The 1114018-nt window shown below is 36.6% G+C and overlaps 8 protein-coding genes and 3 pseudogenes across 13 annotated transcripts; 4 read left to right on the top strand and 7 right to left on the bottom strand.

The window, feature by feature from the left end:
* Positions 1 to 2705: 2705 nt before the first annotated feature.
* On the bottom strand, positions 2706 to 53152 carry FAN1 (FANCD2 and FANCI associated nuclease 1). The gene is given in 17 exon segments (XM_043988518.1): positions 2706 to 2934; positions 4198 to 4326; positions 7905 to 7944; positions 7946 to 8097; positions 8618 to 8721; positions 24505 to 24667; positions 25418 to 25582; positions 29973 to 30092; positions 31697 to 31805; positions 33601 to 33732; positions 35498 to 35731; positions 40540 to 40741; positions 45328 to 45468; positions 49358 to 50834; positions 51194 to 51384; positions 51510 to 51650; positions 53020 to 53152. Coding segments are annotated over 14 exon segments (3177 nt in total). The 5' UTR covers positions 50706 to 50834; positions 51194 to 51384; positions 51510 to 51650; positions 53020 to 53152; the 3' UTR covers positions 2706 to 2796.
* Positions 53153 to 55837: 2685 nt separating this feature from the next.
* MPHOSPH10 (M-phase phosphoprotein 10) lies at positions 55838 to 72799 on the bottom strand. The gene is made up of 11 exons (XM_043984319.1): positions 72336 to 72799; positions 69106 to 69763; positions 67610 to 67761; positions 66881 to 67046; positions 66271 to 66412; positions 63182 to 63249; positions 62250 to 62387; positions 60642 to 60752; positions 59008 to 59115; positions 57232 to 57462; positions 55838 to 56068 (listed from the first exon to the last, which is right to left on the bottom strand). Exons 1-11 carry the CDS (start codon positions 72434 to 72436, stop codon positions 55919 to 55921), a joined length of 2025 nt encoding a protein of 674 aa, XP_043840254.1. The 5' UTR covers positions 72437 to 72799; the 3' UTR covers positions 55838 to 55918.
* Positions 72800 to 72910: 111 nt separating this feature from the next.
* On the top strand, positions 72911 to 101084 carry MCEE (methylmalonyl-CoA epimerase). 3 transcript variants are annotated; one of them, XM_043984320.1, is made up of 5 exons: positions 72911 to 73080; positions 80841 to 81181; positions 98535 to 98610; positions 99658 to 99698; positions 100256 to 101084. In XM_043984320.1, exons 1-5 carry the CDS (start codon positions 73026 to 73028, stop codon positions 100373 to 100375), a joined length of 633 nt encoding a protein of 210 aa, XP_043840255.1. In that variant the 5' UTR covers positions 72911 to 73025; the 3' UTR covers positions 100376 to 101084. The 3 variants fall into 3 exon arrangements, with proteins under 3 accessions (XP_043840255.1, XP_043840257.1, XP_043840256.1); XM_043984322.1 differs by lacking the exon at positions 99658 to 99698 and having other exon boundaries at positions 72912 to 73080; XM_043984321.1 differs by lacking the exons at positions 99658 to 99698; positions 100256 to 101084 and having other exon boundaries at positions 72914 to 73080; positions 98535 to 98732.
* Positions 101085 to 164891: 63807 nt separating this feature from the next.
* Positions 164892 to 538272, top strand: APBA2 (amyloid beta precursor protein binding family A member 2). Of its 4 annotated transcripts, none has more exons than XM_043987872.1 (14): positions 164893 to 165028; positions 322805 to 322863; positions 393798 to 394795; positions 435645 to 435725; positions 437130 to 437166; positions 454687 to 454832; positions 458029 to 458064; positions 463432 to 463518; positions 470890 to 471075; positions 483013 to 483192; positions 487947 to 488159; positions 494109 to 494228; positions 530181 to 530321; positions 536386 to 538269. In XM_043987872.1, exons 3-14 carry the CDS (start codon positions 393836 to 393838, stop codon positions 536455 to 536457), a joined length of 2259 nt encoding a protein of 752 aa, XP_043843807.1. In that variant the 5' UTR covers positions 164893 to 165028; positions 322805 to 322863; positions 393798 to 393835; the 3' UTR covers positions 536458 to 538269. The 4 variants fall into 4 exon arrangements, with proteins under 4 accessions (XP_043843810.1, XP_043843807.1, XP_043843808.1 ...); XM_043987873.1 differs by lacking the exon at positions 164893 to 165028 and adding an exon at positions 165174 to 165333; XM_043987874.1 differs by lacking the exon at positions 164893 to 165028 and adding an exon at positions 165477 to 165580.
* Positions 213127 to 214659, bottom strand: LOC122738405 (60S ribosomal protein L27-like). The gene is made up of 2 exons (XM_043980450.1): positions 214361 to 214659; positions 213127 to 213253 (listed from the first exon to the last, which is right to left on the bottom strand). Exons 1-2 carry the CDS (start codon positions 214657 to 214659, stop codon positions 213127 to 213129), a joined length of 426 nt encoding a protein of 141 aa, XP_043836385.1.
* LOC122743126 (40S ribosomal protein S24-like) lies at positions 259545 to 260012 on the bottom strand. The gene has a single exon (XM_043987877.1). The coding sequence runs from the start codon at positions 260010 to 260012 to the stop codon at positions 259614 to 259616; it is 399 nt and encodes a 132-aa protein (XP_043843812.1). The 3' UTR covers positions 259545 to 259613.
* Positions 338001 to 338333, bottom strand: LOC122743127 (annotated as a pseudogene).
* Positions 537638 to 1094125, bottom strand: FAM189A1 (family with sequence similarity 189 member A1). Its single transcript, XM_043987879.1, has 12 exons — positions 1093729 to 1094125; positions 893778 to 893834; positions 736176 to 736286; positions 673183 to 673317; positions 582393 to 582500; positions 572649 to 572808; positions 571906 to 572039; positions 558395 to 558470; positions 550632 to 551216; positions 547336 to 547410; positions 545604 to 545923; positions 537638 to 541086 (listed from the first exon to the last, which is right to left on the bottom strand). Exons 1-12 carry the CDS (start codon positions 1093975 to 1093977, stop codon positions 540901 to 540903), a joined length of 2196 nt encoding a protein of 731 aa, XP_043843814.1. The 5' UTR covers positions 1093978 to 1094125; the 3' UTR covers positions 537638 to 540900.
* Positions 589644 to 612816, top strand: LOC122741527 (annotated as a pseudogene).
* Positions 697522 to 698256, top strand: LOC122743125 (annotated as a pseudogene).
* LOC122741513 (nuclear receptor-binding factor 2-like) lies at positions 824710 to 839328 on the bottom strand. The gene is given in 4 exon segments (XM_043985046.1): positions 824710 to 825495; positions 825497 to 825650; positions 838343 to 838486; positions 839222 to 839328. Coding segments are annotated over 4 exon segments (1191 nt in total).
* Positions 1094126 to 1114018: the final 19893 nt, after the last annotated feature.

Here is a 1114018-nt window from a genome sequence, read left to right as displayed (position 1 = left end):
TTTACTTAACAAATATTTTTGATTTGTGCAAGGGACTAATATAAATGAGCCACCTGGAGGCCAAAGAAGTTTAATTACTTACCCAAGGTCATAAAGTTACTTTTAGTAGCAGAGTTGGAACTACCACAGTTTTCTGGGATCTAGTTTTTCCCCGTACTGTTTTTTTAAAATCCAAATCTGTAGTATGTAGTGGCATTATTTCCATTTTTAAAAATCCATTTATTACATATTGATAACTTCAGATAATTTTTTTTTAAAACCTTGCCCTTAGGGGAGAAAATAGTATCAGTTGCTTTTAGAATAATTTACAATTGAAGGTACTTAGAGTTACCTTTAAGGATAATAGCTGAAGTTTTTTTAAAGTACTTTTAAGGTTTTTACAGTGTGTTTCACAAAGATTATTTCATTTGGTTTACACACACCTGTATGAGGTAGGTACTTCAGATTGTATTATCCTTTCTGTTTTTCCTGTGGACTCAAGAGTTTTCAAGACCAAGGAATAAATCACTTAAAGGCCAGCCTACTGACTATGTACCAGTCACTGCTAGGTCAGTCCTCTGAAAGCAGTCTGTCCCAGGACTGTATGCCTTTCTGAGGTCCATTAGTATAGTGTTTGAGCATCCAGGGTCATCCCCATACCATGAGGAGGCATCCAAATAGGGATTGTCGTCTGTTTTTGTTTAGGCTCAGAAATGGTTGCTAAACTGGAATCTGGTTTCTCCTGATTAAATGTCCAATGTTAATTATTCATTAATTATCTTTTCATTTGCATGTCAAAGAAACGGGCCTTTGAGGCCACTAGTAGATCATAAAAGTATGTTTGAATTTTGTGACATTCTAGGGAAAAGCCACATTCTACTTTAACAAGGAAATTCTTTTGATCCACACTGTGCTTGTGCTTATTGCATATTGAACTGATAAAGGGTATGATTTTTTTAATGGATATTTGCATCTGAAATGGAAATGCAGAAAACTTCTATTTAAAGAATTTCAACTACTTGCAATGTAGTATTCCATTTAGGTTTGTAGCTACACAGCCTAAAGGCACTAATCTAAACATTGTGTAGTATAATCCCTAACGGAGTATTTTCTAATGAATTGTACTAGTGGGAATAAAGAATTAGCATATATTTGCTGTGGGTAGGGAGTATCTTCTATATATCCAAGGATAATTCCTGGGCCTGGTAATTGTGTTGACATAAGCCTTGGTATAGCTGATAGCAAAGTTCTAGGGATACAAAGGCAAAGATACAGTTTCTGCCCTCAAGGAGTTTATATTCTAATGAAGGAGAAATATGTAAATATGGAGGTATATAGACAAGAAGGCCATAATTGCTGGAATGCAGAGTTCCTGGAAGACTGAGGTATAGAGTGGAAAGATGGGAAGGCACCATTATTAAAAGCTTTAAATGCCAAACCAGAGTTTATATTTGATCTTGGAGGTAATGGGGACCTCATACACATTGAGCAGGGAGGGGTGACATGTTCAGACCTACACTTTAGGAAAATCGCCTAGACAACTGAATGGAGGTCTTATTGGAGTGTGGGAGAGAGCAGGCAGGGAGACCAGTTAGCTATTGCAAATCAAAACCAAGCTGAACTGCTTATAGAAAATGAAGTTGGCTGAGAAAGATGCTAATTGATGGCCAAATGGTACAAAGCAGATTAGAAGGGGAGCCAAGACAGAGCCTTGAAAGACAACTATGTGGGCATTACCTACAGGAAAATCCAGCAAAAGAGACTAAGGAGCTATCAAACAGGCAGAAAAAGTACCAGGAGAGAGCAATGTCATAAAAACCTAGTGAGGAAATCATATTCAGAGTGATCAAGTGTCAAATGTTACAGAAGAATAAGAAAGATCAAGATTGAAAAAAATTCAGTTGATTTGGCAATTAAGACAGCATGGGTAACGTTGGAAAGACTAGTAGTTGAAAGATGGAGTCAAAAGCTAAATTGCAAAGGGTTTATTGGAGTAAGAAAAGTGGTACCACTAAAGGTAAATGGCTCTCTCAAGGAGTTTAGTTACAAAGAAGAGGAAAGACATAGATGGATAACTAGCAGGGATAGGAAGATCAAGAGGATTTTTCAAGGAAGGACATTCTTGTAAATAGCAAGGAGCTATGATATGGAATAAGGACATGGAGACTGAAGATAGAGGAGGAATGATTAATGGAGGCAACCTGCTGAAGACCTTTGGAAAGGATAGGATCCAAGGGTGTGTGTAGAAGGGCTGGCTTTGGGAAAGAGAAGGGCCACAGTGAAAGAGGAGACAACTAGGGAAAGATACCTGAATGAGGTGAGGTGAGCAGGAGGGGAGAAGGGGGCACTTTCAGCCAACAGGCTCAATATACAAGTGTTCTATAGTATCAAATCAAGCAAGTGTGATTCGAAAATAGAATGTATATGTCCCTAAAAGAGTAGTCAGTATAAAATCCTGAGAGCTAAATGCTATGATCTCCATTTGAGATGAGAAAATTGAAGTTTGGAGAGCTTAGATGAAGGTATTAAAAACTTAAGTGGCTACTACTGACCTTAATTCACTGCCATATTCTCTGGATCTGTGTACAAATCTGACAATGGATTGGGGGTGGGGGGGAACTGCTTTGGACAAGAACCAGTTTAGTGTTTGATTAATATGTGTACCTACTACATATACTAAAATGAGTCCTTAAAGCTGGTAACAGAAACAGACAAAATTAAGCATGTAAAATGGAGCAGTAACATTTTATTCTTTTGGAAAGAAAAAAAAAAAACAGCAGCAGCAAGTGACAAAACATGACCCAAATTTTGTAATCCCTAGCTGAGGCATTTGCTCTTAGATCCAACTGCAACCACGTGGCAGACTTCTACTTGGGCTCCCAATTGTTGCAGTTCATCCAACCAAATCATCTGCTTGTGAGAAAGACGATCATTGGGCCCTTTAACTTCTACCAACTAGAATAAAAAAATGTTGAAAAAATGTGATTAATGCTTTAAGTGAATAGTTGTCAAAATTTATAACATTTATCAAGGCAAGTTTTTTGTTTTTACCAATTGCAAGTATTTATTTTTTAAAATAACCATGCAAAAGGCATCCTTCCTTTGTATTATAAGTTCATAAAAGTTAAGATGACCAAAAAAATACTTGACAAGAAAAGAATTTTCTTGGGAGAGGGAGGGAAGGAAACTCATAAGTGTTTGATCTCTAAATATAAATTAACAGGTTTGTAACAATAATTATTGAAAAAAGTTAAAGTTATGTGTCTTAGGGTAGGAATGTTAAGTGATCCCATTGATATATCCCCTAAAGAGATCAAAGAAAGAAGGAAATTCAGACCCATATGCACAATAATACTTGTAGAAGAACTTTTTGTTAAAGCAAAATAATAACAGCAAATGGAAACAAAGTGGGCATTTATCAATTGGGGAATGAATGGCTGAATAAAATATGGGATATCAATGTGATGGAATATTAAGAAATGATGAAAGATGAAAGGAAAATCTGGGAAGATTTATATATTAATTAATGTTGAGTGAAATGAACAGAGCCAGGAGAACATTTTATATAACGTCTACAATATTATAAACAACTAGGAAATACTTAAGTATTATGATCAACACAATGACTAATTGTGCCTCCAAAAGTTAGATGATAAATCATTTTGCCCTCCTCTTGACAGAAAGAAGAAGGGCTGGAGATGGAAAATGAGAATGTAAATTTGTTTTGCTTGACCACATCTATTTGTTATAAGGGAGGACTTTTGGGGGGGGTAGCAGGGGGAGGAATTTACATAAGAATTTGAAAAATAATGATAGTGCTGTCATGACTAATAGTAATATTATTGTCACTATCAATACAATGATAATAATATCATTTTATATCATGATATTTTTAAAAATACACCAAAGAAAGCAGAAGGCAATTGAAAAGGGAATATAGACAAGCAGTGATGGTGTTACCTCCCTTCTTGATTTGAAAAAAAATTATATTCATTACTGTCCCTCAGATCAAGCAAAATGTTACACATCCAAAGTTACAAACAGAAACTATATGGAAGGATATGGATTTTCATATTAGAAAAGAACTACAAATTAAAAAACAAAAGCTATTATGATATTTCTTATTCAAAATATTGGTAATTATCATTCATTAATTCACAGGTAAATTGAAAGTATTAGTATAATTAGATATGACTTTCAAGTTCTGTCGGAGCTTACCTTAAAATGGTTATTGGGGGTATTCCATACAACAAGATCTGGGAGACCGCCTCTGTGATGTCGAAGGTCTGTAGCAAGTAGTCTACAAACACCACTTAAGAAAGGTCCTCCAAAACAGGATACCAGGTCCTTTAAGGCAAAACATGAACTTCTTTAATTCATTTTGTTGTCATTTTAAAAAGCAGTAAATACCTGTAGTCTTAGGACAAATGAAAAGTACCATATTAATCCAAGTTACTTTCCCCAAAATGAGATCTTTTAAAGGAAATAAATGATTCTTTTAAAGGAACGGATACATAAGCATATAATGAAAAGAAAAGGGGCAGCTAGGTGGCGCAGTGGATAGAGCACCAGCCCTGGAGTCAGGAGTACCTGAGTTCAAATCTGGCCTCAGATACTTAACACTTACTAGCTGTGTGACCCTGGGCAAGTCACTTAACCCCAATTGCCTCTCAAAAAAAAAAATGTGAAAAGAAAAGGACCATGGCATGTTAGATCAGAAATGATCTCAGAATAAGGAAGTCCTGGATTCAACTGTCACCTCTGACAGATACTGGCTGTGTAACTCTGGGCAAGTCAATGTACCTCTTAGTAGCTCGGGCAACTTTCTAAAATAATAATTAAAAGACTTTCATGAGTGAAAGGAATTTTTCCACCAAGGGTTCCCTATACCAATGAAATCATGGATCCAGAGTGGGGAAAAAAAAAACCACTGACTAATTATATGCTGCTCTCAGGTTTTTTTATACAAACCAGACTGGCGGCTTATAGTCAGAAAATAAAGGAATTGTTCTTAGACTATCCAATGAGCACTCTAAACACCAGAAACACGGCTAGTAATTCTGGCTTCTGAAGCAAGTGTAGGGGTGGGTGGGCAAAGACCTTGAAACCACTCTTGGAGTAAGAGAAGGCCTTTAGATCCCACCTCCAGCATGAACTTTTATTGCACCACAGGTAGCATTCAGGTGCTGCTTGAGAGAGGAAGGGTAGTCCATCCCCCTAAGAGTCTAGTCTGCACTTCTATACTATGATCAATGACAAACACTTCCCCTACCACCCCTGCTAGATAACAGATAAGGGACCCAATTGTGAGGCAGGGCACAGTGGTGCAAGACTCAACCTCAGGATGTTGCAAGAATGTATGGAAGAGGGGCGGCTAGGTGGCGCAGTGGATAAAGCACCGGCCCTGGATTCGGGAGTTCCTGAGTTCAAATCCGGCCTCAGATACTTGACACTTACTAGCTGTGTGACCTTGGGCAAGTCACTTAACCCCCACTGTCTCGCAAAAAAAAAAAAAAAAGAATGTATGGAAGATCAAGGAGTGAACCACTGGGACCCAGAATATGAAAATGATGAAAGGTGTTGGCCCAGGGTCCAGAAGAATCTAGCAACTTGGATGGATGTCGGGTGAGGGAACAAGGATAGTTATACCATAGAGCTGGGAGCCATGGCATGATGGTAAAAGAAAATTATGAGGTACAGGGACAGTAGACTGGAGGACCTAAAGGGGAAGAAGCAAACTCTTTTAAATTTAGGCACCTTGGGATCAAAGTTCCTGCCACCTTGTCCTAGTTATGACTTTGCTAAACACATCAATCAATTATTCAGTCAACAAACACTCATTACATAACTATGGTATGCTAGGCACTGTAGATACAAAAACAAAGAAAGGAAATGATCCCAGGTCCCAAGGAACCTCCATGCTACTTGGGTCTGGGAGCAATGGGAGAGGGTGAGTAAACAATTAATACTAAATAAAGGATAGATTAAGGAGAAAGGGCACCAGCATTAGGGAGAGGAAGAATCAAGAAGACTTCATTTAGAAGGTAGTGCTTGAGCTGAGTTTCTGAGGAAGTAAGAGATTCTATTAAGTAGAGGTGGGGAGGGAGTTCATTCCAGGCAATTTAAAACAGGAAGATTGGAGGTAGAATGCCATGTATGAAAAACAGAAAGGAGGTCAGTTATGTTGGACCGCAGAGTGAAGGAAGGAGAGTAAGATATATATTAAACTGGAAAGGAAGGTTGTGGGTAGTTTCTATTTTAACCTAGAGGCAAGAAAGAGCCACTGGAATTTACTGAGTAGGGGAGAGACAGGTCAGATTTGCACTTAAGGAAAATCACTAAGTCAGCTGTGTGCAGGATGGAGGATCAGAATGGAGAGAGACTTAAAGCAAGGAAAAGGAATATGAGGTCACTGTCACAGTCCAGGTGAGGGTGACAAGAGTCTGAACCAAGGTCCTGGTTGTTGGAGTGGAGAACAGGCAGTGGATGAGAAAGATATTGTAGATGTTGAAAGGGTAAGATTTGCTAACAGACTGACTATGTGGCAGGAGAGAGGATGAAGGGTAAGAGGATTATGCTGAGGTTAATGAACCTGGGAGAATGGGGGAAAAGGTGGCGCCCTTGAACTAAACAAGGGAAGTTTGGAAGAGGGATGTGATTTTCTATGGAGTTGTTGGGGTTTGTTTTGGGGGGGGGGGGGCGTTGTTTTGTTTTTGCTGGAGGGAGGGATGGGGAGATAATTAGTTCTGTTTTAGACATATTGAGACTGAGGTGTCTCTGGAATAGCCAGTTTGAAATGTACAGTTGGCAGTTCATGATGCAAAACTGGAGCTCAGGAAAGAGAATGTGGCTGGATATAGATCTATGAGTCATCAACTTAGAAATGACAATTAAACCCATGCCTAGAGATTCCCCAATGTCAGCAAAAGAAAGTCCTGCTGTATCACACAGGTTTCAAGCTGTGTTTACATGATAGTCTTAAAATCACATGTTGCCATGCAGACGCTGTACTTTATGCAATTCTTGCTCCCTATTTTTCTTTCTATTTAGGTTTGATGCAGAGTTATCTCAAACTTTGTAGTATACAAAATGTTTGGTTTTATATAGCATTAATAAAATTGTAAATCATTTAATTTAATAACTTTTAAGTTTATGTAGAAAATAGAAATGTTACTTATATGCATCTAAATCGTGATTTTACAGAATTATATTATGTACACCAGACACCAGGTGAAAAATAAATTAAGTCAAAAGTGTTAAAGTCCCAACTGCAGAGGGTCATAATCTCCCACCTGCATGACTTCAAAAAACATGTAATAATACTTAGGTAATTCATTAATCTAGGAAGGACTAATGGACATAAAACTCATTCCCAAAAGTATTTGAACAACTTTATAAATGATGAAGCAATAAATAGTTATTAAGAGAGGCTGAGATATGCCTAGTATTTCCCTTGAGGCTTTTGCTAATTAAAGAATGTTGGGCTGGATGGACAATGAGTCCAACCTAATCTGGTTCCCAGTGGATTGAATATAAAACATTAGTGGCCAATATAGTTTACTGGCTTGTTATTGCAAATAAAATTTCTGCTTTAGTCACTTCTTATCTACTCTAAATGGAAGTGTCTTGTAATGTTGGTTTATGTTTTAAGAAAAGAATGAATCTGGAGATAGAATTAGGAGTGGAAGCAGGACTGACCCTCTAGAAGCAAGACAAGTAACAATAACTGAGAAGGAAACACGGTTCTGGTTGCAGGTGTAAGGCTGGATAAATATAAGGAGAAACCAGTTGTTTCTGAGATAGAAAGAGAGACTTTTATAGCCCTTGGTTGTTAGAAGATGCTCAGCGAAAGCTGCCTTCAATTTATTAGGGAGAGACTATTTTCTGGCCAACGCAGGGTAGGATGACAGACACTTCCTCCTTACCTGTGCTTGCTGAAGAGAAGAGAACCTGTCCCAGTTGACTCTGATGCACTTTACCTTCCTGAGCAGTCCATACATTTGCAATCCACTGTTTCAGAGTCTCTGGAGAAGCCTCATGAATCATCTGGAGCCTAGACTCAATGGCATCACGTCTGTTTTCATAGAAGCTGTCTGTGTACAAATCCAGTGGGAACGCCTGCATAGACATATAAATATGCTCTGTGATATGATGTCTAACTGGAATTAGAGAAATTTTCCAAAGCTGTCAAGTTTTTAAAGGTTAATTTTAATAAAATGTCATTCTCATCTAAATCTTTTTCCTTAAAAGGTGATGTGTCAATAGCAGATGGTTGTATAAAAGCAATTTGTGATGCTAATTTTTTATAGCTGATACAACCTCAAAAGGTTTCTAGGCTAAATAATGACAGCTTAATAGATACCCATATGGCATAATATGAATTCATAAGATTTAAGATTAATTTAGTAGGAATTTGGAATTCAACATAACAATTATTTAAACTATCAATTTAAGTATATAGTATAAAATCGTATGCTATAATATACAGTAATGCTATGTAGCATAAGATAATTTTGGATTAAAAAATGTTAATGTTTTCAATCCTCTATTATATACAAAACTAAATAGCAAAAATGTTAATTATTAGAAAAGTTGCTTAAAGAATGATGAGATTCTATATATATATATATATAAATACCTGATAGGAATATCTAAAAACATCTGGTATGCCATCCATGAAAATAACATCCCACAGTAGAAGGCTATACAGTGTAATAAATGTGGATCCTTCCCCATGAATACCTAGAGCAAAAAGCCATATAGATATCCTGATTTGCAGTAGTAAAATGGAAATCTGACAAAGTTTCTTTCCTTAAATTAATGCAACAACCTCAAAACAGATGAACACTTACCAAATGCTTAGTTTTCAAATTAGTAACAAATTTTTTTTTGAGGATTATCACGTAGTACAAAAATACATCATGTATTGGTATTGCCATTCATTTCTATAAGGGATCCTGGTTTAGAGTAGCAAAATTTTATTCCTGAGATAATTAAAAATCCTTTTTTTCAGATATTATCAACTATGTCATTTCAGACATTTCAAAGACCTAGTGGAAATATCTAGAAAAAGTGTTGATACATAATATATTGAAGCTCTCAATAGTAAAACCAAGGCAAAGCAAAGAAGTGAGATATAGAATCTGATCCCTGGTCAGTGAAAATTGGAGAGAAGAGAGAGGCAGACATAGAAATGGCCAGAAGCTGGATTCCCAGTACTCTGGATAATAGTTAAGGACGTTTACTATTTGTTCTCAGAAGATTAAAGGCAAGTATGTGCTAACTGCAAATTGAATACTAAGCAACTGGCCTGACAGTCAGTCAGTAACATTTATTAAGGGTCTTACTATGGGCCTGGTGCAGTGTTAAGCCCTGGGGATACAAAAAATGGCAAAACACAGTCCCTTCCCAAAGGAACTCAGAGTCTAATGTGGAAGAAAACAAGTAAACACATATGTACCAACAATAAATGGGATACATAGGATATAATTAAGAGAAGGCATTAGAATTACAAGGGGCTGTGAAGGGTTTCCTGTAGAAGAGAGGATTTTAGGCTGGAAGGAAGCCAGCAGGTATAGATGAGGAAGGAGAGCACTCCAAGCCTGGAGGACAGACAGAGAAGGCCCAGTCAAGACATGGAGTGTCTTGTCCATGGAACTTCCAAGAGGCCAGTGTCAAACAGTTTGGGAACTGTTGGTTCATATCCCTTTATTACTTATCTATTGTGGAATGTTTTGGGTCAGTCTGACCCACCAGCAGGCAGTTGTAATAGAACAAAAATGAGGTGAAGAGGCCCTGCACTAGAGCAGTGTCAGTGTCCGTGGAGAGAAGGAGGCATATTCAAGAGTTATTGCAAAGGTGAAATCCAGACTATGGCAACAGATTAGATATGGACAACCAGGGTGGAGATAAGAGATAGCAAGAGTCAAGGAAGATACACTGTGAGCCTGAGGAACTGGAAGGAAGGTATAAGGTTAATAGGGGGGAGGGGTTGGGGAGGCCTTAGGGGTTAAGATAATGAGCTAAGTTTTGGACATATTGAGTTTAAGTGAGAGCTCGTGAAATATATGTGGTCCAACTAGAGCAGAAGAGTGATCAATTGGTTTGACCCAATACAGTAACAGCAAAGACCTGGACACATCCATTCATTGGCTATAGTGCATTTAGAAGCTAAAATGGTAGGACAAATGCTATATAGAAACTGCTTTAAGTCTGAGCCTACTCTTTTTAGGGACCAAGGTAGTATAGGAGTCAGTGTGGTCCCAGGGGTTAGGGGGAAACATATTAGTGGAGGTTCAAGCGCCAGTGGCATTAGGGAATCATCCCAATTCCTTGGGTAAACACTTAGAAACCCAGGGGGCAGATGTAGCCTTGCTCCCAGACCTGAGCCACATTTGTGAGAGTGGGATCTGGGATAAGAATTCTTACAACTTCCATGAGCTACATGGGGTGGGTTGGGGAGGGAAAAGACCTCATTCAGGATAAATGTAAAGCCCTTTGCATTTTGGGGAACCCACTGGAAAGTTTCTCTACCTGGGACTTTAATTACTGGACACCTTAGATCCACTAGAAAAATAGGAACTTTTCCCCCTCTTTCAAACTGCTGTTTTTGCTTTTGAGGTATATATCCTTAAAAGTCAGACAAATCCTTTTGAGACACTCTTTGCCTGTAAGAATAGTTATTATGTACCATTATCTGTTATATAACCGTAATCTAGTACGCACACTGCCGTTAACATGAGAAGTTTTTGGAATTTGCACCCTAAAACACTAGTGACTAGTGGTTTGCCTGAAGCGTACTATGGTGGCTCATAAATGTTCACAGTATTTGCTTTTACTTTAAAGCAGATCTAGACTGCTTGCCCTTATTTGGGATATAAGTCTAGCCAGCTCATCTGAGTTCTGGAAATATTTTGCCTGCTGGCCTCGAAATCCCAAGCATTCATCTCCAAAAACTTAATCCCTTTTGCCTGGGAGCCTCAGCACTATTCAGGGTTTACTTGAGATTAAATTTAGCCTCTAACTCAGCCTACCTGTCCTAGTATTGGGTGAGTTTGGAATTTTAATAAGGGTCCTTTCAGTGCCAGTTGTCTCCTGGGGGATATTCCTGAAGCCTCTAGGAATAGTGACCCAGCAGAAATCTGCCTACCATTCAAAGAGGATTAACGTGGGTACCAGGACCCTGAGAGAAATTCCCATGTGCCTCCTGTAGAAAGGGACATCTTAAAAATTTCCTACAGATCCTATCGGATGACCTTAGGTGCTGATGGGATCGTAAAAGAGATTTCACCAAAGAGTTTGGTTTCTCACTGGAGGGTGAGAGGGAGTGATGAAGTCAGCTCCCTGCAGAGAGAGTTCCACATGATCTGCAAATTTCTGTAGGGACTAAGTTTTCGTTTTTGAAATAAGAAGCTTTATTTTATTTTCCTTTTTAAGTTAGTCAGTGATTAAGCCTGGGATGTGAGTGGGGTCGGGGTGGGGGACTCAGAGGAAAAAGACCCCTTTAATAAGAGAGAAAGAAGGAAGGAAGGAAAGTATTCCAGTACCCCAGAGTTCAGTGCCAGTTCTGTTTTAGTACTTTGTAGTTGACTGAAGGGTAGCTAGGTGGTGCAGTGGATTGAATGCCAGGCCTGGATTCAGGAAGACCTGAGTTCACATGTGGCCTCAGATACTAACTGCATGATGCTGGGAAAGTCACTTAACCCTGTTTGACTCAGTTACCTCATCTGTAAAATGGGCTGGAGACGGGGCAGCTAGGTGGCACAGTGGATAAAGCACTAGCCTCAGATTCAGGACAACCTGAGTTCAAATCCAGCCTCAGACACTTGACGCTTAACTAGCTGTGTGACCCTGGGCAAGTCACTTAACCCTCATTGCCCTGCAAAAAAAAAGGGGGGGCAGCTAGGTGGCACAGTGAATAGAGCACCAGCCATGGAGTCAGGAGGACCTGAGTTCAAATCTGGCCTCAGACACTAAACACTTACTAGCTGTGTGATCCTAGGCAAGTCACTTAACCCCAATTGACTCACAAAATAAATAAATAAATAAATAATGGGCTGGAGAAGGAAATGGCAAACTGCTTCAGTATCCTTTGCCAAGAAAACCCAAAAGGGGTCACAAAGAGTCAGACATGACTGAAAAGACTGTACAACAAAGCTGACTTGGCCAAGAGTACCGGGGACTCTTCACAGGAAAGGTAGAGGGCAAGGACCCTGACCCCGAAAGACAAGGGACCAATCAAGTCAATCTGGTTTCTGATCTGAAGGCTGAGGGGCTGACTTCCAGTCAACCCAAGATCCTCAGTCCCTGTGGTGAGAAGCCCACATACTCAAAGAACATTGTAAGGGACCTCTGAGAAAAAGATTTTCTTTTCTTTTCCTCTTTCTCTAATGTACTGGATTGGGTTTTTGTTGTTGTTGTTGGGGAAGACCCACTTTGCAAGCAACAAGACAGGGTTAAATGATAGCTACATGTTAACAAAACTGAGAACACAAAAAAAATAGAGGAATGCCTTCAAAAATATAAAATACTCAAACTAACACAACACCAAATAGAGATCTTAGATAATCAAACCTTATTAAAGAACTGCCTACAAGGGAATTATCAAAGGAGGGCGGGGGGAAAAAAAAACTGGTCCATATGAGTTCACAAGAGAATCTTAATAAACTTTTTTTTGGGGGGGGGCAGGGTAATGAGGGTTAAGTGACTTGCCCAAGGTCACACAGCTAGTTAATGTCAAGTGTCTCAGGTTAGATTTGAACTCAGGTCCTCTGGGAATCCAGGGCAGGTGCTTTATCCACTGCGCCACCTAGCTGCCCTCCAACAAACTTAAAGAACAATGACTACTTCAACTGCACAAATTATTCTCAAAAATTGAAAAAAATACTTTACCAAACTTCTTTTATAAGACATTACCATCCTAATTCTTACTTACTTAATTATTAAGCATAGCAAGAAAACAATAGACATCTCAAACTGGATGTCTTGTAGACATCTCGAACTCAACATGTCCAAAACTAAACTCATTATCTTTCCCTGAAAACCCTGTCCTCTTCCAAACTTTCCTATTATTATCAAGAATACCACTATCCTAGATGGCGGAGAGGAAGCAGCAAGCTGCCTGAGCTCTCCTTCTGTTCCCTCAAAACGAACATTAAATCAAGCCTCTGGACGGATTCTGAAACTACAGAACCTGCAAAGAGACAGAGAGACACAGTCCTCCAACCAGAGATAATTTAGAAGACTTCAGGAAAAGGTCGGTCTGACTCGGGCAAAAGGGAGGCCCAGGGCAGGGCAGCAACCCAGCGCCAAGGGGGTCGGGGCAAGTCAGCAGGAGCTGCGGGCCACAGCCGAACAACTGAGGCTCCCGGAACCTGGTTCAAAAATCTGGTGGCCAAGAAGGACAGTGGAAAAACCTATCTGCACCGTCCGAGAGGGCCACGAACGGCGGGATAAGACGCCGGGGTCTGGCGCCTGGCTGGCTGAGCGCAATCAGACAGGAAGTGCAAGGCAGGGGATCTCCACACACCATAAAGGCCTCAGAGTAAAAGCCCGGTCACACAGCACCTATACCCCTGCACAAGAAGCCCAAAACAGGGACCCTGGTGCCCCCAGAGCAGACCTTAACTTAAAAAATAAATAAATAAGCTGCAATAATGAGTAAGAAGCAAAAAAGAGCCCTCTCCATTGAGAGCTTCTGTATCAATAGGGAAGAAGCCAACACAAACTCAGATGAGGACAATAGCCTCAAATTGTCTACATCTGAAGCCTCACAAGGGAAGGTGAATTGGTCGCAAGAACAAAAAGCCTTCCTGGAAGAGCTCAAAAAGGATTTTAAAAATCAATTGCAAGAGGTAGAAGAAAAAATGGGGAGAGAAATGAAAGCAAAACAAGAAAAACTATGAAAAAAGAATCAGCAGCTTGGAAAAGGAAGCTGAAGAAAACAAAGCCTTAAAAAATTCATTTGGCCAAATGGAAAAAAAGCTGCATAATCTCACTGAAGAAAACAATACCTTAAAAAATTCACTTAGCCAAATGGAAAAAAAGGTGCATAATCTCACTGAAGAAAACAATGCCTTAAAAATTAAAGTGGGACAGTTGGAAGATAAGGAATCCATGAGACACCAAGAATCAGTCAAGCAGAATAAAAAAAATGAAAAAATAGAAGAAAATGTGAAATACCTCATTGGAAAGACAACTGATCTGGAAAACAGATCGAGGAGAGACAATTTGAGAATCATTGGACTGCCTGAAAGCCATGACAAGAAAAAGAATCTAGACACCATATTCCAGGAAATTATTAAGGAGAACTGCCCTGATATCATAGAATCAGAGGATAAAATCATCATTGAAAGAATCCACCGATCACCTCCTGAAAGAGACCCCAAAAGGAAAACTCCAAGGAATATTGTAGCCAAATTCCAGAATTATCAGGTGAAGGAGAAAATACTCCAAGCAGCCAGAAAGAAGCAATTTAAATATCATGGAGCCACAGTCAGGCTTGCTCAGGACCTGGCAGCTTCAACATTAAAGGACCGCAAGGCTTGGAATATGATATTCCGGAAGGCAAAGGAGCTTGGATTGCAGCCGAGAATCTATTACCCAGCAAAAATGTGCATTTTCTTTCAGGGGAAAAGATGGACATTTAATGACATTGGGGACTTTCAATCTTTCCTGGTAAAAGACCAGAACTGAATAGAAAATTTGATCTCAACATATAAGACTCAAGAGAAGTTTAAAATGTAAACAGAGGGGAAAAAAAAAGTTACCCTATTAGGTTAAACTGTTTATATCCCTACACAGGAAGATAATACTCATAACTCTTAAGAACTGTAAATGTATTTGGGCAGAGAGAAGGACTTTATATAGAGGGTATAAATATAAATTGTCTTTGATGTGATGATACAAAAGAATTAAGGGGATAAAAAGGGAGTCTATGGGGAGGAGAGGAAAGGGGAGGTGGAATGGGATGAATTATATCATATGAAGAGGTGGAAAAAAACCTATTACAATAGAGGGAAAGAAAGGAGGGGGGAACATGGTTTCAACCCTATTCTCATTAGATTTGACTCAAAGAGGTGTAACGATTGGAATGACGCCACCTGCTGGATACTTACTGTAGAAGAGTTCTGCCCATGAAGCGAAGGTCTTTGAGGGCAAGACCAGGAGTCTTTTCTTTGGCGGGGAGGAAGTGACGCAGACTAGTGGGAGGAGGAAGGAAGAGACTGGCGCTCGGTCTGGCTCTCTTTCCTCTGGACTCTGGCGGAGAAGGGAGCTAGAAATGCGCTCTCCCTTAATAGATAGGAATCTAGACCTTTCTCTCTCTCTTTACCAAATTCTTATTCTCCTTAATAAATGCTTAAAAGTCTAACTCTTGCTAAAGCTTATAATTTATTGGCGACCACTCATTAAATATTTTAGACAGACTAGCTAGAATTTTAGCCCTTAACAGATGGCTGACCACGAAGAGGAAAGCTAACCCTCAGTCTTCTTCTGATCTTCTGGTTGGGTAAGAAATTTCCCCTCCCTCTCCCTTTAACTGCTAAGTACTGGTGTACTGGCTGTGTTTTTCCTTTGAATTTTTTCGAATGGACCTTTTAAACTCCCTAATTATCCTATTTTTGATTTTGGTCTGTTTAACCAGACAAATGGGAGATAAGATCATGTTAATGCTTTGTTTTTGTGGATTTTCTATTTTTATTTTTATTTTTGTTAAAAGAGCCAGCAACTTACTCACACAAGGAAATATCTCTCCCTCTCCCAACCATGCTTTTTCAGAGAAACCTGAAGAGATTCCCGCAGCTTTTCCCAGTTCTAACACTAATTGTTGCTCTAATTTTTGCATGCCTGGAGGCAATGACCCACCCTCTAGAAGCTTTTAATCCCCTAGCACCTGGAGGCAAAGTGGGGAAGAGGAATCCAGGCCTGAGTTCAAAATCAAGTCTGATTCAAATTGCTCTGGTCCCTCCCCTCCTCTCCAGACCCCACCCTCTACTCCTCCTATGGCCAAGCCCATTGCTTCCCCTGCCTGGGAAGTCCAGAGATCTGATGCGCATGCTCAAGTTTTTCTACCTGCATTTGCAGCTTCAGGCTCAGCCCTTCCCCGGCCTGGCTGTGCTTTGAGACAATCTTAGAAAACTCTTTAAATTCCAGATATGCTCGTTTTGTTCATAATTTTGCTAACCTGCTTTTGTCTTTAATTAGTAATCTTATAAAGCATTTGTATGGTGAAAAGACTGACAGACAATATAGAGGGGTTAAAGAAGAAAAACTTAAGCTGAATAAGAATGACAATCAACATAGTTCAAGACTCTGCCTCTTTTGCCATGGAAGGGTATATATTTTACAGAAATGTAGAAGTAAGCAGCAAGGTATTGATATGAGTATTGGGGATTTTAGATATCAGAATCAAAGGTGTTCTGAATTCACTCAGAGTATTAATATCAGTTCAGAGGTTACATAGGATTTCTATGCTATTACATATACATTTTGAAATTAATGGTATGGTTTATTTTCATAGAGATTTTCATGCTTTTGAGATTGTGTTTTATATTTAGTTTTAAAACAAGGAGAATATTTGTAAAAGCTTTTTATAGTCATGTGATCAAGTTTATATTTTATAATACTCTTATTAATATTAAGTTCACATTCATTTAGACTTCCTTAGTTTGAATTTCATTGTCTTTTATTGTTCCATGTGTATTTTCTTCTATTCATTTGTCTATCTAATTTTGAAACATTGCAAGATGGTTTTTGATTTTATTATACAATGTTAATTCTAGGAGTATTGTGCTCCCATATTCTGAGTTGTTTGTTTTTGTTATTTTTTCTCAACTGATTATTTGATCAAACTCTTTAAAGCATTTCCCTGGCAAATTGGTTGCCATGGCAAGTGTAAATTGATTCTAGAAGTATTATTTTTGATAAGCATATTCCCAAAAAAAAAAAAAAAAGAGGGGAACATTTGTAAAAGTTTTCTATTTTCAAAAAAAAAAAAAAGTTCTTTGAGATTCTGTTGTGCTTTAACTTGTATTTAAGTATGTTCTGATTTTTCACAAAAGTAATTGTATACTAAGTAAAAAAAAGGGTATTATTTGAAATTGTTGCATAATTATATATTATATTTTGAGTCAAGATGTATTCACATTTTTTGCAATCATTTATTATCCTCAATTTTAAATCCATATGAGACTTGGATTATGGGAACTTATCATTTAAGACATTAATTGCCTTTATTCTGAGTTATCAGATGCCAGTTGGCCAAGATGCCATCCAATCACAAGAGGAATACATGCAAGAGCAGACACTGAACTGTCACATGAGGGGAGACATGCATGAAGTCAAGGTATGGCCGAGGGAACGGCTTTTGACAAATGTTGAGGTTGGATTCTCTTGGTTTAATATTTTATTCTCTTTTTCCCCACAATATTGTACAGATGGCTGGAAGTATTCATCCCACCCATCTCACTTCTACACCTGGCTTCTATGCTCCCTCCTATATGCCTGATGCCATGGACATCTCAATCCCATGCATCTGATTAAGTCTGATTCAGTTTCTTCCAATATGTTCGGTGGCATGGACATATATTCCATCCACCTATTTTAAGCCTGGCATACTGTATGGGCAGTACATATTGCTCAAGTGTGGGAATGCTCATATCCCATCATTTCTCTGTTCTTTTATGGTAACCCCCATAATTATCTCAGGTGTCATGATAAATAACAGTGTTGAATTTGGCCTTGACACCTGTTACCAATTATATTAGATTTTCTAATTTCTCATAATGGCATGAGGATAATTAGGCAGATGATGCAAAAAGTGATGAAACAAAGATAAAAATTATTTTTAAAAATTAATATCGCAGCAATTGTCTTCTCAATTACCCTCCATAAGGGGGGACTATAGTAAGATTATAATTTTAAAGAATGTTTCAATTTTTGTTTTATTATATGTTTCATGTGTAACAACTAAGATTCTGTATTCCCTTAGACATGTTTTTGAGAACTTTCATTGTTTGATTTGATTATTGACAAAGCTGTTTTAAAGTTGTGTTAAGCTCAATTTTGTAGGAAATTTTCCTGGCTGATTACCAGCATCCACACATCAACCCCTGAAAAGACTTCCATTCCACGACTACACCTAGAGGACATCTGAGAAAAGACTTTCAGAGACTTTAAATGAACAGTTTTGATTTGTTGTTTTTGTTGTTTTTTCTCTTTCTGTTATAATATACACAATCTGTAACATGTATTCTCTGCAGAGGCCCTCCCTTTGCAAGACCAATGTCAAAGCGTCGGTTCATGAGGACAAAAAAAAAAATCGCCCCTCTGGACAAAACTTTCCTCTCTTCCTTTTCTATATTGTTGTTCACATATTATTAGTTAGCAATAGTTATTATATTGTTTTTACTGTTCCATCAAGGAAACATTTTGTTTCTTGAGGAACAACAGGGGGGACTGTAACGATTGGAATGACGCCACCTGCTGGATACTTACTGTAGAAGAGTTCTGCCCATGAAGCGAAGGTCTTTGAGGGCAAGACCAGGAGTCTTTTCTTTGGCGGGGAGGAAGTGACGCAGACTAGTGGGAGGAGGAAGGAAGAGACTGGCGCTCGGTCTGGCTCTCTTTCCTCTGGACTCTGGCGGAGAAGGGAGCTAGAAATGCGCTCTCCCTTTAATAGATAGGAATCTAGACCTTTCTCTCTCTCTTTACCAAATTCTTATTCTCCTTAATAAATGCTTAAAAGTCTAACTCTTGCTAAAGCTTATAATTTATTGGCGACCACTCATTAAATATTTTAGACAGACTAGCTAGAATTTTAGCCCTTAACAGAGGGAATAACATATACGTTCACTGGGATAAAGAAACTTAACTCATTCTTTAGGGAAACAAAAGGGGAAGGGAAAGGGGGGGACTGATAGAAGGGAGGACAAAAATAAGGGAGAAAAGGGTAAAGAAAAGAGAGGGGGGTGATAAAAAGGGAGGGCAAATCGGGGGAGGCAGGGGTAAGAAGTAAAACGTTGGTGAGAAGGAATAGGGTGAAAGAATGGGGGAAAAGTACAAAGGGGGTAAATAGAATGGAGGGGAATAGACAGTCAGTAATAATAACTGTGAATGTGAATGGGATGAACTCTGCTATAAAACGGAAGCGAATTGCAGAGTGGATTAAAAACCAGAACCCTACAATATGCTGTTTACAAGAAACACATTTGAAGCAGAGAGATACACACAGAGTAAAGGTAAAGGCTGGAGCAGAATATATTATGCCTCAGCTAAAGTAAAAAAGGCAGGGGTAGCAATCCTTATCTCAGACAAAGTGCAGGCAAAAATAGATCTCATTAAAAGAGATAAGGAAGGAAATTACATCTTACTTAAAGGTACTATAGATAATGAAGTAATATCAATATTAAATATGTATGCGCCAAGTAGTATAGCATCCAAGTTCTTAGAGGAGAAGTTAAATGAGTTACAAGAGGAATTAGATAGTAATACTATACTAGTGGGGGATCTGAATCTCCCCCTCTCAGAATTAGATAAATCTAGCCAAAAAATAAATAAGAAAGAAGTGAAAGAGGTGAATAGATTACTAGAAAAGTTAGACATGATAGATGTCTGGAGAAAATTGAATGGGGATAGAAAGGAATATACCTTTTTCTCAGCAGTACATGGCACATTTTCAAAAATTGACCATGTATTAGGGCACAAAAACATCATAGTCAAATGTAGAAAGGCAGAAATAGTAAATGCATCCTTCTCAGATCATGATGCAATAAAAATTACATGTAAGAAAGAGCCAGGGAAAAGTAGAATGAAAATCAATTGGAAACTAAATAATTTCATTCTAAAGAATGAATGGGCCAAACAAGAAATCATAGAAACAATCAATAACTTTATCCAAGAGAATGACAATAATGAGACAACATACCAAAATCTATGGGATGCAGCCAAAGCAGTGGTTAGAGGAAAATTTATAGCTCTAAATGCTTACATGAATAAAAAAGAGAAAGAGGAGATTAATGAGAAACTTAAAAAGCTAGAAAAAGAACAAATTAGAAATCCCCAATTAGACACTAAATTAGAGATCCTGAAAATTAAAGGAGAAATTAATAAGATTGAAAGCAAAAAAACTATAGAATTAATCAATAAAACTAAGAGCTGGTTTTATGAAAAAACCAATAAAATAGATAAAATATTGGTTAATTTGATTAAAAAAAAGAAAGAAGAAAACCAAATTACCAGTATCAAAAATGAAAAGGGTGATGTTACCACCCATGAAGTGGAAATTAAAGCAATAATTAGGAAATATTTTGCCCAACTGTATGCCAATAAATTTGACAATCTAAATGAAATGGATGAATACTTACAAAAATACAAACTGCCCGGGTTAACTGAAGAGGAAATAAAATCCTTAAATAAACCCATATTAGAAAAAGAAATTGAACAAGCTATTAATGAACTCCCTAAGAAAAAATCCCCAGGGCCAGATGGGTTTACGGGTGAATTTTACCAAACATTTAAAGAACAATTAATTCCAATATTATACAAATTATTTGGAAAAATAGGTGAAGAAGGAGTTCTACCAAATTCATTTTATGACACAAATATGATGGTGATACCAAAACCAGGCAAAGCAAAAACAGAGAAAGAAAATTATAGACCAATTTCCCTAATGAATATTGATGCTAAAATCTTAAATAAGATATTAGCAAGGAGACTGCAGCAAGTGATCACCAGGATAATACACTATGACCAGGTGGGATTTATACCAGGAATGCAGGGCTGGTTCAACATTAGGAAAACTATTAACATAATCAACCACATCAATAAGAAAACCAACCAAAATCATATGATTATCTCAATAGATGCAGAGAAAGCTTTTGACAAAGTACAGCACCCATTCCTAATAAAAACACTAGAGAGTTTAGGAATAGGGGGAGCTTTCCTTAGAATAATAAACAGTATCTACCTAAAGCCATCAGCAAGTATTATATGCAATGGAGATAAATTAGAGGCCTTCCCAATAAGATCAGGGGTGAAACAGGGATGTCCATTATCACCCCTATTATTTAATATTGTTCTAGAAATGTTAGCTTTAGCAATCAGAGAAGAGAAAGGAATTAAAGGAATTAGAATAGGCAAGGAGGAAACAAAACTATCACTCTTTGCAGATGATATGATGGTATACTTAAGGAATCCTCGAGAATCAAGTCAAAAATTACTTGAAACAATTAACAACTTTAGCAAAGTAGCAGGATATAAAATAAATCCACATAAATCATCAGCATTTCTATACATGACCAACAAAGTCCAGCAGCAAGAGATAGAAAGAGAAATTCCATTTAAAGTAACGGTAGATAATATAAAATACTTGGGAGTCTCCTTGCCAAGACAAACCCAGGAACTCTACGAACACAACTACCAAACACTCTTCACACAAATCAAATCAGATCTAAATAATTGGAAAGATATCAATTGCTCATGGATAGGCAGAGCTAATATAGTAAAAATGACAATACTGCCTAAATTAATTTACTTATTCAGTGCAATACCAATCAGACTACCTAAAAATTATTTTATACAGCTAGAAAAAATAATAACAAAATTCATCTGGAAAAACAAAAAATCAAGAATATCCAGGGAAATAATGAAAAAAAATTCACAGGAAGGTGGGTTAGCGGTACCAAACCTGGAGCTTTACTATAAAGCGGCAGTCATCAAAACTATCCGGTACTGGCTAAAAAATAGAGTGGTAGATCAATGGAATAGGCTAGGCTCAGGAAATGCAGTAGTAAATGACACTAGTAATGTAGTGTTTGATAAACCCAAAGACTCCAGCTTCTGGGATAGGAACTCAGTATTTGACAAAAACTGCTGGGAAAACTGGAAGATAGTATGTCAGAAATTAGGCATAGACCAACATCTTACACCTTATACTAAAATAAGGTCAAAATGGATACATGATTTAGACATAAGAGGTGATACCATAGGTAAATTAGGAGAGAAAGGAATAGTGTACCTATCAGATCTTTGGAAAGGAAAACAGTTTTTGACCAAACAAGAGATAGAGTATATTATAAAATGCAAAATGGATGATTTTGATTATATTAAATTTAAAAATTTTTGTACAAACAGAAGCAATGCATCCAAAATTGGAAGGGAGGCAGAAAGCTGGGAAACAATTTTTGAGGCCAGTGCTTCTGATAAAGGCCTCATCTCTAAAATATATAGGGAATTAAATCAAATTTATAAGAATCCAAGTCATTCCCCAATTGAGAAATGGTCAAAGGGTATGAACAGGCAGTTTTCTGATGAAGAAACCAAAGCTATCTATTCCCATATGAAAAAATGCTCTAAATCTCTAATGATTAGAGAGATGCAAATTAAAACAACTCTGAGGTACCACCTGACACCTATCAGATTGGCTAAAATGACAAAAAAGGAAGATAATAAATGTTGGAGAGGCTGTGGGAAAATTGGAACACTAATGCATTGTTGGTGGAGCTGTGAGCTGATCCAACCATTCTGGAGAGCAATTTGGAATTATGCCCAAAGGGCAATAAAGCTGTGCATACCCTTTGACCCAGCAATCCCACTTTTAGGTCTTTTGCCCAAAGAAATCATGGAAGGGGGAAAGGGACCCACATGTACAAAAATATTTATAGCTGCTCTTTACGTGGTAGCAAGGAATTGGAAGTTGAGGGGGTGCCCATCAATTGGGGAATGGCTGGACAAGTTGTGGTATATGAATACAATGGAATACTATTGTGCTGTAAGAAATGATGAGCAGGAGGAGTTCAGAGAAACCTGGAGGGTCTTGAATGAGCTGATGATGAGTGAGATGAGCAGAACCAGAAGAACATTGTACACAGTATCATCAACATTGAGTGTTGACCTCCTGTGATGGACTATATTCTTCTCACCAATGCAATGGTACAGAAAAGTTCCAGGGAAGTCATGATAGAAGAGGATCTCCAAATCCAAGAAAAAAAAAGAAAGAAAGAACTGTAGAGTATAGATGCTGATTGAACCACATTATTTCTTTTGTTTTGGGTGCTGTGTTTTTTTTTCTACTTTGAGGTTTTGAATCACTGCTCTGATTCTTTCTCTTATAACAGGATTAATGCAGAAATAGGATTAATGTTATTATGTGTATATATATATGTGTGTGTATATATATATATATATCTATATGTATATGTATAGAGATATATAGATATAACCTATATCAGATTACCTGCTGTCTAGGGGAGGGGAGAGGGAGGGGAGGGAGGGAGAAAAATCTGAAATTGTAAAGCATGTATAAACAAAAGTTGAGAACATGTAACGGAAAAAATAAAATACCTCATACATTAAAAAAAAAAAAAAAGAATACCACTATCCTCCATATCACCCAGGCTCACAAACTGGGTGTTAGTCCTGACTCCCCACCCTCACTCACTTCTCCCCACCCTTCTTGTGTATGCTGTCTTCTCTGCCATCAAATAGCAAACACCCCCATACAGGCCCTCATCACTATTGCACTGAACTATTGCAAGAGTCTGATGGTTGATTTCCCTGCCCGAAAGACATTCCACAAATAGCTAAGTAGTCAAGCAATATGAAAAAAAACAGTTATTGAGGGGGCAGATAGGTGGTGCAGTAGATAAAGCACCTGCCCTGGATTCAGGAAGACCTGAGTTCAAATCTGGCCTCAGACACTTGACACTTACTAGCTGTGTGACCCTGGGCAAGTCACTTAATCCTCATTTCCCCGCAAAAAAAAAAGAAACAAAACAGTTATCGAAATAACTGTAAACTATCATCAATCATATGGAAGAATGTTCCAAACTATTAATAATCAGAGAAATGCAAATCGAAATAATTCTGATGTTTCATCTCGTACTGACCAATGTGCTAAATAGTCAATGCTTACAGAATTGTGGAAAGCCACATTAATTGTTGGTGGATCTGTGAAACTAATCTAACCATTCTGGAAAGCAATTTGGAATTATGTAAATAAAGTGACTGAAATGTTTTTACCCCTTGATCCAGAGAGTCCAATGCTAGGCATTATTTCCTAAGGTTACTGACAAGAACGAAGTTTCCATGTATACCACAGTATTTACAGCAACACTTTTTATGGTAATAAAATTGGAAATCAAGTAGATGTCAATTGATTGTGGAATGACTAAACAAAAAGTGGTCACGTGAATGGAATGGAATGTTACTGTGCAGTAAGAAGTGATGACCACAGAAAAGCACAAAAAGACTTTCACAAGAAGTGAAATTAGCTAAGGCAGAGGACAATCTCTACAATGACCACAACAATATAAATAGAGAGAAGGACAATCAGGAAACTACTGAACCTGAATGTTGTAAAATTATAAAGAACAAGACTGACACCAAAGAAGAACCATGAGAAGATGCCACTCCTTGATGCTCTGCAGAGTTGGAATCATAGAATGTCTGCCTTTGTAATGTGCTGACTAGAAACAGGAGAAAACATAGGTGAGGTAAAAATGAAAGACACTGAGTTGTTTCTGTTACCCTGGTCAAAACCATTCTGCCTGTAATAGGCTAGAGCCAGCTCTTCAACAGAACACATGACTGTGGTCGGAGTAAATTCACCTCCTTCTGCATCAGTGTCCTCCATCAGAAACACAGACTTTCCCATTCCGCTTTGGGGACACATTTTCCCTTTTATGGTCACCTGAAAAATAACATAACAGATATAAAAACAAATCAGATTACCTTTACACAACTGTTTATCTGCAGCAATAAAATACTCTCTTAATCCATACTTGGTCATGACCGGACCATTTTCAGTAGATAACATAAATATATAGCTGATAATCTTACAACTAAGAAATATAGAGTTCATACTGTAGTCCCTCCACCTCCCACCTAGCCCTATGACAACATGTGACTGCTAGAACTGACTGCTCTGGAATCAACTCAGGACAAAAAACTAGCAAAATGCCACTGGAAGCTTCTTTACTCAAATGGTATAAAGAAAACCACAAGGATAAGAAAAACTTTTATTCACTTGAAAAGAAGAAAGAAAAATATCGGACTTTGCAAGTTTGGAGTAAGTCACACATTTTGTGAGCAACTACTCATAAAGACAGAAAGATGAAAAAGAAAACAGAATTTGTTCAAAATGTGAACAGAAAACTTCTAATATTGAAAGATACAGGAGCAGCTAGGTGGCACAGTGGATAAAGCACTGGCCCTGAATTCAGGAGGACCTGAGTTCAAATCTGACCTCAGACACTTGACACTTATTAGCTGTGTGACCCTGGGCAAGTCACTTAACCCTCAGTGCCCAGCAAAAAAAAAAAAAAGAAAAGAAAAAAAAGAAAGATACAAAAAAAGATCCTTCTTTAGTTGTTGGCTATATAAAAGAGAAAGTACAGTCAGTTAATCTTGACTAGATAGGAACCAAAAGAAATTTACTCACATGGGTAACATCTTTAATAGTTATAACTGGCATTTTATGAAAGAGGTGGCTGAATTTTTTACAACTTGGAGAATCTTTTAGTCGAATTGCTCGTTGGTAAAGAGAGAAACGATGTCCTGTTCTTACATGTGGATCCAACAACCCTTCTGTGATACAGTGAATAGCCTAGGGTACAACACAATCACGCCTGAGAGTCTTAAATATGGCAGACTTTCATTTAGCTTAATGGGGTGCTGTGAATTATTCAGCTTAGCAAATTAACAAAATAAACCCTTTAAAAATTAGGGTTTATGCAGTTCTGAAACTCTTTTGATATTCCTCATAGTAAATGTATGATAAAGCACAATCTATTAACTACATGATTTTAGTTGTCTCTGTTATCCACTTACATAGCACAATAAATACTGGCTACTAAATCTTTGCAAAGAACTTTTGAATCACAGAAACCACAGTGACAAATAAGCACTAAATCACAGATCTGTTCAAACTCCCTCATTTTACAGATGAGAAAACTGAGACCCACAGGTGAGTAATTTGCCTAAGGTTACATAAATAGGTAGTAATAAAGCCAGGACTACAAACTGGATTTTAACACAGGTTTTCTTTGAAATGCTCTTCTAACTTTCTCACTCTGAAAAAAAAACAAAAACAAAAAACCCCAGTGGCTTCTAGGGTCACATTTGGAGGAATAAAATCTAAATAAATGCAAAGTAAGATATGATTGGCTAAACATGTCTATACCAGGAGATCCTTAAGTCAGAGGCATAATACAGCATTATTATTTTTAAAAGCATGGGATAAAGACTCACAAAAGAAGCCTACTTACTTACCTTTCTAGTTAGTTCTTTACTATAATGTGCTATCCAGTTATTCATTCCCTCACTACACAGGTTTGGAAGGGGTAGAATAAAAACATTCAAGGATTGTCAACTAAGTTCTAAGGAATGATTCTTTAGCAACCTAAAGAAAGCTGAGGAAAACTTAAATATCTGAAGGTATACAAAATAATTTTCAGATTAGTAACCCTGGGAATTATCTGATATAAACCTAGCTATTAATTCTAAGCTTATTGGAAAATGAAAGGAAGGTAACAAAGTCAAAAGACTTTCTGGACCATCTTTACTGTTTCACCCTAGTTAATAAAGCATGGAGGTAATAAATGGCAAAAACAAAACATCATACCTACATACTTTTAAAGAGGAAAATGATTTATTCATTTGAAACACTTTGGGCAGTTTTTTCGATTTGCAGCACAAAGGAAATAAGAAATATTTCCACATTCCATGGTTAGGTTTTTTTCCATTCCAAAGTCATCTTAATTTGCTTAATGTGCCAGTAGAAAAAACAAAAGCCCAAAGAGGATCAGACTCAACCATTCAACACAAATGCAAGACTGGAATGAAGATGGGGGTGAAACCAACAACTGGACACACAAAGAGCTACTGTTTGGATTCAGCTGTGCTTAATAGTCTTTTGATTCCCCACTCTGCCCTCTGATAATGTCAGCTAACAAAACCACTTTCTACTTCAAAGATCTTCTACTTCACTAATCACAGTATTGAACAGGAACAGGTGAACCAATTCAATGGTATGAGGTTAATTACTCAATAAATTGTATAGTCATGTAACAAAGTACTGTGTAGTGTTTCAAAACTTTTTTTTAATCACGGAATAACATAGTAAGAAAATAGGCAGAACATGTAGTACCACATTTTGTCATTATGTACTCAGAGCCATGCATAGAATGCTGATCCTGGAATAAGGATTGTTGTTGTTTGTCCTTCGTTCTCAAAGAGGACCATGACAGATATCATGACTAGCAATGAATTGGATTTAAGTGAGGAAGGACTGTGAAAAGTCACCAGTCTCACTTTTTTTCTACAGAGCCATCTGGGTCCAGTGGCAAGATATGTTATCAGGACAACTGGTAAGGACCCTGGATATTTAAGGCAATTGGGGTTAAGTGACTTGCTCAGGGTCATACAGCTAATAAGTGTCTCAGGTTAAATTTGAACTCAGGTCCTCCCAACTTCACGGCCAATGCTCCATCCACTGCACCACCTAGCTGCCTCTGGAATAAAGAAAACCTGTGTTCAAAGCTAATCTCAAGCACCAGTCCTGGAGTCAGGAGGACCTGAGTTCAAATCCGGCCTCAGACACTTAACAATTACTAGCTGTGTGACCCTGGGCAAAGTCACTGAACGCCAATCGCCTCACTAAAAAACAAAAAAAAACCAAAAAACAAAAACAAAGCTAATCTCAGAAACTGCCTAGTTGCGTGACCCTGGGCAAGTCACTTAATCTGTCTGCCTCAGTCTCCTCAACTCTAAAATGGGGGGTAATAATAGCACCTGCTTCATAGGGTTGTTGTGAGGATCAAATAAGATAATTTTAAAGCACTATCCTGGCATATAGTAAATGTTTAATAAACGCTTGTTCCCTTCCCATCTGCCCTTTTTTCCTTTCTCCCTGAGATCTCTCATGGGTACCACTGACTCCTCCCACTCCTGGCCCTCCAAACCCACTCTGACTCAAGTTTCCTGTTTCTGTTCATGACAAGAACATTCTTCCAATCACTCAGGAGCAAAGCCTGGCTATCATTTCTGACTCTTTCCATCTTCCTTGTTCCCAGAGTCTTGTTGATTATGCCTCCAAAACGTCCCTTTTATTTGTCTTCCACTTCCACCACTTTAGTTCAGGCTTTTATCAATAATAACCTCAGTACAAAGAGCCTTCTAATTGGTTTTCCCACCTCCAGTCCATTCTTCTTCCAGTTCATTCTATAAACTATTGGGAGATTAAGCTTTTCCAAATATTATTCTGATCATCTCATTATTCAAAAATCTTTTCAGAAAAAACCCTCAAATAAGTACTCCTCACAATAAGCAAAGCATAATTAAATGCCTCCGGCATGCAAGTTACTGTGTGCAAGACTCTGACTAAAACAAATAATGGCTTACCAAATATAGTCCAAAGGCACAGCATTCAATGTCCTCCACATTCTGGCCTCAACCAGTTCTTTCCAGTTCTTTCACAACCTGCCTTCCTGGGCCCCAGCCTGTTGTCCAAACCTGTCCCCTACCTTTGCTTTTAGGGTTCTTTCATAACCTTTTGTCTGTAGAAATCCTACCCGTTCTCAAACTCCAGCTCAAATTCACCTCCTTTGAAAAGCCTTCTCTGATCATTCAGCTACAAGTCCTGAAATCGAGAGAGATCTGGATCTAGAGTCAGAGGACCTGGGTTCAAATTCTCATTCTGCTTCTTACTCAGTGGTTCCTTAGGCAAGCCACAAATTCTCGGGCACTTCAGTGTCCTTATCTGAAACATGAGAGGGCTGAACTAGAGCTTCTTAAGCTTTTCCCACTTGTGACCCCTTTTTAGCCTGAGAAATTTTTATGTGAAACTGGGTATATAAGTATATAAAATAGATATACATAACCTTTTACTGTTGCCAAATTTTTCACAGCCCTTTCATTCAGTTACACAATCCCAAATGCGGTTGCAACCCACTGTTTAAGAAGCTTTGAACTAGACAATTTCTCAAGTTCTGTTCCAATAAAAGTCTAGGTTCCTGTGTTCTATATAGTCTTACTCTTAATTCTAGTGTATGTTGAATATAGTTCTGATAGTTACCACATTCCCCTCTGTTGTTGTTGGAAGCAGCAAAGTGGCACAGTAGACTGAGTGCCAAAGCTAGAGTCAGGAAGAACTGAGTTCAAATTTGACCTCAGACACTAGCTGTGTGACTCTGGGCAAAGTCACTTACCCCTGTTTGCCTCAGTTTCCTCATCTGTAAAATGAGCTGGAAAAGGAAATAGCAAACCAGTCTAGTATCTTTGCCAAGAAGAATCATTATTTCTGCATATACATGCCTTATTTCTTTCATCAAGTTGTAAGCTTCTTGAAGGCAGAGGTTTCTATTATCTCTATTTCCCCCACAATGTTTTTGTGTATAATAAGTGATCAATAAATAATGATTAAATTTAATCTATTATTTTGACACTTTTCAATAAAATTATTCAAGTAGTTGCACATGTGTACTGAGTAATGTTGAGAGTTTATTTCTTAACATATTTCCCCTCACAAAACAAACATTCCATATTGCAGATGATTAGGCTATCATTTACCTTTCATGAGAATATCCTATATTCAATTCAATAAACATTTCCTAAGTACCTATTATGTGCTAGGCACTGGTGATACAAAGAAAAATTTGAAAACAGCTATTGCCATAACTGGGGCATATACTCTATAGGAGGCCATGTGACAAGTTCTGCTAACAGGACATTGTAATTTTAAATTAATTTTGATCTACCATAAATAATAAGTATCAGACTTCTATTCAAAAATTTTTTTTAGAATCCTCATGACATTTTCTTAGGGGGGAAATGATGGGCAAACAGAAATGACCGAACGAAGAAATAAGTGTTTTTAATTACTATATTTTTTCAAGAATCATACTCAAATACTTAAAAGATTTATACGGTCTTTTAAAATTGTAGCACATCAATTGATCATATATTTTTTAAGTGCAATTGTTACTTAATAATAATACCTGTTCAATACGTTTCAAATGTTGATGTAAATTAAGTGCCAGTCTGTCCCACCATCGACCTCTGCTCTCAAGACAATATATTTTTTGTGACAAAAGATTTTCAAGTTCTTCTACAGCTTCCTATAGTGACAAGAAGCTTTCATTTAGACAAATAGAAATTAATTCAAGATGAATTAAATCTATAAACTAATTAATATCACAAATTGGAGTTACAAATCACATTTGTACCCAAAGATGAAGCTGATAACACACCATTTCACATGCACTTTGAGTTATCTGTCATGTAGTAAAGATGAGTTGGATAATCACGTTTTTCATCTAGTTATTCCTTGTAATCAAGTACTGAGAAGAACAATCAGGTTGCAGGAATGTGGTTTGTGTGTATTAACTTTTCTCAGTTTTTCTTCAGGTCATGCAAACTGGCCTCTGTGAAAACAGTACTTTCAAAATACCATAATCTTATCAACTGAGCAAACTGGCCCAGGTATGACTTTATTAGAGTCATTCTTTACTAATGTATGAAGTCATCTTTTCACAATGATCTTTTACAATAACTGAAATGCCAAGAGCAGAAGTAAATCTTAACAGTTCTCACAAACTATTCCTGAGTCAATTTCTGGGAGGTGTGTTTATTTGTTTGTTTGTTTTACTTCCAGTTATTTCCTTCATAAATAATCCATGACACCTGGTGGAAAGTGGACAGAGGTGAGTCTATTCTCATATCAAGCTTGTATTTTACCTTTACCTTTTATCTCTTTTCTCATGTACATTCTGTCAGATCTATTCAACAGAAGAGTGATAGAAACGATTATTTCTCTCATAATAATAACGAAATATTAACTGAGATTAAGGTTTTCCCTTTCTATGTCCTCATTCAGAAATAAACTTCTGTAGGTTATTCAGCCAGTCTCTGCAGGACACTGCTAATAGATGAGATGACCCAAATCCTCAGGGTACATGCTTTTCGATCTTGAGTGGGACCCCATCCAAACAGAAAATCTTCCAAACAGAATCCAGTCTAGGTGAGATATTGCCCTTAAGAAATAAGCCCATGTACTTGGAACTTTCCATTAGAATTTAGGGTGACCCAGCTTATGAAAGGGAAAACCAGCCAGCAAAGTGTGTGTAAAGATGGATTCTTTTGTCCATATTGCTGAAGGCAACTGAGTCTTATGATTAGGTCACATTATCTGAAGGAGGAGCTGAAGACTTTTTGCCCACCTCCTCATCAATATGTCCAGCCACTCACTGAATGCTAACCAATTAGAGTTGATTTCCACCCTCAGGTACATCCTCTTTTCTAAAGGATTTTAAGCATTCAGTGGCCCCTGAGGTTTGTCTTTGGTTTATGAAAGATAAATGACCATCATTTTTATTAATTATCTGCTAGCCATAATTAATCAAATTGATTATTAATTACTCAGAAATTATGTCTCTCAAACTTTTCATCCACCAAAAGGGGAAACAGAGTAAGGATTCCAATACTGTTTAAAAATCTTAAGAAATCTCTTCCTCTCTTCCATCCTCCCCGCCTAAAACCCCAGTAAATTACCTATATTGAGTACTTTAATGATATTACTATTGGCTACAAAAATATATGAAGAAATTCAGAGCTAATCTACCTTAATAGCAAAATGAGATTAAATCATATACAGAAATCTGATTTTTTTTCATAATCAGAGGATTTATATACCTGAAAGAGCAGAAAAGTACCTAAGACATACCTCGTACATGTGTAGTCTTTGTAGTATTTCAACTGCTCTGGAGAAAATCCTTGTATAAATCGATCCAACAGTAAAACACCGGAGGTAAAGAGGTAAATCCTCATGGTATCTAAAATAAAGTTGTCATACCAAGAATGTAATGTTAATTACAGGTTTGATAATGCATGCACAGAGCTGGGGAATGGATATTACTGATATGGAGGCAGATCACCATTTTCCATTGTTTAATTAGAGGCATCTAGGTGGCCCAATGGTTAGAGTCCTGGACCTAACTAATGTCAGAACTTCCAGAGTTCAAGTCTAGTCTTGGATAGTAGCTGTATGACCCTGGTCAAGTCATTTGACCACCATCTGCTTTAGTTTCCTCAACTATAAAATGGGGATAATAACATCACCTACTTTGCAGGGTTGTTTTGAGGATCAAATGAATAATAATTGTAAAGAGTACTGTGCCTAGCACAGGATAGGTGCTATATAAATGCTCATTTCCTTCCCCTTAATTAGATGGTTATTACTAAAAAAAATTGTCATTTGATGGCCCACCCTTTAGTGATAATATTTTAAAAACTGCTTTGGGGTGGGGGTAAAATTTTGCTATCAAGTCCACACTCAAAGTGTTTTCAGCTTGGAAGGATCAGGCAGAAGTTGTGTTCCATGAATGCAAGGTCACCTCCATGCCATGATTAGGCAGCAGAGGAAGACTTGAGTGGAGGACATCAATAATAAGGCAATATGGGGTTTTCAAAACAAAACAAACAAAAAAAAAGGTTATCAAAAGTTTAAAAATAAGCTGAATGTCTTTAAAAACCACATATTAACTACCTTAACCACCTATGCTCTGCATGCTTTCCCACATCCTAGGTACAAATATAAACAATTCTTCTTTCTGTCCAGGTTTTTAGTACATATGTCCTCGAATCCTTGAGAGGCAGCCCTGCATCATGAATAAAGACCTGGACTTGGAGTCAGCCAGAAGCAGCCTCAAGTCTCACCTCTGAGGCATATATGGTTCATATATATATGTGGCTGTAAGACCCCAGAGCAAGTCACTTCTCTCGGGGTCTCAAGGCAGCTCTCCATAGACTCTTAGCTGCAGAACAGCTGCTGATCTGCATTCGTGAAGGGAGCTAGCTCCCTAGTGCACTGAACAAAAGAATCAATATTTTGGGGTCACTCTACTGGCCACTCACCATCTATTTCATCCGCAAGCCTAAATCCAATAACAAGGGTTACTTTCCTAAAGAATAATCCTTCTGGGTTAATAAGCAGTTCTTTTAAGTAGAAACTATTTCCTTATGGGATTTATGCAGCAAATAGTCTAAGAATAAAAGGATCTTGTTGATGAATATTTTGTAAATGCTGAACAGTGAAAAGAATGAACAGGATAGAATTTTTTGATTATACTTAAATAGTGAAAATGTTCAGTAACTGTCATATAATATGATGTGAGACATCTAGTGCCGACCACGTGGAACTTTTAAAGCAACTGCTCACTTTGGTTTTGTCTGCAAAACCGCACCCACTTGAATTTCTATTTGATGAATAAACCTTGTATGTTTCCTATAACCTCTGCACCATTTCTTTGTTTCTTCTGCATTTCAAATTCAACTGATTGGTCTACAGCCAATTAAATGACAAGTGAAAAACAGGTTATTGTTCACACAAATTTTTGATGCTCAGAAAAGTGCACTTTCTTATATGAGAATTCATTTTAAGCTTTTGGATTATTTCTATTTCACACAACAGTATCGAAATAAACAAGAAATGTAATGCTTCCAGCTACACTATAGGTTTGACCACAGAATTAATCAACATGATCTTCATGCAAAAAAAAAAAAAAGTCTTACATAAACTGAGCATGCTCATTGGGATGTGCGTTTGAAGACACAGCTATAAGCTATTACCTTAGGGATGGATGATTTTTTAGCTTGTTCCAATCCTCCTTTGCACATTTGCAGAGCTCATTAGCTTCCTTCCAGTTCCCATTAACCATAGCAGTAGAAATTTCATTCAACATATGAGCAGCTGAAGCATATCTGATGTTTTAAAAAGTCATAATGAAAAGGCAAGTGAAAAAAGCATTTGTATAAAAACGAATGAATTTAACCCATTTCTTATACTTAATTTCTCTCCAAGATCAATTTTTCAAAGTTAGAAAAGGCACAGTAGTCCAATCTAGGCAGTATTATTTAGGGGCAAAATGCTTACTTTTATAGCAGTAATTTACTAATACTCTAGTGGCCTAGAAGAGCTAATAAAATTTGTTCCATGAAATAATTCACTCACTAGAAGGATTATAAGATATAGAGTTGAACTGGAGTCACTTTGCAGCACTTTGCTCACCATCTATCTCTGAGAAAAAGTTTTAAACTTTTTTTATGACTGTAATCCATATTTGATAAACCACTCATTCAAACATAGATGTCCTTCCCAAGTTCTGAAAATTACTGGGGCTTTTCAAAAATAATGCCAGTAACACTAAATTTGAATGCCTGATGATATATCAGAAATCTACTTGCCTCTATATGAGATAAACAGACTATGTTTATAAGCAAAAACAATGAACCTAATACTTGTGAGCCATAAAGGCTTTGAAAGCAATGCTGATGACTTGGCAAGGCAGAAAACACAGGAAGAATTAGTCTATACTTGAACAAAGAAGCCTGTTCATGTAAAGACAGTCTAAACCAAGTGAAGACAGAAGGTTTATTTTTTACAAAACCTAAGCAGAGTCCATGTGACCATTAGCACCTTAGGATATTTTTTTTTGAAGTCAAGACATTGTGACAACTTACTCTAACACTGCCACTGAGCCTTCACATTTGCCACAGTCATATTTAAAGTATTTTCCTTTGGGTTTACTTTTCAAAGAAGAGAGTCTGATAATCCACCAACAAAATCTGTCACACTGTCAAAGTAAGAAACAGAAAACTACATCGTGAAACAACTTGTTTTAAGTATTCCTCTGTCTTCTTTGGTCATAACCAATTTCATGGCAAAACTTCCTGAGGAAAAGGGACTCTAAGATCAATCATTTTAAACAGGTCTGAAAAAACCCCAATAGGTTCCTGAACAATCAAAGACCGACCATTTCATCAGCAGGCTAAGTTTCAAGCTCCCTGAGGGAAGGGATTGTTCTGTCTTTGTATCCTCAGCACCTGATCCATACAAAGTGCTTAATCAATGCTTGTTGAAATGAATGAAAGTTTTCATTGCTAAAGATAACAAATTTCACCTCTGGTTTCAATCACTGCTATCATTTATTCACTTTTTAACCATGTTTTTTCTGGTTTTCATGGTTGTTAAAATTGCCATTATTGGTTAGTCTTTACTATTCAAAGGACAGTAGAAATGTGTTAGGGAGGTAGAATTTTGTTATGACATCTAATAGAATTCCATTTTCAACAGGATCAAAGGTTGAATACATCAGGTACCATTATTCAGGGAAACATATTTCTTTGATACTATTATTAAAGATAAGAGGATTATCTTCATCCTTGCTAGTGAAAACAATGTATCTCATTTAGAAATTATTATTTAGAATGAGAAAAAATAATGAATTAAAAAGAGTGAAGTAGAATAATAAATCAGGAAAATTGACTACTAGCTTTTTTTTTTTTCTCAAGGAGCTATGACCCAAAGCAAATGGCTTTGGCACACTAATCCTAAGTATTGTTTCTACGTAGTTTATGCACTTACAAAATTCATCATTTCCACAAATGAAATGATAAACTTAAAAGTTTGTTTTTATTCTGGATAATACTGGCAAATAGCTATTATAGTTACCTGCCATAATCCTACCTGATCAGATCTTCTTTATCTTGGAAGATTGGTGTTTTCCTATTTATTGTGTAACTGGGAAAAGTCATTTGGCCTCGATTGACCATTAGTACCGTGAAAAGTTGGCCTTGCCCACCACAAGCAGCATCTTCTTCTTCCACTGAATCAGTCAAAGAAAATAGCAGCAAAATACGGGAAAACACAGCCCGAGGATCTTTAGAGATCCTTACAGACTGTCCTACCATATCCTTTGCCCTAGAAAGAAAATTGATAATATATACTTACTACTGTCATTTTTTATATATTAGATATGATATTAAATGCAAATTACTCAAAAATTATTTTATCACTAAAGAGTATATATTCATTCTGTGACAGAAAAATCAGGATATTCAAATATCTAAAAAGTTATTAATCATTGCAGAAAAAATTATATGTTCAACATCAACAGTTCTTAACTCCTGATCCCAATAACTTTTTCAAACAAATGAAAGAAATTTATCTGAATTTTCATTATTATTATTATCACTCCTCGGTAGAGAGAAAGAGAGAGAGAGACATCATTTTGAATGCTTGGAAATGGTAAAGCAGTCAAATGAAGGCCATGCTGTATGGTACAATCAGTTTCCAACTCTGGGGCTAGCTCATTCCACAGCTATTGGTGGGGATCACTTGAGGCAGCACAGGACTTTCTGAGAGGACAAAACACTGGAAACAAAGCAGGGGCCCATTGAATAGAATGTAGCTGAGTAAAGTGTGGAAATATGAACAGAATGGAATGCTATTATGCTGGTAGAAATGCATTTAGAAAAGTATACATAGGCTTGTATACCTGGTACACAGCAATGAAAGCAGAACCAAGGGAAGACGGACCTAACCACAATAATAAGAACAAAAACAACACAAAAGGTCAGTGAACTCAGATTAAATGGCATAACTAACTTTGGTCCCAGAAGATAAATGGCAAAACACTTCCTTCCTCTCAGTAGAGGTGAAGGACTCTGCATGTGAAATACTGCAAATGTTGTCACATGCCATTGCTGACTTGGTTGGTTTTTCTTAGGGACAAGAGAAGGTTTATAGGGAGGTGAGCACATATTAAGAAATGACAATGGTGTTAAAAAAATCATCAGTAAACTTTTTTTTTTTACTTTAAGAGATGATATAGTATAACATAAAGAGAAACCCGTTGGGAAAACAGTAAGAGACTTATCTTAAGAGCCAGAAGATCTGGGTCCAAGTTTCAGCTTAGATATTTTTTAACTGGGCGATTATTAGACAAGTTGTCTAACTACCAAGAGCCTCAGTTTTCTTGTCAGTAAAATGGACATAATACTATTTAACCTACTTAATTCTTAGGGTTGTTATCAGGAAAGTACCTTGTAAAACTTTCCACCTATTTCACAGGGTTGCCTATAAGGATGAAATAAAATCTCATATATAGGTTGAAAACACTGAAAACTGGGAAGTATCAGGCAAATATAGGATATGATCATTTTTATTACTAGTAAGGCTTTTGGGAGCATGGAATAAAACAACATAAAATATATTAAAATGCTGCATGTATAAAAGATACTTAGGAACTTTTTGTTGTTTTTCAGTCGCTTTCAGTCATGTCTGACTTTTTGTGACCCCACAAATACTGGAGGGTTTTGCTATTTTCCTTCTCCAGCCCACTTTACAGATGAGAAAACTGAGGAAAACAGGGTTAAGCGACTTGCCCAGGGTCTCACAGCTAGTGTCTGAGGTCATATTTGACCCCAGGAAGCTAAGACTTCCTGAGTCCAGGCTCAGCACTCTCTTCAATTAAGAACTTTATAATACTTCAATTATCTTGCATTCTGTAATCAATTAACCTTGGCACATGCCATCAAAGTTTTGTTTTTGTTTTTTTAGTCTGTAAAGTTTCTTTTTTTCTTGGTATTTGGTGGGGCCAATATTTACCAATTTACCTTCTTATTATGAATACTATCCTAATGGATCTGTGATCTCCAAGATTTGGCTGTTCCCTCCAACAATGCAGATTGTAACCTGTCCTGTACAATTCCTGTACATGTTCTTCCCTGAATTTGCCAGAGAAATTCCAAAATACTCGTGCCCTTCCTTGCTTTCTCGTGACTTTACAAGAATATCAGTACAGCTCCCAGGCTGCTTGGCCGTTAACCCTTGCTCTAACTAAAAAGAAGGTCACCAGCCCTTCTTTTGATCATACGTCTCCCTGATGGTGTCTTTTACTCCTGTCCTTCAAAGCTCCTTATCTGTTACACGTTACAGCCTCCTCCCACTATCCCCACCGCCCTCTGTGTGAAACTCATCTTGTGTTCTTTGGTGTCTATGGTGTCTTACAGCTAGAGGATACCAGTAGAATACTGCTATTAAAGGATAAGACCATTGTTTCCAAGAGAAGTTTGGTGTTATTATTTACTACTTCCTGAAGGCAATCCAGTCCTCTATTCCTTTTTTTTTTTTTTTGAGGGGCAATGGGGGTTAAGTGACTTGCCCAGAGTCACACAGCTAGTATGTGTCAAGTGTCTGAGGCCGGATTTGAACTCAGGTACTCCTAAATCGAGGACCGGTGCTTTATCCACTGCGCCACCTAGCTGCCCCCCTTCTATTCCCTTTTAAAATTCTAGAGCAAATCATGGTTCATCTGTACTGCCTGTCTCACATATGCACACACACATACCTGTATACGTATGCATGTATACATGTATATGTCCATCCCATTTGGTATGTGTGTATATACCTAAGCACATAAAGGAGGTATTGTATGCTTATCAAATGTCCCTTTGGGTATCTATGTGTATACACATGCACATATACCGATGGACAAACTCTAACTTGTCCATCTAATTGCATGTCATAGTCTGGGCAGTAGATGTGCTTCATCCACTTGGTTGGGTTTTTTTCCTGTGTGGACAGACAGGTCAATTTTTTCGAATGCTTATGATTCTTCCAGAAGCCTCTGCAACACTCAATTTAAAAAGCACTTGACACCCATTATCCTATTTAATTCTTACAACTATACTGTGAGATAGGTATTATCACTAGTAGTTTACAGATAAGGAAAGCTAAGACTCCGAGTGTGACTTACCAAAGATCAATAGCAGAGACTGATCGATCAGTTTCTTTCCATTATTCTGTAGTGTTAGATCTACATTTATCTCAAGGAAAACATAATTTCTGTTAAAAATTCCTACTTAAAGTATTTCACATGAGCAGGCATAGATGAGCTGCAATCTATATCACTGAAAGGAATACATATTAATTAAATTTAAGATCATTTCGAATCTCATAAAAAACTATCTGAGGGCAGCTAGGTGGTACAGTGGATAAAGCACCAGCCCTGGATTCAGGAGTACCTGAGTTCAAATCTGGCCTCTGACACTTAACACTTACTAGCTGTGTGACCCTGGGCAAGTCACTTAACCCTCATTGCCCTAAAAAAAAAAAACTGTCTGAGAAGATCATATTAAAAAATCTAGTTATTGGTACTCTGGAAGTTGAAAATTACTAACATAAAGGGTGAAATTAAAAAAAAAAATCTCAGTGGGAAGCAATGTTGGAAAATCCTAAACATTTCTACAGCCTTCTGTGTCATTTCAGGTCACCTAGCAGTAAAAGGCAATTCATAAATGAGGGTTTGACAGAACATTTTTCAAAGCTGTAAGACTACATTTAGTGAAAACACCTATGTCTAAAGGTCAAAATATATTTAATCATGAAAACCTGAGGGCAGAGCTCTTGAGTGAAGCTATATGCCCATGGTCTGAGAATTTTCGCATGTGTCGATTACTATGAAAACAATACAAAACGTAAAGTGTCAGAGCTAAAACCATTTTCAAAAAAGGGATTCCTTATATGCATCTTTTGGAGAGGCTTTTAATGAAAAAATCAATTATGTTTTCATTTAGGGTAATAAGTTGTGTTTCTATCCATGTATTCCTAAAGTTAAAATATATTTGGCATATCATAAAAAATGATTTAAAACATTATTACAGGGGGCAGCTAGATGGCACAATGGATAGAGCACTGGCCCTGGATTCAGGAGGACCTGAGTTCAAATCTGGCCTCAGACCCTTAACACTTACTAGCTGTGTGACCCTGGGCAAGTCACTTAACCCCAAATGCCTCACCAAAAAAACAAAATAAAACAAAACAAAAAATGTTATTACAGGAAAAAAAAAGTTTCCTGGGCATCTGTGCTTAGGAAAGGCAGTATATTAAAATATTAGGGATGCTAAAGACCTGGATTGAATTTTTTTATACTAAAATCTTATGGGATTATGAAAATTTCTGCCAAGATAAGGTTTAAATATATTAATTCCAAGGTATAACTCACCAAAGAGTTTGCCCCATTTGTTTGATTGCTTTTTCTTTGACAGGAATTAGTACTACATCTTACTTATTTGACCAGATGTGATTTTATCATTGGAGAGAACTCCAAGTGAGAAAACTGTTTCCACTGATAAAGACAGAATGAAAGCTACTTTGCAACTTCTTTTTCTTAGAGTTTCCTGGGACAATGAGAGGGCAAGTGACTTGTCCAGAGCCACAAACCTAGAATGTGTCAGAGGCAAGAGTCAAACCCCAGACCTCCCTGCTACCAAGGCTAGTTCTCTATCCAGTATGCCATGTTGCTTCCTCTGTTTTTGTTTTTTTGAAAGCAACTGGGGGAAAGTCACTTGCCCATGTTCATAAAGCTAGTAAGTGTCTGAGGCCGAATTTGAACTCAAGTCTTCTTGACTCCAGGGTGGGTGCTCTATCCACTGCACCACTCAGCTGCTCCTGCTTCCTGTTTTTGAAAACAGAAGATTTTGCCTCTTCTTTGAAAAACCTACAGTGTTTAAAGTAGGCCTGTGTTGCCTGTATACTCCAGCTAGAAATGGTCATATTTGTAATCTTAAGGAAAAAAGAATTATAGTTCTTTTGGATTTTTTTCCCTATTCGAACCTGTTAAAATATGCACCTAACTTCTACAATGAATACAGTGTGTGAAAGCATTATTTCTTTAACCCATAAAAGCAGCTGGGAGTTTTCAATGCATTAAAACTCAACGGCACCTTTTCAAAATCACTGCACCAATGCCGGGCTGATCCTTGCCAAAAGTGAAGACTGAACGCTGTCTGGCCAGTCTGAGGAACGTGTCCACCAGTTGCTGTTTCTGTCCACTGGGATTCGTCAAGTGAAATGTCTTTGCTAAGGTTTTTAGCTCAGGAGCAGAAAGCAGTTCAAGTACTTCAGGGAGTTCTTGTAATTCAGATTCTAGAGAAGTAAAAAGCATAAGCATTTAAAGTGGAATAAGTATTTAAACTTCAGCTCAGCCTTCTACAAATATCACCTATCAACAACAATCTCATGGATAATTCTTCCCCAGGAGCATCTGTGGTTTCCAATTCTTTTGTCAATGGGACATAATTTTTAAAAAGGAAAAAAGAATGATGTAGCAACTTCTTAAACCTAACAGGGCCAGGAAGGCACCTACATTTTCCAAGACCCTGCAGAACTTTCTTCACCAAAAGCTAGACTGTTCAGACAACTAAGTGAGTAAATAAACTATAACTTATATGGTATGACAGGATATCACATGGGGCTCTACCTATTAAGTCTCTCATCCTTGGGTCTGCACAATGCATGAATTTCCACCATTCGAGTTTCACTCCCTTGACCCTTTACCATTTGATCTTCAAGAATGACTATATACAAACACATATTTCTTTGAAGGAGCAGAATTTCATCATTCTACAATTTTGTTGGGGCCTTACTCCTAACAAAACACACACACACACACACACACACACACACACACACACACACATTCCCTTTCCTCCAAATTAAAATTCCCAAACTTAGTGAAAGTTCTGAGGAACTGAGGCTGTTTAATCCTGGTTAAAAAAAAAAAAAAAGACAAAGGTGAAGAGTCTTGGGAGAGAGTGTATATTAGTTGTCTACAAGTATTTGAAGGGTTTTCACATTTTAAAGGAATTAGACTTATGCTTCCTGTCTCTAAAAGAAAAAAAACTAGGAGAAATGGGTATAAATTGTAGAGCAGAATACTGAGGTTTGATGTTAAGAAAAACTTTCTTTCCAAGAAAGGAATGGGCAGCCTCAGGAGGGCAGCATCACTAATGGGCTTCAAAAGGCTGGAGATGGCCACCTATGAGGAAAGGAAAAAAGGGAGGAGGGAAGCAGAGAAGGAAGGAGGGAGGGGGGAAAGAAAGAAGGAAAGAAACAAGCATTTGTTAAGTGCCTACTATGTGCCAGGGACTATGCTAAGTGCTTTACAAGTATTACCTCATTTAACTGTTTGGGCACAGGTTGGGCTTGATGGCCTCTGAGGTCCCTGAGTTGTGAAATGCTTAAATTCTGATCCTTCACAGAGATAAGAATGATTGAATAGGTAACTGTTAGATACCAAATCCAATTCAGATTTTGTGATTCTATGAAGTTCCGTTTTTGCCTAGTTTCTAGTTTTGTTTGTTTAATTATAAGAGTTTCTCATTCAAAGGGGATGTGAGAGGGGACAGCTAGGTGGCGCAGTGGAAAAAGCACTGGCCCTGGAGTCAGGAGGGCCTGAGTTCAAATTCTGCCTCAGACACTTGACACTTACTAGCTGTGTGACCCTGTGCAAGTCACTTAACCCTCATTGCCCCACAAAAACAAAAAGCAAAAAACAAAAACAAAGGGGATGTGAGACTGTTGTAACTTAGCAGTTGTTTAGGCAACAAAGACTAGCTTGATACTTTATGAGTCAGAAAGATCCCTGCCTCCTAGCATACATGAGGCTTAGCTTGGGGTCCTGAAGTCCTCACTATTCATAGAAGTGCCTGTAAGTCATGTCAATCAATGCTACCAGCCAATTAGCTTGGAGCTGTGTGTGGGGACCACCCCTCTTCCTGTTCTGCAGGGCTCAGGAAGACTGAGGATCTTTCTCTTTTAGTTGCTGGGACTGCTGGCGGTGGCAGAAAAACTTGGGAGAAGGAGGCCAGGCTGAATTCATCTCTCCTCTAGGGTAGCTAGGCTTTTTCAACTCCATGTGTTCTTCCTCTCTCTTTTGCTAATATACTTTAATATATACTTCAATACACTGCTTCTCCTTAAATCATACCACCTGGGACCTCCTGAAGCTTGGGATAGTGCAGCCTGGAAACAGTGCCCCACTTTAAGGAGCTAAAAGTCAAGTAAAAGAAAGGCAAGATGAGCAGACAGTGAAAGGTGAGGACCATAGAAAACTTTTTAGTGACAAGGAAGATTGAGGTGCATCCTCAGAGGAAGATGTCAACGATAGGGTCCCTATATTTAAAGCTTCCAAGAAAAATATGAATTGGTCTCAGGCCATAGAGGTGCTCAAAAAGGATTTTGAAGATAGGCATCTCACATTCAGCATGTCCAAAGCAGAACTTCTGACTTCATTGCCTATAGGACATCTAATTTAAACTCAGGTTCACCACCATGTTAAAAGAAGGTATCAAAGGAGGAATTCAAATGATCCCAATGGATCAGGAGCTCCCTCCAAGGATGCAGACTATAACCCATTCATGCTGTCCATCCTGTGTGACTCTTAGCAATGTCATGCCAAAAGGTTGCCTTGGGGCTTCACCCAACATACTGAAGGGTCTTCTTTACTCTCTCCCAGTAATGTGAGTGGAGCACTGTGGCCTTCCACGTGTCATCCCTTGCTACTGACATATGATTGGCTTCTCTTTCTGTCATACAATTTTTTGATGATATGCTTCACTCCTGTCCTTCTTCAGAGTTAAGCATTGGTTATATGTTGCAATCTGTTCATATCCTCCATGCTCCTTTCCATTGTCTTCTGTGTAATATTCATCTGTAATTCTTCATAGGCAGTGCCGTTCCAGGTCTTGCTGTCATAGGGCAACACTGGTAAAATATTAGCATTGAAAAGATGGGCCTTTCCTTTCCTAGGGAGTTTGGGGTCAGTAAAAGTGTCTTCACTTCCTGATAGCAACCCAACCTCTCTCCTCTTCAATTCTGAGTCCAGCTCCTTGAGACTATCTGTATGGTCTATTCCAATATTTATACCATTGATCAAGCTCTACAGGGTGTCCATTCAGATCCATGTTGAAAACTAGACAACAGACATTTCATTCATCTAATGTTTCTTGTGTGGATGGGCAGGTCAAACTCCACTGAATGATCGCAGATCTTTTCTAGAAGGCCCTGCAATGTCTTGGTGCTTGATGCTATCAACACAATGTTGTCTGAAATCAACACCATCTGGAGGACCTAACCATCCATAGGGAAAGTCACTTTACCCTGAAATCTGTGCTGGAACTCCCCCAGCACAGTGGTAAATACTTGGGCAAGCATACATCCATCTCCTTTTTTTATGCATCACCTGATGTTTATTGTAAAAAGGTCCCTGGATAGCATTATTTTCATTTTTACATCTTCCAAGGAATACTTAAATATGTAATATACCTTGTTGTAAAAAAGCCTGTAAGGTGGTATTACATTCTTGAGTCAAATGCTTTCTCATTATCCACAATAAGCACAATGGGATCTTATATTCTCTACGTCTTCTAGTCAATTGTGAGTTAAGATGCTGTTCATTACTGAATATCCTCTGAAAAGGCCTGATGGCCACTGAGATGGAGATCCAAAAGAAGATCAGGGAGTCATGGATGAAGTCATGGCTGCTTTTTCAAATTAAGGTTCAGGGACAAACTCATCATCAGAGAAGAGATGGAGGCTTTGCCACCATGAAGATGGCCACTGGGGCTGAGGTCCAAAAGGAAAACCTGGGAGTCTAAACTGAATCAGGTTTGGAGAAGAAACTCCTATCTCAGAAAGTACTAAATGTAGCCATCTTGGAAAGTACAGGCTCAGTTCTAGATGCCTCCACGGGGCTGCAGCAGGGGAGGGGGTGGCTCAAGGGAAGAGGAAGCTTCTCACATCATCACTTTCCTTTCCCTTCCCCCAAACCCCAGGCTGCCTACACAGTTATGTTGCAGCCTGCTGAGAAGAACAACACTGTTTATATTGTTTGAATAAATTGGAAATCACTAACAAAAGTCCTGCCTATAAGATGGATGACCATCAGGCCCTTCCCTCTGCCCTTCCACTGTACTGTCTAGACCTCTAGCACTGCTGTCTGCCCTAATACACCCTAAGGACTCCTGCATCTTGCCAGGGTGATCCCTTGCCAGGGATCTTGTCTTTAGGACTTCCAGGCCTTTCTGACATGAAACTGAACTCTTCTATGTGTTGCCTCCCCTAATTAGACTGTAAGCTCCTTGAGAACAAGGGCAGTCTTATTGTTTCTACTGGTATCCTCAGAGCTTAGCATAGTGCTTAGCACATAGTGAGCACTTAATAAACAATTGTTCATCCATTCATTCAATATTTTGAAAGATGAAAATGAGGAGGTAAAAAGTAAAAGGCACACTTTAAAAACATTGATTTCAACTTGGTTGAAATTTAGGGCTTTTAATTCTACTATCAAGCGTGGTAAGAGTCTCTGAGGGGCAACTCAGATTCCTGACAGAGGGAGAAATCAGGAACAGATATGGTCTTCCTTTCTGTAGTACTTGCTAATCCAAGTGCCCTTGGGTTATTTTTCTCTGTTCCAAGTATACCAGCATCAACGCAGATCATATAACAGCAGACAAACTTTCCTTGTCTCAGCATTCTTAATCTGAGCTTTGATCAATCTCAGTTTCAAATGATTAGTTATCCCAAACAGAAGACTGAAACTGCCAATAATTCAAATAACCAAGGAATTAATTATTACTGATTACCAACCAGAAGTACAGTGCTGTATTAATGTTATTCTAAAAGCAATTCAGATAGTATGGTCATTTCATATTTCTTATTACTAATCATACCTGTCTGCAGAAAGCCTACTTGCTTTAATTCTTCAATCACTGGTGATAAATCTTGGTCAATCTCTCCATAATCTATCTTGTTAGTTTTTATCCAAACTTGCTTGCGTTGAAAAAGTCTTACATACAACTTCTGCCCATTTGCTGCAATGATTAAAAGGAATATATATTAGCTTCCTTCCTAAAAATATTATAGATGTAATAAAAGCTAGCATTTATATAACACTTACTATATGCCAATGATTTATGAATACTCTCTCATTTGAACCTCACAACCACTCTAGGAAATAGGTGCTATTATCTCTGTTTTACAGGTAAGGAAGCTGAGGCAAAACAGAGGCTAAATAAGTTGCTTAAGGTCACAGGCTAGATTTGAACTCAGCTCTTCCTAACCTCGAGTCCACTACTCCCACTACTGGATGCTCATGACTTCCATTTTTTTGCAGGAATGTATATGCAAATATGGTCTTTAAAGTAAAAAAAGTTTACGGGGTTGAAGTATTTCTTTTAAGACATCTTTCATTTCTTTTTGGAAGAGATGACAGGGTAAGACAGTTTTGAGCCAGAAAGGAAGTTAGAGGTCATCTGCTCCAACTCTCTAATTTTACAGATAATGAAATTAAGGCCTTTTATTTCAGGTGGAAAGAACTTATTTTTAAGAAGGGATAAGGCAAAAAAAAAAAAAAAAGAAGGGATAAGGCGCAGCTAGGTGGTACAGTGGATAAAGCACCAGCCCTGGATTCAGGAAGACCTGGGTTCAAATTCAGCCCCAGGGGCAGCTAGGTGTGCAGTGGATAGAGCACTGGCCCTGGATTCAGGAGGACCTGAGTTCAAATCCAGTCTCAGACACTTGACACTTACTAGCTGTGTGACCCTGGGCAAGTCACTTAACCCTTATTGTCCAGCTCAAAAAAAAAAATTCAGCCTCAGACACTTGACACTTACTAGCTGTGTGACTCTGGGCAAGTAACTTAACCTTCATTGCCCCACCCCCCAGAAAAGGGATATATTTTATTCAGATTAAAAGAGTCTCCTATCATATGGGAAACATCACTGAGCATAAAGGATAGGGCACTGGATCTGAAGTCAGGAAGAAATGGGTTCAAATCCTGCACTATACATTTACTAGCCATATGACCCTGGATGAGCCACTTCGTGAATTATCTATAAAATGAGAGTAATGGACTTGCTGGTCTCTGAAGTCCTTTCAGCTTCTTTGACCCTATGATTACATTCCCCATTTGGCCATTTCTGATTTCTGAGAATTGAGTGAGGTCATTATATCATAACTTATTACCTATAACCATTATATAGACACATACATATATACATTATACACACACACACAAACCATTTTATAACCTAATCCCTCCTTGCCTACTGCTATTTTCTTGAAAGGGATCTTTCTGACTCATAAAGTATCAAGCTAGTCTTTGTTGCCTAAACAACTGCTAAGTTACAACAGTCTAAAATTATAACAAGAAATCTGCCTTTTCAACTTTGCTGCTAAACTAAGAAAAATCAAGTCAATTCTTTTCTACAAAAACTAAAAGAAAAAAAAATCTAATTTTAAAAACAGGACCTTAAAAACTCAACTATAGTTACTTATAGCATATAATTAAGTTCTTTTGCTATCAAAAACTCAATATACAAACACAACTATCATCTTATAGAGTTGAACCTTGTTATGTGAGGGGTTCTTAAACTTTTTGTAGAACCCTTCTCAGAATAATAGGTTAGGGTTTTTGTTTTTGTTTGTTTGCTTTTATTCACAAACACAACTATCATCTTATAGAGTTGAACCTTGTTATGTGAGGGGTTCTTAAACTTTTTGTAGAACCCTTCTCAGAATAATAGGTTAGGGTTTTTGTTTTTGTTTGTTTGCTTTTATTCACAATTGATAGAAATGCTAGGTGTCATTTAGATGTTAGTGAAAATAAAGATGTAATTGTTTTTTTTTCCTATTCAAGTTCATAGATCCTTGAAATCTATCCAGATTCAAATTGGGCTATTACAATCTTACCTTCAATTTTTATAGGAGTCCAGTTGAAGACTAAACTGGGGTTTTTGTTTGTTTTTGTAAAATGTTAGATTAGATATTAGATTAATATCTAGATAATAGATTTTGTTAGACAATGTCTAACAATATTAGACTAGATTTTTGTTCATGAGAAAAATCTATAATTATGAACCAAAGAAATGACTAGTTTTGAACATGCATTGTTCTAGAAAGCAGGAAACCCTAGTGCTAGTCTTAGTTTTGCCACTAACTAGTTTTGTAATCTTGGCAGGTCACATTCTCTGGGCCTGTTTTCTCATCTGCAAAATGAGGTTAGACTATATTATCTTGAATGTTTTTAGAGCAGTAAGAATCTAAGACTTATCACAGGTATTAACAGAACCACATTCCTTTCTCATTTTTATAAAAGTAAAAAAAACAACTAGCAGCAGATTTCAAATAATACAAAGAAATATTATTATAAAATATCTGCCTTTGAGAGAGGAGCATAAGAACTAAACATGTAGAACTTTCATTTGGGAAAATGGTCACACTTCTGAATTATAATGAAGCATACAACCCATTAACTATTCAAACTGAATTCATGATAATTCTCATTAATTCAATCTGTACCAGACAGTAGAATTCTGAATATTCTTGATAGGATAGTAAACTTGACATGATTACGTCCTTTCTTCTATTGTGAGTAAAAAGAAGGAAGAAGAGAGGGATGCAGGGTAGATAATAGGGAACAATTATCCCCCAAAGAGTTGTTTTTACATACTAAGATATAAAATAATTAGAGAGCACTAAAATGATCACCACTCTGAGACCTACAAAAGAACTCTTGCTCATCAGCAAGTTTTAAACATTATCATAATCCCTTGCTCATTAGGAATATTTAAATATTATTAGCCATTTGTGCTGCATCTATGCAAATGTAGGTTACCTGTACACTAAAGGCTGTTAGTAAGGCCAAAGTCAGCTTTCTGCAACTCCAGTGAGAGTTTCCTGTAGGCATTCCTTTTATATAAGAAATCTTTTTAAAAGAAAACGGTTTCTTCAAATTTGGACTATCCAATTCTAGATAGAACTGATTTCCGAAAGAATAGAGGCAGCTTATAAGTTTTAAAAACTTATTTTTATTACAGTTATGACTCTGTACTTTCCATTTCCTTTTCACCTTTCCTCGAGAATAAGTCCAATGGCCCATGCTAACTAATAATATTTGCAAATGGAGTAGGAGAGTTAAAAAAATAGCAGACTTCTTCCCAACTTTTTCCTTTTTTTTTTGCTAAATAATAGAATTTATACTTTTTCTAAGGGAGACTGTTTTAAAAAAACCCTAAGTCTGTTTTATGTCAAATATTCTGTATCACTTAATAAAACAAGGCTTTAATTATAATCACACTATCATCTACAAGACAAATAATAATATAGAATTATTACTAAACACAGGGACATTCCCTTATTTTTGAAGTCATATGATTAAAAACATATTGATGAATAAGTTTATTATTAATTCACTGCTGATATAAAGAAGCTACCATCTATTCCATATACTCTTTTTTCCCCCCACATACTATTTTTTTTTTGGTGAGGCAATTGGGATTAAGTGACTTGCTCAGGGTCATACAGCTAGTTAAGTGTTAAGTGTCTGAGGCCGGATTTGAACTCAGGTCCTCCTGAATCCAGGGCCGGTACTCTATCCACTGCACCACCTAGCTGCCCCCATGTACTCTTTTTAAGTGAGGCAATTGGGGTTAAGTGACTTGCCCAGGGTCACACAGCTAGTAAGTGTTAAGTGTCTGAGGCTGGCTTTGAACTCAGGTCCTCCTGAATCCAGGGCTGGTGCTCTATCCACTGCGCCACCTAGCTGCCCCCCCCATATACTCTTATTAAGTTTCTGAAAACAGATGTGACTCTGAAAGTACAATTACATTCAACTAACATATATGCATGGTAGAATCTGATAAAACTGAAACAATTCTTTCCCACAAGAAGAAAGTCTTTTGGTTTTCTCTCTTTGGATACCTGATAGTTTATAAAACTTTGTTATGATTTCCATATCCTGTTCATCAAAGAGCTTCAGGTCATCTTCATTCTCAAAAACAGCTTTTAGTACCATAAGAAAATTCCTAAGGTAATATGGATGTTCTGAAAAATCAGAGGTCAATTCCAGGTTACCACTTCCCTCATTTACTTTTTCTGATTCATCATCAGCTGGCTCCAACTCTTCACAGGGCTCCAAAAAGGTAGAGTCATGAATGATTTCATTTCTTAAGTCAATGTGACTTTCCTTCAGAAGTGTTCTTGTGCTATCCCTTTTGAAATAAGTACTTACGTAACTATTACATTTCATTGCCAAATTAGTTGGTGGGAAAGCACTCTGGGGCCACTGAGTTTGGCCTTCTGAGACACCAGGCATTGTTACTTGATTATATCCAGTTGGTTGTACTATACCCTCTCTTCCACTTTTGCTACCCACAACTTCACAATTCTCTATCTTAAAAATATCCTCTGAAGTTGACAATTTACTGCCACATGTTTTGTCCATAAAATCAAGTGTGGTTACTGATGTTCCACATACTTGGGTATCAGTCTGACTTTTGTTTTCTAATATTTCTGTATCTTCTAAGGTATATTCTGAAGCAGTGCTTTCTTTATGAAAACATCCAGGCTTTTCAGAAACAAAAACATTTTCCTTTTGAGATCCACTTCCCAAAACCTGATCTTCATCTTCATCTATGCAAGAGTTGGCTTCTACTTCCTTAACAGCTAGAGGTATCAAACTTTTTGTCCTCAGAACTTCACGATTCTCTAGTCTCTCATTTTTAGCTTCCAATTTTCTAGCTTCTATGTATTGTCTGGACAGTTTTGATGACAGGCTTCCTAGGGGAATAATTTTCATTGTCTGATGTTTCGGTTCCTCTTGACTCTTGCTTACTAAACTATCATTACTCTTAAAGTATGGACTAATTTTCTGTGTCATATCACTTTTTATAGAATAGCTTTTGATGGGGCTAGAACTTATCTGTGGTGGTAAAGATTGCTTTGGAGGTGTGTGCCCTGTGGTTGTTTCAGCTAAATTAGCTGGAGATAGATTTGGATTTACTGAGCTGTTAAATTCCGTTGTATCAATTTGAATTACTTCATTATTGTTCTGCTGACACATTTCATCAATGTGCTTATTTAAGTCATATCTTGGCACCATTTGACCACAGACAGGACAAGCAAGCTTGGCAGGAGGTGCATTGTTAAAAAATGAAATAATAGAATTTGATTTGAATAGCCCTTTTTTAGCCCTGGTTTCATTCTTCTGATTTTTACTTTTTGACAAACTTTTACGAGGTCTTTTTCCTTCAGGGGATTTGTCTGACATTTTAAGAACAAGAAATTATACAACACAGTTTGCTTCATATAAAAGAGAATAATGTTGACATTCTAATCTGAAGTGAAAAAAATTGGAATCGTTTTGTTTCATATTCTTTGCCTGGACAATTTCTTCTTCCTACAAATAAAGAAAAGATGTATTAGAAACTTCTAGTAATTTAACAAAAGGAAAGAGATGAAAAGAAAACAAATGTTTTAAACACTGAATGACAGAGTTGCTTAGATGAAGGCCACTACATAAGAGACAGAAAATTCTGCCTCTAGCCCCCATTATCATTCTACCACTTATTATATTTGTGTGACTTCAACAGCCACTTTACCTAGGATTTATTTTCTTTAAAAAAAAATTATTTTGTTTTTCTATCACCTAGATTTCCCCCCCGCATTCTACCCCTTCCTCCTTCCCAGAAAGCTATCCGTTATAGAAAATATTTTTTTTAAAGAAAAAAGGAAGAAAAGAGAAAAAACTCAGCAAACCTGATTGATACATTGAAAAAAAATCTGATATTACATGCACTGTTCCATTCTTGTGGACCCCCTACAACTGCAAAGGAGTCAGGAGCAGTAAGACCTATTTTCCATATTTGTAGAATGAGAGAGTTGGCCTAGGTGATCTCCAATATTGCCTCCAATCTTGAAATGTAATGTAATGATCCTAGATAGGAAAACTGAAACAGAAAAACAGATGGCTTATTTGAAAGTTTGAAGAACCATAAACTGCTTTACTACATCATTAATATTTCTAAACTAAAACTGCATGATCATAATTAACAGGAACATTCTCTTTACATACCATGAATCAGTCACATAGACTTTTCCAAAAACCTTTCTTCTGCCCATTCTTTGGAATAGCACAAATGTAAAAGAAATAACAAATTTTTATTTGTGTTGCTCATGTCAATCTAGGATCCTTGTAAAAGTTTCCAGGCATAGTCTGCAGAATTGAAAGGCAGAAAGAGATGTTCAGATGTAAGTATTCCATCTCCAGAATCCCTAATGCCCAAAGTATCCAAAATCCTAATAGGCATACATAATGATTCCTCTGAGTTCTCACACAATTAATTCCTACATAAGAATTCAGACTCCAAAGAATGACTAAGAAAGTATGGGTACCAATAACTTGGGATGTTTCTCTAACTTAAGAGATACTCTTCTGGTCAGATGTACAATCTTTTTCCTTTCTTATGTCAGCTAAGTGGCACAATGAGTTAACAGAGGCCTAAGTTCAAATCTGGCCTCATACCCTTACACTTGTGTGATCATGAGCAAGTCACTTAACCTTTGTCTGCCTCAGTTTCTTCAAGTGTAAAATGGGGAATAATCCCACCTACCTCTCAGGGTTGCCATGAGGATCAAATAAGATCTTGGTACAGTGCCTGGAAAATATCAGGCAATTAATAAATGCTTATTGGATTGAATTGGCCCATAGGTTTAATAAATGCTTTTTGACTTAACAATAAAGTTAAGTAGCTCCTTGTGTTTACTTTCTTCTACTTCTGGTTGGTAAACATACCAAGTGGTATTTTGTATTTATTCATTTGTATGAATGGTGTCTTCTTCCAGTGGAAGGGGTTCCTTAATTTTTGTCTATTTCCCCAAGGACAAACACATAATAAATGTTTATGGATCGGTAATAAGCTTGGCGCCGGACGGGGCCTTAGGGGGCCATCAAATCCAACCTAATTTTACAGATAAGTAAACTGAGGACCAAAAAGGTCACTCCAGTTAATAAGCACATGTTACAAAATTCTCACTCGGGTCTCCCTGACTCCAAATCCAGCTCTCAAACCACTATACTACCTCTCTGATCTGGGCTATGTTTATTTATTAGGGTACATATGTCCCCTCTAATCCCGCCCCGCCCCCCCCCCAAGGTAAACTCCTTGAGGGCAGGTACCAAACCTAGCTCAGAGCGAGGCACACTGTGGAGCGCTGGGGATTCTATAGGGAGGCGGGGCAGCTGAGCGCAGGGAGGCCCAGAATAATTACAAAGGAGGTGGGGGAGGGGTGACGTTAGCTGAGACTCGGGGCCCAGCAGGTGGAGTGACGGGGCTGCAGCGTCTGTGGTTCTCCCCCCCCCCCCCATCCCTCATCCCCCATCCCCCATCCCCGGGACTGCACGTGGTCTCCGCGAACACGCTCAATGAGCGCGTGCCTCCCACCACTCTCCCAATTTCCTTCCCCACCCCCATCTGTCGCAAGGGAGGAAGCGATGAATTCTTCGAAGGGGGATGGATAAAAGTGCAAGGGTTGGCAAGGCCTGGAATCATCCGCCTCCTGCCTCACGGTTCCCCTTTTCTCACCTGGTTCCGCGCTCCAATGCTTCCCAGACATTCTCAATCTATCGCTTTATCTTGGAACCTTGGTCGTGCAGGCATAATAGGAGGAGCCTCGAGTGATCGATGGGAGGCTGGAGTTTTCCATTCCAAATCCGCTAGGAGATTCCCCCTTATCCCCCTTCTAAAAGGCTAGGTGGGGCAGTAGAATGATGGACATTTAATCAGGAGGCTGTGAGTTCAAATCCATCCCTACCAAATGTAAAATGGCGGGATGCCAATATTAGCACTTACTTTCGGGTTAAAAGAGATATTTGTAAAGTGCTTAGCATAATAGGACCTTAATAAATGTTCGTCCTACTGTGGGGGTAATGAGTGCTTTGTACAGGAAAACATTCAGACTGGACCCGGAGTTTAAATCCGGCCTCAGACGCTTACTAGTTGCGTGACCCTCAGCAAATTACTTAGTCTCAGTTTCCTCAGCTGTGAAATTGGGATAATACTAGCACATCTCTCCCACGGCTGTGTAGATAAGATGAGATATTTGTAAAGCCTTCCCCCCACCCCCACCCCAAACCATAGAGCACTATATATGCCAGATGGTATTAGCTATTATTTTGTACAAAAACCACGCAAATCTCCATGGTGCACCTAACTAAGAATGATCTGCACTGCCTTCGGTTTCCTTTGCAACTACCCCCGTTTCAAAATTTGCCTGGGGTCCCGAATTTGAATATAGTCCTTTAGGGCACTTCCACTACCTTTCAGAATTATTCAAAGGATCAAATGAAAGGTAAAAGAAAAAAAAATCCTGAGAGCTATTGGAGTGTCAGCTATTACTAAGAGTGAACCATCTGTATTATTTGTTTGCAGACAAGTTGAGCTAGGCTGAATCACTCATTAAACTGGGCTTCCTAGCTCATGTGCCTCCCTGGCTTGTATCTTTAAGTGGAGGGCAAAAACCTAAACTTTTCTGTTTTTCACTTAGTTTCAACATTACCTATTCTAGCGAAAAACTCTTTAGTTCCAATAGTTTAGATAAAGGCTGTGGACCACCATTATCATACTTATTTATAGTGGCAGCTAGTGCCTCCACAGAAGTTAGTAGCTGTATACTGTCTACTAATCTCAGTTTCCTCAAGTATGAGATGGAAATAATAGTACTTTCCTCCCAGGATTGTAGTGAGAATCAAATAGGATATTTAAGAAGTACTCAGCATAATAGCTGAAACATAGTAAGCACCATATAAATGCTTATTCCTTTCCCTCTAGGCCCCTTATTTAAGATCAGCATTGGATTCTGCTGAGAATCTGCTTAAATGGTGTCTCCTGTAGATTCCCTCCAAGATCAGATTGTCAGGAACTGTTTTTCATCACTGACCTCCAGCTTCCCTTATTAGAACTTATACACCTTATTAAACGTTTGTTAAATTAAAATTATAGTTTAGATGGCACTAGAGCCTGCTTTTCCAGTAAACTGCTGCCCTGCCTTTAATGAACTCTTTTTTTTTCCCCCTCTGTCATTACTCATTATCTTGTCCTCTATTGATCCCAAGTATGGACTGCTAACTGGCTTAATTTAGATCCCTCCAGGTTTGGGTGAGAACCCAGAAATTTTGAAAAGAAGGCAGTTTTCAACTCCATGAACTGAAACCCTCCCCAATAAAGTGCTCCAGGAATGCAATGAAGGGGTACTTTTAAAAAGATTTTTTAAAGTGTGAAAACCACTCCTTGGTCCCCATTGTTTTTTTTTTGGGTGAGGCAATTGGGGTTAAGTGACTTGCCCAGAGTCACACAGCTAATAAGTGTTAGGTGTCTGAGGCCATATTTGAACTCAGGTTCTCCTGAATCCAAGGCCAGTGCTCTATCCACTGGGTCCTCATTGGGTTTTGATCCCCACATAAGTTGATTTGTGCTTTAACAAAGCCATAGACTATTCTTTGCCTTGATCAATGACTTTGCACATTTGCCATTAATTAAAGGTAGCTGCCTTTTTTTTTTTTTTTTTTTTGGTGAGGCAACTGGGGTTAAGCGACTTGCCTGGGGTCACACAGCTAGTAAGTGTAAAGTGTCTGAGGCCAAATGTGAACTCAGGTCATTCTGAATCCAGGGCCGGTGCTCTATACACTGAGTCAACCACTACTTTAAAAAAAAAATCCCAATTTTGATCATTTTATTGACCAGTGAAATAGTTTTATCTACAAAATGCCATCACTTTTGTAAATTTATCACCTCTAATCTCACCATCATGCTACTAACTCTAACCTTGATTGTTACCACCTCCTTAATCTTCTATTGGATTGGAGGGCCTGAGGGCAGAGTACCATACTCCTCCCAGTTTTCTTTTATAGAGTACAGAAACTGAACTCTCAACTCACACCACTGTGTTGTTCCACCTGATTTCAAATCTGGGTAACAAGCTGCCCCACCTGGCTGGTACCCTTTGGTGTCCTCCCCTCCTTACCCCCCCACCCTACTTTCCTGGCTCCTTTTGTGTATTGTTGCTCCTTCCCCAATTAGATTGTAAGGTCCTTGAGGGCAGGGGACAATCTTTTTATTACTTGTTTCCCCAGTGCTTGGCACAGTGTCTGGCACATAGTAAGCACTTGTTAAATGTTTTTGGGGTTTTTTTGGTGGGGCAATGAGGGTTAAGTGACTTGCCCAAGGTCACACAGCTAGTAGGTGTCTGAGGTCGGATTTGAACTCAAGTCCTCCTGAATCCAGGGCTGGTGCTTTATCCACTGCACCACCTAGCTTGATAATGGATTGGCCAGTATCACTGCTCCACAAACATCTAAAGGCTTAGTCTTCAAAACTTAAGAAACCACAAATATTTGCTATAATGAAAAGAAAAATTTGTCCAAAATTTTATTAACAGGATGATGAAACCATTTGCTTAGTTTAATATTTACATTATGATAAAATGTTACAGCTTGAGTTTATGAACAGAAATTTCTTTTTTCTTCTTTTGCTTTTTTTGTGTTTTCTTGACATCCTGTATTTGCATTTTCACTTGATCTTGTAATTGAGAAAAGAAGGCTTGAGACGACTTCAAAGCTTTGTCTTTACCTTCATCCTGCAATAGGAAACAAAGCATGTAAAAAAATATTTCTACAAAATAAAGTTTCTCTTTTACTTAACTGAAAGCCGATTGAAAGTCATGTAAAAAGTTATATAACTATACCTAAATATCAAGTTCCCAATAGTTGCATTTTTGATGGAGGTGCTACTGTATAATTTCCTTTTTTTTTTTTTTTAGGCAATGGGGATTAAGTGACTTGCCCACGGTCACGCAGCTAGTAAATGTCAAGTGTCTGAGGCCGGATTTGAACTCAAGTACTCCTGAATCCAGGGCCGGTGCTTTAACCACTGCGCCATTTAGCTGCCCCCTTCTTTTTTTTTTTGGTATAATTTCTAAGTATGGTATATTTCTTTCTTTCTCTTACACATATGTCCCCTATTCCCCAGCAAAAGAATGGATAGTATTAGGCAAGCTATCACCACTACCAAAAAGACAAAAAAAAAAAAAAAAAGCAAACTCCACCAAGTAGCTGATCTTTTTTTAGAGACAGAATATGCTGTTGTTTGTTTCAGGAAGGTAGGCTTATATAAACAAAACAGTTTTAATATAGGAAGACAAATTTCACCAATTTTCAGTCTAAAACATTGAGAAAGAAGTGTATCTAAGTCGGGGCTTAGAAAAGGCTACACAAAGTCAATAAATTAAGCTTCTAAGTATTTAATCATTTTATTTTCTGAATCAAACACCAATAAACACTAAAATAAAGTTTGTGCTAAACAAACTTGATCTTTTGTGGCTAGTTTCTTCTTTTAATTTAATAACATATTTTGGTGCTATTTTTCTTACAATGAAGGAAATAATTACAAACAATAAGGCCAGAAGGACAAAAGAGCTGTACTGTTTTCCAGAAATTATATGAGACAAAATATAACCAACCCAGCATGGTGAAATTCATAATTTAAGACAATCAACAGTCTATTTAGACTGCTATGTCATCAATTATTCTGTCATAGCATACTCTGACTATAGAATTAGAACTAAAAAGGAACTCAGATGCTACTGAAACCAACTCACTCAATCAGAACTGAAGTGGATGTGTGTTAAGGTCAGCCAAACAGAAGAAATCTTGACATCTACTTTTGCACAAATGCTCTTATTAAAAAATAAAAAAAGGTGTTTCTGTTTCTAACCAGCCACATTCACTGTTCCTTCCTTACCTTTAGTATAGAAGCTTTGCCTGCTTTGGTTAGTTTCTTTAATTGTGCAGATGCTTCTGCTTTGTTGTATTTTGCAGCCTGTTCGGGTTTAGTCTTTGCTAACAATTTTTGCCGTTTTTCCTTTTCTCTTAATTTTATACGCTTGTGATATTTCTTCTTTCTTCGTTCTCGTTTCTTGTCTGTAGCAGATTTCTCTGCATCTGTTTTTATGTCCCCTGCCTTATTTTTCTCCTATAAAAACAGAAACAATATCTTTAACTCACCCTCAAAATTCAAGGAACAAGTAGAGGCAAGTAATCTCATTTTACAGAAAAAGAAACTAAAATACAGCAATGAGTCTCATAGTTCCAGAACAGTGCTAAGGATCTGATATAATATACAATCAATCTTCCAACTTATTAATGGACACATTCCAAAAATTACTTTTAAAATTTATTTTTGAAAATATGAAGCACATTTTTTCCATAGAAACAACAAAATAAACTGGAGTTGGGCTCCCAGGCTGACCTAAAATGTAACTAAACTGTGATGATAATCAGTAAATCACTATTTATAAGATCTCAATGGAAAAACATGATCAGAATTCCAACTTAGGATTCCATTCAAAAAGTAAGGATTGACCACATACAGCTTCAAAGATGAAGTCTTGTTAAAAGGACATGAGAACTCACAGCTGAAGAATCACAGTATCATAGACTTTGGGCTTTAAAGGATTGTAAAGGCCCCTTAGTTCAATCCCCTAATTTTGCAAGTAAGAAAACTAAGGCCTAGGGAGGTTAAGTGATTTGGTCAAAATCACAGGCAAAACTGGGATCTGAAGGGTTCTTTCCAATGCCTACAGTACCAAGACTTGTGATTGAATGAGGCAAAGACCATCATCCCTCTGCCACATAGGCAAGGAAGGGGGAGTGGGAGTGGAGAGAGGAATGAAAAAGGATTAGTTTCTTGGGCAGAGGCCAGCAAGACAGGTAACTCATTTGAAGCAGCCATTCAAATGTAAGTAATATTTGTACATAAAAGAGAATGCCTGCATATCTAGCGTAGCCAACTTTTAACCAGATTTTAATCCCATTATTAATGCCAGATTTCATCGTGAATAAAAGTCAAAAGTCAAAAGTCTTCTGGTAGATTTTTATTTTTTAACCAATGCAATTGGCAGAAGGTCATTTAGAATATTTTTTTGTTATTGAAATATATCATCCAAAATTAAAATTGTATGGTTTTTGGTGTGGTTTTTTTGGTTCAGACCCATGGACTCAGCTATCTTCTGTCTTCACTGACACAGATCAGTAATTCTGCCATAATTTATGATTTAAGAGTTGCCTGAGAGACCCTGAGAAAATAAGTGACTGGTTTATAGTCACACAGTGTAGCCTCTATCAGAGGCAGGGCTCGAACAGGTCTTCCTGATTCCAGGGCTGGCTATATATCTACTATTACTGCTGCCTCTTTATTAGTCTTCAAAGCATTTATGTAGCATTTGATATACACTAGCTGCTTTTAACCCTTTTCTATTCCTCTTAATAACCACGGGAAAAAAAAGATTAGGATTTCAACTTTATTACATCACAATATTATCAGTGTAAATATCCCTAGAAAAGACAGTAATGATACACCAGAAGAAAGACTATTATTCTTGTTACTTTACAGTATAATCCCCCAAATAAACCTTCCCTTCACAAAAGAAGTAAATAAAAGAGACAACCAAAAGGACAAATAGCTAAATTAGAAATGTGTGATTTATAAAACGGCATGTTCTCAATATTTGCTTCTTACCTTGATTTCCTCTGGTGCGAGGAGTGCAGCATCACTAACATGTACTGGTGCTACTTCCTCCATAGTTATAGCAGGAAGATTAGAGACAATTTTAACCTCTGGAACAGGCTAGAAAATGAAGTAATATAAAACAACATTTGAGGAATCACTCTAAAAATACAAGAGTAGTTATCATAATGCCACTGATTTGGCATATGTGATAAAATATGCATAAACACGGTAACATTCAGGTTAAATACTTTGATCACCTAAATTTAGATCAAAATGGTCCTGATGAAATAATTGTAAAGTCATAAGTTTTTTGAGACCTGCCCAAAGACCATTTTTAAAAGAGGGAAAAGGAAAATATAAGAAATTATGGTCCTCAGATCCTGATGAGGTTTGTTAAGGAAGGACATGAGAGATGACAGCTGACAATGGAGATCAGAAGAACACAGATTTAGAACTGAAAGGGACTTTAGAGACTGTTTAGTCAAGTTCTCTCATTTTACAAATGAGTAAACTAAGAAACAGTTTTATTTTGATACCTGAGAAAAATACTAAAATACACTATCAATTTGCAGACACCCAAAAGAAAACAAAAATGGATAGCAACCAAAAGGCAAGCTTATTTTCTCTTACAACAGAAAGACATTTTTAGTTATAAATGGGAATGCACATTTTGCTTGGTCCAAGAGGTAAGAACAAAGATGAATGAATGGAAATGACAGGGAGGCAGATGTAGAATCTGAATATAAGGAATAAATTCCTAAAGACTAGAGCTACCTAAAAATGGAACAGGCTCCCAGCTTGAGACTGAGCTTCTCATAACAACTAATGCTTAAACAAAAGCTGGTTAGAAACATCTCCCACAAGAAGTATCATAAGGGTCATGACTGAGTGTCATGGAACACTTTGAGAAAAGCTGGGTCTTAACGGATTGACAAAAATTAGATGAGTGAAATGTAGGGGTAAAAACACATAAGAACGAGCCAGGGCACAGTGTTAGGAAAGGGTAACAGGCACACCGGTGAGAAATACATGCTAATAGATTGGGGGCAAGGAAGTGGGGAGTGAGCAACAGTGAAATATGAAAGGCAGATGGGAGGCAGATTATACATAATTTTTTCATACCAGACTAAGGAGTTTGGTTTTTATTCATAGGTCTTCAAACTTTCCTATGAAGGGAATGGCATGAGGAGAGAGAGTATGAACGAGGGGAAGCAGAATGTTGACAGTGAGAGCCTGGGCTTGGTGATAATGGTTAGATGGGGCAAGTAAAAAGTATGAGATAAGGGTGGAGGAGGATGACACTGAATAAGTCTCAAGTCCAGCTCATTTCCCTGATATACATTTATGCTCACTAAATTGACTATTCCCAGGAAGAAGAGTAAAGGTTGACTTGTGGACTGCTAGAATAGGCAACAAGGTCATTCTTGAGCAACAACTAATCCATGGAGATCAGATAGTTAAAAGGTAACTGCTATAGGCAATAAGGACCTGTTAAAGTTTTATATTTGTGGTAATGTCTATTTTTTAGCCATGGTTTTAATCTCCTGGAGTTTTATGTGGCATTCATACTTAATTTCACAGCAATTATGAAAAACAGCAAGTCATCTACAATTCAAAAGACTCTTAAATCCTAACAGACTTACTGGCTTAGGTGTAAAATGAAAATCAGAAAGAGCATCCAGTTTTTGAAAGAGTGAATCCATCATCTTCTGAATTTCTACATGCTCTGGATTTTCTTCTTCTTCTTTCTTTTCCTAAAATAAGGAATTCAGTAACTGAGCTTAACACAAATCTAAGAACAAAACACATAGGGAAGGTACTTTTGAGGATAGTTCTATTGTCCAAAGAACAACTTTGGCCTTTTGTTTTTTGTTTAAATGAGGCAATTGGGGTTAAGTGACTTGCCCAGGATCACACAGCCAGTAAGTGTTAAGTGTCTGAGGCCAGATTTGAACCCAGGTCCTCCTGAATCCAGGGCTGGTGCTCTATCCACTGCGAAAACTAGCTGCCCCTGGCTTTTTTTTTTTTTTTGATGAGGCAATTGGGGTTAAGTGACTTGCCCAGGGTCACACAGCTAGTAAGTGTTAAGTGTCTGAGGCCGGATTTGAACCCAGGTACTCCTGACTCCAGGGCCGATGCTCTATCCACTGTGCCACCTAGTTGCCCCTGGCCTTTTGTTTTAAAGAGCACTTTAGGAAGCCCATTAACTGCTACATAGAGACCGCCATCTAATATCTAATTCCATGTTATTTTATTCAAAAATGGCATTCCTAGAATATTACTGAATTTGATAATACTTCTCAAACGTCTCTAATTTTCCCTACTAAAATCATTACCACAGTAATGTCAGAGTGCCTCAAGTATGACTAGATAAGACACACATAAAAAGGTAAATGGCTATTTGCATCCATGCTCTAACTCCAAACTCCTGACCCTATCACTCTCCATCTCTAAAACTTCAAAGGAGACTAGGAAGGCTCAAGGACTGAATTGGAGTTTGGGCCTGTTCTAGGAAGGGGATGGGGGAAACTCAATTAAACCCAAACTCCAGATCAACTCCTGAGTAGACACAAAATTCTCTACCAGATCCAAATTATAGAATGCCTTCAATCTCTACTGAATCTAGTAAATTCTCCCATTCCCAAGCAAAATCTGAACATTTTGCCAAGAAATCATATGAGAATTCATTCAGTAAGTATTTACTAGAATTACAAGTATATGACCTATCTTGTTAATTAATGAAATCTTCTTTACATAATTCCATTTAGCTTGGGGGAGGGAGGGGATCCCACATTCCAAAGGAATAAATTCATTTGGTTCATTTTAGAAACAGTATACCGATTTTATTTTGTGGGTTTTTTTTTGGGGGGGGGGCAGGGCAATGAGGGTTAAGTGACTTGCCCAAGGTCACACAGCTAGTAAGTGTCAAGTGTCTGAGGTCAAATTTGAACTCAGGTCCTTCTGAATCCAGGGCCGGTGCTTTATCCACTGTGCCACCTAGCTGACCCAGTAAACCGATTTTAAAAGTACCACTGAGAAGTCATAACAATAGAGTTTCACTTATCCTAAGAAAATTGAAAAATAAAATCCTATCAAAGAAACTATTTCTTTCTATTATCTCACAGAAAACACCTTCAATAAAAATATTATTTTTCGACCCAATCTAACTCATTTCAAGGATGAAAAAAAAATGAAAATTCCCAGTTTCTCTCTCTTTAATAGCAAAGGGTTCATGCAACAAGGTTTCTTACCTGGTTAAGTTTGAGGTATTCCTGCTCATAAATGTCTGCAAGGCTCAATTTACTCTTTTCATGGTCTAATGTTAAACGCTTCTTATATTCAAATGCTTCCTCCTTTGGTTTTTCTTTACGTACGACATCATCCCAAGCCTAAAAATAAATAGGAGAAAATCTTAAGCAGCAAAAATAAATTCTTCCAAGATGTTAGTAATACTTGTGCATAAAATACTATTAACACTCACATTTCCCCATGAGAGTTTATTTAACATCAAGCCAACCATGAAAAAAACAAAAAAATTCAAGTATATTTTGCAAAGGGAAGAAAGTTTTTCTTATATATTTTATATTAGGGAAGCACAGATAGGTCAAAGGACAATGTTACAGGTAAGTTAAGTTTTGTTTAATGATCCCAGAATAAGACCAATTAAACAAAACTTTTATTTACTAAATATAAAATGATCAGATGTTTAATATTTCTAAGTATAATATCCATTCATCAGGTTATAAGCTATGTCTACATCAAGGATCCCTATGTTGTCTACTATAATCAGACCGATTTTAAAATCCAAAAGATGACACTATCCACTCTTTCCCTAATGGCATTATAGAAGGAAACACGTAGCTTAATCTAAGCACATCCTGCTCCTTGTACCTCCTCAAAATTTAAAGTATCAGCAAGGTATCAAAGTGTGGAAATGGCTTGAGTAGCCTCTCCTTGTTTTACCCCACCCTAGACCCATACCAAATCACAAAGGAATGAATGTATCTTTATAATAAAAAGGTTGTAAAACCTTGTCTAAACAACTCAAATTTTTAGTGAAAGGTTAATAAAAATACTTGAGAACTATTAAAATTAAAAATAAACATCATTGCTGCAATCAACATTCAAAAGAATCTTATATTCATTTCTGAAATATCAGTGCTATAAATGAAATCTTATCAACCTGATCTCTTATCCTTTGTTTGATGATATCCTCGAGTTTCAAAGTCGTTTCTTCTGTAATCACAGGTGCTAAAAAAGGAACATAAAATGGATTATTAAAATAATAAATATGGAACAACAATGTGCTATTATTTTAAAAAACTAATTCAATACCCATATAGAGGTCCTTCCTATTGATAACAATACCTTTGGTGAGAAAATTGGGGTTAAGTGACTTGCCCAGGGTCACACAGCTAGTAAGTGTCAAGTGTCTGAAACCGGATTTGAATTCAGGTACTCCTGACTCCAGGGCCGTAGCTCTATGCACTGAGCTATCTAGCTGCCCCTAAGTCCACTTTAAATTGATTGATGGAAGAAAGAGTTCTACAGCAGGAGTCAAATGAGTTGGACTGCAGCTGATTTTGCTATTTCCATTTTGCTGTAAAACTGTAGATTCTGGGCTTCAATTTCCTTAGCAATTAATAAGGACAGTACCACTTTCCCTGTCTTCCTTAAAGGGTTCTCATGAGAATAAAATAGCAGATGTGAAGGCACTTTTAAAAATTAAATCTAGTGAGATTTACACAAGATGTGTAAAATGCTATTACTATTAATTAGTAAATAAGGTGTGATGAGAGTAGCAAAACCTTTATCCAGCCCCCTCTTCCTAAGCCTATCCCCAAATAGCCAAAAGAAGTTTATAGATATATGGGTTTATGTATGTGCATACCCAAGTTAGTCGTGTAGGTGTTCCTAAAATTAACCACTTTGAGAGACTATTTTATAATGTTGTCATTGTTTAAAAAATTTAAAAAATTTGTTTAAGAATTTCTTTTAGAGTCAATTTTAAGAATCATTTACATTGCATATTTTTTTTTTTATTCCCCAACTTGATGACTTTTCTCATTCTCCATCTGTGTTTTTTTTTACTTTTGGCTATTTCCAAAATCAGATTCATGTTTAAATGACAAATATTTGATATCACTGGGGATTCTAAAAAATGTCTTTTAGGCTCACGGACAGTTCTAAAAGAGGCTCCAAATAGGTTTTAACTGGAATTACCATAGTTGTAATGAATACAGAGGGTTCCAAAATAATTCACTCACCTATACAATTACATATATCCCAAGCAAAAAACCTATACCATCCCAATGAAGACAATTTCAAATTTGTACTGTCACATCAAATTATAATCACAATCTAATTTCCCCCTTTATACAACAAAATTCCAAGTATTTAAAGTTAAATTCCAAAGCAGTCTATTTTTAATAAATGGAATTTATATACTGCTTTTAAGGTTTGTAAGGTGGTTTTCATTTTTAAAAAATTATCTAATTTGAGCCTCACAGGAACCTTGTGCTGAGTTTTACATGTACCTACATTTTTACAAATACACAAACTGAGGTTGAGAGTGGTTAGGCAATTTGCTCAGTCACATGGTAATTGAGACAGGATTCAAATCCAAGTCTTCATGACTTAAAATCCAAAACAGTCCATATTATGCTACTTCTTAGTTTAATGTGTCCAACATGTTTGTATTTACAGAACAAACTAGCATTATTTTGGGCCATGGTAAGGGAGAGACAAAATCTTCTTCCATATCAGCAACTTCTGAGTCATGACCTAGCCAACCACTTGTGTTAGGAGATTCTTCTTGTTGGGTGAGGGGCAATAATGGTGTGTTATGTGGCACTAGAAACCCTAAAAATTATCCACTTACTTCATTCATTCTTTGTTAAAACACTCTTTCCCCTAATTGTAAAGTGCTTTAGTCCTCAGTTACCCCCACAGGTTAACATCAGAGATGTTAACTTTAGATTTGACCTAACTACAGAGTTGGAAGGAACCACATTGGCTACCTATTCCATCTTTATAAAATACCTGGCAAGTGGTTGTCCAGCTTTTCCTTGAAAATGTCCCATGATGGGGGAACTAGGTGGTACAGTGGATAAAGCACCAGCCCTGGATTCAGGAGGACCTGAGTTCAAATCCAGCCTCAGGCACTTGACACTTAGTAGCTGTGTGACCCTGAGCAAATCACTTAACCGTCACTGCCCCACAAAAAAAAAAAAAAAAAAGAAAGGAAAGAAAAAGAAAATGTCCAATGAGGGGGAACTCACCACTTTTTAAACCAGTCAATTCTAATTCTGGATAGTTTTAATTGTTAGGAAGGCTTTTCTGAAATTAATCTTAAATTTGTTTCTTTTCAATCTCTGCCTATTGCTACTGGTTCTTTCCATGGAGCCAAATACAACAAATGTAATCTCTATCTGCCCTCCTAAATTTCTTCTCCAGACGAAATACCTCCAATTTCTTCAATTGATTCTCATATAGCCTGATTCTCAAGGCCCTTTATTATCCTCGCTATCCTCATCTAAATACTCTCCAGTTAAGCAATGTACTTTTTAAACCATATGCCCAGAGCTAGAGGGTTTATCATCACCCTCTTCCCTTTTTCTTTTTTTTTTCTTTCTTTTTTTGGCAGTGTAATGAGGGTTAAGTGACTTGCCCAGGGTCACACAGCTAGTCAATCGTCAAGTATCTGAGGCTGGATTTGAACTCAGGTCCTCCTGAATCCAGGGCCGGTGCTTTATCCAGTGTGCCACCTAGCTGCCCCCCAACCCCCCAGATCTTTAACAGAACTGTGGTAACCATGCTTCCCCCATCTTATAGTTAATGAAGCTAATTTGTTTGTACCCAGGTGCAAGACTTACTTTTATCTATCAAATTGTATCATATTAGATTCAGCCCAATAGAGCACCGGACCTCAGTTCAAACCCAACCTCAGACACTGTAACTGTATAACCCTGGGCAAGTCACTTCATCCATCTACCTCACTTTCTTCATTTATAAAATGGGGGTAGGAATAGCATCTACCTCCCAGGGTTGTTGTGAGGATCAAATAAGATATCTGTAAAGCCTAATGAGATCAGCCTCCTCAGTTTACAGAGGAGGAAACTGTTGCCCAGGGAGGTAAAGGAACACTAAAGTCCACACAGGTAGGGTTAAGCATTGGGCACTATTTTACAAAATAAATGTTAAATTCCTTATCAAATACAATCTTAAATATGGCACATAAACTAAACATCAAAGTACAAATAAGACACTTACCCATCCTGACTGCATGGTCAAAGTGTAATGTTTCTTCAAGAAGGCTGTTTTCGGGTCTCTTTTGTCCTGTTACTTCCCCTTGAAGCTGCCAAGGTTTCTTTTCCAACAACTCTTTCTCTAAAGATTTAATTCTTTCTGCCATCTGAGGATAAATGGGGAAAAGTATGTATTTCATTACTCCATATAACTCTGTCATTTCCCTGGTGGGATAGCCTTCATATATACTGGTCACAAGCCTCTTTACATTAATAAATGGTCTCTGAGAGGGGTAGTAGCCAATCTGGGGAAAACGCTGAACATCTAAACCAGACAATGGACAAGACTGGAGCTACTCTTAAAACCTTTCCAGTTTGGTAGTATCTACCAGAACTTGTGCAGCACAGCCTTCAAGACCACATGAGTGACCGCCATGCATTAGAAGAAGACTTTAGTGAATTAGAAAAATATAGTAATATTCATATAGTAATAATAGTTCACATTTATATACCACTTTAAAGTTTTAAATCACTTTTTATACGTTTTCTCAACCAACATTAAGAAATGACAAGACATAGATACTGCAAACCAAATGTTTTGCTTCTTTGTACAACAGGTATTGGCTATACATTACCTTTTCCTGTCTTTGTTCAAAAGAGGATTTTACTCCATCAGAAGTATTCTTTTCACTGAAAATATTTGTGCCTTTGGTTTCTTTTTCATCAGGCAAAGCAAAAGTTACTCTTTTCCCAACTTCATGTTGTTTATTCTCATTTTCTTCAGTTTCATCATCTTCATCCCTAAGGCATCAAGACATTTAGCAAAGAAATACTACTTACATGTACCTTCTGCCAAAGGAAAAAAATTCTTTTCCAATAATAAAACTTTTCCATTTTATACCACACCCAAAAATCTAATAAGTTTCCTATACTTCCAAAATCATGAAAACTCAAGAAGGAATCATTCTAAATCAATTCCTATATAGCTAAAAGAATAAAGAGTTCATAATATTCATTTAATAAATTAATGGTCAACAATGTTAATTTTTAAAATATATTCAAATTGCAGGCTTAAAAGTTAATAATTTCTAATAACTGATGACACAATGTTGACATTAGTGATTTTTACTAAAAATAGGAACCAAATCAAAGAACTATACAGCAATACTATAAGCTATTGTAAAACTACATGCCCTACCTACAAACTGAGATAACTAGGGGTTCTCTGGGGCTAAATGAGCATCTTGATATAATAAAGTAACACCTTCCTAATTGAAGCATATGACAACTTACATTATAATCATACAAAAATTGATGGGCAAATTACACTACACAATTTAAAAAGGATGACTCAAAATGCTTACTCTTCAGAAATTCCTTCTTCTTCAAGATCACTTTCCTTAGCCTCATCTTCCTCCTCATCCTGGCCCAGTTCATCATTATCACTTGCTGTGTCTTCACTTTCCACTGGGTCAAAGAAATCTTTGTATTTTAGGTTTCTGGAACTTTTGCCTGACTAAAAGAAAACATTTAAACCTTTTGCTTAAGGAGAGAAAATGACTTTAAAGATAGGCTTTTTAAAAGTTCTTTCTACACAATGAAAATGATTTTCCAATGAAAGTTGTTAACTGAAACCAGCATTTAAGAATAAAAGAAAAATATAGCCTTTAAGATCAGCATACAAATCATTTACTGATTTCTAAGCATATAGAACGATTTAAAGTTGGCAAGAGAACCCAGAATTCCACATCAATTGCTATAAGAAAAATAAATCAATAAGCATTTGCTGGGTTAGACACTAGGAATACAAAAATAGAAATGAAATAGTCTGCTCTCAATGAGCATATGATATATTAAGGGAGATAAAATGTACACACATGTTTATGTATTTTATGCATATGTACATATGAAATAAATACAAGATCATGATCAAGGAAGGGAAGTACATTGGCAGCAGACAGCCCAAAAGGTTTCATGTTGAAGATCTAAGTTTTGAAAGGAACCAAGGATTCTAACAGGCAGAGGTGAAGAGGGAGTGAATTTTGAGAGGGGACAGCTTGTGCAGCGGCATGAGAAAACAGGAAGGCCAGTTTGGCTGCACTACAGAATGTAAGGGGAATATAAAAGGCAGTTTGGGTCCAGGTTATGAAAGGTCACATGAAGGACTTTGTATTTGTTCTTAGATGTAATAAGGAATCCTTAAGTTTACAGAGTAGAGGAGTGCTATGGTCAGATCTGTGCTTTAGGAAAATCACTTTGATGGCAATTAGAGGATGGAATGGTAGGGAAAGACTTGAAGCAGGGAGACTAACAGAGGCTGGTACAACAGTACAGTCAAGAAGCAATGAGACCCTGAAGTAGGAGGTGGTCTTGGCAACTGACTGGATATGTGGGATAAGAGACTGAGGAGTAAAGGATGATTCTAAGGTTTCAAACCTGGGTGATTAGGATAGTGATGTTCTGAGCAGATACTGAAAAGTCTGAAAGGAGTAGGTTTAAAGGAGAAAAGATAAGAACAAAAATTAAGCAAACCCATGTCAAGACTAAAAGAAATATCCAATGTACTTAAAAAATTAAATTCTACAAGGTCTAGCCTTTCTATTTTGGTTGGTTGAGATTTTATGGAAAAACTGGGTATATCAGTATACTCATAACTTACATAGCAATGAGATGAATTAGGATAAAAAGTGATGGGCTTTGTGAAAAATTTTTAGGTAATTTTTGTTTTAATATATCTGAATTATTCATTTGAGCCCCAATGAACTGTGAGAAAGAAAGCCCTTTTTATATTAATATACTTTAAATATCCATAAAAGGAAAAGGGCAAAAACTTAATAATTAGACAAAAGAATAATTTTACCTTTTTTGGAGAGTCTGTAAATAGCTCACTATCCTCATCAGAAATAATTTCTTCAAAATAATTAATATCATCTTCATCATCTTCCTTTTTTTCTTTCTCCTCTTTTTCCATATCTTCCAAAAAGGACTCCATTTCAGACAACTTGAAAAATTTGTCATCTACTATGGATTTCTCTTTTGATTTAATAAATACTTTTGGCTTCTTGTTTTGACGTTCTAGTTTATCAATATCAAAGTCAAGGTCAGAATCCTCATCACTAAAATCTGAACTTTTCTCTACATCAACTTTATTTAACTTTTTATTTCTCTTAATCTCTTCTTCAAGATCATCTTTAACTAGATCTGACTTTTGCTCCAGCTTTGAATTCTGTTCTGTTTCCTCCTCATTGTCAACATCCATCTCTGAGTCAACCTCTTCACTCTCTGAGAGAAGATAAAGTTCTTTGTCTTTACTGTTTTCATTAACAGCTTTCTTAAAGTACTTTAAAACTGGTTCATTCTCCAATTCTAGTTGCTGCCAAATCTGCTCATCATCAAAGTTTTCTATTACCAATTTTTTTAAAGGGCTCCCAAAAATGAAGTCAGTATTCAGTTCTTTATGTAAATCATAAAGTGATTTTGTTAAAGATGTAAAATACAGGGCCAATCCATCTTGAACACTATAAGAGAAAAAAGGTCAATGAAATGTAAAATAATACCTTCCACATTTTCATAGTCACAATTTTGGGGGGTGGGGTGGGGCAGTGAGGATTAAGTTACTTGCCCAGGGTCACACAGCTACTATCAAGTGTCTGAGCCCGGATTTGAACTCAGGTCTTCCTGAATCCAAGGCCAGTGCTTTGTCCACTGTGCCACCTAGGTGCCCCCATAGTCACAATTTTTAAAGAAAATGGATTCAACATAACCACATACCCGCATCATTTTACTGAGTAGTAAAATTAAGAGAAATTTTGCTATTCGGTAACTTATTGTAAAAGTCTGTTGAGGGAGGTTGTAAAAAAAAATCAATCAACAGTAAAACACAGTTTGGAGATTAGCGAAAGATTTCAATTATTCAAGCCACCCTAGCCCCTTTATCATTATCCTAAAATAATTAATCGATTTGTTCAGGATCTATCGTACTCCAATCCATCTGCTATCAAAGTGATCTCTCTGAAAAGCAGAACTGACCATGTCATTCCCTTAGTCCATAAACTCCACTGAGTTTCTATTACCTTTAGAATCAAATATATAACCATCTATGGTTTTTAAAGCCCTTCATAACCTAGCTCCTTCTTACTTTTCCAGTCTTCTCACACCTTACTGCCTTTCATGCTTCCTTTTCCCCACACAAGCTCTATACTCCTTGCGTTTTCCCTGGCTGTCTCCCATGCCTGGAAAGTTTTCTCTACCAATCTCTATTTCCTATATAGTTGTCTGCATATTGTCTCTCCCTAATTTCCCACCCCCAATAGATTGAGTTCCCTGAGGGCAAGGACTATGTAGTCCTTTCTTTGTATCTCCATTGCTCAGTATAGTGCCTGCACATAGTAGATGCTTAATGTTCACTAGTATTTGTCATTGTTGTGCACAGAACTGAATAAGCACTTACTAGGTGTTTGTAAGACGTGTATAAAAGGGTAAAAGTGGTAGCCTTATAAACTGTGATCATGAATGTACACATTCTGTACACTGCTGGAGACTGCAACCCATCTAAGTCTTTTTATCCTTTGCAATTCTTAAACATATCATCCATTAAGTCTTCCAGAGGTCTAGGGTGCTTGCTTTAACAAAGTAAAACTCCTAATACTTTAGGCCTCTTAACCCTATTTACAGGCTATAATGGAATTAAGACTCTCAGGATTGGAGGGGAGCTCCAGGCACCTACTCCAAATCTATACCTGAACGGAAATCCCCTCTACAACATGACAAATGGCCTGCTAGACTCCACTTGAAGTTCTCTAGCTGTGAAGACCTCACTATCTTCTGAGAAAGCTCATTCTACTTTGGCCAACTCTGACTTTTAAGTTTTCCCTCTTCACCTTCTACCTCCTGTTTCCAGTTTGGTTTTCTGTTGTCATGAAAAATAAATCTAATCCCTGTTACACAACAGCTGAAGACAGCTGACACTCAATCTTCTCTAGGCTAGATAGCTCTCAAGACATCATCTCAAGTCCCCTCTTCTGAACACACTCCAAGTAGTTGAGGTTCTTGAAATTCTTAAACTCAGGTACTGCCTCCTCAGTGAAGCATCTGCCCTGACAGAATCATAGAATCTAAAGGCAGAGAGCATGTAAAGCACATTGTACCCTGGACCAAGATCCTTTTACCACATTATTGAAGGCTCTGTTTGAAGATCCCCAGAAAGCCCATTCCACTTTTAGACAGTTATAATAATTAGGCTCTACTTCCTTATATCACGTTCAAATCTATCTTTCTGCCACGAGTGCCTATCACTCCTGTCTATATGAAAGATCTTCAAATACTTGATGGGCAAACCCTAGCCCTTTACAAATATCTCAAATTGGCCATGATACCTTGAAAACTGCGATAAATTTCATGTGGAAATTTGGCAGAACTAGTTGATCCAAGCGGTCTCTGTTTGGTGTGTTCAACCTGACACCCCCCCCCCCAAAGTTTCCAGTCTTCTTACACTTTCCCCCAGGTGCTCTTCGATCCTGTGACACTCCTTGTCCGGAGCACGGTCATTCTCACCTGCTGGCACCCGAAGACTAGAATCCTCTCCTGCCCCATCTCAGTCTGCTGCTTCTTCCTTCAAGTTCTAGCTAAAATCTCATCTTCTACAGGGAGTCTTTCCCGTTCCCTCAATGCCATCCCTCTGTTGATTATCTACAAATTGTATACACCTTGTGTGAATGTTGGCGTTAGATTGTGAGCTCCTTGAGAGCAGGGACTGTCTTTTGTCTTTCTTTGCATCTCCAGCGCTTAGCAAATGTTTATTTGCTGAAATGCCCCAAATACTACTGTCCCAAGGGATCGGGTGGAAACCCTTGGCGTGTCAAGCAAAATCAATGGTCTAACTGCCCAAGCCAGATTATCTGTAGCCCCAAGGAGGTAGAGCCTGGCCTCAAAGCCCACTGTAATGTCGAGGTAGCAATGATAAATCCTCTTTTCTCCCCCACCCCTTACCACTTCCAGATAAGCGGGGCGAGGCAGAGAGCCGAGGCCGCGTGGCCATGGCCTCCTCCACGCCGACTTCTTCCCGGAATTCTCGCATATCAGGATGCTTACGTGAGGAATTGCTCTGGGTGAGCCGTAGCAGTGTCCAGCTCCTTCAGGCAGCGATCCAACGTCTCCTGACGCCTATCCCATAAACTTTTCTTCTCCGACATCTTGGCTAGTCCAGGTCTCACATGGAGCGGAACAGGAAACTCCGGAAACCGCTCAACTAAGAAGCCGATTCAGTCGGAGGGAACTTCCGACTATGGGACACTGGTTCCGCAACACACACGTTCCTAGGCCCCCCTCCCCTTTCTCTGGCCCCTCCCTCCTAGTTTCTAGTTCACGACCTATCGCTGCGGCGCCTGCGCCTACAGGAAAGGAGCCTGAGCAAAGTCACTGAGAAGTCATTCTTAATAAGCGCCACTACTGCTTATCAGGCTGGGTGGAGAGTCTTTAGTATTAGAAAATCCTATTTCAAGCGCTGGATGGTCATTAGATCGATTTCGAACTCTGTTCTCTGCGAGACTGTCAATAAAGTTGGAGTTGAAAGCCCTCGCAGTAACTCGACCTATCACAGACAGCCGGGCCTTCCCTCCTAGTCTCTCGACCAATCGCAGCAGTAGCACGCGCTGCTGAGGAACGTCCCTCACCTCACCCCGGCCCCCACTGTCTTCTAAAGCACGCACCTCTGCCCCAATCCCGGGGCCGCGCGCGAGCCACCGCCTCCTCCACTCACTCAACAAACCAACCCCTCAGAAGATGGCGCATGTGCAGAAGGTGGTCGGGTGGCTGTCAGCTGCGGCAGGGGCTGCAGGTGAATACCTCTGGGCTCGAGTGAGAGCTCCCGGGAGGGCGTGGGGTGGGCGGGCAGGTCAGAGGCTGAGGATAGCTGCCTGTTTCTGGGCAGGGAGCAGACTATAGACAGGGGTCTTTCAGCAAACTGGGCGGGGGTGAAGGGAAAGGTTTAGAGTTGGAAGAGACTTTAGGGATCGTCTAGTCATCCCCATTTTACAGAGGAGAAAACTGAGACTCAGAAAGAGTGAGAAGACCAAGGTCACACAGGTAGTAAGTGTTGAGTCTAGATTCGAACCCAGGACCCCGGACTCCCCGGTATTAGGCAGAACCCGCGAGCAAAATTGCCCCTGTTTCAACCCACTCGAAGAAACCTAAACATTTTTTTTTTGCGGGGCAATGGGGGTTAAGTGATTTGCCCAAGGTCACACAGCTAGTAAGTGTCAAGTGTCTGAGGCCGGATTTGAACTCAGGTACTCCTGAGCCCAGGGCCGGTGCTTTATCCACTGCGTCACCTAGCCGCCCTTGAAACCTAAACATTTTAAAGTCCTTCATCATCGTTCAGCAATCGTGGATTGAACTGGGATTTTTTTTTTTAAGGGGGTGGTGGTTAGGGAGAGGTGAAATTACTTGGGGACACAGCCTCCCTTCATACATTCAAAACTCCTGGACAGGACACTGGGGTCCTTCCTTCGGAGGAGGCCAACAGGGTAATGCCACTTGTGCCCAGGAGGCGGTGGACATTAAGTAAATTGCTGAAAGGTCATTTGAGAAGGAGGTCAAAGTGTGTTCTTTCAATCGAAATTGAATTTTTAAAAATGATTCTTTTTTAAAAACTCCAGTAAAATGAATGCTCAGTTTTAATCAAAACTTATAAAACACCTGCAATGGCTTATGATTATGTCCAGTAATGATGGGGAACACTCAGCATTTACAGAGAGCTTACTATGTACCAGGCACTGTGCTTTCCAATTATTATCTCATTTGACCCTCACAACCGCTCTAAGAGGTAAGGTGCTATTTTAATCCCTATTTTACAGATGAGGGCAAACAGGGTTAAATGACTTGCCCAGGGTCACACAGCTAGTAAGTGTCTTAGGCTGGATTTGAACTAGGGAGGAGTCTTCCTGACTTCGCACTTGGTACTTTATCCACTACACCACCTACCTGCCCCAAATGTGCTAAGCACTTGGGATAAAAAGAAAGGCAAAGAACAGTCCCTGCTCTCAAGGAGCTCACAGTTTAGTAACTGCCTCCTGACTTATCTTCTGCCTCCATTTCTTTCCCCTTCCAAGTTGTTCTACCAGTTACTGCCCAATTAATCTTCCTAAAGCAGGTCTCCTTCAAAGGCACCACCATTACCTTCTCAATAAAGGTCATGCTTAGCCTGGTATTCAAGGGGGTGGGGTGGGGGGTGACTTTGACCCACCTCCCTTTCAATCAATCATGAATTTGTTAATCTAGAATCATGGCAATAGCTGTGATACAGTAAGAAAAACAAACCAGTCACAGCCCTCAAGTAGCTTACACTTGAAAGATGTAGGTATATATTAAACACAAATAAAGCAGATACAAGCAGCCTTGAATGGGAAGGCATTAACAGCTAGAGGGACGAGAATACAGAAAGAGGTGCTTAAGCCCAGTCTTGAAGAAAACTAGTGATACCAGGAGACAGGTATGAGGAGGAAGAACATGAGGGACAGTAACTGCCAAGCACAGAGACAGTGGAGGAAATATCATGTGAGTAATAGCAAGGAAACCGGTATGGTTGGATTGTAGATTACATGGAGGAGAGTACTATGAAAAGAGATTGGAGAGAGAGAGAGAGAGAGAGAGAGAGAGAGAGAGAGAGAGAGAGAAAAGGGCCTGATTGTAAAACACTTTAAATGCCAAGCAGAAGAATTTATATCTGATCCTAGAGGTTATAGGGAGACACTGGATTTGTTGAGTAAAGGGCTAACATGGCAAAACCTGCACTTTGGTTCTGTGTATTTTTATACAGATTGGGGTGGAGAAAGACTAATTAGGGTATTGTAAGAGTCCAGGGAAGAGGAAATGAATATCTGAACTAGGTCCTAAGTAGAGAGAAGGGGTAATATTCAAGAGATGTAAGGATAGAAATTTAGCAATTGATTGGAAATGTGGGACAAGGAAGGGTTAGGAGTCAAGGATGACACTCTAGTTACAAACCTGGGTCACTGGAAGGATGATTATGCCCTCAACAGGAATAGGACAGTTGGCAAGGGGGGTAGGATTTGGGAGGAAGATAATGAACATAATTGATAATTGATTTGGAGATACCCATGAGCTATCCAGATGAAAATGGGCAGTAGGCAGTTAGTGATGTGGGACCAAAGCTCAGGACATTAGGGCCAGATCTATAGAGCTAGCTGAGAGTCACCTGCACAGAGATGATACCTGAACCCATCAAACTGAAGTGGTCACCAAGTGAGAGACTACAGAGAAAAATTAGAAGGTCCCAGGCCCAGGCCTTGGGTATACCTACAATGGGGGGTGATGCAGCAAAAGAAAGTGAGAAGCAATCAGACAGGAGGAGAACCAAGATAGAAAACACAAAAAAACAGATGGAGAGAGTATCAAATGCTATAGAGAGAACAAGAAGACTGAAGATTGAGAAAAGGGCCTTCTAATTTTGCTGGTAGCGTTGGAAGAGAGCAATTTAAGGTGGATATTAGGGTCAGAAGCCATTTTGCAGAGGAATTGAAAAACGTTGAAAGGAGTGGAAGTTGAGGGAATAAATGTAGACTGGTTTTTACATTGTCTTCACTCACCCCAAGGAAACTTCAGTCAAGTTGGACTTAACATCCATCGTCTGAGCTTTTCCCTCTTTCTCTATGCTTTTGCTTATACTTGCTCTCTAAAATGCCCTCCCCTGCCAGTTCCACACATGTTATTCCTACCCATCTTTTGAGATCTAGCCCAGATACCATGCTCTGTGAAAATGTCTTTGCTTTCTTCAGCTAAGCAGCTCTTCCTTTGAATTTCCAAATCACTTCGGACCTCTTTATTGAACTTTCTTTGGATACATATAAGCTCTTTGTAGGAACTGTATGTATCTAAGGAGGTCTTTGAATACCTCACTGGCATGAAAGACAATGCTTTGGACATAACATTTAATAAATATTTCTGGAATAAATGGATGTGCATTTCTTCTTCTTTTTGCTTTTCTTTTACCTTTTCTTTTTTCACTCCTCCAAGCAGAGGAACAACTGGGTTTTTTTTGGTTTGGTTTGGTTTGGTTTTGCAGGGCAATGGGGGTTAAGTGACTTTCCCAGGGTCACACAGCTAATAAGTGTCAAGTGTCTGAGGCTGGATTTGAACTCAGGTACTCCTGAATCCAGGGTCGGTGCTTTATCCACTGCGCCACCTAGCCGTCCCCTCCCCTTTTTTTTTTTACAACTGTTGTTTTGACAGGAAAACATAGAACTGAACTGGAGACCTGAGCCAACCTAGGTGAGGTTGAGGTTGGCAATCTTCTAAAGTAGTCTTACAATTTTGACTCAGGCTTTGGCATCCACAGGCACTATATGAGTTGATTTTCTTTTTTTTCCCCCATCTTTGTTCTCTTTATTTTTTTTATTATGTAAAACATTACCATATTTGTCAGTATAGGACCTACTGCCCCACAGCATTAAGTAAAACTGTAAAGTATGTCGACTTTTTTCTTTAAACCCTTTCCCTACCTTCTGCATCTTCTTCCTTCTCTAAATGCTGTGTCCTTCTGCTACAATCTATGTAGTGTCGCTCATCCCTTCCGGGTCTTCCCTCCTGCTCAGAATGGCCTTTTTAAAATCTTGTTCATTATTTTATTCTAATAAAAAAATCCTAGTCTTGACTCCTACTAATCACAGCTAGTTGTTGGTCTGACTAATTTATAGTTCCATACATAGAACCTTTATACTATGTTATGAATGACTTGACCCCCATCCAGCAGTAGGTCCCCTTCTCCATGCTGCTTCTCATAAAAAAACTGTCATAGAAGTTAGGATGTGATTAAGTGTGTGGCAAAGGTCAAAATACACAAAAATTTGGGAAAGGAAGGAATCATTTAGAACTGATTCAATTATGTATTATAATGATGTGAAATCCAGTCTTGCATGAACTAGATTTTTAGTACTACTTGTGACTAACATTAAATGAAGAGGCGAGGCACCCAGGGAGATGTATGGAGCTTCCTAAGGCAGTATTATGAACAGTTTTGGAGACTGCTAAGTTAAAAAAAAAAGAACTTTTACCAGTCCATTGCCCCCATGAGCCGATTTTGTAGCTACTACAAATAATACTGCACATTATCCAATCCTCTCATTGTATGTGAGCTTTCTATTTTACTATTCCTTTGATATAAATATTAGCAGGTAAAGTTAGAGCACATGCGATCTTCCATAGGATAATGTAGTGGAAAATATCAGCCTGATTGGATATGTCCATATATTTATAAGACTGACTTTAAAACTCCAATACACCAGCGCTTCAGTGGGCCATTGTCCTTGGGAAATGGCTGTTTTGTGCTCTCTCCACGAAGACCATTATGATCCCCTTTTGGGTAATTCAGTAATTAAAGAACATAGTATGGAATGTAAGAAATACCCCATTCTGTTTTAGTGCTTTTTAGCCTCAGAGTTCCATTGCACAATGTTAATAAGAGAAAAGAATTTAACTCTGGGGTCCTTAAATTCTCTGTGACCCAAAATTTGGCCAGAATGTAGTCTTTTGCTTCCTTCAGTAGATAAATTACATAGTGTACTATCAAAGTGTTTTTCTTTAAGATTCCCCAACAGATCAGTGCTGCCTAGTCTTTTCTCATGCTAAATTTTGTTTTAACATAAATTGAAATTTCATAATCTAGATGATACTTCAACCTTATACAACCATAATTTTAATTTTAGATTATTTTCTTTATGTGACATGAATATTAAATTTTTTTTTAAAAAAGCTTGTTATTTAAAGAACAACAAACCTCAGTAACAAATAGCTGAGGGAGTGTTTCAGAAATATACAAAGGGGGTTCATTGGATTTGAAGTGAGAGAACTAGATTTAAAAACTAGCTCTGCTATTTAGAACTTATGTGATCTTTGAAATATCACAATCGTTCTGGGCATCAGTTTTTTTCACCTGAGGCATTGGCTAGCTCTGATATCTAAGGTCTCTTCCATTTCTAAATCTGTCCAAAAAGCCTGTTTGGTCATTAAGAATGCATAATTATCTCTTCACGAATTTGTGTGTCATCATTGTGCAGGGACCAAGCACGGGCCAAGCAAAATTATCTCGAAGATAGGTGTTCAATTGTCCCACAGCTAGTTGCCACATTGGTATCCTTTATCCTTCAATTAGCAGGGTGCAAGTGGAGCAAAAAATAACTGCCACCCTAGAGGAAATTCTGATAAATAGTTTTAGTGTTGCCTATGATCTTCAGTTTAAATTTTATTTTTCTTCTCAATTCACTATTTTTTCCAACTTAATTTCATGTGGATGGAACATAGATTTTTTTTTTTTGGTATTGCTTGAAGAGTATTCATTTTAATGAGCTTAAGCATAGAATTTGAGAAAAGTAAAATTGTTTCTTAGGGAAGGAGATTGCTTCAATACATACGGTTATTCTGTCATGTTTAAATTTAACTATTAGGCTTTATACTTCATTCTTCTTCTTGTTCCATACCTTAATGCCTGTTGGTGAAATGTAGTATACTTTAAGGATTGGTGATTTTGTTGGTATGGTCTCCTTCACCTACAGAGATTGAAGTACAGTCACAGTTTAGGAGATAGTCTTCAAGAGAGCCTAGCTGTCAGAGTAATCACACTGCAGCCAACCTGGTAATTAGTGTTTCTGAATTTCACCGGGCTCCTCCTAGGACATCAGACATACTGCTAGGACCAGGCAGAGTTTAGACTCGTCCATTCAGCAAACTATATTGATGGGCAGCGTGGCATCATAGAGGACCAACTTCAGTCAGAAATACCTGAGTTCAAGTCCCTTCTTGGATACTATGGCAGGGAAAGATGAAATAACTGAGGAAACAAAGGTTGGAGCTTCTGAGCATATTTATTTATTTATTTAATTTATTTATTTTTTCAGGGCAATGGGGGTTAAGTGACTTGCCCAGGGTCACACAGCTAGTAAGTGTCAAGTGTCTGAGGTCGGATTTGAACTCAGGCCTTCCTGAATCCAGGGCCAGTGCTTTAATCCACTGTACCACCTAGCTGCCCCCGAGTATATTCATTTATTAAGCAACATGTGCCAATTGCATAATAAATCAGGACCAGGCTTCCTCAGCTTTGGCACTGGACCCTGAATACAATGGGACACAGACGTTTATGCATTAAATACAATCAAATAAGACCAATTAATTAAAAGAAAACAATTAACCAGGAATAATCTGATGTCTAATTGGATAAAAAGATTAGGCATTTTCCAAGGGGGAAAGGGGGAGAGTGAATAGATACAATTCCCTAAAATCAGAAAAAGGTGTCCCACTCTCTCCATGTGTCTGTATTCAATCAAAGGAATATAGAAACCATAAGTGATTGACCAGGATGGGGCCAATTTTCAGATAAGACATATAAGTCACGTGAGATGTACAATTGTGAGAAAACTCCTTGCATCACTCTTTGGATCTGACTGGGTTTCTGGTCAGCATAACCTAGGTCCTTAGTTAAGGGTCTCTAAGCAACGGAGAGAGGTGGTTTAGCTTCCTAGCCACACAGAGCTAAGTTCAAAAAATGCAATAAAGTTTTCTTGAAATTTTGACTAAAATTTTCTCACAAGACAGAAATAGGACTAGACCCATAATTAAATAGAAAGGGAGTTAAGCTAGTTCCAGAATTGAGTCACAAGATGAAATCAGTGTTCACTCAATTCCCACTACTATTTGATGTTTTAATTCCTTAAATTATGTTGTTGTTAGATTGTTTCAGACAAGTCAAGACTCTTTATGACCCCATTTGGGATTTTCTTGGCAAAGATACTGGTGTGGTTTGACATTTTCTTCTCCAGCTCATTTTACAGATGAAGAACTGAGGCAAACAGGGTTAATAAGTGCCTTGCCCAAGATCATACAATTAGTAAGTGTATGAGATTAGATTTGAACTCATGAAGTTGTCTTCCTGATTCAAAACCCAGTGCTATATCTACTGCACCACCTAGCTGCCCCAGTTACCTTAATACATAACTATGTGACTCTGGGAAAATCACTTAACTTCTCAAGACTCCAGGTAACCATAAAACTATAGCTTATAGAGCAAATCCTTATCTGCATTGGTAGAAGGCATTTCTTTCCTGGGAGTTCCCTATACCATTGAAATCAGATCCATTACAACCCAGGGTTAACTCTACACTGTAATGCAGAATTTAGAGTAGGATTACTGGGTGACCAAAATACTATTTACTTAAATATGTAATTGTCTCTTAAATTTTATCACTTAGTACAAATGATTATGAAATATGTCTCCTTTTTTACTGGTCTTAAGTGAAGCTTAAAATTAACTTTTCTGTTACAATAATATTTATAATGGACAAAGCTAAGCATTCATGCTAGGAATTCTTCATTTACCTTATCTGAATTTATTTCATAATTTCAAAAAAATGTTAGCTATTCATAGGAGAAGATAGAAGCATTTCCTCTTATTTTTATATTTTTAAATAGTCTATATTATTAAAAATAATAATAGTACACTAAATTATGAGTATTTAGATTTTTAGCAAAAGTTGAAAAGCTGTACATTGATTTTCAAATGAATTATACCATTATCATTCAATTTCACAGGGGCTTTCATTGGACTGCAAACTCTCACTCCAATAGTAAGACCTTTTTCAGGGTCACATCTTTTATCTGAGAATGTTCCAGGAGTTTTGTGGAATCTAGGTCGATTAAATCATGTAGCAATTGCAGTACCTGACTTGAAGATGGCCAAATCTTTTTATAAGAATATGCTAGGGGCCCAGGTAAGTGAGGTGGTCCCTGTTCCTGAACATGGTGTCTCTGTTGTTTTTGTGGAACTTGGAAATACCAAGCTTGAATTACTGCATCCATTGGGAAACCAAAGTCCAATTGAAGGCTTTCTGCAGAAAAACAAGGCTGGAGGAATGCATCATATCTGCATCGAGGTATTGTGATTACTTATCTAATATTTTAAATATTTTTTCTATAATTATCTTTGACTTTCTAGCACTATTGGCATCTTTAATAAACATTTATTAGAAATCTTCATGGATTTTATTGATGATATTACAAAAACATTATATAAGCAGTCTGTCCTCAAGAAATTAAGAAGAGAAAAAATTAAAATATTTTCACCATTTTCTAATGAAATGCAGCTGACTCTTCTTTAAATCATTTCTTTTCCTAAGGGTTTGTTTTATTTTTAGCATAAGATTTGTATCTGGTAACAATGCTCAGAAAAAAACTCCAGCCTTTCAAGAAGGATATGCATGCTATAAATCCTTGAGCTACAGAATGTCTTATTTATATTTATATTCAGATAAGACTTGACTTTTGAGGCACAGGACAGAGTCACATTTTAATTAGACTTCATTTTTCAGAACCTCAAGAATACAGTAAAATAAAATGTTGAATCTGAATATAGGTTAATTATAACCCAAAAGAATCTCAGGTTTATTCATGGATGACTCCTGTAATTCAGGTCTTAGAATGGATTATATAGTTATATTGAAGAATTTTAAAACTAGTGAAACCTACAAAGATGAGGATTGGTCACTGAAGATAGCTCAATTATGACTAACACAGAAAGCAAAGGCAGACCTTTTAGGCTGACTCATTTACTGTCAGCTATTGCTTCTAGAAACTTTCATTTTATTTGCCTCTAGCATCTCTACCACACTTGGTTTTACCATCTACTCTGACCTCCAGACCTCTTGGTATTACCATTTTACCTGCTGTTGTATCATAAGGACCTCCAGGTACTTACATCTAACCTGAGGCAATAGTGCAGCAAGGTGGCACAGAGCACTAGGCCTGGAGTCAGGAAGACTTATCTTCCTCAATTCAAATCTGGCTTCAGAAATTTGCTAGGTGTGTGACCCTGGGGCGAATCATTTAACCTTGTTTGCTTCAGTTTTCTCATCTGTAAAATAATCTGGAAAAGGAAATGGCAAACCACTCTGGTATCTCTGCCAAGAAAACCCTAAATGGGGTCACAAAGAGTTGGACACAACTAAAATGAACAACAAAGAAGTAATTTATGTTGATTCCCTCAATTAGAATGTGAGTTCCTTAAGAACAGACTTGTACTGCTTTCCTGTTTGTATCTTCAATGCTTAGCACAATACTAAACATAGAATAAGCACTTAATAAATATTTTTTCATTCATTATCAGCCATTCATTGATTCACCTTGACTGATATACTGCTTCCAATTCCCTATAAACTAGGTAGCCAAAGAATCAAATTTACTTGCAATGACCTGGGAAGTCAGAATGTCAAGTGGTTTGAATTACATTTAAACTAAGATTAATTTGGTTCTGGGGAAAGAGTAAAGTATTCATGTAGTACAAGGACTTTGTGAAATATATTTTGGATCCTGAGAGAACTTTTTTAGTTTCTTTCTAGATTTGAGCTGCATTCCAGATATCTAAGCTTTGGTGAATAACTGACCTCTAGACAAGAAAGGAGAGATGTGACTGTAAATAACCTCAAATTCACATTGTTTAGAACAGCATTTCACCGCTTTTGCCTTCAGTTATATGAGCCTAGCTTATGTAATTAGGTATTTTGGACAGTTTTATATAGGCAATTGAGTGCATCACTCAGCAAACATTTATTAAGTGCCTAGCTAGCTCTGTATCAGACACTGTGCAAGGGACTGGGGATTTAAAAAAATGAAAATGAAATAATTTCTTCTTTTGAGGAGCTTATAGTTTAGCTATGGGAGACAACATGGACATATGAGAGAGACCCAAAATAGATACAACATAGTTGGAGGGGGATATTAGCATCTAAATTTGAATGAATTTTATACAGGAGATAGAAGCTGAGCTGAGTCTTGAAGGAATGAAACTAGGAATCCTAAAAAGACAAAGTGAGGAGGGAACACAGTCCAGAAATATGAGACAGCCAGTGTAAAAAGAATGAAAATGAGAGATGGCATGCATGTGTGCATGGTGTGTGTGTGTGTGTGTGTGTGTGTGTGTGTGTGTGTGTGTGTGTGTGTGTGTGTGTGTGTGTGTGTGAAAACAGTAACATCACAGTGTATATAAAGGAGCTAATAGAGAGCCTTCCAGTTTTATGAAATAGGAGAGTGGCATGGTCAGATCTGTACTTTATAAACATCCCTTTGGCAGCTTTGTGAAGAGCAGTTTGGAGTAAGGAAAGATATGAGGCTGGGAGAACAATTGGGAAGCTATTGCAGTAAGTCAGGTGAGAGGTCATGAAGGCCTAGATTAGTGTGGCAACCATATGAGTAGAAAGAACGGAACAGACTCAAGAGATACTGTGGAAATAGAAAAGACATGATTTAATAATAGCTAATACTTCTATACCACTTTAAGGTTTGCAAAGCACTGAGAGAAAAGGCCATATTTGGACTCTTCTCAGAGCCCTAAAGGCAGAGAGTGAGTCTGGTTTCAGGCCCTACAGCTTTGTTGCCCAAACCTCCCAGCAGGGTGCCGTCTGGCACACGAGGCTCTGAGGAGCCCAGGCTCCTGGGCCTTAGGCCCAAGCAGGGCGTGAAGAAGGGCCTGCGTTTTGTGGGAGTAGAAACAATCTATGAAACTATCTTAATATTTTAATTCAATATTTTTACCCCATAGAAAATGGCTATTAAGGGCTGGACTGGGAGTTCACCTTTAGGTGCCTGGGGGGTGATCCCCACATGACTTGGAGCTCAAGCCCTGACTTGAGTTTTGTTTTGAAAGGTTATGTTTCCACAAGAACTGTTTAGTGGGGAATGGGGGCATTCTTACTCCAGCATAGGTTTGGGGCCTAAGGCCGCAATCTGATTGGTCGATAAATGGAGCAATCTGATTGGTCAAACCCTAAGTCAGGTTTTCTCTCTTGAAGAGTTATATAAATTAACACAGCATTGTTCTGAGGAGGAGCTGACACTCTTGCCTAGAATAGGTTAAGGCCTCGTATCATGGATTTTAAAATCTGATTGGTCCACTAGTTCCACCTGACTAGTTTCTAGTATGTGATTGGTCCACTTGGTACAATATGATTAGTTATTGTTAGGCCTTATGTTGATAGGGGGAAGTATGTAAATGAGGAATAGTAAAATGCCTTAATGTGCTTGGTCGGAGGGGACCTCTTGAGGGGTATAAATAGAGGTGAGGGATCTCACTTCAGTGCACTCTCTGGCACATTCAGAAGAGTGCCCATCTTCATGAAGATGAATATAGAAGCCTTCACCCACTGACTGCTACCTGCTTGGATTCTTTGAGTGGGTACCTGCTAGCAACACTACAGCTGCTAACATTTGAGCTGCAACACTAGGACTGCTAACACTAGAGCTACACAACACTATTTGAGCTGTTAGCCCTGTTTCTAATAACACTTTACAAATATTATCTCATTGTATCCTCATAATACCCCTGTGAGGTATGTGCCATTATTTTTCTGTTTTTGTTTTTGTTTTTTACAGATGAGGAACCTGAGACAAATAGAGGCTTAGTGACTTGTTCAGGGTGACTCAGCCAGTAGGTGTCTAAGGCTAAATTTGAACTCAAGTGTTCCTGAATCAATGCCCAGTGCTCTACCCATTGTACAGCTAATTGGATAAATGGGGTGAGGAAGAATAAGGAGTTGAGATTGCTTCTAAAGTTGCATATTTGGCTGACTGCAAAGATGATGCTATCCTTTCCAGAAATAGGGAAGCTTGGAAAAGGAGTGGGTTTTGGGGAAAGACAGTGAGTTTTGTTTTGGACACATTGAGTTTAATGTACCTGTTGGATATTTAGTTCAAACTTTCCTTTAAGTCTCTCATGATACAGAGTTCAGGAGAGAGACTAAAATCGAATATATAGATATGAGTCATAACCATAAAGATCATAAACTCATGTGAACCAAGGAGGTCACCAAGGGAGACAGTGTAGAGAGAAAAAAGAAAAGGGCTTCGGAGAGTCACTCTTAGGGTGCTTGAAATAGATGATAAACCAGCAAAAGCAACTGAGGAAGAGTCAGGTAGGAGAAGAACTAAGAGGGTACAGTCATGAAAACCCAGACAGAAGAAAACAGCTGAGGGCAGCTAGGTGGCACAGTGGATAGAGCACTGGCCCTGGAGTCAGAAGGACCTGAGTTCAAATCTGGCCTCAGACACTTAACACTTACTAGCTGTGTGACCGTGGGCAAGTCACTTAACCCCAATTGCCTCACAAAAAGAAAGAAAGAAAGAAAGAAAGAAAGAAAGAAAGAAAGAAAGAAAGAAAGAAAGAAAGAAAGAAAGAAAGAAAGAAAGAAAGAAAGAAAGAAAGAACAGCTGAGAGGAGAAGTAGAGAACTGAAAAAGGGCCATCAAATTTGCTGGTTGAGAGACCATTGGTAACTTTGGAGTTATTACTTTCAATTTCCACATTTCAAAGAACTGTGAAGAGGCCATGATGAGAGGAGATGGAGGCAATAAGTATGAACAGCTTGTTCTAGAAGGCTGAGAAGGGGAAGAGAGAGCTAGGACAATATCCCAAGGAGGAAGAGTCTAGAGATAGTTTTGTTTTGTTTTTAAGGATAGGTTAGAGAGTCATTGTAGAAGACTGGAGGAGAAACAGTTCAGATGGCAATATCAATTTTAGCCAAAGTCCAAAGGCACCTTTCTCTTTGTAAAGCCAATTCCATTAAACTGTTCTTTATTTAAGAGCAAAGTGATCCTTAAAGTTCATTATATTCCCTATCTTTTTCTATCATAAGTGGAATGTTTTAATCATGCTTCAGATTTATTAATCACCTAATATTAAAACTTCAGAAACTATTCTCTATATTTCTTGGTGCAACAATCTTGAAAGCAATTAGTGGATTAGAATTAATAAGTAGCACTCTGAAATACTATTGAGGGCTTAGACAGAATCCCCCAATTCTTAGTTGCTATGGTAACTTGTCATTGGTGCAAATGCAATTAAAACTTATTTTATTAATTTAGATATTCACTCAACATAGGTATGAATTGGAAATTTCTCTTGTAAAGCTAAAAGCTACAAAAGATGACAAGACTTCCATAGGGTGCTGCAACTAACTTAGAAAAAGAACTGCAGATCAAGATTAAGGTCAATAGATGAGTGAAGGAACTTTTAAATTGTATTAGAAACACATCCCAGGAGTTCAAAACTCATTACAATCATTAATTAAGTCTTTTAATACCCCTGTGAGTAAGGTAGAGGAATGTGTATGTCATGGCGATGTTAAGAAGTTAATTGAGTAACTAAAGTTTCTAGAAATAAGCTCTAGTTATTTCCATTTAGTTCATTCTGTCTTCAAGACTTTCAGTTTCTTATACATATAGTGTTTTCTTGTAATAAAAATGAATTTATATCCTCTGGATATTAATAAACTAAAACATTATTCACTATAATGTGTCTATCTGAGACCCTGTCAGGGAAATAATAAAGCAGATATCTATAAATTTTTAAAGGTCAAGAACAATGATTTCCAAAGTGGGGTATCACCACTCCATAGCATGTGCCAGACAATTCATAGGACCAAGGAAAGAAAATATTAAAACTTAGAACCAGGCTCTTTAGTCACTATCATGAAGCAATAAACAAAGATCTCAAAAATAATGTAGGATATTCAATTACATTGCTCTTTTGGAGAACAAAACAATGTTTTAACTCTTAAGAAATAAAAAAATTAAATAAAAATAATTTTATTTAAAATAAAATTTTAAATTGTTTATTTCATCTTGATTTCATGACTTTTAGTTTATTAGTATAGTAGTACAGATCTATATAATTTGTGAACATGTATTTTGTGTGTGTATGTGTGTGTGTGTGTGTATGCAGTGCTCTTTTTTAAAAAAAATATAGTGCTCTTTTTTTTTTTTTTTGGCTGGGCAATTGGGGTTAAGTGACTTGCCCATGGTCACACAGCTAGTAAGTGTCAAGTGTCTGAGGCTGGATTTGAACTCAGGTACTCCTGACTCCAGGGCCGGTGCTTTATCCACTGCACCACCTAGCTGCGCCCCCCCCCTTTTTTTTTAAATGTAGTGCTCTTAAAGAAGTTTGAAGATTCCAGATCTATAGTACTAGAAAGACCCATTTACTTAATACCTCAGTATTATATAATATTCCTTAGCATATTAGATTGGTATATAATATAATATTATCTAATACTCCTTAACAATATTAGAGATAGTGCTCAACACAGTTTTTAAAAAATCTAATACTTGATAGATACTTTATAGACATTATCTCAATTCCTTACAATATTCCTATGGAGGAAAAGATAAATTTCTTCATTTTGCAGATAGAGAAATTGAGGTAAAGACTATTAAAGTAATCAATGGATCACATTAGCCAGAAGCAAAGTTGAGTATAGAACACTTTTCTTAAACTTTTTCTTCACCAATGAACTGATTGAATTGAGAAATACCATTGGCAAGTTGGAACATGGCAAAATTATTACAAGATGGTAAGCCAGCTTCCTCAGGATCAATTCTACTCTTAGAGGGCAGAAACTATGTCCTTTTCATCTTTGTAACCTTAGCACCTAGCATACAAGGTACATAATAAATGTTTAGTTGAATCTGGAAACAGACTAGCTTTGCTGTTTTTAGATAAGCATGTAGTTTTGAAATGATCTTAACCTTCAGTCCTTTAGTCTCTCGTTTCTGTCCTAGACCATCACCTTTCCACTAGCTAAACTTTCTTCCTTCTTCTTGATTCAGTGAACTAATTCATTTCTTGTTTGTTTGTTTGGTTGGTTTTGGTTTTTTAGTGAGGCAATTGGGGTTAAGTGACTTGCCCAGGGTCACACAGCTGGTAAGTGTTAAGTGTCTGAGGCCAGATTTGAACTCACGTACTCCTGACTCCAGGGCTGGTGCTCTATCCACTGTGCCACCTAGCTGCCCCGAACCAATTCATTTCTACAATGACCTCATCTGTTAAACTCCTTACCCTCTTCTCATATTGCTGATCATGCTCTACCAAGCCTCTCAGCCTTGGATCACTCTCACCATCTACTGCCTTCTCTCTTTCACATGTGCTTCTGAGTCAAAGTGGAGAAAAATCATCAAACCATGCTGACTGGGTCCAGTACAAATTCATGCCACAGAACTTCAAATGGACCCTCACTGCTGCATGGCAATCCTTTTACACTTCCCCAGCTAACTCACTATCAGAGGCAGCTAGGTGGTGCAGTAGATAGAGCACTAGGCCTGGAGTTAGAAAGACCTCTAAATTCAATTCTAGTCTCAGACACTTATTAGCTGTGTGACCTTGGGCAAGTCACTTAATCTCTCTTTGTCTCAGTTTTCTACAGGTGCCTATAACTTGTTTGATTTTCAAAGCCCTTTATAACCTGTTTCCCCCAACATCTTACACCTTATACCTTCTGCCCTGCCTCCTATTCCCCATCCCGTTCCATAGATTCTGCAATCCAGAGTCTGTGCTCTTCTGACCTCCTTGCTGTTCTTCCAAATAAAACATGCCATCTTCTGACTCTGGGTGTTTTCACTGGCTGTTCTCCATTTTTTCCATTAAAGGGATATTCAGAAATTATTTTCTGAAAATAGCTTTGAATTTCTTTTTAGTTTTATGGCTTGTTTTTTGTTTTACTTGCTGTATTTATTACTATACCTTGCTTTGAAATGCCAGAGCCACCCATCAGAAAAAAAACACAGTTCAATCAACTGCATTTGTTCATTTGAGGTTCTCATTATGTCTCCCTGATGATTGCCATAAGCCCTACCAGTTCTTCAAGCTGTTAGTCTGTTCCCAAACTTCCCACTCATCACTACTATAGTAATTTTCCTCAAGCAGAGCTTTGATGATATCACTTCTTCCCAAAAACCTTCAAAAGCTGCCAATTTTCTACTAAAATAAAAATTTCTTAACCATAGCATTTTAGACCCATCACAATCTAACTTCCACCTATCTTTCAAGCCTTCTGTCACACTGCTCCCCTTCAGATACCCTACTCTATATTCAAATTAAATCATGTACTCTTCCTCAGACTAATGTCACCATTTCCCACCTTTGGGCCTTCATTCAGATTGTGTCATATGCTCCATTCATTCTCCTATCTTTTCTACTTGTAATCTTTTCCTCAATTGAAGGCCTTCCTCAGGTGCCCTCTTTTTCCTTCCTGTCTTCCTTCCACTTTTGAATTTAGTGCTATTTTGAGTATTTGAGGTACCAAAAGTCAGATTATGACACTGTTCGTACCGTGGGACTTACTCTGGCCACCATCATGTTTGTTCTGGGCATTCTCATTATACTCAGTAAGTGCCTTCCCACAACTTGCACAGACCCTACCCTTAGCCCCCCCCCCCCACCACTCCTCACTCTTTTTTTTTCTTTTTCTTTTGTGAGGCAATTGGGGTTAAGTGACTTGCCCAGGGTCACACAGCTACTAAGTGTCAAGTGTCTGAGACCAGATTTGAACTCAGGTCCTCCTGAATCCAGGGCCTGTGCTCTATCCACTGTGCCACCTAGCTGCCCCACTCCTCACTCCTTATCTGCAGCCCTCTGCCAACATCCTCCCCTTAGATTCCAGTCCAGAGCCCCGCCCCCAGAGCTCTGGCTCCCTTATACAAGACCACAGCATCCCCACCCTGGGCTTATGGGGCAACCATGCTGAGTTTGGGTGGGTCCCTTCCTGACTATTTTCCCTGGCTCCCAGCTCTAGTCTCAACCTTTCTTCCTTCCATCTTCCCATTTCTGTCATTCCACAGGCCGCATTGCTATATTTAGAAAATGTTTAAAAATGTAAATTATTTTAATATCTGCAGACAATTTCGTTCTGCTGAAACCAGAGCATCTTCTAAATTCTTGACTAGTCTTGACAATAACTTAATCTCTCAGAAGGTGAAGAGAGAAACCACTATTTAGAACTTAATTCTGATTAAGAAGGAAGAATTGGTTTGATGTGCAAGTGATAGGAGTCTTGGAAACAAATGATAACATGATTTTGTAGTTTGTAATCTAGAGAGGAGAGGATGCAGAAGATAGATGGGATATTACTTTGGGATTTAGGAAAGCATTTTAAAGTTTAAATAAGTATGGTTCCATATCCTGAGAGTATACAAGTGAGTACAGCTTAAAAGATAAGTAGTATTAAGAACCAAAATTCCGACTCCGTAATCATAAACTATGTCAGAGAAGTAAAAAAGTAGTCTTTTGACTGTCATCAAAGAAACTTAAATACTTCTTTCTACAAAAGATGGCTGAGGAACACCTAAGACTAACATAAAAGAATTACATAAACTTTTAAGAATAATGCTACATGGACTAATTCTTAAGGTGGTTGAACAAATATCCAGAATAAGTGGAAGTTCATGAAAAATAGCTAAGGGAAAAAAAAAAGATTTTATAAATTGTATTCCATTTGAGGAATAGCTTTCAGACAGCAAGAATTAGAAAGCAATAGACTCAATGTAATGGCAGAAAGCAAAGGTCCTTAAATTCTGTGCCAATCTTTGTTTCCCAAGGGAAAGCATGTTCTTCAAATTGGACAGGATAGAAGGAACCATAGTAAAGAAGTAATTCAGGTCCAAAATAATAGAAACACACATGGCACTTTTAAATAAATTTAAGTCTACAAGCCCAGATGAATCACATCCCAAAGTACTGAAAGAACTTGAAGATGTGATTATCCCAGGGGAGAATGGGAAATAAATGTGCCAGAAAACTGGATACAGACAAATGCTCCAGTACTCAGAGATGGGTAAAAGGTAGATTCCCTCCTCATTTCCATCTCTTGGCTTCCATGGCTTCCTTCAGGTCTCACCTAAGACTCCATCTTCTATAGGAAGTCGTTCCCAACCCTTTTCAACTCTAGTGCTTTCCTTCTGTTATATTGCTTTTTGTAAATATTTGTTTGCTTGTTGTCTCCCCAATGAGATTGTGCACTAGTTGAGGGCAGGGGCTTTCTTTTGTCTATTTTTTAAAAAAATCCCCAGCATTTAGCACAGTACCTAGGACATAGTAGATGATTAATAAATGCTTATTGACTGACTAACTAGAAACCACCAACCAATGAACTTGATGGCAATATCCAGCAAAATTCTGTAATTGGTTATTAAATTCATGTCTTATAAATATTTTTAAAAGGGGTTCATTGGAGCTAACATTAGCATAGCCAAAATATTTGCTAACCAAACAAGTCCTTGGAATATTTGGGGGTAACCTATGCACAGGAAGCAAAGTAGTAAATGGAGGTTTTGACTACTTTTGGTTTTTGGTTTTTGGGGTTTTTTTTGGCAGGGCAATGGGGATTAAGTGACTTGCCCAGGGTCACATAGCTAGTAAGTGTCAAGTTTCTGAGACCAGATTTGAACTCAAGTCTTCCTGAATCCAGGGCAGGTGCTTTATCCCCTGAACCACCTAGCTTCCCCTTAAATGGAGTTTTTAATAGGGAAGAATTAGTTGAAGATTTATTTAAAGGTGAATTGAAACCTTAATAGATTAAACATAAGATAAAAGAATTTAGGATCCCTTTTCAAAAAAGGAGAAAAAGAAAACAAATTTAATGACAGTTCAATTCAGGAAAACTAGGGCACTAGCAGGAGAGATGCAGTGAGCAGGTGTGAAGATACAGCTTCTACAAGGCAAAGAATTCTATGATGGTTGAATGCCTCCCAAACATTCTATTGTGTGTACAAAAATAAGTTGCAATAATGATAGGTACATAAAGGACAGCATGAAATCTGTTTGGCTAAACCTAAAACTATAGAAACCTCAAAGGCAGAAATCAGAGGAATATAAAGAAAACACATTCTCTCATAATGAGTCGAAGAAAGTAAAGCACCCAAACAATATAAACACACACCCTGTCGGGAAAATTTTTAAGTCTGACGGAAGAACAAAAACAACAAAGTTTCCAGGCTGAAGCAAATAGGTTTATTGAGAGAGGGTTAGTCCCCCAACAAAGCCAATAGGTTTATTGAGAGAGTTTTAGTCTCCCAATAAAGGCGGTCATCCAGACGTTGGACCTGAAAGACCCAGAATTACAAAATCCATGGGTTTATATACCCTTCAAAATTTACACTTGTATGGCATTTTATTATTAGTTGTGCTTCTAAAATTAAAACATATTCTTAGAAAATATGAGGAACTACCTAAATGACCATAAATGTCAGCATTATGATAACAATAGGGTGGGTCATTGTCAGGCCACTGGTCAGCAGCGTGAACTCTTTATAGAAAAGTATGTCACTTGTGATTATTAAAATATAGCATTGCTGACTATGAGATCTTGTGATATTACCTAATGCTTGACATTGGAAAATTAGGAATATGAGGAAAGACTTAACCTTTTTACCTTATGTAATCTATATATAAATAATATCTAAATATAATAAATCACAATTTTTTAGTTAACATATTGATTATTATCTTAATCCAATCACTTATAACTATTGTGAGTCTCTTATAACTAAGGGATGGGGGAAATCTCACTCACAACACAGAGAGCTCTTCCAAGACAAAAGTGCCTGAGGCCTAGAAATGAATAATTGTAGTACCCATCTTTTAAAAAAGGAACAACAATGATTACAGTAAAGTTCAATCAGAACTTTACCTTAAGTTCCTGAGAAGATACAGAATACTTCATAAGTCGATTTACAAAAATCTAGGAAAGAAAAGGCAACACAACAGGATGATTTTATTTTCACAAAATATGTCCAACCAAATTAATTTCCTTCTGTGATAGTTACATGACATGTAGATATGACAGTATAATATACATGGACTTTGAATAAGACTTTTGATTCCATCCTATATGGAATTCTTAGCAATGACGTACATGTGTGTGGTTTGTATTATACTACTATTGGATGGCTGCACAGCTGACTAAAGGATTGTCCTCCAAAATGTTGTTTATTGCTGTTTAGTGACAGTAGATTCCTTTAAGAATGATATTGTCTAGCTCCAATTAATCTAGGGAAGGCAAGAAGGTAGTGTCAGCCATACCTGCCCAGATATAAAAACATCCACAAAACTTGCAGTGAGTAGTATGCTTTAAGGTCAGTCCTATGGACATGTGGTTGTTCCATGCATTGATCAGAGCTCTTAAGTCTTACAAAACTATTTTTTACAGTCTTATTATTGTGTAAATTATTCTGGTCTGCTCATGTCACTCCTCATCAGTTCATCTAAGTCTTCACAGGTTTCTCTGAAACTGTCCCTTTAATTTCTCTATTTCTCCTAGGTACTACCAATTTGTCAGTGCTGACAAGAAAACCTCTACTACCCTTAGCAATACTTTATGATTTGACAACCTTCAGTTGTGGTAGGGGGGGGGGGGGACGCGGGGGGGGGGGGGGGCGGGGGTAGATAATCTGGCCAATTAGGATTTTCTATAGAAATAGGTCTCTGTGCTGAAATAACCTCATGAATGAAATTAACATATTCTTTCTTAGTGATAAATTTAACACATGTAGATGCTATCTAGCTAGTACTGGAAAGGGGATCCAGGCCTTTCACTGAAGTTTACCCTTTAAAAAGACACAAAATGCCCTTGACTTTGTTTTGCTGTTTCCTTTCATGTGCACATGTGAAAAAAGAAAGAACATTTACAATCTAGTTATTACATGCTTTCCTCCCTATCCCTCTTAACCTCAGCTTTAATCAGACTTTTAGCATACATTATTTCTGATCTCCCTTTTATACCTTCTTTTTATAAATTTTCCCTATTTCTAAAGAATAACTAATAAATATTGAAAGGACTTATTTAAACTCTGTAAACTCCCCCACCCATTTCCAAAAGTTCTTTCCTAGTTTGTAAATGATGTTTGTTGGCTGAGATGGTTTCTGGGCTCTTTTGTCTTTGAATCCTAGCATTTCATATAGGCCCTTAATAATGCTTACTTAGTATTGTGTGTTTTTTTTTTTATTTTAGCAACTACTTTACATCAAATTCTCTAAGAAATAATGATAATCAGGATCAATGTCTATCCATTCCTCATTTTTCAGAGTCAAATTTTATTCACAATAGCTTCGTGAAGCTATTGTGATTGCATGCCATATCTACTTATTGTTATTCTTTCTTTTAATTTAATGTTAATTTTTACCTTTGAGTAGCTAGTCCATGGTTTGACTACATAAGAAGGCAGATTCAGAAATTACTCCCACATTAGTAACCAGCTGTTTTCTGTCTGTTAAGATATAATCAATTTCAATTTTTTTGTGTGTTTAAAATTCATCATATCCAGTGCCTTCTATCTTCTTGAAGAAAGTATTTATGATATATGAATGTAAGCCTTTCGCCTCTTTCATTTCGTAATCATGAACTTGAATTCTAATTCTTGCTAGAAGGGTTTGCATGGTAATCCCTTTTCCTTTCTTTATATTCTTATAATAAGACTATTCTATGTTTCTTGCTTTGGAAGCCTGCTGCTTTCAGGGAGCTGAAGGGTCTTTCAAGGAATATGAGTCAGGTTCTGTTATTCTCAAGGGAGATTTCTGGGTGAGAATAACAAGCTTTAGAGAGTCTTAATAGAAAGAACCTTCCAATATTGAATCTAGTCTACCTGTCTAGGGACCCTAACTGACATAGGTTTCGGAAACCCACAGCAGATTAAAAGCAACAGATTGGATAAACACTGAGAATTTGTAAATGACATCAAAGGAGTATATTTTAAAAAACTAAACTAAAAGCAGACCCAACAATATATAAAAATTCAGAAAACGCAGAATTTGGGGGTACATTGAGGACTGTATACAGACAGCATATATTCATAATGAAGTTTTTTTATAAAGGCCTAAGGAAAACATTTAAAAATATTTTCATCTAAAATCATTAAAAATAAATAAAAATAATTAAGATTTAAAAGGGTAAAACCTTGACCATCTTCAGAACAGCTACCCCAAATTATTTATTTTTTGAGGGTGTTAGATAATTAAGATTTTTTTCTAAATTGGTATATGAAGGAATCACTGCCTTGTCTTAAGGATTATGTTGAACTGCTTGTTGAATATGAGTTTATGTTATCTAATCTCAATTGGCTACTCACTTTAGCAAATCAGTACTTTTTTTCTTTCCTTATTTTCTATCCTACTCCTCATGGTAACTGTTCAAGACCTTTTCTTTTCTCCTTAAACCTCCTACACTGTCTCTTCTCTCCACTAGTCTCATAGTTAAGGGCCTGACCTCATACTTTACTGGTGAAATAACAACCATTTTCTGTGAACTCCCTCTTCTTTCCTCCTCTATAGATCAAGCCTCTTGACATCATGCCCCATTCTCTCCTCTTTTACTCTTTCTACTAAAGAAGTGGGCTTCTGTATACATTCCTTTAATCCCATCTTCTACTTTCTCCAACAGATTGCCTCCTCACACATCCATCCTCTCTTTCCTTTTCTCTCTCTTTCCTATCTACTGGTTCCTTCCTCCCTGCCTATAAACATGTTGAAGTCTCCCCCATCTTTAAAACACCCTCACCAAACTCTACCATTCTGTCAAATGATCATATTTACTCTTCCAAGTCAAACTTCTAGAAAAAAGCTATTTTTTTAACCTCCACTTCCTCTCCTCTTTTTTTCTCTTTTTAATCCTTTGCAGCCTGAATTCTAGCATCATCCCTAAATTGAAATGACTCTTTTTCCAAAAAAAAAAAAAAGGAAACAAAAGGAAAATTTGTATAACCTTGCATAGTACAGCAAAACAAATTTTCACATTGGCCATGCCTGAAAATGTATATGTGTCTCCACATTTTTAAGTTCATAGCTTCTCTGGCAAAAAGTAAGTATTTCATCTTTAGTGCTCTGGACTTGTGATTTATTATTGCATTGATATGAGTACTAAAGTCTTTCAAAAATTTTTTTTCATGTTTTCCCCCTACAATACTGTTGTCGTTGTAAAAAGTATTCTCCTAGTTCTGCTCACTTCACTCTGCATCATTTCATAAAGGGCTTCCCAGTTTCTTCTGAAACTCCATTTTGTCATTTCTTTTGACACACTAATATGACATCATATTTTGTTTAGCCATTTCCTATTAGTAGGGTAGCTCATTAGTTCCCAGTGTTTGGCTACTATGAAAAGAACTGCTGTAACTATTTTGATACATAAAGATTTTTTTTTCTTTCCTCTGATCTTTTTGGGTTATTGGGCCAAGTGGTGGTATAGTACTAGTATAGCTGGGTGAAAGGGTATTCACCTTTTAGTAACTTTGGGGACATAGTTCCAAATTGCTTTCCAGAATGGCTAAACCAGTTCACAACTGTGCCAATAGTGTAGTAATGTGCTTGTTTTCCCTTCGTCCTCCAACATTTGTCATTTTCCTTTTTTTGTCATCTTTGCCAGTCTGATGATTATAGGTGGAACCTCAGAGTTGCTTTGATTTTCATTTCCCTAAATATTAGTGATTTAGATAATTTTTTAAACTTGCTTGCTTATAGGTCAGATTTCTTCTTTTCAAAATTACATGTTCCTATCTGTGAACATTTTATTTATTGTGGGGAATGGCTTAGTCTTATAAATTTGAATGAATTTCTTATATATCTTGGATATGAGGCCTTTATCAGAGAAACTTGTTACAAAGATTTTTCCCCATTTACCAGTTTACCTTCTGCTTTTAACTATATTACGGTTACTTATACAAAAACTTTTTAAATATTTATAGTCAAAATTGAACATTTTAATTTGAGTAAGCCTCTCTATTGCTTATTTAGTCATGAACTCTTCCCCTATCCATAGATCTAAAAGGTAATTTCTTCTTTGCACTCATTCTTTGTTTATGTTATAACCTTTTATATTTAGGTCATGTATTTTTCTTTACAGGGCAATTAGGGTTAAGTGACTTGCCCAGGGTCACACAGCTAGTAAGAGTCAAGTGTCTGAGGCTGGACTTGAACTCAGGTCCTCCTGAATCCAAGGCCAGTGCTTTATCCACTGTGCCACCTAGCTGCCCTAGGTCATGTATTAATTTAAAATTTGTCTTGGTATGTAGTGTGAGATGTTGGTCTAAACCTAATTTCTGCTAGATGCTGTTCAGTTTTCCCAGTAGTTTTTGTCAAATTGCCTTTCTTTTCCTGTTACTGCTATCTGTGACTGGATTTGAACTTAGATCTTTCTGACTCCAGACCCAGCACTCTATCTAGTATACTACCAAGCTGCCCCAGACTAACATTTCTTCATTTTGAATCCTGTCTCTCTAAAAATACAATATAAGATCCTATTCCAAAGAAGCTTATCACCAGTAGGCTGGTCATCAGGTAATGAGTTCTCTAGCCAAGACAGCCCATAAAATAAAATACAAAAAGGTCCTCCGTCCTCTGCTTCTGCTTCTGCTTCTACAGTGAATGTGGCAGAGCAGTAGAAAAAGGTCAAAGATATTTCCTAGAATCACAACCTTTTCAAACAGTTTATAAGTATTAATTTAATTAATTTAAGTCTTAGTATTCTAAGTATGGGATCACTGTTCAAAGCAAATAGGAATACTACTGTAGGAACTGAACCATACTGATATTGACATTCTCTCCATAAATGAAGCAAGGCAATGCTGACTCTCCCTTTTTAAATAGTCACAGTTCATCACTTTAATATGCTCAAGAATGTTGCTAGGGATGAAAGTAAATGTCAAAGGTTTATAGTTTGAGAACTCCACCCGCTTCCCTTTATGGAGCATGGGGACATTTGCACTTCTCAGTTTTGTGGCACTTCTCCTGTTCTTATAAGATTTTTCAGAGATCACTGGCAGTGGCTCAGCATTCACACCTTCAAGTTCTTTCAATACCCATGGGTATTGATTTATCCAGGCCTGGTGACTGGAACTTGTTGAAAGCAACTAAAGGCTTTCTTTCTATTGACAGATGAAGGTTTTACACTCAGGATGGTACCCAGCTTTTTTTTAGTCTGAAAGATAAATGTGGAAAGTAGAAAAGAATTTCACAGAATCTGAGAGATGTAAGTGGCCTCAGTGGCCATCTAGTTCAATCCATACAATTTACCCAGGAGATTTCTTAAATATTGCAGTTTCTTACAAAGGGAATTTCAGCAATCTCCTTCCCTGGAAATCTTTAAAAGTAAGATTCTAATGTGTTTCAGATGGTTTAAGTGTAGTCCTAACTGAAGACAGGATATAGTTTAGAATACAGCCCACAGGCCACATGCAGCCTACAATGAGTGGAACCCAGATTAAAATATAATTGGGAAATATTTAACAAAAAAAATACAATAAAACGTATAGAGCATTACATTTTAAAACTAAGTAAATATGTGGCCCACAGGGATCCTTATGTATGATTTAATGGCCGTTGTTTCTGTTTGAGTTTGATATTACTGGTTTAAATGATCTCTTAAGGATCATCTCAGCATCAGGATTTGTGCCTAAACATATATATTTTTTTTCTTTTCACAAGGTGGATGACATAGAAGCAGCTGTGACAGATTTAAAGCAAAAGAAGATCCGTATTCTGAGTGACAAGGCTAAAATAGGTGCACATGGCAAACCAGTCATTTTTCTTCATCCTAAAGATTGTGGTGGAGTCCTTGTAGAACTTGAACAAGCTTGATCTAAAGTTGTGAAAAATTTAATAATGAAAGAATTCTCTATGAAATATTACTTTGTGTTTGATCTTTGTTCAAATCCTGAGTTATGCCTTGTTTTAAAAGTTCAATCATCCAAAAAAAGGGGGGGGCAGCAGCTAGGTGGCACAATGGATAAAGCACCAGCCTTGGATTCAGGAGGATCTGAGTTCAAATCCAGCCTCAGACACTTGACACTTACTAGCTGTGTGACCCTGGGAAAGTCACTTAACCCTCATTGCCTCGCCCCACCCCCCAAAAGTTCAATCATCAAACTGACAGAAGATTAAATGGATAAAATAATAAAAACACATTTACTTTTACTTTTCCATGATCCATGGGGAAACATTGGTTATTCAAACCATTAATAAAATTGCAAAAATTATGTTTATGGAAATAAATTTATCCATATCTTTAAAATGGTATGAATACTTCTTGAACACTGTATGCCAGTTATGCCAGAGAAGTGTGTGCTTAGAGTAGAATGTGTGCTCTCCATATGGAAAGATTAGCCCCCAAAGCAGTGAGTGCATTGACATCTTGATGTAGATGTAGATGGCTAAATGTTTATGACAGTCAAGCTGCTCTGCAAGCTATTTGGGAACAAGTTTTTCTTTTAAACTAAGCTTTCAAATTAAAGCTTTCTAGATAGTTTGGGACCAACTCATATGCAGAGCAGACTACTTGGGATCAGCCTGTTTTGGTTGTTGGAACATTAGAACAGGAGAATGGAAGCATATGTGAAAGTTTGAACAGGTAAATAAACAGATGATTGAATCTGTTGCTGGGCAGGTCCATGAATAGGTCAGTTTGTTAATAATATAGATTAAATGGAGTACTGATTATTGGACCTCTGGAGGCATACAGAACAAATGAAAACCCCTCATTTGCAGAGTTTACATTCTAATTGGGGAAACACACATGAATATACTTTTTTTTTTTTTTTTTTTTTTGCAGGGCAATGGGGGTTAAGTGACTTGCCCAGGGTCACACAGCTGGTAAGTGTCAAGTGTCTGAGGCCGGATTTGAACTAAGGTACTCCTGAATCCAGGGCCGGTGCTTTATCCACTGCGCCACCTAGCTGCCCCATGAATATACTTTTGAAAAAATGTATTGCATAAAGGGCAGAGCAATTGAGTAAATTAAGTTATCTCATCCCACTTAAAGTGTCAAGATGGTATATTCCCTCATATTTTAACCAGATAAGAACACTTCTTACTGAATTAATCCATCATAAGCTTTAGACTAAGTGAGGAAACAGTCCTTGATCACTAGATATCTTTGAAAACCATTGGATGAACTAGAATGATGTTGTACAGGAAGCATGTTTGGATTGTTTGGGGAAACTTGGTCAAACCCTGAGGGTAATCTTTAGAATAGTGATCCAGTTGGGACTTGAGGTTTGTTTTTGGTTTTTTGTTTTCATTTTGTTTTGTTTAAAGCATTTAGTAGTTTAAGGTAGGAGTTTTCCAGCCAAGCCATAAGCAGGGGGTCTCTTGGGAGAGAGAAGCATGCCTTGGCCTTTGTCTTCCTTCCTTCTTCCCCATATGACTAGAAGAGAACCTTCTGGACTTCTGATAATGAGAGAATTAGGACTTTTAATCAGCATCCTAACAGCATTCCCAGATTACCAGCAGTGTGTCTGCAGCAGGTGCCAAAGATAATTTGCACTTGATGAGAAAAAGCATATTCAAGGCTCTACAAGGAATTCAGCAAGAAAACACTAATGCTAAAGTGAATATCTTAAGGACTTACAGCAAAAGGACTTCCAGGACTTTTCCCTTTGTCCCATAAGATCTGCAAGCATGAGATCACTTTCCTCCAGACTCTATATACTGTTAGGAAAAAGTAAACTATTATCACAGGCCTTTGGCGGGGATATTTTGTATCATCTCTACCACTGAAGTAAATACCTGTTTGTAACTACTAATAAAGTCTGATTAATTGATATCAACTAATAATTATGGAAAGAAGCACATCCATGTACACTCATGACTTGATACTCCCCCTGGATCCTTGAGAGTATATATAGCAACTGTCCTCTGGAGACCTTACCTATCATTGCTAGTGAGAATTAGGAGACTATTTCTAAAATATTCACTACAATCATAAATTTAATAACTGTCAATTAAAACAATAACATAAGGAAAAATTTTACTCCAAATCCTTAACCTTTAATAAGGAAAAACCAGATGAATTTATCAAGCAAAGTATTTTTGTTCTGTGTCTCTGGCTTACCTAAAGTTTTGCCACCTTTGGCCCTGTTTCATATATTTTATCCTTTCTTTTCTTGTTGAATATACCTTTTATGCCTCTCATATTTTAATCTTGTGAATGTAACATGCCTTCTATTTGTAATAAAGTGATTGTTTTCTTCTACTACATATCCATGTCTGACAAATTCATTCTAATTTCTCAACATAGTATGAAGGTGACCCTGAGTCTTGTTTAATATACTCTTTTTTTTTTTTAAGTGAGGCAATTGGGGTTAAGTGACTTACCCAGGGTCACACAGCTAGTGTTAAGTGTCTGAGGCTGGATTTGAACTCAGGTCCTCCTGAATCCAGGGCCGGTGCTCTGTCCACTGCGCCACCTAGCTGCCCTGTTTAATATACTTTTTAAAGAGAGTCAGCTTGGTTCAGTGAATATACTACTGGGTTTAGAGTTAGGAAGACTTAAGTTCAAATATATCTCTTAGATTTACTAGTTGTATAACCATGCGTAAATCACTCACTCTCTCTGTGAGTTTCTGGCAACTCATTAAGGCTTATCCAATAAGTTGTAGGTGAACTGTCATTTGTTTAAATGGAGAGAATTCTCATACCAAAGATGTCACAGATCCTTGACTTTTTGATATTTTGTCTTCAAAGTCCTTTTTGAGCACCTCTATGGCCTGAGACCAATTTGTATTTTTCTTGGAAGCTTTAGATATAGGGGCCCTGATGTTGACATCTTCCTCTGAGGGTGCCCCTCGGTCTTCCTTGTTACTGAAGAAACTTTCTATGGTCCTCATCTTTCTCTGTCAGCTCATCTTGCATTTCTTTTACTAGACTTTTAGCTCCTTAAAGTGGGGCACTGTTTCCAGGCTGCAGTATCCCAAGCTTAAGACATCCCAGGTGGTATGATTTAAGGAGAATCAGATTCTTCTCTCGCCCGACCTGTTTCCTGGTCCTAGATGATCCCAGACCAACTTGGCAATCAACCAGCTTTGTGTGTTGTGGTTGTTACCTCCGACGAGCCTGTGCCCCTTCCCCACCTGGGCCTCTGCTACTTGAGCCTACCACCTGGTTCTCAGTAGGGGTGTAAAATCCAAGTTCTGCCTCAGCACCAGCATAGAGCCCTGTAGTCTCTCCCCTGCCCAGGGCTCAGCCCACTCACCAGACTGTGAGCTTAGTTCCAGACGACACTGGTGCTTCAGCTGATTCAGAGGCTCTGGGGGTCTCCTTCTCGGGTGAGGACTTCCTGAGACTGGATCTGTGTCAGGGTGACTATGGGGTTGGGCCCGACTCCTGTATCAGCATAGCATCTCCCTCCTTCTGAACTTCCAAGCCGTTCTTGGTTAGAAGATGATTTCAGCACATTCTTCTGTGAGTTTTGCTGCTCCGGGCATTTTCCTGTGACCTTATTTGGATGTTTTTTGGAGGGATTGTGTCATGAGTTCAGGAGCTCACTCACTTTTTGACATTTTGAAAGCAACATCCACAACTGGGAAATAGAGAGTAAGAAAGTCCTAGGAGATAAACTTGAAAACATAGTAAGAGCTAAGCAAAATTTTCGCCAATATTTTCAAATGGAAAATTGGAAATGGAAGTATATGGTAAAATATATGGTGAAGCTGATTTTCAGAAATACAGATAGAGTGAAGTGTACTACTTTAAAAAAATTCAAAGCAAAGGCATTTTTGAGATAGAATAGTAAAAAAAGTAGCAACAAAAAAATTTCATCTACAAGTTTGGGGCACACTCTCCCACAAATACAATTTCAGCAGGAAGAATGAAAGAAGGGAATATTTGAAAGGGTAGGACACACAAGGAACATGTGTGGCCAGCACTTACATCTGGAGGGGTAACATGTCTCTGATGCTGAAAAGCCATAGATATCTTTTTAGCGATATTGTACTGTTCACATTGGACCTGCTTCCTGGATAATAGGTACTATTTTGGTGGTGGTGGTGGGGGGGATAGGTACTATTTTTTATCCCAAGAATTTTCCCTTTTTAGTAGAGAATGTGGGAGACTCAGAGCCCCACTCCCAGAGGAGTTCAGTTAATTTAGTCTGGAGCCAGTTCTCAGTAATTGATTGGTTTGTATACCACAGTTCCTGATCTTATGGGGAGGGAAGGGAGAATTTGTCAGGACATCTCTGATCAACTGATTTTTCCCAAATTCCACTAATAAACTCATAGAAGATAAAAAGAGGCTTTAAAAATCTTAAAGTGTAAAGAAAAGTTAACTTTGTTTCTCTTTGAAAGTGTAAAGAACTTTTTTTTTTGGTGAGGCATTTGGGGTTAAGTGACTTGCCCAGGGTCACACAGCTAGTACGTTGCAAGGGTCTGAGGTCGGATTTGAACTCAGGTCCTCCTGAATCCAGGGCTGGTGTTCTATCCATTGCTCCACCTAGCTGCCCCGAGTGTAAAGAACTTTAATCAAAACTGATGTGATTAGTGGGAAGTCAGCTATTGGTTGGTCAAGTATTGCCTGCATCCTTAATGGTCCTTTCAAAACTGAAATATACTCTAAGGAGTTAAGTTAGGAGACAGCTCCTAAGAAGGTAACTTCTGAAAGGAGAGAAGAGGATCAGCTATGCAATAACATCTCCCTCAAAAGGGAAAGGATCCTCATTTCTAGGAGGAGGGAATTTTTCTCTCTTCTAGTCATGGCATCTTGCAAAAGAGCTCCTTACCTACTAGGAGATACTAATATCTGCACTCAGCAGAGGGCAGACTCAGTGTTGAGGCAGTAAATAGCACTGAAAAGTATTAGCTCTGTGAGTTGAGAAGGAAGCCCATCAGTAGTTGAACGGCTGAGGGCAAAAGGCCAAGGGAGCACAGCTGAGCACTCTACCTAGGAAAAACACTTTGTAACTGCATGAGATCACCACAAGAAAGGGAGGGATGCTGGAGCCTGCATTGCTAGAGGTGGGAGTTGCTTGGGCTAAGTATGTTCCCTATATGTGTACTTCTCTACTTGTGTACCTTAGGTATGTGCCCACACTTCCCACTGTTGCTGTGTAATTGTAGGAAAGTGTGTCCCAGGTATATGAGGCAGAATGTTTTGTTACTATTGTTGTTTTATGATGGCATCTCAGTAACTGCCTTTGCTTTGAGCTGTGCCTACTGGCAAGAACAAATGCACCAGGCGGGGCTTGTGAGATATAGTTGTGAAACTGCAGACCTCAAACTGGGGTAGTAGCTTTGTGTAATAGCCCCAAAGAAGGTACTTCATACAATTTAGTCTTTATAATGCATGGAATGGTAGCTACAAGTGAAAGAAAGTAGCACTGCATAGCTCCTATTTTGCTTACCTTTTCTATGTGATGGCTAGTCTTCATGTTGAAAAAGAGAGAACAAAAAAAGGATCAAGAGGGATTTCAGCCTCGAGATTAATTAGAAGATTAGTAAGCAAGCAGCTAAAGTGGCTAGGTGGCACAGTGGATAGAGTGCCAGACCTATAGTCTCATCTTTCTGAGTTAAAATCTGGCTTCAGATACTTACTAGCTAAAGTGACCAGAGTTCCAAAGGTAGAGCCAAGATGGCAGAGTGAAGCCAGGAAGTTGTCTGAGCTCTCCCAAATTTCCCTCAGGAACAATGTTAAATTAAGCCTCTAAAGTGATTCTGGAGCTACAGAACCTACAAAAAGATAGAGTGAAACAATCTTCTGGTTTACGATAACCTAAAAGGTCTTCAGGACCTGTCTGTCTCACCTTGGTAAAAGGGGAACACAGCTAAGGGTAGAGGGTGTCTGGGCAAGCCAGCAAAAGGCTCTTAGCCACTGCACAGATCAGCAGCTGAGGACCCTCGGTCTTAGCTCAGCAAGCTAGTGGCACAGCAGGCCAGTTATGAGGCCCCCAGCTCCAATGCAGAAGGCAATCTGCCAACTGGGGTATCTGCTACCCAACAGGACCCACTAGGCTGGGCTGCTCCAGTGCAGTGAGCAAGCTGTAAGCTACTGAAGCCTCAGAGAAGAAAGCCAGTGACTGGGCCCCTTGGCTCCAGCTAAAGAAGCTTGGGACAGTGCACACCATACCCCCGGAGCAGAGCTCAACTTTAAAAGGCACAGAAGAGACTAAAATATGAATATAAAACAGAAAAAAACCCTCACCATAGAAAAACACTATGGTAACAGGGAGGACCAAAACGTAAACTCAGAGGAGGACGACAATATCAAAACGCCTACACATGAAACCTTAACGGGGGAAGAGGAATTGGTCTCACGATCTAAAAGCCCTCCTGGTTGAGCTCAAAAAGGATTTTATAAACCAAATAAGAGAGGTAGAAGAAAAATTGGGAAAAGCAATGAAAGTTATACAAGAGAAAGTCAATAGCTAGGCAAAAGAAAATAATGCCTTAAAAATATAATTGGACAAATGGAAAAGGAGGTGCAAAAGCTGACTGGGTAATATAATTCATTAAGAATCAGAATTGGGCAGATGGAAGTTAATGACTGAATGAGACAACAGGAAGAAGTAAAGTAGAATCAAAAGAATATAAAAGTAGAAGAAAATATAAAATACTTCTTAAGAAAAATAATAGACCTGGAAAATAGATCTAGGAGGGACAATTTAAGAATAAGAGGACTGGGGGCAGCTAGGTGGCACAGTGGATAAAGCACCAGCCCTGGATTCAGGAGGACCTGAATTCAAATCCGACCTCAGACACTTGACACTAGCTGTGTGACCTTAGGCAAGTCACTTAACCCTCATTGCCCCACAAAAAAAAGAATAAATGGACTACCTGAGGATCATGATTAAAAAAATTAAAAGCCTGGACAGCATATTTCATAACATTATCAAGGAAAACTGCCCCAATGTCTTAGACCAAAAGGAAAAAATAGTCATTGCAAGAATCCACTAATCACCTCCTGAAAGAGATCCCAAAAGGAAAACTCCAAGTAATATTGTAGCCAGACACTAACTAGCTGTGTGACCCTGGGCAAGTCACTTAACCCTGTTTGCCTCAGTTACTTCATCTCTAAAAGGAGCTGGAGAAGCAAACTATTCCAATATCTTTTTCAAGAAAAGCTCAAATGAGGTCACTCTTTGTTGAACATGACGAACAACAACAAAAGTATCTAGGTACCCTAAATGTGTCCAGATAGCATAGTTCAGAGTCTGAAGGTATGAATGCTATCCATGATCTTTTAGTAATCAAAGGGAAGGAGGAAATGTCACTGGACTGGAAATGAGCAAGTCCCAATTTTTTAAAAAATGATGAAGATGGTAGATTCTTAAAAACTTCTGACAAAATGTCGAAATAGATTATTAAATGGCTTGCAAAGCCCTAAATAGAAGAAAGAATGATTATTTGGAACCAGCACAGGTTTATTAAGAACAAATAATGCCAAACAAACCACATTTCATTTTTGGTATGGTTGCTATATTTATCATTATAGGAGGAGAAAATTAGCTTGGATCACATTTGGGAAACTGGAGAGTACTTTCAAAGATCCCACACCACTGCATTCTGCAAAAGCACTCATGTTCTTTTAATGCAGTATTTTTTAAATCATGGACCAAAATTGGGGGAGAATGAAAAATATAAATGACCAAAAGGCAATAGAAAGACTTGGAACTTCTAAGTAGACTATAGTATGTTACCAATGATGACTTCTATTCAATCAAGGACTTAAATTGGTAGAAAAATAAGCCAATTATATAGTAAAAAACTGAAGACTAAAGGTAGACAGTTTTATAATACATAAGAAACCCTGAGGTACTTTTTTTTTGGGGGGGGGCGGCGTGGGACATTGAGGGTTAAGTGACTTGCCCAGGGTCATACAGCTAGTAAGTGTCAAGTGTCTGAGGCTGAATTGAATTCAGGTCCTCCTGAATCCAGGGCCGGTGCTCTATCCACTGCGCCACCTAGCTGCCCCAAGATACTTTTTTTTTAAATGCAGGAAAGGCATTAGGTAAATATCCATGGATAGTTTATGGAAAGACATAGTCAAGATTCAAATAGAATAAAGAATTGTAGAGGATTTGACATATGTATTGGTGGAGTAAGAAGTACTTACACTGAAGAAATGACATTCATCAAAGTGCCACATACTATATAATGTGGTGTACTATTACGTTATCTTTACAAATAATATAAACTGCCTTTTCACTACAAAGAGGAAAGAAAACTAAGCCTAAGTCCTGTGACCAAGAGCAAATCACTTAAACTGAGCCCCAACTTCTTCATATGTAAAATGAGGATACTAGTTCTTCCATTATATGCCTTAAAGGATAGCTATGAGAAAACCACTTTGTAAGTTTTAAAGTGCTATTTAAAGGTGAACTGCTAGAACAACTGCTAGAAAACCAGCTAGGTAAGAGGATTTAGAGGTGTAAGGGGCCTTAGAGATTATCTAGTCCAACGCTCTTATTTTATAGATGAAATCAAGGCCTACAGAGGCTAATTAACATGTCCAAGGCAATATAAGTAGTGAGAGGCTGGGCTGATTCTCTGATTTCCAATACATCACTCTTTCTGCTAGCATATTCAGATTTCAGCAAGTATTTTTACAGTTACTCATGATATCTTTGACTAAATGGAGACATATAAGCTAAACTATATTACAGCTAAGTGAATTTGGAACTGGTTTATTGGTCAAATTGAGTATTGTTTTTTAATCATTGAAATCCAAATGATAGACAAGACTTTAATGAAGGACTCTGCCCTTCATCCTATATTGGTCGGCAATTTATAGTTCATATGAAAAGACCTATATATTTTAGTGGACTGAAAGTTCAATATGAATCAATATTTTGGGGTGGCTGACAAAAATGTTATTCTAGCTGTATTAATATGTCGATCATATGCCCACCAAAATATTCATCATATTGCAAAGTGAAGTGAACAGAACCAGGAGAATGTTGAACACTGTAATAGCATAACTGTGCAATGATCAATTGTGAATGACTTAGCTATTCTTAGCAATACAATGATCCAAGACAGTTCCAAAGGACTCATAATGAAAAATGCTAGCCACCTTCAGAGGAAGAACTGAAGTCTGAATGCAGAGGGAAGCATACTATTTTTCACTTTCTGTATTTTTTCTCATTTTCCCCCCTTTCAGTCTGCTTCTTTCACAACACAAGTAATATGGTAATATGTTTTGCATGATTGAACATGTATAATCTATAACAAATTGCTTACTGCCTCAGGGAGGGGGAAGGTGAGGGAAGGAGAGAGAAGATTTGGAACTCAATTTTTTTAAAATTAATGCTTAAAATTGTTTTTACATGTAACTGGGGAAAAATAAAATATTATTCAAAATAATGTGACTCTGAGTTTTCATAGGTATATGAATGGAAAAAAAAACTTCAACAGAGTCTACCAAATTGGAAAGGCTTCAAGTTCTGGTAACAGACTGCCCTGCTGTATGTTCACTTGCTTAACTAAATATACATAGGCTGATCCCCAGTGGATTGGCCTCTGGGCCATGAATTCTTTGGACATAACTGATGAAATAAAGAAAAGTGAAGAATGACCCTCTAGCCTTCAAATCAATAAATCAATCAATAAGTATTTATAAGATGCTTACTATGTGCCAGGAAATGGTCTAGGTGCTAGAGATAAAGAAGATGGTACTTGAGATGAACCTTAAAGTAAAAGAGGAACTCTGTGAGTTGGAGATAAGGAGGGGAGTGCATTCTAGACATGAGGTACAGTGAGTGCAAAGGAATGGGAGATGATATCTTATGTGTGAGGAAGAGAGAAGGCCAGTTTGATAAGATCACAGATTATAAGAAGGAGAGTAACGTCCAATGAAGCTGGAAGGATAGCTTAGGCCTAGGTTGCACTGGGCTTAAAAGCTAAATAGAGGACTTTATATTTTTATCCTAGAGGCAATAGGAAGACACTGGAGATGTTTGAGTAGCAAAAGCATATAATCAGATATGCATTTAAAGGAAATTACTTTGGTGTATAGGATGATATGGAGAAGGGAGATACCTGAGTCAGGGAGACTAATAAGGCCCTTGTAATAATAATCTGAGCTACTAAATCTCTAATGATTAGAGAGATGCAAATAAAAACAACTCTGAGGTACCACCTGACACCTATCAGATTGGCTAAAATGACAAAAAAGGAAAATAATAAATGTTGGAGAAGCTGTGGGAAAATTGGAACACTAATCCATTGTTGGTGGAGCTGTGAACTGATCCAACCATTCTGGAGAGCAATTTGGAATTATGCCCAAAGGGCAATAAAGCTGTGCATACCCTTTGACCCAGCAATACCACTTTTGGGTCTCTTTCCCAAAGAAATCATGGAAAGGGGAAAGGGACCCACATGTACAAAAATATTTATAGCTGCTCTTTATATTGTGGCAAGGAATTGGAAGTTGAGGGGGTGCCCATCAATTGGGGAATGGCTGGACAAGTTGTGGTATATGAATACAATGGAATACTATTGTGCTGTAAGAAATGATGAGCAGGAGGAGTTCAGAGAAACCTGGATGGTCTTGAATGAGCTGATGATGAGTGAGATGAGCAGAAACAGAAGAACATTGTACACAGTATCATCAACATTGAGTGTTGATCTACTGTGATGGACTATATTCTTCTCACCAATGCAATGGTACAGAAGAGTTCCAGGGAACTGGTCATAGAAGAGGATCTCCAAATCCAAGAAAAAAAAAAGAACTGAGGAGTATAGATGCTGAACGAACCATACTATTTCTTTTATTTTTGATGCTGTTGTTTTTTTCTATTTTGAGGTTTTTCATAATTGCTCTGATTTTTTCTCTTATAACATGACTAATGCAGAAATAGGATTAATGTTATTATGTATATATATGTATATATATGTATATATATATGTATATATATGTATATATATGTGTATATATATATGTATAAAACCTATATCAGATTACTTGCTGTCTAGGGGAGGGGGGAAGGAGGGGGGGAGGAAGAAAAATCTGAAATTGTAAAGCTTGTATAAACAAAAGTTGAGAATTATCTTTACATGTAACGGAAAAAAATAAAATACTTTATTAATTAAAAAAATAATAATAATCTGAGCTAGAAATAATAAGGGCCTCAACTAAGTGGGAGTGGAGAAAAGGGGTCAGATATAAGAACTGTGAGAGATAGAGATAGTAACTGATTGGATATAAGCGGTGAGAGTGAGAAATTTAGAATAATGCCAAGGTTATTATTCTGAGACACTGGAAGGATGATGGTACTTTCAACAGAAATAGGGAAGTTTGGAAAAGATAAGGCTTTAGAAAAGGAGGAAATAAGTTCAGTTATAGGTCATATTGGGTTTAAGAGGCCTTCAGAACATGCAGTTTGAAGTCTTTTCTTTCTTTCTTTTGGCTTCTCTAGTGTTAGAGGTAGAATGGTGGGAAAGGGAGTTAAGAATGCAAAGAATTATGCAGTTTTCAAAATGTTAATAAACATCGAGCTCAACTGTTGATATTTTAAATATGAGATGTCTGTCTAATGACCAGAGTTGCTATACTTGTAGAGGAGCTAAACCATAACAATGTTGACTTTCTTGCCATAAATCAAACGAGATGATATAAAAAACTTGAAACTAAATTAAAGGACGACCTTCAGGTTCTTGAAAAAAAAAAAAGATGTGGAATTGGTTCTATCAAGGCAGTAATAAACATTATTTGTGGAATGCTTGGTCGATCTCAACTTGCAGCAGACATAAACAAAAAGACCATCATGAAGATAACCACATTTTATTCACCAATACTATTTTCAGAGTATGGAGAAGTACAGTAATTCTATGAAAGATTGGATATGATCCTCTTAACCAAGTCACATAGTCTGATACTTGAAATATATCCAGAATCAATGCAAAAGTAGACACAGGAGGATAATGAAAAATATGCTGAAAAACAACAACAAGGTTTCAGAATAAGAAATAAAAATGTAAAATTTTGTAGACTACTCAGAAAATTTATGCTTTTTATATCATGAAGATTTTTTTAAGGCTAAAGCAGCACAATAAGCAAAAGTGACTATAATTTAAGAGAGAAAACAAGTAGTTACAGAAATGAGAGTTATTTTCATAACAGCACTCTGTATGAAAATGTCTAGACCATTAACTACTCAAGGCAAACGTAAAAATCAATATCATATTAAAAGAAAAGGTAAAAATGAGATGTGGCATGCAATTACAGTAACTCTAACCTGCTTTCTTCGGACAAACTATTGATGTTGAAATCTTGGAAACGAATAAAGTGAAAAGTATCAACTTTAGTTCCCACCATTTCTTTCTTTCTTTCTTTCTTTCTTTTTTTGGTGAGGCAATTGGGATTAAGTGACTTGCCCAGGGTCACACAGCTAGTAAGTGTCAAGTGTCTGAGGCTGGATTTGAACTCAGGCACTCCTGAATCCAGGGCCAGTGCTCTATCCACTGCACCACCTAGCTGCCCTGGTTTCCACCATTTCTAATGAAAATTTGCTTAATCTAAAGCAGTTACCATGATGAAGAGACCTAAAGAGTCAAGAAACCATATCAGCTAGAAAATATTTGATGCCCTTGCCAATCAGAGAGACATGACACCAACAAAAGTAGAGTATGAACTCACCTGTAAAACATGAGAGAGTAGAATGAGAAAAGATTATGAAAAGCATTACCTCAGAAAATAGAAAAAAGCAGTACAAGAAAAAAATAAATCTACAGAAAGCTTTCTAAGAGATCCTACCAATAAGATCATCTAAAGAGCATTAACAGTTTAAACTAAAAGAACAAAAAATAGGGAAAAGTGGAACTGATTTTTTGACATTTCTATAACAATCAATTTTCATCATTGGTAGTGATAGCACTACATTTGGACTCAAATTACACAACCAGATTGCTATATGACTAAATGGAAATCACAAAAAATGAAATCAGCAAAAGCAAGGGGACCAGATCAAGTTTGTACAGATAAAAATAAGCTATATTTAGCATAATTTGGAAAGTACAGATTGATTTTCAAGAATTCAAAAGGGAGATACTAAACAACTGGGAAAAGCTATCGCAGATGGTATTATTATTCAAAAAGGGTGACTGAGAGGAAGTCAGAAACTACAAACATATTTGCTTATTTTCTCATCTCTATAAAATCTTTATGAAAATTTATGAAAAATTTCTATTCATCAAGGTTATCTTTGATGAAAGTATGAAAAAGTAATAGAAAGACTTTCACAGATGACTTTCTACACCAGACCACATTATTAACAATTGACTAAAAGATATCTACAAGAGCCTGCTAAGTTTACTGTTTATTGATTATGAACAAAGTATCTGCTTTATAGTGAAATACAGCCTTAAAAGCTTGCTTCCAACAAAATATCTTCCGTACATATGTTAAGATCATAGAAGATTCTCTATTAGAAGCACTCAAAGATACTTTTTCCCATTGATCTTTGTAATTAATATTAAGTGATGCATAATGCAGCTTGAAGAACGTACAATTTTTTTTTCACTCTATGGAGGGGTTCTTTATAGAGATTGACTGGAAAAGCTATTTCCTTTTAAATAGTGAGTTACTCCAGATGTTCTTGTTTGTGAATGCTATTGCATTGATTGCAATATGCCCCAGAATACCACAAGTCTACCTCAATGAAATTCATGTCCATTTAACAGACATTTCCACATAGTAAAAAAGAAAAGGATGAAAAATATCTATTGCCTTGACCGTCTTATACATTTGAGAAGACAATTTGTTGAATTAATCCATCAATACATATAACTTGGAAAGACACTGTAGATGGTCAATGAATTGAGATCAAAGTTGAGTGTTTGTGGAAGGAATATGAGCACCCTTTCTTTACCCTAGTTGGAAAAGTATCAAATGTTGGAGATATATATATATATATATATATATATATATCTCCAACATATATATATATATATGTATGTATCTATATATCTATCTATATATATATATCTCCAACATATATATATATATGTATGTATCTATATATATATTAGTAAAGAAGAGCCTTTCCATTATTACAGTTATTAGCATTCTTAACATAAATGAATGCTTCATTTAGTCAAAGGCTTTTTCAGTATCTCTTGACATAATCAGGTGCTTTTGAATGTTTATATGATGAATTTTGCCAATTGATTCCCGAATTTTGAACTATTTTTGCTTTCTTTTTATAAATCTAATTGGGTGATAGTGGAAAAAATTTTAATATATAGTACTATAATCACCTTGCTAAGATTTTTTAAAATTCCACCAATGTTCATTAGCAAAATTAGCCTGTAGTTTCCTTTCTCTACTTTATATCACACATATAAGAACCATATTTCTCTCATTAAAAAGCTGAGTAGAGGGGGCAGCTAGGTGGCGCAGTGGATAGAGCATCGGCCCTGGATTTAGGAGTACCTGAGTTCAAATCTGGCCTCAGACACTTGACACATACTAGCTGTGTGACCCTGGGCAAGTCACTTAACCCCCAATGCCCCACAAAAAAAAAAAAAAGCTGAGTAGAGTCCCTTTTTCTCAATTTTTGAAAATAATTTTTATAAAATAGGCATTTATTGCTTTAAAATGTTTTGTTATGAACTATAAAATCATCAACAAACATGAACATTTCTATAAACAAAAAAGTCCAGTAAATATAGATTTGTGTGAAACTGCAAATCCACTAATACAACTTATTCCTTTTAGTAGTCACAAAATTTAATATGGTAGTACCAAATTTCCCTATTTGTCTGTTCCCCTTTCAACTTCCCTCTAATCTCTTCTATGCATTTTTTGAACAATGTTTCACTAATGCACCTTTCTTTACTCTTTACTTTTTTTGATATTATTATTATAACCTACCTCCCACTATAACTCCACCTGCCAAATAAAAGCCCACTGATAACACATATATTCAATGAAAACAAATTTATGTTGTAATGATAATATTTAGAATTGCATATGTCATTTTTGATCCATAGTCTTGTTGTTTGTCCTTCATTCTTTTTTTTTTTTTGTGAGGCAATTGGGGTTAAGTGACTTTCCCAGGGTCACACAGCTAGTAAGTGTCAAGTGTCTGAGGCCGAATTTGAACTCAGGTCCTCCTGAATCCAGGGCCAGTGCTCTATCCACTGCGCCACCTAGCTGCCCCTCTTTGTCCTTCATTCTTTTTTTTTTTTTTTTTTTTTTTGGTGAGGCAATTGGGGTTAAGTGACTTGCCCAGGGTCACACAGCTAGTAAGTGTCAAGGCTCTGAGGTCGGATTTGAACTCAGGTCCTCCTGAATCCAGAGTCCGTGCTTTATCCACTGTGCCACCTAGCTGCCCCTTTGTCCTTCATTCTTAAAGAGGACCATGACATCAGGGGGGATGTCATGACTTGCACTGAATTGGATTTAAGTGAGGGAGGGCTGTGCAAGGTCACCAACCTCACTCCTCCAGTGTCCAGTGGCAAGATATATATCAGGACCACTGGGGATGGCCCCAGATATTTAAGGCAATTTGGGTAAAGTGACTTGCTCAGGGTAACAGAGCTAGTAAGTATCTGAGGTGAGATTTTAACTTGGGCCTTCTTGACTCCATGATAAGTGCTCTATCCACTGTACCACCTAGCTGTCCTACAGTCTATCACTTTTTACCAACAGATGGGAGGCATGGTACTTCATGGACTATGGTTCTTGGAGACATGGCTGGTTAGCATATTAGTCTTAAGTCTTTCAAATTTGTTTTCCTTTATATTGTGGTCATTGTATAAAGAGCTCTCCTGGTTCTGCTCAATTCACTTTGGATTACTTCATAGTGCTATTTCCAGTAGAAAAAATAGGTAATTTCACTAAGAAAATAACAGAAGTGAAACATCACACTAAAATCTTAAGAATGTATCCAAAGAGGTCTGTGGAATAGGTTAGGCACAGGAAACACAGTAGTAAATGACTATAGTAAACTACTGTTTGATAAACCCCAAGATTCCAGCTTCTGGGATAAAAACTCAGTATTTGACAAAAACTGCTAGGAAAACTGGAAGATAGTATGGCAGAAACTAGGCATAGACCAACATCTTACACTATGTATCAAAATAAGGTCAAAATGGGTACATGATTTAGTCACAAAGGGTAATACCATAGGTAAATTAGGAGAGGAAGGAATAGTTTACCTCTCAGATCTATGGAAAGGAGAAAAATTTATGACCAAATAAGAGATAGAGAATATTATGAAATACAAATTGGATGATTTTGGTTATATTAAATTTAAAAGGTTTTGAACAATCAGAAGCAATGCAGCCAAAATTAGAAGGGAAGCAGAAAGCTGGGAAATAATTTTTACAGCCTGTGTTTCTGATAAAGGTCTCATTTCTAAATTGTATAGAGAACTAAATCAAATTTATAAGAATATAAGTCATTTCTCAATTGAGAAATAGTCAAAGGATATGAACAGGCAGTTTTCAAATGAAGAAATCAAAGATATCTATTGCCTAATGAAAAAATGCTCTAAATCACTATTGATTAGAGAAATGCAAATTAAAACAACTCTGAAGTACCACTTCACACCTATCAGATTGGCTAATATGACAAAAAAGGAAAATAATGTTGGAGAAGCTGTGGAAAAATTGGAAAACTAACACGTTGTTTGTGGAGCTGTGAACTGATCCAATCATTCTGGAGAGTAATTTGGAACTATACCCAAAGGGCTATAGGACTGTGCATACCCTTTACCCAGTATTACCACCACTAGGTCTGTATCCCAAAGAGATCATAGAAAAGGGAAAAGGACCTAAATGTACAAAAATATTTATAGCAGCTCTCTTTGTGGTGGCAAAGAATTGGAAATTAAGGGAATGCCCATTAATTGGGGAATGACTGAACAAGTTGTGGTATATGAATGTAATGGAATACTATTGTTCTGCAAGAAATGATGAACAGGCAGATTTCAGAAAAACCTGGGAAGACTTAAGTGGACTGATGCTGAAGTGAGCAGAACCAGGAGAACATTGTATACAATAACAGCAACATTGTGTCATGATCAAGTGTTAGACTTGGCTCTTCTCAGTGTGCAATGATCTAAGATAATTCCAAAGAACTCATGATGGAAAATGTTCTCCTCATCCAGAAAAAAGAACTGTGGATTCTGAATGCAGATTGAACCATACTGTTTCTACTTTTTGGTTGTTGCTTTTTTTTCTTTTTTTGAGGTTTTTCCCTTGTGTTCTGATTCTTCTTTCACAACATGACTAATGCAGAAATATGTTTAATGTTATTATACATATATAACCTATATCTGCCTTGGGGAGGGAGGAGGGAGAAAAATTTGAAAATTGAAATCTTATAAAAACAAATGTTGAAAACTATCTTTACATGTAACTGGAAAATAATGATACTTTTATGATTTGAAAAAAAAGAATGCATCCAAAGGTACTCCCTTGGGCAAAATCTTAAAATATCATAAAATTCATTCATCAACAAAAGATAAAAAATGAATCAATGATTTAGATACGTGACTAAAAATTTAGGAAAGTGACAAAAAACCTAATTAATTTCAAAAATAGAAATTTTAAAATTCAAAGGAAATGAACAAAATTGAAAATAATTAAATTACCACTGCTGGGTTTATGTCCCAAAGACATCCCCCAAAAGAGAAAAATACCTATTTGTGCAAAAATACTTATAGCAGCTCTTTTTGTGATGGTTAAGAATTGGAAATCAGAGGAATGCCCATCAATTGGGGAATGGCTAAACAAGCTGTGGTATGTGATGGTGATGGAATATTATTATTCTAGAAGAAATGACAGGATGATTTCAGAAAGGCCTGGAAAGACTTATATGATCTGATGTATAGTGAAGAGAGAAGAACCAAGAGAACATTGTGCACAGAGACAACAATATGGGGGGGGGTTGTTTGTTTATTTTTGCAGGGCAATGAGGGTTAAGCGACTTGCCCAGGGTCACACAGCTGCTAAGTGTCTAGTGTCTGAGGACAAATTTGAACTCAGGTCCTCCTGAATCCAGGGCCAGTGCTTTATCTACCGCACCACCCAGCTGCCCCCAGCAATATTGTTTGGTAAAGAACTGTGAAAGACCTAACTATTCTCAACAATACAATCATCCAAGACAATGACAAAGAACTATTGATGAAACATACTATCCACCTCCAAATAAAGAACTGATATTGGTGGAACACAGACTGAAGCATGCTATTTTTCACTTTCTTTAATTTTTTTATTCAAGTTTTCTTATACAAAATGACTAATATGGTAATGTTTTACATAATCATACATGTATAACCTATATCTGATTGCTTACCACCACAGTGAGGGGGGAGGTGAGAGAGGGAAGGAGGAATAAAAATTGGAACCCCAAAGTATAAATAAAAATGTTTATTACTATAAAAATTATTAAATTGATAAATTAAGAGCTTTTGCTTAAGAAAACTAATGAAATAACTGTTGGCGAATATCATTTTTAAAAGAAAGAAAAATCACATTCACAACAAATGAAGAATAGATGAAATTATTAGATATTTTTTTCTCTATTACATTACAACAAGATTGATAATAACTGAAATGGATGAATAGCTACAAAAAATAAAATTCCCAGATTAACAGAACAAGAAACAAAAAATAAAATACTACAATTTGTATCTATATGACACAATCTGTATTTAAATAATATCACATCGTAAAGGAAATTATAAGAGAAAAAATACCAGGACTTGATGGATTTATTTCCAAGTGCATTGATTAAAATATTATATAAATTGTTTGTAAGAATAAAGAAGGAATCCTACCAAATTCCTTCTATAAGAAATTGTGGCCCTAATTCCTAAACCAGAGAGATATAAAGCAGAAAAAGAAAACTATAGACCAATATCTCTAATAAATATTGATGCAAAAATAATAAATAAAATATAAAAAAGAGTATATAACAATATCTTTAAAAAGTATTCCCATTGGAGGTAAATGAAGAATGTGGGATTGTTTTATTATTAGGAAAACTATATACATACTAGATATATTAATAACAAAAACAAGAGATCTGGGAAATTAGTGAAGGTATACAAGTTTAAAAAGGGTGTCTGAAATATACAATGTGCCTGAATAGCTATGGGAAGGCATTTTTGTGATTTTCTAAGAAAGAGATAATATATTAGCTGAAAATTGGTTATAGCAAGTGGTCGGCAATTCCACTGTTCTGAAAGTAGCATACGTCCCAGAGGGGGAAACATTTTTCCTAATAGTGTTTCTTTAGACTGCCATATATTCTTGTAGTATTATAAAGTCTTTAGAAGCCTAGAGCCCCAATTATTCCCTTTTATATTAATTTATGATTCCTTTGTGCTTTAGCATATGATATATTTTTAGAAAAGTACCATGGAATACCAAAAATAAGTGGGGTTTTTTGTTTTTGTTTTTGGCGGGGCAATGGGAAATTGACTTGCTCAGTGACTTGCTCAGGGTCACAGTGTCAAGTGTCTGAGGCTGGATTTGAACTCAGGTCCTCCTGAATCCAGGGCCGGTGCCTTATCCATTGTGCCACCTAGCTGCCACCTCCAGAAGACTTTGTAAAGAAATTTCTTTAAAAGAATTTGCGCACATGCTTTATTTTTCATTATATTTGTTTTCCTGTAGAAAGAAGAGACAATAAAAATATTTCACTGAGTTTTCAATTCCTCAGAGTTAGTGCTCAGTCTGTGTTGTTGATAATGATAGTGTTTATGTAATTAGAAAGCATTTTTACAGTAAGATCATCTAAAATTTCACCCTTCCCTACTCCCAAATTTTGTTTAAAGCCTCAGTTTGAAGGAAGCCTGCTAGGAACCAATGTGTTGCTAAGTTACCTGATACTTTGTTGGCAGATCTCAGTATACTTCATTTTTTATTGAAAAGCCTAAAAAAGATCACCAGGTCTTTATCAGAGGTTCAGTCATTTGTTTGTTTGATGTAGTTTTAACATCTTCAAAAAAATTGCTAAGGCAAGCATTAAAATAGAAGTCTTACTATTATTTCCTATTTGTGTTTGGACATTTATGGAAATTGGAATCAGTTGTGGTATAGGTATTAAATATTTTGAGTGGAGCAATAATGTACTAAGTAGTAAAAAGAGGGAAGTGAATGTACCTTACCAAATTCAGGTGCAAACTGATTTTTTGCAAGTGCATGTAGTCATCTTCCTTTCAAGCCATTTAAAAAACTTAGATTTCCATATATCATATTTGCATAAAGCAAAGATGCATCTTTATTACAAATACAGTTTAATCACCATGTTTTTTTAAATGTGAAGAAACTGGGAAGAATGACAAAGATCATTTTTAAATGGTAAGTAAGGCTTACCAAGAAAAGTTGATGAAACTCAGGTTGTTCAGCAGAGGAAGGAGAAAGTTAAGTGGTGACTTGATTACTGCTTTTGAGCATATGAAAGGTTTTCATGATGGAGATGCTTATCAGTTATTTTTTATGTCTGTAAAAATCATATGTTGTGGGAATTCATGAATTTAAATCATATTATCAACTCATACTGTCAAAACTTGACTCAAAATGAGCAGAGCAATTGGCCAGCTTGCTTATTTTGACTTTCAATCAACTTCTTTTCCTTACTCCATGCTGAGGATGGAGAGCATCGTCTTCAGGTTACTGAAAATTAGCCAAGTTGTTCTGCTTCTCCCCTCCTTTCTCTAAACTGTCTGTCACACTAATTCTAAGAACTGAGTATTGAATTGTATGTTTTGGTTGACCACAAATGGTCATTCCTATTAACTAAAAGTGAGTATGAGTGAACAATACATCTTATCTTTTTTTTTTTACTTCCTGATAGGCTTTAGATATGACAACTAAACTTTCTTTTAAAAAATAAGATGATCTGTGGCCCTAGTAGGGCCACTGTCCCACTGCAGGGCTCCAATTCTGCACTCATAAGAATTGGGTTTAGATAAGGAAGACTGGCAACAATGGGCATCCTTGTTTCATGCCTAATCTTACGGGGAAAGCTTCTAGCTCATCCCCATTACAAGTAAATGCTTGCTGATGGTTTTAGATAAGTGATTTTTATCAATGTAAGGGAAAAACCACTTATTACTATATTTTAAAGTATTTTTAATAGAAATGAGTGTTGTACTTTATCAAAAGCTTTTTCTGCATTTATTGATATAATCATATGACTTTTTAAAACTTATTATTAATATAATAAATTATATTAATAGTTTTCCTTATATCGAACCATCCCTGCATTTGTGATATAAATCCTACTTGGTCTTAATATATAATCTTTGCAATATATTATTGTAATCTTTTGGCTAGTATTTTATTTAGGATTTTTTTATCCATATTAATTAATGAAATTGGCCTATAATTTTCTTTCTCTGTTTTTACTCTTCCTGGTTTAGGTATCAATTATCATATTTGTTTCATAAAAGGAGTTTGGTAGGATCCCTTCTTTGCCTATTATTCCAAATAATTTATTTAATATTGGAATTAGTTGATTTTTAAATGTTTGACAGAATTCACTTGTAAGTCTGCCTGGTCCTGGTGTTTTTTTCCTTAGGAAAAAAGAGATAGTGAGTAGAGTGAGGCATAAAATGGATAATTTCAATTACATTAAATTAAAAAAGGTTTTGTACAGGGGGGCAGCTAGGTGGCACAGTACATAAAACATCAGCCCTGGATTCAGGAGGACCTGAGTTCAAATCCGACCTCAGACATTTGACATTACTAGCTGGGCAAGTCACTTAACCCTCATTGCCCTACCCCCCTCCAAAAAGGTTTTTGTACAAATAAAACGAATGTAGACAAGATGAGAAGGAAAGCATAAAATTGGCAGGGGGGATTTTGTAGACATTTTGTCAGACAAAGGTCTCAAGAACTTTGTAAAATCCATAAGAATATGAGTCATTCCACAATTGATAAATGGTCAATAGATATGAACAGGCAGTTTTCCAATGAAGAAATCAAAATAATTTATAATTATATGAAAAAATGCTCTAAATCATTATTGATTAGAAAGATGCAAATTAAAACCTATCAGATTGGCTAAAATGATTGAAGGAGAAAGCAACAAATGTTGGAGATGTGGAAAAATTGGGACATTAATTCATTTGGGGTGAAATTGTGCACAGATCCAATCATTTTGGAGAGCTATCTGGAATTTTTTTCTTTTTTTTTTTTTTAGTGAGGCAATTGGGGTTAAGTGACTTGCCCAGGGTCACACAGCTAGTAAGTGTTAAGTGTCTGAGGCCGGATTTGAACTCATGTACTCCTGAATCTAGGGCCGGTGCTCTATCCACTGCACCATCTAGCTATCTGGAATTATGCCCAAAGAGTTATTAAACTGCCTATACCTTTTGACCCAGCAATACCTCTACCAGGTCTAGAATCCTCCATTTCCAAGGGGTTGCAGCTTCCTTACTTGACAATTAATAAGTAAATTTTCTTTGCTTTTCCTGCCTTTCAATTCCAAAGATTTGTCTGGGGCATGAATTACAAATTCCTTGCCTTCTTCATGGTATAGAAAACTACAAATGATGTTGGGTCTATAAAATAAATTGTCATCAGTTATTGTACATGACTGGTTTGTTTTTTTCTCTCTATAGCAATTGTCAAAAGTGGTTCCCCTTCCCATATCCTCCATTTATGTGGTTTTTCTATTTTAGCTGCTTCAGTTTCTTCCATATTTACATGTTCTACATTTTTCTTCACTTATAGCACAGGTCCTGATACTATAATTGTATTTCCCAGCAGAAACATAGTTTTTCAGTTAAATAGGATTCTTTGTGTAAAAGTCCAAAATATCACATCTTTAACATTGCATCATGATCAATAACTACTCTTCCTCTTCTTCCTCATTGTTCTTCTCATTATCCTTTATCCTCCTGGTACTCTGCCAACAGGGGTATCCTAGTAGATGATTAACAACTGACTCTCTGAAAAAAGAATGCAAGCATGACATACTTTTAAGTTTAATCTATGTTAGTAATACTTTCCCCATTACTTTTCTAAGTCTAGACAATCAACAAAACTATAAATCAAGTCCTCATCTGTAACATTCACTGATTTCTGAATTGTAAATGTTTACACTGAAAATTTAACAATCAGCTCTTATAATTATCATCTGCCCATTACACTACAGAAGTCTTCACATGTTTGCGATAGACACACCCCTAACTCGCTGATGGATTTGAGACCCCTCAATTACCCTCAGTCTGGTTTAACCCATTTGCCAAGATGCTTTCACTGGGGTATGGCTGCTGAACATGCAACAGCTTCTTGGAGCCCAAAGTGAGAATTAGGTGACATGTGGACACCCAAGGTAGATGAGGAGCCCTGACAGGTGTTCAGAAAGCCTTCACATTACAGGTGCTAGTCCTCCCTGAGCACCCCATACATTCCCAATGAGAACCATAATATAATTAGGAAAGAATCAATACCTGGGGTCTGGATGATGAGCCAAGTAAAGGACCAAAGGTGGAAGGATGGGTCTTGAGCAGAACCAGAATGAGTCATTGTTGTCCTTCATAATCAAAGAGGACCAAAATGGTATCACAATGATGAGGTCAATGCACAGTATGAATGACTGTGGCTGATGAAACCAATCCTGTATTGGAAGGTTGTACTACAGGTTGGGCACAAATAGTCCATATGAATATTTGGGAAGAAGATGTCTCTAAATTTGCATATCTTTTGAGCTACTGCAATTCTGCTTTATTCATAGAACACAGTGCCTTCTTTGATGCAGGTACACTGTGCTGGATGGTCTTATGCCAGTGTCTCCCATGTCTCACAATCAATACCAAGCTTCTTCAGAGAGACCTTGAGAGTGTCCTTGTATTGCTTCTTCTGACCTCCATGTGAGCACTTTCCTCATGCGAGTTCTCTGTAAGCTAGCTTTTTTTAGGCAAATGTTTGTTTGATATTGAACAATGTGGATAGCACATTGGAGTTGTACTCTCCGCAGTAGAATTTGAATACTTGGCAGTTCAGCTTGAAAAAGGACCTCAGTGTCTGGTACTTTATCTTGCCAGGTGATCAGAATCTTCCTAAAGTGATTCAATTTTCTGGCATGGTGCTGAGAGACTGTGCAGGTTTCTTAGGCATATAACTATGAGGTCAGCATGAGGGCTCTGTAGACCTTCAGTTTGGTAGTCAGTCTAATACCTCTTCTCTCCCACATTTTCCTTTGGAGCCTCCAAAGGCTCTGGCAATGCATGCATCAACCTCATGATCTATATGTTCATGGTTGAAAAGTATACTGCCAAGGTAAGTGAACTTATCCATAGCATTCAAAATTTCTCCATTTGATGTAACTGATGGTCCTACATATGGGTGGTTTGCTGCTGGCTGGTGGAGAACCTCTGTTTTCTTGGTGTTAACTGTTAAGCCAAAATTAGTATAAGCTGCAGAGGATAGATATATATTTTGTTCCAGTGCAGCCTCAGAGGCTGCACAGAGTGCATCAGAATGAGTATTAAGATCAAGAACAGAGTCCCTATTCTCAGTAATTAAGATTAGCCCCATGGAGTATGTGTGTATGTACATTGAATGAATGTGTGGGGGCTCACGTGAGACTTAAGTGTGTGTTTTGGGTTCTGATCCTCAGAATATTCGGGTTGTTCCATAGGGTGAATCTCAATCACTGAGAGGTAGGGCACACATTCTTTGCCTATACATTTGGTCCAGTGCTTTTTAAGTCCTAATGACAATCTTCACAAATGATAATAGTACCCAAGAAACAGTGATAACAAGTTCTGGCTAGAGAGATACATGAAGAGCACATCTGTGAGCCCTTAGTAGTCTCTTCATAAAAAAAAAAAAAAAAAGCCTCAGTTCGTTGATGAGATTGATGATACAAGCAAACCCAGAGTCAGAGCTATAAGTTGAGGAAACTTTTTGTGGAACTTGTGCCTCTTGTGTATTTCAGGATCCAGGCTCTGAAGTCTGACCCTGGACCACAGTTCTTTGGACTTTGTTCTTCATCTTAGTTCTCATTCCAGTTCTGCTGGAGACACAGCCTTCTGCTTTTGACCCCTCAGCTGAGCACCTTATAATCCCACTTACTAACACTAAAGGGACAAAAGTAGAGACAGTGAAATGTAAAAGTAATGTTCTTTAAGATGTAAATGAAGCATCCCATACTTAGGAGGGATTCTCAAGCTTTATGTAACTCAATGTATTTGAAAAGGCCAGGACAGACAAATGAACTTGACCCCAGGACACGGACTGCCTCTTTACCTTTGTAGCTAGCTCTCATTTGCATAAGATCCATCAAGAATCTGGGAAATATGTTGAAATGATCACCCTAAAGCAGGGTGAGGTATCTCTCTGAGGGAACCCAGCTCTGAATCAGGAACAATTATCAAGCAGGAGAGAGATAATCTCTTAAAACTTTTGCCTGGGAGGTGACAAAACTTAGATCTAAGGCCAGGAGGGAACAGAAACTGAGAAGTTTCTGCTTATCTTAGGCCAATGGCCTCTTCTCTTTCTGAAAAAACACAGTAGTTCCTGACTTGATGTTGGAAGTAGTGGATACTGTGACTACTCTTTGGAGAGTGGACCCATCCAACTCAAATGCCATTTCCTATGAGTAGCCATTCCAATGGCAGAGTGACCTGGTTCATTACAGCTTTGTCTGTGCCCTGCAAGTGCCAGGCTAGCAGTTGAAAGAGGCCTGCTCAGTTTAGCCCGATAGCAGCTTAACCTGTCCAGTAGAAATACCAAGCCCAGCTGAGCCGCTGAGCAGTTCATCCATCCCTGATGTCCAATCCCAGAGAGAAATATAAAAGCCTTATAATTCTGAAGTTGTGAGTCAAATGTGCTCCTTACACATGTGCCTCACTAACATTTTTTTTTCATTTGTGTCTCCTTTCCTTTTAAAGATTCTGTGTGTATTTATGGTAGAATGTACTCCAGGTTTTTTTTTTTTGTTTGTTTTTTGTTTTGTTTTGTTTTTGGCAGGATAGTATTTTGTAACTATTGTTCTTGCCCTGTCATTTGAGTAAATGACTTCTCTAACAGTTGATTGTCTACTGACTGATTGTTAATGGGAAGCATACTGGTAGTCTCACAAACTAAGGTGCTAGTAGTCACCCACAGCGTCGTAACTTAGAGCCCAAACTATCATCTGTCTCTCTGAGGATCAAATCTGCTAATTTTGGGCACCTAGGTGGCGCAGTGGATAGAGCACTGGCCCTGGAGTCAGGAGGACTTAAGTTCAAATCCAGCCTCAGACACTTGACACTTACTAGCTGTGTGACCCTGGGCAAGTCACTTAACCCTCATTGCCCCACAAAAAAACAAACAAATCTGCTGATTTTAATGTGAGGTCAGTGAGTGAGCCCAGAAATAGTGCTACATGTAAAACTGGACATGATGGCCTCTTAGCCAAAATCCATGATCCTAGGAGCAAAGCTACCCCTCCTAAGGATCCACAGATGGACAAATCAGCTACAAATCACCCTCAAATTGTCTGGAGTAAACATTGGTACCCATAAACATAAATAAGCACTGTCTCATTTTTTCAGTTTCCTTAAGTCATCTCGTTTTCTTTTTTTTTTTTTTAGTGAGGCAATTGGGGTTAAGTGACTTGCCCAGGGTCACACAGTTAGTAAATGTTAAGTGTCTGAGGCCAGATTTGAACTCAGGTACTCCTGACTCCAGGGCCAGTGCTCTATCCACTGTGCCATCTAGCTGCCCTTCGTTTTCTTTTCAACTCATTCTCTAACTAGTTTTCTATTCCTTTTTTATGAATGCAAGTCAAACACTGTTTCACAGTCTGTTCAAAATACACAAGGAGTGCTTGCAAGCCAGGATTTTGTTGCTGTTGCTGTTGTTGCTGTTGTTGTTGTTATTGTTGTTGTTGTTGTTGTTGTTGTTGAGTCGTTTCAATCATGTCTGACTCTTTAAGACCCCATTTGGAGTTTTCTTGGCAAAGATACTGGAGTGGTTTGCCATTTCCTTCTCCAGCTTATTTTTCGGATCAGGAAACTGAGTTAAACAGGGTTAAGTGACTTGCCCAGGCTTATTCCACCAATTACCAGTATCAAGGGAACATCCTGACACATTCATATAATTCAGAGGTGAATTCACAACTCCTGGGTATCTCTGAGTTTTCTGGTCCTTCAATGTACTGTAGCTACATCTTCAGAGTCTTTCATTTGATTTCTTTAGGCACATATACATGTTTATGCTTGCCCCACTCTGTAATGAGCTCACCCTGATTTTGCTGTCATTAGACACCTTTTGCCTATGTGATAGCTGCCATTTTAAAATGGCAGTGGGCAACCAGCTGTATCTTACAAGTTACTAAGTGGTCTTAAAATCTCCCTCAAGTTCATTCTTTTTAGTTCACTTTATAATATCTTATTTCATTTTATTATTATTTGGTCTCAAGTATCTGACAATATTTGGCTTTAGAAAAATGTTTAACATCATAAAATAATAGAAATCACATATTCATCTAATAATATTAGAATTCCTGTATAAATATGTATACACACATATACAAACACATACATGCACACATGCATACAGACATACAAGCATACATACATGCATACACATATTCCCACAAATTCCCACAATGTTTCTATCACAACCTCTCTAAAGACAATGCAGAGTACAGCACGTTTTGGAGTATAGCACTGAATTATTAGAAAGTAATTCTGTATATTGTATTTTCCTGTAAATAAATCAGTAAGCTTTGTTACTGTCTTACAGGTTTTAGTAGGAGAGGTAGAAATAACAATGATCACATTTTTAATTATAGAGAACTAATTAAAATCTTTAAGATATGATGTCTCCTGAAAAATTGGCACTTAGAAGTTTTGTAATACATTATTTCTTCTCTTGCAATATGGTTTCTAAATCTTACTAGTCAGGGCATGCTAGCTATTGGGGGCAATATGCAGAAATCCAGGCAAACACCACTCCTTTGGAAAACATGCATAGCCCAAAGTCTGACTTTGGACACCCAAAGGCAAATGGAAAACCATGCTGGAGTTAAGCTAGACTTCATTCATGGAGCTAAACAATAGTCAGAGAAATCTAAAGTCATGGAATCTGGGAAGAATATATGACAAAAGGAAGCAATTGGCATCAATGAGATGGTTTGGTTACATATGCGAGCATTGATGGGGTTTTGGGGTTGTTTTTTAATGGTGGCAGCACATTAGCCCCATCCCCTTCACATTCCACTGTGTTGGTATCATGGTTCCATTTAACTCCCTTTAGACTTTTCATTCTCTCTAGAACAAATTGTTGGAACTCAAGACCATCCATCACTTTAGTAGGGCAATATTATTAGAACATATCACCCATTTCTGAGGTATGTACATTCCGCCTTTGTTTTTATCTCTTTTTCCTTGCATCCATAACCCTGCCGATTTTCTGGGTGTTAGAGGAAGTCATTCATTCAACAAGCATGTAAGTAGTAAGGGTATAACCTTGTTACCTTCATGAATCTGGGGTCTCTTGGACTATAAATTACTTTGGTCCACTCATGATTAATGGAACTGGGCAAAGATTTGGTAGAAGTAGCTCATGGTCAAGTTGAGCCAATCATCAGTGCCAATGAAATAAATACAGAATAGATACAAAGTAATGAAATTAATCCTAACTACTATATAAGTGAGAAAAAAGAGACTTCTCTTATTTTGTAGGTTTAAGAAATATTTCTAAATATTCCAAATATTTCTAAAGGACTATCAGTATACAAGTTTTAGGCCGTCAGCCAGACCCGTTTCCTTACACATAAGGGCTCCCCAGTGGTGCTGTGCTATTTGACCATCTGTTTATATGCCACATTGGCTGCCTAATGTGGTATGTTGTAAGTTTTCCTGGGGAGTTTCTAACTTGCCCAGGTTGTCATGAACTGTGAAGACTACAGTACACAGAATGGGGCCAACAACAAAATAAAAAACTGGGCATAGAAACCATATTAAAAGGGTAGGTTTTGAGTAAACAAGTAAATTGCATTAAATAGATGAATAGAGAAATAATGGGTAGGTAGGTAGATAGATAGATGATAGACAAATAATTTATTAAGTTGTTATTATGTGTTAGACATTATGCTAAGGCCTGGAATTTGGGGGAGATGTGCTTATCATTTCAATAGAATCTGGAGTGGAAAGTAGGACAATTGAATCAGGTGGATATGGGGTATATCATTTGATATTCTACTCAAGGGTCTGGTCCATGTACTTTGTTTCCTCCTTGGACAGGTCCTAATATACTGTGGACAGCTAACTCTCTATCTTGAGGGCCATGAACAATGCAGAATAGAACTGGGAAATAAACTTGAGTTGAAAGTCCTACCATCTTTCCAGTCACAAAGATTTTGTAAACTTAGAGTCATCTTTGATTCTTCTCTTCTTGATCTTATTTCCACAACACCTCTCAAACTTGTCTCCTCTCCACTCACGAAGTCATTGTCTTAGTTCATACTTTCATCATCTCTTGCCTAGACAAGTGTGATATAACCTTTTAATTGGTCTACTTGCTTCCAGTTTCTCTCATCTTCAATTTATCCTCCACATATATGCCAAAAGATTCTTCCCAAGTCATAGTACTGACCATGTCACTCCTCCTCAAAAACCTTCAATGACTCCCTATTACTTCTGAGACAAAATATAAATACAGTGTGGCCCCATTCTACTTTTCCAGCCTTATTCCACTCTTTCATGCATTTATTGTTCCTGTCAAAATGTACTATTACTCCTTCTCTTGCCTCCATGAATTCACACAAGCCATCCTCCTTGCTAGACCGAATTCCCTCCTCATTTTACCCTCTCAAAATCCTTTTCTCCCTTTAAGGCATAGCTCAGGTAACTGTAAAGTTACTTCTAAGATCTCCCCCTCTTTCTATTGCTTTTTATTTACTTGTCCGTACATCTTTCTCTCCAGTAGAACATAAGCTTCTTGAGGGTAGGGAGTAGTTTATTTTTGCCTTTGTGTTCTTACCACCTAGCCAAGTACTTTGCACATGATATGTGATTGACAAATGTTTTTTATACTGAATGTAATTGATTTGACCCCAGAAGAGGTGATTTGAAAGGGGAGACCTTGGAGCTAAAAATTTCTTTTGGGAATAAGTGGGCAACTTTCAGTTGTTAGTACAATATTCAGCACAAGAAGGAAGTAAGTCATCTTAGTCAGGATATCTACCACTTCCAGAATAGTGCTCATGAGATGGGGATGAAATACATGACAGAAACACCCATCTAGTGAGGATGTAAGTTGGCAGGAATTGCAACAACCCTCAGTCACATACTTCACTTTAATACCAACTAGTATATGTTATGTCATATCCATAGTCATAAAATTCTTATATGACCATATATCATGTCTTGAACAGAGCAGAAGCAAGACACTTCCCATTAAGCCTCACTGGGAAAACATACAGGTATAGGAGTTGATGGGAAACTGACCATCCTTCAAGTACAGGACTTGAAACAGCTCAGAGGATGAACAACTAAGGATAAATAGAATTGTAATAGAACTTTATGTATCATTGAAGGTTTGCAAAGTATTTTATGTACATTTTTGATAGAATATAAACTCATTGATGGCAGACACTTTCATTTTTGTCTTTGTATCCCCAGCACCTAGCATTATATAAATGTTAGCAATCAATAGATGATGGTGGTGATGATATTATAAACTGGTTTTGCCTTTAACTGTTACATCATTTTTCCTTGTCAGGGCTATCAAGTGTTTATACTCTGATGGAAGCTGGCACTCTTTTGATTTCCTTCTTATGATAATTGACTTGCATAGGTTAAACTTGCTTTAAAAATAGTGATAATTTGTATCAATGTCTGTTCTTTTATCAATTTCCCATTTTTTGCATCAATAGATTATTTAAGCAGTTCAAATCGGATTTGCCTCAATTACATGCTGTATTATTTCATTGTTATTCTTCTAATTTGGCCCTTTTATTTTTCTACAATTCAATGGTCTGACTGAATGCAAATAATTCTGAAATGATTCCTACATCAGTAACCAATCATCTCCTGACTGGTAAAAAGAAATCAATTTGATTTTTTAGTGCCTCCCATATGTAATGCCTCTCTTTTCTACTCTTGTAGAAAGTGTTTGTGATATACAGATGAGTCTTCTGTGTGGTATATATGCCTCTGGTCTTTATCACTTCTTATCCATGAACCACATTTTCCAACATATATTCCCTTTTCCCCTCATTATTTCCTACACCCAGTTTTATATTGAAAATGAATGCAATTAGGTTAGTGACTTCTACTACTTTTGCCTGTGCTAATTCAGTGAAGTATACAATGCATTAGTATTTTTCGACACTGCTTGGGGAACGCTGTTCAGATATCTCTTTTAAATTTTCATTATGACTTCAGGCTCAGTAAGGTAAAAATAACTTTCTGATTTCATATTCATACTTCTATTCAACTTATCAGTCATTATTAGAAGCCCAATCACTTGCTGAGTGAGTACATAAAAAAATTAAAGTTCTACTTTACGCAAGACCTCAAAAATGTTCTTTCCACACCTTTCTGATAGAAGATGGAACTGTTCATTTTTAATCAAAAAAGGTCAATTTTTTTTCAAGTCAAGATAATTAAAATTTAGACTACTCCCAATTTATCTTGTATATGTCTTCTCCGTATGTAGTTTGTGGTATGTTATCTTCTCTATTAGACTGTGAGCTCCTTGAGGGCATTTTTTTGCCTCTGTTTGGGTCCCCAATGCTTAGCACAGTGCCTGGTACATAGTAAACACTTAATAAATGTTAGTTAACTAACTGCCTAATTTGTCTTCCCAAATCCTACCAATCCTCTCATCCCTTTGACTTTGGTATTTATTTCCTAAAACTCTCTCCTGAGATGGCCTTTCATTATCACATTTAAAGTATTAGCATTTGATTTATGAGATTTTTATTTAATGTTTATTTTGTGAACTTGGGCAAAGTAAATGGTTTTGATAATATTTTCATTGGATTTTCTTTTCTTTTTCTTTTTTTGCAGGGCAGTGAAGGTTAAGCGACTTGCCCAGGGTCACACAGCTAGTAAGTATCAAGTGTTTAAGGCTGGATTTGAATTCAGGTCCTCCCGAATCTGGGGCCAGTGCTTTATCCACTGTGCCACCTAGCTGCCCCTTCATTGGACTTTCAATAATAAAGTTTGTGTAGCTCTCAGTTCTCCCTTCTGGGGAAGTGTGGGAAATACAAATAATCATACTACCATGGCATACCTATAACTTATGTTGTCTAGGGTCATGTGTAACAAGCAACATTTCAGTGTGTTCTATTTATGGAGAAGTTCTTATTGTAGTGAGCAGAAATTTTCAAAAACTTAGAATTTATAACATTTGAGAACCATCATTGTGCACCCACCTTCTCCTGGAAGCCTTCTCCAATGTCTCAATTCCAATGCCTCCCCTCTTTTAATATTTGCTATTTATTCTGTATATAGTTTGCCTTGTAAATAATTGTTTGCATGTTGTCTCCCCATTAGATTGTAAGCTCCTTGAGGGCAGGGACTGTCTTTTGCCTCTTTTTGTATTCCCAGTGCTTAACACAATGCCTAGAGCATAGTAAGCCCTTAATAAATGTTTGTTACTTGATTCATTGAATATGGTTCAGTTTTTACAACCTTCCCTAGAAGGAAATTAAGTGTGAAGTCAATTAGGTATGAAATTTATCTATTTTGATTCTTCTTTTTCTCTCATATGAATGTGTTTGTGAAACATGGATAAAAGATTAGAGTAGGGAGACAGGGGAAACTATTTGAGAAAATAAAAATCTTAAAAATTTATGTACTTTAAAGACTCTTCCAACCCTCCCTCTTTTCTCTCCTGTGTGCTGCCCCATTAATCTCTTGTTCCTGATTTTCTGCATTACCTGATATCTCCTACCAAATAAGTTGTCAGACTACAGTGATCTGATCTGAATATGTCTGTGCTCTCATGATAGCTTAAGGGCTGTTTATAATTTTTGCTTAATAGAACCCTTAATTAACAACACATTCAGTACTAATATTTTATACATCACTTTTCCAGGCATCCAAAGCAAATTTTGATTAAGTTCCAAATTTAGCTTGTCTCAAAGCAAAATAATTTACTCTTGAAGTACCTGATGGCATTACACACATGAGATACAAATTCTGGAGGACAGCATGAGGGATGGGATGTTGTGTCTTGTTTAAAGAGGCATTTGATCATTTAGAAAGTCTGCAAAACCAGGACTAGCCCTGGGAAACAGAGGTGTTTAGACTACCCTTGTCTACTGCTTCACACAATACTAAATGAAGTTCATCCAGAGGGATGGAGGTTATGGTAGCACTGTATCTACCTGTTCAAAAATTCCCTTAGTATGATAATAACAGCAACAACAACTAGCATTTATAAAACACTTTATAAATATTATCTCATTTTATCCTCACAACAACCCTGGGAGGTAGGTGCTATTGTTACCCCCATTTTACAGATGAGGAAACTGAGACAGACACAACTAGCAAGTACCCGAAGCAGAATTTGAACTGTTCTTCCTGGTTTCATGTACTGAGCTTTATCCAATGTGCCACCCTATGGTTGAATGAAGTAGGATACCCTGGGCTGCTGGCATCATTAAAGTACTCTGCTGATCTCTGTGTTATTGAGTTCTTATTTTTCTCCTGGTCCCTGATTCAGTCCAACTGTCCCAATGAGTGGATGATGACAGAGCCTTGGGTAACTAATAAGTTTTGACAAGGTGCTGAAATTGAGAAGGTACCAAGAACACATGTACTCCTTCAGCAGGAAGAAATAACTGAGCTTGTCCCTGAGTTAGCAAAAATAACTAGTTAGGAAAGGAAGGTACCAGACAGTGCACTTCCTTTTCCTGGTAGTCATACCCCAAGGGAGCTCCTCCTCAGTTTGGCTGCACACTCTTCCCTCCTCTGGGAAGGGCTCTCCTGGTGGTGGCTTTATGTGCTACCTTGGGATCTCTACTCACAGAAGGGAGATACCAGAGCCAAGTGAAGATTTTTTTTTTGAGGATGGAGTAGACTTGTGAATATTTGTAGAAGGTAAAAAAAAAGAACCAGTAGATATGGAAAGATTTGAGACAAAGAGAGAATTATTGATGGTGCAGTCACTTTGAGAAGATGAGTGGGGACAGAACTAAGGGCACAATTAGCAGAACTGACCTTGTCAAGGAGAAAGGGGTCACCTCTTCTTCAGAAACAGGAGTAAAAGAAAATACAATGGGTGATGAGATAGAGGACTTTTAAGGAATGGAGTATGGGAGAAGAAAGAACTCATGGATGATCTCAATGATTTTTTTACTCCTCTAGATAATTAATTGACAACTATCTGTTTTGATCTGTCACTGGGAATATTGACAAGATGCCCACGACTAACCCAGGTGGTACAGGACAATCAGAACCATAGCACTTCAGAGACTGAGATATAATTTTTAATTCCAGTTCTGTTGTGATATTTCTGTGTGACTCTGGGCAAGTTACTTCTCTGAACCTCAGTTTTCACATCTGTAAAATGAACAAATTCAACTAGGTAACTTCCAGGCTCCCTTCTGGGTCTAAATATATGATCCTAATGTTAGTTTATTTATTTGTATCTAAACCAGATCAATTCACCAGATGTTCTCCTAAGTTTAATTCCATCAACCCTATAGTCCCATGATTCCACTTTACATTTTTTCCCCAAAAGACCACAAAAATAGTTAACAGAGATCTCGCATATATCTTTGTCATCTTTGATTAAGTAGTTTGGCATTTCACATATGAAAAAGACAAAATGTCTTAAAAACAAACACTTCACTAAAGTATATTGGTAATAAATGCAAAGACTTAGTGGATCATTTGGTAACATTAGAAAAGATTCTTCATGAATAGCTGGATATACTTTTTTTGTGGGGCAATGGGGATTAAGTGACTTGCTCAGGGTCACACAGCTAGTAAGTGTCAAGTGTCTGAGGCCAGATTTGAACTCAGGTCCTCCTGAATCCAGGGCCGGTGCTTTATCCACTGTACCACCTAGCTGCCCCTGGATATACTTTTACATAAAACTTTTAGAATTATGATCAACCAAAAATTTTTTGATTAACTGAGTGCCTACTAATATGCTCATCACCATAGTGGTACTGTAGTAGGAAACATAAAAAGGTTGTCATGGCATAGTAGAAAGAGCAATGGATTTGGAGAAGGAGAAGACATGGATTCAGATCCTATTTCTTATACTTATCAGTTGTGTGATTAAGGGCAAGTCACTTAAGCTCTAAACCACATTTTACTCATCTCTCAGATGGAGATAATTATAACCATAATACTTACTTCACAGAGTTGTGAGGATGAATATGGGAAATATGTGAACAGTCCTATCTAAAGATCCGTTATTATTTTTTTCAAGCCATCTAAGACCCAATAATAGTGCCACTTATCTAGCTCCTTAAGGATGATGGCATACTTTCCTCAATGCAGCCCTGAGACAGGCAGCTTGGTCTGGTGGCTAGAAAACTATCCTTGGGGTCACAAAGACTTGGGTTCTGGTCATATAACCTCACAATGCCTCCAACTTTTTCTGTAAGACAGCAGTTCTCAGTCAGGTCTGTGGATGTAAGGGGTCCCTGAGACCCTTTGGGAGGGGGTGTCTGCAAGATTAAAAAAACCATCTTTCATAATAATACTAAGATGTTACTTGCCTATTTAAATACTGGTTTCTTTTCTAACTACATATCTGTGTGAGGCCAGAATTTCTCCATATAGTTGTTCATTGTGAACGACTCTTTGTGACTCTACTTGGGGTTTTCTTGGTGAAGCTACTGGAATGGTTTATTATTTTCTTCTCTAGTATATTAAGACAAACAGAGGTTAAGTGACTTGCCCAGGATCAAACAGCTGGTGAAAATCTGAGGACAAATTTGAACCCCAATCTTCCTACTCCAGGCCCAGTGTCCTATCCACTAAGCTACCTAGCTGCCTCCAATGTATTGTAACACACTGAATGCAAAAACAGGTATGATAATCTACCTGTCTTCTATTAAACCAAATATTAAAGAGATTTACAAAAACATGCAAAACAATACAATGCTTCTCACTAATTTTTTATATTTTAAAAAATACAGGTTTTTCATTAAACTATATATTTCTATTTACATATGAATAAGCTTAATCTTTAAATGAATCAGTATTTTAAGTATTACCAATTTTAATTTCTAATATAGTAGATATCAATCATTATCTCTCATATAAGCAAAAACTCTTTGGAGATCTTAATAATTTTTAAGAGTGTAAAAGGGTCTTTTTAGGAGCATAAAGGAATTTTTAGGAATATAAAGAGGTCCTAAGATGAAAAAGTTTGAGGATCACTGTTATGATACTGTAAGTTGTCAATGTGGTACTACCTTGTATTTGTGAATGAAGTTTTCTCTCTGGGAGTTCTCTATGCCAATAAAATCACAGTTTGAGTCAAAAAATAAAACCAACCCTGTGAGGTAGGTATTATCCCCACTTAGAGATAAAAAAGGGCAGCTAGGTGGTATAGTGGATAGAGTTCTGGGCCTGAAGTCAAGAAAAGCCATCTTCATGAATTCAAATCCAACCTCACACACTTACTAGATGTGTGATCCTGGGCAAGTCACTTAACCCCGTTTGCCTCAGTTTCCTCATCTGGAAAATGAGCTGGAGAAAGAACAGTATCTTTGCCAAGAAAATCCCAAAATGGAGTCATGATGAGTTGGACACAATAGAAACAACTGAACAATAACAAATAGATTAATAGCACTCCCTCTTCCTGAAGCTTAAAAAGGTTAAATAATTTCCTGAAAGATGTACACCTTGTTAGCAAGAGGATCAGTATTCATACCCAATTCTCTAGTACTTTCTACCACACCACACTGCTTTTCATATGAAAGAACAGCAAACCATACAAAATATCATATGGATATATGCAACATTGTGTAGCAAAGACTAATGCTGCTAGGGTAATTCAAAGAAGAGTAGGATTAATTATTATTTACTTTTTTGAAAAGATTTCATGTGGAAGCTGAAACTTAAGGTGTGCCTCAAAGGATGGATAGCACTTTTATAGGTGAAAAGAAAAGGATGAGACATTCCAGGTGAGGTGACAACAGTAAGAGGTGCAGTCTCTGAGCCTCTTCCACATTACTCTATGTGGTTCTATTATCCCATGGTATTAGAGGCATTTTTGGATAAAGATTATATTTATATTCCACTTGTGAATTCCCTTCTTCACCTCTGTGTAAAGGGTATATGACTTAGACATTAAATACAGAGGTGGAGGAACACTTTATAGATCATTCAGTCCAATTCTGTCATTTCACAGATGAAGAAACTGAAATCCAGAGAGATCAGACCTCGTTTAAGGGTACACAAGCAATAAATAGCAGAGCAGACCTGCAGACTCAGACTTTCTGGTTCCAAATTAAGTATTCTCTCCCGGGACTTCCTAAAGTGGATTTGGGTCCTACTGAAAACAAAATAAAACAAAACAAAACAAAACATTTTCAGCCTTTTTTCTCACCCAAGGACAGAGAAGAGGAAAGAGGAAAGGAGGGAAGGGAAGGAGAGACAATTTTCTCAGACCAAATAAATATCTTTACAAAGAGTTTTTATTGATGTGCAATGTCCTTTCTGGTATACAAATTATGTATAAAAATATGTCCTTTCTGGTATACAAATTAAACAAGGGATGGGGAAAAACCCTCCTTTATTCATAAAGTACAAAAAAGATAAAGATTTTTTAAAACATAAAAATCAAAAACATATATTTATTATTAAAATTATTAAAATTCACATCAGTAAATAATCACAAAATGTAATCTCACCAATTGTAAGATTCATATAACATGACATATTTATATATTTTAAAATAACAAATTGTAAAAAACCTGCTTTTTTGTTTTCCACTAGATTCTGAATTTTAAAATGTATGTAATTTTATGTGAGATCTTGTTTATTTAAAAACTAAAAGAAAATACAATTAGAAATATTTAAAAAATAAATTATATTTTGGAGATCAAAATACACATGTGGGTTATTTAACCTTTTATCATCAAATAATAATTAACCATATACAACATACTTTATCCTAATAAAATAAAATTCAACACAAAATTCTGCAATTGCTACCTTATTTCATAAAAGCTACATTTAAAAAACAGTCGTGGGAAGTCATGCCTGTGGATAATAAGATAAGACTGTATTCTAATACTGTCAAAGCACTGAAGCAAACATTCATCTGGAGTTGCAAATACTTAGAAATGTTTGGTGCTAGAAACAAATCTGTAATCATTCAGAATTTTGCATGCATAGAACATGAAATTATATGTACGTGTATTTATGCATGTGTATGTTTTGTTACAAATTCCATTAAAAGATTATATTTTCTTCTTAACATGCATTTCTCAGGCCACTCTGTTTTGCATCTGCTGCCCTGACTGGTCCCCCAGAATAAGCTCATCACTTCTAAGCTCACCACCATGCTGCTAACTCAAGCCTTGACTGACTCTACCACCCTCAGCCTTCTTTCCCCAATGTTTGAAGTCCTGGAGGACTCTATACCAAACTCCTCCCAATGCCTTCCTTTGTGCTGTTGTTCTGTCATTTCACTCGTGTATGACTCTTTGTGACTCCATTTGGGAGTCACAGCAAAGATACTGGGTACATTTGCCATTTCCTTTCCTAGCTCATTTGATAGATGTGAAACTGAGGCAATCAGGTAGGGTCACACAGTTAGTAAGTATCTGAAGCTGGATTTGAACTCATAAAGATGTGTCTGCCTGATTTAGGTTCAGCCTCTATCTACTCTGCAACCTAGCTGCCCTGCCTTCCTTTAAAAAAGGGTAGAAACTGGACTCCCAGATCACTATATCTGCCACCACCTGGTTTTAACTCCATAGAACAAGGTGCTGATGCACTAGGTATTTCCTGATGTCCTCTCCCACTCCCCACCCGACCCCATTTTCCTGCATCCTTTTGTGTATTCTCTTCCTTTAGATTGCAGGCTCATTGAGGGAAGAGACTTTCTATTTATTAATTGTATCCCGAGCACTTATCATAGTGCCTGGTACATTGTACAGGTTTAATAAACGTTTATTGGATTGGATTGAATTGGATTGAATAATTTTTTGGTTGATTAGAGTCTATATCTAGCCAATATAGGACAGAATTTTTTACAGCATGATTCTCTTTGAATTTTGCTGATTTGACAATGTATGTCAAAAACAATGAATAGATAATGATAACACAGAGAAAGACAAAAGTTCACAATATTATCTTAACAGACCACCATGCCCAGTAATTTGTACTGGTTCCTCTCCCTCTCACTACCAGCTTCCCCCTCCCAGTTCTCTAACTTCTTATCTATCTTGCTCTTTCCACTATACCACACTACCTATGTTTTCCCAACACAGTCACTATTCCTTTTCTCTTTACCATTTTTTTTCTATTTTAAAGTAGTATTTGTGCTGCCCACAGAGATTGTCAAAGGCATCTTGTTCTGGCCTTGCCAAGGAAAGAAAGAAGGAAATAAGTATTTCTTAAGCACCTACTATACGCTAGGGACTGTGCTAAACACTTTACATATATTATTTCATTGGATCCTTACAACAATCCTGAAGGCAGGTACTGTTATTATCCCCATTTTACAATTGAGGAAATTGAGGCAGGCAGGATAAGTGACTTTTAAGTGACTTGACATGGGTAGAAACTATTTAAACTGGATTTGAACTTGGGTCTTCTTGACTGCAGGCCCAGCACTATAGTCACTACACTATCTCCCAAAGGTGATATTTCTATGAATCTCTAGTCTCACTGATATGGAAACTCCTCCCTCCAATGGCACAGATCACAACTACCCATGTCTTCTAGTTCTGTGGAATTCTGGTTCATATCTTCCCAGATTTACATCATAGAGGATCTATTTGAGGTCTTGGAGTCTTTCTTTTAAGTTTTTTATTTATTTATTTATTTATTTATTTTAGTGAGGCAATTGGGGTTAAGTGACTTGCCCAGGGTCACATAGCTAGTAAGTGTTAAGTGTCTGAGGCCGGATTTGAACTCAGGTACTCCTGACTCCAGGGCCAGTGCTCTATCCACTGCGCCACCTAGCCGCCCCAAGTTTTTTTTTTTTTTTTGGTGTTACGTGGACACCAGTACATCTAATAAACCTTGTTGACAATACATGATCAGCCCTCATCTTCTTCCCATCCAACATTTTCTGGAGGCAAATTAAAGAGGCAGTCCTCTGTTTACCATTGTCTGAGGAGTGGTGAGGGGAGGAAGAGTTAATTGGAAATTATTGTTCATCTCATTGCCCCACCTCTGCTCAACTTCCCCTCATACTGAGGTTGCAACATGCATGTGCATAGGGCCCTGAGTCCAGTTCCTTTGAGCATGCTTAAAGTTTGACTGATGTAATTCCCACGATGAAATGTAATGAAAATGCCTTGTGGGAACTTTGAAGTATGCATAGACATTCTGTAACTGATTCTGGTCTGGTTACTACATGAGTAAGAGGGGCCTCTTATCTGGCTGTAATTGGGGGTACACTTAAAAGACACCTTTGAGCAGAGTTAGTTCTTTTCTCTTGGCTTGGCCCCTTCTCTTCATGTGATCTTTCCTGGCTGATGGTGTCTTGTGAGAAACAATGCTGTAAGGGATGAAGCCTTGGACCCTATTTCCTCATGGCTGACATGTGGCCTGTGAAAATGGGCTTGGGCTCTTTTCTGTTTTCTTTTGTTTTGGGAAATGGTATGACCTTGTGACTTTTGAAAGGTTAGAATATTAAGCCACCCAAAGTCTAGGAGTCTAGAAGGCAAGTCCATGGCAGGTTTTGCAGCCAGCTTAGCATTCATACCCCAAGGGTCAAGGGCCAAACTTGAGACTCAGCCCATTTGTAGCTAAGGCAACGATACTCCATTTGGACATAAACTTGGTAGAATCAATGTTAGGTTGAAATTGCATCATCTAAGCCCAGAAGATAAGGTAGTATAAGGGAAGGGTGTGCCCCCAAGGTGTTAGGCAGAAATGTTTGTATTTCTGTTGTTCCTATATCTCATCCCTTTGGAAAACCTAATTGATATTAACTGTTTAAATGGAAGTGGGACCTAGTTACTGGCAACCAACAGTGTGGGGAACACACCTGGAATCAGGACTGGAAGTCATTACTATTGGAAAAGAGCCATCCTGACTCCCCAGGGGTACTAGCAGTTGGAAGATCAGTTAAGTCTGTGCAAAAGATGCTACCTGAATTAAAGAAATTTATGAGGAGGACTTAGGAAGGAGTGCATTCTCAGACATGGGAATGCAAAGCACAGAGACAGGAGATGAGTGTTGTGTGTATGAAAAAAAAAAGAGGCCAGTGTGTCTGAATTGTAGAGTTTGGGATAGGGAGTAATGTCCAGTGAGACTGCAAAGATAAGTTGGGGCCAGGTCATATAGGGCTTTAAAAACTAAACAAAGGAGTTTATATTTTATCCTAGAAGAAATAGGGAGGCACTGGAGTTGGTTGAGTAGACAGTCAGATGATCAGATCTCCACTTAAGGAAAATCACTTTAGCAGTAGTGTGTATGATGGACTAGTTTGGAGAGAGACTTGAGGCAGGGATTCCAAAGTCAGGAGATTGCCACAGTAATCTAGCTGAGTGGTGATTTGGGGGACTTCATTAAGGCAGTAGGTGTTTGAGTTGAGAGAAGGGATCAAATGTGAGAGGAGATTTGTGAAGGTAGAAATGGCAAGATTTGGCAACTGATTGGATATATGGGGTGAGGGAAAGTGAGGGTTCCAGGTCAATGCTGAGATTATGAAGCTCTTACTGACACTGTGCCATCTTTTCCCTGAAAATACTTAAATTCAAATCTAAAAACTGAAAAAAAAAGGAAATCATAAATATAAAATCCTTCTATTATTATCTCTGGGTCAGTTGTGGGATGAGGATTACACAATCTAAAGACTGTCAGTAGTGATCACAAGAGGTTAAACCTCTCATTTTGCAGACGAAGAGACTGAGCTCTAGACAGCTGAAGTCAATTCTTGCCCAAGGTCACACAATGATTTAGTGGCAGTCAGGACTTGAACCCAGATCTCTTGATAGCCAGTCTAAACATATTTCCACTATTTCTTACTTTCCTTAAAAGTTAGGGTGAAAAATTCATTGTGGAACTACAAATTGCAACTGGGTCTGTGTTTAAAGCTTTAAAAAATGTGTCTACCAACCAGCCCAGAATCTCTCCATTCTTCTGCAGCCTTCTTTTCCATTCTGTTTCCACAAGCCCCCCACCCCCACTCCACTCAAGAAGTTTTCCCAGAGGCAAAAAGGAACCTCTCTTTCTCCCCCTTATCGGTAGGTTTCTCTAATTTTATGTTGCCTAGGGCTGGTTTGTGTACTCTTACTGTCATGGCTCAGGCAGTTTGTCTCCATTAGTTTTTTCTGTTGGGTATGGGGGATGAGGGAGAGCCTCTCACTCTTTCCCCAATTGTCTCCCTATATTTCCCTCTAGGAGGCTAGACAAGGTCATTCAAATTACCCTGGGATGCTTCCTGAAACACCTCTAAGAGGGAGGGAGAAGGGGCCTTCCAGTGTAAGACTCTTTTTGTTTCATAATTCAACCATGTCAGAGTAGACCATTCTACATAAAGATCATAGGATCATAGATCCCAGATTTAGAGCTAGAAGGTACCTCAAAGGCCTTCCAGTCCTACCTCTTCATTTTAAAGAAGATGAAATGAGTCCCAGAGAGGTGACTTGCCCAAGGCCACACAAAAACTGAGTGTCAGATTCAGGACTCGAACCCAGCTCCTCTGAATCCAGAGTCAGTGTTCTTTTACTGTTCCACACTGTAGATATTGATTGGGTTATTCAACATCTCATTTCAAATTTCATAATTATTATCAGTTTATATTACCGCAGATTCTAGGAATATATCTTGCAGAATATGTGTGTCATAAAAATCAGTTTTTAAAGTTAGAGGAGCACTGGCCCTGGAGTCAGGAGTACCTGAGTTCAAATCTGGTCTCAGACACTTAACACTTACTAGCTGTATGACCCTGGGCAAGTCACTTAACCCCAATTGCCTCACTAAAAAAAGTTAGAGGGGTATGTTTTTTTCAGTAGATGATGAATTTTCAAAGTAGACCAAGGCATTTCCTAGTACCTTTTTTCAATACTTAGTGAAATAAAGTACTAAACCTTGAACAGAAGTGATAGAGTTGAGGTCATTTGAGTGAATTTTTGCCCAACTAGAAATCAGAGGAGAAAGGAACTTAAGTTTGTGGGTGTTAGTGAAAGAGCAAACACCTAACAGTACTTGAAACATTCAGGAAAAGCACAGACTAGTGGAAAGTAGTTTCACTGTCAACAGAGATAGGAGATATTTTTGATTTGTCTTTCAAACCTATTGGATTCCTCCATCACTGATTGTTCTTTAAATACTTCCACATAGTACCAAGGACAAAAAGATCAGCTCCATGGAAAAAGACTACAATTGCTTTCGTTTTATAGTTGAATAGAAAAGCCATATCAATAACACACATATACATTCAATTCTAGGAAAGGAAGAATTCCTGCATTTGGCTTCTCCCAAGTCTACAGAGACCATAGATTTTATAGTTGGCAGGGATTCATAACAATTGCAGCAATATAGAACAAAAGAACGAGGATAAAGGTTGTCAGCTCTAACTAGACCCATGGTCTTGCCCTATGTTGATTTATATGACAATCAGGGGGCATTATGGGGGTTGAAAAGAACCTTGTCACCCTGGTTACACATAGCTCCTTTGTAATTTTGCTAAGTGAAGGCCACACAAAGGATGTTTTGAAAGGACACAGACTAAGGATCAGGGTTGTGACAGGGGTGGAAAGGAATTCTTTAATGCCTTATCAGGAAACTAAGATCAAAGAGTCAGAGTCCTATAAGAAGAGAAGCAGTTTAAAAGACAGAGTTTAAAAAGTTTAAGAGCTTCATTAACTAGTTGGTTCACTGAGGGCTGAATCATAAAAGAGCTAAATGTGTCCCCAGGGATTATCAAACTAAAGAGCTGACAGAACCCTATTCTTGAGCTACTATAGTAGTATAGATGATACCAGAGAACAGTGGACAGAGAAAACAGAGCATGGAAGATGACTTGGGCTTAAGGGAGAAAGCAACTCACTGGATGACATCACCAAAGGACATGGCTACTTTGTAGTGTTGGAAAGATGAGTCATCCTAGACAAGTATGCCTGCTGTGGTCACATATTCTCTTCATATATGTTCTGCCATAGTATACTCCTCATTCCCCTTCATCAATGGTATGGGTATATCCTTTTGTGTATAAGGAAATCATGTCCCTTATTTTGCTATCCTGTTTAATTAAATGTCTTTTGATTTAAACTAACATTTTCTCTGGTTAGCTGGTAAATAAACATTTTTGTGTGCTCATGAACTACGGTTCTGAGTGGATGTTGATGCAATCCCACAATGAGCCTCAAACTTGAGGTAGCATTCCAGGGTCCCCAGCATGTGACTGGGTCCCTATGTACTATCCTTGAGAACACTTCTTCCCCCAGACAGAGACAGTGTGGCATGGTAGAATGTGCCTTGAACTTGAAGTTAGGAGAAGTATGGTTTGTAATCCAGATTGTGGTACTTGTGTTAGCTGGGTCTTCACAGGCAAGTCACTGGATTGTCATCTGTTTTCTCCTCTGTAAAAATAATGCCTCTTTCATGGGTTGAATACCTATAGAACTTAGCTCACAGAGTTACTGTGAGGAGTGAATGAGGAAATACACAGCAAGCGCTTTGTAAACCTAAAGGCATTATATAATTGTAGCTATTGTTCTGTTTTCCCTTATAGGAGATATACATACATTAACCACAAGGGGGTTCCCTAATAGCTAAATCATAGGCAAGTGACCAGCCTATAATCTAGCAGGCTCTATTAGGAATATGGGAGACTCTTGATTGAATGCTCCAGGGAGGTACTTCTACAAAGCAAATGTGACACTGCTATCATTTCATGTCTTTAGTTTCAAAGACTTATCAACCTTTAAAGGGTTATTTTGTATCTTGGAGCGTGATAATTCCAAGGAGAAGCCACGGCTAGCAAGTGTTATGTCTCATGTCTTGAATGGAAAAGTTGTGTGAGAATAAATGATGGGTTTTTGCTTTTGTTTTTTGTGGGGCAATGAGGGTTAAGTGACTTGCCCAGGGTCACACAGCTAATAAGTGTCAAGTGTCTGAGGCCAGATTTGAACTCAGGTCTTCCTGAATCCAGGGCTGGTGCTTTATCCACTGAGCCCTAGCTGCCCCAGAATAAATGGTGTTTTTACCAAAAACTACAGCTTTTCTGAGGGCATTCCATTTAATTCCAAAGAGACTTCCCAGGATTTTTGCTACTGCTATGACCTCTTTTTCTTGCCTCCATCCAATCCCCCTTGGATTTGGTTATGTGTGGACTCCTGCTTGACTTAGCATGAATTCCTGTTTATTCACTTGGATCTCAACTAGGAGTCATACTCTCTTGCCAGTCCCAAGACCCTACTAATTGTTTTCTAGTGGCCAACACCATAGTCTTTGTTCTCTCCCCAGGGTGCAGAGGATTAAACAATTTACATTTCAAATGACCACTGTTACCATTTAGGGTTGCTGCTAGGTGAGTGACAGCAATATGATCTGACCCCACATGGTCCTGGGTTGTAAGGGTAAAAGCTTTAAGAGAGTTTTTCAGTTATTGGCATTCTTCTCCAGCTCATTTGATTTAAACACCAATTTCCGCTTTCAACAACTAAAACTGTTCAACTCAGTTCAACAAACTAGCTCTGTTCAGGCTTTAGAGATACACAGACAGAAACAAGATAGTCTCAGATTTCCAGGAGTTTGATTATAAACTCTACAAATTTTAATAGTTGATATTTTTAAAGATATCCTAGATCAATTTTTCTTTTTTTTTAGTGAGGCAATTATTTCTTTAAAAAGTTGATCTAGGGGGCAACTAGGTGGCACAATGGATTAAGTACCGGCCCTGGATTCAGGAGGACCTGAGTTCAAATTTGGCCTCAGATACTTGATACTTACTAGCTGTGTGACCCTGGGCAAGTCACTTAACCCTCAGTGCCCCACGAAAACCAAAAACAAACAAAAACAACAAAAAAGAAATAATTGTACAATTCGGAATCGTAAGTGATTATTACTAATACTTAATATTTTCTTTATCTACTTGGAGTCCTTAAAAGCCCTTCTTGGTAGCTTCTCAAGTCTTCTCCTTTGGTCTGGGCTGGTTGCTTTATTATCAACAGCTGGTCACTGTCTCAGATTATAGATAACTTTGTCACCTGTTTAAACCAAACTCAGGGATGGCCTTCCTCTGACTATTTAATGCTCTTATATGCTTGTGTTTTATGATTCTAAAAAAAAATTCATATGTATTTTTTTTTCATTTGATCCTCATAACAACCCTTTGAGGTAGGTAGAACAGTTACTATTGGCTAGATTTTACAGAAGGAACAGTGAGTCACAAGTTACTGGCCAGGAAGTTAAGATACCTGGATTGTAGCTCTGGTTTTTCTGCTGATTAGCTGCATGATGTTGGGTCCTTTATCTCTCAGCCTCAGTTTCCTTATCTGTAAAGAAAGGAGGATTGGATGGAAGCAGCATTTCTCAAACTGTTCTTATAATTCTATTATGTTCTTTGTGAAATGAATAGGAAGTCCATGAGAAAATTTTTATGTGGACAATAGTTTCCCCTCTAAAACGTGAATTATGAAATTATTAATGTAACACTTGTTCTAAAAGCCCCTCTCCTTGAGGCTTTAGTTACTGTTAATGTAGCTTTAAGAGACAAATTGGCATTTGGAGATGGCATTTTTTGAGAAACTGAGAAGAGAGTTATTGGAAGTGATTTGAGAGAACCTGTAGAGAAAACAGAGAAAAAGGATAAGGAAACACTTCCTTCTTGGGAGAACTATTGTTGTGTTCTGTGTAGCATTTCCGATTGGAATAATACCAATGTAGAAACTGAGCTACTCATACTATATATTTGCTTAATAAAGTTTGTCAACTGTGTTTATTCAGAGGCCCATCATGGGGTATCTAGCTGCCTTTCTTGTCAAGAATCTGCCTCCTCATGAAAGAAACTGTGACAAGAGCAAGTGGTGGGTGTGTGTGTGGAAATGGGCACCCAACCATTTGAATACCTGCAAAGTGACTATATTGAACTTCCAGAGTCTATGGACTTCAGATGTGTTCTGGGGTACAGAACTTTTCATTGGCTAAAAGAGTCTGTGGATTCTCTCTCGTGCATTCTCATACGGATTATGTACTGTTTGTGTTTATAGTACTCTCTTGGTATGAGCAGCTAGTTCCCAAACTCATTACCAAATTACACACAGCAGAGACTAGGATGATGAAGTTGAGGATATGTCTGATTGTGATGTTCTACCATAAGTATGGTTCATACCAAATGGGGGGGTTAATCTTGAGAATTTAGCCTCTGTTGTGGCTGCTGTTCAGTTGTGTCCTACTATTTGTGACCTCATTTGGGGTTTTCTTGGTAAAAATACTAGGGCGGTTTGCCATTTCCTTCTCCAGCTCACTTTTACAGATGGGGAAACTGAGGCAAACAGGGTTAAGTGGCTTGCACACAGCTAGGAAGTATCCAAAGTCAGATTTGAACTAGAGTCTTCCTGACTCCAGGCCTGGTACTCTACTATATCACCCATTTGCCCAGAATTTCTGCCAAGTTAATTCAAGTGAACCCATGATCTCCCATCCCCCTTTCAAAGTTGTGCATGGGGACCTTTTCATCAGGGGTGACCACTGAACGCATCAATTTGAAGGTAGGGTGGCTTCAGTACTTGTCAATCAGAGCAGAGGAAAGGGCAGCTGCATGAGCTTTGATACCCGTTTAGAAATCTGCATGTACCCAGATGATAAACTGTCTCTGAGATAACACTAACCCAACCATTTCAGAAATGTGCACCTATTGGGATTGTCTTCTCTTGTTATGAAATTTATCTTTAAAAATAGCGTGTGGTTTGAACTTGAGGCCTGACTGTATTCAATGCATTTTAGCCTCGGATGCTACAATAAACTACTTTTAATTTTCTCTACCTCAGTTTGCATCATTATTGAGGATGGAGGCCAAAACAAAGATTTAATTTTATTTTATTGTGGGGCAATGAGGGTTAAATTACTTGCCCAGGGTCACACAGCTAGTAAGTGTCAAGTGCCTGAGGTCAAATTTGAACTCAGGTCCTCCTGAATCCAGAGCGGGTGCTTTATCCACTGTGGCACCTAGCTGCCGCTGAAAGATTTTATTTTAACACTATCTTATCTGTTATTTTATTATAAAGAGAATTTTCTTTTTAAAAAGCAGAGTCTGAGTTGAGTATGGCTTGATGGAAGCTGAAGAAGCTTTTACCTCTTATGGTTGGAAAAAAGCTATAGAGACAAAGAAGATAGAGACAGAACCTCTTTCTTGATAAAAGGAAGGAAAGAAACAATTATTTATTAAGCAGCTACTATGTGGTAGACACTGTGCTAAGTGCTTTGCCAATATGATGTTATTGGATCCTTATAGCAGCTATAGGAGGTAAGTGCTATGATTAACTCCATTTTACAGTTGAGAAAATGGAGGCAGACAGAGGTTAATTGACTTGCCTAGGGTCACACAGCTAAAAAGGTAACAAATGGCTAGATAAGTGAGGTGGTAAAATTCTATTGTGCATGGGGATTTATCTTTAAAACTCTGTTATATGTGTGTATCAACATACTTATTACTTATAGTATTTTTTTTGTTTGAAAAATAGGCTTAAATAACTCCCTCTTTAAAATTCTCCTGACCTTCCTTTATCACAGAATTCAATCCAATTTAACAAACGTTTATTAGGCATCTACCTAGGGATACAAAGATAGATCCCACTCAGGCTTTAATTACGAAGTATTTATGATGGGAAGAATACACAAATAACTCAGATAAAAGGGATATTGAGACAAGTACAAAGCAGAGGACCAGGAAAAGTACCATGGAATAGCTGAGAAAAGAGATCACTTTCAACTTTGTGGTGTATGTAGGGGCTGGCCTGGGTTGGCCAAAGATGGTTTCAGGAAGGAAGTGGCAGTCGAGTAGGGTCTTCAAGGGAGGGAAGGATCTCAATAGACAAAAATGGGAGGAAAATCCTTTCCAGGCAAAGTGGGCCAGTGTGAACAAGTCCACAGACCAGAAAGGGCAGAGTCTACTGTAATGTAGACTGTTTGAAGGTATGAGAGATAAGGTTGGACAGGTAGGTTAGAACTAGGTTGTGAAAAACCTTGAATGTCAGTTTCAAGAATTTATACTGTATTTAGCAAGCAATAAAAAAGAAGTGGAATAATGATATGATCATAGTGGGGCATCAGAAAGAGAACTTTTGAAGCAATGGAAAGTATTGACTGGAGAGGGGATAGACTAGAAGTAGGACAACCAGGTAGAAAGCTATTACAATAGTCTAAGTGAGAAGACTTGATGGTCTAAACTAGGGTCTACCTCTTATTTGCAATAGAATGAACCAGATGTAAGGGATGTTGTAGAGATAGAAATGGTGTGATTTGGTAACTATCTAGATTTGCAACTGGGAGAGGTTTGGAAGGTTTCTTTTTCCCTCTTCACCTTCTGGTGTGCTGAGGTTGCTTTCTCTCAAGGTGATGGAAAATAGTTCTGGGCAATTTGAATATCTGAGGGCAGCTAGGTGGGGCAGTAGATAGAGGACCAGATCTGGAGTCAGGAAGACTCATATTGAGCTCAAATCTGGCTTTAAATACTTATAAGCTGTGTGAACTTGAGAAAGTCACTTAACCCTGTTTGCCTCAGTTTCCTCAACTGTAAAGTGAGGTGGAGAAGGAAATGGCAAACTACTCCAATATTTTTGCTAAGAAAACCCCAAATGGGATCACAAAGAGTCAGACATGACTGAAATGACTGAACAACAAAAACAATTTGAATAACCCCATGGATTTGTCTCTGAAAGGATTTCCAGGACTTAAGACAATTGGGAAGAAACTTGGGGAGTTCATCGAGCTTCTAGGCCAGCAAAAAGCACTCAGCCAGGAAATAAATGTTCTAGGGAGCAGGAGTAAGGAAAACATCTGACTTCAATGTCACCATATCCCAGTCTGATATTGGCAGTATAGAGTTGCTCAGAAATGAGAGATGAATGTGTTTCTGACCCTTGGGAAAATTCTGTGAAGCTAGAGATGAGTGGAAAGTGTTGAGAGACCTTGGCATGGTGTCACTCTGATCTGGTACTGTGTTTGTGTTGTAAAACAGGGAGAAACAAATAGTACTTGGCAAGGCCAAACATTTTTTTATCTGGAGAAAAGAGCTGTAGCAGTGCCACCTGCTGGAAACTGTGGAAAACTACAGTAGGAGCCACATACGGAGGAACTGTGCCTTACGGTACCTTCTGGGATCTCTAATTACAGCACAATTGGAAACAAAAGCAAACAAAAACAAGTTATACATTTATCAGGGCAACCTGTTCATTGGAAAGGGCCATTATTTTCCATGAGCTGATATGAGTTGTGTTTCTTTTCTTCAATCTATAAATAACATTATTAAATCTTATAAACTGTTTTTGTAAGGGGAATTAGTGATGATACTCTGGGCAGTGACATATATTGAGGTTCTCAGACTTTCTGAGATGGGACAATGAAACAGAGAAGAAAGCCCCAAAGTGTACACAGGCCTTTTTGATACAGATATATATATATATATATATATATATATATATATATATATATATATTTATTTATTTATTTAGTGTGAGAATTGGTTTGGCACCCCCTACTGGAGAGATACTGTAAGGAAACTCTGCTATGAGGAGAAAGCATGTGATTTAGAGACCATGTGACTTTAGCATCTGGAAGTTACTTGTCAATCAGAGCTACCAGCCAATTAGCTTAGAGCTGTGTGAGTGTGGACAGCCCTGTTTCCTGTTGGAGAGGAGGCTTCTGGGAGGAGGAAGGGGTGAGCAGGATCTTTCGCCAGGGACCGTGGTTTGAGTGGAGCTGAGATGCCGGCTCCCTGAGATAGATAGATGAAGGAATCTTGACCTCTTTCTCTCTCCTCACCAAATTCTTATGCTCCTTAATAAATATTTAAAAGTCTAAACTCTTGCTAAAGCTTATAATTTATGGAAACCACGCATTAGATTTTTAGACACTCTAGCTAGAATTTTACCCTCCATACAGATAGCAACTTTACAAAAGGGTGAAGGAGAGAGAAGAATCAAAGATGACTTGCTAACGTATGATGCTGGGATAACAACAGAATGGTAGTGTCTTTAATAGAAATAGAAAAAATTAGGGGAAGGTTCAGCTTTAGGGGTTATGATGATTAATTCCATTTAAAACATTGAATCTGCAGGTTCAGCAAATTTGACTTCATAATTACAACTGACATTTGGTGGAATGGGATGAGTGGGATATGGTTTTGGAAAAGTATAATTTATTCAAAAGAGCAAAATAGGTAAAGGGAGGAAGAAAAGGAAAAAAGGAAAATAAGCATTTATTAAGTACATACAATGCACCAGGCACTGTGCTAAGTGCTTTACAAATATTGTCTCATTTTATGACAACCATATAAAGTAGGGGCTCTTGATATCCCCATTAAACAGAAGAGAAAAATGAGACTGATAGAGATGAAGTCACTTGCCGAGGGCTACACATCTAGTAAGTATTTGAGGAACTTCTTGAGAAGTCTTCCTGATTCTAGGCCTAGCACTATATCCACTTAGCTGCCTCTAACAAGTAGCATTGTATAGTAAGAAAGTATATATGCATATGAGGAAATCCAAAAATTAGAGTGGGGAGCATGGCAGAGACCATTTGAATATAGAGAACAACTGAGGCAGAAAAAGAAACAATACTGTCATCAGGCTATATAATGAACCAACTGGGCAGAAAGAAATACACGAGAAGCTTGGTAAATAGATCTTAAGCTTGGTTTAGTAGTGATGGAGGACTTTAAACATTTAGACTCCTGCTGGAAGCTTTCTCTGTCAAATCAGAGCAGATAATAGTTCCTTGAGTTGCTTAATTTTATCCTTTAAAAAATTGAGGAATTAATGGGGGAAACTTCCATTCTGAGAAGGAGGAGTAGTAAGGATGTCATGAAATATATGTGTGAGCTAAAAAGAAGATAGGCTCATCATGTGGCAAGAATGAGAAATAATCAGGGGACAGAATGCCTGCTCTCTTGGTATACTTGAGATGTCAAGATAATGAGGAAGACCCCCAGCATATTGATAGGATCTCTTGTAGCCAACTTATGGGAAAACATAGACATAAGATGAACCTAGATTGGGCAGACATGCATGGGTTGCCATATGCATTGTTGGAGCTAATATACACATTGATAAGGTAAAAGCTCCATTAAAATATTTCAGTATGTTAAAGTATCTCTCCTTATTTGCCAACAATCTTTTTCTAGGATTACCATATACACCATTAACTATTTGCATTTACCACTACAATATGTCTAAATAGAACTTTTGTATTGAACACATTTTGTCCTTATCACATATTAAATACCAACCTATTTAATCACATGTGACAAAGATATATGCCAGATCTTTGTGTTAATTAATTTTTTGATCTTTTGAAAAAGTACTGTGAAATCACAAGTATATGGGGGCAGTAAAGTGGAATAGAGGGACTCTTCTTGTGAATTATTCTTGTATGGACATAAATGAATAAACAAGGATTATCAGAGTAATATCAAAGGATCAGAGACTGTGGAGGTTATGTAGTTGAAGCTCTTTCTTTTATATATGAGGAAACTGAGACCCAGAAATTAAGTGACTTGTCACAAAGATAATAAGTGGTAGAACTGGGATCTGAAGGAGGATATCTTCCAATTTTGAAATTCTATGGTATTTATTATCATATTCCATCTGGGCAACCATTTTTGGTGGAAATACATTGATGAGAATACCGATATATTTGGATATTTTGAAGATCAGAGGAATGTTATTAGTATAGTTTACCTAAATTTTAGCTGATAATTTGATACGGTCTCATGCTTTTTTTTAGAGTCCTGATATAGTATGGGTAATAGTATAGCTGGGTAGATTTTGAACTTGTTAAATAGCTGGACCCAGAGAGTAGTTATTAATTGTTGAATTTTAATGTGGAATAAGGTCCCAAATGGAGATGCACAAGGGTTTTTGCTTGGCCATTTCTTCGGATAACATTTATATTAATGACTTGGGTAAAAGCATAAATCTCATACTCATCAAATTTGTAGATGACATAAAGCTAGGACAGATAGCTAACATGTTAGATGAAAGAGTTAGGATTTAAAAAGATATTGACATGCTGTAACACTGGACTGAATAAAATAAAATGAAATTTAATAGGGATAGCTGTAAAATTTTTCACTTAGATTAAAAAAATCAACCTCACAAGTATGAGGTGGAGAAGTTGTAGCTTGACAGCAGTATCTGAGAAAAATCTGTAAGAGGTTTATTGAACTGAAAGCTCAATATTAAGTTATTATTCAAAAAAGCTAATGTGATTTTAGACTGCATTGGGAAGCATAGTGACCAAGATTAAGGATAGGGCTCCACCCTCATCCCAATTAATCATAGAGGGCCCAGACTACTTGAATGAATTAATCAATTAAAAGTAAACTCAGTATGAATAAGTCCTTGGTTAATTTGAAAGAATCATAAGAGTTTGGGTTCACTGAATAGAAGCAGATGACACCACAGAGGAAATTTTTTTTTGCGTGTGTGTGTGTGTGTGTGTGTGTGTGTGATTGGTTGAAGAGAATCAAGCCCAACCTGTGGGGCTTTTGGTAAAATAGGAAGCCAGTCTGAAAGTCCAACTAACTATTCCAGCAACATGCCAGTTGATTGGTGGCCAGCGTCATATGTGAAGGACTTTTGAGAGGGAGTTACTTTGAGGGAAGGAGCAAGTTTCTTTCATTACCCCACTTCCCTTGACCAGGTAACCATTTACGTTATGCACTTTAAAATATCAGATCTAGAGTTCCCATAAGAGTCAATAGAAACATCTCCCCAGAGCAGTGATTGAAAGCAGAGAGCTACACACAAGAAAATTTTCATGAAGACTCTACAAATGGAGAAAGGGACTGATATATTCCAGGAACTGCACATTACCCCTATGTCACACATATGTGCCTCACTACATTTGTTTTTTAAGTATGAAGGAATTTTTTGGTGTGAGGGGTATAGTATTTTTTGGTGGTGTCCTGGTTAGTAAAACTCTTTCCTAAAAGCTAATTGAGGCCGCTGGCTGATGATAAATAGCACACTAGTAGGGGCTTGTGAGGGACAGTATTAGAAATTGGAGCTCCATCTATTCCCATATGAAAAAATGCTCTAAATCTCTAATGATTAGAGAGATGCAAATTAAAACAACTCTGAGGTACCACCTTACACCTATCAGATTGGCTAAAATGACAAAAAAGGAAAATAATAAATGTTGGAGAAGCTGTGGGAAAATTGGAACACTAATCCATTGTTGGTGGAGCTGTGAACTGATCCAACCATTCTGGAGAGCAATTTGGAGCTATGTCCAAAGGGCTATAAAGCTATGCGTACCCTTTGACCCAGCAATACTATTGGGTCTTTTTCCCAAAGAAATCATGGAAGGGGGAAAGGGACCCACATGTACAAAAATATTTATAGCTGCTCTTTATGTGGTGGCAAGGAATTGGAAGTTGAGGGGATGCCCATCAATTGGGGAATGGCTGGACAAGTTGTGGTATATGAATACAATGGAATACTATTGTGCTGTAAGAAACGATGAACAGGAGGAGTTCAGAGAAACCTGGAGGGTCTTGCGTGGGCTGATGATGAGTGAGATGAGCAGAACCAGAAGAACATTGTACACAGTATCATCAACATTGAGTGTTGATCTACTGTGATGGACTATATTCTTCTCACCAATGCAATGGTACAGAAGAGTTCCAGGGAACTGGTGATAGAAGAGGATCTCCAAATCCAAGAAAAAAAAAGAACTGTGGAGTATAGATGCTGAATGAACCATACTATTTCTTTTGTTTTTGGTGCTGTTGTTTTTTCTATTTTGAGGTTTTTCATCATTGCTCTGATTTTTCTCTTATAACATGACTAATTCAGAAATAGGATTAATGTTATTATGTGTGTGTGTGTGTGTGTGTATAAACAAAAGTTGAGAACTATCTTTATATGTAATGGGAAAAATATTTTATTAATTAAAAAAAAAGAAATTGGAGCTCCTCATGGTCACTCCTAGAATCCCAAAAGCAATATCAGAAGCTACCTTCTGGGGATCCAGCCTGCAAACATGAGTGATTTTGTGGAAGTGGCCCTGGAGAAGAGTGTTATACTAGACAAGAGTTCCACTATACTCTGTTTGCCCTTCTCAGACCACATCTGGAGTATTACGTTCAATTCTGGGTGTTACATTTTATGAAGATTATTGATAAGTTGGAAGCTGGTTGGAGGAGAGTGACCAGGATTAAGGTTGTTCTGCTTAACCACTTTGGATGGAACTGTGGAAGTTTATGGAGAGGCAAATTTGTGCTTCTCAAATAATCAAAAGGATTGGGTTTCATTGATTCAGGAGTTCTCTCCAATAATGAAGATTGCAACCTATCCATGTCTGTCCATCTTAAGCCAATCCTTTCTATGTTGTTCCAAAACTTCTCTAGAAGGGCTCTGCCCAATTTTCTGGAAGTCTTCCTCATTTCCTCCTGAGTTTATCAGTGGAGCACTCTGACTGTCCACTGTCATCATTTGCTCTTGTCGCATGACTGGCTGATCTTTTTGTCAGATGATACCTTGATAATGTCTTTGTTAAGGGCTAAAATTCTAGCTAAACTGTCTAAAATATCTAATGAGTGGTCGCCAATAAATTATAAGCTTTAGCAAGAGTTAGACTTTTAAGCATTTATTAAGGAGAATAAGAATTTGGTAAAGAGAGAGAAAAAGGCCTAGATTCCTATCTATTAAAGGGAGAGCACATTTCTAGCTCCCTTCTCCGCCAGAGTCCAGAGGAAAGAGCGCGAGACTGAGCGCCAGTCTCTTCCTTCCTCCTCCCACTAGTCCGCGTCACTTCCTGACTCCTGGTCTTGCCCTCAAAGACGTTCCCTTCATGGGCAGAACTCCTCTACAGTAAGTATCCAGCAGGTGGCGTTATTCCAATCGTTACAGTCCCCCCTGTTGTTCCTCAAGAAACAAAATGTTTCCTTGACGGAACAGTAAAAAGAATATAATAACTATTGCTAACTAATAATATGTGAACAACAATATAGAAAAGGAAGAGAGGAAAGTTTTGTCCAGAGGGGCGATTTTTTTTTTTGTCCTCATGAACCGACGCTTTGACATTAGTCTTGCAAAGGGAGGGCCTCTGCAGAGAATACATGTTACAGATGGTGTATATTATAACAGAAAGAGAAAAAAAACAACAAAAACAACAAATCAAAACTGTTCATTTAAAGTCTCTGAAAGTCTTTTCTCAGATGTCCTCTAGGTGTAGTCGTGGAATGGAAGTCTTTTCAGGGGTTGAGGTGTGGATGCTGGTAATCAGCCAGGAAAATTTCCTACAAAATTGAGCTTAACACAACTTTAAAATAGCTTTGTCAATAATCAAATCAAACAATGAAAGTTCTCAAAAACATGTCTAAGGGAATACAGAATCTTAGTTGTTAACACGTGAAACATACAATAAAACAAAAATTGAACCATTCTTTAAAATTACATTATTATTATAGTCCCCCCTTATGGAGAGTAATTGAGAAGACAATTGCTGTGATATTAATTTTTAAAAATAATTTTTGTCTTTGTTTCATCACTTTTTGCATCATCTGCCTAATTATCCTCATGCCATTATGAGAAATTTTAAAATCTTATATAATTGGTAACAGATGTCAAGGCCAAATTCAACAGTGTATTTATCATGACACCTGAGATAATTATGGGGGTTACCATAAAAGAACAGAGAAATGATGGGATGTGAGCATTCCCACACTTGAGCAATATGTACTGCCCATACAGTATGCCAGACTTAAAATAGGTGGATGGAATATATGTCCATGGCACCGAACATATTGGAGGAAACTGAGTCAGACTTAATCAGATGCATGGGATTGAGATGTCCATGGCATCAGGCATATAGGAGGGAGCATAGAAGCCAGGTGTAGAAGTGAGATGGGTGGGATCAATACTTCCAGCCATCTGTACAATATTGTGGGGAAAAATAAAATAAAATATTAAACCAAGAGAATCCAACCTCAACATTTGTCAAAAGCCGTTCCCTCGGCCATACCTTGACTTCATGCATGTCTCCCCTCATGTGACAGTTCAGTGTCTGCTCTTGCATGTATTCCTCTTGTGATTGGATGGCACCTTGGCCAACTGGCATCTGATAACTCAGAATAATGGCAATTAATGTCTTAAATGATAAATTCCCATAATCCAAGTCTCATATGGATTTAAAAATTGAGGATAATAAATGATTGCAAAAAATGTGAATACATCTTGACTCAGAACACAATATATAATTATGCAACAATTTCAAATAATACCCCTTTTTTTTACTTAGTATACAATTACTTTTGTGAAAAATCAGAACATATTTAAATACAAGTTAAAGCACAACAGAATCTCAAAGAAAACTTTTTTTTTGAAAAAAGAAAACTTTTACAAATGTTCCCCTCTTTTTTTTTTTGAATATGCTTATCAAAAATAATACTTCTAGAATCAATTTACACTTGCCATGGCAACCAATTTGCCAGGGAAATGCTTTGAAGAGTTTGATCAAATAATCAGTTGAGAAAAAACAACAAAAACAAACAACTCAGAATATGGGAGCACAATACTCCTAGAATTAACATTGTATTATGAAATCAAAACCATCTTGCAATGTTTCAAAATTAGAGAGATGAATAAATAGAAAAAAATACACATGGAACAATAAAAGACAATGAAATTCAAACTAAGGAAATCTAAATGAATATGAACTTAATATCAATAAGAGTATTATAAAATATAAACTTGATCACATGACTATAAAAAGCTTTTACAAATATTCTCCTTGTTTTAAAAACTAAGTATAAAACACAATCTCAAAAGCATGAAAATCTCTATGAAAATAAACCCATACCATTAATTTCAAAATGTATATGTAATAGTATAGAAATCCTATGTAACCTCTGAACTGACATTAATACTCTGAATGAATTCAGAACACTTTTGATTCCGATATCTAAAATCCCCAATACTCATATCAATACCTTGCTGCTTACTTCTACATTTCTGTAAAATATATACCCTTCCATGGCAAAAGAAGCAGAGTCTTGAACTATGTTGATTGTCATTCTTATTCAGCTTAAGTTTTTCTTCTTTAACCCCTCTATATTGTCTGTCGGGCTTTTCACCATACAAATGCTTTATAAGATTACTAATTAAAGACAAAAGCAGGTTAGCAAAATTATGAACAAAACGAGTATATCTGGAATTTAAAGGGCTTTCTAAGGTTGTCTCAGAAGCACAGCCAGGCTGGGGAAGGGCTGAGCCTGAAGCTGCAAATGTAGTTAGAGAAAGTTGAGCATGCGCATCAGTTCTCTGGACTTCCCAGGCCGGGGAAGCAATGGGCTTGGCCATGGGAGGAGTAGAGGGTGGAGTCTGGAGAGGGGGGAGGGACCAGCACAATTTGAATCCGACTTGATTTTGAACTCAGGCCTGGATTCCTCTTCCCCCACTTTGCCTCCAGGTGCTAGGGGATTAAAAGCTTCTAGAGGGTGGGTCATTGCCTCCAGGCATGCAAAATTAAAGCAACAATTAGTGTTAGAACTGGGAAAAGCTGCGGGAATCTCTTCAGGTTTCTCTGAAAAAGCATGGTTGGGAGAGGGAGAGATATTTCCTTGTGTGAGTAAGTTGCTGGCTCTTTTAACAAAAATAAAAAGAAAAATAGAAAATCCACAAAAACAAAGCATTAACATGATCTTATCTCCCATTTGTCTGGTTAAACAGACTAAAATAAAAAATAGGGTAATTAGGGAGTTTAAAAGGTCCATTCGAAAAAATTTAAAGGAAAACACAGCCAGTACGCCAGTACTTAGCAGTTAAAGGGAGAGGGAGGGGAAATTTCTTACCCAACCAGAAGATCAGAAGACTGAGGGTTAGCTTTCCTCTTCGTGGTCAGCCATCTGTTAAGGGCTAAAATTCTAGCTAAACTGTCTAAAATATCTAATGAGTGGTCGCCAATAAATTATAAGCTTTAGCAAGAGTTAGACTTTTAAGCATTTATTAAGGAGAATAAGAATTTGGTAAAGAGAGAGAAAAAGGCCTAGATTCCTATCTATTAAAGGGAGAGCACATTTCTAGCTCCCTTCTCCGCCAGAGTCCAGAGGAAAGAGCGCGAGACTGAGCGCCAGTCTCTTCCTTCCTCCTCCCACTAGTCCGCGTCACTTCCTGACTCCTGGTCTTGCCCTCAAAGACGTTCCCTTCATGGGCAGAACTCCTCTACAGTAAGTATCCAGCAGGTGGCGTTATTCCAATCGTTACATCTTTTATTCTCGTTTTTCAGTTTTTGTTGGCTCTCTGTTCTGGCCTGCTCATACCCATACATCCCTTCAGTGCCCTCTGTGCTATACTTATGGAAGTTTCCCTAAGTATCACACAGAGGCAATAGTCTAATACCTCTCTTTGTCATATAATTAGATTGGTAAAATGTTTGCATTAAAATATAGGTTTTTGCTTTCCTGGGAAGCTTGAAGTCAGTAAAAGGAGCTTTGCAATTTCCCCAAAAGCAATCTAACCTCCCCTTCTTTTCTTACTCTAAGTCCAGTTCAATGCCTATCTCTACTAACTCTCCCAGATACACATACTGTTGGGAAAAGTCTATAGGGTGTCCAGACAAATGGATGCTGAAATCTGGGCAATAGACATTTTTCATCCACTTAATCTTTCCTGTGTGAATGGACAGGGCAGATTCCTTTTGAGTGATTAATTATCTCTTTCAGGAGGTTTTGTAATTCTCTGGGGCCTGATATAGTCAGCACAATTTTTGTAAATAAGACCATCTGGAGGACCTCATCATACAAAGATAATCCCTTTGAAACCTGGACTTTGCATTAGATCTCCTTTATCTCAGGGGCAAACATCTTTGATGAGCATACCTCTCCCAGCTTTATGCCTCATCTGATGGTTGTCATAAGAAGTTCACAGAACACAGTTATTTCTCTTATTTCATCTTGCAAGGAATCCTGCAGGATTGTGATGAATGGATGAGAAATATCTTGCTGTAAAGGAGCCTCTAAGTTGTCATTTTGATCTACTCAATTAAATCCTTTTCCGTAATAAACAAACAATAAACACACAGGATAATAAGTTAACAAATTTAGAGCTGTAAAAGACCTTAGTGGCCATTAATTCTTACCTCTTAATTTTATAGGTGTCCTGGGCTGGGTTTGATTCAGGCCAGGTTCCTAGTAGTTTAGGTTTGATATTGAAACAAAATGAGATACTCATAAATCATCCCATAGTTAACAAAAGGAGATTAACTTAGCCACAGAAAGAGGAAAAACTAGGATAGGCATTGAGGACACCTCAAGTTGATTCAGCTGAGTGAAGCTCACCTGCCTGAATGTGAACCAACAGCCAAAAACCTTTGAGACTAGTCCTATACTGCCTTTCACCTTCACTAATTCCCCATGGCTGAGTACATAGTGACATAGTCACTCAGACCCCTGAGCCCACCAAGTCTGGAGGAATCTCAGTGTATTTTTTTTTTTAGTGAGGCAATTGGGGTTAAGTGACTTGCCCAGGGTCACACAGCTAGTAAGTGTTAAGTGTCTGAGGCCGGATTTGAACTCATGTACTCCTGAATCTAGGGCCGGTGCTCTATCCACTGCACCATCTAGCTGCCCCATAATTCACCTTGATGCATTCTTTTTTTTTTTTTGGTGAGGCAATGGGGGTTAGGTGACTTGCCCAGGGTCACACAGCTAGTAAGTGTCAAGTGTCTAAGGCTGGATTTGAACTCAGGTACTCCTGAATCCAGGGCCAGTGCTTTATCCACCGCGCCACCTTAACCGCCCCTCAGTGTATTTTAAGGAAAAACTAGACTAACATACTTAGGGGAAAGAATTAAGATACTGCCTCTACCATAACCAGTAAGGAGAGTGACCTTCTTCCAAATTTCCATATTACTGTAGAGAGATCACTAGTGTCCTAGTCACCAAGACTCATAATATTAGCGTCATCCTTGATCCCTTGTAATAACCCCACACATCCATCCTGTCATCAAGTCATGTTTCTACCTTCACAACATCTTTCATATACATCCCCTTATCTCCACTCAGACATCTCCCACTCGGGCACACTTCCTCATCACTTCATGACTGGATTATTATGACAACTTCTTTTTACCTCAAGTCTCTCCAATCCATCTTCCTCTCAGCTGCTGAAGTCATCTTAAATGGCAGGTCTAACCGTACCTCCCCCTAGTCAGTAAACTAGTGGTTCCATATTACTTTCAGGTTCAAATATTAAATGCTCTGTTTGTCATTTAAGCCCTCTATAACCTAGCCCCTTCCTACTGTAGCATCTGTCCAGCAAGGCTTGGGCTCATGGCAAAGAGCTTAGGAATTTTATTTCTTCACATCTTGGGAAGAGAGGAAGCTAATGGAAATCTAGACTCAAATGCCTACTTTACAGAGAAGAGGGATGTCCCATTGGGACCCCACCCTCCAGTCCTGATCTCACAATAGCTTCTTCTCTTCCCACACTGGGAAGAAATATACCTCAGGGTCTTTCTGACCAGCATAAGATTTTCTGGAAGGCTGTTACTCTATTTCCCCAGGCTTCTTACATCTTGTTCCCCTCCCTATGTACTGTGTTCAGTGAAAAAAAATGTGACGGCCTTCTTGTGATTCTTCACATGCAATACTTCCTCTCCTGACTCAGTACCCCTTTATTGGCTGGCTCCTATCCCTGTGCTTTCTTCTTCTTCTACCTCTTAGCTTTCCTGGCTTCTTTCAATCCTCAGCTCAAATCCTATTTTCTGATAAGATTTCTTGGTTTTCACTTCCTCCTCTGTCTCCCCTCCCCTTAGTACCTTCTTTCTGAGATTTTCTTCCATTTACTCTGTATATATCTTGGATAGTTAATTGCATATTGTCTTCCTTTATTAGAATATGAGCTCCTTAAGGATAGAGACTGTTTTTGCTTTTTCTTTGTGCCCCAGTAATTAACTGCTTAAGTGCTTAAGAAATGATTGTTGATTGACTACTTGATTAAGGTCTTACAGGTAGTAAGTAGAAGAGTTGAGATTTATATTCTCTGCATCTTATAACTAATTGTGAGATGATAAAGATGTGGTCCATTAATGAATATCACTTGTGAAAAACCTGCTTGTTCTCTGATAATGACCTCATTGAAGATGTCCTCAGTTCATGTATAGATGATTCTCATAAAAATTTTGTATAGATGGGAAAGTAGTCATATTGATAATTATTGGTGTTTTCTTGGTCACCTTTTTATTTTTTATTTTTATTTTTTTGTGTGGGGGGCAATGGGGGTTAAGTGACTTGCCCAGGATCACACAGCTAGTAAGTGTCAAGTGTCTGAGGCCAGATTTGAACTCAGGTACTCCTGAATCCAGGGTCAGTGCTTTATCCACTGCACCACCTAGCTGCCCCCTGACCTTTTTATTTTTAATGTCAGTTAGGTTTGGAATTTTTTCAATTCCTTTGGTATCTTCCCTTCTCCTTCACAGTTTTTTGTCTTTGTACACTATTACAACTGTATTTGCTCTATCACAGATCTTTTTTTTATATTTACTGGTTCAATCTTCTTCTCTTTCTTTTTTTTTTCTGTCTACTGCTTCATTCTGTTTCTGTCTTCTTTAAGCATGGACTGTAATATTAGAGTCCAAGTGTGGCAGTTTGACTATCTTTGATGGAGAAAGCAGTTTGTTCAAATGTTTTTTACCAATCTTTTCCAATTTTCTTATGTTTGTAGGCCTCTTTCCCTTTTTCATCCTTGAATACACTTGTCATGAATTAGTTCAGTCTAATATATGACCAGGGTTCTTTAAACTTACTTTATCCTCCATTGTTTCTGATTTATAAGATGATACCAACTAATCACTGCCCATCATTCTTCTATGAAATGCTTTTCAGATTAGTTTATATTTAAATCTGCTGTTACCTTTGGTGGCCATATCTCTCCACTTGGAATTACTTGTCAAAGTAATTAATTACTTGACATTGTCAGATGTTTGCCGACTAAGGAACTTTATAGGCTCTTCTGGTCTCCTTGTTGTGGTAATTAATTTTCATTAGTCAAACTCCTAGATGAAATTATTATATTTTTCTGTCAATGTCATTTTTTGTCCATTTCCAATTTTTGACTTTTATAAACTTGTTTAAATTAGTCAAGGTTAAATTGTCTTAGTTGTAAACTATGTATTTTCTCATTCTTCCTTTCTTTTCTTCTTTCCTTTCTTTTCTTTTTACAAATTTTGATGTTATCTTGGATGAGTTGATAGTCTGACTATACAGAATTAGGGATAACTCCCACATCAATTACAAGTTTCCCCCTTCTTTCTTTCTTTCTTCCTTCCTTCCTTCCTTCCTTCCTTCCTTCCTTCCTTCCTTTCATGGGGTGACGGTTAAGTGACTTGCTCAGGGTCATACAGCTAGTAAGTGTCAAGTGTCTGAGGCCAGATTTGAACTCAGTTTCTCCCAAATCCAGGGCCAGTGCTTTATCCACTGTGCCACCTGGCTGTCCCCCCATTTCTTAAAATATAGTCTATTTTGTTCTTTATGGTTTTATTTGGTGTTTTCTATGTCCATTGCCTACCAATTTTTTAGACAAAAGTGTTTATGATATGGAGACCTATGATATGGAGAAAGTCTTTGGCCTTTCTCTTTCTTTTTCCTGAACCATACTTTTCCAAATATTTCTCCTCATCTATGCTTTTTCCTATAATTATGCTGAAGTTACCAATATTGTATATGTTGATTTGATTTGGGGGTTTTATCAAGTTCTTTGTAGAATTCCTTCACTAATTTGTTCTCAGCAACATAGGTTAGTATATAAATTGCAATTATTTTTCATGGTATATTTTCATTTGCATATGCTTTATCAATACTGTAATACATGATGAGCAAACATTCCATTCTGTGATGAGGCCTGTGAGTAGGATTTTCTGGAAACTTAGGCTTCATGTAAAGAAAATTTCCTAATATTTAGAGCTATCCAAAAGTAGAATCAAACAAAATCTGTTTGGTCACTTGTCAATAATACTATGGAAGGAATTCTTGCCGTGGTGTAGTGGGTAGAACACTGGGCCTGGAGTCAGGAAGACTCATCTTCCTGAGTTCAAATCTGGCCTCTGACACTTCGTAGCTGTGTGACCCTGGGCAAGTCACTTAACCCTTTTTGTCTCATTTTCTTCATCTGTAAAATGAGCCAGAGAAGGAAATGGCAAACCTCTCCAGTATCTTTGCTAAGAAAATCCCAAATGCTGTCATGAAGAATCAGACATGACTGAAAGTGACTGAACAACAGCAAATACACATGGGAGTTTCACTTTGGCTATCTTTTGGTGTAGGTGTTCAGTTTCCTTTAGATGCCCAAATATAGATTGCCCAAAGTTTGATCCAGATCATTTACAAAATCTAAAGAATCATTGTAGGAATTCCATTTTTTAGTTACCAAATCACCCAAAATACCCTTACCACATAGTAAGCACTTAATAAATGCTTTTTCAATTGAATTGAAATTGTGTCATCTGGTAACTAAAAAGTAGAGTTCATACAATGATTCTTTAGATTTTGTAAAATTCATATTAAAAGACTACACCAAGGGGCAGCTAGGTGGCGCAGTGGATAGAGCACCAGCCCTGGAGTCAGGAGTACCTGAGTTCAAATTCAGCCTCAGACACTTAACACTTACTAGTTGTGTGACACTGGGCAAGTCACTTAACTCCAATTGCCTCATTTAAAAAAAAAAAGTCTACACCAAATACTTTGTAAATATGGTTCCATGTGTGATATAGCCCCAGTCTAAGACTCCTGAAGATATTTTAAAAATTGAACAAGTCACTAGGCAATAAGTGGCCCCTTTCATTCCTGACACCACAATTATAACTAGGGCAGGGGCATTGGCACTTTGTTCCAGGGCAGAAAACTTAAAGGGCAGTAAGGAACACAAAGAGCCAGATTTCTCCTCCTGCATTATCTCATAGGGAAGCATTTATTCCACTCCTTTCATAAGCTAGAAGCCTTGAAGTGACCAGGAGTGTGTGTGTGGGGTGATCTTGGGGATAGGAATGGGGATGATTCCTTTCTCCTTTTTGCCCTAGCTGAAAAAATTGCTAGTCACTGTTGTACCCTGTACAAACAAAATCAATCCTTTTAGACATTCCTTCTGCTTTGTATAATGCTGCCCCCTGGTGTTACACCATTTTCATGATGTCATTGCTTTGGGGGTACAAACTCCAAGCCTCCTTAATCTCCATAATGCCTAGCACAAGACCTTGCATATATTAGTCCAGTCGGTTAGGCAACAAGCATTTAGTAAGAACTTACTGTGCACCAGGTAGGTGCTTGAGAAATGTATTTTGGATTGATAAACTTTGGAATGAAGCTAGTCACTGTTAGTGGAACAGGTTCCTTAGATGGTAGCATTTATCTATGGAAGAAATTTAAAGGGACCCAGAATCTCACGCCTGCCCCTCCGTGCCTTGAATTCCTCCTTGTATTAGACCCACACCCAGGGGAACGACTAGGGTGGCTTCACTGATTTGAAAACTATCTCAGTAGCAATCAATGCAGGGAAGTCACCCCTGTTCAGGATTTGAACCACTCTTTGTTCTTTCTTTCTCAAATACCCTAGTCTCATCAGGAAACCTTTAACTCCAATCCCTGTTAGAGGCAGCTGTGGAGAGATGAAGGTTGGAGGCCTCTAGCAGAAGGAAGGGAGAGGAGGGAAAGCTTTGCCAGGCCTAGCAACAGTATCCAGGGTTGGGAGGTTTTCTCTTTTTTTCTTTCCCTTCCCAGCATTAGAGAGCAGCTTGAGTTATACAGATTCTGGGGTACCCGGGCTTGTCCTCTATTCAGCTTCCTGGGTTAATTAGTAGTCTCTGTGTGTGGCTCTCAAGCAGTCACACAAAAGAGCTGTTGCAGCTGCCCCTTGTTCGTCTTCTCCAGGAGGGAGGGGGGAGTGGGGGGGAAAAACCATTCAAGCATTTCCCAAGACAGGTAAGGAGAAGAAAGGAAATAAAGCTTAACTTGTCAAGCGAGTGCAAGCCCTTGTGTTTGTGCCTGATGGGACCTACCTTGGTATTTGTAAAGATAGATGGAAAGTAGACGGATAGGTCAGCAAAAGAGAGGATGAATTTTTTTTTCCAGTCCGGGGAATAGTGTGCATGCTTGGCCCCCTTGCCATCCCCCCTCCCCCCAGCCCTAGCGTCTGGAAGAGGGATGCTGCTGCCGCCACCAAATCGCATTCCCCGGCCACCCCGCTAAAGCATGCAGACAACTACCAGCGATGCACAGGGAGCCAGGTGGGGAAGGGGATCTGGGAGGAGGACAGGGCAGGGCAGGGGAAGGAGGGCTAGGAGGCGCGCGCGGAGTGGGCTGGGGGTGGAGGGGGCTTGCTGCTGTCTCAGGGCTTCTTTAACGTGGGAGCAGTCTGCTCGGGTTTGTCACTTTGATGTGTTGCCTGGAAAGGTGGTGGTGGTGGTAGTGTTGTTTATAGCTCTGCCTGCTGCCTGCATGCAGGGGATGGATTTCAGAGAATGTTCTTGACTGGTACCGAACAGCTTTCCTTTCTTCCTGCTATTGTGGTAGATAGTGTGGTGGGGTGAGTGGTCAGAGGGAGGTGGGGGGGGGGAGCCGCGGCGAGAGCGGAAACAAGCTTTGCTGCTTTTGCATCTTTCTCATTTCTAAATAACTAGGGAGTGGGAAATATCCGTATCTCAGAAAGGTGCTGCTTACTGATGGGCTCAGCCCTTTCTTTCTTTGGAAGTCTTTTATTGTGGTGTGTTTTGGGGCTTTTGCCCGCCTCCCTCCTTTCCGTTTTCTCCCTAGCATCTTTTAGTAAGTAAATGTCTTCTAGAGAAAGGGTCATTTTCTCTATATTATCGGATGCTGTGCTTTAAAAATAAGTGTGCCTCTACTAAGTCATACCTATTTGCCTCTATTGTGCTCTGCAGGATAGCTGGAAGTTCATTTTCCTTAATGCACTTGAAGATGGCATAAAAGTCCCCATGTAACTCAGCACCTCTCTGAGTTTGTATTTGTCTCTAGATTTTCATGCCTCCAGTGTGGCAACTGAATCAGATCTTTTGATCTTTTTTTCCCTCCCTTTTTTTCCCCTTTATAATGAGGTCTGGAGGGAAAAGCTACCTAATTAAAAATCATCCATATCACTTTTTCTTGGGATAAACAGTGTGACAAACCTGAATATGCATTTTTGGGGCCAGATTTAGCTTGACTCAATGAAAAAAGGATTCTGATATTATTACAGGGAAGAAGGGTACTGTATGCGGGTGCTGAATTGTTCAATAGGGAGGAATTGGCATGATCTACCTTAACAACTGACAGGTTATGCTTTCTTATTTATGAAGTTGACTTGTTCACTATACCCTTTTCTGGTTGTGATTACATTCTGACAAGGACATAAAAGATGACACCCCCCCCCACATACCCTAGCCCCCATATACCAATCTGATAGGACATCCCCCCACCCCACCAAAGCTTTCCTACTACTTAATGGCTACATAGGAATATACTTTGTAATCTAGCTAGAGTTCTTTCTGTTAAATCTACTGTATAAGACCAATGTTTTAAATGAATTGAAAAAACCTAAAAAAATACACATCTTTAAATAACTTTTAAAGTTTATTATTTGAGGCTATAGCCTTTTCAAAAAAAATAGACTGTCATCTGAATAGCACACTGTTAAGATACTTAAAAAATAGATCTGGAAAGCAGTCTTCTTTGCATAAATGTTGTTGTTGATATTTCAGGCATAGTATCAGTTTTATTAGTTGTTAATTATGCTGAGCCTTAGTCTTGACCTGTTTTTTGCTTTCATAAATAACGATTGCCTGAACAGTCTGTGGTTTCTGGGGGAAGTACAAAAAAAGTAGACATTTGTAATTGTATATTGTTCTCTTATCCTAAAGATGTAAAACATAATATCAAAATGATAATGTAATTAAAAATATGTTTATATATGAATGATAATTTTTGTGCTGTGCAGTAGTTGATGCCTTATGTCATTTGCCTGTCCTCCCCTCCCCCTTTGAGATTTTTTTCCTTTTTCTTTTGTTAGGCAACATTGAAGATCTAGCAATCATATTCTACCAGGGGCTTGGGGGTTTAGAAAGGAAAACTTTTCTTGAAATCCACACTTCTTGTTCTGCCTGGGAAGTGCTGAGAATTACATATGTTGTTCCCCATTATCATTCCTTTGGATTAAAAACAGTCTCTTACATGAAATAGCAGCTGTTTTTTTTTTTTTTTACAGTGTTTTTGTTATTATCTGGGGATGAGAAGGGGGAGCTATTTTTCCTTTTTCCATCTTGTCCCTCTTCTCTCTTCCTGTTTCCTCTGCCCTCATTCCCTCCCTCCCCCCAGACTGCAGATTTGAGTTTACTTAGCTGTGACTTCTGGAGACTTTTTGAGGCAGTATTGAGAATGCAGTCTATCACGTGACCTCTTTGATGCTTTGAATGTCACTACTTCCATTTCTGTGCTAAGAAGCCCATGGACCAGAGAGTGGAATAAATATTCAAAGAAACTGATGGAGAAAGAAGTCAGGCAGAAAGTTACAAGAAGGTATTAAATCTGTCTTGACTTGAAGGAAAATGTCCAATTTATTAGGAAATGAGTTTTAGCTTGCTGTTTTTCAGTTTTACCTTTCTTCATTTAGAGCTTAACTCAGGTATGATTAATAAGCATTTGAAAAGAAATTCTTTCCAGTATTTGATGGCCTTAAGAATCAAGCCAGGTCTATATGATGCCATTAAATAGTATTAAGATGCCGGAATTACTTGTTAACTAAGTCATATAGGTATTCAAATGGAATTGTTTATTAGCCAGAGCAAGCACCTTCTGATTGACTCTATATTTCCAAAGAATTGTAGTTAGGCAACTAGGAATAAATGCCTTATCAGATCCCATGTGAGAAGATCCTTATCAGATTCTAGAAAGGAAAGGGAGTTCTGAAGAGGGATTAACTTCCAATAGATTTCTCTTGATTATAGAGTTATTTTCTGAATAGACCTGGCCAAGGTGGTCTGCCCCAGGTTAGGTATGAATTCTTGGCTTAGAGACATACTTAACCTGGAATTTCTTAACCTTTTCAGTGGAGGATTTAAAAAAAAATTAAAGTTTCACAGTAATGGTGATGGATTGTGAAATAGAGCAGCATAAATATGACTTGTCAACTGAACTTAAAAAAATACTAAGTAAAAAATAAAAGATAATTGTAAAAAAGAAGTTCATCACACCCTCTAGAAGCTAAGATATTGTGCTAAAACACTTTTAGCTTTTCCTAGACACAACTGAAGAACTTAGAGGAAAAACACATTTGCTGCTGATGTTGCCATCAGGCTGAGCTTTGTTTAAAATTGGGGTGTTGTGAATGTTGTGTTTGCCTCTGGAATCAGGATGGAAATCTGGGCGGGGGAGGGAGCTCTCTGATGGAGCTGTGGTTGTATGTATTTTAACATCATATAAACTAGTAGAACTAAGGAAGGGTAACCAAAGCTTTGTCCTGGGGTGAAACGTTAGAGGGTTCACCTGAGCTAGCACTTAGCAAGAATAATTAGGTAAAATAGAAAGCTATGCCATGGTGCTTCTTCTTCCTCCCCACCCCCTCCACTCCCCAGTAGCTAGTGTTCCTCCTTAGCAAAGCCCTGGCCAACCTTTGTTCCTTTTCCCCTTGTAACCTCCTCATGTTCTGGGGCTTCAGTATAGTGTTGCTTGCCTCTGGCACAAAAATAGCTATTGCTAACAATATTGCTCTGTAAATCAGACTGCTGTTCAGGGTGGGCTAGGGATTGAGGGAGGAATAAGATATTTATCTTTAAAACTAGAGAAAGTCACAGTCCCTTATCATAAATGGCTTTATATTAGGAGGAAGGCCTTTAATGATAAGACATTGTAGTAATGTAGGGGAATTTTTTTCTCATTTTACAGATAGGGAGAACTGAGGCCCCCAGATTCAACCACTTGCTCAAGGTTCCTCAAGAAGTTAGCATCAGTTAGTCGACCTAATTCCTAGTCTACCCCTTTGTCAAAACAACATTGGATGATTTCAAATTGCAAACTTCAGTGCAGCTATCAGGCACTGGCAAACTGTGACAGGTGTGCCAAATGCAGGTACAGACTAGAGTGTTTGCTGAAGGCCTCCAGGATGCCAGGTGGGAGGGGAAGTTTACGTTTGGTACTTACCCCTTCTCTTTCTGGGCTATTCTTTGGCCTCCACATTGACACAGTCTCACAAAAGTTTGAATAGGAGGCCACATTTTGTAGTGGAAAGTGTTGTTCTTCTCGTCAGCTGAGACCTGGGTTCAAATACTGACTCAGACCCAGGGCAAGCTATAAAAACTTTCTGAGCCTCAGTTTCATTATCTATAGAATAGGGACAATAACACTTAAACTTCTCACTTAACAGAGTTATGAGGAAAGTGATTTCCCTGTAAATCTGGAAGAGATATATAAATGTGAGTTATTAGTGTTATAGATGATATGTCCATCATAAAGCAAAGATGGCAAGGACTTAGAGATCAAGTCTGCTGCATCTACCCAAGCTCTTGGCCCCAGACCTATTTTGCCTCCAGTGGTTCTCAAACTTTTTGATCTCAGGACCCTTTTACATCATTGAACATTATTGAAGACCCCCCCAAAGGGTTATGTGTGAGTTATATCTATTGGTAATTTATTATCTTAGAAATACCAGCTTCTTAGTATTGGTTATGAAAATAGTTTGACCTCACAGATTCCCTGAAAGGGTCTTAGGTACTCCTAAGGTTCCCCTAGACCACACTTTAAGAACCACTGATCTAGTCAAACCCTCTCATTTTACTCATGAGGAAACTGGGACCTAGAAGAAGGAAATAAGGTGTTCAAGGTCATTCAGTTAATACAGGACAGACTTCCTCTCATTACTATCCCATTTTCTTCTTCCTTTTACTAATAACAACAATAATAAACACAAAGCATTTTAAGGTTTGCGAAGTGGTTTTTGTGTGTTATTTCATTTGATCCACAACAAATCTGCAAAGTAGGTTCTACTGTTATCCCCATTTCACAGATGAGGAAATTGCCACTGAGAAAAACTAAGTGATTTACCTATGGTCACATTGGCTATTAAGTGTCTGAGGGAGGACTGGAACTCCAGTCTTACCAGGTCCAAGTCTAATATCCCAAGTACTGTGCCAGCTATCTGCCTCCCTATATGATCTTCTCTTTAACTAAAACATTATGAATGTGTCTTAACTCTCCCCAGGGGATGGTTGAATTTTATTTTTATTTTTAAATTTATATCATCTTTGTTCTCAAATACACCAGTCTCACTCTTCCCCATCCAGCAAGCCATCCCTTATAACAAAGAATAAAAAAAGAAGGGTTGTTGCATCTTAAAAGAACCACTATGAGCCTTTAATTTGTTTCCTCATCACCTTTCTGTATTCTGTCCCCTGTTTTCCAGCTGATGATGTTCTAGAATAGCCCACCTTCCCAGAAAACTGAGGGGAGGGGAGGCATTGTGACTTACTGGGTAGAGAGCGTAGGACTTGGCATCAGGAAGATCTGGGTTTGTATCCTGCCTCTGATACTTATTAGCTCTGTCTTTGGCAAGCCACTAGCCATCTTTGAGTCTCAGTTTCTTCTTTTGTAAAAGGAGTATAATTCGATCTATGTGACCTACTTATTCCGTAAGATACTTGTGAGGCTCTAATAAGAATGTGTATAAATTGCTATGCAAATTCTAAAGCTCTTTGTACATTCAGGATATATTTGTTGTTGTAGGCAAAGTTGGACATTGAGTTGACTTTGGTGGCAGGTCCTATTTTTCATAACTGAATGGGAAAGAGTATGAGAAGGTATTTTAATTATTGCCCAAGTCAACTCTTTTGACCTGCAGATCTCCCTGCTCCCCTGCCTTTCTTTTCCTAACCTCAATGGAATTGTTACATTAAGCTATTTCAGACAGCCTTTAATTATCTGCATACAAATTTATGGATTACCGGAATACTTGAAAGATCTGAGATCTCATTAGTATGGAGGAACTTTCCCGCCATGGTAGATAGCAGTTTAGCTATGACTCAGTAGATACATTCCAGGGAGTTGCTTGAGGTACATCAGGGTTAAGTGACTTGCCACATAGCTAGTAAGTGTTAATGTTGGGGTTTGAATCAATCTTCTTGTCTCCAAACCCAGTCCTGTATCCATCATTAAATTATGCTGCTTCTGGATTTACGGATTATTCAAAATAAACTTTTGCTGGGTTTTGCCACCCAGAGTGCTCATGGGCATTTTCCCCCTTGCCATGAATTGGTATATTATTAAGTAATTATGCAGAAGAATTAAATATTGGCTAAAGCAGAATATAATTAGGAAGGTCAATCTGGTGGAAGAATTGGCATGCTGATATAAAATATAAATGATTAAAGAAAATAATCCTGAGTTTTCCTCCAGTAGAATTCTATTCCAGTGCCTCATTGTGGCATGGAGGTGGCCTTTGATTCTGAAATACCATGTGAGGAGAACATGAACTTGGGAGATTGTGCCAAGCTAGAAATGTTTCGAGTATGGCTATAGTGATGGCTTGCCTGTCATTTGAAGGTCAACTTAATTAGGTCAGGAATGGCTTTTCACTAGAGAGTTGTCCACCAGGTGAGGAATATTTTCAACCCTTCTACAAATCATGAAGATCATCTGCCAAGGCTTTGTGTGGTTGTGAGCTTTATCAGTGTAGGGAGAATTCACACTGATGAAGTCACATATCCTTGATTTAGCCAGTGATTTGACTGTACGCTATTTTGGGACAATCTGTCTGACTGTTCAGCTGGTTAATTGAGATTTGACAATAAGTGGATCTAAAATTAGCTCTGGCGTGTTGAGTAATCATAGCTGAATCTTGTCACCAGCCATACTCCTCCCTTCTCTGTCACACACCTGGATCATAGAATTTTAAGAGCTAGAAGGGATCTTAGAGACCATTTAGCTAAAAAAGCTAAAGCCCAGAAAAGTTAGGTGATTTGCTTGAGGTCACATGGCTAATTAAATGCCTATCCAGACTAGAGCCCAAATCTTTTTGCTAGGCTGGATGCTTTCCTGTGTACCATGATAGCGCATTTCCCCAGCCAAAGCAAAGGGTTATAACCAAAGGACATTTGGCTTGAGTTCAGACTGGCCTAAGTGGGGTTTACCTTAAGAAGTGTTTTCAATGTCTTGGAGTTAAGTATTGGGCTTACTTCCCTGGGTAAAACAGGTAAATCAAGAGAAGCTGTAATGGCTCTTGACTTGTAATTAATTTGACAACATGGGGTACAGGATTAGTTAAAAAGCATTTGACAAGGTATCATAATTAAAAAAAACACATATATAGGCCATACCATCCCCTGAAAACATCTCATTAGTGGACCAAGAAAAGACATACTTACAGAAATTGTGTGAAGTGTGTGGGTAGGAAATGTGTGTGGCTATCGGGTGTGTGTTTAGGGGCAACTAACATCTATAGTATCACCTGGCTGCCGAGGTTTCCTTGGTGGGATGACAGGATCATAGATTGAGGGCCAGAAAGGGCCATAGAGGTCATCAAGTCAAATCCCCTAATTTTACATATTAGGAAAAAGGAAGCTCAGAGAAATTGAGTGAATTGCTCAGGGTTACACTAAGGTGGAGGCAGAACCAAGTCTTGCTGACTCTGGTATCATTGTGGTACTTCCACACTGGTCCTGGTCCTTCTGCCTATGTGCCATGTGCTTTCTGCCAGATGGGATTACAATGGTTTTTTAGGTTGCTACTAGATACTGGTTCAGTTTTCATTGTTAGGTGTTTCTCTGCCAGGTATCTGCTGAGCTTCTGTCTGCTATCAGCCACTGATCTGCATCTCTTTTAGGCACCTGCTGGCCAACTCAACTCCTTCCTGCTAGGAAGCCTTTCTCTGATAAGGGCAAGCTGACATCTCCTTAGTTATAGCCAGATTTATGAGCTAGCACTATAGTCCAGTAGAGTGTCCCCAAGCTAAGATTAAATCTATATTTTGAATTTCACTTCATTCTGCTATGAGAATCCATGTCCTTGTCCTAGACTAATAGGTACCTTATAGTCAGAAGGTCTTTGCAACTACCACTTAATTTCTTGTTGTCAAACTGTTCCTTTTATGAATAATTTCAGAGGCTATCCTTTCAAAAAACAACCTGGTCATTCCCTCTGCCCTCCCTGCCCAGTTTCCCCAACTCTGAAATCTCTGTTAGTCTTCTAAGCAGATGAAAAAAATGGGGGCAGAGTGTGGGAGGAGCACTCCCTAACCAAGTTGACCTGTGTGGAGCATCCATCTCAATGTGGCTCTCATAGGAGTATGTCTATGTTCTAGAACTGTGATTTCATCACTGCAGGTTGTACTGGTAAGTTTCTGAGGAGTTAAGTGACTTCTCCATAGCACAACTCTCTTCTCTGCTGCCAGGGAATGTCATGCTTGAAGCTGCTGCTTCTTCACTTAAATGACTTTCCTTGTATGTGTGTCTCTCTCTCGAGACTTTGCATCTGATCCCTTTTGGATGTTGTGTCTCCTACTGGCCAAGTAGCTCCCCTCCATAGCTACATGGCCACAGGGGGTGAGAGAAGAGAAAAATTCTCCTTAACCCCTGTGGGAATCTTCTCCACAGGTGACTCCTGGATTGCGATCTCACCCAGTGGCATATATGCCTCGGATTCAGCTATTTAAAATCCCCAGGAGAGTCACTAATTTGTTTGTTTAACCAATTGACTTGTTTCCTTCTAAACTCTTAAAGAGATACTTGTGCCTTGGTATCACCAGGTGTGTCCAAATTCCTTTTTATGGTTAGTTTTTCACTTAAAAAAATACCTTGTGATTACATAAAGAGCTTGCTGCTGGTGGTAGGGGTTTAGAGGCTGATTAAACACCAACTCTCTGATGTAAGCATTGCAGATTTCATTAAAATGCATCACGTTTTTCTCCAGTTAGTACTATTACATATTGACTTTGAAATAGCTATTTTCCATTTGTACAAAAATTAATTGGGAGAAAACATAGAAATCTGTGTAAGTAGAGCAAAGAATTTAAGTAATTATCTGGAAAATTAAATTTCAAAAAAGTCCACTCATATGGACCTGGGTCATTCTGGAAAAGCATTACCCTTCTCCCACAAATTATCAGATAAACTTTCTCTGTTCTCTGCTATTCATGGTTTGTAAAGCCTCGGCCCAAGCATATGACATCAATTCTTACTCATCTGTCACTCATCTGTGGAGATGATGATGTTGGTAGTGTTGGTGTTGTGTAGTTGAAAAAACTGTTATGCAGTTTGATTCTTTCATAAGAGTGAGTGTGCCTACTCCCTTCAGAAAGAGGAAAAAAATGATGCCTGAAGAATATCATGTTTTTGTGAACGATTGCTCACGTCCTGTGGTAGAAAGATAAACTATGATTGTGTGATCATGGGAAGCCCTACCTTGTCAGAAGGTAAGTGCTGTGGGGCTAAGGGCTTACCTAGGAAGCTGTGATGGTACAGGATTCTTTGGAAGAGCCCTCAGTGGACCCACAAGATGGGGGTCTTTCACAATGGATCTCGGAGGATTCTTTGAAAACATTAACCTCTGGGTCTTGGTGAGGGTTCCTGCTCAGAGAGTGGGGTCTAACCTAGTGTCAGTATCTGTGGACTTCCTAGTTTCTCTAATCTGGCTGAATACTAACCTTATTTCTTAAGTCTTGTAGCCAAATTCTTCAGGAAGAAAAGGATTCACTGTATCATGATTCCATGCTGACAAGGTGACTACCCTATATAGGTCATTGCTATTGTGGGATTCTGCATTTGTCAAAAAGTCAACCAGTTGTCTTCAGAAACCATTAGGTGGGCCTCAGTGACTACAGGATAAAGTCCCAATGTATTACTTTGTCATTTAAGACCTTCTATGAGCTGGCCCCAATCACCCTGTCCAACTGTATCTCCACCATTATTCTTTCTTTGCTCAAGTCTGTCTGGTCTTAGTCTACCCTGAATTAGCCAGTTCTTTCTATGCGTTTGCTTTTGTTCTTTGCCATACTAGGCATACATTCTACCTTCCTACTTGCTGATCTAAATCTGATCCATTACAGCCTAGCTTAAGTTCCAGCTCTTCTATGAAGCCTTCCATGATAATAACAGCCCTCAGCCATCCCTTCACCCCCTGAACCTCTTAGAGAATTTATTCTATGCTCTTCTCACATAGCACTTGTCATTTTCCTTGAGAGCAGGGGCAATTTCATTTTTTAGGGGGGTATTAATACTCTCAGCACCTAGAACACTGTTTTTCATATCAGGAACACTGACTGCAGGCTTTTTGATTGATTACTCACTTTATATTTGAATCATAGCTTCAGAACTGGAAATGAATTTAGAGGTCATCTGAATATCTGTCATTCCTCTGTGCACACTGTCCTTGAGAGCAATTACTATGTTTTATACCTCTTTATGCCTTCCATGGCCCATGACACAGTGCCATGCACATAGAGGCTTGATAAATGTTGATTGTTTGACAAATTCATCATTTCATGGCTAAAACTTTGGTATAGAGCTATTATTATTTATCTCTCTGCTACTTCCTTGTGGTCTGTTTGACATTGTCGGTCAAAACGAGTGGGCCTTTCTCTGTTGCTGGCCAGCAATGTTCTCATTCTGTTATTTACTTTATTCTGCTGTTCCACTGCTTCTCTGCAAGCTGCTTTGCAGCATGTCAGATCACAGGTCTAGAATTCCAAAGGATCTCAGAGGCTAAGTAGTCCAACCCCATCGTTTTACAGACGGGGAAACCAAGGTCTCCCATGTGGAGTTTATAAAGGTGCTTTCCTCATAGCAACAGAGGGGCATTCAGTACTGTGGAAAGAACATTGGCTCTATAGTCAGAGTACCTGAGGCCAGATTCTAGCTCCGATGTCTGCTCCCAGTGTCCCCTTGGGTGAGCTGATTAATAACTGATAAAAATAACAATAGCTAGCATTTATATAGTGCTTTAAGATTTTGCAAAGCATTTAAGAATAGTATCTCATATTTTCCTCACAACAACCCTGTGAGATAGGTGCAATTTTTATCCCCATTTTACAGATGAGAAAACTGAGGCAGGGAGAAGTGTCTCAGGGTTACACAGTGAGTAGGTAAATGACTGAGGTAGTATTTGAATTCATGTCTTCCTGATTCCAAGTCCAGTAGTGTAATCGACCACACTACCTAGCTGCCCATTAACTCACTGGGTCTCAGTTTCTTTATTTGTAGAATGAGGAGGTTGAAGCAGATGGCATCTAAGGCCTTCCCATTCAACTCTAGAGCTGTGATCCTGTGAGCTCCATTCAATAGGTTACCAATATAATTTTTTAAATAAACATTTTAATTTAAAGTGTTGAGTTCCAAATTCCTTCCCTCTCCCTCCCCTCCCTGAGGCAGTAAGCAATCAACTTTAGGTTATATACTGCAATTATGTAAAATATTACCATGGATAATTGTTATTAAAATGAAAGTCATTGCATTGCCTAGCTTACCCGTAGTTGTAAGAATTAGTTCATATGATTGTGAAGCTAAAATAAGATGATGTAAGTAAAATGAATTGTAAGCCTTAAAGAATTATATGTGTTAACTTTTGTTATGAGCTCTTATTAACTCTTATGCCCATTTTGTAGATGAGAAAATGGTACCTTGGAGAGATTATGACTTGTCCAGGGTCTCATAGTTAAAAGCTGTGGAGCCAAGCCTCAATATGGATTTTCTGCCTCCCAGGTTCATTGTTTTGTCTTATATTGAGCTAACTCTCTATCTAAAGAGTTAGTCACTGATAAATGGAAGAGGAGTGACATGTCCCTTTTCTCCTGTTCTGCCCTTCTATCTTCTGTTTACAATTACTACAATCAGTAAACACATTTGGCCCTTTACTTGTGCATTATAACTCATTTTGCTTATGTTCTTGTTTAATAACATTTTGTCCTGTCTGTCCTTGGTTTATCCTTCTGCCTCACTGTTATTTATATCTTAGATTGCAAGGACCTAGAGGGCAGAGAATCTATGCAGGTGGTTCTGTACAGTGTTGTTCTGCACAGTTCACAAGCAGGTGTTAAAAATGTTTTTGATTGTGGTGGTACTGAAAATGAATTATTAAAATCAATAGGTGATTTCAAACCTTACTATTGATTTCAATTTTCTCTCAAGCAAAAGAATCACTTGGTTGGACATTCATCAATTTTTTTCCTTTGTATTTTTCATTTGTTTGGGGGCTTAAAGGTTTTCAAGAAGGAACAGACATCATATTATCTCCTTAGAAGGGGTGAGAAAACTGAGGAGCAGAGAAAGTAAATGACTGATCAAAGATAACAGTGGGAGAGTGACAGAAACAAAACTAATACTTCTATCTTCTGTTTAATAACTTACGAGGACATTCAGGGTAAAACATCCATGACCGTTAAGCCCAAGGAAAAGTTGAAAGTTGACTCCATGCTGCTTTATTTAACATCTCACTCAAATTACCTTTAGTTGGGGGAAGCACACTTGAAATTTTTGTTTAAACCAGTACTGGGCCTGACCAAAGTGACTGGGTACTTTTTTTTTTTTTTGCTACCATCTGTTTACTGGTGGGAGACAGGACAGCTGCCACCAACTAGTAGGGGTTTATGCTCACAGAGCAGCTTTCTTTAAGTGGACCATCAACAATTTAACCAAAAGAAGCTCAATCATCCTTATCCTGGGTTTATGATCATGAAAAATGTGAGTATCCACAATACATGAGGCTTTGTACATAACACAGCAAAAATAATTTCTGTTCTCTAAGCCAGGCATTCTAGTTGATGTTTTATTGTTTGTTTTTGTTTTTGTTTTTTTGCAGGGTAATGGGGATTAAGTGACTTGCACAGGGTCACACAGCTAGCAAGTGTCAAGTGTCTGAGGTCAGATTTAAACTCAGGTCCTCCTGACTCCAGAGCCAGTGCTCTACCCACTGCACCACCTAGCTGCCCCCCCCCCCCATTTTATTCTTTTAAATTCAGCTTTTGTTTAGTTTTGTTTAGGCAGTTGATTAGCTTGGAGGACACATCAGTTACTTGTTACAGTGTCTTTTTTATTCATAGAACATTAGGAAATGTGAATTACATTCTTGTGAAGAATATTTTTATGAGAGGAAGAAAAGTGATTTAAAGATAGAAAAGAATGAAAGGTTATCAAAGATAACTTGGTATAGAAACAAACACAGAAATGGAACTAGAATACTAACTCATATTTCTATAGCACTTTAAAAAGGGTAACAAAAAATTTGTAACATAGGTAGTATAATTTACACTTTAGGAGCCTGAAGTTCAATGACTTGCCAGTGGTTATACTTATAGAAAGTATCAGAGCTAGGAATCCTGACTTCAAGGTCAGGAGATGTAGTTTTTTTCCTCACTGAATCAGAATGAGTGGCTTGGATACTAGTGGTACTTTGGAAACTAGACTAGGGAGTGTCAGTAGGGCTGATCTTATGAGTAGGTAGAAGAGGTGACCACTTTCTAAATGCTTGTGAAAAATGACAACTCCACATCTGTCATTTTGTCAATGTGCATGCTCCCTCCAGTGAAGCAGTCACAACCTATGCAGGACAATCTTTCGTTGCTAACTCATCTTGTATCTTCTCATAAATTCACGATGGGAAATCCACCCAATGTACTCCAGGCTTTACTCACTTTCTCTTGACATTGTAAGCATAACAGTGGAGCACACAGGTTGTTTCATAGTTCTCCCTCCCTCTTGCTATTTGACGAACCCATACTTTTAAAAAATCATAACTGATTTTTTAAAAATAAAAGTATAACTACTTTTATTTGATGACACCTTTTATTTTTTTCTTTGCAAATCCTTACTTCTTATGGATTGAATCCCACTATGGTCTCTATTGCCTTCTGAATGATATTGCTTTTTAATTCTTTGGAGATGATAGTATTCCATGTCTTGAAGCCATATAAAAAGTGGGTGACTATTTGATGTGATTCGAGGAGCACCAGGCAAGACCCTTGAACCCAAGTATGAAATCCATTGCTTGTCATTATAACCACCACATTACCTTGAAATAGGTGCTTGTGAAATGTCCACTGAATAGGATTATAGTTTCATTCCTTTGTCTTTTAAATATCTTCTACATTTCAAGTGCAGTTTTGAAATGTGAACACCCTTAGGAAGGGTCATACTTTGAACCATATTGACAAACATTTGACAACATTAATTCAACATTTATTAAGTCATTGCTGTGTGCAAGGCCCTGTATTCTCAGCACGGGTGGTACAGAGATGAAAAACAGTCTATGACCTTAAAGATCTTAGAGCCTAATTGGGGAACTAAGTCCTGGTTAGAAATAACTTAGAGAGATTAGAATGTAAATGTGTGGGAGAGGTACCAACAAAATGTGTGGGAGAGGTACCAATAAAACATAGCAAGGTACTCCAATGAGGGTAAGAAGCATCTGGAATGAGAGAAGAGTGCTAAGAGGACAAAAGGAGCTGGTGATAAAGAAGGTGAAGGACGTAACAATAAGTTTTACACATTTAGAATTTTGCCTATCGCCAGCCCATATCAGTGGAGCATAAAAATGTATCATAGAATCTAGAACTGGAAATGTAGGCACCATGCATGTCATCCAGCCTCTTTTCATGAGATGTATCTCTAATGTGTTTCTAAAGAAGTATTATCTAGGTCATTTGATTCCAAGTCCACTTTCCACTAGTACTGAACTGATTGTCTCCAATAGAAGTGGTATTAGGATTGGAGTTCCTTCAGGTGCTTTAAACTTGCTTCAGTAGAATGTAAGCTCTTCAAGGGAAGGGATGGTGTTTCTTTCCATCATTTTGTCTTCAGCATCTATCACAGTGCCTTGGAGTTACTAGTGTTTAATAAATGCCTATTGAATTGGATTAGATTGAAAACATACCTGGTTATATAAAATAACCACACTTCTACACACACACAAATTTATCAAAATTAGTATGCCCCTTCTCATAAAAGTACTGGTGAAGTAAGATGGTAATATGTAGCACAGGGAAGGTACCTTAAATGCTTGCTTAATTTGACAAATCTTATACAATAAGAAAATGGCTCTTTGATTTTGTTAAGCAAGAGATTCTAAGTTTCTTTCCTGTTCTTGCCTTCTGAGTCTGTTATCTTCATCTGGTGCTCTGTGAGTTGTTCACACGCTTTTCTGTTTTGTTTTTTCCTGTACTGTTTCCTTTTCTGAGCTGCTCTTAGGTGTACAAGATTCCATCTAAGAAAATTTTTGAACATGAACTCGAATCAATTCTGTGTCATTAATGTGATCAAGGATAACAGATGCCAAATCCTATCAGATTTCTTTCAGTTTAAAAATTAAAATCTAAAAATTGTATTTGTGCAAAATGTATCTTAGATGAGGATATGTATAAAGTCCTACACATGGCTTCAAAAAATCCTCTGACCCGAGTAAAGGATGGAGGAAAAACACATAGGAGTATGAAAAAAGACATGGAAGTACGAGTGGACTGCAGGTTCAGGTTTAGCCAACAGTGTGATATGGTAGTCAAAAAAGTGAATGTGATTTTAGGCTGTGTTACTACAAATCCAGAAATAATATTTATATATAATATTTACATAGTGCTTTGAGGTTTGGAAAAATACTTTATAAATATTGTTTCATTTTTTTTTTCCTTATAACAATCCTGGGAGGTTGTTGCTATCATCCTCATTTTAGAGATGAGGAAGCTGAAATGAACAAAGGTTAAGTGACTGGTCTAGGATCCGGTGAAGCAGGATTTGAAATTGAGTGTTCCTGACTCCAGGTTTAATCATCTATCCACTGTGCCATTTAGCTGCCTTAGAATAAGGAAACTATTTCCTTAGTATAGACCCAGCAATCTGTGTCCTGGTTAGATTATATCTGGAAGTCAGTAAACATTTATTAAGCACCTACTATGCATAAGACACTGTGCTAAATTCTGGAAAAAAAAAAGGCAAGACTGTGCTCTCAAGGAGCTCAGAGTCTAACAGGGAGACAACGTGCAAACCACTCTGGTAGCCATGTTTTAGGAAGGACATTGAAGAACTGGAAGAAGGCTATTAGGATGGCATAGTTTATATTCCTCCTCATCCTAGAATGATAACATTACAGAGAATTAGCATTCATATAGCACTTCAATGTTTACAAAACACTGTATATATGTTATCTCATTTGATCCTCATAACCCTGTGAATGATGTACTATAATCTGCATTTTACAGATGAGGAAACAGGCTGAGAGAAAGTTAAGAGATTCGTTCAGGGACACACCCAAAGCAACTGTCTGAGGTGTGATTTAACCTGAAGTCTTCACACTACATCCAGTGACTACTCTTACCCTTGTAGCTGACTAGGAGGATTGCTTGAAAGAACTGTTATTTAGTTTGGAGGAGTTTGGGGAAGGGAAGCATGAGAGCTACCTTCAAATATTAAAATGGGCTGTGAAAAAGGGATTGGAATTTTTCTTCTTGGTCTTAGTGTGCAGAAATATCAGTATCAGCAATGTATGCAGGTTGCAGATTTTGATACTATTTCAGCAAGGATTTCCCAACAAATAGAGGCGTCCAAAAGTGGGGTGGACTGTCCCTGGAGATTCCCCTTCACTGGGAGTCTTTGAGGAAAGACTTTTATGGCTGGACCTGCTAGAAACCAGTGAGATCCTATCCAACTCAGAAATTCTGTGATCCTGTTAACCTCTGAGGTCTCTTCCAACCCAGAGTTTTTGCGAAATTTGCATTTGAAATGGAGGAGCCTTTAGCAAGTTTGAATGAAGGGACTCTCAAGTTGCCCTGTAAATTGATTCCCTAGTTGTTTCATGTTTGCATTCCATCCCTTCACTTACACTGTCTGTCTTTGACTGTAGGGACCGTATCCTCATTTTCTTTGCTCCTCTCCTTGACCTCTCAAGTACACAAATACTCAGTCATTGTTTATTGACTAACTTTTGACTTGCCGACAAGATGATTTTTACACCCATTGGAAGAGCAGGCAGAAAATCTGAGGTGCAGAGCTATGAATTGATTAGCAAGGACTATGCTGTGGGTTAGTGGGGGAGCTGGGATTCAGGCCCAGATCTCCTCTTTTTGAGTCCAGTTACAATCAGCTTTGGCTCCAGACTCTTATTATGTAGCATAGCCTGTTGTTGCCATGCCAGCAGACTTACTTGGATGTTTAATTTTTTAGCCTTAACAGATTTACAGGGTTTTTAGATTAAATTGTCAGTGTTCTTCAATAAGTACAAAATTCTATGGCAAACCGTAAATCACGCTATTAATTTGTTCCCATATTGTTAACCTCCGAAGTTCAGCTGACTTTATTCTTCAAAAAACAGAATCATGAAAACATGGAAACCTTATTTCTAGTTGTCAGTGAAGCAAGGATGTACACAGAAGAATTTTAGGAGAGGAATACAAATGACAGGCTCAGCCGTTAGCTGGAATGGGTGGTTTTCTTGCATCACCACGAGGCTTTCACCATTCTTTATAGTCAGAGCACGCAGACTGATCATTACAAAGGAGAATCAGAGCCCAACAATGTCGTCTTCTTGTTAAACCTGTGGGGTTGGGGCTGGGGGAGGGGTGCTTTGGCTTTCTGCAAAGGAGGCATTTTCTCTTGGTGCAAATGCCAGGGTAATGAAATACAGACCTTGATTTTAGATAGGGCAGGTCCAAAAAACAACTTGCTACTGTGTTTGGACTTGATGTGGAGTCCGTTGGTGCTAATTGAATTATCATAAATCCCTTATTATGACCCAAGAGTCAGGGGGTGGTGGACACCTGTGGCATGGTTGAGGATAAATTGAAAGCAAAGAAATTTGGCTGCTAATTGGTGATTTGCTAAGTTGTATCCTTATTAGCTGTGTGATCTTCGGTAAGTTTCTTAACCTCTGTTTCCTCATATTGAAATGGGGATAGCACCTGTCTTCCAGGGTTATTGTAAGGATCAAAGGAAATAATAATTGGAAAGTGCTTACTTGGCACAATACCTGGCACATATATAAAAGTGCTATATAAAAAAGTTGCTTGTTGTCCTCCTCCTCCCCCTCATCACATATAAAGTTGATTTCCAAAAAGATCATCTTCAGAAGAGTCCTAGAATTTGGACTTTTTATATTATATTTGGAATTTATATTTATATTTGGAATTTTTAACCTTGGGATAGAGCCTAGTTTTTCCCCCAAATATTTTGATAATAGGATCTCAGTCTAATTGGTTTCTTTTGTAATCATCTGTATTTTATTTTATGCATCCATTTTTTTTTGCAGGCAATGGGGGTTAAGTGACTTGCCCAGGGTCACATAGCTAGTAAGTGTCAAGTGTCTGAGGCCGGATTTGAACTCAGGTGCTCCTGAATTCAGGGCCGGTGCTTTAACCACTGCGCCATCTAGCTGCCCCTGCATCCATATTTTACTTTAAAAACTTCACTCCGAAAAGGGTCCATCGACTTTTCCAGATCACCAACAGCGTCCATGACAACAAAAAGGTTAAGCACTTGGTGGTGATGATAATTACTATTTAAGGTTGACACAGTGCCCTTCCCACAGCAACACTGTGAGGTAGGTGCAAGGATGATGATCTTCATTTTACAGTTGAGTAATCTGAGGCCTTAGGTCATACAACTGGATAGTAGTTGAGTTGGGACTCTATCTTGGTTTCCTGACATCCCGATACGACTAGGACTCCATAGAGTTTGTATCTTCCCTTTGATTCAGGTTGGGCTGGTGCTCATTCTCTAGTTGCACACCGACCAAGAATTGCAGGACAATACGTCACAGATGTCAATTTAAATATCTGAAATCCAAATTTCCCTCATAGTTGAAGGAGTTCTTGGCCTATTGCTTTATTTTCCCTTGTCCCTATCTATACCCCTTTTCCTCTCAGCTCTCTCCTCACATCAGGCACAGTGGAACTGTAGGGATCCTGGGATTTTGTATTAGGAGCACCTTGGGGGAGGAAGAGCTGTCAATACTTTTATTACGACTGCAATCTGTAAATAAATACTCAGCAGCAGATCTCCTTAAAGCAGATATCTGAGCAGTCATTTAGTTGGTCTTTATTATGCTGCACACATGCATCATAACTGGAGCCCTTCTGCTAATTGTTGATCTAATTAGAAATAATGATTTGAAGGGGAAAAATAGAGATTATTTGACTCAGGGGAATAATAGCTTTACATTGCTTTTATTGCTGCATATAAGATGCATTAACTGTTAAAATAGTAAACCAGATACTAACTGGCCAAGCCTTTAAATGTAGTAGTGAAAGGATTTAATTTCATTTAGCTTATCTAACTTAGATTTCACATTCCAAAATAAGAATGCATTGGTTGCTTAGCCATTTGTCTTGTGAATACATCCTGTGCAAAAACATTTTGCTGTTCATAAAGGATTAGAATATGATTCTCATTAAGAAAAATCTTTCAGTCTGCTTTCTTGGTTGTGGTGTTTCAGAACAGAGGTGTCAAACACCTCCCCCCCCCCCCCCCCCCCCCATCCAAACCAAATTAAAATGTAATGGGGGGGGGCGGCTAGGTGGCGCAGTGGATAAAGCACTGGCCTTGGATTCAGGAGGACCTGAGTTCAAATCCAGCTCAGACACTTGACACTTACTAGCTGTGTGACCTTGGGCAAGTCACTTAACCCTCATTGCCCTACAAAAAACAAAAACAAAACAAAACAAAAATGTAATGGGGACATGTTCAACAAAATAAATAAAAATACAACAGAACATAGCTAATGCTAATGTGTGGTTTTTAAAAGTCCAATATGTAGCCTGAAGGTATCCATATGTATGGTTTACTGGTCCCTATATTTATTTAAGTTTGACACCACTGTTCTAGAGCAATCAAATTTGGAGGTGCTTTGTTCCTGAATTTTTTTGCAGACAACCATGAAATAGGATTTTAACAATGAATCAAGTGAATATAACTAATAGAAAACATAGAAACATGACATATTTCAGATCATAGCAACAAAAAGAATGAAAACAAATGTTGCTGTAGAAACAAATAGCTAGAATAATTTAAAACCTGCAGAGGCAAAGTTCTTCCTTAAGCTTACTTACTGGATTTCAATTGCGATGTTATTGTCTGTTCATGTCACATCTGATTTTTGCATTGGGGGAAGAAGAATTAACATTCATTCAGGAGAAGGGGGAAAGGAATAAACATTTATTAAATGCTTATCATACACCAGGCACTGTGCTCAGCTTTTTATAAATATTATCTCATTTGCTTCTCACAACACTGTCATATCGGTGCTATTATTATCTCCATTTTGCAGTTGAGGAAACTGAGGCAGAGGCTAAATGACTTGTCCAGGATCACACAACTAGTAACTGTCAGAGGCTGGATTTGAACTCTTGTCTTCCTGACTTCAGGTCTAGCACTCTATCCACTATGCCACTTAATTACCTCTTTAATTATATGCTTCTTGTCTTTGCTTATTAATTTTAATTTGTTAATTAATTATTGCTAATTATTTGTTGAATTGAAATTTTCTATCTTGATCATCAGTCATAACACATAAGTTACTAAGTTAGCAAGAGCTTTAAACATTTAAAGAATACACAGTCTTGGGAGGAATGGGGCATATGACAATTGGTCATTTTTGTTTTAGCAATGGTCATAAACCTAAAACTTCATTAGAGTTGGAGAAGATTATTATAGAGGTTGCTATAGTCATGATAGAAACAATAACCTTTGGAAACAGAAGCGAAACACAAACACTTCTTTAATTTTCTAGTCTTCTTCTTCTTCTTCTTCTTCTTTTTTTGCTTAGGTTATTGCTGGCTCCAAGGCTTTGGCTATCTCATACATCTCTCACTGAAAGCTATTGGAGCTAATATAAATAAACTTAGAGAAGCAAATATCATAGTTAAAGTCAATTACAAGAATCTTTTATAATTAAAATATGCATATACAAATATGATGTATCACTCATTCAGGGGCTTTAAGCCAGAATTTTTTTTTAAATGCATTGAAGCTTTTAAAAGGGGATGTCTTCTAAAATTATACATAGCAAAATAAAGTAGAAGATTATTTTAGACTGGAAAAGGGCAACTTTTAATTGGCTGACCTTTAATGTTTATCATTTCTGGAATGAATATTAAAATCACGATTACATAGAATTTAACCATTCTATTTTAGTGACTACATTGACTTCTCACTAATATTTAGGCATCTGAAATGTTTTCCCATAATTGCAGATATACACACATATACATATACATATATGTATATATGTGTATTTAATTGGCTTAGATAGCAATTTAAGTTCTATCCAGATACAATTAGTTCATTCTTGCATAAAAGGTTGAGCTTTAACAAAAAAAATTACCAATGGAATATTTGAGTCTTAAATAATAAATGCAGTTTGTTATATGACCTACTGAAGTAATAGTAAGAATTATTTGGATTCAGCCCCATGATCCATCTAACTTTATGGTCTTTGTTAGTGACACCGGGTCTTTATAACGCAGAACCTGTGTGTAGTTGGCATTTAATAAATATTGAATTAAGGGCATGATTGGTCTTCTGAACATAATAATGATAGCTAGCCTTTATATAGTACTTACTATGTGCTGGACACTGTGCCAAGTGCTTTATAACATCTCATTTGATCTTCATAGCTACCTTGGGAAGTGGTGGTGTTCAGTCATTTCCAGCTCCTCATAATGCCATCTTGGCAAAGATACTAGAGTGGTTTGCCATTTCTTTCTCCAGCTTATTGTACAGATGAGGAAACTGAGGCAAATGGGGTTAAATAATTTGCCCAAGGTCACAGAGCTAGGAAGTGTCAGATCAGATTTGAACTCAGGAAGATGAATCTTACTGACTTCAGGCCTGACACTCTATGCACTGCGCCACCTAGCTGCCCTGGGAGGCAGGTGGTTTTATTATCCCCATTTTATAGAAGAGGAAACTCGAGGCTGACAGAGGTTAAGTGACTTGCTCAGGGGCATACAGCTAATTTTGTTTTACCCCAATGGAATGAGTGAATTATACTAAGGAAAACAATAGAAATAATTTTAATTAATGAGAATTGTTTAGAGATATTCCACGGTTCTTGGTAGAAATATCTGAGATTGAATTTGAACTCAAGTCTTCCTGAATCCAGGTCCAGCACTATCCTTTGTGCCACCTAGCAGCTCAACAGTTGAAGGATCTTTTTTCTTAATCATCCATTAAGAATGTGAATTTATCTGAATCTTTACTGAAGCTATTTATGATTTCAGCCTGTGCCACCTTTTGGGCTAATGAGAGCCCCCTAAGCTTGCTATATTCAGAAGCTCAAAAGGCAGTCCAATTTTATACACAGCTACTCCCTTGTTCTGTTATGCCAGGATTTGGTCTTTCATACTTTCTGTGCCCTTTATGACTTTACAGAGTTCGGGAATATTCTCTTTCAGTATTTGTCTTTTTAGACCAAAGAGACCTGATCTTTTTAGTTTGTCCTCATTGAGCACCTGCCCCAAGCCTCTGACATTCTCTCAATCATTTTAATTGCCCTTCTCTAGGTTCTTTTCTATCTTGGTGTTTTGAGTATTGACTTAGTATGCTTAGGAAAAGGATAGGATATTTTTTTTCTTTTTCTGTTTCCAAAAATCTTCCTTGGTGCCCACTATTATTTTTGGTATTTTGATGAGATCAGAGCAATTAGAATTTGCTCCATTATTTGGTAGCTCACAGCCTATCATCTTTTAAGAATGGTTTGGATAATTTGTCATTAAATGTGCTATTTTATATTTTCTCACCTTGAAGCTTATCATCCATTTATTTGCCACCATTCCTACAGCCCTGAGAATTCTCCCTTCAGTTTGTCACTTTGATGGTGCCATTCTGCTACTTGGGAGCATTTAGTGTCATCTACATAATTAGAAACTTTACTATGTATTCCTTCTTCTAGGATATTTCTAAAAATGTTAAATAAAGGTCAGGCTAAGAACTATCAGATCCCCAGGATCATCACTTGGGGACCCTACAGCCCATACTTTTCCATCTAGAGAAGTGTCCATTCATCCCAACTCTTTCTTTACTATTTCAAACTAGTTCCCTATCATAGAACATTTCGCTAATCTTCTAGTTACTACATCTAAAAAAAAAGCAAAAAAAACCCCTACCTTTCCCCCCTTAATACTGTTTCCCCCCCATGATTTGAGTGCATTATACTAATGAAAACAATAGCAATCATTTAAATAATGAGAATTATTTCATTAGAGATTATTTCATACTCCTTGATAGAAGAAGCACTAGATACTTCTCTCCCCCTTCTCCCAGCTTTGCTCAGAGATCTAAGTTTCAAATTTATGTCTCCTTTCTGCTTTGTCATCCCCTCCCTTTCTATTCCCCAAATTTCCTATTCTATAAAACTTTAGAAACCTTCTTAATTTATGAACCACTAAAATAGATTATAATTCTACCTATTATGCAAGTATAGTTTGAGAGTGGCAATGATAGCCAGCCTCAGCATTAGGAAGACCTGAGTTCAAGTGTTACTTTTAACATTATATATACATATATATATATATGAATGAATGATGTATATATGGTGTATATATATGCACATAAATGCATATGTTCACTTATATAAGTATATATAAGTTCAAGTCCACTTTTGACATACACATAGATATATAGATATAGATTAGATATAGATATAGATTAGATATAGATATAGATATAGATATAGGTATAGATATAGGTATAGATATAGGTATAGATATAGATATAGATATAGATATAGATATAGATATAGATATAGACTGATCATGGACAAGTCATTTAACCTCTCAGTGACCCAAGAATACTTTAAGACATTACCAGTTCCTGACCAGTTATTGATCTGCATTAGTAGAGGGAGTTTGCTCACTGGTTGTTCCCTGTCCAAATGAGATTATGGGTCTAACAAAACAAAACAAAAAAAACCATTTACATTTGTATAGTGCTTTACAGTTTACAAAAATGCTTTCTTGCATATTTCCTTATTTATTTCTTGTCATAATCTTATGACAGAAGTAGGATTGGTATTGTTATTCACAGATAAGAAAGACAAGTTTTAGAAAAGTTAACTTATCTGCCTTGGTCATCTAATAAATGGCAGAACTCAGATTCAAATCCAGATTTCCTGATTCTGATAGGATGCTTTTAACAATTTTACGAGTGGGTTTGGCCAACAGAAGAAAGGAAAGGGGACTTCTAGTCCAGGTCCCCATGCTCTGAATAAGCATACTTCTTACTTATGCTTTCCTTAATTTTAACTCCTCCTGTTTGCTCTTTTATGTCCAGAAGTAAAGCCATAGATATAGATATGAAGGTTGTATACTTGCTTAGATCAAGTGTTATTCAAACACTACTTTGCAAGGTCCTCCTATAATGGTGTGCTAGTATATATTTAACAACTAGTCCTCTGAAAAAATTACCCATAATGGACTTTTAAGTTTAATCTGCATTACTAACAATTTTATTCATCACTTTCTTATGTCTAAACAACCCACAAAACAGTAATTCAAGCTCTGATTTGTATCATTTGACAATTTGAGTGGTTTAAAGGCTCACAGTGAAACTTTAAATCTTTTAGTAGTTGGTCGGAACTGGCTCCAGCACACCATTGCCTTTAGGGCAGAAATTCTTAACCTTTTTCTGTGTCATGGACTTCTTGGCAATAAGGGGAAGCCTGCAGACCCTTTCTCAGCATATTACTTTTTATTTCATAATAGATGCCAATCCTAAATTTCAATTATAACTTAATGAAAATAAAGTTGGGATTTTTCTCTCATGCAAGTTCATGGACACCCTTAAAAAATGTTCATAGACCTCTCTGGAGTCCATGGATCTTAGGTTAAGAACCTCTGTTCTAGATGGTCTTTGATGAATAGTAAATAGTTAATAGCATTCATATAGCACCTACTGTGAGCCAGGTACTGTGCTAAGCACTTTACAAATGTTATCTCATTTGGTCTTTTATGGTTCTTATATTTGTAATAGGGCAATGTCTATGAATCAGTAGAGGGTCTGCACAGACTGGTATCAATATCTTTATTTTTCTATCCTCTTTATACAATCATTCCCCTTCATGTTATCTTCACATGATTATGTTAGAGAATCGTGATAGTAAATTACAGATTTGGGGCTGGAAGGAGCCTTAGCAGTCATCTAGTCCAGCCCCTGAATTTCTTTCTTTCTTTCTTTCGTGAGGCAATTGGGGTTAAGTGACTTGCCCAGGGTCACACAGCTAGTAAGTGTTAAGTGTCTGAGGCTGGATTTGAACTCAGGTACTCCTGACTCCAGGGCCGGTGCTCTATCCACTGCACCATCTAGCTGCCTGCCCCAGTCCCTGAATTTCACAGATGGACATGCTGAAGCACTTAGAGATTAACTAAATTGCTCAAATTCGCTTAGGTTGCAAATTGAAAATCTGGAATTTAAACCCAAGTATTTTAGGTGGCACAGTGAATAGAGTTCTAGGCCTGAAGTCAGGAAGATTCATCTTCCTGAGTTCAAATTTGACCTCAGATACTCACCAGCTGTGTGACTTTGGGCAAGTCACTTAATCTTGTTTACCTCAGTTTCCTCATCTGTACAATGAGAAGGAAATGGCAAACTGTTCCAATAATCTTTGCCAAGAAAACCCCAAATGGGATCATAGAGAGTTGGGCATGACTGAAAAACAACTGAACAACAACCTCATTACAACTCCAAATTTAATACTCTTTCTGTTGCATCTCCCCGTGTTCCACAACAACACATAGACTATTAATGGTAAATTTAGGAGTAAGACCCAGAATGCTGAATTCCTAACCTTTTGCCAAACTCAATTAATCTTACTTCATTTTATAGGATGTGGATACATCTGGATCACAGAAGATTAGCTCTGGAAGGGGCTTTAGAGAACATCTAGTCCAGGTGTTTTTAATGTGGGACGGTGTGTGTGTATGTGTGTGTGTATGTGTGTGTGTGTGTGTGTGTGTGTGTGTGTGTGTGTGTGTGTGTTGGGGGGGGCAGGTGCGCGCGACCAAGGGTGGGGTTCTGCTAGTGCATGGAATTCAAGGGGATCTGTGACCTTGGATGGGAAAAAGTTACATCTTTATTTTCACCAAAATTTATCTGAAATTTAGAATTTTCTTAAGTGAAGATTTTTAAAGAACATTATTCTGAGGAGTCCACAGGCTTTAACAGATTGCCAAAAGGAACAATGACACAAAAAATAACAACCCTTGATCTAGTCTAAGCATCTCATTTTACAGGTGAGGAAGTTGAGACTCACAGAGATGCAATGACAGAGCTGGAACAAGGATCCAGTTCACCTAACTACCAGGCCAGCCCTGTTGTTTTTTGTTTTTGTTTTTTGTTTTTTTGCATTTTAATTTAATTTAATTTTTTTTAACATATAAGGTATTTTATTTTTTCCGTTACATGTAAAGATAGTTTTCAACTTTTGTTTATCAGCCCTGTTGTTTTACATCCTTCTCCATAATGCTAAATATTCAGATGGAAAATCAGAAAAAACCCTTTATTATCCTTTTTATATGCCAAAATTTCTGAATGTCTGGAAACCTCTAAATATTGTTGCTTTTAACTTTCATTCTGAGATTTGACATCCTGTAGAGACAGCCTTGTAACATTCTTATATTCAAGCAATTGACAGTGAAGGATACAGCCCAGTCTGGGAATGAATGGTTTCATATGATGAATAAATACTCTGTTGAAATATTTCTTGTTCTGCTTCTTGTGATAAAAATCCCTCCTTTGTTTATAGACATATAAGAAATTCCACCTGCTTAACCAGCTAAAACTGTCTTCAACAATTGAATCCAACAATTGAGTGCCTACACTATTCTAGGTCATAGGGATACAAAGGGAAAAAAAGCAAAGTATTTTCTGTTTTCAAGGAAATTGAATTCCATTGGAATTGATCTAGGGGTTACTTTTTATGAGTCAGTCTAACTGAAGCTAGAGTGGAAAAGCTATCCTTCCTCTTCCTTTGCTATGCTCACTGGTGGTGGGAGAAGGGGAGGAATCTTATTTGAAAAGAAAAATGTTTCTGACTTGGGGGTGCTATGAGATCCCTTCCCATGATTTAAGCCCCAAGTACCTTTTGTAATAAGCAATCAACTTCTTTTTTGTAGAGTGGAGACATCACTCTTACATGTTTATGATCCCCTGTTGATATATCAGCATGTAGATAAAACTATCAGTGATGGTTTTCTGTTTCTTGTACAGGTAAATTCAGATGGCAGTTTTACCTGTAAAAGGATAAGAAAATCAAGCATTTTGAGTTGATTCTGAGTAGAAGATGTTCATCTTGTGACTCACATTTATTCTGGGCTAGAGGATATTTGATAAAGATGGATGCTGGTGCATTCGACTGTGAATTGTTCCCTGTACAGCTGTTGATCTGCCCTATACTGTTAGACTGAAGCTCACAGCCAGTCTTTCCTTGTAGTGGGTGATTCAGTGATTAGATACATGCTCTGTTCTTCCAAACACATATTCAGGATATTGGAGCACAGGTTTATGTAAACAGATTCCTATTTGGCTTACATTGTGTATTAACCAAGAAACAATTATCATCAACAGCCACTCAGTCAATCCAAAGCAAACACATTCCATTGAGCAGCCACCAATGAATGGCAGAAACTTAGATATTTCTGAGAGTGCTCTGTTGCTCCCAGAATCTATTTTGGTCAGGGATGCCCTGAAAGACTGAGAAGGGGCGGACTAACACCCCATGCCTTAATGGAATCCCAAACTATTAAGGCAAAGGAAAATCTCCTGTGTGCTAAAGTTCTCATGGAATTGTATGTATGTATGGACTGCGACAGTGAGAAAGAATTCCATCTCCATTTTCTGAGGTGGTTAAAGAGACATTCTTTTTGCATAACTTGCAGCTCTCTTTCTTCTGTGGATGTTGTATACCTCCCTCTGCCTATTAGCATGGATAATCAAGAGTTGACTGTATTTCTTGTTTCTTTTTATTTGTTTGAGACTCTTTGTGACCTCATTTGGGTTTTTTTTGGCTAAGACACCAGAGTGATTTTCCATTTCCTTTCCCAGCTCATTTGACAGATAAGGAACTGAGGCAGATAGAGTTGTGACTTGCCCAAGGTCACACAGCTAGTAAGTATCTGAGATCAGATTTTAATTCAGGAAAATGAGTCTTCCTGACTCCAGGCCAAGCACTCAGTGGATACACTGTGCCACCTAGCTGATTGTATTTGGGAACACACAAAAAAATTCCCCCAACAAAACCCACTTCTGGCATATGTAAGTGTCCAGAATCCAGTGTCCAGTCACAATCAATAATAATAACAATAGACAACGTAAGTTTTGCAAAGTGCTTTTAGTCAAAGCTTTCCTTTCCTATTGCATCATTTAAGGAGGGGTCTAGTCTTGAAAAGTAAAAAACACAGAGGTGCTTCTTTGGATTTCTTTATATTCCTTTCATATATATTTTAATGATTTGGGTTTTGCCTCCTCTCTTTCCTGGTGTTTCTTTATTTAGCATTAACTGAAAATTAAATAGAAAAAGGGCAGGTAAGAAGATCTAAAAGGGAAATTTGTATGGTTGTTAAAAATGTGAATCAACTCAACTTGCTTATGACTACTTTCATTTAAATTAATCTCAATGAATAACAATCTTTCAGTCATTTCCTCTTGTCATGATCCTGTTTATCCACAGTCTTAACCACTTGTCATCAGTTTTGATTGCAGTCTCTAAGTGGGCTTCATTCTTCTGAGTCTGCTAGTCTTTTTGTTTTGCATTATTTTGCTATATTTCTTGATATTGCGATTTCAGTTTCAATTGTGTTCATTCATTAATGTGCCACAATTTATTTAACTAGTTCAGGGGGAAGATTTAGATGTCAGAATCACTGTCTTGGAAGAGACCTCCAGAGGTTCTCTAGTCCATCCATTTTATTGTCTAAATGGGTTAATCCTCTCCATCTCAAAAGAACTAACAATTGCTCTTCTGCTTCCTAAATAAACTAGAAAATTAGGAGAGTTAGAGTAGCATAGCAAAGTGAAGTGGAAAGCATAAAGAAATAAAGTTGTTTTTTTTTTATTCATGTGACTATGCCAGTCACTAGCTGTGAGACATTGGGCAAGTCATATAACCCTCTCTAGGTGTCCGTTCCCTCATCTCATTATATAAAAAAAGAACTCTTCCAGATGTATGTTCTGTGAAAATAGCTGAGTGCTGAAATAAGTATATAGCCATTAAAAGGTAGGGCACGCTGGCTTTAATTTTTACCATAAAGGCACATTATTAAACCATCAATGTCATCAAATGCAATTTCAGCTATGGTCCCTTGTGCATCTCTAAGTGCCTAGACTCCCTATGGCATGATTTCTAAGTTTGGCTTGTGGCATTTTGAAGGGAAATCAAAAGCTTGCTGTGAAAAGCTTACTGTGACTTTCAAAGACTTCCCGATGACAAACAAGCAAAGCTAAAGCTATAGGACCTTGATTACATAGTACATTAAAAAGATTCATAGGGGCTGGTTGGGCAGCAGGGGTTTGGGGGAGTTGTTCTAGGGAATACTTTAATGAATCATGATTTTTGCCGGTATGGCTACTCCTTCCAGTGATGTAGATTGAAAACTCCTCTTCCTCTTGGCCTTGTGATTTACTGTGACATTAAAAAACCACCCCACTAGCTTGTAACCAATATACTGACAAAAAGCCTCCTCTTCAAACTTATTCCCCATATGACTAATATATTGGTGGCTCATATGCATTCATTCATTCAACAGACATTTATTAAGTGCCTATTGTATACAAGGCACAGTGTTAGGTGTTGGGGATACACAGACAAAAACAAAGCAGTCCTTGACCCTGAAGGAGCTTCCATTCTCTTGGGGGACATGTGCACAGATGAGTAAATACAAAATATATAAAAATTAATTGGGGGCACTAGTAACTGGGGGCATCAGGATAGGCCTCATGTAGGAGATAGCGCCTGAACTGAGCTTTGAAGGGAGCTAGGAGTTCTAAGATATAGGTGAGGAAGGTATACATGCCCTCTCTGAGGCAGAAGAGGTTGATGGAGGTAAAGAAAGGTGGTCAAAAGGCACAGAAGTGAGAGTGAAAATGTTATATATGATGAGAACCCATCTGGACTTATCTGCTGTCATAACTGGATACCATAGTATGAAGAGGTACTGAAACAGGATTTTAGTAGAGGCCAATATTTTTACTCTTAGATAATATACCTTTTGCTTTTCAGCCCCAAATAGGCTCAGATCCTTCTGTTTTTTTAAAACTTACTTAGTTATTTGGTATGCTGATTTTGAAATAGAAGCATAATTGCCTAGACTATCTACTTAATTTTTCTAACTTAAAAAAGTTCTGGTTCAGGCAGAAAATATTTTGAATTCTAGACAATGTTGGTATGTCAGGCTGCTATAAACCTTCAGGGTTATACCCTTTACCAATTTATGTGAGCCTTTCTCTTTGCAGGAGAGTTTCTACTCTCCTGTATTTTGAAGGGCATACATATCTATTCCATAGAGCAAGAGAAGGAAAAATTTGCCAGATGTAATTTGTATAGCCTCTTCAGTTAAAAGAGAATATGGAACTTAAAATAGAATACTCTACTTTGGGGCCTTAAGAATTGAGCTTTTAAGCTCCAGCCCAAGTGAATTCTTTGAATATGGATCTAGATTGGCTGGAAACTTTCAGATTTCAGTCAGTGAATACTAAAATATTTGTATTTTTTTTTGTTTCATTCTACAGTTCAGAGAGAGCTTAGAATCAGGACTGGGGATGATCTAAAGGGGTCATTGACTATAGCCTCTCATTTCCAGTGGGATTCTATATAACATTGTCCAGTAAGACAAAGTTATTCTTTTTGAAAACATTGCAGATAGGGAGAGCTGACAAACTACCTTTACATTCTTTGAGTTTTAGTACCATTATTTGTGAAATGAGGATAAAAATGCTATCATATCCTACCATGCAGATGCTGGGAGGATAAAGAAAAGTTATTTTTAAAATATAATAACATTCAGAAAGTTTTCTTCTGGTTCCTTCAAAAAACATGCAATATATATACAGAGCTACTGATTTATATTTAATATGTCATGTCTTAACAATAGTAAGAACTAATAATAGAGACATTGTGGTACAATGGAAAGAGTGTTAGCCTTGGAGTCAGAGTACCAGTTCAAACACCTGCTCTGCTGATTACTACCTAAGTGACCTTAGACAAGTCACCACCCCCTGAAGGGCCTTAGTCACCTCATTTATAAAACAGACACATTGGACAAAATGAATACTAAGATCTATTTTAGCTCTAAGTTTATGATCGATAAACCATCATATCAGTGTAACTCATACTTTTATCAAGTTTTATTTTTTCAAAATATTTTCTAACCGTTTCTAATGCTTTCTTCTTTTTTTCTAATACTTTTAAGCTTTATAATATTTCTCTCATGAGGGTTTTCATCCAAGGCTTCATCATTTTGGAGAAGTGATCCTGAGTTCTTGAATACTGTGCCAATAGACTGCATGGCCTTACCCCAAGGCTTTAGGCAAAGCCCTGATGACACACTGTGTATTTTATCTGAGGACTAAATAAACTAAATTTGTTGAGGCTTATCAGTTGGTGGTCCACAGAGGTTTGGATGTTTCTGACCACAGTAACTAGCTGAGACACCATAGTAAGGCATAAAGGGGATATTGAGTACTATCCATAAAGGGATAAAGACCATTGTTATAGGGAGCTCCCAGACATGGAAACTCTCTCTACCAACCAACACAGTCCAGCACCTTCTTTGAAACTTACAGTCTTTAAGAGTTACCTAAAGCAATGGTTTCAAACTCAAATATTACATAAGGATCTCTGTAGACTATACTCAGAAAACCACATTAACATTGTGTTCTATTGTATTTTCATTTATTTTGTTAAATATTCCTCAATTACATTTTCAACACAATTTTTGTGTGTGTGTATGAGGCAATTGGGGTTAAGTGACTTGCCCAGGGTCACACAGCTAAGTAAGTGTCAAGTGTTTGAGGCTGGACTTGAACTCAGGTCCTCCTGACTCCAGAGCCGGTGCTCTATCCACTGCTCCACCTAGCTGCCCCTCTCAATTACATTTTAATCTGGTTTGGGCCAGTATTCAGGAGTGTTGCTGTCCAGAGTGCTGCCAGTATCCTCTGGCCTAGAGCACTGAGAAAGTTAAGTGAGTTGTCCAGGGTCACATAGTCAGTATGTGTTAGAGGCCAGAGGGATATAATTGCACCAAAGAAATTAGGCCATGAAGTAAGCATCCTGTGCAGATAATGCAGGAATTGTCACACTCCTTCTGCTAAAAAGTGACTGTACCAAGGTCATGCTGATAGAAAGTCAATGATATCAACCAAATATTGTGACTGTGAATTTTGAGAGAGACTCAAATGCGGCTTTTCTACAAAAGGAAAGGATCAAAAAATGCAACTTTAGTTGGTGTGGAAAGTATGAGGTCCCATCCTAGTCACTCTTCTGTAACATGTCTCATATAGTTAGTGAATAAAACTGAAACAAAATAGTTTCTTCACACACACAACCCTCCCCCCCCCCATCAAACTAAAGATGAATAGTGTGTGGGCACAGGCATGTGTGCATGTGTGTAGCATTCCACAGTTTGAGATGCTGAAAATAGGACAAAACATTTCAGTAACTCTCATCATAAGACTTGAACATATGAAAGACCTGTGACTTGTCCATGTGGAGAACTCCTGATAAAGGAACGTACTCCAGTAATGCAGACTGCAACATGTGACTTAGTCATTAAGTCCTAGCCAATTGCTAGGTTTAGTGTCTTGCCCAGGGTCTCATAGCTAGTGAGAGTCAGAGGTGAGATTTGAGCTCAAATCTCTATGACTCCAAATCTAGCATTTTGTCTACTCCAAACTGCCTCTTTTAACACAGTTATAATAGCTCTTTTTTATAATTCCTTATGGTTGGGGACAGCTAGGTGGCATAGTGGATAAAGCTTCTGCCCTTTATTCATGAAGACCTAAGTTCAAATCCAGCCTCAGACACTTGACACTTACTAGCCGTGTGACCCTGGACGAGTCACTTAACTCTTATTGCCCTGCAAAAAAAAAATTTCTTATGGTTTATGAAATACTTCCCATGCAACAGCTCTAAGAGGTAGGAGACATATAAGTATCAATCCTATTTTATAGATAAGGAGATTGAGGCTGAGAGAGGTTGACTCATTAATAATGTGAGAACCTAGGCTTAAACTCATGCCTTAGAATTCCAAGTGTAGTACTTTTAAACTAGAGAATGCCTCCCCTAGGATAAATCCATTTAAAAAACCCTTATTTCGGGGGCGGCTAGGTGGCGCAGTGGATTAAAGCACCGGCCCTGGATTCAGGAGTACCTGAGTTCAAATCCGGCCTCCGACACTTGACACTTACTAGCTGTGTGACCCTAGGCAAGTCACTTAACCCCCATTGCCCCGCGCAAAAACAAAAACAAAAACAAAAAACCCCCTTATTTTGAATAATATAATTTCTGAGAGGCAGTGTTGGATAGCAGATAAATAGCTGGTCTCAGAGTCAAGACCTGGGTTCAAGTGCTCTCTGAAACATACTGGCTATGATATCCTGAGCAAGTCCCTTAACCTTTCATTGCCCCAGAAAACTCTCCAAGCGTAGAAGTTGTTGAGAAGTTGCCAGTCTGAATTGGTCAAGTCATTTTCCTCACCAGGGAGCTCCCTACAACTAATTAAGTCACAGGACCAAACACCAATAAATAATTGTGCCTGCTTTTTAGAAGGCATTTTTATATATCTCCATAGCAGAAGGGGTTGATGAAAGAGAAAACCTACTGCCCAGAATTATTTAGGGACAGGGGTGGAAAGAGTTAGGGGCTCAGAGCCTAAGGTTATGTGTTATCAAAATGCCCTCTGGACTGCCCTTCAGCCCCGCTGCTGTTCTGAATGACCTGAGGGAGAGGGTTTTGTTTGCGTTTTTTTTCCTTCTGCTTCTGAGTTCCAAAAAGGGCCAGGTGGTGGGGAACCAGTTCATGGGTCCAGGTAGCTTTCTCTCCCTTTGTGTGCATCCCAGTTCACTGCTCTCAATAGCTACGCCTACTTTTCAGCAGCTATTTCCAGTTCTCTTACCCCTCCCCCAATCCCTCCTTTCCTGTTCTGGGCATTGAGCCAGGATAGAACAAAGCTGCCATCCACTTTTCCCTTGCCAGTTTAAAGGTGGCCCCAGTGGCCTGCCAGCAAGGGTAGCATCTCAGAAGTTTTTCAGTGGCTTACAGGCCATTTAAACTTGCCAAGTATCGCCCAAGATTTATGATTCTTATGGGAAGCCTCTGCACCACCTTTTGAGTCCTTGCTTAGGATTAAAAATCTCATGCCATGTTTAGCTGCTGCCACAGTGATTTAGGGAATGCGGTAGATTCAAATAAGCAGTAAGATCTAATGCCCAGAGTGCTGGTTTCTAATTGAGGCCACTAATTAGCCATATGACCTTAGACAAGTCATCACTTACCCTCTCTGGCCCTTGGTTTTCTTATCTATAAAACTAGATGATGTCAGAAGGCACTTCCAGCTTTAAAATCCCCTGATCTTGCCATAAGGCTTGCAATATACCATTATACAGATTATAAGTTTAGATATACCTTATGTGAATTGCTTCAATTATCTCAGCTCTTTGGGCTAGGGGGAAAAAACCCAAACAACAAACACCGGAATAACTTACTGTCATAGAATCATAGAATTTTAAAGGACCAGAAAATGAGTTCAGGGGTTTTCAATTTTGGAAGCTATCTTTTTAAACCTTTTATATTTAAAGTAATTCAGAACTTTGATCAGGTAGTAAAGCTTTGATTTATAAAGATGATGAAAATTTATAGTGGTTTCCCATCAACAACTTAGTTTAAGGGGTTTTGCGGGAAAAGAAGGGTAGATAAATATGAATTAAGAGAATAAATAAAAATTCAGGAAGCAAGATTGGCTGTGAGGTTGTTGGGATTGGGATAGAATTTTAACCTTTCCTTTTCATGTTATACTTTTTTCTAGGTCTCAGTAACAAAAATGTCATCATTTTTTTTTTTCTGTGGTTGGCAATACTAGTCCTATTTCCTTTCTGGCCTGGTGTATGATTGCACTCGGGAACCATTGCACCAGTCTTGAATGAAGATGGGAATGTAATTTGAAGCTGGAAGAAAGAAAGAGAATTAGATGCAGAAGTAACATTCTCACACAAACTTAAAACAAAAAAATTCAATATTTTTATGAAAGGTGCTAACATTGTGAAATACTTCATGAGACCCTAGGGTTCGCAGGTAGCCCAGTCTTGGAAAAAATAAAAGTGAAACAAAAAAACCCTTGATTTTATCCAATCCCCTTGTTATTATAGGTAACCCAGAGAGGCAAAGTGATTTGCCTGGGGACATAAATCTAGTTTATAGGCAGAGATAGGACTATGGCACAGTGTAGGTGTTGAATAAATATTTGTTGATTTGACTTTTGTTCAGTGTTCTTTCATGGTCTGACATTCTCAATCCCCTGCTCAAAAAATGGCTATCCATTTAAACATAAATTACTTAGCTTGGCATTTAAACCCTTTAGTGTCTGATACCAGCTACCTTTCCTGCCTTTTTTCCATATCAATTCCTTTCATGTATTCCTACCTCACAAGGTTGTTATGAAGAAGGTGCTTTGTAAACTATACAGGTGACCTATCATTATTATTTGCAAATTACTCTTTGTACTTTCCCATGGCACTTATCTCTTCCACACTTTATTGTAGTTATTTGCCTCCATGTCCTGTCTCCTCTGCTGGATTGTTAGTCCCTGCTCTGCATGCTCCATGTTTTATTCATCCTGCCCTACCCCAGCTAAGCCAGGAGTATTAGCTCAGTGCCTGACACATAGTAATCAATGAGGAAAATTTTAATTGTAAGAGGAGATAGTACAAAGAATACTGTGCTGAAAGTCAGGAAATCTGGTGAATATATACCCCACAAACTCTGGAAGGGGACTAGGGTGTGTTGCCTTTGCTCCTCAAATAATTGAGCCTCTTCTTTATTCACTGGGAAACTTGCAGATAGAACTTGCATTTATTCAGCACTTTAATGTTTTCTGCTGATTGAAGACAGGAGTTCTAATCTTGGCTCTCCTACTCTCTCACCCATGTGACCATGGGCAAAGTCCTTTTCTCTGGGTCTTAGTTTCTTTATCTTCAAAAAAGAGAGAGTTAAACTATATTACTTCTAAGGTATCCTTCAGTTCCAAGATCTTCTGCCCCATGCCCTACATTCTAACCAAATTGGACCATTAGCTAGTTATCACCTAATATCTTCCCCTTTCCCCTTTGTTATTTTACACAGGTTGTTACCATGCCTGGAATATATTCCTTCCTCATCTCTGCTTGCTGAAAGCTTCCTCCAAGGTTCAACAGAGGTGCTATTGCCTCTAGGAAACTTTACTGATTTCTCATGTTTTCTTCTTTCCTATTTTCCTAGAGCATGTTGCTCCTAGAAAATTTTACTTTGTGTTATACTTTTCCCTGTACATTTTGTATTTTAACAGTAGATTGTAAGCAACTTGAGGGCAGGAACTATGTGATTTTTTTTCATCCTAATATTCCAAAGAATGTCTTGCACTTAGCAGAGCTTTAATATTTGTTGGTTGAATTGAATTGATTATTTCAAATGGAGTTCCAGCTTTGGAATGACAGGTATACAATAAGCAGTTGATAAATGCTTGATCACATGATGTTAAGAACTGGATGAAGTACCAAGATGAAACATCTCTCTGATCCAGAGATCAAGCTAGTGGTGCAGGGAAACCTATATCTGAATGCAGTTAGTAGGGAATTTCATTTTTAATATAAAATCAGCTTTGTATCTTTATGAGAGAGACTAATTTTAGGAATTGATTAAAAGAAAGATTGAGTAAGGAAATATACTAGAAATAGTAAGGAAGCATAATGTCTACTTGATTCATTCAGCAAACTCTTTAACTTCCAGAATGCTTATTTTCTTTTGTTCTTAGACTTAAGCATTTAATATATTGTGAGGAAGTTATTCCAAACTAACAAAAACTAATGAGACCCAATGTATGGTGGGAAAAACATTAAGCTAGGAGTTAGAAGAGCTAAACTCAACTCGCTATGCCACTAACTATATAACCTTGGACAACTATCTTTAATTTCCTAATTCTCAATGTTCTCATCTGAAGAAGTAATGGAATGAAACCTTTATTTAGTGGTACTTACAAATAGGTAAATATAGAGAAAGTGAGAATTTCTGCTGTTTCTCTAACAGGAGGGGTGAGACTACAAATATAGGGTAGCACTGCTCATGGATGGGAGTTATGATCTGAAGAATCTTGGAGATGGTGGGTTGATCCAATGATCAGTCAATTAACATGCCTTTTCTAGAATAATGGTACCATTTATCTGATTACTGTGCTCTCAGCCAGAGGTAGAAAGGGGCAAAAGGGATATACTTGTAGTAGCAAGACAGATAGTAAGCTATCTTGAGTGAAAGAATGGAATGAGAGCCATGGTATGTTCTGAAGCTTGCTAGAAATAATGACCTAAGTAAGCTTGTATTCACCCAGGAACCAATCAAGATGGCCCAGTCCCAGAACAGGAGTTCCAAAGCTGAACGAATTATCTTCCAGTCAGACCAAAGGCTTCTGAGTTAGACCAAAGGCCCTTAAGGTCCCTTCTAGCTCTATGACTGAGTCTAGTGAGAAAGTACTGTCTAATTTTTATGGTGTAGTAGATAGAAAACTAGATTTGGAGTCAAGAAGAATCTTGGTTCAGGTGCTACTTTTGATCCTAGTTGTATAAAAACGGACAGGTTGTTAACTTTTTTGAGGCTCATTTTTTCATCTGTGGAATGGAGTTAACATCTGTAGTTTTGGTCTCACAGAGTTATTGTGAGGTTCAGATGAGATAATATATGTAAAACCCTTTGGAAATGTCAAAAGTCCTTTATAAGTGTTATTACTATCATTGTGATTAATTTTCTTTACACAGGTAATTTTTTGAGTACATTGATCCCCTTCTTCAAGCCTTTCTGTTTCTCCTTATGTTTCTGGGAAATTGCAGGCTAATGCACTTTTTATGATACATTACAATTTTGGGTTGTGTGAAGCAAAGATTTTATAGAATCCTAAACTTTTCATTTACAGTTCTGTAGGTCTTTGCTATCTAAGATAGGTTTGGTGTATAGATTTGCTTGGTGAATATTCTTTTCATTAAATCTGATTTGGTTTTTTTCTGAATTGTATGTCTGGTTTAGATCCTGAAATCTGCATTTTAACTGAAATAATGGAGGGTGTCTTTCTATTATAGTTCAGTGAAATTAGTTTTTATAGTAGTCTCAAGTAGCCTGGGTCTCAGTAGTGAAATCAGTGGTTAAGATCCACTAAGTCAGCAAGTTTTCCTTTGCTTTGTTTACTTATATACTTTAACAGTTTTCTATTCTACAATATCTGTAAAGTGACTTCTAGGTTTCAAGGGTACAGGTTTAGGGAACTCATTTATGTGGGCGGATTTAATATCTGCTAGCATTACTGTTCATTTGTTTGATATCACTAGAGACTAGCTCCTTCATTTTCAATTTCTATTTCATCTTCAGAAAGCTTTTCAGAGTGGAATGTTTGAAATGTATTATAATTATACCATTTGTAATTGCATGAATTTTATTTTGAATGGACTGTGATAGCACTTAACTAAATTTGTATGACTTTTACCTGTTGTGCCCTTTTAATGAAAAATTTATTGATGAAGTTACTTATGAGGTTTGTTATGCCACAGAAACTTGGAACTAAGGCTGGTACCTTTTATGGGTATAATGTACTATCGGTTGGACAATTGACACAGCTAGATTTGGACCCAGTTAGAGGAGTAGTGAGAACCATCTCTGCATTTATCCTTTAAAGGGTCTGTTTTGTTCTAATTTTTCCTTCCATTTATCCACTTAAGTGTATATTACCAACTCGTGAGACATATGAAAATAGTAGAAAGTAGTATCTGAGGCAGCATTATGAAGTAGGTAGAGGGCTGACCTTGGAGTTAGGAAGGCCTAGGTTCAAATCCAGTCTCTGACACATATTAGCTGTGTGACCCCAGGCAAATCACTTCTTAACCTTTCAGTGCTCCTAAGCAACTCTTGAAGATTATAAATTACAGGTGAGTTGCTAATTTGCATAGGTAGAGGGAGTTTTCAAAGCAGGAATTCCCTATATTGATGAAATCAGACTTCTAGACCCCAAAAACATCTTGCATGACATTGTGCTTGCTTTTGGACAAGCAAAGACAAAATAAAGTCATCTCTGTTCTCAGGGAGCTCTAATTCTGTTGGATAATAACAACTGATATCTGTGCGGATCTTTATACTTTGCAAACCTTTTTTTTTTTTTGCATTTACCACCTCACAATGGCTTCTAAAATCCCTTCCAACACCAAATCTGTGATCCTCTTTTGACTGGCTTAATTATTACGCTTAAAGGCAGGAGACTGAACTAGCAGAACTCAGAGGTTTCCTCTGCCTCTGGGATTTTGTAATTCTCTTTCACTCCCTCAGTAAATTAAAGGAATAAATAGCCTCCCATGTGATTTGCATTTAACCTACCCAGAGAAGAGTGTATAGTTAAGTCTGTGAATGAATACTTGACTTTGGGCATATTCAGGTAGAGAGTTTCTACCTACAGTCTAGTCAGCATTAGATGTGGGAGCTGTTTTATTTTTACCTTGTCAGTTTTCTTCACACTGTTCTGCTCTTGCCCCGATTCTTCACAAAAGTAAGAAATGGGGGGCAGCTAGATGGCACAGTGGTTAAAGCACCGGCCCTGGATTCAGGAGTACCTGAGTTCAAATCCGACCTCAGACACTTGACACTTACTAGCTGTGTGACCCTGGGCAAGTCACTTAACCCCCATTGCCCCGCAAAAAAAAAAAAAGTAAGAAACGTTGGTTTTAGAGAGGATTAAGTAATAATGGTGCATATTTATATGGAACTTTGAGCTTTTTATATAGCTCAAAGCACTTTATAAGTGCTTTCCTCATAACCCTGTGAAGAAGGGAGCACATATTGTCTTCATTTCACAGATGTAGAAGCTGAAGTTAAATGATTTGTCCAAGGTCCTTAGGATGATCATCTATCTTGGGATCCAAGAACTAGAGCTGGGAAGGACCTCAAATGCCATCTGGTCCAATCCTCCCTTTTTACAGATGTGGAAATTGCTGCCCAGGGAAGTTAACTGATTTGCCCAAGGTCACACAGTAAGTGTCAGACATGATATTTGAACCCAGGATCCTATAGTTGGCAAGTATAAGATCCCAGATATAAGCTCAGACTCCCTAACTGATTCTATTGCTTTTCCTACTACACCATTATGTATCCAACAGAAATGTTTCTTTTATATTAAGTTATGAAAAGCCTTGGCTTCTTAAATATTCATCTAGGAATGTGAACACACAAAAAATAGTATCTGACTATATTTGTGATGTTTTGTTTTTTGGAAGAATGTAGACAATCTTTTTCCTTTCTTTCCCCCACTTTACAGGTGGCAAGAATAACATCTCCTTAGATGCTTAAAAATTAAGTTTTTGAACTCTTCAAAATATGGTTGCATACACTATAGTTTGCATACACTGTGCTATTTTGAAGTGTTATTTTAGTTAGGATAGGCTGAAAAGTCCAGGGGTTTATCTTAAAATGACCAGGTATCTCTTAAATTTTTAAAAATTGATGTTCTTATAGGCCCAGCCTGATAAAGGTTGGTCTGGAGTTTTAGTTTCATGAAAGGAGACACTTGCAAGTGTAACGATTGGAATATCGCCACCTGCTGGAGACTTGCTGTAGGAAAGCTCCACCATGAGGAGAAGGCCTCTGAGGGCAAGGCTATGCAGCTTTTCTTTGGTGTCAGGAAGTGACATTTGCTTGTGGGAGGAAGAGGGGGCAAGGCTGGCTCTCTTGCTCTCTTTCCTCAGGACTTGGGTGGAGAAGGGAGCTAGAAATGCACTCTCCCTTTAATAAATAGATGAATTTAGGCCTTTCTCATTCTTTTTACCAAATTCTTATTCTCCTTAATAAATGCTGAAAAGTCTAACTCTTGCTAAAGCTTATAATTTATTGGCCACCACTCAGATATTTTAGACAGACTAGCTAGAATTTTAGCCCCTTACAGAAGCCATCTAACAGTCAAGAAAGGGAGGTTTATGTAGCCATTTTATATAAAGGATATTTAACAAGAATATAGCATTGATTCAGTTGAACCTTCCTGTTTCTTGTTTGGCCATGTTGTTGTGCTGGTCAAGCCTGAGGGGAAAGCCCCTGATTCTTTGTGGGCTGTTTCTTTTTGTTGTTGTTGTTCTTGGCTCACCAAGAAGCTCATCAGTGGTATGAGCCTGAGCCCTCTGAACCATTTACATGTAGTTCAAGGAGAATTTCAATACTTTTTAAGGAAAAACTAGCCTGGTCTACAGGGGATAGATATTTTTCTTTATGAAAGATACTTTAAAAAGGATTGCCATTTTTCAGATCTCTCTCTCCTCATACTGCTCCCACCCTTTCTTGAATCATTGAATCATTCATTGTAAGAAAAACAATTAAACACAACCACTTGACAGAGCAGTCACATATGCCAGCTTATACAATGTTCCACAGCCATAGTCCCTAACTTGTGTTCATCGGAACCAAGATTGTTCATTGCAATTAGTCTGAATTCAGCTACCTTTTGGTATAGCCTTCATTGACATTATTGTGGTCATTGTTGCCTTGGTTCTGGGTTTTTTGTTCCATATCACATCATGCAAAATTTTCCATGTTTCTCTGAATACATCCTATTCAAAGAACTGTCTATTTTCTTTATTCAGAGGAGGAAACCAAGGTCCTGAGAGGGTAAGTTATTTAAACAAGATCCTACAGCTAGCAAAGGGTAGAGGTTGGATTAGAACCCAGGTTTCCTGACTCCTTGTTCCTGAATCCTTTCCACTAAACTTCTTTATACCATTAACCATTATCCACCCCTTTGCTTCTACATAGAGAGGTGCATACATACTATGAAAGCAGGAATCATATTTATATCCAATTTCCTTAACTCGGAAAAAAATTAATAGAATTCCAAGGGTTTTTCTTGAGTATATTGTTATTTTAACAGTATGGAGCCTGCATCTGTGCTGTGACACTCTTGTGCTTCATTAGTTTGATGAATTTAGGATGTCATTGATATAGATACTGTGATTCTCCAATCTATTTATTCAGCCCTAACCTCCCTCCTAAGCTTCAGCATCTTAGCCCCTTATCCAATATGCTCCCGAGTCTTGTTCATTCTAACTTTTGGAATATCTCTTGTGAATGACCCCTTTCTCCTCTGACACGGCTACTACCATGGTGCAGACCCTCATCATTTCATGCCTAGAGTACTAAAACAGTTTTGTAGTTGCTTTTCCTGCCTCTGGTTTCTACATTCCAGTCCACCTTCCATTTATCTCCCAAAGTGATCTTCCTAAAATGCAGGTCTAACTATGTCCTGTCTTTTTGTTCAGTTATTTCAGTTGTGTCTGACTCTTCTTCACCCCATTTGGGGTTTTTCTTGGTAAAGATACTTAGAGGGGTTTGCCATTTCTTTCTCCAGTTCACATTACAGATGAGGAAACTGAGGCAAATATGGTTAAGTGACTTGCCTATTCACACAGCTAATAAGTGTCTGAGGTCAGATTTTAACTCATGAAAATGAGTCTTCCTCACTCTAGGATCAGCACTCTATCCACTGTGCCACCTAGCTGCTCTAGGTCCCCTCTCCCTTCATTCAATAAACTCCAGCAGTTCCTATTAGGATCCAATATAAAGATTTCTGTAAGGCTTTTGAAGTTCTTCATAACCTGTCCCCTTCCTACATTTTTAGTCTTTTTAGACCCCTCTACATATTCTATGAAATAATGATACTGGCCTCTGTGTTGATTCAAAGATATAGTGCCTTTTCACTAAATACCCCTGGTAGTTGGAATGTTCTTCTTCACCTCTACTTCCTGACTTCCTTCAAATTTCAGTTCAAATTTCACCTTCTACAAGAGGCTTTTCTCAGTCTCCTTCATTGTTAGTGCTTTCCTTTTGAAATTACCTCCAATTTAATCTGAATATATTTTGTATGTCTATAATTCTTTGCCTATTGTCTCCCCCATTGGAATGTGAGGTTCTTGAGAGGAGGGATCATGTTTTTTCTGCTTTTTTTGCAACCCCAGGGCTTAACATAGTACCTGGCACGTTGTAAGTTCTTAATAAATGATTGCTGACACCAGTTCATGTTATCCCATGGTTCTTTGAATGACATATTCATTGGTTTTTTTTGGTACTCTAATATTGTGTTATATCCATATATGCTGCTATTAAAGAAAGATTCCAAAATTGATGGGCACCTACTTTGTTTTTAGTGTTTTGCTACTACAAAAGTGCTACTACGAATATTTTTATACACATGAGATCTTTCATTTCTTCTATATTTTCCTTGGAATATATTCCCAGATATTTTTGCATAATTCCAAATGTTTTCCAGAATGGTTGGATCCATTTACTGATTTACTAACAGTTTATTAGAGTGCTGAGTGCCTCCAAAATTGACCATTTCTCTTTTCTTTTCATTGTCAATTTACTGAATGCTGGGTAAAAACAGGGTTGTTTTAATTTGCATTTTTCTTTTCTTTTTTTTTTTTTAAATAATTTGTAATGGTCATTCATTGGATGTTTAATAGTCTGCAAATCTTTTAAAAACTCTTTATATCCATCAGCCACTTTTCTATTTTGTTATGGCTTTTCATCATATATTTGTTAATATCTTGGGTATTAGTGTGCATGTCTTTTTAAATTCAAAGATGGCTAATGCGTTCCCTGTGTACTCATATAAAGTTTCCTTTAGATAATTTGCCATTTTCTTCCTCAGAGGAATATTTTCTCTTTGTGCATTCAGATCATGCCTATTCTTTCTCTGAAATGTCTGAACTCCAATATGCCTGAATTTTCTTTTCTGTATCATAAATTCTATGATGGAATGATCCCTTCCCCCAAGGTGCAGGATTTCCAATCCCGCAAATGGTTCTTCCTTGTTGGTGCAAATCAGTTCCAGAGTAGCAATCCAGTGCCTTAATTGCAAAGAAATGATTAATTTGGGCTTGCAATGGGAAGTTTTAGGAGGTGGGGGATTTTTATTCATGCTTCAAATGAAAACATATAGAGGCAGCCACTTTTTTTGCTAAAATGTAAGACCTGCTGAGAGAACCCATATTTTATCAGCTTTGTTAAGCCTCTGAAACACCAGTCTAGATTCTCCTCTTATGAAACTATGGTATTATATACCAAGGAGAGTCAAACCTAAGACAATCATTTGGGCTCTGCCGAATATCTAGCTCTTCTTAGTCAGTGGAGACAGAATCAGAGATAAGGCCGAGGTCATTTAAGTCCTGCCATTGTGAGAGAGCACACTAACCAGTACCCTACTGTTTTTGCTTCTCTCCCCTGAGCAAAGATGATAGTCAGTTGCATGTCTGAATTTTGGACAAGTGCAGACTATGCACAGGATACTGTACCCTTTCAGTTTGTGCCTGATAGCCTGGTAATGCTTCTTGTTCATCACTGCACAATCAAATCTGATGTAGATTTCTCAGTCCTGCATAACGAAGATAAGACATTGGAGCTTACTGCAGCTATTCACAGGATTATAGAAGGAGCTTAATTTAATGCACTTTCCCCCCAGTCTCATTTGCAATTCTAGTACTAATGATATTCATTTCCCCCACCTCTTTCTTTTTTTTTAAGTCTTTGAAACGGAATACATCTTTTTCAAGATACCCAGAAACAGTTTAATTTTTTTATGATACATTTTCATATTTGCTAGATCCTCAGTTTTCCTGAGTCCATCTGTAAATGACTGTTTCTAATTCTGATTGCAAATGGAACTGTTCCATTGCAGATTACAGATTTATGTTAGCTTTAGTGGCAAAAGAACGGAAATAGACACTTCCTCTTGTTAATACATTTCCAAGCAGAAATAATGAAACTGGATATCTGAGGCTAGCTGCTTAAGTCTATATTCACTGAAGTAATTTGGACTGGAGGGAAGTTGGGACTTTTTTGGGAAAAGAGATTTCAAGAGTCTTCCTCTCTTGGTAATCCTAAATAGCTATGAAATACCATTATGTATCTCTTCATTTTTACTTAAAACAGATATGATAGAATTATGCATGTTTGATTTTTATAGTTTCATTTCAGTTCTCTAATAATAATGTGTTCAGTTTGATATTATTATTACACTAATTTAAACTATGCTAACATTACTACTTTTAGTCTGCTATTATTTTAGTGTCTTGGTAAATTTCTATTTAAAGTTATATAGGCAACATTTGTCAATCATTATACATTTTGTAACATGTAAGTGTACTCTCTTACCAAGGCAGGCCTTGCATTAAGCAATGAACTTGAGCTATGGGCTTGAATTCTCAATGTATTTGAATGTAATGTATATGAGGAATCATGGTTTATTCAATTCTAAATTTTAAAATGTGATCTCAGAGCTTTGAATTCCCAGCATCTCTGATAGGACTTTTTGGTTTTTGGACTTTGGTCAATGAAGAACCTTTGATCCCCAAATCAGGTCAATACATAATAAAATATAAGTTGAAAATCTTTGTATAATAGATTCTAATTCATGGCTCATATCATGTTTATTTAAAGTAATATTTGTTATAACCAAATCCCAGTACACTTAAGACTCTGAACTGTCCCTTGCAGTTGATTGAAGTGCAGTTTGACAAGTAAGGTGTTGCTATAGTAGATAGTATAGTTCTGAACCTGAATGAGTTTAAATTAGAGTATTGTTATGCCATGTTGATACTAGGGTTTTGTTTTGTTTTTTTTTGGTGAGGCAATTGGGGTTAAGTGACTTGCCTAGGGTCACACAGCTAGTAAGTGTTAAGTGTCTGAGGCCAGATTTGAACTCAGGTCCTCCTGACTCCAGGGCCGGTGCTCTATCCACTGCGCCACCTAGCTGCCCCGATACTAGGGTTTTAATATTAAAGCTCAGATTGCTCACAGGAAAACTTCAGAACCATAAATTGGAGGTGAATTAGGGGGTGTTGTAAGTCAAAGGATAGCCATTCTCCCACCACAATCATGCCTGAGTGACATATCTCATCTCACTAGGAAAGGTCTCCAGGTGATATCAGTGGTAGGAATATAGTGTCAAAACTATACTCTGGTGATGTGAACACATCAAGGTGTGACAAATCTTGGGGTTTTTTCATCTACAAAATGAGTAAAGTGCACTAGATGACCTCTAAGGTCCATTCCTGCTCTAAATCCTTAAACTAAATTAATCTGTTCATTATCTCACAAATTCCCCAACCCCCTACTATTTATGCCACTAAGCTAACAGATACAGTAAAGGCCCATGGGTATAAAAGGTGAGGTGGAGGTTATGGTCTAGTCTAGCAGATTACTATGGAATACTTTAGTGTCTCGGGTAGAAATTTCATTATAGACTATTGTATAAGAGAATTCTTTAGAATTAAAATAGGAAGGAAAATGATAAAAATTGCTTAGATGCTATTCAAAAAGGGAATGCTTATGAAAGATTTTTAAACTTGATATTAGATTTCTCAGATATTTTCTTAAGCAGTAATGAATCTGTGCCATATATTGTACATTGTAATAATTTGCTTATTAATATTTTGTATGTTTAAAAAAATATGATCTTGAAAGTCACATTCCTTCTTTCTCTCTTTAGATAAGGATTAATTTGGATAGGCATACTGCCTGTCTTAGGGACAGGGCATCATGCTTCAGCCATTGAATTTAAGGGAATAACCAAGATTATTAGTGGTATCTTAAATGTCTTAGTGAACTATGCTACCACATCCTTGACACAAGAGAAGGAAGCTTTAAAAAAGGTCTCAAGTGTTATATTAATTGGAAAGTCTACTTATAGGCAAGTGAGATCTGTGGGGCTTATCATTCAGCTATTATCTAATTTTTTAAAAGGGCTATTAGCCAGGGAGTCTGTCCCTTTATTTGCTGCAGGTCAATGGAGCCAGACAGACCACATGGACTACTTATTTAGGCAGATCTTTGAATGACTATAGATAGTCTGGTGACCTTGTCTTCAAAATTAACATAATTATTCTGATTGAGCCAACAGCCCAAAACAGTTACCATTACCATTCTGCTGTTTCTTTTGTTTATCTCATGACAAGGCAGTTCTTTGAATTACTTTGACTTCCTGACTCTCTCCAGTAAATTAATCATTCAATTCAATTTGATAAACATTTATTAAGAGCCTACTTTGTGCTAGGCAACTGTGCTAAGCACGGGGAATCCAAAGACAGAAATGAAAAAGTCTTAATGTAGCCAGATGGCACTGTGGATAGAGTGCTGCACTTGTAGTCAGGAAGACCTGAATTCAAATCCTGCCTTGGATATTTACTAGTTTTGTGATTTGAGACAAGTTACTTCCTTCTCAGTTTCCTCATCTGTGAAGTGAGGCAGTGGATTGGATGGTCTGCAAGGTCTCTTACAGCTCTGAATCTATGATCATATAAGCTTGTTTTGTATTGTGGAAACCACATATACAAAATAAGCACAACAATCATTCAGGGATAGAGGGAATAGAAACTACAAGATTCAAGAAAGGATGGGGCAGCTAGGTGGTACAGTGAATAAAACACAGGCCCTGGATTCAGGAGGACCTGAGTTCAAATGTGACCTCAGACATTTGACATTTACTAGCTATGTGACCCTGGGCAAGTCACTTAACCCTCATTGTCCCCCACAAAAAAAAAAAAAAAACAAGAAAGGTTGTATATAGAAGTTAGTTCTTGACCTTGGTTTGAAAGGTTCTAAGAATTCTAAAAGGCAGAAATAAGGAGAAAGAGTGCATTCCAAATTGGGGTGGGGGTAATCTTGTGCAGTGACAAAAATGGGATGTATGTTCATCTAGACATTGTTGCTGTGCACTGAGTTCTCTGATTCTGACAAACATATCCAATGACCTTTGTGACCTTGAGTTTCCTCATTTGTAAATCAAGGAGGTTTTCTTTTCTTTTTTCCATTTTAAATAAACATTTTATTTACTGACTAACAGAGTAGTTTAAAAACCATAGCTTCTGAAAGAACCACTTGTTTTGGCCTGTCTTGTACCTCTTCTCAAACTTGACCTTGGCCTTCCTTCTCGCCTTCTGTTTTAGTGCAGGGTCACTGTGGAAATTTATTTTGATTTGGGGACCCTACCTTTAGGCTGAGATTAGAAAGCCTTAGGCCCTCAGGGTCTCTTCTGTGTGGGAGGTGCTGGTGCCCCTCCCACTCTGCTTCAGCTGAGCCAAAAAGCCCTGTAGGCTGTATAAGACACCAGATCAGATAGCTGGGGGGGAAAAAGCCCCCTCCAACCTGAGCGGAGGGATCTGAGAGATCCTGGGCTTGTCCAGGCTGGGCTCTGGTGAGGCACGTGATGCTGGAGCATCCCCCCCCAGCCCCAGCCCCAGCCCTGACTGGCAGATTAGCTTGGTGTGTGGGTATAAAAAACCCCGAGATTTGAGTGGAGATAAAAAAGGTATATATAGACCTGGGAGTTAGATTAGAGGGGGGACGAGACAAACAGTAATGCAGGACTAGGAGCAAGGAGGAAAGGCTGGCGGACAAGATTAAGAGAGGCAGACAAGATTAGAGGGGCAGCAAAGACGGCAGAGGGCAGACTGACGGAGCAGAAAGACAGACAGACTGACCAGGAGGCAGCTGAGAGCACAGAAGCAGTCAGCACAGGGTACAGGTTGGAGAAAGTGAAGATTAAGAGGAGTTAGAAGAAAGTAGCTGAGCAGGGAAAGTATAACATACCCTGAGGCAAGAGGCAGCTAAGGCCCTTATTGTATTAAAAAAAGTTTTCCGCAGCAGGTGGGAAAGAGACACACTGCAAATACAGTCAGGTTGTACATCTTATTTCTCTGTATTCTTAATTTTAAATAGTATCTCATAAATAAACTCTGCTCGGATTATTTAGTTAAGAGGCTTCTTAATCTTTTGCTTATCAATTTGGGAGTGGAGCAGTGTGGTGGAACTTTATAAAAGGCCCATACTAAGTTAATAGCAGTCAGATAGCCAAATAGTCAAAAGTCCATAGATTAGTCCTCCAGTCATCTTTAGCCCCCCAAATTAGGCTAGTAAACCAAAATATTTCTACATTTTAGTGGCAACCGAAGCAGGATTTACGGCCCAATTATAATTTCTCTAAACCTATAATTTTTCATAAATCCAAAATTATATAATTTTTCAAGATTAGATTAATTAGCTATTAATTTTTTTACACAGAACACATCCTTGTTGACAACTGTTTTGTCCAATAGGATATCCACAGAGTATCTGGTGGGCATGAGGTGGTTGTAGTTATAAACTTTCATGAAGGACTTGATTTTTGATCTCTTGGCAATCTTCTTTTTGCCCATTGCTGTGGTCACCTTTTGAGGGTAGTGGTTGATGCCTGCCACCAAGGCATGGCTGTAGGGCCTGTCAGATGTCCCATCATCAATGTTCTTGATGATGACAGCTTTGTGCCCAGAGTACTGCCTGGTCAGGACCAGCACCACCTTCCCGGGTTTCATGAACTTGCCCATTTCAACACGAAGTGGGACGCTCCTACAGCCAAAAGTTGAGGAGGTTTTCTAAAATCTGATGATTTAATCTATGCAATAATCTAATTATACCAATGGACAATCGTAGTTCTCTGCTGTCCAGATTTGTCTCCAAGCCATTACCAAAGCGACTGGTTTCCTGCTTCAGTCTCTGTTGCTGTGTTCTTGTGGGGGGTGCCTGGCTTCTTCTGTGATGTGCCTCTAGTGAGAATAAGCAGAATAACAGAAGATTCCTGGATATTTTTAATTCTAATGCCTTCCTTCTCTTGATTATTTCCTATTTGCTTTGTCGGTAGCTTTTTGGTATTGTATCCCCATTAGACTGTAGTCTCCTCAAGGGCTGGGATTGTATCTTACCTTTTAAAATTTTCCCCGCACTTAGCTAGTGCAAAGCACACAATGGGTGCTTAATAAATGTTTGTTAACTGACTGGTGTTCTGCCACCCACTTCAACACGTCAAGAGTTTCTTTCCATTTAGGCCACATTTTTTGGGATTGTAGCTTTTGCCCTTTTAAGTCTCTCTAGTGCTCTTTCTCTACAGCAAATTGCCGTCGGTGCCACCCCCCCCCCCCAGCTTGTTGTTAAATGAATATATGGATCGCCTGGACTTGATGGAGGTACCTTATTATCCAAAAGTATTTTTTTTTTTTATGAAACCCTGGGTTAATAGGATCAAAATGTCCTTCAACTGAACTCCAAACCTGAACCCAGATAGCTAGCAGATAAAAGACCCTAACTACTAATGACTTCTTTTCCCTCAGGATAGTAAGTAAATCCCTGTCTTATGGGTGTCCTCATCCTGGCCAAACCCTGTAGTCTTATCATGATGCTTCTATATTCCCTCCATACTTGTTATAACTGAAATTGTTAAACTGCTTTTTGCTTCTGGGTTGATTTCTGTTTCATACTATTGAAACTGACAATGCCTTGTAATCAGTGGACTAAAACCAGATATACCCTCAGAAATGGGGAGTCCCCCAAGCTTCTCTCTTAGGAGGGAAGCCTCCACATAATCATGTTGTGTTATTTCTTCTTGGAACAAAATATTAAATTGATATTATGTTTTTTTTTTCTGACTGTGTCTGATCTGGTCTTGTTGTGTAGGAGACATGTCTCTGGTCTGTTTTCATTTTTTTGGTAGGAGATATTATAAGATATTATTATTTCTCTGATCTGTTTATTAATTTTGTAGGAGAGATTAAAGGTTATTTCTCTGATCTATTTTTAGGAAACAGGCAGATACAAAAACTATATTTTAATATTCAACATTGTTAAGGTCCAGTGGATAGAATGCTGGACTTGGAGTTCAAATGTGGCCTCTGACACTTCCTAGATGTATGACCTTGGACAATTCACTTAAACTGCTGTTTGCCTCAGTTTCCTCATCTGTAAAATGGGGATAATAATTGTGCCTACCTCCCAGAGTTGTTGTGAGGATCAAATAAGTTAATAATTATAAAGCACTTTGAATAGTACCTGGCATATGTAGCTATTACTTTCTTTCTATTTAAACATGTCACCACTTATCACATTGTAGTCCGGATCCATTGATGGTTTTTGCCACAGTGTGAAGAAACATACAGCTGCTGAGTCTTAGCATTGAGTTCAACTTGCTTGGACTTGTTTGGTGGCTTATAGGCTGCTATCCTGCTTCATTTACTAGTTTCTTCTTTGCTTTAACACCTCATCTCTACGTTATGACCCCCTCAGAAAAGAAAAAAAAACCTCAGTTCAAATTAAAACTTTTTTGTGGCTTCCCTCAGAACTGAAGAAATAAATATAAATGCTATTTCTGATCCTGGAGCAAGGAAGGTGTTTTATGTTACCTAACTTTTGTCAGTATTTCCTCATGATTAACACTTAACAATTTTAAATTTCAGTTCCTTTTTCCTGTATCCTTAAGATTAAGCTTAGCTGTCAACCAGTCAACAAGCATTTATTAAGTGCCTACTCTGTGCCAGGCACTGGTACTCACAGTGTAAGGAGGAGACAACATGCAAACAGCTATGTATGGACAAGATCTATATGTATATCTAATTAGAAATGTCAGCAGGAAGGTGCTAAGATTAAGAAGTACTGTTAGAGGCAGCTAGATGGTGCAGTAGAGAGAGCACCGACCCTGGAGTCAGGAGTACCTGAGTTCAAATCCGGCCTCAGCCACTTAACACTTACTAGCTGTGTGACCCTGGGCAAGTCACTTAACCCCAATTGCCTCACTAAAAAAAAAAAAAATACTGTTATTCCTTTTACATTGCCACTTTCCCCATTGCGGTGTATATATATATATATATATATATATATATATATATATATATATATATATATATATATATATACATACACATACATACACACACATACACACACATACATACATATACATACATACATATATACACATATATACATATATGTATGTGTGTATATATGTGTGTGTATATATATATATATATATATGTAGTGGGTCAGCATAAGAAATTTTTTTTTAAGTGAGGCAATTGGGGTTAAGTGACTTGCCCAGGGTCACACAGCTAGTAAGTGTTAAGTGTTTGAAGCTGGATTTGAACTTAGGTCCTTCTGACTCCAGGGCTGGTGCTCTATCCACTGCACCACCTAGCTGCCCCCAAGAGTGCTATTTTTTGCTATACTGTTGTGGCTCTTCATTTTTGTTTTTGCATCTCCAGTTGCCTACTACAGTGTGTGGTACAAAGCAAATACTTTATAAATGCCACTTGATTGATTGTTTTACTGTACTTGTCATTGTATACCTGCTGTATGCTTAGTGATAAGCCATGATCCCATGTCCATCTTACAGTTTTCCAGTGCTAATATTCTATAATTTTGTGATCCCTGTTTAGGGTAACACATTTTATGCTGATTTCAAAGCCACAGTGGAGGAGGAGGTGAAAGTTACAGACTCTCATACATTGAGAAAGACAATTTTATAAAAATCTATAAAAATTTACTTTTTTCAATAAATAAATATTTATTAAGATCCTTAGGTATGCCCCCTGACATTCTTCTAGGTGTTTTTGTGGTACATAAGAAATATGGTATGTTCTTCTGGCCTCAAAATAGCTCATAAAGTAGAGTTTTGAAAGAATCATCCTTTTTATCCCTGAATATATGGCATTCAGAGTAATGTAGCAGTCCATCTAAGTCATTCATTTTCATTTAAATTCTATAGAGTGACAATGAAATATGGATACCGAAGCTTTGAATCTTTTAGTATTAACATAAAATAGTCTTTAAAACATGGTACTCGAATGCGTGTGACAGATGTTTCTGTTTAAGAGAAAGAAGTTATTGACCAAATTTTCAACTAAAGCTTTGATGTACCATTTTATATAATATTGGAGCTGTCATGATTTGGTATTAATACTTTTGAGTGTTTCTCATACATTTACATATAAACTAAGAAATTCTGTCCAAATAGTTTTTTCCATTGATTTCAAATTAATCCATTGATTTTCTTTGAGACATGTGCTGTGGAGTATAAGATTTCCTCATGATCTGAATATGAATAACTGTGGACTGAGGGGAGTTAGTTTTACATTGGTTCCTGAATAACATTGTTTTGAACATTTTGATAATTCTTTTATTTTTACCAATATCTTGTCCTCTTAGTTATAGCTCTGATTTCATCACTCTACCCCTGCCCTTTTCCCGCTTTCCATGTATTTTATATATCTCCCCTTCTCTCCATGAACACAACTGCCTAGGTGATTGCCTTCTGGTTGGTCTCCCAGTCTTGTCTCTCCTCACTCTCCTCAATCCTCACTCTATTCCAGCCTTCATTCAGCTGACAAAATGATTTTCCTAAAGTGAGTCTGATCATGTCAACTCCCTTCTCAATGAACTCTAGTGGTTCCTTGTTACCTGCAGGATCAAATATGTAGTCCTACATTTGACTTTTAAAATACATCGCGACCTTGCTTCTTCCTACCTTTCCAGTTTTCTTCCTTTTAACTCCCTTTCACGTACTCTGTGATCCAATGAAACTGGCCTCCCAGCTGATCTTTCAATATGGCCTTCCATTTACTGGTTCCATTTCTTTTCACTGGCTGTCCCTCAGATCTGGAATGCTGATTTGAGCTGACTCCATCACACTCATGGATGTTTAGGACTCATCATATCTTAGATCAGATGGGAGTCACTAACTCTGTTCCTTCTTATGATATGGAAGACCACCATACCTTGCCATCTGCCTTATCAGTATCCTAAGGTGCTATAGAGCTTAACACTCTGTTTCTGAGCCCTCTGGCCCCAAATCCCAACTGTTACTTGATCTACTGATGCAACTTAAAGACCCCTTGCTGTCATCCCCAGTCCTTCTATCCTTAGGATTTTCTACCATGCCAGGAGACTGTTACAGGTAACTTTAATAAGAATCCTTTCCCCCCCACTTTAGATTAAATAAATGCCCTATCAAATGCCAACTCACTTTATACCATGTCTGTTGCTAATGGCCTTTCCATCTGCTCTGCAGCTGAACTTCTATGTGTTTTCTTCTCCAGTTAGAAGGTGAGCTCCTTGAAGGCCATGACTAACTCTTTCTATTTGTATCCCTAATACTTAGCACAGTGTTTGGCACATAATAAATGCTTAATAAAAAGCTTGCCATTAATTCATTCCACTCACAGCTATAGGTATACACATATGATTTTGCACATGTATATTCTCATGCACAGAATAGAGAGCAAGCCATGTCATGCCATCAAATTCCATTAAACTACCGCAAAGATTCTTTAGACTTTTACATTCAAATTTAGGAACTTCATCTCTTAGTCTATTTAATACTTTAGAATTTTTTTTTGAAGTATGAAATCAGCACACCACTAGTAATTGATAGCTTGTCATTTGTCTCATACTTAACAAAAGTCACACATGATCTCGAGTAAAATGATTTAGCCTCTCTAAATAAATTCAGAGAATAGGAAGCAAGTATCATGTCTTTCACTCCTTCTTTCTCATAGCTGATATTTAGTCTACAAAGCAGTTAAATTAGTTTGGTTCATGCTTTGAAGAGGCATCTAATCTTGAGCCTCTAGAACAAGCTGCATGAAAAGATGGTATGGTTGTATGGTTTCATATGACTAATACATCATCCCTCCATGATTCCAGAGGACCAATGATGAGACCTCCTGAAAGAGAAGTGATGGATTTAGGGTAAAGAGTAAGATATGCATATTTTTGCATGCAATCACTGAATTTCTTTTACTTGCCCATGCTTATCTGTTACACGGAGCTTTTATTTTCTCTCTTTTTTTTCCCATTGGGGCAGGAGCTGTAGAAGGGAGAAAAAATAGATTTATCTTAATTTAAAAAATAAAATAAATTAAATATTTTTTTTGCTACAGATGAAGTTACTGCACTGTTAGTTTTTCCTAATTTTTTCCCCAGAAATCTCTCACAGAATGGAGGTAATCTGTAAATGTTTGTGATGTGAAAATAAAACACATAAATACAACTTTTTAAAAAGACATAATAGTAATACCCTTTCAAAAATCTTTTTTAAAAAGGGGTACGTATTTTTCCTTCATTGTTCAGAACTTGCAATTTGCTGTATGTACAAGTTCTTTTTTTCACAAGTTCATAAGCAAGGATTTTGGGGAAAACTTATTTGGTACCTTTCATACTCGAGTTTAGTCAGAGCCATTACTTGTCTTCTTTTTAATTGCAGGATAGTGCTTTCTAATAGACCGCTTGTTGGATATTTTCTACTTTGAAGTTTTTTTTTTTTAACCAACTGGTGGATGCTTCTTGAATGTTGTAGTAAAGCATCAGGCCCCTTGTGAAATAAGAGGAATGATTGCTCCATTCCCCTTTGTAATCCATATCCAAAGCTGGGCATGTAGTTGTAGATTCTGCCCATGTTATTTTGTTGTTTTAGGGAATGTAAAGCAGTTCTTTTGATGTATGAAATAGAAGTTGTAATTACACATGAGAACAGTATAATTTATTAGGACTTTGACAAGGAAAGCTATTAAAAAAAAGATGTGTTCCTGGTAGAAATGATTTATAATGCTCAGATTCTCTGTCTAGAGTATTTGAAACTGCACCATGGCCCTCTAATAAGATTATGATTTGTGAGGTAATCTTGCTCCAATATTTCCCTCAAATGTCTTCTCTTCTCTTCTCTTGTGGTCGCCTAGATGGAATTGTGCTGAGTGAGCAGATGTTCTGGTCAGAATTTACGTGGGGGCCTTCTTTTATTTTAACAAGAGGTTGTCTTAGCCTTACCCAAAGGCTTTGTTTTCAGGCTCCACAGTGAAAGGCTTGCCCACTACTCATTTGGATAGGGTCCAGGAAAAAAAAAAAGAGTTAAACAGATTTCTGGTCAGTCCATGTCCTTAATCAGCACATTTGTTAGCTGTTCTTCAGGTGGGTTGGGGAGGGAAAGCTCTTGATTTTGTTACTTAAATACTGGTCTCTGACAGCTTTGGCTGCTGAGATACTTGGAGCTCATCACCTCACAGGGTCTGACTTTTAAAATCACTGCAGTGTGGTGCAGTCACACTGAGTGCTAGCTCATTGACACCTTTGGCACTGTGCCCAATGGTTGAATTTTTCAACTGCTGTGCCAAGTCTTCTGACCACCCTTGTTCTCAGGACCTAAGAGAAAAAAACAATGCTATGCAGGGAAACAGATCTCACTGTTCTTCAACATTTTCAAATATTTACAATTAAAATACCCAATTATGCAGAACATTTGAATTTCCAGTTCTGAACATGGCCTACAGGGAAATAAAATGAGCTTAAGGAGGAAACTGAGTTGGATTGAAAAATTGGTGTGAGGGTAGAACCTAATGAATGATGGACTAAGAAATTTTTTAAAAAAGATATTTTTCCCTATACTTAATAGAGGCACACAAAAGTTTTTAAGTTGGGCATATGACATATGGTTATGTGATATAGTGGAGAAAATATTGAAGTAGGAAGCAGAAAACTAAATTAATAATTAGGAAGTCATAGTTTTGTGACCTTGGTCAAGTAGTTTAATTTCTCCTGGCATCAGTTTCCTTGTCAGCAAAATGCGGACTTCTATGGTTCTTCTTTAGCTCTGAAATTCTGTGATTGATTCATTTGGCTGGGCTATTTAAGTGAAAGCAATTCTATCTGCAGGAGTACCAGAAACTTTTCGCTCATCATGGTAGGAAACACCAGGGTCTCTTTATTCCATACTGTATAAAAGTAATGGGTTGGGCATAGTAGTGCATGTCCACAATCCTTGCTTTTGAGGGAGGCTGTGCCTGGTAGATTGTTTGAGCTTGGAAGTTCAGTTACAGTTAATGCATTTGGTTGCATATACTAAGTCAGGGACCAATGTGGTGAGCCCTTGGAAGTGAGAGGTGAACCGGATTGCCTATGGAGGGATGAGATGTCCCAGGTTGGAAACAGAGCAGGTCAAAGGTCCCATTGTCTCTATTATAAGGTAGGGCTCATGTTCGATCACTGCACTTCCAGCCTGGGCAAATGGGGAGGAGACCTCGTCTCGAAAATTAAACAAAACGAGTCACCCAAGATTTAGCTATACACCCAAAAAAGTAACAAGGGGCTTATAAATAAAGTAAAAAAATTCTACTTGAAAAGGAATCCCATTACTGTCATACTCAAGTAATTTTTCAAGCTTATTCCTACTATAAATCCATATTATGGCCTTGGGATATTCTGGTAAATAACACGTGGTTTTCTTTGTTGTTGTTAGAGTACAGGGGTGATGTGAGAGAGGGATTTCCCAAAGCAAAGAGTAGTTTGCTATGACACTTATTGTGGATGTTCATTCTGAGACTCCTACTTCCCAGAGATCCTAGTAAGAGTGACTATCCTTAGGATTTTCTTCTATACCAGCAGAGTGGTTATCATTCATCAGAACAGTCTCATCACTCACTTGACAACAAATTCATGTCCTAAAGGGCAGCTTCACTCAATACCAACCAGATGCTAATTATAGCCTTTTCATGGTGGGGAAAGGGGAAGGGGTTATTCTTTTTGATTTCTGCCTGGATTTGGACAAGATACAACTTACAAGCAAATTATGTTTGAAAGTTCATTTTTAAGTCAGTTGTTCAGAAACTGAGACATGTTTTCTTATAAAAAGCAATACATAGTTGTAAATGGTAACCAGATTCCCAGGCCAGCTACAAAAAGCCAATTTAAACCATAGTAGAACAGAAATACAATTCTGTTCGGTTTCTTTTCAGTTGTGTCTGACTCTTTGTGACCCCTTTGGGGTTTTCTTGGTAGAGAGTGGTTTGCTATTTCCTTCTCCAGCTCATTTACAGATGAGGAAACTGAGTCAAACAGAGTTAAGTGGCTTGTCCAGTCACATAGCTACTAAGTAGATGAGGACAGATTTGAATTCAGGAAAATGAGTCTTCCTGATTCCAGGTCCAGCACTCTATGCACTTTGTCACCAAGCTGCCCCCAAATACTTTCTAAAAAAAATTACCTTCTCTCTCTACCCCAGCACCTTCCCACTTTGTACCTGTTTACCTCCTCCATCGGTGGCAGCATAGGAATATGGTGTGACTGGGTCAGAAAATGCTTCCATTTTGGGACCTTATTCCTTGGCATAGTGCTGTCTGGCCATGCATATGCATGGGATATTCAGAAGTCAGACATTCTGATTTCTTCAAGGAATAAATGTGTACTGATAATGGGTCTGACCTGTCATCACAGGATATGCATTTACAGCCACTTTCCTAATGGATTTATATTGAGCCATTTATATATTCCTTTCTATCCCACATGTGAACAATAGCACGCATTTTAAAGACATCTGTCCTGGGTTAGAGGGTAATCTGGATCTGTGAAGCATCTCTTTTTCTCCCAGGATGAATTTCCATAATACAGAGACTTTTGAATTTTGGTTTAATTTTTTAAAAATAATAAACATTTTATTTATACTTTTGAGTTCCAAATTTTATACCCCCTTCCCTCCCTCTCCTTCCCCTTCCCTGAGGTGGTAAGCAATCAGGTGTGGGTTATGTATGTGCAGTTATGTAAAACATCATATTGTTTATTTTGTATAAGAAAATTTGAATAAAAGAAAAAAAGGAAGATAGTGAAAAACAGCATGCTTCAGTCTGTGTTCAATCAATTTCAGTTCTTTCTTTGGAAGTGGATAGTATGCTTCATCATTACTCCTTTGGGATTGTCTTGGATCATTGTATTGCTAAGAATAGTTGTCATTGACAGTTCTTCATCAATCAATATTGCTGTCTCTGTGTTCAATGTTGTCTTGGTCCTGCTCACTTCACTATACATCAGTTCATACAACTCTTTCCAGGCTTTTCTGAAATCATCTTGCTTGTCATTTCTTATGGCACAATAATATTCTATCACCATCATATACCACAGCTTGTTTATCCATTCCCAAATTGATGGGCATTCCTTTCATTTCCAATTCTTAGCCACTACAAAAAGAGCTGCTGTGAATATTTTTGTACAAATAGGTCTTTTTCTCTTTTTGGGGATGTCTTTGGGATATAAACCTAGCAGTGGTATTGCTGGATCAAATGGTATGCACAGTTTTATCTGCTCTCCAGAATGGTTAGATCTTCTCACAACTCCATCAACAGTGGATTAACATCCCAGTTTTCCCATATCCCCTCCAACAAATTTTGGTTTAAGACACTTAGAGAGTGTTAGACCTAGAAAAAGGAAGACCTGAGTTCAAATCCAGCCTCAGACATTTACTAGCTGTGACTTTGGGCAAGTCATTTAACTTCTGCTGGCCCCAGTTTCCTCATTTATTATTGGGGATAAATGGCATTTACTACCTCCCTTGGTTATTATGAGGATGAGGAGAAAATATTTGTAAAGTGATTTATAAACCTTAAGACATCCTATAAACACTATATATTATAATTATTTTTGTTATTCCTGTCATTAAAGTAATCAGTAATAGAACCCTCACTCCACTATATTTTTAGGGAATTGCTCAATCCGAATCTACTTAAATCAAAGGGTCTTCTATTTAAATACTGAACACATAAGGAGATAGGAAGAAATTTTACAGAGCTCAGTGGTTTCATAAAGAAAAATGTCCATGCCAAATATACTAGTCTTTAGGGATCATTTTCTGAAAAAATATTATGAAGAGATGTGAATTTTTTAGTTATTGGGGAAAAATGGATATTGCTGCTATGACCTGTTCTTGCTTCGCTATCTTAGAGATGTAAAATTCTGTACTTTTCAGCCAAGGCAGGGACTATATATATCTATTAATGCACGTGTTGTAAGGAATGTATCCTCCTGATTTTTCCTGCACAATGCTTCCTCATTTTGTTACATGTTATGAGTCAAGAGTTTCTCAAAGTCTTCTTCAAAATAAGAGTGAAATAGTTATTTAAGCCCAGAGTTTCCTAAGGGAATGATTTTTCAAAAAAAATATGTGTCTCTATGTCTCGCTGATAGTGTTGAAGTTAGGCCTTACTGATATATCTGAGATTCATAGTCTTCTGACTTGGTGGCCGAGGGCTATTTATTGTCTGTTGCAGCAAAATCTTGTAATTAAGTAGATGTATTTGGCTTTCAGACAGGTCACTTTGGATTTTTGACTGGTTTTGATTTAAGGAGAGTAGTAGGGTGAGTACATTCTTTTATTTCAGGGAAATTAGGATAAAAATGGATGTGATTCCTTTCTTTATGGAAAGAATACTTCATAATATGGTTGAGGTGGTACAGAAACTGTACTATAATAAGCCATTATTGAGAAAGAAAACATTTAATGGTCCCTACTGAGTTGTTTTTCCTCCCATTATTTCCTTTCCATTTAGGAGTTTAATCTCTTCCTGAACTTTTCCGTATCTTTATGACAGCCCTTTCTAGTTTTGCTTCCCATCCAGTTCATATTTGCCTAACTTGAAGTAGTTATTCTTAATTTTTTGGATATATATGTTAACCAATGCACTACACCATAATTGCCAATAAATATCTTTCATTGACTCATTGACCCATTCATTGAATGCCTTAGAGTAAATATGAGTAGAGACTACAGGCATGATGTTTTATTTGTTTTCTAGTAAGTCAAACAGAATATACTAACATTATCTAGGACATTATTTAAAATTTGGACAAAAATACATCATATTTACTATTTAGTATTCTTATTTAAGGGCAGTTAGGTGGTTCAGTGTGCTGGGCCTGAAGTCAGAAAGACTCATCTTCCTGGATTCAAATACACTTAATAGCTGTGTGACTCTGGGTAAGTCACTTAACCCTGTTTGCCTGTTTACTTATCTATAAAATGAGCTAGAGAAGGATGTGGCAAACCACCCCAATATCTTTGTCAAGAAAAACCCTAAATGAGCTCACAAAGAGTTGGACACGATTGAAACAACAACAAAAATTCTTATTTAGTTGTCTCTGTGAATAGTATTTCATACTATAGTGTATATATCCCTATTAAGTAGATATGTATTACACACACACACACACCCCTTTAAGATAAGGTTGTAATGGGAAAATCATGCTTTTCATTCTAAGTCTGTTTTTATGGTCTATATTTGTCTTGCTACTAACAGGGGGCACAGGTGTGGGGAGATAATGCATATGTTTCAGAGGCTCTTGTTTAAATACATCTCAAATTTGTTTTTTTCTCCTGTGGGATAGAAATTCACAATGGATAATAGGAAATACATTGTAAATTTTAAAATAGGTAGTGACATGGCAAAAGTAGTAGTTTAGGAAGATTAATCTATCACTATGTGTAGCCCAGCCTGAAGAGGGAAGTATATTGGAGGCAGGGAGATCACTGAAGAAGCTACTGCATGAACCCAGGTGTGAGGGGATAAGGTCCTGAAATGGGCGGCCAGCTGGTGGAGAAAGAAGAGCCAGCTTTGTAAATCCTAAAACTTCAAATGAGTTGTTAGCAGTCATATACACATATCTTGTAATATTTCTCTGACTGGCTACAGTCCATTTCCACTCACTGCATGATAACTGTTAAAGGACCCTGTTGTCATTTACTACCGTGGCTCTATGTCCTACTCAGAAGAAGTGTGTCACAAATATATATTGCTTCTATGCTCATGTTCTGACTATGCTTCAGAAACTTGCATAGTCCTGTTGGTTCACTATAGCCACAAAGTGGGATAGAAACCCTGCCTGGTGGATTCATTAGCTCTGATTTCCATAAGTGGAACCCAGACTGGGAGAGTGGGGAAGGATACATCAAGGTACATTCAAAATTTCAGTTTTTTACTTGTAAGGGTAGTTCTCAACATTCATTTTCATAAGATTTAGAGTCCCAAATTTTTCTCCCTCCCTCCCTTTCCTCCCCCCTCCAATTTCAATTTTTTAGAAACCATTTTCTAGTCCCTTCACGGCAAATAGTTCCACAGAGTTGCACAAGCCTACACATTTGTGTCCACTTTTAATTAGGTCTATGTTCTTGAGAATACTGGGAGTTTGGAACTGGAGCCCTGAGAGAGGAATAGTGAAACTGCACCTGATCAAAATTCATTTAGATGTTAACCTGAGTAAGGCTGCCTTACCTTTGGCCTTCCTTTTAAGAGCACACCTCCTCCCTACTGTCCTGAAGTAGACGGAAGTGGTGTCTGAGGCTGCTTTTTACAGCAGGTTCTACGATAAGCGTTCATGATTAGCTCTGGGATTTTGAGTTGGGAGGGGGGGAGGAGAGAGAGAGAGAGAGAGAGAGAGAGAGAGAGAGAGAGAGAGAGAGAGAGAATGAATTGCTTCTACTAATCAAAAAAGAATTTTTAATCAAGGTGGGGGCCGCTTATAGTATGACCCACCGAGAGTGGGAACAAGGTAGTAAATTGAGGATGGCTTTGATTAAGCTCTGCAGCCATAGATTCCAGGAAGGCTTATGATGCAAATTAGGAATATTGCAGTATGGAAATCATTTTACATTTGAGCCTTAGTGCTGCATTCTTAGTTCTCTGACTGACTGTTCAGCTAATTTATCTATGTGGTTTTTGTTGTTGTAGTTGCAGGTGTGTGTGTGTGTGTGTGTGTGTACCTTTTTTCTAATGTTTAGTTTTAAAGGGCAACTGGTATAACAAGAACACTAACCTAGAAGGACAGATGTCACTTGGCAGCCTGCACACCTGGTTACAGTTTGGCCTTCACTCAGGCATGTGGTTTAAAGAATGTGTGGTTCAACTGATACCATGCATCCCTGATGCTGAGATTTCTTTGTACTTTTCAGATGCTCCCTGCACTTGGGCTACCTTGTGCAAGATGGTGCATAGGAAGTCCCTAAGACTTCTGGATGGAGGACTTTAATTAAAGGTGCCTCCAATTCCTAAGCATCCTAAGATATTGTATTTTAGTGGATGTTCTTTGGAGATGGAGATTAGTCAAGAAGCTAGTATGTGTGTTTATTTTTAGCCTCAGGAACATGCTGTATGTCACTGCTTGACTCTAAATGGCAGTTAACGGATAGGTTCGTTAAAGACATCTCTGCAATGGGGTAATTACTGCAATTTATAACACTGTGCCTATCCCAGGGAGACTGACAGGCAGCTCTTCGCAAAATTTAGCAGGCATCAGCCTTTCTAACACTTAGGTGAAGAGATGATGGGTTTTTTTTTGATGGGGGTGGGGTAGAGTGGAGAGGTAATTTCTTCCCACTAAAGCAGACTAGGAAAGACATATTTTTCCTAGTAATTTATGAAGATAGTCTCTTTACTCTTTGAATATTTCTTTGAACATTTAATCCCCAATTGTGAATTCTGATCTGATTTCATATGGGAATTTCAGTTCCTTTTCTTCTACATTTGGCTTCTTCATAATGCTGAAGTGCTATTTTGTTTTCTTTTCCTGGATCTTTTGTGTGTGTGTGTGTGTGTGTGTGTGTGTGTGATGGGAGTTCTGGGCTGCTTCTTTTTCCTTACAGTCAAGTAACTGGTCCCCATCCCCAATATCTCCCTCCATTTCAAACTCTACATAATCAGATTAGTTTTCCTAAAATATTGATTTGAACACGTTTCTACTCAGAATCTTTAAGTGGTTTCTCATTGCCCATGGGATAAAATCCCAACTCCTTAGTCAGCCATTCAAGGCCGTCTACTGCCTTTAAAAATGATCTGGCCATCTTTCCTCCACATTCTTGTTCATATTGCTCACTGAAGCGCCAGGCCCAGGACCTTTTTAGGAAAACTACTTCCCACCCCTCTTAATCTTCCAACAAATTCAAGAAACATCTGTTGTGTATTGAGTGAAAAGCACCATCTGCCCTAGGGGCAACTAGGTGGCCCAGTGGATAGAGTGCTGAGCCTGGAGTCAGCAAGACTCATCTTCCTGAGTTCAAATCTGGCTTCAGACCCTTACTAGCTGGGATTCAGCAAATCACTTAACTCTGTTTACCTCAGTTTTCTCATCTATAAAATGAGCTGGAGAAGGAAATGGCAAACCACTCCAGTATCTTTGCCAAGAAAACCCTAAATGGGGTCAGGAAGAGTTGGACACAACTGAAAAATGATTTGATAACAACCATCTGTCCTAGGGCCTGGGGTTTCAAAGGAGAACATGAAATAGCTTCAGCCCTCAAGGAACTGCTCTGGGAAGATAAAACATGCATTTAGATAAGTAAATGCATAGGCAGTACAAAAGTATGGCTAATGATTTTAAGAGGGAGAGCACCAACACTTGGGTGAAGAGAATAAAGAAAGGCATTGTTTAGATGGTAACACCTGAGCTTCACTATAAAGAATTCTGTGATGGGGAGGTAAATTGGGAATGCATTCCAGAAGTGGGGATATCACATGTGCACATGTGGAAAAGCAAGCACACCAATTAAACTGGAATGGAGAGTATATGAACGGGAGTAATAAGAGACAAGACTAGAAAGAGTAGGTGGGGGTCATATTGCAGAGGGTTTTAAATTATAGACTGAGGATTTTATATATTATTCTAAAGGCAACAGGGAGCCACTGAAGATTTTTGAGGAGTGACATGCTAAGATATGTGGCCTACAAATATCAATTGTGAACTGAGTGGACAATGGGTTGGAGATCTTTAAAATTAATTTAATAATATAATGTATAATTATAATAGTTATTAAGGATTTAATGAATACATTACTCAAGGCCCAGTACTTTTTCTATAGCTCTTTAATGGTCTCTTCCCTCACTATTACATCCTACTACAGAGACTGATTCCTCCCTGCTCTGAATTCCAATGGCACATATTGTCTTTGCTAGTTGTTTGCCATATATCACATCCTGCCTTGTGTATTGCTAGGCTGTTTTCTATCACTGTGGATATATCTTCCTAACTAGATTGTAGTTTTCTCAAATATGGGGATCATACCTTGCATCTTTCAGTGCCTAATACCTAATAGGGGCTAAAAAAATCAGTTTTCTCTTTCGGTTTCTCTATTTTCCTTGTGCTTTCTTCTCTAGTAAAAAGGTCTCAAAGCAGTTTTACCCATTGCCAGTATGATGTTCCCTTTAACCCTATCGTCTCTGTTTATAGGCTTGCTAAAAGGATAGAAGACTAATAATAATAACAATTCATATTTCTATAGCACTTTGGGTTGGCAGCTACACATGAGTACTGTTAGGGCAAAGAGATGTAAATATGGTAATATTTCTTTGTAAGCCAGGTATATAAAGACATGTTCTCTTTAACCAGGATAATATTCAGAATTGCAATGAGGCACTCTCTGAAAGGATTATGCATAAGCATTAAGAATGATTATCATGACCCTCAGTTGGTATTCCCCAAGCAGATATTTCCTTATTCTGAGTATATTTTTTTCAACCCAGACTTTGTAAAGGGACCAATGTCACCACTATAAGTCAGTTTATATTTATCAATATGACCTTTGGGTATTTCAAGCCAACATGTTATTCAAGAGGTATAATAATATGTATTATTTGAAAACTGTGTCTTATCAACTTTCTGTGGACTTCAGTGACTCTGGAAGGGAAAGTGAGGCTGGTAACTTTGCTCAACTCTGCCTCACTTCAATCCAATTCATGCACAAGTCAAGATATCACCCATGATGTCATTGGTTTTCTTTGAAAATGAAGGACAAACCACAATAACAACATCTTTTCAGAATGTGAACCAGGATTTGTGACCTTTAAAATTGGCTGGTTATGTAAAAAAATCAATGCTAACACCATACACAATTAACAGTTTCTAACAGTTTCATAGTTATATAGTTCTTCAACCTGGGATTTCATTACTACACATAAGATGCTTAGTACTTTTCCTGTACTTGGGTATGATATAGAAATGACTTAGGATACATTTCTATATATAACATTGTTGCCTTGTTCTTTTTCTCACACAATTCCTTCATTCTTACACCTTTGTAAAGGTAATAAAATAGAAAAGGATGCCCAGGTGCTCAGAGAGCGCAAGGTGAACATGGTGAAACAGTGTAGCATTCTTGCTGAGAATGGAAATGAAGTTGGGATATAGAGGTATCAGTATAGTATATAGAGGATTATCTATTAAGACTTAAGGAGTAGAGGTATATTGGGGAGCTCAAGGGGAAAAAAGGTTTGGAAGAGCTACTATGGGGAATACAATACAGCCAAAGAGATAATTTAAAGGATTTCTATGTAGCAACAAGGGAACACAAGGTTAGATAGTATAAATTTGTCAAAAACCAAGTCAACATTGTTTAACTATTTCTCCCCAGCAGCTTTTGAATTCCATGGGAATAAGAGTCAAAGATGGTAGCAGTGGCTCAGGATGGAGGCAGGAAAGGAGTAGCAGAGTAATAATGCCACAAGGTCAAGGGAACTCAAAGATCATAAAGTAATTAGAGCTAGAAGCTCAGAAGTCATCTAATTCAACCTATTCATTTCATAGATAAGGAAACTTATGAGTTGCTTGCCCAATATTCCAGAGGTAGTAAGCAGCAGAACTTGTGCAGGTGACTACTAAGATTGGAAAAAGATAGAATGAGGTCTTTATAGGGGTGATGGTCTGAAAAAATACAGAGGAGTCAAGAGACCAAAAGTCTTGATGAGGATGAAAAATGGGTTTGGTAGGACATAAGGGAGTGAGAAAAGTAGAGATTTGAGTCAGAGAAGGGAATTCTAGAGGTTAGGATCTTGAAGTTTACATAACAATGAAACATGAAATGTGATCATCCTGTGGTTGGCACGTAGAATGGAGATGGAGGTCAAAGGAATGAAGTAGTCTGAGGAATAGTTGGGTCATTCATCAGTGTAGATGCCGAAAACTCTAAGGGTGATGGTGAGTGAATAGGTTGAGAAGTAATTGAGAAAATGATCCAGAGATTAATAGATGATATTGACAAGGATCTGGAGATGGCAGTTTATAATTGGTGGCATTTACTTTTTTTCTGATAAAAGTATTTTATTTTTTTTCCAGTTACACGTAAAGAGAGTTCTCAACATTTGTTTATATAAGCTTTCCAATTTCAGATTTTTCTCCCTCCCTCCCTAGACAGCAAGTAATCTGATATAGGTAAATATATATATATATATATATAAAACATTAAACATATTTCTGCATTAGTCATGTTATAAGAGAAAAATCAGAGCAATGAGGGAAAAACCTCAAAATAGAAAAACAGCAGCAACAAAACCAAAAGAAATAGTATGGTTCAATCAACATCTATACTCCACAGTTCTTTTCTTCCCTGGATTTGGAGATCCTCTTCCATCATGAGTCCCCTGGAACTCTTCTGTACCATTGCATTGGTGAGAAGAATTTAGTCCATCACAGTAGATGAACACACAATGTTGATGATACCGTGTACAATGTTCTTCTGGTTCTGCTCATCTCACTCATCATCAGGGTGGCATTTACTTTAAACAAAAGTAGATAAATGATGGTAATAGAGTAAGGATCTAGGAGTAGCAATGTGGGGATCAGGGAGGATGCCATTTCCTGTAGGTGGAGTAGAGGTTGTATTATTGGTGGAAATGACTAGGGGAAGTGTAGGGCTGAAATGAAGGGGATGAGGGGAGATATTAAGTAGGAGAGTGTGCCTGAGGGTTGGCAGATATTAAATGACCAGAAAATTAGGAGGTAAGATGGAGGGTTTATGTAACCCATAGGGGAAGGAGAGTACTAAGCAGGCTAAAATAGTTCATGGAAAAATCTTCAGGGTTAAGTAGCCTGAGATTCCATTTAGAATATTGGTGGAATGGCCCTTTTTAAAGTTTAAACCTTTGGAGGTCATGTTCTCCTTTTCCAGGATGATATGTCCGAAGAGTTTCTATCAGAAATTGAAGCTTGAGGAGCTGAGGAATGGGATAGGGCTGGATGTATATTTCCATCACTTCATAGGGGTTTTCATTCTCTTGACATGATGCAAAAGAGACATCCTATAAATAGTGCATGGTTAATTCCTGTTGAGCTTAGTTAGATCCCTTAATCATCCAGTGGCTCTGTTACCCTTTATAATTGGGTTTGATGTGTCAGTACCCCATTGTTGGACAAGTGCTATTTGGCTGCTTCAAAATTTTATAACCAGCTATTTTAATGGTTTTTTAAAAATTATTTTTATTTGTGATGTATAATTATATTTTATACATATATCAAACATGGATAAAATACACACATATATGACATATATAATGTAATTTTTCTAGATTATTACATTTAGATATACCTAGGTATATTCTAATGCATATAACTTAGTATTTTAAATCTTAAAATAACTGTTTTATAAACAACATATACATATTAATTTTTATAAATAGTATATATGACAAATTTGTTTAAATATAATTATGATATAAATAAGACCCAAATAACTCATATATGTGCAACATATATATTTATGTGTATATATAAATATATTTTTATGTTTTTAGAACTTATTTATTCCTTTTTTCTTCTTTTCATCTTCACTAACACATGGCCTTTGCTGCATCTTTATCATATGAAACTATCTTTCTCAGAACCATTTAGTATAATGGGCATTTGATGAAAGATCCATGTTTTTGAAAAGCTTTTAAGGAGCTTCTAATTTTTGAAGGAAGACATAAATAATAACAGAATCCACAAATGAGAGAGGACCTCAAAGGTCATGTAAGCTGGTCTCTATCTGGAGTATACATTCCATATAGTACATTCCCAAGTGGCAGGACATTAAGTTTCTGTTTGAAGACCTTTGGTGAAGAGAACTCACTACGTGCTGAGGCTACCTATTGTGTCTCTGCACAGCTCTAACTGTTAGGTTTCTTTTTTCTTTGTATCAAGCTCAAATCTGCCTCCTTATCTTTTTGGAGCTAGTAATGTCCCCTGGGCATAGAATGACTGTGTAGGAAGCTAGGGATAACTTAGGATGTCAATGTATGGTTGGTTCATACTGACATTTTTATGCTGGATGCAGATTTATCTGGCTGCCTTGAGAAAATACCTTATTTGAGCTTATTGCCATGAAACTCTTGTATATGGAACAGATTCCCTTTCCAGGGATAAAAGGAAGATATGAACTTCCTTTTCCTTGGAGGCAATAAGAAGGCTTAAAGATTGACCTTCAAGATGGGAAAATCTATGAAATCTTATTTCTTCTCATAATATTCTTGTGATTCAAAAAGTCCAAGAATCATTATTTATAATACGTGGCAGATGGGGAAACTAAGATATATAGTTATTTAAGTGTTTGACTCAAAATCAATTAATCTATGGTACAATATTGAACTTCTTAAAAAATAATCCTGAGGCTCATATCTCCCGAAAGTGTGAACTCTCAATCAAATAACTTGGGCTAGATTTTTTTCCTGTGTGGTAATTGGTAGGTGCTAGAATCTATAAATGCCCACTAATTGCATTACTTGGCTTCCATTAGACAGTACTCCATCTCTAGGATAAACAAGAACTTCAGGAGAACCTAATTCTGTGACTAGCTATGCTTCTATGGCTATAAAACAAGACAGTTTCTTTGAGTTCTCTCCTCTTTCCCCCCTCCACTTCCCCACCTCCATCAATGTGGATGTGCCAGAATGAATTTAGCATGCATTTTGCCTAAGGTACTGTGCTGTAGAAGAGTTGGGGACAGCAAATTAACCCAAAGCAATTTGGAAGCTGATGAGCCAAGGTTTTAACCCACAATGGAAATCAGTATTCAAGAAACTAAAAAGAGAGAATTTTAAAAATCAAAGACACACACACACATGACTTTTATTCTCTTCCTCTAATCTACCATGCATATATACACATATATATGGCTATAAACACATAGACACATATGTGTGTATATTTAGATGTATATTATCCTGGTGGGTTGGAAGAGGAAGAACCACACATGTATGTGTATATATATATATATATGTATATACATACATACATACACATACACACATATACACATACATATGGGTGTATATGTATACATATACATACGTGTATATTTGCATTGTGGGTTAGAGGAGGAAGAGGAGAATCTCTAATATCTAATATCTAATGTTGTAAGAAAATCTATTTGTGCCTTAAACAGTGGAGAAATTATACAAGAATAGTTTTTATACAAAGATTATGCTTGTTGTGTTTCAGGGTCAGCATCTGAATACATTTATTTGCTTTGTATAAAACAGGAAACTATAGTAGAAAAAAATGGAAAAAGTCTAATCTGGGGGAATGTTGACTGTGATACAGAAGGACAGTATTTCAATATACCTGAGAAGATTGTTCTTGAAGTTTACAACAATCTTAGAAAGTAAAATGCTTTCAAGTATATCATAACCTCAGAATAAGATATATCAGGCTCAGGACAGGGACCATGTCTTATACTTGTTGTTTCCCATGGCATGCCCAGGATAGAATAGCTACTGGATAAGTGTTCATTGATGAGAGATAATAGATGCTTAATTGATGTTCTTCTCTACCTCTTTCCAGAGTTGTCAGTCTTGTAGATGTAAAGAGGTATTACTGAACGATTTTAATTAAATAAGATTTCTGTTAGGTATTGTAATGTGGACAAAACAGGTTCACTATCTTCTGGTGTATTACTTGGAATATAACAGTAATTGCTCTGGTGGCTTGGGTGTTTTTAATATTTTTGTTATCATAAGGTCATTTAGTCCCTATTAGTTGAGTGGCACTGTGCTAGGCACAGTGGATACAAAGATAAGTTGTAAAACACCTTGAGATTCTTGTATGTACTCCTTTGGCAAATAGAAAGTAATACAATCACTGATTATCATCTTCCACAAGGATAAGTTATTTCTTTCTTCAGAGAAAGAGGTTAAATTTGATAAGATTTGAGTTACTTGTAAGATGAGGTAACAAAGAATGTAGCTGATAATAGACTTCTTCTTTTTTTTTTTTTTAGTGAGGCAATTGGGGTTAAGTGACTTGCCCAGGGTCACACAGCTAGTAAGTGTTAAGTGTCTGAGGCTGGATTTGAACTCAGGTACTCCTGACTCCAGGGCCGGTGCTCTATCTACTGCACCACCTAGCTGCCCCTGATAATAGCCTTTTTATGAAGGCAGATTCTTGTCATTGGAATATTACTAGTAAGGACTAGGTAAGGTAGGAATAGGGATCATGGAATAGTGGTTTTGACAATATTAACATGTGAACATTGGCCATTTCATTATTATTAATCTGACTACTTAGGAAAATGGAAGATACCTTTAAGCAGTAGGGAAATGACCTATGCACAGAATCTAAGAGTTAGAAGAGACCTCAGTTGTCAGGTAGTCCCTGCATCTGTACCTGAACAGGAATTCCCCTGTACAGCATCTCAGCAAGTGCCCATACCATGTTTGCTTGATGACCTCTAGATGTTTTATTATATCAGTTAGCTTTTATCTTCTTACCCCATCCCCACTCGCCATCCTCCTTAGAAATTCTTGTTGTTGAGTCGTTTTTTCAGTCATGTCCAACTTCATGACCCTGTTTGGGTTTTTTTTTGGAAAGGATACTGGAGTAATTTGCCATTTTCCTTCTTCAACTAAGGCAAACAGGGTTAAGTGACTTGCCCAAGATCACACAGCTAGTAAAGTTTCTGAGGTTGGATTTGAACTCAGGAAGAGAAGTCTTCTTGCCTCCAGACCTGACACTATCTATTGTGCCACCTAGCTGCCTTTAAGCTAACTTAAGTTTAAAAAAAGTGTGTTATGATTTTGTGGATGTTTTCTTTTTGTAGAACAGGTTATGTTTAGAAAAAAAATTGATTGAAATATATATATATAAAACATATGATATTTGAATTAAAATAACATTTTTATGGAGACTATCTTTTGTGTAATCATTTGTAAATGTATTCTATTTGCTTTATAAGACAAGGAAGGTACCTTTGAAACCTGAATTTTTAATCAGATGTCATAATGGATTTTCCCCTATTTTCTGTGTCAAAAAATGCTTGATGAATGTATTCTTAACACACTTGAGAGTTTAAACATTAATTCCTGACAATTTATAAATTTTATGTATTTATGGGAATACATGAAGAAATTTAAGTTATTTTGCAGAAATTGGGGGATAATGGAAAAACCATGAAGTCTCATGTTTTTTCAAGAAGTTATATATCTGCACAGTTAAGAAAAACTCTTTGAAGTTATGAACCGTGTTGAGCTGTTCCACGAATCATTAATACATAGTGTGCCTTTAGCTAACTACTTTATTTTAATCTGTGATTAGTCATTCTGATCTGTGAATGCCCTTCTAATTACAGTGTTTATAAATTAATATTTTACATTCTCAGATCATTTATGCACCATTTGTTCTCTTTTTTATTACAGTATCTTGAATATGTAAATGTTACCTAATTTTATGAAAGCAAAGCCAGCTGTTTAAATCAATTACTGTATTATGGTAGAGTTGAAAGAGTAAGACTTCTTCTAGTGGAGATATTAAATGAGAAGTACCAACTAATAATGGTCAACTCTCTGACGCCAGCTATATGACTAATAGGTAAAGTATGGCCACATTTGTAAATGAAAGTTTTGAGGATGGCAATATAGGGTGATGGTGGTGACTTTATCTTCCTTAAATGAATTGCAGAAGGAACTTTAGTGCTCATTTAGGCTGACCACTTTATTTTGACCACTTCATTTTAACCACTTCTTAGAGATGATGAAACATGCCCAGAGAGGTTTGGTTAGATCTCTCAAAGCAAGGTTTGCTGGAACCTAGCTCTCCTGATTCCCCATCCTATGCTCTTTCCACTGCACTGGGTTGCCTTGGAATGACTTCTCTTAAATGGATCTATTGATATTTGTTAAATATATCTCCATGTACGCATTTATTTCTGATATTTGCCTTTTTTTTCGGGGCAATGAGGATTAAGTGACTTGTCCATGGTCACACACCCAGTAAATGTCAAGTGTTTGAGGTCTGATTTGAATTCAGGTCCTCCTGAATCCAGGGCTGGTGCTTTATTCACTGCACCACCTACTTGCCCCCATACACATTTTTTTTTTTTCTGGAAGAAAAGCAGGAATGAGCTAAAGGCTTTCATGTATCATAGAATGTATCTAGATCTATCTATAGAGTGAAAGAGTATATTTTTCAGTACAGATGATGTTGCCTATAATCTCATATTTCCTCTTAGAAATAATGTATGTGAAATAACTTTATACTAACTAGCTACCTTACTATGTACCAAGTGAACCTAAATTATCTAATATATTCTATCATTTTACTTAGGTAATTTTTATTTCAAGTACAAGCATAGCCTAATATTGACCAACCAACATTGTTTTATAAGGATATTGTTAATGTTGGATACCCAAACCTCATTTCATTGTTGCCAAATCCCACTAAAATATTACTGTTTAACTAATTGCCCATTTATAGTATCATACTGTGTTACAGAAATATAATGGAATAACTACCCACTGAAATATTATTTTGCCTATTTTTTGTGGAAACAGTTAACATGGATAGGACATAGTTATAATTAAAATACAAGATGAAATATAATCATCAAAGCAATTACATTCTTCCTACTTAAAGAGCCAATTCTTGACTAGGTTTAAGGGGATAAAAATGCCAGGTAGTTGTCCTTGAAAGAGGTAGATAATTTCACTGTTAATTTTTTTTTCTTATCTATTACCATGAACAATTTCTATGATAGATTATATTTACCTTCCCATATGAGTTTAAAACAAATGAAGTATTTTAGTGCATTGCTAGCATAAGTACCAGGAGATTCTTTGGGGGTTATGGGTTTCATTAGATGGCTACTAGAGTCTTTTCCAACTCTGAAATTTTCTGATTCTATGTGGTGTGTTATAGAATAGGTCTGACTTCTTTGTTCACTTCCCACTGGTATCTTCTCGACCAAGGTGCTTTTAATTGTGGAGAGACCTGAGATTGAGGTGTCTGAAATCAGAGGTGATTTATTCAGTGATCTTATTAGCTCCCAGGGGTTCAAGTATCATTTTAATGCAGATAACTTCCAGATCTAGATATCTGAATCTTTTCCTGAATCCCAGACATGCACTGTCTAGGATTTTACTTCATCTCCAAAATAATCCTCATGTTTGTTTTTGTTCTGACTTGTGTTAAAGAACCTGTAGGGGGAGTATTTCCAAAGATGCACTCATTTATTTATTACCGAAAGCCATTTCAATGAGAGAAATGTTCTTTGCTATTGTGTGTGTTTCTAGGATATGGTTATGCTTCATAAGAAGACTAGCTTTAGGGAAAAGCAGCCTTTGAAATTTTTTCACTTCATTGAGAAGGTTGCTTTCCTACTAGGTGACTAAATTGGGAAGGTCCCCATTATTTTATAGAAATTCTTTTCAGAGGCAATAACCTCTTCATTGTCAATTCCACTGGCCATTTCTTCTTTGACCTCTTTGATCTTGACCACTCCCTCCTTTTTGATAGTTTCCTCTCTTAGATTATGCAACACTGCATTCTCTGGGTTGTCTGTTTACCTCTTTAATTACTGTTTTTCTGCCTTTTGTCACCGACTCTTCTTCCTGTTCCTCCCATAGTTTTGTCCTCAGACTATTTCTCTCTATATTGCTCTCTTATTTGGTGGCATCAAATGAGAGAGAGAGTAGATCATACTTTGCATACCTTAGGCTCTTATGTAAATGTTACTTGTTCTTATTATTAGTGACTTTATCAATTCTTAAGGCTTCAAAGATCAGTTATACAAATGGACCCTAAATCTATATGTATAATCCAGAGCTCTAGTCCTTTTATTTTTATCTCCTTCTTAGGTAATTCCTTCTAGATGTCCTGCTGGTACTTGAAATTTCATGGGTTTGAAAATAGAACTAATTATCTTTTCCCTAAAAATCTGGCCCTTTCAACTTACCTATTTTTTGCTGAAGACACCACTGTTCTTCAAATCACCTAGGTTTAAACCCCAGAGTCATAATAACTCCCTCACCCCTCACAGTTACCAAATGGCTTTATTCCATCAATTTTCCATGATATTACTCATTTACTTCTCATATTTCCAGTCTCAGTGTTGGTTCAGGCCCTTATTGTGCCTTACCTGAACCTACCTCCTAACTGGTTTCCATACCCCCAATCCATCCTTTTAAGTTCATCCTTCAGACTCTTGCTAAAATATCTTCCTAATGCACATTACTCCCCCCCCAAATAATCAGTGGTTCCCCATTGCTTATTGGATGAATTGCAAATTAATTAACCTTGTGTTCAAGGGACTTCACCATCTGGCTCTGACCTACTTTCCCATTTTTATTGCATATTATCCCCTTTCATATTCAAATGTTTCAGCCAAATTAAACTATTCACCATTCCCTGATCTGATCTCATCTTTTTTTTTTGGTTCCCATCCTCCTCTTCCCTCCTCTCCCCTTCTCTCCATTCCCTCTCTCCATTCCCTCTCTCCCCTCTTTCATCCCCATAGCCCTCTTTTCCTCTCTTTCTCTCAAACATTTATGATTACCCTATTCCATGAGAAGTCTCTTTGAACAAAATCAAAACAGTATCAAAATGAATACAACATATGCAACATTCCACATCTGTAGCAACCTCTCTTAGTCTTAAAAATTTCAGAAATCTATTTTCTCTCCCTCCCACTCTTCACCCCATTTTTAACAAAAGAAAAGAAAAACAAAATATTCATAACAAATATGCATAGTCAAGAAAAGAATTCCCTCCATGTCTATATCCAAAAATATGTATCTTATTCTGCATCATTCTCTGTCATGAATTCATCTTTTCAATGAAGTCTCCCTGATCCCTCCCTGTCTCCCATCCCTAGCTATGTGTTTTCTCATCTCTCCTTTCTCAAATCTCTCATCGCTCTGTTTAGATCTAGTCTTTATATTTACCATAATATACATAAGTAGCTACAATAAAAGGTACTTGTCTTATCAAAATTCTTACCTCCCCCCCCCCAATTGTAAGCTCTATGAAGACAGGGCTTATTTGGTTCTATTTGTAAAAAAATCTCCAATGCCTAGAATTGTGCATTGTCCATGGCAAACACTTAGCACTTGTTGGATCGATACCAGGATATACTATCAAAGTCATTCAAGTTAGAAGATCTTCATGTGATTAGTCAGTGAACTGAAAGTAAGTTGATGCAGTGTCAAAAATTAAGACTTGGAGTCATAGGAGCTGGCTTCCACTTAATATTTGTTGGACTCTCTTTATATGCAGAAAATATCGATGTCTATATTTATGTCTATATATAGGTATATGTGTGTGCATACATATATTTATATATATGTGTATGTGCATGCATGGATAATGCACATATGTAGAACAAATGAAAGAATGGGGTGGTTGGTGGGGGAGAGAAAGAGAAATCAGGAAAGACATCCTGCAGAAGGTGGGATTTGACATGAGTCTTAAAGGAAGTCAGAAGTTGGAGACCAGGATTGGGAGCATTTCACATGTGGGTGGGCAGCAGCTATTGATAAGAAATGGAGTCTAGAGATGTAGTGTCTTGTACAAGGAACAGCAAAAAGGCAGGTGTAGGGGCAGCTAGGTGGCACAGTGGATAGAGCACCGGCCCTGGAGTCAGGAGTACCTGAGTTCAAATCCGGCCTCAGACACTTAACACTTACTAGCTGAGTGACCCTGGGCAAGTCACTTAACCCCAATTGCCTCACTAAAAAAAAAAAAAAAAAAAAAAGGCAAGTATTGGTCGATCATAAACTACGTAGAGAAGAATAAAGTATAAGAAGATTGGAGAAGTAGGAGGGGGCAAGTTGTCAAGGGCTTTAAATGCCAAACAGGCTTTTATTTTTGATCCTGGAGACAGGAGGGAACCACTGCTTATAAGGAGTAGAATAAGTGACTTGATCAGACGTGTGCTTTAGGAAAATCACCTTGGAAGTTGAGCAGGGGATGGATTGGAGTCAGGAGAGGAGACCTGAGTCAGGGAGAGCAACTATTGTAATATGGTCTTGCATTGTAAGATGCAATATGTAATATGTAGTCCAGGCTTAAGGCAATTCTAAATATTATCAATATAATAGAGAGAAAAAACTACCCCCAAATGATTAGAAATTTTAGAGGAATATTAAAATCCGACTTCTGAAATTTCCTAATTGTTTTTAACTTACAAGTACAATTTGAATTTTAATCCCATTGGAATAAAAAATTCACCTGTGGAGTGAGAGTTTACAAAAAAAGATCACAGACAATATTCTGCTTTCTTTATTAGCATTTCCTATTTGTAGTTTTCTTTGTCTTACTGTCTCGGCTAAATTTTATATTCTTACCACCCTCTGCCTGTCCCCTCTTCTTTTTATATTCTGCATTTGTAACAGCAATGCTCCCAGCATATAATGATACACTAGAATTTTAGAGCTGGAAGAGACCTCCGGGTCAAACTCCCCCAAATGCCATCAAAAGTGAAGAAATCAAAATATGAGACGATAGCACCTATCTCAGCAAAGTTTTGTAGACAAGCAAATTGCTAACATTTATTTTCATGGACATATTATCAAGTCTTCACCATCTGTTCTTCCCTTAATTATGAATGTAAAAAAGAATTTCTTTCACAGTTCCATATAATGGAAGGAGGGGAAGGAGGTATTCTTTTAAACCTCATGCATTTCTTTTGTCCAGAAGCTTCTGTGCTATTTGGTGGCCCATATTGTGAAGACCAAATTGTTCTCACCTGAAATGAAATCTCTCTATATTACAAATTATTTCACACTGAAGGAGTTTTTGGGCCTGGAAAAACAGTACTAAGATAACCCTATATTAGAAAATCCAGGGCGCGAGGCCTTTTTTTCCCTTTGCTTCATAGAAACACCATTTTAGTGCTGTGTTTCCTGGTAGGAGATTAGCAGCAGCAGGGCAGAACAATCCCCGAGGAAGATTTGAGCCCTGTGAATAAGCAGCTATTTGTGGCTTCGCCAAAAGCAGGACTTGGCTTGGAGATGCTGGCAATACTTTAGTGATATTGATGAACAGCTTTCCACCTGAGCAGCCTGCGAGAAAGGTCAAAACCAGTGTAGCCCTCTAACTCCTGATAAATGAGATGGTTTCACTGGATGTAGGCTGTCTTCATTTTGGCTCATGGGATTTATGATACGTGGAAGATTTTCGTTTTAGCAGACAGTATGTCATGGTTAAACTGTGACTATATACCTGAGGCTTCATTTTATAATGTCAGTAGATATAATCATACCAGTTCACAGATCTTGGAGTGAGGAGGCCCTGGGTTCATGTTCAGCCTCTGAAACATACCTTGGACAAGTCACTTGCCCCTCAGTAGCCTCAGACTTAACCTTAGAGAAGGTACTGATCTGTATTGGCAGATGAAATTAGATAACATGGAAAACAATTTTCAGGCAATGAGGTGGTGCAGTAGATAGAGCACTGGGCTTGGAATTAGGAAGATTCATCTTCATGAGTTCAAATATGGCCTCAGATACTAACTGCTTGACCCTGGACAAGTCACTTAACTCTGCTTAAATTAACTATTTGTCAATTCCTCATCTGTAAAATGAGCTGGAGAAGGAAACTGGAAACCACTCTAGCACCTTTGCCAAGAAAAACCCAAATGGGGTCACGTGACTAAATTGACTCAACAACAACAAAAGAGCATTTTGCAAACCTTAGAACCCATATAAATGCAAGTTATATCATTTATTATTATTATTTAATTTCCTTTCTTGGGAGGTCTCTGGACCAATGGAATTATAGGTTTACTTCAAAAGAAAACAATTAAGCCTTAGTGAAGTTTAAATGAGCTCTGCCTCTCCATATTATGACTTTTTGATTACATGGCAATTTGTGAACAAATTTAGTGCCCATGGCTACAGAGATATATTTTGACATTATGTTGCCATTAGTAAAACTTTGGATTTTAGCCATACTTTGGACATTAGCTAAAGCAATACACTTAATAATAATCAATAATCCATAATACTTATAATATTTACTAATTCTTCTGCTACCCATCTCATAACACTGTTCTACAGAAATGACATTACAGAGTAAGAACTATATACATGTGAGTATTTATACTCCTAGTTAACAATCTTGGGACATGAGTAATGTCACTTACAAAAAAGAACCCTCACACACACAGTTCTATCTATTTTATATAGGTCTTTATATGTACTAAACGGTTTCCCCACAACAGTCTTGAGAGGTAGATAGTATACATATTATTATTCCCATTTTCTAAAGGGGAAACTGAGGTTCAGAGGGGTTCAGCATTCATTTAGTAAATATTAAGTGCCTTTTATGTACAAGTCATTTAACTAGGTGCAGTGAAGGCATTAAGACATATGTAATACACACCTTTCAAGCATCTTATAGTGTAAGGGAAGGGGATACACACACATATCGAGATATACATATATATGAATAGTAAAAGATAATGTGATTCATATATATTCATATACACACATATATTCATACACACATGTGGAATAGTAAAAGAGAATGAGATTAAAACAAAGGATTGGGACAGGCAATGTTGTAGGAGGATTTTGAGGCAGCAGAAAAATCACTTTCGCCCTAGGGGAAAAGTTCAGAAAAATCTTTATGGAGTGTTGATACTGCTCACTGTAGTTAGTATTTAATGAGATAATATTTTTAAAGAGCTTTGCAAACCTTAAAGTGCTGTATAAATGCTGGCTATTGTATCATCATCATCATGATGCCTTGAATTAAGGGAGACATTTCAGCAGATGGGAGTGGGAAAGGTAATATATTTCAGGCAGAGTCATGGAGAGGACAAGGTAAAAGTGGAATATGGAGGGTAAGTATAGTTCGTCTGAAACTTGAAAGTAGAAGTGGGGAGTAATGTGAGCTTGTTAAATGTTAAATCAGGAGTTTGTATTTGTTCAAGAAGCAGTAGGGACACTGAAGGTTTTAGAGTAGATGAGTGTGATGGCCTGAGAGATGATCCATTAGGTTAAATGACTTGCCCATGGTCTGATAGCTGAAAAGTGTACTGCAAAATTATGCAGTTCTATTGCTGTTCAAAGTATATTCTGTTGTTTAAGTACATATTTTCAGGAGGAAAACATTCTTGTTTTGCAAATGTAGAAAATAATTGCCATTTCTAGAGTTTGTTGAGAACATTTCATGCTATGAGGAGTTTTCCCCTCCCTGTTCTGTAATGGTCCAGAATGATCATTATCAGTAGTTTCTCATTGCCAAGGGGTTAATTAGAATATTGTTTTCTGAATTTGGCTTAGAGAGGTGGAAGTTTATGTTTATCCAAATTAACAGTAATTTAAAATGTACAATTTTAGTGTTAATTGTATGTATTTTGGGATCCTCAGCAAGCCTTTGGAAATAATTGTGGAGTACTAGTTTGGATAGTTAGATTAAATATTCAGAGATGTTTACGGAGTGGATAAAAGTATGTATTAAAGATTCTTTGTTCTTCATTAAGGAATTTTCTACCACATCCAATAACAGTTCTGATAACACCATACATTTTCTCCCAGTGGGTATGTTTATCAGCTATTTTCCAGAAGGAATCTGTTGACTCAACCTGATTTAAGTACAGTGGGACAAACTGAAGCTATCTCTTTTTTTTCTAGATGTGGTATTCTGTTGTCAGGTCACACAAATCAATAGGTTCCAGTCTCATCTATGTTCAGATTCAGTATAACAATATTGTATCTGCTTCAGACTAGGTGTAAGAGGATCTAGAAGAAGTGAAAAGAGAGAGACAAGAAAGATGGGAAAAGCAAATAAATGTGTTTTAAGGAATCGGGTTTAAAAGATGTAGAGAGTCATTAGAGCTAACAGACCTATAATATTTAAAAAGTATTAAAAAGTCAGAAGATATAATCTCAATGGCAAGAACATCTTTCTACCTTCCATGAAGTATCAGGTAAACTATTTTCAGGTATTTCTTAAGATCACAGTATGATGCTTAGAGTTACAAAGGAAGAAGCCTATGGAGAATTTATCTCCAGTGAATAGGAACAAAAGGGATTAGGTTTTGAAATTTTTCATCCAGGTCTGTGATTTCAAAGAATACCTAGTCTGGAAGCTCTATCCATCCATGTAGAGTAGCAAATCATTCATATCTTATTTATTTTTCAGAGCTTGTCACTATATAGTTGTCTGGGCCACTGAAAGCTTGTGACTTGCCCAAGGCCCCACAGTTCACAGATATCACAGACAGGACTCTAACCCACAAATCGGATTCTCCCCGCCCCCTCTCCCAGCTATTATTCCCCCCCCCCCCCGGCCTTTGAAAGAAATAAAGATGAGCTGTTTGGTTAGATTGAAGAAAGATATTCCTGAGAAAAATGCTGTCAGACTCAGAGAGAGAATGTGTTCCTGCTCTGAAAACTTTAGCAAAAATTCTTTACTAAAAGATCAGCATATGTTCTACTATGAAAGGCATATCTCTATTCCTAAAAGTGAACATGGCTGTTTCATAATTTTAAATTTTGTAGCTAAGTACTCCACAGTTTGTACTAATTTTCATTCTCTGTTTTTGAGGTAATTCTTCCCCCAAAATGCATTAGAAAGGATAAAAGCCCTTGTCCAGCTTCTCAGAGCACGTTCTCAGAAGGGAGAGCAGATAGGATACAGTAAAAAAGTTAGGGTCAAGTTCAGTGTCGGATTTTAGGCATCTCTGTTTTTTTGAGAAAAGAAGCTGCTTAAGGAAGGGGGCTCTGCTTTGATCTTTCTTTGTACCCCTAGGCTTAGCAAAAGTGCCTGGAGTAGAGTTGTCATTTAATAAATGCTCTTTGATTTGGAATGATTGGAATAATTTTCATTGTGGTCTGTCAACCAGAGGATGTTTAAGGGTCTTCTTTCTAGGAGTTCTTTTGTGGTGGTCTGTGGAAGCTAGGTGGCACAGTGGCTAAGAGCACTGGACTTAGAGTCAGGAAGATCTGAGTTCAATACTTGCCTCAGAAATTTATCAACTGTGTGGTGCTGGGAAAGTCACTTCACTTCTGCCTGCCTCAGTTTCTTCATCTGTAAAATGTGGATAATAACAACCCCTACCTAACAGGGTTGTTTTGAGGATCCAATGACAAAGTGCTTTGTAAACCTTAAAACAGTATATAAATGCTGTCAATTATTATTATTGTTATTATAATTGATTTATTATCTGGTCTCACAAATGACTGTATATACTCTTTTTCTGATACAAAATCATTTACTTGGGGTATGTAATAGAGAGATCCTCTCACCATTTCCTCAAAAGCATGCGGCTCTTTCCACTGATTCTTATTGCGGTTGTGGTCTATTTGTGCACGTATGTGTGCGTGGTGCCTGCGTAGGCAGGTGCCCTGACAATGCCAGCTGGAGGACGCATTGCAGCAAGTGGTCTCTAGGCTCTTTTGTGGCACTGAAATGGCACATGGACCAAAAGAACGTGATAACAACCAGTCTAGTGGGTAGATAATTGAACTGGATGATGAATCCTAGAGGCTTTTTCTGTCTTTGTCAGTGATTCACACAAAGACTAAGCAATTCTGTTAACCTTTCTGTACGCCATGTTCCTCATTTGTAAGATGTGAATAATTTGTCATCTTCCTCACAGTGGTGTTACGTAGTGAATAATGAGGCACCATTTAGAAAGGAGCCTGAGTACCTTGGAAGAAAACCAGAAAATATGGGGTGGGGGAGGGAGGGAGGAATGTTAATAAATTGAAATGCTGAGGGTTGAGTCAATATGCATTCATCATTTTACTTAAGGTGCTGAAATTAGTATTCCTATACAGTACATCTTAAAAGTAAACAAGGATAATGTTCTTGGTGTGCTGTTACTAAACATTGATAAAAACATGAAAATCAACCAAAACATGAGAACTGTTCTCTAAAACATGAAAAATTAATGGAATTACATAAGCTTGAGAAGAATAAGTAAGTATTAAATATAATGCTTCAGACTTTACAAAAGTGAAGTCAGGTTCTTCCAACTTGTCATTCCATTGTGACCATAAATCTTGGATTTAATTCATTTAAGCCTTGCTTTTGGGATTTCTTTCATGTATATTAAACAATTTTATGGGGCAAATTAGCTTTCTAAAGTTGGTGTAAAGATAAATTACCTTACTTAACCTGTTGGTGAGAATCCCCATATTTGGCTGCTAAGCCTTCAGCTAAAAAGAAATTTATGATTTTACTGGTCTTGGAAGACTGGAATACTTACTAAAGTGAGTTGACCAGTTTGGTGACTATACCTGAGAATTCTGAATGTCTGTGGTTGGCTACAAACTGTGAAAACACATTAAAAGCCATTTATAACCAACTGAAATGTCCATAGCCTTTGAAGGACTCTGTAAATAATGAAACTCTGAAATCACTTGCATTAATGGCAGACAAAACAAATGAAAGCCGTTAAGGGTTACTGATTGCAATCAGTTGGATTTTTGATAATTTGGTCTTGATGAGTTAGAAAAGCAGAGAAAGAAGATATAACTGGTTCTGTCTTGGATAAACTTTCTATTTACCTGAAATCACATTTTAAACAGAACCCTAATGTTTTTAAATGCCCCTAAATGTTTCTCAGTATTTGCCTATTTGTAAATAAATCAGTTTCTTTCTTATGGTCCATACCATAGTTTCCCCATAGAATCACTGGATTGCTTTGCAGAGGCGAATTTCATGGTCTTCTATTGCTATAAATTCAAGCACAAACTCCTTTCTCTAGGATTCATTGTTGTTCGGTTGTTTCAGTTATGTCTGACTCTTCATGACCCCATTTGGGGTTTTTGTTGTAAAGATCCTGGAGTGGTTTGCTATTTCCTTCTGCAACTTATTTTACAGATAAGGAAACTGAAGCAAACAGCAATAAGTGATTTACCCAGGGTCACACAACTAGTAAGTGTATGATGCTGGATTTAAACTCATGAAGATGAGTCTTCCTGACTCTAGGCCTGACACTCTATCCACTGCACCACCTGGCTGCCCCTTTTTTAGTATTTACTGCCACCCGAAATCTGGTGTTTCCCTACATTTCTAGCCTTGTGCCACATTATCCCCCATCAGTCAAACTGGCCTATTCTTTGCGTCTCAAAGAAGCCCTTTGTTTCCTGTCTTGTTGACTCATGATTCTCTTCCTTATCCCTGGGAGGTCTTCCTTCTGCCTTTCTACTTCTTAACTTCTTACCTGTCTTTTAAGGCCCATCTCAAATCTTACATTCTCCATATATGGAGGAAGTCTTGCATCTTCTTTGATACTTAATACCCCCTCCTCTTTCTCCCTCAAGTATTGACTTTGCCTTTCATTTTTCAGGCCTTCACTTAAAAGTTTGAAACTGTAATAAGAACAATAGCTGATCTTTATTTAAGGTTTACAAATCATTGTATAGACATCTCCTGCTTTTTGTTATTGAATTTAAGAAATGTTCTTAATTTCTGTGGATTTTTTAATACTGTATTCATGTCATTTGAATTTCACAACTCTGTGAAGTGGGAACTATAGATACTATCCCAATTTACAAATGAGATGGTCTAGTGGATATGGTACTTGGCTTGGAATCAGGAAGACCTGTGCTTGAATCCTACCTCAGACACTCACTAGCTGTGTGATTGTGGCCAAGTCCCTTCCCCTCTCTGTGCTGCCTCACAAGAATGTTTTGAAAATCAAATGGGTTAATGTACTCAAAGTACTTTGTAAGCCTTAAAGTGGTATATAAATGCTAGCTATCATTATGCTGATGTTGAAATGTAGGTTCAGAGAATTGAAGTGACTTGGCTATAGTCACACAGCTGGTAAGTGGTGGAAGTGGGATTTGAAGTTGGATCTTTTGACTCCAAATTTAAAGCTCTTTCCACTATACCATGTTGTTTCTCATGTATTATGGTTATACAGAGTATCCCAAAAGTTTTAGTGCAGTTTTAAGCTATTAGGACTACAAACTGCATTAAGACTTTTGGGATACTCTCTATATTTATGTGATCTCCATACTGCACTGGAAATTCCATGAAAGCAGGAATACCATATCTCATCTAAACTTGGTTTTTCCCACAGTAAGTACCTAGAATAATATTCTGCATGCAGCTAGCAATTAATGTTTGCTGAAAAAGTTTCTTTCCCCCAGCAATTGCTTTTTTCCTATTTTGAAATGTTCAATAAATGCATTTCTACTATGTTGCTTAGGTGAGAGACCACTATCCTCAAATGCAGGTTTTTGTTTTGGACCAAAGAGGGTAAGGATGTTGTAAAAGGATATGTGCAAAATTTCCCAAAGATTGTAGACGCCTTTTTAGTCTTGTAGCTAATTATTCATTAAACCTCTGGGAAGCTCTGTTTTCCTGTTGAGAGAAAAATAACCATTCCCTTTTGTCTTCATGGAAGAAAAAGGAAAAAGAAAAATATGTAAGAGAAAAAGAAAGGTAAAGTAAAAAAAAAACTTAAGTCCCATTGAGCCTTATTAGCTGTGATCCACCGAGCTGATCTGGGGATCCTTGGCACACATTCTGGGAGAGCAGAAAAAAAGAGAACCTGTCTTCAGCATCTTGTTACTGAAATTTGATCAAGTGATAGTAGATGTCAGGTAATCACAGTAAGACCAGGTTTAAAGGTTTTATTCATTGCCCTAGAAGCTGATTGCTTTGGGCAGTTACTTATGAACCTGAATCCTTTCTTTCCTTAATTTTTTTTCTTTGTTATGCTGAACTTGACAAACAGTAACAAACATGAAAATTTCCTAATACAAAGATAAACAAAAAGAGGATTAGGTATAAAATACAAAAATCCCATATTATATTCAGCTTGTGTTTTTTAAAGTATGTAATAAACAGTTTCAAAGCAGTCCTGCTTGTCTATCTCCCTTTGAAGTTTCACTTGTTCTTCTATGTGATTGAAAAAAAAAGCTTTGATGGCCCTCTTCTTTTTTGTCATTATTGTCACTAGCATACCTCTGTCTTTAGCTTCTCTCCTCTAAAACAATTATAAAAATCTCCCTTGTAGTAAATAAGCATAGTCAAGCAAAACAAATATTCACATTTGCCATATCGGAAAACATACATCTCATTCTATACCTCTGCTTCATCCTTTACTTCAAGAGGTTGACAGTGTGCTTTGTCATCAGTATTCTGAAACCAATTGGGTATTGTTCATAGTTTTAAAGTTTTACAACATTGGTTTTTCCCCACAATTTAGTCACTGTATAAATTGTTCTAGAGGGTACCTAGGTGGCACAGTGGATAAATCTCCTGCCCTGGAGTCAGAAAGATCTGAATTCAAATATGGCCTCAGATACTTACTAATTGTGTAACCCTGGGCAAATCACTTGAGTCTGTTTGTCTCAGGTCCTCATCTATAAAATGAGTTGGAGAAGGAAATAGCAAACCACTCCAGTACCTCTGCTAAGAAAAACCCAAATGGTGTCGTGAAGAGTCAAGCCTGACTCTTGACACAAGAACAACAATTACAACATATATTGTTCTGGTTCTGTTCACTTTAACTTTTGCATCAGTTCAAACAGATATCAAGTTTTTTTGCATACATCGCTTTCATAATTTATTGTGGTACAATAATATTCTATTACATTAATATACCATAATTTGTTCAGCCATTCCGCAATTGATGGAAAACCTCTCAAATTCAACATGTCCAAAATAAAATTCACCATCTTCCCTGCTTCCTCCACCTCTAAAATAACAACAGGCACCACCATTGTCCATAACAACCACAACAACCACAACAACCACAGCCACAGACATTACCACTACCACCCCTTTTTTTCTAAACTGTCCTATTTCTGTTGAGGGCATCATCATAGTTCCATTCACTTGGATTCATAGCTTCAACTCGTCCTTCTCCCTTGCCCTCAGAAGTCACTCCTGCAGATTCCCTTCTTTCTACTTATATGCACGCCTACCTCCCTACTGCAAGCTGGATTTTTGCAAGAATCTTCTAATTGGAGTCCCAACTTACCACCTCTCCTCTCCAAACCATCCTCCATACAGCTGCCCAAATAATCTTTCTAAAGACAAAATAAATAAGTCCTAAAAGTTGAACTTGAACCCAGGTTTCCCTGACTTCAAGGCTGACCCCTACTGCTTGTCTCTGGAGGAAATAGAGATATGGTGAGCTATTTTATTAGATATAAGAAAGACACCTATAACAATAAAACCATCAGACTCAGAGGGAAATTGTAAGTATTCCTGATCTCAAAACTTTAACAACATATCTTCACTATAGATCAGTTTGTGTTCCACCATAAAAGGCACATCCCTATGTATCCTGAGTGGACATGGCCATTTTTAATTGTATATATAGTAGCTGAACACTACAATTTTTGTCTTGATTTGCATGCTCTGTTTTGGAGTGGTTCTCAGAAATGCATCAGAAATGATAAATAGCCCTTCTCTATCTGCCCAGAATACATTTTTAGAAATGACAGCAAATATAGACAGCTAGGTTGAGCAGTGGATAATGACTGGACTTGGAGTCAGGAAAGACATGAATTTGAATTCTGCCCCAGACATCTCATGGCCATATGATCCTGGGCAAAATCCTTAACATTTTTTAGCCCTGGTTTCCTCAAGTATAAAAGGGGGATAAAATTAGTACCTATTTCATGTCATAGGATTGTTGGGAGGATCAAGAGATAAACATGTTTCATATTCTATAAGATATATAAGGCATTTTGCAAACCTTAAAACACAGCTAGGTGGTGCAGTGGATAGAGTACTGGACCTGGAGATGGGTAGATCTGAATTCACATCTGGCCTGGGACACTTGCTAGTAGTGTGACCTTGTGCAAGTCATTTATCCTCTATTTGCTGAAGTTTCCTCATCTCTAAAATGGGGATGATAATAATAGAACCCACCTCTCAGGGTTGTTGTGAGGCCCAAATGAGATGATACTTGTAAAGTGCTTAGCACAGCGCCTGGCACATAGTAAAGGCTATGTAAATGTCAGTTGGTATTATTACTAGGTCCATGCATGCTAGGTTTTAAATAGGCAATAGCAATAATTTAATGGCCATTCCCCCTCTCTTTGCTGCAACTTGCCTAGTGGAATGATTTTTACCTAGGTCTGGCCACACCACTTCCCAACTCAGGAATCTTCAATGGTTCCCTGCTATTAGGATAAATTAGAAGCTCTTTGCCTTCATGCATAGAGTCCTTTACAAAATGGCTTTCTTTTGCACACCCTTCCAGGCTTATTTCACTTATTCCTTTGTGTATTCCGCTTGGAGCCAAGCTGGAACTTGCTTTCCTCATGCCACTCTGCTCCCCCAAACTCAGCATTTTCTTTCCTGCCACCATGTCTTTGCACCATCCTTGTTTCTAGAATAAACTCCTTCCTTACCTTGCTGCTTCTAACCCCTAGCTTCCTTCAAGGCTCAGCTCATGTTCCACCTTCCATTGGAAACTTTTCCTAATTCCCCAACTGTTCATTCTCACTAACTTCTCAAATTAACTTGTACATATCTATCAGTTTACGATGTTGTTTTCACCCAGGAGAACTTAAGCTTCTTGAGGGTAGGATGTTTTATTTTGGTATCCTCGGTACTTAGCATGGTGTCTTGAATGAAGTAGATAATGGAAGACAAGGAATATATATGAGCATGACTTAAGGTAATTAGGTAGTTGATCCAGTGTGTGTATGGGGGGGGGGGGCGGGGAAGGGAGGGAGGGAGGGAGGCTGGTCCGCAGAAGCCTATGCAATTGTTAATTTCTATAAAAAAGAATGATAATAACTCATATGCTTATTCTCATTCCACAATTATTTTTTGAGTGTCTTCTATGTTCAGTGTGCCTTTTGAGGTTCTGTGAGTATAACAATGAAATATGTATATATATGTATGTATATTCATGTCTGTTTATGGGTAATGTTATACTTTAAATTATCTACTCCTCTGTTCCTCTTCATTGATAGTGACAATGTCAATGGTATTTTTTTTTAGTGAGGCAATTGGGGTTAAGCGACTTGCCCAGGGTCACATAGCTAGTAAGTATCGTGTCTGAGGCTGGATTTGAACTCAGGTCCTCCTGACTCTGGGGCTGGTGCTCTATCCACTGTGCCACCTAGCTGCCCGTCGATGGTACTTTTAAAGGCAGTATATGTCTGAGTCTTGATGTACTTTTGTATATAATTTTTCGATGTTTCTCTAGCTTTTCATTTTAAACTATGAACTCTTTGAGAGCAGGCACTGTTTGTATTTACCTTGATATTCCGTTGTAGACTGACACAATGGGCATTTAGTTATTGCTGATACCATTTGACTGAGTGACAGGCTGTCACATGGAAACCATACAGTGTCATCACTCTGCTTTTCTAATCCTTTCTGGGGAAATAGTAAGTACCTGAAAATTTTTATGCTTCCTACAAGAAAAGGAAAAAAAGGTTTGAAAGCTAAACTGTAATCTGAGAAAATATGATAGATGAATAGGTAAATATTACTCATAAAAATCACCTAAGTACACTTCCCTCTTCTAAAACAGAATGGAAGAAGAATTCATATTTTCTCCTCTTTGGTCCCCCTTGGGATGCATTGGTTATGGAGAACTGACTGTTATTCTTAGCTTATTTTTAGAACCACCTGATTCTGCATTTCATAGATAATACAGTCTCATACCTTCAGTGTTAGAGTGGACCTCAGACATTAGCTAGTCTAACCATTTCATTTGCCAGATGAGGAAACTGAGGTCCCTAGAAGTGACATGATTTGCCTAGGGTCATGGAGCTGTGATTCATACCCAGGTCATCTCATTCAAAGCCCAACATTTAATCTACAGATGCCATGGACCTGAAGGCAATTGTTACCTTTGCAGTAAAGGTGCTAGTTGGGTGGGTAGAGGACTATGAACAGATTTGAGCATAACCTGATCCCTTCTTATACAGAGAGACAGTATTGCCCAGCAGGCAAGTGACTGAGTGATATTTGAGGGACTTGTGTAATTCTGGATGAACCATTTGAGTGATGCAAGTTCCTTTGACCCGGGTTCTTTCCTCCTCAGGTGTTTGAGTTGGGGTTTGAGGCTGGTCCACAGAAGACTATTCAATTGTTAATTTCTACAAAAATTAATAACTTGTATACTTACTCTTATTGCACAATTATTTTTGAGTGTCTTCTATGTGTCTTTTGAGATTCTGTGAGTATAACAATGAAATATGATTTCAATGCCATATGCCTGCATCACACCATCATAACTACACAGTGTCCCCCATGCCTGGAATGCTTTGCCTCATCACTTCTGCCTCTTAGAATTTTTATTTTCCTTTATGGGTAATCTCAAGTGCCAACTCCTCCTGGCCACCCCCTCCCTCCCAGCAATTAATTTATATATATTTACTTCAGTATGGCATGGTATATAAAGCACCTGACTTGGAGTTAAGAAGACTTAGGTTTGACTTTTGCTTCAGACACTGCTGTGTGACCCTATGCCACTTACTTAACACCTCTTAGATTTATTTTCCTCATCCATCAAATAGGAATCATAATAGCACCCACCCCCTCAGGTTGTCCCATAAAGATTAAATGAGACCATATATGTGAAGTGCTTGGTAACCCTTAAAAGTCTTTGTAAATGTTGACTATGATTATTGTTTCCACTGATGAGAATGAATATAAACTCCTTCAAGTCAGGGATTGCTCATTTTTGTTTTTGTATTCCTAGCCTAACACGATGCTTAGCAATTAGGGCCTTAATCCTTGTTGCTGGATTGGTTGACTGATTTTAAAGTCTACCATTTCCTTTTTGAAATCTTTTGTTACTTGAATATATTAGTGATTTCACTGATATGGGGATGCCCTCCAAGGGTACAGATTACCCTCCCATACCTTCTCTTCTGGCCCTCCTCAGGAGATCCATCCAATGGGCTAAGGGCCTTCCTCAAGTTCTCTAGACATCTTGTGGATGGATACCAGGGGAGCAACCAGGCTGACCACAGCTGTCTCTTGCCCTTGCTGCTGTCCTACCACATATTTTAGTCATATCTCTCTGATGACATCCTTTTATGATTTTTCTGCTGAAAATTTCCCTTGGTAATATATGTTAATTTTTTTTCTGGGCAATGAGGGTTAAGTGACTTGCCCAGGGTCACACAGCTAGTAAGTGTCAAATGTCTGAGGCTGGATTTGAACTCAGGTCCTCCTGACTTCAGGGCTGGTGCTCTATCCACTGGGCCACCTACCTGCCCCAATCAAATGCTTTTTAAAAACATAATCAACAAATAAGTACTGTGAGAGCTTGTGTTTTAAAAAATCTCCTTCATTTAATTGTATGACTGGCAGGGTGTGGTATGCTATAAAATATTGAAGAAAGCCTTTCCATTCCTTTTCTTTTCTTTTTTTTTTATGTATAAGGTATTTTATTTTTTCCATTACATGTAAAGATAGTTCTCAACTTTTGTTTATACAAGCTTTACAATTTCAGATTTTTCTCCCTCCCTCCCCCCTCCCCTAGACAGCAGGTAACCTGATATAGGTTATATCTATATATCTAAATATCTATATACATATACATATATATATACACACATAATAACATTAATCCTATTTCTGCATTAATCCTGTTACAAGAGAAAAAATCAGAGCAGTGATGCAAAACCTCAAAATAGAAAAAAAAACAGCACCCAAAACAAAAGAAATAGTATAGTTCAATCAGCATCTATACTCCACAGTTCTTCTTTTTTTTTTTTTTCCTTGGATTTGGAGATCCTCTTCTATCATGAGTTCCCTGGAACTCTTCTGTACCATTGCATTGGTGAGAAGAATATAGTCCATCACAGTAGGTCAACACTCAATGTTGATGATACTGTGTACAATGTTCTTCTGGTTCTGCTCATCTCACTCATCATCAGCTCACGTAAGACCCTCCAGGTTTCTCTGAACTCCTCCTGCTCATCATTTCTTACAGCACAATAGTATTCCATTGTATTCATATACCACAACTTGTCCAGCCATTCCCCAATTGATGGACACCCCCTCAACTTCCAATTCCTTGCTACCACGTAAAGAGCAACTATAAATATTTTTGTACATGTGGGTCCCTTTCCCCCTTCCATGATTTCTTTGGGCAAAAGACCTAAAAGTGGAATTGCTGGGTCAAAGGGTATGCACAGCTTTATCGCCCTTTGGGCATAATTCCAAATTGCTCTCCAGAATGGCTGGATCAGTTCACAGCTCCACCAACAATGCATTAGTGTTCCAATTTGCCCACAGCTTCTCCAACATTTATTATCTTCCTTTTTTGTCATTTTAGCCAATCTGATAGGTGTCAGGTGGTACCTCAGAGTTGTTTTAATTTGCATCTCTCTAATCATTAGAGATTTAGAGCATTTTTTCATATGGGAATAGATAGCTTTGGTTTCTTCATCAGAAAACTGCCTGTTCATATCCTTTGACCATTTCTCAATTGGGGAATGACTTGGATTCTTATAAATTTGATTTAATTCCCTATATATTTTAGAGGTGAGGCCTTTATCAGAAGCACTGGCCTCAAAAATTGTTTCCCAGCTTTCTGCCTCCCTTCCAATTTTGGATGCATTGCTTCTGTTTGTACAAAAATTTTTAAATTTAATATAATCAAAATCATCCATTTTGCATTTTATAATATACTCTATCTCTTGTTTGGTCAAAAACTGTTTTCCTTTCCAAAGATCTGATAGGTAGACTATTCCTTTCTCTCCTAATTTACCTATGGTATCACCTCTTATGTCTAAATCATGTATCCATTTTGACCTTATTTTAGTAGAAGGTGTAGGATGTTGGTTTATGCCTAATTTCTGCCATACTATCTTCCAGTTTTCCCAGCAGTTTTTGTCAAATACTGAGTTCCTATCCCAGAAGCTGGAGTCTTTGGGTTTATCAAACACTACATTACTAGTGTCATTTACTACTGCATTTCCTGAGCCTAGCCTATTCCATTGATCTACCACTCTATTTTTTAGCCAGTACCAGATAGTTTTGATGACTGCCGCTTTATAGTAAAGCTCCAGGTTTGGTACCGCTAACCCACCTTCCTGTGAATTTTTTTTCATTATTTCCCTGGATGTTCTTGATTTTTTGTTTTTCCAGATGAATTTTGTTATTATTTTTTCTAGCTGTATAAAATAATTTTTAGGTAGTCTGATTGGTATGGCACTGAATAAGTAAATTAATTTAGGCAGTATTGTCATTTTTACTATATTAGCTCTGCCTATTCATGAGCAATTGATATCTTTCCAATTATTTAGATCTGATTTGATTTGTGTGAAGAGTGTTTGGTAGTTGTGTTCATAGAGTTCCTGGGTTTGTCTTGGCAAGGAGACTCCCAAGTATTTTATACTATCTACCGTTACTTTAAATGGAATTTCTCTTTCTATCTCTTGCTGCTGGACTTTGTTGGTCATGTATAGAAATGCTGATGATTTCTGTGGATTTATTTTATATCCTGCTACTTTGCTAAAGTTGTTAATTGTTTCAAGTAATTTTTGAGTTGATTCTCTAGGATTCTTTAAGTATACCATCATATCATCTGCAAAGAGTGATAGTTTTGTTTCCTCCTTGCCTATTCTAATTCCTTTAATTCCTTTCTCTTCTCTGATTGCTAAAGCTAACATTTCTAGGATAATATTAAATAATAGGGGTGATAATGGACATCCCTGTTTCACCCCTGATCTTATTGGGAAGGCCTCTAATTTATCTCCATTGCATATAATACTTGCTGATGGCTTTAGGTAGATACTGTTTATTATTCTAAGGAAAGCTCCACCTATTCCTAAACTCTCTAGTGTTTTTATTAGGAATGGGTATTGTACTTTGTCAAAAGCTTTCTCTGCATCTATTGAGATAATCATATGATTTTGGTTGGTTTTCTTATTGATGTGGTTGATTATGTTAATAGTTTTTCTAATGTTGAACCAGCCCTGCATTCCTGGTATAAATCCCACCTGGTCATAGTGTATTATCCTGGTGATCACTTGCTGTAACCTCCTTGCTAATATCTTATTTAAGATTTAGCATCAATATTCATTAGGGAAATTGGTCTATAATTTTCTTTCTCTGTTTTTGCTTTGCCTGATTTTGGTATCACCACCATATTTGTGTCATAAAACGAATTTGGTAGAACTCCTTCTTCACCTATTTTTCCAAATAATTTGTATAAGATTGGAATTAATTGTTCTTTAAATGTTTGGTAAAATTCACCCGTAAACCCATCTGGCCCTGGGGATTTTTTCTTAGGGAGTTCATTAATGGCTTGTTCAATTTCTTTTTCTAATATGGGTTTATTTAAGGATTTTATTTCTTCTTCCGTTAACCTGGGCAGTTTGTATTTTTGTAAATATTCATCCATTTCATTTAGATTGTCAAATTTATTGGCATACAGTTGGGCAAAATAATTCCTAATTATTGACTTAATTTCCACTTCATTGATGGTAACATCACCCTTTTCATTTTTGATTCCATTCCTTTTCAAGACTTCATCATGTGTGTGAAGGTTATTCTTACAGATGGAGAGAGATGTGCATACATAAACTATTATATCATATGGGTGATAGTATAGAAATTCAGAGATCAGGAGCTCATGTGTGACTGAGAGTGATCAGAGAAGTATTTATTAGGGAGGATTTGATTTGGGACTTGAAAGATCAGTAGGATTTTTAAAAAGTTTTTATATAGTTTATTTATGCTCTGATGAAAAATCATCTTCATGGATAAATATCCTCCATAGTGCCTTTTATTCCTTCTTTTTGCCAGCACCAACATTTGCCTTTGCAGTACCCCTGACTTTCTTCATTCTGTTCTTGCGTTCCTTTTGCTGCTTTCTTGACGTCTTTTTCTTCTCATACAGGCCATGCCTTGCAAGTCTGTGCTTTGGTTCATTTTTCTTTGCATAATCAAGGGAATTATAAATCATGCCAAAGCCTGTTGTTTGGCCACCACCAAAATGGGTTCTGAATCCAAAGACAAAAATGACATCTGGAGTTGTCTTGTACATCTTGGCCAGTTTTTCTCGAATTTCAGTCTTGGGCACTGTGGCCTTTCTAGGACGAAGGACATCTATAACCATCTGTTTATGCTGAAGAAGTCTGTTTGTCATGAACTTCCTGGTTCTGATAGTTACAGTGTCATTCATAGTGGTGGCCGGCTCCTTAAGCAGCATGAGAGGGAAAACGATCAGTAGGATTTTGATGGAAGCCATAAGAATGGCAATCCAAGCATTGCGGGTAACGTTGTAGATACATGTGTGGAGTTAGATATGCATAAGGCATATGTGGACAGAGAGTAAAGAAATTTGGTTGGAATGGAATATCAGGAGTTCATTATCCAAATTATGTGAATTTGTTCCTAATTTTACATATGTAAGTATGACTTTAAAGATTAATGTGCCTTTCAGAACTTTGAGTGTCACCACTGTCCAGGTTAATCCAGAATTGGAATTTACATTGATGAGTTTCAGCTTGATTCTGTACTTCCTTTTTTGTTTTTATTTTTGTGGGGGCAAAAACTAATTGAACTTAAATTCTATTAACCAATATTTTTGTATGGAGCCCCAGAAGAGAGGCAGTGTGAGAAAGAACAGACAATGTGGTGCAGTCCACTCAGAGGCCCTTGGTTCTAACCCCAGGCCTGTGTGGTCTTGGGCAAGTCACTTATTCCCTTTGGGCCTCAGTTTCCTCATCTGTATGCTATAGGGATTGAATTAGATGGACACTATGATCTCTTCTGGCTCCCATCTATGACCCTTGATTTATAATGCTATGATTCTGTGATAGTACAATGATCATTAAAGTAAATAATGATAACTTTGAGAAACTCTGAGAGCCATAAATATCTTCTGAAGGATCAAAGAAAAGATTGAATTCTGTTTAGTTTTAGTATTATGTTCATTTTGTTGTATTGTTATTCCTTTAACAATTGGTAATTTACATGGCAACTCTATAGTATTTAGAATATTTAATCAACCAGAAAACATCCCCATTGCCTAACCATGCCAGTAAATGGGGAATGACTGCACTTCATTTTTGAAGTTTTGATTTTGTTATGCTCTTTGTCATTTACTGAACTACCCACTTAACTGCCTTTTGAGGAACAAAAGCTTTTGGCTCCCTGGAAATTTTTCTCTCCTGAGAGTTTTAAAAAAAGTATAGTAGAAAATAGATATAGACTTTTGAAGTAGTATTATGTACTTTTTATTTTTTTTCTAATGGTATTAAATGATATTTAGGGGGAAATTATTAAAGAGGTATAATCTAGGATCCATAAATGGTTAGTACTTTAAAGTTCTTAGGGGCTTTTTAAATTCAAAAGTTTTAATAATATCTGCATTTTCTCAAACTTTTTTGGGGGAGGGGTATGTATGGCTTTGTCTACCTGGCCTTTGATATTAAACTAAAGGTACTAGGGTGTAAAAATTCACGTGCACTTAACTGCATTCTCATTTAAAGGGCCAGTAGAGTAAAACTGTAGCTATTTAGGATTTATTCTTTCTCTTTTTCTTTCTAAATGTTTTATGCATCTTTCTTTCCCTTTTATTCCCTTTCCTCTTCCCCTTTCTCTCCTTCCCTTTCTTTTTTCCCTTTCCCCCTCTCCTTTTTTCCCCTTCCCCCTTCCCCTCCCCTTTTCTTTTCTTCCCCTTTCTTCCTTTCCCTTTCTTGCCTTCTCCTTTTTCACCTTCTCCTTTTTTCCTTTTCCCCTTTCCCCTTCCATCAATCTTCCCTTCCCCTTTCAACCCCCATTTCCCCTTCTCTCAATCCTCCCTTCTCCGTTTTCTCATTTCCTCCTTCCCCTTATTCCTTTTTCCCCTTTCCTTCATGTGACTTTGCCCCAGTCAAGCAAAACAAACCAGCAAATTATCTGTGTCTGAAAATGTATGTCTATTCCACAGCTATAGTCAACTTTCATCATCACAATTGGGTTGCCATTCTTCCAGAATCATCAAGCTTCTGGAATATCTCTGAAAATGAGAGGAACCTATAAATAGAAGTAATGTCTGCGTCTTAATACTGTATTTCTTGAAAATACAGGTAAAGGGGACATTGTGTGTGTGTATGTGTGTGTGTGTCTAGTTGGTAAGGCTATGTTATAGAGTGCTTGGATGAGGAACAAACCAATATAACTAACTTTAAGTAGCTACAAAAGGCAGTTTTATTTTTTGACCAACAACCTGTGTAGTTCAGCAAGCAGAAGGGTGGGGTGATACTTGCTGTAATACAGTAACACAATGACAAGGAAAGTTATGTAACATTAGTCTCTACCTACACCACTCACATCTGCAGCCAAAATTATATATATAGATATATAGATATAGATATATGTAGAATAATGTAAGAAGGCAGGGAAGTATGTAGCACATTTTAGAAACATCTACATAAAAAAGTCTCAAGATACAAAGCTTATGGTTATCAGGTTAATTCAAATAGATCTTGGCCCTTTCCAAAATGGCCCATTCCCAGAGAGTGCTGGGTAACCGAGGTTGTTACCCATGGTTATTAATGTTCTTCTGTCAGCCCAGGAAGAGAGGCTGGCCATAAGAACGTGATCTGAAGGTTAAACATAAATATCACTGGATTCTCATATATATCCATACAATGTGTAGAATTTTACTATTGCAGAACCTGTAAATCAGGAAATTTACTTGGCAAATGTTACGTGAGAATCTAGAGCTTTGTGAACTCACTATGAGACAGGGTAAAAAAAAATAGTTACTATATTAGGGGCTGAAGTACAGATTTACATCTACTCCCCATTAATAAGGGGAAGAAAGAGGAAGATGTGAAAACTTGGGGAAGCTTATTATTTCTTTTGTTGTTTATGTAAAGAAAATTAATTAAGGTGACTGAGACAGTAGGGCATCCAAAGCTTCTTCCCCTCCTTTCCTGGCATGTTGTTAAATATCGGCATGCATTGTAGTACCTTTATTACTCTCATTAAGAGGAGGCTGGCTATTTTAGTACTTTATATTATACCCATTCAGTGATACCATAACCAAAACCTAAGTCAGACTGAGAGAGTGTCATGAAACTGTAGATAGAATGAGACTACTAAGTTCAAAAAGAGTCCATAAAGCAATTACCATGGATGTAAAATTGGAAGTGTTATGGTGATTTGAAGGCAGTGAAAAGATTCAGCTGAATCATGGAAGCATTAAGACTGCTACTTTCACACCTGGCTGCACTACTCCTTAATACAGCATTTGTTAAAGTTTTGGGAATTATATTTTTGAGTATTTTAATTTTAATTAATTTTAGTTTATGAAAACATGATCATTTGCCTTTAATTCCCCATTTTAAAAGGTATTCTGAATTCCCAATTGTGATTTGATTTTATTTTGGAGCCAAATTTTTTTCTAGAAGAATGCATAACCATTTTTATATGGTGGCTAATAAGAGAATGGATTTTGAAAGAATTTAATTTTATAGCCAATGTTTAAGTAGGCTATAATATGTTACTCAATACTGGCAGATCCCACATGCCATTGCTCCTGACTAATGTTGTTTCATAATAATATCTCTTTGAAAAGCTGGAGATGCATTGGAGAACACAGAACCATGATTGCCTAGAGCAGAGTATATATGAGTATCTCAAATAAAGAAAGAAAAGGTGAGAGGCAATGGAGATGGGAAGAAGGATTAATTGGTGGTCAGCCCTGCCTTGGTCTATGGTATTCTGCTTTGCATAAAACAAGATTGGTATGATTCAATTCTCCCAGCAATATATTCAATTGCTAATTGAACCAGGACCTCAAATTTACAGTAACAACAGTCAAATTAAGGTGTATAGATGGTCTAAAAGCTGTGTGATTCTTAGCATCCTCTGTTCTCTATTTTGCCAACTCGTGCCCCACTCCAGAAATAGAAGGGGGCTGAACAGGGCTGGGGCTTTTAAAATATTTTTTTATTGTTTCATGGGTTGCCATAGCCTAAAGAGGAAGAAAAAATATTCATCACCAAGTGACCATCTTTTTGGTGTTGAGTCTCCTCATACTTAGCTGAGCTGTTCTTGCATACTTTCTGGGATCATTCTTGGACTCTTTTGAGCATGTTAGCACCTGCCAGATTTGATGAAGAACCCAGAATTACTGTATAAAAATCAATCAATTAAGAAGCATTTATTGAGAAATAACTATGTGCCGGCACTGTACTTACTTATCACCAAGAATGCAAAGAATAAGGCAAAAATACAGAATACAAGTCTCCAAAGAATTAAAATCTAATATTACACAGAGGCTAATAAAGAGTTGTGGGCAGCTAGGTGGTACAGCAGATAGAGTGCCAGTCCTGAACCTGAGTTCAAATCTAGCAGGTTATGTATGAGCAGGTTGCAACATATGCTCAATAAGGGTCTTTGGAGAACAGAAGTAAAGGATATCATTGGGAGATGTAGAATAAGAAGGGGTGAGTGAGCTAGTCACATGGTAAGGGTAAAAAATGACAGGTGGATTGCTAGACTGCTCCACTGCTACCTTCTAAATATCTGGAGAAAGCAAGAAAGGATTCGACGATGTTGGGTTGATCCCCCTTATAATGAACTTAAGGGAGAATGCAGACAAGAGTGACAAAATGAGTAGATGTGGATGTTTTGCCATCTGCAGCATTGGTGGAAAGAGCTAAATTGAGCTAGATCACTAAAGTGCTTACTTTATTCTAGGAACTGTGCTAAGTGCTAGAAATACAAATACAAGCAAAAAAAAAAATACAGTCCCTGCCCTCAAGGAACTTATATCTTATGTTCTAAGGAGGCAGCTTATATCTTACATGTTATAAAAAAGAGCTGGGAAATGGAAGATTCCCCATATTGGGAAACAGTGGCAGTTGATCTAGAAGAGAAGTGAATGTAGATTCTGTGAGCACTTCTTTAATTGGTGGTCCCAAGCAGGAACTTACCAATGAAAAATGGGGATCACTAGAGTGGAGACATCTCCATGATGAGAACGCTCATGGGGGTAGAAGTGGAAAAGTCTGGTGAGGGGCAGGATGAGAAGTGTCTCCCAGAAAGAAATAGAACCCTTCTGGCTCAACTCCTGACTCTCAGCACAGAGCATATTGCTTTTCCTTGAAGATTCTGGGCGTGGTCACTGTTCCAAAATATTTAAGAGGAGAATTTTCTTAAGGAGACAACAATCTTTAAGCTTCGTTATGGAGGAAAATATTCAGAGGAGGAAGGCAGTGAGTTATTGTGGTACCGTTAAGCCTGGCCCTACAGAATAATTTTGAAATTTAGGAGCAGGCTTTGGGATGTAGTTAGAAGACACCTTAGAGGTCATCTTCATTTTATAGATGGGACACTGAGGCAGAATGACATGATGGAAAGATCTGCCATCCTACATGAAGCTCTGCTACTTGCAAATTGTGTTAACTTGGGCAAGTTCATTTCCTTTTTTGGACCTCAGTTTCCTCATGTATACAATGGGGAGATTGAACTAGATGATCTAGAATGTTCTTTTTAAGTTCTAAGTCTGTGGGGGCAGCTAGATGGTACAGTGGATGAAGCACTGGCCTTGGATTCAGGAGGACCTGAGTTCAAATCCTGCCTCAGACACTTGACACTTAGCTAGCTGTGTGACCCTGGGCAAGTCACTTAACCCTCATTGCCCTGCAAAAAAAAAAAAAAAAGTTCTAAGTCTGTGACTCTACACTGACTTGCCCAGGGTCACACTGGTAGTGACCATCTGGTAAGAGGTCATTTAATAAATGACTGATCTGGGATCATAGGCTTATAGATTTAGAGATGGAAGGGACCTTAGAGGTTACCATCAGGTCTGAAAAATGAAATCATTTACCTAAGGTCATACAGACAAATAAGTGGTAGAGTCATAATTTGGATCCTTGCCTTTTGACTTCAAACCCAGTGTTCTTTCTGCAACATTGAGAAATATAACTTTATTGAGTATTAGTACAGGAGATTAATCAATGTTAACTATTTATCTCAATAGTTACAATGCCAAGTGGGAATCAGTATAAACACAATAGTGAGTATAGGGAATGACAGTTTGACAGTCAGTACAATTGATAGATTGACAGTGTAGTAAGATTAACAGATTATAGTTACTTTCTGAGGTTCCTCATCCAAAGACCACAGGAGATAGCAGGATGGTTTTGTTAGCATTAAAGATTTTGAATGTTGATGGGAAAAGTGAACACCACAAAAGGGCAAAATATGGTTAGTGTTGTTGGTAACTAGAAATCTTAATGCAAAAACCCATGAGCATCTATTTGTTTTTTCCCCCAAGAAGACTGTTGCAAGAAAGACATATTCCCAGTCGAGGTTAATACTTTATTTATGGGCCATTCTATTAAATTGAGTTAAAAAAAAAGAACTGTTTTTGACTTGTAGAGTAAGTGGCTTTAACAAGGCTGTTTTGTCATTGTTTCTGTCGACATTTCTTTGTAATTTGCTTAAAGCTGATGACTGGTGACTGATGACAAGCTTATCACAGCAGTGCAAACTAGAGGAGAAAATACATATTCGGCACTGATTCATGCTTCCAACTCAAGGGTTCTCTTCTGTTTGGAGACTCAAAGACCTGTGGTTATAAGAGTAGCATTAGTGTTGATTGACTGTTAAAAGCATTCATACATGTTCTGTAAAAATAGCCTGGTTTGCGTGGTGGTATTCTTATTTTCATGACCAGTTTTTTAGTTCTCAACTTAAACTGAGATCTGCATCTCCCACCCCCATCAATTTTTGCCCTGTTTCTCCTGTACAGTGCACCCTCCAAGATTTGGTAGCAGCTGGTTCTTTATTTTTCTGAATTTTAATTAGATAGGTCATTAGTGAGAGACTATTTTAAGAAACAAAATGACAGATCTATAGCTGAAAAATGAATGTGACAGAAGGTAGATCTCTTAGAGCTACCAAATGACTGTTGTCTTTCTTTCACATTATGCCATGGTTAAAGTGCCTGTTGCCATTTGTAATATCTCTCTGTATGCATTCTTCTAAAGCACAGATCTGACCGAGTTCCACTCTCTTGCTCAAGAAGCTGCACTGACTCCCTATTATCCCTAGGAAAAATTCAAATGCCTTTATTTGTAATTTAAAGCCCTTTACAATCTGGCTCTGGCCTAATACTCTAAATGACTCCTCTTCACATATCCTACTGTCTAGCCACATTGACCTCTTTGCTGTTCCTCGTGCAGAATATTCCATCTCTTTCTCTGTACCTTTGGATAGACTGTTCCCCTCCCCCCTCACTTTTGCCTCTGAAAATCACAAGAATACATAGGCACGTGAATCTGGAGCTGGAAGGGATCACAGAAGCCATCTGCTGCAACCCTCTCTTTTTACAGCTGAAGAAATAGGCCCAGAGAATGGAAGTGACTTACTCAAGGCTGTACAGGTAGTAAGAACCCAAGACTTCTGAATCCAGACCTTAGCTGAATAACTTAATCTATCTGCCTGCTTCCCCTCTCTCCTCTCCCCTTTCTACTACATAAGGTCTTTTTCAATAACCTTCCCCTCCAGCTGCTAGTGCCTCTTGCCAGTTAATTATAACTACCTTGTAATTAATTTGTATCATTTTAAAATTGTCTTATATGTGTTCATGCTGTTTCTCTCCATAAAATATAATCTCCTTGAGGGCAGGAACCCTCATTTTTGTCCTTTTATTTCCAGCATATCGCATAATATCTAGCACATCGGTAATTATAACATAGAATATTATAACAATATATAGTTATTATATAATATATAATTATCATGTTATAAACATATTATGACATTACATGTATATGGAGTTTTAAATTTTATAAAATGTCTTACATTTATTATATCATTTGATCCTCACACCAGCCCTGTTATTATCGTCCCTATTTTATAGATAAAGAAACTGAAGCCTAAAGGAGTTAAATGACTTGTCCAGTGTTATATAAGTTAATCAGTAAATGAGGAAGATATTCAGATTCAGGTTTTTCTAACTCCAAGTCTAGCATCCTCAGTACTATATCACCTAGCTGACATTGATGCTTGTTTGCTGACTGAAATCTATATCTAGATAGATATAAAATATATATATGGATTATCTCTGACTGGAATTTCCAGTATGTCTTTCATGCTACATACATGTGAATGGAGGCAACTAGGTGATGCAGTAGTTAGGGAGCCATGCCTGGAGTCAGGAAAACCTGAATTCAAATCCTGTCTTAGCTGTGTGACCCTGGGCAAGTCATTTAATCTCTATTTGCTTCAGTTTCTTTATCTGTAAAATGGTGATAATTCTCCCAGGCTTGTTTTGAAGATCGAATGATGTAATAATTGTAACATGTTTAGCACAATGCCTGGAACATAGTAATGTTTGATTATATAAATATTTGCTATAAATGTTTGATGATGACGATGACGATTAATCACTAAATGAGGTGTCTGAATAGCATGGTATAGTAGCAGTAACACCTGATTTGAAGTCAGAAAGCCTGGATTCAATTCAAGCTCTCTTCTACTACTAGTATGATCTTTTGTTGCTGTTGTTGTTCAGCCAGTTTACTTGTGTCCAACTCTAAATGACCCCATTTGGGGTTTCCTTGGCAAAGATGCTGGGGTGGTTTGCTATTTCCTTCCCCAGCTCATTTTAAGATGAGGAAACTGAGGCAGACAGGGTTACGTGACTTGCCCAGGATCCCACAGATAGTAATTGCCTGAGATTATATTCGAATTTAGGAAGATGAGTCATTCTGATTCCAGACCCAACACTCTATCCACTGTGCCATACCAGCTGTGTGATCTTTGGTGATTTAGTTTTCTTATCTATAAAAGGAAGGAGTTAGGCTAGATAATGTCTAAAGTTCTTTTCAACTCTAAATACATTAAACCTATGAAGAAAAGACTCACAGAGTGAGAAGGGTGGCTAAGCTTGTATGTTCCCATCTCTTGGTTACTTTTCTATACCTGGAGACCTATTCTATCATGTGTTGTTTCCTGGGACTTAGTGAACCAGGAAGATTAGAATTATATGTATATATTATTAATATGAGAATAGCATCTTATTTGTATATGTCCTTTTCTCTGAAGAAGTTTTTCATATAACTAGTTACTATTTCATTTCCTCGTCATATATGCCAACTTGAGTACTTGACATCTTAGGTGTCCCCATGTAACTCATCAAAACTAAACAGGAAGTTTGGTGTTTTTTTTTTAATAGAAGGGGAATTCATCCTTTAGAATGGAGCTCAGCTCCTTGCTTATAGTTGTCATGGAAATGAGTTTTTAAATCTGCATTTATTTGGCTTCATAAAAGATACATCAGAAGATAGAAAATGTAAATATAATTACTACTTAGAGCCAAATGATTGATTTTATTGTTTGCTACTAGGATTATGCATTAACCCATTTCTAGGGTTCCAAGTAAATTGCTAATATATGAAGTAGTGGTATTCACTGTATAGGAATGCTTATGCTCCAAGATTTGGATTCAACAGTCTTACTTATAAATAAAACGGCATTTCAAGGATTCTTGCAGATTAAAGAATTTTTAGCATTATGGCACTCATAGTGGAATAAAAGTTATTACATTTTTTTAACTCAAAGTAGGGTTGGAGAAAATTGTTATCATTAGTATTAGTATTAGTATCACCAGGCTTTCTTTTATTATATCATGAAGGTGAATCCCTAGAGTCTGGTGAATGTTCATTCCCCTTCTTTGCCATCAAAGCTTCTTATTGCCCAGCAACCCAGAATTCCTGCTTCCTTTATTCATTGGAAACTGCTGAATATAAAGCTGAATAAAGCTTTAAAACTTTAGGTTAGTTGTGAATATCTTGATGATGTCTTAAATAGTTAAGATAATATAACATATTCAAAACGCAGAATGACTAGTTGGCTCATTTGGTTAGAACCAATTGCTAATGAATTCAAGGTCTACATATGATTTACTTGTCTTTCCTCTCCCATGAAGACTTATTTGTACCTGCTCTATTCCTAACCCTCAGAAATACTTTCCATTCATCACAAAGGGGAAGAGAAGAATGGATCATACCAATCTCCCTCAACAACCATTAAAAGTTGACCATAAACTCTTAAAATTGGGAGGAACATTAGTCATCTAGTCCAACCCTCTCTACCTCCTACAGGGATCTAAGATTAACAGATGGTCATCCAGAAGTTAATGGAACAAGTATGATGGAAAAAATAAATCTGACATAAATGAAGTTTACTAGGAAGACTAAAGCCAGATATATAATATATGGGAAGATCGCACATATGAATTAACATCTCAGTTACCTTTACCTTGAGTTATCTCTTGCAGATGTATGTGCTAGCAAGTTTGGGCTTCCCTCTGAATTCCCTGAGTGACTGGACTATTCGATTCATTTGGAAATTAATCACAGACTGCCTTAAGTTTGCACATGTACATATGTCTTCTCTCCCCAGTAAGGTTTTAAGTTTTTAGAAACTATTTATATCTGGCATAGTGAATACATATAATAAATACTCAATAAATATTTATCGAATGGACTTCTATTTTAGTAAAAGGCCAAGCTCCTACTACCTGAGCCAGCTAATTTATTTCTATTGTTTGTAGACTTGCTAATTGCATATAATTATGGTAATATTAATATTAAACTTTAATTCATTGATGTTTACCTATTTTGGTATTCCTTCATGTTCTTCCTTCTTTCTGAAACTTTGATCACCTCCTTGTCTTGGCTTTCTTAGAGGCTTGGTGTGACTTAGAGGACTCTGGTAGACCTCAGGTTAAATTCTACCCCTAACACTAGCTGTGGGACTACAGAAAGCTCCAGTTTCTTTGATCATCCAGATCTTTTTATATTCAAAGCAGGGGATAATATGTTAAGTATCTATTTCATGAGGTTGTTGTAAGGGTAAAAATGAGATAATGTAGGTCCAGTACTTTGTAAACTCTTTGTTTTTGTTGCTATGAACTATAAGTGTTTTCATAAATTTCAAGTTGCATCAGAAACATTTTTCACATTTAAAAATTGAAACTAGGTGGCACAGTGGATAAAGCACTGGCCTTGGATTCAGGAGGACCTGAGTTCAAATCCAGCCTCAGACACTTGACGCTTACTAGCTGTGTGACTCTGGGCAAGTCACTTAACCCTCATTGCCCTGCAAAAAAAAAAAAATTGAAACTTTGATTGTCAAGGGATTATGTGTCTAAAAGAGAGCTATTTTCTTTTTTAAGAATAATTTTTTAAATATTCACTTAAAAATTTTGAGTTCCCATTCCCCCCCTCTCCCTCCCCTGCCCACTGAGAAGGCAAACAATAGAATAACAATTATACATGTAAAGTCATGCATAACATATTTCCATATTAACCATGTTGTGAAAAATAACAATAAAGAGCAAGAAATATGAAGAAAGTAAAAAAGTATACTTCAGTCTGCACTTAGAGTTTATCAGTTCACTCCCTGGAGGTGAATAGCATTTTTCATCATGGGTCCTTTGGAATTGTCTTGGCTTATTGTATTGATCAGCGCAGCCATGCCTTTCACACTTGATCATCATTAAATATTGCTGTTACTGTATACAATGCTCTTTGGACCTGCTCACTTCACTTTGCTCCAGATTTTTCTGAAACCATTCTGCCAGTCATTTCTTATAGCACATGAGTTCCATTGCAACCATACATCACAACTTGTTCAGCCATTTCCAAATTGATGGGCATCTTCTCAATTTCCAATTCTTTGCCACCACAATAAGACCTGCTATAAGTATTTTTATAAATGTAAGTCCCTTTCCCTTTTCTTTGATCTTTTTTGGGATACAGAATTAGTAGTGATATTTCTGGGTCAGAGGACAGGCACAGTTTGATAGCCCTTTGGGCATAGTTTCAAATTGTTTTCCAGAATGGTTGGACAAGTTAACAACTCAACTAATTGTGCATGTGTATCCCTATTTTTCTATATCCCCTCCAGCATTTATTATTTTTCTTTTCTTTCATATTAGTCAATTTCATGTGTGAGATGTTACTTCAGTTATTTTAATATGCCCTTTCTCTAATCAAATTTTTATGTGACTATTGATAGCCTTTATTTTTCTTCTGAAAACTATCTGTTTATATCATTTGACCATTTATTAAATGAGGAATGGCTCTTATTTTTATACATTTGGCTCAATTTCCTATATATTTGAAAAATGAGGCATTTATTAGAGAAAATTGCTGCAAAAAGTTTCCTCCCATTTCCCATTTTCCTTCTAATTTTGGCTACATTAGTTTTGTTTGTATAAACCTTTTTAAATTTCATTTAATCAGAATTATTTATTTTACTTTTCTTGATTCTATTTATCTCTTGTTTGACCATAAACTCTTCATTTATCCATAGATCTGACAGGTAAAATTTTCCATGCTGCCCTAATTTCCTTTTGTATTACCCTTTATATCTAAATCATTTACCCATTTTGACCTTAAAGCTCTTGGTCTTCGCTTCATTTCTGCCAAACTGCTTCCCATTTTTTTCACCAATTTTTTCAAATGGTGAGTTCTTACCATAAAAGCTTGGATTTTTGGATCTTTATCAAACATTAGATTACTATGGCCATTTATTACTGTTTATTATGTGCCTAACCTAACCTTCTGATTTGTCACTTTATTTCTTAGCCAGTAGCAGATTGTTTTGATTATTGCCACTTTATAATTTAGTTTAAAATTTGTTGTGCTAGGCTGTCTTCCTTCACATTTTTCCATTGATTCCCTTGATATTCTTGACCTTTTGTTATTCCAGATGAATTTTGTTTACTTTTTTCTAACTCTATTAAACAATTCTTTGGTAGTTTGATTTGTATGGCACTGAATAAGTAAATTCATCCAGGTAGAATTTCATTTTTATTATATAGTCTTGACTTTCCCATGAGCAATTAATATTTCTCCAATTGTTTAGATATATCTTTGTGTGCTAAATATTTTATAATTTTGTTCATGTAGTCCCTGGGTTTGTTTTACCAGGTAAACTCCCAGGTATTTTATGATGCCTACAGCTATTTCAAATGGAATTTCTCTTTCTACCTCTTCCTGATGGGTTTTATTGGTAACATATACAAATTCTGATGATTTATGTAGATTTATTATATAGTCTACAACTTCCTCAAAGTTGTTAATTATTTCAACTACTTTTTAATTGATGGTCTAGATTTCTAAAAGTATGCCATCATATCATCTACACAGAATTGCAGCTTTGTTACCTTATCTATTTTTATTTCTTCAATTTCTTTTTCTTGCCTTATTGCTATAGCTAGAAATTCTAATATAATTTTGAATAATCAGAGCAACAGTGGGCATCCTTACTTCACTCTTGATCTTTTTGGGAAGGCTTCTAGCTTATCTCCATTAAAGATAATGTTTGTTCTTGATTTCAGACAGATGCTACTTATCATTTTAAGGAAGGTTCCATTTATTCCTATGCTTTCTGGTGTGGTTTTTTTTAATAGAAATGAGTGTTGTATTTTGTCAAAAGCTTTTTCTGCATCTATTGATACAATAATATGATTTTTGCTGTTTTTCTTATTGATATGGTCAATTGTGATTATAGTTTTTCTAATATCAAAACAGACCTTCATTCTTGCTTTGCATCTTATTTGGTCATAGTGTATGATTTTTATGATATATTGCTGTAATCTCTTTGTATTTTATTTAAAATGTTTGCATCAATATTCATTAGGGAAATTAGCCTATAGTTTTCTTTCCCTGTTTTTGCTCTCTCTGGTTTAGGTATCAAAACCATATTTGTTTTGTAAAAGGAATTTTGTAGGATTCCTTTTTTACCTATTTTAAAAATTAGTTTATATGTCATTGGGATTAATTATTCCTTAAATATTTGATAGAATTCATTTGTAAATCCATTTGGTCCTAGGCATTTTTCTTAGGAACTCATTGATGGGTTGTTCAATTTCTTTTTCTACGTTAGGGTTATTTAAGTATCCTATTTCCTTTTCTGTTAATCTGTGCAATTTATATTTTTGTAAATACTATCCATTTAACTTAGATTGTAGGTTTTACTTGCATGTAATTGGGCAAAATAATGTCTAATAATTGTGTTAATTTCATCTTCATTGGTGGTACAGTCAGCCTTTTCATTTTCAATACTGGTAATTTGGTTATCTTCTTAAAAATTAAAAAAAACAATTAACCAATAATTTATATATTTTTTATTATTAATTCATTTTTACTTTCAATTTTATTAATATCTTCTTTGATTTTCAGAAAAGTATTTCCATATTGTTTTTGAATTGAGGATTTTTAATCTGTTCATTTTCTAGTCTTTTAGCATGTTGTTCTGCCTCTTTTATTAATGTATACTTTTAGGGATATAAAATTTCTTCTAAGTACTGCTTTGGCTTTATCCCACAAATTTCAGTATGTTTTCTTATCCTTGTCATTCTCCATAATGAAGTTATTGATTGCTTCTATGATTTGTTCTTTGACCCCCACTCATTTTTTAGGATTAAATTATTTAGTTTCAAATTAATTTTTAATTTATGCTTTCATGGCCCTTTACTAAATATAATTTTATTGCATTATGGTCTGAAAAGGCTGCATTTAATACTTTTGCTTTTCTGTATTTGGTTGTGAGGTTTTTATGCCCTAATATATTGTCAGTTTTTGTAAAGGTTCCATTCTGCTATTTGCTTCCATTTTATGGGTGAGTCCACCCCATTCACATTTACAGTTAGGATTACTAACTATGCATTTATCCTATTATCCTCTCCATTTATCCTACTTTCTTCTATTTATCTATCTCTCTTTTTATCCTGTCCCTATTCTACAGTCTGTTTTGCTTCTGACCACTGCCTTCTTTTATCTACCCTCCCTTTTATTATCTTCCCTTTCCTTTATTCCCTTCCTCTCCTACTTCTCTGTTGGGTAAGATAGATTTCTATGACCATTTGAGTGTGTGTTTATTAAAATATGAAAAAATATATAAAATATATATAAAATCTCATCTTGGAACCAATTTAGATGTGAGAGAGGTTCAAGCATTGCCCCCCATTTCCCTCTCTACTGTAAAAACTCTTCATTGAACACCATAGATTTTTTTCACAGATTATTGTGTAATCATTACAGCCTCTGAGGTTGAGAAGCAACTAAGTATATATACCTGCTTCTTGTGCTAATTTTGACCTAACAATTAACTCCAAGAAAACAGAGGTTCTCCACCAGTCAGCACCATACCATCCATGCGTGAAACCACTAGTCAAATGGAGAAATTTCGAATGCTGTGGATAAGTTAATTTACTCTTGCAGTTTATTTTCCAGGGATGTACAAATAGATGATGGGGTTGGCACACTCATTACCAAAGCTAGCTCAGTGTTTGGGAGATTCCAAAAGAAAGTGTGGGAGGGAAGAGGTATTAGACTGCCTACCAAGCTTAAGGTTGACAGTGCTGTTGTGCTAACTTCATTGTTGTATGCCTGACAAACCTGGACAATATACTAGTCCCCTGACAGGAAATGGAATAATTTCCATTTGAATTGTCATAGGAAGATTCTGAAGATCACCTGGCAAGATAAAGTACAAGACAGTGAAGTACTATCTTGAGCTGAACTGTCAAGCATTTAAACTCTACTTCAGAGAGCACAACTCTGATGGGCTGGCCATGTTCAAATAACAAAAGTACATTTGCCTAAAAGACTATTTTATTTAATTTCTTGAAATATGATGCCTATGCTCTTTCTTTGATTATGGCTTTCAGGTGGTCCAATATTTATTAAATTATCTCTCCTCAATCTATTTTCCAGGTCAGTTGTTTTCCAATAAGATATTTTACATTTTCTTATTTTTTTATTCTTTTGGCATTGTTTCATAATATCTCATGGAGTCATTAGCTTCTACTAGCTCAATTCTAATTTTTAAGGAATTATTTTCTTTAGTGAACTTTTGTATTTCTTTTGCCATTTGGCCAATTTTGCTTTTCATGGAGGTATTTTCATTATTACATTTTCGTACCTCCTTTTCCATTTCATCAGTTTTGTTTTTCAAGGTATTATTTTCTTCAGTGTTTTTGTACCTCTTCTACCAAGCTATTAATTGTCTTTTCATAATTTTCTTCCTTTAATCTTTTTACCTAGTTTTTCTTCTACTACACCTATTTGATTTTGAAAATAATTTTGTAGCTCTTTGAGGAATTCTTGTTGGGCTTGTAAACAGTTGACCCCTTTCCCTTTGATGGCTTCATTGTCTTCTTCTGAGTTTGTGTATTGATCTGTTTTGTCACCATAATGACTTTTTATGGTCATGTTTTTTCTCATTTCTCTAATCTAGTCTTGATTTTGAACTTTATGTCAAAGTCAGACTTTTTCCCACAATGGGGTAGGGGAGGAGCACACTACTGTCTCAGGCTTCAGACCTTTTTGCACTGGGGGTTTGGAAGTTTTCAGTGAGGTATGGTTATTGCTTTTACTAGTCCGCATTCTGGTCCTTACCCAGGAAGGGCTTTTGATCCCTTGGACCAGAAAAATGATATTCCTTAGGGTCTCTGATCCTTTGTGACCAAAAACAATACTGCTCCTTAAGGCTTCTGTTCCCCTTGTCTGAAAGTGCTCCTCTCTGCCTTTGAACTATGACCCAGAAGTGGATATAGGCAGTGTAGTTGCCAAATAGTGTCCCTGGTCCTATGTTTAATGCTAGCACAAGGGGACCATGTAATCTCTCTCTTTTTTTTAATTTGTGGGGCAATGAGGGTTAAGTGACTTGCCCAGAGTCACACAGCTAGTAAGTGTCAAGTGTCTGAGGCCAGATTTGAATTCATGTCCTCCTGAATCCAGGGCCGGTGCTCTATCCACTGCACCACCTAACTGCACCCCGCCCCCCCATAATCTCTTACTGACAAGTTGCCAAGTCCTGTTACCATCTCTGGCTTGGGAGCTCCCACTTCTTCTATTGTCACCACCTAGTCCCACCACTGGTATTTTATTCACATGTACCTTGGGTCAGCCTCCAACCCTGTGTCACAGATCTTACTTTCTGACTTCTTAAAATGTCTTAAGGTGGAAGAATGTTCCATTTTGACCTGCTGTTGGCTCTCTACTTCAGAATTAGATATGAGGCATTATTTTAAAGTTTTGTTTGGTTGTTTGTTTTTGAGGAGAATGTTAGGAGAGCTCAGCCGAGTGCTTTCCCTACTCTGCCATCTTGGATCTGCCCCTAAAAGTCTATTCCTGTGCTTTTAGAACCACCACAACCTTTTGAGGTTGGTCAAAGAATATTTATTTTGACTTTGCTCTTCACTAATAGATTAGCTCTGTTTGTTGGGAGCTTTTTGTGGAAGAAGAGGAATAGTTATCAATAGAGTACAGTTCAGATGACTGTTGAAGAGTTGGTCATGATTCTACAGAGAGGGAGCTGCTAGACCCATGGTACAAACCTCAAATAAGGGCCACTAAACTGTTCATAAAGTTCCCTAGAGAGCATGTATTGACTTAGAAAACCACATATTAATATTATCTATATTCTATTGTATTTTCAATTATGTTGTTAAATACCTTTTAATTACATATTTATCTGGTTCAGGCTGTACTTGGAACTGGTGTGGGCCCCTGATTGTCCATGTGTTTGACACTTTTACTTTTTTTTTCCTTAAGGAAAAGCCTATTGGACGAATGCCATTTCACACAAAGACCCAAAACAAACCTGTTTATGGATCTTTCTTTTGTCTGAATCTCTCCATTTTATTATGGCACCAGTATAATTCTATGTAGTGCCAGGGAACAATATTGCTTTTATTTTTTATTTTTTAGAATTTCAATGTCCCTGTAGACCTTATAAGGCCAACGAGTGGGCATATGATCTATGATTTCTTTTGGATAATTAGGAAGATTTAAGAAGCTAGTTTTTACTGTAGCCCATTTATGTGTAGATTAATAATAAAATTAAATATAGGCAGTTCCAATCAAATATGATGAATTTGAATTATAAAATGCATTCAAACTAGGTATTAAACATATGTCGGTTGAGAGGCTTAGTACATTAGCTTTTGCACTTGAGAAGTTTTCAGATCCGTTCTTATTGCAGCTGTTTCCATGTGAGGGCTGCAATTCAAGCATTATAGGGATCAGCACAGAGCTGTAATTTGAGAACACATTGTATATGTTTGGATTTTATTTGGAATTTTTAGGGTAGATTTGTTGTGCCTTTTAGGTAGGTGTTTATATATACTCTCTTTCCTCTTATGCCCTGCAGAATTTCTCTAATACTAGATTTGGTGGTTTCTTAAAGTCCATAATCATCAACACAATTCATTATGCACCTATTCTAGACACTGTATTAGGTGTTAGAGGATATGAAGGAGGGGCAGCTAGGTGGCACAGTGGATAGAACACCAGCCCTGAATTCAGAAGGACCTGAGTTCAAATCCGGCCTCAGATCCTTGACACTTACTAGCTGTGTGACCCTGGGCAAATTATTTAACCGCAATTGCCTCACTAAAAAAAAAAAAAAAAAAAAAATAATAATAATAAGAAGAAGAAGAAGAAGAAGAAGAAGAAGAAATAATGAAGGAGTCCCAGGTGCTATCCCTGTCTTCAAAGAGGGTTGGAAGAAAGATGGTTAAAAATATAGCTGGAGACACAATACATTAAGTTAAGTCAACAATTATTAAGCACACTGGGCTAAGTACTGGGGATGCAAAGAAAGGCATTTCTCAAGGACCTCAAGTCTAAGGAGGAGGGGTGAGACATGCAAACAACTGTGTACAAACAAGATGTATACAGGGCAACTTGAAGATAATTTCAAAGGGATGACACAAACCATTAAGAGGATAGGGAAAGGCTTCTTGCAGAAGATTTTAGCTGAGAATTTTTAAAAAACCAGGGAATCTTGGAATGTAAAAATGAAGAGGGAGACAATTTTAGGCATGGGGAGCAGCTAATAAAAATGCTCTGAGTAGGGAGATGTAGTGTCTTGTGTGAAGAATAGCAAGGAGGCCAGTGTCACTGTATTGCCCATGGAAGGAAGTATAAAAACAAACAAACAAAAAAAACCACCCTGGAAAGGTAAGAAGGGACCAGGTTGGGAAGGGCTTTAAAAGACAAAAAAAAGGATTTTATATTTGATCCTGAAGGTAATAGACCGCAATGATAAGTACAAATATAAGATAGGGTGTTCTAACTACTAGATGAGTGAAACAATTGAGGCAGCATGGCATAAGGTACAGAGTGTTGGATTTATAGTCAGTGAGAGCTGGGTTTAAATCATGGCTCACTAGTTATGTGAACCTAGCTGACTGAGTCACTTAACTATTCTAGTATTAATTTCCTCCTTTGTAAAAAAAAAGATAATAATAACACCTATCCCTAGGTCTATTATGAGAAATGATATTACATATATATATATATATATATATATGATAGATCAATAGCTTTGTAAATCTTAAAATAGTATATAAATAAAAGCATATTCGAATGTAAGGTCCTTGAGGGTAAGGATTTCTTTGTGCTTTTTCTTTGTATTCCCAATGCTTATCACAGTGCTTGGCACTTAGCTTAACAAATGTTTATTAATTGGTTGGTATAAATAATGTACTTTTACTAAGCACCATGGTAGTTCAGAGGGAGAGGGAGATCATTAAGGTCTGGATCATCAAAGGGAGTCTTCATGGAGAAGGTGAAATGTGAATTGGGCCTTTAAAGAAGCTAGAATTTAGACGTGGAAAAGCAAGAGGAGGATATGGAAACGGGAATATATGTGTCCTTTTTGAAGAACAATAAATTTTGTTTGGCTCTGTTGTTGTGGAGAGTTGATTTAGGGGAAGAATGGGAGATGAAGTTAGAGAGGTAAGGAGATAGATGATAGGGGAGTTTGCTAGTGGAAGGAGTTTGAATTTATTTTGTGGGATTGAGGAGTCTTTAAAGGTTTTTGAGTAGGGGGCTGGTGTAGGCTAAGCAATGTTTAAGAAAGATTTATCTGACATCACTATATAGGATGGAGAGGACAAAGATTGGAGGCAAGAAAATTTAGTTTGGAGAATAATAATCCAGGTATGAAATGATGAGAACTTAGACTAAAATGGTGGTAGTATGAATAGAAAGTGAGAAAAGAATCATAAATCATTGCAGGGGAAGAATCATCAGGAACTGGTGATTGGATGTCAAGAGAGCAGAAAGGAAAAATAGCAAGGATGACTCCAAAATTTTTCTTCTGAGAGAAATAATGTTTTCTGGAGGGGGCTTGAGTTTTGACAAAAAGATGATCGGTTCAGTTCCAGACATATTGAGTTTAATGTGACAGGAAGACATTTGGGTAAAGATGTTAAGTAGAAAGTTGATGATGTAGGACTGAAATATCAGAAGAAGGGTTAGGTTTAGTGATATAGCTCAGGAAGTCATTCATGTAGAACTAATAGACAACGGTGTGAAATTAGGACAGAGGTTTAAGACTAACGATAGTAATAGCATTTATTTAGTTATTAGGTTTGCGAAATTTTTAATACATTATTTAATTTGATCCTCAAAACAATACTATAAGCTAGATGCTATTATCTCTATTTTACAAATGAAGCAACTGAGGCTTAGAGTAACTTAACCAGGGTTACTCAGCTAGTTCATGTCTGAGGCAGGGCCTAAACTCTTGAACTCAAGTCTTCTTGGATCAGAGTCCAGTGCTTTATCCACTGTGCCCTATAGCTTCATCCCAGAGTGGGTAGAGAATGTAAATTTTTTAAAAAAGGTATAGCCTCCCCATCCCTTAACCTCCTCAAATAAGAGAAGAATTCAGTCCAACAAACACTTATTAAGCACTTCCTCTACGTAAAGTACTATTTGATGCTGAGGAAACATAAAAAGTCATATCATTTGCAGAGCTTGTAGTCTTCTGTAGTATTATAGAAACAAGGAAGAAAGAATTCCTGGAAGTGGCGGGAGCAAAAGCCAGATTCAAAGGGGGTAAGGGATAGATGGTGAGGAAATGGAGACAGTAAGTTTAAAAAACACTAAAATTTGAGAAATTTGGTAATAACAGAAAGGAAATTTAATTAAGAGAGGGCTTCCAAAAAAAAAGAGGGCTTCCTTCCTTCCTCTTTCTTTCCTCCTTTCTTCTTTCTTTCCTCCTTTCTTCTTTCTTTCCTCCTTTCTTCTTTCTTTCCTCCTTTCTTCTTTCTTTCTTTCTTTCTTTCTTTCTTTCTTTCTTTCTTTCTTTCTTTCTTTCTTTCTTTCTTTCTCTTTCTTTCTTTCTTTCTTTCTTTCTTTCTTTCTTTCTTTCTTTCTCTCTTTCTTTCTTTCTTTCTTTCTTTCTCTCTTTCTCTCTTTCTCTCTTTCTCTCTTTATCTCTCTCTTTCTCTCTTTTCCTTCCTTCCTTCCTTCCTTCCTCTCCCTCCTTCCCTCCCTCCCTCTCTCCCTCCCTTCCTTTCCTGTCTGTAGCTAGAGGAGAAGGAGCTGGGAGGAAGGGAGGGAAGGAGGGAAGGAGAGAGAGAGAGAGAGAGAGAGAGAGAGAGAGAGAGAGAGAGAGAGAGAGAGAGAGAGAGAGAGAGAGAGAGAGATTATGTGATAAAAGAAGGTCCTGTGCACTTAGGAATCTTTGATACTTGGGGCAGTCAGAAAAATCATTTCTTGGTAGACCCAGAGAGGTGTCAGAAATGTATGCTGATATATAACCAGATTACTTGCTGTCTTAGGGAGGCGGGGAGGGAGGGAAAAAAATTTGAAACTAGAAATCTTATAAAAACAAATTTTGAAAACTATGTCTACATGTAACTGGAAAATAATAAAATACTTTCATAATTTAAAAAAATTTTAAAAAAGAAATGTATGCTGAGTCATGATGAGCTCATGATTCAGTCTATTTCTGACCACATGCCAAAACAGACAACATCATGTTAAATTCCAATCTTGCCCTTAAAAGTGCTAGTTTTCCATCAGTTTGGTTTCACACTCAAACATATTGAGTATGTTTCCAATTTTTTCACCTAGGAATGAACAAAAATGTCATATTAGTACTAAGACCAAAAAATACCTTCTTAGAAGATAAAATTTCTATCCCACAAGGTTGATACCAAACCACTGATCTCTTTGAGCACAAATATCATCCCAGTTATGCATCTACTTATTAGGAGAATAGTTCAGGTCCATATTTCCTTAGATTTTTAGTGGATAAAATCATAATGCCATTCTTTAATATATAAAGAATGAGCATTTCTTCCCTATTGCTTTGAAATCATTCTCTAGAAGTTCTATGAGATTTGCAGTGATCTAGACTGAGTGTCAGAGCATTTGGAGCTGGGAGCATCCTTACACATCATCCAATCCAACTTCTTGGTTTAACACGAGGAAACTGAAGCCCCAAGATGCTAGATGACTTGCCTAGCATCATGCAGGTATTGAGTAATTGAGCCAGGATTTGAACCAAGATTTTCTTATTCCAAATCTAGTTTCTTTCTATTCTGACTTACTTTCTGACCATAAACATACAGTTTTGCCAGATGACGGGCAAGACTAAGCTAGGGTGCAGGACAAAAAATAGGCCAAAGCTAACTGAAACATTTTCATAGCCTAATTAATACCATGTTCCATCTATTTGGGCCAAAAAGGGTTTTGAAGCATCCAAGGATGTTTTTTTGCTTTTTCTGTTGTTGCCGTTGCAGTTACTCCTGAGAGGGAACAGAGTGGTGTAAGCAAAACAACGTTTAAAGACTAAAATGTTAAATTTCTAGATAATACCATCTGCTTCTTAATATCCCGAAATAACAATGAATTTAAATGTAGCAGAACTGTTTCAGGACTTGAATAATGGGTTGACTGTTTCCTTTGTAAGCCTCTTGGGAAGGAGTTAATGATCAGACATTAACAGGCTTCATTTTGGTAAAAGGCACAAACCCCTGTTTTGGGATTACCCAATAATTGACATAGGTGAAACTATTAGTTCATGATGGTCTAGGAAAAGGATTTCCCATTATAATTATTTCCTTTTATTGATTTAGGATGTCGACCAATAATAGTATTATTAATAGTGAATCCAGAGCCATCTTTCTTGTTTTTAAAGAACCATGCCCCAAACTCTATAGACCAAATTATATTCTTCAAATAGTTGTTTGTCTATAAACAACACATATATTACATAAAAAGTTTTAAGTTTAATAACACTTTGTTGCAGAGCTTTCTATTTAAAAGAAACCAGTGAGAATATTATCAATAAAAATTTTAAGAAACAGTTAAGTGGCACTGTGGATAAAGTACTTGCCCTGGATTCAGGGACCTGAGTTCAAATCCGACCTCAGACACTTGACACTTACTAGCTGTGTGACCCTGGGCAAGTCACTTAACCCTCATTGTACTGCAAAAATAAAAAAAAAACACCAAAAATTTAAAATCTGACTAATTTCTCTTTGTTAGTTGTTTTTAAAGCAGGGCACACCTGTAATTGAACTGACACCTCGAAATCAACATATATGACAGTTGTTCAGGGCTTGTAGTAGAAGTTCCTCTTCTATTAATATCCTTATTATTCAGGGAGTCTTTGAACGGTAGCTGTGTTCCTTATTTAATTCACATATAGGATTCACTGGAGGTAATATTTTCGAGAGGAATTTGGTACAAATAAAAAGAGGTGCCAGATTCAGAATCAGAGAATATGGGCATGAATCCTGGCTCTGCCACTTAGAAACATTGCAACATTCACCCTTTTGAGCATCATTAGTTTTCTCATTTGTCAAATATGCAAGTTGGGCTAGGTGCCATTTGAGAACCCTTCTAAACTCTCAATATCTGTCCAAAAAGCGATGTTTTTTTTACAACTCTGAACAAAACAATTTACGTGGCTGGAGGCATCTTCTACCAACAACTAACCAGATATCAAATTATCCTGGAAATGAAAAAGAAAGTAATAGCAAGTATATTCTCCTTCCTGCATCACCATTCCTTCCTAGCTATCACTAACCAGGAGAACATGTATTTTTAATTCCTTTTCTAAATAAGTAGATTGTTATTTAAATTCATCACTTGTTTAGTTTCTCTTGAGACCAGTGACATACATTTTCAAAAAGGTGGGCTGAAATTAGGAAAACAGTTGATAATCGTGGAACAGATTTTTTCACCTCTGTTTCATAATAATTGTTATTTACTTTGGTCTTAGCATTATGCCAGGAGACAGGCCCAACCTTTTATTTTTATTATTATTTTTTGTTTGTTTAATTTTTCCAACCTTTTTTGTGATGAATATGGAAAATAGACCTGAAATAAACAGCAACCTATCTTATCTGTGGACACCACAGTTTAAGAAGGTCATTCATATGCTGGAGAGTGTCCAGTGGAAAGCAACCAGGCCTGTGAAGGACCTTGAATCTGTATTGTATAGAGAATAATTGAGGGAACTAGGATTGTTTAGTTTAGAGAAAAGAAGACTCAGGAGGACATTATAACTGTTGTCAAATATTTGAAGTGTTTTCCAATAGAGAAAGGATTAGATTTGTTCTCTTGAAAGGTAGAACCAGTAGCAATTGGTGGAAGTTGCAAAGAGGCAAATTTAGGCTTGATGTTAGGGAAACCTCTTAGTGATTAGACCTATTCAAAAGTGGAACAGTTTGCCTGGAGAGGTAGTAGATTGTTCTTCATTGGAGGCTCTCAAGAAGAGGATGGATGAGCACTTATCAGGTATTTTATAATGAGGAGTCCTTTCACATATCAATTAGACTAGCTGGCCAGTGAGGTCTCTTTCAACTCTCAAATACTGTGATTCACCGTTAAGATGACTTTTGAAGATGTCTTGACAATAGATTAAGTGTATACTTCATGGTTTTGAATGGGAATAACAGCTTAGCTGTTGTGTTCACATATGCTTTGGGCCCTAGACTTATTTGGCTTAATTTTTTTCCATTGCAAGCTTTACATAGGTCAAGAAACCTCTTACCGCAGTGCGAACCCAAGAAATATTAGTTTGTTTGATTTGATATCAGGTGTTAAAGTTGTCAATAGACACCACTCCGTGAGTTACCTGACTAGATCACAGGAATAGTAAAGAGAGTAAAAAGGAGACTTATGTGCATTTTTGAAAGATCATTCTTTATGATTCAGTTAGGTTTGTAAAAGGAATTGGCTTATCCCAATATTATAAAACTATAAACATAATAGACTATATTCTTAACAAAATAACATGATTATGCCAAAAGATGCAAAAACCTTTTGACAAAATATGTCATTTATCTTTAAAACGTAAAGCAAAGGATGAAATGTACCTTTCCTTAAAATGACAAAAAATATCTCTTGAAAACTCAAGAACTAGGTTTATGTATAATGGAAATGCTAGTGACCTTTCAGAAAGATCAGAGGTAAATGAGAGATGTCCATTGTCATCACTGTCATTTAGTATTGTTTTAGAAATGCTACATATAGTAATGATGAGAAAAATAAATTGAGGGAATAAGCATAGACAAGAAGAAAAAATTATCATTATATATACATGATATGATGCTTAGTAATCCAACTTAAATTTTTTTAAAACTTTACTTCAGTAAAGTAGTCATATATAATTAAAATTTTTAAAAAATCAGCCTGTATATTACTCACAAAACTAAGCAGGAAGAGATAGAAAAGGAAACCCAATTCAAAATAATTGCAGCAACATATGAAATATCTTGGAGTCCATTTAACAAGATACCATCAGGACTTATGGAAAAGAACTACAAAACATTTTTAAAAGAAATAAAAGATGACAAATAATTGTAGGTATATTAATTATGATTGTGCTCTGCCAACATAATAAAAAATGACGATGCTACCCAAGTTAAAAAGATTTAATGCTGTAACCAATCAAGCGACCACAGGAGTATTTTATAGAAATAGACAAAATAATAATAAAAGGCATTCAGAAGAACAAAAAGATCAAGAATTTCAAAGGAAATAATGGGAAGAAATGAAAAGGACCTTACAGGGCCTGATTTCATGTTGTACTATAAAACAATAATCATCAAGACTATTTGGTTGTTTTACATAATTGCACATGTATAACCCATATATGATTGCTTACTGCCTCAGGGAGTGGGGAAGGGAGGGAAGGAATGAGGGATAGAATTTGGAATTCAAAACTTTAAATAAAATGTATATTAAAATAGAAAAGACCATTTGGTACTGGTTTAAAAATAGGAAAGTTGATCAGTGAAATTAATTAGGTAAGTAAAACACAGAAACAACTGAAAATATGAGCATAGTGTTTGATGATGTAGAGTGAAATGAAGAGAATCAGGGAGCAATTTAAAATCCTACAAAAATAAGGTGAAAGGAATCAACTTTGAAACACCTCCCAATTCTGAACAAAGCAAGCAACCAATCCTGAATTCAAAAGGCTGATGATAAAACATACCTCCCATCTTTGGGGAATAGGTAAGAGAGTAAAGGTCCAGAATGAGATGTGGCCAGTATTTGTTTTGATTTTTCAATTGTTTTTCTTTACTAACTATATTTGCTTCAAGAGAGAAGTTCTACTTGGAAGGGTAGAAAGAGGAGCTAATATGTAGTGACTGACAATAAAAAACCTAGATAAAACATTTTTAAATAAACAGGAGATAACAAAAAAGTGTATCAGGGAACACAAAAACAACAATTTTGTTACCAGAAGGTAGCAATGGCATGGAGGGTGGTCTAGTGGGGAGGACTTGCAGCAAGAGGATGATATAACTGAGGGAAGAAGTGGGATAGCCTTTGCTTTCCCTCTTCAATGGCCTGAATCAAACACCCACAGGACTCACGAGCCTGTAGAACACAGAAGGTACAAAGAATGAGGCCAATTGTTCTCCAGACCACCTTGGGGAGGAAGCATATCTCTCATATATGCTGACACATTAAACAAAGCCCTGGCTGCCTCAACCTTAGTTACATCTCTATGTCTTGAATTCCCTGGTGATTTTAGCTGAAGAAATGCAAGAAGTTATAATTAATTTTGCAATCCTCCTTTATAATATAGTTATGTTTCCACCCCTGAAATACAGCCACATTTTAATAAGCGTATTTGTTCAATTGTAATATTTTAAAAATATAAAAGAGAAAACAAAGACCCCAAAATGTACAGCCTATTATTTACAAAAATCATTGGCACATCCTTCTGAGTTTTTGCATCAGGTTACCTAGAAAAGCATTGCATCCAATTTTTCATAAATAACAGAGGAGGGTTCCTCCTTTCTCCACAAAAAAGGTACTCTACCAAATAAAAATGAGTGTGAGATATAAAAGGACCTGCCCACTCTGAAAATTATATTTCAGCTTGAGTGAGCTGCTGATAGCTTTGATGCATTTCTGAAACTTTTGAATTTGCAAAATTGGGCAGGAGGATTGTAGGTTTTGCAAATACAGACTCACTTGAGGGATTTTTTGGCACTTCCTTTGCAGGCTGGAAACACCTTAGACAGGCTTCATCATAAAATTTGGAACTGAATCCAATTCTGCCTGTAAAAAGTAAACGAGAAGATTCCAGGAACTTCTAAAAAAAATCATTCATTACAGTATTCATCTAGCCTCACTTCCATTCATCTTTTATATTGAAGTAGCTAACCTGTGTTGCTATTTTTTACCATGTTCATTTCCTTCATCTCATTACATACTAACAATACTACCCAAACGACTATTATGAATCATAGAAAGTATGTACTTACCAGATGTCCAGAGAGTGAAATCTCCTGGATAGTAGAGGTTTCTACTTAAGGGGAGGCTTAATCCTTTAAGTACTGGAAATGTAAAGTTTCAATCAAAATCTTGATAAAGTATCATACATACTTCCCTGCCTTCTTAAACACAATTTAGCCCTTTTTTAAAAAAAAATCACTCATTACCTTTTTGACTAATATTATAGCATAGAATCAAGAGAACTTCATTCTTTGAGGCCTAGAGGTGGATTAGAAGGTCTTGGCTCAGAAATCCCAAGTTCTGGTGTTCACTCTGTTACCATCTTGCCTTGTGAACAGGAAGTGGACTAGGTGATTTATATGATCCTTTTCATCTATAATTTTCACTTTATAAGTATCTATTATTATGCAGGAGGTAGATACGGATATAGATGTGGGACCTACAACCAAAATGGCAGCTTGTCAACTATACCACCAAACTTGAATTCCTCCTCCATGCAGACACCCCTGAACTGTAGTGGTCAGGGTTATAATGCTTTTAGGGGCTACAGAATTATAAGTATGTGTCTGCCTTACATACTCACACCAAAGAAATTCTCCACACCTGTGCCTTCAAAGGCTCCAGAAAAAAAGTGGCTTTTGGCAACCTGACCTAGAAATGAATGCTATTTAATTCTCTGTCTCCACTTCTGGCTCTCCTCTTCTGCACTCTCTAAGTATCTGCTAGCCGTCCTTCTCTATTCCTGATGAACACTCCTTCGGATCATCTGTTACTAAGATATGTAACTCCTCTTATTTCTGATTTTCTTTGTCCCTGGCTTCTGCCTCCTGTCACTTCTCAGTACAAGATGACTATCAGTAAGAAAACCAGAGTGCTTCTTTCCTTTTCCTCGGCAAACCAACCAATGACACAGCCTGTTCAGTGTAATTTTCAGGTATCCAGTGGCTGGGTTCATTACCAGGTTCTCAGGGAAGATTTTTTTTTTGACACCAAAAAAAAAAAAAAAGGTTTGTGGGAGACTTGTTCTAGTTGCTTCCGGTTTGAGAGCTCTTGGAAAGTATAAAGATTCTGGAAGGCTTATCTATAAGACAAGGAGAATTTGATATTGTTAACTTAGACGAAAGATTATATCAAGCAGTGTAGCAGAAGGCTTCCATATTACTTTTCTCTTATGCATGAATTAATGGGAATTACAGGGGTCAGAACACTAATGACACTTTGCCACCAGAACCATATTTCCCTATAGTCCCATATTTGGTAGTTTCAGAGTTTTGCTATTATTTTATTCAATGTCTTTGTATCAAAAGTCATTAGAGGTGGTGTCTAGTTTTCTTTCCTACTTTATGTCTTCCCAGCTTAGGAATCTAGACCATATTTGTTTTATAAAAGAAACTTTTAAGAATGACTTCTTTTGGGGGCAGCTAGGTGGCGCACTGGATAAAGCACCGGCCTTGGATTCAGGAGTACCCAGGTTCAAATCCGGCCTCAGACACTTGACACTTAATAGCTGTGTGACCCTGGGCAAGTCACTTAACCCCCATTGCCCTGCAAAAAGAAAAAAAAAGGAATGACTTCTTTTTCTAGTTTTGCAATAAAAATTTGTGTGGTATTATAGGTAATTTATTGATAACACCTTTAAGTCAATCTGGGCTTGTTTTTTTAAAAATTCCTTTGATATTTTATGACTTGCTTAATTTACTTTTCTGAGATCAGGCTCTTTAAACTCTGTGTTTTGTTCTGTTAATATATATAATTCATACTTTCGTGAGTTTTCATCTGTGTAAAAAGTAATAAGTTTTGATGGCATATAATTGGGCAAAATGTTTTTTTTTTAAAATAATCTCCTGTATTTTTCATTTGTTGTGATTTCTCCTTTTAAAATTTTTGATTATGGTAATTTTGGGGGGGTGGGGTGGGGTAATGAGGGTTAAGTGACTTGTCCAGGGTCGCACAGGTAGTAAGTGTCAAGTGTCTGAGGCAGGTTGGTGCTTTATCCACTGGGCCAACTAGCTGCCCCCAGGTAAATTTTTTTAAAATTAGTCCTCAAAACACTAACTCCTGGTTTTATTTATTAATTCTTTTTTCAATATTGTTTGCTCTTAGATTTTAAACATTTTCCTTTCATTATTATCTATTTTACTTGGGATTTTAAAATGCTGTTGCTTTTAAAGTTTTTTATCTTTTTAAATTGCATCTTCAATTCACTAATTATTTCTTTTGTAGAACATCATGTTTAGAGAAGGTAGCTTTACCTAAGAATTATATTGGCTACATCCTCTAGGTTTTCGCATTAACATTTTAAAAAAATAAAATAATCTATTGTTTTTATAATTTGTTTTATAACTTCTAACTTTCAGTCTTCAGGATTTTTTTTCTAATATTTTCGTAGAATTATATGTTCAGAAATAGAAGGGGCCTTAGGAGACATTCAGTCTCACTACCTCATTTTATAGATAAGGAAACTGAGATCTAGAGAGGTTAAGTGACTTGCTGAGGTCATACAGGTATTGGCAAAGCTGGGATTTGAATCTCTGTTTCCTGAATCTCCTTCTTGTACTCTTTCCATTACTCTATGATGTCACCCTTTGTCTTCATCTTCTTGAATTATTGTGTTCTCTTTCCTATATTCTATATTTAGGGTATCAGCCATTTGGTAAGGTTGTCTACTTTTTTATTCTAAGCTGTGTTTTCTTTTTCCCAAGTGTTCTAAATTTATTTTATTATTTCATATTTAAGTTCTTATTGTATTTCCTTCATCTACTTCAGGACAATGGACAATCCATTCCTTTTTTTTTGAGGTTCTACTTATAATTTTATATTTAAGAGTTATTTCTTATTTTAGGATTTTATCTCAAGATTCTTTTAATCAATAGTATATCTTTCATGCAATAGGAATTTTCTTATCTTTGTTTATAGTTCTTATAATAGGACTTTGTACCAGGGCTGAGATCTGACAGTTACTGCAGTTTTGTATGTGGTATCTAGACCTGGGTTCTATACCAAATAATCCCAAAGTGGGACAACATTTTACCTGGCCTAGGTCCTGCCACTACTACAGGCTGGGAACCACTGCCTTGTTTCAGTGTTGGATGAGTGGCCATTTTGGTAGCTTCCTAATTAATATCTCCTTCAAATATTTCTGTCTTCTAAGCCAGAGGTGTCAAACTTGCTGCTAGGTAGCTGCACTGTATCCAGCAACACTCCTGAGTGTCACCCAAACTAAACTAAATTAAAATATAATTGGGGGGCGGCTAGGTGGCGCAGTGGATAGAGCACCGGCCCTGGAGTCAGGAGTACCTGAGTTCAAATCCGGCCTCAGACACTTAACAAGTCTGGGCAAGTCACTTAACCCCAATTGCCTCACTAAAAAAAAAAAAATATATATATATATATGTATATATATATATGTATATATATATAATTGGGAAATATTTAACAAAAATAAATAAAAATACAACAGAAATAATGTTAATATATAGTTTTTGAAGTCAATGTAAGGATCTCTAATTTGAGTTTGACAGCATTGCTCTAAGCTATCCTTCCTCCAAAAAACAATGAAAGTAATTTCCTAAAACATAGGTTTTGACCATGGAGTTTCTCTACTTAAGAAGTTACTGTGACTCTCTATTGATTGTAAGATTTAATATTATTTTACTCATCTCATTTTTAGATTTCTATTTTTGTGCAAGTTGTATAATATATATATAGATATATCTATATGTATATAATTAGCAGTATAGTAGTACACATACATAATTAATATATAAATAGATATACACCTATTGGGGGCACATGCTCAGTTTGTTATTGGTAGAGATAGGCACTCAGAAAATATTTGCCCAGTAGGGGGTTTGTAACCAAAATAGAGTGGAGACTGTTGCTTCATGGGACAGAGGAGTTTTTCTCTTTGGTTTTATAGTTTCATTTAGTGATCTTCATTTTAGTAGAAGTGAGTTTGGCCAGCATCTTTCTGATAACTAACCTAGCCGAAAGTCAGCTGGATGACTTCTAAGGCCATAACCATTTCTAGGGCCTGTGATCCTTATTAGTAATGGTTAGCAATATGGGCAGAGAAAAGCTAAACATTTGTTTGGTTTCAAGAGCCATTGGGAAAGGTGGTATAAACTCTGAGAAGAATAGTAAAATCTTTGAGCTAAAGGAAACTTAGACAATCATCTGGCCCAACCCTTTGATTTTAAAGGATAGGAAACTACAGACTGGAGAGATTGAGAGATGTGGTTAAAGTCATATAGATAGTGCAGAGAAGTGAGTAGAATCTTGTTCTTCTGAACTACATTCAAGCTTTTGCTGCTTAGAATTGAATCCTTTAGATATTGAATATTCCCCACCATGTCCAATTTGAACACTTTTTCTCACTGCAATACAGGTGACACCCATAATACTGTGTTCCCAGCATGTGAAGAAATGTCTGATAATATGCTTATTGAACATGGTGTTAAAAGGATTGCCAAAATGGGGCATGTTTTAAAGGGGATTTGACCACTAAAGATTACAAAGAGGACATGTTGTTTTTAATCTTCTAACCCCTGAGAGCCAATCTATATCTTCTTTGGCTTTCAGCTCTGCTGAGTAATAACAGAGAACTGCTGAAGTTGTCATTTATTTCTAAAGGACTTTTACTGTGTGACAACCAACCTTGTGCCATTTTTATTGTTCTGATGAAGCAAAATAATGCTTGAAAATACTATTGCTTATTGAAGAAATAACAACAGCTCTGCAGATACTCTGAGTAGTAAGGATCCGAACCTTTAGTATTTGTGGGAATTTTAATCAGTAAGCAACAATGGACCCCATTTCTGTAGAAAATTAACTTTGTTGGAAGCCTTCATACACTTCATTTCAAAAGTTATTTTTTGAGCTACCCCTGTGTGCTTGGCCTTGCAGAATAAAATATTCCACATGCATGATTTGCCTTCAGAGTTGTCAGTGGATTCATATTTTCTTTGTGATGTACAAATGTAAAGTTTAAAATAGGGATCAGTATTTTTAAAGCCAATGTTCAGATCCATTTTCTTGTTAGGTCCCATTAATTTGGAAGAGATGAAAGTATTTCTTTGGCCACTGGTGTGGCTCTCAATCATAGGTGGCTATAGGAGCACCAATAATCACTTGTGACTCAGATAATTGACTTATCTGCCATCTCTCATCATAGTTTGCTAACCCTTGTTTAATAATGTCTGTGATCTTGAAAACATAAACATCTTCAATTATAACTTTAAAATGTTTATGTTCAAAGAATATGCATGTGAACAAGATTCCCTGACAAAAATTGGTTGGCTTACGACCTCCTAGTTTCTCTTCAGACTTGTTAGACTTCCAGAGATCCAGCTCCTTGGAAAAAATGTATGTAGAGTTGTGGGGTCAGTCCTGGACTGACATGATACTTCAAGTAGTAGATTCTTCTTCCTTCATGATCCTGTGCCTTTTGAGTGAATCATGGTAAAACTTGGCAGGACAGAGGACTACCTGACCACTCTATAGACTTTTCCCACATTTTGAGAAGCTGTCTCAGGTTATTCTCTGTCTACCCCCTAGTATGTTCCCTCTTTCTAGGAAGACATGGATGAGAATGGAATAAGCTGGGAAGGTGCTGATGTATTGTGATCAGCACTCAAATGACTAAGCTCACTTGGATTTTTCTCCTAGTAGAATAGAATGCAAGCTTTCTGAGGTAAGGGATTGTCTTCCATATTGTCTTTATATTCACAATATCTAAAATAGTGCCTTGCACATAGCAGTCACTATATAAATGCTTGCTTGTTTGAATTGTTGAAGATAAAATTTTGGGATTTTGATTTGTATGAACTAAAAAAAGTCTACCCTTTATTAACTGGTTCATGTGCAACAAGACTGGCTTATATTAGCTTAACTAGTCTGAACTATGATTGTATTTGGGTGCACTCATATTAGTGTTGAGGACTCTGAAAAATCAAAGGTTATTTGCATACTTGGCTTACTTTAGATACATTTTCCTTTATGTTCTACTGCTAATTAATTCGTGATTGGTTTGGTTGTTAAAACAATGTTGATATGGGCTTGATAATTTCTCAGCTTCAGATAATTTGGATCTTGAAAGGATTCTGGATGAGTCCCATTAGAAGTTTCCCTCCTCTCCTCTCCATGGGTAGTCCTGACTGTAATTAAAATTCCTTTCTAGGGAGGAGAGCATCAAGGTAAATCAGAAAGGAGTTTGCCTTCTTTGCTTGGACTCCTTATGTATATACTCTATAGACAGTGGCACAATTAGGGAATCATAATTTTAAACATCTCAACAATGACTGAGACTGTCATTAATTACTGGGATACTCTGCAAATAGCAAGTATCTTACAATGGTCCCATTGAACTAGGGATCTACAAAGATATAACATCGGAGTTTTCATAATATAACATCATGGCAGATAGCCTCCTGTTGTTTACCTATTTTCCCCCCACTGCCTCCTTCTATTTCTTTTTTCTAATTTTTATACCACCTCCAGTTGTCTCTTGCTTTGCTGGAAGTCTCTATGTTTCAAAAATCTCTTGAAACGAGTTTCATCTTGCCATTTTTTGGCCCCCAAAGAAGGACATTGCAAGATTCTATTTTAGAACAGTAGTAATAGTATCAGTTCAAATTCCTGGCCTCCAAGTGCAACTTTTCAGGTTCCCCACAGCCCCTCCCCCTGACACCCTACCACCACAAATCTTCCTGGCCCCAGCATATTGGCCCCTTAAATCCATTTCCAGGGGCACACTTAAGATCTTCTTATTTTCCTGGACTCTTAAGCATTCAGGGACTTTTTGTGCATCATAGTATGTTGTAATTGTTGTTTGCCTTTTGTTCTTGAAGAAGACCAGTGACATCAGGAGGGTGATGTCTGGGCTTGCAAGTGAATTGGCTATAAGTGAGACAGAGCTGTGCAAAGTTAACAGCCTCAGTTTCTTCTCCAGGATTATAGGAGTCCAGAGGAAAGACATAGGTCAGGATGACTGGAAATGACAGTGTTGGAATCAGGAAGACCTCAGATCAAATCCTGCCTCTGACACTTACTGACTGTGTGATCCCTGATAACTCCCTTAACTTTTCTCAGCTGCAATTTTATCATTTGAAAAATAAGGATAATAGTAGCACCTTCACATAGTTGTTGTGGTTGAAGAAAAAATTAAATGAAATAACCCACGTAAAATGCTTTGCAAATTTTAAAGCATTATATAAATATAAATGCTAGCTACACAAAAAAGCAAAAACGACTCTCAATAGGATGTCAGTAAGAGCAACTGGTCTATCCCAAGTGCAGACAGAAGAAATCTATACTGAAGGTGATACAATTTTGAGAGTGTTCAGGAATCAATTTCCGAGATATTTGAAAGAGAGATATAAATGACTAGAAAACAATCAGAGGTTTTTATACATAAATATGTTTATATACATGCACAATATATGTATGTATATATATATACATATATATGTATACTGAACCCATATGCCCACTTTTCTCATTTGTTTAATATTTAGGCAAACAATTGATGCATATAAGGGCACTTTTAATGAAAATGTGAGAAGGAACATACAAACTTCCATAAATGATATTCTATAGCAGATTCTACAGAAATGACTTGAAAATATAGAAAATACAAGATGATACTATGCTTAGTGTTTGTTGATTATAAAAGCTTTATAGATCAATGAGAATTTTCCTCTGAACAAACTTATAATTCTGGTCACTTCTTTTGGAGAATCTTATATGATCTTTACATAGGAATGGGAAACTCTTAATGGTCTTATGCTTACTAACATAAACAGGAAATGTATCCTCACCAAAAGTGTTTGCCAGTGCCTTGGAGAATGTCCCTAAAAGATCTCAAATGGGAGAGGGATTTCTTTTTTGCTGATGAGGTCCTCTAGATGTCCCTATTGGGAAATGACATGTGCTGATTGTTTCAAGACCTTAAGAATTTCAGGAGGCCCATAGTGAGATTATTCATTATTCAAAAGAGATCATCTTTACGATCCATAGAGGGGAAAAAACTAATGGATGAAAAATGTCTTTTGTCTTGACAAACCGTCTTTTGGACAGGCGTCAGTGCAGAATTAAATAGGAGGAAGAAAATGGCATGTGTTGCATCTGGGAAATAAATTGTGCAATTTTTAAAAACAACTTCAAGAGGCTCTTTCATGTAAAAATTCTGGGTTTTTTGATACTAATATTCTCTTAGTCACATTGAATGGCTAGTAATCAGAATCTCAGAAGAATAAAAATTGTAGATTACCCAAAGCACAATGGAGAGATAAAAGGTAGGCCTAAATAGGTAATCATATTACCCATGATGGCTTACTTGCAAGAAATCATGTAAAAATTATTATTCCACAAAAGCAAGTGAACAAATAAGGTTGTGAGAATAGGAATAACAAATTGATACCATCTATTCCTTACTGGCACTCATGAAACATTACAAAAACCCCTCCACTGTGCCCAGTGAATTCTCTATGGAGAGTTGATGGGAAGACATACATGAGAATGGCAGAGTGAGAAGACTTGGAGAAGTGGTAACTACACAGTTGGATAGCGTATCTACATCTAGAAGATCATGAATCTCAATGGTGTCTTTGATGAAAATACAGGAAACAGGCACCCTTTCACAAACAATTATGGACCATAGAGCACATCTTTATAATCATACGGTTGACTGAAAGATGTATAGAATACAAGATGCTATTGTTTTCATTGTGTTAATGCTTGTTGATGAGAAAAAATAAAAGGAGAGCAAAATGTAGCCTTAATGGCTCTTCTCAGACATATAATCTAATGCTCATATTAAGATTATGCACAATTCTTAAATAAATGCTACTGTGGAGGCAACCCTGTCAAGTGATCCTCTGATTATTGAAGTCACACAAGGCATAAAACAAAGACATGTTTGCTTGCTAAAAGTGTTTACTGCTTCCATAGAAGATATCTTGCACAAGTTCCAAATAGAAGAGAGATTCCCTATAAAGAGGTCTTTTAGATTTCTTATTTACTGGTGATATTAGACTGATTGCATCGAACTCTAGAATAGTGTAGTGCCTCCTCTGTGAGGTTCTTGTCTATTTAAGAGATATCAGACTGATGATCCATATAGGAAAAACTAAATAAACAAAAACTGCTTTTTGTCCAGATTATGATATATAATTGGTTGTTCAGTCAATTGAGTTAGTGCATATACACAGAATGGGACCTGCAAGTAGACATTTAATTGTTCTCAGAATTTAATATAAAGAATAGAATAGGGTAGATTGAATTTGCAAAACTGCACAGTTCTTTTAATGATCCAAATTTGGTCCTTGGCACAATATCCCTTCTTTTTAACCCTAATGTGCTCCTGGCAATATTCTGGGATTCTAATTCTTGGAATACTACAACATTAAAGGGATTAAAGTTGCCAATGATCCCAAGACCAATGGGTAGGGAAATATTATAGAGAGAAAAATTAATAGTAAGATCATAAATTTAAAGCTAGGGGGAATCTTAGAAGCCCTTGAGTCCAACCCCTTACTTTACAGATGAAGAAAATAAGGCATAAAGATGTTAAGTGGTCAAAAGGCTATTAAATCTCAGAGGAAGAATTCAAACCCAGCTTCCCTTGATTAAGTCCAATGCTCTAGCCACCATGTCATTTCTTAAGCTTCAGCTTATTTTTTAATGATGATCAATACTCAATAATTATAACCGAAAACTTTTATAAAACACCTTCAAAGTACATTACCTCATTTGGGTCTCACAGCAGTTCTGTGGGGCAGGTACTACAGGTGTTATTGCCATTTCATAAGAGAAGAAACAGTTTGAGAAAGTTAAAGTGGCTTGTTCTTAACTACCCAGCTAGTAAGCATCAGAGGCAGGATTCATGCCTAGGTCTTCTTAAGTCTAGGTTCATCACTCTGGCTGTAACAAATGGTATAAATGAATTACTGAAGAAGTGTGTAATTGGAAAAGGAGATGGGTTGGTTATGTATATGTTGTATATATTTCCTTAATAAGATGTTAAGCTTTTTGATGGCAGATTTTACATACTTCTGCTCTCTCCCTCCCCTCAAGCTAGGTACACATTAAGTGTTCTACAAATATCTGTTCAATATATTGTTCATGAATTACCAATTTTCAAAGAACTGGAATACAGTAAAATATGCAACATTAAGACTAGACTGAAAATTACTCAAAGGTATTCTTAAAATAGTAATCCTGTTACTGCATACAACATTCTCTTGGTTCTGCTCATTTCACTCATTATTTCATGCATCTATCCATTTTTTAGACTCATTGAGCTCATCATTTCTTATTGCACAGTAGTATTCCATTATAATCATAAACCACAACTTGTTCAGCCATTCCCCAATTGACAGACACCCCTGCAATTTCCAGTTCTTTGCCACCACAAAGAGAACTGCTATAAATAGGTTCTTTTCCTCTTTCCATAATCATCTTGGGAAAGAGACCTAGTAAGTGGTATTGCTGGGTCAAAGGGTATAGGCAGTTTAATAACTCTTTTAACACAATTCCAGATTGCTCGCCAATCATTTTGACTGTTATAAATATCCAAATTAACTACAAAGCACATATGAAAAAAGATGATATCTAAATCCAGATAAAGAACTGAAAAATAGAAGTATGCATAGAATGGTTTTACATATATAGGTGATTTTTATATGTGTGTGTGTGTGTGTGTGTGTGTGTGTGTGTGGATACATGTTTATGGCTAATGGTAGCCATCTCTAGAGTGGTGGGGGAAGGAAGAAAAAATGTAAAAAAGTTACATGATAACTTTATTCTATATTTAAAAGGAATAGCAGAATGTATATAACAGATTTGCAGTTTTGTGTACAATCATCTTTTTTTCTATTCTACCATGTTATGGAAATGCTTGTGTTATTTGTTGTTTAGAATAAAATAAATAAGTTTTTTTAAAAAAAAGCCTAGACTGGGGCAGCTAGGTGGCGCAGTGGATAGAGCACTGACCTTGGATTCAGGAGTACCTGAGTTCAAATCCAGCCTCAGACACTTAACACTTACTAGCTGTGTGACCCTGGGCAAGTCACTTAACCCCAATTGCCTCACTAAAAAAAAACAAAAACAAAAACAAAAACAAAAGCCTAGACTGAATAAGAATTGAATTTATTCTTAATGATTCAGTAGGCACTCGGGAATCTGGCTGTACTTCTGAATCGTTTTTTTTTGGGGGGGGGTGAGGCAATTGGGGTCAAGTGACTTGCCTAGCATCACAGAGCTAGTAAGTGTCAAGTGTCTGAGGCTGCATTTGGACTCAGGTCTTCCTGAATCCAGGGCCGGTGCTCTATCCACTGTGCCACCTAGCTGCCCCTGAATCATTTTTATGAACATATTTATCATGGTGCTTTAGAAATGTGAAAGTGTTACTTAGTAAAGGTTTTTAATTTTTTTATTATTTTGTGATCAATCTAGTTATGGGATCTAGTAGTATCAATGTGATATTTCCATCATCATTCATGGAAGACTAGGACAGAACTTTTGCTGTTGACAAAGATGTTTTTAACTAATTTAAATGCCACTTTCTCTGTGAAGCTTTCTGGAATCCACCTCACCTTGGGGCTCTTAACCATTATCATTTGGAACTGGTTCCCCCTACCACACTTTGTTTTGCTTGTGTCTTATATCTCTTCTGGGTTGTAAGCTTCACAAATATAGGGGTATCTCTGTGCTATCTACATAGTATACCTTGTTCAGACCCTAGGATATTAAGTGTTTAATAAAGGTTTAGTTGAATAAAAACTTACTAACTTACTACTGTGTAGCAGGAATGGCACAGTTGGAATACAAAGACAAAAAGGAATACATCTCTATCCTTGAGAGTTTATGTAACTGACCAAATGCATTCATGGTTGGATTAAAATATTGTCTTTTGAAGACTATTTAATAATCTTTATAGTCTATATAATAGTCTTTAATAGACTATATAATAAAGTCTGTAATAGTCTATATAATAGTCTTTAATAATCTTTTTTAAAAAGTCATTCTTCAGTGTGTATACTATAAGAATTACTCTGATGTATTTCACTGTCAAGGACCATAGCTTTGGAGGATTCTTAAGTTCTTTCTCTTTCTTGGCATTTTGCCTGATAGCATGTGCTTTTATTTTGATTTTTCACTGATCTCTATTTCTACCTTCTTCATTGCCTATGGCAGGAGCAGTGAGAAGTGATGTAAAAGACTTTGCTAATCTTCACTCTGCTGGGACATACTTCCCACTGGGAAAGGGACAACAGGATCTGAGAATGTGGACTTCCCATCAGCAACATATCAGGAGCATCTCTCTGTTGTTTGGTGTATATATGATTTTCTTAAATCCTACTCTCTTATCAGTTCTCTAGGAATGATTCCACTCCACAGATGCCTATAACAATTTGAACACAAGTTAATAGAGAGGAAAGCATGGCATTTTTGAGTTGTTATTGTTAAAGACTTAGAAAATCTGGCCAAAGGGATGTCACCTCCTGTTAGAGAGTTGCTGTCCCAGAAATCACCAATTACCAGCAGCAGGTTTATTTCTTTAAACCTACTCCTACTTTTCCAAAATGAGGACAGAAGCTGAGAATAAAAGATTAAACAGTGGAGGAAGAGGATAGAGTTAGGTTTTATTTTTTCCTGTTTATAAATCATAGAATCTTGGTGCTAGAAGGGACCTTGGAGGTAATGTAGAGAATACATACTGAGAGGGTATCCTTCCTTTCAGAGGGAGAGGGAGAGACACTGTCAAAACCACAAAGGATCAGCCAAAAATTTTCTTGAGAAATTGAGTTCTGAATTTGGCTTGAAGAACAAAAATGATAAGGACCTCAGAAGAGGGAATTTTTTTGGTTAGGGGCAATAGTGTATTATGTAAAGTATATATTTTGATGCAAAGATATAGAGGGAAGAATGAGAAAATTATATGGAGAGGATGTAAGTAGATTATCCTGGCCAGAGGAGAGGGGTTGGGGAAACAAATAATAAATTTGGAAAGTTGGACTGGAATCTGTGGGAACAGGAAAATCCCTAAATGCTACATGCAATAGATTACATTAGAAAGGATTGGAAAGAGTGAGCCATTATAGGTTTTTGATTAGGATAGTGACAGAGTACATAAGTTATGAAAAGAAACCAAATAAGGCTAGTGGTATAGTCACGAGATCCTGGTTTGAACCCAGACTCTGCTATTTACCACCTAAGTGACTTTAAATAAGTTAATTGACCTCTGGGCTTCTGTTTCTTTCTCTGCAAAATGGAATTGGACTACATCAGCGTTCTATAATCTTTTCTCTATCATGGACCTCTTTGGCAGTTTGGTGCTTATGAATACCTCAGGATAATGTTTTAAAATGTATAAAACAGAAATACATAGAATTAAGAAGAAAACCAATAACATTGAAATCCAGTAATCAAAATATCTTTCTTACAAAGCAAGCTCATGGATTACAGTTTACGAACTCCAGGACTAGATGATCTCTGAGGTTCCTTATGACTCTAAATCTTTGATCCTGTTATGCTAAGCTGGACTGGAGTTCTAGATATATTTATGACTTAATGAGTGCATATATTAAAACGCTTCAGATCTGTCCTTTTCCTTAAGAATCTTCACAAAATGCAGTACAACCCTTTGTACTATATATCACACAATACTTTTAGGTTTACAAAGTATTTTCACAGAAGCATCATATCTAAATGTTCCCATGGCACAAGTGAAGGGAAAGAAACTCCAGTTGAGTGTATATACTAGCTGCATTTTCATACCCATGGTTGGCTGAAGATTCTCTAAGTAGCCCATTCTACTAGATTTAATTTAAGTTATGGTGTGAAAAAAAATCTATATGTTGGAAAGAATTGGTGACCATTTTATCTTCTGAAAGCATTAGTAGATTAAACTATCCCAGAATGTTACAAGAGTGTCTGAGGGAGGAAGAGTGAGCGAAAGGAAAACTGAAATGGAGTGGCAAAGAAAAAGGAGAGAGGGTGCCAGAAATAAGGAAGAGAAAGAGATTCAGGTGATGATAAGTCAGAGAGCAACATGTCTTTCTATTTTATGCCTTTATTAAATATAGAAAGAAGATCATCAAATCAATTTATATCTGTGTTTACATCTATAAGTTCAACATTCAGATACTCCATTGGAAAGGAGCTTTTAAGAAAGTTTTTTTGTTTGCAATTATTTTGGGGGGGGACCAAGAAAATGCAAGACAAAACATGCAGTTGGGTTTTATAGTGTATTTCTTAATTTAAATGTCACACCCTTAATCTTAATGGTAGGGAAGATTTTTTGGTGATGTCCTGATTGTATGGTATGGTCCCTTCATTATTCTGTGCTTATCCTCAGGATCCACCACTAGCCACCTGCATGGGATCCAAAGGGTTTAAATGGTGTGTTGACTAAGTTGTCTTACCCCTAGTCTAGAGAAATGCTATTAGATAAGGAGAAGATAACTTATTTTGCCATGTTTTTTCTAGACAGAAATAGATATAAAACTTTTGACTCAAGTACAAACCCAATTCAAGCCCAGACTCTTGTGTGCAGTAGAAATCATATCCATAGTATATTTTCTTTCACCTATTCTCCCATGAGCATAGAAGGAAGTGCTAGATTTTGTGTGAAAGGCAGACCACAGCAGCTTCCTTAGGTGGAATTGGTGCCATAAGCTCACGTCTTTTTTTCCATTTCTAATTTGTATGATTCAGCTTCAGAGAGATGCATCACTAAAATCAGGTCACATTTTCTGAAAACTGAGGGAGGTAAACATTTGTATGAATCTCAAAAGTCAGCAGATTTTTGTGATCATTTAGTATGTGCCCAGCACCCTGCTATTTTAAGCTTTTTTGAGGTAAACACAGAAATGGATAAAAGCAAGAAGGTGTAATATAAAGAGTTCTAAATTTGGATCTGGAGGAGGTTGGTGGGCCCGTGACTGAATACAAATTCTGTGGCTCTAATCCTAGGATTATTCTGTTTTTACAATCTCAAACTATTTCCCCCGGGGCACATATTATACTGTCCACTGAGAGTTGTGTGCTAGTTCTGGATAGTCTGGCAAGAGAAACAAACTTATCCACACTGACTCGACATTATTCTTCATATTTCAAGATCTGCAATCTCCAAGATTTTCATATCTGGTCTCAGACACTAATTAGCTGTGTAACCCTAGTCACTTAACCTCTGCCTGCCCTAGTTTCTTCATCTATGAAATGGGGATGGTAAAATTTGCACCTACTTCACAGGCTTATTGTAAGGATCAAATGAGACAATACTTGTAAAGCACTTAGCACAATGCCTGGAACATAGTAGGCCCTTAATATATGCTTGTTCCCCTTCTCCTCCCGCAATACCATAATTCATAATTATTAATAGTTGGCATTTATAAAATCTCAACAATCAGTTATGATGGGTTTTTTTTTTTTTGCTTCCAAAATGGTTAGAATGTGTTTTTGTAACAGAAGCTGTTATGGAAAGTGAGATTTCCTGATTCCATCTGTTGTGATTCAGCCTTAGGAAAATCCTACGAATATAATTAATGTCTTGAGTAAGACCAAAGAAATTCAAAGAAAAAAATATCAGCCTTAGTTATTATAGTTTCACCTTTTCATTTTCTTCTCTGCCTTTACAGTAATGAACATGTTATTTACATTTGTAATCTTAAGGGTTTTAGAACTGGGAGAAACATGCAGTTAATCACCTACCTTTCTTTCTGTAGAGGTCAGTGTTCTAGTGATTAAAGGTAGGAAGAGCCATTCTTAAGTTTCCTGTCCATATTTCATAGAAGCTTTGAGGCCAGCATGGAAACAATAGACTCGTTGGTTGTTTGTGTCTTGAGTATAATTTGTGTGTATGTAGATGGTGTGTATGGAAGAGAAATTGAAAACGTTTGTGAGACTGAGCTGTGTGTTTTATTTTCTTCAGGCACTGGTAGTTCTCTCCTCTCCTCTCCTCTCCTCTCCTCTCCTCTCCTCTCCTCTCCTCTCCTCTCCTCTCTCCTCTCTCCTCTCTCCTCTCTCCTCTCTCCTCTCTCCTCTCTCCTCTCTCCTCTCTCCTCTCTCCTCTCTCCTCTCTCCTCTCTCCTCTCTCCTCTCTCCTCTCTCCTCTCTCCTCTCTCCTCTCTCCTCTCTCCTCTCTCCTCTCTCCTCTCTCCTCTCTCCTCTCTCCTCTCTCCTCTCTCCTCCCCTCCCCTCCCCTCCCCTCCCCTCCCCTCCCCTCCCCTTCCCTTTTTTTCTTTCCTTCCTTCCATCATCACCACCATCATCAAATGGGATGGGACCAGAACTCTGATTTTATTGATATAGTGAAACTTCCAATAAGGAAATTCCCTTTCCCAATGCAGGTCTGCTGCTGTCTCCGAAATTTATATCCTTAGATGGTTGTTTGGGGGCTTTGAGAGGTTTAGTGACCTGTCCAGGGTCACACAGTATATGTCAGAGGCAGAATTTGAACCCAGGTCTTCTTTACTCCCAGACCGGTTATCTATCTACTTCACCAAGCTGCTGATTTAACGATGATTAACATTTATTTATATAGTACTTCAAGGTTTATTATGTGCTTTACATCTATTATCTTACTTGATTTTCATGACATTGTAAGGTGGGTGCTCTTACCTATTGCCATTATACAGATGAGAAGACCAAGGCTGAGAAATATTTAGTGACTTGTCCAAGGTCAATCCCACCTGAAATCCAGAGATCTGACACATTTCAGTGTTGTATGAATGAATGTTACAGAGTATGTTCATCTGTGTAACTAAGACCAGAGCATTTTTGTGGTGTTATCCAGCAACCCTTATGGAGGAATTTATTACCTTTTAGGTCTTATCACCTTATGCCACTACAAATAAACAAAGAAGATGCCCTGTTGTGAATTTTCTTCTAAAGTGGGCTTAGCTTGGTGTTTGAGAGGTATGGGTATTCACAAGTACATTAATGATCCTCTGATGAATTGGAGAGGAAATGCTTAACAGAGTTAAAGGGATGAGGAGGTTCTACCTGGTGAAGTTTATTTCTCCTTCTGTTTTGTTACAAGATGGCATTACACATTGAAAACTTTGTCATTTTTTGCAGTAGTGGGATAAACATAATCGAGTCATTTCTCAACAGGAAATTCTCTGGTTCTCTAGTCTTTGCCTGTTGAACTCCCCATCCTGATTCCATAGTACAGCAAACATGGTCAAAGTCATGCTTTTTCAGTATATAACACAACAACTGTTTATTAAATCCTTAATATCATACAGTGAGAATAGAATTCACCTTCTTCCTTTCCCTTTAGGTGGTAAATGAAGAGAGTTATTCTAGCTCCTTGTAATCCATAACAAATCAGGAATGCACTTAAAAAAAATCTTTTGGAATGATGTTCATATACCTTCATGATATTTAAACAAATGCTATAAAATACTCTGTATGTATGTATACTTGTTTGTTTTTTCTTTCTTTCTCTAGAAGGAAAACTACAAGTGGCAGCGAAGGGGAGCAAGGAGTAGGCCAATTCTTGCTTCTAGCCATGTTGAGTAAGAGAATAGAGGAGTCACTAGCATTAGAGAGGATAACAATTAGGTGCCTTCAGAAGAAATTTAGGTTTCAATGTGTACTAAGAGTTGGAAGGAGGATGAAGGATCAGATCTAGGAGAATAGCAGAAATTTGTCAACAGTTGGGCTAAGGATAGAAACTGGAGAAAGGGAGGTAGAGGGATGAATGGGAGAAAAATAATTGTGTGAGAAAAGGTGGCTTTTTATTTTTATGCTGTTTTTGTTTTAAACTGGACAGAAAGTGGCTATGAATTAGGGATTAGAATAGGAGGATATATGAATTTTCTAGTCATATAACAGGGAGAGCACCACATTAGGGAGAATTTAGTAGTTAAGTTCTAATTAGAATGGTGGCATAATGCCTCTACTGATGGTGTTTTCCAGGATGCCACACCCCTATAAGCCTTCCCACACGTGATTTCAGCAGTGGGGAAGGCTGAGATTTATGGTAGCTGGGAAGATATAGAATTGCAGAGCAGTCTCAAAGAAATAAAAAGCTCTGAAGTACACTTTCAGTTTTAAAAAATATGATTCTGTGAATAAGACTCACAAGCAAAGAAGAAAAACTAAAGTGAATTGATGATCAATTGCAGAATCTATCCCCAATATTATTTAAATGAGTTATAGAGGTTAGAATTGAAGAGTGGCTCTCCCAGTCAAGCCCAATTAAAATTTCTATTTAACATTTTTCTTGAGATTCTCAATAAGTACAGGAAAATATGAGGGTAAAAGTTTCTTTTAAGAGAAAGTTTGTATCAAACACAAAAAAAGATAAAACATATACAAGATAAATGTCAAAATTTCCCAGAATGTAAAATCACAGATGCCTGTTGAATTAAGATCTGTCTGTTTAAAGTCAAATGTACTCATTTTTGCTTTAAATGATGATACAGCTGAATAGTAAACTTCTCTCCTAATTTTTATAGACAATTAAAAATTAAATTAAATCTTTAAAATTTATTATTATTACTTTTTTTAACCACTAGATTCACTCCTGTCAATATAATTGTAAGATCACTGGACTTGGGAGTCAATAAACTTGCATTCTGTTTTCAGCTCCACCAATAGTTTAGCTACATGGCCAGGCATGTTGTTACTGGGGAGGCTAATTCAGGTAGATTACTTTAGCTCAGGAAATATGATGGTCTAAGACTGACTTGGTGTCTGCACTAAGTTTGGCACTAAAATGAATCTCTGGGACAGAAAATTAAGGCAGTTTCCCAAGGAGGGAACCAGTTCAGATTGCAAATGGAGAAGGTCAAAAATTCCACACAAATTGCTAGTAGGTTAGGGCCCATGAGCAGCCATTACACTTTGAGTCTAACTGAGATAGGGAGACCCATTCTCAATAGCTAACTCAATAATGAACTAACTAACTAAGCGGCATAGCTTCAAGCAAATTGCTTATTTGTCAAGTCAGTTTTCTCATCTGTAAAATAAGGAGGTTGAATTAGATGATCTCTTGAAACCCAGATCAATGAATTGATGGCCTTTGATATCTAACATACTTTTAAAATTTATTTATTATAGCTCCTTTGCAGTTTGATGAAGCACTCGTTTCATTGTCTAATGCCTTATTCTCTGATGTTATCTTTAAAAGAATAACTTGTATGTAGTATTAGAAGTTAATTATTGTTATTTTAGAATGCAAAATCCACATGAGAGAATAAGCATATAGTTATTATACTAATTATATATAAAGTTAGCTAAGTAGCTACCCCTCTGTACTGAAATCAGTATAAATACATTCAAGAACCTACAAGGAACTGTAGTTTTGAAAAGCAAGATCTAAGACCATATACTATTGACTATGAGAGATGCTCATATTAATTTCAAAAAATAAAATGATTTTCAAAGATGTTTGGTTTGGTATTCAATAATATATTTTTAAAAAGACAATTCTTAGAATTTCCACTCCATAATTAAATTCCCCTTCATTAGATTTCTTCCTGTGCTCCTTCTATCTTCTGGCTCCCACAGAGAGCCTGCCTAGCTCATCTAGGATAACACAGTATTCATGATCCTGTTTTCTAGTATTGGTTTCACTTTTTCTTGTGCTACCCCCATCCTTATTGACACACTATCCCAGGAGTCAGTCAAAATACACCTTCACCCACCTTTTCTGCTCCTATTCACATGCATAAGGGAAACTTGAAGAAAGGTAATGCAGCCATACTGACTTGGACTACTTCAAAATTGTATTCTATAACTTCAACTGGGCCCTTAGTGCAGCAAGGAATTCTATTACTCTTTTCTAATTGATTCTCTATTCCATACCTCAGAAATTGCTTTTCATTAAGACACACTGCACCACTTTTTTTCTACTATGACAGTTGAAATTTTTGTCATGTATTTGAGAAAATAGAAGCCATTCTCTTTGAGCACTCTCTTGTCCTGTCATCTTCATCTCACAACCCTTTGATGTTATTTCTCTTTTTGTCTAGCCCAATTCCTTTACACGTACTCTCTTCCTCTAATCTTCAGCTTGTATCTATTGGTCCCTTCATTGTTATTAACAAACACATTCAATTGTCCCCCATTCTTAATAAACCCTCACTAAACCCTGCCATCCCCATAAGCTTTTGTCTGTTGTTCAGTTGTTTTTAGTTGTGTCCAACTCTTCGTGACCCCATTTGGGGTTTTCTTTGTGAAGATATTGGAGTGGTTTGCCATTTCCTTCTCTAGCTCATTTTACAGATGAGGAAATTGAGGCAAACAGGGTGAAGTGACTTGCCCAGGGACACACAGCTAGTAAGTATCTGATGTCAGATTTTAATTCAGGGAGATGTCTTCCTGACTCCAGGCCCAGAACTCTATCCACCATACCACCTAGCAGCCCTCTCCATAAAGTGACCACCCATGATTTCTTCTCCCTTTTTCAGCCACATTCCTTGAGAAATCCATCTTACGTTGCCTTCTCTTCTTATTCTATTCTAACTCTTTTGTAATCTAGTTTATAACATCATTCAACTGCAACTACTCTCCCCAATATCGCCAGTGAGCTAATTATGAAATTTGATTGCCTTTTTTTCAATCCTCATCATCCTTGACTTTTTGTAGCATCTGATATTATCAACCACACTTTCTTCCTAGAGACTTTCTCATTTTTGCATTTTCTTAATTCTCATATGTGTCTGAAAACTCTTTCTAACATGTTTAGTTTGGAACATGATTGGTGGATCATCATCCATGAGATGCTTGATAATTGTGCATATATTCCAAAGCTCTGTCATTGGTCTCTTCTCTTTTCTCTCTAAAATTTCTTGGCGACCAATTTATGTGAGTTTAACAATTATCTCTATGCTGATGACTCCTAGTTCTGTATTTCCACTCCTGTTCTTTCTTCCAACCTCCAATTGCACATCATTGTCTACAAAATAGATGTCCTATCAATCTGTCCAATGCAACATGTTACAAATAGAACTTAATCTTTCCCCCAAATTTACTTGTAATGTGAACTTTCATTTTTCCTTGATGGTGGTACTATTATTCTTTCTGGTGGTTTCAACCTTGATTTCTCACTCTTTTTTACCCCCATATCTATTTAGTTTTCAAATCTTGTCTTTTCTAATATCTCTTGCATTTGTTCCCTTCTCTCTGCTCATATATCCACCCTTGTTTAGGGCCCTTATTTCCTCTTTCCTAGACTATTGTAATAGCCTTCTAAATGGTTTATCTGCCTCAAGTTTCTCCCTTCTCCAATCTTTCATATAGCTAGCTGCCAAATCAATTTTCCTAAAGATTTAACCATATTCTAAAGGTTTAATCATATCACAGGTTTAATCATATCACTCTCCTATTCATTAAACTCCACTTCCTATTACCTCTAGAATCAAAAACTTTTAAAAACATTTCACAAGTTTACCTTCATAAAACTTTCACAATCTGGCCCAATCTACCTTTCTATCTTTATTGCAGATAAATTCCTCCCATGTAGTCTAGCCAAATTGGCTATCTTGCCATTTTTATGCACAACATTCCATATGCTACCTTCACACCTTTGCACTAGCTTTCTCACATGCATAAAATGCACTCCCTCTTCATCTCCATCTTTCAGAATCCCTGATTTCCTTTAAAGATTAGCTAAAGCATCAATTTCTACATGAAACCTTTCTTGTGTCCCTTCACAGCTAGAACCTTTCCTAATAAATTACTTTATATATACATATATGTAAATTTTGTTTTCCCTGGCTAGACTGTGAACTCTGTAAGGGTGAGGACTATTTTTGCTTTTATCTTTATATCTATAGCACTTAGCACAGTAAATATCACATAGTAGATATCTAATGAATGCTTTTTGTTTATTGAGAGGAATGAATATAAAACATAATTGAACTTTAAAGAAAAGTCTTGTAAATGTTAGCTATTATTAAATCTTGATCTTTTGATGATGTCAAATTGTACATATCAAATATGACTTATCAGATCAATATTTGATTTTTGTTTTATAAGAGAATTGAAAATTAAGTTTTCTAGGCATTTGTTCTAAAGGAGTGTCTAGAAAGAAATATAAATAACTCTCTTTTGACAGTTCAAGTTTTCTTGAAAGGGCTGATTCAGCAATGCTGCCTTGAATAATATATATGAATGATCTTTTCAGAAATAATTTATTTTATCATTGTCCACCAAAGTCCCACTTTCATGACTAATTATGGAATGGCAGGGACCCAATGTTCTCAAAGACTATGCCAGTAGAACTTAAGTTTTTACATGTCTAAGCCAGATAGAAAGGCTTTAACCTCTGACTCAGTGATTAACTTTATTTCTGTAATCAGAGAATCGGTCTCGCTAAGTTTAGACAGACTCATAACCAGGTTGCCCCTAGGGTGATGAATTGGTTTTTTTGGCCATAGCATATCACAAGGCAATTTATATTAGGGGGAGGAGTGAATACATTGATAAAAATTGCAAATCTTTGCAAGTTTTAAAGTATTTTATCACCCACCAGTTATAATTCAGAGCTCAATTCCTGAATAGAGTTATGGAGTCATGGAATTTTAGAGCTGGGAGGGAACTCATAGGCTATCTAGGCCAACCCCTTCATTTTATATATCAATTACCTGAGGCCCAGTGAGATTAAGCGACTTGCCAAATAATGATGATTTTATTGCATAGGTCATTGGAATGACAAACTCATTCATTCAGCCCTAAGAATAAGCATAATCTTCTTTATTTTATGTTAATAGGCATCTTTTCTCTTAAAATATTCCTAAGTTTTGCAATGAAATATATAGTTAATTTCAACTTTAATGTTTTCCAAAATTAGATCATTAGTAGATAAGGAAAAATCATTAAAACAGCCTTTGGCCAATAAGAATCAGCATGCCATATTTCCTTGGCCTAATTTCAGTACCACAGAGAAATAAGGAAAGATTAGCTGAAAAAATATATATGTAGATTGGATTATTACTGTATTATACAACTTGCATTAAAAAAAAATCTCCTTGCCCAATTTACTGGGATTCAGGCCTGTTTTTTTTTCTTCAGGATTTAATAATAGAATGAAAGTCCCAAAAGATGACTTTCCCTTTCATCTTTAATCTGTCTTTGTGATGTACATAGCAGCATGCCATCTCTGTAGCAATGTGTGGGACTAAGATAACTGTTTATGCTGCTCTTACTGCATGATCCAGAGCAGCAGTGTTTTTCCAAAAGTTACTAAGATGGCCGTTAATATGGTATTTATTGCTTCCTTGGTTAGACTGTAGGTGATTGGAGTTTCCCTGAAAATGTAGAGAGGAGCTTAGGATATTTACTATACTTGATCTATAAGCTTTCCTGGGAGAATTTATGGAAAAGGAGAAAATTGTCAACATTTATTTGGTCTGAGTTTGATTACAAGGAACTTGTATTTATTGGTTGCTGATTGTGTTCAGCTCATCTATTATGTACTTTTTATATTTCTCATCCATGTTAGTCTTTGCCCAGAATCAGAAACTTTACTATTACCTGCCTCTTGTATTACTAGTTTTATAGCTCCCTATCTAGAATGTTAAACAGCAAAATGTATCATCACATTCTTTCAGATAGGATGCCTCCCCATGTGGAGAAACATCTAAACATCTTCCAGAGATTCCCTCAAATAGCAAATCTTTGAGTATTTGTTTTTGAAAAAAGATGCTTTAGATGACTGTCTACATTTCTTAACAGAGTTCTCTCTCTCTCTCTCTCTCTCTCTCTCTCTCTCTCTCTCTCTCTCTCTCTCTCCCTTTCCTCCTCTTCCTCCTTCCTTCCCTCCTTCCCTCTTTCTTTCTTTTACTTCCTCTGTATCAGAGAAAAAGCTTTTATTCCAATCCAAATTATCTTTAGCACCTACTATTCCCCTCAACAAAGATTTACTTACCTCTTATTCTGATGGTGGCCGCAACAGAGTTAATAGCTCTAGAAGAAAGGGAATAAATCAGATCAGCATCAATGAAGGAAATGCAATTGCACCTGTTTTGTGTTGTCAGAAAACACATTGAATATTTGAAACTAGAATCCTGAATACATGTATCTGGAGGAGCTCCCATATGTGTGTGCATATATGTACATCCGTCCACACACATATGTACATAAACACAAACACACATACATGCAAACACACACACACATACCAGGAAGGATGCATCTGTACATATAGACACACAAGGAGGACTGCACTGTGGCCCTTTTAGAATTTCCTGAAGTATAAGATTATAAAGGACAAAGAGACAATGTGAGGATGAGACCCTTTCAGGTGTAAATGGAGTATTCCATAGGTGTGAGAGTATACCCCATTTAGACTTCAGCAAAGTTAAAGTAAATCCTAATAAAGAAACTGAAATGTAAGAGTTAGGCCATTTTAGGTGTAAGGGAAACATTCTGCACTTTGTAGGTACCTAAGGCATTGAGTAACTCACTTTTATGATGAAAAGACCAAAGGGGCAGCTAGGTGGCACAGTGAATAAAGCACAGGCCCTGGATTCAGGAGGACCTGAGTTTAAATCCAGGCTCAGAGACTTGACACTTACTAGCTGTGTGACCCTGGGCAAGTCACTTAACCCTCACTGTCCTGCAAAAATTAAAAAAAAAGACCAGTAGAAACAATGTATTTGCCCCCAAGGCACAGCCTGTCTTAGTACTTCCCATGCTTATTTGCATATATTTAATAGGAGTTTAGAAAATGTACTGGATGGTCACTGCAAGTTGGGGTGAGTTCCCTCATGAAAAGAATCCATCTTTAGACCAGGAAGCATTGTTATATAGAAGAGGCTACATATCTCCCACCTGAGTGGGAAGTAAAAAACCTCAAAGCTGTGACCCTGTGGCAGCAGAACTAGAGAGAGGCTTTTGCTAATCCTGGGCCAAAGGTCTCTGCCTTTTGTGTTAGAGCATAGCACCACTCAGCCAACCCTAAGGCTTAAAGACAATGAAGACTACAGCTGCCCATCAAAGAGAGAAGGGAAGTGGAATAACCTGTCCAGCAGAGATACTGTTCCTGGTGAGGACAGCTAGATGGTCCAGTGGATAGAGTACTGGGCCTAGAGTCAGGAAGACCTGAGTACCAAATGGACCCTAGACACTTAACTAGCTGTGTAACCTTGGCCAAGTCACTAGCCCTGTTTGATTCAGTTTCCTCATCTGTAAAATAAGCTTGAGAAGGAAATGCCAAACCCCTTTAGTATCTTTGCCAAGAAAAACCCCAAATGGGGTCACAAAGAGTTGGACACCACTGAGCAACAACAAGAAGAAGTAACCTGCCTGGTTCAGTTTAGCCATGAATTGGTATGTCCAGAGAGACACCATTCTTTTTAAGAAACAAACCCAGCTAAGCCAAGTCATCCATCAAGCTTGTGGGCAGAAAGCTCATCTTAAGAGCTCATGAGTTACAATGTTAGGAGTATAGTGTTAGAACAACCCTTAGGGTGGTTCCTAGAACTTGAGGTAACCATCCTTTCTCTGGGACCTGTGAATCTAAGTCCACATTGTGGGACAGAATGTTATATACAGGTTTGGTTTGAAATGACAATTGCCTTATTGCTTAGAAATTCAAATGTTTAGAAATATAATTTCTAAATCTCAACATTCTTATTTGAAATTATTCTAAGCATCTAATATTCCCTGTTTTACTCGGTCTTTGAATGTGGAAATGATGTGAGAAGTGATACCTGCTTGAGTAAAGTCATATTTTGAAAATGAAATCTATTTCTCTGCTTTATTTTCCAGTTGAGAGAGCTCATACTTATACTGTATGTGTGGGGAATAATTGGTGTTAGTGTGAAATAGTTGACACTTCTAGGATCATGGCATAATATTCAATTTCTGGCTGTTGCAGTTTCATGTTTTTCTTCCTGCTTTTCCAAAGGTGCCACTATTCAGAAGCTGATTATAGCTCTTCTTCCCTAGTTCTTGTTTTTTTTAAAAAAAATCTTTTCAAAGGCTGATTCATGATGCTTTTGGATATTTGATGAATATCAATGCTGAAAGTATTTTAAGTATAATATTTTATGAACTCCCTTGCAATGTTTCTTGTAATTTTTTTCTTAAGTTGAAAGCAGACTATGGTGTCACATGAATAACACTCTATGGTGACTTAAAGTACCTAAATATAGTTTAGTTAGTGTGGTTAAGGAAGGACCAATTATATTGGCAGCTTAGCTCTCAAGAAGCAAACCCAACTATTTTAGGGCCTACTGAGAACTAGTTTAATGTTAGCGATAGCTTTTGCTCACGATGGATTTCATGAGACTGTCTGGTTCATACTGTGAGGACTTTGGGAAGTCCCTCTCCCAAATGACAACTCTTCAGATGTATGAAGAAAGTTGTCATGTCTCCCCTAAGTCTTATCTTCTGTATGCTAAAGTATTCTCAGTTCCTTTAACTGGCCTTCATATGGCTGGTTTTCTAGGCCTTTCACTTTCTGGTTACTCTCCTTTGGAAATTCTCCAGTTCATCAGTGTTCTTTCTTTCTGTCTTTTTTTTGGAGAGGCAGTTGGGGTTAAGTGACTTGCCCAGGGTCACACAGCTAGTAAGTATTAAGTGTCTGAGGCCGGATTTGAATTCAGGTGCTTCTGAATCCAGGGCCGGTGCTCTATCCACTGCACCACCTAGCTGCCTCATCAGTGTTCTTTCTTAAATATGGTGCTCAGAATTTTACATAATACTCCAGAATGTTTTATAGCCTTGGAAACCCATAGATTAGCACACTGGCATTGACACCTGGGAATAAAGAAGAATGAGAGAGCAGAGCAGAATCTCCTTTTAAATTGTGCCTTGTGCTTGCTTGCCTGTTACTCCTTCCTACTCTCAGTAAATGAATAATTTGTTTTCACACAGGGAGCTTTGGGGAAAACACATAACTACTTTGATTCTGTCTTAGGAATGTAGAACCTGGGAAGACAGCCATACCTGTTCCTCTATTATGTTCGGGACAGCTTTTGGAGTAACAGAGGGTGTATATGATAGACTGATATTTAGAGGTGGAGAGGGTTGAACATCAAGTCCTAAGCCTTTTACCTGTTGGATCAGCCTTAACTTCATTTGTGCCCAATATACAAAAGATATGTACAGAATTTTTGGTCCTGTAACCCCAAAGTTTAAAGGAAACTTTGCTTTCATTAATCTAACACGTGGCTCATAGTAATCCTTCAAACTTAATGGAATTAGGCAGAGGTTGATTCTTTCCGTAATGAAGTGAAACTGTTGCCCAGGTAACATTTTCAGGGTTTCCAGGTGACTTCTTATTTCACCATCATGGTATTTTAAGCACATGGCATATTATTAATGATCACCATTATACATGTTAATAGCCTCCTAATTTTTTCTTTTGTTGTCATTTTTCATACATGAACTTTTTGCTCCTGTTGTGCCCATAACTCAGGAAATCTGACCAGATATATCTGTACCTATAGAACTGTATGGGGAATCCCTCAGAAATAGAACCAAGTTGACACTAATAATTTTCCCAACAAGACAAGGTCAACTTCTGAGGACAAAGTGCACGACTTGAACTGTTCTCTAAAGGAATGACTTAATAAATGAAATCTTTCTCAAAGGAAAATTATGTTTAGCTTAACCACAACTATTTCTTTAAGGACTAAAGGAAGTGAAAGAAGTATACCAGTGTTGATTTCCTGCTACCTACATAAAGCTTGAGATTGTTTTCTTCAAGTAGATAGATATCTTGTAACTGATGTATTTTTATTTGTAAGACAAATATCATATGTAAATAGCGACATCATATACTTACAAATCCTGTTTTGACTCTTAAGAGCTGATTTTTTTTAAACTAGGGGGTAATTTTTGGGAATGGGGAAGGAAGGAGATTTTTAAAGCTAATATACTGGAAATGGTGGCTTTAATTTAATTGCAATCTTTTTCTTAGTATATAAATGTAAAGCTTCCAACTCATATTGTAGCATCTAGGTCACCCAAGTTCTTGAAACCCTCATTTCTTCACAAAAAACCTTTATAAGAAAGGTACTCCTCACATCAGGAGGAATGATGGAGTTTTAATCATTCCACAGGACCCATGCAACCTATTGTGGCTCCCATAGAAAGGCCAAATAAAGTCTGGCATTACTTCCCAAATGGAAAAAAAACTCTGAATCCTGGACCATCAAAAGAGAACAATAACCCCTTTGAGCAGTGGCTATTTAAAATAATGCTGTATCCCCCCTCTTTTTTGTGGTTAAGTGACTTGTCCAGGGTCACACAGCTAGTAAGTGTCAAGTATCTGAGGCCAGATTTGAACTCAGGTCCTCCTGAATCCAGGGCCAGTGCTTTATCCACTGTGCCACCCAGCTGTCCCTTGATGGTATTTTTTGCATTGAATCATTTTTAAAGGCCAAAAGACTTCTATTAGAATTGAACTTTTCCAATTTTCCTAGGTCCCAATATCCTGTTCATGTATGGAATGTTGGGGTCAGTCAGTGCTATGTTCTTTGTTGCTAAGATTGAGGTTAAAGTCATCATTGGATGGTGGTGGAGAGGGGACAGGAATGGCTGAGGTATTATTCATCAATGAGGGCTGGGAGGTCAGGTCAGAAATCTTAAAGATCAGGAATTCTAGGAAAACCAAGATCTAGGCAAGAAAAAGTTCCAGGGAAATGGAGGCCAAGAGAACTGAGTCAGGAATACAGAATTGGAAAGTGTTGAAAGCTCCCGGAGAAGAAGACAAGAAAAGAATCAGACGTGCCTTTTCAAGAACGAAGTGCCATTATGCAGTGAGAAGAATGCTAGATTTGGCATCAAAGGTCTTTGTTTCAAAGCTCTGCTGATTATTCCCTCTGTAATTTGGGGGGAATTGCTTAACCTCTCTAGGGATATCTTTTCTTATCTATAAAATGAGGAGATTTGACCAGAGGACTAGATGTCCTTCCAATTTTAAGTCTCTGATCCTATGCTTCCTAGAACTGGACTGAAAACTTTATAGCACTGCTGTGAGTAGTAGGAACCTCTCTCTTTACTTTCTAGCTTTGGGGATTTTTCAGGTTTTTAAAGAGCCAGCATTTTCTGCTTTAGAAAATTTGGGGCTAAACTATCAGGTTTGGATTGGAAAGGTAATTCATGTATCTACAGGGCAAGGGAGGGTCTTCTAGCCCATTTTAGGGCTAAGTTTCTTCCAGAAATGTTTGCTAGGCCAGTATTTGGTCCTCTCCACTTATTCCCTATTTCTAGATACCCCTAGAGTGCTGTTCTTCATATACATAAATAATCAATGAACAAGTTATAGGTAATATTCAGTAGTTTTTGGTGATCTGATATCCCCAAGAAACAAGGAGGTTGAGGTAAAACTGCACTTGTTTGAGGATTCTTTCTACTCTCAGAAATGTGCTGGTGGAATGATAAAAAACTTATGACATTTTAAATGGCATCCTGTGAGAAAGTTAATTAATACTGAAATCAAATGCTAACTGCCTTAGCAAACAATGTTTGTAATTGAAAAGAACCCTGGGATATTTTAAGTTGTAAAGTTGATGGATTTTGGTTTTTGGAATTGTTCTCTGATTTTAAATTGCATTATGAATACAATGCTCTAAATGAGAAGTCACCTTCTCCACGCCCCCCCCCTTAGCACTGAATGTTGTGTGTTGGCTGCTTGTGCACCTAGATGGCAAATTGACTCCTTTGCATTTGAACTGAAGTGTTTTATGCAGAAGCTACTTAGAGTCCTCAAGGGCAATGACTGCTTTTTGACTTCTTTATAGCTTCTGTGCTTAGCCCAGTGCCTGACACTTAGTAGTCTCTGAATAAATATTGATTGATTGACTAACTGACCCATACCGCTTGAATACTGGTGCTCTTTTTCAAGAAGTTACTTTGAGATGACAACATGGTGCAATGGAATGAGTAGCTGGGCTTAGAGGAGGCAAAAGGGGACAAAACCCACTCATTTTGGAGTTAAGGGACAGTCTGATGCTTAGACTTGGACAAATCACTTACTTTCCCCAGTCCTCAGTTTCCTCATCTGTAAAATGAGAACGTGACTCAAAAACATGGGTTCTTAACTTTATCATGTGTCATCAATGCCACTTACCATCCTGTTGAACCTATTGCTACTGTGGTTTGTTGTCTACATTCATAATAAGTGCTAAATTTCTGTTAGAGGTTAGGAAAAATGATAATGCCCATCCTTCCCCCATCTAAGTTCACAGATTCCCTAAAACCTCTCCTTGGACCTGGTATGTGGACCTCACCTTAAGAACCTGTGTTCTTTTATCTATGATGCAAAGACCTGGGTTGGACATCTGCTTCTAACACTGACTAGCTATGAGACCCTAGGCAAGTCACTTAATCTCTGGGTACCTCAGGCAGCTCTCAAGGATTTATGTATTAGATCATAAACCATTTTAGATTGCTTTGGACAAAGAAGTTGGTTTATGATAGAGCCTTTCTGTATTTATATGACAGCAATGATAGTTAGCATAATGGAGGGCTTAATTTTAGTCTGCAAGACCAACTTCTAATCCTGCCTCTTAACACTTACTAGCTATGGGACCCTGGTCAAGTCATCTAACTACTCTGAATCTTAGACAAATCTCATGTACTCAAAGATGGAAGGAAAGGAACCCAGAAGCTATCTCATCCAAGCTCTTCATTTTGCAGATGAGTAAACTGAAACCAACAGAAGCTTGGTTAAAGTAATCAGGTAATGAGCAGCAGAGTTGGACTTTGAACCAGGGCTCTTTGAGTCTATCAACGAGTACTTTCTTAGTGATCACTTCATCTCCGGTATTGCAATGAACACTGGAGCTACTGTGCTAAGCCTTGGCTCCAGGCACGGTGTTCTTTCTTCAAATAAAAATTAAATTTTTATACATAGATAAATATATTTCAAATATCAAGCATTTTTTTCAGCGTGTGGTGCCCCCCCACCCCACACTGTACTATGTGTGTATGTTTGTTGGGCGAGGGAATGTTGTAATTTGTGTGCAGAGAGTTAGCTCACATACTGGGAGTTCCCAAATGGATGAAATCTCAGGAATTTCATTTAGAGAGAGAGAAGAGAGACAGAGAGACACTCAGAGAGAGTCACATAGAGACAAAGACAGAGAAAAGAGAAGAAAAAGAAGAAAATTGGAATGCTCAAAACATGGAGAAAGAAGTTTTAATCTGTTCCCAGTTTAGGGATAATAAAAATTAGGAGGCTGTTCCAAACATTGCCCCACAAAAAATTACCAAGAAAAGGAAGGCTTGCCTTTGCTTAAGACGAAGAAGATATTTCATGGAATTCTATAAAATGACTAATGGAATGGCCAAGGACAACTTGGACATGTTTAGAGGATTCATAAATACCAAGGGGAGGGTATGGGGAAATGTGGGCTCATGTAAATTTAAATCCTCAAAGGATCCTTTGCAGTCTCAGGCCTGTTTTCTGTTGATCTCCTTCTATTCCTATTTCCTGAAGGCCCCAGGGATTTAGTCCACTTGTGCTTTTCCACTGTTACAACCATATCTTTTAACTGGTTTTCCCCCATTTAAGGTTCCCTGCAGAATGGGTTATAGCTTCCTTATTTCTTCCATATCCTCTTCAGGATAGAATCATAGGTTTAGAGCTGGAAGAGACCTTAGAGATCATAGAATCCGACCCCACTATTTTACAGAGTGATTAACTGAGGTCCAGAGAAGTCAAGCAACTTGTCCAAGGTTACAAAGATGATGTGTCTGAGACAGGAATTGAACCCAGGTCTTCCTGACTGTAAGCCTAGCACTTTATTTTTAATGGATATAAGGAAACAGATTGTAAAGCATTTAAAATAGGCTATACAAGGAAAGTGACTGGAAATCTAAAATGTTTGCAGTAATTGGGACTTTGTGTTGTCATTTTAAATGGATATAAGTCAATTTTCTGTGTCCTTTTATCAGCCAGGAAAACAAAACAAAATATTCTGCTTAGCCTGTAGACTTGGGTTCTTTTTCCCACTTCTACTAACTAAATTATTTCAGTCAAGTCACTTAATCCTCTCTGGGTCTCTGTTTCCTGCTTGTTAAAATGAGGAGATTAGATGAATTGATCCCTAAGGTCACTGTTGGCTTTAACTGTGACTGTGGTCTCTCTATCTTGGGAGTCACTTTTTCCTCAGCTATCCATCTCTCCTTTCTGGGGCTTATCAATTTACCCCTTCTCTAGTATCCACTTCTGCTTGCAAATAGATCTTTAGATACCAGAATTGAATGGTATTGACCATACGGACCAATAATGGGTCATCAGCTTATATGGAGTCTAATTTATATATCAGAGACAACTTCTGGCCTGTCATGGTCCATCTCAGTGTCCCCTTGCATCTTATAGGTCATTTTCCATGTAAAATAGATACTTTGCAAAACTTGAGAGTTAAGGTTAAAACAGATAGGAGAGAGTTCTGTTTTATGCAGTACAGAATAAACTGCAAAACTTATACCTGTATACCAGTAAGGCTAGGAACCAAAGAGTAGTTGTTAATGTCTCTAAATCAACATAGCATGTTGTTCTAGGGATCTGTACTTGACCCTTCTGGTTAACATTTTAAAAAATCAATAACATGGTGAAGAAGTAAATGGCATGCTTATCAAATTTTTAGTTAGGAGTGTTAGCATATTGAATGAAAGTCAGGCCATAACATTGGGCTGAATCTCATAGATGAAATTCAATAGGGAGCTTCTTTTTTATTTTTTTTTGTATGTTGAAGTGTTCATGTTTGATAATTGTTGAGTTTACAACAAAAAGAAACAATATATGGAAGAAAAATTAATAAGGACAGATACTAATTTCTACAGCTTATGTAAAAAAATTACTTCACTAGCATAGTATGGGAAAGGTGTGGCTAGACTCAAGTCCATGTAGGAAAAAAAAAGATTTGTGCATTTTAGCAAACTTCTAGGTCAATATAGATTAGCAGTATGATAAGAGAGGGAAAGAGAGGGAGGGAGGGAGGGAGAGAGGGAAAGAAAAAGAGAGAGAGAGAGAGAGAGAGAGAGAGAGAGAGAGAGAGAGAGAGAGAATATTGAACAAAGTAGGTGATAATTTGACTGAACTCTGCTCCATTTATATTGTGCCTGAAGTATCTGGGTACCATCAATCCCCGAAGAAGGGAGGATTAAACTCTTAAAAAGCTAGTTCACCCCCTCTCTCAGCACAATTGTATCCATGATCAGAGTCTTAATGCCACCACTGATGCACCATACCCATACCTCACTCCCAAGATCTCTCTGATCAAACTGTTTTTGCTTGTGGTGTAAATTTCTAGTTATTATGGACATGCTATCTACATTCAACTTTTTGAAGAAGGATCATTCTATCAAAGAGAAATTAGACTTGTTCTGCTAAGCCCTAAAGAGAAACACTAAGACGGTAGGAGTAGAAAAGAGACATATTCCAGTTTGATGTAAGAAAGGCTTCCTAATAATTGGAGCCTTCTAGGAGTGAAATGGATTACCCTGGGAGAAAGTAGGTTAACTTTTACTGATGTCCTTAGGGGAAGACTGGGGATGTTAAGGAATGTAAAGGAATTCTTGGCCTGGTATAGGCTATACTAGATGGATGCTAAGCTTCAATCCAGCTATGAGATTCATTGGTTCCATGTTAGAAATATAAGTTTATTCAAAAGGAATTTGTGAGTGACAGATATGTAAAGGACCAATAACAGAAGCTAAGGCATGTCTAACTTTTCAGGTTGCCATATAATACAATTCTAGGTCAGCTAGATGATGCAGTGGGTCTGGAATCAGGAAGACCCTAGTCCAAATCCAGCCATAGTCACTTTCCAGCTGTGTGATCTTGGGCATGTCACTTAACCCTGTTTGCCTCAGTATCCTCATCTGTAAAATGAGCTGGCAAAGGAAACGACAAAGCATTCCACTATCTTTGCCAAGAAAATCCCAAATAAGGTCACAAAGAATCGGACACAACCACACCAACTGAAAAACAGCATAATGCAATTGAGCTTTTCTGTAATATGCCCCTTGGGATATTTGTTGACAAAAAGGCTAAAAGGGTGTGGTTATAACTCAGTTTGGTAGTCCCTGTATTCCTTTGTATTGATAATATTTGACTTATCTTCAAGTTGTTCTATGAGAGATCATGAAGTCATTTAAGGTAGTATGACATTATATCCAATGGAAATATTATCTCAATGAGAATATCTGAGTATAGAGAGCAGGGATGTTTGCTGCCTTGAAAATACAATTAATTTTTTGGAAGTTAGTTGCTTAGAGAGAAACATAGCATTGCTTTGTGCTGAGTTAGGATTGCAGGTGACCTTGATTCTATGATAAACTCTTGCTGAGGGAATTGAAGGAAGATAAATACAAAAGGCACAAAAATTGATCAGAGATGGCCAGGTTCTCAGAGTTGTGTTTTGTCTCCATGATTTTTAATGATATTTCTATGGTTGTATGAAACCTATAAACACTTTGGAGCAGATTTAAAATTTAATTAGTATGTGTGTCCATTTTCTTCAATTACAAGATGTTATGCTAGGGTTTTTCTTTTCCTATTCAAGAGCAGTGAGGTTATGAGGAATTGTTTCCCTCTAGGCACCAACTCAGAATTGGCAGGTTTGAATATCTCTGTGGGAGAACTGACAGGTCTTGAGCATACTTTTCTCAGATGTGTGATAATTCATTTCCCAGCCAGAAGGGTGAGTCCTATTATTTTCTTTTAGGATTTGATGAGAACTGCTAGTCGACAGAAATTTTGGAGAAAATTGAAGTTGGGTATCCTTTTTTATGTTCTTGGAACTTGGTGATGTAACCTTATAGGATAGTTGTGAAGACTATAGTTGTAAGATAATATATGTATACTCTAAAGCACCCAATCATTACCATTTATTATTATGATCATCATCATTATTTTTATTACTGCCATTTTGCCCAGAATTATAATAGGTTGCCTCTTTATGTGTCAGTAGAGTCAAATGTAAGTCTGGGAGGGAAAGGAAGAGAAGAGAGAAGGTAAATATCCCTGTGTGGCTGCTAAGTGCCACAGAAAAATGTCAGAATATACTTAATCCCTTGAAAATATGTGACAAGATGGCTTCATTCTTCATTTTCTCCCTTTTCTCCATATCTGACAGTCCTATAAAATAGAGCCTCTAAGCTTGGGGCATTAACCTTTGTGTTATTTTTGGAACATACATATTCATGAAGGTTTAAAAAATAACTTCACTAAAATAAGGATATCTACTAATTCCATTTTGAAGCACAAGTTCATTGGCAAATCAATGTTCTTAAGACAATATTATATGATGAATGGTTATAGAAACTTTAAAAAAATATTATTAGTCCACAGTGATTTCTGTTCATCTCATTAGAATTGCTCATTTTAAGATAACTCAAAGTAATTGACTTATTTAAATTTTTTGTAATTAAAAGAATTCAGCTGATATTGAATATTTCGTATGAGTATCCTGAAGCAAAAGTAATTCTTTGTTTCTTAAATTTCTTCCAGGAAGGTTTCATTGGCAAGAGATTTTTGAAGGCATTACTTACCACACTACTCAATTATAGGTAAGGAAGAAGATGGCTTCTTTGAAGTGAAATTTCTTTTTTTATTCTCACTATATTAGAAACTGTTTACTTATTACTTTGTTAGAATCATGTTTGATGTTTACTCTCATAGCATTATCTCATTTTCTGGATGGAGCAAAGGTAATTGCCATGTAGTTTAAAACATTTTTTCTATATATTAAAAGATAATTCATGATTGTATTTTTATTTGATTAGCTCTAACTCTTCTATTGATTGACTTGATGATCACATATTCTATCTTAATTCCTGTAATAGTAAAATGCTGCCTTTAATCCATGAAATCACATGTTTCTGTTATTTCCCCACCATGTACCAAATATATTTGAAATACAGCTTAAATTTTTAGATGAAATGGCCATTTGAAAACATTGGCCATCATTTGTTTCAAAATGGTGCAGTGAACCACTAGTCAAACTTAGTAGCATTTGGTAGCATATCAAATGTGTTCAAAATCAATATACTTCCCTAAAGTTATTGTCTTACGAACAAACACATGTGAAATGCCAAGCAGTTGAATCAGAAAGAGGTAACAAGTGCTGTTCTTCATACACATAAATAATTAATGAACAAGTTATAGGTAATATTCAGTAGTTTTTGGTGATCTGATATCGGGGAACCTCATCTCTCCCATGAGATTACAAGCACAGGCCTTTTGACCCATATCATTCTATTCTAGACTTTTTGTGTTATTGTGGAAAGACCATTGGATAGGAATTGGGAAACAAGGGTTCTATCCTGGATCTGTTATTAACTGGCTGTATGCCCCAGCCCAGGGCTATTAAACTCAAATAGAAATGAGTCACTAACCTGTAGTCAGGCAGCTAGGTGGTATGGTACAATGGATAGAGTGCAGGACCCACAGTGAGGAAAACTTATCTTCCTGAGATCAAATCTGGCCTCAGACACTTACTAGTTGTGTGACCCTGGGCAGGTCATTTAACCCTGTTTGCCGCAAATGGGGTCATGAAGAACTGGAGACAACTTAAATGACTGGACAACAACAAAAATTGTACATAAAGATTCCTGTATGCGCCTCAATGACTTATAAGACCACACATTAACATTATCTTTGTTTTATTGTATTTGTTTTGTTAAATATTTCCTAATTACATTATAATCTGGTTTGGGCAGTATTTGGGAGTGTTTGGGGCTACATGGGACCCGAAGACCTTATATATGATGCCTCTGATGTAGCCTCTCTAAAGCTTAGTATCTTTATCTGTAACACAAATTTTTTAGTAAATTCTCTTCCAACTCTAACATGCTATATTTCCTTTTATCTCTCAATTCACTTCTGCCTTTTCTTATCTCTTGTATTCCTCAATTCTCTTTCTTCTCTCCTCCTATATCCTTACTTTATCATTAAGATAATTTAAAGAAGTAGTTTTTGCTCAACAACTTCCAACTTTAACCTAAAAATCTCCAAGCCTTTAAAAAAATCTTCACCCTCATGTTTTATTCATGGAAACCAAAGTGGAATATTCAGTCTCATTTGGCAGCTATATGAAAATTTTCTGTCTCTGTAGGATTTTAGGCCTTCAGTTCCTGTGTGTACATATTTTCCTCTTTCATACTAATTATGAATTAGTAGAGTTTTTAAACGTGCCAATATGACTCTAGGTATCATGGAAGTTATTAAAAATAAACAAACAAAGCTTAAGAACCTTTCTAAGGAAATTTGTGGTACTGAGCATGGCAAAACAACATAAGTAAAATAGCAAAACCTGCATAATATCTCTTCATCAGCTAGTAAACATGCATCATTACCTTTTAGGAACCTCAGTGGTAGTGAAAGTGTGGTAAATAGCTTGTACCACCTGTGATTTCCTCTTCCAATATGAAAAATTAGGGTCAAATATGTGCATGCAGTTCAATGCTAGTTGGTGAGTTATGGTGTTGGGGAGGATAAAACCTCTTATTATAGTCCATTCCCCTCTCCACCTTCAGGCATATACACATTCCATTTCAACACTACATAGAAAAACAACTATTTCCCTTGAAACACCCTTCATTCCATAGGGATTATAGTCTTGCTTGTTTCCTCTTCATTGGCACTAGATTGATTTAGGTATAGGGGACCTGACTTTTCAGGGAGGGGGAAGAAATGAAGTCAGCATTATAAATGCTTTATAGATGAAAGACCTGAGCTAGGTTTTAGGACAATATCCATAGTTTCCTTCCTAATTGACTTTGTTAGTTCGTTAACATTCACAAGGAATACTTGATAAACTGTTAAAGATTTATTTTAATTCCATCCATTATGATAGAGTTAATCAGTTGATCAGAATGTCAGTAGCCAATGAATCCAATAGAGGGGGAAAATTATAAAATTTGGTGAATTTCTAGAGGCTGCCAGGTAAATTTCTACATGAAAAATAATATATTTGTTCACTTGTAGTGAATTAATCTGATGTGTCGAGACCTACTTCATCTCCCTGATTGAGAGATAAACACTCTCATAAACATACTGTCATAGCCTAATTTGTCAGGAAGGCTTGAATTACATAGTTCTAATATGCAAAAAATTATGTTTCCAGAAAAAAATATTTCAGGAAGGAGACAGCACTTAGTGACTGAGGCAGTCATAGAGGACTTCTCAGAGAACATAGCTTGAGACCTGGACTTCAAAGGAAGATGAGGATTCTGAGAGGTAGCAAAAAGGAATAAAGATATTGCCAGTATGGGAAAAAGCTTGTGCATACAGATGGAGGCCAGAGATGAGATATGGTAGTTGGGCAACAACTTGGAGTTCAGTTTGGCTGGAACATGAAATGTATGAAGTAAGGTGGAAGTTCAATCAGTTGATTTATTAAACATCTACTTTTTGCTAACTGTGGCATAACAAATAGAGAGTTGGCCTTGAAGATGGCAATACCTCCTCAGGGAGGGGGGAGAGGAGGAAGGGAAGGATGGATAAAAATAGGAACCCCAAATTATAAATGAAAATATTTATTACTTTGAAAACAAAAAGCAAATGAACAAAAAAAGAGATGGTAATGCTTACTTTTAATTCCCTCCTCTGACACATATTGACTGCGTGACTCTAGACAAGTCACAACTTCCCAAGTTAAGTAGAGCCAACAAACATTTTGTAAGCACCTACTGTGTGCCAGGCATATGCTAAGTAGCGATTATACAGGGGCAGCTAGGTGGCACAGTGGATAGAGCACCAGCCCTGGAGTCAGGAGGACCTGAGTTCAAGTGCGGCCTCAGACACTTAACATTTACTAGTTATGTGACCCTGGGCAAGTCACTTAACCCCAATTGCCTCCAAAAAAGTGTAGTGATTATACAAAGAAAGACAAAAAATAGCCCTTGCCCTCAAGAAGTTTACATTCTAATGGAGGAGACAACATGTAAGTAATTAAGTGCATACAAAATATACATAGAGTATATGGAAGGGAGGCATTCCCTGAGAAGGGAAGGCATTAGTAGGTGGAGAAGACTGGAAAGACCTCCTGTAGTAGGTGGGATTTGACCTGTATCTTGAAAGAGATCAGGGAAAGTAAGAGGTTCTTGGCAATTCTCAATGTTCTAGGTAACTTTCTTTTTTCTTTCTCTTTTCTTTCTTTCTTTCTTTTTTTTTTTGCAGGGCAATGAGGGTTAAGTGACTTGCCCAGGGTTACACAGCTAGTAAGTGTCAAGTGTCTGAGGCCGGATTTGAACTCAGGTCCTCCTGAATCCAAGGCCGGTGCTCTATCCACTGCACCACCTAGCTGCCCTCATCTAGGTAACTTTCTAAGAGTATAATTTGCAAAGAAGGGATCAAATTGCACTGGGAAAGAGAGTTCCTCATCTGAGAGTTCTTTATATTTATAACATCCTAAGTTGATTCAGGCTGTATCCCTGGTCCCTCTCCCTATGTGTGAGGCACTGTGTTGACACCAAGATAAAGACAAAACCAGAAGTTTTTAACCTTACATTCAGCTGGGCACGTGGGGAAGCAGGCAACACAATCATAGATGAACGTATGACAATGCAAACAGAGTAAATACGGAGTATTGGGGAGGGGGTGATCAGGGAAAACCTCCTAGAGAATGTGGTGCCTGGGCTGAAGGGAGACAGGGAACCAATGAGATAGACAATCCCTACTGATATTGTGGCGGAGAGCTTCTGATTTTTTTGTTTGGTTCATTTGTTTTTCTTTTTTGGAGAAGAGATATAACCCCATTGGTTCAAATATAGATGATTTATAAATACTAGGTGGTTGCTTGTTGTTTTTAAGTATTTTTGTAAGCCTTAAAGTGATGTGTAAATGTGTTAGTATTATTTTAAAAATAAAATTTAAATCTTAAAATTCTCCTTTTATTTGATGATGTGATGCACTGAAGCTTGGAGTTTTTATTCTGAGCCTTTGACATAAACCTAATGGCAGGTGCTGGTTCCTGCTACTTTTTAAGACACCACTGAGGATACTGTGGGCAAATAGACCTGGGAGACTTGAGAGTGTTTACAGGAGAGGGACTGAGCAGGTGGAAGGATGGGGGTGGCAGAGTGGAGAGAGCTCTCTGAATCTCCATTTAGAAGCCTCATTAAGCTTTCTTTCTATTTCCAAATGCTCTGTTCTGGAAGAGACATTGGCCCTTTTAGAGAGCAAATACAGGCTGCTGAGGAGGTTGCTAAGGAACAGTTGTATTTAACTCACCTTAGAGTAACACAAGCCACATCCTTGGTAGGCAAAAAGCTCAAGGGAGGCGGGGACCATTTCACAAAGTGTTTTATCCGATAGAAAATTCCTCCCTTCCCTAACCCCCCATTCTCTAGTATATTTCCAAATTTCTCTTTATTGAAAACCAAGTTCCCCTTATAGTTAAAGTCCTCTTGTACTTGGGGCAATATGGTGTTTCAAATCTTCACCTACTAAAACAATGGTTTGAAGATAAGATTTTTTCTTTCTTTGGTAATTTCTATGATTCTTAGTATAAGAAGATAGGAATTGTGAACTGAGCCTAGAATTTCAAAACAGGAAGGTACCTTAAAGATCACATTGCTCAGCTCCAACATGGACCTATGCCCAAGAAAGTTAAAGGACTTGCCAGGTTCCTGCTTCTCTTCAGAGAAGGTAAACAGGGGTGTGGAATAACTTTTACATTTTCAGATATGTTCCAAATGTTTATTTGTTTTGCTTGATTATATTTCTTGAAAGGAAAAAACCAAGGGGGATGGGTGAGTCAGTGGGAAGTAAGAGTGATGTTAAAAAAATATCAATAAAACATCTAAAAAGTTAAGAGATTTGCCCAAGTTTATACAGAAGATTTTTGGCAGACCCAGAATTAGAAACCAGGTCACTTGACTTCCAGTCCAATGCCTTTCCCTATCTCTTGCTGTTTCCCAAAGTTATGGCATCTCAGGGGTACTAGAAACAGATTGAGAGCCCAATTGGGTCCAAGAAGATGAAGTTGGAAATGAGTTTCTATTCCTTGAAAAAGTGGTGTTTACTAACATTCTGATAGGAAACTCCTGGGGTGGAGCTGGTGATGTTTTGAATTCTACATTAATGGGCTAATTTCCAGAGGAGGTTGGTAGGATAAAATGTTCTCCAGAGTTAGAGAAATAGTTGTTTCTCAGGGACTAGATTCTTTTGGTGGGACAACGTGGCTGTAATGGGAATTATCATTACTGTTAGATATTAAGTCTTTTGGTTGAATTAAGATTGGAGACATAAGCACAGATTTCATAGTACAACAGTTCTTCATTGTAATGGCTTCATTTAAAAACCCTTTCTTTAAAGGCATGCAAAATATTTGAAAAGCTAATAAAACAAGCAAATGTTTGATTACCTGCTTTATAAAAAGCACTGTGTTAGGCACTATTAGGGATATGGAGAAGTATATATAGATGGAGAGACAAGGCATAAGTTAATGAAAAGTTAATAATACCAGAGTTAATAATAAAGATGGAAATACAAGAAATGTAAAAAGGCAGTATATAATTAATAGCAAAAGTAGTAGTCTAATAAATGAATAATTTCAGCCTAGAGGAAGGAAGAATAACTGTAGGTTTCCCTTTCCAATACTGGTTATGCTTTTTAAAAAAAATCCCTGTTTTAAAAATGTAAAATATAAAGACAAAAACACATATATGTGTATGTGTATACACAAGCAAAACAAATGTGTGCATTAGAAATGTCCAAAAGACAAACATATATGTATATATGTGGACATATGTATATACACACATAGACATACACACACACACACACACACACACAATTTTGTACTCTTGAATGTTTCCCCCTTCTATCAGGAGTTGAGTAGCATGATTCATCATTAGACCTTTGGAATGGTGGTTGGTCATTTTGTTAATCAATGTCCCTAAGTTTTTCAAAGCTGGTTGTTTATGCACTGTTTTTAGTATATAAATTGTTCTCTTTGTTTTGTTCATTTCATTCTGTATCAGTTCATACAAGTTTTTTCCAGGTTTCTCTGAAGCCATCACCTTCATAATTTTCTATAACAATTATAAACTACATAATTCAGCTGTTCCCCAATTGATGAGATTATTCTCAGATAACAATTGTTTTCTACCATAAAACTCCAAATATTGTTTTTACATCCTTAGAGTTTGTTTTGCTTAGAATTAATCCCTACCATAATGTAATTTAATTCTTCCTTCTCCCAGTCCCCTTTCCTTCCTATTTCTCTGAGTTAAATGTATTTCTATACCCATCTTTAATGTTTCCTTCTAGAATACTGTATTCTGAACTTTCCATTTCTTTGTAGTGGTGACCACTAAACTGTGGGTGATCCTGATTGTTTCCTCAGTATTTGAATTCTTTCTTTCTGGCTACTTGCAGACATTTTTTTTTTTGTCTGATCTGGAAGCTCTGGTTTTTGGCTAAAATGTTTCTGTGAATTTTCATTTTGGGATTTTTTCCAGTAGGTTACTAGTGGATCCTATTTTCTCTTTACCCTCTAATTCTAAGAGTTCTGAAAAGTTTTCTTTTAAGAGTTATTGAAATATGATATCTTGCCTCTTTTGTGGGGGGATGTCATGGCATTCAGGTAATACAGTGATTCTTAGATTTCCCCCCCTTTGATTTCTTTTCCAGGCCAGTTATTTTTTTATATGAGATATCTTATATTTTCTTGTTTTTTTTCATTCTATAGACTTTCTTTTTAATATTTCCTGTGGTCTCATGGAGTTATTTGCTTCTATTTAGTTTATTTTAATTCTTTTTTTCTTTGGTTTATTCTAATTCTTAGGGGGTTTGTCATTGGATGAGGTTTTGTACCTTGTGCCAAACTGTTAATTCCCTTTCTGTTTTTTCTTCTCTCTCTCTATTTTCCAGAATTTTCCTCTAACACTTTCATTTCATCACAATGTTTAAAGAAAACCTTTTGTTTCATCTCTTATAGGAATTCTAATTGAATTTATACCCATGGTGTTTTGGGGAGTTTTTTTGAGGTCTGGCTTGTAGATGTTTTAGAGTCATTTGGGTCTTGAGCATCCCTGTCACCACAATAGCTTTTTTATGGCAGGATTCTTTTTTCTTCTTTGTTTGTTTATTCATCCTTCCAGCCTACTTCCTGAATTCAGACTTTATATTAGGTCCACTTCTGACCATTTCTGGAGAGAAGATTTAACTGGTTTTGTCACTGCTTTCTTGGGGTTATTGAACTTGTGTTATTCTAGGTTCTTAGGGTTAGCTTTTGGGGCAGCTAGTTGGCACAGTGGATAGAGTGCTGGGTCCAGAGAGTCAAGAAGACTCATCTTCCTGAGTCCAAATCTGGCCTCAGACACTTACAGATGTTTCACCCACGGTAAGTCACTTTACCCTATTTACCTCAGTTTCCTCATCTGGAAAATGAGCTGGAGAAGGAGATAGACAAGAAAACTCCAAAATGGGATCATGAAGAGTTGGTCACAATTGGAAAAATGACTGAACAGCGACAACAACAGGTCTGGAGACATAAGCTTTCAGTATTCCTGGAATTTTCCAATGCAGGAAAAAGTCTGATTATTGCCTCTTGGCCTTACCTCTTCAGATTCCTGACCTGGACTTAAATCTGAACAACAGTAGACTGCTGCTAGACTCAGCCACTATCAGCCACCTGGAAAGCGTTGCTGGTTCAGTGTCGTAGAAATACAGGCTTCCCTTTGGTCTGGGATTCCTGCCCTGCTTATTCCCCCTTCAGGTTTCAAACTGAAGCTGAAACTGAGACTTTTCAGTACTCCTGGGGTCTGAGCCACACATTGCTGCTTGCCTTTGAATTTCCTCCTTGCTCAGTACCCAGGGTAGGGTGCAAAAGCATTCCTTTCTACCTTTATATAATATCTCTTGAATATACTTCTCTCCTCCGACACGGAATACTTTAGCATCCTGGTGGAGGCCCTTATCACCTCACACTTAGACTATTGAAATAGCTTCCTGGGTGGTTTTCCTGTCTTTAGTCTCTTCCCATTTCAATTCATCCTTCACTTGGCTATCAAATTTTCCTAAAGAATAGGTTTTCTGACTATTTCACCTCCCTTCCCCTCTACTCAGTAAATTCTAATGGCTCCCTATTACTTCCAAGATCAAATATCAAATCCTGTGTTTAGCTTTTAAAGCCCCTCATAACCTGAACCCTTCCTACCTTTCCAAATATTACTCTTGCCATGTACTCTGTGATCCAGTGACACTGGCTTCCTTACTTTTCATCACACAGAACATGCCCTCTCCAAACTCAGATTTTTCACTGGCTATTGCCATTTGTGGAACTCTACCCCTTTTCATTTATACCTTGCACTTTCCCTAGTTTCCTTCAAGCCTCAGTTTAAGGTCCACCTTCAATAAAAAGCCTTGCCTAGTACTTCTTAATCTTAGTGCCTTCCCTCTGAGACAAAGTTATCCTGTATCTTGTTTCTATATAGTTGTTTCCATGTTGTATCTCATTAGACTCTGGATGCCTTGAGAGCAGGGACTGTTTTTTTGCCTGTCTTGGCATGCCCCGGGTTTAGCACAATGCTTGACACAAAGTAGTTACTTAATAAATACTAGCTGACTGACTGGGCTAGGAAACCTTCATGGAAGAAGAGGCAATTGAATTTATCTCTGGTTGATGGTTGTATTTGACCAGGGAAAGATGCAGATATAGGGTATTTCAGTGGAGAAAAGCATAGATATTGTTTTAGGAGGATCTTTCTTTCTTTCTTTCTTTCTTTCTTTCTTTCTTTCTTTCTTTCTTTCTTTCTTTCTTTCTTTCTTTCTTTCTTTCTTTCTTTGTGAGACAATTGGGGTTAAGTGACTTGCCCAGGGTCACACAGCTAGTAATTGTTAAGTGTCTGAGGTCAGATTTGAACTCGGGTCCTCCTGAATCCAGGGCCAGTGCTCTATCCACCTAGCTGCCCCATAGATATTGTTTTAAAGGTAGATTTGAGGCAGGTTGCAAAGGTGATTGAAAGTTAGGACAAGGAGTTTGAACTTCTTCATATAGAGAATGGGGAGGCACTAAAGGTATTTGAACAGGAGAGTAACATAGAGATATTTTAGGAAGGTTTTTCTAACTGTAGTGTGCAAAATGGCTTGGAGTAGGGAAGACTGGAGAATGAGACTAATTGGAACCCTTTTGTAGCAAGTAGTCTGGGCAAGAGAATATAGGTTCTTGAAAGAGGAAGGTGGTTATGGGAATGGAAAAGAAAGGATGGATGTGTGAGAATAATAAATCATCAAGACTCAGAGATTGATTGGTTACAAGGAAAAGGAGGAGGGAGAACTAAAAAACACGATTCTCAGGTCTGGAACTGGATAACTACAAGAATGGTAAGACTATTTATCAACAGAAATAAGGAAGTCAAAGACTGAATCCAGTTTGGTAAGTAACATGATTTTGGTTTTAATCTTCTGAGTTTGAAAATATCTAAATGGAAATTTCAAAGCCAGTAATTGGACACATAGGACTAGAGACCAAGGGAAAAGAGAACTGGAATTGTATATTTGGGGATCATCCAAATCTTCACTACTTTCTGTCGATAGTGTCACAATTCTCACAAGCACCCTGACTCCAGACCTTGCTGTTATCCTTGAACCTTTCTCCCTTATGGCCAACTTGACATCCTCTGATCACCCTTGCCCCTTTTGGTTATTCTTTTGCTTATCCTGTTGCTTTCACCTTGAATATTTTCCATTACAAATCTCTGAGTAATTCCTATCCATCATTCCATGTCCAGGTCCACTATAAAGCCCTAATGAAAACAATGCAGTGAAATGGAAAGAGTCAGAGGATATAGGTTCAAGCCCTGGACAGAAAGTTGAATTAGTATATATAAACCAATCATTTAAGAAATTTGAAGGTAAATTGCAGGGGAGAAATAGGAAGGTACTTGAATCTTGGACAGCAGAATCTGGTGACTTTTGTCCCCCAGAATAATGGAGGCCTGGACAGATTTAAAGTTGTAGAACAAGATGAAAGAAAAGAATGAAGGAACTAGAGAAAGAAGGCATAATAGAGGAAAACAAGTGGGGAAGAGTGTTTTGTGGATTTCCTCAAGTTATATGCTTATAGCTAGAAGATTATGCTTTTGACAGGGTTGAGGCTTCCAAATATCTTTTCCACTGATGCTATCAAGGAGAGAGAGAGACACACACACACAGAGACAGAGAGAGAAACAGAGACACAGAGACAGAGAGACACACAGAGAGACAGAGAGACAAAGAGAGAAATTCTGTATCCTTAATTCTATACACACATATGTGTACATGTATACACACATAGTCTACAGCCAACGAAGGAATTTGTTTTGTCTGACTATGCATCTTTATTACAAGAAATTTGTTTTTTTTGTTTATCAAAGAGGTAGGGACTGGGAGGGATAGAAAATAGATTTTTGCTAATTAAAAAACTAGAGAGGTAGAGAGATATTACAGATGTGAAATGTCACATACACTTTTAAATGAAGTCACTTATATTTTACTATTTTACTTCATTACAAGAGACATCTCATGTAGTGGGAGTAACCTGTAAATGTTTGTAATATAAAAACAAAATACATCAATGAAACTTTTTTTTAATGTGATATGAAAAAGATGAGAGAAATATTTGGCCTTGATAGCTTCTGTTAGGAATTCAGGGAAGATGCCATAAGAACAGAGAGTTGGAAGGAGAGTAATACATTCCACAAACTCAAATAATAAAATAATCATATAATTAATGGGAGGGAAAAATCAAGCACCGAATATCTTTTGATCATTATCTGTTTTTTCCCCCAAGAATGAGTAAAAGTAGTTTCCAGATCTGAGAGGTTTCATAAGATCATAAGGTTGGGATGTGAATAGAAGGAGAAATCTGAGGTCCACAAAGACTCAGTTACTTACCCAAGGTAACACATGTAGTAAGTGTTAGACCAGGGATAAAAACCCTAGTTCTTTCACTTCAAATACAGTGCCCTTTCTACTGCACAGTCTTCCTCCCCTCCATTGTTGCTTTTCTCTTTGATTAAAGGACATTCTTTGTAGCTCTGAAGACAGTCTTGTGCCAGGAATCCAAAAGACTGAGCATGGTGAATTGGGTAGAAATCTGGGATGTTTACTATTGTTCTTCTAATGAAAAGAGAATTAAAACCATGTGAAGAGAGGCCCCTCTGTCATTGGGGTTAGAGAGCTAGTCTCAGATCTAGTAAGAGGTAGACTCAAGTTCAGATTCATGCATACTGACTTTGTAACCCCGAACAAGTCACAACTTTTCAGTGCGTTAGTTAGGCAACTCTCTGAGACTATAAATTATTGAGAAGTTGCTGATCTACCTTGGTAGAGGGAATTGACTTAAACAGGAATCTCCTATATCAATACTTGTCCAGCTCCTGTCCCCACCAAATGCAGAAATTAAAGGTAGAGCTATTTGAATCATGGCCACCATTAACAGGCGTGCATTGAATCCCTGTAGAATACACTACATTTACTAGGCCTCTATTTGACAAATGTTATGTAGCTTTGGAGGGTATTATCTTTGGGAATTACTTGCTTTATAATTTAATAAACATTCTCTGTTAGAAGCCCTTCTCATCTCTTCTTTAGCTTCATGTATGGTTTAAAAAATCAATATTACAGCAGAAATAGATATTCTTGCTGCTTAATTTGAGTCTAACACTGAATAAAGACTTAAAGACTTGGTGTTTGGGTTACATTTTTGTTGACTCACTGTTTGAAGCTGCTTAACGTTCTTTTGTGAAGGAAAAATGACTCATTTATTTCATTTATCAAGTTTGTCAGTTTTTCATTTGAGTGACTTGATTACGTGCAAACCTTTACTGATCAGACTAGCAGTCTTCATTTCTTGAAATTGGCCTCGGATTGATTCTGTCATTCCCCCTCCCCTTATAAGTGATACTCTCATAAAAACCTTGAGAGAGACTGAATAATCAAGACATCAACTATTATTAAACTGAAAGTATGAAATTCCTGAGCATTCTCATCTAAGTTAATGGAATTTGACAGATGAAGACAGAAATGTGAACATTTCACTGAAATCTGCTTTAATTAAATGGAAGAGTTCTTCAGAATCCTCTAGTGTAGGTCTTGTACTCAGAGTAACTACATTCAATTAAAAAAACCCCACAGCTTTTAAATATTATTGGCCTTCTTCAGCTTAAGACAACAAAACAACCAACTCTAAAAAATAAAACTAACAAACATTTTGGGGCAGGGCTGGGATGACATTTTTTTAAACCTGATAAGTACAAAAATTGAGGGAAGATTTTTTTAGAAGGAAACTATACTTACAAATTAAAATGGAATTCAAATTCTTGCTAAAGGAGCTCAAACTTCGAGCATCTATCACAGTAAATCCACCAGATTCAGCCCTCTAGGAATTGTCTATTAATGAAATTGGCTCCTTGAATCTTTTCCTAATGAAATCATGATAGCAGCTGTATGCAGATATACTCCAGTTAAGCCTTAAGATCCAAGTATGTACTGCCAGCATTTTTTAAGCATCTGAAAACACCAATTGGAATATTTTTCCAACCTAAAAATTCTGTTAAAATACCCAAATCCAGTTCTTTACATCGGATAGTGTTCTTCGTTGTTGTTGTTGTTTTTTAAATACCCTTTGCTTTAGCTGGTTGGAAATATATAGTATGCTAAGTGTATCATTTAAGTGAATTCACTCATTACTATTCCCTGCAAAGAAGCATATTTCTTTCCTCAGAGAAAAAGGAAATGAGATGGGTATTTCTGTATGCCAATTATGCCAGAATAAATCACAGGCACCAGATCTGCACAAAGCAAAGGGGAGGCCAGAGGTTCTCTTTCCACTGCAAGACATAACATTGTGCAATTTTCAGAATACTTAAATTTGATTTTTCATCTGTTGCCTTCATCAATACTTCCAGAAATTATGTGATATCATTAATATAGTATTCTCTTCACCCATTCAGGTCACAATTCCTCTATTACTTAGTTCAGGGGTTCCTAACCTTTGTTATGTCCTAAACTCCTTTGTCAATCTAGTAAAACCTAGCAATCCTCTTCTCAGAGTATTTAAATATTTAAGATAGCATGCATAGGATTACCCAGAAAGCTGTATATATTGAAATACAGTTATCCATGTGTTTAAAAAACAAACAAGTTCATTGGCTCCCTGCCCCCCATGCTTAGGTTATAGAACCCCCACTTTAGTAAATAGTTTTGATGAATTATTGTGGTTTTAAAACAAATTCCCATAACTCTTTGGTGATGAATCTACAAAACTTGCTAGCCTGATTCTTAGACAATGGACACAGTCCCCAGCTCAAAGCTTTTTCTGTCTTGTAAGACCATCCAGAGTTACTGCTCCACTGTACTTTCCTTTGAGAATCCAGGGCCACCTCCACCTCATGGTGAAACCTTATATGACTTCAGTGGAAGCATTGGTATATTTTTATATTGGCTAAAGCTTATTGGTCAGTGACTGTGCTTCAATATTTTCCCCAGTAAGCCAGAAGGATAATCTATAGACAATAGAAAATCAGATTTCACAAATTAGATACTGATTGATTTTATATCATCTAAAGTTTACATTGTTAGGAACATTGACTTACTGAGTTGAAAGGGATCTTAGAGGTAATCAAATTAATCCCTTTCATTTTACTTGTGAGGATGGCAGAGCTGAGACTAAAACTCAGGTCTTTTGTCATGCAGGTCTTTTGATTCCCAGTTCTATGCTTTTTTCACTGAACTGGTTTCCATTTTCTCTTTTGAATTCCTATAGTCTCTAACAGCTAACCCTTTAATTATATTCTGTATTGCTTTCTCTAGCTTCATGCTTTGTCTGAGTAGCTGCTAAGATTCCTGTCCACAGGGAAGAATAGATTTCTTTTACTTCTCTATTCCCAACAATGCTTAGCATATTGCCTTTGCACATAGTAGGGACTTGGTGACTTGCTCTCTGTTGTTTTTAGTAGAAGAAAAGGAGACTTATGTGTAGACTTGTCTGTTTTCACATACTTAAAAAAGACCTATCCTGACACCATTCATAAGACACAGACTAGGAAAGGGAAAAAAATTAAAAGATGAAAAAAGTCTTGAGGAAACACCACTAGATCCCACCAGATTAATCTCCTATACTGACTGATTATATTGAAAGAAGTTATCAAGCTCCTCCTGAGTTTATTCCTCTAGTTATATTCAGACCAAGTCAATCACACTTCAATATTCCTTCATCTATACCATTTGATTGGGATCTGGAAATCTGGATAACTCACAGAAGTCTTAGATTACTTTTCAGTGAGAAGTTGTTGCTGCGGATGTCAGGACAGCAGAGAGACACTCCACTGTGTGGGGAACATGTGAGGCCTCTTCCAGGATGCCAGCCGTTCAATAAAATAAGCCCTTTGCTTGATGAAGGAATCTGAGAAGTCTTGGACACAGCAAGAACAGCTAAACATCTTGTGTAACATTGAGAGGCAGAGAGGTGGGATCTGGCTAACCAAGGTTGGAATGTACATTATTCCTTATTTATTTTTTATTGGCAAATAAGATTATAAGAGATACATAGATTAAAAACTTGGGTTTAAGGAGAGCTCTTCATAGGAACTGTTGGGCAAGTTACTTAACCATTCCTGATGATGTCTATTTCCTTTTAGCTCTAACATTCTATGACTTTATTTTATTTTATTTTGCAAAAAATGTGTAATTTTATACAATCAGTTTTCATATTCTAGATCCTTGAGGGATACAGCATCACTTGGATCCTGTGTCCAATGGCCTTGGCAGGAAGATTGCTTCTGAACTTGGCCCGAACCATTCCACTATTACCATGAGCCCGAGTAACTTTCCCCTAGATCACTCTTCTTTTGTTGGGTTTCCCACCAGGAGTCACTGTGTTGTTTTTTGCTTTGTATACATAAGCACATCTCTTGCCCAAATAGAATTCAGTTTCATCCTGAGCATAGACTCCTTCAGTTTTCAAAAGAGCTGTATGTTCCCTCTGGTTTCGCAGGCCTCCCTTGTAGCCAGCAAAAATGGCCTTGGACCACAGTCTTCCAGACATTTTGCCATTCTAGAAGTCCTGTTTCCAGGAGGCCTCCGAGGTTCCAAGATGGAGGAAAAAAACCCAAAAAACATTCTATGACTTTAAAAAGAAAATATTATAATTAATCATCATTTGATTGCAGAGTGCTTTTTTTTTCTTTTTTCTTTTTGGTGAGGCAATTGGAGTTAAGTGGCTTGCCCAGGGTCACACAGCTAGTAAGTGTCAAGTGTCTGAGGTCAGATTTGAATTCAGGTCCTCCTGACTCCAGGGCCGGTGCTTTATCCACTGCGCCACTTAGCTGCCCCCGCAGAGTGCTTTTTACTATTTCAAAAAGTGCTTTCTCATATTCTTTTATCTCTCTGAGAACACTAGTGTAGAGAAGGCAAATATTATTAATCCCATTTTAGAGATAAGAAAAATTATGCAAAGCGAACTCTCATGGTTTCGCAATGGTCATATAGCTAATAAGTTTGTAACTGGGTTGGTAATACTTTGAAAAATTAGAAAATTATAGTAATGATAAAAAGTAATATAAATTGTATTACTATAGTTTCCATTCCACAAATATTTGTCACATTAAAGAAGAATAATTTCATTATATATATTTTACAAATATAACCCAAAGGTCACTTAGTGTTTAAGCTATATGATTAATACTTTTAAAGGAAGTTTAAAAATTTTTTTAAAAATAAAGGAAGTTATCTGGCATTTTTATGGGCAAACATAATCATCAAATTAATATGTCCAAAATCCTTACTTCATTCAAATTGTTTTGGGGAAAACCACCTGGCTCAATCTATATGTAAGAAAGATGTGGTAATATGGCTGGTTATACCTCCCATTTGGGAGTGATGCTCCTCTTGCTCAAAAACATTTCTAGAGCCAGTTGTAACTAGGAATTTTGGCACATGATACACATTTAGTTGTTAGGAAAGGGATTTGTGTTTTTGAATTAATTTTTATTACTTTATCTAGTTCTAGAAAGGTATCCCTTGGTCATATGGTTGGTACCACATTAAACCTGTATATTATATATATCCAGTAGATATCTTAAACTCGACATGTCCCAAACCAAACTCATTATCTTTCCCCCTAAACCCTCCCCTCCTTTTACCTTCCCTGTTACTGTAGAGGGCAACTCTATCCTCCTAATCCCTTAGGTTCACAACCTAGGAGTCATGCCTAATTCTTCACTATCACTCTCTCCTCCCCCCTTCCCCAAATCCAATCTTCTTGACAAGGCCTGCTGATTTCACCTTTCCAACATCTCTGGCACAGGCCACCTTCTCTTCCCAGAAACTACCACCACTATAGTATAGACTGTCATCACCTTGTGCCTCAGTTACTACAATAGCTGCTAGTAGGTCTTCCTGTCTCAAGTCTCTCCCAACTCCAATCCATATTCCATTCAGCTACTAAAGTGATTTTCCTAAATTTCAGGTCAAACCATGATACAACCCTGCTCAATAACTCCAGTGGCTCCCTATTGCCTCCAGTATCAAATACAAAATACTCTGTTTGGCTTTCAAAACCCTTAATTACCTAGTCCCCTCAGTCAGTGACATTGGCCTACTGGCTATTCCACAAACAAGACACTCCCATATTGGCTCTAGGCATTTTCTCTGACTGTCTCTCATAAGTGGAATGTTCTCCTTCCTCTACTTACTGGCTTACCTGGCTTTCTTTAAGACCCAGCTAAAATCTCACCTTCCACAAGAAATCTTTTTCAACTCCTTTTAATTCTAATACCTTTCCTTTCTTATTTATTTCCTGTTTACCCTGTATACAGCTTATCTGTTTCTTGTGTCTTATCTCTCACCATTAGATTGTGAGCTCCTTGATGGTAGGGGTTATCTTTTGCTTTTTTATGTAACATTTAGCACAGTGCCTGTTACATATTAGATACTTAATAAATATTTATTGAGAGGGCAGCTAGGTGATGCAGTGGATAAAGCACTGGCCCTGGATTCAAGAGGACCTGAATTCAAATTTGGCCTCAGACACTTGACACTTACTAGCTGTATGACCCTGGGCAAGTCACTTAACCCTCATTGCCCTGCCCCCCCCCTCAAATTATTGGATGACTGATTGATATTAGCTTAGGGAATATTGACATAATTATGATGTTGGCATGGCCTATCTGAAAGAATGGCCTTGACTTCTGTCAAGAGCGTTATGTAGTTATATTTAGTTAAGTATTACTTGCTAGGTTAACTCCTTGATATTTTATGCTTCTTGAATAGAATTTCTCTTTACTTTATCCTCTCCTTTTTTGTTGTTAGTACTGTATAGAAAAGGTAATTACTGTTAGGAATTTATTTTTGTATACTTCTCCTTATTGAAATTTTTATTTTTTATTTTTTTATTTTTTTTTAGTGAGGCAATTGGGGTTAAGTGACTTGCCCAGGGTCACACAGCTAGTAAGTATTAAGTGTCTGAGGCTGGATTTGAACTCAGGTACTCCTGACTCCAGGGCCGGTGCTCTATCCACTGCGCCACCTAGCTGCTCCTCCTTATTGAAATTTTTAATTGACTTGGTTCATTTCTTCAGAGATTTTCTGAGCTTTTCTAAGTAAACCATCAAGTCACCTTCAAACAGGAATAATTTTGCTCCTTGATATTGATCTTTATACTTTTTTCTGTCTCATTTTATTACTCTACATTACATATCTGGTATATGTCAAATTAAAATGAAGAGAGGAGGTATCTTATAAATCATATTAATATCCAACTTGGTAGGTGAGCTGGATACTGATGTATGATAGAACTATCAGTTGCTAAAGAAAAATTAACTCCTATTTATGAAAAGCTGAGATTTTTTTCACTGAAAAACTTGTTTTTCAGTGAACAATTAGCCAGTCAGATAAATCATAACCCCTTTACCTACCTTAGTTTATATTGGAATTAGGAGGGGTAGGTAGAAGGGGGCCCAGGAGGAAGACTGCAAGCTGTGGTTATTAAGTTATGTTAGCACTTGCATCACAGCAGAGCCTAGGTTTCTTGCTGTGTGACTTAATGAAAGCAGGCATTTAGACCACAAGAGAATCTGCCTGGCCATATCTCTCTGAAAGGTTTCATGTTTACATGGGGCATCTCACTAAGAGGTATCTTGTATTCTTTTAAATTTCTCCCTGTTTGCTCTCTGGGAAATCTTGTGAAATGTAGAAAAGTAATTTGTGGCTTTTGTATTTTGGCTACCCCCAATAGAAAGCAAGAATCGCTGACTACTAATCAGAATAGAGGTATACATGTATTTTCTATTCAATAAGTATTTTTAAGGTGAGTGATGTGTTCCAGGAACTGTCCTAGGTGCTAGGAGTGCAAAGACAAAAACCAAACAATCCCCGAACCTCAAGGAACATATATTTTAGTGGAGAAATAAAATGTATACACATACAACTAAGTACAAGAGATATTTAAAAATGCAAAGTAATTTGGGGCACTAACAAATGGGGTAATCACTAAAGGCCTTCTGAAAGAAGAAACACTTGAGCTAACCCTTAAAGGCAACATGGGATTCTTAGAGACGGAGATAAGAAAGGGGAGCATTTTGGGCTATAAGCAACGTGAAAGTGAGTAGCACGGTGTAATCATCTTGGAAAGATGGGTCTGCACCAGATAGTGAAGGGGTTTAACTACAAATAGAGGACTTTTAATTTTATCCTAGAAGCAGTAGGGAACCACTGATGTCTCTTTAGCAGGGAATAGCTTGGTCAGATTTGTTTTTTAGGGATATTATTTTGGCAACTGTATGGAGGATGAATTAGAAAGTAGAAAGCCGAGTTCAAATATATTAATTAGAAGGCTATTGGAACAGTAGCCACTGACAACTAGGGAGATCGGGAAAGGTTTTTCTATAGCAGGTGACTCTGAGCTAGCCTTGAAGGAAGTTAAGAGATCAAAGGCAGGAAAGATGGGGAGCATCAAGCATGGGGAGGCCCCAAAGTCAGAAATGGAATGCTGAGTTCAGTTAACAGCAAGTAGACCTATTGGGTTGGAGCTTTGAGTGTAGGAAGGTGAGTCACATGAAACAAATTGGGAGAAGTAGAACAATGCTATATTATATAGACCTTAGACAAGAAGTATTAATTCTGTCCTAAGAAGAATAAGGAACCAAGGAAACTTCTTGATCAGGATAGTTAGACCTATGCTTTATTTTGTATAATTTAATGTAATATTTTTCAATTATCAATTTTTTTCTGCCCTAATTGAACCAAAACCAAAAACAAAAAGAAAACAAATCTTCATGCCAAATATGCATAGTTAAGAAAAAGCAAAATCACTTGTTGCCCATATGCAAAAATGTATCTTGAGTCTGTCATATCTGTCAGGGGTTGGGTAATATGCTTCATTGTTGTTCATCTGAATCCTGGTTTGATACCACATTGATCAGTGTTTTCAAGTATTTCAATCATTTTGCCTTTCCTTGTATGTCCAACACTTAGCACAGTTCCTGACACGTGCGTAATAAATGCTTGTTGATGGATTGTCTAACTTTATAATGTCATTATTATATAGGTTGTTTTGGGTTTTGCTCATTTCATTTTAGACCAGTTCATAGAAATCTTCTGAATTTTCTCTGTAATCATTTTTTTCTTATGTCACAATAGTATATTACATTCATATACCATAACTTGTTTTAGACATTCCCCAAAAGATGGATATCAAGTTAGTCTCCAGTTTTTTTCTTTTTAATTTTGGTGGCCTTAGGGAGTATGGATCAGAAAGGGCAGAGATTGGAAGCAAGGAGGTCAATTAAGAATCTATTGAAGTAGTCTAGTTGATAAGTGATGAGGGCCTGAACTACAATGGTGGCCATGTGAATTAATATATGGGACAGATGTGAGAAATATTGCCAGAGTGGGATTAAGAAATTTTTGACTGGTTTTGGGGGTGAGGAGTAAAACAAGGGCATGTGAAGACTCAAAGACTGTTTAAGTCTGGATAACTAGAAAGATAATGGTGCCATAAACAGATACTCTGAGAATAGGTAGTCTGAGGCAAGTTAATGAAATCTATATTGAATATTTTGAATTTGAGATGCCTAAGGGGCATCCAGTAGGGATGTCCAATAGGCATCTGATTATCACAAATTGGGGTGGGAGTGGGGATAAGCTCCTGCTTTCTATAAAATGCTCTAATGGCATGCATCTCAAATAGCCTCTGACAATCAAAGCCCAACTCCTGCCTTCTCATGGTGGAACTGTTTCCACTAACAGGAGAAGGGGCGAAGGTGAGTCACTGTCTCCTTAAAACCAGTCGCTTTGGGCAGGTAGGGCTCATTAGCCTTGGTCCACAACTCGCCTAGGGGAAGGAACCCTGATTTTAAACCTCTGCTGCCTTGCGGCTATACCCATATATGAGAAAGGCTTCGGGAGTTAACCCTGAGGAAAAATCAGGAGTCGGAGTCCCCTAGGCAGTTGGGTGTTGGACATCACATCCCTCTGGCAACTCCTGCGGCGGCACTGGTGCCAAACTGTACTGGCTCTGCCTCTCCTTTGGATCCACCAATGTCGTGGAGAGGGAAAACCTGCTACATGGGCAACAGCTTGTTTTCCATATTGATCCGCCCAGGCCAACGCCCTGGAGAGGACACTCCAGCCTCTCCTTATGGGGTAGATTCAACACGGTATGCGGCAGTTACCAGTTATGTCACTTGTTCGACTGACATAGGGCTTGACGCCAGGGGGCCTCCAAGCTCTGGAGGAAGAAAAACGAATGAGACGCAGGAACCGATGGGCAACAAAGAGCGCAGTTTTCCAATGTCCTCCTTGTGGCAGGAGCTGCAGCTCCCGTATTGGACTGCACAGCCACCCTGTGGCCTGTGGCTCTTCAAGGCACTGATCCATGGTTGTCCTCGACTAGCGGAAGCCTACTACTACTATCATCCTCACTTTAAAGATGGGGAAAGAGAGACTGAGAGAAATGAAGTGACTTGCACAAAGTTAGACAGCATTAAGTGTTTAGGGCAGCATTCAAACTAAGGTCTTTTTGCCTCCAAGTCCAGTGCTCTATCCATTACCCTGTTGCCTGTAGAATCATGAAGGAAGGACAGATTAGAGAAATAGCTGCATAAATATAATATTTTGGAGTTAATTAAATCATTAAGATAGAAGCTATAGAAAAAGAAGAGAAAAGGGTTTGGGAAAGAGGCTTAGGATTTACTCATAGACAGTGGGCAAAATATGAACCGTGATCTACCAAAGCAGATTGATATGGAATCTTATAATGAACTGAGCCCTTTCATTTAATTCCAAGAAAGCTACCCTTCTTTTGGCTTCCTCTCATATTCTCCAGTTAAGCTAAGGATATACATACTGTATTTGGGTTAGAAAAAGGCACTTGCGGGCAGCTAGGTGGCGCAGTGGATAGAGCACTGGCCCTGGAGTCAGGCAGGAGTACCTGAGTTCCAATCTGACCTCAGACACTTAACACTTACTAGCTGTGTGACCCTGGGCAAGTCACTTAACCCCCATTGCCTCACTAAGAAAGAAAGAAAGAAAGAAAGAAAGAAAGAAAGAAAGAAAGAAAGAAAGAAAGAAAGAAAGAAAGAAAGAAAGAAAGAAAGAAAGAAAGAAAGAAAAAGAAAAAGGCACTTGGAACAACCGTATTGGAAGTAGGTTTCTTCCTATGCCTAAAACTTCCCTGGGTAAAGTACCCAGAATAAAGTTATAACTCCTCTATTCACAAACTTTCTAAGTTACCCCATTGGCAGTAAGATAATTTCATCTAAAATCTTCAGCCTGATGTTCAGTGTCTTCCACAATCTGCATCCCATCTCTTTTTCCATTGTCACCTCCCACTACTCCTCTACATGAACACAGCACTATAGCCATTCTGGATTTCTTAGAAAACTTGGGTCTGGGGGGCAGCTAGGTGCTGCAGTAGATAAAACACCAGCCCTGCATTCAGGAGGATCTGAGTTCAAATATGGTCTCAGACACTTGACACTAGCTGTGTGACCTTGGGCAAGTCACTTAATCCTCATTGTCCTACAAAAAAGGAAAAAACAAACAAAAATACTCAACAACTTGGGTCTGATCAAAGTATATGGAACTGAAAGAGATTTTAGAATTTATCTGGTTGAACTTCTTCATTTTACAGATAAGGACACTAAGGCTTGAAGTGAATAAATGAATTGTACAAGGTCATAATTGTAATAAGTAATAGCGCCTGGTATTCAAACCCATCTCCTCTGATTTCACATGGAATATAACATGTACTATCCATCCATCAAAGTCCATCACAAGTCTTCCCTTCTTTATAAAGCTTTCCTTCCTCACCTTGGCCCACAGTGACCTCTTCCTCCTTTAAATTATTGTTGCATTTTTGGGGGTGAGGCAATTGGGGTTAAGTGACTTGCCCAGGGTCACACAGCTAGTAAGTGTCAAGTGTCTGAGGTTGAATTTGAACTCAGGTCCTCCTGAATCCAGGCCTGGTGCTTTATCCACTACTCCACCTAGCTGCCCCTATTGTTGCATTTTTAGTGTGTGTTGTACCATTTATTAGGAACTTACAGAAGGTTCATACTGTTCATACAGAACACATGGAGTTCTAGTAATGAGTACTGTGGAGTATACAGGGAATCTAATGTCTTGGCCCATGGAAGCACTTACAAATGTAAGGTGTTATTATCATTACCACCACCACTAGCAGCAGCAGCACCACCACCACCACCACTACCACCACCATCATCATCATCACTCTTATTTCCCCAATAACCACTGGTATAGGTGTGGGTTGGGTTTTCCAGTGTGTAACTACAAAAAACTTCCCACTGTGCTGGAAGGAATTGGAAACTGTGCTTCAAACTATCAGCCTGAATTGGCTTTTACATATGCTTTCAAGAACTAAGTGTACAGATAATCCAGGAGAGAGAGAAAAAAAAAGAAAAGGAAATGGAAAACCACTTTGGGGGAAATCACTCAGATAATTAAGGGAAGAAAGATGTTGGTCTGAATTACCATTATTAGCTGCCTACCTTGCCCCAAATCATGCCCTAATTGTCAGCTTTTGCATTGTTCTATCAAGACTTAAACTCACAGGAAGTTTGCAATAGAAATAAAAGCAAAAGAGGGTTGGGTTTTTTTTCTTCCAGTTTGTGACTAGAGAGCAGAGTTGTTTGACTATTTATATGATTAGCTGCTATTATTGTGAACGGAGTAGAGGGGAAAGAGAATAACATATTTCTTGTTTAGCCACATACCTATATTTTGCGATCTAGTTCGGGGTGGATCACATGTGAAAGAATTATTAGTTATGTTTTTCTTATTTATTTGAGTGGATTCCATGAAGAACAATTATACTAAGGATATGGATTATAAAATAAAGGCCTCAGGGGAGTCCATCCAGCTTTGGGGAGGGGGGGGAACACATTTTCTTAATTTAAAATTCAAAAGATAATTGTTCCAAATGTCATCAAGCAAAATGCCAGTTCCCAAACCAAGCTAAATCTTCCCTATCTTTTATTTGATGGCTACGATAGGGAGTCTAGAGTCACTACCTTTCTGGCTGTTCAGTTTGAGGAAGGCATAGGAAAAACTCTCAAACCTTACCATAATGATCTTAGCTCTGAAATGTTAGCAGTCATTCAAAAACTCCTGTTTGCCAGTTTGGGAAGCAGTTTTATAGTATTATTCCAAATATGTCACACTTTACCTTCAAATTTGTTTTGTATTGATCAACCCATAAGAATGTATTAAGTGCCTATCCCATCTCAGCTCTATTATTTATTGCCTTTGCAGCTATGGGTATGTTACATCACCTCATTTTCTTCATTTTTAATAAATGCATTGGACTAGATGACCTCTGAAGTTTCTTCCATCTATGATCCTCTGTGATAGACACTGTGATCATTGTTATAAAGGGGATATTTAAAGAAAAAAGTGAAAATTTCCACTATCAAGATCTTCTATAGGAGAAGCTAACATGAACACATATAAATATGTACAGAATAAATATATACAAAAGATTGAGTGCAGCTTATAACTGGTGCCAAGAAGATCATTTTAGGGGACTGGATGGCATTTGGACTAATATAGTGACTTGGAGTTCCATTCAATTAAGTTTCAACTAACTTTTCCACCCCTAACCCCATGAAGGACTTGCGCATACACAAGGTCCTATGTTAGCCCTTGAAGGTATTAAAAACAAATCTTCATCCTCAGAGAAAGCTACATGAATATGTAGGTGAAACTGTGAATTGATCCAACCATCCTGGAAAGGAAATTGGAGTTATGCAAAGAAAATGACTATAATGTTCATATACAGATGGGGCGGATCCCATGCTTAGAAACCAAGTACCTCAAGGAGATTAGAGATAAAAAGAAAGGTCCCTTACATATCATGATAGTCATAAAACAACTTGTTTTTATATTAGCAGAGAATTGGAAATGAAGTAGATGTCCTTTAAATGGGGCAATAACAGAACAAATTGTGGTACTTTGATATAATGAAATACTTCTGTGCCATAAGAATGAATATGAGGAATTCAGGAGAAGTTCCTGGTATCTTGTATTAGTTGAATGACTAACATGTAAAGGCTTGGGTCATAGTTCTGGGAACTGTAGAAATTGAGTAGTTAGGTAGCTACTAGGAGGGAACTTTGGAGATGGACCCCAGATAGGAGAATGTTCCAGTTCTCTGGAAAGTGAGAGAGAGTGTGGCATTTAATTGAGAGTAAAAGTTAAGGAGAACATCGACCCTTCCTACCTCTTAAGAGGAAATGCAAGGGGAATTCTCCATAAGCTTTAACATTTAATATAAATGTCTAGAGGAAGGACTGCCATGTGAGAAGCAAGAACTTTGGAATTGATGACTGCTGAATTCTTTAAACTGGAATCTATCTACTGGAGCTTTACCAGGCCTCACCTTTAATTCACATCAATGACACACAGTTGTTTATCCTGAAATTCTTTTATGCTGTTATAATGATTGGTCATGCATTATGACTGCCTGTTTGTACTAGATTACAGATAGATACATTAAGGGAAGGAGTGCTACCAGAGAAGGGAAACTTGGGAAAGGTCATGAGTCTAGGGAACCCTTAGTCTTTGGAGGAGAAATTTTTCTATTTTTAAAAAAATTCCTAGGTAGTGGCAGCAGAAAGTCTACTAAGACCAGGAGCAACAGACACCTAGCTTGAAAAGCAACCTTCTTATTTGGAGGGCTTCCTTTGTGGAAAACTATTCTGCTCCATTCTCTGACTCTGAAATAAATGTTCCTTTGTAAAAGTTTATCTGACATAAGTGGCTAAAGGGAACTAGAGTGCCAGGGACCTCTAAATTGAGGGAACACAATTGGTGGAGGGATTGAAACAATGGCAGAAATTAGATAATCCTAAACCAATGACTGACATATAGTAGGCACTTAATAAATGTTCATTGACAATTAACTAACCCCTTTTAAAGTACTGGAGAGTTTTGGGGGAGGTTAGAAATTTAGGGTCAGGCAACCTAACTAGTTACTGTTACATGTGGTCATGAAAAACAACAACAAAAAATGAGTATCAGACACATTGATGTGAGAAACATTTCTTTAGTTGGGTGTTACATATCCCGGAATTGGCTGTAGAAACTTCTGTGGGAAGTTTGGGGAGGGGCTTTCTCAAAGGCCTGTGACCTAAATCACAAAGAGAAGACAAGACCCATCTTCATAGTTCCTGACTCCTTCACCTAATGACTGGCTCTACTCAATGCCTTGAGTCAAACATAAGTCTTACCTTCCTTTGCCTGGTCAAAGGAGAATAACTCAGGGGGGCTAAAGAAACTGAACTGTATATTTACCCAAACTTCTGAGATCTAAGCAGGAACATACAATGGTTGGGCTTTCTGCATCAATGAGAAAATATATGTATGCAACCATGTGATAGCTGTATGTTTACGTGTATTCTTTTTGTTTATTCTGTACAAAAAAGTAAAACACTCATTATAGTATTGAAATATGCTAGTTTGCATGGGGAGAGGGTGTGATTCCCTCTTACCAAAGTTATATGATTGTGGCTCAGGGAATGATAATAGATTCTGGGAGGAAATGACCTTAGAGATATTTTGAAGTGATTAATCCACACTTACCACATTGCTTAAACCAGCTGTCTCAAAATTTTATAGTGATACCATGCTTTTCTTAAAATAAAAAACTAGGTGTGCCCTTTGTATAAAATAACTTGCATAAATACTATTCTTAGATTATAATTTATCTGAGGATCTGAGGATGTAGAGCTAGAAGGGACCTTGAACTAATTTAACACCTTAATTCTATAGTTTAGGAAACTGAGGCCCCAAGAAATTATTCAAGGTCACATAGATGCTAAATGGCAGACCAGATTCCCCAACTCCAAATTCAATATTCTTCCCACCACACTGGACTGTCTTCCAAAGGTAAAGGGATAAACACAAGGCAATATCAGGAAGGCCTTGAACCTTTGCTTTGTGCCAACTTCAATCCCTTACAAAGCCCTGGGTTTTTGAAGGCTATGCCAGAGGAAAGCTGTTGTTGTTGTTGTTGTTGCTGCTGTTGTTGTAGTTGTTGTTGTTTGTCCTTCAATGTTGAAGACCATGACATTGGGAGGTGATGTCATGACTTGCAGTGAATTAGATTTAAGTGAGGGAGGGCTGTGGAAAGTCATCAGCCTCATTCTATCCTCCAGAACCATCTGAGTCCAATGGCAAGATATACATCAAGAAGTATGGAGATGGCCCCAGATGTTTGAGGCAATCTGGCATAAGTGACTTGCCCAAAGTCACACAGCTAGTAAGTGTCAAGGTCTGAGGCTAGATTTGAACTCACATCCTTCTGACTCTAGGGCAAGTGCTCTATCCACTGTGCCACCTAGCAGCCTATCAGAGGAATGCAAGCACTGGAAAAATGTTCCCAGTATAGGTGTGCAAACACGCTCTGCCTGTTGCCTGAAGTCCAGACCAGCTAAATGTGTGGAGACTTGTCACTAGGAAGTTGGTCATTATGTTATAAATTTTCTGACCATGAAAATTTATGAAACAAATAAAAATACAAAATGATCTTCAGTCCTATGTATGTATGGTGGGGAAGGGGGTAGAGAGTGATAAAATTATAGTTTTAAGCCATTAATTTAACTCTTTGTACTCCAAATGTGAGATTCTTTTTCAATGACTAGGAATTCTAGGAAGTTGCATGGTACAGTGGAAAGAGTGCTGTCTCTGGAGTGTGAGGACCCAGGTTCAACTCTGGCCTTTCTCATCTGTGTGACCCTAGATAAATCACTTAATCTCTTTGGGCCTCAATTTCCTTATTTCTAAAGAGAGGGGGCTAGACTACAAAAGTCTCCAAAGTCTTTCTCAACTATAAATCTATAATCCTGTGTTAAAAATATAGTCTTTCAACTAAGATGCAAGAGAAGTCAAGGGCTTGTAGATGACTCAGAAACCTCATGTGTATATATCATGAACACTTTTTCTTTTTCTTTCTTTCTTCCTTTTCTTCTTTCTTTCTTCCTTTCTTTTTCTTTCTTCTCTCTCTCTCTCTCTCTGCAGGGCAATGAGGGTTAAGTAACTTGCTTCCCCTATCATGAACACTTTGATCAAGAAGAGGGGTAGTGGAGGCAGCTAGGTGGCGCAGTGGATAAAGTACCAGCTCTGGATTCAGGAAGACCTGAGTTCAAATCTAGCCTCAGACACTTATTTACTAGCTCTGTGACCTTGGGCAAGTCACTTAACCCTCATTGCCCTGCATAAATAAATAAATAGATAAATGAATGAATGGATAAATGACTGAATAAATAGGTAGATAGATAGATAGATAAATTTGAAGAAGAAGAAGAGGGGTGGAGGGTGCTAGATGTAGCAAGGTCCAAACATCACAAATGGGAAATTGTGATCTGGGTCTCATTTTAGATTCAGTTATTAGGAGCAGTGTTGGACCATAGGTACAAAAAAAAGGTATGTTTTTCAGACATAGCCAGTGTGTTTTGTTTCATGTAATTGTATTTATTTCTCATAAGGGAAGGTTCTTATTGGGGGGAGCAGTGTTTGGGAGGTAACAATGACATGATAAAGGCATCATTAAAATAGTTTTGAGGACAGCCAGGTGGCACAGTAGATAAAGCACCGGCCCTGGATTCAGGAAGACCTGAGTTCAAATCTGACCTCAGACACTTGACACATAGAAGCTGTGTGACCCTGGGCAAGTCACTTACTTCTCATTGCCCTACCAAAAAAAAAAAAAAAAAGGTTTTCCAAAAAGATTCAGCTTTCTGGTTGTTATCAGATTGACTGGTTCTAGCAAAGGTATTCCAGGAAGTGTGTGTTATCCAGCCTTTTGTCATCCCTTTTTTCCCCTGTGCCCATTTGTGCTGCCTTACCCTACTATTCACAGGAAAGAAAATATATAGAATTAATATAGTTCAGCATCATATAATCTCTCCCACTTTTTCCTTTTCAGCTTTTCAAGTGGTATAACTCCAATCTTTAGTTTTTTAAAAAGGAATGATTGTAGGTTGACTAAGCAAATATTTAAAACTCAAATGGACCAATCCCAGAGGTTCTTCTCGACATTTTTTTACTAGACCATGAGTTATTTGAAGGCAAGAACTTATTCTTAAGCTTAGTTGGATTTCCCAGATTCCCTGGAACATAATAGGATTTAAATTCTGATTGTTACCCACTCTGGTTAGAGACCAGAGCTCCAAGCTTCTGAGGACTGAAGAGGGAATAAATGAATACTTATAACAGAAAAGAAGGTCCCTGAAAGGAGATTAATATATTCTTCTCCTTTTCCCATTGTTTATTATAATTATGTATTTCTCTTGTGGAACAGAACCTCTTTACAACTCTGGTGCTATAATATAGGAATGTTAGCCCTTTTACAGGCTGTGTATTAAGTCCAGTTATAATTGTAGAAAGTTATTGGTTTTTATGGGGCAGGATTAGATTTGTGATCTGAATTTTTATGATGAGCTTTATTTAGGTAGAGTTCTACTGTATTTTACTTTTAAATTCTTTGTTGGGGAGAGGCATGGTTTGAACATATGATTTCATTGGTTAAAGGGATAGCTACTAAGGAAACAATTCCTATCAATACATGTCAGAAACTTATGATGAGGGTTTTGTTTGTTTTTTGTATTCTATAGTCTCAGTTGTCTGGATCAAGGTCACATGACCTGTGTGTGTCAGAGGCAGGGCTAGTACCCAGATCTTTCTGACTCCAAGGTCAGTTTTCAATTTGATATGTTGGGCTAAGTCTTTAAAATGTAATTAAGAAATCAAAAGTTGATTGAATTTGTTTTGTTCTCTGAGGTTTGACTCTAATATGAAGAATCTTTAATTCCAGGCTAAATCTTTGGTTTCAAATCTAACTGTGTTAGTTCCTTATTTTGGTACCTTCAGTGCCTCTAGGAATACACACTCCTCAACACTAATTGGTGTTCTCCTCCTTTTTTGCCTCATTTTACACAATACCCAAGTGAGATGACTAGATGTTCCCTGAAGTTGATGATACTCACAAATTTGTGTACTCATACATGACATCCCCCATGATTGGAATTCACTCTCTCCTCATTAAAAGCTTTGTTTCCGAGCTTTTTGCTTAGGGGCCTCCATTTTTCAAAGACTTACTTGACCTTGTCTTGGTGGTCAGTGTGTTTTGCTTCTCAGATTATTTGTGTAAATGTTTGGCTGTCTTTCACAGGTATAATGTAAGCTCTCTGGGGTCAGGTATTGATTTATTTTTCTTTGTTTTGGTTTTTGTATCCTTAGAATAGTGCTTTGTATACAATAGACTTGCTTACTATCTGAGTTGAAAAACTGAGGGGGAAAAATGAGGAGTGTCACTTTACATAAAAGTACATCTATTTCTTGTTTCCTCCCCAACACTGCAATATCTCATTGTAATCACCCCTAGTTTTGGTCACTGGTTTTTAAGAGCTTTAATGGAAATTGTTCTGAGTTTTTATGACCTGCCTAACAAAGATGAAAGTCAGAAATAAGCATACACTGCATTTGCAATGTAAGGATATATGTTAAGCCTGACATCTTGAAGAATATCTAACACCCATCCTGGATCTCTGCAGCTTTGTTATTTTTAATATATTTTTATTGATATATTTTATTTTTACATGGCCCAGATTTCCTCCTGGATCCCTCTCCTTTTCTTCTCTTTCAGGGAAGCACCTTTTATTTTAAAACATTAAAAAAAGAGAAAGAAGCAAAGAAAAATTTAAACCAATCTGCATTTTTTAAAAAATAGCACCTAACATTATATACAATGTTCTGCACCCATGGACTCTCTTCCTTCCTTCCTTCCTTCCTCTCTCAGTAATGGAGAGAGAAGTGTCTTCACCTTTCTCTTCTTTGGGCCCAACATTATTTCTGTAAAATGTTGCAGCATTCATTCTCTGCTGCTTTGTGATGATTGTGTTTTCCATTACCATTGTTTTAGTAATTGTGAATATGGTTTTTCTGTCCCTGCATTCTTCATTTTCTTCAGTTCATCTAAGTATTTCCATGCTTCTCTCTATTTGTTGGGCTTATCATTTCTCAGAGAAAAACATATTTCATTACATTCATCTACTCTGATTTGTTTTACCATTTCCCAATAAATGGATATCTACTTTATTTCTAGTTATTTTCTGTCACAATAATGGTGCTCTACATATTTTGGTGTATATGAGGACTGCCCTATTGTCAGTGACCTCCTTGGGGTATATGCCTAGCAGTGGAATCTCTGGGTTAAAGGGTATGAGCATTTTAGAACCTTTATTTTATGCAGGTTTGTTTATGAATTAATATGTCGTGTTGGCAGAAACAGAGACATAATTGGAAAGGTTGGTTGAAAAAAAATTTAACTCTATCCTAGTGGGAAACATTATTTCTAACCTTCTCAACTTTACTAGTGGGAATGATTATAATTGAGTACTTATTATAATCAATTAGTAAATGGTTATCAGGTGTTTCAAACTAAATTCCAGAAAATATGAGGAGGAGGGTTTTTCCCTGAGAATATTAATAAGAAGCAATTCTAAATAAATTTTAAAAATTAAAATTTGAATGACTATACCTTATTTCAAATAGGACTTCCTTAGGGGCAGCTAGGTGGTACAGTGGATAGAGCAGTGGCCCTGGATTCAGGAGGACCTGAATTCAAATTTGGCCTCAGATACTTAACACTTACTAGCTATGTAACCCTGGGCAAGTCACTTAACCCCAATTGCCCCACAAAAAAACAAAAACAAAAAACAAATAGGACTTCCCTGAACGTTTTATTTTCCCATTCATATAGGACTTTAGGTAAATGACTTGATCAAGGCAGCCTTGATGTTCTTTCTTTTTCACTAGTGGTTTTCTTTCTTTGAGAGCTACAGAGAGGGTGAAGTGCAAGAGAAAAGGCAATGAAGGAAGACTATCTTTTGGTTTCTCATGAATCTAGTATTGGCTAACTGAATTTATTGTATTTCTGTCAATTTTCACATGTATAAATAAAATGAAGAGGGATTTGGGTGGGAAAGGAAAGAAGACCCATATTTCTCTAATTACAAATGGCATATACTAATTAAAATGCTTAACCTTTTAAAATTCAAGGAAGGTTTCCAGGTTGCTGAATGGACAACCTTGTGACAGATTTATGGGAGGACATGGATGAGACTCATGAAGAATGGGCAGGCATAGATGATTTGCTTTACATTCTAGTAGGGGAATTAACCACATTCATTATATTATTGATCCACTGGAGTAAAATTTTAAAATACTATCTGAGGTACAAATAAAACTGTGATAGAAATTAATGACACAAGTTAATAATGAAAAAATGTGGGGCTGGATTCAGAAAAAAGCCAGCCAAGCTACATGGCTATTTAACAGGAATAGCCAATTAGAATAAGAAATTTAATCCTATAAAGGACTCATTGCTCAAATATATAGAAAGCTTAATGAAATTTATAAAAATATGAGTCATTCCTCAATTGATAAATGGACAAAGGCTACAAACAAGCAGTTTTCAGAAGACGGAATCAAAGCTGTCTGTTGTCACATGAAAGAAAAAAAAATGCTCCAAATCACTATTGATTAGAGAAATGCACATTAAGAGAACTTTGAGGTACTACCTCATACCTATAAGAATGACTAATATGACAGAAAAAAGATGACAAATGTTGGAGGGGATGTAGGAAAATGGGACACTAATGCACTGTTGGTGAAATTGTGGACTGTTCCAGCCATTCTGGAGAACAATTTGGAACTATGCCCAAAGGGCTATCAAACTTTGTGTACTCTTTGACCCAACAATACTAACATCAAATCTGTATCCCAAAGAGATAAAAAAGGAAACGGACTTATATGTACAAAATATTTATAGCAGCTCTTGTGGTGGTGGCAAAGAATTAGAAATTGAGGTATCCAACTTTCTTTTAATTCTCTTGTATTTTTTGTTCTATGTTTGCTTTTGCAACATGGCTAATATGGAAATGTATTTTGCATGACTGTGCACATATCATCTATATAAAATTGCTTGCCTTCTTAAAGAGGGGGGAGGGGAAAAAGGGAGGGAGGGAACTTGGAGCTCAAAATTTAAAAAAAAGAATGTTAATTTTTGACATGTAATTGAGAAAAAAGAAAACTAGTGGGGAAACAAACAAAAAAAAGAAATTTATTCCTGTGAATATTTTAAGCACAGTCACCACTTATTATATTTTAGGAAAATTACTATTGGTTATCCAAATTTTGGCAGATCCCATCCATTTCTGCTCTGATCTGGAGAACAGCTATATTTATGAATTCAAGGTAGAATATGTGTATATACACATGTGTAATTTAAAATTCTAAATGTGGGTTCTAATCTGTCCCCTCAGTTTTGGGGGGAAACTGACTAAAATCACTGAAATGAGTTTAGGTTTTTTAAGGGTTTGTTGAAAGATAGTAAAAGAAAGAGAAAGATTGAGAACAGATTTCTTATAGCCTGCAATCCTCACCTTCCTAAAGTCCCCTATGAAGTTCTCTGCCACCACCCAGATGTCTCACCACCAAAGAGGCAGGAGCCTGTCCCCAGCGTCTGCTTCCTGCTTCATCTTTCCCTCCCAGAAATGGGAGGTTCTTCAAGCTGATTGGCCAGTGTCATTCAAATTCATTAAGTACCCTTAAGTACCAGCCAATGTGCTTAACTAGAAGTCAGGCAGTAATCCATTCAGCAGTCAGTTGCCTTATCCAATTCAATCAGTTTAAATTAATCTCCAGGTGGGCTCGTGAGTATCTGCTAAATCTCATCTATCACATTCCATTTTTCTTGACACACACATTTATTTCAAAATGGAATTACTATGTAATTACCTGCTCTCATTTTTTAAAAAAATGAACAAGCCAAAGAGATATAACCTCCAACTGTTGTCTTTTCCCCTTTTCTTTCCTTCTTTGCCCAAAGCATAGAATTTAGCTCTTATCTAGCCTATACTAGAGTCTAGCATAAGTTTTCCTAACTTTGGAGGAAATTGCTTTAACCACAGTTTCCTCCAGATCTTTAAAAATACTCTGAGGTCTAAGTAATCCAGTCTTCTGCATGTCAATGACTTGAGAAGATGGTTAAACCAATTTACTTTTCCATCTGAGCAAACTTCAAGCTCTGAACAGCCTAGACACCTTAAATGATTTTTTCAAGTGATTAACAATTTGTGTTCCCTTTTTTGAAAATTGTCTGTTTGGGTGCTTTGATCATGTATTCACTGGCAAATACATACTACTCTTTAATTTATATTCCTTATATAATCTAGATGTCAGATTTTTATCAGACATAATTATGACTGAGTACATTGCTTTTTGTTGGGGATTTAAAAAAAACTATAATCAAATTATTCTACTAAAGTTCTTTCTGATGCTTCATCATGGGATGAAGGTGATGCTGGATCAAGCCCTGGCAGGTTCCATCAAAGCAGAAGGGCTTGAAGCATGGACTTGCATGGACTTGGCAACAGATTGTATACCTGCAGTTGGAGGAGCTGTCCAGCTCAGAGTAGGAACAAATAGGCTTTCACAAGAGATATTCTATAGTACAAACTTGGCTGAAAGGTGCAAAGAATATAAAAATCTAATAGTTATTTCTACTGATTGCTTTTAAAAAAGCCCATTTTATCTGATAAGTTGTGTCTCCATAAAGACAGTCCTCCAATACAGTATTTACAGTACACAAGACAGGAGAGAGGATTTGGTTCAATGGCCCTCTTATTAACAATATCAAGTGAAGTGAAAAACAGGAAGATATGTGCTTGTATAATGTGTTATGTAGAAAGTCCAGGATAGAATTCAAATGGAACAGTGATTCCCACCCCCAACCACCTACTACATATGCATATGCCTTGTCTAGAGAATGTAGATGGGGGTAATGAACTGGGCTCAGATTAAAGGGTAGCAATCAGCATATGCATCAATGAAATCATAGATTCACAAAAAAACAAGAATTGTATTAAATAATTCTGGTTCAACTATTGAAATATTTATATATTTTATTGGCATAGCTTATTATAGTGACTATTTTTTTTCTAAAATTGACCTATTCTTATATCCTTAGTATGAAATCCTTGTGGTTGTAAATTTTTAGTATGTTATCAAATTCTATTTGCAAATATTTTATTCAATAATTTTCATCAATAGTCATCAATTATCTTAGCCTGGGAAATTGTTTTTCAGACTTAGCCTTGCTAGGAATAGGAATCCAAAACATGTTTACCTCATTAAAAAATTAGGTAGCAATACTATTTTTAAACTCTATTTAGAAACAATTCAATTCATTCACAAATTCATCAAGTGCCTCTCATATGAAAAGCCCTATGTTAAACAATATAAGTATTTCCACTTAGAAGGAGCATAATTTCTCTTGGAGAGGGTATATGTGAGGGAATACAATGAATGTATAGCTAAGTACAATACAAGGACAAAATGTTATGGGAGTAAATGGGGAGAAACATAGAGAAAATCTCTAGGTAAATTTGAAAAGGGAGAGACCTTTTAGTTGATGGAGAGGTGAAGGCTTCACAGAAACATTGATACCATTTTGGAAAAGATGAGGTAGAGTGGATGGCCTCTATGAATACGTGGAAGTGGGAGATGACTAACTTCAAGGTATGGAGCAGTTTGACTAAAACATATAGAATATCTAAAGAGCAGGTAGGTTGCAAAATGAGGTTGCAGCCAGATTATAGAGGGCCTTGAATGGCAGGTTAGGGAGTTTGTAACATATTCCCTAGACATCAGGTTTTTTTGTTTGTTTAGTAAGGGAGTGACCTGAATTTAGAAGATTATTTTGGCATGCATATGAAGAATCCAGTGGAGAAAGGGGTTGGGGTGGGGGGTGGGGATGAAGGTGGGTAAACCAATTACAATGCCATTATAAAGACTGGATAGTTTGTAATCACTTAGCGGTGTAGAGAAATAATGATTGTTCCCATTTTATAGATGAGAAAATTAAGGTTCAGAGGAATTAAATGACTTATTTTCATACAACTAGTTAGTTTTAGCAATGGAATTTGGACCCAGGTTTCTCAACTCTAAACCTAGTACTCTGAAAGGTAATGAAGACAGGGAAAAAACCAACTACAACAAACCAGACTATTAGGATGTAGCGATTGAGATTATTGATGACCTTTATCTATCTATTTATTTATTTGGTTTTTTATTTATTTATTTTTGTGAGGCAATGAGGGGTAAGTGACTTGCCCAGGGCCACACAGCTAGTACCTGTCAAGTATCTAAGGTCAGATTTGAATTCAGGTCCTCCTGAATCCAGGGCCAGTGCTTTATCCACTGTGCCACCTAGCTTCCCCCTATTGATGACCTTTAAGGAGTTTTAGTCGAGTAAGGCAGCTTTATGTCAGATTGCAAATATATGAGGAGTGATTGGGCAGTGAAGAAGTAGAGGATATGAATGTGTGCTATTTTTTCTGAGGAGTTTAATAGTACAAGGAAGATCTATTTGGGCTACCTTCTTTTTTATTACTCAAATTATCTTAGATATTCAAGTTACTTAAGTATCTTGGAAGATAGCTATTTCAAGGTTCTTAAACTCACTAGTCTAAAATGTTGCATAGTAATCTGATAATTTTCCTAATTTCATTTACATTGATTGATCATATTTTTCATGTCTAATTTTTGGAATTTGAGTTTTATTTTTTGTTATGGGGAAAATTTATGGGGGTTTGGCGTAGGGGTTCTTAGGAACTCCTCTTTAAAGAATTTCACCCTCTTGCACACAGATCCAATTAGAATAAAATGATATTTTATTTAGGTGCTAGGGAAAAGAAACCAAGAGAGAAGTCCTTGGACTTCTTCTCATGGGGAGAAGTCATGGCACAGAGGTGTAGCTCTCTAAGATACCTATCTCCCTGAGCAGGAGACAGGCAGATACTTTTATAGAAGACAGATGGTAGTCCATTAATGAGGTGATCATCTGATTATGGAAAGTTCCCTTATTGGGGGAAGACTGTCCTCCACTGGTGGTGGCTGGGGGAAGTTGGGTGAGGGGCAGCTCTGAATCCCTCAAGCCAACTCTCTCCCCATTATGCCACAAAGGTAACAGCCATACCTAATCTTAACTCCCTAGTGGGGGAGACTGGAATGAAGGGTGGTGGTCCTGGAGCTAACTCAGTCCCAATCCAGTGCCACTTATCTCTTCAGGTGTGTCTGTCCTTTGGTTTAGTTTCTCAAGGAGAAGGTTCTTTGATTTACCCCAGAAAACTTCTGAGGTACCTGGACCCATAATATTTCTTCTTTCAAAAAATTGCCTTTTCTTGGTCCAGACTTGTGGGTTTTTACCAGCTTAACAATCTGCTTTCTGTACCAAAACAGATTGGCAGCTTTTCTTCAATTTAGAATAATAGAGTATTGTCAGGAGTCAATGAGAAGTTAAGTGACTTGCCAATGGTCACACAGCTAGTCTATGTCAGAGGCACGACTTTGAAGCTCGTTATTCTTGACTCCAAGACTGACTCTCCATTACTGTCTCACAATTCAATTTTAAAATTAGATTTGATAATTGCATCTTAATTTTATTACTCTGTTTACTTCATGTATTTTTTATTAGGAATATAGTTAAGATGTGTATCTGTCATTCCCATACCTTTATGGAAATGAGAAAATTACACATAAGGGTAGCTAATTGCTGATGTCTCGGCCACCTTTTAATTTGGTAATGGGACTGCCTATGATCTTTTCTCTTTTTAAAGAATCTTCTCCCTCTTTTAATGTCTTGAAAATTCATCTTGAAAATTTCACCTTTAAAATTGTGTCTGGTCCTATATGTCTTTATTATATATTTGGTGAGTTCTAATTTCTTATCATGACTTCATTTGCCTACATGCTATCACCACTTCACATGATATATAAGATTCTAAAATGTTGCAGTCAAAATTAGTGATCGTACTATCATTGCTGATGAGAATAATTTATATCACTGGCAAACCAAGATCATGTCACTTCCATTTGTTTTGTTGTTGTTGTTTCCTTTCTTCCTTCCAGCTTCATATACAAAAGTCATATTTTTTATTGGGTCTCACACTAAGTGCTCCATAAGTTAATTTTTCCTTTAATAGTTTTTGCTATTTTATGAAGCAATGTTTTCTGTCATCTTCCACCCCATTTTATACAATCAATTTATCAAGATGTCCTAATATTCACTGCTCCTTTATCAAAGAGAGCAACTTCACCTTGGGATTGCCACCGTCCTACCAGTTTCCATTTTTTCTTTATCTGTATTTCTTTTAAAATTAACATTATTAATTTATTTCTTTTCCATTCTTAGCCATTTTTTTCTTTTTCAAGGCGAATTATATTATTCTACAATTTAAACCTTCAAGAATCCTTGATTTCACTGATGTGGGTCTTTTTTCTTTTGACATAGATTACAATGTCTCCCTACATTTGTAGATAGTTTAATGAGCAGATATATCAACTCTCCCTTCACCCCCTACACACCCAAATAAAAAGTTCAATGCCTGATGCCAATTCTCTGGTGACTAGCTTCTTAAAGGACACTTAACTAGGTTGTTCTTGAAACAACTGACATGTAATTCCTTGCTGGTGTTGTATTTAATGGTCTTTTAGTAGGATCTGTCTTTGTTTTTTCTCCCATTGGCATAGAATTTGTCAGCCAAGGGGTCACCTCTAACTTGCTTGGGCAATAGAGGAGAATTTTTCGAAACAAATTCAGTAATTTAACTAATAAAGTATAGAGATTTCTTTTATTATGCTGTGAAGGCTCTTGTATTAAAATAACAATTCAATACAGTTGAAAAGTATCTATCATTCAAAATACTCAAATGTTCAGATTATCTTTCCAGATAAATCTCCAAGGCTTTTTTCAAGTGTGGGTTTTTCCTTCATAGTATTACTTGAGGCTCTCTATGATTTTTAAAATGTCTATCATTTGCCTTCCAAAAGAATGCCTACATTTGGGGTAGGGGTGGGGGTTGGACTACGGATTGTGGAAAGTGTATTGGACAAAATGTCATGCTATATTACTCAAAGCCTCAAAATTCACCTCTTACAATTGCTGCATGACCATGGGCAATTTAACCCTTCTGGGACTTAGTTTCCTTATCTGTAAAATGGGGACAACACCCTAAGGACTTAATTCATAGGGTTATTATGAGAAGAAAATGACATAACATAAAGTAGCTGCCAAACCTTAAAGAATTACATAAATGTGAACTACTAGTTTGTTGATGTATTTGAGTGAATTGAAATTCACTTACAGATATACAGTGGTGGGAAAACTGTTTTTTCTTTTTTTTTTAATTAATAAAGTATTTTATTTTTTTCCCATTACATGTAAAGATAGTTCTCAACTTTTGTTTATACAAGCTTTCTAATTTCAGATTTTTCTCCCTCCCTCCCCTCCCTCTCCCCTCCCCTAGACAGCAGGTAATCTGACACACACACACACACACATACACACACACATAATAACATTAATCCTATTTCTGCATTAGTCATGTTATAAGAGAAAAATCAGAGCAATGATGAAAAACCTCAAAATAGAAAAAACAACAGCACCAAAAACAAAAGAAGTAGTATGGTTCATTCAGCATCTATATTCCACAGTTCTTTTTTTTTTTTTTTTGGATTTGGAAATTCTCTTCTATCATGAGTTCCCTGGAACTCTTCTGTACCTTTGCATTGGTGAGAAGAATATAGTCCATCACAGTAGGTCAACACTCAATGTTGATGATACTGTGTACAATGTTCTTCTGGTTCTGCTCATCTCACTCATCATCAGCCCATGCAAGACCCTCCAAGTTTCTCTGAACTCCTCCTGTTCATCATTTCTTACAGCACAATAGTATTCCATTGTATTCATATACCACAACTTGTCCAGCCATTCTCCAATTGATGGGCATCCCCTCAACTTCCAATTCCTTGCCACCACATAAAAAGCAGCTATGAATATTGTTGTACATGTGGATCCTTTTCCCCTTTCCATGATTTCTTTGGGAAAAAGACCCAAAAGTGGTATTTCTGGGTCAAAGGGTATGCACAGCTTTATTGCCCTTTGGGCATAATTCCAAATTGCTCTCCAGAATGGTTGGATCAGTTCACAGCTCCACCAACAATGCATTAGTGTTCCAATTTGCCCACAGCTTCTCCAACATTGATTATTTTCCTTTTTTGTCATTTTAGCCAATCTGATAGGTGTCAGGTGGTACCTCAGAGTTTTTTTAATTTGCATCTCTCTAATCAATAGTGATTTAGAGCATTTTTTCATATGGGAACAGATAGCTTTGGTTTCTTCATCAGAAAACTGCCTGTTCATATCCTTTGACCATTTCTCAATTGGGGAATGACTTGGATTCTTATAAATTTGATTTAGTTCCCTATATATTTTAGAAATGAGGCCTTTATCAGAATTACTGGCCGCAAAAATTGTTTCCCAGCTCTCTGCCTCCCTTCTAATTTTGGATGCATTGCTTCTGTTTATACACAAATTTTTTAATTTAATGTAATCAAAATCAACCATTTTGCATTTTATAATATACTCTATCTCTTGTTTGGTCATAAACTGTTTTCCTTTCCAAAGATCTGATAGGTAGACTATCCCTTTCTCTCCTAATTTACCTATGGTATCACCTCTTATGTCTAAATCATGTATCCATTTTGACCTTATTTTAGTATAAGGTGTAAGATGTTGGTCTATGCCTAATTTCTGCCATACTATCTTCCAGTTTTCCCAGCAGTTTTTGTCAGATACTGAGTTCCTATCCCAGAAACTGGAGTCTTTGGGTTTATCAAACACTAGTCATTTACTACTGCATTTCCTGTACCTAACCTATTCCATTGATCTACCACTCTATTTTTTAGCCAGTACCAGATAGTTTTGATGACTGCTGCTTTATAGTAAAGCTCCAGGTTTGGTACTGCTAACCCACCTTCCTGTGAATTTTTTTTTCATTATTTCCCTGGATATTCTTGATTTTTTGTTTTTCCAGATGAATTTTGTTATTATTTTTTCTTGCTCTATAAAATAATTTTTAGGTAGTCTGATTGGTATGACACTGAATAAGTAAATTAATTTAGGCAGTATTGTCATTTTTACTATATTAGCTCTGCCTATCCATGAGCAATTGATATCTTTCCAGTTATTTAGATCTGATTTAATTTGTGTGAAGAGTGTTTGGTAGTTGTGTTCATAGAGTTCCTGGCAAGTAGAATCCCAAGTATTTAATATTATCTACCGTTACTTTAAATGGAATTTCTCTTTCTATCTCTTGCTGCTGGACTTTGTTTGTCATGTATAGAAATGCTGATGATTTCTGTGCATTTATTTTATATCCTGCTACTTTGCTAAAGTTGTTAATTGTTTCAAGTAATTTTTGAGTTGATTCTCTAGGATTCTTTAAGTATACCATCATATCATCTGCAAAGAGTGATAGTTTTGTTTCCTCCTTGCCTATTCTAATTCCTTTAATTCCTTTCTCTTCTCTGATTGCTAAAACTAACATTTCTAGGACAATATTAAATAATAGAGGTGATAATGGACATCCTGTTTCACCCCTGATCTTACTGGGAAGGTCTCTAATTTATCTCCATTGCATATAATACTTGCTGATGGTTTTAGGTGAAAACTGTTTTTTCAATTAGTTTTAATTTTTTTGTAGGAATTTCTAGTATTTTTGTTTCTTTTTAATGTTTCAGTGAATACTTTTGAGAGGAGGTGCTGGTCATCTTGAAAGATCTCACTGTAACATCTTCCAGCAGGCTCAAAATGAATTTTCTGATAGAAAGAATTAGTACAGAAACCTGATTATCTTTATAGGAGTGAGGAAACCTCTTTTTGTCTTTGAATTTGAATTATTGATCAGATCTCTAAATGCTGAATGATGGGTTCACATTTTCAAGAGCCAAGAGAACAAGTTGCTTTCAAAAGCCATTTTATTAAACTTTAACAAAATGTATCTATCAGGAGAGAGAAAATAAGAGAGATGAATGAATAGTATTCAAATGAATTATTAAATCTTTGCTGTAGGACAGAGTACAGTGTTAGAATAGACAGGTTGTAGAATTATTGACCATGCCTATGGAGTTTACAATCTTAGCTTGTTCAAGGGGAGAAGCCGGAAGTTTACAATATCCTACCTCTTCTCAACCCCATCATAAATTCTAGATATTTATTAAAAAAAAATACCTTTTCTTATCCTTAAAAATCCTCCATCTAGATAATCTAAGGAATGGTTAAGATGATACCTAAAGTCCCTTCCATCTCCAAAATCTTTTAGTTTTCATTACTTTTTAGTTTACATATCTTCCTATGAATTTATATTCAAATAGCCTTGTATTTCAGATGATAAAAATAGAGAGTTTGAATTGAATTAAATTGTTAAGTTACACATGAGGCTCTTAGCAGACACACATAGGCCCAGGACCCTGACCTTCATCAAAGCAGTAGACAAACACTATCCAATAGGGGTGTGTGCATGTATGCGTGTGTGTGTGCGTGCACGCATGTGCATGCGCGCATGTGTGTGTCTGTGTTTGCTACAGATGTGAAATGTTGCATGTATTTTCAGATGAGGTTACGTTATCATTAGTTTTACTTAACGGTATCATTAGTTTTACTTAACTTTGTTACAAGAGACCTCTCACTAACTGGGAGTAATCTGTGAATGCTTGTAATGTTAGATAAAATCAATAAAACTTAAAGTAAAAAAGCAAAATTCAATACTTCCCACCTAAGTAAACTACTATCATAGACATTAACATCTCCACCTATCATCCTTACAAATTGGCCTCCAAGTCTTGGTGGGTTTTTTTTTACACCCTGGAGAGAAATAACAGTTCTGCTAAATGAAAATGGTTAACAGCTTATGCCTTTCCCTTTAAGAGCTTTCCCTGGTAAAAGAAAATTGTTTTTAAAAGGAGAAAGCAGATTCTTGTCTCATGAAGGGGGATCAAAATAATTTGCATTAAACAGAACAAATTAGCAAGGTATTAATTTAAAGTAAGTTAATCCTACCAGCTAGAGATAAAGGCACAGACTTGGAGTTGTAGACAAACTTCCATCTTTTTGTTTTAAATAAGAAAATAAAATTTTGCTTTAAATAGTTGATGTATGTTGAGGAAAGATTATACAACTAACTGAGAATTAGAAGGCAGAGAAGCCTAAATAAATAAATAAGCAAATGCATGCACATGTATATCTTTATATGTATACACATAAACATTTTGTATAGGTGTAGTTGGAGGGATCTCTGTGTGTATATACACGTATATGTGTGTGTGTACAGGTATACATACATATACATGAAAAGGCACTAAGTTTGAGGAAATCTTAATAAAGTAGAAAAAGAAGAAAGAATTTAAAAAGCAGTAGGCATTTACTGTAAGTAAAAATCTGTGCTAGGTGCTGTGGAGGGGAGGGAGAGCCCTGCAAATTTTAGATAAGATTTTGTCCTCATGGAGTTGATAGTCTAGTAGGGAAAGATAACCTATAAAAAACTGGCTTTGTTAAGTTGTTTTTAATCATGTCACCCCATTTGGGGTTTTCTTGGGAAAGATACTGGAGTAGTTTTCCACTACTTGGATATATCTAAAATCTCACTAGTGCAGATCATCCTTCAATACCTTCCCATCCTGTACAGTTGTAGTCTATGTCCTTCCATAAATTATTCTTGAAAGAGCTACCAATCAATGCTGGATACATCTCCCCTCCCCTCTCTTAGCATTATGAAGGTATCAGTGTATCACTAATGCTTTCCAGTTGTCTCGAATTCTTCCTATATGACTAACCTCTTTAAATAGCTAAATTCAAGACAATATATAAGTACATTAAAAAGGTGGGAAGTGCTGAGGAGATGGAAGACGGGGTCATTACAGAGGCTTTCTGGAGAACATTCACTTCAGTTGGGCTTTAAAGAATAGGTAAGAATTCAGCAAGCAAGGGAATGTAGATGACATCCTAGAAACAATGTAATCAGTGCAGGGGATGCATAGAGGACATTGAGTAATCCATTTTGACTATGTCATAGAGTATGTGAAAGGGGTAGTATGAAATCAGTCTAGAAAGGAAGGGTAGTGCTCGATTCTGGAGGACTCTGACTGCCAGTCAATCAGTAAACATTTATTCAGTCACTATTATCTGTCAGGCACTGAGCTAAGTACAGGGTATACAAAGAAAGGCAAAAGACAGCCTCTTTTCTCAAGGAGTAAAGAGTCTAATGGGGGAGACAACATGCAAACAGTTATGTACAAACAGGCAAGATAAAGTGTAAATTGGAAATAATCAACAGAGAAAAGGCACTAGTTAGGGAGTTAAGGAAAGGCATCCTGTAGAAAGTGGAATTTTACCTCAGGCTAGAAGAAAGTCAGGGAAGCCAGGATGATGAGGGAAAATATTTCAGGCATGGGAGAAGACCAGCAAAAATGCCCAAAGTCTTGGAGCTGTGGGGTCTTGTTCAAGGAATAGCAAGGAGGTCAGTGTCACTATTCACCTAGTAGATTAGTGGGAGTGAGATGTGGGTGTTATTACATGTAAGAAGACTGGAAAGATAGGCAGAGTGAGCAGGTTATGAAGGGCTTTGAACACCAAATATAGGATTTTACTTTTGATCCTGTAGATGACAGAGAGCCACTGAAGGTTTTTATTAAGAGAGAGAAAGAGAGGGAGGGAGGGTAGGGGGAAGGGGGGGGAGGAGGGAGGGAAGGAGGAAGGAAAGAGTAGGGGAGTGACATGATCATACCTGGGTTTTAGGAATGTTGATAGCTGAGTGGATAATGGACTGGAGTGGATAATGGTTGTGCCTGTGGCTATTTTCAGTTTAGCATGAGGTAGAAGGCCTACAGAGGAAGGAATTTTACTTAACTGGTAGTAGTCATCCACCAAAAGTTCTGAACTGAGGAATAACATGACCAGGATATGTAAGGAAGATTGGTTTTATATCAGTGTAAAAGGTGGGTTAGAGGAGGAGGAGACTAGATGTAGGATGGGTACTCCCTTGGAGCTAGATGATGACCTATTAGATATTCTGTAGAAGGGATTCTTTCTGGGTTGGACTAGATGGCCAATGAAGTTCCATCCAACTGTGAAATTCTATCATTCTTTGCCCAGTGTGGGGACTATTACAGTACTATATATGTGTGGTAATTAGGATCTATATTAGGGTCTTGGGAGTGGGAGATGTATGGATTCAAAAGATGCTTGGAAGCACAATTTACAGGACTTGGTAACTAGATAAGAGGCAAAGGAGAAGGAAGAGTCAGACAGAATTTTGAAATGTTGGAATATGTAGATTGGGTGAATTGTGTTATTGATGAAAATAGTAAAACCTGGGGAAAGGACACATTTTAAGGAAAGGATAAGTTCTCTGTTGAGCTTTCTGAGTTCAAAGTATCAGAAGACGTAGGAAGACCTTGTAGGTAGTCAGAGATGTGATTCTGGAGGTCATTTGAAGGTCAGTTCTACAAAAAAATAGGTATGTGGGTCATCTGTACATACACACTAGTAGAAACATAGTAGTAAATGAAGTCATCATGGAGGAGAATGTAAAGGAGAAAAGAAGACTAAGTATAACCTCAGTGAAAATCCAACCTAAGGAATACAGAACTAGAAGTCACTGAAAGAATCTGAGAGGATTTAATAGGAAAGGAAATATTCAAAGGGTCAGATGCTACAAGGGCTATATGATGAGGACTGAAAAAAGACCATTGTATCTGCCAATTTTGAAGATCATTGGTGAGGAAGTGGGTTCTTTGGGTCTAGATAAATTTTGATGAGATAATTTTTGCATGTCACTTGACTAGAAAATGGAGAGAAATAGTAGCTGGATTAGGATCAGTGGAAGGCTTTAAAAAAAAAGATTTGAGTTTATAAAATTGTAGTTGAACACACTTTTGTGATTTTTCACACCATGCTGTAACCTTATAATAAACTTTGACTTGTGAGTATCATCGGAAATGAAATTTGAAGCAGGGGAATTTCATGAAAGTAAGAAACTGATGGGTGGGGAGGAATTAGAAGGCTCCCTTAGTTTTGAGGAGAAGCTGGCAGGTCCTAGTCCTATTACAGCTAAAGACAAAACAGCCCCATATCTTCTTACTTTAGTAGTTCAAGGCTCTGTAATTTCAATAGTGAGGTCTCAACTTTATCAGCGATAAAGAATTTAATTCCTTTACATCTCTGTGAGTAGCCGTGGCCAAAAAACAACCAAAAAAAAAAAATTACCCTGTTGCCAGCCTGGTGATGAGTCTTTTTCTATATCAAGAAAGAGATGAATTATAATTCATTAATTAGATGCCTGTTTATATTTCTTTTGCCAGTTCTAATTAGCTGTTTGTTTGTATCGAGTTCTGTTTTAAAACTCAGAGTTACTTTACCTGTCTTTAAATGATCATAAATTTCACATATCTCTACATTTTGCATGCCAGATTCTGGGCATGGCCTGTAAATGATATGTACACATAGACAGATGTTCCAGGAACCTATAATAAATGCAATCTTGGGAAATTACATAGAAATAAATTTTTTGCAAATCACATCCAATTTGGAATACACTGGGGAAATGGTTGACTATTTAAAGGAAACCTGTGGCTTCTTTCTGGCAAGGAAAGAATCCTTTCATAAAATATATCATTACTCGTTAAATGTATTTGTTTTGTGAGTTTGGATTCTTATGCATTAGGTTTTCAATATCCAGGGCCATGTCCAGTCATCCTGATTTCTATCTTGCCACTGGACCCAGATGGAGTAGAGTACTTACTAAATAACTTGACATGAAGGGAAGATATTTTCTCTGAGGACCACGTTTCTTTAATCATGATCAAAAATGTGTTACTGCTTACTAGTTAAGTTCTGACACTGGGGCCATCTCCAGTCATCCTGATGTATGTTTTGCCACTGGACACTGAAGGCTCTGGAGGAGAGAGTGAAGTTGGTGACTTTGCATATCCCTCCCTCACTTATACCCAATTCATTGCAAGTCATGACATCACCTGCCGATGTCATGGTCCTCTTCAAGAATGGACAAACAACAGCAAAACAATTGGCTTTTCATTCACCCATTCAACAAATATTGGTTGATTGGTAATGTGAAAGTAGTAGTTGTATCAGCAGCAACAGCAACAGAGGGAAAAGAAGGAAGAAGAGGAAGAAGTAATGATGATGATAATAACAGCTAGCATTTATTTAGCAGATTAAAGTTTTCAAAAGTGCTTTACAAATATCATATCATTTGATAAATAGTGCAAAAGAGATTCAGCCTGTACACATTAGATTTTGGCCACCCTTGAGTGTGTTTCAATGACAATGAGAATCAGGTTGTTAGTGGTTACAGGGATCTTGTGGTCTGTCCCCCTCCCCCAACACACATAGCTCATGTCTTTTGAATTTGCTTCAAATGAGATGATGTATGTGAGCTTCTTTACAAACCTTAAAGTATTATACAAATAGCAGTTGCTTCTGCTGCTACTTCTCCTCCTCCTCCAATTACTACTCCCATTACCACTGCTAAACTATTCTTTTGATCCATTGAAGTCCGCTCTAATATTTTTCCAGAAATATGGGTGATCATTAATTCAAACAGATAATATGAAGAGGTGTAGGTATTAACTTTTGTGTCAGGGGCGACTGGCTTTTGACTATGACTGGACAACCACAGAAGTTGTTATATTAAGATCTTGAAGAATATTTCTTCATTATTACTCTGCTGGAGTTAGATATAACTAAAGGAATCAATTATAGAGAAAGTGGAAAAACCAATAACATGTAAAAGGCAGATAACCCTTTGTATCCACTCTCATATGACTGTGCTAAGGGAAACAATTGTACAGATGATCCAAAATAATAATACAAAATTATTTGAGTTTGGAATGTATTTTTTTCTTATATTAGAAAATGGGTTACTTTTATGTTGTAATAAGTTTAAAGCACAACAATGAAAATATGCTTTAAACCAGAAGTGTCAAAAGTGAGACCTGTGGGTCTATACCACACCCCAATGCAGCCAAATCTATCAGATTTTAATGTGTTGAACGAGCATAAATACGTGTGTTTTTCAAACTCAGCATGTGAACAGCAGGGATCCTTGTGTATGGCTTAGTGGTCCCCACTTCTATTTGAATTTCACACCCCACCGCTTTTAACAACCTAAAATTCTGGCATCCCTACCCTAGTGTGGGTATTTCATAAATACTGGTTGATAACGGCACTCAGCCCTTCTTCACTACATGTAAAAATGTTTTCAAAGTGATGCAAAGCGGCCTAAAGTAGAATTTGGTAGTTCATTTATCCTCTGGAGGCAGGGATGGGATTATTCTGGTTTTAAAGCCCTTTTCTTATAGCAACTAATGAGGTGAAGTAAATGAAAATCCTCTTAAATTTTAGCTAGTCATGAAAGAGTGACAGTGTCAATAAGAATATTAAAATAAGATTTACAGTGGCTCACCAAGATAATCTAGAGTTGACTGTATTGATTTTCAGTAAAACCTCATTCATTTGGACTCTGCTAATTAAGATTTTGTGCTAAATTCAGAGAGAACCTGAGATGGTTTATCTTTTCTACAATCTAAAAAGAAAGAATTGACTAAGGAATTTAATATGTAAACAAGTAGGGGTATATTTCACCTGCTTACAAGGACACACTGGTTTTTAAGGACTTTAGCTCACTATTTGTTTGCAAGTATTAGCACTAATTATGATTAAGACTAAGGTAATGTTATCAGTTTTGAGTGGCGTCAAAATGCATTTATTAAGCCCTGTGCTAAGCACTGGGGATATAAAGAAAAGCAAAAAACAGTCCCTGCTTTTAAGGAGTTCGTAGTCTAATGGAGGAGACAGCATACAAATGACTATATATGTACAAGATAGAGGTAAGAAAAATCAGAGATAATCTCAGAGGGTAGACAGTATCATTGAGGGGGACTGGGAGAGTACTCTTGGAGAAGGTGGGATTTGAGTTGAGACTAAAAGGAACCCAAGAAGGGAGAGCATTCTAGGTATGAGGAACAGCCATTGAATAGGTATGGAGTTAGGAGAGGGACAACAAGGAGGCCAGTATTGCTAGATTGTAGAGTATGTATAGAGGGTGTAAAGTAAAGAAGACTAAAGGAGGGAAAGAATTTGGAACTCAAAATTTTGAAAAAGCAAATGTTGAAAATTGTTTTTGCATGTAATTGGGGAAAAACAAAATACTGCTTAAAAATAAGAAGACTGGAAAGTCAAGATGGTGCCACATAGTGAAGTTTTATTTTAAATTTATTTATTTTTTAATTTATGGAAAAAACAAGCATTTCCATAACAGTATAATTTTTAAAAGATGATTTAAAAAGATGATTGCAAATGAAGTTGCAAATCTATTGTGTACAACTTAGTATTCTTATTAAATATATGATAAAGCTATCATGTAATTTTTTCTCTCTCCCATAGAGATTAGACACAAATATGTATATAAATATAAAATCATTGTATGCACACTTCTATTTATCAGTTTTTTCTCTAGTTTCCTTTCTACTTAATTTGGGTATTTATAATATTCAAAATGACTTATTCACTCTAAGTTGTTCTTAAAACAATATTTGTTTTTCTGTATACAACATTCTTTAAGTTCATTTTGCTTTTCATTATATTATTCAAGTCTTTCCATGTTTTTCTAAGATCATCAAGCTCATAATTTCCTATAGCATAGTAGTATTCCATTAACATCACATACCACAACTTGTTCAGCCATTCCCCAAGAGTTTTAAAAACCAAAAAGTCAATTTTATATTCAATCCTGGAGGTAATAAGGAGCTACTAGAATTTATTTTATAGGTAGGAACCTTCATTTCCTAATCAATGTTATTTAGATTTCTCAGTCATCTCTACTAAACCTTCATCCAAATTATTTAATTACTTCAAAATACCTTTAAGTTTTACCTGTGTCAACGGTCTCTTTATGGGTAGGTTTTGACCTAGAGATTGCAACCTGTCCACCCTTTAGATGGTTTCGTGATTTGCTATGGCCAAAAAATAATCCCCCAAACCCATACCTAATTAGTCATCTTCCAGGTGCAGGTCCTTTTTAACCTTTGCTTGGTTGATCCTCGAATAAGACTCAGGCCATTTCCTGGCCTATACTTAAATCCTCTTCAGCTTATTTGGACCCTTTAGAGCTCGAATAGCTTTTGAGAACCCCAGACTCTTCCATACCTCACTGGAAGAGGCATTGGAATAGGCCCCTCTTACAGATTACTTTGAATTTTGTGGACTTTTGCTGATATACACACATATTTACACAATACATATATACATACATACATGTGTGTATATATGCACACATGTGTATGTATGTATTTTAAAATAGCACTCAAAGTGGTTTTCAAGAAGGATGAAAATAAGTTTCAAGGGACAGCAAGTGAACAAGGAAGAATGGGCTGTCCCTTCTTTCACACATGTGGAATCTGAAGTCAAGAATTTAGTTCAAAATTACAGAATCATTATACATTCTCTAGATGGATTGTCCCATAGGCTGAAAAAGTAGTTTTAGGATAGTCAAGTTAATCCATATTTACTAAATACTTATTATGTGCTAGGCACCATGCTAATGGCTAGGGATATAAAGAAAGGCAAAAGCATTTCCTTCCTTCAATGAACTTATATTTTCCTCTCACTTCTCCTCTTTCTTCTCTCTCCTTCCCCCTCTCTCCCATCTTCTCCCTCTCCCTGCTTCTCCTCCTCCTCCTCCTCCTCCTCTTCCTCCTCTTCTTCCTCCTCTTCTTCCTCCTCTTCTTCCTCCTCCTCTTCCTCCTCCTCTTCCTTCTCCTCCTCCTCTTCCTCCTCCTCTACCTCCTCCTCCTCCTCCTCCTCTTCCTCCTCCTCCTCCCCCTCCTCCTCCTCCTTCTTTATTTGGTTTTCTTCTCTCACCTATGCTGGAAGTACTGTGACCACTCATGTATCCAATCCCACAGCTGATTAGCATGGGAGTTTTTGCTTTCTCTGTTTCTGACCTGGGCCAGTTTGCTTCACCTTACTCAGTCTGGTTCCCCTCTCCCAACTAGGAGTTCATCATATTGGTGCTACACTTAATGGAGACTCCCAATTGCCTTCCTTACCACTGCTTAGAACTCTCTAGTTCAAGCAAGCCACTGATTTACTATATCCTATCTGAGCTCACATTGTAATGGATGGTCAAATTCAGTCTAGTTTGTTGCTCTAGGACACAATTCAAGAAAAGCAATAGCTACTAATTATCCAGGTAATTTGGGAATTCTCATTCCTTTTTTTTACCTATATTACTTAAATAATTACAGGCAGCTGTGAATGATCTCAAATTACTTCGTGTATTTAAAAGGGATGTTGTTTATGATCATAGAAGTGGGAACAGAGCTGCTAGGTTTGGAAGTCAAAGGAGAAAATGTGCCCATTGTTTAGCCATTACACAGGTTCTTTCAAAACAAAACAAAAACCCTAAACCTCCTTTATTAAAGCTGCAGGATCTGAGAAGCAAGGAGGCTCATAAAAATGGAATTCTCTGAGTAAAGCACATAAAATCCTTATGGATTTACTGAGTTTATTTTAAATCTGCACAATGATGCATGAACTTTAGTGTGACTGGAGTGAGGATAAAGTAATGAGGCAATATGTGAAAGAGAAATAGCAGCCAAAGACATGAAGCTCTAACACTTCACTTCAGCTCTTGTCTGTGTGATGATTCACCATGGCCTAGACATGTTTATGGACAGCCAGTTGGTGGTGGGTGCAGTTTGACATCCTAGGTTCTATACTGGGCAAACCCATTGGTTCTATCCATGGCACAATAAAAGCCTTATGCCCTTGAGAAAATGAAGTAAGGGTGGAGTTAGTTGTAAATTTTATTGTTAATTCATATTGTTTTCATTCATATCCGTCATGAGTCTTTGTTTCTCTCTCTTTTTTTTTTTTTTGGTGAAGCAATTGGGGTTAAGTGACTTGCCCAGGGTCACACAGCTAGTAAGTGTTAAGTGTCTGAGGCCGGATTTGAACTCAGGTCCTCCTGACTCCAGGGTCGGTGTTCTATCCACTGCACCACCTAGCTGCCCCTTTGTTTCTCTCTTGAGACAGCTAGGTGACAGCTAAGATAGAGGGTTGGACCTGGAGTCAGCAGTACTTGAGTTAAAAATCTAGCCTTAGACACTTACTAGCTGTGTGACTTTGGGCAAGTCACTTAACCTATTTCTGCCTCAGTTTCCTCAAATGTAAAATGGGCATAATAATAGCACCTACCTCCCAGGATTGTTGTGATGGTCAAATGAGATATTATTTTTGAAGTACTTAGCATAATGCCTGGCACCTTGTATGCACATAATAAATACTCATTTCCTTTCTTAATTTATACTTCTAGAATTAAAGACAGTGATTTACCAAGTTTTATTAAGACAGCTCATTATCTATTTCCCCTCCATAAACAACAGAAAGAGTAAATAATCCACCAGCCACTCTAGAAATGGGTCATTTTCCTCTGTCCTGCCATCAATATTTTATAATTAGAGTGTGACTCAGTGGATAGAGGACGGTCCTTGGTACCAGGAAAACCTGAGTGCAAGGCACACCTAAGACCTATACTAGCTGTATGACTGCAAATCAGCTAAGCTCTCATTGATCTAGGGAACTCTTAAAGACTCTTAAGTTGCAGAAAATTTGCAGACTGGCATTGGTAGAGGGAGTTTCCTTATATGGAAGTTTTGCCTGCACCAAAGATATCACAGGTCTAAACTCTATTCTCTTATCCTTTAGTCATGTACTGTGATGTAGTGGAAAGAGCTCCAACGTCAGAGTCAAAGGAGACAAATCCTCCTCACTAACACTTACGAGATATGTGCCTCTTCGCAAATAGTTTGATCCCCATGAACCTCAGTTGTTTTCATCTGTAAAATAAGTTTGATGTTATTTGCGCTGCCTATCTCACAGGTTGGTTGTGAAGAAAAGCCCTTTGTAAGCCTCAAAGTACTATGTAAATGTGAGCTATTCTTATATTGGAGGAATATCAGAAATGTGGATTACTAGAACTTTCCAGTTGGTTAAGTGCCAGGTCTAGAGAGGTAATGGATAGAGAGACTCAGCCTTGATGGAGTCAGGAAGACCAAATTTCAAACCCTGCTTCTGACACATGCTCTCTGTGCAATCCTGGCAAGCTATTTATAGTCTCTCAGGACCCCAGAGGATCTCTGAGATCAGAAGTTGAACAAATTACTGGTTGTTTTGGTAGAAGTAGAAATACACTGGACTTTTCCGATGAAATAACAACTCTGAATGTAAAAAAAAAAAAGGAGGAGCAGATACCAATTTTTGTAGTACTTCAGTTCCAGATCATTACCACTATTCCTTCCAACAATGTAAGGTTATGTAAAATGGGGAATGTTGTATTTGTGGTTCCCTCTGTGACTTGATGTATCTTTTCAACCTTATTTCATAATCTCCTTTTCACATACTGTGTGTTGTAGCCAGACTGGATGAAAAGCCATTGGCCAAACTCTATCTTATTTCCATGCATTTTCTCAAGCCATTCTCTAAGCCAGTATATATTCCTTCCGCATCGCTCTCTTTCATAATTCTTATCTTCCCTTCATGTCTCAACTCAAATTCCAACTTCTCTGTGAAGCCTTCTGTGATCATACCTTTACCCCAACCGTGTTCCACCAAGCATTCTCTCATCAAATTTTCTTAGAATACCTTGTATGGATCTCTCCTGTGTCCCCATCACAACCTACTTTGTTTATACTTATATACTTCTCTGTACATAGGTCACAACTCCCCCTCCTGCAATGCCCTCACCTCCCCAGCACAGAGACTAGGTTGTTTTTAAATCATGATATCCCTAGCACCTAACACAGTGTCTTGAAAAATAGTGTGGTCTTAATATATACTTGATATTGTTCCCTTCCAAATTTAAAGTGTGGATTTAACCAAATAGTGCGACCCTGTTTTGGACAGAAACACATCATTCCCGACCAAGTTAAGCCCAAGATAAGATATTTATTCTTCACATATGGAGAAATAGGACACCAGACAGACTAAGTTAAACTAAGCACTGAATGTCTGTAGGGCCATTTGCAATTCATGACCATTTCTCTGGTGACCTGATCTAGATTTTAAGGACTCAAAACTGGAAACCAAGGGCAACTGAGATTTGCTTGCTATACTTGTTAATCTTTTAGTTTTTAGTAACTCACTCCTTAAAAGTTCAGTTTGTCTATAAACTTGAAGTTGAAAATTACAGTAACTCATTCTGGAAACAGTAGGAGAGCCTACTGTTAGGAGTAGGATCCTAAATCTTGCATATAGCAAAGCAGATGAATTAAATTCGTTTATTTAATTTGCTTAATTCAGTTAATTCTGATAGGATGTGAGGGCAGAGACTGTTTCACATTTGTTTTTCTATTTCTAGTACCTAGCATATTTGGTGTTTGATAAATGCTTCATGACTAAGAAGACCAAATGTTTGTGTACATGTGTGTGTATTATGGGCAGGGACTGTACTTATGATTTCATTGGTAAAGGGAAGTTGGTGATGAGTTAACCCCCTCTGTCAGTGCAGTCCTAGAACTTTCTCTAAAACTTATAGTCTTTGAGAGCTACCTGAAGAACTGGAAGTTTAAATGATTTGCCCAAGTTCATACAGTCAGCATGTGTTAGAGGTGAAACCTGGACCCCAGAAGGCCCAGCTCAGAGGCCACTTCTACACATGTGTGTACACATGCAGTCCAGAATATTCAGAGCTGAATTGGATAACGATAAACAGTTGAAATCACAATTCATCTAGATCTTGGTGTCATTTGCCTTACCTGTTATGTTCATGTCCTGGGTTTTAGTCAATTGGCAGCTGCTTTTCATTTTTGTTCTCCTACATCATTGAACCTTCTTAGAGCTAGGCAATGGCATTTTCCCCTGAAAAAAGGAAAACAGAGTTGAGAATGAGGAAACTGGTACTCTTTGATGCTGACAATGAGACCTTATTACTCACATCTCATTTGGCTGTTTTGGATGGAAAGTGGTGAGTTAGATGTCAGTGACTTTATTTTCTATTGATTTATGTGCTGCTATCGAATTAATTGAGTCTGGATACAGTGCCTCATTTTCTTGGATGGATCACAGGTAATCATGCTTCTCATGTAAATGTGAATTACTTTCCAGATGGTCCATTGTAGAGGATTTAGCTTTAATGCAATTAATTTTTTCAAGTCCGCAATATGTTTTTTCATATGTTCTACAAAGCAGAGGCTACCAAGCCACACATTGCGGGGACACCTTAACTCAGTGGTGATCTTGACACTATGCAGATGGAAATTGGACTACGACCTGCAATTGCCACTGAATGTAATAATGAAACAGAATCTCAAAATAAGGCTCTATGGACTTTTCAAGGCAAAATTCCAGAAAGGAAGAAAAAGAAAGCCTTAAAATATATCCTGGGGAAGCAGTGTGACTTGAAAAGTTGTTGTCTCTTGGGTATATAAATCTACCCACATCAGAAAGGCAAACAGTGAGCTAGATTAGTCATGTCTCTGGGACAATTTCCGAAGGTAGGGAGTGATTTGCTTCACACCCTCCTACATAGCAGCTGTACCCACAGAACAATTGCATTTTCAAACCCAATCTATAGATATGTTAACCACAAAGCTATCCATTAGTGTGTTCAATGTAAATCCTTGGAGCTCTGCATAGTGTGTCCTTGAGATTTAGGGGGTATCTCAGGCAATGGATATATTCTTGGCACAATTGTACATAAATTGAATTGTTGTTGACCGGGCCATATTTTTAAATGTAATTGAGCTAGTTATTTAAGCAAAGCTTGCATTGGATCATTTTGTAAAGTGAATCATTACCTCATAATGTGGCTGTTTGGGAAGTTCAGATTTGGGTCATATATCAGATTCATTTAAAGGAGGATTCTGCCTTATGTTGGTTGTTCCAGTATATGGATCCCAGGGTTTAAAACACACACACACACACACACACACACACACACACACGAACAACTCTGAGATTTCTCTTTTGCAGCAAATGTAGCAGTTTAAGTGGTTTTTATTTCTCCTTCATCTCCACAGGCAATATTCCAAGTGAGAGATCCTCTCTCCACCTCCCCCTTTCAATCCTTGGCTGCACCTTTTTTGAAAACTGCCTGAATTGGTTTTGGTTTTTTAGGTCAGTTTAAAAGTTTCCTCTGCACCATAAAGCCTTTGCTCCCTTGTGGTACTCTAGAGAGAAGCCATTAGAAACTCCTGTAGTCATTTGATTCTGTATAAGCCTTTTTGGGGGATTCATTTTGTGAGCCTGACTTGTTTCTTTCTTTCTCTTTCTCTCTTTTTCTTTTTCTTCCTTCCTTCCTTCCTTCCTTCCTTCCTTCCTTCCTTCCTTCCTTCCTTCCTTCCTTCCTTCCTTCCTTCCTTCCTTCCTTCCTTCCTTCCTTCCTTCCCTCCTTCCTTCCTTTCTTCCTTCTTTCCTCTCTTTCTTCTCTCCTCTTTATTAGGCAGTTAACTGTCTTAATGTTTAAAGCTTTGATATTGTGTGTATGTCATAGCTAGGGAACAACTGTCAAGAAATTTTTTATTCGATTTGGTTTTGGCCATGCTGACTTTTGGGTAGGCAATGCCTTGTAATAATCAAGTACCATCCAAATTCACTATTTATTCAGTGATTAGAACCATGCTCTTGTATACCTTCTGACTGCATTTTAATTAGTGAGAAGATCCATGGGGGAGGTTAAAGAAAAAAAATGGTATGTGGAATGTTTTATTGTTGTTGAGTTGTTTCAGTCATGTCTGACTCTTCAAGACCTCATTCAGTGTTTTTTTGGCAAAGTTACTGGAGCGGTTTGCCATTTCCTTCTTCAGCTCAAGATGTGATTTATCAGAAAAGAAAACGGGAGTGAAATAAAAGAAGGCAGGTAGCATATAGCTTTTTATGTCTGAAAACCATACATATGAAAGAGGGAAAAGTATATTTAGTGTAGTACAAAGGGAAATTCTTGGTTAGAATACCAGAGAAACTCTTGACTAATTTTTAGCTCGTTAGCTTGTTAAGGAAAGTGCTATTTTTATTTTAGGGACTACTTAAAATTAAGAACAGAGTTCCCCCCCCCTCCAAAAAAATTAAAGCCAGCAACAGATTATTACAGTCAAAACCCGTAGTGGAAATAACATTGGACCAGTGGTCCAAACACCTGGATTATAGTTCTAGCCCTTCCTTGGACAAATGGACAAATTTGGGCAAATCATTTCACTTCTCTGGGACTCTGTTTTTTCATCTGTAGAATAAGAAAGTTGGACCAGATGATTTTTATTTTTATTTATTTATTTATTTATTTTTGTGGGGAAATGGCGGTTAAGTGACTTGCCCAGGGTCACACAGCTAGTAAGTGTCAAGTGTCCGAGACCGGATTTGAACTCAGGTACTCCTGAATCCAGGGCCGGTGCTTTATCCACTGCACCACCTAGCTGCCCCACCAAATGATTTAAAAAAAATATATCCTTCCTCTTTCATATTCTATGAATTTAGAGTTCTCTAATGGTTTATGTTATTAGGAAGAATATGACATGTACACAAATAAATATTTAGCTAAAGCATTTATTAAGTGATAACTATGGATCAATTACTGTGTTGAGTGCTTAGGATACCCTGACTTCTAGGAGCTTAAATTCTAATGAGACTAGTTAAAATGTAAAGAGGAACCTTAAAGGTTTGGGCTGTGTGATGGGGAAGAAAGAGTGTTTAGAAGAAGCCAGAAGAGTAGAGTTTGGAGTGGAGTGGAATTCTACTTCTATGATAGTGTCCTGATAAGGGGGCGTTGGGTATGGCCAAGCTAAAGGTTTGTATTTCATTCTACAGGTAATAGGGAGCCATGGACAACTTTTGAACAGGACAGTGATATAGACATACCTGTTCATTAGGCTGTTTTTTAATCTATATGAAAGATTTAGTGTAAATGGGCAATACAGGAACAGCTGCTTAGAATAGAAAAAATGTAATTGTTAACCACTGACAAGACATTCTGGTAGAGAGTTGTGAGGCCTTTGATTATCTGGATTGCAGTGGGCTGAGGAATGAGTGGGGTTGTAAGGAAATCAAAACAACTAAATGCCCACTATTCTATAAGGTGATAGTTTGGGGGAGTGACTGATTAGAATTGTGGGTCAAATGAGAGCAGTAAAAGATAATCCTAAGGTTTCCAAGCCAAGGGAGGCAGTTTGAAGGGTAAGGGAGATGATTAGTTTGATTTTTAAGATACATTGATTTAAAAATCACAGGAAGACAAATAATTGAGTTGGGAGCGTGAAACATGAAGAACTTTTGAGAAGTTGGAACTGGAGATATATTGCTGTTAGAGTCATTAGCATATAGAAATCAGAGTGGGAAGGGACAGCTAGTTGCCACAGTAGATCACTGGCCCTGAAGTCAGGTGGAGCTGAGTTCAAATTTGGCCATAGACATGTACTAGCTGTGTGACCTTGGGCAAGTCATTTAACACCAATTGTCTTCAAAAGAAAAAGAAAGGAAGAAAGAAAAGAAAAGAGAAATCAGAATGGATGGGCTTTGAGAGGGAGCAATGAGAAAAGATGACCAGGGACAATATGTGTTTGATGAATTCATCCTAGAAATAAGAGGGGATTCTATTTGAAGATAAGCACATACTGATTTTGATCTACCATATGCTCTGTAAAGAGAGGCAGTATGGATAGACTACTGGAATTGTCAGTGTCTGAAGCTAGATTTGTAACTGGAATTATAGTCAGAAGCTGGGTTCAGGTTCTGCTTTACCTGTATAACCATGGTCAAGTAATTCGACCTCCCTGAGCATCAACTAACTATCTAAGACTGTGAATTCTAGATGGATTGCCATGAGAATCACACTAACAAAAATGAGTTTGGTCAATTAAAGAAAAGGGTTGGTGGTTGATCTACTTTTCTGAGTAAAAGGGGGAAAGGGAATATGCTGTGAGTCTTTATCCCCAGACTCAGCAGTGGGTACTGAACATTTGTAAGAGTTGGGGCGGGGGGAGGGGGGGAAGGGATAAAGGTCATACTTCTAAATACTATTCAAATTCTGTCATGGTTTTTCTTTCCAGTGGAAATAAATGACCCTGATAAGCTCCTACTAGATAAGGAAGGGCCAGACTGGTAGTCTCTATAGTCATTTCTGCTTCCATATTCAAACTCCTGTCTGTCCCTCTTATTTTCTTCTAATTACTCCTGTACATTCTCTATCTCACCTAGGCTGAAATTACAGGGGCTACTCATGGACTCCATTCCACTAATGATCAGCAAGGGAGAATTGACTTGCTCTTTTTCTCACCTGTACCAGTTTTCCCCTCTTTAGGCAACCTAGTAGCCCTCCTTCCCTGTCCCCTCCTCATAATGATGCTAGAGAGGTGTGACACCCATTCAGGTTAGCTCAATACTACTTAAGACACTTGGGTCAAGAGGAATACACCGTCCTCAGCTTCAGCCTCAGCTTTCCAGGTAGCAGGGATTGCCAACCTCACACCTAGCCACTGTCTTTGTTAAATAAAGTGTTTAATTTTCATGACTCCTCAAGTGTCTGTGGTTGGTGAGGTTTTTGTTTTTGTTTTTGTTTTTTTTTTTGAGAGGCAATGAGGATTAAGTGACTTGCCCAGGGTCACACAGCTAGTAATGTGTCAAGTGACTGAGACCAGATTTGAACTCAAGTACTCCTGAATCCAGGGCTGGTGCTTTATCCACTGTGCCACCCAGCTTCCCCTTGGTTGGTGAGTTTTTGAGACCTGGCAGTAGAAATCCTAAGTAGGGGAGATCCCGCTCACAATCTGGAGTATCCACACTAGGAGAATATAAGGTTTCAGATGAGCTTCTGAGATAATAGACATCTGAGGTCAACTGAAACTCTTACTCCACCTTCCACAAGAACTGGGATTAGATCCCAAGCTAGATCCTTGGCTGAGGGCATCTGGAAGATGGCTATTTTCAAGTTTTCACTAATAAATTATTTTCAGTTTATTTTTTTCCAAGACAAATTTTTACTTGTCATTTTGAATGGCACTGCTCTTGTGGAGGAAGTAAGAAAGGAAGGGGGTGGGGATTTGAGGGAAGAGAGGTGAATTCATTGAGAGAGACATATTTCTTTTTTTTTTTTTTTGAGAGAGACATATTCTAAAGAACAGTTTCCAGGTGTAATAGCTGTTTTGGCCTCCTTTTTAATCCCACTTTTTCTTCTTTTAAGTCACTGAGTCGCAGTTCTTTTCCTAGCTAATGCTGCAACAAGATAGTCTTGATGAGAATGATGTTGTTTCAATCATGGCTTGTCTGCAGGGGGCTGTTTGGCCGAGGGCCATTTTTAGGAGGAAGAATCACTGTAGAGCCTCCTTTCCTCTTCCCAGGGGGAAAGTTTTACTGTGGGTGAACTAATGTTAAAATAAACATTAAGTGTTACCTTGAAGGGGAAGGAATTATGATAGAGCAATGGGGAATTAGGTATAAAGAAGGAGAGATCCTCTAGGGGACATGTAAGACTATATCTAGGTTTTCTCTCCTCTGTCCTGTTCTGTTTCTTTTGAAGTAGGTATATCTATTCAGAGTCAGTGTGGTATAGTGAACACAAAGTTGGTCTCAGAGTCAGGAAGACCTAGGTTCACATGCTGCCTCTGATATATGCTAAATGTGTGATTCTGAACAAGATCTTTCATTTATTCTCTCTACTCACACAGCTACCACTTTAGTTCAGGCCCTTTTCCTCTTTTGATTAGATTACTGCAATAGCCTCCTCTTTGGTGTCTGTGCCTCAAGTCTCTCCTTATTTCAGTTTACTCTACATGCTGACGATGGCACTCCCCTACTCAGTATCTCTCATGGCTACCAATCTCTTCAAAGATAAAATATAAACTTTGCTCATCTTTAAAAATTCTTCATAACCTTTTCCCAGCCTATATTCCAGCCTCATTGTCTATTATTTCTCCTACCATGCTACATGTAGACAGCCAAACTGATCTCTATGTTCTTTACATAGTACTTCATCTCCTATCTCTGTGCTTTTACTGGACTTCCCCCATGCTTGCCATGCATTACTTCTTAACCTTTGCTTCAAAGAATTCATCTTTTCCTTAAGATACAGCTCAAGCCCCACCTTCTTTGTGAGGCCTTTCTGGATCCTCCCAATTGCTAGTGTTCTCCCTCCCAGACTACCTCGAAGTTTAATATTTCATAATTATTTGTATTTATTCTCTTCATATTTATTGTATATATACTTATGATGACCTTCTTGTCTCCTATGCTATAAAGAATGTTCCTTGCAAATAGAGATGGTTTCATTTATTGTATTTGTATCCTCAGTGCTTACCTCATTGTAGGTGCTTAATGAATACTAGTTGATTGATTAGTGTGCCAAACAACCTGTAAGACTATAAGCTGCAGAGAAATGACCAATCTACATTGGTGAAGGAAGTTCCTCATTCCCTATACTGATGAAATCAGTTCCTATTAAAAACAACACCGGCCCTGGAGTCAGGAGTACCTGAGTTCAAATAAGGCCTCAGACATTTGACACTTACTAGCTGTGTGACCCTGGGCAAGTCACAACCCCAATTGCCTCACCAAAAACAAACAAACAAACAAAAAAAAACAACAACCCTGCCCAGAGACATAGCACCATCATGCATTCCATTCCATCACGTTTCAGTGCTACTCATAAAGTTGAATTTGCTTTCTTCTGTCAGGACCTCTGGTACCTTTTACTGTTGCCTTAACTTTTCTGTAAAGATATTTGGGGCTCAGCATTTTACTGATGGCTCCTTTCTTGGATTTTGGCTCCTGTAAGCTTTTTGTTTCTCAATTTCTATTATTATTCCTTCTTTGTTGCTATTCTATTTGGTACTTTCAACTTTTAGCTACTTTCTATTGGGAAATATGCATACTCCTACTTTTCTTATCTTTTTTAGTTTGAAGTCTTTTTTGATGAAATTTTCAAGACATCTGACAAATGCATTCTTGTTTCCATTAGGTATACTCCTTTGCCAATAATCTGTAAACTTTATATTGTGAGCCATAATCTAAGATTCCAAATTCTGGTCACTGGTACCACCTACTTAGACAATTGTTTACTTCCCAAATTTATTTTTTTCTTCTGTATCCTTGCATTCCATGGGCAACAGTGAACAAAATAACCTATGTCCCTGTGGTCTTTAGTTCTTTGCCCCAAATTTTATACTCATCAATAATACTTTGTAAAGATTCTTTCTGGCAGTTGTTATTTTGCCTACTTTCATCACCAGAAGTGAGTAGTTGACATTTATCAAGATAACTTTTGTGGAGGCTATTGTTTTGAATACATACTATGAAGAAGAAAATGTACCTATCTTTCTATTGTTATCAGCTCAACAAACAAACTCAGTTCCCCCGGAATGGAGAATCACCAACTACTATTGGTCTTCCTTTCTCCCTTTGACTCTTACTTGATGTTTTTTCATATGATAGTTTCTGCGTCTCTACTACATGCCTATTTGGGGAATATCCAGCACTTTTCTTCTCAGAACATTTAGCATCTTTCTCTTCAGGAAGATCCCAAAATATTTTTTAAATCCCTAATTTTATAAATATCCTTTTCCTTTCTCCTAGTATTCATTAAGTACCAATAATGAGCTAGGCACTGGGGATACAAGTATAATACTTTTGCACTCCCCACATCTCAATAAGTGTCAAGTCTTCCCTCTTTTACTTCAGATCTCCTTTTCTTCTCACTGAAGCCTCATTTCTGATTCCTTTAAGAATACTTTATTCTCCTAACTTAGAGTATAAAGAGGCATCCTTCAATACCCTTTACTTTCTCTTGGAAAGACAGCCTACTCTTGGAAAACAGATAAAAGTCATTTGGCTTGGAAGAAATATAAACATCACATACTCAATGCTAGTCACTGTACAAATTCCCCTCCTATCCATATTGGTTGAAATTTTCAGTCTTATTTTTTTTCATTATACCTTAGGAATCCCCATGGATAGATAAATCAGTACTATAACTACTCGGGGGTTCCTGGGAATACTGCCATAAAAGGAAGAACTTTCATGTGTTATGAAAAATGGCTAATAAAAAACTTTGTTGGATCACTGAAGGAAGGTAAGGACCCACTTGAGAATCCAATTTAGTGGATAAAAAGTGCCAGAGTAGATCAAACACATGATCCAGCATACTAACTTTAGGTCTTCTTCTGATAGTGGTATTAAAGGATGTTTCATTGAAAGAGTATACTGGTATTTATGATAATATGTTCAGAAAGATAAAGGTATAACCTTTCAAACATTTAGTTGTTTTTTTTAATATCAAAGGTGTGACAGAATATTCTAGAATATTTATCTTTTTAGCCTATTACCATATCTACAAAAATTCTACTCCACTGTCTTGTCATGGTATGGAGGGGGACCTTGGGTTCTTAGTTTATGCTATTGGAGTGTGAGCTTTGGCAGGTATTACTGGGCTGAACAGTGTACTTATCTAGTTTTCAATTACAGCATAGTTAAGTCTGACAGTGAACTTTTGCAAAAACTTGACAGCTCTGTGAGAATTATCTGGTCACAGTAGCATTTTCAACATGTAAGTGTAAAGAGTTCTCCAAGATGATTGTTGACTATATAAAGCATTTCTTGCCTTTTTGTATTGTTTTATGCATGCATATAAGGATTGCTCCTTAATTTTGCAATTCTAGCTTCAAAGTATCTGTCTCATAAGTTTTTTTTATAGATTTAGACCATATCTTATCTCAGACTTTACCTTTCCAGAAGGAAAAGTATTACTTGTTTTAATATTCCTTACTTGAATTGCACTTATTTCTATCCTTATCTTACCTGATCTAACAGAGACTTTTGTTGGCCACTTATCATAATATATGAAAGTCCCTTCTTTTGTGACAGTGTTCCCAAGTACCCCAGTGGGATTAAAACGTTGATACGTACATAGTCATCCTTAGGGTAAAATGAAAAATAAAAAGGCCAAAAATCTCAACCAGTATAGAGAAAGAGGCAAATTGTGCCATGTCTGATGTTTTTGTACTTCTGCTACAGTGGAATGACTTATAATTTTAGGATGTATTTCTATGGAAATAATAACCAGAATTACACAGAATATTTAAGGTGTGATAAAACACTGGTGGGTTTTGTTTTGTTTTGTTTTTAACATGGGTAGTATGTTTTCTCATTTATTTCCAATTCCCTTTATAGTCAACCCTGTTGTTTTTAGACTGAAGCAACAGTTTGGACTGGTGATATTGGAATCAAGATTTGGAATTAACAGATAGTCAATTAACAGACATTTCTTAAGCTTTTCTTATCTGTAAAATACCAAATTAATGGCTAGGGATAGAAAAATAGAGAAAACATAATTCCTATCCTCAATGAAACAACTCAATGAGTTGTCTCACCTTGAAACAACTACATACATAATAAGATACCTATAATATTAATGGGAGGGAAGTTATAGAATGGGAGATAAATAGGAAGCCCATTTTTTCCTAGGCTTCTTAGAGAATCTGAATCTTAAAGAAGAGATTTCTTCTATTTAGAAGATGATATAAGTCTTTTAAGCTCTAGTTCCTCCAGAAATTTGCTCAATTCTATATTTTCCCTTTTGTTTATCCTTTTGTTAGACTTGTCCCAAAGGTATAAAAGGACATTAAAAGTTCTTGTCATTATTATATTTTTGTTTATGTTTTCTTGTAATTCTCTTTTTTTGTGTGGGGCAATGGAGATTAAGTGACTTGCCCAGGGTCACACAGCTAGTAAGTGTCAAGTGTCTGAGGCTGGACTTGAACTCAGGTCCTCCTGAATCCAGGACCTGTACTTCATCTACTGTGCCACCTAGCTGCCCCCTTCTTGTAATTCTTTTAATTTTTCCTTAAGAATTTAGATTTGAGAGCATTTGGAGCATATAAATTTAATTTCCTTTCACTATAATATAGTTTCCTCATTTATCTCCTTATAAATTGTCAACATTTGTTTTGTCTGAAGTTGCTGCTTTTCTGGATTTATCTGCTATGTAGTAAATTTTATTTCAGCCCTTTATTTTTTATTATGTATATGTCTTTGTTTTTAGGTGTGCTTCTTATAAGCAACAGATAATGGGGTTTTGTCTTCTTTAATCTGTAACTTTTTTGTTTTTATTAGATTGCTTAATCAATTCATATTTAAATTTATGAATTGTTTATATTTTCCTCAATTTGTCTTTAGTATTTTTTTCTGAATTGGGATTTTCCATTCTTCCTTTGTAAAGAATGTACTTTGCCTCTTAGGTAATTTTTTGCTTAATCTATTTTAAAACAATCCTATTCCCACCAGCTTTCTTCCCCTTTCTTTGAAGTCATTTCTCCATCCCCTACATTTGTCTTCCTTTTCCTTTATTTTGGAGTTTTGCTTAAGATATTAATTCCTTTTACTTCTTTTTAATTTAGTTGTCTAATTCTTCCCTTCGTTTCTCTCAATTAAGTAGCAAACCCACCTCTCCATAATCTTGTTCCCCTTTAACTTTATTCTTTTTAGTTTTAAGTTTCATTTTATGTTCCTGAATGAACAAAATAATAATTAATAGTTAATGAATGAACAAATTATTTAGATAAAAAGTAAGACAAATAGAGATTATTAGAGATGATCCCTTTCTTTATTTTCTTGTTTGTTAGGAGAGTTCATCTCTTATAATTTTTAATTTTCAGAGCTGTTTTCTCAGCTTCTGTTTGTCTGAATATGTGAATTGAACAAAATTTCCTGAAAACCATGAATAAGTACTAGTAGCAATCCTTTGTGCTACCTTCCATTCAATAAACTCCACTGTGTTCCTAACTCCTACAGTGTCAAATACAAAATCCTCTTTTTGACATTTCCCCCTCCATTTTTACAGTGTTTTTATTAACATCCTGCATTCCCATCCTTACTCCTCATAAGATACTGCCATATCTAGATACCTGGCATTTTCAATGGCTGTCTGCTATGCCTGGATTGTTCTTCTTCCTGATCTTCACCTCCTGGTTTCTCTTGGCTTCCTTCAAGGCCCAGCTAAAAATCTAACCTAAGAAAGTCTTTCCCTATCCCTTTTTCTTTCTTTCTTTCTTTCTTTTTTTTTTTTTTGGTGAGGCAATTGGGGTTAAGTGACTTGCCCAGGGTCACACAGCTAGTAAGTGTCAAGTGTCTGAGGCTGGATTTTAACTCAGGTCCTCCTGAATCCAGGGCTGGTGCTCTATCCACTGCGCCACTTGCTGCCCCTTTCCGTATCCCTTTTTAGTGCTACTGCCTTTCCTCTTTTGAGTATTCCTGGTTTATTCTGTAAAGTAGTTTATCCTGTAAAATATCCTGTAGTTTATATACTTGGTCATTTGCATGTTATTTCCCCCATTAGCCTGTGAACCCCTTGAAAGTAGGGACTTTCTTGTATTCCTGGCACTTAACACAGCACCTCACACATAAGTAGGAGCTTAACAAATTTTTATTGACTAATTGAAATTATGTGTGTCTTTCATAAGTTTGCCTTTTCCATATCATGGTAAGGTACATTTTTAGCCCCTTTTCCTTCATTGATTAAAAAGGGTTAATACACACACACAAATACAGACATATAAAATACACTTTTCACCTATAAATAACATCAAAATTAAAATAATAATAATAATGATAGCTAGCATTTATCTAGCACCTTAAGGTTTAAAAAGCTATCTCATTTTATCCTTGTGACAACCATGGGAGTTATACTATTATTATTCCCTTTACAGATGAAGAAACTGAAGCAGACAGAGGTTAATTTACTTGACTGGGGTAACAGCTAGCGAGTATCTGAGGCAGGATTAGAATACTTCTCTTTAATCCAGGCTCAGAGCTCTATCTACTGGAGCAATTAGTTGCCCATGTGAATGAAAGTCAAGAGTTTCTTTCATTCACAAGTAATTATTGAATGTCTATTATATGTTGGGCACTGAGGTGATTAAAAAAAATGTATAAACAATGTTCCTGCTGTCAAGGATCTTTTTAGATCTTGAATAGAGGCTATGTCATCTGTAATTAAGTTTGTAATCTTGAATAATAATATTAAGTGTTGTAAAACAGGCATTATATTAACCATGGAATTCAACAGACTTGAGGTAACATTTTAATACTATTATTGGATCCATTTTTTTTGATGCTCTTGAGACAGATTCCTAAAGCACTGAGAAACATGTTCTTGATGACTAATGATAAACAAATTGTCCCTTATTTAAAAAAAAATTGAGTCCTTTTAGTTGAGACAGTATTAGAGGGATTGGCAAAGTGCATAGTTGCCTATAATGTAACACACAGGAAGAAGTGATGGTCTCTTTTTAATACTACTTTAAAAATGTATATTTTAGATTCCAGAAAATTCTGTTGTCTATGGTGAGATAAATGAAAAGTCCATGAGACAGAGTTTCTGGGTAATTAATAATCAGTTTGTTAATTAGGCTAGCTGATAATCAATAAATTAATAGTCAGTGGTTTCTCTTGGTAACAAAAGACACAACCATGGAGATCACTGAATATTTAAATATCTTTGGAAAAGGGGGTGCCCCTGAAAGGGGAAAATAAAGCTGGTTAATAACTAATGAGGGAGTGAACTTTCAAATGAGAAGCTGAATAGCCTTTAGCTCCTTCTCCTGAGAACTCTGCTCTATCATGAGACTCAGCCACCTCCAGCAATCTGGACAAAAGAATCCATCCCTACTCAGACTATTCTGGTTGGTTTTCTCCTTCATGAGCTAGGTTACCCTAAACCACAATGGCAGGGAGCAGGTAGCAGCAAGGGCATAGATTAATCTTTCAGGACTGGAATTCACCTAGATTAGATTGTGTTTCCACAGAAGATCTTCTAGTTGGGTGGAGTCTTACCCAAGATCCAAGAGCATGTTCCTGGAGAATTTGGGCAATCTCATCTATCAGCCATGTCCTTCAGAGACTGACCGAGTGACTGATTTACAGGGGCTGATCCCTGAATGAGAAAATAAAGAGAAAAAACCTTAATACTAATCTAATAATTGGTCATTAACATAATAGAAAAATAATTTCTCTCAATGGCATATATAGGCATATTTATATATATATACACATAAATACATATATATATGAAACATATATCTGTGTGTTTATACACAGACATACATATACATGTCTCTCTCTTCCTGTCTTTCTCCCCCCTCCCCCATTCTCCATATATATAGAAATATATATGGGGGAGGAATTCAAGTTGTAAATGTTACAGTGAAGCTTCAAAGATTCTGGTGCACAGAGACAGGGATTGCAATTATTAAACTTTGGGACCACAAATGTTTTTGTTCATATTCTGTAAATAGGGTGGGTAATTTCAGTTTGCATACTTTAGTTTTCTGTTGTTTTTAGTGTACTCAGAACATCTATTTTTTTCTAGTAAACTCTCCTCGTGATGTGTGTAGCTTCTATTAAGGACTTTGAGAGTTAAGATAACTGGTACATTTAGGAGAACTCTCAGGGGCCACAGGATGTAATTTAGTTGAGAATCTCTTCTAGGAATGCTGCTGCAATAGAAGCTGTTTTAACTTTCAGGCCATGAAGGTTTCATTGACAATGTATGACTTTATTATAATACCTTATGATATACTCACAGGACCTAGAACTATAAGGGACTGGGGAGATCATTTAGTCCAAATCCTTAATTTTACATATTAGAAGACTGAGTTCCAGAAAGTTATTTTTCCAAGGTTACATAGCTAACAAGTACCAGAGCAAGAATTTGAACTCATGTCACAAACCATAAACTCTCTTAGGTCATCTTGTTGAATTTGTAGAATTGCCTTTATAATATTCTTGAGAAATGGTGATCTAGCCTTTACTTGAATACCTAGAGTAAGGGCAAATCAACTCTTTCTAAGTAGCCAGTTTCATTTTTTGGATATCGCTAATTATTGGGAATCCTAAATTTGGCTCTTGACAATTTACACTAATTCTATTAGTTCTTACCTCTGTAAGGAAGCACAGCAAATACTATTAGTTCCCTTTTCCATCAGAAATTGACTCTTTACATAGTTCCTTCAACATATTCTTGAATAACATAGTCTCTGGCCCCTTTCTAGTTAATTAATATCCTTTCTAGAAGTGAACACAGTACCCAAGGTATGATTTGCATCAATTCAGCTGAAGCATAATTGATTGAGACTATCACCTATTTCATTATGGATTCTGTGTTTTCTTGATGCCACCTAGGTTAGCATGCCTATCTTGGTTTCCATATTGCTTTGCGATATCAAACTTGCAGTCTGCTAAAACCTTCAGATATTTTTCATTGTTTTCTATCCACATATCCCCATATTATATGTTTGAAGTTGATTATTTGAACCCAAGTGTAGAATTTTACATTTGTTCTTAGTGGACTTAATCTTTTTCAGGCGAGTCAACTAGTTAACAATATGAAATCATTTTGAATTCTGACTCTGTCATCCAAAGTGTTAGTTATCTCTCCCAGCTATGTATTATCTGTAAATGTGACAGAGCTGCCATCTATTCCTTCATCTATATCATTGATAAAAATAGCACAAGGCCTAGGACATTTACAGAAACAAGAAAATTTCAGTGGAGATCTTCTTCCGCACTAACATTGACTTCAGATTCTAAATCTAACATTCTTTCCCTTTAGTCTATTGCCCTACTTCTTTTGTGTTTTTGTTTTTGTTTTTGCAGGGAAATGAGGGTTAAATAACTTGCCCAGGGTCACACAGCTAGGAAGTGTCAAGTGTCTAAGGCCAGATTTGAACTCAGGTTCTCCTGAATCCAGGGCCAGTGCTCTATCCACTGTGCCACCTAGCTGCCCCATATTGCCCTACTTCTGAAGGCTTACTGTATACAAGGCATTCTGGTCAGGTCAAGTAATCACAAGGAAATTAGTAAACAACAGTATTTTAGAGTTGGTTGCTACCGTAAGAGAGAATGTAGCTTCTGAAGATGTCAAATTTACTCTGAGAATCACTTGTGCACTAGAAGAGCATAGTTAAATAAGTAAACACACACACACATATAGAAATGAAACAAATCAAATATTTCCTTCATTATTCTTTTGGGAATGTTGATGATAATACAACTCTGACAATCCATAGAAAAGTTATATAAATATACCAATGATTAGTTATTTAATAAGTGACTAATCTGTACAAGGAACTTTAAAGAATTTTAAAACATGAGAATTTATGATTTAATGGGGGAGGGGAGAAAACAATTATGTAAAAAGATGCTGTCATCATTATTCATTAACTAATATAAAACATTATAAGAATAATAAATGAATAACATGAGGAATAAAAACTATGGGAGATCAGAGAGGGATGGAGTGATATAAATAGATGAATATATTTTGATCTGTATGAGTTTATATCAGTCAATTAAGAAGTATTTTTAAATGTGTAAAGCACTGCATTAGATACAAGGAATGTGAATACAGAAATGGAGCCAGCCCCTTCTCTCATTGTTTATCATCTTTAAGGGGAGAGGGTACCTACAAATACAACATAAATATAAGATACTTAACAAGGAAAGGTACTAGCAGTTGGAGAGATCAAGAAAGGTGTATAGAAGTTGGTGTCTGAGCTAAGTCTTGAAGGAAATGGTATGGAGGTAAGATGGAGCACATTACAAGCATGGGGGATGGCAAGGCCAAAGGCATGGAGACCAGAGATGGGAGAGTCTCAGAAAGAACTAAGATTAGTTGTACTATGGGAAGGGGATATAGTTAATTATTTATATAACTCTGCTTATGTCTTATGGAACCAAAATTCCTAATTTTTTTTCAAGCAAAGGCAACAAGCATTTATTAAGCATGCACTATGTGGCAGACACTATGCTTTTTAAAATCATTCCTTATTCTGTGATCCTTTTCATTCTGAGGTAATAATTATGTATGGTAGGATTTTTGATAGGAATATTTAAGCCAAATTGAGTAGTTGCTTTAAAATAGTAATAATAAAACCTTTCCTGAAATAATGTTGCTTATTTTCAACCTTATTTTATTTTATTATCCCTACCAAACTTTTTTTCTGAGCATATCTTCTTTCTAAAAATTCTTCTTTATAGTGATTACTTCGAAATGATTGCTGTGTAAGAAGTCAGCTATGGCCAATAGGAAACATCAGATCACCACAAGCAACATGTTGGATCATAGAGTGAGGTCTTGCCCAACTTCCTCTCACAATAAAGAGCCCAAGGGTGAGGAAACAGACCTGTCACTTGAAGAATATGCTGCAAAAGATGTAGAACTGGCCACCATCAGGCAGGGAAGCCCCACCCCAGTGGAACATGAGTGTAATGATAACAGTGGGGATGGAGACTCCAGCTCTGACTATGTGAATAATACCTCAGAAGAGGAAGACTATGATGAAGGTCTTCCAGAAGAAGAGGAAGGAATCACATATTACATTAGATACTGTCCTGAAGATGACAGTTACCTGGAAGGAATGGACTGCAATGGGGAAGAGTATATTCCCCATGATGAGCATAATGTTGAAACCGATGAATGCCAGGAAGCTGTTGAAGAATGGACTGAATCTAAAATTCAGCACCATGATGAAAATGATGCAGAAGACAGACAAGAATACCCAGATAGCCATGTTCAGATTCTGGAAGATGAGGTATCTTCTTTGGAGATCCAAGACCAAGAGGGAAGTGTACAATATTGTCCAAGTGAAGAAAGTTACCAGGACTATTATCCAGCAGAAGCCAATGGAAACTCAGGTGGGACATCCCCTTATCACTTAAGAAAAGAGGATGCTGACCTGGAAGAGCAGGAAGAGGACATTGACCAGATTGTAGCAGAGATCAAGATGAGTATGAGTATGAGCAGTATCAACAGTACAGGGGAAATGAGCCCAGAACATGTTGGAATGGAGAATGTGCCAAATGACTATAAAGAAACATGTTCACAAGAAGAGGTGGATCACAGTGCCAGCAGGCATGAAGGAAGGCCCAAGTCACTAAATCTTCCCCCTACTTCAAAACATGCTGGAGATGCACAGAGGGGCTTTAAAACCAAGGCCAGAACACCAGAAGAGAGACAGAAATGGCCCCAAGAACAGGTACGTTTGTGTTTTTCTTTAGGGAAGGGAATGGGGTGGAAGAGTTCTACAAAATATTATCTGTGTCATGTTTTACATAATCCCTTGAAGTTTTTTTTCTTCAGAAGAAAAAAATATTAAATTATCTCCCTTGGGATACATGGGATTGAGGCTAAAGCTATATTTTGGTTGTTGTATAATTATAGTTTTATATTTAGCAAATTCTTAAATAGAGTGGTTAGGGACAAATTCGGTATAAGCCTTTCCATCAGATTAATTAACAAATCATGAGAGTTCCTCTTTGAGGTGCTGATTTTCAAGCTCTATTTTATTATGGGAGCATTTCAGAAGTTATGTTTATAGGTAACAGGACAAATTACTTCAAGATTGATGCTCTTCCAATTTGTCCCACCATTTCTCTGCTGGAATATAGGTTTCTCCAAAAGCTCACTTAGCTCTTATTAGTTACGAGGGCTTCATTTACAGCTGGTCAGTGCCCTTTACTTAAAACTCAGGGGAGCCATGGTTTCATAGCAAGACTCAGTGGGTCTGAGAGTTGATTTTTCTGAATGATATAGTCAGTATAGTCCCAGAAAGGAGATAGGTCTCTAATATGATCATCATCAGAGAAATTAAGCTTTTCTCCTGTGATAAGGAAAAGAGAGGGATATTAAAAACCATAAAATATTGCTGAGGAGGTAAGATAACAACTGTAGTATTTTACTATGAGTATGTCCAGAATTGCCAGAAATCACAAATGAATTACAGGATTCAGAACAAAGCTTTCATATTAAATAGTCTCTCAGTTACCTGTGCTAATAGAATGAATAGTACTGTAGTAAATGTATAGGAAGGTTGCAGTTCTTTGTCTTTTTTAAAAGTGGCATCTTTATTTTTCTAATTACAGAAGTATATATACAAGACTACTGATTCTGTCATTTTGGCTGAATTGGTAGGTCAATTTTGTTAAGTAATTTGAGTGATTTTTACCATCGAAATAATTGTTTGTATCAATGAATCATCCAAATTGATCATTTCATTTTGTCATGGTTGAGACAAAGCTTATGACTGGTCTTCCTGAATATTCAAATTATTATGTAGCCCAGCAACCTATTGGGCAGCTGGTGAAAGCCAACTCAAAATTTAAAATTTACCATGAATGTTTGATTTGATTCTGTTTTGAAATGATTCAGCTATACTCAAATGATGATCTCAGATCTCTTTATGGAAAGTAATTTTTTGTATCCATTTGTGAAAACTATTTACTTTGGGCCTCTGACTATATTTCAATTAAATTATTTGCATACCTTCTTGCTGCTCCATTCCTCTCATCAACTATTCCCTTTCTTTTGACTTTATGAATAATTTATAAAAGTTTTTAATAAGAACCTTATACTAATAGTCTATAGAAAATTCACTTGATCTCCATGAAATGAATGCCTCCTCTCTTTAAGTCAAGATACTATCAAAGATTAGCTGATATTGATTACATCTACTTGACTAAGAATTTTTTATTCTTTTTTCCTAGAATATTTAGAATTTTATTTTTTCCCCAAGTTACATGTAAAAACAAATTTTAACATCAATTTTTAAAAACTTTTTGTTCCAAATTCTCTTCCTCCCTCCCCCCACCCTCCCATAAGAACTCAAGAAATTCAATATAAGTTATACATGCGTTACTTGACTAATAATTAAAGTATCTGATCTCTTTCCCTTATACTAAAATCATTTGGCCAATATTGATATCAGTGAATTCTAGACCAGCATTTTTTTAAAAATCTAGCTCCAACTCTCATTTCAATCATCAGCTTGATTTTTCTAACTACTTTTAAGACAATCCTCTCAACATTTCTAAAACCAAACTCATTATCATCCTGGCAAATCATGTTTCATTTTCATAATGCCCAATTTTATTAGCACTATCACCCTTCCACTCTCTCCAACTTAAATATTTAAAATTATATGGGCTCTTTCCTCCTTTTTTTCTTCATACACAATGACCAGTCACCAAATTCTATTCCTCTTTTGTATTGCCTTTCTGATTTTTTCCCTCTCCACTACTACCAAAGAACCATGACGATTTTAAAAGCCCTAATTACCTTATTTCTTGGTTACAGCAACTTCCTCTTAATTGATCTTTCTCTCACCCCTTTCAACTCATGATGGACTATGCTAGCATATTAATTTCCCTAAAACCTGTCATAAGTAATATAACACTTTCCTGCTCAAGAAGCTACAGTGGATCTTTATTGTATGCACTGTCATGCACTGCTGCCTAGTTTTCAGGTTTCTCCTTAATGTCATCCTACTTTTCCTAATCAAACTTATTTCCATCATTTCTCAACATATATCCTTCACTCTACTTAGATTACATTCCTTATTATGCCCCATAAGTCATCTTCACTCCCATCTCTATTCCTTTGCTTATGCTGCACCCAACCCCCCTTGAACATGAAATGTCATTTGTCCTCTTCTCTGCTTAATTGTATCTCTCCATCTTTCAAGGTCAAGTTCTAAATCTGACCTCTAGGAAGTGTTTGCTGACAGAACCTGTGCAAATTCATAGCTCTCTTTTATTTTTTGCTCTTCTTTTGCACTTACTGTTTTTACTACACAATCAACATTTTATTCTATACAGTTCTCAGCTCCCTCTATGTGTTGCTATTATTTAATTTAACCTATGCTATAACAATATATTCAAACTTTTTATTTCCTACTATTCTCCAAATATATCCTTTGCTCTGTTTAGTCTCCCTTCCTACCCTTTATACATTAGGTCACATTAGTCCCATGCTTTTTTTTTTTTTTTAAATATATGCTACACCCTTCTTGGAGTAGGCTTCATTCTTCTTCCTCTCCAATTTCTACTCATCCTTCAAGACCACTTCAATGCTCATGCATTTTAATGGAACTTCCTTTAACTATTCTAGCCTGCAGTGATCTTGCCCTTCTTAGAACTTTAATCAGTACTGTACAACCTTGGACTTATGTTCATATAATTTTTTTGTGTTAAATATTGCTTCCTCAACTTGGTTAGAGTATTCTCGAGGGCATAGATCATATCCTTTTTGTCTTTAACCCTGGACCACTTAACATAGTTTGACAATGTAGTAGAAACTCAATAAATAGCATATTCAGGTGATATTTTAAGGTGCACAACAAAATAATAAGGTATGTCAGAAATTTTTCATCTCCTATTTTGCTAATTAGGAAAAATTAGCTTGGAGCAATCACGTAACTTACTTTGTTTATTTATTTTTGCAGGGCAATGAGGGTTAAGTGACTTGCCCAGGGTCACACAGCTAGTAAGTGTCAAGTGTCTGAGGCTGGATTTGAACTCGGGTCCTCCTGAATCCAGGGCCAGTGCTTTATCCACTGTACCACCTAGCTGCCCCCAAGTGACTTGTTTTAAACCATAGAACAATTAAGTATAATATTCAAGATTTAGGATTAAGCCTTTTGACTTAAAGCTCAATGCTCTTTCTACCATTCAGTGGTACCTTTTAAACTGTATTGTGATTTATAGTTATAAGAACTTGAAGAACTCTTTACTATATCATCAACCAAACTTGTATTTAGGTAATACTAGCAAATAAATATCTTTACACTTGTTCTTTTCTTTATTAATAGTTTTAATTAAAGTTCTTTATACTAATAACATCAGAAGTGACATAAGAGATTTATACTTTTGAAGTCATCAGCAAGAAAATGACTACTTAATTATCACATAGTTAATTATTTCATTAAAATTCAGCTATAGATAATGTGTTGAAAACTTTGATATTAAAATGCTGTTTTAAAAAAGCATGCAAATCCACAAGGAAAAAATAAATACTAATGAGGTGATTGGCTTTAATATAAATAATTTTTATTTAATTATAAGCTTATTCAAAGTATCCTAATAATGTATTACAAAGAAATCCCTTTTAAAATCTTTCTGAATAAATGGCTAGTAAGAAAAGATGATATAATTATTGGATAAATTTAAATCAGTATCCTATTTGGTCAATTGCGAGGACAAATGAGAGAAAATTGCTTTCATATTTTTTCAAAACCTTATTTTTTCTTTTTCAAGAAGAGGTCATGAGTTGGAAAAATATGCAGTAAAATCTCATGTGTGGAATATAAATGATATTGACTAAAAGTTTGGTGTTCATTAAAATTTAAAATCATACTTGCATTTGACACCTTTTGTTCCCTTTAAAGTTTATTGAGCAAAAGTTTACTTCACCTCCACAGTATGCCTGTCATTCATGTCAGTTTTGAATACATTGGGAGCTTTGGAATGCAGGGAAATTAATATTATAATGTTTAGCACTGGAAAGCAAGACAAAAGGGCATGAAAGCTTTTGAACTGCATGCCTGGGCTTTAAGTTAAAGTGCTGTCTCTATTTAGTCTTTGGACAGATGCCTTCAAATCTTCCCCTTAATAATGGAGATGGCATTGTAATGATTGATGCTTGGTGGCATATATCCAGTAACATATTGTGCTCTGTTTTAACAAATCACTTTTCTGGCAAAGCTCTTGTCAGGAGGAAATTATCTTTTTAGAGCAGAGTGGGGGAAGTGTACAAGACCTAATATTTTGCTGCTGTTGCTTCATTCCAACCAAAGATTGGGGGAAAATGGAGTGCTCTGCAGGTTAGGAAGGTACTAGGGAAACTGAGAAATCAAAGAATCCCTTGGTTAGAATGCCTTGAAAAGCAGTAGAACTTGCAGAAAGTCCACATTCATTTTCAATTCAGCTTGTGTTCAGGGACCTGGGAGATAGGCACACAAAAGCTAAGGTGTGCTGCACAGCAGAGAAAAAGAATAGTATGACTGAGCATAGTAAATGAGAAAGAATGCTTATCTTACAATTCAGAGGCTCCTATCTGAATACCAACTCTGGTACTCCTTAGCTGTGGAACCACACCCAAGTCACTTACCCTGTTTTCCTCTTCTGGAAAATGTACAGAATACTACTTGACCTACCTACCTACCTTACAGGGTTCTTTCTCCCACCTTCATGCTCTATAGACATGAGTTGCTATAATTTATTATTAATTATTTATTATTATTTCCATTAACATACTGAATGATATGATGGAAAGATCACTAGATTTGTAATCAGAAGATCAGTTTTAGAATTCCATCCCTATCATTTGCTAGCTATTTGTCTTTGAGTGAGTCATCTTTGGGCCTCAGTTTCCTTAGTTGTAAAATGAAGGTATGGTACTTGATGGTCACTCAGGCCCCTTTCTGCTCCAAATCTATGACACTTTAACTTTGGGTCTAGTCTCCTACTATCTATACCATACTTTCTCTATGTGTTGTAAGGCCTGGAGTGAAACAGCCAGTCAGCCATAACAAGAATTACTATAGATACTAATACTATATATTACTACATTATAATAGGTATTAATGTGAAACTAAATTTTAGTGAGGTCATCTGACATTTTTCAAGATCCCCTGAACAAAATGAAAAAATATAAGTTGGTTTAACAGTACAGCTATGTGGTTAATTTCATCTTGAAAGCATCTTAATGTATAGATGTGAACCTAGAGAGTGGTCATACTTTGAATCTCTGGTTGGATTAGATAACACCTGAGGTCCCTCCCAGCATTAAAACCTATAACCTATTAAATCATATGGGGGGCGTGGTAGCTAGGTGGTGCAATGGACAAAGCACCAGCCCTGGATTCAGGAGGACCTAAGTTCAAATATGTCCTCAGACACTTGACACTTACTAGCTGTGTGACCCTGGACAAGTCACTTAACCCTCATTGCCCCCCCCCCCAAAAACCCCACCCATATGAAGAAGTTATTGTTTCAAAAGATAGAAAAGACAGATTAATTCTCTATAAGACTGTGATATCTGCATGAAACAAAGTATTACCTGCAAAGGAGAATGTGCTGTTCATTTAGGAAAGTTGTTTATTGCAAAATAAAGTAATCTTTAATTAACTTAATTCTATGCAAAGGCATCAAGATCTACCTGGCAAATCAAATTAGGACTAGATTGGGAATGGAGCAAAAGAGGGCTCTAAACTAAAACTGGAACATGGGAATGTTTGATGGAATGGGCAGAGTCTTTGCTTCTGTAGACCAAGACCTAGGCAACAAAACCCAGTCTTAAATGCTAATTCTTTAGACATTGATAGAATGAACTATTTGCCATAGGTAGCAGCTAGAAAGCAGTATTTCTCTAGTAAGAAAATGTTGTAGAAAAGATTTTTGAATAAAACATTTAAAAATCTGAGACTGCCAGACTGTGTTCTTAGCAACTGCAGTCCCTTTCTGAAGTGTGGCACATACATACATATATATATATATATATATATATATATATATATATATATATATATATATATATATATATATATATATATATATATATATATATATATATATATATATATATATATATATATATATCTCAGACCACAAGTCCTGGATCATGCTGATAAGTCTTGCACCTACCCTTCCTAAGGGAAATCAACTCTGTGCTTAGTGAAACTAGTGCCCATATTTAGTCTCTAGATGTATGGAGCATTGCCAAATAAGCTTTTGTATGATGTCTGAAGTAAAGAATTGACATTGTGTCAGTTGGATACCTTGGAAGGCTATAGTTTATAAAACAATCCAAAAGGAAACAAACAACATTCATCAATGAATCTTTTTTCTGTCTCCATTCACTTATATATTTTAAAAGACTTTTGTGCATTTTAAAAAGATAATTGGGTATCTCAGAGCAAGCTAATGTATTATATATAAGCTGTCATCCTTTGGGTGTGGAAGGATTTATAGCTGCCTAGTCTTTATTTTTCAAGCCACTTGGTTCTAACACTATAATAAATGACTGCCCCCAAAATGCACTGCCCCAGATTATGCTGAGCATCATTGATATGCAGGACTCAAGTCAATATATTTAGCCTGGGAGTCTGCTTAATTATCAAATGGCTTGCATTTGGGTGGTGGGGACAGTGCATTGCATTTACTTCTCTTTTCCCATTGCACTAAGGAAAAGTCCAAGAGATCAGCAGATTAGGCAGAGTTGGTAGTGAAAAAGAACATTAAGTAGGAAGAAAATATGTGATGAGATGTAAAGAAGAGTTTTTTGGTCATAATTTTGATTAACACAAAAACTGGCTAGCAGATGATATTCTGGAATCCTAATTCTGAATATTTTTTTTCAAGTAGGGTAGACAATTCCCTGTCTTAGATGATTTAGATCATATGTCCATTCTCCAGAAGGGAATGATCTCTATCAAATAACCCTTTAAGGCTCTCTCCTGCTTTCATATTCACCTCTATGATATTGGCTTGAATCTAGAGTATTTTAGCATTTACCTCAAAGTCAAATTTTGAGAATCTCCTCTTGGCCATATTTGTGACAGTGTGATATTACCATAAGGTTATGAAAATTGCCTGATTATGCCACATTGTTTCAAAGGGAAAGTATGATACAAGATTATTCATTTGATGCAATGGGACTGTAAACTATTGGTTCATTAAAATATCAGTAGCTCTTATACAGGCATATTCTCTTTTAAAAGTGGCCTCATCCACAAAAATCATAATTCATGAACCGGATAGATGGTGATTACTGAAGTCATTTGCGTAATCAAAATAAAGACTTTCTGGATTAAAATAAAAATTTATTGGATATCTCAGAGCACTTTAAGATACTGTATACAAGTGGTCATCCTTCCAATTTGGAAGGATTTATAGATGGTTTGTCTTTATCACTCAAGCCACTTGGTTTCAAAACTTGAATGAATGACTATCTCGAAAAACACTGCTCCAGATTACACTGAGCATCCTACTGGTACCAATTGTAAACCCAAAATGATGAAATATCGTCATGTGAGATTATCATCTAGATCCTCCCACAAAATCTCCATGGAGGATCTACACAATGTACTAGAGGCCTTTCTCAAGGTCTTCTAATGTTTTGTTAATAGTAGTGCAATATTTGAGTTGTTCATCTCTCTTTTTCTTCCTTTTGTTACTTGTCTACCTTCTTTTTCAGGCATATATCTCCTTGATAATTTCTGCCACTTCACATGCACAATGTGTACATTGGCTAATTTGGTTCTTTTAAAAAAAAGCCCTCTGACAATAGAAAATAGAAAAATCAATATGTTTTAGCCAACTTAAAAAAGAAGCTAAAAGCATGAAGTGATAAATAGCTGGGGATGCAACATCAAAAGCAGCATTGCTTATTGCCATTCATTTTGAAGATGCTTTCAGGTCTGATTTTGCAAATGAAATGATACTTGCTTAGTGAAGGACAATTTGAAGTAGGATTGCATGATCCAAGTAGGGTGAGAAAACAAGAGCAAAATAGAGATTCTCAGTAAATCAATGATTGTTGAGGGGAAAGAGCTCATGTTCACAGCTGAATTAGCACTTAAGGTGAAGTACATGCTTTTTATTTTGTAATGAGAAGGACATTAGCACTTTAACTGTGATTGGAAGTTTTGCTCTAAGGTTAAAACAGTTGACTTTTTTTTGTCTGGCATGTCCAATATTGGACAGTGCCTGGAAGTTGGTGAACCAGAAGCATAGATAAGAGGAAAAAATCGGGCACACATCCATTAAGAAATAGGTTCATGAGAATTGGCCTTATGCGAATTACTTTAGTTAATTGAGACCCTCATTTTTCAAGGATGCCAGTCCTAGGACATTTGGTTCCATTTAACTGCTGACTCTACTTATTTAGGCATTCAGAAGAGTTGAAGGTGCTACAGTAAGGTGGAAAGACTGGAAAATCTGGTTCTAGCTCTGCCATTGACCTTGGCCAATTTATGTATCATTGGATGAGTCATTGCACTCCTCTGGGCATAGGTTTTCCCAAATGTGAAATGGAAGGGGTTGTATTAAATTAATTACTCAGTGAAAAAATTCTATGATTTCCCAGACAATAATATTACCTTTGGGGTCAGAAGCAAACATTAACTAAATTGGAAATACAGCATGGAAGACTTCTCTTTTGAGGCAGGGAGATTGATACTCTAGTGGGAAATCTGCTTAATGATGTGGAATGTATATGCACCACATGGAAATGGTTCTACTGATCTTCACAAAATTAAGTTTGATGGTGAATAGATAACCATTGCTGAGGAACCAGTTTTGCTTAATGGTAGTTAACTAGTTCCAGAAACTTAGGCATGAACGATGGAGTACAGTCAGGCATGGTTCTGAAGTTGTAACTACCTCACTGCATCTACCCCAGCAACCAAACTTCATTATATGGGCCTGAGCTGTCAAGTCAGCAAAATTGCCTTATTTGATTTTTGTGATGGTATTTATGGTATATTACAAGTGATGACCTTGACTGTCACTCAAAAGTTTACTTAGCTTAAATTCCTAGGTTGCTGACATTGCTTTTTAAATCTAGTTAAACCCAGAATTTCTTTCAAGCTGTTTTTACAATCTAGGAAAATCATGTACAGCTGCAGCTGTGCTCATCAAGTGACAATCATTCTGGAATAGGATGGGTTTTTTCTTCTTTTTTTTAAGCCCATAGGACTAGACCAAGTAAAAGTAGTCAGGAGAAACCTCTTCCCAAATGGACTAATAAAATTTCACCTCACCTCCAAACACCTTTAAAAAATCATTCTGATTTCTAGTTTGTTCTTGTCATATTGTTTTATCTTTTCCCAAGTGAAGGTATTATGTTAAAACAAAATAATAAATAACCTTATTTTGTACAAAATCCCTGTTTTCTCTTTCTCAGACTGACACTTTCAATTTAATTACAGATGGAAACTATACAATTACAGATGGAAACTATAAAAATCAAAATCCTTCATGTGACACTCTCCCACTTTCTCTATCAGGGCATTCACCCTCCCTCCCTTCCCCACCCCTTCCACCTCATCCCTACTCCCAAGCTGATTCTCTGTCTTCTGTCTTCATTATCTTTTCCCCTTATAGTCACTGGAAGTTGTAGGGAAGCTGTCTTATTGAGTAGCTGACTAAAATCCTACTCTTCTTTTGACATTTTTCTTTGCCCTTGGCAAACTTTTACTGTAGTAATTGGAGGCTCAGTTGACTGAGTTATCTCTCATCTATAAAAATTTCACCATATCAGCCTTTTTGCTTTTATATGTTATTGGGAAGGTTTATGGCAGCTCTTATCTGCCCATTTAGTATCTTGCTTCTCTTTTTGATAATTAAGCACCAGGCCTCAAAAAACGAAGACCTAAAACAATGAGTGGTCAGCTTCCAGTGATACCATTACTTTTCAAAAGCCAGATCGTCCTTTCAGATTGATTTGTTCACACTTAAAATGAGGTATTGGAGGGTCCCTTTGGGATGGTACTTTGTGGAATATAGAGTATTGAGAGTTGAGGTCCCTGACCTACCTAGAACATCCCTTGCCCTGTCATTCAGGAAAAAAAATGTAATCTGAATTGTGAGAGTTATAGAAGTGTGTGAATTGCAGAAGCTAAGCAAATACAGTGATCTGGATCCCAGTTGAGCTAAAATTTCCATTCCAGGCCATCTGCTGCCATTTGCTATGCCAGAGAACCAGGGTATGGAGCCGCTGAGCTGCCTCCGCAGCAGCTGCTTAACACATCACTGAATATAGGCAGAGAAACTGTGTGGCAAGATGGGCTTCTAAGATGAGCTGTTCTACTCTTCATGGGTCTCAGCATCCAGTATGTTGTAAGGAGTCCTTTTTTGCCTCCTTTCTTGATCAAAAGTGATTATCTTGTTCTAGTTTCAAAATTCGTTGAATCTGGTGCCAATGCAGGGCTGGCAATATGAACTGCCAAAAGTGATCTGCAGTGGTAAAGTGATTTAAATTTGTTTAACTAATTATAGTTTAATTTAAAAAAAATTAATTCACCAAATAACTGGATGCCTATCATAGGAGATACCTTGATTTCTGGTCCAAGAGGATGTACAGGAGAAGGCCAATAATCCTATTAAGATAGTTCTTATATGTGTTAAGTGGAAACTTCCCCCAGGAATATTAATGAATTGATTCTATTCAGATTACCTAGATAAAACATACTTTTGTTACCCAAAACATATTGTTCCCATTTTAAAAAATTCAATTTTCTGTGTAATCAAAGGAAAGACAATGGGAACAGACATTTATTAAATACCTACTGTGTGTCCGGCATTGTTAAGTGATTTATAAAGGGAAAGAATGTATAAAAGGAAGGAGAATATTTTAATATTAATTTTGTAGAATGTTAGAATTTAAGCTTCTTGATGACAGGAAATACTCACCCTTGCCTCTGCATCCTCAGTGCTCAACACAGTGGCTGGCACAGGAAAGGCATCCAACAAATGTTTATTGATTGAGTGTAGTTTCCTCACAATAAATGGTTGACTATGCATAAGGTTTAATTTATTTTTTTTTGTTTTTTTGTTTTTAGTAAGGCAATTGGGGTTAAGTGACTTGCCCAGGGTCACACAGCCAGCAAGTGTTAAGTGTCTGAGGCCGGACTTGAACCCAGGTACTCCTGAATCCAGGGCCAGCGCTCTATCCACTGCACCATCTAGCTGCCCCTGGTTTAATTTATAAAGCTCAGAAATACCCACTTTAGTTTTTATAGTTAAAGTTAATAATTTGAAGTATCTGCTTCAACATTTCAAGGTTCCATGATTTCATAAGCGTGAGCCATTTTAATGGTCAAAATAGCCTTGATGCTATTTCTTATTACCATTCTTTAAAAGTATACCTGAAATTGAGAGAAGGAAGATTGGGCTGGGGTTATTTGCCTTCCTGGCATTTGGCTTCTTTGGAATGTGGGGCCATATGACCCACCAGACTGTATCTCAGCATTGTTCCATCATTAGAAGTGAGGCTTGGATTCTGTGGGTCAGAATTTAAAGTAACCAATGGAAAAGATTCTACAGAGATTACACACACACACACACACACACACACACACCACTTGAAAACAAAAGGAAGGACTATTTTCCATGACTAAATGTTATTTGTAGAAGTTTCTTAATATTTGTACTTCCTTTTGTCTTCTATTTCCTGTGCAAAAACATTTCTTTTTCATCATAATTATCATCTTTCAGGGAAATGATTGACTTTACCATACTGCTGATTATTATTTCCTCAAATCATTGAAAATTATAGCAGTCTTAGAGATTGGAAAAAAAATTCAATACCCTCTTAACCTAGAAATGCTTCTTTGAAACTCTGGAATAAACTTAATCCAGGGCCATTTTATGATAATCCCTTTTCCAGTTCTATTCTTCATAGAAGTGTTTATTGTACTTGCCACTTTTTTTTTCTTTTTTGGTGGGGCAATGAGGGTTAAGTGACTTGCCCAGAGTCACACACCTAGTAAGTGTCAAGTGTCTGAGGACGGATTTTTAACTCAGGTCCTCCTGAATCCAGGGCCAGTGCTTTATCCACTGTGCCACCTAGCTTCCCCAACCACTCTTTTGTTATATTGAATGTTCTTATTTTTCCAAGGATAATCCATGAATGCTGGTACTTTGTATGCCACAGTCTTTTATTCAAAGACCTCATGGTATCCACAAATTAGTCATTACTATGAGGACACAGAAGAACTGAAAAGCTGAGTCTCTACTCAAGTCAAATGTCTAAGCTTCTTTTCTCTTTTCTCTTGTCTCTCTAATAAGTGTTCCCAAGAAAGGTTTGTTAGAAACTTTGCTATGTTCTTGATGTGGCTGAATGGAACCCACCTTTGTCTAGGTTGAACCCTTTTCTTCTGTACTTGTAAATTCTTATTCCTAGGACAAGACAAGAGAAATGGACAGTTTCCATCTCTTCTCTTATTCTTAACTGTATTAAAAATGACACTAATACCAGAACCTTCTATTGGCAGTTTTTGACATAAGAATGAAGTTTTCTGATGCCATCAGTTCATTGTAGGCAAGAGTAGCTTGAAAAATCGATCACTTTATATTTTTTATTTTATTTTTCTTGCTTTTTTGTCACATGGCTAATATGGAAATATGTTTTGCATGATTTCTCATATAAAATGATTATCATATTGCTTTCCTTCTCAGTGGGTATGTGAGGGGCTAGAGTGAGAGAGAGAGTTTGGAATTCAAAATAAAAAAATGTTAAAAATGAAAAGAGGGGGCAGCTAGGTGGTGCGTGAAGTGGATAAAGCACCAGCCCTGGATTCAGGATGACCTGAGTTCAAATCCCACCTCAGACACTTGATGCTTACTAGCTGTGTGACCCTGGGCAAGTCACTTAACCCTCATTGCCTGGCCAAAAAAACAAAAAACAAACAAAAAATGAAAAGAGATGAAAAAGAAAAGAAAAGAAAAGAAAAGAAAAGAAAAGAAAAGAAAAGAAAAGAAAAGAAAAGAAAAGAAAAGAAAAGAAAAGAAAAGAAAAGAAAAGAAAGAAAAGAAAAGAAAAATAGCTCCCAGTCATCTTAGAACAAACAAAGCAGCTTTCTTTGCTGTGCAAGCTCTAGCACTGGTTGGAATTTCTTTTACTTCTCTGATCTATGCTAGGCAAATTAGTTGATACTTCTGGTCTGATCTCCTCAGCACCCTGCTTTCCATTTTCCCTTCTATGCTCTGTAGACAGATTTCTTGTTGAAAGAAATGACATATTAGGTGTCTGTTCTACTCTGCTCCTTCCTTAGTTGTACTTTCCTATATTCCTCTCCTCTTGTCATTTCTCATGGAAAGAGCATGCAAATGGTGAGGTGGTTGAACAAGGAGGTTGTAGAGGAGGTGGCCAAAGACGGGTGAATGAGGTAAAAATTGTTCAGGCTTTCCTGAAATCATGTTTCAGAAGAAGTCAGTCATCAGGAAAGTGGGACCTCAAGGCAGAAGTTCTACGAAATCAGTCATCAGGAAAGCTTTCATCAGAAAGTTCCTCCAGGGGATGGCCTCTGATATTAGTGTAAGAGGAGGTAGGTGGTTGTGGAGAAAGGAGTCAGTCAGTGAACAAGCAGTTATTAAGTGTTTGTGTGTATGTTGGAAATGCCACTGTTATTTGGAGAAAAAAATTTATTCAGTGTCCTTGAGTACAATTTTGAGATTGATTCTGGTACATGTTATCCCAGAAAATTCTTTTAAAAGCAACCATTTTTCATTCAACTGTTTGATTATGAACTAACAGGTCACAGTTAAAGATCACTGCCAGATCATGAACATTTTCCCTAAGATGGCAACAGAGGGAGACACATTGCAACGTGTCTGCATTATACCTCAAACTACTGGGATCTCCTAAAGAAGTTGCCTACATTCCAGCCATCATCCTAATTGCCTTTCTCTACTTCTACCCCCTGCCCCAAACTTAGACTTACTTCTGGCCTTACATTGCCAGGAAACAGGTTTCCATACTCTACTTCTCTTGACTATACTGTCTACACTCTAGCCATCATCTTCTCCCACCCCTTATTCTCAGCTCCCCTTTATGTATTATCTTTCCCCTTTGGGATGTAAGTGCCATGAAAGCAGGTACTGTCTTGTTTGCTTATAGTTGTATTCTCAACATGTAGTAGAGTGGCTTACGTATAATAAGTGCTTAATGAAAACTCTATGTATCTATACCTACTGCTTAACCATAAATTGTGCTCAGAATATGGGATGTGGACCCCATGGTTTCTACAAAAGCTAGTTTCATGTTAATTGGGTAAATTGCGGTCTCAGAGATTTTTTTTATCATTCATCTTTCATTTTCTTTTTTAAATTTTGAATAAAAGTATTTTATTATTTTCTAGTTACATGTAGAGATAGTTTTCAACATTTGTTTTTATAAGATTTCCAATTTCAAATTTTTCTCCCTTGCTCCCTTCCCCCCTAGGAGATGTTTAAAAAATCAATATTTTCTTTTTAAAAATCAATTAATTAATTTCAAATGTTTTCCCCGCCTTACATATAAAAACAAATTGTAACATCAATTTTTAAAATTTTGTATTCCAAATTCTCATCCTTCCTCCATATCCCCCCTTAAGAACTCAAGCAATTCAATATAAGTTATTTATGTGCAGTCATGTAAAACATAGCAGACAAAAAAACTTTAGAAAAAAGGAACTAACAACAGCAACAAAACATACGTCCATCTGTATTCAGGTACCATCAGTTCTTTCTCTGTAGATGGACTGCATTTTTTCTAAGTCTTTCAGAGTTGTCTTAGATCATTGCATTGCTGAAAATAACTAAGTCATTCATAGCAGATCATCTTACAATATTGCTGTTATTTTGTATATAGTACATTTCACTTTGCATCAGCTCATGTAAGTCCAGGTTTTCCTGATAGCATCCTGCTCATCTTTTTTTTAATAGTAAATTACATTTATATAGTATTTAACGGGAAATTTTCTTACAAAACACACATGAGGTTGATTATTGCAACAATAATAGTTAACATTTATATAGTACCTTATACCTGACGGGGAATTTTCTTCACAATAGCCCAGCAAAGTAAGCATTATCTTCATTGTCATCATCATCATCTTCTTTTTCTTCATCATCCTCATCTTACATTGCTCCTGCCTCTGCTTCAAAATTTTCCCCAGTTACTATTGCTAATTGTATTTCCCTTCATCATATTTGCTCTCCATGATATTTTCTCTATCTTCTATCTTGTTTTGCCCAATCCCTCCTCAAAAGTATTTTGCTTCTGACTGCCCCTCCCCCAGTCTCCCCTCCCTTCCTTCACCCCTCCCTCCTTGCCCTCTTTTCCTCCCACTTCCTCTCAGGGCAAAATATATTACTATACCCACTTGAGTGTGTATGTTATTTTCTCTTTGAGACAATTCTGATGAGAGTAAGGCTCATTCACTCCTCTGTTCCTCCCCAAATCTTCTCCTCTACTCCATAAGCTTTTTCTTGCTTCTTTTCTGTGAGATACTTTACCCCATTCCACCTCTCCCTTTCCCTTTCTCCCAGTGCAATCCTATCACCCCATAATTTTATTTTAAAGATGTCATCTTGGGGCAGCTAGGTGACACAGTGGACAAGGCACTCACCCTGGACCCATGAGGACCTGAGTCCAAATCTGGCCTCAGACATAAGACATTTCCCAACTGTGTGACCCTAGGCATACCACCTAACCCTGACTTCCCCAAACAAACAAAACAAAACAAAATGATAAACAAAAAATAAATGCTTTACAGATTTCATCCATTTATAATCAATTCCCACCTGTACCCTCTTTCTACATTTACTCCTTTCAGTTGCTGTAATACTGAGAAAGTTCTTATGAGTTAGAAGTATCATCTTCTCAGGTAGGAATGTAAACAGTTTAACCTTTTGACATCACTCAGAATTTCTTTTTCCTGTTTACCTTTTTATGTTTCTCTAGGGTCTTGTATTTTAAAGTCCAATTTTCTATTCAGTTCAGATCTTTTCATCACAAATACCTGAAAGTCCTCTTTTTCATTGAAGTCCTATTTTTCCCCTGAAATATTAAGATCAGTTTTGCTGGGTAGGTGATTTTTGGTTGTAATCCCAATTCTTTTGCCCTCTGGAATATCTCATTCCATGTCCTCAGGTCCTTTAATGTAGACGCTGCTAGATCTTATACTATCCTGACTGTGGCTCCACAGTACTTGAATTGTTTCTTTCTGGCTGCTTGTAATATTTTCTCCTTGACCTGGGAGCTCTGAAATTTGACTATAATAATCCTGGAAGTTTTCATTTTGGTATCTCTTTCAGGAGGTGATCAGTGGATTCTTTTAATTTCTATTTTACCTTCTGCTTCTAGAATATCAGGGCAATTTTCCCTGAAAATTTCTTGGAAGATGATGTCTAGGCTCTTATTTTGGTCAATGTAGTCCAATGATTTTCAAATTGTCTCTCCTGGATCTATTTTCCAGGTAAACTGTTTTTCCAAGGAGATATTTCACATTTCTCTCTATTTTTTCATTCATTTGGATTTGTTTTATTGTGTCTTGATTTCTCATAAAATCAGTAGCTTCTACTTGTTCAATCCTAATTCTTAAGCAATTATTTTCTTCAGAGAGCTTTTCAATTTGGCTTTTCAAGCTGTTGACTTTTTGAGGGGAGAGAGGGCCAACAAAGGTTAAGTGACTTTCCCAGGGTCACACAGCTAGTAAGTGTCATATGTCTGAGCCTGGATTTGAACTTAGGTCCTCCTAAATTCAGAGTCAGTGCTTTATCCACTGTGCAATGTAGTTGCCCCCAAGTCTTTTTTTTTTTTTGGTGGTAGACTTTTTTTTTCATGACTTTCCTGTTTCACTCTCATTTCTCTTTCCATTTTTGCCTCTGTGTCTTTTACTTTATCTTCAAAGTCCTTTTTGAGTACTTCTATGGCCTAGGACCAATTAATATTTTTCTTGGAAGCTTTGGATGTAGGAGCTTTGAATTTGTTATCTTCTTCTGAGGGTGTATTTTGATCTTCCTTGTCCCCAAAGAAACTTTCTAGGGTCAGCATATTTTTCTGTCTGCTTATTTTGCCAGCCTATTTTTTGACTTTTAACTCCTTCTTAAAGTGGGGCACTGCTTCCAGGATGCACCCTCCCAAGCTTCAGGAGGTCCCAGGTGGTATGATTTAAGGATATACAGGTTCTCTACTTGCCTGGTCTATGCTTTGATCTGTAAATAGCCCCAGGCCTACTTGCTCTTTAACCCAGAAACAAAATTCTGTTTTACCATGGTTGCAAGCTCCAGGTGAGCCTGTGCCCTTCCCGTACCTGGGCCAACACCACACAAGACTGCTTCCTGGTTTCCAGCATGGGCAAAACAACTGAGTTCCACCTCTGCACCAGCAGAGACCCGTGTAATATTCCCCTGGTCAACTGCTCGACCCTCTTACCAGACTGTGAGCTGCATTCCAGAAGAACATGCTGTTGCAGGTGATTCAGAGGCTCTGGTGGTCTCTTTCTCTGGCGCAGCCTGCCTGGTGCTGGATCTGTGTTGGTATGGCCACAGGGCTGGGCTCCACTCCCACTCTGGTACAATAGACCTTTCCTGATGACCTTCTAAGCCATCTTTGGCTAGAAAATTATCTCACTCTGTACTTCTCTGGGTTCTGCTGCTCCAGGAATTGTCTTTTGTCATTATTTGGAGGTTTGGGGAGTGATCGTGTGGGGATGTCTGAGAGGTTATTGCCTTTCCTCTGTCACCTTGGCTCTGCCCTGGACTACCCAAATCAACACTTTCTTATGCTAGAAATGCTCTTTTGAAACTTGGAAATAGAGTCTTGTCTTGAGTGAGTTTTAATCCAATGGCATTTTATGATAATCCCATTCCCAGGTCTATTCTTCATTGAGGAGTTGCTTCTACTTGCCATTCTTATATTTTTGGTCATGTTCTTTACCTGGGGTCCATGAACTTCTTTTGATAATTAACTTTTAATATAATGAGCTTCCTTTCTAATCTATGGATTGAAAATATTCTGAAAAGAGGTATATAGGCTCTATCAGACTTTCAGAAGGGACTTATGATGACCAAAAAGTTAAGAATCCCTTATGTGAATGGAGTCTAGATGTACTCAGTTTTGGTTGTAAGAGGAATGCAATTAAATTGTATAGGTTAAAAATATAGACTTTAGTTTTAAGGATTGGCTTTTAAACAATTGGAAAATGGTGGTGCAACTGTTCTAACTAATTTTTTGGTGGGAGGAGGAACCATAACAATAATGAAATATCCCTTAAAATCTGGGCCTATTTGCCACATTGTACAACCACACAGTCACCAGTAGAGACGTATTCTTTCTAAGTGCCAACACTAGAAAGCACATATTTTGAGTTGTAGTAGACAACTAATAAAAGGGATAAAAGGAAATTTTCTTGAGTGAGAACCAAAATGCTTCAAAAAAAGACTTTTTAATGGAAAAAGTTTAAGATCAGTCATTGTGAACTATAGACTTGCCCTCAGCCAAAAGACCATGAGCGGGGCAGCTAGGTAGCACAGTGGATAAAGCACCGCCCCTGGAGTCAGGAGTACCTGAATTCAAATCTGGCCTCAGACACTTAACATTTACTAGCTCTGTGACCCTGGTCAAGTCACTTACCCCAATTGCCTCACCAAAAAAAATAAAAGGAACATGAGCTGTGCTCTGTAATGCTGTGATGTGTTAGTATTGATTTTATATAATACTTTAATCAGCAATTTTGTTTTGCTTTGATGTGTCTTAACCTTGATAGTCTTATACTGGGAAATACCCTAGCAATACCAGGAAGCTGAACACCCCTCCCCAAATACCACAGCATAAATACAAAATAGCTATCCATAGCCATAGACTATATTTGTATGATTTCCAACAAATGTTAGGGAAGAATGGCACACAAAATTCAAATCATCTTTCCATGATGCATCCTGATAGTGAAACAAGCCATCTTCTCTATTCAACTTCAACCTTATATCAAATCAGGAGCTTCTTTCCTTTTCTAACTGCTTAATTATTCACTTAGATTGCAATTGAGCTCTTACTAGGTTCAAGATACTGGGCTAGGCATTGTAGAGGTATTAAAATTAAACAGACACCATTGAGGCTTTAATTATCTTTTGAGGATCTGTTGCACTCTTCATTTATTCTTACAACCTGATTAGTTATATCCCAGATGATGAATAGATGTTGTTTCTGTGTGAAACTGGCTAAACTGGTTTGGGGGTGTCTTTAAAGTGAAGAAATTTTTCTATTATATGTTATGTTTTGCCTGGGGGGGGGGAAGGGCACGTGTTTCTGAAGTTGTTTCAGAAAAAGATGTGTGTACTAGTCCTTCAGTGGTGAAATAGGTTGGAGTGTGTTGAGGTATATTACAGTGATCCTTTGAGTCAATGTAGTGTAGAACAGAAGGGATGTTGTGCATCCTGTGATTCCCTTAGTATCTTTAGCAAAAGGACACATATTTGAAATACAGCTAGGGTGTGTTACATATAGCCCTGAAGGAAATAACAATCTAAGACTATTGACCATTCATTGGATTAGAGGTAGAGATGAAAGGTAACTTCTGGGCTGTCTAGTCCAAAACCCTCAATTTACAGTCAAAGAAACAGAGATCCAGAAAGATTAGAGGATTTACCCCAGAGCACACAAGTGGCATAATCAGAGCCTGAATTCATGTCCTTTTGATTATAAAGTCAGCACTACTTGTTACTTCAACATAGAATATGTTTGATTGGAGTGTAAATGTGCCCAGAACTTTCAATTCCAGCCCTGCAAAAATCAGTCTGGTTTAGTATACCCTCATCATATAAGTACAAGGAGGCTCTGTACTTTGCTTCTAAAAGTTGAGGTGGCTTCCTTAATGCTTTCAAAATGTTTTGTGCATCACCGCTTAAAGATATTCTATTACCCTGCACCCTCCCCATCTAATCATAGTAAAGTTCTAAGGATATTCCCCTCAAACTTCCCCTCCTATACTTCTTTAAATTCCCTTTGCCACCAATCATCTTAAAGACCTTTGTTACATTACACTTGGGCTATTGTATTAAGCTCCTAACTAATCTCCCTTTCTCCATGCTTTTTTCCTCTAAGAGCAAAGTGAAAGGATTGAGGATTAAGCAGTTTGAGGGGGCAGCTAGGTGGCGCAGTGGATAAAGCACTTGTCTTGGATTCAGGAGGACCTGAGTTCAAATCCAGCCTCAGACACTTGACACTTAACTAGCTGTGTGACCCTGGGCAAGTCACTTAACCCTCATTGGCCTGCAAAAACAAAACAAAACAAAACAAACAAACAAACAGAACTCAGTTTGAATCCTGGCTCTGCCAATAACTACTGGCATGATCCTAGAAAAGTCACTTAACTTCCCCTTGCCTTATTTTCCGCATCTGTAAAGAAGGAAGTTGACTAGATGACCTCCAGTTTTAAATCTATGAATAATTTATTTGATATTCATTAATTTAGTCAACAAATGTTTGCGTCCACTGTATGAAAAAAAAGCAAATCAAACTATGTTTGACTATACATACCTATATAAAACATAATAAAATAAACATGTATTAAGCACCTACTATGTGCCAGGCACTGTTATAAGCACTGGCAATACATCAAAGACAAGAAAAGATACTATCTGCCCTCAAAGAGCTTACAATCTAATGGGAGAAGACAACACACAAAAGGAAACTAAAAAGCAATGTGGAGGAAGGAAGGTGATGATGAAAGTAGAGTGGAATCCCAAGAGTGCCATGGGAAATGAAATTTGCTGGGTATCTGAACCCTGTTTATATGGAAGCTCTGCCTCACTTAAACCTAATTCACACACAAATCAAGATGTCACCTTCATGATGTCATTGGTCCTCTTTTAAAATGAAGGACCAACGAAAACAACAATAATTTTTGGTCACATGTTTTTTGTGAGACATTTCGGGGTTTACAACATAGATCTAAATTTAAAAAAATTTTTGTTGCTGTTGATTACCTTTTCCCTTTTGAAAAGCTGGTAAAATTTACTTTTTGTCTTGCACAGTTTTCATTTATGATTTCTTGAAATATAGCTCAATAAAACAGGCTTTTCAAAATCCCATTGTATTTCAAATGGAGCTACTTGACTATGCCTTTATACTCAACTCACTCTGGCTCTCATTGAATGACCTTTAATAGCCCCCAACCCAAACTTCCATGGCTTATTGTTTAGGTTTTGGTGGCTCAGAATAAGAATAAATAGCAATTATTTTCTGTTCTGGCCAGAAACTCTAAGGGTCTTCCCGTTCCAAACTAATAGTTTTGTGATGATAAATTGAGCTATCTTTTGTCTCAATTCTGACCTAGCCCTTAGTCACTAAATGGGCATTGCCTCAGACAAACTGAAGCCTGGCAAAGACCTAATTTAGAAAGGTCAGTCACCCACTGTATCCTGGGCCATTGCCAGTTGTCTTGACTTTTGTCTTGCCACTGGAGTTTGATGACTCTGGAGAAGAGAGTGAGGCTGATGATTTTGTGCAGCTCTGCCTTACTTAAATCCAATTCACATCTTAGTCAAGACATTATCCTTGTGATGTCATTGTTCCTCTTTGAAAACAAGGATGAACAACAATATGGAAGCTTTGGAAATAGTTTTTTCACTCTTCCCTCCAGCCCTCCAATCAGAGGGTCAGAGGCTACTGAAGGTTCTGATGATAACTTCTTCTGGGTTAATAATTTTGAAGCATAGAAAGTACTTATCTGCAACATCATCCTTCTGATTACATTGATCCTCATCCAGAACAAAGAACAAACAACTGTATACCAAAGACACTTATCTACTAAACACATACAATACCTATAGGATAAAGTAGAAAGTCCTTATTCTAGCATTTAAAGCCTTCCATCATCTAACCTTAACCTATCAATGCTGCATTACTCTCCCTACCCCACACCTTCACTCCCCTGCATTAGCCTTCTGTTTATTTCTGTTCTAGAGGATAGAATACACATGGGAGAGTGGTTGGAAGATGTCTGAAAAGGTAGGTTGTAGGTAGATCATAGAGCTCATTGAATTCTAGTTAAGAACTTTGGATTTGATTCTAAGGAACTATTGGATGTTTTTGACCTGGGGGAGAGACCTTATCAGAGTGATAGTCTTTTCAGTGTCCATTTGAGAGTGGGAAACTAGAGGTGAGGAGATCAAAGGATATCCATCTTTAAATAGTAAGCTTCTGGTGGGTATCTTAACTTCATTTTCTTCACACACACATATATTAGGTATTCATAAAATATTTGTTAATTGATTAAATAATCTTGATGAATTATGCTACCTTAATGATAAAAGAGAATGAAAAGTAGATAATTTTTTTCTACTAGAGAAGACCATATTACTCTACAAAAGACTAAATTTTCTAATTTTATATGCAGCATGTTCACACAAAATGAATTGATGTAGCAAAAGCAATCATGTGTCCTTTATCACAAAACATTTAGACATTGACCAATGGTCACTTACTAAAAAAATCCATAGGAATATGATTAATAGAAAATTATCTAGAAATAAGTCTTCAACCAACATTAGTCAAAGTATCAAAGATAACTCAAGAAAATAATCTTTTGGTAGACACAGACATACAGGCACATATCCTAAAATATAGAGAAATGAATTTCACAACTAAATGATGATACTATTATAGACAAATGGTGGTACTCTGCTCTAAAAATAACTTGGGAAACTCTAGATCTATTGATCGACTTCATAGTCAGCTTCCCTTGGGGAAAAAAAAGGATCACTGAATAAGTTCAAATTAAAACTAAATTGGGTGTTATTCTTGGTCATTCTGAAAGAGATCAAAAGAAAAACAATGGGAGTCTCCTTTAATTTTAACTCCTGGTGTATTCATTCATTCATTAATTCATTCAATCAATCAATCAATATTTGCGTATCTGCTATATGCAAAGCACCAAGCTCTTCCTGCTATGTAGAAGGCTATCAAATGCTATATTACTAAGACATATATTAGAGGGAGAAAAAGCTATTGTTAAAAGGGCATGAACTTTGAGTAGTGGTAATGGATTGGGTTTCTCTTTTCCTCTTATATACATAATTATTAAGTAGCTGGCTATGGTTAAGAGTATAGTCTGTGACTGTGAAGCAGAAACTTCTCTATATTAGACTAACAGGGTTATATGAGATTTGACCTTAGCTTTATCATTTTCATCTTGTAAAAACTAATTAAAAACTACCTGGTACTGGGAGGGAGAAGTATCTTTTATGCTTCATTGTCAGTGAAACAAGATGAACTCTATCCATAATCCTTGTTCTTTTACATAAGAATGGAGAGCCATTCGCATTTAAAGGGGGAAAATGTGAATTCAGAGAGGGTCCAATTCATGCTTGAGTGTTACATTGAGGATTGTCATTATGCCTCTGAGAGGGCTTTTTGTACAAAATGTCCTTTTAACATTTTACACTCTCTCTTTCCCTCTCTCCTTCTTCTTCATATATATATATATACATGCACACAAAATGTATGTATATACATATATATGCATATGTGTGTGTACATGTGTATATACACAGAGATGCATACATACATACATGTAAATAAAATCTTTGAGGAATGGAAGAAAAATGGAAAGTGTAAGAGATTCTAGACCATGTAAATATGGTCAGGTTTGCTTATTATTGTTCTATCAAAGCCCAAGTATAGTTTTTATTTGAAGGTGGATTATTATGCCCTGTTCCACAGTGAGGTTGATAGTTCAAACACAGCAGAATAGTGCTTTGATTCATTAACTTAGTGGATTTGCATATCTTACGGAGCCTTTAGAAAAAAAAAATTATTCAGGGAAGATAAGATATTCTGAACTAAAATAAAACCCACCTTAGAAATAGAAAAGTCATACTCTTAGATTATAGAGGAGTGGGCAGATAGAGCTTTTCACTGGAGTTTTTGATCTCCTGGTGTCTTTCTAATAGTGTGTGGGAGAAGAAGAAGGAGAAACAAGGGAATGACTGTGCCTTTTTGGATAATAATGTGTTCTCCTTCCCATTAACACTACTAAGGTCTTGCAATATCTGGCCTAAAAGTAAACATTCTCATTTACCTTGAGACAGAGCTTATTTGAGAATATTCTGTGCTTCAACAACTTAAAACACAATTCAGTGCACAGGACTTTGCACAAAAATATACCATCAATGTGCCATCTAACAAGGAAAGCTAACCATTTGACTCAGACTCCTCAGAACTGTACTGCTTTGCCAAGACTGTTCTCACTTAGTTCTCCTGCTCTCATAGCATCATAAATTTAGATATGAGAGTTGAAAGGGACCTTAGAGTTTCTCTAGTCCAACCCCTTCAATTTTCAGATTCAGAAACTGAGGTCTAGAGGCATCCAATAACTCACTCATAGGTAGTAAGTGGCAAAGTGAGATTCACACTCGGTTCTTCTGACTCCAAATCCAGGATGCCAAACTGTCTCCCTTCTCTTTACTGCAAAGCAAAGCTTAATGAGCATAGTAGACAGAACTGGGGGAACACTAGCCCAGATGTTCAGTCCTTTCCTGACTAGATATGGTGTCTCTTTGTTGACTTAGAAGAGGAGAGAAGCAATAGCTTCTGTCTTCTTGCCTCCAATAATAAAGCCTTGCTATGTTAACAATTATATAATTGTTCATCTCATTAGTGTTCATTATTCACATATATTGATTTATATTTTTAATAACATATGCATTTATTTAGCATACAGTTGTTGAATACATTAATCTCAGTTACTGGTTGTCAGAATTTGATTCCTCTGACACATTTTAATTAATTTAGACATTTTTTTTCTCATCTCCCTCATTCTGGAAAAATTGAATAGATGATTTTTAGGGATTTGAGTAGCTCCTTGATGCTCATTCCTTGTTAGGCTTTAATTTTAACAAATTCAGCCTTTTAATGCTGTGGTCTAGTGTTCTCTTAGCTTAGGTAGTATAATTCTAGTCTTCTATTATTTATTACTGATAATATTGACACAGACTGAGAAATCCTTATCATAATATTAGGAGATAAGAAATCTAATAATGGCAATTTAATTTGAGAAATAGCTCATGTATACTTTAGTGGAAATTAAATGTACAAAAGTCCCCAGAAAATTGAATTCTAATATTGTTTTAGCTTTGGCCATTCCATTTCCTTTTGACTTGTGCACCCACATCTCATTAATATTTCAAATGATATCTTAGTTTTCACCGAGAACATATTCTGTTTTATGAGGTTAAATGAGAAAACAGTTACAGGAATAAGGAAAGGATTGAACTAGACTGGTTCTCTGCTAGAACCTGCGGTCTTTGCAGGTGCGACAGGAAAAGTCAAGTGGTTATATATTATTGTTGATGGGCTACAGTGTAAGTGTCTTGAGGGTGGAAACTATTTCAATTTGACCTTTGTATCCCCATACTAGCACAATGTTTGCCACATAGTAGGCTTTGAATGAATTCTAGTTAATTGATTGATTTTTTTTTTAGATGGGCAATTGGAGTTAAGTGACTTGCCCAGGGTCACACAGCTAGTAAGTGTTAAGTGTCTGAGGCCAGATTTGAACTCAGGTACTCCTGACTCCAGGGCCTGTGCTCTATCCACTGTACCACCTAGCTGCCCCAATTGATTGATTATTAAATGGCTTTATTATCTCTCATTTTCACTGATGAAGGCTTGGAAAATGGGAATATGGGTACAATCACAGAATCACAGAGCTGGAAGTATCCCCAGAGGTCCTCTAGTATAACCCATATCCTATCTATCCCCTCGTTTAAAAAAAAAAGAATCTTTTCAATAACATACAAACGTCCTTCCAAGGCAGTGCATTCTACTTTTAAACAGCTCTAATTGTTAGGAAGGTTTTATCTTACTTAAAACTAAGCCTGTCTCTCTGCAGTCTCCACCCATTTGTTTGTATTTATGCCCTGTCTCCAAGTTGTACAAATCCAATGTCTCTTTCATGTAACAACATTTCACATACTTGAAAGCAACAATCCTGTCCCTGCAAAATTTTCTCTTCCCCTGGCTCAACATCCCCAGTTCCTTCTACTGATCCTTATATGGTGTGATGTCAGGATGCTTTAATTCACCATTCTAATTCCTCTGCTATGTATATTCACCACCTAATCAATATCCTTCCTAAACCATAGAACTTAGAACTGAGCACAACATCCCATATGTGGTCTGGCCAGAATGGAATACAAAAGGACTAACCCCTTTCTAATCCAAACCCTGCTTCCTTTAAGGTAGCCTAAGTTCACTTTAGTTTTCATGGCTGACATAGCTTGTGGTGTATTAAATAAGGCCAATGATATTGTAAACAAGCAAGGAGAACCTCCCCGCCCCCCCCCCACACACACACACAACCAAAACTGGAACTCACCAAGGGAGAATTTCAGGAAAGAGCAAATTTATTCTGTCTCAGTTACCCAAATATTGTTCTACCTTCTCCCTACTGTGTTTATTGCCTTTAAAATATGAGGCAGAAACTCTTATCTCAGGGTCCATTAACTTGGTTTTTAAAATATTTTCATAACTTCATTTCAGTATAATTGATTTCTTTCATAATCCTGTGTGTTTTACTTTATTCTAAGAAAGGGTCCATAGGCTCTACCATTTTTGCAGAGGGGTCCATGACAGAAAAAGGGTAAGAACCACCAACATGTGGGGGGGTTTGAATAGTATTTATCGCCCATAGACAATGAATGGGGGGGCTTCTGATATGAAGTAATCCCCCTTGTTGACTATAGCTTATTTTCCTTTAGAATTTTGCATTTTCTTCATGCAAACCAGAGTTATATGAATAATTAGCCATCAGCAGGCCAAGTGGGTAATATGAGCAGCAACTGAGTTGATATATGTATGTGTGTGTGTATGTGGGTATATGAATTTACTATTTTATGGAGTCTGAAGACTCTTAGGTGTCTTCTTCCCTCCCCCAAAACTTCCTTTTTGAAAATATAGATGTTATTTTTTTGATCCCTGACCCCCAAGTCTTACAAGATCTTCTTAATTCTTCTGTTTCCAGTCAGATCGAAGCTCATCCAGAGCAGAAACTGTTTGTATCCCTTCAAGTGGCTAACATCTGTTCAGATGGCTAGGCTCAGTTGTCCTTGACCCAAAGAAAATTCAGTGGTAATTCAATTTTTCTCTGCAAAAGCAAATTCTGAAACTTGGTGACCAATGGTGAAGATCAGAGGTTGATGAAGATGAATAAAGCTCTAGGACCTCTATTCTGATCCTCCACATAATATAATATAGTCAGAGTTGTCAAAGGAGACTAGGAACAATCCCTCTTAAGTGGAGTAACAATTCACTTTTTAAAAATGAAGTTAGTACCTTGTAGAATTTTGGGGCTTAATTCATTCTTTCTAAAAATAAATATCAAAAACTTATTAGCACATGAAATATTTTTGCCAGCATGCCCTTGTCTAGTAGATATGCTGATGGTAAAATAAGTGAGAACAACCTCTTCATTTCTTTTCCAAAATAATCCTTTGATGGATCTATGATCTTCTTGATATAGGTATTCTCTCTAATGATGCAAAAAGCAACTCATCCACATCTACTCAATCTGTGTAACTCTTGACTATTATCTCCCATAAATCTATGATGAGGGGTCCAACCAACATGCTCAAAGCCTTTCTCAAGATCTCTTAACTTTGCATGGATGCTGGTGAGGCACCCTAGTGTTCTTTCAGTTAGCCTTCATTTTTTGAGACTGGCCCATTTCTTCCCCATGTCACATATTTCTCTCATTATATGCTTTGCAACATTTTTTTTTCTATTTAATGACAATTTGTTGTATTTCGTGTGTTGCAGCATGTTCATACATATCTTTGTTTTGGCCATGATAATGACATATTATTTTTAATCTTTAACTTTTACAAAGCATTTCCCTTACAACAGTGTAGTGATAGTAATAGTGAAAGTATTCTAGGTGGCACAGTGGATAAAGCACTGACCCTGAATTCAAGACTACCTGAGTTCAAATCTGACCTCAGACAATTGACACTTACTAGCTGTGTAACCCTGGGCAAGTCATTTAACCCTTATTGCCCTGCCAAAAAAAGTATTCTCTTTATTTTGCAGCTGAGAAAATTGAAACTAGTGAAAGATTAATGACTTGCCCAGGTCACTTAGCTAAGTATCAAAACAAAGTCTCTATCCAGGACCTTTTTTAGTGTTCACACTAGTATTCTATCTACTCTATTATCCTGCCTCTTTTAGTGCCTAGTAAGTGAATATTTGTTTTATTGTCTTTTCTTTTTTTGTCATCAAACTTAATGAAATTATGGAAAATTACAATAGTGGGAAAAGGTTTATTTAATAATGCCACAAGTTTAAAACCCATAGCTTAGTTTAAGAAATGCTATCTGACAACAACCAACAAGTGATGTTGCTGAATGTTGGTGAATAAGTGGATATCCAGAGGCTGCCTAAAGACCTCCAGGGATAGGGAACTTATTGCTTTCTAAGGCAACCTATTCTACTTTTGAATAGCTCCTTTAAATGTTATCTTATATTGAACTGACATATACCTATCTACATCTTTTACCCTTTTATCTTACTTCTGCCTTCTATGACCAAGCAACCCAAGCCTAATTCCTATTCTGTGTGACTATGAGTAGTTCTTTGGGCTCTTCTCAGTTTTCTGTTATCATCCCATCCACCATGAACAGTATTTCTAATCTTTTTGATCTTCTTTACTATAGCATAGCTTTTTAAAAAAAAATCTATTTTTTTTTCCATTTTATTTTTTTTGGTGAGGCAATTAGGGTTAAGTGACTTGCCCAGGGTCACACAGCTAGTGTTAAGTGTCTGAGGCCGGATTTGAACTCAGGTCCTCCTGAATCCAGGCCCGTTGTTCTATCCACTGCGCCACCTAGCTGCCCCCATAGCATAACTTTTTTAAATGCCCTTTTGTTATCTTTAGAATTCCTCATGAGTCTCAGCTCTGTTTTAGTGTTTCTGATGTTTTCAACCTGAATTGTTATCTAACCATGTCTTCCCCTTCCTGTATTTGTGAAGTTTATTTTTTAACCTAAGTATGAAACTTTACATTTATCATCATTCATCCTTACCTTATTTGAGCCTGTTTTTTTTCTTAGTCTAAGATCCTTTTGAATACTGATTCAGTCCTTCAACATGTTATCTGCCCTTCCTGAATTTGCATTACATGCAAACTTCACAAATATACCCTTATTTAAGACATTGATAAAATGCTAAATGTCAAAATCCAGGACAGACTTCTATATTACTATGTCTGAAAGAGACTTCTTTCGGATTTTTACATTATTATAGAATTTGAGTATTTAATATTTAATAATCACTCCTTGGATGTTAACATTCAACCACTTATTAATCTACTTAATTGATTTTATCCAGTCTCTATCTTTTTGTCTTATTCACAAAGAATGTCCTGATAAAATTGCCAAATCCCTTATTAAAATCCAAGCATCTCTGATCTACTAGTCTAGTAATTGTATCAAATCAAGTCAACAAGTATTCTTGAGTGCTTCCTGTGTGGTAGAAATTGTTCTAAAGACTTGGAATACATACATAAGCAAAAGAGAGAGAGAGAAAGAGAGAAATAGTCCCTGTCCTCAAGGAACTTAGATTCTAATGAGGGAAAATAATACCCAAAAGGACACTGAAAAGGATGAGGGCAGCAGGTGCCTTCATGGAATCATGTGGAAAGATAAATCCTCAGAAGTCAGGGCAGGACCCTGGAGAGAAGTGGAGAAATGAGTATAGTTGGGCTGGGTCCTTCCTTAAAATGGAGGGTCTGAGAAGAACTGACCAATCAGAGGAAGGGACCACAGAAGCCAAGGGGTCTTCAGGATGAGAAGACAGTGAGGGAATGATGGTAGAAGAGTCTTTCAAGCTGAGAAAGCTGCTGTGGTAATAGTGGAGAAAGAAATCCTGAAAGTCAGGCCTGGGACCTAGAGAAGAATGAAGGAATAAATGATATTAAAAAAGAAAATGGGATTATTTTGGTGTGATTTGTTTTCGATGAGCTTGTGTTGAGTCATAGCAATTCCACTTCCAAACCATCTCTTTCATAATAAGTTCTAGAATTCACTTGTAAACGCATCTGACCTTGGAGATTTTTTTCTTAGGGAGTTCATTGATGGCTTGTTCAATTTCTTTTTCTAAAATGGACTTATTAAAGGATTTTATATCCTCTTCTATTAATCTGAGCAGTTTATATTTTTGTAAATACTCATACATTTCATTAAGATTGTCAGATTTATTGGCATACAGTTGAATAAAATATCTCCTAATTATTGCTTTAATTTCCACTTCATTGGTGGTGAATTCACCCCTTTCATTTTTGATACTTGTAATTTGGTTTTCTTCTTTCTTTTTTTAATCAAATTAACAAAAGGTTTATCTATTTTATTGATTTTTTCACAAAACCACCTCTTAGTTTTATTTATTAATTCTATAGTTTTCTTTTTTTTTTTTTTTAGGTAATTGGGGTTAAGTGACTTGACCAGGGTCACACAGCTAGTAAGTGTTATGTGTCTGAGGCCAGATTTGAACTCAGGTACTCCTGATTCCAGGGCCAGTGCTCTATCCACTGTGCCACCTAGCTGCCCCTAGTTTTCTTTCAATTTTATTAATCTCTCCTTTGATTTTCAGGTTTTCTCTTTTTAATGTGTTCTTTTTCTAGCTTTTTAAGTTGCATGCCAAATTCATTGATCTCCTCTTTCTCTATTTTATTCCTGTAAGCATTTAGAGATATAAAATTTCCCCTAAGCACTGCTTTGGCTGCATCCCATAGATTTTGGTATGTTGTCTCATTATTGTCATTCTCTTGGATGAAGTTATTGATTGTTTCTATGATTTGTTGTTTGACCCACTCATTCTTTAGGATGAGATTATTTAGTTTCCAATTAATTTTTGGTCTATCTTTCTATGGCTTTTTATTACATGTAATTTTATTGCATCATGATCTGAGAAGGATGCATTTACTCTTCTGCCTTCCTACATTGGATTGTGAGTTTTTGTGCCCTAATACATGGAAAATTTTTGTGTATGTGCCATGTACCACCAAGAAAAAGTCATATTCCTTTCTATACCCATTCAGTTTTCTCCAGATGTCTATCATATGTAACTTTTCTTAAATTCTATTCACCTCTTTAAACTTCTTTCTTCTTTATTTTGTGGTTAGATTTTTCTAGTTCTAAGAGGGGAAGGTTAAGATTCCCCACTAGTATAGTTTTGCTATCTATTTCCTCTTGTAACTCATTTAACTTCTCTAGGAATTTGGATGCTATATCACTTGGTACATATGTGTTTAATATTGATATCACTTCATTATCTATGGTACCTTTTAGCAAGATGAGAATCAATAGTTTTAAGTGATCTCAAACACATTACTTCTCCCTTACACATTCTATACTGATCTGCTTTCTGTTCCCTGGACACAAAATTCCATCTCCATGCTCTTGCATATGCTATTCCCTGTCCTTGGAATGCTCTCTCTCCTCACATCCACTTTCTAGAATTCTTAGTTCCCTTCAAAACACAACTTACATGAATTATCCTTAAAGAAACCTTTTCTGATTCTCTAGTTGTCTCCCTTCCTAATCACGTTGTATTTATTTTGCTTTTATCTGTGAACATGCCACTGTTTCCCTCCAATAGAAGGTAAGCTTCTTGAGGACAGGGACTATCTCAATTTTATTTTGATATTTCCAGAACCTTATCACAATGTTTGGAACATAGCAGGCACTTAATAAACACTTAATTTATCGATTGACTAATCCACCTTCTTTCCACTCTCCATTTTTTTTCTTTCTCTTCTTCATATCTCCTGGCAGAAATTGCTATTCCTTGTCATGACTCATAGAAGCTGCTGGTGGTACAGTGGATAGAGCACTGGGTTTATGTCAAGAAGAACTATATTCATGGGGGGCAGTTGGTAGTACAGTGGATTAAGTACCGACCCTGAATTCAGGAGGACCTGAGTTCAAATCTGAGCTCAAACACTTGACACTTACTAGCTGTGTGACCCTGGGTAAGTCATTCAACCTTCATTGCCCTGTAAAAAAGGAGGAGGAGGAGGAGGAGGAGGAGGAGGAGGAGGAGGAGGAGGAGGAGGAGGAGGAGGAGGAGGAGAAGTACTTTCAAATCTAGTCTCAGACACTTGCTAGCTAAGTGGACAAGTCATTTAAAATCTGTTTGCCTCAGTTTTCTCAGCTGGAAATAATAACACTTCTGAGGGTTATTGTATCAAATAAGGTAAAAATAAAATATAAAGGGGGAGGGAGACCTAGCAAAGTGCCCGATACAGAGCAGGCAATATATAAATGCTTATTCCCTTCTACTTCCCTTTATTATAATTAATTGGCCAAGAAGATGATCCTTCCTCCAAAGATCCAGCTATACAGTCTGTGAGAATAGCTTTGAATTTATTATATTGCTTCAAGTGTTCAGTGGCCCATTTTTCCTTTTTTTTCTTTGGTCATGTTCATCTTCCAAACTCCTGACACAAGTTAGGGTTTCTAACTTTCTCTGTATATTATTTATCTTTTTTTAGTTTCCTCTCAAAATACTTTTGTTTTATAAAGAGAAACTCAATTCTACCTTGTAAGCCAAAGAATAAAGAATTCCTCCAACCCTTTTTTCTTTTCTTCTTATATGGCACAAACCTGAGTTTATATATATATATATACACAGTACTTGCTGGTTGGCCCTGGAAAAATAGGAATGTCACATGGTCCCTTTTAGGTTACTAAAATATTCCCCTGACCTTTTACTCACTGAAGCAAAGATCCTTGAATATTCAAGGCTTTTGCTGCTAACTGCTGGTATGAACTGTTTTTTCTCTTTCCTGTTTTCCAAGTTTGGGGTTCTGCCACCAGGAACTCCTTGTTGAAGCTCCTTTTATAGCTATCTTTCTGATCCCCTATTTTCTGGACCTTTCTTGCCTCTTTTCCTTTTATCTGATGCTACTTGTTCAGGCCCATTTCACCTACAAATAGCTACTATAAGTATCTTCAACTTTTAGGTGAAATCTTCCCCCCAAAATTCTTTCTTTTGACTGCTTCCAGGTTCTTCTTTTCATTTACTGTTGATCAGATATTAGATAATGTCTACTTGTATACTTGTATCTTGCCTCTTCCTTATGCCAGTATCTCTTGGGTGACTTTTGGATACATAAAACATATGTTAATATAAAGATTGAGGAGAACCTTTTTTTAATGTGACTAATAAATACTCAGATTCAAGGATCCTTTGGGCTGAATCATGTGCTTAGAAACATTAAGAAAGTGAGTTTTGTTTTAGATTCCTTCTTAGGCTTCATGGTGCAAGATCACCCTACGTGGATTGTGTACTTTGTAGGATCACCATAGCAGAGTAATAAGGGACCTCAGACACCATCTAGTTCAACTTATTAGCAGAATTTGAAAGTCCTCTGAGACATTGATATCAAATGGTCATTATTATTAAACTTAAGGCATTCTGTTGAGGAAGAAACAGCTTTTCTTGTTAGGAAGTTTTCTCTGATCTCAATCTTAGTCAGCCTTTCTACAACTTACATTTCTTCTAGTTCTGCCCTTATGGGCCAAGAAGAATAAATTTAATCCAACGCTTTCACAAAATAGTCCTTCAAATATTTGAACATAATTATCACGCATGCTCCTGGCCTTCAGCCTCTAACGAAGTCTTCTTTTCTCCAGCCCAAACATTCTAAATTCCTTAGTTGATTCTTCAAGGACTCAATATCATTGTATTCCATATTGTCTAAATCTTTTCTAAAATATGGTAACTGGAGCATAGTACTCCAGATAGACTCTGACAAGGACACAATACTGTGATACTTCCACCACTGTCATTCTATCCAGCCTTAAACACCTTCCAGTTTGCTCATCCTAAGAGACCTTACATGCATCTCATTGCCCTCTCTAGCCATGATCTTAATTTCCTCTATTGTCTTCCCTGCCAAAATTCTTGAAAAAATAGTTTATGTTTTTCATCCTATATTTACTGCTTAACTCCTTACAAATTGGTTATCAGTTCCATCAAACTATCCCTGTTAAAAGACAACAAAGATCTTCTAATCACCAAATCTCATTGCCCTTTCTCAGTCCTCATTCTATTAAAAATATTGTCCATACCCTTCTTGAAACTCTCCCCTACCTTGGTTTCCATGATAGTGAACTATGCTAAAATTTCTTTCTCTGATTCTTGCCTCTTCTTTCATTGGCTCCTTGTTCTCCCTGGATGATATGGTTAAATATAACCGTGAGGGAGCAGCATAATTACTATTTAATTTTGCCTTCCTATGCAAAGTACGCTCATCATTATCTGTGGGACACTACTTAAATAACTCAGTGTTCTGGTTCTGCTGTCTAAATATTCACCTCCTGATGTTTTGGCTTTGGTCGCCTTCTCTTCTCTCTCTGTCCTCTCTCCTCTGTCAATCTCATTTATATCTATAACTTCAACTATTATCTCTATTTGGATATTATTAAAATATTAATCTCTACTGTTGAACATTTGGAGGAATTTCAGTCTCCATGTACATCTCTACCCAACATATCAAACTTAACTAATCCTTAAGATCTGAAGCTTACTACCTTACTCCCTTGGTGGCATAATGGGCAGCTAGATGTGGAAATGGATAGAGCTCTGGGCCTGGAAATAGGAAAACTATTCTCCTAAGTCCAAATCTGGTCTCAGACACTTAGTAGCTGTGTGACTCTGGGTAAGTCACTTAACCTAATTTACCTCAGTTTTCTCATTTGTAAAATGAGTTGGAGAAGGAAATAGCAAACCATTCCGGTATCTTTGCCAAGAAAACCCCAAAATGGGGTCACAAAGAGTTGGATATGACTGAAATGACTCAACAACAAATAGCATAATGGATGGAATGCTTGATTTGGAGTCAAGAAGACCTGAGTTCAAATCCTATCTTAAACACTTACTAGCTGTGTGGCTCTCGGCAAGTTACTTAACCTTTTTCTGACTGTTTTCTCATGTGTAAAAGGTGGATTAATAATAGCACCTATTTCCTAGGGCTGTTGTGAGAATCAAATGAAATATTTTTAAAATGTTTTGCAAACCATAAACCATTATCCCCCAAATAATTCTTCCCTCTGACTTCCCTATTTCCCATTCCCAATACTAAATGAATGAAAAAAAAATTATCAGGTGATTTTCATGTGCCACATGCTGAAGAAACAAATAGAAAAATAAGGTAGTTCCAATTCTCAAGGAACTCACACAAAAATCTGGGGACAGAAGACATATTAGAGAGGTCTATTGCACTGTGGATAAAAAGACTCAGAAATCCTAAGGGTAGAGAAATAGGGTGGATGAGAAGGCCCCAAAGTCCTCCGGGTACATTTGCAGATCAGATAATAATGTGCAGAATCTGGTGGGTGTAGTGACATAATCAATGGTAATGCCCAGAGGACCTTAGGATGCCATGGTAGGGTAGATGGTAAGGCCTGGTAGATCTCTATTTGACTGGAATGATTGCAGTTGGTGACTCCCTGCTCATACAAGAAGGGTGGACAATCATGTTCCTCTTCCAACCATGCTGCTTCATAGGATCTGGGCAGCCCTGGGATTGAGATCAGTTCAAGAGTAAGGCAAGGGGGCAGGGTGTCCTGGCTGATAGTTCTTCCCACCCATCTCTTGGTCCTGGGTGGCCAAAGACATCACTGATCTCAGCATTTGTCTAATGGTTAGACAGAGCTCTTACCTCAGCGAAGTCCTTTGAATCTGTTTCCTCTTATTCTACTCCCTTATTAATAATATTTTAGCATCATTGGCGGGGTGGGGGGTAGGGGGTGTGGGGTGTGCTAAAGACTTTACTGATTCTTATCCTCTATATCTAATCAGTAGACAAGTACTGCTGTTTTGTTTTATTACAGCAGTATCTTTTTAATCTGTCCTCTTTTCTTCCTATTCTTTATTATCTCTCAGGCAGACTATAGCAGTGGTTCTTCAACAGGTCTCTCTATTCATTCTACACAGTGGTGTCAGACTAATCTCCTAGACATACATCTCTGGCCATGTGACATTCCTGCTTGAAAATCCTATCTTTTCAAGCCAATTAATTTAAGTTTAAATTTGGCCTGAGAATCCTTTCTCTAGTTCTTCCGGTATATTTCTATTATTTGATTATATTTGCATTATTTGATAATATTTGCAAAGTGCTAGCCATTTATTATTATTATTAATTATAGTATTCTTTTGGTTTAAGCTTATACATAATTTTATACAAATCACCCCAGGTAGCTTTGAATTCCTCATATTCTCCATTTTTTAATGTACCATAATCTTCAATTAAATATACATACCATAATTTCGCATTCTTTTACTATAGTTCTCTCATTTAGTAAGAAACTGAGACCTAGAGGGAGGAAGAGTGACTTTTTCAAGATCAAATAGTAGCTGCCCTTTGTTCCTGTGATTACAACAAAATTCTAGTTGTAAATGATTCTTTGGCACAAGAATGCCTTTATCCTTGCCTTATCATATAATGGAGGTAGTTAGGTTAGGGTTATACAGCTAGTAACAATCATTTTACAAGGGCCAGATTTGAACTCAGTCTTCCTCACTCCAGGTTCTATCCACTTTGGACTACCTGAAAACCATGATCAAGGAAAAAACTTAGACATCATCTTCCAAGAAATTGTCAGGGAAAATTGCCCTGATATTCTAGAAGCAGACGGTAAAATAGAAATTGAAAGAATCTATATCATGGGAAAGGGAATAGGATGGAGGGAAACAGTTAACAACAGTAATTGTGAAAAAGAGAAAAGGGAAAAAATCATACAAAAATATTTATAGCAACTCTTTGTGGTGGCTGAGAATTGGAAATCAAAGGAATGCCCATCAATTGGGGAATGAATGAACAAGTGATCATATATGATTGTAATGGAATTTTATTGTGCTGTAAGAAATGACAAGCCAGATGATTTCAGAAAAGCCTGGAAAGAGTTGTATGAACTGATATATAATGAAGGGAGCAGAACCAAGAGAACATTGAACACAGAGACAGCAGTATTGTTTGAAGAACTGTCAATGACAATTATTCTCAGGAATACAATGATCCAAGACAAGTCCAAAGGGCTAAAGATGAAGCATACTATCCACTTCCAGAAAAAGAACTGATATTGATTGAACTCAGACTAAAAAAAAGAGTACTTGTGGATTGTGCATATATAACCTATATCAGATTGGTTACTGTCTTGTGGAGGGGAGAGGAAAGGGAGGAAGGGAGAAAAATTTGGAACTCCGAAACTTACGAAAATGAATGTTGAAAACTATTCATTCTACACAGAAAAAACAAAATAAATGTCTGTTATAAAATTGATCCACATTTAAAAAAAAGAAGTTATATGGCAGAAAAGTCTATTATTGATTTACTATTAGTTGTCCTAACAAATATTTGTATTTGAGAGTGTGGACAGATTATGGAGAAAAGAGGTTTTGATATTCCTCTTCTTCATCTTGCATGATGGTTATCATAGATATTTTTTTCTTAGAGAGGAAGTAGGGAGTTTATTCATTTAACATTTAAAAAATGCTGCAACTTGTCTTTGAAAAGATGTGCCACTCCTGTAGGAATATTTATTACCAGAATAAATGCTTTATCCAGATTGCCCTCTGGATACAAATCATCAGGGCAGCCTAAATTTTAAGAAGAGCATAAGAACAATATTATAATTTATTCAGAGCTACTTATATCACAAAGGGCAGATTAAAGAACTATTGGAAGAATGATATATTTGTACAGTGAGAGTGGACTTAAATCAGTCTCTTCTAGTTTATGCACATGTGTAGCCTGTGTTCTGAGAGTTGATATAGCTGGGTCACTCCAAATTGATATTTTTAATAAAGACATAAATGTAGAAATATGATGTAACAACTCTCTCTTCGAAAAATAGTGAGCCTCTATGAAACCAGAAATTAAGCATAATTAACATATGAATGATTAAGTCATCCAATTTGATATTTCTGAAGCAGGCTTGAAATGATACAAAGTTCAATATGACATTCTTGTATGTCTCTGTGTGTGTGAATTTTTGGCAGCTACATTTTTTTAACTTAGTGTTCCTGGTCTCTCCAGACTTTTGAACTAATTAATTAATGAACTAACTAACTAACTCTCTCTCTCTCTCATACACACACACACACACACACACACACACACACACACACACACACACACACGTAAATGTATGCACATTTTTATATAAATATATTTACTGGCTAGGTATGCAATCAGAAAATATTACAGGCGGTATAAGCTTATGACAACTAATTTGCTATTATCACAGCCAAAGTAATTTGGGCTATATTAATGTGTTTTCAGTTCAATCAAGCACACAGTGATTGGACATGACACTGAGAAAAATTCTAAGCAGTAGTTTTACCAACTAGAACCAGGATATTTATTGGAACAATTTATACAAATTAATGTATTTTTATTATAGCAAATAATCATATCTTCCTCAAACAAATGTCATTTGGTCTTGGTACTTTATAATTCATTTATGTCTGTCTAGTTTATGATCTCATAACCCTGAAGGGATTCTACACAGCACTCCCCTCCCCATCATATTAACACATTTCATTACATAGCCACTTTTTCACATATCTAACTCTGGAGGCTCATCTGTATAACCACACAATGTGATTTATCATGTTTAAAACTCACATTCAATTCTTGAGTATTAAGAAGCAGAGAAAGGGGTATGGCCATCTAGACACTGTGGTGGGAAGTTCCCAACCAGAGTTCAACTTCCAGTAAAGGACATGCAGTCCTTCATTTACTGTAGCTAAGGAAACTAGTTTCAGGATGGTCAAAAGACTTCCAAATGTGGCCTTTGGAGTTTTGTTTGGATAGTAAAATAACTGAATGTATTTGATTGAGAAAACGAGTTCTTCTAAGTCTTGAAGTCTGTCTTTTGAGTGTGTAAAGTCATTTGCACTTTTATCCAAACTTGCCCTTCACTGTCCTCCTCTATATATGCTGAATGCATACACTTTCAAAATCAACCCACGTCCACAAGCTAATTAGGGGAGAAAGGTATTTGTTTATTTTGTCAGAGTAGCTAAGGGACACAAGGCTCAGGGAAAGCCTTTAGATTCAATCTGGGTATTGGCTGGAGAATGAGGAAATACTAAGGTCACATATCCAGTTCTTACTTTTTACTCTCCCTAACAGTCTTGGGAAATGGGGCAGCTACTAGGAGGCTAGACAAGATCTTGGTCGATGTTTTATATAATGTAGGAGGCAGCCCAATGAAAAGATAGTTACAAGAGATTTTTAAAAAAGGAAATGTAACCAGAGAGCAACATTATATCACCACTTTTGAAATAAACAGGGATCTATGCTAGTTTCAATTTGGCTTCTCACAGACAAAAATATCTGCTTGGGATGGTAGTAGCTTCAATTTCTTAGGATTCAGATTGGGTTTTTATAACTTCTCAGGTCCCTTTAAAGTACACAGCCAATCATCAGCATATTGTGGCAAGTTAGGATAGGTAAGTAAAACGTTTTGCAGGAGAAGTACATATAAAGGAGAGAGGAATCATTCAAGGGAGAAGGAAGGGCAGTATTTGGAATGTAACCTGCAGGATTTATTATAAGAATGAGAAAAAAAAATTCCTTATTCAAGGACAGGAAAGAAGAGAAGGTGACCAAATCTTCTTTCAACTGCTAAAGAAGTCCGTTTGATTTAGGAAAACAGGGTTGGTGTGACCACTAAGAGAAAGCTACAAGCATGTCTCTTATCTAAGGATAACAAATAGTTTCACATTAGTGGATGAAATCCTCTGCTTTACTCTGTCCTTGTAGAGGTTGTTATATTTTATTTCTTCTTAAATTCCTATCTTCCATGGTCCAGACCCTGCCTTGGATTGCTGGTAATGCTTTCCCCAGAGACTATTTTTGTAAGATAATGCCTCAAGTGAGATAATATATGTAAAGTGCTTTGCAAATCTTTAAGTTCAGTGATTACTGTGATGATTCTAGATCACACTGATCTCTCTTTTGAACCCTTTTATAATTTCAGACTACTAAAGCAGTTCAGAAATTTATTGTCTTATAATTGCTTCAAGTGTGTTAGTTTATCTCCTTAACTGTATTATAAATTCCATGGTGATCCCTTCAAGATCTAGATTTCTATGTGTGGTCTGTGACAGGTAGGGACATTTTCATATATTTCCTTATCACAACCATAACAAGCAAATGCTAGGAAAGTGCTCAATAAATATTTGATTCATCAATCTGTTCTGAAATTTAGAATTCACATTTACAATCAGGCTTGCAAGATGTGCTTCACATATTACTCACAGTGTCTATTGTTGCTTCCATTAACTTCTGCTTTATTTATCATGGGATGAATTCTAGTCTTGGTAAAATGAATATATTCTGTTAATGGAAGAGATAGAAAATATAGCTTAATGCCTTTATGGAAAGAACCATGAAATATCAGTTGATCATTTATTCTGATTCTGATTGTGATTTGTTTTTCATATATGTCTTAGTACAACTATGATTTTGAGTTTTCCCTATTCATTGTTTATAGGTTTGCAACAGTTTAGAACAGCCGAGGAAACAGCAGCGTTCTGATCTCAATGGACCAGTCGACAATAACAATACGCAAGAGGTAATGTCATTAGGGCCATGGTTTTAGGCTAATGGTGGTTGGTAAAATTTCAATATTGATTAAATTTATTGTTCAACACTTTTACCATTTGAAACCATGGGTATATGATGAATGGGGTAGGGCTATGCATGGAAAATTGTGGTTCTGGGAGGGTCTGAGCAAGTCAAGTTTTGTACCAGGAAAGGAATTCATTTTTGAAGAGTAAGAGAAAGTTTTTATAATTAGGGATAGAGACAGGTTGGTGTAATGGATAGAGGGACAACTTGGATTAAGGAAGTCAGGGGTACAAGTCTCACCTCTGAAATACTGAGTGTGTTACCTTGTACTAGTAATTGATGTCTCAGTTCCTTAGGTAAAGTTCTAAGATAAGTTTATTATCTACATGTTTGGAGACTGTCTCAACACTGAGAATTCCTATGTTGATGAAATTATATGCACAAATGCATATACACATACAAATAATTGAAATCAGGAAGTGTCCTTGTATATAATAGCATTATTTCATCCTGGTTCTATAACATACCTCTGGGGACATCAATTCATAGAGTCTAAAAGGGAATTTAGAGGCCATCTAATCCAATTCTGTCATTTGACAGAAATGAAAACTGACATTCACAGAAAAGAAATGACTTGCCCTATCATTGTCGTTACTGTTCAGTCATGTCCTTGACCTTATTTAGGGTTTTGTTGGCAAAGATCCTGGAATGGTTACTTCCTACTCCAGCTCATTTTACAGGAGGAAACTGAGGCACACATGATTAAGTGATGTGCCCAGGGCCACATATCTAGCATGTGCCCAATTATTAGTCATTAGTAACAGAACTAAGATTTGAACCCAGATTTTCTTACCCCAGATTCAGTTTTTCCCCCAATATAACACACATTTTTACCATATGTTCAACATTTTTAAACTAAGCACCTTAAAATTGTTTATAGATCAGTGTGTATCTTAAATAGCCCATTAATGGTATGGCTTTAAACAAACCATTCCATTTATTTTTTGGACTTCAGTAACCTCATCTGTTAAATGAGGGGGTTAGACATTATGATCGCTACGATTCCTTTCAGCTCCAAAATTCTAGAAGTTGTCAATGTGGTGGGAAAGATACACTGTCAAACATTTGCCCTTTGCTTTTGCTCCCTGATTTTAAGCCCATCGTGATTTTACACTGAATACTCATATCTTGGTATAGGCAATGAAGATATTGATTCCCTGTGGGAGTAAATGAACCAAATACCCCAAATGAACATGATGTTACTCAAGTTGGAGTAATTTTCGTGTAGCTAATCTCTTGGGAATGCTAACCTCTGACTTTAATTTTGTAATACTATAATTGTCCTATATGATATAAAATATCTTCTTCTTTACCTATTATTGTTTTTGTTTTTAATATTTTCAAACAGACAAAGAAGGTGGCTTCATTTCCCAGCTTTGTGGCCGGTAAGTGATTTGAGTTTTACTGTCTCCAGAGACTGTATATCATATTGGAACAAAATGGTCACTTTATTTTACTTCTTAAAAAGCTTATTAAGATAATATAACTCAAATATTAATGAAATACCATAATAAAGTACAACACAGGAGCATTTGATTTGTATAGCAATGCTTAGCCCATTTATCGAAGCTGTTCTGTTCATTATGGTTTTTTTTTTTAAATATAAAGAAAACTAGCTGTCTGACTCATTTAATTGTTACCTAGCCAATCATGCCATGTGCCAGCACTGATGATTGATTTAATGAAATGAAATGCTTTTGCTTGAAAGCAGCTAACTGTATGACAACAGTTTTGATCCCAGTGGTTATAATTGCATGCAAACTCACTATCCTGTTGTTATTCACACTGACATTCTTACTTGTTTTTCCATCCTTACTTTTTCTTAACATTCAAATGTAGAGGAACAGCAGTGCTCTTTGTTTTAGTCTGTGGCTCAGTTTCATAAGCAAAGGAGAGACCATTTTCATTGGGATAGGTGGATACAGCCTTCTTTGAGGAGAGAAAGCATACCTATCTACTTACTAACTAAGGCCTAAGCCTTGTCAAACATACTTCTTATACCCTCTTGATGCTACTTAAAGGATCTTTGAGGGTTTGTTTCTGGCTCTAAAATATGAGCTTAAGCAGCCATGGAAAAATTCACCTATACCAGCAAGAAGATGCCACAACTTGTGTGGGAATGTAATAAAAACTTCTGATTTCCGGTATTTTACTGCTAGCATAACTCCACTGATTGAGGAGGGCTGTGTGGGCTAGTTACTTCTATATGAATTATCTACAGAGCTAAGATAAATTGGTCTTGCTGTCCTGAAATACCTAGTATCTTGTCCCATGCTAGTTTCCTTACCCAGTTTAAAAAAAGACAGTATTAAACAGAATTTATTAATTGCCTCTCTTTACTGGTAAGCCTAAATTAAATCATACTTTCCCCTTTATCCCTTCGAACTTGGGCAGACTTTCTATACCCTGTCTGGTCCTCTGAGAGTCATAGCTACTGATGAGCTCAGAGACTGTCTGTAACCACACCGAATGACCACCAAGAGGCATTACATGTGACAGAGCTGCCAATTACTTGTTAATGAGTTCTAAATGAAGGTAAATCAAATCCACTCCTTTTAAGCAGATGACAGAAGAGGAAGTATGAATCTGATTCCCAAACCATGCTACAGGCCTTAAGGGATTTAGAGGAGAGGAGACTAAAATAAATGAGCAAAGGGAAAGAAAATTATATACTTTTTAAAAAAGGTTCATATTTGAATAAACTTGTTGGTTTTTTTAGTTCATTTATCTAAAAATATTCTGTTAGAGTGTTTCAAATAATAATAAAATCATGCTCAGTGCTTAGAGGGTTTACAATCCTTACTGTACAATTCAATTTACTATCTGAAATAATTAATAATTAGTCATGTGTTCATAATTCATGACACCTTTTTCTTCCATAACTCTGATTTAAACAATACTTGTAGTGTGGCATGGTAGAGCTGAAAATATATTTTATGTGGAGGGAGGGGACCTCAGTTCAAATCTTGGCTCTATTGCTCATTACCTCTGTGCCCTTGGCAAATTACTTAACCTCTCCAGGCCTTGGTTTTTTCATTTGGATAAAAAATTATGAAACAGTTGAAGTTTTTCTTTGTTTCCCTCCCCAACAAATTCCCAGTCCAATCTATAAACTTCTTTTCCCATGACAAAATTCTTCTGCTGGTCATATTCTGGCTCTAGATCATAGCTTCTTAAACTGTGGGTCACAACCCCATATGGGGTCGCATAACTTTATGTGGGGATCGTGAAAAATTTGGCAACAGTAAAGGATTATGTCTGCCTATCTTATACTTATATATATGTAAAAATTTCTTGGGCAAAAAGGGGTCACAATCGGAAAAAGTTTAAGAAGCCTTGCTCTAGATAATCAGTATGTTCCTATCCATCCCCAAGACCTAAGCTCCATACTATGGTATTTAATCTAGGCTTATTTAGCATGGATAATTTTCTACTTTCAAAACTTGCCTTTCCTCTTAGAGCCCTAAAAAGGGTCTTCTCAATTAGCCATCACTAAAAAGGTAATCTGATAAAAGCTAGAACTTATATAGCTTATATTTATAAACAATTTCACATGTGTTATTTTATTTGATTCTCATAATGGTCTTGTGAGGTATGTGCTATTATTATGATCATTTTAGAGATGAGGAAACTGAAGCTAGTAGACATTGAGTGACTTAGCCAGGGTAACAGTAGTAAGAGTCAGTCCTTCCATCACACTCCTATCCCACTCCTTTTTACATGTCAGAATAAGCATGGAGTCCCAGAATAAAGTGATCTTTCCTCTTTTTAAAAATTTTTTTCTCTGCTTGAGCCAAAGGCAAAAGGAGCTAGAAATCAAATAATTCAGCTCACCAAGTCTCTAACTTTTGGTCCTCCTGAGTCCTTCTGGATTTTTAGCAGGGTCACGTTTACTATTATAAGTCCATCATTTATGGGCAGCTAGGTGGTGCAGTGGTAGAGCACCAGCCCTGGATTCAGGAGGACCTAAGTTCAAATCCAACCCAGACACTTGACACTTACTAGCTGTGTGACCTTGGGCAATTCACTTAACCCTCATTGCCCCACACCAAAAATAAATAAATAAATCCATCATTTAGTTTAAGACAGAAAACAGAGACTTAGAGAACTTGGGTGACTTGCCTTTAAGCTTTAAGGAATTATCATCTTGAGATTCAAAATATAAATAATCCCAGGATAGGTAAATTATAGTTAATCCTAAATTAATTTCAAACTACCTTGAAAAGTGGAAATCGAATTCCTGTGTTGCTATATTGTAGAGGGGATATATGCTTTGAGTAGGGAGTTGGATCTCTAAGATGCCTTAACATTTTTCAAAGGAGTGATCTGAAGACCCTATAAGTCATCAAAAGTGAAACCAAAGTGCTCTATCTCCTTTGTTTTGTTTTTGCTTTTTGTGGCAATTGGGGTTGAGTCTAACTCCTTTGATATTCATAATAACTCTTTGAGTTGGATAGGGAAGAGATAGCTAGCATTTTAGAGATGAGAACACTGAGGTTCAGAGAGAGTGATTCCCCTCCCCACCCCCCAGTCACACAGCTGATAAGATTCAGATCTGGGACTTGATTAGATCCAATTGAAAATCTAATATTCTTTTTCCAGAACTTCACACTTAAGTCCCTTGAGTGGTTTACATGCTTAGAAACTGAGGACATACCTACATGAGCTTTTAGGTTCCTTTCTACTGCTTCTCTTCTTTTATTTCTAAGCCATTCTAAGCTTTGGCTTTAGTAACTTGGGAAAGAAAATAATTTTTAATTTTTTTGACATGACTTGAAAGGAGGTGATGAAGGAGGCAATGGGGAGATATGCCTTCATGTGAAATATTTCCATGCAGAGCCATTGCTTTGTATAAATATTGTTGGAACTCTTCAAGTTCCTGTCAACAAGCTAACAGCTACTGGAGAGTTCCTTTAACAGTAGTTAGATTCAGTGGTTTGAGAGAGAGAGTTAAAATCAGAGACATTGTCCAGTTCATGCTCAGTTAAGTAGGGGGTTGGGGTTTGGATATAGCTTTAGTCCCCTGGCTGAGGGAGTAGACACACACGCAGAGCTAAGTGTGAACCTCATGGACTGCAATCTGCAGACAAGAGGTTCCCTCCTCCTTTAGAAATCTCCCCCACTATGCTGCAACTCCCCCTCCCAAACTTTCTCCTCTCTATCTTATAAATTCACTCTGGGATTATTTCAAACTAGACTTTTCACCATTGCTGGGCTGTCTCTAGGGACCACAGAATAAAAAAAGAAGGGCTGGTACAAGTCAAATTGAGTCTCCCTCAGCATGAGGGAGCACAAATGCATTTTGCTGCTTTCAGAGCAAAGGAGAAAGGCATCTGAGACAAAAGGAGAGACAAGAAAAGACTCCATTTGAAGTTCAGCCAAGAAATCATATAATTGTATATACTGTATTTTTCTCACACTTTCTTTTGTAAGGGGGGCATTGAAGTGAGGGGAGGGAAGCAGACCTTCTAAATAGTAGAGTCATTTTGAAATGAACTCACTGGCCTATGGGGAGGAGGAAGCCCATGTGTGGTGTATGACATTTTGGTAAGGTCCGGCTTCCATTTAGACACAGCCCCTTAATTTCCCCTGAGATAGCTGTGAAGAATGGGTGCTGTCTGCTCTGAAGGGTGTTATAGGTTACAATTGCTTTTGGCAAAACAGTTTCCCAAACACTTGAGCTTCATCTAGAATTAAATGACACTCTGCTAACCTTCCTCTCAGCCATCTTCTTTCCTGTACAGTGATTTTAAAAGTTTATTCCTAAAATGATTTTCACAGCATTCTGTGTCCACTGTTCTGTCACACTGATTATTTGATTCTCAAATGTCTTCTATGATTGTTCCCTAATTTCAGTCATGTCTGATTTTTTGTGACCCCATTTGAGGTTTTCTTGGCAAAGATACAGGATTTGTTTGCCTTTTCCTTTGCCAGCTCATTTTACACATGAGGAACCAAGGTAAACAGGGTTAAGTGACTTGTCCAGGATCACACAGATAGTAACTGTCGCTGGATTTAAACTTAGGAAGATGAGTCTTCCTGATTCCAGGCCTGGCACTCTATCCACAGTCCCACCTAGCTGCTCCTTAAGGGGTCTCCTATGAACTGGTATCTAAACTCTGGGCCTTTTAATTTAATGGAAAAATACAGCTGATTTATTATACTAATATGTCAATCAATCACTAAGCATTTATTAAGTGCCTACAATGCAATAAGTTCTGGGTATACAGGGATAAAAATATAACAGTCCTCACCCTCAAGTAGCTTATGTACATATGTAAATAAATAAATAAAAGCTATATAAAATGAATATAAGGTAATAGGGGTAGGGTACTTAGCAGCTTGACTGGAGTATAGCACAGATCAAGAAAAACTTTATGTTGAAGGTGGTAGTTGAGCTGAGCCTTGAAGGAAATCAAGGCAGAGGTGACTTGGGACTGAATTCCTAGCATGAAGGGATGATCAGGGTAAAGAGCCCAAGAGAAGAGAGCTCATAGGATCATAAACTTAGACCTGGAAGGGACCTTCGAGGCCATCTCTTCCAATCTCCTCATTTAATTCCCAAGGAAACAGGCCACAAAGATGGTAAGTGATTTGCCCAGTGTCATACACACAGTAAGAGGAAGAATCTGAATCTAGGACCTTAGACTCGAGCTTTTTTTCCTCCCATTCTACCAATGTGGCATGAGTGAGGATCAGCAAAGACAGGAACTAGGCTCATCATTAACATACAGAAACTATTGTAGCATTCATTATATTTATTTGACTCAGGAAGAATTTCAGATATATAAATTGAATCTTGTCCAAAATTCATTTAATTTTCTAGGAGTGGAGATTAATCTACATTACTTGGAAAGGGATAAGGAATAGACTTGTAATTTCATTAATATAGGGAAATCTCAAGTGAGGAAACTTCCTCTACCAATGCAGGTTACATCTCTGCAACCTATAGTCTTATAGAACATTCAGAGTACTGAGAGATTAAGGGACCTGCTGAGGGTCACAAACCAGTAGGTGTTAGAAGCTGATTTTCCTTTCTTCAAGGCAGGTTCTTCATCCACTATGCTATGTTGCCTCTTGTGATCTATGAGTCAGTCATACAGTCAATAAACATTTCTTGAGTGTCTACTATGTGCCAGACACTGTGCTCAGTGCTGGGTATAGAAAAAGAAGCAAAAGACAGTTTCTACTCTTCAGAAGTTCACAATCTAATGGGAAAGCCATATGTAAACACATATGTACAGACAAGCTACTTACAGAATAAATAGGAAGATGGGATTTTAGTTTGGACTTAAAGGAAGCTAGGGAAACCAGTAGGTGGAAATTAGAAGGGAGAACATTCTAAGCAAGGAGTACAGCCAGAAACAATGCCTGGAACCAAGAGAGTGAATATCTTCTTTGGGGAACATCAAGGAGGTCAGTGTCACTAGATTGAGGAATATGTGGTGGAGAGTTAGGCATAAGAAGACTGTAAAAGTAGAAGGGGGCTAGGTAATGAGGGATTTTGAATGCCAAATAGAGGATTTTATATTTGATCCTTGAGTTAATAAGGAGTTACTGGAATTTATTGAGTAGAGGAAGAGGGAAAGGGTAACATGATCTGACCTGAGTTTTAGGAAAATCACTTCAGTGGTCAAATGGAGGGTAGATGGTAGTGGGGAGAGACTTGAGGCAGACAGACTCACCAACAGGCTATTGCAGTCATCTAGGTGCAAGGTAATAAGAGCCCACACCAGAGTAGCAGCAATGTCAGAGTAGATATTGGAGACATGTTGCAAAAGTGAAATCAATAGGCCTTGGCAACATATTGGATATGTGAGGTGAGAGAGACTGAGGAGTTGAACCTGACTCCTGGGTTATGAGCCTGAGACACTTGGAAGATAGTCTTACCTTGTAGAGTAATAGGAAAGGTAGATGGAGGGTTTAGGAGGACCAATAATGACTTTGGTTTTAGACATGTTGAGTTTAAGATGTCTATTGGACAGTTAGTTCGAGATGTCTGAAAGGCAGTTGGAGATGTGAGACTGGAAATATGTAGAGAGGCTGGGGCAATATAGGTAGATTTGAGAATAGTCAGCATAGAAAAGATAATGAAATCCATGAGAGCTGATCAGATCAGGAAGTGAAGTTGTATAGAGGTAGAAGAAAAGAAGGCCCAGGAGATAATTCTATGGAAGACCCATGGTTAGAGGGCCTGATCTTAGATAGGATCCAGGAAAGGAGACTGAAATAAGCAGGCATATAGGTAGGAGGAGGACCAGGAGAGAGTGGTGTCCTGAAAACCTAGAGAGAAGAGAGGATCAAGGAGGAGAGGGCAATCAGTAATGTCAAAGACTACAGAGAAGTCAAGGAGAATAAGGATTAGGAAAAAGCCACTGGATTTGGTAACTAAGAGATCACTGTTAACTTTGGAGAGAGCAGTTTTGGTGGGATGAAAAGTCTGGAAACTTAATTGTAAGGGGTTAAGGAAGTGAGAAGAGAGAAACTGGAGGCACCTATTACAGACAAGGAGTTTAGTACAAACAGCAGAAGAGGTAGAGGACAATAGGTATCATGGTGGAGTTGGAAGGATCAAGTGAGAGCTTTTTTCTGGAGTGAAAAATGGATATGGCATAGGCATATTTCTAGGCAGTAGACAGAGATTGAATTTAGAATGAAATTAGATTCATCTGTTTATGGTTTTAAAGTATGAGTACTTTATTATTTACCTTTGAAATTAGCACCCGATCAGCCTTCCATGACTAGTAAAGGCCTAGGTACGTGAGGGTGACCCTAATTGCCAACACCACTACCCTAGTCTCTAGATGGGACTGTGGTGGACTCTATTATATATTCCATTATGAAATGGGCACATTATTTCCTGGAACTAGAGGTCTCCTTTGCTATGTAACCTTTCCATCCATTATTTTTTTTAGGGAGTCCAAAACCCTTATTTTATATATTTATTTTTCATCATAAAAGTATTTTATTATTTTCCAGTTACATGTAAAGATAGTTTTCAACATTTGTTTTCACAAGATTTTTAGTTCCAAATTTTTCTCCCTCCCTCCCCCTTCCCCAAGACAGAAAGCAATCTGATATGGGTTATATATGTACAATCACATTAAACATATTTCTGCTTTAGTCATGTTGTGAAAAAAGAATCAGGACACAAGGGGAAAAACCTCAAAAAAGAAAAAACAACAACCAAAAAGTAGAAACAGTATGGTTCAATCTACATTTAGAATCCACAGTTCTTTTTTTCTGGATGTGGAGAACATTTTCCATCATGAGTCCTTTGGAATTGTCTTGGATCATTGAACTGCTGAGAAGATCCAGGTCTATCACAGCTGATCATCATACAATGTTGCTGTTATTGTGTACAATGTTCTCTTGGTTCTGCTCACTTCACTCAGCATCATTCCACTTAAGTCTTTCCAGGTTTTTCTTTCCATCCATTATTACAATCAACTCTTGCAATACTGACATTTGAGAGTTCCTTTCCAGGGTTATTATGGAAGATAGAAGAGTAAAGAGAATAATTTTTTGTGGTATTATCTTTGTGGCTGCCATTATTGACCAACTACCTTACTCTGACCAACTTAATTCCCCAGCCAACTGGTACTTACTCTTCCATTTTGAGCAAAAGTTCACCTCCTATTTTCCTACTCCCCCTATTATAGAGTTGTTATCAACCAAAGTGGAAACTCTTTCCCCCAATATCTCTCCTTTTACTTTCTTTCTTCCTTCCTTCCTTCCTTCCTTCCTTCCTTCCTTCCTTCCTTCCTTCCTTCCTTCCTTCCTTCCTTCCTTCCTTTCTTTCTTTCTTCCTTTCTTTCTTTCTTTCTTTCTTTCTTTCTTTCTTTCTTTCTTTCTTTCTTTCTTTCTTTCTTTCTTTCTTTCTTTCTTTCTTTCTTTCTTTCTTTCTTTCTTTCTTTCTTTCTTTCTTTCTTTCTTTCTTTCTTTCTTTCTTTCTTTCCAGGGCAATGGGGGGTTAAGTGACTTGCCCAGGGTCACACAGCTAGTAAGTATCAAGTGTCTGAGGCTAGATTTGAACTCAGGTCCTCCTGAATCCAGGGCTTTATCTACTGTGCCACCTAGCTGCCCCCCTTTCTTTCTTTTTTGGTGGGGCAATGAGGGTTAAGTGACTTGCCCAGTGTCACACAGCTAGTAAATGTCAAGTGTCCGAGGTCAGATTTGAACTCAGGTCCTCCTGAATCCAGGGTGGATGATTTATCCACTGCACCACCTAGCTGCCCCCCTTTCCTTTTACTTTCATCCATATTTATCTTAGTTTCCCCCCGCCCCCACTGATGCAAAATTCTTTCCTCCTCTGTCTCCTCTCCAGTGTGGATTCTGGAATCACAGTCTGGTGTTAATAAACTCCACTTTATTTTAGATCTTTTCCTTTCCATATTTTTGTATTCATGTAAGTCTGGCTTCCTCTGGAAGATATACTATCTTTGGGCTCCCTTTCTAGTACTAATTGTTCTTTCTCTTATGTCCCACTACATCTTGGCCCAGAGGAACTGGAATATTATTTGCTGTCCACTGCTAGTCCATTCCCATCAATCAGTAACCTTTTCTTCTTTGAGGTTTACTCTAATCATTGACATATTCATACCCAGGTCTTTACTGTTGCCATCTACTCACCTCCTAAGGACTCTCTTTTCTTTAGAGGTTCAGTTGCCTCCCAGTCTTCTCTACCATACCCCCTGCACTCATACTTGATGACTTGAGTATTCACATTGAGGTGCCTTAAAACATCCTGTCTTCCCAGTGAATACAACTCCTCAATTCCCATAAGGCATATCTCAGGAATGGTTATCCCTTAGACATAACTCTCACCCCACATTGTATGAACTCTGAGATTCCCCACTCTGATCATAATCTTCTATTTCTATCCTATACTTCTCAAACTATTCTAGGTTTTTACCTAGACCTCAAGTTCCTCTGTTCCTCATGTTACCCCAATATATCACCTCTGTTCTGTCCTTATATTCCTCTTTTTGCAGTATTTTCCCTGTAACTAACTAGTTTGGCTATTATACACTTTTGAATTCCTTGCCCCTTTGTGCTTCTATAATCTATTTCACACCAGTTTTCAATGCCTTCTCCACTCCTATTCCTGAGCTGGTGAATGCTGCTGGTGAATGTCCTACAACTATGCTAACTGGATCCACTACACATTCATTCATTCATTTATTTTGCTGGGTTTGTTGTTGTTGTTTTTGTTTTTTGTGGGGCAATGAGGGTTAAGTGACTTGCCCAGGGTCACACAGCTAGTAAGTGTCAAGTGTCTGAGGTCAAATTTGAACTCAAGTTCTCCTGAATCCAGGGCCAGTGCTTGATCCACTGTACCATCTAGCTAGCCCCCACTATACATTTATTTTATCTTAAAGGTCTATCCTTACTACATGGTGCTTCTTTTTATCAGTCAATTCCATAGGGTTCCTTACAACTGCTACATCTTTTTCTCTCTCCCCAACTCCCTATACCATCTCACTGCCTGTCTTCTAAAAAGTTATCTCTCCCTCCCCTCCTATTTTACTGAGAAAACCATGAGCCTCTATATCATGAGCTTCCACATTTCATCTACTCTATACCCATCATCACTGATGCTCACCTCCATTGACCATGACCCTTTTCTGTGCTATTCCTTTATTTGTCCCATTGAGGAAACCTCCCTCCTACCTTCTCTGGGAGCTTGCCCCCTTCTTTCATGCCTTCTTTTACTCATTTCCAACCTTTGCCTCCTTTCCTACTAATTATAAACATGTTCAAGCTTTCTTCGTTCTTAAGAAAACTTCTCCTTGCCTTATCACATTGTCTAAAATGATTGTCCTATAGACAGCCATAATTACTGATTCAGTGATCAGGGTAACTACAACAAAGCATACCCTTGTCATAATCCCTTACTGTGCCTCTCCCCTAAGAATCTCTCCTTGCTCCTTTTCTCTCTTTATATTTCTCTCTGTCTGTCTAATCTCATTTGTTCTCATATTATCAACTACTATCTCTATGCAAATGAGTCCTGATGTGTATATTTTGCCCTGACCATTCATTGAACTAGGGACCTCAATCCTCAGCTGCTACTGAGCATCAATCCCAGGATAGTAGTAGGCCTCCGCCAGTTGCGAACGACCATGGATCAGTGCCTTGAAGAGCCACAGGCCACAGTGTGGCTTTTCTGGAGTGACCTCTCCAGGGTGCTGGCCTGGGCAGATCAATATGGAAAACAAGCTGTTGCCCATGCAGCAGGTTTTCCCTCTCTGAGACATTGGTGGATCCAAGGGAGAGGCAGAGCCAGTACAGTTTGGCACCAGTTCCACGGCAGGAGTTGCCAGAGAGATGTAATGTCTAACATCCAACTGCCTAAGGGACTCCGACTCCTGATTTTTACTTGGGGTTAACTCCCGAAGCCTTTCCCATATATGGGTATAACCGCAAGGCAGCGGAGGTTTAAAATCAGGGTTCCTTCCCCTAGGCAAGTTGCCTGCCAAGGCTGACAAGCCCCACCTGCCCGAAGCGACTGGTTTTAAGGCGCCAGTGACTTATATGGGATATCCCAGGATATACCAAACTCAATATATAAAAAACACAGGTATTAGTTATGCTTCTCCATAAATCTGCCCTGCTTTTGGACATCTCTATTGATGTTTGTGGTCTGTTCACTTTGCCTCTCTGGTTAGAGACTGTGAGGTTAACTTTGATTCTCCCATCTCCCTCATCTCTCACAGCTGTTTAGTAAATTACACTTCTGTAGCATCTCTCACACTCCTCCTTTCCTTTCTATTCCCACTACAGCTGCTCTAGAAGAGACTCTCATTAAAACTTTCTTGGACTTTTGAAATAGCCTCTTAAAACTTCCTCCCTCAACTTTGTTCCCCTTGCATTCTCTCCTTCAGACCACTGACAAAAATAACCTTAGTCACACATAGATCTGATCCTATCACTTCTTTGCTCAAAATAAACTTTAGTGGCTCCTTCTTGCCTACTAATTAAAGCTCCTAGTTCCTATTTCTGGCATTCAAAGCCCATCACATATCTCCAGTTATATATTCATCCTCTTAAAGTATGGAGGGTATAAGGAAATAGCTAGGTACTGAAAAAACTGGGAGATGTGTGATTGCTGAGCTGCTTTCATTAAAAGATTTTGGCAAATAGGGATATCATCACAGGAGTGGAGAAGGTCAAATGTACCTATTTTAAAAGAGGGATGGTTAGTGAAGATCTAGAAAAGGAAGTAGTGACTACAAAGAACCAGCATGACTTCAACAATAACATATGTAATACTAAGCTTGTTTCTCCTGCCACTTTTTTTAAGGGTTACTGGGGTAATATAGAGGAGAGGTATGCTATAGATATATTTTAACAAGATTTTAATGAATATTAAGTCTGGAAAAAAGATTTAAATTCAAGAAACATTTATTTAGTGCCTAGTGTTTGCCCAGCACATACTGTGCTACGTGATGAGGGTACAAAGACAAACACAAACCAATCCCTTACATTCTATCATGGGATATAACATGTACAGAGATAAGTTAATATAGCCTGTATATAAAACAGAAGGTAATTTGAGGGGGGAGAAGTATTAACAACTGGCAGAATCTCAAAGAAGCTGATCCTTGAGCCAGGACTTGAAGGGAGCTAGGATTTCCAAGAGGAGGAAATGAGAATGGAGAACATTCTAGAAATGGAGGCAGGAGAGAGAGAATGTCATAATATTTGGCATGCACAACAGTAAACAAGTCACCTTGGCTAGAATGTAGAGATTATGGGGTAGTTTTGAATAATCATTCTGGAAAGGTAGGCTAGAGTCAAATTTTGAAGGGTCGTAAATAGCAAAAAGAGGAGTTTGTATTTTATAATAGCAGAATTAAGGGAATAACAGGCCGCTTCTTGAGCAGGCGAGTGCTGTGGCCAGAATTGTGCTTTAAGAACATCATTTTGGCAGCTTTGTAAAGGTTGAATTGGAACAGGGAGAGACTTAGGCAGGAAGACCAACCAGAAGGTTAATGTCATAGTTCCTGTGAGAGTTGATGAGGACCTGAATTAGGATGGTAGCCCATATGCATAGAGAAAAGTCACCATTGCAAGAGAGTTAGTGGTGGGAACAGGTGAGGTGTCTGCAGATATTTTTAGGTTTGCCATGTAGAATAGGGATTACTTGTTTTGCTTGGTTATAGAAAATCTAGGATCAATGGACCGTGGCTGCAAAGTGGTGTAAGTTTTTAAAGTTACTAAAATTAGAGCTTTGCTAAAGTGAAATGGGTGGTCTAGGTCTAGAATTCCTTAGAGGTCTTTAGGCAAAGGTTAGATAAACCCTTATTGCATGTGGTATAGAAGGGATTCTTGTTCAGAATGCCCTAGGCTGAACTAGATGGCCAATGAGATCCTTTCCAATCCTATGAAGATACAATTAGCTATATGCCCATACCTCTCTAGTTAGAGTCAGTCTCTAGAAGAGAACTTGCATGACTGTAGCAGAAGATTGATTTATTCAAGAAAAGTGTATCAGGCATCTTGAAGGAGACGTGAAGATCTGTAGAAACAAATTCATCCTTCCTTTTTCCTGCTCCTTTGACTATAAGAAGGGATTTCTTTTTCTGTAGTGGGGCAAAGAAAAGAAGGGAGTCTCTTGTCTTGTCAGAAATTGGGGACAGGGATTTGGTGGTGACTCCTCCAGGAATACCAGTGGTGTCCTAGCTGCTTTTTGTTAGCCTGCTTGGTCCTAGAGAATCAAACTAAAAAAAATCATTAGGTGGAACTTATGGGAGATGGATTTTTATCTCAGGATGAAGAAGGCATTTATAATAATTAGGTATCCAATGGTATGGTTAGAAATGCACTAGATTTAAAGTCAGGAGAGTCATTTATTTGAACTACTTATTAATTCTTTTACTGATCAAATCAATGATGTCTCTGAGCCTCAGTTTATTTATCTGTAAAATGGGTCTAATGCCTAGTGCCTACCTCATGGGGCTGCTGTAAGAATTAAATGAGATTGGGGGGGAGCAGTTAGATGGCACAGTGGATAAAAGCACTGGCCCTGTATTTAGGAGGACTTGAGTTCAAATGTGGCCTCAGACACTTGACACTTAGTAGTTGTGTGATCCTGGACAAGTCACTTAACTCTCATTGCCCCACCAAAAAAAAATTGAGATGAGGTATATAAAGTGTTAACGCAAAAGGGTTACATAATTTTCTAGCTTTTGTTATGGAATGGACTACCTCTTCAGGCAAGGAGCTCTTCATCACTTGTTGTTCAGTTGTTTCAGTTGTGTCTGATTCTTTGTGACCCCATTTGTGGCAGAGATACTAGAGTGGTTTGCCATTTCCTTCTCCAGTTCATTTTACAGATGAAGAAACTGATCCAAACAGAGTTAAGTGACTTGTCCAAGGTCTCACAGCTAAGTGTCTGAGGCCACATTTGAACTCAAGTCTTCCTGACTCCAGGTCAGGTGCTCTATTCACTTCATCACCCAACTGCCCTCCTCATTGGAGGTGTCTAAACTGAGACTGGATAACCATTTAGGATCATAGATGTCAAGCTGGAAGAGACTTCAGAAGCCATTTGACCCAACAGTCTCATTTTCAGATCAGAAAACTGAGGCCCAGAAAGGTTAAGTGGAAAGTGTTTAAGGTCACCTGGCTAGGTAGTAAGAGGCAGAGCTAAGACACAAACCTAGGTCGTTTGGCTCCAGATCTAACACATGTCCTTCTTTGCCATGCTGCCTCTTGTCAGAGATGTGGTAGGGAGGCAATTTCTGCATGAGTGTGTGGTCAGACTAGATACTTCAAAGTCCGTTCTTTCCCAATGGCTCTAAACGGAACTAGGGCAGGGGCCACTGGTCCTTCAAGGAAAGCACCAGGACATCAGGGTAAGAAGGATGAGGGATAATAAGCAGTGGGTAGGATGGAGTTAACAGTAGCCTTAGAGAGAACAGGAAAGTTCCTGTAGATATGTCAGCAATGGAAGTGACGGCCAGACCTGGATGGCTGTTTGCTAGTCAGTTTGTCAGTTTGCAATTTGGGGAGTCTGCTCTCTGTGATCTCTAGTATCATTTAGGCTCTTCTGAAGTACTTTGAAATCATCCCCCCAGACTCTTAACAGTTTATTAAATTAGGTTTTAGTGCATGTGAGCTGTTGCATTGGTGTGAAATAGATGGTAATGACTCATTTTAATCTCTTCCTTCCAAATATTTATATCCCACATTTAGATGCAAGAAGCACAGAGCCCCAAGTGGACAAAGCATCTCCATTATTTTTAGATTTTAATTTAATACCAACCTAGAAAATGTTTCATAGTTCTTTGGGAAACCTTAAAGAAACTGGATTTGCAGGATGATTGGAAAGATAGGTTATTTTAATGGATACTTTATTGACCTGGCTATATGCATATGTGTATGTGCTTTTGTGGAGAAGTTTAAAAAAATAAATACCAGAAATAAACAAATTTAGAAATCTTGAAAATTCCACAGAGTATTTCAATAAAACCAGTGTTTGTATTGTCACAGTTTAATCATCAATTCATTTTTACATTGCTTCCAGTCATTATCATGCATGTTAATGTACTAAATAAGACTGGTTTTTTTTCATGAAACAAGTTTTAATAAACTGTACCAATGGTGCGCAGCCTCATAGCTGGGATTGGGGGATGGGCTGGTAGTGGAAACCAATAAAGGAGCTCAATAGCCAACTATGTATTCCAAAATCATTCACTCATTAGGGGGAAAAAAAGGTCTGCTAGAATTTCTAATAACTGTTTATTGCCTCAATTGGCAATGTCATTACTGAAGGGGGCATTTGTAAAAAAGGATATTTGCATAATGAAGATTTAGCTAAAGAGTTTCCTCTGTACTACACTTTTCTTAGTATAATGATTTAATTTTTCCTCTGAACTCCCTTGTGAGGGGGCACAATATAGTTATCCTTCCACATTATGACTTTCCCCATTGCAGTTTTGATATATCGTGGATTGGTATAAGAAATTAAATGGGAATTTGGGAGGAGTTTTGTGGAAGCCACGGATGACACAGAAAAAGGTTAGAAACTCAGAAATGCATTATATATATATATATATATATAATTATATATTGTCAACATATTTTATCTTTTAATACCATAATACTTCAGACTTCTCTGGTATGAAGGGAAGGCCAAAAAAATTTATGTAGATTTTCCAGATCACCATCCCTTTAACCCTGCAATGTGGAAGGGATAACTGTATGGGTATTATCGTAGAGTCATAGATTTAGAACTGAAAGTGACCTTAGAAGTAATCTAGTCCTACTTTTTCATTTTACAGGTAAAAAAATGGAGCAATTAAGGGACTTAACCAAGGTCATGTGAGTAGTGAGTGTCAGAGTCAGGATTTAAGCCACAGTAATTAATTCCATAACCAACACTCTTTCTGTGGCACCATGTTGCCTCTAGTCCCTTACAGAGAGGAAGGCTGAGGAAGGCTGAGGAAGGCCGAGGAAGGCCACTCCTGCTCATACCCCTCTTCTTTCATTCCACACGGCCACTCTAGAGGTGTGTTGTGGTCTCAGGATAGATACATTCATAACATTGTGCATTTAGAGCTGCAAGGGACTATAGAGGCCATCTGGTCCAATCACCTTATTTTATGGTTGAGGTAACCATAAAAGTTAAGTGACTTGTCCAGGGTCACATAGCTAGCAAATGTCCTTATTTATAAATTAGTAAAAGTAAAATACAGAGGAAACTCTAAGTGACTTGCCCATGTTATGGCACATATTTAAGATGTGTCTAAGGCAGGATTTGAACCCAGATCTTCCTGTGTCCAGGTCTAATAATCTTTTCAGTTCTCCCCAGTATTTGGAGCTAGAAACAACATTAGAAATCATGTCCGATGATTGTACATATATAACCTATATCAAATTGCTTACCATTTTAGGGAAGGAGGAAGAAAATTTGGAACTCAAAATTCTATATAAAAATGAATGTTAAAAATTGTCTTTACATGTAGTTAAAAAAATAAAATACTATCTACTGGAAAAAGAAACACAGCTAAAAATATCCTTTTAAGCATACAATTTTAAGAGAACTTGAAGGAGACAGTTCTAGGCAAAATCTGTTTCACGTTTTGCAAAATCCAAAGGTGTCTGAAAAAATATTTTTAACAGTTCCAATTCATTCCAACAGAGTTGGATCTGACTTTCTCTATTAGATAATTTTGCTTTATTAAAAGGTCAGAAAAAAGTAACTTCACATCATACTAGACAGAATTCACATAGCAGGAAAGATATCAAGGCAGGAAGAAATAAAATAAAACTTTTTCTAAAAGAAAGAAAGAAACTAAGATGCATAAAGGGGGAAAGTACAGTAACTTGTGTGAGGTCACACAGGTAGCAAATAGCAGAGTGAGGTTTTGAATGCAAGGCATTTGGTTCCTAATTGGGCCAGTTTCAGTCCACAATAGGGTACAGATGCTCTGACTTCTGAAGCAGGCAGAGTCTCAGTGTGTAGCTACCTCTCCCATGAGGATGTACTGCAAGTTACAGCTGTTGGTGCTCTATAAATTTTGCTTCTGTCATTGCTTGAGACTAAGAGATGGTGCCCTCTTTTGGAAAACAACATGCTTTCTTTATCATCTCTTGACATACTTTATAGCCAGCACATTGACTGGGTGCCAGGTGGTTCTGCAGTTATTTTCACAACATAAAGAAAGGTGTTTAGGAAAGATGGTTTGGTTAATGGTGGGAATAGCAATGATTTACTCAGTTAAACCTGACCTTATGGCTGCGAAATCATTCTCCCCCTGTCAAATGGTCTGCATGTTGACTATATTGGATAAACTTGTTTTTTCCACTACCAGTCCTGGGTGTGGGCTGTGAGTGCCCTTCATTGAAAGTATCTCCATCTGTCTGGTAAAAAACTAACTCTCTTCATTGTTTAGTTCCAGGGCCCTGTGAACCTGAAGATCTCATCGATGGAATCATCTTTGCTGCCAATTACCTGGGGTCTACACAACTGCTATCTGAACGGAACCCTTCCAAAAATATCAGAATGATGCAGGCCCAAGAAGCAGTCAGCCGTGTTAAGGTAGCCTTGGTCTCTGAGTTGGTGAAAGGGGCTAGCTCACTTGGCTGCTGAGCTTTCAAGGATTCTGTCTAATATCATGCAGTTTCAAATTGACTTCAGGGTGCAGTGAAGTGAGTCTAGTTCTACCACAGCAGAGACCGGCTTTGCTTCCAAAGCCTGGTGTGAAAGTGCACAGAAACCCATAGCCTGCCAGTGAGTGAGACATAAATTATTGCCGAGGTCAGAACAAAGAGCCTTAAGACTGGCGGAGTACTGTGAGGATTCAAAGGCAGAATCCAGCCTACAAAGGAAAAACAGTCAGGCTGAAGAATACAGGAGATTAGTTTCCAGATGAATTCATTTCACTAAGTTGCAGCCTGGAAACATTTTTTTTTTTCAAAAAAGAGGTCATTCTCATGCATTCTAGCTGCCAAAAATTATTATTGTTTAAGGTCTCAAGTCCCAGTACAATGATTTTTGCCTTGTTTGTTCTATTTAAAGAACTTACAGATGGGGAGGGAAATTCATTTCATCAAAGAAGTTGAATTTGCTCAAAACTCAGATAGGAACTACTTAAAATTGGAAAACATAAACTTAGACCCATGGAAATTTGTGCCTTTTAATAGAATCTGGATAACAGCAGTGATGTGATTTTCTGATATCAGTGTTTAATGTTAAACAAAACACCCATTTCACTTAAAATAATTACATTCATCTTAAAATCCTCACATATTGGTCAAAGTGATATTGTTTTGTTTTGAGCAATGCCTTCTTCACAAAAACACGCCCCCCCCACACACACACACAGATTTAGAATTAGAGGGACTGGGTTCAAATTCTGATTCTGCTACTAACTATTATGTACTTAGACAAATTGGTTCATCACCTCTGAGTCTTAGATTTTTTAGCTATAAAATGAGGGATTGTTGGTCTAGGCTAGTGGTGCCAAACTCAAATCAAAATGGGGACCACCATACATAAGGATCCCTGGAGGCTGCATATTGACTTAGTTTTAAAATGTAAAATTATCTATGTTTTATTGTATTTTTGTTTGTTTTGTTAAACATTTCCCAATTACATTTTTTTTGTTGAGGCAATTGGGGTTAAGTGACTTGCCCAGGGTCACAGAGCTAGTAAGTGTTAAGTGTCTGAGGCCGGATTTGAACTCAAGTCCTCCCGAATCCAGGGCCGACGCTCTATCCACTGTGCCACCTAGCTGCCCCTAAAAATTTTATTTTACTTTATTTTATTTGGTTCCCAATTACATTTTAAGATGGTTTGGGGCCCAAGGGGCACATGGTTGTTTGACACTTCTGGTCTGGATGACCTCTAAGGCTCTATCCCTTCTGAAGCTATGATTTTGAAATAGTTGGTATAAATGCTATTATAGTCTAGTTATTATAAGTTACAAATTGCAGATCAGAAAGCAGGCTGACAAAGTTTAAGTAACTAGACCAGAGTCATATGGCTAGGTATAGCCACATCTGGAAACTTTTGTCTTCTGACCCCAAGTCCAGTGTTCTTTCTGCTACAATATTAAAGCCTCCTCAGTGTTCAAGGGCTTCACATTGCTTATAAGTGTTAGAGATGACTGAGTATTCTCTGACTCAGTGGTGCTAAAACAAGGGGATTATTTAGGAATTACTGTTAGCATGTTAATAGCAAAAATGCTATTTCAGCTCTGTATACACATTAGGTGCTTTTAGTAATTGCTTTTTGAAGGGGTGTAAAAATATAGCCTGGTTCCAGACTAAAAGAGTATAGGCTTCCACTTCCACCCACCCAGTTTTCCCTCTTTCTAATCATGAGAATTATTCTTTACTATAGTAGCTTCCCTTTGGAGCCATATAAAATGGAATGAAATCTTGATGGTGGCTAGAGTTCTTGCCACGAAAGACACTCTTGGTCCTTGTTGAAAACCCATGAGTTTGCCTGCCCCAGGCCACAGATTTTGACCACATGAACATATCTACTCAAGTAGATGTAGTACCAACTCCCTTGACCCTGTGTCTTGGATCCCCACATTCCCTGCTGGGTAGCACATCTTTACCATAAGATGTGAAGTCATTGCACTTCCTCCTAGGCTTGATTATACTTAGTGATTTCTGACAATTCAAATCAATTTAACAAATGTTACTCAAATGCTTCTGGTTCTTAGATTCACACATTTGTTAAGCTATTGGTGTTGGAATGGATCTTGGAGATTATAGTCCAACTCCACTTCTTTTTTACAAATAAGAAAATTGAGTCTCAGAGAGGGGAAGTGACTTTGCCTGAAATTAAGTAACTAGTTAGTATCAGAGCTGAAACTTGAACCCAGGTATCTTGATTCCCAGAGCAATGATTTTTGGTTGGTTTTTTGTACTACAACATTTTGCACGTGGTTGTTTGTGCAAGTGTTGGTCACTGGGGGTGATATGAAGATAAATTAAGTCTAATGTTTGTCCTTAAGGATCTTACCATCTAGTGGAAGAAGTAGGCTTAATATGAGGGTACTTATAGGTTCTGGATCATATTTTCCAATTCCATTAATGACCTTTGGTGTCCCGAAGTTCACTGGGACCTGTGAATGGAACATAGCTTGTTTCTTTGTTCAATTTTTGTCTACTCTTTGCCCTTAATATCTCTAGAGTGCAGAGAGGCTTTCTAAGTATTACTTTACCACCTGGGAAAAGAGTTTTGGCTATATTTTTTAATGGTGTCTAAGGACTTTTGGCATTCATTAGAGCAAGGGCATATCAAACAGCCAGTAGAGTAGAAACAAGCTAACTCTTTTAAGGGTAGAGAGGGGTCCTAAAACTGTCCTCCTAACCTTTAGCAGACTTGCCCATTAAATAAAGGCCCCCAGACCCCACAGCCTTGTACAGTTTCAACCTTGAAGAATTAGATTTTGCTGAGGCAATAAACTCTAGTCTCATAGTTGGCACAATCTGTTATTAAATGTTTTCCTTAGTCCTTATCATTCCATATATAAACATAGTGGAGAGTCCCAGCTGTTTCCAACTGCTAAGAAACAAACTTGTTAAGGGTCTTCAATGATCAATCAGTGTATCATTTATATATATCTCTGCTTAATTCCAAAGGCTATTTACCTTGGTAGATTTTTTCCATGTTATGTAGATTCCAAGTATTTAGCCCAATGGCCAAAAGACTTATACTATGTGCTGTGTCTTTTTTGTGCCCATCTGTTTTTCTTTTTCTCTTATGTGCTACTCAGAGGATGCAGAAGGCTGCTAAAATCAAGAAAAAAGTGGTGTGTAAAAAAAAATGTTTCTCTGGAATACCAGTGCTTGTTTATGTTTTTGTGGCTTGTTCTTTGTGAAGCTGTTCTTTTCAATTAGGAATCCTCATAAAGTGGTAATGCCGAGTCTTCTTTCCTTTCCCCGTTGATTGCTTAATTCCAGATTATCAAATGGAGCTACAAAAATGGCTTCATTTATTTTTCCCATTACCTATTTACTGAAGTAGCTGATCATTTCTTCCTTTCTCTTCTATTTAGTTTTTCAAATGTACCAATACTTACTCTGTCTGGAGAAAAGACTAATTTTGTATTTAATAGTAGTTATACTTCTAGGTGAAACTGACAGATGATATATCTTCCTATAGCATAGGCCTAACTATGGCGTTAATTAAATTATTCTGATAGTTAAAGACTCATTAATTTTAATTTACTAAATCAGGACCATGAGTACTACAATTTGCAATGTGCACATACATTTTCACCTAATTAAAAAAGGTTTTGGAGTGGGGTCAGGCTAGCTGTCACTTCAAAATTGAGTTGATATTTAGTAATATGTTTGTGAATGCAGTCATTTTCTAAGTTTAGGAGATTCACAATCTGTCATTTTAATATCTTTTTAAGTGTACTAAATATCAAATATCTCTGGTATTGAAATGCCCATTTGAAAAATTTCTTTTTTCTTTTGTACTAATAGCAATAGAAGCAATATAGTATAATGGATAGAGTGCTAGGGTTGGATAGAGAAAAACCTGGGTTCAAATCAAACCTGGACAGTCAAACATGACATAATGAAAGTATTTTTCAAAATTTTGGTCTCTGAACTCCATTATACTCTGTTTTTTTTTTTTTTTGAGGTAATAGTGGTTAAGTGACTTGCCCCGGGTCACACACCTGGTAAATGTCTGAGGCTGGATTTGAACTCAGGTCCTCCTGATTCCACCACCTAGCTGCCCCAACTCCATTATACTCTTAAAAATTATCAAGTTTTTGTTTATATGGTTTCTATCTGTTGATTCTTACTGTATTAGAACATAAAATGTCTTAGTATTATTATGAAAATAGATTTGACTTCACAGATACCATGGTCTTGGTCCCCAGACCATATTTTGAAAACTGCTGGGTTAGGGGGAAAGAATTTTGAATTTGGAGTCACAGAATGTGAATTTGAATCCTGATGCTTCCACTTATTAGCTATGAGATCTTGGTGGAGCCTTAAGCTCTCCAGTCTCAGTTTCTTCATACCTAAAATACATTGGCCTAGATGACCACTCAAGTCCTTTCTGCCTCCAAATTTATGATCCCCAACTCTGACCCTTAAGAACTGTGTGACCCCGGAGAAATCACAACCTCAGTTAATTCTAAGTTTCTGTACTAAAAATCATAATTGTGTTTTCGGGAGGAGTCATCTACACAGAAGCTGAAAACAAAATCACAAATCTTGTGATGTTTTGATATCAGGAATATATGCCTGAAGTTGATACCCTTTTCTTTAAACTTGGATAAACAATACCGTTAAGTTGGAGAATTTCATTAGTACCTACTCTTAGGTCCCAGGAGTTCCGTACTCTGGCTCCAAGAGGGACATTTCCAGACCACATGAGCAGCTCTCTATACTGCCTCTTCAGTAATCCAATTTTTACAGGGATTAGATTTTATTGTGGCAAATAGTATAATTACTTTTCAGTGCCTATTCAAATATTAAATATTCCCTTAACTATAATAAATACATATTGATATACATTTACATATAAAGCATACACACACACACAATACTCTTTTCAAAAAACAAGATGGGGGGCGGGGCAGTGAGGGTTAAGTGACTTGCTCAGGGTCACACAGCTAGTAAGTGTCAAGTGTCTAAGGCCTGATTTGAACTCAGGCCCTCCTGAATCCAGGGCCAGTGTTTTATCTACTTCACCACCTAGCTACCCCCTCAAAAAACCAGATTTTTTATAATCTTAATAGTATGTTCCTATATTGAGAAGGCGACCTATATTTGGAATATTATGGTACTTGACATGTAATTAGCATGTTATTACCACATGGATAGTGGTGCCTTATTACTGGAATTGTGGTATTACCACAGACATGATTATTTACCTTAAGCATGATTAAATAAAAGACTGTAGCATATTTTTTCTCTTAGTTATGCTTTTGAAAATAGATGATGAGGTAATGTATATGCCCAATCATAATATAATACTTACATAGAGAGAGCTATACAGCTTCAGAGAAGCATGGCATAAAAAAACCCTTGCCTTCTTTCTTCTGTGCTAAGCTTTAACTCTCCTCGTTTAATGTTTAATTAAGCATGTTTAATTGCTTGGTCATTGGAAGAAAGGCTATTGATCTTTTCATGCCTTCAGGCCTTGGTCCCAGTTTTTTCAGTACCAAGAGAAAGCAATTGTTTTGATTGTTGTTATGTAGAACTTCTTATTTATAATGTCCACTCAGAGACTACTAATTTTCCCTTCTCTCCACCTAATTTGTTCCAAGTTTCCTCCTCCTTTTTTTTGATCAATAACTTTTCTGAGATATTCACATAGTACTGAAATGTATCCATTCAACACTGAAGCTGCATTTGCCTGGCAATTAATTGTCACATTTTGGTTCTGACTCAACCTGTCTCAGCAAGAGTTACAGTCCAAATCATTTATCATCCAAGAATATAACTTTTATTAACACATTTGAATAGACTATATCAAAGCTTGTGGTTTGTGGTTTGGGTTTTGTTTGTTTTTTAAACAGAGACATAAAGTAGCTTCTTCCCAATTCCACAGCAAATGCACCTTAGTAGGATTTATTTGAATCTGTACCTCTAATAATGAGGTAAAAGTAATAGAGCTCTTGTAGTTGCAGAACCGATAGCACACTGTGGGTTTTCTCTTTAAGGACAGCATGAAAACACAATTACATCATCATAATATGTGATCTCCAAGTATTTCAGAATTCTTAGGGTATAGCCAGCAGGGAAAATGTGTTTTAATCACATACTGGGAAGGATGAAGTCAAACCTCTGTGACATTGTGAATTGGGAAGCACAGACAGCACCATTGGCTTTTGAGTGACCAGAGAGAATTACTTAACTCAATAGGCAAACTAGTTAAGCACGTTTTTCTGTTTCCACTATATTGAAGTAATTGGGATTCCTACTGATTTAAAACCAATTAAAACACCTTCCTGCTTTTAAGCATGCCCAGAGTAGTACATTCAGGTACAGAAAAAAGGTCAGCTTGAATGTAACTTAATACCATGTCAGTTGGGCCAATAATAAGCATGCTGTGGTTGAAAAAAAAAAAAAAGGTAGTCATCTGACTTTTTGACATTTATGCTATTTGTTATTATATTTTTAAAATAATATTTCCCAGTTATTATGGGAAGGAGGAAGAATCAATAACACTAATAGTCTGTCATTTCTATAATTGTTTGAGGTTTAAGATCGACAAAATCCTTTCCTCACAACAACCCTACAGAGTAGGTAATAGAAATGGTATTATCCCTATTTTTGGATGAGGAAACAGTATTAGAAAGGATAAGGAAGGGGGCAGCTAGGTGGTGCAGTGGATAAAGCACTGGCCCTGGATTCAGGAGTACCTGAGTTCAAATCCAGCCTCAGACACTTGACACTTACTAGCTGTGTGACCCTGGGCAAGTCACTTAACCCCCATTACCCCGTGTGAAAGAAAGAAAGAAAGAAAGAAAGAAAGAAAGAAAGAAAGAAAGAAAGAAAGAAAGAAAGAAGGAAGGAAGGAAGGAAGGAAGGAAGGAAGGAAGGAAGGAAGGAAGAAAGAAAGAAAGAAAGAAAGAAAGAAAGAAAGAAAGAAAGAAAGAAAGAAAGAAAGAAAGAAAGAAAGAAAGAAAGAAAGAAAGAAAGAAAGAAGGAAAGAAGGAAAGAAGGAAAGAAGGAAAGAAAGAAGGAAGGAAGGAAAGAAAGAAAGAAAGAAGGAAAGAAAGAAAGAAGGAAAGAAAGAAAGAAGGAAAGAAAGAAAGAAAGAAAGAAGGAAAGAAAGAAAGAAAGAAAGAAAGAAAGAAAGAAAGAAAGAAAGAAAGAAAGAAAGAAAGAAAGAAAGAAAGAAAGAAAGAAAGAAAGAGAAAGGAAGGAAGGATGGATAAGGAACTTGTCTAGGCATGTTCCAATAAATGTTGAACAGCTGGGTCACTGAAAAATAGGCACAGATGATATGCTTTAAAATTTAACCTTCATTAGTGCTTTCTTAAGTCCAGACAACCAATTAAACAATAAATCAAGGCCTGATTTGCTGTGCTTGATAATTACTAAGGTGTAAATACTCCCACTGAAAATTAAACAATCTACTTTTGTGATCTGATAAGACCTGGTTCTAGCAAACCCTTATACTTGTCCCTGGTCACACAGCAAATACATGTCAGTGCTGGGATTTGAACCCAGGACTTCTGATCCAAGGCTAGCTCTCTCTCCTACATAATGCTACCTCTCCATTATGTGCTTGTAATCCCATAGTGTTAGAGCTGGAGGAGGCTTTAGAAATCTTCATTTTAACCATCCTCTTCCATAGCTGAAGAAACTGAGGTAAGAGAAGTTAAGTAACCTATTCAAGATCACACAGCAAGTTAAAGAAATCCTATTTCAGAGTAGTTCAGCTCCTAGTTTTGGGGGAAAGATAGACCAATGTGACAAGATGGCATATGTGATTATGAGTACTCCAGAGAAAACAATGATATTTTAATTAACCTTCTTTGAAAATATATCCTTGGGGCAGCTAGGTGGCACTCAGTGGATAGAGTGCTGGCTCTGGAGACAGGAGAACTTGAGTTCGAATGTGGCCTTAGACACTTACTGGCTGCAGTCACCTTGGGCAAGTAATTTAACCCCAATTGTCTCCAAAGAAAAAAGGAAAAAGAAAAAGAATGAAAATATGCCTTTTCTTTTCATGAGTGATACTTTTCAAGATTAAATTCACCAGCAAATAGGAATCAAACTATGAGGTAGATTTTTAACAATTGGATCAAGTTTCTTGACTGAATTAATATGGCCCAAGGCAAGAGGTGTTTTCTCTCTCTCTCTCTCTCTCTCTCTCTCTCTCTCTCTCTCTCTCTCCTGACAGTTTAACTTTATTTGTTGCTTGTAGCTTTGAAAGCATTTCTCCCAAAGGCTTTCTTGTATTTTCAGTGTTCACAATTATAAGTATTTATTTCTCTTTCTTTGCACTTCCTAATTGCTCAGGTAAAATTCAATCTCCTGGAAACCTTCTTGTAAGTCTGTGCTTTTTAGATGCTTATCTTCGAACAATTTAGATACTGAGCATCTCTCCCCTCCCAATTCTGTCTTGCTGAAAGTGATTAGTAAAGTCATTGAATGCAGTTAAAATTTGCTTTTTAATAAGTATTTTCTTTTCTTAGAGTTCTGAAGGAGATTCCCAGACTTTGACTGAAGTGGATCTTTTCATCTCCACTCAGAGGATTAAGGTTTTAAATGCAGACACACAGGTCAGTGCCTAACATATTTAAAATATAATTACCCACAAATTGTGTGAAATAGAGAACTCTAGTTGTAATTGTCCGAAGAACTTTCCACTAGATGTTTGGGGGCAAAAATCTTTACCTATGACACAGACAAATCTGCACTTTAGGATGATCAGCAAGTGCCAATTTTAGAAAGTGGTGGTTGTTCATTTGAGGTTGGGGACCATCATAAAGGACATTTCCTTTATAATAGACATTTACTATTAAACCTTAAATATTTGAGAAAATAAAAGTTACTCTGGAAAAAAAGCAAAAAGCTGCATGAGAAATCACACAGTTATCTTGGTTGACCTTTCATGATTCTAGAATGCCTTTCTTGACTTCTTGAAGGAAATAATTCCAGTAAATCTAGTTTTATTAATGTTAGTATAAAATGATAAAAATAAGAATAGCTCACATTTACATAGCCCGTTAAGGTCTATAGAAAGGGCTTTCTTCTCAGAAACCTTCTGCAAGTGCAAATATTTTTATCTCTGTTTTACAGCTAAGGAAGCTAAGGATAAAAGGGGATTTGTCCAGAGGCCTGTAGCTTAGTAAGGGGCAGGGTGGGGCCTCAGATTCAGGTTTTCTAATTCTAAGACCAGTGACTCCCTATTACACTATTTCTTATTGTGTTTAAGAAGCCTCTAGATATTGGAACTGTTGCTTAATTATAATGTTAAATTGGTTTAGTCCCACTCTCTTATGGTGGAAAGAACATTTGATTTGAAGACAGAAGGCCTGAGTTCTAGACTCTTCTGCTACTCGATACTATATAACTTTGAGTAAATTATATAACTGCTTTCAGTTTTAGTTTTCTTATCACTAAAATGAAGGGTGGATTTCCAAGGTCCTTTCCAACTCTAAGTCCTGTGGTCTCTCTGCATTATAAACTCACTTTGACCAAATAAAAGAATTTTAGTTCTGGAAAGGACCTTAGACAGCCTGTAGTAAAACTACTTCATTTTTTAGAGGTGGGAACTTAGAGCCAACAAGTCGATAAAAAAGCTAGGATCATCATTTTCCTCATTATCGTTATCATCAGCATCATAGTTAACATTTATACAGCATTCATTATATGCCAGGCACTGTGCTGAGTGCTTTACAATTATTTCATTCGGTTCTCACAATGCTGGGAAGTGGGTGCTATTATTATCCCAATTTACAGATGAGAAAACTGAGGCAAACAGGTTAAGACACTTGTCCAGGGTCACACAGCTATGTATCTGAGACCAAATTTGAACTCGGGTGGTCCTGATTCCAGGCCCAGTTCACTATCCACTATGCCACCTAGCTACAGGTCTTATATGGCAATTTGACATTGTCCTGGCAACCTTAGATTTGGGATTTTCTGAGTCTCTCCCAGAGAATCTTGTTTTTAAGAAAATAAAACCTACTCTTTTGAGGCTTCATAAGAAGAATATTCTTTACTCAGACAATATGTCTTGATTTTGGAGTCAGAAAATATGGTCTGATTACACTTTGTGGTGTTAGAAGCCTGGATCAGGACAAATGACATTTTTAAAAGCTTTCAAAAGATATTTCAGAATCGTCTGGGATTGAGACTTTAAAGACTAATCTTGGGTCAGGATACAGGTATGTCATATACCTAGAATGTCTCCCCACACAGTCAGTCTGTCCATTCTTACGATTGTTTTCTTTTCTCCTCATGGTAGTTTTAGAGAGCTATCTTTGTAGAAAATAAAAATTTACTCTATCAGTCAAATATTAATTTTGTTTGCTCTTAACTTGAAAGGTAGGAGAACAAAGTTAGAAACCTCACACAACTGAAGAAGTGAGAAAAGGAAAACAACTGTAAAAACCATCTCAGTAGTTCTGCTTAGGAACAGGGCTTAGACTTTCAACCTTGCAGTCATGGATGGAGGTTATACCCAAACGCATATGATTTTATGATGTTTCTACTTTTTCCATCCTACAGATAATGCCAGTTGTCTTTTTCATTTTAATCCTCAACTCCTACTTTCCCCTGGGGCCGGTGTTCTGATTTTCTGGTTGTCTACACAATACCAAAACAACTGATTGAAAAATGAAAAATATGTTCAATCTGCTAGTTGAACATACAATAACAATATTGATAATTTGATTGTACTGCTTTCCTTTTCTCTTCCCCCACTTTTTTTTTTTGGTGGAACTGATGGCTTTTTGGCATTGTATCAAACAATCTATCCATTTTCTCTTTGATCTACTTTAGTGTTTGGAGATTGGGATAGTGAACCTACTAATTCTAGTTATTCCATTGAATTTACATAATTGAAACAGATATATTAGTCAGTGATGGTCTCTCTTCCATGTATAAATTGTAGGGTAAATCTTTTAGAATTCCTTACTTTTACACACTCCCTACCTGTATTATTTAGCCCTTGGTTAGTACTAAGGATTTCTTAAAGCTGAAAACCTTTTTTTTTTCTTTCTTTCTTTCTTTTTTTTTTTTTAAAACAGTATAGGCACTTTTCATAGACAGATCCCTCATCTCTTAGGAAAGGGATCGTTTTGAATTCTCCCAATGTTATATGTTCTCTAGTTAGAGAAGCCCATTACTAGCTCCCCAAGGACTACTAAGAATTTGTTCCAGTGTCTCATCATCCATCTTCGCATCACAGGTCTCTTGACACAATTATCCAAACACTTGTGTTGACAACTTTGTTTCACAGAGTCTGGATTCGGCTTTTACATGAGGACTTACTATTCCAGTTGGAGCTGAGTCTGAGTAAATATTAATGATAAAAATGAACACTTTTTAAAGAGAGATTATCTCTATGTACTTTACAAGCACATATTTTTATTCTTTTCTGAGCAGTAGAGAAAGTGTCTTTTATGCCTGATGTAATAGGACAACCTCCTTTTGACTATATATATATATATATATATATATATATATATATATATATATATATATATGTGTGTGTGTGTGTGTGTGTGTGTGTGTATGTATGTAAATATGTATATATCTGTATATATACACATATACATACCCATATACATGGATGTGTTTATACATGGTAATATGTATGTTTATACACATACATACACATTTTATGTGCTCCATTTTTCTGAACTAGACCAATTTGTCCTTCCTTAGGCAGCCTGATGATCTTACAGAGCACAAGGTATCCACCCATCTCAGCCTCCTCCTGTAGGCAGGAATTACAGGCTTGCACCACGGTGCCCAATACCAATCATCTTGCAGGTTTTGTTTCTTTATCTGCCCACTGCAAACATTAGGACAAAATTGATTCTTTCATTTGTTTAGTTAGTCAGTGCTCTTTGGCTTTTGACAATGTCAGAACAATTTAAAATATGAAATTATTTTTGTTTCTAGTGTAAGGTGAGCAAATAGCCAGAATCTAACTGGCTGAGGATAGATGAGTTCGGGGTTAATGAGTATTGCTCCAAGTGGACCTGAAACTCTTCTTGCCTTTGATAATCCATTATGAGCACTTACTCCCAGTAGACTTTTTTCACTCCAGAATAAAAGAAGAATCATTGCTCTCCTTAATGGAATGAAAATAATGATGGTGAAATTGATTCTCTTTTCAGGGGTGCTGTAAATAAAAGCTTCCCTGAGCAGCCCTCCTCTCTCCATTTTCTCAGTACAGGGGGTAAATTTCTTCCAAATAGCCTTATGTTCACCAGTGTGCTTATATGTTTCTGACTGATCATATTTCTGAAAGGGTAAAGTGTTTTGACATAATTCCTGGCTTTTGATATTGCTTGACTGGTACAGCATCTGGGGGTGCCAGATTCATTGCTTTCTAATGGTTTCCAATTCTGTAAAACAGGTTACTCTCCCTCTGTGTTCTATTGCGACAAGTCAGGCAGGGCTGTGTATATAATGAAGGCCACTGGTGTGCATATGAGTGTGTGTGTGTATATAGGGTTAAAGAATACCATCATCTTCCTAAAAGGGGGAAAGGGAATTGTACTCATTATAACTCAACTTTGAGAATAGAAATTCCCACTGTTTTCCTCTGACTCTTGCCCCCTTATCACCTTTTTTGAATAGATGTGGTAAGTGACAATGATCATGCCCTTCTAGGTTATACAGTGGAAAATATTGAAAAGTGCCTTAGCCTGCAGTGTTTGAGATTCTGCCAGAAAGGATCCATTACAAAACAGACGTCCCTGCAGAGAGGAATTTTATAGAATCATGGAGGAGAAAACCTAAAACATTTTCAGCATTTGTTTTCATGCTTCATCTGTGATGAATATTCTGCTAACCACTGAGCATTCAATTCTGGGCTTGAAGAAGTCACCAAAAATATTTTTTGGGAAATGATCATTTAGAAAATAAGAAGTGTCTGCAACAAACCAAGCAATTCAGAGAAAGCAGTCACAGGAGAGTTCAGGGGATTGTTGAATAGAGATTCTACCCTCTAAACCAAAGTGCTGATTGTCTGTTTTATGGAAGAAAGTTCCATAATGCTCTCTGACAGCCCATGCCATTGTCTTTTATCTTTATGTTAAGACAATGCTTCTGAATATTCCTTATAATTCATTACTACTATAGCTTAAGTACCTAGACCTGTGGCCTAGTTCTTCTTCTACAGAATCACAGAATTTAAGTCTGAAGGAACCCCATAGGCTAATTAGTCTGTGAAAATAATCATTACTAACATACTGAAAAACTGGTCATCAGTCTTTGCTTGAAGACCTCCATGGAGAAGGATCTTTGCAGAATGGCTACCTCTACAGGTGCCAGGCAGGTCTACTTAGTTCAATGGACTTTCAGCTGAAAAAAGGGAAGAAAAAACCCTCCAACACACCCAACCATGCTTTTATTTACCACCCCAGTTGTCCTACACTACTAAATTATGGAAGATGTCAATATAGAAAGAATGGTGGGTAACTCCATATACAAATGAGAAATCAGTCTGATTGAAATCCCCCTGTATTTACATTGATGTCTTGTGATCATCACTCTCTGTCTACTAACCTCGTAATGTCAAAAGCTATCTGGTGAACAGGTGGGTAACTCATAATATTTACATTTGCCAAGGTCTGAGATGAAGGAGTATTAAATAAATGACATCTATCATTTCTTTTTGAAATAATCTCTAATCTTGAGTAACTTGAAAACAAAACACAATTGCTACTGTAAAGAACCTCAAATCAGCACAGCAGATTGAGATCAGCACAAAAGACAAACGAGGAACTTTATGAGGAAGGAAGACCGCAGAGATCACAGAAACACACCAGGTCTCATCTCTCCTTTTGTGGAAGGGGGATAATGGCAGTGGAAGAGAAGTATATTAGTTGTTCAAAGCCATTGTGTGATGCTTCATTGAGAAGGAGAATATTTTTGGGAGGAGATAGCTGACCATGATTTAATGGACAAAATAGCAAAAATAAAATCAAAGCAACAAGAGTCATATGTCCTTAAGCTGAGCTAAAAGAGTGGGATAAGCTTCAGAAACTGCTGATGGGCCATGTGGTGTGGCCCTTGTGGGTCAGCACTTTCCCCATATGATGACGACTTGCTTTATGTTCTGTGAACAGAATGTTTTTATGTAAAATTTAGCACTGAGCTTCACATCCTCCTGTTCTCTGAAGGAAATTCTAGGCCAAACAATTGTTATACTCTGTGTGTGAATACACTGGCTCACAGCTAGTGCTGCTTTTCAAGTATCAGCATAATGTGTTCTAATTGAAGATGGCTCTTTGAGCCTTAGAAATTAAAGGGGCTTAGAGGGCCATCCCTCTGAGGGGAATGAGAAGTAGGATGGGAATCTTCTAGAATAGGAGCTGCTCTTTAAAATTTTAATTGTCCTATAGACAAGAGAAAGCTCCTGCTCCCCACAAATTCACATCTTTGTGATTATGAAAGGACTCAGTCTCCTTGGCTTTTAGCCAATGGCAGAGCTTGATGATTTTGGTCAACTCCGATATAACCAAAGATTTCACCTTTAATACTTTGTTCTACTATAATAAAATGCCAATGTACCAGATTGTTTGAGTAATAGAATATTTGGGGTAGACAAGTTAGGCCTGTCTCCTAGGGTATACATCCTGTATGATTTCATTCATAGTGGCATGGGGGGGAGTCAGAGTTTGGGCAGAGGTGAGATGAGGGACACTTATAATAGTACTTTTAAAATAAATGTATATGCTTATAATGCCAGACAATAATGTATTTCAAAGCATTAATAGGTATTTATTTTGTGATAAGGCAAATCCAATTTCTTAGGGTCAAGTCTCAAAGCCTCACGTAGACAGTAGCACCTAGGGGTCCAACTCTCAGATCTTGTGAAGGGTGGTAAGAATAATAATAGTAATTCACATTGATATTTTGTTGTGAAGTTTACAAAGCACCTTCTTCACAATAGCCCCATTAAATAGAGGTATAATTTCCCCCATTTTACATATGAGAAAACGGATGTTCAGAGCTGTTAAGTGACTTGCTCAGTATCATACAGCAAATATGTTTTGGAGTCAGGATCCTCCTAACTTCAAATGAAGAGGACTTTTCAAATATGAGGCCTGATTCTGGACACCTTAATTTTCTGGTTAACTGAAGGTTTTAAGCAGGAAAGCTTTTTTGTTTGTTTTAATTTTGTCAAATGTACTAGTTTACTTTTATAAGTGAGAATAATAGTATTGGCAATAACAATAGCTGACATTTATTTAGTACTGTAAGGTATATAAAGGCACCTGAATAGAATGAGTTCTCATGGTATAGGAGATAGAGGGATGTGTTCTAAGTATGTATGAATTCCATAATAAAGTTTGGAAATTGATTGTTGCTGTTGGTTTTTTAAAATATTTCACCAATATGAAATTGGTACTTTACCTATTTTCCTTTAGAGTATACTGTATATATTGAAGGTTCTGGTTAATGGAGATTTTGTTGAATTTATCATCTTGTTGGATAGTTTCATAGTTGCTTTTCGATCATGTTTTTGGAATGCTGCTCTATAACCTTAGATATGTAATGCTATTTCTGTGATGTTTGTACATACCTATATTCCTTGTGGGCACTTTCATTATCAGTAAATTTCAGCCTTGGAAGAAAGAAATAGAGCCACTTTGGCTTGCCTATGTGCCTTCTTCCTGCATACCTGAATATCTTCAGTCCTGTTGTCTGGCCTGGAGGGAGTCAGGTAAAGGCAGTAAGCAGGTGAGTGCATTTAAAAGCTCTTCATATGGCTGTCCTAAGGACTTGTGTACAGTATGTATTTTTGCTTCTCCCATTATTAAGGAGGACCATCATGTGAAAAGTACTAAGACTAATAAGATATTTAGACAATAGTACCTATATGCATTGAGAGGTGAGTCTGCTAGGCACAGTTACACAGTTCAGAGATGCTTCTTGACTTGGCTTTCCTTCTCCATTGGTAGGAAACCATGATGGATCATGCTTTGCGTACTATCTCCTATATCGCGGACATTGGAAATATTGTTGTGTTAATGGCCAGACGTCGGATGCCCCGATCAGCTTCTCAAGACTGTATTGAGACCACACCTGGTGCCCAGGAAGGAAAGAAACAATACAAGATGATCTGCCACGTCTTTGAGTCAGAGGATGTAAGTAAATTATTTGTTAATTGGTATGAAAGAGGCAGCATCCTGTGCTGCTGAGGTATCCAACATGTATCCACTGGCTGCATTCCTGCTGGTAACAGTCTCCAAGAATGGCTGAAGCAGATTCATGTGATTGGGAAATATTTGAGAAAGTAAATAAAATATAATAGAACAGAGATGTGTTGTTGCTGCTGTTGTTCACTTGTGTCTGGCTCTTCATTACCCCATTTGAGGTCTTCTTGGCAAAGACACTGGAATGGTTTGCTACTTCCTTCTCCCATTCATTTTACAGATGAGGAGACTGAGGCAAATGGGGATAAGGGACTTGTCCAGGGTCATACAGCTGGTAAAAATCTGAGGCTGGATTTGAACTAACATCTTCCTGACTCCAGGCCTGGTGTTCTATCCAGAACAGAGATAATGTGTGGTTAATATGTTGTTTTCCAAATCAATATCCCTGCCTGGAGGGATCTACTGGAAGGCCACGAAACTGTACAAAAAGTACAGTTTAGTGGCCCCATTTCTATTTGAGAGTATAGTGGACAGAGAGAGCTTAGAGTCAAGAAACTCTAAGTTCATTCCCATGTCAGACAGCAATGTGACCCTAGCCTTAGTTTCCTCATCTATAAAGTGGGGATAATAAAAGCTCCTCGCTCATAGAAATTTTGTGGGGATCAAATGAGACAATATTGTAAAGTATTTTGTAAATCTTAAAGTGTTATATAAATGGTAGTGGCTATTATTATCATTATTATTATTGATGTAACTATAACCATACTTTTTCCACTTCATATTGTGAAGCTGGATAGAATTAATTAGATGAAAACATTCAGAACTCTTCGGAAACCATGGACTACGTAAAGATCCAATGTAAAATTATCTTAAGAGTCAGTGGAAATTCTTGGAGTCCTAAATTTTTCTATTAGTCCTTATGTCAAAGATATTTTGGATCAGCTATCTATATTTCCTCTCTAAGCTGGTAATATGACTTCACTCAGTTGTCTTTAATTCTTAGAACTCTCTGGCACTTTCCTACCACTCTCTGACTAGCCACCAGGACTGTCATACAGGAGTAAGGGTCATTTAATATCTTGGTGGCCAAATGTTATGCAACATTTTTTTAAAGATGGAAGAGACCTTACAGATCATTTAGTCCAACCTTCATTTTTTTCAAACAAATGAAAAAACCGTGGCCCTCAGAGGCTAAATGATTTGTCCAAGGTCACTCAGTTTTTTAGTGGCTGGAATAGAACCCAGATTTTCTGACACTTGGTCTGGTGCCAGTTTTCCCCTATACCAGGTGGTCTTTAAGAATTGAATCACATTAAATATCCACTTTACTGAACATTCTGTTTAAATAAATCCTCCTGTGCATCATTTTTTTTTTGGTTTGTTTTTGCAGGCAATGGGGGTTAAGTGACTTGCCCAGAGTCACACAGCTAGTAAGTGTCAAGTGTCTGAGGCCGGATTTGAACTCAGGTACTCCTGAATCCAGGCCGGTGCTTTAACCACTGAGCCATCTAGCTGCCCCCCCCCCCCCGTGCATCATTTTTAAAGCAAATAATTCCCCCCTAAATTTTCTAAATTGTCTTTGACATAAAATTATTTTTTAAAAAAGGTATCAAATTTGCTAAGAGCTACACATGCTTGTATCTGAAAACATGTTTGGCAGTGTTTTCACATGTTTTATTTGCCTCTCTGCATCACAACATTGGGCAAATTCATTTGGGTATATTTAACTTTATTAAAAGTTTAAAAAAATCCAACCACATTTGATCAAGCCACTTCTAAACCTTTTGAATGATCAAGTATGACGTTAAAGTCATCATTTCTAAAGCTAGATTACATAGGGGAAGGAGGGGAAAAGAGTCCAAGGAACCCAGTCTGGGAGCATAATAGTACCATAGCCCCCTGTTTCTCCAATCTCCCATCCAGCTGCCTTGAATCTCAGCAGAAGGCAAACTCAGGCAGAGAGACTGAGCAAGCACAGAAACCTGGTCATTCAGGTCTTTTTGGTAAGTTCATGTGAGTCCCTTTCCATTGTTTTTGTTTTGCCTGCTTTGAGGACCCAACTAGGTCCAACAAGCTTGAGATGCTCAGGTTGCTAATGCCAAGTTTAATTAAATATGCCTACACACATATATTTTTGGAAATCTGGAAACCTGAAAAAGACATTCTTGTGTAAAAAGGATTTGTGGGTATCTTAGAAACCAGTAACAGTGGAATTAAGTCTTGTGTTTCCAGTCTTTATAATTAATTTTAATAAGCAGTATTAGAAACTTTATTTGGAAAAAAATCTTGGTTTTGATGGACATGGGCCAGTTCAAGGTTTCTTATGTCCCAACTGACTTTTTCCACCTCTTCCCTGCCACCTCTAGGAAGATGAAATCAGTATCTTGAAGCAATAACATCAATGGGAAATTAAATTCTTAAATTCAAGTCTTCCCTTAGAATCAGATTGAGAAATTTGTTAGGATTGTTAGGGATAGAAAGTATTAAGGGAAACATGTTAAAGTATGAGCAAAGACAATATGAAGTTGGAGACGAAGACCAATGAAACAAAACAGAGAAGAGAAACTAATAGGGGAAATATACTTCTTTATTATTCTTGTATCTCAATTTAATGGTACCTTTCCCTTGGAAAGTCTTTAGTATTGTTGCTTTCTAAGGGAACTATGAATCTAAAATCAAACTAAATCAATCGATAATCATTTGTCAAATACTTATTATGTGTCAAGTACTGTGCAAAATGCTAGGAATAAAAAGATATATATATACACATATATATGCAGCTAATGCTAGGAATAAAAATATATGCATATATAATATATATGCACATATATTTAGATCTTTTTATTCCTAGCACTCAGCTATGTGTGTATATATGTATGTGTGTATATATATGTATGTGTGTATATATGTATGTGTGTATATATGTATGTGTGTGTATATATATATATGTATGTGTATATATACAAACACACACACACATACATATAAAGTCCCTGCCCTCAAAGAGCTTACATGCTAAAAGGGGAAACAACATATGACAGTCAGAATATGCATGATAAGTACAGAGTAGTTGGAAGGAAAACTCAAAGGGAATGTCATGGATTCTATCTCCATCATTTAATTGAAACTCCTTTCTTGAGGTCATAATTAACCTCTTAACTGAGAAATCCAATGGCCATATTTTCCATTCTTGATCATTCTACAGCATTTGACACTGTTGATCACCCTTTCCCTTTTGAGTACTTTCTCTTCCCTTGGCCATCATGACACCCTACTTTCCTGGTTTTCTTTCAAGGAAGCTAATCTCACCAATTGTTTCTTTTATTGGCTTCTCTTTCTCTTCATCCGGTCATTGTGTGTTCTCCAGGCTTCTGTCATTGGTCCTATCTATAATCATTACTTTTTCTATTTCCCTGCAAGCTCCTTATTCTTTTTACTTAAACTGTTTCCCTCTGTTATTGATTTCCTGTATTTCAGTCTTTGACATCCTTTTCCTCTAAAGTCATGTACTTATTTTGTAGCTATCTTGTACATATGCATATTGTGTCTATGTATCTATACACTCTATGTATGTATATGTCTACACATGCACACATATGAATGTACACATATATACAACATTCTTCTTTCTCCCCTATTAGAATGAAAGCTTCCTGGGGACAGGAACTGTTTTCACTTTTTCTTTGTATCCTCAGCACTTAATATAGTCCCTGGCACATGGTAAGTACTTAATAAGTATCTTATTGACTAATTGATATGATTGACTTCTTGTGAAAGCTCTAGCTATAAGGCACTTATACTTCTTTGCCTCAAACTCAACGTATCTAAAACCTAATTTATCATCTCTTCCTACTAAGACCTCCTTTCCACCAAAAGTTCCTTTTTCTATCATTTTTCCTGTCTTTATCAATGGTAACACCATTCTCTAAGTCACTCAGGCTTGAACCCTTGGGGGTCACATCTGACCCTTTATTCTCCTTTCCTTGTACCCAGTTAATCACAATTAATCTTACCATTTAGTGATCTCTTTCCTTTTAAAGATTTTTTTTGCCTTCATTGCTCCCTCTCTATTCTTATTACTACCACTTTAACTAGATTCACATCTCTTCATGCTTGAATTACTTCAAGCTGACCTTTCAAGATTCAAGCTTTCATCCTCTAAAATATGCTATATGACAATGTGAGTATTCTTTCAAAAATACCAATTTTATTATGAGATTTCTCTATTCAAATATCTTTAATGACGTCCTATTTCTTGCCTCATAATGTCTAAACTCCTTTATTGGTTTTCAAGGATTATTAGGGTTAGGACCAACATACTCTTTGTGTATGTTGAACTTTTTTGCTCAATTATTACCACTTTGCCTTTTCCCATTTCCACAGTATTTATTACCATGTTTCTGAGTCTGAATCTAAGGGAAGATAAAAGGGCTGGAGGAACATTTCTCTGTTCTCCAAAGAAACACGGAGAAAAAAGTGTTCCTTGAAAAAATGAGAGAAGTTTAAAATGAACACAAAGAGGAAAAATAATCTATCTTATAGATGCAGAGGGGAATCTATGTCTGTATCAGGAGGTGGAAACAAGAATGACCAGGATGTTGGGAAGGACAAGGAGACCCAGTGAACCTTGAGTGAATTAGATAAAAGGTTTAAACTCTTCTAGTCCAATAGAGGGTAAAAAATGGACCTTTGGGGTTAGTCTTCATGAGTTCTGTGTAGTGATGATGAAGATCTGTAGGTCCTGCCAGGAGAGCGCCTTCTTGTAGCAAAGGGTAAACAGGGAGTTTCACAAAATAGTTGTAGGGTTCCAGAATTGAAGGTAGGAATTTTTGTTTGGTGTAAGGGCAAAATCCCTGGACATCAGCAGAAGGGTACTGGGGAAGTCACTGTGTGGAGATATAGGGGGTAATAGAATAAAATTGGGTGGAGGAGTAATTTACTTCAGCCCTTATCTGGTAGCTTCCTATTTTAATTATTTAATGAATGTTTTACTTAATTATTTAACTAATCATTATTCTTGCTAGCTAGGTGCTATACTTTTGTGTTTATATGCTACTGAAGAATTGCATGTACTATCAGCAGTCTCTAAGTTTGATGCTCTCTAAATTCAGCTCCATTCACCTCCCCCCCCCCAACCTCACCCCCTCTTACTGATCTGGGTTACATAAGATTTAAAGCCATAAGAGACCTTGTAAATCAAATCTTATCCAACCCAAGAGAGTCAGTGTGGTACCGGAGAAAGAACCCTAGTAAATACTATGTAACCTTGGTAAATTATTTAACTTCTCTGGGCCTCATGAGTTTCCCAATCTATGAAATAAGGGGACTATACTAAATTATCTCTAAGGTTTCTATCGCCTTTTAATCTGTGATCTTATGATACTTCATTTTTATATATGAAGAAAATAAAGTCCAAATAGGTTTAAGTGACTTTCTTAAAGTTACATAGGTAATAAATAAGTGAAAGAGTTGGGATTTGAACCTAGGCGTTCCAACTCCAAATTCAGAATTCTTTCCATTATACCAAGAAACCTGGTTTATGAAAAATAGTAATTATCCAACAGACTCCTGGAACTTAACAGAACTGCTTCATTTTCCTGGATGGTAGAAATAATGCCCTGAAGCAATTGATGGTCATTTCTGCAAGCCTCCAATTTGAAACAAATTTTTGAATCCTGATACTGTCAACTGCCAATTATCCATGCTAACTCAGGCAATCAGATAATCCAAAACAATTTATATTTTGATTTGAAATGCATTAGATTTGTGATTTTTTGAAGAATGGTGAATTTGCTTGGGATCATACTAAAATTAATTTGTATTCCCCCATCATACACAGATTGATAGCAAGGGGAGAAAGTGGAAGCATGGTATTTAGCATAAAAAAAACCCAGTTTGATAATGAAAATTTGCAGCAAATTGAGACTTGACAATCATAAATTTGAAGTATCCTTCTTTAAACAATATATTTTTCAAATAATCACAACTGGCAACTTATTTGGGATCTGTCTCCCTCTGAGTAATTCCTTGCTATCAGGTCTCCTATGTGTCAACATCATAGGACCAGCTCCATTCCCAGGTACAGCAGACCCATAGGTACTTTTACTAGTTGAGTCATGTCTAAGTCTTTGTAACTCCATTTTGGTGATGGTGGTGGTTGTTTGGAGCAAGGATACTAGAGTAACTGCTATTTCTTTCCTCAGCTCATTTTACAGATGAGGAAACTGAGGTAAACAGGGTTGCCTGGGGTCACCTAGGTAGTAAGTGTGAGGTCAGATTTGAACTCAGAAAGATGAGTCTTGACTCCAGGCCCAACACTCTATCCACTGTGCCACCTAGCCTGAAATTTCTATTTTGAGGCTAAGATATTTTATATCCAGAATTACTATTATAAAGTATCGGTAACATCAGTGGAAAAAGAAAGGAGTGGGATATGTTGGATCACTTATCCTCATGAATAAGAATGCATTCAAACCCTGAAAAGGGGGTTCTGAAGGAAGGGAACTTAAGGCAGTTGTGATGGGTGTGAAGGGTCTGGAACCTAGGGATGAAGGAAAGGCAGAGGCCCATGGGTCCCCAGAGAACAAAGCTTCTTAAATTGTGGGTTGTGACCCCATATGGGGGGTCATGTAACTGAAGGTGGGGCTTGAAAAAAAATTGGCACTACTTTATGTATACCTATTTTATATACCTATAAACCTGGGGTCATATAAAAATTTCTCTGGTGAAAAGGGACCGTGAGTGAAACAAGTTAAGAAGCCCTGTTATAAAATATGCTAAGGTTGAGATTTGTTGTGGTGGTATGGAGGTTTGGGGCTCCGAGATGGTGAGAGAGAAGGTCAGTGTTAAAAAGAAAACTTCCGCAATGGGTCAGCTGAAGTGACCCTTTCCCCCATTCTTTCTGTTCCCCAAGCCTAATCTCTGTGCCTCTGTTTACTGGTACAATAGTGCCACCTTGTGGCCATAAAAGCCAATATGCGCTATAAGTGAGGCATTTGAAGCTCCCTTTTCCAGAAAAGTAGATGTCATGCCACATAATGTTGTGCTTTTGCCTGAGAATCTCAGATCCTATCCTCATCATAATTAGTATGCCCCCAATCACCACTATAAACCAGGAACAACAGTAAAGACCCATTTAGTAATCCCAGAAGTTTGGAGTTTGTGATCATTTTTCAGACACAAGTGGATATGATTCTTATTCATGTAAAAGAAATGGAATTAATTCCCTCCTTCTAATCTTTTGGGGGATTTATTTGTAAAATCTAAAATTAGTAGCTTATTAAAATAAAAGGCTTAGAAATTTAAGGATGTTTCTAGTACAGTGACATCAACTTGTAGCATGTAAAAGGACCTCATTCTGGTTATGTTATATGAGTTGTAATACTTCTATTAACTTTCCTTATTAATAGTAATTTGTATCTTAATTACTCAGATTTTAAAAGAGCCTTGATTCCATTGGTGTGGGCACTAGCTTGGCTGACATAAATTATAATGCCTTCCTTCCATACTTATGCACGATTTCATGAATTCTTGCTGTCAAAAAAAAAAAAAATCATCACCTGGTGACCAGCCTAGCAATGGGTTTCTCTTTTCTAAGCTAGGCTGCTCCTCTGCTGACAGGCACCCCAACTCAAAGACTTGCTTGCTAGTTTCATGGCACCTCCCAGGGCTTATGGTCTGCTGACTGAGCCCTTAGTAACTCTCAGGGTCACTTCTATAACATGGTCAAAGGATTCATGTAGGAGTTTAACAGAGGTGTCATAAGCAGAATCATAAAATTTTAGAGCACAAAAGAACCTTGGTAATCAAGAGAGAGTAAAGAATTTTAACACCTCTAAGAGATGATCTGGTTTAACCCTCTCATTTTATAGGTAAGGAAACTAAGCCTTGCAGAGGTAAAGTCAAAGAATTAGCCAGTTGCAGAGCTAGAATTAGAATCTAGTACTAGAACCAAGGTCTTCTGATCTCCAGGCCAATATTCTTTCCATTATACCATGAATCTAGCCAATATTTTCCTTTATAGGGGAGAGCATGAAATAACATACAGAGGGTCATAAAACTAACATATGAAAAATATGAAAGCATCTTTGATTTTGGCAGCTTGGGGAACTCCTGGGGGTAGGGAATTAGCTCTACCAGCATAGACTGTAACTAAATAGAAAAATCATAGTAAATAGCCTATGCCAAATTAGAGGTTAAACTTGTCTAGGGTCACACATCTAGTAGATATGAAAACACAGGTTTCAAATCTAAAGGGTTCCTTATTCCAATCCCAGCACTCTATTATGCCATGCTACCTCTGTTAATAATAATAATAATTATTGGGGCAGCTAGGTGGCGCAGTGGATAGAGCACCGGCCCTGGAGTCAGGAGTACCTGAGTTCAAATCTGGCCTCAGACACTTAACACTTACTAGCTGTGTGACCCTGGGCAAGTCACTTAGCCCCAATTGCCTCACTAAAAAAAATTAATAATAATAATTATTATTAATAATAATCAATAACATAGGTAGCATGATAATAATAATAACTACTACTATTATTATTATTAACCATTGCTGTGATTTCCTTAGAGTAAGAGGCTCCAGGGAATGAACCTCTTCTACCGACAATGATCTGCAACCATTCTGAAACTTAGGGTCTTCTATAGTTGCTCGGGGCATTGAAAGGTTAAGTGCTATTCTCTGGACAGTGATGGGCTTTGGAGGCCTTCTCTCTATCCACTATGCTTCAAACTTCTTTTATTCTAAAGCTAGCATAGTACTTTGGATCAATCAATCAACAAACATCTATTAAACATTTATGTGCCAGGCATTGGAAAATAAGTAAATCACTTTTTTTTCTTTTAAAATATTCTTTGATTGTCACTGTCATATTCCTCCTGAGCCTTTCACTTCATTATTACAAACCACGGAGGCTTTGTTTTCATCTTAGCCCGATCTGGGAGTTTGGATCTCGAATCTTGTCCAATGAATGATGGAAGTAGCAAGGAATACACAAGAGTAATGTCATTGATTTTTAAACGTTGTGCTCTTTTCCATCGACAGTGTGGCAGATATCAGATATGCTTAAAATATAGCCATGTCTAAGAAAATAGGTCCTGGAAGACAAATGGATTGATTGGTTCTGTTGCATCAACACCATGGTAGAGGACGCATGGCCGCTGGGCCTAGATGAAGCAGAGGAGAGATGGTCCTGCCCAGGAGCAGGCTGTGTTGTGACATTGATGAACATGCAGGTCTCGTAGCCTACGGTGAAAGCCAGCTTATGAGATTCCCTTTATTGCTGGCAGAGAAGATTGGAGCGGATAGGCAGGCCCAGCAGGGAGAAGGCCTCATGTCATCACCTTCGGCAAAATGAAACCCAGACTGAGGGACGTGAGAAGAAAAGAGAAGTGCAGAGGGGAATTGGAAGGCGTCCGGGGCAAATCTTGTGATTCTACTTTGTGATCATAGATAAAGACCTGCTGCCTCAGCTGAGGGTGGGGAGACGTGGGACTCCCTTAATGAGGAGGGAGCTGTGCTTCTTAGGAGGCAGCACATTGAGGATTCAGGAGAGTGATTTAATGCTGGGATGCCAAAGGCTGTTTTCATTTGGCAAGTGCATCAGTACAGGAATCTTATTACCCTGGATGTTTCATTTCCTAAGTGGTTGGAAGGAAAAGAAGGGTAACAATGCCAATTCATATTTATGAAGTGCTTTCCTAAAAACCTTGGGAGTCAGGTAATACAATGATTGTTATCCCATTTTTACTGAGGGCATGGAGACAATTCATGGCTAGCAAATGTCAGAGCTGGAGCTCAGACTCAGGTTGTCGAACCCTGAGACCAGTGTCCTCTGTATTATACTGCATTGCTGTTCAAGGTCAGGGTCTTACTTGCATAATGCTTATGCAGATCTTTAGGGGAAACCCCCAGTCTCTTGTTCTACTAGGTGGTTTTCTGAATTTTAGGCATCTACTCTCCAAAGATGCTGAAGGCTTTGCTGGCATATAAATGAGGGATCATTTAAAGGAATCAGCTTCACAAGTCAATGCAATTGCATCCATATTTATTAAGTACCTACTATGTGCCAGGCACTGTGCTAGGTGCAGGGATTATAAAGGCAGAAGTGAAACCGTCTCTGCTCTCAAGGAGTTTAAATTGGTTCTACTGAGCACAAAGATGGAAAAGATGTTCCTAGACAAGTTTGGGTAGAAAAAGATCTGAGGATTTTCATGGGTTGCAAATTCAGTGTTTGTTAATGTGTCACATTGCCATCATTCAAGACAAGTGATATCAGGCTCTAAAAAGGCACAATATCCATAATGAGGGAGGTGGGAGTCTGATGACACTGTTTGCCTCAGTTTCCCCATCTATAAAATGAGCTGGAAAAGGAAATGGCAAATTGCTTCGGTATCTTTGCCAAGAAAACCCCAAATGGGGCACAAAGAGTCGGTCATTACTGAACAACAACAACAACACTTGTATTTTTAAAAAACATTTCCCAATTACATTTTAATCTGATTGGGGCCACATTGAGGAGGCAAGGGGTAGCCAGAGGACCCTGAGTTTGACACTTATGTTGTGAAAGGTATCTATCAATTTAGGTATTGGTTGGACTACATGACCTCTGAGATTCATTCTAATTCTGAAAGCTGGTGATGCTGCTGACATATCCTTATTTAGTTATTCTGAATTTCAGAGTTTCAGTAGGGGTCTATAGAGATCATTATGGTCAATTCCATGATACAGTTGTTTTGTTTTGTTTTGTTTTTAAGGTTTAAGTGATCTGTTTTCTCCATTTTTTTCTCTTTATCACTTGCTTCAGTTCTGAGAACAATATGACATTTAGAAAATGCCTTCCAGAATAAATCTCACAGGTAGTAAGTGTCAGAGACAGGATCTGATCCCATGTTTTTAGACTCTAGAGCCAGTGATTTGAATGAAAGGACTTTTGAAGAACTATCGAACTCTTCCCTTAAAGGTCCTTGTAAACTTAGTGGAGTTGTGCTCCTCTCTGTATCACTCCTGCACCTTAGTGCCTGAAGCCTGTGGGGTATCATCTTTTATCTCTAAGCAATCCCCTGCTCTGCCTGGATACTTGGAAAGGAAATCCATCCTAGGAGGAATGGCCATTGTGTCTGTCATTAGGCCTTGCGAGTACCTTTGGAGGCTACTGGCAGGGCTAGCCCTAAACATAAGCAGCTAGGCCATATGATTTAGGGAGGCCAGAAGGCACCTCTACCCACAATAGTCTGTCTCCCCTACCCAGCTGCCATAGTGTCTGCAATTCCATCTTTAGATGTTTTTCCCCTTTGGGTTAAGTTTTGCTCACTACATCTACTTTTGAAACCGGAGATATTTCCTTAGCAGGAAATTAAATTCATAACACTGGAATGAGAATTCATCTGTTGTATTACTTTCCTCTACTTAACAGGAGGGCTCTGGGAGAAGCATAAAGTTCCAAGTGCTGGGGTTAAGAGGTAAAGGGGGTAAAGGAGGCAGAAGGATGTATGTGTTGCAAGTGGGTATGGGAAGGAGGAAGGAGAAGTCCACCAAAGACTTCACAATTTTGCCAGAGGTTCTCCCTAGCTGTGGGTATTGATCAAGGTCCAATCATTGCCAGATGGGGAATGGAATTCCTTCCTTCCTTCCTTCCTTCCTTCCTTCCTTCCTTCCTTCCTTCCTTCCTTCCTTCCTTCCTTCCTTCCTTCCTTCCTTCCTTCCTTCCTTCCTTCCTTCCTTCCTTCCTTTCTTTCTTATTCTAAAGGGCAGATATCTAAGCAACTGACCCTTGGAAACCCTATGTACTCATTTTGCAAGCCCTCCTTTTGGGAATGACTCTCAGGAGCCTGTGGCTGTGGTGCTTGCTGCCTTTCCTGATGCTTGGAGCCAGCGGGGTTATGCAGAACAAAGTTTTCAATTATGTCTTTTTTCTTCTTTGACAGGCGCAGCTGATTGCTCAGTCCATTGGCCAGGCATTCAGCGTGGCCTACCAAGAATTCCTACGGGCCAATGGCATTAACCCCGAAGACCTAAGTCAGAAAGAATATAGTGACATTATCAATACTCAAGAAATGTATAATGATGACCTTATACATTTCTCTAATTCAGAAAATTGCAAAGAGGTAAGCCTACTGCTTTAATTTTCCAGAAAAGAGTTCTTAAATTATATTTATCTACTAACTTATGCATTCCTGCTCCAGCTTCTTATCATAATTGAACAATGCAGTGGTGGAAAGAAGGCATTTTTATAGGAAAATACCTCCCTTATATCTAGGCTTATCAGGGATGCCTGACGTTGTTGGTTAGAGCCTTTGTACATCCATCATAAAAATAATTGCTTTTACATTTGATTGAAGTGGGGAACAAAGCCTGCATCTTACATGTCCTTGTAGTATTGCCTACTTGTATGTTGTAATGAGGTGTTGATATAACAAAGGAGATTGTAATCAGTTTTAATGACCTTGAAAATTTACATTTTAATGGTTTTTATTGTCACTGATTGGCACTCAGCAGTTTGGAAAAACGGAGCTGACATTTCAGAAAAGCATTCTTCCATCTTTTGAAATGAAATATTTACAGAATGTGTTTGGAGTGCCTGGATGCTTTTACATTCCAAATCTGTGAACTGGTTTTGGTCAAGTGCAGGGAGATACCCATAGGAGGCTTTTTGCTAAACTCTGAGGATAGAGACATTCAGTGGACCTGGCCCATTAGCAAAATGAGAGAAGAGGAGGAGGAAGCTACCCTTGTGCTAGCCTTCTTTTGAAGCCAGCTTGCTTAGACTGTGACAAGGGACTGTTCTGTAGGTACCAGTTGTGTGCAGGCACTAGCTCTCCCATGGGTCTGTGAGGCCGGCAGCAATGGATATCCAGGGCACCAATTGCCTGGTACATATTCTTGCCACTGTAGGGCCAATTAACCTTTATATTCCCCAATCAATTCCTTTGATAAACTCAGGACCTTTCTGAAACTGGAATCAGTAGTTTGGCTGTGAAGAGAAGTGTCTCTGAGTCATGATCCATGGACTTTCCCCCTCATAGTTGTTTGAACCTGTTGAAGCTTAGTGATCAGTAGGGTCTACCAGTCCAAGATGGCAAGGAAGCATCATACTCTCCCTTCTTCACTGTCAGATGTGAAACTGCAGCCCCATTTGACTACTCTTGCTATTGTTTAAGGTAGATAAAAGGGTCATTCTTGGTTTTCCTACTTCGGGCAGAGCTTGTATTGGTCAGCTGGTAGAGAGGTTTAACATCTTGATAAGTTTTCTCCTTATCCAGATCCATGGTGAAAGTCTGTGTTTAGGAGCCAGGCTGTCTTGTCTTTACTTAAAGGAGAACAAGGTACAACATTGCCCATGGTGAGAATCTCCATTTGATAATATGACTGAGCTGATGTTTATTAAGCTAGTGGCCAGTGATAGAAAGATGTAGGGGGGGAAAAAAGAGATGCAATCCTTTCCCACAAGAAGTTTACAGCCTACTTGTTCAGTCATGTTCAGGCCTGTGTGACTCTTCATGACTCCATTTGGGGTTTCCTTGGCAGAGATACTAGAATGGTTTGATATTTCCTTCTCTAGATTGTTTTACAGATGAGAAAACTCAGACAAACAGGGGAAAATGACTCATCCAGGATCACAAAGATAGCAAATGTCTGAGGCCAAATTTGAACTCAGGCAGATGAGTCTTCCTGACTCTAGACCTACTACTCTATCCACTGTACCACACAACTGCCCTTTATGGCCTATTAGAGCCTTTCTATTCTTTCGGGCTGAGCCTGCTGGGACATTAATCCAGAGAAGACTTGCTTACTCCACTGAGTATACAAGATCATGGCCACCGAATGAGAGTAGAGATAACTCTCTTATTGCAAAATGTGGAAGTTCCAAAACAGTATTCCAGTGATGTCCTCTGAGTTTTCAACACTGTCATACTTAAAATATGATGTGTATGTGGGGTGGAAGAGAAATTAAGATTAGGTTTATAGTGTCTTTATCTAAGTCCTATTTTAGTTTCAGAATTGATTTGGGCTAACAACCAGCCAACAAGAATCTGTTACCATTTGTGGAATACAAAAGTGGTACAAAATATCTTTATTTTTTAGGAGCTTTCAGTCTGAGGATTTCAGATGCATACACATGAAACAATATTGAATTATTTGTGTAGGATGTGTCCAAACCACAGGGTGGTGCTATGACTCTGAAGGACTTTAGAACCTTTGGGAAGACTCACTATATTGATTGAGTTACTCTGAATCCTTAATGTGGCTTCTGTATTGGCTGTGCGGAAGACTAAAGACCATCGTATACCTAATATGTGTGTTTGTTACCCTGAGTGCTTATGTGGGATCTGGGGATCATTTTGCTTCCATTTGTATGGATGTAGACCTGAATTATAGTCCGAGTTTTTCCATGGACAACTCTGATTAGGGGAAATAGGAGTCAGAGGAACTGGAGGAGTAACCTAACATTGAACCCCATCTGTGTATGTCCAGACCTTGTAACGCTAGGCTATGCATAGCTTACAAAGGAGATTCTAATTACTATAATTGCTAAATTGTATGATACAGACATTAAATCCTCTAAGAGTGAAAAGAGGAAGATCAGAGACCTAACTGGTCCCTACCTACAGTTTTTCCTCCAATCTGTCCTATGTATCCATGTCAGATTGTCCTAAAACACCATATTGTATGTATAATTTTTTTTCTAACAAGAACAAAAACAAAACAAAACAAAATCCTTCAGTGTCTTATTACTTCAAGCCAAATCTTTACTACCTATCATTCAAGGCCCACCACAAGCTAAGTACATCTAACCTTTCCATAATTATTTTGTACTATTTCTCCATATACTATGTATCACTGTAGCTCACTCATTTATTCATCACCTCTTAAATATGCTTTTGTTCCCATTGTTTCCTCTGCCTAGAATATCCTCTTTCCTTTGATAAATCATACCCTTTCCTATCCTTTGCCTTCCTCCCTTCAAGAAACAAGCATTTATAACATTCTTACTGCTTGCCAGTCCAATACAAGTGACCCTTCCTCCTGAAGCCTTTTCCACACATTAAGACTTCCTTTGACTCGGATCTCCATTAGCACTTAATGTCTATTCTACTCATTTAGCTATTTGGCCATGCTAGTTATTATTATTTTTTTTAATTTATGTCTCAATGTCCCTAGGTATACTATAATCTGATTCAGGGTAGAGACTATTTCTTAAGCATTTTTTTTCTTTCAGTGCCTAGCACTTGCCTTGTACAATTAAGAGCATGATTTTCATTCAATAAATGTTTACTTATTGATTGACCGAATGAAGAGTGGGCTAAAGCTGAGAAGACTTCTTGTAGGAGATGACATTTGAAAAAAACCTAAAGGATGGATAAAATCTGTATACATGGGGGGCAGCTAGGTGGCACAGTGGATAAAGCACTGGCTCTGGATTTAGGAGGACCTGAGTTCAAATCTGGCCTCAGACACTTGACACTTACTAGCTGTGTGACCCTGGGCAAGTTACTTAACCCCCATTGCCCTGGAAAGAACAAAAACAAAAACAAAATCTATATACGTAGAGGGGAAATGGGAGTGCATGCTAATTGAAGGATGCACAATGGACAAAGGCCTAGAGGTCAGGTGAGCATGGCAGGTTATGGAGCAGGAGTAGGATCTAAGATGTATTTTGAGATTCAGTCGAAGCTAAAGTTAGAGTGGGATCTTGAATGCCAGCCAAAAGAATTTAGCTTTGATGTTACAGGTACTGGAGAATTACTGAATATCTCTGAGTAGGGGAACAAACAAGATAAAGGCTATGCTTAAAGACCTTTGGTGCAATGGTGGTATGCAAGCTGGATTGAAAAGGAGAGCCTGGAGCCAGGGATACCCGACATGAAAATACTACAATAGTTTAGGTGAGAGGTGATGAGGGCCTAAAGTTAGATGGTTTCAGTTAAAAAAAAAAAAGAGAGAGAAGGAAGGAATGGATATGAGCAATATTTGAAAGGAAAACTAAATATGAAGGAGGTGTAAAAAGGACATTTTCCATTTTTTTTTCTTTTTTCCCTGTGCTAATATGGACAGCATCAGGGACGTCACTTTGTCACATGTGGTCCATACTGCATGTACCTGGTTATCAGTTCCCTAATAGAAAAAGCCCAGGAATTGAATAAAAAAAGAACACTTTACTTAATGAAAACTAGTCACTTATATTTCCCCCTAGAGTTAGAACCTCTGTTGCCTTAATTGATGATTCAGATCACACTTCGATCATCACATGTAAAACAGGAATGACATCCACTGAGCAGAGTTGTGAGGAAAGTGCTTTGTTAACCTTAAAGGGTCATACAAGTGTGTTGTTATTATTGTCATCATTATGACTATTGGAAGTCTTGCAGTGTAATTAATTCCAAAGGCACTGATTACATATTCCCCAACTCTTGGGATTATCTAGCATGTGGAGCTATATGAGTGATGGGATCGAGTTTTACTACAGACAGAGAGGGAGAGAGAGAAAGAGACAGAGACACAGAGAGAGACAGAGAAAGACAAATATAGACAGAGAGAGGCAGAGGGAGGGAGAGAGAGAGAGAGAGAGAGAGAGGCAGAGGGAGGGAGGGAGAGAGAGACAGAGAGAGATTGTTAGATGTTATAAGTAAGAAATCCTCTTGTGGCCAGATCCTGAACTCAAGGGCACAACTCTGCTAAGGTTAATATGGCTTCACATTATGGCATTATGCCAACAAACTCCCTTGGGATATAAGTGGAGAGAGCAGGTATTTGTCCAGTTCTCAAAATTGGGGGTCATCTTTAGGGCTTGTTTCCTGATGTGCCAGGTGGATGCAGGATGAGAGCCAGGCACATTAATGCCTATTTTATTTCATTGCAGCTGCATATAGAAAAACAAAAGGGAGAAATCCTTGGTGTGGTGATCGTGGAGTCGGGCTGGGGTTCCATCCTCCCCACAGTCATTTTGGCTAACATGATGAATGGAGGTCCAGCAGCTCGATCTGGGAAGCTGAGCATTGGAGACCAGATAATGTCAATCAATGGCACCAGCTTAGTGGGTCTTCCACTTGCAACATGCCAGGGAATCATCAAGGTACTAATAATCGCTCGCTCTCACTATCTCTCTCTCTCTCTCTCTTATTTCTCTTTCTCTCTCCCTCCCTACCTCCCTTCCTCCATCTCCTTTCCTCTCTCTTCTTTCTCTTCTCTATCCTCTCTTCCTCCTCTCTCTCTTCTTTCTCTCCTCTCTTATCCTTCTACCTCCTCCTTCTCCTCTCTCTCTGTCTCTCTCTCTCTCTCTGTGTCTCTCTCTGTCTGTCCTCCCCCCATGAACTTCTGAGAATTCATCATTGATCCTTATTCTTTCTGTGAGACTTTTGGGAGGGGGGAAGTCTGGTTTTGTTTTACTGAGAACTAGGTCAACATCCCTTCAGAGAAATACCTGGGTCAGGAAGAGGAGGTGCTCTACATTTCCCCAAGGATAGAGTTGGCTTCCTCAAATCGAAAGCCTCTGCCATTCCAAGTGATCCCTCACAAACAGTGGGGTTCATAGAACAGTATTTATAGTGTGGACAGGAGGGTTCCATGGACTCTTAGAGTTGGAAGGGACTGAGAGGTTGGACAATACCTGTAAAAGGATTCCCTCTGAAGCCATTTCAAGAAGAGGCAATCCAGTTTGACCAGTTAGCTGGAGGACAGTGTAATACTCCAATGTCTCTCTTTCTGGGCAACAGCTCCATGTAATGGTTGTCTACAAGGCACCATTTCCATGAATGTCTGCCCATAAGTTAGTAGGGTCAAGATGCTGCTCTTAGGTTAGGCATTGAATGAAATGAAAGGACCCCGTTGTCTCTAAGCTGTCCTAAGGCTGCTCCTACTTTTGTTTTTTTCCATTAACAAGCCTAAATTTGAATTTTTGAAACTTTTACTGATTACTATTAGGGAAATAAAGAGTGTCACTATAAATAGGAAGATGACTACAGACTTGCCACATTTTAAACAATAGACATGTTTCTGAAGAGTTATAGTAAGGTCATTGAAAGTCAAAGCCAGGAAGATCAATAGAGATCACATGACCCAAACTCATCCTTGTACAGATAAAGGAGCAAAGCATCTACCAGAGAAATCACATGTGGTTTACTTGATAGTCACATGGGTCAGGAATTGAACCCAGATCTCCTGAATTCCAGTGGATGATTCTTCTCACTATTCCTAATATCAGACCCAAAAGGGATCTTCATTTTCTAGGTCAAGAAAGCTGAACTCCCAAGAGAAGATACTTGCTCAAGTGAGCTAGTGGTAGAACCAGAACTAGGGTACAGTTTGTATTTTTGAGTGAATTCTTAAAATGCATCAAGGGAGCTCACTATTTAGAGAAAAATGTGAAAATGTTTCTATTTAATTAAAAAAAAACAACATTGTGTCATAATTCATCATTGCCTAATTCATTTTGCAAATTTGAATGGTCAACATTAGGGGTCACCTCCTTGCCTAAGTGGGGCACGTGTGCATTTATGCAGTGGTAGGGAGAAGGCAGGAATTTTAGAAACCCATGGGTCCAGATTCCTTTTTCCTGGTGTTTCAGTGCCTCCAGAAAGTAGCAAGTTTAAGGTTGTTAGGGACCCCTGCTGAGCTATTGAGCACAGTGCTGATTTAGCCAATGCTTTGTACACATACAGAACCATCTTGTCAGTTTATAATTTATTCACCACCTAATCAAGGCCACAGTATTACAGAAGAGGATGAGGGACTGGTTCCCTTGTCCTCCTCCCACACTCCCTCCCTCTGTGTTCTTCAGGGCCAGAGAAAGCAGTTTCATTCCTCGTTTTTTGTCTCACAAAATAAAGGCCTTTGTTTGGTTCAGGAAATCAAACACAGTGTCTCAGCACTGGACTAAGCAGATAGCATCTGCCTAATGGGCAAATCATACAGATAAACCAGAGGACAGATTTTCATATGGGTACATAGCTGACTAAATTCTTAGCTGTCCAGCCAGGTTCCCCACAGAGAAGAAAGCCAAGCTCTGGGCTCCTGCCAGTCAGCCAGAGGACAGTGTAATACCCCAATGTCTCTCTTTCTGGGCAAGGGCTCCACGTAATGGTGGTCTACAAGGCACCATTTCCATGAATGTCTGCTCAAAAGATAGTAGGGGTGAGACTGTTCTTAGATTAGGCGCTTTTGATGACACAAAAGGCTCCTATTGTCTCCAGGCTATTCTGAGTGTTGATAAAATGTCATCTTATTGGAAAAGCCACAGAGGAAAGGGAACAGACTTCTCTGGGCCTGATAGAAAGACAGCTCCCCTAGGCTAGAGGGAGCCAATTTGATTTAATGCTATAGGAGCAGTTCTCAGTCACAGAAAATGTTCTTTTTATATACAGTTCAAGAGAACAAGAGGCAGAAAGGGTCCTGTTGTCTCAGGAATTTGGGCTATGCCTTCATGCTTACTTTTTATCATCAAATTCAGCCCCAGGCAGCCAGAAAATTGAAGACTTCCCAATCAGATATTACTGTTTAGAATCAGAACCTTTAATCTAGAAAAGCCCGTGGACATCATCTTGTCACGGAATTTTTAAAAAGCATAGCATCTCAGAATTGGCAAGGCCCTAAAAGGTCATCAGAGGGGCAGCTGGGTGAGCAGTGGATAGAGTGCTGGCCTTGGAGTCAGGAATACTCATATTCCTGAATTCAAATCTGGCCTCAGACACTTAATAGCCATTTCACTTTGGGCAAGTCACTTAACCCTGCTTGCCTCAGTTTTCTTATCTGTAAAATGAACTGGAGAAGGAAATGGTAAACCACTCCTATATCTTTGCCAAGAAAACCCCAAATTGGGGAGGGGGAGGGTTACAAAGAGTTGGACATGACTGAAAAAATGACTGAACAACAACAACAGATCCAACCCCTACCTAAAATAAGCATGCTATCTATGCAGTCTTCATCAAGCACCATCAAACCACTGGCAGACATTGAAAAGATGAGAAATTCATTCCCCCCTGAAGTATCTGATTCCAATCACGGATAACTAATTATTAATCAGACAATCAACAAACATTTATTTGGAGCCTACTCTGTGTCAGGCCCTGAGGACACAAAGATAGGAGGAAAATTTTCTGCTCTTAAGGATATTACATTTTAACAGAAGAGATTACAATCTAGCATTCTAAGACATTTTTTTTCCTAATAACAAGCCAAAACTACCATCTCCATAACTTTCATCCTTTGTGCCTAGTTCTTCATCTGAAGCCAAACCAAATAAATCTACTACTTTTTAGTATATCTGAAGACAGTTTTTCTGTCATTTCCCTTTCACTTTGTTCATCAGTCTCATTCCCCAAATCTTTTCTTCTGGCCAAAGGCTAATGATTCCTTCAACCAGTCTTCAAATGACATGCTTCTCAATTCCATTTACAACCTGGTGACTATCTTCTGGTGAGTTCTAGCTTGTCAATGTCCTCTCTAAAATGTGGTTACTATAGTATCCTAAGAGGACTATTACTTGCCTTGTTTTGGATACCACACACCTCTTTAGTTGAATATAAAATTATCCTTTTAGGGTTCCTGGCTCACTGTGACCTCATACTAAACTTTCAGCCCATTAAAAGACCTAGGTCTTTTTTTTACATTGTCTAACCAGGTTTCTACCATGCTAAAGCTTGAGCAGTAGGCTTTTTGAACTCAAATGTAGAACTTTACATTGAACTCTCACATATTTCATCTTGTCAGATTTGATATGTTGTTCCTATGTGTCGAGATGTTTTTAGATATTGAATCATTTACTTATTTTGTTAGCCATTCCCGTTGTCTTTGTGCTATGTACCAAGTGCCCTTTCTTAAGAGAAGAATTCCCTTAGAGAACCTCTTCCCAACAACATTCTCTGCAATACTACATTATACAATTATTTTTGGAGAGTGTAAAATTATTTTCCCAACATATATAGATATTCAAGCCAATTGAATATAAAACTAGCAGGGAAGATCTTAGGATCTCCCTAAATGCAGTATGGCTGTTTATTGCTTACTGCAGCTTGGCATATTAACCCATATGAGATTTTTGTCACCATTTCCAGTTTTGTTTCCTGACTCATATCCATTTCAAACCAGAGATATTTCTCTGAGGGTTTTTTTTTTCTTTTGGTCATGGAGAAATCAAGGTGCTCTCTTTCTGAGCCACAAGCACACTTCCTATTTTCTGGTTAAAAATACCCTACTTCTAACCCAACTTGAATCCCAACTCAGTAGTTTCTTTGAATTAGCTTCTCTGTTCTCTGAGCACCTGGCCTAAGCTCTCTGATTCTGTTTCATCTCCTACACTTCAACACTTCCTCAAGTATTTTGATGCACAAATTTTCTTTAAAAAAGCTCACACATTCTCTTTGATCATTGTAATAGCCAGGGTACCCTTAACATTCTGCCCGGTTGCTACTTCCAGGTCCATCATATTGAAGATGTCATCCATAGTTTACAGGTTTTCATTTCCATTGTATCTTTTCTACCATACCAGAATAAAATACATGGCATAAAGCAGAACATTTGCTTAAACCAGAATGTAAAGAAAAACCAACCAAGCAAAACCCCAAAACAAATAATGAAATCAAACAGCAAGTTTTCTCACCACCCACTTCCCAAGGTTATGGTTGAGCATCATAAACAGGTTTCCCTCACATATAGCTCTATTATAATGGTTAGTACCTATAGTCTTTGCAGACAGTTCACTTCCTTCTTATCTCCATGTGTTGGGCTGACTCCTTAACATGGCCTTGGAGTTTAGGGGAAAGAAAGGGTATTTGAAACTTGTTAAATAGATGAATGTAGAAGCCTTCATGTCTTGAAGCCAGTTCTCAGCTTGATAATGTAGAAACCTTGATATCTTGAAGGTGCTACATCTGAACATAGGAACAGTGGGGCAAAGTAGAGAGCCCTGTTGTTTTGTCTTGGGAATCAGTGTGAAAGGTTTCTATTGCCAGGTCTATCAGGAAGCTCAGGTAAAGATGAAAGAGGCCTTGGTGGAGTCATAGATGAACCACTGTGGTGATACAGGACAGCAAGGGTTGATTGTACCAGAGAGACAACTGGTATGGTCCAGAAATAGCTCCCTTTTTTTTTTCTTTTTTCCTTTCTTTCAATCTCTGCTACCAAAGACTTCAGCCTTCATCTCATTGCTCCTGACATCTCCACACAGTTTTAAACCTTGGTACATTAAAAATATGCTTGTCTAGGGGCAGCTAGGTAGTGCAGTGGATAAAACACTGGCCCTGGATTCAAGAGGAACTGAGTTCAAATCCAGCCTTAGACACTTGACACTTACTAGTTGTGTGACCCTGGGCAAGTCACTTAACCCTCGTTGCCCCACAAAAAAACCAAAACCAAACAAATAGATATGCTTGTCTAGTCAGAATCCATGCTAAGGTAACATCATCACCTACAGATTTTATGCACCAGCTTTTGAGAGGATTATAGGTCTCAAAGGGAAGCTAATATTTGTATTCCACAGTAACTAGAGGAAAGAGGATGTGAATGAGATGAGCTAGATTAAGCCAACTAGTTTCACCCAACTATATTGTTAGACTCTGCCACTAATTAATTATATGACCTTGGGCAAATCAACTAATTTCTGTGGAGTGGTGGCAAAAGCACTGAATTTGGAGTTAGTTGACCTGGGAAAACCTCTATGAACCTGGGGCAAGTGACTCTTCTCTGAACCTCAGTTTCCTAATCTGTAAAGTGAATTGGTTAAACTGGAAGCTGCCGAAGATTTCTTCCAGATCTGAATCCTATGTTCTTTTGTCTTCACTTTCCTTATCTATAAAAGCAAACAAGGGAATTTATTAAGCACCTACTATGTGCCAGAAACTGCTAGGTCCCATAGATACAAATACAAAGATAGAAACAATCCCTACCTTCAAATATCTTATGTTCCATTATGACGTAGTTAGACTATATGATTCCTAAGGTTCCTTCTGCCTCTAAAATTTCTGTGATGCTAAAGATGCAAAGGATATTTGGGTTAGGATAATCATATGTATCTCTGCCTGTTTGACAGGGTTTGAAGAATCAGACACAAGTGAAACTCAACATTGTCAGCTGTCCACCTGTCACAACTGTCCTCATCAAACGACCTGACCTGAAATACCAGCTGGGCTTTAGCGTACAGAACGGGATCGTAAGTCAACACTCCTTTACAATGTGCTGTCTTGATGAGAAGCTATATTTAAAGCCTTAATGCAATGGATGCTATAAATTACTTAGTGGTGAGAACTTGGCAGATTAGATGCTTGCAGTAATCCCTCTGCTCTTGTATAAAATGTCTTTGTAGCAGATCCAACTGGGGCTGCAGTATTCTGGTAGACTGGTTCTCTGCAGAGGTCATTTTCCAGACAAACAGGGCACCTGTCTGTGAGTGCCTAGGTTGCCAAAGGGCTCACAGTAATGTCTCCCTGCCCTCCAGCAGAATTATCTTCATGACCAGTCTTGGCCAATTATCTTAGTCATGGCAACACTGAACCACCCAAACCACCCACGCATGAAGGCTAGACCCAATCCTCTGGGGCCAAGGTCAGGGCCCCATGTGCTGCCAAGAGACTTGGCCATGGGGAAGTAACTGCTGGAGGGGTGGCTTTCACTGTGGCTTTTCACTGCTTGGATCTCTCAGAGCTAGCTAGAGTAGCAGCATTTATTTGGAATGATGACTACAAAAAACAAGGCTCTGTATTCAAATTTTGCATGTTCATGTTTATGGGAAATTGGGGTAGCAGCTTAAAAACCCACAGCCATATCCAAATCCCATTTTCATGAATACTTTCAGTCTGTCAGCTCATTGACCTGAGTTTGACTGCTTAGATTTTTGCTTTCTTTGCCTTTCCATAAGCATTCTATGAGGCAGAGTTTCCAGTGAATAATGAAAGTGTTTAAGGCAGATCACAAAAGAAAGGGGGAGGGGAAGAAAGGGATCTGGATAATTCACAACCACACAATCAAACCTTGAGTAACTGAGAGTTGAGCATCCTTATATGAGAAGGAGGGAGAGATAGGGGGAATGATGAGTACAGTGAGAGTATATTTGTAGAGAAAGAGCTTGAAGTACACTTCAAAAACACAAATTATATTCTTTTCAATGAATGGTATGATCACTATATCTTACTTCCTTTAGGTCTGTAAAGAGAAATAGTAATCCGTGGTTTGGGTTCAACCCAATAGCTACAGAGGAACAGCCACAGATTTAGAAGCTGGGAAAAATTGCAGAAGTCATCAACCCCCTCACTTTAGAATGTGAAAACTAAGGTCTAAAGAGATTCATTGGCTGGCCAAATTCACACAAGTGGCAGAGGGAGGATTCAAACCCAGATCCTCTGTCTCCCCATCCAGTACTCTTTCAACTTGGAGGCAGTTCAGTGGCACAGTGGAGAGAGTGCTGGGTTTGAAGTCAGGAATGCCTGATTTCAAATCCAGTCTCAGTCACTTAATAGTTGTGTGGCACTGGATAAATCACTTAATCTCTGCCTCAGTTTCCTCATTTGGAAAATGGGGACAATAATAACACCTACCTCTCAGGGTTGTTGTAAGGATCAAATGATATATTTGGAAAGCACTTAACACAGTGCCTGGCACTTGATAAACTCTGTATATGGTATGTATGTATGTATGTATTATTATTGTTATTAGTATTATTATTTCTTTACCATACTCTAGATTTGATGTTAGAAGGACCAAGCTTGAAACCCACCTCTATCACATGTCACATGTATGACTTTGGACAAATCATTTCAGCTTGCCTTCTCTTAGTTTACTACTCAGTAAAATGGATGTTTGAACTAGGTGACTTCTAAGGTCCCTCCCAGCTCTCAATCTATGATCCCATAATAAATATCTAGATTAGGCAAGTGTTCCTTTGAGCCATAATGATTTAGCCAAGCACAGAGTCATTTCCCCTACAATATCCAAGGTTCCCAGGGACAGAGTAGTGTGCTTACTAAGTAACTTGACATGAAGGGAAGATATTTTCCCTGAAGAACGTTTTTCTTTTAATCATGCTTAAATATGTGCTACCACTTACTAGTTAAATTCTGACATTTGGACAGCTAGGGGGCACAATGGATAGAGTACTTGGCCCTGGAGTCAGGAGGACCTGAGTTCAAATCTTGTCTCAGACATTTGATACTTACTAGCTGTGTGACCTGGGGCAAATCTCTTAACCTTAATTGTCTTAAAACATCTGGGGCCATCTCCAGTTGTCTTGATGTCTATTTTGCCACTGGACACAGATGGCTCTGGAGGAGAGAATGAGGTTGGTAACTCTTTTTTTTTTCTTTCTTTCTTCCTTTTTTTTTTTTTTTGTGAGGCAATTGGGGTTAAATGACTTGCCCAGGGTCACACAGCTAGTAAGTGTCTGAGGTCAGATTTGAACTCAGATCCTACTGAATCCAGGGCTGGAGCTTTATCCACTGTGCCACCTAGCTGCCCCTAGCCCTCCCTCATTTAAATCCAATTCACTGCAAGTCATGACATCATCTCCTGATGTCATTGTCCTCTTTGAGAATGAAAGACAAACAACAACAAAGTCTGACATTTATCCTGGCTTTAGTGTGTGCAGTTTTTTAGTATTGCAGATTTTAGAGCTTTAAGGGACCTTAGTTGACACAAGACCATAGAATCATAGACTTAAAGCTGGAACAGACCATAGAGGTCATTTAATTCAACACACTCTCCCCCCCACACACACACACACTTTTTTTACATTTGAAGAAACTGAGATAAGAAAGGTTTTAACTTGCCCAAATTTCATCTAGCCCAACCTCCTGATTTTAAGTGTGGAAAATGAGTCAAATGACTTTCCCAAGGTTGGTCACATAAATGGCAAAGTCAGGATCTTAATGTAAGTTTTCTGCCTCTAGACACAGTGCTTTATCCATTGTATTGAACTATCAACTTCTTTAGGAAATAAAAAATAACAAAATTAAAAGGTCAAAATGTGCTAGGGTTCCAGTGATATGTAACGATTGGAATGACGCCACCTGCTGGACACTTACTGTAGAAGAGTTCCGCCCATGAAGCAAAGGTCTTTGAGGGCAAGACCAGGAGTCTTTTCTTTGGCATCAAGAAGTGACATTGGGTAGTGGGAGGAAGAAGGAAGAGACTAGCTCTATGTCTCTGGCTCTTTCCTCTGGACTCTGGTGGAGAGTGGAGCTAGAAATGTGCTCTCCCTTTAATAGATAGGAATCTAGGACTTTCTCTCTTTACCAAATTCTTATTCTCCTTAATAAATGCTTAAAAGTCTAACTCTTGCTAAAGCTTATAATTTATTGGCGACTGCTCATTAGATATTTTAGACAGTTTAGCTAGAATTTTAGCCCTTAACAGATAGAATCCAGTGGCCTCATTTAAGGAGTCAGATTTTCTTTCATTTACATCAAGAAATAACCTTACTTATTATGCCAGTGGAAACATTTTATTTTTATTCTTTAGAGTTGATGTTTATGGTATCTTCTACTGACCACATAATAGAAACAGGAGTATCTCAGGGAACTTAGTAGGGAAAAAGGAAAGATGGCTCTGTGTGGCACTGGGAGCTAATTCCTTTTTAGGAAGCTATTTAGTATAAATAAATATAAAGTAAAGTTTCAAAGAATCAATCAATCAACAAATATTGATTAAACTACCGCTGTGTTCCAGGTACTGTGCCAAGTACTGGAGATACAAAAGGAGGCAAAAGGCAGTCCCTGCTCTCTGGGAGCTTACAGTCTAATGGGGGAGACCACGTGAAAGCAAATTTACAGAAAGCAAGCTATATGCAGGAAATAATTAACAAAGGGAAGGCATTAGAATTAAGAGAGATTGGGGAAGGCTTCCAGTAAAGTAAAAATGTGAAAGGCAATATTTATAAATAGTCACTTTCATTGCTTTCTGCTGTGCTTTAGAGGCAGTGGTGATTAATTGATGGTATGATAAGTTTAGAAAGACCTGGGTTCAAATTCCCCCTCTGATACTAGCTGTGACACCCCAGGGAAGGCCTAAAACCCTTAGTGCCTCAAGCTGCTATCTAAAACTGAGGTGGCTGGTGAAAATTCTTCCACCAGGAGTCCCCCCCCCCGCCCCCACCTCGCCAACCCCCCACTCCCTAAAGCAAAATCACAGATCCTTCCAGTGTTCCTGTATTTCTTTATTTCAGGGGTAAGAGGGATGGGGTAGAGAAAGTACAGACCTGTTGAAAACATTAGCTAGGGGGGACAGCTAGGTGGCGCAGTGGATAAAGCACTGGCCCTGGATCCAGGAGGACCAGAGTTCAAAGTCAGCCTCAGACACTTGACACTTACTAGCTGTGACCCTGGGCAAAGTCACTTAATCCTTATTGCCCCCCCCCAAAAAAGGAAACATTTGCTGTGGAACAAAATAACCTATTCTCTTACCTTTGGCTCTGATAGCTCAAACCAGATTATTGCAATAAATCTTCCCTTAATCAGATTCTGAATAGGGAAAAGACAAATAGAGGTTCTGAATTTTCTGGTTAAGTGAGGGTTATAATCTGAATCCATTTAAAAAAATTGGATCCATATTATTTAAATTCTATGTAAATTATGTAAAATTAATATTAGTCTATTTTCCTTCCTTATTAAAAAAAGTACACTAAACTCCTTGGAATCTTTGGTGGTTGAGGATCTTGTTAGATTACTTTAGCTCTTCAAAAGTCTCGTGATTTTATCAGTGTTAATATTTTCTCCATTGATGCAGATCACGGTCCCTCCATGTATTGAAACTTCTTCCATTGCTATGGCTAAAATACATTCATCAATCAGTGATGAGACTCTTATTCTAGGTAGACTGGTTCTCTGAAGACACACCCATGTAGTCAGTTATCAAAACTAAGTATTACAAGTATTCCATGCACCTTTCGAGCGTGGTAGGACATTATGGGAACCTCGTCTCTGCTGGCATAGTCTCTGAGAATCCAAAGTTACATCCATGCTGTGATTTTAGTTGGAACTGTAGTAAGAATAGGGGTGGGAATCTATGATTGCACTGATACAGGGAACTCCTGGAAAAGGAAACACTCCTTCTATGATGTCAGTACATTCTCCGCAACTGAGTCCTGGAGGAAGGGGAATATTCCAAAAAAGGCTTAGTAAAGTATTTGTGTGATGGCCAGAGAAGCACTAACCACACACAAGGGCTCTGCAATGGTAACATAAGTCTTTTTAGAGAGGCACTTTCATTTATCCAGGGGCCCATTGTAAGATTCTCTCCTCAACAAAGCCTGAATCTGTTGGGGTTTGTTGTTGTTGTTGTTTATTTGATCAAGTCACACCGAGATTCTGCTTTTCTTAGAATATTTGATGCGTGAAGGGGTTAATGTGCTAAATCTTCCAGACACCAGCTGCACTAGGACATGTGGGTGGGATGGTTAAATCAGAGAGATACTGATGTCATTGTCCCACATATGGCCAGGGAATTTTTAGCACTTGTTTGTTCTAGGAGGTTTGCTATTTCTTATACATTTTGTAAGGGTAACATTTGCCAATTCATTCACTGCATGTACCAAAGCTTACCTGACTGAAAATTGCAGAAATTTGAGTTCAGAAATAACCCCAGCTCCTGTGCTTTTGGGGATATCTGGAGTCATACTCTGTTTTCATAGGTGATTAGAGCTGAAAGGCTTATAGGATCTTGGATTTAGAGCTGAAGAGACCTTAGACCAACTCTCATTTTATAGATGAAGAACTGAGGAAGACAGAGGATAAATGACTTGCCCAAGGTCACATTGGTAGTAGGTGGCAGATAGAGCCAGGAACCCAGGTCCCCCAACTCCAAAGCAAGCATGCTTGACACTGTACCACACCAAAGGATTTTATAGGAATGTTAAATTTTGTCTAATTAAATTCTGTCACTTTACAGAGAAGGATAACAAGTGTAGGAAACCAAAATGATCTGCCTGCAATCACACCAATGACTGGGGCACAGCTAGGCTAAAACTCAAGTCTTTGGAGCCCACCAAGCTGCCACCAGAAAGATGTGAAATAGATTCATAAGTAACTTAGACAGATACCTGTAAAGGACAAGGAGCAGAAAAAGTCAATCATGATCCTACCAGCTCCCAAGTGTGCTTGGCTCCTTCCAGCCAGTGCAATTAACTGAATGAAACAAGTGGTGACTGAAAACATGAATTTAGCTCCACCTTCTGGACAACATCTGAGTTGCTTTAGAGTCCACTACACTACAGGGTGGAACCTGGAGTGAATTTTACAAAATTCAGACATTTAGAGGTGGGAGGATTTTGCATTTGAGGATAAGGAGGAGAGATGCAAACCTGTCTAAAATGCTGTGTTGAGACTATTTGCTGGTAAGGACACAGCCATCAAATAACACAATCTTAAAGGCTTATTATATTAAATTATATTAAAAGAAGCAGTTGTTTTCCATTATGGTCCTGAACCCTCCTTTTATTTTTTGACTTTGTGGCCTCAATGCCTGGGGATGCACAATGCCTGACATGCAGTAGGTATTTAATAAATGCTTGTTGAATTTGGACTGGATTCACTGAGGTTTGGAAATCACCACCTCCCGGAGCCCCTTCCTGCCAGGGTGGCAATCAGTGTAGGGAGAGGACATGAGGATTGGTATAATTACATCTCCTCCCCTTCTCAGCCACTATCTCATTAGACTGCATCTGCTCATTGTTTGCACAGCTCATCCAATGCGCCATTTATCTGCATGCATCTAGTTTGTCTCTTTTCTACATTATGTAGATGTATTAGGGTCCTTAGGACTGGATGTTGCCAACTTCAGTGTCTGTAAAAAGCTCTTTTGGAAGCACAGATTTTAGTTTGCAGAGCCTGATCAACAAAAAATGATCTATCTACTTGGAGTGGTTAGCTGATCGCCTTTGTTTTAATGCCTTAGTTGTGTAGTTAAAGTTTCACTAAAACCATCTACCTCCTTACCCTAAGTGGTGAGGCAGCCTGAAAACAGATTCAAACAGCGTTTGGATTAATTCTTGGATGACAGATCCATAATGAGTTATTAAGGAAGATTAGAATCCCCATCAATGCCCCGGCCCTGTCCTTGTTGCTTCTTTGCTGTTTCAGCAGACTGCCTGCCTTTCCCGGATGCTCCTTCAGTGCTCCTGGGCTTGTGGGTCATCTTTCTGATACATGTGGACTCTTGCCACATAGCCCCCATTCCCAGAGGACAGGCCCCTGCCACCACGTGATGTGATCCTCTGGGTGCTTGAGCAGTAACACAGTGAGAAATTTCATTCAGGGCGAATCCCACAGGCCCAGCCATGCCAGGTTGCTGCATGATAAATGCTCAGTGGGCGGACTGTAATAAAGGAAGACATTTATTAAACTCCTGGGCTTTCTCTTGTGATACATTGCGGCACGTCCCAGAGTGCAGCGGGAAAGTTTTTACAGATGAAGCAAATAAATCTGCATGATTTTATCCTTGTTATGATACATCTCCCCACTGACCCAGAAAATAGGACGTAGGCTGTTGCACAAATCAATCATACTTCCTTGACATGTCCTTATGGTATCTGTATTATAGTAAATACGGGAAATGAAATGCTAAAAGTCATTCCCCCTTCGGAGACAAGCAACAGATGTTAACCTTTCTCTTTCTCACCTGCCTGATTTGGCAGTGATGCCGGGCAACTCCAGTGAATGTGTGTGTGTGTGTGTGTATGTGTGTGTGTGTGTGTGTGTGTGTGTGTATTGCTCACACACCCTGCACCAAACCCCCTTTACAGATGTTCAGATACTTAGCACTTATCTCACTGATCTCATGCCAACTCTGTGTCCTATGGGCTTTCTGAAATATGAGGCTCCCTGGGTAATGCTAGCTAGCATCCTTTGTCAGCACTTGCTTCTATCTTCTGTCCTCTTCCTTCTAACTAGTCCCTGTGCCCTGTCACAATTACTGGCCCCCCAAGGGAGTTGTACTATTTCTGCTTCATCACCGTACAATCATCTTGCCAATTGATGCCAAGTGGAAGGAAACGATGCCAGGAGACAATGGAGCAGAAAGGCTCTGGTCTTCACAATGCCACTTCCCAGTTCCCGCCCTAGAACAAAGGACTGCAGCTGACAAGATGAAGTGATTTCTGTCAGGGTGAAGAGTCATGAGAAGAGATTCTGGCCATGTCTGTGTGACTAGGAGTAGTCTGGAAGGGTTATCTCGAATTAACCCCTTCATATATCAACAATACTAAGAAAACACCTCTGTGTATCTTGAACACACACACACACACACACACAGCACCAGTTGGTTGTCTCCATCAGAGTGGACCTTGTCATCTTTCCAGGACATCACTTTCACCATCTCAGGTCCAGTCATTTGTTGGCCTGTATATATGTCTTAGAGTAGATGGAATGGGTTAGCATCAAGGATCCTTATAAATAATGAGCCTGACAAGGGACAAAAGATACCTTTTTAAGGGCTGTCTATGCACCAGGTGTGGGAGGCCTGTGCCCAGGATTTGTGATTCTCTTCAGTAATCTCACCTGGATGGCACAACATTCCCTGTCCTACTAGCATCAACAGATCTTTTGGTCATAGTTCCCTGTGGGATATATTTATCACGGTATCATGGAAAGAGTCCTTCATTTGGAGTCAGCAGAACTGAGTTCAAATTCTAGCCTTGCAAGTCACTCTGGATCAAGGGGTTGGACTAGATCATTAACAAGACCCTTCCAATTCTAAGACTTTATGTCATTCAGAGAAACCCTGTGACCTTTTTTTTTCCGTTGGAACAATTCACATAACTTTTTATTCTTGACATATGAAGTGACCGCACATTCTGATTTTTTTCTGGGACAATCATGCTTCCAGGAAAATGTCAGACTTAAAGAAAGGACCTGCCTTTTATAAATCACATGTCTTGATTTGGGGTTCAGAAAATATGATCACTGTCTGTAGGGGGTCTCTAGCAGCAATGAGCAGTTTCTTTTTTCAACTGGAAGCATTTGTGGCTGCCTAAGGGGTAATGCACCTTTAAATGCAAATTTCCTACCACATTCATTAAATTTGCTTTGAGAGTCTTTTAGGCACCCTGCCTGTCACTGCTGTGCATAAATCCTATTAATTCTGATGGAAATTAAGCTACTGCCTTGATGGCAGAACAACCCTTTTTTTAGTGAAGAGCAGCTGCTTTAGGCAGAATATGTCAACTTGATTTTCCAAATTGTGCCTTTGTCATCAGCGGGGACCCAACAAGGCAGAGTCCAGTGTCCTTTCCTGGTGCTTTTTCTGCCATCGGAACACGCACTCGGAAACACTTTCCATATGTCTCCCCTCATCTTTCTCTGTGACATTGTCATTAGGGTGACACCCTCATACCTTACCCATGGACACTTAATAGTTGGAAGCCCTGGAGGTGGGAAAGCCTCTCTTCCCAAGCCTGTTCCTCTGTCCCCTTATTTTTTTCCTTGGTCCTAAGATCATAGCTCTAGAACTGAAAGGGATTTTAGAGGCCAACTAGTTTAATCCCCTCATTTAACAGATGAGGCTCAGGGAGGGTATGATTTAGCCAGAGTCACACAGGTAGTAATCATCACAGGAGGGATTTGAACCCAGGTCTTCTGACTCTGCAATCAGCACACATTCTGCTGTACTATGGGACAGACTGAGGATAACCATAAAACTACTCTGTCCTGGGCCTGCTCACTAGGGCCATCTCTAACCATGCCTCCCTTCCCTTCTTTCCCTTTTGACATGAAATTCAAATATAGAGGGACACTTGCCTTTTGAAACCTGATCAGAGCAGGACTACTGATTTCTTAATTGAAGAATACAGTGGGGGTGAGGGGGTGATAACAGTACAGAATCTGAAAACCTCTAGGATAATAGTTCTTTGAGTCATGGACGCCTTTGGCAATCTAGTCAAGGCTCTGAACCCCTTCTTAGAATAATGTTTTTAAATTTTAAAAAAAGTAAATTACATGGAATTACAAAGGAAATCAATTACATTGAAATGCAAGTTCATGTACTTGATGTTAAGAAATCTCATTCTAGGACAAATCCTGCTGTCATTTCTTGGCTGGGCCGTATGTTCATTCATGCTACAAATATTTATTGAACAACAGTAATTTTGTCTGTATGAGCATTCCCTCTACCAAATAGGATTTTAACCTCTCTACAACTTAATACATGGTCTTAGCATTACTGTGACTTGGCAGTGTGCCTTCCCAACCATAGCTTGGTTGCTCTCTGAAAGACACATGTCTAATCTATCACTGGACTCATGTTATTGTTGTTGTTCAGTTATTTCAGCCATGTCCAACTCTTGGTGACCCTATTTGGGCTTTACTTGGCAAAGATACTGGAATGGTTTGTCGTTTCTTTTCCTTTTACAAATGAGAAAACTGAGGCAAGTAGAGTTAAATGATTTGCCCAGCATAATACAGCTAGTAAGTGTCTGGGGCCAGATTTGAACTTGGAGAAATGAATCCTCCTGACTCTAGGCTCAGCACTCTATCTACTGTGCCACCAAGCTGCCACCACTGGGCTTATAATGGTAATCTTTCCAGCTTATTAGGACTTATAAGAACTTGGATAGTGCTAGCATAGTTTTTGAGAGTTCAGGATCCTCCCTAAGTCATGATGGTTGAGGAGTAGGACTTATAAAGGCTATTGGGTATAAAGAGAGCCAATCTTGGAATCTAGAAGACCTTAGTTCAAATCCTGACTCTGACCCATCCCATGTTTCCCTGGACAAGTCACTTAACTTATCAGCACCCTCAGGTAACTCCAAGGCTGTATGTTAAGGGCAGGAACTGTCTTTTGCCTCTTTTTGTATTTTTACCATTTAGCATAGTGCCTGGCACATGGTAGGTGATTAATAAACATTGATTGATTGAGTGGGTCCTGATTTACAAGGATAGACATAGTTTCCTCATTGGAAGTTCCACATTTGAATAAAATCTTAGGTCTAGTCCAATGAAAAGCATACCCTATCTTCAGAGGGTCCAGACCTTGCCCTCTATTCATTAACAGGGAAGATAAGGCAAATGTGTACATAGTATAATAGCTCAAAGAATGTTGTGACAAAGAAAGGCATTAAAATTCTATGGAGAGTTTTCCTAAGGAGAAGTTACATGTCCTTTGGCACAGTGGGGAGAGGGAGTCAGGGAAGACTTTATGGAGAAAGTGGCATTTGATGTAGACCTTGACAGATGGATAAACTTTTGAAAGAAATAATGGGTCTATGGGAGGAGAGGTACAGTTGGTAGAAGCGGGGCAGGGGAGGACGATTTTCCAAACAGAAGAAACAACCTGATAAAAAGTATGTTTCTGTGATCCCCAGTTGGGATGAGGAGACCCTCATCTTCCTGCCTTTGCTGACAAGATCTAGTGTATACTGTATGGCTTGATATTTTCAGTTTGGTTGTTGAGATCAGTCAAGATTTGCAACTTTGATCTCAGTCTTCTTCTACCTAACCTTTCAAGAGCAGATAGAACCTCTCTCTCTATAGTGAACCAGGAGCCTCAGCTATCACCTTGTAGCTTGTCTCCACCCCTCCTCCAATATCTAGAGCTGTCTTTGGGGCCTCCCACTTAGCTTTATCCATAATTTCAATTCTATCCTGAGAGTTCCAGTTGAAGATGAAGTGATAGAATAGGCAGAGGAGAATTTCTGTCAGAGAAAAATGTATCAGTTGCTCTCTCTGAGAACCCATGGGCTATTTCCTGCCTTATTAATATATATTGATATATTAGAATTATGATATATTGATTATAATATGACATACTACAACATACAATTATATATAAGATATAACAATTACATAATATACCAAAATATAAATTATGATATATAATTATCAAGTCAATAATATAATTATAATATATCATATATAATATGATAATTATATATATATTAATATCTATTCCTAAGAAGGTGATCTTTGGATTTTGGAAGGTCCAATATCAAGCTAAAGTTCAGTGGAAAGAACTCTGAACCTTGAATTCCAGAGCCTAAAGTTGAATGCCAACTCTTGCCATTTACCTGTGTGACCTTGGGTCCCTGCAGGTCAGTTAATGTCTCTGGGCCTCACTTTCGTCATATGAAAATTGAGAATGTTGGACTACCTAGCCTGTAAGGTCCTTTTCAATGCTAAATCTGTGGTCCTAGATCTAAAGTTATTCCTCACTCTGGGAGTACTAGTCACAATAATTTACTGGGAGTGCTTTGTCTTTGTTACATTGCAGTCTTACAGCCCCATATAGTACAGCCATGGAGAATAAGGGAATCTGTCTGATTATATTAATACATGTGTATATGTTGTAGTTGGGGTACAGAACCTTGATTTCATTGGTGTAGGGAACTTTACATGTGGAAAGCTGTGGAAATTCCTTCCACTGATGTATATCAGCAATTCATCTGTAACTGATCTTGCCTGGAATGTGAAGAAGTTAAGTGACTTGATCACATGGCTACTATGGGCCAGAGTCAAATCTTGAACCCCAGATCTTCCTAACTCTGGACTGGTACTCTTGTCTCTGTGTTCCTATTCACTGTGCTGCTTCTGCTATTATGTGTGTATATTTACATACATACATATATAGACATATATAACATGTAATACATCATATAATGATATTATAGATAAAAATATTATCATTGGAATTTATATAGGACTTTAGGGTAACTCATGGCTTATAGAATACTTTGTACACATCTTCACAGCCCTGGGTGAAGTCTGTTTTCTCTATTAGCCTGTGCACTGTTTGAGGTCATCTTCATTTTTTTTTAATCTCCCTCAATACCCAGCCCTTGATAGTCACTCCTGCAATGTCTATTAAATTGAATTAAGTTGAATTTTTCTGGTATATCTTTATGGAAAATGTTAAGATTGCATGCCACCCCATGAATTCCAGCTTCCCGAGGCTAGAGACCAGGACTTCATAGTTGGACTCCAGCCCTCCTCTGCTCCCTACAGCTATCTTTGAGGCCTTCCATTAGCTTTATCTACATTTTCAATTTGATGCTTAGAGTTCCAGTTGAAGGTGAAGATGAGGTGGTAGAGCAGGAAGAGGACAGTTTCTGCCAGAGAAAAATATATCTATTGCCCTCTCTGAGAACCCATGGGCTATTTTCTGCCTGATTAATATATAAAAATTTCATGTGGCAGGTGGCAAACTTTAATTTTCAGACTGAGCAGTTAAATGAAATATGTGCCTGCATAAGACGGCTGAACTAAATCTGGGTAACGTCGTTTCGTAGGTTTTGTCATCTGTGTGATTAGGAGGAAGGCGATCTGCAAAATGATATGGTCTTAGTGAGAGGAACCAAGGTTGTAATTCCAAGGCTGGCTCTGCTGACACCGTTAACCATGAAAGTGCAGTTCAAGTGGTTTCCAAACCCCAAGCAAAACCCAGAGATCTAATTACAGCCAAGTCTAGAGCGCTCAGCATGTATTGTTATTTACAACACTGACTCTTGTACCATTCAGGATGTAGAAGGGGGCTCTTGTTGACAAGTAAGAAGTAATGAGTCAATGAGGAGAGCTGGCATTTTTTTCTCCATTCGCTCCCCATTGCTTGGGTTTTGCTATTAGAGGAGGAGATTGCATTGTATTTAGTTAGAATAGTTGCTGGTGGGGGAGTGGAGAAGGGGAGGAGAAAGCAGGAAATGATTGTCAATATTTCCATGAAAGCAAACCTAGCTCAGAACCCAGGGAGAACTGGAGAAGGCATTCAAGAGGAAACTGCATCCCCTCTTTCCATCTTTATTCTCCCCTCAGCCAATATGTACTTTAAAAAGAATGTGGTGCCTCTCCCTTCCATGTCCCCCGAAGAGCAGAGAGAATGCCACTGATCATCTCTGAGACATCAGCATTTTCCCCATGGGACAGAAAGTCACTCCCCAGTGACTCTTCTGTGATGTGGGGTGTGCTATGGGATTGCCTCCTCCTCTAGCCCCAGCTTCCCCCTTCTACCTCTCTCTTTTAGGAATGGAGGGATGGGACAGTAGGTCCAGGAAGGAGGAGGTGTAATGGAGGCAGGACAAACAGTGGAATTGACACCTCTTGGTACCTGTGAAGCTTCTGCCACTTGTTACTTAGCAACACAACTAACTGCTTGAGGCTTCACAGAGCTCATGAAGCTCAGCTGAAAGCATTTGATGATTTAACAGGGTGGGGAAAAAAGTCCCTGAGATTTGCTTCAGTTTCTGGACCACTGCTGTCCTCCACAGGGGCCCAGGGCAGAGCATTACAGAGTAGAAATCCTATAGCTTCAGTTCATTCTCATGAGACCCCTAAATGAATGAGGTGAAGGAGAAAAGGGAAGTGAGTACTCATGCTTCTGGGATAGCAGGTATAGCTATGGGGTGCCTTTTATTTCCAATCTGCTTTCCACTCCCAGGTGCACATGTCTCTCAAAGTCTGTTGGCGACTTAGATGTGGAGGAGAGGAAGGTGTCTTTTCTTTCCTTGAAAATATGCTAATGAAATTATTTTAAAAGTCATTTAAAGTAATGTCTAGCTGCTGTTTTATGACATTCATTCATTCATTCAACACATGTATTTATTCACACATGCATTTTATTCAGAAGTGTAAGGTATAAGAGAAAGAACATGGGAGTCAAGAGACTTGGGATCTATACCTAGCTCTTCCATTTTCTGGTAGTCTGTTCTTGGTCAAATCATTTAAACTACATGAGCCACAGTTTCCACAACCCTAAAATGGGAGAAATTATATTTATCATTACCTACTTAATAGGGCCATTATAAGGAAAATTCTTTTGAAATTGTAAAGACCTATTATCAATGTAAGATTCATTTAAACAAATGCCTTAGTTCCTGCCAAATACAAAGTATGGAGATGGAATTCTATAGTGGATAGAGTGTTGAGCTTGCAATTGGGGACCTGAGTTCAAATTCTAGATTTATTACCCTGGACCTGTCATTTAATTTCTTTCTTTATTTTCCTTTTTTTATTTTTATTTTTTTGTGGGACAATGAGGGTTAAGTGATGTGCCCAGGGTCACACAGCTAGTAAGTGTCAAGTGTCTGAGGCCAGATTTGAACTCGGGTCCTCATGAATGCAGGACTGATTCTTTATCTACTGTACCACCTAGCTGCCCCCTGACATTTTATTTCTACATGACTCCTTATGACTTACCTACTAAGTCATAGAGAGTTGATGGAGGAAGTTTCCACATGAGGATTTCGCCTGGCAGATAAAAATCCCAAACCTTTGGTATTTGTGTCTGTGCAAAGCATCGTTAAGCACTGGGGATAAAAAAGATGAAAAAAGATATAATCTCTGCCCTCAGGGAGTATAATATTGCCAGTAAGAGGGAACAGCTGTGTAGGGGAGATGGCAGGAGCATATAGCAGCCCACAATTATGAATTATGTCTCTAGTTTACTAAGATGTGTTGGAACATAATCTTGTCTCTGATGTTTGCTAGCAGGTTGGTGGTAAATCCCAGCTCTGTATGTATGTAAGGAGGTTCAGAAGTAGACTGTATTCGAGAGAGAAGAATGTGTAAGACTAGTAAGTTTGTAAATGGGAGAGAGGGCATGAGACGAAGCTAAAAAAAAAGACTTGCGCAAGGGGCAGTGTCTGTGAGCTTGGAGCCCTCAGGATTTGTGTGAGAACCTAGGTGTGTGTGTGTTTGTGTGTGTGTGTGTGTGTGTGTGTGTGTGAGAGAGAGAGAGAGAGAGAGAGAGAGAGAGAGAGAGAGAGAGAGAGAGAGAGCGTGAGAGAGCATGTGCATGAGAGTTTGCAGACTGGGGGAGTATTGTGCTTTGTTCTGGATCCTGATGCTCCCTACATATGCACTAATACTAGTATTTGGGGGCTGTGGTGAGAGAATAAAATCTGATTCTGTTACTTAGTGGAAAGTTTCTAAGCCTACTCTAGGCTCTTTACAGAAGAATGTTTGTCCAAAATAGAAGAAAAAAAAACTGCTCAAGAGGAATCCAAATACATGAACCACTTCAAAAAACATCAGGGAAAATTGGCTTCCATGGAAGCATTGGAAAGGACTTGGTTATTAGACAAAGGTTCCTCCAGATATGTAGTGCCATTAAGACCTCACCTGCCCGTCCTCATTCAGAATAAAGCTCTAGAGATACTTTTCCAGCAAGCTGAGAGTGGCCAGTTCAAAAGTTGAGACTCAAATGCTTTTTGAGTTCTTATAGTAGTTGTGTATGGGTAACCCAGTGGTGCCATACTACAATTGTAGTTTGGGTATGGTGGGGCAGGAGAATGTTACAGGATAATTGTAGGCATACATAGCTTCCAGCACCTCCCTGAATCCTAACAGATCAGGACCATGGACAGGCCCAAGCCCCAAGTATAAAATGAGGCTAAGGCTAGATAAATCATCCAATCAACCATCCTTTATTACATGCCCACTATGTTCTGAGCATTGGGAGTGCAAATACAAAGCATGATGTAATCCCTATTCTCAAGGAACTTCTGTGATTTTTGATTCTGTGATTCATCTGACAAATATTTATTAACTGCTTGCTTTGAGCTCCATCCTTGTGTTATGAATATTTTTATTTCAACACCAAATCATTATAGGACACTTATTTCCTTTCCATATGTCTTTCTGTTTTATAAAAGCTTAGATAAATACCAAGCCTATGTGCTTTGCTTGAAAGGGGTGGGGATACTGGCTAAATAATGTGGAATAGGAAAGGGGTAGTTGTTTTGTTGGCCAGATACTTCATATTGTATTCCAATACACCACATATATGTCTGAAGATCAAAAGTAAGCTCTGAGTTGACTAATTAGAATTCATTAATTCTATTTATATTTTTTTGGCTGATGCTAATATTTCACTTACTTGAATACTCATTGGCTTTGTCTAGAGGATGGCATTCAATTTCTATAGATCTATATGAATGTCACTCCTTGAATTTCTAGAAGGGAGAAAGACTCCTTAAAATTTTCACCTGCCAATTACTGGTAATCAAGGCATAACATCTTAGTTAAGCTAGCAAATTATTAGGCTGCACCAACAGTGTATATGGTACCAGATTAATGAGTTTCCTAATGATATTTCCTTGTTCTGAGAATTAGCTTCAGTTCTGTGTTTAGCTATAACATTATATTGTACATATACATATATACATACAAATATGCATGTATACATATGTGGTTTTGTATAGATATACTAACTATGCATCCATGTACCCATGAGTACATAAGGATGGACCTGAGTGTAAATAGATGTATCATAAATGCACATGTACATATATGTACCCACATCTCTGAACAAAGAATTGAGGCTAATATTGAGTAGGAAAGAACCCCTAAAAAAACCTCATAGGCAGGTACTAAGTATATTTCTGTTATGAAAGATAATAAATTACTAGTTTACCTAAGGCTTATTATAGGGGTAGCTAGATGGTGCAGTGGATAAAGCACTAGCCCTGGAATCAAGAGTACCTGAGTTCAAATCTCACCTTAGACACTAGCTGTGTGACCCTGGGCAAGTTACTTAACCCCAATTGCCTTAAAACATCCAGGGCCATCTCCAGTCATCCTGATATATAGCTTGCCACTGGACCCAGATGGCTCTGGAGGAGAGAATGAAGTTGTTAACCTTGCACAGCCTTCCCTCACTTAATTCTAATTCACTGTAAATCATGATATCACTCTGATATCATGGTTGTCTCTTCTAGAACCAAGGACAAACCACAACAACCAGTTATATATGTACATACACATATATGTTTTTCTATATAAAAACTGTATTAGGTATGTATGTGCTCATACATACATATATACATGATACTTTGTGTGTAAATACATATACATGTGTGGATGTTATATATATTTTTTTCTTTAATGTTCAATTATATTAGCTAATAATATAGGCTATGCCTACATGAGACAATGCTAGCTTAGCAAATGCTGTTATCCTAAATCTTCTGAAAAGTTTGCAGACATGTGAGTTAGTTTTGCTCCAGTGCTTTCTATTTTCAGCTTCATTACTCCCAAAGTACAATACATTATTTTAGAGAAAGCCCTTAGATGACATAGTTAAAGCTATTTAAAAATGGATTTTCAGAATTCATCAGTTTAACTTTGAGGCATTAACATTTCTCCTGAAAAATCTGTTTGTGTCATATTCTCAAAAATAGGCTTCAAACTGTCTTGACTTTTGCATAGCAAAACACTTATTCAGGCATCTCTCCTCTATTTCTTCCCACCCAGTCCCTGTTATGGCGCAACCCCTCCTCTTGCACACTGGACTAATACAATGGCTTTCAGTAATGCTCTAAAAGGTCTCTCTCTCCCCACATTTCATTGTTTTTCACCCTACAAACTAAGCTAATGATAAGGGAAAGGCCTGAAAAACTGGAAGGATTAATTTAGAATCATAAAATCTTACATTTTGATAGGGACAGCTAGTCCAATATCTCCCTTGGTATAGGAATCCTTTCTGTAACGCCACTATCAAGTTATAGTCAAGCCCCTATTTAAACATTTCCAGTGACAGGAGGTCCACTACTATCTCCATAAGTTAGTTGGCTCCATTTTGGAACATCTCTAGTTTAGAGGCTGAGAGAAAGGACACATTTCTGGTATAAATGAACTTTGGGTTCTATGGTACCTCTTTCACTTTAATATCTAAAACCTCTGACCACATTTAATTGACATGAGGCTAAAGTAATCCATAAGGTAACTTAAGAGTTTTTATCATGATTAATTAACACTGGGAATTAGACTTGGATCTGAGTATGTAACTGAGCCAGCTAGGTGGTACAGAGAATAGAGTCATCTTCCTGAGTTCAAATCTGGCCTCAGATACTAACTAGCTATGTGACCTTGGGTAAGTCATTTAACACTGCCTCAATTTTCTTCTCTATAAAATGAGCTAGAGAAGGAAATGTCAAACCACTCTAGTATCTTTGCCTATAAAACCCCAAATGGGGTCACAACAAGTCACACACAACTAAAATGTAACTGGAGAAGGCTTTGGGGCAGAGTAGAGTTGTAGGCAACATAGGAGAGGTATGGCACAAGGAGAAGAAAGGGATATTTTTTTAGACTTCATTAAATTTCTTATTAGGAATCAAAAGAATAAAGGTTAGTTGGTATTTTATCCCCACTCAACTTTTCTGTGTACATGTGTGTTTATGTAACAAAGAGATGAAAAGGAAATTGAATGTCTACTTCCTGATTAATATTCTTTTAAAATTACCCTATAATGTAGATCACAGGACAAATATAAGCCTAATATACTCTCTTCTTTTATGATACTACTACCCAATGATAACTGATATTCATAGTGGTAAGCCTACCATAAGATCTTACAGTAACTTCTGAATTCTCTGGAGAAAAATACATTATGCTCAATTTACTTAAATGTGTATTTTTGTGGGGAGGAGGAGGAAGGCTCTGAGTTCAACTGTGTTGGAGACTCCCAGTGTGGAAATTACCCTCTACAGATGCTGTTCAACAACTGTCTAGAGTTGAGTTATCTGAGGTACTGAGATATAAAGTGACCTTGCCATGGAAATATTACTAATATGGCTCAGAAGCTGGGCTTGCATCCAGGCCTCTAAGACTGGATCTCTATCCATTATAGTAATACATTACTTCCTCCAAGCAACATTAATTGAATTCTGAGAACAATGACTATCCATGTACAACACACAGGAATACTCAAGCAGAGTATTCATTAACAGGATTTGCATCTCATACTGTGGATAGAGGTCCAGCCTCAGAGTTAGGAGAACCTGGTTTGAGTCCTATCTCTGACACATATTGGCTGTGTGATCCCAGGAGAGATGCTTAAACTCTCAGTGTTCCAACATATTAAGACTATGTATTGCAGAACAATTGCTGACTGATTTGGTAGAGGGAGTTTCCTTACTTAGGAGCTCCCTGTATTTATGAATCTCATTTACAAATTAAAAAAAAAGAATTAACAATACATCTCTTTTCCATTATAGATACATGGAAGTAGGCTCCTTTGTATTATCCCTTTTCTGTAGGAGTTTGAATTGCAGGCCCCTCCCCTCCCCACTTATTGAGCTGAGAGTAAGTAGAGTGTAAATCTCCCCTCTAAGTCACATGAGTAACAGCCTAATCAATAGAGCCTCTGAGCTGTAATGAGCTGGTGGGCAATGAAGCAGGTCTTAACTACGGAGTGCTATGACTTGACCTGACCAGAACACAAGGGCTCTTTTCTCTGTATTTGTTCCATCAAGCCTATGAAGAGAGACTTCTCCTAAACAATTATATACTGGAAAGCTTCAGAAGGGATATCACACTGGGCCCAAAGTTGATAATAAGTGGCTGATAGCAGAAATGAGCATGGCTTTTGTGGCTCAAGCCACAGCAGATTATTAGACTTACCACAAAGTGATATGGGTAGAAATTGTCAGCTGGTATGGGGAAAGACACATCCCAAGTGGAACCAATCTGTTTTAGTTCTGTCTTGAAAAAAGCCCATGCTGACTAGTGAGAGTGAGAGCAGGATGGCCAAGGAAGGGTTAAGCATTTTCTGTACTGTCCTTTCTGGATTTGTTTAATTCCCAGCCATTTATGTAGAACTAGGTTCCATGGTGCTGCAGATGCTATCTAAGTGAATAAATAGACCAGGGGCCTAATGGGAAATGGCAAATGTGGCTCCAACACATTGTCTTTCTCCCCAAATGGGCAAGAAGACTCTTTACTCTTTTTTTTCTTTTCTTCCTCTTTCTTTTTTCTTTTTCTTTTTTGGCAAGGATTGGTCTGAATTGTCACTGACACACCATAAAACTTCTATTGTAGTGGGAGATCTGGAACAGTCAGATCCTGCAACATGTTCATCATATGAAATCATGGCAGGAGTTTCTTGTTTCACTAAAATCAAGATTAGGTTGTTGAAGAAAAGAATAAAACCTTCCATTTCTGTGTTTTTTGTTTTAATTTAAAATAAGCTGATGGGCTAGCAAATGGTTGCTGAATGGTACCAAAGAAAAGCCTCCAACCATCTTTTTTTTTTTTTTTTGGCCTTTCCCTATGGCTTTCTAACAAATAAATCTTATCTTATGTGAGTGGTGCAGGAAGGGGAGGATGGGGAAGGAACTCTTTCTTTTCTTTTCTTTTCTTCCTTTCTTTTCTTTTTTCTTTTGTTGCAAATGCCTTTGTCTTGATTCTCATATCTTTGACCCCTTCATGATCCCATTCCTGAAATGCTACCATTGTGATAGGTGATTTTAAAATAGATTTCCAATTTGAGGGCAATTAGATTGAAATATAGAGCAGTCTCTCCTGCTGAGATTAGCAGAAAAGCTTAACTCCATATTCTTCATGCTTTGCCCTCACTCAGGTTCTGTCTTTAAATCAATGACCCATAAACCCCAAGCACTTGATTTTTGTTTTGCCTTTTCCCTGTTCTGTGGCAATAGAAAGTAGAACAGCAAGCAAGATAAAGGGGTGATTGAAAACTCTGAAATTCATGGAGGTCTCTGACCAGTTTAACTTGCAGATCCTTAGACTCCTGTAACGATACATTTATCATCAATAAACCTGGACTTGAGGCCTGATTCTGATACCTGTAAACCCGACACTTATTTTATCATCAACATTATCTGTGAGGGAAGTAGGATAGATATTCTGCCCATTTTACAGATGAGAAAACTGAAGCAAAGATTTTGAGACTTGCCCAAGGTCACACAATTAAATAGTAGCAGAATCAGGATTAGAACTCAGGCTTCCTTGAGGCAACTAGATGGTTCAGTGGATAAAACACTGGCTCTGGATTCAGGATTACCTGAATTCAAATCTGGACTCAGACTTGACACTTACTGGGCAAGTCACTTAACCCTCATTGTCCTGCAAAAAAAAAAAAAAAAAGAACTCAGGCTTCCTGACTCCCAACACTGTACTCTTTCCACTGAGTCTTGTATACCAATGTTAAACCAATCAATTTTTTACTGAGAGTGTTAGATTTCCAGAGAATTGTTCCAGGCACTGTCAAGGAGAAAAAGAAATATAGTTGTTCTTGTATTTAGGGATATTTACACTGAGTGGGAAGACGAGAACACATATACTTATGAAAAAATAATGAACAACATATCTAGTGAAAGATAAAGATATAGATAATAGGAACAACTGGAGTTTGGGGGAAGAAGAAATTATTCCTCTGCTCATTTGGTAAAAATTTTATCTTATAAGTTTGTAACTTCCAAGAAATAATACTAAAGAATCCCAATAAAATATTGAATGACATTCAAGAGCAAACATTTTATTGAATGTCTTTATTGAACAGTGCATCAAATACTAATGATATGAAAAGGTATACAAAATTCAGACCAAATATATGTTCTATGGAAATTAGGAATCTGCTATGTGAGTCACTGTCATGACTCAAAATGACTCAACTCTTCTGAGTTGGAAAGACAATGGGCATTTTCCCAGTTTATAGATTGGGAAAGAAAGTTCTAGAAAAAGTCAGTGCTGAAATCTGGGGAAATCAGTGATATTGACAAAACTGTGAACAGAACACATTTTATTCCCTTCCAAAGCTTAGGACCTTTTGGCTGCCCCAAGAAAGTTTCAACTTAAAAAAAAAATCGGCCACCTAGAGTTGAAAGAGACCTCAGAAACCCTTTAAACCTCTCATTTTACAGATGAGGAAACTGACACGGGAAACTAAGTGACTCCCCCAAGGTTTCATAGGTAGTTGGTACCAGAGATACGATCCAAGCCTAGGTCCTCTGATATGAAAGCCAGCACTCATTCCTTGTATTACAATGACTCCTTGAATTTGTTTGTTTGTTTTTTTGCAGGGCAATGAGCATTAAGTGACTTGCTCAGGGTCACACAGCTAGTGTCAAATGTCTGAGGCAGGATTTGAACTCAGGTCCTCCTGAATCCAGGGCCAGTGCTTTATCCACTGAGCCACCAAGCTGCCCCACGTTTATTTTTTAAAATGGGAAAATAACCCACCAAGCAATAGTTACATAAGCGGGCTTACTGGTGAAACTTTTGGCATCTGAATTCTTTTAGTGGATCATCAGAATGTAAGCTCTTTGAAGCCAGGGACTATTTTTGTTTTTCCTTTGCAATCCTGGTGCTTAGTATGGCATATAGCACATAATAAGTACTTAATAAATACTTATTAATTGATCCCCAATGCTCTCAGGTGTGTTTGGTTGGAAAGGTGGTATACAAGGTGCCTTCCCATTATCTCTTTGAAGGGAGGGGAGGAAAGATACCAAGCATTTCTAGTTACTTACTTTGTGCCCTCAGGCATTGTGCTAAATGCTTTACAAATATCATCTCATTTGGTCCTGACAAAAATTCTGGGATGTAGATGCTATTGTCACCCCCATTTTATATGATGAAACTGAGGTAGACAAAGGTCAAATGACTTATCCAGGATTAAACAGGCAGCAAGTCTATGAAGACAGTTTTGAACTCAGATTCTTTGACTTACTCAAGAAGCTTTTTCCCCCCTCTTTCCTCTTACTTTAAAAATATTTTTTAAATTCATTAACTTTTTTTTCAGTTAACAAACATTTATTTTCTCTTCCTCTCCCCTCTCCCACATTAACAAAATGTCCTTGTAATAAAAATGCACAGTCAAGTAAAATAAACTCCCACATTGGCAATGTCTAAAAATATATATCTCATGCTGCATCTCGAGCCCATCACCTTATTTTGCAAAATGGTGGTGGGGTAGTGTTGGGGTCCTTAGGGATTCCTCTTTAAAGAATTATACCCTCTCGCACACAAATCCAATTATAATAAAAATAATATTTTACTTAGGTGCCAAAAGAGAAGTTGAACTTCTCTCACAGGGAGATAGCATGGCACAGAAATGTGGTTCTCTGAGATACTTATCTCCTTGAGCAGGAAAAAGGCAAATATCTTTATAGAGGACCAATGGTGGAGGGACTGATGGGGTGATCATTTAACTGTGGAAAGTTCCCTTATTGGGGGTGATCACCTGAGTTGGGGGAGAGATTGCTCTGATCTCTCAAGCTATCTCTGTCCCTCTGGCACCACTCAGGCAGCAGCTACACCTAATGAGCTTATCTTATTGAGGAGTGGAATGAAGGGTGGTGGTCCAGGAGTTAACTCAGTCCAGATTGGGTGCCCTTTATCTCTTTAAGTGTGTCTGGCCTTTGGTTTAGCTTCTCAAGAAGGCTCCCTAAGTTCCCCCAGAAAAGTTCTGAGGTACCCCAGGCCCATAACAACCTCTTTGTTAAGAAGTAGGTATAGTGCCTCATCATCAGTCCTCTGGACTCTTGACTTTGATTTTTAAGTCTTTGAAAGTTTTTTTCCTTGACTATATTGTTGTTAGTGAACAGAGTGTTTTCCTGATTCTGCTCTCTTCACTCTGCATCACTTCATAAAAGTCTTCTCAAGTTCCTCTGAAACCATGCCATTCATCACTTCTTACAGCACATAATATTCCATTCCATTCCTCTAGCACATTTTATTCAGCCATCCTGCAGTTGATGAGTACCCTCCCAGTCAACAATTCTTCACTTCCACAAAAAGAGCTGCTGATATGGGGAAAATAGGGTAGAGGGGTTGGGATAGGGGTTAGGGTTTTGGGGCCCTTAGGATTTCCTCTTTAAAGAATTACACCCTCTTGCACACAAAAGCAATTAGAATAAGATAGTAGTTTTTTTTAGGGGCAGGGGAAGGGAAAGGAAACCAAGAGAGAAATCATTGGACTTCTCATGGGGAGAAAGGCATGGCACAGAGCTTGGCTCTGAGATACCGATCTCCTCGAGCAGGAGACAGGCAGATACTTTTTATAGAGGACTGATGGTGGTCAGATGAGGTGATCATCATCCGACTGTGGAAAGTTCTCCTATTGAGAGAGGACCACCCCCCTCTGGTGGTGACTGGGGGAGCTGGGTGAGGGGGTGGCTGCAGATCTCAAGCCATCTCTCTCTCCTCCTCCTGCCACAAAGGCAACAGCCACACCTAATCTTATCTCCCCAGGGGTGGAGGAGACTTGAATGAAGGGTGGGGGTCCTGGAGCTAGCTCTGTCTGATCTCGTTCCACTTATCTCTTTAGGTGTGCCAGTCCTTTGGTTTAGTTTCTCTAGGAGAAGTTTCCTTAATGTGCACCTGAAAACTTCTGGGGTGCTCTGAGCCCATAACACTGCCATAAACATTTTGATTTTAATTCGATCTCCTCAGAGTCCAGACTAATCAGGGACAACACTGGGTCAAAGGTCATGCATATATTTTTTTCTTCATTCATGGAATAGGGCTGAGTATCAGCCTCACAGGGTAGTTGTGAGAATACAAAGAGCTCATTATATGAAAGGGCCTCTAAAGTTCTGCGTGTGTTTTGAATGCTGTTAAATATAGTTCATTGAATGTTTAACATTATAATCTCTTTATTTTGACTCAGGGCCTCAAAAGTCAGATTATATCCTTTATATCTTGTTATCCATATGAGGACAAGCTTGCGATACATACATCATGTGGCTGTGATTGCCAGGAGATTTCTATCTGGAGTACATCTCCCCTCCCCCATCACTCAGCTCTTCCTTTGTCTTCAGATATCACTGGGAGATTAATAACCCCTCTGCTCTCCCAGGGGCCTCCATATGTTGCCTGCTCTCTGGAATGAAGCAGCTTGAGGAGGGGGGAGGGGCAGGGAGGGGAGGGGCAGGCTCACCCTTTCTTGTCTTCCTTCCCTTCCAAGCCCTCTGGAAGGATTATAATTGCTTTTCTTTCCATTGAAACATGGATCCTTTCTGAAAGAGATTTCAGCACAGAAACCTCAATCCCTTGGTCATCTTTGGTAACGTTCTTTATCAGATCCGGATGCCCTACAAGTTGAAGTGGTTCTCTGAGGCCACTAAGCCTGTCCCTTGGCTGAGGATTCTTTCTACCATATGCATAACAGGAGTCAAACAGCTTTTCCTTTCAGAAGTCAAATGATAGGGAACCCAGGACTTCCTCTGGCCAGCCATTCCACTTTCCAAATGTCAGGGAGATTTCCTTATATCAAGCCAAAATCTGCCCCCTGGCAACTTCTACTGCATTGCTTCTAGTTCTGTCTTCTTGATACCATTCATTGGCGCTGTCAACTCCCCTGGCCAATGATGATTGAGTTTAGCTTAGAAAAGTTGTCAGAATTCCTAGGATGGGAGAGTCAATGTGAACTCCCTGAGAGAAGGGATTGTTTCATTCTTTTTGTTTGTTTGTTTGTTGGACAAGGAGGGTTTAGTGACTTGCCCAGGGTCACACAGCTAGTAAGTATCAAGTGTCTGAGGTCATATTTGAACTCAGGTCCTCCTGAATCCAGGTTCATTGCTTTATCCACTGTACCACCTAGCTGCACCCTGTTTCATTCTTTGTATTTGTGTCTGTAGTGCCTCCCACAGACATGGCATAGAATAAATGTTCATCACTAGGTTGAAAAATGGATAAGATTGAAGCAGCTTGGAGGTACAGGGGATGAATTGAGTGTTGGATTTTTACTACTCTTATCAGGTGAGTGAACTTGAGCAAGTTATCTCATCTCTACCTCCATTCCCTCATCTGTAAAATGAAGCTCATAATGCCACCTACCTTACAGGGTGAAGATAAAATGAAATAATATATATAAAGTGCTTTGCAAAACTTAAAGTAAGATAAATGTAAATTTATTCTTATTATCATTATTGTTATTGTTTAAAAGGACGACAATCTCCAGGCTGGGGATTGAAGGGAAGGAAGCTAAAAAACCCCGTGGAATTATACCTGTTAGTCTCTTCTCTTTGACAAATGAATTGCACATATCTGGATTAACTCCTTTTACTCTTTCCAATGCTAATTGCCTATTTCATTCTTCTTTATGTGCAGGCTTTGATGTTTCTAATCTCCTTTATTTTAATACTAAAGAACTAACCCTCTTAGACATGTATACTGCTTCTCTGGAGACAAGTCCATTCTTGGGAAATAGTTCCCACAGTAAGCAAGTTGGCTTCTCCTATGCTCCCTGGGAATTCCCCTGCTCAGGCACTTGTCTCTCCTAAGAGGTGAGATATAGGTGCAGGACCTTAAGCTTCTTCCACTTAGCCTGTTCTGCAAGAACCTAAGCCCCATGGTATGTCGCACATTCAGGCAGAGAGGCTGCCAACCAATCTCTTTCATTTGCTGCAGGATATGAAAAAAAAAATGGGGATCTGAAAGAGCCAGAGCTGAATGGGAGACAGATTCCACATTGATTGTTGTTTACAGAGAGGTTGTCACACATCTTATAAAGGAGACAACAAAACATATTCACATACTGCTTTAGTGATTATAAGACACCTTACATTCTAATGAAAACAGTTATGGGGGAAATTGGTGGGGGGTTTGGAGTAGGGGTTTCTTAGGCATTCCTCTTTAAAGAGTTATACCCTCTTGCACACAAATCCAACTAGAATAAAATAATATTTTATTTGGGTGCTAGAGAAAGGAAAACCTTGAGAGAAGTTCCAAGGGGAGATATCATGGCACAGAGCTGTGGTACTCTGATATAACTATCTCCTTGAGTAGGAGACAGGCAAATACTTTTATAGAGGACCAATGGTGGTCAGATGGGGTGATCATCTGACTAAAAGGAGGACTGTCCCCCACTGATGGTAGTTGGGAGAAGTTGGGTAAGAGGCAGCTCTCATCTCTCTAGCCATCTCTGTCCCCCTCAAGCCACAAAGGCAGCAGCCATGCCCAATGGGCCTATCTGTCCTGCTTCTTTTCCTTTTTTTTTTCCAGGGCAATGAAGTGACTTGCCCAGGGTCACACAGCTAGTAAGTGTCAAGTGTCTGAGGCTGGATTTGAACTCAGGTCCTCCTGAATCCAAGGCCAGTGCTTTATCCACTGCACCACCTAGCTGCTCCTCTCCTGCTTCAAGGTGTGTCTCAAGGAGAAGACCCAAGTTAGCTGGCCAGGTCAAACTTCAATAGTCCTACTCCATAACAAAAACCCTTTGAGATAAGTAGTATAGATAGTGTGAGACCCATTTTATAGATGCTGAGTTTACATTACTTTAGCAAGGCCACATATCTAGTAAATGTTAGACTTGCCCTAGAACTTCAGTCTTCTAAATTTTTGCTCAGTGATACTGCACTCCCATCCAATATATATATGTGTGTGTGTGTGTGTGTGTGTGTGTGTGTGTGTGTGTGTGTATATATATATATATATATATATACACACATATAAAAAGAGGGGGCCTATTCACCAGCAGGGCCAGTTACAGCGTCACTCTACTCCAATTTACAGCATGCATGAGGATAGAAGTTATAAATGAGTAGCAGCCTGCACTAGTTCAAGGGGTTCAATGGCCTGCACTAGTTCAAGGCCAATGAAATCCCATGAAGGTGCCTGATTATTGATAACCATGTCAGGCACTGTACTAGGCCCTGGGGATTCAAAGAAAGCATGGTGATTTCTCAGGTCCTTTTCTACTCTAAAATACCTTATTTCTAAATCTGAAAGAGAATGCTGAGGCTAGGCCCTTTAAAAAGAGGGGATAGCAGCTTCTTTCAGTTACCTGGCTCTGCATGAAATTTCTAATGACTTTCCAAATTGTCTCTCCACCTCTCCCCAATCCCCTACCTAACAATCAGCCTCTAGGCCTGGAAAAGATGGCTGGGAATTATCCTTGGTAATTAAATCTTAGTCTTTAAGAAATGGATTTTTTAAAAAAATGCTTCCTGCAAAGATTTTTTTCATTGTTGTTGTTTCTGTTCAGACTCATAAAAGCCCAAGTCCATTATGGTTTTGCTGTATTTCTGGGGGGGAAAAAGATGATTGAGATCAGTGATTGCCTTTATTTTGACAAAAGTTCCTTCTTCAAAGAACAGCTGCCATGGAGACTCTCGTTCAGAAAGGGGCTGATCTTGACTTCTGATATGGAGCCCCAAGTTTGTTGTTGTTGTTCAGTCATGTCTGACTCTTCCTGATCCCATTTGGGGTTTCCTTGACAAGAATACTGAAGTGGTTTGCCATTTCCTTCTCCAGCTTATTTTACAAATGAGGAAATGAAGGCAAACAGAGTTACATGACTTGCCCAGGGTCACACAAATAGTGTCTGAGGCCGGATTTGAACTCAGGAAGATGTGTCCTGAGGCCCAGTGCTGTATCCACTGTGCCACTTGGCCCCAAGTCTAGGAACTTTCAAAAGGATTTCTTGGCACTAGAAGAATGTCAGCTTCAGGGACCAAAGTGCTAGAGAACTCTGGGAAGGAGACATATTCTCTGTATCAATATTGTCTCTTTTCCCCTAGGTTTATTTGCTTTGCCTTTTCAGGAATGGCTAACAGTTATTAGGCTCAAATTGTACTCATGCCCTTCAGAGAGTTCTGCCAGCTTTGGAAGAGACCTAATTAATGAGTCTAAGATAGAGACAGAGGAAGGATAGGCTGCTACTACCTGTGCTCTGCAATATCTCTGGAGTATAGCATCCTAGATCTTGGACTGGAAGGATCCCCAGAGTAAATCTAGTCTGATACTTTCATTTAATTTATGGAGAAACTGAGGTCAGGGTGGTTAAGTGATTTCCCGGAGGTCATAGAAGCAGTCATGTGTAAGAGGTAGAGTTTGAGCCCAGGACTTCTGATTGTAGAGTCATTGTTCTCTCCATTCTACCATAGTGGTTCCGCATCTTAGACTCACAATTGGGAGACATCCCAAGGCATATCCAATCCAATGCAGACTTGAACAGGAATCCTCCCTACAAGATCCCAGATGGCACTTAGCCATTACTTGAAGGTCTCTAACCACCTGAGGCAGCTCATTTTATATTAGGAAATCATTCATTGTTAGGAAGTTTCCTCTTATATTGAGGAAATTGCTTCTTTTCATCTTCTTCCCACTGTTCCTACTTCAGCCCTCAGTAGTCAAGTAAAACAAGTTTGGTCAACAGTCAATAGTCAAGATATCAAGAAGCTGGGATTTCATCTGCACGGGAATTCCCTTTATCACACACAGATTATAATGCTTTCTATAACTTACTATGTAGTCTTAGAGTTGTCTGAAGCTTAAAGAGGTCACATGATTTTAACTTAAAATCTTTATTAAGGGCAGCTAGGTGGCGCAGTGGATAGAGCACCGGACCTGAAGTCCGGAGGACCTGAGTTCAAATCCGGCCTCAGACACTTAACACTCACTAGCTGTGTGACCCTAGGCAAGTCACTGAACCCACATTGCCTCACCAAAAAACAAAAATCCAATTGTTCCTGCCCTCCAGGAGCCTAGATTCTGCTCTGGGGACAATATGTACATGGAGAAGTAAAGAAAAAGTTTATGCAGCAGGGATAATCAGGGGAACCCAAACTGATTCATTGAACTGGAGCTGAATGTGCCCACTGGCCCTTTGCTGAGGAAACATATTCCTTGCTAGGAGCACACAGTGAATGAACTCCTCCGATTGTTTCAAAATAACTGAAGCTGAATTGAAGATGTTTGTTCACTGAGTGTTAAGGGGGACAGGTTCTTGCTGAGAAACCCATTGAGCCCTCTGTGATCTTTAAAAGCAAAACACTCCTTGGTTACTGTTCTAGTCCAGTGAATAATTTACAAATTCCTTGGAAAACCCTTGTTATATATACACAAAGAAAACACAGAGTCATTTTCTGGAGAGACTGAGGGGAAAGGAAGAGCCACAAATGATGCAGTGACTTAGATGTGTACATGGAACATGCAAGTGGGTCATTTGGGCTGGAACACAGAGCATGTATGTGAGAGTTATAAAGTAGATGTCTGGAAAAGTAGGCTGGAACCAGGTTGGGAAGGACTTTAAATGCCCAATGAAGAAGTTTGTATTTTACTTTTAAGGCAGTAGGGAGATATTCCTGATTCTTTAGTGGGGAGTATCATGATCAGACCTGTATTTTAGGATCATCAACTTGGCAACTAGGGGAAAGGTGGATTGAAGGGAGATTTAGGAGTCTGTTATGATAATGTAGATGAAAAGGTAATAAGGGCTTGAACTAGATTGTGGACTGTGCTAGAGAAAAAGGGACAGACGGGAGAGGTGTGGAAGAATAGAGAAGACTTGGCCACTCAGTGGATGGAGAGACTGAGGGAAAAGGGGGAGCCACAAATGATGCAGAGGTTGTACTAGGTCACCCAGGAGGCTAGAGGGACGAGAATGTCCTCAGCACGAATAGGCAATTGGAAGGTGGAGGTCATTGCAGTACAGTTGGGTGAATTCCTCCAGCAGTGCTCAGAGGCATTCATGTGTAAACAGAGAAGTATGGCAACTCAGGGCTGGGATTTAGTAAGGCAAGAGCAATACTAGGACAAGGAAACAATGGAGCCAGTGGTTTAGTGGAAAAGATAAGCCCTCTTTTGGATCTGCTCAAATTGAGATGCCCATGGGAGATCCAGGTAGAGATATCTGGCAGTCAGTTGAAGATGCTGAAGTGAAACCCAGGAGAAGAATGAAGGCTGCATTTGTAGATTTGGGAGTCACTGGTTTAGAGATGATAGTTGAACCCATGGGAGATGATGAAAGAGGGAGAAAGGAGAAGAGAGACAAGGGAAGAAGTTTCAGGAGATGATCCTGCAAAGGATACTGAGGAGGAGCAGTGAGACAGGAGCAGAAACAAGAACAAATATAAAGGAGATGATATGATCAACCATGTCAAATGCTGCAGTGGTGTCAAGAAGAATGAGGATCGGGGCAGCTAGGTGGCGCAGTGGATAGAGCACTGGCCCTGGAGTCAGGAGTACCTGAGTTCAGATCCGGCCTCAGACACTTAACACTTACTGGCTGTGTGACCCTCGGCAAGTCACTTAACCCCAATTGCCTCACTAAAAAAAAAAAAAAAGAAGAAGAAGAAGAAGAATGAGGATTAAGAAAGAACCACTGGTGACAGTGGGGTGAGAGTTTCAGTGGTGGGGTCAGAAGTCAGATTGCAAGGGGTTGAGAAAGTAAGTGCCAAGTGAGGAAGTGGAAGCAGTGATTGTAGAAAGCTTCTTCTTTGACTCTAGCTGTGAAAAGGAGCAGAGAAAGAGAGAAGACAATAGTTTTGGTGGCAATAGAGGTAAGAGGAGGGTTTTTACAGATGAAACTGATCTTGCCATATGTGTAGGTAGCTGGGAAGGAGCTGGTAATTAAGGAAAGAATGAAGATTAGAGAGAAAAAGTGGTTGACTGATGGGACAAAGTCATGGACAGGGCAATATGGGAGGGGATGGGATCAAGGGCCCAAGTAAAGAGCTTGGCATTGGAAAGAAGGGCTACCTCTTGCTTAGAGATTAGAACAAAAAGCTCACAATGGGTGGTCTTTATTTTTAACTAATTAACCAACAATTATTTTTTAAATCAGTAAACATTTCTGTGCCAGGCACTGTGCTAAGGATGCCTAATATATGCTAGGTATTGTGCTAAGTACTAAGAATAAAAGTAGAAAGAATAAAACAATCCCTCCTTACATTCTAATAGGGAAGATAAATACAGTACATATAAAAGTGTGTGCAGCAAAAATATATAGTTAATAAGTATACATATACAGAAAAAAATAAATCCAAATTAGTTTGGGAAGGGGAAGGCATTAGCAGTTGGGTATCATGAAAGGCTTCATGCAGAAGATGGGGTGTGAGTGGACTCTGAGGTGTAAGAAAGGAGAGCATTTGAAGCATGGGGGACCAGCCAGAGCCAGAGCACACAGGTAGGAGGAGATGAAGGGCCATGAACAGAGTAAAGACAGAAGGCCGGTTTCGTCATTATGGCCTTTATTTTCTTGGCAAAGTAGGAGAAAAGGTTTTCTGCTGAAGGGAAAGGAAATAGGGCTCCTATAGGTGGTTTTAGAGGGAAACAGGAGGTTTTGAACAACCATGGAGGGAAATGAGGTGCAGTGAATTAGCAAATAATAAAATCATTGCCTTGTAGCAATTGCTCAGTAGAAGTGATGAAATGGATAAATGGCGTGGTTGGAGATTTTAACAGTGCAAAAAATCAGTTAAGAAGGACTGAGATGGAGACTGACATGAAGAGAGGAGGTTGTGGTCTGAGAGAGGAATTTCAGAGTACTAGATCTCAGGGAAGTAGAGCACTTACAGGTGATGGTGTCTAGCTGAGGAAGGGGGAGTGAAGGTGCAGATCACGGGAATTGTGGAGGTTGATAAATGGGAGGCTAGAGGGGAAATCATCATGTATATCGAAGTCCTCACTTTTAGGACAGAGGCTAAGGCAATTGATACTGAATGGAGAGATCCTCAAAGTGGGGAATGATGCTGACTGATAGTGATATCCAGTATTGGGGAGGGTCATCAGGGATATAGTGTTTTCTAGGGGAAGTCAAGAGTACAAGAGGATGAGGTGTAAGACAAAAGAACATTTGTTGTAGAAAGAAAAGAGGTTTTGGACTTTGGAGGGAAAAAGACCTGCGAAGAATAGGGATGAGAAATTGAGGAGGGATAACAGGGAAGAGGAGTCACAACCTAGTCAGCCTGTGACTCAATCACAGAGTTTCGGAAAGGAGATAGAGGAAAGTTGCTAGCTTCAGCAAGGCTGAAAAAAGCAAAAGCAGTTCTGCCTTAGGCCCTGGCTGGTAAGGGGAGGTAGAGTCAACATGGGATGTCTACCCCAGGTTCCAGCTTGATGGTCATACAGCTAAGAAGGATCAGGTGCAGAAAGTGAACCCAGGTCTTCTTGACTTCAATCCTGAACCCTATCTACTGGGTAATGCTGTCTTGTTATGTATGATAGTCCTTCCAATAACTGAAGACAACTTCTATCCCTTCCCCAGACCCCAACTTGAGTCTTCCTTTCTCCAGGTTCAATATTTCCTAACCTCATATTGCATGATTTCAGGTGTTCTCAAGCCATTGACTACTGTATACATTCCTGCTTGTCCATGTCCTTTCTGAAATGTGTTACTTTAGTAGAATTCTACAGATGCTGGGGCCTAATTCTACCCTTTACAACAACATAGAACAAGTCTACTTCTTTTCTCTATTGCAGCCATTTGAATAACTGAAGACAGCTTTCACATTTCCTCTGTCTTCTTCTCTGGAATCATTAGTTCAGTTTCTCACCTTAGGATGGTATGTGAATCAAGGATGCCTGATGAGATAATCGATGAAGATCCTTCCCTTCAAGTGTAATAATTTGATGAGTAAATCATAGTATTATACAAGTGGAGGAGACCTTTTAGAGGTCATTTAATACAATCCCCTCAAAAAAACCACAAAACAATACAATCCCCTCATTTTATAGATGACAAAATTGTGGCTGAGAGGAATGACTTGGTCAAGGTCACAGGGACAGCAAGAGGTAGAGTCAGAATCTGAACTCAGGGCCTCTGACTCCTATAAGTGCAACATTCTCTTTTTTTTTTTTTTTTTTTTTTTTTTTTTTTTGCAGAGTGGTGGAAGTAAAAAAAAAGGCAAACCCATATTTAGTGTAAGGCTCTTGACAATCATCAATCTCCAACCTACTTTTCTACCCTTCATATACTCTTTTGTTCCAACCAAATTGGACTAATGGCTCATCCTGAAATAATCTCATGGAATATGTTAAAAGAGAATAACATTTAACAGACTTTCCTAGTTAAAAATAAATTTTTAATGTTTCATTAATGTTCTTTTTTTATAACATTGCTACTTCCCAATGACTTCCCCCAACCCCCTAGGTCGACACTTTGTAGTAAATAATTATAATCAAGCAAAACAAACCAACGTATTGGACACATCTGAAAACATATGCCTCATTCTGCACCTCTCTGCCAAGACATGGTAGGCATGCCACTGTAGCCTCCAAAGTCATGATTGGTCTTCACATTGATTAGAAGTTTGAAGTCCATTCATTTTGTTTTCCTTCATAGTATTGTCACCATCATACACATTTTTCTCCTGATTCTGCTTACTTTGCTTCACATCAGTTCATACAAGTTTTCCTAATTTCTCTGTTTCCTCATATTTGTTATTTCTTATGGTGAAATACTACTATTACCATAACTTGTTCAGTCAATTATAGGCATCCACTTTGTTTCATGTTCTTTGCTGACACGCACAAAAAATGCTGCTATAAAGATTTTAGTATATATGGACATTTTCCCTCTAACCTCTTTGAGTTTTAGGCTTGCTTGTGGTATCATTGGGTCAAAGTACTCATAGAGTTTCACAGCTTTTTAGTTATAATTCCAAATTGGTTGTACCACTTCAGAACTACAGCAACAATGCATTGTTGTAACCCCCCCCATGCCCCTTTTAATATTGGTTATTTTCATCTTTTGGTTTCTTTGATGGGTGTGAGGTAAAGCCTTGGAATTGTTTTGATTAGCATTTCTCAAACAGAAATTCCTGGAGCATCCCTAATGAAGAAAAATGGCAATAAGACCCAAAGGGGAAATCCTTTGGTTGTTTCTGAGGTGTTCTGGACCCTTGGGATAGGGTGGGGCAACTAGGATTGCCTGGAGAACTACTAGCCTCTAGGACCATTTAAGATAACAACTCTTAGGAGAGTCACACCATAGGCCTTAACAGTCATTGATACCTCAGTGGAAAAGAGTTTATCTGACTCTCTACTTTTTGGACTTTTTTTCTTTTTAAGAGGGAAGAATAGCATCAAGCTTAGCATCTACTTAGCAAGAATCGGTTACACTAAGAAAGTAACAGATAGAATGCTCTATCCCACCCCCTTTTTGCACCCTAGGTGAGCATTTTCTTCCAGCTCAATCCTGTCCTGCTTCCTCATGCAGTGATTCCTTCCCTAGCATTGATTGGTTTTGGCAGACTCTCACCCCACTGAATGGAATGGAGAGAAATTTTCATTCCACATGTTGGAGGTACAGAATTACTAATTATGGCTTCTGTTGTGGCTGCTAAGGCAGTAACTTTCTATTTGATGCTTGTAACCAAGTATTTTGCTTATCTAGAATGATCTATGTACACGAATGACAGTAACTTACTGGTGAGTAACAATCTAGTCAATCTCAGAACACAAATTGAAATGGAACATTTAGGCAAGGGATACTACACATAATAGGTGTATAATAAATGTTTGTAGAATTGAATTGAAGGTATTGATTTTTTTTAGGGGGGTCTCTTTATTCAAGTTATCATTAATTCATTAATTTTTCCCATTGTGTCTCTGATCTCTTTACCTATGTTGACTTATGTGTAGCATCCAGGACCCCATGTTCCTCAAAAATCATTCTCTTGGCATGGTACTTGCGAGTCATATTAATCATTACTCCCTCTGGTTAGATTTGCAGCCTCATGAGAGGGGGAATAGCAGAACGAGGAGGAGTCAGAGTTGGACATCGTATTATTGAAATCAATGGGCAAAGTGTCGTGGCCACAGCTCATGAGAAGATAGTTCAAGCTCTGTCTAATTCAGTAGGAGAGGTAAGAGTGTCCATTATTTTCTCCTGATTTCAAAGTCTCATTCACAACCAATGAACTTTACATTAGTGTTGTCTAGTGAATGGTTTCCGTTCATAATGTGTAATGTTGTCCCTATGAATTTCTATGGATCCCTGAGTCTTTTCCAGAAGAGATTTGCCTTTCCCAAGATGAGTTTCACTTAATATATCAACTCTGAGACTATCAGTGCCAAGAAGTCAATTTGCTTCTTTCTGTTGGGAGTTTTCCTCTTTGCACCTAAGCTGAGCTTGTACTACTTAGAAGGCAGTATAGTTTCAATCAGACTGAGGAGTATTAGTAGTTTCTCACAGATAATGAGTGAATTTACCATGGGATTGCAGAATTATAATACCAACTAGGCTATTGCATTATATCTTTATTTCATTTGATTGGTGAAAATGTTATTTCTATTGATGTAAGGGACCAAAGGCCTGTACTATGCATGCTGTTGCAAAGGATGGAGCTGCTACTTAAATATTTTAAGAATCTGATTTAGACTCAAGCAGGATCTCGGAGTCCTTCATTGGGAGGTAACAAACAGGCCTTTCACAACTCTAAACCACCTGGGCAAGCCTTAGTTCCTAGGAAGAAGGTGGGCTTAGGTATGATTTGAGTCATTCTGTTCAGCCTGCAGGCTGGCACAAAGCCCAAATTCATCTTACTTGCCCCTTGCTGTGGACATCTGGATCATTTTCTACTTGCAGACTTACCCTCCTTCCCCTTTCCATTCTGCCTTCTGACTCAGCTGCTGGGATATAGCATTAGAGCTCTTGATAGGTAGCATTTCTTATTGCCTTTGCATTCCATTGAAATACTCAGGTACCTCTGGGATGAGAGGGGAGGAAGGGTTGTTGGCATTTGCTGGAAGCATCATTTCAAGGAAGGAAGGAGAGCAAGGGTAAGATGTCATGAAGCCTCCTTTTACAAATGGTTTCAAAAAGGAAACAATGTGATTTTCCTAAGTGGAATTGTTGACATGTCAGCCCCCTTTGGAGTGATCAACCTCACAGAGATGAAAAAAATCAATTGAGTAGCATAGGACTGGGAGCAATGAAAAATGTTTCAGAGTTTTTAGTCCTGAGATGAATTGATATTCAAAGAGGTGAGAACGCAGACTGATGGGTTTTATAATCCTTTCATCTTGTGGGGTTTCTCAGGCTTGACTGGGGATGGGTGAGGAGATTAAAGTGTCTGTCTCTATTTTTCATCATTCCTAAACATGTTTAAAAATTAGTGACTGATAAACAGGACTTGAGGTTTTGATGGGCCCTGTGGGTGAATGAATGTACAAGGAAAAAAGATTATTGAGCTTATGGAGAAGGTAAAATCAAAGATGATCCTATCAAAATATTCCTTATTGCAGTGTGCCAATTTGAAAAAAATATCTTTTGCTAACTGTGATTTATTTGTTCATATATCTGTCAAAAGTGGTTAAATCAGTTTCTCTAGCTTGATGTACAAAGGACCAATGCTTTGGCTTCAATCCAGTTAGAGAAAAAATCAAGTTCAAGGCCGTAAGCTATATGCTTATCCTGGCCAGCCATCTTGCATATGTGTCATTAGTCACAAGGGGGAAGGGAGAGAAGAGGGGTTGGGCAGCTTAGCAAAGTCAATCACAGATTCTGAAAAAATAGCTCAGTGTCCTTTTGATGATAGATCAATAACATCTTCAAATATTAAGGCTGATAAAATATATAAAAGTATAGGGTATTATATACTTTTGTAATTATGTATTTTTAGTTTTAACATTTACATTTCCCAATAAAATATTTTTTGAGCTGCAAGAAGCTTAAAAATACATGTATGTGTGTATACACACACACACACACACACAATATTCTCCTTATTGAGAATATGGAGGTGAAGAAAATTAATGAGCCTATGGAATGACCCAAGACTGCTTAGGAAATGGGAATGGACTATGTAGGGTTTATGACCTAATTTTATTGCTCATTGAACTAGTCCCAGAATTTCAGAGAGAGAAGGAAGCACCTTTGGAGGCCAGTAATTCAATGTGTGACTAAGAAGGATTCCTTCTACAGTATCCCTGACCAATAGCCATCTAACACTAAGCAAAATAATCCATGTTATAATCCTTCAGATCCTTAAAGATTGTGATTATATTATCTTGTCTTCTCTGGGTTAAATATTCCATGTTCCTTTCATTGATTCTTGTTTTACAGTCCCAGGACCCTTAACTAAGTTGAATGGTTTCCTTTTGACACATTCCAGCTTGTCAATGCCTTCTTAAAACCAAGCTGCCCAATACTGAAAACACTATTCCAAATATGGCCTAATCAGAGAAGTAAAGAGCAAGCTAATTTCCCCCCTTGTTCTAGACTTATACCTCTTATAATGCAGCCTAAGAATTGAATTGGTTTTTTTAGTTGCCATGTCACACTGTTTACTCATATTGAGACTGTTGATCTTGCAGTCCACCAAGTATATGTTTGACAGTGTTTCTCTGGGTTGGGATCAAAGAGAGCTCCTGAAATTTTTAAAAATCAGGCATTTCCTAAATCAAAGGCCTATTCCCCAGAATGGAAAGGGACCATTTCCCAGAAGAGTTATTGCAGGAATAGGGATGGCTATGATACACACATCCCTTCTTACTGCCATCGGAACCTTGTAGGATAGCCTTTTCCTTATCTATAGTCTTGGAAGTAACCTAGAATGCTAAGCTGCTGTGTTCTTTTGGGTCTTTTGGCTGGGTGTGAGAGAGGAATTTGAGAGTGAGCTACAGTACTAGCTTGATAAGTGCCTCACCTTGACACTAACTAGTCTTCCAAACTGAATCCTATGTTCCCTATACTTAAACAGGGGAAATGCCAGGTGGTTTGAATTTGGCCTTGCATGCATTTAAATGCTGTCCTTCAACATTGCTAATTGCCAATGTGGGTTTTCCACTGAATTCTTTCTCTCTTCTGCTTTATGTAGTAAATAAATCAATTTCTTCTGAAAGCTATTTAACTACTATGTTATCCAGAAACTGTTTTTTGAGTAATTCCAGAGCAGTTAAAAGCAGAAGTTATGGGAAGGAGCAATTACTTCTAGACTGCTCTGCTCCTTCTCAAACAGATACATCTGTGCTGTTGCTTCTCTCTTCAACCATCTTAAGAGGGGTAGAATTCTCTTCTGTGTAAAAAAAAAAAGTCATTGCTGTCTCAGCAGCCAATCAACTTAGAATTTATTTTTCCTGGGTTTTTTTTTTTTCCTAATTAAGGTGTGATGTGGTTAGATCACTTTTGAGTTTTTAATTTCAATTCCAGAGAGTCCACATGAGTCTGCTCCACTTTATCCCCAGTATATTGCTTCATCTGGGAATTCCTAAACATCTTTTACTCCCCTAAATGTGTTCCATTCTTTTCTAATCCTCCCTTTAATCTCCCTACACTTTTCATGATACATAAAACAATAATCTCAACAGTATGATGGATGAATTTCCTGGTCTACAACAGGATGACTTGTATGTAGACATGACAACTACAGAATTGTTTAGAGTTGACATCTTTGTGATTACAAAGGGATCCCCATTATCTGTAATTTATTCTTTTTTTGTTATCAGTAGACAATGAACAAGAGAATGTATGACTGTTGTATTGCAAATAATTTCTGTTAAAAATGGAAATCATAGCTAATATTAGAAATGCTATTAGTGAAGTGACCTTGAAAAAAAAAGGTGGTAATTGAACACCTGTAATTAATTACATAAATAACCAATCAAATAAACATTTTTTTTTCTAAGCAAAAATCCTGGTTTTTATTATTGATAGATATCACATGTAAAATTTCTCTTTTGGGATGGCTAGGTGGCAAAGTGGATAAAGCATTGGCCCTGGATTCAAGAGTACCTGAGTTCAAATCCGACCTCAGACACTTGACACTTACTAGCTGTGTGACCCTGGGCAAGTCACTTAGCCCCCATTGCCCCGCAAAAAAAAAAATTCTCTTTTAATTTCATTTTGTTCAACACATTTATATTGTACCAGAGATATACAAATTATGAATAAGAAAATTCTTTTCCTTGTAGTACTTATAATTACTAGGGAGGATAAGTAACCACATACTATCTTATTTTTTGTAATATAGTTAAATGGATAAGACTCATAAAGAAAAGCACAAAATAGTTTAGGGAAAGAAAAATTATCTGTAAGAGACAGATTTAGGGGTGATGCCTGGAAAATCACCCTAACAAATAGGGCTCTCAAAAAATGTAAAGGAATATCTTGGGAGGTATAGTGGGTTTCCCCTTCACTGGAGTAAACCTAGATAACTGTTTGTTACATATGTTATAGAAGGATTCTTGCTCTGCTATGGGTTGAACTAGATGTTTCCTTCTAATGCTGAGATTCTGTTAAAAAAAAATAATGTTAGTGGAGAGAGTCCAGAGATTAGGAACATGGGATGACGGGGAGGTACAATCAAGAGTACAGGTTGAAGAGTCAAATATGTGGAAAAGCAAAGTAGGAGCTAAGTTCATCTATTGACTGATCATATGGTTCTAGGTAGGTCAATAATGAAGAAGTGAAGACACAGTAGGAGGAAGAACCTGGGATCAGGACCAAGAGGAATAGAAATGAGGGTGTAGGTGACAAATCTGAGTTTGAAATCTTCACAATAGAGCAGTCCTGCATGATGAGGTGATAAGATGTGGCCTTGATGGTGGGCACTTCAAATGGTAAGATGTTGGAGGTTTTTGGAGTTGAGGACAAGGAGATAGATATGGAGAAACTGTTATTCATATGATATCATATAAGGGTCACCAGTATGTCAAGGAAAAGTGCCATGAAGAAAACTGGATCATGTTGAAGAAAGTGAGAGATGACCTGGAGCTTGGGAGAGCAAAGTGAGAAGTATGAAAGGAGGCAAAAAAGTTGATTTGAAATGTCACTGGGGATAAAGAAATGAGCTGCTTGCTCATTCATACTGGCTCAAAGTACTAGGGAGGTAATGAATGGCTTGGTTACCTTTGGAGAGGGTTACCAAAAAAAAAAAAAGTTAAGGACTAGAAGAATTTGTTCACTACAGAAACTGGGGCACACAAAACTCTGTGAAGGCCTAAGGTTTGGGGAGAGGGTAGGTGGGGCTCAGTGAAGGTAAGGATGAGTTTGTAGAATATCATAGCTGGGAGGAGAGCCTCCAGTAACAAGGATGAAAGTAGGGGGTTGAGACACACCTTGTGAATATCAAATATCAACCCCCCATTCCTGTTTGATGGTTCTTTTTTATATATCATGAGAAAACTTTTCTTTAAGAATAAAGTGGCAACCCAGGAGATGAAAATAACCTGTTCCTTCTATACTATTTTCTGTTCTCAATATATCAATTTGCTTACTAGGTTAAGATTTACTAGAGCATAATTACTTTCTCTTTGAGTAGTTAATTCCAAAAATAAGCAAGCCCATTGTTTGCTGGTTGGAGTAGGGAAACACAGAGAGGTATGTTGGGACTTGTGTCTCCTTTCCTGAGCAAGCACCTAGAGAGATCTTGTTCTTGAAAACACCTTTTTGTTTCCCTTTTCATCAAATCAAACAAACACATTTCAGATTTCTTTGGGGAACTCCACTACTGCACCAGCATCTTCTCAAGTGAAAAACTAAATTGTAGTCAAAATTAAAAATCAAATGTTTCAATTCCCCAGGATCAACTTGTGCTGAAAGGGAGGAAAAGGCACTTAGTGGTATATATAAAACCATAAAGCATCAGGGATAGGAAAAATTTAATCACCTGAAACACCATAAAATGTATTCTAAATCACCTTCTGCATTGGTTAAATCATATTTTTTCTTTTTCAAGCACTCTCAAAGACATACACTTTAAGCAAAAAGCTCTCAGTGAAACCATTAATAATCCCCTCCCCCCTTGAAGGATGGAAGGAATTTTCACATCTAGCTACATGCTGAATTATTTGTTCTCAATTGATTTACTTCTCAGGTCTGGGATATTGGAAAGGGGGAAATAGGGGCTTCCCAAGGCAATGGGACAGATTGCACTAAGCTCTGCTACAAATCCATTTCTCTTAAACTTCCTTTCAATTCATTAACAGATTCACATGAAGACAATGCCAGCTGCAATGTTCAGGCTTCTCACTGGGCAAGAGACACCCCTCTACATCTAGCCTAAATCTGACTTTCATCAAAAGAACTAAAGGCAAGGCAAAGATCCCCACCTGAGCCGAGTGAACTCTGAACAACAGAGGACATCTTGTACTTTCTAAGAACAAAAGGCTGTGAAGGACCAGAATTGGTGGCCAGATGACCAGGCAGGCTTCCTTCAGTGTCTTCCCTTCCCCACTTCCTTTTTTTTTTCTTTTCGCCAAAAAAAGTGATGTCTTTATTGATGACCAGAGTCACAGACACCAGACCTTTGTAAAACATTGAAGTATTTCAACATATTCTGACTGTTTTCTCTTGCAGTTGACCACAGAAATATTTATTGTGTTACTTCTGTGTGGCATAGTAGATGTCTGTCTGTCATACTTGAAACTGTGGTGAATGTGATTGTTTGATGAATGGGTCTGTGAAAGAGAATACAGTGAAGAAAAAGAAATCTTAACATGAATGACTTACCAGACATTACTGTCCAATCCCATCCCCTGAGGTTTGAAAACCGAGCTAATGGAGGTGTTATTTGATGGTGTAAAATGTATGTGAGAGACTCAGTTGCTTCAAAAGTAGAATCCACAGTCACAGTAGCATTCCCTAACATTCATTACTTCAAGTGTGTAACTGATAAATGAACTTTGGCAGGATGTGACTGTTTATTTAATAACACAAAAGGAGCCTTTCCTATGTGAAATAAAGGATGATGGCCACAATGTAAAAACGCAAAATATTTATTTAGATACATATTGATGTTTTTGACTTTTCAGTTTGACAAACTGTTCCTACAGATTGAAGACTTTGAATCATCATGAACAAGACTGCGACTCTTGTACTAAACATGTTCCACAATCTGTGCAAATGTTACTTTTGGCATTTTAATCCTTGCCCATTTGCAACCATGCAGTGCTATCCATGGGCAAGCTATGCTTACCTGTTACTTCTTGAGAGGAGTAGAGCTGCCCTAGAATTCCTACTGTCCTTTGAATATATATTTACACATGTAAAAAAATGGCAACAGCCCTCCTCCCACCACCCCCCCCCCTTTATTCATAAGGCAACGAGTCATGGATACAAGTTCTCTTGGGTGAGCAAGGAGCTATCATCATCAACAGTATTAGAATGTATATAGATAAAGTAAAATGTAGTCAAGTTGTATTCATTACTGAGATAAATGTTAACTGATGTCATTTTGTCTTGATTTTTTTTTTTTTGGCCATGGCCTTGAAGAAATACACTGTGACTTAAGAAGCCTTACCATGCAGTAACTAAAGCTTTAGGATTACTGTATTTCAAGGAGTAACCTATGTGTTGCATGCAACTGACCTTAGGAAAGAATTAAGCTAATCTCACTAATAAATCTGAAGTAATAAACAAAAGGTGCTTGTTTGGATTGTTTTGTTCACTGAGGATTTAATGGTCAGCATCTCTCATAATATTCAGTCTCACACCAAGGTAGCAAAAAACTCACTTTATTCAGTATTTCCAAAAGCTACTAAATATCCCATCCCATCATCATTAAATGGGTTGTAGAGCCTAAGAGCTCTCAGCTATAAGATTCTGAGGGACTGTGTGCTTGCTATTAGCATGAATGGTTGCCACTGGATGTCACTGTAGCGTCACATCAATGCAACTGAAAATGCATCTGCTAAAATAATTTCAATAATGGTGACTGATTTCACTAAACTCACTTGGGGGGAGGGTGAGACTACTCTTTTGTCACTTTGCACGACCCTATGCTTGTTATAAGGCAGTTTTTAGGGGCAGCTAGGTGGCTCAGTGGATAAAGCACCGGCCCTGGATTTAGTAGTACCTGAGTTCAAATCCAGCCTCAGATACTTGACACTTACTAGCTGTGTGACCCTGGGCAAGTCACTTAACCCCCACTGCCCTGCAAAAAAATAAATAAGGCAGTTTTTACGTTGTGTTGCCTGGTGAGTTGGTTGTACATCAATTCATTTAACCAAGAGAAGCTCTGTGTCTCTAGGAACCTAAGATAGAAATGTGTGGGTTTGATTTATAAGGGGATGGGGACAAAAATTTATCTGTCTTATCAGGATGGTAGAGTGATAAGAGTACTGGACTTTAGAACATAGGTACTAGGCTGCATGGTTCCCAACTCCAGCCTTTACTAGTGAAAGTATCTTGGGCAATACAGCAGCTAGGGGGAGCAGTGGATAGAGTACTGGGCCTGGAGTCAGGAAGACTAATCTTTCAAAGTTCAAATCTGGCCACTGACACTAGCTGTGTGACCCTGGCCAAGTCACTTAACTCTGCCTCAGTTTCCTCATTTGTAAAATGAGCAGGAGAAGGAAATGGTAAACTACTCCAGTATCTTTGCCAAGAAAACCCCAAATAGGGGTCACAGAGAGTCAGACAGAACTGAAATGACAAAAATCTTGGATAGGGTAATGGAATTAAGAAGTGGAAGAGGGTCTTAGACAGAATCTAGTTCCATACCTTATTTTATAAGTGAGGGAATGGAGGTCCAGAAGAGGTTAAGTGAGTGGCCCAAAGTTATAAATGTAGCCAAGTAGCAGCAATGAAATTTGAACTCCAGGTCTGATGCCTCACAGATTTGTTGTCAGGACCTAATGAGAGACATGTGAGAGCACCATAAAACTCTAAAGTGCTAAACAAATGTTCTTTGCTTTATGAAATTCTTTGGCTCTCAGTATATACTTATTATGACTTATGCAGTACTTCCATCCTTCAATAAGCTCCCCTTTTTCAAGGTCACAAGTCCAGGAGGTACAGTTATCTTCTGCAATAAGGATTAGATTGAGCATTATGCATTGGCAAATCATTCATTACCAACAATGCTGAATTATGGTATAATTTTTTTTCCTGGGGGAGATATAAGGGTTGATGAGAACAAGGCTTTTCTTTACCTTGTCAATCCTGGGTTGTGGTAAATAAAGTATTTAAATCATGTTTAAGTTACAGACTGTGTTGTCACCTGCATAAAAAAAGAGCAGCCTTTCAAATAAGCATCAGTTGTCAGTTTTGTGGCAATGGTGGAGTACAACCCCCCCCTCCCCAAGGAGTCCACATGAACAGACCCAAAATATAATTTTCATTTTTAAAGTGGGAACTTCAATTTGAAATTCCGGCAAGATTTCCTTCTCTAATTAAAATCACTCAGATGAACTGGGAATGTTATAAAGTCATCTGGGAATACCAGGAAGTGAAAAAATGCTAGACTGTTGCCAATCTAGGAAAAGGGTTAATTTCTATTTTGTAAGTTGTTTCCCCAGAAGGGGCTTTATACTTAAATTATGATGTCACCAAAAGAACCTGAGTATAAATTTACCTGGGATTAAATCAGGAAAGCCAGAAGGGTAGCTCATTAAATGACTCTACTAGACACCATCCTTGTGCCCCCTTACTCAATCAGAACCACAGCCTAGTGGCTGTAGGGAAAGCCTTGCATATCAGGGCCTATCCAATTGCATCGATTCAGTGACCAGCTGGGGTCTGAAGCTTGCCTTGATTGTTCCTCTCACACCAATAAGCTACAAGACCTAGATTTTTAAAAACAGCACTCTAAGATTTCCACTTAGTAGTACTTTTTCCCCATTGAGTACCACGTTAGGCGAAATAATATAAATGTGTATGCACCAGGAACCACCATTCTCATCAAATAATCCTATTTGAAAAAAGTTCAATTAAAGGATAATTCTGAGCTGTAGCCCTGAATCTGTAGGATGGAAGCCTGCAAAAACATTAAAGTCACATGTATGGTTTGGAGGGATGACAGCTTTATGGGAAATGTCTTGACATGGTTTTGGATGGCACTTCTGGGCATGCCCAGCCTACCCCTTCACCCTTCATTTAGGTACTGCTATTTCTGAACTCTTATGTCCATTTGAAGCAATTCTGAGAAAAGCTATGATGATATACACCTTTCAGTTCTCAAGCCTTTGTTGGGCTCCTCTGTAAGTCCTGGCATGCTAAATACACAGACACCTAAAAATGTGGTGAGTATTCAGAGCCTCTGTAATAACAAGTGTATCATCCTCTTCTGATTCTACTCCAATCAGTCCTTGGAGAAGCAAGAGTCAGAAATACTTTTTATTAAAACACTGATCATTGTTAAAACACTGTGAGGTACATTAAATAAATACAACTTTCAAGTTGTACAGATAGGTCTCTTGTGGCTTAGAGGGGGATTTCCCTGGAAATTACCTCACAGCAACATTTAAACAAGCACTTCTGAGCAAAAAATAATCCATTTGGAAAATGCCTTTTTTTGTTACATGATAACATACATTGAAATTTGGCATTCAGTAAATCTGTGCATTATCCTTTTTCAGATGAATAAGAAATATAATCTTATTGGATGATGCTTTTGCCTTCCCTCCAACCCGCCCTCCTTTGAGGCAGTCATTCAGGTCTGGGAAGGCAAAATGAAGTGTTCTGGTTAGGATCAGTTTCTCCTAGGTCCATCTAGTTCAATATCAAATTATGGTCTCCCGGCAAGTTTCAACAAAACTCTGGGGACCATTCCCTTCTAGACTGAGAGGGAGGCGTACCCTATGCAAGAAAGCAATTGGGGAGCTGAGGGCACCACAGCTTTGCAGATGGAGGTCTTCTTGAAGCTGTTTTCTAGAGAGAGTCACATTCTGCTGAGAACTGGCAATGACCTGTTAAGACAAGAGATGGGGAAAGAGAACAAGGAAAATGATGGAAGAAGAAAGTTTCACTTCTGAAAGACTATATTTTAAAAAATATATCAAAAGAGTGGGCTTGAATAATACTCAGGGCATGCACATACATGCACACATGTGCACAGCGCGCCAACACACACACACACACAGGAGATTTAAAACATCAGTTTTCTTTATCCATGCCTATATACAGACAGAATGGAAAATGGTTCTGACTGATGGGTTGCATGCTGGGGGTACTCTGGGCTAGAAATACCACAAGGCTCATTTCAGGTCTTGGTTACTTTATTGTTTAGTTCTATGAAGGTCCACTGAGTATCAACAAGATTAAAACAAGTTGAATGAGTGTTCCTAATCTCCAGAAGTGTTAGCAACAGCAGAGTCACAGATGCCTTTCTTACTGGCTATAGTTATTCTCAGATCCTGATACTTATAACCCCTGGGAAAATTATGATCCCAAAGTATATTGCTTAAGGGGTTTTTAGTGGCATTTTCACACAGTAATCCCCAGAGTAAACATGGTTCACATAGTAAACACGTAGCAGGTTAACAAAATTGTTTTTCAGTTGCATCTGACTCTTCATGGACCCCATTTGGGGTTTTCTGGCAGAGATTGAGGGTGGTTTACCATTTCCTTCTCTAGCTCATTTTACAGATGAGGAAACTGAGGCAAATAGGGATAAGTGACTTGCTCAGGGCATACATCTAGGAAGTATATATGAGGCCAGATTTGAGCTCAGGAAGATGTCTTCCTGACTCCAGGTCTGGCACTCTATCTACTATGTCACCTAGCTTCCCCTAACAAGAATTAATTTGTTTTAATTGAATAATTAAGTCAGGTTAGATTTTATAGTATCTCATAGATGGGTCCTTGTGTGTACAAGGAGGAGGGTGTGAAAAATGTATCCTATTGACCTTAATCATTTTCCTGATAACATGTTATGTATAACTGTTAAAGGGGGCAGTTGATTGCATAAGAGTAAGGCTTTAATACTAAAAACTTGAAAATAGACCTTTGTGAATACCTGAGGCTCTAAAAGATATTTGAAGCACTGGGTCAGAGCTAACCAAGCTGAACATTTTCAGTTCATTGGTTACATGATTGCATAACAGGATTTTGACTGTAAAATTTGGTTACAGGGTATTAATGACATTATTGTGGAGTACAATTAATAAAGATTTGTTCAAGAGAATTTAATCTGAGGGCTTTTGTTGTGTTTGTGATGCTTAGAGCACATTCAGTCTATTCCTGTATCTCATTCCATTTGGGGCAGATAGGTGGTACAGGAAATAGACCATTGAGCCTGGAGTGAGGAAGACCTGAGTTCAAATGCAGCCTCACACACTTACTAGCTACATAACCTTGGGCAAGTCATTAATCTCTACTTCAGTTTTCTCATCTGTAATATGGAAACAATAATAGTACCTACTTTCTAGGATTGCTGTAAGGACCAAATGAGATAAAAATTGTAAAGCACTTAGGACAGTCCTGGTATATAGTAAGCATTATATAAATGATAGTTACCATTATTATTCCTTGGCATTTAACCAAGGCCTTTTGAGTATTCTGAATTGCAGAGAGGGTGAAGCATTCTACTGTAAATTAGCGGAAAGAAGAGAATAAGCTCATTGGGGACTAGGGTTGCCAAGAATGAGTTTTGCCTAGAAGAGATCAAGCCCAAATAGCATCCCTTCTAACTGTGGTTGCTGATTATGTACACAATAGAACTTGCTCACCTATGGCTCTTCTTTAAAGTCAACAACAACCTCAATGTGTATTCTGCTAAAGAGTATAAGCTGCGAGCATGGTAGGGAACAACTCTTTGACAAAGGAGCCCACTGCTTCCATGATACAGAGACCTCAGACTCCAGCACAACAAAAAAAAGGGTTGCAGGTTTCCCAAGTCAAACATTCCTGAATCTGTAGGCTGGTAGAAGAACTCTAAAATCTTTTATCAACCTCACTTACAACAGCATTTGACTCTTTGGATTTCAAGAGCACTCAATAAAAAATCACAGGATGGGTTTAAAATTTTTTTTTTTGCATAAGATGCCCATAAATTCTTCTGGTAAGAAGTTATGGTTTTTCATCAAAAGGCCTGATGATTTGCTCTTTTCAGCTTACCTAACCTATGGGAATTAGTGACCAATAATATTAGCAAAGCAATAAAAATGTTCATAGTAGAAGTGTTGCTGCTGAATTCTTAAACACTTCAACATGGTATTAGCTTCCCTTTTGCAGTGTGCTAAAGAATGCTAAATGCTAAAGAATAGCTTCCTTTTTTTTTCAGCCGCACAGATGCCCATATCACATCTCATTAGGTAAATTGGGGGAGCTGGAAGTTGGGGGAGGGTGGTTCTGCAACATTAGTAGAGGGAGGACAGACGAAACAGATGCAAAGCACAAGGCGTTCATACACAGGCTACATGTGGGGCCATGGCAGCTGCCAATCACCCTTTCCTCTGTCTCTAAGCAGAGTTTGAGGAGAGAGACTGGAGAAAAGCTGAAGGCAACTGTTTGGAAGAAGAGTCAGCTGTGGGGAACCACATGGACAGCTAAAGGAGGGGAGGAGGTTTCAAGAAAGATGGAAACATCTAAGATTTCTGCAAGTTGATGAACTTCCTAGTAGCTGAGGTAGCCTTATTGCTGCATGATAAGCCAGCTAAACACTATGCTGACAAGAAGAATTGGGGAGTGGACTACTTTAGTTAATCACTTATTCTAGTTAACGTATAGCTCACATACATCCAAGGTAGAGGATGTGGCTTTTAAAAAATCTAGATATATCTTTCATACACATTTAAAAAAGAACCATTCATCTAAGGTAACATACAAATAAATAACTTTTTTTGGGAGAAATATAAAATAGTCAATTAACTTGTTTTCACATTCAACATATGGGACAAAGAATTAAGGGAAGACCCCAAGTTCATATTCTGGCCACATGAGAAACAGGAGTGAGGAGATAGAAAAATGATTGGGAAAAACAGAATAACAGTAAGAAAGACCCACAGAAGGGAACACAGAGTGGGAAAGAGTGAAATGGAGAAAAGATAGCCAGTGGGAGAAAAAGCTGGAGAGGTTAAGTAGATCCCGAGGTGAATGGGTTAGTCAAGTTTCCCTGCTCTTGTATCCTACTGTTCATTTGGCCTATGACCTGTGGGCATTTCATGCTTCTTGACATAGGGGAAAGGGAAGGAGATGCTCTAGGCTTCAGTTTTAAAACCACTATTGCACTACCTTTAGTACTTGACTTTAGTCAGATGAAATTATTGCCATGGTTAGATCCGGATGTGAGAGCTAGAGGTTCCCCCATCCACAAGCTAGGTGGTGTAGGGGATAGGACACTGGATCTGGAGTCAGGAAGACCTGAGTCCAAATTCAGCCTCAGACATTTATTAGCTGGGTGGCCCTTGTGTCAAGTTGCTTAATTGTTGTCTGCCTCAGTTTCCTCAACTGTCAAATGGAGATAATAGTAGCACCTATTTCCCAAGGTGGTTATGAGTATCAAATGAGATAATATTTATAAAGTGATTAAACACAGCATCTGCCACATAGCAGGTACTCAAGAAATGTTTATTTCCTTTCCTTCCTGCCCATTCCCTATATTTCTTGTTATAATTGTCATTTTTAAAAGAGTTAGAGGTGACTCTAAAGGAATGAGATGTATTTCATAAACCACATACAATAACAGCATTAATAAGTCCCAGCGAATACACTCAACAATAGACTATACCTACACTGGACATCATTTAAGCTCTCTTAGATTTCTGAAATGCTGTTAGGATCTTGTCATCTCAAAAATAATCATTATGAGCATAAATTATTGTACTGTAGATGTGTGAACATTATAATCAAATAGGAGTCTAGTTTAATTAAATTATAAATAAAGTAAGAGACAGTTGCATAGGGGCAGCTAGGTGGCGCAGTGGATAGAGGCACCGGCCTGGATTCAGGAGGACTGAGTTCAAATCTGGCCTCAGACACTTAACACTTACTAGCTGTGTGACCCTGGGCAAGTCACTTAACCCCAATTGCCCCGCAAAAAAAAAAAAAGAGAGACAGTTGCATATACTAAGCAGTGATTTCTGTTATCATTATGGTTAAGAGAGATGAGGTTTGGAGGAGGGGGAGGAGAAAAGGCAGGAAATACAGTCACTGAATACAAGGAACCTATAGGCCAGGCTAGATGCCAATACTGCTTTCAGGTAAGGCCACAGAAACACAAATAGATTCTGCTTTCCCAAAAAGCAACAGCCTCCTTTGCCATTCAATGCAGTTAATGCCAATTCAACAAATATTTATTAAATCTCTAGTAGAATACAGTGTACTGAGCTGGGGCCTGGGGATAGAATATTCTAAAATCAAACAGAAGTTATTTAGCTCATTTTAAACACTGTCTCCTGCCAACTCTGTCCCAAATGTGTAGAACTCTGGGGTCTCTGAGGAACAACTAGTCAAAAGCTGTGGCAGGATCTTGGGATACTCGTACCTGGTCTATAATGTTGGCACTGAAGATGGCTTCTTCCATGTGTCGTTCATCAGATTTGATGACTGATCGGATAGTGTTCACCACATGCTGCACTTCTGGAGGGAGATTACAGTTTGAATGTTCCAAAAATTTAGCCACCAAAATTTTTGTGTCTTTATAGGCCTTAAGGTCCACTAAAGGGGGTGGCTGCTCTTTTGAGATGGTCTGTAAGGCCTTTGGCTTTAACTGTTGGTCAACTTTCCTGGTATCTCTTTGTTTTCCAGCTGGCAAAAAATGGTCCTGATAAGCAGAAGCAGCCATGTGAGAGCTAGAAATGGAAACTAAAAATAAAGGGGAAAAAATACAACTTTGAAAAAAAAAAACTAATGCAAGCTGTCAAAACCAAAGAAAACCAAACATAAGCATGCTTGGGAGTAAGCTTTCTGAGAAGCCTCTGGGACTCTCTGGCTAAAGTTGGGGATGGGTGTCTCCCTTCACTTCTCTAAAAGGCCTGGTGCTATCGAACCTTGCAATGAGCCAATTGTCATATGTGAAAACTAATCTAGAGAGAAGACAAATCTTTACTGAAAGGTGGGAGAGTGGGAGGCCATAGAGGAAAGAGACACACTTAGAGCAAGACAAAAGCAACAGATCACTGGGCAGTCAAGTGCAAGAGTGGGAGATCTCTCTTCATACAAAACAGAGGTTAGAAAGATTCTCTCTCTGCTTTAGGGTATCTATAGTATTAAAGGCAGACTGCTTCCCCCTTTCTTGTTACTAACAAATCCATCTACCTTTGGTCTTACAGAGGTTTGGCAATCATAGGTTGCCCTTAAAAGTAATTTAATCCATGATCTTTACTTGACCAATCAGTACACTGAGATCCAGAATAACTAACTTGCACAAGGTCATATAATTAGTATAGGAACTAGGGTTTAAACTCTTTTCTCTTGACTGCCAGGCTGAAGTTTGGTGATTTGGTTATTTTATTTTATTTTTTGTAAATTTTAAAGATAGCCCCTTTTCCTGTTTTTTTTTTAAATAGTGCTTAAGATAATATAGAAAGCAAAAGTTATGATACTCAATTATACACAGAACAAATAATAAGCAATGGTAGAAGTTCTGTTTCTCTAACCATGTCTCAGTCCCACTGTCAAGGAGAGTTCTGGGTAAACTAAATTAATCTACAGTCAATCTGGGTAAACCAACTGACTCAATTAGTGCTGGATTAAATTTTGACTCCCTCTCCACCACTCTTAGACTAAGAGTTAAGGGAATGAAAAGCAAAAGCCAAAAAGAAAAAAAAAAAAGGGAAAAAAAAAAGAATGGGGAGTCTGTAGCATTTCAGCTTAAAACCAATGGGAGGTTAAAAATGAGGGAGAAAGCACACAAATGACCACCAACACTCTGCCAAGAAGATGCTTCACAAAGGGAGAGCTCATATTAAAATCAGTAGGCATATGCAGGGCTGAACCTAATTATGCTCTCTTATACACTCTGCTAAGAGAAAAAGGAAGAGAAATGTAGAGGGTGGTGTGTGTGGTGAGGGTTGTGTGTGTGGTGTGTAAGTATTAAAATATTACACCTTGTGACATTAGAAAATGAATTTAGCGAAGCATACTTAGTCACCATCTATGAAAACAAAAACATATGAAACAATTCTCCTCAAACTATACCACCTTCTACTCTGTTGATAGGATAATAGAAGAGTTACACATGCATGCAAAGATGATTTTAAAAATCAGTACCTCACCTGTCTCTAAGTCCGACTGAGATATTCCTGCTTCATGATGCTGGCTATATAGAGGTGTGTAGGAAGAGGTATCTCCTTTAACCAAAGAGAAAATTTAATTAAACATATTGAAATATACTTTAAGAAAACAGAAGGAAAAGCCCTTCCAAGTCCAAGGAATCAAATTGGCCTATGGCTTTTGTAACAATTGGAATGATGCCACCTGCTGGAGACTTACTGTAGGAAAGCTCCACCATGAGGAGAAGGTCTCTGAGGGCAAGACAATGAGTCTTTTCTTTGGCGTCAGGAAGTGACGTTTGCTTGTGGGAGGAAGAAGGGGGAGGCTGGCGCTTTGACTCTCTCTCTTTCCTGTGGACTGTGGGGGAGAAGGGAGCTAGAAATGTGCTCTCCCTTTAATAGATAGATGAATCTAGGCCTCTCTCTCTCTCGTTACCAAATTCTTATTCTCCTTAATAAATGCTTAAAAGTCTAACTCTTGCTAAAGCTTATAATTTATTGGCGACCACTCATTAGATATTTTAGACAGTATAGCTAGAATTTTAGCCCTTACACTTTAAAACAAACAATATATCCCTAGATAGGAAAAACACACCACTAAAACCTTTCAGTCTTTCAAAAACCTCAGTGACATACAAAATAATTTGACACAATCTCCAGTTGATTTCTTTTATTAAACACTTGAGGCATATTGGTGTTTCTTCAGGAAGCCTCAAGGTACCCACTTCAATAAAGAGAAACGATAAAGTTTTCTTCTCTGAATTGAGAGGAAAACTGCTTTGTGTGGGGCAATCTTCTTTTAATAGTCATGTGGCTGATGGAGAAACAATAAACATGACTGATTCTCACTAATAATGTTTATAATTCAAGGTCTGAACAAAGCCTCTTTCTCCTTAATTCCCTTCATCATTTGTAGAACACAAAGTATTTGAGGTGATCAGGGCTGATCAGAATGGGAATGGCGCATTTTAGCCTCAAATGAGAAGGTAACAGATCATCTCACTGACTGACACGAAACAATTACCAGAAAACTTGTTTGTTACCCATCCCCACAATCTTAGATTCATGAAAACAAACAAGGAATAAATCTTTACTGTGTCTGAGGAGTATTTATTGCTCTTTCATAGACAAAAAAGGCATTCTGAACTTCTAGAGAGATCAAAAGACTCCTTCCCCCTTCCTTCAGGGCACAGTTTATAAGGAGAATCTACTCTAACCTTCTTTACTTGAATAGGTAATTAAATCAGGAAATGAAAAAGAAAAAGAAAAAATCCTGCAAGATCCTCATCACCACTAAGAAAAGTTAGCATGAGGGAGATGGTGGTGGGAGTTAACTTCATGCCTGAGAATTCTGGCACATGTTCTACAGTGAGACTCAGACTTTATGGGAACTATCAGTTTGCCAAAGTCAGATTATTTCAGTATGTAAAATTACCCTAACGTGCAAGTTAGATACTTTAAGGAGTGTTATGATTTATTTGGGCCATGACAATACGACAAAGCAATTTGACTTGAGGTATAGACTAGCTCCCACTCTTATGTAGCTCTGAAGAGATCTTACTTGCTCCTAAAAAATAATTTACATATTAAAAGATCTGTCCAGTTCCTGAAGTAAACAGTAAATAATCTTCAGCTTAGTTCTTAGGCAGGGAAGCAGAGATATTAGCCTTCGATGTTCTTCTTTTATAGGTATTTTATTAAAAAAATATCCTTTTTTATGTTGGGGTAGTTATTAGGCCTGTCTGTAATATAAAAGTAAAAAGACAGGATAGCAATATCAACAACTGTATACACATAAAGGGTTTCAAAAGCAATCTTCTGCAGCTCTGGCAGTGATAAGCTACCCAAGTTTATATTATCTACATTGTGTGGCCATAAGAGGTAGACTTAATATCCAGGATCTGTTCTGGAGAAACTAACAGAGAAACAAAAACAAAACACTTTGAAGTCTAAGGAATAAATTATCAGTGACATAACAATCAATGACAACTAAGGTAAGCAATATAGATAAAAAAAATATTGCTATATAGTCAACCTGTCATATATTCAGGTCCATTGGCTTAATTTCCCCACCTCCCTTAATATAGTACATAACACAAAAAAGAATAACTGTCAACAACTAAGTTATTCTGAGTATTATAAATAGTCAAATCAAGTACAAGGGACCTATGAAAGAAGCTGCTATTGACCTTCAGAGAAAGAAGTGATAAACAGAACTGATAAATAGAAAGTACTGAGTCACAGTATGGTTTCACATACGCATGTGTATGTGTTTCTGTGTTAAATGATGGTCTTCTCTAGTGCCAGGTGGGGAGGGAAGGAATAAGATAGTTCAGAACTTAAAATATAACCAAAAAATAATTATCATCAACTGCATATATGCATGGCTGTATCAAGTCTAACTTTTAGTAGAAAGGTTCCCACCAATGAAATCTCATCACAAGCTTCCAGGAGTCAACATGATCAACTCTGTATTAGCTATATTAACTGGAAGATAGAATGAGTATGAGTCATATGAGGCAACAGAGAATCCCAAATTATTTATATCTGGTTTTTATAATACACACATAGACACAGACACAGACACACCCAAGACAAACACACACACACACACACACACACAAGCATTCAGAGGCACAGGATTAGTTTAGAACTTCAGACAATCTGAGCTACCAAAATATGTAGGTTTGTACTCCCACCTCTCTCATTTTACAGATCAGGAATGGGGAGGTGATTGGCTCATGTGTCTGAAATCCAGGCCTCCTGTACCTGTGCTCCTTCCACTATACTATAGAACCTTTCTCTCATATACATTGACCCTAGTTGCTTCTAGGTATTTATTTATGGTCAATGTCTCCCATTTCCTTATTGTAAACTGAAAAATTAATCTTTTCTCTTAACACTTTATTCTTTGATTATACATTTGGTATTATATTCAAATTTGAATTATCCCTGCCTGTGTACTACTCTAATGAAATGAATCAAAGAGATGTCCTACTATTACATGGTTTGAAAGTTTGTTCCTTACTGTTTATCCTTTTTCTGCTCATTGTGGAAAGTCAATATAATTCAGAGCAGTTATCAATACCCCATGATTAACCTCACACCTGTGGACATCCTCACATTTGCTTTGCCCCAAACTTTTAAAAGTTACATAAAGGAAATGGAAATTCATAAAATATAGAATGAACTGAAACCCATATGAACAAGTCGTGCCATACTTCAGCGTGACTACTGGCACAATTAACTTTGGTTTGGTCAGTGTGTACCAGTCTGCCATCATATTTGAAAGAATTTACCTTCTGTGCTGGATGAACATGAAATGGGATCACTGGTAGATCGAACAATATTTGAAATTCGTTTTTTTCTAACACGTCTTGGAGGGACAGTTCTCTCTGGGCAGCCATGGTGTGGTGAAGGATTTGCGGGAACTGAACAGAGAGAGGGCTGGGAATGAGTTGCAGAAGACTGGCTAAAGGTCCCACAACACATTTTCATCTGTTTCAACTGTGGCTGAGATTGATTCTCCCGCACAGAGCCCTGGGACTCTGAAAAGCTGTAATTCTCTGAAGAACAGTCTGGAGATCTCTGAGAAGAACTCTCATAGTCCTGGATCTGAGATCTGTCTAGAGATGCTCTGTGCCGGCAGCCTCTAGCCTCCATGGGGGAACATGGTGAGTGAGTCCTGTGGAACCTGCAGCGCACACTGCGATCCAAGCTGGTACAACTGTCCGTGGCTGCTTTACGGATTGTACCATATGGAGAAAAATCTGCAGAACGGAGAGAGCCTTGAACTTCCAAAGAACAAAGGTCCTCAGAGGAGTAGCTATGATCTGGAATGTCAGCAACTTCAGACACCAAAAGAGAAGTACTATCAACAGAAACTACAAAAGAAGATTGTTAACAAAAGCTTTAACATTGAATGCTTCAAGTAACAGATGGAACAGAATATCAAAACACAAATTATAGGAAAAATAATATCTTTATCTATATTTTCTAGTATCTACCTTATATAAAACTCTGAAGTTTAAAAGTGGCAGCTTTCTCTTATTCCTGCATGATGTTCAAAATCTTTAGCAGAGATTTTATTATTCTTTGAGACCCTAAGATATAAAATGCCATAGAATTATAGTACAAAAATATTTATTAAATGTCTAGGTAAATATCACACACCTCTCTGGTTCCAAGTGACCAGTGCTTTTTAGCGCTGGGGGTGGGTGAATGGAGTATGGATGGGAGACAATTGATCTGGAATAGAAAATAGGGAAATGCTTCAACATCTGTTCTGAACCCCAGTCTTTTCAAAGGACATTGGATCCACCTATGAGAAGATAACATCACTAAATCCCTCTCTGCAGAAGGTTGAACAAGTGTTTGAAAAGAAGTTAATGCTTTTAAAAGTTCACTAGTGCTAGGTTCATTTTTCAACCAGGAAATGGTGTTTTTTGCCACGGTAAGGATAGAGAATTCTGTTGAAAATGAACTAACCACCTCTACCAAACCAGACTTCTACCAATCAATTATGTAACTAGTGAAGACAAGAGCCTTATAAAACATAGGTACAGACCTCATGTACATATGAGGGATATTAACTTGAAACTAGGTATTTGAACTTTTTTTTAGCAGTGCATATTCTATGAGCCAGTGAGCTGTCCTCTTCCTCTCTAAAGATGACATCACCTTCTATTTTCTTAGGGATGTGGTAAGGCCATCAGACTCCATCAGAAATGGAATAAATTTGACTAATGTGGAAATATCTTTAATGTGATTGTACATATATAACCTATATCAGATTTCTTGCTGTCTTGAGGAAGGAGAAAAATTTGGAACTCAAAATCTTATAAAAACAAATGTTGAAAACTTAAAAAAAAAGGGGAATGAATTACATCTATAAAAGTAGGCTAGAGCCAGTTATGAAGTTGAGGCCCTTTTAACTCTATTCCCCCTATCATGTCTTAAATTTTCTTTGTCTAGAAAGGGTGTATCTTTCTCCTCTCTCCTTGTGGACTCACTCTTTTCCCTTAAGCTTCCTCTAGGACCTTGTTTGTATGTTGAATTGAAATCAGTTACACTCTTTTTTCGCTCTCTTTTTAATTTTTCCCTTTCCACTGATGCAGTCTTTTCTGGCTACCCCAAATTTCCATATCCTAAAACAAAACCAACCAACCAACCTCTCAATCCTGCTACTACTCCCCACCCCCCAACCACCATGTTTTCCTTATTGTGACCACTAAATATCTTGAAGGAAACATCTCTATTCCTCATCTCTACTTCCTGAACAAACATTCAATTCAACAAATGTGCTGAATGCTTGCTAAATGAAAAGTTGTATGTTAGGTGACGAGAACACAAAACAGATGAAAAAATAGTCCTTGCCCTCAAGGTTCTTACATTCTATGAAAGATATGGTATTTAGATAGCTAGCTAAGCACATGATAAATTGAGAAGAGAAAAATATTAATAATAGGAAGGAAAGCTTTCAGCAAGAGGTGGAACCTGAACTAATCTTTAAAGGAAGAATTTTAAGAGATGGAACTGTAAGGAAGAAGTATACTACTGGTATTAGGCACAGGCTGTGTGAAGATGTGGAAGCAGGAGATGGGATTGTGAGTTTAGAGTACAGCAAAAAGTCCAAAGAAGTGGAGTGTTGTGAATTACATATACAAAGGTCAGCTGAAGCCAGATTATGAAGGGCTTTACATCCCAAACTGAGAAGTATATATTTTATCCTATTATAGCTACAATAACAATAGCTAGCATTTATACTGCATAGTGCTTTAAGCTTTGCAAAACATGTTGTATATGTTATCTAAGTTGAGTCTCAACAACCCTAGGAGATAGATATTATTTCCATTTTAAACATGAGGAAATTGGCTACGAGAGGTTAAGTGACTTGTCCAAGCCAATGAATGTTTGGGGGCACAATTAGGTCTTCCTGACTTCAATGGTAACCCTCTCTTCACCAAACCACATAGAAATAGCAGGAAGCCACTGTAGATTTTTCAGTGAGAATATAAGGTGACTGCTCCTGTGTTTTAGGAAGACTATTCTGGAAACTGTGTGGGAAAATATGGATTGGAGAAAGGAGAGACAAGAAGTAGGGAAGGGACCATTATAATAGTTAAAGTGACAGGTGATAAACATTTTAACTACAGTGATGGATGTGTGAATGTAGAGAAGAAAATGCATGTGAGAGATATTATATAGAGACAGAATCAATAAAACTCAGTAAGTGACTAGATTTGGAGGAGACAAGGAAGAAGGAAGAGTGAAGGATGACCCCAAGATGGTGAAGCTGGGACTATTGGAAGAATGGACATGCTCACTACAGAAATGATAAGTGATTAATAAATATTTGTTAAAACATGAAAATTAAATTAATTTGGAATGTTTCAGAAAAGAACAGTTTAGGGAAGAAGGTAATGAGTTCAGTTTTTGACATATTGAATTTGACATGCTTATACTAATTAAATTATGGATCTAATCCTATTCCATTCTGTGGTATGTGTGGAGATGATGTAACACTGTGGATCAGGAGAGGGGTTAGAGCTAACCATATAGTTTGGGAGTCATATTCAAAAAGGAAGGGGATAGAAGGGGTGAATTTCAGTTCTTTTACAAATGGTCCATTATTAAAGAGAGATCCATGAAAAGGACTGTTGTAGTTTGTCCTTCGTTCTCAAGGAAGACCATGACATCAGAAGGTGATGTCATGAGACTTGCAATAAATTGGATTTAAGTGAGAAGAACTGTGAAAAATTACCAGCCTCACTCTCTCCTCTAGAGCCATCTGGGTCCATTGGCAAGATATACATCAGGATGACTGGAGATGGCCCCAGATGTTTGAGGCAATTGGAGTTAAGTGACTTGCCTAGCATCACACAGCTGGTTAAGTGTCTGAGGTCACATTTGAACTCAGGTTCTCCCAACTTCAGGGTGGGTGCTCTATCTACTGCACCACTCAGATGCCCCATGAATAGAAAAGAAACACTCATATACCCTCACTTCCTCAAAGTCCCCTGACCTGTTGCCATTCCTATCATTCCTATTTCTTAAAACCCATTTCAACCCAGCTTTTGCTCCCAAACCCTTCACTGAACCTTTTCTCTCAAAGGCTTTTAATAATCTCTAAATCACAAAATTCAAAGGCACTATCTCAGTTTGCATCTTCCTTTACATTTTTTCCTGCTTATGACATAGCTAACTCCTTACAATTCACCTTCCCTTGATTTCCATAGTACTGAATAAACCTAGTTTACTTATTAGTTTCCTGGTCATTCTTATGTTTCTTCTTCCTTCTGTGTTACTCAGGTTTCCTGAGGTATCCTGAAGGTTTTAATTTAACCTTCAAGACCCACGTCATAGGCTACTTCCTTCATGAAATATTCCCAGATTCCCTAATCCAAAACAATCTCTCCTCTAAACTAATGCAACTCTTTGTACCTGTTTTTGCACTTCCGTATTCCATCTTATGTTATAGGCTTTTGAGTATGTCATCTCCCCAATGAGATGGTCACCTTTATCACTACATGGATCATAACCCTCTTCTTCATGTGACACTACTGACCAGCATCTCCTTCTGTATACTTTTACCTGAGTTTTCACCACCTCTTTTCTTTTGGTTCTCCTCATACCTGTCTGATCAGACCTTAGTCTCCTTTGTTGTCTCACCATTTCTATAGAGTACCCACACATCTTTTCAGACACCATGTTTTACAACCCTTTCTCACCCCACTTTTAAAATCGGTTATCAAATCTTGCCATTTCTACCTTCACATTTCTTGCCCCTATCTTGTTATTTCTACTCATGTACCCACCATCTTAGTTTAGGTCTTCTTCATTTCTTACTTGGACTTTTAAAATGCCTTCCTATTTGACCTCCCTGCCACAGGTCACTCTCTAACCCTCTCCAAAATTCCACATAGCAATCAAAGTGATCTGATGATTCTCCTACTCAATAAATACCAGAGTATTTATTGTCTTTAGAAAAAAAAATTAATTTCATTTTGTATTTAAATCTCTTCACAACTTGGCCCCAACATATCTTTCCATACATGTACACCACTGTGCTTCCTGCACTCTATAATCCAAGCCAAACTGGCCTCCTCCATTCCTCAAACAAAATACAATAAAAAGTCTTTTCTGATTCCCCCAACTTCTAGCAACCTTATACTTATTTTGAAATTCTCTGTATATTTATTGTGTCTTATATATGTATATGTTATCTCCCCCAATAGAAAGTCACTTCTTTTAGAGAAGGAATTGTTTCATTATTTTGGTCTTTGCAACCCTAACACTTAGCACCAAGCCAGGCACTGAGTAAGCACTTAAATACATGATAATTTTTTGATTGTTTTTGTTTTCACATAGTAGTACTCAATTATATCCATATACATATATACATACATACATACATACACACACACACACACACACATATATATATATATATATATAAAAGCTTATGCCCATCAAAGAAATCATAAATGTAAGAACACAATTTTGAACTAGAAGGGACAATAAAAGTCATAATCCAATACCCTTATTTTACAGATGAATAAACTGAGTCCCAAACAGGGAGTGTGACTTGTCTAAGGTTACAAGGGGAATTAAATAGTAGAACTGTTCCAACGTAAGCATGGGTGGAGCATTACCAACACTGGCAAGGACATCAAGCAGAGATTTCTTTCTCTTCTGAATTTTCTTTGTACTTTTCTTGTGATACCTATCCCATTCTGACTTATTTGTATAAATATTCTATTTTTTCTAATAGAGGGCAAAGGATATATGAATTCAACTCTGTATACCCCACAGCAGCTACCACAGAATTATGTTAGCAGATAATAAATGTTTATGGAATGTATAAATGAATGAAACTGAATGAATGAAAACCCTTGAAAACATTCTTCTCTTTCCTAGAATCTTATTTTTAAACTACAGACATTGCCATTTTAAGATTGCAAGAAGAAGGCACTTTATTTGTGCTTTGTTATTTTTATTTTTTAGATTTCCCATTCCTTCAGGGCAAGGGATAATAGTAATAAGCACAACAAAATAATGACATTCTTTGCAGGATTTTCACACATCAGAAAAACAGATTTATCATATTGTCTAAGAAAAGAATATAAGCCATACCATCTTGAGAAGTAATTTGAAAAGGAAGGTCAAATGGATTCCAGCTAACAGCTACTTCTGATAATCACTAGAGAAAAGGAAACACCTTCCCTCACCCTCCCAAGTAAAAGTACTGCATAGGAAATGAGAAATTGAGTTCAGTAAAGTTATAAGTACATGAAAATATGTGTAAAGTTAGTTTCAGTTTCATTTGGGTTCTACTAAAATTAGTTCTCTGGCTATTGTTTGGGTAAATATATCATTTTCTAGGAATTGCAGTCATGTATTATGCTAATACAATCCCCACAAATACCTAAACCACAAAAAAAATCTTTTTGAAAGATGAATTATTCAAATCTCTGTTGTGTCCTTTTGATTATACATTTTTAGGATGAGCACATAGCTAATAATCCAGTTCTTTAGAGAAGTGGAATTATAGGGAACAATATCATCCTTTACTATATAATCTGTTTACTGAATGTGACTTGGCTCAAAGGACCTGTTTTCATTCAATTCAGCAGTTCCCTTTCCATTAGCAAAATACAAGAGAAATCCATTTGCCAAATCTGAAGATGCTATTTCAAATCAATAAGCATCTTGGGAAGCATGGAATTGTGAACACTCATAGTATCTTAAATAGTTTCCAGTTTTTGAAAACATTTCTATAAATTGTTTAATAGGTTTAGGTCTATTTTTCTGTTGTATTTAAAAAATGCCTTTCTGCTTAGAATTGCTATTAGAATCAAAGGACAAAATTTTAAGATTCTCTGAGGCTATTTGTCATACCCTATTTTCTGAAAGCCCCAGAATGGAAGGGAATTGCTCCCTCTCTCTTTTCACCTTCACCTCTTGGAAAGCCTGGATCTTCTTGTGTATCAGCTCAAGTACCACTTCCTTTAGAGAAAGGCCTTTCCTGATTTCCCCATCTCTTAGTGCTTTTCCTTCCATCGTGTGTGTTTTTTTCTTTTGGTATACATCCTGTATAGACTATCCATTGTGACTTCCCATTAGAATAGGAGAAGCTCCTTGAATCTGATTTCATTTTTTGTAGAGACTCTTTCCACTTTTGTCTTTTTATACCCATTGCCTAGTGCAGTGGATGCTGCATATAGTTAGTGCCTAATACAGGTTTCTTAGTTGTTTGATTGAATAAGATACAACAAATGTGCCTTGCCTGCAGAGGAAATCTCTTTGTGCCTATTTATGTCAGTAATATTCCTTCAACCCTCTCAGTGATAAAGATCACTATGGTGCTAAAACCCAAAGATGGGGACAGGATCCCCTACCCACCCCTCTCCCCAGGGTGGTGTTGGGTATGGGTTCTTAAGCTAGAAGGCCCATATACTGAAAAGGAGTGAAGCAGAAGGGCATTCATTAGATGAGAGATGCCTTAAAGGAATGCTTTTGAATCTACCAATTGTTTAATTTTCCTCCTGTGGGGTAACTGGGTGGCAAAGAAATAGAGCACTGACCCTGAAGTTGGGAGGACCTGAGTTTAAATCTGACCTCAGACATTTGCTAGCTATTTAACCCTGGACAAGTCTCAACCCCAATTTCCTTAAACATTCGAGGCCATCTCCACTCGGTCTGATGACTATCTTGCCACTGGACCCAGATGGGTCTGGAGGAGAGAGTGAGGTTAATGATTTCGCACAGTTCACCCTCACTTAAATCCAAATAACTGCAAATCATGACATCTGTCGTGATCCTCTTTGAGAGCAAAGGATGAACAACAACAACAACAACAATTTTCCACTGACCAGTTCTGGGTAAAAGTAAGGAGGACACAAGAGTAAAAGTAAAACTTAGGAAGGAATGGTTCTCCTTAATTGAATATCCTTAAAGTGAAGAAAAAATGGGAGAATAAAAGAAATTTCTTCTGGAAACTTTATAAACTATGATTACATCAAGCATCACCATAGAGTTCTACTCTATGAGGTAAGCTTACCTTGTGTGCTGAAACCTGCAGTTGTATTTTGATCCCCCAAGCTCGATTCAGTTACTTGCTGATCTAGACTGGTAACCTACAGCAGGAAAACAAAAGCAGCATGTGTTTGACTTCAGTGGGACTCAGATTCATTAATAATCAGACTTGGAACAAATCGTTTAATTGGTATATTGCCATTCAGTGACAAAGGCTTGCTTGAAAGCTCGTTTCACTTGTAACATCGACAGACATTCATATATATTTTTTTAATCTTTTCACCCTAGGGTGATGGCAGGGGTGTGAAAAAACATCAGGCCAAGGTCATTCCTAACCTTTCTGATATACCAGGGTGGGGAAGTCAAGAGAGAGAAGACCATCCCTATACTCATAAGATATGCTTCCATGACAATCCCTGATTCTTCAGGAAAGTATGGCCCATTTAGAGAATATGCAATAATCATTAGATGGTAATGATGAGTCTCCTAAGACCACCAAGATAACCTTCTATGACAGCTCTTGTACCAATTCCCTTATCCTTTCTTCATTCTACATTCCCACTTCCATCTAATCCTTCTATTCAAATAGTTGAAGAATCAGTTCCATCTGGGGAAAAATGATACATAGCCTTCTTTTCTCTGATTTTTATCATCTCATAGCACTTATTCCTCATTAAGTCCTTTATTCCAAAGGAAATATTACAACTGTTTTCTTTTTTTAAAAACCAATCCTGTAACAATTGATATAGGGACCCTCTAAGGAGGAAACTGGCACTTGTTTTACACTTTATAGCCTTAGAATTACTTCAGTCACTTTGAGGTTAAATGACTTTTCCAGTGACATCGTATTTACCTGAGGCAGGATTTGAATCCAGGTTTTTGTGACTCCAAGCCCAACTCTCTATCTATTGTGCCATGCTACATCTCAATGGAAAGACAGTAACCATGGTTCCCAACCTCTGTATGGTGGAGTTTTCCTGTCTTTTTCTCCCTCTTTCCCTAAGAGAAATCTGCAATTTTGTAATCTTTGAACAAGTAAATGTCTCTCTCTCTCTGTATAATATTATTTACATACATATATGTGTGTGTGTGTGTGTGTACATATATAATAATTATTTAAAGAGATTCACAGATTCCTCTTATGAATACACAGATACACAATTCTTGGTGGATATGTTTATTTCTAGGAAAACACACATTTTAGGTAAACTTTCATAATTAGATGACACCACTGTAACATCTTAGATTATGAGTAACTATGTACATAAAATATATGCATACAAATAAAATCTATTTTAAAGTGGACCCAAATGTATTATTACTATACATGCATATAGTCCTCAGTTATAAAAAAAACATTTTGAAATCCTAAGTGATTTCAAAATTGCTTAGGGAATTCAGCTATAAATAATGAGTTGCTAGGGGAAATTGGGAGCGGTGATCTGAGCCCCAGTGTCATAGTTAGATTTCAACTCAGGTAATTAGATTTCTGCCTATCTATATGTCCCTTGCCACTTTAATCAAACTGGTTATTTTTATTTCTACTTTTTAAACTTTAAATTAAGGCTTTACAATACTGCAAGTATAAAATGACTGCCATGTTCTCATCACTGCAAGAATATGTGAGATACTGTTTGTAAGGTGGCTTTGAGCGTTCTATAAAGTTACTACTTAAATAATTCAATTAGCATTTATTAAGTGTCCATTATGTGTTACAGACACAAAGACAAACATGAAACAGTCTCCACCCTCAAGGACTGGATATTCTATTAGAAAGCTATTCTAGCTGATTTAGTTCTGGGGAGAATTGAATGACCACCTTCGATATAAAAACTGCTCGACTTTCCTCATCTGCAAATACATCTCCACTCCCTTTCCTGGGCTCAGCCCTCAGGAATAATCACAGAAACACTACCTAACATTAATATAGTATTTTAAGGTTCATAAAGCACTTTATATGAATTATCTCACTTCAGCCTCAAGCCAAACACAGTGCCTACCTAGCACATGGAAGAGACTTAAAATTGCTTGTTAAAAGAAAGTAAAATAATGAACAGAAAATAACTATTCTAGAGAGCAATAATCAGTCAAGCAGACTCTTCTTCTAGTCAAGTTCAGGCCTGTCATGTTGCCATAATCCATTATTACATTTTTTTCTCAGTACTCTAATTCTGGTTTTGGAAATACTGTGAATATGCTTTCATATTGGAGTATAAAGTAAATAAAAACATTTGATGTCATCCTACAGTGGAGGGAATTAAGTAAATGTCAATTAATAATAATCTTTTTTTTCTTTTTTCCTTCCCTCTGTCACCCCTTTGCACTCGAGAAGGCCATCATTTAAAACACACACACACACACACACACACACACACACACACACACACCCATGCTATCCATACTTCTGTTTATCAGTTCTTTCTCTGGAGGTGGATAGCATCTTCCTTCACAGGTCCTTTGTAATTGATTTGAGTATAATACTCAAATTAACTTAGCTGTTCACAGTTGTTCTTCATACAATATTGCTGTTATTGTATCCAATGTTCTCTTAGTTCTGCTCATTTCACTCTTCAGTATTTCTTTCTTTTCTTTTTTTTTTAGTGAGGCAGTTGGGGTTAAGTGACTTGCCCAGGATCACACAGCTAGTAAGTGTTAAGTGTCTGAGGTCGGATTTGAACTCAGGTATTCCTGACTCCAGGGTCGGTGCTCTATCCACTGCGTCACCTAGCTGCCCCCACTCTTCAGTATTTCAAACAAGTCTCTCCATGTTTTTTTTAAAAATCAATCAGCTCATTATTTCTTACAGTACAGTAATATTCCATCACCACAACTTGTTTCCATTCCCCAACTGACAGGTATCCCCTCAAATATCCAGTTCTTTGCCACCACAAAGAGAGTTACTATAAATATTTTAGAATATATGGATTCTTTTCCTTTTTCCCTGATCACCTTGGGAAACATACCTGATAGTGATTTTGCTAGGTCAAAGGGTATACCCAGTTTTATAATTCTTTGGGCATCAATTAGTAATATTCTTGATATTTATCATGATTTGAATTAATATTGATAAATACCAATGGTGCACATAACTGTCAAGTATTCTTTCCTTGAATCACAAGAAAACAATCACTACCATGAGGCACTCATTCCTTTTCATAATGTTCTTCTCTTGTCTCTCTTTCCTACCATGTCCCCCTACCCTCCAACACTATTATTATTATTTTTGGGCATCTCCTTTCAAACCTACTGTCTGAAAAAAATGACTTCCTGTTAATAAATTACTAAAAACAAAGCAAGAGTACCAAAATAAACACCAAGTCAAGGTCAGGAGTGCATTAGCTGGATTCCATTTTTAAAAATTAGGCATCACTGTCTCCTCAATAGCCACATATTGCTTAATCCATGTTGATTATAGTAGGTGGCAGATACTAGAAATGATCATCAATCACATCTATACAAGCAATAGTCAAGGACTTAATTTGAATTTGGCCCTCCATAAAACTGAAAGTGACATTAATATATTAAAACTATTAAGAAAAGAGCTTTTCATAGAATACTAGAACTGACAGGTATAAAAACATCTAGTCCAGCCCTCTCTTTTTCAGATGAGAAAACTGAGGCTCAGAGAGATTATGTGATGTGCCCAAGATCACACATCTAGTTGGTGGCATAACTGGGACTGAGACTTGGGTCTCATGATTTTTGGCTCTTTCCATTGCACCATAGAGGATTTTAGATTAGAGTGCATTTCTAATGAAAAGATGAAGAATAAATCTGTCACAAAGTTAAATTGAAAAAAAAATTAAAACCAAGCCTTGTACACAGAACTACAGGCAGAAGGAAAGATGGTGGCATAAACATTCTAATGTAGATGTCACATAAATAACAAATATGGCATGCTCTTGTGCTATTAAATGGAAGGAATTTTATTCATAGTTATGCTACTTTTGTCAGCCATAGTAATAATGACAGAATAAATTGCCATGTAAACTTGTTTTCTCCTACTCAAGGAATGATGGAAATTTCCTAATAAAACAACAAGAAACCATGGAAATTATTCCATATTTCTAAGTTTATACCAAAATGATGTTTGGGTCTATGGAGAAAGTCTACAGATTCTTGGCAATTTCAGGAAATCTGCACTAAAATTTCACATTGTTCTGTTCTGTGAATGTGAATTTTTAGTGCAGATTTCCTGAAATTGCCAAGAATCTGCAGGGTTTTTTTTTTTTAACAAGTGCAAACTGTATAATTATGCTCTTTCCCCTCTATTTGAAGACTAAATCCACTTTCAAATTAAAGGCATAAATATAAATGAAAAAAGCCATTTAGTAACTATCTTTATTACTGGAATTTAGGATGAGTCCCTGAAAATGGTCTAGACTAATGAGAACTTACTAAATTTTTTTTTGACGGTGAGAAAATAACCCCTTAGTTGCTCCCGCATCTTAAGGATGATGACCTCTGTGTCTCAAGGGCTTGGATCATGGTCAAATCATGCTCAACTCAACAACAATGAGATAGTGCTGACCTCTGTTCCTCCTATTCAGTAACTCTTTTCTGTTCATAATGGTTGCAGGTTAATATGGGCTGTTTGTATTGTCTCTAGTTGCCAAAGAATGATGGTTTTAAAAAAAAAGTGACAGGAAGAATACTGAAAATAGAAGCTGACCCCCACAAGAGCAATGTTTGTAGAAATAAAAGAAAATAAAACCAGGCCACTTCACTATATTTACAAATAAAATATCCTATAATTCCAATGTAAATGATCAATGAATTGGACCACAGGGAAAGTTACTGACTTGCTGCTTAAGAGTTCTACCTAAAAGTGTGGGAACATGAAGCATCTGCAAGGTAAAAATGAATGTGAAAGAAATGAGTCTGCTCAATATAGTTGAGAAATAGACTTAAAGGAAGATAATCAATCCTAAAAATAACTAATTCCTAAAAGCAGGAATTTGAAAAAAAAACACTACTTGTATTTTTTACATTTCAGGACTAGCTTTAAGGAGCAGCCACTTTTTGCATCTCTCTGTAGCTTCTGTACTGCTTATATTTCTCCCTTCTGTCAGTCTGTCTTCCTCTCTTTATAAAAGTGACTGCCGATATGTAATTTATGTGCAGTTTACACTAGCAAGTGGAATCAATTAACCTTCTGCTTGTCTAGGGGGAAAGGACTCTTGCTTTAAATGGGAACAAATCTTTAATGTTTAGTCAGGTCAGAACTCTTGGTCCACCCCCTGGGGAAGAGTGCAGCTGGCGTGGACTGGTGTGGTGTTTTGTTTTGTAGAAGGTAATGGATTTCATTGACTTTCATACCCTCTGCAGTGTCTATGGCATTGAAAAGTGGCCACTAAGCCATTAAGACCAAAAGGCAAAAAGACCCAACAAAGAGCACAGTCAAGTCATTGGGAAGCTCTCAGCAGGTCTGCATAATTTGCTCAGATGGTCTCTTTCATAGGAATGGAAAAAAAATAAACAGATGGTAGAAAAGCAATGCCTACACCATAATATTTGCACTGATAAATCCTCACATTTAAACTTTTTCAATGTTCAAAAAGATACAAAACTCATAAAAGAAATGTTATTTTAACAAAGCCAAATTTCAGAATTTCTAATCTTTTCACAGATGATTTCAAAAAGTGCTCAGAAAAAAGCAATATGCCCCAGAGTACTCTATTCTTTAGAAAATGTGACTTACGCAGCTATAATAGGACAAAATATTGATGAACCAAATTCTCCCCAGTGCCCAAGTACTACTAAATGACATTCAAGCTTCCCATAATAAGTACTCTCTATTGGGAATACCACTGAGAAAGACAAAGATTTTATATTTTGTATTTATAATCACTTTCTTGGAAAAGTCAAAATTCTCTATGAGCATGATAACATTAATCTTTACTATCTCTGTGCCACGAAAATATTATGTTTAGCCACATGAAACCACCAAAACTGATACTTAAATAAAAATTATATATTTTTTCTAATTACTATGCTGATCCAAATCATCCCCTAATGTAGGAGGAAAACAGTGTTTTTATTTAAGAAAATCAAGTGGACATCAGTATATTGCTTGCTACTCTGTATACTGGGTCATCTCAATCTGGGAAATATGCCATGGTATAAATACAATGACACTAGCAAGACAGAGACAGTAAAATTATAAGAAAGCCAGACAGTTTCTCTAATGATTTATCATCACTGGCAGTTGTTTCTCTATTACTTAAGAGGCTTGAGAAGACATCCCCACTCATGTGACAACCCTCAGCTACTGCAAGAGTCAGTATTCCATTTCTTTTTGTGAACCAGACAGGGAAGCTGGCTGTTATTTAGATCCTAGTCTGAGTCTAACCACTATAGGAAAGAGATTATGGAAACCTCTATTTATTGCCAGGGGCAATACATTTTAGAACTTTCTACAACTGCTATGCTTGAAGGCTTTCTCAAGGAACCAGTGGATTAAGGATGAGCAAGTTCTCTGAAAAAAAAATGTAGTTCATTAGCATGACACACCTATATATACCTGCTAAACCTACAAATACTGCTGCTAAATCCCACTTCTTATGTTTACTAGCCGGGTGACCTCTAGCAAGGCACTTAAACCCCCTGAGCCTTAGTTTCCTCACCTCCAAACTAAAGAATGCTGGTCACTGAAGCCTCTTCTGGCTCTGGTCCTCTGATCTTATGATCCCACTATTGGAGTTTATCCAAAGATGCAATTGTTGTCTCTGTCAGTTGTAATGTTAAGTGCTGATTCTATACTTAGACCACTAAGTGGTTTGGGTAAGGATGAGAAAGGAATAGCAGCTGTGAGAAGGACATTATGGGGCAGGTAGGTATTGCAGTAGATAGAGCACTGGCCGTGGACTCAGGAGAATCTGAGTTCAAATTCGGCAAGAGATAGAATATGAGAGAGAAAGAGAGAGAGAGACAGACATACACAGAGAAAATGACAGAGAATGACAGTATAAACCTTCAAACTCTTGGTAGGGGGCTATAACTAAGCCATGATGTTTTGTTTGTAGAATTTTGTGACATATAAAACCATCTAAAGAGGGTCAAGTAGCTACCGTGCAGTTTTCTGGCAAGGAGAGTACATGTACTTACTGCAAGAGCTGTAACCATGGTTTTGTTGTTGTTCAGTCATGTCCAACTCTTAGCAAAGGCACAGTAGTGGTTTGCCATTTCCTTCTCCAACTCATTTTAAAGATAAGGAAACTGAGGCAAACAGGGTCACACAGTTAGGGTCCAAGGCAGGATTTGAACTTAGGTCTTTCTGACTTTAGACTTGGTACTCTATCTACTATGCCACTTAGCTGCCTTGTATCTATGGTTGCTCTGTCCCAAAATGAGTAATAAATGAATTTAGGGATTGGAGAGAGGAAGGGAAGGATGAAATTGAGACCCAAATCATTTTTCATTAATACGTAAAAGATCTGAGATTTTGTTGGTGTTGGGACTTCCTCTTTAGACTGGAACCTGTCTAACTGGTAGGTAACTAGAAGAGAGATGTTTGATTTACAAAGTATAAAGGGACTTAACCATGGTCACATACTTAGCAAGTCCCAGAGGCAGGATTTGGGCCCATATCCTCTTGATTCCAGGTCCAACACTCCATATAATGTACTATGCGGTCTCAAGAGGGATCAGAATTTCCCTTTTTGTGTCTAAATCTTAATAACTTTTATATGACTTGAGATGTTGGTTGAAGGAGAGACCCCTTCCTTGGCCTCTACTTCATTTCAGGAGATTATGATGGAGAAGTCCCTGAGGCCTGAGAAGAAGGTGTTTGGTTCTGAGTCTCAGGGAAAAGTCAAGGGTTGGTGCCTGAAGGCACTTGAAGGTATATGGGAAGGGTCAAAAACACATGCCTTATAATCCAGGCTCCTTAAATTATGGGATTAGAGGCTATTATAAAGAGGAACCAGTAGCAGAAACAATACAATAAAGAATTCATGGTGGTTAGGGTTGTGTATCCTCTAGATCTGGAACAGATATTTAATACAGTTCAATAAATATCATGGTTATTATACTGGGCACCATGATAAGTGTTGGTAACACAAATAAGGAAAATTGATATAGTCTCTGCCTTGAAAGAATATCTAATTGGCTAAAGGAGATAAGATGTTTATAGGCAAATACAATACAAAGTAGAGTGCAAAAAAGGCAAAGGAGATAAGCCAAATTTCTCTAGAAATATTTGGGGATTGTGTGTGAAAGATTTTCATCAGGAGGAATGAAAAAAGACTTCATGGAGGAAATGGTACCTGATCTGAACTTCAGGAAAAAAAAGAGCTTTTGATTGGCAGAAATGAGAGTGGAGTACTTCTCAAGAATAGGGAACTTTATTTTGAAGAGCATTTCAAAGATGACCAGGGAAACTTATAGTTGCTATGAAAGTGAGAAGATTTTTCTCCAATTTCCAGTAGTTAGCAGTAACTTGATAACTACTTGTTCAAAGATTATTGATATGGGATTTCATTCAAATAGTTTAAGAAGACATCTATGCATCACAAAGGTTTTGTGTTTGTTTTTCGGTGGTGGTGGTGGTAGGGAGGAGATGAGATGGAAAGAAAATAGATTAAGTTAAAACAATATAATTTAATTTAATTTAAAAACAGGTGTTTGCCTAATGGGGGGAAGGGGAAGATTCCTATTCTATTGTCTACTGTTGCAAAGTGTGATGCTCCAATTGAATGAACTGTTGCCTGCTGCCTAGGATACAATTTTAATGGCCTTGAGTTTGAGAAAGTGATGAGTGTTTTCTTTTCTGCCAATTCCGTGAACAGCCATATGGTTGTTCAATAAAATTAGGGCTTTTTGTCAGAGCTTTTGTGAAGGACTTTATGAAAAGCTTGATTACCCTTATTTTTAAGAGTTTTTTTCTATTAAGATTATGTATGAAGGTTCCAAAAGTGATCCCAATCCAGTTTACAAGAAAATATTATTACAATTACCTGGTGAGGGGACATCTTACCTCCTGAGTAGCCCTATTTGAAGTATTATGGTTGAGTCCCTAGAGTGGCTCAACACAGCCAAAATTATCTGGAAATCAAGGAGATAATAACTGCGGTGAGGAGAAGGTTAAGTTTCTTTTGGGGGGAATTTGTCGTGGAGGGCTAATATGGATTCTAGTGATGGAAAGAAGCATTTTCAGTGAGGATGCCATGGGGTATAGGCATGTAGTGCTGAGTCTGTGGCAATGACCTGACTTGACCAGCTACTTGAAGCAAGGCCTGAACTGTGGGATAGAGCCTTTTACTACCTTTAATCAAAATAGGAACCAGTAGCTGAAACAACACAACAAAGAATTCATGGTGGTAAGGGATATGTCTTGAGAACTAAACCCTTCAAATTCCCTCAAAAAGAGGTGGGGGTGTTTTGTATAGGAACACTACAATTAAATGTTCCACATTTCTCATCCACGAAGGCAGACCTCTTTTGTGGGCGACTTCTTGCTTATGAACCACATAAAAGGGAGTATCTGTAAGACAGTATACTACATTGGAAAGACATCTGCAATTGGAGAAAGAAAACTAGGCCTGTATCCTAGCTTTGATGCTAAATACCTGTATGACCTTGGGAAAATCATTTAAACTCTTGAGGCCTCAGTTTCTCTATCAGTAAAATGGAAAGGTTGGATTATATCACCACTAGCGATTCTTTCCAACTCTAAAGCTATGATCCCATACTCTTAGTTATATGGGATTTTGATGTGGATTTTGTGGTCTGATAAGGAAGGCTCCTAGGTTAGAAGAGAACTGATTGCTTTTAGTTGGTATGACAAGGTATTCTTATTTATTTGTGTATAGTAAATCCCAGTGTCTGTGGCAAGGGCTTATCCTTAGTGTTATCTGGTGTTTGCAGGGATATTAGGAATAGACATATGGAGCAGTATGAACTTGGTTTTGGTCACTCATACAGCCATGGACATGAGCAGAATCCCTTAACTCATGGCCAGTGCACTTATGCCATCATTAATGTAGATCAGTCCTTGCATATTTATGACAGGCCATAGTCACAATCTAGATCACTTCATGTATATACAAATCTTCACCTTACTTGCATTTTTCCCATTTATAACAATAATTTAAATTGTTTGCCACATAAAGGAGAATTAAACAGATAATAAATATAGAAATAGCAAAGCACTTTGGTGTTTCTGGCACAGCTTTAAAACAAATGAAGAGGAATTTCCATAATTAACAGCTTAGAAACAAGATGATACAAACACTTCAATTCCATTACCTTAGCAAGAACAATTTCTTTCACTCAAGTAGTTTTCCCTTTTTGTTTCTATTATGGATAGAGGAATGAAAGGCAAAGAATACCTAGTTATTTTTATTGTCTACACAGTGAGGCAAAATTAGAAACACCTTATCTATACTCGCATTTTTGTGTCCTGACAAGCACATTCAGAAGATTTCAAGCTTTGAGTAAAGAATGTCACAGTGTTAAATTGAAAAGGGATTTGGAAAAGATAGTGAAAATGAAGATATGTGATTCATCTGCCTAGCAAAAACTATCATGTGAATGGCAGGACAAATCAAGTGATATGCTCTCTGTGTTTGAGAACAGAATTTGTTCCTTGGAACAACTAGTAAAAATGATGAAATTAAATAATTGGCAGATGCAGCATTTAAAAAGTTAATATAAAACAATTCCATTTATTGAACAAATATTCAAATGTTGTAAAATACAATTTTTTCATCTTTTTATATTATACCCTAATGCTAAGTTTAATTTTCTTCTTTGGATTCAGAAATGTGAAAATCTTATATTCTGAACTCCTCTTTCCCTGCACATTGCCTCAATAACCACCAATTCCAAGTGCTATTGACCAAAGGCATTTTCTTGTTGGTAGAAACCTCTTCCATCCTCTTTTTCAGAGGATGTGGCTTTCAGAAATTCCAGATAACTCATAGTTATTTACTTTCCTTTTACCACACAGCGATTGTATTAGCCCAAAACTACTTAGATAAGTTAGTCAAGCAAACTCACAATCTGGCCCCACTCTTTCCAATCTTTCCTCCCCGCAATGTTTTCCTGTATGACCCCTAAGCTCCAATCAGATTGGTCTACCACTGTCCCTCAAATATGCCTTGCACATCCCCTTCCTTACACTATTCTCCCTGCTTAGAATATTCTTCCCTCTCTTCTTCAGATACCAGAATCCAACTCATTCTTCATGATCTAGATGGTGCATGAAAACTAACCTAACTACATTAGTATAAGATAATCACACTTTACTCTGAACCTCCTTATCACTTAATACCTGTACCACCTGACACTTCTCACCTAAGATCCTGGGTTATAATTTATATATTTATCATCCATATATCCTGTCCCAGTAAGATATATTCAAAATTCAATAAATATTTATGGAGGCATTAGATGGCATAATGCTAGGTGCTGTAGGATGAGTGCAGGAGTTGTGTCAGGCTGTTTTGTATTCTCCACAGTACCTAGCACAATGCCTTGCTCACTTAAGACTAATTCAACAAGGAGCTGTTAAGGTGCTTGCTATGACCAATAGCTATGTGTATAGTATAGATACCAATTTTAAGGCTTGGTAATCTGGAGGATCCATAGGAATTAGAGAGGCCATATGGACTCCCTTATCTCTTTAGTGGACTATGAGGAGTGGGGCTGGGGAAAAGGAAGGAGGAAAGTTTAGATCAAACCAGGGCCACACTGGGAAGCAATTCTTGAAGTATTTAGAGAAATGAGCCTAGGCCTTATCCTTATATTCACTTGAAATGGTTTTAGGCTAAATTATTCTCCAAGGAATATTTGGTTCACTTGTTATGAATTATGCAAGTACTCTATCAAACCCCATAGACATTTGAACATTTTTCTTTTAGAAGTACCAAATTTAAACATGTCCCTTTTTAAACAAAAGAGAAAGGGATAAGACATTCCATAAAGTATGAGAAAGAATTCAAGGCAAAAGAGTTCATGACATCTTTTGCCTAGTAAAATCTTCCAAATATATTTACAATTTACAAATACTTGTGAATAGAGAAAATCAGTTAATACCTACACCATACCACCAGTCTTCCTGTACTTTTGAAACCATAAAATGAACACTAGCAAACATGGGAAGTGTCCTTACAAAAATTGTATGGTATTAAAGGGACCATCACCCTATGGCAATTACAGAAAAAATACACACTTCCTCGACAAAAAGGAGGAAGAAGAATGATAAAAATTCTTAAAGTATATAATGAAGAGCTATGAGACCTAAAGAAATACTTTTGGGACAAGCACACTTCATCTCACCAAACAATAGCCAAGGCTGATACACCATGGACTTTATCATGTAACTAGGAAATGGCTCAGATCCAAGAAGGAAATAAAAATGCCCTCCATGGGGCAATAGTCACATGAACTCACTCAACAATGTGTCAACAAAGACATCAGACAATCAACTGAGTCACGTATATTTGCTTGTGGTCTCAGAGGGGCTCATGATAATAATCCAGGACCAGATCATTGCCACCAGTAATTAGAGAAGAGTTGTTCTTAAGTCATCAATATACTTAGTGATCTTTAGCTATATCTGTATCTATATCTAAATATTTATATCTAATGTGAAGAGTGCGTTTGTATGTATGTGTTTGCATGCATGAAACTGGCAGAAATTTTGCAACATGAGACCATAAGCTGTAAAAAATTAAAACATTGAATATCTAGTAAACATGATCTGATTACTAGAGTTTACACATCATAATTCAATAAATTCATGAACTAATGAATGAGAAATTCTATACTACATACATACTTCAAAATATCTGAGACAACTCAATAATAAATTGTACTGGAACCAGACGATTATCATGGATTGAACCGTTACCCACAATCACCCAGAAATACATTGTCCATAAAAAGAAACAACTTAAAACAATGTTTTTAATAGATTCCATTATGCCAAATACGTATAATCTCCAAGCTTCATGAACAAAAACTTTCACAATACAGAGATGTGGCAGAGGAGATTAAACATGTGAGAATAGAAGGGTGGTAAAAATTATTCTGCTAAACCTCATCTACTAATGGAGTTGCATCCAAAATGCTTTCTGTGAACTTACAGAGGATGAACACATATGTTAATACTTTATTCAAATACAAAAAGTGGTTATCAACCTCTGAAAAAGTCCATACAATACTGCATATCAAAGAATAAGAGCAAGATAGCAATTTGTTCTAGTACTGTTTCTATTTGAACCCTTTGACAAAATCAGAATAAGATAATAATAATAACTGGCATTAATATACCACCTTAAGGTTTATAACATGCCTTACACACATTATTTCATTTGGTCCTCACAAGAACTCTGTGATGTAAGTACTAGAGGTTTTATTATTTCATTTTCATTTTACGTTTGAGGAAACTAAGTGTCAGAGAAATTAAGTCATTTTCTCATATTCACAAGCTGGTGTCAGAAGTAAAACTAGAGCTCAGGTCTCTCCTGACTCCAAATGTCGTTCTATGTTTACTATACCAACTGGCTATGTTTGAAAAATGTTTCTTACCTGGCTTGCAGGTGTCTGTCCAATCACTGCTTCATATGGAGGAGGGAGTTCTGTTGGATAAAGAATCCCAGGACTGTTGATAGCAACTTCATACAAAGTACTGAATGGAGAATGAGGAAATTCCAAGTGAAGTCCTCTGAAAAGAGAGAAAGGACACTTTATTATAATCCTTTATCTTAGCAAGAAAACTAATTACATTTCTCGATTATAGCAGAGCAAACAGAATGTGTAATAATCTTGTGAAAAGTTTTCCTCTTCATATACTTGTCATGTAAATGAAATGAAACCCTAATTCACTGGGATTTCAGTTGAACTTTTTTTTTCTGGGAGAACACACCAACTATTTAACCAACTTCACAACACCACCTTTAAATTAAGGTCATTATACAGATGATTAAATTTTTAATTCAACTTTTGTGTGTTCTATTAATGACTGTAATTTAATAGAAGCTTAAGTTTTATGTTCAATTATGACATAAAAGGGTTGCTTCTATCTTACCAGAATTCTTTTTTTATCATTGGATTGCAACAATACTGAGTGTTCTAAATCTGAACTGTCACTTTTTTCCACAACTGATTTGCTAGTCTCTTCTCAAACTCTCCTTACCTTCATTATTCTCTAGTCAACTTGTTCCCTGAAAGTGAGAGCAGTTCAAATTCTCATAACAAACCCAACCCGACTATTGCTTCCTGATCTATGTAAGTATGGCATGTAATCACAGACATATAAAGAAAAGATGAACCTTTGAGCTCTATCATGGGTGTACAGGTATACTCTGGTGGGTAATAGGGTGGGGGAGGTATTGGAGGTATGAATTCATCAAAATCCAAGGTCTGGTGGAGAATGGTTCCATGGGGAGTCATACAGTCTGGGTTTGTGGAATGTGATCTCTGTGGAAGAAACTGAAAAATAAAGTTGAATCAGATTTATTTGTGCAGAGCTACTAGGACATCTCATGCTGTGTGTGTCTAACTTAATTATATATGAGCTTTAATTATAAATTTAAAGTATATGTAATTTGAGCTATCAAGAAGGAATGTTAAACACATATTTAAGAAAGAAAAGTTTTCCCTGAGTAATGTTTTACCCTAGACATACTATTAGAACTTGTTTTTCAAATACTGATATGCTGAATGTTAGTGGTTTTTGTTGTTGTTGTTGTTTAAGGAAAATAAGACTGCAGAACTCTTTACGTTCTTCTCATACCAAACCCTGATGGACAATGTTTGTTCGGTAAATTTCCTGATTCCCAACCAATGCTGGTACTTGCAGATTTTAGGGGAAAAGAAACAGCCTTTATGAGTCCCTTTAATGATATATTGTGAATTGATCTCAATAACTGAGGTTGACTGACTTGTTCAATAAAAAGGGCAAATGATTCCACTGTATTTCTTCTTCGAGTAGATGTGTTTCCTATGTTTCTCATGAAAATCTTCCCATCATGCTTCTGGAAGTAGCTGATTGTTGCTTCCATATATTAGGTTACTTCATCTGACTACCCAAGATGTTACATTTTATGCATTCATTTACTCACTTATTCAACAACCATTTATTGAATTGTGTAATAAATTGTGCTAGGATCTGGGGAAGATATGAAGCTAAATATAACATAACCTATACCCTCAAGGAGTTTATAATGTGCTATGGAATAATAATAGTTTATTATAATTTTAAATGGACATTTTTTTGACATTATAGATATTTCCCAACCATACAAATATCTCTACAAAGTTGTTCAGTTCAGTTTTTTTCAGTCATGTCTTGACTTCCTGATCCCATATGGGATTTTCTTAGCAAAGATACGGGAGTGGTTTGCCATTTCCTTTTCCAACTCATTTTACAGATGAGGAAACTGAGGCAAATATGATTAAGTGACTTGCCCAGGGTCACAAAGACAGTAAGTGCCTGAGATCAGATTTGAACTCAGGAAGATGTCTTCCTATCTCCAAGCCCAGCATTCTAACCACTATGCCACTTACCTGCTCTCCAAAGTAATTATATGAAAAAGTAATTTAGTGATTTAACTTTGATAATATAGTACTAACATTGACTTTTGAAATTTGATGCATTTTGTTGCCTTTCAGTACTATCTTTATTTAAACTGTAGTCATTATGAAATATATTGCTTTACAACTTAGCTTTCTTTACTTTGCATCATTTCATCTAAATCTCTCCATATTTCTCTGAATTCTCTATATTCATTTTTCCTTCAGGTACCATAAATTTTCAGTTACCCCTCCAATTAGTGGGCACATGTATTATTTCTAACTTGTTATCACAAATAATATCTTTATTGACATTTTGTAACATATGAGTCTTTTCTTGTTGTCAAGAGTTTCCTTGGGCTATCATTCCAATAGTGGAATCTCTGAGTTCATGAGAATAATTTATTTTTCTATTCTACTCAGGTTACATTTAGATATGTATCATTTGTCCATGTTTCCTTTAATGACTATAATTTTATTTCATTACAGTATGTAAGAACATATTAACTACTTCTCATTTTCTGCATTTATTTATGAGATTTTGATGCCCTATTCTAATATATGGCCAATTTTTGTAAAGGATACCATGTGATGCAGAAAAGTAAGTGTGTCCTTTAGTGTTTCCATTTAATAATTACCATAGGTCTAGCAAATCTAGTTTTCCCCAACATTCCACTTTGATAATTTCCTTCTTATTTGTCTTGCTGTTAGACTTATCAAGTTCTTTTTTTTTTTTGGTGAGACAATTGGGGCTAAGTGACTTGCCCAGGGTCACACAGCTAGTGAGTGTTAAGTGTCTGAGGCAGACTTATCAAGTTCTAAAAGAGGAATGTGAAAAGTACAATTTTTTTCTATAAAAGTAATTTTATCTTTAAATTAGCCTCTCCTTTACACATTCCTAGATGCTATACCATTTGGTATATATTGTATTTATATGCCTGTATAATCAATACTGATACTATATTTTCAATGATAATTTTAAATAATATACTTTCCTTGTTTGTTTCTCAAAATTATTTTTCCTAGTTGAGAAAATCTAAAATCGTGACAGACTCCTCATGTTCTGCATTTGTCTGAAGCATCACACATAATAAGATAGCTTCCCACTTTAATACTATATACATCTTTATATTGTAAGAGATAGCCAGCTACAGTGGAAAGAATATCCAATTTTGAATCTTGAGTTTAGCAATGCCAGACCTGAATTTAAACCTTGGCTCTGCTACTAACTGCCTGTGATACCTGTAAAATGAGGGGATTTGACTAGAAGACCTACAAGATCCTTTCCGGCTATGGATCTATATTCCTATAAGTACAGTTCTGGATTCTGTAACAATTCAAAAACAAAAAATATACATACACATTTTAGTACTTATAATTACTCATTGTCTAAGTTGGGCCTGTATATGAAAAACGTTCAAAATCATTGCATTTTGGGAATTTTGCGATCTCGTGCTTGCTCGTTCTCTCTCTCTCTCTCTCTCTCTCTCTCTCTCTCTCTCTCTCTCTCTCTCTCTCTCTCTCTCCCTCCCTCCCTCCCTCCTTCCCTCTCCCTCCCTCCCTCCCTCCCTCCTCTCCTCTCCTCTCCCCCCACTATATACAAATTATTACCAGTAGAAAATGTTGATATTATGATCCCAGATTTTTTGACTTATAAAGTAAGGGAATGTTGTAAATGTGGTTAATTGAGAATTTAGCAAAGCTTTTGACAAAATCTATCATGCTATTCTTTTGGAACAGATACAAAGATACAGTCTAGGTGGCTATTCAGTTAAATGGCTTTGGGACAGGTTGAATGGCCTGGTCAAAAGAGTGGTCAGTCACTGCTTGAATGAGGTCTCCAGTGGAGTACCTCAGGAACCTAGGTTTGACTGTGTGCAGCTAAATATGTTTTTTTTTTTTAAGTCAATGATTTCTGTAAAGGTATGGATGGCTTGCATATCAAACTTACAAATAACAAAGATAGGAGGGACAGATAAAACACTGGGTAACAGATTCAGGATTTTTAAAAAAACGACTTTATAGACTAACACTGTCTGGACTCTCTAACAAAAATTTAATAGAGATATATATGAAATTTACAGTTGGAAGAGACAAGGCTAGAGAGCAGGTCCCCTGAAAAAGATCTGGGGATTTTTGGCATATTACAGACTTAATATGAGTTAACCTTGGGATATGGCAACCTAATGACTTTCAATTTTAAAATGTGCATTTATTAATGGCCTATTATTTGTCAGATAATGTGTGAGGATCTAGTCAAAAGTGAAACAATACAAGCCCTTAAGGAACTTACATTTAAATAGTGAGACACAATATGTGCATCAATGAGAAACACAGGTAAGGGTCTGGTTCTATGCTAATACTAGTCAAATAATAGATATGAAGTTTTTAATGTATAAAAAAGATCCTTAATGCCCTGTTATTTCTTTATGAGATGTGCATTCTCTTTGAATTGTTGAAGAAAGAAAGCAATGTGATTGGTTGGGATGATCAGTCATACCCATTGGACCTTTGCATAAAATAACAGACTACTGATAAATTCATAAAAAGCAGCGGACCAGACTAGTAGTGGAAGATTCCTGATTCAGACGAATGAGAGGGAATTACTCCTGGGGATAGCAGAGAGTTTCATTCTACCTCTGTTCTCTCCAAAGTGAATGTTATCAGAGATAATGGACAATTCTTTAAAGGACATCCTGAACACAAACAGAAATGCAGAGAGACACCCAAGGGTATGACCGATTGCATGATAAAAGAATGCCAGATATGTACTCAAGAAGAGCCATCTAGTAACCGGGTTGTAAGCCTATCTTCTGGCCACACATGTTCTCTTCATATACGCCACATTACTATGGTACTTTAGGTTTATGCCACTTACTCTTCCCCTAGACTAGGTATATTTTTGAGAAGCATACCCCAGATCTTTGAGGGATGTTTTGCACCAACTATTTTTACTATACTACCTTATTAAAGACTCTTGCTAAAAACTAGTTGAGGGGGTGGCTAGGTGGCACAGTGGATAAAGCATCAGCCCTGTATTCAGGAGTACCTGAGTTCAAATCTGGCCTCAGACACTTGACACTTACTAGCTGTGTTACCCTGGGCAAGTCACTTAACTCCCATTGCCATAAAAAAAAAAAAAAAAAACCAACCCAAAACCCCCAAACCAAAACCAAAACCAAAACCAAAACAAAAAATAAAAACTAGTTGAGGCTGTTGACTAATAATCAGTGGTGAGCATATTGATGGGAACTGGTGGATGAAAGCCAAAAAAACCTAAACCCTTCAGGATTTCCTGAGTAATAGCTGTTTTCTAGAGACCCAACCTGCCAAAAGCTACCTGGAGCTGGTGATGTAGTGGTGACACAGACTAAGGACAGATGCTATATGTATACAAAATAAATACAAAGTTACAAATGTTGAGTGGGTTGTTAGTTGGAATGGAGGGAGAAACCAAGAAAAGCCTCACATGAAAGGTGCTGGCACTTGAAAAAGACTTGAGAAAGAAAACCAAAGATTTCAAGAGGCATTGGTGAGGAAGGGGGTGGGGTACATTCAGTTCAAAGGCACAGAAACAAAAGATGGGTATTGTGCATGAGGAGAGTATTTTATTTGGTGTTTGTTGAGTTCAGAATAAGAATCAAATGTACGTAGAATGATTTACTAATCCTAAAGCATGATATACACACATACAAAAAGAAAGCACACTTGTGTACTTAGTATGTATGCAGAACCACAGACATAGAGCTGGAGGGGACCCCAGAAAACATCTTGTCCAACCCTTTCATTTTGAAAATGTTAAGTGACAGGCAGAGTCACATCAGGAGATATAGTATGTGAATCCAGGTCCTGTGATTGGAGTCAGTCTTTTCCCTGTGTATCATACTGCCCAGGATATTAAACCATGGAATAACTTCAAAGCATGCCTAGGTGATAAGATGTGACTGTATTTATGATGGAGAATAAGTGTGTATGGACATCCATGGGATGGGGTGAGTGAAAATGAAAATACAGAAGAACATTTACATGGAACAGGAACAAAGGAAACTGCTATTCTGCCCATGATAGACAAATCCTCCCTTGAGAGGATTTTGGTTTTTTTTGTGCTTTGGGGAGATGAATAATTTTCAGGTAGATAAAGTCATTGTGTTGACTTGTTTTGCAGTAATAAGATATTCTATATGTACATACATATGCTATGTATATATCATAATAATATAACATATAACTATGTATACATATTTGATTTGTTATAAGGAAGGGCTTCTATTGAGTGAGGAGTAGGAGGCAGAGGATTAGCAGACAGTAATAGTTATGAGAAGAAAAAGAACCAATAAAACATTTTTTAAAACACACAAGAAAAAAATGTAGGAGAGAGATCAGGCTTGTTATCACATTACTAAATTATATATACTTACACATATTTCTCTAAAAATACCATACAAACTGAAGTTCTGTTTCATATATGAACTTGTTTGTTGTTCTTTTTTTTGTATTTTGAAATGTTTGTTGGTAATTGAGATTAAAATAAAAAGAAAATTAAAAATAGAGCAATTATGAAATTGTTAATAGTCATTAAACTGTAGATACTTTGATTCAGTGATAATAGCACTAAGCACATATCTCAATGTGCTTCTAATTTCACAGGAACAAAACATACTCTGTGAGTGAAAAGGGAGAAAAACTTCACTATTGGTCACTTTTGTTAAGAGGCTAGGAACTGGGGGCAGCTGGGTAGTGCAGTGGATAAAGCACCAACCCTGGATTCAGGAGTACCTGAGTTCAAATCTGGCCTCAGACACTTGACACTTAATAGCTGTGTGACCCTGGGAAAGTCACTTAACCCCCATTGCCTCGCAAAAAACCAAAACCCAAACAAAACAGACAAAACAAACAAAAAACAAAAAAAAGAGGCTAGGAACCAAGAAACATTTATTTAGGAGACTTCCTAATATGTCAGACACTGAAAAACTAGACTCAATATGATCTCTATGCATTTTCAAAGTGCTGTCACATATACTATCTCATAAACCCTTAGATTCTTGGGGAGAAAGTATTAATCTTTCCATTTATAGATGCTGAAACTGACACACACAGAGGATAAATCAATTAAATAATATGTCAGCAGGCTATTTGTACACAAACAAAATGGCAGAAATTGGTATTGGGGAAATGGAAGGAAGTGGGAAGAAAAGATGAAGAGAATGCAGGAAATTCATGTCAAATAAGTTTAAGAATTCTTAGTTCCCTCAGAATGCAAGTTACAATATTAAACAAAGTATTTAGCAGCAATGCAGTCCAGGTTTCCAGAGAATAATAAATAATTTATATCCTGATTCTCCTATAAGAGTAAGAATTCTAAACCAATACCATCTTGGGTTATCTCACAGTTATGATTATTCCATACTTATAAGAAGTATCAACTTACATATAACTTAAACACATAGTAAGTACTAAATTAATGCCAAAATATATTGCCATTTTTGTTCTTAATACCTCTATGCTCTAACACAATGTACAGTGTTGGAGTTTACAGTTCCTGTAATGTTATATTTGCTTATGGAAGCACCTTAAAATTTATTACTTCACATTGAAATCTGATATGGTAAGTAGTACCCACATGGCACTTAACCTTTCTTTCATAATACATGCCAAAGAAAATAACCAGTATAAAGTCTCAATGAATAGGGTCAAAAGTTCATTGCCACCACATAAATGTTTAATTAGATACCTTTCTGAAAACTGTAACCCCCTTAAAAGGTTAGTAACTGCTTGTGACAATCCTAGTGGATTTATGCTGGCTGAAAGTGTTTGAGCAGGGTGTACAATTAGAACAGAATTTTTTTAATCTTAGTAATGATACACTAAAACTGTTTTCTTGCTTCTAAGCTTGCTTAAATGACATACTATGATGGGGTAAATGGAGAAAAAAAAGATAACATTCTCCTACCAAAACAAAAATATGCTTTTTCTTTCAATGTAAATTAAAAGTGAGGTGTTCTTTTTTCTTTTTAAGGTGGGAACTTCTGGTTTGGTTTTTTTCTTTTTAATACTGGTTCTCTAAAATAGAAAAAAAAAACAAAGGTTTTGATTCTGCCTGGAAAAGAAACACACATGCACAATATAATATCTGAAATTTGAGGATAACATACTGATTTATCTTGAGTTATATAATTAAAAGTCTTTCATATTAAGAGATATAACCTCATTTGCTTGGCCTCCTTTAGGAGTACCTCTTCCCTAAGACAACACTAATTATTTGGGTTTTTTAATAGGAAAACACAGACAAAACAACTAGATTAAAGCATGCAAACAATACAATATCGAATCTAAAGAATATTGGTTAACAGATTCCAAACCCAATAGATAAAATTCATTATCTTCAAAAAAGTATTATTATTATTATTTTTTTTTTTTTGGTAAGAAAGACTTGGATTACCCAGAGAATGTGCTTTCCTAGGGTTCTGGTCTATGTCAGTGAGGTTAAAGCTACATGCTTTAAGTATTTCCCCTTTGTTATGTTAATTTGGATATTGAAAGAGGCAAAAAAATGTTTGTTTAGCACTGATAAAAACAACTGGAGAAGAAATATATCGTATTAGATAAAAATGCTTGAGGAGAGACAGACTGTTTGTTCTGAAAGGACCAAGGAGAGAACAATCCCTCTCTGAGAAAAAAAAACACCCTAATAAATGTGGTAATGACTGCAAGGTATTATTGTCCACTGATTCATTTACATATGACTGCTTTCAGGGTTTTGAAGGATATAGCTTTTTGTGGACTGAGTGAATATATATGTATATATATATATAATATATACATACATACATACATGTACACACACACACACATATATATATATATATATTGTTTGTTTGTTTGTTTGTTTGTGTCATACCTGACTGGATTGTAGACTTTGAGTTTTTCAAATGGGTTTAGAGATGGCTTGCTGACTTGTGAAGAGGCTCTGATATCAGGCAATAAAAGTCAGAGATGAACAAAGAAGGACAGAAGATGAGAAACCAGAGATCAAAAGAATGAGAAGATAGCAACTTAAAGAGAGAAGCTGATGATGAAGACTTTCTCTTACTACTTCATGTGAACAAAATAGGGAAGTATCAGAAGATGAGGAGTGGCTTCAGAATGAGTAAATCGAGATAAATAGAAGCTGGACAACTACAGCTACTGTCCTCTTTGGAGCAGAGTTCTATAGCACCTGAAAGTTGCTTGAGGAAGGGAAAATCCTCCTGTTGAAGATCTGGCTGGGTTTGCCACAGTATTGCCATCTAACACTATCTATAGCCAGAGAAAGGGAAAACCTCACGGGAATGCCTGTGTTTCTCTTTACTGCTGTCCTCACATTCAGAGAGCAGAAGAAAAAGCAAAATAGCCACAAAGCTTATCTTAATGTATAGCTTTTCAAAAAATGCTTAACACTTTCTCAGCATCCTGCCAAGTGTAGCTTTGTGCTAAAAGAGCTTGATAATGCCTCAGAGGCTAGAAGTAGCAGAGAAGCAGCTTTGATCAGCAGGATATCAAAGCCTGTAGACAGTTGAGTTGTGAGTTTTCCCAAGCACATGGGTTTTTTCTTCGAATGTGCTTTACTGTTAGGTTTTTCTGCATGTGTCAACTTCCTCCCCATGGACACCATGTACATGGGTAGGAGAAAATGACTGTAGTTTAGGAATGGACTGTGATGTTTTCACTATTCCTGTTTTGCCCCCATCTTGAATAAATATAAGGTTTTAATTTTTTTGGTCTTGCATTCTTATTTAGTAAATGTTTCATATCCAAGAATTAATGATTTCGTTGTGACTGATTTTGTGTAGACAAGAAATACACCAGTGCAATTTTAGGAGCTATAGTAATAAGTTATAGAATTGTTTGCATCCCCTCCCTCCAAAATGGTTATTTCAAGGACCCTGAAGGTTGAGAAGTAGTAACATGATCTTGACCATGGCCAGTCCTCCTCTGGGAACTACCCCTCTGTCCCCAGACCTGCCATCATGAGAGCCATCCTAGAGAGAAAGAAGGGGAGTGTGGATGATCCACCAGACACAAAACCTTGACTACTATTGAAAATTGGTTAATTAATCATTTATGGTCTATATAGCATGGCTGCATGATTGAAACAAATAACACTTTTAGGTGTCTATAATTAGATGGAATTCCAATGATCCACAAAATAAATGAGATGAAAATTCCCATTAATTATCATCTAACAAGTAAATATTTGGGAATTCTCAGTATTGAAGGTATTGCACAATTATTATTACAAGGCTTTAGAAATTCCCAATACCCACATCCTGTCCTTTTTCATTTGTCAGAAGATAGAAATTTTCAACTCTAACTGTAAGCTGGTTGGAAACAGGGGCAGGGAGGCAGTTCTATTATTCTTATTAATACATTCTCCGAAGAAAAAAGGATAAACAATTTCTTCAAATTTCACTTAGATAGCTATGTGAGTCTATGTATGGGTTTATGCCATTAAAAACACTCACCATTTGTAACACATCAGAAGAAACCATCTGCATACAGCACATAGCTGTAGCCAAAGCACAAACAATAGTAGAAATGACGTTGAGAGCACACACACTGAATAACAGGTCCTGTGAAAAAAGATACACAATAGAATGTCAGTTCTTATCTTAGTAATACAGATGACAGAATCCCAAATATTTGTGACAGCTTTGACAATTCTAATTGACTACATTTATCAATTTTATGTGGCTTTAATTGTTGAAATAGAATTTATTCTTCTGAGAAAGATCTACTTACATATATATCCATATCAGAAACTAATTTATGATTCAAAATAAATATCCCTAGACTTAGAATGCTGACAGTTACTTCAATTCCTTTTCATTTGTTAATAATTATCATGTAGAATTTTGCTTTTTGGAAAAACAAGGTTATGATTAATGAGTTCCCAGAAATAATGCAATCTGAATGATAAGAACAATGATGAATGTTGTCATCTATGGCATGGAAAGAAACCAATAACAAGAGGGCAAACATTTCTTCTGCATTATATTGGCCAGATGGGTTTAAGCCCTATATAATAGAAAAAGGTGTCTATGTTGGAACTTCTAATTGAAAGTTCAGGTGGCTGGAAATGGTCAGTGCCCTGTATCATATATTCTTTCTCTGTAAGCATTTCTAATAAGAATTTCATATTTGTTTTAAAATATCTTTGTCTATGGAGATAATCCATTTCCAACTAAGCATGCTTCCTATTACATAAGACAATTTTAAATATATATATATATATATTCACCTCTATTAAAAAAAAAGAACAGAAATTTGTTTTCTCTCCCTCCCAAATCCCATCCCACTGAGATAAAGAAAACACACTAATTGTAACATGCATAATCAAGCAAAATACATTTCAGCAGTCATCGTATACAAAAATTTATCTTTCTGCAGTATAAATTTATTATTTCTCTGTAATCATGAATGGTCATTATATTGATCATAGTTCTTATAGCTTTCATAATTGATTTTATTTTTGGTGGGGCAATGAGGGTTAAGTGACTTGCCCAGGGTCACACAGCTAGTAAGTGTCAAGTGTCTGAGGTCGGATTTGAACTCAGGTCCTCCTGAATCCAGGCTCATTGCTTTATCCACTGCGCCACCTAGCTGCCCCCATAGTTGAATTTTTTAACATTATTATAATTGAGTAAATTATTCTCCTGTTTCTGATCATTTTATTCTTCTTCAGTTTATAAAAGTCCTCAAAATTATTCATTGCTATAATACTGTTATGATACATTCTTCTGATTCTTCCTACTTCATTCTAAATCTTTTCATATGTTTTCTGTCTTTTTTTTGGGGGGGGGTTCACTATATATTAATGTTTATTTAATCTCATCTGGATCCTCACTAAAACAAGGCAAGTATTCTATTCTCTAATCAGCTCATTATTCCATTATCTATGCTGACCATTCCCAACCTCCACATCCTTTTTTTTAAATAAAAGTATTTTATTATTTTCCAGTTACATGCAGAGATAGTTTTCAGCATTTGTTTATATAAGATTTCCAATTTCAAAATTTTTCTCCCCCCCGCCCCTCCCTTCCCTAGACAGCAGGCAATCCGATATAGGTTTTATATATATATATATATATATATATAGTTTTTCTGTCTTCTTAAAATAATTTATTTCCTCATTTCTTACAGCATAATAGTACTCCATCACATTCATATACAATGTTTTCATTCATTTCTCAATTGATGAACATTCCCTTAGTTTCCAATTTTTGTCAAAATAAAGAGCCACTAGAAGTATTTTTATACTTAAAGAAACTCTTTTTCCTAAGATCTCTTTGTGGTATAGGCTTAGCAATGTAATTGCTGAGTAAGAAGACACATACTATTCAGCAAATTTTATGTATAATTCCAAATTGCTTTCCAGAATGGTTGTGCCCATTCACAGGCTCAGCAAGAGTGTGTCAATGTTCCTGTTTTACCACAGCCCCTCCAACATTCATAATTTTAATTTTTTGTCATCTTTGCCACTCTCAGGAATAGGAGGTGGAATCTCAGAATCACTTTAATTTGTATTTCTTTAACTAGTAGTGATTTGGATCACTTTTCCATATGGCTATGCATAGCTAGGGTTTCTTCCCTTGGGAACTGCCTTTCATAACTTCAGACCATTTATCAACTGGGGAATAGCTCTTTTCTTATAAGTTTGAATCAGTTCTTTGTATATCTTGGAAATGAGATCTTTGTATATCTCTGTATATCTTGGAAATGAGATCTTTAGGAGAAAAACTTGTGGCAAATTTGTCACAGGTGCTTTCATTTTAAACTCATTTTTATTATATTTGTGCAAAAATATCTTAATTTTATATAATCACAACTATCCATTTTACCTTCTGTAATTCTCTTTATTCCTTGTTTGACCATGAACTGTCCTCTTATTCACCGATTTGATGAATAACTTTCCCCTTATTTTGCCTTATTTGTTTATGATATGACCTTTTATATCTAGGTTACATGTCCATTTGTAGTTTATCTTATAAGTTGTAAGGTTTTGGAATAAAGCTAATTTTTTCTATAATGCTATACAATTTTTATTATTCTTTTTTAAAAATCAAATTAACCAAAGGTTTCATCAAACCAGCTCTTAGTTTTATTGATTAATTCTATAGTTTTCTTGCTTTCAATTTTGTTAATTTCTCCTTTGATTTTTCAGGATTTCTAATTTAGTATTTAATTGGGGATTTTTAATTTGTTCTTTTTTTCTAGCTTTTTTAGTTGCATGTCCAATTCATTGATCTCCTCTTTTTCTTTTTTATTCATGTAAGCATTTAGGGATATAAAATTTCCCATAAGCACTGCTTTGGCTGCATTCCATAGGTTTTGGTATGTTGTTTCATTATTGTCATTCTCTTGGATGAAGTTGTTGATTGTTTCTATGATTTGTTGTTTGACCTACTCATTCTTTAGGATGAGATTATTAGTTTCCAATTACTTTTCAGTCTACCTTTCCATGGCTCTTTATTACATGTCATTTTTATCACATCATGATCTGAGAAGGATGCATTTACTATTTCTGCCTTTCTACATTTGACTATGAGGTTTTTGTGCCCTAATATATGGTCAATTTTTGAATATGTGCCTTGCTGTACAATTTTTATACCAATTTTTGTCAAATAGTCTTTATCCCAGTAGATGCATTTTTCTGTTTATGAAATACCAGAACATTACATACATTTTCTTTTGGACATTGTGTACCTATTTGTTTCATTGATCATTCTCCCTATTTTTTAACCAATACTTAAGAATTACTGTTTTGGAGTAATTTGAGATCTGACACTACTAGGTCCCCTTCATTCCTATCTTTTTGTTATTTCTCTTGAGATTTTTGACCTTTATTTTCTCCATATGAATTTTATTTTTTATTTAAAAAAATCACTTGGCAATAATTTGGTATAGAACTAAGTAAATATATTAATTTAGGTAGTATTGTCATTTTTAATATTTTATTGTACATCCTAACCATGAGCAATTAATTATTTTCCAATTATTTTTATCTGTATTTATTTCTCTAAACAACTGTAGCTGCATTCATATAGTTCCTATATCTTGGAAGGTAAACTTGCAAATATTTTATATACTCTTTCTACAGGGTTTGAAAGGCATTTTATAGAAATGATAATTTGTGTTTAACTTATATATTGCACATTTGCTGAAACTTATTTATTTCAATTAATTGTAGTGGACTCATTAGGGTTCTTTGAGTGATATTTTTAAAATCTATGGTTATTTCCTTGATTTCTTTTTCTTGTCTTATTGCTAGTCAGAATTCTAGTATTATGTCAAATAGAACTTTGACAATTTACATTCCTTTTTCACCCTGGAATTTATTTGAAAGAATTCTAGTTTATCTTCATTAAAAATAATGGGGGGGGGCAGCTAGGTGGCACAGTGGATAAAGCACCAGCCCTGGAGTCAGGAGTACCTGAGTTCAAATTTGGCCTCAGACACTTAACACTTACTAGCTGTGTGACCCTAGGCAAGTCACTTAACCCCAATTGCCTCACCAATAATAATAATAATAATAATAACTCTTAGTTTCAGGTATAAGGTTATTATTTTAAGGAAAGGTCCACTTTTTTCTATGTTTTTTAATTTTTTTTGGCGGGGCAGTGGGGGTTAAGTGACTTGCCCAGGATCACACAGCTAGTAAGTGTCAAGTGTCTGAGGCCGGCTTTGAACTCCGGTCCTCCTGAATCCAGGGCCAGTGCTTTAACCACTGCGCCATCTAGCTGCCCTGTTTTTAATTTTTAAAAACAGTAATTGGTGTTGTATTTATCAAAAGCCTTTTTTTGCATCTACTAATAATAGTTATATGATTTTTGTTTAATTTGATATTAAGTGGATAAGTTTATAATTTTCCTAATATTAAGCCAATCTTGCATTCCTGATGTAAAATGTCATTTATCTCTTTTAATCAAGTTTATATTTGTTGTTTTCTTGTCTGAAATCATAATCGCTAACCCTTTGTGTGTGTATAAGTATGTGTGTGTGTGTATGTGTGTGTGTGTGTGTGTGTGTGTGTGTGTGTGTGTGTGTGTTCAGCTGATTGACAATAGATTTTACTCCAATTCCTTATTTTAACTGTGGGGTTTTGTTTTTGTTTTTTGGTCAGGCAATTGGAGTTAAATGACTTGCCCAGGGTCACACAGCTAGTAAGTGTTAAGTGTCTGAGGCTGGATTTGAACTCAGGTCTTCCTGAATCCAGGGCCAGTGCTCTATCCACTGTGCCACCTAGGTGCCCCTAATTCTGGGTTTTTAAGTTTCAAGTGTATCTCTTGGAAACAACATTTAGTTAGATATTTCTTTTCTAATTTATTCTAAGTTCTGCCATTTATTTTGTTTTTAATTGCTTACATTTCCCCCGAATCCCTTCTCTTACTCCCTTTCAGGCAGTCATTCCTCAGGAAGACATGTCAGCAATAGAGCCAAGACGACATGGATTGAGTCCTGCCTCACATACTTGCTACTTGTGTGATCCTAACAAAACATAACCTCTCAGAGCCTCATTTTCCTCAACTATACCATTAGAAGGTTGGACTAGATAACATCTCAGGTGCCCTTCAGCTCTAAATCTATGATCCTATGAGATATGTTAAGATCACAAGTGTAATGCAGAGATTCTTTATTTTGAATTAAATTTCCTCTAAAATGCAAAGATTAGTGAAATTAGAATCAAAAGCCATCATTTAAATCCCTTAATATCTCTCTGACATTGGGGAAGCCATACAACCTCTCTAGGCTTTAGTTTCCTCATCTATAGTGGACTACTAAGATCCCTTCTAGTCTAGATCTATTTTGTTGTTAGGTAATTTCAGGCATGTCCAATTCTTTGTGACCCATTCGAATTTTTCTTGGCAAAGATACTGCAGTGGTTTGCCATTTCCTTCTCCACTTTATTTTACAGATGAGGAAACTGAGGCAAACAGGGTTAAGTGACTTGTCCAGGGTCACATGACTAGTAGTTGGTGAGGCCACATTTGAATTCGGGTTTCCCTGACTCCAGGCCTAGTCGTCTGTGCACTGCACCACCTAGCTGTCCTCGTCTAGATCTATTGTCCTAGGAATATAACAATATTTCCATCTGTGCCAAAAAAGGCTTATTAAATTTTATTTGATTAAATGCCTTAATTAAATAATAAGAAACTATTTAAAATATAAAGTTATCCATTTTCTTTTCTTTTTTTTTTTCCTTTTTCTTTTTTTTTTTTTTTTGCGGGGCAATGGGGGTTAAGTGACTTGCCCAGGATCACACAGCTAGTAAGTGTCAAGTGTCTGAGGCCAGATTTGAACTCAGGTACTCCTAAATCCAAGGCTGGTGCCTTTATCCACTGTGCCACCTAGCCGCCCCTAAAGTTATCCATTTTCAAGGTCAGTAGCAATAAATTGACATGTACTCTCAAAAGATGGCAAGTGCAGGAAAATCAAGGCAATTACTTGATTTTTTTCAGACACATTACAAACACACAGGCAATCAAAATACCATGAATTCACAGAGAAGGTTATATAACATTACATGTAATATCATATCAGACCATATTAGAGGCAGTTGGTGGCACAGTGGATAGAGTGCCAGGCCTGAAGTCAAGAAAACCTAAATTCAAATCTAGCCTTAGACACTGTGTGACCTTAGACAGATCACTAAGTTGCCTACCTTAGTTTCCTCACCTGTAAAATAAAGTTAGTTTTAGCACCTACCTCTGAGTATTGTTGTGAGGCTCAAATGAGATATTTGTAAAACACTTAGCACAGTGCCGAGCACATAGAAGGTGCTACATCAGTGCTATCTAGTTAGGAGCAGGAGTAAGAGTAGGAATAAGAGGAAGAGTAATGCCTACAAAAGTGCAGACAACTTTAATGACCAACTGAAAAATATAATTGAGTTCAAAAGCCATTCCTCCATAAATGGTCAAATAGCACAAACAAATAATTCTTTTTTTTTTTTTTTTTTTTTTTTTTTTTTTTTAGTGAGGCAATTGGGGTTAAGCGACTTGCCCAGGGTCACACAGCTAGTAAGTGTTAAGTGTCTGAGGCCGGATTTGAACTCAGGTACTCCTGACTCCAGGGCCGGTGCTCTATCCACTGCGCCATCTAGCCGCCCCAAACAAATAATTCTTAAAAGGGGAATTATATACTATTAAAAATTCTATGAATGAATCCTCCAAAGTAGTAATGAAAGAAAGGCTAAGCAAAACATCTCTTAGGATGGTTCTAACTTTCAGAAAACTGTCAAAAGTGACAAAAGATGAGAATAATGTTGAAAGGGTTTTGGAAAGACAGACATACTAATACATTGTTGGTGGAACTGTGACTTAGTATAATCATTCTGGAAAGGAATTTGGAATTTTACAGAAAAAATAGTAGCTAAAATGTTCATACTTTCTGACCCAGAGATTACCCTAGTAAGTATATACGCCCAAAAGGTATTTGATAAAAAGAAGGCTTTATGTATACCAAAATATTCAAAGGAGCACTTTTTAGGGTATTAATGAACTGGAACCAAAATAGATGCCTGTCGCTTTGGGAAACTGAGGTACATTAATTTAGTGGAATATTACTGTACTACAAGAAATAATGAACGTGTTCAGCAAAGAGAAATATGAAAAAAATTACTTGAACTGATACACAATGATGTAAACAAAGCCAAGAAAACCACATACACAAATTCTGCAACAAAGAAAAGAACCACAATCTCAAAACAATAGAAAATGAAAGTGGCAAAAGTACAAAGAACATTATATTCTCGACAAAGAGAAATAAGAAGACGTTTTCCTCCCACTCCCACTTTGCAGAGGTAAGAATCCACAGGTGTGGAACATTGCATATAATATCAGATTGTTTTGATCTATTGATGTTTTTCTGGAATTTTTATCTCTTTTAAATAATTGTTAGACAAAGAGCTATATTTTTGGGAGAGGTTGGAGAAGGGATACAGAGGAAAATTTAAGTAATGTAAAAAACCAAACTATCAATAAAAACCTTTAAAAATATGAAGGGTTAAATTAGAATACAAGATGTTACTGTTTATTACAATGAGTGAAATTTTTAGAAGTATATTGAGTTTAAAAAGTGCTTTTGTAATGAAAAAAATTAAAAACATCTAATTTATTATTCAAATGAAAAGTTATGCTGTAAATTTTAGAGATCATTTAACAAAATGGTTTATGAAAAAATGTGGCAATCAGGGAACTTGAAATTTTTATACTGTCATTTGATAATAATACTAATCACATTTATAGAATACTTTAAGGATTACAAAACACTTTCCTCATAACAACTCTACGAGGAAGGTAGCATAAGTATTATTCCTTATTTTATATATTAAGGAAATGAAGTTCATAGAGGTCATATGCTTATAGATTAAGAGTTGGATATGACCTCAGAAGTAATCTAGTCCAATCACTTCATTTTATAGATGAGGAAACTGAAGTCCAGAGAGATTAATTGACTTGCCCAAGGTCACAGTGTCTGAGACGAAATTAGAAGATAGCTGTCTGCAGACATAAGGCCAATATTTTCCTAATTTCCTTAACTGTAAAATGAGAGGTGTTGATTTTATGTCTGTACTGCACAATATCTTCATGTAGTATTTTTTCCCTCTTTCTCTATTTCCTTGATGGGGAAAGGAGGCAATATCTTTAAAAACAGGATAGAGTCTTTTATCTGATTATTAGTTTGGGAGCAATCAAAAGACTTTAAGTACAGTAATCAAAGACAATGACAAAGAAAATCCAGCGGATAATTTTATGCCAAACTAGTCCCAAGAGATTGTGTAACCAGGAGAGGAGAGGGAGAATGGTGGTTTGGGTAGATGGATGATTTAAACTCAAAATGCTAAACTAAGATTCAAAATGAATTATAAAATACCATTCTAACTAGGTTGGTGAATAAGATTAGGATTAGATTCAGGAATGAGTGTGGTATAGCTACTATGTACTATGGTATAGGTGTGATTGCTAAATTTGGAGTCAAAGGAACTTAGTGGAAATCCTGGCTCTGGTATTTACTACCTGCATAGCAAGTCACTTAACCTATTTAGGTTTCAGTATCTTAAACTGTAAAATAAGGCAGTTGGAATGGATCAGTCAGTCAATAAACATTTATTGAAGGCCTACTATGCACCAGGCACTTTGCTAAGTACTAGATGAACTCTAAGGTAATTTCCAATGCTAGATGTGTGATGCATAGATAATTCTAGCGAAAAAAGCAAAACTACATTATGGTTGTTTATCTTACTTAAAAGTGGTTTTCATTGCAAAGTAAAGGCTGCATTCTCAAGGCTACAATTGAAAGATGAGATCGTACTTCCTGGTTCATTCGTTGGGTGTTAGCAATGGGGAACACAATAACAAATATAAGAAAATCCTATGAGAGAGAGCCCTATTTCCATTCTGTAATATCTGTAAACTGACATTTCCTTTTTTATAAAAAGAAATACTAACAGTCACCAATTCATTCATCAATAATTTCAATATTATTTTTATTTCTAAGAGTTTTTTCCACGTGAGAACAGAAGCCATTTCCCAATGGATAAGTGGTCAAAGGATAAGAACAAATAACCACTTCTCAAAAGAAGAATTACAAATTATTAATACCCATATTAATAACAACTCTAGGGGCAGCTGGGTGGCACAGTGGATTGAGCACTGGCCCTGGAGTCAGGAGGGCCTGAGTTCAAATCCTGCCTCAGACACTAAACACTTATGAGCTGTGTGACCCTGGGCAAGTCACTTAACTCCAATTGCCTCACCAAAAAAAATAATAAAAAATTAAAAATGAATAACAGCTCTAAATAATCAATAATAAGAATGCCAATCACAACAACCCTGAGGTTTCACTTCATACCCCCCAAAAATGACAAGCAAAAATGACAAAAGACAGGAATATTCAAGGTAGGAGGGACTGTGAGAAGACAGGTATACTGGTACATCTGTTAGTGGAGCTAAGACTTGGTCTGTCCGTTATAGAAAGCTATTTGGAATTATACTAGGCAAGTGACTAAAATGTCTGTACCTTTTGACCTAGAAATATCACAGCTGGGCCCCAGGGAGGTTAAGACAGATAGACCTTGTATAAAAATAGAAATATTCATAGCATTACCTTTGGAAGTTGCAAAAGACTGGAAACAAAGTAGATTCCCATCAATGGGGAGTAGTGACAAAACCATGGTATATGAATGTAATGAAATATTACCAGAAATTATGAATATAAAGAATTCAGAGAATCACAGCAAGACTTCCATGAACTGATGCAGAATGAAGTTTTCATGATAACAAATACAATTTAAATGGAAAGAACAACAACAAAATGAAATTGTATACTGTGTAAGGATAGTCACACAGTTTGTCCTTGAAGAATAGATTTGAAAAATGTAACTCCTCCCTTCTTTTCAGAAGCAAATGACTCTGGGTATAGAAATAATATATACCATCAAACGTGGCAATATTAGTTAGCTGTGCTAGATTTTTCCACCTTCTTTATTCTTTGTTAAAAGGGATATCTGGCTAAGCGAGGGACAAATAGATGACAAAACAATAACAATTTAAAGTTTAAAAATAAAATGCACTAAATTAAATACAAATTAGGGGATCTAAATGTTTTTCTGCCCTTGATGCTTACTTTGTAGTTATATCTTCAATGACCTAAGGCTGTGCTCATTTCAGAAGAAAAAAGATAGGTGTATACATGTAGATACATATTGAAACTTAAGTGCCTCATAAGTATTCTATAACCATATACCTGCATCAGAGCATGAGAAGAATGATATCATAAATAAGACAGGTAAGAAGAGTATCCTCTTGCAGAAATTGCTGCTGGGGGAAAAAAGACCTGCTCCTTTATTACATTCTCAAGTGCCAAATGAATCATTCTGGAGGGTTATGCTTCACTGGATTTTATCAGTTAATTGTAAACCTAATGAAATATAGAGAATGAAGTGCTATTTCCTTATTGCTTATGCTCCTCCATTCCTTAGCCTGTAGGAGTATCTTCATATGAAAGATTCAGCATTTTATCTAAGGCTATTGGCAATTTGGTTTCTACATGTTTGACACATGAAAAATTGTTATTATTACTATTTATTTGTTTACATTACACTTCATTGGTTAATTGGCAGGTTAATCTATCTCATGGTTAAAAGCCTAAAAAGTTACTGCCTTAAAATAAAGGTAAAGGAGCAAAAAAATAAAAACAAGAATAAAAACTTGTTTTGAAGTTCCAGTCCACATAGGTGATTAACAAAGTGTACCTTGATAATAAAATAATATAAATCATAGTCAAACCATTAAGCTTTTCTTAGGTACGTGTTATGTTCTTGCCATTAGTTATGTTATGAAGATACAAAGAAAAAGATGATAATCACTGTAATCAATGATCTTACATTCTATCATTCTATGGGGGAATGTACAAAATGTACATACATATATATGTATACATGTATGTGTGTGTGTGTGTGTGTATATATATATATATATATACATACAAATATATATATATATAGTATACATAGATTTGTCCATACAAAATGATTATATTACAAAAATACATTATACACAATGGTAATAAAACATTTTGGTAACTATACATTTTGTTTCTTTTATTAATTCTGTCGATGGCAGTCGGATAGGAGAATCCTATTTTTTGTTGTGATAATGCCAAATGCAGAATCATTTGGTTAGGCTCTCTTATGAAAATAGTGATTTCTTTTAGCTCTATTTAGTGATCACCCTTGAAGCTCTGAGGGCAGCTGGTCCTTCAGTAAGATAGTTTTCACTCTTTTCCTTTCCTTTTATTCACTGAGCTTTATAATGTTATTCTTTCCAGGGTTTCCCAGAAGCAAAGAAAACACTTCCACAAAGTGATCATTTTGATTATATGGATAACTAAGAGGCAGGGCCACCTGAGTGATGGCACTTTAGTAAGCAACTGTTGCAATTAAGATCTGAAGAGCTATATGGTGGAACTAATGATTATGTTTAGAAACCCATAGATAATGTTCAACTTTTTCAAAAATTGACACTTCAATATCATAATGACAAAAAGTAAAATCTTTCTGATGACATATATAAAATACAGATCCAAAATTATAAGGAATTCATTTTTTGTCAGCCTGAAAAAAAACGACAATCCTTAAATATTCCTTTGTCATTGAAATGAATGCCCTTCTGAAAACACTAGTGTTGCATACACTATGTGCTACCCTATAGAAAAATTGTTTGTTTAAAACTACTCAGAAAAGAAAAACATAAGTCACAACCTTTTGTTTGAAAATGAATACATTTCAGGAGGTAAAGACTGCTTTGTACCTTGTGAAATGCACCCATTTTAAACACAAAACAAGGGATTTCTATTTCATTTTTTGTCAACTGCTTAAAGGGACTGGCTTTGTTCCACACAGCTGCATGCTTCATGGAATACTGCTGTTGTGTTTGCTTATTCACAATTCTCTTTCTAGCTGAAATAATGCTCTCACCTATGCACTTGGACAGCTTCGTCAGAGAGCCTTTTCTGAAAGCATGTAAATCAGTATTGTGCAAAACCACAGAAGCTTTCCAAATTTCAAGTAGGAAAAGGAGCTGGTTCTTTTAAAGTTGATCTTAAAGTTGATCTGGCCAATTTGTATAATGATATTTAAAGTGACAACTAAAATGTAATTAAGAAACAATTACAGGACAATATTGAAGTAGGCAACAGATACTGGGAAGAAAAATAAAATTTTCCCTTTTTTAAAGACAGATTAATAAATAATAAACATAAAGTAGACAATACTTAAACTACAGTCTATAATTTAGATTATGAAAAAGGGATGAAGCTAGAAATATGAGTCTATATAATAATTTTTTTTAAGTGAGGCAATTGGGGTTAAGTGACTTGCCCAGGGTCACACAGCTAGTAAGTGTTATGTGTCTGAGGCCGGATTTGAACTCAGGTGCTCCTGACTCCAGGGCTGGTGCTCTATCCACTGTGCCACCTAGCTACCCCTATAATTGTTTTTTAATGAAGGAAAATGACAAAATTTGAGTAAAAGATAAAGGCGAAGTACTACAGATGCCTAGAAATTAGAAAACATTGGGCTCCAGGATATTAATTTCCTTGCCATATGAAGATGCTACCATCCAATGAACAGGTGAAGTTTGTATCTGTTTCTAGATGAGTCCATTTATATTTATTACAGTTTTCAAATGTGATGCCCAGTGTATTTCAGAAATAAGATTATTTTGGTTTTTGTTTTTTGTTTTTTGCAGGCAATGGGGGTTAAGTGACTTGCCCAGGGTCACACAGTTAGTAAGTGTCAAGTGTCTGAGGCCGGATTTGAACTCAGGTACTCCTGAATCCAGGGCCGGTGCTTTAACCACTGTGCCATCTAGCTGCTCCAATAAGATTATTTTGGGAGAATACTGTAAGCAGAGACATAATGAAAGAGAGGGAAAAAGTGAGAATAGGGTCAGGGAAAGTCAAAATACAGAAAGAAGGAATATAGGATGTGAAGGATAAGGGGGAAAATAATACAAAAAGAGTTATTAACAATCTAATTACAAAAGTAATTTTGCTATGGCAAGAAAGGGTGTTTGGATGTAGAAATGATAGAAAATTATAAAATATATTTGGTAATGTTGGTGATATAGCCTAAATTCCCTTTTCAGGTAGGAATGATATACATTACTACCCAAACATTATGAAATGAATAATGTGTCAGCCAATCCTCTTTTATTTCTTACACATAATATGTTTCTTTGTCCTCAAGCTCAGTAGTGGAGGCTGAGGAAAGTCAACCTCAGTGTCTTCCAATATCGCTAAAGACTGGTGTGACAATGAAAAAAAGTTACCTCTCTGAGCCTGACTCCTTATCTGTAAAATGAAGGGTTAGAATGCATGATCTCTAAGCTCCCTTTCTACTCTCAAGTTATGATCCTAGGATCTACTGATCCAAAGTGTAACAGAACCTATTAGATCCCAATTTCTTAGATTTAAAATAATGCAGATGCATAGGTTCCTAGTCTTAGAGGTGGAAGGGGATATAGAGGTCATTTACTTTAATCTCTTCATTATACAGATGAATAAATGGAGGTCCAGAGAAACAAAATAATTTGGCCAAGGGTCACAAAGGTATTGGCAGAACCAGGATTTGAACCTGTGACCTTTGATTTCAAATCCAGTACCATATTTGGAGCCAGTTTGGTTCATTTTTCTCCCTTAACTAATATACCCCTAAGTGTTGTTGGTTCTTTCTTCAGGAAGTTTCTTAAGTCTGCCCCATTATATTATTTCCACGCTTTATAATCTCACATCTGGTCTATGGAAAAAATAACCTTTTAACTGCTCTTCCTCTAGTTTCCATCCTCTTTTCTATTCTATGGATCTCTAGGTTAAACATTAAAAGACTATTTCTAACATTAATGCTCTACTAAAAATGTTCAGTGCCTCACTACTGTTTCTGAATAGAGTCTAATAGAGTCCTTGATTTATCAGTCAAAATCCTCCATAATATGCCCCAATACTAACCTATTTCTTTTCCCCTGAAGATGATAACAAAAATAATTTAATACAGTTACACTGTATCCTAAATATAAGCATGTACTTTTCTATCCATGTGTCTTTGTTCACATTCTGTTCCTTGCCAAAAGTGCCATCCCATCAGCTCTCTGCTTTTTCAAATCATGTCTCATCTCGTTCCCATCTTCTCCAAGAGACCTTCTCAAGACATTTCAGCTCAGGGTGATTGTGTCATCATCTGACTTCATAGCACTTGGAATCAGAGAAGCATAAAATCTCGTGACTGGAAGAGATTTTAGAAGCCATCCATTCCAAACATCTTTTCTACAGATTAGGAAAACAATGACTAGAGAGGAAGAAAACTTGCCAAGAGTGGTGCTTCATTTGTGGTAGAGGCAAAAAACCAAAGCTTTCTTCCTTCCCAGCATAGTACTTTTCCCCAAATAATTTGTATAGTTTTGGAATTAATTGTTCTTTAAATGTTTGGTAGAATTCACTTGTAAACCCATCTGGCCCTGGAGATTTTTTTCTTAGTGAGTTCATTAATGGCTTGTTCAATTTCTTTTTTTAATATGGGCTTATTTAAGGATTTTATTTCCTTTTCAGTTAACCTGGGCAATTTGTATTTTTGTAAATATTTATCCATTTCATTTAGATTGTCAAATTTATTGGCATATAGTTAGGCAAAATAGTTCCTAATTATTGCTTTAATTTCCACTTCATTAGTGGTGAAATCACCCCTTTTTTTTTTTGTGAGGCAATTGGGGTTAAGTGACTTCCCCAGGGTCACACAGCTAGTATCAAAGGTCTGAGGCCAGATTTGAACTCAGGTCCTCCTGAATCCAGGGCCAGTGCTCTATCCACTGTGCCACCTAGCTGCTCCCGACCCCTTTCATTTTTGATACTGGTAATTTGGTTTTCTTCTTTCTTTTTATTTTTAATCAAATTAACCAAAGGCTTATCTATTTTATTGTGTTTTTTTTCATAATAAAACCAGCTCTTAGATTTATTGATTAATTCTATAGGTTTCTTGCTTCCAATTTTATTAATTTCTCCTTTGATTTTCAGGATTTCTAATTTAGTATTTAGTTGGGGATTTTAAATTTGTCCTTTTTTCTAGCTTTTTTAGTTGAATGCCCAATTCATTGATCTCCTCTTTCTCTCTTTTTTCATGTAAGCATTTAGAGATATAAAATTTCCCCTAAGCACTGCTTTGGCTGCATCCCATAGGTTTTGGTATGTTGTCTCATTATTGGCATTCTCTTGGATGAAGTTATTGATTGTTTCTATGATTTGTTGTTTGACCCACTCATTCTTAAGAATGAGATTATTTAGTTTCCAACTAATTTTTATTCTACCTTTCTATGGCTCTTTATTACATGTAATTTTTATTGTATCATGATCTGAGAAGGATGCATTTACTATTTCTGCCTTTCTACATTTGACTATGAGGTTTTTGTGCCCTAATACATGGTCAGTTTTTGAGTATGTGCCATGTACTTCTGAGGAAAAGGGTATATTCTTTTCTATCCCCATTCAATTTTCTCCAGATATCTATCAGATCTAACTTTTATAACATTCTATTCACCTCTAATTTATTTCTTTATTTTGTGGCTGGATTTATCTTATTCTGAGAGAGGAAGATTCAAATCCCCCACTAGTATAGTATTGCTGTCTATTTCCTCTTATAGCTCTTTCAACTTCTCCTATAAGAATTTGGATGCTATACCACTTGGCGCATACATGTTTAGTATTGCTATTACTTCATTATCTATGGTACCTTTTAGCAAGATGTAGTTTCCTTCCTTATCTCTTTCAATTAGATCTATTTTTGCCTTTGCTTTGTCTGAGATAAGGATTGCTACCCCTGCTTTTTTGACTTCAGCTGAAGCATAATATATTCTGCTCCAATCTTTTACCTTTACTCTGTATCTCTCCAGCAGAGTACTTTTTAAAATATTAATCACGCAGCAATTAATCATGCACTACCTTATGATCTCTTGTACTATTGTCTTGAATTATTTGACTTTCTATATGTGAATATCACATCTCTGAACATTATATCTTATATACTTGATTGTATCCCCTATCACACTTAAATAGAATCCCTCACATGTAGCAAGCATTAAATAAATGTCTGTTAACAAGAAAAATATGAATAAACACAACAGTTCTTCTATTTAAGATTTGTGAAGGAAAGAACAGAGATAGAGAGAACCACAAAAGAGAAAATGGACAATTATGAATACATAATTTAAGTGTCCTTGCAATATAGTTATATTTTACACTCTAAACAAATAAACATTTAAAAAATGAAATCAAAGGAAAAGTCATGGGTTATTTGTCATTTTTGAAATTTTATTTGGATGTATTTCCTGTTCTATTAGCACTTAGAGGCCTGGATCAGTAAGATCAGAAAAGGAAAGAAAGTTGTGTATCTTTAACTTGGGATTTGCAAGATAGGCTTTGCAAATAATTAATCCTCCATTCTTAGGGTCAGACCAAGTTACTGAAAGTCAGTATTATCAAGCCTCTCAGTCTTGGTTGGAGTTGGTCATGAAATGGTAAACATTTAGGCATTAAATTATAGAGCAATATAATAAAGAGCAATAACCTTTTTATGAAAAAAAGTTATAAAAGCAGTAATATTTTAAAACGTTGGTCTTTTTCATCATCCTCAAAAACTCTTGCTCATTTATTCCTCCATTTCCATCATGATCAGTTTTATCCAGCATTTCCTGAGATTCATCATCTGATAAATTTTCTCTCAATTCCTTACCAATTATCTTACTATTTTTGAGGGCAAGATTTTCTGTACAATCATCATCAAATAATTGGAAGGCCTTTGAAATTTCTTCTTTTTCATCCTTTTCATTCCTTTTCACATGCATCATGGCAAAATGGTGCCAACTCTTTCTTTACTAATCTCTGTTGGCATTTTAAAAATTTCTTCCTTAGTTCAAACCTTAAGGCATGAATTACAACCTACAATTCCTTCACATCAATGCTTCTGGACCCATCAACATTAAATAAATCAAAGGTCTCTTTAATTTCTTGTTTCCATCCTTCAGTCAATTTGATGTTCATATCAGACTTCTTGTGTTGTCTGGTATTTGGTCAATAGTTAGATGCCATACAGTGGGATATAGTGTCTATACCACTGGGTCAGTGCCCTAAAATTGGTCCAGGACCCAGGCACTACCATTGTGCCTCCTCCACACTGCTGGCCTTATTTATCCTCAATACCACAATGGTTGGTAAAGCAAGCTCTGATTACATAAAATATAGAGGATTAATGCACAAACAAAAGAATGCAACCAAAATTAAAAGAGAAGAATGTGATTGGATAAAAAGTCTTAACAATTACTAGCTGTGTGACCCTGGGCAAGTCACTTAACCCCAATTGCTTCACCAAAAAAAAAAAAAAAAGATAAGGACAAATGTTAGAGAACCAATAGAAAAATAGGGACACTAATGTACTGTTGGTGGAGTTAATCTAGACATTCAAAGCAACTCGGAAGTATTCCAAAGTCCCTAAACAGGGCATATCATTTGACCCAGCAATATTACTACTAAACTTATACCCAAAAGAGATCAAAGGAAGAAGAAAAGACCCATATGCATGAAAACATTTATAGCAGTTCTTTTTTTTTTTTGGTGACGAAGAATTGGGGACGAAAGGAGTACTCATTAATTGGGGAAATGGCTGAACAAATTATAGTATATGAATGTAATAGAATATTTCACTGTTAGAAATTATGAAAGGGAGGGATTCAGAGAAATTTGGGAATATTTGATAGGTGATAGGGAGCAGAAGGATACATATTTTTGGACATGGTCAATGAAGAAATTGTTTTGCTTTATTATGAATAAATGTTATAAGGCTTTTCTTTTTCACTTATTTTTAATAGGGGAGGTAGGAGGAAGAGAAAATACATTTTTGTTCATGAAAAAAATAATTTTTAAATAGTATGGTAAGGAAAAAATATTTACTTAATTAACTTTCCAGACTCCCTGGACAGTTTACATAGAAAAAAATATATAAATAAAATGAAGTCTCAAAGCAATTCTTGCTGGACACATGAATCAAATACATGTAATGCTGTGCCTTTTACTTTTCCAAAAATTTCTAGAGTTACAGGAACATATCCTGGAATAGCTCTCAACAGCGAAGTCTAGCTATGCTAAAAACAATTTTGCAGAGAGAGGTCTCTAAGGATGGCATATAAACTGATTCTACAAAGGAAGTGAAAATTAATCTTTCATTTGGGGAGGATAAGTGGTTCACTGAAGAATCTTTGGAATGTATAATTTCAAGTTGCTAAAATTCAATTTAGCAACTTTACAAATTTAAACATACAAAATGTCAGTGTTCAGAATGCTATATTCAGTAAGGCTTTACCAAAGATATAATTTAAGCAAAAAAAAAAAAAGCATTTATTAAGCACCTACTATGGGAAAGGTACCATGGATACAAAAAATAAAACATAAAGCAGTCCCTGCCTGTAATGAATTTTTGTGAAATGTTTAAATTGATTCTGTCTTTTTAAAAATTGATCCTATTTACAGTTTAATTGATTTATCCTGTAACTGCCTAAGTCATGGTTCTTTGTCTCTGAACTTTGTCAGAAATTCAGCTGGCCTGTAAATGAGTTAAGTTTAGAAATCCAGTTCTCCTGCTAATCACTGTTCTATTCTTGCCTTAAGAAAATCTATTATCCTTGAGGGATGCAGGTAGATACCAGGGAGTCTGGCACACCACCAAGCTATCCTTCAAAGATGCCTGGTTTGTTATCCAAAAAAGTCTGATCTGTTATCTCTAACCTTACAGGTGGACTCAAACAATGAACATTTCCTAGTCACATGAGGGAAAGAGGGGGCTACTCATTCCCAGTTTCCAACCAGCCATATTATCCCCCACATCTCAATTGTAACCAATTGTATTGATTTCACCATTTAAGATGTTAAGCTCTTTTAACCAATCATAACTTGTTCCCTGCCTATGGGTCATGTTCTTTGTTTTGTAATTCCCAAAACTTTTAAAGAGAGTTGTTCCCCCATTCAAGGTCTTAATTTTGCTGAGGAAACTGAGATCCTATTTATTGATATTTTCCCACTTTACTCATAAAATGATCATGCATGGAACTTTGTGCCTCAGTTTAAGTTATTTTGATCCTAACAACAAGATATGAAAAGGTAAGTATTTTTATTAATTACTTATGGATTAAACAACAAGGACAATTAGGGGAAATTTCCATAAGAGGTAGCAAATGAACTATGCCTTGAAGGAATCTAGGGAATCAAAGAGTTACCTATGCAGAATGAGTGAATACTATGTAATAGGGAAAGGCTATATAAAGGTAATGAGGTAGATAGAATGCCAAATGTAAGGAATAGCAATTAACCAACTTAGCTGAAAAGTAGAATGAGTAAAGAAGAATAATGAAAACTTATCAAGAGTGTAACCATACTCGTATGACTGCCTGAAGTGGGAATAGAGGTACAGGTCATGGGAGTTGAAGTTAATGAATCAAAAGTACTGGGTATTTGCAGGCATGTCAATATGTTTATTGGAAGAAGCAATGTATAGGAAGCTTTAATCTCTAAAGGGCAGAGAGCCAGTTTCTGAATTCCTTTGAACACATAATAATTCCCAATAACCTCTAGAAGAAAATATAAATTTCTCTATTTGACATTTAAAGCTCATTCACACTCATGCCCCTTCTTATCTTCCAGTCTTTTAAAGACATTACTCCCTTTCCTGCACTCTACAGCCCATCCATACAATTCTAATTGCTATTCTTTAGAGATGTCATTCTATTTCTTTGCCCTGGCTGTCCTACATACCTTAAATATTAAGTCCCATCCTCCCATCCCCAACTTCCAACCCTCGAATTTTTGATTTCTTTTAAAACTCAGGTCAAGCACCAATTCTTACAGAAGGTCTCAGCTACTCATACCCTCCTTCCATCTACTCTGTATTTATCTTGGATGTATTCATATATGTCTATGATGTTCACTTCATTAGAATAAGATCCTTGGGGGAAGTAATTATTTTCACTTCTTTTTGTAATCCCAGTGCTTAGCATATTTTCTGATACAAAGTAAGACCTTAAGAAATACTTGTTGATTGATTGATTGCTTGATTTAGGACAGGTTGGTATCTACAACAAAGCTGATGAAGTCTGCTCCAAAGGAGGAGATGTTATGATTAATAGTGGCAGAAGGGCTTCTGGAAAGGGAATGAACCTTAAAGAAAGAAAGCTAAAAGGGAGAGACTAGAAATGGCATTGAAAAGTAAGCAATATGCATATTTTTCTTCTTGATCGAGTTTGCAATGGGGCATTATGATAATGTCTACTTTGTACTTGAAAAGGTGGCCAGGAAAGCAGTGTTTTCTAGGGGGATCCAGGTTTCTATTAAGTAAGACAAAAGGTCCTGTTTATGAAAAGAGAGATCCAATATGAAAGGCAGTTTCTTTTTGTGGGGGGGTGAGGCAATTGGGGTTAAGTGACTTGCCCAGGGTCACACAGCTAGTAAGTGTTAAGTGTCTGAGGTTGGATTTGAACTCAGGTCCTCCTGACTCCAGGGCCAGTGCTCTATCCACTGCACCACCTAGCTGCCCGTGAAAGGCAGTTTCTTAAAGACAGAAAGGCTACAGAGGACACAATAGAAAGTGAGGGCAGAGAAGGACAGAGACTTATGAAGGGTAGAGCTAAGATGTAAGTGGATGAAAAAACTGGAAACAGTAGCAGGGGAAAGGGTTTGTTTGCCTAAGCAGTTGGTGACTAAATCACAGGGATTTGGAGAGGAAGAGGGTGCTTATTCTTCATCTAGAAAAGCAGTACAGGAAACTTTCATTGAGACAATGCCTTGTAACAATGTTGATGAATGTGAACAACCTAAAATATAATCTGAGTTAACAACAAATCTGTAGGCTACTTTATTTTTTGTAGTATAGGACTCTAGGATCTGATAAATGATCTTTCAACTCTCCCAGAGCCAGCTTCCTTGGACATTCCTAACCATTCATTACCAATCCACTATGGCCATTGTCCTCATCCCACTCCCACTGGATATTAGTCTCTGCTCTCACCTTTCTAGGTTCCCTTTTTTTTAATGCACAGTGAGCTGAAGAAAAGTTATCATGTGTGTTTCATATAGAGAAAAATGTTTCAAAGTGAAACACCTTTTGTTAGCTAGGAAAGAAGAGCAAGTAGACATTACTGATATTTTAGTTTAAATAATGGCATATCAAAATATAGTAAGCAAAAACAGGAAAACAATATACACAATGAGAACAAAATATAAATGGAAAGAACAACAAAAGAGTTGGAATTGAATGCTATGAAATTACAATGACCCCGGAGAGATGTGGGAAAGGAAGCCCCTCTCCCATGAGTATGCATAGACATGTCAGCCTTTGGGTATAGAATGCTATAAATAATTTCAATTTTTTTTTAACCAGAATGTGTTGTAAAGTTTTTGCTGAGTTCTCTTCTCTTCTTTATTCTTTGTTTTAAGTTAGTGCTCTCTTGGTGGTGGGGGAAAAATACATTAAGAAAAGTAGGTGATGCAAAAACAAATAATGACAATATAATTAGCATTTTAAAATGTGGTATACTTGTTGCATTTGTTATTCACAGGTAATATATAATCTATGCATCAGGGAGGGGATTGGAATCAATGATCTCTAACATTATAACTTGGAAATTTGACAATCCCATGCTCAATAAATATTGGCCAAGTTCAAAATCATATAATCACAGGCCCTAAAAAAATGGAAGGGATAGGAAAATACAAATGTGTAGGAAATTAGTGGAAAAGGTTTTGATGATCAATGTTTTATATCATTTCGCTAGATCGAATAACAGAGGATAACAAGATTTAGTAGGGTCATCTTCAATTATGAAGAACTGTGTTTGTTTGAAATATATTGGGGGTGCCTATCCCTGTCCCTAAGATATTGGGGAACTTAACTGGGGTTCTAATATATTGCTACTTTTAAATTAGAGTCTACTGCATTAGTTTTAGCATTAAGCATTTATTAAATCATATTAAATGTTAATAAAGAGAGAGCACATGACTCCAGAATTCAGAATCCCTACATACCTAGATAGAAAAGAGAGAGAGGGGATGTGTGGCTACATCCTCCGGAGTCCCAGCCAAGATAGAGAGAATCAGAGAGGGTAAGCTCCCTGCCGTCTGGAGGAGAGGCGGCTTTACATACTGCTCAAAGCTAATTGGATAGCATCATTCAAATCTCTTGGTTTACTGGACTTGAGGGTGGTCCATATTAAAATGAACAGTACATGCTGAGGTCACAGTCCAGAGGACAGACCCTCTGAGGGGAAAAGTTTTTCAGGTATGTATGGTTTTAATCTCTATATCTTTATTTAGAGTCTGAGCTCCAACTCTACTGACCCTGAGCTGCTTTGAGAAACCAGGCAAGGCTCCTGAATTTCAAGGCCCTTGAGTGGGGGAGGGGGAGTCTCTGGGTCCCCCAAACCCCATTAATTCTCTCAGAGAACCAAAACATAACATGTTATTAATAGACACTTTACATTTTATTTAATTTAAAATTTCTGCTATCATTTCTGTGACAACAGACATTTCCAGAAACTATAAAACATGTGACAATCCTATCCCCATTATTCAGGTGAAGAGTCCTACTGCCTTCTGGCAATATCTTTAATACCTTGCTAGGTATCTACCTCAGGTCCCAACAATCTCTTGTTGTGGTAGATTCACCTTGACTCTGAAAGGCATCCATCAAATTGTTGCCATACATCATAATTGTGGATTGAAGAATACAGTATGAATTAATGAGAAAAAATGTATTAAATGTTTACTATGTGCAAGGCCCTGTGATAAGCACTGGAACGAAATACAAGTTCTAATGGAAGAACATAACACAAAAAAGGGGAACTAGGAAGATGGGAGCAAAGTCCAATATCTAGAGGGAGTGAGATGGGGACATTGGCCCTACTCATTTGATTATGGTTAGACATCCTAGGGAGCTTGGCTTTGGGAAAGATAAGATGAAAGATCATCCCCAGAGCTCAGTTTCCACACCTTTCATGGGATTGTTCTGCTTTCCAAGCCTTGATCACCTGAGTACTTCAATATTAAGAATTTTTAAAAGTCTGTAGAGGGTGCATGTGAAATTATGTGAAATGTTGGGGGATGTCATAAGGTAGTGGTGATGAGCACAGGAGGTTTGAAAGCAATTGGGGAGGAACTCTCATGGGGGTAAGATGAGAGCCGAGCTAGAAAGGACAATGCCAGAGATGGATAAGAACAAAATGGGGACCCTGAGGAGTAGGCGAAGCTAGTGCTGGGATTAGAATCATTACTCCTTAATGGTATTTATTTCATGCCAGTACTGGCAGTCTCAGGAGAAGAAACAGCAAGAGGTCTCCTCATTCATCCAATTTGCAAGTGATTCATAGGCTACAGATGTGTGCTAAAGAGCACTGTGGGAAGCAGAGAAAAAATGGACTCATGGGCTTCAGTTTTCTGGAGCCTTGGGATGGTGGCAGTTTGGGGAAATGGGGTTGTGTTTGCTGCCTGATTTAACACCTTATTATTTACCAGTATCTTTTTAAATAAATATCCTTTTCTCATTATGATTATATGTTTCATTTGGGTTTGGTGGAGGGATATTGAGTAGAAATAGGGCTTTATGAGCTACAGATGAGAGAGTGTTTTCTCTCTCAGTATGCAAATCAGGGAGTATTCAACACAAGGCTGTATTGAGAAACTAGGGTGCTCCAAACATGAGGGCTGTCCAGCATTTTTTTTTTTTACTTCTTTCTTTTTTCTTTTTCTTTTTTTTTTTTTTTTGCGGGGCAATGAGGGTTAAGTGACTTGCCCAGGTCACACAGCTAGTAAGTGTCAAGTGTCTGAGTCTGGATTTGAACTCAGGTCCTCTTGATCCAGAGCCAGTGCTCTATCCACTGCGCCACCTAGCGCCCCATGTCCAGCATATTTTTTTAATTCTTGTATTTTTTAAGTGAGGATAGATAAGTATTAGCTTTAACTGGGGTTTTGCTCTGGTAAGAGGGCACAGTGAAAATAGTTTAACATCAACCTTTTCCCCAATGATATTCAAAGATAACTCAGTGAAACAGTGGGCAGAGTACTGGGGCTGGGAGTCAGAATGAACTGGTCAAAATCTTTCCTCATATACTTACTAGCTGTGTGACCCCGGCAAGTCACTTAATCTGTTTACCTCAGTTTCCCTCAACTATAAAATGATAGTAACAGCACCTCCCTCCCAGGGTTGTGGTGCAAATTAAATAAGATGATATTTGTAAGCACTTAGCACAGCGCCTGGGACTTAAAGGCTAGACTGATGTTTATTATAACCATCATATTGTACTGTGTCATGTCACTGATGCTTTATTATTGAAATGATATTGACAAGTTATCATTGTATGTTGCATTTTTGAGCTTTTTAAGAAAAATTTTAGAAAAATTTCCTTTCTGAGATGAAGGATCTTAAGGACCAAATGAAAGAACTGTTAGCTAACTTCATTATGGAACCTGGTAGACTAAATAATTCAATGTGATGACTTGGAAGAAGTCTGGGAGGATTTGGATATATAAGCATTACTGTACTTTGAACAAAGAGAACATACCATGACTTGAGTTATCTGTTATACAGACAGTATTTTTAGCAGCATCAGATCTTTATGGCAAAAGTAATGAGGATAGGATAGATTTCATTTGCCCAATAGGATTGTACCATTTTCACTTATAAGCCTCCAAGGAATATGTAGCCCTTCCCCTTTTCAACAGCTTGTAGAAAGGGTAGTGAGTGATAGATATGAACCACTCAAAAGTGTTGGCATATCAATCAACAAGCCTGGAATTAGAAACTACTATGAGTTAGAAATTGTGCTAAGGACTTGAGATACAAAGACAAAAGCACAACAGTTCCTGTCCACAGGTAGCTTACATTTCAATAGGGAAGGCAATGTGGACACACAAAGGTTTATAGAAAACCCACAAAAACAGATACAAAGTAACCTTGGGCAGAAAAGGAAAGTATTACTGTCACTATAAAAAACCTCAGGCAGAAAGTAGTCCTTGAGTAGTGTCCTGAAGGTAACGAGTGATTACAACAGGCAAAGACAAGGAGAGGCAGAGGCATTCCAGGCATGGGGGGAAAGGGTAGCAGCTAGTGCAAAGCATGGAAAGGGGAGATGGGGTGTAATATGAGTAGGCCAATTTGGCTGGACCATAGAGTATGTGGAAGTGAGTAATGATTAATAAGCTAGAGAAATAAAAAGGAGTCAGGATATAAAGAGACTATATCCAGACATCTTATGAAATTTGAAAAAAATTGGAAAAACACACAGAAAGCCTAGCAAAAATGTCATACTGTCTAGAAGGCATTAGTCTGAAGCTGACAACTAAAGTTCTGATCATAGATCACATAACAGAGTTGACTTATGATGATCTCAAAATGTCTTTTTGTGTAACATACTGACACCAGTCTAGAGGGCCTGAGAGCATTTATATTACTAGGGGGAGTGTTGGCCAACAGAAAGCTGGGACATTTCCCAGGAGAGGTATTGTTGGACAATGAAACCTATTCATCACACTCACAAATTAATTTCTTGCCTTTGAAGTAGGCCGTCACTAATAAGGTCTAACAATATGTGTATGGAGCCTTCCTCCAAATGTAGGCAGACAGGAGCTTACCAATGTATTTTGACAAGTGCTAAGTTGAATGTTGCCTGCCAGAGGTAGATACTGGCATTAGCCAACTATGAACTCAGTATGCATTGATGGTTAGGGGATGCTAATAGGAACATACATGTCCTACATGCCCTGTACTCCTTATGTACCTGATGCCATGGTAACAGTAATAGAATTGAGTGAAAGGAATCTATGGCATTCAATAACAGAGAAGTACAGCTGAGTCTAGGACTCAAACTTCATTCCTCCAAAGAACATCAACTCTTGATAGTGTGACAGATACTGGACCTGTGTGATGAAGTATTATATTGAACCATAATGGATTCAGCTTGAAGTAAGGGAAAATATTTGATGTTATTCAGATACATATTAATTTATCACCATGAATAGTATATATGATTTTGGACCTAGTACATGAAAGAACCTGGGTTTGGTGCAAAATAGATTCTATTGGTTCAAGAAAGCAGCCAATGTATGAAAGTGTGAGACTTGTACTTGATATGTTCAAAGGAAAGTGCTAATGACTCAGACAGCTCATCTGGAGAATATAAATACTAGTAAGTCTTTAGAGATTATGTTTATAGATTTCTTTTTAATCTCTGGAAGGAAATGGAAGTAAGCAATGTCCTAAGATGACAGACTTGGTATGCATGGCATTCCCAGTTAGAGTCAGAAAGCTTTACAATTTTTCAAGGTATTATCAAAGAAGTATTTCTCTATATGTGGCTTCTCTGTTAGTATCTATTCTGGCCAAGGCCTAGATCAAGAGCCAGCGATTCAAAGAAGCATTAACTTTAATAGGAAACAAAAAAAAAAATTACAACTACATGTTACCATACGTAAGAGCATTTTGGTCATATACTAATTAATATGTTGGGGTTCAGTGAAATCAACATGTGACATTTCTTGTGGATGTTTATGTTGCCAAGGCTCATGCTACCAGCTTTACCTCAAGCCTCCTGATATTTGGGCAAAGGCTATATTTACCTATTGATGTGTATTTTGGAATCTTGGAAGATGGAACAAATTTGGAGACTCAGAACCAGCAGGTCTCTTGGCTGAGAGATTAGATGAGTAGCTATACCACCTAGCTATGAACTTAGATGAGAAAAGCTCAGGAAGAAACAAAAAATAGTATGATATTTGAGTTCAAGGGACTATAGCCAGGGGTTAGAAACCTGCTAATTGTTGTGTCTCACGAATATACAAAATAGCAGGCTGGTGGTGAGATCTCATATCAGGCTGTTGAAGGGCTGAGAAATTTGTCAGTCTACAAAATAGAATACTCAAGTTCCTACAAAGATAATGCACCACCATCATTGTTGTCCCCTGAGGGGAGGTTAAAGGCGTTGGAGGGCTGGCCAATCAGCACCTGGCTTAGTGTACTGACTATGATATATGCATATCAAATGTTTGTTGAATGAATCAGACTCCAAGCAGGGGCCATCCACCATCTCCATTATGGACTGTGAGAACTAGATGGTGGTTTATATAGAGATGATCAGGATTATGCAACAGATGATGGAGAAACTGCATGTTGGTAGCCCCTTAAGGGTCAGATAAGTCAAATGAGGCTGTTCTGATCAAAGAGAGAATTCTTTCCAGAGGTGAGGGAGGCCTGAATATAGTAGCCATTCATTTCCTGCCGAATGCTTCACCTATAAAAGTCCCCCAAGAAAAGCCTACCCATAGAACTCAAATCATTGGGGCCTGGATATAGTCAAGGCTGGCAAAGCTATCTGTGGTCTCAGAACTATAACTCCAAGATAATAAGGATGAAAGAAGGTTATAGTACCTGGAACATAGAAAGCACTTAATAAATGTTTATTGCGTGACAAGAGATGAGTAATAGGAGAGGTGATTGGTTGCACATGTAGTTAGCTGCTAGACACTAATATAACATGGACTTGGTATGCAGCCCTAAACCTTTGATGTTATGTATGGCAAATGACCTCTATTTTGTCTGCTGTGTATGACTTTTCTCTATGTGCTATTTCTTTGTTGTATATTCTGTTCCTGCATTTGCTTTATGTCTTCTCCCCCTGCTAGAAGTATCACCACAGGAATAAGCTAAGTAGGGAGAGAAGGAAATCTTGAAACTTTAGTATTTGTGCTTTAAAAAGAAATATTCACTTGTTGCTCCAGGCACTGAGGTTTTGGTGTTTCAACCACTGGTCCTGTGACTAACATCCTTTTTCCATTCTATAGCCTGTAGTGCTATGCTGAATAGCAGTGTGGTGAATGAAGACAAGTGAACTCACAAACTTCAATTTATGGAGGCTAGGAAGGTGGTCATTTTGAGAAACTGGGTATTGACTATTTGATTCATCTCTTTGTTATTTACCTTGCATTCTGTTTAAATAAATGTGCTTTGCCTTAATGTGATATCACATGTTTCATTTTGATTTGGTCAGGGAAGTTTCAATGGAAATTGAATAATAAACCATACATTAAGTACCATTAATCAGGGAACTATGCCACGGGGAAAAAAGAGTTTTTGGATATTGAAAATATGCCTTTAGTCTCCAAATGAGGAAGGCTTCCTGGAAATCATGGTATTTAAATTGAATATAATCTTTCAGTATAGTATAGATTTAGCAAAGGCAGCTATGTGGCCCAGTAGATAGAATGCTGGGCCTAAGTTAGGAAGACTCATTTTCACAAGTTCAAATCTGGTCTCAGACGCTTACTAGATATATGACCCTGGTCAAGTCACTTAACCCTGTTTGACTCAGTTTCCTCATCTATAAAATGAGCTTGAGAAGGAAATGGCAAACCACTCCAGTGTCTTTGCCAAGAAAACCTCAAATAGGATCACAAAAGGTCAGACATGACAGAAATGACTGAACAGCACCAACATAGATTAATGAAATTCATAGATCAAAAGTCTGGCTCTAAAGCACTTCAAATACCTCTTCCATTTTTTCTAATAAAAACCAAATGTGATTTTATTTCCATTCAATCTTCTGACCTCGTCATTCTGTCACTCCATGAGAAAAGGACTAGTGAGTAATAATTACATTTTCATTGGCTATTTCTTTTGGTCTCAATCAAGTGGCATATTTGAAGTAATTTCAAATAAACTCTGGCTAAAATCTAAGTATAGGAAAGAGAACCAATCATCTAAATAATCTTAAACTTAATAATTCAATTCTTAAATAAATAAAAGTTGGCTAAATAAGGTACACATAACATAGGGCAATATGTAAGACTATCACAAACATAAGGGAAAGAAAATGAAAATAAATGGGAACAGATAAAAGACACTTAAAGGAAAAGGAACAGAGAAGGAAAGAGAGAACATGGTAGTGATTCAAGAAGGGATAATTTAATTTAGGGCTTTGAAACCCTTAGGAGATAATCTTAATAAAGGAATGATAATTCAGTGGCATAGTTTTGAAGCACATAAAAACTTGGCAAAACAGGATATACATTTACATGCATGCATGTATTCAAGCATACATACACATACATATATACATACCAATCAGTTCAGGGATCAATTTTTAAGATATCTTAAACAGCAGAACAATCCCAAAGAAATGAAGAGATCAAAGGGTATTGCCACTGAAAGTGGTGACTGAGATAATATCTGTAATGATGGACCCATATGCCTACTTTCTCATCTCTATAAATTTTTTTATGAGAATGGTCTTTGATTAAACACATCTGAAGGATCAAGTAGACTTATGCAGGCAATTTTCTTCAGCAAACCACATTTTCAGCATCATATAACTGATTATGGTACACAGATAATATAAACCTCTGCTATCTACTTGTTAATTAACAAAAAACAACACCCCCCAAAAAAACCCCAAACCTATTTAGCACATTAAAACAAAATGCAGCCTTACAGGCTCTTTCCAAATCAAGAGTTTTGTATATATGTAAAAATTATGTAAGAGTCTATGGGAGAGAGATAGCAGCTGCTGGAACCGTTCTGCTGCAAGCACCTTGCAATGTTGGTCTGCTGCCCCCTTCACTGCCCTGGACCTTGGGACCAGGAATGGAATGGGAGTGGGAGCCTCACAGCAGCGTGGGCCCTACCCAGCACCACTTCTCACCCTATGCTTTCAATGGAGGAACTATTTTGGCAATTGCTGGAGAAGATTTCTCCATTGTTGCCTCTGACACCTGACTAAGTGAAGGTTTTTCAATTGATACTCAGGATAGCCCTAAATGTTATAAACTGACAGACAAAACCATCATTGGATGCAGTGGTTTTCATGGAGACTGCCTTACACTTACTAAAATTATTGAGGCAAGATTAAAGATGTATAAGCATTCCAATAATAAGGCCATGACCATAGGAGCAATTGCAGCAATTTGTCTACAATCCTCTATTCAAGACACTTCTTTCCTTACTATGTTTATAACATCATTGGTGGACTTGATGAAGAAGGAAAAGGAGCTGTGTACAGTTTTGATCCTGCAGGATCTTACTAGAGATATTCCTTCAAGGCTGGAGGGTCAGCAAGTGCTATGCTTCAGCCCCTGCTTGACAATCAAGTTGGTTTTAAGAATATGCAGAATGTGGAGCATGGTCCCCTGTCCTTGGAAAGGGCCATGCAACTAGTGAAGGACGTCTTTATTTCTGCAGCTGAGAGAGACTAACTTAAGATTTGCATTATTACTAAAGATGGCATTAAGGAGGAGACCATTCCATTAAGGAAGGATTGAGTGGAGGATCTGAACTTCCCCTCTCAGAATTAGATAAATCTAACTGGAAATAAATAAGAAAGAAGTTAAAGAGGAGAATAGAATATTAGAAAAGTTAGATATGATAGATGTCTGGAGAAAACTGAATTGGCATAGAAAGGAATATACCTTCTTTTCAACAGTACATGGCACAAACTCAAAAATTGACCATGTATTAGGGCACAAAAACCTCCTAGTCAAATGTAGAAAGGCAGAAATAGTAAATTACATGTAATAAAAAGCCATGGAAAGGTAGGCTAAAAATTAATTGGAAACTAAACAATCTCATCCTAAAGAATGAGTGGGTCAAACAACAAATCATAGAAACAATCAATAACTTCATCCAAGAGAATGACAATAATGAGACAACATACCAAAATCTATGGGATGCAGCCAAAGCAGTGCTTAGGGGAAATTTTATCTCCCTAAATGCTTACATGAAAAAAGACAGAAAGAGGAGATCAATGAATTGGGCATGCAACTAAAAAAGTTAGAAAAAAAGGACAAATTAAAAATCCCCAACTAAATACTAAATTAGAAATCCTGGAAATAAAAGGAGAAATTAATAAAGTTGAAAGCATGAAAACTATAGAATTAATCAATAAAACTAAGAGCTGGTTCTATGAAAAACCCAATAAAATAGATAAGCCTTTGGTTACTTTGATTAAAAAAAGAAAGAAGAAAACTAAATAACCAGTATCAAAAATAAAAGGAGTCGCAGGGCAGCTAGGTGGCACAGTGGATAGAGCACCTGCCCTGGAGTCAGGAGTACCTGAGATCAAATCTGGCCTCAGACACTTAACACTTACTAGCTGTGTGACCCTGGGGAAGTCACTTAACCCCAATTGCCTCACCAAAAAAAAAAAAAAAGAAAGGAGTCATTTCACAAGCAATGAAGTGGACATTAAAGCAATAATTAGGAACTATTTTGCCCAACTATATGTCAATAAATTTGATAATCTAAATAAAGTGGACGAATATTTACAAAAATACAAATTTCCCAAGTTAACTGAAGTGGAAATAAAATCCTTAAATAGGCCCATTTTAGAAAAAGAAATTGAACAAGTCATCAATGAAGTCAGATTGAACTCAATAAAACTATGTGGTACTGGCTAAGAAATAGAGTGGTGGACCAATGGAATAGGTTAGGCGCAGGAGACACAGTTGTAAAAGACTATAGTAGTCTACTGTTTGATAAACCCAAAGACTCCAGCTTCTGGGATCGGAACTCAGTATTTGACAAAAACTGCTGGGAAAACTGGAAGATAGTATGGCAGAAACTAGGAATAGACCAACCTCTTACACTTTATAAAAATAAGGTCAAAATGGGTTCAAGATTTAGACATAAAGGGTGATACCCTAGATAAATTAGGAAAGGAAAGAATAGTTTACCTCTCAGATCTATGGAGAGGAAAACAATTTATGTCCAATCAAGAGATAGAGAATATTATGAAGAGCAAGATGGAAGACTTTGATTACATTAAATTTAAAATATTTTGTACAAACAGAAGCAATGCAGCCAAAATTAGACAAAAGGCAGAAAACTGGGAAACAATTTTTACAGTCAGCATTTCTGATAATGGTCTCATTTCTAAAACATATCAGGAACTAAATCAAATTTATAAGAATCCAAGTCATTTCCCAACTGAGAAATGGTCAAAGGATATGAACAGGCAGTTTTCTGATGAAGAAGTCAAAGCTATCTATTGCCATATGAAAAAAATGTTCTAAATCACTATTGATCAGAGAAATGCAAATTAAAACAACTCTGAGGTACCACCTGACACCTATCAGATTGGCTAATATGACAAAAAAGGAAAATAATACATGTTGGAGAAGCTGTAGAAAAATTGGAACACTAATGCATAATTGGTGTAGCTGTGAACTGATCCAACTAGTCTGGAGAGCAATTTGGAACTATACTCAAAGGGCTATGGTACTGTTCACACCCTTTGACCCAGTGGTACCACTGCTAGGTCTTTATCCCAAAGAGACCATAGAAAAGAGAAAAAGACCCAAATGTACAAAAATATTTATAGCAGTTCTCTTTGTGGTGGCAAAAAATTGGAAATCAAAGGAATGCCCATCAATAGGGGAATGGCTAAACAAGTTGTGACATATGAATGTAATGGAATACTATTGTGCTGTAAGAAACAAGGAGCAGGAGGAGTTCAGAAAAACCTGGAAGGACTTACATGAACTGATGCCGACTGAGAGGAGCAGAACCAGGAGAACATTGTACACAGTAATAGCAACATTATGTGATGAACAATGGGGATAGACTTGGCTCTTCTCAGCAGTGCAACAATCCAAAACAGTTTCAAACTCATGATAGAAAATGCTCTCAACATCCAGAAAAAAGAACTGTGGATTATGAATGCAGATTGACTCATACTGTTTCTACTTTTGGACTGGTTTTTTTTTTCCCTTCTTGTTTGAGATTTTCCCTTTGTGCTCTAATTCTTCTTTCACAATATGACTAATGAAGAAATATGTTTGATGTGATTGTACATATACAACCTATATCAGACTGCTTTTCATCATGGAGGAGGGAGGGAAGGGAGGGAGGGTAGAAAAGAAAAATTTGGAACTAAAAATCCAGTGAAAACAAATGTTGAAAACTATCCTTATATGTAATATGTAACTGAAAAATGATAAAATAACTTTTTTTAAAAAGGAAGGACTGATCTGTAAACTATTACCTTTAATCCTTTGGAGACATTATCTCAATTTTGCAGGTTTAGTCTACTTGTAACATTGTATGACTAATTTGTCTTATTAAAATGTTTTTGAAAAGTTTTAAAAAAAGAGTCCATGGGAGAAATTTTGTTTAAATACTTCACTGAATTTCAACCTCAAGAAATTTAGACAACAGGAAAAACATCCACAAATGGGGCTGGATTTGAAGTGTGAGAATTTAAGTGCGAATGCCAGCTTCACTACTTACTGTGTGGCCTTGGGCTAGTCACTTAATGACTAAGTTCTCTCATCTTTAAAATTAAGTGAATGGGCCAAGATGGTGGAGTATAGCCAGCAACAAAGTTGAATGCTCCCAACATGCACCATCAGACAACTTTAAAATAAGGCCTCAAATAAAATTTTGGAGTAGTAGAGCCAACAAAAAGTCAAGGTAAGACATTTTTCCAGCCTAAGACTACTTAGAAGATTGGCAAGAGAGGCCTATGACAAGCAAGGAAGTGAGAGGCCTGTCCAGAGTATATGCCTGTTGTAGCAGCAGCAGGAGGTTATAGGTATAGCAGCAGATTAAGGAGCTCTCAGCCTACAGATGGTAAGAGGTCAGATAATTGGTCTGAAAGAGATTAGGAGATTAGGAGACCTTTGGCTGGCAATGGGTGCAGCTGGAGCTGATTGGAAAGTCTATTACTTATAACTATTTCTGGGTTACAATTCCAGGACAGAGAACAGCACTTGTGGTTGGTCATAAGGGAACAGGGGCACTGATCTTAGCTCTAAGGCAGAGAAGAGCATCAGCTCTTGTGGCTGAAGGAGAGTAGGGGACCTGGCCAGAGTCCTAAAGCCAAGAGGAGTAATAGCACATGCAACTAAAGGGGAACAGGGGTCTTTTCTGGATAAAGATTAGAACTCAGATCAGGAGAGCAGTGACCACATCTCTCTCTGGATCACACTACCCTGGCAGAACCCCAGAACTAGCTCTGAAAATATCAGCACAGAAAAGATTGAAGCTTTGAACGGTGCCTCCTTACCCCTAGGTGAGCAGAGTCCAACTTTAACATAAAATTCAAAGTAAAGAAACAGATTGGAAAAACGAGCAAATAACATAAAAAGAATTTAATCACACAAAATTACTGTGGTGGCAGGGTAAACCGAAACACAAACTCAGAAGACTACAATGTGAAAACAGCTACAACAAAAGTCTCAAATAAAAATGCTAATAGGATCTGAGCCCAATAAGAATTCCTAGAAGAGTTAAAGGCATAAGAATGGCAGCACTATTTTTCCTTGAAGGGACTTGAACTCAAGTCTGACATTCAAGCATGTTACCATTTCAATAAATGCTAGTGGTTCCCAATCACCTCCAGGATTAAATAAAAAATGCTCCTTCCCACCTTCTACAGACTCTTGTTTTAATACTTATCTCCTCTTTCTTATGTATATTAAATCTCCTTTCCACTGCCCCCTTTCCATATCCCTACAATATAAATCTGCCCCTCATTTTAATTCTAAAAAAAGCCATCATGTTATCCTTATAGCTTATCCAATTACTGTCTCTTTAATTTCTTTCCTCCCAGTCACAACTAAATTTCTGGAAAAAATCTGTTTATAATACTATCTATACTTTCTTACTACTCTCTCTCCCCTCACCTCCCTGCAGTTTGGTTTCATCCCTCAAAACTGTGCTGAAACTACAACAGAGTTTGTCACTGATCATAGAGTAGAAGATGGTTTAAGCTACAGCCCCTGTGAGACCCTGAAACAAAGAATTCATGTGTTTGTGGGGTCTCCTGCTTCCCTGGATTACCCACCTGATTTACTTATATGCCATGAATTTAATAGCTGAGTTAGGCATTATTCTGAGTACACTTATTCCATTCCCCAATCAGTGAGTGGAAAACCATCCTCTTAGACAGATGCTCTGCAGTCTCCTGGAAAATTTTTCTGGTTGGTCACCTGGTCAAGTGGAACCCTAATGGTCTATGACAGTCCTTGCCATCATCTGTTTCTACCACATGCCTGATGGATTTTCTTGTTTATGAACTCAACTAGTACCACCAGACCCTCACCAATATCCAGGACCACATGCTCCATGTTTTCCAGGGGCTATCAGGAAGTGGTCTTGCCACTCTTGACAATGACTGGTCATTGTCTCACTATGATATATGATGTACAGAATCTCTTTGAATTTCTTCTAGATTTTGGAGGCATCTATGTGGCCATCCTGGTTCTAATCCGCTGCAGAATATAAGTAGCAGCCATCTCTCAAGCTCCTGCATGTAGTGTTTCTTTCAATGGTCAGGCTCCCATCTTTGTGCTTGCTTCCTTCAGGATGTCCTGGTGTGTCTTTTCCACATTATCCCACCAAGCACACCAGTCCTCAGTAGCTGGTGAATGTATGCTGGTCTATACTTGGTTTTTGTCTTCAGAGCTCCCAACATTGCTTCTGCTAGTGATGGTCAGTCAGTTTGTCAAAAGGAATTTAATAAGCAATTATTGTGGGGCAGCTAGGTGGTGCAGTGGATAGAGCGCCGGCCCTGGAGTCAGGAGTACCTGAGTTCAAATCCAGCCTCAGACACTTAACACCCAATAGCTGTGTAACCCTGGGCAAGTCACTTAACCCCAACTGCCTCACTAAAAAAACAAAGAAAAGAAAAGAAAAGCATTTATTGTACTAGGAGGGCAGCTAGATGGTGCGGTGGATAGATACTGAGCCCAGAGTCAGGAAGACTCTTCTTGAGTTCAAGCCTGGTCTTAGACACTTACTATCTGTGTTACCCATGGCAAGTCACTTACCTCTGCCTCAGTTTCCTCATTTGTAAAATGAGCTGGAGAAGAAAGTGGCAAATCACTCTAGTATCTTTGACAAGAAAACCCCAAATGGAGTCATGAAAAATAAGCTACAACTGAAAAATTACTGTGCTCGGGGTCTCTAGTAGAAAGGTAGGGGGAATGGTAGCCTGAAACAATACTTTACTTGCCCTAGGGCTGCCTGGTTCATAGCTCTGACAGTTGGCCTGGGTGGGGGAGGGACCATGAATAGTCAGGGAAGAGAAAATAGAGGGCAAGTCTTAGGCTCAGCAGATCACACCTCACAGTCATGTTGGGCTGAGCTAGGTAAAGCCTGCTCCCCAGGACCAACTTCATCCAGTAGGGAAAAAACAACCAACTGCTCCGAGTCTGGGAGAAGGAGAGGGACAAAGAGGAAGGTCCCGAGTTGATTCTTAATGCACTTAAATATGACACCATGACATTATAAACAAAGATTCAGTTTCAAGTCCTGCCTCTGACACTTGCTGTGTGATCATGGACAAATTACCTAACCTCTATGTGTTTTAAGGAACATTCTGAGTTGCAGAAAGTGTGAGACTTGTACTAGTAGAGGGAGTTTCCTAATCTGGGAGCACCCTATGCTAATATAATCACAAGTCTATTTCCTATCCCTATCCTAAATATAGTTCTGTTTCCTGGGCATGTTTCTGATATAGAATTAGGTTTTGGGTTTTGTTTGTTTGTTTTTAGAGAAATACTAAAAATTTTTTTTGGAAATGCTAGGACTGCATCTTGACTATGAAGGGGGAGAATTTTTCTCCTATAAAAATGTGAAGAGATATAGACACATTTAGTGGGTTCTTCATGCTATTATGAGATGTAAGAAACTTCCACTTTGCTCAGCAAAAGTAGGACTCCTTTAATCCCAATATAGGTTTTTAAGGGCAAGTGGAAGAATTTTGCATACTGCTATATTCCCTGTGGTTGTTGCTTCAGGCATTCAGCATGGGGGCATATCGGGGTCCCACAAGGATGAAGTGTTTGGAGAAAATCTGTCAGCAAACTAGCTGTCTGCTCTAATTCTCAGCATTAAATCACCTGTATTGAAAGGAAAAAAGAGTGGAGTAAAAATTCTCTGCTGGCAGCAGTATTAGGCTGCCAATAACTGGTGACTCAATTTACCTTAATTGGAGATTGGTTGGCTTTTAAGAAGCTACAAAAGGTAGAAGTATATGTGTATGTGCATATATCCCAATATATCTCTCCATCTCTCTAGTTTTCAATTCCCTACATGTTAGGAAAGTACTATGTTAATACTAACTTGGGCTCAAAGGAGAACATCTAGAATTAAGGATGTGCTTAGTTTCCACCTCTTATGCAATCTGTTTTGAAGCTTAATACATGTGGGAACTATTTATTCTGGTCTATCTTTAAATACATATGCACACAAACATTCCTGAAAAGAGTTATCATTACTTCTTGATCCCTTTAGCAGCATCAGAAGGGTGGCTGCAAATAACAAGTAAACACTGTGTAGATGCCACAGAGAGTTCTACTTTGCAGAGGTGGATTGCACTCCTCTGCTCCTCAGAAACAGATAAACAATACAGTTTTCATGGAGGCTACTCTAAGGCCAAGAGTACAGAGTACTGTGTGACTAAACTGTAAACTCTAGCAGGGCCTCCCAACTGTCCCAGGCACTGAGCCCTGAGGATGGCCTGAGGTATAAGGAAGAAGAATGTGAGGCCATCAGGCAGATGAGTTCTGGGCTAATTATTTTCCCAAGAGGGTGCCATTGTTTTTATTTACATCATTAATTTCTGTTGGTTTTTATATTACAAAAATAGCAATATGTTATCATAATAATATGCAGAGTTCTATGTATTTTTGCAAAAGGTCCACTATGACAGAAAACAGGAAATACCAGGTAAGCCACAGATGATGTCCCTGTAACATTGACCCTCTAGTACACTAAATTGCAAACTCTAGGGGGAAAAAAGTCTCAGATATAAAGAACTATGATTGAAAATCATTTTAATTCAGCTAAAGATCACAACTGTTCTATCACTTTCCTCTCTCATCATTAAAATCATCAAAAGAGTTGTTAGTCCTCTGACCAGCTATGAGACCTGTAGTCCTTGAAATAAGAAAAGCGACCCCTGCAATTCAGACAAGTTGTCTACTTGTGTGATCAAGAATAATCAAGCGCACACAATACTTATTAGAGCTACCTAATTCCTGCTTCACCTCTTCACATCACAGCATGTAAATTGTCCTGTCAAATTAAACTACATGCATGAATAGCAAATCAGAGAATTTAAAATTCAAAACACAAACATGTCACCATAAATGAATCACTTACATTATAAAATACTTATTCTTTCTGTCAAACATAATATGGAAAGCTGCCCAACTGCTCTGCAGGCACAGATAAATTATATCTCAATCTACCCAAAAGGACTTTACTCTAAAAAAGCATATGAAAACATTGTGTTTCTTTATGTTTTATTTTTGGTCAATGTTTTGAATTTTAAATTTTGACAAAATGAAAATATTTTACTTGCACTGCAAATCTATTTTCATTTTGATATAATAGGTTTCCTTAAAACAACTAAAGAATTCAGAGTTGCCTATAGCTATTTTCAAAGGCCCTTATTTCTTACTTAATTTACCACTTCCCTCTGGAATGCTTAGTGGTAATTTTCTAAGAAAACAAACCACTCAAAACTTTTACATCCTTTGAAATACTATAAAGCACTTAATTTTTAAAAGGTGTGATAAGAAAAATATTTCTGTAATCTACAACCCTGGATGCTAAAATTGAAATAAAAATATTGATCAAATGATAGAAAATATGATTTTGGTAGTGCTATGAAGACTATATTAGTTTTTACCCTTGATTGACTTCAATTACTATGCTTTACTTCATATACTACAATGATTCAAAAAGAGATAATGAGCAACCAAGTATTTTCACTTAGAAATGACTCTCTCTTTGTATATATTTTTGGCTTGGGAATAAAAGACTCATATTGTAAACTTATTTATATTAAAAAGAATATCTATGCAATTAAAAGATGCTTAGTTAATTGGTTTTCCTAAATCTGAGATTGTGAAAAACATAACTAATAGTGTGATATTGTGAGGTTTTACAATTGCCCATTCCCTTTCTCCCTCCCAACTCCTTCAAGGAACCTTTCCTTGAGAAAAAGAAACTCCAAGGCAAGGTCAGTTGTGTACAAGATTTTGACAAGCTGCAATAAGCAAGATATGATCTTACAGTTTTTATCAGTTTGCTCTGAACCATAATGTGGCTGTGTAGAAGGGTGCTATTAATGAAGCAATCACTTCAACACATCATGCACATGTCTCCACAAACCTTGATGAAGCTAGAGAGGGAGACATCACAAAGTTCTCAGAGCTCCCAGACCCCTTACCCATCTTCTCTCATGGCATTCCCAAGAGTTCATTTGGGACTCCATACTTCCCCACACACACTGAATTCTTGTATGAAAGCATAAATGCATACTCACTACAACAAATGACTTCATTTCCATTCTCCTACATTCAATAACTTGCCCATGAGAAACAGTCTGCTATGGGGGCAGCTAGGTGGCACAGTAGATAATGCACAGGCCCTGGATTCAGGAGGACCTGAGTTCAAATCCGGTCCCAGACACTTGATACTTACTAGCTGTGTGACCTTGGGTAAGTCACTTAACCTTCATTGCCCTACGAGAGAGAGAGAGAGAGAGAGAGAAAGAGAGAGAGAGAGAGAGAGAGAGAGAGAGAGAGAGAGAGAGAGAGAGAGAAAGAAAATACAGTCTGCTGCCAGATTTTTGATGTACTAACTACTCCTAAGGAATTGCAATGTTTCACTCTCCAACCCAGCCATAATTATTAAGCAAGGAAAGTTTAGCCCCATTTTTCAGGTATATTACACCTAGAATTAGGAGACTGAAACTCAACAACTAAAGTTGATGATTAATAACAGCTATTCTTATTGGATATGCCACAGACTCTTTATTTCCCTTTTCTAATAAACAAAATAAGGGTAGTAAAACTTGTACTGTTTACTTTTCAGAGTTACTGTGAAGTATTTTATAAGCCTTCAAGTGTTATGAAAATGCAAGTTGTAGTTACTGCTGCTGTGATTGTTATTATCAGTGAAACCAAATTTGACAAATTAGAATCCTGTTTATAATGCCATTGTGAAGATTACTATTAATAATTACCTTATTATTACTATAACAATTGTCTTTAAAAAGATCTAATGCCTTGACTATAAATGTTAAGTGGATAAAATATTGACTGAGTCAGGCAACTTGCTATGAAGTAAAAAATGAAATTCATAGATATTATCACTTCTAGGAACAAATTACTCAGATATAAACAGAATATCTTAGTTCAGAAAACACTCATTAAAGTAGACAAGTATAAACAAGGCCATAATACAATTTAAAATTTTTCTGGGTTAATGACAATAGAACACATTCCATTTTTAGTAGAAGCACACTTCCATGGTCACACACATGCACGCAAGCATGAGCACACACACACACACACACACTTTTATAGTTGTTACTTCTCTCCCTCTGGATCCCCCCTCCAATTACTGTTAAAATGAACCTTTTTATAGTTTTCAGGAGCTAGGTGCAGCTTCACTGAGAAAAGTAATTGCATTGGGGCACCTTGTTTCCCAAAGGTGCACAGGAACAGCTGTGCTTCTGTTCAAATATCACCCAAATGGGCCATGTTTTCCCAATTTGTCTGAGGTTTGAGTTCTATGAACCAGTTAATCTCAGAGCTCTGAGCTAAGTTTTTTATTTTATGAACAGAAGATATACTATTTTTGCACCTGCTAAAAAAGAAATGAGCCCAAGAGGTTTCTTACAATGAATACACATCTAAGCAGTCTTGATAATTCATGGGGTAATTATCAAGTGTGCCAATTACTCAAGACCTTTGGGTCTTTTTTTCTGCCTATGATGAACTATAACACCCAAGTGAGACTACAAACCGAAGGGCTATATTTGTTCTTCTAGATAACTTTCCACTGTCATCCCACTAAAGCTTGAGAGACTTTTCTTCCAGATTCTATCCCCCCTCTTTTCATTTGCATAGCATCTTACCCTCACTATGTCTGCTGCAATATAGCACATGCATGCATCCATTTTTTAAAAAAGCATACAAACTGGGGCAGCTAGGTGGCACAGTGGATAGAGCACCGGTCCTGGAGTCAGGAGGACCTGAGTTCAAATCCAGCCTCAGACACTTAACACTTACTAGCTGTGTGACTCTGGGCAAGTCACTTAACCCCAATTGCCTCACCAAAATAAAAAAAAATAAAAAAACAAAAACAAAAACGGAAAAAAAAAAGCATACAAACTAGAATGCAAAGGATTCCTGGAGTAAAACACAGATTCAGAATACATAAATAACAGTTTGATGATCTCACCCTTATTCAATTAGTTTGATTTGGGTTAAAACAATAGCACCCAATCAGGTGCTTATAGATCCCCATGTAAATAATAGAGTTTTTACTGCTATAAGAGGACCATAAGTGATCACAAAGGGGTATCTAAATCTCTGGACATTATCAATATGGCACACCGACTTTTGTTACATGACCAACCAACCTCCTTTTCCAGTTAAAGGTATTTGAAGGCATCTTCCACAATGCTTTTTTTTTTGGGGGGGAGCACAATTCATTGTTTATAAGTTGCTATAGCTTAAGTAGACTTGCTATGAATCTCCTACAAAGTCCTACTCTGATTCTACAACATGAAATAAATGGGACTCTGAGTTCCCAAAAGCTACGTAAGTGGAGCAAAAACTCTGAAAGTTTCTAACATGCTGAAAAATCCTTTGAGTAGGCTAACCTTGCTAGTTGTGGAGGAGGATATCTCCAGCAGAGTGGCCATTTGGTGATAAAAATGCACAAAACATAGAAGGATACAAAATGGTCCTTACTCCTGCATGAACCTTTTCTCCTTCTATAGTGACAGTGATGGAAATCAACTTAAGAGTGCCAAGAGTCATAGTTTCTTTGGCCATTTATAAAAATTAACTTAGCTGTTGGTGATGTAAATATGAGAACCTTGTCCAATACTTCCTACTATTAGTGGAATTCAATTATATCAATATTAATGTTCTTACTATAAATAAAATCAGAAGTTAAAAGGAAGATGTAGGTAAATGAAACTATGGTGGTGACATGATCAGTAAAATGGTGCATTTTGGGGGGCTTAACCCCCTCACCTGATTACTTCAAAACAGCAAGAAATACATCCAATTTACAATAATTAAAACTTAATTAAGAAGAGCAAAAGCCAGTGACATGGAGACAAGTTGGTGGAGGAAAAGCAGTGACTCACCTAAGCTCTCCCCAAGACCTCTCCAAATACCTTTAAAAATGCCACAAATATTTCTGGAGCAGCAGAACCCACAAAAGGAAAGGGCAAAATAATTTCCCAGCCAAAGACAACTTAAAAAGTTGGCAGGAAAGGTCTGCTGTACGAGGGTGAGAGTGGAGCACAGTTCAGCACAGGCCCTATCAACTCAGACCATGCCCCTGAAAATCAGGAGCAGGCCTTGAGAGCCACTGAATCAGCAACAGCAGCAACTGGTTCTGGAACTCACAGCCCACAGACTGTAAGGGGATAGTACAACTGGTCAGAAGGAGTTTATAGGATTCTCTTTGCTGGCACTGGGAGCAGGACTCTGTTACTTTGCCCATACTCAGATTCGGGTTGTGGCCCTGGGTGGCAGAGGGCTAGGAGGACACTAGCAAAGCAGAGCTTGTTGCTACAGTTGAGCAGGGATCCTCATCACAGTTTCAGGGCAGAAAAGAGTGCTTATGATCACTCATAGACCAGAGCACAGGCCACACCTCTCCTTAGATAATGCCACCTTGGAAGAATGAAAACTTATAGGTCCCTAGAATTATCTCTGAAAATAGCTGCACAAAACTCCTGAAGCTTAGCACGGTGAGCACTCCACCATGGAAGCAGAGTTCCACTTTAACAAAGAATTAAAAGTCAAGAAATAGGTTGGGAAAATGAGCAAACAACAGAAAAATTCTGGCCATACAAAGCCAGAATGGTGACAAGGAAAATCAAAACACACAATCAGTATAAGAAAACAAAGTCAAAGCTCCTACATCTAAAGCCTACAAGAAAAAAGATCAATTGGCCTTAGTCCATAGAAAGGTTCAAAAAGGACTTTGAAAATAAAACAAGAGAGGTAGAGGAAACGTTGGGAAGAGAAATAAGAGTGATGCAAGAAAATCATGAAAATAGAGTCAAAAGCTCTTCTTAGCAATACAGTGGTCCAAGACAGTTCCAGGGGACTCATGATGGAAAATGATCTCAAAGTCCAGAGATAAAGAACTGTGGAATCTGGATGCAAATTGAACCATACTCTTTCTATTTTTTTTTCTTTTTTGAGGTTTTTCCTTTTTCTCTGGTTTTTCTTTCACAGCATGACTAATGCTGTGATTGTACATATATAACCTATATCAGATTGCTTGCTGTCTTGGGTTGAAAATTATCTCTACATGTAACTGGAAAATAATAAAATACTTTTATGGAAAAAAAGAAAAAAAAGAAAATAGAGTCAAACCTTAGTAGAGGAGACACAAGAAATGCCGAAGAAAACAACAGCTTAAAAACAGACTAGGCCAAATGCTTAAAAAAAGCTACAAAAAGCCAATAAAGAGAAGAATACCTTGAAAAGTAGGATCTGCCAAGTGGAAAAAGAGGCACAAAAATTCACTGAAGAAAAAAACTTAAAAAGTAGAATTGATCACTTGGAAAAAGAGGTACAAAAGCTCACTAAAGAAAATAATTCCTTAAAAATTAGAATTGAGCAAATAAAAACTATGACTTTATAAGAAATCAAGAAACAATAAAAGGGGCAGCTAGGTGGCAGAGTGGATAGAGCACTGGCCCTGGAGTCAGGAGTACCTGAGTTCAAATCCGGCCTCAGACACTTAATACTTACTAGCTGTGTGACCCTGGGCATGTCACTTAACCCCAATTGCCTCACTAAAAAAACAAAACAAAACAAAACAAAAAAATAAATAATAAAATAAACAATAAAAGGAAACCCAAAACATGGGAAAAATAGAAGACAATATGAAATATCTAGTTGAACTTGACCAGCCAATGTAAAAGAAATGGGGCAGGTCTTTGAAAGGAAGACAAGAATATATAGTCCAGAGACAGCTTTTGGGTAAGAAAACATTGAGATGAAAAGAAACAGGAAGGGGCAGCTAGGTGGCGCAGTGGATAGAGCACCGGCCCTGGAGTCAGGAGGACCTGAGTTCAAATTGGGCTTCAGTCACTTACACTTACTAGCTGTGTGACCCTAGGCAAGTCACTTGACCCCAATTGCCTCACCAAAAAAAAAAAAAAGAAAAAAAGAAAAAAGAAACAGGGGTCCAGATATGGCTCTCTTCCTGTGGAATTTTCACATAATAAGGAATTCAGTAAAACCCATTGGGTGAGGTCACTTAGCCCAAGGATTCTAGGCAAGAGAAAATAAATGCTATGGCAGTGAAAAGAGAGGATTAAACTGTGTTGAAGTAATACATACAAGAGATAAAGAATGAGATACAAATTTTCAGACAAAGCCAAAACATTCAATGGTTTTGATTGATGATGATATTTATTTGTTATAAGGGAGAGTTTCTAATGGTAGATAAAAGGGAAATTGGGAATTATTGAGTAATGACAGTGATGCCAAAAAAAAAAAAAGATGAAAAGGAAGAAAAGGACTTCAATGAAACATTAACAATACATCAAAAAGATAAGAAGAAAGTTCCAAAGAGGATAGAGATAAGACAATTTTGTTATTATTGTATTAAATTTGATAAATACTTAAAAACACAGTAGGTAATTAAAATTTATGCATTCATATATAAACCTTTTTTCTGCTTCATTGTATATTAAAATGTTCATGTATGCTGATCTGTGTTAAGTTAAAATTTGAAAAATATGAAAAAATAAATAAGGGTATTAGGATGGAAATTGGCTGCTGAAGGAAAAAGATAAATAAGACCAAAAAACGTAGACAACTTCAAACATGACAGAATCTATTCAAAAGATACTGGTTATAAAAAGAGAAAAATGAGACTGAATATAAAAGTGAAGAAAAATAGAAAATTTACCACAAGTATAGAAAATAGGATAATGTCCCAATAAAATAGAATCTATGTATTTTCAAAGAAGGTTAATATATTTAAATCATCAAAGCATATGGTGGTTAAATATAAAAATTTCCATGAAAATAACAAATGCTACAAGTAGCCAAGAGTTTTCAAGGAAAGTGAATTTGGATAGCTGAGGAATACTCATTTATTCATGAAAATGCAGAGATTGGAATTTGATCTGATATTTTTAAAAAATCAAAGATCATGTCCTCGAAAATAATTACCACCCTAGGATTTCACTGGTTTTTACTTGGACTACTGCAAATGACTTCTTGTCCCATGTTTCTCCCCTCTCCAATCCAGCTTCCACAAAGTTTACCTAGCTTCCTAAAGTATCCATTTGATCATGCCACTACTGCTTAATACACTGAAGAGGATTTCTACTACCCTCAGGATCAAATACAATATCCTCTACTTAAAACTCCAATCTCTTTATGTCCTAGATCAAACCTACTGTTACAAAAGAGTAGAACATTATAACATTATAATTTGCTCCCCTTCAAGCACTAGGCTATCCCCTCAAATTGGCCTTTTGTTCCTCACACAAAATAATCCATTTATAATATCCATGATTTGTCACCCCCCTAAAGGAGCCTTTCCTAATTCCCATCTTCTCATGATCCCCCACAAAAAATGTCCCTGTATATACTTGAATATATTTTACGTGTATACTTACATGTCGATGTTTTGCTCAATGGCTTGCAAGATGTTTGAAGGAAAGGACTCCTTCAAATATTTATTTATATCCTAGTACCTGGCACAAAGCCTGACACATAGTAGGTACTCAAATGACTGTTAATTGAGCCTAATTGTCAATGAACAGATTTTCTAAGAAAAGTATATGAACCATTCCTAAAAAGGCAATCATCTAATTTGTAAACTTTCAAATAAGAAAAACATTAGAAAGGTAAATAAGACTAAGCAACAAAATGAATTCTCAAGATTCTAATTCAAAATGAGTATATTATTTTAAAATTTGTGATAAGATCCAAAGTGAGAACAAAGCATCACCATTAGGGACAAAAGAGCATCTAAAGAACTAAAGAGTTAAAAGGAGATAAAAAAGCAAAAGGATAAAGGAAAGGAAGAAGTGAATTGATATTCCACTGACTAAAACTCATATTCTTCCTAATTAAATTAATATTTTTGGTTGGGTTTGACATAGAGGAAAGTTGCTCAAGTAGGGAAAAGGGGTGACAAAAGACAAGAGGAGAAAAGAAGAAAGAATCCATGTGGAATAGCAGTTGCAGGATTCAAATTATACTCAGTCAATAAACATTTCTTTAACACCTACTATGTGCCAGACATTATACTAAGCACTGAGGGTATACAAAATAAAGGCAAAAGATCTGCTCTCAAAGAGCTCAAAATTTAATGAGATAACAAATATGTACAAACAATCTATACATAGGATATATAGGAAATAATTAAAAGTGGAAAGGAAATAGAATTAAGATGGATTTCAGAAAGGCTTCCTATAGAAGGTGGGATTTTAGTTGGGATGTAAAGAAAGTCAGGAGATATAGTCAGGAGAGATGAGCTGGGAGTGCATTTCAGGCATGGAGGGTATCCAGAAAAAATGTGAAGAGATGGAGTATCTTTTTGGTGGAACATCAAAGAGACTACTGCCACTGAATCAAAGAGTACATGTCAGGGACTAAGGTATAAGAAGACTGAAAAGGTAGGAAGGCATCATGAAGGGCACTGAATGTCAAAAAGAAGAATTTGTATTTAATCCTGGAGACATCAGGGAGCCAGTGGAATTTATTGAGTAGGGCAGTGACATGGGTCAGACTTGTGCTTTACGAAAATCATTTTGAAAGAGAGGATTCTGGGAAGATGGCGGCATAGGTCAGAAAACTTTCGGTTCTCCCAATTTCCTACACATACACAAAAAGATAATGGAGGATAAAAAAAAAAACCTACTCCTTTTTCAATGAGAAACATCAAATGGTCCCAAGCACAAAAGTAGTTCTTTGGAAGGACTTTAAAAATCAAATAACAAAGATCAAGGAAAAATTAGGAAAAAAGAGCAGTCCAAGAAAATTAAGAAATATCAGCCAACTTGAAATAGAACACCAAAAACTTAAGGAAAGAAAATAATTCCTTGAAAACTAGAATTTAGCAAGGGGAAGCTAATGACATTCTGAGACACCAAAAACTTGTAAGACAAAACCAAAAGAATAAAAACATAGTAAAGTGAAACATCTCATCAGAAAAACAACCGATCTACAAAGAAAATTCCAAGACTCGAGATGTAAAATGCTATTCCCATCCAGAGAAAAAACTATGGAGTCTGAATACAGACTGAAGCATACTATCTTCAATTTTTTTTCTTTATTGGGTTTTTTCCCTTTTGTTCTGATTCTTCTTTTACAACATGACTAATGTGAAATAGATTTAACATGATTGCACATGTATAACCTATATCAGAATTCTTGCTGTGTTAGTGAGGGGGGAAGGGAAAGGGAGGAAAATTTGTAACTCAAAATCTTATAAAAGTGAATGTTGAAAACTACCTTTACATGTGACTGGAAAAAATGCTATTCAGTAAAACAAACAAACAAAGAAAAGAAAAGAAAAGAAAAGAAAAGAAAAGAAAAGAAAAGAAAATCAATTGATCTGGAGAACAGATTGAGGAAAAAGACTATAAGAATAGTCAGACTACCTGAAAATTACAAGAATCTTGATACAACATTACTAAAAATTATCAAGGAAAATTGTCCTAAAGTTTTAGAACAAGAAGGTGAAGCAGAAATAGAAAAAAATTCATCAATCACCACCTGAAAAGAGATCTCAGGAGAAAAAACTTATAAGAATATCATAACAAAGTTTCAAAGCTGCCAGGTCAAGGAGATGATATTGGAAGCAACAAGAAAAAAAATTAAATATCATGGAGCTATTATCATAAGAGTTACACAGGACCTAGCAGCTATGACATTGAAGAGCCATAGATCCTGTAATACTATATTCCATAGAGCAAAAGAGCTGGGATTATGACCAAGGATTATGACTTAACTTACCCATAAAGTTAAGTATAATCCTGAATGGGAAAAAAAGGGCATTTAACAAATTGAAAGATTTTCAGGTTTTTATGATATAAATCCCCAGAATTTAAGCGAAAATTCAGGAGAAATATAAGGTAAACATTAAATACTGATTATAAGGTACTCAATAAGGACAAAATATTTACTTCTTAAATATGAAAATATTAGCAGGGCTCTTATGACTGTCATTAATATTTGGTGAATTTCAAAGAGATGCTTTTGCTGAGCTGATTATGATGGGGTTATTTAAAGAAATAAAACTGTAGGGAGACATAAAAGGGAATAATTATCTCATATAAATGAGGCATGAGATGAAGAAGTGATGTAGAAGAAGCTAGAATGGGGGGAGAGTGGAGAGGGATGGAATCTTACTCACATCAGGAATGGGATAGAGGGAACAACATATACATCTAGAAGGGTATAAAAGTTTTCTAAATACAGAAAGAAATAAGAGGGCAAGGAGATAGGTATGGGAGAGGATAAATGAGGGACTTTTAGAGGGGTGGGTAGGTTAAGGAATAGGAGAACAAGGTAGGAAGTAGAAGTAAAGCAGGGAAGTGAGGAGAAATAGGGTAAATAGGGTGAGAAGGATAATGAGGAAAAATAGGAAGGAGGAAAATACACAACAAGTAATTCTAGCTTAGAATATGAATAGTATGAATTTACCCATAAAATGGATACAGAAAGCATATTTAAAATTTGAATCCAACAATACCTTGCTTTCAGGAAACATTAAAAATTGTGAAATACAAAGATAAAATAAAGGGCAGAAATGGAATTCATCATGTAAAAAAAGAAGGGATAGTAATAATGATCTCAGACAAAGTTAAAATTAAAATATATTTAATTAGAAGAGAAAACAAAAAAAAACTACACTATCAGCAATAATATTCAATATTGTTTTAGACCAGGTTAAATAACTAGACAGTGTAAAATACCTGAGTGTATACCTGCCAAAAACACACAGGAAGTATATGAACATAAACATAAGATACTTTTTATACAAATAAATTCAGATCCAAATAATTGAAGTAATATTTATTGTTCATGGCTAGGTAAAGCCAATATGGAAATTTTACCTAACTAGTCTACTGAGTCTATGTAATCCCAATTAAATGACTAAAAACTTTCATAGACAATCTTTCAAGTTGGATGTGACTGGGTTGGAATATTGCTGTGGTGAAGGAAATGATGACTTGGAAAAACATGGAAAGACTTGGACATAGGAAATATTAGATTTAAAATTGGATACTAGAGCATCAGTTGCTATCGTTAGGGTTTTTTGCTTTTTAGTGTCTACTTCAGGTCTATCTGAAATCTCTTCACCTATGAATGGTGCAGGTTTTACATGAGAGCAATGAATCCATGAGTCTTTTTCCTTCCACTTCACAAACATGCTAATACCCATAATAAGAGTTATGGTCATGTTAACTATCGTGAGTATGGTATTACAATTTATTTCAACTGCAGGCATAAAATTCCTACTAATATTAAACACATTTTCAGTGGAGACAGTTACACTCATACCATTATACCAAAAAGATTTTGCTATGTGAGTGAGGAGGAGACCGATAGCACAATGAAGGAATACCGAGTAAACTAGATGTCTAAGTAATTTCCCCTCTTTAACCTTTCCCTTAATTTACCCCCCAGACTAGTAAATGGAAGAAGCTTCTGGTCTCTAGTTAGAGCTTTTATTGTGTGGTAGTTACCAGGTGATGTTGATTAGAGGGATAGGAAAGTAGAAATACAAAACAAATAGTCTTAAATCTAAGCTTAGTCTATATTCCATATAAAACTCACCAAAAGCCCAAGGCCACCTTTGGGGGGAGAGAGAAAGCCGAGTCAAGCACATGCTGCTAACAGCGAGCCAGGCTGAGTCAAACTCCAGTCAGCGTCTGTCGCTGTCAGTCTCCTCCCAAAAGGGTGGTCCTTTAAAAACTGGCGTCTTTCTGTATTCACTAACTGACTGTTAAAAAACTTTTTACCACAGAAGGAAGGTGCTATTCACCCTCAAAGAAACTGATAGCAGGTGGGAAATAAGTATGGTATGGTCTTATATATATGTGTATCAGCATATATATGTATATATGTATATTTTTATAAATATTCATCTCTCTCTCTCTCTCTCTCTCTCTCTCTCTCTCTATATATATATATATATAGGGCCATACATATAATATTTCCACACTTACTTGTAGCCTTCTTTAGGTGAGGGAGGGGAAAAAAGATAAAGTAAAACATGCATAGCAGAGAACAAAAGAAAGCCAATAAGAAAGCAAAGAAAAGCTGGGCAGTTTTGAAAACAATGAGCAGCATTTATTATATAGCTTTTCTTGAAATGGAAATTTATTGTTTTATATTGAATCCCCTCTTATGTTATACTGTGTACATGGCATTTTTTCATTTCTCATTTTGAATTTAAGTCTAAAATAAATTTTGAAATTTACAAAAAATTAAATAAACTTCTTTCCATCACCCCCCTGCCCCCCCCAAAGAAAATCACTTTGGAAGGCTGAATGGAGGATGGATTGCAATGGAAAGCGATAATGCAAGTAGACCCATCAGCAGGCTATTGTAATAGTTCAGGTGCGAGTTGACTGGGGCCCTGTACCAGAATGGTGGTGGTATCAGAAAAGAAAAGATGGTATATTTGAGAGGTGCTGCTCTCAAAAATAGGGAAGTTAGAAGAAGGGAAGGGTTTAAAAGGAAAAATAATGAGTTCCGTTTTAGATATGTTTAGTTTAGGACATCTACTGGACATCTAGTTTGAGATGTGTGAAAGGTACTTGTAGATGTGAGACAAAATCAGTAGACAGTTTAGAACAGGATAGATAGACTTGGAAATCAATAGTACAGAAATGGAAATTATATCAATGGGAGCTCATGAGATCACCAAGTGAAGATAAAGGGAGAAGAAAAGAGGGTTCAGGACAGAACCTTGTGGTATACTTACCATTAAAGGGTGTGTCATGGAGAGGGGAAGCTAGGTTTCAATAATAGGTAGAACATGGAAGGAGTAGGAGAGGAAAAGATTTAGGATGAAAGGAAGTTTGTTAGAGGAAAAAAACCTTTGGATCAAATAAAGTTTTTACATATTAAAAATATTGGCAACTAACACAAATACAAAACAAAAACAATTTTTCAATGGTTAAGTGGAAAAAAAAATGGAACAAATATTTCTCCAAAGAAGAATTGCACATTATAAATAGCCAAGTAATCAAAATAGCTCTGAGGTTTCACATCACATCTAGAATGCTGGAAAAATGAACAAAAATGAATAGTCTTTTTTGAAGTGGTTGTAGAAAGACAAGCAAATTAATGCACTGTTGGCAGAGCTGTGAATTAGTCCAAACATTCTGAAAAACAAGTAGGATTTATGCTAAGAAAGTGAATAAAATGTCTTTCACCCAAAGTTCTCACCCAGAATTTATACTGCTTGATATATACCCCAAGGATGTCAATGATAAAAAGAAGGGTCTCATGCCCACCAAAATATTCATAGCACTGGTAGTTACTGCAAAAACCTGGAAACAAAGTTGAAGCCCATGGATTAGCCAATAGCACATAAAGGTGCCACAAGAAATAATGAACATGAAAAATACAGATAAGACTAATATGCTAATGTTAAGCAAAGTAAGTAGAGGTTGGAGTGGGAGTGGGGTAAGCAAAGAGGATTCGGAACAACACTCTTATCTGGGCAAAGATTGAAAAGAATTACAAGAGGAAAAAATTAAATGAATGCAAAACTTTGAAAAGAACGAAATACAGATTAGCAATTTAATTAACATCAAGGATTTAGGGAGAGGATAGAAAAATGGAAAGGAGACAGTTGGAGAAAACTAGGATTAACTATGTTTAAGTAAAACTAATTATAGGGACCAAATACTAACTTAAAAGAGCAAAGGAGTGAAATACAAAATATTATGTATTAAGTAATTAAAATTAAATTATTGAAATATTAAATGTGGGGAAGTTTTGGCCTAACAATTCTACCTTTAGCTGTGAAATTATTTATTAAATTACATAATAAAGCAAATGAGAAAGCCAAAATATTTAAGAAAATAAAACTCCAAAATTTGCTGCATATTAGAAACTTTTTTTCGAAAATGCAGAATTAAGATGAAATGATAGGGGCAACTAGGTGGCGCAGTGGATAGAGCACTGGCCCTGGAGTCAGGAGGACCTGAGTTCAAATCCAGCCTCAGACACTTGACACTTACTAGCTGTGTGACCCTGGGCAAGTCATTTAACCCTCATTGACTCACCAAAAAAAAAAAAGATGAAAGGATAAAACAAAATTTATTTTATCAGGTGATTTCATAAAAGCAAATGTGCAATCATACTATTATGAAAATTAATAATAAAAATATTTACTGTCAAGAGAGACCAACATAGAAAATATAATAAATGTACTAGAGCCAATAAAATAATTTCATTACTAAATTTATGTACATCAAATGTCATAGCATCTAGATTTATAAAGGAGAAATCTAACTGAATTGTAAGACTTATACTGTAATACAATAATTCCATGAGACCTTAATATTATCTCAGGACAGGAAATCTAATAGGAAGATATCTATCTATTTGTATCTCACACACACACACACACACACACACACAGAAAAGGGGTTTGAAAGGAGGGGTAATGTCATGGCTTTTGCATGGTATGGAAATGTTAAGAAGCATCATGGACAAAACAAAAATCCACTTAAGCTGGGGACTGAAAAGTGTAAGGTTGTAGTGGAGTATGGAAGAGGAGGATGATTGTCATTCTACATAGCATGTGCAAAAGATGGCCGGAAGTGGAACAGAGGTCTGGTTCTATGTAAGATAGAGCTATCAGAAATGTGGAACCGAGATGTGCATACCAACATTGCCATGGAAGGAGATGAGGATGATGAATGAAGGATAAACAAGAAGGAAAATATAGAACAGAGATGACTATTGACAAATTATATCTGAAACGTGGGAATATACATGCTCAATGCATAACATTGAAAGTATCCTTTTTTAAAAGGATCAAATAAATAATCAATAAATGTAAAAATTGTGACATTTTAAGCATATCTTTTAATAGACCATAAATATAATCAATAAAAGAACACAAGCAATATATATATATATGTATATATGAAGGCTAAGTAATAATATCTTGAATAATAAGTGAGTTAAGTTTTTAGCAATCATATAAACAATAACCATGTTATAAGATAATCGTAACAGAGATAAGCACACATTAAAATGCAGTTCACACAATTCTCGGAGGAAAAAATATGTGCCTGAAAACATGTATTAACAAAATAAGATATGAAAGAATTGTAGAAAGAGAAAATATAGAAATATAAGGAAAATTAAATACATAAACACTGGCAAAAAGGAAAGTTATCCTTACTTGGATAGTACATAACTGTTTAGTTTAAAAAAAAAACTTCAAAGAATCAGTGAACAGACTAATATTTTTAAAACCTTCAGGAAATCAGCACAGAAATCAACAAAATATTGCCATTCCCATATAGTAACCATAAAAACCAGGAAATGAGAAAATAATTGATAAATTCCTTTCAAAATAATTACAAAATTCATAAAATATGAGTCAACATAACCGGATACATTCAAATATATATATATAAATTATAGAATACTATTTGCTTAAATGAGAGACTACAAATATTTGGAGGAATAGTCATTGCTTTTGGTTGGGTTATCCCAATGTAATAAAATTACACTATCCTAAATTAATTTAAGAATTTAGTACTATGACTCAAGCCATAATGAAATTACTTGATAAACTAGGCAAAATAATCATAAAATTTATTTGAATAAATCAAACGTAACTCACGTAAGTCAAGGAAAATAATGAAAAAGAAATGAATAAGCTACAACATTTCTGGATTTCAAACTATGTTATAAAGCAATAATGATAACTCTGTTACTGGGTAAAACCCAGAATAGTTGAAATAGCAGAACAGACAGATAAGCAGGGCTCAGAAATAATTGTTTACAATATTCTTGTAGTCTATAAACTCAAGAACTTAAATGATTTAGGAGAAAAATACCTGATATGAAAACATGTAAAAAAAAAGAAAAGTAAGTAGTAGGAATTAATTAGGTTTAGAACAGCATATTAAACCACATGCATTGCAGGGAGTCAATTAAATTCTTTCAAGTCAAAATATAGCATCAAAACATCAGCCTGTTTTGTGTATTGCAAATTGGGGGGATGGCATATATTTGGTGTGTATATGTATTTGTGTGCAGTATGCTTATATTTTAGACAAACCGTGCAAATGGACAACGAGTTGTGCCAAGAAAAGAGAAGTCAAGAAACTGCTACATTTCTATTGCCAGAGGCTGCCAGCTCATCCTACTCCTATTCAGGCTAGATTTTCCTCACCTGTAGCTCTGCCAGTAGGTCACAGATTTCCCTATCAGTAATCTCTTTCAGACCCCTGACAAAGTATTTACTCCTTACTCTGTTCTGGGGATGTGTGCTTTATCCTCAATGCCTCTTTCTATAAATTTATCCTTTAGGTCATTCTCCTTCCTGGTTAACTCATCTTTATCTTCCATTAAGGTTTAAATCTTAATCATTTCTTTGATTTCCTTCATCACTGCAGAATCATAGTTCTTTTTTTTTTTCCTTTTTTTCTTTTAGGACCTGCATCTACCTCTTAATTTTAGCTCTTTAAAGATAAGATTTGTTTTGTCTACAAAGTCACTTAAAATCCAACTTTATGAGATCTCTTGGACTTTTCTGCATGGATTATGACCTCATGGATAGTTAGAGCTGGGGAGAACTTTAGAGATCATCTATTCCAGCATCTTCATTTTAAAGAAGGAGAAATTGAGACCCTGAGAAGTGTAATTATTTTCTAAGGTCAGACAGGTTGTTTGTAGAAAGTTCATGATTAGAACTGATGGCTCATAGAATCCCATTCTCCAAACTGGGTAAATTTTTCTTCTCTGCACCCTTACTGTCTGCTAGCTAGCAGTTGTCCCAAGTAGATATATGTGCCCTCTATTCAATTTTGCCTTGTCTGGTTTGGTTGTACTAATGTTTTTCTACTTGAAAAGCTATTAGGTAATTTACAAGTCTATCTTCCTGAGTCATTCTTATAGGGGTTCCAGCTTACTACACTGGTCCACCTTCCTCCCAACTCCCAGGGTTACTATATTTTAAAAGATGATATAAGCATAGAATAATCAGACATCTTAAACTCTGCTGTGCTCTAGTTACTCTGGCTTCTTTCAGACTTAGAAAGATAAATCCCAATTCAAATAAGAACTTAAATTGTCCTAATTTTTTATTATATAGTTGAAACTAATGAGGACAATAATGAATCTATAAATTAACAAGTTTTCATTAAGTATCTATTATCTTCCAGGTGCTCTGGTAGGTGTTTAAAATACATGAAAGTATGTACGAAGAATGAAATAATTACTCTTTTCAGAGTAGTTTACATGTAAAATTTAAATTTCTCAATTTTACTAGTTAGGAATTATGATTGTGGGCTATATGGGAAGGATGAACTTACTGGCTAATAACAAAATTTAGAGATTTTATTTAACTATTTTTATCCTGTCCCTCATGATGGATAATCAAAAGTTGGTTATCTTTAAGTCCTATCAGGAGTCCAAGTATAATATCCATCCAAGAGGTCTTCCATTTTGATTTGTGACATTCTCTAGAAGACTACTGTGTCATATGAAAATGAGGGCTATTTATTTATCCATAAATATTATTACTTTTACTTAATATATATTACATTCAAAATTATATATTATATATACAATATAATTTCATCTCTCAAAGCATAAATCTTAAAATTAAGGTTCTAATATTTGCTATTTCTTATTTTGCATTGGAGAATATAATTTTTAGAAATTATTTATTGATTCATGAAATATAACTCATTATTTAAAATTAATGATAAATGAATTAACAAGGATAAGTTTTTCAGGGCCCTACCAAAGAAAATCCTACTCTTTTCTTGGTGAGAATACCTCAAATGAGGGGGACTTCCAAGTTGTCTTCTAAAAATCTATTTTTAAATGAAAAGAGAAAATCGAGTCTAATTTTCAAAATACATAATTTCTAAATTAGCATTTAAGTTGCCAATTCCTGAAGGAAAACTTATGCGAGTTAAGACTATTTACAGATGTGATTTTCTTTCTATTATAAAAATTGGACTTGTTAAATCTTCCAAACCCCATTGTACATGGTCATGAGAGTCTCCCATTAGTCACCCTATCTCTTGTATATCAGTGATGATTTCATGGAAGAAAACTGCATAATTTTTTCCATGTAACCAAAATGACAATCCATCTCTTGCATGACAACAGGATCAAAGCATAATGAAACTTCACTGGCATGTTATTCAGTTATATTTTCATAGGAAGACACTAAGACTAGAAATAGTTTTAGACTAGGAATCCTGAAGGTTTACAAATACTTATGTAGTAGGAAAATTCTCTCTCAGGATTTCAAAGACATTTTGAAAGCTGTCTTCAGGTATATACAGGGAATATGATGCTCTGCTAAACCAAACACTCTAACAGAAAATTACCATTCTATCACACCACACAGGGATTATCTTTGTAATGGAAATCCAATAATTGTCTAATATTTTTAGTGCCTGTAATCCAAGGACTTCTATCAGTGGAAAGCAAGATAAAACAACTTATTTATGATAAAGAGTTCATCAGTATAAAGCTTTGTTTACCTTAGAACACTAGCAACAATGCATGAAATTAACATAGAGTTTTAAATTTTTAGCCAAGAAATTATTTAAAAAATAACATGACAATTATTGAGCTACCATTACAATGAATTTTGCTTTACTTCCTTCTTCGCTATCACTGGGTCCTTTGTTTAATATGCATGAAGCTCATTGGAGAAGTCTGGTATTTCTCTGTTCTTTCTTTCTATTTATCCCCTACCCCCATCGAAAGTACCATCACTTGGCTGATCTAGTGTCTAGCTGAGTTAAAAATGAGAGAAAGTAAATTGATTGAAACACAATCCAATTAAGGTAGAAGTGATGCTGATGGGTGGGCATGAAACACTGAATAATATGGCAGAGGTAATTTCAGTTCTCTCAAAAGAAAGCACTTATTAGCCTTTTGCTTCTTGCTTTATTAGATAATGTAGAAGGCCAGAAGCAACATTTTCTATCTGTATTTAACTGAGATTCTAATTCTTTCTTAGAGATATGGACCTTATCATCATTTTCCATGCCTCCTAGACTACACAATTATCCTTAAATACCACTTTGGATATAGAGCCTATAACAAAAGCAATAGTCTGTTCATTTAACTTGGCCCATTTAGAAGTGAGAACACCTTTCTATGTGAGGGTATCTACTCAGTTTTCAATTCAATTCAATTTCAAGTCTTGTTGGGTGACTGATTGTGTTAGAGCTTTTCTACATATTCCCATTTTATCCTAGAGTTCATTCCAACAATTCAAAGATCTGAATTTTAAGAATAATGATCAAGATTTTCTACAAGGGGTAAATTCTTACTTTTGTGAATCTCCTATAATGCACAAAATGGAAACTGAATGAAGCCTTCATTGATGCATGGAAAACCTTTATTATTCTTGATTTACTCTGTATCCCAACCCTTCAGTTCCAAATCCTTCCTTTCCTCAACGTGCCATTGTCTCTCCCAATTCTCACCTCTCAGCAAAGGTCTTCACATTCATTGTACTTAACTAAAGAGATTCTGTCCAGTCTGTACTCCCTCCTCTTCCTTAGCCCATACTTCAATACTCCTATACATATTCACTTATATATTCCTTTAATTCTGTCTCTAAGGAACTGGTGTTCTTTCTCTTTGCCAAGGAGAACCTGTGACTTGACTTGTTTATATTGCATTTCTTTACCTCCCTTCTCCACTAGTCTCTAAACTCAGTCATTTCTTCCCTTTCACTTATCTTTGATCTCTCCTCATATCCTTCTGTCTCTTATGTGTCATTACCCAAACATAATGCCTTAAAGTTTGCAAAGCACTTTATAATTATTATTTTATTCAATCTTTTAAACAACTCTGGGAGGTAGGTGCTATTATCACTCCATTTTACAGCTAAAAAAAGTGAGGCAGACAAAAGTTAAATGAATTGTCCAGCTAATGAATCACACAGCTAATGTCTGAGGTTGGATTTGAATTCAGGTTTTCCTGACTCCAGGTCCAATGTTCTACAACTGTACCACCTCAGGTACACATATTTCAAAAATTTTCACCTCACCCTGCTAGCACTACAGCCTATGGTCCTATATCTTTCCTCCTTTTTACTACTAATCCCATAGAATTAATCCTCTAAACTCACTGCCCACTTAAATATTTTTCCCCCTTCAACCACAATTCCTGTAATTATTGTTTACTTGTTATATCTGATGGCATTTTTTCAATTCTTACCTTTCTTGATATCTTTAGATTTTGATAATGTTGTCTACCTTTTTCCTACATATATTCTCTTCCCTTGTCTTCTGTAACTCCTTTTTTTCTCCCCATTTTTCTTCTTCCTGATGGTACTTCCTCAGTCTTCTTTGCTGAGTTATTATTTTTCAATTACCACCTTAGAATGGGTGCTCCCGAAGGCTCCATCTTGAGCTCTTCTCTGTCTATATACCCTTGTTTAGAGATATCATCAGCTACCATAGTTTCAAGTATTATATTTACTCAGCCAACTCCTCTCTCCTCTCTCTCTCTCTCCCCCTCTCCCTCCCCCTCTCCCTCCTCCTCTCCCTCTCCCTCTCCCTCTCCCTCTCCCTCTCCCTCTCTCTCTCTCTCTCTCTCCAGTCTGATTATCATTTATCAACTCATTGTAGATCACAGAATGCTGGATATCTCCTAGATGTCCCACAGGCACCTCAAACTCAACTTATCCAAAACAACTAATTTTCTTCATTTTACTCCCCACATACTCTACTCCCATTTGTGTTGAGGGTATTGTCTCCTTATGGTTAACAGGATTCATAACCATAGCTTAATCATCCTTAAACCTTATATTGCCATGCCCAGTAAGTTTTCATGCCCAGTAAATTGATGGATTCTAACACTATACAACTCTTATATCTGTCCCATCTTCTTCAATCCAATAGCTATTACTTTAGTCCATTTCCTCATAACTTCCTTATTGATCTTCTCTTATAACTTTCTAATTGACATCCTTGTTTAAACTTCCTCCAGAACCATCCTCCATGCAATTGACAAAATAATCCTGTTAAGGTGCATGTCTGACCATATCATTTCTCTGATAAAAAAATAATCTTCCTTGATTTCCTATTGCCTGAAGGATATAACACAATCTCTTTAGGCTAACATTTGAAGCCAACCATTATCTGGCACAAACTGTGTTAGCATCTTTAATTCATACTATAAAGCCTCTTTCAGAACTTTGTTTGCCATATGAACTAGACTACTAGTTTTTGTATAATTTTCTTAATCTAATTTTTGATATGACCAACTCTTCAACTGTACTTCAGCTACACAGAGATGGTTATATCCTTGATCTTGCCATCACCATCACAAATGTTCTAATTACATGGTCACAAATTCTGAAATTCTGTTCTGATAGTCTTTTATTCCAACTTTCTCATGATCATATTACCATATTCACTGTGACATTCAGTCCCTACAGTTCTCATTTCTTTATGAGGCAATCACTCTTGCTCTAATTTCACTCTCCCTCCCTCCTTATCTTGACTATTTGTTAAATAAGTTCAACTTTACATTATCCTTTACAATTGAATTCTTTCCCAATTGCTCTATCACTGATCATATATGCCAAACTCTGACCTTAGTTTACTCTGTCCTTAGGTGATTCCCACTATTCACTTCCATCATTCCCATTCTTGTGCTGTTGGAGAAAATCATGAGCCCATGTTGATGAGGTCCACTACAAATTGATCTATATAATCTTCACTGGGATCCCACAGCAGCAAGGCAATATGTTTACATCTCCTTAAGCAATTAACTCTCCCATTCACCACAGAGATTATTCCAAACATTTATATCCCTCCTCAATCACCTCTCCTACCAGCCCTTCTACTTATCCTCTCAGATGATGCTTTAGCTCAGTACTTCACCAAAAACAAAAACAAACAAAAAAACCAGCCCACTCAGTGAGACCTCCATATTTCCCTTTCCTTTCTCATCACTCAGACATTTCCCCTACTATCTCCCCTTTTACCCTGTCTCACATGAAGTGGTAACATTTCTCCTTGGCAAGGCAAACTCATGAACATATTCCTTTCACTGAATCTTCACCCATCTTGTCCATCACACTACCCCCCTCTAATCATCACTATGCACTCTCTAAACTTCAATCTCTCTCTACATGCTAATATATACATCATCCTAAAAAAAATCCCCCACAAAACATCAATATAAAACAAAACAAACAAAACATCACTTGATCCAATCACCACCACTAGCTGTTGTAACTTTACTGATCCTTTTTAGCTTAAAGTTCTTGAGAAAACCATCTACTCTAGGTGTCTCTGATTCCTTTGCTTTCACTTGGTTTTTACAAACCTCTACTACAGTCTGGCTCTCAATCTCATTGTTCCACTGAAACTGTTCCCTCCAAAGTTACCAATGATCTTAATTGCCAGCTCTAATGGCCTTTTCTCAATTATCCTTACTGACCTCTCTGTGGCCTTTGATATTGTCATTGACCATTTCCTCCTGGATACTCTCTCCTTTCTTGGCTTTAATGATCCTGTTTTCTCTTTGTTCTCTTCTTACCTGTTTTACTGCTCCTTTTCAGTCTCCTTTGCTAGATCTTTAGTTACTTTATGCTCAGTAACTTTTGGTGTCCCCCAAGGATCTATCAAATGATAGATCACTCTCCTTTTTTCTATGCCAGAGCCTGGGTTCCATTATTAAAATTTTGGGGGTTCACCCTTCTGATAATGGTGTTTCAATAAAATTTCTTTCCTTCATAATCCTATGCATTTAAAAACAGTATTCCAAAGGCTTCACCAGACTTCCCAAAGGATCCACAACACAAAAAATGTTCAGAGCTACTCTCTTGGTGATTTTACCAATTCTCTTGCACTCAACAATAATCTCTATTTGGGTGATTCCAAGAGCTATATATGTAGCCTTAATCTCTCTCCCAACCTCAAGCCTCGAATCATCAATTGCCCTTAGGATAGCTCAAAAAGGATGTCCTATATGCATCGCAAACTCAATATGTCTGAAGAGAACTCTTTTCTCCAAAACCCTTCCATTTTCCCTACTTTCCTGTCACTGATGAGAACATCATCATCCTCCAAGTCACTTAGCTTCACAATCTCAATTACTTTCTTGACACCTTACTCTCATTCCACAGAAGTGATATGTTGTCAGATCTTGTCATTTCTACTTTCACATTTCTCATAAGTCCCTTTCTATTGAATCACATTGCTACCTTCCTAATTCAGGTCCTCATCACCTCATGCTTAGATTCCTGCAGTGGCATTCTGGTTGGTCTACATCTCTCAAGTCTCCCTTATTTTAATCAATTCTCCATTCAGAAGAAAGAGTGATTTTCATAAATGACAGAACTAACCCTGTCATTCCTTTAGTAAGCTTTTATGTTTCCCAATAACCTCATCTCAAATATAAAGTCCTCTATGTATCATTTAAAGCTTTCCATCACCTAATGCCTTCCTGCCTTTCCAGTCTTCTAATACTTTACTATCCCCCATGAACTCTATGTTCTCATCAGTAATAGGAGAGTAGGGAAAATGGAAGGGTTTTGGAGAAAAGAGTTCTCTTCAGACATATTGAGTTTGTGATGCATATAGGACATCCTTTTTGAGCTATCCTAAGGACAATTGATGATTCGAGGCTTGAGGTTGGGAGAGAGATTAAGGCTACATATATAGCTCTTGGAATCATCTGAATAGAGATTATTGTTGAGTGCAAGAGAATTGGTAAAATCACCAAGAGAGTAGCTTTGAACATTTTTTGTGTTGTGGATCCTTTGGGAAGTCTGGTGAAGCCTTTGGAATACTGTTTTTAAATGCATAGGATTATGAAGGAAAGAAATATCCCGAGACTGCAACTTTTCCTTGGCTATCTCCCATGCTTGGAATGCTCTCCCATCTTACATTTACCTTCTATGGTTTCCTTAAAAATTCATCACAAAGTCCAGATTTTGCAGGAGGCCTTTCCTGGTCCACTTCCCACCAAACCCTTTGAGATTATGCTATATTTTAACAATCTTGTACATGCATAGTTGTTTGCATGGTGTTTCCCTCAGTAGAATGTGAGCTCCTCAAGCAGAGGGGTTTTATTTCTGCCTTTTCTGTAACCACAATAATTGGTGGGTGCTTAATAATTGATTAATAATTGAGCAATCTGATATTCTATCTTCTGCCTCCATGCACTCATAAAAACTATTTTCTATGATTGAAATATATTCATTTATCATCTCTGCCTCTAAAAAAAGCTTATCTTTCTTCTTTCAAAGATCAATTAAGTTACCAAGTAGTCTACAAAGCTTAACCTTATTCCCTCAGTTATTAGTATTTTCTCCTTCCTCAATGTTCCTAGGATTATATTTCACAGGATCCTAGAATCACAAAATTTCAGAAAAGGAAGGGATCTCATTGACTATCCAGTCTCAACAATCCTTGTTAACAAAAGTCTTCCACATTATTGATAACCATCCAGTCTTTTGCTGGAAAATATTTAATAACAAAAGAACCTACTACTTTTATTTTGTAATTAATTTTTTTTTTAGTGTGGCAATTGGGGTTAAGTGACTTGCCCAGGGTCACACAGCTAGTAAGCATTAAGTGTCTGAAGCCGGATTTGAACTCAGGTCCTCCTGACTCCAGGGCTGGTGCTCTATCCATTGCGCCACCTAGCTGTCCCTGAACCTACTACTTCTTGAGGCAGCCAATTACAATTTCATTTTAGGTTGCATCATGAGCTCTTTGCTTTTGATGAATAGGCTATTCAATTCCCCTTTATGGTTTTTAATTGGTGTAGAATAGTCTTGTATCATTTATCATTTGAATGTCCTTTCCTTTGTATTTGAAAGCCTTTCTCCCATTCAATTGAAGACTTTGCTGTTTGTCACTGGAATTGATCAATTCAATTATTATGTGTCTTGTAGTTTGAAGAATAGTTTTTATTTCTATAGGTGATCTATGTATTCTTTCAACTGGTGCTTAATTTTTTTTGCATTCAAAACTGATGGGTATTTCTATTATGTTATACTGTTCAAGTTTTTCAATTTACCATGGTCTTCTGGGAGGTCTATGGTCCTCAAATTATCACTACACAGCATTCTTGGGGGCAGCTAGGTGGTATAGTGGATAGAGCACCGGCCCTGGATTCAGGAGGACCTGAGTTCAAATCCGACCTCAGACATTTGGACACTTACTAGCTGTGTGACCCTGGGCAAGTCACTTAACCCCAATTGCCTCACCAAAAAAAAACCAAAAAAAAAGTTTGTCAAATCCGGCCTCAGACACTTGACACTTCCTAGCTGTGTGACCTTGGGTAAATCACTTGCCCCCAATTGCCTCACCAAAAAAAAAAAAATTAGCATTCTTTTCTGTTAATTCACAATGCTGTTACCTTCTTAGGGTCCTTGGTTTCTTGGTCTATGGAGACAAATATAATTATTCTAACTCTGATGCAAAATTCTTCTTTGGAGGATTTCTTTATGGTTAGGGAGGACTGGCTAAAATGTCTTCATTTCAGTGATCATATAGTACATCAGTTTTGTTCATATTTCCATTGAGGGTAAAAGAAGAATGCAATTGTTAAATCTTTTCTAGGGTACAAAAATGCTTTGGCTCACATAAATAGTTTTACAATTATTGTTTCTTTCACAGTATCTCTAAATTATTGTCTGTGCAAATCTATGCCCATTCTCTGTTCATCTTCTATCTTAGCCATTTTGATCCTTTATTCAATAATTTAATATCATACTCATCTTTGAGATAAGAATTATTACCTCAAAACTTATTTTCTTTCTTGTTATTTCATTTTTTCTTTCTCATTATTTCCTTTCCATAAGTGATTCCCTATTGATTTTTAATCAAATCAAAATTTTTAATGCTGATATCCACAATTCAAATAGAACCACTAACAATTTACTGAGCAGGTACTATTGGTAAGATACTAGGAAGACAACAATAAAATTTTAAAATAGTTTCTCTATTATTCTATACTTGTCTAAAATTTCTTTTTTTCTCCTCATTCACATACTCTTCTGAAAATGATATTTTTCTGGGTTTTCTTATTCCCTTTTAATGTGTCATCTCCTGATAGTGACAGCCCAGGACCCTGAAACCAAAGCCCTGGGAGTAACAGTGCTTCCAGCCCCCTGCCCTTGGCCATCATCCTGGGAAGCAACAACTTGTAGAGATGCAGCCTGGCAACTATTCCCACAAGGGGTACAGATACAGCAAATGCAGACCTAGAAAGGAAAGTTTTTGCCACCCAAGACCCTGGCCCTGCAAACTAATTCAAATTCAGAAAGTTATATGATTTTATCAATGGAAATGGCATTAAATAAAAAGCATTAATATTGGATATGCTGCTGCACCCTATCAGCCATGGATCTTCTTCATCTGACTTTACAGCTGAAACCTTCCATATAAATTGTCTCCCCTTTTAGAATGTAAGGTCCTTAAGGGAAGATACTGTTTTGCTTTTCTATTTGTATTCCCGGAGCTTAGCACAATGATTTGTGTAGAGTAAGCACTTAATAATATCCATGTGTTCATTTATTTCCATATAATCTTCCAAAATAAGCAGAATATTAATAAATTTGAAAAATCACTCTTTTCTACTCCTTTTGAATTTCCCTTCAACATTTATTTTTACCTTCTTAAAAGAAGACCTTGAATTATTTTGGAGGCCAAAAATATTTGGAAAAGTATTAAAGGCAACTAGAGGGCACAGCTGGACTGAGGATAAAGAAGACCTGAGTTCAAATCTTGCCTTAGATTCATACTAGCTATATGACCCCACGTATCGCACTTAACTCCTTTCAGTCTTAGTTTCCTCATCAGCCAAATAGGGATAATATTAGTACTTATATCTCTGTATCTCAGGGTTCTTGTGAAGATCAAATGAAATGATATGCATTATACTTTGTAAGCCTAAAGCTTACAGAGAATAAATACTAAATATTTTTATTGTTGTTGTTATTGATTTCCTAAACCAACCCTTCTCTATCCTTTTGATTGCTCTTTACATGTTTTGCCTGTTAAAATTATCCTAGATTCATAAAAGTGAAAAACTATTTAGAACAACATTAAATATTTCACCTTATAACTAGTTTGTTTGCCTTTTATCATAAGCCAAAAGCAAGTAGTTCCAGACATGGGGCAGCTATGTGGTACAATGGAGAGCACTGGACTTAGAATCAGTAAGATTCATCTTCATGAGTTCAAATCCTGCCTCAGACGCTTACAAGATGTGTGACTCTGGACAAGTCACTTGACTGTTTGCCTCAGTTCCTCAGCTGTACAATTGAGCTGGGGAAGGAAATGGCAAACCACCTCAATATCTTTGCCAAGAAAACCATGGTCATGAAGAGTCGGGCATGATTGAAAAATGACAACACCTATGAATCACAGGATCAAAGATATAGAACTGGAATAAACTGTAGAAGTCATTAGTCTATCATCTTCCATTTATAGAGGCAGAAACTGAAGAACAAAACAGTGAAATGATTTCCCAAGGTCATACAGGGACTTAAATAACAAAGTACAAATCTGAACTCAGGTTTTGTGGCTCTGAGTTCATTCTTCAATCTACTGAACTATCAAAAAAGTCTTTAAACTGAGCTACTGACTTAGAATAGCATTATGACCAGGCCATATAAACATTTACCTCAGCAAATTGCTGGAAAAGGGAGAAAGATACAACTTCTCTTTAAAAACTGTTTATTTGGTAGCTCTGTCTGGCACACAGGTACTGAATAAATGCTAGCTGACTGACTGACTAACAAAACTACTGAAAGGTTGCCTGGGGAGCCCTTGCTCAATTTATGTTTTCCAATCAATCTAATAATATTAGAGGGTATTATCTTTTGTACACATTGAACCCCTTAAATTGATTCCAATGGACTGACACTCAGAAGGATGTTCTCTTCCTGGAGAAGCCACCCTCTTTGTGTTCTACAAAAGCAAATTGTGAAAATCTTCGGGCCCCTTCCCATGCTTTCTCTCCCTGATGGGAGAACAAGGTGTGGCAAGGGAGCAAGAGACAACTAAGACAGGGTCAGAGAAGCCAACAGATACTAGGAAAACACAACCTAATAGGATCCTTTTTCCCCAACGTGGTTTCACAAATTCCCTTTCTATATCTACCATAGGGGCTTTACTGAGTTTGGAAAGGGAGCAGCAGAACTCCTCTGTGGGAAGAGGTTTCAAGAATGATTTTATTCCCTTTGGATAGGGCCTAAAAAAAAGAAAGAAGAGAATTGATATTTTTTGTTGCAAGCACCTGAGAAGCATATTATGTTCAGATGCGAAGCAAAGAATCCAGAAGAATGTATGAATAACTATATGATTTTGAAGCAGACCTTTTTAGCCATAAACTATACTGATGCCCTTCCTTATAAGAGGCTGCATGTGGATTGCATTAGTTTTTGTATTGGTTGGTAAAAGGCAGATGTATAATAGCCTCAACTCAAGAATAGATATAGGGAACAGTCTCATATTCACAATAACCCCAAAGGGCATAGTCTATAACAACTTCATTTAAATTCCTATGCATTATATTTTCTGCCTTAAATTCTTTCTTGAAGTCTCCTCCTCACATCTCCAATTAGCTAATGGATACCACAAACTGGATATCCTGAAGGCATCTTAAAATCAACATATCCAGAAGTGAATTTCTTTTCCCCAAAAATCTCTCTTCTTAATTTTCCTCTTATTCTTTAAAAAAAATTTTAAAAATTAAAAAAAAATTTCCCCCAATTACATGCTAAAGCAATTTTTTTGACATTAAAAAAAAAGTTTTCTCTGTCATCCATGCTCACAACCCTGGTGCCATCCTTGACTCCTCACTCTCAATTGTTAAATCCTTTCAATTCTACCTTTGCAATATCTTTTGCATATACCCCCTCTTTCTTTTACCTTGCCACTACCTGGGTACAGGCCCCCATCCCCTCATGCCTAGACCGCTGCAAAAGCGTTTTAACTGGTCTCCTTGCCTCAAATCTCTCTCAACTTCAGTCCACTCTGTACTCAGATGTTGAAGTGATTTTTCCTAAAAGTTTAGGTAAGTCTGACCATGTCACCTTTTTTCACCCCACTATTACCTCATTACCTCCAAGATTGAGTATAAAGTTCTCTGCTTTTTAAAAAAAATGCTTCATCATCTTTCTATTTTTCCAGGATTCTCACCCTTTACTCCCTTTGATATACCTTGTGATCCAGTGACACTGGTCTCCTTGCTGCTGTTCCTCATACATGTCAGTCCATTTCCCAGATTTTTGTGCTGTCACAGGCTGTCCTCCATGGCTGACTTTCTCTCCTTCCACATATCTACCTCTTGACTTCCCTGTCTTCCTGTAAGTTTCAACTAAACTCTCACCTTTTTTAAGAAGCCTTTCCTGATCCCCTTTAATGCCTTCCCTCTGGGAGTGTCTCCAATTTATCCTGTATGTAGCTTATTAGTACATAGTTGTTAAAATGTCTTTCCCATTAGAAGGTGGGATACTTGAACAGGGTCTGTTTTTGTACCACCAGTGCTCAGCATAATCTCTGGTACATAGTATTTTCTTAAAAAATGTTTATTAACTGGACTTGACATCTCTAGTCACAGCTTGGTATATCTAGAGAAGAGTAAAGTTTGGAATCTTTAAGAGTTCTACTTCTGATTAGTGAAATGACCAAGGGTGAATTACTTAACCATTTTGAGACTTATTTTCCTTATCTGTAAAAAAAGTAATTATACCTGATGTACCTTTTCCAGAGTTTTCTTATTTCATAATATATGCAAATAAAGATTTATATTGATTTAGTTTGGAGCATCTTGTCATTTTCTCCATATAATTCTTTTATTTACATTTATTATTATAAATATCAAGTGGTATATAACCTTCAATTATCTTCATACTGGTCTTTTTACTTGTATTCATTGTGAGTACTACATAGCAAGATGACCCAAACTTTCAATCAATAGTATTTCTTATTGCATTTTGGTATAAGAAAAATAAAAAATGCTAGAATGACTTTTTTTCCCCATTTACTCTTCAAAGAAAACCTGTGAGGTATCCTCAAATTTAACTTACAACTTCCTTATAGAGAAAAATGTTCATATAGATATGCTTCAGTCTCTCTACTAATAACTGCAAATTAAGAGAACTAAATGCTAATGTTTGTACGTGGTTTAAGTACTTTGTGATCCTTAGCATATTGTAGTTTTCTGTCACCTAATTACTGCCCCCACAGAAGCAGAAGTGGGGTAAACAGGGCTGGGGACCACTTTATGTTTTTAGGTTTCATCAGTCATCCCATTCAGAAAAATTCAGCATTTATTCACAAACTTGATGGTGTTTAGCCTTTCCGGATCCAGTTTGGCTAGTGTTTGAACAGCAGATGGCCTGACACCAGGCCTGTGTCTGACATACTTCTAGGTTGGTACAAGCTGAAGACACTGCTACTGGTCTATTATTTCCAGAACCTCAGTGAGGCTCTGGAGTAGCACTTTGGTTAAATAGGTACATGCACATATATTACCTAGATACAAGCATGTATATATCTATTTTATGTTCATGTATGTATTACATACATACAATGAATTACAGGAGAGTCAGCATGATGTCATGGATTTTACTGCTAGCCTTGGAATAAATAAAAACTTCCTCTGACATACAATAGCTCTACAGCCCATGGGCAGGCCACTTCTGAGGATCCTACATGACTCTTTATATTTCCTGGAGGCTTTAGATATAGGGGCCCTGACACTGACATCTTCCTCTGAGAGTGCACCTCAATCTTCCTTGTTACTGAAGAAACTTTCTATGTTCCTCATCTTTCTCTGCTCATCTTGCCTTTCTTTTACTTGACTTTTAGCTCTTTAAAGTGGGGCACTGTTTCCAGCCTGCAGTATCCCAAGCTTCAGGAGGTCCCAGGTGGTGTGATTTAAGAAGCAGGTTCTTCACTTGCCTGGCCCATAGATGACCGCAGACCAACTTGTTAATCAACCAGCTTTGTGTGCTGTGTTTGTCAGCTCCAATGAGCCTGTGCCCCTCCCCTACCTGGGCCACTGCTACTCAAGCCTACCTCCTGGTTCCCAGTAGAGGTGAAAAAACCCCAAGTTCTGCCTCAGCAACAGCAGAGACCCCTGTAATCTCCCCCCTGCCAAGGGCTCAGCCCTTTCACCAGACTGTGAGCTTAGTTCCAGACGACACTGGCACTACAGCTGATTCAGAGGCTCTGGGGGTCTCTTTCTCTGGTGAGGCCTTCCTGGAACTGGATCTGTGTCAGTATGACTGTGGGGTTGGGCTCCACACTCCTGTCTCAGCACAGCAGCTCCCTCCTTCTGAACTTCCAAGCTTTCTTTGGTTAGAAAATTATCTCAGCACATTCTTCTGTGGATTGTGCTGCTCCAGGAATTGTCCTATAGCATTATGTAGATGATTTTTTGGAGCAATCATATAGTGAGTTCGAGAGCTCACTGCCTTTCCTCTGCCATCTTGGCTCTGCCCCAGAAGAGCTTTATTTCTTAATAGTTTATTTTCCCCCAAGGACATGTGAAAACAATTTTAATGTTCTTTTAAACAAAATTTAAGTTCCAAATTCTCTCAATTCCTTCCTTCCCTCCCCCCTCATTGAGAAGGCAAGCAATTCGGTATAGGCTATACATGTGAAGTCATGCAAAACACATTTCCATATTAGTCACCTACATGGTTCTTTTTTTTGGGGGGGGGCAGGACAATGAGGGTTAAGTGACTTGCCCAGGGTCACACAGCTAGTAAGTTTCAAGTGTTTAAGGCTGGATTTGAACTCAGGTCCTCCTGAATCCAGGGCCACTACTTTATCCACTGTGTCACCTAGCTGCCCCCCAATCCCCCACCTACATGGTTCTTAAAGACTCAGCTAGGGATGAGCTACTCATTTGTCTCAGTGAAGGCAGTTTCTTCTCGAGTTCCCTGTATTGATGAAATCCGAAATTTGGATCTCCTCTCTTTCTGACAGGTATATATACTTATATGTAAACTTAGGTATTTGTAGATATGTTTACCTATAGTAATAAAAAAATCGCCCTGAAACTGAGGTAGAGCTCTGAGCTAAAACACGTTTTATTAAAGGGTCCAGAGCCCTCCAATGAAGTGGACCCCAGACCTTCTTCATAGTCTGAGATACCCCTCCTCTCAGTCCCTTATTTTTATAAGGCTTAATAGCAGATCCTTTACCTGGATGTTCTTAAGTGGCTATACAAAATACAGAATTCCATTGGTTGACATATGACAAATAGGCTATAATAAGCAAAAATGGTATGTCAGCAGGGTCATGGAATGGGTGAGGCAGGGGGTGTTTCAGCTGACCAGATGGTCACAAGATGGGTGGGTTCCTCTTTAGGTTGGGCAAGAGGCAATGGTCTAAGAACATATTGGGGGAGGGTGCATTTCCATTACCATGCTTGACATGGTCATGAAATTTGAGCAAAACCAAGTGGAGGCATACGTCTGTGCCAGGATTCTTGCAGTTACACAAATTAGCTCCATAGCTGGCAAACAAGTACTGGGCATTACTTTTGAGTTTTAGGCCTATTGTAGGACCCTTCTATTAGAATCTTTATATATATATATAATATATATATAACTTATGCAAAATATGGATTAATACCTTGATTATTCTTATACTTATTCTTATATCTTATTATTATAATATATTATAATATTAACTGACTAAATATGTGTTACTAGATGAATACATTAAAATAATTGCCAATAATCAATACCCCTTATAGAATCATAATGGACAAACACTGGTTAGGTTTTGAGTAGGTGTCCTCACACCTTTACATATTCAAACACACACATATAATATATACATACAGCATTGCTTATACATATGTACACACATATAATATTCCTTTCCTTTTTCCGTACTAGCCAATGTCATGGCTCCTAACTTTTTGATCTTTTCTCCCTCAAAAAAAAAAATAATACAATGGATTTGAAATCCTGTTATATCTAGGTCTTTTAGTAATGACCATTGTGTATAAGAATGGGTTGCATTTCAAAGTGCTCAATGAAATGTGCAAATATGTGGTGTCTCAATTTAAACAATTTTTTCTTACTTAGTTGAAATAAAGAAGAAAAAGATAAACACACCAGGCCCTGAAGCATTTCACAAATAGAAATTGCCAAGCAGAGTATGAAATCACTGTGGAATGAGCAGCACTCACAGAAAGCTAGACAAATAACAATTATCTGGAAAGAATCCCAGCAATATTGGTTTTGAATATTCAATATAATATATTTATATAAATATATGAAACTAGCAATAGCTTGTGGTTTGGGGTTTTTTGTTTTGTTTTGTTTTTAGAGAGAAATGAAGGCAGAGACAGAATAGGAGGAAATGGAAGGAAAAGAAAATGAAGATGCTACAGCCAGACAGTGACAGCATTAAGGACTGGAAATTTGGGAGTTAGAAACAGCCTCCATCTCTAAGGCTTCCTCTCTCAGAGCCTTTATTTAAAGAGGGCCTCCAGACTGGCCATTTCCCATCCCCACCCCCTACCTTGGTATCACCTTGGCCTCTGCTTTAGCTTTTTAAGAATGTTATCTTCCTCCATTAAAATGTAAGCTCCTTGAGGGAAGGGATGGTCTTTCTACTTGTTCTTGTATTCCTAGCACTTAGTAAACATTTCATAAGTGCTTGCTTGTCTCAAGAAAGGGAAGGTGAAAGATGGCATGAGAATGTAAAACAGAATTATAACCATATGTCCAGTTCGGGAGCCCAGTACAGACAACTCTCTAACCACTTTCCTACAAACGTATTTTTAATTTCTCCGTAAAATAGCATATTTGAATTGCTAAAGTATAACATAGAAACTAATGTGAATACTTTCTCCCCAACTCATTAATGCCTTATGCTCCAAGGAAATTCTTGTTCATGTTTTCCCATACATCTTCCACAAGGGGTCCATCCAACCTGCAGGATTCCTCTAAATCTTATGATATTGCATGAGTGTCAATGGAACTTACATGCTGTTGTCCAGCTGTCTTTACTAAATGACCAGCCCACCACCTGTTCTGGCCTTACATTTCTCTGATAATATCCTTAATGCTGCATGTGGTATCTCAAATTACCTGGTATTTACTTATCTATTTACATCTTTCATTCCCAAATGTAGTATATTAGTATACACTGAATTACTGTTTACATCTTTCTCAGTTCTTCATAGGCCATATGCTACATCCTGTTCATATACATCATGCATCTTTCTGTTGTCCTTAGGTGAACTGTGACTTGAATTTCTTAAAATCAATGATAGTCCGTCCTTTACAGACATATAGCATTATGAGGCAGACTTCTATTTCAGGCATTTCTATTTACTGGCATTATGAGGCAGACTTCTATTTCAGGGGAAAACTCAGGCTCTGTAAAATATTGCACAATTTACTAATTTTAATCAGTCTACTCTCTTCTTTTTGTTCAATTCTGAGCTCATTCCATCATCTATTTGAAGTATGCACTGAAGATATAAGTTAATTAACCAGCTCTGTGAGGTATCCTTCCACCTGAGAATCTCGACCAGAAGTGTCAAACTCTGACCACAAAACTCCCAAGTAGAAATAGAAACAGAACAAAATATAATTGAGAAAGATTTAACAAAATAAATGAAAATATAATAAAACCTAGGTAATTATAATTTGTGGTTTTCTAATTTGATATGCAGCCCAGGAATCTTAATAGCACTGGTCAAAACAATGGACATGCTTTATTTAATAATTATCTCTTGTGATTATATTTACCCCTCTTTTAAGTAGGTGTGCATGTGCGTGCATGTGTGCGTGTGTGTGCATGTGTGTGTGTATGTGTGTGTGTTGGGGGAGAATGTGTTGGAGGAGGGGGTGTGGTGTTTTACAATATCCCTCATGTTTGGTGTAATCAATATAATGCCATTGACAAAAAAAGTGAATTTGGGAGACTTCACCATTTAGATGACATGAGACATCCTCAGAGAAAGTGCAAAATATTTTTAAAAAATGTCTTCCTAATCAGTCACCAAAATTACCAACATTGTTTATATCTTTCAACAAATCTTAAATGATTTCAATATATGCATGGGAAATGCCTTGTTGGAGGAGAACCTTAAAGGAAATTTTTGCTTTACCATAGAAAATGGGTTTTGTTTTGTTTTGTTTTTTGTTTTATAGTTAACAAAGAATAAGTAGAGTGGAGTCTTGGTATCTCTCCACTTTACAGTGTGACTATAGTGATGTAGTCTATTAAAGAATATCAAGATGTTTATCCAGGAGAAAAGAAGACTAAGTGGAAACACCACATCTCATGGAGACAAGTATTTGAAGGTCTGTTATATGAAGAAGGGATTTGATTTTTTCTGTTTGGCTCAAGAAGACAGAGCCAAGAAAATTAGATGCCAATTTCAAAGAGGTAAATTTAGTACTGATATCAGGAAAAAATTCCTAACAATTAGAATTGTCAAAAAATGGAACAGATTGCCTCAAGAGATAGTGAGTTCCCTTTCTTTGAAGTCTTCAAGCAAAGACTAGTTAATCACTCATCAAATATGATATAGTGAGAATTCTTGTCACAATTCTTGTACAAAAGATCTGAAGAGATCCCTTCCAAATCCCCAATTTTGTGATTGTGTGTCCATTTCCTAAAGCTTATATATTCCCTCCTCATATCTTAATCATGGTTGCCCTTGATGCATATGAAGATCATTCTCAAAGATTTTGTAGAAATGGAAAAGGAGGTATATAGATCAGTAACTACTGATTTTTTATGCAATTATTTCAGTATTTTAAGATCCTCAAGAGATCTTGAGAAATCATCTCACAACTGTTTTCAAATCATCTTGTCTCAAGTATGGACCTCCTTTGAAAATATTTGCCTTAGTCCAGCGGTCCTCATCTCTTTTCTTTACTGATATTTCTGCCCATTCATGATGGACAGTAAGCACTGCTATTTATAGTGTGAATAGTCTATGACATTTACCTTCCAAAATATTTTTCATTTTTGTTTGTTGACCTTCCAGGAATGAAGATGGAAGTTCCAACAAGTAATGCCTGTTACCCAACTTCATCTGGAACCTCACTACACCAAGGCAGTCTTTTAATCTCCCCCAACTGATTTCCTATCTCACCCCAGAGAAACATTCCAAACCTATTCCTTCCTCAAGCCTCCTTACACCTTTTTCTCCCACTTCTCCTTTATCTGAAATCTTTGCTTCTTATGTTACTGAAAAGTTCATGTGAGCTCCCTCTTTTCAATTTTTTGTTTATCTCCCACTCTTTTTCCAAACAAGTGGTCTTTTCTTCTAGCAAGGCCAGCTCTGACAATGAAGTGATTATTTTCCCTACCGAGGTCAACCATTCTACATTTGCACTTGATCTCATCTCTTCACATCCTGCCCATTAGGATTGCAATTTCAATCATCTAACTTCTCTCTTGAATCTTCAATCTTTCTAAATTGACTTCTTCTCTACTATCTTCAACATGACCAAATCTCTTTCACTGTTTAATACAAAACAAACAACCCCCCACTAGATCTTAAAATCTCTACAAAATATCATCCTATAGCTCTCCTTTCTAACTTCAAACTCCCTTCTCAGTCTTCTACTGTTTGTAATCTGGCTTTTGACATCCTGATTCAACTGAAACTGATCCCCCCCCCCAAAGTCACTAATGATTTCTTAATCTTGACAAAGTAAAATTTTATTGATATCGTTTGTTTTCAACATTCCCCAGTGTGATAAAATAAAGCTTCCACAATCAGTTTGCTAGTGAGACCTCATGTAACCCTCAAAGTGGGGGACACATATTATGACTGTCCTTGAGGGAATGTAGGACTAGAAAACAAGAACTTAATAGGGCAATGGCCGAGAGCCTTGTGGAATTCTTTGGGGGAAATTGAAATAATTATGGAAAGGCTGGAACTCTAGACTAGGTAGGCTTTCTTTTTCTTAACTTTCTGAACTTCATGTGAATACCTGTATGCTTTTAATAAATGTTTAATGCCCAAAGACTGGTACTGAAGCTTTTTAATTTAAGGCGATCACACAATTTAGGTTTTAAACATCACACCAGGTATATTTGCCCTTTATTGCTCCTTACTGTTTGTGTGATGAATCACTTTTTAACCTATCATTTTCCTCCAAAAGATTTAAAAAATCAGTTTATATTCTAAACTAGTATTGCCTCTGGCTGTCAAATCTGTCTGGATGGTAAGGAGACCAAGTGTTTCCTGGCTAATACATTATTTGAAGTACTGATTGATTTACATACATTAAACTATCATATACATTGGTAGTAGTCTGTGTGGATGTTTTTTCTTTTATCCATTTCCAGGGTGTTTTTTTTTTTGGGGGGGGGTCAATAGGCTATTTAAATTAGTCAAATTAGAGCTGTTTTAATTTTACATCCATATTTCTCATTTTCTAATGTGGCATTGATTTTGACTTTTTGCTCTAACAAGTTCACAGGCAACTGACTTGGAAATTCTTCCCACACTGGTAACCAGATGTTTTCTATCTTTCTCTTTAGTCTTTCTTTTGTTATGTTATTTGCTATTTATGCCATATACCTCCTTACTCTCTACTCCAAAAAAAAAAATAGTATCCATGATATACAAATGTAATTCTTATGTGTAGTCTATAGAGCCTTAACTCTCTTTAGTAACAATCTTGAGACATATTCTAACATTTTTCTAAGTTTCCAGTTTTTTAATACTTCAGACAAAAGTGCCAATGGCCTGAAATTATTCAAATAATTGCCTCAATTCAATACATTATATAGCTGTAATCATGCTCAGAGGTATGCTCTTTTTAATAAGTCATTTTTAAGGATATGACAACTTCTATCCAACTATATGTTGACATCTCATTTACTTTTAAAATTACACACCAAGGGGCAGCTAAATGGCGCAGTGGTTAAAGCACCGGCCCTGGATTCAGGAGTACCTGAGTTCAAATCTGGCCTCAGACACTTGACACTTACTAGCTGTGTGACCGTGGGCAAGTCACTTAACCCCAATTGCCTCACTAAAAAAAACCAAACAAACAAACAAACAAAAAAATTACACACCAAGTTTTTTATTTCTTTAGCAAAGGTAAAGGAGTACTAAAGAGAGACATGATTTTATTTTAGAAGTTCTTTAGGATTTTTTTTGTCAATAAAGCATCTTTATTTTGAATCTTTATTCAAAATGAGATGTAGTAGCATTGTCCTTAAGATAGGAAAGCATTTAAAATAAACAATTTACTGCTTTCTGCTCTCCCCTTTATATAAAGATTCTCTTGCTATTACAGTATATGACTGCTGAGAAAATTAGTTTCTACACCAGGAAATATAGAAAGAAAGAAAAAAAAAGCCCCGTTCACTCTTTTCAATGAGGAACTCATTGTAATCCAATCATACTGACATTATGAAATGTAGGAGAGAATTAAAACTCTGCAGAATATTACAACCATATGACAGTTTGTCTAAACTTCCTAAGTTAACAAATCTGCTCGTTTTGTACTTTATATATGATTTCTTTCATACCGCCTGGAATAATATGTCACAGCCCTGAGCCAACTTGGTCTTGGCATATGATAGCATGAGAACAATGTTTTTTAAAAGCTTCACTTTGCCTCAATAAAGGCTAGTTTTTTGGTTTTATTCTACTTGAAGGGAACATATCAAGATTTGTTCTCAATGGTATTTAGAAAGCTTCTCTGAGTCTAAAGAAATTAGCTATTACAATACTAAGTATTGCTCTTATTTAACATTTACTGAATACTCTCAATGTGATTCATACAACAATGGCCCTACCACTCAGAAGGCTATCTCATAGAACAGCAAAATGAACATTTATTATATCCAATCAAATAACTTCAAGTCAATACCAGCTTATTTAAATAATAAATCCCTGTTATTTCACAGATTTATCTGTTTCCAACCACACTTTGATTCATTTAATCAAAAGTATGGGTGATAAATATTTTGAAATAGGAAAGTTTGTCAGAGACCAGACTAACTTCAAAATAGTTATGATTACTTATTTAAAGTTTAGGAAAAGATGAAACTGTAATTAAATATTTTCCTTACCTTCTCACCACACTGCTAAGTATCAAAAATATTTTCAGGTATCTCCAGAACTATCTGAGAACTCTGAGGAATTGTTTTTCTTGAGAACAGATATAGAAGTGGAGGAATGAAATACATTTTCCCTCACTGAATGTTTTGACTTCATGGAAACATATATTTGCCCTAATGACAAAATATTTAACAACATATAAAAAGTGTCACATAAAAGGAACAGCAGGTTATTGTTGGAGATGTCCTCACTAGTAAGCAACATATCAATTGGAATAACCAATGTCATTCAGTATGGTATGGTTAAGAAAGGCAAATATTGCATTAATAATTACAACATCTTTAATTATAAATAAATGCATGACTGGGAATTCAATCGTATATATATATATAAATCTAAAAGGGAAAATATTATTAAGAAGCAAGAACTGAACTTTTATCAACTTAATGTGAGCAAATGTCTATATAAATAGGACATTTTGATAGACACCACGTTAGTATGTATAGAAGTTTTTCCTAGTCCTATGAGGTATGTGTATTTGTTAACCTTAATATATTAAAGGAAAATTCTGAGAACGAATATTGACAACCCAATGAAAATTCTCCTACAATAACTTAGGAAGGGTTCATTCATTTAAAGGGAAAGACAATGGCTTAGAATTTGAAAGGAAATAATGAAAAAAAAAGTAGGAATGCACTTCCACACCATAAATTATACTAAAAAGTAGTGGTCATCAAAATCATTTGAAATAAACATTGAAATGTCAGAACCAAATGAATTGAACAACACGGTATTCAAAAAACTAGAAGCCAAATATTACTTAGGAAAGAACAACCTATTTGGAAAGAACTGCTGGTATACCTGAAAACTAATCCAGAAGAATGTGTTTAGACAAATATACCATTTACCACAATAAACTCAAAATGGTTTTACCTAAATATTATTACCTGAATATTAAGCATTATGCAATTAAAAAATTAGAACATAACAAGATCAAATACCCTTCACAAATAAAGTTAGGAAATAATTATTTTAAGTAAAAAATTAGTTATAGATTATTATTTTAGTATCACTTAGAGTTGCCTCTCTATTCCACTTTTCTATCCCAGAAAGCCATCCTTATACCACATACTTTTTAAAAGAAAATAACAAAGAATAGAAAAATAATTATCAAAATTGATCAACTTGAGAGGTTTCTAGAAAGATGGTTGAATAAGACAGGAAATTACCTGGCTCTCCTAAATTCCCCCACAAACAAAATAAAATATTGCTTCATAGTGAACTTTGAGTGGCAGAAATAATTAAGTCAGGGTGAAACATCCATAAATGAGCTTCCTAAGAAAAAGGCATCAGAATCAAAATGGATTTAAAAGTGAATTCTGTGAAACATTTAAATATCAACTAATTCAAATATTAGATAAATTATACAACCTACTAAATTCTTTTTATGAAATAAATATGGTGCTGATACTTAAACTAGGATGAGCAAAAACAGAAAAAGAAAATTATAAACCAATTTCATTAATGGATATGGATGCAACAATTCTAAATAAAATACTAGTTGGGGACTACAACAATACAGCACAAAGATTATACACAATGAAGTGGAATTTATGCCAGGAATGTAGTGATGGTTTAACATAAGGAAAAGTATTAGCATAATTTATTATATCAATAAGAAAAGTTAAAAAAAGATTGATTTTTGCTGAAATGCTTTTGACAAAATACAGCATTCATTCCCATTAAAAATCCTCAAAAGCATAGGAATAAATGGATTTTTCCTTAAAATGACAAGAAACATTTACCTAAAATGATCAGCAAGAATTATTTGTAATGGAGATAAGCTAGAAATTTTCCTAATAAGATTGGGACTGAAACAAGGATGCCCATTATCACTAAGAGTATTGAATATTGGGGCAGCTAGGTGGTGCAGTGGATAGAGCACCGGCCCTGGAGTCAGGAGTACCTGAGTTCAAATCCTGCCTCAGACACTTAACACTTACTAGCTGTGTGACCCTGGGAAAGTCACTTAGCCCCAATTGCCTCACTTAAAAAAATATTTTTTTAAAAAGAGTATTGAATATTGTATTAGAAATACTAGCAAAAAGAGAAGGAAAAAAAGTTGAAGGAGTCAGAATGGGCAATGAGGTAATAAAACAATCTCTTTTTTCAGATGACATACTTGGAAAATCCTTGAGATTCAATTACAAAGTTAGTTTTTAGTAATAATTTTAGCAAAGTTGTAGGATATAAAATAAATCCACATAAATCATTATAATTTTTATACAGCAGTAACAAAATCCTGCAAGAAGAAGTATCCCATTCAAAATAACTATAGACTATATATAATACCTGGGCATGTATCTGCCAAGACAAACCCAGGAACTACAGGAACATAATTATAAAACATTTTTTCAAACAAATAAAGTCAGATATAAATGTAGAAATATTAATGCTCAAGGATGTCCAGAGCCAAAATAATAAAAATGATAATTCTACCTAAACTAATCTACTTATTCAATGTCATTCCAATTAAGATACCAAAAAAAGTTTATTGAGGCAGAAAAAAAAATAATCAAATTCATTTTTTTTCTTTTTCTTTTTTTTTTTAGTGAGGCAATTGAGGTTAAGTGACTTGCCCAGGGTCACACAGCTAGTAAGTGTTAAGTGTCTGAGGCCGGATTTCAACTCAGGTACTCCTGACTCCAGGGCCAGTGCTCTATCCACTGCACCACCTAGGTGCCCCTAATCAAATTCATTTTAAAGAACATGTCAAGAATATCAAAGGAATTAATTTTTTTAAATGTAAAGGAAGGAGGTTTAGTAGTACCAGATCTTAAACTATATTATGAAGCAGTAATTATCAAAATTATCAAGTACTGGCTAAGAAATAGCAGAGTAGACATAAAATACATAGTAATAAATTATTGTAGTAACCTTGTGTTTGACAAACAAAAAATTTAAGCTTTGGGGGTAGGAAACCCCCCAAATTTTGGTAAAAATTGTTGGGAAATTGAAAAGTCTCAAAAATTAGGTATAAATCAACATCTTACAACATTTATCAGATAAGGTCAAAATGGAGATATGACCTAGATATAAAGGGAGATATCATAAGAAAAGTAGAAGAACATGGCACATTACCTATCAGAGTTATGGACTGAAGAAGGATTTATGAATCAATAAGAGTTACAGAGCACTGTGAGATAGGAAATGGATAATTTTGATTACACGAAATTAAAAAGGATCTGTACAAATAAAACCAATGTAGCCAAAATTAGAAGGAAAGCAGAAAATTGGGGGTAAATTTCATAGACAGTTTCTCAGATAAAGATCTCATCTGAAATATATAGAGAACTTTGTCTAATTTAAAAGAAGATGAGTCAGTCCCCAATTAACAAATGGTCAAAGGATATGAATGGACAATTTTTCAATGAAGAAATCAAAATTACATATAGTCCTATAAAAATGCTCTAAATCATTATGGATTAGAGAAAAGCAAATTAAAACAACTATGAAATTTCTCACACATATCAGACTGGCTGAAATGACAGAGAGGAAAACTGATAAATGTTGGAGGGGATGTGGAAAAACTGGGACATTAATATACTGTTGGCAGAACTGTGAATTGATCCAACCATTTTGGAGAGCAATCTGGAATTATGCCAAAAGAATTATTATACTGTGTATATAATCCTTGAAGTAGCTATCTACTATTAGGTCTGTTTCCCCATGTTATTGTGGGGAAAGGAAAAAAAACTATATGTTCTTCAATATTTCTTTCTTCATGGTAGCAAAGAACTAGAGACTGAGGGGATGACCATTAATTAGGGAATATCTTAACAAGTTGTGCAATATGAATGTGCTGTAGGAAATGATGAGCTGGAGGGGAGACTTTGGGAGATCTACAAAATGATCAGAGTCTGGAATTGACAAAGTCTGGTCAGTCCCAGGAAATTCATTGGCCTACGAGAAGAGTCAAGTCAAACATTCTGAGAACATTTATTTCTGCCAGTTGAGAGACTAATGATGTGTGGAATCTCCTTGCTCAAGAAATTATGCAAATTCAACTTCCTGGGTGGAGTCATGATGGCAGAGGACAAGCAGTGACTCCTCCAAATCCCTGGAGCAGCAGAACCCATAAAAGGATGGGGTGAGATCATTTTCCAGCCAAAGACAGCTTAGAAGGTCAGCAAGAAAGGTCTGTTATACCACGGTGAGAGTAGAGTGCAGATCCAAGTAGCACCATGCAGACCCAGTGCCAGCCCCAGAGAATTAGGCCTCCAGAGCCTTGGAATCAGCTGAGGGAGAGGATATTTCTGGAACTCAGCTCACAGAACAGTGAGGGGGTCAAGTGGTTGGCTAGGGGGAGATTGCAGGGGTCTCTGCTGACACTGAGGCAGATCTCTGTTGTGTTGCCCATGCTCAGAACCAGGAAGCAGTCTTGAGTGGAGGCCCAGATGGAGGAGGGGCACAAGCATGTCAGAGCTTGCAACCACAGTTAAACAGAATTCTGTTCCCAGGTTAAAGAGGAAGCAGGCCTGTGATTAGTTACAGACCAGAGCACAGGCCATGGGAGTGTAAAACATGCCTCTCCTTAAAGTGTACCACCTGGGATCTCCTGAAGCTTGGGACAGTGTACCCTGGAAGCAGTGCCCCACTTTAGGAAGGAGTTAAAAGTCAAGAAATAGGCTGGCAAAATGAGCAGACAGAAAAAATGCAGACATTAGATAGTTTCTTTAGTGACAAGGAAGATCAAAATATACCCTCACAAGAAGATAACAAAGTTAAAGCTCCTATATCCAAAGTTTCCAAGAAAAATTTGAATTTGTCTCAGGCCATGGAAGAGCTCAAAAAGGACTTTGAAGATAAGGTAAGAGAGGTAGAGGAAAAAATGTAAAGAGAAATGAGAGTTATGCAGGAGGGTTATGAAAAAAGGTCAACAGTGTTAAAAGCCAAATGGAAAAGGACATAGAAAAGTTCTCTGAAGAAAATAATTGCTTAAGAATTAGGATTGAGCAAATGGAAGCTAATGACTTTATGAAAAATCAAGACACAATAAAGCAAAACCAAAAGAATGAAAAAATAGAGGGCAATGTGAAATATCTCCTTGGAAAAACAGATGATCTGGAAAATAGATCCAGGAGAGAGAATTTGAAACTTCTTGGACTACCTGAAAGCCATGACCAAAAAAAAAAAAAGAAAAGAAAGAAAAGAAAGAAATGATGAGCTGGTTGATTTTAGAAAAAGATGGAAAGACTTACATGAAATAATAAAAAGTAAAGTGAGGAGAACCAAGAAACAACAGGAATATTGTTCCAAGAATAATTATGAATAACCAAATTATTCCAAATACCATAAATATTCAAATCAACTATAAAGGACCTATGAAGGAAAATGCTATCCACCTCCAGAGAAAGAACTAACAAATAGAAGTAAAGCATATTATATTTTTACATATATTTATTTATTTATTTAAAATTTTTTTTGGGTGGGGCAATTGGGGTAAAGTGACTTGCCCAGGGTCACACAGCTAGTAAGTGTTAAGTGTCTGAGGCCGGGTTTGAACTCAGGTCCTCCTGACTCCAGGGCCGGTGTTCTATCCACTGCGCCACCTAGCTGCCCCCTATTTTTACATATATTTATAGATCTCTGACAAATGATGGCCTTCTCTAGTGGGTGTGGAAGAAAGGAGGACAGCAGTTGGGAACTTATAATGCAAACAAAAAAAATACAACTAAATAAAAAACAATCAACTTATCATTGGAACTTGACTTTGAAGGAAGAGTAGAATTGAAAGGCAAGGAAGATACATAAATGATAGAAAGCTAAACCTAGTCAGGAAGATATTTGTTTCAGATATTTACTAGCTGTGTGATGCTGAGAAAGATTACTTAGGAAAGTTGGGATCCTGGGAAAGATTACTTAATCTTCTTGGACCTCAGGTTTCTCATCTATAAAAAGACCTTGACCTAGATGACTTCTAAGGGCTCTTCCAGTTCTAAATCTATGATTTAATTTTTTGATAAAAATAGCATCTTATGATCTTTTCCATTTTTTATTTTATATCACTCTTTGCTATAGATTAAAAATTTATCACTATGCACCTTCAAAATCATATATGTCCTTGTAAATTTCTCCCATAAGTCTTTGGCCATTTCCAGCCATTGTTCCCAACTCCACTTTCATAGGTACACTGATATTACTTAAGATAGAAGATTTTCAAATGCAGTTAGTCCCCTGAAAGGGAACAGAATAGATTCTGTAAAATACAGACAAGTGAACTTAGCTCTGATTTCTGGAAACATTCTAGAAATTATTATTAAGGAAATGATTGCTGATCATCTCAAAAAAGAAGACATAATCAGATAGATCCCAGTATGGCCTCATCAGGATCATGTAATGTCAAACTACCTCTAATTCATTTTTTTTTTGGGGGGGGGGGACAAAATCAGAGAAATGCTACAGTTGTTTTTTACCAAGATTTTAACAAAGAACCTGGAATAACTTATTATGCTATTATTGAAAGATAGAGTTGGGCCAGATAATTGTACAAAGAGGAATATTTGGGGCTGGCTGAATAGCCAGATCTGAAATGTAGCATTAGTGGCTCAATGTCATCTTTGAAGCAGGTCTCTGAAAAAGACTGGAAGTGGTGTTATACTGCAAAATCAACATGAGCAAAAAAAAGGGGATAACAGCATCTTCATCTTCATTTCAAAAGGCAAAGTTTCCAGTATGATGAAAGGTGACAGTCCCACTGTACTTTGTATTGGCTCGATAAAGTCCTGAGCATCATGCTCTGTTTCAGTGCCACATTTTAGAAGGAAACTGATAAGATGCAGAATGTCTAGAGGAAACAACTAGAATGCTGAAAGACCAGAAGTGATCTGACTGGACTGAGACAACTGATTCTATAATAATGGATAGTTATTTCCTAGCTCTTAATATATAGTTCATTTCAATTTCCCCTTCTATTTCTTGATGTTAAACTTGTATCTCTCAACAATTTTCATTATTTTCCTTCTGTCAATTCATTAAGCAAGAAGCATTTATTAAATGCCTAATATATGTTATTTCACTAGGTAGAAGACACAGAAGTATAAAGAATCAAACAATATATACTCTCAAGGACATTGTACTCTAATGGGGAGACAAGTGCATCATTTTATATGTGTGTGTATAACACGTATATGTATATTTGTATATAGAGATAAATATGCACATGCATATGTAAAATATATAAAACAAAGTTAGTAAATACAAATATATACAAAGTATTTAACACAGGAAATTTAGAATGGAGAACATTAGCAGTTGGGGCTTCCTGCAGAACATGGTGCATGAACAACATTTTCTAGGAAAAGAGGGACTGTAAGAAGCAAAGGATAAGAAAGAGTGTGTTCTTGGCAGTAGTAAGCCATTGAGATGGAAGAAAAGATGTCACATGTGAGAAACAGAGAAGGCCAGTTTGGAAAGATTACAGAATGTGGGAGAAGAATATGTCCAACAGGGCTCCAAAAATACAATGGGTCCAGGTCGAATAGTACTTCAAATCTAAAAAGAAGAGACTTAATATTTATTCTAGGGGCAATAAAATATTGTAAACAATAGTACAAAAATCTCAGAATTATCTGAGGTTGGTCAGGGAATCTAAGTACAGCAAAGAAATATTTTTTCAGTTATTTGGGGAGAAAAATTATGCTGGAGGAAGGAATGTGACTTTTATACAGGGTGGAAAGGATAGTACAAGACAAGAGAAAAAGTAAAGCTGCTAGGTTCTTATTTTGCTTTTATTTTCTTTGCAAAGGAGAATGACTTTTATACCTAAAATGGAAAAAAAGGAGCAGGGAGTTGATAACCAAGGTCACTAAGGAGATAAAGAGCATCTAGATACACTTTATTAATTAAGTCACATGGCCCATATAAATTCCAAAAGAAATACCAGAAGAAATAGCTGGTGTGATTTTTGAGCTCCTATTAATAATAAAGATCATGGAAAATGAGCAATATACTCCAGGGTTGGAGAAGGGTGAATATTGTCCCAATTTTTGGAAAACAAAAGAGAAAAGAGTCTATAAATGAAAGCCCAACAAGTTTTGCTTTTGTTCTCAGGAAAACCTAGAAAAAATCATTAGAAAAATGGTCAGTACATATCCAGAATCCAGAAAGGGGAATGTTGAAGCCCAAAGACCTGTCATAGCTTCAATCATAAGAATTCATGTCAGCACAACTGCATTTCCTTTTTTTTTTGGACAGAATTACTAAGCTTGTAGATGAGGGCAAGCTTATAGATGTAGATCATCTCTATTTTAGCAAAGCCTTTGATAAAATTATCTCACTGTATTCTTGTGGAAGATATAGAGAGGTAGGGATTAAACAATAATACAATCAGATGTATTCAGAACCAGTTGAACAGTCAACTCAAAAAGTAGTCATTAATGCTTTGGGGTCAGTCAGGAGGTCTCCAATGGAGTATCATAGGGATCAGCAATTGGTTCTGTGCTGCCGAACATTTTATCAATGACTTGAGCAAAGGCATAGATGTTATACTGAATAAGTTTCCAAATGACACAAAGCTGGGAGGATGGCTAAGACATTCAATGATATGATCTATATCCAACAGGATGTTGACAAGCTCAAGCACTGAGCTTAAGTCTGTGAGGATAAAATTCAGCAGAGATAAATGTAAAGTCTTGAACTTGAATAAAAATGTTAAAAATTTTAAAATATAAGATGGGGGAGGCATTAATATTCAGTAGTTGTGATAAAGGATCTAGGATTTTAATGGGCTTAAAGACCAATATAAGTTAGTAGTATGGTATATCATTTTAAATAATAATGCAATAATGGGCTACATTAGGAGGGGTCCCAATTTTAAGAAATAGGGAGGTGACAATCAAATTGCACTTTGTTTTTGTCTGGTTCTGGGGACCCTTGTTTAAGAAGCACATGGATAATCTGGAGATTGTGCAGAAAAGTGCAACCAGCCTGATGAAGGACCTTGAATTCATGATATATGAGGAATTAGGAATGTTTAACTTGGAGAGAAGGCTGGGGGTAGTGGGAGAATAGATTGCAACATGAAAACTATGTTCAAGTACATTGTAAAATTTCATGTGGAAGAGAAAATCAGACTTTTTTTCTTTTCTGTTCCAGAGGGCCAAGAACAATGGTTAGAATATGAAACTAGGTAAATATAATCTAGTTTTGGGGGGGTGGGTGGGAACTATTTCCTAACATTTAGAGATATCCAAAAGTGAAATAGGCTGCTTTGAAAGGTGGTGGATTCCCTTTCTCTTCCCTTCACCACCACTGGGATCTTCAAATAGAGGCTAGACAACCACTTGGCAGCCATGTTACACAGGAGATTCCTTTGTGTATGGATTCAATTAGATTGATGACCCTTCCAATTCTCAAATTCTGTAAGTATGTTCTTACAATTCGACAGGAAGCCAATTAAGTTGACTGAATAGAGGAATCACATGGTAAGAAAACTGCTTTGGTAACAGTATGCAGAAAGAAGTGGAAAGAGATCTGAAGCTCCCACCTTCACAGTGAATTTATAGAGTATCAGAGAATATGCTGACATAATTTAGTGGGTTTTGTCAAATTTTTCATGAGATATATTGATTCCTTCATTCTCTTCAACAGATAATGGTGCATAAAATGCAATTATCTTTATGGTGACTTGTATGTTTACTTGTAATTAACATTAGAAGGGGAAGTGACCAAGTATTCTATGAAATGAAATTTTTGGTTGCCTCTGAACAGCCAGATACTAATGCTGTTAATCTTTTTTGTTCACCTTTCATGGTGAACATTTAAGCCTCCTTTCCATTTAGCCGCAATTTTTTTTCACATTTTCTGGTTTATTTCATAGTTGTTGTTGACTTGTATCCAACTCTTTATGACACCATTTGGGGCTTTCTTGGGAAAGATACTGGAGTAGTTTGCCATTCCCTTCTCCAGTTCATTTTACAGATGAAACTGAGTCAAACAGGGTTAATTTACTTACCCAGGTTCACACAGCTATTAAGTGTCTGAGGCCAGATTTGAACTCAGAAAGATAAGCCTTCCTGATTCAAAGTCTAGCACTATATTCAATGTGTCACCTAGTTGTCCCTTACTTCATAGACATAATGTCAACAGAGATGTAACTTAGTTTCTATAGCAGTGCATCAACTCAAAACAGTACTAATAGTTGAATAGCATTTGTAAATGATTGAAGGTTTTTATCATTCTGACCCTTACTATCATTGTTGCTAAACCAGAAGAGTACTACACAGGAATGATTTTTAAAAAATTATCTGGTTTATTAATATTCAGGTCAAAAAATTAATCTTGTAGTAGTTAAACTACTAGTGATAAGACTTTCTGTATTCAGAAAGGCTGATTCTCAAGTATTAGAAAAAATATGTAACCAGTTCCAAATACAAAGCCTTTCTATCATGGTAGAAGTTTTAAGAGCTTGTGATTGCTTAATCTAGAATTTGAGATACCAATGTGTCCTTTACACAACAATGAATCATCAGGACTTTAGTGAAAGTAGTTTATTATAATTAAATGTTTATATGAGTTTTCTGTAGTCACAAACATTCTAAAGATAACTGGGTTTAATTTAATCAAGGGAAGAAAAAGAACATATTTGGCTAGATTCCAATTTAGACAGCAATTAGATATTCTAATGTTGAATGTAAGTAAGAGAGGGAGTTTAAAGCCATCATGATGTAGCAGATATAGTGATGGACATGTAGCCAGGAAGATATCAGTTTAATTCCTGCCTTAAGTATTAGTCATGTGGCCTTGGGCAAGTCACTTAACCTCTCTTGGCTTCAGTTTTCTTATCTGTAAACAGGGATAATAATAGCACTTATTTTGAAGGGTTGTTGTGAGAACCAAATGAGATCATATATGTCAAGCACTTTATAAACTAATTTAACATGTTTACTTAGTGCCAGGCGATATAACTTATAAATAATAATGTACATCATTAAACCTATCTACAAAATCTTCATCTGTGAAAGAATATGGATAAATCTTCATTGAGCTTTTAATATAAACATTTCTTAACAGACATCAAAGATTTAATACAAATTATTATTCCTTCTAGAGATTACAGAACCACATGTGAAAGGGCTAAAGGAAAATTGGTAAGGAAAATGTTAAGTAATAAAAGTACCAGATTATTAAGGAAAGACTTCATAAAGTATATACTTTACTTTTCAGTTAGAAGTTAGAGGATTATCTAGCCGTTCACTGAAAGTCATGAAATGCTGCAACCTGTTATACAATTAGTTTGCTATATTAAGAAGCTTGAGAATATGGTATACTAATCAGAAAATAGGCAACTTGAAAATTTCCTTTCCTATTAATTTATGGCAATACAATGAGTCATGGCTGCCCAAAGTGAGGCAGCTGGGGTGTGGATAGAGAGTAAGGAAAAACTAGATTCAAGTCTTGCTTCTGATATATGCTTGGTGTGTGACCCTGGGTACATTATTTAACTCCTCATTGTCCTAGGCAACTACACTGTCAGTTGTAGAGAAGGTGCTGACCTGCTTTGTAGAGGAAAGGGTCTCTTCAACAAGTTCCCTATAATAATGTAATAGGTTAAGTTGCTATTTCTTTCAAAGTCTCATGTGAACTTCATCAAGTCATTTTATTATGATTTATCAAAGGTACATGAATTATACATAAATTACCTTATTTGGTACTATATGAAGGGAAATTACTTCCCTTATTATAGTTTCTAGATTCTATAGGTAGGTGATTAACTGTGCAACTTTAATCAGGCCTAAATATGAGATAAATACTAACTACTTTTCTTCAAAAAAACAAAAAAAATCTTTCCTAAATGATAAGTACTAAAATACTCTTCAGATACAAGGTTCAGGATTTGGTTGAACTCTGTAAAGAGGCTTTAACACTCAAATTTCCTCCAAAATTCAGTTTTCAGACCAATATATGTTATGACGTAAGATGGAGTAGAATAAGGGAAAACTATTTTCTAGTTCATAAAAATTTCATTTTATTTTAATCTTTGTGCGGTGGTAAAATATATTCAATAAGTTTTTTTCTGTTTCTTCTATCTACAATGGAAAGAATAATGGAGGAAGAATAAGGTAAGGGGAGTGGAGATGGAGGGGAAATAGATGCTTTTTATCCCCATTGAAGTCCTGTTTGTAATAAAAATATTCAGTAAATTGAAAAGAATAAAGCTCTGTGTTGTTACGACAGCTGTTCTCTCTTTACCAAAAAACAACAACAACAACAACAAAAAAAAACAAACCCAACTACGACAACCAGATAGCAATTACTAATCATAATTAGGGAAAGTGAACACCCTCACTGACAGTTGCTGCCCTGATTAGTTATAATTTGTTCATTTGCCTCATCAGACATCTTTCTCTTCATGAACAAAGTCAAAAGGCAAAGAACTTGCAACTTTGTCCAGGGAAATGGCATCTGATCTTTAAGTATCAACATTTTGGTCATTTTTCTTCATATTCTGGTCATTTAAAAATAATGCATAATGTTAATTATCTGAGATTATACCAAACAAAAGCAAATTATCATTTATTTTTTAAAAAACCTTAGTATTACTTTGAATATTATAAATATTCTTATAAGAAATAAAACTTTTAAAAAATATCCTGAAACTCAACAAACAAGAATCATCACCATATGTTGAAAAATGTCTTCTTTCCGTCATAAACATCAACTTTTAAAACAGTTGCATCCATGGAAAATAGGTGAGAAATGACCTTTAATTACTTAAAAAAAACCTTCTTATTCTTACATATTATTTTAGCACCCTCAAATTTATAAAAACTATCTCAACTGTCTTTTTTATGCAGTTGTAGGAAAAAGAAAGGGAGTAATTTAAACAATTGTTCTAGCCAATTTTCTTTAATCAGTTGCTATACACTGGAACAAACTATTGAAAGATGGGATATCTATTTCTTTGAATATTTTAAAAAATAAACAACCATCTGTCTAGGATTGCATAGTAGCAGATATGTCTGGAAGAAGTGAACTTATGACTAGATGGCATTTAGAGGATGTTCCCAACTTTTAATACTCTATTTTACTATATTACAGAAACAGCAAAATAAAGTAGTAGAATCTCTTTTCACTTTAATAAAAAGTAAAATGAAACATGGCAAGCAGTAACTATGAATATGGTTGTAATTGACCTTATTACTACTTTTAAAATGTCAGAATTATTTTTCCCTCTTGCTTTTGACCTCCACTGATGAATAAACTAGAAAAAAAGAAATATGCAGCTCAATAATTCCTTTAAATGCTTGTAATCGACCAGATGCAAATCAGTGAACAAAAAAGCCCAAGTCTCATCACCTTCAAAGTCAGTCTCACAGCATTACAATCCTCCTGAAGTGGGTTCAGTTTCAGGGTTTCACCAAGGTTGCTGCAGCCCGATGATTGATGTTGCATTTCACAGCAAACACAGACTTCGACACTGTCGAATTTTATCTAAAGAAAAAGCACAAAAATATGTTATCAGAGCAGGATTTTAATCTTTCCCATTTAAATTTTACCTGGAAAATTAACAAGCATCATCAATGAAAGGTAAAAAAGGCTTGAACTTTCTAACACCAGTTTTGAGTAATGTATAATTAGCAGAGCAAAACTGTTTCTATTGACAAGAGCACTGTTTTAAAAATGCTCTTCATAAATGAGAAAAATAATATGAGGGATATTCTATTGCTTATGATAAGATGAATTATTGAAAAGAATAAAGCAGGGGGCAGCTAGGTGGCGCAGTGGATAGAGCATCTGCCCTGGAGTCAGGAGAACCTGAGTTCAAATTCTACCTCAGACAATTAACACTTACTAGCTGTGTGACCCTGGGCAAGTCACTTAACCCCAATTGCCTCACCAAAAAAAAAAAAAAGAAAGAAAGAAAGAAAGAAAGAAAGAAAAGAAAAGAAAAGAAAAGAAAAGAAAAGAAAAGAGAAAAGAATAAAGCACCTAAATAATAAAATGTGGGGATCAAATGATCCAAAGTGTAGGCAATGAAAGCAAAGGCTAGAAAAAGAAATGAAAGCACATTAAGTGATGAAAATGGAAAAATAAATATTTGGTCTATAGTCATAACTATTTTAAGCATTTCATAGTAACAGAAAGGTCATAGGTAAGGAAAAATGGAAATTGATAGACTGGGAAAGAAATGATTATTTGATAAATACACTGAGATGCCAAGAAAATATGACAGTATTAAAAACACCAGAGATCATATTTTAAGAAAGAAAATATACTAAAAACGAGTAAATGAAGAGAATTTTATTGATTAAAGCACTTGCATTTTAAAGTGTTTTCTGGGGGGCAGCTAGGTGGCCCAGTGGATAAAGCACCAGCCCTGCATTCAGGAGGACCTGAGTTCAAATCCAGCCTCAGATACCTGACACTTACTAGCTACATGACCCTGGGCAAGTCATTTAACCCTCATTGCTCAAAAACAAAAACAAAAAAATTTCCTAATGAAGAAAATAGCATTTATACTTGCATAATATGCTTCACAGTCCACTTTTTCCTTGTCACTTTAAATTTCAAATGTATTGCGGGCAGCTAGGTGGCCCAGTGGATAAAGCACTGGCCCTGGATTGAGGAGGACCTGAGTTCAAATCCAGCCTCAGACACTTGACACTTACTAGCTGTGTGACCCTGAGCAAGTCACTTAACCCTCATTGCCCAGCAAAAAAAAAAAAATCAAATGTATTAGCTGTCAACTAACTAAATGGGCTTAAAATGTTTATTTGTTTCATAATCAATTATTCAGGTTACTTCTTTCAAGAAAAACAAATATGAATTAATGAAACTGCCTAAAATTCAGGAACATTTAAACTAATTATAAATACAATAAATATTAATATTAACATCATCATATACAAATGACACCAAGACCAATTCCCTATCCATTATAGCACACTACTTAGTGTAATATTATGTGGGTAAATCAAACAGTTAACAAATATTTATTAAGCATTGTACTATATGCCAGGCACTGTACTATACTGTGGTTACAAAGAAAGGGGGAAAACTGTTCTTTCCCTCAAGGGGCACACATACTAATGAGGGAGACAGAATGCAAGTAACTACATGTATATACAAGAAATATACAGTTTAAATTGAAGATAATCTCAGAAAGAAGGCTGAAGAAACTTGGGGGGTGGCAGTCAAGGGAAAGGCTTCTATTGGAAGGTAGACTTAGGGCTTGTGACTAGGTTGGTAACACCTTCAGAATTGTGCTTTAGCACAATCACTGACAGCTGATTGGAGAATGGATTGGAATGGGGAAAGACTTGAGGCAGGGAGACCCATGATAAGACTATTGTAATAGAACAGAAAAAAGGTGATGAGAGCCTAGTCTAAGTAGTGGTGTGAGTGGGGAGAAGTAAGAGAGATTGTTGTAGAAGGAGAAATTATAAAATTTGAAAACAGGTTAAATATGTGGGCTTAGTGAGAATAAACCATTGAGGATGACATTTAGGTTGTAATATTGGGAATTTGGGAAGGGGAGATTGGGTGGGGAATAAAATGAGTTCCTTTGAAATTACAACCTCTTTAATATCAGGGAGATAAATTTATGAAATGCAGTTCACTATGTGAGAAGCTCAGAATACATGTGAGATTTAATAAATTAAATTTCATTTTTCCAAAATATTTATATGATATCCCTTATTTCATAGTCTCATTTCTGTGTTAATGGTGCTCAAAAGGGGCAGCTAGGTGGCACAGTGAATAGAGCACCGGCCCTGGAGTCAGGAGGACCTGAGTTCAAATCTGACCTCAGACACATGACACTTACTAGCTGTGTGACCCTGGGCAAGTCACTTAACCCCAATTGCCTCACTAAAAAAAAAATAGTGCTCAAGAAGACATTTTTGTTTGTTTGTGAAATAAATTGTCTTAACCATAAGCTTAAATTCATCTTAGTTACTGCCTGTCATTCTAAGTAACCCTCAAACATATATGGAATTTCAAACTTTAGAAGTCACATAAAAATATATCATCTAAAAAGATTAATATAAGAAAGTAATATAATTTACACTTTTAAATTTAATTTATAGAGACTGAAATGCAAGAAATTTTCAGTGACATAAATCATCATAGAAATGGTAGCATCAACAAGGCAGGTTTGACACAGTAGCCCCTGTAAATATTCAGGAGAGGAAAACAAAATTTTAGAATCTATTAATTAAGAACCAGTGAATTTCTAGATGAGAGGAATTCTTATGATCTATGGGCAAAGAGGGAATGAACCATAATGGAGAAGAGATTGTAGATTCTAAAAACCTAAAAAAAAATAGCGTTGGACAGGTAGATCCAGCATTCTGTAATGAATATCTTTGGTCTCTCATGGATTCAGACAAGTCCCTGTGTGTTTAAATTCCAAATACCCTATCACAACTGAACCATGTAGAATCACTAAGAATTCATAGCCACTCTACATGGCACGTCTTGTCCCTGACTATATTATTACCACTCCAATCTGAACCAACTATTTTACCAGAGAGAAAAGAGAAATAGAAAAAACTAAGATTAATTAACTTTATCCTCTGACTTCACGAAACTCACAATCTTAAAAAAACACACATAATTCCTCCATATAAATCAGAAAGTGATAAATTAGTTTCTACCATAACCTTTACTTTGCCAATCATTTCAAATACATCTAATGGTGTGATCACTATCCTCTACTAATGAAAGTCATTGATAAAATAATATTTGCTTTGGAAAAATAAAATTTAGAGCCATTTCTGGTACAATTCACATACTCCATAAAACAAGGGGAATTCTGTATAAAATTTTAGAAAGGTGAGGAAGGCCTGTCTGAGCCTTAGATTAAGGGCAATAATCAGATGTCCAATAAAAAAGAGTAGTCAACTTAAGAAAGGGAAAGGCTACAGATTTTATACACATACATATAGGTATGCATACGTACACATATGTGTATATACAAACATACAGCTAGGTGATACAGCAGATAAGAATACTAAACTTGTGGTCATAAAAGATCTGAGTTTAAATTCACTGTGAGACCCTGGACAAGACATTTAAGCCTCTGTTTGCCCCTGTTTCCTCATCTGTAAAAATGGGAATAATAGCACCAACTTTCCTGGGGTATGAGAATAAAATTAAATGATAGTTGTAAAGTGCTTTGCAAATCTTAAAGCACTACACAAATACTATTATAAATAAATATAAGCACACACATATCAGCCTCCACAATAGTCGACTAGTCTTGCTTTTTCATTAATGAAATTTATATATATTTAGGATTTGATATATTTAGGATATATTAAGAGGCTATCTTCAAGGTCTCTTGGAGGGAAGGGGGGGTTATAATATATGATGAAAACCAACAAATTAAGACATTGGAAGGGAAAAAGAGAAAGAAAATCAATTCAACTCAATTCAATACATTTTATTAAGTACCTATTATATGCATAGCAAAGAGTCCTTGGTATCAAGGAACTTGACAAGTTATATGATTATACCATGGCTACTAGTATTTGAACCTTAACCATAACCTAAGGCATCTAACAACACATATTTCCTAAGGGAATGTAACTCAATATTTGATTTTAAAAATAGTTGAACTTTCAGGAATTTTTAATCTAAACAAGTTAAGGTAAATCTTTGTAACGAATATCTCTGATAAGCATTTGGTTTCCAAAATACATAATTAAAAGAAATATGTGCCCCAAAGCCATTTCCATATAGACTTAACGACTGGAATGACGCCACCTGCTGGAGACTTACTGTAGAAAAGCTCTGCCATGAAGTGAAGGTCTTTGAGGGCAAGACCAGGAGTCTTTTCTTTGGCGTCAGGAAGTGACGTCTGCTTGTAGGAGGAAGGAGGGGGGAGCCTGGCGCTCTGACTGGGGCTTTTTTCCTGAGGACTCCGGTGGAGAAGGGAGCAAGAAATGCGCTCTCCCTTTAAAAGATAGATGAATGTAGGCCTTTCTCTCTCTCTTTACCAAATTCTTATTCTCCTTAACAAATGCTTAAAAGTCTAACTCTTGCTAAAGCTTATAATTTATTGGCGACCACTCATTAGATATTTTAGACAGACTAGCTAGAATTTTAGCTTTAACATAGACAAATCATCAGAGGATACGAACAAGTATTTCTCAAAAGGAGAATTGTAAACAATTAACATGTGAAAGAATGCTCCAAATCACTAATAGGAAAAACACCAATCAAAATAAGTTTGAGGTTTCACCTCAAATCAAGAAAATTGGAAAATTTGTCAAAAGATGGGAAACTAAGATTGAGGAGATAAAGTAATTTGGCCAGAATTGGGACCTGCAATCCTCTTGGTTCAAGTCCAACACAAAGGCTGAGGGGGGTAGGGAGTCAGCACAAGGTTGAGTGGTACAGGAATGCTAGCTTCCCTCCTGGAGGGGTAAAAATGGGGTGGTGGTGGGGTTCAGCATCTAGTTAGGAAGAGGAATACTGGCAAGATGGTTGGGTGTGTGGTGGGGAAAGGCTTCCAAAGGAGTCTACTCTTGCTGGGCCCATTGCGCTTCGGTAAAGGAGAGGTAGATACCCAACAGCACTTCCCTCCTTCTAGGCCCATCTGATAGTACATAGGCAAAGGGAAAAGGTGGACTGGGAAGGAGAAGGATGAAATTATATGCAGTATTCCACATCCAGAATACCCTGCCTCTGGAAAGAATAGAGGAGAGAAGTATATATTCATGTTTCTTCTTCAGGGCCAAACTTGATGATTATAGTTACACAATGTTGATTGTGTGATTGTGGCTGTTGTTCTTTACATTCATATTTTGGTCAATTTATATAGTGTTTTCTTGGTTCTGTTTACTTTACTTTGCATCAATTTATGTCTTCCCATGTTCCCTTGTATTCTTCATATCCTTCATTTCTTCCAGTACAATAATATTCCATTAAATCCATAAACCACAATTTATTTAGCCATTACCTCCCACCTCCATTCAAGGATATCTAGTTTCTTTCTAAATTGTTGCCACTACAAAAAAGTGCCAGTATATTTTGGTGTTGATTGTACCTTTCTTTCTGTCTTCACCTCTCTGAAGTCCATATTCAAAAGAACACAAATAGGCAAAAAGATAAGGATATTTTAGTCACTTTTTAAAGTATATTCTAAATTGCTTTTCAAAAAGGCTGGATCCATACACAAATCTAGCAGTAGCATATTAGTGTATCTTTACACAAACCCTCCTACATTATCTTTGACAATGTGCTATGTGTATGATGAATATTAGAGTTTCCATTTTCATTTTTCTTATTACAATTAATATGTAACTTTTCAAATAATTTCTAATACTTTATAAATCTTTTGAAATTTGTTCATATTCTTTAGGAAACAGCTGTTGGATATACATGTATATCTAATATGTGTCTATATATTTATATTTTATGGCAGACCTTTGAGATATTTGATACAAAGATTGTCTTTTTTATTTAAAATTTTAAAATTGCCTATTAGACTGTTTCCCTTTAGTACAAATAAAAATAGAAACCCTTTTAAATGTCATATACTCAAAGTTATTCATTTTATCTTTTGGGATTGACCTTATCCTTTAAGCTAAATATTCTAGCCTTAGTGCTATAAAAGTTATATGATCTGATTCTCTTCTAATTTTGTTAATAGTATGATCCTTACTGTTCAGGTCAAGCATATATTTTGATCTGATTATGCTCTTTTGCTAAGATACTGGTCTAAGCCTAACCTGCCAAACTGCTTTCCACTTTTCCCAGCAATTATTTTCAAATAGAGACTCTCTCCTAGTTATTGAGGACCAAATGAAATAATAATTGTAAAGTACTTATCACGATGCCTGACAGACAGCAAGAGATACGAATGTTCATTATTATTATTGCTGTTGTTGAGAGTTGAGTTCAAATCAGATATTTATAAGTTGTGTGACCCTGGGAAAGTCACTTAACCTCTGTCTTCCTCAGTTTCATCAATTATAAAATGGTGATACTGATATCACCTACTTGGCAACTCTTCTATAGCCCTAAAATAGAAAAGGAATTATTAAGTAGGCTAATGTCTGCTTGCATCAACCTATGTGGCTAGCCTAAATAGCAAGGAATAATTTCTAATTGAATGATTACATGGTTCAATGCACATTTTGTCATATTGAAATTTCTCAATGTTTTATACTTTTCATGCTAAGTTTAAAAATGCAAATGGAATTTCTCTATCCCGTACAATTATTTAGTGACATGAATTGTGATATATTATTTAATATGAGGTGGAAATAACGTGGTTTGCTTGAGAGGGAGTTGGGGGAGAGCTGGAAAGTCACTAACTGCTGTGTCCTGTGTCAAGTCCCAGCATATATACTTCATAGGAAAATAAGAATGGAATATGTTCACATATACTCAATCATGTAATGAAATTTGTATGACTATCAGGAAACATTATTATTTCATTTTTTGTCATTAAATCCTAAGCACCAACCTAGCATACTGCCTGGCACAGAGTAGGCAGTTAATAAATGGTTATTTATTGATTGATTAATCCTTTTTCTTACCATTTTGTATTTTATAGATGTTGGTGTTTATTACCTAAATGCACATAACTTTTATTCTCAGAATACATACTAAGTTTGCTAATTATGTAAATAGTTTTTATTATGTATGTGGTGAGCTAACTTTTAGATCTCTGAGGAAATGTTTTGCTTCTCTAATTAAGAAATTATTACTAGGTCTCATAAAAAACAAGACATTTTCTTAAATTCCCACAACCTCCAAAACATCTCTAAAATAGAAGATATATGTCCTAGATAAAACAACTTCAGCTGTCTCTATGGTTTAGGACATCAGAATCCAGGAGAAGGCAGTCGTCTTCCCTCAAAAAACCCCCAAGGAACTGAAGCTCAATGACTGGTCACTCAGTACCCCTCCCCCCACCTTCCATGATACTTGCAGTGAGATACACTAGCAGACCCAAGGACATGACACTGGATTAATCAAAACCCACCCCTGCACCATAGTCTCCTCCCACCTTTTCCAGTGCCCTGGGGAAGCCAGTTCTAGGTTGCAGAAGTTTGCTTGTGCCTCAACAGATAGCTTGGACACAACCTTTCAGAAGCAAAAGCAATCTGGGGGCTATATATAGTCCAGAAGCTGCAAAATTCTGAAACCATATGCACAAGGTGACAGGATAAGATGCAGAAATCTAGTAAAGGTAGTAACACTGAAGAGATGGACAGGGTGTATTAAGGATGTTAATGTTTTGTTTTGTTTTGTTTTTTTGGTTAGAACTACATTACAATAAGGAATGGTCCGTAAAAAGTGGGGAGGGGAAGAAGGGGATAGAGTGGGGAAAGAAGAAAGTCTTACTTAAGAGGTGGGAGGGGGTTCCACTGATGAATGCATGAATGAATGAATAAGAGTAAATCGAGAAGGTTGATGAAAGGAAATTAGGGTTTTATACTGGATGAGGCTTGGGGGATTGATTTTTGGGAAGGGGTGGGAATTAAAAGGCCTGGGGCCAATTGGCACCAAGAGGAGTGAGAGACTATTCAAAGAGGGAGGAGATTTCCAGGTAAATATATTTTTTAAAAGTCTACAAGAGAAGGTATAAAATAATGGTGGATTTCATAATTAACTGGAAAGAATTTCAAGGAACTAATTTGTAAAAGTGTTCCAAAACATTCTGAAAACTACAAAGCAGAAAATTATCAAGAAACTGTCAATGATCTTAATGTAAGGCATGTAACAAGTCACTTAAAATGCTTTTGGACTTTCTAGAAAACCTACTTTATATAAGTGATGAGGATGGAGAAGACTTCCATCAAGAAATCTCTAAAATGAAAAAGTAATGCTAGGAAGAGTGCAGTCTAGGCATGATACTTTAGGATGTTGAAAAGTAACATTCCCTAGGTATGATACAAGAAGTCATTAGTGGTCACGTTTTAGATCACTTACAGAAACACAATTTGGTTTAGTAAAAATGATTTAAGAAACATGAACTATAATCTATATAAAAATGATGAGGGAAAGACCATATATAAATCAATACTTGAAATCAGCATAAAAATACTATAAGGTTCATGTATTTTTATGAGAATGAAAGAAAAAAACCCTTATTTTCTAATGTTATTTCGGAAAAGAGAAGAGAGAATTGTAAAATTAGATTTGTTATATAAAGTAAAGGATATCATATGAAAGAATTCTTCCCTCACCCCTAAGGTAAAAAAAAATAACTAAATAATTTTTCCATTTGTAATTTCTATGAATTTATGATTAATTCTGGGGACACTTTTTGAAAACTACTGGTGAGGTCTATTACCTAGGCATCCTGATTTACAAAAAATCTGGGAGAATTATTTTAGAAACTAGGTAAATGGGAATCACAGTGAGTGGGCCTAAAATGAAAACTCAGTAAATTTTCACTTATATTTTAAAAGCAGGAGTCTATTGGTCTGAGTGAAAGTAGTGAGGAGATGTATATACACAAATAGAAAAGCACAGCTGGCCTGTGCTTACTTGACTCCCTTCCACAAACTTACCAGTGAACATGCCAGCTGCCACCACTAAGAAGTCAGTTAAGTAGGAAGTTAAGGCAAAAAGCTATATGGAATTGGGCAAGAAACCAAGGTGCGTTGAGAACCAAAAGGAATAAGAAAAAGATGGTAAGCTGGACAGGGTAAAATAAGGAAAAATTATGTATCTGGTTGGCACCAATATGACTGAAGTTCTAGTGAAAAAATCCAGAGAGTAGCAAACCATACTGGCTTCCCTAAACTCCATAGGAACAAATGGGACTGAAGAGTGGGGGTAGGATCAATTAGCTCTGGGGGGAGAGTTGGGATACTGCTACCTCATTCATGTTTCAGAGCCTAAATGAAATGTGCCCATCTGTCCCATTCTAAAACTATTTATCTTTCCAACCTCCCAGTGCTTGCAGGTATAGGTAGACACTAAAGAAAAATAGATGAATAAATTCTAATTCTTAATTTGAAGCAATAAGGTTGGCTAAAGTAATTTTATTGTTTTAAAAGAATTTCTATTGAATTTTACTTAAACAGAAATTTACAAAATATAAAGAGAGGAAAGAATCTCTAATCTTTGGGGTTTAAAATATTTTAATATACTGGAGCCTGAAGAGAGAAGTTATAATCTTCAACAATAGTATTATTCTCATCACATACAGTAGCTATCTAACTATTGATTAATGGAGTCAGCTGCTGACTAATTAGCAAGTTCTCCCAGGAGGCTGAGCTCTGGGCTGAATGACTGCCATAAAAGAGAACGTTGGGGGATGGGATAGAGAAAATCTTCACCTACTCTGACTCCTGGGTGGAGGTAATGGCTCTAGTCCACTGGTCTGAGATCTGCACAATGCAGGATCAGTCAGTCAGAGGTTCTCTCATTTGGGATCAGGACTAAAGGAGGAACTTTGCCCATGTCTCTCATCTCCATATAGTTGTTGTGGGGGCATATTGGCACCTATTAGACACATATACTAAACAATCAGGTTGAAATGATTACAAGAACATCAGAGGTTGGAGAATGTGCCCACTGCTATTATGGAAATTAGGGTTATAATACCATGTTGTCCTAGGCACAGGAATATGTTGCCTTTTAACAAAGACAAGGTACCTTATACCTGCCCAACTGGGTTCCTTATGTTAGTTGGAGTACCCACTTTATCCAAGTGCTCCTCAACTTGTGCCCAACTGGAAAAAATGACACTCGACTACCTCAGGCCAACATTTGTCCCTGCTAATAAACAGTTGTATCAAGATGTACTTGGAAGCCCAGGTTACACATCCAACTTTTCAGAAGCCACATGTGTGATGATTCAGCACTACCTTAGAAGGGGAAAGGCTCTCCATTCCAGTGGTTTCTGGGATCCAGGGTCCAGGAAGACTTAGAGCCGATTTTGGATATAATTCTAGCTGATCTCTCCCACCTTCCACCTGGATTAGCAACTCAAACTCACCACATCCAACACAGAACTTGTTATGTAGGTAGGTGATGCAGTGGGTAGTGTGTTGGGTCTGAAAGCAGGAAAACCTGAGTTTTTATCCTGCCTTAGATATTTTGGTGTGTAACCCTGGACAAGATACTTAGCCAGTATTAATCTCAGTTTTCTCAGTTATAAAATGGGCTTAATACAAATACCTATATAACAACTTTGTTGTAAGGATCAGACGAAATAATATATGTAAATCAATTGGTGTATGTTAAAGCATTTACATAAGTGCTGTTGTTATCTTTGTCTTATCCCATCTTCTTGAGTGGTGAGCACACGCACACACTCACACACTCATATCTTCATGAAGGAATGGGTTCTTTAAGAACCTAATTCTATATATGAACATAACTATTCACAAGGGCATGGCAAGTCTAAGAACTCGTTTACCTAAGTTATATAGGATATGGAATTGACCACAGATACAGATCAACAATAGTAAAATCTTTCTTATTATTACTTGTGCCCTCGTAGAGTAATTCAAATATTTTAGTACTGATCTATTGATTAATAGATTTAGTACTGCCACAACACACCTACTGTTCACCTACTCTGATTAAAGAACTTTACTGTAAAAGAAAAAAAGGAGGGACATGGTTAGGACAATATCAAAACTGTTGCCTCAAGGGCACAGATTGATGAGACATGAGCCACAACAGGGGAAAAATGCCCTAAGCTCTGTTTGATTCCAAACAAGAGTCACAATTAATAGCCAATCACACAGCAAAGTTTCTCATTCTTTATAGGGTCTGTCAAAAGCCAGGCTCAGAATTAAGCAGGTGGGAAACTTTCCTGTTCAGATAGAAAATGGCACAATGGGGAAACTAAATCAAAACCTTTGCCTTCACCCTATTTTCCTCAGTTTTTTCATCTGTAAAATGAGCTGAAGAAGAAAATGGCAAATCACTCCAGTATCTCTGCCAAGAAAACCCCAAATGAGGTCATGAAGAGTCAGACCCAACTAAAAATCACTGAACAACAACAACATGTGTCAGACACTGTATCAAGCATTTTCAATCATGTGATCCTCACAACAACCCTGGGATGTGAATGCTATTATAATCCCCTTTACAGATTAGAAAACTGAGGTAAACAAAGGTTAAGTAACCTATTTAAGATTACAAAATTTCTGAATGGATAGTAACTCAGGTTTTCCTGACGCATGCATTTTCCAGTATATTGCTTTAATGTCAAATAGCAAATGTATTTTACATTAAGCTCTGATTTATCATAATTATCCAAATACAAGAATGCATTTCACTGTAAATGAGACCATATTATGGTTTAGTTTCAGGACTTATGTCAACCGAATGAAATGTGGATTTATTATCATTAATGGTAACATTCAAATATCAATTTCCCCAAGGGCCATTAACGGCTTGCTAAGCACCTCAAATTTTAGAGCCCACTCTTTTCAGTGAGCTCATGTTGGGAAAAAAAAATGTGGTAGCAGTCTCACCACCCCATAATTGTTTTTCTGTTTAAAATAATTGATCGAGTCAAATCAATTCCTTTTGGGGTTTTTAAACCTAACCCCATGAGGATATTTTAAGGGGGTGGATAAAGGGCACACCTCACCTTTCCCCAAGACTTTTTAAGTTTCAATTTAGCTTAGGTTTTAACTATGGGAGTGCAAGGTGGGGAAGTCCAAGCTAAAGAATAGGGAGGGGCTTCATAAGGCAAGCTCACATTCCCATTCCCCTCTTTTGGAGATCATGTGGTACTAAGGATGGTCTTTCAAGGAAAGAGTATTAACTGTTTAAAATTGCTAACAGGCATCTCTCTAAAAGTTTATCAAATCCTCTCAACCAAATCAAACCATTTTCAAAACTCTGTCCAAATTCAAATCCTTTCTGTTATGTTACCCTCCCCTCATAGGATCAGGTCAAAGGGACTCAACCTTTCTTTGGCTTTTTTCCCCATTCTTCTCTTAACTCTACTTACTTAAACATTCTTTATTGCAAATTTCTTTTTGCCAGTTTTGAAATTAACCTTTCATTTTACAGTCTGGATTCCTCACTTTTCTTTATCTTCACTGCCTTATTAAGTCTCTCTCATCTTACTTCTCTTTATATTCCAGTCTAACATTGTAATGAATCACACTGTCTTTTTTTTTGTTTAGTCATTTCAGTTGTGTCCAACTCTCTGTAACCCCAGTAAGACCGCTAATAAGTTTCCAAGGCCAGATTTGAACTCAGGAAGATGAGCCTTTTTGATTCCAGACCTATGCCACCTAGTAGCCTTGTGGCAAAAGGAATGAGTTGAGCTGGATGAGTATTCATGGATGGATGGCAATCCCTGTCATTGAGGGAACTTCTGAACTGAAGATCTATTACATAAACATGAGCACACAGATGCAGCACTGATATTTAATTATAAAAGCTAGTATGAATCATGGCTTTAAAAACCCCTAGATGTACACAGGGAAAGGATTCAAATAGTTCAATATCTTCATTTTACTAATGAGAAAACTAAAACCCAGAGAAACTAAGTGATTCATCCAAGGTAGGAAGGTAGGAAGTAGTAGAGCAGAACTTTTAATCCATTTCTTCTGAATTCAAATCTAATACAATGAACTACACCATAAACTCGTCACAAATAACTTGTTTGGTATGAGTATTTAAGGTTGCATTCTTTTTTACTCAACTGAATCAAGCAATAAACACTAGAATCTAATAATATTTATGATTCTTAGTCAGTTATGTGAATGTGAAAACATGATTTGCTTTAGAAAGTCTTCAACAAAAGTTTATTTTGTTTGTCTAATTTTTTCCCCCAAGAATACCCTTGATCAGTGCAAAGACAATTCTCATAAAAATTTTACAATGAACAGTAAGTATATTGCTTGGTAATTATTTCCATTTCAATCCCTTTTCTGGTTTTGGTAAAGACATGATATTTATGAGCTTCTTCATTCTTTTAGAATTTTCAATTTTTGTAAAATTGTGAATACCAATCCCTAAGTGATTTTAATTTTAAAGTCATATTACCCCAGCACTGATTTCTTCTTACTGTATTTCATCAATTAGGCAATCATCTTGACTTTCTTATCAAATATCACTTCACTCTTTATTACATAGTACACTGGATATTGAAGCAGAGAGTTCAAATATGGTAATTCCATTATTGCTGCCATTAAAAAAACAGGTCACAACAAGAAAATGCTAACATATCTGACATTTCATATCTATTTATTGTGTTAATTATAGTTTCTAGAACAGGCTCTCCCAGGATAATATTATGAAGCTGAGACGTTCACCATGCTCTCTCTAAGATAGCTTTTTCCTTCAACTACTTTATGTTATTTTATGATGACACTGCTTATGATTTTCTGTCAATCATTCTGGAAATTAGTTTGTATAATGAATTTTTTTTTTCATGTCACTGTGCTTCACAAGATGATTGAGTATGTGCTGATATAGGGAGTTTGTGGACTCCTTTAGCTTCCTTACTATGGTGATTGTTTTCATCTGCTAAACTTTTCTAAGAAACTGTGACAGTGTCAAAGAATTCATGTTTGTCCACTTCTTAATTTGAATGTCAATCATTTAAACAGGTTGGGTTGGAAATGCTATAATTACATTTGGTGTCTTATCCTCATATTTATTCCTATTTTCTAATTTGGTATTTACTTTCATGTTAAAAGCTCATTCTAAATAGCTCATAAATTGTTTATTCAGAGGAACTCATGAATAACTAATAGTTACTTCTACAACCATAACTGCATAATTCTTGTCCATTAAAAGAGTCAATTCCTTTTCCTTTCCCCTTTTCTTTCTTTCCTTTCCCTTCAAGCATTGCCACATCTAGCATTTTCTGATCCTCTTCTAGACAAAAGTATTTATGATATAAAAGTGTGAGACCTGTGCACTGTCTTCATCCTGTCTCATTTCTTGATAATAAACTGATAATAATGAATGCTATAATGATAATGAATGAAAATAATTTTTATTTACAATATAATGGACTTCCTTCCCATACTCTATTGATCTTTGCACTAAAGTCACATCAAAGTATACGTTAATTTAGTGCAGAGTATTGTCAAGTTCTTCATAGAATTTGTCTATTTCATTCTCTGTAACAGATAGAAGCACTACTGATCTTTCTGGTAGCCTCTTAGTTCATGACCATGAGAACAATACAAGATTTAATGACCAATCAGGTTTCTTTTCTTTGGGATCTTTGTTGCCTTTACCAACATTTTTGTTCTCCTTATGAATTTGTGAGCTGTCCTTTTATTTAGCTATCATTTCTTTATGACTTCATTTTCATTGTCATTGAAATAATGTAAAAATGGACATGGTTCAGTTCTTTCTGGAATATATAAACTGGTGGGTCACTGGGCAAAGAGTAAAATGAATGTGTGTAAGCATTCTAAACAACAAAAGGTTCTGAACTGTTTTTGGCCATTTAATCTATCACTGAGAAATAAGAATTCATGGATTTGATTTTTTATGCATTTTATATGCAAATAGTCTTTTTTTAAAAAAAGAAATTATTATTTAGTTGACAAATTTCTAGTGACAAGTATTCTGAAAGTTGATCATAGTATACCAAGAAGTATATCTAGAAGGCATCTTGGGACCATCTAGTCCAATCCCTTTGCATTATAGATGAGGAAATTAAGGTCCAGACAAGTTAAGTTTCTTGCCCAGGGTCACACAGAGCAAGAGACTGGATTTAAAATTCAGGTCCCCTGATTCCAAAGACAGCAAACTTTTCCACCATATCACAATGCCTCTCACAACAGAAAGAACTTGCCAATCTCACTGACCTTACTCAAAGCCTTTCTAAATCAGTAGAATCACCATGCATGAAAATATTTTGCTGTCCACTGTTTAACTTGAACTAGGATAACTCAATTATGTGACAAAATGAAAAAGAGCAATTCTAGTGTTCCACTGCCTCATTTAAGTACAGATAAAACATGTGCACCTGACAGTGCCCAACCTGAATCAGAAGGAATCTATTATTTCAGTCAAGTCCTAGATTCTTAGACCATGTTCATTTAAGAGGTCCCTGTTCATTTAAGAGAAGACTACCTTTTGAGCTGTCATCAGCAATGTTTAAAAGAGGGTAGATTTGCATTGTTAGGGAAGAATTTTAGTTTTGGTAGACAGCAGGATATTTGACTGATTTCACATCAAGATTCAGTGATCTTGTCTGGCCCACGCTTTTTGTTTGTTTGATTGGTTGGTTATTTTTGTTTTTTTTTTGTTTTTAGTGAGGTGATTGGTGTTAAGTCACTTGCCCAGGGTCACACAGCTAGTAAGTGTCTGAGGCCAGATTTGAACTCAGGTACTCCTGACTCCAGGGCCGGTGCTCTATCCACTGTGCCACCTAACTGCCCCAGTCATTAAGTTTTTTTTTTTCTTTTTCAGGCAATGGGGGTTAAGTGACTTGCCCAGGGTCACACAGCTAGTAAGTGTCAAGTGTCTGAGGTCGAATTTGAACTCAGGTACTCCTGAATCCAGGGCCAGTGCTTTAACCACTGCGCCATCTAGCTGCCCCAGTCATTAAGTTTTAATAGGTGTGACTGTCATGGGATTTTGTAGTAGAATTGTTTATATTAAGACAACTGTCTTTATGAGAACTTATTTGGGGTTGGAGTCAGAAAGATCTGAATTAAAATTCAACCTTAGATACTTCCTAGTTGTGTGAACTTGGGCAAGTCACTTAACCTCTGACTGCCTAACAAAAAGATCCACTGGATCCACTGGAGAAAGTAATGGCAAAATACTTTAGTATCTGTGCAAAAAAAAAGCAACCAAACAAACAATCATGGAAAGCTATGGTCCATGGGATCATGAAGAGTTGGACATGACTCAACAACAACAAATTATGAATACATTTTTCCAAGTGTGTCACCATTTTACTTTCAGCATTTCCTTTTTTTTGACATTCTTTCATGCTGCTTTTTTCCTCTCCTATTTTTTTTTCTTTCTGTTTTCTGCTATTTAGAATGTTCACTGTTTAAATATTGAACTCTTTGGAAGAAAACTGTTATATGAACCTAATAAATAGGCCCATAAGTATACAGACAAATTGGTGCTACTTGATCTTAGAACCCTGAACTAAGAAAGTCATTCACATTTGCACCTTAGAAGGATATCATTATGTGAGATCTCTTATAAAGTCAGAAAACAAAGTATAACTCTCCTTGAAAAAGCTTTTCAAGTAACTTTGCCAAATTATTCAACATTTTCCACTGAATTTTATGTTAAACTTAATAACCTCTAATTTCAAAAAACATATATAAAAAAATCCCTTGAGTCAGTCACAGGGTCTTGAAATGAAAATCAAAGTAAAATGAGTGAGAAAACTCTTTGTTCCATAAAATCTGAGTTTTATTATAAATGAATGTTCAAACAGAGAGATCTTTGACTTTTGAAAATTGTAACTTGAATAATCAGCCTATTCCTTATCTTCCTACCTCTTGAAAATGGAAGTGATGTAGGAGGCAAAAAAGGGTTAATAGAAAAATTCAAGACCCAAGCTCTAGTACAGATATTAGCTCTAAAAGGGAGTCAGATCCCAGTTAATAGATAACTTATGTTAGGTTCTCATACCCATAGTGATCAACATCCATAACAGACCAGAACAGGTCAGGTCAAAATAACGATAAAGGAAAAAGACAACCCATAGAAAGTCTAATAAAAAATGATTATATTTTGAAACTAGCCATGGGAATCAGAAAGACATGCACAGAAAAGGCCAAATTTGTTCCCAGATTCATCTTATGATGTGTAAACCCCAAAAACACACCTCCACTGAAAAAGGTACCCACCTCAGGGGTTGGCTTAGGACCCCCAGGAACTCCAAATTAGGACAGGCCCTCCCTTGTACCTCCCCAAGGTGGAGATTAGAATGAGACTGATAATCAATTTATCCATACTATAATTATAACTGCCTTTCCTTTCCTTATTTGAGAGATACCTTTCCAATATTTTGGTTCTCTCCCTGTGGTCACTCACAGTATTGCAATAAAACTTGGGAAACCGAGTCACTGAGTCTTGTGGTTCTTTTGGGACGACTCACAATCAATTTGACCCCAAATTCTAGCCTACATCAGAAGCACAAAGAGCTGAAACATAATTTAGCTAGATCATCACTGATATTTGTGGATTATCGCAGTACCACATACCCTCATTTTTGTCTTTATTTTTTAGTCATTTGCCATGTATTTCTATATGTAAGTTTGTTTAATGTTTCTTTGCTGAAGGAACTCATTTATTCATTCAAAAAACATTTATTAAGAGGCTTATTTATACAAAACACTTTAGGCATATAAGGAGATTAAGTTAAATAAAATATGGTCCTAGCCCATAAGGAGCTTACACACTTTACATTGATATTAAAATTGCCCTTATCTATGCAAATTTCTAAACAATAACTACCAAAAAAGGGTCATAAACTCATGCTTAAAAGACACACACACACACACACACAAACACATTTTTAGCATCTAGCACAATGTGTTGTAGGTGCTTAATAAATATTTCTTAAATTGAAATTGCCTAAGTAAGGATTTCTTGGTGAATTTTTTTGGTACTGGATTTCTTGCTGGATCAGAGATTCTTAGGCATTTTTGTTGTTGTTATTGAATCTTTTTTTTTTAGTTATGTCTGATTTTTTGTGACTCATTTGGAGTTTTCTTGGCAAAGATACAGAGTGATTTGTCATTTCCTTCTCCAGCTCATTTTACAGATGAGGAAACTTAGTCAAACAGGGTTAAGTAACTTACCCAGGGTCACAAAACTAGTAAGTGTTTGAGGCCAGATTTGAACTGAAGAAAATAAGTCTTTCTGACTTCAGGCCCAGCATACTACCACATGCGTAGCTGCATGGTCCTTTCCTACTTTTTTGCCAAAAATAATAGTTCAAGTTATGCAAAAACCTCATATTTTGCCCTTTATATGAAAAACTAAAAACCATTTCAATAAAAGAAGGGAATGCTTTTAATATTTACACCTGGAATTAAACCTACTATTTACTTTAAAACTTCAGCTATAAGCACTGGTGATATTATGCAGTATACTCATATTAAATATGAGAGTATTATGAAATAATAATGCTCACTAAGAGATAGATTTTGGACTAGAGTGCTCATGTGGAATAGAACTTTAGAAATAGCACCATTCAACTTACAGGGGGTTGATGGCATAGTAAAGGGAAGGTTCTAACTGAGTACTCCCTACATTCCCCTCTAAACCACTTTAAAATAACATTAAATGAAATTATAAAGTAACATAACCAACAAAGTCAGCTTGAGGTATTTTTTCCATACCAGGACAACTTAGAAGGACAGAAAGAAAGATGAATGGCCATGGGCTGGGGACTGGCCTAGAGCACAGTGCCATGGCTACATCAGCTTTGTGTAGGCAACAGTGGTAGTGTCTCCAGCAGCAGCAGCAGCAGCAGCAGCAGCAGCAGCAGCAGCAGCAGTAGTAGTAGTAGTAGTAGTAGTAGTAGTAGTAGAAGAAGGGGAACTCATCACCCAAAGACTCAGAGAAACTAAGGGGACTGAATACCTAGTTAAAAAGAAATAACAGAGGATTTTGTGCTAGTACCAGGCACAGTACCAAGGAACCATTTGGCAACTTTATTGGCTATTACCCAGTTCCAGGTATCAGTTCCAGAGCAGAGAGGAAAACTTGCAGTTGCAAGGAAACAGGGGCCTAGTTATAGTTCACAGTTCCAAGGAAGAAAGGAGTTGTCACAAGAAATAGTTGCTCTACCTGGGTAAGGATGAGAGCTGAGACCAGGAGAAGAGGGACTATATCACTCTCTGAATCACAGGTCCTTGGAAGTATTGACAACTTACAAGCCTCCAGAACTAGTTATGAAAATAGCAGGATAAAAAAGCCTGAACCTTGGGAGACTGACTCCCACTCCCAAACTCACCCCAGAGTTAAGCAAAGCCTAAGTCCAAATTTAAGAAATAGACTAGAAAAATGAGCAAACAATAACAAAAACAAACAAAAAAACCACCTGACCATAAAAAGCTAGTATCATTATAAGAAAGCTCAAGCCATAAATGCAGAAAAAGACAATAGTGTAAAACATCTAACATAAAAGAATCAAAGAAAAATGGAGATTGAACAGAAACCCAAAACAATTCCTAGAAATGCTAAATAGATAAGATATTGAAATCAAAAAGACTTTAAAAAAAATTAAATAAGATTAGCAAAGGTAAAATTATTAAAAGAAATGGAAGCAATGCAAGAAAATTATGAAAAGAAAATTAACAGCATGGTAAAAGAGGCACAAAACATACTGAAGAAAATAACACTTTACAAACAGAAATGGCCAAATTAAAAAAAAAAAGTATAGAACTTTACTGATGAAAATAACTCCTTAAAAAGCAGTTGGTAAAATGGGAAAAAAATCTTAGTAATTGGAGAAATATTAAGTTCTCAAGCACTGACCAAGCCAATAGAATAAAAATTATAATTATACCTAAATTATTCAGTTCCAAACTACCAAAGGATTCTTTTTTTTTTTTGAGCCAGAAAAAATAATAATGGGAGTGGAGCCACAATGGCAGCACTCATCCAAGATCCCACAAAATTCTCCTCCAAAAAAACTTTTAAATAATGCTAAGGCATTACTATAATTGCAGAGTAAACACAAGGTCATCATGAGACATTTTTCTTGCCAAAGATAACTTAGGAGGTTGGAAGGAGAGATCTGTGACATAGGGATGGAGCCTGGCATGCGACCCATGTGGATATAACATCAGTGGGGAGACTAGGTGGTAGCAACAGAAGCATCAACAGCTTTGGGAGCTCTCAGGGCAGAGACAGTAAGACATTCTGACAATTGGTCAGAGAGATATTACAAGAGAACTCTGTAATCTGGATGGGGGACCAGAATCTGTTTGGCAACTCCATTGCCAATATCTACTTCTGATAACAAAGTTGAAGAATGAAGAAGACTACTTTCAGTCAAAAAGAGCAGGAGGAGCAATATGAATTGCAATCCCAAGGGATGAGGGGACTCTTCCTGGTTAAGGATCAAAGTACAAACAAGGCAAGCAGTGATCACACTTGTCCCCAGATCATACTACCTTAAAAGCATTAAAAACTTCCAAATCCCCAGAAATGAATTACTGAAAACAATAATGCAAAAAAGGTTGACATTTGCGGAAGTATTCCCCCTCCTGCCACCAAGCTTCTAGGCTGTGAACAGAGAACATCATTAATATAAAGTTCAAAACCAAGGAATGGGGTGGGGAAATCAGCAAACAACAACTAAAAAAAAATAACCTTACCATAAATAAGCACTGTGGTGACAGGGAAGATCAAGACACACATTTGGAAGTTGAAGATAGCCTCAAAGGAAAAAGAAATGTGAACTAGACACAAGCCCAACAAGAATTACTGGAAAGTTAATAAATGAAAAGAAAAGAAAGGAAAAAATAGGTAAATAAATGAGAATGAAAGAAGAAAATTATGAAAAGACAACTAATAGCTTGATAAAGGAGGCACAAAAATACTGAAGAAAATAGCATTTAAAAAAACAGAATTGTCCTAATAAAAAAAAGAGGTACACATTTTCACTGATGAAAATAATACCTTAAAAAGCAGAACTCCTAAAGTGTTTGGGGGGGGAGGGGAGAGATACAAAAGCTCACTGAAGAAAATAATTCCTTTAAAATCTGAATTGGGTAATTGAAAGCTAATAACTCCATGAGACATCAAGAAACAATAAAACAAAGACAAAATGAAAAAAAGGAGAAAATGTGAAATATTTCACTGGAAATATAATGACCTAGAAAACAGATTTAGGGGAGACATTTATGGATTTTTGAGCTTCCTCAAAACCATGATCAAAAAAGAAAGAACATGGAAATCATATTTCAAGAAATTATGAAAGAAAACTGCCCCAATATCCTTGAAGCAGAGAAAAAAATGGAAATGAAAAGAATCTACTCATCACCTCCTAAAAGATATCCCCAAATGAAAACTCCCAGGAATATTATAGCCAAATTTCAGAGTTCCCAGGTCAAAGAGAAAATACTTCAAATAGCCAGAAAGTATTCAGATTATCATAGAACCAAAGACAGGATCATACAAGGTATAGAAGTTACCACATTAAAGGAGGAGAGAGCTCAGAATGGGATATCCTAGAAGGAAAATAAGCTTGCTGAAAACCAAGAATAACCTACATAGCAAAATTGAGTATAATCCTTCAAAGGAAAAAATGGACATTTAATCAAATAGGGGACTTTCAAGAATTCCTGATGAAAAGACCAAAGGTAACAATAATATGATATGCAAATACAAGATTCTAGAAAAGCATACAAAAGTAAATGTGAAAGAGAAATCAAAGAGTTTCAGTAAGATTAAACTGTTTACATTTCTATATGAAAAGATAATACAAGTAATTCCTAAGAACTTTATCATTACTAGGGCAGTTTAGAAGGATTCTCTATCCACAGAGGGCATGGGACTAAGTCAATTACATTGGTATGTTGTAAAAAATAATATGGATGGGTGAAAAGAAAGTCTTGGGAGAAGGGAGAAGAGAGAGAAAGAATGGGAAAGTTATCTTAAATAAAAGGGGCACACAAAGAAAAGCTTTTACAGTGGAAAGGAAAATACTAGGGATAGTGGACAGGCAATGCTTAAACCTCACAAATCTAAACTGGCTTGGAGCAGCTAGGTGGTGTAGCAGATAAAGCATCAGCCCTGGGTTCAGGAAGACCTGAGTTCAAATTCAGCCTCAGACATTTGACACGTACTAGCTGTGTGACCCTGGTCAAGTCACTTAAACCTCACTGCCCCACCCCTTCCCCCCCAAAACTAAATTGACTCCAAGTGGGAATATATATACATACACAATATACACGCACATTTAGATACAGACATTTATTTTGCCCAACAGGGAAGTGGGGGGGGGGGGAAGGGGACAAGAGAAAGGAGAGGAGTGATAAAAAGAAGGCAGTGGTCAGAAGCAAAACTTAGTTTAGAGGAAGGACCAGATAAAAAAGAGAAAGAAAAAAGGATAAACAGAAGAAAATAAGGACGGATGAAAATGCATAGTTAGTAATTATAACTGTGAATGTGAATGGGATGAACTCACCTATAAAACAGAATCAGAATAAATTAGAAAACAGAATCTAACAATGTTATTTAAAAGAAACACACGTGAAACAGAGAGGAAAAGAGTTAAAATAAGGACTTGTACCTGAAACTATTATGCTTCAGCTTAAATAAGAAGAGCAGGGATATTGATCCTGATCTCAAATAAAGCAAAAGCAAAAATAGACCCAATTAAAAGGGATAAGCAGGAAAATGACATCTTGCTAAAAAGAACCATAGAAAATGAAGAACTATCAATACTAAACACAGAGGCACCAAATGGCATGGCATCCAAATTCTTAAAGGAAAAAAATGAATTACAGGAGAAAATAGACAGTAAAACTATACTAGTAGGGAACCTCAACTTTCTCCTTTCAGAGCTAGATAAATCTAACAATTAAATAAATAAGACATAAGTTAAAAAGATGAATAGAATCTCAGAAAAGTTAAATATGACAGAACTCTGGAGAAAATGGATAGGAATAGAAAGAAGCATATATTTTTCTCAACTGTATATGGTATCTGCACAAAAACTGACCCTGCATTAAAGCATAAAAACCTCACAACCAAATAGAAAAAAGTAGAAATATTAAATGTACCCTTTTCCAACCATAATGCAATAAAATTACATTAAATAAAGGGCAATGAAAGCATATTTTAAAGGTTAATTGGAAACTAAATAACTAAATCTTAAAAAAATAAGTGGGTCAAAGGACAAATCATAGAAATAATCAATAATTTCATTTAAAAGAATGACAAAAATCATACCACATATCAAAATTTGTGAGGTTCAGCCAAAGTAGTACTTAGGAGAAATCTTTTATATCTAAACTTATAAACAGAAGAGAGAAAGAACAGATCAATGAATTGGGTATGCAGCAGCAGCAACAACAACAAAGAAAACAAGAAAAAGAACAAATTTAAAATCCCTCAAATAAACAACAAAATGGGAATCTTGAGAATCAAAGGAAAGCTTCATAAAATTGAAAGGCAAAAAAATTGAACTAACAAATAGTTAAGATATGGTTTATTGGGGGGAAAATTAAAAAGATAAATCATTGGTTAATTCAATGAAAAAATGAAAGAAAACCAAATTACCAGTCAAAAAATTTTTTTCAGTCACAAGAATTAAAAGAATGAATTCACCACCAATGAAGAATGAAATTAAAGCAACTATTACGAGTTATTTTGAGGGGCAGCTAGGTGCTGCAGTGGATAAAGCACCGGCCCTGGATTCAGGAGGACCTGAGTTCAAATCCGGCCTCAGACACTTTAACACTTACTAACTTGTTTGACCCTGGTCAAGTCACTTAACCCCAACTGCCACACACACACACACACACACACACACACACACACACACACACACACACACACACACGCACAAGTTATTTTGCCCAATTATATGCCATTAAAACTGACAAAGTGAAATGGATGATTATTTTTTAAAAATATAAACTGCTCAAGTTAATAAGAAGAGAAAATAAGATAAATAAGACTATCTTAGAAAAAGAAATGAGAAAGCAGAAGTTGAGGAACCCCTCTGAGCCATTCTCTCCAGTCTGCGCTCTGCTGCTTGTCGTCCTTCTCTTCTTTGACCAGTCCATGGCCAAGTACCCCTACTGGACGGGCCCCGGGGGCGGTTCTGGCCCCGGGCCTGCCGCTGCCATGTCCCTCCCAGACCAGAGTTTCCTGTGGAACGTCTTTCAGTGGGTTGATAAAGACAGGAGTGGAGTAATATCTGACAGTGAACTTCAACAAGCTCCATTTAATCCTGTGACTGTCAGATCAATCATGTCGATGTTTGACTGAGAGAACAAAGCAGGAGTGAACTTTGGTGAATTCACTGGAGTTTGGAAGTATATCACAGATTGGCAGAATGTCTTCTGGACATATGATAGAGACAACTCTGGAATGATTGACAAAAATGAACTAAAGCTAGCATTATCAGGTTTTGGTTATCGGTTATCTGACCAGTTTCATGATATCCTTATCTGAAAGTTTGACAGACAAGGAAGAGGACAGATTGCTTTTGATGATTTCATTCAAGGCTGCATTGTCTTACAGCGGTTGACAGATATATTCCGGCGCTATGATACCGATCAGGATGGCTGGAATCAAGTGTCTTATGAACAGTATCTTTCCATGGTCTTCAGTATTGTATAACATTCACCTTTGGAGGTTATCGATGAGACTGTTATGGAAAAAAAGACTGGAAATGCCAAATCCCTTATCTCATCACGTCATGAAAAAGAACACTGAAGCAACTCAAGATTGTCTTCCTCCCAAATTTTATACAATTGCTATATTTTTTTCAAAATCCTAACGGTGTGTATATATATATATATATATATATATATATATATATATATATATATATATATGTGAAAAGGCTAATTAATATTTTACCCTGGGAGCAGCTAGGTGGCGCAGTGGATAAAGCACTGGCCCTGGATTCAGGAGGACCTGAGTTCAAATGTGACCTCAGACACTTGACACTTACTAGCTGTGTGACCCCGGGCAAGTCACTTAACCCTCATTGCCCCGCAAAAAAAATTTTTTTTTACCCCAATAACTATAGCCATATAGCTCTCCAGATGCAAAAATATATTTAGTTTGTGGTCATTTGTGCCATGAAGTACAATATGTATAACTTTGCTTCAGGCATCCTGCATGGAGAATGCATTGTGTCTTTTGTAGATGTCTCTACTCCTCTTGTCAGAATGCTACTACTAATTAATAATTAATCAGAATTTTAAAATAGTATGGAACTTGCACAAAATAAGGCTTTTCTTGTGCCTTACTTTTTTTTTTTTTTAGTGAGGCAATTGGGGTTAAGTGACTTGCCCAGGGTCACACAGCTAGTAAGTATTAAGTGCCTGAGGCCGGATTTGAACTCAGGTCCTCCTGACTCCAGGGCCGGAGCTCTATCCACTGTGCCACCTAGCCGCCCTGTGCCTTACTTTTTAAAAGGGGGTTTATTGTTGTATCCATTTTAATATATAAGCAATAAAGGAAATGGTACAGACTAGTGTTTTAACACTATTTTCATACCTTTTGAATCAATGATATCATCACTGTTTCAGAGATGCTGTTATGGGCTGTTCAGAGGCAAAGCATTGCTTGGACAGAGGTTTCTTGGCAAGTCTGGTCACGGCTGTTTACTCCCACAACCAAGTCATTGAATACAGTGACGAAAGCTGGGAGATTAAAAATGTAGAACACTAGTATGGAGCATCATGCTGTATAAATTCTATGTTTGTAAACAGCATGGCTTTTTCGTAAATCATCATGCTTAAAACATCATGTCATTCCCTTGACTCTGTGAAATAAACAAGCATAAGCTACTGTTGACATGTGATGGGGGGGGGGGCTGATCAGCAGTAATGAATTTTAGCTATATGATGAATCCACATTCTAGAGAAGGAACTAGGGGAACAAATGCATGGCAATCACTATGGTTCATAACCTAAATCTTGTCATTTCCAAAATTCACAAAATTTGAAATTATATGGTTTTAAAAAAAAGAAAAAGAACTGAACAAGCCATAAATGCATTTCCTAAGAAAAAATACCCAGAACCAGTTAATTTACAAGTGAATTATATCAAATATTTAAGGAAAAATTAATAACAATATTATATAAGCTATTTGAAAAAAAAACAGGTAAAGAAGGAGTCCTATCAAATGCTTTTCTAGGCACAAATATGGTTCTGATAACTAAACCAGGGAGAACAAAACTGGATGAAGAAAATTATAGACCAATTTTCTTAATATTTGTTGACAGTTGTTTTTATGATGAGATATTGCTTATTTTCTTCTATTTTTTTCTTTTTTTAACACTGTTTTACTGTTTCCTGATGCCTCATTAAGTCATTAGCTTGCACTTGCCCAGTTCTAATTTTTAAGGATCCCTTGTAGTCTCTTTATAACCAGTTGCCTGATCCCTTTATCATTGCTAGTGAAAACTGCTGAAGCCACAGTTGCTGCTATTGCCACAAACAAAGACTGGTGTTGCTGCCATGTGGGCTTTTGACCAGGTTCTTCTCAGTGTCACCTTTCCTTCCAACCTCCCTAAGCTGTCTTGGGCAGGAAAAATGTCTCATTCTGACCTTTTGTTGCCACTGCAACTCCAGAAATTGATTTGAGATATTATATTAAAGTTGTTTGGTAGAGAATGTTGGGAGAGTTCAATTGCACTGCTTCCTCTACCTACCAATCTTGACTGAACCTGGAAATCCTCAAAGCTTTTCCTTTCAAAGAAAGTTGAGAGTTCTTTCATCATACAACCAAAACCAGGTAACAGACGCTGAACTGAGCACTCCCAGTCTAATATTGGGTTTTTTCTTCTCAACCCCAGTTTTCTATTATAGCTAACTATATCAATTATGATAAACCACTCTTACCTCCAAGATCCTCTCTAGCTTAGCTGCACATGAATGTGAACTAGGAATAAAGGTAGCCTAAGTATGCAAAGGTCATCAGCTAACCCAAATTTCTGTCATTATTATACATATATTTCAGCTGCAAAACCTGATCACTTTGGTCCTGTAATTTGTCCAGAAAAAAAAATTTCTTCCTGCCTACTTTTAATTTTATATTTACTTATCAGTATATATGTTGCTTTCCCCCCAAATAAAGTAAGTGCCTGAGCAAACTTTTGTTTTCATATTCCCACATTCTTACACAATGTTGGGCAAATAGTAGAAACTAAATAAAAGCTTATTTAATTTAATTCTTAATAATCTGTAACAAAATGATACTTGATCCCACAGGAGGAGGTATGGAATGTGTTTTCATACACACACGCAATTATGTGTGTGTGTTATCTGCAACATACAATGTTGAATCAAATACAGTTGACTTAACAAGAACCAGAAAAATAGTATAGATAGAATGGAGAGGGTCCTAGACACAGTATAGGGGAGACATGTACTAAGTGCATAGGAGATGGATGATGATCCAGCAAAAGAAACTGAAGAGGAACAGTTAGATGATCAGCACAGAATAGTATAATGGAAGGCAAGGGAAGAGAGGGTATCCAGAAGGAAGAACTAGTCAATAATGTCAGAATAAGGAATCAGATAGCTCACTGACCTTCAAATTAGATTTGATTCAATTATTTAAGTGTAAGGACTTCAAAATGAAGCACATCTGATATTACTTTTATAGTCTGCCATGATCTAGCTCCAGAGTCTAAAAGTAAAGGTGCTACCTGTCCAGTTTTTACTGTTATCAGTTCTGTCTCAGAATACACAGATATATAAAAATATTTTATTTTCTATTATGTTTATTTTTTAACATTCCTTTTTAAAATTTTGAGTTCCAAATTATCTCCCTTCCTCCAACCCTTCCTTTACCCACTAAGAAGGCAGGCAATATGATAAAAGATTTCATTTAGTTTGTTTTCTTTGGAGTGTCTTCAAGTTCATTAGAATTCAAATTTCTAACTAAAATCTTTCATGGTGATATTTTAGGAATTTAAAGTAACAAAACATTTATGAATGATCAATATTTCAAAATTTTATTTTCCTTAGTAACACATTCATGAGATCTAATTAAAATTCATTAAAAAACAGACAGTTGCTGAGAATACATTAAGGTTTCTGATAAAGGCAACAGATCTAAAAACTTTTTTTTTCATTGCTCTTGGGAATATACAGCATAAGGACAAAAGTGAAAACTGTCTTTAGAAACAAGTCATTCCCTTTAGCCAAAAATTTTTTTAGACTGGGATGTAATTTGTTTTCTCCCCACATAAAAAGATATATTGAGAGAAAATTTCATTTTATGTTAGAAAAAATATTTTTGAGCCTTTTTACATGAATGTTAGAATCAAATGAAGTAGTTCTTTGTGTATTCTCAAAATAGTTATGTTTTTCCTCAAACTCCATATTCTTTAATTCTAATAACTATTGTAAAAATGCTTTAACTCACCTGCCATGTCCTGCTGCAAATCTTTAAAATTACAATTGCTACCCTCCAGAAGACTATACTTATAACTATTCTTTCTCTGTACTTCCCAAATGATTAATCCCTTTGTCGGAGAAAAGGGCATGAACTGAGATGAAGAAAACACAAGGTATAAAGCAGGCTGATAGTGTAGTTTTTCTATAATGGATATTTTAAATTAGATATTTCATAGGCCCCTATGATTAAACATGCCCAAAACAGAACTAATTTTCTTTGCCAACAAATTCACCTCTCTTCAGAACTTCCCTATTTCTGTTAAAAAAACCACTTTCCTCCTAGGCGCCTAGGTTCATAAACTCAGTGCCTCCCTGAACTCTTCACTCACACTCACTTCATATATCTAATCAGTTGCCAAGTTTTGTAGTTTCTACATCATTTACATTATATCCCTTCTTTCTACTCAGTCACTATCCTATTTAGGCTATCATAACCTCTCATATGGGCTGAGGCAAGAGATGATGATAACCTAAAGTGTTCTAATTGGTCTACTTGTCTAAAATCTCTTCCTTCTCCTTTCATTCTACACAGTTTACCAAGTGATTTTTTTCTTCTTTTTTAATGATAGAAGTATTTTGTTATTTTCCAGTTACATATAAGGATAGTTTTCCACATTTGTCTTCATAGGATTTTTAGTTCCAAATTTTTCTCTCACCATCCCTTCCCTACTTCTTCCCCAAGAGAGAAAGCAATCTGATATAGGTTGTATATGTGCAATCACATTAAACATATTTCTGCATTAGTCATGCTGTGAAAGAAGAATGAGAGCACAAGGTAAAAACCTCCAAAAAGAAGGAAAAATAAAAACCAGCCCCAAAATAGAAACAGTATGGTTCAATCTGCATTCATAAACCACACTTCTTTTTTTTTTTTTTTTTAGTGAGGCAATTGGGGTTAAGTGACTTGCCCAGGGTCACACAGCTAGTAAGTGTTAAGTTTCTGAGGCCGGATTTGAACTCAGGTACTTCTGACTCCAGGGCCAGTGCTCTATCCACTGCGCCACCTAGCTGCCCCAACACTTCTTTTTTCTGGATGTTGAGAACATTTTCTATCATGAAGTTCTTTGAAATTCTTTTGGACCATTGCATTGCTAAAAAGAGGCAAGTCTATCACCATTGTTCATCACATAATGTTAATGTTACTGTGTACAATATTCTCCTGGTTCTTTTCCTCTCAGTCAGCATCAGTTCATGTAAGTCCTTCCAGTTTTCTCTTAACTCCTGCTCATCATTACTTTTCACATTGATTTTTAAAAATTTTGTGTTCTAAATTTTCTTCCTCCCTCCCTCCTTGACCCTCCCTATGAAATCCAGCAATTCAATATACATCATACATGTGTAATTATGCAAAACATCTTCTCATTAGTCAGGTTGTGAAAGAAAATAGACAAAATACCTTTAGAAAGAGGAGCTAACAAATAAAACTATACTTCAATCTGTATTCAGATATCATCAGTTCTTCCTCTGTTGATGGTTTGCATTTTTCATACATCCTTTCTTCTTTCATCCTGCTCATCATTTCTTTCATAGTTACCATTGCTAACTGTATTACCCTCCATCTTATTCCCTCCCCTTGATATTTACTCTGTTTTCTATCTTCCTTCACCCTATCCCTCCTTGAAAGTGTTTTGCTTTTTACTGTCCCCTCCCCAAATCTGCCCATCCTTTCTTTGCCTCCCCCCATTTCCTTCCCCTCTCACTTTCCCTCAGGGCACAATATATTATTATATCCACTTGAGTGTGCATGTTATTCCTCCTTTGATCCAATTCTGATAAGAGTAAGGTTCATTCATTCCCCCACTCCTTTGCCATCTTCCCCTCCACACCATAAGGTTTTTTTTATATCTTTTATGTGAACTACTTTTCTCCAATCCACCTCTCCCTTTCCCTTTCTTCCAGTGCACTCCTCTTACCCCTTAATTTTATTTTAAAGATGTCATCGTGGTCAGCTAGGTGACACAGTGGACAAAGCACCAGCCCTGGACCCAGGAGGCCCCAAGCCCAAATCCAGTGCCAGACATACGCTACCCCACCCTGCCTGCCCCACCAAAAATAAGGATAAACAAAAAATAAATGCTTTACAGATATCATCCCTTCATATTCAATTCACACCTGTGCCCTCTAAGTATATTACTTTCAGCTACCCTAATACTGAGAAGGATCTTATGAGTTAGGAGTATTATCTTTGCATGTAGGATTATAAACAGTTTAATCTTTTAACATCCCTCATGATTTCTTTTTCCTGTTTACCTTTTTATGCTTCTCTAGGGTCTTGTATTTGAAAATTCAAATTGTCTATTTGGTTCATGTCTTTTCATCACAAATGCCTGAAAGTTTTCTTTTTCATTGAAGTCCCATTTTTCCCCCTGAAACATTAAACTCATTTTTGCTGAGTAGGTAATTTTTGGCTGCATTCCCAGTTCCTTTGCCCTCTGGAATACCATATTCCATGCCCTCTGGTCCTTTAATGTAGATGCTGCTAGATCTTGTGTTATCCTGACTGTGGTTCCATAGTACTTGAATTGTTTCTTTCTACCTGCTTGCAATATTTGCTCCTTGACCTGGGAGCTCTGGAATTTGGCTATAATATTCCTGGAAGTTTTGCTTTTGGGATCTCTTTCAGGAGGTGATGGATGGATTCTTTCAATTTCTATTTTACCTTCTGCTTCTGGAATATCAGGGCAATTTCCCCTGACAATTTCTTGGAAGATGATGTCTAGGATTTTTTTTTTATCATGGCTTTCAGGAAGTCCAATGATTTTCGAATTGTCTCTCCTAGATCTATTTTCCAGGTCAACTGTTTTTCCAAGGATATATTTCATATTGCCCTGTATTTTTTTATTCAATTGGATTTGCTTTACTGTGTTTTGGTTTCTCATAAAGTCACTAGCTTCCATTTGTTTAATCTTATTTCTTAGGCAATTATTTTCTTCAGAGAGCTGTTGTGTCTCCTTTTCCATTTGGCTTTTCAAGCTGTTGACTCTTTTCTCATGACTCTCCTGCATTGGTTTAATTTCTCTTTCCATTCTTTCCTCCATATCTCTAAATTTTCCTTCTCTCTCTCCTATGTTCTCTTCAAAGTCCCTTTTGAGCACATCTATGGCCTGAGACCAATTAATATTTTTTCTTGGAAGCTTTGAATGTTGGAGCTTTGACTTTGTTATTATTTTCTTCTGAGGGTGTATTCTGGTCTATCTTTTCCCCAAAGAAACTCTCTATTGTCTGCTGTTTTCTTTGCCTACTCATCTCAGCCTGGAAGCAGATGTGTGATTGGAATCTGATTCTCTGTGGTTGGAAGCTTGGCATGCCTGTCCCCCACTGGGCTACCACCACTTGAGTCAGCCCACTGGTTCAGAACCAGGGTTCTTCACTGCAACTCCAGCAGAGAGAATAGCCACTTCACCCTGGCCAACTGCCAAAGCCCCTCACCAATCCGTGAGCTGAGCCTCAGAAGCCGCTGATGTGGAAGACTCAGAGACCCTGGAAGCACTGTCTGTTCCTGGCTGGGTCTGTAGCACTGCTGAGTTCCTCTCTCTGCCCAATCAGTTGCTGTCTTTGGCTGGAAAATAATCTCACTCTGTTATTATGTGGGTTAGGCTGCTCTGAGGGTTGTTAATGGCATTATTTTGTAGTGAGTGGATGGTTTATCAGAAGCTTGCGGGAGTCAGAGCCTTTCCTCTGCCATCTTGGGTTCACCCCCTGTGATTTTTTTCAAAACCACATATCTGATTAAGTCACTCTTCTAATAATTGGTATTGAATATAAACTTATATGTTGTTTTATAAAACAATTCACAATTCCAAAGAAAGAAATAGAAAGAAATTACATTAAAAATAACTATGGAATATATAAAATACTTGGGAGTCTACTTTATAAGGAATGCTTAGGAATAATATGAATACAACTACAAAACACTCTAGAGAAATATAGTTCCAAATAATTGGGGAGATACTAATTGATCATAGTTGAGTCAATGTAATTGAGTCAATGTAATAAAAATGGCAATTCTATATAAGCTAATTTACTCATTCAGTGCCACATCAATCAAATTACTGAAGGATATGTATTAAACACATGGCCTTCAGGATGCATATGGCCTTTAACACCCCAATTGTTGCCAAAACCAGATTAAAATGAAAAAGGAAATATTTTTTTAAAATAAAATAAAACATAAATAATATTATATTTTAAAATCAAGTCAAGGGGTCAGAGCACTAAGGGGGTAGAGTATAGGCAGCAACCTAGCTGAACTGTTATAACATTCCCCTCCAAACAACTTTAAAACAACTCCTCAAATCAAATTTTGGAATGGCAGTGGCAACAAAAGGTGAGGGGGGGAGGGAGAGAAGAAGGGAGGATAAACAGAAAAAAACAGGATGGAGGGAAATAAGCAATTAATAATCATAACTGTTGGGGGCAGCTAGGTGGCACAGTGGATAAAGCACTGGCCCTGGATTCAGGAGGACCTAAGTTCAAATCCAGCCTCAGATACTTGACACTTAACTAGCTGTGTGACCCTGGGCAAGTCACTTAACCCTCATTGCCCTGCAAAAAAAAAAACCCAAAACAAAATAATCATAACTGTGAATATGAATGGGATGAACTCACCCATAAAACAGAAGTGGATAGCAGAATGGATTAGAAATCAGAATCCAACAATAAGTTGTTTACGAGAGACATGTTTGAAATAAAAAGATACATAGAGTTAAAATAATGAGCAGAAGCAGAATATTTTATACTTCAGATGAAAAAAAAAGGCAGGGTAGTAATCATGTTCTCAGACAAAGGAGAAGCCTAAACAGATGTAGTTAAAAGAGATAATCAGGGAAACTACATTTTGTTAAAGGTGAAATAATATCAAAAATTGTGACAAGCCTCTCTTATAAAGGTCTATATAGGAAATTGAGTTAAATTCATAGAAAATGAGTGCTCTCCTCTTTAGGTAATGTAGAGTTTCTGAACTCTGTTTGGGTCCCTGTGCTCAGAGACAATATGGTGTTGGGGGTTTTTTGGCTTGCGTTAAATGTGGTCAATGCTGTCTCTTGTGCTGGAAATGTTCTTCAGCTAGCCTCATGCCCCTATCCTCTTTCCTGTGACTCCATGCTGGGTATGTAACTAGTGGGGAAGTCAGTCAGACACATGGTCAATACTTTAATAATATGTGATCTTAATTAATAATAAATGCTTACTGCCAAAGCTGGTGCAATAGCCTTTAATTTAAAAGTAGCAATACTTTAGAAAACCCCAGCCTGGTTCCCCACTAATTTAGGCAGAAACAAGCTAGCCTCCCAATATTTCAAATAACACATAGGCTAAAATTTTTGTAAGGAACAAAATAACCCTCACCATACAAAACTACTATGGTGACAGGAAAGACCAAAACACAAACTCAGGGGAAGACAACAGTGTCAAAATGCCTACGTGCAAAGTTTCAAAGGGGAAGATGAACTGGTCTCAAGACCGAAAAGCCCTCCTGGAAGAGCTAAAAAAGGATTTTATAAATCAAATAAGAGAGGTAGGAGAAAAATTGGGAAAAAAAAATGAGAGTTACATAAGAGAGAGTCGATAGCTTGGGTAAAGGATAGAAAAATGACTGAGGAAACAACTTTAAAAAATACAATTGGCCAAGTGGAAAAGGAGGTGCAAAAGCTGACTGGGGAAAATAATTCCTTAAGAATCAGTATTGGGCAGATGGAAACTAATGACTCAACAAGACATTGGGAAGCACAATCAAAAGAATATAAAAATAGAAGAAAACATAAAATACCTCATCAGAAAAACAAGACCTGGAAAATAGATGTCGAGGGATGATTTAAGAATAATTGAACTACTGCAGGGCCACGATCAAAAAAAGAGTGTTGGATAGCATATTTCAGGAAATTATCAAGGAGAACTACTCTAATAAGTTAGAACCAGGGGAAAAAATAGTCATTGAAAGAATCCACTGATCACCTCCTGAAAGAGACCCTAAAAGGAAAACTCCAAGGGATACTATAATCAAATTCCAGAATTATCAGGTGAAAGAGAAAACACTGCAAGTAGCCAGAAAGAAACATTTCTTTTTAATAATAAATGTTTTGGGGGAGAGGGAGCTCACATGAAGGAAACAAGAAAAAAGATTATGGAGGGGAGGGGAAGAGGGGGAAGGAGTGGGGAACTGAGTGAACCTTAATATCATCAGAATTGGCTCAAAGAGGGAATTAACATACATCCTTAAGTGGGTATAGTAATATATTTTTGCTCTGAGGGAAAGTGTGAGGAGAAGGAGATAGGGGGGGGAGAGGGGAAGGAGAGAAGGGCAGATTGGGGGAAGGAACAGTAAAAAGCAAAACACTTTCAAGGAAGATGAAGATGTTCTGCATAACTGCACACGTATGACATATTGAATTGCTTGATTTCATAGGAAGGGTTGAGGAGGGAGGGAGAGAGTAAAATTTAGAACACAGAATTATCTCAAAGACATTAATCTCATCAGAGTTGGCTCAAGGAGGGAATAACATACACATCCAATTGGGAGGAGTAATCCATCTAGCCCTATAGGAAAGTAGGAGGGGAAGAGGATAAGGAGGGAAGGGTGAAAGAAGGGAGGGCAGAGCAGGGTGGGGGGGCAGTCAGAAGTAAAATACTTTTGAGGAGGAATAGGGTAAAAGAAGATATAAAAAAGAGTAAATATCATGGGAAGAGAATAGGATGGAGGGAAATAGTTATGGTGATTGACTATATAATGGCAAAATGTATGGTACTTATTCTGCTGGGCTATTGTGAAGAAAATTCTTTGTCAAGTTTAAGGTACTATATAAAAGTTATGATGAACAGGATGCTATAAAAAAAAAAAGCCTGGAAAGACCTACATGAACTGAAGCAGAGTGAAATGTACTGTAAACAAAAGAACAGCAATAGTGTAAGATGATCTGCTGGGAAGGATGGGTTATTTTCAGCAAGGCAATGATCCAATATAACTCTGAAGGACTTTTGAAAATTGCAATCCATTTACAGAGAAAGAACTTATGGTATCTGAAAATAGATTGAAACACATTTTTTTTTTACAATTCCTTAATCTGAAGTTTTGTTTTTATCTATTTTCTCTCACAACCTAGCTAATGTGGACTACTCATGTATAACTTATATTGAATTGCTTGAGTTCTTGGGGGTGGGGGGGGGGAGGAAGGGAGGGAGGAAGAGAAGTTAGAACATAATATTTTTAAAAACTGGTGTCAAAATTTGTTCTCACATGTAATTTGGAAAATGAAATTCTAAACCAAAAAAATAATAAACATTTTTATTTAGAGTTTTGAGTTCTAAATTCTATACTTCCTCCCTTCCCTCCCCTCCTTCCTCCCTGAGGCAGTAAGCAACAAGATATAGGTTATGCATATGCAATTATGTGAAAGATTACCATATTAGTTGTTTTATATAAGAAAACTTGAATAAAAGAAAAATTGAAAGTGAAAAAAAATTAATCAAAAACATCATTCCCCAATTGATAGTCAATTTATATTATTCAATAGTACTCAATACTAAACAGGCAGCTTTCAGAAGAAGAAATCAAAGCTATCTATAAAAAAATTATCTAAGAACTATTGATTAGAAAAAGGCAAATTAAAATGAATCTAGGGTCCTACATCACACCTATCAGAAATGATAAATGCAAGAAGGATAAGGGAAAAAATATACACTAATATACTATTAATGGAGTTATGAACTGATCCAGTTATTCTGGAGAATAATTTGGAACTATACCTAAAGGATTATAAAATACTGCATATCCTTTGACCAAGCAATAGCACTACTAGGTCTGTCTCCCAAAGAGAACAACGGAAAAGGAAAAGGACCTATATATTTCAAAAATATTTTAGCAGCTCTTTTTAGATGATAAAGAATTGGAAATAGAGAGAATTATCCTAAAGCCAACTTAATGTGTCTTCTTGAGTTACTATGTTCCCCAGACACACTGGACTAGGAGTATGCAGGAGATCCTGGACGAGTCAAAGATGAAGCCCCACCTCCTGCCCTCGAGCTGACATAACTTGTCATTTATACCTTTAGCTAGACTTTCACAGTATGTCATTGAGGGCTGAACCAGCTACAAGACAGGCAGACAGGCACCAGTCAGTCTGCATCAGACTGAGAAACTCTGTGCAGCTGGGACCCTTGTAGATAAGCAGAAAATCATATCTTCACAGTTTAGTAGTTACCAAAAGAAAAGAATGCTGTTTTTGCCCTCTTACTCCTGTTCCCAACCTTCCTTTCTTTCACCTATCTCTTCTTCTTCAGGAGAGGATTAATCCTTTTCCCATTACTACTGCTCCCTTCCTCCTCCCTTGCCTAGTTCCATTTGGGATGGAATGCCCTCCATTCCTCCCCAACTCATAAATATGCAAGCTTCTGTCTGAATTGTGAACTCCTTCTTCCTTGGTATAAGAGTTCCACATACATATTCATTTATCTTATAATAAATTCAGTTTCACCACATCTCATGGACTTATGATGGGGGGGAGGGTTAACAAGGGAACGTTCATCATTTGGGAAATGTCTGAACAAATTGTGGCATATGAGTGTGATGGAGTATTCCTGTGCTATTAGAAATGATGAGGGGGTGGTTTCAGGGGAAAACAACAATGGCAAGATCTGTACAAACTGATGCAAAGTAAAGTAGGAAGAACTGGTATATCATTGTACACAGTAACAGTAATATTGTAATGGATGACCAACTGTGAAAGATTTTGCTACTCTGACCAATACAATGATCCAAAAGAAAAAATTCCAAAGGACTCAAAATGAAAAAAAAAATCTACCCACCTTCTGATACAGAATTGATAAACTCTGAGTACAAACAACTGAAGTATAATCTTCTCGCTTTTTAACCTTTTGTTGCTTTTTTGGGGATATGGTTAATATGGAAATGGAGCAGGTAGATGGCTCAGCAGATAGATTGCTGGGCCTAGAGTTAGGAAGACCTGAGTTCAAATCTAACCTCAGATACTTGCTAGCTGCATGACCCTGGGCAAGTCAATTAATCCTGTTTGCCTCATTTTCCTCATCTGTAAAAATGAGCTGGAGAAGGAAATGGCAAACCACTCTATTATTATTGCCAAGAAAACACCAAATAGGGTCATGAAGAGTTGGCTATGACTGAAAAACAACTGAACAACCACAAATATGGAAATATGTTTTGCATGATTTTACACGAATAATTCATATCATTTTGTTTGCCTTCTCAGTGGGTTGGGGAGGGAAGAAACTATAACTCAAAAATTAAAAAGAAAAAATGTTTAAAAATTTATTTTTTAAAATTAGTGGAACAAAGAAAGAAAATTACTTTTGCAATTATGGATAAAAGAAGAAACCATGGTGTGACAAGTAATAGGCAGTAATCAGATAAGATGTAAAATTCTGACTACACAAAATTTAAAAGTTTTTGTGAAAACAAAACCAATCTAGGCAAAATTAGAAGGGAAAAAGGTAACTTAGGGGAAAGTCTTTGCATAAAGCTTTCCTGATAAGGGTGTAATATTATATAATAAATATAATATATATTCATTCAAATAAATAAGAACAAGAGCCATTTCCCAATACATAAATAGTCAAAAGATATGAACAGGTAGTTTTAGAAGAAAAAAATCCAAGTTAACAATAGCCATATGGAAAAAATTCTCTGAATCACTAATAATTAGAAAAATGTTTTCAGTAATATATTGCCACTAGTTGCTTATATAACCAATATTAAACTCCCACTGGAGATAGTTGGTAACAAAGTGTTTCTCCCCTTGTAGACCACTTCCCCTTTTTATCCTAGACATGTAGTATACTACAGAATACCTCTACAGAAACAGGAAATAAATGAAGAGTTTTGGGACAGATCACAAACCTGAATCAGAGGCATGATATAGTGGTAATGAGCAACTTTAATTATCCATACATCTGCTGTCAGTATGTTTATCTGTCTCCCCAAATCAGATCAGCTAATAACTTTCTGTAGCAATCATCTCATCCATAAAAAGGTAGAAAAGCCATCAAGGAAAAATTATATTCTATATATGAATCTCAATAATAGGGAAGAACTGCCTTTCTAGGGGGAAAAGAGAAGGAATTATGGGAATTTTGTGAGCAAGTGACCATTCTATCCTAGAGTACATGACAGAGGAGAAGAAATCTGGACAATCATACAGATGTACCAAATTTTAGAAAAGCAGATTTTTATGTATTCAGAAGACAGACAGGTAGGATCCCATAAAATAAAATTCTTCAGGGAAAGTCAGCTTAGGATGGAAAGGATATGCTCAAGAATCAAATTTTGATAACAGAGGGAAACAATTTCCATTGGGAGGAAAAAATGGGATTTATCTGAAGAGACAGATGTGAATGCATTGAGAATTCAATAACCAACTCAGTTTTATTTATTTATTCCTTTATCCATTCATTTGTTTATTTATTTTTGCAGGGTAATGAGGGTTAAGTGACTTGCCCAGGGTCACACAAGTAGTAAGTGTCAAGTGTCTGGGCCTGGATTTGAACTCAGGTCCTCCTGAATCCAGGACTGGTGCTTTATCCACTGTGCCACATAGCTGCCCCCCTTAGTTTTTTTAAACAAATGTACAAAATATGGGAAGAAACCTGGTAACAGAAGATGAATATAAAAGTATAGCATGCTCCTGTAAAAATACTGCCAGGAATGCTAAAGCTCAGAGTGAGTTAAGGCTGGTGAAGGAAGCTAAGAACAACAGAAAGGGAAAAACTGCACATTTTAAAAACATTTTTTCCTCTAAAGTAGATGACTAACACTAAAAATAATGAAACAAAAATGATTGATAGAGTTGATAAGTAAGGAGATAGTGAGAGAGGATTTAGCTGTACTTGATGAATTAGAGTTACTTGATCTAAATAAACTACATTTTTTAGGTCCAGGAAGAATTGGCATGTATAATTTTTGGGGCCACTGTCAGTAATATCTGAAAAATATTGGAAAACAGGAGAGGTACTGTGAGGTTATCGAAGGACAAATATCCTGATTATTATAAGGCAAAGGGATACTATCGGTAGACAGCACTATAAGACTTCAAACTATAAGACCATGAGTTTGACTTCACACTTGGGAAACACTTGACTGGTGAACCAGAAAGGGAAATAGTAAATACAAAGAGTTGGCAGAAATTATACCAGGTTAAACTAACTAAAGAAATTTAGTGAACTAATAGATGAGGAGAAAGCTGTGGATAGAGTACACCTAGGCTTTCATATTTTTCTTACTGAGGTGAAGAGGGGAGATGTGAACTAGATGAAGACAGATTCAGAACTAGTTGGATGGTCAGACTCCTGTGAGGTTGCATCTAGTGTGAGGAACTTCAGCAGCATAATCACTTTTCTCCCTCAATGGATCTCTCTTAAATCACAAATACTTGGTCTGGACTCATTCCTCAATGGACAGTATGTTCCAATACCCTTGTACTTCCCTCTTCCCAGTGTTTCTGAATCCCCCAGGTACAGATGCAGAAATCCCATTCTGCTGACATCCCTTTACTCCTATGCTTCTCAACCCTATTTTCCAAATGTCTCACTCTAGACCTATCTACTCTTCCATACTTTCTAGAACTTATACTGCATAATGAAAAAAAAAGAACTTGCTTTCATTTTAAAGCTTTTCCTTCCTCATTTCTTTCATCTTCTGATTCTTACTGAGACCAGCCTCCCCCACTGACACTACTACATACTGGTTATCCTTTCTAGTACCAGTTGCACTTTAACTCGTATCTTCATATTCACTTTTCATGATGAAGAAGCTGAAATAATTCTCTCTCCTCACTGCCATTCTTATACTCTCTTGCTACCATCATCACACAGCTACTTCTCTTTAGAAGTAAACACGATTAAAAGTTATCAGTTGAGGGGGGGCCAGCTAGCTGGTGCAGTGGATAAAGCACCAGCCTTAGATTCAGGAAGACCTGAGTTCGAATCTGGCCTAAGGCATTTTACACTTACTAGCTGTGTGACCTTGGGCAAGTCACTTAACCCTCATTGCCCTGCCTCCCCCCCCCACAAAAAATTTATCAATCTAGATCCCCATGACCAATATATATTGACTTTCAGAACACTCTTTTCTCAGAGTTCAATGCCTAGCTCATCTGTCTCTCATTTAAACACAACTCATACTTTCATAGTAGCTCACTTCAACATATATGCATATAAATGCACCTTCAAATTCACTAAGGTATCTAGATAATCTCCCTCTTAACCTCAAGTCCTGCACCACCAACAGACATTTAAGCATCTTTTTTGTGTGTGTGTGTGTGTGAGGCAATTGGGGTTAAGTGACTTGCCCAGGGTCACATAGCTAGTAAGTGTTAAGTGTCTGAGGCTGGATTTGAACTCAGGTCCTCCTGAATCCAGGGCTGGTACTCTATCCAATGCGCCACTTAGCTGCCCCCATTTAAGCATCTTAAACTATGTGTCTAAAAGAGAACTCGCTATCTTTACATCCAAGCCCTTTCCTCCTAAACTTCTCTTTCCCATAACCCTCCCAGGCATCCATACTCACAAATTTAGTGTTAGCTTCAACTTCTCATTTCCACTTACTCCACATATCCAATCTCTTGCCAAATCTAGTTTCTATTTTTGCAGCATCCCTTGTATATGGCCTCTTTACTTACATAGCCACCACCCTGGTGGAGCTTCTCATCACCTTGTGCCTGGTCTACTGCAATAACTCTCTGGCTGGTCTCCCTGCCTCAAGTCTCTCCTAAGCAGTCCATCTTCTCCTCAGATGCTAAACTTATTTTCCTAAAGTACAGGCATGATCATATCACCCTCCTCTTATTCAATATACTTCCTTATTATCTCTAGAATTAAATATAAAATGTTCTGTTTGGCATTTAAAGTCCTTGGAAACCTAGTCCACTTCTACACTTCCATTATTCTTACACTTTGCTTCCCTCCACATACTCTATGATTCAGCCATGCTGCCCTACTTGTTGATCCTCACATATGAGAATCCATCTGAAGAGTGAGCCTGCAGTACTTTTGCACTTACTGTCTCCCATGTCTAGAAAGTTTCCTCCCTTCTCCCTTCTGTCTTCCCTGGTCTGTTTCAACACAGCTCAAATCCCACATTTTGTAAAGTGTCTTTTTAAATTCCCCTACTTAATACCTTCCATTTATACTGTATACATAAATATATAGTGGAAGGAAGGAAGGAAGGAAGGAAGGAAGGAAGGAAGGAAGGAAGGAAGGAAGGGTTTTATTTTAAATTTTGTCTCCCTTATTAGAATTTGAGCTCCTTGTAGGAAGGGACTATATTTTTTCTTTTCTTTGTAATCCCAACAATTAGCATAGAGTCTGACCAAAAAAGCCCCAACAACCTTGCTAATCAGTTGTGTCTGACTCTTTGTGACCCCATCTGGGGTTTTCTTGGCAAAGATACTGGAATGGTTTGCCATTTCCTTTTCTAACTCATTTTAAAGATGAGAAAACAGGATTTAAGTGACTTGTTGAGGATCATAAAGCTAGTAAGTGGCTGAGGCCAGATTTGAATTCAGGTCCAGCACTCTGTAATGGGAACTTTCAGATGCAATTTAATAATCTATAGAGGAATTCTGATCTTCTTGGATAGAGGGTATGATTATACTGATGTTATTACATATACTTGAAATACTGAAGTATAAATGTTCACCATATTTGTAACTGACAATAGTAAATACTGAAATGACCATTCAATAAATGATTAACTTATTTTCAATGAGCAGATCTTTATACAGAGATCTGTTCTATGGGTTGTATCAATAAGCATCACCTATTGTCTTATTTGAAGATCAGTATTCTACTTTCAGGAAGTGCACTTTTTTTTTTTTTTGGTGAGGCAATTGGGGTTAAGTGACTTGCCCAGGGTCACACAGCTAGTAAGTGTCAAGTGTCTGAGGCCAGATTTGAACTCAGGTCCTCCTGAATCCAAGGCTGGTGCTTTATCCACTGCACCACCTAGCTGCCCCAGGAAGTGCACTTAAAAAAAAGCCATTTAGTCTTTTATGTTGGCATGTAGAATAGGTCTATTGTTATTGTTGGACATGATGATGACAAAGATGATAATAATTTATGGTACTATTATTAAAACTGTATGATCATATTTACATTTTAAAAGCCTGAACATCAATTAGCTGGGTTTCATTACTGATGTTAATAATAACAATTCATGTAGTTTTGTTTCATGTTAATGACAGAAATAATCTCATTAAATTTTTAAAGTATGTTTCTCCTTAAAGTTTGAGCCTTGATTCCAAAGCCAATATGGTTTTGTTGCTGATACACATGGTATTTGCCCAATTTTTACATTTATAAATCACTATTCACAGCCCAAATCACAGCATGATACATAATTACTTGCAGTGTACTTGTTGAACAGCAGATGTAAAATTCCTTCATAAATTGAGTCTTTGCAGGGGGAAGCGAAACTCCTGCTATTTGTGAAACAAAGAATCTTAGAAACCAATCATTACTGCTGCACATACATTTGCATGTACACCCAATCCCTCCCCATGCCTGAAGCCTGATACTTGCTGGTTCTTTGAATTCCTTCATTTTAAAGATTATTCACAAAATAGGTAAATTTTTTAAAAAATTAACTTCTATAATTTAGAGGACAATGCATTGATTTAAGCAATAGACATTTTTGCTCATGTTTTAATCATGCTCAAAATTACTAACATAGACCCAAAGTAAGAATTAGATGTGATCCCATTGTTTTTCACTTTAATGATTCTTGAGCAGTTTACTTAGTGTCTCTCCATATCTTTTCCATTCCCCACAATTCCAAGCTTGTGTAACCTAACTTTAATTCAGTCCTTGTTGCTACATAAGGTAATATAAATCTTTACTTCTCTCTTCACATCCTCAATGCCCACATTTGTAGCAGATAATAAAGCTATTCACTTGACCAGAAACACTGAAGCTATCCATCTCAAGATTCCATAATTTCCTTCCTTAAATCCTCTCAGAAGCATCACCCATTCTTTGCTCCTTCACAAAAAATATTGCTTTTCCTGGTTATGGCCAATCACTATACCTGAATTACTTAAATCTCATAATCAAAATTAAAGAATTTCAAAGTTGGAAGAAAATATACCAGCCATCAGTCCAAACTGTACCCACACCAGCATCCCTAATTCAATACACTACCTGAAAACGAATCATCCAACTTTTACTCCTTCACTGATGGGAAACCCACCTTCTCTCAAGGCAGTTCATTCCACTTTTGGATAGCTGTAATTTTGGGGATGCCTTTCCTTACATCATATCTAATATTAAGTCATTACCTCTTCATAATCTTTACTCACTGTTTCTATACTTGCTCTTAGAAGGATAAAAACAAACAAAAAAATCTAATTCCCCTTCCAATATAACTCTTCTTTCCCTTTGATAGTTTTCTTCTCTTATCCAAATATCCCAAGTTCCTTCAGCCTAGACTCTTACAGAATGAATTCAAGATCTTTTACCAGCTTGGATGCCCTTTTCTGGATTTCCTCCACCTTATCAAAGTCCTCCTTAAGTTGGGGTTCCCAGAAACAAACACAGTATTGTCAAACCATGGCAGAATACTGCAAGAATATCACCTCTTTAGTCCCAGAAGCTATACCTATCTTAATCCATCTCAAGACTGCATTACACTTTGAAGTACCGCATTTAGCACTCAACCAGTAAAACCTCAAGACATTTTCCAAACTACCTTTTAACCATATATCTCCCCATCTTTTAGTTTTAAAGTTGACTTTTTAAAATCCAAGTATAAGAAGTACATATTTATCTCTATTTAGCTCAATGTTTTCTTTTCAAAGGCCTTTTTGGAGCCTGATTTGTCATCCACTACATTTACTACTGCTTCCTTCTCCATGTCATTCATACTTTTCTGTCATCTGCAAATCTGATGCTGTTGCTGCCTATGCCTTTATCCATATCATTGTTTTTTTTTAATTAACTATTACAGTGCTAGGCATAGGTCCCTGGGCACTTCACTAGAGACTTTGTTTTATACTGTCCCTGAATTTTGAATGACTACATTTGGGGCCTGGCCATTTAACTGGTTATAAATGCACCTAACTGGACTACATGGGCAGTTAGCTGGCATAGTAAATAAAGTGCTGGGCCTGGAGTCAAGAAGACTCATCTCCCTGAGAACAAATCTGGCCTCAGATACTTACGAGCTGTGTGACCCTGAGTAAGGCATTTAACCTTGTCTGTCTCATCTGTAAGATGAGCTGGACAAGGACCTTCAAACCACTCCAGTATCTTTGCCAAGAAAACCCCAAATGGAGTCATGAAGATTTGGGCATGACTGAAAAATGACTATCCAAAGGACTATCCATTTATCCATAAGCATAGCCTAAGATTATTTTTACCAAAAGCTTCAGGTAAATTATATCAACATCCTAATATGCTAGTTCAATAACCCTAACAAGAGAATGAGCAAAGGTAATGTGGCATGACCTGTTCTTCATGAAGTCATGCTGGCCATCTGTGATCACTGTTCTTCTCTCTCTCTCTCTCTCTCTCTCTCTTAACACACTCTACATTTTTTGTCAAGAATCCACATTAATCTCACTAGACTATAGTTAGTGGAAGATTCCATTCATTTTTCTCTACCACAGTTTAGGAAAGACACTGATAAGCTAAAGGTTGTCTAAAGGACCACTAGGACATGAAAGGGCTCAAGTCTGTGCTATAGGAGTAAGGGTTAAAGGAACTGGTTCTGTTTAGTCTGGAGAAAAGAAGTTGTATAAGGAACATTATAGAAGGGTAAGGTAAAAGAAAGAATTTTATTTTCTCCTCAACTGAACTAATGTAATCACAGAATCAATTGACACTAAATTGTGGCAAGATTTTAAATACATAAACAAGATGGTCTATGCCTTATGATCCTTTTATGAGGTAGAAGGTGTTTTCTTTGAACCAAGAAGGGTACAACATAAGTAGCTAATCAAAGAAGCTAGCCACATCTATTTTATTTTTTAATTTTTTAATTTTTTTTTTTTAGTGAGGCAATTGGGGTTAAGTGACTTGCCCAGGGTCACACAGCTAGTAAGTGTTAAGTGTCTGAGGCCGGATTTGAACTCAGGTACTCCTGACTCCAGGGCTGGTGCTCTATCTACTGTGCCACCTAGCTGCCCCACCACATCTATTTTATCAATGATCTAGTACAGTGGTGGAAAATTACAATTTCAGAATTCCTGGGTTATAGTTCAACAAGAATTAGTGAAATGCAACTGAGAGGAAAGTACTTTAAGAGGGATACTGAGGATGGGGGGAGGGTGAAGATATTGATTGAACACAGACTGAAGCATGCTATTTTTCATTTTCTTTCATTGCTTTATTCAAGTTTTCTGATACAAAATTATTAATATAGTAATGTTTTACATAATTGTATATGTATATAACCTATATCTGAATGCTTGCCACCTCAGAGAGGAATAAAGGAAAGGATGGAAGGGTGGATTAAAATTTGGAATTCAAAACTTTAAATGAAAATGTTTATTATTGAAAAAATGATTCTTGTTAGGTCAATTGGAAAACTTATGTTTGAAATATCAGCATAGCATAATCTGGTATTAATTTTGATCACTGACTGGCAAATTATTATGTTGCATCTCTTCCCCCATCTCAGCGTAAGAAGAATGTCCTCACTGTAGCTGATATTTATTGTGACATGACATTTAAATGCCCATTAATTCTGCCATCATTAAAGCTCTTAAAAGAACTTTTATTCTTTATCGATTCATCCTGCATCACTGACTCTGATCATGAACCCATTTAATAGAAAAATAAGTTAAAGATTGTGCCTGCTGCTACCATGCTGACTGAGTTTTCCATCTCCCATATCATCTGCAGGATGCTGGTACTGTTGAGCAATAGAATAGACTCTTAAAATAATAGCTCCATTATTATACCTTTGATGTTCAGGGTTGAGTGTCAACATCCAAGAAACTGTAACTCTGATGAATCAATATTATCCTAGGAATGGGGAAGGAAACTCCATTCCAACAGTTTTTAGGACATAGGCCTCGGGAAGACATACCCGATGAGGACGGACTACTTTTAGGCATTGGCTCCAGTTGATCTTCCTCTAGTCTGTTTTTGTTTCTTCCCCACCACAGAATCACCAAGGTTTTGATGATTTTGCTAGTCCAGAACATTCTATATTTTCTTGGAAAATGGTTAAGATCCTCCTTTTTATTGGCATCCTTTCCCCCAGGGAATTTTGGACAACTCCATCCTAGAAAAAGCTTGGGGGTAGGAAATGAATTTCAGGAAAATGCTTTATTTTCCAGTGATTATTTTTTACATAATTATGGGGGGTGGAAGAAAGGGACTCCTTTAGCTGATGTGGTATCATGAGTCCCAGTCCTCTCAGAAATGGCTTATTAAGGGGGAAATTTTTACTATCACCACCCTGAAGAGGCTCCCAAGGAGGGGGAGATTTTGGCTGGTGGGCCAAAGAACACTACAGGCAGTGGTAAGGGGTAAGTTTAACTAGCTACTTAGGTCTCATGCAAGAGCCTCATGATCTAATTAATTACTACCTGTGACTGTCAAGGGGATTGGTATGAGTGCTGGAGTTGTTATTTTAATGTGGTGGCTCTGGTAGCCTCCATGCTGTTTTTGCTCATCACTTTACACTAGGAAATATACGTGGAATTGATTCTCATATTATATAGTGACTGTACAGAATTTTAAAAGATCTTTTTATTGATTATTACTTTTATCATTTCTGTTAAGTCCCTTTTCCAGAGATATGTATGGTTTTTGCTCAGATCAGAATTGTTTTAAGGCAACAAGTGGTAAAAAGTCCCTTGGAGGAATTTTAGGATTGTCTCACCAAGGGTGGGATGTGGTAGAAGTGATATGTATTTTATATCATCTAGAGTAGTTTCTTTTTAAGAAGGCAAAGGGTCTATCCACAGAACTTGGTTGGTTCAGAATATTAATGTTAAGGGCAGGTCTGATACTAGTATTTTATTAGTTCAGGTTTAATGATGAGACAACATGGGGCACCCATAAGTGATTCAAATGTTAACACTCAGCCTTAACATAGTAAAGCTATATGACAAGGATATGATATCACTTAGCTTTTAAATATTCTCCCCTCCCCAACTACTTCTATATTGAAGCATATCTTTCAGTATATCCAAGTATATAGACTCATGTGGTCTTCTATTATCCTCCTAGTATGAAGCACTAGTTTCACTAGCACTGACTCCATGGGTGGGGGACTTTCCATACCCCTATGGGACCAGAAGCATAGTCCAGTTGACATAGTCCAGGAAGTAAATCAGGTCAACACAGCCAGAACCAAAAGGAAACTGTATTAAGGATGGCATAATTTGAGCCTTGCCCCATAATGACTCCCAGACCAATCCAAAACACTGGCTTCATTTGCCTTTTAGGGAAAAGCTAGCCCAACCCATGCAGGAAGCAAAGAAAAACCCTGCTAGATACTGGTCCTAACATAAATAGGGATATAAAAAGCCCAGCTTATATGATGCTCCAGAGCTTTAGAGTTTCTATTGCCCTTTGAGAAGGTTTTCTGATCCAGAGTTGCTGTCCTCGTGAATTCAAAGGAGGAGGGGGGCAGAGTCTTTTTTATCATAAGTACAGTTATTTTTTATAACATTTTAATAGTACATTATAATGTTTCATTCTATTCAATCTTGAGTTTGAATCACCACACCAATTTAAGCTTTACTCTGTAAAACTAGCTATACCAAACAAGCACTTATTATTTTCACCAATATCCCAATATGAAGACCATTAGAGGATAGCACAGTTATTTAATCAGGAAGATCTAAAAGAACCAGTATATAAATCCCCAGTCTTAAACTGCAGTGAAAAGTCCCCTATAGGTCAGCTCTGAATCACTGAAGTAAAAAAGCTTGTATAAGCTTAAGGAAATTTTGCAGTAGATAGGTTGCTATGTATGTTGCCAATCAATTATGTAAAATAAGTTTTAGTTTAAAAGTTTATATTTTTTAAAATTTCTGTGAAATTATCATTAAGGAAACTAAGTTCAGGTTGTATTCTCAACTCCATTCCTCACTCTCCTATTGTCCAACAATGTCCAAATACTCATTTTACACTGAACCCAAAAGACCAAGAATAGAAGCAAGATTATTATAACACATGGAAGATATATAGGTACCAAGATGAAACCAGTGACTTAGACTTCAGTTGAACAAGGAAGGATATAATATTTAGCAGGAAAAGGGGCATTTTAAATACTAGTTTTTCTTCATCTTAAAAGATATCTATTGCAAATAGTCATAGCCCAAGGCTCTGTTCTTTATCCATTTATTATTCATCACATTACAGTTAAATAATCAGTGTTTCCTTGGTTACTGTGGCTAGCTCTTCTGGGTACCGTAGTTAAGTAATTGGTGTTGGCTTGGTTACTAGATGATCTCAATTCTGTGGTCAGAATCTGGCCATCTATGTCACTGCAAAGCTGAACAAAGAATCCCAAGAACCTTTGAGAGGAAAGAAGTAGACATATAAGTAAGTTCTTTCTCTCAAATGATGTCCTAGTGTATCATTAGGGTTGTCTATCTACTATTTTTCGCCTCCCCAATAAAGCTGCAGGACCAGTTCACTGATTTTTCCAAGTATACATAGACTTGATTATATAATTTATTCTATTTATTGAAAAAAGTACTTTTTGATAAGATCATTTTTTTAGGTCTTCTGGATTCGTTTATAACAAGAGCATCATTCCTGTTCCATGGTCCAGTTTCTTTGGTATTATGTCCATGTGCTGGTGATTTAAAAAGAAAATGTACATTGAGATTACTGAGAATCCACTGAGTATTAGCAGATGATCTTGAAACTATGTGATTCTTAGCAATAGATGATTCATTTATGCTCCTATCAATCTAGAAGAAGAAGAGGGCATCCCAGGACTAAGAACTATTTTATATTTTATTTGATTATTGGTTTAACTTAAAAAAAATCTTTTGCCACCAAATTTTGGGAATGAGTCTTTTCACAATAGGCTGATCTTCACAAACATGGCTAAGCTTATATTAAAAATATTTCCAGCTTGGAAGGTGATGCTTAACATCCACTTTTTTAGCCTCTGAGAACTCAGGGCCACTTCCATATTACAAGACAGGACTTTAGTGAATAAGACCAATCAAATGTTCTAAAGTTCATCATTTAAACTGATGCAAAAGAATTGAGAAGATTAGACTAAGAGAGCCACACTCGGCTGATGCTAACAACAAACTAAGGGAGCTTATTAATCATTCAGGGAGTGTTTACTTAATTTATAGATTTTTTTTTCTATTCTGCTCACTGTTTAGAATTTCATTATATATTAGTATGCCCTAAGGTTCTTGATTCCAATGGGAATATAATAGAGAGGGAGAGAACTAAGTTAATGAAAGTAAGTAAAATAAAAACAAGACAATTATATTGCTTATTACAAAATAAGGGTAAAGGATTAAGTATTGAAAAAACATAGAAAGGTGGATTTGGAAGTTCCTTCAGAGAGCAATGAGTCCACTAGACTCTCTGAATTCATAGATGCCTAAATGGAGTCCAAGAAAGGTGAAATGAAACTTGGAAAGTAGCTATAAATTTTATTAATTCTTAAAAACAATCTATTTCTACAAATAAAAAAGTTGGGTCATAGTATTCAGTGACATACAAATATGTAAATATAATTATTCTGAAGAGAATAATATTCATCTTCTTAAAATGTTTTGCTGATAAAATTAGCCTTATAAGTATTTGCCTTTGGAAGTATTACCAATTTTTAAAGTAAAACACAGAGTGATTTTCCAAAGGTCATGGAGCTAAAACAAGTTTGGAATTCAAAAGCTTCTCTTAGTAATTTTTCATGTGCCAGATTCATGTGACATTCACATTCTTATTTAAAAATTATTTATCTAAATACTATCTCTGTGTAGTCCCAACCTCCTTGTAACTTATGATTCAGGAGAACATTGAGATAAAGTACACAGAAAGGAAATTAACATAAAACAAAAACAAAGTCAAGTAAAAAATAAATGGGCAAATGTTTTCTTTAATTCATCCAGACTCTGGCCATAGAGGATGAGGGGAAAAGTGGAGTTTCAATAAAAAATGAGAATCTTCAAAGGAATTAGAGGTTGAAAATTTTGGACCCCACCATAATTCATTTTTCTGCCTCCAAATTACATAGTTATTTTCCAGTGGCAGCATTTTAGAAATGAAAAGGCATTTTTGAAAACAGCATAAGGAATTAAGCAAGTAGAGGTCAATGGTAACAATACCTTAGGTATAGCAGTAGGTATTGGTGGTTTGAAAATACTTGCTAATTATAAATGTTTTGTTGTTGTTCAGTCATGTCCAATTTTTTGTAACCTCTAGCTTCCACTATTTCCTGAAATCTGTCCCAAGTTCGTGTTTGTTGTGTAAAGGGCTAAAATTTTAGCTAGTTGGTCTAAAATATTTAATGAGTGGTCACCAATAAATTATAAGCTTTAGCAAGAGTTAGACTTTTAACCATTTATTAAGGAGAATAAGAATTTGGTAGAGAGAGAGAGAAAGGCCTAGATTCATCTGTCTATCTTGGGAGCTACAGTTCTGCTTCACTCTCCATGAGAGTCTGCGTGAAAGAGACCCAGAGAGCCAACCTTGCCCCCTCTTCCTCTCACAAGCAAACCACTTCCTGATGCCAAATAAAAGCCGGATGGCCTTGCCCTCAGAGGCCTTCTCCTCATGGTGAAGCTTTCCTACAGTAAGTCTCCAGCAGGTGGTGTCATTCTGATCGTTATAGTTGTTTCCATAATACTATGTATTGGTCGCATCCTTTGCAATCTTCTTTTCCTTTTTGCCTTCAATCCTTCCCAACAATGGGATTTTTTTCTGATTAGTCTTGTTTTCTCACCATGTCACCAAAGTATTTTAAGCTTCAGCTTCAGTATTTGACCTTCCAGTGAATAGTTTGAGTTAATTTCTTTAAGTATTGACTGATTTGATCTCCTTGTTGTCCAAGGAACTCTCAAAAGTCTTTTCCAGAACCATAATTCAAAAGTGTTGATTCTGTGGCACTCAGCTTTCCTTGCAGTCCAACTCTCATAGTCATACATTGCTAATGGAAAAAACCAAAGTTTTGGCTATATGGATCTTTGCTGGTAAGGTGATGTGTAGGCTGTCCAGATTTGCCAAAGCTTTCCTTCCAAAGAACAAGCATCTTTTAATTTCATGGCTGAAGTCATATGCAGTGACCTTTGAGCCTGAGAATATAAAATCTGACACTACTTCAATCTCTTCTCCCTCTATTAGCTAAGAAGTGATGGGACCAATTGACAAGACCTTAGTTTGGGGGATTTTTTTATGTTAAACTTCCAGCCTGATTTTATACTCTCCTCTTTCTCATCAAGAGGCTTCTTAATTCCTCTTCACTTTCTGTGATCAGAGTGGAATGATCTGCATATCTGAGATTGTTGATATTTCTCCCAGCAACCTTAATTCCAGTTTTTGATTCATCCAGCCTGGCATTTTGCATGATGTACTCTGCATATGAGTTAAATAAATAAGGTAACAATACACAGCCTTATAGTACTCCTTTGCCAATCTTAAACCAATCAAGTGTTCCATGTTCAGTTCTAACTGTTGCTCCTTGACACACACACAGGTCCCTTAGCAGATAAGCAAGATGACCTGGTACTCCCACCTCTTTGAGGACCTGCCACATTTTGTGGTAATCCACACAAAGGCTTTAATGTAGTCAATGAAGGAGAATTAGATGTTTTTCTGGAACTCCCTTATTTTCACCATAATCCATTGAATGTTGGCAACTTGGTCTCTAGTTCTTGTGACTCTTTGAAAACCAGCCTGCTCTTCTGGTAATTCTCAGTTTATATATTGCTTGCAGAATTTTCAGCATAATCTTGCTGATGTGTCAAATGAGTGTGATTGTTCAGTAATTTGAACATTCTTTGGCATTACATTCCAGTCCAAAAGAAGGGCAAACTGATCTTTGCCAATCTAGTGGACAACATTGTGTTTTCCAAATTTGCTGGCATATTGAATATAGCACTTTAATACCATTGTCTTTTAGGATTTTAAAAAGTTCAGCTGGAATTCCATCACCTCCACCAGTTTTATTGTTAGCAATGCTTTCTAAGGCCCACTTGGCAACATTCTCCAGGATGTATGGCTCTAGATCAGTAACTGCACCATCATGGTTGGTGATATTAATATCTTCATTGTATAGTTCTTTTTTTTTTTTTGCGGGGCAATGAGGGTTAAGTGACTTGCCTAGGATCATACAGCTAGTGTCAAGTGTCTGAGGTCAGATTTGAACTCAGGTCCTCCTGAATCAAGTGCCAGTGCTTTATCCACTGTGCCACCTAGCTGCCTCCTAGTTCTGTATATTCTTTTTTTTTTTTTAAGTGATGTGATTGGGGTTAAGTGACTTGCCCAGGGTCACACAGCTAGTAAGTGTTAAATGTCTGAGGCTGGATTTGAACTCAGGTACTCCTGACTCAAGGGCCGGTGCTCTATCCACTGCGCCACCTAGCTGCCCCAGTTCTGTATATTCTTACCACATTTTCTTAATCTCTTCAACTTCTGTCAAGTCCCTACAATTTCTGTCTTTTATTATGCCAATTTCTGCATGAAACTTTCCTTTGATGTTTCTAATTTTCTTGAAGAGATCCCTTGTCCTTCCCATTCTGTTGTTTTCTTCTATTTCCTTCCACTGATCATAAGAAAACCTCTTTATCTCTCTTTGCTATTCTCTGGGACTCTGCATTCATTTGGGTATATCTTTCCTTTTCTCCTTTCCCTTTCCTTCTTTCCTCAATTAATTCTAATGCCTCATCAGACAGCCATTTTGCTTTCTTGTTCTTTTTAAAGAGCAAGAGATACAATAAATTCAAAGACAAAAAGTTGGACTCAACCTTCTCCCACCAGGGTATCTTAAAAAGAATACTCTTTTTTTCTTAACACTTTTATTTTATGAAATATTGCATGTTGGGCTAACCAAATTCTCTCTGAGGCAATCTTAATAGTTCTTTCAATATAAATCTATGAAGCCTAAACTCCAATTTCTTTCAGTGGTTCTATATTTCTTTTTCATATTGAGAACTCCGAGGGAGTCAACTCCTCTTTCCTCAAATAAGACTTACGATACAGCTACCAGGCAGTCAATTCTACTTTGATAACATACCTCATATCAAGAAATCCTTCCCTTGGGCAGGATTTTCATCAGAAGCTTTCAAGGTCCCTTACAATTTTACTATTCCCCTTTGTGTTCTAAATTTAACTGAAAAGATTAGCAGTACTCTCCAGGACTGGAGCCGATTGAAAAGATTTGCTAAAAAACAAACAAAAAACCCCACAACCAAACTTCAATTGCTAGATTTTTTTCTTCCATTTTCAGTCTCAAGATCTCAAAAGTACATTCTTAACATCTAGACCAAGAAATTTAAAAACCTTTTTGTGTCAGTCAGACCATATTTATTGAATGCTTACTAGATGCCAAGCATTGTGCTATATGTTGAAGACACAAAGAAAGGATAAAAAGACTCACAATAGTTCTTATTTTTAAGAAGCTCACAGTGAAATGAGAGAGACAACATAAAAACAACTATATACATAACTGTGCAGAAAAAATATATACAGTATTCAAGGGAGGTCAGCAGATGGCAGGCATTCACATTAAGGGAAATTAGGAAGGACTTTTGGTAGTAGGTAGGATATTTGTTGGTATTTGTAAAAAGCCGTTAAAGTTTGGAAGGAGAGGGGAAGAGAGAGTATTTCAGGCATGGAGGACAGCCAGTGAAAAATGCTAAGTAAGAAGTATCTTGGGCAAAGAGGGGCCAGGTCATGAAAGACTTTGGATTACAAGGGAAAGTATATTGAAATATTTTAAAAACAAGTTCACTAAGCTTAAGTTAAAAACCTGAGATCTAGGAGTTCAACACTTTATTGATGAGTAAGTTGAGGGCCAGAGTAATTCAGTAATTTGCTCAGTCATACAGAGTATCAGAGTGCCAACTCTAATCTAGGTTTTTTCCACTATGCTATAATTCATCTTCAAATAATAACATGTTTACATTGGATCTTAAGATTTAGAAAGTACTTCCCTTACAACAACAGATGAGGAACAATCCTGGAGAAGTTAAATAATTCTCCTGTGGTCACACACTTAGTCACTTAGAAATCAAATTTAGGTCTTCTGACGCCAAGAATTCAGTACTGATTTTCAGGAGTCTTTGGTCTCCATAAAAGTTGCAGTTTTCATTAAACTGAATGGGAACTTAAATTATATTATTAAATGTTATCATTCAGGTACCATTTTGCCAAGAGATTCTGCTTTAAAAATATAAAATGCTCACACATACATTCTTCCAATCGAAAGTTAATATTTAACCTACTTGGCATTTACTAAGATAGGAGAACACATAAGTAGCATCTAATGGTATTTACAGATTACTTGAAGAAAGCTATACAGTTCTAGAAGCTGAGGATAAAAATGTTGTTTTGGTGTGAACTGAATATGGATAAGCTATTTAACAGATACTGATAAACCTAATCTTTGCTATTACATTTTACCAACTTTCCTGCCAAAATAGGCAAGTCTCAGCAATTTGTCAATATCCAAAGAAAATTTATTTTTTTATTAGAGATTATGAGAGACCTAATTTGTAGTCAACTCATTTGTTGTCAATATCACCTTTATTTATTCTTATTCTGAATTCAGTTTCACCCAAACTTGAGCTCATCTGACTAATAAACTAATTGTGCATTTATTAAGATGGTTATCAAAATATTTTAAAAAACAAGTTCACTAACTTCAGGTTAAGAACTTCAGATTCTAGAAGTCTAACATTTTATAGATGAGGATGTTGAGGGCCAGAGAGATTAGGTAAATTGTTCAGTGGTACAGAGTTAATGTCAATGCCAACTCTAAAACAGGCAAGCTTTTTCTACTATACCATATTGTCTCTTCCAAAAATATAGCAACTTACATTTATATCAGGTCTTAAAGTTTAGAAAATACTTCCCTTTCAATAACAGATGAAGCTTAATTAACTCCCCCATTGGCAGGTCATTCCTGTGAATGGCCATTCCAGGATTGTAAAGCTAAAAGAGAAGTTGAATAAAATAATCTTTCAAGGTAATTTTATAACTCCCCTTGAATTTTCTTCACAATTTGGCTTTATGTTTAAAATGCTGGAAAGCCCCTGCCCCCCTATCAGCTATCCATTAAAAATATATGTATAAAATACATTCATAAATTAAATACTGATGAATTTGTTGGTTATGTTTGAGATGAGCTCTATAATGACTCACATATTAACATGAATAATTATGAGTTAAGTGCATCATTCAAACAGTAGGTGTTAGTGATACTAGATATTAATGATACTGTTCAAGCACTAACCAAGATTCAAACAAAGACCAAGACTAAGTTTATAATCCAAGAAAAACAATAACAGAAGCAGATACATATAAGAGACTATCCTACTAGAATACAAATCACTACAAAGTAGAATTCTCTATAACAAAGGTCCATCTTGGACCCTCCAACCAAGTGCGTCTGGTTAACAAAGTAGCAAAGGAAATACCCTGTAAAGAGATTTTCCTTAGTTTTACTTTTATGGATGCTCCAGGCATGGATTCCAATGAGAGTATTACAGTGAGCTTCCTGTATCATTTTATTAAATGATACATGAGAAAAAAAAGTTGACTTTCTTTTTTTCACACATTTATTATTTGACAAGCATGGTAACTGTCATAAGTGAAGGATAGAAAAAACACCTGAAAGAGCTAAAAAAAAAAGTAGAGAATAAAAGAAGCAAAGGGGTGGATCTAATAGAGGAAGAATAGTTTGAGGAAGGAAAGGGACCAAAGGAAAGATAATCTGCAATGCCATTTCATTAGGAACCTCATAGAATCACAGATATAGAGCTGTAAAGAATCTTAGAAACTATCTAGTTCAACACTCTCATTATGGAATTGAGGAAACTTGAGTTCCAGAGAAGTTACATGACTTTGGCTGTGTCAAAGAGGGCACAGAGATAAAAGAAGACATTTGAACCTTGGCCCACTTAATCCAAACCCACAAGTCTTTTCTTGGTACCAGAGGGGAGTTCCTGGGACTCAAGCTGCAATTTGAATTCTGGTCCTCTGACTCCACTCTAACACTTTCTCGATTCATTTATCCCAGTTTTGACCACTTCCAACTTCTATCCAAGAGGACACAGTAGGTTGTTGTGGAGTGGGAAATGACTAATTCCTAAGTATACCATAACTGTTTTCCAAGCTTTCAGCCAGATCTTTCCTCTTAATCACTTGTTTCTGTGGGTGTGTTTAGACTTCTTTCTTCTCACCCTCATTTCTAAGAAATAAAGCTGGTCTTTGGTTTTCTGAAGCTAGCAGAAACTGTACCTCAATCAGAGAAATGGCAAATAAAAGCTGAAGTTGCTTTCACTAATAAATTTGTGACTGCATTCCATCTACATTAATAGGACAGGTGCCTATTCTTCTGAGAATAGGCCTACTTTCTTGCATTTCTCCTGCTCTCTGTGGATGCCAGATACAAATACAGATAGTGAGTATAGGGATTGCAATAAGACACTAATTAGTATGTGGATCACTGATGCAGCTGGAATGCCTGCAGCTGTAGACTGAAAGTAGATTTTTTAAAAGTCTATCTCTGGAGGATGGCATATTTAAATGTAAACCTTATGAATAAGTGTCTATTATTGATGGGATCTAATCGAATCAATCTAATACTTGGCCTATTTTTAATAAACTCAGACTTCTATTATCTTTTATTCCAAGGGAAAAAAAAGAGAAAATAAATTAGCTAATTTTTGAAGGACAAGGGCTAGAGAGGAAGAAACCTACATTTTTCTTCAAAATTACAGAGTTAACTTACAGTCCTCTATATATTGTCACTTGTGGGCGGGACCCTGGGACACATAAGGACTATTTATGGGAAGATTTGAAAATCGACAAAAATGCTTTTCCAGGACAGAACTTATCTAGTATATTCAAAGCTTTGGCAATTATAAATAATGCTTCTTCTCCCCACACAAAATATGATCTTTACCTCTTTTCAGTTTTTAAGCATAAAAATAAAGTTAAATGTAATGTAGCAAGTATAATAGTTATGGGGCACATTATATACCAAATCAATAATTTCATTAGAAAATATGTAATGTACCAAAAAAGAGAAAATATGTAAAGTTCCAAACTATTGTCAGAATACATTACTAGATTTTAATCATCAGATTTTGAAATATCTTCACAAGATTTTTTTGGCCTATAATTGTAACCCCGAAGGCAATCTATGAGTAGAACAATCATATGGATTCATGTTAGAGGGATGTGAAAAACTACTGAATAAGTCTAAAGTTTAGGGAATATGAGTTAGGGTTCCCTCTCGCTTGTCAGAATGCACTAGCATGCTGGTTCTAGTACTTGCTGTGTCCCCTAAAACAAATTATTTTCTTTTCTCCTCTGGACCTCAGTTTCCTTTGCAATAAAATTAGATTGGTATGAGGATCAAATAAGATTATAAAATGATAAAAATAACATGTATATAGTTCTTTAAATCTGAAAATCAAAAAGGGTCATGCAAATTTAGTTGTAAGAAATTATTAGTCTAAGGAATATATAAAGAACCCCACAACTTTTAGTCTAGCTTCATCTAAATGCCCTTCTAGATCTGCAGAACTTTTACTTTAATGTCTACTTGCAGAATTATTGGTTACAGTTCAAAACTTCACTATATTCCTCCCATTTTTTTCATTATTTCATATATGTTATACATAAACATATTGTTTATAAATAAATTTGTACATATAGATTTATCACACAAAGTTATTGTTATCAATATATAACAAATAGAATTATTTTTGTTATTAATATAATCAAATAGCACAATCATTTTATTAATCATCTATAGTTATATTTATCATAATTTTAACATTATAAAGCTATATACAAATACATTAAAACCATGTTTTTTCCATTTTTATATAAACATTGTCAAATGGGACAGAAGCAATAAGCAATGATGTGACCTTAAATCCAGCTCATATCCATGGCACATAATTTTGGTAAAATCCTGATGTTTCGGCTATTGCAAAATCTCTCACATCCATCTCCTCTCTACTTATAGAGCCACCATCCTAGCTCCAGCCCTCATTACCTCTCACCTGGACTATAACAATAGCCTTCTAATTAGTCTCCCTACATCATCTCTCCCCTCTCCACCAGAAAGCTGCCAAAGTGATTTTCCTAAAGCACAGGTGTGATCATGACACTCCCCTATTCAAGTAACTCTAGTTACTCCCTAATTGCCTCTAGTGCCAACTCCAGTTGGCTCCCTAATTGCTTCTAGCAGAAAATACAAAATCCTCTGTTGGGTATTTAAGACTCTCACAACCTGAGCTCATCCAACTTTTTGGACTTATTCAAAATTATTCTCCTTCAGGCTCTACAATCCAGCCGAACTGATCTTCTCGCTATTCCTTATGTAAAATACTCTACCATCTCTTACATTGGTTATCCCACATGCTTATAATGAAAGCACTGTCGCCATATCTGTCTGCTAGGATCCTTTGTTTCTTTCAAGTATTTAGCTCAAGTGAATATTCCACATGAAGCCTTTTCTGATCCATCCAACTACTAATCAGTCAAAATGCATTTATTTAGCAACTACTGTGTGTCAGGCATTGTGCTAAGTGCTGGGGATACAAAGAAAACAAATTATGAGGTACCTTCTCTCAAGGAGCTAACAGTCTAAAGGTGTCCTCCCACACTCAATTCCTTTGCATTTATCTTGTATGTATTTTATTTACATTCACATATGTATATTATTAAGTGTCTGCTATGTTCCAGGCTCTGTGCAAGGCAGTGGTTTGTAATGAATGAATGAAATAATGCCTGCTTTCAAAGAATGTAGGCTCCCAAGGGGGAGGAAACGTCATTCAGTTATTCATTTGTTTATTTTTGTCTTTGAATTAAAAGTACTTACCACAGTTCTTGCTTTACATAAATTCTCATTAGCAAATTCAACCTGGCTTTGTTTCTGTTGAAGGGTCTGCAGGTACTGAAAGGGGATGAAGTTCAGGCACCAGGAATCCTCAGCTCCAAGCACTGAAGCTGCTCCAGCTATAAAGGCCAGCAGAGCTGAGGAGAGGGCGGGGCCATGCAGAGCAGGAGAGGGGAAGGAAAGATCTGCAGTCCACTTATGTCAAGTGGGAACTAGCTCACCTTGAAAAGTGCCCAGTATGTAGTAGATGCTTAATGAATACCTGGTGATTAATTGATGCATTACCCCCATTTATGCATACCTCTGACCCAAATCACAGACTTTTTCTATTGAACTGACTCAAAACACTTCTGTGAGGATGCTTGACATCTGGCTCCCTTGATTAAGAAAAGACACTTTTTTCTCTGGCTTCCCTAAGATTTATAGCCCAAGGTAGCAGATCTCAAAAATGTTGTAGCTGCCTCTATCATCTAAGAGATTTCACATCTCCCTGCTTATCCGATGCTCCTTTTCTCACCTTTGAACAGTCAATAGCTCTTAGGCCTCCAAAAAATGGAGCTTATACTTCAGAGTTTAGGTATTCATTTGTGTTCACAACTTTCTAGAATAAGTATCCATTCCGTTCAGATCCTATGTCTTCTGCTAGGTCTCTCATCAGATCCCTTTTTTTGGAAAACCCTTTGCCTCCAGCTCATGAGTAGGGCAGAATTACAGATATCCTTGAACAGTTTTTTGTTTTCTTTTTTCTTTAACCCCCTCTTACTGCTTCCCCTGGATCACAGTATCTTGAGTCAACATTCAGGATGACTTCTAAGGAATTGCTTTCTAAACTCAAGGATTTATAAAAGAACCTATGCATTTAGAGCCATAAATGAAGACATAAGAGTATATAAACATAAAATCATATTCATTTTTCCTTATCCCTTAACCCCAACCTCCAATATGAGGGAAGGCTTGAGTTTGAATGCTTCCTCAGACAATTAGCTGTGTGATCTTGGGCAAGTCAATAAACCTTCTTAGACTCTGTTTCCTTATCTGTAAGATGGTGATATTAATTCTAACACAGAAATGTTGCAAGGATCAAGTAAGATTATGTCACAGGGAAATAGGTGGTGGGGGGGTCCTTTTTTATTTTGGGCCTTAGAGAAAGTGACCAAGAGGGAAGTCAAAGACTTCTCCTCAAGGGAAGGAGATAGCTTAGAGACATCTTTCTCTCCCAAATGGAAAAAGGCCAAAAGCTTTTATAGAGCATAGATGGGGTGACCATCTAACAATGAAAAGTTATTTTGGGGGGCGAGGGGGGGAAGCTTGAATGAGGGGCGGGATGGGAAAGGCTTCAGGAGTTATCTCTGTTCCCTGGTGCTGCCCAAGGTCTATAGAATTTTATCTCCTCCTACTTCTTAGGTGTGTCTGGCCTGCTATCTAGTTGGCTAAGCTAAACTTAAATAATTCCTTAATTCCTCAATATGTAAGGTGCTTTGCAAATCTTAATGTGGAACAGAATTGCTAATTATTGCTGCTGCTCCTACTACTGTAACTGCCACTATCACCACAAACATTTATATTACTTACTACATGCCAGGCACTGTGCTAAGCACTTTACAAATATTGCCTCTTTTGAGCCTCACAACAACCCTGAGAGGTGGGTGCTATTATTATCCCTGTTTTACAGATAAGCAAACTTAAGCAAACAGAGGCTAAATAACTTGCCCAGGATCACACAGCTAAGCATTTGAGGTCAAGTTTAAACTCAGGTTTTCCTGATTCCAGGCCCAGCACTCTATCTATGAAAACACTTAGCTGCTGCTGCTACCAATACTATACCACCACCACCACCATCACCATATTGTCCAGTTATGCTTCAAGAAAAATATTGGGGGCAGCTAGGTGGCACAGTCCTTAGAGCACCAGCCCTGGATTCAGGAGGACCTGAGTTCAAATCTGACCTCAGACACTTAACACTTACTAGCTGTGTGACCCTGGGGAAGTCACTTAACCCCAATTGCCTCACCAAAACAACAAAAAAAGAAAAATATTGTCCATACTATATCAATGTGTTGTCTTTCACATATGAAGGTTACATTACTGCTCCTTCATCAATAAACTTCTAAATATTGACTTTTTGATAAAGGATCCATTTATACACTCTCAATTCTCATAATGAGCATTTGTAAGATGGTAAGCTAGTCTTATTGTATTGTGTGTTATTATATTTCTGAGATAATCAAACTGATCTATGCAGAGAATGAACCTATGACCTTGGCCTCTTTTTAACACCATGCCCTTTTTGTTCTGTGAACCTGAGTTTTGTGCCTGTAGATATTTACTCAAAGACAATAATATGCCAGAGAGCTCCAGAGTAGGATGAATGTCAGCAGTGCAGTGAGTACTGCCTGCCTAGAATTCAGTTATTTAATTTAGATTTGCCACAGATGTTCTACCCACTTTGGGATAAATTTGAGCAATGTTACATAAGCTATAATTAACATCACATAGCAAAACAAAGTACTTAAGATGCATTCTTAGAGCACAGGGAATTTATTTATCAGCTTTGAAGCTATGCTCACTTAACCTCTCTTCTGGTAGCCTAAACGTAAGGGGGCAAAACCCCAAGCTCCTGTAAGGGGAGCTGAAAGAGGGGGACTATGAGAAAAGTAGGAAGAAGAAATATCATAAGGATATTACAAAGAAAAAAACAAAACAATTCAGCATAAGTTTTAATGGCTCACAAACTATTTCTTTAAAAAATCAATATGACAAATGCTCAAAAATAATTATGACTCTAAATATAAAACATATATTCTTTTTGTTGTTGTTTGTTTGTTTGGGGTTTTTTTGGGGGGTTTTTTTGGTGAGGCAATTGGGGTTAAGTGACTTGCCCAGGGTCATACAGCTAGTAAGTGTTAAGTGTCTGAGGTTGGATTTGCCCAGGATTTGAACTCAGGTCCTCCTGAATCCAGGGCCGGTGCTTTATCCACTGTGCCATCTAGCTGCCCCAAAACATATGTTCTTAAACAAATTTTTGCATTGTGTTACTTTGGGTTACACTAATCCTAAGTGATTTTCAAGTAAAAAAAGTATAATGTGGAGGGAAATATTTTTTGAAATCCCTTTAATTTCTCCAAACAACTCAAAAATATGAACCAATGGAAACTTTAAATGAAAGCCACAAACACCAAAAGATGAGGATTTAAAAATGGATTTAGTGCAAAATAAAAGCCTTTGCCCTTTGTTTGAAGGTCTCCATTTCATTACTCACCAACTGACAGCCTTCTAGGGAGTTGACTAGCTGAGCATTTTGACAGGAGAGAATGGAACCAGCCAAATTCAGCATTACACACACTGCAGACAGCAGCATGAAAAAGGTTATCTGGAAATAAACCAAAAAAACAAATTGATTATCCAATGGGAGAGGTCAGAGGAAAGTTTTCATTTAACTCTTTAAAGTATTCTAAACTCATCGAATAATTACATGAATGATAATATATTTTAAAGAAAAGCAATGCATTCTTTCAACTCATATTTATATGGTTCGAGCACTTTAAGAAAGCAGAGTATTTGCAAAACTCAGGCTGTCACAATTTTTCCTGGAACTTAATTATGATTAACAATCTGGAGACTACATCTCAAAACAGGTTTAATTATTCAGTCTCAGTTGTATCAATGGACAAAATCTCAAATAAAATTAAATAAATGAAATGTAAACCATCAGCTTTTATTTTTGTTGTTCCAATCTAGAAAACATTATGTGTTGGTCAGATTAACTTTTCAGAAATTATATCTATATTTATATCATCTATATATCCATATCTATTTCTATATCTGTCTGTGCACATATATTTACACGCAAATATGTATAGTATATATTCTATATGTATTGTATATGTACACCTTATCTCCACCATTAAAATGTAAACACTTTGAAGGCAGGGACTGTGTTCCTTTTGGCTTTATAGTCAAGTATTTAGCACCTAGTAAGGGCTTAATAAATGCTAGTTGACTGAGTGATGGATTCTATTAGAGGCTACAAAATGTATATAGTTTGGTAAATAGAAACTAATTTGAGAATAGAGGGCACACTAACAACTAAAGTGGCACCTGAACAGGGAAGACAAGGATTCTAAAAAGTACAGATAAGAAAAGTGAACATTACAGACATAGGGGAGCCTGTTTAAAGGTAAGGGAGTGGAAGGTAGAAAGCCAAATTTAGAGAATAGGATTCTTTTGCTGGAATAAAAAGTGTGTAAAGGGGAATAATGTGATCAAAGTCCAGAACTGCAGGAAATTGAAAAGGGCTTTAAATGCCAAACTGATTCGTTTATAGTTTATCTTAGAGGTAATAAGGATTTTCTGAAGTTTCTCAGAGAAGGAAGTAAAATGGTCAGACATGTTATTTAGGGAAATTATTCAAACCCAGGTCCTTCTATCCCAGACACTGTGCTCTGCATTAATTATACTAGTAGGACTAGACAATGGTAACTATTAAGTTAGTGTGGTTTTGTGAAAAGGTTTAAACTTTTAGAAATATTTCATTGTTCTCCCAACTTCTACCCAAAGATTTAGCAAGATCACTGTATTCTAAAATGATATATAAATGCACTCAACTATGCAACTGCAAAGCTCTAGTTCACCAACTACTTGTGCATAAATGGCACTTTCAGAAAGAAGAGGACCAGTTTTGACAAATTCTCTTGTTGACAAATGGCACAATTTAAGATTTAATTGCATAATGCTAGAAATACTACAGTATACTTAAAGTTCAGAAAAGATATTTGAAGAAAATATTCAATTAATTAAAGCTTCAAGCAACAGGAATAACAGAAGATGGATTCGTGGTCCACAAATTAGCCTAGGACATTGCTCTGCTCTAAACAACGGTTTCCCTTGATCCATCACGTTTTGAACAGAAAGGGCTCTTTGGATAACAACTACAAAATTATTAGGTTATACAGATACACACACACACACACACCACTACTTTTTATTTGGTTAGGACACATATTTGAGCCCAATCTAACACCACTTACGACTATGGTTTTTGTGCAATCCTACCCATTATTCTTACTAAAATGATAAACAATTTCCCAACTGAATTCTGGTGATATGAAGCTATAGACACCAACCAAAGAACATACTTCACATGAAGTTATAGAAAGAACTGTTGTTTCCACCACTAATGATATCATCTTTGAAAAGGAAGAAAGGAAAAACAATAAATATCTAAGTCCTGGAACAACAAAGAAAGGACTCATACAGGGTAAGGAATCATACATGATAAGGAATAATATACAAGATAAGCATCTGCTTCTTTTTACCCTTCTTTTCTTCTTTTGGTCTGCCAGAAGATAGTCCAAGCATGGGAATTTGCTGTAGGCAGGGCTTTGGAGCATATATTAAGATTTTCTGGGTCATGGCTATGTGCAAGGACAGTCTATTGCAAGGCAAGCCAGAAATAGCATTAGTGTCACATATTCAGCAAGATTCCCACAGTCAACTTTTGTATAGACTAAAATGTTCAAATCAACTCTAGAACTGGACTGTTATTCTTTTTGGAATTAGCTAGGGACTCTTACAATTCCTCTCTCCCTTTTAGGTCACTAGAACATAGATCCTACAGGTTCCACACACTTGTTCTTTGTGAAACAATATCAGTGCCTAGAAGGTGGAAAGAAGGATGTGAAACCAGTTTTCTGTTTATCCTCGTTAAATTCTACTTTGTTAGAATTACATAAACATTTTAATTTCTTCTCAATTATAAAAAAAATTAGCTTAACGTATCTAATGCCCTTCATGTCTTTAACAAGCAGGGGAAATACTAGACACTGGACAATCCATTTGATTATAACTATAAAAACTCTATGGTATCATGATTTTCATTCTTTGCTAGAATGAAATCTACAAAGACTACACCAACCATAGAAAAAAACAACTTTAAGAGTATAGTAGTATAATAGTGAAATTGGATTTTCAAGTTCTCTCTATTTAAATAATTGCTTGGGGAATTTAAGCAGATGATGAATTAAAAGGAAAGTATCTCAAATTATATAAACTTAAACAAAAGGAGGTCAAAACATAATTTAACTAATAAAATAAGTCAAGCATCAGTAAAAGAAGTATGCCAATGGATAAGAATACATAAGCAATAAAATGCCAAGTCAAAATGCCAAAGAAAAATAATTTAAATACGTTAACTAAAGATACTGAAATTAAACTCTACTCACACTATCAGGATTATTTGCAGATATCTCATTTTATCCTCACAAAAATTATACTGATAGACAAAAAAATCTTTTAACAAAATAAAACATTATTTTCTGTTTAAAACACTAGAAATACAAGAAATAAATGAAACTTGGTATACCATTTTACATAGCTAGGTGGCACAGTGGTTGGAGTGCTGGGCTTACAGTGGGGAGGACAAGCTAAAATCTAGCCTCAGACACTCATTGGCCATGTAATAATAGTACCTACTTTGCAGGCTTGTTGTGAGAACCAAATAAGATAACAGTTGTAAAGTGCTTTTCACAGTTCATTGGTACATAGCAAGCACTATATAAATAAACCATGGTGCTGTTTTATACAACATATATACACACATGTAAATACAAAGTATGTTCAGAGTAATAACAAATAATTTCAAGATGGAGAGAAAGCTAACAATGAGGGGGACTAATTTCTCATGTAAGGGTGACACCTGAGTTGGCTTTGAAGGAGGAAGCTATGGATTCTACCAGGCAGAGATGGGGGAATAGGAAATGCATTTTGAACATGGAAATGAGGTGGGAAATGGAATATCATGTATGGGGAACACCTAGAAGGACATTTTAATTCTAATGGATAATTGTGAGAGAAAATAATATAAAATAAAATTAGCATACACATTTTGTAAGGTTCTGAATACTAGAATGAGCAATTGGTATTTTATTCAAAAGGCAACAGAAGGCATTAAAGATCCATTGAGCAGGGGTGACAGATACTTGGTTTAAGAACATGAATTTGGTATATTCTTGAAGACAAAATGGACAGGGGGAGACCTGAAGCAGGGAGACAGATTAGGAAGCAAGAGGCAATAATGGACTAAACTGGAATAGAGGCTACGTGGAGAGAATGAAACAGGTATGAGTGAGTATGGCGAGGTTGGATTGACAAACTTTGCAAACTGACTGGATTTGAAGTTTGAGGTAGAGGGAAGAGTCAAGGATAATTCCTTGACAGTGTACTTAGATGAATGGAAAGGGGGGGGGGATGTGAGAGAACTACAAAAGCTTTGACTAGAGAACGATCTGGGGGAAAATAAAAGGAGCTCTATTTAGTATATTTTGAGTGTAAGATGTCCACAATAAGAGAGAGAAGATGAAAGAAACATTCATGGAAAATACTCGTTATGGTATACCACATGTAATCTTTACAAATAGCTAGTTTCTAGAAAACAGAAACAGTAACAAAGGTGCAGTGATTTGTCCTAGAAAAGAGCTATTCTGTTAAATATATTCTACTCTTGCAGTTCTGCAATGGGGGATTTTGGGAATGTCTTCTTATTTCTTCTTTCAAGCCATGATTTTTTAAAAATGTATTTGGTAATTTTGCAACATTCACTTTTGATTGGGGGGACAGGATTGGTTGTTCTTTCTGTTTATACTTGTATAGTCATCTAAACTTAATTTCTTCATATTTGCTGTCCAGTTTTCTCAAATAGTTAGGCTTAGCCCATTATCTAGGGTTTTTTGGTTCTTTGGAATCAAGGCTACAGGGTTTTTTGAGTCAGTACATAGTGAACTTAATAAGTTCTCCCTATCAGCTTCTCTGTTTCCTTGTCTGAGATCATGATTAATACCCCTACTTTTTTGAGATCAGCTGAGCTAACAGATTTTGCTCCAATTCCTTATTTCAAACCTGTGTAAATCTTCTTGATTCATTTGTGTTTTTCATGAACAATTTATTGTATTCTGTTTCTAATCCATTTTACAATCCTTTTCCATTTTGTGGATAAATTTATCCCAGTCACAGTAACAGTAAGGATGGTTTACTGAGTGCTTCCCTCCATCCTGTTCTCTTAAACTATTTTCCTTCTCTTTGCTTCATATCTTTTTTATCAAAAGTTCTTATTCTTTCTTTCTTCATTCCTTCTTTCTTTTCTTTCCTTTTTCCATTCTTTCCTTTTAAAACCCTTTTCATGATTCCTCCCTCTGAAGTGTGGGAGGGGAAGACTTGTTTTATGATTAATTATTCTCTGGATCTATCCTTATTTTCCCCTCCTGTTTCCATGTTGAGTTGAATGTATTTCTCCAACAAGAACTTTGGGTGGGAGTATATATGTTTGTTCTACTGTCGTTTGATCAGTTCAGATGAAACTAAGGTGCAAGCATCTCGCTCCCTCAACCACTTCCTTCTTTTTACAGAATTTGTACTAGTTCATTACAATTATCTAAGTTCTAATGTATCTTCTCCTCCTCTCTTGTCTTTTGACTTTTAAGATAATCAAAATATAATAAAACTATACACAGTCCTTTCTTTTTTGACTCCCTTTATGATTCTCAATTTAGGGTTTATAAAAAACAGTTGCATCAGTTCCCCCACTAGAATGGAAACACTTTATCCATATTAAGTTCTTTCCAAATGTGCAAATATATATACATATTTCTATTTAGAATTTTATTTTCCAAATCACATGTAAAAACAAATTTTGACATCAATTTTTAAAAACTTTGTGTTCCAACTTCTCTTCCTCCACCCCTCCCTCCCTTCCCTCTCCCCCACCCGTAAGAACTCAAGCAATTCAATATAAGTTATACATGAGTAGTCATGGAAAACATCTCTATATTAGCTAGGTTGTGATTGAATACAGAGAAAAACAAAACTTCAGATTAAGGAATTGTCAAAAAATGTGTTTCAATCTGTTTCCAGATACCATCAGTTCTTTCTCTGTAGATGGATTGCAATTTTCATAAGTCCTTCAGAATTGGATCATTGCCTTGCTGAAAATGACCCATCCTCCCCAGCAGATCATCTTACACTATTGCTGTTCTTTTGTATACAGTACATTTCACTGTGCTTCAGTTCATGTAGGTCTTTCCAGGTTTTTCTGATAGCATCCTGTTCATCATAACTTTTATATAGTACTTTAAACTTGACAAAGAATTTTCTTCACAAACACCCAGCAAAGTAGGTACCTTAACGTTTTGTCATTATATTCAATCATAACTATTTCCCTCCATCCTATTCTCTTTCCATGATATTCATTCTGTTTTCTATCTTCTTTTACCCTATTCCTCCTCAAAAGTGTTTTACTTCTGACTGCTCCCTCCCCTGCTCTGCCCTCCCTTCTTTCACCCTTCCCTCCTTATCCTCTTCCCCTCCTACTTTCCTATAGGGTTAAATAGTTTACTCCTCCCAATTGGGTGTGTATGTTATTCCCACCTTGAGCTCACTCTGATGAGATTAAGGTCTTTGAGCTAATTCTGTGTTTTAAATTTTTCTTCCTCCCTGCCTCCTCAACCCTCCCTATGAAATCAAGCAATTCAATATGTCATACATGTGCAGTTATGCAGAACATCATTACCTTCCTCGAAAGCATTTTGCTATGCAAATATATTTATAATTTTGTTTCTCTTTACTCCTGCATTAAGTATTTCAAAGTTTCTACTAAACCCTGGACTTTTCAAGGACTGAAGCCCTCTATTTCATGGAAGATCCATTTTCCCCTTTTTATGACAATACTAAGTTTTGCTGTGTCATTGTTCCTCATGTGCATTTATTCTTACCTTTTGGAGTATCATATCCCATGTTGTTTGCTCCTTTGACTTATCTTGACCATAGATATTAGTATATGAATTCTTGATGGCTACTTGCAGTATTTTCACTTTGACCTAGAAAGTCTAGATTTGGGCTATAACATTCCCAGGAATTTTCATTTGGGGATTTCTTTCAGGAGGGAACCAGTGGATTTTATTTTTATTTTGCCTTTTTGTTCTAATAGGGCTGGGCAGTGACATTTGTTTCTTTTTTTTCCATAAGGTTTATTTATTTTTCACATTCTTAAAAAAAAACTTTTGAGTTCTGAATTGTCTCTCTCCTTCCAACCCCTTCTCCACTCACTGTGAAGGCAAGAAATGTGATGTCAATTATACATATGAAATAATGCAAAACAGATTTCTATTTTAGCCATGTTGCCAAAACAAACCCCAAGAAAAATAAAGTGAAAAAAATCTGCATTCAGACTTGATCTGGAGGCAGATAGCATTTCTCATCACAAGTCCTTCAAAATTGTCTTGGATCATTGTATTGCTGAGGACTGCTAAGTCACTCACAGTTGATCAACGTGCAATGTTCTGCTTCTGCTCACTTCACTGTGAATCAGTTCATATAGGTCGTCTCAGGTTTTTCTGAAAGCATCCTGCTTATAATTTCTTATAGCACAATAGTATTCCATCAGAAGAACATACCCTAACTTGTTCAACCATTTCCCAACTGGTGGACATCCCCTCAATTTCTAGTTTTTTGCCACCACAAAAAGAGCTGCTATAAATACTTTAGAACATCTAGGTTCTTTTCCTTTTTCTTTGATTTCTTTGGAATACAGACCTAGTACTGGTATTGTTGGGCCAAAGAATATGCACAATTTTATATCCCTTTGGGCATAGTTCCAAATTGCTCTCCAAAATGGTTGGATAAGTTCAGAACTCCACCAACAGTGTATTAATGTCCAAATTTTTCCACATCCCATCCAACTTTTATCATTGTCCCCTTCAATTATTTTAGCCAATCTAATAGGTATGGGGTGATATCTCAAAGTTGGTTTAATTTACATTTCTCTAATCAATGATGATATGACTATATTTAATTTTGATTTCTTCACTGAAAAACAGCCTGCTCATATCCTTTGACCATTTATCAACTGGGAATGGCTCATATTCTTATAAATTTGACAAAGTTTTCTAAATGTCTGAGATATTAGACCTTTATCTGAGAGACTGTCTATAAGTTTTCCTCCAAATTTTCAGTTTTCCTTATAATCTTATCTACATTGGTTTTATTTGCACATAAAGATACTTTTTATATTTAATGTAATCAGTTATCCATTTCACATCTCACAATGTGCTTTATCTCTTGTTTATTCATTAATTTTCTCCTATCCATAAGTCTAATAGGAAATATGTTCCATGTTTGTCTATATTTCATATGATATCTCCCTTTATATCTAGGTGATTTATCCATTTTGACCTTATTTTGGTAAATGGTGTAAGATATTGATCTATACCCATTTTCTACAAGGCTGTTTTCTAGTTGTCCCAACAATTTTTACCAAATAGTATAGTCTTATCCCAAAAGCTTAAATCATTAAGTTTGTCAAACACAAGGTTACCATAATCATTTATTACTGTGTATTGTATATCTACTTTATTCTACTGATCCACATTACTATTTCTTAGTCAGTAACAGATAGTTTTGAAAATTACTCCTTTATAATATAGTTTAAGACCTGGCATTGCTAAACCTCCTTCTTTTACATTTTTTACCCATTAATTCCTTGGATATTCTTGACCTTGGGTTCTTCCAAAATAATTTTATTATTATTTTTAGCTCAAAGTAATTTTGGTAATTTAGTTGGAATGGCATTAAATAAATAGATTAGTTTAGGCAGAATTGCATTTTTATTATGTTGGCTCTGCTCATCATGAACAGTTGCTATTTCTTTAATTATTTAAGTTTATATTACTTGTATAAAACGTATTTCTAATAATCATGTTGTTCTTGGCAGGTATTTCTCCCAGGTATTTTATACAGTCCACAATTATTTTAAATTGGATATATCTTATTATTTCTTCTTGCAGGGTTTTGTTGGTAATCTACAGAACGCTGATGATTTATGTGGGTTTATTTCATATCCTAGTACTTTGCTAAAATTATTGTTTCAGCTAAGTTCTAATAATTGCTCTTCATTAGGGGTGCGCTTACCCTTTACATTTTTTTTACACTGGCAATTTGGTTTAATTCTTTCTTTTTTAATCAAATTAGCCAATGCATTATCTATTTTATTTTAAAAAACAGTTCCTAGTTTTATTTATTAGTTTAATGATTTTCATATTTTTGATTTTATTAATCTCTCTTTTGATTTTCAGGATTTCCAAGTTGGTTTTTGATTGGTAATTTTTAATTTGTTCTTTCTCAGTTTTTTAATTGTATGCCTAATTCACCGATCTCTTTCTCTATTTTATTAAGTGTTTAGAGAACTGTCATTTGTTTCTTGAAATACTATGATATTTGGGCTCTCTTTTTTAGCTAAGTAGTCCAGTAATTCTCAGATTATCTTTCCTTCACCCATTTACTAGATCAGTGGTGTTTTATATGAGATGTCTTGCATTTTCTTCTATTTTTCTCAAGGCTTTCACTTAGTTTTTAACATTTCTTGTTTCTTTGTGGAGTCATTAATTTCTCTCTTATTTATCCTAATTTTCAGAGTTTGTTGCAGTTGGCAGTTTATGACCTTAGCTCAGGTCAAGAAGCTGGGAAGTTCTGTACATTTTGAGAAACAGCTGCGTAGTCCTATTCTCTTTACTCAGGGTGAAATCAATAGTAACTGCAGCCAGGTTCTCCCAGGGTCTGGATACAAGATCCCCTCTCCTAGGTTAAAGTGAAAGTACTTTGGTCCTGAACTTTGCAAAGGGACTGAGTCCCAGGTCCCTTCTCTGGTTTCAGGGAGACACTGCAGAAGCCCCTGGGTACCAGGGCTGAGTCTGAGGTCCCAATCTCATCTCTGGGGTAAGAATGACAGCTCTGATGCCTTGTTCTACTTCTGGGGTCCAGCTCTATGATTCCAGCCCCACTCTATTACATAGTTCCTTAGTCACTTGCCTTTGTGGTTAATTTGTGATCCTATCCTGGAAGTATGACTTGCTGTGATTTATCTTTAGATTCCCTTTCACTAGTTAGCATGGTATTAATCTGAGATATAAGTTTGAGTAGTTGCCTATGGAACTACTCAGTACTGCTTTCATTGTTTCACCATTATTGTTTATAGAATTAAAACTGGGGAAAAAAGCTCTATCTTTTATCTAATTAAGTTGAAAGATCTAATCAGCCTAAATTGCAAATAAGAGAGTCCTTAACTGAAACTCCATTGATCATGCAAATTCAGTTGTAACCTGATTATGGGATCGGTTATCCCCTACAAATGAGGTCAGCAAACTATGGTCCACAGGATAAATCCAGCCTGCTGTCTGTTCTTGTAGAGCCTGCTAGCTATGAATGACACTTGTGGGTCATTCAAAAGCAAGGGGTGAGCCCACAGGCCATTGTTATCAGTGGAACTCCTTGTTTATCTAATCATATAAACACTTAACTTTGCCTCTCCTTGATGTTAAATCTTGCCCTCTTCTGGGTGAATTCCTGTCTACTAAATGTACTGTTGCTAGTTCTGCAAGTAGACCTTCTGACTCTGTTTTACTCTTATCTCCTGCTAATTGTGTTAGGCTAATCAGGACAATTAGGAAACTGAGGAAACTCAATTTTTAAAAAATCCATAAAGCTCAAGATTATCACATAGAATATATATATAAAGGTCCTGTGAAAGTTGGAGCTGAGATGAAATGTTACTAACAAATTATAAAAAACATGGTTTGGGGGCAGCTAGGTGGCACAATGGGTCAGTGGATAAAGCACTGGCCCTGGATTCAGGAGGACCTGAGTTCAAATCTGGCCTCAGACACTTTACAATAGCTGTGTGACCCTGGGCAAGTCACTTAACCCTCACTGCCCCACAAAACAAAACAAAACAAAAATAAAGTTGGTTGTATATACATCCATTCACTCATTCAACACATTTTCTGACTGCCTTTGACATAATACTGCACTATATTAGGTGCTATCTGGAATAGGGAGAACTATAACACAGTCCCTGCCCTCCAGACAACTTCGCAAGAATCTCTGTGACAACAAAAGAAGAATTAATAAAGGTGCTGTCATCAGTATAGCTTGAAGGCATGCTGAAATTTCATGAAAAATACTTTGGTTCTAACCAGTTCATATTCCACATTCATTTTTTAGAATCTCATAAAATATAAAATAAAGGAAAAGGTTAAATATGGCTCGTATAGAGTTATTTATTTCTTACCATTGATGTTTTTTAAAAGTTCTTATATTATTTGCTTTCTGAGAAGAGATTAATGGCTATTGTTTCTATACAAATGATTAAAGACTTGTAATTCCTAAAAATGACTTCAAATACATTGAATCCACAGCCAGTTTCTGAAACAATAAACATAAGAACTATGTAATTCTAAGCTCTCTATAGTCATTTACATATCTGTTAAGTCATAATACATCCACCTGAGGTAAAAATAAAAAAGTGTTTCATTAAAAGTTATTCAATTTGAAAATCATTATTCATTAAATGATCAAAACTCATTTTCTTCAATAAGTGATCAAAACTAACACTTCAAATAAAAGTTTCAGGATAGTTTAGAGTACAAAAAATCATTTCCGGCCCATAACTCACTTGTCAAGGATCATTTATGCAATCCCTGGGTACATGACTTTCTCCTTATCTTGGAGAATCAAAATGCATTTTTTTTCTTCAAAAATCAGCTAAGGTGACATTTACTCCATAAAGCATTCCCTGATCCCTTCCATCTGAAAGTGATCTTTTTCTTTCAATTTCCTTCATCTGAATCTTTCTTTTGCTCTTATGACATTCAATTGTGCATTCTACTTACATCCTAATCCTTATCCTCATCCTAGATAGAATGCAAGACACTCTCTTAGTGCTTTACAGATCTCAGAGGTTGTTACTATTTCTGTTTTATTGATGTGGAAACTGAGGCAAATAGAGTGGACAGTCACAAGGGTGCCTAGGTAGGGGTAAAATGGCTCAAGTTGGAAATGGAGTGGATGAAAGTTTTTGTGAGGATTTAATGGCAAGACTAGTCCTAAGTGGCTACCATACTTCTACCCTAGGTGATATAGGGACAAACAGGTTCCCCAATTTTTTTTTCTGATATTCTTGGTTCTGATGTAAAGAGGTATCTCTGCCAATAATCTAATTTTGAATACAAGAATATGTAGGCTATATACAACCTAATTAACAATAAAATAATATTCTTCAAAGAACTGTCATTGTATTATTTTGAGTATTTACTCTACCAATGAAAATGTAACTGTATGACTTGATAGATTGACTTTTCAAGAGATGTTCTGGAGCCAGAAAATTCATTACCCTGTGTCTGAATTGTGAAGAGCCTACCTGAATATTTCTAGAATGTTGTCAGGTTCATACCTGCTGCCTTTCTAGCTTAGTAGAATACCTCTGAATTGACTTTAAAAATCTAGGCTTTGTCATACTATGATAAAGCATGAGAGTAGCATCATTGTAGAGAAATGATGAAGATGACAATAATACTCCTCACAAGTATAGTTCTTTCAAATTTGGAAATAGCTTTCCTTGGACTAATATTATAAGTTAGATAGTATACTTATTTGTACCTCTCTCTTACAGACAAAGAAACTGAGTTTCTCAGAAGTTAAGTAATTGACCCAAGGTCACAAGGTTGCATAGCCAGGACTGGAACCCCAGTCTTCTGAATCCACCATCTATTGTCCTTTCCTCTTTTAGCTATCACTCCAATTTCTGTGAAAAGTGGATTAACTTTATTAAACTTACTAATCACTTTAGCCAGTTGTTGGTTAAATAGTAAAATGAGTCAAAATAATTATTCAATCAAGAAGTATTATTTAAAGGTCTATGATATGCCAAGGACAGGGCTAGATCAGTCAGTCAGTCAATAAGTAACTATTAAGCATGCATTAAGTGGCAGACACTGTGTGAAGTATAGAAGATAAAAATAAAGGCAAAAGACAGTCCTTGCCCTCAAAGGAGCTCCCAGTCTAATGGGGGAGACAACATGCAAATGATTACATACAAAAAAAGATGTAAAAAAGATAAATTAGAGATAATCACCCGTGGGAATGTACCAGTATTGAGGTTTTTCATAGAAGGTGGTATTTTAGCTATGACTTGAAAGAAGCCAGGAGATAGATATTGAAGCAGGGGATAGGGGGAGGGGGGAGTGCAGGGGACAGTTGAGGAAGCAGAAAATTCCAGGCATGGAGACAACTACGAAAAATGCCCAGTCAAGAGATTGGTTGTCTTGGGTAAGAAACAGCCAGGAGGCCAGTGTCACTGAACCTCAAAGTATGTAGCAGTGAGTAAGGTATAAGGACATTGAAAAGTAGAAGGGGACAAGGTTGTGAAAGCCGAGGATTTTATATTTGATCCAAGAGGTGATATATAAATACAATGAATCAAATAATTGTTACTTGCTGGAAACTTCATTCATTAATGGAGCAAACAAATATGAAAATATACAAAATAAAGGTAAGGAGAAAAAAATAAAAATAAATAAATAATACTTCAATACAAGGTAGAAAGAACTGCTCTTTGTGTCTAGACATCAACAGAAACCCCAAACTAAACTATTATGCATATCTTATACATGGCACAGTAAAAAAAAAAAAAAGACATTTATTTTTAAGAGTTAATGCAATTTAATCTTTTCATCTTGAGTTAGTTAATTTGAAAGGGAATGAAATAGAATCATAACAGTGAATTAACACATTAATGGTAATGTAGGTTTTTTTCAAGAAACACAGTTTAAGATCTTAATTTACCAGAACATCTTCATTTAGTTCCTAAATTTTGTCTTCATCAGGCAAATGATGAAAACATGGCTGAATTAAGTAAAAAAGGAAAACATTTAAAAAGCTGAAAACACTTCACTGAAGAGTCAGTTCATTTCCAGCCAAAATCTTTGCTTCATTTGTAACCCAAGTTCACAATCTATATTAACTATGCTTCTATCTCCAAAGAAAGGAAATGAATGAAATGTCCATACAGCACATATTCACCTGACTACACTATTTTCTCTAAACAATGAACTGATCTAAAATAGTTCAAAGTTTATAGAAAAGCTCTGTTCTCCCAGTCCACCCTCCTTAATAGCTCTCCAAGATGTAGGGGAGAAAGAGCAAAAGTATGATCACTTATCACATTCATTTCACCAATATCATCAAATTTAATGAAGTTAATTTAATTAAGAAAAGATGTTTAATAAATGCTTTGGATCAAAGGAGCATGAGCAGGAAGGGACCTTAGAGTTCATTTAGTCTAATCTGCTGATAGAAATAATGAAACTGAAGCCCAGAGGTATTTCTCAACTCCCCCAAATATAAGTAGGGTCCTTTGCTGCCAAATCCAATGCTTGGCAGACTCTAAAGCTTTGTATTTCCTTCATAAAACACTTGAGAAGATTTAAGGTGACACTAGAAGAACAAGTCAAATTACTGCAAATCCTTTGGATCAAAAAAAGAAATGAGTATCACTATTCAAAAAACTATGATTGTATATAGGGGAAAAGTTCATTATTAATTGGCACTGTTTCCCAAACACATAACCAACAATGACTCATTGCACCAAACATCATGCTCTATAAAGTACTTCAATATTGTGTCATTTCATCAATATGTATAGAAAATAACTAAAAATTATGGTACTGAGACTTCCCTCAAAAAATGGCAACCAAAATCATTAAAGTAATCATGAGGAATTGTAAAAGCAAAAGTTAAAAAAAAAATTGTAAAAGGGAAACTCAGATCCCAGCTCTATCAGCTATTAGCTGAGTGATCTGCATAGTTTTCTGGGCTTCAACTTCCTTCTTTATAAAATTCAAGAGTTTGATAATCTCTAAGATCCTTTATACATCTATAACAGTATAAGCATTTGCACATTGCAAAGGGTTTTTTTAATGATAAAATGAAATATTTATAAAGTGCTTTGCAAACCTTAAAGAGTTATGTAATAATTAGCTATTTTAATTATCATTATATCTTGGAAGGAAGTTCCAAGAAACAGAAATTTAATAATACCAGATCCATATTTAACTTTCCTTCCCCATTATTCAAACTGAAACCAAGAAAAGGTTCTTTAATATCTCAGCATCAACTAATGCATCACAGCTTGATCTATGGATTAATTCATCATTCATCTATTATTGATATAAATTTAATAGAAAGAACAGACATATAGCAATTAGTGACAAGTTTAAGCCTTTATATTTTCCACAAAATTGTCTTTTATTTTTCCTGATTATATTTTCCATAATTTGATTGTATTATAAACAAAATTTGGCTATATTTGGGGTATTCAAAAGCCAGGTATTGTTTTTTTTTTGTTCTTATAGGTAAAAATAAAAGCTACTATACACACTTTAACAGACAGGTTTACAAAGAATATAGAATGTACAGAAGATGAAATATATATTTATCATGATGAGTACTAACAGAGAGGCAGAAAATAGGCAGGAGGAAATTTATATATAGAGATGAAATACATTGTCATTCATCAGTTGAAGCATTATAAATTAAATGTTACAACAAGGGGGCCAAAAAAATCTGGAAAAGTGCCTTGGTCAGCAAAACTTTGATTTATATAAGAAGCAAATTAAATATCATGGAGCCACAGTCAGGATTGCACAGGCCTGGCAGCTTCAATATTAAAGGATTGCAAGGCTTGAAATATGATACTCTGGAAGGCAAAGGAGCTTGAATTGCAACCAAGAATCAAGTACCCAGCAAAACTGATAATTCTCTTTCAGGGGAAAAGATGGACATTAAATAAAATAAGGGACTTTCAAGGTTTCTTGATGAAAAGACCAGAAGTGAATAGAAAATTTGATTCCAACATACAAGATTCAAGAGAAGTTTAAAAAGGTAAACAGGGGGGAACAAGTTATTCAATAAGGTTAAACTGTTTACATCCCTACTGAGAACTGTATATGTATTTGGGCAGACAGAAGGATTATACACAGAGGGTATAAATATAAATTGTCTTTGATGTGATGATATAAAGAAAATTAAGGGGTTACAAAAGGAGTTTATGGGGAGAAGAAGAAAGGGGAGGTGGAATGCAGTTAATTATATCATATAAAGAGGTGCAAAAAACCTATTACAATAGAGGGTAGGAAGAGAGGGGTGATCATTATTTCAACCTCACTCTCATCAGATTTGGTTCAAACAGGGAATAATATATACGTTCCTTTGGATAAATAAATTTATCTTATTCTTTAGGGAAGTAAAATGGTAAGGGGAAAGGGGGGGCATTGATAGAAAGGAGGGCAGAAGCAGAGGAGAAAAGGGTAAAGAAAAGGGAGGGGAACTGATAAAATGGAGGGCAGATTGGGGGAGGCAGGGGTAAGAAGCAAAACATTGGTGAGGAGGAATAAAGTGAAAGAAGGGAGGAAAAGTACAAAGGAGGCAAATAGAATGGAGAGAAAAGGACAGTTAGTAATAATAACTGTGAATGTGAATGGGATGAACTCTCCCACAATGTGCTGTTTATAAGAAACACATTTGAAACAGAGATACACACAGAGCAAAGGTAAAAGGCTAGAGCAGAATATATTATGCTTCAGCTGAAGCAAAAAAAGCAGGGGTAGCAATCCTTATCTCAGACAAAGCAAAGGCAAAAATAGATCTCATTAAAAGAGATAAGGAAGGAAACTACATCTTGCTAAAAGGTACAATAGATAATGAAGTAATATCAATACTCAACATGTATGCTCCAAGTGGTATAGCATCCAAATCCTTAGAGAAGTTAAATGAGTTACAATAGGAAATAGACAGCAAAAGTATACTATTGGGGGATCTGAATCTTCCCCTCTCAGAATTAGATAAATCTAGCCACAAAATAAATAAGAAAGAAGTTAAAGAGGTGAATAGAATGTTATAAAAGTTAGATATGATATACATCTTTAGAAAACTAAATGGGGATAGAAAGGAATATACATTTTTCTCAGGAGTACATAGCACATACTCAAAAATTGACCATGTATTTTGGCACAAAAACCTCATAGTCAAATGTAGAAAGGCAGAAAGAGTAAATGCATCCTTCTCAGATCATGATGCAATAAAAATTACATGTAATAAAGAGCCATGGAAAGGTAGACTAAAAATTAGTTGGAAACTAAGTAATTTCATTCTAAAGAATGAGTCAAACAACAAATCATAGAAACAATCAATAACTTCATCCATAAGAATGACAATAATGAGACAATATACCAAAACCTATGGGATGTAGCCAAAGCAGTGCTTAGGGGAAATTTTGTATCTCTAAATTCTTACATGAATACAAAAGAGAAAGAAGAGATCAATGAATTGGGTACGCAACTAAAAAAAACTAGAAAAAGGACAAATTAAAAATCCCCAACTAAACTAAGTTAGAAATCCTGAAAATCAAAAGAGAAATTAATAAAATTGAAAGCAAGAAAATTATAGAATTAATCAATAAAACTAAGAGCTGGTTTTATGAACAAAACAATAAAATAAATAAGCTTTTGGTTAATTTGATTAAAAGAAAGAAGAAAACCAAATTACAAGTATCAAAAATGAAAGGGATGATTTCACCACCAATGAAGTTGAAATTAAAGCAACAATTAGGAAATATTTTTCCCAACTGTATGCCAATAAATTTGACAATCTAAATAAAGTGGATAAATATTTACAAAAAGACAAATTGTCCAGGTTAACTGAAGAGGGAATAAAATACTTAAATAAGCCCACATTAGAAAGAGAAATTGAACAAGCCATTAATGAACTCCCTAAGAAAAAGATGGGTTTACAGGTGAATTCTTCCAAACATTTAAAGAAAAATTAATTCCAATACTATTCAAATTATTTGGAAAAATAGGTGAAGAAGGAGTTCTACCAAATTCCTTTTATGACACAAATATTTTGTTGGTACCAAAACCAGGTAGAGCCAAAACAGAGAAAGAAAATTATAGACCAATTTCCCTAATGAATATCGTTGCAAAAATCTTTAATAAGATATTAGAAAAGAGATTACAACAATTGATGACCAAGATAATACACTATGGCCAGGTGGGATTTATACCAGGAACGCAAGACTGTTTCACCATTAGGAAAACTATCAACATAATCAACCACATCAATAAGAAAACTAACCCAAAACTATGATTATTTCAATAGATGCAGAGAAAGCTTTTGACAAAATACAGCACTCGTTCCTATTTAAAATACTATAGAGCATAGGAGTAAATGGCTCTTTCCTTAAAATAATAAGCAGTATCTACCTAAAACCGTCAGCAAGCTTTATATGTAATGGAGATAAGTTAGAGGCCTTCCCAATAAGATCAGGGGTGAAACAGGAATGTCCATTCTCACCCCTATTATTTAATATTGTACTAGAAATTTTGGCTTTAGCAAAAAAAGAAGAAAAAGGAATTAAAGGAATTAGAATAGGCAAGGAGGAAACAGAACTATCACTCTTTGCAGATGATATGATGGTATACTTAGAAAATCCTAGAGAATCAATTAAAAAATTACTTGAAACAACAACTTTAGCAAAGTTGCAGGATATAAAAAACATCCACACCAATCATCAACATTTCTATACATGACCAACAAAGCTCAGCAGCAAGAGAATGAAAGAGAAATTCCATTTAAAGTAACAGCAGACAATATAAAATATTTGGGAGTCTACTTGCCAAGACAAACCCAGGGACTCTATGAACACAATTACAAAACACTTTTCACACAAATTAAATCAGATCTAAATAATTGGAAAAATATCAATTGCTCATGGATAGGCCGAGCTAATATAGTAAAAATGACATTTCTACATAAATTAATTTACTTATTCAGTGCCATATCAATCAGACTACCTAAAAATTGCTTTGTAGAGCTAGAAGAAATAATGACATAATTCATCTGGAAGAACAAAAGGTCAAGAATAACAAGGGAACTAAAGAAAAAAAATGCACAGGAAGGTGGGCTAGCTGTACCAAATCTGAAGCTTTACTATAAAGCAGCAGTCATCAAAACTATTTGGTACTTGCTAAGAAATAGAGTGATGGAGTAGGTTAGGTGCAGGAGAAACAGTAGTAAATCACTTTAGTAATTTACTGTTTGATAAACGCAAAGACTCCAGATTCTGAGATAGGAACTCAGTATTTGACAAAAACTGCTGGGAAAACTGGGAGATAGTATGGCAGAAATTAGGCATCTTACACCTTATACTAAAATAAGGTCAAAATGTGTACATGATTTAGACATAAAAGGTGGTACCATAGGTAAATTAGGAGAGGAAGGAATAGTTTGTCTCTCACATCTTTGGAAAGGAGAACAGTTTATGACCAAACAAGAGATAGAGAAAATTATGAAATGCAAATTGGATGATTTTGATTACATTAAATTCAAATGTTTTTGTACAAAAAGAAGCAATGCCTCCAAAATTAGAAGGGAGGTAGAAAGCTGGGAAACAATTTTTATAGCCAGTATTTCTGATAAAGGCCTCATTTCTATAATATATGGGGAACTAAATCAAATTTATAAGAATCCAAGTCATTCCCCAATTGAGAAATGGTCAAGGGATATGAACAGGGAATTTTCTGATGAATAAATAAAAGCTATCTATTGTCATATGAAAAAATGCTCTAAATCACTATTGATTAGAAAAATGCAAATTAAAACAACTCTGAGGTACCACCTGACACCTATCAGATTAGCTAAAATGACAAAAAAGGAAAATAATAAATGTTGGAGAAGCTGTGGAAAAATTATAACACTAATGCATTGTTGGTGGAGCTGTGAACTGATCCAACCATTCTGGAAAGCAATTTGGAACTATGCCCAAAGGGCTATGGGGCTGTGCATACCCTTTTACCCAGCAATACCACTATTAGGTCTTTTCCCCAAAGAGATTATAAAAAAGGGAAAAGGATCCACATTACAAAAATATTTTATAGCTGCTCTTTTTGTGGTTGCAAGGAATTGGAAATTGAGTGGATGCCCATCAATTGGGGAATGGCTGAACATGTTGTGGTACATGAATGTAATACAATACTTTTGGGCTGTAAGAAATGATGAGCAGGTAGATTTCAGAGAAACCTGGAAGTACTTACATGAACTGATACTGAGTGAGGTGAGCAGAACCAGGAGAACATTGTACACAGTATCAGCAACATTATGTATGGATCAACTATGATAGATTGACTCTTCTCAGCAATGCAATGGTCCATGATAGTTCCAAAGGACTCATGATGGAAAATGCTCTCCAAATCCAGAAAAAAAGAACTATGCAATCTAGTTGTAGATTGAACCTTACTATTTCTATTTTTTTTTTGTTTTTTCTTTTTTGAGGTTTTTCCTTTTTGATCTGATTCTTCTTTCATAGCATGACTAATGCATATATATGTTTAATGTGATTGAACATATATAATCTATATCAGCTTGGGTAGGGGGAGGGAGGGAGAAAAATTTGAAACTAGAAATATTATAAAAACAAATGTTGAAAACTATCTCTACATGTAACTGGAAAATAATAAAATACTTTTATGAAAAAAAGAACTCACTAGACTCTTCAACAAAAATATAGGAGCAAAGATATCCAATTTTGCAACAGTTATTTGACATTATTCTATAAATGTGAGGAATAATTTAAGACAAAGACATTTAAAATATAGGTTTTGTTGAAAGAAATTATGAATGTGAAAAATTCAGAGAAAAAAAGATATATATTAACTGATGCTGTTAGGGAAGTTGAACAGAGAAAAGAAAATACACTGTGATTAGCATAATGTAAAGAAAAAGAACAGAAAAATGATTATTCTATAATTACAATAACCAAGTATGACCCAGAAAAATTCCTTGAATACACAACATGTAAGGATATATTTATACATGATGGTGATATTAAAACAGATCAAAAAAAATAAAATTTAAAAAGATTTAATTCTGAATACTACATTTAATCATAAGGCAATTTTTTTAATCTTAAATAATTCTGATGAGAACTGAATTTCATCAAATATTGACAAGGCTATGATTAATTTTTCAGAACTATTGATGACATTAAAAATATTAGCCCAATCTTTCAATTTAATTCTTTATAAACATTTCTATTCAGTTTTCTTTGCTTGTGACAATATGCTAATATTTTTATACTATATAATATATGATATTTACAATATAATATATTTAAAATACTCTTTTTTAAAATTTATTTTTCTATTACATGTAAAGATAGTTCTCAAACTTTGTTTATACAAGCTTTCCAATTTCAGATTTTTCTCCCTCCCTGCCCCCTCCCCCAGACAGCAGGCAATCTGATATAGGTTACATATATATACACACACATAATAACATTAATTCTATTTTGGCATTAGTCATGTTATAAGAGAAAAATCAGAGCAATGATGAAAAACCTCAAAATAGAAAAACAACAGCACCAAAAACAAAAGAAATAGTATGGTTCAATCAGCCTCTATACTCCACAACTCCACAGTTCTTTTTTTTTTTTTCCTGGATTTGGAGATCCTCTTCCATCATGAGTCCCCTGGAACTCTTCTGTACCATTGCATTGGTGAGAAGAATCTAGTCCATCACAGTAGATCAACACTCAATGTTGATGATACTGTGTACAATGTTCTTCTGGTTCTGCTCATCTCACTCATCATTAGCCCATGCAAGACCCTCCAGGTTTCTCTGAACTCCTCCTGGTCATCGTTTCTTACAGCAAAATAGCATTCCATTGTATTCATATACCACAACTTGTCCAGCCATTCCCCAATTGATGGGCAACCCCTCAACTTCCAATTCCTTGCCACCACATAAAGAGCAGCTATAAATATTTTTGTACATGTGGGTCCTTTTCCCTTTTCCATGATCTCCTTGGGACAAAGACCCAAAAGTGGTATTGCTGGGTCAAAGGGTATGCACAGCTTTATAGCCCTTTGGGCATAATTCCAAATTGCTCTCCAGAATGGCTGGATCAGTTCACACCTCCACCAACAATGCATTAGTGTTCCAATTTTCCCACAGCTTCTCTAACATTTATTATTTTCCTTTTCTGTCATTTTAGCCAATCTGATAGGTGTCAGGTGGTACCTCAGAGTTGTTTTAATTTGCATCTCTCTAATCAATAGTGATTTAGAGCATTTTTTCATATGGGAATAGATAGTTTTGGTTTCTTCATCAGAAAACTGCCTGTTCCTATCCTTTGACCATTTCTCAATTGGGGAATGACTTGGATTCTTATAAATTTGATTTAGTTCCCTATATATTTTAGAGATGAGGCCTTTATCAGAATTACTGGCCACAAAAATTGTTTCCCAGCTTTCTGCCTCCCTTCTAATTTTGGATGCATTTCTTCTGTTTGTACAAAAATTTTTTAATTTAATGTAATCAAAATCATCCATTTTGCATTTTATACTATACTCTATCTCTTGTTTGGTCATAAACTGTTTTCCTTTCCAGAGATCTGATAGACTATCCCTTTCTCTCCTAATTTACCTATGGTATCACCTCTTATGTCTAAATCATGTATCCATTTTGACCTTATTTTAGTATAAGGTGTAAGATGTTGGTCTATGCCTAATTTCTGCCATACTATCTTCCAGTTTTCCCAGCAGTTTTTGTCAGATACTGAGTTCCTATCCCAGAAGCTGCAGTCTTTGAGTTTATCAAACACTACATTACTAGTGTCATTTGCTACTGCGTTTCCTGTGCCTAGCCTATTCCATTGATCTACCACTCTATTTTTTAGCCAGTACCAGATAGTTTTGATGAATTCAGCTTTATAGTAAAGCTCCAGGTTTGGTACTGATAACCCACCTTCCTTTGAATTTTTTTTTCATTATTTCCCTGGATATTCTTGATTTTTTGTTTTTCCAGATGAATTTTATTATTTTTTCTAGCTCTATAAAATAGTTTTTAGGTAGTCTGATTGGTATGGTACTGAATATGTAAATTAATTTAGCCAGTATTGTCATTTTTACTATATTAGCTCTGCCTATCCATGAGCAATTGATATCTTTCCAATTCTTTAGATCTGATTTGATTTGTGTGAAGAGTGTTTGGTAGTTGTGTTCACAGAGCTCCTGGGTTTGTCTTGGCAAGTAGACTCCCAAGTATTTTATATTATCTACCGTTACTTTAAATGGAATTTCTCTTGCTATCTCTTGCTGCTGGACTTTGTTGGTCATGTATAGAAATGCTGATGATTTATGTGGATTTATTTTATATCCTGCGACTTTGCTAAAGTTTTTAATTGTTTCAAGTAATTTTTGAGTTGATTCTCTAGGATTCTCTAAGTATACCATCATAACATCTGGAAAGAGTGATAGTTTTGTTTCCTTCTTGCCTATTCTAATTCCTTTAATTCCTTACTCTTCTCTGATTGCTAAAACTAACATTTCTAGGACAATATTAAATAACAGGGGTGATAATGGACATCCCTGTTTCGCCCCTGATCTTATTGGGAAGGCCTCTAATTTATCTCCATTGCATATAATACTTGCTGATGGCTTTAGGTAGATACTGTTTATTATTTTAAGGAAAGCTCCACCTATTCCTAAACTCTCTAGTGTTTTTATTAGGAATGGGTGCTGTATTTTGTTAAAAGCTTTCTCTGCATCTATTGAAATAATCATATGATTTTGGTTGGTTTTCTTATTGATGTGGTTGATTATGTTAATAGTTTACCTAATGTTGAACCAGCCCTGCATTCCTGGTATAAATCCCACCTGGTCATAGTGTATTATCCTGGTGATCACTTGTTGTAATCTCCTTGCTAATATCTTATTTAAGATTTTAGCATCAATATTCATTAGGGAAATTGGTCTATAATTTTCTTTCTCTGTTTTTGTTTTGCCTGGTTTTGGTATCACCACCATATTTGTGTCATAAAACGAATTTGGTAGAACTCCTTCACTTATTTTTACAAATAATTTGTATAATGTTGGAATTAATTGTTCTTTAAATGTTTGGTAAAATTCACCCATAAACCCATCTGGCCCTGGGGATTTTTTCTTAGGGAGTTCATTACTGGCTTGTTCCATTTCTTTTTCTAATATGGGTTTATTTAGGGATTTTATTTCCTCTTCAGTTAACCTGGGCAGTTTGTATTTTTGTAGATATTCATGCATTTCATTTATATTGTCAAATTTATTGGCATACAGTTGGGCAAAATAATTCCTAATTATTGATTTAATTTCCACTTCATTGGTGGTAACATCACCCTTTTCATTTTTGATACTGGTGATTTGGTTTTCTTCTTTCTTTTTTTTAATCAAATTAACCAATATTTTATCTATTTTATTGTTTTTTTCATAAATCCAGCTCTTGGTTTTATTGATTAATTCTATAGTTTTCTTGCTTTCAATTTTTTTAATTTCTCCTTTAATTTTTAGGATTTCTAGTTTAGTATCTAATTGGGGATTTCTAATTTCTTCTTTTTCTGGCTTTTTAAATTGCATGCCCAATTCATTAATCTCCTCTTTCTCTTTTTTATTCATGTAAGCATTTAGAGCTATAAATTTTCCCCTAAGCACTGCTTTGTCTGCATCCCATAGATTTTGATATGTTGTCTCATTATTGTCATTCTCTTGGATATAGTTATTGATTGTTTCTATGATTTGTTGTTTGGCCCATTCATTCTTTAGAATGATATTATGTAGTTTCCACTTGATTTTCATTCTACTTTTTCCTGGCTCTTTCTTACTTGTAATTTTTATTGCATCATGATCTGAGAAGGATGCATTTACTATTTCTGCCTTTCTACATTTGACTATGATGTTTTTGTACCCTAATACATGGTCAATTTTTGAAAATGTGCCATGTACTGCTAAGAAAAAGGTATATTCCTTTCTATCCCCATTCAATTTTCTCTAGACATCTATCATGTCTAACTTTTCTAGTAATCTATTCACCTCTTTCACTTCTTTCTTATTTATTTTTTGGCTAGATTTATCCAATTCTGAGAGGGGGAGATTCAGATCCCCAACTAGTATAGTATTACTGTCTAATTCTTCTTGTAACTCATTTAACTTCTCCTCTAAGAACTTGGATGCTATAGTACTTGGCGCATACATATTTAATGTTGATATTACTTCATTATCTATAGTACCTTTTAGCAAGATGTAATTTCCTTCCTTATCTCTTTTAATGAGATCTATTTTTGCTTGTGCTTTGTCTGAGATAAGGACTGCTACCCCTGCTTTTTTTACTTTAGCTGAAGCATAACATATTCTGCTCCAGCCTTTTACCTTTATTCTGTGTGTATCTCTCTGCTTCAAATGTGTTTCTTGTAAACAGCATATTTTAGGATTCTGGTTTTTAATCCACTCTGCAATTCACTTCTGTTTTATAGCAGAATTCATCCCATTCACATTCACAGTTATTATTACTGACTGTCTATTCCCCTCCATTTTATTTACCCCCTTTGTACTTTTCCCCACTTCTTTCCTCCTCACTGACGTTTTACTTCTTACCCCTGCCTCCCCCTATCTGCTCTCCTTTTTTATCACTCCCTCTCTTTTCTTTACCCCTTTCTCCCTTGCTTTTGTCCTTCCTTCTATCAGTCCCCCCCTTTCCCTTCCCCTTTTGCTTCCCTAAAGAATGTGCTGTTTCTTTATCCCAATGAACATATATGTTATTCCTTCTTTGAATCAAATCTAATGAGATTAGGGTTGAAACAATGTTCACCCCTCCTTTCTTTCCCTCTATTGTAATAGGTTTGCTTTTTTTTTCACCTCTTCATATGATATAATTCATCCCATTCCACCTCCCCTTTCCTTTACTCCCCTTAGACTCCCTTTTTAACCCCTTATTTTTTTTTTGTATCATCACATCAAAGACTATATTTATACCCTCTATGTAAACTCCTTCTCTCTGCCCAAATACATTTACAGTTCTTAAGAGTTATGAGTATTATCTTCCCGTTTAGGGATATAAGCAGTTTAACCTAATTGAGTAACCTTTTTTTTCCCCCTCTGTATACCTTTTTAAACTTCTCTTAAGTCTTGTATGTTAATATCAAATTTTCTATTCAGTTCTGGTCCTTTCATCAGGAAAGATTGAAAGTCTCCAATGTCATTAAATGTCCATCTTTTCCCCTGAAAGAGAATGCACATTTTTGCTGGGTAATAGATTCTTGGCTGCAATCCAAGCTCCTTTGCCTTCCGGAATATCATATTCCAAGTCTTGCAGTCCTTTAATTTTGAAGCTGCCAGGTCCTGAGCAATCCTGACTGTGGCTCCATGATATTTAAATTGCTTCTTTCTGGCTGCTTGGAGTATTTTCTCCTTCATCTGATAATTCTGGAATTTGGCTATAATATTCCTTGGAGTTTTCCTTTTGGGGTCTCTTTCAGGAGGTGTTCGGTGGATTCTTTCAATGATGATTTTATCCTCTGATTCTATGATATCAGGGCAGTTCTCCTTAATAATTTCCTGGAATATGGTATCTAGATTCTTTTTCTGGCAGACCAATGGTTCTCAAATTGTCTCTCCTCGATCTGTTTTCCAGATCAGTTGTCTTTCCAATGAGGTATTTCACATTTTCTTCTATTTTTTCATTCTTTTGATTCTGCTAGACTGATTCCTGGTGTCTCATGGATTCATTATCTTCCAACTGACCAATTTTAATTTTTAAGGCATTGTTTTCTTCAGTGAGATTATGCACCTTTTTTTCCATTTGGCCAAGTGAATTTTTTAAGGCATTGTTTTCTTCAGTGAAATTATGCTCTTTTTTTTCAATTTGGCCAGTCAATTTTTGTGCTTCCTTTTCCAAGCTGCTGATTCTTTTTTCATAGTTTTCTTGTTTTGCTTTCATTTCTCTCCCCGTTTTTTCTTCTACCTATCTCAATTGATTTTTAAAATCCTTTTTGAGCTCTTCCAGGAAGGCTTTTTATTCTTGAGACCAATTCACCTTCCCTCGTGAGGCTTTGCATATAGGCAATTTGAGGGTATTGTCTTCATCTGAGTTTGCGTTAGCTTCTTCTCTATTGATACAGAAGCTCTCAATGGAGAGGGCTCTTTTTTGCTTCTTACTCATTATTGCAGCTTATTTATTTATTTTTTAAGTTGAGGTCTGCTCTGGGGGCATCAGGGTCCCTGTTTTGGGCTTCTTGTGCAGGGGTATAGGTGCTGTGTGACTGGCTTTTTACTCTGAGGCCTTTATAGTGTGTGCAGTTCGCCCCCCTGCACTTCCTGTCTGAGCGCTTGGCCAGGCGCCCGATCCCAGCATCCGATCCCGTCTGGCCCATTCGTGGCCCTCCCAGCCGGTGCAGGTAGGTTTTCCACTGTCCTTCTTGGCCACCAGATTTTTGAGCCAGGTTCCAGAGGCCTCAGTTGTTCTGCTGTGGCCTGCAGCTCCCGCTGACTTTTCCCGACCCCCTTGGCACTGGGCTGCTGCCCTGCACTGGGCCTCCCTTTTGCCCGAGTCAGACCGATCTTTTCCTGAAGTCTTCTTAATTATCTCTGGTTGGAAAACTGTGTCTCTCTGTCTCTTTGCAGGTTCTGTAGTTTCAGAGTCTGTCCAGAGGCTTGATTTTATGTTCTTTTTGAGGGAATAGAAGGAGAGCTTAGGCAGCTTGCTGCTTCCTCTCTGCCATCTTGGCTCCACCCCCCAAATATTCTTTTTTTGTAAAGCCATTCTAAAGTAACTTTTCTTTTAATTAGGAAATAAATTCCACTTTAATATAGTTAATGCTAATTTTGATTTCTTCTACCAGTTTTTATTAATTTTTTTTAGAAATGAATATACAATTATAAATTGTCAAAAGACCTAGAAAGGTAGTTTTTAGAAGAAAAAAAAATCTAAGCTATCAAAAGCCATATCAAAAATTCTCCCAATAACTAATAATTAGAGAAATCATGCACATATACTCCCTCCACTTTAGTCTTGGCTTATAGCCTTTTCAAGATAAGGATTCAATGATATGAAAAGATGGAAAAAGTTCAGAGATGCTAGGGAAAGATAGACACAACAACAGTGTTGGTAGAGCTGTGAATTGGTCCAAACATTTTTGGAAAAAAAATAGGATTATATTCCACAAGAGTGTAGCACAATCCCATCAGTGTGGTAGTTGACCTTGATGCCATGTTTGTCCTTATTGAAGGTGTCTGACAACATTGCTGAAAACACCATGCTCAAAAGCATAGGAGTAAGCACACAGCATTGTTTTACTCTACTGGTAACTGGGAACAGAGGAGAGCATTTTCTCTCATACAGAACCCAAGCAAGCATGCTATCATTAAATTAATGTACAATACTGACTAACTTCTCTGGGCAACCAAATTTTGACATAATTTTTAATTGTGTATTTAATGCAGCTTCTGAGGCAGAGATGCAACAAAGTATGATCCAGTTCTCTGCTGCTTGTGATAATTTTGTCCTAACAAATAATACCAGGATAATGTAGGTCCTTCATCAGCCAGCATCACAGCATGTATACGTGGAACCATCAGTTACAGCAAAAGGAGAAGTTTTGAATACTATGAATAAGTTCACTTACTTTGGCAGTATACTTTCCAATGATGTACACATTGACAATGAGGTTGACGCATGTATTGCCAGAGCTAGTTCAGCATTTGGGAGGCTCCAAAGGAAAGTGTGGGAGAAAAGAGTTATGAGACTGACTACCAAACTGAAGGTCTACAAACCCTAACCCTAACCCCCTCTATACTAGACTACTTCACTTAGTGATCTCAGCAGCTACCATGGATTTAATTACCATCTCTATGCTGATAACTCTCAAATTTATCTTTAGAAATCCCAAAGTGGGTGTTCAGTAGATAACTTAAAATTCAATGTATCCAACACAGAATTCATTATCTTTCCCCCTAAATGCTCCCTCTCCTGATACCTTCCCTATTAATGAAGAGATCCTCCCAGTCTCTCAGGCTCACACCTGTGAGTCATGTTGGATTCCTCACTATGTTACAGTCCCTTAACCCCCATATCCAAGCTGTTGTCAAGCCCTGTCAATTTTGCCTTTGCAATATCTCTTGAAATGCTCCCTTATCTCCTCTGACACGTCTATTGATGCAGACCCTTGGAACCTCATGCCTAAACTATTACAATAACTTGCTGATAGGTCTGGCTACCTCATGTTTCTCTCCACACCAATTTTCCCCAAAATCAGGTCTAATCATATTACCCTCTATACTCAATTAACTTCAGTGGCCTCCTATTGCTTCCAGAATCAAATACAAAATGCTGTTTGGCACTCAAAGCACTTTATACCCTACCCCTTTCTACTTTTTCAATCTTATACCTTATTCCCTAACATGTACTCTTTGATCCACTGACACTAGCCTCCTGACTGCAAGCATTTTCTCTGGCTGTACCCCTACCCCACCCCCATGCCTGTAATGTACTCCCTCCTCTGCACCAACTACTGACCTTCCTGGCTTCCTTTAAATCTAATACAATAAACATTTATTAAGAACTTACTATGTGTCAGGCACTGTGCTAAGCATTGGGGGTACTATGCTAATCCCACCTCCTACATGAAGTCTTCCCCAACTCATCTTAATTTTATCAGCTTCACTTTGTTAATTACTTCCTATTTATTCTAAACACGGCTTATTTTGTATATGTTTATTTGTATATTATCTTCCCCATTAGATTATAAGTTATTTGAGGACAGGGGCTGTCTTTAGTCTCTTTTTGTATCCCCAGCATATAGCACAGTGCCTGGCACACAGTAGGCTTTTAATAAATGAGATGGGGGGGTGCAAATTAGAAAGTCTTTAGAAAAAATACGACAAAAAGATGCAGTGTATCCTTTTGTAGGCATCAGGGATAGTGCTGAGGTCAAAATGAAATTCAATCCCTTTGTGAAATCTGATAAAAACATGAACTAAAAGAAGCATTACAATTCCCTTTCTCATATGAGGAGGATCATTTAAGCTGAGCCATAAATTCAAAGTCTGTTACATGGCTAACTTGAAAAGACAATGAAGTTCAGGTTATTTGGAGACACTAGAAAGTTTAAGAAACTGGCAATAATAATCTGGATTTATAGAAAGAAATATGTTATCTAGAATGAGGATGCACAGTGTAAGAAATCTAATGGTACAACTGTCCATGTGGGAATTAAGGACAGAAAAGTAGTTATCGCAAGACTAATTGGACAAAGTTCACAAAAAATATCTTTGAACAAAAAGTCAATCTCATCAAATAGAAAAAGCAAAGCACAAACAGAAGGGAAAATTTTGAGAAAGTGTAAGAGTTAAAATTATGTGGCTATAATTAAATTGCTAGAATGAGGAAAAAAAAAAAGCAGAGTGCTATAAAGAACTTAAGGTTGAGAATCAGAAAACCTACTTCCCCTGACACTGACTAGCTGTATAGTCAAAGCTATACATATTCAGAAAGGTCCTTTAACCTCGTTATGGTTGGTTCCTTAGAAATCTAAGACTATGATGGCTTAGTTAGAGACACTAGAAAGTCAAATTAAAAATTAATCAACTGGGTGACATGAACAGCAAAATGGAGGACTAAACATTGTCTCTGCTCCTCATGATCTCTCCAACTTCTTCCCAATAGTAATTATATGCCAAATACAAAACAATTTTAGCTGTTTCCATGGTTTAGGACATCTAGGATCCAAAAGAATGTTAAATAAACAAACAAGTCATAAACTGATGATGATCATGGGGCAAAAGAAAAGACTGAAATTACCAATCTCAGGAAGAAAAACAACAACACAAAAACTTTGAAGATAAGAAGACAAGCCATAAAGGGAAAACATTACAACAGAAAGAAATATGCCCTCTAGATCTAGTAAACTGGATCAGGCATCCATGAATAGATATTGCAATACACAGTGATTCAACACTTGATGTTGTAGAGGACCTTGTGGAAAGTACGTAGAACATGCAAATGTCAGAGAGGACACTGACCCATTATAGGCCCCATTCCCCATGTTAGAATATGCATCCCACAACTGATCTATAATGTCCCCTGGATATCTTTGCACCCTGCACAATTTTGGGGGGAAACTTGCCATTGCAGACTGCAGTTTTTTTTTTAATTTTGCCCATAATTTTTCCTGTGTAGGCCATAAATTCTAATCTCATAATTCTAATTTTGGCAAGTGCCCACAAAGGAAAAAAAAGAGAAAATAATAGATTGGAAGTGCAAATATAGAGAAGGCAAGGACAATATAAAAGAGGAACAAAAAATAATAATATTAAATAAATTAAACAATAACATTAAAAGACAATATGAGGAGCAGCTAGATGGAGCAGTGGATAGAACACTGGCCCTGGAGTCAGGAGTACCTGAGTTGAAATCTAGCCAAAGACACTTGACACATACTAGCTGTGTGACCCTGGGCAAGTCAACCCCAATTGCCTCATCAAAAAGAGACAATATGCTCACTATGCAAGTAAAAGATATTGATTTTGAATACAGAAATGCATAAAGACAACCTAAGGATCATTGGTATCCTAGAAGAACACAGCAGGACAAAAAGACCATAGTTCAGAAGATAAGAGAATAAAACTGCCTAGAACTTCTGAACACAGAAATTGAAATACCAATTTTAAAATTTAATATATCACTTCTAGAAGGAAAAAAAACCAATGATGCAAACTCCATGATATATAGTGGTTAAATTGAACAATTTAATCCAGAAACAACAAGTTCTGCAACCCATTAGGAGAAATACCTTCAAATATAAAGGAAAGGAAATTTGAATAACATAAGACTATTCTATACCCACCAGAAAATGTAGGAGGGAATGGAATAATGTGTTCTGAAGAGCAATGGAATTCAGGATAGATGCCAGGGTGACCTACTCTGCAAATCAGAGCTTAACTATAAATGAAAAAGGGTGAATGTTCAATAATAAAGAGGCATTTGAACTATTTTTAGAAAGGAAACCAGAAATGAAGAGGATATTTTTACATCTTAAACATCCCAAAGAAATAAAAATGCAGGAAAAATGAATAAATGCAGTTGTCAAGGACAGCAGTAGCAACGTAGTGACAACAGAAAGACTTCTTTCTAAATGTGCACAAGGAGACAGGTGTAAAGGTGTTCAAGGTAATAGTGAAGAGTCACACATTGGGCATTATGGATAGAAGCTGGCAACACTGCCTACAAATGTACCAATTTTTTAATGCAACTACATTACAACATGGGAGGGCATATGAAATGGAGGGAAGAGGAAAAAAGTATGGATAGAAATGTGTGATGTGCGGGGGTCTAATTAAGGGTTAGTAATGAGGGGAAATATTTCTGTGCTCTCTGAAAGAGAAGAGCCTTCAATGCAATGTGTAAGGAATAGTGGGGAGATTGAAAATGGGGGTAGGAAGAAGGCCTTGCTTTAATGGTGGGAGGGGCTTCCCCTGATGAATGTTTCCCTGAGTGAAGAGAGATTGTAAAAAGAGCTGGGAACCTTATACTGGGTGTGGCCTGGGGGATTCTTACAAAGTCTACTCATACTATAGGGTGGGGAAGGAGTGAAATTCATCAGGGCAACTGGCGCTTGGGAGAGTGGGAAAGCATGAATCCAAGGAGATTTTGAAGCAAATGGGGGTGGGGGGGTTTGGAGAAAGTAACCAGGGGAAGGTATAGATCAGTGGTGGATATATACTCTAACATGACAAAGGAGGCCTACAATGGCTCAGTGTCCTTTCTGACATTTGCAATAATTGGCATTGTTATGGGAGTGAGACATGATAGAAAAAAGGAATCCATGGGGTAAGCTCATGGATGGAAGTGGAAAGTCTAGAATGGATACCTTGGAAGCTATGATTGCATGAGGAATACAGAGAATAAAGAAATTGGATAATTATAGGCTTTATGAATCAGAGAATGGGGGTCTTGAATACATTGAAATAGAGGATGGATAATTAAAAGAGAATTTTTTTTTTTTAGAAAGGAGCACAACTGTGGAATCTGGATACAGTTTGAAGCATGCTGTTTCTACTTTTTTTGTTTTTATTTTTTGTTTTTTGAGGTTTTTCCCTTTTGTTCTGATTCTGCTTTCACAACATAACTAATGCAGAAATATGGTTGCTATGATTGTACACATATAACCTATATCAGATTGCTTACTGCCTTGGGGAGGGGGCAGGGAAGGAAAGGAGGGAGAAAAATTTGAAACTAGAAATCTTATAAAAACAAATATTGAAAATGATCTCTACAGGTAATTAGAAAATAATAAAATACTTTTATGATTTAAAAAGAGAAAATGGCACAAAAATGTAATTTAAAAACTGATGAACAAGACTAGTTGAAAAGAGAAGAAAGGAAGGGGGGGATATACTTCATTGAGAAGAAAAAGCAGGGGAAAGGATTATATAACCAGATAAAAGTAGGAGAGCTAAAGTAAAACCCCCAAAGGAAATAATAACAAATGAAAGCAGGGGATTAGGGATGAGAAAAAGAGAGGCTATGGGATCAAGGTCAACATAATCAATCAATAAAAATTTATCAAGTATCTACTTAGCTGGGCACTATGCTAAACACTTTCCTGCTGTCCTTTGTCCTACATTCTCAAAGAGAACTAATGACATCAGGAGGGTGATGTCTTGACTTGCAAGTGAATTGGATTTAAGTAAGGTAGGGCTGTGAAAAGTCTTCAGCCTCACTCTCTCCTCCAGGGTCATCTGAGTCCAATGGCAAGCCATAGGTCAGAAAGACTGGAGATGACCCCAGATGTAGCTGGAGACCTTGGCCTTTTTTAGCTAAGGTCTTTCCCAAGTCTCAGTCTGTATGGAGAAACATTCATTCAGTGATTTAAGGTTGCCTACAAATAAAAAATATTCCCTGCCCCCAAGGGATTTGTAGTCTAATAGAGGAGACAACAAACAAATATATACAGGATAAACAGGAAATAACAGAGGGAAAGTACTAGAATTAGGAGGGGGTTAAACCTAACTCTCACGGCTTTAAATGTGAATGGATTAAAATATCCATGAAAATGAAGAAGTGACAAATTTCATAATAAAACAAAACCCTACTCTCTTTTGCTTACAAGAAACACACAAAACAAGGATATAAATAAAATAGATGAAATGGAAAAATGTTTTACTATGCATTATGTCAATCTGAAAAAGCAAAAGTTACTATTATTCTGACAAAGTGGAAAAAATACTCAAAAGTTACAAAGGAATAAACAAAGGAACTATATTATTCTGAAAGGAATCCTAAAGAACAATATGAACAATCAACTTTTATGCTCCAAATGCCTTAACATTCAAATTCATAAAGGAACTATTATATGAGTTACAAGAAGACATAGAAAGTAACAATAGTGACAAAAGACTTCAATACCCCTCTCTGTTTTGGAAAAGTCTAAGAAAAAAGGGGGTAGCTAAGTAGTACAATGGATAGAGTACCAGACCTGGAGTCAGGAAGACTCATCTTCTTGAACTCAGATATGGCTTCACTTGTTAACTATGTGACCCTGAATCACTTAACACAGCTTGCCTCAATTTTTTCATCTGTAAAATAAACTGGAGAAGAAAATGGCAAACCACTCCACTATCTTTCTTCTCCAGTTTATTTTACCCCAAATGGAGTCACAAAGAGTTAGATACAACTAAAAGCAACTGAACAACAAGGAGAAAAAGAAACAAAAGGCAAAATATGGAACTGAATAAACTGTTAGAGAAACTAGAGTTACAAGACTTTTCATCTTCTAAATGTAATAGCAAAACAATATATATTTCTCAGCATGACATGTAACTTTTACAAAAACTGGCCATCTACTAGTACACAGAGATATTACAAAGAAATGTAAAAAAGGTAGAAGAGTTAATATTTCCTTTACAGATCATAAGATAATAAAAATAGTAAATGGTTTAGGGACTACAAATAAAAAATACAGATCCTAATGGAAATCTAACAATGAAATTCTAAATGAGTGGGTTAAAGAGCACATCATAAAATAATTAATAACTATGTAAAATAAAATTATATTAATGAAACAATGTACCAAATTTTCTAGGATGCAACTAAGGCAGTCCTCAGGGGAGAAAAATATATCTTTATATTAACAAAATAGAAAAAGAAATGATTAATAAACTAAACAGGCATTTTAAAAATTAGACAGCCACAAATAAATCTAAAATAAGCACAAAAGCAGAGATATTGAAAATTAGAAAATAAATAGATTGGAAAAAAAACATAGTAATAAAAAATAAAACTAAAAGCTGGCTCTTTGAAGAGACTAATAAAGGTGATAAATACTTTAAAAATCTAATTAAAAAGAAGAAAGCAGAATATCAAGTCAATAAAATAGCATTTGAGCCAGGTGAAATCACAGCAAAACTAGAAGAAATAAAAATAATTAAAATATATTATGCATTATTACATGCTAACAAAATTGAGAACGCAAAAGTAATAAAGGAATACCTTCAAAAATAGAAAATAACTCAAACTATGAAAAGACTAGAGAGAGATCTTAAATAACCCAATCTCAGAAAAGGAAATAGCTTCAACAAAGTTTCAGGCTAAAAAATAAATCCTAAAAAGTCAACATCATTTTTAGATAATAATAACAAAATAAAAGAAGAAATAATACAAAAAAGAAATCCCATTACAAATAATTACAAAATGAATAAAATATCTAAAGCACACAAAAGTCTTGCATAGATTCAATTATAAAATGTCCCTTTTCTTTTTTTCTTCTTTTTTTGTGGGGCAATAAGGGTTAAGTGACTTGCCCAGGGTCACACAGCTAATAAGTGTCAAGTGTCTGAGGCCACATTTGAACTCAGGTCCTCCTGAATCCGGGGCTGGTGCTCTATCCACTGCACCACCAAGCTGCCTCTAAAATGCTCCTTAAAAAAATAAAGAAAAAATTTTAAAAATTATTAAAATGCTCAATAATCATGACTACACCATGCCAATATAATAAAAATAACAATACTATGAAAATTAGTTTACACTTTTAATGCTATAGCAATCAAATTACTGAGGGTATACTTTATAGAGCTTAATAAAATAATAACAATTTATCTGGAAAAACAAAAGATCTAGATTATCAAGGAAAATTATGAAAAGAAGTAGAGAAAGTAGAATCAGAAATAAAATAATTCAGTAACTCATTGTTTGATACATTGGAAAACAAATTACCCATGAAAAAATTCCTTATTTGAGAAAAACTTCTGGCAACATAGCAACCACCATTTAAGTCCTCATCAACTGAGGAATGGGCAAAACCTTGTAGTACATAAATGTAATGGAATATTACCATGCTGTAAGAAATTATGATAAACACGGAGAAGCATAAAAAGATCTACATGAACTGATGCAGAGTAAAGTAAGTGGAGGCTGGAAAAACATGTACAATAACTACAGCAATGTAAATGGAAAGAACAACCACACACCAGAAAAAAATAAAAAATGAATGTAACAAAATTACAAAGACCAAGGAGGACACAAATGAGGAGATATGAAAGGACATTCCCAACCCACCTATTCATGGATGTGAGAGGTCCACAGGAGTCAAATATTGTACATTTCCAGACTGTCTTCAATGTATTGATTAGTGGTGACAATTTTTTTTTCCTCTCTAAAAATACTATTTGTTATTTGAGATAGCTCTCTAGAAGAGGAAACATGAAGGATAATTGGGATAAATATGATGATACCAGAAACAAATGATAACAGAGAAATTATTAATTATTTCAACAATTATGTAGGATTCAAAAATCCACTAATATCCAAAGCATTTCTATAAATTACCAACTAAATTTAGCACAAGATAGAGAAATTCCATTTAAAATAACTAGAGAATTTAAAAATACTTGAAAGTCTAATTAATAATACAGTTACTATTGAATAGAACTACAAAACACATTTTACAGAAATAAAGATTAAAGGGCTGAACAAAGGAAAGATTAGGTACAGTACACAGAGAACAAACAAATCTAGTAGTCTAGTATTTGAAAAATCCAAAGATCCTAGATCCTGGGTTAAGGCCTCACTATTTGATAAAAACTACTAAGAAAGATAGGAAGTAATTTTGCAGAAATTAGGACTAGAAAAACTCCATAAGCCACATACCAATATTGCTTCCAAATGGATACACAACATACAAAAGATCATATCAAATATAATTTATAGAAGCAAACAAGACATTTCTTTTCAGATCTATGGTATGGAAAGAATTGATGATCAAAAAGGGGGTAGGAAAGTTACAGAAGATAAACTGGGTAAATTGATTGTTTTAAATGGAATAGTTTTGGATAAAATGAATGCAATTAAAATTAAAATATAAAAATTTAACAAAGGGAAAAAAAACTCTGCAGCAAGTTTTTCTGACTTTATTTCCAAAATATGTAATGATTTAAATTTAAATGATCCCAGTGTGCTCAGACAGGAAGCCCAGGACGGTGAAAAATCTTCAAGCCATAGAGGCCTCAGTGTAGAGAGCCAGTGACACAGGCCCTATATCCCAGCACAAGAAGCTTGAAACAGGGACCCTGGTGCCCCCAGAGGAAACCTCAACTTTAAAAAATAAAAAATAAAATAAGCTGCATTATGAGCAAAAAACAAAAAAAGAACTCTCAGCATTGAGAGCTTCTGTGTTGACGGGTAAAAGGCAAACACAAACTCAGATGAGGACAATACTCCCAAATTGCTTACATCTGAAGTCTCGAGAGGGAAGATGAATTGGTATCATAAACAAAAAGCCTTTTGGGAGGAGCTCAAAAAGGATTTAAAAAATCAATTGAGAGAAATGAAAGCGATGCAAGAAAATTATGAAAAAAGAATTAGCAGCTTGGAAAAGGAATCACAAAGACTGACTGAAGAAAACAATTCCTTAAAAAATTAATCTGGCCAAATGGAAAAAAAGGTGCATAATCTCACTGAAGAAAACAATGCCTTAAAAAATTCATTTGGCCAAATGGAAAAAAAGGTGCATAATCTCATTGAAGAAAACAATGCCTTAAAAATTAAAATTGGACAGTTGGAAGATAAGGAATCCATGAGACACCAGGAGTAAGTCAAGCAGAATCAAAAGATCAAAAAATAGAAGAAAATGTGAAATACCTCATTGGAAAGACAACTGATCTGGTAAACAGATCCAGGAGAGACAATTTGAGAATCACTGGGCTGCCTGAAATCCATGATCAGAAAAAGAGTCTAGACACCATATTCCAGGAAATTATTAAGGAGAACTGCCCTGATATTATAGAATCATAGGATAAAATTGTCATTGAAAGAATCCACTGAACACCTCCTGAAAGAGACCCCAAAAGGAAAACTCCAAGGAATATTGTAGCTAAATTCCAGAATTATCAGGTGAAAGCAGAAAGAAGCAATTTAAATATCATGGAGCCACAGTCAGGATTGCTCAGCACCTAGCAGCTTCAACATTAAAGGACCACAAGGCTTGGAATATGATATTCCAGAAGGCAAAGGAGCTTAGACTGCAGCCAAGAATCTATTACCCAGCAAAACTGATCATTCTATTTCAGGGGAATAGATGGACATTCAATGACACTGGGGACTTTCAAGGTTTCCTGAGGAAAAGACCAGAACTGAATAGAAAATTCGATCTTAACATACAAGACTCAAGAGAAGTTTAAAAAGGTAAACCGGGAAAAAAAGTTACTCAATTAGGTTAAACTGTTTACATCCCTACATAGGAAGATAATACTTTTAACTCTTGAGATCTGTAAATATATTTGGCCAGACAGGTGAATTACATCATATGAAGAGGTGAAAAAAAAAACCTATTACAATAGAGGGAAAGAAGGGAGGGGTGAACATTGTGTCAACCCCACTCTCATTAGATTTGATTCAAAGATGGAATAACATATACATTCATTTGGATAAAGAAACTTAGCTTATTCTTATGGGAAGTAAAAGGGGAAGGAGAAGGAGGGACTGATAGAAGGGAGGGCAAAAGCAAGGGAAAAAAGGGTAAAGAAAAGGGAGGGGAACTGATAAAAGGGAGGGCAGATTGGGGGAGGCAGGGGTAAGAAGCAAAACATTGGTGAGGAGGAATAGGGTGAAAGAAGTGGGGGGAAGTACAAAGAGGGTAAATAGAATGGAGAGGAATAGACACTTAATAATAATAACTATGAATGTGAATGGGATGAACTCTGCTATAAAACGGAAGTGAATTGCAGAGTGGATTAAAAGCCAGAATCCTACAATATGCTGTTTACAAGTAACACATTTGAAGCAGAGAGATACACACAGAGTAAAGGTAAAAGGCTGGAGCAGAATATGTTATGCTTCAGCTAAAGTAAAAAAAGCAGGGGTAGCAGTCCTTATCTCAGACAAAGCACAGCAAAAATAGATCTCATTAAGAAAGATAAGGAAGGAAACTACATCTTGCTAAAAGGTACTAAAAGGTAGATAATGAAGCAATATCAATATTAAATATGTATGCGCCAAGTGGTATAGCATCCAAATTCTTAGAGGAGAAGTTAAATGAGTTACAAGAGGAATTAGACAGTAATACTATACTAGTGGGGGATCTAAATCTCCCCCTCTCAAAATTGGATAAATCTAGCCAAAAAATAAATAAGAAAAAAGTGAAAGAGGTGAATAGATTACTAGAAAAGTTAGACATGATAGATGTCTAGAGCAGCAAGAGATAGAAAGGGAAATTCCATTTAAAGTAACAGTAGAAAATATAAAATACTTGGGAGTCTACTTGCCAAGACAAACCCAGGAACTCTGTGAACACAATTACTAAACACTTTTCACACAAATCAAATCAGATCTAAAGAATTGGAAAGATATCAATTGCTCATGGATAGGCAGAGCTAATATAGTAAAAATGACAATACTGGCTAAATTAATTTACATATTCAGTACCATACCAATCAGACTACCTAAAAACTATTTTATAGAGCTAGAAAAAATAATAACAAAATTCATCTGGAAAAACAAAAAATCAAGAATATTCAGGGAAATAATGAAAAAAAAATTCAAAGGAAGGTGGGTTATCAGTTCCAAACCTGGAGCTTTACTATAAAGCTGAATTCATCAAAACTATCTGGTACTGGCTAAAAAATAGAGTGGTAGATCAATGGAATAGGCTAGGCACAGGAAACGCAGTAGCAAATGACACTAGTAATGTAGTGTTTGATAAACTCAAAGACTGCAGCTTCTGGGATAGGAACTCAGTATCTGACAAAAACTGCTGGGAAAACTGGAAGATAGTATGGCAGAAATTAGGCATAGACCAACATCTTACACCTTATACTAAAATAAGGTCAAAATGGATACATGATTTAGACATAAGAGGTGACACCATAGGTAAATTAGGTGAAAAAGGAATAGTCTACCTTTCAGATCTTTGGAAAGGAAAACAGTTTTTGACCAAACAAGAGACAGAGAATATTATGAAATGCAAAATGGATGATTTTGATTACATTAAATTAAAAAGGTTTTATACAAACAGAAGCAATGCATCCAAAATTAGAAGGGAGACAGAAATCTGGGAAACGATTTTTATGGCCAGTACTTCTGATAAAGGCCTCATCTCTAAAATATATAGGGAACTAAATCAAATTTATAAGAATCCAAGTCATTCCCCAATTGAGAAATGGTCAAAGGATATGAACAGGCAGTTTTCTGATGAAGAAACCAAAGCTATCTATTCCCATATGAAAAAATGCTCTAAATCACTATTGATTAGAGAGATGCAAATTAAAACAACTCTGAGGTACCACCTGACACCTATCAGATTGGCTAAAATGACAGAAAAGGAAAATAATAAATGTTAGAGAAGCTGTGGGAAAATTGGAACACTAATGCATTGTTGGTAGACCTGTGAACTGATCCAACCATTCTGGAGAGCAATTTGGAATTATGCCCAAAGGGCTATAAAGCTGTACATACCCTTTGACCCAGCAATACCACTTTTGGGTCTTTGTCCCAAAGAGATCATGGAAAAGGGAAAAGGACCCACATGTACAAAAATATTTATAGCTGCTCTTTATGTGGTGGCAAGGAATTGGAAGTTGAGGGGTTGCCCATCAATTGGGGAATGGCTGGACAAGTTGTGGTATATGAATACAATGGAATGCTATTTTGCTGTAAGAAACGATGACCAGGAGGAGTTCAGAGAAACCTGGAGGGTCTTGCATGGGCTGATGATGAGTGAGATGAGCAGAACCAGAAGAACATTGTACACAGTATCATCAACATTGAGTGTTGATCTACTGTGATGGACTAGATTCTTCTCACCAATGCAATGGTACAGAAGAGTTCCAGGGGACTCATGATGGAAGATGATCTCCAAATCCAGGAAAAAAAAAAAAAGAACTGTGGAGTTGTGGAGTATAGAGGCTGATTGAACCATACTATTTCTTTTGTTTTTGGTGCTGTTGTTTTTCTATTTTGAGGTTTTTCATCATTGCTCTGATTTTTCTCTTATAACATGACTAATGCAGAAATAGGATTTATGTTATTATATATATATATATATATATAAAACCTATCAGATTGCCTGCTGTCTAGGGGAGGGGGAAGGGAGGGAAGGGAGGGAGAAAAATCTGAAATTGGAAAGTTTGTATAAACAAAAGTTGAGAACTATCTTTACACGTAACTGGAAAAAAATAAAATACTTTTATCAGAAAAAAAAAGATACATTCCCCTCAGGAAATGACAAACTCCTATGCAAAACATGTATACTTCATGCTGATCTTTTTAGTCTGCTCATACTGTAAGAGAAATTCTCAAGAGGAGTTACTCATTATCATTTTTGTATTAACTCCATTAGTTGTAGAAATTGAAATGAATGAAAATAAATTATTTTTTTATTGATATAATTTTATTTGTGCCCATGAGCTTAGCTAGGAAAATCTATTTCAAAATCAGTTTTCTTAAAGAGGTAAATATAAACAGACTAGATAAAATATCAGTTTTGGACTTCGTATTAAGAAAGTATAAGGCCCATAAGAAAGATGTGGGTTATATTGCTCATGTTAAGGAGAGACCAGTTTTTACCACGGCACATTCCTTTAAGGTTGTAGGAACTCATCATCCTGCTCACATTGGAAAAGTTAAAAATTATATTTGCTTATTGTCCAGATACTATAGACTTTGTTATACCCAACACCCATTTCTCCCTTCCCTTTGCCTTTTTTAATTTTTATTTTATTTTATTTTTTTTTTAGTGAGGCAATTGAGGTTAAGTGACTTGCCCAGGGTCACACAGCTAGTAAGTGTTAAGTGTCTGAGGCCGGATTTGAACTCGGGTACTCCTGACTCCAGGGCCGGTGCTCTATCCACTGAGCCACTTAGCCGCCCCTTCCCTTTGCCTTTTAAACCACTTTTTAACTATCACTTCTGAGGGGAAAATGATTCCTTCATAATGCTTAATAATTTGTATACCACAGTCTCAAATTAAAATCATGTTCCTCTTTGCTATGTAAGCAACTATTTCATAGCTAGAAAAAACAGCTGTGGTCAGCAAATTATGGTTTCCTTGTATACCATGGCTTAAATATTCAAAGCTTGTGTGGAGTATATTAGAAACCATGTTTACATGCACAAGCAATTTTGAATCTTTTAAAGCTAATAATGGCAAACCATATATAGTAATATGTGCATATACACATATACACACATATTCATGCATATATATGTATATGTAAGCAGAAGCATCTAAAAATGTCCTCCAAATTAATCTTGAAGTTAATTTCAAAAGAGCAAATTTAAGTGATTTTAGTAATGGAGGCACCATTACAATAAAGATTATGACATTCATTAGGTATTTTTCAGAATGATGTCAACTCTGAAAGTTCCATTTACTAGAGAAAATGGTATATATGCCTTTTTCTCTTTTTAAAAATAATTTCAAAGAACAAAATACATTTGTATAACTGGCTTTAAAGTTAAACTCTTTTTGCCGACGAATGAAAAAATCTGGATAAAAAACAAACAATAAGACACTAGAATTTTAAAGCAAGTATAACAAAAATTTTGAAAGGGAAAGTTTCAGAGAAAACTAAGAAAACTTGCAGAGTCAAAATGTAGAAGACACCACTAAGGATGATGATTATTCTATCCAGGAAAAGATAATGAGAGATTATGTTGAAACACATGGATTGAACAAAAAAAGATTCTAGAACTCAAATCTTTTAATGGGAAGATAATTTATCTCTGCTACTTTCTAATATAGATATCTTCAGGTTTAATCTTTCTGATAAGACTCTTGTGGCCTACCTGTCTTGAATAAAAAGCTCTTTTGCCCTTTACAGGGACATCTTCACATGAAATTTAGTTATCTTGTTTTTTTCTTATTAGTTGGTTGGGTTTTGGGGTGTTTTGTATAGTTAGGGGTATGAAAACTTGTTAGAATAATATATGTAGATGTATAATTTTGTTGTTTAGTTGTTTTTCAACTGTGTCCATCCCTTTGAGACCCCATTTGGGGTTTTCGTTACAAAGTTTGGTGTAGTTTGCTATTTCTTCTGCAGCTCATTCTATAGATGAGGAAACTTAGGCAAAAAGGGTTACGTGATTTGCTCAGAGTCACACAGTAAGTGTCTGAGACCAGATTTGAACTCAGCTCTTCCTTACTCCAGACCTAGAAGTCTATCCACTGCACCATCTCAATGCCCTATAGGTATATAATATATGAATATATGTATTAAATAATATATTAAATGTCATATATAATGTACTATGTTTTCCTGGTGTTTATATTTTTCATTTGTACATGACAAGCTAGAAAATTTCTTTTTAAACCAACCAATTCATATAGCATGTTTTAATGAAACATTTTTATTGGGTCAAATCAACTTAAGATTTAAAGGGTTGTCTACTTGTCCATATGAACTGCTCTATTACTCATGGAAACAATAAAGGCCCTCCACAGTCACAGTTTTGACACAGAATACTAAGAACACAGTAACTTGCTTCTTCAAGAGAATGCAATTTAATTTTGGGCATCGCTGATCCCAAATTGCAATAACATGAATCAGTTAAATTTCTATTCTTAATATATGAGCCTTAGGGTCCATCAAGAATAGGGGGGGAAATCTAACAGAAATATTTTTCATAATCTCCTTTCTTTTTTAATGGATGAAAATGTGGTTATACTTTTATAAATTGTAAAACTCTAAATAAAATTTGCTATAATGAATTATCTTTTCAAAAACTTTAATAGGCAGGAAACTAATGCTTGTTAATAAATACTTTACAATTACATTCATTTTTATTTACCCAAATCAATGAAAGATTAAACACTGAAACACTTTTTTTTTTGATAATGGTCAAGATATAGAAAGTCACACATTTTCACTTCAAAAAAACTCCAAAAACTGACTACATTTTTAAAGTACCAAATCATATTATGGTCCTGTTTAATGCAAATGCATTCAAAGTAAAGCAATTCAGAACACATTATTTGAATTACATTACCAAAACACAAGCTTATTAAAATTCCATTAAATGTTACTACTATAAAAATCTTGGTTTGTAATATAATATGAAATTTTAACCTGATAACTGCACTGGAGTTATAATATTTAATGTAAAATGATATCCCATATTGTGATTCAGGTGTGCTAAAATATGGCATCATACAAGCAATACCATAACAATGAATGGCTTTCTGTCCTATGGAAGATTTAATAATATATCCTGTAGAATTAATCTTAGTGACAAAGGCAAGCAAGAAAAACAAATAAATCATCAAGGCATTTGTTTTTCAAACTAAAAATTATTGCTGCTTCAAAAAGTTTCCTTATAAATTAAAATGCAGACTTAAATTCAGAGAAGTATTTTATAACACAGATTTCTTTATAGGATACCAAAAGAACAGGAGAAATGAAAGAAAATTTCTAGGATTAGATACATGAAAAATCTAAGATAAAAAATTTGACAGAAATTGTTTCTCTAGCAATTGGGTCAAATTTTAAGTGGTAAGGCACTTGATTAACCATCCAAATATCTCAAGCAAACAGGTTCTATATGTTTAAGTCAAAATCAGTGCCCGGTAAAAGGGACTTAGCTAAGGTGTTCCCACACAGGTGGCAGATTCTTATCATTCAAACTGATAAAGGAAACCAGCCTAATTTTAAATGCTAATGCATTTCTCTAGTGCAATTCTCTAATTTACAACTTGTGAAGATACAAGTAGCTATTCTATTTATAGGTCTCTGAAGTCCTCCTGAATGTCTGTCTTTTAGGCCAAAAAAAAGGGCAAAGCATAGCACATATTAATCAAGATATAATTCCTGAGTGTCTTCCAGCTCTGAGATTTTATGAAATGATAGGGCTGTTTCTCCATATACCATTCTCTTCAGACATGTTGGAGTCATAGCTTTAAGTACTACACCAGTTGCTCAGTTTGTTGATAGTTTGTATCTGACTAATGGTTGAGATATTTCTAATGCGAGCCTCTGAAAGGAAATAGAATTTAGTAGCATGAATTCTCTGACTATGATCCTGGGACCACCCCTTTGCACCGAATCCAGTTATCTGGTTTGTATTCATTCCTTTAATGTTTTTTGACACTTAGAATTGAAAGATGTGCTGGAGTGTGAGTAAATGAATGAATGAGTGGATGGATGGATGAATGAATGAAAGAATGAATGATTAAAAATAATGTATTAAGTGTTCACTTTGACAAACATTGTGCGAAGTACTAAAGATAAAAACACTGAAACTAAAGGAACTCACATTCAAATATGGAAGGATACCACATATAGGGAAATGGTAACCAAGGAAGGGCTATTTTTATTTGGAAAGTTATAGGGATTGTGAAGGTCATATGAGAGTAGTAAAGGAAGGGTGAAAAACCATTAGAGTCAGATGATAGAAAAGAAAAATTATCATCATCATTAAATAAAATATCCCTGCAGTTTTGTTAAACCCAAACTATTATCTGCACTGATTAAGAAATTAAATGTTTCTGACCATCTTTTTAAAGTTGTTTGTAAAAATCAAAACAAAACAAAAACCCAACCCATTGATAGTTACTCTAACCTGAGTACGTATATAGTCCATCCTCTACTTGGTACTGAATGAATGAATAAGCATTTATTAAGTTACTAGATGCCAGATACTGTGCTAGGTGTTGGAGACACAAATATAAAATTGAGACAGTCCTTGTCCTTAAGGAGATTACATAGGGGATACAAGACATAATAGAAAGTAAGGATTCATAAAATATGTGGCATTTGAGCTGAACCTTGAAGAATGAGTTGGGATTTCAATAAGTGGAAATGGGAAGGAAAAGAAATGCTGTAACTTTACATATTGTTGCTTCTGCCTTCCATGTACTGATCTGGTTCTTTATACCCTATTTAGTAATATATCCTACTCTATTATTAGTTGCTCTATTTCATTCAATGAAAGAATTAGATCAACCTCTTATCCAGTTCAAGAATCCCTTTTATACATAGTATTCAGCCCCTCTACTTCTTCAAAACATACAGTAATTAGGAGCCTATTCCTTTTGAGGGCTATCAATTCCATTGGTGAATGGTTATATTGAAATACTCAAATGGATCTGTGATGTCACTGATTCAGGTTACAACCCATCCATGCATACCCATCCTGAGTGATGTTCAACCAATGCATTGGATACTAAACTTAGAGTTGGAAGGGACCACAGAGATCATCGAGTGGATCTGCCTTTCAAAGTTCAACATAATATTCTTGAGGCTTTCCTTGCTTTCTCTCAGCATCACCAAAGTACCAGGGGATAATTCTGGCTATTCACCTATCATCATGCACTATCATCACATGATCAGACCATCTTTTTATCATAATACTTGAATGTGATCCTTTACTTCTGTTCTTCAGACTTCCTCATGTTACTTTTCATGTATGGACCTGGCTCTTTGTCCATCCATATTTGTCTATACTAGACATAACTACGATTGGATAAGCTCTATAGGGTATTCATTTGGTTGCACCTTAAAATCTGGGCAATGGACATTTTTGATTTGGTCTTTCCTTTGTGATAGATTAAACTACTTTGAGTGACTTCAAATCTCTTCTAGAAGATTCTTTAATGTCTTGGAGCTTGATAAAATAAACATATCCATCCTCAACTCAAGAAACTAGGATGACTATAATTACTAGAAAATTCTCTGTTGCAATGAGAAAAGAGGTAAAATATTCTAACTTTTCTACCAATGAGTAATTTTGTCTTCATTAACTATTAAAACATGTCTACTCCTTTTCCTATAGTAGATTCTTTCAAATATCAAATAACTATCATGTCAGTCAACTGAAATTTATTAAGCAATTATTATTGTGCCAGGTATTAATTAATATTAAGTACCAACCACATGCCAGGCACTGTACTAAGTTCTAGAGATACAAAGAAAAGCTAAGATATGGTTCTTGTCTTCAATAAGTTCACATCCTACTGGGAGATATGATTTGCAATTAACTATGTACATATTAGAATGAAAATTGGGGTGGAGTACTCTCAGAGTTGGTTGGGGGAAAAGAGTTTGGATGGGAACAGCAAAAATGAAGTCTTGCAAAAATTGAGATTTAAGTTGAAACCTGAAGAAAGCCATGGAATCCAAGAGGTGATCTTAAGGAAGGAGAGCACTCCAGTCATAGAGTACAGTCAGAGAAAATGCACAGAGTAGGGATATTACTGTTTGTGGAACAACTACAAGGCAAATGCCACTAGATTTCCAAGTACAATGGGGGTTATAGGAGTGGTAAGATATAAGAAGACTAGAAAGGTAGAGGGAGGAGAAGGGTTTTCAGAGATTTGAATGTCAAATATAAAATTTTATATTTTAACCTGAAGTTAATAGGGAGCCATTGGAATTAAGTAAATAGGGAAGTGACATGGCCAGACCTGCTCTTTAGGAAAATCTCTCTTAACTGAGTGGAACAAGAATTAGGGAACAAAGAGGCTTGAGAAAGAAAAAACAAGGAAAAAATGATTGCAATAGTACAGCTATAACCAGATGAGAACCTGTACTTGGGCGGCAGCTATGTAAGTAGAGAAAAAAAAAACATATAGGAGAGATCGAGTGAAAGTAAAAATAAGAAGACATAGCAAGAGATTGGAAATGAGGGATAAGAGTGAAGATTAAGGATAACACCAATGTTGTCAGTCAGAATGACTGGGAGAATGGTGGTGTTATCTACCAGTGATAAGGAAGTTTGTAATGGGAGGATATTGAGGTTTTGGAGGTTAGATAATAAGTTCTGTTTAGGGTATTTTGAGTGGACTGTCTAAAAATCAGGTGGTGATATGGAACTAAAGATCAAGAAAGAGACAAGAACTGGCTATAGTTAACTGACAATCATTTGCAGAAATGATCATTAAACCCATGGGAGCACACAACTAATTAAATATCAGATATAGGATTTGAGCCAGTCCTTCTTGTCTACAGGTCCAGCAAATGATCTACAATGCGAAGTTGCATCTATTTGTTAATATCCCCTTTAACTGCTAAATCTAAAAGCCTTTTCTCAATTCTCACCTTCTCAACATTTCCCCAGTGTTTGACATTGTGGAAGAAAATTTTCTGCTTGATAATCTGTTCTTTCTAGATTTCCATGACACTATCCTGGTACTCCTACTTGTATGACCATTTCTTCTCAGACATCTTTACAAAATCCTCATTCTGATCATACCCACTAATGATTGGTGTTCATTGAAGATGTACAGTGAGTCCTCTTCTCTTCTCTTTCTCAGTGCTTAGTACAATGTCTGTACTTAGTAGATAATTAATAAAAACTTATTGCTTGACTTCTTAAAATTAAATATGTCACATAAGATTCACTAGTTGTAAAATCAGAAAATTATTCTAAAAACATATCATTTGTGACCTTGAAATAACATTAGGTGGAACAATGGATACAGTTCTGGACTTGAGGTCAGGAAAGTAAAAGTTCAAATCTGGCCTCAGATACTTACTAGCTATGGGACCCTGGGCAAGTCACTTCAACCTGTTTCTGCCTCAGTTTCTTCAACTGTAAAATGGGGACCCCAAGTCTCTTCCTCACTACTGTCCCTCTTCTTCTGCTTAGGATTCAAAGCCCTTAATAACCTGGCCCTCTCTTGCCTCTCCAGTTTCATTATACCTTAACCCCTGCATACTCTGTGATCCATTAACACTGACCTCCCCTTAATGTTCCTCAAATAAGATACTCTACCTCCTGATTGTGCATTTTCACTGATTGTCCATCATGCCTGGTATTCTCTCCCTCCTCTTCCATAACCCCTTGGGTTCCCTAGTTTCAAATTCCAGCTAAAATATTGCTTTCTATTGGAAGTCTTTCTTGTTGCCCCTTAATGCTAGTGCCATGCCTCTGTTAATTATATCAAATTTATGAGAGATAGATGATAGATACCTTGTTTGTACAGAGTTGTTTTTATATGTTTGCTCCCTCATTAGACTGTCTTTTAACTGTCTTTGTATTCTCCGAATTTAGCATAGTACCTGAAGCACAGTAGGTATTTAACAAATTTTTGTAAACTGACTTCTTAATAATGAGCACTTAATACTTAAGATACAACTTGGCCAGTTTTGCAATCAGAGTTGTTGTAAAACTTTATCATTTGTGACTTTTAATTGACACAGAATCACAAATATTACTAAAACTATCATTAACAATGATAGTCTAAGACAATGTTAGTTAACATTTTAGAGATATTTTGAGGGGAAAAGTTGATAGTGGACTAGATGTAGAGGGCAAGGGTAATAAATTGAAAAGGACTTGTTCTCTTAAATAAAATACTGGCATCATCTATAGTGGATTCTATCTTTAAAATCAACGTAACAGACATGCACTTGCAAAAGTACAATAAATTTAGTGTGATTTGGATATGGCATTTGTGACTATCTGTGCAGGCAATAAAGAAGCAATGAAAAGAACTAAAAAGGTAAAAATTTTAACACATTATACTAATTATTCTAACATTTTCATCACTATCATTACCAGAAAATATAATTTTTTTGAAGTAAAAACTAGCATGGTTTAGATTTGGTATGTATGAAAATCAGAAAATTCAGAGGAAATGCTTTACTGCCAATTGTATTAAATATACTCCCAACATAATTAAATGTTTTGCTTCATCTCCATAGTAGGCAGTTCCATTCCAAGATGGGATAATCACCCATTTTCATTACTGAATTCTATGCTACTTTATTTACTTAAGTTTCTAGCTACCCCATATTAAATTATAATGCTCTTCCCACCAGAGGAACATGTCTCAATTGCTATTCTTCCCTATAGATTTGCCTGTACTAAATATATTTTCTTATTCTCTAGAAATGTGAGCTTACTACAGGACAGAAGAAATATGTATAACATTGATTACAATATTACCATATATGTCACATCTCTATATTTTCTTTATAGTATAAATGGGAAAGAGAAAGGAGAAATAAATGAGAAATGAATTTGCAAGAAAGAGAAGAGAGGCAATAAGTAGGTAGCTAAAAATGAAATGACTAAATAATTAAAATAACCTCAATACTGTCCTTTTGATTTCAGATCGTGTCCATTTTTCTATGCCTAAGAGAGTTGAGTTGATTATGATAAAATTGTGTAGTTAACTTTTTGTGCTCTGTATCAGAGGACATATTTGTCAACCACAGTTACTTAAACTATGAAGTTAAGCATTTCTTCGGAGGGTGGGGTGGAGGATTGGGGGAAGGAGCTAGGAGCAAGAACATAGCTACCATGGTTTAGCAGAAGTCACAGGCAGCAATTTAAAGTGACTATCCTCCATATTAAGTCCAGAGACAGACATATCCTGTATTCATATAGAATTTCTTTTCAAATAGCTTTGAGGTACATTATAGACAGAATTCTAAATTGCTATACAATACTCATACGTTTTTTATTGCCATAGAGTAGCAAAGGAGGTAATGTTTCATTTTAAAAACTGGTCTCTTTGTTACATTTTACTTGTAAACAACAAACTGGAGAAGTCTAAAAAGAAGATGAGTTCATTAAGAAAAAGTCATAACAGTCAAACCTCATTTCATTTTCTGACAAAGTTACAAAGCGGAGCTTAGTGAATTCAACAACATATAATTTGATAAGGATAAATGTAAAATTGCACTAATTAATGAAAAGGCATTTGAGCTTACTATGTGCCAAGCATTAAGCTGAAGTGGGAAAACAAAAGCAAAGCAAAGCCTAAACTAAAAGAGCTTACATTCTAACTGAAAGATAATGACTTTTTTTTTTGATATGTTAAGTGTAAGATGTCTACAGGAAATACAGTTCAAGATGTCCAAAAGGAAGTTGGAGATATTAGCATGGAATTTAGGAAAGAGGAAAGGGTCAATTAAATATATTTGAGAATCATCAGAGGGGAAAATTGCATTTATAGGAGATGATGAATCACCAAGTGAAATAGTATAAAGAGAGAAGAGAAAAGGGGATAATACAGAACATCTACCAGAACAGGTTGTTCTAGATAAAGTTCCAGTAACAGAAACTGAGAAGTGGTCTGATAAGCATGAAGAGAAACTAAGATAGAGTAATGTTATGAAAATCTAGAGAGAAAAGATCAAGCATGTGTGGGGCAAGGAAGAACAATAATGCCAAAAGCTACATAGAAGACAAGAAGGGTAAGGATTGTGAAAAGGCCACTATATTTGGAAATTAAGAGATCACTGGTTACTATAAAGGGAGCAGTTTCGGCTGAATGATGAGGTTAGAATCCAGGATTCACATAGTCAAGAGGAGAATTAAAAGGAAGGAAGTGGAGACATAAACTATAGGTGACTTCAAGGAGCTTAACCAAAAAGGGGAGAAGAGATATAGGACAATAGCTAGGAGAGACTGATAGGCCAAGTGAGGATTTTTTGAGGCTCAGGGAGATATGGGCATGTTTATAGGTAATAGGAAAGCAAGTGGTAGATAGGGAGAGACTGAAGATAAGAGAAAGAACAAGAATGATAGAGGGGGCAACTTGCTGGAGAAGAGGGATGGAAATGGGATCATTTGTACATGTAAAGGACTCTGCCTTGGCATGGAGAAGGGTCAACCCTTCATGTAAAAAGGGTAAATAAGCTTTTGTACCTTTCCAGGGATATAAGCTTTGGTTAAGTGGTCAATGAATTTGAACAAGTAATTTTCAAAAGAAGATGTGCAAACTGTCAATAAATATAGAAAAATACTATGTCACTAAAAATATATTAAAACACTCTTGAGATATCACCTCTGATGCATCATAATGGCAAAGATGCTTTTATCTTGATGATGCAGCTATTTCCCAAACAAAGATTACCACCCATCTATGCCCTCTCACTCTAGCAGAAGATAGAAACAGTTGATGTCATAAGTTGTGGGAACTCCAGCACACTGTTATATTGTTGGTGGGGTTGTGGATTGATCTAGCTGTTATTTTAAATTATTTGGATTTATGTGAGAAAAGTCACTAATCTGCTCAAATCCTTTAATTCAGAAATGCAAAGAACAGGTTAATACCTCAAAAAGGTCATTGACTGAATTCCTCCTATATTATATTACAGAACTAGGACAATACTTTCTCATTCTCCTTGAGATTTAGGCATGCTTCACATGAGAAATTACTAATTTAGAGGCAGGGACTTCTAAAATTTTCACAATCACTCAAGATGAGAGTAAGGTACTAGTTATATAATACTAGGTGCACAAGCAATCCAACAGGGAATTACGTATTTATGTTACCAATGGTATACTCTATACACCTGCTGAGGAGAAGACAGGGTAGATTTTTTTTTCCTGTCTAACATCCATGCAAATATAATAGGATTACAAGAGTCTATTTTCAGATCATGGGCCAAAAAAGGAGGCCAAATATACAACAATATCATAGTTATCATCTAGTACAGAGACTTCAGTATTTAGAGAGGTTTTGAAATACATTACATATTAATCTTTTAAATATTATTTTCAAAACAGTTTATAGAAATATTTGTAAAATGTATCATATGTTTTGCTTTATTAGTAAATAATATATGGAACATAATTTAATCTTGATGACTCAGGACTTCCATTAGCAATTACTGAATTTTACTATAATTTAATTGGACTGTTTAGAGGTTACTTAGGTCCTTAGAACTACAAATCCCTCCAGTGACTGTCCTAATGCTGTTCTGGTCAGTAGACTTCTAATGTGGCACTGTGATTACAATCAGGTATTACTGAGAATTCCCTAGGTTATTTCTCCTTAAACTAAATGTTTCCAAGCTGGGATGGTAATCTAGCTGGTGTCTCTTTTCTCTCCTTCCTCGTGGCTTTTATAGGCACCATCAGTCAAGGAAAGTACTTTTTTCTTCAGGTCAGCAAACCAATGAATTCATACAGAATTTCACTGTAATAATCTTTGCATCTGAAAGTTTTCTCAGCTATTTTTGTTGCTGTTTATAATTGGAGGCTTTCCTGGGTCAATAACTGTATGTAGTTTAGTGTATATGATCTTAGAACTAAGTAAATAATTTCTAGAAGTTTTATAATTACCTTAACTACTGTAAAATGCAATGTCTAATTTTCTCACTCATCTATAATTGTCATAAGTTTACTGATTTAGTTAAAAACATTTTTAGAATAGTAAATTCATTTTTATCAGCTGGAAAAAATACTTCACATCACCTCAAATTTCTTTTTATTAATTACATACCAATGAGATAACATATGTAATGTGCTTTGGAAACATTTAAAATTTTTGTTTTTCATCCTTCATTTTTAAAGAGGACCAATACATATTTCAGAAAAACCTGGAAAGACTTACATGAACTTATTCTGAGTGAAGTTAGCAGAACCAAGAGAATATTGTACACAGTAACAGCAACATTGTGTGATGATCAACTGTGACAGACTTGGCTCTTCTTAGCAATATAGTGATCCAAAACAATCCCAAAATATTCATGATGGAAAATGCTCTCCACATCCAGAAAAAGAACTATGGAATCTGAATGCAGACTGAAACATACTTTCACTTTTATTGTTGTTTTTTTTTGTTTATTTCTTCAACCTGGTAGTTTTTTTTTCCTTTTGGTCTGATTCTTCTCTCACAACATTACCAATGTGGATATATGTTAAATATGATTGTAATGTATAACCTATATCAGACTACTTTCTGGCTTTGGGAGGGGGGAAGGGAAGGAGGGAGAAAAATTTGGAACTATGAATCTTACAAAAATGAATGTTGAAAACTATCTTTACATGTAATTGGAAAAATAAAATGAAATACTATTTTTAAAAAATAAAGAGGACAAATAACATTATGATGTTAGTAGATGATGGGTGATGTCTTGACTTGCACATGAACTGGATTTAAGTGAGGCAGAATCATGTAAAGTTGTCAGCCTCCCTATCTCTTGCAGAGCTATCAAAGTCCAGAAGCAGGACAAAAGTTAATGGCCCAGGATATGGTGAATGGCCTTGACATCTTCAATGATGACCAAGCTTTAAGCACTGCACAGTGCTTTCTTCATCCACCTTCATGGCTGTTGGAATAATTTGTTTCATATGTTCATTCCACTGGAAGAAGTTTTCACATGCATGAGGTAGACATTCCCCTAACTCACCAATTGGTCTGAGGCCTCAACCTGGTTTAGCCTGTCTGCCAAGAAGGTTTCACCTAGGTGTGGCTGTTGTGATTGCTACAGCTTCTTGGAGCCACAGGTGAAAGTTGGGTAACAGATGGACACCAAAGGTGGATGAGCAGCCCTGAAAAGGGCTTAGTAAGTTCTCAGAGCAAAGGTGTTAGTGGTCTCTGAAGACCCAAAATATCAATCTATATGAGTACTATCTGTTATACCACACCAAAGGAAAGAAATGCTTTTTATGCTGTACAAGAGTTAAACAGTTATTTTTTAAAAGACTCTAGAATTTCAAAGTTAAAAGTACATAGACATTTGCGACCCTTTTTGAAGTTTTCTTGGCAAAGATACTGGAGTGGTTTACTATTTCCTTCTCCAACTCATTCAACAGATAAGGAAACTGAGGAAAACAAGATTAAGTGACTTACCCAGGGTCACACAACTAGTACATATCTAGGACTGGATTTGAACCCAGGTCTTCCTGACTTCAGGCCCAGTACTCTATCCACTGCACCACTTAGCTTCCTCCACTAGCTACACTAGTAATCTAGTGTTTGTTAAACCCAACGATCCAAGCTTGTGGATCTCACTATTTGACAAAAAATCCTGGGACAACTGGAAAACAGTTTGAAAGAAAGCAGGTATAGATCAACATCTCACAATGTATTACCAAAATAAGGCCAAAATGGATAAATTATTTAGACATAAAGTGTGCTATCATAAGTAAATTAGGAGAGCAAGGAAAATGTGCCTGTCAGATCTAGGAATAAGGGAAAAGTTTATGACTAAGCAAGAGATAGAAAAATCAGAAGAAGGTAATGGGAATTTTTGGTCATGTTAAATTAAAAATGTTTTGCACAAACAAATCTAATGCAACCAAAATTAGAAGGAAAAGATAAAACCAGAAAAAAAATTTACAGCAAGTTTCTCTGATAATGGTCTCATTTCTCAAATATACAGGGAACTGAGTCAAATTTATAAAAATTTGAACCCTTCCCCAATTGACAAATGGTCAAAGGATATGAACAGTTTTCAGAAGAAGAAATCAAAGCTATCAACAGTCACACTGAAAATGTTTTAAATAACTACTGATTAAAGATTGGCTAATGTGGCAGAAAAGGAAAATGACATATGCAAGAGGGAATGTGGAAAAATAGGTATACTAATGCACTGTTAGTAGAATTGTGAACTGCTCCAACCATTCTGGTGAAAAATTTAGAACTATACTAAAAAGGCTATCAAGGGGGCAATTAGATGGCAAAGTGGATAAAGCACTGGCCCTGGATTCAGGAGTAACTGAGTTCAAATCTGGACTCAGACACTTTACACTTACTAAGTGTCTGACCCTAAGAAAGTCACTTAATCCTCATTGCCCCCCCCCCAAGGCTATCAAACTGTGTATACCCTTTGACCCAGCAATATCAGTATTGTCTATATCCCAATTTGTTGCTTATACTCATAAATGGAAAAATACTAAATTGGGGTTTAAAGTTAGTAAAAATAAAGATATAATTTTCCCATCCAAGTTTTTAGACCCTTGGTATTTTTCCAGACCCCCTTGGGATTGAGAATCCATGTAATAAGTATTAATATGCTAGGTGATAAAGAACATACAAAAATCAGATCAGGTATGAAGTTTCCCTCTTGATGTTTACTTTGCAGTAGAAGGATAAGACAAACATATGACATCACATGATAAGTACATCAGAAAGTAGTAAAGCAAAGATCTACATGAGATCCATGGAAAGTTTCTCCCTATGTGTTTGTCACTTTCAATTCCAGTACTGTATTTTATACTAATTTAAAATTAAATAGCCTTCACGTTTGTCATTTTGGAATATACTTTAAGTTTTTAAATAAAATTTAACTTCACATAAATTTCTCTATTAGTTCAAATTATTCCCAAAATATTTGAAAAGAGTCATATGGAGAGAAGTTCCAGGTAGGAAGTCAGAAACACTAGGAAAATCATATACACTGATGGGACTTCTACTTTGGACAGTTCTTCTGAAATTAAATCAATGTTGAATTAAATGTCCCTCCTATTTTTCTACACATTGTTCAAAGTTTCACATAATGAATCACTAACAAAAGTGAGAAGAGATGTTTTTGGTTTTGTTTTTGTTTTTTTAAAGCTATCTCCTGGTCAATTCAAACCAATTTTTAAAATTTCTTTCTTAAACTTAATTGATTCTGAAATGTTATCTTTTTTTTTTTTTTTTTACAATTTCACCAAGTCATCAAGAGCCATAAAGTAGTTCAACCTAACTCTTAGTATACTACTTGAGGAAAAATAAAACAATACCCAATCCTTTCAATCTTACTGAAATAGGATTACCATCTCTCCCTTGTTACAAAAAAATAATAGAGTAGCAGTTACAACATATGTGTATTTTTTAAAAGGAATTAAATTGGACCTTAAAGAAAATCAGCAAAGTTTGAGGGAATATACATGAGATTGAAATTTAGGAGATTCACTGTCTAGTTCTGGTTTTCATACTAACTCTAAAACTAAGAGGAAAAAAAACTGTATCATGACTATAAATTAATAATGCCACTTCTCTGCACACCTGTTTTATCATATATAAAAATGAAGGAACTAGACAATAAGCTTTCTAAAGCCTCTTCCAAACCTAAAATATTATGCTTATTTGCAACATTCCTCAATACAACTGTGTGAATACTAAAAAAGAAAATAAATTACTGCATTTATAGACTCCAAATTATCAAATTAAAGAAATATTTCATATAATATTTTTGAGGGGCTGGGCAATTGGGGTTAAGTGACTACCCCAGGGTCAGACAGCTAGTAAGTGTTAAGTGTCTGAGGCCGGATTTGAACTCAGGTCCTCCTGACTCCAGAGCCAGTACTCTATCCACTGAGCCACCTAGCTGCCCCTGGTTTAATTTTTTTTTTTGGCAAGGCAATGAGGGTTAAGTGACTTGCCCAGGGTCACACAGCTATTAAGTGTCAAGTGGCTGAGGCTGGATTTGAACTCAGGTCCTCCTGAATCCAAGCCTGGTGCTTTATCCACTTCACCACCTAGCTGCTCCCCCCAGTTTAATATTTTTTAAGATTTATTTGCAGTGTAACATCCTGAGACTCCCAGAGCATTTAGTGAACTTATTTCAACTTGGCTATATTTTTCTTTGAATACCACAATGTTGGGATGATTTCCTTCTAGAAACAAGGATGGTTTTTGAAGTAAGGTTGAACTGTGTAAATAAAACTTCAACAACAGCTATTTAGGAATACTTTGAAGTTATTAGAGCTCATGTTGTTCACATTCTGTTTTTCTCTAATGTAGAATTTGACAAGTATAGGTATCAAAGACTACATAGGAATCTAGCTTCATGTTCTCATGAGAATAACATCATCAAGTACAGGTTAGAAAGGTCAAGCATAGAGGTATTTTATACCCAATGCTCTCCAAAAAAAGTGATTTCCTATTAATGAACACCTACTGGGTCTCCTTAAACACCACTCTTTTAAAATTCTGTAAGCTTTATTGTAAAAAATACTTCTAAATTAATCAAAGAGAACCACTTATAAGTAAATCTGGTATATTCATAATGCTTTAAAATTAAATTCCTTTGTTTCACTGGCAGTTTCTACATTCTACAAAATAAAAGAGGAACAGGAAGAGAAACATTAGATTAAAATTTTTTCAAATGCATATGGTGTTTTATTAAACAGGCTAAACACAAATTTTATGCATCTTTCACCATATAGGATAGCCTACACAAGCATTCTCAATGGTCTCACATCACACCACGTCATTTATTTACTGAACATTATTCAGGTAACTCAATAAAATTTGGTTCCAAGTTTCCCTAAAACTATAACTAATAAAAATGGATTTAGGCAGACAAAAGAATTTTAGAATAGTGAAGGTTACTAAAATTTATTTTTCATGAACTGAAAACTAATAAGAACTTTGCTTAGATGAAGACAATGATTTCATGGGCTTTTGTGGGGAATGACTGAGTACTCCATTTTTCTTCAGGGTTCCTAGATATCTTTTTTTTGAGACTTGGTCTCTCTATAATTTATAATCTAGAAGAACTGCAGCAATTCAAAGGCCTAAATACAATTCTGATCAGCATAAAAGCTCTAATCTGTTCCATTTCCCCAAAGTTTGCCCCTTCTTAGGCAGCCTGTTGGCCCTTCATTAGGAGTGGGGGTCACTATATTGGTATCAAACTTAGTACAGATACCTGATTGGCTTTAGCTGTACTCCAACTCAGAATTTTCTAATCAAATGATCTATTTCAGCCTTCCAGTAAATCTCTAAATATATCATGTGATTATTTTCCTTTTATCTGAAACTCCTATGTTTTTATGACTAATAATGGCTAAACCAATAACTTGCAAACTGGTTAAAACCTCATGATATTTCTAACTTAACTACATAACAGAAATATTACCCCCTAGAAAGTTACTTCTCCAGAAGTTTCAGTCTAATCTAGGCAAATAAAAATAAAAAAGAAAATTATTTGATTCATGTTCAAGGAATCACAAAAACATGTATACCAATAGTTTATATTTAATTTTTCATTGTATTTATATTATTTTAAAAATAATATTATGTGATTTTATATAAATATTTAAGGAAAGTTGCTAAAAAGACCTTTTTTCTGAAAATGTATGAATTAGACTATGGTACTGCAACCAAACTTTCATTTTAAAATATCTACTTTTTTTTAAAAGACTCTCTTAAAATATGATCCCTGTAGCTATGTTGGAAAAATTTCTTACCAAGGTTAGGAACTACACTGTCTGTGTGCTAAATATATTGCAAAATTTTTGCTATGAAAATTTCATGAGTCAACAGTGTAATATGGGCAACTTTGTACCATAAATCAATAAGTGTGTATTAAGTGACTACTATAAACCAGGGCTTCTGAAACTATTTTCCACTTGTGACCCCTCTTTGCCCAAGAAATCTTTACACAATCCTTGGTATATAGGTATATAAAATAGGTATACAAATCAAACATTTGCTGCCAAATTTTTCATGACCCTCATATTCAGTTACATGACCCCTATATAGGGTCATGACTTACAGTTTAAGAAACTTTGCTATAAACCAGGCATCATGCTTGTTATTGAAGATAAAAATTCAAACCCCCCCCCCACCAATCTCTACTCACATGGCGCTTACATTCTAATTGAGGAGACAACAAGTTCATATAAAATACATATAGCATAAACATAAAGTGAATAAATACCAATATATACATGGTAGTTAAATACAAGGGAGTATCAAAGGGAGAACATTAGTAATTATGGCTACCAGGAAAGGTTTCATGTAGAAAACAGTGGTCCAGTTGTGCTTTAAAAGAAAGGAGGGAGGCTAAAATGTAAAGGTAAGAAAGGAGTGCATTCTAGGCATGTGGAAAGATGTGGGGACGGATTGTCACATATGAGGAACAGAGGAAAGGCCAGTTTGGCTGGATCACAGAGTGTGGGAAGGGGAATAATATCCTATGAGGCTTGAAAGATAAGTTGGGGGCTAGCTGTGAAGAATTCTACAAGCTAAAAAGAGGAGTTTATATTTTATTCTAGGTGTAATAGGAAGCCACTGGAGGCAATCAAGTTAGGGAATCACATGGCCAGAGCTACATTTAAAGAAAATCACTCAGGCATGTATAATGGACTGGAGTAGAGAGAGCACTGAGATGGGGATGTCAATTATGAACCTCTAACAATAATCTAGGCTAGAGTATTTTGGTAGCTGTGTGAATGGGGGAAAGGTGTTAGACATGGAAGGTATAAATGTAGACATAGGAAAATGTGGCAACTGATTAGATGTGGGAGGTGAGGGTAGAGGGAGAGAATAAGAATAACAATAGGAATGAGTGAGGTTACCAAGAAAGGGACAGGCTCTGGAGGAAGAAGAAAAGAAGGGGTTAGGAGCATTATATGGATGGCACAACAAAGGGACACTAGGGAAGAGACATCAGACAGGTAGGAAATGGACCAAGGAAAAGTCATATCAGGAAAAAACAGAGATGAGAGAGTATCAGGAGGACAATGTAGTTAACAGAGTCAAATACAGTAGATAGGTCAAGAAATGTGAAAAGAACATCAGATGCAAGAATGAAGAGATCACTAGTAATTTCAATAGTGAGAACCTTGGAAGCTGGACTGCAAAGGACCGAGCAAAGGAAATAGAGACAGTGAGCATAACCAGCTTCTTCTAGGAGATTAGTTGAAGAATGTAGAAATAGGATGATAGCATGAGAAGATGGCAGATCTAGTGAAGATTTTTTTTAAAGGATGGTGAGATCTGGCAATGCTCAAAGGCAATAATTCCTTGGATGGCGGAAAGCTGAAGACTAGGGGGAAGAGAGAGACTAAGAATATAATTGGCTAAAGAAGAGAAGAAAACCTAGAAAACTTGTATGAACAAGTGATCCAAGAAAATCCCAAAGGACTTACAATGAAGTATGCTATCTACCTCCAGAGAATATTGTCTGAATACAGACTGAAACATACTATTTTCACTTTCTTTTTTTCTTTTATTTGAATCTTCTTACACAAAATGACTAAGATGTAAATGTTTTACAAAATGGCATATGTATAAACTATATATGATTACTTATCACCAGAGGGAGGGGGGAGAGAGAGGAAGGAGGGAAGGAGAGAATTTGGAATTCAAAACTTTCAATAAAAATGTTTTCTATTTTTTAAAGTAATAAACATTTTTATTTATACTTTTGGATTCCAATTTTTATCCCTCCTTCCCTCCCTCCACTCCCCCTTCCCTGAGGTGGTAAGCAATCAGATATAGGTTATACATGTATGATTATGTAAACATTACCATATTAGTCATTTTGTATAAGAAAACTTGAATAAAACAAAAAAAAGAAAAAAAGTGAAAAATATCATGATTCAGTCTGTTCCATCAATATCAGTTCTTTCTTTGGAGGTAGATAGTATGGTTCATCAATAGTCCTTTGGTATTTTCTTGGATCATTGTATTGTTGAGAATAGTCAAGTCATTTACAATTCTTCATCAAACAATATTGCTGTCACTGTGCACTATGTTCTCTTGGTTCTTCTCTCTTCACTATACATCAGTTCATACATGTCTTTCCAGTCCTTTCTCAAATCATCCTGCTTGTAAGTTCTTATAGCACAATAATATTCCATCACCATCATATACCACAGCTTGTTTAGCCATTCCCAAACTGATAGGCATTCCTTTGATTTCCAATTCTTAGCCACCACAGGAAGAGCTGCTATAAATATTTTTGTACAAATAGATCTTTTTCTCTTTTTGGGGATGTCTTTGGAATACAAACCTATCAGTGGTATTGCTGGATCAAAGGGTATTCACAGTTCTATAGCCCTTTGGGCATAGTCCCAAATTGCTCTACAGAATGGTAGGATCTTTTCACAGCTCTCTCAACAGTTTTTCCACATCCCCTCCAACATCCAATATTTTCCATTTTTGTTATATTTGCCACTCTGATAGATGTGAGGTGATACTTCAGAGTTTTTTTAAATTTGCATTTCTCTAATCAATAGTGATCTAGAACATTTTTTCATATGATTGTATATAGCTTTGATTTCTTTGTCTGAAAACTGCCTGTTCATATCCTTTGACCATTTATCAATTGGGGAATGACTTGTATTTTTATAAATTTAATTCATTTCTCTATATATTTAAGAAATGAGACCTTTATCAGAGATATTTGTTTCAAAAATTCTTTCCCAGTTTTCTGCTTCCCTTGTAATTTTGATTACATTAGTTTTGTTTGTGCAAAAACTTTTGAATTTTATATAATCAAAATGATCTATTTTACATTTTATTTTGCTCTCTCTATATTCTTTGGTCCTAAATTTTTTCCTCTTCCCATAAATCTGGGAGGGAAGTAATTCCATACTCTCTTAATTTGCTTATGGTATCATCCTTTATGTATAAATCATGTACTCATTTTGACCTTATTTTAGCATATGGTATGAGATGTCAATCTATACTTAGTTTATGCCATACAGTTTTCCCAGCAGATTTTGTCAAATAATGAGTTTTTGTTTCAAAAGCTTGGATCTTTGGGTTTATCATATACTAGATTACTATAGTCATTTACCATAGTATAATTTGTACCTATACTGTTCCACTGATCTACTTCTCTATTTCTTAGCCAGTACCAGATTATCTCAACAATTACCACTTTATAATACAGTTTGACATCTGGTACTCCTAGAGTACCTTCTTTCGTATTTTTTTTTCCATTGATTCCCATGATATCCTTGAACTTTTGTTTTTCCAGATGAATTTTTTTATTTAAATAAGTATTTAAATAAATTTTAAAATAAGAAAATAAATAGAGAAGAGGGGATGGTATCAAGTAGATTGTGCAGTTGATAGAATGATGGATTTTGTATCAGGAAGTTCTGAGTTCAAATCCAGTCTCAGACATTTCTTAGCTGTGTGACCCTTGACAAGTGCCTATTTACCTCAATTTCCTCATCTATAAAATGAGGATAATAATAGCACCTACCTCCCAGGGTTTTTGTGAAAATCAAATGAGATTAAAAGTATAAAGCACTTAGCATTTAGTAAGTAATATATGTTAGTTGTTATTATTAAATATACATGCAGAAAGATTGACTTTAATAGAAGCATGTTAAATATCTGACCTTACATATTTAATTTAAAATAAAACAAGGATTAAAGAAATAGATTTTCAGTATGAGAAAGATGATCTTTAGACATAAAAATAAAGTTCATCAGTTTATCTAGTGGTTAATCAACCAGAATACTCTATTACCTGGCACTTCTATGATACGTTACTTTTAGGTATGGCAAGATGCTGAATTAACTTTTGAATCAATTTTATATTAATTTAAGTTCCATACATCCATAGCATTAAGTTTATTGATTTCTAATTATCTGAAAACTAGTGATCCATGCATAGTACACATAACAATAATTAATCAGATTTTTTGATCAACCCATTTCCTGATCCTAATGGATAGTAAAGAATTTATTTTTTTAAATAGGAGGATATTGAAATCATTACAATTATTTTCATTTAAGGTTTAGAGGAAGATGGGATGTGAAAAGTAAATGTTGTTTTATTAACTGCTTCCTAGGCCCTAATCACATATTAAAAATGTGCTTCTCAAACTTCAATGGTCTGTTCAATTCAATTCTGTGTAATTATCCAAGTCTTTTATAGCTCTCCCAGTTTTGCTTTCCCTTTTACATTTGCCTAAAAGCAAATTACCCAAATCAATAAGGTAATTATTGTGAAACTTCCATATAGACATATTAGGAATTTCTCCACAAGCTAAAAGAGCTACTTCTTTATTTTCCTTAATGCTCTCTGCCTGTTTTATTAGTTACAACTTACAGAAATTTTCCAGCATTTTAAGCTTTCATTATCAAAAATTCAATAGTATTTCTATTACTATTGGGGCAAACCCCATAAATTTTTCCTTGTCTTACCTTACTCAAAATAATAACCTATTATTTTTGTTAAGCAGAAGGGTTTTTTATTTGCTAAAAGAAATGATATATTACTTTTTTTCCCAAACGTGCAAAATAATATATTGTGATAAGTAACAGTAGTATACATTCTGTAAATTTCCAACAGGTCAATAATAGCCCTGTTAATTATATAAATTGGTAAGCTGTAAAGTGTACTAGATTGAAAGTCAGAGCATCTTGGTAAGCACAATGCCTTCCAGATGCTAGGTATTTAATAATTATTTGTTGAATTGAATTCTGCAAATGAGAAAATGGCACTAAGTATAAGCAATTATTGTTATAAAACAATTATTTTATTTTAGAATTTATAGAAATTAAGTAACTAATGGATAAAATAGCTTTGTTGCTGCTTTATATTTATGATAATTAATAATGATAACACAACTCTCAATTTTTATAGCTCCTTTCTTTGAATGAAATTAAAACACTTGACATAGATGGGGACAGAGAAATGAAGTTACTTCCATCCCAGTTTTTCATCTGGGAAAATCAGGAAGTTAGGCAAATTGCCATCTACCTAAAATTAACTTTGTAACAGAAACCTTAATTCATGCATATTGCCTCACAGTCATCTATTTTTCCATCTCTCCAATAATGATTTATTGGTATGGCTCATTTTTCACACCTGAAAAAAATCTTTATGTTAGAGGCAGAGAATACCAAGATGATTCAAACAAGGGAAATTTTAAATAAATCAGTGCTTATTACATTGCATTGATATGCTTGTATTCATAATTAAAACATGAATATTAGGTTCGATCATTTGCAAAGAGTGATCTTTATCATACAAAATAAGACTTAGAAAATAGCATTTCAGTAGCTGTTGCTAGTGATTGTTTTGTATTGGTCTAGTAGCTAGAGGAGTTTGGAAGCTAGGCATAAATTATCATGTTTATTTCTATTTCCTATGTTGTTGAATAGAATTGTTTGAATCAAGAAGTTTTCACCTTTTCACCTTTTGAGAAGGCCTGGTTGAGCCTGAAAGAAGGAAAAGGAGGGAGAGAGGAAGGGAGGAAGGAGGGAAATAGGGTGGTAAGGGAAGAAGAAGAATGGGAGAAATTGAAGGAACATAATGTGGAGGCATTCCAGAGAATGTTAAGAACATGGTCAGAAGGGGAAGGAAAGCAGGATAGCCTAAGCCTATGAACACAATGTAGTCTCCAGGAGGAACTCAACAATGAGAAAAGGAAGGTCTTGGGGAGGAATATTCTAAGATGAGCAGGCTTCACAAATGGTAGGCTGTTCCAAAAAAAGGCTCCAGGTACTCAGGTAAGTTTTAGGTTGAAAAGGGAATGACTTAATAACTTGCATTTGAAGATTCTACTGACACGATGGACTTGTTTCTAAGTTACAAATAGCATTTACAGGTTTATCACTAGCAAGCTCATTTGTATATGAAAACAAAAGGAGTCTGGAAAGTACAACAGTCTGAATTGGGGCTGATTACCATTGACAAAATGTTGTACTTTATTGAGGAAACTAGCTTTGACCCTGAAAGGATGGTTAAACAGGAAAGGCCAGACCTAAGGCACCTCTACCTAGAAGTAGAGGTTTTATAGAAATTTTATAGAGAGGATCTGAATGAATTGATCAATAAATATTTATTAAGCACTTACTATGTGCCAAGCATTATCCTAAGTGCTGGGGATACAAAAAGAGGCAACCACAGCCCCTGTCCTCAGGAAGATGAAACTTCTGCTAATCCTAAACTAAAGGTTTTTCCTTCTCTGAAAAAGTATAGAGGCTGTATCCCTCCACTCTGAAAATGGCTGAAGACTGCAGCAGGAGCCAAGATGATGAAGAAAAGCCAGGAAGCTTCCTGAGCTCTCCCGAGTTTCCCTCAAAACTCAATTCCCAATTGAGAAATGGTCAAAGGATATGAACAGGCAGTTTTCAGATGAAGAAATCAAAGCTATCTATTGCCATATGAAAAAATGCTCTAAATCACTATTAATTAGAGAAATGTAAATTTAAACAACTCTGAGGTACCACCTGACACCTATCAGATTGGCTAATATGACAAAAAAGGAACGTAATCAATGTTGGAGAAGTGTTGTTGGTGGAGCTGTGAACTGATCCAGCCATTTTGGAGAGCAATTTGGAACTACACCCAAAGGGTAATCAAATTGTGCATACCCTTTGACCCAGTAATACCACTACTAGGTTTGTATCCAAAAGAGATCATAAAAAGGAGAAAAGGACCCATATGTACAAAAATATTTTTATCAGCTCTCTTTGTGGTAGCAAAGAATTGGAAATCGAGGGGATGCCCATCAGCTGGTGAATGGCTGAACAAGTTATGGTAAATGAGTGTAATGGAATACTAGTGTGCTATAAGAAATGATGAGCAGGCAGATTTCAAAAAAACCTGGAAAGACTTAAGTGGACTTATTCTAATTGGAGTGAGCAGAACCAGGAGAACATTGTACACAGTAACAGCAACATTGTGAGATGATCAACTGTGATAGACTTAGATCTCAGCAATACAATGATCCAAGACAATTCCAAAAGACTTATGATGTAAAATGCTTTCCATATCCAGAAATAAAGAACTGTGGAATCGGGATGCAGATTGAACCATACTGTTTCTACTTCGTTGTTGTTGTTTTCTTTTTTGAGGTTTTCACAACATGACTAATGCAGAAATATGTTTAATGTGATTGTACATATATAACATATCAGATTGCTTTCTGTCTTGGGGATGGGCAAAGGAAGGAAAAAAATTTGGAACTCAAAATCTTATAAAAACAAATGTCAAAAACTGTCTTTACATAAGGCACTGGGCCTTGGATTCAGGAGGACCCGAGTTCAAATCCAACCTCAGAATAGCTGTGTGACCTTTGGCAAGTCACTTAACTCTCATTGCCCCACCAAAAAAATATCTTAACATGTAACTGGAAAATAATAAAATACTTTTATGATTTAAAAAAAGACTGACTGCAGCTACCTTTCTAAAAGCAAGCCTACTAAGTCTAGCAGATCAACCCAGGGAACAGAGAAGTGGTGCCCTGAGAAGAGCCCAGTGACTGAGTGACCTGCCTCAACAATCCAGAAGCCAATTGATCTGTCTCAGCAATCCTAGTAGCAAAGAGGTCTAACAGTGAAACAACCTACTGACTCTAGACAGCAGCAGCTCAGCTCCAGGTTGATACTGCTCAGCAGCTGGATTAAAAGTTTCATTCAGTGCAGAAGCAAATTGACCTATCCAGCTCTGTGCTTTACAAGTAGTCACCTCACCTGAAGAAGCTATCCATCACCAACACTACTTCATCCTGGAGCAAACTTTGCAATGAGCCTCTGGAAAAGAAAGGAAACTGAGGCCCTGTAGTGATTGAGCTGTTGGTTACCTTGTTATAACATTTGGTTAAATGCTTTTGTTGAATAATTACATCTACTGGATAATTGTTGTTTTGTTTTGTTTTGTTTTGTGGTGTGTTGTGTTGGTTTTTTTTTTTTTTGGTGAGGCAATTAGGTTTAAATGACTTGCCTAGGGTCACACAGCTAGTAAGTATCAAGTGTCTGAGGTCCATTTGAACTCAGGTCCTCCTGAATCCAGGGCCAGTGCTCTATCCACTGCACCACCTAGATAATTGTTAAGGCAGAGCACATGGCAGAAGTGAGGGAGGGGAAACACAAGTTCCTAAAACCCTGAAAGCAGTAGCAGCTGCTTCTCTAGGGGCCTAAACTTCAAGTGTCAATTGGTTTGTGGGACAGGGCCAAGACAGAACATTTTAAAAGCCAGCACCAGAAGTCAGATGAAGGACACAGAATCACACCTTATCAGTATAACTATCAGTATAACTGATAAAAATAAGTAGAGAAAAAGCATCTATTTTTTAAAAAGACCTAAGTTGAAGAAATAATTGGAAATAATAAATAGAACTCATTTGAAACTTGAGAAAGTTTAAAAAGTTGATCATACCCTAAGGTTTGGTAGAGAGATTGGGACCCAATTGTATAAGCTATTGCATACAGTCCCAGCTAATTACAACTATTTATTACCAAAGAAATCAACAATTCCATATAAATATTGATACCCAAGTCCTTGCAAAGTAAAATTGCTTACTGCAAAGTCGTATTGGAAAGCTTTACCTTTTTATATGAATTTTTAAGATTTATAAACCTCACAAGTGGTCAGGTGGCAAATATACATTTTTCTAAAATGGAAGGGTGTCATCTTCATGCACCCAGAAAATAATTATGAAAGTGATATGAGTCCCTGCCTCCTTGATACAGAAGCCGATTTTAGATCTCAGGCTATTTCTGCTTCCAGAGATCTAATATCCTTGGTAATTATATATTAACACCATTGACTTGATTAACTATATATTGAAATATATTTAGTAAACTTCACTTTGTACTTAACAATCAATAACCATTTATTAGCTAGAAATCTTCAGTTCACCCTCCTCTTCTCTACTTTTTTCTTATGTGTATTTTTCTTTCAAATTTATCACTGCAGCCTAAGTAATTATAATTGTAGCATACCTCCCTCAGGACTATGTTATTAATATCTTAGTCTTTCCTTTCATTTTATATCTTCTCTAATGCTGAAATGAATGCCTTTATTTTTACATTTTGTAACCTGTTTGGGCTGTTCCTTTGGTTAATTTTTATCAGTGACTAATATAAATAATCATTTTAAATTGTCATGATTTTAATTCAATTCTTTCCTGTAGTGTTTTTTCCCAGACTGAGCTCATCTATTACTTTTCCTCATGTACATTTTAAACTATATTTATCCTGCTGAAAATGTGGAAAAGTATAATAATCAAATCAATCTACATGTTGATACATGATTGATAGACCAGCTAACTCAAATTACTCAGTGACATGTTATATTGAAGTTTCCCAATAGTACAACTATAATTTTTTTTAAAATTCTCATCTAATTAATTCCTAGAACAAATTCATTCCATACCGACATCACTGAAGAATGTCTATCACAGACCTTACAGAACTTAGCCTACTGATAATATGTTTATCATTTTATATAAAGAGCAATGTAAAGAAAAATTATTTTATGTCTGACAATACTGACATCATGAAATAGAATCAAGTGCAACTTATCCTTTTATAGTGTAAGTAGCTCTATCAGACTTCGGTAAAAATCAGATTTTGTACTTTTTTCTCCCTCACTCATGTTCATAATCCCTAGCATAAATAGAAACAGAACAAAAACACATGGGAACAAATGTGTTCCTCTAGTTATCATTTGTAAGAAATGTATTTTATAAATGTCATCAATTAAAATACTCTTGTTCCTTTGATTCAAACATCATGCCAAAAATTTTTCATTTTCTTTTAAATTAAATCATATGTGAAAGCAGTCTCACATCTCTTTTCTTTTTTCAAGACATTTTGTACCTCACCTTTCTTCAGTAATTGATTTAATTGGCATTAATGACTTTTCTGCCACGTAAAGTTCCTTTAAATCCATCTGTTGTCTTTCTATTTGCTCATCTTGTGTCCTTTTAAAAATTTTATGACATAGCATTATCACAGTAGTAGTCTTCACTGCTGATTATAATTTTTTTACCTTTACATTTTAATTTATGTTCAGTATATATTTATATAGGTAAGTTATTAAAATATACAGACATTTAAAATACTATAGTAAAAAAATTGTTTTGATCAAGTTTACTATCAAATGGTGGTGCCTATATCCTTGCATCTTGAATGGAATGAATTAAAAATCATCTCTAGATAGCTACTATGTAAAAAAGCAATACTGATATGCATACATAAACAGTTCAAACAGGTGAAGAGTGAACATCTATGTGAATTAAAAGTAATTAATCATGGGGTAAGTGAAAATTGTGGATTGGCTAATAAGGAAGAGTGATGGGAACTACATTTTTTTACATTAGATGGGAAATAGATCAGCCCTAACTAATCTGACCTTAGAAATTTTAACTAAAAAAATACAGACCCACATTTTTTCAATTTGTATTTAAGTAGGACTATTTAATAGGGAGCTAATGCAGTTAAGTATAATGTAGCTTTGATTTTCCTGATTAATCTTATCAAAAATTTGTGTCAGATAGTATAAGACTGCCTTTGTGATCAGCAACCTAGCGATACATTCTCTCTCGTCTTTCTTATCTCCAAGGATGGTAATAGCTTAATAGAATGCATGGGGAGATTGGAAGTTGGGCTTTCACAGCTGTAGTCTTCCTAAAGGAGGGGAAATGGGACAGTATTAAGGGTAGATGACAAGCAAGGAGATAGTATGGAAAGTCTGACCTGATCATAAGAAGACCTGCATTCTATTCATAACTTTGCCATTATCTAGTTTAGGTTACTAAACCCTGGGAAGGTAACCTCATCTTTCAGGCCACAACTTCCCCATCTAAAAATGAATATATTAAATTAACTGGACTCTAAGGTTGTAATCAGAAGGCAAAGCTCTAATTGTTTGAAATGTTGCCTGTTGCAAAAGATGGAAGAGAAGCTGTAGAATTTAAGGGTCAGGGTAAAATCCTGGATCTGCTGTGCAGCCTTGGATGGGTTACAACCTCTATGGACCCAATTACTTCATTTATTTAATGAGTAAGCTGGACTAGATGCTTTTTAAGGTTCTGTCTAATGTCCTTCAAGCTACAAATCTTATCATTTTTATGAGATATTTAGTCAGGGAACTAAGTTACCTTTATACAATTAATGGGGAAAAGCTTCATGGAGATGAAGAAATTTCAATAACTGCTTGAATAAAGAGAGTTTGATAAAAAGTAAAATATCATTTGGTAATTACTTTGTAATAGATGACTAGTAGAATGCTAAAATATTCTGCTTATGAATAACAGTTTATCTAAGAGCTAGTGAATATAAACCAGAATGTCCTATCTAATAATCTAAGATTCAAATAATAAAAAATGAGACAAAGAAAATTGTAATCTTTTTGGATACTATTTATGATATTAAAGATTATTTTAGCTAATTATAGCTGCTATTCTATATATGAAGAACATAATACATTTTGTGAGATCCACTGCACAATTCTGTGACTTAGTTGTGATCAGTATATGTAGATTTTACCTGTGTGTGGGGACTCCTAATGTGGAATTTCTCTACCAGTGCAGATTTGCAACTCATCTGTCGCATATAATCTTACAGAGTTGCCTGCAGTACTTAGAAAGCTAGTCTGCATCTGAGGCAACACTTCAACTCAGTTCTTCCAGATTCCAAGGCCAACTCTCCAGTCATACAGCACACTGAATCTTGAGAATTAAGTAGTTCAAGGGTTTTGGTAACCATCTTCTAGGAGAGGAAATTGTAGGATCTAAGAGAGAAGTAATTTGCCCAAGAACATGAAACCAATATGACACAGGGTTGAGTCTCAGACTAAGATCTTCTTACTCAAAGCCTAGTACTCTTTCTTATTTTTGTCCCAAGGATTGACTTTATCCTTTAAAGTACTTTTTCAAGTACCTAAATACTTAAGAATAGTTTGAACTCAATTTTTATTTAATTCAATAAATATTTACAAATCACTGGATGCAAGCAGAAAATTATGCTAGATGATGGGGGAAATACAAAGTTTAGATCCTTGTCCATGGCTCATAAAAAGACAATAACTGATTTAGAATGTATCCAAACAAAATCACATACAATATTAACAAAATTGGGTCCATACTCCCATAGGTTCTACATAGATTTACACTTAATCTTAAAAAGGAGGGAGAAAATTGACAGATACTCTTAGAGAACACAGTAAAGAGGATAAAAATTTGCTAAATACTTTAGGAACAGACTGTTTCACAGAAAAAATAGTAAAGGCTGAATATAGGTACTAAATTTGTTGAATATGACTTAAAGAGGCTAACCCTCAGACATAACCCATGAAATGGCAAAGATTCAAGAATGAGGTCTTTCAATGGTGACATCCACATGAACTCAACCAATAATATGCTAACAAAGAAGCAATGAACAAATGGCTGAATAATGTGTGTTCCAAAAACAGGATATGTGATAGTAATTCAAGACCAGATTATTGCCACCAGAAATTATTAAAAGGTTAACCTTCAGGAACCAAGAAATTGTCAATGAAAATTACACAATGAAACAGCAGATATTATGCAACATTTCACAATGACAAAAAAATATTTAGTACCCAATGAATATGTTGCAAGTTATGACCCAGTGGTCAAAATTATACATGTATAGCTAGCTACTTTTCATCAACTAAAGGCAAAAAGCTCCCAGTGTACAAATAAAACCCTCAAAACATCCCTGAGAATACCTTAATCAGAATATTCTCACACATAAAACTATTCCCAGGTTCAACTGGACATAACATTGAGCCATAAAAATTTAAGAACAATCCCTATAATAGTAATCACCATAGTGAACTTCCATAATCTCCAAACTATGTGGAATGAAATTTTCAAAATATAGAGACCTATTAAAATTTCATTTGGTTTCAATTAGTGCCAAACTTTCCATGAATGTCAGGGAAATAGAAAGACTGAAGGCTTTGAGATGGAATCCAGGAATCCAATTAATGTAGTAATACTGACAAACGCTTCAGTCTTCTCCAAACAAGTTAAATTTAGCAGAAAGTTATTAGGAAGAATAATGTGGCTCTGCACATCAAGAGATTCTATGGCATTCTGAATGAAAAAGCAAATTGGAGGAACACATTGAGAACAATTAACACCTTTCCAATGTCAATCTTGCCATTCACCTTTGAAATAGTAAACTAGATAACTGAAAGTATCCAAACAAAGAATTGTTTAATATAAACAAGATACAGAGCCCACAAATAAAATGAAGCTATACATTAACACTGTCTTATTAAAAAGGATGAAAATAACTTAGATGTTCTAAGACTACATAATAAACAGGCTAAAGTTTTATAATATTAGTACTAATGACAATGATAATAATATAAAGCTTCAGCTCTAGAATAAAGAAGATCTGAGTTCAAATTCTTCCTCAGATACTTCCTAGCTCTCTCTTGGCCTCAGCTCTCTCAACTGTAAAATGTGGATAATAATAGGACCTACTTTCCAGGGTTGTTGTGAGAATCAAATGAGACAATAATTATGGAGTATTTAGCACAGTGTCCATCATATAGTAAGTGCTATATGTTGGCTATAATTGTTGTTGTTACTATTATGGCTAGAATTTATATAGCACTTTAAGATTTGCAAAGATATTTATAAATATTACCTTATCTGATTCTCACCACAACTCTGGGAGGTTGGTTCTATTGAGAACCATTTTACAGATGAAGAAACTGAGGGTAAATGACTTGCCCAGGGTCACTTCTAAATTTCTGAAGCAAAATTTGAACTCAGGTTTTCCCAGCTCCAGGTCCATCATTTTATCCACTGTACAATTTACCTGTCAGAAACACTTCCTGAAAAGACATTACTCCAAAAATAAAGGATGATAATACTGCTGGACACATATAATGTAACAGATATAGATTTACTGCTAAATGGAAACCATTCAACAGCTAAGATCCAAAAATAGAACCAAAAGGCTCTCTATGGGCCCACACATTCACATGAGGCAAATTTAAGGCCAAGAAAGCCTCAGAAAAATGGCTATGTCAAACAGATTTGTTTATAGAAATGGAAGGATCCGTGATAAGGATTCAAGATCAAGTCACTGGCCAAAACCAAATCATGATCAGAAGCTACAGAAAATTCATTCTTAATGAACCCAGGCTTATTAAACTAATACTAATAATAACCTCCTTAATACTACCACTAACACTTGGTGGTGGGTGCTTCCTAAGCCTCCATTTGAAGAGGACTCCTAGATTAGCTATTTCTTCATTTCCTGATTGTTTGTACTTCTTGGACTAGACCCTACCATGCCAGTATGCCAAGTACCTTATTCCTCAGTCTCTTTCTCCCTGCTTTTCAGCCTCCTTTAGTATATTGTCTTCCGCTACCAGATTATAAGGTTCTTGAGAAGAAAGACTTTTTTTTTCTCATATTTATATGATCAACACTTAGCATAGTGCCTAGCACACAGCAGGCATTTAATAAATGCTTAATGATTAGCTAACAATAAATGGGGGAAATGAGGATTTTAAAATGGGTAGGTAGAATCAGCAGTGATTTGGTGCATAAAAGAGACCTCTTTTAAGGGAAGTAGAAATCAGACCTCCTAGAGATAGTTGGCATCCAGAAGAGAAGGTTTTATGAAAACTGGGAAGGGAGAGGTAACAAAATTCAAAAAGAAAATTACATAATCATGAACCCAGGGACATAAGAAAATTCCTATCATGAAGCAATATCCTCTCTATCACCTACAGGAATGGATATTTCTAAGAGTGAAGCATGAATGAAAAGGGGGGCTACTGGGCAAGATCTCCTGGATAATTATATAGAAACCGTTTAGAGTTAGAAGATTTAACTCCATAAGAAATACAAAGAAGGAATAGAAAAGTAAATAGTCTGTGAAACAAAGAATAAAAATCCAGAATGTGCCAAAATAAGATAAATAATGAAGAGAATGAGGGAAAGGAAAAAAAATTAGAAAAAGTACAGAAAATGAAATTAAACTAATGAACCAAATAAGTTGAAGGTAAGGGGAGAAAGGAACATTTTATCTGACTACTTAACTGAGAGAGAAAAAAGAAGGGAAAAATTAAATAACTAGATAATAGGAAAGTATCCCAATAAAATCCCATATATCATACACAATACATTATTGACAAAACCTAGAGATCTTCCTCCTCCTAAAGCAACTACAGAAAAATGAACCCTCCATGAGATAAAGGAGGAATAAAATTTAAAAGCATTAAAAAATCAATAGAAAATTTTCTGAAGTAAGCACATATCTCTTCCCTGAGAAACAGGAGAACTGATAACAGGTACATGCTTTTGGATTTGTTAAACCATATGAAGCAAGGATCCATGACTGTATTCAAAAAGCAGACCATGAACAATATGCACATTTCAAAAAAGTAGGATCAAACAAATGACTGTAATATGCACAATTTTTTTGTCAAGTGAAAGGATTCAATGGCCAGTAAGGATTAGATCATTTCCCCCAGAAATAGCAGAAAGGTTATTCATAAGGAATTTGATTCTAATGATAATGTAGATTATGCAAGCAAATGCTGGACACTGTAAAATATATCACTGGAGGGTATAAAAATTTGGTACCCACTGACTATCTAGTAATTCATGACCTGGGGACTATAATTATACAACACAAGGTCACTTCCATGGATAAATAGATGTCACTTCCTTATCCTACAAATACAATCCTTAAAATGTCCTGGGGGACCCAACCAATAATTTATCCTGGAAGTTTACTATTAGAATAAACAAAACTATTGTCCATAATTGCCAGGTAACAGAAATTATTCATAAAAATTTAATAGGTGATGCCATTGCAAATACATCACATCTTCTAAGAAACATGGAAAGAAATGCTTTTAAAGTATAGAGCTGGCTAGGGAGACCAAAATCACATGGGAACAGGATGAGGCATATATCATCCCATTTGTCCTATCTATTAACGAAGTTATATCAAGGATGCTTACAGTTGAGTCTACAAGAGATGAGTTTTGGGGCCTATACTTTCATTAAATTAAAAAAAACAGTTATTTTATCTGCCTGAACAATAGCCTATTGTACATATATTATATAGCATTGAATGTGAAAAAAATAATTACAGGAGAGTGACCTGTCCCAATATTGTTTTTAATCTTAATTCCATTAAAAAGCTGAAAATAATGAGCTAGCATCTTTTCTAGAGAGCTTTAAAGGCTGCAGAGGACTTTCTCTCTCCATATGCATGCATATCTATATAATGTAATTTGAACCTTAGGTGTTATTATTAACTCTATTTTAAATGTAAAAAAAACAGATTGAGAAAAGTTAAGTGATTTGAACAAGGTCATACAGCTAGTAGGTGTTTGAGCAGGGTTATGAACTCTGGTCTTCTTGACAAGGTTCCATCAACTATAGAATCTAGCTACATACTTTGCATGTAAATATAAGGGCCAAAATAATACTCAGAATGCAACAAATTAAATTTATCACAATTGTCACCTTATTACAGACAAAATTTGTGCTCACCATAGCCTATAGATAACACTGACCCACCAAAATTTAAGAACAAGTTTTTTGGTAAATTTGATTATGATGAATGCTCAGAACTTCCAAACTATACCAAAACAAAGAGACAGAAGCAGAAATAAAATAACATGGAAAAAGAAAGAAGTATACACCATCCTTATCATCCTCTCTAGACATCAATTGTCCCACAGGTTGTTTTTTTCAAGGAATCTGCAGAAAATGATTCTTGTCTTCTATGTCAACATTATCATTCAACTTACAAAAAGAAATCATTTATGCATAAGTATAAAATATAAATGCATACGTATAAAACGTTACTGTATAAGTATAATACATACATGAATAATAGGATAGAAACTTGTCTCAATACCATTTCTATATAAAACTTAAAGTTAAGAATGAAATAATAATAATAGATCTATGTTCTCAGAGTCCATGAAGAAGATTGATTAATGTTTCCAAATCATACAATATGTTAAAAATTCACAGAAATACTTTTGGATCAAATAAACCTCCCTTCACAAAGCAATAGTAAAAGCTTACAACAGTATACTAGATTTGGTGAATGCAGTTGAAAGTGGTTTATCTCTAAAAGGAGCCTATGAAAGAGCTAAGATCCAAGAGTAAAATCAAAAAGTGCTTCCATTAGCACCATTGACATGGATTCAGCCAACATTATAGCACCAAAGAAGCACTGATCTATTGACTGAATCTTTGAATCTAGAAATGGAGGGGTTTCTGATAGCAATCCCAGAATTATGGAAAAGATTTTGTTAAGGAGCCCAGAATCATTGATTTATGCAGATTATACAATAAAATGACAGGGAGTGTGTAAATTCCATGTTGTGAAATTTTAATGCCCACTAAATACGTACTAAGGAAATTGCCAAGTAACAAGAATTAAATACAAGAAATTCATTATTCCTTTATGAACTAAGAGATAAATCCCTCAATCACAACTATGAACTCTAAAATATCCTTGAGAATTCAATAAATAACCTATGCTAGAACTAAAACATCATTAACAAAACTGTTGCCTACAATTTCCTCAGATGCAATACTGAATTATAAAAAATTTAAAATGCTAACAGATTTTCATATTGAATGCTCATCTTCTTAAAACTAAACGGAGGGGGGCGGCTAGGTGGTGCAGTGGATAAAGCACTGGTCCTGGATTCAGAAGGACCTGAGTTCAAATATGATCCCAGACACTTGACACTTATTAGCTGTGTGACCGTGGGCAAGTCACTCATTGCCTCATTGCCCTGAAAAGAAAAAAAAAACTAAATGGAAAGAAAGGTTTCCAAAATATATAGGAAAAGGTTAAAGCCATTGGGGAATAGATAAGATACATGTTATCCTGGATATCCTCTCTGGCACTGGAGTGATTCTGAATATTTTTTTCTTACATCTACAGAGTTGGCCATATATTCCAGTACTCATATTCTATGACAAAGAGCAGTCATTTTATCTACCTACTCAACAGTCTTCAAGGAATTTAATATAAAAAATAGCTACATTATGACTTGCCCTGACCACTTCTATCTGAACACATCAGAAAAGATGAGAACAACATAACAGAGAAAATAATGAAAGCACACTTGTTTGCAGAATATTTAAAATATAATATGTCTGTTGATCCTCACAATAAACATTTGAAGTTGATGTTTTTATTGTACCCATTTTATAGATAAGGAAGTTGAGGGCAAAGGGGTTAAATAACTTGCCTAGAGTCACACAGCTCATAAGTTTTATAGGTGGGATTTGAGCCTAGGTCTTCCCACCTTTAGGTCTAATATTTTTTGCTCTCTAATCTTCTCATTTAGTATAATTATTAATGTTAACTAAGAAAAATATACCTACAAAATGTAAGAAGCATTCCAATGAATAATGCATTAATGTCTTTAAACTTTCTCAAAGATTCAATAATTGTTTTCCTTTATCTTGACCTAAATATTAATGATTTTCTTTCATTTTTCTCTGAAACATCTATAAATCTACCTATTTTCCTTGGCCAGAAGGATATTATAAATACAGCATTTCCAGAGCCACCAGCAAAGCTCCCCCAATGGTTTCCCATTCATTTGAAAATATAATAAGAAAAGATATTAATGGATTTACACTTTATCATCTTTCCACTAGGATTCCATCTTATTTACTGTCAGTTCTCTCTTTTTGCAGATCTATATTACTTCCTTCTGTATATGTGACCTGCATTTGCCTATTAAACCAATGTCTTATCACCCATCTACCTCTTGAGTATTATAATTTAACCTCAACTAAAATTCAAGTATTAATAAAATAGAAAATTTATATTACCACTTAAAAATATGAATAAGATGCTGAATCATGCAATAATTTTAGTACTTTTCTACCTAGGTAATCAAATATGAGTTATTTTTTGCTTTTGTGGAAATACTTTGTAATTTTTTTTACTATAAAATTGCTTTTTTTTCTGTCTTCTCATTTATCTGAGTTCCTGATAATATAGAAAAGAATCCAGCCCCTTATTAAATATGTCTTATATTGTCTTTTATCTTTAGGGGATTAGAATTATCAGAAATAAGAACCAACTATGGAAAAGAAAAGATTAAGAAAAATGTGAAATGTACCTTAAATGCATAATGTTTATGTCCTCCACAATTCTACTTGCTTCAAAACTGAATTGGCAACCAAATTTTCATTAATTTACAAAAAAGTCATGTCTGACTTTTCATGAGCTTTTATTGGGGCATTTTCTTGGCAAAATTACTGGAGTAGTCTGCCATTTCCTTCTCCAGCTCATTTTACAGATGTAACTGAGGCAAACAGGGTTAAGTGACTTGTATAGGGTCACACAACTAGTAAATGTCTGAGGTTGGAACTGAACAATTCTTCCTGCCTCCAGGACTGGCATTCTATCCAATGAGTCATCTAGCTATTCCTTAAGTTGGCATTGATATCGAATATGATTACTATGTTAGTACCCACTAGTTTCCCAACTGTTAAGAGGTAGTAGTTAGTTTAATTTTTGGTGATATTGGTGGTACTTGCCATATGCAATCAATCAATAAACATTTCTTAAGTACCTACTGAGTGTCAAACACTGTATTAAGCACTGGGAATACAAAAGAAGCAAAAGACATTCCCTGACCTCAAGGAATTCACAATCTAATGAGAGAGACAACAAGCTAAATACATACAACCTAGTTATTCATAGTATAAATTGGTAATAAGAGAAGGAAGGCATTAGCATTGAGATGTTGGGAAAAGCTTCCTATTGGAGATGGTATTTCAGCTTAGTCCTAAAAGAAACCAGGGGAGGCAAGCAAAGATGAGGAGGGTGTGCATTTTAGGCATGGTGGACAACCAGAGAAAATATCTGCAGACAAGAGATGGAGTGTCTTGTTGGTGGAAGAGCCAAGAGGCAAGTGTCACTGGACCAAAGAATATGTGGCAGAGAGTAAAGTGTAAAAAGAATGGAAAAGTAGAAAGGAGTTAGGTTACAAATGACTTGGAATGTCAAACAGAATTTTGCATTTGACAAAGAGCCTCTGGAGTTCATTTAGTAGACATAGCATAGTCAGACCTTGGTGGCTGGAGGATCTATTGGACTGGGGAGAGATTTGAGGCAAGCAGATGCACCAGCAGGCTACTGCACTAGTCCAGGCACAAGGGGATGAAAGCCTGTGCCAAAGTGGTAGCAGTGTCAGAGAGAGAAGGGGGAATATTAGGGAGATACTGCAAAGTTGAAATCAACAGTTCTTGGTAACAATTTGGAGAAAGGGTGGTGGCAGTTGGAAATAGTGAGGAAGAAAAAAAATAAATAGTGAGGAATACAAGATGACTACCAGGTTGTGAGCCTGAGAGACTGAAGGATGGTGTTGCTCTCTCAGTAATAGGGAAGAAGGTGGAAAGGAGAAGGGTTTAAAGGGTTAGAGATCTACTAGAGTCATCCAATTTGAGATGTCACTAAGATAGTTGTAGATGTGAGATTAGAGGTCATCAGAAAAGTAAGGGCAGGAGAGCTAAATATGAGGATTGTTAGCAAAGAGAAAAGTAAGGGAGAGGCACTGGGAAGTGTTTGTAATTAAAAATACATCCACAAAGGGTTTAATTTGATGTAACAAGCTTCCCATTTAAAGTGTAAATTCCCCCTGAAAGGGCTAAGGTTAGTCATGTAGATTAGAACTATACTTGGCAGATAGGTGACCAAAGTGGAAAGAGTGTTGGACCTAGTGGCAGAAAGACCTGAGTTCAAATCTTGATCCCTCACTTGGAAGCTGCGTTCCCGTGAGCAAGTCACTTAATCTCTACCTGCCTCAGTTTCCTCCACTGTAAAATGGGAGTGATAATAGCACCTGCCTGCCATGTTTTTTTGGGGGCTAACATAATATGTGTAGTGATCTGCATATCTTAAAGCACTACATAAATGCTACTGCTGCTGCCTCATTATGTATATAGTTCATAATCTCATTGATGAAACTACTTTATTCCTTCTGCTTTTCTGGAGTTAAGTAATGAAGAAATGAGAGTTTTTATTTGAGACTGGAGGAAAGAACAGAGCAATTTGGAAGCATGAAGAAAGTTAGACTTGAGCAAAACATAACAGAATAATTTAAAAGAGTCATTAGGTAACAGGATGACGTTAGATGTCTGAGAAACAGGGAAGAGGGTGTGAGAAGCCTGAAGAAGGAAAATATGAAGGGAAGTGGGCAAGACACCAAATAAAAATTTCATATAATTTGAGACTTTTCCTAAGACCCTAATGACTACTGGCTTTGTGTTATTGAAAATTCCCTCTCTTTTTGGCATATGTACCATAGATTTCTTGGTCTGATTTCTAAAATAAACTAGCCAGAAAAATGACTGAGTCTCCATAAAAGGTTGCTTCTAAAAGTTAGGAGGACCAAAAGATATATCCCTATTTGTGGTACAATTTAAAAAGCATTAGATAGTGTCAAAAGATCTAGACTTGATTTCAGACTCTACCACTTACTAATCAAATTATTTTGTCATAAATTACCAAATTTGGCCTTGATAAACCTCAATTTAAGGGTTTTTTAAAGTATGCTCTTTAAGAATTAATGCTTTCTTCCCCCTAACCCCATTTCATCTGTATTATTAGGCAAGGTACTTTGGTGTTGTTTTTTGTTTTCACATATCAATACAAATCCTGTATAAAGATGTACTATCCAATTGTCTGGTCTTCTATCTATGCACTTCCTTCCCTTCCCCTTTCATTCTCTTTCCCTTTTCATTTTCACTTCCTGTCACTCTTCTCCTCTCCACTCTTTTACCACTGCTGGGGGCAAGAAAATCTCTCCCCCCACCCCCAGCAGACAGATCACATCCTCAGCATCACTTTTCATGGGTTGACATGACCAAAGAATGCATCACCAAGTGCTAGGGCTATGCTCAAAGCCCTTCTAGTGTGGAAGAAAAATTCCAGAATTTATGTCTGGTGGGTAAAACTTCAATGAAGGCAGGATCACATCCCCACCACAATGAAACATGAGAAGAGGACTTGGTAGAGGTTATAACCAATAAGTTCATTTTAAAAGAGTCAATAATTCGAAAGGCACAAAAAAGGTATTTAGATTCAATTAAACATAACTATTTATCCTCCTAAACAGTTTCTCAGCCTATTTGTCTCAAGTGTATTCAGCAAGATTAATTTGATTTGTTAGAAGATAATGCAAGAAAACAAAATTCTAAATCAATGTGACATATAGTATTTTCAATTTAAAATGGTAGCAAAATTAAGAAATCTATCTTAGTAATCAGCAGGGGATGCTTACCTTAAACATACATGCCAGTAACATATCTTACTTTGTGAAATGTTTAATCATCACCTGATAAAATCATTCAAATGAGAAAGGATAATATAGGAGAAATAAAGGTTAGATGCCATGGCAATAGTAACTGAAAAGGAAATTGTTGATTTCCTCTTAGAGATCCAATATTGAATCTTATGAGTAAGTGCCACTTGCCTAAGAAATGTGATAACACAGTCTGACATTCACTTCTCCTTAGAGGCCTCACCTGGAACCACAGAACTCAAATGTACAGGGCTGAAGTTTCAAATGATTTACTTGTGTATTTTTATTTGAATTGTACAATGGTTCTCTCAAATAGCAATTCTAAAAGTATCTGTGATGATATAGAAGTATATTCCATGAACTATTTATCTAACAAAATTCTAAGTTTACTTGCAATTTCAGATATCAAATTGCTACTTTTTAAAATAAACAGGGACTAGAAATGGTTTTACTTCTGAATAATAAAATTTTAAATGAAGAACAGAAAAAGAATCATTTCATGTTCTTAGCTTTATTAGAGAGAAAAAAGTTATCAAAAATTATATTTTCAATATTTGTAGTTTTTCTTGATGATAGTGTATATCGAATATTGTCATTAATTTTATACTTCTAATCTACTCAAATATTAATTGCATCTGTGATTCCATGGATTTGGAGTTCCCTCTAATGATACAGATCACTATCTATCAATGCCTGTCCAACCTGTCCAATCCTTGTCCCTGTATAGTCAGGTCAACAAGTATTCATTAATTCTTCTTTTTTTTAAATTAATTAATTAATTTATTTTTGGTGAGGCAATTGGGGTTAAGTGACTTGCCCAGAGTCACACAGCTAGTAAGTGTTAAGTGTCTGAGGTCGCATTTGAACTCAGGTCCTCCTGAATTCAGGTCAGGTGCTCTATCTACTGCACCATCTAGCTGCCCCTCATTAATTCTTGATATGCCAGGCACTATGTCAATTGCTAGGGATACAAAGAAATGGCAGGGGAATTTTTTTTTCTGCTTTCAAGGAACTCACCATCTAATAAGGAGGACAAATATGCAAACAACTATGTAAAAATAAGATGTGTATTGGATAAATTGGAACTAATCTTGGAGGGAAGATTAAGACATTTTGGGAAAGGCATCTTGCAGGACTTTAGAAGACTAGAAGGATTCCAGGGAAGACAGGTAGAAATGAGGAAGAAGACAGTTATAGCCATGTGGGACAGACATTGAAAATGGTCAGTTTCTGGAAATGGAGCACCATGTGCTTGGAACAACAAGGAGACCAATGTCACTGGGTCGAAGACTCTGAGTTGAAGAATATTGTGTAATGTGTAAGACGACTGGAAAGGCATAAAGAAGTGAAGTTATGAAGGGCTTTAAAAATGAAACTGGATTTTGTATTTGATTCTGGAAGTCAATAAAGAACCCCTGGAGTTTCAAAAGGAAAGTTGATAACATCCTATTTGTGTTTTAGAAAGATCACTTTGACAATTAAGCAGAAGATGGCCTGGAATGGGGAAAGACAAGAGGCAGGGAGAATAACTATCAGGATACTGCAATAGTCCAACAGTGAGGTAATGAGGACCTGCACAAGGGTGGGGTCAGTGTTAAAACAGAGAAGACAGATTATATAAGAGATGCTATCAAGGTAGAATAGGAATTGCCAACAGATTCATTATGGGAAGTGAGAGAGATGAGGAGTTGAGGATGAAATTTAGATAATAAACCTAGGTGACTGAGAAGATGATGATATCTTTAACAATAACAGGAAAGTTAGGAAGTGGGAAGGGTTTGGAGGGGAAAATTGCAGTTTTGAACACAGTGAGTTTAAGATTTCTATCAGACATCCATTTCAAGCAATCTAACACGCAGTTGGAGATATTTGACTGAAAGCAGGGAAAAAGTAAGGGATGAACAAACATCTGAGAATCATCTACGTAGAGATGTTAATTGATTCCTCGGGAGTTGAGATCACGAAGTAAAATATATAGAGGGAGAAAAGAAGCAGGCCTAGCTCAGAGCCTTGAGAGATTCCCAAGGTTAGTAGGTTTGACCTATATTAGGATCCAATAAAAGAGACTGAGAAGGAATGGTCAAATAGGTAGGCATGAAGAGATTTAGGAGTGATGTCCCAAAAACCAAGAGAGAAGAGTATGTGAAGAAACAAAGGGTGAGCAATACTGTCAAAGCCTGCAAAGAGGTCAAGAAAGATTAAGACTGAGAAAAGACCATTAAAAGTGACAATGATGAGATCATTGGTTACTTTGGAAAGAGCTAGAGCAGTTTCCTTTGAATAATGACGATCAGTCAGACAGCAGGGAGGTAAGAAGAAGGTGGAGGCATAGATTGTAGAGGGCCCTCTCAAGGAGTTTTGCCACAAGAAAAAAGATATAAGATAACCAAAGGTTGCAAGTTTGCCTTGGTAAGGAGAAGGGTCACCTATTTATATGAGACAAGGATGAAGGAGAAAAGAGCAGCAAAAGACATGATGTGAGATGGGGAGGAGGGGAGAAGTAGCTCTAGGTGAATGGCCTGTGAAATATGCGGCAAAGTTCTAAGTTGAAAGGAGGGGTAGTATATGGGAGATGAGGAAGAATGAAATGTTTGGAAGAGGCACTGTGAGTAGAGATCATGAATTGATTGCGGGGGGTGGGGGGAATATAAAAATACCACCTTGCTGCAGTGAGTTAGGTTAAGGAGGGAGGGGAACAGCAAGCTTTTCTCTAAACATGAGTACCACTGGAACACTTATGGTTATTTATTTGTCATCTCTTGTTCTTGCCACCTGACCCATCCATCTTCTCTTGCAGATGTCATACAAAGTATTGCATATTGGAGAGCAGGGAAGGGGGAATCCTGACTGCCCCTTCCTGTGTATCATTGCATACAGTAGATGCTTTCTACAATGGTGAGAAAACATTACATCCAACCTAAGCTATTTTCCCCTTCTACTAGAGTTAAGAAAATTTATTTCTTTGAAACTATACAGCCAGTGCTGTCCAGCTCCTCCAGAAAATGTAAAGTATGTAAAATATATATGTTTATTTTTCCTATTGATCCCATAACTTGTTTACTTCCAGTAGAAAAGAGAGTGCATGTATTATTAGGCTTTCTCCCTCACTTTGTTTATACAATCCCTAAGGACTGCGACATTCAAAAGATAATAGTGTACAAATCCATAACATATGCATTTGACCTTAACCTGGCTAACTCTAGCATTCTTAAGCATTAGTTATTACTAGAACATCTCTGACTTTTTTGCTTTGCTTCTCTAAAGCATGATTTCTATGGCCTAATCTATTTACTTTCTTTCCTACCACAGTGTAGGTTTTGTTTTTGCGAGGCAATGAGGGTTAAGTGACTTGCCCAGGGTCACACAGCTAGTGTCAAGTGCCTGAGGCCAGATTTGAACTCAGATCCTCCTGAATCCAAGGCTGGTGCTTTATCCAGTGTGCCACCTAGCTGCACCTTCTGCCCCCAACCCCAGCACAGTATAGGTTTTAAATGCATTTGGCTTTCTTCTCTCCTCATTTCACACTAATACTCCTGGACAATTCCTATGGTGTTTCTCCTCTTCCTCCCATCAGTATGTTGGGTGGTTTAGGTTCAAACCATTTGCTTAAAGACTGCTCTATGCTATTTCTTTCCTCTGTTCCCTGATAATTCCCACTATTCTCTACCCTGCTCCCCCCACCCCTTTCTCAAATCAGCACAGTAACTAGTTTGATTTCAGGTCAAATTGCTATGAATATTTCAAGTGCATTATAATGTCCCACTGAGATAACAATACAAAGTTTTAAATTATTTCCAAGGTATAACCAAATAGATACTGAGTCATCTAACATGTCTAGTTCCATTTCCCCATCTGTAAAATGGGGAAGATAATTGTACCTACCTCCCAGGGTTGCTATAAACATAAAACAAGATAGTATTTATAAAGTGCTTTGTAAACCATCAAGCCTTTATGTACATGGTAGCCATTATTGTTATTATTATTATAGATATAAAGCTGGAAGGGCCCTTAAAAGTCATCTAGTCCACCACCTATTTCACTCACCTCCATTTTACTGAAGAAACTGAGGTACTTGGGTATTTTTGTTTATTTTTCTTGTTCCTTTCTCTTTCCTGAGCAGTTTGTGGAGCAGAAAGGTCTTATAACACATAAATTTAATATATGCAAAGTGCATTGGAAACCTAAAAGCACAACAAAAAAGTTAGCTATCATTATTAAAAGGGAAGCTAGTTGGTATCATGGATAGAGTTCTGGGACAGGAGTCAGGAAGATAGATCTTCCTGAGCTCAAATCTGACCTCAGACAATGACTAGCTGTCTGTCCCTGGACAAGACACTTAACCTTGTGTTCCTCAATGTTCTTATCTCTCAAGTGAGCTCAAATTTACAAACCATTCCAGTATCTTTGCCAAGAAAATCCCAAATGGGGTCATGAAGAGTTAGATACAACTGAAACAAATGAATAACAACAATAATAATATTATTAAGAACACCTAGGAGAGCCAAAGTTTGCATTATAAAATATCTTTTACTTAAAGTAAAAATATTCAAATTAAATTCTGATTATGCTTTACTGGGATTATTTTGTACCTAGTTTAGGGCAAGACTTTATCTTTTTTCCCCCCAAACTATTGTGTATTTTAAAGCATTTTCCCTCAAATCAACCACTACCCATGACATATTCAAGAGTTTAATTCCAGAAATTTAGCTAAAAGTGAAATGAAACTAGAGAAACTAGTCTTTTTTTTCCTATTTCATTAAACATTTGAACACAACAGTAAATTAGATACTATAAATTGAAAGCCAACCTCAGCACTACTCACACAGAATCCTCCATGACTAAAAAATGCAATCCTTTTTGGGGAAGCTTTTTATTCCAGTCTCTTCACAAAAGGGTTAGAGAACTATATGCAAAGCTACCATTTAATTTCAATGCCATCAAAAAATTTTTTCACAAGCAAGCAGAACCAATTCATCTTCTCACCAGAAACAATTCCTGCCTTTTTGCCAAACCATCTGTTTTGCTCTAAGGACTAGTAAAATCTTTTCTATCATTCTTGTTCTCTTTTTTAAAAAATAGCCCAAGGGAAGGGCGTGAGAAATACTCTGCTCAAGACACATAAGTACAGATTGTTACCTGTCATATTACAGATCAGAATATGATGAATATGGAGGGATGTTATTACAGTTAAGATTGGCAGCATAGCTCAGTATGTCATAACATATTTAATATTTCAATATGAATTTGGCAACAAGTCATAATCACAGAACCTCATAGCTCAATAAAACTGAAAGAAATGTCGAAACAACATCTCTAAGCAACATAGCACTGATATTAGTCTAATAATTTAATCTGATCAATATCTAAGGTCAGAGATATGTAACTTACAATGGTAGTCCATTCCTAGAGGCCATACTCAAAACAAATTAAAGGTTTAAAAGTTTTAAAAGTATTTGTGAAACATATAAACAAGAATTTTAAAATTCCTAATTCAATAGGAGACTAAGTAAAAGCACATAAGATTAGAATAATATTTATCTCCTCTTAACAAAAAATCACAGACAAGAAAGCATTCTCCAGAAAGGATCAAGAGGCAAAGTGAAGCATCTTACACTAATTCACCCAAGGCTGGAACTTTTATACCTCAGGCAGCCAAGACATAAAATGTCCTTCTTGCCTATCCTCTTAAGGGACCTGTTCAACCTACATAAAACTGGTATTATTCTTACTATACTCATCCAGGGTTTAATCACTTATATTGCTAAGAATGTCATCCCTTAGGCTTATTAAAATTCCTCTAGTCATAATTTAGATCTATTGTCACACTTTTTATCATAAAAGTGCTTTATTATCTTCTAATTACATGTAAAGATAGTTTTCAACATTTGTTTTTATAAGATTTCTAGTTCCAATTTTTTGTCCCTCCCTCCCTTCCCTCCCCTCCTCCCCAAAACAGAAAGCAGTCTGATATAGGTTCTATGTGTGACATCACATTAAACATATTTCTGCATTAGTTATGTTGTGAAAGAAGAATCAGAACAAAAGGGAAAAACCTCAAAAAACAAAAAAAGTAGAAACAGTATGGTTCAATTTGCATCCAGATTCCACAGTTCATTTTTTCTGGATATGGAGAGCATTTTCTATCATTTGGAATTACTGAGAAGAGCTAAGTTTATCACAGTTGATCATCCCACAATGTCATTGATACTGTGTACAATGATCTCCTCATTCTGCTCATTTTACTTAGCATCAGTTCATGTTAAGTCTTTCCAGGTTTTTCTGAAATCCACCTGCTTATCATTTCTTTTTTTTTTAAACACAATTATTTTATTGATTTCTTGCAATCAAATACTGCCAACTAGCATTACTTCCATTCATGCACCATTCAAAACAAAGGAATAATTCCTTGGGTATTTCTTAAATGATGCCTAACATTTTAATACAGCAAACAGAAAGTTAAAACTTAGGATGCACCCTGATTAATTATGTAAACTGATAATTTTTTAAAAAGCATAACTAATAATTGAGTTCCTTTCTTCATAAGTGGAAATTTAAACATTTCTCCTGATAGTCTTGAAGTTATCCTCAGGTTAGGAGTCGTGCAAAGTGCGGCTCCTGTAGGATCACCTAGGAAGATGTGTAGCTGACAGGCCTTATTAGAATTAATAAATTGTGCATAACAAAATGCATGCAGCCAATGCATGATAGAAGCATCTTCCCAATACAAGGCCGCCCGTGGGCTCCTGTATGAATTCGATTCTGCATTATCCTTTATGGCATTGTAGATTAATTATTACATATAGCATAACCTTGAAGTTAAGAGAAGGCAAGTAACCGCTGCAGTCACGTTTGGTTTGAATCGCAGGCCCTCGTGGTGCGCACTGGCCACCTCCAGCCTGCCCAGAGCTGGCCAGTTCCTTGGCTGTGCTGGCTGCTTCACAGTGGCCATTCTCTAAGTCCTGGCCAGACCTCTTCCCCTACCGTGGTCCGTCTGGCAGTCCTCTGCCTGGACCGGCCCACCCCTTGCTTCGTGGTTTTCCCTTTTTGCTGTTTTCACTGTGTGATTTTCTCTCCCTTACCACCACCGTGTTAGCCTCTGCGACCTTTTATTTAACTATTCATGAGTCCTTTCAGAATATCTTCGGGGAGCTCCAGAAGTGGGAGCTCCGGGAATGGAAAGTCCAAGGGAGGAAGGTTAGGGATAGGAATGTCCTTGGCTTTTCCTGTGTTTGGTGCAAACTCCTGCCAGGTGGAGGAGGCTGAGGCAGTCTCTGAAGGGGGAGGCAGGCTCCACAACTCAGATTTTTCTACAAAGTCAGCATCTACATCCAATTCCTTTTCCAGCGGTGCCTTCTGGAGCCTGGCCTTCTCAGCACGGAGCTGTTTGTTTTCTCTTCTCAACCTTTCGTTGTCGGCCACAAGAAACTCTACGTGTCGCTTCAGATCAGCGATCTTGGTTGCCTGCTCCTCTATCGTGGTTTTGTCATCCTTTGGGACTTTGCTGCCAGCACACGGTTCTGTCGAGTCTTTCCTCTTCTGAAGAAGGAAAAGTAGAGTGCCTGAGTCCCTGTCGAAGACCCCTGACCCTGATGCAGAAGGACTGAAGTGCTGAGACCTGGACACATTTTGGACCTCAGACCCATCCTCAGCCAGTGGCCTGCCTGACATCAGGAGATGAGGGGGAATCTGCTGCTGGGCTTTCCACTTTTCCTCGCGCTTTGCCTTTTTCCACCTCTCCTGAATAAGCAAGAGTTGTTTCATGTGGCTGTCCCTTTGTAATTCCAGTGATAACTGAGCCTGCTCTGATTGTGTCAGCTTCATGGCTTCAGAAAGATATGCCGCTGCCTTCTGATGACACAAAATCGCCTCTTCGTATTTCCCTGCAGCTAATGACTGGTCTGTCTGCTTTCCTGCTCTGCTGATAAGCCAGGTTGAGCAGCCGGCGGCGCCCTGGCTTATGGAGGGCTGGAGGAGGGCAGCGCTCGGTCGGGCCCGTGAGCCTGGTCAGCGTCGCTGCCGAATCAACACAGCGGCCGCCGCTCTTATCATTTCTTACAGCATATTAGTATTATATTACATTCATAAACCACAATTTGTTTAGCCAATCTTCAATTGATGGTCATCCCTTCAATTTCCAATTCTTTGCCACCACAAAAAGAGCAGCTATAAATATTTTTTTACATGTGTGTCCTTTTTTATGATCATTTTGGGATAAAGACTTAATAGTGGTATTGCTGGGTCAAAGGGTATGCACAATTTTATAGTCCTTTGGGGATAGTTCCAAATTACTCCCCAGAATCGCTGGATCGGTTCACAGCTCCACCAACAATGCATTAGTGTTCCATTTTTTCCACAGCTTCTTCAACATTTATTATTTTCCTTTTTTGTCATATTAACCAATCTGATTCCTGTGAGGTCGTACTTCAGAATTGTTTTAATTTGCATTTCTCTAATCAAGAGTGATTTAGAGCATTTTTCATATGGCAATAGATAGCTTTGATTTCTTCATCAGAAAACTGCCTGTTCATATCGTTTGACCATTTCTCAATTGGGGAATGTATTTTCACACTATTTAAAAAGGACTATGGATATATGAAGCCTCCAATCTTGCCTTCAAGTTTGTGGTGCCTTAGACTAAATATACATATCAAAGTAGATTAACACCAACGAAATGTAGTCAGCTCTCAATTAGCTTGCACCCAGGTAATTCATTTTGTTTATTAACGAAAGAAATTTCTAAATCCTGAACTAGTTTCTCTTTACAACCCAGTATGCTGCTAGTTATCTCTCAAAACCCAAACATTATGGTCTCAGGTAATGAAAATTAATTTTAAAATTGTCCTAAGGTTAATATAATTAGAAGACAATTTTGTTATTGAAATCATATACTGCATTCAATGACTTTTATATTTATTTACCACCTTATATTTTCCAAGTCACTTTTTTCTTTTTTATTAATGCAAAAAATCAATTTAAGCAGGCTTACTACTTTTAGAGACAGAAAAGAGGAATGCAGAGTTATTGCCTTCCTTGTGAGTTTAAGCTTTTTGAGGTCAGAGATAGTGTCATTCATTTTGTAGCACCACCCACAAGACTTACCCATAGTAGTTCTTCAGTAAATATTTGCTTGATGGATGCTAAATTATAAGTATGCAAATTAATTTTCTGGAATAGCCTTAAATTTAGAAGTTAAAAATGCACTAGACATAATGAAAACAACCTTTATATTATATATGTACCGTATTCCATAGTGGTGTTTGTTTTTTCCAGCACAGCTCTGTACAAAACTGCTAAATAGGAAAAGTTGGTCTATTTCCCCTCCTTTTGCCTTCTGGCTCCCCTTCTCAAATCCTCAAGGGCTTAGTGTCCTCACTTGGATTATGTGCACCCAAAATCCCTCATGGCAGAATTCCATCCAATTCCTCCATCCTCTTCCCACTCCAAACAACAACAAACAAAAGCTTAAACCTTCAGCTACATTAGATCCAGATTAAGAGAACTGACTTCAAAGTTGGCCTCTGCCACTTAATAACTGATGGACCTTGGCCAAAACACTTAAATCTTTCTGTTTCTGGGTTTTGGTTTACTCATCTTTAAAACTGAAGAGGAGAGGGGGACCAGGTGGTCTCTACAATTTCTTCTTGCTCTATACTTTTATACTAATATAACAATGATGATGATGATAATAATAGTCACCATTTATATAAGCCATTTAGTCAGGTTTTTGAGCCAGGATACTCAACTATATCTTCCCACTACAACTTCACAAATATATATGCTACAAAATTACCTTCCAACATCCCAATATTTGAAAGGTTAATCATTTAAAATTTTAAAATACTGAGTTTCCCCCCAAAAGAAAAAAAGACCTATTTGTACAAAAACATTTCTAGCAGCTCTTTTGTCATGGCTAAGAATTGGAAATCAAGGGAATGCCCATCAATTGGGGAATGGCTAAATAAGCTGTGGTATATAATGGTGAAGGAATATTATTGTGCTATAAGAATCGACAAGCAGGATGATTTTTAAAAGGCCTGGAAAGACTTGTATGAACTGATGTATGATGAAGTAAGCAGAACCAGGAGAACGTTGTGCAGAGAGACAACAATATTGTTTGATGAAGAACTGTGAATGACAACTATTTTCGGCAATACAATGATCCAAGATCCCAAAGAACTAGTGATGGCAAGCATACCATCCACCTCCAAAGAAAGAACTGATATTGATTGAACGCAGACTGAAGCATGCTATTTTCCACTTTCTTTCATTTTTTCTTTTTTCTTTCTTTTTTTTGTTGGGGGGGGGTTGCAGGGCAATGAGGGTTAAGTGACTTGCCCAGGGTCACACAGCTAGTAAGTGTCAAGTGGATGAGGCTGGATTTGAACTCAGGTCCTCCTGAATCCAGGGCCAGTGCTTTATCCACTGAGTCACCTAGCTGCCCTGCTCATTTTTTTCTTTTATTCAAGTTTTCTTGTACAAAATTATTAATATGGTAATGTTTTATATAATTACACATCTATAACCCATATCTGATTCCTTACCACCTCAGGGAAGGGGGAGGGGAGGGAAGGAAGGTGGGATAAAATTTGGAACTCAAAACTATAAATAAAAATATTTATTATTTTAAAATATTGATGCTTCTTATTAAAATTTAACTTTACTGTCTTGTGATATACAACATACTAATTGACCTATGTGTAAACATTTTCATCAGCTGCTTCCCACTGACTTACAGAACTGAATTTGATTGGTTGGTTGGTCTTGGATTTACACCAGAAAACTTTAATAACTAGAGTGCTTACTCAGTGCCCTTACTGCAATCTGCTTTCTCAAGTCCTTGGCGGTAAGCAGAAGGACATTTATAGGCATGTACTGAGGCCCATCTTAGGGAAGGATTGAATTTGTAATCTTAGCCTTAAGATCATTCATAGAATGAGAATGTGAAAAGACAGTTTTGTTGTTACAAGAAAAAGTCTAGGGGGCAGCTAGGTAGCTCAGTGGATAGAGCACCGGCCCTGGAGTCAGGAGTACCTGAGTTCAAATCCGGCCTCTGTGTGACCCTGGGCAAGTCACTTAACCCCAATTGCCTCACTAAAAAAAAAAAAGAAGAAAAAAGTCTAATGAAGATAGGTTAGGTGATCTCCTTCATTCATTGGTGTGAAAAAGTATCATCTAGAAATTGCCACACTTTCAATGAAAAATGACAAGGTGGTCCACCTTGCTAAAATTATAATAGGAAATTTACTTTTTCAAAATTCTCAAAGCTAAATAAGTATAAAATATATTAAAATTAAACTTCCAAATAATATTTTTCTAAGTTTGTAGCACTTGTACTTTTGAAGTTATTAAAGCTTAAAACTGAGATTTTTAGGACAGCCTGTAGTATTTGATATTTAAGAGATGGTCCTCATTTCGGAGGAAAAGCTGGGGTCATTAGAGGAGCTTCAAATTATCATGCAAAAAATATACTCTGATATCTTCTTCTCACTGCATGTCATAATATGAGCAACAGACATTTTTTATCGACTTACTTTGTCTTACTTGTGTTAGCCCCTCATTAGTGGTTACTGATTTCTTCTAGGAGGATCTAAACTGTTCCTGGACCATGTAGACAGAATAACCTTATCCACAAACAGAACCATTTAGAGTATGGCTGCTTAAACTTTTTCTACTCGCAACCCCTTTGTGCATGAGAAATTTTTACATGACCTTGGGTATATAGGTATTATTATAAAATAGGTATACAAATCAAACATTTACTGGCAATTTTTTTCATGACATCCACATTCAGTTACGTGACCCACAGTTTAAGAAGTTTTGATCTAGAGAACCTTGCCACATTTAGGGAATACCTCTTCAACCATCCACCATCACAGTGAAAAATATCCTTGGCTAGGATACATCTGCCTGTTTTATGCCTTCCTTTTTATATGTTAATAATCAGATGGCCAGTTTAATTTGTTATATTTTAAGAGATATTGAATGTTTTTGGGGAGGGTTTTGTTTTGTTTTTCTTGTGGGGCAATGAAGGTTAAGTGACTTTCCCAGGGTCACACAGCTAGTAGGTGTCAAGTGTCTGAGGCCGGATTTGAACTCAGGTCTTCCTGAATCCAGGGCCGGTGCTTTATCCACTGCACCACCTAACTGCTTCAAGATATTGAGTGATTTTGATGTCTAGATGGGAAACACCTTGCTGGAAGAAATCCTCTAAGATGGCTTCCCCCCACCCCCATGTAATCAAATGCATTTTAAAAATTAAAAAAATAAATACAGCAGGTTTCTGAATTCACTATATCTTTCAGTCAATTGCAAAATGGCAAAGTTTTCATTGTAGATAATTAGCTGCAAAATCTTGCTTTTTCCTCCTACAAGTACCCTCATCAAACATTCCCTTGATATATGTATGGATGAATCAAATAAAGATTGTGTATAGATGATAAAAAGGCATGATGTTCTTTCTCATTCATCCTTTTCTCAGTAATAATAAAAATATTTTTTCCCATATCTTTGACATTATCTCCTCCTTCAGCTACTCTGTGAATCAGACCTCAATGCGTTCACAAGTGTACTGCCTAAACCAATGATATTTCTGTGCACTTGGCTCAATTTGGCTGTTTTTCTTAACTGTGTTCTCTACAATATCATTTCTACCTATAGACACATCTAAAACTCTGACATTAAAAGACACATGCAAAAGCTCTATAGTCCCAGATCCCAGATCCTAAAATCTCATATGATGAAAACAATTCATTATAAAAAGTCCTTGGGAATCTTTTCCCATTATTTTGCTATTTATAGTCTTAATCTCATCTTTAAATGTCATCAGAAATGATATAGTTTAGTTGCATCTTTCTCTCTGTGGAAAGCTCCACCATGAGGAGAAGGCATCTGAGGGCAAGCCATGTGGCTTGGAAGGTCAGTTCCTTGGCATCAGGAAGTGACATTTGGTGTTTCCGGTTCAGACAGGAGGCTTGTGGAACGAAGAAGGGGCAAGGTTCTCTGTTTCTGTCAGGACCTTGTAGAGAGTGGAACGAGAAATGCCGGCTCCCTGAGATAGATAGATGTAGGCAACTAGGCCTCTTTCTCTCTCTTCACCAAATTCTTATGCTCCTTAATAAACGCTTAAAAGTCTAAACTCTTGCTAAAGCTTCTAATTTATTGGCGACCACTCATTAGATTTTTAGACAGTATAGCTAGATAGGAACTTTACACCTAAATATCCTTTAAAATAGTTTTAACCTCCATTGCTTCTTTTGAATTTAAGAAACAATACTACCCATAATAATCCATTGTCCTTCTTTATAAGACTTTACAAATGAGTTTATATTCTAAACCAATGCTGTCTTTGGCTGCCATCTTGCTGCTTGACAACCAAGTCAAATATTTGACTAAAGCACTTGTTGAGCTTTTGTGTTCTCTTTATCATGGCAATTGATTTATATCTATTAAAATGTATGCAATTATTGTAATCAGTGCTAATGCCATTTTTAGTCATTTTTATCATCAATTACTATTAAAAATAGTTTAGGTTTAAGTTGTTTCAATTACATGATTATAATTTCTCTATATAAGTTAGGGCATATTTGTGACACATAGACTTTTCTGAGACTTTTTAGTACAAAGAAAGTGGGAAGATATTTGAAATGACAGTTCTGGAGCCTCCTTATGACCCCAGAAAACTGCATTAGAGACAGGGCAAAAAGTATTGCATTCAAAATATACCCCAGCAGACAACAGTAAAGCTTTAATGGTGGTGGAAAGGGAAGATATGGTGTAAGTGGCCCATTGGGACAAGTCCTTCAAGCATGCGCACATACACACTCAGAAATCTTGCATGGTTCCTGTCAGCATGGAAATTTGGGGGAAACTGTGATTTGGCTACACATGATTTGCCACACATGACTATCATCACACACTGCTGTGTGATGACAAAAAGTTTTCTCATTCCTGTGCCAGAAGAACCAATGAATCATCAGAACTGATGACTTACTGAGTCAGCGCTAAGAACAAAAAGGATTGACTGCAATTCTATCACTTTCTTTTCTTTACACTTATGAATAGGCACTGCTACTTTGAGCTAACTCTGAGAACTGGGTGAAGGTAAAGATGGCTGCCCCATATGCCACCAGCTTATAATGATCATGAACATATGGCCACCTATGTGTCTTAGTCTTTATTCTTTCCTGACCTTAGGCAGATGAGCATTCAGAATGGGAGTGTGCAAGAGACCTGGTAAATTCAAGAGATACTGAGGTCCTACTGGTGGTCAGAGCTGTAGATCAGCAGTAGCAGTATCTAATAGGGACTATGCCAGTGCATCTTGGAGTGGTAGCTGCCAACAGCAGCAGAAGCACCTATTAAGTATGCCCCAAAGTGACAAAAGGATGATGGCATTTCAGTTTTATGGTGGCTAGGATTTATTAGCTATGTACTCTAGAAAATCAGAAATAGGAAGCAAGGTAAGTAGGATAAGGCAACCTGTGGGTACACAGCTACCTCAAGCTAGTTTAAGTAAAATTAATCATCAGGACAAAGTATTAACTTAAAAGAGGAAAGGAGGGGCGGCTAGGTGGCGCAGTGGATAAAGAACCGGTCTTGGATTCAGGAGTACCTGAGTTCAAATCCAGCCTCAGACACTTGACTTATTAGCTGTGTGACCCTGGGCAAGTCACTTAACCCCCCATTGCCCAGCAAAAAAAAAATAGAAAAGAAAAGAGGAAGGGAAAAATATTTTTAAAATCAATATTAATAATTGAATATCCCAGTGAACTCACTACTCAAAAGAAAGATACCAAAATATTTATAGCAATACTTTCTTTTTTTTTTTTAGTGAGGCAATTGGGGTTAAGTGACTTGCCCAAGGTCACACAGCTAGTAAGTGTTAAGTGTCTGAGGCTGGATTTGAACTCAGGTACTCCTGACTCCAGGGCTGGTGCTGTATCCACTGTGCCACCTAGTTGCCCCTATAGCAATACTTTCTTAAGGTAGGAAATAGCTTTAAAGTAGATGCCTATCAATTCAGGAATGTCAAAAAAATGTAGTATATGAATGTAATGGAATATTATCATAAGAAGTGGTAAATAATTTGCGAAAAAGCAGACATACGCAAATTGTAACAAATTTAGTATTCATCAAGAATATGCAAAAAGTCAAGGGTCACAATCAAAATATCAAAGTAAAAAGAAATAAACCCAACAATTAATAGATAAAACAAGGAAATCTCGTTACACTAAAAGGAACTATAGAAAATAAACAACATAAATATTAAATATATATGCATCAAAATGCCTAGTATTGCTCTTCACAAAGGGAAAGTTAAATGAGTTACAAAAAGACATAGATATTTACACTGTAATAGTTGGAGGCTGGAGTGTTCCTATGTCAGAGCTGGGCAGATCTAACTGAAAGATCAACAAAAGGGAAAAAATAAAGATTTGAAAAAAATGCTTGTAGAATTGACAGCTAAGAAACTTATGACACCATCAGAATGGGACCAGTAAAGAATACCAGTAAAGAATATTTCTTAGCACCACATGGAACTTTTTACAAAAATAGAACATGTCCTAAGCACAGAGAAAATGCAAATGACTTTAAAAAAGGAAAAAAAAACTAAATGTATCCTCTGCAGGCTATAATGTTATAAAAATAGTAATTAATTCAGGGAGTACATGAAAAAAGATACAAGCAGAATAAGACACTTAATATTGAAATCCTAAATAATGAAAGGATTGAAAAGGAATTTTTAAAAAATTTAAAAAGGAATTCAAAGAAACAATAAATATGTTAAATACAGTGAAAAGTATACGACCAATTACTAAAATTTGGAGAATGAAACTAAAGGAATCCTAACCACAATTATTATATACCTAAAACAAATATTACAAAATAGGAAAATAATTTTACTAATTAGAAATATGGATGTTAAATGTTAGAAAACTAACAACAACATACTTGAAATAAGTACAAATGGGGAAATTCTGAAAATTAGAGAACTAGATAAACTGAAAACCAAGAGGAATACAGAATTGATAAACAAAACTGAAAGCGGGTTCTTTGAAAAGACTAACAAGGCTACTGCAGAAACCTCCAATATGAATTCCTTTTAGAAATTATTCTGGCACTTTGAACATAAAGTTCATTTTTTATAAAAGCACCTTTTCTCCATTATTATTTGACATAGTTTGAAAAATGTTAGCAATAACAATAAGAAAAGAGAAAGGAATTAAAGGCACAAAGATGGGTCAAAAAATAAAAAAAGAAGATAAAACTATCCCTATTGGTGGATTACATGATAGTTTAGGGAATCAGCACAGAAACTAATTATGAAGATTAATAACTTCAGCAAAGTTGCAGGCTATAAAATTAACCTACAAAAATCAATAACATTCCAATATAATAATAACAAAATCCAGGAAGTAATAAAAAAGGGAAGTACCACTTAAAATAACTACAAGACATAAAATATATAGGAGTCAATCAACCAAGGCACACTCAATACTTGAATAGATCCAATTACAAAATATCCCTTAAAGGAATAAAGAACAACTTAGTTGATAGCTGGACCATGCCAATAAAATAAAATGAGAATACTAGCAATGTGAACCTATACGCATATGCCATGCTAGTCATATCAGCAAAGGGTTATTTTATAGAACTAGAAAGAATAATAATAAAATTCATTTAAAGGTAAAGAGATATGGAATATCAAGAAAAAGTTAGGGATGAAGCGAAACAGCACTTCAAGACCTCGAACTCTATTTTTAAGCTACAATCATAAAAGCCATTTACTTTATACTGATTTTTAAATTAGGAAAATGGGTCAATGGAACACACTAAATGAGGAAAAATATTTATCATAAAAATATTTTACTATTTTCCAGTTACATGTAAAGATAGAATTTTTAGTTCCAAATTATTCTCTCTCCCTTCCTTCCCTGCCCCTTCCCTTAGAAAGCAATCCGACATAGGATATGTGTAATTTAAGATTCTAAATGTGGATTCTAATCTGTTCCCCCAGTTTGGGGGAAACTGACTAAAAATCACTGATAAAACGAGTTTAGGTTTTTAAGGGTTTATTAGAAAATAGAAAGAAAAAGATTGAGAACAGAATTCTAACAGCCTGGCATTCCTATCTTTCCTCAAATTTCCTATGAAGTCCTCTGCCGCCACCACCATCAAGTCAGGAAGCCAAAAAGGCCAGCGCTCTCTGTGCAGGCTCCCTTTCCTCCTTCCTGTCTCCTCCCAGACCATAGGAGGCTCCTCAAGTTGATTGGCTGGTAGCCTTGATAGACAGCACCCATGAGCAAACGTCATTTCCTGACGCCAAGGAAAAGCCACAATGCCTCTGAGGCATTTTCCTCATGGTGGAGTTTTCCACAGCAAGTCTCCAGTAGGTGGCGTCATTCCAATCATTACAGTCCCCCCTTTTGTTCCTCAAGAAACAAAATGTTTCCTTGACGGAACAGTAAAAAAGAATATAATAACTATTGCTAACTAATAATATGTGAACAACAATATAGAAAAGGAAGAGAGGAAAGTTTTGTCCAGAGGGGCGATTTTTTTTTTTCCTCATGAACCAACGCTTTGACATTAGTCTTGCAAAGGGAGGGCCTCTGCATAGGGTACATGTTACAGATGATGTATATTATAACAGAAAGGAGATAGTAAAAACTAACAAAGCAAAACAGTTCATATAAAGTCTCTGAGAGTCTTTTCTCAGATGTCCTCTAGGTGTAGTCGTGGAATGGAAGTCTTTTCAGGGGTTCATGTGTGGATGCTGGTAATCAGCCAGGAAAATTTCCTTCAAAATTGAGCTTAACACAACTTTAAAATAGCTTTGTTAATAATTAAATCAAACAATGAAAGTTCTCAAAAACATGTCTAAGGGAATTCAGAATCTTGGTTGTTACACATGAAACATATAATAAAACAAAAATTGAAACATTCTTTAAAATTAATATTAATATAGTTCCCCCTATGGAGGGCAATTGAGAAGACAATTGCTCCAATATTAATTATTTAGCTAGAATTTTAGCCCTTAACAGATATATATGTACCATAACCTTAAACATATTTCTGCATTTGTCATGTTGTGAAAGAAGAATCAGAATGAAAGGAAAAAACCTCAAAAAACAAAAAAAACCCAAAAAGTAGAAACAGTATGGTTCAATGTGCATCCTGATTCCATAGTTCTTTTTTTTCTGGATGTAGAGAGAATTTCCCATCATGAGTCCTTTGGAATTATCTTGGATCATTGTACTACTGAGAAGAGCCCAAGTCTTTCACAGATGATCATCACACAATGGTGTTGATACTGTGCATAATGTTCTCCTGGTTCTACTCATTTCACTCAGCATCAATTCATGTAAGTCTTTCCAAGTTTTTCTGAAATCTGTTTATTGTTTTAAATGAGGAAAAATCTTAAAGAGCAGACTTAATGAACCAAAGTTTGATCAACCCCCAAACCATAAATTACCTAGAAAAGAGAAATCCCTATTTGATAAGAGCAACTATAAAGTAGTATAGCAAACAATTGTTTCCACTAACAACTTATACGATATCCCACAATTGAAATGGAAATGTGATTTGAATATTAAAAGTCATTCAATAAACATTAGAAGAGAAACATATCATATACCTTTCATACCTGGAGGCTGGAGGTGGGGTAAGGGTATGGGTAAGGTGGATGGGAAGGAGGAAATACCTAACCAAACAAGGAATAGAGGCAATTTATAAGGTAAAATGGGTAATTTTGAGAATATAAAATTTTAAATATTTTGCACAGACATTTCATTTGATCCCAATACAATATACAGAATACTACAACAATGTAAGTTGAATGAACAATAACAAACTGATTGCTTTGGAACTGTAATGAGGCCAAACTTGGCTTCAGAGAAAAGATATGAGAATATCCTTGTGTTTCTGGTTCCTTTGCAGAATTGAAAGATCATGTAAGTGAGATCCTGCTTATGGCATTAGCTTTCTGACTTGTTTGATATGCTGTTGAATTTTGCAGATTTTTCTTTCTCTATTTCCTTCTTTTCTTTATACTTTATTATGGGGCTTGCTTTCTGGAAAACATGGGGACATTTTTTTTTTTGGTGAGGCAATTGGGGCTAAGTGACTTGCCCAGGGTCACACAGCTAGTAAGTGTCAAGTGTCTGAGGTTGGATTTGAACTCAGGTCCTCCTTAATCCAGAGCTGGTATTCTATCCACTGCACCACCTAGAGGACAGATAATTTCAAAAGAAAAAGTATTTTTTAAGGGAACTACATTTAGAGTCAGAGAAGCTGTGTTAAAATATTAGTTTTCTTCCCCAGTTGAGAAATGATCAAAGGATATGAACAGGCAGTTTTCAGATGAATAAATCAAAGCTATCTATTGCCATATGAAAAAAATGTTCTAAATTACTATTAATTAGAGAAACACAAGTTAAAGCAATTCCAAGGTACCACCTCACACCTATCAGATTTGCTAATATGAAAAAAAGGAAAATAATAAATGCTGGAGAAGATGTGGAAAAATTGGAACACTAACACATTGTTGGTGGAGTTGTGAACTCATCCAACCATTCTGGAGAGCAATTTGGAACAAGGCCCAAAGAGCTATGGGGCTGTGTCTACCCTTTGACCCAGTAATACCAATACTAGGTCTATATCCCAAAGTAATCATAAAAAAATGGAAAAGGACTCACACGTACAAAATTATTTTTAGCAGCTCTCTTTGTAGTGGCAAAAAATTGGAGGTTGGGGGAATGCCCATCAATTGGGGGATGGCTGAACAAGTTGTGGTATGTGAATGTGATGGAATACTATTTTCCTTATAAGAAATGATGAGCAGGCAGATTTCAGAAAAACCTGGAAAGACTTAAGCAGACCGATGCTGAGTGAAGTGAGAAGAACCAGGAGAACATTGTGCATAGTAATAGCAATGTTGTGTGATGATCAGCTGTAACAGACTTAACTCTTCTCAGCAACATAATGATACAAGACAATTCCAAAGGACTAGTGATGGAAAATGCTCTCCACATCCAGAAGAAGGACTGTGGAATCTGAATGCTGATTGAACCATACTATTTTTATTATTTAGTTATTTTTTTCTTTTTTGAGATTTTTTTTCCTTTTGCTCTGACTCTTCTTTCACAACATAACTAATTTGGAAATATGTTTAATGTGACTGTATATACATTGCTTGCCATCTTGAGGAGGGTGTAGGGAAGAGTGGAGGGTGGAAATTTGAAACTCAAAATCTTATAAAAAATGAATGTTGAAAACTACCTTTGCATGTAACTGGAAAAAATAAAATGCTATTAAGATTTTAAAAAATAAAATAAAATGGGGGTGGCTAGGTGGCGCAGTGGATAAAGCACTGGCCCTGGATTCAGGAGTACCTGAGTTCAAATCCAGCCTCAGACACTTGAGATGTACTAGCTGTGTGACCCTGGGCAAGTCACTTAACCCCCATTGCCCCGTAAAAAAAAAATTTAAATTAAAAAAATAATAAAATAAAATAAAATACCAGTTCTCCTATTTCTTTTTGTTATGTTACCTTGAACAAGCTCCTCTCTAGGCCTCAGCTTCTTCATAAATAAAATGAAATTACTCTAGATAATCACTAAGGTTATTTCTAGCTCTAATTCATGTGACCTCCAAAGGAAGAATTCAATCCCTCTAATACATAGTAGATCAGGGCTAATGAATATATTTTCCATTCATTATATGTGACAAGTTGATAACCTACCTGTAACAAACATATGTTCCTAAAGAAATAACTGATGAAACTATAGTCACCACACTTAATGCCAGCACTTCCTGATCCTTTTCTACAGCCTCTCCCACAACTTTTGTTTCCATCAGCAAATGACAAATGTGGTGTGTTCCTTCTCTTAAAATTAATATAAAGGCAAAAATTTAATGGATATTACTCCAGCAGGCAAAGTAAACTAAAAGAATTAATTTCAAGTTTGTCCATATGCAAATAAGACAGAAAATTATACTATGTAATATAGATCTTTAACTTTCCACCGAAATAAACAGAACAGTTTAATCAAGACAATGTACAAGCTAAATTATATACAAATTGATATTAATCATGAATTAATGACTCCCAGATATTTGCATTTCATGCACAGAACTTATTTATATGGAATGCTGTAAGACAAAATTATTAATAATAGGGATTTGGGGACTTCCAGGGACTCCCTTGCTGAGAGAGCCTGGCTGACCTTTCTTAAGGCCAGCCCAGAGTCAGGAAGTTACCTCATTCATAACCACACCTACCATGAAAACTTTGTTCCACCAGAGGATCTGAACTCTGACCTCAGCATGTTCTACTCATGGACCACCCTCAAATCCAGTGAACCAATGGATTTTGGTGATGCTGGCCAATTAGCTTGGAGCCATGTGTAGGGACTGCCTCTCTTCCAGACCTGCAGGTAGCTTCTGCTGTCACAGGAACTTCCTCTTTTTGGCCTGTACCTGGTGCTAGGTATGTAGGCATTTTTTCTGATACTAAGTCTAAATTTGTCCTTTGCAACTTCTATCTACTGATAATAATTCAATCCTCTTGGACCAACCAGAGCAAGTCTAAGCTTCTTCCACATGACAATCCTTTACATACTTGAAAAACACTATCATGTTCCAGCTGAGTCTTCTCTTCATCAAGCTTAATATCATCAGTTCCTTCAAATGATCCTTATATGACATGGAATCAAGGCTCTTCACCATCTTTACTGTCTTCCTCTGGATGCTCTCCAGCTTCTATCAACATCTTTATTGAAATGCCCAGAACTGAATATCCTCCTCCTCATGTAGTCTGCCAAGGGCAGTGGGAGGAGCCTGTTACTGCTTTATTTCTGGAAGCTCTGCCCCTCTTAAAACAGCCCAATGTCAAATGGTTTAGATAGGCTATGATATCACTCTGATGACTCATTTTGAACTTGTAGCCTACTAAGACTCACAGATCACCTTCAGAATAAATACTGTCAAATCATGCTTCCCACATCTAGTACTTGTATATTTTTTATACTTAAGTCAGTAATTACCCTAACCTATAATCTTAAGAGAGTTGTATGGGGCCAGGTAGCATTATAGTAACACCCAGAGGAACCCAACTAGAATGTGTCAGAGGCAGAGTTTGAACCCAAGGCTTCTAGAATCTGAGGCTAGCTCTCTTTCTACTACACCATTCTGCCTCTTGATCTCTATTTTGCAGGAGAATACAAGGGACCTATCACTTCTTGTGCTGAACCTATAGGAAGATGTGGATAGAATTTGCACAGGTTGGGTAGATATGGAGGCACAGTGATCTGTAATACTGGAATTCAAATCTCTGAAATCCCAGATTACCATTTGAACATTTTGATTATCTGAATAAAAATTAAAATGGTTTCCCAGCCACTCTCTCTCAGTTCTCTTCAGTATTCTTCCGTTTCTGATTCATTTTCTTTTGCTCATATCTGACAAAAGATCCACTCCACTTTTGTTTCTGTTAAATTTATTTTGAGTTTTACAACAGAGGAAGTTTTGTCACTATAGGTCCTTAGTGCAAGAACTAGGGTATGTATGGAGAGCTCAGCACATTAGTTCTCACTCTTTAGGGCAGCCAGAAGTCTCCATTCCTTACTTTCTACTTCTTACCCTTACCTTATTTTTCCTACATATTGTTCCTCTTCTTCATCTGACCTTATTTCCCAAACTTTCATGAGGTACCTCTAGAGAAAGGGTGTTAACTTTTTTGTATTATGGCCCCTTTTGTCAGTTTGGTGAAGTCTGTGGACCCCTTCCCAAAATAATGTCATTAAATGCATAAAATTAAATACATAGGATTACAAAAGAAACCAATTATGTTAAAATATAGTTATCAGCATACACACACATATGGGGGTGGGGGGTTCATAGTTAAGTGACTTGCCCAGAGTCATATGGCTAGTAATATCTGAGGCCAGGTTTTGAACTCAGGTCCTCCTAACTTCAGGGCCAGTGCTCTATTCACTGTGCTACCTAACTGCCATATGTATTTATATATGCATACATACACATAGATATGTGTTTATGTATTTATTTTTGTGTGTAAATATGTGCATGTATGTATATGTATACGGATATACACAAGGTGGGCCAAAAGTCACAAAGGGATTTCAATATTTAATAACTTTTTTAAAAATTTGCAAGATCATACAATCATATACATAATATATAGGAGATGAATTTATATACATGTGAAAAACCAAATTTCATAAATGGGTAAAAATTTTTAAATTAAAATAATTTTCAAAACGTTATTAAAACATCATCACTTTTGGCTCACCCTGTATATGCCTTTAGTTATAGGAATTCTCCACATGGGATGCATGAACTTAAAGATATATTTTTTAAGTTCATGCATCCCATGTGGAGAATTCCTATAACTAAAGGAAGTTGGTGTTGATTAGCACATTTTGGGTAGCTATCTTTGCTGTGCTTATGCCTATCCATTCTCACTGAATTTTCCTCTTACATGGCTATAATTAGATTTTACTTCATTTTGGCATTCTATTTTTTTTAACCTTGTATAATTTCACAAAAATTTTTCAAGATGTTTTGCATCTAATATCTCTCAATGTTAATAGAATCAAAATTTTCTCATTATTTTAATCCATCATAACTTATTTTACTATTTCTGTATTGCCAAGCATTTGTTATTTCAAAGCATTTAAAAATTAGATATAATGCTGCTCTGGACATTTTTGCTTAGATGGCTTTTTTGTTGTTTTGGGAAATACTTTATAATCACATTTTGACTGATATTAAATATTCTAAACAAAGGATCAATTGGTAAAAGGATATGATCATTTTTGAAATTTTTATTCTTTACTCCCAGAATGCTTTCCCAAAACAAATTCAAGTTTGTAATTCCACCAGTAATGGATAAATGTATTTGTTCCTAGACTGCCTCAAAAATATGGAGTTTCATGACTTTTCATTATTTCTGCCATTTGATAGTTGTGAGGTTTTATTTTGCATCCATTTGATGATTAATGGAATTAGACATTTTTCTACTGATTATTAAATGTTTTCTTTTCTTTTTTGAAAGTTGCCTGTTTTATGTTTTGCCCATTTATTCACTATAGAATAGGAATCACCACTTTTGTAGGAATAGGGAAATGAGAAATAAGTAGGATGCCCACTATGTGCTAGGCACTATGCTAAGTGATTTTTTGCAAATATTATTTCATTTTATCCTAAGAACAAACCTACAAGGTGGGGTTTTCTCTACTTGAAAGTGGAGAAAACTGAAGAAAACAGAGATTATGTGACTTGCCCAGGGTTACACAGCTGGGAAGTATCTGAAGCCAAATTTGAACTCATCACACCAACTTTAGGCCCAGAATGCTATCCACTGTGCCACCAGCTATCTATGATGTAGAGAACACAAAGGGAAAAATTCCTTCTATCAATGAAAATCTGCAACTGTTCTGAAACATATATGTCTCAGGAAATTGGCTAGGAACAGTTAATGTTTAAGTGACTTGCTTGAACACAGGTCTTGTCTCTGAGGGCAGATCACTATTCACTATGCCATATTGCATCTTATTTTATATTCCACAGGCTTATCAAATGATAATATTTTTGTATATTTTGGGGTAGACAACTGCCACATGTATTTTATTTCATTCATTTGTATCTGTTTTATTTTTTACCCAAAACCAGGTATTTATGATGACATCCTCTTTGTAATATGTTTTGAAATATGGGAAAGCTTAATTACATTCATCAAGTTTTTTCTTCAGTATGGACTCTTGATATTATTGTCCACTTGCTTTTCCACATGAATTTCATTATGATTTTAATAGCTCTATAACAACACTTCTTGGTATCTCCATTGATATTGCATTAAATATTTAAATTGATTTAAGTAGTGTTGTGCTACTTAATGTTATCAGTTCTACTGATCCATACACATCAAACATCACTTCCAGGTATTTCAATGCTTTATTTTGGTCATAATAATTTAGAACTTGCCCTTCTCCAGGTGTATTTTATTATAAGCTATTGATTACCAAATTTTGAAAGTTCTTATTATAAAGTATCTTATTTTCAATTATGCATTCTTTTTTTTTTTTTTTTGGTGAGGCAATTTGGTTTAAATGACTTGCCCAGTGTCACACAGCTAGTAAGTGTTAAGTGTCTGAGGCTGGATTTGAACTCAGGTCCTCCTGAATCCAGGGCCAGTGCTCTATCCACTGCGCCACCTAGCTGCCCTTCAATTATGCATTCTTGATCCTTATCAGCAGTACCTGAGAATACAGTGACAAGAGCAGAGATTGGATATCCACAATTTTTATGGAGTTGGGTTTTTTTTTCAGACAGTTAAGTCTCATACATTACAGTTTTACTTCAACCAGCTCACAAAATCTAATTGCTAAATTTCCAGGGGGAGTATTTATACCTTGGAAATTAGCATTTGGATTGTGTAGACACCAAAATGAAGAAGAAAATGTTAATAAAGCATACTAAACTTAAAAGTGTGTCATGTACACATTTTTCTGGGCATGGCTGATATTAAAATGTGTTAGCTTAACTTCCAACAGCTAGGAACATTTAGTTACCTGGACCTAGATTGGGTGAGGGGACTAAATGTAACTTGGATATAGATAATAAGTTTTGCGATTAAGATTATCTGTTTTTCATTTATTGATCTTTTCTTAGATGCTAATCAGAAAGATCTCCCTGCATAAAAATGGAGTAACTAATATTTATACTAGTCATGACAGAATTTTAAAAATACTAAGTTTATGTTCTTCTGCTGTTTTTAAAAGACCCGGTTATTACATGTCTCAATCTAGTCGCTAAAATCAATTAAAATATATCTTATATCAACACATAGTTTATTTGTGTAGGTGCCATTGACACTTGATATAACTATTGGCATGCTATACCTGCCTTATGGTATTCAACTCCTGCTCCTACATCTTTAATTCCTCCTTCCTTAATCTTAAGCTTCTCTCTTATAGGCTTTTATCCATCCTCCTTTGCCTTTTTCACTCCTCCTGTCTCTCTACATTCTTTATGTATGCAAGTAGCATCAGGTAACATTCAAGGAATATTATTTAGCTTCCTGAAAGCACTGACAACTAAAATTATTACCAATCCCTGCTTTAGTACTTGTTCATACAACTCAAACAATGTTACCTGATACCAATTCTGTACTACTTGCATATGTAATAGTAAAAAACAACAACAAAAAAAAAAACAGGTAAGGGGCATTAAAAGAGCAGAAAAACAGCTATTTACTCCAAAGTCCTTAGTCCTGCTATAGATTACTTCTTTCTGTTCTTTCCATTGGCTCAAAGAATAATAATTCCTTACATCAACTCTGCTGAGTTTGCTTTTGCCTGGGGAAAGCTATTGCTGGAGTCATAAAAGGTATAATTGTTCAATTTAATATTTTTCTACTGTTTTCATAGTGTTAAAAGACCTGAGGAAAGAAATCACAACTGGAAGCAGGAGAAAAAAAATTACATGCATATGTTAATCTATCTACCAGACTATTAAGCTGAATGAAAATAATAATTCTTGTTTTAGGCTAGCAATTCTGAAAAAAATTAACATTTTATTACCTATGTTGATAAATAACTTTAAAATTCACACAGACAATATTTATGTTAGCTACTTATGAAAGGAATCATTAGCAATTATAAAGGAAGAATTAATTTGCCATTATTTAAATTTGTTGGTCAACAAATGCAGATTCTCCTCAAACCATTGTTCTACTCTACCCTTTGCCTGCCAACATGTTTTCTCTCACATGGCAAAAGTGGATGAATGAGGGGAACAAAATTTACTTTCAAATTAATCTACTTAGTTTTTCAAAGTCTGAAAGTAAAACTAATTCTTTATAAATATCATTTCTAAAAAGCCAAGGAGAAATGAGGAAGATAGGTAAGTTTAATTTCTCTTCTCTTAAGCATCATTGTTCCCAACTATTAATGCCCCTAAGGAGGCTGATCTCTTTCTTAAAGCTCTGATCAGGATTCCTTCAAAGTAGATTTCTGCAGACATACTGATTGGAGATCTCAGTCAGTGGAACAGAGCAACCTCTAGTCAAGAAATAAATTACAGGTGATCTGAAGAGTAATGGCAAGTTGCATAGTGCATGGAAAGCAAGAGCAGTGATAACAGTATAGACAGGGTCTGTCCCACAATTACTCCCAGATGAAGAACACTGGACCAAGTGTCCATCAGATATTTCAAGGATAAAATACTGAGTCATTGTTCTACCCCAGACCAGCATAAGGAGACAGACAGAAACCTGTTGACTCTGGGAAGGGGAACCAATAACAACAACCACAAAAGCCCTATGCAAAGCTTTTCTGCATAAGGACTCGGCTGTGACTTAGAGCTCTAAGTAGAAGACCACAGAAGTAAGGAGGAAGAGGCAGTGAGAACAAACACCTGCTGAACCTCATCTTTATCTGAACTGGTAATGGGAAGAGAAAATACATGCCTACAGACATACACAGACTGAAATTGGTGTAAATATATATCTAAAAAAACAAAACCAGAACTAAATGAGAACAGAGAGTTGACTAAGGGATCATCATAAACTAAACAATCCCTTACTTCAGAGAATAGATAATGGAAAAGGGTCTAAAAGAAAAGAGAAAGGACAAGAATACAGATTGGGATTTGACCACAGGGAAGAGAAGAGACTAGAGCAGTAGAGGCAGACTGCATCAAACGCAAATGACTAGTACTAAGTAAACTCATTCTCTCTCACCACTACTGAAAATAAGAAAATATGTGATAAAAGAGGGAAAATATAAGAGAACAAGAGAGAAATAGAAGATTAATTATTCTAATTGTGAATGTGAATAAGATGAAATAAACAAAAAGTGGAACAGGAAAACAAAATGGATTAAAAATAGTATCCCAAAATAGATTGATTATAAGAAACACACAACATAAGGATTCACAGAGTAAAAATAATAGATTAAAGAAAAATATAATTATGGTTTAGCTGAACTTTTAAAAGAGTAGGTATAGCAATAATGATCTCAGACAATAAATTAAAAAATGAGACTTCATTTAAAGTCATAAAGAGAGAAACTATTTTATGCTTAAAGACATCAGAGACAATGGACCAATTGCAATTCTTAACATGCATGCATTAAAAGAAATTGAAGCCAAATTCTTAAAGGAAAAGTTATTTATAGAGAGAAATAGAAAGTAAAACTGTAAGTTAAGTTTATGCAAAAAGTAAGTTGAGCAGAATAGATTTTTTTTAAAGTTAGAAATTATTTATCTCTGGAGATTACTAAATGAGAAGACAAAAGACCATGTGTATTTCTCAGCAGTTCAAGGTACATTTACAAAAATTGACCATATGTAAGGTTTTACAAGTAAATACATAGAAATAGAAATATCATACTTTACTTTCCAAAACATTACAAAATTATATAAAATGTGGGAATAATGAAGAAAGGATAAAAATTTAAAGAAGAATAAAGTACTGTTGAGTCAGAAAACAAATCATGGAAACAATACATAATTTCAGCAAAGATAATGACAATGATGAAACAACATACCAAAATTTGAAACAGCCAATAAAATACTTAAGGGGAATTCTTTAATTCTAAAACTTTCATGAGCAAAAAAGGGAAAGTAGACATGAAAAAATTGAGTATACAACTAAGAAAAATACTAGAAAACTACTGAATTTCAAAACTCAATTATGTACCCAAATAGAAATTCCAAAAATCAAATAAACAATTCACAAAATTAAAAGCAACAAAACAAGCAAAACACTGAATTAATAAATAAAATTTAGTACTGGTTTAAAAACATTACAACCTAAGCTAATTTGATTTTTTTAAGGTAAAATCACTCTGGCCAAAATCAAGTATATATACCATCATGAGATAACACATACCAAGATAAAAGTTGAAATAAATACATGATTAGACATAAAAGAACATATCACAAACAAAAGAGGAAAAAGGAAAAATTGCTTTTAGTACTACTACTAAAAGAAGAACTCATGACTAAACAAGGAATAAAGAAGTTCAAAGAAGATGTAATTGCATAAAATTAAAAAGCTTTTGCAAAAAAACCTAATAAAAACAAAATTACATTGGTAACAGGTAAACGGGGAAAATCTTTATCAAACCCTTCTCTGATAAATATCTGATTTACAAAATGCACAAGGTACTGATTCAATTTTATGAAAACAAGAACCATCTCTCAATAGATAAGAGGTCATAGAATATGAAGGAACAATTCTAAAAGGAAGAAATCCAAGATATTAGCAATATGAAAAGAGATTCAAATCACTGCAAATTAGAGAACTACAATTCAGGATTACTGTGAGGTTTTTATATCCATAATATGGTAAAAATGACTGTAAAAGAAGAATGGAAAATGTTACCTGGGTTATGGGAATATAGACACGTATAACACTGGTGATGGAGTTGTGAACTGGTCAAGCCATTCCAGAAACAATTTTGGCATTATACCTAAAACATCACTAAATCATGCACACTCTTTTACCTTCCAATATCCATACAAAGCCTACACTCAAAAGTAATAAAAAACAAAAGGAACTACTATACACAACAAATATTTGTAGCATCTCTTTTTATAGCATAAAAATTGGAAATGAAGAGGATATCCCTCGCTTTGGTATTGGCTGAACAAATTGTGATATATGATTATAATGGTATAAAATTGTACCATAAGGAATGATGAAGGGAACAGCTTTGGAAAAACTTAGAAAGAGTTTTATGCATTGATGCAGAATAAGGTGTGCAGAACCAGGAAAACAATTTTATGCCAATAACATTATAAAAGCAAGCACATTTGAAAGATTTAAGATATTTAATTGATATAATCACCAACCATGGTTACATAGGACTGATAAGAGTGGTAATGGATACAAGATGCCAGATAAGACATACATTTTTTTAGATGTGGTCAGGGCAGCATTTTTTTTGCTCAATTGTATGTATTTGTAAGAGGTGTTATTTTTTTTCTCAATTAGAGGGAGAGAATTAGAAGGACAAGGGAAGGCAGTAATAATTCCCCTCTTCTCCACTCCACCCCCACCAAAAACAAATGAGAAGAGAACAGAAGGAATACCAGAAGGAATCACAGACAAGTAGAACAATTTGGAAAGGTATATGTTGAATTTATTATATACTTGGAAATAAACACTAGTTCCACATAACAGAGATTTATAGCTTTAAGTACAATCTTCTCCTTCTGTTCAACATGCTACATGAAAATGCTCGTTTTTCTTTGGTGTTTGTTAAGTTCAGAATACAAAGAAAACAAAATGAAAAAAGTAATCTGCATGGTTAGAGCAGACTCCAACACATTATCAATAATAGCTTACATCTGACAAATGACATAAAAGATATCATTGAGTACATGTATGACTGGAAAAGGAAGTGACTGTTGCAGGAATGAGGGATGAAAGTTAGGCAGCCCAATGCTATGCTGATATTTATATTGTATCAACATAACAAAAGAAATTTTTCCAGCATATTGTGTAGATCCTTTACAGAAACACATAAAAGACAATAAATATTGTGGGAGGGAATGGATAAGTTTTGAGTTACAAGGTAATAATGAAAAGCCACACCAAGATCACAGACATATTGATTCATAAAATAACATTCTAATAATACAATTGATTCATTATCTTGCAGATAATCTCATTCATGATACAGAACACATGCCTTCTCCATGTCTGCCCATTACCCCAAATCTTATTCATGTCCTCTCCATGTATCTATCAAAGTGGGGTGTCTACCCAATGTGTTGACAGGATGTTGACAAGTCTTCCTTGAGTTCTCTTATTGCATAGATATCAATGGAGTACATGAGATGTTCATCCAGTATGCCTTCTTCTCACTCTATAACTACCTTATATATTTTTTTATCAAATCATTTTCCCATAAATGCTACAATCCTCTCCAATGTAGTTCCTTATGTTTTGCAGCTTTCTCATCCCTGCCTCTCCATTGTACTTTATTAGAGCTTAAACTTTAATTTCTGGAGACTAGCATTGTGACTTACAATCATAGCACATGAATGCAAACTAATTGTGTTCTAAGGTCCTTCATTTTGTCTTTTTTTATCTTTCTTTTCTTATACTAACTAGGAAACATCAATTCTTCAAACCATACAACAATACATAACAAAAACAACACTTTCCTCTTTTCACCCTGTCAAGAACTCTTCTGTTGATTTTTTGCCTCCATGTGTGGAATATATTCCTAAAAGATTCATAAAAAGATAAAAATAACACTTCACCTTTAACTAATGTTCCAATATATAATTTGATCACTGTTTATAGACATTGCTTACTCTGGAGGGAAAAAAAAGATTTAGGTGACACTGGTCACTGTTACTGAACCTAAAGAATTCAATCATTTAAAGGCTGCCATTGTTACTAAAAAGCATTTGGAAATGTTAAAAAATAAAGTTTGAATGGAAAAACAGTAAACCCAGAACTCTAGTTTTTACTCACTCTTTAATGTTACCATGAGTAAGTAATTTGAAATCCTAAATCTAAAGTTTATGTATATGTAAAATGAGCTTAGACAAAACCTCCAAGATCCCATTCATTGTTGTAATTCTGCAGAATTATATAGAAAAGAATTTTATGTTTTCACACTGAAATGGTGGTGCTGAAGAATACATTGTAAATGTGACATTTACTATTGTGTTTTAAAATTAATTACTATTGCCATATCAGTTTGGGGTAAGCATATTTTAACTTATTAATATTATGTACCTGTAAAGGATTGACCACATGTCTCACTTACTTCTCATGGTCTCAGGCCACATTGGTAGAGAAAGCAGGGAGAAAACTTCAGCATGGAAGTTAGTGCAAGCAGGAGAAAAGCCCCAAAAGACCCATGCTGTCTCAGAGAGACAACATGTGGTCTCAAGAAGACCAAAGGGAGTTCAGAAGACCTGCAAGCCAGACAGCCAACAGCCTAGAGTCCTGGCCTCTTGCTAGGGTTTTTATCCTCTTTAGATAGAGGCAGGCCATTATACATTGTTAGCATCATTTAATTCCATTGGTAAACATGATTTGAAGGTGGTCTACATTAAAATGAACTCTATGGATTATGGATTATGGATCAGGGAAAAGAATGCAAGAGACCCCACTGAAGCTGCTCAAGGCAAACTCCATTATGTAGGTGTGGTTTGATCCTATCGGTCCTCCATTTCTTTTGTTCCCTTGGGTTTATCCCAAGTTTCTGAAGAACTGGATTTTCTGGAGTAGGGGGGAGGAAGCTCTGAGTAACTGATCTCTGGATCCCCTCAAGAAATTCATTATTGGGGCAGCTAGGTGGCGCAGTGGATAGAGCACTGGCCCTGGAGTCAGGAGTACCTGAGTTCAAATCCGGCCTCAGACACTTAACACTTACTAGCTGTGTGACCCTGGGCAAGTCACTTAACGCCAACTGCCTCACAAAAAAAAAAAAAGAAAAGAAATCCATTATTAATAATCATTTTCTCACAATATGAACTACAAATTGCAGGTCTCTATTTAGGTCATTATCATTCAGATCAAGACTTTTAGTTTCAGTGATATTGATGATTTTCCCATGGGAATGTTGAGTATCTAGAGTAGAACTGGAATTGGAACCCATAGTTCCTAACTTTGGATTTGAGTCCTGAAAGTCCTTACATTGCTACCAAGAAGAGCAATTCTTGCTTGATTATTAAATATATTAATATTAAAGGAAACCTTATTACTAACCTACATGAACTGATGTCTAAAGAAAATGAAAATAAACTATAGCTTTACAAAGCTACAGAAAATATTCTATTAGATGGCTCAAAATTTTAAGCTTAATTGTTGCAATTTTATGTTTTAGAATTTTAAAGTTGTTCAAGGTAATAATCTGTTTCCTTTCTTGGTCTTTGATAAAAAGTATTGTTTTTTGCTTGAATAAAATCATTCTGAGGGCTGAGTTAATACAAGAGAGAAACACAATAAAATTCTGTAGTATATCATGGAGATACTCCGAGGCAAAAAAAACCAAACAAATAAAACCCCTAACCTATAATATTTTACCTTTGTATTAGTATGTTACAGTTTTACTGCATAATCTCATTTGATTCTCAGTGTAATTCTGAAAAATGGGATAGGCAGATATTATTATCTGTTACCAAATAGAAAACTTAGGTTCAAAGAAGTTAGGGGCCTTACTAAAGGTCACATGGCTAATAAATGGGAGAAGCATGTCTCCTTGCTCTAAATTCCTCCTGATGCCTAATCTCCACTCTCAGCTGAGAAAAGAAGCTAAAATTTCCTCTGGCCATTCAACGTGTTGTGCAATGTGTCCTCTCTAAGAGAAGGTGGCAAGAGGCTAAGTCAAGCATCATCCATTTGCCCCAAAGTGACTTCCTTCCCCCCATGTAAGGAGTCTATCACTTCCTACTGGCATGCTATCTCCACCCTCAAGTGAAAGAGGAACAAAATCTTCCTCTGACTGTGTGCCTTGTGCCTACCATCTCCTGTTTAATAGAGAGCATCCTCCTAAATGAATCAATGTTTTTGTGGAACTATATGACAACATGGTAGGATAAACAAAAGGGCTGGGGGGAGAGGAATAGGAGAATAGAGAAGAATGTGTGATGTGCCTGGATTGAATAAAGGGCTAGCACTTAGGGGAAGGTAACCCCTATGGTCTCAGTAAGAAAAGAGCTTACAGGAGAGTGGGTGAGGAGAACAAGGCAAAGTAATCAAAAGGGGGAAAAAGGAAGGAGGACATGCTTTTAGTGGTTGGAAGTTCTACTGATAAATGCTCCTATGGGTGAAGAGATATGCTCTGTGACAGGACACTCCACTGGCTGTAGTCTGAATTTAGTTCTTGAAAAGTGTACTCATCCTATATGGGGGTAGAGGTAAGAGTTAGAACTTCTGTGGGCAACTGGCATCCAGTTGATCTAGGAGGGCATAGTATCAGGGAAAATTTGAGGCAAATGGGGAGAAAAGGTAGCTGGGAGAAAGTATAGAGTAGTGACAGGCTGCATAATCAGGGACATGGTAGGAGAGGTACCCTACTGTGGGGTGCTGTTCTGTCACCTGCAAGCACTGCCATTTTTCTGGGAGTGACACATAATAGGAAAGGGGGAATCTGTGAGGCAAGCTCTATAAGGCAGTAGCAAAAACTACCCAGAGGGGAAAAGCGAGAATGTATATCTGGACAGTCTTTTTTTTAAAGGTTATATATATGCAATAATGTAAAATGCATAACACATTTCCATATTATTCATTCTGTACAAGAAGGCTCAAATAAAAAAAATGAAAGAAAGTGAAAAGTATCATGCTTCAGTGTATATTCAAACAATATTAGTTCTTTCTCTGTAGGGAGATAGTATGCTTCATCAATAGTCCTTTGATTGTCTTGGATCATTGTATTGCATTGAACAAGATTGTTGTTACTGTGTACAATGTTCTCCTGGTTCTGTTCACTTTATTTTGCATCAGTTCATGTAAGTCCTTTACCTGGGAAGTTCTGATTGCATGAGAAACACAGTGAATGGAGAAACTAAATAATTATTGGAATTATGAATCAGACTGAAGGGTGAGGAGAAGAGAGCCAATGGGAATAATCACCTTAAAAATATTAAGGCAAAGTAACTGAAGGAATATAGTATTGTATTTATAGTGGAAGAAGGAAAAATGTTTATATATACACATATGTACATATGTGTGTGCATATATACATATACATACATATATGTGTGTACACATATGTATGTGTGTGCATATATACATATATGCACATATATGTGATAGATGGAAGCAGATATAAACCTAATTCTCATAACTTTAAATGTGAATGCATTAAACAATCCAATAAAATGAAAAAGAATAGCAGATTAGATAAGAAAACAAAACTCTACATTTCTTGCTTATAAGAAAGATACAAAATTTTTTAAAAGACACATACAAAATAAAACTGGGGGGATAGGAAACATTTACTATGAATCAAGTGAATCCAAAAAAGCAAAAGTTGTAATCATCTAATCTGACAAACAAAAAAAAAAAATTTTTTTTTGGCGGGGGCAAGGCAATGAGGGTTAAGTGACTTGTCCAGGGCTACATAGCAGCTAAGTATCAAGTGTCTGAGGCCACATTTGAACTCAGGACCTCCTGAATTGAGGGCCAGTGCTTTATCCACTGTGCCACCTAGCTGCCCAACAATTTTTAAAATAAAGAAAAAATAAAGAGATAAATTTAGATGGGAGGTGGGGAAATAGAAGAGGGAAGCTAATGGTAGTACTGCCAATAAAAGAGAAGAAAATAAGTATCACAATTCCATTTTTAATATGACAGAAGTTTAGAAAGTTCAGATAAGCAGAAAATTTTGAAAGTAACCCTGAGTTTATGATATATTTAATTTATTTTAAAAATCTCTTTATATGTGTTTATATGTACATAATAGAAATACATGGTTCACATATAACCTTTTTATGTTCTATTTTGTATAAGGAAATGCATCAGGCTCAAGGTAGCCATGAACAATGATACATTTTCAGTCCAGCTAATTTCTCTCTTTTTTCTTTCTTTCCTTCATATGGAGGGACAAGATAAGTATCTACTATTTCATTTGAGGATGAGGTATGGGAAATGTTATTTATGAATAGTCTCTATAACTTTAAGAGATTCTATTGTAGGACTGAGCCTTCAGGCACAAGACTTTGAGAGGTTGTTTATGATGTTGAAGGCCTATGGAGGAGGGATGTTGAGTGAAATTTCTAGGTATTTAAGTTCTCTGTGCTAATTCATCAAATTTTTACACCATAGACATGGTATTTTTTTTCTTCTGTTGTGGATTGAGGGAGAATTACTCTGTATCTGGTGTATGATTCATTTGGGAGGATTGAAGTATTACAAAAAGGGATTAATTTATCACCTTACTGGTCACATGATTTAACAGTTTTCATAATCTCATTTAAATGACTAAAGACTGAGTTGTTTCAACCAAATTCCATACCCCCCCCCATCTTTTCTAGCTTATTACTAATTCTGATATTGGCTCTGACAAGTCACACTGTACACAGACACCTGCCTCAGCTAAGAATCATGTCAATAATGAAAATTTCATGTCTCTTAAAATGTAAGCAATTTAATTATTTCTGATGTTATTTTGTGTTCAACACTTCTAGGGCCTAACAATTATTTCCTTGAACAAAGTATTCATGCTATGAAAATGTAAGATTTCTATACAGTCTATAAATCTGTTACTACTCTTATTTCTTCTGCCTGACCAAAATGTTCTAGTATATTTCTCACCACCCCTCATCTATTGCTATCTTTTAATTGATGTCACCAAGTATCAAAGTGTACACTGATTTTATTAGGAAAGTCTTATCAAGTTCTTTGTAGAATCTTTCTACACTTTCATCCTCTGGAACTGATGTTGGAACATTGGCTGCAATTATTTTCATGGTGCTCTTTTTGCAAATACTTAACATAAGAACTACAATTTGATATGAACAAATATTCCCTGAAATAACGTTTCTTACTAACTTTGGGTATATGATAAAACCAGTTCAGCCAACTCCATTTTTTATTTCTCCAAGGAGTACTTATGGGCCACATCCTTCTATTAAGATGTAACTTTTTTCTTCTACTTTCAGTTATATTAAGAATGTCAAAATTGGTATTCAGTTCTTTCTACAATATTTTCATTCAAAGATCTCAAATTGAGGACCAAAAGCTAAATTAAAGGTTGAAAATGGTTTATAAGCTGAGATTCACCCAGTCTTCCTTTCTGTTTCTCTTCCACTATCACTTCAGAAATAAAAGAGGGGCTGTACATGACCGAGGGCTTTTCTATATTTTTGTTTCATGTGTTTTCAGGGGCATAGGATTCATCACCAGATATTGTCTACTGTTGAAGAGTCTCTCTGTATTCAACTAGGCATATCTTTGGAAAGCTGACACTATTGCTGCCAACACAATCAACCTCTCCATAAATCCTTCTCCAATGCCTCATCACGGCTGAGAGGAGACCCCAGAATCTCAAAACAGAATGTAAGACCTGGCCAGTTCCACCAACCTGAAAGGTTATTTGCTGCATATATATTTAATAACAATATGTTTTCATTACTCATGGTACCCTTAAAGCATAATATAATATTCTTACATCTTGACCTTTCTTGATCTTTCTTGATAATGTCAATTTCTATTGTTGCCTTATCTGAACTATTATTGAATATGAATCCTGATCTTTTTGGAGGTGAAGTAAAATTTCTCCAGCCCCTCATGTGGGCTCTTTGTAGGTCTCTGTATTTTAAATGTGTTTCTTAGATGCAGCAGATGGTTGGTTTTTAGTGCCTTATCCATTCCACCATTTTCTTTTAATTTACTGGGGAGTTCAATCAATTCGCATTTAATACTCTGTGTTAAATGTGTGTCCTTTTCTCTTGGAGTATTTTCTTTTCCTCTTTTAAGTCAGCACAGGAGTCCCTATGATCAGTCACACAGCATTCTTATGCTAGTGAGAGCCAGTGTGGAGAGGAAGCAGACTTCCCAGTCAGGAAGATCTGCATTGAAGTCTTGCCTCTGCTAGATACTACATGTGTGACCCTGGGAAAATGACTGAAGTTCTCAGTATCCCAGGCACATTTCTAAAACTATAGTTGAAAAGAAAGTATTTGGGGAAGCTAGGTGGTGCAGTGGTTAAAGCACTGGCCCTGGACTCAGGGGAACCCAAGTTCAAATCCGGCCTCAGACACTTGACACTTACTAACTGTGTGACCCCAGGCAAGTCACTTAACCCTCATTGCCCCTGCAAAAAAAAGCAAAAAAAAAAAAAAAGTATCCACCTGAATTGGTAAAGAGTTTCCTTTCCAGGAATCCCTTATGCCAAAAAAATCGTATGTCCAGCCCATGTCTTACTATTTATATTAGCTGACCTAGTTTCTTCCTATAGATTCTCAATATCCTACCCTTGCCCCGGTCCTTGATTTTACTTTTATTGTTCTTCTGTTTCTTTACTCTTCTCTTTCTCATGCCAGATAAGTATATAAAATCTCCTCCTAGTATTCACTATATTGAAGTAACATAAATTTCTGATGCTTTTTTTTTCAGAGAAGTTTTTTTTTTTAATTTACTCTATACCCTTCTTTATTTTCCCTTTCTAGACTGCCCTGGAATCTAACCTCCAATCCACAGCTTTGTGTTCATATATTTTCTCTATTCTATGTCTTTCATATAAGGTAAGGATTTTAGAAAATTCTTGTTCCCTTCTAATTTTAGGTTTTCCTCAGGCTTCCCATCCTCCTGTCTTTGTTTATTTCAGGTTCCTTTTCTGACGAGTTACACTCCCAGAAATATGCATTCATGAAGGAGGCAGTTATGTGTAGTGGAATGAATGAATATATCAATGAATGAAAAGCATCTATTAAGTGCTTACTTTGTGCAAAAAGACTGTGCTAAGTGATGAAGAATCAAACAGAAAAGCCAAGATAGCCATGGCTCTCAAGGAGTTTGTATTCTAATGGTGAGACAATGCAAATCAAATGGAAACAAAGTAAATGATAATATATCTTCTTTAATGTCATTTCCACTGATAAAAACCCTACCCATTTCTGATGGTGAAGCATTTGATAGTGTCAAGTATATTGGTGGCTGGATCTTTATTTTCCATGCTTTCAAGTAACAATAGAGGAGACAGGGGTGCAGCCTCTGTAAGAAGCAGTTGTCAAGTTCAATGGACACAGCAGGGTTTGCCAGTGTGTGGGTTTGGCTGGAAGTAGAGTTATTGTTCAAGGAGCACTGCTATTTCCAGAGCTCTTGGGGTCAAGGTCCTGGGATATCTTTATCTGGAATTTAGTAGATGTTACAGTAGAAGAGGGGGCAGAGGTTTGACTCATATGGTACATACTGCCTTCTGTCTACTCAACATCCCATGTCTAGTAGACCAATACTACTTCATACCCTTACATCCACCCCTGTGCAGCTTCAGAACAATATGCTATCTCTGGCCCTATGTACTGACCACTTTTCTCCAAATGCCCTGTGGCCCTGATAAGTGCTATAACACTAAAATACCCACTCCCCAAATATCACAGATGACCTTGATAAATGCAGTCCTTGCTCAAGGAACATCTCCTGCAGCATTTTCATCTCCCTGCCATCAAAACTCATTTCAAGAACCCTACACTTTCAGAGGAATATAAGTATTCTTTAATACCTTTCAATGATTGGGACTGACTGTTAATCTCAACTAGATATCATCTTCTCAATGATTTTTCTATCTCGGCCTCACTTTTTCTGATATCTCCTTTAATGTCTATATTTGTCTTTTCACAAAATGCATCCCCTCAATAGATTTTAAATTCCTTGAAGACAGGAGCTATTATATTTTCATCTTTGTATTCTGAATGTTTATCACAGTGTCTTAGACATAGCATCCATTTACATATTTATTGAATTGGGCCAAAAGATATTTATATTACACAAAAGAACTTTTAACAGCAATTTTCACCACTGAAACAAAATTATTAATGAATAGAGAATCCTTTTCTTTTCACTATTCTTTTACACATCTATAGTTTCTTTCTCTTAGATCTCCATTTTACTACATTTGGTAGTAGTTACTCTGTGAGAATTGCCTGGAGTACTTTATATGAGTCTCTCTCTACCTGTTCAAAGGTTTACTTGTAGCTAAAAACAAAGAAGGTTATTCTCTATTATTCTTTGGTTGCTGTTTTTTGGTTGTTTAAATAACGTAATTGTCAAGGAAGCAATGCACTGTGATAGGATCTACTGAAGTTTCTTCCAATGTTATTTTTTAAAAAGAAGCCTTCAGTTTTTAGCAGTGCAGAATTTTACTTTTACATATTGTCTTTTCTCTGACTACATTTCACTTGGACATTGCTGCTTGTTCTTTTTGCCATTATCACATGTATGACACCTATTCATCATTTGACAGATTTACCAACTCACTTGCCTATTTGGCATTTATAAGTTCACTCTGATCATTGTCATCCTCCAACTACCAAACTGTCATCCATTATGACATACCAACTATCCATTCATCATTTGCCAGACAAATTTGTTCTTTTCTTTTTACCTGCCATGATCTCATTTATCATATTATTTTTCATTTCTTTTTGCTTATTGATTACCCTTTGGGCATTCACTGGCTCTTCAAATTTGCTCCAGTCTGCCATTAGTTTGGCCTCATTTGTTAACTGTCATATGCTCTTTTTCACTCATGTTTACTTGATAGCTCTCGAGATTAATTTCTTTCCAGAGAGAAAAAAAAGTTAGAGGACTACTATTTATTTATTTATTTATGTTTGTTTGTTTGTTTGTTTATTGGTTAGGCAATTGTGGTTAAGTGACTTGCTCAGGGTCACACAGCTAGTAATTGTCAAGTCCCTGAGGCTGGATTTGAACTCAGGTCCTTCTGAATCCAGGGCTGGTCCTCTATCCACTGTGCCACCTAGCTGCCCTGGGACTACAATTTATAGCTTTATTGCATTCTTTTGGTCTTTCTTATATTGTCTTTCAAGTCATTTCAAGACCCCTACTTTCTTTTTTCCTTTTTTTTCAATGCAACAAACATTTATTTTATTTTTTCCATTTACATGAAAGGGTAGTTTTCAACATTCATTTTCATAAGATTTAGAGTTTCAAATTTTTCTTTCCCACTCCCTTTCCTTCCCCCTCCACAAGACAGCAACCAATCTGATATAGGTTATATATGTACAATCCACAGGTGCTTTTTTGATGTAGGAGGCAAAAAGAGGTTAACAGTAAAACCTAAGTTCCAAGCGCTAATTCAGATATGAGCTCTAAGAGGGATTCAAACCCCAGTTAATGGATAACTTACAAGTCAGGATGCTAGGTTCTCTTACCCACAGTAATGAGTACCCATAACAGGAACATAAAGGGAACATAAAGGGGCAGGTCATACAACAATGATAAAAAGACAGGCTATAGAAATTTAGACTAGAAATAAATGATAAATGAAGATGTTTTGAAACTAAGCATGGGAACCAGAAAGAGACATGCGTAGAACAGGCCAAATTTGTCCCCAGATTCACCTTATGATGTGTAAACTCCAAAAACACACCTCCATGGAAAAAAGTACCTGCCTTGGGGGTTGGCTTAGGAGCCCAGGAACTCTAAATTAGAACAGGCCCTCCGCTGTACCTCCCTAAGGTGGAGATTATTAGAATGAGACTGATAATCAATTTATCTATACCATAAATATAACTGTCTTTTGTTTCACTATTCAAGAGAGACCTTTCTACTATTCTGGTTCTCTCCCTCTGTTCACTTACAGTATTGCAATAAAACCTGGGAAACTGAGTCACTGAGTCTTGTAATTCTTTTGGGATGACACAATCAATTTGACCCTAATTCCATCCCACATCATTTTTATCAGTTCTTTCTATGGTAGTGGATAGTAAGCTTTGTCATTAGACCATTGGGATTGTCTTGGATCATTGTATTGCTGAGAGTACTTAAGTCATTCACAATTGCTCATCAAACAGTACTGCTGTCACTATGCACAACATCCTCCCAGTTCTGCTCACTTCACTATACATCAGTTCATATGAGTCTTTCTAGGTTTTTCTGGAATCATCCTGTTTCTCATTTCCTATAGCACAATACCATTCCACTACAATCATTTACCTTATCTTCTTCAGTCATTCCTCAATTGATGGACATTCCCTTGATTCCCAATTCGTAGCCACCACAGAGTTGCTATAAATATTTTTTGTACAATTTTTCCCCTTTTACTTTTTCACGATTACTATTATTAACTGTTTCCTTCCATCCTATTCCCTTCCCCATGATATTTACTCTATTATCTATCTTCTTTCACCTTATCCCTCTTCAAAAGGGATTTGCTTCTGTCTGTCTCCTGCCCCAATGTGCCCTCCTTTCTTTTGCCCTTCTCTCTTTATCCCCTTCTCCTATCTTCCTGGAGGGTTAGATAGATTACTCCACCCAATTGAGTGTATATGTTATTCCCACCTTGAGCCAATTCTGATAAGTGTTAGTCTCATTTACTGCTCAGATTGAATAGATTACTCCACTCAGTTGGGTGTGTGTGTGTGTGTGTGTGTGTGTGTGTGTGTGTGTGTGTGTGTGTTTTAATCCCTCAGTAAACAAACTCTGATGAGATTAAGGTCTTTAAGCCTATACTGATGAGTTTAAAGTTCACTTACTGTCCTGCTCCTCCCCCATCTCTTCCCCCACTCCATAAGCCCTTTCCTGTTTCTTTAATGTGGGATTTCACCCCATACTAGCTCTGCCTTTCCCCCTCCCCCTGTGCATTCCTTTCAGCCCTCAATTTTACCCTAAAGATGTCATCATGGGACAGCTAGGTGACACAGTGAACAAAGCATCCACCCCAGACCCAGGGGGACCCCAGCCAAAACCCAGCCTCAGACACAAGTCATCCACTGCATGACCCCAGGTATGTGCCCCAACTCCAATTTTTTATGGTTCTCTAGGGTCTTGTATTCAAAAGTCAAATTTGCCATTCAGTTCAGGTCTTTTCATCACAAATACCTGAAAGTCCTCTTTGTTATTGAAGTCCCATTTTTACCTCCGAAAGATTACAATAAGTTTTGCTGGATCCATGATTCTTGGTTGTGATCCCAATTCCTTTGCCCTCTGGAATATCATATCCCATGACCTCCGGGCCTTTAATATAGAAGCTGCTAGATCCTGTGCTATCCTGACTGGGGCTCCACAGTACTTGAATTCTTTCTTTTTGGCAGTTTACAATATTTTCTCCTTGACCTGGAATTTGGCAATAATATTCCTGGGGGTTTTCCTTTTGGGATCTCTTTCAGGAGGTGATCCGTATATTCTTTCAATTTCTATTTTACTTTCTGCTTCTAGAATATCAGGGCAGTTTTGCCTGACAATTTCTTGGAAGATGGTGTCTAAGCTATTTCCTTGATCATGGTTTTCAGGTGTGAGATTAAAATTGGATATTAGATCATAAATCTACCCTACTTAACCTTTCCCTTAATTTATCTCCCAGACTAGTAAATGGAAGAAGCTTCTGGTTTTCTAGACAGAGCTTTTATTGTATGGTAGTCACAAGGTGATGTTGATTAGAAGGATAGGAAAGTAGAAATACAATACAAATCATCTTAAGTCTAGGCTTAGTCTATATTCCGTATAAAACTCACCAAAAGCGGAAGGCCACCTTTGGGGCGAGAGACCAAGTCAAGCATGTGCTGCTAACTGAGAGCCGGGCCGAGTCAAACTCCAGTCTGCGTCTGCCTGTGCAGCGCAGCCAGGAGACCAGCGGAGCAGGAAAAAAGGCCCCACTTCCGTTCTCTCCTTGCCTTTTAAGCTCGAACCCCGGAAGTCGAGTACTCAGCAGGCAATCTGGCCTGCGTCGCAGGTGGACTGGTGTGCATAGCTCATGCTGTTGGTCTCCTCCCCAAAAGGGTGGTCCTAAAAAAAACTGGCGTCTCTCCATTATCTAACTGACTGTTAAAACTTTTTACCACACAGGTATACCAATAATTTTCAAATTATCTCTCCTGGACCTATTTTCCAGGTCAGCAGTTTTTCCAGAAAGGTATTTCACATTGCCCTCTATTTTTTTATTCATTTGTATTTACTTTATTGTGTCTTGGTTTCTCATAAAGTCACTAGCTTCCATTTGTTCAATACTGATTCTTAGGCAATTGTTTTTGTCAGAGAACTTTTCCATTTGGCTTTTCAAGCTGTTTACTTTTTTCTCACATCTTTCCTGCATTACCCTCATTTCTCTTTCCACTTTTTCCTCTACCTCTCTAACTTTATCTTCAAAGTGCTTTTTGAGTGCCTCTATGGCTCGAGACCAATTAATATTTTTCTTGGAAGCTTTAGATATAGGGGCCCTGAGGTTGACATCTTCCTCTGAGGGTGCACCTCAATCTTCCTTGTCACTAAAGAAACTTTCTATGGTCCTCACCTTTCTCTGTCTGCTCATCTTGCCTTTCTTCTACTTGACTTCTGGCTCTTAAAGTGGGGCACTATTTCCAGGCTGTACCATCCCAAGCTTCAGGAGGTCTCAGGTGGTATGATTTATGGAGGATCAGGATCTTCACTCACCTGGCCTGTTCCCTGGTCCATAGATGACCCCAGACCAGCTTTGTGTGCTGTGGTTGTCAGCTCCAACAAGCCTGTGCCCCTCCCCCACCTGGGCCACTGCTACTCAAGCCTACCTCTTGGTTCCCAGCAGAGGTGAAAAACCCAAGTTCTGCCTCAGCACCAGCAGGACCCCTGTAATCTACCCCCTGCCAAGGGCTCAGCCCTCTCACCAAACTGTGAGCTTAGTTCCAGAGGACACTGGCACTGCATCTGATTCAGAGTTTCTGGAGGTCTCTTTCTCTGGGGAGGCCTTCCTGAGATTGGATCTGTGTCAGCATGACTATGGGGTTGGGCTCCACTCCTGTCTTAGCACAGCGACTCCTTCCTTCCAACCTTCCAAGCCATCCTTCACTGGAAAATGAATATCATCCCATTCTTCTGTGGATTTTGCCACTCCAAGAATTGTTTTATGGCATTATTTGGATGTTTTTTGGAGTGATCAAGTCATGATTTCAAGAGTTCACTGCCTTTCCTCTGCCATCTTGGCTCTGCCCCAGAAGTCTCTCAAAACCCCTACTTTCAAGAAAGAATATTTATATTCCTCTGAAATTAGGGGTCTTTCTTGCATTGTCTTTTCGTCTTTCTTACATTATTATAATACTGGTATAGTAACAAGAGTGATAATAATAATCATATAATAATTAAAATTTTCAAAGTGCTTTATATGCACTGTCTCATTTGATGCCCTCCAAATGCTGTAAGGCTGGTATTATTATTATTATCTCCACCTAACAGATGAAGAAAATGAGGATAAAAGAGCTTAAGTGATTTGCACAGGAGTCACAAAACTACATTAAGTGCTTAAAGCAAAATTCACATTCAGGTCTTCCTCATTCTAAGTTCAACACTCTGTCCATTGTGACAACTAGCTGCCTCCAAATTATCTGTTTGTGTTCAATTTCTGCTTCCTATTTCAGAAAAAAATTACAGATAATAGACATGTTTTTATAAATGACATACTTTATTCAACGTCTTTGCAAAAAGATGGGAAACTTTTCACATTCCTCCTAACCCCAGCAAATCTAGTACATGCATGAATCAATTGAAATGCATTTACTAAATTCTGCAATGCTCCAGCCACCATACAAAGTATTAGAAATTCAAAGAAAAAATTAAGACTCTCCTTTATCTCAAAGATCTTGCCTTCTACTTGTCTACTGATTGTGGGATGAGAGGTAGGAGGTCCACACTCAGCCCTATAATCTTGAGAGGAGAAATATATAGTGATATTTTAACCTAAGTAACTAAAAGGTTGTGTGTTTTTAATGTCATCTAGTGATAGTACTGTTTTCATTTTATTGCTGGGGAAACTGGCCAAGTAAGATTAAATATTTTCTAAAGGTCACTTAGCAAATCAGCAATGTAGCTGGCATTTATATAGCTAGCATTTATATAATGCTTTAAAGTTTGCAATGCTCTTTAAAAATATTATCTCATTTTATTATCACAACCACTTTGGGAGGTAGATTTTATGGTTATCCCCATTTTATAGATGAAACTGAGGCAGGAAGACTTTAAATGACTTGTCCAGTTTCATACAAGTAGTGTCTGAGATTAGATTTGAACTTAGTGTTTTCTACTCACTTAATTTTTTTAAATTTTTATTTATTTATTTTTTCAGGGCAACGAGGGTTATGTGATTTGCCCAGGGACATACAGATAGTAAGTGTCAAGTGTCTGAGGCTGGATTTGAACTCAGGTCCTCCTGAATCCAGGGCCAGTGCTTTATCCACTGCACCACCTAGCTGCCCCCTGAATTTAGTATTTTCTAAATTAATCCAGAGTTGTATCTGCCTCTGCCACATAGCTGCCTCTATGATTGAGGTACTACAACATTTAAGCTTTAGTCATCAGACAAAAATGTTTATATGTCAAAATCCTTTCATAGAAGTTAAAACTTCCAAAAAAGACAATATACTTTGATGACAGACAACAAAATAATTACCAAATTAATGTAAAAACAAAAGTGAGCTTTGGTTTCTGTAGTAACTTTAGGTTACAGAATCAGAAATCATAGATTAGAACTAGAAGGACCTACTTTAAAGGTCATCAAATTCAATCTTTTCATTTTGCAGAGGAAACACATGAGGCCTAGAGAAGGTAGATAAGTTTTTGTCGTCCCATGAAAAAGTGCCTACGCCACCATTTTCATCCCAGTCCCCTGATTCCAATTCTAGTGTCTTTCCACTGCATCATACTGCCTCTGATTAATTTCCTTTATTTTATTTTTTAAAGTCTCTGTTGTTTGTGATTCCTCCTGGCCTTCCTTGAAAAAATTGCTTCAATGACCCTCTTTTCTTTCTTTTTTTGGGGGAACAACCCTATCCTAATGCCCCCTCCCTCCCACTGGAAAAAAAAAGCAAAAAGAAAATTCTTATAAGAAATATGCAAAATAAGCCCCAAAATTTCCATAGTAACAACATACAAAAAATGCCAGTTTTATTCTGTAGCTTTTCTATCACCTCATCAAAGCCCTTTTTATTCACCTTTCTTCATCACTGAGGAAGCAAGTTTTCTTAACTGCCTGGAACATAGATCTACCTTGTAATTAGAGGTCAATACAAGTCCCAAGAAAAGGATTATATTTAACAGATAGGAAATTACTTGTTACTGATGCTGAAGTAGATTCTGAATGAGCAGTGTAAAGTCAGAACACCTACTTGGTCATGTGAAGAGGAAAAAAAATGAATGCACAGCTACAAGAATAAAAATAAAAAAAGCCACTGAAACTGATACAACTTGACTTATTTAAATGAGTCATTGACATATGAAGGGAGGAAAGGGGTTTAAAACCAATTATAACAATTTTAAGTATAGTTTTTAAAAGTTACAGATTGCTTATGGAGTTATAAAGTCATCTTACATAATAACTTAGAAATTTCTACTTCTCTTATGACAAACTATGTTCTTTTGATTAGTAATTATGATATAATTTTCTTTTGAAATCTTTCCCACTTGATGTCATACTATAATAATGTTACCCTGCTTTTAAAAAATACTTATCTGAACTTAACACTACATAAAATGAGCATGTCTATATACCAAATAAATAATGAGTTATACATAAACTACAAATTTTTATTATATTCAGCTTGCTATTCCTTTTTTTTTTTTTTGCGGGGCAATGGGGGTTAAGTGACTTGCCCAGGGTCACACAGCTAGTAAGTGTCAAGTGTCTGAGGCCAGCTTTGAACTCAGGTACTCCTGAATCCAGGGCCGGTGCTTTATCCACTGCGCCGCCTAGCTGCCCCTTGCTATTCCTTTTTAAGGATATAATAAATTCAACATGTAACTTGCAAAGTTGTTCTGTTCATCTGTGTTTCCCTGGGAACTTCCTGCTATTTGCTTCTCTACATTACTAAATGTGTCAATTAAAGTTTTTCTTTTTTTTCCTGAAAATATCACATTAATCCTCTTCTCTCCTCCCCAGCGCCACCCACTCAATTGAGGGAGGAGGACAAGAAAAACAAAACCATTCTGACAAATACACATAGTCAAGGACAATAAATTCACATATTGGTCTCATTCTGCACCTTGAGACTATTACCTCTCAGTCAAAAGATGAATAGCATTTTTCATCATCAGTTTCCTAGAGTCATCACTAGTCATATTTGTAGATTATATTGCAAACCTTAAATATAAATACTAGCTATTATTAATCATATCATTCAAGATTGTTTTTCTTTACAGTGTTATTGTTTACTTTCTTCTGATCAGTTCAAGCAAGTCTTTGTTTCTCTAAAATTATACCTTCTGTAACATCTTATATTACATTAATATTCAATTATATGTATATACTATAAATTGTTCAGTCATTACTCAATTGATAGCTCCTCCCTAGTTTTCTCTTCTTTCTTTTAAACAAAAGAATTACTAAATCAGGTATTCTGAGGGATAAGGGTCCTGGCAAGTCCCTACAGTGGGGTAAGCTGCGGGCATGTGAGAAAGCTTTAAAGGATAAGTTTGGGGGCAGGTAGGTGGTACAGTAGATAAAGCACCAGACCTAGATTCAGGAGGACCTGAGTTCAAATCCAGCCTCACTTGACACTTACTAGTTGTGTGACCCTGGGCAAGTCATTTAACCATCATTGCCCTGCCCCCCCAAAAAAGATAAGGTAGATAAGATCCTTATCTAAACTGATTCCTTGGTAGTGGTTATGGATCTGGCAGAGTACGGTGTAGAAAGAAAAAAACTAGACAATGAAAGATTCTCTTTGCGGTTAAGAACAATGCATACAAGCAATTTGTGAGTCATGTTAATGCCTTCAAGTAAACTGAACAAGTAAACTGATGCCCTTATAAGAAGGAGAGAATCCAATGATGCCATGTTGCAGTTGGTCTGGGACTACATGGTATAATAAAAATTCAGTGAACTTTAAATTCCCTGATACTTTCATTTCTTCTCTCTCTCTCTCTCTCTCTCTCTCTCTCTCTCTCTCTCTCTCTCTCTCTCTCTCTCTCACACACACACACACACACACCCCAGGCTCTGGAACTCCCCTCACTGAAAAGTGGTAGAATCATATGAAGGAAAATGGCCTGACATCTCATAGCCTCAATGAACAATTTCTTAGCTCGATAACTAGAGACATTTGCTAAGAACTTCATATTAGATTTATTCTCAATTAATATAGTTCTGTATGCAGTTCATACTTATGATTTGTATGCTTGCTAATACCTTTAAAATTAACTATGCCACAGACAGACATATCAAATACTTCTCAGCAGTCATAATTCTTCTCGTGCTATATCTATATTATTATAATTGCCTGTCTGAAAAATAGGCATTTTGAATCTAGTGACACTTCAGTTATTACTTTACTTATATTAAAGCTATCTCAGCATATTAGATCTTTATTAATGATTTTTTTTTCTATCAAGAGACTATGAGGTCCTCAGGGCAAAAGAGGGACAACATAAAAGTAAGGATTTTTACAGGTGAGACAAGGAGTTCTAAGAGAATAAGCTAGACAATTATTAAGAACTCTTTAACATAATATTGCCTTTTTTGTTGTTGTAATTTACTAATGTCCCAAGATGAAGATGTGTTTGGTGTTATTGGAAAGAATAAAGGGGGCAGCTAGGTAGCACAGTGGATAAAGCACCGGTCCTGGATTCAGGAGGACCTGTGTTCAAATCTGGCCTCAAACACTTGACACTTACTAGCGTGTAACCCTGGACAAGTCACTTAACCCTCATTGCCCCACAAAATATTTAATTGAGATATTAAAAATATGATAAAATGAGATATTTGAAAACCATTCAATATTTAATGTGTAAAGAATGAAATGGAATACATGAAAATATATCATGAATAAATTTGATTATCATCAATAAACATTTATTAAATGCCTACTATGTGCCAGGATTAGTAAAATTAATTTACTATTTAACCAAACAAATAATTTTGTAGCCTCTGTTAAAGATCTATACCAGAAGTTTTTAACCTTTTTTGTGTGGTGAACCTCTTTGACAGCCTGGTGAATGCTTAAGACCTCTTCTCAGAATATATATTTTTTAAAATTACTATCTTAAAGAAATGCTAAATGTCAGTGAAAGGTTAGTAAAAGTAAAGATGTAATTTTTCCCTATTCACATTCATGGACTCAGTCATGCTCTCTTAGATCTATCCACTGGGCTTATGAAGAATTCCTGACCTATATGGTTATTGTTGTTCAGTCATATTCAATTCTACATGACCCAATGGACATTGTCCAAGGGGTTTTCTTGAGAAAGATACTGAAATAGTTTGCTATTTCCTTCCCCAGAGCGTCCCCATCTTACAGATGAGAAACTGTGACATATAAAGTTAAATGACTTGCCCAGAGTCATACAGCTAGTAAGTGAGTTCAAATTTGAACTCAGATCTTCCTGACTTTTGGTATATTGTGTCACATAGCTGCCCCTGATCTACACTATTGTTGCTGTTATTGTTGAGTTACTGTCCAACTTTCTGTGATTCCATTTGGAGTTTTCTTGGCAAAGATACGGTAGTAGTTCACCATTTCTTTAATTCATTTTACAGAAGAAGAAACTGATGGAAAAAGGGTTAAGTGACTTGCTCATATCTAGTGTCTGAGGCAAGATTTGAATTCAGAAAGATAAGTCTTTCTGATTCCAAGCCCGGTCCTATCCCTACAAGGCACAAACCAATTTAGAAAAAAACATGACTTAACATTATCTGCATTATATTGTATTTTTATTTATTTTGACAAACATTTCCTGATTATATTTTAATCTGGTGCTGGCAGTACTAGGGATTTTGCTGGTGCTTAAAGCCCCTGGTGTGTAATTTAAAATTCTAAATGTGGGTTCTAATCTGTCCTTCCCAGTTTTGGGGGGAAACTGGATAAAATCACTGATAAATGAGTTTAGGTTTTTAAGGCTTTATTAAAAGATATAAGATAGTAAAGAAAAAGATTGAGAACAGATTTCTTATAGCATGGAAATCCTAGCCTTCCTAAACCTCCCACTTCTGAAGTCCTCTGCCACCATGCCAATGTCTCGCACCAAAAAAAAAGAAAACTCTCCCACCAGTATTCACTTCCTCTTTCATGTTCTCCTTCCAGAAATGGGAGGTTCTTCAAGCTGATTGACTAGTGTCATTCAAATTCATTGGTTCACTGGACCGGAAGGTGCTCTCAATGTAAAGTTCAAAGTTTTTAGCTTCTAAGAACAATTTCCCTCTTAAGTACCAGCCAGATGTGCTTACAAGCAAGTCAGCAGTCAGTCACTCTCACCCAATTCAATCAGTTTAGATGAATCTCCAGGTGGGTCCCTGAGTACCTGCTAAATCCCCTCATCTACTACATTCCATCATCTTGACACACTGGGCTGTGAATGTGATGCCTATAGGATAGTCCAACCCTCATATTTTATGGATATGGGGCATCTAGGTGGCACAATTATGGAACTCAGGACCTAAAATCAGGAGGACCTGAGTTTAAATCCTTCCTAAGACACTCACTAGCTGTGTGGCCATGGGCAAGTCACTTAACCACAGTTTGCCTCAGTTTCCTCATCTGTAAAATGAGGACAATGATAGCACCTATCTCCCCGGGTTGTTGTGAGGATCAAAGGAGATAATAATTGTAAAGTGTCTGACACAAAGTGTCATATAATTATTAGCTGCTTTGTTGTTGTTATGTAAGTGGCTCAGTGCATGGAGCACTGGGCCTAAAGTTAAGAAGACATGAGTTCAAATCTAACTGCTGTGTGTTTTTGTTTTTGTTTTTGTTTTTTTATTATTGTGGTTACTATATTTTATAAATTAATTGCTATTTATATATTAATTGCTATCTTACCCATTTTAGCAGTCAGTTTTTATTATTAATGTCAGTATTTACCATGTGTCTCCCTAAATTCTCAGTTTCAGGCCTTCATTACCTACATAGTCCTAAGAGGAAAAGCACATATCAAGAGACAATGTTTAGGACCAAGAGAGCAAGTAAAAGGGGGCCAGAGGGGCAAGCCTCATGTGGTCAAGGCTTTTATCCTCTTTTGATAGAGGAGGGTCATTATACATTGATCAAAGCTAATTGGTTAGCATCATTCAATTCCATTTGTTGACATGACTTGAGGGTGCTCCAAATTAAAATGAACTAAGGATGACATAAGGGAAGAGATCCTCACTGAAGGGCAAAAGGAAGTCTGGTATCTAGGGTAGTTTAATTCCATCAGTTCATTGAGCTAGACAAACAAATCAATCTTCATTTCTTTTGTTCCCTTGGGCTTGTCCCAGACAAGAGCTGGTCCCCCCCAAGAAATTCGTTGTTAATAATTATTTTTTCACATCTCAGACATTCACTGGCTCCTGGGCAAGTCAATTAATCTCTCTTTGCCTCACTTTCCTCATCCGTACAATGGGGATAATAATAGTACGTGCCTCCGAAGACTTTTGTGCAGCTCAAATGATGTAATAATGGTGAAGTGCTTAGCACAGTGCCTAGCACATAGTAAGGACTAAATAAATGTTAGCTATTATGAAGAGAATGATATCTAGTGGCTTACCCAATGCCATACAACCTGTCAGTAGCAAGATTTAACTAAAATCCAGATTTCCTGACTCCTTATCCAGAGATGCCCTCAAGAGCCACTAAAATTGGATAACTTAAAAAGCAACTAAATGACCTGTACATACATACTGCCACTCCAGTCACTGCTAATCTAGAAGGTTCTGGGAAGTTAAGTCAATTAGAGAAAATATCGCCTACTCTACTACCCAGACCACCATGCAATCCAAGTTGTACCTTGTATCAAATTCAAACTCTCAGTGAAATTCTGGTCTCCCAGTGCCTGGACAAAATGGTGACATTACATAGCCAGACTAAACTTTCTGAAAAAGCAAAGTACTGTCCTATTCTAGTCTTATTTCCTCCCAAGGTCTTCTTGCACTACCAAGTTTGTGCTACCACAAATAGGTAAGAAACATTAGCAGGTACTGCAAAAGTTTCATCTTACATACTATGATGGAAGAAGCAGCAGACAGGAACAGAATCTCCATGACAACAATTTCATTTTCTCTGGTTAATGGAATATCAGAGAAAAAGATACTAGTGATCATTACTCCCACACAATCCCTAGGTGCTATCTTGACCTTAGCCACAGAAAACCAAAGTTTTGTGGTCCCTTAATGGCCTTTTAAGGCTTTAGGCATAACACACTTTCAAAATTTTAAAAAAAGGATTTGGAAGAGAAAGGCATTTCATATGGTTCAACATCTATATCACTAAGTATACTCATTCATGAGACAGAGCTAGTCAACAGATTATATAATTTTAGGATTCTAGGCTAATGTATTTGAATAGATGGCAATCATGGCACTGTGCCATATTTTGGTAATTCCTTAAATGATTTCATAAATATTTAACAATATATTTTAACAATTCCTTGCCATTTGAAAATCTTCTACACTTCCTAGTTCATACTTCCACAAGCTTTTGCCAATTCCCTGTTATCCAATTTATACTAAATACTAATTTCTGATTAATCTAACTTTAAAAAAAAGTTTCAGTGTCTTTTACCTGATTAATAACATGCCATGACTACCCACTGGATACTAGCTTAGTCATTATTTTAAAATCCTGGTATTAAAATAATGTTGATAGTACGAGTTGCAATTTATATAAGTGCTATAAGGTTTGCAAAAAACATTACAGATAGAGTGCCCTTTCACTCTTCTGTCTCCATTGTAAACCTGATTCAGCCAGTGACTCCCAAAATTACTTTTTGATCTCCACACCAGAGGCTTCACACTGGCTTTCTAGTTCTCCCTCCCCACCTGCCCCACTTTTGACTAGTGAGTTTGTCCCTAGAATCTCCACTTGAGGAAGCACCCATGCCAAAGTTGGAGAAGGAAAGATGCCAGAACCAGGGCTGCCAGGACTAGATGCAGTCATATCATCATCTCACAGTGGATGAGCTAACATCTGAAGCTATCACAGGTCTCTGCCAACAACCAGGTAACTGAGACTGGGGTAAAGCCCCCAGATATGATGCCCCCATGCTAGGAATCCCAAGTCTAGAGTTCATGCAGATTTTCTAATCTTTGCTTCTGGTGACGTATCATACTAGAACTACAACTGGAAGTCACATGAGAACTGTTATTTGCACTGCTTTGCCCACTCACAGAAGGCATAGGACCTGCAGGGGAAGAGGGAGTTTCATCACTAGGGAAAAACATAATTATAGCCCTTGGAAGCACTGAGGCATCTTTATCCCAACCCCCACTTCCACTGACCCTCCAGCTTTCTAGAAACAAGACAGACAATTACACCTCAGAGTTCTGGAGGTATCATTAAAAAGTCAGAAGTGATTCTCTAATGCCATTAACTTGAGTCCCCACCAGGGTGTATCCTGCCCCTGTAAGGTGGGAATTATTTAGTTGGCCAGTTTTTAGCAATTCTATTTTAAAATTTTAGAAAAGGGTATTTGCTAGGGTGGTACACTAAAAAAAATTAATCTAAAAAAAGTCCCTCCCAAAGTCTATGACACATTTTTCTTCCACTACATATAGAGACCCAGGCAATGTGGGCTAAAGTTTAAAGAACATGTGTGTCAAAGGGGTAGCTCCTTTCTCCCATGTGGATGCTTCAGAAGTTCCCCTTGGGCATGGTGTATTACCTTTGCTGGACTCCTTGTAGAGCCATGTGTCCCATCTGTCCTTGGCTCCTGATGATAGAGAGACACTCATAAGCTGATGAAGGGATGAAAAGGGGAGCTGATGCTGTCAGGAGAAGGGAGTATGATGCTAAGACATCAATGAGAAGATGCAGATGGGTCCAAAATGCTCTAGACCCTTTGAAGTGGGCTAAGGGGAGAAAAATGAGAAAGAGAATAATCCAGCCAGGGATTCTTTTTCCCCTGATGTAGTTTCTTCTCAGAGGATTTTAATTAGAATTCCACATTCACTCCAATTTCTAAAAATTTGCCCTTTTGAATTCAAGTGCCAATTTATAGACCAATCCTAGGGAAAGATGGTGTTTTTTGGTCATATCTAAATAATATCACAAAACCAAAAACCAAAAAGAAAAACCCCACATGAGTATTTGAGAATATCCCTTAATGAAGGTATGAGAAGAGAACATGAAATGGATATTCAACAACAAACAACATCTTTACAAGAAAATTGATTCAAAGTTGTAAAGAATACAAGATCAGGGTGGGGGGGGGACAGCTAGGTGGCACAGTGGATAGAGCACTGGCCCTGGAGTCAGGAGGACCTGAGTTCAAATCCGGCCTCAGACACTTAACACTTACTAGCTGTGTGACACTAGGCAAGTCACTTAACCCCAATTGCCTCACCAAAAAAAAAAAAAAATACAAGAGCTCACTGTTTATTGTTGGCTAACAAAAATAAAATGTGTGATTCAATAGAGGAGAATATCATTTTAACTTAAAATCTCTCCTAAAATAATATGGCTGATATTTATGAACAAAAGCAATAAAGATTTCTCAAAATACACAAAAATAGAAATTAGCTTTGCTTAATTATGCTCATTTAAAAAAACAAGCAAAACATCAAACATAAATTTCATGTCTGCTATAGGTGATTATCATTATCATAAAGTATGCACCACAGAGTTCAAGTTGAAAAGGTATTCTTTACAGATACTAAAACCTTCTAGATTACTCCTGCTACACTGCCTTATCATAAAGTAGCTTACATTTCTTTATAATTTTGCACTTATACAACAGCAAATACATTATCCTTCTTGTTCTTCACAACAGCCTTTCAAGGAAATCAGTAGTGCAAACTGACTCTGTTGGAGGTTAAAGTGATTTGCCTATGGTTGTACACACAGGAAGTGGCAATGATAGGACTCAAAGCTAGGCCTTCAGACTCCTATTTTAAACAGAAGAACTGCTTGGATGGGATTGCTTATTCAGCTTTGCATATGTTTATGTCCTATCTCTCCATAAAAAAATCTAAGCTCCTAGAAAACAAAGACTATGTCTTATACTTCTTTGCCTCCTGCCTTGCACAATGACTACTTATTATTCATAAAGGATGGTACCAAAGCATATTTACAAATACCTAGGAAAATCTCCAACTCAACAGTCATATCAAATAGCACAGAGAAAGTTAGAGACTGATTGTTTTTGCCTATATTCTAGAAGGTCATGTTAACACAAACATATAATTAACTAATTATAGAATCGTTCTGTTGAGTCAGCACAACACTTAGAACTAATAATAAACTTGAAGATTGAGGTTGTTCACTAGCTTGCACTTGAGCAAGACTTTATGCAACCAAACATCATCAGCAAAAACAATGAGCTCAAAGTTGTCAATGAATTTTAATGTATAATAATATGACCGAAGGCCACTAGGTGGTACAGTAGATAAAGCACTGGCCCTGGATTCAGGAGGACCTGAGTTCAAATCTAGCCTCAGACACTTGACACTTACTAGCTGTATGACCCTGGGCAAGTCACTTAACCCCCTCACTGCCCTACCCAAAAACAAAAACAAAAACAAAACAAAACAATCAAAAAAGAATATGACCTGCAAAGGATATGAACAGTTTTCAAACAAACACATCAAAACTACCTATAGTCATATGAAAAAATGCTCTAAATAACAACTGATCAGAAAAATGCAAATTAAAACAATAATGAGGTACCAGCTAACACCTATCAAATTGGCTAATATGATAAAAATTGGATGTTGGAGGGGATGTGGGAAAAACTGAAACATTAATCCACTACTGGTGAAGTTGTAAACTGATGCAACACTTCTGGAGAACAATTTGGAACTATGCAAAAAGGGCTATCAAACTGTGAAAACCCTCTGATCCAGCAATACCACTGCTAAGTTTATATCTAAAAGACATACAAAAAAGGGGGAGTTGTACAAAAATATTTATGGCAGTTCTTTTTTTTTGTTGTTTTTTGTTTTGTTTTGTTTTTTTGGTGAGGCAGTTGGGGTTAAGTGACTTGCCCAAGATCACACAGCTAGTTAAGTGTCAAGTGTCTGAGGCTGGATTTGAACTCAGGTCCTCCTGAATCCAGGGCCAGTGCTCTAGCCACTGTGCCACCTAGCTGCCCCACATAGTAGTTCTTTGTGGTGGCTAAGAATTAGAAATCAAAGGGATGTCTACCAATTGGAGAATGACTAAACAAGTTATGGTATATGATTGCAATGGAATATTATTGTGCTGTAAGAAATGATAAGCAGGATGATTTCAGAAAGGCCTGGAAAGACTTGTATTAACTAATGTATCATGAAGTAATCAGAACCAGGAGGATGCTGTACACAGTAACAGCAATATTGTTTGATGAAGAACTGTGAATGACAGCAATATTCTCAGCAATACAATGATCAAAAGGACTAGTGATGAAGCATATTATCAACCTCCAAAGAAAGAACTGATATTGATTGAACACAGACGTAAACGTGCTATTTTTCACTTTCATTTTTTCTTTTATTCAAGTTTTCTTATATAAAATTACTAATAAGGTAATGTTTTATATAAACTGCACATGCATAACCTATATCTAATTGCTTACCATCTCAGGGAGGAAAGAGGGGAGAAGAGGGAGGATATAAGACTCTGGAATTCAAAATTCTAAATAAAAATGTTTTAAAAATATATGACTTGGCTATTTTGAGGAAACAGACTTTGTAAATGTAGTATTTCCTCTAGTGAAGATATTTTCACATCCTTAAGCTTCCTTGATCAAAGCTCCTAAATCCTTTACCATAATCATAAAATTTACTAATCTATCATTGCTGAATCTAATAGATCCAGCACAGAAATATCTCATTTCACAATGTTTACATTTAGGGACATTAATTAAAAGTAAATGATTTAAACTATAACTTATAAAATAAATAAATTACTTTTTTTGAATTGTACAACAAATTTATACTCGATCAATAAAAGGAGTATTCTGTACTTCATCAACTGTGTATAATTTGGAAATAGTGTGCTCTTTACTCAATAATTATTCTTATACTCCCTAAAATCTCTACAACTATCCAGGTAGCATCGTTATGCCAGACCTCATCTGTGATTTTTCTGGAAGGGAGTAATCATTCAAAATTTGAACATAGCAATAGGTGCTTCCTTAGGGATCCTTTAAAAGCAACAAATGATACAAAGAGTGTTACAATTGCTTCCAGGTGCAATTAAATATGTTACATGCAATTCATAAAAGTTTTAAAGACTGGGTTACTTAGGAAAGCCTAGGGCATACTTGATTTTCTTGTGTATTTACTATAATATGCCCCCTCTATTATATATACTGCATTTGCATTATATGCCTAAAGGTTACTAGTGAAATAAATTCTGGAGGGAACTATGTAGAAAAAGGGGGTGCATGTTTAAGTGTAATCTGCATTTTTAACATTTTGCCAAAAGACTTTAAGTCTAGAAAAATCAACAAAACAATGTCAAGCCCTGATTTGTAGCTTGATGATTGCTGAAGTATAAAAGCACACAGTGAAAATTTAACAATCAGCTCAGTGGTTTGAGCTGACTCTAGTACATCCCACTTATTGCTGACTCAGTTAAGAGAGAGAAAAAAAGAGAAAGAGAGAAAATATCACGTCTGAGTGTTTCACAACTGCACTTAAAGTACTGTGCTTTAAGAAAATATAATGTGCAATTATCTCCATATTTCATATAAAATAATATTTGTCAAAAACATTTTAAAATCTTACTTGGTTTTCAAGAGAAACTGATGTTTATCACTTTTAACCTTTGTGTTACCATGATTCTGTTTTGTGCCTTTAATTAATTAATCTAATTCAATCTCAGTTTTCTAGCTGAGATATTTTTCCCACTCATACTTGGAGAAGGCTGGTAAATTTTCAAAAGAGAGAGCATAATACTAGACTAATTTAATAAACAAGATGGAGGATGGGTTTTTGTCTAAGTACTTAAGTTGAAGCTGTTTTATTAGTATAGTAAAAATCTATATAGTCTCAAAGACCTTTAGAAATTTATATCCCATTTCTTATTCCTCTTCAGTACTTAATGGATAAAGATTGCATCCTTAATATGATCAAGGAAATGCATTTTCTTAGCAAGAGGTCATGATCTAGACTATAATGAACCTGGAAAGGGATTTCTAATGAATATTTTGAATAAATTATTAGTACAAAAACACTTATGTTAATTGGATTAACCTACTTGCATAGATTCTTGCTAATATATTAAGGTTATATTTTAATCCATTTTTCAGGTTTAAGGGGAAAGTCTTACAGGTTTTCTAATGTTTGTTAAGAGCTACAACAATTTCATAAACTGTATCATTATATAGTAAAATGAAAATTATTTCATTACATCAAAAATTCTGACACATGAATGGTAACAGTCTGTATACAAAGCCTATGGAAACAGAACTCCATAGTGACAGCAATATTGTTTGAAGAACTGTGAATGACTTAGCTATTCTCAAAAAATACAATGATCCAAGACAATCTCAAAATACTAGTGATGAAAAAAATTAAGATTGTGATCAAACATAGACTGAAGCATTTTTACTTTCATTTTTTTCTTTTATTCAAGTTTTCTTATACAAAATAGCTAATATGGTAATGTTTTACCTAACTGCACATGTATATCTGCTCTACCACTTGAGGGAGGGATGAAGGGAGGGAGGGAAGGAGGGATATAATTTGTAAGTCAAAACTTTAAATAAAAATGTTTATTATTGAGGAAAAAATCATCTTCCCAAAGCTCAGGTCTATCCAGTTCACCCATATTCAATTAACTCCAGTGGTTCCCTATTACCTCTAGTATCAAATGCAAAACACTCTGGCTTTTAAAGACCATCATAATCTGTCCCTTTTCTAACTTTCCAGTCTTTTCATGCCTTATTGCTCTTCACATACTCTACAATACATTGATACTGGGCTCCTTGCTCCCCTTTACATAGAACACTCCATATCCCCACTCCATTGTGTCCCCTATGCCTAAAATGTGCTCCTTCCTCATCTTTCCTTCCAGACTTCCCTAGTTTCTTTCAAGTCTTTGCTAAAATTCAATGTTCTACATGAAGCCTCTCAGCACCCAGTCATCTTAGTTCCTTCACTCAGAGATTATATCGATTTATCCTATGGATACCATATTTGTACATGGTTGTTTGCATGGTCTATCTTACCTCTCCTTTCCATCATATCAGATTGTAAACTCCTTCAGGTCAGGGACTGTTTGTATCTTTCTTTGTATGCCCTGTGCTAAGCACAGTGACTAACACATAGTCACATGGTAGGTGCTTAATAAACACTTCTTAACTTGACTTTGGGGTGTGTGTGTGTGGGGGGGAGGTTTCTTCCCCCTTTTAAAGGCCAAGTTTAAGACTGCAGTCAAGTATCAAGATCAATTATCAACATGGTATTGATGTGATAACAAGTACTCAGGAAAAGGCAAAAATGTGAAATCTCTGTCATCAAAATATCATTAATATCCAAACAAAGCCCTCACCAGTGGGGCAGAGAGAAGTATTTACATTTTTTTTTCAGTGAGATAAAATCAATACAAGAAAAAAAGGTCCAAATCAGAGAGCCTTCAAGGACCCCTGATAATGTATAAGCACATTCAGTACAATTAACTTTTTCTACTCCATATCTATGGTCGTAAGGCTGTCAGGTCAAATGGATAAAAGGATTGAGGAATTAATAGAAACTAGCTGGAGGTAAAGGGAGATGGAGGACTACAAAAATATAGAATAATTAGAAAAACTAGGCATTCTTTACATGGTCAGTTGACAAATTCTTATCTATTTAGCACTTATATATCTTAAGCATTAGGTACTATAGGAGAATTTATTTTAAGCAGTATAAAAATTGGTCCCTTCCCTTAAGAAGTTTATAATCTGGTTAAGATTAACAGGTATGAAATGTTAGCAACAATAAAAAGAAGCACAGAATTAAAGCCAGTTTCTATGGTACAGATTAATGCTGTAGTTCAGAGGAAAGAAAAATCAAGGAGTATTGGAAGGAATGGTCTGAGACAGACAAATGGATAGGGAAACAAATGCACATGTCAGGAACGTACCACTGATATAGATCCTTATTTCTACTATGTAATTTAAGATTCTAAATGTGGATTCTAATCTGTTCCCCCACTTTTGGGGGAAACTGACTAAAATCACTGATAAAACGAGTTTAGGTTTTTAAGGGTTTATTGGAAAATAGAAAGAAAAAGATTGAGAACAGAATTCTAACAGCCTGGCATTCCTATCTTTCCTCAAATTTCCTGTGAAGTCCTCTGCTGCTACCACCACCAAGTCAGGAACCCAAAAGCGCCAGAGCTCTCCACGCAGGCTCCCTCTCCTCCCTCCGGTCTCCTCCCAGAAAATAGGAAGCTCCTCAAGTTGATTGGCTGGTAGCCTTGATAGACAGCACCCATGAGCAAACGTCATTTCCTGATGCCAAGGAAAAGCCACAATGCCTCTGAGGCATTTTCCTCATGGTGGAGCTTTCCCACAGCAAGTCTCCAGTAGGTGACATCATTCCAATCATTACACTACAAAAGGCATACTATTTCTTCAAAGGTTTTCATAGCTCAGAACACCCTTCCCCCAAATAAATGCTTAGCTATATAATAAAATATAAAAGCTGTAAACACTTTTAACCACAGTTACTTTAAAAGACGTAATCAATATGGAAAGAGCTAAATTTTCATAGAAGTTATTTCTGACAATTTTAAAAACTGTGATTTAGGCCCTGAGTCTCTCCCTCTCCCTCTCATACCTTTGCCCTAATTCTTCCTCTATGCCATACCTATCCAATAAAGGAGGCTGTAGCCATTAATTTCCTAATAAGGCTGGAAATTTGAAAAACACTATTTTGCTGAAGTGACAGCTTAACATGGCCACTCTATGAGAAGGCCACTTTGGGCAAGTAAGGGTAGAATTGAGAAAAGGGAAACAAACCTGCTTGCCTCCCAATCCCAAATACACCCTGTGGTCTGGCCATTTTGGTAGCACTAAGGAAGTAACAGTTAAACTACTTGAGTCAATGCTTGATATGAAAGATCCTATTTACCAAGAATTTATATTACCATAATAACAACTCAGAGATCTTGACTAGTAAAATTAACATACAAACTTAAGACCATTATTTGAGTAAATCATAAAGATAGCTTTTTCAGTGACTACATAAGAATTTTAAAAGAGGCAAAGAGTATTTAAATCACCATTTAAATCTATGCTACAAACAGTATTAATAAATTCCAGTAGCTAAGAGCATTTTAAACAGGATTACTTTTCTTAAGAAGACAGAATACAATATACCCCAAAGTAATTCATTCTATCAGTTGCATATGAAAGTTTGTTTTCTAAAAATAAAAAAAACCCTTCTAAAACCTTTAGTTTTCAGTTTTCAGTCCTTCAGCAGTATTAGCATTTATGAATAATGCAATGTCCACCTTTCTGCTCATTTTTTAACATTAGTTTCTATGATTATTTGTAAGGCTGTTTCCACTAAAGATAAGTAAGCAATCTCAAAGTGTTTCACTGAATCTTTCATGAAATTACCTAATCAGAGCCATACAATTTGATTCTTAATTGGCATCCAGCATAATGTAGAACCTCTTATAGAATAATGCAAAGGAGACGATTATCTCAATCATAGGGGACATTTAGTACAAATAAAAAAAATTAAACATTCTTTTTCCACATATATACTACAGCTTAGGAGCCAATGGAAGAGATGATATCCTAGTTTTCTATGTTTTGGTAATGAATTTTTAAAATAGATATCATTTTTGCTTCCTTAACTCCTCACTACAATCCAAAGCAGTTATCTTTCTAGCTTCACCAAGCTGTCCAAGAAACAAGATGATCTCCTTTCCTTTTTGGGATGCAAGTATAACCTGCTGCCTCCATTTCATATCAGAGAAATTATATGAATCCTTTCTCAAAATTTTGCAATAATACCCTATCTTTCAGTTCATATCCCTTAAAGTCAAGTCAGGAAGGGTAAAGCACTAAATAAGATAAGGACATAATGGATAAAACTCAAAGGACTTGCTAAAAGGAAGCTTTTTCCAGCATCTAATAGCAAATGTCAAACCAAGGACATCTTACACATATGAAAGTGGGGACCCTCATTGGTTGGGGAAACTCCAGTCAGACATTTCCTAAATTCTGTATAGGAAGATGTTAAACCTGTTCTGTCATCTCATAACTATGAGCAAACCACAAGTCCCAATATCTATTTTCAGTGAAAACCTTACCAAATTCACTAGGAGGTAAGTGAAGTCGAGAGAACTGTGTCACTTAAAAAAATAAAAAACAATACCTTACTGACATAGCCACTTCCTACTATGTAACAACAACAACAAGTTTAATAAAACCAAGCCAAACAACTACATTGTCTTCTGCGTCACTTTTAAGGAGCTTATAAAAAACAGGTCTGTCTCCCACTGGACTTGGGATGTGGAGAGAGTTGGCTCATATCTGGCCTTTGACACTGACTAGGCGGGTAGCCAAGAGGGAAGTCGAGCATTCTAAGTTTCATTTTCTGCATCTGTAAAGTAGAGACAGCACTACTTACACTATTTACCACCTTGCAGGGTGATGAAGATCAAAGGTGACAATGAAGGTAAAGCATCTTGGAAATCCTAAGGTGAAAAATCAATTATTATTATTATCCCTACTTGTTTGGGAGCAGAAGAACCAGTGAAGTCAGTGAAGACAGCCAAGGAGGAGGAAGTATTAGAATCCAACTTTCCCTTTAACTACTCCAACAAATATGTAAGAAGGGCACCAGAGAGAGTAGTAATCTAAGGAGAAAGCACAGCTGGTCATCTTTCCAGGCCAAGATAAAAAATTCAACCCCTCAGGGCCAGAACTGTGGAATTGAGGTGGGTCACCATCAAGGACCCTGACCAGGGCCTTTATGCAGTCCCCTCTGACCCACAAAGGGGATCTGAGACTCAGATACTAGGCCCAGAACAGAGCCACCAGTAAGCATTACTGCTCTGATATGGAGATGGAATGACAGCCTTCTACCCACAGCCCAGAACAGAACCCACAGTTCTGGTACTACCCCGAATTCAGAGCAGAATTAAGGACTCAACCCCCCAGCCTCAGAATGGATATGCTAACAGTAGCTGATTTCTTTGACACCATAGTAGGTTTGAGGAGCTGAATTTTTGAAGAAAAAAAATCTATAAAATCATGAGTTAATTTTATTTTTAAAAAGAAAATTACCATCCTCAAAAATGAAAACAGATTTTACAAAAAAAAAATGAGGAAAATATAAAGAACATCATTAATCATTGTGCCCAATTATATGCCCCAAAATAACAAGTAAAATGGGTGAATATTTACAAAAAAAACCATAAAATTTCCAAATTAAGAGAACATGAAATATTGGATTTAAATAACCCTATCTCAAAAAATAAATTTAGCAAGCTACAAATGAACTTCCAAAAGGGAAAAAAAAAACAAAGCCAGATGGATATACAAGTGAACTTGGTCAAATATTGAAAGAAAAATTAATTATGACATTGTAAAAACTGCTTGAAAAATAGGGAAAGAAGGGATTCTACCAAATTCTTTCTATGCTATAAATGTGGTCTTAATACCTAAACTAAAAGAAGCAAAAAGGAGAAAGAAAACAATAGACCAATGTGTTTAATTAATGCTGATGCAAAAATTGAAATAAAAATTAGCAAAGATGCTATAACAAAGATTATATACTATAACAGATTAAATTTGCAAGAAGAATCTATAATAGGAATTCAAGATTGACTCAATAATTATAAAGTTGCCAAGATAAATGATCATAAATAACAAAAAAATTATAGTTTGTTTTCAAAATATGTAGAAAACTTTTTTCAAAATATAATACCCACTAATGATAAGGGAAATGACAATTAAAGAAACTCTAAGTTTCTAACTTCAAAGGTGACAAAAGAAGAAAATGAAAAATGCTGGAGATGCCTCAAGAAAACAAATACACTGATGGATTGACGGTGGAGTTTTGAAATATTTCTACATTCTAGAATGCAATTTAGAAATATACCCTGAAAGTTATTAAATTATACAAACCCTTTGGCCCCAAAATACCAGTGGGCCCACAAGGGGTGAGAAGGAAGGTGGGGGGGAGAAAGGAAGAGAGAAGGAGAGGGAGAGAAAGAGAGAAACAAGGTCCTATATATGCAAATAGATAGATAGATAGATAGATAGATAGATAGATAGATAGATAGATAGATAGATTAACCTTTGTGGTAGAAAAAACTGGAAACTAAGGGAATGCTCATCATATGGGAGGCAGTTGTACAAATTATGGTATATGAATATAATAGATTAGGACTGTGCCATAAGAAACAATGAAAGGAATAATTCCTGAGAAACTGGGGAAAACATGTGTGAACTGATGCTGAGTAAAATTTATGGGACCAAAAAACCAATTTATAATATAAAAACATACTGTAAAAAGAAACAACATCAAAAGACATAACAATTCTGTCATGGGGTACAGAGCACCCCAGAAGTTCTCTGGGGCACACCAAGGAATCTTCTCCTTGAGAAACTAAACCAGAGGACAGATAACGCCTAGAGAGATAAGCTAAACCAAATCGGACTGAGCTAGCTTCGGATTCCTACCCTTCATTCTGGTCTCCCTTACCCTGGGGAGATAAGTTTGGGTGTTGCTGTGGCCTTTGCGTTCTGAAGAGGGATCTGTAGCCACCCCTCACCCAATTCCTTTAGTCACTACCAGTGGGGGATGGTCCTCCACTCCTCACCCAATTCCCCCAGCTACCACCAGTGGGGGATGGTCCTCTCTCACTAAAGGAACTTTTCACGGGCAGATGGTCCACCCCCATCAGTCCTCTATAAAAGTACCTTCCAGTCTCCTGTTCAAGGAGATTTGGTACCTCTGAGCCATGTGCTTTATGCCAAATCTCCCCATGAAAAGTCCAAGGATTTCTTTCATGGTTTCCCTCCCCCCACCCTTCCCTTCCCTTACTCCTAAATAAACTATCACCTTATTCTAACTAAGTTTTGTGTGCAAGAGGGTGTAATTCTTTAAAGAGGAATTCCTAAGAACTCCATCCCCTAACCCAACCCGTACCCCATTTCCCACCATTACAAATTCTAATTAAGATAATGATCTGTCACTGATTCCCTAGGAACGATGATCAAAATACTCTTTACTTTTACAACTGGCTACCCTCAATACCTGGAATGTACACCTTTTTTCATCTCTGCCAAACAGAACGTCTTTTTTCCTTCAAGATACAGCTCAAATATGACCTTCTATATGAAGCTTTCCTTCATTATTTCAAGGGCTAGTATCCTCTCTCTCAAATCACTGTGTTTTTTTAGATTATTGTACAAAACTGTGCTTTTCTAAAATTATTTGCACACCCATTATTGCACCCATTTTGGCAGTAATCATTTACTATTAATTAATATTAGATATCAGCAAAAAAATGATCACATGGCAGTTCAGCACAAGCAGGAGAAAGCTCCCAGAGGACTCATGCTGTTTCTCAGAAAGCTAGCACTTTCTTATTTCTTTCTTTTTAAGACTTTCTTTCAATGAGAGTTCAGAAGTCCTACATAAACCTACTCTGTCCTAAGAGGAGAGTGAGCAAGGAGACAGTATTCTGGGCCAAGACCATGAGCCAAGAATATGCAACCCCCCAGTGATTGAGTGGTGGAGGCTTTTATCCTCTTTTTTTTTTTTTTTTTTTTGCAGAGCAATTGGGGTTAAGTTACTTGCCCAGGGCCACACAGCTAGTAAGTGTCAAGTGTCTGAGACTGAATTTGAACTCAGGTTCTCCTGATTCCAGGGCTGGTGCTCCATCTACTTCACCACCCAGCTGCCCCTCTTTTATCATCTTTTGATACAGGCTGGTCACTATACACTGATCAAAGCTAATTGGCTAGCATCATTAAATTCCATTGTTAGGCATGACCTGAGGGTGGTCCAAATTAAAATGATCTCTACTGATGACATGACAGGAGGAGGGAAGTATGCAAAAAAAGAGACTCCCTCATGGGCAAAGCTGAAGTCCAGTATCTAGGTGCAGTTTAATCCCATCAGTTCACTAAACTAAACAAAAGAATCAATCTCCATTTCTATTGTACCCTTGTGCTGGTCAAAAAAGAGGTAGGCTACAGTTCCTTTAGAACTAAATTTTCTGAAGTTGGGGGGGGGGATGAAAGGGACTAAAACTGAAATGGGTCCCCCCAAGAAACTCATTATTAACAATGATTTTCTTACATTCCCTAGTGTTTAACAATTTGGTATTTATTTGTACTTATTCTTTGTATTTGAGATGTCCTTGCTCTCTCCCTTGTTAGAATTTAAGCTCCTTGCAAGTACAGATCATTTTATTCATTGTATTCATTGCTTTACATCCTCAGCACCTAGCATGGTACTTGGCACAAGGTAGGACAGTCATAAATACTTGATTGATTAGTAATTCAGAATCTCCTTGAAGTTGCCCAGTGATGGAACAATTCATTATCTCTAATCTGCAATTGCAGATGAAGATAAATGTAGTTCACTAGAATCTTAACACCTATTTTGTCATTTCTACCTTCCAAATATCTCCTATGTTTGTCCCATTCTTTCCCCTTACATAGCCATGACCTTTATTCAGGCCCTCATCAAGTCTCCCCCAAACTACTGCAATAATTTCCATAACTGTGTCCTTGCCACAAGACTCTCCCCGCTTCAATCCATCTTCCACTCAACTACCAACACAATTCTTCTGGAGTATAAGTCAGACCATGTCACTGACTGCTCATTGAGCTCAAATGACTCTCTATTATCTCCAGGATCAAATATAAAATCCTGTGGCACTTAAAGTTCTTCATAATTTGTTGGAACATCTATGAATAAGTCCAGACACTATGGAAAGCAATTTAGGAATCTGCCCAATAAAGTCAGCAAATTGTATCTATACCCTTTGGTACCCTTTGATGCCACCACAAAACTTAAAATAGAAAGAAATAAAAAAGGAAAAGGACCTATAGGACCAAAAATATGTTGAATCTTTTTTAGATGCAAAGAACTGGAAACTAACAGGGTACCCATTAATTTGGGAATGGCTAGACACATCTTGGTATATTGGTATAATTGAATTCTATTGTGCCATAAGAAATGAAAAAGGGAGATGTTTCAGAGAAATTGGGAAAACATATAAAGTGATAGGCAGTAAAGTGAGCAGAACCAGGAGAAGATTTTATGCAATAATAACATTATAAAACAAATAATAATGAAAGACCAAAGAACCCTGAATCAAGAAATACTTAACCACAATTCTAAAGGACTAATGAAGAATTGTGCTATTCACCTGCTGACAGAAAGGTGATGAATTCAAGATGTGGAATAAGACATATATTTCTGCACATGGCCAATGTGGGAATTTGCTTTGTTTACATATGTATATTTGTTACAAGATTTTGAGGTTTTTTTCAACAGCAGGAAATGTGTGTGAGAGAGAAAATAAGTGTTAATTGAAGATACTTTTTAAAAAATAAAACTCTTCCAAAAATATCAATTGCTTATGGGTAGGCCAAGTTAATATAATAAAAATGACAATTCTAACCAAATTTATTTACTTATTCAGTGCCACACAAATCAAGCTACCAAAACACTATTTTATAGAGCTAGAAAAAATAGATAATAAAATTATCTATTGTCATAATAAAAAATGTTCTAAATCACTACTGCAAATTAAAACAACTCTGAGGTACCACCTCACACCTATCATATTGACTATTATCACAAAAAAGGAAAATAATAAATGTTGGAGAAGATGTAGAAAATTGGAACACTAATGCATTGTTGGTAGAGTAATGAATTGATCCAATCATTCTGGAGAACAATTTGGAACTATGCCCAAAGGGCTATGGTGCTGTGCCTACCCTTTGACCCAGAAATGCCACTACAAGGTCTGTATCCCAAATAAATCATGAAAAAGGGGAAAGGACCCACATATACAACAATATTTATAGCAGCTCTCTTTGTGATGTCAAAGAATTGGAGGTCAAGGGAATGCCCATCAATTGGGGATTGGCTGAACAAGTTGTGGTATATGAATGTAATGAAATACTACTGTGCTATAAGAAATTATGAACAGACAGATTTCAGAAAAAAACTGGGAATAATTAAGTGGACTGATTCTGACTGACATGAGAACATTGTACACAGTAATAGCAGCATTATGTGATGATTCGCTCTGATAGATAGCTCTACTCAGCAATACAATGATCCAAGACAATTCCAAAGGAGGGAGAAAAATTTGGAACTCAAAATCTTATAAAAATGAATGTTGAAAACTGTCTTTACATGTAACTGGAAAAAATGCTAGTAAGATAAAAACAATGATAATAATATTTATACGAAAGAACAAAAGATCAAGAATATCAAGGGAATTAATGAAAAATACAAATGAAGGTGGCCTGGCCATGCCAGATCTCAAACTATACTATAAAATGGAAATCATCAAAATTACCTGGAACTGGCTAAGAAAAAAAGGGTAGATCAGTGGAATAGATTAAGTAAGCAAGAACAGTACTAAATTAGCATAGTAATCTAGTGTTTGATAAACCTATAGACACCAGATTCTGGGATAAAAACTCAGTATTTGACAAAAACTGTGGGGAAAAACAAGAAAACCATATGGAAGAAATTAGGTACAGACCAACATGTTACAACATATACCAATATACGGTCAAAATGAGTATGTGATTTTGATATAAAGGGTGATACTATAAGCAAATTAGAAGAACAAAGAATAGTTTCTCTGTCCAATTTATGGAAAAGGGAAGACTTTTTGACCAAAAAAGAGAGCATTATGAGCAATAAAACAGATAATTTTGATTATATTAAATTTTAGGATTTGGGGGGCTGAGCCAAGATAGTGGAAGAAAGGCAGTAACCTCTCAGAACTCTTCACATGATCATGCGAAAACCTCCAGATAAAGTCATAAGACAATTCCTGGAGTAGCAGAACCCAGAAAAAGATGGGATGAGATCATTTTCCAGGCAAAGACAGCTTAGAAGGTAGGCAGGAAAAGTCGGTTGTATTGGGGTAAGAGCAAAGCACAGCCACATGGCCACACGTACAGATCCTGCTGTCCCCACCAGCAAAAGAGTCCATCAGGACCTCTGAATTGGCTGCAGCAGTGTCCTCTTCTGGAACTAAGCTCACTGTCTGGTGAGAGGGCTAAATGGTTGGCCGGGGGAAATTACAGGGGTCTCTGCAGGTGCTGAGGCAGAACTTTGTTGTTTTACCCATGCTGGGAAGCAGGAAGCAATCTTGAGTGTGTTGACCCAGGTCAGGGAGGGGTGCAGGCTTGCTAGAGTTAGCAACCACAGTGAAACAGAATTTTGTTTCCAGGCTAAAGATCAAGTAGGCCTGGGGTTATTTACAGACCAGAGCACAGGCCAGGCAGGTAGACAACCTGCAGCTCCTTAAATCATACCACCTGGGACCCTCTGAAGCTTGGGACAGTGCATACTGGAAGCAGTACCCCACTTTAAGAAGGAGTCATGAAATAGGCTGACAAAATGAGCAGACAGAAAAAGATGATGACCCTAGAAAGTTTCTTTGGGGAAAAGGAAGATCAAAAATACACCCTCAGAAGAAGATAACAAAGTCAAAGCTCTTACAACCAAAGCTTCCAAGAAAAATATGAATTGGTCTCAAGTTATAGAAGTACTCAAAAAGGACTTTAAAGATAAAGTAAGAGAGGTAGAGGAAAAATGGAAAGACAAATGAGAGTGAGGAAGGAAAGTCACAAAAAAAGTCAACAGCTTGAAAAGACAAATTGGCCTATTATAAAAGGAGGTACAAAAGCTCTCTGTAGAAAATAATTGCTTAAGAATTAGGATTGAATAAATGGAAGCCAAAGACTTTATGAAAAATCAAGACACAATAAAGCAAATCCAAATGAATGAAAAAATAGAGGGCAATGTGAAATATCTCCTTGGAAAAAATAGCTGACCTGGAAAATAGATCTAGGAGAGATAATTTGAAAATTATTGGACTACCTGAAAACAATGATCAAAAAAAAAAAAGAGCTTAGACACCATCGTCCAAGAAATTTGCCCTGATATTCTAGAAGCAGAAGGTAAAATGAAAAATGAAAGAATTTACCAATCATTTCCTGAAAGAGATACAAAAAGGAAAGCTTCCAAGAATGTTATAGCCAAATTTCAGAGCTCTCAGGTCAAGGAGTAAATATTGCAAGCAGCCAGAAAGAAGCAATTCAAGTACTGTGGAGCCACAGTCAGGATAGCACAAGATCTGGCAGTTTCTGCATTAAAGGACTGGAGAGCATGGAATATGATATTCTGGAGGGCAAAGTAACTGGGATTACAACCAAAAATCACCTACCCAGCAAAACTGAGTATAATCTTTCAGGGGAAAATATGGGACTTCAATGAAAAGCGGACTTTCAAGCATTCATGATGAAAACACTTGAACTGAATAGAAAATCTGAATTTCAAATACAAGACCTTAGAGAAGCATAAAAAGGTAAACAGAAGGAAGAAATCATGAAGGATGTTAAAAGTTTAAACTGTTTACATTCCTATATGGGAAGATAATACTTCTAACTCATAAGAACTTTCTCAGTATTAGGGCAGCTAAAAGGAATATACTTAGCCAGAGGGCATATGAAGGGATATCTGTAAAGCATTTATTTTTTGTTCATCTTTTTGTTTTGATTTGTTTTGTTTTTGTGAGGCAGTCAGGGTTGGGTGGCATGGGTCATGAAGTTGGGGAGTGTCTTATATCTGAGGCTGGATTTGGGCTCAGGTCCTTCTGGGTCTAGGATGGGTGCTTTGTCCTCTGTGTCACCTAGCTGTCCCATGATGACATCTTTAAAATAAAATTAAGGGGTGAGAGGATTGCACTGGGAGAAAAGGAAAGTGAGAGGTGAAATGGGGTAAAGTATCTTACATAAAAGAAGCAAGAAAAAGCTTATGAAGTGAAGGGTAAGGTGGGGGAGAAGTGTGGGAGTGAATAAGCCTAACACTCATCAGAATTGGCTCAAAGAGGGAATAACATACACACTCAAGTGGGTATAGAAATATATCTTGCCCTTCGGGAAAGTGGGAAGGGAAGGGCATAAGGGGGAAGGGGTAAAGGAAGGGAGGGCAGATTGGGAGAGAAGCAAAACACTTCTGAGGACGGATAGAGTAAAAGAAGATAGAAAATGGAGTAAATGTCATGGGGAGCGAATAGGATGGAGGGCAACGCTGTTAGCAATAGTAACTGGGGGAAAATTTGAAGCAGAGGCAAGAGCAATGTAAGATGAAGATGATGATAATGAGGATGAGGATGATGGCACTTACTTTGCTGGGGTATTGTGAAGAAAATTATTTGTCAGGTATAAGGTACTATATAAATGTTAGCTATTATTGTTCTTGCAACAATCAACCTCATGGGTGTTTTATAAGGAAATCTCCCTTTAAAGTACTATATAAATGTAGTTTACTATAAAAAGAAGATGAACAGGATACTATGAGAAGAAACCTGGAAAGACTTACATGAGCTGATGCAAAGTGAAATGTACAGTATACAAAATAACAGCAATATTGTAAAATGATCTGCTGTGAATGACTTAGTTATTTTCAGCAATCCAATGATCCAAGACAACTCTGAATGACTTATGGAAAATGCAATCTATCTACTGAGAAAGAATGGATGGTATCTGAATATAGATGGAAGTAAATTTTGTTATTGTTATTAGTTCCTTTTTCTAAAGTTTTTGTCTTCTATGTTTTGCATGACTGCACATGCATAACTAATCTTGAATTGCTTGAGTTCTTAAGGGGGGTAGGGAGAGAAGAAGAGAATTTGGAACACAAAGTTTTAAAAAAATCAATGTTACAAATTGTTTTTACATGTAAAGTGGGGGAAAATTCTAAATAAATAAAATTTTAAAGGTTTTGCATGTATAAAACCAATGCAACCAAGATTAGAAGGAAAACAAAAAGTTGTGACCAATTTTACAGCAACAATTTTACAGCTCTGATAAAGGTCTCATTTCTCAAATATATAGAGAAGTGAGTCAAAGTTATAAAAATGCAAACAATTTCCCAATTTAGAATGGTCAAAGGATATGAAAAAGCACTTTTCACATGAAGAAATCAAAGGTATCTATAGTCATATGAAAAATGTTCTATATAACTATTTATTGGAGAAATGCAAATTAAAACAACTATGAGGTACCATCTCACACCTATCAGACTGGATAATATGAAACAAATGAACAATGTTGGAGATATGGGAAAATTGGAACACTAATCTACTGTTGGTGGAGTTGTGAAGTGATCCAACTATTCTGGAGAGCTATTTTGAACTATACCCAAAGGTCAACCAAACTGTGCATTCTCTTTTTTTCCTTTAATTTTTCCATTAATTCCTTTAATTTTTTATTGAATAGAATTTTATTTTCCAAAGTATATGTAAAAACAAATTTTAACATCAGTTTTTTAAAAATTTGTGTTCCAAATTCTCTTCCTCCTCCATTCCCACCCCCCACCCACTATAACTCAAGCATTTCAAAATAAGTTATACATGAGTAGTCATGGAAAACATTCCCACATTAGCCAGGTTGTGAGAGAAAACAGTAAAAAAGAAAAACCCAAAACTTCAGATTGAGGAATTGTCAAAAAGGAAAAAAAAATGTTAATATGTTTCCATCTATTTTCAGGTACTATCACTTCTTTCTCTGTAGATGGGTTGCCATTTTCATAAGTCCTTTAGAGTTATATTGGATCATTGCCTGGCTGAAAATAACCACATGCTTCCCAGCAGATCATCTTACACTATTGCTGTTATTTTGTATACAGTACATTTAAAGAAGATAGAAAATAGAGTAAATATCATGGGAAGGGAACAGGATGGAGGGAAATAGTTATGATGATTGATTATAATGGGAAAACGTATGGTACCTACTTTGCTGGGCTAATATGAAGAAAATTCTTTGTCAAGTTTAAGGTACTTTATTCAGGTTATGATGAACAGGATACTATCAGAAAAACCTGGAAAGACCTACACGAATTGTTCATACTCTTTGATCCAGCGATACTACCACTAGGGTTAGGAGAAAATTTGGAAGATTTTTTTTAAATGAATGTTAAATGTGCTGTATAACTTAGATTGCTTGCTATCTTGGAGAGAGGAGAAGGAAGGGAGGGAGGGAGAAAAATTTGGAATTCAAAATCTTACAAAAATTATTGTTGAAAACTATCTTTACCTGTAATAGGAAAAAATAAAATACAATATTAAGAAAAATATAAATAAAATTAATGTTAAATTTTTCTTTACATGTAATTGGAAAAAATAAAATACTATTTAAAAAAATAAAGCTCTTCCTAATGTGGCCCCTTCCTACCTTTAGAGACTTCTTATACTTTATTCCCCTCCATGGTTCTGTTAGCACTGATATTGCTTTTCTTCCCATGTGATACTCTACCTTTTCTCTCCATGTCTTTGTACTGGCTATCACCCATAACTATAATTTTCTATCCCCTCATCTCCACCTCTTACTTTCCCCAACTTCAAATATCAGATCAAATACTATCTTCTGCAGGTGGCTTCTCCCACTCCAAACCCTGCCCCCCATTGTTACTGTCTTTTCCCTCACATACTTTCTGTACACATTTTTGCATGTATCTTACTGATATGTTGCCTCTCTCATTGAAATATAAACTCCTTGAAGAAAGAGACTATTTTTGCCTTTCTTTGGATCAGCAGCCTTTGTAGCATGGTACCTAATACTCAATAAGCAGTTAATAAATGCTTGTTGGCTTACTGACAAATGCCTCCTTTCTGTTACATGACTCCCCCTTTACGGTAGAAAGATAAACCTTGAAAGAGTTTTGAAATTTTCAAAATGCTACATGTATTTCCACAAGTATTTAATGTTTTATTCTTCAAAGCTAGTGGCTAAAAGGAGAGTATAATGACTGTGTGAATACTAAAGTGGAAAAAATGCTATACGCTTTTCTGATACTTTTCATTTTAGTTTTTTTCTTCAAAACCCAGCAATTACACTTTCAGTCCTGACACAGACACAAACCCAGTATACAATTATTCCTATGCAATCACAGAGATTCAGATAAAACCCCCTGCATACTTACTTTTTTTGTATTGAGGGAAAAAAATGATATTATGCTACAGACTACAAGATTTCCCACTCAAACCCTCTCCTGCCAAATGTGGCTCATATGAAACCTGGACGCAGCCCATAACCACACTTTTTGGAATAAAATGACACCAAAAAAGGAACAGTATGAATAATATTAATTAATCATGGTTGTTTGACTTGAAAAAATATAAAAATAACCTTTTTTACTATTTTTAAAATATGGTAAGTTGGAGTACACGACAAAGAATGTGGGGATTGTAATCTTTACAAATAGAAACTTATTGACACAGAAACAATTTTATTTACTGTTTATATAGCTACATATTTATGCATAAATATATATGTAAACATACTCAAAGTTGAGTATTTGAGTAAATAGCTATTACTTTCCCTTTTGAACAGACTAAAGTTGAGGTTACATCATAAACCCTTTTTCCATTTTCCTCACTTACCACTTCAACTTCTTAGCAAATGAATCAGCAAGTGCCTTTTGCTTGCCCCATTTGGGTATAGATGAGAGATTGAGCTTGGTGACTGCACAACCCTCCCTCACTTAAATCCAATTCACTTGCAAATCAATGACATCACCTTCCTGATGTCATAGTTCTCATCAGGAACAAAAGAAAAGCAATGATCTGAACTAAAGTGTTTCTATCCATTCTTCATTCCTCAATTAAGAACGAAGCACATTTTATAGTCTTTAAAGCTATAAAACTGACAACCTTCTAATTTAGATAAGCATATACTATGCACGTATCTGTTAATAACTATAGAAAAAAGTAGCACCTACACTTTGCAAATACATGTATTTCTTGCCTAGCCTCACATAGAGTAAATAAAAACTCAATAATATATATCTCATAAAAATATACCATGAATATTTTAGAAATTCTCTTAGAATGAAATATACAATACCTTTAGACAATTTTTACAAGATTACCATCACTCAAATAACATTTCACCCATTCCTGCCACTCAGATTCTACAAAGAAAAAATCTATTTACATTAACTTTAAAATATGAACAACCTATTATTCTATAAAGTTGATATTTTTATCAACATGTAGACATTCTGAATTAAACTATTTTATCTGATTTGTATATTTTTATTCAATCATTCACAATTTGATATTGTTATAAAGTTAATATTTTGGAAATTTTTTTCAGACTTGCAATTTCATTGGTGTAGAGAATTCATGGTGAGGAAATTATATGAATACAGAGCTACAACTGTTCTTAAGCTCACAATGGCACAGGGCTTCCTGGAACACTGAGAAATTTAATGTCTTGCCCAAGCTAACAGAACCAATATGTGTCAGAAACAGAATCTGAAACCATATCCTCATAATTTAAAGACTGGCTCTCTATTTGACACACAAGTCTTCTATACTAACAGACATAAATTGTTCGATTTAATCAGGTAAGAATTGTTACTTACCACAAGGGATAAGGGCCTTTTCCAAGAAACAACACCAATCAGTCCTGATAAGAGAACCTGAAATCAAGTATAAACATTTCTGTAAGGTATTACTATTAATAAATTTTAAAAAATAAAATAAAATAAACCTGAAAATACTTTTTTTTCTAAACAGCTTGGGAATCGACTAAGAACATGAAATGTATTCTGTATATAGGAAATACTTGATAAAGGTTTGCTGAATTTAATTGAAAAATATAGGCATAATATTCAATGAGTGAGATTTTTTCCCCACTGAGTATAGGCATACTCCATAAAAATGTAACAAAATGTTAGGTTATATAAAATTATATTATTGGGGATGCATAGATCTAAAGGAGTAGCAATACTAATAATGCTAGTGGTAATAATAGTGAAAAAAATCAGCAATTAACTTTTTGTTTACTGATTACCAAACAAAATAGGATCTAGTGGCTAGCATTACATATCAGAAGTTCACTGTCTTTCATGGACTGCTGATGACAAATTCCCATACTACAAATACAAATTTCAAAATGTCCTATAGAATTTAACCAATAAACAGTATTGAAAGTAGAACCCTTCTCACTGATCATAACTGTTATTCACACTTGCCTGAATGCAATTTTGAGCCACACAGAATTAGGAATGATATTTTCAATAGATATAACCATATTAAATATTCATTATCTAAGAGGATTAAAAGCTTTCAAAATATAGATATTTGGCAAAGGAAATAAAAATCATTTAGGAACAAGATGAGGCACAAATCTATCTGCCAAAGGAGTTGTTTCAAGGTTGCTTTCAGTGAACCTACAGAAGACAAGATTAGATCTTAATACTTACAATTAAATACAAAAATCAGTTATTTGATCCATCTTTACAACAGTACATAGACCATTAAACAAAGGAATAACTGCAGGATAGTGACCTCCCAGCATTATTTCTATATGAACTTCACCCCACACTCCACATCCAAAATAAGATGAGAACAAGATGGCAATAAAATTTTAATTTGTATAAATTCTGATATTTTACAAATTGCTTTGTTAACTGAAACAAGGTTATGAATAGACAAATTTCACACTATAAAGTAAATTAAAACTTTATAGAAACTTGTGACAGTCTTTTAGGAGAGTTACATCAATTCCCTCTTCCTCACAACTTTTTCCTTCCTCTACCTTAGAGACCTGAGCTTTCTCCCATGGAATATAAGGCAATAGCTAAGATGAAGTAATAGAATGTATGATCAGCCTAGAGACATGAGGCTATTGGTAATGCAAATTTCCTTGAAGTTCTGCTGGGGCTCTAGAACAACTTAAAATTTAAAGTTGTTCTAGAGCCCCAGCAGAACATCAAGGAAATTTGCTACTATGCTTCTGACTATACATAGAAGAAGTCAACAACAATTTTTCCCATCTTACTTTCTTTGTAAAAATTTTTAAAATTTTATTTGTAATATATGTGTATTATATATATATACATATCAAGCATAGATATACACAGACACATATGACATATATAATATAAATTTTCTATATCATTATATTTAGATATACCTAGATATATTCTAATACATATAACTTAGTATTTTAATTCCTTAAATAACTGTTCTATAAATAACAAACACATATCAGTTAATATAAATAATTTATATGACAAATTTATTCAAATATAATTACTATATAAATAATACCTAAATAACTCATAAATATACAACATATATGTGTGTATAAATACATATATACTTCCTGTACCCTTCCCAGAACACCCTTCCCCCACCTTTCCAGATTTAACATTTTTATTTATATTTTTCTACTCCAATCTCTATCCCTCCCTTGACCCCTTCCCACCCTCCCCCAGAAGAGGTACTATATTTCTAGGCATTCAGCTAAGCAAACCTGAAAATCAACCTTAGCACTTCAACTCTTCTCTATTTTCACCCCTTCATCTGCAATCAGTTACCAAGTTTTGTAAATTTTATTTTTATATTGTTCACAGTTATGTACTCACTATACAAATTATTCTGGTTCAGTCACTTCACTTTTTGCGCGGACTACTTCAAAAGCCTCCTAATTAGAGTACTGGCCTACAATCTCTCCATTCCCCCAATCATCCTCCATATGGCTGCCACAATAATCCTCTTAAAGCAAAAGACTGATTATGGCATCACCATACTAAGAACCATCAGTGATTCCTTATTGCCTATAGGAAGAAAAAGTAAACTCCTAAGCTTGGAATTGCAAGTATTTAAAAAGCTGGCTTGAACTTAGCCTTTCCAGGTTTATTTTGTATCATTCCCTTTCACATTCTGGAATACATGGCTTTCTTGTATACTTAGTATCTCACCTCCTGCCTTCATGTCTTTACACTCCCTCCTCATATCCATCAAAATCCATACCTTCTTTGAAGTTCCAGTTTCAGTGTCATGTCCTGTAGGAAGCCCCTCCTGACTCCCTTAGTCAATAACATACTTTTTGTCAAATTGTCATGTATGTACTCATTTGTTTGCTGATGTGGGATGTTGAATCCTCTTCCCTCTTATAGAATATAAGACCCTTGGAAGAAGGGGTTGTTTGTAAATTTTTTTTGGTATATCCAGTGCCTAATAAAGTACTCTGTACAGAATAGGCACTTAGAAAAAAAATATTTGATGGATTTGTACAAGTAGTTCAGGTGGACTAAAACGGAAAACAGTGACATATAGTTTCCCTTATAATTGGTTCACTGATGCCTTCAAGGCTTTTGACTGTCCCAAATATCGAAGAATAAGTAGGCCACTTAGGCTACTCTCTCCACTGCCTAGCAATGAGTATGAAGAGGATTTAGATATCATGAATCAAATGCTATTTTAGCAAGTGCTTGCTACCTTACAATGGGGCTTAAATAAAATAAAATAATAAAATAAAATAATTAATGATATTATGAAACAATATTATAAATAACCTTATGAGGGTTATTTAATGCTTTTGGAAATAAAAGGGCACTATTTAGAAAATTGCTTATAAATAGTACCCTTGTAATTTGAAAAAAATAATATATCACCCATTAGTGTTTATATCAAGGTTAATTATTCACTTTAGATTTCCTTAACAGGTTTTTTAGTTAAAAATAATAAAGAGATAGCTATTAAATTAACATTTCGAAAAATAACTAAATAACAATCTTAGGATTTTAAACAAATCCAAATGGTTAATGTGAACATCTTGGTACGTAAGTGTATACATATGCATGCATGCATGTACACACATACATATGCACATGTATACATAGACATGCACATAGACATAAACATCTGCATGTTTGTATTTTAACCTATCTTTACATTAACATATAGACACAACACATATGTGTATGTGTGTACATGCATGTGTGTATATAGAGAACATATGTTTATATCTATCTCACATATATGTATACATTGCAATATATGCACATACATTGTGATATTTATGTGAGATCCAGATAAATATTCTAATATAGGTTTTGTTCTAACTTGTTTAACAAACTGTTAAAGCTGGCTTTAGCACATCCCAGAGTATACGGGAAAGATGATATAAGTTAAGCTTTGAAGAAAGCCAGGGAGTCTAAGGGGCAAAGGTCGAGGACAGAATTTCAGGCACTGGGAACAAAGGCAAGGAATTGGTAAATGGAATGTCCTATGGGTAGAACAGCAAGCAGATATGTTGTTACAGATTCCTATGACATCTATAACAAAATCCATTTTCTCCCACACCAAAATCTCCATCCAGTCACACTTGTGCACTTCCAATCATTGTCAAGTATATTACCATCCTCTTAGTATTCCAGGGTCATAACTTTGGTATTATCCTAAATTTCCAAAAGGTAGTGTAAAGAATTAGTTGTTATTTGAGGTTTTTATGCCTCAGTGCACACTGGCCTGGGACTCCACAAACCTCATGGTGTTCCACCTACTGGTTGTACCCATTGCCATGGTGCTGGCACCTCACGTCATCTCCAGTAGAGGGACCTGTACTGGTATCCCTCTGGACATGTGTTCTACTATGGTCATATCCCTTCCTCTCTTTACAGTTTTTTTGGAAAAAAATACCACATTGCAATAATGACAATAACAAGAATAAAATTTATAGCCATTTGAGCTACAATTATAGTAGTATAGTAAATTTTGAATTTAGTTGTAATGCTTCCAATAATATTGTATATGTGCTCAGTGGAAGGGATAAACTCTCCCATACTATTGTTCCAAAGATTTTTTACTGTGTTTGTGAGGAGGAAACCAGCAATGCCATGAATAAGTATTGAGCAGGCCAATAGTTTAAATCGGGATGGTAATGCTGTCCCAAAATATTCCAATTAGAATATACAAGGGGGGAGACAAATATTCAATCATGGTGCAGTTCAAAATGAACCGGCTTTTCTCTGACCAGAAAGATAAATGCTAAGGTTTATTAAGAGCAAGGGAGATTGCCTAAGGGAGCAGTGGGGGAGGGGCAAGAAGGTCCCCCAGGTTAGTTGGCTCATGGCCAAATAAGGAGGAGGGAGGGGGTTAAAGAAATTCACTAGGTTAATCAACTTCTGGTTGACTCACCAAAAACTGTGGGAACTAATTTTTAATTGGGGAGTGTTAGCTAAGCGGCTCATGGCAATATTGGGGCAAGAAAGGAGACTAGCAGCCTCCCTCAAAACAGAACAGGATTTATTTTAACAAGAACGAACTTAAGAGAAAAACACAAACAGGATCAGTAGGATCAAGGGAAAGGAAATAAAACAAGGAAAGGGAAATTATACAACCTGAAAAATACCACCGCCCAGGAATCAGCTGAGAATACACAGCAGAGCTCCTGTTGCCTTCCAGCCAGAATGCCAGAAAGAGAAAAAACTTCCTTCCTCCTCACACACTCCACACAGCCCCCAGCCAATTGGATGGCCACTCTGACAGTCACATGACTAGTCACTAGGCTTCGAATCATTATAATTTTGCTAGGCCCATGTAGGCTTCAGTGAGTGGTGATGATGTGAGGTGCCAGCTCCATGGCACCAACCAATGGGTGAAGCACCGTGTGGTTTGTGGAACCCCAGGCCAGTGTGTTCCAAGGCATAAAAACCTCAAATAACAATTCATTCTTTACAGTAGAGTTGGTCATATAGGACTGTAAGAAAGAAGAGTGACTCAGGCTGGAGACACATCAAGAGAGACAGACAGACATATCTTGGGATCCTATGCACATAGTGATTGAGCCTATGGGGAATTATGAAATCACCAAATGTAATTGTTGTATAAAACAAAAAGAAAAGGATGCTCAAGACAGTTTTGGGGGACATCTATGAATGAAAAAAGGGATGAGAAATAGAGGATGATAGCATGGATGGTAGAAAGTTGGTTAAAGATGGGAGAAACACAAATATGCTTGTAGGCAGCAGGGAAAGAGATAGCAGACAGGGGAAAATGAAGATGAGACAGTATGGAAATGAGAGTAGGGGCAATCTGCTTGAAAAGATGGAAGCAGGGGCAGCTAGGTGGCGCAGTGGATAGAGTACTGGCCCTGGAGTCAGGAGGACCTGAGTTCAAATCCGGCCTCAGACATTTAACACTTACTAGCTGTGTGACCCTGGGCAAGTCACTTAACCCCAATTGCCTCACTAAAAAAAAAAAAAAAGAAAGAAAAAAAAAGATGGAAACAGATAAGATCAAACAGATAAGGTCAAGTGTACACATAAAGGAGAAGTGTTAAACACAGCCAAGGGGTCATATGGTCCACAACAATTTGAAAGGGGCCCTGAACTAGATTAAAAATAACTGAAAAAATACAGGACAAAATGCATAATACAGTAAAACATAGACAACATTACATTTTAAAATTAACTCAATATGTATCCCACAGGGGTACTTACATACATGTTAGTGGTCCCTCAATTAGCACTTGACACCAGAGATGTAAAGGATTTAGCTTTGGAAAAGAGAAACACTATGTTTTCATCTAGATAAATCTTAAGGAATTGGAGAAAAATGTCTGAGTGTAGATGTGATGATCAGGGCCTGTACCAGGGTAGTAGCAGTGTCAAATGTAAGAAGGGGGTGTACAGAAGAGATATTATAATGGTAAAAAAAAAAATCATGATTAGTCAACTGATTGGATATGGGGGAGGAGGGGAGGTAGTTGGAGTAAAAAATTGAAGATGACATCTAGAGAGGATGGAGGTGCCCTCAACAATAATAGGGAAGTTAGGAAAAGGAAAGGATTTAGGGAAAAGTTAATGAGTTCAGTTTTGGACATGTTAAGTTTAAGACAGGCTATAAGACATCCAGTTTAAGATGAATAATAGGCAGTTAGAGATGTGAAGCTAGATGTCAGGAGAGAAGTTAGAGTTAGACAAAAAGTTCTGAGAATCATCTGCATAGAGATGATAATTTAATCCATGGGAGCTGAATCACCAAATGAAATACAATAGGAGAAAAGAAAGAGACCCTGGAGAAAGCCTTGGGAAGATGCAGCAAAAGAGCAGTTTTTGGGATAAGGGGTGGAGAGAATACAGTGTGGACCTACAAAAAGCAGTAACGAGAAGATCCTGATCATAAGTGTCAAAAGAAGCAGAGAAGTCAAAAATAGAGGACTGAAGAAAGGACATTAGATTTAGGAATTAAGAGATCACTGGTAACTTTGGAAAAGGCAGTTCCAGTTGAATAATAAGGTTGTAAACCACAGGCCTGGGAGACATGTCCCTTGGGGAAAACTGAATCAAATATGAATCAGGGCCTAAAGCAGCCAGACCTCACCCTAATCAGTACCAGACAGCTGTGGAGAGTACATACCTGTTGTCTTGCTGAATAAAAGGGAAAGGAATGACACAGATGTATACAATGCTGTTATTTCCATGCTGAGAGGAGCACAAAATGTTTTCAGTGCAATACAGTCTTCAGATGGAGTTGAAACTGATCACTCTGCCCACTTTGGTAAGAATAATACCTGCTCCCTTCAACACAACAATAGATAAGTAAAAAGGAGAAGACAAAAAGGAAGGGAAGGGAAGATTCTACTTAAATTGAGTCTTTCCTTTCCTTTCCTTTTCTCATCTATCCTATCTTTCCCTCTGTTCAACCCAGGAAAATGCCATTTAAACTTTTATTCTCTAAATTTGGCTAAGCAGTAATGCATATCACACTGAAAATATTATCCTCAGTGGAACTAAATGTTCTCTGCATCATGATTTTGCATAATACCATGTTTTTATAGAACCAATTAAATAGGAATATAAATAAAAGTCCAAGTGCTTAGGAATGCCAGCTTATAATCAAATCATTGATTCAAAGACCTCATTAAAAGTTAAAGAGACTAGTGTGCGAAACCTCTCCTCAAATGCTAAGGGGTATGTGTGCCTGATTCTTTTTTGTCCTACAAGGTACCTCATAGCTGATGCTCAATGAAACATGTTAACTGAATACACACAGGCATGTAATATTATACATAAAATATACTTAAAAATTCATAACTCAGCCTTAGACACTTGACATTTACTAGCTGTGTGACCCTGGGCAAGTCACTTAACCCTCATTGCCCTGCCCCCCACCAAATTCATGATGAGCAGGTAATATACCATTGATTTATATGGCAAAAAAGCATCTTACTCATTTTATGAGTTTGAATTAGATAAGAGCTTGGCATCTAGTTGCTCCTATTTAAGACATGTAGGGAAATTATATGACATCTTTACAAATAATACCTACAATACAGTAGCTTTAAAAAATTTTTATACCTTTACTTTTACAAAACCCTCACTTCTGAATACATCCTTCTATATTCCCTTCACTGGCAAAATTTCCCTTTTAACAAATATTTTTACAACAAAACTAATTCTGACAATATGCCTATACGCCAGAGCTAGGTTACCCAGACCCATATATATTTATAAATGTGTTTATGTTTGTACATACATATATGTGTATATATACAAACGTGTATATACACTTATATGTGTCTATATATATGTGTGTGTGTGTGTGTGTGTGTGTGTGTGTGTGTGTGTGTGTGTGTGTGTGTGTGTATAAATAGATAGATAGGGGCAGCTAGGTGGCGCAGTGGATAGAGCACCAGCCCTGGAGTCAGGAGTACCTGAGTTCAAATCTGACCTCAGATACTTGATACTTACTAGCTGTGTGACCCTGGGCAAGTCACTTAACCCTCATTGCCCCAGGGGGGACAATGTTAAAATCTGTTTTTACATGTAACTTGGGGAAAATTCTAAATAGATAAATGTCAATTAAGAAAATAAGCATTTATTAAACATCTGCTATGTGCTCGGCAAAATGATGTGCTAGGGCATAAAGTCCCTGCTCTCAATCAAAAGGACTTTACAATCTAAAGGGGGAGAAAAAATTCAAAGAACTATGTACAAAAATAAAAAAGATATATACAGAATAAATTGGAGAAAATCTCAGAGGGAAAGCACTAAAATTAAGGTGAAAAGATTCTTGCAGATAAAAGTCCAGTAAAGTCAACAAGAACTTTTCAAGTACCTACTACATCCCAGGAACTATGCTAAACCACAGGGGATAGACATAAAGACTAAAACATACACACAAATATATAGGTATATTTATATGTTTTCTGCTTCATTAAGACATATGTTTCTCGAAGGCAGTCAACATATAAATAACTAGTTTATATGTGATATATATTTGTGTGTATGTATATATACATATATATGTATATACACACAAACATATAAGTAGATGAAAGGTAATTTGAGATAGGAAAACGTGGGAGGGACTGAACATAAGTTCATTATTTCCCATGAGTCCTCAAATGAGTTCAGTGAATTACATTTGATTTTTTCTTGTTAATCAAATGTTGCCCTGTAATCCATACTTCCTCAAATATACACCCAGAGGTGTAATAATTCTAATTCCAACAAACAGATATTCACACAAATGAGTCACAGTTCTGTATTCATATAGCAGTAACTTGGGGAAATCTAGAAATAAATGTCAAAGAAAATTCTAATTCTGTCATCAAATGGTAAAACTGCTATATATAGTATTTATAAAATGCCTCAATTTCCAATAAGAACTGACATGGACTCTTGTGAAGTTAATTTAGTTTACCTGTCATTTGCCTAATAGGTTGTGCCACTAAAACAGATAACTTTTCTCATTTTACTCTGATTTGAATAATTTTATAGGCCAACTTTCTCAAATCTCTACCTATTAATGGAATGTATGTATACTGCAAATTAGCTTTTGAGAAGCATTGAGAATAAAACTTTCGAATGAGTGGGTTTAGTTAACTCCCTTTTTTGTAAATCAATTCCTAAAACCTAGAAAATTCTGTTTGCATCTGCTATTCACAGTGAACCTTTAAACACTGTTTTCTGATTAAACCTCATTCTAAGTCTACAAGGACAAATGCAATTCTTTTTAAAAAAGATTTATATTAGTATCAAGAGACATGAAATTAGGGGAAAAGTTAACTCCCTGCCAAGGGTGATTAAGCAATATAAAATGCTAACAAAGGAAATAGTAGTATCTCCATTTCTAATAATATTATACATAAAGATAGGTAATCCCCTATACATTTTAAATTAGAAATACTACTGCCTAAACAGAGAAGTTTGGACTAAATTACTTCTTGAAGTCTTTCATCCTAAATAATTGGTAAATCTGCATAGTTGATAGAGAGCTATCCTAAAAGCAAGGAAGAAGTAGGTTTAAGTTCCTCCTTTGACAGATACTAGTTACATGGCCCTAGGCAAGCTGCAACTTCTCATTGCTCTAGTCAACTCTTTAAGACTTCAAATTACAGAAAATATAAATAACTGAATTGGTAGAGAGAGTTTCTTCACCCAGAAAGCTCACTCTACTAAAGAAATTACAAATCTGTCATTTCTATATCTATCCCTAATGTCTTGCTCAATACACTATAAAGGACTTTCTCTAAACTCTCATAATTCATAAAGTTACTAACCCAAAGGCATTCAAAAGTTACACAGCAATTTAATTAACTTTATAGTTGATCAGGCCTTCCCATTGCATAATCTCTGTAGGAAATTAACATTCATAAAATATATGGAATTTGTATCCAGCCATCATAACTGAATGCCAATTCACTTCTAAGTAACAAGCCAGTTGTGCTTTGAACCTAGTCAGAGACTCAAAACCTTGAAGTCATTTTAGATTTTGCACTTTCCCTCAATTCTGTTCTGTGTAAGAAAAAGTAGATAAATGAGGCCATATTGAATGGATACATCTTGGTCAACAGGTGAGACTAAAGGGCCTTTGTACAGCCATTACTAACTCTAAACAGGGGGATAAGCAAGAGCTACCTAACTTCCAGGAATACTTATGAGGGCTACAAAACAAGGGAAGTGAGAGTCGTAATAGTAAATGGGCAAGAAGCCTGTGTGCAAGAGAGTGAGTGTTGAGCAGGTGGAGTCAAAACTAAAAATTCAAGGTAGAGGCAAAAAGGAGCTTTAGCTGCTCATGAACAGGTAATGGAACACGTATAATCATACTAGAAAGACATGAAAAAGATCACATAGGAAGTGAAAAAAACTAAGATGTGAAAGACCAAGATGAGAAAGGACAACAAGATGCAAGTATTTTTGTTATACCAATCAAGCTCTATTGCCAAATTTTACCATTTAAAAAGTTTCTAAGGATAACTTACCCATTCTCATGAATTATGAAGGATAGTCTTCCCTTAAGGAAAAAGAAAGTTCCTCAGTAATAATCTCATCCAATTTTCTCATTTTAGGAAAAGAGGATTCTAGTTATTCTGTTGATTATCACTGTATTCATCATATGTATCTTGCATGCAAAGTTGAGTCATGTTGAGAGGTTTGGGAGGAAGCAGAGCATGTAGTTAGGATTTTGAAGATGTTGGGAAGCTGTGAATACACAGGTCAATTAAGTAATTGGGAAAAGGGACCCAAGAAAAATGAATGAATGAATGAATGTTTGTTGTGTACTTACGATGTGCCAAGCGCTATGCTAAGGACAAGGGATAAAAAAGGAAAAAAGCAATGATAGCCCTTACTTTCAAAGAGGGAAAACAAAACACAAAGGAAAGTGATGGCCAGAAAGGGAAACTTGTATCCAGAAAAATTTAAGGTATAACAATGGGAATCATAGAAGAATAGATTCATATACTCCAACCAGGAACACTGGCAGAGTTGATTTAATTATGATGGGTGTAAGGAATTAATTGTGATTTGGGGCTTCATAACCCTATCTTTACTTTATTATGGTCAGACTGAAAAAAATGTAAGCTTGGAAGGCCTAAGAGAGGATGGGTGTGTACTTTGAGAGATAATTGAACAAACAAGAGGAACTCTGACCACAGGGAACATTTATGGAACTAAATAACTAAAGCCTTCTCTAATAGCTTCCTCATGCTCACATGGGTCTGGCCAGATTATAATGGGGACAGCCCATGTGGGTGTGCTGAGCCAATTGGAAACTCAGCATGGCTAAGAACTGCCCCTCCCCTTCCTGTGGGAGAGTCAGTTTGATACAGTTGAGATTCAGTTAGGGGAAGTTAGAAAAAGTTAAAAGGCAGTTAGAGAGAGGGTTCTGAGGGAAATGGGGAATGAAGGCAGACATTTAGAGGAGCTGCTGGTATGACCTTCAGCAGAAACAGAGGAGACTACACAGCTGATTCTTCTTAAAGCTGCAGATTTCAGGTGTGGTAATTTTGTGTTTTCTTTAAGGCAAAGCTATAGCTAGCTGGGTTGGAGGCAGGTTTGTTGCCTGGGGCCTTTTTACCCCAGAGATTTACACATTGTTTCTAGTTCTATTAATCTCACTTCTGTGATTCAGACATTGTTTTAAATTTGTTCCTATTAATAAGCCTGTTTTGTTTTTGAAAGAGGCTGTTTCTTTTCTTACCCCAATACTATGGTGAGCCACCCAATTAACTCTTTCCATACTAAATTTGGCCCTTACATGGGTTACATTACAAAAAAAAAATAATAATAATGAAATTCATGTGGAAAAAAAGTCAAGAATCTCAAGAGAAATAATGAAAAGAAATGAGAATGAAGGGAACCTATCAGTCTCAGATCTCAAACTATAATACAAAGCAGTAATTATTAAAATAATTTGGTATTGGTTAAAAGCATAGATCAAATCTATTATATACCCAATATACAAAAGCAAAAGTTATCTAGCAGCCAATGATTCAAAAAACACAAAGACTACTGATAACAATTGAGACTATTTGCCAAAAAAAAAAAAACTATAGCAAAAATTGGATAGCAGTATGTAAAAAAATTAGATTTAACCAACATCTCAACCTTTATACCAATTTAAGTCCAAATGGGTACATAAAACACACACACACACACACACACACACACACACATATATATATATAAGGATATATCCTAAACATATTAGAGAAACATGGGAAAAATTACCCATTAGATTAATGGATAGAAGAAAAGTTAATTACCAAATAAGGAAAAGAGATGATCATAGAAAATAAAATGGATAATTTTGTTTTTGTTTTTGGTGGGCAATGGGGGTTAAGTGACTTGCCCAGGGTCACACAGCTATTAAGTGTCAAGTATCTGAGGTCAGATTTGAACTCAGGTACTCCTGAATCCAGGGCTGGTGCTTTATCCAAAATGGATAATTTTTTTAAAGTTTTGCACAAAGAAATCTAACAAAGTTAAGTCTAAAGGGAAAATAACTGGGAAAATAATTGCAGCAAGTTTTCTGGAAAAGTTCTCATTTCTAGCACATATAAGGAACAGATTCAAATTTTTTAAGAAAAAGAGCCATTCCCCAATTGATATATAACCTAAGGATATGGGCAATTCTGAAATTCTACCTCATACCTTTCAGTTGCAAAGGTGACAAAAAAAAAGAAAAATGTTACATGCTGGAGGGGCTGTGGGGAAATGGGTACATTAGTGGTCTGCTGGTGGACCTGCAAATGCATACAACTATTCTGGGAAGCAATTTAGAATTATACACAAAAAACTACTAAACAGTGTGTATACTCTTTGGCCCAGCTACACCACTGCTAAGCTTACATCTAAAAGAACTCTGAGAAACATGTAAAGGTCATTTATGTAGCTTTTTTGTGGGGCCACAAAATTAGAAACTAAGAGAATGTCCAAAAATTGAGGAATAGCTTAATAAGTTGTGGCATATGAATGTGACTAAGTACTCTGAAGAATGAGGGAAAAGATAATTTTTTAAATATGTGAGAAAAGGTATTAGAAATGATGCAGAATATGGTGAGCAAAACCAGAAGAACAATTTCTACCAAAACATTAATATTATAAAAATGAGCAACTTTAATGACTTTTATAAAATGATGAAGATTGAAATAAGAAGAACCAAGAGAACATTTTACACAATAACAACACTGTAAAAACAACCAACTTTACAAGCTCCAAGAAAAAAAGAAAACAAAAGAATGCTATAATAACTATGATCTATTCATGATTCTAGGAGATCAATAAAGAAACATGCTATCTATTACAGAGGCATGAGAGAATTAGGGTGCACAATACTACCTAGAGACAAATAACTGCACACGCACACACACACACACACACACACACACACACATATATATATATATATACATATATATATACACATATTAATGGCATATATAATGCCATTTATGGAATTCGTTTTACTTGGCAATGGATATTTGTTTCAAGAAACCTATTTTTTAATGGAGGAGGAAGTTAGAGGGAGAGAAAAAAAGATTTCTGTTCATTTTTTTTAGAGAGGTAGGGGTCTTAGACATATAAAATGTACTTTTAGATGATATCACTGTTAAGTTTACTTAATTGTTTTACTTTGCCACAGGAGACTTCTCATGAAGTAATCCTAATATGTATATCTTTGTAATGTAAAAACAAAATGTACCAATAAAATGTTAATCACTGAGATTGCTTGGGAATGAAAGGGTCATAGGTGAAAGGCAAAGGCATGGTTTCCTGGGAAGTGTCAGAAGAAAAGAAGCCATAGGCTAAACAAAATGGTCTGGATATGAGGCAGGCACAGGCTTCCCTGGGAAATCTCAGGGCTTAAGACAGAAGCTGGCTTCCTATCACTTCAATCTGTTCACTCATAGCTTAGGCAGCCTAGGGATAATGTTCTGAATTCACATGGCTTAATCTTTCTCTGCTATTGGGAAGCTTATAAAAATTATCAATAAATCAAAATTCCTTAAGATACTCTCTCATTTGGCTTCACATCTCTAGCTAGGATTAAAAAGAAATAACACCAGAATTTTAGACAGGCTTTCTTTCTGTGTGTCAATCTCTGCCACCATCTTTAACCTTTTATTTTTTAACTATGAAAAACATTTATTAGTAAGTTATGGCTAATCATAACTTTACATTCCAGGTGGACTTTAAAGGTATGAATTAAAATAGGAATTTTGGATAGACTAACAGAATAGAATTTTTTTTAGTAAGGAGAAATGAGGGAAAAAGTGTAAAGCATATCACCATCCTTTTCAGATGTCCTTGAGATAAGCAGTTGAATAGGCCACTTGGAGTTCGAAAAGGTGAAGGCAATGACTTTTGGAACCAGTTGCCCTCAACACCTAGTCCTGAGTCCTTTCTAACTTGGCTTCCAATTCCTCTCCTTGCTACTGCTCACTCAATTCAATATCTTGCTCTTAGAACTTCTCTCTTTCTAAATGTATATGTTATCACAACTTCAGGATTCAGTTCAAAATTCCTTACCCTGTCTCAGAGCAGTACTTCCAAGACCATCTCCAAACCTCTTCTAGGACAGGAAGATGACAATGCTGTCTTCTTGAAATAACATCTCCCACAAACTAAAGTGACCAGCCCTTGAATACCTCCCCCTGTTTTCAGAGGTTTATCTCAAACACAGCTGACAGTGTTTGCTTGAAGACCTCTTTCAAAGAAAAACAGTATTTTGAGGTACATGATCTACATTTAGATAACTCTAGTCCTCAGGAAATGCTTCTCTAGTAAAACATTTCCTTGGCTTCAACAAAAAAACTGACCAATTTCAGAAAACCACCAAAGACATGTATTTTTCTGAAGCAAATTGAAAAATGAAAAGGTAGGACAACATAAATGAAAAGATACAGTAGGTAAATCTCAAAGATATTCTGCAAAACTCCAAGTGTTCAAGACATCTATAGAGTTTAAGGAAGTTTGTCAAGTGGGAGGTGTCACTGACGTTACATAATTCCATTCAAATTTAAGTCCTATATGTCATAGATGATGTGGCCCAAGAGATGGTACATTTAGTGTTAACCTTGATCATTATGATGAGGAATAGACTTGATCCTGACATGTAAGGGGCATATAGAGGTTAAACTGATAAAGTTCCTCAAAGTCTTTGAGTTAATCATCGTCATGATATGGTCATGGTCATGGTCATGGTCATGAGCCATAGGATGGGAAGCTAAATAATCAGCGAGTAGAGGATCTCTGGCAAGGGGAAGTTCCTAAAGGGATTCTGATTGGGATTCCCTCTACATTGAGCTTGTATTTTGGCAGGTCACCCCTGACACAGTACCTGAGAAAGCCACAGTACAGGTAGGGATTTGCCTTGAAATGAGACTCTCTTTCTACCTGAGTATGGGGACTAGACCCCTACCCCGTGGAGCTAATTTTAGTAAAACTGCAAGGGACTCCCATAAAATGTCCCCACAAATGGCCATGAAGGCCATTTTGGGATCAATAACTACCTGCTGATAGTATAGCAAAAGATGCTCTAGCCCAGTAGAAGAAAGGAGCACATGGTCAAGTGAAAAGAGAAATCATTATTGAAGAATTGAGATTTTTAAAAAATGGATGTGAGAACTATATAATAACCAAAATTAGAACCTCTCATAATTATTCAAGTGGGTTCTTCTTGAATCCCAAGAAATTATAATAATGACATTTTGTATAACAGCAATAGTGTATTTACTCACATAGTACCCTCTGCTTTTATATATTCCTTTTGCTCCCACCATTGAAAAGAAAATCAATACAATTTTCTCTCACCATAACTATTTTGCTTTCATCTTTCAAACAGCAATAGTTACAGCCAACAACAAAATCCCTAAAAGTAGAAACATTTTATTATTGCAGAAAAAGGTTAATTTTTAAAAAACAATCAAATGTCTACAACTATCTCTAACATTATTCCTCATTTCATGGTTTAAGATCCCATCCTTGTTATTTTGATTTTACCTAGGACCTAGTTGCATCTCATTTCCTCTTTCTGATTTACCTGTTTTAAATGTATAACTGCTGGTCCTACAATTAACCTGCAGTGTTTAGAGGAAATATAAGCAGTTATCACAGAGTGTGAACAAGTCTAAATATTGGTCTAGTCCTTCCTTTAACCAAAGGTGAGTAAGCTCCCAACCTGAAACTTAAGGGGAAAAAAGAAATCCTAACTTAAGCATAAACATCACCTTTTTTAATCCCTTCCAAATTGTTTCCTTATCTCTCACAAAGACATATATTCTCACTTAAAATAATCTTTCATTCAAAGTATCAAGGAATTGCTAAAAATGGGGAAAATTAGATCAAGGTTTCAATTAACTTTATTACTGATAACTTTATAATCCTGGATGAGAGTCAAGTTTCTTAGTGATGAGAATGAGGAATTTAAGGATTAAAAAAGTTAACTAAGATTGGTGCTCAACAAGAATAGAAATACACAATCCTCTTCCCTTGCCCAATTCTAAACTGAAAAAAATATGGCTGGGAGAGGTGCAGATAATTTTTATGAGTAGATTTTACATACTATTTTATTTATGGCACATTATGACTTAAAACATTTGGCTTATCAACTGTAGATTCTTTTCTTTCAAAAATTTCCCTTTGTATAACAATAAAAACAATGCATTTGTTGATACAGAACATTAATTCCATTAAATTCACATTAAATGTAATGAAAAGCTATCAAAGTATAATTATGCTAACCAATTTATAGAACTACATCAGCTTAAAATTACTGGAATAATAATATGCACTGAACTTGTCTAATAGACAAATTGTTCCTTCTTCATTTCCAAACCGTGCATAAAGCCACACTGTTCTGGTGTTATGAACAGCATATTATTTATACAAAATCCAACAATACAAGAAAGTATCTTTGCTCCTACTGTTCTCCCTCATCTAAAGTGTTCTTTTTACCAATATAAATACTACAATTTCCCTGGCTTAAGTCCTACCTCCTCTATGAGGTCTTAGCTAACCAACTTTATCCCTTAATGAAACTTCTGAATTCTGATACTATGAAATGATTCTAACACATAACTTGCCACTTAGTTATATTTTTAATACAGATTATAAATCTTTATCTTTATATTTCACTGGTGGCATCAAGAAGGCAGCTCTTCTCCACCCCTGCCCTTACCTTTTTCTTTAATGTTTCAGGAAACCATCCCAACCCAAGTACTTTGAATAACTGTCTAATTGCTGAGGAAGAAGCATCAGGAATGGTAGGAAACTGTCATCCTTGCACTAAAAAATTGCTCCTAACATGAATAATCTATATCTACTTTGTGTATTTTGTTCTAAACACCACATATTTTTAAAAATCAGGTAATTTGGGAAGCTCAGTTTCTAACATTCTCCCAAGGGTAGTTAACAACTGGCCCTAAAAACACAAAGGTCAACAGAACTCAAATGAATCTGTGTGGGGAAGTTAAAAAGCAATTATCAGACTAAAACCTCTTCACATGTGATTATAATTTTATCAAAGAAATGAAAGAATCAGAAGAACTTGTGAAGTTAAAAACAATTATTAATCATCTCTTGTCACCAGCTCAATACTATGTGCAGTAGGGATAGAAGAAAGCAAAATGTTTTAGAAATTCATATCACTTCAAACAAAATTATGTTATCAGCTTTCAGTTTACATAGACTGCATTCAGTATTGGAAGTGGACAGAAGGTCCTCAAGAATCATGCTCTCTGTTTTGTCGCTTCCCAAATTATCTCCTCTAAGGTCATCATGATATATCTCACAGCAAAGTTTCTTCAAAAAAGATAAAAGAGATCTCAGCTCCTCTGTAAAGAGGCTAACAAAATAAAATGCAGAAAAGGTTTATTTTACCCAATAGAATACACATGGCATAAAGGACTCACACCGAAGCATATAAATCACCAAAGCAATTATCCTCCCCTCTTCTTTGAGCTCCGCATCTTTATGGGGATCTTTGGAGGACTAGACTATGATTGAAGCTCCCATTCAAGAGAAAAGCACTTGAGTGGATAGAGAAAGTCAACCCCTCACCTTTTGGTGAATTGAGAAGAATGTAATGGTTGCTTATACAGTATTCTCAGGAATCAAAGCCAAGCTTAATGGTCCACAGTTTATAAATTCCATTATCTTCCCTAGTTAAAAAAATCAAGAAATTTTATTTTTTGCAATTCTATAGTAACTCATATTCTTCATGATCAAGCCCTTATTTAGCACCTACTAAGTGCTACGGTGCTAAGCACTGGAGACACAATCAAAGACAAAAATTAGTTCCTGCTATCTTGGAGCTCACAGTCTAACAGAGGAGATGACATGCAAACAACTATACATAAATAAAGGATAGAAAAATGTTATTTCAGGAGATATGGGATTTTAGCTCCGAATCATGGAAAGCCAGAAAAGGAAGCTGACAGATGTGAGTATTATAGGTAACTGAGTAACTGAAATGGCCAATACAAGGGTGAAGTATGTACACTGTAAGAGGGGGAGGAGAAGTGTCCCCTGAGAACTCTGTCATCAAACGTCAAAGAGAAAGGTAAGTTAAACAAAGGACCTAACAGTGGGGTTTTGTTATGTTTTGATAATCTCAAAAAAAAAAGATATTGTGGGGAAAAGGAATAGACAACAAGGAAAGGAGAAAAGAAGGAGGAAATTTACTATCTCACAATGTGTTAGTAGAAAACTATACAAAGAGGAAGGTATAGAAGGAATGAACTTTACTTTTAACTAAACCACTAAGAAGAAGTTAGAACAAACAAAGAGAAATAGAATTTAGTGAGGAAATAATCTCAACTGAATAGGAAAACAAACTGGGAGAGGAAAAGGAGAGAATAAAAGGGAGGTTAGACTCAAAAGACTCATGATGGAACATGCTAGATAAGTTTGACAGAGAAGTGATATTCAGGCAAAAAAAAATGGGACATTTCCAAAACTTGGATTTTGCATTTCATAAAAAATACCTTTTCCTGAAGCATTTTGTAAAGTTGCTTAAATATATGCAAACAAAGTAAGCACCACACTATCAGAAAGATTTTAGTAAAGTCATGTGTATAAAGAATGTTTGATCTTTTTTGTAGCCTAGAACAAAGATTTAAAAAAACAACCTTGAAGTGGTTGTATTGCCAAATGACATGGTAGGTTTTCAAATGCTTGGTATTTCTTTTAGCATGTAAAAGAAGATAACAGGACTTGGTAGCCTTGCCATTACTCTTCAGTATGAAACTGAATGAAGTGATAGATAACTTTCAATATAGTCAGCTCCTTGTTTTTGTTTTTGTTCACTATATGGAAATTTACACCATCAAAAAAGAATTATTTTGTGAGTACTTTCTCAAAACTAGAAAAAACATCAAAAATTTTGGAAATTATTTTTTTTGTTCATTCTTTTTGTTTGCTTGTGGGGCAATGAGGGTTAAGTGACTTGCCCAAGGTCACACAGATAGTAAGTGTCAAGTGTCTGAGGCTGGATTTGAACTCGGGTCCTCCTGAATCTGGGGTCTGTGTTTTATCCACTGTGCCACCTAGCTGCCCCCTGAAATTATTTTTTAAAGTGTTTAAGTTTTTGTAGTTATCATAGTTATTGTCAAATAAAACTCTGATTGGAAAGAAAAAGCTTGATACTCAGATCACAGATGGAGCTAGTGTAATCCTTAGGGGGTAATTAAACAGCTTTTTAGTACACTCCTGAAACCAATGGTTCTTTTTTTGTTTTGTTTTTTGGTGAGGCAATTGGGGTTAAGTGACTTGCCCAGGGTCACACAGCTAGTAAGTGTCAAACGTCTGGGGTCGGATTTGAACTCAGGTCTTCCTGAATCCAGGGCCCCTGCTCTATCCACTGCGCCACCTAGCTGCCCCAAACCAATGGTTCTTAATTTTTTCAAGTATGAGGGCCCATTTCCTGTAATCATAGCCCAGTGACTTATTATAGTTGTATTGCTAGTATCTATTTGGAAAAAGAGATCTGAAAGAGATGTTAATTCTTTTATATTAATTTTCATTTCACTCATCAGAATAGTATCTGCCTACATGATTCAATCAACAAATATTTATTAAGCAATTACTCTATGCCAGGGACAAAGCTAGGTATTGTATATACCAGTGCAAAGAATGAAATAATCCCTACTCATACTGAGCTTACATTCATTCTAATAAGAGAAACAACAAGCACAATAAAAATTTATGCAACATAAAGTATACACAGATACAAACAAAATTGAGGAATTGTGAGGGGTCAAGGATAAAACCAAGTTTATGCACTTGAGACATTAGAAGGATGGTGGTACCTTTGAAGGATGTGGTGAAGGAATCAGTTAATAGGAGAAGCTGAATATTTTCTTTGTTTAGAATTTTATTTTCCAAATTACAGGTAAAAACAAATTTTGACATCAATTTTTTAAAACTTTGTGTTCCAACTTCTCTTCCTTCCTCCCTTTCCACCCCATAGCCCCAAGAACTCAAGCAATTCAATATAAGTTATTTATGAGTAGTCATGGAAAACATCTCCACATTCAGTAGGTTGTGAGAGAAAACAGATTAAAAACAAAATTACAGATTAAGGAACTGTCAAAAAAATATGCTTCAATCTGTTTTCAGATACCATCAGTTCTTTCTCTGTAGATGGATTGCAATTTTCATAAGCCCTATGGAGTTATATTGGATCATTGCATTGCTGAAAATAACCACATGCTTCCCAGAAGTTCATCTTACACTATTGCTGTTATTTTGTAAACAGTACATTTCACTCTGCTTCAGTTCACGTAGGGCTCTCCAGGTTTTTCTGATAGCATCCTGTTCATTATAATTTTTATATAGTATCTTAAACTTGACAAAGAATTTTCTTCACAATAGCCCAACAAAGTAGGAACTATATGTTTTGCCATTATAATCAATCATCATAACTATTTCCCTCCATCCTATTCCCTTCCCATGATATTTACTCTATTTTCTATCTTCTTTTACCCTATTCCTCCTCAAAAGTATTTTGCTTATGACTGCCGAGGGGTTGAATATTTAATGGAAAAGGAGGGTGACTGAGGATGTAATCTGCTCAAGAAGATGATAGGGGATCAAATGTACATGCAAAGAGGTTGACTTGGCAAGTAGAAGGGTCACCTCTTTGTCAAGGGTACAGTGACAACCAGAAATAGGAAAATAATATTCACAATGACTACAACATTGTAAACAAAAGTGAATTTTGTGCATTTACATTGACCAAACTCAATCTACAGGAGAGATAAGAAAAAGCAACTCATCCCCCAACTTCTTTATTCCCCTACAATATCTATGAATGTGAGATATTGCATATACTGTCAGTAACATCTGATGTTGTTTGGATTTCCCAAACTGATTTTTTTTCTCTGTATTACAAATAGATTGCCAGGAAGAAGAACAGAGGTTAATATTTGGAAATTAATTTGATTACAAAACAATAGGTATCAAGAAAAATCAATTTTATTGTATTAGCTTCAGTACAATAGATACTTTTGGGTCCTAACTTTCTCACTTGATGTGTCAGCTAGCCTTTGTGGAGTCTACAAATCTGAAAAGCTATGACTTTTCCAAGTCATCAACAAAAATGCACAGGATCAAGCGGAGATCCTTCAGGCACTACACTAAAAACCTCATTCTAAGTTGACATCAAACTATTAATAACTACCCTTTTGAGTCTGGGCATTGAAGCAGCTCAAAATCCAGCCAACCACAGCCCATTCCAGCCTACATCTCTCAATTCTGTCTACTGGAATAGCAAGAGCAACTGTTAGTTTTAGTAAAAATCTAGGTAAACTAGCTACAAATGTATCCTGATCTGCCAGTGTAGCAAAGGAAATGACACCAGAAAAAAAATACAGAATGACTATAGAAAAAAACCATCAAAGTCTTCACAATGTCATTAAAAACATGTATCCTATACGTGGGAAATTAAAGACACTTTGGCTATACAATGACTTGCCTCATGGACTCTTTCCTAATAGACTTTTGAAGCAACTGAATTTTCAAATAATCAATTTAAAATATATTTTCTATATTGGTATTATATAGTAATTTTTTTTGGTGAGGCAGTTGGGGTTAAGTGACTTGCCCAGGGTCACACAGCTAGTAAGTGTTAAGTGTCTGAGGCCAAATTTGAACTCAGGTCCTCCTGACTTCATGGCTGGTGCTCTATCCACTGTGCCACCTAGCTACCCCTATATATTAATTTTTAAAGGCATAAAAAACAATATTTGAGCTAAGTCTATGTTTTCCTTGATGCATTTTTAAAAAATATCATACTGAAAGGAGATAGAAAGATAGGTGTCTGAACAATTACAGATATGCTCATAGAAGCATATCTATAATTGCAGAATTCACAACAAATGTCCATCTTTCACAGGTTTTACTGAAAATAAGCATAGTTGTTTAAATGCTATTTACATTCTTTTAAGCATAAAGATTTGACAAATTTTATAACTATATATTTTTTCTGATATGATGGTAAGATGAAAGTTAATACCAAGGAAGTGTCAAGAAAAGCCATAACATTTAGAAGCCAAAAACTAAAGAAATACAACTATCAGTCAAATTGTTGTCAAATAATAAATTGTTTAAATAATATTCAAATGGCATACAAACTGCAGTAATGAACTAACATCCCACATTTGTTTCCAAACCAAATTCAATTCATATAAATATTTTGAAAGTCAGTAAACATTTATTAAGCACTTACTATGTGCCAGACACAGTACTAAGTGCAATATTACTTAAAATGTTCACATACACCAAGACAATGAATCAATGCCTAGAAATTAGGCCAGAAGAAGAATTAAATTCTGGCTCTTTTTCTCATCTCCACAACAGACTCATTATCTCACTGATGTGGTACTCCTCCAATGGTGCATCCCAAGCCCTTCTTCTTATACCATTTTGGTCTTTCTATAAATCCTCCATAGCATTTCTTCTAGGTCTTTAACAAATTTGCACATGTAAGTCAAGACATTACCCTTGTGATGCCACTGGTGCTCTTCAAGAATTAAGCACAAACAATAACTACAGAACCAAAGCTACTCACTGTTAAATATCAAGAGGGTTAATGATAGAAAGTCCCATATGTATGAGAATACTTGAAGCACCAATTAAAATTAAGTGGGTACCCATTTATTAAGGAATATCTTTTAAATCATGGTATATGAATACCATAGAATACCATAGAAGGAATGCAAAGAAACATGAGTAGATTTTTATGAACTAATGCAGAGTGAAGAAAGTGGAAGTAGAAAAATAATATACACATAAAAAAATCTGAAGTTTTTCTCTGGCAAAAATACAATACCAAAGCAAAGCTGTTTTGTGGTTGACAGGAATGCATAATAAACAGGACTGTGGGCTAGGTGGGTAGAGATTCTATTTCTTTAGGTTACCATTTGTCCTAGCTCAAATTCTGTTATGTGATAAGCCAGAGAGGATCTTAGAAAAGTCTAATCTTAAATTAGACAGCCATTTGTAGTAGACTGTGATCCTGGCACAGACAAAGGAAAAAAGAAAATGTCACCTTGGCCTAAAAGAGCACTGTGACTGACTTTGATATCTGGATGGCTATGACCAAAGAGCCACCAGCTTGACCCCCATAAGAGAGAGGGGCTAGACAGTATTCCCTAGTAGAGTGGAGCTGAAAAATCAGGAAGGTGGCCCTGAAGACATGATTCCTGAAGCTAGTAGCAAGGAATAACATTCAGCTGGGACCACATAGCTACCAGTCACTATCTGGTATCAATAATGCAACACCAAACTACTATGCTCAGCAGCTACCATAGAAGCAGCACGCACCAGAGAAACAAAAACAGTGGAGATGCCACACCCAGGGAGAAATAGTCACAATGAAAGCAACATGATATCACCAAGAATTACAAGGGGTCCTACCACATCAGAGCCATCCATTACCATGTCAAGTATATACTGTGGCCAGAAGTGTCTCCTCGTGTATGCCCCTCTTATGCATTTCTAACTTCTCAATTACTACACAGGGCACCAACATCCTCCTAGTCATCATCTTTCAGATAGGTGTCATTCTTTACTCTTACATCCCCTTCTCTGATCTGTTGCTAAGTTCTGTCAATTCTACCTTAACAACACCTTTCAAATACTCCCCCATATCCCCTTTGACACTGCCAACACCCTAGTACAGGCCATCATTACTTCCTGCTCAGACTATTGCAGTAGCTTCTAGTGGGTCAGCCTGTCTTGAACCTCAATCTCCAATCCATCCTCCACTCAGCTGTCAAAAAGATCTTACCAAGCATAGGTCTGACTATGTCTCATATAAACACTTCCATTCAATAAACTCCAGTCGCTCCCTATCACCTCCAGGATCAAACATAAAATCTTTTTGACACTTGAAAGCCTTTCAAATCCTCATCCTTTTATACCTTGCTAGTCTTCTTACATTTTATTCCCCTCCACATAACCTTGGGTCCAATGACATTGACCTCTTTACTATTTCTTGCACAAAACACCCCATTTTCTAACACTGGGAATTTTCACTGGTTGTCTCCTAGACCTTGAATTTCCTCCCTCCTCATCTCTGCCTCTTAGTTTTCCCTGGCGTCCTTCAAGTTTCTGCTTAAATTCCACCTTCTGTAAGAAGCCTTTCCTTATGCTCCTTAAAGCTAGTGCATTTCCTGGTATTATCTGCAATATATCTTGTATTTATCTTGTTTGTGTGTAGTTATTTATAAGGAGGGGAGGGAGGGAGAAAAATTTGAAACTAGAAATCTTATAAAAGCAAATGTTGAAAACCATCTCTACATGTAACTAGAAAATAATAAAATACTTTTATGATTAAAAAGAAGTTATTTGCATACTGTCTCCTTCATTAGATTGTGAGACCCTTGACAATAGGAACTCTTTTTGCCTTTTTTTTTTTTTGGTATCCCCAGTACTAAGCATTGTGCCTGTAACTGACAGTGTTTATTTACATTTGTGGGAGAGTGTGCCCTAAGTTTTATGGAGAGAAAGTACTATTTTACCTCTTCTTACTTTGATGGTTTGCTTTGAGTTATGTCCTAGGGGCTAGAAAGCTATGGTTTTGAATGAATGTGGACAACCCAAAGAATACCTTGAACCTGGAGGAGTTTTTTTGTGGACTCTACAGGTAAAAAAGAACTCTAGATGCCACATACACAATGACTCCAGTTCTGTAAATGATAACACTAAAAGAATCAGAATTCTGACTAAATCCAAAGATTCTTCTTGTTTCCAAGTGGCAGGTAATGAAATACACTCCTCTCCTCTCAGTATGACACTGGGAGCAGAATGCTGTCCATGCTTCAGGGAGTAATACTTAGATCAGTAAGATATGACTGTTTTGTTTTCTTATAAGGGAGGTTCTGAGAAGTAGCATAGTATAGTTGTATAAAGAGTAGGTATAGGCATCATGGAAATCTAGGTTCAAGTTTGACCTCTGACTATACTGGCTCTGTCACCCTTGACAATTAGTTTAACTGCTCAGAGCCACTAAGCAATTCATAAATTGCAAAAGAGTGACCTATCTGAATTAGTAGAGGAAGCTTCCTCCTTAGGAGCTCCCTGTAGCAATGAAACCCCAGGTCTGTACCAGAGAGAGGTTAGTCTCTATTTTTGTTCTATCTTATCTCTTCTGGGAAATTGGCTCTTTATTCATTCCTTCTACTTTCTAATTATCAGCCTCTCCCTTTCTCCTCCTTTCATGTTGCCCAAAAAAGCCTTCACTAAACCTGAACTAACCATCCTACAGTTCTCCATCATAAAGTCTAACTTCTCAAAAAAGTCATCTAAGTTTGCCTCATACATTTCTTTTCAATCCTCATCAACATGGTTTATAACCTTCCCACTTAACTAAAACTATGATCTCCAGTATCATCAATGTGGTAACCCTGGTCTTCATCCTCCTTAAATTTTTCCCTACCAAACAACAATATGTCTTTTAATAATATTAATTATCCCCTTCCCTTGGATATTCTCAATTCTCTGGGTCTTCAACACACAGCTCTTATGATAGTTTCTCTCCTATCTTCAGGCCACCCTTTTTCAACATCTTTTACTAGATCTTCATCCATCTCCTCCCCCTGCCCCTTAAGTGTAGGTGTGTTCTATGGCTCTTTCCTGAGCTTTTTACTTCTATGACTTGATGACTCCACTCCCCACTGAGTTTAATTATCATCTCAAGAATCCAGAACCCTTCAGAAGAAAAATAAAAGGCTCCCCAAAAGTCAAACTTTCAAAGAGAAGAACACTTTGCCCAAGGGAGAGAGGGGGAGGGAGAAATGTAATTTTGACTTTCCACCTCTATCCCATTTGAAGGGAGCCAGTCCTTAAGCTCACTGAGCCAAGAGAGGATGATGTAGGTAGGTTGCCACTGGCAATCTGGGACAGATTTTGAAGGATCAAATATTGTCTGCATTGAGAGGTCTGACTTGCTGGGCCTGACCCAGGACCATGCCTCCCCTGCTGATCCTTAGGTCTTCTGAGAACTTAGGTCCCACCAGCCTTGGCATTTGCTGAAGAACTCAGCATGACAATGAAACATTTTCTCCAAATGGAGATTTTCAAATTCTGTCTCAGCACCACACCCTCTTCCTCACAGAATACAATGATTTATCAGAAGTTGTTAAATATCTGTTGTTCAGTCATTTCTGACCCTTTGTGACCCTATCTGGGGTTTTCTTGGCAAAAATACTGGTGTGGTTTGCCATTACCTTCTCCAGTTCCTTTTATAGATGAGGAAACTGAGCCAATCAGGGTTAAGTGACTTGCCCAGGGTTACATAGCTAGTATGTGTCTGAGGCTGAATTTGAACTCAGGTCTTCCTGACTGCAGTTCCTGTTCTATCTACTGTACCACCTAAGTGCCCCCCCTTAATATTACACCTTTTGAAAATGTCTCCCATTGACCAATTCCCTTTCCTGGAGCAAAAAACCAATTACTATTCTACATTTCTAGCACGATGCAAATTATAACATCATTATCATTAAAATGAGCAATTTTGAGGACTTTTATACACCAAGGAAGAATGAAATGAGTAGAACCAGAAGAGTAATTAACAGAATAACAACACTGTACAAATGGAATAAGATGAGAATGAGAGAGAGAGAGAGAGAGAAACGAGAGAGAGAGAAACGAGAGAGAGAGAGAGAGAGAGAGAGAGAGAGAGAGCACTCTCTATTTGCAAAGTGCTGTTATTTTCCCCATTAAACAGTTGACAAAACTGAGAAAAACAGAGACTTGTCCAGGATCACAAGTCTAGTATCTGAAGCCACATTTGAACTCAAGCCTTCCTATTTTCAAGTACAGCACTCACTCATCCATTGTGTTATATAGCTGTCTAAAAAACAAAATAAAAAACAAAAAAACTGTAAGAACTATGATCAATACTTAACCACTCATGATTCTAAAGGACTGATGATGAAATTATCAATTTATGGATAGTACTGGATCTATCTCAAGGATGTTATCCTTGAGAGAAAGGTGATAAATTGAGAACATAGAATTAGTTGTATATATTTTCGTATAAAGCCACTGAAGGAATTTGTTTTGTTTAACTAACATGATGAATACTTACTTTACCAAAACTTGGTCTTTCATTTACTCAATGTGAGTTTAAAACCAATCTAATACTAATTGCCATGGAAACAGTAGAAAAATGTAAAGTCCCCTGATGCTTCATGTGAACAGGAAAGTCCAATCACTTGAAAACCCATATAGATGCCAGAATGCACTGAAATGGAATAATAATTATATGTATGCCCTCATATATATATATATATATATATATATATATATATATATATATATATATATATATATATAATGTGTGTGTGTGTGTGTGTGTATATATATGTATATACATATGTGTGTGTATATATATATGTGTGTGTGTGTGTGTGTGTGTGTGTATATATATATATATATATATATATATATATATATATATATATATGTAGCCTGTGTCTTTCAGGTTCAAGAAGATGCTGGTGTCCCATCTGTACTTGATTTATGCATGTATCCTAGAGCTGCTGTAAATATAGAAGACAAATCCTCAAAGCACAGTATTTCCATAACATGAATTGTTTATACAACATATGTTTCTTACCCAATTTGTGGTTTTACAACATGTACAGTATAACTCACTACATTATAGAGTCCATTAAAGAACATGTTTGGGTTTTTTTCTCAGAACTGAGGGAAGGGAAGAATTTTTCCTGAAAATAAGACTATATAATATTTCCCCTCTAAATATCATTTCATACATTCATTGTTCATGTGAAAAAATGCAAAATATTTAAATTCTGTGACAGCTAATGAAAAATAAATTCAGTGGACTGTGACTCTACTAATGCTTTACTGACAAATTCTACTTGGTCTAGGAAAATCACATGGACAGTTCTATCCAAGAGTATCTTAACTCTTTTCTCAAATGTAAGCCTTCCACTATCACTCATGTCTTTTGGTACAAAGGTTACATTATTATAACAGACTAATTTGTAAAACTTCTGAAAGCACATATCCATAACAGGGCTGCCAAATTATGTAAACATGAATAGCACTTCAATCTGGTATTCTCCAATCCACTAATAAGCACTCTTCTTTGAAATGAAATTTAAAGCTAGTACTTTCTAATATTAAATCTTTCCCACCTTTACATACATGCTAATAAAAAGGGACAAATAAATTATTTAAACTTTTAGGTGTTGATTTCAGTATCCTTTCTCATCATAATCATTTTTATCATCTCAAGACTCATTAAGACATGATCAAATGGACTCACTTCCGTTATATACAATCTTCCTGTCCTCTTCCCCCAGGTGATAAACTATGCAATTTAATTCTGGATAATTGGAAATTATCCATAATAATGTGTGCCTTAGTTTGCTTTAAAACTACCCCCTCTCTTTACCCACTAGAATTAGCCTAAATGAAAACAGTCTGGAGTTAATTTCCAAACTCAAGTTATAGAAAATTCGATTACTATAAACACTATGTTTTCCATAAAAGGACTTTCTTAGTCTCTACTTAAGATTGATCTTAATTTGCAGCTCTCTGGAGATTGCCTCAAAACTACTTTCTTAGAATGATCTTTCCTCATAGAGAAATGCCTTAAAGTTGACATCTCTATATAACAGTTGCTTACTGTATACTAAAGATGTGTTTCTACTAAAATTCTACACATTCTTCAAAACTCTAGTCATATAAACTGTACTTAAACTTTTCCACTGGATATACAGTATTCTAATTTGTATCACAGGTATATATATATATCACTCCTACTCAATTGTAAACAAAAACTGTCAATCACACAATTTTATTTCTGCTACAAAATTACTCACAAGGTTTTTCAATTCATCTGAAAAGTTGCAAACAGGTAAGATTTTTGAAAACTGAATAATTAAATTGAAACTTACAATATAATAATGATAATGATATATGACATTTATATAGTATTTTTGTTGTGGAATGAGGGCCCAAACCCCCAAAGAATCCTTGAACTTTCTGGGGGGAGTAGCAACTCTGTCTCCCACCTCAGGAATAGGTGATGCAGAGCATGGCCCTGGTAAGCTGATAAGCAATACCAGGGTCTGCAAGATAATATGCAGGATATGGATGGATAATGCATATCCTACTGATACCCCATCATTCAAAGATCCCTTCCTAGTTATCTTGCCCTTCCCAGTTTCTGCTTTTCCTCTTGCTTTGTAATTTCTTCCCCTTTGTTCTGTAAACATACAAAAGGGCAGGTCTTCTCTCACTCAAGCTAGACAGTTTTCCATAGTGATCTGTCCTCTTGAACCATATATTTCTCTTTCCTAATAAATCTCTTTTTATGTTACAAGATTTGTGATGAGCCTCCAATTCTTTGGGTGAGCTAGCTCCCCCCATCCAGGTCACAAGTCCCCCCAACCCTTTAAGATTTGCAAAGCATCTCTTAACTAATTGGATGGCATCCTTTAACACCTCATTTATCCAGCATCCTCATCTATTGAGAACAAAACTGAGAACCAAGAAATAAGCCCAGAAAAGGCCTGTCAGGATTGAAAATAAATAGCATTAAAACCATGAAATAAAGTATGGATACTTTATTCATGGGAGTAGGACTTCACTTGAAGGCAGCTGGGTGGGGCAGTGAATAGAGTACTGGGCCTGGAGTTGGAAAGTTGTTCTGTTGTTTTCAGTCCTGTCCAACTCTTTGTGACCCCATTTGGGGTTTTATTGGCAAAAATACTGGTGTGGTTTGCCATTTCCTTCTCCAACTCATTTTATAGGTGAGGAAATTGAGGAAGACACAATTAAGTGACTTGTTTGGGGTCACACAGCTAATAAGTGTCTGATGTCATATTTGAACTCTTCCTGACTCCAGGCCTGGTGCTCTATCCACTGTGCCACCTATATGCCCAAAGTTCAAATCTAGCCTCACATACTTATAATCTATGTGTCCCTCATCTGTAAAATGGAGATAATATTAGTACCTACCTCTCAAGATTGGTGTTTTGGTTTTTTGGGAGGCAATGAGGGTTAAGTGACTTGCCCAGAGTCACACAGCTAGTGTCAAGTCTCTGAGGACAGATTTGAACTCAAATCCTCCTGAATCCAGGGCTGGTGCTTTATCCACTGTACCACCTAGCTGCCCCTCAAGATTGTTTTGAATATAAAATGTGATACTATTTTTAAAGCACTCTGTAAACCTTAAACTGCTATATAAATGCTGGCTATTATTATTATTTTCATTACCATTAATCATTACTTATACCCTCACATAGAGCCTACTTATTCTTATTTTTGACACAATAATTTGAAGCCATTTTCAACAGAGATAAAAAGTCACACATTTTAGTAAGCCTTGAAGATGTCAATATATTACAACACAGTACAATAATTTGTGTTTGTAACAATGGCCCTAAAGCATTAATAAAAGTTTAAATTATACTCATATGAATCCAAGAAACTATTGAATAAATTGGTAAAAAAAAAAGATTTATTATTAATTTATTCTTTATTATCTTGGAGGTTCAAATACAAAACCAAGTCAGCACCTTCCCTTAACAAGCTTACATTCTAACAGGATGAAAGCAATACATATAGGGTAGTAATGGTCAGGAATAAGTGTTCTGATTGGGTAACAGGGAGCCAGAAATGAACTGATTGACATTCCCTTTGTAGTAGCAATGACCTTATTGATTTAATTATGGTTCCAGAGCTGGAAAGTGGGACAGAGGGAGGAGGGACATACCCATAGCAACAGGGCAAATGACCAGGAGGTGGCTGGGGTGGAATGTTAAGCATGGTTAGGGCCTGCCAAATATAGTAGGTCATGTGATGTACTCACCAATCAGAATACCACATCTCCAGCACTGAAAGGGTTAATTCTCCCTAGGGTATTGTTCAAAGACAGGATAGAAGGCAAGGTTTGAGGTTTCACAGTACAGTGGCAAGCAGGGCACATTTCAAGGAGAAAGGCAAAAAAGTAGGTCATACATTTGGATAGCTCTCTATTCAGAATGAATCTAGTTTTGAATGCTTAAAAGGGGTAAGTCTTTGGTTCTCCAGAATTACTGATTCCCTTAAAAGTTCAGAATAGTCTGTTTTTTACTGCAGATCATTTTGTACAATAAGGAACTCTTTTTCTAAAATAAATCACCCTGAAGTTATCTTTTGTGTGAATATGAGTTTCACAGTATTTTCTTAAAGTGAGTTGGACCCATAATCTACCTAAAGCTGTTTTTTTTTTTTTTTTTGCTAAGGGACTATGTTTATAGCTTTTGATTAACATTCTGATTGGACAACTTGTAGCCCAAAGCTGTTTTCAGGCATGTTTTTAACAAAAATATAACCAAAAAAAGCATCTCTCCTAAATTGTATTAAAGATCTTGGTTTTAAATTAGTTTAAGTCCTAAAATTCCAATTATCATCATTGGTATTTTTAAGCAGAAATTATACAAGGCAGCATGGGGGAAAGCAGGAGGAACAGATAATATTATATAAATGGGATCTGAAATTGAAATTAATTTTGTACACCTAATAAAACAAAAATGTAAAATAACAATTGACATAAAGGCAAGGATTGGGAGGTAAAACCAAAGAGATCAATCCATTTTCTTTTCATATTACATATAAGTATCCTTATTTTCTACTCTTTAAATTAATGAAATGAAAACAAGATCACTGATTAGCAGATTTGAAGTAATGGAATCACAAATGCATTCGCATTTATTTTCATTGTGAACAGAATATTTTGACAGTTATAAAAACCATGAGGAATTATATGATATTTACATTCCTTTGTTAGCTCATAATGGACTTCTAGTTGTAATAAGCTATTTTAATTGCAAAACATGGGTCATTTTAAATAAATATACTAAAGATTGATAAAGAATAATACACAAACATTAAATTATCAGTATATTAGCTCTCTAAATTTGGCATTAACTGTCATTGATCAGATTCCACCAAACATATGTATGTATGAATATGTAGTGCTGAATGATAATTGATGATGACAATTCATTTCATGTCAGGTTTGTGGCTATGACCTTCCCTAAAACACATATGAGGATATTTTTGGCTATTTAGTATATTTTTAACTACAGATGCCATGGTAAAAAATGCCATTACTTGTTCAAAGAAAATGTATACCTTCATTTATGCATTGGTAACTGTAAGGCACCCCAATGTGTGAAGTACTCAAACAGCCCTGAATAAATATTACCATATTTATTATATCTATAGCATGTTGTAGAATCTTGAGAATCACTTAAGCTGAGTTAAATCAGAAATTCAAGCCATGAATAAATTTTGTTACCTTTTTCCTTTGATTTTTATGCAGATACTTATAAACTCATGATCGCCTATGTAGAAGCTTCCTTAATCTCTAGGAAACAGTCTCAAAGACCACGCAAGGCTATAAGAGCCTATTTCTATAACAAAAGCCCCATGAAAGTTATCTATGGGTATTAGTCAAACTCTCTTCTCTTTTCACACCTTCAATTAGTTACAAAGATCTATCTGGGCATTGTCATAACAGAACACACTTTGTTTCCTCATCAGTCATCTTTCTGTAACCCCTAAATGAAGCAACTAGTGAAACATCACTAAGACAGCAAAGAGGAGACCTTTCCTGAACAGATATTGAGAAGCTATCTTTGTAACTGCACTGCCTCCTTACCCTTTGCTTCCCTCCACCTTCATGGGAATTGATTTGGTGAAGATTTAAAATTTGCAGCATTCTCCCATCTCCAGTCCTTCTGAGACTTCAGTTGGTTGTAAACTACATCCTTCAATAAATCTCATTTGGATAGCTAAGTTTTTGCTCATCGACTCACTTTCTTTTTTCATTACTAGGTTGGACACTGATTTATTATTAAATCACTCAGATGGATAGAATTTACCATTAAATGTAGGCATTAAAATGGGTAAAAGAATTTGATAAAGTCTTCTTTTTTAAAAAAAAAATGAGCTTTAGTCTTCCTTTCTTGCCCATGCTGGAAATGCATGTGCCTCACTCACTCCCACTACTGACTGGCAGAGGAGCTTTGACCTGCTGATTCCCTAAAGGACTAATGCTCCATTCCTTAGAACAACCTTGGCCTCCCACTCCTGCCGGTTTAGCATACTGATGCCAAAGTCAGCACGGACATCTGACTGGCCTAACCCACTGTAGTTCAGAGCTACCTAGCTCAAGAGGTCCATCGCCTTAGCTTTCCAAGCAGCAGGGATTAAAGGTGTGCACCACAGCACCAGTCCGTTCCCTTTTATTTTAGAGGAAAAGACCTAGGGACTCAGAAAAATAGCACCAAGTTGCATAGAAAAAATATGTTTCTGCCCATGTCGTCTGATGTCATGGCCCTTTTTGAGAAAAAAAAGGCAAACAACAAATGGAATTATCAAAAAAACCTGGAACTTTTTGAAGTAACAATGTTTAAACCACATCCTTTTCTGAAAACACTTGAAATGTTGAAGGTATAAAGATTTCTCCCTCTCTTAGACCAATGACTAGCTTACATAATTTTTTTAAATTTTGTTTTCCCAGATCATGAACTTCAGCAGTGACTAATATAAATTTTATTTTTAGATGAATTCTAAAAAAAAATCAAAAAATGAAAGACCAAATATTTTGAGGAAATGTAGTTACGTGGAAAAATCTTTCATTGTTCATATTTATCCAATTAAAATACGAGCAAACTATTGAACCCATAATTGTACCATACTGCAATCTTATTAGCATTTAAATTTGCCTTCTTTAGGTAATATTATAGAGGATCTTCAACCATTTCAAGGATATTGCAATCTTTCAGTTTATCATAAAGACTTAGATGACTGATTCCCAAAATGGTCTCTGCTGCCACACTTTAATTCTCAGTAAGGAAAGGATAGTAAGTACTTCCTTCCAGTAACTTTTACCTTCTGTGCACACAGTAACCTTGACTCAGTGATCATATGAACTTCAGAGAAATCAAAAGTAAATCTTCATTAGGAAAAACTGGGGACCCCCTACTCGGAAGTATGGTCTAATTTCCTTTATAACTGACAAAACCTAAAAATCAGTTTGTTTCTCTTTGCCTGGACTGAACTGTCGAGTACACTGATTACTTGAGAAACTATAAAAAATAATTGAAAATTGTAAGAGGTCAGTAAAATCCATTTTTCTTTGGTTTATTACCATGGCTCCAACTATTTTACTATGTTTACCAAATACCTTGACTTCTATTCATTCCAGAACTTCCTGCCTGCTTCCAGAAGAGATTTATAGCATACTCTAAACATTGAATTTAATATGCTCAAAGCAAATACCTATAAGCAGTATGCTGTTTTTGCTTTGGAACTCTCCATACTAAAAGGTGACTGATCTGTTTTAGGTCTGTTATTCATTTCAAGGCTTTTAAAAAGATTTGTTTTCTTTGGCTTATAGGTTTAAGTATGTATTGCATTCGCTAGCCCCCTGTAATAAGCACCACATTTAAAACTTTTATCATTAGTAAACACTTGTGTGTTTTTTAAAACATTCTTGTTATTGCATCAATCTCCCTTCACCTGCTCTTTCTTCTACTCTAATCCTTGTTTGCTGTTAATATATCATAAATTCTTTCATAGGTCGTTGATGCTATGAATCATGGAACAGCACAATCTCAGAAAGAATGAAAATAACAAACAAAAGGCAATGGAAAGATGCATAGGCATAAACAGGCTAAAGAACACTAACAATGACAGTTTGCATATGAGAGGCAGCATAAAAGATTTTTAAAGGAAATGAATAATTGGAAAAGGAATTGGATAGTCACGTAATGAGCAGGAAAAGGAATAGACACTCAGTCAAAGTATTACTATGGGAACAAAAGAAAGATTTCCAACATATCAAGTAGGTATTTGTGGGGAGGGCAGGAGTATGGGGGGAAAACCATGTTAAATAATAACACAGATTGAGAAGGGCAGCTTAGGAAAAGAAAGGGCTGCAATCAGAATCAGTGTTCAAGGAATTCCCACTCAATGAAATCACAGATTCATACAAGAATCCTAAATATTGTTCTCAAATGCACTCAAACTATATCTATAAAATACTAAATAGATAGGTAAAAAGCTTTAAAAAACCCTACTCTGAGTCATTCTTCAAGTAGTTTAAATCCAAAATAAACTTATATATTTCTACTCTAAGTGGTGCTAATCAATGAAATTAAGTAGTCCTCTATTTTCTTAACCATTAGACTTTAGATTATTCAAATTAATTTGCTGGTTTTTTTCCTCACTCTGTAAGATACTTCATTCTGCCTAAGTGACACACCCTAGTTGACATATAGAGAGTTTTCTCCTTGTAGCTGTCATGTTCTTTGACCCGGCCTTTAAAATGTTTGGTTTTATTTTTAGAGCTTTAAAATAAGGCAACATCAGGGGCAGGTAGGTGGAGCAGTGGATAAAGCACTGGCCCTGGATTCAGGAGGACCTGAGTTCAAATCTGGCTTCAGACACTTAACACTTACTAGCTGTGTGACCCTGAGCAAGTCACTTAACCCTCATTGCCCTGCAAAAAAAGCCACATCAATCAAAAATATGTTAAATCCATACTCCTAGGGTGCTTCATAGCCAAATACCAATGGGCAGTGAGGAAAAGAAATCTCGAAAACTACTGCTACTAATAGGTGTCATCATTATTCCTGCATTACAAATATAGACCTCAAGCTATTCTTGAGAATTTAACAAATAAACCATACTAAAACCACAGCATTGTCATGGACAAGACTGTTCCCCACAATTGCTCAGTCATAACACCAATATGTAAAAATTTAAGAATAATGTTTATAATAGATGGTGCTTTGACAAATACTCATAATCTTCAAACTCCATGGAATGAAAAGCTTCTAATATATGGAGATCTAGCAAAGTACAACCATGTGGGAACAGTATATATCATTGTAGTAGTCATAAAATTTAATATTGGAGTAGTCTTGTATATGCCTTCAGTAAGCCTACAAAAGGTGAGTTTTGATCCCAATACACTTATCAAATTACAAGTCATTTGATCCTCCCATGTCTGCAGAACATTAAATATAAAGGGATAATGGCAAATAGCAATCTGTCCAAAACCATTCCTATATGAATTTTACTTTTAAAAATGTGAGTGAATACTACTAATACTACTAACTACTTACATTTCTATAGCACTTTCAAAAATAAAAAGTTAACTTCAAAGGAAACCAGAAGCTTCTACTATAAAAAGCTCACATTATTTCCAACGTGACCTTCTTGAACACAAGGGGTTGGTTGGAAATGAATTATTTTTTAAGTATTTAACTTATTACTACGTACCAGATGCTGTGCTAAGTGCCATAGACATAAATATAAAACAAGCAAGCAATTGACCTCAAAGAGCTAATATTCTAATTGGAAAAGCTAACACATATCAGTTTGTGATCAGAGAGGTACATCAGATCATCTGCTGGAGTTGCTAGCAGTAAGAGCAGGGCAGCTAGGTGGTGCAGTGAATAGAGCATTGGCCCTGAAGTTGGGAGGACCTGAGTTCATATCTTACCTCAGACACTCACTAGCTGTGTGACCCTGGACAAGTCACTTAACCCCAATTGCCTTAAATATTTGTGGCCATCTAAACACACACACACACACACACACACACACACACACACACACACCCCTTGCCACTGGATCCAGATGGTTTTGGAGGAGAAAGTGAGAAATCCAATTTACTGCAAGTTATGACATCACCCAGATGTCATGGTCCTCTTTGAGAACAAAGATCAAACAACAATATCAGTAAGAGTAACTTGTTGATCTGATCAAATACTATGGTCAAGGCTAACATTGGACCACCAAAGTTAGTAAGCATATTGATCCTATTAATGATTGATAATTTAATTGTATTTTTTACAGAATATATTTACCAAAGGGATTTGTTTGGGTGTTTATTGGTAAATATTTGTTTTATCAAAAAAGTATCAATATATGTTGAAAGGTAAAAGTGAAGGAAGCATTACACCGAGTAAAAATAAACTGATTTGAAGAGAGTTAATGTCAATCATTTTACCTCAAAATAAAGAATTTGTCTTTATATGAAAAGGCATGAAATAAATTATATTGGAAACAACATTGCATTACAAATGGTGTACTATGCAAACAATTTATATATTGATAAATATTATTGCATTTTAAAAACTGACTTCTTTTCACTAAATCTTTAGAACAGATTTTTTTTAATAATTTTCACTTGCTGCCACCTCCAGAGAGAGAACCAATAACTGAGTACAGAATGAGGCATATTTTTTTCATTTTTTTCTTGCTTGTGTGTGTGTGTTTTGCAACATGGCTAATATGAAAATATGTTTTGTATAATTTCACTTGTATAACTGATATCATATTGTTTGCCTTCCCAGTGGGGGGGATGGGTGGAAGGGAGAGAATTTGCAACAAAAAATTTTAATGAATGTTAAATTTTCTTAAATGTATTGGGAAATATTTAATGAAATAAAAATATAATTGATATAAAAATGTTCACCTTCCCAAAAGACCTGAACCCATGAACATCGTATCTGAGAAGTGGAAAAGCCCAAACATCTGGGTCTCCCTCTCTTACAAATCCAAGAGCCTTCAAAAGAGCCACCAAATATATTGCTGTTCTGGCTAGTTCTTTCTTCCCCTCCCAAAATACAATCATGGAAATGCTTATATTTGTAACACCACTTATAGTAACTTAAATTGCTTGTGTTAGTTTTAATTACTATGTAGCAAAAAAACCCAATCATGCATAAAAATGTGTATCAGACTAAGTATAACAAATTAAGTAGGGGTTAGGTTGGATAATTTCTAGGCCCCTTCAATATGGAGATGTTATCATTCTTTAAAAAACAATTCACATTTATATAACACTTTAAAGCTTACGATGCAGTTTCCTCATAACAATCTTGACAAGTAGGGAGTGGAAGTACCAATATCACCATTTTATAGATGAGGAAAATGAAACTATGGGACATGAAGTACTCAACATCACACAATGAGTGTCAAAAGCAGCATTCAATGCTACGTCTCCCCATATTCTAAGTCCAAGACTTTTGACTATACCACAATCTCGCTGTTATCTATATCAGATTATAATGCTAAACCTTGTATATGTGTGCTCAGTCTTCACAATTTATTCCTTATATTGTCATCTACTCACAAGTCAATGTCAGTCTTAATGGATATGAATCACCACAACTATATTTTTCCTATAGCTATGAAGCATGAAGAACTATTACAAAAATTACTATTGACTGATTTTGCCACGTTGTGGTAAAAAAATGTTTTTGCCTTTTAAAGCTCTATAGCTTACTGGTGTACTTTTTCAAAGCATTTTGTCTCAGCACTGATGAGTTTTAGCATAATCCTGACATGGATTATACCTTTATAATTTTAAAGGGGTAATCAAAACTCATCAATCATGAGTCACCCAATCAAACAATAAGATTGTAGGTACCAGTTACTCATTACAGGCCTACATTCAAATATTTCCTAAATATACAGAACATTGATTTTTTTAAACACATAGATGAAAATTTTAATTATCCAGTTTCATAGAAGACATAGGATGGCTGGATCTAGGTCCTAATCATACAACAAGGATAACTTGACTGATTGAATTTTTTAGATAAATCAACTTTGTCCTCACTTATGATGACCTAGCCTATCTCCATGTTTCCTAGTTCATAGAGTTTTCATAGGAAAAAAAGGAAACTTAAAAATCAAACAGAAATGCATAACCCTTTCCCAGAATTAATTATATAACTGAAAAATAAAATCTTGGAAAAATCACATATTAAAATGATCTTGTTAAATGCAACCTATTAGTTCTTTTGTGGAGGAGGAGGGGCAGGACAATGAGGGTTAAGTGACTTGCCCAGGGTCACACAGCTAGTAAGTGTCAAGTGTCTGAGGCTGGATTTTAACTCAGGTTCTCCTGAATCCAGGGACAGTGTTTTATCCATTGTGCCCCCCAGCTGCCCCTTGCCATTTATTTTCTACCAACAGGCATAACTAGGGACAATGTGAAAGGTGTAGGATAAGAATGTTATCTAAAATTTTGAGCAAAAATTTATTTTTCTCACTGTTAAAAACTGGAACACATTTCTAAGAAAGACCATGGAAAAACTATAGCCAGGAAATCTTGATGGACAAAACCTTAAATGCATGAAATAGTTGTGGTATAATCCTAACAAAGGGAGAAGAGGAGTTAGATGTAATCTCAAAATCTCTTCCTCTGTATCTTCTAAGTCATTCTTCTCTAGGATTTTCTTTTTGTTAATTTTCCTTTTATTTCTGAGATTAGAGAATAAAAGAGATAGTATCCAAAGCAAAGAGAAATTACTAAATTCATATGTAAGAATTTTGGCTATAAATGTGTTATGAAAGATGGTCATCTCTTGTCTCAGGTAAGAGCAAGCATCCATGTATAAGAATGTTTGGGTTTTTTTAGTCCTACATACAAAATTCAAGTTAATCAAAAGTATAAGGAGCAGCTAGGTGGCACAGTGGATAGAGCACTGGCCCTGGATTCAGTAGGACCTGAATTCAAATCCAGCCTCAGACACTTAACACTTACTGTGTGACCCTGGGCAAGTCACTTAACCCCAATTGCTTCACCAAAAAACAAAAAACAAAACAAAACAAAAGTATAACTTATAAAAGTTCAAGTATACTTTTTTATTAGTAGTAATGATTAATGAATGTAGAACACTGGATCAAACAAATAATTTTAATGAAATGACAAAAATGTCAAAGAAGTACTGGTACTAGTAAGCTCTCCATATTTGCTTTTGGTCACATCTAATTCTACTACCCAAGGATTGTTACCATAGGACTTAAACCTCACCCCCACCTTAATAATATGTAACCTTTTTCTATAATCCATTATCCCAATCATAATATACTTAGTCAATGGCTTTGAGTTGCAAGTTCCATTTTTCTATAAGATAAAACATGTGGAAGAATAAATTTTATAGAACTTTGAAATCTATAGGTAACTAATTTAGTCACAGGGTGCCCTACCACCTCAGTGAGTTCAAGCAATTTTACCCTTAGGTCAATTAGCTTATTTCTTTTATCCCCTAACCACTGATTGAGCCAAGGTCCTTTTTGGTGGAATTTGAGGTGACATGAACTTTACAATAGATCACTTTTATCTCTGGTCACTTAGTACCTGTGCTTTATACAGATGAACTTCAACATAATAAAAATGATACTATGGAAAATAATTTACAGATTTAGCACTATACCAATCAAAGCACCAATGTGATACTTTATATTATAAGCTCCTAGCTGCCTTGCCAATCTGTAAGCTCTTGGCTGGAGGAGGGTTTTAAAAGATCCCCCAGGTTCGTTAAGCCCTGTACAGGCCAATCTGTAAGGGCCTGCCCTTTCCCTATCTGCTTCTCCCAGACTAACAAGAAAAGAGATTTAAAAGCCTCCTTTCAATAAAAGCAAAAAAACAGGGTTTATTGATGTGGAACAAACTTAGAGATAAGGACAAAGAAAAAACAGGATATACAACCTGTGAACTCAGCCACCCTCCATCTCCAACATTTGCTCCTTCTGTGGATGTGGCTGGCCACTGCTGCTGCCACCTGCACCCCCTCTCTAGCTCGCTGCTTGCCCTGTAGTCACCGCTTGTGCTTCTTCTCATGTCCTCCCAGTCTCTCAACCTGGTTGCTCCCCTCTCATCTACCATCCCCCTGGTCACTTGATCTCCACCCATCTCCTTTCTCGGTAGCCCCTTCTTCACTACCCCTGCTCCAGAATATAAAACCCTTCTCTCTCAGAAAACCCAGGCTGACCACCCACACACACACCAAGCTAATTCATTGGCACCTCTAGGGGTGGCCCCCAAGGCTGGATGGGGCATGGAGATTCCTTGTGTACCCTCACGTGGTGGAGCGAGCTGGTGCTTGGGTTTTCCATGCATATCCCCACTGGGAAGAGGGACGCAGGTGTGGCATGCCTGAGGCTTGCATGACCAGGGTGCACATGAGGCTTTCAAATTTTAGCCTCTTACAATATAGCTAGACAAAATAGGAGCAAAATTATTTTGGAGGATTAAAAGGAAACAAAAAGGAGGAATGAGGAGGGACAATCATTTCCAGACCTCAAATTATACCCCAAACCAATAATTATCAAACCTGTTTGGTACTGGTTAAAAAAAATGGAAAAAAATCAGGAAAGAAGTGAACTTAATTACACAGTGTTTTATAAACCTGAGAATATAAATGACAAGTAAAATTTCCCCATTTGACAAGAAGTGCTGGGGAAACAAGGAAGCAATTTGATAGAAATTAAGCTTAGACTAAAATCTTACAACATATGGTACAATAATTTCAAAATAGATTCATGACTGAATATGAATGATCAAACCATATTAAAAAATTAGAAGAGAACCAGATGAAGTAGGTTTTAAAAAGCCATGAGTATATGATGACCAAACAAGGGATAGAAGTAATCATGAAAAATAAAACAAATCATTTAAAATATGTCATTAAAAAACTTTTTGCAAAAACAAAATCAATGTTACTAAAATGAATTTGACTGTGGAAAAAATCTTTACATCAAATATCTATGATAATGTGACAATTAAAAATATGACATAGTTTCTGGGTTTATTAATATGACCATCAGGTTACTAATAAAATGAGGTCTATGGTAGTCTCTCACAGACCAAAAACCCCTTTCTCACCATCAGGTTTCAGTTCATATACCCTTCCAGCTATAGGAGGTCCATGACACAGCAATCAAATGTAATTGGTTAGCATCATCCAAATCTAATTGGCTGACATAATTAGAAGTGGGTTATATTAAAATGAAACCTGGGGAGCTGTGACTCAAGTAACTCATCTCCTGGAGAAGAGCATATCACAAAAGAATGTAAGACCCCCAACTCAAGCTATTTTCCACCTAGGTATGGTTTAATCTTATCAGTAATTACCTTGGACCAGGCAGACAAAAAGATCTGTCTCTACCCAAGAGTCCCTTGTTAGCTTGGGTCTGGTATGATCCGGATGAATCTTTCAAGGACTTAGACCTTGAGTGGGAGGTAGAAGAAAAGGCTAAGAAAGAGGAAACGATCACTGGGTCTCCCAAGATATGGATTATTAATAATTATCTCTCACAACAAGGGGCCAATATCCAAGATATATAGAGAAACCAAAAGCCATTACCTAATAAATAAGTGTCCAAAAATACAAACAAGCAGTTTTCAAAATAATTATACATTAACAGGTCAAAGATTATTTAAAATCATTAATAAATGTAAATCAAAACAAATCTGAGGTTTCACCTCATAACCAGCAAATTGGCACAGATGACAAAAATTGAGAATAGCCATTGTTGGAAAGTGCTGTGAAATGTCAGGCATACTAATTTACTGGTAGTGCTATGGACTGGTCCAATTATCCTAGAAAACAATACAGATTTATGCTAGAAAAAAAGTGACAATATTATTCAGACTCTTAGACCCAGATATACCACTGTTAGGCATATACACTAAGTGGATAAAATAAAGAATATATACCAAAATACACTATAATATACACATCAAAATATTTATAGAAGCATTTTTTTTTGTATTGGCAAAGAACTGAAAACAAAGTAGTATTGGTTGGAAACTGAGTAGAAAAAAATGCAGTAAATGAATGTGATGGTATAATGATCTTCCATAAGAACTGGTCAATATGAAAAATATGAAGCAGAAAAATGCTTATATGAACTGATGGAAAATTAAGAAAGCAGAACCAGGAAAACAATATGCACAAGGGCTATAACAATCTAAATGGAAACAGCCACAACAAAAATCATCAAATTTTAAAAATATAAAATATCTATGACTAAACTTCAGCCCAAAGAAGAGTTATAAGAATATATCCCCCTTTACTGTGGGGAAAGGGGAGGGGGGAGTACAGATATGTAGCATTGCATATCCTGTCAGATTTGATTTATGTATTGGTTTGTTTTGCTTATGTCTCTATGTCTATCTCTTTATGTCTATCTGCCTCTGTCTCTGTCCTTGTCTGTTTCTTTCTCTATCTAAAACATACATACACATATACACAGAGATGTACACCCACAGATAGATGTATGCTGGTACACACAGTGAATAGAAATCTGGCTTCAAAGTCAGGAAAATCTGACAAGTTTCATCAGTAATTCAAATTAGTTGTATTGCCTTGGACAAGTCATTTAACCTCTCAAAGCTCAGATTAACTGTAAAAGTTGCAAAGAAAGTGTTAGAATTGCATTAATACAGGGAGATAATAAAGTCTAGTCCATTTCTTCTCTCTTTTTTAACCTTTGTTATAAGGAATAGCCCCCTGAGTTTGGGAGAAGGGAAAGATATATGGGAAAATGAGCATAATGCCTAAGTAAAAGAAATCAATAAAAATTTTATAAAACCAATTTGACAATATAACAAAGGAAACAGTTCCCTAGTTAATATCCTGGTACAGACAACCACTTTCAATCTTTAGTGTATATCAACCAAAATTACATTAACTACAAGGAACATGTACACATTATTATACACTGATGCAACAGTTACCAGTTCTATAATATTATGCAAACACTTTTGTCTGCCATCTGGAAAATGACAAGAAAGTTTTTATCCAGATGTAGAATCATAATAACGTCATTCAGAAATAAGCTGCAGGTAATTACAAGAATGTAGCTGCTGGCATGTCATAGATGTAAGAAATAATGGGTACAACTTTCATTTTAATAGAAATAGTCCTAACAACTTAGACAAAAATCTAGACCAATTTTCTTTAATGACTCAAAATATTTGTAATTTGTTCATTAAAGAACTCTAAACATACAACACATTATTTTATCAAGGAGACGACTCCAAACAAACAAAACATTTTGTTAAGACATTCTCTTTTTTTCTGAAATGTCTTTAAACTTATATTCACCTATACTGAGAATGTAATCATTCCTCTTTATCTATTAAATTCCTTCCTTTCCATAAACTGAAACTCAGATCTACCCTCCCCCACAAACTCCTATCTCCCAATAAGTTATTACCCTTCCCCCCTTCTATTATACATAATTCTGTTTTGTATCATTCCAATGTATTTATTAAGCAATACTTTGGGGTATAATTATCTTAGATATGAAACATAATAGTCACATTTCCTGAGACTTGGGGGTGAGGGAAGGATGACGGATGGGTTCATGCAGCATTTGAGTTTGGTTTTAAAACTGAGATAGAAATCCAGTGAGTGAAGAGGACAAAAACATTATAGGTATAGATAAGAGCATTGATAAAGGCATGAAAGCAGGAAAGTGAAAAAGAAATATAAATATTCCATTTCTATTGTGGGATAAAATTGTTTCTTTAGTGAATAAACTGTAAAATTTTTGAGTCAAAAGGAATGTGTAATAATAAATGACTATAAAGTTTAAAACTCTATATATGCTTACTTTTGTGAGTCAAAAATAATTTCTTTATTAACAAAAAGACTTTTAAAAGACTGCCTAATACCCTTTGACCCAGCAATCCCACTTTTGGGTCTTTTTCCCAAAGAAATCATGGAAAGGGGAAAGGGACCCACATGTACAAAAATATTTATAGCTGCTCTTTATGTGGTGGCAAGGAATTGGAAGTTGAGGGGTTGCCCATCAATTGGGGAATGGCTGGGCAAGTTGTGGTATATGGAATACTATTGTGCTATAAGAAACGATGAGCAGGAGGAGTTCAGAGAAACTTGGAGGGTCTTGCGTGGGCTGATGATGAGTGAGATGAGCAGAACTAGAAGAACATTGTACACAGTGTCATCGACATTGAGTGTTGATCTACTGTGATGGACTATATTCTTCTCACCAATGCAATGGTACAGAAGAGTTCCAGGGAACTCGTGATAGAAGAGGATCTCCAAATCCAGGGAAAAAAAAAGAACTGTGGAGTATAGATGCTGAATGAACCATACTATTTCTTTTGGTTTTGGTGTTTTGGTTTTCTATTTTGAGGTTTTTCATCATTGCTCTGATTTTTCTCTTTTAACATGACTAATGCAGAAATATGATTAATGTTATTATGTGTGTGTGTGTATATATATATATATATATATATATATATATATATATATATATATATAAAACCTATATCAGATACCTGCTGTCTAGGGGAGGGAGGAGGGAGGGGAGGAAGGGAGAAAAATCTGAAATTGGAAAGCTTGTATAAACAAAGGTTGAGAACTATCTTTACATGTAATGGGAAAAAATAAAATACTTTATTAATTTAAAAATAAAAAGACTGCCTAAGGGCAGCTAGGTGGTGCAGGGGATAGAGCACCAGCCCTGAAGTCAGGAGAACATGAGTTCAAATCTGACCTCAGACACTTAACACTTACTAGCTGTGTGACCCTAGGCAAGTCACTTAACCCCAATTGCCTCACCCCCCCAAAAAAAGACGGCCTATATCTTCTTAAAGATATTTATATAAAAATGAAAAGCATGTTTTCCAATTTTTTTCATCAATGGAGTTTGTAATAAAAATTAAAAATTCAAACCGAATGCCAAAGTGTACTTTTATGGAAATATTGTCAATACACTTTTTCTTGAAGATGATTTTCTAATTTATAAAAAAAAGAATTATGACATATCTCATGCTATTATGACAAGTAAAAATGTTGTTTAGATAAATTCCTTAAGATAGCTTCTAATCTATTTTCACACTAATTTCTCTTTGCATCATTGACTTGGTACCTGAAAGTGTTCCAATAATATTTCCAGATATGGTTGAGAAATTTATCAGATCTTTACTGCTATTATCTTTCAATATTTACATGAATGGGGAGACAAAATGTACTATATAATTGAAAAGAGATGATGTTTCCATTATAGACATATTTTTCCAGAAAATAAATGTTTCAGGGTACAGTAATATGATACACAAACAGAGATACACCTGGAAAAATGCCTTTCTTTGGTGTATAGCCAAATGGCCTTTAAAATGTAAATATATACTTGCAACATTTATATTGTAGTAAATTTCAGAAACAGAAGAATAAAAATGCAAAATAGTTTATTAAACAATTTCTGACATTAATATAAATTTGCAATAAAAACTGTAACAAAAATGTAATGAAACTAGTACACTATGGCAAATTTTACACAAAAGGATTAACTAGATGATTGCATTTCTAATTTCTATTATTATTCACTAACATAGGGCAAGTTTTTGAGTTCAAATAATTAATAAAATCATTCCCATCAATCTATTCTGATTACCATTAATCAGGGTCAAGACTACATTGCCAACTATAATCACTTTGTTGAAATAAAGTTTCCTTGATTTATTATAATCATTACTTTCTGTCAGTAAAACATTATATTCTTTAGTTTCTAAAGCATGCATGAGTTTCACATATACTACAGCAAGAATTCATATGAACTATGTTAAAATAAAAGCTGTTTCTTTTAAATAAAGATTGTAGCCAAGGCACAGGCTCTTAAGCTGACAAACAAGCATCCTTCAGAATATAATTGTCTTTCACAAAGTAACAACCAGAATCCTAATTAATGAATATGGTCCATTTTACACACTCAACAGCATTATACAAGAGGCAATGAAGTGCCTCCTGTGAGAGAAGCACTGACTTTGGTGTCAATGGACCTAAGTTTGAATCCCATATGGCATTAAGACCTCAATTTTTTCATTTCTAAAATGAAATGGTTGGTCTAGGTGATGTTTTTTTTGTTTTTGTTTTGTTTTGTTTTGTTTTTTAGTGAGGCAATTGGGGTTAAGTGACTTGCCCAGGGTCACACAGCTAGTAAATGTTAAGTGTCTGAGGTTGGATTTGAACTCAGGTACTGCTGACTCCAGGGCCGGTGCTCTATCCACTGCGCCACCTAGCTGCCCCCTACATGATGTTTAATATCCCACTAGGTCTAATTTCAATGCTATTTACATTTTATAACATCAAATGCCTTTTAAAATCTCAAATAAAATGGCCTTTGAATAGACCTATACATATAAATATATGTAATTATTTATGTTAAATTATTTAATGAATTAGGTTAAAAATAATTTTAAACTATCTCGTATAACATGTAAATTAGAAAATAATATAAAAATTAGAAAACAAAACTGAACAATATGTTGCTTATTGGAAATACTCATGAAGCAAAAATTCACAAAGAATTAAAATCAAGGGCAAGAATATTATTTATTATACCTCAGGTGAACTCACAAAAGGAGGTGTAGAAATCTGAGACAAGGCAAGAGTAAAGATAGGCAGAGTAAAAGGAGATGAATAGGAAAACACAGAAGCCATAAACAATAAAATAATATCAGTCCTCAATATAATATGCACTCATTGGTATACTGTTTAATACTTAAAGGAAAAATTAGTCAAAAAGACAAGAAATGATTATTGGAGTCCCCAATGTGCTCACTTTGGACTAGACAAATCTGAAAAAAAAAAAAAAAAGAAGTAACCTCCTCAAAATAAAAAGTTAAGGAAGAAAAAAAAGTTAAGAAGGGAACAGCTAGGTGGCACAGTGGATAAAGCACTGGCCCTGGATTCAGGAAGACCCGAGTTCAAATCCGACCTCAACCCTCATTGCCCAGCCAAAAAAAAAAAAGTTAAAGAACTTAAGTTCAGAAAAGTTTGATATGATCAATATCTGGCATTTGCTGAATAGTAATAAAAAGAGCATACATTTTCTAAGATGTACAAGACAACTTTGCAAAAACTGAACATGTGCTAGGAAATAAAAATTGTTACAAACAATGCATAAAAACAGAAATATTAAACATATCTGTTATGACACAATATAATAAAACAACTATAATCAACAAGGGGAATCTGGAAAAAAACATTTAAACATTTCAATTTATTGGTCAAAGAACAGATAAAAAAATAAAAGATTATTTCACCAAGGAAAATTATGACAATAAGACAACATACCAAAACCATAAGCATGCAGTTCAAAATATTAGAGCAGCTAGGAGGTACAGTGAATAGAGCTTCTGGCCTGGAGACAGGAAAACTCATCTTCCTGTGTTCAAATCTGGCCTCAGACACATACTACCTGTGTGACCCTAGGCAAGTCACTTAGCCTTGTTTGTCTCAGTTTCCTTATCTATAAAATGAACTAGAGGAGAAAATGACAAACCATCCCAGTATCTTTTCCAAGAAAACCCCAAATGGGTTCATGAAGAATTAGATATAACTAAAAGGATTAAACAACAAATCCAATGTAATCCTTAGGGAAATTTTTATATCTCTAAATATTTCTCCCCAAATTTGACTTTTTTCAATAAATAAGCATTTATTTTCATTTCTTCCCACTATTCTCTTCCATTGAAAAATAGAAAAATCCCTCGTGACAAATGTGAATAATCAAACAAAATATAGTCCAACGTATGTTGGATTTTGTAACCCATTTCTAATAGAAGGTAGTAACATACTTTTTCTCCTCTGGAATTGTGGTTTGTCACTGCATTCATCAGAATTCTGCAATCTTTTAAAGTTGTTTTTCTTTATAATGGTTTTGGCACCATATAAATAGTTCTAGCTCTTTTCACTTCCCTCTGCATCATCACTTCATGAATGCCTTCCCTGTTTCCTCTAACATTATACAAATCATTATTTCTTTTTTATGTTTTCTTTTTTTTCTTTTTAATTTTTTCCTCCCTCCCTCCTCAACCTTCCCTACAAAATCAAGCAATTCAATATAATTCATACATGTGCAGTCATGCAAAACATCTTCACATTAGTCAGGATGTGAAAGAAAATAGACAAAATAACTTTAGAAAGAGAGACAAATAAATCTATACTTCAATCTGTATTCAGATACCTTCAGTTCTTCCTCTGTTGATGCTTTGCATTTTTCATATGTCCTTCTGATAGCATCCTGCTCATCATTTCTTTCACAGTTACTATTGCTAACTGTATTACCCTCCATTTTATTCCCTCCCCTTGATGTTTACTCTATTTTCTATCTTCCTTCACCCTATCCCTCCTCAAAAGTGTTTTGCTTTTTACTGCCCCCTACCCCAATCTGCCCTCTCTTCCTTTACCTCCCCTCCTTATCCCCTTCCCCTCCCACTTTCCCTCAGGGCAAAATATATTACTATGCCCACTTGAGTGTGTATGTTCTTCCCTCTTTGAGCCAATTCTGATGAGAGTAAGGTTCACTCACTCACCAACTCCTTTCACATGTTCCCTTCCACTTCATAAGCTTTTTCTTGTTTCTTTTATGTGAGCTACTTTACCACATTCTACCTCTCCATTTTCCTTTCTTCCAGTGAATTCCTCTTAACTATATTTTAAAGATGTCATCATGGGTCAGCTACGTGACACAGTGGACAAAGCACCAGCCCTGGACCCAGGAGTCCCCAAGCCCAAATCTAGCCCCAGACATAAAACACCCCACCCAGCCTGCCCCACCCAAAACAAGAATAAACAAAAAATAAATGCTTTATAGATATCATCCCTTCATATTAAATTCACACCTGTGCCCTCTCTCTAAGTATATTCCTCTCAGCTGCCCTAATGCTGAGAAAGTTCTTATGAGTTAGAAGTATTATCTTCCCATGTAGGAATATAAATATTTTAACCTTTTAATATCCCTCATGATTTCTTTTTCTTGTTTACCTTTTTTATGCTTCTCTAGGGTCTTGTATTTGAAAGTCAAATATTCTATTCAGTTCAGGTCTTTTCATCATGACTGTCTGGAAATCCTCTTTTTCACTGAAGTCCCATTTTCCCCCTGAAAGATTACACTCAGTTTTGCTGAGTAGATGATTTTTGGTGGCAGTACCAGTTCCTTTGCCTTCCAGAATATCATATTTCATGCCCTTTTGTCCTTTATTGTAGATGCTGCTAGATCTTATGTTATCCTGACTGTAGCTCCACAGTATTTGAATTCCTTTTTTTCCCTAGCTGTTTATAATATTTTCTCCTTGACCTGGGATATCTGGAATTTGGCTATAATATTCCTGGAAGTTTGACTTTTGGGATCTCTTTCAAGAGGTGATCAGTGGATTCTTTCAATTTCTATTTTAGCTTCTGCTTCTAGAATATCAGGGCAATTCTCCCTTATAATTTCTTGGAAGATGATGTCTAACCTATTATTTTGATCATGTTTTTCAGGTAGTCCAATGATTTTCAGATTATTTCTCCTGGATCTACTTTCTAGGTCAGCTGTTTTTCCAAGGAGATATTTCATATTGCCCTCTATTATTTTATTAATTTGGATTTGCTTTATTATGTCTTGGTTTCTCATAAAGTCACTAGCTTCCATTTGTTCAATCCTAATTCTTAGGCAATTATTTTCTTCTGAGAGCTTTTGTATCTCCTTTTCCATTTGTCTTTTCAAGCTGTTGACTTTTTTCTGACTCTCCTGTATTGCTCTCATTTCTCTTTCCATTCTTTCCCCCATTTCCCTAAATCTTCCTTTATCTCTCCTACTTTCTCTTCAAAGCCCCTTTTGAGCACTTCCATGGCCTGAGACTAATTAATATTTTTCTTGGGAGATTTGGATGTTGGAGCTTTGACTTTGTTATTATATTCTTCTGAGGGTGTATTCTGGTCTACCTTTCCCCCAAAGAAGCTTTCTATGATCTGCTGCTTTCTCTGCCTACTCATCTTAACCCCGAAGCAGATGTCTGATTGATATCTAATTCTCTATGGTTGGAAGCTTGGTGTGACTGTGCCCCTCCCCCACTGGCCTGGCACCACTCGAGTCAGCCCACTGTTTTAGAGCATGGGAAACTCCAGAAGAGACCACAGACACTTCAGCCCAACCAACCAACAAAACTCCTCACAGGTCCATGAGCCAAGCCTCAGAAGAAGCTGCTAGTGCCAAAGACTCTGAAACCCTGGAGGTGCAGTCTGTTCTGAGCTTGGTCCGTACTACATGCTGAGTTCTTCTCTCAGCCTAAACAGCAAGTGATCCCAGTCACCTAATTAAGCTGTCTTTGGCTGGAAGATAGTCTCACTCAGTTCTTTTGTGGGTTGGACTGCTCTGGAAGTTGTCTTATGGCATTATTTTTGGAGTGTGTCATCAGGTTTTTCAGGAGCTCAGGGGAGTCACAGCCTTTCCTCCACCATCTTGGCTCCACCAGGACTGAGTAAATTTAATTCAGATGATCACTACCTTACTACTCTCCCCAAGAGTCCCTTAGACAAATGGATTAGCCTTCATAGTCAATAAAAGGTTGAGAAAAGGAGTGTTGTTGTATAATCTCAAAATTGATAGAATCATATCTGTTCAACTCCAAGGCAAAGCACTCAACATCACAGTAAAACAAGGCTATTCTCCAACCACCAAAGAGTGGTTGCTAAAGATGCCAAAGTAGATCAGATCTATGAAGACCTATAATATCTTCTAAAAATAACACCAAGAAAGATGTCACATTCATCATAGGGGATTGGAATGGTAAAGCAGCAAATCAAAAGATAATTGGAATAAACAGGCAAGTTTGGTCTTGGAGCATAAAATGAAGCAGGGCAGAGACTAATAGAGTTTTGTCAAGATGACTTGCTGGACATATCACCCTTTTCCAACCACCCAAAAGGTGACTCTACACATGGACAACACCAAATGCTCAATACAGAAATAAGAGTAATAATATACTTTATAAACAATCAGTTAAAACAAGATGTGGAGCTGACTATGGCTCAGATCATGAGCTTCTAGTTGCAAAATTAAGACTTAAATCAAAGAAAGTAGGGAAACTCATCAGACCATATAGATATGACCTAAATAACATTCCTTATGAATATGAAATGAAGGTGATGAATAGATCTAAGGAATTAAATTTGGTGGACAGAGTGCATAAAGAACTATGGACAGAGGTTTACAATACTGCACAGGAGGCAGTAAGAAAAACATTCCAAAGAAAAAGATTTAAGAAAGCAACATGGCTCTCTGATGAAGCTTTACAAATTTCTGAGGAAAGAAGGAAAGTGAAAAAGGAAAGGAGAAAGGGAAAGATATGTCCAATTGAATGCAAAATTCTAGACAAAGCAAGAAGAGATAAGGTTTTCTTAAATGAACACAAAAGAAATAGAAGAAAACAAAATAGAAAATCTCTTTGAGAAAATTAAAGAGATAAAAAGAAAGTTTCATCCAAAAATAGGCATGATAAAAGACCAAAAAAGAAAAAGGTAGGGATTTAACTGAAGCAGAATAGATTAAGAAAAGGTGGCAAGAAGACACACACACATACCCTATATATGAGAAAGATCTTAACATCACCAATACCCCAATAACCAAGATGGTGTGGTTACAGATCCAGAACAAGACTTGGGAAGTGCTACTCACAATAAAGTCAGAGGTGACAGAATTCCAGTTGAGGATTTAAAACCCTAAGAGATGATGCTATTAAAGTGCTAAACTCAATGTACCAGCAAATTTGCAAAATACAACAGTGGACAATGGATTGGAAAAGATCAGTTTATATCCCAATCCTAAAGAAGAGCAATGCTAAAGAATTTTTAAATTACCAAACAATTTTACTCATTTCATATGACAGCAAAGTTATGCTTAAGATTATGTAAGCTAGGCTTCAGCAATATATGCACTGAGAATTATCAGAAGAGTAAGCTGGTGTTCTAAGAGCCAGAGGAACTGGAGACCAAATTGCCAATATTTGCTGGATTATGGAGAAAGCAATAGAGTTTCAAGGGGAAAAATCTACTTCTGCTTCATTGACTACAATAACGCATTTAACTCTGTGGATCACAACAAAATGTGGTAAGTCCTCAAAGGCAGAAGAAGTCCAAATCATCTTGTCTACTGAGAAACCTGTGTGTGATCTAAGGATTAACAGTTAAAACTAAAACATGGAGTAACTGATTGGTTTAAGACTGGAAAAGAAATATGACAAGGTTGTGTGATGAATAAAAAGTTGAGATATAATTTCTGCATAAATTACTAATTTTATTAAGAATTTTGGCAGGTTACTAATAAAAGGATGGTCATCTGGACATCTCTATCAGACCAAAACCAATCATGGCAGGTGGACTCACAGTTTATATACTCTTGAAAAATAGCAGGTGGTCAATGGGGCTGAGAATTTATTCCTGCACTGAGAGATTATCTCCAGTCTTGGGCTATCAATTCAAAGAATGTCTTCCCTCTTCCATGGGGTAGGGAGTAAGTGACAGTCCGCCTTACCCCAGATGGAGAAGCCTTTGCTATCTAGATAAAAAGATCTGTCTCTACCTAAACTTGAGTATAACACAATGAGCTTCTCCACCTTAAATTCCTTTTATTTCTGAGTGGAGTCTGACCCATATGAAGAGAGTTAATGCAATCTTATTATCAAGAATAAACTGGACTTTTTAAAAGTCAGCACTTAGGAAGAAGAGAGGAAGCTCTGAATCTTGCCAAGATATTGATTATTAATAATTTCTCACATATAAGTTACCTTCCTTATTCAACTTCTATGCAGAGTACATCATGAGAAATACCAGAGTGGATGAAAAACTATTATTTTTCCAGTAGCCATGAATGACTGTGAGAGTTGGACTATAAGGAAATCTGAGCACCCCATAATTGACACTTTTTGTTTATTTGTTTGTTTGTTTTTGGCAGGACAATGAGGGTTAAGTGACTTGCCCAGGGTCACACAAATAGTAAGTGTCAACTGTCTGAGGCTGAATTTTAACTCAGTTCTTCCTGAATCCAAGGTCAGTGTTTTATCCACTGTACCACCTAGCTGCCCCAGAATTGACACTTTTTAACTGTGGTGCTGGAGAAGATTCTGGAGAGTCTTTTGGATGGCAAGGAAATAAAATTGGTCAATACTTAAATTAATTCAGGCTATTCAGTGAAAGGTCAAATATTTAAGCTGAAATTTAAATACTTTGGCCACATAATGAGAAGACAGGACTCACTGGAAAAGACCCTAATGTTGGGAAAGACTGAAGGCAAAAGGAAAAGGGAATGGCAGAGGATGAAATGGATAGATATTATCATGACAATAATGAACATGAACTTGGACAGACTGAGATATATGGAAGCTAGAAGGGCCTGGAATGCTATGGTCCAAAAGGTCACAAAGAGTCAGACATGATTGAATACAACAACAAATGTTTTAATCTGATTGACCTCTATATTTATAATGTTTTGATAATTACTGTTTTGTAGATCTGGTACTGCTGGGTCTATATGCTTTCATTATAAAAGAGAAAGAACAGCAACAAATAAAATTCTAAGTAAATTCTAAAATGTTGTTCAGTTATTTTCAGTTATGTCCAACTTTTCATGATCCCATTTGTTGGCAAAAATACTGGAGTGATTTGCCATTTCCTGGGATTCCAGGCCTAGCACTCTATCCACTCAGTCACCTAAATGTCCAAAAAACATTAAAATAGAAATTCCAAAAATCAAAAAATTAGACTGACAAAATTGAAAGCAATAATAACAATAATAATAGATGCCTGGAACTAGAAGTTGTTTTTGTTTTTTTGTTTGTTTGTTTGTTTGGTTTTGGTTTTTGGTTTTTGGTTTTGGTGAGGCAATTGGGGTTAAGTGACTTGCCCAGGGTCACACAGCTATTAAGTGTTAAGTGTCTGAGGCTGGATTTGAACTCAGGTCCTCCTGATTCTGGGGCTGGTACTCGATCCAACTCACCACCTAGATGCCCCTAGAAATTGTTTTTTAAAGTAATAAAGTAGATAAATGACTAGCTACTCTGATTAAGAAGAAAAGAATACAACTACAAAAGACTCATAAAAATAAACAGATCTCAATAATTAGATAAATTAATTGCCCATGGTTGAACCATGTCAACATAATAAAAATGATAATACTTCCTAAACTAATTTATTCAGTGCCATAACAATCAAACTACCAATGGATTGCTTTATAAACCTAGAAAATGTAATAACAGAATTCATCAGGAAAAACAAAAGGTCAAGAATCTCTAAGGAAATAATGAAAATCTGGAAGCAAAGGGGGTAGCTTAGCAGTACCATATTTCAAACTATACTATAAAGCAGTAATTGTCAACACCATTGAGTAGTGGCTTAAAAAAATACAAAAGATAATTACTGGAATAGACTAGCCACATAACATACAGAAGCAAATGAACATAAAAGCTTAGCGCTCACTAAAGCCAAAGACCCCAATTACTGGGATAAGGCCTTTCTACCTAACTATAGGGCCAGTTAAGTTGTGCAGTGGATAGTGCACCAAGCCTGGAGTCAGGAAAACCTGAGTTCAAATCCAGACTCAGACACTTACTAGCTGTGTGACCCTGGGCAAGTCACGTAACCCTATTTGCTTCACTTTCCTCATCTGTAAAACGAGCTGGAGAAGGAAATGGCAAACCTGTCCAGTATCTTTACAAAGAAAACCACAAATGGGGTCATGAAGAGTTGGACACAACTGAAACAACTGAACAACTGCCCCTAAATTTGGATATCAATCTCGTATAAACTATGTTTAGACCAACATGTCACATCCTATATTTACAAAAATCTCCAAATGGATATATGATCTAAATTTAAAAAATCATGTCATTAACAAATAGAAAAACAAGAAAGGATACATCATTTGCAACTATGGGTAGTAGGAAAGGAGACACAATCACAGAAGATAAAATAAAAAATATTAACGATATAAAATTAACAAGTTTTGTGCAAACAAAAGCAATGCACATTAGATTAGAAAGGAAACCATTATCCAGGACAAGTTCTTCACAATGATTTTTCTCTAATAAAGTTCAGATTTTCAAATCCATAATCATAAGGGCCATTCCCTAATAGTCAAATGATATGAACATTTCTCAAGGGAAGAAATCTAAGCTACCAACAAATAGATTAAAAATACTTCAGGTCATCAGAAATTATAGAAGTGTAAATTAAAACACCTTTTTTTTCCACCTATGAGATTGGTAAAGATGAGAAGAAAGGGAAAATGACCATTGTTGAAAGTACTATGGAAAAACAAATAAACTAATTTTCATTAGAGCTATGAATTAGCCAAGTCATTCTGGAAAGTACCTTGGAAATATACTCAAAAAGTCACTAAACTGACCAATGAGATAATATATATGAAGTATATTATAAACTATAATGCACTATATAAATACCAGATGTTTTTATGTGAGCGACAATATACTGGAGCAGTTATTTTAACTACAAAAGTTATATGTGGTCTGACAAGTCTAATGGTGCCTAATACAACTTTATAGCTAATAACATATTATTAACAGAAATTATTAGCAATACACAAACTAATTTAATAATCTACTTTTTAAGAAATGCTTGAGTGAAGAGTCTCTCCAGTCACTAAAAGAGAAAAATTTTAAGTTTTAAAAGCCATTATCACTAGATATAGTTTTCAAATTGCTACTCTTTGATTACTGAGAAAAGGCTAAAAAAGAATATAATATAATTGGGTTATGTGCCATATCACACTGAAAAATGCTAGAAATTATGTCTTTAATAGGTACAAAAAATTTCAACATGACAGAGAAGCTCAAAAACAAATAGGAAAAGAACAGTATTAGGCTGTATATAACTAGTTTTTTGCATAAAGCTATATTATAGATCAGTCTTACAGAGTTCTCAAAAAGAGCATACAATGTTTTGTGCTTTTTAATGCAACATTTTCTTTTATTTATGATTTTTAAAAAAGGAAGAAAGAGATGAAACAAAAGAAAAAGACAAACGACTACCCTTGGAGTCACAGATATGGGCAAAGTCACTTAATCTTTTGCTTCCTAAAGAAACACTATTAAGACTTAAATTTTCATAATGCCCCTTGAATTTGTATAACCCTGCCTACTTCTGAGACATGCGAAGTGACCATATTACACTTCTCAGGCCAAATGTCAGGTCACTATAGATAAGGCCTCATCAGTCTCAGTATAATACTCACAAGTATGAAGTATAAGAAATGTACATAGCTCATGGATTCTAGCTATATGAAAAAGGTCCCTGTTTTCTCTGTTGCTAGTGTTATACCTGTAACTTTTCCTGTCTGTGGAAAAATCAAACTAGATAAGGGAGAAGTCTCCTATGAACCAGGGAAACTTTTCTCTTCCCTTCTTATTTAGAACCAGAAGTAGATACGCTGACATTTGCTGGTTATGACCCTGGCCTTTATCCACATATCTGAGGCAAATAATATTTCCTTATTTAATTTACTATACCAAGCAGGAAACAGCCTTCTAACTCAATGCCCAAGTCAGTCACTGAATCCAACAATGTCCACAAGAAGGAAACATTCCGGCTCCTCCCTCTCTCCAATACAAAGTCGCATCAGCAAAGGGTTCTTCTAACATCTGCAGTTTTAGAAACATCCTGTGCCTGGATGTCAACAGACCTATGCTACCTCATTAATCATTCTGATATTCTATAGGATAGTGTCCTTTCACTAGATACACAACCCTAAGGAAGGGTCTTAACTTGATGGTAAGTATGTTAAGAATCCAGGGAAAAGAGGGATGATACCACCAGGAAAGCACATAATAAAAATGATAGTTCACCTTTCTGTAGTTCTGTAAAGTTTACTAAAGTGCTTTCTTTTCAACAATTCTGTGAGATAGGTAGTATTTATGATTTTTTACAGATTGTTTGACAGATGAGGGCACTGAAGCTCACAGAGTTTACACACGGTCATGAGAAATAACAAAGTGTACTGGATAGACAATGTGCCTCATAGTCAAGACCTGGCTTCAAGTCTCATCACACACATGCAAAACACACACACACACACACACACACACACACACACACACACACACACTCCTGTGACCCATTTAACCTCTCAGTGGCCTGACAAGTCTCTGAGACTATAAATTTCAGAGCAGTTGCCAATATGTATTGGTGGAAGGAATATCTTCACTGCTCATCCCCCAAACAAAGGAAATCACAAGTACAGACCGAGTTAATACAGATAGTGATTATCAGAGATGAATATATATCTGCTGGTGGTTCTAAATAGCACCAAAAAAATGACCACCACCAGCAAGAATGAGTTACAAGGAAACAGTACTGGAACTAGGGCAGCCACTAAAGAAAGGATGCAATAGTGAGAAAACCATAGTTTGAACTAGAGATTTTGTCGTGAAAATGAAGCAAAAAAATAACTATAACAATGTGATCAAGGTATTATCCTTTGATCAAAGACCAAAAGAAATAATAGAGGAGTAGAAGATGCTTTTAATTTTTTTTTAATTCATAGGCAAGGTGAGAGTAAAGCATCTACTATTCACTTGGGAGGTTTGGTAGATATAATATTGTAAAAGCAGACAATTCTTTTTCCTAATATTACCTTTTGATTAAGTTTGTAATCTATAAATTTTAATATCATAATCTTCTCATCCCAAAAAAGGTAAGTAACTATATAATGAGGATATTCACACAAAGCAAATACATTAAAAGAAAAAAAATCCACAAAAAGGACAGAACCATTCTGATACTTCCTAAAAAAATTGCTAACCAGGATTTCAGGTCCTAAAGTGAATGCATTTTATACTTGTCAAGAAAACATTTGTCTTTCGATCTATAAGTTTTAATGATGTGCAATTAAATTTATTTTCTAACATTTTATCATATAGAGTTAAATAAATGAGTAAGCATAAAAATATAAGAAAATCACTAAAAATGTGTGCTGTAGCCTAATCATTGATCTTTTTTGGAACTTCTAATTTCCTTTGAGCAAAATACAATGCAGAATAAATCCACTGGGGTTTTTCTGACAATTGCTATAGTTCCCCACAATATTTCTGGTCAATATTATCTTGATTTTTAAGTCTAAGCAGAACTTTATTTTTAATATAGAGAATATGGTTTGCTTTTAAAAAAAAAGCTATAGTCCAGGGAATTTAGTGATGCTTCACTGGTATTCTTTAATGCAGAAATCAAGGTTCTATTTTGGTTGGACTAACCTATTAGTTAGGACATAACCAGCAAACCTCTTCTGAGAACTTCAACTATTTTTCACCAAGTGTCTCTTCTCCAAAAGTGGGTAATTATTTGCCTTAAGTACCACTTCACAAATTTTGATGAACCTTCATTTAAGTGTAAGTGCTAAGATCCTCTGCTGTTTTCTGTTGCTGGTTGCTGGTTCCCTCTAAGACAGTGTTTCAGTCTTATTACTTAAATACCCAGGTTTATGGATCCAAAGGATTTTAATCTCCATAGTAGTTTATTTGTAATTCACATTATTCATACACTGAAAAATATTCACAACAATCCACCTGGAGCCTGCTCTTTTTTTCATTAAAAACTCTAAACTCTGTTATCAAAGCTTTTCACATATAGACACATTAAAGAAACATAGTTTCTTTATAGTTAGGACAGCTATAACTGTAAGGGTATGGTATTTATGAAACTTAAGCAGGCTTCTTCTCCTTTCTAAAAGTTTGGTCAATGAAAACCTTAAATGCAAGTTACTATACAGAGTGCCAAGAATTTGACTGAACATTATCTCCCTCAATGGTTCTCAAAGTGAAGTCTGGAGAACCCTGGGGATCTGCCAAGTCCCTTGCAGGGAATGAATAAAAACAAAACTATATTCATAATACTAAAATATTTTCATCAATATCAACAAATTCAAACCACACAAACAAATGCTCTTTAGATGGTCCTCAATAATTTTTAAGACTATGAGACCAAATAGTTTGAGAACCAAGGATCTACACTATTAGAATTGTCTGCTTCCCAGGCAACTTCTTACTTATGTGCCATTTCTACCATCAAATTCACTGACTCTAGAATCCTAAAGCAAGTAAATCGCATCTTCTCCTGGTTCAAATTCATCTCAGACCATATTAAATCAGCATTCTGCTTTCTACATCTGAGTGGCATAGAGTGTCTATTCAAACAAGAGCTACATAGTACTAAAATTGAAAACTTCCTGAAATTATTTTTCTTTAACTCTAATTGAATCAAACTAAACTAAGCAACACTAACATGATCTATATACCAAATATGAGAAGTAACTAAAAATCAACAACAAAACACAATGCTAATTTTAAAAGTACAAATTTGGTTAATAATGCAAAAGTTTATTTTTAGATCATAATAAAATATTTTATAAACTTTTGTAATAGTCAAAATAATAACTGCCTAAGTATAGCACCTATTATAAAAATGAAGATAAGCTTGTTCAATCAAATAAATCAGATTTAGGGGGTTCCCCCCCCATCCTTTTAATTTTCAATGTATTAAGCATTGTTTTAAATTTCGTTTTGTTTTGGTTTTTTGTTTTTGTTTTTTCAGGGCAATGGGACTCAAGTGACTTGCCCAGGGTCACACAGCTAGTAAGTACCAAGTGTCTGAGTCCGGATTTGAACTCAGGTCCTCCTGCATCCGGGACCAGTGCTTTATCCACTGCACCACCTAGCTGCCCTTAAAAATTTGTTTCAAAGAAAGTGTGGGGGGAAATTGAGACAAAGTCACAGATCAACTATTTAAGAAATATGTGTGTCTCAATATAAAAAAATACAAACCTTTATATTACAAGAAGACACAATCAATCAATCACCAAGAATTTATAAGTGCCTCCTATTGTCTGTCAGGCACTATGATAGATGCTGAGGGTATAATTTTTTTTGAGGATATGACTCTTTAAAAGTCCCTGCCCTTAAGGAGCTTACATTTTACAAGTTCACAGATAAATCACTGTGATAGGGGAAAAAGGGACACACTAATATCTAGGGGTATCACAAAATATCTTTTGAAGGAGGTAGCACTTAAAATGGGGATGAGAAGAGAACACTCTAGGCATAGAAGACAGCTTGAAGGAGGAAGAAGGAATAGTATATGTGGGAAAGAGAAGTAGGCCAGTTTTGCTGAAACACAGAGTACATGGTGGAGGGTAATGTATAATCAATCTGGAAAGGCCGAAGGGCTTCAAATGCCAGCGGAAATCATTCTTTTGGCAAATGGAAAGCCGCTAAAGCTTCTTGAGGCAAGGAGTAACATAATGGCTAGACCTGTGATAGAATCTTATCTTGTTGTTTATACTGTTTGTAATATTTTATGCAAGTGGCAGTGTAGCATAGTAGAAAGAACATTGGACTCTTACTTAAAATGTTGGCCATGGGTGAGCCTGAACAAATTCTTTAGCTTCACCGGCTCTTGATTTCCTTATTTGTTTATTTTTTTTTTGCCAGGATGATTTCTCAGTTCTCTTACAGCTATATTGCTTCTAATGATATGTGAAACTGATCAAGTTACAATATAATGGCAATTTGTTTTTAAATTCCACATTTTTTATCTGTATAGAAAAGTGGAGATTATACAGCAAAACATTCATTTGCACTGGCAACAATCAATGTAAATTCTCAAGCCTATATTCCTTCCACAAGCAGCATCAACTGTTTACATACAGACTTTCTCAAAAAAAAAATATCTAACAAAATTTAGATAAATTTAATCACATTCATCTGTCATGACACCAGAAATATTTGACTGATCCAAACACTTCTCAAAAATGAAAGCCATTAAAATTCCCTAAAGTAGCAGAAAGCATACTACCAGTCAGGTCAGCCCAACTAAGAGAAGGCATGGCCTGTTAAGGGACACTGGGTTTGGACTCAGGATTTTAATTTGGCTACTTCCCATTGTGAACCGTAGAGAAATAACATCTCTGGATTTCATACAGTTTAGTATTGGGATTATTTTGATTTACTTTGATATCCATAATCTTGTTTTAGATTTAGAAGTAAACAACCGTTCTTGGTACCTTGTTTTTAAATACAATGTATTTTTATTAATTCTTTTCGTATTTATTCTGTATATATTTATACTTATCTGCCCAAATGATGAATGAAGCTTCTTGCAAGTAGTGGTTCTTTCTTTCATTGGATTTATATATCACCTCTAGGATCAAATATAAAATCCTTTGGCTTTCAAAGTCCTTTGCAAGATGACTTCATTCTACTTTTCCAGTCTTCTTACACCTTAGTCCCTGCCATGTAGTTTGTGAGTTAACTGTCTTGCTGTTTCCTACACTAGACATTCTATCTCCAAAATGGCCATTTTCACTACCTGAACACAATGCTTAGAATTCTCTCTCTGCATCTCTACCTCCTAGCTTCTCTGGTTTTAAGTCCCAGCTAAAATCCCATCTTCTATAAGAATCCTTTCTTGATCCCCCTTAATGCTGGTGCCTTCCCTCTGTTGATTATCTCCAATTTACTCCATATATAGTTTGAACATAGGACCTGCATTTTGCCTCCTCCATTCTGATGTGAGCCCCCTGGGAGCAGGTACAATTTTTGCTATTCTTTCTATCCCCAGGCACAGTGTGTGACACATAATAGGAACTTTAAAATGCTTACATCACTCAAGCTATTGTTTCTGGATATCCAATTTACACGGAAAAATTAGACAGGCCTTTGTGCTAAAGTTAGCTGTTAGTATGTTATAGTACATTAGCTTTCTCACAGACCAAATCAAATTCATTACTGCTTCCCAAAAATACCCAAAAACCCTATTATGACTCTAACTATATCAAATGTAACTGAATAAAACTTCAAATGGTACTTAAAGGTAAAATTTTTTCTTCACTCGAGGCAAAAGAAAGTTTTGTTTTCATTTCTTAATGTAAGAAAAAGTATTTTTATTTGCCTCCTTTTCCTCTAGGTATAATTTATAACTATTTTCTTTATAGCTTTTAAATTAAAAAAAGACTATGTATAACAATGCTAATTTAGAAGCAGTGATTTCTTTATACTCACATTTCTTCAAAGATTCTAAAATGCACTAAAGGGTTTTCATTCTTCCTATTAAAATTAATGTGAAGATAAATGAAGCCTAGAAAAATCAATTGGGATGGAATATAAAATGATGATGAGTATCCAAAGAATATCTGAAAAAGAAAGATATAATATATAAAAAATAGCCTTGAGATATGATACAAATTCTGTCTTAAGTTTTGTTGGGTTAAAGAAGGGAATACCTCAAATGTAAAATGGATTCAGAATGAGAAAATGCCAGTCTCATATAAATTGAGAACTAAGTAAACTTTGCAATCAAGGGTCAAGTTTGCCTTTCTTAGGGTTATTGCCAAAATCAAAATATTACAGTTACTAACAATTACCACTCAACAAGATCTTAGACAGAAAGGTGGTCCATGTGCTATTACTCACTGTTCCTTTTCTTAAGTATACTCACTTCATGTCCAATTCTTGGTATGAAATCTGGCCTTTGATGAAACTTCCACAAGAAGGCCATCATGTTTCTTGGAATAAAAGGTAAGGTAGTTGCAAGAAAGCTAGTCCAGGACAGATACTTTAAAAACAAACAAAATTTTAACTCCAATATTGCTAAATGTCTCTCCACTTACATCCAACTCATGCTTAACTGTAGTTTAAAAGTGACACTGGATACTTGAAAGTTATATTGCCAGTGGAGCATAAGATCTGGTAGGTTCAGTCAGGCTAAAAAGGCTTAAAAGATAGACTGGACAAGGGGCATATTCTCTTGTCCAAAGTCCAACCTAGTTCAGTTTAGAGAGACTAAAGACCAGGCTGGTAGTACAGTAATGAGTTTTCCGGCAGCTAATCTTCAAGTCCATTTAATGCAGTGGTGGAGGGATTACCCCACTAATGAAATTACAGATAGTAGAGAGTAGTTCAGTAATTTTTAAAAGACAATTTAGTGGCAGTAAGGTTTTGTGTCATTTTGTTTTCAGTATTACTTTAACAAGTTCTGTTAAATGGAATAAAATTCAGGACATGTAGAAGTAAATATAAACCACACAAATTTAGGACAGAAAACTGCTTAAGTATAATATTAATTACTATATTACATTTATTTAATTTGTGATAGTTTAAAAATCACTTCAACAAAAAATGCCTCATCTTCTTTGTATCTTGACCATCATCTCATGAGGTACATAGTGAAGTTTTATCTGCAATTACATATCAAGTATTCTAGCTCAAGCCTAATTTAGGCCAGTCTAGTGATTCAGGCTCGGGGTTAAAAAGGAATGAGAGTCAAATGATAAAAAGAGACAGTTTTCAATGGAAGAAACCCAAGCTATCAAAAATAAATGAAAAATGCTCCTAATCACTAATAAGTAGAGAAGATTAAATCACTTTGAGGTTCCACTTCACAAACATCAGATTGTTGAGGTTGACAAAAGAAAAGGAAAGAAAATGACATCTGAAGGGCCTGAGGGGAAATATTTATGCTAATGTACTATTGGTGGAACTGTGAACTGGTTGAGTTACTTTGTAAAGCAATTTGTAATTATACCCCAAAAGTTGCTAAACTGTTTTATCCTTGTGGTACCACAAGTAAGCCTATACTTCAGAGTTCAAAGAAAGAGCACAAAGATCCACATGAACAAAAATATTTATAACACTTCTTTATGTGGCGGCAAAAAAGGAAACTAATGGGTTCCCCATCAATTGGGAAGTGGATGAACATATTCTAGATGAATTTTTGTTTTAGAATATTATTATGCCATAAGAAATGACAAAAAAGACAGTTTCAAAGAAATCTGAGAAGTCTTGAATTAACTCATACAGAGTGAGGTGAACATAACCAGGAACAAATTTTTAACAACTTTTAAGGAAAAAAAACTTTGAAAGACTTAAGAACTCTCATCAGCACCAGACAAACCATGCTCCCAAAAGACCAAAGAGGAACCATGTTATGTCCTGCCAAAGAAGTGATGGATTCAAAATGCAGAATAAGGCATATATTTTAGACATTGCCAATAAAAGAATTTGCTTTATTTGACTATGCCATCTTTATGAGTTTTCTTTGTTGTTATTGTTGTTGCTGTTGTTCAATGGGAGAGGGGCAAAGGGAAGAGGAAGGAGAAAAATAAATGCTTTGTTAATTTTTTAAAAGGACATTAAATGAGCAAAAAAAATAACAAAAGCTTCATGGACCATAAAATGCAATAAAAATAACTATATTAATGTTGTTGTTGTTGTTTTGTCCTTCATTCTAGAAGAGGACCATGATATCAGGGTGATGTTATGACTTTCAGTGAACTGGATTTAAGTGAGGCAGGGCAGTGCAAAGTCACTAGCTTCACTTTCTCCTCCAGAGCCATCTGGGTCCAATGGCAAAATACATAACAGGATGATTGGAGATGGCCCCAGATGTTTTAAGGCAATTGGGGTTAAGTGACTTGCCCTGGTTCACACAGCTATTATGTGTCTGAGGTCATATTTGAACAAAGGTTCTCCCAACTTCAGGGCTGCTATCCACTATGCCAACTAGCTGCCCCTAATTTTACTAATAAAGAAGTATGAAGAGCATACTTTTCCAAAGCTTAAAAAAGACAATGATTCAAATTAAATGGCTATTCTCCCCCACATTCATATTCATCATTGTAACTAGCCACACTAGGTTAGAATGACATTCCTACAGGGCAATGGGAATTCTGCTAAAATTGTTAACACCAATTCTCCACATACTGAATCTTTTGAGGCAATAAGAAAACCAAACCAACAATCATCCAGATAATCCCAAACCTCTCAAAGGAAAAACAGTTCAATCTATATAAATCCAGTGTAATTCCTACCACATTTATGAAAATAAGGAAATGAGACTTTAAGGGAAAGGTCCAAGGTTAAATGGTGAATAAATGTCAAAACCAGTCTCTTTTCCAAGATTACTATTTGCCTTTAGATGCTGGATTATAGCTGAGAATCACTTAAAGCCAGAAACAGTCAGCTTTACAAAACAGATGCACATTTAATTTACAATTTGTGGCACTACCTAACATGAGTATTAGTCATAGCTAACAAATGGGATATTACCTTTTCAAAATCTCTCAAATTTATCCCCTCTTTTCCATTCCCACTGCTTTGCCTATAGTTATTTTCCTCTCCAAAACATTGTGTACAACACTGCAATCTTCTGCCTTCAATGATTACCTTACAAATTAATATCAAACTCTGGCCTGACTTTCAAGGCCCACTGAAATCTGGCACCAGACTACATTTTTAGTTTTATCTCCCAGATATCTGCTCACCCATATCTTTAATTCTCTAATACCAGTCATACTTGACTTGTTTCCCCATCCCTTCCACCTATACCACATAAGGATGTCCTATTTTTGTCTTTCTGTATGATTCTAAGACCAAGCCATTACCTTTACCTCAAATGACTTTCAAAATCCTGTCCAATCTTCAAGCTAAGTTCCAATGACACCTCCTCCATACATGGCATAAGTGATCCTTCCTTTATCTGAAATTCTATATAATTTTGTTTGTGTGTGCTTTATATTTATAACAATACAGATTTTTATTATAGTCATTTATGCATTTTATCCTCATATAACACTATAAGCTCGCTGAAGGCAGTAGCTATATGACTGCATTAACAGTACTTTGAAAATAACAAGTGTTCAATATATACTTGCTTATACATATTATCTCACCCATAAGAAGGTAAGTTTTGTGAGCACAGAGACCCCAGGGTTTAACATAGTGCCTGGCATACACTTAATAAATGTTTGTTGGCTGATGGGGTAATTCAAGAGAAACTGGATTAATGTGAAAGAATGAATAATTATTTGAAAAAATTATCAGCATTTTTTCCTAAATAAAAAAAGTTTCTATGGAAGATCACTTAATCATAGTATACCTTCATGATATACATGTAAAGTGGGAATCATCATCATTATTAACAACATTATAAGCACATTTCTAAAGCAGTTACAAAGTGTCAAGCACCATGCTAAGTGCTAAGGATACAAAGACAGGCAAAAATCGACCCCTTCCCTCAAGGGGCTCACATTCTAATGGGAGAGAAAACACAGAAACAACTATGTACATAGAAGACATACACAGTGTAAACAGGAAGTAATTTCAGAGGACAGGCACTGGAGCAGAAATGGGGAGTTAGGGGAGAACAGGCTAGTAGGTCTATTGCAGAAAATAAGCTATGAGCTAAGTCTTTAAGGAAGCCAAGTGAGCCAGGAGACAGAAATGAGGAGGGAGAGCATTCCAAGAATGAAGGATGGCCAGTGAAAAGGCATGAAGAAGGGAGATGGAGTATCATGTGTGAAGAACAGCAAGAAGACCAGTGTCACATTTTAGTGACCTTTAACACTTAAAGGTCCTTTACTTTTTTTGGAACACCTATAATCTGACTTTTTCATAAGAAAAGATAATGAAATCAGAAAGCCAACTAAATAAGAATGTGGTATAACAGAGGGTTAGAATCTTAAAATGAAAAGCTGAGAACATTTCTTATAGTTTGTTAAGCCAAAGTAAGTGGTTACGATCCTGTTGTTCAGTTATTTTCAATAATGTCCACTCCCAAGATGGTTCCTCTTTCACATTTTAATTAGGTTAATCCATTCCCTAATTATTTCTCAGACTTATTTTAAATTTGGGAATAAGATTTTATACACTTTAAAATGTATATAAGATTGTAACTGACAGCTAGGTGGTGCAGTGGATAGAATGCCAGACCACTCATCTTGCTGAGTTCAAATCTGGCCTCAGACACTTACTAGCTGTGTGACCCTGGGGAAGTCACTTAACTTTGCCTGCCTCAATTTCTCATCTGCAAAATGAGCTGGAGAAGGAGATGACAAACTACTCCAACATCTTTGTTAAGAAAACCCCAAATGTGGTAATGAAGAGTTGAACCTTTCAAAAGGTAGAAAGCACATTTCATTACTGGCCCTTTGCAACTATGGTTGAACCAAGCTCTTAGGTCTTTCAAAGGAGCTTCTTTTTGCAATTTTGTATATACTATTGTTATTGTATAAATCATTCTACTCACTTCACTCTATATCAGCTCATGCAAATCTTCCCAGGTTTCCCTCATCTCATCATATCTTATAGTGCAATTTCTTTCCATTACATTGATATATTATAATCTGTTCAGTCACTACCCAACTGACGTGAACTCCCTTACTCTTCAAGATTTTTTTCACCACGAAAAGAGCTATTTGTATATTTGTACATACAGGTACTTTTCCTCTTTTCATGTTTTCTTTGGGGTTTAGGTCTAGCAACAGTCTTGCTGGATATAATAGAATAGGCAGAGTTTAGGAATTTTTTGGATAAAGGCCCATATTGATTTTCAGAATGACTAGACTAGAACAATTTACAATTCCACCAGCAGTGCAATAATGTTCTTGTTTCCCACAGTCCCTCCAACATTTGTCATTTTCATTTTTTTTTGTCAAATTTGAATGACTAATGGGTATGAATAAGAATCTCAAAAAATACTTTAATAGGCATTTTTCCAATGAGGTCTAAGGAACATTTTTACATGATTGTGAATAACTTGGATTTCTTTACTTAAGAATTACCTGTTTATATCCTTTTACCATTTATTAACTGGGGATGGTTCTTATTCTTATAAATTTTAATCAATTCCTTATATATCATGGAAATGAGACATTTATCAAAGAAATTTGCTGGAAAGAGTTTACCCCAGTTAACTGTTTTCCATTTATTCTTTCCTTTCTTAGTTTTTTGTGTAAAGACTTTTTAAATTTATGTAATCAAAATTATCCATTTTTGTCAGATCCTCTGTATCTCATCAACTGCTACTCTATCCATAGATCCAAAACGCAATGTCTCCCTTTTCCCACTTTTGTTTATCATATGATCTTTTATATTTAAGTCACATACTCATATGGAGCTTATCTTGATATATTGTATGTCATTGATCTAAATTTGATCTTTACCAGGCAGCTTTAAAGTTTTTTTTTTTCTTGGCAGATTTTGTTAAACAGTGAGTTCTTACCAGACTAGCTAGCATCTTTGACATTACTGAATACAAAGCTACAATATTCATTTGCTTTGGTGTATTTTCTACCTAGTCTTTTCCACTGATAAACCTATTTTTATCATTGTTACTTTGTAGTATAAGAGGTAGACCTCCTTCCTTTTCATTTTTTTCATTATTTTCCTTGAGATTATTGACCTTTTGTTCCTCTAGATAACATTTGTTACTATTTTCCTAGGTTTATAAAGGAATCCTTTGGCATTTTGATTATTGTGGCAATGGCATTTACTTATTAGTAAAATAATCTAGATAGCACCACTATTTTTATTGGTTTGGCTCAGCCTATCCATCAGCAATTGATATTTAGATCTGTTGTCATTTCTGTAAGGAGTGTTTTTTTAAAAGTTTCATATGGTCCCTGAGATAATCTGGGAATATGTACTCCCAAGTATTCTGTAGCTTCTGTAGTTACTTTAAAAATGGATTTTTTCTTTATAGCCCTTACTTCTGGTCTTTGTTTTTAATACACAGAAATGCTGATGATTTACGTGGATCTATTTATTTTCTATTCTGCAACTTTGCTGAAATTATTGTTTCATTTTTAGATGACTCTAGATTTCTCTAAATAAACTATCACATCATTTACAAAAAAGCAGTAATTTCATTTTCCTGTGCTTATCTTTTTAAATTTTATTTTTTAATCTTAAAAGTATTTTCTTATTTTCCAATTACATGTAAAGATAATTTTCAATATTTGTTTTCATAAAACTTTGAGTTCCAAATTTTTCCCTCCCTTCCTTCCCTCCCCTCTTCCCCAAGACAGAAAGCAATGTGATATAGGTTATATATGTACCATCACATTAAATATATTTCCACATAAGCCATGTTGTAAAAGATGAATCAGAACAAAAAAGAAAAACCTCAAAAAAATAGAAACAGTATGGTTCAATCTGCATTCAGATTCCACAGTTCTTTTTTTCTGGATGTGGAGAGCATTTTCTATCATAAGTCCTTTGTAATTGTCTTGAATCATCATATCATTGAGAAGAGCTAAGTCTATCACAGTTGATTATAGCACAAAGTTGCTGTTACTGTGGACAATGTTTTCCAGGTTCTGCTCATTTCACTCACTATCAGTCCACTTAAGTCTTTCCAGATTTTTCTGAAATCTCCCTGTTCATCATTTCTTATCACACTAGTATTGCATTATATTCATATACTACAACTTATTCAGCCATTCCCCAATTGATGGGCATCCCCTTGATTTCCAATTCCTTGCTGCTATAAATATTGCATTTGTGGGTCCTTTCCCCTTTTTTATGATTTCTTTGGGATACAGACCTAGTAGTGGTATACCACTGGGTCAAAGGGTATGCACAACCCTGTAGCACTTTGAGCATAGGTCCAAATTTCTCTCCCAAATGGTTGTATGTTGTGCTTATCTTTATTCACTCAATTTCTTTGTTTTTATCTTATTGTTATAGCTGGCATTTCTATCCATTTTATCAAGTAGTAGTGGTGATAATAAACATCCTTGCTTTACCCCTGAACCTACTGGAAAAACTTCTTGTTAATTCTCATTACATATGATATTGGCTCTTGGTTTTAGATAGCTACTAAGGTAAGGGATTATTAAGGAATTCAATATTAAGGGAAGGTCCACTTATTCCTTTGTTTTCTAGTTTTTTTGTTGTTGCTGCTCATCCTTCATTTGATGACTTTAGTGTTTTAATGTTATCCTCACTGAAATTCATTCTTGTCAGTTAATTTCTTCTTAGCAAACATTTATTAATTATTTACCTTTGCACTTTGGCAACTATGTAAATGGTAGAATGGAGAGGGAAACACCAAATGCAGGGAGATTAGAAAGCTATTCCAATATCCTAGATGAAATGTGATAAATACCTTTAATGGACACCAGAGCAAAAGAAAAGAAAGAAGAAAACTATATAAAATGAGGTTTTGAGTTTTAGAATAAGAAGAAAGAAATATTTCACAATGCATGGCACCAGTTTTCTCAATAAAATAGGAGGTAAACTCCTCTACTGAAGGGACATTGGAAGAGTGGTACAGTGAGCTTGAGGAGGAAAAAAAGAGTTCAAAACAATGGCAATGGGAGAATGTAATAGAAATTCAATAAGGGGATAATGAGGGGGAAAATTCTTTTTAAATTTTTTTTAAAAGAAAGAAAAAAGGGGGTAGATAGGTGGCACAGTGGATAAAGCACTGGCCCTGGATTCAGGAGGACTTGAGTTCAAATCCAGCCTCAGACACTTGATACTTACTGCCTATGTGACCCCAGGCAAGTCACTTAATCCTCATTTCCCAGCCAAAAGAAAAAAGAGAGAGAGACAGAGAGAGAGAATAATGAGGGGTCTGCCATAGGAGTAGAAGCCCAGTTCAAACCAGATAGCGGACTCCAGGGAAAAATGATCAGGAAAAGTATCCATTGAACTAAGAGAGAAAAATGTTATTTATGTCTATGTATACATGGCTATATACATGCCATTATATTTAAATGAAGAAGCAAAGCAAGCATTGCCTACAGATAAGGAGAGAAGGCAATTTCACCGTACCCTTAAAACTACATTATGAAGCTTAGACAACTATTCCACTAATGTGAGGCTCATGTGAGCAGCTAGGATGGGGAAAGTGTACAGTGGATAAAAATATTAGTGCCTTACATCTCTTACAAGGATAATAATAATCAAAGCACTAATATTTCCAAATTTGAGAGTGAAAAAATACAAAGCATGTACAAAAGAAAATAAATATATTTCTCAAAAAATGACAGAAGAAACAAAAGTTGTGTTTTCAATGGAAGGAAAAAGAAGTGGATGAAGAGAAGTGTGCACAGTGAATGAGTTAACCAATAGATTATCAAACTATACACAGGTGATTCTGAAATCATAATAACCAGTCATTTCTTCTTTATTAAGATAAAAATCAATTTCATTTTTTGTTATATAGGTTAGTGTTTGCCATACACAGGGACTTCTCATTGTGAAAACAATATTCATGAGGTTTGTGAATAATCTAAAAATGTTAACTTTTTTTATTTCTTAATTCCAAAACATAGTTTTCAAGCGATTTTTTCCACTAACTTCCTCCATACAGTCCTTTACAATCAAGGGAATGAGTATCATGGTATGTGTTTATTTGGCTTAGATGTACTTATCCAAGTTCTTCATAGAATTTCTCTACTTTATCCTCTGCAACAGATATTAGCACATAAAATGCAACTATCTTTATAATGGTTCATTTACCTATAGTCCTCATAAATACTACGAAGTATCCCAAGAAATTATGTTTCTCTTTGTCCTGGGAACATGATTAAAGGAAGTCCATCCATTCATTTATTATTCACATCATTAGTAAAAACAGTGATCTATGTTTTCATTTTAGTGCAATGTCTTTATATTCCTGCTTTATCTTATAGGGAAATGTCAGTATGGAAGTGCTTCCATCCATCCAGTAATTTCTTAATTCAATGGTCATTAAGTAAAGAGCTTAAATTTACATTGATATGGAACTTACTTGATTCAAAATAAAATAATTAAATTTGTTCACAAGTAAAACTTACAACTTTTAATTATCTTTTTTTAAGTTAATAAATGTCCTTTTTCTTCAATCACTTGTTTTACATTATTTGGTATTGAGTTCACAAGTTTTTGACATACAGGCCTTAATTCTTCATCATGAAATAATATATCATATCTAATATTGAGCATGCCTTTGGTGAAGTCCATTTTTCCACGTTGAACTTCAATTGTAACCTAATAATTTTTGCAATAAAAATTAGCTTTGTGTAATCTTCAGTACTCTGGTCTTTCTATTGTTTTACTCATTACAAGTATTCTTTTAACTTCATAGCAATGGAGCTGTTGTGGCTTTTATTTTTACTGGTCTTGCTGTTCTTCCAATTTCAAGAAGACTATGCCACACTTTAGTAAAATCAGTAATAGGTCCTTCAGTTTCCAGGTCCCTCTGACAGTTTTTGATCATTTTTGAGAATTAATTAGGCTGCTATTCAGCAATAAATTTGTCAGTTCTTGGCATTGTTTTTTTGTGGTTTTTTTTTTTTTACTTCAAATCCTTTTGTGTTTTGGTGCAAGTGATCCTGTTTCATTATGAGCTTTAATGTTCCTTGAAATATTTGACTCAACCTATGCCAACAGCTGCATTACAGTGTGTTCTTTAAGAAATACAGCTTTTAAATATTTCCTTGGAGTAACGGCTGCACTTCTTAAAAAACCAAAGAATTAAAAACACAACAAAGGATAGCAATGAAACAGTATGAATATAGTACAACTTATAGAGAAATAATTAAGTTTGGGAAACCTACTTAATGCAGTTTCATCTGGGCTAAGTCAGATATTCTGATTCAGGCTAAGGTCAGGAGAAGTACATATATAAGACCAGTGCTGTCAAAAGGAAATCAAAATTACTGCTTATCTTTTTTTTTTTTTTTTTTTTTTGCGGGGCAATGGGGGTTAAGTGACTTGCCCAGGGTCACACAGCCAGCAAGTGTCAAGTGTCTGAGGCCGGATTTGAACTCAGGTACTCCTGAATCCAGGGTCAGTGCTTTATCCACTGTGCCACCTAGCTGCCCCAAAATTACTGCTTATCTTAAGTAATTCACACACCAATGTAAACATCCATTAGTTAATATTTTATTCCTGTGAATTTAAGTACCCTATACATTCTTTCGATCACTTCAGTAAAAGTTAATGCTTGATTTTCAGCACCCACTCTTCCCTCACTTCACTATCATCATGGTGAAAGTAATTCATCAATAAGCAATCATTAAATATCTCTCTTGAATTAAAAAGTAGAATAACAAAAAAATTAAAACAGTGATTCTAAGGGGGAGAACAACATGCACATAATTAGGAATATACAAGATACATCCAACAGATGCAAATACCTTTAGAGAGCAATGTACTTGCAAGTGAGAGGCAATAAGGAGGGGAGACTGGGAAGGTAATCCTGATGAAGGCATATAGAAAAGAAAAGAGAGTACAGCACAGAGCCTTTAGATATACTCTCAGTTAGTGGAACGTAATGAAGATGAGTCATAAAAGACTAAGAAAGAACAGTCAGACTTATGGGAGGAAAACCAGGAAAAAACAGTATCACAAAAAACCCAGAGAGGAGTGCATGTTCAAGAGGTGGTCAACTGGATCACATATTGTAGAAAGGTAAAAAAAAGATAAGCAAAAAGGAAAGACCATTACATTTGACAATGAAGAAATCATTAGTAATTTTGGAGAGAGCAGGTTCAGTTGAATGATGAAGTTGGAGGCCAAAAGATTTATAAAAAATCAAAAGAGGAAATGAAGGCACTAAACATAAACAGCTTTTTGAAAGAGTGTAGTTGAAGAGAGGAAAGATATAAGATAATAACTAATGATGGTGATAGGATGAAGTGAGAATTTTTTAAGGATAAAAGACACTTGAATGTGTAAAAAATAGGAGTGACTGAATTTTTAAAAGAATGGAAATGATAGTGATATAATCTGCTGGAGAAGAGAGAAGTATTTGAGATTAAGGACACATGGAGAGAGACTGGTTTTGGCTAAGAGATGGGCCACCTCATATAAAGAAGGAGATAATGTAAGATGATATAAAAATATGAGACAAGCCGAGAAAAGAGTTATTACTCTAGATTTTTCAGTAGAGCATGAGGCAAGGTCCTCAGCTGAAAGTGTAGGGTTTGTAGGTGAGAGGCACTATGGTGAGTGGGGTAAAGAATCAATTGGGGGGCAGCTAGGTGGCTCAGTGGAAGGAGCAGCGGCCCTGGATTCAGGAGGACCTGAGTTCAAATCCAGCCTCAGACACTTAACACTTACTAGCTGTGTGACCCTGGGCAAGTCACTTAACCCCAATTGCCCTGCAAAAAAAAAAAGAAGAAGAAGAATCAATTAGGGAAGACAAGAAGGTCTTACTTGCAGCATTTAATAGGTAGATAAACAGTGTAATTCATGAAAGGGGTCAAGACACGGAAGAGTCTACAGCAGAGGTCATAGGAGAAATATTGAAGGGTGAAGAGATGAGAGGTCATAGTGAACATGAAAAATAGCATTATGACAGTAAGACATTAAGAGTGATAGAATGAGAAAATATGATTTGATAATAGCAATTTTAGAGTTCTTAAACACAGAAATGCAACACTAATAGGTGATGAGAATGAGGTTGAGTGGAAAAGTAGATGAAGGTCAATAAGTAGATTACAGAATTGGGAAGCTAAGTATGAGGAACATCAGCATGTTTGTTGAAGACCACTAGTAATAAGGTCAGGAGTTGGGTTGCAGAAAGGAATCCTATGAGTCAAGCACAAAACCCAATACGAAAGGAGAGACAATATTCTGGGGATTAACAAATAGATAACAGCCACCAGGATCTGTACTGGATGATATAGAAATAGCTTTATATGGTAGAAAGTATATAATCCCAAGGAGTCTAGCTTCAATTTGGATAAATCCTAAATGTAATCTTTTTTGAAGGAGGATAAGAATCAGAGAGGTGATTTGGTTTTTGTTACTAAAAACAGTGAAGCAAAGAATTTTACTTAGAGTTAGAGTAATTTTGTTTCTAGGTAAAAATAATTTTACTGAATTTTAAATGTCTACTTCCAGAAACAAGTATTAACAGCCAAAATGCAGAGAAAAAACACTTTTCTATACTAAGATAAAATATTACATTTAACTACCTTAACCCTACAAACTATATTCAATTATATTGTTGAACAAAAACTTCATTAATTAATCCAATATCAATTCCGGAGTACAACTAAGTGTAGCACTAAGACACATACATACCATCATACTCCCAACTAGTACATGAGTCTCTGAAATGTGTAATCTTTTTTTATTAGACTTTGAGCCTGTGATTTCTCATATACAATAAGCAGCTAGGTCACTCAGGGGATAGAGTATTGGACTTGGAGTGAAGAAGATCTGAGTTCAAATCCTGCCTCAGGGATTTACTAGCAGTGTGACCTTAGACAAATCATTTAAACTTTGCCTCAGTTTCTTCATCTATAAAATGGGAAAATTTGCCTACCTCCATTGTCATGAGGATCAAACAAGATATTATTTGTAAAGCACTCTGCAAACCTTTAAAACACTATATAAATAGTAGCCATTATCATGTATCTTTACGTACCACAGAATCACACATTTTCAGAATTAGAAGGAACCATAGAGAACAACCTTCCTATTTTAATGAGCATACTTAATGTAATGAAATAGATACATATGTGCACTCAAATATGTGTATGTTGCTTTATGTAGACACTGTTTAATGTTAAATGTAAGTATATGTTTATATATACATTATATAAAAGATATATATGCATAACATAGGTAAATGTTTTATGTTTTTCCTATAACTCATTTTGTCTGTTTTACTGTCACAGAGAGTTTGCATAGGTATGCTTAATCTAGCCACCCAAATGATTCTCTGATGCCTACACCAGTAGTTCAACATCTATTTCCTAGGATTCCAAGGATCCACAATAGTGCCAGCTTTTCCAAAGACGTTATGAGAATCATTCATCTTAAGACACAAAAATATTTTACACAACTATAATTGTCATCCCCCAAAACTATCAAAACCAGTACAATGGGAGGTCAGAGGCAAACAAGGACAAATGGATGTTTAAGACATAAAAATATAACAGGGAAGGCAGAGTTGCCAGGATAAAAGAGGGGATAACATGGGAGCCTTCACTTGGATAGCCTATCAACAGAAAATATAAAGCAGAGATTGAATCTAAATATTATGACAAAGGAAATTAAATCAAAAAATTAACAGCAAAAAATAAACTAACATCAAAGAGAAATACTTAGCACCTTTAATTACTTCTAAAATTACCCTTAGGTAGTAACTATGCAAACATAGCCTTCCATTATAAAAAGGATAACATCAGAAATTTTCAATAACATCTGTGCTGTATTAAGAGAAACTGCGGGAAAAAATAATTTGATTCATAATAACTTTAATGTAATATATGGGTTTGGGGGATAGTCTAGGGGAGAGAAAATATAATAATTTTCTGAACAGTAGTTTTATTTAACAAACAATTGGGCTACTTTGTTTTGATGTAACAGTTAGATTTTCTGGTAGAGTCTTTTCAGGTTGATTAATACACATAAAAGTCACAAAATTTTCCATTCATAATTTTTAAGAAACATGCATTTATACTATAAGAATAGAGTTCAATTTATTATTAAAATCATGATTATAATCCACATATCAAAATATATTCATGGCTCTTTAGTAAGTATTGAAGTGCTTTGTTTTCTTATCTAGGTATGAATCAGGCTTGCAAATAAGCACTGGCCCAGAATACTTGGGAAATGTATAGTAATTAAATTATTCTAATTAGCTTATTTTGCTTTCTGTGTACCTCCTAAGACTAAAATGCTAAAATGGTACTAGTAAGGAATTTATTATTTACCTAAAAGAAGCAGTGTGTGTGTGTGTGTGTGTGTGTGTGTGTGTGTGTGTGTGTGTGTGTGTGTCAAAGGCACACTAATTACTTTTTTTTTCAGGGGCAATGAGGGTTAAGTGACTTGCACAGAGTCACACAGCTAGTAAATCAAGTGTCAGAGGCTGGCTTTGAACTCAGGTCCTCCTGAATCCAAGGCCAGTGCTTTATCCACTGTGCCACCTAGCTGCCCCCCACACTAATACTTTTAAAGAAAAACACTAGCACTTGAGTACCTACCCTGTTTCTTCCACTATCTCAAAGGAGGGTCAAATCATCAACTGTATTTCGTTTGAAAATCCTGAACTTTTCAGTACTAATCCAGGCTTTTCCATCTTATAGTGATACTTTACTGAATCTACACCTTATTTAAATAGTCCACATCTGTTCTGCACACATATTTCACTGTTGAATACTCTTGTTCACTAGTCCCACCTAAATCCAATATTATAAATGCTTTGGAAATTACATAAGATAGAACTTGCTCTATGTGCTTCAGTATACAAAGAGATTGGCCAAAAAGGGATTGTGAACTTGACATAAATTTTGGAAGTTTCCATTTTTTGGACATACATAAGCTGCAAATTTCTGTGCTACTTGCAAGGCTTTGCAGAAATCAGGGGTGGAGCACACCATTAGGACTTGTGAATTCAATTTCTTTCCAAGTAACTCACTTTAGCCAGGTATTGATTATATCAAACCTCATAGATGTTCATGTGACATAATCCAAGCCCCATTCTGTAACTACCTTTCTGCATTATGGATCTGTTGGAATGTTGTAAAGTACCAGATAAAGAGGTATTCAAGCTGAATCCACAAGATAAAATAAATACCACTGAAGAAACCTCAAGAAATAGCCACTTCCACTTTAGGGCAACAATTATACACTCAGAAAAGCCTGTACAAGCAACTGGGCAGACTTAAAATTCAGGGTCTGGCTATAGTGGCCTCTACTCAGTATTCCCATATTGGTGACTCCAAGATAAACTCTACCCCCTCAACCTGTAAGACTTGAGAGATCTAAATAATGAAATTATCAGCCATGATTCCAAAGGACTGATGATAAATAAAACTACCCACTTCCTATCAAAGAGAAGATGAACTAAAGATGCAGAATGACACACACATATTTTTTGGCCATGATCCGTACTAGAATTTGTTTTGATTGATTATACATATTTTTACAAGAAGCTTTTCTTTTTCTTTTTCTGGTGGCAGGGAGAGAAGGTAGGAGAGTGAGAAAACAAATGTTTGCTAATTGAAAAATGTTTAATTTTTAAAAATAGCAGACAGTAATTCTACCCAGTCACCAAAAGGGGAAGGGAAAGAAGAGAAAAGCTGGCAGCAGAGAGTTTATATTGGGGAAAGGGTTTTTGAACAGAAAGTACTATAAGGCAGTACAATTGAAATTTTTAAACAAAAATAAAGTCAGTAAAGAAGTGTAAGGAAGGTTATGCAGATTTGAAAATAATGGAATGATAGATATGCATAAATGGAAAAAATACAATTACATATTGGAAATACTAAAGATGATTTTCCTTAATCTGTTCAAATCACTTGAATAGCACATATGTGTGTATGTTTGTGTGTGTGTGTGTATATATATACATATATATACATATATACGTATATATATATATACATATATATACATATATACGTGTATATATACATATATACATATATATATTCGTTCAGTCATGCAGCAAGCTCTAAAACTATTGTCTGTGAATCTCAAGTTGCTTTCAAGGAAGACACATACAATACTTCATATGATACAATACTAAGGTAAACTAAAGTCTTCTAAAAATATGTAACATAAAATTAATAGATCATAATTTTATAGATTCTGAATATAAATGAGAATGTTCCATATGATAAAATTCAGACAAAGCTAAGATTCCAAATAGGTGTCCTTATGTATGCCTTATTCAATCATGAAACATCACCTTTTATTTGGTTTTAGAGAGAGAACTAACCATGGACATATTAAAATACTCACATTTTCCACAGGGCAAAACAACTACTAAGAATCATGACTATCACCATATCAATCAATCCACTAATAATATAAGTCATTTCCATCTACCCTGAACTTATTCAGGCAACCTAAAAATATTCCAGTAAATTTTGCTATAAAATTTGTGCCCTAAATAATATAAAAACCCAATCACTTATTTTTATTTCTACTTGTTTTATGGCACATAATCAATATTAGTTATAATGAACTGTTTTTTGTCATTCTTTTAAGTCAATGAAACTTTACACATTAATCGATATAAATTGAGCAAGATAAAGTTGCCAAAGGCATAATTTAAAAAACAAAATCACATTCATCAAAATTGACAAAGTGCTTAGACTGCTATCATTTATACATAGCCAGAATTATTCACAAAACTTTAAACATCAGAGGTACTAAATAACTGACTACTAAGGTAGCTATTTCTGAAATTATTCTCCAAGCATGAGAACAAAAAAAGTTATGATTACTTTAACACAAAACAATAATAAAAATTACAAGCAATATAAAGAATATTCAGAAGTAACAAAATATGACAATTTTGACTGATAAAAGTCAAGGAAGTTATGCAGTTGGTGCATTAGATTACAGGATTAAACAGCAAAATGTGTGCTTAATTTGCAATCACAATTATAAAAGGTGACAACAGTACATAGATCAGTAAAGTATGGCAGCTGTTTCATCATATAATATTCAAAATAGACACTAAAGGAAAAAGAACAAAATGCACAGATAGAAATTGGGTCATCATGATGAGAAACTAGCTTAAAGGAAAGTGAATTTAATACCATCAGAGAAAGTTTCTGAACTAGCCCTCAGCAGAAAAGTAGATGAATAAGAGCCTGTTGATAACAAATCAGAAGATGTAGAAACAGAGAGACATCAAAATAAATCCAATTATCCTAGTGATTAGAATAGTTAAACATCTTAAGGAACTTGGGAATCAAAGTAGACAATGCTAGATGCCAAACAAATACCTACTTTATTTGCTTTAAAATGTATTGGTAGGGTAATTTGGTAGACACTTTGGCTGATCTGAATATTATGGGGTTACTCTAAAAAAATAAAACTCTGTAGGGAGACATGAAAAGGAGTAATTAGCTCATAAAAAGGAGGAACAAAAGGAAAAAATGATTCAGAAGAAGCTAGTGTGGGGAGAGCAGATAGTGATGGAACCTACTCTCATCATAAATGGGCTCAAAGGGGATGGGGATTGGGAGGGGATAAGGCAGAGACTCAGAAGGGTGAGTAGGGTAAGGAATAGGAGGGCAAGGTAGAGTGTAGAAGTAAAACAGAGAAGTGAGGAGGGATAGGGTAAATAATTTTTTTTTCCTGTATAAATAAAACCTATATAGCCAGGAATAGAAGGAATGCAGAAAACTTGGGGAAAACTTTCACAGACAATATCTCAGATAGGATGTGATTGGGTTGCATATTGCTTTGGTGTAGGAGATGATGAGCTGCTTGACTTGGAAAGGCATGGAAAAACTTGGACTTGTGAAGGGAAAGACCTGGACTTGTGAATGAAAATGCTATCCACCTTCAGAGAAATAGATGAGTGGAAATAAGCAAAGTACACTCTTACATATATGTGTATGTATGTGAATGTGCATAGATACTTATAAACATCTATGTGTGTGTGCATACACACACACACACACACACACACATATATATATATATATGTGCTTAATTGCAGCCTTCTCTAGAGTGGGGGAGGGAGGCAAGGGGAAAAAATAAAGCAAGAAGTACACAACAGAGAACAAAAGAAAATAAACAAGGAATTAAAGGTGGATAGATTTTGAAAACAATGTGTAGTACTTCTATATGGGTTTTCTTGAAATAGAAATTTATTATTTTATATTGAATCCTCGCCTATGTTCTGCTGTGCACATAGCAACTTTTTTCTTTTCTTATTTTGGACTTAAGTTCAATTTTTTAAAATTTGAAAAAGAAAATAAAAAATTTAAAAAATAAAATTTATTGGTTATCAAACTCTTGAATAATGCCTAAATGGTTATAATTTATTAAAATGAGGTTAATCTTATTTATACAAATAGGAACAACTCCAAGATGCAATGATAAGGTGGTGGTTTAATTGGTATTGGTAGACAACCCACCAATGCTTTCTCATCCTGTGCACTGAAATTTCATGATATTTCATTTCAGTTAGTCTAAAATTATTCAATCAAATTGTCATTGGCAATATTAATGGAGGTGAACAGCTAATGTAAAAAAAGTAATTTTACATTTGTCTTTTGGATATTTATTCTATACTAAGATTGGCACGTGGGTAAATCTGATATTCCTTGAATTCATAATACTTCAAGAAAAATAGGAAAGCGAGAATGGCCATGTTGTGAAAGATCTTTAAAAAAAGAAACTTAAAAAGAACAAGAAAAACACTGAGTACGAATATCTTTCCTCTCTATTAAGTATTTTCATCTGCTTTACTCAAAAACAACTCTACTTCATAGGCTGATACAAAGAATAAACCCAAAGCAGAAATCAGCTCTCTCACCTTGTACTTGTTCTTCATATGTCATAGAGTAAGATAAAGAGGCATAATTAAATACTTTGAACTAATTTTTTTTTCCTGCAACACTCTTGGCTACATGAGAGTCTAAGTAAATGATTAATGATTAATTAATTAATTACTAATTTCAAAATTATTTACTATCCATTTGTTTTACATCTGTAACCTCAAAGCCCATTGGTATATGAGACTCTCTCATCATTAATGCTCCACACCTGTGTGAGAAGTGGAGTTGGTCAGAGTTCAAAAAGAAGAGCTTTTCCTTCTGATCTTCTGGCTTCTAACATTGACAGAGAAGTCACACCATTGAGACTCTCATTAGGCTTCTGAAGGGAGAGGACTCTAGAAAGAAGTCAACGTGTAGAGTAGCCAGCACTTTGATCATGTTCCTACTCCTAGTACTACACAATAGACTTCAGGGAATTTCCATTTGGGTGAAATTTTGTCCTGTGTCTCATGGTTGAGAACTCATTCACTCCATGTATTGTCTGGTATATATCTTCATATGCATACATTCTCTGATTTCTCTTTGCAACATGTTAACTATGTGTGACAAGGATTTGGTGGGAATACAGTTAAGTCTTCCCTGTTAAAGAATAGAAATCAGAAGTGCAGCTTGAACCTAAAAACTACTCTAGAGGAACAAAATTCAAGAGAGCAGATAGATATAATTCTAGTCTGAAACCCTCTTCTCTCTGAAGAGGGAGGATTGGCCAGTCTCTGGACCAAACCCCCAATTTCCCCTGCTACTAGGAATCAAAATCTACCTTGGAGAAGGGTGACAAAACAAGATTAAAGAGATACCTATTCTTCACCCCCTGCAAGCCACATTTAGAAAGACCCATATGGCGACATATCCTACATGTACAAAACAATACAACACACATACCATACCCACTATATGTCAATAAGAAAAAAGTAAAAACAATATTTTGATTGGGAATAATCAATAGTTACCTCTATATTGTAACGATTAGAATGACGCCACCTGCTGGAGACTTACTGTAGAATAGTTCCGCCCATGAAATGAAGGTCTTTGAGGGCAAGAACAGGAGTCTTTTCTTTGGCGTCAGGAAGTGATGCGGGTTAGTGGGAAGAAGAAGGAAGAGACTGGCAGCTCAGTCTCACTCTCTTTCCTTTGGACTCTGGTGGAGAGCGGAGCTAGAAACGTGCTCTCCCTTTAATAGATAGATGAATGTAGGCCTTTCTCTCTCTTTACCAAATTCTTATTCTCCTTAATAAATGCTTAAAAGCCTAACTCTTGCTAAAGCTTATAATTTATTGGCGACCACTCATTAGATTTAGACAGACTAGCTAGAATTTTAGCCTTTAACAATATCTAGGTAAGGACTACCAAGTATTCCCACCTAACAAATGTCATGGCTTGCACTGAACTGGATTTAAATGAGGAAGGGATGTACAAAGTAACCAGCTTCACTTTCTCTTTCAGAGCCATCTGGGTCCAGTGGCAAGATATGTTATGACATATGCCCCCAGATGTTTTTAAGGCAATTGCAGTTAAATGACTTGCCCTGGGTCACACAGTTAGTAAATGTCTGCAGTGAGATTAGAACTCAGGTCCTCTCAACCACCTAACTGCCCCTCTCACCTAACAAGGAAAGAAGAAAGCATCACAATGAACAAAATCACTATTCACCATCAATTAATCATCATTCATCCACTCAATATTTTATTTGAAAAGTACAATTAGGCGCTTTAGGACTTTGAATAATAGGACACTATCCTTACTATCAATGAACTTAGCATCTACAACAGAAGAAAAGACCTGTACACAAATAGCTTTAAGATGAGGTAGAATATGATAAGTGACAAAAGATATACGATCATTTTAAGTACCTACTATTTGTCAGACACTCTACTAGATATTAGGGAAATAAAGATGAAATATTATCTGCTCTCAAGGAGTTTAAATGTAATGTGTGTATAGATTGGTATATACAAAACATGTAGAAGATACTTTAGGGGAAAAGTAATTAAGTGTGATTACAGAGTCAAAAAAGGAAAAATAAAATGACTTACAAATGGAGAACTCTGATAGATGGAGAAGTTCTTTGAGGCCAGGAACTTTTATCTCTATCTTTCTATCCTCAACCAAGCAGAGTGCCTTACAGATTGTAGGTGCTCGATAAAAGTTTATTTTAATTGACTGAGATCAAGAAAGACTTCATGGAAGAAGCAATGAGTTTAATATACTATAGGGCACAAAGCTCAGTACTATAATGAAATGGAGCAAAGTAACAGAAACTCTCAAGGTTATACTAAGGCATCTAGATACTAAACTTTTTAAATTTCATTTTGCTTCACTCAAATTGCTAATTTCTTCTTCATTACTACTTTCTTTTCTTTTTTTTTTTTGCAATGAGGGTTAAGTGACTTTCCCAAGGTCACAAAGCTAGTGAGTGTCAGTCAAGTGTCTGAAACCGGATTTGAACTCACGTCCTCCTAAATCCAAGGCCAGTGCTTTATCCACTGTGCTACATAGCTGCCCCTTCATTATTACTTTCAATACCAACTCTACTACAAAATGGGGAAGGAGAGGCTTTTCTGCAACCACTTTCTATTCCATTAATAAAATGTCCCTGGACTTCTACAATAGAAAAAGAGTAATTAGTGTAATCATAAACCAAAAGGCAATCCTCAAATTATTCATAAGTGACACCTTGCACTCAGTAAATCAAACGCGAGTAATGTTCAAATCCCCACATTTAGAGCAAATGGGTGATAAAAAGTGTCCACTGAAGTCAAGTGAAATTCAGAAAAGCCATAGGGAGTCCCAGAAAGAGTCCAAGCTCTATTCTTTGTGAAAGGCAGGGCATATTTTTCAATCCACTAAGTGTTAGGAGAAGAAGATATTTAATAGTAATAGTTGGATGTTCTGGCAATCTGATAACAATAAAGATATCTATTATCTTCCACATATCTTTAAAACAGTATAAAAAATCATAACCAGCACCAAATTCTGATGATCCAAGGGGACACAAATGACAATGCCAGAAAGCACCTTAAAACTATTGCCCACAATTATGAAGTCTTGCACAAGAAACTGAAGGCCATAGGAGAAACAGGCTGTGTTTTCCTCTATGTTGTTTAATGAAGGCAAGAGATGCAAAAAAGAAATTTTAATTTGGGAAGCAAGTAGCCAATTAAGAAAGTAGAGTCTAACAATGGACCAGTCCTTTATCCACTGCCACCTAACTGTGCCTTCTATTTGAATTTGACACTGCTACTATAGAGAGTGGTTCTAATGTAGAATAGCAATAGATATGCAGAAGGTCACAAGATACAAAATTCAAGTAAGGAGCCAGTAGTAAAACCTATGAATTCACAGACCCAAAGTTTAAGCAACATGTAAGAGGAGGTTCTAGATTAGGCCAGGGCAGGAGTAAAGGGAGGGCAGCAAATATGACCTTAAAGGTATCACTGAGACTTGATGGGAAGAAATCCATGATGGAACTACAGCTCTAAGTAAGTCCATCTTATTCAAATGAAACAGGATAGGAAAAATTTATGTAATATTGTAGTTAATTGTTCTTTCAATGTGTAAATTATAAATCAATCTGGCCCTGTGCTGTGTTTTTTTTTCCTTTGGGTATTCATTAATGGCTAGTTTAATTTCTTTTTTGTAATACTAGGTCATTTAAATAAACTATTTCTTGTTCTGTTCATCTCAGTATTTTGTATTTTTATAAATATTCATCCATTTCATCTAATTTGTTTTGTTAGAATATAACTGAGAAAAATAGTTTCTACTGGTTACCTTTATTTTATTGTGAAGTTTTATGCCAAAATACATGGTCACTTGCACAAAATGGTGAAAGGCAAAGTAAACAGAACTAAAAGAGCACTGTCTATAGTAAGATAAATATTGTTTTAAGAATGACTTTGAGTGAAAGTCATTTCGACTATTATAAATACACACATTAAAAAGAAAGGACATTGAAGAAAGATGCTATCTATTTGTATCCACAGAAAGAACTGACAAAAAGAAGTATGTATAGACTAATTTTACATACACACACACACACACACACACACACACACACCTACACACCTATCTGTGTCTAACAATAGCCATCTCTAGGGCAAGACAGGGGCCAGAAAGGAGAGAAAAAATCGGGGTGGGGGGGGAGAATTACATGATAACTCTGTTATGTATTTAAAAGGAATAACAAGTTGTATATAATAGATTTGCAGTTTTGTGTGCAACTGTTATGAAAATGCTTGTTTTATTCCCTAAATTAAAAATAAAATTGGGGGCAGCTAGGTGGTGCAGTGGATAAAGCACTGGCCCTGGATTCAAGAGGACCTGAGTTCAAATCCAGCCTCAGACACTTGACGCTTACTAGCTGTATGACCCTGGGCAAGTCACTTAACCCCCATTGCCCCGCCAAAAAACAAAACAAAACAAAACAAAAAGTAACATGCCCAGCTGAGAAATACATAAACTCCTTTCTGTTGTTTCTGTACATTCTACTCATGTCCTTAGCTTAGTAGTGTTAGTGATCTATAATTGAAATGATCTGTATCCACTCCATTGATACTCCTATCTTCTCTTTGCTCTAGCCTCTAATCATAAATTTTTATTCATTTCCTTCTAATTATTCTTCATGTTCTAAAGTTGGAGCCTATGTTGCTTGTGACTACTACTTAACCAATCCTGTTATCTTTTTTAACTATCCATTTTCCTTTTTCCTTTTCCCCCATTTCCCTGTTGCATTTAATATATTAAACCAAATTTGTACATTTGTGTTTTCAACCTTTCTTTGCTAGATTCAAATGAAAAGTGACTTCAATAAATGCCACTTACCCTAATCCCTTCTTCCATATGTGCATACTTTTAAACTCATGTACCTCTATTATAGAAAATAAGGGCCTTCTCCTTCCTCTTTTCTTCCCCACAGTATTCATCTTTCCCTTCTACTTGCCTTTTCTCCAAATATCAACAAAACATAACAAAACTGTCACACCCTCTGCTATCTTATTTAGCTTTCTCCATGACCCTTGAAAACATTCGGATTCTAAAAGGGCACTTTTTTTTCCCCTCTTAGAAGATAAACAATGCACCATCATATAGGCCTTTCCAATTGTTCAACTATAATTACCTTTCTACATTTCTCTTTTTTTTTTTTTTTCGGGGCAATGGGGGTTAAGTGACTTGCCCAGGGTCACACAGCTAGTAAGTGTCAAGTGTCTGAGGCCAGATTTGAACTCAGGTACTCCTGAATCCAGGGCTGGTGCTTTATCCACTGCGCCACCTAGCCGCCCCCTCTACATTTCTCTTTAATGTGCTGGTATTCAAAGTTTCTACTCTGCTCCAGCCATCTCATCAGCAATGCTTTGAAGTTCTCTATTTTACTGAAGGATCATTTTTCTGCCTTTAAGAATGTATTACTTTGCCCTATAGGCTATTCTTGGTTATAAGCCTTTATCTTTTCCCTTTTGGTATATTTTACCCTCTACTTTGCAAAAGTACCAACTACCAAGACTTTTATGATCCTGATTGAGGCTTAACTCTGCCTCTTTTTGGATACTTATAGCATTTTTATTAGCCCTAGAAGTTCTGAATTTTGACTGTAATGTTCATGAGAGTTTTCATTTGGTGATTTCTTTTGGGAAATGATTGGTGGGTTCATCTTATTTTCACTTTGCCACCTGGTTCTAACAGATTTGGGCAGCTTTCAATTACGATTTCTTGATTATGATATGCAGGCTTTTTTGTCAAGATTTTCAGGCAATTCAGTAACTCTAACATTATCTCTCCTTGACCTGTTTTCCAGATCAGGTGTTTTTGATGGGTTACACATTATATCTGATTCTATTTTTTTCAATCATTTCTTTTTCTTTTAATATCTCTTATTCTCATACAGTCACTGCTTTCTGTTTGGCTCAGTCTAATTTTCAGGGAGATTAATTCTTGGGTAGAGATTACCACCATTTGTTCTAAGCTATTAATTTTCTTGCCATTCTTTCTTCCCTAGCTCTGATTTCATTTAACATTATATTTTGTATCTCTTGCTTCATTTCTTCACAATACTCCTGTAGTCCTTGTGGCCAAGACATCATTTTCTCTTGAAATTCCACTTCAAAATTTTGTAGAGTGACTGTCTTATTATGGGTTTTATTTCTTAGTCTTCTTTCAGTCCACAGTTATTGTATTCAATGTTGTGTTTGGGTTAGACTCTGCCACACCTTCCCCGGAGCCTAATATACTCTTGGATGGTGTGACTACTAGGTCTTGATTGGTTCAGGATGTTATGGCTAAGACTAGACCTAGCCTTTTGAAGGAATGCCTGGGTTTGGGTTCAATGTTCTGACTCAATTTGGTTTTTGTCCTTGGCTCCTCCTGGCACAGTACCAAACCCAGGGCTGGTTTGGTCTCTTTATATAAGCCTAATGGCCTCTAACCAGATGTTGCTCTTTATGCTGATAGCAGGCCACCCACAAGACTATAGCTGCTCTGCTTCTGAGATGCTGGTCTTTCTCTCCAGTGCTTCTTGCTGTCCCTCAGGTGGGACCATCTGGATTCTGAGCTGCCTAGGTGCTGGTTTGACCCACATCCTGCTATTCTTTGGGGCAGGCAACTGACTGGGCTCTATGCCTCCTGAGCCAGGGCACTGACCTGAACCTGTCTTCCTCTGTGGTTCAGGTAATGTTTTAGCCCAGTCTCCTAGTCTCTGTCTCCCCTGCTTGCACACTGGCTTGTCTATTTTCAGAGCTTCCAGAATATTACAACAGTGGTTTCATGTGGACCTACACTGGATGGAGGAGGTTATGGCCCTTTCTCTTTGGATTCTTTATCCATGAACCTTCTGATATATTTTTAGAGCTTTACTGAGGTGATCTGGCTCTTCCTTGCCACCACAAAAAAAAAGCTGCTGTAAATATTTTATACATATGGGTACTTTTACTTTTTCTTTGATCTCTTTGGGGTGCAGACCTAGTAGTGATATTTCTGGGTCAAAAGGTATGTACACTTTTATTGAGCATTGTTCCAAATTGTTCTCCAGAATAGTCAGACCAGTTCACTATTCCACCAACAGTTTATTAGAGTACCTACTTTCCCTCATCCCCTCCAGCATATATCATTTCTGATAGGTGTAAAGTGGTACCTCAGAGTTGTTTTAATTTTCATTTCTCTAAGCATTAATAATTTAGAGCATCTTTTCATAACTACAGTTAGCTTTCATTTTTTCTTCTGAATACCACCTGTTCATATTCTTTTGACCATTTATCAATTGGAGAATGGCTCATGTTTTTATAAATTTGACCCAGTGCCCTCTATATTTGAGAAACAAGGCCTTTATCAGAGAAACATGCTGTCAAAAATTTTATATTACTTCATTGCCTATGGTAACTTATAGCAAATTGTAGTTTCCATGATTATCTATTTTAACTGGATTTATTTTTAAAGCTTTTGCTTTGTCTGAGATCATTTCTACCCCTACCTTTTTTACTTCAGTTAAAGCATAACAGATTCTACTCTCTTTATTTTGTCTCTGTGTGTCTTTCTGTTTCAAATGTGTCTCTGGTAAACAACATATTGTTGGATTCTTATTTCTGTTTTTTGTTTTTGTTTGGTTTTGGTTTTTTTTTTTAATTTTTATTTTGCAGGACAATGGGGGTTAAATGATTTGCCCAGGGTCACACAGCTAGTGTGGATTCTTATTTCTAATCCATTCTGCTATCCACTTCCATTTTATGGATGAGTTCATCCCATGGACATTCACAGTAATGATTACTAACTGTATATTTCCTTTCATCCTATTTTCTCTGTTTATCTTTCTCTCTCTCTTCTTATCCTACCACACCTCAAAAGTATGTTAAGTTTCTGACCACTGCCTCCCTTAATCCATACTCCCTTTTATCATCCCTCCATATTCCTATACATAACTAAGTGTTTGTATGTATTGTAATGATTGGAATGACGCCACCTGCTGGAGACTTACTGTAGAAGAGTTCCACCCATGAAGCGAAGGTCTTTGAGGGCAAGACCAGGAGTCTTTTCTTTGGCATCAGGAAGTGACGCGGGCTAGTGGGAGGAGGAAGGAAGAGACTGGCACTCGCTCTGGGGCTCTCTTTCCTCTGGACTCTGGTGGAGAAGGGAGCTAGAAATGTGCTCTCCCTTTAATAGATAGGAATCTAGGCCTTTCTCTCTCTTTACCAAATTCTTATTCTCCTTAATAAATGCTTAAAAGTCTAACTCTTGCTAAAGCTTATAATTTATTGGCGACCACTCATTAGATATTTTAGACAGACTAGCTAGAATTTTAGCCCTTAACAGAATCTATATGCATGTGTATTCTTCCCTCTTTGAACCAATTTGATAAAGCACTTCCTTACAAGCCACTTTTATGTGAGAAAAATTTCCCCATGCTACTACACCCTTCCCTTTTCTCTCAGTGGATAACTCTTTCTCACTCCTTCATTTCTTTTAAAATTTTTTTTTAAATCATCCCAACATAATCAGCACACAGTCATGCCCTCTGTCCATGTTTACTCCTTCAAACTGACCTAATAATGATAAAGTTCTTAGGAGTTACATGTATGATCCTCACATATAGGAATATAAACAGTTTCTATTTATTAAGTCCCTTATGATTAATCTTTCATATTTACCTTTCTATGCCTCCCTTGATTCTTGTGTTTGAATGCCAGATTTTCTATTCAGCTCTGATCTTTTCATCAGGAATGCTTAAAAGTTCTCTATTTCATTAAATATACATTTTTCCCCAGAAGGATCATTCTCAGTTTTGCTGGGTCGGTGATTCTTGGTTGTAATCCTAGGTCCATTGCCTTTCAGAATATCATATTCCAAGACTATCACTCCTATAACATGGAAGCTACCAAATCTTGAGTGATTGTGACTGAGGCTCCATGATATTTGAATTTTTTAATGTCTACTTGCAACATTTCCTCTTTTACATGGGAGCTCTGGAATTTGGCTATAATATTGCTGGACATTTTCATTTTGGGATCTCCTTTAGGAGGTGATTGGTGGATTCTAATAATTTCTATTTTATCCATAGGATCTAAGATATTGGTGCACCTGTCCTTGATAATTTCTTTTTTTTTTTTTGCAGGGCAATGGGGGTTAAGTGACTTGCCCAGGGTCATACAGCTGGTAAGTGTCAAGTGTCTGAGGCCGGATTTGAACTCAGGTACTCCTGAATCCAGGGCCAGTGCTTTTTCCACTGTGCCACCTAGCTGCCCCCGATAATTTCTTAAAATAGTATATCTAGGTTCTTTTCTTTTATCATTGCTTTCAGGTAGTGCAATAATTCTTAAATTATCCCTCCTAAATCTTTTTCTTTAAATAAAATTATTTTATTATTTTCCAGTTACATGTAGAAATAATTTTCAACATTTGTTTATATAAGATTTCCAATTTCAAATTTTTCTCCCTCCCTTCCCTCCCTCCCCCCTCCCCTAGACAGCAAACAATCTGATATAGATTATATATACATAATAACATTAAACATATTTTTGCATTAGTCATGTTATACTAGAAGGATCAGAGCACAAAGGAAAATCATCAAATCAGAAAACCAACAGCACCAAAAACAAAAGAAATAGTGTGGTCTGATCAGCATCCATATTTCACAGTTCCTTTTTTTTCTGGATTTGGAGAGCCTTTTCCATCATAAATCCTTTGGAATTTTCTTGTTCTGTTGGACTGGTGAGAAGAATCTAGTCTATCACAGTTGATCAACACGTAATGTTGATGATACTGTGTACAATGTTCTTCTGGTTCTGTTCATCTCACTCATCATCAGTTCATGCAAATCCTTTCAGGTTTCTCTGAACTCCACCTGTTCATTGTTTCTTACAACACAATAGAATTCCATTACATTCCTATACCACAACTTGTTCAGCCATTCCCCAATTGATGGACAACCCCTCAATTTCCAATTCCTTACCACCACAAAAAAAGCAGCTATAAATATTTTTGTACATGTGGGTCCCTTTCCCTTTTTTATGATCCCTTTGGGGAAAAGGACCCAAAAGTGGTATTGCTGGGTCAAAGGGTATGCCCAGCTTGATAGCCCTTTGGGCATAATTCCAAATTGCTCTCCAGAATAGTTGGATCAGTTCACAGCTCCACCAACAATGAATGTGTTCCAATTTTTCCACAGCTTCTCCAATATTTATTATTTTCCATTTCTGTCATATTAGCCAATCTGATAGGTGTCAGGTGGTACCTCAGAGTTGTTTTAATTTACATCTCTCTAATCAATAGTGATTTGGAGCATTTTTTCATATGGGAATAGATAGCTTTGATTTCTTCATTGGAAAACTGCCTGTTCATATCCTTTGACCATTTCTCAATTGGGGAATGACTCGGATTCACATAAATTTGATTTAGTTCCCTATATATTTTAGAAATGAGGCCTTTATCAGAAGTACTGGCCATAAAAATTGTTTCCCAGCTTTCTGCATCCCTTCTAATTTTGGATGTATTGCTTCTGTTTGTACAAAAACTTTTTAATTTAATGTAATCAAAATCATTCATTTTATATTTCATAATATTCTCTATCTCTTATGTTGTCATAAACTGCTTTCCTTTCCAAAGATCTGAAAGGTAGACTATTCCTTTTTCACCTAATTTTTCTATGGTATTGCCTCATGTCTAAATCACGTACCCATTTTAACCTTATGTTAGTATAAGGTGTCAGATGTTGGTCTACGCCTAATTTCTGCCATACTATCTTCCAGTTTTCCCAACAATTTTTGTCAAATACTGAATTCCTATCCCAGAAACTGGGGTCTTTGGGTTTATCAAACAGCACATTACTATTGTCATTTACTACTGTGTCTCCTGTGCCCAGCCTATTCCATTGGTCCTCTACTCTATTTCTTAGCCAGTACCAGATAGTTTTGATGACGGCCACTTTATAGTAGAGCTTCAGATTTGGTACAGCTAACCCACCTTCCTGTCTTTTTTTTTCATTATTTCCCTTGACATTCTTGACTTTTTGTTTTTCCAGATGAATTGTTATTATTTTTTCTAGCTCTATAAAATAATTTTTAGGTAGTCTGATTGGTATGGCACTGAATAAGTTAATTTAGGTTAGAATTTAAGTTAATATAGGTAGAATTGTCATTTTTATTATATTAGCTCGGCCTACCCATGAGCAATTGATATTTTTCAAATTATTTAGATCTGATTTGAACTGTGGGAAAAGTGTTTGATAATTGTGTTGATAGAGTTCCTGGGTTTGTCTTGGCAAGTAGACTCCCAAATATTTTATATCATCTACTGTTACTTTAAATGGAATTTCTCTTTCTATCTCTTCCTTCTGAGCTTTGTTGGTCACGTATAGAAATGCTGATGATTTATGTGGATTTATTTTATATCCTGCTACTTTGCTAAAGTTGTTAATTGTTTCAAGTAATTTTTGAGTTGATTCTCTAGGATTCTCTAAGTATACCATCATATCATCTGCGAAGAGTGATTGATAGTTTTGTTTCCTCCTTGCCTATTCTAATTCCTTTAATTCCTTTTTCTTCTCCTTTTGCTAAAGCCAACATTTCCAGTAAAATATTAAATAAGAGATGATAATGAACATCCCTGTTTCACCCCTGATCTTATTGGGAAGGCCTCTAACTTATCTCCATTACATATAAAGCTTGCTGACAGTTTTAGGTAGATACTGCTTATTATTTTAAAGAAAGCTCCACGTGTTCCTAAGCTTTTTAATATTTTTATTAGGAATGGGTGCTGTATTTTATCAAAAGCTTTCTCTGCATCTATTGAGATAATCATATGATTTTGGTTAGTTTTTTTATTGATGTGGTTGATTATGTTAATAGTTTTCCTAATGTTGAACCCCATCCTGCATTCCTGGTATAAATTCCACTTGGTCATAGGGTATCATCCTGGTGATCACATGCTGTAATCTCCTTGCTAATATCTTATTTAATATTTTTGCATAAATACATTAGGGAAACTGGTCTATAATTTTCTTTCTCTGTTTTTGCTCTGCCTGGTTTTGGTATCAACACCATATTTGTGTCATAAAAAGAATTTGGTAGCCCTCCTTCTTCACCTATTTTTCCAAATAATTTGAATAATATTGGAATTAATTGTTCTTTAAATGTTTGGTAGAATTCACTTGTAAACCCATCTGGCCCTGGGGATTTTTTTCTTAGGGAGTTCATTAATGGCTCGGTCAATTTCTTTTTCTAATATGGGCTTATTTAAGGATTTTATTTCCTCTTCAGTTAACCTGGGCAGTTTGTATTTTTTAAAAATATTTATCCATTTCATTTTGATTGTCAAATTTATTGGCATACAGTCGGGCAAAATAGTTCCTAATTATTGCTTTAATTTCCACTTCATTTGGTGGTAAAATTTCCCCTTTCATTTATTTTTTTTATTTTTATTTATTTTTTTTTTTAGTGAGGCAATTGGGGTTAAGTGACTTGCCCAGGGTCACACAGCTAGTAAGTGTTAAGTGTCTGAGGCCGGATTTGAACTCAGGTACTTCTGACTCCAGGGCCGATGCTCTATCCACTACGCCACCTAGCTACCCCTCCCCTTTCATTTTTGATACTCGTAATTTGGTTTTCTTCTTTCTTTTTTTAATCAAATTAACAAATGGTTTATCTATTTTATTGGTTTTTTTTTCATAAAACTAGCCCTTAGTTTTATTAACTCTATAGTTTTCTTGCTTTCAATTTTATTAATTTCTCCTTTCATTTTCAGGATTTCAAATTTAGTATTTAATAGGGTATTTTTAATTTGTCCTTTTTCTAGCTTTTTAAGTTGTACGCCTAATTCATTTATCTCCTCTATCTCTTTTTTATTGATGTAAGCAGTTAAGGATATAAAATTTCCCTTAAGCATTACTTTGGCTGCATCACATAGATTTTGGTGTGTTGTCTCATTATGGTCATTCTCTTGGATAAAGTTATTGATTGTTTCTATGATTTGTTGTTGGCCCACTCATTCTTTAGAATTAAATTATTAATTTTCAGTCTACCTTTCCATGGCTCTTTATTACATGTAAGTTTTATTGCATCATGATCTGAGAAGGATGCATTTACTATTTCTTCTGCCTTTTTACATTTGACTATGAGGTTTTTGTGCCTTAATACATGGTCAGTTTTTGAAAATATGCCATGTACTGCTGAGAAAAAGGTATATTCCTTTCTATCCCCATTTGGTTTTCTCCAGACATCTATCATGTCTAACTTTTTTAACATTCCATTCACCTCTTTCTTATTTATTTTGTGGCTAGATTTATCTAATTCTGAGAGGGGAAGATTCAGATCCCCCACTAGTATAGTATTACTGTCTATTTCCTCTTGTAACTCATTTAACTTCTCCTCTAAGAATTTGGATGCTATACCACTTGGGGCATACATGTTTAGTATTGATATTACTTCATAATCTGTAGTACTTTTAGCAAGATGTAGTTTCCTTCCTTATATCTTTTAATTAAATCTATTTTTGCCTTTGCTTTGTCTAAGACAAGGATTGCTACCCCTGCTTTTTTGAGTTTAGCAGAAGCATAATATATTCTGCTCCAACCTTTTACCTTTACTCTGTGTGTATGTCTCTGCCTCAAATGTGTTTCTTGTAAACAGCATATTGTAGGATTCTGGTTTTTAATCCACTCTGTTATTTTCTTCCATTTTATAGCAGAGTTCATTCCATTCGCATTCACAGTTATTATTACTGTCTATTCCCCTCCATTCCATTTACCCACTTTGTACTTTCCCCCCCTTCTTTCACCCTATTCCTCCTCACCAACGTTTTGCTTCTTACCTCTGCCACCCCCAATCTGCTCTCCCTTTTATCACCCCCTCCCTTTTCTTTACCCTTTTCTCCCTTCCCTTCTATCAGTCCCCCCTTTTCCCCTTACCCTCTTAATTCCCTAAAGAATAAGCTGTTTCTTTATCCAAATGAATGTATATGTTATTCCCTCTTTAAATCAAATCTAGTGAGAGTAAGGTTGAAACAATGTTCACCCCTCTCTTCTTTCCCTCTACTGTAATAGGTTTTTTGCACCTCTTCATAGGATGTAATTCACCCCACTCCACCTCCTTTTTCCTCTTCTCTCCATAAATTCCCTTTTTGCCCCTTAATTTTCTTTATATCATCACAACAAAGACTATTTATATTTATACCCTCTGTGAATAATCCTTCTATCTGCCCAAATATGTATATAGTTCTCAAGAGTTATAATTATTATTTTCCTGTGTAGGTATGTAAACAGTTTAACCTTATTGAGTATCCTTTTTTCCCCTTGTTTACCTTTTTAAACTTCTCTTGAGTCTTGTATGTTAAGATCGAATTTTCTATTCAGTTCTGGTCTTTTCATCAGGAAACCTTGAAAGTCCCCAATTTCATTGAATGTCCATCTTTTCCCCGAAAGAGAGTAATCAGTTTTGCTGGATAATAGATTCTTGGCTGCAATCCAAGTTCCTTTGCCTTCCAGAATATCATATTCCAAGCCTTATGATCCTTTAATGTTGAAGCTGCCAGGTCCTGAGCAATCCTGACCATGGCTCCATGATATTTAAATTGCTTCTTTCTGGCTACTTGGAGTATTTTCTCCTTCACCTGATAATTCTGGAATTTGGCTACAATATTCCTTGGAGTTTTCCTTTTGGGGTCTCTTTCAGTAGGTGATCAGTGGATTCTTTCAATGATGATTTTATCCTCTGATTATCCAATATAAGAGCAGTTCTCCTTAATAATTTCCTGGAATATGGTGTCTCCACTTTGTCTGATCATGGCTTTCAGACAGACAAATGATTCTCAAATTGTCTCTCCTGGATCTGTTTTCCATATTAGTTATCTTTCCAATGAGGTATTTCACATTTTCTTCTATTTTTTCATTCTTTTGATTCTGCTTGACTGATTCTTGGTGTCTCATCGAGTCATTCTCTTCCAACTGTCCATTTTTAATTTTTAAGGCATTGTTTTCTTAAGTGAGATTATGCACCATTTTTTTTTTCCATTTGGCCAAATGAATTTTTTAAGGAATTGTTTTCTTCGGTCAATCTTTGTGCTTCCTTTCCCAAGCTGCTGATTCTTTTTTCATGATTTTCTTGTGTTGCTTTCATTTCTCTCCCCATTTTTTCTTCTACCTCTCTCAATTGATTTTGAAAATCCTTTTTGAGCTTTTCCAAGAAGGCTTTTTGTTCTTGAGACCAATTCATCTTCCCTGTTGAGGCTTCACATGTAGGCAATTTGAGAGTATTGTCCTCATCTGAGTTTGTATTTGCCTCTTCCCTGTTGACACAGAAGCTCTCAATGGTAAGAACTCTTTTTTGTTTCTTACTCATATAGCAGCTCATTTTTTTTTAAGTTGAGGTCTGCTCTGGGGGCACCAGGGTCCCTGTTTCAAGCTTCTTGTGCTGGGCTATAGGGGCTTTGTCACTGGCTTTCTACACTGAGGCCTCTATGGCTTGTGGATTTCTCACCACCTTGGGTGTGTGCTGGGATGGCTAGGCCTGGTCGTGCCTGTCCTGTGGGTAGCCCTCTAGCTGGCAACCTGCCCTCTCAGCTGGTGCAGGTGGGTTTTGCCATTGTCCTGCTGTGCCACCAGCTTGTTAAGCCAGGATCCAGGGACTTCAGTTGCTCAGCTGTGGACTATAGCTTCCTGCTGATTTACCCCGACCCTCTCCACACTGCACTGCAGTGTGCTGCACCTCCCTTTTGCCTGAGTGAGACCAACCTTTCCTGAAGTCTTCTAAATTATCTCTGGTTGGCAGCCTGTGTCTCTCTGTCTCTTTGCAGGTTCTGTAGTTTCAGAATGTCCACAGGGTAGATTTTATGTTCTTTTTGAGGGATCTAAGGAAGAGCTCAGGCAACTCGCTGGCTTCTCTCTGCTATCTTGGTTCTCCAGTCTATTTTTGACTTTGAATTTTATGCTAAAGTTGGGCTCTGCACACCTAGGGGTGGGAAGGCACTGTGCTAAGTTTTAGTTTATATGTATGTGTTACTGCTGTTTTCAGAGCTAATACTGAGGGTCTGCAAGTTTTTGCTGTTTCCAAGTTGTTGTAATTCAGGGAGAAATATAGTCATTATTCTCCTGGTCTGAGCTCTGGTCTTTACTTAGGAAGGGCCCCTGCTTCCTGCAGCAGTGCTAGCACTCCTCTTGGCCCTGGAACTATGAAAAGATCCCCTACTCTCCTGTAACTGCCATCACTAGTGATCCTTTCTATAACCAGAACACAAGTGCTCCCTTGTGAAAGAACACAAGTGCTCTTCTCTGCCCTTAAACTTTGACCCAGAACTGTTTATAGGCATCAGAGTTGCTAATCAGCAAAGGGTCTCCTATAATCTCTTTCTAACCAGTTTTCCCACTCCCTTATTATATTTGGGCTGAGAACTCCCAGAGAAGCTGCTACTGCTATTGCAACCACCTCCAAAGCCCCCATTCATGCTGTAGCCAAGTGTACTCTAGACTGCCCCCACCCCAATGTCATAAAACTCTCCTGCCAACCTCCTAAGTTGTCTTGGGCTGGAAAAATGTCTCACTGTGACCTTTTATTGATTCTACTTCTCCAAACTTTAATTTGAGGAATTATTTTAAAGTTGTTTAGAAGGAAATATTGGGAGAGTTCAACTGGATTGATGCCTTGAAAGTATTGTCTTGGCTCCACCCCTTCTGATTCTTTTCTTAAAGAAAGTATTCATAAAAAAAGAAAGGATTCATGATATTTAAGTATAAGACATCTCTGTGGTATACCATTTCATGGCCTAATTCCTTAATCATGGAACCTAAAATATTTTTTCACCATCCTTACTTATGCCCACTTTTGCATTAAAGTTGCTCAGTATTTAATTTGACAGATTATAATGAATTCTTCAGGGAATTTCTCTAACATTTCATTCTATATAACAGAGGTAGTTAATGATGCTAGTGTTTTCTCCAATATTTATCATAGACTGCAATACAGCATGAAATGATGTGTCTTTGGAGGCACAATAAAACTAATTCTTTTTTAACTCCTTTATGCCACTGAATAATTGAAAAGACATTGTTAAACATTCACAATATGCCATAAATACAAATAAGCAAGATAATCCCTGACCTCAATGAGCTTACATCCTAAATGGGAAAGGACAACATATGGAAGAAGGGGAAAGCACACATAGCAGCAAGTTTTAGAAATGTCCAGGAAGTATCATGGTAGCCTAGTTCTGGCCGTGACTCTTAAGAATATTAAGATTAGCATTATTCCTTTTATTTGGTATAATATGCACTGGTTGATTGGTGAACAATGACATTATATTTAGAGTACTAAAAACGATATTTATAAATGGCCTAAAAACTGTGATTCTAAGCACTTTCTCTCCCTTTTAGTAAGTCTGCCACTATTAGTACAGATGCAGAAAGGAGCCACACAGAACTATAGATCACTATATTTTTCTTCATTTCAGGAGTTGCCAATGCTGTTCACCAAGTGGTAGGTCTACTGGTGACAAGCTTCCCAGCTAAGATAGCCTCTAGAAAACAGACACAGTCTACTGCTACATTCAAAGGCCTTGCATCATAGTAAAACAATCTGTAGATACTGCCTTCAAGAACCGTGAGTTGCTTCCACATCATAATGAGGATATATCTCTAAAATATCTGAGCCCACATTCTCAGTGAATACTTCATAGACTTGGATTTAATTATACATGCCAGGATATGTTATAGAAAGAGCATTCAAAGTGGAGTTAGAGGGTATAGGCTCAATTCCCAGCTCTATCACCTCCTGTGGGACTGAAAAGTTATATAACCTCTCTGGCCTCAATTTCCTCCTCTGTAAAATAAAAGAATTGGATTAGATGACCTTACATGCCCTTCCAGCTCTAAATATATCATCTTATCATCCTTTGAAATTTACTAGCAGTATCTTTCCCTCTTGAAGGTTAGAAAATACAGAACAAAAAAACAAGTCCTCTTCCAAACATATGGCCGACACTGAAATTTTTCTTCCTAGTTCCACCACCCACACATGATATGGCATTAGGCAAGTCACTTAAATTTTCAGAATCCAAGAGTCTTCTTTTGTCTACTAGAGAGAAAACTTAGCACAATACATGTTTAGATCTTCTGAAACATATAAGGATGTCAATTATTACCTAAGGCTTAAAACCTAGTCTTAGTTTTATATCTTTCAAAATAAATTCTGGCTATTACAACTCCACATTCCCACTTAAAATATCCTAAATGTAATAAATTGGCATGGAATTCTGCTCAAATAGATTGTTTTCTAAAACACAAAGGTTGTTTTCCTTGCCTGGTAGTGCTATTAATTTTTTTTTGCTGTTTCCTAGCCTCCTCAACAGTTTCATGCAGTCCCAAACACTGGCTAGAAAATACAAAGAATATAAATTTATATTTATATTTTTGCCTTACTCAGAACTCTGTGAAAAACATTTAACTTTGAAGAAGTCTAAGAAAAAAATATCAATGCTGATTCCCACTGAGATGGACAGAAAAACAAATCCCTGACTGTTTAACATTTATCACATCAGTCACCCTAATCAACATTTAAACTTCTAAAATTGTCTTGTTTTATGATTTTAAAAAAAAGGCTCAAATGCAAACTGATACCATGGTTACATCTGTCTTATTTTCTCATGTCTATACAACACTCTACCCAAGCTGTTAGCATTTAATCCTATTCACATTAATACCTTTCAATGCGATTAGTAGGCAATTAAGAGATATTCAGAGATATTTTAAACATATATTTAAAAAACTGATAGGACTAAAAGAAGACGCATAAAAATGCACATCGACAAATGTCAAGCCATTAAATCTCCCCAAAGACGTTTGTGCTTTGGAAATACTTCAAGCTTAGTAAAATGCAGACTACATACCCGCATATATTTTCTTAAATAACACTCACAGATAAATCATATTATTAAGATGGGACTTTAGTTTTACAGTGTCCATTGACATCTCCTTCCAGGGGCCTGTTATGTCCAGAATGACTGGAATGCAGCCCCTAATCATATCCAACTAAAAATTATTTCACTATCCAAAAAAGGGGGCATTCTGAAGTAAAACAAGTCATAAATAAAAAAGTGAAATTTATCAACATAATCCATACTGAAGTGTTTGTGTGTTAGAGGCCCTTGAAGGTTCCTGAAGATTATTGCTAATAGAGCATGAGCTCTAGAAAAAATCAAGTGGGGTCCTGGAGACAGTCTGTATATTTGCTGCCTGAATAGCAATCTAGCAAAGTTGAGAGAAGCTTCTCACCAAACTGACCATAGGCTAGTGAATTTTTGGCACAATTCATAAATACCATGTAGTAAGGCCATAGCAAAACTGTGGTCTCTGTTAGTAGAGGAAGTATCTACACTGATGAAATCATAAATTTTCAACATAATGAAGTATTATTGTTCATTTGTTTCAGTCATGTCAACTTTTAATGACCCTATTTAGGGTTTTCTTGGCAAGGATACTGGAGTGGTCTTCCATTTCCTCCCCTCACTCATTTTACAGATGAGGAAATGGAGGCAACCAGAGTTAAGGGACTTGGTCATATGGTCATATAGTCATAAACATATATGGACTATAGCTCAAGAGAGAAGTGAGGGTTAAATATATTGCGTCTGAAGTATTCTGCATAAAGATGATAGCTGAATTCATGAAAGCTGATGAGGTCCTCAAGAGAGAGACCCCAACACTAGAAAACTTCCAGCAAAAGTTGGATGACAACTTGTTAGGTATGACATGCAGGGTATTCTTATTCAAATAGGGGGTGGAGTAAATGATCAGTGAGTTCATAGGATTGTAGATTTTGTGTTGTAAAGGAACTAGAGGTCATTCAACCCCTCATTTTCTATATGAGGAAACAAGACTGGAGACTGGTAACATGTCTTACTGAACATCACAAAGGTAAAGACAGAGATCAGTCACAAAGTCATGTCCTCTGACTTCAATGCAACGCGCTTTCCTCTATACCACTGAACCTCAGGATGATCCTTTTTTATGACTGAAACTGTGATTCTGAGACTTTACTACACTAGGAGACAGGAGTGAACTATGGAGAGACCTGTATTTGGAGACCTAGGATCTTCAGATGGCTTTCTGCCAGCAGACAGCAATATGACAGACATCACTATAGCTGCTTCACTTGACAAAATATTAATTAGCAAAAAGCAATAAAGAGGGCTTTCCTAAAATTGCTTATACTATCCCAGAGCTAAATGATATATGATATAATCTCTTATAAATCAAACCTTCCTGAGAGTCTGCAACATTAGGGAATGCTCATTTTGGGGCTCTTTACCATTGAAAATTTTCTATTTTCATAATACCTATTACTGATTTATTTTCTTTTAATATAATTCCATTTTGTTAATGAAATAGAATACAGCCACCTGAAGACTGGTGCTTCAAGCCAGATCCAATCTTAACGGAGGCTTCACCAATCCAATTAGGGTACTCTCCTTTATTTAGACTACCTTTAGATATGCAATCTAAAGAGTCGGATGGGTTACACAAGTAGTTGTTACAAATAAAGGAATTCCACTGATTGTTCAAGTTTAGCCAGGGGTCCATACTATAGCCAGAACCAACATAGACCTGTCTTTCTATATAAAGTCTTTCACAAATTCTGTCTCCTATAGTGGTCAAGTTTCTCTTTCCATGGCTCAGGGAAGAATCTATCCCACTTAAGGAATGTCGGTGTATGAGTGAGTGTATTAAGTCTGGGACACTGTGCTTTCCTCTCTATGCCAATTAGCAAAAATGGAAAGACTTGCACTCAACAAAGTGGATTTGCCAGAGAGGGAGGGAGGGAGGGAGGGAAGGGGAGAGAAAAAGACAGAGAGAGACAGAGAGAGACAGAGACATCCAGGAAAGCTAATCAGCTAGGAGAATACAGAGGACATTATTCTTTGACTAAAAAAGGAAAAGACTGCATAAGAATAAGGAAGGCACAGAAAGAATGCCCTCAAGTCTTAATAAAAGGGAAATCAATTCAATAGTTAGTTTACAGTGCTCAACATGGTTATTTGCCCTCCCTACCACATAAAAATACATATTCACGATGTAGATAGACATAAAAATGGAAATTAACAAGATGCAGTAGAATTTTAGGGAACTGGGCTCTAATCTAGTGGTTCTGCCACTCTCCAGCAAGCAACCATGCAATCAAGCCAACAATTATTTATTAAGTACCTACTATACATCTAGTGGGGCGACTAGATGGTGCAATGTATAGAGAACTGGGTTTAGAATCAGTAAAGGCACATGTTCATGAGTTCAAATCCAGCCTTATACACTTTACTAGCTATGTGACCCTTGGTGAGTCACTTAACCCTGTTTGCCTCAGTTTCCTCATCTGTAAAATGAACTGAAAAAGAAAATGGCAAATCACTCCAGTATCTTTGCCAAGAAAACCCCAAATGGGGTCTCAAAGAGTAAGACACAACTGAAAACAACTGAACATGTTAGCCACTGTGCTAAACAATGAGGATACAAAGAAAGGTAAAAACAGTCACTGCTGTCAAGCAACTGATAATCTAATGGGGGTAAACAACATGCAAATAAATGTCCTTGACTACTCTTACTGACATCATGATATTGGGTTTTCAAGGACAGGTCAACAGAGCACAAACCCTGATAGGCACTACTATCTACAGAGATGCAGGTGCCAGATATGTGATGGATGAATAAGTGAACCATGTATATGATATTACTGGACACAAAACAGCATCAGTCAAATAATAGAGAGAGTGTAGGTACTGGACCTGTGATTTGATTGATAGAGAACTCCTAAGTGAGGAGACTTTCTACCAATGTAGATGAGTACCTTCTCTGTAACTTTTAGTCTTGGAGAGATTCCTAGATCACTGGAAGACTGTAAATTGCCCAAGGTCACATAGCCAGTATATGTAGTGTAATGGCTAGAGAGCTGTTTCCTATGGTCAAAGGATATGAACAGGCAGTTTTCTGATGAAGAAATCAAAGCTATCTATTCCCATATGAAAAAAATGTTCTAAATCACTATTGGGGGCAGCTAGGTGGTGCAGTGGATAGAGCACCGGCCCTGGAGTCAGGAGTACCTGAGTTCAAATCCGGCTTCAGACACTTAATACTTACTAGCTGTGTGACCCTGGGCAAGTCACTTAACCCCAATTGCCTCACTAAAAAAAAAATCACTATTGATTAGAGATATGCAAATTAAAACAACTCAAAATAATTTCAAGCAAGCAATGCATCAAGACAGCATTTAAATATTTACTATGTGCAAGACCCACCTTGTGCCGCTAATGACTAAGGACATGAAAAAAAAAAGGTTTAAAAAGTGGGCTATGCCCTCAACAAGCTCATATTCTAATGGAGAAAGAAAACACATAAATAGCTAAGTATATACAAGATACATATTTATGTATATTTGTGTGCATATATATGTATGTATATATAGAATAGATAGATCTTTCAGATAGATAGTACTTATTATACTCACTTCACTTTGCATCAGTTCCTATAACATCTTCCTGGGTTTTTCTGAAACCATCTATGTCTGTGTGTTTGTGGAAACTGAGATCACAACTAACATATTTTTGTATTATAGTCTTTTAATCTCACATATATAGAAAATCATATGTGTGTATACACATAAACACATACACAAAGAAGGCAGAATTCAAGCTGAGACATGGCAAAAATCCATGGAAACCAAAAAGCAGAGATAAGGAGATAAAGCAATTCAAAGGCACAGACATAAGAGGTGTGGCATATGCCAGGAAGAGCAAGGAAGTCAGTGAAGCTGGATCACAGAGTAAATGAAGAATATTTTTTATGAGAAATGTAAAAATAAGTCAAGTTATGAAGGCCTATAATTTTCAACTAGATGACTTTATATTTATAGCAGAGGTTATGGGCATCAACTGAAGTTTATTAAGTAAGGAGGTGACATGGGCTGACCTATGCTTTAGGAAAATCACTTTGGCAGCTTGATGAAAGATGTATTGGAATGGGGAAAAACAAGGCAGAGAAACCAAGTGGAAGGCTGTTGCAATACACTGGGAAAGAAGTGATAAGGGTCTGAGCTATGATCATATATGAGTAGAGGGAAGGGGATGTATACTAAAAATGTGATGGTAGAGACAATATGAACTGGCAAGAGACGGGATATATGGGAGTGAATGAGCACAGGAAAGCCATTGAGAGTAGTAGTTAAGAAGGGAAGGTTTGGGAAAGGAGGTGAGAAGGGAAAGGAGAAAGAGATACTGAGTTGTTTTAGACATTCTAAATGTGAAACACATGACATCCAGTTCAAGGCAGGCAATTGGTGGTACAGGACTGCAACTAGAAAAAGGCTGAAGCTAGGAATTATCTCTACAGAAATGATCAGTGAACCCAAGAGAGGTGATTAGATTACTAAAAGGGATAATGTATAGGGAAAAAGGAAATGGGACTCAGGACATAGCCTATGAGGAAAGACACAGTAAATGAGAATGACAGGGATAAAGAATTAGCAAAAAAAAAAAAATAAAGAATTAGCAAAAGAGACAAAGGATCAGTCAGACAACAATGGAGAAATATAACATTGTAATCTGGACATGCAATGTAATAAAATATATGATTTCATATATAACAGTTTTTGTGTTATAATTACATCCTTAAATTTTACTTACCTCTATCAGGACCATGAAATTACATTAAATTCTGTATTTAAGTATAAACTATACTAAGATGAAAGACTGAACAAGAAGCCAAATGCCTTTGGCAAAAGATCTTACTATGTAGAACCAGCTATTATTCCTGACTACATTATTGCTACTTTCTTGTATTAGCTCCTAAGGAGGTGGATCAGAAAATACCAAATTATTTTAAAAAACAAAACATTTGGTATTTCAAGTAGGGTTGTCAAAAATTTTCTATATTTGTGATGTAAACAAAAAATATAATGCAAAAAAAATGTTATTTGTCATCTCAGTTCTACAAACACACAGATAGTTTCAGAAAAACCTAGGAAGATCTATACAAACTGATATAAACTGATATGAAGTGAAGTAAGAAGAACCAGGAGAACAATTTACACAGTAAATATTGAAAAGATAATCAACTGTGAAAGACTTAGTAACCAATCAACACAATGGCCCACCACAATTCAAAAAGATTTATAATGAAAAGTTCTATTCATATTCACCTCCAGATTGAGAACTGTTGGACTCAGAGTAGACTTGAGGGTATTTTTTTCTCTCTTCCTTTTTATTAGTTTTTTTTTCTTTCCAGGAACATAACTAATCAGAAACTTGTTTTGCATTATTTTATATATGTAATGGATTTTATATTTCTTGCTTTCTCAATGGGTGGAAGAGGAGAGGGAAGTGGGATATAATTTTGAAAATTATAATATAAATTTGAAAATATAATAAAATTGATTTTTTTAAAAAGGAAACACACGTATACTTTGGGGTTGGTTGGTTTTGTTTTGCTTTTTTCTTAATATGTGATTTTTCCTAAGGTAGGGTGATAAAAGTAATCTTTGGGGTTTAAGGCTATTTCAATACTCATCTAGAACTAAATGAGCCTTTGTAGCATAAGGCTGCAATATAAAATTCCATTCCATTCCATTTAAATTACAATTTATCTTCTAAAATGATATCAAATAATTTAATTTTTCATGCTGTAATTTTTAATTCCATGAACAGACTCAATTATTGTCTACAGGAATATAGGGAATAAAATTATGCTCTACATCTAAAATTTTATTTAATTGTTCTACAACATAGAAAAATATTAAAAATATGTGCTATTTCCCCACCAAAAAAAAATGTGCTATTTCAACATGACTAATTTAAAAATATATTTAACATGACTGTACTATAGTACAGTAACCTACATATATATAAACAAACCTATATCATATTGCTTTCATTCTTCAGGGCAATGAGGGTTAATTGACTTGCCCAGGGTCACACAGCTAGTAAGTGTCAAGTGTCTGAGGCTGGATTTGAACTTGGGTCCTCCAGAATCCAGGGCTGGTCTACAATTATATTCTAAGAATTTTGAGGTCAGGTTGTGCTCCTTAAATGTTTTAATCCCCAATGGACTGAAAGGCTGAAAGCTGCTGAAAGCAGCAGATCAAACCCCTCAACATAATAGAAAAATAAATAGAACCCATATTCACGTATTTGCATTGTGTTCTTTATTCGAAAGGCATTAGCCTAGACTCCCTTGAATAATTAAATATCACATATTTTTTTAAAATCACTTAGTTTGGGGGTCAGCTAGGTGGCGCAGTGGATAGAGCACTGGCCCTGGAGTCAGGAGTACCTGAGTTCAAAACCGGCCTCAGACACTTAACACTTACTAGCTGTGTGACCCTGGGCAAGTCATTTAACCCCAATTGCCTCACTAAAAAAAAAATCACTTAGTTTTATTTTTATCCAATTACATGTAAATATAGTTTTCAACATTGTTTTGTAAGATTTTGAGTTCCCAATTTTTTCCCTCCCTTGCCTACTCCAAGACTGAAAGCAATATGGTATAGGTTTCTTTATATATATGTATGTATATATATATATATATATGTGTGTGTGTATATGTATATATATGTTTGTATGTATGTAGGTTACTGTACAAAGAAAAAAGAACAATATAATTGTAGAGTCATGGAAATCCCAGAAGAACTTTGAATGGCAATCATTTGCTAGCTAAAGAACATGTCTTGATTTATTGGTATCAATATATAAAAATCATTAGATCTTAAGCATTTTAGAGCTGGAAAATAATTCAAAAACCATCTATCTAATCCCTCCCTTTTAAAGATAAGGAGACTGGAGTTCTGAAACACAATGTGTCCTGCCCAAGGTCAAAGAGTTAGGAAGTAGCAGAGAGAGAATTCAAAATTCTAGTTGGGACTCCCAATACAATGCTGGTTCCATTATATTGGACAAGGAAACATGCCAAGAAATGTAAAATGTACAATTCTTACATAATTCTGAAAACTCAAATATTATATTCAACTAAGATAGCAATATAAGGAAAGCAGATTTTTAGCTCAAATTAATTTGAAAATAAATGTGTGAACAGAACTCTAATTAATGAATTTGCTAATTGGTCCATAACACTAATATATATATGTATATGTATATATATATATTAGTTTAATAACATATGGAGGTCTTTTAGTAGCAAAATTACAGTTTCAAATCTGACTTTAATAATAAAATAAGTTATTCAACACTCAGTTCAGTCATTTTGCCAAACTGTGACCACACTTGGCAGTTAATAAATAAAAATATCACCTTCCATCTATGACTGATCAGAATAAGAAGCTAAATCCACACAGTTTTTTTAGAGTTCTAATCACAATTTTCACTAAAAACTACTTAGAAAACTGTCTTGGTATAATATTTCATCCACATATAGGTTGACCACAAAAACTGAATAAAATTAAATGAAGAAATATGTTTGTGTGTAATATGAACTAAAAACTTGTTAAGTATGTGGGAATACAAAATAGCTAAGTGATCATCTCCTCAAAAACTCTGTAATCAGATTGGGAAGGGAAAAAAATCCAAATTATAATTATTTTAGGAAAAAATCATTTATAATTTTCATCTTTCCATAATTTAAAATTGTTAACTTCTTTTAATTTCTTACCCAACTCAAGTTTTCTATCCTATGCATTAAGGAATATGTCACAATTCTAATTCCCCACCCCAATATATCTGTGGGGCTCATCTCATTTCCTTCCATCAGTTTACTGCTAAAACTTGAATACACATAGCTCCCAAAGTTATGTGTGTAGTACATACACATGCATTTCTTGCTGAAATAAATTTCTTCCATTTTCCCCAACATTCTTTGAAAATTCCCCTCTTCTCAATTTTCAATGAGATTTTTCTGCATTTTTTGTATTTTAGAGGATATCTGTCTTATCTACAAATGTGAGAAATGAAAATAGAAACATCTTTCAGTCAATGCCTTAAGCTTCATGAAAGTATCCCTTGACCTTTTCTGAAAATCATAAAATGAGCAGATCTCTAGCAGAAAGAAGGCCATCTCTTTATAACTCAATAGGTATAGGCCTATAACAGTCTTTCAAATACTTGAACACTGTTCTCATATCTCTGCCCTCAAGTCTTCTCTTCAGATTAAACATCTCCAGTTTCTTCAACTCATCTTCATGTGTCATGATCTCCAATCCCTTCACTGCTCTTACTCTTCTCTGAATCTATTCCAGTTTGCCAACATCCTTCCTATACTGTGATGCTGCAAGCTGAATATGATACTCCATATTTAACATAACTGGGATCCCATCACCTCTTTCATCCTGGTCACTATGCCTAGGATTAATTTAGAGCTAGGACTGCATTTTTTGCCACTATATGTAGCATATTATTAACATGTTGAGCTTGAAGTGCAATAAAATACCCATGGTTCTTTTTCTTTTTTAACGTTTTGCTTTTTAAAGTCTTTTTGAAAGGACTGTCACTTCCCAGTGTCTTTCTCATTCCCATCTGCACCCATACAAATAGAACATTCCTCTGTAACCCAGAGATGTAAAACAAATTAACATATTTCCATGTCTAAAAATGTATCATCATTAGTTCACTACCTCTCTCTGCTGAGAGGAGGAAGATATGCTTCACTACCATTCTTCTGAATTTAAGACTGGATACTGCATTGATTCTTTTTCTGAGGTTTTCCTTTACATACCGTTTTCCTTTACATATTGTGGCCAGAGGGAAAAAAAAGATATCACTTGGTTCAACTTACGTCACTCTTCATCAGTGCATGAAAGTATTCCCATGTTTCTATAAATTCTTCATATTTGCCCTCCTCATAATACAATAAAACTCTAGTACATTCATATACCACAGTTTGTCTGACCATTCCCTAATCCATGGGTAACTACTCTTTTTTTTTTTAATGTATGAGGTATTTAATTTTTTCCGTTACATGCAAAGATAGTTCTCAACTTTTGTTTATACATGCTTTACAATTTCAGATTTTTCTCCCTCCCTCCCCTCCCTCCCCTCCCTCCCCCCTCCCCCAGACAGCAGGCAATCCGATATAGGTTATATCTATATATCTCTATACATATAGATATAGATATATACACACACATATATATATACACATAATAACATTAATCCTATTTCTGCATTAATCCTGTTACAAGAGAAAGAATCAGAGCAGTGATGCAAAACCTCAAAATAGAAAAAAAAAAAACAACAGCACCCAAAACAAAAGAAATAATATGGTTCAATCAGCATCTATACTCCACAGTTCTTTCTTTCTTTTTTTCTCTTGTTGTTGGAGATCCTCTTCTATCATGAGTTCCCTGGAACTCTTCTGTACCATTGCATTGGTGAGAAGAATCTAGTCCATCACAGTAGGTCAACACTCAATGTTGATGATACTGTGTACAATGTTCTTCTGGTTCTGCTCATCTCACTCATCATCAGCTCATGTAAGACACTCCAGGTTTCTCTGAACTCTTCCTGCTCATCATTTCTTACAGCACAATAGTATTCCATTGTATTCATATACCACACCTTGTCCAGCCATTCCCCAATTGATGGGCACCCTCTCAACTTCCAATTCCTTGCTACCACGTAAAGAGCAGCTATAAATATTTTTGTACATGTAGGTCCCTTTCCCCCTTCCATGATTTCTTTGGGCAACAGACCTAAAAGTGGGATTGCTGGGTCAAAGGGAACTACTCTCTTTTTAGTATAAAATAAATCAGATAGAAATATTTTTGTACACATGGGATTTATTTCTCTATTTTTAAACTAATTCCAATATAAACCTAGTAGTGGTACTACTCATCAAAGGTAAGTACAATTTAATGAGGATTTTTTTAAACTCTAATTCCAAATTGGAATAACTGACAATTCCATCAACAATGCCTTAGTGAGTATTATCTTCCCACATTCCTTATAACACTTACCATTTTCACTTTTTGTCATTTTTATCAATCTATTGAATGTGAAGTAAAACTCAGCATTATGATTTTCCCAACTATTTTCTACAGGAATGGTCATGTGGATACATTTTCCTCAACCTACACATATGCAGTGAATTTTTTAAACAAAGTACAAAACATTTCATTTATCCCAATAAAACTAGAACAGATGACTTTTAAAGGTCTCTCCCAAATATAAGATTCTCCAATTCTATGAATTAATTATAGTACTAAACTGTATTCATGAATTTATAGCCCTAATAGTTTATTAATCACATAGCATGGCCATCTGATCATAAATTAAGTTAGAGGGAAAAATGCTAGTACCTTTTTCCTTTATAAAACTATGTTTTTCTCTCTACTTTCTAAACCAGACCTTATTCTACCATTTTAGCAAATTTTTTCTAAAATTTCTCCACATCCCTATTCTACTATTAAAATGTGTCCAAATACAAGTCAAACACAATTGATTTCATAAGTATAAACCCTAAGAGGCAGCTAGGTGGTGCAAGAGGGCAGCTAGGTGACACGAAAAATAGAATGTTGAACCTGGGATCTAGAAAACCTGAATTAAAATCTAGCATCAAAAGCTTACTAGTTTGTGACCTTGGGTAAGTCACTTAACCTCTGTCTGTCTCAGTTTTTTTCAACTATAAAATAAGAATAATAATAGTACCTACCTTCCAAGGTTGTTGTGACGATCAAGTTAGCACTTAGCACAGTACTTGGCATCTAACAAGTACTTAATAAATGCTTGTTTCCTTCTTGCCTACTCATCTGAAAGGGAATTTCTTCCTTGCTCTTCCAATTTGTTTATGATATAACATTTCATATCTATGTCATATATCTATTTGGACCTTATCTTGTGCATGTATATGTGCACACACAACTTTGTTATTATTTTAGCTAATTTTTAGCTGACTCTATAGCAGTAAATCATCTGAAAAATGTTACTACTTTTCTGCCTATGCTTATTTCCCAATTTCTTTTTCTTGTTTTCTTGTTATAATTATTATTTCTAGCACTATATCAAATAGTAGTGATGACACTAGAAAGCCTTCTTTTACCCCAATTTGATTGGGAAAAGGTCTAGTTTACCCCATTGCATAAGTGATGGCTCTTCATTTTAGACAGATAATGCTCACCATGTTATGCAAAGTATTATTTGTTTCCTATTCCCTGTTTCTTTTTTTTTTTACAGAAATGTGTTATATTTTGTCAGTTCATGGCATAACGTAGCTTGTTGACATGATTTTGGTTGTTCTTACAAATATGGTCTATTATGTTCATAATTTTCTTAATGCTGAACCAAGTTTGCATTTTTATATAAATTTAAGTGGTCATAGTTTATTGATAATTCTTTAAATTGTTATAACATCTTTACTGTTATTTTATTTAAATTTTTATTCAACATGGTGTCATATACTCCTGTAGTCTAGTGAATTCTATGGAATCCTTTAAAGAATAATTTTAAATGCAAAAAAATAAAATAAGATACATAGGACTACAAAAGATTACTTATATTGAAATATCTTTATCAAAATATTTTATTTTAAGTTAATGGATGCCAGGTTAAAAGTCTCTGGTGTATAGTTTTTCCTTTTTCCATTTTACCTCCCCCTATCATAGGCATAAAAACCATATCTGTTTCAGAAAATTTATTTGGTCATATCTTTTCTTATTTTTGAAAAGTTTATCTAATATTGGAATTGTTAAGTGAATGTTTATTAAAGTTCATTTGTGAATCTAAATCTTGTCTTCTCTTGATATTGTGTTGTGTTCTTCAAGCATCTCAGTTAACAACTCAAACCAACTACTTGAAAATTTTCAGTGTGCCCTAAGTGGTGTGGTCTGATCTATGGCAGAGTCTGATCACTGTCCTTATAGTCTGAGCTTCTTAAGTTTGCAAATGTGGTAAAAAAGGAAGTAGCAGGACCTCCCCTGGACTTAGTCCCAGTCCTAGTTAGTTAGCTGCAATTTTCAGCCTGGGTTGTTCTCAGGGGTTAGAGTCATACAATTGTTACTCACTTTTTTACCTGCTCTTTTCCCCAATATACAGCATCAGTCACTTCCTGACAGGGTACACTGCCGTATGTCTGACCTGTGACCCCATTTCTTACTGAAAGTCCTAGACACACACAGTGTAGAGTCCACACTGCACTCATGACCCAGGTACAGGCTCTGAGGGACACAACTTTTTTAAAATAATATTTCCCCCAATTACATGTTAAAAACAATTTTTAACCTTTTTTAAGTTTTGAGTTTCAAAGGGTTGTTGTTTCTCCTTCATTCTCTAAGAGGACCATGTCATACACTAAATTGGATGTAAGTAAGGGAGATTGTGCAAGGTCACCAACCTCACTCTCTCCTCCAGAGCCATATGGGTCTGGCAAGATATACATCAGGATGACTGGAGATGACCTTGGATATTTTTAAGGCAGCTGGGATTAAGTGACTTGCCCAGGGTCACAAAGCTAGTAAGTGTCTAGGGTGACATTTGAACTCAAGTCCTCTTGACTCCAGGGTCAATGCTCTATCCACTGCACCACTTAGCTGCCCTGGAGTTTTAAAGGGAAGCAGGGAGGCAGGAATGAAAAAAAAAGTATGCTTCAGTCTATATTCAGACAATATCAGTTCTTTCTCTGGAGGCAGATAGCATGTTTTACCATGAGTCCTTTGGGATTGTCTTGGATGATTGTACTGCTGAGAAGTGCTAAGTTATTCACAGTTCTTCATCCTAGAATATTGCTGTTATTGTTACGTACAAAATTCTCCTAATTCTGATCACTTCACTCTGCATCAGTTCATATAAGTCTTCGCAGGTTTTTATGAAATCATCTTGCTTGTCATTTCTTACAGCACAACAATACTTCATTACAATAATATGCAACAACTTATTCAGCCATTTTCCCCAATTGATGGGCACCCCCTTGATTTCCAATTTTTAGCCAACACAAATTGCTGCTATAAATATTTTTGTAGAAAGAGGTCCTTTTCCCTTTTTCTATCTCTTGGGAGAACAGAACTTGCATTGGCATTGCTGGATCAAAGGGCATGCACAATTTTATAGCCCTTTGGGCATAGTTCTAAATTGTTCTTCAGAATGGTTGGATCAGTTCATAACTCCACCAACAGTGCATTAGTGTCCCAGTTTTCCCATATTCCTTCCAACATCTATTGTTTTCCTTTTTTATCGTATCAGCCAATCTGATAGATGTGAGGCGGTACCTCAGAGTTGTTTCAATTTGCATTTGTCTGATCAATAGTGATTTAGAGCATTTTTATATGATTATAGATAACTTTGATTTCTTTGTCTGAAAACTGCCTGGTCATGTCCTTTGACCATTTCTCAATTGGGGAATGACATATTCTTATAAATTTTACTTAGTTCTCTATATATTTGAGAAATGAAGCCTTTACCAGAGAAATTTTCTGCTAAAATTGAGGGACACAACTGTTGACTGTATCTTCTTACTCCCTGCAAAGTATGAAGCATTAAACCCCATCCCTTCATCTGCTACTTATTTTTGCTCTTGCACACAGCTATAGGTTGCTTTGCTTCTTCCTGCTCTGCCATCTTTACAGGTGTCCCAGAGGTTGAGGACTTAAACATTTCAAAACAAATTAGTTTGCAGAACTGCTGAATTGACATTTCACATGTCACCTCAGTCCTGCACTGGCCAAGAAATCATCTCCAGAAGCATGTCTTCCCCAAAACCACATTAAGAATTAGGCTTATCCTCCTGCTTATGGTCTTCATCTCCAATGCAGAAATTCCTGCTATAAGTCAGCTCTGACTGAGGGACCCATGAGGCTCAAACTCATGAGGCTGCTTCCAAAGTTAGAAGTGTCTATCTCACTATCACCATTTGGTTACTTATGCTCAGGGAGGAAATAAAAAGCAGAAAAAGATGGTCATGGTACCAAAGCTAAAGCTCAGCTCTCCTTGCTGAGCCCCAACTTTGCGAGCCATATGACTACAGCTACCATGTTGCTGGATTAGAAGAAAGAATGTTACCCTTACCCTGCTCCTTCATAGGTAGTCTAGAAAAGTTCTTGCCCATACAAAATAGTCAATGGAATGGACAGAACAAGAAGCTAGCCACACTGTTTAATGGACATTACTACTACTGTCATGGAGTGGGGGGAGGACCAAGAGAAAATACTGGGTTTTCTTTATCAGACCAAAGCACCAAATCCTTTCAGCATTGTCATGTTTCTCCAGAAGTGGCCAGGGTGCAGGCACAGCACTCTGTGGGGTGTTCCCTAACTGGAGCAGACAGGAGTAGGAGGCGTTGTTTACCCCTTCATTTCATAAGGATTTTTTTAAAAGCTCACAGAAGAACAACTTAATTTTACATTCTCATTTCCAAGATTCCAATGAGTACTGTAAGAATTTCTTCCTCATTTCAAAGAGAAGTAAAACATTTGATTCTCTTAAGCAGTGGATGGATTCACTAACAGTGTGGATCCTTTTGAGAGTATAGTTCAATTCCAATTGCAATCAGCAGATTTAATTCATCATCACATAATATAAGGTTAAAAGATGATAACCTCTAAGCAGGTGATCAGAGAGAGAGAGAGAGAGAGAGAGAGAGAGAGAGAGAGAGAGCAAGAGGGAAGGAGGGAGAGAAGGGGGAAAAGAGAAGGAGGAAGGGAGGGAGGGAGGGAGGGAGAGAGAGAGAGAGAGAGAGAGAGAGAGAGAGAGAGAGAGAGAGCAAGAGGGAAGGAGGGAGAGAAGGGGGAAAAGAGAAGGAGGAAGGGAGGGAGGGAGGGAGGGAGGGAGAGAGAGAGAGAGAGAGAGAGAGAGAGAGAGAGCAAGAGGGAAGGAGGGAGAGAAGGGGGAAAATAGAAGGAGGAAGGGAGGGAGGGAGGGAGGGAGAGAGAGAGAGAGAGAGAGAGAGAGAGAGTGAGAGCGACAGAGAGAGAGAGAGAGAGAGAGAGAGAGAGAGAGAGTGAGAGCGACAGAGAGAGAGAGAGAGAGAGAGAGAGAGAGAGAGAGAGAGAGAGAAAGAGAGAGTGAGAGAGAGGTTTGTGTTCAGCCCTAGTCTCTCCCTCAGCTACAGTCCAATTGTCTATTAGACATTTCAAACTGGACATCCCATCATGTGACCATCTCAAACTCAGAATGTCCAAAACCGAAACCACTACTTTCTCCTTCCCCCAATCCTTCTCTTCCAAAATTCCCTAGTTCTGTCAAAGATAGTAACATTTTTCCTGTCTCTTATTTTCATAACTTCAGCATTACCCTCAATTATTTTTTCTCATCTAACATATCCTAAGCATTGCCAATTCTTTTTTTTTTTCTCCACATCTCTTGCATCGAAACCTTACTACCCACTCTATCCATAGTTACTGTAACCATATCTTGGACCCTCATCACCTTTCACCTAAATTATTGGAACAGCCTCCTAACAGCCTGCCTCAAGTCTTTCAACTTTTTAGTCCACACTATATACTACTATTTTTTCTTAAGCACAGATCTGACCATGTGATTTCCCAATCAATTAACTCCAATGGCTCTCCACTGCCTCTAGGTTAAAATATAAGTTCTTCTGTTTTCCTTTTAAAGTCCTTCACAACACCCCAAATTATCTTTCTAGGAATAATAGCCATCAGTACCATTCCAAGTACACTCCAGTCAAAAGGGAAGGTCTTCCCTCTCTTCCTTTACACAACACACTCCACCCCTCTCTCTGTGCTTTTGCACTGGCCATGCCACATATCTGGTATACACTTTCTCCTTATCTCTACTTCATAGTGCCTCTCTCTTTAAAAGCACATCTTTAAGATGAAACTCAAGTACCATCTACATGAAGTCAGATCCCCTGTATACTAATATTCTCCCTTCCCAAACTAACTGATATTTATTTGTATACATTTACTTTATCTTCATGCTCTGTATACTTATATATTTATTTATTGTCTGACCGATTAAAATGTGAACTTCTAGAAAGAAGAGATGCTTCATTCATTGTATAGGTATATCCAGTATGTATCACAGTAGCTGATACACAGTAGGTACCTACTAAATGCTTGTTTATTAATTGATAACATATAGCTAAGTAAAATGTAAAAAGAAGTTTCATTATTTTCAGTATTCACATTTTATTTCAGTGATAATTCCTCCATAGTTTTAAAAGTACTTTGAAATCCTTTATGATCATTACATCACAAGACATAGAACCAGAAAAGATATCAGAGATTATCTAGTCCAGAGCTTCTTCAACTTTTTCCACTCATGACCCCATTTTGCCTAAGAAATGTTTTATTTGCTTGTTTCTTTGTTTATTGTTTCTTTGCAGGGCAATGAGGGTTAAGTAACTTGCCCAGGGTCACACAGGTAGTAAGTGTCAAGTGGCTGAGGTAGGATTTGAACTCAGGTCCTCCTGAATCCAGGGCCAGTGTTTTATCTACTGTACCACCTAGTTGCCCCACCTAAGAAATTTTTATGGAACTCCATTCATTATAGGTATATAAAATAGCTATACACCACTTTTTTTTTTTGGTTTGGTTTGGTTTTGGTTTTTTTGGTGAGGCAATTGGGGTTAAATGACTTGCCCAGGGTCACACAGCTTGTAAGTGTCAAGTGTCTGAGTCCGAATTTGAATTCAGGTCGTCCTGAATCCAGGACCGGTGCTCTATGCACTGTGCCATCTAGCTGCCCCCCCACCACTTTTTACTGTAGCCAGATTTTTCGTAACCCCCATATTCAGTTACTTGAGGCAATCAACAGCTTAAGAAGCTTTGATCTAGTCTAAGTAAATATGTTATCTATGGAAAATGTTGGGGTGGGGTTGGGGGTGGGGAAATCTACTTAGAAATCAGTAACACATTCTTTTAACTAATGAATTGAAACTCACATTCCCATAGCACCATTCCTAAACTGGAACTTGGCCTCTAACAATCAAACTAAATTCATACCATTTTCTGGCATGCCCATATCCAACACCATCTGTTATAGTGGCCTTATGCCTATTTATATGATGGTAAGCCACTTTTAACTGGGCATGAAAACCCCAAAATAAAATGAATTTAGAAAAAATAGTATATAAAATTTGTGAATTCTCTCTACTACCTCATCTTTGATGGCAGAACAAATCCACTTTCAAATAAAATCCCCAACACTTCATTTACAAATTATGTGTTATAGGGTTGGGATATATCAAGGAATTTGGGACTATTTTTATTATTATTTTTTGTTACATGTAGTGAGTTTTCAACATTTGTTTTTATAAGATTTCTAGTTTCAAATTTTTCTCCCTCCCTCCTCGCCCTCCCCCCTCCCCAAGACAACAAACAATCTGATTATATATATATATATATATATATATATATATATATGTACAATCACACTAAACATATCTCTGCATTAGCCATACTGTGAAAGAAGAATCAGAGAAAAAGGGAAAAACCTCAAAAAAGGAAAACAAAAAAAAGTAGAAATAGTATGATTCAATCTGCATCTAGATTCCACAATTGGGTCTTTTAGGGGGGGTTGGTTTTGGGGGGCATTTGGGGGGTTTTTGAGAGCATTTTCCATCATGAGTCTTTTGGAACTATCTTGGACCACTGTATTGCTTAGAAGAGTCAAGTCTATCACAGTTGATGAACACACAATGTTGTTGATACTGTGTACACTGTTTTCCTGGTTCAGATCAGCTCAGTCAGTATCAGTTCATGCAAGTCCTTCCAGGTTTCTCTGAAATCTGCCTGCTCCTCTTTTAGCCTGATCAACAGGTGATCTCAATTGTTGTTTCTGGCTGGAAAATAGTCTCACTCTGTTCTTATGTGAGTTAGGCTGCTTTGGGGTTTTTTATGGCATTATTTGGGAGTGAGTGGATGGGTTTATTGGGAGCTTGCAGGAGTCATAGCCTCTCTCCTCCACCATCTTGTCTCTGCCCACAGAATTTGGAACTGTTAAAGTTTAAACTGGCCCGTTAAACTAAAGGACATGGGTCTTGAGAAGCTAAAGGACAGACACACCTTGAGAAGTAAAGGGAGATAAACGCATTAGGTGTGGCTACTGTCTGGTGGGTGCCAGGGGACAGAGATAACTCCAGAAATTAGAACAACCACCCTTCACCCGACTTCTCCCAACCCACCCCCAATAAGGGACATTCCACTCTCAGGGTGATCAACCCATCTGCCATCTATAAAAGCTTTTGCCTTTCTCCTCTTCAAGGAGATAGGTATCTCAGAGAATCATCTCTTAACCATCTCCCCATGACAGAAGGACTTCTTTCTTGGTCTCCTTTCTCTAGCACCTAAATAAAAGATTATTTTATTCTAATTGGATTTGTGTGCAAGAGGGTGTATTTCTTCAAAGAGGAATACCTAAGGACCACCATCAACACTCATTTCCCCCATGACATTATGACTATCAATTTTGTGGGGGGAGGCCTTTGAGGAGGTCTAACTAATGCCTTCACCATTGAAGAAATGCTATCCAACCAACAGAGATGAACAATTTACAGGCTTAAGAGAGTTGCTCAGGACACTATCAAATGGCTTGCTCATAATCATAAACTAGTAGGTATCAAGGCAAGATTTGAATTCAGGTCTTCTAGATTCTAAGTCAGCCTTCCATCCACTACAACACAGCGGTTCTTTTTTATATTCACAAGATTGACAAAATGCAGCAACATTAAGGGGGAAAATAAACAAATTTTTTTTGAGAAGGGGGTAGTATGTGTTGAGGAAAATATACAGTTTAAATTATACAAATCATGGTCCTATGGAATAGTAAGGGGACACGACACACAGAATTAAAATACAAAGTAATATATAAAAGTACATTAGAGGTGTAAAAAGACCAAAAAAACTGCTTTAAATAATACTGTGAAAGGTCTGGAAGAAAAAATGTCATTACCATCTGGGGTGACCAGGACTACCTGATCAATCAACATGCTTTTATTTATTAATTATGATATGCCATACACTGTACAAAACACAGAAAGATGAAAAGGCTGGGGAGAGAGGGGGCAGGAAGTGAGAGAGTGGACAACTTGCCTTCGATAAGTTTATATTCTATTAAGAAGAAATAGTATGTACACATATAAGTAAGTACTAAGATAAACACAAGATAATTTCTGGAGGGAGGCACTAGTATATCAGAGAAATAAGAAAAGTTTCATGAAAAAAGTGGCACTTGATCTGAGGTCTTAAGGAAGCTATGGCTCTCTAAGAGGTAGAGGTGAGAAAAAAAGAGTCCATGCCAGGCTTGGGGCACAGACTATACAAACAAACCAAAGTAGGAGATGGAATGTCATACATAACAAAAAGTAAAGAGGCCAGTTTGTCTGGAACACAGACTACATCAATGGAGATAATGTGTGGTAGGTTTAAAAAAAACAACAACAAAGTAGTAGTAGTCAGTTTTGAAGGTGACTAGGTGGCACAGTGGATACAGTGCCAGGAGTCAGGAAGACCTGAGTTCAAATCAAGCCTCAGAAACTATGTCTGAGCTGAGCTGTGTGACCCTGGCCAAATCTCTGTGTATGTCAGTTTCCTCGTCTGTAAAATGATCTGGAGAGGGAAATACCAAACTACTCCAGTATCTTTACCAGGAAAACCCCAAATAGGGTCATGAAAAGTCAGACATGACTGAAACAAGAGAACAGCAGCAGTCAGATTAAGATGGGTTTTAAATGCTAGGGGTACTTCATGAAGGAAATGGTATCTGAGTTTGGTTTCAAAGGATAGGTAGGAATTTAGTAGGTAAGGCAGGGTAGGCAAGCCATGCCAGGTATGAGGAACCATATAAGCAAAGGTGTAGAGATGGGTGAAGCATCAAATAAAGTCCACATTCTGCAACTCTTTTATAATCTGCTTAAGTTTGAATTTCTGCTTTTGAAAAGTATACATTTAAATTCTCTCAATTTAAAGTCAGGGCATCTGAGGCCAACCACTTATACCTAATAAAGTAAGAGATTTAAAACAAAGAACTGAAGGGAAGGCAAATGACTCTGGGTGGCTCTACTAGAGAATTTTCCTCATTTGCTTTTTCCTCTCCTTTCATTTGAGTAGGAGACCAAAAAGAATCTGAATCTTGAGGTGTGGAGAGACTAGAGGGAGAGAGCTCTTTGGAACTGGTAGAAGGACTGCCCTGAAGATGTTACTAAAAAGGTATAATGTAGAAATTGGAAATTAAGAAGAGTTATAAGAACTTTTATAAAACTAAGCCAGATAGATGCTATAGAGATACTGTACTAAGTAAACAGTGAATGAAGCATTGCAAAGACAGAGTGTGCAGGAATAGCTAAATAGTTGCACTGTGTTTTCAGACTCTGGACCCTGGAACGAGGATTCTACTTCTGGAAATAATAACCCCATCATTGCTAGTTTAGAGGAAGGACAGACTTTCCTTATAGGAAAGGAAAGCAAATATTTTTTTTTATTCAATAACATGAGATCCCTGACTATCTAAAACGGCTTTACTTAAATTTCTTGATTCTACAGTGAAAAAAGATTGCAGAGCCAGCTCTTCTAAGATATAATACCATAGTCATGGACTCAAATTCAAGCCAGAAGTTGGAAGCAAAAAAAGTTCCCCAAACACTTGCCCAGCAGAATACCATTAAGCAGCAGCCACATGAGATGATCCAGGAATGATATTTTTCAGTTATTGCAGATCACACAAAACCAACAAGAAGCAGGACTAACAGGAACAATATTACAAGAAAATGCTGGTGGCCCTTTTGCGTTAGAGGTGTGAACTGTGTTGCCTTGACCACATGTACACATCACTCCACAGGTGTTTCCCCAGATACATGGTCCCTCTTGTGTAGCCCTCTACACTAGAACTCTGGCCCAATGTGACCCATATATGTGTGTTTGTGTGTGTGTGCGTGTGTGTGTATGTGTGTGTGTGTCTTTCTACACATGTGTTCTGGCTACACATTTTCTTAGGTACGCCTATTCTTCCCAATGACGGTGTATGTACTTGTGGGGTACATGACCCATTTTTATGCAGAAATATTCTATTATTATTTTTCTTATTAGCTTTGAATTGAGTACTCAAGCTGCCTAATAATAAAAATATCAGGGGTCAATTGATTTACAAAGTTAAAAGAGTGATTTACAGTTTGGTAGGTTATAATGACTCCATTAAAAAAAAGAATTGTGTTTGCCCAAGTATGAAGTATCAAAAAAAATGGTCAGAAATCTCATAGGATACTCACACTCACACTTACATTGTGGTTCACCATTAGGGACAACATACACAAAAGATAATAATCTTGCCAAAACCTAATTTATTGTTATTGAGTGTCTACATTTTAACATAATTAAATTGTTCTAGCAGATTCATGTAGTTATGTGATATAGATATAGTTATTCATCTAGTTATTACATGATATTTAATATAAAATCTTATTAAAACCATATTTATTTAATGAGTACTTTAGATCCTATGTTGAGCTTTGTATAGAGAATACATAGTAACATATACTTTCATATACACATGCTAATTTTAAAGAAGCTTAACAAGACAAATATAACAACGCCAGCTTTATTTTTTTACATTATAACCATAAGCAAACCATGAATTTATTTGCTTTACATACCATATAACTAACCAGTTACAAAGTATTTGTATTGTGTAAATTCAAACAAAATCATTCATTTTAACTTTCATAATTTAGGGAAACTACCTTTTCACTTTCAGCTCTTTTATGTAAATTTTTTTCATATAGGATAGTCATTCACATAAAAAGTGTAAACCTCCAATAGCCAATAACTAAATCCATCTCCCTCCCTGCTCCACCTTGAGTAGATTAATTTATCATGAAATAGATCAATATAACATAAATACTAGCAGACAGAAATTGAGCTGTTCCTGTTAGCTGTTTGCAAAAATACTCTTGTAGTCTGAGGGAACCAGATCCCTAGATGATAAACTATTCAAGGGCAAGGATAATATATTCCCCAAATCATAAGAAAGAGAAGGGGCCTCAAAAGTCACTGAGTCCAATACCCATCCAGACATAACTAGTAATCTGACCTCTACTTGAAAGCCTCCAGTGATATGATACTCACTAAGGCATCCCAAGCCACTTTTGAATATATATATGTATGTGTGTGTGTGTGTGTGTGTATATATATATATATGTATATATGTATATATATATATATATAATTGGGAGGAAGTTTTTCCTTATGTTGAACCAATATATTCTTCTCTATAACTTCCACACAGGGCTCCTGTTTCTATTATTTGGTGGCAGGTCATCATGGAATAGTGGAAGAGCACTGATCTTTCATGCATAAAACCCAAGTTTAAGTCATGGCCCTGATATTTACTACCTATTTGATCCTGAACAAGTCTTTTTAACATCCCTATACCTCATTCTTCTCATTTGTAAAGTAAAGCTATTAATTTATTACTCACCTCATAGGACCAATCTAAGTGTTTTGTGAACTTTAAACTATTATATTATGATGAGTTGTTATAATTAGTGTCATCTTTAGATTTAATCAGTTTGAGCTAGGTGATTAAAACAATGACAGCTAGGGGCTCTTATCATTTCCTTATTTATCTTGAACTTCAATTTTCTGTTTACCATTTTTGTTCTATATTCTGAGTGCATGCTCCATATATAGGATACCTTTTTGGTGTCACTTCTCCTGCCATTCTGGGAAATAACTACTGAACTGGTGCTGTCACTTCAGATCAGTCCTTGGAGAACAAAACCTTGAACCTAAACTCTGCCACCACTACCTTTGACTCCCTGGTACTTGGAAAGTAAACACTGTATCAATGCTACCTACTACCATCATAGGATTGTGGGTGTTAAAGGTCCCACCAAAGTGTTATTTGGATTAGCAAATTTCTATCTCCATTCTCCTCTGATCTTAGTTTTTCATTCTCTATTTTCTAGGGGGAAAACACCCTCTCTTCTTACCTTCTCCCTGTACACCTGTCCCTATCCAACTCAGTCCTACCACTCCCTACCTTTTTCATCTGCCCTTCCTTTCCTCTGTGTCCTCTGGAAACAAACATTAATCATTACCAAACCCAAATTTTCTTGGGTTTATAGAAACTAAACTCCTTCTATAATACACTGCATCGCTGTCCACCCTAACCAGTCTTTCTCAAACCCAACACCTGTCCTCATCCTTGGAGACTTCAACATATCTCATTGTTTTCTTTTTATTTTAATTTTTTTCAATTAACATAGTCTGTTTTCTTTCCTTCTCACTACCCCAGGGGGAAAAACCCTTGTAACCAATATGTAAAATCATACAAAACAATTTTGCATATTGACCATGACCAAAAAACTTGTTTCTCATTCTGTATACATAATCTGTCACCTTTCTTTCAGAAAATGAGTAACATTCTTCATCATCAGTCCTATGAAATCATTGTTGATCATTGTATTGATCAGAGTTCTTATGTCTTTTGCTTTTTACAATGTTGTTAATTTTTTAATAATTCTCCTGGTTCTGCTAAATTCACTCTGCATCCATTTATACAGGTGTTTCCATGTTTCTCTGACACTTTTCCTTTCACCATTTCTTTCAGCACAATAGGCAAGTCCCTGACTTGAATTATCTCCAATTGTTTTTCCTGTGTATGTATCATTTCACATAATTGTTTGCATATTGTCCCTCAATTATACTATGAGCTTCTTGGCAGCAAGGGACTACCTTTTCCTTTTTTTTGTATCCCTAGCATAGTGCCTAGAATATAGCAGACCCTTTATAAATGCTTATTGACTTGCCTTATTGACAAGGGGTATAGGCCACTATTGGTACTGCTAAGTCAAAAGGTGTGCATTATTTAATGTCTTTGGTTCCAAATAGCATTCCAAAATGGTTTGACCAATTCAGTTTCACGAAGAGTGCAACAATGTGCCTATTTTACTGCACTTCTCCAATACATGTCATTTTCTTTTTTATTAACTTTGCCTATCTGATGGTTATGAGGGACAACTTTAGAGTTTCTTTCTGATTATTGAGGCATCTTTCATATGGCTATAGATATCTTAGATTTCTTCCCTTGAGAACTTGCCTGATGAGAACCTCTTATGAGTCTCATTCTAATAAATCTGAATCAGTTCCTTATATAGCTTGGAAATGACAATATTATTAGAAAAACTTGCTGTAAAGACTTTTCCCAGTTAATTGTTTCCCTTCTAATCTTAGCTCCATTTGGACTTACATAGATTTCTAAAGACCTTTTTGTCTTCAGAAGTTAAAATTATTAAATATTTCATACTAATAACGTGGTGCCCACTTCTATTCAGAGACAACAATTGGCAAGGAGAACAATGATGATGTCAGTGGCAAAATGTGCTGGAGTAATTTTGGAGAAAGCTGGAGGACAGGAATAACCAAGTACATTCAAGCATAAAAACATACAGAAACTAATTCTCTCCTGCTGAAGAAGTTTCAGTGGCTTCCTATTGATCTAAGATATAATACAAAATTATCTGAATGGCATTTAAAATCCTTCACACAGTAGATAAAGCACCAGCCCTGGATTCAGGAGGACCTGATTTCAAATCTTCCTCAGTCACTTGACACTAGCTGTGTGACCCTGGGCAAGTCACTTAACCCTCTTTGCCCCTCAAAAAATAAAATAAAATAAAATCCTTCACACTCTGGCTTTAGCCTATTTTTTCAGACTGATTCCACATTGCTCCCATTTATGCATACTACATCCAGCCCACCTTCATGTTTCTTATATGCAATATTCTATTTTCTAACTTTGTGTCTGTATACATTCCTAAAATGCTCTCCTTCCTCATCTTAGTCTCTTAGAATCCTCAGCTCCTTTTAGGGTTCAGCTCAAGTGTCACCTCCTTTTGTTTTTCTACATAACTTACATTTAGTTATCTGTGAAAATGTTGTATTTCCCCAGTAAAATGTAAGATCCTTGAGGGCAAGGATTCTATCACCTTTGTCTCCAGTGCCTAAGAAAAGTACCTGATTGTGGTGTGTTTTTTTTTATTAAACAATTACAGCAAATTGAGAAACCTCTTTGTCGAATTCAGTCTCCTATTATTTGCTTTATCATCAAAGCCTGAACCGTCACTGGACCCCATTTCTAACTACCTCACCTAGGATTTTGTCTATCCTAAATTTTGTATATCCTACATCATGTGACTGAAACAATTTTATGGGATATAGCAAGATATAGCAGTACAAAGATTTTGGGGTTTGGAATCACAGGAACTAGTTTTATCTCTGTCACTTAAGACCTATATAAGTCACAAAGGGATAGTCACTTAACCATTCTGAATTCTCATTTTCTCATTTGTACATTGAAGAGGTTTAAATTCAAGGTCTCTTCTAGCTCTAAATTCCAAGATACTATAATTGCTTTCCATAGATTAGTGAATTTTATATATGAGAACTACCAAGTGAGCATATAATCATAGGTGGGGAAAAAATGGCAACTCTGGTATATATTTTAATAGAATCTGATAATTTAGAGTAAAAATGCCTTCTAGTATGTCCTTAGTATGATGTTATACTTTGGGCCTTGCTGAACAAAAAAAACAAGTAGATCTGAAAGGAGACTTTATAATGTCTGCAGATTGCTTCAGACCTGTTCTAGCAAGGTCCAAGTTTCCTTAATTTTCATTAATTATTCTAATGAAATGAGATCATGTATTTTGAGAAAATATATGCCATGAAAATACTTTAGGTATAAAAATGGAGCATTTTCATGTGAGTCAGTGATTTACCTCTGCCATCTACTGAACAAGAATCTGTATTCAATTGGTACTTTTAGCTTGGTGGAGATTTTAAATTCAGCACTGCATATTATCTATCCTAACAGGGTATGTGCTTTCAAAGTTTGTCTATCTATTAATATATCTTGTGCTGTTTTTTTTACTAATGTTAAGCATCCACATATGAAAAAACTCCTTTGAATCAAATTTTCATGTTTCTCATAAGTAGCTTTATGCATCATCACCACCACCACCACCACCACCACAGACAGTGCTTTACTGATAATGGGGAGCACACCAAAGGAAGACTCTGCAACTATAATGCTATAGAGACTTGAATCCTGAGAGGAGTAATAGATATCCTCTGAGAACCCAACCTGCCACTGTGAGTGAGTGCTGAGAAAATGAGCCCAGAAGGGGGGGGGCAGCTAGGTGGTGCAGTGGATAAAGCACTGGCCCTGAATTCAGGGGGACCTGAGTTCAAATCTAGCCTCAGACACTTAACATTCACTAGCTGTGTGACTTTGGGCAAGTCACTTAACCCTCATTGCCCTGCCCAAAAAAATTTAAAAAAAAAGGAAACAAAGAAAAAAATGAGCCCAGAAGGAGGGAGGGGTTAACAAAGAAAAAGCAAAAAGAGGCTCTGCCCTCAACAAACACTACATTCTAATGTGGAAACAAGATATAATAAATTACTGCCAATAACTGGGGTAACCAGGAAAAGTCTCCCACAGAAATTGATGCCTACATCTTGTAATAGAGTAAGCCAGGAATTCTAAAAATTAATAGTTAGAAGGGAAATCATTATAGGCATGGAGACAGCCATTGTAAAGGTATGGAGATAGGAGATGGTATATCATGTGTAACAGCTAGTAGGTTAGGATGGCAAGACTAGGAAGTTCATGAAGGAAAACAAAAACATTTAAGAAAATTGTAAAGATAAGAAAGGGCCTGGTTGTGAAGAATAAAGTTTATATTTGATCCTAAAAGCAATAGAGAGAAGGGGAGGGGGGCAGCTAGGTGGCACGGTGGATAGAGCACCAGCCCTGGATTCAGGAGGACCTGAGTTCAAATCCGGCCTTAGACACTTTACACTTACTAGCTGTGTAACCTTGGGCAAGTCACTTAATCCTCACTGCCCAGGAAAAAAAAAGTAATAGGGAACCATTAAGGTCTATCCCTTTTAAAATCCTCCATATCTTGACCCCTCTTCCTACCTTTCTGTCTTCTTAGAATAATGGCCATGTGAGATCCTTGAGGATTTGGAATTTTTGTCTTTGCCCTTTTTTCTATACCTAGCACTTAGCATAGTTAGTTCCTGGCATATAGTAGAAGCTTAACAAGTGTTTATTGACTGATTGACTGACTGTCCTTACTACCATTCATGGACTCAATGATACAGGGACACTGGCTTCCTTGCCATTCCTCACACAAAACATTGTCTCGCTACTCCATACTTTTTCACAGCCTAAATCCCACACCCAGAATTCTCTCCCTCTTCATCTCTGTGACCTGACTTCCCAGGTAAAACTCCCCACTTTCTAGAAGAAGCATTTCCTGATCCCCCTAGTGCCTTCCCTTTGAGGTTATCTCCTATTTATCTCATAAAGATATTGTTAATACATAGTTTGTTGCCATGTTGTTTCTTCCATTATATTGTGAGCTCCTTGTGGCATCAACTGTTTTGGTTTTTGGTTGTTGTTTTTTTTTTTTTGCTTTTCTTTGTATCCCCCATTCTTACTTTGCACAATGCCTGGTGAGTAATGGGTATTTAATAAATGTTGACCTGTTTACAATTGAGTAGAGTGACATGGTCAGAGCTATACTTCAGGAACATCACTTTGGCAACTATAATACATGAGATTGTGCAGGTTTTATTATCCCTATTTTTTATGTAAGGAAGCTAAGGCTCAGAAATGTTAAGAGATGTGTCTACAGTTACCAAGATGATAAGTGCCATATCCTAGTTAGTATAAAGGAATATCCTTGTTAGCTTTCCAGAAGACAGTCACACTGACTAATTATATGAAGTAAGTACAGCTAAATGCCTTTGATTCTAGTTTACAAAAACATCTCTAACATGAAAGAGATGATCTCCATATCTTGATGTGGTAAGGGGGGAAAATGGTCTACTTGTCAACAGACACAGTTTCTAGTCCAGGCTCTGCAATTAATGAACTTGGGGAAGTCAATTACCAACAATGGCAATAACAAACCTGATGTACAGGAGACTCTGGATGTGTCAAAGATGAAGTCCCACCACAGGCTGACACAATTTGTTTTTTGTGCTCCAAGCTGGATTCCCTGTGTGTCCTTGGGAGGCAAGGCAGGAACCAGTCAGTCTGTGATAGGCTGGGAAAATGCTTGTGTAGCTGGGGACCTGCCCTCTTATCTCCATAGTCTACCAGTTCCCAAGGGAAAAAAATAAGACTTGCCATCATCTTGCTCCTCCCTTTCCTCCACTTTTCCCCTCCCATGTGACCACCCCTTTAGGTGAATATTCTGTTATCTCCTCCTTACTTCATCCTGCTGTCATAAATATGCAAACTTCTGTACAGACTGTGAACTCTTTTGGTTCTACATGCATATTCATTTTTCTTGTCATAAATCTAGTTTTCACATAAGTTTCATGAAGTTATGGTTGCCTGTTGACAAATGGTGGTAGGGGTGGGATATGATGAAAGTGACTCAGACTAGTCAGAGGCCTCAAATGCAGTGCTCAGTACTAGCATGGGTTTTTATTTTTCTAACCTGTATAAGGTGTCTGGTTTGGGGAGTCTCATTTCTCCACTCATATCTCCCCCCTCTTTGGATTGAGTTCCTTATTACAAGAGAAAGCAGGTTGTTCCTGGTTAAGGGGGGGGGGGAAGTAAAGCTTTGTTGTTGTTTTTTTAAATATCCCAGCAGGGGGCAGCTAGGTGGCACAGTGGATAGAGCACTGAGTTCAAATGCGGCCTCAGACACTTGACACTTACTAGCTGTGTGACCCTGAGCAAGTCACTTAACCCCCATTTCCCCACCCAAAAAATATATCCCAGCTGATGAAAATTTGAAAATCTGATTTGGATGATAATAAAGTTATCCTAGGACAGGATTGGGCTTAGTTGTCCCTAACTGGAAGACTTGGCCAAAGAGAGTTTGGGAAGGAGCTCTGTTACAGGTTATCCAGCCTTCGGGGTGACTGAAGGGGGTTGAGTTTTTCACCCCATGTCCAGGGTGCTGACCAAGGTGTGATCATATACATATATACATATACATACACATACATATACATATACACATATATTCATATAGTGTATAAATACGCATATACACAAAGTAAATAAAAAGTCATTTCAGAAGGCAAACACTAACACTGGAGGAAAGAGGTGATCAGGAAGAAGTAACACAGGCTGAACCCAGAAAATAACTAAGGATTCCAAGAGGCCAAGGTGAGAAGGGAGAATATTGCAAGCAAAAGATACACCATACATAAAAAAGGTGAGGGATGGAATATCATATACATGAAACATCAAAATAGGCCAGTTTGGATAGAGCATAGAATGAACGATGAAGAGTAAAATTTCTTTCTGAGTAAATTAGCTCTGTTCTTTTCTGTAACCACATACTATATCCCCAGCCACAACTGACCAAATGCATGCCATTAATCACCGTAAAGGCCTAACTAAATAAACGTATGCAATTAGCAGGAAGACAAAAACATCAATAGTTAATTTGCTAGGCACTAACTATAATAGTTGGCTATGAGGTGAGGATGCAGGGAAAAAAGCCCTATGATGATCTATTAGCTATAATTAGCACTTTAAAGGACCCTAGAATATACATGATAAATATCCTCTCACAAGCATAACGGACCTTCAAATGCAGAATGAGAGAGGTGTATTTAACAATCTTGGGAACAAATGTAAGCCTACATTGATACTAGATTTTTCTTAAATTTTAACTTTTTTCTTTTTTTTTTAAAGTGTGAGTTTTTAAACAGCTCTAAACAATTTAGCAGAAAAAGCAGTTATAATAAAGTAACATGCTACATTACTAAAGGAAGTTAGATACACTGATATACCTTTATTTACTCCTCATTATTAGTGGTAAACAGGTTTACGTAATGGTAGGAAAGAAATGTGTTTTGCTCATTATTTAGAAAACAAGGCAATTGAGAAACAGGTCCTGAAAGTCTCCACTGCTCATGTTTTTTAACCTAACCTCTCCTCCTTTTCCTTTTCTCACTGTTCACTCCCAAATTTGTTCTCATCCTTCCCCAGCCTCCACTCTGTCTTCCCTCTGCCTTCCTTAGGATCATACGGTTTAACACTGGAAAGGACGTTAACAGATTATCTAGTCCAATCCCTTAATTTTGCAGTTGATCAAACTGAGGACAAGAAAAACTAAATAACCTACACAAGTTCACACAGGAAATAGCAGGGTCTTCTGACTCCAAATGAAGTACTCTTCCCACCACATCATGTCAAACTACTTCTTCACAAGAACTTTTTTCCCTTTAATTACGCCTTGCATCCTTAAAGTAGTATCTCATCAGTTTCCATCACCAGAACCTCTGGATGTTTTGTTTAAAATCTTCAAAGCCTAGATGAGTGGAAAGAACAGAAGCAGGTATATAGATATGGAGGAAGAAGAAAAGAAAAGAGACACGATGCAGACCTTTCCAGTGTAGATAAAAATTATTTCTGCACAACAGACTGATCCAAATAAAAATTAGTAAATCCACAGGGGCAGAAATCCCTTCAAAAGGTTAGAACAAAGCCCTCTTATTTTTTATAACTAGTGAAATATATTAAAATGCTGGTAAATTAAGCCCTTGTCATGTTGTGATAGTGACTTAGAATAATTCACATCCCAATAAGACCAAAGACTTGTTTCTTATCAAATTATGTGTCTCTATCAAAAAGTATACTTATTCTCCTAAAATTTTGAGACCTGAGGAACTGTTAGGGTCATCCATAGTTCATTCAGACCCAAGAAAGATGATAAAATGGCCTATTGATCAAGGAGAACTATGGTAGACATTTTGATATTAAACATTTACTGTACTCAACAAAAAAATCTAGTTCCTAAAAATGGATGTAAATCATAAAATAATAAAAAAATTACACCCTTGCACACTTATGACTATAGAACTAGGAGGAACTCTTGACCAATAAAGACAATAGAAATATATGCATATATATATATATATATATATACACACAGAGAGACATATATATCGCATGCAAATTTCTAAATATCATCAGCTAAATCCAAAATTGCAAAAGCTAATATAGTACTTTATCATCCATATTAATTAATATCACTAAGCTTACTGATGCCAGATACTCATGCTTTGTATCTCTTCCATGTATCCATTGCAATCCCTGGGTTCATCCATTGTATGTGTCTTATCATTTGCCCTGCTGTTGATGAAAGACCTGTACCCATTAACATCAGTGACCCTCAAAACCAAAACTTCCAAAGACTGTTCCTTTACTCCTGAGAGGAAAAAGAACAAGAATTAATCTACTCAGCTTTTGGATTCACCCAAGGGTAGAGATGCCTGCATGGAAGAGTAGGTGAGTCAATCCCAAAAGGAAAGAAAACTCAGGAATGAAATTCTGAAGGCACAAAGAGAAAAAATGATGCTGAAGCTTTGACCACTTATTTACTGGGGAATGGCAGAGTGGTCACCTTTGAAGGATCAATGTAACATGATCCCACATGGTGCTTTTTTCCAATAATAAACATTTTTATTGAAATTTTTGAGTTCCAAATTCTATACCTCTTTCTCTACCCTGCCTCAGGCAGTACGCAATCAGCTATAGATTATACATGTTCAATTATGTAAAACATTACTATATTAGTCATTTTGTCCCATGTGATTCTTGACATAACTCTGGAAAATCTATTATTTTGATTCTCCTCCATCCTAAGGCAATAGGTTTGTTCTCATTGCAGTTATATTTATTCAATATATGGAACTGCAGTACCAGATCAGTCTGACACTGTGGCAGTTATCAAGTGAAATTGGCAGTTTTCAAAAGAAAAAAATCCAAGCTAGCAATAAAAACACATGAAAAATGCTCCAAATCACTAATAATTAGAAAAATGAAAAGTAAAGCAATGCTGAGGTTCCAACTCACACCACGGAAATTGGAAAAGATTAAAAAATCAAAGAAAATAACAATTATTGGAGGTACTTTGGGAAAAATGCCACATCAATGCACTGTTGGTAGAAATATAAATTAGTCCAGTCATTCTGGAAATCAATTTGGAACTGTGCCCCAAAAGATACTAAACTGTCCATGCCTTTTGATCCAGTGATATCAATACTAGGGCATAGCCTGAAGAGACATATATGAACAAAAATATTTATAACTGGGGGCAGTTAGGTGGCGCAGTGGATAAAGCACCAGCCCTGGATTCAGGAGGACCTGAGTTCAAATCTGGCCTTAGACACTTGACACTTACTAGCTGTGTGACCCTGGGTAAGTCACTTAACCCTCATTCCCCAACAAAAAAATTTTATAACTGGCCTTTTTTCTACAACAAAAAACTAGAAACTACTAGGTTGCCCATCTATTGGGAAATGGCTAAAGAAATTATGGCATATGAATATTACTGCTCCACAAGAAATTGCCTAATAAGGTCAAATATGCCAATTTTCTCAAGAATATCCAGGGAAATAATGAAAAAAATTCACAGGAAAGTGGGTTAGCGATACCAAACCTGGCACTTTACTATAAAGCGGCAGTCATCAAAACTATCTGGTACTGGCTAAAAAATAGAGTGGTAGATCAATGGAATAGGCTAGGCTCAGGAAATGCAGTAGTAAATGACACTAGTAATGTAGTGTTTGATAAACCCAAAGACTCCAGCTTCTGGGATAGGAACTCAGTATTTGACAAAAACTGCTGGGAAAACTGGAAGATAGTATGGCAGAAATTAGGCATAGACCAACATCTTACACCTTATACTAAAATAAGGTCAAAATGGATACATGATTTAGAAATAAGAGGTGATACCATAGGTAAATTAGGAGAGAATGGAATAGTATACCTATCAGATCTTTGGAAAGGAGAACAGTTTTTGACCAAACAAGAGATAGAGTATATTATAAAATGCAAAATGGATGATTTTGATTATATTAAATTAAAAAATTTTGTACAAACAGAAGCAATGCATCCAAAATTGGAAGGGAGGCAGAAAACTGGGAAACAATTTTTGAGGCCAGTGCTTCTGATAAAGGCCTCATCTCTAAAATATATAGGGAATTAAATCAAATTTATAAGAATCCAAGTCATTCCCCAATTGAGAAATGGTCAAAGGATATGAACAGGCAGTTTTCTGATGAAGAAACCAAAGCTATCTATTCCCATATGAAAAAATGCTCTAAATCTCTAATGATTAGAGAGATGCAAATTAAAACAACTCTGAGGTACCACCTGACACCTATCAGATTGGCTAAAATGACAAAAAAGGAAGATAATAAATGTTGGAGAGGCTGTGGGAAAATTGGAACACTAATGCATTGTTGGTGGAACTGTGAGCTGATCCAACCATTCTGGAGAGCAATTTGGAATTATGCCCAAAGGGCAATAAAGCTGCGCATACCCTTTGACCCAGCAATTCCACTTTTAGGTCTGTTGCCCAAAGAAATCATGGAAGGGGGAAAGGGACCCACATGTACAAAAATATTTATAGCTGCTCTTTACGTGGTAGCAAGGAATTGGAAGTTGAGGGGGTGCCCATCAATTGGGGAATGGCTGGACAAGTTGTGGTATATGAATACAATGGAATACTATTGTGCTGTAAGAAATGATGAGCAGGAAGAGTTCAGAGAAACCTGGAGGGTCTTACATGAGCTGATGATGAGTGAGATGAGCAGAACCAGAAGAACATTGTACACAGTATCATCAACATTGAGTGTTGACCTCCTGTGATGGACTATATTCTTCTCACCAATGCAATGGTACAGAAGAGTTCCAGGGAACTCATGATAGAAGAGGATCTCCAAATCCAAAAAAAAAGAAAGAAAGAACTGTGGAGTATAGATGCTGATTGAACCATATTATTTCTTTTGTTTTGGGTGCTGTTGGTTTTTTTTTCTATTTTGAGGTTTTGCATCACTGCTCTGATTTTTTCTCTTGTAACAGGATTAATGCAGAAATAGGATTAATGTTATTATGTGTATATATATATGTGTGTATATATCTATATACATATGTATAGAGATATATAGATATAACCTATATCAGATTACCTGCTGTCTAGGGGAGGGGGGAGGGAGAAAATCTGAAATTGTAAAGCTTGTATAAACAAAAGTTGAGAACTATCTTTACATGTAACGGAAAAAATAAAATACCTTATACATTAAATATGCCAATTTTCAGAAAAGGGAATTGATAAGAATCTGCAAACTATAGGCTAGTAACCTTTTATTATAATTCCTGGGGAAATCCTAGAATGAATCATTAAAAAGATGACTGGTAAAAATCAAGCAGAAGTAGAAGACATGACATCTCTCTAGAATACACATCCCTAAAGCCCTACAATAGGAGATTCTCAACTGCCTCATAAAATTTAGTTTTCTTGTTGCCTCTGAAGGCAAAATAAAAACAACTCTTGGGGCAGCTAGATTGCACAGTGGTTAAAGCACCGGCCCTGGATTCAGGAGTACCTTAGTTCAAATATGGCCTCAGACACTTGACACTTACTAGCTGTGTGACCGTAGGCAAGTCACTTCACCCCCATTTCCTAAAAAAACCAAAACCAAAACCAAAACCAAAAACAACTCTACCAACTTCTTTACTAGCCTTTCCAAGGAACAACTGTAAAGCTTTTTTTTTTTAATTTGGTCCCAACTTAGTTTTGATTTCTGGTTTAACTTATAGCAAGAATGTTATTATTAAATAATAATAATAACTGCCATTTATTTAACACTTTAAAGTTTACAAAGTGCTTTACATACATTGTTTTATTTTGAGTATAACAACAACCATGTGAATTAAGGACTACCTCTATTATTATCCCCACTTTACAGGCAGGAAATTGAGGTTCAAAAAAGTTAAATTATTTCCTCATGGTAAGAGAAATAGTAATTGTCGAGGGTAGAATTTGAACCAAAGGCTAATGTAAACATTAATTCAACCATAGAATGCTGCCCCAACTGTGCTCTTTAAAATGTCTATTATGTTCTCAACAAATTCTACTTCATCTTCATGTTTTTCAGATAGATACTGTAACTACACTCACTCTATTTTAAGGAGGTGGCCCTTCATTTCTCTCTAGGCTTTACTCCCAACTCTACATAGAAATGTATCATGCCACAAAAATCTCTTTATCCTGGAAGCTTACTCCACACCTGACTACTTCTCAACACTGAAAGTACTCCTTGCCTGGGTGCCTCTCCCTCTGATTGGCTGATTCCTCCCAGAACTTACATTTTAAGGGGAAGGCCCAGGCCAGCCAATTTGTCAGTCTTCTTCAGGTTGCATTCCTAATACTCTCCACAAGATTTTGTCTACTAGAGGCCTATGTCAGGTACCTTCATCTCCCTCCTCTCCTTTCTAAGTCTCTTTTACATCATGTCTTCTCCCATTAGAATATAAGGTCAGGGACTTTATTTCTGCTTATATTGTAAACATTTAATAAAGGCCTGTTGACTTGTTGACTTCACTTGAATTCTATTTCCTTGCTTTAACAGAAACCTGACTCTCTCAAAGAAATAAGATCCTTTTCAATGGTCTCCAGCAGAACACAATTAGCTTATTCCTTGCTTTCTACTCCCAGTTCCTAAGCATTATTATAGCACTAGCTTTATGTAATATGCCACCTTTGGAAACATACACAATCTGTTTATACCACTGTCTAATTCTTGTTATTGTCATATTAGAATACCTAATTTTCCCAACTTTTTCACTAACTTTTGAACCTGGTTCATGGTATTAACACTCTCAATGACTTTAGTATGTAATTCATGGAACTAAGTCTCCACCAATCCTTTGCTATCAATTTAAATTTTTCAACAAGAGTATCAAAGCCCCTTTGCCCATCATTTAAAGTCTAATGTAGGGGCAGAGCCAAGATGGCAAAGGAAAGGCTGTGAATCTCCTGAGTTCCTGACAAACCCACCTACATATTCCAAAAATAATGCCATAAGACAACTCCTGGACCACCATAACCCAAAAAAGAACAGAGTGAGACTATTTACCAGCCAAGGATGACTTAATTAGGTGACTGTGATCAACTGCTATTCAGAATGAGAGAGGAGCTCAGCACGTGGTGCAGATCCAGCCCCTGGCAGGCCACACCTCCAGAGCCTCTGAATCTTCAGCAGCTACTTTTGAAACTCAGCTCACAGACTGGTGAGGGGGTTCAGCATTTGGCAGGGAGGGAAATAGCTGGAGTCTCTGCTGGAGCTGGGGTGGAGCACCCATATTCTGAACCAGTAAGCTGACTCAAGCAGCAGTGGCCCAGTGGAGGAGGGGCACAGGCATGCCAACCTTCTGACCATAGAGAATCAGATTTCAATCAGACTTCTGTTTCCAGGTTAAAGAGAAAGTGGGCCGTGGTTACTTATAAGCAAGGCAGACTGAGAACATGCCTAATTGCACCCCCTAGGACCCACTGTAGCTTGGGACAGTATGTCCTGGAAGCAGTGCTACATGTTAAGAAGGAGTTTTTAACTCCTTGGCTTTTAGCAATGAAATATGCAGTCAAGATGAGGAGGCAGAGAAAACAGCAGACCATCAAAATCTTCTTTGGTGGCAAGGTAGTGATCTACACTCTCAGAAGAAGATAATAACAAAGTCAAAGCCCCTACATCCAAAGCTTCCAAGAAAAATATGAATTGGTCTCATGCCATGTAAGCATTCAAAAAGGACTTTGAAAAGAAAGTAAGAGAGGTAGAGGGAAGATATAGAGAGGTAGAGGGAAGATACAAAGAGGTAGAGGGAAAAATGAAGAGATAAATGAGGGCAATGCAGGAGGGCCATGAAAAAAGTCAACAGCTTGAAAAGCCAAATTGACCAAATGGAAAAGGAGGTACATTAACTCTTTGAAGAAAATCACTGCTTAAGAATTAGGATAGAGAAAATAGAAACTAATGACTTTATGAGAAATCAAGACACAATAAAGCAAATCCAAATGAATAAAAAAATAGAGGGCAATATGAAATATCTCCTTGGAAAAACAGCTGACCTGGAAAATAGATCCGAGAGAGATGATTTGAAAATCAGTGGACTACCTGAAAACCATGATCAAAATAAGAGCTTAGACATCATCTTCCAAGAAATTGTCAGGGAAAATTACCCTGATATTCTAGAAGCAGAAGGCAAAATAGAAATTGAAAGAATCCACCAATCACCTCCTGAAAGAGATCCCAAAAGGAAAACTTCCAGGAATATTATAGCCACATTCTAGAGATCCCAGGTCAAGGAGAAAATATTGCAATCAGCTAGGGAAAAAAAGAATTCAAATACCGTGGAGCTACAGTCAGGATAACACAAGATCCAGCAGCTTCTACATTAAAGGACCAGAGGGCATGGAATATAATATTCTGGAGGGCAAAGGAACTGGTACTACCACTAAAAATCACCTTCCCAGCAAAACTGAGTATAATCTTTCAGGGGGGGGGAAATGGGACTTCAGTGAAAAAGAGGACTTTCAGGCATTTGTGATAAAAAGACCTAAACTAAATAGAAGATTTGACTTTCAAATACAAGACCCTAGAGAAGTATAAAAAGGTAAACAGGAAAAAGAAATCATGAGGGATATTAAAATGTTAATCTGTTTACATTCCTACATGGGAAGATAATACTTCTAACTCAATAACTTTCTCAGTATTAGGGCAGCTGAAAGGAATATACTTAGACAGAGGGCACAGAGGTGAATTGAATATGAAGGGATGATATCTATAAGGCATTTTTTTGTTTGTCCTTATTTTTGGTGGGGCAGGCAGGGTGTGGTAGCTTATGTCTGGGGCCTGGATTTGGTCTTGGGGCCTGCTGGGTCCAGGGCTGGGGCTTTGTCCACTGTGCCACCTAGCTGACCCACAATGACATCTTTAAAATAAAACTAAGGGGTAAGAGGAACACACTGTAAAAAAGGTAAAGGGAGAGGTAGAATGTGATAAAGTAGCTTACATAAAAGAAACAAACAAAAAATCTTATGGAGGGGAAGATGGGGAAGGAGTGGGGGGGTTAATATGCCTTACTCTCATCAAAATTGGCTCAAAGAGGGAATAAAACATATTCAAGTGGGTATAGTAATATATTTTACCCTGAGGGAAAGTGGAAGGGGAAGGAGATTGGAAGGCAGGCCAAGGAAGAGAGGGTAGATTGAGACAGGGGGCAGTAAAAAGCAAAACACTTTCAAGGAGGGATAGGGTGAAGGAAGATAGAAAATAGGGCAAATATCAAGGGGTGGGAATACAATGGAGGGTAATACAGCTAGCAATAATAACCATGAAAGAAACAATGAGCAGGATGGTATCAGAAGGATGTATGAAAAATGCAAACCATAAACAGAGAAAGAACTGGTGGTATATGAATACAGATTGAAGTATAATTTTATTTGTTAGACCCTCTTTCTAAAGTTATCTTTTCTATTTTTTTCACAACCTGATTAATGTGAAGATGTTCTGCATGACTGTACATGTATGACATATTGAATACCTTGCTTTCTTAGGGAGGGTAGAATGGGGGGAGGAAAAAAATTTAGAACACAAAGTTTTAAAAAATCAATGTGGAAAAATTTGTGGGTTTTTTCTTTATATGTAACTTGGGGAAAAGAATAAATAAAAAATTAAATAACGTCTAATTTAAATGCTACCTCCTGCCCGAATCCTTTCTGATTCTTCTAGTCAGTAGCAACCTTTCCTCTTGGACAAATTCACATAGCATTTTGCTTGACAATTCTCTAATGTACTTGGGCAATAGTGTATATTATAGTTATGTGTTTCTGTCTTTTCTCTCTTTAAAACTAAATGCCATGAGAACAGAATGACATGACATAGCAGAAAGAGCCCTGGATCTGTACTCAGCATACCTGAATTCAAAGTCAGAGTCTGCTATTTGCTATTGGCTTCTCTGAACTATTTTCTTCCTCTTTAAAATAAGACTGGGAAAATAAGAATTGATACGAACACAGTGTTTAAAAGTTTACAAGGTGATTTAAATATGTAATGGGACTTAGGGGAGGGGTTGTACTGAGCAGGCACAGTGCATAATCCCCACATGGAGAAGATGGGGTAGTTTGCTTCTGGAAAAAGCATGATGTCATGTAATGGGATATTCCCTGATCTGGAGAATGCACATATAGTCTAAAACTGTGTCCAATCTGCTAAGCATGTAATGAAAGAGGTGGACTACTGATTGGCTGCATAAGTAGAGCTGAGGCTCAAAAAACTCTCGCCAGCAATGCTTTTCATTATTCTGGCTCTTTTTCCTATACAGCTGTTATTCACATGAGAGATGCAATGATGTGAGTGAGGGGAGAGGTCTCAGGTCCTCCTGATCCAAGACCAAAATGTGGCCTACAAAAAAGCAAGCCCCTGGTCTTTACTTCTGCATTTGTTCTGTCCTGCTTTGTTGTTTAGTCATTTTTCAGTTGTGTTTGACTATTTGTGAGCCCATGTGGGGTTTTCTTGGCAGAGATACTGGAGTGGTTCACCAGATGAGGAAACTGAGTTCAAACAGGGTTAAGTGACTTGTCCAGGGTCATACAACTAGTAAGTCTCTGAGGCTAGATTTGAATTCAAGAAGATGAGTCTTCCTGACTCCAGGCCTGGCCCTCTACCCACTGTGCCATGTAGTTGCTTTGCTTTTAGGTGCAGGATTATTGGAGATAGCTATAAACTTGTGATCCCTGAAAGGTCAGAATGGTGAATCACCAGAGGTTCAAGAACCATAATACATGCCATAAAATTTAGCATGTCTTCTGGTTCTCGAACCTCTGGTGGCTCACCATTCTGACCAACCAGTTTTTGGCTGACCAGCCCAGAAGTTAAGCCCTGTGGAAATGACCTGAGGGGCCCATCCCAGCAGTAACTGAGACAGGAATTCATCCAGAAGCTATACTTCATTTAGAAAGTCAACCTGGTAGGTAATGCTATATGAAAACTTCATTAATTTTGAACCTAATCTCTCCAGATAGCTAAGTGGTATAAAAAAGAATCTGACCTCCCTCAAGTATTGGGAGAAAATGCTTCTATGCTGGTTCTTGTTATATAATCACAGTAAAAATGAATTCTGTAAAAACTAATTGATGTTAATTTGTAAAGTGGAACTAGCAGGTAACAGTAAGAGTGTGTGTGTGGTGGGGGGCACTTCAGAATGATCGAGCTGATACTATTAGAAAAAGACTTCCGCAAATCTTCAGGGATACCCCTAGGTAGTGGGATTTTTACTCTGGGAGAAGGAATTTAGTCTCACTGCACATACATTATCTCACTTGAGTCTCACAATAACCCTGTGAGGTAGGCATTCCAGGTTCTGCTGCTTTCATGTTCCAGCTGAAGAAAGGGTAAATGATTTACTAATGATCACAAGCTAATAAGCATCATAGGGAGGAGCTGAACCTAGGTTTTCCTGACTTCTAGCCTATCATCATATCTCATACCATGCTACCACTGACTAATTCACAGGATCATATGCAGATCATTGATTTAAAGCTGAAAAGGACCTCAGATTTGATTTAATAAGCCTCTTGTTTTACAAATGAAAAGAATACTGAAGTCCAAAGAGGTTAAGAGACTAGCCTAAGGTCACACATGAAGCTAAGAGCAGACATGAGATTTGAACATAGATAATCTGGTTGTAAATCCATTGTTCTTCCATCTACTCTCTCCAGCTATGATCTTGTGAAGGACTGTGACTTAGATCAACTTTGAATTCCCCCTAGCTGGGTACTCTGTATATAGGAGATGCTTAATAAACATCTGCTGAGTTAATGGCTGATGTGAAGAACAATAAGAAAATAGCCCCACTAAAACAGAAGGTTAATATGGAGAAGTATAAGAAACAGGCTAAAATATTTAACCATGCAAATGGCTTGCTACTCATTACAAATGAATCCTATCTATTCATTAAAACAGGCATAGCAGTCTCCCTTAAAAATACCATGAGGCAAACAGTTTCTTTACATATTTGATAATTCATATTTTTTCATTTATTCATATTGGCATACTCCTGAGTTGGTTTAAATTAGTGAGGTTTTGTTATATTTTTTATTTCACCTATTCTTTTCCATCTTACTGCTTTTAAAGATATTCTTTATACTTTAGCCATACAGCATTTAAAAGAAATCAAAAGCAGGCTTAGTGAATCATAATTTTATCCATTAAAGCTAAACACTAGAGGATTTCTACTGCTAATGTATATGTAGACAATTGTTCACTGGGGAAATATACCTACAGGGCCTCTCAAAGCTATAAACAAAGCTCTTTTTCTAAATGCTTTTAGATCTTAGGAATTTTAGAAAATATATTAGCCATTTTTCCTTCAAAGTTACCCTGCAGCCAAATGTTTGTATTTGACATTTTACAAAAATCTGATATCTGGATTCACTGAGGAAGCTTAAATATTAATACAAGTCTATTTCCAATATCTAAAAGCTTTTAGCAATTACTGTTTTCAAACTTCATAATGAAGAATGCAAAAGTCCAGAAAACCTAGGAAACTGCTATGGTACCATGACACAAACAATACAATAATTTAAAAAAAAAACATTGAACAAGTTATGTAAAATATGTACTTTGCAAAAATCACCCCTATATGTGCACATACACAATCACAAGCTTTCGTGAAACCTGAATTTTGGAAAAAGTCAATGCATTCTTTTTTTTTTTTTTTTTTTAGTGAGGCAATTGGGGTTAAGTGACTTGCCCAGGGTCACACAGCTAGTAAGTGTTAAGTGTCTGAGGCCAGATTTGAACTCAGGTACTCCTGAATTCAGGGCCGGTGCTTTATCCACTGCGCCACCTAGCTGCCCCAAAAGTCAATTAATTCTTAAAAAAATGAAGGTTTTTTTTTTCCTATGTACATTGGCATAGAACAATTTACTTAACCTCACTGAACCTTTCTAAAAGCTTATGCTTTTGCAAAATGATGAGGTTAGAAAAATACTATGAACAATAAAATAAAGTTAAGAGAAATATAAGTCTACCACTTTGAGGGATTTATAAATGTATAATGTTATTTCACTCCATAAACTTCCTGAAGTGGTCTAATTGATGCTACAGGGTTTACTGATGGGATTACCACAGTTTGTAGAAAGTATTTCTAAGGTAGAGATTTTAGAATATGGGTATCATTAAATTACTTCAATAAGGGGATAAACTTAAATAATTGAAGCTAGTATGAAAACTAACATGTGAAAGAACTGACAACTAATCAACTAAAGAGAAACCACATCTAAGCTGGCTAAGGTTTAAAGTCCTTAAGGTACCTCAATTACAAGTCACCATAAGAGCAATCAAGTTGACAAACCTACTTCTACTTCTAATATATATTTGTTAATGGATTGAGATATCAAAAATAAACAGAAAACAGCAATTATTCAGTTTATACAACTGTGCTTTGCTCACTTTTTATTATATGCATATATGCTTAGTTGTTTATAAATCGCTTTAATTGTATAGCTTGTTAATAAATTCTAAGGGGGATCTTATTTAAGTTCTCTTTCAATCTGTCTGTACAATCCTGAGGCTGCCACACCTTTTCAGTCATGACTAACAAAGACATGGTAGCAGCTTGTACCTAGTGAGAACAAAATATGAGGTAAATTTTCGTAGTCAGAAATGTAGGTAATTTTATCTTTTCTTTCCAACCATCAAAAAAAATAAGTGATACCAATGCTATAATACACTGATCATTCCGTTTTCTAGAATCCTAAAATAATATATTGACTCTTCTAATGAAAACTCCCTGAAAACCATAGATAATGGTTATTCTTCTCCCTTTACAAATGTGTTACAAGTATTTCAAAATAAACTTCAATGTGATTAAAACTCAACAAAGTAGCTTATAAATAATTGCTAATCATTCTGATCTCAGAGATGATAAAGTTAAAATACTGAGAAGTTGTCATCTCTCATAAAGCAGAAAAAGAAAACTGGAGAGAGCAGTAAAAATTACCAACTGAAGTTGACTCTTGGTTTATTTGCCTTCTAGACACCACCAAAAAGAATGAGGAAATGGCATTAGTGACGGTCTCCAGATTTAAGAATAAAAAAAAATAAGCAGAATGTTGACAAAGTGTGTAGGGGAGGAGTGCCGATATTTTCAAAAATCTCCAAGGTAATTTTTCAGAGAACTGTAGAAGTTAAATCACGGAGTATATAGAGCTCTGGATCTGGAGTTAGAAACATGTGAGTTCAAATTCAGACTTAAACACCTATTAGCTATGTGACCCTATCCAACTCATTTAATTTCTGTCTGCCTCAATTTTTCATCTGTAAAGTGGGAGTAATAATAATAATATCACAGCATCTCCCAATGTTGTCAGGGTCATTTGATATAACTTATACTAAACTCTTTACAAACCTTAAAGTTCTATGTAAATTGGAACAGTCCACTAAGTATCATTTCTCAAGTAGAAGGTTTTCTGGATGCTTCATGAGGGTTGTAAAAACTCATGCCTTGAACAGCTATGTGTAGTAGTGTCAATAATACTCAAGGGAATTAAGTCCTGAGGAAATGTAGTTCTCAGGATTTAGTTGTGGTGTACTTAGGGAAAATAGAAATGATAGTGTAGAATGAATCCTATCCACTCTACTTATTTTGGTAGTTAAATTCATTTTCAAAAAACCTTTGTAGCATTTTATTTTAATATTGAAAAAGGTCCATAATTTCATTATCCTTTGACTAAAACAAATGATGAAAAACCAACACCCTTTAATGACAACAGATAATCGTTATTAATTACTGTGGCCAAAAATCTTCTTTGATAATCGACTTGATCCAATTGACATATCCAAATTAGCAAGGATGTTTAGACCACAGATACAAGGTCTATACCCAAATCCTTCCCAGCTTGGTAAGTAGGACCTGTTAGAGCTTACACTCAGGGAAGTGCTGGTAAATGTTTTACAATCAGCTCTCAGCAAGAAAAATGTAAGCCAGACACACTTTTAAATTTAATCTGCATTAATATTTTTCTACCATTTTCTTACAACTATATATTCCATAAAACAATAAATCAAGCCCTTACTTAGTTTTTGTTGATATCTGAGATGGAAATGGCTATGCTGAAAACTCAATAATTGGCTCTCTGGAGCCAGTACAAGCTATCTCCAGCACACCCCTCCATTGGCATAGCCTTCAAAAACCCAAGTCATCCCCATCAGACAACAAGGCTGAAGCATGCACTTCATCAGAGTTACTTAAACATTACCCTTATTAGTATTTTAATTCCATGCCATCAATCAATCAAAAATTATTTATTAAGCACCTATTATTCTAGGTGTTTATCATACAAATGTCATCAAGGAAACAATCCCTACTTGTGTAATCTTGCCTGTATGTGGTATGTTTTATATAAAAATTGATGGTTCTTTAGAGATTTGGCACAGCAATCTTCACAATAACCCTGAAGTAAACATGATTTGTAAACAACAGACATTTCACCTCAAACCTACTCACCTTACCAAAAGAGTAAGACTAAACAAACCTATGTCATCACCAAGAGTAAGGTTGACACCAATGAGGGTTCCTTCTTCAGTTTATCTCAGAGATGTCCGTAAGAAAAATAAGTTCCTAGTAGTACTCCCTAAATATCCATGTATTCCCTACATAGTGGAAGCAAGTCACTCTTAGAAACACCGAATTTACTCACAGATGGAAAGGAATATAAATAGCTTAATTTCATCTCACAGATGGTATCTTCTAGTTCTTAAATACATTAAATGTCCATGATTTCATTAATATATGAAGGTACTGCCTCTGATAACAGAGATTACAACTTCACTAAGAGTTAGCAGAAGTTGCGAGTACTAGAAAAAAAATCATCTGGTGGGCAAACCTTTGTAGGTAAGCCTGGTGCCTTCCACTATCTACTGTATTTGTATTAGAAATAGGGATTTTCCTCTTCTAATGTGAAGAAAAACATTAAAATATATTCTTATCATCATTGACCTGATGAATCTACTAAGTAATAATTACTGTTCCAATGTCTCCAGAAGGCCTTAATTTTCTTAAAAGGCTAACACAAACTGGAGTTAATAATGCCATTTGTCCCATTAGTTAGAAAAGCAACAAGAAAAATTCGAGATCTTTAATGTATTTGTCTTTCCAGAAGATTTCCATGACTTTAAAAAAATCACTATAACCACTAAAAAAAATTAGACTCACAGCCACATATGAACAATCCCATAGTTGTTTTTTGGTAAAGCCTATTCCATAGGTTGAACATCCAATTCATAAAATTTCAGGAACTGAAGGAACTGCAGTAGTCATCAAGCTAACCTATATCTGAAAAAGAGTCCTCTCTATACCATATCAAACAAGTGACCTTTGTTAAAAGACGCCCTGTGAAAAGGAAACCACTACCTATTTACCCAGTGAAGTCATTCTACTTTTTATCTGCCACTCCAATTTTTTTCTCATATTCACTACAAGATTCACATTGAATAAAAAGTTATCAGTACATAAGCATTCAAACAAACAAAGGTTATCAAGGACAATGGTTTGACTTACAAGGCAAACACACCAGAAAAAAATTACTGTACAATTACAACCTTAAGTAGACAGGGAAATGGTCAGTTTTTCTCGTGGATACCTAAAACTGGAGAATTCAATAAAGAGGATTGTTGCTGTCCAGGTGTTTTGTATAGACACTCAGCTCCAATCCAGCAGCCAATCAAAAAGGCCCTAAATCATGATTTTGTAAGAAAACAGTCAAAAAATGTATTTTAAAAAACCAGTCACAGGATGCCAGATTCAGAATAGGAAGAGCCCCTCCGTCACACTATACATTTCCAAAAGCAGGATCACCAAATCTCCATGAGTTGATACAAGACAGAATACACAATATAAGCTCAATGAACTGTGCTCCCACTGGCCAGTAATACTCAGATCAAGAACTAATCTGTCTCCACAAATGGCATACATTACCCACTATGTGTTAAATTCTGCCCACTGTGGCCAATCAAAGCAGTCTAATTCCACATGACAACCCTTTAAATACTTGAAAACAAGTTTAGTCTCTTCTTTCTCCTCCTCCTCATCCCTCCAAGTCTTCTTTTTATGAATAAGTTTCTCTGATTCTTTCAACCAACTGACACTCATATGGCAAGAATTCAAGACCTTTATGATCCTGCTTGCTCTCCCCTGGACAACCTCCAGCTTATCAATGTCTCTCCAAAAACATGGCATTCAAAACTGAAAACTACAGAGACTGCAGCAACTCCATAACCACCTTATTCCTAGGCAAAGAAATTCCTATTTCTTTCCTAATGTAGCAAAGAACAAATTAGCTTTTTTGGCTTCTGTATCACACTGTTGATTCATAATTTGGCTTGCAGTCCCCTAAAACCCCCATTTCTGCTATTCAACCATGCCCATCTTATACTTATGAAATTGTTTTCCTTTAACCTATGTACAAGATTGTATTCCTATTAAATTTCACTTGATATAATTCAGTCCAATGTTTTAGCCTCTTACAATCTTTTTGAATGCTGTCCAGTGTGTTAGCTATCCCTCTCAGCTCTGTGTCAATGCAAAATTGATAAGCTTGCCATCTATGCCATTTCCCATGTCATTGAGAAACATGTTAAAAAACAAAAGCCAAGAACAAATTTCTAGATATTGCTCTTGCTTTTTATTATCTAATTATTTCACATTTATTTGTCTATCCTCAAGATCATAGAATATGAGTTTAAAGGGCCTCTGAAAATCAACTAGTCCAACTACCTCATTATATAGATCAGAAAACCAAAGTCCATAGAGTTTAGCACTTTATACCCAGAATCCCCTACTGACCCAAATAAGTGTTGGAATTGCAATTGGTGAATGTTCTTGCACTTCCCATTCTTTCAGCATCTCTCACTTGTGTTCCCTTCCCTATCAACAATGTGAACAAATTTTCAGATGCAACTAGGAATAGAGTTGGGACTACTCTTACTTCTATCTTTGACTGCAAGAGCTAACCTAAGCTTTATAAGTTTTATTTTAAATTAAACTTTCCCATGAAGCCTTGACATTTATCATATTACAATAATAGTCTCAACTTATTTTATACTCAAACTTTTCATTTAAAACAAAGAATAATCTGTTTAATACACTTGTATGAATATTTATAGTTGTCAGATTTTCCTTACTCTTAAAAAAAATCTAGAGCTATGACAGACTAAGCTTTAAAAAGAACCAAAATATTTTCTTCTCTATCATGGCTATGTGAAATACACTATAAAATCTCATAATACTGAATACCTCTACAAAGAAGAAAAATGCTTAGTAAACACTATTTTCACATTCAGTATTCTTATAAAGGTTGTATGATCTGGTTACAATGAATTCTATACAATAGTCATTCAAAAATGAATATAGCTCAATTGAGGCATTTGCACTGTAGTTATAGTCATACTATTCAAAATTGTTATCCTATGTGAAGTAATAATGATTTTTCCATATTCATTTTACCTCAAATATACCAAAATCACACAATCTCAATCCCCAGTTAACATAACAAAGCAAAAGAAATATCTAAGAGTTTGCAGAATGAAAGGTATAAGGTCACCACCTCCAATATTGGTTTCAGGGCTTTTTTTTTTTCACCATGTACTATTTTTATCTTTTCCTATAGTTTTTGTAGTAGTATACAATTCCTATATAAGCAACACATCCAACCTCAGAAGAGAGAAGAAAAACCAACCTTCCATCACAATACTTTATTACTTATTTCTGTCTCCAGTTAAGTCAAAACCTCAGAGGATATCTCTTTGAAGGTTTATGACAACCTGCTTTGGGTCAGGTTCATTTAAGAATTATAGTTTTAATTTACAGATAGAATTAAAAAATACCTCCTACAGTTATAGTCCTTTTTTTCTTTACAGTTTCTATTGAATAGGTAATATTTTTCTAGAGGCTCACAATGATGACAATCACCCTCAACTTCCTTCCTGACAAATCCAAAATGGTATCTTATTTTCCTTAATTTTTCTGGAATATCTGATAACAGTAATCACCATCTCCTTGAAACTCCTGACACTGCTCTTTCCTGGTTATCTTCCTATTTTTCAGATTCTCTCCTCTTTCTCCATCTATTTTTCAAGTTTTTCCTCCTCCTTTTATTCACTTGCTCTGGACATTCAAGGCTTTATTCCAGCCTCTCTGCTTTTTTTCTCTCCCCACTCCTCTTGTGTGTTTATTCACTCATATGGTTTCAACTATCACCTCAACACAGATGCAGATGACTTCTTTTCTCACAAGCATTACATTTCAGTATTTACAAGTACCTGTGACTGGAAATACTACCATCACCTCAAGTGTAACATATCCAAAATTAAAACCATCATCACATGCTCTAGTAGCACGATAAGCAAGGACTCCTCCTGGAAACTATAGAAAATAAGACCAAGCATTAACTGAAGCTGCAAGACTAGAGAAAAGGCTTTTAACTTTAAGTGGCACCATATAACAAAACTGGCCACAAAGACAGATAGTACCAAGAATAAGCATTGGCCTTAAAACCAAAATAATAAAAGAAACAAAACAATTACAACCTACTACTAAAAATGTCCTTTTTAAACTGAATTTACTAATGAAGTTCTCTGAAAGAAAGGGAAAATGTTTTTAAAAGTAATGATCGGGAGAGATACCTTTCCATTATTCTAGTTCTCTCCCTGTGGTCACTCACAGTATTGCAATAAAACTAGGGAAACTGAAAAAAAAAAAAAAAGTAATGATCAGACTACAAGAAAAAGGGATATTACCTCAGATTCTAGTAACATATTTTTTAACAAGTTTACACAAATGTGTTTTCAACATCATATTTTCCCTAAGAATGATTAGCTGTTATTGTTTGTATTTCATGACTGAGGTTACCATCATTAACATATTTGTGTTTTCCTTTTATAAATCACAAATGGCTGCCACAGTGATTGACACAGCCCGATACATAAGCACCCCTCTTTATCTGTGTGCCCTTTCCCTATTTGGGGGATTTGGTGTGACTGAGGAGTAAGGACGGGAAGTAGCTAGACACACAGATGTGGGAGTAAAGAGGAACTAAGGTCACAGAGGACCACCAGGATGGCAGTGGCAGTAGCTGACTTCCTCTCCCTGACAGAGTTGACAACTAAGACCACTTACTTTGCTTCATGATGTGCCAGAAGCAGTCAGCTAACCAGACTCAACATAGCTAAGACTGGAAAGCCACAAATACTCAAATTTTAACTGTTCTTAAATTTCATATCCTGAGCTAAATAAATTTCAATCCCAAATTAAGAGTTTCTGTATCTCAGTGTGATTATGAGTCTTGCTAGATACATGAGTTGAATCTCCTGTGTAAACTTTTAATACTTCTTTGCTGATTAGAGGGAGGTCTCAAACCATATATTTCCTAGAACTTTGGGGTTCTAATTAATCTTGTATCTGGTAGGGGCTATGAAAATGGTGGGATCACTGTGACTTTGCACTCTGATCTTTTGTTAATATGTATTATTTTACTATCCAATTATATGCTGAATAAAAATAATGGTATGTAGTATGCAAACATGATTATCTGTTTTTTTGGTGTCAGTTCCATTATGCCAAGGTCATATGTCTTGGACTCCCTACAGTAGAGCAAATTCAAGACCAAGGAAGGATTTCACCACTGGGTGGGATCTCAAAGAGCTTCGTTCTTATTATATAAATCCACACAATTCTTGACCCTGGAATGGTACCACCCCATAGAGCAGAGGTTACTAGGTCAATCCTAATGGAATTCCAAACTCACTTAACAATAGGACAAGCAGACTCAGGTCAAGAGAAAATAGGATTAGGTAAACCCCTAATATGTTCACAAAGAGTTAATTAAGCACTTAAGGTTGATTATTCAGGGTTACTAAGAAAGCAGACTTTATCCTATGGAACTGAGGTCTTAAAGAATCTCTGACAAGCAGTCTGGACATGTCACATTAAAGCAAGCATTCTAGTTCTACTCAAAGGGAAGAAAAGGAGAAAAAATGAATATTTATGACTTATTATAGAGTGCAGTAGGTAAACTGTTATGCACTATTATTTTAGGATTACAAAATCCATACTTCTCAAATTAGCTATAACACTCATACTGGGATACAGTAATGCAACCAGTATCAGTATATAAGCATTCAAACAAGTAAAAGTTATTACAAGGAAATTTGCCTGACTTTCTAAGGAAGCACACCAGAAAACTGAACATGTAATTACAACCTAAAATAAAAGAAAGGGGAAAATTGCCAAACTCTTTCTAGTAGAACTCCAAAACTAATGAATCTATTAGTTACTTTAACTGGGGTGGGGGTTAATTAATACAAGCACACACACACATACACACACACACACTTACACATCTTTTTTTTCCTATATTCAATAATTCAATTCAATAAAAATTTATTAAGTACTTTCTATGTGCCAGTCACTGTGCTAAGTGATAGGTATATAAATAAGATAAAGAAATTCTGTGCCCTCAAGGAGCTTATAATCTAATGGGGAAAGCAATAAATTGTAATATTTATCCCCCAAAGCACCTAACAATGCAAGACAAATATACTCCAAATTATTACCTTTAATGCAGGTATTCTTAATCTGAGAATCATTAACAACTTTTTAAAATCTTTTGTTACCTACATTTAAACATAATTGGTTTTCTTTGTAACGTTATATAATCTTATTTTATGCATTTTAAAACATTCTTCTGAGATGGGGTCTATAGACTTCAAACTTCACCCAAGGGTTACAGGATGCAAAAATGGTTTTTAAACCCTGGCTTTAAGATATCCAAAAATATCTATTAGCTTAAACCTCCATCTAGAAACCAGGACATTAATTCTATTGTATAAACAGTCTGGGGATGAATGTTAAGGATAATAAAATTTTGCTTTCTTTTTTAGTTCTCCTGGGAAAATTAAAAGTTCTAAAGAAAAGACAGAGACTAATGCTCAGGTGTGAGAATAGGCTCTGGACTCCTCTCAAAAAGGAAAAAGACTTGTAAAGCAGGAGGTTTAAGTTTCAAGACTCAAGCTTAAGTAAGGTGTAATATTCCTGAAATGATGTCAGGACATGGTGACATATGGAAGGAGGAAATACAAAACCAACAGACTGAGAAATACTCTAAATTAATTGGATAGTAAGACACTGAATAATTATGTGAACGGGTTTTCTAAATGCACCCTTTGATTAGCTAGATTTCGGGATCAGATTGTAACTCTCTGGTAACCGGCCAATGATAAATGAGGGAGGGACTTAACATACGTCAGGGAATAGGATAAAAGGAGCCTTCATGCTCCTATTCTTTGCGCTGGCTTGCTGCAACACTGAATCACTGCTCGAAGTGTCCTTTCTCAAGAGAGAGAAAGAAAGGAGCTTTTGACATTTCGTTGCTGAGTTTGGGAGGGAAAAATATTGAGTACAGGTCATCTCCCTCTCATCAGAAAAAGTGGAACAATGAAAGTGAATGCTGGACAAAAGCAGGGCTGCTCAAATGATGCTTTGCTTTTGTGTTTTTCCCAAAGGGAACAAATAAAAATGATTAATAAGGAGTTGATAGCTGATATAAATAAGATTGTAGTAAAAGAGAACTTAGCTGCCATTGCTTAGTTCACCTTAGCAAGTCCAGATGAAATATATCCAAGACTATTGAACAAATTGGTTGATGGCTTTGTAAGTGATTTTTGTAAATAATACCTGATGAAATCATGGAAGACAAGAAAGGTACCTACCATGAGACTGGAAAAAGATAAATTCCTGATTTTGTAAGAGGTGGGAGACTAAAAGTGGCTAAGGATAATTAACTTCAATTCCTGGCAAAATATGGGAAAGTACTATTAAAAGGATTGTTAATTTAGAAAAAGAAGCATTGCTTCATCAAAAAAATCATTCCAAATTAACTTCATTTCTTTTTTGTAAACTTACTCAATTGGTAAATTGGAGAAGGACTACAGATATAGGTTACCTCACTTTCAGCAAAGCATCTGACAAAATCTCCAATACTATTTTTATGGACAAAAAACAGCATTTGGGCTATATGACATTATACTTATATGTATTTGTAACTGTTTGAATAACCAAACTCAAGGAGTATAGTCATTAATGGTTTGAAGAATCATTAGCCATTTGATTTTAATTTTAAAAGTGTGTAATTTAAGATTCTAAATGTGGATTCTAATGTGTTCCCCCAGTTTGGGGGAAACTGACTAAAAATCACTGATAAAACGAGTTTAGGTTTTTAAGGGTTTATTGGAAAATAGAAAGAAAAAGATTGAGAACAGAATTCTAACAGTCTGGCATTCCTATCTTTCCTCAAATCTCCTGTGAAGTCCTCTGCCGCCACCACCATCAAGTCCGGAAGCCAAAAGGGCCCGCGCTCTCTGCGCAGGCTCCCTTTCCTCCTTCCTGTCTCCTCCCAGACCATAGGAGGCTCCTCCAGTTGATTGGCTGGTAGACTTGATAGACAGCACCCATGAGCAAGCGTCATTTCCTGACGCCAAGGAAAAGCCACAATGCCTCTGAGGCATTTTCCTCATGGTGGAGCTCTCCACAGCAAGTCTCCAGTAGGTGGCGTCATTCCAATCATTACAGTCCCCCCTGTTGTTCCTCAAGAAACAAAATGTTTCCTTGACGGAACAGTAAAAAGAATATAATAACTATTGCTAACTAATAATATGTGAACAATAATATAGAAAAGGAAGAGAGAAAAGTTTTGTCCAGAGGGGCGATTTTTTTTTTTTTTTGTCCTCATGAACCGACGCTTTGACATTAGTCTTGCAAAGGGAGGGCCTCTGCAGAGGGTACATGTTACAGATGATGTATATTATAACAGAAAGGAGATAGTAAAAACTAACAAAGCAAAACAGTTCATATAAAGTCTCTGAGTTCTCTTGTCTTCTTGAAGTGGTAAGATGTCATCAGGAGGAAACTGGACTCTGGTCTGGAAAGTTGGATTCTCTTCTTTAACTGTTTGAATTGCTGTATTTTTACTAAACCTTAGCATAGCATTGTCAATGATCAAATTAATAAATTCCATTACATTCCTTCCTTTATATGGTTAGACTTGTAATAGAGGGTTGAGGTAGTTATGCAATGTGTAACACTTTTTACCACCATGTGTCTGGATCAAAGCCAAATTTAGTATGTGTTCATGACACCTGAAAATGTTATGGAAAGGTTATCATACCATATCTCATGGTTCCGAGACAGCCAGTGATTGTGCTAGGCCACAGGTGAGTTCAACTGAGTGAGATAAAAAGATAATTAAGTTCAGTTAAATTAGGTTAAATTAGGAGGGAGAGAGGATGAATACTGGACTGTGCCTAGTAATTGTGCTCTACATAGTCACCATCATAAGCAAACCATGGACTTACATATACCTGTCTCTCCTTTTGTTGCACATATATTCTCTACAGGGCCTGCATCAGAGTTCACAGCAAATTAGTCTCTGAAATGATAAGTTTCCATACTTCCAAAATCTCATTAATTTCACCAAAGACAGTATGATGGTAAAAATGCGTGCTATGCTGCATAACTGAGAATATATTAGTGATATATACAATAATTCCAAACCATACCCAGAGTATGATGACATATAAATAATAAACAAATGTAAATAGCTGATTACATTAGACATTATCACATAATCTTCTTTTAGCTAGTAAACCACATCATCTTATACATGAATTCTCTAGTATAACAGTAGCAGATACTTAAAGTGGTGATTAATTTTTCAAAAAGAAATAAGATTTCAATATTCAATGTTTTCAGTGAGGTATCAAGCAATAGGGTTCAATAACCCTTTCTGGTCTTTTTTAGTTAAACAGAACAACATAAAAGAGAAAGGAGAAAAAATAAATAAATAAAACAAAACTCATTAGAACTCATGGTTCTCTCAAAAAGAAAGAGTAAAAAAAAGAATTCTGGTAGCTTCTGAGGCCCGATAGCCTCACCCACAGCATATACTTAAAATGTCTTTGAATAATCACTTAGTTTATAAAATTTAGTTTTAAAGAAAAGCAAAAGAAACAAAAGTCAAGAAACAAAGCAAAACCAACCCTTTTGTGCTTTTAAAGAACTTAAAGGTGTGGTGAATTCCAGGTTTTTTTAGTGCCTTTCAAAAGTCAAAACAAAAGAATTTTTAAAAAATAGTTGAGGTGGGCCAGAAAACTAGGCCATGTGCTTCAGTGCTTTTGCCTGTAGAAGGAAATGCTTGTTAAATTATAAGGTATTTAAGCTGCTAGAGTTTGGGGTATGCCACATTGTTTTAACTGGTTCCCCAATTCTCTGCAAGCCAAAGTGGCAGGGGTTTCTGAATTGTCATTGATCTTTCTAATGCTGTCATAATGTTCTTTATGGTAGAAAATGTGGAGTTCTCTAGCATCAGGTTTGTCTGTGCCACTGATTTTCAATAAAGGCTGATTTAATTGATGAACCACAACATTCAGCTGATGCTGCTTAGCAAATGCTACAATTGTATCATTTCCTCCCCACTTTCCAAATTTCTTTAATTCATCAACATATTCTTCAAAAGGGGAGTCATTTACTATAAAAGACTCAAACTCTTGTCTATGGTTAATCATATAAGAAGCAGCTTCTTGTCTGTGTCTGAGATGATTTCTACAGTGACCTTCTAGCTGGTCTGCTAAAGCCCTAAAAAGGCAATTTCCGTCTCCTGATACTTTACGAAGACTGAGTCCCAAAGCATTTAACTGATCAGTGGGATTATCAAATGGGAACTGCCTATTTCCTCTGAACTCTCTTTGCTCTTTAACAGTTGCTATCGTTAGGGTTTTTAGCTTTTTAGCATCTACCTCAGGTCTATCTGAAATCTCTTCACCTATGAATGGTGCAGGCTTTATATGAGAGCAATGAATCCATGAGTCTTTTTCACCAATTTTAATGGCAGTAGGAGTTGTCAATAATACCTGAAAAGGTCCTTCCCAGGCAGGTTGGGTTCCACTGGTTCTCTGAAAATTCTTTACATATATTTTATCTCCTGGGTTGAAGTTATGCAATGAAAAGTCTAATGGGCCTGCCTGGACCACAGCTCCTGCCTCATGGAGTTCACGTAGCCTGGTCTGTAATTCCTGTATATAGGAGGCAACAGAAGTATCACCTCCCACCAGTGATGTATAAACTGGGGAAAAAGTTTTAGCTTGGATAGGAGGGTGACCAAAAAGCATTTCATAAGGAGATATATGAAGTTCTCCCCTTGGTCTACTTCGTAGATAGAATAATGCCACCTGCTGGATACTTACTGTAGAAGAGTTCTGCCCATGAAGGGAAGGTCTTTGAGGGCAAGACCAGGAGTCTTTTCTTCAGGAGTCAGGAAGTGACGCGGACTAGTGGGAGGAGGAAGGAAGAGACTGGCGCTCAGTCTCGGCTCTTTCCTTTGGACTCTGGTGGAGAGCGGAGCTAGAAATGTGCTCTCCCTTTAATAGATAGGAATCTAGGCCTTTCTCTCTCTCTTTACCAAATTCTTCTTTCCTTAATAAATGCTTAAAAGTCTAACTCTTGCTAAAGCTTATAATTTATTGGCGACCACTCATTAGATATTTTAGACAGACTAGCTAGAATTTTAACCCTTAACAAAAGGACATTTCTTGGGGCAGCTAGGTGGCGCAGTGGATAGAGTACCAGCCCTGGAGTCAGGAGGACCTGAGTTCAAATCCGGCCTCAGACACTTAACACTTACTAGCTGTGTGACCCTGGGCAAGTCACTTAACCCCAATTGCCTCACTTAAAAAAAAAAAAGGACATTTCTTAGGGACAGCTAGGTGGTGAAGTGGGTAAAGCACCGGCCTTGGATTTAGGAGGACCTGATTTCAAATACAGGCTCAGACACTTGACACCTACTTGACCCTGGGAAAGTCATTTAACCCTCATTGCCTTGCAAAAAAAAAAAAGAAAAGAAAAGAAAAAGGAGATTTCTTTTGGAGTATTCAAGGGATCTGTGTTTGATATTATTTGTCCAACATCTTTGATAAGGCATAGTTGGCATGTTTATTATATAGGCAAAAGATACACAATTAGGCATATATAACACAATGTAATACAGTCAAGATTCAAAAAGAGCTCATGCAACCTAGAAAACTGGGTTGAATCTAAACAAAATTTAAATTCCTAAGAATTCTGGTTGAGGGCAAAATGAAAGGTTGCTGTTTTGGTTTGGTTTTTAAAGCCTTTCTCTCCCACACATACTGCAGAAAAGATCCAAAAAGAAAAGATCAAATAATGATCAAGAAATCCAAAATGCAGCAACAGTTAAGTCCCTCAATGAAGCCCAAGACAATTAAAAAAAAAAGACCTTAAATCCAAAAACCTGCAGATGGGGAAAACATATCTCACCAAAAAGCTAGAGGAAGCTCAGGTAAATAGGCCAGAAGATTGAAAATTCCTTGGTTACAAATGTTCCAGTGGCATTAAAGATGGAAGATGGATTTAAAGGGGAGGAAAGGAAAAGCAAATCACTAGAAACTAAGGCAGTGTTTATCAATTAGAGAATGGCTGAATAAGTTGTGGTATATGAATGTAATGGAATATTATTATTCTATTAAAAAATTATGACAAAAAGACTCAGAGAACCCCAGAAAGTGTGAATTGATACAGAGTGAAGTAAGAGAACCAGAATCGCAATTAACACAGAGATTAAAAAAAAATTTTAAAGAAAAGTATATTTGAAAGACTTAACTCTGATCAAAGTAGTAATCAACCATCCAACTCCAGAGGACCAATGAGAAAGCCTATTTATTACCAGTCTCTTCGCAGGTGATGGACTAAAGATGCAGAAAGAGATTTACTTTTTTTTTAATTTTTGGTGAGGCAAGTGGGGTTAAGTAACTTGCCTAGGGTCACCTAGCTAGTAACTGTTAAGTGTCTGAGGCCGGATTTGTACTCAGGTCCTCCAGATTCCAGGGCCGGTGCTCTATCTACTGCACCAAGTAGCTGCCCTGAGATTTACTTTTCTTAATGGCCACGGTGTGGATTTATTTTGTTTGATTGAATGTGTTTATTTGTTATAGGTTGTAGCTATCTGTTTCTAATGGAGAGAGATATTTGGAAAAGGGGGAAAGGAGGATGGCAGCTATAGTGATGCCAGAAATAACCATTGAAACATTTTTAAAACATACAGAAGAGAATAAAATTCAGAAGGAAGCACAATGAAGCAAGACAGTATTGAAAGTAATGTACTGAATTTCTGATATATTTTTTAAAAAGCAAGGCATATGAAATGGAGATTCAAAGATCCATATACAATCCTCTTTTTGCGTTCTTCTGTGTGTATGGAAATGCTTTTTTTCTGCTTAAGTCAAGAACAAATGTTATCATTAATATTTCATTAATATCCATTAATTCTCATCTACAAAAGAAAGAAAAAACATCACTGAATTGGATATGCAACTAGAAAAAAATTTAAATACAAAAAAAGAAATTCTGAAAATCAAAGGTAAGCTTAACATATTTGAAAGCAAAAGAAAATTGAATTAAATGAAAAATGGAGCTTTTTTGAAAAAGCTAACAAAAAATTATTAACTAATGTGATTTTTAAAAAATTTAAATTGCCAATGATAAAACTTAAAATGGAAATTTCAATAAAAATAAAGAGGAAATAAGGGTAATTTATTAGGAAAAATCTGGCCAGGTATATACCAAAAATACTGATAAATGAAATGAAATAATATTTATTAAAATGTTACCATATTAATAAAACAATAAATAACTCAATCTCAAGAAAAAAAGTTGAATAATTTATAAATAACCTCACAAAGAAAAAAAGGGATAGATGGAATACAAGGGATTTTGTTAACATTCAAAGAACAATTAGCTCTAATATTACAGAAATTATCTTAAGAGAGGAAAGGAGGGAAGGAAGGAGAGAGAAGAGGAAAAAAGGGAAGGAAGGAAGGAATTCTATATCTAATCATGCAAAAAATGAATAAAATATGAGGAAAGAGATAACATGAAAATATTTTAATTAGTACCAAATCATTTTAATGATTACTACCTTATAGTAGAGTCTGTAATCTGTTACTGAGAGACTCCGAATTCCAGAATAAAAATCTACTTCTGCTTCATTGATTTCACTAAAGTCTTCTCCTGGTTTAGGTATTAAGACCATATTTGTATAATAGAAAGAAATTGAAAGTATGTCTTTACTTATTATTGCAAATAATTTATGTAACATTAAAACTAATTGTTCTTTGAATCTTTGGTAGAATATACTTGTAAACACATCCAGGCCTGGAAGATTATTTTTTTTAATTTTTCAAACTTAACTTTTGGTTTCTTATGTATAAATATTTAAAATATGTATATAAAATGCCTGAATCATACTAGAAATATAACATTAGTATCATATTGGAAGAATTATAAAGATAATAGATCATATTAATTACAAAAACAATAAAAATCACATAATTATATCAACAACTTCAAAAAAGCTTTTATTCAACTACAATACCCATTTCTGTTTTTTAAAAATATTTAAAGTATAGAAATAAATGGATGTTTCCTTAATATGATAAATAGCATCTACTTAAAAACCAGGAGCTAGGATTATATCTAATAGAAAAATGATAGATGCCTTTCCGATAAAATCAAGGATAAAACATTGATGTCTCTTACCACCACTACTATTTCATATAGCTCTAGAAATGCTTGCTGTAGTAACAATACGAAAAAAGAAAAGAAAAGAAAAAAGGAATCAAGGGAATAAGCCTAGGCAAAGAATAGAATATCATTTCTATGCAGCTAATTCCCAGATCTAGTGTCTCTCCTGAGTTTCAATCTTAAATTACAAGTGTTTTTTGGACATTTCAAATTGGATGTCCCGGAGATATCTAAAACTTAGGAGCTTCAAAATGAATTCATTAACTTTCCCCCTAAATACTTCCCTAATCTAAACTCCCCTATTTCTGTCAAAAGTACCACCATATTTCCAAGGCTCCCAGAATCATTACTTTAACATTATTTTGGATACCCTATTCTCCTCCTCACTCTACACAGCCAATCAACTGTCAAATATTGGTGCTCCTACCTTCAAAACATATTCTTAGTTCGATCCCTCACCTCTCACCTATATTATTGCAATAGCTTCCTAATTGGTTCCTCTGCCTAAAGTTTCTCCTCACTCCAGTCGACCCTACAAAATACTACCAAAATGATGTTTATGATTTTTCCTTAAGTCCAAAACTAATCATGACAGTACTCTACCCAACCAATTCCATGGGTTTCATCTTAATGCCTCTATAAAATCCTGTGTTTGGGTTTTAAAGACCTAACATAACTTGGGACCCAACCTGTTTTTCGAACTTAAGTGGCTATTGCCACACTCTGTGATCCAGCCAAACTGTCCTTTTCTTTGTTGCTCATTGCCAACAGTCCATTCTCCCATCTTTAAGCCTTTGTAGGAACCATGTCACATACCCAGAATACACTCCTTCCTTACCTCCACTACATGTAGTTCCTTTTTTCCTTTAAGATGAAATCTATGGACCATCTTCTTCATGAAGCCTTTCCCTATCCTAGTGCTCTCCCTCCCATATTACCTTGTAGTTAACTACTTTGCATGTACTTAGTATTTACATTGTGGATATGCATGTATGTATTTATACACGTATACACATATCTATATATATATTTGATAGAACGTATGCTCATTGTGTGTGAAGATTGTTTCCTTCTTTCTACTTGTATCTTCAGCACCCAGGACAGTGCCTGTCACATAGTCAGCATTTAATACTTACTGATTGATTGATGATTTGAAGATCTACAGATTTAACCAAAAAATTAACTAAAACACTAACTTCAGCAGCATAGCAGGATATAAAATAAAGCAACATATATATTGACTATATATATATTTCTACATATTACCAATAAAACCCATCAGGAAATGATAGGGAAATTCCATTCAAAATAACTAAAAAATATATAAAATATATGCCATTCCTCCTACCATGACTCACACATAGGAACTATATGAATACAGTTACAAAATACTATTTACAGAAATATAAAAGAACTAAATAATTGGAGAGAGATTAGTTGTCCACAGTCAGTCTGTCCCAATATAAAAAATACTAATGACATCTACATTGCTAAATAGATCTAGAAAAATATTTTTTAATTCACATAGAGGAATAAAATGTCAAGAATCTCAAAGAAAATAGTGGAAAAAGTGGGAAGGTGGCTTAGCAGTACCAGATCTAAATTATACTATGAAACAATACTCATCAAAATTATCTATTATTGGTTTTAAAATAGAAAAGTTCTTCATTGTGCCAGATCAGTTACATAAGATGCAAAAGCAACTAGTAGCATAGTGTTCAATAAATCGAAAACTCCAACTACTGGGGTTAAGAATTCACTGTCCCCAAAAAAAACTGCTGGAAAGACTCAAGAGCAATATGTTAGAAATTAGGTTTATTCAAATATTTCACAATGAATACCATGAGAGTATTCAAAAAGATAAATAAGCTAACTATAAATTGTCATACCACAAACTGGAGGAACAGGGAAAATATATTTTGCAACTATTCACAATGGAAGAGAATTGAAAAAATGAACTTCCGAGAGGATGTGGGGAGATGAAATAGACAATTTTGATCACATAAACTTGAATGCTTCTACGCAAATAATTAAATGCAGTTAAAGTTAGAAGAGAAACAACTGAGGGGGGAATCTTCATAGTAAGTTTCTCTGATATCTGATAACTATCATCTTCACAAGAATAGTATGAGACATTTCATCAAAAATTTTGCTAAAAGCTAGGTAAGCCATGCCTATAGGACTAGATGAGCCCTGAGGTTCCTTCCACTCTCACGTTCTGTGATTTCTTGAAGATATTATAAGAAACCAATACAAATATAGAAGAACAAGAATCTTTCCCCAACAGATGAATAAAGAATATAAATAGGCAGTTCTCAAAAGAAAAAATTCAAACTAACAACAGCCATATGAAAAAATGCTCCGAATTACTAGTAAGATAAACAAAAATTTAAAAACACTTCTGAGGTCCCACCCCACATCCAAGATAACAAAAAAGAAATGATAATAGTTGGAAAGGCTGGAGTATGTTAGGCCCATTAATGCTCTGGGGTTGGAGAGGATAAAGGATTGTTGATTGTGATTCTAAAAAATAAAAATAAGAAAAGAGAATCAATAAAACATTTTTAATACACAGAAAAGAGCAAAAGGATTTTCATGGGTAGATACAGACAAGCTTTGGATCTAATGTGTTGAATGTATTATACAACTTTTTGCTTTTGTTTTAAACAAGCTACACATAATAGATATTCATGGTGTAATATAAATGGTTTTTATTTTATGTATGCTGGAGTGATTTCCCTTTAAGGAATTAAGGAGGCTACCCTCAGTTTTCACTGGTCTGGAGGACTAGTGGTAAAAATAAGGGCCAGCCAATGAGGAGCTGGTCTTCCTGAGGTCTGGTTCCCACTGCCCTAATCTATGCTTATTTGATCCAACATTGCTGTCCTGGCAGATGCAGAAGCAGAGGGGAGTAACATATGTCTCTAGTAATTATATCCTTTTAATCTTTTGCTATAAATAAAATCATTTTATTGCATTTTATGGTCCATGAATGTTGCATTGCATGTTTATCCCAAATCTACATAACTGGACTGGCCTGAATTAGACCTAGCCCAGAGTATTTGGCATTAGTCAGCAAAGATTGATAGCAATTACTTCATTGTTAATTTCATTACTTTAGGGAAAGGGGGGATATTATTTGATGGCCAGACACAGGAATTTGGCATCCTGCAGGCTATAGGGAATTTTAATCATATATGGGGAACTATCTAAATGGAATAAAGAATGAACCCCACCCCACTAAATATGTAGGATTAGCCCCATGAGTGATTAAGGAGCTTGACAATGGAGGTAAAAATATTGGAGATACAATATCCCCTAACACTTAGTAATAGTTCAGAAGAGCTGGATCATCAACAAAATAGAAATGAAAGTAAAGTTTCTTTGTTTATTCAGCAGAGACAGATATGAATGTGCTTTTTATTTTTAAGTATCATGACTACAGGATGAAGAAGCAGCTTATCGATTTACAACATTAGTGAAAACTATAATTGTAATGATGATGGGTACTGATAGGTTACATGTGGTAAGCATGGCCTTTGACCTAGGTATTTCAGGTAGATCCCATTAATATTATGGGTACTAATGGTAGTAGAGGCCCTCGATCAGATGGTGGCTCATATGAACAATAAAGGCCATGAGATGAACCAAAAGAAAATTTAAGGTCCACCCTCTCAGTTAAGCTTTGTAGAATTTCCTGGATGGGGAGGACAGATAATTCTAGATATGGTAACACTTGCTAAGATACTAACATCTACTCTCCCACAGTCTAAAAAAGGAAGAACAGGAGATTGCTGGACTATTCAGGCTCTGGAGAACCCACATTCCCTACCTGGGTATTTTAATGGTCTCCATATACCAAGCCTCTCATAAGTCAGGTTCTTTTGAATTGGTCCCAAAAGAGGCTATAAACCTAGAAGAACTAAAGCATTCTGTCCAATAGTCTTACCCACTAAATCCTTATGATTGTGTGGGGCCTGTGTTTTAGGGGTCTCTGTCCAAAATGAACAAGTTGACTGGAGTCTTTGGCAAACATCAAATGTGGCTTAACAAAACACCTTCTGGATTCATACATTCCCTGAAGAAGCAACTCAATACATAACTTTTCTAAAGCAGGTGTTTGCCTCTTATTGTATTGTAGTTACTAATGAATGGATGTTAGAGGGTCATGGTCTTATCCTTGGTCCAAATTACCCATTAGATGTAGTAAAATGAAAAATGGTCCTCTAACAAGCTGAGAAAGGGACAGGAAGCTTCCATTGCCACAAAATTAGGATATTCAAGATCATACTCAACTGGGTCCCTTGGGTGCATCAGGATGCCCATGCCAAGACCATCCCCTCTCTTTTTACTCCTCTCTTTTTATTATTAGGAGACATTCTGTTTTCCAGAGCTATGGCCCAGCAAGCAAGCTGTGTCATGATCTTGGCATAATAACAATCCTTTGCGCTCACCCTCTAGATAAACTCTTCTGCAGTAAAATCCCGGAATTGTTTCACACCAGCCCCAGGTGATCTCTGAACTTGGACAAGCTCCTGCAGGAACAACATTCCAATCTGGAAAGCCTGCTATGAATCAAGCTTGTCTCACAGTTTCTGTTACTCCTCACTGTCATGGCTACTTACAGCTCACTGCACAGCCACTGCTATATGTATCAAGGCTTGGCTTCACTAAAACATGTCTCCCTCCTAGAGGAAACCGTAGCACATGAGTCTAGTTTCTCTCTTCCAATGGAATAAAGATAGGTTTTTTCCTATAACTATTAGTTCTTTGGTTTTATTTTATTTTCAGAGTTTGCAGTTATGATTATTTAAGATCATTAATATTTCTTTCAGAGTTAGCAGCCACAGTATAACTTCTGTGGTTCTTAGGTCATTTATTTTCAGCATTTGACAGGTTTTAGTGTCCTTCATGAACAGACCTGGTACTGGAGGGCTCCAGTCCTAGGCTCAATCCTTTGCTTTCCCAAAGGGCTCCTCCACCTGCAAGGATCTAGCTCTTGAGGAATATCTTTTTATCTGGTTCACTAATGGTTCCATTTTGAGGAAAGTATAATCAGTTGAATCTCAGTGGCCCTTAAGTCATTAATGGCACAGTGGGATATCTGGAGGTATGGGATTCCAGCAAGTCCTCCAATGTGCTGAGTTTTGAGCTTTGAGTTCATTATGGCTGATGAGTGATAGAGCCTTGGAAGGATGGGGGTAGATAGGGTGTGTGTATGTGTGTGTGTGTGTGTATATATATATATATATACTGACTCATGGGCAATGGCCACGGGTCTGACTGAGTATTCTGGGGCCTAGATATAATAGGAAAAGACAAAAAGACCATTAAAGGTTCTTTTGGAGAGATCAAGTATACACATACATGTTTATGGGGCATGCTAATGTCCATCAGAGACAACACATGCTCTGCTGAACTAAATAAAGAGGTTGATGCCCTTCCAAGAAAAGCAAAAATTAGAGAATGGATCCATCATCAATCTGAACATAGGGGGCCATGTTGTAGTGAATACAGAACCATATAATCCCCTAAAACAAGGATGATGCCACTCCTTCTGCTCAATGATGCTCCTTTTCCCAGAGAATCCACCTTTGAAAGATCAGTATAGAATAATACTATGTACCTGTCTCTGCCTAGTAAACCAATTATATATTTAACCTCTTTACCAGTATCATGGCAAAAGGTTTGTCCTTACCATAGAACATGGTTATCCAGAATACAGAATTAAAATGCCATTTAAGTCTACCACTGCAGTAGCCACCATCAAAATTCTTACAGAGCCTATCATTCTTCTTTAGGGCTCTCTTGCAAGATTAACTCTGATCAGAGCACCCATTTTATTATATAAAAATCTCTTAGATTAAACCTTTCATTATTATAGTCTCTGGATTATCTATCTTCCTCAGGCAACAAGTATTGAACTTTTCAATGAAAAAATTGACTTTTTTTTTTGTTACTGCAGTATCATTTTATTTGCAATAATTAACAAGCATGTAATGAAATAAATAAAAATGTTTTGGTGTCAGTTACTGAGTCTCGGCTTATACTATTTAAGGTCAGGAATGTGACAAAAACAAGTCCAGGCAAACTTTTTAAACTTCTCTTGAGTCTTGTATGTTGAGATCAAATTTTCTATTCAGTTCTGGTCTTTTCACCAGGAAAGATTGAAAGTCCCCAATGTCATTAAATGTCCATCTTTTCCCCTGAAAGAAAATGCACATTTTTGCTGGGTAATAGATTCTCGGCTGCAATCCAAGCTCCTTTGCCTTCCGGAATATCATATTCCAAGCCTTGCAGTCCTTTAATGTTGAAGCTGCCAGGTCCTGAGCAATCCTGACTGTGGCTCCATGATATTTAAATTGCTTCTTTCTGACTGCTTGGAGTATTTTCTCCTTCACCTGATAATTCTGGAATTTGGCTACAATATTCCTTGGAGTTTTCCTTTTGGGGTCTCTTTCAGGAGGTGATCGGTGGATTCTTTCAATAATGATTTTATCCTCTGATTCTATGATATCAGGGCAGTTCTCCTTAATAATTTCCTGGAATATGGTGTCTAGATTCTTTTTCTGGTCATGGCTTTCAGGCAGTCCAATGATTCTCAAATTGTCTCTCCTCGATCTGTTTTCCAGATCAGTTGTCTTTCCAATGAGGTATTTCACATTTTCTTCTATTTTTTCATTTTTTTTATTCTGCTTGACTGATTCTTGGTGTCTCATGGATTCCTTATCTTCCAACTGTCCCACTTTAATTTTTAAGGCATTGTTTTCTTCAGTGAGATTATGCACCTTTTTTTCCATTTGGCCAAGTGAATTTTTTAAGGTATTGTTTTCTTCAGTGAGATTATGCACCTTTTTTTTCCATTTGGCCAAGTGAATTTTTTAAGGTATTGTTTTCTTCAGTGAGATTATGCAGCTTTTTTTCCATTTGGCCAAATGAATTTTTTAAGGCTTTGTTTTCTTCAGCTTCCTTTTCCAAGCTGCTGATTCTTTTTTCATAGTTTTTTTGTTTTGCTTTCATTTCTCTCCCCATTTTTTCTTCTACCTCTTGCAATTGATTTTTAAAATCCTTTTTGAGCTCTTCCAGGAAGGCTTTTTGTTCTTGCGACCAATTCACCTTCCCTTGTGAGGCTTCAGATGTAGCCAATTTGAGATTATTGTCCTCATCTGAGTTTGTGTTGGCTTCTTCCCTATTAATACAGAAGCTCTCAATGGAGAGGGCTCTTTTTTGCTTCTTACTCATTATTGCAGCCTATTTATTTATTCTTTAAGTTGAGGTCTGCTCTGGGGGCACCAGGGTCCCTGTTTTGGGCTTCTTGTGCAGGTGTATAGGTGCTGTGTGACCGGGCTTTTACTCTGAGGCCTTTATGGTGTGTGGAGATCCCCCGCCCTGCACTTCCTGTCTGATTGTGCTCGGCCAGCCAGGCGCCAGACCCCGGCGTCTGATCCCGCCATTCGTGGCCCTCTCGGCCGGTGCAGGTAGGTTTTTCCACTGTACTTCTTGGCCACCAGATTTTTGAACCAGGTTCCGGGAGCCTCAGTTGTTCGGCTGTGGCCCGCAGCTCCTGCTGACTTGCCCCGACCCCCTCGGCGCTGGGTTGCTGCCCTGCGCTGGGCCTCCCTTTTGCCCGAGTCAGACCGACCTTTTCCTGAAGTCTTCTAAATTATCTCTGGTTGGAGGACTGTGTCTCTCTGTCTCTTTGCAGGTTTTGTAGTTTCAGAATCCGTCCAGAGGCTTGATTTAATGTTCGTTTTGAGGGAACAGAAGGACAGCTCAGGCAGCTTGCTGCTTCCTCTCCGCCATCTTGGCCCCGCCCCCCCCCAAAATTGACTTTTAAATAACAGTTTCTTATCACACCTTGATTATTGGGCCTTGGTGTCCCATCTCCTAGAAGATTTGTCCTTGACAAATAATTTCTATCCCCAAGGGGAGGGGTTCTCTGGTACAGTAGTTTCTTGGATCTAAGCTTTAGGAAGATTCATCTGAAAAAGATTGAATATTTTTACACAGACTCCCAGATAAACCTTTCTAGCCCTTCCTTATTCCATTCCCCACATCACCTGGGCCTTGAAGTATCTGTCCCCATCAAAAGATTCTATACAACCTTGTGAAGTGGTTAAGATCTCCCTTAATTACCAGGTCTCTCTTGCCCTATGATGTTTTGAACAATTTCTGCCTTGAAAGAATTTGGGAGAACAAGTATAATTATTGGGAGATGCTTTACTTTTTAATGATCTGAAGGAAGTCTTTTTATAATCATGGTAATACATGGTAATATAAACAATAGAAAATACAAGGGAAAAAAAGTAAATCCTTTAGCTGACTTTGTAACAACCCTGAGTTCCTGAATGAAGGCAAAAGGCAGTATTCATCCAAACTCCACAGAAGACCGGATCAAATCTTGCTATTTTTTTCCTTTACGGGAATGATAGCTTTTGACTTGTGGGACAAGAAACAGAGTGGGTGATGTACCATAGTAATGTATCAAGGGGTGAGTACCAGGATCATGATATCAAGCTTCAGGTCAGATTGCATTTATGAGGATTATGAGGTCTTACCTGACTTTTTACAGATCATCTGGACCTGTAATGGGGATTGGCGATGGCACTGGAGGTTGCAAAATCTGTGCTATGGGTCTGTTGTTCCTAGTGCTGCTTATGGCCACTGTTATTTGTGCAATAGAAAATTTACTTCTGATATAACTGTCCCTGACATTTTCCCACTTTATGAACTGTATTTTAGAAGTGGTTTTTTTTTTCCATTTGTTTATTACTTAAGTTAAACTCTTCCCTCAGTGCTGCTTATTCCAGGTGTCATCATGTCAAAAAGCATTTATTAAGCACTCACTGTATGTCAAGCACTGTGCTAAACCCTGGCAATACAAGCAGAAACGGTCTGTCTTCAAGGAGCTTAAATTCTAAAGGGAAAGATGATGCATAAAAGGAAGCCAAAAAGTGGAAGGGTAGGAGAAGAAAAAGGTAGATCCATGGTAGGGAAAATTCAGATAGTTAGGAGCAAAACCAAAATAGGAATGAAAATAAGGTTTAGGCATATTCCCTAAAATGGAGGGCTTGGGAAATGGAGGGCTTGGGAGGTACTAACCAATCAGAGGAAGAGGCTGCAGGGGCAAGTACATTTCCATAATGAGAAGGGCAGGGACAGAGTGAATCTAAAATCAATATTGTTTAAATATTTTAGGGGTGAAAGGCTACCTAGAAAAGATGTTGGAGCCTTCCACCAAAGGCTGGGATACAATAGGAATAGTTTTTCTTTTACATAGGCTGGGGTGGTTTTTCTTTTAGGAAACAAGAAGACTGTCCTCAACTTTTAGTTTTTTAAAGGTCATAAGGAAAAACTTAAGAATTAAGAGCAATCTAAAAGCAGAATGGACCTCTGGTGAAATAGTGAGTTTCCTCTTAGTAGAGATCCTTGGGCAAAAACTAGATGGCCACTTATCTCATGTTGTAGAGAAGATTCTTGTGCAGATACAAGTCAAGTAAGATCACCTCTGAGGTTCCTCCTAACTCTGAGGTTCTGTGATGATATACATAAATATGTAGTCAGTCAATCTTCATTATTCATGGATTCCATATTTACTAATTTGTCTACTCACTAAAAATTATTTGTAATCCCCAAATCGAAACAGCACTTTTGTAGTCATTTGTGGACATATACAAAGTGGAGAAAAATTTGAGCCACCTTACATATGTTGCCAGCTGAGATCAAATGGGGCAATAATCTGCCTTCTTGGTTTTGGTTCTCATAATGTAAACAAGTGTCCTTTTTGCAGTCATATTTTTGTTCTTAATTTCATTATATACAGCCCCCGAGTTCTGTCTAGTATTCCTAAGAGCAAGAATGTTGTGATGCACCTTACAGAGAAAATGCACGTGTAAGATAAACTTCATTCATTCATGAGTTAGGAGAGTTAGGGGCAGCTCTGTGAGTTAGAGTTGGCTATGAGTTCAATGTTAACGAATCAACAAAACAATACATCCAGAAAATTACTGACCTATACTTGAAGCCTCTCCAGAAAGTGCTAAAATAAATGTGCCCTGTGGCTCACAGGAACCTATTCCTTTATTTCCTCCAGTAGCAATGGTTCAGTATTCATGGTGACTTTGTAGAACCTAACTACCTCACATGACAAGAATCAACTATACATGCAATTCCTATACCAATGAAATCACCAGCGTACATAAATAGATAATACACACATGTTAAACACGTTTCTAAAAATCCAGAACTAATACACATTGAAATATTATCAAAAGCTGCATCAGAAACAATATTTTAAATACTGTACATGTTCAAATAGAGAATAGGCAAATCAAGAAATTAAAGTTCTCAAACATTTTTTAAAAACTCAGGAAGAATTAAAGAAAAAAATAAATGTGACCAAATTATAAAAATGAAAGCTAGCACAATCATTATGAATGTTTACTGATCAAAGTCAAAAATAATCCAGTATAAGATGAATGGTAAATAAGGCAATTCTGGTTTGTTTGGTTTTTTTTAAAGCAAGGTTGGTGGCTGGTTTTTTGTTTGCTTTTTGTTTTGTTTTGTTTTGGTTTGGTTTTTTTAGTGAGGCAATTGGGGTTAAGTGACTTGCCCAGGGTCACACAGCTAGTGTTAAGTGTCTGAGGCCGGATTTGAACTCAGGTACTCCTGACTCCAGGGCCAGTGCTCTATCCACTGCGCCACCTAGCTGCCCCCAGTGGCTGTTGTTTTTTAAACTGGGAAAGGATTTGTAAGCAGTCCAGGAGAAAGCAACATATTTGGTGGGTAGCCCAAGGAAAGGAAATCTGAGAAGTGAGGAGAAGAAAGAAGGAAGAGTGAAGAAGAAAGAGGGGAAAAGGAAGAAGGAGCAGGAACAGGAGGAGGAGATCCACTCTTTTAGGTAGTTTTTCAATAAAAGTTCACAGAATCTTCAAAAAAAAGTAACACCATACAAAGAGAAAGAATTCACAGAACTCCAATAAAAAGAAACTTAAAATTCAAGTCACTCTGGCAAATTATGATTACACATAGGCTATGTAAACACAGGATACAGCAAATAGAGCTAAATTCAACTTAGTCCATCTCAACTGCCCTTCACTAGGCAGATTTTAAAATGACAGAAATACAATTCCTAGCTGCAACTTAATTTGGGCCAGTTAATAGGGGCAGAACTATTATAAGCAGCCTACAGATGTTTTTCTAGTCTCTGCTTAAGGATAAAGGCTGTGAAAATCTGATTATTTTAAATAAATCCTCTTTATTTAACAGCAAGTCTATGCTTTTTACTACAAAAATCTCTACAATTACATTACTGCTCAAGAGCTTCAATATAAGCTAATAAGGAAATATCATTCAACTTTTAAGTATCAGGATTCCAAGGTTAAAAATAAAATCCAGTAAGTAGTCAGTGAGTGACTAAAGAATTTAACTTATTAAGAGTAATCACCATGAAATACCACTTTAATCATGTCATAACCCTAATCAAAAACCTCCAGACTGTCTCTAAAATAAAGTTGAAACTCCTAAGCTTAGCATTCAAGGTCCTCCACAATCTTAGCTCAACATATATCTTCAACCTTATTTCCAACTATACAATTCCCTAAACAAATCTTTTTTTTCCAGATGATATACTTCCTTTTTCTAATAAACAGTATATATTTTATTTATTTATTTATTTATTTATTTATTTATTTATTTATTTATTTATTTATTTTGGTGAGGCACTTGGGGTTGTGACTTGCCTAGAGTCACACAGCTAGTAAGTGTTAAGTGTCTGAGGCCATATTTGAACTCAGGTCCTCCTGAATTCAGGGCCGGTGCTCTTTCCACTGCCCCAACAGTGTATTTTTCTGCCTTACCCCTTTGCTCACTCCAATCTTTCCTCTTTGAATGCCATCACTACTCGTTAAGTGTTAACTTTGTCTGTAAAACCTTCTCTGATCACTCACATCCCTCAGTAATCTCTGACTCCTGCAAGTGATTTCACATTACAAGCTTGCCTGCTCAGCGATGTAGGTAACAACAAACTACTTTCTGTTTAGACATGGGAAAAGGTTTCCAACAAGAAATATCCCCTCTCCTTCACTGGGTTCTACTGTCCTAACCAAGACAATATGTTTCAGGAAAGAATGGTTCCCAAAAGATCACAGAGATTTAGGAAGCATCTTTCTATTAGAGTAAGGGGGGGATTCCCTTGATTCAAAACTGTCATCCCTAATGATTGTGAGAACTGGATTAGGAGACTTATCATTTATTAACAGTGAAGACTCCCTCAATTCAAAACTGACCCCTTTCTTGGAAAAAAAGGATAACACCGCCATTGACCTTCAGACATGGAAGAGCTTGATATGTAATAGCCAAGATACCACTTCATCCTCAGGAGATAAACAGAGCCTAAATTATAGCATGTGACCTGATGACCAAAAACAATAGGCAGAGCTTCAAAACACAGGTCTTCTAGGGTCCTTCTCTTGACCTTACTCTATTTCCCTCTAGCTGAAAAGGAGAGAGAATATTATTTTTATGTTCTCTCTCTTGACCTGGCTCTTTTTTCTCTCAAGTTCAGGAAGAGAGCAGAGACTCAGTTGTTCTCTCTCCCTTTTTATTTCCTTCCCTCATCTATCTCTATCTCTCTGTTTCTCTGTCTCTGTCTCTCTGTCTCTTTCAGTCTCTGTCTCTCTCTGTCTGTCTCTCTCTGTCTCTATCTCCCTTCTACTCCCCCTCTTTATTCGTCTTCCTCTTTCTCCCTTCTCTCTCCTCTCTCTTCCTATCAAGCTAATTTAATTGGGCAGCTAGGTGGTGCAAAGGATAGAACACTGGCCCTGGATTCAGAAGGATCTGAGTTCAAATCCAGCCTCAGACACTTGACACTTATGAGCAGTGTGACCCAGGGCAAGTCATTTAACCCCAATGGTCTTTAAAAACATCCAGGGCCATATCCATTGATCCTGATATATATCTTGCCACTGGACCCAGTTGGCTCTGGAGGGGAGACTGAGGCTGGTGACTTTGCACAGCCTTGCCTGAAATCCATTTCACTACAAGTCATGACATCACTCTGATGTCATGGTCCTCTTCAAAAATAAAGAACAAGTAACAAAAAAAGCTAATGAACACTCCTTGCTTCTTCCTTCATCCTTCTTTCATTCTGAACTGGCACGTGGCAAACCCCACTAAGCCTATAACAACTATCTACTGATAATACATTAATACCCTCTTTTCGTGACTAATTACGTCTTATATAGTTTAGGATTATTTTTAAGGATTATAGTCTCATTGGATAGGAATCTTTTTTAATGAATTTAGGTTTTAGGATTTTTCCCTGATAGTCCATGGGTCTAATAATTCTCATTAAATATGTCTTTTTTACTCTTAAATAAAATTATCTATTTAATTAGTGGAGTAAACTTCCAGGCATTTTATTGATCAATGTCTAGAAGATTTTGAGAGTCCTGACCTTCAACACATTTGAGCATGATAGGGACAATAAGAAATAGTGGAAATACAGGTATAGAGTTCATTAAATATCTCTTCCCATCTTCTCATTCAATTTGAGTTGGAGGAACATGTGGACAGCATCTTCCCAAAGGTCCAAGAACACTAGTTTTTATCACAGTACCAGTAATTTAGCATATCAGCTATACTAACTTAAATCACAAGTTATAAAAACATAAATAATTGTGTATTATATTCCCAACTAGACTAATAAATTAAAATTTTAGGTTTCTTTGTATTCCCCCATAACACCTAACACTGTGTCTGCCTTCCAAATGCTATTAGTAAGTATTTATTGATTGCTTTATAAGAAAGAACAGAAGTAGATAGGAAGATAATAGTTTAGTATTCCTAATGTTGAGATGATCAAGTTCAATTCATTGAAAGAAGAGATAAATGAAGCATTTATTTAGTGCTTACAATGTGCAAAACACAAGGCTAAAAAGCAAGAAAAATACATGGAAAAGTAAGATAGTTTTCACTGTCAAAAATTCACATTCTAATGGGGAAGACAACACATATGGAAGTTTTCAGCTTCAAGTCAGATGGAAAGGTCCCAAGGAATTGAAGGTGTAGCAACAAAAGCAGATGGTATTGTTTCCTTAATGTCATTTCCACAGATAAAATGATATAATTTTCTGGTGTTGAACCATTTCATAGTACCAAGAATTTTGGTGACAAAAAAAAATTATTTTTTTGAGTCTTCAGTAGCTGTGGCTATAACTCCTACAGGAGCAGTTCCTGGTTGCATCTCCATAAGGAGTTATTTCCCAGGAAGATGGCTGAGGGCACTAAGCCAGAAGCATTGTTATTGGGGCAGCTAGGTGGCGCAGTGGATAAAGCATCGGCCTTGGATTCAGGAGTACCTGAGTTCAAATCCAGCCTCAGACACTTAATACTCACTAGCTGTGTGACCCTGGGCAAGTCACTTAACCCCCATTGCCCCGCAAAAAAAAAAAAAAAAGAAGAAGCATTGTTATTTCCAAAGCTCTTAGGCTCAGAATCCTGAGCTGTCTCCATCAGAATCTGAAGAGAGGTGGTAGTCAAAGAACCAGTGGTGTTGATATTAGTGGTAGTCTGACTTATCTACCACATGCTGCTTCATGTCTCTCCTTCAGGGTACCTTACTTCCTCTCATAGACCAGCTTGCTCACCCTGTATGTGGAAGTTGCTGGAGATGGATGCCCCTTCTCCACAGAATTTAATTCCCTGGATGATGGCTATGAGGACTAAGCTAAAGCAAGATGAGTGGTCTGGGAGGTGCTACCATTCTCAGGGCTCTATGCTATATCTGAGCATTGTTTGTGCTCCAAATGTCCCTCTTCTGTTCTGAAATAAAATAGTAGTTTCCAATTAAATGGCCAGTTGTTATATTCCATTCCAAAAAGAATGCTGTAGGTGGGGTAAGCTGCAGAACAGGAGTATTTAAACCCCTCAAGGGGTGGTGTTGAGAAAGAGTGGAGAAAGTAGCATGCCACTCACCAAAAAAAGACACTGTCTCAAGTTGTCCTTGAGTGAAGCAAATCATCATGGATACTGGGCTGCCTTCTATGTTGTTTTCTATTCCTGCTCATTTCAATTATACCAACTCTTGACCCTCAGCATGTGGCTTCTGAAAATGAATCTTTGCTAAGCTCCAGTATTTAGTTTATATTGGATGGACTTTGGCTCAGGTTTTCCCTATTAGCTCCCTAACTTTTCCTGGCTTCTAATGTGGCTTTTTTACTCATTTAATGACCACACTAATAAGATAGTGGTCTGTTAATCTCCTTTTATACTTTGACATTTATCTGTCTTGAGTGCCCTTCTCTTCTCCCTCTCTCTGTCACTTGGTGATCTCACCAACTGCTATGGATTCAATCATCAACTCTATGTTGATGTCTATTTATCTAGCTCTAACCTCTCCACTTAACTCTGGACCCCAAATAATGCCTCATAGATGTCTTAAATTCAAAATGTCCAAAACTTAAATTCTACCTCATCTTGCCCCTAAGAACTGTTACTTTCCTTTAATATTTAACTTGGGTGCTCCCTCCTCTGCTATCCTTGGCTCCCCATACACTTTATTATTGCTTTCTAGCTCCTCAAATTGCTATATATTTAATTATCTGCATACAGATTGTAAGCCCTCCTTAGAACTCTCCCCATATACCCTTCACTCTTCCTAATTTCTCTATTACTGTGGAGAATACTATCATTATCCCAGTTACCTAGATTTGAAACTTAGGTATCATCATTGATTTCTCTCTCTCTCTCTCTCTCTCTCTCTCTCTCTCTCTCTCTCTCTCTCTCTCTTCATCTATGAATGTATGTATATATGTATGTATCTATCTATCTACCTATCTATTACCCCAAGGCCTTTCTATTTCATTTTTGCAACATTTTCTAAATATGCCTTCTTCTCTCCTCTGACTGCCACCATTCTGGTGCAGACCCTCATCACCTCACATCTAGATTACTAAAATGACCTGCTAGATGGTCTGCCTCTATCCTCCATTCAGCTGCTAATGTGATCTTCCTAAAGTATAGGTCTGAACATATCGCTCAATAAATTCTAGTGGCTCCATGTCTCCTTCAAGATCAAATATAAAATTTTCTGGCATTCAAAGTCCTTCAAAACCTGCACCCCTTCACCATCATACAGACCCACAGTTTTCAACCTTCTTACATCTTACACTTCCCCCTCCAAGGACTGTGATCCCATGACATGATTTCCTTGCTATTCCTTGAACAAGACACTCTATCTCCTAACTCCAGATATTTTCCCTGACTGTCCCCTCTACCTGGAATGCTCTCCTTCCTCATCCCCACCTCCAGAAAGCCTTTCCTGATCCCCCTTAATTCTAATGCTTTGTCTCTGTGATTATTTCCAATTTAATCTGTGTACAGTCCATTTGTACATAGTTGTTTTCACTTTGATTCCCCCATTAGACTGAGTTCACTGAGAGCAAGGATTGTCTTTTGCCTTTCTTTGCATCCCTGGAGCTTATCACAGTGCAGCATCCAGGTTTAATAAATGCTAGCTGACTGACTCACCCACCTGTGTTATAATGTCATAAAAAGAAGAGAAAGGCTATCAAGACAAGGCCATGGGATTTAATTCAATAAACATTTAATAAGAGCAACTACTATGTCTAAAGCATTATGTAAGATGATGAGAATACAAAAACAAGGACTTCCTCAAGGAGTTTATTACTCCCTGCTGGTGGAATACAATACGTATGCAGATAAATACATAGCAATTTGAGGAGGTAAAGAGCACTTATAAAGTAGGGGAACAAGAGGTACAGAGGAAAGGGCACCAAAGCTAATTCTTAAAAGAAAATAAAGATTCTTAGAGGCAAGATGCAAGCAGAATGGGGCAATGCTATGCAAAACCATGACAAGAAATGTAATATCATGTTCAGGGAATAGATAATAATTCAGTTAGGCTAGTACGATGAGTATGAGAAAAGGAGCAATATAAAATAAATCTGGAGAGGTAGGCTGTAGCCAAATTGTGACAGACTTTAAATGCCAGACTGTGGAGTTTTCATTTTATTCTAGAAGCAATTGAGAGGCACTGAAGTCTATTTTGTTTGTTTTTTGTTTTAAATCAGGGAAGTGACATGATCAACCCTGTGTCTCAAAAATATGACTGGCAACTGTGTGGAGGATGTTTTGGAAAAAAGAAGAAATCAGAAATGAACAGGGAATCAGAGAAATACCATTACATCAAGAGCCAGTGCCCTGGATTGACTTCTTCCCATTTGCAAGGACTCTTCATGTCTTCAGGGGACAAAAAGGTGTCATTACTTTTGCTCTCTCAACCTATCTCCTTGGCTGGCCTGCCTGCAGCAATAACAGAGAAATCCCATTGCATCAGCTTCTTCAATGATCCCTTGCCTGAGATACATAACACCCTGAGAGGACACCATCCAGAGGCTGAACCCCTCGTGGTCTTAATAACCTCCTAAACTTATTCAGCCATGATTAACAAAGTCCTGCACATAATCTTCCCAGCCCAGTGATCCTAACTTGGGGCTGTAATTACACCAACACCTTGTTCTCTATCCCCCACTGTCCAACTCCCTTATTCCCATCCTCCTCAACCCCACCTCCCTTCTCCCCCAATGTCCTGCTCTAAAACTACCCATCCCCTCTACTGTACTTACTGGAAAATGTCCTCAATCGATAAAAAAACTTGCTTTCATCCTAAATCTTTTCCTTTCCTTCTCCTTTCATCTTCTGACTTACACTGAGACCTGGATCCCTTCTGATGATCCAGCCTCCCTATCCAACATTTCCAGCACTGGCTGCACTTTCACTCATTCCCCCACACCACTCACAGACTGTGGTGAGGGAGTTAGAATTGTTCCATACTACTACTTCCAGACTCTCTTACTCTCCATCACTTACTTAATAACCTCTCCTCCTTTGAGGTTCACTCAATCCATTCCATCCAATCAAAATTCTAGTTGCTGCTGTCTACAGACCTCCAAGACATTTCCCTCTTTTTCTCAATGAGTCCAATGCCTGGTTCACAGTCTTTCTCTCTTTTCCAACTCCAGCCCTCATCCTAGAAGACTTCAAAAATACATATCAATACTCTATCAAACACCCTTAACTTCCAGTTCCTCAACTTGCTAATTCCTCATGACCTGCTCTTCCACCTCACCTAAGCTACACAAAGCAATGGTCATACCCTTGATCTTGCTTGGCATCAGTAACAAACATTCCACTTCCATATTGAATTGTAAAATCCCATTAACTGAATAAAATCTGCTGTCATTCCACCTCTCCCTTTGCTATATAACCCCAATCCCTGTTCTTCGTCCTCACATATGATCTATTGACCCATTAGTTCTTTTTTTTGCGGTGCACTGAGGGTTTAGTGACTTGCCCAGGGTCACACAGCTAGTAAGTGTTAAGTGTCTGAGGCCAGATTTGAACTCAGGTATTCCTGAATCCAGGGCTGGAGCTTTATCTGACCCCTTAGTTCTTTCCCAAGCTATCAACTCTGAATTGGATAAATTATCCTCCCCTCTTCATCTTAACTTTTTAGTGAACCAATTCAAGTCTACCCTGTCCGCTTCTCTTGAATCCCTTGCCACCTTATCCTATCAAACATCTTGCCCAGCCAAGCTTCAGCCCTGGATTACTCCCAATCTGTGCTGCCTTCACTTCTTTAGCACGTTATGTGCTAAATGAAGCTGGGGAAAATCATTAAACCATGCTAACTAGATACACTACAAGTTTATGTTATGTTATCTGGACCTGGCCTTCACTGCCATAAGGCAACTCTTGACTCACTTTCCCATTTACCACTGCAGCTTTTCCAAAACTTTTCATTCATCCTCCTCAGACCTCTCATAGTCCCTTCATCATCTTATCTGAGAACCCTGCCACATATTTTGCTGAACTGAAGCCAATCATAGAGAGTTTCCTCTTCTCCCCTTCTCCTTAGCTCATACCTGAAACATGCTTTCTGCCACCATCTCTGCCTTCAACTCTGGTCTCACATAACAAGGCAGCCCTTTTCCTTGCCAAGGCCAATCCCTCTACATATAGAAACGATCCTATTCCATTCCATCCCAATTTCTCCAGCAGACTTCTCCCCTCTACATCTCACTCTTACTTATCTTTAGTCCCTCTTTGTCGACTAGATCCTTCTGTACTACCCACAAACATGCCCTCATCCTCCATCCTCAAAAAAAAAAAACCATACAACTCACTTGATCCATCCATCCCCACTAGCTATCATACCTTTCCCCCCTTTTATGGCTAAATTCCTTGAGAAGATCATCAAAAACAGGTGACTCCACTTCCTTTCTTATTCTCTACAATCCAGCTTCCAACTTCATCATTTAAGCAAAACACCTCATTCCAAAGTTAATAAGGAACTCTTATTTACCAAAACTAATGGCCTTTTCTCAATCCTCCTCCTTCTTGGCTTCTTTTCAGTCTTTGATGCTATTGACCACCCTCTTTTTCTTCATACTCTCTTTTCTCCAATATTACCTCTATGCTGTTAATTCTCAAATCTATTTATCCAATCCTGACCTCTCAGCTGACCTCCAGAATCAAATCTCCAACTGCCTATTAGATATCTCAAACTGGATGTACTATAGGCTTCTTAACCTCTTAACCAAAACTAAGCCATCTTTACCCCAAAAACTCCCCTCTTCCTAATTTAATCTTCCTGTCATTATTGAAGATACCATCGCTATCCTCCCCATCACCCACACTCCTGTTCCTGAGGCCTACTGATTTAACATTCATAACAGCTCTTGTATATGCCCTCTTCTCTCCTCTGACATTACTATCACCCTAGTGCAGGTTCCCAACACCTGGCATCTGGATTATTACCATAGCCTCCTGGTTGATGTCCCAGCCACAAGTCTTTCCTCATTTTAATCTATTCTCCATTCAGCAAATCATTTAGCTTCCCTGGTCTTCAGCTCCTTTAACCTTATGTGAAGGATTAGACTAAATGACCTCTAAAATATCTTCTCTCAATCTGTAATCCTACGATCCCAAACATAAAGATATGCAAAACTGGGAAAGCTCTGAAATTAAAAGGCTTGAGTTAGGCCTCTGGATCCTATGGCCCTTGGGTAAGTAATAGGGTAATAGCCCCATGTATTTCTATAGTATCATAAACATGGCATGGCTCTAAATAATCAAAATTAGTTGTCTTTTTAGACATCCCAATATGGATATTGTTCCATTATTCATTCTACATGTTTCCTCAATATATGCCCATCTGTAAATGTTTCTATGCAACAGTTTCTTCCTAAAACTGGAAGAATTGTCAATTTGTTCCTTATCTTTTTCCCTCTTTCTCCCCACCTAAAAAAGGTCATATTATAAGGTAGAGATGAAGTTTTATCTTTGGTTTTTATTATTATCTTTTGTTTTTTATATCACTTTTATTTCTCAATACAACCTTTCCCTTCTGCTTCCCAGAGAACCATCCCTTGAAATGAAGAAAAAAGGGGAAGTAAACAAAACTAATATGACAAAAGACTAATATTACAGGCAATGTCCACACCCATAATCTCTCCACTTTTATGAATAAGGTGGGTAGGTGCCTCTTCATATCTTCTTTGGGACCATGCTCAGTCAATATAATTGCACAGGTTTTCATTGCTCTTTTGCTCTTTTAATTTGCATTATTGTAATCACTGTGTATATTGTTTTCTTTGTTCTATTTACTTAATTTAGCATCAGTTCATTTAAGTCTTCTCATTTTTCTCTATATTAGTCATATTAATCATTTCTGGGTTTTAATTTAATTTAATTTAATTTTTGTTACAGTTTAAGTTCCAAACTGTCTCCCTCCTCCCCCCCCCCCAACCCAGCACTTGAGGCTACCATTTCTCCCTCCCTTCCTTCCTCCCTCCCTCTCTTCTTTCTCTCTTATCTTTCTCTCTTTCTTCTCTTTCTCTCACATATACACACACACATATATATATACACACACATGTAAAACCATACTATGCATACTTCTATTTATCAGTTCTTTTATTTCTTACCACAGTAAGATTATATTAACATTCATGCACACAAGCTGTTTAGCCATTTCCTAACTTATAGTCATCTATTTTATTTTCAAGGACTGAATTATTTTTATATGTTATTGCTTTGCATTTATGTGTAGTAAACTTAGATTTAGAATCAGGAGAGACCTGAGTTCATATCCCTGCACTGACACTTAATAGCTTGGTGACTATGAGCAAATCACTTCATATAAAGCAATGGGGTACAATGGCAACTTAGTTGGATTTTGAGTCAGATGACCTAGGTTCAAAACCTGAGTCTGGCACTAAGTAAACACAGGGTTGTTGAGGAAATCAAATGGAAATATATCTAAAGTACTCTGTAAACCTTAAACTATATTCCAGCTATCATTATTATTCCTTGTTCTTAATAAAAGCAAATATGTGTAATGATTGATAGTTATATTTGAAATCACTAAATTAATTTGCTTTTACAGTTATTCAAGCCTTCTTTTTTTTGAGGGTCAATCACCCATCATAGAAAAAAGACTGCAGCCAAAGGTAGAGAAGTTCTACACAGTCAGTTAAAACAAGACCTGGAGCCTGTTGTGGCTCAGATCATGAGCTTTTTATTGCAAAATCTGGATTTAAATTAAAGAAAGTAGGGAAAACTATCAGACCATATAGGTATAACCTAAATAAAATCCCATATGAATATGAAGTGGAGGTTATGAATAGATTTAAGGGATTAAATCTAGTAGAAAGAGTGCCTGAAGAACTATGAACAGAGGTTCACAATACTGTACAGGAGTCAGTAACAAAAAATATTCCAAAGAAAAAGAAGAGAAAGAAAGCAAAATGGCGGTCTTTGAGGGTTACGTGGGCCCAGTTGAGTGATTCTGCCCAACATGCCATTGCCAGTATGTGACAAAAGCAGAACCTGAACCCAGATCTTCCTGACTTTGAGACTCTCTCTGCACTACAACATTGTGTTTCTCATGGACATGCTTATAGACACAACCAGGCCCATATTTGAAGTTTCTCCAGTGTCTGTCAAGGCTTGCCCACTGCCCTTAATCTTCAATAACATCTATTTCTTCTTCCTGATTAGGCATTAAAGTAGACTTGAATGTAAGATATATGCAGGAACATATTATGAAATGTAATATAATGGGGAAATGCTAAAAGTTAAAGGGTTGGAATTTATCCATCAAACTTATAATAGGATATATTTTAAAAGGAATAAAAAGAGAAAAGCAACAGGGTCAAATCCTGGCATTCTTAACCTGGGGTCCACAGACACCGAAGGAGTCCACAAATAGATTTTGGGGGGTCTCTGAAATTGGATGGGAAAAAATACATCTTTAGTGTCACTAACCTCTAACTGAAATTTAGTACTTTCTTCAATTATAAATGTAGGAAACAAAGATTCTGCGAAAGGGTCAATAGTCTTCATGAGATTTCCAACATCTGTCAATATAACTGATAAAGACCTGGCCATGTAGGGAGGAAGACCTTGATTCAAGATATGCCTCTGACACAATCTGCTGAGTGTAAATCAGTGTAAAATGGTGGCAAGAGCACTAGCTTAGGAAAGAGGACCTGGATACAAATCCTACCAGACACTTTTTACCTGTGAAACTCTGATAAGTCATTTAATTTCCTCAGGCTTCACTTATTTCATCTGAAAAACAAAGGGCTAAAATAGATGGTCACTTGGGTCCTTTACAATTCTGTTTCAAATGGATACTTTTATGCTGAAGAAGAATGATAGAAAGAAAAGCAGACTGCTAGTGGGTAGAAAATACATATAAATTCTTTGGGATGGATGAGTAACCTGGTTTTTTTAGACATTTTGAATGTGAGCACACACTAATTTGTATGGCTGGTTAGCACACAACTCTCTTCTAAGAAATGTCCTTTAGCTACATCTATTTTCTATATTGCAATTTATTCAAGGAATCTCTTATTCCTTGTAAATTTTTTACTTTTTAGAAACCTTTTCTAAAGGTCATGAAAAATGGTTTGCAGTTTTCAGAAGTGCAGCATTCCAGACTTTCAGAACCCCAATAAAGTTATAATTTAGAAGTCTAATTTTATACCAATTTTATGATTACAGCATAAAAATACAGAGCTAGAGCCAGAAGGAAGGAATCTGCATTAAGTCTTAACTACCATGAATGATAATGGAAAAGGAGGTAATGTAAAAAGCCATGGGGGGTTAGTTTATATCGAGAGAAACACAGTTGGTATGTGTGACCCTATCAAGTAATGTACTGAAGTAACTTAAAATGTTCTGCACTATTAGAGGACAAGAATAGCATAGAAAACTAAAATCTACAATTAAAACAAAAACTTCATTTTAACCAAGAACTTGAAATTCTTGGTGAAATCGCCTTTTAATACAAATGAATAATCAACATACTTTGAATGTTGGTTCTTTTTATTCTTCTTGTCTCTATTTTCCTGAAGATGGTAACAACAATATTATTGGAATTTCCTGGATTTGGTACTGGCTAAGAAATAGAGTGGTGGATCAATGGAATAGGTTAGGCAAAGGAGACACAGTAGTAAATGACTATAGTAATCTACTGTTTGACAAACCCAAAGATTCCAGCTTCTGGGATAGGAACTCAGTATTTGACAAAAACTGCTGGGAAAACTGGAAGATAGAATGGCAGAAACTAGGCATAGTCCAACATCTTACACCGTATACTCCAATGAGGTCAAAATGGGTACAGGATTTAGACATAAAAGGTGATACTATAGGTAAATTAGGAGAGGAAGAAATAGTTTGCCTCTCAGATCTTTGGAAAGGAGAGCAGTTTATGACCAAACAAGAGATAAAGAAGAAAATTAAATGCAAAATGGATGATTTTGATTACATTAAATTAAAAAGGTTTTGTACAAACAGAAGCAATGCAGCCAAAATTAGAAGGGAAGCAGAAAGTTGGGAAACAATTTTTACAGCCAGCATTTCTGATAAAGTCCTTATCTCTAAAATATAGAGGTAACTAAGTCAAATTTATAAGAATGCCCGTCATTCTCCAATTGAGAAATGGTCAGAGGATATGAACAGGCAGTTTTCAGAAGAAATCAAAGCTATCTATTGCCTTATGAAAAATGCTCTAAATCACTGTTGATTAGAGAAATGCAAATTAAAACAACTCTGAGGTACTATCTCACACCTATCAGATTGGCTAATATGACAAAAAATAAAAATAATAAATGTTGGAGAAGCTGTGGAAAAACTGAAACACCAATGCATTGTTGGTAGAGCTGTGAACTAATCCAACCATTCTGGAGAGCAATTTGAAACTATGCCCAAAGGGCATTAAAACTGTACATACTCTTTGACCCAGCAATACCACTATTAGGTCTTTATCCCAAAGAGATCATAAAAACTTGAAAAGGACCACATGTACAAAAATATTTATACCTGCTCTTTTTGTGGTAGCAAAGAATTGGAAATTGAAGGGATGCCCCTTCAATTTGGGGAATGGCTAAACAAGTTGTGGTATATGAATGTAATGGAACACTACTGTGCTGTAAGAAATGACGAGCAGGAGAATTTCAGAGAAACCTGGAAGGACTTACATGAACTGATGCTGAGTGAGATGAGCAGAACGAGGAGAACATTGTAAACAGTATCAACATTGTGTGATGATCAGCTGTGATAGACTTAACTCTTCTCAGCAATACAATGGTCCAAGATAATGCCAAAGGACTCATGATGGAAAATGCTTTTCAAATCCAGAAAAAAAGAACTGGAATCTGGATACAGATTGAACCAAACTGTTTCTACTTTTTTGGTTTTTCTTTTTTGGTTTTTGAGGTGTTTCCCTTTTGCTCTCATTCTTCTTTCACAGCATGACTAATGCAGAAATATGTTTAATGTGATTGTACATACATAACCTATATCAGGTTATTTGCTGTCTTGGAGTGGGGGGAGGAAGAGAAGGGAGGGAGAAAAATTTGGAAGTAGCAATCTTATAAAAACAAATGTTGAGAGGGCAGCTTGGTGGCACAGTGGATAAGGCACCAGCCCTGGATTCAGGAGGACCTGAGTTCAAATCAAGCCTCAGATACTTGACATTTACTAGCCATGTGACCCTGGGCAAGTCACTTAAACCTCACTACCCTGCAAAAAAAAATATTGAAAACTATCTCTACATGTAATTAGGAAAAAAATAAAATACTTTTATGATAAAAAAGGAATTTCCTGGGATACTTACATACATGTCTATACATATATATGTAAACATACACATATCCCTTCATAATTTACAAAGCACTTTACTAATCCTCACAACAGACCTGTGCGGTACCATAGTAAATTATTATCATCCCCATTTAGGGATGAGGAAAGAGCCTGAAAGGGGTCATATGACTTGCTTGAGGTCCCCCTGCTAATAAATAGCAGAGCCTAGGTGAAAGAGAGGGCCAAAAAAAAGCAAGTGAAATTATTACTCTTATTAGATAGATACAGATTGTTAGATTATTAATAATTTGTGTACTTATAAGGTTTTAAATAATTTCCTTTCAAAATATCAAATAAACAACATTGAAATGACAAAAATATAATTATCTAAGTTATTATTTATATAGTAAATTGCTAAATTAGTTTAGTAGAACTGTTCCACCTTTTGTGGGAAGACTCTTGTGAAATATGAAGGGTCCAAAGGATTTTTAACATCTAAGTAATATTCCTGAAATGCCTGACAGTAGTATCTGCATCATGAACCAAGGACAACTGGATTCAATGAGGAAAGCAGATTCAAGATTCTACAAAGAGCTAAGAAGAACATTTACACCATACTGCAGAGGAACATTTTCAGGAATACAGCAAAAGGACTTCTAGGAGCTGCAAAGTCCCCTTTTGCCACACATGTTCTCTCAGCTTGAACATTGTTTCCCCTCAACATTGTATATATTAGTGTGAGAGTGTTACAGACTTTTTGAGAAAATGTATCAAGTACATACCAAAATAACTAATACCCTCCTTTCTAAAAGCTAAGTCTAGCTGACTAAATAATATCAACTGATAATCAGAGCATGAAGTACATAGGTAGGGGCTTATGAACTATACAGCATTAGAAATGCAAATCCCGGGGCAACTAGGTGGCACAGTGGATAAAGCACCGGCCCTGAATTCAAGAGGACCTGAGTTCAAATGTGACCTCAGACACTTGACACTAACTAGCTGTGTGACCCTGGGAAAGTCACTTAACCCTCATTGCCCCACAAAAAAAAAAAAAAGAAAAGAAAAGAAAAAGAAAAGAAATGCAAATCCCAATCCTTCAGGGTTATCCAGAGAACCCTGAGAGTACATGCCATAGGGGCTTGATCTGCCAGTGCAATGGGGATTGGGATAAGGATCCCCAGAATTCTCTCTCTTCCTCCCTCCCTCCCTCTCTCTCTCTCTCTCTCTCTCTCTCTCTCTCACACACACACACACACACACACACACACATATGCAAACACACACACATGATCTCTTTTGCTTCTCATAACAACCTTGTGATGTAAATACCACAAAGAGTTATGTTATTCCTCTTTTACAGATGGAGAAACTACTGCTTAGAAAATTTCTGTAACTTGCCTATGATATCACAGCTAATGTCAAAGGCAGGATTCAAATGTTTCTCTTGACTCCAACTTCCTGCAATATACCCCAAAGCCTCGCGTTTCACACCTGGAGATCTGGGAAAGTTACAATCTAGGTATAGTGGTCAGTCTTCACAGATGTAAGAAGGAAATAAAAGACAAGCTGAAATAAGGGAATATACTCTGACAAAAAAAAATATAAAAAGAAATAGTGTAAAATAAGACCAGAAGAATAGAGGACTATTACTCAATTCTAAAAATTATGCCAAAAAAGGGAGGAAGGAAAAGATGGGCTATAAGTATACTCTTAATAACTAATTTGTTGAAAACTTGGATGATTGTAATACAATATTTGTTGTTGAAGAAACTGTTTCCAATGAAAGAATTTTGAGTTGTGTTAGTTACCTTCCAGTTCTATCCTGACAATAACAGTAAATTAGGGAAGCACTAGATTGCGTTATAAACCATAGGACATATGGGAAGTAGCTCCATTAAGAAGGGATTCTCAGGGCAGCTAGGTGGTACAATGGATAAAGCACTGGCCTTGGATTCAGGAGGACCTGAGTTCAAATCCAGCCTTAGACACTTGACACAACTAGCTGTGTGATCCTGGGCAAGACACTTAACCCTCATTGCCCAGAAAAAAAAGAAAAAAAGAAGGGATACTCACTATTAATAACAAAGAAAAAATATCCTAAAGGACCATAAACGGCAGGCCAAAAAAGTATGTACCTATAGGCAATGGGGGAAAAACGGTTTTTGAGTAATAGTGCCATTTTCCAAAGCAAAGTTCTCTACCTGAGAATGCTTCTCTTATTCTAAATTTGTAGCTTCTCTGGGGGTAAGAAAATAGCTGTTTTGACTTTAAGATTTCCTGTTTTAAATAAACAAATTGTTAGTGTTAACAAAATGATTAAGAAACATACCAATCTCTCTGAAAACTTAAAATAAGGTCTACTACTGCATAATTCTCCATCAAAACTGTGTTCTTTACTTAACAGCTATCTAAACTCATGTAGTGGGTACTGAAGTCTTTCTTACTTTCTTCCCAAATTTATCAAAGATTCTGATACTAGCCTGATGGCAAACATATCTTAAGAGCTGCAGAAGACATGGCTCCACCTGGAGTGATTAGCTGATTGCTTTGGATGATTTGAATAATTCCACCCAAGTACCTGGAGAGAATAAATTGGAGAGCAATTGATATATGTTGGCAACCAAATCTTTTGCCAAAGGATATCTCCAACTTAAGAATGAAGAGTGAAATGGATTTGACATCATGTCTGAATTTGAACTTTGTAAAAGAGACTCTCATGAAAATGGAAATTGATAAACTCTTGCCTGGGTATTAAGTCTACATATATGCAAAGACTATCGTAACAAAGTATATCATCACAAAGACATAACCTAGGTGTAGGCTCTCTGATAATTCAAGAGGATTCAAAGTATGAAGATTCTCTACTAATAATCTCTTTTACTTGTTTTGTCCCCACCCAGATTTAAAGGCTCTAGGAAACATACCAAGTTTCAAAATGTCTACAAATGAGTCAATTGACTTGTCTCCTAGCAAATCAAGTCTACAGATAACAATGAAACATAAATGTGTTTTCATAACAACGATAAAGCAACCTATGTAATCACATCCCTAGTGACTACAATCTCATTCTACCTCACAGAGCAGTTTTGGTCTTGACTTCCTCACAACTCCAATAAGGAAAAATCTGAGCAAAATCTCTGTCTGGGGAAGGGCTAGTGAGATTAGAGACTTCAGCAAAGATATAATTTGCATTTATGCTTAGATTTTCAGCCATCCACATTTAAAAGCTATTATTAGTCTCTTACAGATAGGGACATTTCCTCATCACTCGGTCATATAAATTGATTGAAATATTTCATAACTTAGCAAAAGGTTATCATCTTCAATTCTGCCTTCTTTACCCTTCCTCCTAGTAGTTCCTATCTTGGTGAATGTCTATCTGCCACATTTCTTCAGCCCAAAACATTTTGGGAATTGTAGTTTTCAACCACTACTATGTTCTGAAGACATTCCACCTTGAATCTCCTGGCCTAACCCCTTGCCAAGAGACAGAAGAAACTATAGAAAAATACAGAAAAGATTCCCATAACTTTCTATCAATCAATCAACAAACATTTATTAAGCACTTACTTTGTTCCAGGCATTTTGCTAATACCCTGGAGATTTAAAAAATGGGGTAAAAGACAGCCTTGCCCTCAAAGAGCTATCCACAGGGAACCACAGAGAGAGAAATGCTACAGAAGCACCGGCAGAGAACAGAAAAGAAAAGACCACACCATGAAGGGTCTCAACCAAGAAATCCCCATCTTACTTGGGACTATAATAAGTATTATAAGATTTTACTATGAGACTTGGGAAGCTAAGAATCATTATGCATTGTCATATGTCATTGGAGATTGTGATAAAGATCCCCAGAGTCTATAATTACACACACACACACACAAACACACACATCTATACATACATATAAATGCAAAACACATGCATACACACATATACATATGCATACACATGACTTTGTCTTTTTCTTTCTTCAATAAAACCTTCTACAATACTAAGAAATGTGCATTTTCCACTTCACTTTTTTTTGGTGAGGCAATTGGGAGTAAGTGACTTGCCCAGGGGTCACACAGCTAGTAAGTGTCAAGGGTCTGAGGCCAGATTTGAACTCAGGTCCTCCTGAATCCAGGGCCAGTGTTCTAACCACTGGGCCACCTAGCTGCCCCAGAAATGTGCATTTTAAAGTGGAGGTTTTATGTAATTAGACTTTTTTCCTCAAAAGGTTTTAAGTCAAGACAATTTTGATAGCAACTCCAAAGTTCACAGAGGGCCTTTCTGTCACAGGCATCCTGGTACAAAGCTTTTACTTCCATGAGTTTATTTGGTACAGAAATGGAACATGCTGTTGACCACCCTTCCTTCCTGAATACTCTCCCTTCTGCGGGTTTTCATGATATTACTCTTTCTTGGTCTTCCTCCAAGCTGAATAACCACATCTCCACTGTTGGGTCAACATTCACATAATATCCCCCAAATGTGGATGTTCCCCCAAGGTTCCATTCTAGTCTTTCACCCTTTAAACTCTCTCTTGGGAATCCCATCCTCTCTCATGGATTTAATAACCATCATCTCAATAAATACGAGTGAAAAAGAGACAAAGACAGAGAGAGAGAAGAGAATGCTCCAATTTCTCTCCCAAGCTTTAGTCCTGAATCACCAATTACCTACTGAGCATTTAAAATTAGATAATTCAACTCCAATTCATCATGTCCAAAATTGGAATTATTATATCTTCCCCCCAAACCCTCTCTCTTTCAAACTTCCCTATTTCTGCTAAAGGCAACACCATCCTTTTAATCTTCCAAATTCATAACTATGGCATTATCTTGGATGCCTCCATTCTGTCTCACCCTATATATTGAAATCAGTTGTCAAACCTTGCTAGCTTTACCTCCACAATATCTCTTGTCATTCTACTCCTCTCAAATCACTGAGCTACCACCTTAATTCAGGTCCTCTCACCTAGATTATTATAAGAGCCTCTAGTTGGTTTCTCTACCTAAAGGCTCTAACTACTCTACTCTATCCTACACATAGCTGCCAAAATGATTTTTCTAAAGTGAAGATGTGACTCCACTACTCAATTAACTCCAATGTCTTTCCATTGCTTTTAGGATGAAATATAATGTCTTTTGTTTAGCATATATAATATACATATATATGCTATAAAATATGTCTTCTGTTTAAGCCATATGTACCCTAACCCTAACCAATCTTTTCCAGTCTCTATGGACATTACTTCCCCTCCTACTCTACAATCTAGTCAAACTGGCTTTCCCTCTATTCTCACACACTATATTCCATTTCCTGTCTACTTTGCATTGGTTGTCCCCAGTGCCTGTAACTCTGTTATGAATGGAACATGCTCCCCCTACCGACCACTTTAGCTCTCAAGCTCTCACAAGTGAGGCTTCATTTGTCTCAAACTCTAGGAAACACTCCAAAAGCAATCAACTTTTTCATTCAGTGACTCACCTTTCACTTACGAGGTAAAAACCCACCAAATCTATCCTATGACTTCCACAGTCCTCATTTAATCATCTCATAGTCTCCAAGCAGTTATGATTTTTCATTTTTATGAGTTTTGTACTCTTATATTTAAAACAGTTGCATGCAAATGAAGACCACAATACTCTAACAGCTACTGTCATTTATCAAGTCTCAGAGGAACCTCTTCCACAATCTGTCTTTTAAAACTGTTTCTTCATATTCATATTTTATCAGTGTTTAATAAATAAAAGTTCTCTCCCTGCCTCCTTAAAACCATTAAACTGTTCGCATGCAAAAAGCCATCATCCTACATCCTTACAAAGGTTGTCTGAGGATACATAGCCAAGATGGTGGAACACAGACAGCAACCCAGCGGAAGTTTCCCAACATTACCCTCCAAACTACTTTAAATAACTTCTCAAATAAAACTGTGTATGGACAGAGTCAACAAAAGGTCACAGTGAGACATTTTTCCAGCCTAAGACAACTTATGCAATTGGCAGGAAAAGGTCTGTGACACTGGTCTGAAAACCAGCCCAGGGCATGGCAAGAGTACCAGCAGTGGCCACGACAGAAGGAAAAACAGCAGCAGCAGCAGCAGCAACAGCTTCAGAAGCTCTCAGCCCAGAAACAGAAAGTAGATTGAACAATTAGTCAGGAAGATATTACAAGGTATCATTTACTGGCACTGGGTACAACTGGTGCTGATTGGCAACTCCATATGCAAGTCTTGGTCATAGTTCCAGGGTGGAGAGGAGTGTTTGGGGTTGGTCACAAAGGAGAAGGGGCCCTGGTCACAGTTTCAGAACCAAGAGGAGCACTAGTGCTTATGACTGCAGAGGACCAGGGACATTTTCTGGGTAAAGACCAGAGAACAGACCAAGACAGCAGTGACCATACCTCTCCCCAGATCATATAAACTTGGAAGCACCAAAAATTTGTAGATCTACAGAACTAGTACTGGAAACAGCAGCACAAAAAAGTCTAAAGTTTGTGACATTGCCTTACCATCCCAAGTGAGCAGAGCCCAACTTAAAAATTCAAAGTCAAGAAATGGGATGGAAAAATAAACAAAACATACACACACACACACACACACACAAAGAACCTGACCATAAAAAGCTACTACATAGAAGGGAACACTAAGACTTGAACTCAGAAGACAACAATGTGAAAACAGCTACAAGCAAAGGCTTAAAGAAAAATGCAAATCAGACCTAAGCCCAAGAAGAATTCCTGGAAGCATTAAAGAAAGTTAAAAGTGGTGAAAGGAAAAAATGGGGAAAGAATTGAGAGTGATGCAAGACAATTATGAGAAGAGAATTAGCAACTTAGGTAAAAAATATAGAAGAAAATAATACCTTATAAAAGGTATTGGCCTAATGGTAAAAGAGGCACAAAAATTCACTGGAGAAAAAAACTCCTTAAAAAGCAGAATTAGGGGCAGGTATATGGCACAGTGGTAAAGCACTGGCCCTGGATTCAGGAGTACCTGAGTTCAAATCTGGCCTCAGACACTTGACACTTACTAGCTGTGTGACCCTGGGCAAGTCACTTAACCCTCATTGCCCTGCAAAACAACAACAACAAACAAACAAACAAAAAGCAGAATTAGCCAAATGTAAAAAGAGGTGTAAGAGCTCACTGAAGAAAATAATTCCTTAAAAATTTGAATTGAGTGTGTGGAAGCTAATGACTCCAACAAACATCAACATACAGCAAAAAAATGAAAAAAAGAGAGGAAAATGTGAAATGTATCATTGGACAAACTACTGACCTGGAAAACTTATCAAGGAAAGATAATTTAAGAATTGTTGGACTGCCTGAAAGCCATAATAAAAAAGAGCCCACACATCATATTTCAACGAATTATCAAGGAAAACTGTCCCCATATCTTAGATCCAGAGGATAAAACAAAAACTGAAAGAATCCCCCAAATGCCTCATAAAAGAGAACCCCAAATGTAAACTCCCAGGAATAATACTGCCAAATTTGAGAGCTCCCATGTCAAGGATAAAATATTATAAGCAACCAGAAAGAAATAATTCAAATATGATAGTCAGAATCACACAAGATTTAGCCACTTCCACATTAAAAGAATGGAAATCTTGGACTATGATATTCCAAAAGGCAAAAGGGCTAGGGTTACAACCAAGAATAACCTGCCCAGCAAAATTAAGTATAAAACATCAAGGGAGAAAAACAGATATTTAATGAAATAGAGACTTTTTAAGCATTCTTGGCCATAACTGAATAGAATATTTGACTTTTAAATATGAGACTCAAGAGAAGTATAAAAAGATAAACATGAAAAAGTAATCATAAGAGACTCAATAAAGTTAACTGTTTACATTTCTATATGGGAAGATGATATATGTAACTCCTAAAAACTTTTTCATGATTAAAGCACTTAGAAGGTGTCTACATATATAGAGGACATGTATGTGAGTTGACTATATTAGAGTGACCTCAAACAAAAAAATGAAGGGTCTCACCTCTTCATCCATGCAGTGGATAAAGGTGGAGGGGAGAGGTGGAATGAGGAATTTTTTCCCCGTAAAAGAGGCTTACAAGGAAGAGCTATTATACTGGAAAGGAAAATTGGAAGGAGAGAATGCTTGAACCTTACTTTCATCACAATTGGTTCAAAGAGAGAAGAATATATATGAACACTCAATTGGATATAGAAATCTATCTAAGCCAACAGGGAAACAAGAGGGGAAAGGGGGAAGAAATATGGGGGATGATAAAATGGAAGGCAAATTAAGGGAGAAAATGGTCAGAAGCATAACAGAATTTTGAGGAAGATGAGAGAGAGAGAGGGAGGGAGGAAGGAAGGGAGGGAGGGAGAGCGGGAGGGAGAGAGGGAGAGAGGGAGAGAGGGAGAAAGGGAGAGAGAGAGAGAGAGAGAGAGAGAGAGAGAGAGAGAGAGAGAGAGAGAAAGAGAGAGAATAAACAGGAAAAATAAGATAGAAAGAAATAACTGTTGTGGTATATATGAATGTAATGGAATACTGTTGTGCTGTAAGAAATGATGAGCAGGCAGATTTCAGGAAAACCTGGAAAGACTTAAGTGGACTGATGCTGAGTGAAGTGAGCAGAACCAGGAAAACATTGTACACAGTAAGAGAAACACTGTGTGATGATCAACTGTGATAGACTTAGCTCTTCTCAGAAGTACAATGATCCAAGACAATACCAAATAACTCATGATGGAAAATGTTCTCCACATCCAGAAAAAAGAACTGTGGATTCTGAATGCAAATTGAACCATACCGTTACTACTTTCTGGTTGTGTTTTTTTTCTTTTTTGAGGTTTTTCCCTTGTGTTCTGATTCTTCTTTCACAAAATGACTAATGCAGAAATATGTTTAATGTGATTGTATATATATAATCTATACCAGAGTGCTTTCTGTCTTGGGGAGGGGGGAAGGGAAGGGAGGAAGGGAGAAAAATTTGGAACAAAAAATCTTATGAAAACAAATGTTGAAAACTATCTTTACATGTAACTGGAAATAATAAAATACTTTTATGATAAAAATATAAATAAATGAATGAATGAATGAATGAATGATTAAAAAGAAATAAAAAGAAATAACTGTGAATGTGAATGGAATGGGCTCCACCCATAAAATGGAAGCAGATGAAAAAATGGATTCGAAACCAGAATATGTTGTTTACAAGAGACACACGAGAAAAAGAAAGACACACAGAATTAAAGGGCTGGAGCAAAAGCTACTATGCTTCATCTGAAGTAAAAAAGACAGGGGTAAAAATCATGATCTCAGACAAAACAAAAGCAAAAATAGACATGATCAAAAGAAATAATCAGGGAAAATCCATTTTGCTCAAAGGGACCAAAGGGTAATAGAGTAATATCAAAACAATTTATAGCAAGTTTCTATAATGAAGGTCACATTTCTTAAATATGTAGAGAACTGAGTCAAATTTATAAAAATACAAGTGATCCCCAACTGATAATCAAATGAAATGAACAGGCAGTTTTCAGAAGAAGATATCAAAGCTATTTATAGTTATATAAAATGCTCTGAATCACTACTGATTAGAGAAATGCAAATTAAAACAATAATGATGTACCACCTCACACCTGTCAGAAATGACAAATGCTAGAGGGTATGAGGAAAAAAAAGCACACTAAAAACTGTTGTTGGAGTTGTGAACTGGTCCAACCATTCTGAAAAACAATTTAGAACTATGCCCAGGGGCAGCTAGATGGCACAGTGGATAGAGCACCGGCCCTGGAGTCAGGAGTACCTGAGTTCAAATCCGGCCTCAGACACTTAACACTTACTAGCTATGTGACCCTAGGCAAGTCACTTAACCCCAATTGCCTCACTAAAAAAAAAAAAAAAAAGAACTATGCCCAAAGGGCTATAAAAATGTGCATACCCTTTGACCCAGAAATACCACTACTATGTCTATATCCCAAAGAGATCAAAGAATAAGGAAAAGGATGTGTGTACAAAAATATTTATAGCAGCTCTTTTTGTGGTGGCAAAGAATTAAAAATTAAGGGGATGTTCATCAAATGGGGAATGGCTGAATAGGTTGTGGCAAATAATTGTGATGGAGTATTATTATGCTATAAAAAATGATGAGGGGGCTGGTTTCAGAGGAAAGAAAAACATGGCAAGAGTTATATGAACTGATACAAAGTGAAGTGAAAGGAACCAGGAAATCATTGTACACAGTAACAGCAATGTTCTAATGATGACCAACCATGAAAGACTTGACTGCTCTGATCAATGCAATGATCCAAAACAATTCCGAATGACTCATGATGAAAAAATGCTATCCACTTCCATAGAAATAACTGATAAACTCTGAGTGGAAATTGAAGTATAATTTTCTCACTTTTTTCACTTTTCGTTTGCAACATGGCAATATGGCAATGTGTTTTACATTATTTCACAAGGGTAATTAATTTATATCATTTTGTTTGCCTTCTCAGTAGGTGAATGAGGGGTGGAAGGAAGAAAGAAAACTTGAAACTCCAAATTTAAAAAGAAAAGAATGTTTAAAATAAATAATACATTTTTAAAAGGCAGTGACAACCTTTTATCTTTATTCCATAGTTAATTTTCTACACCAAACTGCTCATATACCACCCGAAAATTGTTTCCTTATACATGAATTTTAGCAGTTTTTATTAAACCAAATTTTTTTCTCTACTACTTTCAGGTATAAATGGCTCACCTATAAAAGAGGCAATACTTTACATAATTTATCAATTTATTATTTATGCAAAAGTACATTTTCCTTATCTCTCAGCCATAAACTGCTTTATTGAAAAGGACAGAGTAACTGAACTTAACTGTACTTTATAGCTTACATAGGTACTTGTTGTCTTCCACATTTGACTGAAAGCAATATTATCAGATGTGCATTCTTGGAAGATCACTTGGAAAAATGAATGGATGATGGACTGGAGTGGAGAAAGACTTGAAGCAGGGAAACCAATCAGAAGACTATAGCAATAGTTTAGGCATGAGATGATAAGAACTTGTACTAACATGGAGGCTGTGAATGGAGTAAAGAGGTCACATACAAAAGCCTTTTTAAAGGTAGAAACAAGAGGACAATAGATTGGATATGGGGTTAATGCAAATAAGGAAGATCAAAGATGACAGCAAAATTTCAAGCTTGGGTAGCTGTGAGAATGATAGTTCCATTGACAATAAAAGAGAAGTTTAGAAGAGATATTTGAGATAAAAGATAATAAACTCTGTTTTGGTCATGGCAGGTGGGAAATTGCGAGATCTAGCATTACTTTCTTGACAAAACCAACATTCTCTATTTATTCCCAAAGCCTCTGATTTCTAAGAATATGAGAAGAGGCTGCCTGCATATGGAAGACAAACTCTCCTCTCTACTAGGCATTAGAGAGTCAGGACAGGCAACTGTTGAAAGGAACCAATCTTATCAGAAACTAGTCAGTTCTTCAATAGATATGTAATCTCACTAATATAGGCTGATTCTCTCCATACTTGTAGATCACAACCAACCTGTATCTTTGCATCCTTTATTATTCCTGTGCACAGTCTCTGCAAGGAGTTTTTCCCACAATTAGTAGCTAATAATGAGTATATTGGACACAAGTTGACAGATTCTTAAAATGAATGCCTTGAATGGGACTTTAGAGAGATCCAGTTCAAATCTCTCATTCTACAAATGGAGAAATGTGGGCCTAGAAAGGCCAAGCAATTTGCCCAATGTCACAAAGTAAATTGATGCAGGGGCAGCTAGATGATGCAGTAGATAGAGCATCGGCCCTGGAGTCAGGAGTACCTGAATTCAAATCCAGCCTCAGACACTTAACATTTACTAGCTGTGTGACCCTGGGCAAGTCACTTAACCCCAATTGCCTCACTTAAAAAAATAATAAAGAAAGCAGAAATATATTAGTTATGACCCAATAGCTTTTTTCAATATGTAATAATCTACAGTACATAAAATCTCCAAGAGAAAGGTAGATTACTTCAATAATATCACATGTTCTTACCTTCATAAACTATACTAGTACTTTGCTATAATAATAATACTCAACACTCTCCAGAGAATGAGCTTCAAGATAAGATGGGTTCATCTTAGCTCCTGTGGAGACATTCTAGTTACACAAAGAACTTCATTATAAGGTGGTCCCATGGAAAGGGGCCAGAGAAGAATGTCAGTGTATATATTAACACGTTATTTTGCCCTTTATCTAAAACTGTTTCCAGAGTGTTTGACAAAGACATTTATAGAGAAAAAGGATATGTATCTCTAAAAGGCTAAATTTAAAGAGAAAAACAAAAAACCCAAAAGACACACATATAAGGAAATAAATGTAGAATTAGGGGGAAACACTATATCCAAAACTGCAGGAAATTACTATACTATAATAGTCTACAGTAATATATTCCTAGAAATAATAAGCCTGGAAATATAACTTCATTTTTAATTTAATCATATTTCAATACATTCTCGGCATCACAGATGCCAAGATGAAGAAGTGGGATTTGAACTGAAGTCCTTTTACTCCAAATCCAACTCTTTCCACTATACCAAGTAAAGAATATGTTCAATGTACTTCATCTAAATAAGTTTCTTTGTTATGTACAATGAAAAAATAGGGTTTTTTTTCAATTTTAAATAATCTGATACTAAAATTTAAATCGTTCTCATGGGAAATTGCCACTATCCATCAGAAGCTATATTTCTTTGGTTTATTTGAGGGAGGCTGTAGAAGGGAGAAAAGAAGTTAATGTACAAGCCTACCACCGCAAAAAAAAAAATTTCAATAGATTGACAAACTTCAAAATCAATATAACATATATATTAAGTAGAGGTAAAACTGAGCAACAGATGTGTGACTATATATAGTAAAGGCTTTGAATTATAGCTCCAAAGTTATAGTCTCAAAATCCCATTCTTTTCTTCACAAGCACATTGGGCTAAGAGTCTCCTACAATAGTTGTTACAGATCACCTCTACCAGACTCAGCTTTAGTCTGTAATAAGCTTTGAAATTAATACCCCAATTAAGATTAATGACCACACCTGTATCGATTATGGAGTTTAAGAGTCAGTTTTGCTTTGATCTCATTAAAATAGCTATGTGTTGGATTTAGAGAACAAAGGCCATTACCAGAAAAGAAAAAACATAGGGTTTATTTTTTTTGGGGGGGGGAGGCTTGTCTAAAAATTCAAGGGCAAATAGCAACTGCTAAAAGAATCTCAAACAAGTTTTTATATGTGGAATTATTGTGCCATTTTTATTCCAGATTCAGCAAAATGAAGTTCACAAGTCAGTTCAAGTCCTCTGTGTTTTGTCTATAAATCTATCAGTTCTCAATAGATTTTTCACTCTCTCTAATTTTTAAAACCTACAGATGTATTATATTTTCATTTTTAACAAGACATTGTAGAAAATTCCAAAAATTAATTCTTAGCAACAATCTATTAAAGAAAGCAAGACCTCCTCATAGCAAGACCTCTGTGATATGTTACCCTGGAAACATCTCTGGTTTCACTCCATGGGAAAATACACACACACACACACAAACTTTAAAACCTGTCCTCCCAATTGGAGAATTCAGGAAGAACGTGCTACAAATATATGTTACATGTCCATATAATATTTTTCCCCAAAATAAGTATGACATAATACCACCAGGTGTGGAAATGGAAATATATGTGTACACAATAGGTAAAAGTGGAGTCAAATAAAGCCACATCATCTTATGCAAAGGAAAAAAAAAAAGGTTATTTGGAGGGAAAAGGGCTTAGATCAAGCCTACCTAGTCACAGGATTTTCAATTTTCACATTGAAAACGATGGCAGTTAACTGTCATACATCTCCTCACTCAGCAAATGTGGTGGCAAGCTAAGAGCAAAGAAGCATAGATCTCCCAATGGAGCAGTCCATTGGTTGCTCTCTGCAATTGTGAGGATTTTTGTATTGCGTGTGTGCATTACAATCTGTGCCTACTGTTCTAATCTCATTTTATTACCTCCAACACAACCTGTCTGGTAATTAAATTTCTACCAAAATCCTAATTTCATCTCAAGGGTCTATGAAGCATGTGGGTCTACTCGATTTTGTAAGACAAAGTTCCAAACCATGAAAGCAAATCATTTCGAAAAAGTCACATTAAAACTTAGCAATAAACACCCTTATGGGAAAGAGTTTAGTCAATTGACCAAGGAAAGCCTTCAGCTGAAAACCTGAGACAAACTGTTCTATTCAAGGATATAATTAAACACCCATCTGTGGGATCTGGGACCCAACTTCTGAAAATTCTGCAGGGAGAAGGGCACGGATAAAACACCTATTGCATAACTACAGCTTAATTTTTCAGGACCAATTTCCTACGAATAACTATTAAGCCATTACAATCTCCATCACATTGTGATTTCTACAAGTAACTGGCAAAAAGCCCGAAGGTTTGGCTGACTGGCATCTGTAAAATAACTAACAAGGTTATGTTGTTCAATAGCTTGCCCAATCAATACAGATTAGGTGTTTGTTTTAGAAGAGTGTAATTATAGTTGGTGTTGGAATATGAAAAGGGCGATTCTTTTTTAAATTCCCAGTTTTGCAGTTTAGCAATTTCCCTTAGGTCTTTCTAATCCACTAGCAAAAAAAAAAAAAAGGCAAATATCGGTATCCTATCCACCGAACTTAGGGGCTAAAATGCTCCTGGGTTTCTATAGTAATTGCTCCTTAATAGGAATGACCAAGAGCGGGCGCATCTTTCCCAAGTGTGTGCCTTGCTGAGCGTGGCCCGACACCTCCAGAAGATCACCATGGGGCCAAGCACTATTCGCAAGTCCATCTCCTCTCATACTTTGAACCCCCATCCGCACTTGGTGCACGTCGCAAGTTTGTCTCAGCTGCCAACTTTGCTGGTGCTGAGTGTCCGAGATGCCACCGGGGGAGAAGCGAAGACCAGGGATGAAAGGGCTAAGAGAAAGGAAAGGAAAAGATTATTGATAGCACTTACCGAGAAGCCAGCCCAGAAGGGGCAGGAGTGCCGGACCCTGGCTGAGGTGGTCAGGGCCAGTGCCGCGAAGCTGACCGCCACGATGAGGCATCCGAGCACCATTTGCGTGACCCCGAGAGCCAGCATGATCCGGGAGCGGGTCCGGTACTCGCGCAGGCGAGATAGGCTGCGGGACAGGGTGGCGGGGCTCAGCGAGCGGGGGCCCGCCACCGCCAAGCCCGAGCCACCCCCGGCCACGGCTGGCGGCATCCCGGGCACTCTGCAGGCTCCGGGCGGGGCCGCAGCTCCTCGGGCGCTGACACCGCTTCGTCTTCGTCCTCTGCTGATGCGCAGCTGGGACCTTCAGCCCGGGAGCCCCGAGCCGCGTCTCCCTGGGCGCAAGCAGTCCCTCGGTCCCTCCGTGCCCGAGTCCACAGAGGCTGGGGCTCTGGCGGAGGCGGCGGTTGTCCCGGTGCCTCTGCGGCCGAAGAGGGGACTACGGCCCCCGGACACGCAGCTCAGGGCGCTTCGCTCCCCCGCTCCTCCAAAAGAGTCCGCGGCAAGTTGAGCTTCAGTCGGGGACGTCCTCTGGTGGGGGCTGCTAGGGCAGGTGGGTCCCCTGGCGCTGCACGCCGCCTGCGGGCAAGAAGGTGAAGAGGAGAAGCAAGCGTGGGCAACCCCATCCCGCAGGCGGGCGGGAGCCGCCGCGGCCGCTGCCGCTGCTCCAGTGGAGGGCGGGTTACTGAGCCTCGTGCATCACGGATGCGCTCTAGATCTCCCTCTTCCTCTCTCTCTTTCTCTCCTCTCCCTTTCCCTCACACACACACACTCGCACACACGCACACACGCACACACTCGGCTCCACCGTTCCTCCCGCCCCCCGCCAGAGCGCGGCGCCTCCAGTGCCGGCTCCGCACACTCGGGCACGGGCGCGAGCGGCCCCGCGCCCCCCGCACCCGGGCCAGCCAGCCAGCCAGACGCTCGCGCGCGCGAGCCGCCGCCCGGATGTGCACTCGGCAGCCCCTGGCTCGAGGAGGGGCCGGGGGCGGAGGAGAGAAGGAGAGAAGGAGAAAGGCTGCAGGCGCCGGTGGTGGCACAGGTGCTGTGGCCGGGCCAGTGCAGTGGCTAGCTCCGCAGGAGAAGCTGCGGTACCGGGGGGAGAAGAGAGGCGACCGAGCTGGAGCCTCCCCCACCTCGCACGCGCTCCGTGGAAGCAGCTGAGGCGCCGACCCCTCGGGAGCGAGAGTCTGGTTTGGGGAGAAGGGGGTGGACGAGGGTGTTTACTGGAGAAGGGGCGGGAGGCTGCAGGAAGAGCCGTCGCCGCCTCCAGGGGGAGAACGAGCAGCTTCCACTAGCAAGAAAAATCAAGGGCAGCGGCTCCCGCTGAGAGAAGGTGGCGAGATGGGAGCCCTGGGGACGCGAAAGGCGTCTGCGTCTCGCCAGTGTCCCGGTTCCCTTCTGGGCTGGGTTCACACTGGCCGTGGACAGGGAATCAGTCCCCGCAAGACAGGGGAAAGTAGAGAGATCCGACAGGCCCCCGAAACTCCCTATCCCGGGCGGGGGGGTGGCTTGGGGGACTAGGGGTTAGGGACTGCGACTGAGCTCCCAAGCTCCTTCCAAGGGTGGCTAGTGGGCTGGACTGAGTCCTGTCTCCGAGCTGGCCCCGAGGCCCGGGCAGGCGGTGCGCCCTGTGCTCTGGCTCCCGAGCTCACAATGAATCCTCTTCTGAAAGGTGGACGAGGTGACTTCCTAGCTGGGCTTGACTAGTGTCTTCTCTCCAAAGGGGCATTCGTTAACCCTTATTTGAAGCTGTGGAAAGGGAAGAAGCTGCTTTGATGGGGGCGGGGGGGGGGGGGGGGGGGGGGAGGGTGAAACAAATATAGACAAAAAAAAAGGCGGGGGGGGGGGGGAAATCCCTCGGGAAAGGAGTAAGAAAAGAGCAAAGGATCCAGGAGAGAAGAAAGAGTGGTTTACAAGTAAAGGGAATTAAATTAGGAAGATAAAAAATGTGCAGCATTTCTTATGTCCCGACTCAGACCAGTGTTAAATGTCGAATATTACGGTGGGCTATATTTAATGTAAAACAGCAAATTTAAGGGAAACTCTGGTCCATGGAGTAATTTTAATTAGCTGTGTACAGGAGCAGAGAACTACATGGTAAAGCTTTCTCCCCCAAATCACTCATTTCTAATATTATAATCTTATACAATGCAAAATATTTATTTGGCTGGTTCAGAATTTCACAGACAGCCTCCCCAGAGCACCTCCCTGAAGGTATGTGTATTTTTTTTTTCAGCAGGCCCTTTGAGGGACAAGACATCTGCTTACATGACTTTCACAAGCAGGGATTTTACTAGAAATAAAAAAGTTTGCTTTCTAACAGTGTCAAGAGTATTAAAAATAAATAAAACCTTAAAGTTCTGATAAAAGACTATCAAGTCATCTATTCTATCTTCTGTCAGCATATTTTTAAAGAGATTATACTTAGCTTAAGGTATACTTTTTTTAGAATCTTCCTTCTTTTTGGTGGAACTTGGGAGATATTTTGTGGGCCTTTGCATATAAAAATAATTTTTAAAAAATTAAATTTAAATCTCTGCTTCAAAACCTACTAGCAAGCTATCTTGCTATGGATAAGGCACTTCCAAAATTCATTTTCCTCATCTGTAAAGTAAGGATATCATTATTTGCATTTACAGGTTTGTGAGGAAGATACATTGTTAAGTATTATATAAATGAATTACTGTACTTAGAAGAATACATTGCTGATTTGATCTTTTAAAATACAAAGGTCACCATAGGATAGTAGAAGTAAATAGAAACTAAGGATGGTTCCTTCTACAAATTAATGTTCCATGGCCCTTCTTATGAACCACCTTTAAGTGTAAATGGAATGGGCAGCCTCTGTAGAATCTGAGGAGCCCTGGGCACAAGCAAGAAAGAAGAAAATTATATGCAAATTCACTTTGTAAACCACAAAGCACTGTCTAAATATAAGCTATCATCTATTGGCTTATCTTCATTGAGATCAAAATAGCAGGAAATTAGTTTTAACTACCAGATAGAAGTGTTAGGAAGAATTTCCAGATAGCCTTGCTAAATCACTGTACTGGGATTCCTAAAAAGGTTATGGGTTCTCTTTCAGAAATCTCTAAATCTGAAATCCTTTTTGGACTTTTTGTCTGAATTTTGTGGCCAGATGCATGGGAGGAGTCTTTCAGAGCCTTGATTTCTTCATCTGTAAAATAATACTTGCACCAGCTCATAAGGATATTGTTAGTGAAAGTGTTCTGAAACCTTTAAATACCAAATCAATGTATTGTTGTTATTATTTATATTTTAAATAAATTTAAAACCTTACTGATTATTTCCAACACACAAGCAAAGGGACACTTTCTCTTCAACCTCATTATCCTGTTCTTAGAAAGTTCTAAAACTTGGAAGTCAGCATAGTAGTGATCCCCTTTCAATGGAAATGGCCTCATTTGTGTCACTTTCTTTTTTTTCTGGCTTTCAACCTGTTCAGGAAACAACTTTATGAGTCCTTTATAAACACAGTATCTCCCCTCAGAGGGAAGGAGGGAAAGAGAACTTCCTGTTATTACTTGCCACCCACAGGCATATCTATTACTCAGGCAAACTTGGCAGTTAGTATTTGAAACAGGAGACTTTAGCTTCACAGGGAAAGGGATCTTTGTTGATTCTATGTTAGAGGGGTCACTCTTTTGTGAAATTGTATTTTAGGAACTTAGGAGTAAAAGATGAGCTTGATCCATAATTGAAACTTTCACCAGTTTATTGCCTATATTGGCAAATAGATTCATTGAACATTTATTGAACATCTTCTATGTTCAATACACTCAAATATCATCTACCACAGAAGACCTTTCTAGTGCATTTCCCTCGAAATTATGCCCCATATACTCTCTAAAAAGAGATCAATATCACCTAGATATTGACATTTTGCATTCTCTATTAGAATATGAGCTCCTTAAGGACAGGGCTTTTTTTTCCCATTTATTTTTATGTCCCAAGTGCTTAGCATAATGATTGGCATATAGTAAGTGCTTAATAAATACTTTTTGACTATTTGCTAGGGAAGGCCAAAGGTTAATAAGACATGATCCCTATCCTCAAACAGTATATAATCTAGTAGAAAGTAAAGGTGTATGAAATTTATGAAGGACATCTTTATAAATTATTAGAATAATGATTATATAATAAAAATACAGCAAATTTAGGAAGATGAAGTTCAAATAATTATTCATATCAAACATTTTTAAAGCAATTAAGAAAAGACATATAAGCCTCAGTATTTTAAAATAACTGTGGAAGATACTTCTGTCACTTAGAATGAGTTCATATTAGACCATTAATTCATTTTAGAGTCTTCAAAGTTGCTTGTTTGGCTCTTTTTTTTTCAAGAGGATTATCAGAATTTATAAATATTATTTTGCATTTGTGAGAACCACCTGATTAAAGCCAACAAATCTTTCTGGATTATGCAGGAAGGACAATGAATGTGTGAGAAAAAAAATCTACTTAGATTAATTCTACCAGCATTTTTGCAGACTTGCATATTTTAATGATTCAATAGAAAAAATAAGCAGCTATTCATATGCATACACATTGACACTAACAAAATAATACATGAAAGAAATGTTTTGCCTTTAGGGGAAAAGTACTAGAGTTAGGAATCATGCACATGGGATGTGCATGATTTTCATCCATCAGTTTAAGAGGAAAAATGAAGCCAAATTTATCATTTGGTTTTTGAAGTATGATGTTGACCTTCAACTAGAACTCTTTGACTAACTTTTTTTTAAGTAATAAACATTTTTGTTCATAGTTTGGGGTTCCAATTTTTATCCCTCCTTCCCTCCCTCCCTGAGGCAGTAAGCAATCAGATATAGATAACACATGTGTGATTATGTAAAACATTACCATGTTAGTCATTTTGTATATGAAAACTTGAATAAAAGTGAAAAAATGAAAGAAAGTGAAAATAGCATGCTTCAGTTTGTGTTCAATCAATATCAGTTCTTTCTTTGAAAGTGGGTAGTATGTTTCATCGATAGTCCTTTGGTATTGCCTTGACTAACTTTTTAAAAACATTTTAATAATAAAAATTTTTATTTAAAGTTTTGAATTTCAAATTTTATTCCTCCTTCCCACCCCCACCCCTGAGGTAGTAAGCAATCAGATATAGGTTATACATGTGCAATTATGCAAAACATCACCATATTAGTCATTTTGTATAAGAAAACCTGAATAAAAGAAAAAGCGAAAGTGAAAAATAGCATGCTTTAGTCTATGTTCAATCAATATCAGTTCTTTCCTTGGAGGTGGATAGTATGCTTTATCATTAGTCCTTTGGGATTGTCTTGGATCATTGTATTGCTGAGAATACTTAAGTCATTCACAGTTCTTCATCAAACAATATTGCTGTCTCTGTGCACAACATTCTCTGGGTCTGCTCACTTCATTATACATCAGTTCATACAAGTCTTTCCAGGACTTTCTGAAATCTGCTTGTCATTTCTAATGGCACAATAATATTCCATCACCACCATATAGCACAGCTTATTTAGCCATTCCCCAATTGATGCACATTCCTTTGATTTCTAATTCTTAGCCACCACAAAAAGAATTGCTATAAATTTTTTTGTATGAATAGGTCTTTTTTTTCTCTGGGGGAATGTCTTTGGGATATAAACCTAGCAGTGGTACTGCTGGATCCAAGGGTATACACAGCCCTTTGGGCATAGTTCCAAATTGCTCTCCAGAATGGTTGGATCCATTCACAACTCCACCAACAGTGGATTAGTGTCCCAGTTTTTCCACATCCCCTCCAACATCCAATATTTTTTGTTTTTTATATGTATTTGCCACACTAAGAGGTATGAGGTGATACCTCAGAACTAACTGGGGGGGCAGGGCAGTGGGGGTTAATCAACTTGCCCAGGGCCACACAGCTAATAAGTGGCAAGTGTCTGAGGCAGGATTTGAACTCGGGTCCTCCTGAATCCAGGGCAGGTGCTTTATCCACTGTGCCACCTAGCTGCCCCCAAAACTAAAACAGTTGCTGTCTCCACCAAAAAAAAAGGCTTTTTAAATATTGAATTAAAATTCTAAAAATCTATGATCCCAAGTTAATGCCACTCTAATTGTTTCTATCTAATTGCAGCAAATCACTTACAAATGGAATTCTTTGGGTAAATAGTAATCATTATAAGTAATGAAAAATGAAGTATTATGAAGATCCCATAAAGGTTTTTCTTGTGGTAGGGCCATTTTATTTTCTTAGACTTATTTCCAGTTATTTTTCCAAACACTCTATTTAACCAAGCTGATTTTTTTTCATAGTCCCATGAATATACCTTGAACTTTTCCTATTTGTGCTTTGGCTTACACTGTCCCATCCTCTTTGAACAACCTTCTTCCTCCTTTCTACCTACATCGTCATATTCCAAGATCTAGTCCAAATCCCATTACCTCTGTAAAACCTCCCTTGTTAAAGTAGAGTCATGGAGAGATTAGAAGTAAGAATAGTCCAGAAGTCCAAGTCAGACCAAGGTGTGATCAGGGTGTACAGACTGATATTTTGAGGAACCAGCATTAAAACTGACATTGATACAGAGCCAGTCTATTCAGAGATGAGTTACTTTCTTACAGCCAGAAATAGGGTCAATGTATTAGTAGGGCTAAGTATATGACATACCTGACCAAAGGACAGAGGTAGTTTGTTAGTGACCTTATCCTGAATCTTTTTCTCCTTCAACTCCTGCCAATTAACTACTGCCCCATTACATCTGTTGTTTTGAACCCATGTATGTGCATATGTATATACATATATGTATTTAATTGTTATTTAACTTTCTATATATTTACATCTCATCTCCCTGACTTCATTGAAAACCCCCTAAAAGAATCCTCTTGAAAGTATCACCTACAATTCCTGTATACACATCATAGATTTTAAAAATATTTCCTGACTTGATTTTAGTATTTATATTTCATAAACCTGACTAATCCTCTGAATGTGTAGCCATTATTTTATTCTTTTAAATAATAATATTCAGCATTGTATTGGAAATCCTAGCAATAGAAATAACAGAAGAAAAAGAAATGGAATCAGAATAGGAAATGAGGTAATACACCTATCTCTTTTGCAGATGAGATGATGATATTCATGGAAAATGCCAAAGACTCAACTAAAAAAATTAGTTGAAAGAATTAATGTTTAGCAAAGTAGCAGAATATAAAGCAAATCCACTTAAATCATCAACATTCCTATATATCACAAACAAAACCCTATAAGAAGAGATAGCAAGAGGTACCTCATTTAAAATAACTCTATACAGTATGAAATATTTGGGAATACACCTGCCAAACAATCCCAGGAACAATATAAACAAAATTATAAAAAATGTTTTATACAAGGGAAATAAAATTTAAATAATTGAGAAAATATTAATTGTTCATGGGTAGGCAAGGCCAATGTAATAAAAATGACAATTGCACCTAAATTAATTCAATGCCATACCAATTGGATTACCAAAAATTATCTTACTGAATCAGAAAAAAAAAACAAAATTCATTTAGAAGAACAAAAAGTCAGGAATATCAAAGGAATTAATTTTAAAAATGTAAAGGAAGGAGGTTTAGTGGTATCTTTTAACTGTAGTATAAGATAATAATTATCAAAACTATCTGATACTGGTTAAGAAAAGTAGATCAAGAGAACAGAATTAACATACAGTTTACAGCAGCAAATAAATATAGTAACCTTGTATTTGATAAGTACAAAGACTTAAGATTTTGGGATAAGAATTCATTATTTGGTTTAAAAAAGGTAGGAAAATTAGAAAGCAGAATGGCAGAAACTGGGCAAAGGCCAATATCTTGCACCATTTACCAAGATAGGGTCAAAATGAATACATGACCTAAATATAAAAATAAAGATTACAAGAAAATTTGAAGAACATAGAATATATGAATATTACTTATCAGACTTATAGAGAGGTGAATAATTTATCAATAAAGAAGAAATAAAGAACAGAATGAGGTATAAAATTGATCATTTAAATTAAAAAGGTTTTATACAAATAAAAAAATGTAGCCAAGATGAGAAGGAAAGCAGAAAATGGGGAAGGAGGGATATTATAGACAGTTTTTCAGATAAAGATCTCATATTTCAAATATATAAAGAGCTTTGTAAAATCTATAAGAATAAGTCATTCCCCAATTGATAAATGGTCAAAGGCAATTAACAGGCAGTTTTTCGATGAAGAAATAAAATCAATTTATAGTAATATGAAAAAAATGCTCTAAATCATCATCAATTAGAGAAATGTAAATTAAAACAACCTTGAAATATGACTTTATACCAATCAGATCGGCTAAAATGATTGAAGAGGAAAGGGTCAAAGTTTGGAGGGGATATGGAAAAATTGAGACACATTCACTGTTGATGGAATTATGAACTGATACAACCATTTTGAAGAGCAATCTTGAATTATGCCCAAATAGTTATTAAACTGTCTATACCAGCAATACCATTACCAGGTCTATTTTCAAAAATGATTAGGGAAAAAGGAAAAGAACCTAAATGTTCTAAAATATTTGTAGTATCTCTCTCTGTGGTGGTGACAAACTGGAATTTGAGGAGATTGCCATCAATTGGGGAGTGCCTGAACAAGGTGTGGCATATGATTATGATGGAATACTATTGTGCTATAAGAAATCATGAGGGGGCGGCTAGGTGGTGCAGTGGATAAAGCACCAGCCCTGGATTCAGGAGTTCCTGAGTTCAAATCCGGCCTCAGACACCTGACACTTAACTAGCTGTGTGACCTTGGGCAAGTCACTTAACCCCATTGCCCCGCAAAAAAAAAAAAAAGAAATCATGAGCTTGATGATCTTAGAAAAACAGATAAACTTGCACAAAATAATAAAGATCAAAATGAGCAGAAGCAAGAAAACATTGGATAAAGTAGCCACAATATTATTTTAAGAACAATTTTGAGTGAATAATCCATTTTGACCATTATAAATACCCAAATTAACTACAAAGGACATATGAAGAAAGATGATATCTGTATCCAGAGGTGGAAAAAATGATAAATAGAAATATGTATAGAATGATTTTACATGCATATACACACATATTTGTGTCTAATGGTACCTATCTCTAGGGCAAAGGGGGGGGTGTTGGAGAGGAAAGGAAAGAAAAAAAGAAATTTACATTATAACTTTATTATATAGTTTAAGGAATAGCACATTGTACATAACAGATTTGCAGTTTCATGTGCAATTATTTTTTATTATACTGTGTTCTGGAAATGCTTGTTTTATTCCATAAATTAAAAATAAAATAAATACAAATTAAAATAAATTAATAATAATAGGTAGCATTTGTATAGCACTTAAGGTTTTGCAAAATGCTTTATAAATTTTATCTTAATTGATCCTCACAACTCTGAGAAGCAGGTGCTATTGTTATTCCCATTTTATAGATGAGAAAACTGTAGCAGACAAAGGTTAAATGGCCTGCCCAAGGTCACATAGCAAGTCAATGTATTGACACTGAATTTGAACTCAGGTCTTCCTGATTCCACATTCAGTGTTCTATTCACTATGCCACCTAGCTCCCATTGCACTTGTATCAAATGTTTACTATGTATAAGTTAGTTTAAGGTTGCAATAGAAGGAATGCTGGATCAGAAAACTTTAATTCAATCCCAGTTATTCCATCTGTGACCTTGGGAAAAATCAGTGTTTCTGGGTCTGTAAAATGAGGGAACTGTACTAAACAATCACTAAGGTCCCTTCCAGTTCTAAATCTATGATGATATTTGGATTCAAAGGCAAATAAAACATAGCCTTTCCCTATAAAGAAACTATTGACATTTTGACATTGCTTAAAGGTTTTTAAGCCATTTTCTTTTTTCTTTCTTTCTTCCTTTCTTCCTTCCTTCCTTCCTTCCTTCCTTCCTTCCTTCCTTTCTTTCTTTCTTTCTTTCTTTCTTTTTTTTTTTTGGTGAGACAATTGGGGTTAAGTGACTTTCCCTGGGTCACACAGCTGGTAAATATTAAGTGTCTGAGGCCGGATTTGAACTCAGATCCTCCTGACTGCAGGGCTGGTGCTCTATCCACTGCACCACCTAGCTGCCCCTTTAAGCCAAGTTCAACAGCTCTGTAGAGTAAGTTTATGTTGAGCCCATAGAGATGACAAAAATGAGACTTTGAAGAGTTAAATGGTTTACCTAATGTCATATAAACTAGTAAGTGTCTAAAGTTGGATTAGAATACAAGTGGGATTCCAAGTCTAACAAGGTTTGTCCTCACCCACACGGCAACTTGGGAATGTTAATGTTTCATGAAGAACTTAATGCAAAGATAAAGAGAATAGCTATAATATAATATGGGTAGTTTCAATCTTCTAAGAAATGTCCCATTTTTCTTAGAGGAATTTTTCTCTGTATCTCACCCGAGTAATAAATCTTAGGAATTCACTTGTAATTAAAGTATGGCTCTCAACCTAAATTATCAAAATTGTTGAGGAGGCCCTAATGTTCCAGGTTACAAATTTGATTATGTGGTATTAGTTTTGATTGTCTGATTTCCCTGGGTATCTACCATTAAACAGCCAGAAAAAAAATGAGATTGACTATTGTGGAGTGCTTTTTCTACTATTTTCATGCAAGTAAGTAGATCTTTAATAAGGATGCTCAGTTGCAGGTACAAGTACAAAGTAACATTCCTGGTTCTTCCAAATTCTAACTGGTACTTTAGCTACAACCTTTGTGCCAGTACAATACAGGTTTCCAGACAGGATAATTATGACTGTTCACCATCTGTAGTTAGTCAACCTTAGCTCAGCAGCAAGGACTTAGATGCCATTTTCATTGAAGATACTTATTCTTTTCTTCTTTGTTATGGAGATGTTTGCCCATCATCTTCCACAGGGTATTTAAAAGAGCCTGACCATTATCTAAATGGAAGGAAATCATAATTATGAAAATCAAAATCTCTTTCAACTTGACCCTCATCTACCATTGTAACCTTTAAAACACTGACATTTACTAGCTCCACCACTGGAGATATATGATTCTTTGGAAGTCAACTACTTATTCATCATATAACTTCAGGTTATTACCCATCTAATTTTCACAGAATTTCTTTCCATTATCCAGTTCCTGAAAACATTTTAGGTTGCAATATAACTCTGCCCCATGATCTTACCATCTCCCTTAAAGAAAATTAAATTATAAAAAAGGGGTTCATGGGGGGGGGCAGGGAAGTGCAATTGCTTGTAGAGCAAATGTCATTAGTCAGCTACGTACCTTTCCTCCCCAAATATGTCTTAAATTTCCAGTTTGGTCTTATAAAAGAAAAACAGAACCAGGGTAAGTAGAACTCTGTATTTCTCTGTACACTACCTTTTTGATGCTTAAGTAACTCAATTTCTGCCTCCCATTTTCCAAGTGCAGTGACAATGAATTTCTTATAAACAGCTTGGTAGATTTCATTTCAATACAGCAAATGTTAGTTATGTGTCTTCTCTGTAGAGATCAATGTTCTGACCATGTATGGAAAGAAAACGCTTAAATAAAGCATTATTCCTACCCTCATGAATGTTACAGTCTAGTTAGTGTATATGATACATAATTCTTCAATGGATCTGTAGATACAGATACTCTGGCTGGAAATTACCTCTATCAATGAAATCACATATCACTACCAGATGCCCTTTAAGTAAAAGAATTCAATAGGTGAAGAGACAATGGGAAATATTCCAAAGACAGAATAGAGAATGATTGAAGGCATAAAGGTGAAAACACACAAAGGATCCTAAGCATTCCAACTAGCTAGAACAGAGTTAAATGAGATAAAGAATGGGGCATAACAGTGAACAGGGTGCTGTACTTAAAGTCATGAAGATATGGATTCACATTCCACCTTTGATACTCACTAACTGTGTTACTGTGAGCAAGTCACTTCACATATCTGAGCCTCAGGTCCCTCGTGTATAAAATGATACCAACAATACTTGTAGTACAGCTAAATGGTTCAGAGTGGAGAGAGTGGCCCATCAGTTGGGGAATGACTGAAAAAGCTGTGGTGTGTGATTGAGGTGGAAAATAATTGTGCTGTGGGAAATGATGAGCAGGATGATTTCGGGAAAACCTGGAAAGACATATGAATTGATGTATAGTAAAGTGAGCAGAACCAGGAGAACATTGTGCACAGTGACAGCATTACTGTTCTATGAGCAATTGGGAATGACTTAACTACTCTCAGCAATAAAATGATCCAAGACAATCCCAAAGGACTAATGATAAAACATACTATCCACTTCCAGAGAAAGAACTGATATTGAATGAACAGAAACTGAAGCATGCTATTTTGCATTTTCTTCTTCTTCTTTTTTTACTTGAGTCTTTTTATATAAAATGACTAATATGGTAATGTTTTACATAATTGCACATGTATAACCTATATCTGATTGCTTACCAACTCAGGGAAGGAGGAGGGTAGGGAGGGAGGGAATGAGAGAGGGATAGAATTTGGAACTCAAAACTTTAAATAAAGAAAAAGGAAAGAAAAAACAGAATGATAGAGTACTAGACTTGGAGTCAGGAAGAGATGAGTCCAATCCTTCCTCAGACATTTATTAGCTGTGTAACCCTGGGCAAGTCACTTAATCTTTGCCTCAATTTCCTCATCCGTAAAAAGGAATAGTATCTACATCCCAGGGTTCTTATGAGAATCAAATAAGATAACATGAAGAGTGCTTTATAAATTTTTCTATCATCAAACAACATCATCATCACTATAACCTACTTTACAGGGTAGTTATAAAGTTTGAATTACATACAGGGTATCCCAAAAGTGTTAGTGCAGGCAAAAGTTCTAACAGCTTAAAACTGCACTAAGATTTTGGGGACACCCTGTATAGAAGTTATAGATATAGATGATTCATATAAATATAGATGTAAGTGGGGAGAGGGAGAATACAGATGTATGCATGTGTAAAAAGCACTTTACAATAAAGAGCTATGTAAAAGTAAAGGTGGTAACAGATTGTGGAAGGCTTTGAACATCAGGCAAAAGTGATTTAGCTTTTCAGAATTTTTGAGCAGAGAAGGGATATGACCAGTTCTCTGTAGTAGAAAGATTATTTTGGCAGTCACACAAAGGATGTATTAGAAGCAGACCTATTAGAAGTCTATTGCAGTGGAATAGTGTAGTAGAATAGAAACAGAATGAATAGAGAAGGGAATAGGAATGTGAGGTGAGATTTTATAGAGACAATAATTAGAATTTGCTAGGAAAGAATTTGCTATACATTTGATAAGATCAGCTAGGTAGCACAATGGATAAAGAGCCAGATCTAAAGTCAGGAACACTCATCTTCCTGAGATCAAATCTGGCCTCAGACACTTACTAGCTGCGTGACCCTGGGCAAGTCACTTAACCCTGTTTGCCTCAGTTTCACCCTATGTAAAATGAACTGGAAAAGGAAATTACAAACTACTCCTGTATCTTTGCCAAGAAACCCCCAAAAGGTGTCACAAAGAGTTAAACATGACTGAACAGCAATAATACATTTGATCTTCCCAACAATCTTGTGAGGTACTACGTTATATTATCTACACTTTACCAATAAGGAAACTGAGGCTCAGAGAGCTTAATTGACTTGCCCAGCTAGTAAGTGTCAAAAGAAGGATTTGAAACCAGGTCTCTCTTGACTCCAGGCACAGTAGTACTCTTTCTATTATCCAAAGCTTCATTGGCAGGTAACTTGGTAACTGATTGATTGGTATGAAAAGTGGAGGAGGAGATAACACCAAGGTTTCTAACACAAGCGAATGGCGTTGCCACTGAGAGAAATAGTGAAGTCAGAAGAGGAGCAGGTGTAAGAGAAAAAGTTAATAGGCTTAGTTTTGATGATGTTGATTTTGAGCTGCCGGTTGTTCTATAATCAGTTGGAGATTATAGGATCCTGGATTTGCAATTGATGGGAAGTGTATAAAACTATCTAGTCCACCATCCTCATTTTACAGATGCAGAAACTGAGATCTAGTAAGGTTAAGTAACCTTGCCAAAAGCATATCTTGAGCTCGGATGTGAGTCTAAAGCTCAAACAAGAGGGTAGAAAAGGGATGAGAGGGAGGGGAGGGGAAAGGGAGGGAAGGAAAAGAGAGGTAACCAAAAGGGAGGCAAACCAAATAAATCATTTGACACAAGCTGAAGACACACATCTTTGTGTCTATTTTCATGTCCTTTACAAGAAATGTGTCTTAAATACAATGAATTGCAAAAGAGGAATGAAGTCAAGTAGAAAAAGCATCTTTTTTTCATTCTAAAAAGAGAAAGACGTGGGATGAGAGGAGGTGAACGGGAAGAATCCTAAGGACAGGACCTTCGTGAGAGCCACCTTAAAGATTTGGGAAGAGGATGAAAATCTAGAGAAGGCAATTGTGAGAGATATAAGGAAAACTAGAAACTATGTGGTCTTGGAAGCCAAAACAGGAAAATCACAGAGTCAGATTCCCTTAGTAAATGAGCTTTGTCCTGTATGTTAGTTTTGAAAGAGGTAATAGCTTTTTCAGGCCACTAGGGTGCCATTTAGTAATTACTACTTTGATACAATTTTGCAAATTACCATTCTAATTTAGTAAAGGTAGAGTATCCTTTTGTAACTTAGTGGATTCAGGCAGTGAGGTCATTTGCCAACCCGAACTTTCTGAATGATATCCTAGTGGCCTAAAAAGACTTAATGCAGTTTTGAAATATGACTTGTTCATGGGATATAGCCTCTCTCCATTAAAAAAAACTAGATCAATTAATTATAATTCGAGGGGAAAAGGAGGACTGTGGACCTTTAGGGGGGTCATCTGGTCTATTCTCTGTTCTTTGAGCTAAAGGCACTCATCCAATCACACTTTTCTAAAAATAAAAAAAATCTTCCAAGATTATCTATGTTCCCTTGATGTTTTTTGGTGGGAGAAAGAAGTTTATATGCTTTTAATAAAGGATATGTTTAAAGGGACAAGTAAACACTTTAAAAAACACGAAAATTCACAACTGATAGAAATTATTGAATGCTAGAATATATGTAAATGTAATTCTGGTTAATATGCAAAGAATGGTCCTGAAGACTTTTTTTTGCAAGGCAATGAGGGTTAAGTGACTTGTCCAGAGTCACACAGCTAGTGTCAAGTGTCTGAGGCCGGATTTGAAATCAGGTACTCCTGAATCCAGGGCCGGTGCTTTATCCACTGCACCACCTAGCTGCCTGGTCCTGAAGACTTTTAATGAAATAGGGTCCTCTCAGGAGTGGAACATAATATCTTGTAAATTATTAGTTATTAATGTATTTTGTATTAATATTATATATTAATCTAGCTTTCACAAATCTCCACTTTTTTCTTTTTCCAACTTCTTTTCAGTCATTATCAAATATATCTTCCAGATTTTTATTTTTGAATATGTTTCTTTAAGAAAAAATGTTTGAAAACAAAAATCTTAACTTTTAAGAAAATCTGTCTTTGCTAAAAAGATGTTTTGGCATGTCATCCTTCAAAAAACTTAATTTTCTTGGAGCATGGCATTGTCTAACCAGTTCAGCAAGGTTCTTCTAACAGATTCCATAAGTTATAGGATTCCATGAAGTATAAGATTTTACAGATTTGAGCATGGAAGATGAGAGGCTACTCCTATTTCAAATTCAAAATAGATTGCCATAACTAGAAATATTTTAAATAATCAGTTATCCCTTGCCCTCAGAACATGTTTTAATAATAAAATTTTAAACCTTCTGTGAAACTAATGGCTCAAGTTTCTTGGGCACTTTTCTTAGGAAATTTTTGAAGTGCTTTGCAAAATAGTAACTCAATTATCTTTCTAACATGTCAGGGAAAAAAAGATGGGAAATATCTATTTTAGAGAAAAGGAAAATGAGAAGAGACTTAGTCCTTTGTCTTGCTCATGTGACATTAGTCAACTGGTCAATTCTCCATAGTTCTAATATAGTAAATTATCCACTAGATAGTGTTCTTCTCAAATGTAGTATAAATATGGCTTTGATATTCTGGTTTTGTAGCAACCTTTGATTTCACTGACATAGGGAACTCCTGACATGGAAACTTCCTCCATAGATGCAGATCTGAAACTTGTCTGCAGTTATAGTCTTAGAGAATTGTCTATGGCACTGAAATTAAGTGACTTACCTGTGGTTGTAAGTTTTGCTAGTATATATGGCTAGATCTATGGGAATAAGTTGGGAATGTTGGAAATCACCTGTTAAATACACTGACAAAGTAAATTACTGATTTATATCCCTAAAACATGAAAAAGTTAATGCTGCTTCCCAACAAGTCAAGAAAACATCTTATTTGCTAAAAGAATGATTCATAGACAAGGATGTATCTGTTGATCTAGAAGTCATTTAAGAAAAAAATTCTAGGATGAAATATGTATGTGGTGATAAGATACTGGAGTACATAATTATTTTCCAGAAATTTTTCAATATCTTCAGTAATACTGATTATTCTATGATCTTTGCTTATAACAAAATCAGCATAATTTTTTGTCTCAACTCAATTCTTTGGTTCTCTTGTTGGGCTCTTAAAAGCTCTCTAACACATTGGATAGAACCCTGGATTTGGAGTCAGGAATCTCTGAGTGCAAATCTTGCCTCAGACACTTAGCTATGTGACCCTGGGCAAGTTACTTGACCTCTCTCGGCTTCAATTTATTCACCTGTAGTACTATCACATAATGTTATTGTGGGTCTCAAATGAGATAATGTGTAAAACATTTGCAAAGCTTAAAGTACTATGTAAATGCTAACTATTATTATATTTCCTAGAATACAGCCAGAGCACTGTGTGTATATATAGTAGTAAGCTTTTTTTCTCTTAGTTTTGTATATTATGAGGTCTCTCAGTGTGTCTACTAGATAGATGACTTGGAAACTTGAAGACACTGTTTTTATAATAAAAAAATTTTCAACAAGCTTTATATCATCTAAATATTATTTTTCCATTCACTAATTTGAAGGATGAAGTGAAGGCCAATATGCTGAAGTCTTGTTTATTTTATTTACATTATCCTGTCATCTTTACTCAAACTAGTCTGCTGTATTACATTTGATGTGAAGGATTGAAAAAAATTCAGTAATTTTATTCACATGTGTGTGAATTTCAATACATAAGGATATATGAATCTAAAAATGTCATCTGATCAGGAACTTCATTTGCAAACCAAGTCACTGGACTTAGATAACAATATTATTCAATTTTAATATCTCAATTTCAACATTTAATACTGAAGTATTAAAATTCAACATTTAATACTGAAGTATTTTGATGACAGAAATATTTTAATTTTCCGAAGTGTAGGAAGAGAGTACCTAAAAATGAAATTTATTACTGTTGTGCTTCAAGAAGAAAATGAGTCAAAGCCTGATTGCTTAGGATCCAGGTGCTCATATTAATCAAGAATTTGAACAGAGACAACCCTCGATAGATTTCAATTTTTATTTTAAATTCCCCCCTTTACCTTTCTTCTCCTTTATTCTAGTTCCTATCCAATTTAAATACCAATGTATCTATTTGAATATATATGCATCCATGTATATATATACATCCCCCAGTGTTATTGGTCCTTCACCTTTCATTCCATTATGGCTACTGGGATCAGGAGTAACAAAAGAAACCTGGATTTGCCTAAATACTGCTGCCTCAAATCCAAGTAAAACGTATGAAGAATGATTTCTACTGTGTATACATAGCCCCTATCCAACTCCCATCTGAATGTAGGACTGCTTGTTCAGTAAGCCATATCCCACTCTCCTCCCATAATGAAGCTTACTCCCTCACTTTTCTCCAAATGTCATGCAAACATTCATCCTAAATATCTTACCTGTTACTGTTTACCCTTGTTACAATATCACAGACATTAACATCATCCTGCATATCAATAATCAGTTCATACTCTAACTACCTTGACTGTCTCTCCTCAGACTGTGCCTTTCTATGATTTTATTGTAGCTGTCTTCTTCCTCTTAGTGCCTAGAGAATCCATGTCTCAGCCCTAAGAATACCCGCCATTTTTCCCTATGCTTGTCTCTTTTGTGTCCTTGAAATACAGTGCTTACATGATGATAGTCTTTTTTAAAAGCCAACAAGGTTACTGCAAATACTCTTGAGGGGTCTTTAACTTTACATTTAAACAAAAGCCAACCACCCCTCATATTTCCTTCATCCTTTAGCCAGTTTAACCATCACATGGTTACAAGATAGGTTTTTAATCAATGCCTGTTGACTACTCTTATCAGTCCCCCAATTTTTATCAAATATTAAACGAGCGGAAAATGTAGCCTGCAGCCCATCTTATTTGCCTCATGACTGTTATTAATAGGAGTCAAGTTGGAATTCCTAAAGATATGCCTTCCTGTTCTGCAGTGTATTCTTGTTTATCCTTTGTTCTCAAAAAGGACTAAGACATTGGGGAGGTGATATCATGACTTGCAGTGAATTAGATTTAAGTGAGGGAGGGCTGTGTAAAGTTATCAGTCTCACTCTCTCCTCCAGAGCCATCTAGTTTCAGTGGCAAGATATACATCAGAACAACTCTGCCACCTAACTATTCCCATGCATTGTATAGGAATTCCTAAAATTCCTTCAACAGAGTATCAAATTTGGCATTACAGTAGTTTTAGAGGTACAATTTGCAGAGTTAATGTGCTAAAAAAAATTTAAACCAACAACAACAACCAATATAAGGTACCATTTCTCATGTATCTCTAGGAAACATGATCACCATCTGGAGAAGTCACTGGCATTCAACAGTGCCCATCTATACACCTCACAATAATTACTCTTCCATAGATATAATTAGCTGGCCTCTGTGGCTATCTAGTTCAACCCCAGGGCTAAACCAAAAATCTGAAGCACTGTGTCCATCACTGAGGAAGAAGGGATCACCCAGAAAAGAAAGAAGAGTTGCTTTCACTATTTAAAGGTTTGGGTGGAAGGTCATTGCATTTTTTCTTGATTAACTAATTCTGTCTTATAATTGGTGTTATATTAGCCTTAATACTTGCTATGTAGCTGAAGATCCTTTTTTTCTAACTTTTTTGTGGATACCTAGATACAAGCCAAATTCCTATATTTCCAGAGGAAACCCCAAATGGAGGGACACAAGCCAGAGAAATAGACATTTAATGAAAAATGTACACCCAAGATTGAACTCACAACCTAAATTCTGGGCCATAAATTGTTCTATTTAGTCAATTCTCACCTCCTCCCATCTCCCTAGATTTGAATCTCCCTTTTATCTCGCACCAGTCTTCCATAATAGTATCTCTCTCTGATGATCCTTCCATCCCATTAAATGGAAAACCAAGGATCACAATTTATCTCCCCACTATGTGTATTAAGCACTAAAAAGCAAGTAAAGATAGCTGGGTGGCATAGTGAACAGCTAAGTGGCACATTGGGTAGAGTCAGAAAGATCTGAGTTCAAATGTGACTTCTGACAGTTTACTAGCTGTGTGACCAGAGGTAAGTCACTTAACCACTTTCTACCTCAGTTTTCTCATTTGTAAAATGGGGACAATAATATCAGTTACATGATTGTTGTAAGGATAAAATGAGATAATATTTGCAAAGCACTTTGTAAACCTAAAACCTATAGCAGGTATTATTACTAAAAGAATACACAATTCCCAACCTGTTCCCCCATAGAAAAAGTATAAGCCCTAAGAGCACAGCCCATTTTTCATTCACAGTGTACATCTATATGTTCTTATTCTTAAGCTGCTGTAGTTAGACTAGAAAAAGAAGTTAATTGGCCTTCCCCCAGGAGATGAAAGGAGATTACCAATTAAGTTGTGCCACATATATAAACTAAGATTCTCCATCATATTCTTGCAGCTCCTGGTCTATGAGCCTTTCCACTTGAAAAGGAACATGTTCAGTACCTGGTTTTTGTGGTCATCAAATTGCTTTTGCTAAATTATTGGGGGGATAGGGTTTTTCTAAAACATTTCTACTTATATATTAATTACTATTTATATAATGCCTATTGCATCCATTTTGGCAGTAATAAATTATTATTAATTAGTATTAAATATTAGAAGAATATTAATTGCATGGCATTTAACAGGAGCAGAAAAACCTCTAGCACCATATTGTCATTTAGAGAACACATGTCCTACCAGTCTATCCTGTCCTAAGAGGAGAGTGTTCACCATCCAAACAGCATTGTGAGCCTATAGTGCAAGCCTAAAATG

The sequence above is a fragment of the Dromiciops gliroides genome, chromosome 2 (assembly GCF_019393635.1).
Source record: "Dromiciops gliroides isolate mDroGli1 chromosome 2, mDroGli1.pri, whole genome shotgun sequence".
Taxonomy (NCBI): Eukaryota; Metazoa; Chordata; class Mammalia; order Microbiotheria; family Microbiotheriidae; genus Dromiciops; species Dromiciops gliroides.
Note: the sequence above shows the minus strand (reverse complement) of the source record. Positions and strands in the feature narration are given on the sequence as shown.

Bases quoted from the DNA above. Each gene is read 5' to 3' on its own strand.
- MPHOSPH10 (XM_043984319.1), bottom strand. From the start codon at position 72,436: ATGTCGGAGAAGAAAAGTTTATGGGATAGGCGTCAGGAGACGTTGGAT. The intron at 63,250-66,270 runs GTAAGTGTCTTA...TTCCTTTTTTAG, and splicing joins TGACCATGCAGTCAGGATGG to CACCTGTGATTACAGAAGAA. The intron at 59,116-60,641 runs GTAAGTCTGTTA...TTCATTTTCTAG, and splicing joins TTCATTTTACACCTAAGCCA to CCTGTTCCAGAGGTTAAAAT.
- MCEE (XM_043984320.1), top strand. From the start codon at position 73,026: ATGGCGCATGTGCAGAAGGTGGTCGGGTGGCTGTCAGCTGCGGCAGGG. The intron at 73,081-80,840 runs GTGAATACCTCT...TCAATTTCACAG, and splicing joins AGCTGCGGCAGGGGCTGCAG to GGGCTTTCATTGGACTGCAA. The intron at 81,182-98,534 runs GTATTGTGATTA...TCTTTTCACAAG, and splicing joins TGCATCATATCTGCATCGAG to GTGGATGACATAGAAGCAGC.
- LOC122738405 (XM_043980450.1), bottom strand. From the start codon at position 214,659: ATGGGCAAGTTCATGAAACCCGGGAAGGTGGTGCTGGTCCTGACCAGG. The intron at 213,254-214,360 runs GTTCTGTGTAAA...AAATTTCCACAG, and splicing joins ACAGTTGTCAACAAGGATGT to TGACCCTGCACTAAAACAGA.
- LOC122743126 (XM_043987877.1), bottom strand. From the start codon at position 260,012: ATGAATGACACTGTAACTATCAGAACCAGGAAGTTCATGACAAACAGA.
- APBA2 (XM_043987872.1), top strand. From the start codon at position 393,836: ATGGCCAATAGGAAACATCAGATCACCACAAGCAACATGTTGGATCAT. The intron at 463,519-470,889 runs GTCAGTGCCTAA...CTCCATTGGTAG, and splicing joins TTTTAAATGCAGACACACAG to GAAACCATGATGGATCATGC. The intron at 483,193-487,946 runs GTAAGCCTACTG...ATTTCATTGCAG, and splicing joins ATTCAGAAAATTGCAAAGAG to CTGCATATAGAAAAACAAAA.
- FAM189A1 (XM_043987879.1), bottom strand. From the start codon at position 1,093,977: ATGCCGCCAGCCGTGGCCGGGGGTGGCTCGGGCTTGGCGGTGGCGGGC. The intron at 893,835-1,093,728 runs GTAAGTGCTATC...ACTTGATTTCAG, and splicing joins CCTTCTGGGCTGGCTTCTCG to GTTCTCTTATCAGGACTGAT. The intron at 673,318-736,175 runs GTGAGTAATGAA...CTTTTTCTTTAG, and splicing joins CCCTAGAAGGCTGTCAGTTG to ATAAAATTCGACAGTGTCGA.